A 1,153,433-nucleotide genomic window follows, 5' to 3' on the forward strand; every position below is an offset into this window, starting at 1 on the left:
CATGACAGTTCGCCTGGTGTTGGTTGAGAGCCATCTGAAAACCTTCCTGAGCATGAGAGTGAGGAAGCAGGCGGTGGAGACAGTGATGACTTGCTTCTTCATGGATAGCTGGTTGTCAAGGATAATGCCGATGTTGCAGGCATGATTGGTGCCTATTGGATTTGGGCCTAGCTCAAGAAGCCACCTTTCGTTGTTCCAGTGTGTGACTTTGCCATTCCTGAAGATAAGAACTTCTGTTTTGTTGGTGTTGCGTTTGAGACAGTTGTTTTTCATCCAGTCGGCAACATCTTTCATTCATCTTTGGAACTTGTCTTTGATAGTTATTTGATTGTTAGTTAGAGAGAGGATGAGTTGGGTGTCGTCTGTGTAGGAGATGAAGGCTCAGCGACATAAAAGACTTCCAACCACCCTGCTTCTGCACCTAGACTCTGCCATCTGCCCTGCCAAGTGGTGCCTCCTCAGTCCTGGAACCTTGGAAATGGGCATCAGGTGTTTGCTCCAGCAAAAAAGATGCATCCTCTGTCAAAATGACGCATCACCGCCACTGCGCAGATCAGAACCGGCGCATCACCCCTATTGCGTGGATCGACACAGAACAAACGCTGCTGCTGCTGGGATCAGACTCAATCCCCTTCAGAACAGACACTGCACAACACTCTTCCCGGCACAAGGTCCTCACATCCCCGTCGACTGCAGCCTCAATGGCGATGCTGAAATGCCGCATCACAGCTGCCTCGCTCACCAGAGCTGATACATCGCCTCGAGTTCACAACATATGCTCGACATCGGTCTTCGCATCGCAGGCCCCATTGACAGGATCTTATGTGTCAATGCATCGGGACCTCGCACCACAGCCTCGCCGTATCTCTGAATTGGTGACTCCCCGCGGCCATGCAACGCATCCACGGCCCGAACTCATGCAGCGCTCCGCAACCTTATATTAATGTACTTTTGTTCAATGGGCCGAACTGGGTCCTTGTATCTGGCTCGCACTCCAATGCAGTCGGCCTGAACTTTTGAATTTGCCCTTGTCCGGCGTGATCAGATATCCTAATTTGGCACTTTACGCTTCCTAGCCCTACTTTTGATTAAAACCTTTAAAAATCAATCTCTCAAGTACTACCTAATGGATTGTTTTCTTGCATTGGTCTTGTTTTATTTATTAAAGTCTGAACAAGTTCTCTAACTTGGTGTGGTATATTTTTGTGTTGTGTTTTCACTGTTTTACTGTTTGAAGTGTTGCACAAAAACTTTACACATTGTCTCCAAAGTTAAGCCTGACTACTCTATGCCAAATTACCAGAGGGTGAGCACAGATTAATTTAGAGTTTGCCAGCCTCTTACCCTGTCTAGGCTTGTGGTTATTCCTTGACCAGGGCTGACACCAGTCAACCAGTACCCCAATTTGTAACACCCTCCCTACCCCTCTCCAGTTTCATACTTCTCGTCCGTGAGTCCACAGTCTTTGAGCCTCTGGAGTACTCTCTGGAGATGAGTGTGATTTTCTAGGGTCAGGCAAGTACCATAATGTTACCACTTACATTCAAAACACCTATTAATCCCAATGGTATTTCTCTGTTGTTGTTCTGGAAAACCTCCACTGCTAAGGAGATTCCAAAATGAAGTCTCTTGTAGTGACAGAGACCCAAATGCATGGAGAATGTGATGAGGTATGATGATTTAGGGTCTAGTATGAGTTGGTGGTCCTGCGACCTTATATCCCTTGTGGAGAGCCATTTGGGGAACCGTATAGATCCTGCGACTTTGCTTAGAGTATCATGCACCACAGGGATGATATGTTTCTCCCTCTTTATCACCATATTTGGGAGTTGCACACCTATACAAATTCACACTTCTCTGAGCTGTCTCAGATTTATGATCACTACATTGGGGGATACATGGCATACTACCTTCCACTTCCTCGATTATGTCTGCTTCCTTCAGTTTTCTGTGCACCTGTTCCACATTTGGTGACAAGTGGAAGGCCATCCATTGGCGAAACAGCACCATGGGCTTCAGAGAAACATCCAATCAAATTGAAGAGTTCCTAGAATTCCTCTATCAATCAATCAAGACTTGGGGTGCGAACACTAAAAGAAAAGTGTTGAGTTCAGATCTGCTGCTGTTCGGGAACTCTGTAGCATACCAGCTCAACACTGTATGATATTTATATTTCCTCGCACAGTTCATGTGGATGTCTGTTGCAAACATATCTGCTAGCTGAGTTAGGGGGATGTCTGTAAACATAACTCTTCACATTAGTATTGAAAAGGCCAGGCCCATAAGTTCTAGACCTATTCTAGACTCACACTCCTATGTTTCCTTTTCACAGCATGAAAGTGTAAAGGGGAGAAAAGTCGTCAGTCAATTAGCCAATAACTCTCTTTAATTCATAATAACTCACTGACAACTACTTAGTTACAAAGCCAATAATAACTAGATCTGGAGACAGCTCAACACAAGGGTATAGAAATATAAAGGAATTAGCATAAAGCAAAATCTGTGCATCTAATTTAGACAGTGCAGCATGAACAAGACAATCAATTCAAGAAGTAGAAAAACAGAAAATCAGGAATCCTTGACATAACTTTGCCTGCATCAAGGATTGGTGAGTGAAAAACATTAAATCTATTCCTACTCTTACAATACGGTGACAACCCTACTTAAGCATTTTTAAGGAAACGGATAAAAGGTTTCAGCAAGTGGAGCCTTCCTTAGAAGCATCTCCACCATCAATGGATCAAGTAGCATAAAGCCACCATCACAAAGAAAGAGCTCGAACCGGGGTGCTCTCTCTCTGAAGGCAAGGAAGGAGTGGGGCTCTTTCCCTAGGTTCACAATCAGTTATCCACAGGTAGAAATACCATCATGCACTATCACGTTATCCACTCTGGGTACAGTCCTGGATGTACTTTTCCACAATGTCGTCCATGAACGTTTGTTTGCAAAAAATGTTCCTTGGTTCCCAGACCTTATCCTTCACACGACTGTAACTTATCCTCTCCTTGTCTAGCAAGTAAAATAACAATATTATGCTGTTTAAAAGAGTGCTTCTTCACCTGCAAGCAAACCGTGAGAATCAATACATTCCACAGCACACATGAAGTTCAACTATTTATTCTAAAGCTATAAATGTCAGGGCCTTGTATTTCAGGCCTACGAGTTCAGCTAACATAAGGACGCATCATATAAGCATTATGAAGTCACATAAACATAAATGAAATTTCAACTACTACCTTTACCTACAAATTAAATGCATAATTAATAAACACATTTAGTACACGAGTAATAGTCAGTTTCACAACACATGTTTCCATGTTAACTCTTCTGCTAGTTACATTCATTTTCTACGTTAATTGTCCACAATCCACATCACTTGTCAATAGCCTAAAATACGTCACGTATGCATGTTAATACATTTCACAATCCTAGCACTTCATGTTAATACAGTGAATGATTGTTTGCGGGTGCGCTCTACACACGATTATGATGCACCCCTATAAATGTGATGAGATTTCCACTTCATCAGTATGGACGATAGATCAACAACTTGTAGGTTTCTTGGGCCATGACATTGACCGAGGCTTCGGCATCAATGATAACAGTCACTGGTTTAACCCTAACAAGCACCTGGTATTTCGGTGTGGACCCTGCCTGGGTTCTGGACTGGTTTACGTCCAGGGCCAGACTGGGAACACAAACCAGCCATAGCGATTCAGTTGTACCTGCGGAGAGGTCGGAGGAGGGGCAGGGGGTTAAGAGTGATAGGGAGAAGCACGGCTGCTGCTTTTGTTACTGGTGGCCGATATTGCAGCACTGCTGCAAAACCGGCCCCCAGTGACAAAAACGTCCCCCATCACTAGAAAACCAACCGCCACCCTTCCAGCCCACCGGGAAAATGCCAGGTGCCCGCTACTGCCAGTCAGGCCCTCTCTCACATGGATTGATCCTAACCCTTCGTCATTGTTAATGTCATCATTAGCCTGGTCAGATGCTCCTAGCATTAACTTATGCACCCCTCTCGGCCCGGTGTTTTTGGGGCTCTGGATACTTTTGAAAAATGATTTGATTTGGTTTTCCCTATGCCTAGCATTTCTTTCCATTCGCTGGGCAGTCCCCTGCAGGGAGAATTGGTATATTATTAGCAAAACAATGCACTAAAATTTGAGGAAAAAATTAGTTTAACCTGTTCAATGTGGAGAACGAGGTTTTCACGCCTCCTCATTACCTGATCAGTACAGAAGATGAATGTCTCGTTATCCCATTGAAGGGAGGAACTCACCCTGGATTCCCCTTTTGTAATCTAACCGCAGGCGGCTGCGAAAGAGCTTCCTGAGTAGCCTGAGGCTTCTTTCCATTTTTAGTGACTGATGGTCTGGTCACATGGCCTACTGACGTCATCACTATGGAAAATGAAAGTAAAGTGAGCTATACGAGTGCTTGAAATGTCCCTTTGTTCAGTATAAATTTTCCAATTCATTTCAGTGTGTGGCAGTGCAATCCTACAATTTCACACAGCTCTGTTCCTCATACTATTTGGCAAAGGGCTCTATCAACGTCTTATTCCCTTGCAGCAGGAACATTTTGGGGGCCCTAGGCCAAACAATTTGGGGGTCCCTGATCAGAACAGCTCTGAATTTATGATACAATTTCAGATTTTTCATTCCTTTGTTGGTCAGGTCATCACTGGCCGTAGCGGAGACCGGGTGTTTTACCAGTGGGCCGTAAGTGTAGGGGCTGGTTTTGGATCAGTGGGGGCCGTTCTTGCTACCGGGAGGTGGTTTTGCAATCTTGGCCCACTGTAACAAAAGCGCAGTAGCAGTGTTTCCCATCCAAAGTAATTGCCAGGGCTGGTTTGCGTTCCCAGTGTGGCCCTGCAGGTCAATGACACTGCATAGGTACACTTGTCCAAATTCTAAACGTGTTTCCATCTAATAATCAGGGATGGTGATCTGACTTTTCAATATTGTAACATAGCAGCAGCTCATGAATATTATTGCAAATAATCTCTGCGACCCACTGCTATTTCCAATATGAAAGGTCCTGTTTTTTATCTTTTTATTGAAGTTACATGGTACTGAAAGACAAACACAACACTTCGCTACAAAATATCTGTAACAAACTCCTACACATTACCAGATTCAAAATACATTAAAGAAAAATGCTATTTAAAACAATCTATATTTAAAAATCATTCAAGGTCATCAGGGCAGGACTGTGTGGAGAACAGAGCCAGATCTATTGGGGGTGAGGGGAGGGGTGGGGGTGTTGCTGTAGGACTGGGACCCTGGTCCAGAGCCCACTTTGCCCATGCCTGTTCTGCTTGGGTTTTCGGATCAGATAGAACTCGCTCATCAGAGCCTCACTAACCCAGCCAGAACGTTACCCCCTCCCTAGAACCTATTTACAATCCTACAACCACATATATCTATCGCCTAAGGACAGGGGATTCCTACTATGCATACCAAGATCTCACAATCGGCGGCTTCGCGATCCCATACGGATCCAGACCTCTCTGCCCATACGACAGTATCACAAGTGGCGGCTTCGCGGTCCCATACGAACCCAGACCTCTCTGCCCATACGACAGTATCAGCACAATCGGCGGCCTCGCGATCCCCTACGAATCCAGACCTTTCTGCCCACACGACAGTATCACAAGTGGCGGCCTCGCGGTCCCATACGAACCCAGACCTCTCTGCCCATACGACAGTATCAGCACAATCGGCGGCCTCGCGATCCCCTACGAATCCAGACCTCTCTGCCCATACGACAGTATCACAAGTGGCGGCCTCGCGGTCCCATACGAACCCAGACCTCTCTGCCCATACGACAGTATCAGCATAATCGGCGGCCTCGCGATCCCCTACGAATCCAGACCTCTCTGCCCATACGACAGTATCACAAGTGGCGGCCTCGCGGTCCCATACGAACCCAGACCTCTCTGCCCATACGACAGTATCAGCACAATCGGCGGCCTCGCAATCCCCTACGAATCCAGACCTCTCTGCCCATACGACAGTATCACAAGTGGCGGCCTCGCGGTCCCATACGAACCCAGACCTCTCTGCCCATACGACAGTATCAGCACAATCGGCGGCCTCGCGATCCCCTACGAATCCAGACCTCTCTACCTAGACGGCAGTCTCATACGACAGTTCATCCTATGATCACCATAACATACAAAGAGGGAATCAGTCTCACTATTCATCAGATCACACAAGGATTGCCAGTTCGGGCATAGCCTGTTCTCAGGTGTGAGGGGCTCCTCTTTCCCTTATTCAGTTACCACTTACCTGATCAGGGTTAACATCTGTTCATGTAGCCGCAGCTGACTAGAAGAATAGGCTACCCTCTTATACAAGAACACGCAGCACATGTTGGTTCACTACAAACTGGATACTTTATTACTCATTGCATACACAATCACATAACATTACGATATGACACATAACCTGCAAAGAAAAGTGAAAGATCAAGTTGTACACTCTAATAAGAAAGGGTCGACATCACCTTGGTAGTATGTAGCCTGCACTCAGTGGTCATCTAGGCTCCCTTCTCGTCTGTGCCTCGGCTCGCCTGGAATCACCCTTCTCCGAGTCACTGGGACCTCTTCCTTATCGGCTACTCTCTCCTCTCTGGCTATTCTGTTAGGAAAGCATCTGTCTCTCAGTTCTTCTCCGCCTTCAAGATGGCGTCTGTCTTACCTGGAATAAGTAGTAGCTTTACTGCTAACGGCTAGATGCCGCCTACGGACTGAACGTGTAACTGTCTCCGACTTTCACTAATATAGAGGTGCATTTCCTCATGGAAAATTCCGGCCCGTAACCTGCCGCCCACCAAATTCTTGTACCTCCCCGTACCAAGGACACGTTCCCAGCCAGCCGGCCTGATGTAGTTTCTTCGGCATGAAGAAAAATACAATCCTTCGATAAGGGCCGGCCTGAACCGGTTCTCTCCAAGCGAATAACACCTCATAACTGAAACATTACTCTTGACCTAGAAGAATCCCAAGCTGCCGGAGCAGAAAGAAAGATGGAGTCTCTCCCGTTTGAGGCCTACCAGGCCTGAATTCAGCACGGCTCCATGAAATACCCTCACTACAGGACAGGTTATCCCTAATACTAACGAATCTATCCCCTAGGCTATGTGTGCAAGCCCTGATCTATGGGGAAGAGCACAGAATCATGTCGAAGTGCCTAGTAAATAGGCTCCATTCACTACTCTAACCCTTAGGCTTGAATGGTAAGAGACTGAAGTCACATTCAATCACTTGTTAACACAAGAAGGCCAGGAAAATCGAGCAGAACAATGCCTTAAAAACGTCTCTGCCATGCGGGTGTTTTCAAAATGTTCAGCATATTTTTTGGTAATTTTCTTAAACCCATTAAGTATGCATTTCCTAGCTTGTGTGAGATGTTTTAGCATCCACAATGGTCAATATATCTGCCTATCTCCCTCCTCTGCACAGATACTTCTAGAAATATGAAATGCCCTAGCCACGCATTCCGCGGGATGGTGTGAGATGTGTTCCATGCTTTGTTCTCCCGTTGCCCCCCTCTACCGCTTCCAGACAAGACCTGCTTTGGACACTGTACGTTATTCCCCCTCCTGGGAAGAGCACGCTGCTATTTCAGACTCTCATTGCCTTGAGTGTGTTTTATATTTAATAAAAAATGAAACTGTTTATTCCGAATGCTCCTGGCCTATGGCCACGGCCTGTTACATGTGCTCACGAACTGCCGGGAGCTTTGCCTCTGGATCATTTGAATGTGTGGCGTTGCACTGCGGGCCCTCGGGCTCTATAGCGGCCGGCCCTGGTGGTTGTAGGCCCTTGTCTGTATTTTATTGTGTATCAACGGTTTCAAATAAAAAGTTTAACAAAAAAAAAAGAAATATGAAATGCTTGCTGACCTGCATCGCAAGTTTCCATAGGCCAGACAGGCTTGTCCAGCCACAGGCTAAAAATACAACTACAAAAATGTATCACAAAGCTGCATGTGGAGGTCCTGACCTGGTGTGTTCTGCAATCACAGCAATCCTTCGAGACGCAAGAAAATGAAAGTCAGCGAAGAGTCCTGGTAGATATAAACTATGTTCTTGTAGACAAGTCCCCAATGGCTTTGACGGATTGCCTGTTTCTTATGGTCATGCTGTGTCGACGCCGTATTCGCAAATGTTGCAAGACTGTTAATATCGATTCTCGTATAGTTGTTCAGGCCATGGCCAATGCTATCCAGGGGAAGCAGAAGAGACGACTGACAATATCACGAGATGAAGGAGAGTCCCAGAAGAGGGCCTGGACTCACATCTGAGTCTTCCTCGCCGGACAAAGCTTCTGCGGGCGAGGGGTCTCTGTAAAGCCCTGAATGCCGGAGTCAGATATGACTGTCCATCACTGTCATCCCAAGCATGGTGCCTGCAGAGACTCAACTCATGACAATCTTGCTGAACACATTGTAGGAGTCAGCCTTATCCTGGCTGTTCTCTGCCAGACCTAGATGGAACACAAACAAGCACTGGCAAAGCCAATAGGTCTGGTGTTGGTGGCCAGCGGTGTGAGTTTACCAGGGCTAGTTTTATTTTTTTGTGTTGTTTTTAAAAAACTTTGCTCTTTGGTGATATGCCAAACCTTTACCAATATGAAAAATAAACTGCCTAAAAGCAAAAAAAAATAATGGGTGTCAGAAAACATATATAGTCCATCAGCAGCATCACACAGGCATCTCCTAGTCACCAGTGCCACATATTTGTTACTGAAACAGGAAATTCCCAGAACATTTCGAAATATTCCACTAGGAAAGTGAATCTAGCGAACATCCCCAGAAAATAACGTGTCTGTGCTTCACTCCTATCTCAAGACAAGGAGTAGACAACCTCCTACAGCTCTTGTGTCTTGTCCTTATCTAATATTGCTAAAAAAAGATTAAAAACAAAACAAAAAGGCAGTGGTATAAAGCTAAAATAAGTAGTATATTTAAAAAAAAATTAATTTAGAAACTAGTAGCATTACATATCATATAATATACTAAGGGCCACATGTATCAAGCTATTTTGCATTCGCAAATGAGGCAATTCTCAGAATTAGCTTGTTGGCAAACGCAAAAAATGCTTTTCACATGTATCAAACCCTGTTGCCTATTACCGAATCACAAAATGGGTTTGCGATTCAGTATTAGGAAGCGGCGTGTTTTGGGCGTCCCTTCCAAATACCGATTCGTAACGGTATGTATGAATGTTTTGTGACCGTGAATGCATTGCAAAACATTTGCGTTTTACCACCAACTTCAAGTTGTTGGTAACCCATTCGTAAATGGGAAGGGGTCCATAGCATTGTAAAAAGGTCTTTTAAGAGCAGTCAGTGGTCCCATGGATCACAGCCGGCTCTTAAAAAATGAAAAGAAAACTTTTTTTTTTTTTTATCACAACCCGTTTTCTTTTAAGGAACATGAGCTGCATTTGAAAAAAAAAGATTGCTTTATTTAAAAGAAATCACAGACATCATGGTCTGTTGACCCCAGAAAGCCACCATACCCATGATTTTAGCAATTCCTAGGGGGTTGCAAATTGCGATCTACCTCATTAATATCAATGAGGTAGGTCGATTTGAGTTCCCCTATGAATCGCTGTATGAAACTCTTGGACTTTCAAACATTTGCAATTGCGATTACCAAATTGCGATTCTCAGAGGACCGCAATTAGGTAATCGCTATTACAAACTTTCTTACATGTGGCCCTAAAATACTTAACCTTAATAAATGTGAATTAATCCAATTGAACTAAATCTACCTAACCTAACTTCACTTTAAGTTAATTAATATTTGTGCGCGTGTGTTTTGTCAATGTGTAGAAAAGGTATAAACAATAGCTACACCAGCCAACCCTACACAGTTTCAAAACTAGCTAACCACTGCACCTGCCCCATCCCCTCTTCTGCAGCCTATCACAACTTACCAGGCAAACAGGAAGAGGCTGAGATCGTCGTAGACTCCTGATTCAACACTCACAGCATCAAATCCGAATTTTCAATATGATCAGGAGAACCCACCAAATTTTTCAAATCTGTTGAAAATATTCAGAGCCCTCACAAATCAAAAAAACAGAAAATGTAGCTACTCTCTGTCATGGTGACGGGAGGGCCAGATGACCAAAATTTGAGTGTGCTTGCTCCTCGCTCTAGCACAGTATGCGAATGAAAAATGGAAATAGTGCAGGGAGGAGATAAAGGAGTACAACCCTCACATGGAATAGCAGAAAGCATACTTTGCAAGGGTTATTTTGGGTTTACCCCCGTAAATACAACACTTTGGAAATGAATAATGCAATAAAAAAATAGTTATTTTAAGAATATAGGGCAGATGTAGACACCATTTGTGTTTGTTAGCAAACCTTGCGATTCAAAAACAAATTACAGGATTAGCGATAGGAAAATTGTGTTTTTCAATGAACTAAATCCATTTCGTTAGTCGGTAAAGCCTTTTTGAATAGCAAAATGAGTTTTAAAACTCAATTTGAATGAGTAGCAATTAGAAAGGGGCACAAAAGGGGCGTTCCTTCCTAACTGTGAACTGCAATGAGAGATCAATGGTTTGTTACTGCAATAGAGACGTTGCAATCCATTGGAAAGCTATGGAGTCCTCAGATAAGGCGGCAACCCATATACATAGTCAAAGACAGCTTCCCCTTTGGGAACTGTATCGGACAACCTCGGGGAGAGCAGGCAGTGGTCGGGGGAGACCTGCCAGTTCTCCCCAATATTTTGCTTACAAACAGTGAGTGTGGCCTACAAGGAACAGATGATCACCATGCCTGCATCTGCTTTCACAATGGGAAAATGTTGCTTTTAAACAACCCATGTTCCTTAAAGAAACCTGTGCTGCTTCATTGCTTGTAGGCCACAATCACTGTTTGTAACCAACCCAGGGAGTCACAAATAGCGGCCCGCCTCATTCATATTCATCAGGTAGACCCTTCTGCAGCCCCTGCCGCTGGAGAGGCTGGACATGTCCTATTACTACATAGGCCCCACCACAAAATTACAAACTGGCTCCCAAAACTCAGTGTGCAAGATGAAACCACTATTTGCGACATGTCCTTTTCTAAATCTGACCCTTTGTAATTTAATTGATAAACATTAGTGGAAAATACAGTGAAAACATTTTTAAAGCGTTTTGGAAGAATCATTATTTTTTTTAAAAAAAAATTAAACATTTTCCTACATTTGCAATAGTTACTTTACCTCACAAACTGAACTGACTTACATACCAGAAATAACAGGCATCAAAAAAATCATTTGCATACAAGGATGAGTAAAAAAAAGGTGTACATTGTAAATAATTGAGGCAGTGCGCCCTTTCTTGAGTACAAACAGCGCTGAGTGAAGTATAGAGGTCAGCTTCAAAGCTCAGCTTGGAGGTAGTGTTGGGAGAGGCGGCTCTACAGACCTACTAAAGCACCGGGGACCTGGAGGATTCTGTAGTAAATTGTAGGAGGATGTTATCATGGAATGCTAATATGACATTTTGATTAATTGCGCTTCTGAACAGTGCATGGCATTTAAAGGGCTCTGGGAATGTTTATAGATGTACACACAAACAGGCGCGTGCCCATGCACACAGGCACTGTATCTCATTATATGTAGCTTACCTTCCTTGAAAGCCAGCTTTAAATGCTTTATTGTGTGTTATGGGCGCCCTCGTCGCGTGCATTAGGGCCACCCTTCTCAATGGATCACTCTGGCCACATTAAAGCCCCCGATGAGCAGCACGTCGGCAGCAGATGAGAAAATAGGAATTACTGCTCAGTGGTCCTGTGGACATTAAATTTAACGAATATAGTTGTTCTGAGGAGAAAAGCTAGCTGGAGGATGAATGTAAGAGTGAAAATGTGTTAGATTCCTGGGGTTCACAAAAAAACCATGCTAAGCCACGCAAACATAGCCATTAGAAAGCACAACGCAAAAGACAAACACAAGTAAATGAGAAAACTGAAGCTAGTGAAGTGGAACAATGGTGAGTGAGACTCTGCTCTAAGACGTGAGGCTCACACTCAATGAGTGACACTGAGCATCCAGAATTGCAACTCACAACCATTGAGTACCACTGTGCTTCAAAGTGTGAGACTCAAACCCAATAAGAAAGAAACTGTGAACTACATAGTGGCAGTCACACGAGAGGCGTGAGACTGAGCTCCAGGAACAGTCCTACAAATAATGATCGAGATTGTACTCTGAGAAGCGAGACTGACAACTTAGAATCTTGACTGTGATCCAGGACATAAGACTCACAGTCCTTGAGTGGCCTTGTGCTCCTTAGAGCACTGAAGCAGTGAACCAGTGCTTCAAGGAGTGGTACTCACATGAAATGAGAGCAACTGTACAACAAGAAGCGGAACGCTTACCAAATAAGCGACGCTGTGCTCCAAGGTGTGAGACTTCGGAACTAGTTTAGATCTTGGCAGAGGAGAATACTCCATCAGAAACGGAGATCCCGTCTGCCGTATTACGATTTCATTATATCCTATGGAGATCATAATACAGTAAAAAGGAAATCTTTCACATTTGTGACGGAGTATTCCATCCGCCGAGATCTAACAAAGGCCCTTAGAAACCAAGAGGTGAGGCTCCCACCCAATGTATTAGACTGCTTGGAGGTGTAAGTCTCCCACTGAATTACTGAGGCTGCTTGTGTTTCTCACTGCTGTTAAAGTGGAACAGCCAATGTTGTCATCACAGCTCACAATAGTTATGACAATGCATTATGTTTCAGCCTACCTAAAGATTTCCTTCTTTGCACTAGGGCCAATGACACACTGGCTGCGCCACTGACTGAGATCTGCTGTGTGCGACTGAGATGGCCATGCTTACACTAACCATGCACCAACCGTGCACCTACTGCATGCCCTCCTGCCCTATGAAGCACTATTTCTTGTTCATATCCAGCACAATGGCATGATGATCCCTGTGCATGCTAAACAACTTGACATATGGCATAGACTAGCGCCAAAGAATCTGGCTATACAACGCTTTTACCGAAAGTGCATTACACTGAACATGTGTGTGTTTATTATGTAGTACTTTATTGGTTTAAAACTTAAGAGAGAGGGAGGGCCCTCATCAGGAGGCCACTGCAGTTTGCACTACCCCTTGCCCCTGACAGCTCTGTCAATGAAAGTGCCAACACAACTACTAACCTTCACACTCATACAAGTGTATCAGTTCAGACTATTCCAGGGCCCCAAAACTATAAGAATGGCTACGGCGACAGATACAGGACATTTTTAATGTGTACTTGTGAGAAGTTGGCCTGGTATATGGCATACTTTGCAAGGGTTATTTTGGGTTTACCCCCGTAAATACAACACTTTGGAAATGAATAATGCAATAAAAAAATAGTTATAGTGACCACCCTGTACCATGCCAAGCAACCCTTATGGTGTGGTTGTAAGTCAACCTTTTCGGACTAGCTGCCCTAGTGGTATCGTAGGCTAAGCAGTCTTTGAGGCTAAACTCGTTAAAGCGTGTTAAGCAAGCTGTTTTACCATATGTAACCCCCCTTTATACCAATGAAAGGACACCACACAGATATATATTCAAACTATATATATATTTATTACTCAAAGTATCCCCTAGACTCTTTATGAGCACAGGAGCACAAATCGTTAAACAAGAAAGTATTACAATATACAGAAGTTGCACTTTATATGGATGGGCTCTGGTGGCCGTTCAAACCATATACTAAAATAGTGGTATAAGTACCATGAGTAGGAAAGGGAAAAGGCCTAGGGCCTCTAGAATCGCTGGGCCTACAAGGAGCTAACTTTAGTTAGTGACCAGGAGGTCCACGGGTCGTGTGTGCAGTGAGGAAAGTTACACGCGGGCTCCCATAGGTTTTCAATGGGTGCGTAAAAGTTCAAAAGTTACTGCTAGAAGGGTTTTCTGGATAGACTACGAACTTAAGACTTAAAACACAGACACTAGAGATGCTTCTCTACACTTGGGCACCGGAGTGCCAGCTTTACCTCACCCACAGGAAGCGGGTGCATAGGTCTCGAAGTGCGTCGGGTTTCGTCTATCTGTTCAATGGAGCCTGATGACAAAGATGCTGCAGGTGGTCGGTCCAGAAGAGATGCGGTGGATCCAACGGTGGATCGGAGTTGTAGAAGACCTGAAAGCAGAGGGGACAGTGTTCACAGTCACTAGCCAGTGACCGGCGTGGCACCAGGTAGGTACCAGGCGATGTCGGGTGCAAACAGGTGATGAGGTGTAGCTTGTCTCCGCAGCCACATCGTCCCTGAAGGTCGACGACGTCCAGGAGTCAATTCACAACCTGTCCCACGCAGGCTCTCGCTGTCGGCGGTGTCGGCGACTCAAAAGAAGCAAACAAGCCTTGGCAAAGGCAGGAGTCGTGGAAATGGAAGAAAGCTGTTTACTCGGACCAGCAAGGTCAGAGGGGCTTCTCCTTTGGAGGGAAGCAGGAGCCAGTCTGGAGCAACCAGACCAGCATCGTAGTTTTCAAAGTTCGTCGCCAAAATGACAACTAGCCAACGGGCCAGGGACCGGGCAGGCGCGTCGAGATGCAAAGTGCAGAGGGGCCCCACGCAGATCGTGGAGATGCTGGAGGGCTCACCTTTGGTGCAGATGCTGCTCGGATGTTGGGCTTCTCAGGACCCAAAGCACAACTTGGAGGGAGCCTCTGTTGTCGTGCTTGCAGCTTGTCGTGGGTCTTTCAAGATGGCTGGCTCCACGTGTCTCGGTGCCTCCACGGGTTCCTTCTTGGCAGGGACTGTGGATCGGGCTGTGAGAGGTCTGGAGGTCCAGGACTTGTTGGGCTCTGGGCTCGGGCTCCGGCAGGAGGCGGCAGCAAAGCAGACGTCGAGCAGCGGGTTGGTGCCTACGTTAGCAAGATGGTCACTCCCTGACCATAGGGGAGATTTCCTTCTGTCTTCTGTGCAGCAGAGCGTCGAAGTTCCCGTCTTCTTCTTTGTAGTAAGTTGATTCCAGGATGTCTGAAGTCTTAGGACACAGCTCCTACCTTTAAGCGGATTCTAGGGGCCGGACTACCTGCTAGGTCCCTCCCTCAGGGTGGGACCAGGAAGGGGGGTGGTTACACCCCCAATCCTTTGTCCAGCTCGCCCCAGGTCCGGGGCTGGTGTGCCCCAGGACCGGTTTGAACTGGCATATGCACCGAGGCTCCTTGTGAGCCTCAGGCATGTCTGATTCTATTCAAGCCCTACCTGACCAATACACAAAATCCTGTCTGGGGTGGTGCACGCACCTCCCCTGGCAGGAAACCCTTTGTCCACGTCTCCCAAGCTGGAAGGACTCCCAGCAGCAGGAGGGCAGACTTGTGTCTGTGGTGGCAGCATCCATTTTGTGGAGCTGAGGCTATGTCTGATTTTACCCGGGTTTCAGGTACTGTACATGTCCTGTCCCTCTAGAAGGGTGGAATGCTAACCCCGTCGCCAGAATTGGCGAGGGGTTAGTATTCCAATTCGTATGACACCTTACTCGACATGTTTTGATAAAGCCAAACCAAAGATAGCATTTAACCGCGAGGTTCATAATGCACTTAAGAGTATATGGTATGACGATATCTGGAAACGGTAGAAGGAAGTTTGTCCGACCACTGCAGACAGGCTCAGCTCATGCCAGAGCACCATCTCACATGGAACCAAGCACTCTGCCTTCAGGATTGTTAAGGCCTGCCATAGGAGTGACTTATAGGTTAACATGTGTCCCATTTAAGGTTAGGTATAGGTATACTACACCTAAGTAAGAGGTGGTTACACCAACTTACCCCAGCTGAGTGATCAGCCAGTTGTGTCAAATTTGTTAGGCCAGGCCAGGGGTGGCACAATACATGCTTCAGCCCCTGGTAGGCCTTAGATACACCAATGCCCTGGGTACCTAGTGTACACTGGTACAGGGGCTCACAGGATGATCTAGTTCCAATGGGTTATGCACCTAGGGTACATGGAGTCCATTTTAAAGAGAGAGCAGACAGGCTGAGACCCTTAATGGCAGGATCTCAGGCCTACTAAGTTGAAAAACCAGCTAGACACTAGGCAAAAAATTGGGGGTAACCATAGTCAGATATCCACCTTCCTACACAACCCCCCCCAAACGAAGGGAGATAAGGCTGTCCTTGACCAGGTAAGCCTCTATTGCCCAAGTGGCCATATAAGGAAGAACCAGCACTGGCATGGTTACCCCCTGTATCATGGTCCACTAAGCAATGCCTCACCCTAAAGGTATCATAGGGTCTCCACCATAGGGAATCTCTACCTTTGGTGTGTCTTTGCAAAGTAAAAGGCTGGTGTGGAGATGGAGTACTGAAGTGAGGGTCCTCAAAGTGAGGCCTCAGCTTCCTCCAATCATCCTCCACCATGGATGCCTTTCTCTCTTTAGCTGAGTTGCACTGTGCTCTCAGGGTCAGCCTCTGGCTACCTAAAGCTGGAGGCTGGGTCCCTTTTGTGGGCTTACTGGAGGGACAGGTCAGGTTTGGGGCCCTAAGGTCCCATGTTTGCCTGTGCCCAACAGAATCCCCCTGGGGAGGTCCCTAACTACCTGTAAAGGAGATCCCTCAGGAATGTTTTTACCCATCACCTGGCTTGGGATACTAGTCAGGCAATCCTCATTCTTTTGATGGGGGGGTTCTTGTGGACAGGGGCCCTCTTGGGGTCCACTGGCCTCCCTGACCTCTGCATCCCTGGGCTGACTGAGGCAGGGTAGAGAGAGGCAGGCTACCTGCACCAGACTGGGTTCCACCTTGGAAGGGGCCACTGACATCAGAGGCTCTGCCAGGCCAGGCCTGGCTACCTTTGGGGCAGTTCCTTCACAAGGGGTGAGGTCAGATCCCTGAGGAGGCTGACCATTTCCTAATGTCTGGGGAGAGGGAGACTTTTCTTCCTCCCCACTACTCTCTGTTTGTGTGGAGTGATCCATAGTTTCAGGCTTCACTACACCTATGTCAGTCTGAGTATAGGCTGAGACCATTACAGCCTTGCCAACCCTTTCAGGGGGGCACTCAGTTTGTGTTTGAGCTGTGACTGTCACAGCTCTGCCAGTCTCTACAGGGAAGTCTGTCTGTGCCTGGGCTGTGGCTACCACTGCCCTTCCAACCTTTCCAGGGAGGAAATCGATTTGGACAGGGGTTGTGAATGGCACAACCCCACTAACCTTTTGTGAAAGGCCTACCATTTTAGAATGGGTGTCTTGTTCAACTCCAGCCCAAGCTGAGAGTTCTAAGTCATTCCCCAGTAAGCAGTCTACAGGCAAGGTTGGGGACACTGCCACCCTTTTAGGGCCAGTGACACCTCCCCAGCTGAGACATACCTCTGCCATGGGATGACTGTTCTGTTTGCCATCAATGTTAGTTACCTGGTAGGAGAAACCAGGCAAAAGCTGCTCAGAGGGAACTGGCCAATGGGCCACCATAGTGATGCTATCTCCAGTGTCTCTGTAGGTCTCAGCTTTTGTACCATTGATGTAGGGCTCCTGTCTGTACCTACCCAAAGTGTTGGGACAGGCAGTGAAGTTGGCAAACCCCATGCCACCATCACAGACAAGAGTAGTTGCTGTAGGGGAATTGGCTAAGCCAGGGTCCCCCTGTGTTCCCCAAGTAAACCCACCCAAATTTCTGGGGGCACTCCCACCACCTGGGGGATTACTGCTGACAGTAATAGGTGGTGTGACAGGAGTAATTGGAGGAACAGTTTTGTTCTTAGCCTTTGGGCAACTGCTGTCAGTTTTCCAAAGCCCAGGAATTTTACATTCATGGCAGTAAGGCTTTTTACCTGTGGTAGAGGAGGGAGCTTGGGACCCACCACCCTGTGTGGAGTTTTGTGGCCCTGAGGAAGATTTCTCTTTTGTTTTATCCCCACCCTTCTCTTGAGGTTTGGTGGTATCTTTCTTTTGGTCACCACCCTGATTTTTAGGCCTGATCCTGGTCCTGACCCATTTATCTGCCCTCTTTCCCAATTCTTGGGGAGAGGTCAAATCTGAGTCTACCAGGTGTTGATGGAGAAGCTGGTTTTGACAGTTACTTAAAATCTGTTCTCTCATCATCAAATTGTACAATCCTGTGTAATCTGAAACCTTACTTCCCAGCAACCAACCCTCCAAAGCCTTAGTGGCACATTCAATATATTCAGACCAGTCCTGAGTCTGTATCTTCTGGGTATCTCTGAACATTAACCTGTACTGTTCAGTGGTTAAGCCTAACCCATCAACCAGGACACTCTTCAGGGCTCTGTAGTTTCTGACATCCTCCTCTCTAACAGTGAGGAGTCTATCTCTGCCTCTGCCTTCAAAGGAGAGCCATAAGATTGCTGCCCACTGGTCTTCAGGAACCTGCTGCACTTTGCAGGCTCTCTCAAGAGCAGTCATCCACTTGTGGATATCATCCCCACTTTTGTAGCGGTGCACAACCTTGGACAGGTTCCTATTTTTCAAAGACCCTATCTTTGTCCCTAGGGACAGTGCTGCCACCAGTGGGTATAGACCCACCCTCTCTAGGTTGCCTAGCCTTGCTCAGTTTCTCTTCCATCAGGGCTACTTCTAGCTCCTGCTTCCTGATCCTCAGCTGGGCTTCCTTCATTCTGGCCTCATGCTCCCTCCTCTGAGGGCTGGTCATCCTCCTTCTGGAGTGACCTTTAGAGCCTCTAGAGGCATAAGAAGCATTCGAGTCACCTGAGTGATTCCTCTGCCTCCCAAACCCCTGGTTAAGTCCACTAGGGAGATCCAATGGGGTGAACCCATTGTCAGTCCCAAGTAGCCTTAAGTTAGCTGAGCCAGGTCTGGCACCTGGCACTGGGCTATCTCTCCCATCTGAACTACTACTACTGTCAGATTCACCCCCTTTGTCATCCCTGTCCCTATGCTGATTCTCATCATCTGTGGTCAGATTCTCAACTAAGGGGCGACTGTGGGAAAGGGGTACTTCAGTAGCATCTTCAGAAGGAGGGCCTCCTGTTCCTGTCCCTAAGGGATCTAACAGGGAGGCTTTCTTGAGAGCTCTCTGATCTTCATCAGCTTGTAAGAGTTCTCTGAGTTCAGCAGAGGTAGGGTTCCTGGGCTGTTTAAGGCCCCTGATATTTGCCAACTGCCTGAGCTCATTTTGATTTAGGGTAGCAAAGATGGTTGGTGCCCTCTGGGGGTCACTCTCAACAGAGATGGGTACATTGGACCCCTCTGCCCCAGCCATTGCTCTTAAGTGTGGGTGGATGTGTTGCAACTACCTGCACTTGGGTTTTCCTACTAAACCTATCTAGTAGTTGTAGTCAGGGTGTGCTACTCCCTTTGCTCTACAACAACTAAGTTCAGTAGAACTTAAGTATATAACTATTCTTGTTTTATATGTACCTAAAGGTACCTGTATGATCTTTCAATTGGTAACAAAGAGATTACAGAGGTAAAACACAGCAAGCTCAAAACCAACTGCTGCTCACCAATGTGAGAAGTTGGCCTGGTATATGATGTTCACTAGTTAAAGTGACCACCCTGTACCATGCCAAGCAACGCTTATGGTGTGGTTGTAAGTCAACCTTTTTGGACTAGCTGCCCTAGTGGTAGCGTAGTCTAAGCAGTCTTTGAGGCTAAACTCGTTAAAGCGTGTTCAGCAAGCTGTTTTACCATATGTAACCCCCTTTATACCAATGAAAGGACACCACACAGATATATATTCAAAATATATATATATTTATTACTCAAAGTATCCCCTAGACTCTTTATGAGCACAGGAGCACAAATTGTTAAACAAGAAAGTATTACAATATACAGAAGTTGCACTTTATATGGATGGGCTCTGGTGGCCGTTCAAACCATATACTAAAATAGTGGTATAAGTACCACGAGTAGGAAAGGGAAAAGGCCTAGAGCCTCTAGAATCGCTGGGCCTACAAGGAGCTAACTTCAGTTAGTGACCAGGAGGTCCATGGGTCGCGTGTGCAGTGAGGAAAGTTACAAGCGGGTTCCCATAGGTTTTCAATGGGTGCGTAAAAGTTCAAAAGTTACTGCTAGAAGGGTCTTCTGGATAGACTATGAACTTAAGACTTAAAACACAGACCCTAGAGATGCTTCTCTACACTTGGGCACCGGAGTGCCAGCTTTACCTCACCCACAGGAAGCGGGTGCATAGGTCTCGAAGTGCGTCGGGTTTCGTCTATCTGTTCAATGGAGCCTGTTGACAAAGATGCTGCAGGCGGTCGGTCCAGAAGAGATGCGGTGGATCCAAGGGTGGATCGGAGTTGTAGAAGACCTGAAAGCAGAGGGGACAGTGTTCACAGTCACTAGCCAGTGACCGGCGTGGCACCAGGTAGGTACCAGGCGATGTCGGGTGCAAACAGGTGATGAGGTGTAGCTTGTCTCCGCAGCCACGTGGTCCCTGAAGGTCGACGACGTCCAGGAGTCGGTTCACGAGCTGTCCCATGCAGGCTCTCGCTGTCGGCGGTGTCGGCGACTCGAAAGAAGCAAACAAGCTTTGGCAAAGGCAGGAGTCGTGGAAATGGAAGAAAGCTGTTTACTCGGACCAGCAAGGTCAGAGGGGCTGCTCCTTTGGAGGGAAGCAGGGGCCAGTCTGGAGCAACCAGACCAGTGTCGTAGTTTTCAAAGTTTGTCGCCAAAATGGCCACTAGCCAACGGGCCAGGGACCGGGCAGGCGCGTCGAGATGCAGAGTGCAGAGGGGCCCCACGCAGATCGTGGAGATGCTGGAGGGCTCACCTTTGGTGCAGATGCTGCTCGGATGTTGGGCTTCTCAGGACCCAAAGCACAACTTGGAGGGAGCTTCTGTTGTCGCGCTTGCAGCTTGTCGGGGGTCTTTCAAGATGGCTGGCTCCACGTGTCTCGGTGCCTCCATGGGTTCCTTCTTGGCAGGGACTGTGGATCGGGCTGTGAGAGGTCTGGAGGTCCAGGTCTTGTTGGGCTCTTGGCTCAGGCTTCGGCAGGAGGCGGTGGCAAAGCAGACGTTGAGTAGCTGGTTGGTGCTTGCGTTAGCAAGATGGTCACTCCCTGACCATAGGGGAGATTTCCTTCTGTCCTCTGTGCAGCAGAGCGTCGAAGTTCCCGTCTTCTTCTTTGTAGTAAGTTGATTCCAGGATGTCTGAAGTCTTAGGACACAGCTCCTACCTTTAAGCGGATTCTAGGGGCCGGACTACCTGCTAGGTCCCTCCCTCAGGGTGGGACCAGGAAGGGGGGTGGTTACACCCCCAATCCTTTGTCCAGCTCGCCCCAGGTCCGGGGCTGGTGTGCCCCAGGACCGGTTTGAACTGGCATATGCACTGAGGCTCCTTGTGAGCCTCAGGCATGTCTGATTCTATTCAAGCCCTACCTGACCAATACACAAAATCCTGTCTGGGGTGGTGCACGCACCTCCCCTGGCAGGAAACCCTTTGTCCACGTCTCCCAAGCTGGAAGGACTCCCAGCAGCAGGGGGCAGACTTGTGTCTGTGGTGGCAGCATCCATTTTGTGGAGCTGAGGCTATGTCTGATTTTACCCGGGTTTCAGGTACTGTACATGTTGTGTCCCTCTAGAAGGGTGGAATGCTAACCCTGTCGCCAGAATTGGCGAGGGGTTAGTATTCCAATTCGTATGACACCTTACTCGACATGTTTTGATAAAGCCAAACCAAAGATAGCATTTAACCGCGAGGTTCATAATGCACTTAAGAGTATATGGTATGACGATATCTGGAAACGGTAGAAGGAAGTTGTTCCGACCACTGCAGACAGGCTCAGCTCATGCCAGAGCACCATCTCACATGGAACCAAGCACTCTGCCTTCAGGATTGTTAAGGCCTGCCATAGGAGTGACTTATAGGTTAACATGTGTCCCATTTAAGGTTAGGTATAGGTATACTACACCTAAGTAAGAGGTGGTTACACCAACTTACCCCAGCTGAGTGATCAGCCAGTTGTGTCAAATTTGTTAGGCCAGGCCAGGGGTGGCACAATACATGCTTCAGCCCCTGGTAGGCCTTAGATACACCAATGCCCTGGGTACCTAGTGTACACTGGTACAGGGGCTCACAGGGTGATCTAGTTCCAATGGGTTATGCACCTAGGGTACATGGAGTCCATTTTAAAGAGAGAGCAGACAGGCTGAGACCCTGAATGGCAGGATCTCAGGCCTACTAAGTCGAAAAACCAGCTAGACACTAGGCAAAAAATTGGGGGTAACCATAGTCAGATATCCACCTTCCTACAATACTGAAATAATAAACAACTGTTCTTGTGCTCATCTCTAAATTGGACAATCAGTGCCACCATGTGGCACAATGTCATAAGCGCATGTGTTGACAATTTAGTGCCGGTTCCAAGCACCGGAAACCTCCTGCTCAAATTAAACACTGTATATGATGTTTATTAATTGCACGTTAATTGCGATACAAGGTTATGACCATCACCTTCATCAACAAAGAAAGCAGTCCAGTCATTAATTACAAATAAAACAATGAAATAATAAACTGTGTGATCTAACGAATGGGAATACCTGAACTGCATGTGTTTAGGTCAGTTAATAGTTCGTAGGTTACTTACATCCTATGCAAAAGCATATCACAAATACTGTTCAGCAAACGAGAGGCCATTGAGTGGTCAAAATTAGCACTAAATCAACATGACCCCTGGCTGAACGTTCCTTGTATGCTGACGACGTGTAGTCTGGCGGCAAGTGTACGGTGGGAGACGGTGTCAATTGCTGCTGACAGGTCGAGTAGAATGCGGTTTGGTTGGTTGAAGAGAGTGCGGATTTAGTCTGTGGCGGTGAGTAGGGCGGTCTTGGTGCTGTGGTTGCTGCAGAATCTGGATTGAGAAGGGTTGAGGATGGCATTGTCTTCGATGAACCTTGTCAGTTCTGCGTTGACGGTCTTCTTAGTGACTTTCGCCGCAAACGGGAGGAGCGAGATGGGCCGGTAGTTCTTGAAGTCCGTCGGATCTGCTGAAGGCTTCTTGAGCAGGGGCCTGACTTCTGGGCATTTCCAGTCGTCAGGGAAGGTGCCGGTCTCAAAGGTTGTGTTGATGGTGCATCGTAGTTCGGGCACGATGGTGGTGGTGGTGGCTCTGTGGTAGATGTGCGGTGAACAGGGGTCAGTGGGGGCCCCTGAGTGGGTGCCTTTCATGGTAAAGGTGGTCTCTTCGGTCATGATTGGTGTCTAGGACGAAATGGTGGGCTGGCTGGCGTTGCTGGACGGCTGGATGGTTGCGGAGTCAGGTGCATGGTCATTGTAGTTGTTGTAGAGGTTTTACATCTTCAGGTGGAAATAGGATACGAATTTGTCACAGAGATCCTGGGAGGGGGTAATATCTGTGAAGTCGCTGCGGGGCTTGGTGAATTCCTGGATGACGGTTAAGAGTTCCTTGGAGTTGCTGGAGTTGGTGAGGATTTTGTTGTGGATGAAGGTCTTTTTGGTGGTTCTGATGCGTTGGTGGTATTCCATCATGACGTCCTTATAGGTGGTCTAGTTTCCAGGTGTCTTGCTGTTTCTCCAGTTCTTCTCCGTGCATCTGGCTTGTTGGAGGTGAACCAGGCGTCTTTCCTGGGGCGTAGTCTGTCGGAGTTGTGTAGCGGGGCAAGCTTGTCTGCTCAGTAGGAGATCCATATGTGGAATTCCCTGGCTGCGAGTTTGGCATCGGTTGCAGCGGTGGGGGTGTTGCGGTTGAGGGTGAAGTTGAGTTGCTCCTCGGTGACTCTGCTCCAGTTCTTCTCAGGGGCGCAGAGTGGGTTTGGGTGGTTTGGGTTTGTCGACGAGGAAGTGTATACAGTGGTGGTCAGTCCGATGTTGGTGAGGTTGTCACTGAGGGTGGTGGAGTTGGGTGACTGGTGTTGTCAAGGTGGAAGTTCAGTTCTCCGATGAGTATGTAGTCCATGGTGGTGATGGCGTGGGGTGCGATAAGGCCGGTGATGGCATCGGGGAAGAGGGCCCGGGGGCCGGGGGTCTGTAGGCGAGGGTGCCACGGAGTATGGAGTTGGGGCTGCCCTGGACCTGGAAGTGCAGGTGTTCACCCGCGGGGAATGTGTCGCTGGAGGTGGTGAGGTGGAGGGAGCTTTTGTGCGCGATGGCGAGGCCTCCTCTTGGGTGGTTGGGGAGGACCTTCCTCTGGATCTTGTACCCGTCCGGGAGGGTGATGGCGATGATGGTGGAGGAGGTGGCACTGGTCCAGGTTTCTGTGAAGAAGGCGACGTTGGGTGAAAGTGAGTCCAGGAGGTTCTAGATCTTGATGGCGTGTCTGTGCATGAAGCGCACGTTGAGGATGATGCATCTTAGGGAGTCGGCGGGGTTGGCGGCCAGGGCAGTGGTGAAGGTCTGGCGGTAGTGGTGTCAGGAGAACTGGCCATGGGTTGTGTTCGATGTGGATTGCTGCCAGTCGTTGTTTCTTCCGGTATGAGTGCGAGGATGTTAGCAGAGTCGTTGCGGTGGATGGTTCAAGATCCAGGGTCCCTGGCGCTGGTTGCGTTCGGGTCGCAGACGGGCGCAGACAGGCTTGCCTTTGGTGCACCCACTGCGCGTGTCCGCTCCGCAGCTGCCATTAAATAGGGGACAGTGAGAGGGAAGAGCAGCTGGGAGGGGGGAGCAGGAAAACAGGCAGGGGAGGGGCCGCGGGACAACAACAACAAGAAAACAGGCAGAGAAAAGGCAAGAAAAGAGAAGGGCTAGAATAACAAAAAATTAACGAAACGGAAAGCGAGAAAATACTGATGCCACAGCTAATTAGTAGTCAGTAGTAGCAAGCAGGGGCACGAGGACAGCAGCCTCGAACCCATGCCTGGCGCAGAAGAGGAAGGGGCAGCAGGGGCGGTAAACCAGCGAGCGGATCTGAATGGGCAGAGAGCTGGGTCACTGACCAGGAGGTCAGAGGTCCCCCTCAGACATCCGCACAGCAGCCGCCATTAAATAAGGGACAGGGGAGGGAAGAGCAGCTGGGAGGCAGGAGCAGGAAAACAGGCCGGGGAGAGTCTGCGGGGCAACAGCGGCGAGAAAACGGCTGGGGAGAAGGCAAGAAAAGAGAAGAGCAAGAATAACAAAAAATGAACAAAACGAAAAGCAAACAAATACTGATACCACAGCAAGTCGGTAGTCAGTAGTAGCAAGCATGGACATGAGGACAGCAGCCTCGAACCCCTGCTTGGCGCAGAGGAGGAAGGGGCAGCAGCGGAGCAGAGCTGCATGGGCGGAGAACTGGGTCACTGACCAGCAGGTCAAAGGTCAGAGTGTATTGGAATTAGGTTGGTCCATATCTGCAGTTTCCCAATGTTTCCAGACAAAATCACAGAGATTAACTGTTGAATGTTATGTTATGTGTATTTGTATAGCGCACAATTCTCTTGAGAAGGTGTCCTGGCGCTATGTACCGCCCTTAGCCCTCAACGGCCTCCTCCTTCTTTTCAGGGTCTCGTGGAATGGTATGGTTGGGAGCTGTACAAGGTGAACAGAACTAGAGAGCAAACTGGCCTCTGAGAGTCCCATTTAGTATCCTCATCTGTCGCTTTTTTGACCCATGAGAGCAGAGTAACAAGGGCAGTTGCAGGGGTGACACAGAGCAACCCACGTGCACAGCCGCTATCCTGGCTACCTCTAATTGTGAGTTTGTGTGTGTTAAGATCGCTTTCCCGTTTCCGCCCGTTCAGCCAATCACATTCCATGTACTATGTCATCAGCTGTCCCTGTCTGGATACAGCTTGATGACTTGTTTTCCATTTGCCTTGGCTCTGTTGACCACTTTGCCTCGCGCATGGCACCCCGCGCGCCTTGGCCTCCTTGACAGCCGCGTTCCAGGAATTCAACTTTCTGAAAAGCGTTCAGCGGCAGCTGCAGGACCGGGGCGCTCATTAAGGAAACGTCCAGCTGCTTTCAGCGAATTTAGCTCGAGGATGGAGCGTGGCCCCGTTTCGTTGTGCATTTCTGGAACAGGTATCGAGTGCGCCAATTAATCATAGTGCCTCGCTCTGCGATTCTAAACTTACTTGAGCAAAAAGATGAAAATGGGTTAAAACATCTGCAGTGGTTGAAACGCTGCAACCCACCTTCGAAGAACAGCTGGCGTTTGACTTGAAGGCATCCCTTCAGCAGAAACCATTAGAACATGACTGAAATTACAAACTCACAGATAAATAACCTAATATAACAACTGAAGTGTGTTTCTTTGTGTTACTAATCAATTGAGCTCAATAATAAATCGCTCTGAAAACAGGCTATGTGACGCAAAAGGGCACACAATGCATGGAAAATACAACTTACAAAGAAGCACTGACTGCAAGCAAAAGCACTTTAAACTCTCATAGTAAAAGAAAAAATGCATAATTAGACAATATCATGCATTTCATGTATAAGTGATAAAAATTAGAAAGGCAAAATTACGTTTCAGTTCATCTTTCTCCACAATTGTTTTTTTTATAACTTCATGAAATATAGACATCAGCACAAGAGGTGCGAGATAAACTAGGGCCATATTAAAACTTTACAAACAAATTCTAGGAAATGTGCTAAAGGGAACACTAGCCAACTACTTATTAAGTTGCATTTGTCTCCTGCTTGTTTCTGAGAAGTGCCAGTACTCTCAAATTAAAAGTATTACCACTCTCTTGAGAAGTGCCTGTACTCTCCCTCTCAAAATAAAAAAGTACTGGTACTCCGTACCGGGCAGTACTGGTTCATTTAAACCCAGTGGTCGAAGTGAGGGAAAAAAAGTAGGGGAACTGTGGGCGGAGAATCAGAGGGCGGGAATAACGCGTGGATTGGGTCAGTGGGCGGAGTCAGAGGTGTGGCCAGAATGCGCAAGCATCCCAATTTTTAGTATTTGTTTGGCATTTCATTGCCCAGTTTAATCAACCAATGGATACACATGAATATTTAAGGTTATAATGAGTTATTGACATTAAAATACATTCACAAAGCGGGATATGCTTCTAATCACAGAATGTCCTAAATACAACAAAATGTGGAAGCACAGTCCATTTGTCTCCGAGCCATGGAGTTTGTTATCAGCACTTCTCCCTATTTCCACAACAGCAGTTCAAACATGAATCGCAAAATATCCTAGTTTGCCAATTCTTTCTATATAATTATGGCTCTGCCATATTTGCCTCATAATGCAAGATCTGCTGCATGATCTGACCATTTAAACTAATAAATTATTTGTAGCTCACACGTATCAAAAGTTATTAAAAATTGTGACTCGTGTTCCTGCGGAATGGATGGCCTATTGCAAAAGTTGACTGGTCACCTTTCTCACTGCTTTATTTGTATGTTACATTGATACTAATAAGGCAAAATCTTTCCAGAGATGGTTATTGTGGGTACACATGTCAAAATAATAAAATATCAGAAAATATACTGCATTACGCTGCAGCCTTTTTTTAATGCATAATTTAGTCAACACTGCGGCATAATTTTGTCCTCCTTTGCTGCATAATTAATTCTAGTGGCCCCACAGCAGGCATCACATGTTAAAAGTGCTTGTGAATGAAGCAGAAAGATTGTTAAGTTTGCGAACTTAGGGGCCTATTAGGATGGTGGGCGGACGAAAGTGCCCACCCCCCCAACTACCTTGGGGCCCGCTTTGGGCCCCCATAGGCAAAGACGGCATGCCTTTCCAAAGACACATCTCCGCCTGCAAGCTTATATGGATGGCGGTGTCTTGCAGACACCGTCACCATGTTAGACCCCTTTTCCGCCCGGTCTCCTGTGAGACCGGCAGCAAAGCGGCGGACGGTCTTTCCATCCGCTGTGGTCCCCCCGCCATCCTGATATGGCGGGGGTAAAGGGGAGGCGGGCGGAGGATAATGGCGGGTGGATCGCCACCGCCATATGGGCAGTGGCGATCCGCCCGCCATTATAATAGACCCCTTAGTTTGGTGTGAGTGCAACTCCTGCATTGCCAATCTCTGGTGAGTTGCAGCTTCTACTGCTGAAACAAGGCCAATGGAGGTACCTATGGGTGAGGCAGACTGGCCACAAGGGGAGGGCCGGCGTTAGCACTGGTGGTGCCCTGTGCATTAATGTTTGTTGGTGCCCCCCAATGACCACCTCCGCCACGGATTCCCTCGCTACCACCCTTTAACAGTGCCCCTCAAGTCTCCATAACCCCACTCTCAGTTGCATTTAATTTGATTTACAGCGCCACTCATACCATTGTAGGGTGTCAGAGCACTTTACATCACACACATTACACAATCAATATGTGTGTAAATCATTGTATAGAAAATGTTACATAAGACTAAGGACTACAAGGTGTAGGAGTCACATGACAACCATACTAGTAGGCAGTATAGTTTAATAGTAATTGGTCTGGAGAAACACAAACTCATAGTTTAAAACGTAATACCATTGTAGGGTGTCAGAGCACTTTACATAACACATATTACACAGAGACAATCAATATGTGTGTAAATCACTGTATAGAAAATGTCACATAGGACTATGGACTACAAGGTGTAGGAGTCACATGACAACCATACTAGTAGGCTGTATAGTTCAATAGTGACTGGTCTGGAGAAACACAAACTCATAATTTAAAACGTAATACTATGATTGGGGGTTCTCTTTATTAATCAGAATTGATTTCTATCCTAAAGAACACTCTTTGCAACATTAGGATAATCAAAGACTGGGGGGAACAACATAACACTCTTATTCATACCTTGCAGTTTGTATGCAGCTCTTAGATGACAGTTAATGGCTCACTGTTCTATGTTAGGATTTTAACTTAATTGCTGGAGGCCAGGAAGGAGGCAGAAAGCGCTTTTAAAACCATAATATACTTGCAAAAGTGATGCCTCCACTCAAAGTCAGCGCCCGGTGCGTTCACACACAGGTTGCACTGCCCTAGAGCTGGCCCTTCCTAAGGGTCCTGTGACCTCAGTGACAGAGGCACTGTTGTTCTAGGGTGTGCAGCTTCATAGGCCTACCCCCAAGACTGGAGGTGAACTTCAGTTTGGATAGTGGTAGACAAGCCTTCAAGGTTAACTTAAACTTGTCATGCTAGGGTCCACCTGCTGGTGCTAAGACACCAGGGCTTCTAAGGACTTGCGAAGCCTTCTAAGGTCTAGCATGGGAATGTGCTCCCTCGGGAGAGTGGTCTGGTGGACTGGTCATGAAGGCTGAACCTAGTTCCCTGGTTCCAAATTCAGCAGCTCTGGCCATAGTGCCTTATCCTCTCTCCCACTGAACACCATTCTGTCCCACTGAGAAAAACTCACACTGCCTTCAACTGCAACCCAAGTGCTGCCAGCTATAAACACCTGGATGCGGCTCAATTTAAATGACGCACTAGACAAGAGCAATATGTGGCCTACAAAAAAAAAGTGACACCATCTTGGAAAAAGCAAACACTTATATGGAATGCAAAATTTAGCAAACCATGTGAAATGTAATCAGGAACAACATGGTTACTGAACGCTTTTACACTCACTATTCAGAAATCAGTGAGCACTTTTGCCTGAAAAGTTAAGGACATGACTACAGGGCCCTGTCCATTGCTTATATCCTTACAAAACGTATGGTAAAAAAGACCACATCCCTGAACGCAGAGCCGCAGTACACATTTTGTTTTCCAATCCATGCATTGCAGTACATCCAGGATTGGTGCACTAGTTCCAAGCCCCGGGAAAACAAAGACAAGAAAACAAAAATAGCGCTTCACTAGCAAACTGTAAAAGTGGCGCTAATGTGTTTGGGTGTGAATAAAATCAGTCTGGCCAGTTTGCTACCACTCTGCCTTACTTTATTTATTTTTCATATTTTTAACCTTTTATTCCTGATGCTTACTTTGGAATTCAAATTTCAGAAGTATACAACAGTTCCAGCAAAAGTGTTTTTCTTTTTTGGATCCGTTTCACAGGGGAGCAAATAAAAGAAAGGAGAGGAAACAGAGTGAGAGCCCCTTCTTGAAGTCACGGTTTTCAGTAAGAGAAGAACTGCTAGACAGAAAGAGAGGGAAGAAGGAAAGAGTGAGGGGGCAGCTGAAGCGGCAGAGCAGAAGTGGACACGGTCTTTGTCTTCTCTGTGCAAGAAGGAAAAGACAGAGTCCTGTTACTTCTCTGCCGCCCCACCCTTCACGAACGCCAGGAAGGCTGAGCTTTATCTATAGGCCATGCCGATTTCCTGCGTCCTGGGACGCATTTTCAAAATAAGTAAGTAGGGGAACGGAATCTTTGGAATTTAAGAAGTAGTGGCACGCCGTGCCCTGCGTATCCCGCCCATTTCGACCACTGTTTAAACCAATGGTTTCACTGGTCCATAAGAAAACTGCTCCATTTCAAGGGCCCGACTGAGAATGCAAACTAGCCCTGGCAATTGATTTGGACTAGCACTGCTGCAAAACCGGACCCCAGCAACCAAAAAACGTCCTTACCGCTCGATAACACGGCTCCTACCCATCTGGCCCACAGGGAAAACGCTTGTGCCCACTGCAGCCAGTCTGGCCCTGACCATTTCCTAACAGACCTGTGACTCTGAAAGCCGAGTGGGCCTTGGCAGTCATATTAGCCAATCCTCTGATAGCAAAACAATCAAAATATTCTTAAATCTTAAGAGCTCATATCGTGGGTAACAGACGGTATCTCAATGGAAAAGTCTCAGTAGAGATGATCATTAAGAGGCCATACCAGTCTGCCACGAGCTTCTCCTCTATATTTAGTCCTCAGGGTATGAACATTTACAGGATGAGGAACAGCCTAAATCCAAGCAATCCTGCTCAGGTCTTTTATTTAGAATGTTCTGTCTGATGGCACAAAATTGTATGCATTTCTTCTAGGAGGACCTCTCAGTGGTGTATAAAAGGCCCACGGAGTGCGGGGGCTTCCCCTCAGCACAGAACCCTGGCCCGAGACCTGAGTCTGGACGGGGCCCATCCATGCACTATGCAGGGGTGCCCCCCCTCAGGTTTCGTTATCCCACTGGGACCGCTCTGGCATGAAAAGGTTCAAAGAGAAAACAAAGGCTTGTCTTCTGTGCTGGAACTTCCAAACGTCTAAATTCTTTTATCCACAAGCAAGTCAAGGATGCCATAAGGTGCGTTTGGCTCTCCATTTGGATACCTTAGTTGAGTTCACCATTGAATCAAAAGATAAGGTCTAGAACATGAGAGCTGTAAAAATGTTTATCATGCATTAGCTAAATGCCACTAGAAGAATAGAGTGAAGGCAGTAGCAATTAAGCTAAACCATCAATAGGGTTAAGGATGTGTGTCATATGGGGAAGGTTAGATTAGGGACCTCTTAATGTATATGGAAGTAAATTATTGCCAACGGTTTTTGTCCCTCTGGATCTTTTTGGTGGGACTAAGAGAATGAGCCTGTCAAGCTATGACTGGAGCATCGTGGTGTGTTAGGGTGGTTTGGCCCTCTGTACAAACTTGACTTTCTGGATCTCACTACATACACACAAGGGTAGGTTTGCAGCAATGTGTGTTGAATTATGCTCAGCTTTAGTCCAGCTTTGCAAAAGCTTGTAATGAACTGGTCTTTAAAAGTTGTGGGTAGAAGAATCTACTGTTGAAGATCAAATATGAGTTCCTCAGCTCAGCATGCCTCTATTTCCCAATGGGCCATTTAGACTGCGGACCTTTCAACCCAAAGTTTTTTCGAGTAATCACTTGTCGAAAATGGGTTTGTGGAAATCTCCATGCTTTTAAAACAGCTTGATTACTTCTAAAATTCTATTAGCCAATTCAATCAACCCAAACAATGCTTCTCCTAGCACCAATGATCAAATATAAAGTTTTTATCAAAAAGGACAAAAGAGCCTTTTTTAACAATAGACCTGCCTTTTTCCATAATGCACGGAAAGAGGATTAAAAAATGATTAAGTGCAATCCAGATAATTAATGTGCCAGCAAATTTACTGACGCCTTTAATTCTAAAATAAATAATCTACAGGTCGAACAGGCTAGCTGAATACATTCTGTTTCATATACAATGGCAGTAAGAATGACCACCTCTTCGTACAAACTTGGGTCCATTACTCATGTGAGAAAGAGCTCTGGTGGATATTTCTAGGTCCATGCAAAGTTTTTATTGTGCCTGGGAAGTTCTACTAATTCCACTGGTGCAAAATTTCATACAAATATTACTGTAGGGTACTGATTCGAGCAAAATCAATGTCTTGCAGAAAACCACTGCGTGCAGGAAATGTTTTGCTGAGGCCAAACCAGTTCCTACACTTGTAAATTGTGTGACATTTAAACGGGATGTGTGTAATCACAGTCAATTTTCCCATGATATATCATGAAGTGAATTTAACATTTCATCTCATTTTGAAAAATTGGGAGAAATTGAATTTGACACCTTCATAGAGACACAGACATTGACCCAGAAAAGAACAATCCTGTGCACACATACAATTATACAGTCATTGGTTGATACAGGTCAAAGCAATACAACAAAGCAAATATTCGTAAAGGATTAGAAATTTTCCTTTAATGACCATAACCAGCCGACACGTGTTTCATCGTGGGGAAAGTGAACCACGAATCTTCAGGGCTGGAAAAAACATACAAAACAGTTTGTGCTTAGACAAGTGCCAAGGACAAGGCGACACTGTATAATAATGTTTGTTCCAAACAATGTTTAAAATCAGTGCGGAAACGAACAGCAAGAAAACACCACAACTCCAAAAAGGTGCTGAAGTAGTAATAAGAAAGATATATCAAGAAATAATGACTGAAACTCCAATCCGTGTAAAGTCAAAAAAGAAAAAGGAAGAAAGGAAAAAGCAATTAGAAATCACCCTGCACCCGAAAGTGTGAAGCAACTCAGAAACATTGACTCCCTTAGTATTAAAGGAATACTCAGTGAAATGTCACGAAAATCATACCTGTAGCTAATGCCGAACTAACAGTGGATGCTGTAAGGTGAAAAATATAAACAGCAAAATAAGCAAGAGGTCTCAGACTAACTAAACAATGTAAAACAAGGTGTGAGGCATATAATAATAGCGAAATCTTACCCCACTACCGGTGATAATTCCAACCCGGTAGGGTCAATAACGGGTCAGTCGGACTGCACAGTAAGATAAAGTATCTCTGAAAAAAATAATACAATGCCTAAAGTAGACATGAAGTAGAAGCAAAGACGAGTAATAATGGGGCAAAAAAGTTCACCATTGAAAAATCCCAACAACAAAACATACCTTCCAATTAAAACAGCCAAGTATCAAAGAGTAGCCTCGTACCGCCAGTCACGTGAAAATCCAAGTGTATAGGAATTAAGTCTTTATGGGAGAGAATCCCGTTATTAAGCAGTTATTCAACGTCTTCGTCAAGTCAAATGAGTGAACTCCATAATCTACAATAAAATCAAAACGGCAAGCGCATTAGACGAACATGTGTATACTGAAAAGTAGTGGCAAAGTGAAAAGTATTATCACAAGTCCTATGTGCAGCGCATGAAGTCAAAGTGGCTCAACGAATGCGTAGAGGCAGATGAATTAAAAACAATATAAATCACCACGGAAAACCGCGTTAAGCGCAATCGTAAATTAACCATTGTATGTACACGAAGAAAGTAACCATAAGAAAAGTGATCTTCAAAGCCTTTAAGTATAACGCATAATTATATCCACTGACTACATACTCACAGTGGAAGCGAAGCGTCCGATCGGCCTGGCGGCAGTAATATCGTGTCTAGGTGTGTCATAGGTGCCCGACCCGGAAGTGCTTAAAAAGCCGGCAAATGCCGGAGCACTAGAACGTCAACGTACAGAGAAAAGTGCCCAAACGAAGAGAGACTACGCAGCAATCACAACGCAGTCCCAAGAATGAAGGTACACAGAGACCAAGTCTGAAACCTACAAAATCGAAATGTCCTCGCTAAAAAAAAAAAAGGGAATCCATTGTCAATATATCATCCATGCCCATTATGTAAGACGCAAAAAATGCGTGTCGATATCAGAAGCTGCCAAGGTGTGCTTGACTAATTGCACTAAAAAAGTGAAAGAATCACAATATAAGTGTGAATCCTCTGAAACCCCCATATGGGTATAGATCCCCTAAATAGGGTGTAAATAGTAGAGCGACAGGGAGAAAGAAAAAGGAGCGACAGTGTAAAAGGAGGAAGAGGGGTGGGACAGTAAATACACGTGACCTTACTGGACCTTACTGGTATCAGGTCAATCCATAAATGCAACAAAGAGGAGTTTGACAAAGGATCAGAAAATTTTGGATATGTCCAATAGTCCTCCTAATATAAGGCGGATAACCGTATATTATTGTACATAAGTATGATTAATGTATATAGCACATTAGATCAGATATAGTTAAGGAACAGAAGTAGTTACAAAATTATATAGTACAAATAATGTGAACATTACGTTACAAGCTCTGAACGAGTTAGAACGCCAACACGGAAAATGCGTACTGTAAACAGAGCACTAAAGAGTTCGACATACATAAATGTGAAGAATCATCGCAATACATGATAATGACAAATGATATTCGATGAATACATTGTTCGCAGTAACATACATGAGGGTTCAACATTTCCAGAATATATGATAAACGGAAAAAGCAAGAATAGTGACGTGGGGACCGGACAAATATAAATACAGTACTTGTCCCGAACACCAACTAGCAGTAATATAAAAAGCTAGTAGGCATAATCCAAACCACATCAGTATGACATTTGATATAACCTAATTAAATGAATCTGTGACAACAATCAAAATACGTATGACACAGTATATCCACAAAGCATGTAAGGCACTGGCTCAGAAAGCAAAATTAAACATCAACAGAATAAATCACCGATATATCCAAAAATGAAACCTATAAATATCAACCCAAGAAATATTGCATTTCTGAGTCGTAATTGAGCCCATGCTCAACCGTTTGCAAGCGCATAATCCACATGGCCTCACACTGTCTTAGACGGAGTTCTCTGTTGCCCCCTCGTGCCCCCACATCAATGGTTTCTATCCCAAAGAATTCAAAAACTACTCGGCTGTCCTGAGCAGAGCAGCTAGCAGTGTGGAGTGCTACTGGGTATCTGGCATCCATTTGATGGATTGCCCTGGTGTGTTCCCCAATTCTCTCCTTGAGTGCTCTGATGGTGCTACCCACGTACTGTTTACCACACCTACACTCTATAATGTATACCACAAATTTGGTAGTGCAGTTAATGTTGGATTTGATGGTGTAAGTGTCGCCATTGTGTCCAGAGAAAGTTGTGGTCTTATGTTTCGCCCATCTACAAACTCCACAACAGCCACATTTATGGAAACCCAATGTCAGTGGTGTAAACCAGGACTGTCTCCTTTGTGTTTTTGGGACCGTAGGACTAAGTCTACTACGAAGATTGAAACCACGTCTATACGTAATCTGGGGGTAGCTGGTCAAAAATTCCCGAAGGGAGGAGTCAGTGTGGAGAATGCCCCAGTGTTTATTGAGGCTTTTCCTCATGACTGGACTTAATGCATTGTATTCGGTAATCATGCGTGTGTTGCGTTCTGTAGTAGTCTTGTTAGAGCTTTTAGGAAGTAAAGTGTTGGCACGTTTTACCCTGGCTATTCTATTCTCTGATTTCTTGAGAATTGATGGCGGATAGCCTCTTTTTTGGAATCTATGTTTCATATCCTTGATGCAGTTAGTAAACTCCAAATCATCACTACAGTTACGTCTTGCTCTTAAAAATTCCCCATATGGAATAGCGTTCACCTGATGAGATGGGTGATTGCTGTGTGCATGCAGTAAAGAGTTACACGAGGTGCCTTTGCGAAAGAGGCGGCTGTTCAATTTGTCATTTTTTACAAACAGTTCTATATCAAGGAAAGTAACATTGGTGGTGCTGTACTCTACAGTGAATTGTATGCCAAAGCTGTTAGTATTAAGGTAAGTGCAAAAGTTCAACAGTTCATTTTCACTACCGGACCACACAAGAAGACAATCGTCTATATAGCGACCCCAATAGATAATGGAGTTGACCCATTCTGTTCCATTAGCGCCCCAAATCCAATCCTTCTCCAAACAGCCCATGAAAAGATTAGCAAACGATGGTGAAAAACGCGAACCCATAGCTACTCCCTTTACCTGTCTGTACCATGTGTTATCAAATAAAAAGAAATTGTTGTTCAGTATGAGTCTCATCATGGTGATCAGCATGTCGTTATGTAGCCAAAGCGTAGCTGGCCTATTCTCAAGAGTTTTAGTTACTACTTTAAGGCCCAGTTCCGGATCAATACTGGTGTATAATGAGACTACGTCTAACGTGGCCAAAATCATACCAGGTTGCCACTGAAAGTCCGATAGAATGCTCAGAATGTGTTTCGTGTCTTGTATGTATGATGCTAAGTTGCGTACCAACGGGCCCAAGAATATGTCCACGTACTCTGATAGTCTCTCAGTCGGTCCCCCTATCCCAGAAATGATGGGTCTTCCTGGAGGGAAAGGAAGTTGTTTATGTATCTTAGGTAAAGTATACAGTACAGGGAAGGTGGGTCTGAAGACCTTCAAGTAGGCTAACTCATCTGCATCTAAAAGACCTGTGGTGTGCCAATCTGCGAGATGTCTGTTGATCAATGCCGACAAATTCCCCATCGGATTGTAAGTCATAATTTGGTAGCATGTTTGATCACTAAGTTGTGAAAGAATCTCGTTGTTATAATCTGCCCGATTCATGATAACAACATTGCCACCCTTGTCCGCCTCCCTGATAAGTATATGTTCATTCTCCACAAGTTCTTTCAATGCCTGACGTTCACCTGCAGTCAGATTGTCATAGAGAAAACACTTGTTTTTCTTCCTTTTTGATGCGTGTAGGTTGAGATCCTCCAATACCCTTTTGTGAAAGACATCAATAACATTACCCCCTGTAAGAGTGGGTACCCATTTCGATTTGTTTTTTAGGCCACTGACTGGAGTAATGGAAGTGTCAATATCGAGTTCTTCTAGCAGTTGCACCATGGTGTAAGGAGACTCTTCTATATCTGTCAGTGAAAGGAGCAGTTTAGTAGCCTGTATGTCACAGATAGTAGGAACACCAAAGACATCTTCACAGTATTTTGTGGTAACTCTTTTATTATCTTTAGGGTTATCTGCAAAATATTTCCTCAATTTCAAAGCTCTCACAAATTTAAACAGATCAATTTTGAGTCTACAATAATCACCAGAGACCGTGGGGTTGAAATTAAGGCCCTTACTTAGCAATGAATTCATGTCTGCAGTAAGTGTCATAGATGACAAATTGACAACCTGAACCTCCGAAATGGGGTCTATAGTGGGTTCCGCTCGTTGCCTGAGCGTAGTTTTCTCCTGTACTCTCCCTTTGCCCCCTCTCCCCCCTCTACGTGTTTTGTGTCCTGTACGGTGCGTGCATTTGAGGCCCTGTTCCCTTTCCGTATGGTCCTGACTTCCCTTAAAAAAGATGACTCCTGCCTCTTAGTATTGGGATTGGACTCGTGTTCACTATCACTAGATGGAGGCATGCTCAATGACGTGGAACTCGAAGCCGGAGAGATACCATCAGCTCTTGCTGGTTTATCTTGTGTTAAGTTGGTAGGGAAGAGTATGTCATATTTACGTGCATAGGTAAAGATTCTGCCCATTTTATAATCCAATTCGTCCCGTTTAAGCTGCCTTGCTTTCCTGTCTTTAATTTCGTTCTGGTGAGTGGTTAATATATCCTTGAGGGTTGCATAATTTTTCTCGGTGGCCTCCTTACGATTGAGGTTTTTAATTTCATCTTCTAAGGTAGCTATATCGGTTTGCAGTTTATTTACTTTCCTCTCAGCACTCTCTATGAGAATTTGCATTAAAGTCTTGGATTTGTGATTAAGTGCCTCTTCCCATTTGGCCAACAGATCCTCATCCAGCTCATCATAGGTGGGGAATATCTGTGATCTCAGACCCCTAGGTACCCTATCCAGTCTCAGGTACTGTCTCAAAGTGGCTCCATCCCACCATCTTGCGTTTTCTAGTTTCTTAAGTTTTTCTAATCTGATAAACTTGTCTCTCAAACCTTCCTGTTGTGTGGTGTTATTGCTGTTGGAGGGAGTATTAGTATTGGTGCCTTTGGCCAGATTGCCAAAGAGTTCTTCAGCTTCCTTATCACGATCCATAATAAGAACAATCAAAGGCAAGGACCCTGGTTGAAAGTGTCTAGAGTTTACGTCGCGGCGGCCCTTCCTAACTAGTAACAGTCGCAAAATTCAAAGAACAGGGTATTGAGATGTTAGGAAGTACTGGCGCTCTGCTGGTAAACGTAAGTGTCTTAAATTATAGTATCCGTATGGTGCAGAACAGGGAGGGGAAACCCCTGAACCCCTCAAACTGTAAAGGTCAAAAAAGTTTGACCTCAAACTGAGCAAAGAACAATCCTGTGCACACATACAATTATACAGTCATTGGTTGATACAGGTCAAAGCAATACAACAAAGCAAATATTCGTAAAGGATTAGAAATTTTCCTTTAATGACCATAACCAGCCGACACGTGTTTCATCGTGGGGAAAGTGAACCACGAATCTTCAGGGCTGGAAAAAACATACAAAACAGTTTGTGCTTAGACAAGTGCCAAGGACAAGGCGACACTGTATAATAATGTTTGTTCCAAACAATGTTTAAAATCAGTGCGGAAACGAACAGCAAGAAAACACCACAACTCCAAAAAGGTGCTGAAGTAGTAATAAGAAAGATATATCAAGAAATAATGACTGAAACTCCAATCCGTGTAAAGTCAAAAAAGAAAAAGGAAGAAAGGAAAAAGCAATTAGAAATCACCCTGCACCCGAAAGTGTGAAGCAACTCAGAAACATTGACTCCCTTAGTATTAAAGGAATACTCAGTGAAATGTCACGAAAATCATACCTGTAGCTAATGCCGAACTAACAGTGGATGCTGTAAGGTGAAAAATATAAACAGCAAAATAAGCAAGAGGTCTCAGACTAACTAAACAATGTAAAACAAGGTGTGAGGCATATAATAATAGCGAAATCTTACCCCACTACCGGTGATAATTCCAACCCGGTAGGGTCAATAACGGGTCAGTCGGACTGCACAGTAAGATAAAGTATCTCTGAAAAAAAGGGGGCAACAGAGAACTCCGTCTAAGACAGTGTGAGGCCATGTGGATTATGCGCTTGCAAACGGTTGAGCATGGGCTCAATTACGACTCAGAAATGCAATATTTCTTGGGTTGATATTTATAGGTTTCATTTTTGGATATATCGGTGATTTATTCTGTTGATGTTTCATTTTGCTTTCTGAGCCAGTGCCTTACATGCTTTGTGGATATACTGTGTCATACGTATTTTGATTGTTGTCACAGATTCATTTAATTAGGTTATATCAAATGTCATACTGATGTGGTTTGGATTATGCCTACTAGCTTTTTATATTACTGCTAGTTGGTGTTCGGGACAAGTACTGTATTTATATTTGTCCGGTCCCCACGTCACTATTCTTGCTTTTTCCGTTTATCATATATTCTGGAAATGTTGAACCCTCATGTATGTTACTGCGAACAATGTATTCATCGAATATCATTTGTCATTATCATGTATTGCGATGATTCTTCACATTTATGTATGTCGAACTCTTTAGTGCTCTGTTTACAGTACGCATTTTCCGTGTTGGCGTTCTAACTCGTTCAGAGCTTGTAACGTAATGTTCACATTATTTGTACTATATAATTTTGTAACTACTTCTGTTCCTTAACTATATCTGATCTAATGTGCTATATACATTAATCATACTTATGTACAATAATATACGGTTATCCGCCTTATATTAGGAGGACTATTGGACATATCCAAAATTTTCTGATCCTTTGTCAAACTCCTCTTTGTTGCATTTGTGGATTGACCTGATACCAGTAAGGTCCAGTAAGGTCACGTGTATTTACTGTCCCACCCCTCTTCCTCCTTTTACACTGTCGCTCCTTTTTCTTTCTCCCTGTCGCTCTACTATTTACACCCTATTTAGGGGATCTATACCCATATGGGGGTTTCAGAGGATTCACACTTATATTGTGATTCTTTCACTTTTTTAGTGCAATTAGTCAAGCACACCTTGGCAGCTTCTGATATCGACACGCATTTTTTGCGTCTTACATAATGGGCATGGATGATATATTGACAATGGATTCCCTTTTTTTTTTTTAGCGAGGACATTTCGATTTTGTAGGTTTCAGACTTGGTCTCTGTGTACCTTCATTCTTGGGACTGCGTTGTGATTGCTGCGTAGTCTCTCTTCGTTTGGGCACTTTTCTCTGTACGTTGACGTTCTAGTGCTCCGGCATTTGCCGGCTTTTTAAGCACTTCCGGGTCGGGCACCTATGACACACCTAGACACGATATTACTGCCGCCAGGCCGATCGGACGCTTCGCTTCCACTGTGAGTATGTAGTCAGTGGATATAATTATGCGTTATACTTAAAGGCTTTGAAGATCACTTTTCTTATGGTTACTTTCTTCGTGTACATACAATGGTTAATTTACGATTGCGCTTAACGCGGTTTTCCGTGGTGATTTATATTGTTTTTAATTCATCTGCCTCTACGCATTCGTTGAGCCACTTTGACTTCATGCACTGCACATAGGACTTGTGATAATACTTTTCACTTTGCCACTACTTTTCAGTATACACATGTTCGTCTAATGCGCTTGCCGTTTTGATTTTATTGTAGATTATGGAGTTCACTCATTTGACTTGACGAACACGTTGAATAACTGCTTAATAACGGGATTCTCTCCCATAAAGACTTAATTCCTATACACTTGGATTTTCACGTGACTGGCGGTACGAGGCTACTCTTTGATACTTGGCTGTTTTAATTGGAAGGTATGTTTTGTTGTTGGGATTTTTCAATGGTGAACTTTTTTGCCCCATTATTACTCGTCTTTGCTTCTACTTCATGTCTACTTTAGGCATTGTATTATTTTTTTCAGAGATACTTTATCTTACTGTGCAGTCCGACTGACCCGTTATTGACCCTACCGGGTTGGAATTATCACCGGTAGTGGGGTAAGATTTCGCTATTATTATATGCCTCACACCTTGTTTTACATTGTTTAGTTAGTCTGAGACCTCTTGCTTATTTTGCTGTTTATATTTTTCACCTTACAGCATCCACTGTTAGTTCGGCATTAGCTACAGGTATGATTTTCGTGACATTTCACTGAGTATTCCTTTAATACTAAGGGAGTCAATGTTTCTGAGTTGCTTCACACTTTCGGGTGCAGGGTGATTTCTAATTGCTTTTTCCTTTCTTCCTTTTTCTTTTTTGACTTTACACGGATTGGAGTTTCAGTCATTATTTCTTGATATATCTTTCTTATTACTACTTCAGCACCTTTTTGGAGTTGTGGTGTTTTCTTGCTGTTCGTTTCCGCACTGATTTTAAACATTGTTTGGAACAAACATTATTATACAGTGTCGCCTTGTCCTTGGCACTTGTCTAAGCACAAACTGTTTTGTATGTTTTTTCCAGCCCTGAAGATTCGTGGTTCACTTTCCCCACGATGAAACACGTGTCGGCTGGTTATGGTCATTAAAGGAAAATTTCTAATCCTTTACGAATATTTGCTTTGTTGTATTGCTTTGACCTGTATCAACCAATGACTGTATAATTGTATGTGTGCACAGGATTGTTCTTTGCTCAGTTTGAGGTCAAACTTTTTTGACCTTTACAGTTTGAGGGGTTCAGGGGTTTCCCCTCCCTGTTCTGCACCATACGGATACTATAATTTAAGACACTTACGTTTACCAGCAGAGCGCCAGTACTTCCTAACATCTCAATACCCTGTTCTTTGAATTTTGCGATTGACCCAGAAAAGGAAATGTATGCAGACATTCCCCACCCTATTTCTGTAATGAACCTATCTTTATGCATCAGAACCCTTCCTGGTGATCATCAACCATCATTAGAACCTTGCATTGAAGTCAATGGAGCAGCTCCGGACTTTTAATGGCTGGTATAAGCCTTCTGCTCCAACATTACAATGTTTGTCTTTCTGGGGATATGCACAATGAAGTGGCGGAGCGTGTTGTTAGCCTCCTTGGTTTAACACTGCACTCCAGCACTTCGGAAATGCAAGGCTTCACCAAATTTACAAGAATATGGTGCAGCCTTGCGTTTCCCCCTGCGATGGCAACGCAGGCACCCTTGCACCATTGTACAAGGGTGTCTGCGTGCAGGGGTGGATTGTTTACGTGTAGGAAGGTGTCCCTTCTTGCACATAAACAATCCTAAAATGCCATTCTGTTACTTTCATGTGTGCTGCTTCATGCAGCATACATGAAAGTGACAAAATGGCATTTTTTTTAAAGGTTTGTTTATGTACTGGAAGGGATACCTTCCTGTACATAAACAAACCATGGCATTTTGCTTTTCCCATGTGTGCTGCATAAGGCAGCACACATTGAACAAGCATTTACAATGCAATGGTCTCGGCAATATTATAGGTAGAGCTATTGGTATTGCTCATTATTTTTTTATCATTTTTGTATCCCTAAATAAATGGCATTGTCATTTCTATTGGCATTAGCTTTTTATTGCATATGTGATACCTATTGCATTAGCAGAGAGAGAGTGAGGTAGTGAGATAGAGAGAGAGTGTGAGGTATTGAAATAGAGAGTGAGGTAGTGAGAGAGAGTGAGGTAGATAGAGAGTGAGGTAGTGAGATAGAGAGTGAGGTAGATAGAGAGTGAGGTAGTGAGATAGAGAGAGTGAGGTAGTGAGAGAGTGAGGTAGTGAAAGAGTGAGGTAGTGAGGGAGAGAGATGTTGTGAGGTAGTGATATATAAGCATAGAGTGATGTTGTGATGTAGTGAGATAGAGAGAGAGGTAGTGAAAGAGAGAGTGAAAGTGAGTTAGTGAGATAGAAAGAGTGAGGTAGTGAGATAGAGAGTGATTGAGGTAGTGAGTGAGAGAGAGTGAAGTTGTGAGGTTGTGAGCTAGAGAGTGAGGTAGTGATGTTTTGAGAGAGAGAAGTTGTGAGATAGTGAGGTAGTGAGATAGAGTGGAGTAGTGAGGTAGAGAGAGTTTGTTGTTATGAGAACACACAAGCGTTTAGCAAGCAAAAATACTTCTGTGTGCCATATAACGGTATTTAAGACTGCGCGATCAGAGAAAAACAAAGTCACAAGGAAATCCGACCCCCCTTTTTACACATGGTTTGTTCTTAAAGACCAAAAATAAGTATGAATGAAGAAGAGTTAAATACATTTTGTAACCACAAACAAGATGTGTGTTTCATTTCAAACCGGCTTCTCCGAGGAGAATGCCCGTCCCAAACCACTCACTGCTGCTTTTTTAAAATAATAGATAGGTATATCTTTTCAGCAGGTTTGCCATGGCATATGGGTTTCTGTTTGCTGCCAAGATAGGTGAGATCGTATCCTTGACTTAGTACTACAACTATTCTTGATAAACAGGCAATAAGAAACGGCGGGAGGATTAACCTTGGTTAAAAAACACGAAATGCTGGTAATATTATTTCATAACAGGAAAAGGAGCTCAGCAAGATATGAAGATGCGAACACTTCTACAAAAGGCTTCCGTGGGAAAACAGTACATGATGCCAGTTGTAGAGACATTTAAGTAACACTGTTTGGAGTTACATTGAGTAATGCGCCTTAATTATGCTAGAACTTACTATATTAATGTGCTAGTGCTTTCGCTATTTAATTGAAATATAAAGCTGTTGATTTGGAAAAGGACTAAAGGAAACTCGACAGCGTCGCGTGCTTTGAGCGCAGGTTTGGGCCAGGCGCAGCTGAAGCGGCAGCCACACAGTGACCTGATTTCAACTCGTGCTTTAACCACGGCGCCTATATTTTCTCTGGCCCTTGATTTAATTTACGCAAAACAATCAATAGGCAACTCAACAGGAGCCAGGATCCTAGGTGCAGAGGAAGGCGGCGATTTTCTTTTGCTTCACCTTTGTTTACACGAAAATAAGGAGCCATCTTTTCACTAGCAAGATGCTTCACTTTTCACACCACGATAGACTCATGCGACCGGTCCCGTAGACAGGAATACGAAGCTCTGATGACAAAAATATACAAAACAAAACCCCTCAGGCACATTCATGAGCACTTGAAGGCAAAGATGTTTGATATTTCAGAGGAGGGTTCTATGTCCAACCTAAGAGAGCAATTCAATTGTGGCTTTACTGTTAAAACTGGGAAAAGGTAAAGAAACGTGTATAAAAGAGGGGAAAAAAAGACAAGCACACCACTGCCTTTCTCCGAGGCGAAGCAATGCCTTGGAGAAACGCAGTGGTGGTTTCACCTTCGGCAGACCGGACAGTCCTCGACCTAAAAAGCAAAAACGAGGGGAAATAATGTATTTCTCCTCGTTTCACCAATTTAAGAGCAGGATTTACCCGGTAAAAATGAATGGGTGTTGCGGTGGAACGCCAACCTCAACACCCACTGCCCACCCCTTTCCCACTAAGCATAGCATGAAAGGGGGCCTTGTGTACAAGGTAGCGTTAAGCCACGTAAAGTAGCTTAAGGCTGCCTTGTACATAAGGCGCAGCCCTTATCGCCACCAGAACGTCGGTAAAAGTGATGTTGTGGTGGCGATAGAGGCTTGTACATATGCCCCTCTGTTTCTTCCTTTTCATTTAGATCATTCTACCGGGCTGGGTGTAATGTTCTATGAGCCTTATAGACTTCCTGCATCAGCTTTACTGGATTTTTATGACCCTCTCTCTCCTTATAGCCCTGAGTCACACTCGGGTTCAGGGCCTTTAACAACTGGTATGGCCCTTGGCTGTAGACTATAAGACTATAGAATAGGTACCCTGGTGTCAATATTTCATTGTTCTAATTCACACCCTCCGAATCTCAAGGATATGTGGATTGAGCAGGGGAGTCAAAGAGGCTGTGGCTATGGAACAGAGGAAACAGCATGCCTTCCTCCCCTCCTCCCCCTCCATAACTCAGAGCATCACTGCTGCCTCAGAAGGAGGGGAGGGGGGATTCGACTCCGCTGCGGCATCTCCCTGTCTCTGCCAACAGAAAAAGTAGTCTGTCAGAGCCAAAGGAGAATCAAGCACTGACTACTGGGTCCTTTCACATCTCCCGCGGTGCATGTTTGACAGTTACTGCCACAGCCCTGTTGGTGGACAGTTATTGTTAAATATTCACAGTGGTGCAGTGAAACAAAGTCTAAGACAGCTCTGAGCTACGAGGGTTTTAAAATCCGTTGTCTCCAGGGAGGCTTGTGTTTCTAATTCGAGCATTTTGCTCTCAAGGCCGGTATGTTCGAACAGTCATATAGCACGCCGTAGTGCACTACATGGCCATTGAAGCTCCGCTCCCTTGTTATATGTGTTTGCCTTTGGCTCAGGCCTATGACGCGAGAGCAGGTTTTTAATGCGTGTTATAGCCCGCTATTGCAGGCTATAAGGCTATACTTGTCATCCTAAAAACAGCCACCTGCGGATAACTCTAGATCTGTCAACTTAGAAACCAGTTTTGCAAGTTTTAAAAAACATATACCCCTAAGCTTTTGCCATTAATAGAGAAAGTCCAGTCCTGAACCTTCATTGACTACAGTTTTCTATCAGAAGACAATCAGGTGGGTGTTTGACCAACTGACAGCACTGAAGCAGTCACTGCAACTATTGTTTGATAGCACAGGATGGTGTCGGAGCTCCGGTCCTTATGGATTTATCGCTGATGTTTAACACCACCAACCATGCTATCCTAAGTCACAGATTGGCTGCGATGTTAAACTTGTTTCCTTGGCTTAGTTTGACTCTTTCCTTTTTGGTAGTGACATGAAGTAAGGCGAGCAACTTGTACATCCAGATGGTGCCCCCCTAGCCTTTGGTGATCCCTGATTAGTTGTTTTGTCAACCTTCCTTTTAAATGTCGATCGCGGCAGTAATTTATTTATTATGCTTGATTAATTAAAACCATTGCATACATTTGAAACATATAAAAATAGAAAAATGTTGATCATTGTCCTCTGTTGGTCCTCCTTCAAATTTGAAATATCCATTAGTGTAACTATGATGACAATTCTTGGTTCACTATGCAAAGCTTGGAGATCGAATAGTTTTAGTGCCACCTGTTTGACAATGATGGCTGGATGGGTGGGCAAGATCCACTGAAAACATAACTCCTCATGGTGGTGGGAGCTCTTTCCACAACGGGAACACGGCAAATCTAAGTCCAACCCTTGCTCTTGAGGAGACGCAGGCTGATGCATGTTTCAGAATTAGCAGATAACTTTTAGCCTAACTGTAGGGTCTCGAAAAATGTGCCTTTGCGAGCCTAACTGAGCCTTGGCTGACAGGCCCATGTCTCCTCTATGAGAAAAACGTACGTTTGTTATTGCTCATTCCTAGCCAGTATGCAATTATGATAGCACTGCACAGAGTCAAAGGCTGGTGTATAGTCAGCAAGTGATTTGAGAGGAAGCAGATGTGTGGACCCTGCATTGGCTCCCTGTTAATGAGCACATCTAATTCATATCGCTTTCCATGCTGCAGAATGCCGTGGTACTGAGGGGTCCCTGGTTTGTCATCATTTTAGGAAATGTCAACCACTATGGAAGTCACTACTATGTAGCACTTCTAAGCAGGGCCGGCTTTAGCGCTGGGGGCGACAATCATTTTTGGCACCACCACTCCCCATGACTGCCTCCTTGAATTTGCTCAAACCACCAGGCAAAAGAGCCCCTCATCTCTCCAATGATAAGTTATTACTTAAAACAGCGCCCCCATTAAGGTCAGCGCCCTCAACCACAGGTCAGCGCCCAGTGCGGACGCACCAGTCGCACTGCCCTAAAGCCGGCCCTGCTTCGAAGCAACAATGAGAGACCTATCGCCTAGACCCTGGTGATGGACATTTTCTGAAGCTCCTTTTCAGTTTCTTGGCAGGGCAGTTTGACAAGTAAGAAGCCTTGATATGAGAGGGCTTGGAAAGTATATACATTCATCAGAGATTCCTGAAAATATTTTTAAACAACAAATCATGATTTTGTCTAGCCCAGGTATGCCATTTTTAGGTCTGGCGTTAGCCAAGACTTTTTGATTGTGCTAAAATTAAATGCATAATATTTGAATAGGGGCATTCAGGCAGCTCTCTCAATCTATTGTTTTTTCAGAGCTCTCCTCATCTATTGGTCTGTTGTTGTGTCATTCACATTTTTTTTCCAACTACTACGGGATACTGTATGGGGCAGTGGGTCATCCTACTTCAGCCACCGGCTAACTTCACTATGAGTGACATCATTCTGCCCTATCATGAGGAGCACACCCAGAAACACAAAGGGATTCCTTTTAGTGTCAGTGTTTTTGTTTTTACTCTATTATAACTTTAGTGGTGCCTCTGTGTTCAGATACTGATGGGATAGCAGGGCGCTTTCTACTATCTCTTTGCGTTGCTTTTGATGTGAGCACAGGGCATATTCAAATGTCATTTCCTGTCTGCTGAATATTTGATCTGATTGCTGCTATTTCTCAGCACACCAGATTGTTCCCATTTGAAACTGTGCTTAAGAAGTTGTCATACTTTTAGTATGTGTGCAGTGAAGTGCATTTATGACCTCACTCCTGTACGTCCTGCTGGCATGTATTTATTGAGGCGTACAGACATACTTGTAAACCAATTTAGTTTGGATTCAGAGCTTCTCTATTCCATGCTTGTATGTCATTCTAGTTTGCTTTCGGTGCTCTTGTATGTCATGCCTATGGAAGCATTTAGCTGTTGTATGACTTATTGAAGCTGTGCGTTTATTTGAATTTCCTATCTGTCTGTCTGTCTGCCTCCTTTCCTGTCCATCTATTTATCTATTAGCTGACACCATACCGATCGGTTTTTCCAATGCTCGTTTAACACTTGTCCTTCTAGTTCTAGAGATTTTGTTTTAATAAGTTTCTCACAGCCAAAAATCAGACTTCCTGCTGTTTTGATACTCTAAGTTGTGGCTCTTTTATTCTGCGTATCTCAGCATTGTTTTGGAAGTGTTTTTCAGTGTTGGGTGCTGCAGAGTGGGTGCCTGTGCACCCCCAGCTGAGCCCTCCATACTGCTCCATCGCTGCTTGCCGTGACTCCACTTCTAATGCGCCCCCACCCCTGGTTCCTTCATATAAGCGCATCCATTGTCTCCCAGCGGATTGTCATGTTAAGCACTGCCTCCAAACGTTGTAGCTGGACCATTTGGATACATGCTGACATGTAATGCACATACATGTGCTGGGCACTATGTGTTGCCTCTGTAGGCGTACAAACATGTAACCCTCTGTCAGTAAGCTCCTGTCACCTCATAGGCGTCTTCTCTAGAGATGGGGGCTGAGCAGCTGCTATTTCTGCACACCTCCCAAGCCCCTCACAAAACAGCAGAGCAGCCCTGGACAGATGCAAAACGGTGCATCTGACACACAGGTGCCGACAGATCTGATTCTAAGGCAGGAGGGGCAAATGAGACAATTCCAAGATGTGTTAGTGTTTTTCTGACATTCTGGAAGGAATAAAAGAAACCCTCGTGGGACTTGCCTCACCAGCCTTGTGAAAGTGGTGAACTTGGCGTCAGGGACATGGTTGGTGTTCACTATAAGGCTTTGGCATGTAACTAATTTGATTATGGGATCCCTCTTTACCACTTGTTTTGGCAAACAAAACCACAACACTGCTAATTCTTTAACTTACTTATGTAACCTACCCGCATCACAACTCTGTAGAAGGGTTACTACTCGTCGTGATTTCAAGGAATATTACTTTAATCTGTTCTGCTTGAAAAATAAGCTGTCAAGTTTGTATAAACAGATGTGCAAGAAAGGAATATATTCAGGATTTCTTTTCAACTTTTAAATAACAGAGCTACCAAGATCTAAAACTACAAAAGAAAGTGATTGAATTTTTGGTTTTAAGAACTGCTTTCTTTTATCAAAAATATGATTTTCAGGTTCATGACTTCAAAGTAGTCTAGAAAACGTATGATCTGAAGGATATTTTCAATAAACATGTTCCTTGACACCAAGTCTTTCAATCTGGTTATTTGTCCGCAGTGAGTTTTAAAGTCACCTTTAATAGTCACAGATAATTGAGATTAGGAGCTACAGTGACTGCTCATCTGAGCACTCTCTCCAGAGAGAGATTATGCGGGTCACATTGGATGTAATTACTTAGAATAATAAAAGGCTGCATTGTAATCATTTGGAGATTACTTTATTAGTTTAATTGAAAGCTCCAGGAGTTAAGAATTGAGTCATATAGTTAGTAACCTTTCCTGACTCCAGGTTGACGTAATGCAATCAAGTTAAATGCACACACAGTGCATTCGAGAAACTGACTGATGCAGTGATGAATGGCGTGTCCAGCTAGGGCAATGAGATGTGAAGAAGGCCTCCAGGGAGAGAGAGATAGCACTGCAGGATGAGTGTGCCACCGCGTGCTGCCGAAATAGATCCCAAATAGGTAACTTTTGAGGAAATCTGTGGCGTTATAATGGATCATTCAAGTTTTTAGGAAAAGAATATATTCAATATATAAAAAGCAATTTGAGCCTTCTTTTACCTATATATATATATATATTCACTGAAAAAAAACATAGGTTTTATAAACGTTATAGTTAGGAATTAGCATTTAAAAAACCTTTGAAATTCACTGAAAAACCATAGGTTTCAGGGACATTATAGTTAGTTAGACATTTGACTCACATAAAACCAGAGAAATTCGCCCGTTATAGTTAGTTGAGCTAACTATAACTCATGCGCCTGCAATGCAGTGGTGATGACGTCACATATTACATCACTCATGACATGGTCAGTGACATCACTGATGACATCACTGATGACATTTCAAATGACATCACTGATGATATTACTGATGACATCATCCAGTGAATGTGTGTTTCTGTAAAGTTTAAATATTTTTCATATATATCTATGCCAAGGTGTATTGCAGAATGAGTTTGATTTATAAGTGCCTGAATGGATTATTTAGTAGGTGCATGACTGACTGTATAAGTGAGTGATTGAATGTATCTTACTGAATGCATGGGTTAGTGACTAAACTGTGTGAAAGTCTGTATTAGTCTCTCAGTTGGTGTGTAAGCGGCTGCATGGGTTGGTGAGTAGCTACATGAGTGTCTATATGGGTTATTTATTTGTTGTCTGATTATCTGTATGGGTGCCTGAGTGTCTGTGTGTGTGGGTGGGGGTGTGTGTGACTGTGCATAGATGAGTGGGTGATTCACTGGTTGTATGGATTCAAAAGTGCATCTGGGAAGGGCTGTATGGGTGAGTTAATGTGTGTATGGGTGTGGTGGTGAATGAATGAATGTCTCAGTGGTATATGTGTGAGTAGCTACATATGTTTTAAGGCAGTTTAAGTGAGTGTTGGAGTTTACGAATGACTATACGTGAGAGTAAGTTATTTGAAGAGTGGGTGTATAAATGAGTGTCTGCTTGTATTAGTGATTGTATAACAAAGTAAGTATGTGTTAGTATCTACATAAATAAGTGATGTGGTGTGTGTATAAATAACGGAGTTGGTGTGTATAACTATATACATGAGTAAATGGGTATGTGATTGATTCTTTGCATGACTGACTACGTGTATGAGTTACTCTATGGATGAGTGGTGGAGTGTGACTGTTTGTATAGGTGTATGAGTGCAAATTATAGTACTGTATTTATGAGTAACTGCATGTATAAGTGACTGGATGTGTGTGTAGACCTAGGAAATAGTGGGTGGTATGTAGTATCTGGCATTGTTGTGTGTATGGTTTAAAAAATAGTAGTCTGTATTTTAGAGTGCGTGTATGAAAGTTTATATTAGGACATCAGTATGTGCATCAGATTATCACATGGATGATGTCATCAGTAATATCATCAGTGATGTCATTTGAGATGTCATCAGTGATGTCATCAGTGATGTCACTGACCATGTCATGAGTGAGGTAATATGTGATGTCATCACAAGTGCATTGCGGGCGCGTGAGTTATAGTTAGCTCAGATAACTATAATGGGCAAATTTCTCTGGTTTTATATGAGTCAAATGTCCAACTATAACATCCCTGAAACCTATGGTTTTTTAGCGAATTTCAAAGGTTTTTTAAATGCTAATTCTTAACTATAACGTGTGTAAAATCTATGGTTTTTTCAGTGAATTTCAAAGGTTTTCTAAATGTTAATTTCATATTTTAATATTTATAAAACCTATATTTTTTCTATTTTTTAAAAAATATTTTGGAACTCTATTATCCTTTTTTAATTGTAAAAATTATGCAATGTTTTATATCTTCAAAAAAAAGTATGTATATCTTTTTTTTTTTGGGGAGAAAACTGGAGTCCCGTACCGGTAGTGTACCAAGCTCCATCAGCACGCGAATCCTAGCCGCCATATTGCTAAACTCGTAAAGGATGCGCATTTTGTATCAGACGAGTTCGTGGCACCGCGTCCCGCCTAACATCATATACATATGAGGTCGCTCCAGCTGCTAGTTTGGTATGCGACGGGAGCGCGGTACCAAGCCGCACGTTACGTTATATACGTATGGGGTCACGCCGGCTGCGTGTTCCGTATGCAATGAGTGCACGCTGCCAGGCCATTGTGTTACGTCATAGACGTGTGGTGTCGCGCCGGGTACGCAATTCACCTCGGCAAGAGATGCTATATACAGTATTGTGGGGGAAGCTCTGCCCACTTTCAGGCCATGCTTTTGATTGGCTCAAATCTGAAATGCTGCATTCTCCTTGGTTGCTGGCGTATTAGTCCCGCCTCCTTACTTCCATAACATTATTTTTATCCTTCCATGGCTATCAGCCCCTTTACTTCAGCAACTCTTTTGTTCCGCTGCCTCCCCCTGTTCCCTACCAAAGTCCGTGACTTCTCTGACCACCACCACCCCCCGCCACCCACTCCCGTTCCTGCCTTCTTCGGCGCCCGCATTTTTGTTTACAATGCAATAGGACTTGCATAAATACGAGTCCTATTGCATTTGTAAATGCTTTTTTTTCAAATGATTGGCTGCCTGCATTCGTACTTTCTTTTGCATGACCTGTATAGACTCTCACATGCACGCAATGCTTTACATCATGCGCATGCACGCCAAAAGTGTTACTCTGTAGTGCAGCGGATACCTCCGGCTCGGCACGGAGTGACTCGAACCACGCTCAGCTGGCTGGCTGTAGGAGGCAGGCTTGTTTGCCTCACTTCTCTTCAAAGCGGGTGCCGTGGCCCTGTGAACGAGCCCTTGTATAACCAGATGTCCTTTGACACCAGACACTCGGCCTGACAAAATAGAGGTTTAATGTCTCTCACATGGGTGGAGGCCGCTGGTGATGGATAAGAGATCTGAAAAGGTGACTGGAGGGGTTAGTTTAGGGACAGGGGGGCCCGGACAGGGGGCTCTTGTGATAGGAGAGGTAAATAGGTCCAGTGAAAGGGGTCGCCTCTTCAAACAAGTCTTAGCTGCCATCTATTATTGGGTCTTCAGTTAAAGGACAGACCCCCACCTCGGAACAGAATAACAAAGTTAACAGCCCCCTTATATTTATTTATGAAATATCTTATGTAGCATCAACTCCACCCAGCGGGGCTTCATAGCACAGTATGACGCACTCTTAAACATGGGCGGTCAACCATTTATTGTTTGCTGTAAACACCCTCCTAATGCAGTTGAAATCAGTTTTGCCTTTCTTTTAGGAAATACGTCCTAAACGCTGACAGTGTGCTAGAGTCTTTATGTCTCAAAACTATATCTAAATAACTTTAAAGTGTATATGAGAGCAAGCGATAATCTAAAATATTTTAAACATTTTAAACATTTATATATTTCTAACTGTAATGAACTTGTATTATGGTAAATATATTTTCTCAAAATCGCGTCGGGTGCGGTCTCCCTGCGCGCTGGGTGCGTGATTGCCATGTGACCTTAAAAAAAAGCATTTGATTAGTTCATAATATTTCCCATTGTAGCAGTTGGAGAATGCCACCCAGTTTAGATATTCTCTCTACAGCATTTGATGAGACACACCTCTTCTGCTTAGAGAGCTTTTTTGAAAACATTTTGCTATGTACACATATCTTACACTGCACACAACATGCAACCATCATCTTCATCAATATTCATGGTCTGTAAAGTAGCCTTCCACCTGTGATAGCCATACACCTAAAAGTTACATAACTGAAGTTTTCCCCACTGCCAGGGGTAGTACGGCCCAGGGGCAGTATCATGCATAGATAATGAACACACGGACACAGATAGATAGTTAGAAGTGGATAAGGGCACGTGCGCTCGACTCCTTTTTATTACCAGGGTCACATATCCAGTGACGTCTGTGCTGAACGCGTGTGGGGTGAGTGTAAACCAGCCCTCAGGGAATGGTTGCAGCTAGCATCAACTACAACAGTAATCATTGGATCACACACAGAGATTCAATAATAAAAGGGTCAATAGTTTTTGCTGCAGTAAGGTAGGGACAGTAGATGTGAAATAATACACAAAAGATTCTATCGTAAAAGAACCATAACTTGTGGTATACTGAGATACAGGCAGTGGATCTGAAATAATACACAAACAGATTGTATCATAAAGGATCCATCAGTTCTAGTGCACTCAGATAGCCACATCAAAAGTATTCATTCGCTTTTCTCACACGATGGCAACAATCGCCTCTTGGAACATTACGTATCTCAAGCCGCTGAAGAGCTTCCGGACTGCAATCTCCAAGACTTGTAAGAAATTCATGTTATCCTTGGATTGATTTTTTCCAACTTTTTTGACTTTTTCCTACAAAATGTTTTAATACACTTCAATTGAACTATTTTCATATAATAACTTTCTAAGTATACGCAGGCATTTGAACTCTGTTTTCATTATTGCCCCTTACGTCTCAAGCCTAACCAGGGATGGGTGATGTATGGCCTATGCAAATATGCTATTTACTGGCTAAATTAGCCTAAACTTGACATCCATTTTGAAACCATGTCTATTCTTTGTGCACACGTCTCTCTGCCTGCCTGTTATCCACGAAGCCCTTTCACACAAATTAGCTCATCCCCAGCATCTGCTCACAAGCTGGCGATCAAGAAAAAAAAAACACGACATTGTTCAGGAACTAGTTGGTACAGTCTGGTAATCGTATCCTACCTTTATTTTCATTATAGAATTTACTCATTCATGTCTAATAGCTATTGTTTATGTCACATGGAACTGTAACATGTAATGTGCAATTCACTGATGCAGCAGCTAAGGTTTGAATACAGCAGAAGCGGTTGGAGTTTGCCTCAGCTCGATGCCTTAGCTCTTGCACAAGAATGTTTTTTTGAAAGGGCTGAAGACAATAATGTATGGTTTGACGAGAAGGGTACTAAATGTGTTTCTGAGAAGCGCAATGTTTGTGTTCCTCCTCAAAGTTCTGATGTGAGTAGAACTATTACCAATTCTGACACGCACCAGATTGAATCTACTGTAGAAGAGATTGCTGACTGTTCTGCTGTTAATAATTTTGTGTTACAAAAAAGGAGTCCCAGGGTACCTAAGAAGTTTGATGCTTACATTTTGGAATATTATTTTTTTTGTTTTCTTAAAGGATACATGTGGTAATCATATCCTACCTTTATTTTGATTATAGAATTTAGAGTCATTCATGTCTAATAGGTATTGTTTATGTCACATGGAACTGTAACATGTAATGTGGAATTCACTGATGCAGGAGCTTAGGTTTGAATGCAGCAGAAGCGGTTGGAGTTTGCCACAGCTGGATGCCTTAGCTCTTGCACCAGTGGGTTAATTTATGGCACTTAAATAAAGACTCTTTTTATATAACTTTCAGACTCCATCTCTTTATTACACACAGCCACTTTCTTAGACACCTGATTTCACCATTTGTCTTTTGTGGCATTGCAACATTCTGCATTATATTCTTCGCGATTATTTCTTTATTCCTGCTTGCTAAAACTCTGCATTCGAGTCTTCACACCGGTAAGGGTGAGTAGTTCGCTTCCCACTCCCTGTATAGTATATACGCATACTAACACTACTTACACAAGTATGCTACAGCGGCCAGTATCCTACAGCGCCCACAGCACATCACTTTACAGCAATCAGCTCACGGCTTAGGCTCACCGTTTGATGCCCGAGTCTGCAGACCGGTAGGAGTGAGTAGTTTGCTTCCCACTCCCGCTATAGTCTAAACGCATATGAACCCCATTTGCACAGCTATGCTACAGCGCTCAGAGCACATCAGTTTACAGCAATCAACTCACCGATAGACAGTGAGGGACAGTAATAATACTTAAAATCCAACCAACAAGGTGGTGGTCAAAGTCGACATCATCAACCAGTTAGAGGTACTTTATAAGTACACGGATACTCCACTTCCACAGGGCTGGGCTGACGGGATCGTTCCCAGATTCATATGTCCGGAGGTGGACACGATCGTCAAGTTCAGGACCCACAATGATAGAGAAAACTGACAACGACTGCCTTCATGTTTGAAGATCAGAGTGCCACCATATTCAAGAAGGCCAACAGAGTTCACACGGGTCTGGTATACACAAAGTGTAGGATGGAGGAACCTGAGAGTGAAGAATGACGGAAAGACGCAAGTATAGCAGGTTCTCTGGGACCTCACGGATCTCCTGTTTAAGGGTCCTTGAACGAGAATCAGTCGGGCCGTCAGCAATACGTCGGATGAACCAGCCCGAACGAGACGTTCGGGCTGGTTCATCTCTAACTGGTTGATGATGTCGACTTTGACCACCATCTTGTTGGTTGGATTTTAAGTATTATTACTGTCCCTCACTGTCTATCGGTCCTCGCCCTGATGAAGGTGGGACCCATGACTGGGTCCTATACCGAAACGCGTGTTGGCGCTTGAACTTTCGGCCTCCTGCTCATTACGCCATCTCCTCTTTACATCTTGAGGATACATGAGCCCACCACCCATTAAATCTTATCTGGACGTTTGTTCTATTTTGACCGGAATTGGTTTGCAGTGTGTTTGCTGAATGAATGTGTGCTACATGAGTTGAGTCGTGTGTGGGACATTTAATTCATGTTTTAGGTATATAAATTTGTATGATTTAACACTGAATGCTTGTATATTTAAATATCAACTAAAAAGACTTTAACTACATTTTTTGCATATAAAAATATAAAAATAAAAATTGATCAAAAATATATATTTCTATTTTGTACTTTTATGTATGATGCTTATACCTATCCGTTCGTTTAGCTCCAGTTGAGTGTTTTTCCGTATGTAGGGACCCATTTCTGAGGCCCTTGTAATCTTGGGGAGGTGGCCCTTCTTGCTTTTGGATTGAGGAGGTCCCCGGGGCCATTCGCCCCCTACCATTTATTTTAATAAATGTACCCTGGGGAATGAGGCTCCAGGAACCAAAATGGACTCAGGCAGTGGGGCCCCACTCATGGCCCTTCCCCAATTATTGATAAAAAAATCTGGTGGGCCGCCATTTTCTTTCTTTTTTTTTCTGCTCTACCTCTAGTGATTCTTACTTAGGAAATATATCAATGTTTGGGGTCAGACATTAAAGCTCCAAAACGTGCTAGTACTTCTTTATTTTTTTAATGTTTACTATATTAAACTAAAAGACACACAATTGGGCAAAATACCGAGGGTTTTAACCCAGATCTTTTGTCTGGGGGAGAATGTTTATCTAAACTGAGGTGGCATAGTGGGCAAAAGAAAAATGAATTTAACCCAGATCTTTTGACTGGGGGAGAATGTTTGCATTGTCAGCATTCCGTCCATCATTTGTTTGCTGTAACACTTTTCGCCCTAAGTGGGATGGGTATGCCCAGACGTAGGTCCCTTGCTCACTGTGCCACTGGATTCAAGCTAGCCTGGCTGAAGAAGGGTGACATACCCTGAAACCGGTCTCAGGATGCTTGTTTCCGGTCCAGGGTGGACCTGGCCTGGCAGTTTGGTCTGGACTGTTCCCATGGGGCACAGGGTCAATACTGATTTTCATATGGCTGGGTCTAAACTGGGGTGGCGTAGTGGGCAAAAGAACAATGGATTTAACACAGATCTTTTGACTGGGTGAGAATGTTTGCATTGTCAGCATTCCGTCCATCATTTGTTTGCTGTAATACTATATTAAACTGTTGAACTTACAAAACAGAGCCATGAGCATCATGTATGAACCATAATAATACAACTATTCGGGCTAACCATGGAACTCCTGCTCCAGTGAAAAACACAAACAACTTCATGAATTTAGCGGCCTCTCCACTTGCTGTCACCAGGGACTCCTTCCACCTTTCTTATTTCACCCCCTCGCCTGCCTACTCATCACGATATTCTTATCTCCCTTTTGGACAGTAATGCCCACATTACAATATCTATGCTTAATACTGGTTACTTCTGTCAGTAGAAATTGTCTTTCGTTGTTTATTGCTTGCTGCACATAGAAGCAGTTCCCCAAGGCACGTTTTTATATGACAGATAATTACCAATACAATACAGCACAATGGAATACAATCCAATATAATTAAATGCTCGGAGTAATGTGATTATCCAAGTGGAGTTCAATTGTGTTGAGACCCTAGGGCCCTGGTACACGGTGGTAAATGGCAATATACACCAGAATTCTAGCTAGTAACTTCTGATTGCCCTCGGATCCTCAGTAAAGTTATCACAAGGTCCATATAAAACAAAATGCCTTGGGCTAGGACCACAACCTGCTATTTGTGCCTGACCCGTAATAGTTCCAAAAGAAAGCAAGCTTGTGGACCATACCCTGCCTAACCCACACTCGGTCAGTGCTCCAACCGGTGTAAAAGAGTGATGGGCGAAGCCAAATAAGTTGAACCAACAGTTGCAGCTGCTGCCAATATGCAGTGAGGGGATGGCAGGGCAGCACCAGTGGTGGTGGGGGTGATTGAATTAAAAAAGGAAAGCAAAAAAAGTGCCTGATTTTGCCTCACGCGTCGATGCAACTCCGTTCTCCGTTCTCCTGCTACTCCCGACAGTTCTAGGGACAGACTCCGCAACCAATCCAGATGCTGCTCTCAGAGCAGCAGCAAGATTATCCTGAGCAGGCTTGTTTGCCGCTCTGCTCAGGCACAGGGAGTCTCTGCGCATGTCTGTTTGGCAGGTCAAAGACAGCCGACCAAACAGACGTGCACTTAGAAGTGCATCAACAACTCCTCCCTGTGACCCCAAGCCCCGCCCCTCCCTACACACGCTGACTCTGCCAGCAGCTTTAAAATATATTGGTAATAAAATATTGTTTTATTTTTCAGCTGCTGGTTCTGAGCCAGTGGGCGGCGCTGAGCTGTCACTATGAAACAATGGGTTTGACCAAGTAAATCTAGCTAGGAGTGTACACATTCCCGAGCATGGCTGATGCTGAAAGCACAAACGAACAGGATGCGCTCTTCAAATAAGGACCACAGCTGTCAGCTGCACACCTGGAACAGATGTGAAATGGCTCTGACTCCTCACACCAACTCTTAAGTTCGGGAATGACAACAATCTTTGGTCTTGACATTTTCTCTGCTTAGCATATCTTTATTCTCATAATTAATAAACACAAACTACAAAGTGAACTGCCTTTGTTATTAAATACAAAACTATAGGTTGAATAAGGTTGTCACTATAAACCAATAGAGTTACTTCTGCTCGTTGTTGATCTTAGAAGAATAAGACGCCTCATTAAGCACAGACTATGATGTGAACAACACTTACTAAGCGACGAGCACTCCATCCACTGCTTCAATCACGAGCTCACATCACAAGGCAATAGTACACAGAGTTGTCGGGAACTCTCCAGACGTCCCAGGTCAGCTACAAACTATTTAAATCAATTATAGATTATTAGCTCCCAACGGCTCTCTCTGCATTACTATATTGGTAGCCAAATATTTATGATGGGAGAGTGAAACTTCACATACTAGATTACCAATTCATGTGAGCTAAAGAGCCGTGGTTGGCTCAACATTTCACACCTCACATAGGATTAAAAAAAACTCAAAAATAAATAAACAAAAGTGGTTCAAAGGTGATGAAGGTTCCAAAAGCACACAATGCCAAGAAAATTAGAACACTTGCACTTTTCCGTTAGGTATTGGAATATTGATCTGAAATGAGAAATAAAAGAAATTAAAAAAAGTTTACCTTGAGACTAAAAAGCACTTACTTCTGGGAAATAATTAGATATTATGCATCCCATACACGTTCTATCAGTTGGGCCAATCAACAAGGCTTAAAAAATGTCATCTAAACAGTATTAGTTTTCCATCACTGGGAGCCAGAAAACACTTTAGGCAACACAGAAGCTGTGGTTTGCAACCCCTAAATTGCACTAAATTACAAGGGATGAAAATCACACTTTTTAATTCGTGGAGAGTAAGTAGTCCAGTGGTAAAATTGTATTTTGCCTGGAAAGTCAAACTACCTTGTGGCATTTCTGCTTACAAATTTTCCTCCCACATCACATTCATAATGCAGCTCACAAGACCATTGTTAGACATGGCATCCATGGCATGGTTTCCCACAAACGTTTTGCCTTCAGACCTCCTGTTTTTGAGGACTTCGTTATTTCTGGTTGTAGAACTCTGTGCACTTTACCACTGCTAACTAGTGCTATAGTGCACGTGATCTCTGCTCAAAACATGGTAACAGTGAATAATACTTGACTGCCATCTTTAATTCACTTGTAAGTCATTAGTAGAGTGGTACTACCTGTGCCCAGGGCCTGTAAATTATATGCTATTAGTAGGCCTGCAGCACTGTTTGTGTTACTCATTTAAGTAGTACTTTAAACATGTTCCAAGCCTGCCACTGAAGCAAGTGTGTGGAGTTTAAAATTGCTATTTCGACCAGGCAAAGTACACCTTTTACCAGACCATAGCCTTCATTTATTAATACATACAAGTCATCCCTAAGTTACTTCCTAGATAGCCCGAAAGGCAGGGTGTGTGTATTGAAAAAGTTGTACATGTACGCATGAAATGTCTGTTATGACATGTTACCTTGCAAAAAAAATTGTTTCAATCTATCGCCTATGTAAGCTGTAAAAGACACACCTACTTGGGCTCCCTAACGATCATTAGTATGTAAATGCCACCACTGTATTGATTGAATTATGTGTATGTATTTCATATCATCAATAACACCCTGCATTGTTACTGCTATAGAAATGTCTGTAATATACAAACTAAAAATAATTGCAAAATAAATAAAACCGATTCAAACAAAAATAAAAAGTTGGATGACCTACATCGCCCCTAGGTTAACATTGGAATTACTTTATTATATTTTATAAGTGTAATTTCCAAATGGGAACAGGCGACCAATTCATGTTTGGTGTCTATGTTGGAGTCACAATAAAAAAAAATCCTAACTTATGGTGAAGTCGTATTTTAAATTGCAATCCTGAAAATGCCACTTTAGAAAGTTGGCAGTTTCTTGCCTTAGCCATTTGATGCCTTCAGCCTGTCTCTGGGTCGCATGACTGGGTATAGCTGACAGTTGGGCTTTGTGTATTCCTCCTAGACAGCCACACACAATGAAGATCATAGGTGTGACTGAATGGGCCATCTCTGGCAGAATGCAGAAGAACCTCTCCTCTACAGTGACCCTAGAACAACGGACGGACTGCTGCCAGTTGTTGGGGCAGTTTGCCGCTTTATTCTCCCTTAGACCAGGGCTCACAATATGGTGTACCCATGATATTTGCACTGGGGACAGCACACTGGTGAAGTGCAAAATGTATCAGTTGTCTGACAATGCGAGAGCCAGCCTTAAGGAGGAGGTCTCCATGATGCTGGAGTTAGGGTTTTTGAGTCCTCCAACAGCCCTTGGTCCAGCCCAGTGGTCCCCAAGGCTGCCCCTCTAGGTGCCACCCCAGAACGTAGGTCTGTGCGAATTACCGGGGGCTAAATGCAGTCACCAAGACTGACGCACACCCCATTCCCAGTGCTGATGAGCTCCTAAAACGGTTGGGTACTCTCAAGTTCCTCAGCACATTGACTCAATGTCTGGTGGCAGATTGCCTTAACTGAGGGGACCAAAGACAGGTCTCTGTTTTCTACCCCAGAAGCCCTTTGGGTTGAAGAATGCCCCTGCCACCTCCCAGAGGTTGGTCAACCAGGTTCCATCTATCTAAATGACATTGCGGTCTTCAGTTCTAGCTGGGTGGGTCATTTGTGTCACATGAGAGAAGTGCTTCGACTCTGAAAAGGGCAGGCCTGACTATCAAGGCCAGTAAATGCCAGATGAAGCAGGGTTCAGCGGTCTACTCAAGTCACCAAGTTGGTGGAAGCAAGGTGCATTCCCTCCAGTACAAAATCCAAACCATTCTGGTGTGTTCCCACCCCCCACTCCAAGACCCAGACATAAGTGAGAACCTTCTTAGGCCTCAACGGTTATTACAGAAGATTCATCAAGGGGTATGGCACCATTGCTGCATCCTTGACAAAGCTGCCTTTTAAGAACCATCCACGTAAAGTGATTTGGACAGAGGCATGCCAGAATGCTTTTGACACTCTGTAGGAGGCCATGTGCACAGCACTCATGCTCCAGGCTCCTGACTTCTTTCAAGAATTTATTGTGCAGACAGATGCCTTGGAACATGGCATAGTGACTGTGCTCTCAAGGCTAAGCAAAGAAGGCCTGGATCAAACTGAATCCTTAATCAATAGGACGTTACTTCTGTGGGAATAGGGCAATAGAGAGAGAAGCCTTTGCAGTGGTCCTGGCACTGAAGAAGCTGAGACCACACCTATTTGGTGCTCACTTTCAGGTACAAACAGACCACAGACCCTTAGATGGGTAATGCAGATAAGGGGTTAGAATCCCAAACTGTTGAGGTGGTCTATCTCCCTAGAGGGATTGACTTTACGGTGGAACATGGCCCTGGGTCAGACCAGGCCAAAGCTGATGGTCTCTCTAGGTTATTCTGCCTTAGTGAAGAGAACTCCCAAGGGGTTGAGTAGTTCTCCTCACTTTCAGCTTGAGGGGGACACATGTTAGACCTGGCATCCTTGGTGTGGTTTCTCTCTAACTTTTTGTCTTTAGACCCATTTTAGCTGAGTTCATTTTTTCTGGCCTTAGGACTACACACGTTACCACTACTAATCAGGGCTAAAGTGCTTGTGCTGTCTGCTCAAAACATAGTAACATTGGGTTCTACCCAATTGACATTTAATTTACTTGTAAGCCCCTGGTAAAGTGGCACTACCTGTGTCCAGGGCCTGTAATTTAACTGCTACTGGTGGGCCTGCAGCACTGATTGTGCCGCCCATTTAAGTAGCACTTTAAACAGATGAGGCGATTTGGAGCACACACAGGAGATTTTTTAATCCCCATATTTGTGCTCCGAGCATTTTACTAATGCTGAAAAACGAAACTTTGCAAGAATAAATAATCAAGTTCATTTACATGAAAGATAAAGCTAAGCCAAGTTATTAGAATAAATAACGTGGGACGTTAAATCCGCGAATAGACCGGTTGGGTTGTTTTTGTTCGACTTCCTGTTTGCTATCAAAGGATGAATTATCCTGCAGAATTTAAGAAAGCTAAGGAAAGTTTAGGAATATTTCGTGACATTAACCAACTGTCACTGTATTTGGAGTGGAGACTTGTCCCCTCTAGATATCATTTTCGTAGTTAAACTCTCATGAAGAACATGGTCAGAAATTTCCTGTGATGGTAACCAACCTGTGTATACCTTGATAACAATGTTGGACAAATTAGTAGCAAAGCCTGAAGAAGGAGGTTGGAGATTGGACACCTCCAAAACGCGTCGCTTTTTGGTCTACATGTTTAAAAAAAACATATTGAGTTTTATAGATTGTTGTGCAATACATGAAAAGGATAACAAGATTTAATGCTGTACTATCGCCTATGACTGTTTTTGAAAATTGCACTGATCAATTTGCACTGTTTATGTGATTGTAATGTTTGATATTCATGTGGATATTGATTTTATGTATTTTAGTGACTACAAAAAAAACCTTAAAGAAGGAAGTAATCTTTTTAACCAACCTAATAAACATTTCTTACATATTTATTTTTTGGGCTACTGGGATACTGATTCGGTGCCTATTGAGTGTTGTATGTGGTGTTTCAGTTTTATGGTATGCAACTAGGTATCCCAAAGGGAGTTTATTTTTGACCTAGCACTTTAAACATGTCCATGGCCTGCCATTGCAGCCTGTGTGTGTGTAGTTTTAAATTTTAAATCGGCATTGTGACTTGACAAAGTAAAGATTTTGCCAGGCCCAGGCATACTGTTTTGATATACTTCAGTCACTCCTAAGGTAGGCCCTGGACAGCCACGAGGGCAGTGGATTTAAAAAGTTGGACATGTACTTTTAAGTTTTACATGTGCTGGTAGTGAAAAACTCTTAAATATGTTTTCATTACTGCAAGGCCTACATCTGCCGTAGGATAACATTGACATTATGTTATTATATTGTATGTGTAATTTTCAAAAGGGTACTGGTAACGCCTTCAAGTTTGCTGTCTATTTTGGAATCACATTTTAAATTCCTAACTTAAGGTGAAGTCGGATATTAAATCGCAGTTTTGGAAATGCCACTTTTAGAAGTTTATTCGTTTTCTACCTGCAGTCCTTCCCTGGGTCACATGACTGGGTGTAGCTGACAGCAGGGCTTTGTGTATTTTTTCTAGACAGCCACACACAATGGGGATCTTAAGTGTGACTGGATCGGCCAGCAGTAGCAGGATGGAAGGAAGGAGCTGGGCACATCCCTACTTAGACTTGAATAGCTGGGTCCTGCCTCCACCCAAAGGGCTGCATACCCCCTGTAGGGCCAGGAAGGCTGGCCATCTGTACACTACAAAGGTATGCCTCTAGAAGCTTCTCCCCACTTCAAAAGTACAGCTATATATAAATACTGGACCGCAGATGCCACCACTTCAGGACCTGTGTATACTCTGCCAGGAAGAAGAACTGCTTGCTGCTACAAGGACTGCCACTCTGCTGGACTGCTGCCCTGTTGCCTGGGGAAAGAGAACTGGACCTGCAACTTTATCTTGAACTCAGGACTCCAGAGCGACTACGTGGGTTAGTCTGCTGGACTCCTAATCTGAGCCTCAGGAACATAAAATGCTCCCTGACATCTTGAACCAGCTCCTGGATCCAGCTGCAGCAAGTACCTGATCTCCTAGTGGTGCCCCTCAGGCCATGGTCCCTTGGTATGGCTCAGTTCACTCAAGTCAAGCTTTTGGGCTCTTCACAACTGTGAACGGCCCCTTTTGCACCTAGACCGCGCTGCTCACACCAGAAATTGGAGCGAGCTGCCACCTGGCCATCTCATCGCACCACACTGACAACCACCTGCACCGACCCTCTTTAACGTGTGTGGGGCTCGTGCAACAAAACTAGAGGCGGTAATACTTCAGCTGGACTAATCTGGCACTGTATCCAATCTGAGCTCCATCACGGTGTGCCTGAACTTTTGACTTTGACCCGGTCTAGCATGACCAAATAGCCACGGCTGGAGCTTTCTGCTTTTAGGCGCTATTTTACACTTTAGTCTGCAAAAATTCATAACTCTGGTTCTATTAATTGGATTTTTGTCATTTCCATCTTGTTTTATTTATTACATTTTGCTCTGTTTTTCTAATGTGGTATGTGATCTATTTGTGTGGTGTTTTCACTGTTTGACTTTTCATAGTGTTACATAAATACTTTACATATTGCACAGAGCCTGACTGCTCTGTGCGATGCTACCAGGGGGTTGAGCACAGGTTAATTTGGGGTTTGCTTGTGCCCCACCCTAACTAGGATTGTGATCACAATATGACCATGGATAACAGCCTGGTAAACCAGCAACCTGATTGCTTAAAACCATAAAGCAAATTCTGCAGCAGACTTATCTGACCTGGGAATCTGGCATTTAAGTTACTGTGTTACTGTCATCTGGTACAGTGACTTGCGAAATTCAAATCCTCCAGCCAAGCAAAACAATTCTGAACCGAAAATTAATTCATACCGCTCGGTTACACAGTGTCAAGAAAGTCAATGTAACAAAATTTGCTGTGGAGGTTTTTGCATGACCTCCTTCGTCATGGTAATAGAACTTTCAAAATATGGAACTGCAATAGGTTTGTGTTATTTCCATCCAATGCATACCTTCTATGATGACAGGTGTGTGGATAACAATCCTAAGAGCATCGGATATACTAAGGAGTGTGTATTTTACTGATTATCAGGGTCAAGTAATGTAAGTTCTTTATCCCACTGTGGAGATGTAAAAGTGCCTTTCCGTTGATCACACTATTACACTGACTACTGTTCAGCCATGTTGAAACTGTTGATACAGCGACCTTTAGGGGCTAATTGATGAGAAACTAACGCAGTGCGGGTCCGCAAGCTCATTTGCTACGCCATGCTGCGTTAGTTTTGAGGCACAGGGATGCGACATATTTTCAGCAACATATTTCATCTCTGTGAACCTTCCTGCACAAAAACAATCACTTGAGGTGGTTTCCTCTTTCAATGCGTGCTGTAGAATGCAGAACGCATTGAAAGAGGAAAAAACGAGAAGAAATAAAAACATTTCTCCTTGTTGCGGCTCGCTATGCCACCCCTGGGGGTGGCATACCATTCTGATGCATTTACAGGTTTCCGATTACTCGTAATATGCATCAGTGGACAAGGGTGTTGCATGGGAACACCCACAGCAACACCCATATCATGCCCCTAATACGCAGCGTGTTGCTGGAAATGGGGAAATATTTACAAGCACACCTAAAGCCACGCAGGGTGGCTTTACATGTGTTTGTAAATCTTACGCAGCAGGTTGCGTCGCAGTGCGTCAAGTAACGTGATGCACCGACGGTGCACGGTGCTCAAAAATAAGCCAGTTCGTTTTTTTAGATGTTTGTCATGTTCTAGGTTGCATGTATAGATTAATTGTGATCCTGCCTGTGCAGTCCATCACCAGACTGATTTTTACCCTAATCCATAGGTGAAAAATTCTCCAACATCTCGTCCAGCCTTTGTGCAAACTGATTCACAGACAAATATATGTGTGTTCAGCCGCGGTCGGTAGTAGGAGTAACTGCAGGGCGGTGACGTGGAGAGGGGGAGGGGCAGGGTGGGGGGTAGTAAACTATGGATTACAGAGGTTTACAGATAAGTTAACATATAAAGTAATAAAACGAATTTAGTTGCGTGCACTGCATCGCATTTGGGGATGTAGTGCACGCACAAAATTCGTTTTATTAATTTATATGCTAACTTACCTGAAAACCTCCGTAATCCATAGTTTACTACCCCCCACCCTGCCCTGCCCCTCTCCCTCCCCACGTCACCACCCTGCAGTTACTCCTACTACCGACCGCGGCTGTGTGTGTTTGGGTCCAGCAGCTTAGCATTAGGGTGCATTGACTGTGGGTCCTATTGACAGCTGTGTGTCACTTTGGGCAAAGATGTCTCCTGTTTTTGCTGGCCTTGCTTACTATTAATGTTCTAGGTAGTATATGGGCAGCTTCACTACCAATTTAAGGGTGTAGGTGAACGGTGCATCTTAGAGTGAAGAGGTAAATTTGGGACAAAGAAAATGGAAGAAGAGGAGATGATCATGAGAAAGAGAGCATAAGAGAGGTGTATGGGAAATCTTCAGAAAAGAGACAGAATCCAGAGAGGTGAGAACCAGGGCAGTAGAAGGTAGGGTGTGATTGGGGAGTATGGCTGGGGAAATTAAAAACTGAAAGATTAAACAATCCTTAAAACAAGTAAGGTCACACCTAAGTGGCCAGTGCAAAAAGGGATGGTAGCGACAATAAATGATACAACTTGAGCCACACATAAGCCTGTAACGGTCAGAGAGACATAAAAGAAGGGCATCATCTTCTAGATGTATGTCACATGCACAGGACAAGCCTAGTTACAAAGCAAGGAGTGGTAGAAATGAGTGGGGGGCTTATGGTAAGTAAAAGCAAACTGGGTGACCAGGGTAACCTAGGATAAAGCAGCAGGGGTGAGTGTTTTATAAGATAAGGCCCCAAAGGAAGAGTATATGGAAGGCTGCAGGATGCATAATTTCATTCAGAGGCTGGGGTAGAGAGTCTGATGAAGAAGGGGTGATATGAGTTACTTCAAGGCTGCCATCACCAACGGAGAAAAAAGATCTATGACTTTAACAATCTCTTTCGGAAACAGATCGAGACGATAGGCAAGATTACACTGAGAGAGAGAGAAATTGTTGGAATGAATGATATAGTCATTACTTCATTTCCATGTTAGCGGCCTGAAACCTAGCCCAAATAATAACGCTACCCACGCATAAAGCGGGTCATACACTGGATCTGATCTGTTCCAACCTACCATCCATTCAGGCGACCCCCCCTACCCCGGTTATTTGGTCGGACCATTTCCTCATTCCTTTTGAGATTGGCATTCCCTGCCACATCAGACCCGCTATTACCACCAAATTATCGGCAGAAACTGGAGTCGCATCACCCCTGAAATACTTCTGGAATACCTAAAAAACACCCAACCTGGCCTGTCATCTGATCTCGACCTACAGATTGACCACTTGGATGCATGGATCGGTCAGGCCTTAGATGCTTTGGCCCCTCTCAAACCTATCAAAACTCACAGGGCTGTACCTTCAGCACCTTGGTACTCTGACGAGCTCCGACAGAAAAAGACTTCTTGTAAATCTCTTGAACGCCACTGGAGACAGAACTATACCACGGAAAGTAAAATCACCTATAAAACAGCCCTCAAAGAATATCGCCGAATGATTGAGGAGCACAAACGGGATTATCTGGCCTCCAGAATCAAACTCGCCAACAATGGCGTTAGGGAGATTTTCAATGTAGTTAGATCTCTCACTGACCCCAACGCGTTGACTCGTACTCAACCTGCCTCACAGTCGCTTTGCGATAAACTCTCACAATTTTTCGAGGACAAAATCGAGACCATTTATTCCTCCTTCCCCACCCCCACTATAGAAGGACGGGAAGAGGAACCTACAACTTTCTCGCCACCGATGTCCACCTTCCTCGAATTTGCAGCAGTCTCAGAGGCCGAGTCTCTGGCCGAACCACTTAAATGCAAATCAGGTTCTCCCAATGATCCTTGGCCAGCCAAGCAATATAAAAAACTTGCACCCCTACTTAATCCCTACCTGAACCATATCTGGAATGACTCCCTCAGAACAGGCAGCTTTCCTGCTAAATGGAAACATGCCTCTCTGGTTCCCATTCTTAAGAAGCCCAATCTGGATCCGGACCTCCCGAGCAACTATAGGCCTATCTCTCTCCTGCCTGCCCCAGCTAAGATCCTGGAGAAGCTGGTGCACTCCCAGTTGGAGAATTACATCGAATCCAATGGGCTTCTCCATGACTCCCAGCACGGCTTCAGGTCAGGCCACAGCACAGAGTCGGCCCTAATTGAAATGGCTGACTCAGTGAGGTGGACGCTTGACCGGGGGGCGAGGGCGGTGTTAGTGCTGCTGGATCTTTCAGCGGCATTTGACACCGTCTCCCACAGGATCTTGCTGAGAAGATTGGAGGACTTAGGTTTGGGTGGCGCTGTGTTGAAATGGTTCTCATCTTACCTTTTGGACCGCTCACAGCAGGTTTTCACCCCTCCTTACATTTCCCTTGCCAGACCACTCAAATGGGGAGTTCCACAGGGCTCTTCCCTGAGTCCGCTTCTATTTAATGTTTATTTTACCCCCCTAGCCAAGCTGATCGCCCAGACCGGGATTAAATCCACCTCCTATGCTGACGATATTCAGCTACTTTTCACTTTTGATACCCCCTCCGTTTCTGCTTTCGATCCGCTGAAATCCTGCCTTCGAGACATTTCTAGTTGGATGGATGCCAACTCCCTCCGACTCAATGCAGGTAAAACGGAGATTCTGTTCTTCAACTCTCCATCTCCTCTGGATTCTAGCCTATGGTGGCCAGTTGATCTGAGCCAAGCTCCCATCCCCAAAGACTCGGTTAGAAACCTAGGAGTACGTTGGGATAGCCACCTCAGTTTCAGTACCCAGGTACAAACAGTAGCAGCTTCTTGCTTCGCAAAGATCAGGACTATTAAACGGCTTATCAAGTACTTGCCAGCGGACTGCCGTAAGACTGTGATCCAGGCATTGATAACATCCCATCTTGACTATGCCAATGCCCTCTACCTTGGTATCACAGCAGGTCTTTGTCATAAACTTCAGACGGTCCAAAACGCCGCTGCACGGCTGGTGGAGAAAGTCCCCACTAGACATCATATGTCCCCACACCTTCGTAAACTGCATTGGCTACCTATTGCCAAAAGATGTGTTTTCAAAGCTATGACGCTGGCCTTTCGAGCGTCCAAAGGCAACGGGTCGGCCCATTTGAAAAACACCTTGCGAGCGTATGTCAACTTCAGGACATTACGCTCCAATTCCCTATTTTTCCTGGACACCCCACGATTCAAACGAGCTCGTGCAGGTGGAAAAACCTATGAGGTCTGTGCCACTCAGCGTTGGAACAAGCTCCCGCTAGCCTTACGCACCTGCCAAACTGAATCTGCATTCCGTAAATCCCTGAAGACACATCTCTTCTCTTCTTAAATCAGGCCTGCTAAATCCTTTGCTCTCTATGTTCAGAGTTTCTAGCGCCGGGACGCCCCGTTGGGGCAGCTGTGCGCTTTACAAAATACACAAATAAATAAATAAATAGTCAAGGAATATATACATCAATATTGCACCTGAAGCCATATATAACTATTTAAGGAGAAATAACTTGTGTACAAGAATGAATTTTAGTGTTTACAGCTTTGTATAACTGTTGAATTCATATCACTTTAAATCACAAATGGTATTTTATCAACCAATTGTTTCACACTTTATATTTACAATGAAGTAACGCAGCACGGTGCCACAAGCCATGCGCTTCGTTACTTTGGAAGCAAAAGAATGTTTCCTATTTACTACAATATGACGTGTCCCTGAGCTCTCCCTTGCACTGGCGAACAATTACCTGCCACGCGCTAACGCAGGGACTCTTGCACCATGCGTTGCGGGGATGATTATTTCTGTGCAGAAGGCAGAATGCAGCATGCATAGACAGATGCGCCCCTGGGAAGGCGTAGGATTCTGACACATTCCCATGTTTACAAAATGTTGTAAAGCTGAGAATTCAGCAGAATCCATGGGGGTTGCACGAGAACACCCACAGTAACACCCAAGGCACCCCACTTTCAGGCAAAGTGATGCGCGTAAAGGGGCCATATTTACAAGGGTACGAAAAGCCAGCCAGGGTGTCTTTACATGTCTTTGTACATATGGGGCAGCAAAATGCACCGGCGGTGCGTCAAAATAGGTGACGTACCGGCAGTGCAAGGGGCTTGTAAATAAGCCCCTATGTTTTGTTAGCTACTTCTATAAATCGGTGTCTCCCTGGCATATAAATTAATTCACAAACTGAAGCCTCTTGTGCTGATTACAACATCCCTACAACTTTTGGATTGCTTTCTGGAAGTCATTTTAAACGATGTAGTCACTGGGAGCTCTCCAGGTGGTCTAATCTACTTTCACGATTCTTCCCTTTCCTGCTCCCCCTCCCTCTATGGCCTCGCTGCACATGAAATTAAATTTCAGAGCTGTGGTAGTGTTCTTTTGCTGATGCTATTATGAATTATTTAAATTGCTTCACCTTCTTATTGAATCAAAGCAACCAGTATTCAGAAGCTCTCAAGCTAAGAGAACATCAAATATTATTTCAGAGACATGTTCCTATTTGCTTTCGTTCAAGGTAATTGTGGATTTCTTTCTCAAGTCTACATCCAATCACCAAATTGCGTATTTGAGGCCTTCAAAATCACTTCTCTTAACTTTGAAATGCACACATTAGCTTCCAATTGTTTCATGTTTTTTTTCTGTCTGCTCATCACATTTGCTCTCCAGTGATCCGTGACTCCCTTCCTGGGACTGATAAACACGTCCAAACCATCCTTCTCTGAGCACCGCTTCTGACAGCGCTTAGACAGGAAGCCCAAGCGAGAGGCGCTTTATCACATCTATCCATAGTAATGCCCACAGGCTCCCTCTAGCGTTCAACAAACAATAACATCATTTATAAGGTAGACTCATTTAACTCATTCAAGCCGTGGGGCAAGTTTCTCTAAAGTTTACTCTACATAAATAATATTATGTAGAATATGGGGCTGATTTACAAGCCCATGGCGCCACCGTTGCATCATTTTTATTGATGCACCGGTAGCTCAATGGTCTTCCCCATATTTAAAGTCATCCTGCGTGACTTTTCACAGTCTTCTAAATATGTATCACTTTCACGCATAACATTCGAAGTCATTGGGTGTTGCTGTGGGTGTTCCCACGCAACATCCATGGAACTTGACGCATTCCCAGCTTTACAACATTTTGTAAACCTGGGAATGCATCAGAATCCTACGCCTCCCTAGGGGAGGCTTAAGGAAGTGCAACGAGGAGAAATACTTTTATTTCTCCTAATTTTTTTCCTCTTTCCTTGCTTGCTGCATTCTGCAGCATGCAGATGAAAATGCCTTTAATTATTGTTTCCTTGCAGAAAGGTATCAATTTGTGCACAAAGACAATCATCTCTTCATAAAAGTATAAGAGTGTCTGCGCTGGCACATGGCTGCTGTATGTGCCCTGGCACAGGAGAGAAGGACAGGAATGTGGCGTATCTTGTAGATATGGTACATCCCTGCCCTTTTCTTTTGACGCACAGCAGCGCAGCAGGAAGGACTGCTGCGCTGCCATGCGCCAAAATATTGTAAATGAGGCACTATGTATCTGATTGATGTAGTCATGGCAATTGAGGATCTCTGGATGTAGTCTGCGGGGAATCGACCTTTGATGTATAGACGGGAGCCTTCCACTCTGAACTAAAGAAATAATTGGTTGCGTACTGTAACCGTGTAAGTATTATTTAAATACAGATTTTGTCTCTGGCACAAAACATTTGAACTGCTTAGCATGCATGTCGACAATGGAGCAAAGGGCATGCACCTCAAAAAGCAATATTATTGTCTATTTATGGAGAAATAGCATGCAGCAAAATGCATGGATATTTATAGAAGGCGTCACTCTAACTTAAACTATGAAGATAATAAGATCGATAGATCATTTGATACATTCTCTGTGGTTTATTTATTTATTCATATGTACAAGTGCATCATTACTGAAAGGATATTGTGTAATGCTTGAAGCACCAAAGAGGAACATACAATAAGGACCATAGAGAGCTAGGACCCAGGACACAAAGATCAATGAAACAAGAAGGTCTTCTCTAGTACCATAGAAGACGAGGTTAGTTGTGAGGGGTAGTGATGGAGACCACTCGTTCGAGGGCCAAGGTCCAATGACGCAAGTGCTCTGCCACCACATTGGGCCATTTAGAAGTCTGGAATTTGTAGTAGGGGCTTAGTGCTAGGTCACATGTCTAGATGGAGCATTGGCCACCAGAAGGTCTGAATGGAAGACTGGTCCACAACTGTAATAAACCTGATGAATACGGCCCAGTGCAACTTCCAGCACCGAAGGCAAGGCTAAGTGACATGTTTTGGACACACTGCGGATGCTGAAGCACAGCCTTCGGAAGGTCAACGTAAGCATCATTCTCTCACCACCCTTTGTTCCATCACAGTAGAAAGATCAATCCTACGTTCCATTGTGATGAAATAAAGTGCAATATTGTTGGAGTTGCTAGAAACAAGTTGCCTAGATACTTTGGATCGGGGCATCATAAGAGAGGTCATAAACAAATGTTTATGGAATTGACTTAGTTTACGCTGTTTACGCTGTACTTGGATGAGCATTCATAATGTCCTCCTCAGTCTTCCTCCTTCCAGTCAATAATGTTTTGAGCAACATTCTCTTCTCCCCAGCTTTAACCCTATACAAATAAAAAGGCTTCACCCCTACTACTGCCGATGTAACCACTTACTATGTCGAGCTATTAACGTGTGATCTGTACTATGCATTCACCTGTGTGAGAAGTTGGCCTGATATATGATGTCACTAATTCTAGTGTACACCCTGTATCAGTCCATACAACCCTTATGGTGATTGGTTGTAAAGTCAACCTTATAGACCAGCTATCCTAGTGGTAGCATGGACAAGAGCAGTCTTAGGCTAAACTCTGAATGGCATGTGAAGCCAGCTGTTATATCATATGTAATCCCTTGAATACCAAATGAAAGGACACCAAAACAGATATATATAAAAATAGAATGTATTTATTCTAGTCAAACCCTCAGCACTCTTTATGAGATTCGAGGTAACTACAACACAGTCTTATTTAAGCATACATTAAGTCACACAGGTAAGTAATACAGTTAGGCCCTAGGGGCCACGCAAACCATATACTAAGTAAGTGGTATAAGGACCACTGTCACGAACACAGGATAGGACTAGGCCTAGGGAATCGCTGGGGCTGCACTATACTACCAAAGGTTAGGAAGTGGGAGGCCCACGGGATTCAGGTGCAGAGTGGAAACACTCACGCGTAATGCGTAAAAGTCGATAGAATCACTAGCAGTTAGAAATAAGCAGTTTTAGGACACTTCTAGTATAGCTAGAAAGTCGAGACTCGGAAACTAGACCCTAGGATAGTCAATACCCTTGTGAGCACCGAAGTACCCAAGTTACCTAGCCCACAGGCTGCGGGTGCATAGGTGTGAACTTGCGTCTGGTTTCGTCGTGGACTTCTATGGATGCCTGAAGGAAAGTTGCTGACTGGCAGTCAGTGAAGAGTGTCCGGTGGATCCCAAGGTGGGGATCAAGAAGGAAGGAACCTGAAAGCAGAAGGGACAGAGTCTAGGTCACCAGTCAGGAGCCTGGAAGGAACCAGGAAGGAACCAGGCGATGTCGTGAAGATGCAGGTGAAGAGGTGAAGCTTGTCGCAGCAGTCACGGGTACCAGGAGACGTCGAGGATGACCAGGACCAGGAGGTGAGCTGTCCCACAAAGGCTCTTGCTGTCGGCGGCGTCGAAGTCGAGTCAGGACCCAACAAGCCTTGGCACGCGGACCCCACGCAGGATGGAGGACTTGCTTCTGGTGCTGACCAGGAAGGTCTGGGGTGCTTCTCTTTCTCAGAGGAGCGGGTGCCAGTCTGGAGGATCCGGACCAGCAAGTTGAAAGTAAAGGTTCGTCGTCGCAGAGGCTACTAGCCAACGGGCCAAAAACCGGACAACACGTCGCGCAACACAGGTGCAGAAGGGCCCCACGCAGAACACGTGAAGTGTGGGGAGCTGGTCTTCTTTGCAGATGGTGCTCTGGAGTGGGGCTTCTCAATTCCCCAAGCACAGCCTCGAGGGAGCCTCGGAAGTTGCGCTAGTCAGTTACTAGCCACTTTTCCCAAGTCGCCAGTCCCACGTCCCTCGTCGCCTCCACGGGTCTCAGCTTCGCTGGAGATGTGGATCTGGTTCAGAGGTGTCTGGAAGTCTCAGCGCTGGTCAGTCTCTGCAGTCGTCCTTCGTAGGATTCAGTCGCAAAGCAAGCAGCAGTCGCTGGATGGTGCCTGGTTGCCCAGGGTGGTCACTCCTTGGCCACAAGGGAGATTTCTTCAGTCTTCTTCCTGAGGTCGAATGTCGAAGGTCCAGAGTTTCTGTTCAAGTTGCAGATTCAGGTTAATCTAATTTAGCAGGGCCCAACTAGCTACTAATATACTGGGCTAGTGGGCTGGGCTACCTGCAAGGTCCCTCCTATGGGTGGGACCAGGAAGGGGAGTGGCTACACCCCCTTTCCTTTGTCCAGTTTCGCGCCAGAGCTGGGGCTGGAGTGCCCCAGCACCGGTTTGAACTGGACTATGCATGGGACACCTTGTGTGCCCCAGGCAGTGTCTCGTTTCATTCAACCCTCCCTGCCCCAATACACTAAATCCTGTCTAGGGTGGTGCTCGCACCTCCCGAGGCAGGAAACCTATTGTCCAAGCCTCCCTCGCTGGGAGGACTCCCAGCAGCAGGAGGTCAGACTTGTGTCTGTGGCAGCAGCATCCATTTTGTGATGCAGGGGCTCTGGTTAACTTTAACCGGGTAAGTAGGTTTCAACATGTCTTCTCTCTCTAGAAGGGGGGAATCCTCATTGCCAGAAATGGTATGGGGGTATTATTCCAAAGTGTTAGACACCTTACACGACATGTTTCGATAAAGCCAAACCATAGTTACCATAACCGTTTAAGATTAAAAGGTACTTTAAGAGTATATGGTAGGCTATATCATAGAACAGCTATAAGGACATGGTTCCGAAAGCTGCAGACAGGCTCAGCTCATGCTAGAGCACCATCTCACATGTTACCAAGCACTCTGCCTCCAGGATTGTTAAGGCCTGCCATAGGAGTGGCTGATAGGTACACATGTGTCTATATATAAGGTAGGTATAGGAATACTACACCTAAGCAAGGGGTGATTACACGACCTTACCCCAGCTGAGTGATCAGACAGTTGTGTCATAATGGAAGGCCAGGCCAGGGGTGGCATAATACATGCTGCAGCCCCTGGTAGGCCTAGGGTACACCTATGCCCTGGGTACCTAAGGTACACTGTACAGGGGCCAATAATGTGATCCTATCCAATTGGGTTATGCACCTAAATTACATAGTATCAGTTTAGAGAGAGAATAGCTGGGCTGTGGGTCTGATTAGCAGGCCCACAGCCACATCTAAGTCGAAAACCAGTGGAGCAAAAGCAAAAAGTGGGGGTGAACATAGAAAGCAGACCCTACTCTCCTACACCCTGTTTACAAGGAAGCATAGGTGATGGACTATACATTTTTTGATACTTTATTAACCCTTTTTTATTCTCCTGGAGACTGAAGGGCAGAGGCTAATGGCTCTTGGCTGTACTTCGGATATTGCGATTTCCATTTAAAACTCAAGAAGGCAAAGAACTCTCAGGGTCCAAGAAAGACACTAAAGAGACTTTAATCCTTCTTGTCTTTCAAGACATTTATGTGCATCCAGTTATAGTGGAAACTCTGGGGCATATTGAGAATAACTGGCACATCCCTGCAGATCAGCAGGGTTGCGCCAATTATTTTGCGTGACGTTAGGCACCCATTGCGCCACCATGGATGCGCTGCTTTTACAATGCTGGGCACCGTGGTGCGTGACGCATCTGTCAGCCTATAGGTGACGGAGCGCTGGAGTCGTGTCACAGGCGTGACACAACTCCAGCACTGCTCAGGGGCATCCTATACTTGCAACGCTGCGTCACTCCTTACGCCTCCTACAAGCAGGCGTAAGGTTTTGATGCAGCATGGACGTAAAAGTGACTCAGTGAAATCATGTAGATTTCACTGCATCACTTTTACGGGGCTTCCTTGCGACGGAACGCCCATCCTGCATACATTATACCTGGCACAGGTATAATGTAGCGCAGGGCTTTACAATTTGACGCATCTCACTAGATGCGTCACGTTGTAAATCTGTTGCATAGTGGTGCATGGTTTACGATGCCGCTGCATCGCAGAAGTGGTGCAGCGGTGTCGTAAAGATGATGCAAGGGGCTTGTAAATCTGCCACTCAGTGCTTGAAGTTTTGAGAGAAGGTGTTTTGATGGACATAGCGAGCAATCTCTACTTGAAGAAGCCAACGGTCAGCCATTACAGCCGCCAAGAGTCTGCTTTTGTGTTCTTTTGACAGCGTGGTGAAATACCTTTTAAAGAGTGTTGCTTTGAAGAGGCCAGTAAGTCAACAGTTTTATTTCAGCCCCCCATTGTCCCAGCAAATAATCCATCTCGCTCTTAATCAGGACGTAGGTACATTGTTCACAGTGCTTTGTAAATGCCAGCTGTCAGAGTATTTTATTAGTGATTTGCAATGTTTCAATGTGCTTTTTATTGTTTTGTTTTGATGGGGGTAAAGTCGTTTATGTTTTCCTTTTGAGCGCTCCCTCGGTATTCTGCCTCATTGTTATGTCTTTACCTTTTTAACTCTCCGTATCGCTTACACGCCTGTCATATACGGAGCAGGTGCATCATGGGATATTCTGAATATGTGGGAGATGTTGTTCCTTCATTGTCTCACTTTGAAGCTCAGTGCAATGATGTGTACTGGATGCAAGTGGATGACTGAATTGTGATCTGGTGGGTTGAGAAGGTCCCTTCAGTGCATTGCAGTTTTCACTGTGGTTCTCACCAGCTCGATAGAGGGGCTAGCAGGTGGGTGAGCAGAAATCTGGCCCTGTGTGGCAAGTGTTCTGTAGCATGGCACACTTGGGGGAGGGGGGTGGATGCACTCACAATATATCACGGTCAGCACTGAGGCATGGGCTGTGGACCTCCCATCTGTAAACCTTCTGACATCTGTGCGTGAACCAGAAAGTGGAACATGCCACCCTTGTCTTAAATTTACTCACACCAAAATCTCTGTGCGAGTAAATTCTTTAACCAAAATATATGATTTTGAAAATTGGTTTGCTCTTCAAAATAAGGCCAATAGTGTCTCGCGCACAAGTAGGTTCTACAGTCGTTCCCATCGTTTTCAAATACTTTAAAGTTTAAAATGTACAGTAAAGTAAATCATAAATATGTGGTACCTGTGACAGCGTGCAGTATTCCCTGAGGCTGTTTCTCTTTTTTTTTTTCCTTCCTGACTGCGAAGTGAAAATTGCACAGCTTCTCGGAGGTGTACACAGCAAAATAAACAACGCTCGCCCTTTCGATAATTCCTTTTTAATGAGATAGAGAGTGCAGGCCTTCCCAAATTTGATTCATTTCTTTAATACTGCGAGGTAAACCGCCGACGCGGTGCGCATTTCCGGTCCCGGGGGATCCTTATCTGCAGCTCTAGCGCTGCGGCGGCTGCAGCCGGTTCACCTTCGGCTCAGGTACGGCGGCGACTCTATTATAAGCGCCGCGGCACCTTCCAGATCTCCCGGCACGCGGCGGGCGGGGCGCGCGGGTCACAGCGTGCTTATTACGGAATTACATCACTTTAATGTGGCAGCCAAGCTGCGCCGGGCTCTGGTGGAAGGGGCGACCCCTCAGCTGCAGGCCGCCGGCCTGGACGTTTGTTCTATAGTTATTTTTAATTTCTGTTTTGCTGATCCTCCCAGGTGATCCGCGATAGCGAGCCTTGAGTAGCAATCGAGGAGGAGTTCTCTTTGCAACAGCACGTCAACTTATAAGCACCGGTAAAAGCCGATGCGTCTGGCTTCCATCTTGGGTCCTGACCGGACTAATGTAAGCCTGCTGCAGTGAAAAAAAACCCAACAAAAAACCTTTTGTGTATACAAAGACATATTGGGATAAAAAGAAAAGTCTGATAATTAAATGTAATTTTGTAATGTCAAACAGTTCTCTTGCAGTGTAATTCTGATTCAAGCACTTATATGAAGTAGAAAGATACACCAAACAGTCTATAGCATGAGGTGAGAAAGTAATACATTCTCAGGGAGAAGCCACTGCCCACTCAATGAATAGTTTAAAGAGTTGGTAACAATAGGTCCTGCAGTCAGGTGTGCTGTCAAGCCAAACCTAAGGAGGAAGGTTAGAAGGAGAGAAAGATAATATTTAGTCACCCAATCAGCAACGGATGGTAAGTTTGATTCAGTGTGGTGAGTGAACGAACAGAACAAAGCAGAGCTCTTAGATTTATTTGTTGCAATGTCTCTTTCATTTGTTACCTGCCCCATCCCCATAGACCTTAGGGGTTATAAAATGCCAGAATCATTAGGTGTGCGGAAGCTATGGTCACATCATTGTCCTAACTGCTGCTCAAAAGAGTTGGCAGAAAAAAAGGGTAAATACTTTGTAGAACTACAACCCTGCATACTTCGGCACGTGGTGATCTTGCCTATAAGCATGTGTCCGATGCCATTGTCTGTGAGCCACCAGGTTTTCTGTTGGCATTTCCACACCCCTGCAATCCACCAAGGCCATCTTGGCAGCGCAGGTCCACTGGCGAAGGAACCCACAGTAGTATCTGTACCATCTGGACTCCCACCAGATCAGTTGCAGGCATGACAAAGTAATATACGTGAGAAAAAGGAGTGAGAGTGGGAGGAGAAGGCGTATTGTCTGTCAACAGTGTTGTACTTCCAATCCTCGCTCAGCCCAAACAGCCCACCCATGCCACAAGACCACTTGACCTGGGTGGGGATCCACAACTGCATTAAAGTCCCTACCTAGGATAGTCTTGCCTGCAGGGGCCTGTACCAGGAGCCCAGTCAGGGACCTCGAGATGTCTTCCATCACCTTGCCCTATCTCACCCTTTGGATGCCACCCCTGCTTGCCCTATCTCACCCTTTGGATGCCACCCCTGCTTGCCCTCTCTCACTCTTTGGATGCCACCCCTGCTACCCAATGTTTGCTGACAGTTTTGTCCTGAAGAGCCACACTACTCCATCTTCCTTAACACTCTTCTGTAGTTGGTTGTTCCCCCAAATTTTACCCTTCAACAACATGGAGGAAGTTGTATCACACTTTTTCAAAAGTTATCAGCTAATCACAGATACTCCAACCAAACCCCAAAACAGGCATGTAGGTCTGCAGACTGCCCTGAAGTGCTCTAGCACTTGTATGGATTAAAAATATACCAAGCCCTGTTTGTCCTGTGAATAAAAAATCACAGAGCATTATTTAGGGTTTGGTGGATGGGTTACTCCATCACAAATGTGGTGGATGTCCTTTCTGCCGCATTACAGGTTATGTCGCTTGTAATAGGCATTAATCATGCTTGTTGCACACTATTCCATCCGCTACACTCTAAATAAGGGCCATAGTCTGATTTTTGTTGTACAACCTTGCACATCACCTATGTTCATTTGCTTGGCTTTTCCAAGGTTTAATACAATCCCAACTCTTTCAAGCAATTGCCTGTCCAATGAGGATGAAGCCAGGTGTTTGTAGCAGGTGACTCCATTGAAGGTAATTGAGATGAGCAATTTTTTGGAGCTGAAGAAAGTTAGTAGAGTAAGTAAACCCACTGGAAATACTGGGAAGCAATTTTCATTTTGGGAGGGTGCAAATTATTCTAAGGCTGGTGACACCTTTCAGATGCATGTGAGTTGACAGGCGGGGAGTATGTATAATGTTTTAATTCACCAACATGCAGCCTATTGAATTGCTGTAAAATGTATTGTAAGGTAATGGGTGAAATTCTGGAGTTAAATCAGCTGCTGGTAATTATTCTGTGCCACATTCCAGTCCATACTCCGTACCAGAACCAGTTTCACATAAATCTGGCTTGGCCCTGTTCCAATAGGAGCAGTCCAGCCCAATCTGCCACGGTTCTGTCTTAACAGGCAACAAATAACCGCAGACCTGCCGTGGTTGTTCAGCCTGCACCGATTACTTACGGCTGATTTTTGTGGCAGAGTGAATGAAAAATGATGGATTGGAATGTGTCCCGAGTTATCGCTATTACTTAAGATTATTTGTAGAATTCTTCCATCTCTTTGTTGTTTGCTTGTTGTAGGGACACGTGCATGCCACTTCAGCAGTTATATTTTTGTGGCCTCCTTTATCTTAGCACCGAGTTATCATACACTGTTTGGTTAGTATATCCCAGGAATTAAAATCAGTAATTCTAGTTTTGCCTCTGAGCTTTAAAAGTAGTAAAGCACGGTTGGAACTTAACTCAGCAGCATTAAGCAGCAGGAAGTGCCCCGCCACAAGGTCATTATTGCAAATATGAACCATATCCTTAGAAGCCGCAACCCAAAATTCAATTTGTTATAAATGTTTGAACAGCTCCGAGTCAAGTTGCCGTGGAAACACAGTTTTTTCAGGCAGATAATGCTCTCTTTTAGCTTCTGGTCAAAGAGAGGGCATGATTATCTTCCCATCATTCTAGGTTCTGCCCCTTCTGTTTACAGTAATTCAGAAAATGACTAACAAAGTAGAAATGTAGAAACTTTGGGTTCAAAGCCTATAATCCTTTTAGAACTATTAAATGCTTATTTGTAGAAACAAAATCTCATTAATATTCAAGAAGCATCTGTATAAATGTCTGTAGGGTGAAATAAGGCACAGTCCATGAATACGACTCATCGGAGGCCACACAGCTGTGCCATGTTTGATATGGGAAGCTTGACCCTGTCAACACAGCAATAAGCCTGTAATAGCAATTATTCCAATTACAGCATCTCACTCAACCTTGCATTGGTAGTGGCTCACCACAGCGCTTTGCTGAGCGGATTAGACCTGTGCTGTGATTTTGTAATGTCTTACCTATGATTACCTTCCATTGCAGAAGCATCTACTCCAGTCGAAGCCCGCATTATGCCTATGGTTACTCTACATTAGCTTCTCATAAATAATATCTCAATTTTCTGATGTTTGTGTATTTAAACCTGCTTTTTCTTTAACCTCTCATCAGTCCCCATTGCCCCAGTCATCAGAAAATAAGGCGGCCACATCCCCCAACAAGCACCTACAATGCTAGTATCTTTTCTTTGTCTATGATTTCCATAGAGATAAGGCTCTTACCTCCCTCTCCACCACCTGGTTCATTTCTTGTCAGCAACGACAGGTTAGACTATGCTATGGAAAATTTGAAATGTTTAATTATTTTATACTTACCGCTTTGCTGGGTGAGGAGAAGTAAATCTTGCAAGTCCTGCGGTCATGCTCCCTATTCATGTGTGAGGCTGGGGTGAGTAGCGAACCGCAACTTGGCTGATCCAGCACCACAAAGGATTTCATGCAGCACAGTGCAGCAAGGGAACTTCCTTGCAATCCTATGTGTTTACTAAACCACGCACCAGTGGCTTGACACGGCTTAGTAAATGTCAAGAATAATTTTGCATCTGGGCTACGCCACAAAAGTGATGGAACCTGTAAGACATTGGGTTGTTGGTTGACTGGTGTGTAAGCCATTATCAAGCAGCAACCACAATCCTTGTCAGGATAAGACACAAGTAAACTCCAAACTAACCTGTCCTCACCCCCTTGGTAGCTTGTCACAGTCAGGCTTAACTTGGAGGCAACATGTAATGTATTTGTGAAGTATTTCAAACAATAGTGAAAAAATACCACAAAAGGAGCCCCAAAACAGAGTAGAGTCTAATAAATAAAACAAGACAAAATGATCAAAATCCAATTAGTAGAACAGAAGTTATTCAATTTTTAAATTGTGCACCAAAAAGCACAAAAGTGCTATTGGTCGCACAGGGACACAGTCACAAGTTCAGGTCAACCACGATGGAGTACGGGCCGGCTATATCGACCCAGTTGGCCCGCTGAACAGAGTACCTTAAATCCTGATTGTGGAGCGTTGCGTGGATCCACATCTAAGATGCATTGAGCAGCTAAGGCGATGCATCGCTTTTCAGATGCTGCTAGGCTACGGTGTGAAATCCTGGTGCATTGATGATCCCATCGACAGGACTTGCCATGCGAAGTCCGGTGCACAGCTGCGGAGATGTACCGATTCCGACGAGCTGTAGAGCAAAGTTTTGGTACCGTTGTGGCTGCCGTTGACATGAAATGAGAGGAGCTGCGCCAAGGAAAGCACTATTTGCAGCTCAGCACAGAGGTAAAGCCTGGCCCAGAAATAAGTAGTTTGACTCTCTCCTGAAGAAATAGATTAAATACTCGGGGACAGTCGAAGAGGCTTGCTCTTGTTAAAACCTGAAGAATAAAATCTTAGCCTTCCTAGTAAGCTGAGAACCTTCTGTAAATAAGCCCAGATCTAGAAGCATAGCTATCACAAGACAGAAGACTCCCTAACCCCATCCGGTATCCTGAAGAAAGAACTTCCGTTGTTTCTCATGCTGTATATGCCAGTAGCGGAGAGCATTGGAATGACCATTAAGAATATGTGGAAGCTCTATGCCAAAGACCTAGGGGCATATCCACAACAGAATATCGGAGCACCGTGTTACGGCACAATTGATAATGCCGCACTCCGACATTCTGTAAAGGCAGGGAAGCACCATATTACTGGTGCTAAATTCATCGGCCTGTTGCCAACACAGGCAGCCTTGCACCATAGTGCAAGGGTGCCTGCGTTGCAGGAAATGATTGGTCATGTGCAGGAAGGTGCCCTTTCCTGCGCATAGACTATCACTAATGGCGATTTGTAACTTTTATGTGTACTGCAGAATGCAGCACAGATAGAAGCTGCGACTCGTCATTATCTAATGATTGTATAGCAAGGGACACCTTCCTGCACATGTACAATCACTAATGGTGATTTGTTCTTTCTATGTGTGCTGCAGAATGCAGCACACATAAGAACAGCAAAAACGAGGAGAAATTAATTAATTTCTCCTTGTTGTGCCAGTTCCAGGCCAGGTTTTCCCCGGACTATTTTTGGTGCTGCCTCATATTTACACCAGCCTTGTAAATAGAGGGCAGCGTCAAAAACCATACGTGTTCGGCGGAACGCTCACTGAAACACTCATTCCCTGTCCCTTTCAAACTAAGTGCTGCATGAATAGAGGCATTATTTACAAGGCGGCGTCAAGCCATGTTAAGTGGCTTAACACCGCCTTGTAAATAAGGCATAGGAGTTATCACCACCAGAACGTAAAAAAAGTAAAAACAGAAAAAGCGATGTTCTGGTTGCGTTAACCCCATGTTAATATGCCCCTATTCTTCCAGAGGTCCTTTAATCCCCTTCACCACCTTGAGGCTCTTTGGCCCCTGTTCACTTACATTACAGACACCACAGGAGTTCAAGGACATCAGAACTCACCAACACTGGTCTAAGATGGATAGTGCTGCACCTGACTGCGAGAGTTGAAGGTCATTGGAACCCTCGAACACTGCTGCTTCTGATCACCAATCATGCTTGTAACACACAAGCACTGGAGGTAGGCAATCTCCATGCATGACACCATCACACCGGCATGTGCAGACTGTGATGAGTAAAATGATCAAATAGACTATTGAACGTTCAGTATCCGTCTACGCACATCCGTAATGAGAGTAGCATCATGCTAGCCCTATCAGCGTATGTAAATGCATTCTTAAGTAAAAGGTTTTCTGAATTTTCACAGCATCATACCTTGTTAAACAAACTAGATTCATCTTTGTTTAGGGTTGATGTACTAGAGAGTATCAATCTTCACCAATTTTGAGGTGGCTTTCTTCCAATTACCTCAATGAATAAACAAAATTATTCTTGGAGTTACCAAAAAGTGATGTAAAGGTGGGAATGGGCCAAGGAAAATGTTGTGAATTTAGATCCAACACAAGCATGCTTGAGGTATCATCAAACATTTAGACCATTTCTGCCCTAAAATAAACACTCTTCACCCCATCTGAGAAGATTTACTAACACAAAAAATGATGTGTGATTAAATCTTTACAAGTAGCTAAACCCCAGTTAAACAAAAGGCTCTTTGTACATGAACATGGAGCGCACACACACTGACAGCTTTATGAGTAGGGCCCTTGATGTTCAAATCCAAAAAGGATGTGACATTGTGATTAATTTGTCAATTGTGGATCCAGAGGAAGATCTAGATTCCTCACACACGTGTAACTGTGTGATCTTCTGTAAGCTACCTTTCTTCATGTGTCTCTGTGAACATTTTCTGCCATAGTTGACAGTGTTTAGAAATGGTCTAGCATTGGATTAGAGCACTATATGCTTAACATAACCAGATCTACCAATCAACTTGGATTCCCAGTAACAATCCTGTGAAAGGAACGGCGAAGGACACCCAAGGTCCCTCTGCTCGTCAAAGACCATATGCACAACTCCTTGGGAACTATGACCCATTCTGCAGCAAGATCAGCTCCTCAGATATTCCCCTACCTGCTTTCATGCATGCATTCATTCACACAGAGAATGGAACAAGCCATGTGTCTAACTTGAATCGGCATCCATACACCAGTCGATTGACAAATTGCACATACGGGAAGGCAAAATAAGGAAAGTATTTATGTATGTTCTAATAATGCTCATGAGAAAGTGAATTATTACTTGAGGTGGATGGGAGTCCATCATAAGTAGCAATACCGCTATTCTTGTTAGGGCCACTAAAGATTTTGGTAATTTAAAATTAAACTTGAGTTTAAATCCTGCAGGGCAGATGGACTCAACTTAACTTAAGAAAATGTGTGAAGCAATTTAAAGTATGAAAACAGTTCAAAAGTCAAAAGCACAACACAATAAAAATCCAACTCCTCACAACCAAGGCCTTTTTCTCAGCGCATGAAGTTTACACATCAAATAGGTTATTCATATCCTGGGTGGAAGTTGGAAGCTCATGCAAATTAGCTCCTAGAGCCTTTGGGTGGGTAAAAATTGAGTTCTTAAAACTACCTTTTGTAAAATATATAGCACAAATCCGACTTCATCAGTGAATTAGGCTTATAATAAATATTTTTCAAAGTCCAAAAATGAACACTGTAGCTGTTTCCTAGTCGGAGAAAACATTATTTAATATTAATATTATTTCCCAATGCACTAGCTTTTGGGGCCTTGTCACCACTTTTAAATAGCATGCACACTGCCTTATGGGATTTACGACTGACTTAGAGGTGACTTATTACTATTTAGAAGTAGGGTTCACACATGTAAAAACTTGACAGGTCGAATTTGCTGTTTTAAGACTGCACAGATAGGCTACAGTGGTAGGCCTACAGTCAGGTTTGTGTTGTCAGAGAAGGTATCACAACGAGTGCTGTAGTCTACTACAGACCTTGGGTACACTATGTGCAATATACTTGGGACTTATTGATACATTTAATATGGCAATTGGGAGTATAGCTAATTTGAACATGTTTAGGGGTCAGTGTACATACACTAGAGCCTGGTTAGCAGAGTCCCATAGCACAGAGCGAAAAAAACAACTTACACAAAAGATTGAAGAGGCAACTTTCAAAAGAAAAAAACATGTAACACAGCCCAATGCTGTATTTGTAGCATAAAGATGATTTGATAGGTCTTTTCTTTGTTTGTTGTGATTCTTTTATTCAATTTTTTCTCAAAATGTAAAAGACAGCTCAGTACAGGCAACGTGTTTCGCCCTACATTTGGTCTTCTTCAGGGCTGTGAGCATGACAAACACGACTGTCAATACTCTTAAATAAACACGTAGAAGTTGTGCACAGACATATATACAAATACAAACAATACTATACAGTGTCTAAGCTCCAGACATCATATTCGTTTTGAGTGTTACAAAGCCAAAGAAAAAGACATATTATATTAGTATGACAGCTGTTCCCTCTAAAATTGGTTTGAGCGAATTGCAAATTAAAATCATACACTACATACTGTATACTTCCAATGTTATAAGACTCAGAGAGAAAAACACCTAATTTCTCCCTTTTTTCTTTAGTATCACCAATAGTTTCTACAATAAAATTTAGAATTTAGAGAGTGGCCAAAGAATAGACTGTAACACAGAACGTTTTCAGTACTCCTTGTACTGTAATGCATTTTGTTAATCATCTATTTACGAAGCACTTGAGATGATCCATCCTTATTGGGCGCAGAATGGATTTAGGTCTACCATTTATTTAATCTAACTGATCCTTCATAATGAAAATAGAAACAAAAGTGAGAGAGGAGAGAGTAGAGGAGCACACATACAACAGTTTTAAACACGTGTGTATGGTATCACTTACCCACAGTGTTCGGATTAATTACTTCTTTGATATTACAATATTTAGGTGTTCATGTCTTTTCCCATTTGCATCTACTTCTGAGATGGTGCCCAGGATATGGTGCCCAGCTTAAATTTGCATCCATCATCCGGATCTAAAAATTGTACGCAACTACACGTCTTCATAAGCTGAATGTACGTAATATCCCAGATTTAAAAATCACTACCAAGTGTACCAAATTTATAAATACATTCTCTTCTGCATTCGATTCATATACCAAATAAAAGTGTCTCATCATAAATCATCATAAACCATGTACATGTGACATGGACATGGTGGGTAATGATTTAGGATGTGCCTCACACCGAGCACACTTTCAGAGATTTTGTGCCTGCCTTTTTTACGCTAAGTGAAAGGGGCATTATTTGAGTGGCTTAACACTGCCTTGTAAATAAGGTGAAGTGTTTATCGCCAACAGAACCTAGTAAAAAGTGACATTCTGGTGGTGATAACCCCTTGTAAATATGCCTCTCTGTTTGTGATTCTTCCTTATCCATTAGGTGCCATCAACTTCACCTGCATTATGGAAAGCATTTATATACATATATATTTTTTTAATTTATTTTATTTGACAGTGTTTTATATAGTGCGAACTTGACCCGAATCGGGTATCAGAGCGCTTTACATAGCACCAGTTGCATTTCATGAGGACACATTCCTTTTTGTGAGGCATGGGGAGATTAAGTGATTTGCCCAGAATCACACGATGTTCAGTGTCATATTGGGGTCGGTAAATCTTGTGGGTGCATATTCTGTTGATGCTCCAGACACCAATGCAATTTTAGGACTCTGAATATATGAATGGGTCTACGCACTGCATTGCCCTTTGTTAATGAATCCATATAAATCAAAGAGCAACAGAAAAGCTAAGAACTGATCGAAATAATGTTATCAAGTGCATGCTTCATTCGTTCTTGATTTACAGCTTTTCAAGCAAAATATAGTCCTCCTACCATGCCACAAGAAAGGTGGTTTGCAGGCACTTGTAGGCTTCTGCCTTACCTTGCCTAGGCAAAAATATTTCGTTATGAACAGTGGACACAAGTGAATCTAAAAATGGCTTTGAGTCGCGGATGGCCAACCCTTCTCATTATCTGTGCAAAGGTGGCTTAATGGGGAGGAGGGGTAATGTAAACACCCATAGGTGTTCACGCTAAGTCACCTCTTCTAAAATGGCATGAACGGCTTTGCATACGTTCCTGATGCAAAATTAATCTAGGCGCAAAGAAGGGGCAAGCGGAATTCCAACACGTAAGAAGTGTAAGTAACACAAAATGAGACATTTTTCATGGCCTACTTTTGGAAGGTTGTCCTTGTGTTGAACTTTGCACTATAGAATGTTCAATCCTCATACTAGACACTCCTGGTCCTCTTTGAGACACAGCTTTTTTAGTCTAAGGTCCATCGATGACATCATTGGAACGTGACACAGTAAATAAGGTGGGCTCTCAGGAAGTACCAAAATCCACGTCATTCCCCAAAAGCCAGTAATAGGTGTAAATTATCGCACATTTCTTGTCAGCAACGACAGGTTAGACTATGCTATAGAAAATTTGAAATGTTTAATTATTTTATACTTACCGCTTTGCTGGGTGAGGAGAAGTAAATCTTGCAAGTCCTGCGGTCATGCTCCCTATTCATGTGTGAGGCTGGGGTGAGTAGCGAACCGCAACTTGGCTGATCCAGCACCACAAAGGATTTCATGCAGCACAGTGCAGCAAGGGAACTTCCTTGCAATCCTATGTGTTTACTAAACCACGCACCAGTGGCTTGACACGGCTTAGTAAATGTCAAGAATAATTTTGCATCTGGGCTACGCCACAAAAGTGATGGAACCTGTAAGACATTGGGTTGTTGGTTGACTGGTGTGTAAGCCATGATCAAGCAGCAACCACAATCCTTGTCAGGATAAGACACAAGTAAACTCCAAACTAACCTGTCCTCACCCCCTTGGTAGCTTGTCACAGTCAGGCTTAACTTGGAGGCAACATGTAAAGTATTTGTGAAGTATTTCAAACAATAGTGAAAAAATACCACAAAAGGAGCCCCAAAACAGAGTAGAGTCTAATAAATAAAACAAGACAAAATGATCAAAATCCAATTAGTAGAACAGAAGTTATTCAATTTTTAAATTGTGCACCAAAAAGCACAAAAGTGCTATTGGTCGCACAGGGACACAGTCACAAGTTCAGGTCAACCACGATGGAGTACGGGCCGGCTATATCGACCCAGTTGGCCCGCTGAACAGAGTACCTTAAATCCTGATTGTGGAGCGTTGCGTGGATCCACATCTAAGATGCATTGAGCAGCTAAGGCGATGCATCGCTTTTCAGATGCTGCTAGGCTACGGTGTGAAATCCTGGTGCGTTGATGATCCCATCGACAGGACTTGCCATGCGAAGTCCGGTGCACAGCTGCGGAGATGTACCGATTCCGACGAGCTGTAGAGCAAAGTTTTGGTACCGTTGTGGCTGCCGTTGACATGAAATGAGAGGAGCTGCGCCAAGGAAAGCGCTATGTGCAGCTCAGCACAGAGGTAAAGCCTGGCCCAGAAATAAGTAGTTTGACTCTCTCCTGAAGAAATAGATTAAATACTCGGGGACAGTCGAAGAGGCTTACTCTTGTTAAAACCTGAAGAATAAAATCTTAGCCTTCCTAGTAATCTGAGAACCTTCTGTAAATAAGCCCAGATCTAGAAGCATAGCTATCACAAGACAGAAGACTCCCTAACCTCACCCGGTATCTTGAAGAAAGAACTTCCGTTATTTCTCATGCTGTATATGCCAGTAGCGGAGAGCATTGGAATGACCATTAAGAATATGTGGAAGCTCTATGCCAAAGACCTAGGGGCATATCCACAACAGAATATCGGAGCACCGTGTTACGGCACAATTGATAATGCCGCACTCCGACATTCTGTAAAGGCAGGGAAGCACCATATTACTGGTGCTAAATTCATCGGCCTGTTGCCAACACAGGCAGCCTTGCACCATAGTGCAAGGGTGCCTGCGTTGCAGGGAATGATTGGTCATGTGCAGGAAGGTGCCCTTTCCTGCGCATAGACTATCACTAATGGCGATTTGTTACTTTTATGTGTACTGCAGAATGCAGCACAGATAGAAGCTGCGACTCGTCATTATCTAATGATTGTATAGCAAGGGACACCTTCCTGCACATGTACAATCACTAATGGTGATTTGTTCTTTCTATGTGTGCTGCAGAATGCAGCACACATAAGAACAGCAAAAACGAGGAGAAATTAATTAATTTCTCCTTGTTGTGCCAGTTCCAGGCCAGGTTTTCCCCGGACTATTTTTGGTGCTGCCTCATATTTACACCAGCCTTGTAAATAGAGGGCAGCGTCAAAAACCATACGTGTTCGGCGGAACGCTCACTGAAACACTCATTCCCTGTCCCTTTCAAACTAAGTGCTGCATGAATAGAGGCATTATTTACAAGGCGGCGTCAAGCCATGTTAAGTGGCTTAACACCGCCTTGTAAATAAGGCATAGGAGTTATCACCACCAGAACGTAAAAAAAGTAAAAACAGAAAAAGCGATGTTCTGGTTGCGTTAACCCCATGTTAATATGCCCCTATTCTTCCAGAGGTCCTTTAATCCCCTTCACCACCTTGAGGCTCTTTGGCCCCTGTTCACTTACATTACAGACACCACAGGAGTTCAAGGACATCAGAACTCACCAACACTGGTCCAAGATGGATAGTGCTGCACCTGACTGCGAGAGTTGAAGGTCATTGGAACCCTCGAACACTGCTGCTTCTGATCACCAATCATGCTTGTAACACACAAGCGCTGGAGGTAGGCAATCTCCATGCATGACACCATCACACCGGCATGTGCAGACTGTGATGAGTAAAATGATCAAATAGACTATTGAACGTTCAGTATCCGTCTACGCACATCCGTAATGAGAGTAGCATCATGCTAGCCCTATCAGCGTATGTAAATGCATTCTTAAGTAAAAGGTTTTCTGAATTTTCACAGCATCATACCTTGTTAAACAAACTAGATTCATCTTTGTTTAGGGTTGATGTACTAGAGAGTATCAATCTTCACCAATTTTGAGGTGGCTGACGGGAGGAGCCAAGATGGCGACCGGGACGGCAGCGTAGGCTCCCGGCTCTGTGAACCTCCGCATCCCGCACAGATATCCTGCATGAGATCCTTAGCCTGCGCTATATGCCCGTGTTGGTGAATGAGAGCGGCAACCGATCGTGTGACTCCGAAGTTTCTGGCGGCGGTATCGCCGGAGAAATGTCCAGTTGAAGTTTGCGGCCTGTGCAACCCTGGAACCGGGACCTCGAGTGGACAACATGGCCGGGCGGCAGTTCAACAACAGCGGCTTTTGATGACTGGGTGGAGTCGGCCTAACCGGAGCGGTGCGAATATCGGCCTACATTTCGCCGTGGTCGTTCCTACCACTACGCGTAGCGGAACGAGTGCATGCCCGAGGTGGCTAATCCAAGATTCCCCGGTGATTGTCTCAGCCTTCGCCGGTGAGACGCCCGGCCGCCGCCCGTGACTCGCCCTGATTTTTGCGGACTGCTCCCGGATTTTCGCGGGCGCAGGTCCGTGGAGGGGATGACTGTTGCCCGTGACCACACGCCGGATATATTTTTTGCCTGCCCCCGAAACCCTGATTCCAGTGACATGGAACCTGAGGCGCTTGTCCCTGAGTCCTGGTCCCAATCTGGGTTGGACCTACCCGGCGGCCATCTTGACAGGACGAAGTCTACTATCCTGTACACTGGGTCGCAGCACGATTGGAAGTGTGCGACTATGAGGAGCGTCGCGGAGCGAGCGCCGAGAGCTGTGCTGGGGTATGGTGATCTTCTCGAGGCTCTCGGTGCCCTCCATTCCACCTTGGTTCACGGCGCCTGGGTATTGGGGAGTAAGCTTGATGGGGTGACATCAGCGTTGGAACAGTTGCTGCCTGCCTGTCCCCAGGTACACGGGGACTTCCTACACCGCACACAGGAGGACAGTGCCGTGGCCGCCCCCGTGGATAGTGACCAGCTGGAAACTCCGGACAGTATCTTAACGTGTGATCGGCCGGCTGTGGGTCTGGTCTGTTCCGGAGGTATTGGACCTGAGTGGGGGGTGGTGGCCGAGTCCCGTGCGCGGCCTCCGGCAACCCAGGCAACATTCAAGCAACGGTCGCCTGCTCTGGCTGATTTCGCTTTCTTGGACCTTGTGTGCGGTGCAGATCCTGGGGCAGCACTGGGAAAGACGACTCTCCATACTGCTGACTGTGTTGGTGATCAGAGACTTCCACCCTACCTGTGTGTGTCGCTTCCTGTTCTCTTTTGGACGCTCCTCTTCTTTGTAGCATTGGACATGGCACTGGGTCGATGGGTATGCATGGGTAGATTCGCAAAGAGTGGCCAAGGATAGGGCTGATCCTTCAGAGGTGGTCATCTAATAGGCGGGCGGGTTCAGGGGTTGCGTGCTCTCACGGCATAACTGTTAGTGTAATAGGCGCATAATGCTCCCCATTCTTCTTTGACTTGGTCGATTCTGTGTTGCTTAATGTTTGCTCTAGGGGAAAACAAATTGTGCGGGAGGGAGAAGCCGGGGGCATGTTTTGAAGGCCCTCCTCCAGTTTATTAATATTCTCTCTACCCCCCCGTCTGGTGGGGTTTCTTTTCCTACTCCTCTTTCTCTGTTTCTTCTATATTTCGGGTCTGGTTCCGGGGCGACAGGCACGCTGCTGGGGGGGGGGGGCCGTACTCATCTGCAGAGGTGCAGGGTGGGGGGTTGGGGGAGGGGATCCTTTAGTCTTTAACCCCTTTTTTTTCCATGGCCTCCTTTTTCTTCTCTTATTCTTCTTTGTCTTTCTTTTCTGGGATCAGCATGGTAGAACTCCTTCGTCGTTAATCGCTGCGTTTTCATGTGTGCCACAATTTCCGTGGTGTTTTCTGGGTTTTAGGGCAGGGGACTGCAGGTGCAAATGGCCGTGATACTCCTCCACATCCTGAACTTCTTGTTTCAGCGCCATTGACTAGATAAATTGCTGTTTATTGTGGACGTTTATTATTCTGCCTGCCATTTCTTGCTGCCGGGAAACTGTTTGGCACCTGATCCTTCCATTCTCCCTTATTATAAAATGAAAACCTTTTGTATCATGGTCTCCTACTTGGGCTGTTTAGTGGCCGAGAGTATACCAGCATGGAAATTCTGCGTCCCGAGGTGCTGCCTGTGATAACTATTGATTTCTGTTACTCTGACTGCTTAGCGGCCGGCCCCGGGGGTTGTAGGCCCATACTTGTTATTGGTTGAAATGTCAATAAAGGTTTTTCAAAAAAAAATAAAAAATAAAAAAAAATTGAGGTGGCTTTCTTCCAATTACCTCAATGAATAAACAAAATTATTCTTGGAGTTACCAAAAAGTGATGTAAAGGTGGGAATGGGCCAAGGAAAATGTTGTGAATTTAGATCCAACACAAGCATGCTTGAGGTATCATCAAACATTTAGACCATTTCTGCCCTAAAATAAACACTCTTCACCCCATCTGAGAAGATTTACTAACACAAAAAATGATGTGTGATTAAATCTTTACAAGTAGCTAAACCCCAGTTAAACAAAAGGCTCTTTGTACATGAACATGGAGCGCACACACACAGACAGCTTTATGAGTAGGGCCCTTGATGTGCAAATCCAAAAAGGATGTGACATTGTGATTAATTTGTCAATTGTGGATCCAGAGGACGATCTAGATTCCTCACACACGTGTAACTGTGTGATCTTCTGTAAGCTACCTTTCTTCATGTGTCTCTGTGAACATTTTCTGCCAAAGTTGACAGTGTTTAGAAATGGTCTAGCATTGGATTAGAGCACTATATGCTTAACATAACCAGATCTACCAATCAACTTGGATTCCCAGTAACAATCCTGTGAAAGGAACGGCGAAGGACACCCAAGGTCCCTCTGCTCGTCAAAGACCATATGCACAACTCCTTGGGAACTATGACCCATTCTGCAGCAAGATCAGCTCCTCAGATATTCCCCTACCTGCTTTCATGCATGCATTCATTCACATAGAGAATGGAACAAGCCATGTGTCTAACTTGAATCGGCATCCATACACCAGTCGATTGACAAACTGCACATACGGGAAGGCAAAATAAGGAAAGTATTTATGTATGTTCTAATAATGCTCATGAGAAAGTGAATTATTACTTGAGGTGGATGGGAGTCCAGCATAAGTAGCAATACCGCTATTCTTGTTAGGGCCACTAAAGATTTTGGTAATTTAAAATTAAACTTGAGTTTAAATCCTGCAGGGCAGATGGACTCAACTTAACTTAAGAAAATGTGTAAAGCAATTTAAAGTATGAAAACAGTTCAAAAGTCAAAAACACAACACAATAAAAATCCAACTCCTCACAACCAAGGCCTTTTTCTCAGCGCATGAAGTTTACACATCAAAGAGGTTATTCATATCCTGGGTGGAAGTTGGAAGCTCATGCAAATTAGCTCCTAGAGCCTTTGGGTGGGTAAAAATTGAGTTCTTAAAACTACCTTTTGTAAAATATATAGCACAAATCCGACTTCATCAGTGAATTAGGCTTATAATAAATATTTTTCAAAGTCCAAAAATGAACACTGTAGCTGTTTCCTAGTCGGAGAAAACATTATTTAATATTAATATTATTTCCCAATGCACTAGCTTTTGGGGCCTTGTCACTACTTTTAAATAGCATGCACACTGCCTTATGGGCTTTACGACTGACTTAGAGGTGACTTATTACTATTTAGAAGTAGGGTTCACACATGTAAAAACTTGACAGGTCGAATTTGCTGTTTTAAGACTGCGCAGATAGGCTACAGTGGTAGGTCTACAGTCAGGTTTGTGCTGTCAGAGAAGGTATCACAATGGGTGCTGTAGTCTACTACAGACCTTGGGTACACTATGTGCAATATACTTGGGACTTATTGATACATTTAATATGGCAATTGGGAGTATGGCTAATTTGAACATGTTTAGGGGTCAGTGCACATACACTAGAGCCTGGTTAGCAGAGTCCCATAGCACAGAGCCAAAAAAACAACTTACACAAAAGATTAGAGAGGCAACTTTCAAAAGAAAAAAACATGTAACACAGACCAATGCTGTATTTGTAGCATAAAGATGATTTGATAGGTCTTTTCTTTGTTTGTTGTGATTCTTTTATTCAATTTCTTCTCAAAATGTAAAAGACAGCTCAGTACAGGCAACGTGTTTCGCCCTACATTTGGTCTTCTTCAGGGCTGTGAGCATGACAAACACGACTGTCAATACTCTTAAATAAACACGTATAAGTTGTGCACAGACATATATACAAATACAAACAATACTATAGAGTGTCTAAGCTCCAGACATCATATTCGTTTTGAGTGTTACAAAGCCAAAGAAAAAGACATATTATATTAGTATGACAGCTGTTCCCTCTAAAATTGGTTTGAGCGAATTGCAAATTAAATTCATACACTACATACTGTATACTTCCAATGTTATAAGACTCAGAGAGAAAAACACCTAATTTCTCCATTTATTTCTTTAGTATCACCAATAGTTTCTACAATAAAATTTAGAATTTAGAGAGTGGCCAAAGAATAGACTGTACCACATAACGTTTTCAGTACTCCTTGTACTGTAATGCATTTTGTTAATCATCTATTTACGAAGCACTTGAGATGATCCATCCTTATTGGGCGCGGAATGGATTTAGGTCTACCATTTATTTCATCTAACTGATCCTTCATAATGAAAATAGAAACAAAAGTGAGAGAGGAGAGAGTAGAGGAGCACACATACAACAGTTTTAAACACGTGTGTATGGTATCACTTACCCACAGTGTTCGGATTAATTACTTCTTTGATATTACAATATTTGGGTGTTCATGTCTTTTCCCATTTGCATCTACTTCTGAGATGGTGCCCAGGATATGGTGCCCAGCTTAAATTTGCATCCATCATCCGGATCTAAAAATTGTACGCAACTACACGTCTTCATAAGCTGAATGTACGTAATATCCCAGATTTAAAATTCACTACCAAGTGTACCAAATTTATGAATACATTCTCTTCTGCATTCGATTCATATACCAATTAAAAGTGTCTCATCATAAATCATCATAAACCATGTACATGTGACATGGACATGGTGGGCAATGATTTAGGATGTGCCTCACAACAAGCACACTTTCAGAGATTTTGTCCCTGCCCGTTTTACGCTAAGTGAAAGGGGCATTATTTGAGTGGCTTAACACTGCCTTGTAAATAAGGTGAAGTGTTTATCGCCAACAGAATCTAGTAAAAAGTGACATTCTGGTGGTGATAACCCCTTGTAAATATGCCTCTCTGTTTGTGATTCTTATCCATTAGGTGCCATCAACTTCACCTGCATTATGGAAAGCATTTATATACATATATATTTTTTTAATTGATTTTATTTTACAGTGTTTTATATAGTGCGAACTTGACCCGAATCGGGTATCAGAGCGCTTTACATAGCACCAGTTGCATTTCATGAGGACACATTCCTTTTTGTGAGGCATGGGGAGATTAAGTGATTTGCCCAGAATCACACGATGTTCAGTGTCATATTGGGGTCGGTAAATCTTGTGGGTGCATATTCTGTTGATGCTCCAGACACCAATGCAATTTTAGGACTCTGAATATATGAATGGGTCTACGCACTGCATTGCCCTTTGTTAATGAATCCATATAAATCAAAGAGCAACAGAAAAGCTAAGAACTGATCGAAATAATGTTATCAAGTGCATGCTTCATTCGTTCTTGATTTTCAGCTTTTCAAGCAAAATATAGTCCTCCTACCATGCCACAAGAAAGGTGGTTTGCAGGCACTTGTAGGCTTCTGCCTTACCTTGCCTAGGCCTGGGCTAAAATTCCGTTCCGCTCGCGGAAATTGCGATAATTTGACATTTTCGCGTCAAAATTTCCGCAATCCGCATTTTACCGGAAATATTTTGCTTGCTCGCGCTGTAAACTAATACATTCTCGCGTGCGCGCGATCGCCTTACCTGAATCGCGTTCTCTACGAGATGTTGGATTGTTGGTAGCCATTTGCGCTGTCTCGCGACAGTTTGCGCCTGCAGTAACGTCATTCATCGCGCGATCATGTCTTTCTTCTCGCGATCATGCACCGCGAGACAAGTGAAAACAAGATGGCCGCGCCCGTGAGCAACCGCATGGGTAAGTTGGCGAGCCACGACCACGCAGAAAATACCGCGAACGGGCGGGAAAAAAACTTCCGCATCTTTGCGACATTTCCGCGTGTTTGCAAAGATTTTTAACATTTTCGCAATAATTTGCGAAAGTGAATTTCGCAAATTCCGCCCACCCCTAACCTTGCCTTCTGGAAGCGCCCCTTTTGAGCTTGTCCTATGAACACACAAGCACATCAAATTTCTGAAACTGGGTCACCGCCCCTGCTGCTCTCTCAAAGGTCTTAATGGATTTTTTTTCTTGCTCGACTACTAAATTTTTCAAGTCCTCTCATCGGAGCTGTTTAATGCTTTTACAGCGTTCTACAGTGGAAGGATCCCCCTGAGATGGAGTCCATGATATCTAAGATTACTTGGCTACAATAGTCACTGCCTCTGGGTCTGCCCTTGGCTATCAGTGAAACCAGCTAGTGCTCAGTTTCAGGAGACAGTGGGCATGTGATCTGACAAGCTGTGTGACTGCCAGGAGGATCATCAGTATCTGTTGTCAATGACATAGAACTGTGTCTGGAGTAAAACATTGTACGGGCCAGTAAGGTGAGGATGTCCAGGTATACAAAAGATAATAGCTTCACTATCATACAACACGTGTGCTCTGTGACACAAAGTGGTGCAAAACGACAGTTCCAATGAACTTTCTGATGCAAAAATATTTCGTTATGAACAGTGGACACAAGTGAATCTAAAAATGGTTTTGAGTCGTGGATGGCCAACATTTCTCATTATCTGTGCAAAGGTGGCTTAATGGGGCGGGGGGGGTAATGTAAACACCCATAGGTGTTCACGCTAAGTCACCTCTTCTAAAATGGCATGAACGGCTTTGCATACGTTCCTGATGCAAAATTAATCTAGGCGCAAAGAAGGTGCAAGCGGAATTCCTACACGTAAGAAGTGTAAGTAACACAAAATGAGACATTTTTCATGGCCTACTTTTGGAAGGTTGTCCTTGTGTTGAACTTTGCACTATAGAATGTTCAATCCTCATACTAGACACTCCTGGTCCTCTTTGAGACACAGCTTTTTTAGTCTAAGGTCCATCGATGACATCATTGGAACGTGACACAGTAAATAAGGTGGGCTCTCAGGAAGTACCAAAATCCACGTCATTCCCCAAAAGCCAGTAATAGGTGTAAATTGTCGCACTCAATAAATAAGAAACCCCTCGGCATTGTTTTTTAGCCGGTGGAATAAATAGCACCTTCGTTCCCCCAAACTCAGACGTTTCTGACCCCTGCGTAAACCCCTGTTTGCGCAGGGATTGTGGTTCCCAGTTGGGTGGTATTTACCACATCTGGTACTTACCAGGTGCATTAAATATCTCACCCTTCATTAAAGTTCAGCACGTGAAACCTGTTGGAATTTAACTGGGAAAAATGTACGGTATTTATTGTGCCATGGATTTTAGTGCACTAAGCACCAACATCTGCATCTTCTTCCCTAAAAACTTGTGATAGCTGTTATTTATCACCCACCATAAATAACGAATCCCACTGCATCGATATTTAATCAGGGGGGATAAGTAGCCCCTTCATTCCAACAAACTCGAAATCATGGCCTTTGAAGATACAATGTAACTTAGAACTTATAACCCTGGAAAGAGTATAGAGAAAGATAAGAAAACAGGGCTAGATGGAGCTACATAATGAACCCAGTTAAAGCAAAGAAAATGATTCTGAAGGTGGAAAGGAATCGGAAGCCATTGTAATGATGCAACTGGGGAAAGGTACAAGTAGCATATGGAGAAGATGTACGCATGGATTAAGGCAGCCACACATAGAGAGAGAGCCAGAGGTTCAAGTGTCAATGACGACCAAATAGGGGAGATATGCACCACGCATGGTAAACACCATTACACCAGGGAGCCGCATTTCCTATTTGACATTTAGCAATTGCCTACTATTTCAAGTTTTTGACTTGCAAATGAGGCATAACATGCAGAATCAGTATAACGCACTGAATTCTGTATGTTTTGCCTTTTTTTAGGCCTTTTTCCCCGATAACTTTCACCAGCTTTTACTTGCTGGAATCCATCGGGTCAAAACTGCGATGGATCATAATTATCACACACGTCGAAACTCTGATCCCAGAAGTGTTTTCATGGGGCTCGGAATTTAGACCTACCCGGGTAATGATACCCTATGTAACTAACAATAAAAGTTACGATTAGTGTAACTGAAAGTGTTGAGTCTTGGTGCCTCAATGGATCCCTTGAGAGCATCCCAGTGAAGATTTAAAGGTAAGGGCAAGATTCCTTACAGACTGTGAACAGGGAAGTTTACAAGATCAGGCAAGGGAAACTAAATGTCGGTCTTTTTCAGATAAGGTTTAGAAAACTAATTACCAATAACATCCGCAGCTAAACGACAAAGTTAAGCACAAAGAGATGGAGAGAATAAGGCAACTGGTAAAAGAAAATAAATTGTGGGCCTGATGTGGAGTCTGTAAGACAGGGTGCTGAGTACCGTCTCCATCAAACCCTCAGGCCACATGTCCTATTATGAGTCAGGCGAACTGTCAGATTTTCGACAGTGGTACCCACACTGGCACTACCATCGGAAACCTACTTCGGTGGCCTGGCAGAGAAGAGGCCATCAGTGTAATAACATTAAAACTTCTGCCCTATTTAGAGAGGATTTTCTGAAGTTCCTTTTTGTATTTTGAGGACCGCCAAGGAAAACCTGAAAGCCTCCCAACAGATAGAAATTACCCCGATTACTCCAAACCCTGAGAGAACACTCTCAGGGCCATTAGTTATTTCTTTATCAAAAATAAACTCCTTCTTCAGAAGTTTGTTTTTATAAAAAAAAGAGTTTGGTGAATGGCTGCCTGAAACCTGGCGGTCCCTCAACAAACTTCAGAGCCGTAACATTTCCAATGGCAGTACCTGTGCTGTCTCTGCTGTCAGAGACCTATACTGGTGGCCCGACAGAGCAGGGGCCATCAGCATAAGAACATTAGACCTCCCACTCTATTTAGCATGGATGGTCTGATGGTCGTTATTTTCTTTTCAGGACCACCAGGGAAACACCTGGCAGTACCCAAGAAAAAACGAGCATTTGCAATGCAATCGGTCTCGCCTTTGGGACCTTATATGTATTTAGCTACGCAGCACATCAGCCTGGGTGCTGAAACATCTACTGTTCTTTAACATGGAGGGAAAGTAAGCACCAAACTGCATGACACGCCATGTATGGGAACACATGGAGAGAAATATTGCCTTTCGGTGGGAAATTATATAGTCCAAATGTCTGTTTTTAATATACAAGCAGGGCCTTCGGTGGTCTTTTCACTGAAAATACAAGATTTGAAAAAAATATTATTGTCTACAGGTGCTTGTCGAAGACAATTTCTATGGACTGGGGTCTAGAGAAGGCTAAAGTGATTCTGGTATTTTACTGACCTCTGCTGGTCGTTTTCTATCAAGAAAGTTAAATAGAGGCAATTGCCAGAAAAATTAAAAAAAGAAAGTCCCTCAGCAGAAAGCAATTCTGTTTTTTACTGACCTCTGCTGGTCGTTTTCTATCAAGACAGTTAAATACAGGCAGTTGAACAGAAACAAAAGTCCCTAAAGCCACAAAGGGCTGATCTCCAGTGCCCACAAAGTAAATACACATATAAGTATATACTAAAGTATATATACTAAAGTATATACTAAAGTATATATACTAAAGTATATGCTAAAGTATTTATACTAAAGTATATACTAAAGTATATATACTAAAGTATATACTAAAGTATATATACTAAAGTATATACTAATGTATCTATGAGAGGTCTTGAATGCTCAACTGTGAGAAGTTGGCCTGGTATATGCTGTTCACTAGTTCTAGTGACCACCTTGTACCATGCCAAGCAACCCTTATGGTGTGGTTGTAAGTCAACCTTTTCGGACTAGCTGCCCTAGTGGTAGCGTAGGCTAAGCAGTCTTTGAGGCTAAACTCGTGATGCGTGTTAAGCAAGCTGTTTTACCAATAGTAACCCCCTTTTATACCAATGAAAGGACACCACACAGATATATATTCAAAATATATATGTATTTATTTCTCAAAGTAACCCCTAGTCTCTTTATGAGCACAGGAGCACAAATCGTCAAACAAGATTATCACAGAATACACAGAAGTTGCACTTTATATGGATAGGCCCTGGTGGCCACTCAAACCATATACTAAAATAGTGGTATAAGTACCACGAACAGAAAAGGGAAAAGGCCTAGGGCCTCTAGAATCGCTGGGCCTACAAGGAGCTAACGTCAGTTAGTGACCAGGAGGTCCACGGGTGGCGTGTGCAGAGCAAATAGTCACACGCGTGCTCCCATAGGTTTCAATGGGTGCGTAAAAAGTACAAAGTTACTGCAAAAGGAATCTTCCGGATGACCTAGGAACTTAAGATTTGGAACACAGGCACTAGAGATGTAATACTACACTTGGGCACAGGAGTGCCAGCTTTACCTCACCCACAGGAAGCGGGTGCATAGGCCTCGAAGTGCGTCGGGTTTCTTCTATCGGTTCCGTGGGGCCTGTAGACAAAAGTGCTGCAGGCGGTCGGTCGGGAAGAGATGCAGTGGATCCAAGAGTGGATCGGGGATGTTGAAGACCTGTAAGCAGAGGGGACAGTGTTCACAGTCACTAGCCAGTGACCAGCGTGGCACCAGGTGGGTACCAGGCGATGTCGGGTGCAAACAGGAAGGAAGGTGTAGCTTGACTCTGCAGCCACGTGGTCCCTGAAGGTCGACGACGTCCAGGAGTCGAGTCACGAGCTGTCCCACGCAGGCTCTCGCTGTCGGCGGTGTCGGCGACTTGATCGAAGCAAACAAGCCTTGGCAAAAGCAATTGTTGTAGGCAAGGAGATAAGCTGATGGTTCTGACCAGCAAGGTCAGAGGAACTGCTCCTTTGGAGGGGAGCAAGGGCCAGTCTGGAGCAACCAGACCAGCGGTGTTTGTCGTAGATTTCGTCGCCAAGATGGCCACTAGCCAGCGGGCCAGCAACCGGTTAGGCGCGTCGAGTGGCAAAATGCAGAAGGGCCCCACGCAGATCGTGGAGATGCTGGAGGGCTCACCTTTGGTGCAGATGCTGCTCGAGGGTTGGGCTTCTCAGGACCCAAAGCACAACTTGGAGGGAGCCTCGGTTGTTGCACTGGTCAGCTTGTCGTAGTCGTTTCAAGATGGCTGGCTCCACGTGTCTCGGTGCCTCCACGGGTCTCCTCTTTGCAGAGACTGTGGATCGGGCGGTGAGAGGTCTGGAGGTCCAGGTCTTGTCAGTCTCTGGGCTCGGGCTCCGGCGGGAGGCGGCGGCAAAGCAGACGTTGATTCGCTGGATGGTGCTTGCGTTAGCAAGGTGGTCACTCCCTGACCACAGGGGAGATTGGCTTCAGTCCTCTGTGCAGCAGAGCGTCGAAGTTCCCGTCTTCTTCTTAGTTTTAAGTTGATTCCAGGATGTCTGAAGTCTTAGGACACAGCTCCTACCTTTAAGCGGATTCTAGGGGCCGGACTACCTGCTAGGTCCCTCCCTATGGGTGGGACCAGGAAGGGGGGTGGTTACACCCCCAATCCTTTGTCCAGCTCGCCCCAGGCCCGGGACTGGTGTGCCCCAGGACCGGTTTGAACTGGCATATGCACCGAGGCTCCTTGTGAGCCACAGGCATGTCTGGTTTCTTTCAAGCCCTACCTGACCAATACACAAAATCCTGTCTGGGGTGGTGCACGCACCTCCCCTGGCAGGAAACCCTTTGTCCACACCTCCCAAGCTGGAAGGACTCCCAGCAGCAGGAGGGCAGACTTGTGTCTGTGGTGGCAGCATCCATTTTGTGGAGCTGAGGCTATGTCTGATTTTACCCGGGTTTCAGGTACTGTACATGTCGTGTCCCTCTAGAAGGGTGGAATGCTAACCCCGTCGCCAGAATTGGCGAGGGGTTAGTATTCCAATTCGTATGACACCTTACTCGACATGTTTTGATAAAGCCAAACCAAAGATAGCATTTAACCGCGAGGTTCATAATGCACTTAAGAGTATATGGTATGACGATATCTGGAAACAGTAGAAGGAAGTTGTTCCGACCACTGCAGACAGGCTCAGCTCATGCCAGAGCACCATCTCACATGGAACCAAGCACTCTGCCTTCAGGATTGTTAAGGCCTGCCATAGGAGTGACTTATAGGTTACCAGGTGTCCCATTTAAGGTTAGGTATAGGTATACTACACCTAAGTAAGAGGTGATTACACCAACTTACCCCAGCTGAGTGATCAGCCAGTTGTGTCAAATTGTTAGGCCAAGCCTGGGGTGGCATAATACATGCTTCAGCCCTTGGCAGGCCTTGGGTACACCAATGCCCTGGGTACCTAGTGTACACTGGTACAGGGGCTGACAGGGTGATCCAACCAATTGGGTATGTACCTAGGGTACATGGAGTCCATTTTAAAGAGAGAGCAGATGGGCTGAGGTCCTGAATGGCAGGATCTCAGGCCAACTAAGTCGAAAAACCAGCTAGACACTAGGCAAAAATTTGGGGGTAACCATAGTCAGATATCCACCTTCCTACACAACCCCCCCCAAACGAAGGGAGATAAGGCTGACCTTGACCAGGTAAGCCTATATTGCCCAAGTGGCCATATAAGGAGGAACCAGCACTGGCATGGTTACCCCCTGTCTCATGGTCCACTAAGCAATCCCTCACCCTAAGGGTATCAGAGGGTCTCCACCATAGGGAATCTCTACCTTTGGTGTGTCTTGGCAAAGTAAAAGGCTGGTGTGGAGATGGAGTACTGAAGTGAGTGTCCTCAAAGTGAGACCTCAGCTTCCTCCAATCATCCTTCACCATGGATGCCTTTCTTTCCTTAACTGAGTTGCACTGTGCTCTCAGGGTCAGCCTCTGGCTACCTAAAGCTGGAGGCTGGGTCCCTTTTGTGGGCTTACTGGAGGGACAGGTCAGGTTTGGGGCCCTAAGGTCCCAGGTTTGCCTGTGCCCAACAGAATCCCTCTGGGGGAGGTCCCTAACTACCTGTAAAGGAGATCCCTCAGGAATGTTTTTACCCATCACCTGACTAGGGCTACTAGCCAGGCAATCCTCATTCTTTTGATGGGGGGGTTCTTGTGGACAGGGGCCCTCTGGGGGTCCACTGGCCTCCCTGACCTCTGCAGCCCTGGGCTGACTGAGGCAGGGTAGAGAGAGGCAGGCTACCTGCACCAGACTGGGTCCCACCTTGGAAGGGGCCACTGACATCAGAGGCTCTGCCAGGCCAGGCCTGGCTACCTCTGGGGCAGTTCCTTCACAAGGGGTGAGGTCAGATCCCTGAGGAGGCTGACCTTTTCCTAATGTCTGGGGAGAGGGAGACTTTTCTTCCTCCCCACTACTCTCAGTTTGTGTGGAGTGATCCATTGTTTCAGGCTTCACTACACCTATGTCAGTCTGAGTATAGGCTGAGACCATTACAGCCTTGCCAACCTTTTCAGGGTGGCACTCAGTTTGTGTTTGAGCTGTGACTGTCACAGCTCTGCCAGTCTCTACAGGGAAGTCTGTCTGTGCCTGGGCTGTGGCTACCACTGCCCTTCCAACCTTTTCAGGGAGGAAATCTATTTGGACAGGGGTTGTGAATGGCACAACCCCCCTACCCTTTTGTGACAGGCCTACCATTTTAGAATGGGTGTCTTGTTCAACTCCAGCCCAAGCTGAGAGTTCTAAGTCATTCCCCAGTAAGCAGTCTACAGGCAAGGTTGGGGACACTGCTACCCTTTTAGGGCCAGTGACCCCTCCCCAGCTGAGACATACCTCTGCCATGGGATGACTGTTCTGTTTGCCATCAATGTTAGTCACCTGGTAGGAGAAACCAGGCAAAAGCTGCTCAGAGGGAACTAGCCAATGGGCCACCATTGTGATGCTAGCTCCAGTGTCTCTGTAGGCCTCAGCTTTTGTACCATTGATGTAGGGCTCCTGTCTGTACCTACCCAAAGTGTTGGGACAGGCAGTGAAGTTGGCAAACCCCATGCCACCATCACAGACAAGAGTGGTTGCTGTAGGGGAATTGGCTAAGCCAGGGTCCCCCTGTGTTCCCCAAGTAAACCCACCCAGATTTCTGGGGGCACTCCCACCACCTGGGGGATTACTGCTGACAGTAATAGGTGGTGTGACAGGAGTAATTGGAGGAACAGTTTTGTTTTTAGCCCTTGGGCAACCGCTGTCAGTTTTCCAATGCCCAGGAGTTTTACACTCATGGCAGTAGGGCTTTTTAGCTGTGATAGAGGAGGGAGCTTGGGACCCGCCACCCTGTGTGGAGTTTTGGGGCCCTGAGGAAGGTTTCTCTTTTTCTTTATCCCCACCCTTCTCTTGAGGCTTGGTGGTATCTTTCTTTTGGTCACCACCCTGGTTTTTAGGCCTGATCCTGGTCCTGACCCATTTATCTGCCCTCTTTCCCAATTCTTGGGGAGAGGTCAAATCTGAGTCTACCAGGTGTTGATGGAGAAGCTGGTTTTGACAATTACTTAAAATCTGCTCTCTCATCATCAAATTGTACAATCCTGTATAATCAGACACCTTACTTCCCAGCAACCAACCCTCCAAAGCCTTAGTGGCACATTCCACATATTCAGACCAGTCCTGAGTCTGTGTCTTCTGGGTGTCTCTGAACATTAACCTGTACTGTTCAGTGGTTAAGCCTAACCCATCAACTAGGACACTCTTCAGGACTCTGTAATTTCTGACATCCTCTTCTCTAACAGTGAGGAGTCTATCTCTGCCTCTCCCCTCAAAGGAGAGCCATAAGATTGCTGCCCACTGGTCTTCAGGAACCTGCTGCACTTTGCAGGCTCTCTCAAGAGCAGTCATCCATTTGTGGATGTCATCCCCACTTTTGTAGGGGGGCACAATCTTGGACAGGTTCCTATTGTCAAAGACCCTATCTTTGTCCCTAGGGACATTGCTGCCACCAGTGGGTATAGACCCACTCTCTCTATGCTGTCTAGCCTTGCTCAGTTTCTCTTCCATCAGGGCTACTTCTAGCTCCTGCTTCCTGATCCTCAGCTGGGCTTCTTGCATCTTGGCCTCATGTTCCCTCCTCTGAGGGGTGGTCATCCTTCTCCTGGAGTGACCTTGAGAGCCTCTAGAGCCATGGGAAGCATTGGAGTCACCTGAGCGATTCCTTTGCCTTCCAAGCCCTGTGTTAAGTCCACTGGGGAGATCCAGTGGGGTGAACCCACTGTCAGTCCCCAATAGCCTTGGTTTAGCTGGGCCAAGTATAACACTTGGCACTGGGCTAGTTCTCCCTTCATCCTCACCACTGTCTGTATCCCCCTCACTTTCCTCCTCTGTAGTATGGTTTTCATCTAAGGGATGGCTATTGGAAAGGGGTACCTCAGTGGCATCTTCAGAAGGGGGGCCTCCTGTTCCTGTCCCTAAGGGGGCTAACTGGGAAGCTCTCTTGAGCTCTCTTTGATTCTCATCATCTTGCAAGAGTGCTCTGAGCACAGCAGAGGTAGGGTTCTTGGGCTGTTTAAGGCCTCTAAGAGTTGCCAACTGCCTGAGCTCATTCTGATTAAGGGTAGCAAAGATGGATGGTGCCCTCGGGGGGTCACTCTCAACAGAGATGGGTACAGTGGACCCCTCTGCCCCAGCCATTGCTCTTAAGTGTGGGTGGATGTGTTGCAATCTACCTACACTTGGGTTTACCTACTAAACCAATCTAGTAGTTGTAGTCAGGGTGTGCTACTCCCTTTGCTCTACAACAACTAAGTTCAGTAGAACTTAAGTATATCTAATCTTGTTTTATATGTACCTACAGGTACCTATGTGATCTTTCAATTGGTAACCAAGAGATTACAATGGTAAAACACAGCAAGCTCAAATCCAACCGCTGCTCACCAATGTGAGAAGTTGGCCTGGTATATGCTGTTCACTAGTTCTAGTGACCACCTTGTACCATGCCAAGCAACCCTTATGGTGTGGTTGTAAGTCAACCTTTTCGGACTAGCTGCCCTAGTGGTAGCGTAGGCTAAGCAGTCTTTGAGGCTAAACTCGTGATGCGTGTTAAGCAAGCTGTTTTACCAATAGTAACCCCCTTTTATACCAATGAAAGGACACCACACAGATATATATTCAAAATATATATGTATTTATTTCTCAAAGTAACCCCTAGTCTCTTTATGAGCACAGGAGCACAAATCGTCAAACAAGATTATCACAGAATACACAGAAGTTGCACTTTATATGGATAGGCCCTGGTGGCCACTCAAACCATATACTAAAATAGTGGTATAAGTACCACGAACAGAAAAGGGAAAAGGCCTAGGGCCTCTAGAATCGCTGGGCCTACAAGGAGCTAACGTCAGTTAGTGACCAGGAGGTCCACGGGTGGCGTGTGCAGAGCAAATAGTCACACGCGTGCTCCCATAGGTTTCAATGGGTGCGTAAAAAGTACAAAGTTACTGCAAAAGGAATCTTCCGGATGACCTAGGAACTTAAGATTTGGAACACAGGCACTAGAGATGTAATACTACACTTGGGCACAGGAGTGCCAGCTTTACCTCACCCACAGGAAGCGGGTGCATAGGCCTCGAAGTGCGTCGGGTTTCTTCTATCGGTTCCGTGGGGCCTGTAGACAAAAGTGCTGCAGGCGGTCGGTCGGGAAGAGATGCAGTGGATCCAAGAGTGGATCGGGGATGTTGAAGACCTGTAAGCAGAGGGGACAGTGTTCACAGTCACTAGCCAGTGACCAGCGTGGCACCAGGTGGGTACCAGGCGATGTCGGGTGCAAACAGGAAGGAAGGTGTAGCTTGACTCTGCAGCCACGTGGTCCCTGAAGGTCGACGACGTCCAGGAGTCGAGTCACGAGCTGTCCCACGCAGGCTCTCGCTGTCGGCGGTGTCGGCGACTTGATCGAAGCAAACAAGCCTTGGCAAAAGCAATTGTTGTAGGCAAGGAGATAAGCTGATGGTTCTGACCAGCAAGGTCAGAGGAACTGCTCCTTTGGAGGGGAGCAAGGGCCAGTCTGGAGCAACCAGACCAGCGGTGTTTGTCGTAGATTTCGTCGCCAAGATGGCCACTAGCCAGCGGGCCAGCAACCGGTTAGGCGCGTCGAGTGGCAAAATGCAGAAGGGCCCCACGCAGATCGTGGAGATGCTGGAGGGCTCACCTTTGGTGCAGATGCTGCTCGAGGGTTGGGCTTCTCAGGACCCAAAGCACAACTTGGAGGGAGCCTCGGTTGTTGCACTGGTCAGCTTGTCGTAGTCGTTTCAAGATGGCTGGCTCCACGTGTCTCGGTGCCTCCACGGGTCTCCTCTTTGCAGAGACTGTGGATCGGGCGGTGAGAGGTCTGGAGGTCCAGGTCTTGTCAGTCTCTGGGCTCGGGCTCCGGCGGGAGGCGGCGGCAAAGCAGACGTTGATTCGCTGGATGGTGCTTGCGTTAGCAAGGTGGTCACTCCCTGACCACAGGGGAGATTGGCTTCAGTCCTCTGTGCAGCAGAGCGTCGAAGTTCCCGTCTTCTTCTTAGTTTTAAGTTGATTCCAGGATGTCTGAAGTCTTAGGACACAGCTCCTACCTTTAAGCGGATTCTAGGGGCCGGACTACCTGCTAGGTCCCTCCCTATGGGTGGGACCAGGAAGGGGGGTGGTTACACCCCCAATCCTTTGTCCAGCTCGCCCCAGGCCCGGGACTGGTGTGCCCCAGGACCGGTTTGAACTGGCATATGCACCGAGGCTCCTTGTGAGCCACAGGCATGTCTGGTTTCTTTCAAGCCCTACCTGACCAATACACAAAATCCTGTCTGGGGTGGTGCACGCACCTCCCCTGGCAGGAAACCCTTTGTCCACACCTCCCAAGCTGGAAGGACTCCCAGCAGCAGGAGGGCAGACTTGTGTCTGTGGTGGCAGCATCCATTTTGTGGAGCTGAGGCTATGTCTGATTTTACCCGGGTTTCAGGTACTGTACATGTCGTGTCCCTCTAGAAGGGTGGAATGCTAACCCCGTCGCCAGAATTGGCGAGGGGTTAGTATTCCAATTCGTATGACACCTTACTCGACATGTTTTGATAAAGCCAAACCAAAGATAGCATTTAACCGCGAGGTTCATAATGCACTTAAGAGTATATGGTATGACGATATCTGGAAACAGTAGAAGGAAGTTGTTCCGACCACTGCAGACAGGCTCAGCTCATGCCAGAGCACCATCTCACATGGAACCAAGCACTCTGCCTTCAGGATTGTTAAGGCCTGCCATAGGAGTGACTTATAGGTTACCAGGTGTCCCATTTAAGGTTAGGTATAGGTATACTACACCTAAGTAAGAGGTGATTACACCAACTTACCCCAGCTGAGTGATCAGCCAGTTGTGTCAAATTGTTAGGCCAAGCCTGGGGTGGCATAATACATGCTTCAGCCCTTGGCAGGCCTTGGGTACACCAATGCCCTGGGTACCTAGTGTACACTGGTACAGGGGCTGACAGGGTGATCCAACCAATTGGGTATGTACCTAGGGTACATGGAGTCCATTTTAAAGAGAGAGCAGATGGGCTGAGGTCCTGAATGGCAGGATCTCAGGCCAACTAAGTCGAAAAACCAGCTAGACACTAGGCAAACATTTGGGGGTAACCATAGTCAGATATCCACCTTCCTACATCAACCTAAAAAGTTATCATGCAGCACAGCACAACCAAGATTTTGCACCAAGAAAGGTGTAAGAAAACACCCTAATCCCAATACTGTGCAAGATTGCAAATACTACTTGGTGCAAAGCATAGGTTTACGTGTCACAAGTACTAAGCAAAAACGTAGTAAATCCATCCCTTCATGTGCTGGCATATAAAAAATGATATAATTCTGCATAACTTATTTTCTCCTGTCCTGATATACCCAAGATGTACTGAGCTTTCACTGCACTTAGTACATAAGTATTGCAAAAATATTTCACATTAAAATACATCACTGCCATGAAATAACAAAAAGCCTGATATATTTAAATATGGGCTACTTATGTTTCACATAAATTATTTCTACATTTGTATTTAAGCTACCCTGGTGAAGTATTTACCACGAGCCTTGACAGTAAACATTCATAAAGTGATACATATCCTGAATAGGCAACGAATACTATGGGGCTTATTATCAAGGGCAATATCGCTGCTTTAGCTGCACTTTTTGCCGCTAAAGCGGTGATATTTTTATCGCCCTATTAGCAAGCTGTTAAGTTTACTGGTAATAGCGCTCGTTTTTTTTCCGCTTTGCAGGACAACGATGAACATCGCTAATGACATGTAAAGTAGGCGTTACCTTACATCTCTCCGTGGAAATCTGCGCTGACACGGCAGCGCAATATTAGCAAGGCTCGAGCAAACCCGCAAAGCAATAAAATACACCGCTCTAACCGCGGTTATCGCGGGTTTGCAACGCCTGCTTTGAAACTGACTTAGCCATACTTATCATGGCAGGTGGATTGTACGGCTGAGGCAATGGGGCATATTATCAAGGAAACGCAATAAATATTGCATTTCCCGATTTGTGCGATTCTGTTTGACGCCGCTATCACAGGATTTGATCGCCGTGAAGATATGCGTTGCTAATAACGCGATACCTCGGCGACTGAATCCTGCGTTACGCGGCGTTAAACAGAATTGCGCAAAACAGGAATTCCAATATTTATCTTGTTTCCTTGATAATCTGCCCCTATTTATTATAATGTTGAGGCTGTAATACCGAAGAGTGATAGGTTTAATATCAAAAAACGCCTGCAACTGTTTTTCTAGCTCTAAGTGTAAAATAGGAGCGTCTATGTCATATTTTTCCAATTATCATTGGAAATAGTTTCTTTTTTTACATAAAAATATTTTGGATATCATGTCCTTTGTTTAGTCACAGTCCCTGCAAACCCTTTAGTGGTTGGTACGTCTCTCATATTTCTTGCAGCAGAAACATCATCACTTCGCCTTCCCGATGTAAAATAAGTGTGCATGTAAGCATGGTAGTTGCACCTATAAATGTTTATAACAGCCGCATTAGGCATCCCTGACCACAGATGACTCCTGGGAGAAACATCAGATGCACAATTTTCCACAGATGTGGACCAATTTTTGCAGTTATGTAAATAGGGTTACATAAGTTACTATTTGTTTGCATATGTCATTCATATATTCGAAATTTCCATCACAAAACGGGGCCTAATTGTGTACTTCTCAAAGAGCTTAAATTGCGGGAGAAAAAATCCCTCACATCTCACAGGAAGTGACGCCACTACAGTCACTCATTTGTTGCCGAATCCACAGCAGAATATGCCGTATCAACCCCCTTAGCCCTGCTCACTGCGGCCCTCCCTGCACTGAGGCGCTTCTGCTTCGCGTGCGTTGTTGTGCCCACAGAGGGGGTGGTTGAGGGCTACAATGTACCCTCCGTATTGCCTATTCCATGTAAGGAAAGCCCCTGAAGTTAAACATATTGTAAAGAGGGGTATGGGTGACAAAGGCCCCCCCGTCTCCACCCCAGCCCTGGTCCAGTGCTGATGGTCTCTTTTACGGCACAGATAATTAGCGCTGTGCAGAAAGAAACCTTAGTTTACCATCCGCGCCTCTGCCCCCTCTGACGGCCAGTTTACTACAGCTCTGGGATTACCCGGGATCAATTTGTTAGATCCTAATTAACACATTCCTCTGGAACACCTGAACGGGCAGGGCAAGCAACATTCTATATAAGCACTGGGGGTTGTGGTTGTGATGCTGGCAAAAAAAAAAGCGTAAATACCAAGCGGGTTGCTAGTAGCCAAGGACACTTTGTAACTCTGTGCCAGGGGGCCGGCTTAACTAAATGAAACAAATACAACTGAAATAAAACATCGCAGGTAGGCACGCTCGCTTAACATGACTTGAATGTGTGCTTGCAAATCGATACACTGAGAAGAATCGGAAAGAGTCCTGGCTTTGTCACGCCGAGGAAACGTACCGAAGGTTCGCACCCATGACATATCTGCAGTGTGACACTGAGGAAACGTACCGCAATTTTGCCCTCAGGAGGTGTTCGGAGCTTAACACCGAGGGAATGTTCTGCAATTCTGCACCCAGCAAAAATGTTCGGACCCATAACACTGAGGGAATGTCCCGCAACTTCGTACCCAGGGAATGTTCATTATCATCAAATGTGTCAGCTGTTACGCTAGAATGACCCTGAGAGAACATTCCACAAAGTTCATGCCCAGGAAATACGAGTACGGAGCATTAAATACATTCAATTTTTGCCAGTATGACATCGAGAAAATATTCCGCACATTTACACACAGGAAATATTCGGCAGCATGACACCGAGCAAACGTTCTGAAAGTTCACACTCACTCAGGAAACGTTCTTCAGTATGAGAACCAAGAAACGGGGTGTGCTCTGTCGCATCACACCTAGAAAACGTTCAGCAGCGTCACACCCACAACATGTTTGATAGGGTGCACTATCATGATTAACACTATCATTAAAGCTGGATTGATTAATTGTCGTTCGCTTGTGAAACACTCTTTAGATATAGCTCAATCGCTTGAGGACTACCAGTGGGACATTTTTTTTCTCACTGAAACCTGGTTGGGAGCAGATTCTAACCATGCTCTCTGCCTCGCTATTCCGCCAGACTACAAGATCCTGTGTGCTAATAGACAGAACTCCCACCCCGGTGGTGGGGTGGCCATTATCTACAGATCTATCTGGTCCATCTCTTCCTTTCCCTACCCCCAAATAGAGTGCATTGAGGCATTACCTTTTTGTATTAAATTTACTGCTAACTTCACTTACTCAGGCTTATTAGTCTACCGCCCCCCTAAATCTAAAATCTCCTATCTCCCGGCCCTTCTTGATTATGCCCTACAAGCCTCCTTCCGATATGCCAACTTTACCCTTTTAGGGGACTTCAACCTTCACGTCGATAATATCGATGAACCCACCATCGCCAATTTTTGTCCACCCTATCAGATGGTGGGCTAAACCAAATTATTTCTGGTCCTACGCATAAGGCAGGACACACCTTGGACCTGATCTGTACAAATCTTATAGATACCGCCTAAAGCAACCCCACCCCCGTAATCTGGTCTGATCACTATGTGATCCCTTTTTCCATCTCCTTTCGCCTTCTGGACCTCTCTAGACCCCTGTCCAACTCTGTGGGTCGGAATTGGAGGGTGATTTCCCCGGAGAATCTAGCCCCTCATCTCTCAATGTTCGTCCCTGAGGAGGCTAAAAATTTAGACTCTAGACTATCTAATTTTAACCATTGGATCACCTCTGCTATTGATCTCCTAGCCCCTATTAGACCTATTAAATCCTCCCGAGCTACTCCTTCTGCACCGTGGTACTCGGACGAACTTCGTATTTGTAAATCGGCGTGCAAACAGCTTGAGAGAAGCTGGAGACGTGCTTACTCCCCTAACAGTAAATTTAAATATAAAACCGCCCTTAAGGAGTATAGGAAGAAAATAATAGATCACAAAAGATCCCATCTTGAGGAGAAAATCACCCGCGCACAAGGGTCTTCTAGAGTTATTTTCGATACTGTCAGATCTTTTACTGACCCTCTGGCCCTCAAGCGTCAACCCCTGGTATCCCAGTCCCTTTGTGACAGCCTATCCAGCTACTTTGAAGACAAGATTGCTACTATTCAGAATTCCTTTCCCAGCAAAATTAATCCTCTTCGTCTGAAATCATGTTCCATCAGTTCTAACCCTGATAAGGTCTTTTCTAACTTTGAGGTGATTACCCCGGAACACTCGCTGGCAGAATTACTTAAATGTAATCTGGTTCCCCTTTGGACCCTTGGCCGGCTAAACAGTATAAATCCCTAGCCCCCTTGCTCAACCCTTTTTTAAGTAAAATCTGGAACGACTCTCTTCAGACAGGAATCTATCCCGACTCCTGGAAGCACGCCGGATTGGTTCCCATTATTAAAAAAGCCACCGCAGATCCCTCTGAACCAGCGAACTACCGTCCCATCTCCCTGCTCCCCGCTCCAGCTAAAGTGCTGGAGAAACTTGTACAACGACAACTGGCTGGTTTCTTGGAAACTAATGGTGCTTTCCACATCTCACAGCACGGCTTCAGGTCGGGTCATAGTACCGAATCTGCCCTCATTGAGATGGCTGACGCTATCAGATGGAAGTTAGACGAGGGATCTAGAGCGGTGTTGGTGCTGCTTGACTTGTCGGCAGCATTTGACACCGTCTCCCACCCCGTCCTCCTTGACCGTCTGCAGGCAAAAGGCATACAAGGCAAGGCCTTGGAATGGCTTGCCTCCTTTCTGTCCAATCGGACACAGGCAGTATTCACTCCCCCTTTTACCTCAGACTGTCGCCCCCTCAGGTGGGGCGTCCCTCAGGGCTCCTCACTGAGTCCCCTTTTGTTTAATGTTTATTTTTTCCCGCTGGCCGAGATTATTACTCAATCTGGAATCCAGGCCACCTCCTATGCAGATGATATACAGCTTCTGTTTTCATTTGATTCCCCCTCCCAATCTACCTTTGACCCGTTGAAAAACTGCCTCCGCAACATCGCTAGCTGGATGGATAACAATTCCCTCCGGCTTAACGCTGGCAAAACCGAGGTTATATTTTTCCATCAGCCTTCGCCTTTGGACCCTAACCTGTGGTGGCCTCTTGATCTGAGTTCACCCCCTTCGCCTAAAGACTCAGTCAAAAATCTCGGGGTAATCTGGGATACCAATCTCTCATTTCAGAAACAAATCCAATCGTTATCTGCGGCCTGTTTCTCAAAGATGAGGATGATGAAAAAATTCATTAACTTCCTCCCTAGCCAAACCAGAAAAACTATTGTGCAGGCTCTTATCACTTCCCATCTAGATTACGCCAACGGATTGTATCTTGGTCTCTCCCGGGGCCTCCAGCGTCGTCTTCAGACAGTCCAGAATGCCGCTGTCCGTCTGGTCTGTGGGCTTCCACTTCGTGAACATATCACTCCTCATCGACACAGGCTGCATTGGCTCCCAGTTCACAAAAGGGCAGAATTTAAGGCTCTTACCCTTGCTCATCGCGCGATCAATGGTAAAGGTTCCGCTCATTTATCCTCTTGCCTTCGTCCTTACAGCAATACCAGACTTCTCCGCTCTAGCTCCAAACATCTTCTTTCTACCCCCAGAGTCAAAAAAGCTCGATCTGGGGGAAAAACATTCCAAGTCTGTGCTTCCTTCCACTGGAGGAAACATGCCAGCCACTCGCAAACCTTCAGTGCCCTCACAGAAAATGTCTGTGGTGGTGGCGACTGTGAACGCACAGAGATCTCCACTGAGCTGGCAATGATCTCTAGACATGGTGCTTGGTAGACCGTGGCGCCGGGAGATCACCGGGTAGCTGTGCGCCATATATAAATTTAATGTAATAATAATAATAGAGTGGTCACGTAATGTCCTCCAGCAACCTGATGGACGGTTGGCCGCCTGACAATCTTTAGATCAGGCCCTTGGTTTTGAATTGTGCATCAAACCCATCTCAAACCCACCCACATGAATAATTGACGATTAGGCAAAGATTCCGTGCAGGCCTGGCAAGGGAAGCATAGATGTTGCACGAAAAGCAAGATTCACTTCGTTTTCGTTTCAGATTTTAGAACATTGATTACCATCATCTTCTGTAAAAGAAAGACAGATTTGAGCGTAAATAGAAGGAGAAAATAAGGCAAACGGTAAAAGAAAGAAGATGTTGTTTTATAGTCAACATCAAACCCACGAAAGTAAATAATTGAAAGTGAGTAATAGTGTAGAAAGTGAAAAGAAAAGCATTAAGGACAAGCAGGAGGAACCCCCATAGTAAGAGTGAAGACATGCAGAGAGGCAGCTATGGAGAAAAAAAGAAACTATAGAAGCGGAATCCTAGGACATAAAAAGATCCGCTGGGATCTGAAACGCCGAAGAAGAAAGAGCGGGGAGAAGAGTACATCAGTCTTTTTGCTCAAAGCATCGAATGGGTAAGAAATATACGAACAAAAGAGAGTGTGCGATTATATCAGCGATAGAAAGGTTTGAAATAAAAAGATGTTAAGAGAGAAGGACTTGAGTATAAAGAGATATAGAAACCTGTGAATTCCAAAGCTCGTCTATCATTTCCCATGCTTAAGGCAGGTGTGATGAAAGTTGAATGAAGAAAAGGTGATGGATTTTTGAAATGAAAGAACAATAGTAGATGGGTGGGATGCCGCCTGTGGGCCTGCGAATGGCAGCTGTGGGGTGCAAGGAAAGGAGATGGGGGCTACAAGTTTGTAAACATTCCAGACGGCGACGTCAAGTGCTACGTTTAGTCAGTGGTGAAACAACAGCATTGGAAATGTAGCTGAAAGCACCGAAAAATTCTAGAGAACAAAAAGATATCGGGGGTGCAGAGTACATGAATAACAGTATTCTAGCAAGTCGTTCGTCAGGCAGAGGCGAGAGGCCTTCAGCAGGGGGAGCTCTGGAGCGAGAGGTGAGACAGGAGCTGCAGCACCCCCAGACCAGGAGGCTAAAGGCCAACAGTGGGGCCCAGTAATCATCCAGCCTCAGATGAATGGGGCATATTATCAAGACAGGCGATAAAATTATCGCCGCTTTAGCGGCAGAAAACTGCGATAATGGGCGTGATAATCTGCTCTATGGAATTCCAATTGAAGCTCAGGTTAGATGTGCGTCACATTTAACATGGGCTTCAATTGGAATTCCATAGAGCATATTATCAAGCCCATTATCGCCGATTTCGGCGGCAGTTTTCTGCCGCTAAAGAGGCGATAATTTTATCGCCTGGCTTGATAATATGCCTCTTAGATATCTGTTTTTGAGTAAAACTTGACACAATGTATTCATATATTTAAGAATATTGCATCATTTTGCACCATTAAACCACATTTTCACAGACAATTTCTCTGAATACCTTCTCATTCTTCTCCTCCATAAGTCCATGTAAAGTCTTTTTGTTCATTTGCTTCAGCCGCCTACTCAATAATACTAGGATTTTTAGTACCCCCCCCCCCCAACACTTTAGTGGGAGGATGCTCTGGCCTGCAACCCCAGTCAAAAAATGGTCCCAGCACCACTGTTCAGCAACTGGGTGAGTGTCAAGACCAGAAAAGAACAATAATTGAGGGGAGGTCTGGCGTGGTCAGCAGCAGTGCTTGATTAGTAAAAAAATAAAATAAGTGCCAGGGCTCTCGTCAGGAGGGCACTGCAGCTGGCACCACACATTATAATAAGGTAAACATTATGGGAGCGAGAAAACGGGCATTTCGCGCTATACTTAGATTAAAATGCATCCGTGTGTCTATGTTGAACACAAGGCCAAATTAAGTGATATAAAACGAGTGCAGAAAAATACAGACGCTGCGAACAGGAGCCACTCATGTTCTAGTTATCTGCATTGTTTCAATAGTCCCACAATAGAATTGTTGCACCAACAAGTCTTTGATTATGCAAGCGATATTGGTGTCATTTCAGTAATTTCACCGAACAAGAGTAATGCAAAATGTGGGAAATACGCAACGAGGGGGCGTATTATTAAGTCAGGCGATAAAATTATCGCCGCTTTATCGGCAGAAAACTGCCGCTAAAACGGCGATAATGGGCTTGATAATATCCTCTATTGAATTCCAATTGAAGCCCATGTTAGATGTGAAGCAAGTCTAACATGGGCTTCAATTGGAATTCCATAGAGCATATTATCAAGCCCATTAATGCCGTTTTAGCGGCGGTTTTCTGCCGCTAAAGCGGCGATAATTTTATCGCCTGGCTTGATAATATGCCCCAAACTTCGGTGTAACAAAAAATTCGCCTAGGCCTAGATTTGTGCCAATATGGACACAAGAAGTGAGGGAGACACAGATAAGTTATTGTAAGTACCAGGACGTTTGCTATTCCAAAGTAGTTTAAAATACTTCTGCTGCTTTAAATCTAGAAGTCATGTTGTAACAACATTTAATTTATAGAAGACTTTGGGGCATATCAACAACAACCGGCGATAATTATCGCTGAACGCACTTAGCGCTCGGATAATTATCACCGGCTAGCGCCGATTTTTATCGCTGAGATAGCGTGCTATTAGCAACGCTTATCTCATCAGCGATAAAAATCCTAGCGCTAACTGGCTAACGTGAAATTATCGCTGGAAACCCAGCGATAATCTCACGTTAGCTTGTTGATAGGGACTCACAAACTTAGCCATGATATCCACCTTCCATAGGATATCATGGCTAAGTCAGTCCTGAAGCAGGTGTTAGGAAAGTAGCGATAACAGGTGTTATCGCTACTTTTCCTGACGCTATGCTTCATAGCGTGGGGCTTGATGATAGGAGAAATGTCGCTTAGCAAGATTTCTCCTGTCATGTCAGGTCAGGAGCACCCACTTTGCATCTCATTAGAGATGCAAAGCTGGGCGTTAGACATCCCCACGATAAAGCAAGGTTTCACGCGTTAGCGTGGCCTTGCTAATATAGCGATAAAATTATTGCGCCTTTTCGGCCGAAAACGGGTGCTAAAGTGGGGATAATGTTTTATCGCCTCGTTGTAAATATGCCCCTTTGACTTTGTCCTACACATTTCTGGAATTCTGGAGCTATTTTAGACTCTTAGGGGCCTTGTTACAAGCTCCCACCGTCACAGGAATGTCACTTGCGGCTTTCCTGTGACGCTAAACCTTTCACCATATTTACAAGCTGTTGTTAAGCCACTTAACGTGGCTTGACGCTGCCTTTTAAATAAGGCACCCTTACACGCTACACTTAGCATGAAAGGGGCGTGCAGTGAGTGTTGCAGTGGGGGTTCTGTCGCAACACCCACTCATTTTGATGCTGCCCCCTATTTACAAGGGTAGAGTAAATAGGAGGCAGCGCTAAAATTAAGATAGGGATACCCTGGCGTAGACATGGCGAAAAGAGGAGAAATGCTTAATTTCTCCTTGGTTTTGCTGTTTCTATGGGTGCTGTATTGTCCAGCAGACATAGAAACAGCAAATCACTAAGAATGATTGCTTATTTGCAGGAAGGTGTCCATTCCTGCACATAAACAATCATTTAACAAATGACGATTTGCAATTTCTATGTGCGCTGCACAATGCAACACACATCGAAGTTACAATTTGCCATTCTGGATTCTAGCGCTGGCACTAAATCTAGCCTCCTAGCGCCAGCGCAGCCACCCTTGCACAATAATGCAAAGGGTGTCTGCAGTGGTAGGAATGTTTGTTTATGGCCAGGAATGGCCGAGCAAGGCGTTAGCAAAGTTCGCTTAATGCCCCACTACGCCATTCCCTTGTGAATATGCCCCATAGTATCTAAAGGAACAGAACTGAAGCATTGGGTGTGAAAACAGAGTTGATGGCAGAGATGTCCGTAGAGTGTGTGTGTAGCAGGAGATGATATATATATATATATATAGATAGATAGATAGATAGATAGATAGATAGATAGATAGATAGATAGATAGATAGATAGATAGATAGATAGATAGATAGATAGATAGATAGATAGATAGATAGATAGATAGATAGATAGATAGATATTAGTAGAGGGATTAAGAATTTCCTGTGGATGGTGCAGTGTTTTCGTGCACTCCGCCTCTGGACCCTTCCCCGGCGCCCCAGGGTCAGCTACTGAGGAAGTGTGTTGGATGAGGAAGCAGAATTCATTACACAGTTGAAACAGATGTGTGGCCGGGAGCCAGGCTTCCCAGGGATAAAGAGACAGGTGGAGAGGCAGAGAAGAGTCAGGGATACACATATGCTTATTAGCAAGTGAGCTTGCATGTCAGAGCACCAATGAGAAGGTCTGTGAAAGCATTTGTTGTAGGTCAGGTAGTCTGGTATGAGGGTCTTTGACTCAGTTAATGCATTTGAGATGTAAAGCTGGTTGTTATCTTCATAAAGGATAGGACGCAGGGGACTAAACAGATCAAGAAATAGTGTACTAAAGTGAGACAAGATGCACGCTTTACCATATTGCAATAGTGTTGTCCCTACGCATCCGTGCACAGGGAAGTGTCTCCCATGCTGCCATTGCACAGGATGAACTGCGAAAGGCGAAAATGTTTGCGAATAGAGAGGATTTGAACTCCCTAAGCATTTTGTAAACAGTAAAGAAATGAAGGGAGAGATTTATCAACACTTTACGCTTCTGTAAAGTCACACAGCGCAAAGTGACACAAAGCAGTGCAAGCGTAGTTAAAGCATCTATAGCCCTTTGTGTTACTTTGCACTAATTAAAGTCCATCAGGAGTTCCATGGGTGGGCAGTGGATATTCTCAAATCCCATCCTTGCTTTTTGACACAAAGCCAGATCGACAAAGAATATTAGACTGGTTTTGTAAAAAAAAATGGCACCTTCTAGAAAAAGGCATGAAGTATTTCTCCAAACATGTCATGAATTCAATGTGTGCTACATGGTGCAGCACACATCGAACATGGTGCGACACATGTCCGATGTGTCATGGCCTAAGCATATGACATTGTACTGGGTGCTTACCCTTCCAGTACAAACCCTCGCTAGACAGCACACATACACCTTTGCACTTTGATGCAAAGGTGTGTGTGTGACACAAAGCAGCCTGTTTGTGCTCCACAGTATAATAGGATAGTAGCAGCAGGCCATATTTAGTTAATCTGGCTCTGCATTGCTCTCCGACCAGTTCATCTTTGGTAGTTGCGAACTCTTGCACTATTTTGTAAACATATCCTCAAGTGCTTTCTGCACTTGAAATGCAGAACACTGCTACTGGGAGCTTCAGTGTACTCAGTGTCATCCTCTCTGAATGGCATGAACACAGGCATCATATTCCAGCAGTAACCAATTCTAACCCCTTGGATGGGAAGCCTTTTCATCTCAGTATGTTGAGCCCTTTTTTAGGTCTTGTCTGACCCAGCGCATGCGCTGGTCTGGCAAGACTTATTGAGAGGGCTCCAAAAAGTGCTACCAGGCCAGCCTGGAGCTACAGTGCATGTGCGCGGGCGCGCACTCTGCGCTTTACTGCGATTACATTCACTTTAGCGGCCGCTTTGATGTTTGATCGTGATCGCGATCACTTTCACTTTCGCGGCCGCACGGCCGCTTTTCATAGCCAATAAGTCTCGCTTTTGGGACCTTATAAGTATTTAGTTATGCAACTGTTGCATGACTAAACACTTGTAAGGTCCCAAAGGCGAGACCTATTGGCTATGCCAATGCTTGTTATACTATTTGGTGCACTTCATGCTTACGAGTTCATACCTTATTTCTCACATAAGCTATGCACGCCTAATGTGCATCCTTTTTTCCCAACGCTCTGGGAATTCTTGAAGTACCTGGCGCTTGTGGATTCCACTAGATGGGACAGAGAAAATAGAACCAACATTGCTACATTTTCGTTTTTGGTGGAAAAATGAAAACCAAGTACTTTACAAAAAAGTGTCTGACTTCTTTCTAACAAATGGCATTAGCAAAAGATTTGTTGTGCTACAATCACCATCCTTCCAGTGTTGAAGAACATGAACACAGGTATTTAATAACATTATTTTCACCATCCTTCCAGTATTGAGGAACATGAACACTGGGATTTAATAACATTATTTTCACCATCCTTCCAGTGTTGAGGGACATGAACACTGGTATTAAACAACATTATTTTCACCATCCTTCCAGTGTTGAGGGACATGAACACTGGTATTAAACAACATTATTTTCACCATCCTTCCAGTGTTGAGCAACATGAAGACTGGTATTAAACAACATTATTTTCACCATCCTTCCAGTGTTGAGGAACATGAAGACTGGAATTTAACAATATTATTTTCACCATCCTTCCGGTGTTGAGGAACATGAAGACTGGTATTAAACAACATTATTTTCACCATCCTTCCAGTGTTGAGGAACATGAAGACTGGAATTTAACAATATTATTTTCACCATCCTTCCAGTGTTGTGGAACATGAAGACTGGTATTGAACAACATTATTTTCACCATCCTTCCGGTGTTGAGGAACATGAACACTGGTATTTAATAACATTATTTTCACCATCCTTCCAGTGTTGAGGAACATGAAGACTGGTATTAAACAACATTATTTTCACCATCCATCCAGTGTTGAGGAACATGAAGACTGGTATTAAACAACATGATTTTCACCATCCTTCCGGTGTTGAGGGACATGAAGACTGGTATTAAACAACATGATTTTCACCATCCTTCCGGTGTTGAGGGACATGAAGACTGGTATTAAACAACATGATTTTCACCATCCATCCGGTATTGAGGAACATGAAGACTGGTATTAAACAACATTATTTTCACCATCCTTCCGGTGTTGAGGAACATGAAGACTGGTATTAAACAACATTATTTACACCATCCTTCCGGTGTTGAGGAACATGAACACTGGTATTAAACAACATTTTTTATATACCATCCTTCCGGTGTTGAGGGACATGAAGACTGGTATTAAACAACATGATTTTCACCATCCTTCCGGTGTTGAGGGACATGAAGACTGGTATTAAATAACATGATTTTCACCATCCTTCCGGTGTTGAGGGACATGAAGACTGGTATTAAACAACATGATTTTCACTATCCTTCCGGTGTTGAGGAACATGAAGACTGGTATTAATCAACATGATTTTCACCATCCTTTCGGTGTTGAGGAACATGAAGACTGGTATTAAACAACATGATTTTCACCATCCTTCCGGTGTTGAGGAACATGAACACTGGTATTAAACAACATGATTTTCACCATCCTTCCGGTGTTGAGGGACATGAACACTGGTATTAAACAACATTATTTACACCATCCTTCTAGTGTTGAGGAAAATGAACACTGGTATTAAACAACATTATTTACACCATCCTTCCGGTGTTGAGGAACATGAAGACTGGTATTAAACAACGTTATTTTCACCATCCTTCCGGTGTTGAGGAACATGAATACTGGTATTAAACAACATTATTTTCACCATCCTTCCGTTGTTGAGGGACATGAACACTGGTATTAAACAACATTATTTTCACCATCCTTCCGGTGTTGAGGGACATGAAGACTGGTATTAAACAACATGGTTTTCACCATCCTTCCGGTGTTGAGGGACATGAAGACTGGTATTAATCAACATGATTTTCACCATCCTTTCGGTGTTGAGGAACATGAAGACTGGTATTAAACAACATTATTTACACCATCCTTCCAGTGTTGAGGAACATGAACACTGGTATTAAACAACATTATTTACACCATCCTTCCGGTGTTGAGGAACATGAAGACTGGTATTAAACAACATTATTTACACCATCCTTCCGGTGTTGAGGAACATGAAGACTGGTATTAAACAACATTATTTTCACCATCCTTCCGGTGTTGAGGAACATGAATACTGGTATTAAACAACATTATTTTCACCATCCTTCCGTTGTTGAGGGACATGAACACTGGTATTAAACAACATTATTTACACCATCCTTCTAGTGTTGAGGAACATGAATACTGGTATTAAACAACATTATTTTCACCATCCTTCCGGTGTTGAGGGACATGAAGACTGGTATTAAACAACATGATTTTCACCATCCTTCCGGTGTTGAGGGACATGAAGACTGGTATTAATCAACATGATTTTCACCATCCTTTCGGTGTTGAGGAACATGAAGACTGGTATTAAACAACATTATTTTCACCATCCTTCCGGTGTTGAGGAACATGAAGACTGGTATTAAACAACATTATTTTCACCATCCTTCCGGTGTTGAGGGACATGAACACTGGTATTAAACAACATTATTTACACCATCCTTCCAGCGTTGAGGAACATGAACACTGGTATTAAACAACATTATTTACACCATCCTTCCGGTGTTGAGGACCATGAAGACTGGTATTAAACAACATTATTTTCACCATCCTTCCGGTGTTGAGGAACATGAAGACTGGTATTAAACAACATTATTTTCACCATCCTTCCGGTGTTGAGGAACATGAAGACTGGTATTAAACAACATTATTTTCACCATCCTTCCGGTGTTGAGGGACATGAAGACTGGTATTAAACAACATTATTTACACCATCCTTCCGGTGTTGAGGAACATGAAGACTGGTATTAAACAACATTATTTTCTCCATCCTTCCGGTGTTGAGGAACATGAAGACTGGTATTAAACAACATTATTTTCACCATCCTTCCGGTGTTGAGGTACATGAACACTGGTATTAAACAACATTATTTACACCATCCTTCCAGTGTTGAGGAACATGAACACTGGTATTAAACAACATTATTTACACCATCCTTCCGGTGTTGAGGAACATGAAGACTGGTATTAAACAACATTATTTACACCATCCTTCCGGTGTTGAGGAACATGAAGACTGGTATTAAACAACATTATTTTCACCATCCTTCCGGTGTTGAGGAACATGAATACTGGTATTAAACAACATTATTTTCACCATCCTTCCGTTGTTGAGGGACATGAACACTGGTATTAAACAACATTATTTACACCATCCTTCTAGTGTTGAGGAACATGAATACTGGTATTAAACAACATTATTTTCACCATCCTTCCGGTGTTGAGGGACATGAAGACTGGTATTAAACAACATGATTTTCACCATCCTTCCGGTGTTGAGGGACATGAAGACTGGTATTAATCAACATGATTTTCACCATCCTTTCGGTGTTGAGGAACATGAAGACTGGTATTAAACAACATTATTTTTACCATCCTTCCGGTGTTGAGGAACATGAAGACTGGTATTAAACAACATTATTTTCACCATCCTTCCGGTGTTGAGGGACATGAACACTGGTATTAAACAACATTATTTACACCATCCTTCCAGCGTTGAGGAACATGAACACTGGTATTAAACAACATTATTTACACCATCCTTCCGGTGTTGAGGACCATGAAGACTGGTATTAAACAACATTATTTTCACCATCCTTCCGGTGTTGAGGAACATGAAGACTGGTATTAAACAACATTATTTTCACCATCCTTCCGGTGTTGAGGAACATGAAGACTGGTATTAAACAACATTATTTTCACCATCCTTCCGGTGTTGAGGGACATGAAGACTGGTATTAAACAACATTATTTACACCATCCTTCCGGTGTTGAGGAACATGAAGACTGGTATTAAACAACATTATTTTCACCATCCTTCCGGTGTTGAGGAACATGAAGACTGGTATTAAACAACATTATTTTCACCATCCTTCCGGTGTTGAGGGACATGAAGACTGGTATTAAACAACATTATTTACACCATCCTTCCAGTGTTGAGGAACATGAAGACTGGTAATAAACAACATTATTTTCACCATCCTTCCGGTGTTGAGGAACATGAAGACTGGTATTAAACAACATTATTTTCACCATCCTTTTGGCGTTTTTCTAATTTTTGTGCTTTCAGCCTATTTTAAGTTTGTTGTGAAAACAGTTGCGCAACCCATGTTTGATGCCAGAATACATCTGTGAAAACTAGACAAGAATTTGAATTCAGAAAATTGGTATTTGTCTAGATCCCAGAAGGTTTTCATAAAAGAAATTAACTGCTGAAATTAAAAATAATATTGAAAACGAGTAGGAAAAACAGCTATTTGTGAAAACGTTTTTCTCTGTAACTTCTTCTCACAATTCAATTTACAAAAGCAATAAAACGCTACCTCTTCTACACCCTTCTGGTGGCAGGAATATGTAGGGTTTTGTAGGTGCACTGGGGAATACTTCTCCTTTTGATCCTCATAGGTACTCTAGCTGTTCCAGCGTTCCATTTAAATAAGTGACCCTTAGGTGCACCGGACTGCTCGACCCCTTTTGTATCTCTGGGGAGGCAGATCCTGAAGATCTGTGCAAATAAGGGAATCATTATATGATAATCAACAAACACAGATCACAAGGGACTTGTTAGAGGCTACACATTCATGATACTTAAAATGGGGAGTAGCTCTATAAATTGGACATAGGTTTCCCTAGTGCACCAAAAAACATTCGGTCTGGTGACCTCCTGCCAGTGTTTTATTTTTGAGCCCCCCTTCGGGCGGATCGATGTGTCTTGTGCCAGATAATGTCTCTTTGGGGCACACCTATGCATGGGAGTCGGGCCTGTTTGCATGAAAAATTCCGCTTAAAAAACCCAATCCCGGAGGAGGAGCCTAGCGCGCAACCAAGATGGCCGCGTAGGTGCGAGGCTCCCGAGGACCTCCGCAACCTCCCACGACTATCCTGAATGTATCCTGTCTCGGATGAGGGGAATGTGTTGGTGAGCCTGAGCTGAGGTGGCACCCGTTTCCCGTTGTCAAATCGGACCTCGGACACCGGAGTGAGCACCGATTGAAGTCTGCAGCCTTCTCCTCGCCAGACCCCAGATTGGCGCTGAGGGGTGACCCTGTGACAAAGTGAACAACAGCGGCGGGCCGGGCCTGGCGAGTTGCGCACTCCACGCTTTCGCTTTCGCTTTCGCACCCCCTTGCAATCACTGCAGGGTTGGGTCGCGGGGCTCTTTGCGTTGGTGTGGTCTCGCTGGGAGACTTGGCCTGCCCGCCGGCTGTGACCCACCCGCCGATCGGGGGTGGCCCCCCCGGAGCTTGTGGCCCTGATTGCCTGCCTTTCACGACGTGACTGGTGCGACCGGGAGACTAGTGGCCATGGCCACCAAACAAGATGGAGACCGGGCAAAGACCAAGCCGACCCGGCGTGGCACCACCCATCAGGCCAACAGTATGGACCGCTATACCCTCCAGAAGGGATCTCCCGGCGGACCGCACAAATCCCCTGAGGACCCTCCTGATGCCCCGGACCTGCCCACGGATCTGACTCTGCGGGATGTCATGGGCGCCATTGCCGAGATGAAGGCCTCGGTAGGCCAGCGGTTCGACACACTGGCACAGAAGATCGACTCGGTCCTCGTGGATGTTGGCCTGGTGAGGGCCGATCTTCCCAAGACCAAAGACCGAGTTGATTCTTTGGCCCACACCGCATCGGGCCTTACTACTGATGTAGCGGCGCTACAAACAGAGGTGCTCCGGCTTAGTCAGGCGAGCGCGCTTATGGATCGGCGCCTGGAGGACTCCGAGAGTCGGGCCCGGAGAAACAACATCCGCATCATCGGAGTACCCGAGGGACGGGAGGAAGCGGCGGCGGACCTATTTGTGGAGGACCTGATCGCTACCCATCTCCAGCCACGGGGGCTGAGTAAATTCTTCGCGGTGGAGCGGGCCCACAGGGTTCCCGGGGGAAGACCGAAGGTCGGGGCCCCTCCGCGGCCCCTCATTGCCCGGATTTTCAACTTTCGGGACAGAGACGCTATCCTGCAAGCCTCCAGACTTTTGGGGCCGGTTAAGCTTGACAACATGGAGGTGAACTTTTATCCGGATTTCACCCCAGCGGTCCAGAAGCAGAGACTGAGCTTCCAAGGCGTCAAGGGCCGTCTTCGGGACTTGAACCTTAAATACGCAATGCTCTTCCCAGCCAAGCTGCGAGTGGAGGTAGAGGGTCGCACGCACTTTTTTGATCGCCCCGAAGCGGCCGGAGACTGGCTGGACACTCTGTCTGGGGATCGTGATCTGGGGGGCGGGGGGGGCGGCGGGGGGGGACGGCACACTGGATCGGGACTGAGGGGGTGATGTTGGGCTTCACTCTGGACAAAAATGTTGCCACTCTCGATTAAGCATCTGTCTGTATAATTTCCCCTCCTATGGAGGTTGTATGGGGTCTCTTGGGGGTTCTCCCTCCTCCTCTAGGGGGCTTAGCTAGTTTTTATTATATATATGGGGCGACAGGCACACTGCACGTTGGGGGGGCTGTTCGGGCTCATGCAGGGGTGCAGGGAGGGGGGAGTTTTGTTGGGGTGGGTGGGTAGGGATGGGGGTGTGTTGTTTGTTTTCACCACAAGGCAAAAGTATCATTGTGCTAGCTCTATAGTGCTCTCGGGGGGACGAATGGTGGCTCTTGTCTATGATGGGGGGTAGGGAACTAACTCTGTTGTCCTGGAACGTGAATGGACTGGGGGACAGGATTAAACGTGGGGTGGTCCTGCAGTTCTTGAAGCGCATCTCACCCGATGTAGTTTTTTTGCAGGAGACACACCTCATTGGCAACTCCTTCTGCGCCATGAATCGGCGTGGCTATCGCCTAGTGGCCCATTCGGGCTTTACGTCTGGCTCAAGGGGTGTGGGCATCATGGTTAAGAACTCGCTTCCGCTGGAGATTGATGAGGTGCTCCATGACGACAGGGGACGTTATGCGGTCTTGGTGGGAAGGATGGAGGGCAAAGTGGTGGTTTTTGTGTCAGTATACGTCCCACCGGGGCTGCAGTCGACTACCTTTGCGGACCTGGGGCGCCTCCTCCTTGGCCTTCCGGGGGGGATTCTGGTGGTGGGGGGGGATTTCAATGCGGTGGTTTCCGGGACTGTGGATCGTCACCCCCCTAGGGACCTCCCCCGGGCCCAAGCGTGGCTCTCTGGTCTATTGGACACTTTGGGATTGGTGGATTGCTGGCGTTTAAAACATCCCACGCAGTTACAGTATACCTTCCATTCGGGGGCCCATGGTAGTCTCTCACGACTAGTTTATGTCCTGGTCCCAGCGGCCTATGTTGGGAGGGTGGGAGAGGTGCGCCATTTGGCACGGGGTATCTCGGACCATTCCCCGCTCCTGTTACACCTGGACCTTTTTCCGAGGGGTGAGGGTAGGGTGGTCCCGATCAATCCCTGGTACTTGCGCGACCCCACTATTCGCGCTGAATTGATTAAATCCCTCCAGCGCTACTTTGACGAGAATGTGGGGTCCGTGCCTTCGGCTGTCTCACTGTGGGAGGCATTCAAGACAGTACTACGAGGAGAGGCCCTGTCCCTCATTTCCCACACCCGGAGGCGCGAGCGGGAGCAGGTGACCCGGGTGGAAGCTGAGATAGCCGAGTTGGAGGGTAATCTAGAAAGTGGGGTGACGGATGCCGTATTACATGTCCTCCAACTCAAGCAAGCGGCCTATAGGGCCCTCGTCACGGAGGCAGCCAGGGGCCTCAGTAGAGAGCAACAGGGGAGATTGTATGATGTGGGTGATAAGGCTGGTAAATTGATTGCGTGGCTGGACAAAAAGGAGAGAGCGAGTCGTGTAGTCCCGCTGATTGAGAAAACAGACGTGTGTGTGTTACTGAGCCGGAAGAAATTGTCTCCTGCTTCGCGGACTATTTCCGTGGGGTGTACTCCCCGGTGTCTTCCTGCTCTGAAGAGGATTCCCGTACCCTGCTCAGGGATATCGCACTGCCTTCCCTTTCGGAGGAGGACAGAGTGTCGTTGGACGCCGCTCCAACCTCCGACGAAATTGCCCTCGCCATACGTTCGGTCGCTTCCGGCAAGGCCATGGGTCCTAATGGTCTCCCCATCGAGTTGTACAAATTGAGACCGGATACGCTGGCACCACATCTCCGATCGATGTTCCTGGAGGCCCATTCGGTGGGCTCCCTCCCACTGGACCAGCGTCTGGCTACAATCGTGGTTATCCACAAGGAGGGGAGACCTCGGGACCGGGTTACCTCCTATCGGCCCATTTCGCTACTGAACGCGGAGCCTAAAATTCTCGCCAAGGTCCTGGCCAATCGGCTGGTCGGCGTGGTGGGCGAACTGGTTCACCAGGATCAGTCCGGCTTTATTCCCCATCGTAACACAGCTCTTAACTTGCGGCGTTTGCATGGGGTGCTTGCACGTGTTCCGGCCATTTTGGCATCCCTGGACGCCACCATGGCGTTTGATACGCTTGAATGGCCATACATCTGGGCGATGCTTGCGGAGTTTGGCTTTGGCGCAGGGTTCATCAGTTGGGTCAAATTGCTGTATTCGGGCCCATTGGCGCAGGTGGTGGTGAACGGCAGAGTATCGGCTCCGTTCGGGCTGGGCCGGGGCACGCTGCAGGGCTGCCCCTTATCGCCGCTCCTGTTTGCGCTTGCCTTGGAGCCCCTGGCAGAGTGGCTGCGGTGGGAGCCTTCCATCCGTGGTCTCCGTTGGACCCCCGAGCATGAGGACTGCGTATCCCTATACGCTGATGACATCCTCTTGTACCTAGCTTCCCCACGTAACTCACTTATAGTACTGGTTGATGTTTTGCATTCATTTGGTCGTAACTCCGGCCTTGTCATCAACTGGGCTAAATCGTGCGTGTATGTTCTCTCTGGGGAGGCGCCCATTCTCCCGCGGGGCTGTCCGATCCAGATCGCCCCACAGGGATTTCGGTACCTGGGTGTCTTCATTACTCTGGACCCGGAGGCCCGGTATGATCAGAACTTGCTTCCCCCCCTCCGGCGCCTGAAGGAAGATGTCACGCGCTGGCGGCGCTTGCCGTTCTCGCCGCTTGGCCGGCGGCATTGTTTAAGATGATGTCTCTGCCGCGCTTCCTCTACGCTTTGCAGAATACTATGGACCCCGTCCCAGCGCGCTACTTCCGTGAGGTGGAGAGTTTACAGCGCCGCCTGTTCTGGGACGGGAGGCCACGTATCGCCCTGGCGAAGCTGACGCTCCCATGGTATGACGGCGGGATTGCCCTCCCGGATATCAAACGATACTATTGGGCCTCCCAGCTGGCTGCGATTAATCACGGCCTGTATGGGCCCGCTTTAAACCCGGCATTCGAAATGGATAAGATGCTACTCCCGGGTGGGGACTATAATCGAGCGCTCCACTCCAGCACGCCCGACGCTCGGCTGACCGGCCCCACGCGTGTCATGGTGCGAGTGTGGCACGCGGCTAATGTGGTGATGGGGTGGAAGGATCGTCTGACCCGGGCGTCACCACTATACGCGTCCGAGCAGTTGGGCTCCCTGTGGACCTCGAAGGGCTTCGAGAAGTGGGACATGATAGGCATTAGCAAGGTGGGGGATCTCTGGACGAGGGGAGGATTTAAAACGTTCGAGATGTTGCAGACGGAGTTCCATTTGCATGGCAGGGAGTACTTTCGGTATTTGCAGATCCGTCATGCACTGGGCTCCGTCTTCCCGGACGTTGCAGCCATCCCGGAGTGTTCCCCCCTTGAGGATAGAGTGCTGGATGGACACGTTCCGGACAGCACGATCTCACTGATCTACAAAAAACTGATCAATGACCGCACGGGATTGCTGACTGCCCTTCGTGAGGCTTGGGTTGCCGATGGACTGGAGCTGGACGACGAGGACTGGACCCTTGCGGTGGCCTCCCCGAAAGAGGTGGCCATACCAGCACGCCTTCTTTTCGTCCAGCTCAAGATACTCCACAGAGTCTACATGACGGAGCCGAGGCTTCTGCGTATGGGCTATGCTGTGGACGGGTTGTGTAAGCGTGGGTGTGGCGCTTTGGGGACCTTTCTGCATATATTGTGGGAATGCCCGGAGGTGGAGCGATTCTGGCGTGGTGTGCATGAGGTCCTGCGTGTGGTTACGCATGTGGTGCTGCTACCCGAAGCGAGGAGATGCCTGTTGAATGTGTGGGAACCTACCGACTACTCGGCGCCACAGACGTGGTGGGTGACTCTGGGATATATGGTGGCCAAGCGTGATATTGCTCAACTGTGGGGATCTCAGAGGTCCCCGACTGTCTCGGCCTGGAAGGAGCATATGGATTGGTGCATGTTTCGGGAAAAGGTGGTGTATGTTGCGAGAGGTAAGCCTGGGACATGGGTGAAAGTCTGGGGCCCCTGGAACGCCTACCGCGGGGGAATCTGTACTCCACCGTTATTGCCCGATCCGTCGCCTGCCCCATCCCCGTAGCCGACCCATCTTCCCTGTTCCGGGCATTGAGTTTTACCCAGCCCTAATCCTGATCTCCTCCCCTTCTTGATACTCCTATGGATTGGTAGGGTCCCCCTCTCAGGGGAGCACATGCTGCTATTTCTGATTGTAGATTGCCTTGTGGTTTTTGTTTTTTCTGGTTGTTATTTCAGTTTAAAATGAAACCGTACAGTGGGGTCCGGAAGGTGTGGCTATCAACGCTGCTAACTCCTGTGCATCTTCCTCAGCCGCAACGCGCGCTCTATAATGTGTATCATATGCTCCTTTTGTTTACTAGCGGCCGGCCGGAAGGTTGTAGGCCCATCTTTGTATATTTTTTGAGTTTTGTAATAAACGGTTTCAAAAAAAAAAAAAAAAAAAACAATCCCCAGTGTTTTGTGGAGTAATCGGCTCCCATGGGTGCAGATCGACGTAATCTGACCCTAGGAGAGCAGATTTGTCGTTGTGGGTAGTTGAAGCTAGGGCCCATGTGGGGGGGGAGTGGAAGCTCCCAGTAAACACTTGCCAAACGTATATCAAACAATATCATAACATCACAAAATCAGTCCCTTGTGTCTAGTGGGTAAGTGGCTAGCCCGGGGTGGGGAGGGGGGGCTTTTCAGTTTAGCATGATCTGCCCCCAGGGGAGCCTATTTTTTCGTTGAGGGTAGTGGGAGCCAAGCCTGGGATGGTGATCCCAGTAAATATTTGCTGCATATGTATCAAACAATATATTAATATCTGCCACAAAGTCAGTCCCTGGGGTCTATTGAGGTGATTCGTTCCCCTAAGGAGTCAATTACTGCACTAGACACTAGGATTTTTTTTTTAGATGGGTCCTGCTCTCACAACATCCTGCCAATCCCTGGTGGCTACTTGGGATTCCTTCTGGAAGATCTTTTCACGAGAGCGTCCACCTGGGATCCACATGGGAAAGGCACCAAAGGACAGGGAGAAGGCTTACCTCTCCTCTCATGCCTCTCCCACTCCTAGATCTTCCTCTGCAGCTGTCGTCGAATAAAGAGATCGTTCTGCACAAGCGGGCAGTTTACATAATGTAAAGAGCGCACATCCCATGACGTCAGCATGTGCAGAGCGCTCTGCACACGCTGACTTCATAGGATTGCCATGGGAGTGGCCCTCGATGGCAGCGGAAGAAGCTGCCAACCAGGATGGGGGGAGCAAAGAGGAATCACTCTGGTCAATGCACCAGAGTGATACCCCGCAGTGAGCGCATCGAAGAGATAGTCTTATCCTTAGCACTATTAAGGGTGTTGCAAGTATGAGACCATCATCACTTCCATAGCATTAAATGGGTTATTAGTCAAAATAAAACAAATTGGAGTTTCAGGCACCCTCATTGGTCACTTTTAGACAGCTTACCACTGTTCCACACATGCAGCTGTGATGATTGTCTGCTGGGCAGACAATTAGAATGGGGTTTGGTCTGCTGACTATTGTGAGCTCTAGAAAATTGCAGTGTGGAATCGGGGTGGAACAACAGACCCACACAGCTGCAGCAGGAACCCACCCTTCATTTTCTGTATCCACAGCCACAGAAAGGTAGTTTCCACCCACCTATAACTCCCCTCAATTACCCAGCACATTGAATAGTACTCAGTAAAAGGGCACACCCTCAGATGCTCATATAGAATATAACATAGATAGAATTAGACTATGTAATAAAATGCCTCTTTATGCAGGATTACCCCCATTTCTTGTACTGATCCTGGATTTTTTTTTACTCTGTGCCCTGGGGCTCTGACAACCAGGCCTCAATGGATGTGCTTTGCCCCCCATAGAACATGTTGAAAATGAATTGACTATGCACCTAATGGTCATATTTAACGTATCTGTGAATCCAAAATGTACCCTAAGCCGGTAAGTTAAATGTCACTCCTGGACAGCGGCACACATTAGAGTGACAGAGCAAAACATGACTACAGGCCTACCACTGTATCCTGTCAGTGCAGTTATAAAGCTGTTCTATCGACCTGTCAAAATAACACCTCCTGATAGGCCTTAACCGTCCTTTAAAATATTAATAAATCACCCCTAAGTAAGCCTTTATGCTCACTAAGGGAGGGTCTGTGGTATTTAAAAGTAGAACATGTGACATTTGAATGTAAAACATGTCCATAAAGTGACAAGGCCCCAAAAGCTATTTTCAATGTAGCAGGGTTAGATGTTTCATAGGAAAGCATTGGGAGTTATTTAAAAAAAAAATGTTATCTCAGCCTAGGATCCAGCAAAACATTTAATTCCTGGACTTTTTAAAAACTTTATTACAAATCTAGTTCATTGTTTCCATAAGCCCATTTCCATGAGCTTTCAACAGTCATCCTGGAGCTGAATAGCTCCTTGATGACATCTGAACTTGATCTCAGAGCTGAGACAAAGGCATTGAGCGTAAGGAGGGATTCTGTTCCTCTGACAAGATTACCATTGAGGTTTGCCCAAGAACCTAATTATCTTCAAAAAGACCTACCCTGTCACCGGCAGAATTAGCTAACACCTGGTCCTGCCCCGCCCTTTATCCCCCATGCCAGTCAGGCACCAGGAGAGGAGCTGCCCCAGAACCAGTTTTTAGAGATCACAGACAAGGGTTTGCTCATTTCCCTGACCACACTTCTAGGGTGAGCAGAGCAGCTGCGATGTGTGGGATTGTTAAAATGAAGGCCACCCAGGAACTCCTGCAAACTTGGGTAGGATTAACTATTGGTTAGGGAGGGACCAGGAGGCATCCTCATACACAGGCTAGTGTGAGACATAAATATGGCACCCTCTTCAGAACACTGCTGGAGGTGTGGAAACCAGAAGGACTGCACCTGCTGTTGAGACTTGTGAGGACAACCCTAATGGCTGGGCCTGCTACCATTTATATGCAGAACAAAGAAGTAGACTCCAAGGGTCAGTTGGCTGATCTTCTGTTAAGCTCCAGGAACTTTCCTCGAAAAGCCCAGCCGACCAGCTAACACTGTACCTGCCCCGGAGCCTGCTGGTGGCATCTGCTTGAGTGAGCCTTGACCCACAAGTGCTGTTCCAGAGATCCTGGTACTCTTGGCTGTATCAAAAAGTACTCCTCCTAGCATCCTGAAATCCTGGGACTTAGAAACTTTTTGGCTCGAAAGACCTTGGAGGACCAGGACAAACCTGCAAAGTCTATCTAACGAAGATGCTTTGCTGCTGGGCCAAAGATTCAAGTTGTTTACAATCTGAGCTTTTCCATAGAATCAACTCTGTTTAAGTGGGATGTTGCCGAGAAGGTATCTGTCCTCTTGAAGCCCTGCTGAGCCACATTTTAAACAGGATTGAGTCTCGGCCCGAATACTATTTGTCTGTCTGGAGAAAAGGTGTGGGACAGGGATCAACATGCCAGATGATCCACTAAGGGTTGACCTCCAGTGGGCTTGGCTTTGCCACAGCTTCTGCTATGTTCATCATAGCAGCAAATCGATTCAGTGGGTCTGACGCCAAAGGATATACGACAACATTGATCCCTCTTCGTCCACAGCCAGCAGCTTTGCCCTGCTATGAAATTCCAACTTCCAATCCAAGGGTAGAAATCTTTATCAGGTCTGACACCAAGCAGCATCCGATCTGCAACAACAGTTTCCTGGGCACAAACTTCAGAATTTTCCAGCTTGGTCCTTTTCCAACCTACATCGTCAGGTTTATCAAGACCTCGTCCTTCATCAATGAGTTTGTCTTTGGATCCAGATTGCAGTTGTGCCCCGCTCAGGACTTATTGTACATTTTCTAAGTGTGAAGGTATCTTTCTGATGGGGACCAATCCAACCTGTCTATTCGACCAACACCCCATCACAGTCAGCCTTAAACCTTACCCTATCCCAGTCTACCTCGACCAGTTGTCCACAGTCAGCACCTAGCAATTTTTTGGGGCTGCATTTATTTACAACGGTAAAAATACATATCTATGGTTACTCCTTTTGGATGTTTGTCACTTTGGTGTCATTTTGTGCATTTAATTATTCTCTATTTTTATAAACTGGAGTGGGATTTTTAATTGTGTTATTCTTTTGACTTTGTAACTGTTTTGTTACACATTTTCTTTAGTTAAGCCTTTGTGCTCTGTTCCACAGCAACCTGAGGTTAAGCTTAGGTTCAAATTATTGAAACCTTTACTAGACCACACAAGAATAGTGATATAAGTATAAGACTATCATCTACACCAAATAATAATAAGCTTTCTTAAATTAGTGTTCAGCTGTGGGAGACAGGACTTGTATTTAGTCATACCATTCCTGTTTTGCATAATTTATTCTGCTCTCTAATACTGAAAGAGCATTCTCTTGACTTCTACTAGATACTCCCTTATGTCCGGACAAAGCTGCACCTCTCCAATGAGCTCTAACTAAAGCAGAATGGCACTCTGCTAATCCTGTGCTTAAATACTTTGCTTTGGCAAAGGCTTGGGGGGTGGCTTAAGCGCCCACCGCGATGGGCGCTCACTAGAGAAGCTCCATGATTCTTTAGCTCTGCCACCAAACAATCCGGCACAATCACCTGAAACCCACATCAGCTGTGTAGTTAAATACTCTAGAGGCACCGACAGCGTGTAATCTGTGCTTATACGAGTGGCGGCAGCGAGGAGCGACAAAGAAACTAATTGTGACCTGGTGGAGCCGGAAAGCTGCGGGCTCGATTGTGAACCCCTGGCATAAGACCGCCAGCAGAAGTCAGCCCGGAAGTAGACGCGACACCGGGCGGCGAGGTTGCATTTAAACCGCGACTTGGGGGCGCTAAGCAAGTAAGCACCTGGGTTGCAGGAACAACAAAGGCGCAAATGAGAGGCAAGCTTCTGCATGAAACGGCCGAACACCTACGGTTCGGTCCCCGGACTGAACCGTGGGAAGTCGGGGCTCCACAAAGGCCCAAGACGTCTGCAGCGTAAAGAGAAGCGGTGACCAGTGGCAATCACGTATTCGTCGGTAGCCCAGGACAAAAAAAGAGGTGAGTGGTGCCAGAAGGGAAAAAGCGCAGGCATATATACGCGAGAGAGGGAAAGATGAGCCGCCATTTTGGATGAAAGCCCAGCAGCCTAAACCGCTAACATAATTGGAAGTTGGTTTCAATCCTGAAGGGGCCCCTTGGGACACGAGCAATGTAGGACTCGGACCACCCCACAGTTGAGATCAAAATCCTTGCACTGTGGCGGAGGAGGAAGAGTGTAGATACGTGCGAGAGGGGAGGAGAAGGAGAACGGCCATTTTGAGTGGGCGAACTGACGACAGTAGTAGACGAGGATCCGGAGGCTTAAATTGAGGTCATAGAACAGGAGTAGTGGTAACCCAGAAGAGGCCACATGGGACACTATTGACATTGGACTCGGGCTGCTTTGGTCTTGAGGTCAATTCCCTTGCCATTCAACCTGCGCCCAGCTCGCCACCATAAGGATCAAACAGTGCAAGCAACAAAGGACAAGCAGAGTGTGGAGCTCGGCCTCTCACCTGGAGTTCGGGCCCCTGAACTGGAGTGAAGACCAATATTTACAGACAAGCAAGCAAGAACCGGTGTCCCAGCAGAAGTGGGGGCAGAGCTGTGATGAAAGGAGGTTCTGTTATTCGCCATAAGTGAAACATAAGGGCCCTCTGGGAACACCCCGATCGGCGCTGTGTGGAGCCACACCCGAGGATCAGATGGTGGGCCATATCCAGGAGGGCCCTTGCCTAACATCAGGACACTGGCAACAATGTCTGGCACCAAGGGACCAAAAGGTACGCGTCAAACCAAGTTGGATAACCGTCCGACTCCGAAACAGCAACCAATAAGGGCAGACATGTATGAAATGAGCGAAAAAGTCAAAGCCATAGGCAGATACGCTGCGGTGTCGGGGAAATGGGAGGGAGTAGCACTCACCATAGTATCAGTGTACATTCCTCAGGGCCTGCACGTGTGGAGAAGTGTGGCTCAATGATTAGAGCGGCAGACCCTGATGCAGAGGTCTAGCCCGGGACCCGGGTTCAATTCCCCACCTCGGCGGGTCTTGGGCTCAAAGATTCCACGGACCTGATAATTCTCGCCTCGGTGCCATTCCAATCATGGAGTCCCACTCTGCAACTCTGGGCAATAGCTTGCTTAATCTCCACAACGGCCCCCACAACGCTAAGGATGCCTGGCCTCCACCTTGGGGGTGCCCAGGAGTGGACGCCTCACAGGGAAAGCCAGGATGGGTTCCACAGCGGTATTCGTACAAGCGCCTTGAGACCCTTGCGGGTGAGTAGTGCGCTATACAAGTATCAAATTTACAATTTACACGTGTCGGCGTTCAGAGATCTGGGAAACGCTATGCTAACTTTCCCTGAAGGGCGGCTGCTAATGGGAGGAGACTTTAATTTGTTTATGTCTGAACTACTTGACCATTGTCCCCCCGAGACATAAGGTCCCAACCGCTGAGCCTCCCCAACTTCCTGGGAGCGATGGGATTGGTGGATGCGTGGCGCATTAACCATCGCAATGACACACGGTTCTCATTCCATTCAGGGGCACACAATAGTCTTTCCCGGATAGACTATATCCTCACTCCAGCAGACCAGGTGGGACACATTAAGGAAGTTCAACATTTAGCACAAGGTATCTATGACCATATACCATATGGGCCTATGTGATGGTAGGGGAGAGGCAGGTAGGAAGAATAGCACCAATAAATCCCTGGCATCTCTGAATCCTGGCTGTGGGAGACAGTGTGGCTGGGATGGCACGTTTCTGCATGTAAATTGGGAGTGTATCCACATTAGTCGGTACTGGACAGAAGTACTTCATAGCATGGAGGAGGCTTTGGGTACGAGTCTAAAAACTGGGACAAAAAAGTGCCTGCAGAATATCTGGGAACCTACAGACCTAAGTAGCAAAGAGAGAACATGGGAAACATTGTTTCTGATGGTTGCCAAACGAAATATTTCTAGAATGTGGGGGGCACAAGAAGTACCAACAGTGAACGCATGGAAGAAAGACATGGACTGGTGCATGATAAAGGGAAAAAAACAGCATATACAGCCAGGGGATACCAGAAAAAATGGACACAAATATGGGGCAAATGGAATATATATAGATGGAATATCTGTGCTCCGCCCTTACTTCTTCCTCCCCTCACTCGTTTGAACAATAGACTATAGAACACTGGATTAATGGACTGCAAAGGATGTAACCAAATAAGGGTAGGATTCAAAGTAATGAAGTTGTATATTGTATGAACAAATACTGTGATGGTTCTAATGGTTCAAATGCTGCAAATCTGTCATCAATAAAAAGTTTCAGTTAAAAAAATGGCAAAGGCTTTATTCTTTCTAGCTTGATTTACGAAACCTGTGCTTGAAACTTAGCTAGAAAATCAGACATTTGAGGTGAGCAGATTTCTATATAAAGGAACTCCTCTATACTTAAACTAGGGAACCACCCAGAGTTCCTTCCTTCCAGTTTTGCATAATTTATTTGGGACGCTAAGCCTGATAGGGTATAGTCCATGTGAGGGATTAGGTTGTTGGTTGAGAAGGGTGTATGCCCTTCTCAAGCAACAGCCACAATCCCCATCAGAGTGACCTACTAAGTCACTAAATTAACTTGTGATTAACCCTCTGGTAGCTTGGCACAAAAGCAGTCAGGCAACTAAAAGGTAATTTGCAAAGGATTTATGGAGCACACAAAAAGTAATAAAGTGAAGAAAAAAACACAAGAATGATCCCACACCAATTTAGAAAGACTGAGTAAAATGTAATACATTATTTGACACCCAAATGACAAAATTGAACCGGAAATATGTGATTATAAAGATTTAGGTAAAAATAGTGCTTAAAAACCCAAGGACAAACCGGGACAAAGTCATGAGTTCAGACCAACTGCTATGGAGCGCAGGCTGGATATAGGAACCAGCTTAGGCTTGCTGAGAATTATACCTTATGTCCTTGATGCTGTTCCAAGGAGCAATGCAAGGTCCTGCGTCAAGCTACGTTGTGTTGTGCCGGTCTGATGTGGAGCTGTCAAGGCTGTGATGCATGCTTTGCATCTGTGTTCCGTTGTGCTGCATCGGTTCTGATGGGAAATGTCAGGGCTGTGTCAGGTTGCATGGCGCTGCATCGGTCCTGATGGGAACCACAGCTAGGCTGTCAGAGCACCTTTATTCCCTCTTCCAAGGATCAAGAACTGCAGCAGCACAACCTGAGAGGTAAGGAGTCATAGCAGGCAGAGTCCAAACAGAGCAGGGTTCAAATGGGTGGAGTCTTTTCTGTCCCTTAGACTCTGATCAGGTTCCAGCCAACTAGCCCTTGGAGTCACTCTGGTGGTCCCGGTTAAAAGTGCAGGTCCAGTACTTCTTACACAGGCAGCAGGGAAGTAGAGCAGTCCTTCTTGCAGTATAACAGTCCTCCGTCTGAGTCTGAAGAATGGTTCTGACTGTTCAATATTTGTCCCAGGTGCCCAATTTGAAGTGGGAACAGTTTCTGGTGTTTCTCCCTGTGGAGGTGTCTGGAATTTCCTGCTTCTTTGCCCTGGCCCCAGTCTGTTTGGGGGCACAATAAGCTAATGTGACGTCATTGTGTGTGAGCTTAGCCAGTGTCTTTGATGTGCAAATGTGTAAGGTGACATATACCCCCACATCAAGTCAGAGATGGCCCATCCTGACAACACCCAGACCCTCTATTGTGATGCCAACTGGGAGAAATACACAAATGCCAACCGCCACTCATGCCTTGTCATGTGACCAACTGAAAGGCTGCAGGCACCAAATGGGCAGGGCACAAAAATGCATCTTTCTAAAAGTGGCATTTCACAATTGTGACTTAAAATCCAACATTCCCATTAAAGAGGATTACAATTACAATTCCTCAGATACCTAACGTGACCTTCCTGCCTGCTGTCAATCAAAAGTTAGCACTTATTAAATGTAATAGGGTAGCCCAATGTTATCCTAATTAAGAGGAAGGCCTCAGTAGTAAAAAGCAAATGTGTGAGTTTTTTACTTCCAAGACATGTAGAACGTGAAAGTAAAGGTTAAACTTTTTATTTACAATGCACCCTGCCCTATGGGCAGTTTAGGGCCTGATATATATGTAATAAAAAGAGAGTGTTAGGCTTGGCAAAGGAGTTATTCTGCCAAGTTGAATTGGCAGTTTGAAACTGCATACAGGCAGCACTGGCAGCCCTGAAACATGTTTTAACGGGCTACTTAAGAGAGTGGCATAATAAGAGCTGCAGGCCAACTAGTAGCCTTTAATTTACAGATCCTGGGTATATGGCATCCATTTTACTACAGCCTTATAAGTAAATTAGATATGCCAATCCAGTACAAACCAGGGTCCTATGGCCAACAAAAATTAATTCAGAAAAAACGATGGGGTGAAGGCAAAACATTTGGGGCTGATGCTGTAGAGAGAGCCAAGTCCATCACTTGACTTATACAGGGTGCTTTCATGTGTGTTTGGACAAAGCTGTACCTCTCAGATGAGCTCTAACTTGAGGGAACACATATGTCAGCAGTTTCTTTTATTCATTTCAGGTTGGGTTTGATTACATTTTACCAATCCAAAGCTGTAATACTGTGCCTGGAGTGGTAAAACGCACTGTGCTAATCCAATGCTTAAAGACTTTGCTTTAAAAATGGCAAAAGGCTATGTCACCTTTCTAGCTTGACATGGATGGCATTGTGCTAATACTATGCTTAAAAATGCTGCTAGAAAAACAGACATTTGAGGTGAGTAGATTCAGAGTGTCGCTCCCTATAAAGGAGCTGCTCTCCGCCTAAACCTGGGAAATAACCAGAGTTCCTTGTTTTCTGTTTTGCATAATGTGTTTGGCACTTTAAGCCTGAAAGGGTAATGCCTTGACTCATGCCTTGGTGCTACCTTGTACCTGGACAATGTTGTACCTCTTTGATGAGCTCCAACTAAAGTGAAACACGTCTCAGGGGCTGCCTATATTCATTTCAGGTTGGCTTGGATGGGATTTTACCACTCCATAGGTGTAAAACTGTGCCTTAAGTGGTAAAACTTGGTTCTATTTCTTAGTGATTCATTTCGGGGGTGTATTTAAACAAATTATACACCAACAATAAATGTTATCAACAGAAACAATCTTTAGATAAAAAGTACACACACAGGAAATCTTTTTTTGTGAATGAAACACAAATCTTTTTATATATAAATCAGAGTAAAAAAGGAGTACAGAGGAACCATTGGTTTTGAGCAATAGATCATGAAAGGCGGGTTAAATCAGATCCACATTTCATCAAACAACATCTATTTCCATATAATTTTAACAGAGACTGATCTCATTGATGAGAAAAAATCAACTGCATTTATCTAATGTTGTGGAATTAGATGATGGAGTCGACGTTTCGGGGGAAGTCTGATTTCTGATTATCGTTCAAACGCGCAAAAGTCTGACCTCGGCAGACTTTTGCGCGTTTGAACGATAATCAGAAATCAGAAATCTCTAGACAGCCACACACAAAGGGAGCTTAGGTGTGACTGATGGGCCTTCCACATACTGATGGGCCATCCTTGGCACGATGGGAGGGAGGAGCTGACACATATCTGAATGGGCTGTGTCCTGTCCCCACATAAAGGGCTGCATACCCCTGTGGTGAGTCTGGAGCCAAGGCAGTAAGGGCAGGGACTCTGTGCAAAGACAATACTAGGTATAAGTACTGTACCTCTGACACCACCACTTCATTACACTTCTGGACCTGCATATATTCTGCCAGGGAGAAGGACTACTGTGCTGCTGAAAAGACTGTCACTCTGCTGTACTCCTGCTCTCCTATGATGACGTGCTGCCTGCTGTCCTCTTGCCTGGGAGTGAGAAGAACTAGACCTGCACCTCTCCATCCCAAAAACAGAGTGGTTCAAAGGCTTGTCTGCTTGCCTCCTGTTGGAAGCCTCAGGGACATCAAAGACTTCACTTCACTCATCAACAGCACCTGGGCTCTGCCATCTGAGAGTCTTGCCGTGCACCAAGTGCTGCCCATCCAATCTGGCCCTTGGAAGTGAGTAGGAAGTGCTGCCATTACCAAAACCCAAGCATTGTTGTTGAAGCGTGGCTCGGAACCAGCGGGTCACCCTCGATGCATCACTGCTGCTGCAAAGACCGAAGACATTGCATTACAGACACCACGGAGCAATGCCTCTAGTTCCCGATGCATCCTCGGCCTGAGCAGCTAAATGAGGACGCATCGCCTATATCTTGGGTTTCACCTATGGCGCATATCCAACTTGCATGCATCAAAACCGATGCATTACCTACATTTGAATGGATTGCCGCCGATGCATCGCCTCCTCTGCTCCACGCACCACCTCATCTGCTCCATGTAGGACAAGGTTGGTTCCTGTATTCGACCCTCACTCCATCGCGATCCGCCAGAACTTTTGGATTTCACCCAGTGGCACGACCACATAGCCACGGTTCGTACTTTATGTTTTTAGGCACAATAATCAAAGATATTCTTTAAAAATTCACAACTCCTTGCCACTTATTGGATTTTTGGTGTTTTGCTCTTGTTTTGTTCAATAAATTAAGCTCTATTTGTCTAACCAGGTGTGGTATCTTCTTGTGTGGTACTTTCACACTTTTGCTGTTTGAAGTGTTACACAAATTCTTTAGATATCGACTCTCATGTGTTAAGCCTGACTGCTCTGTAGCAAGGTACCAGAAGGTGAGCACAGGGTAATTTAGGTTGTGTGTCTGACTTACCCTGGCTAAGATTGTGGTACCTACTTGGACAGGGTGCATGAATGATGTATTAGGTGTGGTTGTGAGCAGTAAATGTTTGCCAGGGGCAGTTCAGACATACTCTACGAGGGAAATGGCATCCTGTTGGGAAAAGCGAATGGAGCATCAATTATGGCTGTATGCGGAGCAGCCACATGGGATAATCTGTCAACATCAGTGAATTGGGCACAAGGTAATGTTCAGATTACCTACTAGTAAACGTCATTATTCGGATTCTGCACTCCTCTTCTCATTACTTACATTCTCTCCCTTCTGTAGTTGGTTTCTTGACAGAGATAGGAGCTTACATATGACAGGAAGAGAGGAGAGGTTTCTCCCGTAGGATAGTCAGGGGGCGGGCTTGGTTCACAAAAAGAAAGGAGTATTAGCTTGGAAAGGATGCCATGGGTAGGATAGATCCTACAGAATGCATGTGCAAGTAATAGGAGGAGGATGGTTGTTGACCAAGTAATACCATTTACATTTTAGACAAGTGTTGTAATTCGAGTTACTTAAAAAATAACAAAAAGAAATATAATTTAAAAAATGTAAATCGAGCAGAAGTCAATGTTGATGATGTGATCAGCATTGCAATGCCCACAATATAGTTGTAGATTGATGTATTGAAGGAGACATTTTAGAAGAGCATTGTACCTGCGTTTTCGATCTAGCTTCAGTCCCTAAGGATGTTATCTGATGAGAGGTGAGCAACACTCTTTCCCTTCTAGTCTTCGACTCCCAGTTGAGAGACCCCACGTGCAAGTACGTCATCTGGCGAGAAGCCATAATAGGAAAGGGACCAATCGCTCTGTCCTAGATGGTGTTTCCCAGGGCTTTATTTGAGATGAAAAAACTAGGGGGTCTCTCAAAGGGGCGTGACCAATGTAATTAAGGGCGTGGCTTAAAACACATACGTTAATAATCCATGCTTATCACAGTGTGCCGCCCGACTTGTATTGTTCTGTTTCTGTAATTACATCCAGATATATGATACTAGTAACATCATACCTACAAGAAGTCAGGACTATTGGCTTTGTCAATGGTTTTTAGTTGCATAAGATAAAAAAGCAGCAACTATGGCTAGTATATTATATTGAAAAAACTTCCACTTAAAGCCCTGGTGACACCACTACAATGTTGCTGCTCCGGAGTTTCAAAAAGAGAAGGGAAATCCAGAGACAAAATGACTCTCTTGACAGGATGTACCTTCCCCCACACGCTCACCTGGCATGACGTCATGCCCTAACTTCTCCACTAATGAGAAGTGAGCAGTGTGAGCACATGCACATGATGTGCCTTCCATCACTGCAGTCTGGAGAAAAACGGACGGCCTGTGACAGGGCACAAAACAGAGCCCGATAGAGCCCCGTTTCTAGGCCCACTTTAAACAAGCATTGGCATAGCCAATAGGTCTTGCCTTTGGGACCTTATAAGTGTTTAGCCATGCAACAGTTGCGTAACTAAATACTTATAAGGTCCCAAAATCGAGACCTATTGGCTATGCCAAGCGGCCTTGCGGCCGCGAAAGTGAAAGTGATCGCGATTGCGAGCGTGATCGTGATCAACATCAAAGCGGCCTTGCGGCCGCGAAAGTGAAAGTAATTGCGGTAAAACGGAGCGCGCGCACCCGCGCACATGCACTGTAGCTCTAGGCTGGCCTGGTAGCACTTTTTGGAGCCCTCTCAATAAGTCTCGCCAGACCAGCGCATGCGCTGGGTCAGGCGAGACCTAAAAACTGCCGATGCTCAGCACTGGTGAAACCCGGCCCACTTAAAGCCCTGGTGTTTCCTACAGTGATTGTACAACACTCAGGCCCAGACTAGGGAACCAAAACCAGCCCTAGCAGAAATGCTCAAACCAGCCCACAATGTCAGAGCTGGTAAAGTGATAGGAGCACGGCACCAGGAGTCAGGCGCGAAACACCCATTGGACGCACAGGGCTTCAGCACCCCCCCCCCCCCCACCCCCCCCTCGTGTGTGGCAGCCCGGGATGAGACAGCTTCCCGTCGCATATATAGCCGCACCCGAGCACTTCACAGGTCTTTAAAAGACCATTTGCATGTTAATGAGACCTCGCTGTTGTTTCACCCCTTCTAAGAGCCCCTGCAGCTCCACTCTGCCTATGGCTTAAAAGATTCAGCCCCCCCCGAAATTTTTTCTTAGCCCCCTCCCCCGAAATGTGGCTCTAGTTGCGCCTCTGCCAGGAGTGGTATGGGCTTTGAAAGCTGGGTTCAAGCCCACCAGGGAAGTGCCCAGGGTAGTGAAAGACCTGTCCGGCCCTGACACCACTGTTCTCCACCTCAGTTTCTAACTTTCACCTCTCCATCCAGGTCTCTCTTTCTCTTCCTTCTTGTTCTTTCTTCTTTTGCATCTCCTTCCTCGTTTTATGTGTTTCCTCCGCCCTCACCCATCCTCTGTCCTCTTTCCCCGCCTTTGGCTTAGCCTTAGGGCATCCCGAGGCAGCACAGCTAATAACCAGCAATAGAGGGCGCCTCCTGGACTGCGAGGGACCCGAAGCTCCTCCTCTGTAAGGTGCAGTGTTGTGTCATCAGCGTGAATGTTCACGGAGCCGATCTTCAGAGGCCGAAGTGATACAGAGAAAAGCAGGATATATCAAATGGGTGTTCAGAGCTGTCCCTTCCGGGGTGGGAGAGCTCTGGTGAGTTTTAATCGATCCCAATCAAGATGTTCCAAAATCTGTTTTATCAGCTGCGCTAATTCTGCCAGCTGAGGCACAAAACACTGCGGTTGCTAATTAAAGGGAGAAAAAAGCTGCCTTCCATTGTGGGACATCGGAGAGCGGCAGCTGCAGAGCCCCTATCCGCGGGGAGGTGTCTGTAGCGCATGCGCATCTGGCGCTCGACGCTCTCTTGCCATTCATGCTTGATGCTATCTTCAGAACTGGCCATCCGTTACACTTCCACGGTGTTTTCAGGTGTAGGAGACAAGGCCTACTTTACGTTTTCAGCCCCTGATACCTTTGTTTCACAGTCATACCTCTCAGCCATTGGCTCTTCTCCACTCTGCCCTCTCCTGATGCATTTTTACTTTCTTGAACCCTCAACACGCGCACCTATCGCTCTGCCCTCAAGCAGCCTCTATTTACCCCAACCCTTGAACACCGAGGGACATATTTATCAATATATCACCAAAATCAGTGCAGCAAGTCACCTTGCTGTGCTGTGTGATAGGAAAAGGGAATTGTACGTACGGTGCATCACTGACTTTTCACAGCGCTTGCGCACAAGGTGCTACGTAGCGCCAACGCAGGAACTCCTGCTCCATGGTGCAAGAGTGCCTGCGTTATTAGGATTGTTTTTGTGCAGGAAAGAGCACCTTCCTGAGCAAACACATTCTCTGAACCATTTTTCTCATAGAGAGTTGAGAAAACGAGGACTAATAATGATATTTCTCCTCGTTACGCCTACTCTAGACTTATCAAACCACTCAGAGCCTCTCAAGGGGACCTTATGTGGCTTGATTAATCGGCTCTTAAGGGTTGCGTTGCTTTTGCACTCCGTGTGGTGGTGCAACAGGTACACAACCCCTTGATAACTATACCCCAAAATGTCATTCTTTTTCTTCTCTCTCAGCCGCTTTCCCCAAATTTACTGCAGGATCTCATACAGACTAGCAAAGTAACTCTCTGAAATTAAGTAAGTCGGAAGCAGCAGTGAGTTTCCAGTTGGATATTTATTGTAGGGGTACAGAGAGCCGTCCCAGCTAGCAGAGCCAAGGCACAAGCAGTAACTGCCACAGAGGGAACACTCGCGGCAGGACGCTCGTCAACATTCCAGCTGACATCACACAGTTCCACCAGCATCACGTCACCACACCTCCCCCTTTTTAATAGAACAATTAAAAATATATGTATAATGATTCTCAAGAAAAGGAAAAAAGGGAGAGATACAGTAAGAAAGAGGGGTGAACACAACAAAATACCAAATAAGAAATAAACATACTCATAAAATCTTTAAGAGGCTCTTGTGATCAAACATAATCATGTAATCTGCTTGGTCTAACATGGACCCTGGTGCTGTTCCTGACACCACCCCCCGCAAAACATTTTTGTCTTCTTTAACTATCTCAGAGGGAAAACAAGGATCCTTTGCAACATGTGAAGTGCTCCACCAGTTCCCACTGGACAATTTTATAGCATTCTTGCGAATTTCTACAACATGTTGTGAATCCAAGAACTTAGAAAGACCTTTCCTGACAGAGACTGGATTTTTTATTCTAACCCAGTCCCCGATATGAAGTCTGTGGGTTTCTGTTTTTTACTCCGGGCTCACAACTCTTGGAACTAGCTTCAGCTGACTTTTTATTCTCAGACTCCCGCACACATCTCATATCACAACCCTGGTGGAAGGACTTTACCATCCAAAATGGGTAAACTTGAGTGGATGCTTTTCTCCCCCTCATGAGTTCAAAAGGACTAACATTTGTGGCAATATGAGGCGAAGTGCGGTAAGATCAAACTAGATCTTTTACAGCTTGAAAAACACACGACTTGGACATGAAAGCAGCTTGGACACACTCCACAACAATTCTGCTAAACCGTTCTGCTTTGCCGTTGCTCTGGGGGTGGTAAAGTGGAGTCCTTGTATGCTTGATACCATAAGAGCGTGAAAACAAATTCATCTCCTGCGAGACAAATTGAACGCCGCAGTCAGTTAGAATCTCCTCGGGATAGCCTTCCCTAAGAAAAATCAAACAATTGATGACACTTTCGGTATTTGTGTTGCTGGTAGGCTCAGCATCAACCCACCTGGACAGGTGATTAATAAGAGCTTGAAAGTATCTCATGTTGGCAGGAAGGACATGGAAAGGTCCAAGAAAATCCAACCCCAATCTTTGCCAAGCACTTTCAGGCGGGGACACAGGAGACTCTACCACACCTTCTAAAACCAAAACCTTGTCACTGGCATTACATCACACACGTTGCTTGACTAACACATCAGTCTGGGAATCCATCCTAGGCCACCAGAAGTCAGTTCTGACTTTCCTCTTAGTGATGGTAGCACCAAGGTGACCTGAATGTGCAGCCATGACTATCTTTTCTCTGTAACACTCAGGAGGTACAAGCTTCGCCTCTAAACACAAATATGGCTTAAACTTCTCAACACTCCAGACACAGGCTAGAAGCTCTTTTTCTATAATTGTATTTCTGTTCCACAGGACAAAGTGTTCTGGAGGCAAAACCTACCGTGTGCTCTCTAGCTACTGCATACTGTGATAAAACAGCCCTCAGACCATACTCGCAGGCATCAGATTCTGGTACTATCTGACTCCAAAATATCCTAAGTCCTTCTCGCTGACCTCTACTTCTTTCAGATATCTCATATCGCAGTCAGTTACATTCTCTCATCTACCCCCTTCCTCTCTGCCTCCCAGTATTCCGACCTTCATTTTTCAAGAAGTCACTTTAATTGATTTACCCAAGTGTATGTCTATCCAAGTTTATTTCTATTTTGTGCCGTGGTCATTTCAGCTTTCACCTATCTAGGAGCTTAAAGTGGGATAATAAACCTAAGTGGGGTCTCTAAAAGGGCGTGGCAAACCTTTTAAAGGAGACGTGGATAACACAGTTGTGGACATAGCCTAAATCATAACAACTAGTATCATGTGCTCAAGAAATTCATAAAATCACAGTAAAAAAAGGATAATAATTTTGCAAAAAAGTTATATTTATTCACCACAAGCAATAAAAACAGCAAACAGTTTAGAAAGTATATTACAATGATTTACATTACTTAGAAATATATAGCAGGCAGGGTCCGAAGGGCTGGACTGAGAGGTCAGTGAATGTGCTGTTTTTTTGGCCGTCTGGTGAGCTGGTTTTTACTGTTGATTTTCCTAAAATTAAAACAAACATTGGCTGTAGCTACATGACATCCCTGCAGCCTCCCATACTTTACAAAACACTTATACAGTGTCTTTACAAAATTATACAATTTGCAAATATAGGCAACTTTTTTAGCTGTCTGCTAGGCAATTTCAGGATGGGTGCTCTCTTGTGTTTCTCTTAAAAGTCTATAGGGCAATAGGTAGTTTATTGCTCTGACTCTGTATCGTACTGGGTGATGGATAAGACCCTTGCCAGTTTTGTCTTATGAGAGTGTAAGAGTGCCAAGCAGTAAAAGAGAATTATTAAGCAGCATGTATGAACTACTATCGACTGTCTAACTGCTGAGAATGATAGTATTAGTTTTAGAGTAGCTTATATATCGTATTGTCAGTACAATATATAGCCATTACTACCCGTGACAAGGAAATGTTCTGCTTTATGCTAAGTAAACACGGGGGAAGCCGACGCGACCCTAACAGAACCTGGGCATGATCAAATACAAAAATGTTGAGTTTTGCAGCTACTAATGGGATCAAGCATTTTTGGGGGGGCGGGTAGTTTTATATAGCGCGAACTAGACCTGAGAAATCGGATATCAGAGTACTTTACATAGCATTACACAAGGACACATTCATTTGTCTTAGGCACGAGGAGATTAAGTGATTTGCCTAGAATCACAGGATGGTAAATGCCGTAGCCGATACTTGAACCCGGTTGCCCAGCTTCAATGTTGACCGGTCTAGCCGTAAGGCTACATCCTCTCCCCACAGTACTCTTCATTCCTAGGTACTGAAGTGGGGAGGGGATGTTACACCTGGTAAATACTTCAATCTGCAGTATCAGAGCCTTATTTATGAGGCCCTGTGCGCTGCCAGAACGCCACTTTTAGTGATGGTTTGACTGCGCATACTGCAGGGAAATTTCTACAAGGCCACATAAAGCCAGCCTGCGCAGCTTTACGTGGCCATGTAGAGTGGACTGATGCAACGCTGCATAAGTCATAGCGTTGCCTCATCCTGTGAGGAAGCGTGCTATGGGCTTTATGGTGGGTGTTCCCACCTAGCACTCATGGCACTTGACATATTCCCAGATTTACGAGATTTCATAAACCTGGGAATGCATCGAAAGCCTACAAAAGCAAGGCTCAATAAGCAGGCACGCTTGCACCATGTTGCAAGGGTTACTACGTTGCAGGGTTGATTGTTTTTGTGCAGGAAGGCACACCTTCTTGCACAAAAAGAATCCCAAGAGACGTTTTTCTCTTTCTATTATTTTTGCAGAATACAGCACACATAAGAAAAGGAAAAACAAGGAGAAATTATAAAGGTCTCTGTCATCTGTGCACCTCCCTTACGCCTCCCCTGGAGAGCGTAGGCTATTGACGCATTCCCAAGTTTTCGAAATCACATAAATCTGGGAATGTGTCAAATGCCATGGGTGTTATGTGGGAACACCCACTATAACCCCAATGGCAGGCCTCCCTATTGCAGGGTGAGGCTGCATTGCCTCAGCCCATATCTACAAGACCATGTACAGCCACGCAGGGTGCCTTTACCTGGCCTTGCAGGGTGCACTGCTGGACCGTCACTAAAAGTGACACTCCGGCAGTTAGGAGCCTTGTAAATAAGCCCCTTTGTTTTTAACGTGAGCTGTATCACCAGTCCAAATAAGGGGTCTCTCAGAAAGAGTGCCATGGCTGAGGGTTACTATATTGTTTCAGTCTTAGACATGAAATAGAGGGGTGTTGAGGATGTGCTAGCTAATACTGAGTGAGTATCACGCTCACTCCTAGGGGGTCTCCCTAATCTGTTTCAAGGCATCTGCAGGGTACTTGGCTTCAGATGAGATCTTTTAAAATGTTGTCGTGTTAGACAGAGCTCCATTCAATATGAGACTGTCAGAACCACTCTTGATCACACGACTACAACTGTAATTCACTTGATTAAGAGTCAAGAGGATTTAATAGATACAGCATGTAAATAATATAGTATGTGAAATACAATAGGCAAGTTCAGTCAAAGTTAAGTATCGTTTCAAGAAAAAAGGTAAATCTTGGTCATTGTAAAGAAAAGTTCCTTGATAAGGAAAGTATTTATTGGTTCGTGCAACGTGCTAGTAGCTTAACAGACCCATGCAGCGCCTGCGGTGCACGGCGGGGGCAAGCTTCAGGGGGTGCCATTCAGCCAAGACCAGTGAATATCTGTCAGGTATGGGGGAGTCGGACCCCTCATTACATTGTGCAGGGTGAGGGTGGGGCACTGAAGGGGCACAGAGACAAAGTCTGCTTTGATTTAACGGCAGGAAGACTCTATGGTGGAGTTGGGAAAGGCGGTCTGTGCTTCATGGTGCCCTGAAGTGATGCTCTCCAACCAGTAAGTAGCGCCCCCTAGGTGTGTGGTGAGTGGGGTCTGCCCCGCCCCGCCTCTCTGTCGCATTCCTGCCAGTATTCCAGACAGTAGCACGGCCTTTCTCTGTTAAAGGACAGCGGCGCCATGTGTATACATTGTCTCCAGTGTCCTGGCGCCGGAGGCGCGCATACCGCTGCAAGACAGGGCACTGCACAGGCTTGAGTGTGTCCTTCAGGGTGTGTCCTGAAGATGCCCTTGGGTTCCCCATTGTGCTTACCGAACATACACCCTCTGAACTTTTCTGTGCACGGCACCACTGTGTGTGATGTTGCGTTTGTGAAAACGTTTCATAAACTTGGCCCGTGCCAGCGAAGGGCCAACCCTGGCGCATCCTATTCTGATGCGGTGTCTGTCCAGGGGGTGATTCCGGTCCGATCCAGCCAGTGCCGGTGCTTAGTTTGAGCGGCCAGTGGTTTCCGATGCGCGGCACCAGCTCTTGTAAACAACGGCACTTATGACAGGCTGCCACCTAGTGGTACTATTTGTTTAATTTGCAGGTGAGCATTATAACAGTTGTTTTTAATTACTACATATTATAAATTAATCATACCTGCGCCCAAGCCTTTCTTATAGCTCTGGAGGCCAATTGCTACTGGTTGTGTTGGTGCTGGCAGGAGCACTGGGTGGTGCAAGCTGCCGTGGCCCCCTGACGATGGCCCAGCACTTATTCTTTTTTTTTTACATATTAAGCAGGGCTTTAAGTTTGCGGGGTCTAGCCGGTGCTCAGCACCGGCAGTTCTTAAAAGCAGGTGCCCAGACGGGTCCCTATCGGGCTCTCCATTTTAGTCCTCAGAGTGAAAAAACACAACTTGTCTCTGCATTCATCGCTGCGTTTGATCATGTCACTTTCAAATAACTCGCTTTCCAGTTTTATACAGCGCAACTTTGGAGCGCTTTATATGAGCACCAGTTACAGAACACAACAAGGACATATTCATTTAGATGTTGAGCTGACCTCAGCTCGAAAGTCGGCAGCTCTGTCCTTTCGCCACAACTACGCGCGCAAGAGCTGAAGTATTTTTTTAAAATAAACGATATACAACAAAGTCATAGTTGCCTTTTGATATCATGCAATTTACAGTCATTCACTCAGTCAATGACTGTAAATTACATAAGATGTAATGTTACTTGTTGTGTTATATGTCTGGATGAATGGACAGATGCGGTAAAAATACCGGTCGGTCGCACACTCTGCTAAGTGCAGATTTTTAATTTAAGTGTTTTAAGCCACACCCTTAAGTACATCGGCCACGCCCCTAAGAGAGACCCCCTAGATTTGTCATCCCACTTAAAGCCCTGAAATTAAGCACTGCATGCAGCGGCAGTGCAATGATCACGACCTATAGTAAAAGAAGAGACAGAGTCCACCGAAAATCCCCCTGCAGGTGCCAGAGACTCCAAAGTGATTCTAGACATGTTGCTCGATTTGAGCCGAGACACTGTTACGAGTGACCCCCATAGCGATGCGCGAGCCATGTTTGTTAGGCCTGTCCACCAGCATGTACTACTATGGTATTGCACAAAATAAAGCCAGGGCAAAGAAACGGAGCCCGATAGAACCGCTATGATGCCCTCTTGAAAAAATCTGCTAGTGCTCAGCACAGGCAGGACCCGGCCCACGTTAAGCCCTACGCTTTTCCCATAGCACGCATATATTCTTCTGTGTCTGAGTCATGCCTTTGTAGGCCCATCCTGCGTGACGCTTGAAAACAAACAAGCAATGGCAAAGCCAATAGCTTTGTTTTAAGGTGGCATGGAGAAATGGTGTTTTTGGTGTAATAGCACATTAACGCTAGACCCACTGGTCTTGCCACTGCGCGGTAGTGGGGGCGTCAGTACCGGTGTTGAAGGAATGATATTTGTGGGGGTGATCAGATTGATGGTGGTCTTTTGGTAGTCTGATATTGGTACTGTGGTGGTGATCTGAAGACCCCGTTGCAGCAGAGGCATTTTGAACTACAAAAACATCTTCAAATAGGAGCTCCATTACGGAGTAAAACGATGGTAAAATGGTAAAGTCATTTAATTTGTATGAAAGTAGGAACACAAAAAAGGCATCTTAAACACCACATGCCTGTTTATCACAGTAAAATAATGTAAATGACGACGTGTTTTTTTCGTCTTCTGAAATGCCAAGCCAGATTAATTTGTTTTTAAAGCAGGAATATCAACATGAATAAACAGTTAACTTTCTCTATGTAAAATGGGCGTCACGTACTTTCTCCTGGGATTTGATTTAACACAGCAGCGCACTCTGGGAACTAGCAGTATAGAATTCATATCACCGAAAGCCTAGGACATACCGTTTGGGGGTCAAGCACAGGTCACATTTATGCTGTACACTGGACATGCACAGCCGACCCATGCAACAGGAGCCCATTTGCTGCCAGTTTACTGTTCCACAGTGTGGATCAGTGAAACAGGAATGGCTGCCACAAAGGCAAGACATTTACCTACATTTCTAGGTAATGGAACCTAGTATGTATCATTTATTAAGGCGAAACCTTTACTATTAGTGTGAGTGCTTGAAGGAAATGGATTCATCTGTGAGCTCCACTTGCTTTACTAATACTGGTTCCAGATTAGAAAAAATATACACATATATGCAAAATGTAATCATTTGAGACTATTTACAGTGCTCACAGAGTGCTCCCTGGTTAGATGCATATATATGCCCGGGCATAAAAGCAAGATGGGTAATTGATTACAAAATAAAATATCCATAAAACAAATGCAAATTGAAAATAAACATTTTGTTAAACTATTTTGCAGATTTTTCTGAGGCATTATTCAGAAAAAACATGTTTGGTCAAAGCCAATGTATTTTTGAAAACAAAGTTTACTAATGAAGAATCAATGTAAAGCCATTCTGGAACGCACTTAAAGAAATAAGGTGTCCGCTTCTTAAAATAAAGACAAAAATTATCCCGAATTAGTGCAGGTTTATGACTATCAGAAATTCATAAAAGTTTTCAAGTGTAGCCAGAAAACGGTCCACCTATGAAATATTTGTGAATTAAATTTTCACATGAGCTAATCTACACCTGTATTATTTGTCCATGCGATAATCTGCTGAGCCATTTCACTTTCACTTTATTCCCATCGTGGAAAGAGCTTTACTCCTGCTGTTGTGAGTAGTATATTTCCAATCTTTTTCAGTGTGAGAGGAGTTGGTAAATAATCTTAAACATGCTAGTTTGTGGGTGTGCACAGACTCACAGGGTATTCCAGCCCTGGAACTAATGCTCCCCACCACCTTCCAGCCCCTGTATGTAGATCTGCAAAAGGTGGCAAAACCAGAGCCTCGCTGGAATCCAATTCCAAATGCACTCTGAGCTCTGCCCTAATCAGAGCTCTGATATATTGAGAGCGCTACCAGAATTTGTCACCTCACTGCACGACAACAAAAGGGACAAGTGGATGTTTTTACAGGGGATGTAGATTACTGAGGCATTCCAACCCTTGGACAAGTAGATATTTCATAAAATTCCACACCCCCATTGTCTTTGCTTGCTTCAATACACCAGTGCATTTTATAATGGTCATTCATAAAAGAAACAAGCAGAGGGTGTGATCTCACAAAGCCATTCACATGTGAGCGATCAATGTACACATGCATATGAAGTTCACAAATGGTCAATTTTGACTTTTAAATTGATATCCTCACACATAATATTAACATATACTGTGGCAGTTGATCTGCGTCCATGTGGGGAGTCGCCGTTTCAGGGAGGGGCTGTCTTAGAAATGTGGTGCACTCTCACAAACCTTGCTATAACTCCTTCTCACCCTTTCAATGTTCAGATGTCAAGGACAGAAGTCAATCTATTCATCTAGTGGGAATGGGCAGGGAACACACCTAATGTTAGAGGAGGTGTCACAGAAGAGAATAGCATAAAGGAAAAAATAGAAAAGGGGAAGAAAATTGCAGTTGCATACATCGGATGCCATTTTCGGACGCACAGCTGCATGCAATGTACAAATACATATGGACGAATAGCTTTCCATGAACCTAAATGAGAATTCATGGGTATTTTCCTGGAGAACTCTTGGGTACATATGTGAATACCACAATTCAGAAAATTTAAACTCAAACATAGACAAGTGCAGCTTGTCATATTTAGTTGCTAAAAGGGCTCACAACATTTGGAATAGATGGCCTATGCTTGTCACAAGCCAGTATTAAATTAAGAAAATAAAATGTCAGTGGTACATATGTATGCTGATATGTATGCATGATTATAGCAAACAGGCCAGAGAATCGACATGCATTGAGCAATTGGAACACCCAGCAGAATAGATTTCTCTAAGGAGAGATTATCGATCTGAAACTTGATTTAATAAATAAAACGTCTAAAAAAATAAATGGACATAAAACCAATACATATAGAAGGCCTTTCATATGTCTGTCTCTTCAGCCCCCTGTGACATCTATGTGTGTCTACATGTGTGCTTTGTGACTGTATCGGTGTTGTGTGGACCTATGTGTGCATGTTCTCTGTGTGTGTCAGCATCTGTTTGGTGGCCCCCGTGACATCTCTTCATCACTCCCACTTCTCCATAAGCTTCAAATTAACTACAGCAGTGTTTCTTAACCGGTGGTCCACGAACTGCTGGTGGTCCGGAAAGCCTCTCTAAGGGGTCCATGACAGTTTTAAAAAATTAAATAATATTAAAATTGATACATTAAAATTAATCAACGTATATACAATTAAAGAGGAAAAATAGAAATTTAAAAATGTTTCCAAATTTGATTGTGAAATAAACTATTCCAATATTTGAGTATTTGTTTGGTTCATACATGTTTTTGTATTCAAATGTATTATCTTGTAGTTCGCAACAAAGAAAATGTTTACGCTGGAGGCCCACGGCTTTCACTTTGACTTAATGTGGTCCCTGGATTCCAATATGACACAATGGTGGTCCCTGGATTCCAATATGACACAATGGTAGTCCCTGGATTCCAATATGACACAATGGTGGTTCCTGGATTCCAATATGACACAATGGTAGTCCCTGGATTCAATATGACACAATGTTGGTCTCTGGATTCCAATATGACACAGTGGTGGTCCCTGGATTCAAGTAATGATTCAGGGGGGTCCGCCTCAGTCTAATGGTTAAGAATCACTGACTTATAGTATTTGCCCTGTGTCCTGTGATTTATCCCTCAGGACCACTCCGGCTGCCCCCTTCCCGCTCAGGAACACTGCTTTCCTTTCCTGGATACCAACTACGACCCTATTTTGGGGAGGATCATTCCAATCACAGGCTCTTTCCTCATTTCCTGCTCCCTTGTTACGTTCACTTCACTCCCCTGTCGCTTCGGGGATTTTGAGATGGCCTCAGTACAGCATATAGGACAATACATGCAGCCCCATGACACCGCGCAAGTCTATCAGTGTGTGTGTGTGACTGCATGGTATGCAGTGTATTTGTTTGGGTGTCTACAGTTCTGTGCCCATGAGCTCCCTTTTGTCTGCTGGCCTGTGTGCAAGGCTGCCTGGTAGGCATTGTGTCCAGCCAGCCTTTATACCGCCTGTGGTAAATATTTCGTTACCGGTACTATTTTTTATGCGGTAAAGTCTATTAAGAATAACTCATTAAATGAGAGGCAGAATCCGTGGTATTAGAGGTTTAAAAAGGCTTTATTCCTATACAAAGGAACACAATTCGAATTGTTTGCGTTCTGTTCCATCACCACGAAAGTTCAGGAAGGAAGGGCATATATTATTGACAGGTAATCATTTTTATAGAAGAGGCATTACAGTGAAACAGATGCAGTAGGCGTATCAACTGATAAGAAAAATAAACTATGCATGCGTAACTAGAATAGGCGTAACTAGACAACGTCATCATACATGATGTCATAAATGGGTGGATCCATAAGAGAATCCTGCAATGTCAGCAGAAATATTTGGCAGAGATGCGTGCGCAGCCGCATGACGTGTGATTGACGTGCAACTAGAGGGAAAAAGGGACTTGACATTTAGCTCTACATGTGGAGACAAAAGTCTGGGGTTATGTCAACCTAATCCCAAATCATATCTAATATCCTATGTTTAAAGAACTGTGTTATCCAAAAAGAGAGGTCTCTTAGGATAGAATCTTATTCTATACTGACTATACTGACTGTTAGTGCGTGTACAAGCGTCTACACTAGATGCGAGGGGGTGGGAATATTCCATGGTAACAGGGCTATGAATTACTTGCATGAGGACAGCGAGGCCTGGCCCCTTTGCACGGTAGCTGGAGGAATGTTTACCTAAACTGCTAGACAGGAATGCATCGGATGAGGGGCGGAGGAGATAATCTTGAAGGTGAAATACAGTTTTTGGCAGGCGACGGGCTGGATCAGGCACCGTTAGCCGCGCAGGGAGTGAGACAAAGTTCATGGTCACAGATGCAGGCTCAGACTGGAGCTTTCAGAGGCAGAAGACAGGAAAAGGCTTGATGACAGAATCCGGGCCTACTCGCCTGAATCTGTAAAAATGTGGAAAGTGAACCACATAAAGTCGGTGGCCTTTCATACTTAGGAAAGGAATATCTGACCCATTCATGGTGGATCTGAAAGAGGACATGTTGACGGTGGACGCACATATATTTGCGTCTTCAAAACTGGAGCAGGAGGGAACATACATGTACGTATAGCATGTACATGGAGCCGTTGGGGTCTACGATAGGGGACATAACTGATCACAAAATTCATATTTCCTCATTCCCTCCTTGTCCCCTTCGGACCCTTAGGAGATATCGATCTTCATCAATCCATCGATCTGTTCATATAGCATCATTTGTTCTTCTTTCTTCTTCCGGGATCTCGAACGAAAACTTGGATGTGGGATACACGAGGTGGCACACAGACCACAAATCGCTGGCCCACATTGTAGACATAAGCAGCAACTGAATAGTATGAGAAAGCCAATACCTAGGAAGGAGAGCATTCTCCATCCCCAGGCTGACAACACGCCCCAGAACCAACCAGACCAAGTCCAGGTGCCTGGACTCTGGTGTATCTGGCTTACAATCTTATGAAGGCGGGTTATGGCTTTATATACTGACGGCGAATTTTCTGGTATGAAAATGCAACAACTTGATCCGATGACCCTACAAGCTCCGCCCCTATCAGCTAGGATGACGTCAAGGACAAGACGATTTTGAAGCACAACAATCCGCATAGCAGACTGCTCTTCTGTTAAATTGCCTAAGGCGGAAATAGTTTCGTTCACTACTGCTTCAAGGGTTCTGGTTAATCTACGTATCAGCTTACTATTAGTGACTGTACCTATATAGGGAAAGAAACCTTTATTGAAATCTGTGTATTTTTCCCATGCTGTTTCAGTGTAATCAACAATTGGGAGATCTCTCTGCTGTCTATTGTGTACTAAATGGGTATTTCTGTGATAATCAGGAGGAGCTAGGAAAACAGGTGGTAGGAGGAATGCTATGTAACAGGTACCATCCCAATCTAAAGGTAGGCGTATATATGCGGTCTGGCCACATATAAAGTAGGAATGACGAGAAGCTCTAAATGTAGACTTGCCTTGATCACTGAATTTTATTACAGTGGTGCATTTACTATGGCCCATGTGTATGGAGCCATTCTTTCTTATACATAGTTCCCCTTTTGCTGGGAATACTGACATGGCGGGCAAGATTGGTGTAGCTTCAGATTCAACGTTCAGGATCATGAGATTAAGCGTAAAATTACCTAATCCATATACTTCATTTTCTAGATCAGTTCCTGTTCTTTTGGGAAGTCCCTCCTTGTTAGGGTAGCAGACTTTAAGCAAAACTAAGTTCAGGTTTCCCCATACCCAGTTGTCTTGATAAACTGCGGAATTCGAATCTAGGGAATTGATCAAACTAAACCATGCTCCACAGGAGCCATTGTGTGTGAACGGATAGGGAAAGACGGGCAAAACTCCCTTATAGTTCTGATAGGGAGGGAGTCGGCCACATATCCAACAATTTGTGGCATTGCTTGTTTGATGAGAATGATGTAGCATACTAATGAAAGTGTTATTGCGCAGCGCAAATCTATAGGACAATTCATGTGGAGGTAATTCACTAAAAGAATGTTCGGCAGTTATATTATAAGCATGCTTAGGAATAGGGTAATACATATGCAATAGGATGCTGACAATGATGATCAAAAGACTTAGAGAAAACAAAATTAATAATGTTACTGTACAATGACTACGAAATGATTTACAATACGCATGCTTTTTGAGCAACATTTGATTATTTCTTTCTCTATTCCGGTCCAGAGGGTACATGTCAGAGACAAATTCAACCGATTCACCTTGGAGAGGACTTAAACAATCAAATTGTCTGACTTACTGGACCTCAATTTTAGTTTATACAGTTCTTGTTTCGTAGATTCAGCCAAAGGGAGCTTTGAGTCTGTTTGTGAGGGAATACAGGGTTGAGTCTCTACACTGGATGGTAGTCCATAAAATTTCTTGATATGACTCGAGTGCAACCACCCTTTTCTTCCTTCGATTTTCACGGCTGTCCTTGTGGTGAGTAAAACTAACTTCGGTGACTTCCACCTAGGATCCAGTTGGGTCTTCCGGTCAAAGTTCCTGACCAGCACCAGGTCACCAGGAACCACGTCATGGGGCTTCGCCTCAGTATTGTCGGGAAAAGCTGCGGATACCTGTGAACGACAAGATTGTAGTGCAGACATCAAGGAAGCCAGGTAATCTGTCAGCATATTACAGTCAACGTCAGTTATTTTACGAGGTATAGGCGTCCCCCACATATTTGGTGGTCTACCGAAGATCACCTCATACGGGGATAGCCCTGTTCGAGAATGTGCTACCATTCTCATGTAAAAGAGCGCAACTGGTAAGGCTACTATCCAATCGACTCCTTTCTCTCTACATATTTTGGACAATCTAATTTTCAGAGTTTGATTATGGCGTTCCACGAGACCTGCCGCCTCGGGATGTCGGACACAGTGAAATCTCCATTGGTATCCTAATAGAAGGGAAACGTGTTTCATTAGTTCGGATGAGAACGGCTGGCCGTTATCTGAGTAGACAACACGTGGTAAACCGTACCGTGGGAAGAATTCTCGAACTAACTGTTTGGCAGTAGTCGGGGCAGTGTAATCTGAAACCGGGTATGCCTCTGTCCAACGGGAAAGAGCACAGACAACTACGAGAACATATTTGAATCCTCGACATCGTTCCATCTGGATATAATCCATCTGGAGGACTTCAAAAGGGTGATCGGGAGTTTGGAATCCACCCTGCTCTACGGGGATGCTTTTACCTGGATTAAACTGACAACATATCATACAGGTACGAACTTTTTGTTTCGCTGCGGCTCGCAAGTGTTTGTTGAACCAAATGTGTTGAATGCTGTCTAGCATAGCTTTTTCTCCTAGGTGCGCTGGACTATGTACAGTGTTAATGATGACTTGGACCATTGAGTCGGGAAGAAACCATATAGATTTTTCCTTCGTCATCCATCCTTGATCTGTTTGGATCCCTCCTAATTCAGTCCATTTCTTTATTTCTTCTGGTGTAGCATGTGTCTGTATGTCAATTACATCAAGGGCGGGATCCTTAACTGTCATGCAATGTGTTGGTGTTGGGACTATTGTCTTTGTCATGTCAGTTGCGAGAGTCTGATTCTGAGCAGTCTGTTTAGCTGTTCTGTCAGCTAGGTCATTACCCTGAGAAATAATATCGGTGACTTTTGTGTGGGCTTTGCATTTCATAATTGATATTGCAGTAGGTAGATGAATCGCGTCTAATAGGGCTTGAATGAGGGGTCCGTGTTGGATGTGGGCACCGTGAGAAGTTAAATAACCTCTCTCTCGCCACAGTACGCCGAAGTCATGGACGACTCCGAATGCATAACGTGAATCTGTGTATATGTTCACTTTTTTATTTGTGGCTTGAATACAGGCTTGTGTCAGAGCGATGAGCTCTGCTGCTTGAGCTGACAAAGTGTTAATACAATTTGTTTCAATGACTTCAGTGTCTGTTGTGACTGCGTAAGCGGCCACTAACTCTCCTGTACTTGTTCTCATACATGACCCATCTACATATAATGTCAAGTCTGGATCTGTCAAAGGGATATCTGTCAAGTCTTGTCTGGGTTTCGTCGTGATAGTAATGACTTCGACACAATCATGTGTCAATGGATCTGTTCCGCCTACTGGTAACAGTGTGGCAGGATTTAACGTATTACAACGTCTGATTTCTATGTGTGGCTGAAACAATGTTAATTCGTAACCGGTGAGTCTTGCTATAGTCAAGTGTTGTGTTTGTGTGCGGTTCAAGAGAACCTCTACTGCATGTGGTACTTGTACTGTCAATTGATGTCCTAACACTATGGCATCGCTTTGTCGGATTGCTAAAGCTGTTGCTGCCACTGATTTTAGGCACGCTGGAAGTGCCTGCGCTACTGGATCTAATGTACTAGAGAAATAAGCACATGGTTTGTGTGATCCTGCTTGTTCCTGAGTGAGTACTGACAAAGCAGTACCTTCGCGTTCTGTAACAAAGAGTGTAAACTGTTTACTGTAACATGGTGTTGCTAGGACAGGTGCTTGACATAAAGCTTTCTTTAAGCTTTCAAAGGCATGTGTATGTTCTGGAGTCCAAGGGAGGACAGTCGATGTGGCTGCCTCCTGTGTTGTCAACTGGATGAGTGGTTTTGCTAGGAATGCATATTGAGGGATCCACTGCCTACAGTATGGAGTGAGGCCTATGAAAGCCCGCACCTCCTTTTGTGTCTTGGGTGGTGGCATGTTAGCAATTAACTGGATGCGATCGGGTGTAAGCTGCCTTCCCTCCTTGGACAGCGAGTGCCCAAGATAAACAACTCACTGGACACAGAATTGCAGCTTGGAAGGGGACACCTTGTGCCCCTTGTCAGCCAGAAATTTCAAAACCGTCAGTGACGCTGTTTCACATTCATGTTCGCTTCGGGCGGTGATCAGCAGATCATCGACATATTGAAGCAAGGCAGTGTTAACTGGCATGTGGATACTGTCAAGTTCTCGTTTCAGTGCTTGGCTATAGATGCTGGGGCTTTCTGTAAATCCTTGAGGTGCGCGTGTGAATTTAAAACTTCGTCCATTTAAACTAAAACCGAATAAGTATTGACTTTCTGGATCAATTGGGACACTAAAGAAAGCATTCTTGAGATCAATTACAGTGAAAAACGTTGCTTCTGAGTCAATAGCTGTGAGTAATGAGGAGATATCTGGGACCACAGGGTATTGTGGTACAATACATTTATTTAATTCGCGCAGATCAATAACCAATCGATATACTGGCGGAGCTTTTGGATCCGTTCTTTTAAGAATCGGAATTATCGGGGAATTACGTACATTGGAGTCGGTTTCGACAACCACTCCTTGGGCAATAAGCTCGTCAATTATTTGCAGTAAAGCCACTACAGCATCTGGTGGTAACTTGTATTGTCGCATTCGTGGTAGTACTATTCCTGGTTTCAGTGTGACTCGATATGGTGTAATGTTCATGCAACCAACATCAGTGGGGCCTTGTGCCCATAAATGGGTAGGTAAATTCTGCAGTCGGTGATCCATGTCTCTGGATACGTAGTGACCTTTAAAGTCACGTAAAAATAGTCGCACTCCTTCCGGAGAACAACATATTATGGCTCCTAGAGCTTTCAATGTTTTTATACCTAACAAGTTTTCTGGACATGATTTAGTAAGCAATAAATCTGTAGTACGTGTTAATGGACCGACTGTAAGTGGAAGAGGTTGTGTTACGTCATTAATTATAGGTTTTCCTGAAAATCCAAGGGAAATATTTTGTGAGCCTGAGAGGGGTGCCCCTGGAACCTCACTGCGTTTTATAGTTGTTCTGCTTGCCCCTGTATCAAGTAAAAACTTTCTGTCTTCCCCTAATAGTTCACTATGTACATAAGGTCCCTCTTGGTCTACAGGAACCTCTATAAGGGGTAAGCCAACTTCCCTCTCTAGGCTATCTCATGAGTATCGTTGATAATCGGGATAATCTGTTTGTGCATACTGATACATTTGTTGTGTTGTTGCTTGAGTTGCAGCGACAGGCTGCGCTTGTGGTGGTGCTACGATCTGTTGTGGAGCTGCCTGTTGCGGAGCTAACCTAGGTTGTGCCTGCTGAGGCAGTTGCTGTTGATTCTGATCCTGTCTAGGTGGACGGGGTCTCTCATGTGTTCTACCTGTGGCAATATTATGTTTCAAGACTGGACAATCGTGTATATAATGACCTGGTTGTTTACAATAGTTGCATGTCCCTTTCGCAGGACTTGCGGATCACCCTTTTGGTGACTATCGGCTGGAACTGATTGTGCAACAAGCATTTTCATTTTTGTATCTTTCATACGTCTTTGTTCGTGTTCTTGTTCTTCTCTAATTCTATTGTGGTGATATTGTAACATCTGCAGCATCTGTGATGGGGTATTACCTTGCCAGGTACTTTCGAATTTCAATACTCTATTCTTGACTTGTAGCAGAGAATTTTCAACTAATTTTGTCACAAACAGATGTGGATATGACTCACTACTGGCTTTTATACCACTATTTATACTAAAACATTTTTCAAATCTGGAATAGAAATCACTAGTGTCTTCATCTGGTTTTTGTTTACAGGCTGAGATTGCACCCCAGTCTTCCTTTTTCGTAGTTAATAAACGTGGCAGTACCTGTATTAGTAATCCTGCTAATGCTGTAGTCTTATCCCCAAGCCCTGCTCCTGCAGCTCGGGCATTTTCTTCGTTTTCTAATGCTGTCCAATCTATCTTTTGGTCTCCCACCTCCCATTCCTTTTCTTTGAGTTTCTCATAAACACCGGCGGGTAATAGGACTTTTAATATTTTCATAATATCGGGGTAGGTATACTCTCCCATGAGTAACATGTCTTTGATCTCACGGTGGAAACCTGCTGGGTCCTTGTCATGGCTGGGTACTACTTTCTTCATTTCTAATAATTCCAGTTTAGTTATAGGCGTGTATACAAACACGCGTGTAAAATTATCATCGGCACCTCTAATTGGGTGTACTTCGCGTAACGGATTCTGTCTGTCTATGTGATACATTTTTCTCCCCATGATGGGAACTGGAACGTGTTCTGGGCATACGAAATTTAAATATTGATTTCGAGATACTAGAATTTCCTTAATCAAATCAGTACCTGACCCTCTCCATATATTCGTGAGCAGTTCTGTCAATATGTCAGGTAAGGGTCCTGGATCGGAGTGTTGGTTTTTATATAATATAAGGAGGTGTTGAATCATGTATATACTAGCTAAACGTTGTTCATAGGGGTCTAGATTCAGAAACGTGTGTGCAAGTACATCATCATTGTATTCGCCGGGACCGTCTGCCCATTGTACTGCTGACCTGGCTAATTCTTGTTCGTCCATGGAATCGAGCACGTGGTACCCCCTTCGATCTCGGAGTAATTTATCAGCGGCTTGGAATAAGTGTTCAGGGGATTTTGTATTTAGCATAGGGTTTGGAAGATGTCTATTACATTCTGGACGTATTGGACGTATTGGGTCGTTAAAACCTCTGGTATTATTATGGGATCTTCCTCTACCTACATAAGCTATTGTATCTACTTGGTCTGATTCTTGCTCCCCCTCCTCTCTGTTTAAGTCAGTGGGGTCTACCTCTAATCTTTCTTCGTGTATTCGTTCTACTTCTTTGCGGATCTTTCGGTACATAACTACTATACATAACAGTTTATCATGTCTTCCTTCTGATATATTCTTACCCCAAGTGACAAGTTTTTGCATTTCTTCCGGATTTACCCCTGGCCGGTCTTGATTTCTGATTACACAGTTTATGAGGAAACGTAACAGTTGTCCCTGTACCTCCACTTTCTGGTACTCCATGGCTCTGCTAATACTTTCAGGACCTCGTCCTGACTGGACAAAGTGATATATATTTTCTAAATGTGTAGCCATTCCTGGTAGCTTCGTTAAATATATCGCGGCTCGTCGAATACGTAATGATGACAGCAGCATTTCGTCCCGTTTACCGGGTACAGGATCATATCTACAATCTACTAGAAGTTCCTTGAGCATGTCGGGGGTTGCTAGTTTGGGCGTACGTTGGTGTGCTAATTCTCTAAGGGAAAATTTATCTCCTCTGGGTGGCGTAGAAAAAATGTCTGTCGTACCTCCTATAGCACCGTCTGGGGTGCTGGACGTGAAAGGGTTTGTTGAGGGTGAGACAGCAACCGTCGTTGCGGGAAAAGCTGTAGAAACAGATGTGCTTGTCGGAATGTGTGTCGAAGCTTTTTGTTGTGGAGGTACAGACGAATGCTCTTGGCTATGAGCATCATCGGCAAGCGGTCTATGTGGTGCGGTATTAGCATACTCGGGAGCTGCGTCATCTAAATAGCGGGAAAGGAAAACATCTTCTGCAGTTCTGGGATGCCCCTTGGGATATGCTTTTATCGGAAACAATGGAGGTGGCAAGTCTTTTGGTATTTCCGGAGTAGCCTTAGGTAACCCTTCGGCCAGAAGTGGATACATACCATTCATAAGGGCGTTTCTTTGTCTGTCTATTTGTTCTGATTTTACTCGGGTACCTTCCTCAAGTAATAGATTTTCTCGGGTTTTATTTGAATTCTCTCTACCTTTCTCTTCCTGTCTGAGTGCTTTTTCCGTGCGTCTATATGATTCTTTACGCCATAATTCAATGGCATCTTTCTGTGACTGTCTGGCTTTCTTTTTCCATAATTCTTCTTCTACTCTCATGATGCAATCTGCATCCCAGGTCCCCGCTGCGGGCCATCTCTGACTCTCTGGTAATTCTTTGGTGTAGTCCACCCATAAATCAAGAAATAATACGGCATCTAGGCCATGCTTATGATACATAAAGTACCCTGGAGTGTCCCTCGGTGGGATGGGAACAGCTTCTTCGAGTACCCCTTTTCTAGTTTTGATCTGTCTTAGTTTCGAAAAGAGCGGCATTTTTAGACCTTATTACTAGAACACACTTTATACAAGAAAACACAATAATGAACAGTCATTCACACCACAGTATATAGAACGTATTTAAAACATTTAACACTTAACAGTTTTACGAACAATGATAACTAATAGAAAACTAGTTACTGACATTATACTGACACTAGATAATACTTATTTATCATATTTATATGCAAAACATACTATATATACTGCTAAACAGTACAGATACACTGCTAAAACAGTGCAGACCGGATTTGTGTACCCAAACCCGTCTTGACCGGCACAGACTATGTGCACGTTAAATGCCTCCCCGGTAATGGTACTCACCGGGTAGCTCGGAACGGAAGGCCTCGGAACGGAACTGAAACTGGACTGGACCGGACTGGACTCGGAACTTCGGAACCTGGCGGGTCTCTGTATACCTCGGATCTTGCTCTCTCAGCTAGGCTCTGGTCGGGATACTTCGCACTTCTCACCGCCTCGTCTGGGTGTTGATCGCAGCCTCAGTCGTCCCCGCTTGGCCGGAGGGAGATACAGAAAATCCTGCAGATACGCGTTTTTGTCCGTTCAGCTGTGGCAGGAGACCGGGCCTGCACCGCACCGCCGGCGCGTGAGATGAGAAAGTGTCCCTGTTCGGGCGCCAATTTATGTGGTAAATATTTCGTTACCGGTACAATTTTTTATGCGGTAAAGTCTATTAAGAATAACTCATTAAATGAGAGGCAGAATCCGTGGTATTAGAGGTTTAAAAAGGCTTTATTCCTATACAAAGGAACACAATTCGAATTGTTTGCGTTCTGTTCCATCACCACGAAAGTTCAGGAAGGAAGGGCATATATTATTGACAGTTAATCATTTATATAGACGAGGCATTACAGTGAAACAGATGCAGTAGGCGTATCAACTGATAAGAAAAATAAACTATGCATGCGTAACTAGAATAGGCGTAACTAGACAACGTCATCATACATGATGTCATAAATGGGTGGATCCATAAGAGAATCCTGCAATGTCAGCAGAAATATTTGGCAGAGATGCGTGCGCAGCCGCATGACGTGTGATTGACGTGCAACTAGAGGGAAAAAGGGACTTGACATTTAGCTCTACATGTGGAGACAAAAGTCTGGGGTTATGTCAACCTAATCCCAAATCATATCTAATATCCTATGTTTAAAGAACTGTGTTATCCAAAAAGAGAGGTCTCTTAGGATAGAATCTTATTCTATACTGACTATACTGACTGTTAGTGCGTGTACAAGCGTCTAAGTGTCTACACTAGATGCGAGGGGGTGGGAATATTCCATGGTAACAGGGCTATGAATTACTTGCATGAGGACAGCGAGGCCTGGCCCCTTTGCACGGTAGCTGGAGGAATGTTTACCTAAACTGCTAGACAGGAATGCATCGGATGAGGGGCGGAGGAGATAATCTTGAAGGTGAAATACAGTTTTTGGCAGGCGACGGGCTGGATCAGGCACCGTTAGCCGCGCAGGGAGTGAGACAAAGTTCATGGTCACAGATGCAGGCTCAGACTGGAGCTTTCAGAGGCAGAAGACAGGAAAAGGCTTGATGACAGAATCCGGGCCTACTCCCCTGAATCTGTAAAAATGTGGAAAGTGAACCACATAAAGTCGGTGGCCTTTCATACTTAGGAAAGGAATATCTGACCCATTCATGGTGGATCTGAAAGAGGACATGTTGACGGTGGACGCACATATATTTGCGTCTTCAAAACTGGAGCAGGAGGGAACATACATGTACGTATAGCATGTACATGGAGCCGTTGGGGTCTACGATAGGGGACATAACTGATCACAAAATTCATATTTCCTCACGCCTGTCAATATATCTGTGGATGCTGCATGTTGTCATCAAACACCATGCAACAGTCAAACCTATTTTCTTTGCCAATGGCTATCTCAAGTCGTCAGCAAAATTCACAATATGTTTCAGCCATTTATTATTATTTTTACTGCCAAGCTAATGAGCTGTGCCTCTACTCCTAATGGCCATCACTCCAGTTGTAGACATGTAATACAAACAGTAGGCACCGTGCATTTAAACGAATATAAGGGCCTTTGGCAGCTGGTGAACCTCCAAACAGGTGTGATATGAACACTGGGCCTGAACTATACAAGGAGACCGAGGAAGTCAAACGGTTACAGCGGCTCTTCGCATGTTCTTTACCGAATGTATAACAACTGGGGTGGGTGGCACATACATAAAGGTCCCACGTGCTTCAGAGCCATGTCACATCCATCACACAGACATTGTCGCCCCTGAATCCCAAAGACATGGTGAAAAGCAATGAGGCCAAATCCAATAATATTAAAAGCCACCAGGCAGTAATTAATTAAAGCTGCCTTTTTACGATGTCCCCGACAGTGCAGTGTATTGCCTCTTACTGTCTTCAAATGCAGGAAAATTATTTTATTGTGCCCCTCTGAGTAAATATTCCATATAACACATATTTGTAAATGATTCTAGAACTCAATAACAGTCACAAAATACTAATATGAGTTTTCATTTTTATCATGTTTGTTTTTAAAATCACTTTATTTTCAATAAATATCCGGGCATTTGGCATGGATCTTCTTCAATAATGTTCAATCCAATGTGACAATTTTTCACACCATCTTGCCTTGCAATTCTTCTCTAATTTACCAGCATGTGTTTTTCAATGTTGTTGCATCGCTTCATCAGGGCAAAAGCCATTCATTTGTAAAGTTCATGCAAACAAAAGAGTCAAATGAAAAAAGAAAAAGATTCATAGGCAAACTGGTTAAGCAAGGAATTATTTTAGAATATCTTTATAGATACCACAATTTTCATTATTAACACCATTGTTTCTAATGGTGCCATAGTTTTCATGGATTCAGGTTCATATATATCATATTTTCATGCAGGTCTGTATTTATTACTTGGCTGTCATTACACTGCTTTCTCGGTAGACAAAAGACCAACTTTTCTTCCATATCGAGTTTTGTAACATTTATCGTATTTGAGTAAAAACCCTGAGTATCTTAAGTGATTCGATCTTGCTTAATTTAGGCAACATTGCAGACACTTCTTACTTCCATATTTTACGTGAATGCAAATATCCTGTACTAATTTGTCAAATTATATACTTATTTGTATTTAAAGTAATTTGGTTTATTTGATTAAAAGTTTCCAGTATTTTTATTTTCCGATTTGTGTTCCACAATTCTCTATGTTCTGCGTTATTTGTCAAAACTTCGAGGTTTATTTATTTACTTTTGCTTTTTAATATGTTCTCCATGTTAGAAGTCACTGTATTTGCTGATTATACATGACAAGGAGGGAGGAGAAGAATCGTTCTCCAATCACGACAGAAGTATGACCTACCAATTCCAAAGCACTATCAACTAAAACACCCAAATCATGTCTACACTTGTGTTTCAAATATAGCACTTGTGTGAAAGGAACTTAGGTCCAGAAGGTCTAAGTTTACGACTTTGGGAATTCACAAAGGGCATTTACGAGTAGTATCTTTAGGGCCGCACACCGTCCGGAGATCCACCCTGAACGTGGACATGAAGATACTAGTTGGAAATGCCCTTTGTGAATTCCCGCAGTCGTAAACTTAGACGTTTGGTCTAAGTTTAGACCAAACATCTAAGTTTACCTTTGTGAATCGGGCCCTATATGTGTCAATGTCTTCTAACTATACATATTAAACTCTGACTCTTTCGCCAATCAATCAATCAATCATGGTATTTGTAAAGCGCGCTACTTACCCGTGAGGGTCTCAAGGCGCTGAGAGGGGGGGTGGGGGGGGGAGTTGCGCTATATCTTATATAGGTAGTTGTAAGTAAGTCATGTACAACTGTGTTTGCGCATGAGCTTCGATTTAGCTCAATAGAAGGTAACAAACCTCTTCTCACCACTTTGCACTTTACGAAGGTTCTTACATGTGTACATCCTTCTCATTAGCTGCTCATTAACATGACGGCAGCCACTACTTCCTCAAGTTTCCATAGAGACGCGCAGGTACCCCCTTCAGCGGCTTGTTTTGACAAGGATTGAAAGACAGTCATAATTAACCCAGCTCCTATCATGCGGTGTAAAGAGCAGTGCAAGGAAAAGCAATATCACAAATCTAGGAAGAGTGTATGGAGTGTTGCATGTTAAGAACCCCTTGACATTTGCTCTGATTGATGAACGCAACATCTGCCCCACTCAGCAAAAAAAACCTCTGTGGTCTTCCTGCCTTCTTCTGTGGCTTAGCCCTCTATCCTCGATTCCAGTCCCCTAGATGTGTTGGTGGCGGTCCTCTCTGTTTCTGGTTGTTAATAGCTTCAAAAATGTATCTGTACTGTATTCTGTAATCGCACAAGCTGTCTGTACCTTGTCCGTGCCCTGGTGGACGCCAACACCGGGAGAAATTAATCACTGAGCCAGCTCCTGTTCACCATCACAGATTTCAACACTTTGTGTATTTTCCTAGTGTGAAAAGGGAACTATGCTTCACACTGTGTCCCTGAATACACACAGATGAACCACAAGATACCAGGGGCTGCACTTATAAGCTAAGATAGGGGGTAGAGAGCTCCACATCCCCCGAAAAGGGTGAATTAAGTTGTGAACAACACATTGATTTTAAATTGCCTTTTTCCCATATAAAAATGTAGGATGTAATTACAACCAGTTACGGAAAGTCTGCTGTGGTCTCTGTGCGGAGAATTTTAAGTTCCAGTGTGTCTTGATGATAACAAGTTGTCTAGCTAGGTACAGACCAGATTGTTTATCATAGGTGAACCTGTGCTGCGCCCCGTTACCACTGGCCTTTCACGTGCAGCGGGGACATGCATCAGTCCTAGTGCCACTACAAGCTTTGATGCCATTTCCACTGAATTTTCGCAGTCATCTGTAACATCACTCCCTGGAGTCGGGACAGCATTTTAATTGGACCAGATCCTATAGAAGCTGTCAACTATGCCATATTTGTGAGCCAAGTGGTCTTTATGTTTTTATCTGCCTCTGTATTGTGTGCAATTCCCAACTGATTGTCCTGTCTTGGTTTTAGATAAATAAGTTTCCTTACCAGTGATCTTGATTAGGCAGAATCCTACATTTCCGCATCACAGTCCCTATCTATAAAGTGTCCCCCACCTGCCTCCCACAAACAGGACTCCTAAATGCTCTACACACACTAAACTACTTGAAGTTACTGTAGTTGCAACTGTTCCATTTGCTGTACAGACTCATCAGGATATAGGGTAATCAAAAGATTTTTGAGATGGTCATCTCACCCTTAACTTATCACGGCATGCTTCATCATTTGACTACCTCTCATGCTGAGTAGGTACAATGACACACCAGTGGACTCATTCAAGGGATATTGCCCTGAGAGTTCTTATAAATCTATTTTCAGGATAATTATTCAGGTCCTGTGTTTCTGGCAAGAAGAAAGATTAAATTATACCTAGAGGTACCCTAAAAAATGTACTTTATTAACGAGTACCACTGGTATGGTTAAAAGCATAACCTTTGGCCATAAGATGAAATACGATAAATCACCTGACCTAAAAAAATCGTATAATTACCAACATGTTTCGACCCCTTTGGTATCCTATACAGGTCTTGGGTCTTGGGTAAAGGAATTGAAATATGTGAGATACAGCCAAACCATGCAGCTAAGGTAACAATTAGAACCCATGAGTCCCTCTGTCGAATAGGGGCACCTAAGGAAAAAAGGTGTAGAAGGGACAAATAATTAAATCTGTGTGATCCCCACATTTCTATTCAATCTATAAGGTGTGGTGAATATACTCCATTATTTAAAAAAAGCTATAAAGATTCATAGTGCACCAATATTTTCCTAAACTCCCTGTATGCATATATTAATCTTTAAAAAAAAAAAAAAACAGGACCTGAGTCATTGTCCTAAAAATAGATTTCTAAGAACTTCCAGAGCAATAGCATAGTATCCCTCGGTTGAGTCTGCTGGGGTGGCATTGATCCTACCCTAGTTTGAGAGGTCATCAAATGATGAAGCGTTCCTTGATAAGTTAAAGGTGAAACGACCTCTCAAAAATATTTTGATGACCGTATCTCCAGATAAGTCTGTACTGAGAATGGAACAATTGAGACTCAATTATCCTCAAGTAGTTTAGAGTGTGTATTGATGTAGTGGATGATATACTTGAGGTTCCACCTCCTTGTCTCTCTTTCGGGGATAGGGAAATCTAAAAGCCCTAACAGTTGCTTGCGGTGCTTAATTTGAGTTAGTAGTTTCCGGAGCTCGGCACTGGTCCTTAATTTTCAGTACCAGCACTTTTTTAGTATGCCACATGGGGGTGCTGTTTGTCTAATTTAGAGCCAAGCACACTCGTTTATTTTTAATTCAATATACATTAAAAATGACAAATATCTGTCGTCAAAGCCATTCTTATAGCTTTGGGAGCCTAGAATAGTCAGAACTGCCCTACTTGTAGGAGTGTGATGGTTAGTAGTTGTGTTGTTACTGTAATTGGAAGCGCTGGCAGCAGCAATGATCGGTGAAAGTGTGAGTGGCCTTGTTACAAGAGCCCTGGCACTTACTCCTTTACAAATTAAGCACTGGTTGCTTGTTTTAAGATCCACCCACATGAGGAGGTATAAGATGGTTACACATTTCCAGCAGCTCCAGTAATTTCAAGTATATCTCATATGGCTACTGTTAGAGGTCGTGCTTCCTGTACTCTATTTATCTGTAAAACGCAGGAAAACTCCAAGTCCCAGAATGCTTTGCCAGAGGGAGTACCTTGTATGCCTTCCCATGCTGCCTTATACTAGATCATGTGACTGCTGCCGGCATATAGGCTGCCTGAATACGCCCACAAGTGCTTGGCCTCACTTCCTGTATTTGGACCACACCCCTGTTTCCTGTTTGGATCCTTCCTGGACCGGTTCCTCGGCTGCCTCCGTTTCACACGAGTTTGTGGAGCCAAAACCGACGGAATTTACAGCGCAAGACTGTTCGGACCCTGGTGTAAACCCGCGCGCTAGAAGCACGCACGTGGGAAGTTCTTGCCCTCTAGCGCAAGGACGCGCTGATTTGCCCTTTGCCCTCTAGCGCGAGGACGCGCTGTTCCGAAGATTGCCGTCTTCCTTGTTTGTGACATTAGCGCTTGCTACGCGCTGATTTGCCCTTTGCCCTCTAGCGCGAGGACGCACTGTTCCGAAGATTGCCTTCTTCCTTGTTTGTGACGTCAGCGCTCGCTTCGCGCTGATTTGCCCTTTGCCCTCCAGAGCCAGGGAAGCGCTGTGGAACTCCCGGTGGCCTAAAAAACTGGTAGGCGTTGTTCTTGGAGGACCCGCTCGAACGCCCCAGCTGGATAGACTGTCCTGTGTCTTTCTTTATCCGCCAAAAGGTATCAACAAGGAGAAAGGACTATTAATAGAAATAGAGGCTTCTCTTGGTAATGAACATTCAACACAGCGCATTGTAAGTCGCTGTATGTATCCTTTGTTATGTGAGCTTGAGGCACCAACGTCACCCATACTGTTCACCGCCTGCCCTCATTCCCCTGGTGCCACAGAGAGGAGCAGGTTCTTCTTGTTTTGAGTCCTCCTTCGTTTCCTTCTTTTCAAGAAGAGTCCTTCAGTCCACATTCCCCAGGTCTCTTGGTGTGAGTATGAGAAGGCATATAACGTACTGAATACAGCGTGGAGGGGGGGTCACAAGGAATTAAGTCTTACACATTTCTTGTTGTTTTCTGTCTCCCTGTAGGAACCCTGACCTGGTGTTCCTTTCTGGTCTCTTCGCCCTCTGGGGGGTCTAGGTCTTCCTGTAGTGTATCTATACCTATAGGGGACTGGACCCTGTGAGAGCGTAGAGACTTTCTCTTCGCTCCCGTGGATCTCGGACTCTCTGTCGTTGGACCTAGACCCGGACAGCTACAAAGGTGTGAGAGCTTGCACGACTGTGACAAGAAAGTGTAGGACTCTGCAAAATAAAGATTACCGGTCAGTAATCAGGACTTACCACCTCATTCCCCTTTCTCTTCCCAGTCATTATCTGTGAGGATATAGCCAGTAGTAGAGCAAGGTTGTGGAACAAAAAAGACATGTCCAAGAATATTGCAGCATATGTGGTCAAACCTCTGTACAAATTGCTACATTACAGAGTTATAGATTTCAATACAGCTATACTGAAAACAGCTCTAGATGGGAGAACCTGGATGCTTTAATTATTTCCAAAGTTCTAGGCACTGCCTGAGGGGCTGCTAGACAAATTTCTATGAAGGACACTCCTCTTGACTCAGTTCAAGAGGCTGTAATCCCCATTGTAGTGCAACCTGGAAGAAGCAGGGAGGGGACCTCCAGACTGGAAATCTTGTAAGGAAGTGACAGAACATAACTGTTAAAACTGGAAGACCTTGTTCCTAGTCAGGGTAAGGGGGATACACTTATAAAATAACCCCTCCTCGCCCCCTTGGTAGCTTGGCATGAGCAGTCAGGCTTATCTCAGAGGCAGTGTGTAAAGCATTTGCACATTACCAATAGTAATACAGGGAACACATTACAAAATGACACCACACCAGTTTAGAGAAATATCCAATATTTTTATATATCCAAAACAAGACCAAAATGATAAAAATCCAACATACAGTACTTAAAAATATATACTTTGTGAGATATCCTTAAAATTGCATAAATATCTCCAAAACACAGTTCCTCAAGTCGGTTGCTCCACCTGGGGCTACCACGATACTAAAAGAACAAAGTCTAATAGTTCAAGCCGACCACATTGATACTGGCCAGCGAAAGCGCAGACAGACTCGTGAACAGTACTTTTCTCATTGCGGCTGGCATGTTGGTGTGAGCCAGTTGTGGTAACCGTCGTGGTTGCATTGCAAAATAGAAGCAGTGCAGGGTGCTGTGCCCTCACGATGTGGTGCAGGCAGCGGCTCGGTGACGATTGTCCAGACGGCTTCGGTGAGACCAAGGCTTACGGTGCAGTGCGAGGCAGTGCTCGATGCAGCACTGGTAGGTTGTGGTGCAAGCGACAGTGCCGGTTAGGGGGAGCTGGCGGCGGTCAGGACACAGCGCTGTGTGGGACGAGGCAGTGCATAGTGAAACTTACGAGCGGTGCCCCCAGCCCCGATGCGGTCACGGGTGTCGAAGTCAGCAGGCAACTACGGTGTCTGTGAGACAAGGGTGGCGAAGTAAGTGAGGCGGTGTAGTGTCCACAGGTCAAGGGGCAAGCAGAGGCTCGGTGACTTGGCGTCGGTTGTTGTCGTGAGTGAGTGCAAAGCTTGTTTGTAAGCTTAGAGCTAGATGGGCTATCTAACTCTAATCCTCCTTAGTAAAAGTAACAAGTTTTAAATTTAGCTAACTGGCCATAGGGAGAGGAGGCAGTGAGCCCCGAATTGAACCAAATGAGAAGTACTAAAATGTTAATGGGTTACAGGACAGAGGAATCAGATCTGTAGAAGAACACCCAGAGAAAGAAGTCCAGTGTGTATTGTAGCCTTAGATTCCGACCAAGTGGGCTCTACCGGCCATTAAAGGCCCGCTCCAGCGTTAAAGGCCAAAGCAGAAAGCGAGGGCCTTTAACAAGGAAGGGGGCCTTTAATTGCAGGTAGAGCCCGCTAGAAGGTCTCTAATAAAATAGAACATTCCGTCCCTAAAGGGCAGAATGTTCTAATTACTAAAAACAACGGCTCTCGGAGCCCGGGGGGGGGGGGGAGTTTAAATCCCCTCAAGCTTAGAGAGGCCTTTGTTCACAGCAGCAGCTCTGACAAAAACAACATTGGAATGTTGCTCGGTGGGCTTCTACTGGCCCGTAGAAGCCCGGTGCACTCCTTTGTATTGAATGGAGTGCTCCATATTCCATTGTTCTAATACAAGATATGAGAGTGGATGGCCTGCAAGACTGTTGTGTGAGTCTCATGAGGAGACTTCTAAACCACACAGGCCTCCCAATTAACTCTGGAAGCCATTAGATGCAACTGTAGGAGTGTGAGCTGAGACAACATTGATCACCTAAGAAGAGGAGGAGCACAAGGCATCAGGCAGTCTGAACTCACAAACATCTCTCGAAGAAGAGTAAACTAATGTTTTAATTTCTGAGCTGGAGTCTCTAAGATGACGTAGGCTTTCTCTATCCAATCATTAAGGAGAAAGTTCTCTAAGAGTGGAAAACGGGGAAAGTCAACCAAAAGAAGAGGAGCCACAAGATGAACAATGCATCTATTTCCATAACCCCATTGTTGCTATCCCCTAGCAATGTCTGAAAGAGTCGTGTATCTTTGTCATTTGCAAACAGATCTTTCGGAGATTGACTCAAATTCTGACAGATGTTCTAAAAAAGAGAGAAAACTCTGAGAACGGAAAGATCATACTCAGAAAATCTGCTGTTAACATGGCCTGTCCCTGGGATGTAGATGCTCTTATGGACAACCAATGGAATTCTGCCCATGAGTGGATCCGATGAGCAAGGGCATCAACTCTCGCACCGCTATGGTGGTTGATATATGCAAAGGCCACCTGATCATCTGTCTTTATCAGGACTTCTTGGTTCTGGATGGACTGGGGAAAATGAAAGAGAAGCTTGAAGGATTGCAGACAACTCTCTCCAGCTAGATCTTACTACCTCGTTTGGATTCCAGTGACCCTGTGCATGCTGTGTCCCTAGATTTTTTTCCCCAGCCTGTCACGCTGGCAGCAGTTGTCGCAATTGATGGTGAGGAAGGGTCTAAATCTACCACTCTGGAGAAGATTTCTGTGATTAACCACCATTGAAGAGCTTCATGAACTTGGTGGGTGAGAGTTTCCAAATCCACCGAAACTGGGCACTAATGATGAAGAATATGACAAGTATGTGGCTTTATGTGAACTCTGACCCAGAGTACTAGAAATATTGATGCCGCTATCTCTCCTTGGACATAGACCTTTCTGTAGGAGTTTTGGAAGGCTTGCTTGGGGCTTCTATTCTCTGGATACATTTCTCCTCTTAGATGATTGTTCCATAGGCGCATAGAATGATCAAAAATAATTACAATGAGTATCCTTAATAATCAATTCAGAAGCTGCCAGTGATCTAAATACCCAAGAACTTCCTCATACGTGCACTTCGTTCTACTCGCATTATGGTAGAAGGGATGGAGGGACAGAGATCGCTAAACACTGCATCTGAAATAAGAGAGGACACCAGCCCATTACAAAATTTAGAACTTTTAAATTAGAAGAAGTGCGCTGTGTCTCCCGAATCCACTGAGTAGTAGTTTGCATAGCAGTTTCCTCAAACGCCCAGGGATGTTTGGTAATGGATCCAGTACAGCATCATCCAAACAACGATTGGCACAGTCGATCGGTCTCACCTACAAGGCCTATTAATTTTCTCAACGTTTTCAGCTACGCCGTGGAGGATGGCAGCTGTTGCAGTGCATGGGTAGAAAGAAAAAGAACAAGCATTTGCAATGCAAATTGGTCTCGCATTTGTGAGAGTTAGAGGTATTGTCGTGAATTGGGTAAATACTTTCATACTCAATGCCACCAGTATCAATGCTAAAGGAACCAATAATATCATCACCACCACCAATAACACACCACCACCAATACCATCACCCTCAATGCCAATAACATAAATACTAAAGGAACCAATTGCACAACCAATAATATCACCACACCATCTAGAAAACATCAATACCATTATTCTCAACGCCACCAATATCAGTACAACAAGCAATAATATCACCGCCACCAATAACACACAACAACCGCCAATAACATCATCCTCAATGCCACGAATATCAATACTAAAGGAACCAATACCACCTCAAATAATATCACTTTGTCAATAACACACCATCAATACCATCACAATCAATACCACCAACATCAACACTAAAGGAACCAATACCACTACCAATAAAATCACACTGCCAATAACACTCCCCCACCAATATCAATGCTCAGGATCGGCTGTAGTGATGTGCAACAGCACTGGGCGCTCACCTGGAGGGGGGGCGCTGACCACAGGTGGGTGGACTGTTTTAGCAATAACTCACAATTTAAAAGCAGCTGATGCAGAGTTCCTTGTGTACCCAGCTTTCAGGCAGCAATAAAAATGTCAAGGTAACTCTTGTAATTCATGTTCCTGCTAGAAAGAGAGATCGGAGTTTTGTCTAGTGGCAGATTTAGCTCACCATATGGTAGCGCAGAGGGTTAATATGCCTGCTGCAAAGAACAGATCTGTGTTTAAAAAAGAGGATGGCTGAGTGGATTAGTAAAGCCAGTGCCTTTACCAGCACTTGATATGTTTTTGAGAAAGGGACAATGGAGAGATGAGGTGCCCCTTTGCCGGATGTTAGAGAGGGAATTTGAGGAGGAGGTCATGGGGGGGGGGGGGGTGACGCTAAAAAAAGATTGTCACATCAGGCGCCAGCGGCGATAAAGCTGGCATTGTCAATGCTAAAAGGAACAATGCCACAACACAACTACCAAGCCCTGGCAAAGCCAATATGCCTAGCTTTCACTTCCTATCGCCTGGAAATATAATTGCTGCATGCCAGTGTTTACATGCGATGTTACATTTAACAGTAATATAAAGTGATCAACACTTGCTCTTTTATATTTCTCCTGCGTGTTTAATCCCGTATTCCCTTTCTTCTCCTTGCTTTAGTCTCGCCTGTGGGTAGAGTGGGTCAATCCAAGGCTGAGAGGGCTATATGAGTTTGAGAGAGTGGGTTAGATGGGGCCGTTCATGGAGGGCGGCACGGGATCTGGATTGCTGAAGTAAGTGTAAGGGGTACAGGGCGGAGGGTTCAAGTAAAAGAACAGGTGTGGAGCAGTGAAAAGGGATGCTGCCAGGGGTGCTATCGGTGGATATAGGGACACTTGGGGTTGGTAGCTGCAGTCTAGCTGGGTAAGGGCCCTGTCGATAGGTGGTGACTCTCGTGGTGGGTAGCTGTGCTAATAGGGAGTGGCGGCACCCTCGCTGGGGGCTCTTAGAGGGTAAAAGTGATGGAGGTGGTTAGGGGCAGACCAGGTGAGCACTCCGGTGTGGTCTTGCTTGGGTAGGCTAGGCGCGCTCTTAGATGTAGTTAGGCGCTGCCCCGGCGAGGGGTAGTGGCCCTCTTGGTGGGCCTCTCTAGAGCTCCATACTCACCACCTCCGAGAGTTTGAGAGCGAAGCGTAGTGGCTGCAGATGCTTCCACCCCACAAAATGTGGGTCCGTCCTCTTTCTTCTCAATGGTGTGTCAGGATCCAGTCCCCTTAGACCCTGATCCCTTGGACGAGACTCAACATCAATGGGCTTCACCTTTCCTTCCCTTTCAGCCTCCAAAAACCTTCTTTTACCAAGGCACTGAGGACGATCCAGAGTGGCGATATTGCAAGCCCTTTAACATTGAGGAAGGAAGCAAAACAGACCATGCCCCCTGGTGGTGAGGTTACAACGCGTTGGCGCCAGAAAATGAACAAGAAGGAGAGAAGGGGGTATTCCAAGGAGGAGAAAGACCTTCGTTGAGCTACCCCAGAAGAGACACCGAGACGAGTCCAAGGACCGGAAGAGAAGGAGCTTCGTCGAGCTATCCCAGAAGAGACACGAGACGAGACCAAGGACCGCACTGGACCAAAGAAGAGCCTGGATACCATAACAAGCCCTCTGTAGGAGAGCCAGGAGGCCAACGACACTGCAAAGTGCCCGTCAGGTTCCTGGAGGGACGTGGCTGGCACAGGTACATGAGCGGTTCCTGGGAGTTGGGAGATAGGTGGGAGCAACGTCCTGGGGAAGGGAGGAAGGGAAAACCTAAGACGTCCATTCGAACTATCCGAGACTCCTCTTCTCTTTCCAACCTCGTTCTCCTTTACCTCTCTCTCGGGGACGGTCTCCCATATCAGTGCACCCTGTGTAGAAAGGGTGTTACGTCCCTTACTCCCTTCCCTTGTACTTGTCTTACATCGGTACACTACACTGACTTTTTATTTTTATTTCATATTTTTTTATTTTTGGTACCTACCTGTACGTGCCAAGCCACGACGCCAAATAAGCCCTGGGTGCAGAGGGACGACGTCCAAGGAAAGGAGCATATTCCCCTAAGAAGAACCAAGAGACTCTATTTGTTTGATTCAGTTTATATCGTTTTGTCTATTCACTGTGACAAATAAACCCTCACTAAGGAGCAAGACGTGTCGCGTGGTTCCTGCCCCACGTGACACGGTGTCCTAGTAGACAGCAGCATTCCCTTCCGCCATGGCGTCCTGGTAACACGAACAGATCAATGAGAAACAACCCTAAACAAATCCAAAGCACCGCCACAAGGCACCTCCTCAGCGCCTCGACCCCACCTCCAGCCCCCTGCAGCGCTGTGCTGGACCAGGTCAACACGCACGGAAGCATGAGCTGGGCGAGAGAGCCAAACTCTGAAGCGAAAGTGAAAGCAGCAGCTCCCCGAGGTGCTGTTGCCGCTTAAGCTACAGAGCGAGGGTAGTGTAAAGTAAACACCCCACGTGCCACAAGATGCAGCTTCTCTGAACTGTGTGTTGTACTCCCTGCTTCCTTCCTACCACACTCACCCACGGATATTTCGTAAAGACCTACATAATGAACTGAGTGGCAACTTCTCTCAAACCTTACACTCTGGTCACATACTATCGTAAATTATCTCCCCTTGTGGTAGTTCGTATGTTTTAAAAGACGACTCAACTTTAACAAGTCCAAGTGCCCGAAGGATTGGTGAAGAGCTCATGCATGATCTTATCTCCCAGTAACGTTGTGTCGCTGGTAGCGATCTCCGAGAGCGTTTACTAAGGTCGGCATGTTCATGCTTTTTAATAAGCGTGGTAGTTGTAGTGTCCTAGCATAGACACGTTCTAGTGTTCGTGTGTGTGTGTAATACACTCTACACCCACCCACCACCTACGTCACTGGGTCAGGTGACTAGGATAATAAAAGGGCCGAGCGCACGTGCTCGTGGCCAGTTCCCTACTACCCCAACTATGTGTCTGTGTCCGTTACTGCTGCCGAGCATGAGGGCCTAGGGCCCAACATAACAATGGCGACGAGGGTTGTAAGCCCCAGCGTGCAGCAGCAGCCCAGCTGATCGTGAGGGAGAGAGGAGTGCCCCCAGTGAGGACGCCCCCCTCTGCCTGAAGGCGCGATGTGCCGAAAAGCCGGCAGGGCGAGGCGGAGCCCGCAGCATGCTCCGGGGCGATCATCGCAGCGGAGCCCACCCGCATCTGCCGTGAGGCTGCGACCCTGCAGGCGGAGGTCGGGTGCCCACCCCAACCCCGTCAAGCCTGCCGCCGTGCCTGGTGCCGAAGAGTGGTCCGAGCGGAGCCCACCCGCGTCGGCCACGACCTCCCCAGCTGGAGCGAACCATGCGGTGCCCACCCGCGGAAAGAAAGAGGCCCACCGGAGGAAGGGGAGGAGTGGTGCGGCGCGAGGTAGAAGCCTAAACGGAAGACAGCGGATGCCCACCCCGCTCCTCCATTCCCGCGACTAAGCGTAGCCAGCCGGGAGAGTGGTGAGGTCTGCGGGAGCCAACCCCGCATCCGCCCGTGGAGAGGCGCTCCGTGCGAGTGAAGCGGACGGGAGTCTACCCCGCCGCGATACAGAAGAAAACAGAAGTGGCACCAGCAGCCCCCCCCCGGTCCGTGAAGTTAAGAGACCTGCTGCGGGGACGGGTCGAGGGAAAAGTAAAAGCGGAGCCCACCCGCAGCTGCAGCGGTACGCGACCGAAGGCAGCCAGCGCCACCAGTAAGTGAAGACTTTTGCGAGTGGCCCCCAACCCCCCCTCCCTGCCGCGCGAGGACTGCAGGAAGCTGCCGCGGGCAGGTAGGGCGATCGTAACTGTGAGGAATGGCCGCCGCCGGCCACAGGAGTATGCCCACAGTGCTCGCTCCAACCCCTGAGCAGTGAGGGGAGTGATGCGAGGGGCAGAGACCGGCGAGTGGACGGTGCGCGGCCAGCGCCGCTGAGGCAGTGAGCTGCATGAACCGAGAGACAGTACCGGCACACACGCACACCCCCCCGCGGGGCCCGAGCAACGAGGAGGCCGGCTGCGGGGGCGGGACAGATCGCAGATCAAAGGCGCATCGCAGCGCGAATTTAAATGAAGCGCGATGAGCGCGAGGTGCCCCAAGAGAGGACGTCTGCAGGCGTCCAGCGCTGGCAAGCAGTGAGTAAAGGAACAAAAGTAATGGCCCACAGCGCAGCTGAAGAAATGAAGCGGAGCCTACCCGCAATGAGAAGGAGCATTTCTCCCCCAACGCACACGCAGAGTGATGCCTCATCATCCTCTGTGCAGCTCTCTGTCAATGCCTGTGCCCTCTGCCTCTCAGTAAATTAAAGTAAAAAGACTTACCTGCTGGCCTGCACTCCACTGCTCTGCGGTAGCTCCAGCCCTTCTGTGCTCTACCGAAGCCTGCAAAGAGGGAAGACAACTCAGCAGAAAGTTCTGGCAGCCAAGAAGGGTGCTGCTGCATGAAGAAAAGCATACCCTGCACTGCCATCTAGTGGCCAGAGAGCAGCATTGCACCAGCTGCAGGAAAAGAATAGAGAGGCTAAAGAAGAGGCAGCAAGGCAGGTATCGCAAGGGCAGACTGATGCGCAATGGTGAGCGCACAGGAATGAGATGGAGGCGCACAGGAATGCGCCAGAAGCGCAGGAACGCGACAGAAGCGCAAGGAAGAAGAGACAGTGTGCCACAGGGATGCAGCGCCATCCCGCAGCGACAAGAAGGAAGAAAGAAGAACGGTGTCAAGCCACATCCACCCCAGCAAGGACTGCGCTGTCGCCGCATCAAGTGGAGCGAATCCTCGAGCGAACTAAAGGACTCAGCGCAGAGGTACCCCGGACGCGGAAGGTACACTGCAGCGCCTACAGGAGGGGAACCCACTGAAGAGGATGGGCGCAGCAAGTATCCGACACTGGCGGGCAAGGATGCAGAGGCACACCCAGTGGCGCCAAGAAGCCACCACATCAAGAGATCACGGTACAAGGAGCAACGCTACACTGAAGATGTACCACAACGGTACGAAGATGAGCGTGCACCAGCGCCTGACAAGGCAGCGAACACAGGTAGTCACACGACGTGGCGCACCTCGTGAACACGAGTAGTCACATGACGTGACACACCTCGTCAAGCCGACCAGCCAAAGGGTCGCACCAAAAAGGCCAAGCCGACCAGCCAAATGGTCGCACCACAAAGGCCAAGCCGACCTGCCAAATGGTCGCACCACAGAAGCCAACCCGCCAGGGGTTGCAAAAGGAGGCAACCGACGCACGGGTCAGTGAAGCTACAGAACAAGAGGTCTGACGACAAGACCGAAGGTATCCTGACAGTGATCGGCAGCCCGTACCGTCAAGTGGTCCAAGAAGCTCAAGAAGAACGAAGAGGACCAAGAGTATGGCCCCACGAACTTCAACAACCAAAGTAACTGGTGAAAAGGAGAAGATGAAGAGAAAGTCACGACCCTAACTCGGAATGCTGAGGAAGATGGAGAGAATGTTCTCGGACGAGGACAAGACCAGGGGGAACACGTGCAGAGTGCGGGCGCTGCATGGAGAAGCGTGGCCAGACCAAGAGGAGAAGAGAAACGGTCCAGAGTAGGTCGTGAAGCGAAGAGATGAAGATATCGGGGTGGCACGTTTGCCACTACAAGTAAAGAGGGAAGAAGATATCGGAGTGGCACGTTTGCCACTACAAGAAAAGAAGGAAGATGACATCAGAGTGGCACGTCTGCCAATAAAAGGAAAAGGGGAAAGAAAGAGATCTGAGTGGCACGGTTGCCACTGCAAGAAGAAGGAGAAGAAGTCAGAGTGACTCGACACCCTCACGGAGAAAAGAATCGAGGAAAGAGAGAGGAGTGTGGCAAGACTACTCACACCCTGAAGATAAGGAAGGCGACAAGTGCCAGAACATGGAGAGCAAGTCCTGTGAACACCCGTGGCACGGAGAGAAGACCATCTGCTTGACGATGCATTCACCATACCTGGGATCTGCAGAGGTGAGCAGGCCGGACCGTTCGGAACATCCACCTTTGGGGTCACGCGGACACTGGACAATGCCAGCCGTGGTGACTCAGGGGCAAAGGCCTCAGGGATGCCAGTGAGAGAGAGCATCCCCGCGACGAGAGATGGTCATCAGCCGCCCTTCAGCAAAGGTCCCAGGAGGATGAAGACATCGCGCGCGAAAGACACGAGCCAACAGCTACCCTCCAGGTCTGACTGCGGAATCTGATGTGAGACCTGTCGTCTCCTCCGCACCCGCACTTATCGGCATGTGAGTAACACGATACAGGACACTCAACCCAGGCCAGGTCTGATGAAGAGGGCCTCAGGGATATCCCGTGGCAGGGGAACACCTGCGAGAGGGGCATCCTGGTGAGAGGGGTGTCTTGCAAACAACCCGTCTTTTGCTAAAACAGAATACGCCACCGATGAAGAATGGGACTGGACTAAAAGATGAACGGCAACATCTAGCGGTGAACCACAAGAACTTCAACTGCATTTGTCGCCATGGAAATAAAGTGAAGAAAAGACTGTGAGTACAACTTCAAAGCAGAGTCGTCAACAGACTGGATCCATCGAGCACCCAGGCTGGTGCCACAGTGAACTGGTGGTCTACGCGACAGGAAGAACATCGTCCGCGACAGGAAGAACATCGCCCGCGACAGGAAGAACATCGTCTGTGACTCCAAGCAGCTGAAGCGTGAGCGACTCTGCAGAAGTTTGGTCACTGTATTACATCTGTGTGTATCTTTCTTTCTCCCCTAGGTTGAACTTTGACTCTGGGTTCTTGTTATTAAAAATTGGGAGGAATGTAGTGTCCTAGCATGGACACGTTCTAGTGTTCGTGTGTGTGTGTAATACACTCTACACCCACCCACCACCTACGTCACTGGGTCAGGTGACTAGGATAATAAAAGGGCCGAGCGCACGTGCTCGTGGCCAGTTCCCTACTACCCCAACTATGTGTCTGTGTCCGTTACTGCTGCCGAGCATGAGGGCCTAGGGCCCAACATAACAGGTAGTGGTGAAGAACAAGAAAAACGGACTACATTCCAAGACGTGAGCCAGCTCAAGACGCACTGCAGCCAAATTCTCCCCCCACATTTCTGCACCTGATAAAAAAGCTGAAAGATGCATTACATTCAGGTAATAAAACCAGAAACCACTTGAGAATCAATTAATAGATTAAACCGATCTCAGCAAGATTCCAACCCAGGGCTTTACGTGGGCCTGTCTCACAGTTTTTAAAGGAGGCCTCAAAACGGGTCTCTATCGGGCTCTGTTTTGTGCCCTGGCACAAGCGGTCCATTTTTTTCGGACTGCAGTGACAGCAGGCACATGATGTGCGCGTGCTCACACAGCTCTCACTAGTGGAGGTTATGGCATGATGTCATGCCAGGTGAACGGTGTAGGGGAAGGAAAATCTTTTAAAGAGAGTCATTTTCTCTCTGAATTTCCCTTCTCTTATTGAAACTCAGGAGCAGCAACATTGTTGTGGAGTCACCAGGGCTTTAGGTGGAAGGTTTTTCAATATTATACACAAGCTATAGTTGCTACTAATTGATCTTATGCCACTAATTACCATTGTTAAAGCCAATAATCCTGACTTGTAGGTATGATGTTACTTGTTGTATCACATATCTGGATGCAATGACAGAAACAGCAAAATACAAGTCGGGCGACACACTGAGCTAAGAACAGATTTTTAGCTTAGGTGTTTTAAGCCACGCCCTTAATTAGATTGGCTACGCCCCTTTGAGAGACCCCCCCCAGTTTTTTCATCCCACTTATAGCCCTGTTCCAACCCAAGGCCACAAGTGAAACTCTCTTACTCACGTGATCTTTAATGAGAAGGAAAACCAGTGGCGGTGAGGTCGGAAAGGAAATGATTGTCCCACTGCCTCGAAAGTGAAAGTGGGCGTGGCCACTGAATGAAGCCCATCCTGCTTGAGGTCGGAGAAACTCAATAAAGAAAGTAGAACAGGTCCGGTGCAACAAACAAGTAAAGGGGCCAATAGCCATGGGAGGAAGGAAATGATAACATGGCTGTACTAAGGAGGGACTAACAAGCCTCATACTCAGAAGCCAGCATTTAGAAGGACAAACACACAAGCCAATGAAAAAGATGTGCAGGGTAGTGGGGGGGACTCTCTCCCGTACTGAACTACCCCAGATCAACCCCAGAGCAGCGCTTGCGCGCTGTCTCAGGGCTCGCCCTAAAAAGTGCTGTAACACAACTGCTGCATTATTTTATAGGTGCAACCATACTTTCAGACACGTATGCACACAACTGCAAAATGACACAAGCATGTTTTAAGAGAGGTAAGAGAGCGAATAAGGGAGAAGTAACACAGTGTGCACGGGTTAATGAAGCACAGAAGGAGGGGGAAAGAACAGGCGGGAGAGACTACAGGGCAAAGGCAGAAACGCACAGGGAACAATCATGCAAGAGAGAGAGAGAGAGAGAGAGAGAGAGTGCAAGTGGGGGAGGGAGAGGCACATGGGCGAGGGAAACCAATGTGGAGGGAGAAAGGACATAAGGGAGACAGCTGGAAATCATATGCAATCTCATGGAGTGCTTAAACAAAAGAAATTAAAAGCGAGCAGTGAAAGCGTAGAAGCCAGCCAATCAAAGAGATGGTAAAGAGACTGTGCTCCATGGAAGGCACAAACACAAGATGGCGAGGAGGAAACACGGAGAGCCATCGAATAGAAAGCAAGCAAGTAATAGTGACAAACAAGCCAGCGATAAGCAGGTAAGCTCTTGCGAAGCCCACAATACCTATGTGCAACCAGACAGCGCTATCTGGTGGGCTTGGCCTAAGAAGGGAAAGAAAGATGACCCGGTAAGTCTGAAACCTACCTTTGATGGACAGATGTTGTAAGAGAGAGACAGGAAATAAAAGTGGAATCGCAGAGTGGAGTAACCATATTGTATCTCGCCATGTGGGTGGTGTTAAAAAAACCATAGGGCTTTTAGGTGTCCTGGACTCAGGAGGTGGATTGTTGTGTCTGCCGGTAACCCTCATTATGCCGATTGGTCATCGGAGACCATATCTAGATAATGACTGGGACAAGAAAGAAGCACACGGTAGTAATACCTCGCGAGCTGATTGGTCAAAAAACCTGTGGTACCCTCGCACAGCGGCAAACAGTATAATGTGAGACTTTAATGTATAACAGCCTCGGAGGATGCCAAGAAGTAGATCTATTAAGCTGAGTGACGCTGGAGCCCTAAAGACTCCCGAGTTATTGGGAATGAAGATAGTCTCGAATCATCGCTTAAAAATACATTCTGCTCCACTTCTGTGATAAATATCCATTGTTAACATATGGCTGGTCTCCTGAGCACAAGCTGGGAAAGGGCAAAAGTAACATAATGCCATATCCAAGGTGCTACATATTTCCTGTTAATTATTTACAAATGCATTATCTTTATTCATGGTTGAATTAGTGCCACTGCAGGGGCTGTATGACACATGCCACCCGCAAAGGATGCTGGGAAGCAGCATCTGTGAAAAGTCATTTAAGTAGAAGTCTGTACAATAGGCTCTGGTTTCCAGACTGGTAAACCAACCTACATTTAATTTCTGTAGTCTTTCTCAGTATGGCCTTGGTGATTGGCCATGGTTGACAGTGGCGGCTGCTGTGCCATTAGAGTGGTGAAGCAGCAGGGGGTGGGGAGCAGCAAGTGTGAGAACATTTAAAAAGAGTGCTACCAGCTGTCTGCAGCCTCAGTGCTCTTCTGTGCCTCTGCCTCTCCACTCCTGGCATTCCACAGGCTCCCCTAAGCCAATCCGGACGCTACTCTCATGCTGGTATTACCCTGCATGAGCACAGGGATTGGTCTGAGCACCCTGGTTCGGCGATCACTAAGGGACTATAAACCTGTGCCTGTTCTCCACCAGTCTGCACAGCAGAGCTTGGGTGGGGAGATCTAAGTGCGCATGACGGTTTGGCTGCCCTTTGACGGCCGGCCAAACCGTTATGCGTACTTGCCGCAGTGCCCGTTCAACCACTCCTCTACCTTCCTGCAGCTGCCTGGTGTTGACTTGTCATCAGGATGGATGCTCCCCCTGCCCCACCTTTGGCTCGGCTGAAGTAAGTGAGGAAAAATAAAATGATAATAACCTGTCTTATTATCATTTTATTTTTCGTGCACTCACTGCTGCGAGAGCAGTGGGGCGACGCTCCTCCGCCGTATCGGAGGTGCCGCCGCTGATGGCTAAGAAGCCCAGAATGCACATGCCACTGTTGGGAGCACTAGGCGGTAGTGACACCCATTAGATATAGATCTCGTGTTAGGAAGGGCCAATGAACATGAGGGGATTTGATTCTGATGTTAGAACTGTTCTCATACATCTTTTATGTTTAATTATGGCCTTTTTCAGAGTAGATTCGCCTGATATCTTCACATTTCTCACGAACGTTATAATGTGTGATCCTGGGCACTTTTGTCTCCCACTTGCTTCCTTCAATTATAAGGCAAACTAGAAGAGCTTCGAAACAAGCTAGACAGCAATGTTAAACATATATAAAAACGACAGTCTTTTATCAGTCTAGCAGTAATTCAGCTAGAGCTGATGTGTAGGACTGCCAACTCACTTGGTGCTGGCGTGTGACACATGGTTTCTTCACTCTACCTGTGGCAACCCTGGGAAGTGATATTATCACAGATTGAGATGGAAACCCTTGCACACAATAGGTTTCCAGCTCAGACATGAACACTCTGCACAGCTGAGCCCTATTTAAAATGTCTCAGGACATGGCAGGTGCCTTCAGATGACTGCTGTGGGCGAGGGCAGGTGCAACTGTTAAGGCAATGCAGGGGGCCCAAATTCTCACTCTTGAAGGCACCACACCGCACCAAGGCCTCATCACCTTCTGCCTATACAATAACACAGTGAAAAGTATTCCATATTTGGCAGGTCTGCGCTGTGCTATGCATCTAAGAGTCATTCCCACCCTTCTGTAGTTCCAAAGAGCCCTAGAAACCCACCATCAAACCCTCAAGAGCCCTAACATGGAACAACCCCACTTCCTTCACTTGTGCACCATCCATCGATACCAGGACTCAACCTGCCTCTGCTGCTATAATAATATAACTGTTTGACCAGGTCCTTTCGCAAAACTTTTTGCCTTCCTCTTTCAAATTTTGTGCTGAATTTGTTTTTGGTGGCCTTACCGGTCTGTGCACTTCACCACTGCTAACCAGCTGTAAAGTGCTTGTGTGCTCTCCTTAACTCCTTCGGTGCTCATGACGGACCCAGCTCATCATGAGTCACAGTGGAGCTGTGCTCATGATGAGCTGAGCTCGTCATAACGGCTGTGCTCCACCCACGCGCGATGTATTCCCCGCCTGTGCGGGCGAATTAATGAGTTTAGCACTCTAAACATGTCTCAGGTCTGCCATTGCAGAGTCTGTGTGTCCGGTTAAAGTGCCATTTCAACTAGGCAAAGTAAACCTTTTGCCAGGCCCAACCCTTCCTTTGTCACCCCTAGGGTAGGCCTTGGCAGCCTAGAGGGTAGGGTGTAATGTATTTAAAAAGTAGGCCTTGTACTTTTATGTGGTACATGTCCTGGTAGGGAAAAACACTTAAATATGTTTTTCACTACTGCAATGTCTATCTCACCTATAGGATAACATTGGATTTGCCTTATTACATTTTATAAAAGTAATTTCCATATGGAAAGAGTTAACTGGTTTATGTTTGGTGTCTCGGGAATCCCAATTTAAAATCCTAACTTATGGTGAAGTCGAATTTTAAAATACAATTCTGAATGAGCCACTTTTTGAAGCAGACAGTTTCTTGCCTAAGCCATTTTGTCCCCTCAGCATGTCTCTGGTCACATATCTGGGTGTAGTTGGCTGTTGGGCTCTATGTATTCCTCCTAGACAGCCACACACAATTGGAGCTTATATGTGACTCGATGGGCCATCACTGGGAGGAGGAGCTGCGCTCAGTCTCACTTACACCTGAAAAGGCAGTATCCTGCCTCCACACAAAGGGCTGCATACCCATGTAGTTAGTCCAGGGTCAGGAAGGCAGGGTCTCTGTGCACTTAAAAGGCATTCCTCTAGTAGTTACTCCCTAATTCAAAGGCATAACTATGTATAAAAGAAGAACCTCATTCACCACCACTTCAGTACACTTCTGGACCTGTGGATCTTCTGCCAGGAAGGACTACTGTGCTGCTGCTGTGCTGCTACAAGGACTGCCACTCTGCTGGATTCCTGCTGTGCTGACCTGCTGGTCTCTTGCCTGGATGAGAAGAACTGGTCCTGCATCTTTCGAACCCATAACCCAGAGTGACTCTAAGGGCTGTTTGGTTGGCCTCTTGATCTGAAGCAGCAGGGACATAATAGGCTTCCAACAACCTTGCATCTGCACCTGGATTCTGCTATCTTCTGTCAACCATTATTGAACAGTGTTATGTATGAGATGATGTTGCATCGATTGTTTATTGCAAACTGTATTGTATAAAAAAACTGAGACCATGCAGATTCTATTGTAATAAAAATCGCATTTTCGCCCTATGCTGTAATTTTACATGTGCATTTTTATCTTGTTTTTATTGAAATTTTCAGTTAAACTATTTGACGCAAATATTGTAAGCACTGAGTTTCTAGTACGTAATTTTTAAGATTACACCACGTACAATTTCCCCTAAGATTAGACGATGAAATGTCATCTGAGTTGTAATCACTGCTCCACACAGGGGCAAGTCAAACATAAATTAACCCGAGGGAGATAATAGCCAAAAAGGAAAGCAAGAACTTTACATGCCCATTTTGCGACCTATTAGCAGAGTGGACTGGGGGGAGGGACCAATATGACAGGTCCTGGCTGAGGGAAGGATCATTTGACCCAGAGTACATGGCAGTAGCGGAGGATTGCATCAGGCATGAAGGATGAAACCCTAGTTGGGACTTCTACATGCAGCAATGCTCCGCAAGATGGGACCACTATGTTGAGGAGAAACCCATAGAGTCACCTAGAATGAGAATATACCAGTTACTGCAGAAAGGCACAGTGGGGATTGTATACGTGCCATGGGCCCAGATGGACAAAAAGGGGTTGAGAATAAAGTTACTATCATTGATTTATGGGGCAGGAAAATTGAACATCGCAGGATTCAGCCAAGCCACAGGCAACCTTAAAACCCTGCTAAGCAGCCTAATTAGGGAGCACCCAAGCTCGCATTCCAGCAATAACGCTGTCAAATACCCAGCACGATGCCATGTTTAATACACACAGGCACCGGATATGGATCCCCCTGAGAGAAATATTCCCTGACTGCCAGATGTAGGAGGGCAGAGAGCATGAAGCCAGAGGAAAACATAAACAATTTCCTAAATATAATGAGGAAAAGATGGGGACAGGAAACTGGGCAGCCATTGGCCAACATAGGCCTACAAGTCACATCTTTCTATAATATTTTGAAGAAAGGGTAGCCCGCCGAAATACAGAGACGGGTGGACAGTGTAGTTGGGTTAGACAGAAAACCAGGGCAGGAAATACAAGCCCATATACTCCACTACCATATGAAAAAGCAAGAAAGTATAGAGAGATGCAGGAACAGACCCCAACAGAGACATCAAAATTAGTGCGGTTGAAGTGGAAAAAGACTGACCTCGAGGGAGCAGAGATGGCTGTAGCCGTGCAGATGGTGGCACTCAAAATGGGGGCTCTATCGCAAAACTTTAGAGGGTACCAAACAGGTAGCCAGCAACACAAATAGGCCCAGCAACACAAACAGGTTATGATAGTAGAGGCCAGGGAGGCTGGCCGCAACCAGACATTAGAGAGTGCTACTATTGTCATAGGGGGGTCACGTGGTAGAGGCATGCCGGACAAAGGCATACCATGAGCAGCAAAAGCAGCAGAGGTTAGAGAGCTAGGCCACAAAAGCCCATGTGACAGGATATGATTAACGTCCCTCCTCAGTACCAAGCCCACGGTAATCAGAATGTATCATACACTCAGTTGCAGGGAGGTCCACCCTTCGCCATACAACCGCAGCAGGGATCAAGTAATTGGCCGAGCACATGACAGCAGCAACCACAGATAGGGAGCCCAGCACATCAGGGACCAGGGCCGCAACCCAAGCAAGGAGGGTTGGTAGTATCCTCACGCAACCACAGAGCCAACATTCACAGTTAAATAGAGGCCCCCCCCCCCCAGTAAATGAAGACAGGAAGTAATAATCCCAGACACTCAACCCTCAGTAGTCTACCTCTGATGAAATAATAAAAAGCACCCCCTCTCCTGAGAAATTGCATCAGATCAGAAAGGACTAACAGACAGTTTTGGGGTCCAGTTGTTTTGTATTTGAGTCCAGGAGTTCTAGCCTGCTATGTGCCATGTTGATCATGTGTCTACACTAAGTTCGGCATCAATGGTGATTCCATGGGAGCACAGAATAATCAGGTTGCCTAAGGCATCTATGAGGACTAAGCCCCAATCTCCTGCTGACCCCCAGAGCGGGGTTCACTGGCCACTCCCCAGGGGCAGAGTTCAGTAGTAATAGTGGCAGAATTTCTACAGTGCTCTCCAGAGACAAGAGGATCCATATTTCAGAAGGTCTGGTGCCTGACTTTGTAGTGGGAGACGATATTGACAAGTGGTTTGAGGCATATGACATTGCCTTACAGATGCACAAGATCCCTGGGAAGGATTGGGGAGATAGACTGTGGAGTCATATCCCTAGTGCTAGGAGGGACACCCAACTGGGCCTAGAGAAGGGAGACAGGATGAGGTATCGCCCCATGAAGGAAACTCTTGACAGAAAGTATGGCCTGACCCCTGAGAAGTACAGAAGTCTAGAGACAGTCAAAACATGGCCCAGCAAACCTGGGTGGATTTTGTGGATTCCTTTTGCAAGGCACTGGATGGTTCTCTGAAGGGCAGTGAAGTAAAGGATTATCAGGGGCTATACAATTAGATTGCAAAGGAGCACATGATCAGTCTTTGCTTTCCAGATCAACGCCAACATTTGATTGATATTAAGCACACTGACCCCAGGGAGCTTGCTAAGGAGACAGACCACTGGATCAGCACTAGGGTCCAACAGAAGGTGCGTGGGAGTGACCCCAAGTATAGGGATTTAGGTTCCCGACCAGCAGATTGATGGGGAAGTCAAGGGATATACAGACAGGTCCCAGAGAAATGGAGGAGGAAAGGGTTCCCATACCCCTTCTGAGAAACAGGGCAGATGTTCTCGTGGGCGGTGGCCCTGGGTGCCCCATTTCCACTGCTTTGATTGTTCCCAACTAGGACACATGCAGAGGAACCCTGTCTGTTCTAAGAAACCACCCACTAGTGGGACCGCAACAGGGCTGGCCATTGTGACCTTAGGGGTGAGTAGTCCCGTGAGTCAGGTCATAGATCAAACCATTATCTTGCCTTAACTGAGGGGTAGACTCAAAGGATGAGCTGGTAATCACTTTCATGAGGTGAAAGTAAATGGAGTCCCAATCACTGCTCTGAGAGATACCGAAGCTAGCCAGACCATGCTAGTGGAAAAGCTATGTTCGAGGCATATGAGCTGCAGATTACACACTTTTGCATAGATCGCCATCTGGTGTTGGGCCCGGATGTTTGCAGTTTGTTTTTCCTCTTGGAAAGTCTTTGGAAGTCAAGAGGTCGGTGACTCCTCCCTTGGATCGTATTGCGCATGGGCTTCGGCTCCATCCTCAGATTGTTTTTTTCCGCCATCGGGCTCAGATGTAATACTTTGCGCTCCGGTTCCGAACATTTCCAGTTCGACGATCGAAGCGGAATCCTCGCTTATCGCGGTATTGTTCAGATCCAGATCTCCTCAATCACCTTCTCTTCGACACATCTTCGATTCCAGTCGTCGATGGCGGCCTCCGGGCCTATCAAATCTCCGGTCCCGGCTGATGGAAAGAACTCCTTTCAAGAAGTGCCCTCGATGTGGGTCCAAATTCCCACACACCGATCTTCATGAGGTGTGCAACCTCTGCCTCTCCCCTGAACGCGAGGCTCGAGACTGTCTGGCCTGCAAATCTTTCAGATCGAAAAAGACTATTCGAGATCGAAGAGCCAGACGAAACATGGCGCACTCCTCGACCTCCGTTCCAGTCGACATCCTTGGGGACGACGTCGAAGATCCGGGACAGCAGCACACCGAAGAGGACCTCGTCAGTGCTTCCGAAGCCAACGACTCCGATGTGGAGGACATCACCCCGGCGTGAGTACTATACCCCCTCCCACACCCAAAAAGGCTTCGGTCACGCCTTCGCCTCCGGGCCTAGGCAAGACCAGAGACACTGCTTCACACACCCCACCTTCGGGCCCGGTGAAGAAGCCAAATAAGCCTTCCGGCGGCTAAGGCTCGAGCCAGCCCTCCAGCGGTGCCGAGAAACACACTTCGGCACCGAAAAAGAAACCGGCCTCTACCTCGACACCGAGCTCCGCACCGAAGCCCTCGGTGTCGAAACCCAGCCTTTCTGTGCCGACCCCATCTTCGGTACCGACCAAACCCCATAAAGCCCTCGGCACCGACACTTCCAGGCTGAGAGTACCAGGTTTCAAACCTGAGGTACAGGCCTCCATCCTAAATCATCCCTTTGACCAAGAACACCTATTCGGCCCAAAGGTAGATGAGGACCTCGAGAAAATGAAGAAGGACACTGATTCGGCAAAATCTATGGGAGCCCTGCAGTCACACCCTCCTAGGCGCTCCTTTCGCCGCTCTTCCTTTCGGGGTACAGCTAGAGGCTACTCCTCAGATAGCGCGTCCACTTCCTACAAATCCCCTGCTCAGTCCACCTTCACAAGGGGTTATCAAAGAGGCGGCTATAGGGGCAATAAAGGCAGAGGCAAAACAAATACCGCCCGCTCTGCCACACCGCCTACCCAATGACTTCCCCCCACTCCCTCCAGACCATCCCACTCCGGTCGGGGGCAGACTACAAAATTTCCTTCAGGTCTGGGAGACCATCACCGGGTACTGCCTAGAATTGACATCTACCCCCCCAAACATTTCACCCAGGCAACGCCCAATGTCACAAGAACATTCCACATTACTAAAACAGGAGGTAATCTCCCTCCTACAAAAACAGGCAATAGAACAAGTTCCTGTCAATCAGCAAAATTTAGGGGTCTACTCCCTATATTTTCTAATACCAAAAAGAGCGAGACTCTACGACCTATTCTAGATCTCCGGCCCCTAAACACATACATACATTCAGACCATTTTCACATGGTAACGCTTCAGCAGGTACTTCCGCTCCTCTCCCAGAAAGACTTCCTCACCACACTGGACTTGAAAGACGCATACTTTCACATTCCGGTACAACATGCTCACAGAAAGTACCTCAGATTTGTAGTGGACGGCCAACACTACCAGTTCAAGGTGCTCCCATTCGGGGTCACAACAGCACCAAGGGTATTCACCAAGTGCCTAGCGGTAGTGGCGGCACACCTCAGAAGACAGCACATTCACGTCTTCCCATATTTGGACGACTGGCTGATAAAAGCCACGTCCTACAACCAATGTGTACACCACACCGCCACTACAATCCAACTACTTTACCAGCTAGGCTTCACGGTGAACCACCAAAAGTCCCAGCTAACACCATCCCACATAAACACCTCAAAAGCCATAGCCTACCCCAATCCGGCCAGGATTGCAAGCATTCAGGCTTTGCGTCAAAGATTCATACCTCAACACTCCCCTCCAGCAAGAGTGTTTATGCAACTGATAGGCCTCTTGCATTTTCATAGTGCCTCACGCAAGACTCCAGATGCGTCCACTCCAAGAGTGCTTAGCGCGCCAATGGAACCAGACCCAGGGGCAACTGACAGATCTGGTGTTGGTAGACGGTCGCACCCATCACTCTCTGCAGTGGTGGAACACCACAAATCTTTCCAGAGGTCGACCGTTCCTGGACCCGGTTCCACAAATAATACTAACAACAGACGCATCGCTCTCCGGCTGGGGAGCTCATGTGCCGTGCACTGTGAGATGTAATAACATCTCACAGTGCACGGCACATGGACGCCGCAACAAAAGTTACTCCATATCAACCATCTGGAGTTACTGGCAATCTTTCTAGCCCTAAAATCCTTTCAAATACAGATTTTAGGCAAGGCAGTCCTCATTCGCACAGACAACATGACGGCCATGTACTACATTCAAAAACAAGGCGGCACACACTCTCCACAGCTCTCTCAACTAGCACAGAGCATATGGAGATGGGCAATTCCCCACAAAATCTTTCTCCTGGCCCAGCATGTACCAGGAGTCCAAAACACCATGGCAGATCTGCTCAGCAGACAGACGCAGCAGATCCACGAGTGGGAACTTCACCCACAGGTTCTTCACCCGTTCTTTCAGATGTGGGGGCATCCGCACATAGACCTCTTCGCCACCCATGAAAACAAAAAATGCCCAAGCTTCGCCGCCAGATACCCACACCCATTGTCCAAAGGCAATGCAATATGGATGAACTGGTCAGGCAAATTTGCGTACGCCTTTCCACCTCTCCCACTAATTCCATTAGTGGTGCGAAAGCTACAACAGCATTCCCTCACACTGATCCTAGTAGCTCCAACATGGGCCAGACAACCGTGGTACACCACACTGCTGGAACTCTCGGTAGTACCACACCAAAAGCTACACCTCTCGCCATGCCTCCTAACCCAGAACCATGGAGAGATCAGGCACCCGGACCCAGCTCAGCTCAACTTTGCGATCTGGCTCCTGAGATCCTAGAATTCGGATACCTTAACCTTCCCCCTGACTGTATGAACGTCATCAGAGAAGCTAGACGCCCTACCACTAGAGCCTGCTACGCTGCCAAGTGGAAAAGATTTGTTGTTTATTGCCATAACAACACCATCAATCCTCTAGACGTGTCTATACAACACATCATATGCTACTTACTCCATCTACAAAGGTGTAATCTAGCATTTACATCCATTCGGCTACACCTCGCAGCAATTGACGCTTACCCACAAAACAGACAGCACCTATCACTTTTCAGAGTGCCTGCCATTAAAGACTTCATGGAAGGCCTCAAGCGAATAATTCCCCCCAGAGTACCACCCTCACCTGTGTGGAACTTAAATATAGTTCTCACAAGGCTAATGGGACCGCCCTTCGAACCTTTGCATAAATGCGAACTGCAATTTCTCACATGGAAAACAGCTTTTCTTGTAGCCATCACTTCCCTTAGAAGGGTCAGTGAGATACAAGCACTTACCATACAAGAACCTTTTCTCCAAATGCACCAGAACAAGGTTGTTCTCCGTACCAACCCATAATTCCTACCTAAAGTCATTTCCCCTTTTAATCTAAACCAATCGGTAGAATTACCGGTATTTTTCTCGCAACCTCAAACTGTAGCAGAAAGGGCTCTACACACGCTAGATGTTAAACAGGCCTTACTTTACTATATCCAAAGAACACAACCTTTCAGAAAGACCAAACAACTATTTATCTCTTTCTCTCCACCACACAAAGGCAACCCCATCTCAAAATCAGGGATAGCTAGGTGGATTGTAAAATGCATACAGATTTGCTACCACAAAGCAAAACGAACGCTATCTGTTCCCCCTAAAGCCAACTCTACATGAAAGATAGGGACTTCTATGGCTTTTCTAGGGAACATCCCATTAGATGATATCTGCAAAGCAGCTACATGGTCAACACCGCACACTTTCACTAAACATTACTGTGTAGATGTGCAAACCAAGCAACAAGCTAGTGTGGGCCAGGCTGTACCAAAAAAAACATTTCAAACCACTGCAACAGATACCAGTGGTCGCCGCTAAGGTTGTGAACTGCTATATAGTCTATGCAAAAGTGTGTAATCTGCAGCTCATATGCCTCGAACGGAATATGCTACTTACCAGTATGCATCTGTTCTTATCATGTAGAGCTGCAGATCTACACACGCCCACCTGCCTCCCCGGCTACCTGTATCTGTTCCAGTCTATCTTATTTAGATACAACACACATGGGTTTCTTCACTGTTATTACTACGCTCCATCTTTCCCTTTTGGCGAAAAACAATCTGAGGATGGAGCCGAAGCCCATGCGCAATACGATCCAAGGGAGGAGTCACAGGACCTTGTGACTTCCAAAGACTTTCCAAGAGGAAAAACAAAAACAGACTGCAAACATCCGGGCCCAACACCAGATGGCGATCTATGCAAAAGTGTGTAGATCTGCAGCTCTACATGCCAAGAACAGATGCATACTGGTGAGTAGCATATTCCTTCTACAGAGCAGTACACCGGCCAGGTGTGTAGGGTGACTCATGCCCATGGCCAGGCCTTTTAAGCCCTATGGCCCTGGTGCCCCTGGAGTACGATGGGCAGGTGACCCAGAGGATGGTCATAGTTAACCCCCAGATGCCCATAGATTGCATTCTGGGGAATGAGTGGCCACCAGTATCATGAGAACTGGGAGTGACGGCCGCTCAGGGCACCCAGAAAGTTCAGTTTTTTGGAGGTATCGCTCCCTAGAGGAGGGTACAGGAGCCCAGCTGTTTGGGCACGGACGTCTGTCCCCTGTTCAGCCTCAGGATACATTCACTGGGCTCATTGGCCATTCTCAGGACACTAAATCTGAACCGGTGTGAGGTAGAGTGGGAGTTGGGTGCCAGACACCCGGGGCTACTAGCCTCCACTATGAGAACCCTCAGAGGTCAGAAAGTCCTTGATGGCCTGGGGCATGGCTCTGGACACTGACAGCTATCCGTGGCCTCTGTTAGTTGTTGTCCTTATGGGTAGAATTTTCCTTGGTGGGGGAAAGAAGTCTGATCCAAGGGGTGGAATGGACCACGTCACTTTGTTAGCGATGTGGGTACTGTCTGCCTACTGGAATGCATCTGTGAGCAAATTAAGGTTAGGTGCTGCACAGATGGGGTCCACAGTTCAGTGGCTCTAGAGGGTATAGACAGAGGGGGCAAAGTGAATTGGGAAGGGGGTAGAACTAAAAAGTGCCCTTGTAGTACAGGATCATTGTTCATATTCTATCTCCTAAGCAGGGAAGTCCATCAAGGTATTGATTAGCATTAGAACCAGCATGCAAGTGCTTGTGTTCTCTCATTAAAACAGGATAGAATTGGCTTATTCCCAATAGTCATATTTACTTTACTTGTATGTCTCTAGTAAGGTGGCACTACATGCCGATGGCCTGTAAATAAAATTCTATAAGTGGGCCTGCAGCACCAGTTGTGCCACCCACTAAAGTAGCACTCTAAACATGTCTCAGGCCTGCAATTGCAGCCAGTCTGTGCAGTTGAAACTGCCATTTTGGCCTGGCAAAGTAAACCTTTTGCAAGGCCCAAATCTTATTTTTTAATATATATAAGTCGGTCCTAGGTTAGGCCCTAGACAGCGGGAGGGCCGGGTGCATGGTTTTTAAAAAGTAGGACATGTGCTTTTAGGTTTTACATGTCCTGGTACTGAAAAATTCGTTTTTCAATGCTGGAAAAACGAATTTTGTGCAGGAAGGGAACCCTTCCTGCACATAAACATTCTCCCCACGACACAGGCATCCTTGCACCATGGTGCAATGCTGCCTGTGCTGGCTCATGGCAGGAGTTTATGCACCAGCGCAGGGGGAAGCACAGAGATGCAACATATTGTTGTAAATATGTTTCATCCCTGTGCTTTGAAAGTGACACAGTGTGGCACAGCCAAATGGCTTGCGGCACACATTGAGTCACCTTCTTTGTAAATATACCCCAAACAGTTTCGAGTTTGGCGCACTGTACTCTATTCTGCCAGGGCATCAGAGGCATGTGCTCTGCTGCCTTGTGAACTAGAGATCGCCACATTTAGGGTTCCCCACCTGTCTGGAGAAGATCTGTATACCTCACTAGCAACTTTGTAAGGAGCAAAAGTTTGCCGAGTGGCCGTCATGTGGCATGCGGGGTTTTGTTTTTAAAAAGCAAAAAACTAATGTCCCTGACAGCCAGGGAGGTTTCTCCCAGGGTGTAGGCATCATTTTTATTTTTGTTCTGTTCGGGACCACCAGCCTTTTCGTCGCAGTCCTGAACAGAAAGTGTTTCCGAACTTTCATCTACAATAGGTTGGACAGTTTGAAGAACTTTACTTGACAGTCTCAAGTGTGTTATGCTGTTGGTGGAAAGGTTCCACTAGAGGGCCTCTACCTACAGACAAATAGCGGTCTGCCCAAACCTATTCAGAGCATCATTTTTGTTAACATGCTGCACAAATAGTAAGTTGATCTTGTATCAGCTTACCAGTTGGACAGCCATTCCTTGTACTATGTCATTTGTTTCCTGTTGATGTAGTCAAAGTTAATATTGGTGTATTGGAATGTTTATTTGAACTATACATATCAGTAATGACTGGTGTCAAAATGGATATATCGATAGTCCAAAGATAGGTAGTAGTGTTCCCTAACAGGGAAAAAGCGCACATCAAGAAGAACAGTGTTGAAAGACATAGCAATAACAAGCGTGAATAATAGTTCAATTATGCTGTAAGTACCACGGGCTGCTAAGGTAGCTAAAGACACCTACTACCAAAAGGTGCTATCAGCACGCTAGAAAATAACATGCATGCATGCACTCGTCCACGTTACGAGCGGCCACTTCACGCATAAGGCTACTGATGTATCATGGTCGGGCCTCTTTGTTGCTTCTCGCGACTCTATGATTGCGTGCTTGACTAACGGACCTTACTGATTCAAGATTTGACGCTACTGCTGCTGATATCATTTTTTGTGAACTAGCGGCTATATTCAGTGGATCTCCTTGCAGCAGGACACGATCAACACTCTATTTTTTCACCTAATTGGATGTATTGGGAAAGCCAGACCCAATAGATGAACACTTTGATTTGACAGTGACACCAGGTTATCATTCTACTATATCTGTATTGGATTCATTTAAACTTAGAAGGGTGTGCTGTAATAGCTTTCTCTTGGATGGATTTATAGATAATTCAGAAGCACAAAGGGCACCACATGTTTCGTCCTTGAGTTGTCCCTGTGGACATTTAACTGTAGAAGCACTAGGACAATGAGACATCTGACCCAGATCAGGAATCTTGAAGTGTCAGTTTTTCCTCAGGTTGAGAAGAAGGCTTGGACTCTATAAGAAGTCCTTGTGCCTGACTCTTCCTTCCCTGGAAGAAGAGAAAGAGGTGATATTCAAGGTGGAAAGGGCCTGACCCTTGATAATGGGTCCAGGGAGCGAGGCCCAGCAGACTCAAGCCCGAATTTCAAGGACATGAGCCACTGGGAATCAGTGAGGACCTTAAAGCCCCGCTGCCAGAGAATCCCTCAAAATATCTGCTTTGCAAGAGCTGCTTCTGCATCGTGCAACCTACCTGAGCCGCCCTGGCTTATCGCCATATCGCCCTCTGTCCAGCCCTTGCTCCAGCCCTTGCTCCACTGGCCAAGGCGAATCCTCCCAATGATGGAAACATCTCAACCATCTGTATGTTACGGCGCAAGACGCACTGTGGTTTAAAGGAGTGGCTGGACTGTAGTCCTATATCGCTGACTCCAGCACCGATTGCAGCCAGTGAATAGAGAGGTGACGTCCTGTGTCTGCCTCCGCCAGCGGATATGACGTCTGGGCCAGAGACAGCCTTAGTTGTCTCACATGCTTCATGTAAGTGTGCGCTTGAGCTAGGCCTTCAGCACAGTGATTCAGAGCCAACAGTACTTTTTCTTTGTACCAATAAGGCAACTCGTTTCTTTTTTATGTGCATTAAAGTTAAGAATGTTTTCTATACCTGTTCTATGTAAAACTGCCTACTTACCGTTCTATAAAGATTATATGCCGTGTTTTTTTAAATTTTAGATTTTTATTGCAAACATACGGTCTTCAAATTTAGGCTAACATGGGTTTGTGTTCTTTGTCTCTTTTTCTTCTTGATGTTCTTGTATTTGCTAACAAGAGCAGCCTATTGTCTGTAATAGTTTCTGTTTCCTAATAGTTCCCCTCCTTCCTTCTCTCCCCGACAGCTGGTGCACTGATGACCAGTGAATGGCAGTAGCTAAGCATGCACGCCTGACTGCCCTCCGCACTCGCCTCTCAGTGAATGATACTGTACGTCTGGTATCTGAGCTGCTCATCTATGAATGAGTGATCTGCCAGCGAATGAGCAACAAAAGCAGATGACTGTAATGAATGAACTCGTCTTGCAGATCCGACTTGCAAACGTCTGAATTCTCATTAACTCTTCATCAATGGTCCCATAAACGGAGTAGGAGTCACGTGCATGCGCGGGGCCCGATCATGGCCCTTCTGAAGGTAATTTCACGGTTGGGAGGGTTATTCAGGGGCTGGATGACCGACGCCACGCATGGGAGGCATGCCCGTCCTCCCTGGCCCCTCCTCCGTCCCACCAGTTGCATCGCCGCCCTGGCACTTGTCATGCAGGGACACACACCCCGGCTCTCTCCTTGCCGGTCCATTTCCAGTGTGCGGCGACGGGAACAAATCTGCTAAGAGCGGGAGACCGGAATGACAGGAGAGGAGGCAGAGGACACGGTGTTCCTTAATTTCAAATAGGTCAAACAGGGACATTACAGACATTGACCCGCACTGCAGAAAAAACGCATGAAATTAATTTTAGCCAGGCTTCATTTTTTGTGTCTGACTTTTAGTGCTGGGAAAGTTGCTGGGTGATCAGAGCCTGAGAATTGAAGTCCTCCTTACAGGCGCATATTACCTACACCACAGACTACAGCAGTGCCGGCATTAGCGCAGGTGGCGCCCTGTGCGACAATGTTTGTTGCCCCCCCACAGTCTCCCTCACTACTACCCTTTAACAGTGCCCCTCAAGTCTCTATAACGAGTCAGATGTATTTAATTAGTTATATAGCGCCATATATACCAGTGGAGGATATTAAAGCACTTTACATCACACACACATTACACAGAGACAATCAATCATATGTATGTAAATCAGTGTATAGGAAATGTTACATAAGCCAGAAGACTACAAGGTGAGTCACATGTCATCCATCCTGGTAGCAGAAAGTTTTAGAGTACTAGGGGGCAGATTTATAAGCCCTGTGCGTCACTTTTGCGCCGCCGTTGCGTCACGTTTGTGACGCAGCGGCGGCGCATAGCCAGCGCCATGCTGCGGCAGATTTACAACATGACGCATCTAGGGAGATGCATCACGTTGTAAAGCTTGCGCCACATGTGGGCGTACCTTCACTGGGGGGGGGCGTTCCGGCGCAGGAACGCCTCCGAAAAGTGGCTGAGGGAAATCTACAAGATTTCACTCAGTAACTTTTCCGGCCATGCTGCGTCAAATCCCTGCGCCTGCTTGAAGCAGGCTTAAGGATTGACGCAGCATTGTACCGATAGGGCACCCCCGAGCCTTGCTGGAGCTGCGTCGCGCTTGCGACGCAACTCCAGCAATGCGCCGCCCTTCCGCCATCAGATGCGTCACGCATCTGTTTATCCTTGCGCCACGATGCGCTGCATTGTAAATGCGGCGCATCTATTGTGGCGCAAGGGTAAACTTGCGTGACTCATCATCCCTGGCGCATCCATGCTGATTTGCAGGGCTGCGCCAGGAAACATAAATCTGCCCCTAGGTCTGGAGAAACACAGACTCAGAATTTAAAACATAACCCCAGGGTTGGGGGTTACATTTAATAATTAGGATTTATTTTTACTGTAATGAGCCCTTTTTAAAATATGAGAATAATGAAAGAGGGAGGAAAACCTCATAGTGCTCTAATGTCTACCTTGCAGTTTGCATGCATCTCTTGGATGACAGTTATTAGTTCACTGTTCCATGTTAGGATTTTAACATCTACACTGCTAGTAACCAAAGGATCTCTCTGACAAAAGCACTGACCTATTTAAACTATATACACTTTGTGATATGCATGGTAGTTCTTTGCGGCAGGCATCTTAACCCTATGTGCTACCATAACATGAGTTAAACCTTCCACTTGACAAAACTCCTTCTCTCTCCAGGAAGAACATTAATCACTGGAGTTATCTTGAGGTCTTTATTGTTGTATGAAAATTGCGGAGGTCAGCAATGCAGCAGCAGGTGCTTTTTAAAACCATAAAATCCTTCTAAAAAGGCGCCCCCTCGAGGAGTCAGCACCCAGTGCAGTGGCATCAGTCGCACCGCCCTAGAGCGGGCCCTGGCTTAAGCTTTAGGGAGCACAGTTGCTGTCATGAACACTCACCGGACCTCTGCCCCCTCGACCTCCCTCCGGGAAGACGCGGGCCGTTGGTATCGGGCCGCGAACCAGTTCCGCGAGATGCGGGCCAAATGGGGGACTCTCGCAGCCGCCACGGAACTTCAAACCCCATCAGCCTCTGGGCCGGCGACGCGCGCGCACAGGAAGTGACGCGGCGCAAGGTGCCCGGAAACCATTTAGCCGGAAAGCGAGGAGATACGCTCACAAATTATCCTGGAGCCGGACCTGAACCTCGTCGTAGAATCGTGGTGTTCCCCGGGTGCGGTAAGGGTGTCAGTGACACCGCCAAGAGTCCTTTCGTGCACACGTTCGTGCTTTCCTCGTCTTGATAGACAGTATCTGCCTACACTGCCAAACCAAACTGCTTGTACGTAAGACATTGTCAGGGAAATACTTCTCCTGCATGAGTGAGTGCGTGGAGCGCTCTGAACCTATCGACACTTACCAGGTGGTATGACTTAATACCACGCTGTGGATTTCATTGCTCAACATTGTTCTGCCTTATCAGATGTCAACGCTCAAACGCCTAATGTTATACGTGAAGCCTGCCATGTACCGCTGATATGTGTGTGTGTGTTTGTGTTGTCTTCTAGCTGGGGGTTTGTAGAGTGGCCGCTAGGCTGCAGCACAAGACCTTCTTTCCCCGGTGAGGCCTACCAGCACACCCTTTCTGGTGGGTACATGTTTTACGCCCTATCATAGAATCTAAGGTATATTCCTCTGCAGTACACACAAGGGGGGGGGGTTTTATGTGTTGTTTGTTTATCAACAGTTGTGCCCTTTGGGTAACGTACACAGACCTGAGGCGTCCTTGAGCACCCTGCATCTAGCTGGCCTTGAAGAGGCTTTGACAAATCTTAATCACCCTTCTTCTGGCACAGCTAGCCTTGGTTCTTTTTCTTTACAGGTAGACCTAATCATTTAAGAGTGACAAGGGGGCGAGATTGTTGTTTACGGTAAAGGCGGTATTGCTAACCAAACCCTGTGCTTCCTTTACAGATCTCCCTCCCCGCTGTTCCCTTCCTTTCCTTCCCCCCGATTGATCCCCTTAAGCTTCCGTGCCTTTACGGCAACTCGGAATTAAGGTTGTCAATAGGGGGGCCCCCCCTTGAGCAACGAACCGATCCTGAGAGGCCTTCGCGGGACCTGACAGAATAATCTGCCCTAATTTAATATACCTCTCCCGGTCAGTTCATTGTCACCATGACCACCCTAGAAGACGTTTTGGCCACTCTAGTAACCCTTCAACAAGAGATAGCGGATTCCCGAAATGAGGTAGCAGCCTCTAGGGCTGAGACAGCCGCACTACAGGACTCCGTAAATAGGTTACAGCGGAACCCCTTTGATGCCCAAGTAGGGCGTGGAGCGGTCGGTGGTATGTTCCAGTTTGGAACCTCCACTACTCCCACGCCATTGACAGTGGAGCTACCTACTCCCATTCCCTTGGCTGCCCCTGAACGTTTTCAGGGAGATGCATCTAAAGTACAAGTCTTTATGACACAAGTCTTGCTACATTTTTCATGCAAACCTAAAGCCTTTCCCACAAATCAGGCCAGAGTAGCCTTTATGATATCTTATTTAAAAGGAGAAGCAGCTCAATGGGCCGTGCCTTATGTGCGTAGAGACGACCCCCTGTTATATGACTGGGAGGAGTTCAAAAAGGAATTTGAAACGGTATTTCATCGCCGAGCGGCGTCTTTTACAGCAGATAGAGAGCTGCTAGAACTAAAACAAGGTAGCAAGGACATAGTTACTTACGTTAACACCTTTCAGAGGCTCGTGGCCGAAACACAGTGGCCCGAGGAAAAGAAAGGGGCTCTTTTTTATCAAGGGTTAAAAGACGATCTGAAAGACGTAATAGCCCAGATAGACCCCCAACCCTCCACGTGCATAGACCTAATCAATTTGGTATTGAGATTAGACTATCGGTTGGGTGAACGTCGAGGGGATAGAAAAAAGGTAGATAAACAACCTATGCGCTTTGACCGCAATAGGGGCCTAGGCGTGGGGTCGGGAGCTACCGTAGAACCTATGGATATAGGGGCGGTAAGGGCTCCGCTCACACAAGCTGAGAGAGACAATAGACGCAAAGCGGGTCTATGTATGTATTGTGGTAAGAAAGGCCATTTTGTCAGGGAGTGCTTGGCCAAACCAAAAACAGGATATGGGGGGGCTAAATCACCGGGACGCACCACTGAGGAGAGTCAGGGAAACTAATACACTCAGGGAAAGCTGAAGGGATCTCCTTGAGTGGCATTCATGTCCCTTCCTTATCCAAACAGACGGAATACGCTACGCAACATTTTTTTCTTCCGATACACCTCAGGACCCCCAAGGGATGGCAACCTCTAGACGCCATAGTTGATTCTGGAGCCACAGGGCTATTCATGGACCGAGAGGTGGCGCTAAGTTTGGGACTCGTGTTATTGGCCAAGGACCATCCCGAGGAGGTTCTGGCGGTCAATGGAAAAAAATTAAGTACCGGCCCCATTGAATACCACACTAAACCTTTGTTAATGCAGTGCGAACATGACCATACCGAGACGGTGCGGTTCAACATACTCCAGGCTCTGCAGTACGGAGTGATACTGGGGCTCCCTTGGTTAAGAAAGCATAACCCTGCTATCGATTGGACGGAAGGTAAGGTGAGGTTTAGCGGGTCCTGGTGCAAGGCACATTGTATGGGCATTAGTCAAGAAAAAGAGGTAACCTTGATCTCTTCCTATAGTTTAGCGACTGCCGCAGAAACAGATGTCCAGCTTCCCTCTTGGTATTCGGAATATCAGGACGTTTTTTGTGAAAAGCTGGCAGACACTTTACCCCCACATAGGCATTACGATTGCCGCATAGATCTGGTACCAGGGGCGTTGATACCCTGTGGTCGCTTGTATGCCTTGACAGAGGCCGAGAACACCCACTTACGGGAATATTTAGACAAGTACCTAGAGAATGGGTTCATCCGTCCCTCAAGATCCCCGGCGGCCTCTCCCCTCTTTTTTATCCCTAAAGCCAACGGCGAAAAGAGGGCTTGTATAGACCATCCCGCCCTAAACGATATCACGATAAAGAACAGATACCCCTTACCATTGATACCTGTACTTTTAGAACAAGTCAAAACAGCCGTCATATACACTCGGCTTGATTTAAAAGGGGCATATCACCTAGTAAGGGTAAGAGAGGGGGACGAATGGAAGACTGCCTTTCGTACACGCTATGGTCTGTATGAATATACAGTAATGCCTTTCGGCCTGTGCAACGCCCCCGCTGCTTTTCAATACTTCGTGAACGAGGTGTTGCGGGAGTTCTTGGACAGGTTCGTAGTGGCCTACATCGATGACATTCTCATTTACTCTTCATCGGTTGAGGAGCATCGGGCGCATGTTTGTCAGGTGTTTGAGGCATTACGCAGAAACAACTTGTATTGTAAACTGAGCAAATGCGAGTTCCACGTGGATAAGGTGGAGTTTCTAGGGGTAATGCTGACACCCACCGGGCAAGAAATGTCTGATAGGAAGATCTTGGCGGTAAAAGACTGGCCCAAACCTATCAACTTGAGGGATGTCCTTGGATTCGCGAACTTTTACCGCAGGTTTATTAACGGATTCTCTAACATGGTGGCACCCATTACAGCCCTACTACGAAAGAATGTATCGTTTTGCTGGTCTGCAGAAGCAGAACAATCCTTCCAATGCCTAAAAGATGCCTTTGTCACCGCTCCGGTGTTGGCTCACCCTGACCCCGAGCGTCCCGACATTGTAGAGGCGGACGCCTCGGATGTCGCCATAGGAGCGATTCGTTCACAGAGGCATAAGGTCACTGGACAACTACATCCAGTGGCCTACCTGTCCAGGAAACTAAACCCTGCTGAAACTCGATACACCATAGCTGAAAAAGAACTCTTAGCCATCAAAGAAGCCTTCATGGACTGGAGGCACTGGTTATTAGGAGCCAAATATGTAGTCACGGTCTATACCGACCATCGCAACTTGCAATTTATGCGTTCCACCCGCATGTTATCTCCTAGACAGTTGCGCTGGATGTTGTTTTTCTCAGAATTCCACTTCTATGTGACGTATCGCCCCGGGACAGAAAACAGAAAGGCCGACGCCTTGTCAAGGCAGACGACCCCCCTAGAACCCAAGACAGAAGCGCAGCAGGCGATATTGGACCCACAAAAGGTCATTGGAGTGCTACATACGGATGCCTTCCTCCAAAAGATAAGCGTAGGAATCAAAACCAATTATTGGAGACAATGGTTGAAAGCACATCCACAATGGAGCCTCCACCAAGGTCTCCCGATGAAAGGCAACCAATTACTTGTACCAACACAGTCCTTGCGTAAGGAGGTATGGCACATGTGTCACTCTACACCCAGCGCTGGCCATAACGGAGTCAGAAAAACACTCGACCGAATCTCACGTCAATTCTGGTGGCCATCAGTAGTGAGAGACACCATGGACATGGTAAAGCGCTGTGAGACTTGCACTAAGGCCAAAACAGATCATGGGAAGACGCAAGGTCTCTTGCAACCTCTACCCACACCATTGAAACCATGGGAAACCATATCCATTGATTTTATCGTGGGTCTTCCAAAGGACCAAGGATGTACCTCCATCGTGGTGGTGGTAGACAGCCTTACCAAGATGGGACATTTCATCGCATGTTTAAAGAACCAACTGCAGGGCACTTAGCCAAGTTACTTCTAGTCCACGTTATCAGAGTACACGGACTCCCGGCAAATATCGTTTCAGATAGAGGCCCTCAATTTACAGCTAAGTTCTGGAAGGAGTGGTGTAAGGCGTTACACATGAAGTCCTCCAAATCAACTAGCTTCCACCCCCAATCCGATGGGCAAACGGAGCGACTGAATCAGAACCTAAAGCAGTATCTACGATGCTATGTTAAAGACAATTCGGATTCTTGGGTTGAATGGCTCTGTTTGGCCGAAGTGGCATACAATAGCGCCAAGCACCAATCTACACAGTACACACCCTACTATAGCAACTATGGCTTTCATCCCCGTTTTACCTCTTTGATCCACCCCGTGGTAGGGCCTGAGGTTCCGGAAGTCGGGACCCGAACCAACCACATCCGAAGGGTTCTACTGAGCACGTATAAAAACTTGGCTAAAGCCAAAATAACGTACAAAAATATGGCGGATAAGCACCGTAAACCAAATCCTCCTTTTCAGAAGGGTGATGTAGTATGGTTATCCACCAAAAACATTAGATTCAGGAGATACAGTATATTCAACCCAAGATACATTGGGCCCTACAAGATCAAGAAAGTTATCTCCCCGCGGGCTATGATGCTAGCGTTGCCAAAAACGCTAAAAATACATCCAGTGTTTCACGTGTCGCTTCTACAGCCATCCTACACCCCGGTAAAAAAGAATCCTTCTCCTGTCTGGATAGACAACGAACCTGAGTACGAAGTCCGGGCCATCCTCGACTCCAAAATGCGAGGTTCCAAACTCTGGTACCTGGTCTCTTGGAAAGGATACGGAATGGAAGACGATTTGTGGGAACCTGCCACAGGGGTACATGCTCCCCGGTGTGTAAAAGCCTTCCATGCGAAACACCCCCACAAACCTGGCTCCTGGCAGAGGTCTCGGGGAGAGGGATGTGCTGTCATGAACACTCACCGGACCTCTGCCCCCTCGACCTCCCTCCGGGAATACGCGGGCCGTTAGTATCGGGCCGCGAACCAGTTCCGCAAGATGCGGGCCAAATGGGGGACTCTCGCAGCCGCCACGGAACTTCAAACCCCATCAGCCTCTGGGCCGGCGACGCGCGCGCACAGGAAGTGACGCGGTGCACGGTGCCCGGAAACCATTTAGCCGGAAAGCGAGGAGATACGCTCGCAGATTATCCTGGAGCCGGACCTGAACCTCGTCGCAGAATCGTGGTGTTCCCCGGGTGCGGTAAGGGTGTCAGTGACACCGCCAAGAGTCCTTTCGTGCACATGTTCGTGCTTTCCTCGTCTTGATAGACAGTATCTGCCTACACTGCCAAACCAAACTGCTTGTTCGTAAGACATTGTCAGGGAAATACTTCTCCTGCATGAGTGAGTGCGTGGAGCGCTCTGAACCTATCGACACTTACCAGGTGGTATGACTTAATACCACGCTGTGGATTTCATTGCTCAACATTGTTCTGCCTTATCAGATGTCAACGCTCAAACGCCTAATGTTATACGTGAAGCCTGCCATGTACCGCTGATATGTGTGTGTGTGTTTGTGTTGTCTTCTAGCTGGGGGTTTGTAGAGTGGCCGCTAGGCTGCAGCACAAGACCTTCTTTCCCCGGTGAGGCCTACCAGCACACCCTTTCTGGTGGGTACATGTTTTACGCCCTATCATAGAATCTAAGGTATATTCCTCTGCAGTACACACAAGGGGGGGGTTTATGTGTTGTTTGTTTATCAACAGTTGTGCCCTTTGGGTAACGTACACAGACCTGAGGCGTCCTTAAGCACCCTGCATCTAGCTGGCCTTGAAGAGGCTTTGAAAAATCTTAATCGCCCTTCTTCTGGCACAGCTAGCCTTGGTTCTTTTTCTTTACAGGTAGACCTAATCATTTAAGAGTGACAAGGGGGCGAGATTGTTGTATACGGTAAAGGCGGTATTGCTAACCAAACCCTGTGCTTCCTTTACAGATCTCCCTCCCCGCTGTTCCCTTCCTTTCCTTCCCCCCGATTGATCCCCTTAAGCTTCCATGCCTTTACGGCAACTCGGAATTAAGGTTGTCAATAGGGGGGCCCCCCTTGAGCAACGAACCGATCCTGAGAGGCCTTCGCGGGACCTGACAGTTTTAGTATACAAAACCAAACTTATTTTTCAGAGGAATCATTGCGGTCCTGTCCAAGAAAGGGAGGTTTGACCAGTGGCGGCTAGCATGTACCGAGGGTTGTGGGGCTGGGGGCACCAAAAACCAAAAGATTTTAATGGACTTACCTACAGGCTTGCAGCATGACGTATTCCTCTCTCGGGTGTCTTCTCCGTAACCAAGAAACTGCACTAACCAATCCTGGTGCTGCTCTCACAGCATGAGAGCAGCACCAGGATTGGAGGTAGCGGCCTCGTTCAGCGCTCTCAAGAGCACTGGAGGCCAGTGCTTTCTGTAACCCAGCTGTCTAAGACAGCTAGGTTAGAGAAGTTTAAGATACACATTTCTGGCTGGCCATCGCAAGATGGCCGACCAAAGAGACATGCGTTTTTTAAAGTGTACAGCTCCCTCCTGCTGCCACTCGGCAGCACTGGCCCGCCCCATCCTTACACTTAGTTCGGGGTGGATTGCTGAAAAATTAAATGGTAATAAATAAACTTTAGCACCATTTTATTTTTCAGCTCTGTGGCTTGTGGGGCAACGCTCTTCCGCTCAATGGAGGGGCTGCCCCTGTGATTGGCACACAAAAATACACATAATACATACAGACACACATGCACCCTCGCACACACACAGAAGGTGCAGCATGACCCTCAGCAGTGCAAGTGTCACTAACATACAAACAAACTAATATAGATGGACCATTTAAGGCACAGCCAGCAGTGCAAGCTTTTACACACACAAACACAAACACAAATTATTACAAAGTGACAGCTGCCAAAATGAAGTTTTTGATTTGGCTATATATCTTGTCTGACATGCCAATTATGATGGAGCTTCGATCAGTAGAAAAAGATCTGTTTTCTCATTTTATGTCCCATAGGAAACTAGTGCCTACAGTAAAAACCGCTGAACAGATTTACATTACACTTGGCAAGAAATTATAACTTTACATAGAAGGAGTGTAAAGCAGCTTGTTTGACCAGAATGCAATCTTATAGTATAGATTAAGTGAAAAAGAACTACACAAGGTATTTATAAAAATATGTATTTATTATAATATGATATGTAAAACGTTAAGGTACCTCCTACCCGGAGGTAATCACAATGCACACAATACTTTGCAAAGAAATACAGTAAATAGCACAAAATACACAGTGAACCCCAGGGGGGAGCCAAATCATATACTAAGAAAGTGGTGTAAGAACCACGACTCGGGTCGAGGCAGTGTCGAGAGGACGTAAAAATGCTGGTGACCCAAGGAACCACCCAAGGTGAGTAGATAGGGACCCCATGGATAGCGTGTACATTGTGGGAACACGACTGCGTGCTCCGTACAACTTTACGGGTAAATCGGGTTGGATTTTTAAAAATTAAGGACCCTTCTCAGTGGATCCTGAAGAAACCCTGTGAAAGACAAAAGGTTGTAGAGCCACCCTACCTGTGGATACCCTAGTACCCACATTACCTACACCAGGGAAGCTAGGTGCATAGTTGTGGAGTGGTGTCGGAAACCGCCGTGGAAAACAATGGAGGACTTCAGGAAAATGCAGCTGCAGAAGAAGGAAAAATTGTCCGATGGAATCTGAAGGTGGATTCTAGATGAGAGGTACCTGCAAGCAGAGGGAACAGAGTCTATGTCACTCAGGAGTGACCAGGAGACTTGGAAGACGAATGCCCTCTGAGGTCGGGTGTTTGCAGGATGGATGACGATGACCTTGACTCTGTAGCTGTGAGGAGCAGGCGACGCTGAGAAAGACCAGGAGCCGTACATAAGCTGTCCCATGTTGAATGTCGAGTGCTGAGGGGTCAGTATCCAGCAGGAGCACCAACAAGCCTTGGCAAATGCAACCATAGAACCATAACCATAGAAGTAGATCCTACTTTCCTACATATGTATTTATGTATGTGTATAAATAGAGCATGCAGTCCTTTGCCGCTGTCTATTAAACCAAACCACCAATGAAAAGAAGATTAAGGTATTTTAAACAACGAAACATTTGTGCAAGAGTTGCATTTTAACTTAGAGGCATTGATAAAGGCACCACTGCTGAAACGCGTCTGCCGATGATTTAATTAAAAAAGCAACTGACATACTGCGTGAGTGCTCCGTGTTTCTTTTCTGAGCAAAATTCATTCTCATGATTTTCACCCTCATGGTACGGCAGCACCCGCTGCGTGTTCAGGCACCATTGGTGAACTTTGGAGCTGTATATATATGTATATATATATATTCAGTGAAAAAACCATAGGTTTCACACATGTTATAGTTAGCTGGACATTTTACTCGTAAAAAACCAATGAAATTCCCCTGTTATAGTTAGTTCAGCTAACTATAACTCGCGCGCCCGCAATGCACTGCTGATGACGTCACATATTACATCACTCATGACATGGTCAGTGACATCACTCATGACATCACTGATGACATCTCAAATGACATCACTGATGACCTCACTGATGACATCATCCAGTGAATGTGTGTTTTTCTGAAAATTAAATATGTTTTATATATGTATATCTCAAGGTCGATGGAAGAATAAATGGGTATATTACTGTCTAAATGGATGATTTCTTTTTGAAAAATTGATTGTGTAACTGACTGATTAAGTGTATCATAGTGAATACATGGCTTAGTGAGTAATGTTTAAATATATAAATATCTGTATCATTTTTTCACTTTGTGTATAAGTGGCTGCATGGGTTGGTGAGTAGCTACATGGGTGTCTATATAGGTTATTAGTTGGTTTTTTGAGTATCAGTATGAGTGTCTGCATGGTTTGGTGGGGGGTATTACGTAGTGCATAGGTGCATGAATGAGTGACTCACTGTTTGTATGTGTTGAACAGAGCATGTGTGCAGGACTGCATGGGTGGATGTGTGTGTGTATGGGTGTGTTAGTGAGTGAATGACTGTCTCAATAGTGTCTTTATGAGTAAGTACATATGTTTAAAACTAGTATATGTGACTATTGGTTTATATATGTGAGTATATGTGAGAGTGAGAGATTGAAAGAGTTCCTGTATGAATAAGTATGTATTTCTATAAGTGATTGTTTAAACGACTAAGTATGTGTAAGTTTCCGTAGAAGTAAGTGTGGTGGTGTGTGTATAACTGTATATGCAAGTAAATGTATGTTTGATTCTTTATTAGCATGAGTGACTATGTGTGTGAGTAGCTCTATGGATGAGTGGCATTGTGTAACAGGATGTATAGGTGTATGAGTACATATGATAAGTGAGTACATGTATGAGTGACTGTATTGGACTGTTGGTGAATGAGTGGATGTGTATGTGGATCTTAGAATTACTGAAGAGGTTGTTGTAACTGTTATTGGTATGTCCATTCTTATGTAAATTTTAGTCTCTATTTTTGAATGTGTGTATCAAAGGTTTTATTAGGGGAAGAGGAGGTCTGCCACTCTATCACAAGGATGATGTCATCAGTGAGGTCATCAGTGATGTCATTTGAGATGTCATCAGTGATGTCATGAGTGATGTCACTGACCATGTCATGAGTGATGTAATATGTGACGTCATCAGCAGTGCATTGCGGGCGCGCGAGTTATAGTTAGCTGAACTAACTATAACGGGGGAATTTCATTGGTTTTTTACGAGTAAAATGTCCAGCTAACTATAACATGTGTGAAACCTATGGTTTTTTCACTGAATTTCTAAGGTTTTTTAAATGCTAATTCCTAACTATAACGTGTGTGAAACCTATGGTTTTTTCACTGAATTTCTAAGGTTTTTTAAATGCTAATTCCTAACTATAACGTGTGTGAAACCCATGGTTTTTTCAGTGAATTTGCAAGGTTTTTTAAATGCTAATTGTTTTTTTTTTCTTCTATTTTTTTTAACATATTTTTATTTTAATTTTCTTACCTTTTATAAAGACTATGGTTAAATTTATAAAATTCTTTAATATGTTTATTTTTAATATATTTTTTAAAATAAACATGTAAAATTTATTTGCAGTACATTTATTTATTTTTTTTAATTATTTTTTTAGTACGCGTACCGTAAGCTTACGGTAAGCGTACGGTTTACGCAACGCCCGTAATTTATCTACGCTGTTTGCGTATAGTTACGCAATTTGCGTAGCCGCGCGTACTCCGCGTGGGACGCGTACGCGTGTACGCTACACGCGCACGTTACGCGGAAGTGTCGGGTAGTGACTGTTATGCGCATGCGCGCAAGCGCGTGTCTTTTTTACGCGCATGCGCACTTTTGCTGTAAGCGTACCGTAAGCGTACCGTAAGCGTACGGTAGGTCATGTGATCATGAAACACAACTTTTGATTGGTTGAAACTACTTTCAGTTCTAGAACTCTCCTACACCACACCCATTCCCCTCATTTCTGCTTGTGATCCCTTAGGAGAAGGAGCTGGGTTGTCTTTGTGATACGATGGCAGAACAGCAGAGCTCTTCTGAGAGTGAGGCTAGCACTAGCAGCACTGTTTTGAGGCAGAGAGCGAGGAAACAAAAGCCCTCTTATGTATGGGATTATTTTACTTTTCCTGAAGGCCAGCAAAAGGTGAATGCACCCTTAGTAACTTGCAAGCTGTGTCAGCGTGTACTTTCAAGAGGTAATCCTGACAGGAAGTATTCCTTTGGGAATCATACCATGAAGAGACACCTCAAGGATGTACACAGAAGGACACATGGTCATCTTTTTGGAGGTAACTCTTCAGAAAGACAAGCAAGTACATCCACAGCAGCTCAGCCTGGACCATCATCTGCAGAGCTGACTCCTTCTTCTGCAGGTCAGGTGAGCCCTTCATCTGTGGGGGGAGCATCTCCTTTTGCTGGCCCTCTGAAAATGAACCCTCGATTTCGGAGGGTTGATATTCGATGCGCCTTTTGTCAAGATCTAATTTGCCATAGGGAGACCAGTGTTTCCCTAGTGAACAACAAAATAGATCAGCACACTTGTCGCTTTGAATAATTTTCCCATTCTTTCTTTCCTCTGTCCCTGCATGAACACAACGGTTCTTTTAAGAGCCAACCTTATCTTTCATCTTTTTTTTACATATGTTTTTTAAAACTTTTTTTTTTTTTTTTTTTACCGTACGCGTACGGTGCGCGTACCTTTTTTTTTTTTTTTTTTTTAAAAAACACTAAAAATCAATTATCACATTACAAGGTCTTTGAGAGTACAATTATTATTATTGACTTACCATACCCACTCAAAAAAATATTTATTCATTTGTTTTTTTAAAAAATTGCTTTAAAAATGGTTCTCTGCCTGTAATTCCTATTTGCACACAGAGTCATGTTTTCACATTAGTCACAAAACGAAATTTCTTTGCCAATTTGAAAGCACACTTACTGCTCTTTTTTTTTGGCAAGTGAAAATTACTTTTACAGACTGACACATTATGAAACCACTTTTTTGATTTTCTTAAATGCACATGTCCAAACTGCTTTTTCAGACCACCACCATGTGTAACCTGGGTGGCTGCCTACATTCCAGCAAGGGCAACCAGCCTTAGTGATGCTGAATGTATTTGCATTACAGACTGAAACCTGAAAACCCCACTCGCTTGTAAATACTGTGCATGATTATACATGGAAAGGAGCTGGGTGTGTGCTAAGAGTCTGCTTCTGCACCAAAAAATCGCTTCCCCTTTTTCCTACTAATGCAACTGTGAAATCACCAGAAAAAAACGCAATAAATCTCTGCCTGTAATTCCTATTTCCACACAGAGTCATGTTTTCACATTAGTCCCAAAACGAAATTTCTTTGCCAATTTGAAAGCACACTTACTGCTCTTTTTTTTTGGCAAGTGAAAATCACTTTTACAGACTGACACATTATGAAACCACTTTTTTGATTTTTTTAAATGCACATGTCCAAACTGCTTTTTCAGACCACCACCATGTGTAACTTGGGTGGCTGCCTACATTCCAGCAAGGGCAACCAGCCTTAGTGATGCTGAATGTATTTGCATTACAGACTGAAACCTGAAAACCCCACTCGCTTGTAAATACTGTGCATGATTATACATGGCAAGCAGATGGGTGTGTGCTAAGAGTCTGCTTCTTCCCCCAAAAAATCGCTCCCCCTTTTTCCTACTAATGCAACTGTGAAATCACCAGAAAAAAACGCAATAAATCTCTGCCTGTAATTCCTATTTCCACACAGAGTCATGTTTTCACATTAGTACCAAAACGAAATTTCTTTGCCAATTTGAAAGCACACTTACTGCTCTTTTTTTTTGGCAAGTGAAAATCACTTTTACAGACTGACACATTATGAAACCACTTTTTTGATTTTTTTAAATGCACATGTCCAAACTGCTTTTTCAGACCACCACCATGTGTAACCTGGGTGGCTGCCTACATTCCAGCAAGGGCAACCAGCCTTAGTGATGCTGAATGTATTTGCATTACAGACTAAAACCTGAAAACCCCACTCGCTTGTAAATACTGTGCATGATTATACATGGCAAGCAGATGGGTGTGTGCTAAGAGTCTGCTTCTTCCCCCCAAAAATCGCTCCCCCTTTTTCCTACTAATGCAACTGTGAAATCACCAGAAAAAAACGCAATAAATCTCTGCCTGTAATTCCTATTTCCACACAGAGTCATGTTTTCACATTAGTCCCAAAACGAAATGTCTTTGCCAATTTGAATGCACACTTACTGCTCTTTTTTTTTGGCAAGTGAAAATCACTTTTACAGACTGACACATTATGAAACCACTTTTTTGATTTTTTTAAATGCACATGTCCAAACTGCTTTTTCAGACCACCACCATGTGTAACCTGGGTGGCTGCCTACATTCCAGCAAGGGCAACCAGCCTTAGTGATGCTGAATGTATTTGCATTACTGAGTCCAACCTCAAACCCTTAAACTATTCTTTTTTTTTCCAGTACACCTTAATTTATCGTGAAAACATAGTCCATATTATTTTACATGTTCCTCACATTTAAATTTCTCCCAAAACAGAAAATGATAAACGCAACTTCAACAAAAAGAATTTCCATTTCTATTATTCATTTCTTAATTTACCATATACATCTCCTCTCAAACTCTAACCTCACCTTTAAAATTAGTTAGTTGTGAAAGAAATGTGGCACTCAAACAGCAGATTATCAGAGCCAGGATCTCTGTTCTGTTCACCTCTCTCCTCTCAGCAGAACCAGATAATGGCAAACTTTCCCTCTATTTTTCCACACATATACATGTAAGTTTCAAATCTCAGTGCTTCCCCCTTTTTTTCAAATGTAATCACACATTTCTATTGGTTGAAAACCAACCCTTTTCCAAAAGTACCCTGCCCCCAACTTGACTTCTGCCTAGTACCCTTCCCCCAACTTGACTTCTGCCTGCTACCATAGCAACAGCTCATGGAACACTGCTGTGTGGAGTTAGGTCAGAAGTTCGCCACACAATGTTTCAATTCCACAGAGCAAGAGTGCTTGACTTTTCAAACCTAACAGCAAATCCATAGTACTGTTCTTTGGTAACACATTTTTTTGTACCAATACAAAACATGCTTCTATTAATTTACACATACAGCCTAGTTTTTATTCTAGAATGGTATGAAACAGCCAATCAGTTCTTTTTGTTTTGAAAAAAATATGTATGCCTCCATTTCCAAACTGTCTTTCTTTTCATATTGCCATTCTACTGAAAGACACCTCCTGAGTGCATCCAGTTCTCCTTTGAAGATGTTCACAGTGTGGATTGTAGGGCACAGCTATGTCTTCTGGAGTGAAAAGTTTGCAGAGAAAACAGATATGGTGAGAGACCTTGCTTTGCCAAATGTAGACATTAAATGGATTGGTCAGAGAGGGTTAAAGTGGCACCAATTGATGCCATTGGTGAAATCCTTCATGCAAATCCAACACCCTGACCTCATAATAGTGCACTGTGGTGGCAATGACCTAGGCACTTTGACTGGGGTAGGTCTGGAAATGCTTATGAAGGACACCTTTGCACAACTGTTTTCACTTTTCCCTAAAACTGCCTTTGTGTTTTCCAACATATGCCAAAGGCAAAAATGGAACTGGTCCAATCATTTCTGTCCGCAGATTGACAAAGCAAGAAAGCACGTCAACAAATCTGTTTCTGCTTTCCTCCGTGACTATGGTATGGGTGCCATTTACCACAACAACTTGCGTTATGACATGCAAGACATTTATAGAGGAGATGGTGTGCACTTCAATGATGAAGGGAACAGAGTCTTCCTCTTGAACCTTAGACTCTGCATCGGTACTTACTTGTAGGTACCACTAACAAAATGACTTCATAAACACAACAGCTCTTTTTAGAGCTCCCTAATATCTAAACTCTTAAATCTGCATTTCATTTCTTTTTTAATTTATTTTTTCTTCCGTACGCTTACCGTAAGCTTACCGTACGCGTACCCCGTGATTTTTTTAAAAATCAATAAATGTTTTCTTTGTACTTTACAGTCCTTCTTTGACCCCCTCACAAATGTAAGGGGGTCTGTAACTCTCCTCCTTGCCCCCTTTTCTTGTTTCACTCTTTTTTTTTCTGAGTGAAACACACAAAATGGCGGCCGCCGCTTCCTGGTTTCGGCCGATTCGAATGTTTACTAAGATCTAACAGCCAATCAGAATCGCGCTCGCGCACGCCACCGTACGCGTACGGTAAGCGTACCGTAAGCGTACCGTAAGCGGGCTCAGATATATATATTGATTTAAAGGCTATTTTCTCAGAATCTACTGAACAGATTTACACCAAACCTACAAAAGGCACTTCCTTGACCTACGGACTACCTCTCTGCCAAATTTCTAGTAATTCTGTTCAGCCGTTCGGGCTGTAGCTCGTTCTAAAGGTCCTATGGAAAAATGCATGGGAAAAATGCGTTTTGGGACCCCCCTTTTATCTCAGCCCCCGCTTGACGAATCCCCCCGAGACTTTCAGGGTACGAGCGGAGCGTAGCGCCTCACCTATTTTGAGAAATTCGCGAGGATTCATCGACCGGCGCCAAAGTTATTCAAAATAGAATGTTGCGGATTTCCTATGGAAAAGGGGTCCTAACTATAACTACCTACTGGCGACCGCCAGTAGGTAATATATATATATATATATATATATTCACTGAAAAAACCATAGGTTTCAGGGCTGTTATAGTTAGCTGGACATTTCACTTGTACAAAACCATTGAAATTCCTCTGTTATAGTTAGTTCTGCTAACTATAACTCGCTCGCCCGCAATCCACTGTTGATGATGTCACATATTACATCATTCCTCACATGGTCAGTGACATCACTGATGACATCTCAAATGACATTACTGATGACATCACTGATGACATCATCCAGTGAATGTGGTTTGGTTTGAAATTTAAATATGTATTATATATATAGCAATCTGCATTGAAGAATGAGTGGATATATAAATATAAATATCTGGATGGAGGATTTAGTAGCAATGTGATTAACTGTTTCCTTGACTAATTTATAGTGTCTCACTAAATATATTGGATAGTGACAAAACTGTGAATATCTGCATCACTTTGTCAGTTGTTGTATAAACTGCTGTACCAGTTAGTTACTAGCTATGTGAAAGTCTATATTAGTTATTGATTAGTTAACTGAGCATTTGTATGGGAGAATGAATGTGTGTGTGGTTTGGAGGGGGTTGTGTGACTGCCCAAAGATGTGTGAATAGTCGATTCAGTAGGTACATGGGTGAGTGAATATCTTTATGGGTGTGGTGATGAGCCAATATATCTCTCAATGGTACATGTCCAACAAACTAGAAAAATAAAAGGCAGTGTATGTGACGGTTATTGTATATAAATAAGTATACATAAGACTCAGTGATTGTATGAGTGACTGTATGGATAACTGTATACTTGTAATAGTGATTTTATAACACACTAAGTATGAGTTACTATCTATATGAATAAATGAAGTGGTGTTTGTATATGTGTGTAGCTGAGTAAATATAAGTATGATCCATTGTTTGCATAAGTGAGTAGGATGACTGCATAAGTGAATAGGATGTGTGCTGGTGTGTAATGTCGATATAGGTGTATATTTGATAGTGTTCTATTGATCATTGACAGCATGTATGAGTGAATCTAGAGGTAAGTGATTAGATGTGTGTGTAGATCCAGGAATCACTGAGTGGGTTTTTAGAAACTTGTATTGGTGTGTCAATGGATTCAAATATGGTACTCTGTATTTTACAGTGAGTGATGAAAGCTTATACTACTGTATGATGAGGTGTATCTGATTGTCACGTGGATGATGTCATCAGTGATGTCATTTGAGATGTCATCAGTGATGTCATCAGTGATGTCACTGACCATGTCATGAATGATGTAATATGTGACATCATCAGCAGTGGATTGCGGGCGCGCGAGTTATAGTTAGCAGAACTAACTATAACGGAGGAATTTCAATGGTTTTATACAAGTGAAATGTCCAGCTAACTATAACAGCCCTGAAAACTATGGTTTTTTTTCTGTGTATTTCTAAGGTTTTTTTACATGCTAATTCCTAAATATAACATGTCTGAAACCTATGGTTTTTTCAGTGAATTTCGAAGGTATTTTAAATGATAATTTTTAAATGTAATAATAGTTATATGTATTTTTTTATACTGATTGTCTACAGTTTGTTAACCGTTTATTTTTACATATTTTATTTTTTAAATATATTATATATTTTTAATATATATGGAAATAAAAATGTTTTTAAAATATTGAAACTGAAATATTGTTTTTTGTTGTTGAATGTATGAGTGCAGAACTATAAGTGTGTTGGGTAGTTAGGGGACAGCATGCATAGTGGATAGGGGTTTGAAGCAGTCCATGTGCTAAGGCCTGGCTCAGTGCATGAGTACTTGGGTACTGACTGAATGATTAGAGTACTGCAAGGAGAGTGCCTGGGTGAATTTATAAGTGGTTGGGTTTTGGCGCAGTGAATGGATTAGTACATGGTGCTGAATGGGTCACTGGAGGAGTACAAGGGGAGTGACAGGGTGTTTGCTGGAGTGTATGTATACTGACTGGGGAATTGAAGGTGTGAAACACAAGTGTGTAGGTGGTTAGAGGACTGCATGCATAGTGCATAGGTGTTTGAAGCAGTCCATGTGCTAAGACCTGGCTCACTGCATGAGTACTTGGGTACTGACTGAATGATTAGAGTACTGCGAGGAGAGTGCCTGGGTGAATTTATAAGTGTTTGGGTGTGGTGCAGTGAATGGATTACTACATGGTACTGAATGGGTCACTAAAGGAGTGCAAGGGGAGTGACAGGGTGTTTGCTGCAATGTATGGATACTGACTGGGGAATTGAAGGTGTAAAAGACAAGTGTGTAGGTGGTTAGAGGACTGCATGCATAGTGGATAAGCGTTTGAGGCAGTCCATGTGCTAGTGCCTGGCTCGCTGCATGAATACTTGGATACTGACTGAATGATTAGAGTACTGCAAGGAGAGTGCCTGGGTGAATTTATAAGTGTTAGAAGTACTTTTCAGGATCAGTACTGGGCTCAAAGATGCAGCACTGAGGTCTCTCCTGATAACAGATGAGTAAATCGGAATTCATAGTACGGCTGATTTTAGAGGAAAATTTGTAAGTTTAAAAAATCAACACTTAGAAACTTTTTCAGCAAAAAGCAGGCAATGATATCCTATGGACGAAAATTCAAGTTACTGGTAAGTACGGTTATAATTACTTTTCAGGATCAGTACTGGGCTCAAAGATGCAGAACTGTGATCTCTCCTGATAACCGGTGAGTAAATCAGTATTTGTAGTTCAGCTGATTTTATATGAATATTTTAGAATTCCAAAACTCCACACTTAGAAGAATTTCCATGTGAAACCAGTCAATGTTAGCCTATGGAAGGAAATTCAAGTTACTGGTAAGTACGGTAGAATTACTTTTCAGGGTCAGTACTGGGCTCAAAGATGCAGCACTGAGGTCTCTCCTGATAACAGGTGAGTAAATCGTAATTCGTAGTTCGGTTGATTTTAGAGGAATATTTGTAATTTTCAAAAATCGACACTTAGAAACTTTTTAAGCAAAAAGCAGGCAATGATATCCTATGGAAGGAATTTCAAGTTACTGGTAAGTACAGTTAGAATTACTTTTCAGGATCAGTAGTGGGCTCAAAGATGCAGCACTGAGGTATCTCCTGTTAACAGGTGAGTAAATCGGAATTCGTAGTTTGGCTGATTTCAGAGGATTTGTAAGTTTCAAAAATCAATACTTAGAAACTTTTTCAGCAAAAATCAGGCAATGATATCCTATGGAAGGATATTCAAGTTACTGGTAAGTACGGTTAGAATTACTTTTCAGGATCAGTACTGGGCTCAAAGATACAGCACTGAGGTCTCTCCTGATAACAGGTGAGTAAATCGGAATTCGTAGTTCGGCTGATTTTACATTGGTCCAGTATATATAGAGCCACTTTCCTACACCATCCCCTCCCTTCACCACTGTATAAACGCGCCCTGTGTCTGTTTTAATTTAGGAGATTAAGTCCCCTTGAATCCTGAGTGTCCCTAGGGTCCAAGTAGCCCACTAGGTACCTCCAGTAAGCGCCACAGAGTTGCGTTGCAGAGAGATGTAAAAAGGGGCACGGCCTGGGCCACCTCTCAGAAACACAGCGCAGTGGCACTTACTGGAAGCACCTGGTGGGCTAATTGGCCCCCTGGGGCTCTCAGGATTGAAGGAGAATTATTTCCCCAACTTAAAACGCGCCACAGGGCGTGTTTTCACACGTCACCTCAGGCCCCGTCCCCTCCCTTCCCCACTGTGAAAACACGCCCTGTGTCCATTTTAAATTGGGAGATTAAGTCCCCTTGAATCCAGAAGGTCCCTAGGGTCAAAGTAGCTGACTCGGTACCTCCAGTAAGCGCTGTTGCAGAGAGGTGTAAAAAGGGGTACGGCCTGGACCACCTCTCTGCAACGCAGCACAATGGCGCTTATTGGAAGCACCTGGTGGGCTAGTTGGCCCCCAGGGGCTCTCAGGATTGAAGGGGAATTATTTCCCCAACTTAAAAAATGCCACAGGGCGTGTTTGCACACGTCACCTCAGGCCGCGTCCCCTCCCTTCACACCTGTGTAAACGCGCCCTGTGTCCGTTTTAAGTTGGGAGATTAAGTCCCCTTGAATCCTGAGGGTCCCCAGGGTCAAACTAGCCCACTAGGTACCTCCAGTAAGCGCCACAGAGCTGCATTGCAGAGAGGTGCAAAAAGGGGCGTGGCCTCTGAACACCTCTTTGCAACGCTGCTCCCTGGCGCATACAGAAGGTACCTGGTGGGCTAGTTGGCCCCCAGGGACCCTCAAGATGGAAGAGGAATTAATTCCTCAACTTAAAAAGCACCACAGAGCGCGTTTGCACAATGGTGAAGGAAGGGGGCGGGGCCTGAGGTGACATATCTGCAAACACGCCCTGTGGCGCGTTTTAAGTTGGAAAATTAATTCCTCCTCAATCCCGAGGGTCCCTAGGGGCCAACTCGCCCACCAGGAATCTCCAGTATGCGCCAGAGAGCTACATTGCAGAGAGGTGTTCAGAGGCCATGCCCCTTTTTACAACACTCTGCAACGCAGCTCTGTGGCGCTTACTGGAGGTACCTGGTGGGCTAGTTGGCCCCCAGGGACCCTCAGGATTGAAGAGGAATGAATTCCTGAACTTAAAACACGCCACAGGGCGTATTTGCCCACATATCACCTCAGGCCCCACCCCCTCCCTTCACCACAGTGCAAACGCGCCCCGTGGCGCGTTTTAAGTTGGGGGATGACCCCCACTTGAATCCTGAGGGTCCCTGGGATGCAACTAGCCCACCAGCTACCTCCATTAAGCGCCACAGTGCTGCGTTGCAGAGAGGTGTAAAAAGGGGCGTGGCCTCAGAACACCTCTCTGCAACACTGTCCCCTGGTGCATACTAGAGGTTCCTGGTGGGCTAGTTGGCTCCCAGGAACCCCCAGTATTCAAGGGAAATTCGTTCCCCATCTGCAAACGCGACAGGGGCGCGTTTGCAGAGTGCTGAAAGGAGGGGGCGTGGCCTCCGGTGCGATGCCGGTATTTTTTATTTTAAGAAGGAGGGCATTTTTTGGCCCCGGGGACCCCATCCCCCAGGGCCTGCCCCTAATGTATTTATTTTTAATTTAAAAATTGGGAAGGGGGCCGCGTGGCCCCCCTCCCGAGGCCTTAATCAGCCCCGGGGACCCCATCCCCAGGGGCATGGCCTTTTTTTATTGTTTTTTTTTTTAGAGGGGGCTGCGTTGCCCCCCTCCTCTGGCCACCTAAGGCCCTGGGGACCCCATCCCCTGGGGCCAGCCTTTATAATTTATTTACATTTTTTTGTTGTTGTTATTTTTGGGGAGGAGGGCCGTGTGGACCCCCTCCCTGGCCACTTGTAGCCCTGGGGACTCCATCCCCCGGGGCTGGCCCTCTCCGTTGGGGACCGTGGGGGGGTCCCCAATCCCCCCAAGGTCCCGCTGGCTCCCCACGTCCTTCGGGAGCCGGCATTACTTTTCCACATGGGGAGCTGCTAACATGCAGCTCCCTGTGTGGAAAAGCAATCTGGTTTGAATTTTGAAAGAGAGAGCAGGTTTCCCTGCTCTCTCTTTCAAAATTCAAACCAAGTTTGCTATCTCCCGCCCTGCCATAGCAAACTACAGTGTCCCGGGAGTGGGCCCCCCGGGACACTGCAGGAGCCGGCCCTGGGGGGTGGCGGTCCCCAGGGCCATCTTTGGCTCCAGGGGGGGCGCGCGGCCCCCCTACCACCATTTTCCAAAGCCCCGGGGAGAGGTGGTCCCCGGGGCTAGGGGGTCCGTCACGGACCCCCCAATTTACATATTTAGAGCCCCGGGGAGGTGGCGGTCCCCGGGGCGTGTGGGGGGGCTTGAGCCCCCCACACAGGGTATTTTTTCATTTAAAAAAAGCCCCGGGGGGTGGCGGTCCCTAGGGCTGCGGGGGGCAGTGTGCCCCCTAATGTAAATTAAGTTGAGCTCCAGGGGTGGCGCTCCCTGGGACTCGAGGGGGCCTTAGAGGCCCCCCAACATTAAACTATTAAGCCCCGGGGGTGGCAGTCCCCGGGGCTGCGGGGGGCCGTGCGCCCCCCGCAATTTTTTATACTTTGCCCCGGGGGTGGCGGCCCCTGGGGCAGTGTGGGGGGGATTGGGCCCCCCACACTTTATTTTCAACATGCCCCCCCGGATTTGGCCCCCCGGCAGGATCGCGCACCCAGCGCAAATTTTGCCGATTTAAAACAAAAAAAGATTTTTTTTTTGGCCTTGGGGGTCCTTTTGGGACCTCCTGAGCAGGCCTAGGGGGTCAGGGTGTTTCTACCCTGCCACCTTTTTGCGTTCTGCACGTTTTTTCTCCTGTTTTCTTGTGCCTCAGTTCTACCAAGGCACAAGATGGCTGCCAACACTTCCTGGTTTGGAGTGTTGACAGCCAATTAGCATACAGTTCGTGCTCGGCAGGGTGCGCAGATCCACCGCGCCCATAGATATATCTATGATTTTACTTTTGATTATCTCAGGAACTAGTGAACGAATTTACACCATTTAACCAAAAGGCACGAGTCTAAACTGAGGACTACCTCTTTGCCAAATTTGGTTTAATTCCGTTCAGCAGTTCGGGCTGTAGCTGCGGCTAAAGGTCCTATGGGAAAATGCATGGGGAAAACACGTTTTGGGACCACCCTTTTTTCTCGGCCCCCGCTTGACGAATCACCCCGAGACTTTTAGGATTGGAGTGGACCGGAGCGCCCCACCAGTTTTGAGAATGTCGCGAAGATTCGTCAACCGGCGCCAAAGTTATTCCAAATAGAATGTTGCGGATTTCCTATGGATAATAGGCCCTAACTATAACTACCTACAAGCGAATATATATATTTAAAAGTCTAGCACTGAAGAAGAGTTTATAGATCTCAGTTGAAAGGGAACTGATTGATCTATACTCTAGCACTAGCACTTTATTATTAAAACTGTACTGTATATGATATGCACTTGCACCTTTGTATGATAATCGTCAAAAAAAATCTTGCACAGGCACTTTGATTGATAATTGATTGTCTAAAAATGAATATGTGGAACGGACATTAAATAAAAAATAGGGCAATGACACAATTAGAAGTTGATCAACTAAAATACTGGGATGAGACGCAAGTAATTCATTTTTCTGCGAACCATATGAATCCAGATTTGTTGACAACATGTATTAATAGTGTCTAATTGTTTTACTTGCAAGTGAATATCTGTTCTTTTAAAAAGTGTAATGAAGGACATGTAATAAGTAGACCTGTTCTTACAATCACTATTTATTCATATAGACATGTTCAAAGATGGCAGTCGCTTTGCAAGTAAAAGAGGGCTGCGTGATGGTCAATGTAAATTTAGTCCTTCGTTACTGTTCTCTATTGAAATAAGTATTTTAATGAAAAAGAAATGGTGCTCTGACATCGTGAACAAGGCAGCGTGAGACTGCCTAAACGCGTAGAAGTAATCGTTATGAAATAAACTACCAAGTGACCAATACCTCTTGGAGTGCTGGATGATTGTTTAGACTTACGATAATCTTATGCAAATATATATATATGTATATATATATATATATATCCCGCTCCAGTGCACCGATCAGGCAAAGCACTCTACAGGCGGGTGCCTCATTGCGGCGGTGCTCAGCAAAAAATATACAAGCTCCAAAACCCTTTCCACTACGGGAAGGATACCAGCACTCACGGGTTTTTTTAAATCACAGCGGTGACTTTATTCTCGTAACAGACGCGTTTCGGATATACTCCTTCGTCAGTGTTTCACAACTGGCGCTGGGAGGCACCATCTTTTTAACGTCACACTCTCGGACATAGAAACAAACGAGGGATAACAAAACACCTATCATAGGCACCATCTTGTAGTATGGTACATATTGATTGTTTACACAGTTTTTAATATGGGTGCTTTTCATTACAACCATTCAATTCAATATGAACAGAGGCAATTCATTATAAAACTAATCATATTATTAATCACATTACTGCCATGTTATGCATTTTTGTCGTCAATCAGCAGAGGACGACCTCCTCTATCTTATTGATGGGGTCATCAATTCATGCAAAAAACGCCCAATACTGATGCTAATGCCTCATATATTTCTCTTAAGTTCATATGTATCAATACTTGATGCTAATGTTAAAAATAACAAACACAAACATCATAGAAAGAGTGTAATCAATCATTATTAGAAAAGCAATCATTTGCTGTCATATCACCGTGGGTCGGCAATAGGCAACCTGTATCGGGTAAGCCCTTGTGATAAAAGCCTGCTTATAACATTAGTAGCGGGACAAGATAAACCATGCACCGTAACTCAATATAACATGAGGGTGCTGAAATGAATGGATTGCTCCCTATTCACATTGTTAGGACTTCTAACATAGTAACATACATACCCACTGGAGGGCAGCAAAGTTGATCCATCATAGAATTGTCGAAATATGTTGTTTGAGCTTCTACACGATTATCAAATCAAGGTTAAATTATTGTTAGATCTGGGGGTCTCTAGTTGGCAGGGTAGGTACCACTGTCCAAGTAGGGACCCTTGCTTCTAGTCAGGTGAAAGGGGGATACACTGTTAAGATAACCCCTGCTCACCCTCTAGGTAGCTTGGCCTGAGCAGTCTAGGCTATCAAAGGCAATGTGTAAAGTATTTGTACCAACACTCAGAGTAACACAGTGAAAACACCACAGATTTACTCCACACCAGTTTTAGAAAAATAAGGTATCTTTACTAAACTTCACAAGACCAAATACTACAGACAAACCAACATATAATTCAAAAAGGTTACTTTAAAGATAGTTCAGAGTTTGCAGAAAGTACTCCAGGATGTAAAAGTCAGCGTCCTGCACAATGCGACTCTCAACGCACAAAATGCAACACTTTCGTGCCCAACAGTACCTGTAGTTGCGATAAGGTTCCCAAAAGCTATAACAAGGAAGCTTGCAAAGGCGATGCGATACTCCTGAGATCCTGGGGAGGCTTTGCAGCAGCCCTGCTTCACGCAACAGAGGTGGATGCGCCGGCTCCGATCTGTAAGGGGAGGATGCGATGACTTTGGCCTTTGTTGCGTAGGTTTCTTAGGGGGAAGCTTCACGCACAGGTTCGATGCGACACTCTTCGATGTGGTGCGATGCGTGGCGCAGCGTTGCCTTCCGGCGCCGCAACTCTTGATGCGCCACGGAACGGGACTCTGCGTCGACGCACGCAACGACTGGAGACTCTCACGCACTGGCAGTGGTGCGGCTCGCAAACTGGTTCTGCGACGACCCTCACAATGTCAGGAATCTTCACGCTTCGGGACGATGCTCGACGCACTCGGCGATGCGGGGACCCTGCGTGTTGCGATGGTGCCGCGATGAAATTTTCCACGCACTCTCGTTCTTGCGACACGCAATCGGATGATGCGTTGGGTACCAGTTGTTTCTTTTTCACGCTTCTGCTTCCCAGCTCCCAGACACAGCAAAACGACCTCCTGAGGCCCCAAGACTGGGCAAACACTCCAAGGCAGGTCAGAAGAACTCTCTCAGCAGAGTTCCAGGGGAGCTGGTGGTGAAGTCCTTTTGTTCCTGGGACTTCTTAACAGGGAGCCAGCTCTTCTCAGGCCCTTGGAGATCAGAATCAAAAGAAGGGGACACAGCAAAGTCCTTCCCCTCTCCTTGGCAGCAAAGCAAAACAGCAAGCAGGCAGTCTTCTCCTCTTCAGTCCTTTTCAGCTTTCTCCTTGGCAGAGGTTTCTTCTTAGTTCCAAAGTGATCTAAAGTTTAGGTGTCTGGGGTCCTCTTCTTATACCCCTCCAAGTCTTTGTCTCTCTGTGTTTCAGTGGGGGGATTCCCCTGCTCAAACCGGTTCCTGGGTGTGCTCTGCCCTGGAGCACCTGGTTCCTTTCAGAGTGAGGGGCAGGGTCGTTAGACGCTCAGCAGGAGGTGGAGCCTTCTTTGTGCCAGCAGAGGCAGAGTCCTCAGCCTGGCCAGCAGGGGGTGGAGCCAGCTTTGTGCTGGCAGGGGCAGCCCTATTCAAACCCAGGGACTACTCCTCCCACCCATCTAAAGCAGATCTCCCTATTCACCCTGCTGCTGACTCATCCAGGCCCCTGGAGCCACCTAGCCCATCACATGACACCAGTCAGCCAACCAGCACACAGGCACACAGGAAGGTTAAACAGGAGAATAGCTACTTTCTAAAAAGTGCTATTCTCACACAGTGAATTTAAAAACCATCTTGCTAAAAAGATGTATAATTAAATTCTGAACACAGAGATACCAAACTTGGATTTTCTATCTTGCCCTTATGGGAAGATAGGCATGTAAACAGCCTTCCCCATTCTATCCTATGGGCAAGATAGCCTCTCAGCAGTGAAAAACGAAAATGGCTGTAATTCACTACCAGGGCATGTTACACACCTCAGTACATGCCCTACCTTTCAGATATACTGCACCTAGCCCAGGGGGGTACCTAGGGCCACCATAGGGATGCCTGACATTTACAGAAAGGGAAGGATAAGGCCTGGTCAGTGGGTGCACTGGCCAGGTCGACATGGCAGTCCTGGACTGCACATAGGCACTGCAAGCAGGCCTAAGACATCATTTTAGGGCTACTCCTGTGGGTGGCACAATCAGTGCTGCGGCCCACTAGTAGCATTTGAACCACCAGCCCTGGCACACTCAGTGCACTTTACTAGGGGCTAACAGGTGAAACAAATATACCAATCATGGATAACCAATCAATATAACAATTTATACAGAGAGCATATGCACTTTAGCACTGATCAGCAGTGGTAAAGTGCCCAGAGTCTTATTGCCAACAACCACGGGTCAGAAAAAATAAAGGAGGAAGAAGCAAAAAGTTTGGGGATAACCCTGCAAAAAGGGCCGTTTCCAACAATTATTATTTGGGATAGAGTGTTATATATGATTTTGCCAATAACCACCTTCCCTCCCTTTTCCTCTTTATGAATTTGAATTTTATTTAGAATTCTTAAAAACTTATACATGTGTTAATTCAATGCACTACATTGGCCAGAATGCTTTGCAACTATGGAAACAGGAAGTAATTGCAATAATAGAAATAAATGATGTCTGGTCATGCCCGGTTGTTACCTGTGATCAAGGTTCGAGTTGCGAACCGAAACGCATTGGGCATAGCTTTGTTTTGCTCATGAATATGAATTAAAAGCAACTTCAAAAGCAACAGATTCCGAGTGGATGCGTGTTCATCTTGACTTCTGGGCATAGAGGTCACCTGCTTTCATATTTACCGGCTGCTTTGCCATACGAACTTCGCACTGCGCCACAAGAGGAGCGCCGACTTTCTGAAGAAGGCACCACAGGATTCACATACAAGGAATAGTCGGCAGCCACCGCGTATTGAACACTGAGAGATGTGGAAAGGAGAAACTTTGCACGCGAACCTCTGAAACAGAAGGTAGATACCTTACCTTGCAGCCGGGGGGACGCAGGATACGTTGAAACCTGACTGTTAGAGGTTAGAATACACGGCAATATTGTATCTTTCACCAATGTTCTCTGGATACAGTGCTCATGGCGGGTTATGGAGCTCTCAGTAATCTAATCCGTGTAAGAGTTACTTTGTCTAAACGTTACAGCAAAGTTTCACCAAGTCGCGTAATTGTCTATGCGCTACTTATATAACACGGTTCATTTCAGACTGTAAATCTTAGCAGAAACAGACTTTTCGACTTACAGGTTACAAGCGAAAAAGTTTTCCTAATCAAGAAAAGTCAAGCATTTTTTCGGATTTCACTCTGCTATTCATGTCTGTTTGAGAGAGAACTCGGAATCTAACTCATAATAGTGCAAAGAAAAGGAGAACTTCAATATATCCCTTTTGAAACAAAGCGAACAAACAAGCAACACATTAGCTATGGAAGGAAGAGAAGCCAAACGCAATGCTGAAGTGGCTCAAGTATTTGAAACCATTCCAACTTCATACCAGTCAAAAGGCAAACCCAGTGTCAACGCTCTGAACGACAATAAAGAAGCTCTCAGGTATTGGGAGAGACTAGCCAGAAAAGAAATCAACAAATGGTGGGTATTGATCACTTTAAAAAAATACGTGGAGGTAAAAAGAATTCCCCGAGGACTACGCCTAACACTCATGCCCAGTCATCAAGACACTAGTGGAGAGTTACTGCAAGAATGGGGCGAACATCTTCTGGGCTCTTCAATGGGTCTAATAACAATCCTCATCAAACACACAGAAAAAGTACTTGATGATACACAAAAAGAATTAAGTGAAATAGAAGAATCCTTGGAAAAGCTTACCTTATCTGAAGAACACCAAAAACTGAAAGAAGAAATGACCAAAAATCTAGAAAAACACGAAGAGCGCGTGAAACAACGTAAGCAATTCAAATTCCAGAGGGATAAACTGGATTTCGAGGAAGGGCGTATTTTCACTTTCGCTAGAAAGTTTGAGCAACAAAGAAGCAAAGACCAGCTGGAAACTGCCAGTGCACAATTTCCTAGCTATGAATCTTTAACAAGCACGGATCTAAGTGAAAATGAAAGTACCAACGTCCCCCAACAAACCCCAGCAATTACCAACAAAATTCCTTTTTTAACGGAAATGCGCCTGGCACTGCAACAACAAAATTGGGAAAAGATAAAACTACTAGGCCGGGGAAGATGAAGAAGAAGGGGAAAAGGACAGGGCAGAGGAGGAAGAGGCAAACAAGGAGAGGCCAAAGAGGGCAAGGAAGGCAACAATGCATCAATGGAGACCCGGGGCAGGACAAAACGCACCAAGTAATAAGAGACCAGGGAGAAAAAGATAAGAGAGGTGACTCCCAAGAACTGAATGTCATCAATCTCTCAAAACGACAACTCACGGACTCAGAAGAACAATTACTAAAGAAAGGTCTCAACTTTTGTCCTAATATACATCTAGACATCGCACAAACACGTATTGATCTTTACAAATATATCCGCAAAATCAAATTGGTTAAAATCTTTGCGGAAAAGACAACACTGACAAAAGATAAAATCACAACTACTTTCAATAGTGAACTACTTGCAGAAGATGAACAAGCCTTGGAAACTCTCATAACCATGGGAGAAGTGGAGCCAGCAGATCATCGAGATAGTCTCGGTGCATTACTACCATCTTTAGGAGCAGGGGTCAGTGGTAAAAAACCGAAATCTTATTTTTACCCCACCTTACCACCAGGCAATAAGATTGATCTGTTCCACGAAACAATTATACATGACTTATATCATCTTAACCAGCGTAAAGTCAAAGATAATTTATCGTTCCCTGAAAGAAAGGCTTTAAAAGACTTCCAACAGGATCCCACAATCGAAATAAAACCCGCGGACAAAGGCGGCAATGTGGTAATTCAAAATAAAGAAGACTACATATGAGAAGCTAATAACCAGCTACAAGATGAGTCGTGTTACAAAGAATTGGATTCTAATCCAACTAAAGAAATTGAAAAGACTATAAATAAACATCTTAATGACTGGCTTGCAAAGGGTCTGATAGACGAAGAGGAGAGAAAATATTTAACAGTCACAAATCCGATCGAAGCTACGATCTATTTCTTCCCAAAAGTACACAAACGTCTATTTAACCCCTTGTATGCCATGACGAGCTGGACTCGTCATGGAGCACAGTCGCGCTGTGCCCATGACGAGTCCAGCTCGTCATGAGGCATACCCTAGGGAATCCCTTTCTGCAAAAATAGCCTAGGGAGCACCCGAGGCCCCCCCCCCCCCTTTCACTGTAATGACGATCGGCGCGCACGTCGCGCCGACGTCATTACGTCAAGAGGCTCATTTCAGGTTTCACTTTGTACGTGCTCAGGGGGCTATCTCAGCCTCCTGAGCACGTAGAAAGACGGGAGAGGTATCGTTGGAAAGGGGAGAATCTCCCCTTTCCAATGGTACCCCTCCCCAGTGGATCCCTGCTTGGGGATCACCACAGGAGGGCAATCCCCAAGCAGGGATCCACCCACTAGACACCAGGGAGGGGGGAGCGGCCCCTTGGGCAAGGGCCTTTGCTCCCTCCTGTGTATTTTTGGCAATTTTAGTCTTTTTGCCTCCCCTGGGGGGCAGATGGGGCATTAGCCCCCAATCTGCCCCCCCGGGGGGGTAAAAAGCCCACTAGACACCAGGGAAGTTTTGTGAAAAATAAAATAGGGGTGGGGGCTGGCCAAAACGGGCAGGTCCATGCCCCCACCCACCCCAATTACTACAGTCTTTCTGCCCCCGGGGGGCAGATGGGGCATTGGCCCCTAATCATCCCCTCCGGGGGGGCAGAAAGCCCACTAAACACCAGGGATTAGTTTCTAGTTTTATTTTTAGGGTGGGGGCTGCCCGCAACGGGCACGCCAATGCCCCCACCCACCACCATTACAGCCTTTCTGTCCCCCATGGGGGGCAGATGGGGCATCGGCCCCCAATCTGCCCCCCTGGGGGGGCAAAAAGACCACTAGACACCAGGGAATTGATAAAAAAAAGAAAATAGGGTTGGGGGCTGCCCAAAACGGGCAGGCCCATACCCCCACCCCACCCCACCCCCCAATTATTACAGTCTTTATGCCCCCCCGGGGGGCAGATGGGGCATTGGCCCCTAATCTGCCCCTTAGGGGGGGCAGAAAGCCCACTAAACACCAGGGCTTTTTTTTGCGCAATTGTTTTTAGTGTGTGGGCTGCCCGAAACGGGAACGTCAATGCCCCCACTCTCCCCCCCACAAAAATGTCAGTCTTTCTGCCCCCCAGGAGGCAGATGGAGCTGTAGCCCCCAATCTGGGCCCCCCTGGGGGCGCAGAATGTCCACTAGAAACCATGGATTTTTTTGTTTTATTAGTGTAGGGGTAGGGGCTCCCCAAAATGGGCATGACAATACCCCACCCCACCCCCAGAGAAATTCCAGTCTTTCTGCCCCCTGGGAGGGCAGATGGTGGCAGTGGCCCCTGATCTGCCCCCTGGGGGGGCAGAAAGCCCAGTAGGCGCCAGCGAGTATGCAGGCTTTTTTTATGCGTGGGGGTGGGGGCTGCCCAAAATGGTCATACCAATGCAGATGGGGGCATTAGCCGCCAATCTGACCCCCCGGGGGGGGTAAAAAGCTCACTAGACACCAGGGAAGTTTTGTGAAAAATAAAATAGGGGTGGGGGCTGCCCAAAACGGGCAGGCCCATGCCCCCACCCCCCCCCAATTACTACAGTCTTTCTGTCCCCCCGGGGGGGCAGATGGGGCATTGGCCTCTAATCTGCCCCTCCGGGGGGGCAGAAAGCCCACTAAACACCAGGGATTAGTTTCTAGTTTTATTTTTAGGGTGGGGGCTGCCCGCAACTGGCATGCCAATGCCCCACCCACCACCATTACAGCCTTTCTGCCCCCCCTAGGGGGCAGATGGGGTATCGGCCCCAAATCTGCCCCCCTGGGGGGGCAAAAAGCCCACTAGACACCAGGGAATTGTAAAAAAAAAAAATGGGGTGGGGGCTGCCCAAAATGGGCAGGCCCATGCCCCCACCCTCGCCCAATTACTATAGTCTTTCTGCCCCCCCTTGGGGGGCAGATGGGGGCATTGGCCCCTAATATGCCCCTTCGGGGGGGCAGAGAGCCCACTAAACACCAGGGATTAGTTTTTAGTTTTATTTTTAGGGTGGGGGCTGCCTGTAACGGGCACGCCAATGCCCCCACCCACCCGCCACCATTACAGCCTTTCTGCCCCCCCGGGGGGGCAAAAAGACCACTAGACACCAGGGAATTGTTAAAAAAAAAAGAAAATAGGGTTGGGGCTGCCCAAAACGGGCAGGCCCATACCCCCACCCCACCCCCCAATTATCACAGTCTTTCTGCCCCCCCGCGAGGCAGATGGGGCATTGGCCCCTAATCTGCCCCTTCGGGGGAGGGGCAGAAAGCCCACTAAACACCAGGGATTTTTTTTGCGTAATTGTTTTTAGGGTGTGGGCTGCCCGAAACGGGCACGTCAATGCCCCCACTCTCCCCCCCACAAAAATGTCAGTCTTTCTGCCCCCCAGGAGGCAGATGGGAGCTGTAGTCCCCAATCTGGCCCCCCCTGGGGGCGCAGAATGTCCACTAGAAACCATGGATTTTTTTGTTTTATTAGTGTAGGGGTAGGGGCTCCCCAAAATGGGCATGACAATACCCCACCCCACCCCCAGAGAAATTCCAGTCTTTCTGCCCCCCCGGGAGGGCAGATGGTGGCAGTGGCCCCTGATCTGCCCCCTGGGGGGGCAGAAAGCCCAGTAGGCGCCAGCGAGTATGCAGGCTTTTTTTATGCGTGGGGCTGGGGGCTGCCCAAAATGGTCAAACCAATGCCCCCACCCCCACAAAAAATAGCCACAGTCTTTCTGCCCCTTAAGGTGCATATCAGGATGAAACCCCCTTCCCCGATTCCCCCCCAGGGCGGCAGAAAGCCCACTGGGCTCCGATTGTTTTTTTTAGCAATGTGCATACCTGTGGATTTTGGGCCCTAGCGCAGTTGGCACGTAGGCAAACCTAGCAAAACTGTACATTCTTTAAAACTAGACACCGAGGGGAATCCTGGATGGGGTGACTTCACTGGCTCTCGCCAGGTTCTGTTACCCAGAATCCATTGCAAACCTAAAAATGTGTTCAAAATAACACATTTTCCTCACATTTCTTTGTCGGAAAGTTCTGGAATCTGCGTAGGTCCACAAAATTCCACCCACCCTGCCTTCCCCAAAGTCTTCAGAGAAAAATGGCACCTCACTTGCGTGGGTAGGCATAGTGCCCGCGTCAGGCAAGGGCCCAAAACCTATTGAGGAGACATCAAAATTACCTATCACAAAACAACCTGGTTTTGCAAAGGGGGTCCTATGAGTTTTTGGCCCCGGGCTTGGTGGCCACCTAGGGAAACCTACCAAACCCACACATTTCTGAAAACTAGACACCCCGGGGGATTCCAGGGAGGTATGGTTTGCGTGGATCCCCCAACGTTTCCTTACCCAGAATGCCCTGCAAACCTCAAATTCAGCTGAAAAAATCACCTTTTTCACACATTTTTGTGTGGGAAAGTTGTGGCATCACCGGGCTGACACAAATTTCCTACCACCCAGCGTTCCCCCGGGTCTCCCGATAAAAACGGTGCCTCACTCGTGTGGGAGGCCCAAGTACCCGCGACAGGCAAGGCCCCAAAACGTATTGAGGCGACATGAAAATTGCCTACCTCAAAACGACCTGGTTTTGCAAGGGGGGTCACCTGGGTTTTTGGCCCGGTGCTTGGCGGCCACCTAGGGGAACCTACCAAACCCACACATTTCTGAAAACTAGACACCCGGGGGATTCCAGGGAGGTATGGCTTGCGTGGATCCCCCAACGTTCCCTTACCCAGAATGCCCTGCAAACCTCACATTTAGCTGAAAAAATCACCTTTTTCAGACATTTTTGTGTGGGAAAGTTGAGGCATCACCGGGCTGACACAAATTTCCTACCACCCAGCATTCCCCCAGGTCTCCCGATAAAAACGGTGCCTCACTCGTGTGGGAGGCCCAAGTACCCGCGACAGACAAGGGTCCACCGTAGTGCGCCTCAACAGGCAAGGGTCCTAAACGTTGTGCGCCTCACTACGTTTTGGGACCTTGCCTGTCGCGGGTACTTGGGCCTCCCACACGAGTGAGGCACCGTTTTTATCGGGAGACCCGGGGGAACGCTGGGTGGTAGGAAATTTGTTTCAGCCCGGTGATGCCACAACTTTCCCACACAAAAATGTGTGAAAAAGGTGATCTTTCAGCTAAATTTGAGGTTTGCAGGGCATTCTGGGTAAGGAAACGTTGGGGGATCCACGCAAGCCATACCTCCCTGGAATCCCCCGGGTGTCTAGTTTTCAGAAATGTGTGGGTTTGGTAGGTTCCCCTAGGTGGCCGCTGAGCACCGGGCGAAAAACCCAGGTGACCCCCCTTGCAAAACCAGGTCGTTTTGAGGTAGGCAATTTTCATGTCGCCTCAATACGTTTTGGGCCCTTGCCTGTCGCGGGTACTTGGGCCTCCCACACGAGTGAGGCACCGTTTTTATCGGGAGACCCGGGGGAACGCTGGGTGGTAGGAAATTTGTGTCAGCCCGGAGATTCCTCAACTTTCCCACACAAAAGTGTGTGAAAAAGGTGATGTTTTCAGCTAAATGTGAGGTTTGCAGGGCATTCTGGGTAAGGAAACGTTGGGGGATCCACGCAAGCCATACCGCCCTGGAATCCCCCGGGTGTCTAGTTTTCAGAAATGTGTGGGTTTGGTAGGTTCCCCTAGGTGGCCGCTGAGCACCGGGCGAAAAACCCAGGTGACCCCCCTTGCAAAACCAGGTCGTTTTGAGGTAGGCAATTTTCATGTCGCCTCAATACGTTTTGGGGCCTTGCCTGTCGCGGGTACTTGGGCCTCCCACATGAGTGAGGCACCGTTTTTATCGGGAGACCCGGGGGAACGCTGGGTGGTACAAAATTTGTGTCAGCCCGGTGATGCCTCAACTTTCCCACACAAAAATGTGTGAAAAATGTGATTTTTTCAGCTAAAATTGAGGTTTGCAGGGGATTCTGGGTAAGGAAATGTTGGGGGATCCACGCAAGCCATGCCTCCCTGGAAGCACACGGGTGGTTTAGTTTTCAAAAATGTATAGGTTTGCTAGGTTTCCCAAGGTGCCCGCAGAGCTAGGGTTCAAAAACTACAGCTAGACATTTTGCCAAAAAAGGGTCATTTTTCACTGCGAAATTGAGGTGTGATCACGTTGCGTTTTGCGCCGTTTCCTGTCGCGGGCACTAGGCCGACCCACATAAGTGAGGTACTGTTTTTCTCGTAAGACTTTGGGGAACACGGGGTGGGTGGAAATTTGTGGATCCACGCAGATTCCGGAACTTTCCACCACAGAAATGTGGGGAAAATGTGTTTTTCTTGTCAATTTTTTAGGTTTGCAAGGGATTCTGGGTAACAGACCCCATCCTGGATTCCCCTCGGTGTCTAGTTATAAAAAATGTATAGGTTTGCTAGGTTTCCCAAGGTGCCCGCAGAGCTAGGGTTCAAAAACTAGAGCTAGGCACTTTGCCAAAAAAGGGTAAATTTTCACTGCGATATTGAGTTGTGACCACGTTGCATTTTGCGCCGTTTTCTTTCGCGGGCACTATGCCTACCCACACAAGTGAGGTACCATTTTTATCGGGAGATTTAGGGTAATTCAATTTTGTAAAAGAACTGTTATTATCTATTGACTTTCGATGCATTTCTGCCTTCCAAATGAAAGATATTGTGTAAAAAAGAAGTCATTCTAAAAAATGACTGATAATTCTCATGCTAGTATGAGTATTTCCAATTTCAGAAATGGGCAAATATCTACTGTTTCTAAACTCTATATTTTGTTCCCATTTCAGAAATACATAGGTTTCTTGCATACCGAGTTTTCCATGTACACATTTTTACAGAATAATTACTATATACCCGGTACATAATAAAAAACCATTGCAAGTTGCTGCTCAGTTTTTGGCTCTGGGTTCGTCGGGTTCTTGGTGAACCTACAAGTCCTATATATCCCCACAACCAGTAATGTCCAGCGGATGTAATGGTATATTGCTTTCAAAGAGCTGTCATGATTAGAAGAAGTTACAGGTGAAAATGTTGACACAAAAGGCTTTTTTTTTCAACTAATTTTCAATTTATCCTATATTTAACTGTTAGTTTCTATAAAAAAACCTTGATGGATCTACACAAATGACCCCTTGCTGAATTCAGAATTTTGTCTTCTTCTCGAAAATGTATAGCTTTCCAGGATCCATTATTGCTTTTGTACCCATTTCTTCCATTAACTGGAAGGAGGTCAAAAGCACAAAAAATAGCAAAATTAGGCTATGTCCCAGAAAAATTCCAAAACTGTGTAAAAATTGTTGGGTTTCTGACAAAAGTCTGCTATCCCCGAAAAGCTGGGAAATGGTGATTTCAACCCCACAAACCCTTTTTTGATAACATTTGCAGGGAAAAACCCAGATGCTTTCATTTGCAGCACGTTTTTCCAATTTTTCCAAAAAAAACAAAAGTTTGCTGTATTTTGGCTCATTTCTGTGACCCCTCTAGGAGAATCCACAAACCCTGAGTACCTTTAGAATCCCCATGATGTTGGAAGAAAAGGACGCAAATTTGGCGTGGATACCTTATGTGGTCAAAAAGTTACAGGGGTCTAAGCGCGCACTACCCCAAATAGCCAAAAAAGGGCGTGGCACAGGAGGGGAAAAGGCCTGGCAGCGAAGGGGTTAAACCATCAGGCAGACCCATCATTTTTGCGAATGGCTCATTAATGGAACCCATGTCAAATTACATCGATCATTTCTTAGCTCCCATGGTAAAAGATCTCACCTCCTATTTGCGAGACACAACAGACCTACTTCAAAAACTTGAAGGGATACCTTGGAACCAGAGATACAAACTTGTTTCAATGGATGTAGTCTCACTATACACCAGTATAGAACATCAAATAGGTTTAAAAGCGTGTAGTTTTTTTCTGGGAAAAAGGAACATCCAATACAAACAACATAACACCATGTTGCTGCAAATGATAACCCTATGTCTACAAAACAACATTTTCACCTTCAAAAAAAAACATTACCGACAAATGAAAGGTACAGCCATGGGCTTTTCTTTTTCTCCAAACTTTGCAAACCTGGTGATGGGATGGTATGAACAAAAAATAGCATGGAACTGTGAAAATGACAAATATATACAAAGAATCATTGCATGGTGGCGTTTTATTGACGACCTTTTTATAATATGGGATGGCACAGATGAGGAATTTGCAGCATATTTCCAAATCTTAAACAACAATGAGACCAAATTACAATTCACTTATGAGATTAGTTCTAATAAAATCTCGTTTCTGGACATTGAGATATATGTGCAATATAACACACTACAAACCACCCTATTTAGAAAACAAACAGCCACCAATTCAGTTCTCCATGCAAGCAGTTTTCACCCCAATAACCAAAAATGGAATATATCCTATGGAGAATTCCTAAGGTTGCGTAGGAACTGCTCGGCGGACAATGAATTTGAAAACCACAGCAGAGCGATGAAAATCAGATTTGAAAAAAGAAACTACCCGGGCAAAGTAATTAAGAAAAGCTTAATGAAGGCGAAATTGAGAAATCGAACTGAAATACTAAAGAATAAACAAAAAGAAAATAAAGAGGATTTCACGAAAATACGATTAATAACCACCTACTCGACTGAAACCAGTGATCTGGTCCACATACTTAAAAAGCATTGGGGTATTCTGAAACTAGACACTACCATTTCAGGCCTTATAGGGGACCATCCCAACGTTACATACAGGAGAGCGCCTAACCTGGGTGACAAACTAACCCGCAGTCACTTCAAGTCAAAACCACAGAGACCATGGACTGATATTGAAGGCTTCTGGCCATGCAAAAACTGCAAAGCCTGCAAAATAGCAACTTCAAAAAAGGAGGTTGAAGTCAGAAAAGGCGTAAAATGGAAGATTAAACAACATATCTCCTGCAAAAGCAAATACGTGGTATACATAGTGGAGTGCCCATGCAATTTAAAGTACATAGGCAGCACGATTTGTGAAATCAAAAAACGCATTCTAGAACACATTAGAGCCACTGTGAATCTGGATCGCTCTAATGCAATCGCTAAACACATGGAAAGAATGCACGAGAGCAAATGGGAACTGCTGAGATTCTACGCAATTGAACAAGTACCCAACTTAGAACGAGGAGGTAATAGAGAAAAACTTCATCGACAAAAAGAATCAAAGCACATTGTATCGTTCAGAACTCTGACCCCCTATGGTTTAAATCAGGATGAGGAACTTTTTGTACACTTGTAAATTTCAGCACGTATGAATATTTGGACATTAACCTTGCTTTTAAACAATTCTGATGCACAAATTGTTAAAATGTCACTAATGATAACTCTAATTTGATACAGGGCTTATAAAAATTGACAAATCTTAATACTAATGGTCTGTCAATAGGCAATATATGTATTAATAAGGAGAAACATGGATAATACCCACTAGAGGGATGATAACGCCTCCTTTCAGTAAGCTTTTTTGCCATAAGCCCTTGTGATAAGAGCCTGCTTATAACATTAGTAGCGGGACAAGATAAACCATGCACCGTAACTCAATATAACATGAGGGTGCTGAAATGAATGGATTGCTCCCTATTCACATTGTTAGGACTTCTAACATAGTAGCATACATACCCACTGGAGGGCAGCAAAGTTGATCCATCGTAGAATTGTCGAAATATGTCGTTTGAGCTTCTACACGATTATCAAATCAAGGTTAAATTATTATTTGGGATAGAGTGTTATATATGATTTTGCCAATAACCACCTTCCCTCTCTTTTCCTCTTTATGAATTTGAATTTTATTTAGAATTCTTAACAACTTATACATGTGTTAATTCAATGCACTACATTGACCAGAATGCTTTGCAACTATGGAAACAGGAAGTAATTGCAATAATAGAAATAAATGATGTCAGGTCATGCCCGGTTGTTACCTGTGATCAAGGTTCGAGTTGCGAACTGAAACGCGTTGGGCATAGCCTTGTTTTGCTCATGAATATGAATTAAAAGCAACTTCAAAAGCAACAGATTCCGAGTGAGTGCGTGTTCATCTTGACTTCTGGGCACAGAGGTCACCTGCTTTTATATATATATATATATATATATATATATATATATATATACACTTAAAAAACCATAGGTTTCACACACGTTATAGTTAGGAATTAGCATTTAAAAAACCTTGCAAATTCACTTAAAAAACCATGGGTTCGTGTTTCGCTCCTAGCCTGGCGAATCTCTTTATGGGACGCTGGGAGGAACAAGTGTTCTCTAAGCCTGATTACAAACAATATATTGAGCATGTCACGACATAGATGCGCTACATTGATGACTTGTTCGTCATATGGAATGGCAGTGAAGAACAAGCCATCCAGTTTATTGATAGACTGAACATCAATAATAACAACATTGTACTGACAAGTCACATCAGTAAGAACTGTGCAGAATATCTTGATGTCAGATTGGACATCGTAGATAAAACCAATGAAATTTCCCCGTTATAGTTAGTGCAGGCATCTATAACTCACGCGACCGCAATCCTCTGCTGATGACGTCAGATATTACATCACTGTATTTAGACACCTATTTACCCATGTCTTCTTCCATTAATCTTTAGCTATACATATATTACAAATATTTATTTTTCAGAAAGATACATATGTAATCAGTGCTGTATTATCTGACGTCATCAGCAGAGGATTGCTGTCGCGTGAGTTATAGTTGCCTGCACTAACTATAACGGGGGAATTTCATTGTTTTTTTACGAGGGAAATGTCCAGCTAACTATAACATGTGTGAAACCTATGGTTTTTTAAGTGAATTTGCAAGGTTTTTTAAATGCTAATTCCTAACTATATCGTGTGTGAAACCTATGGTTTTTTAAGTGAATTTGTACGGTTTTTTAAATGCTAAGTTATGTATTTATTAATATTTTTTTTTTCAGGTTTTTCACCGTGTGCGCACCGTGCGCGCGCTGTAGGCACTAGGTGCGCTTCGCGCACCGAGTACCCACGAAACATTGTGCGTGCCGTCATGCAGTGAATGTGTGTTTTTCTGAAAATTACATATGTTTTATATATGTATATCTCAAGGTCGATGGAAGAATAAATGGGTATATAAGTGTCTAAATAGATGATTTGTTTTTGAAAAATTGATTGTATAACTGACTGATTAAGTGTATCTTAGTGAATACATGGCTTAGTGAGTAATGTTTAAATATGTAAATATCTGTATCAGTCTCTCACTTTGTGTATAAGTGGCTGCATGGGTTGGTGAGTAGCTACATGAGTGTCTATATAGGTTATTAGTTGGTTTTTTGAGTATCGGTATAAGTGTCTGATGTCTGTATGGTTCGGTGGGGGGTATTACGTAGTGCATAAGTGCATGAATGAGTGACTCACTGTTTGTATGTGTTGAAGACAGCATGTGTGCAGGACTGTATGGGTGGATGAGTGTTTGCATGGGTGTGTTAGTGAGTGAATGACTGTCTCAATAGTGTCTCTATGAGTAACTACATATGTTTTAAACTAGTATATGTGACTATTGGTGTATATAAGTGAGTATATGTGAGAGTGAGAGATTGAAAGAGTTCCTGTATGAATAAGTATGTGTTTCTATAAGTGATTGTTAAAAAGACTATGTATGTGTAAGTTTCTGTAGAAGTAAGTGTGGTGGTGTGTGTATAACTGTATATGCAGGTAAACGGATGTTTGATTCTTTATTAGCATGAGTGACTATGTGTGTGAGTAACTTTATGGATGAGTGGCGTTGTGTAACAGGATGTATAGGTGTATGAGTACATATGATGAGTGAGTACATGTATGAGTGACTGTATAGGACTGTTGGTGAATGAGTGGATGTGGATGTGGATCTGTGAGCATTACCTTAAAACTAGACCCTTGCGCTTTATGGATCACAGTAGGATGATCTTGGACATGATTGATTACTGTCTAACTAATAACATTTTTCTTTTCAATGGTGATCTATACAGACAAGTGGTCGGGACGGCGATGGGTTCGTGTTTCGCTCCTAGCCTGGCGAATCTCTTTATGGGACACTGGGAGGAACAAGTGTTCTCTAACCCTGATTACAAACAATATATTGAGCATGTCACGACATGGATGCGCTACATTGATGACTTGTTCATCATATGGAATGGCAGTGAAGAACAAGCCATCCAGTTTATTGATAGACTGAACATCAATAATAACAACATTGTACTGACAAGTCACATCAGTAAGAACTGTGCAGAATATCTTGATGTCAGATTGGACATCGTAGATAAAACCAATGAAAATTCCCCATTATAGTTAGTGCAGGCAACTATAACTCACGCGACCGCAATCCTCTGCTGATGGCGTCAGATATTACATCACTGTATTTAGACACTTATTTACCCATGTCTTCTTCCATTAATCTTTAGCTATACATATATTACAAATATTTATTTTTCAGAAAGACACATATGTAATCAGTGATGTAATATCTGACGTCATCAGCAGAGGATTGCGGTCGCGTGAGTTATAGTTGCCTGCACTAACTATAACGGGGGAATTTCATTGTTTTTTTATGAGGGAAATGTCCAGCTAACTATAACATGTGTGAAACCTATGGTTTTTTAAGTGAATTTGCAAGGTTTTTTAAATGCTAATTCCTAACTATAACATGTGTGAAACCTATGGTTTTTTAAGTTAATTTGTACGGTTTTTTAAATGCTAAGTTATGTATTTATTAATATTTTTTTTTTCTGGTTTTTCACCATGCGCGCGCTGTAGGCACTAGGTGCGCTTCGCGCACCGAGCACCCACGAAGCATTGTGCGTGCCGTCATCCAGTGAATGTGTGTTTTTCTGAAAATTACATATGTTTTATATATGTATATCTCAAGGTCGATGGAAGAATAAATGGGTATATAAGTGTCTAAATGGATGATTTGTTTTTGAAAAATTGATTGTATAACTGACTGATTAAGTGTATCTTAGTAAATACATGGCTTAGTGAGTAATGTTTAAATATGTAAATATCTGTATCAGTCTCTCACTTTGTGTATAAGTGGCTGCATGGGTTGGTGAGTAGCTACATGAGTGTCTATATAGGTTATTAGTTGGTTTTTTGAGTATCAGTATAAGTGTCTGATGTCTGTATGGTTCGGTGGGGGGTATTACGTAGTGCATAGGTGCATGAATGAGTGACTCACTGTTTGTATGTGTTGAAGACAGTATGTGTGCAGGACTATATGGGTGGATGAGTGTGTGCATGGGTGTGTTAGTGAGTGAATGACTGTCTCAATAGTGTCTCTATGAGTAACTACATATGTTTTAAACTAGTATATGTGACTATTGGTGTATATAAGTGAGTATATGTGAGAGTGAGAGATTGAAAGAGTTCCTGTATGAATAAGTATGTGTTTCTATAATTGATTGTTAAAAAGACTAATTATGTTTTAGTTTCTGTAGAAGTAAGTGTGGTGGTGTGTGTATAACTGTATATGCAGTTAAACGGATGTTTGATTCTTTATTAGCATGAGTGACTATGTGTGTGAGTAACTTTATGGATGAGTGGCGTTGTGTAACAGGATGTATAGGAGTATGAGTACATATGATGAGTGAGTACATGTATGAGTGACTGTATAGGACTGTTGGTGAATGAGTGGATGTGGATGTGGATTTTACAATTACTGAATAGGTTGTTGTAACTGGTATTGGTATGTCCATTGTTTTGAAAATTGTAATTTCTATTTTTGAATGTGTGTATCAAAGGTTATATTAGGGGGAGAGGAGGTCTGCCACTCTATCACAAGGATGATGTCATCAGTGATGTCATGAGTGATGTCATGAGTGATGTCACTGACCATGTCATGAGTGATGTAATATGTGACGTCATCAGCAGTGCATTGCGGGCGCGCGAGATGTAGTTAGCTGAACTAATTATAACGGGGGAATTTCTATGGTTTTGTACGAGTGAAAAGTCCAGCTAACTATAACGCCCCTGAAACCTATGGTTTTTTCAGTGAATTTCAAAGGTGTTTTAAATGCTAATTTCTAGCTATGCCTACAGAGATAGGACATGTGAAGAAAGAAGTAAAAACGCACAGAAAGAAACAAAAGAAATGCAGAAAGAAGCAACAAAAGTCCTCAAAGATGAAGAAAAGTGCAGGAAGAAGTATAACGTGCCGAAAGAACAAACAGAAGAGCAGAAACAAGCCTTGTTGCAAAATCATCCTGTACCCTCAACTTTTTCAGACGGATACTGGTGGTAACTGAGTCTGACTAACCAGTCCTAGAGCCAGTGCTATGTTAAAAGACACTCAGAATACAGTGAAAACACCTACATACACTACGGCACACTATGTGTTGGGGTTCCCCTGTGATTAGCATGACCTCCTCTGTAAGCCCCTAGTATATAATAGGGCAAGGGATTAAAACTACCTCTTAAAACGCACCACAGGCGTGTTTGAACACGTCACCTCATGCCCCGTCCCCTCCCTTCCCCACTGTGTAAACACGCCCTGTAGCCGTTTTAAGTTGGAAGATTAAGTCCCTTTGAATTCTGAGGGTCCCTAGGGTCCAACTAAACCACTAGGTACCTCCAGTAAGCGCCACAGAGCTGCGTTGCAGAGAGGTGTAAAAAGTGGCACGGCCTGCACCACCTCTCTGCAACGCAGAGCAGTGGTGCTTACTGGAAGCACCTGGTGAGCTAGTTGGACCCCAGGGTCCCTCAGGATTGAAAGGGAATTATTTCCCCAACTTAAAAACACGCTACAGGGCCTGTGGGCGTTCTGAGTTGAGAGATTAAGTCCCCTTGAATCCTAAGGGTCTCTACGGTCAAACTAGCCCACTAGGTACCTCCAGTAAGCGCCACAGAGCTGCGTTGCATGGAGGTGTAAAAAGGGGCGTGGCCTCAGAACACCTGTCTGCAACGCAGCTCCCTGGCGCATACTGGAGATACCTGTTGGGCTAGTTGGCCCTCAGAGACCCTCAGTTTTGAAGGGGAATTAATTCCTCAACTTACAACTGGCCAGGGGGCGCGTTTGCGGAGTGCTGCAAGGAGGGGGCTTGGCCTCCGGCGCGATGCCGGTCTTTTATTTCAGGGGTGTGGAATTTTCCAAATAATCTAGTTGTCCAAGGGACAAAATGCCACTGAGATCTACATGTCCTGTAAAATCCACTTGTCCCACCTACCCCCGTTCCACATCAAACCTAAGGGCTCCGGCTGACAGAGAAACATTAATATATTTTTGCTTTATTAAAATCAGTAAACCATTGAATGCTGTGCAATAATAATGCTAAAGGAAAACTTGTCAAGCGATATTATCGCGTCCCTGCCCCCCTGCGCCCCCTCCCCTTAACCCTGACGGCAATTCTTTTATTTCTATTCCCCTTTTTTTCCATTTTTTTTGGCTGTGTATTTATTCCCACAAAATACGTACATTTCAAACCATACGTAATGAACTAATTTACCGTCACCCTTGGCTGTGTATTTATTCCCACAAAATACGTACATTTCAAACCATACGTAATGTACTAATTTACGGTCACCCTTGTAAAAACGTATGGGTGGGATATAAAAGGTGTCAGCCAGCGTGCCTCCTGCCATTTCCCCCTCACTTTTGCAGCTGGCCAGACGTGAGCCCTACGTTCCTTGCGAATCTGTAAGTTGTATCGAAAAAGAAACAGCAAAGTTGGGAGCTTCCTTTAATAATGAGAATCGTTTTTTCGCCAAATGTACCCTCTTTGCAACATTAATCAATTGTGTAATGTATATTTGTCGGTGTGTTTACGCAGTTATGGGCTGAAAGTTAATAGCTCACTATTCTGTATTAGGTCTTTAAGTTATAAATTGCAAGTCACCAACGGATGTCTCTTTTGAAAGCATTAATCTGCAGATCTGTTCCCATCCTATGCACTCTGTAATCGACTTCGTACATGTTCTTTGCAGCAGGCATAATAACCCTCAGCACTAACTTCACCGAGGTCACAACCTCAACTATACAAAACACGGATCTTTTCGCCAAATGTACCCTCTTTGCAACATTAATCAATTTTATAATTTATATTTGTCGGTGCGTTTATGCAGTTCTGGGCTGCAAGTTAATAGTTCACTATTCTATATTAGGACTTTAAGTTATAAATTGCAAGTCACCAATGGATGTCTCTTTTGAAAGCATTAATCTGCAGATCTGTTTCCATCCTATGCACTCTGTAATCGACTTCGTACATGTTCTTTGCAGCAGGCATATTAACCCTCTGCACTAACTTCACCGAGGTCACAACCTCAACTATACAAAACATGGATCTCTTTCCAGGATGGTAATTCATCACACAAGTTTCCTACACATTTCTGTGAGGCCTGGTAATTGCCGGCGGAAAGAAACGCTGCAGCAGGTGCTTCGAAAGCTTTTAGTGCTGGCTGCGCCGTGTGCGACAATGTTTTTTTGCCCATAAGCCAAAGGAGTGAAAGTATAGGAGTCACATGTCACCCATACTGGTAGGCAGTAGTTTAAGAGTGCTTGGTGTGGAGAAGCACAAACGCAGAGTCGAAAAAGAAACAGCAAAGTTGGGAGCTTCCTTTAATAATAAGAATCGTTTTTTCGCCAAATGTACCCTCTTTGCAACATTAATTAATTTTGTAATGTATATATGTCGGTGTGTTTATGCAGTTCTGGGCGGAAAGTTAATAGTTCACTATTCTATATTAGGACTTTAAGTTATAAATTGCAAGTCACTGTTTCCATCTGCGGTATGAAGGCCCCGGACCCGCGATGTTAAACCCGCATTGCGATGGCAGCGCGTGAATCGGAATTCGTTGTAATGGGTGTTTCCCCCATGAAGCGGTGGTAGCGTAGCGCGCCTGCTTGCGATACGCTTTTTTGACGTCCTCATCTGAGGCGCCGAGGCTGGCCAGGCCTAGGCTTTTGTACTAATTAATCTACCCACGCACGGTTGCTAAAAATATAAATAAAAGAAAATCACAGCACCTCCGTCACAATATCACACAATTCAAGCGGGCAAAACTGCTTATTTCACCTGAATGCTTATTGCAAGCCTCGTGGCGGCCACGGACTACGGCTTGCAGAGGCTGAGTGATGTTTCACTCCCCCAGCCAATCACTGGCTAGAGCCCAGTCATGGGCTGCTAGCCAATCAGATGCCGCCAAAGGCTCTATGCAAGCTTCGGATTGGCTGTGAGCCCCAAAGTGCCCACAGCCTGTTGTTTTAACGTGATTAAAACGTGATTAATGTCTACATCTCCGTCGGACATAAATAGACAATAAATCTTCTTGCCCGTCAATATAAACAACATGGTTCGGGCGTCGGGCGATATGATTCCCCCACCCCTGTTTCTCTCAAACATGGTTCGTGATATCACAGCAGAAGGCTTTTTCACATGGTAAAATCACCTTAGAACACACCACAATTCCTAAAATGAGTATGGTACCATCAACAAATGATTTATAATGCAACTAAAGTCTTAAAACCTTCTATTAACTGCAATGCTTTTTAATGAGGTGCTATCATGTATATTGGTCCCAAGATGGCTGCCAACACTTCTTGGATGAAGTACTGACAGCCAATCAGATCTCACGATGAGATGTGTGGTTAGGCTCCGCCCAGATATGTAGATGATTTTACTTTTGATTTTCTCAGGAACTACTGAACAGATTGACACCATATATGCAAAAGGCACATGCCTGACCTGATAACTACCTCTTTGCCAAATTTCAAGTAATTCTGTTCAGCCGTTCGGGCTGTACCTTGGACTAAAGGTCCCTATGGAAAATTGCATGGGGAAAACGCGTTTTGGGACCCCCCTTTTTTTCTCAGCCCCCGCTTGACGAATCCCCCCGAGACTTTCAGGGTAGGAGCGGAGCGGAGCACCCCACCTATTTTGACAATTTCGCGAGGATTCGACAACCGGCGCCAAAGTTATTCCAAATAGAATGTTGCGGATTTCCTATGGAAACACGGTCCTAACTATACCTATCTACTGGCGACCGCCAGTAGATAATATATATATATATAGATATATAACACTTGTTGGGGCCACACTGGTCCGATACTCCATGCCGGGACTTCCCGGGACTTCCCGCTGAGGTGAGAGCGGCTGGGTGAAGGCTTGTGGGATCAGCAGGAGTGATGCCCAGGACAGAGGTGAAACTGACCGGAATGAAAGCACTTTCCACATGGGGGATGGTACTTACCGTATGTGTTCGAATCCTGGCCACGCCCACCGGATGTTCTTCGCCTATCAGAGCGATGCAGGCATCACTTTTAAACTGGACACCGACAGCACTGCCTGTTAGCGGAATGGCGTCTGACGAAGGAACTATCCGAAATGCATTACGCCGTCCAAAATAAATCTGCTGGTCCAAGCAAGCCTACGTGTGTGCCTGGTTCTTTCGTTGGAGAGACTTTGGTCGTTATATTCGGTGCGTGGCTACTTTGCACCTTTGGCACCCCACCCTAACAGTAGTGCAGCAGGACAAGTGGCAGCTTTGGTGTTTTTTCGTGTGGAAAACTGCTGCACCGCCGCTTCATCTAACATTAAACAACACTTGTTGGGGCCACACTGGTCCGATACTCCATGCCGGGACTTCCCGCTGAGGTGAGAGCGGCTGGGTGAAGGCTTGTGGGATCAGCAGGTGTGATGCCCAGGACAGAGGTGAAACTGACCGGAATGAAAGCACTTTCCACATGGGGGATGGTACTTACCGTATGTGTTCGAATCCTGGCCACGCCCACCGGATGTTCTTCGCCTATCAGAGCGATGCAGGCATCACTTTTAAACTGGACACCGACAGCACTGCCTGTTAGCGGAATGGCGTCTGACGAAGGAACTATCCGAAATGCATTACGCCGTCCAAAATAAATCTGCTGGTCCAAGCAAGCCTACGTGTGTGCCTGGTTCTTTCGTGGGAGAGACTTTGGTCGTTATATTCGGTGCGTGGCTACTTTGCACCTTTGGCACCCCACCCTAACAGTAGTGCAGCAGGACAAGTGGCAGCTTTGGTGTTTTTTCGTGTGGAAAACTGCTGCACCGCCGCTTCATCTAACATTAAACAACACTTGTTGGGGCCACACTGGTCCGATACTCCATGCCGGGACTTCCCGCTGAGGTGAGAGCGGCTGGGTGAAGGCTTGTGGGATCAGCAGGAGTGATGCCCAGGACAGAGGTGAAACTGACCGGAATGAAAGCACTTTCCACATGGGGGATGGTACTTACCGTATGTGTTCGAATCCTGGCCACGCCCACCGGATGTTCTTCGCCTATCAGAGCGATGCAGGCATCACTTTTAAACTGGACACCGACAGCACTGCCTGTTAGCGGAATGGCGTCTGACGAAGGAACTATCCGAAATGCATTACGCCGTCCAAAATAAATCTGCTGGTCCAAGCAAGCCTACGTGTGTGCCTGGTTCTTTCGTTGGAGAGACTTTGGTCGTTATATTCGGTGCGTGGCTACTTTGCACCTTTGGCACCCCACCCTAACAGTAGTGCAGCAGGACAAGTGGCAGCTTTGGTGTTTTTTCATGTGGAAAACTGCTGCACCGCCGCTTCATCTAACATTAAACAACACTTGTTGGGGCCACACTGGTCCGATACTCCATGCCGGGACTTCCCGCTGAGGTGAGAGCGGCTGGGTGAAGGCTTGTGGGATCAGCAGGAGTGATGCCCAGGACAGAGGTGAAACTGACCGGAATGAAAGCACTTTCCACATGGGGGATGGTACTTACCGTATGTGTTCGAATCCTGGCCACGCCCACCGGATGTTCTTCGCCTATCAGAGCGATGCAGGCATCACTTTTAAACTGGACACCGACAGCACTGCCTGTTAGCGGAATGGCGTCTGACGAAGGAACTATCCGAAATGCATTACGCCGTCCAAAATAAATCTGCTGGTCCAAGCAAGCCTACGTGTGTGCCTGGTTCTTTCGTTGGAGAGACTTTGGTCGTTATATTCGGTGCGTGGCTACTTTGCACCTTTGGCACCCCACCCTAACAGTAGTGCAGCAGGACAAGTGGCAGCTTTGGTGTTTTTTCGTGTGGAAAACTGCTGCACCGCCGCTTCATCTAACATTAAACAACACTTGTTGGGGCCACACTGGTCCGATACTCCATGCCGGGACTTCCCGCTGAGGTGAGAGCGGCTGGGTGAAGGCTTGTGGGATCAGCAGGAGTGATGCCCAGGACAGAGGTGAAACTGACCGGAATGAAAGCACTTTCCACATGGGGGATGGTACTTACCGTATGTGTTCGAATCCTGGCCACGCCCACCGGATGTTCTTCGCCTATCAGAGCGATGCAGGCATCACTTTTAAACTGGACACCGACAGCACTGCCTGTTAGCGGAATGGCGTCTGACGAAGGAACTATCCGAAATGCATTACGCCGTCCAAAATAAATCTGCTGGTCCAAGCAAGCCTACGTGTGTGCCTGGTTCTTTCGTTGGAGAGACTTTGGTCGTTATATTCGGTGCGTGGCTACTTTACACCTTTGGCACCCCACCCTAACAGTAGTGCAGCAGGACAAGTGGCAGCTTTGGTGTTTTTTCGTGTGGAAAACTGCTGCACCGCCGCTTCATCTAACATTAAACAACACTTGTTGGGGCCACACTGGTCCGATACTCCATGCCGGGACTTCCCGCTGAGGTGAGAGCGGCTGGGTGAAGGCTTGTGGGATCAGCAGGAGTGATGCCCAGGACAGAGGTGAAACTGACCGGAATGAAAGCACTTTCCACATGGGGGATGGTACTTACCGTATGTGTTCGAATCCTGGCCACGCCCACCGGATGTTCTTCGCCTATCAGAGCGATGCAGGCATCACTTTTAAACTGGACACCGACAGCACTGCCTGTTAGCGGAATGGCGTCTGACGAAGGAACTATCCGAAATGCATTACGCCGTCCAAAATAAATCTGCTGGTCCAAGCAAGCCTACGTGTGTGCCTGGTTCTTTCGTTGGAGAGACTTTGGTCGTTATATTCGGTGCGTGGCTACTTTGCACCTTTGGCACCCCACCCTAACAGTAGTGCAGCAGGACAAGTGGCAGCTTTGGTGTTTTTTCGTGTGGAAAACTGCTGCACCGCAGCTTCATCTAACATTAAACAACACTTGTTGGGGCCACACTGGTCCGATACTCCATGCCGGGACTTCCCGCTGAGGTGAGAGCGGCTGGGTGAAGGCTTGTGGGATCAGCAGGAGTGATGCCCAGGACAGAGGTGAAACTGACCGGAATGAAAGCACTTTCCACATGGGGGATGGTACTTACCGTATGTGTTCGAATCCTGGCCACGCCCACCGGATGTTCTTCGCCTATCAGAGCGATGCAGGCATCACTTTTAAACTGGACACCGACAGCACTGCCTGTTAGCGGAATGGCGTCTGACGAAGGAACTATCCGAAATGCATTACGCCGTCCAAAATAAATCTGCTGGTCCAAGCAAGCCTACGTGTGTGCCTGGTTCTTTCGTTGGAGAGACTTTGGTCGTTATATATATATATATATTCACTTAAAAAACCATAGGTTTCACACATGTTATAGTTAGCTGGACATTTCCCTCGTAAAAAACCAATGAAATTCCCCCGTTATAGTTAGTGCAGGCAACTATAACTCACGCAAACGCAATCCTCTGCTGATGACATCAGATATTACATCACTGTATTTAGACACCTATTTACCCATGTCTTCTTCCATTAATCTTCAGCTATACATATATTACAAATATTTATTTTTCAGAAAGACACATATGTAATCAGTGATGTAATATCTGACGTCATCAGCAGAGGATTGCGGTCGCGTGAGTTATAGTTGCCTGCACTAACTATAACGGGGGAATTTAATTGTTTTTTTACGAGGGAAATGTCCAGCTAACTATAACATGTGTGAAACCTATGGTTTTTTAAGTGAATTTGCAAGGTTTTTAAAATGCTAATTCCTAACTATAACGTGTGTGAAACCTATGGTTTTTTAAGTGAATTTGTACGTTTTTTTAAATGCTAAGTTATGTATTTATTAATATATTTTTTTTCAGGTTTTTCACGTGCGCGCACCGTGCGCGCACGGTGCTCTTCGCGCACCGTGCGCGTGCTGTGGGCACTCGGTGCGCTTTGCGCACCGAGCGCCCACGAAGCATTGTGCGTGCCGTGCGCGCATCCCGCGCATTTTCGTCAAGAAAATAAATGTTTTTTTCACCTTTGGTGGTCCTTCAGTGCCCCCCTGACAAAGGCTAGGGGGTCAGGAACTGTCCACCCTGCCGCCTTTTCACGTTCTCCACCTTTGTTTTTCACTGCCTCAGACTGCGAGAGACAAAATGGCGGCCGCCACTTCCTGATTTCGACCGATTCAAATGTTTACTGACATCTAACAACCAATCAGAATTGCGCTCGCGCACGGCAGGGTGCGAGCACAGTGCGCGCACGGTGCGCGCGTATAGATATAGATATGGTTTTAAATGCTATTTTCTCAGGAAATACTGAACAGATTTACACTTCCTTGACCTTATGGCTACCTCTCTGCCAAATTTCACGTAATTCTGTTCAGCCGTTCGGGCTGTACCTTCGACTAAAGGTCCTATGGAAAAATGCATGGGGAAAACGCGTTTTGGGACCCCCCCTTTTTTCTCGGCCCCCGCTTGACTAATCACCCCGAGACTTTCAGGGTAGGAGCGGAGCGGAGTGCCCCACCTATTTTGAAAAATTCGCGAGGATTCGTCAACCGGCGCCAAAGTTATTCAAAATAGAATTTTCAGATTTCCTATGGAAACACGGTCCTAACTATAACTATCTACTGGCGACTGCCAGTAGATAATATATTACCTACTGGCGGTCGCCAGTAGGTAGTTATAGTTAGGACCCCTTTTCCATAGGAAAACCTCAACATTCTATTTTGAATAACTTTGGCGCCGGTCGATGAATCCTCGCGAATTTCTCAAAATAGGTGGGGCGCCCCGCTCCGCTCCTACCCTGAAAGTCTCGGGGGGATTCGTCAAGCGGGGGCTGAGATAAAAGGGGGGTCCCAAAACGCGTTTTTCCCATGCATTTTTCCATAGGACCTTTAGAACGAGCTACAGCCCGAACGGCTGAACAGAATTACTAGAAATTTGGCAGAGAGGTAGTCCCTAGGTCAAGGAAGTGCCTTTTGTAGGTTTGGTGTAAATCTGTTCAGTAGATTCTGAGAAAATAGCCTTTAAATCAATTTATATATCTGAGCCCGCTTACGGTACGCTTACCGTACGCTTACCGTAAGCGTACGGTGGCGTGCGCGAGCGCGATTCTGATTGGCTCTTAGATCTTAGTAAACATTCGAATCGGCCGAAACCAGGAAGCGGCGTCCGCCATTTTGTCTCTCGCACTGAGTGTTGTTTATCAAACATGATGGCCAAAAACATGTTACTGGGCTGTTATGACAACTCCCTCCCACATAGTCATGTTGAGGGAGTCCCCAAACATCCCCCAAGAGCAAAAACGGTTTTATTTTTTTTTCGGCAATTTCGCCGAGTACGCTTACCGTACGCTTACCGTAAGCGTACGGTAAAAAAAAAAAAAAAAAAAAAACACTATCCACACTTACCCCACCCCCTGTGCTTTTGGTGGCCGTAGGCCCCCAAATGTACAGGGCTTATTAATAGGTAAAAAAAACTACATTTTGGCAACATGAAATTATAAAATCGAAATAAAAAAAACACTATCCACATTGACCCCACCCCCTGTGCTTTTGGTGGCCGAAGGCCACCAAATGTACAGGGCTTATTAAAGTTGATAAAAACCGTGCACGGAACGAACTGCGTTAAGTGGGCGCGCACGCCTCGAATGGCGTAAAGTAACTTAGCATTTAAAAAACCGTACAAATTCACTGAAAAAACCATAGGTTTCACACACGTTATAGATAGCGGAAATTTTACTGATAAAAAACCAGTGAAATTGCCCCGTTATAGTTAGTGCTGGCAACTATAACTCACGCGACCGCAATCTTCTGCTGATGACATATGTGTCTTTATGAAAAAAAAATATTTGTAATATATGTATAGCTAAAAATGTATGGAAGAAGACATGGGCAAATAAGTGTCTAAATACAGTATTAGCATCAGCAGAGGATTGCGGTCGCGTGAGTTATAGTTGCCAGCACTAACTATAACGGGGCAATTTCACTGGTTTTTTATCAGTAAAATTTCCGCTAACTATAACATGTGTGAAACCTATGGTTTTTTCAGTGAATATATATATATATATATATATATATATATATATATATATATATATATATATATATATGAAACACCAAGGTTGCCCCTGGAGATGCCACACACAGCATTTTACAGCACACCACAACGCAGGCAGCAGTTAGGTCAGCAGGCTGCATGTAATCCAACAGCCAAACGCGTTTTGAGCTCACTCGAGCTCTTGATCACTGGCAGTAATGAAGGCAGGAACGGCATTAAGAACAACTTCCTTTATTTACTGAAGAGTCCCGCCCCAGTGGGTGTTGTAGTAAATGGCATGCTGGTCCTGATAGTCCCATAATATAGCAAAATAAAACTCTTGTAGTTCTTTAACCAAGAGGCTGGCGTTCCTGCCTCATAATACAATTAAAATCCGTGTACGGTGAAAGACATGCCGCCACTGCACTCCGCTGCTAATACAACTACGAGTGAGGCCCCCTCTGCCCATCAACTCACGCTGGTGCTTACCAGCATGCTGAAACTGCATGCGGGCGTCGGGGCATCTTGCGGCCGGGCTAGCCGCCATTATTAGAAACACCAAGGTTGCCCCTAGAGATGCCACACACAACACGGAGTTACAGCACACCACAACGCAGGCAGAAGTTAGGTCAACAGGCTGCATGTAATCCAACAGCCAAATGCATTTCGAGCTCCCTCGAGCTCTTGATCACTGGCAGTAACCGCATTAAGAACAACTTCCTTTATTTACTGAAGAGTCCTGCCGCAGTGGGTGTTGTAGTAAATGGCATGCTGGTCCTGATAGTCCCATAATATAGCCACATAAAACTCTAGTAGTTCTTTAACCAAGTGGCTGGCGTTCCTGCCTCATAATACAATTAAAATCTGTGTACGGTGAAAGACATGCCGCCACTGCATTCTGCTGCTAATACAACTACGAGCGAGGCCCCCTCTGTCCATTACCTCGCGCTGGTGCTTACCAGCACGCTGGATCCGCCTACGGGCATCGGGGCATCTCACGGCCGGGCTAGCTGCCATTACATGAAACACCAATGTTGCCCCTAGAGATGCCACACACAGCACGGGGTTACAGCACACCACAACACAGGCAGCAATTAGGTCAGCAGGCTGCATGTACTCCAACAGCCAAACGTGTTTTGAGCTCCCTCGAGCTCTTGATCACTGGCAGTAATGAAGGCAGGAATGGCATTAAGAACAACCTACTTTATTTACTGAAGTGTCCCAGCTCAGTAGGCGTTGTAGTAAATGGCATGCTGGTACTCTAGGGGCAACCTTGGTGTTATATATATATATATATATATATCAAACAAAGAAGCACCTGACTTTGGAGAGCCAAACACTTTGTGTGTCATTTTACTTCTGCAAGGCAGCTCTGCTCCCTAACAGCCAACGCACAGAATTTATTCGCCAAGAATTACAACTCCTTACGCGTTTCGGGCGTCTTGCGCCCTTGATCACAGGTGTCTTGGCAAAAATGTGGAACAGCAGTCTACCGCAACTCTTAAATAGCAGTTGTTCAATCTCGCCACCTGGGCGTGTCCGCTCATTGCATTCTGGTATTTAGAGTTCTTTTTAAAAGGTAAGTCTTTCATAATCACGGCTGCATAGTTTCACAATTTAAATTTCATTTACCTCAGTATGTTTCTTGTGTCTATCAGCGGTTTTGGCAGAGCTGTTATTGTCCTTAACTGCAGAAAACACAAAAGCTCCATCTCGCTTAGTTCAATAACCAGCTGGACACCGCTACATGCGCAGGGGGCTCTTCCACGACCCCGGTAGGCCGCAATTAATTCCAAACAAAGAAGCACCAGACTTTGGACAGCCAAACACTTTGTGTGTCATTTTATTTCCGCAAGGCAGCTCTGCTCCCAAACAGCCAATGCACAGAATTTATCCGCCAAGAATTACAACTCCTTACGCGTTTCAGGAGTCTTGCGCCCTTGATCACAGGTGTCTTGGCAAAAATGTGGAACAGCAGTCTACCGCAACTCTTAAATAGCAGTTGTTCAATCTTGCGGAAATAAAATGACACACAAAGTGTTTGGCTTTCCAAAGTCTGGTGCTTCTTTGATATATATATATATATATATATGTGTATATACACACACACATATATATATTCACTGAAAAAACCATAGGTTTCACACATGTTATAGTTAGCGGAAATTTTAATCATAAAAAACCATTGAACTTCCCCCGTTATAGTTAGTGCAGGCAACTATAACTCACGCGACCGCAATCCTCTGCTGATGCTAATACTGTATTTAGACAATTATTTGCCCATGTCTTCTTCCATTAAATTTTAGCTATACATATTTTACAAATATTTTTTTTTCATAAAGACACATATGTCATCAGCAGAGGATTGCGGTCGCGTGAGTTATAGTTGCCTGCACTAACTATAACGGGGGAATTTCAATGGTTTTTTATGATTAAAATTTCCGCTAACTATAACATGTGTGAAACCTATGGTTTTTTCAGTGAATTTGCAAGGTTTTGTTAAATGCTAATTCCTAACTATAACGTGTGTGAAACCTATGGTTTTTTCAGTGAATTTGTACGGTTTTTTAAATGCTAAGTTACTTTACGCCATTCGTGGCGTGCGCGCCCAGTTAACGCAGTTTGTTCCGTGCGTGCACGGTGCGCTTCGCGCACCGTGCGCGCACAGTGAGCACGCGGTGCGCTTTGCGCACCGCGCACACTATACGCAGTTAGTGCCGTGCCCACGTTACGCGGGATGGGCCATGTACGCACGATGCGCTTCGCGCACCGTGCGCACATGGAGGACATATTATGCGCTTCGTTGTGAAAGGTAATCTTTTATATTTTCATTTGTATTTATTATGCCATGCACAATTGGTGCCCTTCAGGGAACCTTTTGCACACGGGGTGGGGATAGTGTGGATAGTTTTTTTTTTTTTATTAATTTTTACCGTACGCGTACGGTAAGCGTAATCAGCGTTTTTTCGAATAAAAATAAAATAGTATTTTTGGCCTTGGGGGTACTTTGGGGACACCGTCATCAATGCTAGGTGGTTAGGAACTGAATACATTGCCCCTTTAGTTGTTTTTTGCCTTTGTTTTTGCTGCCTCACTCAGAGTGCGAGAGAGAAAATGGCGGCCGCCGCTTCCTGGTTTCATCCGATTCGAATGTTTACTTAGATCTAACAGCCAATCAGAATCGCGCTCGCGCACGGCACTGTACGCGTACGGTAAGCTTACCGTAAGCTTACCGTAAGCGCACCGTAAGCTGCCACAGATATATATATTGATTTAAATGCTATTTTCTCAGGATCTACTGAACAGATTTACACCAAACCTACAAAAGGCACTTCCTTGACCTAAGGACTACCTCTCTGCTAAATTTCAAGTAACTCTGTTCAACCGTTCGGGCTGTAGCTGTGTCTAAAGGTCCTATGGAAAATTGCATGGGAAAAACGCGTTTTGGGACCCCCCTTTTTTCTCAGCCCCCGCTTGACGAATCCCCCCGAGACTTTCAGGGTAGGAGCGGAGCGGAGCGCCCCACCTATTTTGACAATTTCGCGAGGATTTGACAACCGGCGCCAAAGTTATTCCAAATAGAATGTTGCGGATTTCCTATGGAAACAGGGTCCTAACTATAACTATCTACCGGCGACCGCCAGTAGATAATATATATATGTGTGTGTGTGTGTATATATATATATATATATGTGTGTGTGTATATATATATACATATATATATATATATATATATATATATATATATATACTGGCGGTCGCCGGTAGATAGTTATAGTTAGGACCTATTTTCCATAGGAAATCCGCAACATTCTATTCCCAATAAGTCTGGCGCCGGTTGACGAATCTTCGGTAAGTTTTCCAAACTTTTAGCCAGCTCCGCTCCGCTCTTACCCTGAAAGTTTTGTGGTGATTCGTCAAGCGGGGGACGAGAAAAAAGGGGGTCCCAAAACGCGTTTTCCCCATGCAATTTCCCATAGGATCTGTTGTTGCAGCTACAGCCCGAACCGCTGAACGGAATTAGATCAAATTTGGCAAAGAGGTAGTCCTCAGTTCAGACTCGTGCCTTTTGCATAAATGGTATGAATCTGTTCAGTAGTTCCTGAGAAAATCAGAGTTAAAAGTACATATATATATCTATGGCCGTGGAGGATCCGCAGACCCTACCCGCACCGTATGCGCACCCTCCCCGAACCGAGTGCGCACCCTCCCGATTGCACGCTGAATGCTAATTGGCTGTCGAGTGTCTGTCTACATTCGAAACCAGGAACTGTTAGCGGCCATTTTCTGCCTCGGTAGAAGCGAGGCTAAAGAAGCAAGGGGAATAAGTCTGTAGAACATATAAAGGGGGCAGAGTGGAAATACTCTGACCCTGTAGAGGTGCTTAGGGAGTCCCAGAAGGACCCCCTGGGGCCCCCTTTTTAAAAAAAAAACAGCGAAATGCGAGCACGGTGCGCGCATCCTATCGCGTTTGGTGCACGGATCCTCTCGCGTTGGGTGCGCGGATCCAAGGGGAAAAAAATTGAAAAAAGACAAGAAATCATTGGTTGTATGACAACTTTCTACACTGAAAGGTAGGGTGTATATTTATGATTCTTATTGGTTAACAAAAACTGATTGTAAGGAACATTATATATGATAAGCTGATATGTTGAAAAGTCAAGCAAACTTGCTGTCTTGTTTAGCAACTTTGTGTGCTGAACTTGTGACCTGTGTGTGCTCAGTGCAGTGTTCCATGACCTGTTTCTATGGTAACAGGCAGAAGGCAGATTGGGGGAAGGGTTGAAATGTATTTCATTTGGAAAGGGTTGAAATGTTTAACCAATAGAAATGTGTGTTTGCTTTTGAATTTATTTGTGGAGGATTGTGATTTGATGTTTACATGTATATGTGTGGAAAATGAAAGGGAAACTTTTCCATTCTTTGTTTTTGCTGAGAGGTGCACAGTGCAGAGATTCTGTAAAAGAAAATCTGGTGTGTGACTAATATACTTCTTAATCTACAAAACAACTTGAAAGGTGAGTTATTTAATTGTGAGGGGATGTATGTAGACTATTTTGATTTTAATCAGACTAATGTATTTCTCCTGCTAAAGTATAGGAAGTACATTTTCTCTACAATCTTATTGACAGTGTGTGTGCATGTAGAAACCATTCTGTGATAAGCATTTGTGTTTTTCATGTGTTTGCAGACAGAGAACTGTGCTGTTTTTATATTTTGGTAGAATTAGAAACCAGTCATTGTTTATGAATTTGTGTAATGAGTTATGTTTCTATATTAAAATGTAGTACTCCTTCTAGATGAAGAAATGTGTTTTGGTATAGTGCAAGGGATAGTGTTGTTTGTCTAGAATCACACAGTGAGTATGTGTGCATTTGGGAACCACTGTGAGAGAAGCATTTGGTAACATCGTGTATTTGCTGACAGATAACTGTTTTAAAACCTGTCATGTTGTCACGTTTTAGTAGCATTAGAAGCCAGTCTTTGCTTATGCATTGATAAAATAAGTCATGCTTTGACACTAATGTGCTGTACTTTAATATGTAGATTATGTGTAGTCTCCTTACCCCTTGCACAGTAGTGAATGAGTTTTGGTAAGCTGCTAGGGATAGTGTTGCTTGTCTAGAATCACACTGTGAGTCTGTGAGCATTTGGGAACCACTGTGAGAGAAGTATGTGGTAACATCGTGTATTTGCTGACAGATAACTGTTTTAAAACCTGTCTTGTTGTCAAGTTTTAGTAGCATTAGAAGGCAGTTTTTGCTTATGCTTTGATTAAATGAACAAGGCTTTGACACTAAAGTGCAGTCCTGAAATATGTAGATTGTGTGCAGTTCCCTTACCACTTCCACAGTAGTGAATGATTTTTGGTAAACTCCTAGGTATAGTGGTTGTTGTCTAGAATCACCCTGTGAGTCTGTGTGCATTTGGGAACCACTGTGAGAGAAGCATTTGGTAACATTGTGTATTTGGTGACAGATAACTCTTTTAAAACCTGTCATGTTGTCAAGTTTTAGTAGCATTAGAAGCCAGTCTTTGCTTATGCATTGATAAAATGATTCATGCTTTGACACTAATGTGCTGTACTTTAATATGTAGATTGGGTGTAGTCTCCTTACCCCTTGTACAGTAGTGAATGAGTTTTGGTAAGCTGCGACCTGCAAAAAAAGAGATTTGAGGGGTTCATAATATTTCCCATTGTAGCTATTGAAGGACCGCAATTATTTAAATCATTCTTCTTTGAACATCTTTGCAGACACAATTCTTGCTTACCTTCTATCATTCGCAAGGAATTTTTAAACAGGAAATATGTCACTTTTTGTAACATAGTTATTGCGCAAGACACTCTTTCATATTTACAAAGAGAGGAAAAGGCCCTCTGTGCACTTTTTATACTCCATGTAAATACAACCTCATTATGCACACCAGTTTGCATTGAAAGGGTGTTCTATAAGTGTTGTTGTGCATGATTGCACTGAATACTCATAGAACAAGACACATGTCTAGATTTGTCAGAAATCATAAATCTCGATTTGTGTGTGAATGCCGCACCATTCTAAAATTGGTGAAGGAAAGTACAAGGAGAATTGTTTTCATTTCTCCACATTTTTACATCTTCAATGCATGCTAAAATTCTCAACATACATTGAAGGAGAAAAATGCCTTTACTGATTGTTTTTGTGCAGGAAGGTGTGTCTTCCTGCACAAAAACAAACAGAACATGACACAGATATCCTTGCACTATTGTGCAAGGGTGCCTGTGTCACCACATGGCTGCAGTTTAAGCAGCCGTGCAGAGAGAAGCATAGATTTGCAACATATTTATGTACATATGTTGCATCCCTGTGTTTCGGAAGTACTACAGCTCACTGTAGTTAAAGAGGTTACTGTGTGATGCTGCAGCACTTCCTCATAGTTCTGCACTCATACATTCACCATACGCTACTAATGCATTTGTTCAGTCAATTACGTACTACACATACATTCATCTAAACTTTCACAGACAAACAAACAAATATAGCTCTTTTTTTAAACCAGGAAAGTTAGTTCTTAGAAGAACTTTTTTTTCTTCTTTTTTGTTTTTTATTTTTTTTGTACTTTTTGGAACAATTTTGTTATTTTTTTGTTTTTTTCAAAAGGTAAAAAAGACAACAGGAGGAACAAAACAGTCAACTTCTGCAAAAAAAAAAATAAACACAAGTTTAGCACTTGTGGTTTAGCTGCGCTCGGCACATTAGTTCAATTGACTGCTCGCCGTAACATAGCAGTTTGTTGCATTTAATGCAACTAATTTTTAGTTTTCCAAATTCTGGACGTATGTCCGGGTGAGTGCTTGATGGTGATGCTGCAGAAGTGCTTGCCACTGCTGGCTGAGGCTGCTGTCGGAGTCTTCTGCATTCCTGCTTGGCCAGGTTCACGGGATGCAGAGTCTTCAGGTGTTTTAACAGACTCGCAGTCCCACAAGAGTATTTTTTTGATGGATCTCCTCTGGAAAGCACTCTTTGACATATTTTACATGTCACTTTAGTTGAATTCGTTTTATTTTGTCCTTCTGGGAAGGTAAAAAATTTCCACACCACAGTGGTGTATCTTTCTGTGCGTGGAGGTTCCACAACAAATTCCTCTTCGTACGAATGGTCTGATTCTGATGGTGGCTGCTGTGCAGAAGCCATTGTCTTCAGAAAAATTGTAGCTGTGGAAATCTTCCCCAAAAAGTTTGTTCTAGTTATAAGGTGTGAGATGTTCATCCAAAGAAGCTCAAAGAAGAATGATTGAAATGGGTGGGACCTTTCAATAGTTAGAATAGGAAGTGTAATGAACCAATCAAATCTCTTTTTTTGAAGGTCACATGGGATCTGCGCACCGTGCGCTTACGCAGCACGCACCCAGCGCTCATCCGCGAAATTGAATTTAAAAGGAATATAGGATTAGATGTAAAAATATATTACTTTCATGAGTAGTTTACAGTTTGTGTTCAATTAATATTCACATGAAATACGTATATATATGTTTTTTTAAATGTTAAATATTTCGCCGGATCTGCGCACCCATCGCGTCATACACGCATCGCAGAAGCGCACACGCATCGCATTACGTACATCGTATGTGTCGCGTATAGGCTTGGAGTCGCGTACTGCTCGCATTGCAAACACGTACCCAACGCATACCCTGCGCGGATGCTTTCGCATAGGGATCGAGAACGGTGCGCATAGGGTGCGCGAATCCCCAAAAAATGGAGAAAAAGAATAAAACATAAAGTTTTGAAAATATCGTGTAAAAATAGATTTAAAAACTATAAAAACATATTTTTAAAAAACCCAATAAAAACAAAAATTATTTTTTAATTTTTAAAAGAATTAATTGAAAAAATAAGTAAAATAAATGGTGATAAAATTGTATTTCAAAAAAACATAATTAATGAAATTGACACACTGAAATTGAAAAATATAGAAATCCAATGAAAATCATTAAACATGATATCTTTAGAGATAAGTTATAGATAGGAATTCGTATTTACAAAACCTTTGAAATTCACTGAAAAAACTATAGGTTTCATGCACGTTATAGTTAGTAATTGGAAATTCACTGAAAAAACCATAGGTTTCAGGGGCGTTATAGTTAGGTATTTGCATTTAAAATACCTTAAAAATTCACACAAAAAACATAGATTTTAGGGGCGTTATAGTTAGATGGACATTTCCCTCATACAAAACCCTAGAAATTCCCCCGTTATAGTTAGTTCAGCTAACTATAACTCGCGCCCCCGCAATGCACTGCTGATGACGTCACATATTACATCACTCATGACATGGTCAGTGACATCACTGATGACATCACTGATGACACCTCAAATGACATCACTGATGACATCACTGATGACGTCATCCAGTGAGTGTGTGTTTCTGTAAATTTTAAATATGTTTAATCTATATATAGGGAAAAACCTATGGAAGAATGAGTGGGTGTATAAGTGTGTGAATGGATGATTTAGTAGGTGCGTTACTGACTCTATAAGTGAGTCATTAAACGAATCTTACTGCAGACTAGTGAGTAAACTGTGTGAATGTCTGTATCTGTCTGTCTGTTAGCTGCATGGTTTTGTGAATAGCTATATGAGTGTCTCTATGGGTTATTGATTGGTTGTCTGAGTATCTGTATGGGTGCCTGAGTGTTTGTGTGTGTGGGGTGTGTGTGACTCTGTGCATACATGTGTGAGTGGGTGATTCTATGGGTGCATGGTTTTAAGAGTGCATCTGTGATGGACTGTATGGTTGGGTGAGTGTATGTATGGGTGTGTTAGTGATTGAATGTATATCTTAGTGGTACATGTGTGACTAACTACATATGTGAAAGGCAGTATATATGTGTGTAAGAGTATATTAGTGTGTATATGTGAGAGTGTGTGATTGTGAGAGTGGCTGTATGGATGAGTGTGTGCTTGTATCAGTGATTGTATAAGAGCGTAAGAATGTGGTACTATGTGTGTGTATAACTGCATAGGTGAGTAAATGGGAGTGTGATTAATTATTTTCATGACTGACTTGGTGTGAGAGTACCTCTATGGATGATTGGTGGTGTGTGAGTGTCTATGTAGGTGTATAAATGCATATGATAGTCCTTTACTGAGTGACTGTAAGTATGAGTGACTGTAGAGGTGAGTGAGTGGATGTGTGTGTAGATCTAAGAGTCAATGAGTGGGTATGTAGTTATTGGTATTGGAGTATCTATGGTTTTGAGAATGGACATCTGAAATTTTGATTGAATATATCAAAGGGTGTGAGAAGATGCACTAATTTATCACATGGATGACGTCATCAGTGACGTCATCAGTGATGTCATTTGAGATGTCATCAGTGATGTCATCTGTGATGTCACTGACCATGTCATGAGTGATGTAATATGTGACATCATCAGCAGTGCATTGCGGGGGCGCGAGTTATAGTTAGCTGAACTAACTATAACGGGGGAATTTCTAGGGTTTTGTACGAGGGAAATGTCCAGCTAACTATAACGCCCCTAAAACCTACGTTTTTTTCAGTGAAAATATATATATATATATATATATATATATATATATATATATGAAAATTGGGCTCGGATGCGGGGTAATGAATGCGGATAACTGGGAGAACTGTGTTGATGTGTTTTCGGCTTGGTCCTGCCGAGGAGCGACGCAACACCAACAAGAGCGCCACCATTGCCCACCCTGGACCGGTTTTGTTGCTCGTGAAAACGTATCAGGGCAATGAGGTGCCGCCGAAGACCGGCTTCGGTATTGGACCCATTCCAGCCTTGAAAATTGGGCTCGGATGCGGGGTAATGAATGCGGATAACTGGGAATAACTAATCAAGCAGAGTGATCCATGTAACCAGCAAAATAAGCACCGCACACTGGAGGGAATCATAAAGAGACTGCCGGTTGGAACCACATGCCCCAGAATGCAATAGAAAAATGAGCCACCGGAGGTTGTAATTATAAAAGCGGACATTTGGATGTGGGGACAAGTGGCATGTGAGGTGCAGGCTTACCTTTGATAAAGGTCTATGTTAGACTGAAACGCGTTAGGACTGCCATGCTGTTTTTACTAGTATTGAATTAAATTGGAAATCTGGAAAATTACGAGTGCGGCTCACCTTCTTTCCGTGAGGGGAGAACTGTGTTGATATATATATATATATATATATATATATATATATATATATATATATATATATATATATTACCTACGGGCGGTCGCCAGTAGGTAGTTATAGTTAGGACCTATTTTCCATAGGAAATCCCCAATATTCTATTCCCAATAAGTCTGGCGCCGGTTGACGAATCTTCGCGAAATTATCCAAACTTTTGGCCAGCTCCAGTCCGCTCCTATCCTGAAAGTCTTGGGGTGATTTGTCAAGTGGGGGTGAGAAAAAAGGGGGGTCCCAAAACACGTTTTCCCCATGCATTTTCCCATAGGACCTTTAGCCGCAGCTACAGCCCGAACTGCTGAACAGAATTACACCAAATTTGGCAAAGTGGTAGTCCTCAGTTCAGACTCGTGCCTTTTGCTTAAATGCTGTTAATCTGTTGAGTAGTTTCTGAGAAAATTATAGTTAAAAGAACATATATATCTATGGCCTCAGAGGATCCGCGCACCCTATGCGCACCTTGAGCGCACCCTCTGCGCACCGTGCGTGCACCCTCCTGATCACGCACTGAATGCTAATTAGCTGCCAAGTGGTTGTCAACATTCGAAACTAGGAACTGTTGGCAGCCATTTTGTGCCTCGGTAGAAGCGAGGCTGAAGAAGTAAGGGAAATAAATGTAAAACATATAAAGGGGGCAGGGTAGAAACACTCTGACCCTCTAGACTTGCTTAGGGGGTCCCAGGACTCCCAGGACCCCTTTGTTTTTTTTTTAAACGGCAAAATGCGCGCAGGGTGCGCGGATCGGCCGTAAAAAAAAAAAACGAAGCGAGGGCTTCCGCGGTTCCTTAATAATTACGTCCCCGGGGAGGCCAAATCCCAGGGGCAAACAAAGTAACATTTATTGGGGGGCCCAAGGGCCCCCCATCCCTGGGGACCGCTACCCCCCGGGGCTGGAAAATAAATGGGTGGGGGGCTGAACGGACCCCCCAAGCCCCAGGGACCACCACCCCCTGGGGCTTTATTTTTTGAGGGAGGGGGCTGTGTGGCCCCCCTCCTCGAGCCCTCGAGGGCCCTGGGAACCACCACCCCAGGGCCAGCTCCTGCAGTGTCCTGGGGTGGCGACCCCCAGGACACTTTTGTTTGCTATGAGAGGGCGGGAGTCTCCCGCCCTCCCATAGCAAACTTCGTTTGGATTTTGAAAGAGAGAGCAGTGAAACCTGCTCTCTCTTTCAAAATCCAAACCATATTGCTTTTCTATCTGCATGTCAGCAGCTCCCCATGTGGAAAAGCAATGCCGGCTCCCGAAGGACGCGGGGAGCCGGCTGGGACCGTGGGGGCGTTGGGGCTCCCCCCACGGTCCCCAACGTTTTTTATAAGCCCCGGGGGATGGGGTCCCCGGGGATAATAAAAATTAGTGAAAGGGGCTATTTTTTTTTTACGGTAAAAATAGGAGTCGGGCATCCAGCACGGCTCTCAACGCGCCCCCCTGGTATGCACGCGTTGGATTCGTGCAGCCACCGTATCAACCACGCACATGATGTTTTGCGGAAGCGCACGAGCGTCGCATAATGTTCTTCGTATGTGTCGCGTATGCGCTTGGAGTCACGTACCGGTCGCATAGCAATCGCGCACGAAAATACATACCCAACGCACACTGTACGCAGATCCTACACTACAATCGTAAAATGGCGACTATGTTCCGCGCAGGGATCGAGAAAGGTGCGCATTGGTTTCACGAAGCCAAAAAATTATTGGAAAAAAATAATAATAACAAAGTATTAAAAATATAGTTAAAAAAATATTTAAAAAAATAAAATTACAAATATTTTTTACATTTTTTTCATTAAAAACAAATAATATTTATTCATTTTTTTTAAAAATAAGTAAAAATAAAAAACTTTCAAAAATGGTGAAAAACAATATAAAAAAACATAAATAAAGGAATTGATACACTGAAAAATAAAGATTTAGAAATCCTTTTAGAAAATCTTTTGAAAATCATTAAAAATCATAAAAAATCATAGGTTAGAGATAAGTTATAGATAGGAATTAGCATTTAAAAGACCTTTGAAATTCACTGAAAAAAACACAGGTTTCAAGTATGTTATAGTTAGGAATTAGAATTTAAAAAACCTTTGAAATTCACTGAGAAAACCATAGGGTTCAGGCACGTTATAGTTAGGAATAGGCATTTCAAAAACCTTAGAAATTCACTGAAAAAACCATTGAAATTCCCCTGTTATTGTTAGTTCAGCTAACTATAACTCGCGCCCCCGCAATGCACGGCTGATGACGTCACACATTACATCACTCATGATATGGTCAGTGACATCACTGATGACATCTCAAATAACATCACTGATGACATCATCCATGTGATCATTTGATGCATCTCACAACCTAATATAACCTTTGATACACCCACTCTAAATTACATCCTGCCACTCTCAAAACCATAGACACTCCAACACCAATAAGTACATACCCCATCACAGAGTCTTAGGTCTACACACCCATCCACTCACTCACCCGTACAGTCACTCATACTTATGGTCACTCAATACAGGAGTATCATATGCACTCATACACCTATATAGACATTCACACACCGCTACTCATCCATAGAGGTACTCACACATGTACTCAGTCATGCAAATATTTAATCACACTGGCACTTACTCACCTATACAGTTATACACACACTATCTCAATTACTCATACAAATACTAGCACATTCTTATGCTCTGATAGAATCAATAATAAAAGCACACACTCATCCATACAGCCACTCACACGATCACATACTCTCACTTATAGTCATTTCTGTACTCCAACACACATATATACTGCCGTTCACATATGTACTAAATCATACATGTACTAATGAAATAGATATTCACTCACTAACACAACCATACACATACTCACCCACCCATACAGTCCATCACAGACCTAGTCTTGAAACCATGCACCCAGTGAATCACCCACTCACACATCTATGCACAGAGTCACACACACCCCACCCACACAAACACTCAGGCACCCATACAGATACTCAGACAACCAATCAATAACTCATTTAGACACTCATGTAGCTATTCACAAACCCATGCAGCCACTTACACACCAACAGACAGACACATACAGACATTCACACAGTTTAGTCACCAACCCATGCATTCAGTAAGATACGTTTAATCACTCACTTATACAGTCAGTCACGTACCTACTAAATCCTCCATAAAGACACTTATACACCCACTCATTCCTCAATACAGCTTGGCATATATATAAAACAAAATTAAACTTTACAGAAACACAGTCACTGGATGATGTCATCAGTGATGTCACTTGAGATGTCATCAGTGATGTCATCAGTGATGTCACTGACCATGTCATGAATGATGTAATATGTGACATCATCAGCAGTGCATTGCGGGGGCGCGAGTTATAGTTAGCTGAACTAACTATAAGGGTGGAATTTCAATGGTTTTGTACGAGGGAAATGTCCAGCTAACTATAACGCCCCTAAAACCTATGGTTTTTTTAGTGAATTTTTAAGGTATTTTAAATGCCAATACCTAACTATAACGCCCCTGAAACCTATGGTTTTGTCAGTGAATTTCCAATTCCTAACTATAACGTGCATGAAACCTATAGTTTTTTCAGTGAATTTCAAAGGTTTTGTGAATGCTAATTCCTATCTATAACTTATCTCTAAAGATATCGTGTTTAATGATTTTCGATATTTTTCAATTTCAGTGTGTCAATTTCATTAATTATGTTTTTTTGAAATACTATTTTATCACCATTTATTTAACTTATTTTTTCAATTAATTCTTTTAAAAATTAAAAAATATTATTTGTTTTTATTGGGTTTTTTAAAAATATTTTTTTATATTTTTAAAACTATTTTTATAATATATATAATATATATATAATACATATATATTTCATAATCCATTGAGCGAGCACACATTGCTCTGCACTGCTTATGACCTCACATTTTACATCACTCATGACATGTTCAGTAATATGACTGATGACATCTCAAATGAAATCTTCCAGTGACTGTGAGCGTTTTAAACATGTTTCTGAGTATAAAATATATATACCAGTATATATTGGTGAGTCAGTGGGTGTATGAGTGCCTGTATGGATTATTCAGTGGGTGCGTGACTGACTGTATACATGAGTGATTCAGTGTCTCAGTGAATGCATGGCTGAGTGACTAGGTTGTGTGAATGTCTGTATCAGTCAGTTGGTGGTTGTATGGGTGGGTGAGTGGGTATGTGAGTGGCTGTATGGGTGATTGATTGGTTGTCTGAGTACCCGTGTGGGTGTAGGAGTGTCTGTGTGGGTGGGTGAGAGGGTGTGTGACTGCCTGCATGGATGAGTGAGTGGGTAAGTCAGTAGTTGTATGGGTTAGTGAGTATGTCTGTAAGGTCCTGTATGGGTGACAGAGTGTGTGCATGGCTTTGTCAGTGAGTAAATGGATGTGTCAAATCAAATCAGGTGTTTGTTAAGCGTGGCTACTCACCCGTAAGGGTCTCAAGGCGCAAGGGGGTGTGGGAGTGTTCGCAGGTTCCAGTCCATGAAGGAGGGGGTCTGTCGAAGAGCTAGGTTTTGAGATTTCTTGCGAAGAAGGGGAGTGATGTTATCTGTCTGAGGTGGAGCGGAAGGTCGTTCCAGGCACTGGCCGCACGGAAGGAGCGGCCTCCCGATCTGGTCTTTCGGTCAGTGGTATATGGGTGAGTAACTGCATCTGTGAAAGGCAGTATAGGTGAGTGTTAGAGTATATGAGTGACTGTGTATGTGAGTGAGTGATTGTGAAAGGGACTGCATGAGTGAGCGTGTGCCTGTGTCAGTGACTATATAGATGAGTGAGTATATGTTAGTATCTGTATGAATAAGTGTAGGATGTTGGGTCTGTATATACTATACCAAAGTAAGGTATAATGTACACAGAGTCCAGTGGTTCCCCAAAGGTAGGTAGAGGCTAAAGTAATACCTTACTCTCTATTTGTGGTAGTCTCAGTTAGCAGTAAGGCTTTATCAGAGGGTAGTGTTAAGCATTTATTGTACACCCTCAGGAAAGAAATGCCTGAGGGGAAGAGGTCCACTTTAGTCATGAGGGGAATCAAGGGGACCTCATCCCCCCACCAGCAGAGTAGTGGAGAAAAGGGTTGTGGCCTCCAACCACCTCTCAGCAATCACACTGCGTGGGGCTTACTGGAGGTAACAGGCGGTCTGGTTGGCCCCCAAAGACCCTCAGCAGCCAAGGAGACTTCATCCCCCAACCAGCAGTGCATCAGGAGGCTTTTGCAGCGTAGTCGAGAAAGGGGCTGGGCCACCAGAGATTTGCCAGCATTTTTTTTAGGAGCTTCCCTGGACCATTTTGGACTCTGGGGACCCCATCCCCTGGGGCCTGACCCTTTTTTTAAATAATGTTATTAAAAAACTGGTAAGGGATTGCGCAGCCCACTAGCCAGGGTCGATTTTGGCTCCGGGAATCCCATCTTCTGGGGCCTGGCCTTAATTTATTTATTTTTTTATAATAGAAAGGGAGCGCCCCCCTTCCATGCCATTTTTGGCCCTGGGGCCTGCATTGTTTTCCAAATAGGAATGGGGCTGCACGACCCCCCTCCCAAGGCTAATTTTGGCCCTGGGGACCCCAACCCGGGGGCCAGGGTTTTATATTTTTGTTATGATAAAAAGGAACAGGGGCAGCTAGGCCCCCTTCCCTAGGCCGATTTTGGCCCCGTGGACCTCATCCCCAGGGGCCAGGCCTTAATATATATTTTTTTTAAAAGGGGAGGATGGGCGCGCGTGGCCCACCTCTTTATGTGGATTTGGGCCCCAAAGACCCCATCCCCCGGGGCCTGGCCACTTCGTTGGAGTGCCTGAAGGCCCCACGCGGTCCATGCCAGCTCCCCGCCAACTGCGGGAGCCGACATTGCTTTGAGACCCAGGGAGATGCTGCCATGCAGCTCCTTGGATCCCGAAGCAATGTCTGTTTACTTGCTTTCTTCATAGTGGTCAGGGAAAAAGACACTGCTCTGCTTTCAGCAAGCAATAACCTTTTCTGCTCTCGCTTGCTGAAAACAGAGAGATTGCTATGCCTTGGCGGGAGCCGGGCTCCCGCCAAGGCAAAGCAAACTGCTATGTCCCGGGAGTGGGCACCCCGGGACATTGTTAGAACCGGCCTTGGGGAGTGGAGGTCCAGGGCGGTGTAAGGCTCCTGGAGCAAGACAGTGCAACCCACCTCCTTTCTTCAAATTTGCCCAGGGAGGCAATGGTCTCCAGGGGTAGGGAGTAAGTAACGGACCCCCTTATTTATTCTATTTGTGCCCTAGAGAAGTGGTTGCGCTTGGTGCTGCAGGAGAGGCCATACAGACTCCCCGTGCTTTTAAAAGAAATATATATATATGTCCTGGGAAATTGCCAGTCCCTGGGTCAGTGGGGGAGGCCCTACAGCCTCCGCCGCATCACTTAAAAAAATAAACAATGTGCCCCAGCGAAGTGTGAATCCTGGGGCAGCTGGGGTGGTGTAGGAGCCCCCCTCGTAATTATTATGAAATCTAGCCCTTGGGAGGTGGTGGTACCCGGATCTGCGGGGGTTGCGGCCAACCCACATCATTATCCAAACTTGCCCCTGGGACCTGGCCACCTGAAGGCCTACATGAAATGAATTGCAGAAGTCCGCGCTTTGTGTTTTTCTTTTTTGAATTTCAGTGGGAGTCGTGGACTCAGCCCGACTCCCACTTAATTTTTTTGAAAGGTATTGTTGGCCCTTGGGGTCGCTGTGGGACCCCCTAAAGAGGCCTAGGTGGTCAGGGTGCCCCCTTTTTTTAAAAAATGTTTTTTCTGTTACTAGTGCCCTAAAGTAACTATAACTATAACTTGTGCACCCGCCATGCACTTTAATGCTATCAATGATGTCATAGATCATGTTATGAGTGATGTAATATGTGAAGTCATTAGCAGTGCATGGTGAAGGTAGAAGGTTTAGTTATTTTAGAGGGCCCAACATTTTTTCTCACATCTTCCGTACAGAGAAAAAAAATAAGTTCCCACCAGGCCTAGCAGGTAGTGTGTCCCTATCCGAGGGTCCTTATGTGGCTTCCAGCATATCTTTGTGTTTTTTTAACACAGGTTTTTATTAGCATTTCACAAATATCGTTAGAACTATGAAGCTTTAGTCTTCAAGGTCAGCCTCAACATTTGTCACATGGCACACTGGGGGCACAAAACCTAGGGGTTTTTGTTACAGGGTCGTTTTTGCAGCATAACTGCAAAACCGCCCCTGTAACAAAATTGTCCGAATCCGGCCCTGGCAAACAGCTCGGCCGCACCCCCCAACCCGTGGGGGGTGGGGGCGGCCAAGCACTTTGCCAGGGGCCGGTTTTGGTTCCCAGTCCGGCCCTGGGCACACTTCAGCAGGCTTATGTGTGAAGGAGCCAATAGTACATGCCAACAGTTTAATAGACATTTTACCAACTTAAAGGTTGAACTTCCCCACCCATTCCTTCCCCTAGTTGATGTGGTGGAAGCCAATCAGATCTTATCTTGAGATCTGTTGGATGTGCAGATTCCTCGCATCCCAAGATGTGTATATATTTTAAACCTTTATTTTTCAAAACATACTAAACAGATTTACACTAAATCCCAAAACTTCCTAGACAAAGATTTAGCTTTCTGACAAATTTGGTGTCATTCTGATCAACAATTTGTGCTGTAGCTGTGTCTAATTTTCTTATGGAAAAATGAAAGGAGAAAACGTTTTTTGGGACACCACACTTTTGCACCCTAAAACTTTCCAGGAATAAGGTGAGGTAGATGAGACTTTTTTTTTTGGGAATGTTTTGTGAAGATTCGTCAAAGCTTGCCAAAGTTATACGCAAACCAAAAAATCTATTTCCTATGGAAATGTGTTTCTAACTATAACTAACTAGGGGCAACCACCATTGGGTTATATGTCATACTTACATATAACAAGTCTGTAGTCACAGTTAAATCTGAATTTGAAAGGCATTTTTTTCTTAATCACTTATGCCTTTCTACGAATCTGCAGATATTTTTCCAAAAAAAGTGCATCCGATTTGGGTTACCATTAAAAGTTTAGTACAGATCCATTAGGTGAGGACAAAGAAAAGGAGGGTGGTGTATGACAAAATACAGATACAGAAAAGCCCTGAATTGAAGTACATTGAACTGGGCATGAAAGTAGAACTTTACTCAGGGATGTGCCTTTGCTTGGTTTAGTGTAAATCTTATAAAACAGCTAAGTAGTTTTTGGGAAATCAGTGTTCTAAAAATAAGTTTTGTAGGTCTTAAATTGCTTCAATATGTCAATCAAGAGATAGATATCTGGGCCATTTGGGTTGTTCACAGGGCCCGGAATATATGTGCACCTGCATTTATGCTATTAATGGCAAACCAATTAAATGAATGTGACCAATAGCACCCTATTTAGAGAAAGTGTAACGAGAAATGCACATTTACATGTTCGTTATTACAATGTAAAGGTTAAATTCCCCGGTATTACCGCAGTATGATATAACTGCTTATTCACACATTCTTTACTACAATTGCAAATGTAAAATTCCATGTCAGATTATATATTTACTATATTCCCAGCCTACTCCCCTACAAAACAAATTACAGCATTACAAAATAAAAGTGTAATAAACATAAATAAAGAAAATACATATGAAAGGAAATAAGACAGCACAATACACAATGAATAATTAATTAATTTACATAATTATGAAACACATAATATTTATTTGACAAAAAATAATTAACACTAAATAAAAATACATTACATTGTATTTACTTTCCCGCTTTATTCCCCTACAAACCCAGCCACCTGTAACTAAAATATAAGTTAAATAAATCACTATTAAAGTGTTTACCTAATTAACAATAAAATAAATAATATACAATTAAAAACTAATTAGCATTATTTTCTAATTCTGTATAAATTATCTTTCACCCTATTTGCTGATAAACCCAACAACCCACTACTAAAATATTACTTATTATTACTAATAATAAAACTATAATTAATATTACAGTTTAAATTTAAAATATAATTTAACAATTATACATTTTACATAAGAAATAATCAATTAAAAATTAATCAACAAAAAATCCTAATTTACCATTAAATTGAAAATATTGGAAATTAGCTACTGGTTGAGGGGGGTGAAACCCTACTCAGGCAGCAACACCATTCTCTGTTGGAGTGAAAAATAAGCAAACCCCAATTTGACGTGTCTGCATCCTTCTGGTAGCTTGGCACGAAAGCAGTCAGGCTTAACATGGAGGCAATGTGTAAAGCATTTGTGCACCACTTCAAACAGTAATAAAGTGAAAAAACTTCACAAGAAAAATCTCACACAAATTTAGAAAAATAAAGTACAATTTAATAAATTGACATCAAAAAGACAATAATCTAATCAGTAGCACTGGATATATGCAATCTGAAAGATTTCAGGCAAGGAAAGTGCCTAAAATCACAAAGCTTCCCTTGCAACTATCTGGTTAAGTGAGACCAAGTGAAACTCACAACTGAGGCCTACTGAAATGGAGCACGGGCGGGCTACAGGGACCAGGTTAGTCCCGTTGAAAGAGTTACCATAAAAAACCCAGCACGAAGAGTTCCATTCATGGTTAAAGGGGCCGCAAGGGGCAGGTAGAGAGCTGCAGATGAACATCGATTGTCAGATGCCCCACAAGACTTACCTCTGCTTGTGAAGCAATTCCGCAGAGACGACAAGAGCACCCGCCCCTGTACCCACCTGACCCTTGTGGAATGTAGGACCCAGCAGGGATGAGATGGACGCAGGAAAGGGAGCCAGACAAGAATGTAGAGGCTTGGTGTGTGGTGTGGAGCTTGCGGAGTATCTCGGTGCCAACTGGAAAACAGGAAAGAACCAGATCAGAAAAGAACCACACCTCCCGCTTTCTGAGCAACCCTTAAAACACACACAGAAAAGGTTCTCCTTCTGGGAACTCACCAGTGCTTCTGTAGACTACGGTACCCAGAAATCATTGCAGCTCCAAAGAAGGATAATCAAGGTGAGGCGCTCCTGCGCAAAGGTACTCAAGCAAAACCAAGGGTAAGCGCTCCTGCGCAATGTGCAATAAACAAATGTCAAACCAGAAAGTACTGCATAACCAATGCTTAGTCACAACTAAAAACGTGGCATCCCTGGAAGGCAAACGTAAGCTATGAACAACGCTCCAGCTCTGTGGAGCTATACCCCAATGCAGAGCTCCTGCACGATGGGGAAACAAAACAACTGTGAGGAAAACCCAAAGTAAAGCACTCCTGTGCAATAACCCTTAACCCCCGTACAGCGCACCTGCGCAGCAAGGGTTAATGTAGGCAGAAAACGAACTGCCCTGGATAGCGCTCCAGCGCAGAGAGACCAAAGGAAACCAAGCAAGCGCTCCTGCGCGAGGACAACATAGAACAAACAACAGCGCTCCTGCGTGGCAAGGGTTCACAGGTCGGGGAAAAGTTCAATACCTCGACTTGCGCTCCAGCGCGGCGAGGAAAGCAAACAAACAGCGCTCCAGCGCGGAGTAGAACAGCTGATTCTTGACACGTCTTCACCTCCGGGAACATCAATCGCATCTCAGGAGAATCCGGAAGGAATTCGAAGCACGGAGCCGGCGGGAAACGCGATGTTTAAGCGTTTCCCCCGGAAGTGCTTCTGTAGACTAAGGTCAGCTGCCAAGGACTAGACCGGGACTCGACTTCCGCCCGGAAGTGAGTATCCCGGCATTTCTGTGTGTGTTTAGCGGGGATAGCGGGGAACGGCAAGCACCGTGAAACATGACAGTACCCCCCCCCCAAAACAGATTCCCCCAACACCCCCGGAACTCAGACAGGGGAGGCAGGGCGAGGGCTCAGAGGGTGACTCAGATGAAAAGCACGGACCAGAACGGGAGCATGGCGTACATGGGATAAGGGCTCCCAAGACCGCTCATCCGGACCGTACCCCTTCCAGTCCACCAGGTAGAATAGCTTACCCCTGGTACGACGAGACCCCAAGATGGCCTTGACCTCATACTCAACATGGTCCTCCACCACCACCGGAGAAGGAGGAGAGGGAACAGCGCTACCAGAATGGACCGCCTGCAGAAGGGAGACATGGAAGAAAGGGTGGATCTTCATGTGCGGAGGAAGCGAGAGCTTCATAGCCACGGGGTTGACCACCTTCTCGATGACAAAGGGACCCACAAAACGGGGCAACAGATTCTTGGGGCCATGCACGTTGAAGTGCCGAATGGAAAGCCACACCCTGTCACCCAAGCGGTATTCGGGCTCCTTCTGTCTATGAGCGTCAGCATGCGCCTTGTAGGTGTCCTTCGCCTTGGCCAACTCAAACCGTGCTTGCTGCCAGAGTCTGCGCAGGGAATCATGATAAGACCGTACTGTTGGTAACTGGCTGTCCAGGGGTTCCTCCCAGGCAGTAGTGCGAGGGTGACGGCTATGGAGGCAAAAGAAGGGGAACATGCCGATGGCCGAATGCTTGCTGTTGTTGTACGCGTATTCCGCCATCCATATCACCTCAGACCATTCCTTCTCAACCATAAGCAGCAAACAACCGAGGTACTGATCCATGGTGTGGTTTGTTCTTTCGGCCTGACCGTCGGTCTGGGGGTGGTACGCTGAGGACAGGCGCACGTCCATCTCGAGTATCTCCTTCCAGAAGCGGGACACGAATTGCGATCCCCAGTCCGTTATGACCACTGATGGAATGCCATGGAGGCAAACCACCTCGTGCACGAAGACCAAGGCCAGTTCCGCTGCTGTGGGTAATTTCACCAAGGGAACGAAATGCGCCATCTTGGAGAGGTGGTCCACTATGGTGAGAACCGTGGTGTGACCAGTCTTGGTGAGCGGGAGTTCGACCACGAAATCCATGGAGATGGTGTGCCACGGATACGGTGACACAGGGATGGAACGCAGAAAACCAACAGAAGGCTCTGAACTGTTCTTGCCTAGCAGACAAACGGCACAGTTTGTCACATGGTATCTTGTGTAGGTCACCATTGTTGGCCACCAAAACTGTCTCTGTACGAGATTGAGCGTCTTGTGATAGCCAGGGTGGCCGGAGAGTACATGATCGTGGCACATGCCGACTTCTCTTGTCTGACAAGGCACCCCAGGCAGGTACAACCGTTCTCCTCTGAACAGCAATCCGTTCACACAAGTCACACCTTCGAGTCCCTCTGCCAGGACAACTGGATCAGACTGCTTCGTGTCTTTTTTCACCAGAGTCATGAAGTCCGAGGATGCTACAATGCCCTAGAAGTGTTTCTCCGATATTATGGAAACAGGCTCGGCGTTTTCGGCATCCTCGTCGGATTCGTCTAGCCGCGAAAGGGCATCTGCTTTGGCGTTTTCTTTCCCGGGTCGGAACGTGATCACAAAGTTATACTCATTGAAGAATAGGGTCCATCGAAGCTGTCGGGTTGTGAGGGCACGTGCTGATTGTAGAAACTGGAGGTTCCTGTGGTCTGTGTAGATGGTTACTGTGTGTTTGGCGTCTTTTAGGAAGTGGCGCCATTCCTCTAATGCTGTCTTAATTGCTAGGAGCTCCCGGTCGGACACGGTGTAGTTGCGTTCAGCAGGTTGGAGTTTCTTGGAGTAAAATGCCACTGGATGCAGCTGTCCAGTGCTGGTGCTTCTTTGTGATAACACGCCCCCTATGGCGTCCTTAGAGGCGTCTGCCTCCACTATGAAGGGCTGCTCGGTATCAGGATGCACCAGAACTGGGGCTATGGTAAAATGCCTTTTTAGTTCTTGGAAGGCGTTGTCTGCTTTCTGATCCCAACCAAAACGCACCCCTTTGCGCAACAAGCGTGTAATAGGAGCCACCATCTCGGAGAAGCCTGTGATGAATCGACGGTAGTAGTTGAAAAAACCCAGGAACCTTTGGACCCCTTTTACGGACTCCGGAGTAGGCCAAGACAAGATGGCTTCTACTTTTTTGTTGTCCATTTGGATGCCTGCCGGAGTGATGATGTGCCCCAGGAACTCAACAGAGGTGACGTGAAAAACGCTCTTCTCCAGTTTCACGTACAAACGGTGTCTTCCGAGCTGTTGGAGGACGGAACGTACATGCTGCACATGTTCTGCGATGGTCTGTGAATATATCAAGATATCGTCTATGTAGACAATACAGAAGACGTCTATGTAGTCCCTCAACACCTCGTCGATGAAGAACTGGAACGCTGTGGGGGCGTTACAGAGTCCGAAAGGCATGACCTGGTATTCGAACAGACCGAATTTCGTCCGGAAGGCGGTCTTCCATTCGTCACCCTTTCGGACTCTGACTAGATGGTAGGCACCCCACAGGTCGAGCTTTGTGTAAACGGAGGCGTTTTTTACCTGATCCAGGAGGTTGGAGATCAATGGTAGTGGGTACCATGGCGTTCATCGATCTAAAGTCTATACAGGTCCTCAGATGACCTTCCTTCTTCGACACGAAGAAAAGAGGAGAGGAAACCAGAGACCTGGAATGACGAATAAAACCATTGTCCAGATATTCGTCCAGATAGGATCGAAGGTGGATGTTCTCCTTCTCCGTGAGAGAATAAATTCTAATGCATGGCAACGTCGAGCCTGGGTTCAGGTCTATTCGGCAGTCGAATGACCGATGTGGTGGCAGAGTGTTGGCTCCCTTCTTGTCGAACACTTCCGCTAGGTCCTCATATTCCTCCGGTATGGCTGCTTGGGAAACCATCCCCATGCCTTGTAATGGCAGCGATCATGCTTGTATGGAGCGAGCGCCTATTAGGTCGTGCTTCGCATAACAGGTCCCACAGCAGTGTTCCGAATCCAGGTGTATGATTCTGGACACCAAATTGCTGCGGGGATTGTGCTTCACCAACCACGGCAAACCCAATATGACCTTGAATTGAGGGGCGTCGATGATGTCAAAGCTGATGGACTCGGCGTGGTGGTTAGCAAAGGACATAGTCATGTTCTCGGTTCGATGCCTGATAGGGCCGGAAGTCAAGTCCGTTCCATCAACAGCCTTGACTGTTTCTGGTTGTGCTTTTGACCCTGTGTTCATGCCCAAGGCACGTGAAAAAACGGTATCAACAAAGCTGCCTGTCGCAACGGAATCCAACATAGCGGTTACCAGCCAGGTTCTGCCCACCTGATTCTGTAAGGACACTTCCACGCCTACGTGGTGACTGCCGTCGAATACTGCAGGGAACGCTGAGGTGCAATATGAAGAACCCAGAGGACGGATCCCCTTGTCTACTGGGTTGTCTCGTTTCCTGTCTTGTCGCCTTTGGTGATGGGCAACGCAAAAGGCCTTCTGCCCCGAGGTTTAGTTGGTTTCACCGGACATTCCCTGACGAAGTGTCTGCTTTTACCACAGTACAGGCACTGGTTCTGCTTCCTCCTTTTTTCTCTTTCTTGACTAGTCAAGGGTCCTCTTATGCCACCGATCTGCATGGGTTCAGGAGCCTCGCCCTGGGGAGTGGATTCTTCTTTGGCCTTTTCGGCGCCCTTGTCCCCAAAGGACAAGAAACGGTTGCCTTTTCCATTCTCGGTCCTTCTTTCCTGTAGTCGGAAGTTCATTTTCACCACCAAATCGATGAAAGGACCTATTTTGTCAGGCGGATTGGGAAACTGTGATATGAGATCCTTCAGGTCATCACGCAATCCCCGATAGAACACTGATACCTTCTTATCCTCAGGCCAATGGGCCTCGATAACAAGCCTGCTGACCATGGTGATGTAATGAAGCAGGTCTTGGTTGCCTTGTTTTAGGTTGAGCAACTCATTGTCTGCGGCTTGCACAAAGGTGTGACGAGCGAACATACGCCGCATGGCCTCCTTAAACGTCGGCAGGTGGTTGAGCATGGGATCGTTGTTTTCTACCAATGCAATGGACCACTGAGCGGCGTCCCCGCCCATGTATGATAGAACATATGCGACCTTGGATGCATCATCGGGAAAAGCCGCGGTTCTGGCCATGAAATGCAGGTGGCATTGATGGATGAATATTCCGTACTTGGTGCTGTCACCGTAGAAGCGTTCCGGTGGTGCCAGCTGTACCGGATGGGGGGTGACAACTTGTATGGCTGTGTCCTGGTTGGTGGCAGCGGAGGACCCCCCAAAGGTAAACGTAGGCTGTCTCAACAGCCCTTATTGTCTGACTCTGGGGCTAGGGGTAGTTCCCCAAGGACAGGTGATCCCGGCTGCCATCTGGCCCTGTAGGGCAGTCATGTCATGGCGTAAACTGAGGTTCTCTGCCTGCATGGCAGCCAGCATGACTGCTATGTCTTGCAAGGTAACCTCCGGGTCGCCCATTGCGTCTGGCCGGAATAGTTATCGTGGCTTCGAATTCTGTCAGATGCCCCACAAGACTTAACTCTGCTTGTGAAGCAATTCCGCAGACACGACAAGAGCACCCGCCCCTGTACCCACCTGACCCTTGTGGAATGTAGGACCCAGCAGGGATGAGATGGACGCAGGGAAGGGAGCCAGACAAGAATGTAGAGGCTTGGTGTGTGGTGTGGAGCTTGCGGGGTATCTCGGTGCCAACTGGAAAACAGGAAAGAACCAGATCAGAAAAGAACCACACCTCCCGCTTTCTGAGCAACCCTTAAAACACACACAGAAAAGGTTCTCCTTCTGGGAACTCACCAGTGCTTCTGTAGACTACGGTACCCAGAAATCATTGCAGCTCCAAAGAAGGATAATCAAGGTGAGGCGCTCCTGTGCAAAGGTACTCAAGCAAACCAAGGGAAAGCGCTCCTGCGCAATGTGCAATAAACAAATGTCAAACCAGAAGGCAAAGCGTTCCTGCGCATACTGCATAACCAATGCTTAGTCACAACTAAAAACGTGGCATCCCTGGAAGGCAAACGTAAGATATGAACAACGCTCCAGCTCTGTGGAGCTATACCCCAATGCAGCGCTCCTGCGCGATGGGGAAACAAAACAACTGTGAGGAAAACCCAAAGTAAAGCACTCCTGTGCAATTACCCTTAACCCCCGTACAGCGCACCTGCGCAGCAAGGGTTAATGTAGGCAGAAAACAAACTGCCCTGGATAGCGCTCCAGCACAGAGAGACCAAAGGAAACCAAGCAAGCGCTCCTGCGCGAGTACAACATAGAACAAACAACAGCGCTCCTGCGCGGCAAGGGTTCACATGGTCGGGGAAAAGTTCAATACCTCGACTCGCGCTCCAGCGCGGCGAGGAAAGCAAACAAACAGCGCTCCAGCGCGGAGTAGAACAGCTGATTCTTGACGCGTCTTCAGCTCCGGGAACATCAATCGCGTCTCAGGAGAATCCGGAAGGAATTCGAAGCACGGAGCCAGCGGGAAACGCGATGCTTAAGCGTTTCCCCCGGAAGTGCTTCTGTAGACTAAGGTCAGCTGCCAAGGACTAGACCGGGACTCGACTTCCGCCCGGTAGTAAGTATACCGGCATTTCTGTGTGTGTTTAGCGGGGATAGCGGGGAACGGCAAGCGCCGTGAAACATGACATCGATGTAACGCTAAGAGCAGGCCAGGTATCGCAGATGGTCATCACTCTAGTGCGAAGATCCTGTCGGGCGTCGGTGATGGTCATTGCCGGAGCTTTGAGTTGGCGATCTCCACAGGCTCTGGGTGCTGTAGTGTGAAGTGCAAATTTTGCACTGCCTGCTGTTAATAGTGGATGGTTTGACACGAAGATTTGGGTATACCTGAGCTTCGCATTGGCGGGTGGCACGGGCAGCAAGATTCTAGCACAAACAGGCCCGTTTGCGGTCACAAAGATCCCAAAACTTCAGGATGTCTCCTTTTCTTTGAGGAGGAGCTCCACAGATGCCATATCTAGGGCCTGAGGGGCATCTCTTAGATATCAGGATCTCACTCCAGGAGGGCCAAGGCAGGTTCAGTAGTAGATTTAGCCAGTTGGCAAGATGTAGGCAGGCATCTGGAGCTTGTTATGTCCCTGTAGCTGACCCTTGAAGTCACTACAGCCAGGGATACATGTTGCAGGTAAAGTCTTCCCTCTCAGCAATCAGGGCAGCAGGGCAGCAAAGTAACAGGTCAGCAGGACAGTAGTCTTACTGGCAGCAAAGTAGCACAGCAGTCCTTCCTCTGTAGTATCCACATGTCCAGGAGTGTACTGAAGAGTTGGGTCTGAGGGTTCAATATTTATACTTGGTGCCTGCTTTGAAATAGGAGAAGTTTCTAGAGAATTCTCTTTTAAGTCCTTGAAGTTTCCTGCCTTTCCTGTCTTGGATCCAAGCTGGCTGAATGAACAATTCAGTGGTGACAAGTGGTGGGCCCTCTTGGAGACACGCCGGTGACGGAAGGTGAGCAGTGAGGCCTGGTTATACAGGGGCGGGCAATCTCCGCTGGGCGGCGGGAGGGGCTGGGGTGCATCGTCCTGTGTGTGCAGGGGTGGGCAAGCGCTGATGGCGTGTGCTGCTTATGGACTCTGCCATTCATGTTTCTGGAAACTGTTTCAGATGAGGGACCTGGGGGACTGCAGTGTGTACCGGCACGTGGTTGGAGACAGACCGGTGGCTGCAGGTGAGCAGTGAGGCCTGGGTCTGCAGTGTCGGCACTTTCTCTCCCTCTCTTTCACTCTCCCTCTCTTTCTCTCTCTCTCTTTCTCTCTCCCTCTCTTTCTCTCGCCATCTCTTTCTCTCTCTTTCTCTCTCCCTCTCTTTCTCTCTCCCCCTCTCTCTCTCACTCTCTTTCTCTCCCTCGTTCTCTCTCTCTCCCTCTCTTTCTCTCTCTTTCTCTTTCTCTCTCCCTCTCTTTCTATCTCTTTCTCCCTCTCTTTCTCTCTCCCTCTCTTTCTTTCTCCCTCTCCCTCTCCCTCTCCCTCTCTTTCTCTCTCCCCCTCTCTCTCACTCTCTCTTTCGCTCTCTCTCTCTCTGTTCTTTGATGGGCACATGACAAACCTTCTTATCTGTATTTCTGTCTTGCAGGCTGTGACTTACAGAATGCCCAGAGAAGACCCGCCGTGCCTCTTTAAGATTGTTGTTTTTAGTTAAATCTGTAATAAACGTTTTATTTGGATTATATGATATGAATGTATGATTTCCATTTTTCTGGTCACACCTGTATGTTAGGTGTTATGATTGTGCGACTAATGGCGATTTGTTTGTTTCATGGTTGAGTGGAGTTGATGTGCATTCTCTTTGTCCAAAGGGAGGGGGAGGGGATGGGGGTGGGGTGGGGGGGTGGTGGTGGGTGTTGTGGCTCCGGGCTGCATGTTCAGTTGCTCGGGGGCATCTGTTGTTCTTCATGTTTGGCTCTGGGCTGTGCTCCCTTGGGTGCTGCCGGTTGTCGTACGACTTTACACCTGGTCATAGCAGGTGTTAGTTTCCTGCTGCTAACGCACCTTATCGCCTGTTTTGTGCTCTTATCGCCGAACTGGATGGTCGTTGAGAATGTTGTGGAGGGGTGTTGTCACAGCTTTTTGCTCGGGAACGCCTACTCTGCATCTCATTAGCGATAGTTGCCAGGGTCATCCATGGCGATGTTTTTTCAGGATGCTATCGCCGGAAAACTGGTGATATGGGCTGCTAGCACCAGCTTGTGAATGGGGCGGTAAATGTATTGTGACTTTGGCTGCGATAAAGTGCTGATAACTCGGCGATAGCTCCTTGAGAATTTGCCCCTATGTTTTATAAAATTAATAACAACTATACCAACAATACACAAATCTAAAATAGTATATTAACTAAAACACATTAAAATAATTTAAAAAACAAATTTTTTACAACTATATTACTGGAACGACATTAAAAATGATTTTCTTGAACATGTATTATTTACCAAAAAAACTAAATTTTATATTTTGTTATCACAATATTCTTTTCCATTCTTAATGTGCCACAATATTTAATAGTAGATATTCTGGCCAAACACACTGCAACCATGGCTTGAAGACTTGTCGGCAACCACCTTCTAGTTACCAAGACGCATAAGAGTGCGGCAGGGGCCCAGACTAATTAACATTCTTGCAGTACTGCACACAAATCGGCAGGCTGAGCAGCACAAATGAGGAAACACTGTGCAACACCATATTTAGCAAGCCTCAATATATGGGGGCAGATTTAAAAGAACTGGCGCATCTCTGCATATTAGCAGAGATGCGTCAGTAAATTTGCGTCAGGTAAAAGAACCCTTGCGCCACCATGGATGCGTCGCATTTACAATGCGGCGCACACTGCCGCAAGGATAGACAGATGCGTGGCGCATTTTTTGGCGTAAAAACAGCGCATTGCTGGAGTTGTGTCGCAAGCACGACGCAACTCCTGCAATGTTCAGGAATGCCTATTTCTATTATAGTGCGTCAGTCTTTACGCCTGCAGGTTGTGGTTTTGACTTAGTGGTGTCATAAAAGTGACTCTTACGAGGCTTTCTAACGTCGGAGCGCCCACTATGCATATATTATACCTGACGCAAGTATAATATAGCGCAGAGCTTTACAATGTGAGGCATCTCCTTAGATGTGTCACGTTGTAAATATGTTGCAGCGTGGCGCATTGTTTACAACGCCGCTGCGTCATAGAAGTGACGCAACAGCAGCGTAAAGTTGTCGCAAGGGGCTGGTAAATCTGCCCCCTGATGTTCAACACTACAATAGGGTTCAAGACAGAGCTGTTTTCTACTTTCTACTCAAGGTATACCCGTAACACAGATTTCAATGCAAACGCAGCTGCCAAAAAGTTAGCCTTGTAAGCCGTGCAAAATTGTCATTTTGTGGCAATTACACATGTTATCTGTAGGAATATCAAGTGTTATTTCACTTTCCTCTTGTTTGCGCCTGGTCTTCCTTAGGTGTTAGTATTTTACACAATGCCATGATTTGCATGAAAAGCTTTGGGGTTTTTTCACTGCTCCTGCCCCCTTATTATCCTCTGGCCTGGAATTCCAGCGTGTGTGTTACCTTAGGTACGAGGACATACTTGTTTCTCTTTAAGTTTTGCTTCAAGCCTCAATCTCTTTTTGTTTTTGTGATTCACAACATTGTAACACATTTTTTCAGAATGGTGGTAAGGGGATGCACTGGGTGAGATGGTTGCAAATTTGTTTCATGTTGTAGCTTGAAAGAAATTCTGATAACTCCCTTGCACTTCCTGAATGCCTGTGAACGTTTAATTCATGCCTATTTTCATACAGGAAATTGAAACGCTGCTGTCTTCTCACATTTACTGCCCCATGCAGATGCCAGTCCTAGAAATGAAGCAGAGAGGGGCATATCATCAAGCCCCGGAGATAAAATTATCGCCGCTTTAGCGTCCGTTATCGGACGGAAAGCGGCGATAATTTTATCGCCTAATCAACAAGGTCATGCTATCGCGTTAATCATTGCATTATCACCCTTTCCCCCCAACGCCCATCTTTGCATCTCTAATGAGATGCAAACTGGGCGTTCCTGCCCTGACATAACTGGAGAAATGTCGCTAAGCGATATTTCTCCAATTATCAATGGGCACGCTAACCTGCAGAGCGACAAGTAAAGTAGCGATAACCTCTGTTATCGCTACTTTCCTTACGCCTGCTTCAAAACTGACTTAGCCATGATATCCTATGTAAGGTGGATATCATGGCTAAGTATGCCTTGCCCTATCAGTAAGCTTTCGCCAAACCTTGTGCGATTATCGCTGTATTTCCAGCGATAATCGCACAATTGGCAGCTTGCACTCTGAATTTTATCGCTTTGGAGATAAGCGTTGCTGATAGCACGCTATCTCTGCGATAAAATTCAGAGTTGGCCGGCGATAATTATCCTCACGCTAAGCGCGCTTAGCGATAAATATCGCCGGCCCTTGCTGATATGCCCCAGAGTTTCTTATCCAGATTACCAAAGTGGCATCAAGCTCTTTCAAAAGGTGTCCCTATGATTATTCGCATGTGTAGTGCATTTCAGAAAATAACATATTACGAAATTATGACTGAGAGTGGTCCGCTTTTGAAAGAAATTGCCAACATTCGTCCTGAAAAACAGGCAGGAGGACTAGAGGCTCACAAATTTCCTTTCTCCATTGGTAGGAGCCAATGTGGCTCCTACCAGACGACAGACAAATTCTGTAGTGTGTTCTTTGTCTATGTCAAGCTCCAGTTAGTCACAAGCAATCCCATTGGTCTTCGCATCTATAGGCATGTTGATCCACCCAGACCCTTCTCGAGCGGCGTGGTGGGTTCCTGAGCTCCCACCTACCAAATTCCACAATGTATGTTGGAAATGGAGGACTCGTTAGGCAGTCACCGGATCTCATTCAGCATCCACAAGATCAATATTGGATCAATAAAGTTAGCGCAAACCAGTGGAATCAAGCATGGGCATTTACTTAAATATACATGTTAAAAATCTTTTTTTAAGCAGACCCTCAGGACAACTCTACTTCTTTATCTCTTTAATGCTGCTTCAGGTAGTGCGTATGTTCTTGCTGGCCCTGAATCCAACCCGCCAGATCTCTTTATTTGGGCCTCCCTGAACACATTTTCTATCACTGCAGATGGATGTGACTGCGGCTGCCATCTTGTTGTGTCCAGCCAAAATCGTTATCTTTCCTTTTGCGGCAACTAGAACGTCTCCTGTTGTTGTGAGGGTTCTGTGGCAATGGTCCTCAATTCTTTAACGGGCCATCGAGTGAAGAGAAAAGAACAGTTCTCTTTACCCAGGCCTGCATCTGTAACAGTCACCATCAATAGACTATCCAGATTGTCCATTGTTTGATGAAGTTAACTCGGGCTTTTGGGCATATTATTAATGGGATGGGCCCTCCAAGAAGAAACTGGATGTACATTAATTGGCAGTCTACGGTCACTGCTTCTTCTTTCTATTGAAAACAGCTCCAAGTGGTGCTCCTTCCCAGCCTTGCCCTCCGTTGGAGGAACGATCATCAGTTGCGTAGCTAGACCTACTGTCACTTGGAGCAGACCCTAAGTTTGCCGCCCGGTGCAGGTAGTGGGTGGCGGCGGGGGTGGAGATGGCCGACTGGCCGACTTGTTCCTGGAGGAGAGGGGATGGTGGTAGTTGACAGACACAACTTTCTCACCTCCACTGCCCCCAATAACAGTGCAGCCCGGGGCAGACCGCCCCCACCAACTCCCCCCTGCTACGCTACCGAGGACCATCCTCTTGTCCTTCAGCGAAAAACTTAAAACCTGAGTGTTCGCTAGGATGCTTCATTCTCCTGCTATAATATGTCAGTGGTATGTGAGCAATGGTTGCTATGCTTCTTCTACTTGCCAGCGCCAAGAAACCCTCCAAATGAACAAGTCCTCTATAAAACTCAAGTAGAAGATATCACAACAAAGGAAAAAAGCCTACCGTTCCATTTTAAATGTGATGCAGGTGTTGACTCTTCATAAGACATCCTATGGCGGGTTCAGCTGTTAGAAACCGTGCAGGGTTTGTTGTATGTAACCAGTGGTCGAAGTGGGCGGGATCAGCAGGGCACGGCGTGCCCCTAGTTCTTTAAATCAATAGAGTCCGTTCCCCTACTTTTTTTAAATTTTAAGTATGAGTCCCAAACAGCAGAAACAGCCAAGGCTTATTATAGATAAGGCTCAGCGTTCGTGGCCGTTGGGGGACGGGCGCGTGGGCTGAGAAGGAAAAGGACTCTCTGTCTTTTCCTTCTTGCACCGAGAAGACAAGGACAGTGTCCACTTCTGCTCTGCCCTGGCAGCTGCCCCCCATCTCTTTCTTCCCCTTCTTCCCCTCGCTTCCTGTCTCGCTCCTCCTCAGTTACTGAAGACCTTGACTCGAGAAATGGTTCTTGCCCTCGCTTTCCTTCTTTGGTTTATTTGCTCCTCTGTGAATGGATCCAAAAAAAAAAAAACTTTTGCTGGAAATGTCTTTTTTTTTCTGACATTTTTGCTATTCCAAATTGCAGCCTCGGTAATAAAAGGTTCAAAATGTGAAAAATAAATATATAACTCAACAAAGCAAGACAGAGTGTTTGCAAAGTGCCCAGATTGATTTTATTCACAGCCAAATACATTAGCGCCACTTTACAGAGTTTGCCAGTGAAGCGCTAGTTTTGTTTTCTTGTCTTTCTTTGAGCAGTATTGTTTTCCCCGGGTGGGGAAGTGCACCAGTGCTGGACATACTGCAATGCCTGATTGATGGGTGGATTGGAAAACAAAATGTGTACCGCGTCTCTGTGTTCGCAGATGTGGTCTTTTTAACCCATACTGCTTATGGGCATAACCAATGGGCATTGAAATGGGTCCATTCTGGGCCCTGTAATCATGTCCTTAACTTTTCAGACCAAAGCACTCACTGAATTCTGAATAGTGAGTGTAAACGTATTGAGGTAACCATGTTATTCCTGATTACATTTCACATGCTTTACTTAATCTTACATTCCCTGAAAGTGTTTGCTTTTTCCAGGATTTTGTTCCTTTTTCTTTAGGCACCATATCTCTCTCGTCTAGTGCGTGATTTGAATTGAGTCACATTCTGGTGTTTATAGCGGGCACAATTGGGTTGTAGTTGAAGGCAGTGCAAGTTTCTCTCAGTGGGGCAGTATGGTGTACATTGGGGGAGAGGATGTGGCACTATGGTTAGAGCTGCCGAATTTGGTACTGGGGAACCAGGTTCAGCCTTCATGAACGGTCCCCCAGACCACTCTCCTCAGGAAGCACATACCCATGCTAGACCTTAGAAGGCCCTGCAAGACCTTAGAGGCCCTGGTGTCTTAGCACCAGCAGATGGACCCTAGCGGTGGCAAGTGTGGGTTAACCTTGAAGGCCTGTCCACCACAATCCATGAAGTTCACCTCTAGTCTTGCGGGCAGACCTATGAAGCAGCGTACCCTAAAGCAACAGTGACTTGAGAAGTGCCGGATCTAGGGCAGGGCGCTGACTTTGGGTGGGTGAGTCTTGTTTGAAGGTATATTATGGTTTTAAAAGCTCTTGCTGCCTCCATCAATATTTGGCAACAATAAAAATGTCATTATAACTCAGTTGATTAATGTTCTTCCTAGAGAGAGATCAGAGTTTTGTTTAGTGGAAGTTTTAACTCATAGAAAGGTAGCGCAGAGGGTCAATGTGCCTGCTGCAAAGAACATGTACCATGCAGATCACAAAGTGCACATATGTCAGTGGGTTACTGCTTTTTTCAGAGAGATCCTTTTGTTACTTGCAGTTTATAAGTTAACATCCTAACATAGAACAGTGAGCTTCTAACTGTCATCTAAAAGCTGCTTGTAAACTGCAAGGTATAAATGAGAGCATTATGTTATTTTCTCCCAGTCTTTGATTATCCATTTTTTTCAAAAAATGCTCATTTGGATAGAAATCAATTCTGATTATTAAAGAGAACTCCCAACCACAGTATTAAGTTTTAAATTCTGAGTTTGTGTTTCTCGTGACCAATCACTATTAAATTATATGGCTTACTAGTATGGTTATCACATTACTCCCACACCTTGTAGTCCTTGGTCTTATGTAACATTTCCTATACAGTGATTTACACACGTATAATTGATTGTCTCTGTAATGTGTGTGATGTAAAGTTCTCAGACACCCTACACTGATGTGAATGGCACTGTAAATCAGATTAAATGCATCTGAGAGAGAGTGTAGGTATGGAGACTGTAGGGGTACTGTTAAAGGGTGGTAGTGAGGGAATCCATGGTGGAGGTGGTCATTGGGGGGGGCACCAACAAACATTGTTGCACAGGGCACCACCAGTGTGAAAGCCGGCACTGCCCTTGAGGCTAGTTCGTCTCAACCATTGGTACCTCCATTGGCCTTGTTTCAACAGTAGCAGCGGCAACTCACCAGGGATCGGCATAGCAGGAGTTGCACGCACACTAAACTAAGTTTGCAAACTTCACAGTCTCTCTGATTCATGCACAAGCACTTTTAACATGTGCAGCCTGCTTTGGAGCCACTGGAATTATCTAACAATGGAGGACAAAATTATGCCGCAGTGGTGACTAAATTATGCAGCAAACAAAAGGCTGCAGCGTAATGCAGTATATTTTCTGATACTTTATAAATTTGACATTTTGACACATGCGAACAGTCTCTGGAAAGATTTTTCCTTATTAGTACCAGTGTAACCTATAAATGCAGCAGTGAGAAAGGTGAACAGTCAACCTTTGCAAAGGGCCGGCCACTTTACAGCAACACGTCACATTTTTTTGTAACTTTTGATCCGTTTGAAATACAAACAATTTATTAGTTATAATTGTCAGATTTTGCAGCAGATGTATTATAAGGCAAATATGGCAGAGCCATAATTATATAGAAAACATTTGCAAACTAGGATATTTTGCCATTCATGTTTGAACTGCTCATGTGGAAAAGAGAGAAGTGCTGATGTCAGAAACTGCATGGCTCAGAGACAAATGGCTTTTGTTTCCACTTTCAGGCGTATTTGGGACATTCTGTGATAGGAAGCATATCCCATTTTGTGAATGTATTTTAATAACTCATATTAAACCTTGAATAATCATGTGTATCTATTGGTTGAATAAATAACATTATAGCTGTAACTGGTCAGTGAAATGCCAAACAAATCCTAAAAATTGGGATGTTTGCGCATTCTGGCCACCCCATTACTCCGCCCACTGATCCAGTCCTCTGGTTCTTCCCACCGTCTGATTCTACGCCCACAGTCCCCCTACTTTTTCCCCCACTTCGACCACTATATGTAACTAAATCTTTCCGCAAGCCCAGTAGAACATGATATTTAGAGCATCCTAGGAACAGGTGCTTAACACAAAAGCGTGTGCCAATAGGTACAATCAATAAACGATAAGTGATTGGGTTATTTTAAGATAAGAAAAGCAACCAAGTAGATAGATAATGCTTGTTACCCGACATGCGTGAATATTTTTTCCTGCCAGTGAAGCATGTTTGAATTGCCTACTTTATGTTCATCGAAAGATGAGTAATTTGTGTACGCATTAATCTATAGAGGGACATTTTATGAACGTGGCTTTATGCAAAAATATTACTGCCGAAGCTCCAACTCCAGAAATTGCAAGGAAACTCTGTATTGATAACCCAGAATTATTTCGTCAATCAACTGACAGCCAATCGATACAAGCTAGACTGCCATCGCCAGTGTATGTTTTGTATTGTAGTTGCATTTATAGGGTGCCTTGTAGATTTGAGGAGGCCAGGAAGGGCATGTGTCACCACACTCAGTTCTTTGTGCTGGCTGAAAGGTAAAGTGATTGATTAATCAAAAGAATACAACGGTAAGTAAGGCCTTTGGACTGCTGGTGACGTTCAGTGATAGGGCCTCAACGTACAAAGATTACAAGAGAGCGGTGTGCTGGGGAAGGAGGGGTGCAATTTGTGATGGCACTGAGTTTCATGTGCATTTTCAAGTGGGTACACTTAACAGGCGTTCACAAACGATTCTAATCTACTTAATTACTATTCAATTTCCACAACATCAGACCCAAATACCTCAATGAAAGAGTCTCCTTTCACGTACCCAAAAGGAACCTCAGCTCTGCTGACCTCGCCCTGGCAGAGACCCCACGCATCCGCAGAACCAGAGCAGGTGGAAGATCCTTCTCCCACGTCACAGCATAGACCTGGAACAAGCTCCCAGTCAACATCAGACGCTCCTCCACTCTGCACACCTTCAGGAAGAGCCTCGAGACCTGGCTCTTTGACTGATCCGGAGCTGCACCCTCCCCCCCCCCGGACCTCCAGCGCGTAGAGACCCTCACGGGTGAGTAAGGTGCTTCATAAACCCCTGATCGATTGATTGAATTACTGACTGTAAAATGAAAATCGATTTGTCCAACGCATGGACCCCTGCCACCATGTGCATGTTAGACGCACAGTGGATTGATAGTTACGAAGGTGTAGGAGAGGCGTGTAGGTGTTGTGGGCTGACGTTTCTCTAATGCAGAGATCTGCCCATGGAGTGTGGGCGGCATACAGTAGTGCATCCCCTGGTGTGGATGAAAGCTGCCTGACGTGTAGTATTCCCGTAACAGGGAAAACCGGTGTGACTCTGGAGGGTGGTGTGAGGTGGGCATTGCACACATCTGGCATGTGAACTCAAGAGTGAGCAGTCAAAATATCGATTTTTGAATATCGACCTACATTAATATCGAGTTTTTAATATTGTGGGGACAGAATATCGATGTCAAGAATATCGTAACCAGAATATCGACCTTAAGGTAAGTAATATTGTTTTTTTATATCGAAGTAAGTAATATCGTAGTTATTAATATCGAAGTAAGTAATATCGTTAGCAAAAATATTGTTAAAAATATCGATATTTATATTAGTGTTATGTATATTAGTATGTATTTTATATGTATGTTTACAAAAAATTGTAATGTGTTTTTATTATTTTTAAATATATGTATTAAATGTTTAGAAATTAGTAATTTTTTTTAAGTAAATTTTGCGTTTTAGTATCAGAGCGGGTTTTGGGTTTATAGGGGAATAGGATGGGGAGAAATTTAATTATTATTAATTAATCTATATGTTTTTATTTATTGTTATTGATGTATTGGTAATTAATTATTAATTGGTAATTAATTTTTATTAATTGATTAATTCAGCATTATATTAATTATAAGTAATTTATTATTTTATTTATTTATTGGTGTTAATTAATTAATTATTAATTGGCAATTAATCTTTATTAATTGATTAATTGATAATTACATTAATTGTGTTTGTTTTTATGTGTAGCAGGTTGTGGGTTTATAGGGGAATAGGGTGGGAAGTAATTTCATTATAATGAATTAATTTTTTTATTTATGAATTATTATTGATGATTAATTTATTGCTATTTAATTATTAATTGGTAAATAATTTGTATTACTTGATTATTTTGGAGTATAATAATTATAATTAATTTATTATTTTGTATTTATTGGTATTCTTAATTAATTTATTGGTAATTTATTATTAATTGGTAATTAATTTTTATTAATTGATTAATTGACAATTACATTATTTGTGTTTTTTTTATGTGTAGCGGGTTGTGTGTTTCTGGGGGAATAGGGTGGGAAGTAATTTGATGTTATTTAAGTAAATATTAATTACATTTTATTGGATTCGTAAAATAATTTTTTAGGTAATTAATTTGTAATATTTTTTTTATTTTACAACAATAATTTAATTAATAAATATGTTAATTTAACCCGTACGCTATCCTACATTTTCCACACTGTTACATTCACTGGAGTTGGAATATTAATTTTAACCTCTGCTCTATCTAACAGTTTCCCTACTGTTGCACTCACTGGAGTAGGAATAGTAATTTTTACCCCTACGCTATCCAACACTTTCCCTACTGTTGCACTCCCTGGAGTGGGAGTAGTAATTTTAACCCCTACACTAGCCAACACTTTTCCTACTGTTGCACTTACTGGAGTGGGAATAGTAATTTTAACCCTTACGCTATCCAACACTTTTCCTACTGTTGCACTCACTGAAGTGGGAATAGTAATTTTTACCCCTTCCCTATCCAAAACTTTCCCTACTGTTGCACTCACTGGAGTGGGAATAGTAATGTTAATGCTTACGCTATCCAACACTTTCCCTACTGTTGCACTCACTGGAGTGGGAATAGTAATTTTAACGCTTACGCTATCCAACACTTTCCCTACTGTTGCACTCACTGGAGTGGGAATAGTAATTTTTACCCCTTCGCTATCCAACACATTCCCTACTGTTGCACTCACTGGTGTGGAAATAGTAATTTTTACCCCTATGCTATCCAACATTTTCCCTACTGTTGCACTGTTCAGAGTTGGAATAGTAATTTTATTACCTCCACTATCTAGCAATTTTTGTATTATGTTAGTTAATGTATATAATTAATATTAAAAAAATTAACAATATTTTTAATTACTTTAATTTGTTATATATATTTATTCAATTTTTGTTTATATTATTTTATGTGTATAGATGTATGTATAATTTATATATTTAAAAAAATGATAATTTCTTGAAATAATTATTTAAAATTATTAGTAAGTATATATATTATATATTATATGTATAGGTTTCATTTATTTTTACTTTATATATATTAATTATAATTCTTAAACATTTGTAATTTATTTTAGCCATTTGTAATTTTTTTAAGCTATGTTTATTTTAATTATATGTATTATTTACTTTAAATTATTTTTTAAGTTAAATAAAAATGATATTTTTAACAGCGATATTTTTTACATCGATATTTTTTTTCTTCGATATTTTTGTACTTACCATAATGTAGATAAGATGTTGATATTCTTGACTTCGATATTCTTGCTACGATATTTTTGTAGGTCGATATTCTGACATTCGATATTTTGTCAGTGATTCGAACTCAAGTGTAACAACAGCGAACCTCTTCTATACCCACGTAATCACTCAATTCAAACACATCCATTGGGCCTCAACCATTCCACTGGTGTCATGCAATACAGGATTCAGAAAATACTTAAATAATAATCCTAAGAATTTTTTGTTAATTATTCTTCAAATAATGCATCTAATTTAGAAAAAACAATAACATATTTTTTAAAAAACAAGGCCCATTTGTAAGCACAAGAATATATGTATTCCTGTCAGTTACCCAATCACCAAAATATTTCAAGCAGTTCAGTCAGTATAAATAAATTAAAACCAAGGTCCCTGCAGCATGACAGAAGTCCTACCAAAGAGAAACTGACCCAGTGTAGTTCCGCTGTCATAGTCCCGCAAGAGCTGCCCAAGGCGGAGATGGAAACTGGTGCTCTGACTTTGGACATGCTCCCTGCTCTTGGGTTGTTGTGCTGAATATGGTTTGCCTAAGTGGATGCTAAGGCAACAGGCGTGGAATGTCTGGCAGGCACAGACCAAGAGGGCTGGACATCAGAAAGCACTATGCTTGCTGTACCGCTAGAGCCTGGTGTCTAGAGAAAGAGATGCAGAACGCTGGGGGCGCCTCTAGTGGCTGGACATTATTGTTGCACTGACTAAACTAAACAAAACTTTTGAACTCTCTGTACTGGGGCACTGCCTACTGTCTCCATCCCTTCCCACACTTGCCCACCCCCCCTTGTTTTACCACACCTCATTCTGCTTACATGTGAGTGCTTAATATGTAACAGTGGGAACGTTAAAGAAAAATATCTCCAACGGTGTAAGGTTCCCTAAGGCTGTCTGTCACTGAGTAGAGGGTGACTATGGCTCCAGTGGAGGGGAGCTCCCCGGCAGTGACCGTCCTTGCTTCTGCCACAGTACACGGCCTGCTCCTTGAGGTGGGAAACACCTGAGAGGCCTGGCTTCTCCCACCTCCTACCGCCTCACGTAATATCCTTTGAACCCCTTTGGCCTCTCCATGCTCCGATGTCCTAATATTTAGCACCCCAAATAAAGTCCCAGGGGCCTTTCGCAGCTAATGGCAGGATACACAAAGCATCCCTTACGTTTTAGGGTGGCCCTCTGTGAAGTCTCAGAGACAGCACCCCCCCTCTACCCCCCTCATTCTCAACTCACCCCTGTACGCATTTCATTGGTTTCAGTACAATGTTGAGTTCCATAAACTTGTCAAGATAGTTGCAATTCCTAGTGGATTGAAACATTGTAGTTTCCTGTGCAAATTCTATGAACATTGGGAAAAAAAATAAGGGCAGTGCAAGAGATGGTTCAAATAGTATCTGAGACGGCCAGTGGCGTAGTGGTGGAACAAGGAAATGCAGAAAGGACCATAACATTTGTTTTAGAGTTAAAAAAAAAATAAAAATGTAATATAATGAGCCCACATGATGGTTCCCGTAGTTGGCAGGCGGTGATAAGCCCAATCCCCCAGAGAGGCGAAGGGGAGAACGATGCGTGCATAATTAGCGCCAGTGGTGCTGGCAGGATGAAAGCCGGAAGTGGCAGACGCTGGGACTGGTCCTAGAAAGTGGGAGGATGACATTTGATCACTGCTGGTGCTGTGAGAGGCAGGCAGTGTCAGGCTCAGCAGACGCACTGCTGACAGCGTGAAAGCGCAGGGCCGCTGACAGTCTGGAGAAACGAGCGTCGGTGCTCGCGGTACTGCATATTGAAACTGAGGTCACAGGATGCTCTGAAGGGTGCAGGTTCCATTCCAGGCCTCACATAAGATACAGCAGGACTTGCACATTCACGGACTCACCATGACAACATACACAAAGAAGCTTGCAGGACCATAATCAGTAGCGCATCCTCCGTTATGGCTGAGAAGCGTCGCCCCCCCTCCCATCCCCCCACCGCTGAAAGTGAGCAGAGGCAAGTACATAAATAAAATGATACTAAAACGTTTTTATTGTTTTATTTTGCGTCCTGAGGCTGCCTGCCAGCCGAGCCGAGGGAGGGGCAGGGAAAGCCACAGTGACGTTGCAGCTGCAGCACCAGGGAGGAGGGGGGACCGGTGGGTACTGCTAAATGCGCATGATGGTTTGGCCAGCTCCACAGGACCGGCCTGACTGTCATACACACTTAGCCGTTCTCCACCTAGCCGTTCGCCATCTATGTCTGAGAGCCGAACCAAGGCGCTCAGACCAATCCCACAGCTGCTCACATGCTGGGAACAGCATTCTCAGCATGTGAGCAGCGCTGGGATTGGGAGCTGGGAGCCTGCGCAGTGTGCACAAGTTTGGAGCAGGTAAGTGCAGTTGAGTTTATTTTTTAATTGTCTTTTTCTGTGTTCTCTCCTCCTCCGCCCACCACTTCACAGTTTGAGCGGCCGTTCCTGGTCTAGTTTATTTATTGCATATCAGACTGTCGCATTGTCCATGTTGGAGTGCTCATTTCTGTTGACCGGTTTATAAGGGCTATTGAAGTGGAAGACCTCACTGCCTTCCTGCGAATTTTAACACCGACTGCCGATTTGTGAGTAGCCTCCATGCAGAGGCATAGCCTGGTAGTAATTTTAAGGATGGGGAGTGGGGGGACGGTTATGAGCTTCAGATTTTCCAACAATCACACAGGCATGTAATGTTAAAATACATTAGAAGACAAGCAGGGTACATGAGAGGAGCTAAAGGGGCAGTGGAAAGAAAGACGAATGCAGATTGGTAGGAGTACTAACTGAGAGCATTTTTTTTTTTTGTAAAAACAAACCACATTTCTGAAGACTTTCAAAACAGAGAGGGGAAGAGTGTGAGCGCGTTTTTGTATGTATGTAAAAATTCCTGGTGAAATTCGAAAGACACCTTACCATAGCCAAATGAAAGCACCTGTACCCAACTATTTCCCAGAAAATACATTTATGTGGGGTGGGGTGGATTTAATACCCCAAACACTCCTCCTGAAGCTACGCCCCTGCTTTCATACATAACCCGTGCTGCCCATATTGGTGAGATAGAGTCTACCTGTAAATTAAATGCTACTAGTGGGCCTGCAGCAGTTATTGTGCCACCTCGGAAAGTTGTCACTCCTTTTCATGTAGGTCAGTCCATCACTCTACCTACATTTTACACTACGCATCATCCCTATAAGGAAGAAGGGCAACTTCACAGGCTGGTCCCAAAAAGAGAGATGGCATTCTGTCCTGACCATACAAAAGAGTTCCGGATGGGCAAACAACTCTTTTTGTGGGGTATGTCATAAAAGAGAAGTGAAAGGAAATGCAGAAAAGCATGCTTGCTGGGGTGGTGCCTACCTAGGAACAGCAATGTCACGGAAGACCCCATGGGGAGCCTAATGACGCAACCTACCGGCGCTCTAGGTACTGCTCATGGAAAAAAAATCTGGATCCAGTCTGATGCCTGGGGATGACTCTAAGGTAAGACATTTGCAACTAGAAGTCTCTATAGGCTAGTTGAGAACCAGATGTGGGCAGGAAGTCTGGAAGTTACTTCTACTTCTGGACCTGTGGAAGACTCAGAAGGACTGTTTTGCTGCCCTGCTGCTGGAAGAATTGCCCTGCTTCCTGAGAAAACAGGACTGGGCCTACTCCTTGAACCCAGAATCACCACAGTGACTCCAAGGGCTAGCAGGCTGGCCGCCTGTTCTAAACTACATGGACATGAACTCCAAAGACCTGCCTTGCATCTGCACAGCTGCCCAGACTCAACTGAACTGGACTGTGCCCTAGTGATGGCCTCCGCTGGATTGAGTCCTGCTTCCAAAGAGGCACCACCCACCCTCCCCTGTCCTAGACCCTTGGCTGGCATTAAAGATTACTCTTCCTCGCCCAACTGAGGGTTTCCTCAGAACAGATGCAGCACGATGGAAGACCTTGAATCGCAGCTCTAGCATCTCCTTATTGGAGCCAACGTTGCGCAATAAAACCAGATGCAGGACATTAGATCACAGCCTTCACAGCTCATTCGGATAGACACAGCGCGAGGCAATACTCTGCATCAAGGAGATAAGGTTAACTTCTCAGTGTAACTAACCTGTTTCCTGTATCTGGCAGTCATTCCATCGCGGCCGACCTGAACTTGTGACTTTATCCCAGTTCGGCGTGACCAGATAACCACAGTTGGCACTTTGTGCTTTTAGGTACTATACTTACTTTGAAGCATATAAATTGCATATCAGTAGTTCTACTGATTGGATTTTTTGTTGTTTCAGTGTCAAATAATTTATTACATTTTAAGCTACTTTTCTAGATTGGGTTGAGTTGTGTTTTACTATATTGTTTTCACTATATTGCTCTTTGAATGCTGCATAAATACTTTATACATTGCCTATAAGATAAACCTGACTACATTTGCGCCAAGCTACCAGAGGCATAATCACAGTTTAATTTAGTGACTAATTCACCCTGACAAGGATTGTGGCTCTTGCTTGAGAAGGACTCACACCCCCCTCAACCAACAACCCAATTTCTCACAGCACAAAGCAAATGTCATGTGTTGAGCAGTTGTAATTATATGCGAAAGTATGTGAAGGAGGCACACAGCTGTCAAAATGTCGACCAGGTAAAATTAAACAAGCTAGCAGTCCTTACAGGTGAGTGGGTACATTCGTGTGTGGGGTGGGCAGGTTAATGGAAAAAGAGGCAAGTTAGTATATGCCGGGCAGAGTGAAAAGAGGGTGCCGAAGATGAAAGGGATGAGGTGTGAGATATGCAGATGGAGTGTTTTGCAAAAGATTTAACAAGAGTTAACAAAGTGAGGCTAACCCTTCCTCAGATCTTGGTAAAATGTAATTTGCAGTCACATATTTTCAAAATGGGAAGATTTTCAATTCCAGTTATTCACAACAAAATCATTGTAACTCATGTATATGATACTGCTGAGATTCACAGGTAATGTGAATGAATGCTTTTGGCTTGTTTTAGGTGCATGTTCGTTATTGTGTGATATGTCTAGATATAATAAAGTTCATACAGAGGCACCAAACATGTTGGGTGGCACACTATGGGAAGTGTGAAGGGTAGGATTTTAATTAGGAGGTTTTAAGCTGCACCCTTCTTTTCATAGGCCATGCTTCCTGGAAAGGATTCCTGATTAGACTTCTTATGGCACTTCACTTTAGGTGACCCTCGCCCCACTTTTTTTATCCTACTAAAAACCCTGTGACACTTTAGCGTGCCCTGAATATTTCAGATCGCTGGTGCCAGGGGTCAGGCGGGTGACAAGCATGCTCCTTTGATGACAATTTGCGACCCTTTACTGCATTTTGCTGTACTAGCCTCAAGGTGCTGCTATTCATAAATGTTAGGAATACATGAAGGAAGATATTGAGTAGCTACTGTCATTGAATAAGATGTCGAATTCAATTACTAGCTTCTGCTCAGATTTAACAAGGTGGTTTGCAGCACACCTACCATGAAAAAACAGGGCTTCTTTTAGTAAGTTTTGTCGGTATTGTTCTTCAGGCTGTATTTTGTACTTCACACTTTATCCTGTAACACTACACGAGTTTCCGACTCTGTACTTGTCACAATTAGAAAAGTTCATCTTGAAAAATGAGAAACATACATCAGCTCAGTTTCAGTCCCATTTGGTTTGGATGACCACTGACCTCCCGCTCTACAAGAGAAGAGCATTTTTAATCAATGTACAAACACTGATCGCTCAGATGGATCAGCACCTGGCACACGGATTGAGTGCCTTGCTTCTGCAAGCGAGAGGCAGAAATGACAGCACCCAAGGGGCCAGGCCCGCCAACAGATGCTGCGACAACCTCACCACAGAAGCATGCTTCACACGTGTCCCTCCTATCTTGAGATGGCAAAATCCCCAATGGTGTTTGCTAGAAAAAGGTACATTTAGACACACTCCCAGGAGATCTCCCAAGGTCATCTTCTACAGATCAATATACAGCATCAAAGAACTGCTTCCAAGAATTTGGTAAAATATTGATTATGTGACCTGGCTACTGAGCTGTGAATGGGAGAAATGTTTTCCAAAGGGATTTGTTTATCAAAGATACATTTGGTAAGAGTTGGTATGATCAGATCTGGTTATTTCTGATCGATACATATCCTGCAGATACTTCACCTCATATATTTCTCCAGGCACCACACTTGATTTTGGAATTTGTTTCAGCCTTTACTCTCTCTACCTGGAGTGGAGCAATCGGACTCTGCACCCTCATCCCAACTCCTGTAGTGAGGGCATGGCATCTACCATAATAACAAAACAACACTTATATGCCACTGCACCACACATTTTAACTCTTGCAGCAAACAGGCCTAAAACAGTCTTAAATCTACTTCATCCCCTCCTACACACAACATACTCACAAACACATCACCACCCCCACTACCTTACAAGTTCCACTCGCAAACAATAGTATACAAACATATCCATCTGATGAAACAAATACATCAGAAACTCTTTTCACTACTCCTCAAAAACAAAACATATCACACATATCAGTAATACAAAATCTCTCAAGCACAACACCTCATAATACTTACAGTCTCAAAATACAATCACACACCCACCTTTCAAACTACACAAAGGAACAAACCACAAAGCCAAGCTTTCTCTCTTTCACCACACCTAACACACATACAGTAATACAGCAACTCGCTTCCAACCCCCTCTCATCCATTGGATGATTTAGAAGCCTACTACATGACCCACATACTGCACCACCACCACTGACTCATACACCTTCTGCCCTAAACATACGCAAATAATATAAGCAACATGCCAGACATCACAACTTTGCTTCTCCGTGTCTACTACACAACAAGGTTACACCACAAAAAAAACACAGCACACCAACTCACTCTCAAACACCGTCTCCACCACCTATGCATGCAGATCCATCAAAATGCCTTTTAGCCTGCTGGACGAGGAATAGATTACAGAACTGCTACACGATTGCTATCCTAATACAGATAATACCAACAATAAAAACACATCTGCTACTAACCCACACAATACTGATCACTCTTCTACAAAACTAAGTCTCACTGTCACCAAAGCTCATTCTCTAAACTGTCTACTAATAAATGCTCGATCACTCTCTAAAAAAAAACATCACATCTACAACCTTCTCACCGATGCAAAACCAGACATACTATTTATAACTGCATCGTGGCTGGGAGATGATTTGGCTCCAGTCCTGCATAAAGCCATTCCTCTAGGCTATCAAACTATCACTCCCCACCCAAAAAAAAAAACTATCACCCAAAATCGTATTGGCAAAAAAAGAGGTGGTCTAGCTATTGTGTTCAGGCAAACATCACATATCACTAAAGTTGACGACATTTACATAAAGAATTGTGAGGCTCTTCTCACAAGATGCAATCCTACACCGTCTTACTCCTGTAACTTCCTGCTCCTTTACTGACCTCCACCTAGCAAGGCGACATTCCCAGACGCACTTCTAGACACGGTTTCAAACCTGATAACAATACACTCTAACCTATGCGTTCTAGGTGACCTCAACATTTGGTTTGACAAACCCAATATGACCCGTCCAAAAAAAATAATCGATGGCCTAGATGCACTGAACCTGCATCAGATTGTCCACAAACCCACACACATCGCTGAACATATCGTAGATGTCATTTTTGCTAATACCGAACTAGTTACCTTTCGAACTATAACTCCGGTCACATGGTCAGACCACCATTTGCTTATTTTCTAACATAAAACAACACAAAGCAACTCACCTAAAACCACCATACGAGAATCCACCTATCGACCGTGGAACAAACTCAATTTAGAACACTTAGAAACACAACTAACCTCCAGTACCGATCTAGAAACAATAAATTCTGTTAAACTATACGAGTGGCTACAGGAAGCTTTAAATATCCTGATACCACTCAAAATCACACAACAGAGCAAAAGAAAACAAGCACCTTGGAGAAATAAAAAGATAAAAGACATACAACTACAAATTAGAAGGCTGCAACGTGTCTGGCTCAAAACAAAAAATAAACAAGACAAACTTCACCTACAGAAAATTAACAGATCATACAAGTCAGCTATCAAAAAAGCAAAGAAATGGTACTATTCAGACAGAATTCAAAATGCTAAATGTGCAAATAACAAATTCTATAAAATACTCAATGAATTTCGTAAATCAAATTGCCTAGAAGAAACTCATTCCGTTACTCAAGATTTCACAGAAAAATTGGCAAATCATTACACGGACAAAGCAGACAAGTTGGACTCATACTTAAAACAGAGACAAAGAACCAGCACTAACCCTTTTACAAAACAACAATCCAAGAATACTCTAACTCAGCCTCTCCATTCCTTCCAACACATTTCACACACTGAATTTATAGACCTGGTCAAAGCGAGAAGGCCTGTGGGCAGCCCTTCTGACCCATGTCCACCGCAAACTTTCAAGACAATTCTTCTAACAACCTCTGCTGCCAATCCAGTAAGAAGAATCCTCAACGATTCCTTAACTACTGGAATATTTCCAGAAGAACTCAAAAAGTCATAGATACGTCCATTACTGAAGAAAACAAACTTGGACCCATTGTACCCTGACAACTACAGACCCAATACAATTGACCTTTCCTTGGCAAACTGATAGAAAGAGCAGAGTTCGACCAGATGTCACAATTCATTGAAGACAATGCCATACTTTCAGACTTCCAAACGGGATTCCGTCCGGGAAGAGGCACTGAATCTGCCCTTGCCATCTGGGATGACCTGAAGACACTCTGGTACAAACACTCTACAAAGCCGGCATAGAGGGGACTGTTTTAGACTGGATCACGTCCTACCATCGAAGCAGAACTAATGTTATCCATACCCCATCTTTCTCGTCCAAACCGTACTCCAAAAAAGCTGGGGTCCCTCAAGGCTATATCATCTTGCCCATGCTTTTCAACATCTACATGAAGTCATTACAGGTACTGATCAATCAATTTCACCTCATGTGCTATAACTATGCAGATGACATGCAAATACTCCTTCGACTGGAATGCCCCAAAGACATCGGAAACATGCCAATTCGCAGTTGTCTCAGAGCCGTGGATCAATTAATGACGTGGAGCCATCTCAAATTGAATGCTTCCAAAATGGAAATATACACATGTGGCGATTGGAAACATTATGACCCGCTTGACGCCTGGCCTGATGAACTGGGATCACCGCCTAAAGAATCGAAGGAAGTAAGAAACCTCGGAAAGACCATGGACTCCAAGCTGTCAATGAATGCCCAAGTGTACAACCTAGCAAGATCAAGCTTTGTTACTATAAAAACTCTGAGACAAATCTTCCCCCATTTGGGATTTCCACACAAGGTCTAAGCTACCATCTCCCTTGCTGTGTATAAACTCGATTACGCCAATAGCCTCAACCACAGATCACCTTTAATGACTATGAAAAGGCTACAACGGATTCAGGACTCGGTTGCCAGACTACTAATGGATATCAAACTGCGAGACCACATATCCCCCGCCTTGAAAGCCATGCATTGGTTACCGGTTGCCAAAAGATCCATGTTAAATCTGCTTTGTATCACTCACAAAGCGATACATGGAATGGAACCGCTCTTCACCAGGAAAAAAATCACCAAACACATTTATCATAGGAACCTCCGCTCTAGACTGGCACCTTACCTCAAAATCCCAAGATACAAGAAAAAAACCATGGGTGGCACATCCTTCTCTGTTCAAACAGCCAAAATATGGAACTCTTTACCCCTCAACATAAGATCCACCGACAACCACCTTATCTTCAGAATACTACTCAAGAATTGGCTCTTCCCCACATAAGCACCATACGCAAATAGAAATAGACAGCATATCCCTCTGTATAAAGCATTTATTTGTACTATAGATAGGTACCTATATATGTGTATTGCTTTGTATAATCATGTTGAATAACTATGTTTTAAAAAAATGAATAAATAAATACATTTTAAGTACAACACTTGAAAACCTGAGTTTATCAAATGCATCTTTAATCTACTTATACTTCCTTCCTTTATGCCTCGATATACCTTCCATGAACTTGGATCTATGTAAGTATTACTTTCCTCCCCAAAAATAAAAAATAAAGCATATTCAATGTACTACCCTATTTTTCACCCTATACCTCCATCAATATCTTTAATCTACATCTACTTACTTCCTTTATGCATCTATAAACTTTCCATGTACTTATGGATCTATATATTTATTACTTTCTTCTAATTCAGCATATCCAATGCACTACCCTATTTCTCATCCTATACCTCTCTCAATATATCTTCTAACTCAACTCTCTGACTCATTTCAAACCTCTTTCTACTACTCTTTCCACTGCACTACCCTATTTCTCACCCTATACATCTATCAATATATCCTCTACATCCACTCCCTCATTCATCTCAAACCCTATACCACTACTATGACCCACAAAGTAGCCCTTTCTAGACTCTCCCCTACTCTACCCCTCCTTGCACCATGTGACACCTCTTTTTACTATACTGATCCCCCAAAACAAGCCTTTCTGAACTCTTGCCTCTGACTCTTCCCCTCCACATCCCTTTTTACTCACCCCAAGCCTCCCACTACTGCTATGACGTCCCAAAAAAAAAAATATAAATCTTTCACTCTTCTATCCCTCCACTATCCTTTTCAAGCAAAATAACAGACTAACATGTCCACTTATCAAATTTCATATGTCACTATACTAATTCACCACTATTCCTTTATGGGTTAAGAGTAGCGTGCTACTCGCCGAAAAAAGCAATTCAACACCTCATTAGGGTAGCAAGCACTATATAAATGTAACCCTTTTCCCCTCTTTTATCCCTCCGCTATCCTTCTCAATCCAAATAACTGACTAATATCCACCACTCAAATTACTTTCATATTTCACTATAATAATTCACCACTAATCATTTCACCGAGAAAGTGCTGCAACACCGCATCAGGGGTAACAAGCGCTATATATATATATAAATTCACTGAAAAAACCATAGGTTTCACACATGTTATAGTTAGCTGGACATTTTACTGATAAAAAACCAATGAAATTCCCCCGTTATAGTTACTGTAGGCAACTATAACTCACGCGACCGTAATCCTCTGCTGATGCTAATACTGTATTTAGACACTTATTTGCCCATGTCTTCTTCCATTAAATTTTAGCTATACATATATTACAAATATTTTTTTTTCATAAAGACACATATGTCATCAGCAGAGGATTACGGTCGCGTGAGTTATAGTTGCCTACAGTAACTATAACGGGGGAATTTCATTGGTTTTTTATCAGTAAAATGTCCAGCTAACTATAACATGTGTGAAACCTATGGTTTTTTCAGTGAATTTGCAAGGTTTTTTAAATGCTAATTCCTAACTATAACGTGTGTGAAACCTATGGTTTTTTCAGTGAATTTGTACGGTTTTTTAAATGCTAAGTTACTTTACGCCATTCGTGGCGTGCGCGCCCACTTAACGCACCGCGCGCCCACTTTACGCAGTTAGTGCCGTGCACGCACGGTGGGCACGCGGTGCGCTACGCGCACCGCGTGCCCACGTTACGCTAGATGGGCCATGTACGCACGATGCGCTTCGCGCACCGTGCGCACATGAAGGACATATTATGCGCTTCCTTGTGATAGGTAATCTGTTGAAATTTTTTGGGGAAATGTTGTTCTGTAATGGGCCATGCACAAATGGTGGCCTTCGGCCACCATATGCACACGGGGTGGAGAGAGTGTGGATTTTTTTTTTTTTATAATTTTTTACCGTACGTAAGCGTACGGTAAGCGTAATCGGCGAAATTTTAGAAAAATAAAAAATTACCGTTTTTTGCCTTGGGGGATCTTTGAAGACTCAACTAACATGGTTATGTGCATGGGCGCTGTCTAAACAGCCCCTTTATACATTTGTTTATCAGCTCCCCCCTCAGAGTGCGAGAGAGAAAATGGCGGCCGCCGCTCCCTGGTTTCGACCGATTCGAATGTTTACTAAGATCTAAGGGCCAATCAGAATCGCGCTCGCGCACGCCACCGTACGCGTACGGTAAGCGTACCGTAAGCGCACCGTAAGCTGGCTCAGATATATATATTGATTTAAAGGCTATTTTCTCAGAATCTACTGAACAGATTTACACCAAACCTACAAAAGGCACTTCCTTGACCTGAGGACTACCTCTCTGCCAAATTTCTAGTAATTCTGTTCAGCCGTTCGGGCTGTAGCCCTGTCTAAAGGTCCTATGGAAAAATGCATGGGAAAAACGCGTTTTGGGACCCCCCTTTTATCTCAGCCCCCGCTTGATGAATCCCCCCGAGACTTTCAGGGTAGGAGCGGAGCGTAGCGCCCCACCTATTTTGAAAATTTCGCGAGGATTCGTCGACCGGCGCCAAAGTTATTCAAAATAGAATGTTGCGGATTTCCTATGGAAACGTGGTCCTAACTATAACTACCTACTGGCAACCGCCAGTAGGTAATATATATATATATATATATATATATATATATATATATATATATATGCAAACCTCTGTCCCTCTTCTACCCTTCTCAATCCAAATAACCGACTAACATATCATCCAGCACTCAAATTACTTGCATATTTCACTATACTAATTCACCACTAATCCTTTATGGGTTCCGGAGTAGCGCGCTACTCGCCAAAAAAGTGCTTCAGCACCCCATCAGGGGTAACAAGCGCTATATAAATGAAAACCTTTTCCCTCTTCTATCCCTCCGCTATCCTTCTGAATCCAAAGAACTGACTAACCTATCTACCACTCAAATTACTTTCATATTTCACTATACTAATTCAAGACTAATCCTTCTTGGGTTCCGGAGTAGCGTGCTACTCGCCGAAAAAGCGCTACGACGCCTCGTCAGGGGTAGTAAGCGCTATATAAATGCAACTACAATACAATACACCTGTGTGCTGATTTCAGTGAACACTCTATCTAGCTGAAGATTTCTCACAGATCTCCCTCCCCCCGTTCTGTGGACATAAAGGTCTTAATAAGGTTCTATGTTGGATTCTGCACACTGCCACTGTTTTTAATCTGTCACTGACACACCACATCGAAGGGTGCACAATGCTTCAAGTGTAGACTGATGTTAGCATGCAGCAATTCATGCGATCACTGCCAGAGGTAGGACCAAGTCCGACGGCACCACCCACGGGTTCACAGGAGCAAGTGCTGAAATAAGTTTCTGAATCCAGACTGACGTTTGAGGGGAATTCAAAAGGTGAGGAATCTGCTACTAGATAAAAGATCCACCAGGAACTGGTTTGATAATCTCTTGCAGAGCACATTTCACCCAAACAGTATCAGTTCTGATTTCATCCCATAAATGTGTTAACTGGCTGTTCCAATGTCTCTTTGTCTGTAATGTGAATTAAGTGTATCAGCTGGTGGCACTGGCCCGTTCCCCCCCCCCCCCACTGTCCTTGCTACACCTATGTTTACAGATAGATTTAGCGCCATGCAAGTCATAATCTTATCACAAGACAAGGAGGCAGGACAATGGACAACATCATAGTCATAAGAGCTCCAATGAGAGGAGCCAGAATAAAGACACATTATATCACTAGCAGCATATACAAGACTCTATTGGCTGTTACATACGGTTTCCTGTTGTGTGCTTCTTTTATCAGTTTCTCGTCTATAAAGCAGTTTCCATTCACTTTTAGTGCACTTTTTTTTTATAATAAAGGTGTGCTTGGGTTGTGCTTCTTTATCTAATCTCCCCTGCATAATGCAATAACAATCATTCTATCCCACAGCGCGTTTACATACTTATTCTCCCCCTTGCTGCACACATTTTAAGGTGCATATCAGCCCCTTTTTTTTGTTATCATTACACAAGGGTTGGAATGCATCGTGACCCAAGTCTTGCTTTTCCCCTTGCTGAGTGCATTTTAAGTGTGCATGTCGGCTCTTTTTTTTTCTTAGATTAATTATTACACGAGGCTTGGAACGCATTGTGCTCCAAGCCTTGCTTTCAGCCGACCCTGCCCTCCACAAATACTTCAAATTATTTCCTATGCCCTACTTTTCCCCGTTTGAGACCTACACAAGGCTTAGAATGCATCGCGCTCTAAGCCTTGCTTTCAGCCAAGCCCGCCCTCCGCAAAGCCTCGAGCATTTACCCGTTTGAGACTTGCCCCTGATTTTTCCCGTGGCCAGGCTTTATTCGCCTAGTCCTAATAGTTGCAGGAGATGTTGTCCCAGGAGAAGAGCCTGCGGAAGTTGCTGGAGGAGTCGCAGGCCGTGATACTGCAGAGAGTCTAGGTCCTGGAGAAGGCGTGCAGGCCGAACATGACATGAGTGATGCCACGCACAGTTTATTACTTACACCTGGGCTTTTACAATCCTTGCTGGTGTGGTCATTGGAATGGGTGGCCCTGCATCCTCACCACTGTGTGCCACGTACTTGTCTTTTGTGCCCGGCAGCACACCAAGGAATGCAGCTGTTGCCTCTTCCTTCCCGCCCTCACCGTCTTCGCAGCCCTCACGCCTACTGCCGACCCGACCCATAATGGCTGGCATCCAGCGGATACCTTGAAATGGCTGAAGATGGGTCTGGATAACACTATTGTTCTTCTCACAAGCTTGTGGCAACACCTTATCTCTAGTAATTACTGGCTACTCTTTTGGTGCACATCTGTTCTTGAATGGTTTAGGTCCTGCCTCCACAACCGGTCACAGAGATTCCTAATTAACGGTAACCTGTCTGCTTCCTCTCTGGTCACGGTTGGAGTCCCCCAAGGATCAACCCTGTCCCCCACCCTCTTCAACCTTTACCTCGAACCGTTGCCGAAGTACTACACACCGTGAATATCTCATACCACATGTACGCTGACGACAACCAGATCTACATCATGATCTCCTCTCTCAAGGAGATTCTTTCCCTGAATGAAGCCTTGAAATTGACTGTCCAATTGCTCTCCTCCAACCAACTTAAACTCAAAGCAAAAAAGACAGAATTTCTACTAATTTCCCCACCCAAAACCAACCCTGAGACTCAGGTATGGATTAAGGCCATCACAGTCTTAAACTGCCCTCCAACCATCGTGGACTTGGCCAAATAACTTGGAATAACCCTGGACTGCAATTTGAACATGCGGGACCACATCGACTCGATGGCCAAATCAGCCAGATTCCACCTGAGCTACCTAAGGAAACTGAAACCCTTCCTTGATACTCCCGACCTAAAAATGGCAGGCCAGGCACTAGTCATCTATAGACTGGAAAATGGCTGCTCTACCCTCTCGGGTTTACCCAAGATCTCCCTGGTACCTTTAAAAGCCTGCCTCGACGCGGCCGCCAGACTACTAACAGGCTCAAGGAAATTCAACCACATTTTACCCCATCTGAAAGCTCTGAACTGGCTTCCTCTACAGGCCAGAATCCAACTCAAATTGGCATGTATCACGCACAAGGAATTATACTCAAACTCCCCTGTATATCTTGCCCAAAAACTCGAGATATCCGGAGGAACCAGAAACTCCCGGTCCCCCAGAGACCTCTAGCTCCAACCTTCATGTTTGCGGAAAAAGAAAACTTACAATCGGGCCTTTTCTGGTGCCGCACCAAGAATATGGAACTCACTCCCTCCAGCCATTGGAAGAATCCCTTCTCTGGCTCGCTGCAAAAAGGATGCCAAAACCTCCCTAATGGGCAAATTCCTCGCCTAACTTTTGCCTTCTAATCACCCAGAGACCTTGCTCTACTTCCGTCTAATGCATCACCCTGGAGTACCCAGCACCTCCAGGCATCCCACCATGGACCCAGGGACCTTTGTTTCTCGTAAAATGTACTTACTTGTCCATCTATCCCTTATGTATCCAGCCCCCACCCCCTCCATATACTACTGCTGATTCCTGTAAAGCGCTCTGATACCACAACGGGCCAAGTTTGCGCTCTATAAAACTGAAAAATAAATAAATATATAAATTTCAAACCCCCCCCTTTATTTTCTCATAGACCCTTTTTCTTATCACATTTGCTTCATTCTTTTTCCTTCCTCTGTATTAGCTTTTATTTTGCCCTTTCCTACTGCGCCTTCTTCTTTTGCTTCTTCTTGTTAACCAGCACTTATCCCCTCATCATAGTTAGCCCTCTGCTATCTCTACCAGTGTCTTGAGTGATATTTAGTTTTCTCAATCACTACAGCCTTCTGTAACAGCCTTTGCCTCCTACTTTGTATCGTTTACCAATTCTTCATAAATATTATCCCATTCATTTCTTTTTTTTTTTTTTTGTGGAGGTTTTGTATATGTTCTAAGAATGCCCAGAGGGCATCAGAACACCTTACATTTTACTTCCAATGGTTGTAGAAATGCAGCCGCCACCCGCACCCCTACACATTACTAGTCAGTCAGTGCATTTCAGCCTGACTGACCATGTCTTGCGTAACCCTGGGCGGTGAACTACGCTCTGTTCGCGGAGTTTGCGTAGTTTTAGTAACTTCGCGGTTCGCTTAGAACGCGTAGTTACCGAATACTACGCAATCTGCAATGTAGCGTAGCTGTTTTTCTTGTTCGCATGCTCAATATGCGCTCTCGCGCGTGCGGTAATGACTTACCGTGATTCTGCGTTCGCTGACTCGATTTTCTATTCGTTCGCGTACGCCACAAGATTTAGAATCCGGCCGCACCATCCCGCGAGAGTTTGCGAACGCGAACACGTCATTTGGACGCGCGATCTGACTTACGGCGGCAGTGTTGGTAAAATTGCAATCCCGAACACGCAGAAACTACAATCTGGCGAAGAATATCTCTTGAGCATCATAAAACCTTTTCGAAAATGATCATTTTGATAAAAATAAACTCCTCAGATTGTGATTTAGCTGTAGTTTTTTGTGCAAGAAGTCCTTTTTCTTTTTTTAAACTTTTTTTTTCAAGTGGAGGAAGTGCCCCTGAGTCTACAACTTCCTGTTCCTGTCCAGCAGGCTCCTCCCAGTGCTTTGTCCATGTGCTGTTCACTCTTGGATTTGGAGCTGTAAGGATCACTTTTTGTGTCTGTCTGCTGCATCATATTATTGAATTGAATTTGAGGACTTTTGGTTTCGAGATTTTACAAGTAAGTTGGAGAATTGGTGTAATTGTTTGTTTGTACCTACATTTTTGGGGGATTTTTATCGTTTTTAAAATGTATTGTTGTGGGTGGCCTGTAGTTTCAGTAGGGGCCTAGTTGTTTTTCTTTGAAATTTCAGCCAGAAGGCCCAGAGGTACCCATGGGTGCATGTTTCTGTGGTCTATGTTGAATTTAAACATCATGTAGGGTATGGATGGCATTGGATTGAATTGCTAAATTTGGTTGGGGTGTATTTCACTTTTTGAGTGTAAATACCTTTGTTGGATGTGTGTGTGTGCTTTCTGTGTAACTTTCCAACCTTTCGTAGCCCTGTTGAGTTTCGTTTTTGCATTTTTGTATTAAAGCTGTGTTGTTTAGCAGGCCTCCTTTGTCTGGTCATATATAGGCCTGCTTGAGTTCATTGTTTTCCATGGCATGTTGTGACTGTGAGTGACTATGTGGCTGGGGGCCATTTCGTGGTGGTAGTTTAGTAGTGTGCTGCTTTTTCCATATAGGCCTGCATGTCTTTTCTTTGTTCCCCTTGGCTTATGCTTGTTGTTGTTGTGGCCTGGCCATGTGGGTGGCGGCCATTTTGTGAAGGCAGGCAGTGTGATTTTGCCATAGGCTTGCATTGTCTGTCTTCCATTTCTTTTTGTTGTGGGTGGCTAGCAGCCATTTTGTGGAGCCATCCAGGCAGTGTGCTTTTGCCATAGGCCTGCATTCATTGTCTGCCTTCACTTTCTTGTTATTGTGGGTAGCCTGGCCATGTGGGTGGTGTCCATTTTGTGGAGTAAGGCAGTGTGCTTTTGCCATAGGCTTGCATTGTCTGTCTTCCATTTCTTTTTGTTGTGGGTGGCTAGCGGCCATTTTGTAGAGCCATCCAGGCTGTGTGCACTGCGTTTGTAATAGGCCTGCATTCATTGTCTGTCTTCACATTCTTGTTATTGTGGGTGGCCTGGCCAAGTGGGTGGCGGCCATTTTGTGGTGTGCTTGCTTTTGCCATAGGCTTCAGTTCCAAGCTTGTGGCCTAGTCTGCCAGTAGGCCCAGAGGTAGTCATCATGGGTGCATAAAAACTGTTTCTGTGTTGTCTGTTGAATTTTAATATCATTTATGGCATGGATGGCATTGGATTGAATTGCAAAATGTGGTTTTTGGGGTGGAATTTCAGTTTTTTGGTGTGTGTTAAATAAATAGAGCTTTTTTAGCCAGTAGGTAACCCTAGGCGTTCAGCTCATGTAGTTTTGGCAACTTAGCACTGCGTGCTCAATATGCGTGTTCGAACGCACAGAATTTGCAATCTGGCGAAGAATATCTCTCGAGCAGCATAAAAGCTTCTCGAAAATGATGATTTTGTTCATTTTGCAAAAAAACTCCTCAGGTTGTCATTTGACTGTAGTTTTTGGAGCAAGGAGTCATTTTTTCTTTTTTTACAATTTTTTAAAAGAGGAAGGAAGTTCCCCAGAGTCTCCAAATTCCTGGTTCTGTCCTTTGTCTTCACTTTCTTGTTATTGTGGGTAGCCGGACCATGTGGGTGGCGGCCATTTTGTGAATCCAGGCATTGTGCTTTTGCCATTGGCCTGCATTGTCTGTCTTGTCTTCCTTCTCTTGTTGTTGTGGGTGGCCTGGCCAAGTGGTGGCGGCCATTTTGTGGGACCAGCCACGGTGCTTTTGCCATAGGCCTCCAAGCTTGTGGCCTAGTCTGCCAGTAGGCACATAGGTACTCATCAATCATTATGGGTGCATGAAACAACTGTTTTTGTGTTGTCTGTTGAATTTAAACATCATTTAGGGCATGGAAGGCATTGGATTGAATTGCAAAATGTTTTTTTTTTGGGGTATATTTCACTTTTTGGGTGTGTTAAATAAATGCCTTTTTTGCATGTGTATGTGTTGTTGTTGTGGTTGTTGTGTAACTTTCCAACCTGTTTTTAGCCATGTGGATTTTCGTTTTTGCATTAAAGCTGTGTTGTTTATCAGGCATCCTTTGGCCATATAGGCCTGCTTGAGTTCATTGTTTGCCGTGCCTTGTGCCTGTGAGTGACCATGTAGCTGGGGGCCATTTTGTGGTGGTAGTTAGTAGTGTGCTGTTTTTGTCACATAGGCCTGAGTGTCTTTCCATTCTTCCTCTTGGCTTACTGCTTCCAAATCCATCCCCATTGCCAGCTGTAGCTCCCAGATGCTGCATCCATCCCACGTGATGCACAAATTTAGGCCAACAGGCTCCACTACATTTTTGTTTTTGTTCTTTGCTATTCTTATTCTTCCTGAGTGTACACAGTACATCAGGAAAGCCCTGGCTTTGTTGTCAAAGTCTCATAAATGGCTACACTGTTGTTGTTCACTGAGTTACTAAAATGTAATAATTGTGACCACCACACACTAAGAAGTTATATATTATATTAGTTTGATTGTACTATCGTTTGACTGATGTTCTTCTGGCATTTTTGCTTTTAGGTGCACAAAAGACTGAGGGGGAGGTGTGTCATTATCGCCCGTTGTGATGCCAGACAGACGTCCTACTGCTGTACACGACATGACGTGTGAGTGATCTGACCAGACATCTCTGCAACTTGTGCAACTGAGTGCTGCTGACATCTGAAGAAGATGGCCCCAAAGAAAGCAGGTACCAGGTCCTCCAATACCAAGAAAGAAGGAACAGAAGAAGGAAGTGACACTTAAGTCTGGTGTGCGCTCAAAACCTTTTTTGGGAAACCAAAAATGACGCCTGCAGCAGCGGTGTCTGGGGGGCAAGCTGGGGGCAGCACCTCCGCATCAGTGGGCCCAACCCACCAACCCAGGCCTAAGCACATGAGTGTGAAAGAGGTAGCCAGCCTAATGGTGGAAACCAGTGATGCTGAGCCTGAGCTAAACTTATCGCTATCTCAAAGTAGTACCCAATCAACGCAGGATGAAACACAGCAGATAAGTGGTCAACAACAACAGCCGCAACCACCGTCCGCAAAAGTAGTTGTTGTTCATCCCGAAGTAGGGGCAGTTCAGGAAATCGAGCCTCCTGCAGAGGAAGAAGAGGAGGAAGCCACTCATTCAGAAGATCCATTGTCTTCCAAATCCCCAGCAAGGAAAAGGAGGGTTAGTCCATCAAGTTCTTCGCCAAGCACCCCTTCTGATGATCTAGATGCCTCTTGGAAGCTACAAACTGAGTCTGAGAGGGAGAGGGACACACGTCCCAAGACAAGGCTAGGGAACAGGAATGTTCCAGAAAGCCTTACACTTATGGAGGTTGATGTAGAACAGCAGGATGATGATGATGAGCCAGTCATCACGAACATCACTCCCGGCCCGAGGAGATGGAGAACAACATTATTACCCTATCAAAAATCGCTGCGAGGAATATAGCATGCATACCTCCAACACAGGTAACACCAACACGATCTACAGCTTCCATATTTGCATTAGCAAAGGCCCGGCAGCGACCTACATCCAGCACAACCACCACCTCAGTAGAAGTAAGTAGTGGTACAGCACAGAGTCAAATTCAACGCACACCCTCCAGTTCATCCGGCATTGGAAGTGGCACCTCCAGCAGGAGGCAAACGTTAAGGTCCCCAGTTTGGGACTTCTTTACGGTTAGCGAAAAGGAGAACATTGCTATATGCTCCCTTTGTAATACCTCTGTTAGTCAGGGTAAGTTTGGTACAAACGATTGTACCGGAGGCCAAACAACCCATCTGAAAAAACACCACTTGATCAACTGGGAGGACCACCTATGCGGCATAAAAACTGCAACCATTGGTGTTAGTGGGTATAAATGAGTAGAAGAAGAAGATCCGATCACGGCGGAAGAGGAAGGACAGGGAGACATTTTGTCTGGTAGCAGTACACAAAGTAGCCCTGTCCCCAGCAGTCCAGTATTATCGTCGCCCTCATCTTCAGCAACATCTCAGTGGCGTAAGAGTCAGCCTGAGACCACAAGGAACACCTCAATGAAAAAAAGTGCGTCGTTGAGCCTAAGAGAAAGGAAAACCATGCAGCCTACCATTATCAGCATGTTTAGGGGGGAGGGGCAGTACGAACGCAACCACCCAATAGCACGTTTGTACAATGCGAAGCTGGCCAAAATGTTAGCACTGGACCATCTCCCTTTTTCTTTTGTTGAAGGGGTGGGTTTTCTGGAATTTGTAACAGCCATCTGTCCAAAATGGCAGGTTCCCAGCCGCTACTATTTTGCCAGAGTTGCTCTTCCAGCACTACATCACGACGTGCTGGAATTGCTTGGAGAGTGCTGTTCAGAGTATCCACCTAACCACATACAAGTGGACCAGTTGCCAAGCCACTGATTACATGTGCATCACTGCACACTGGATCTCTTTTGTGGGGGTTAGAGAACAGATATCTGCTGGTGTTGACGCTGCTGAGATTTTTTCATGCCACTCGTAAACATGCAACTGTAGCCATGTTTGCCATGGAGAAATCTCATACTGCTGCAAACATTTTGGATGAGTTTAACAGCAAGCTCTTTGAGTGGCTGCGCCCAAGAGGGCTTAACATTGGTTTTGCTGCCATGGACAATGGCAGTAATGTAGTTAGGGCCGTGAAAGATGGTGGCTATTTCAGGGTCCCGTGTTTGGCACACTGAATTAACATTGTTGTTCAAGACTTTCTGAAAAATTAATACAAAGTCAGCAACTTACTGGCCACCTGCAGAAGAATATGCACACTTTTCAGCCACTCTTTTAAAGCCCGGAAGCAGCTGAGGGTCATTCAATGTGAGCATAAAATGCCAGTCAAAGCACTCATCCAGGAGGTGCCAACACGTTGGAACTCAACTTATTACATGCTTGATCGTCGGTGTGAGCAGTACATACCACTCAATGCTTATGTCATGCAAAGATTAGGGGATCCTATTGTGAGAGGCAAACCGTTGAGATGGGACCTCGTTAAATGCCTGACAGAGATGCTACTTCCTTTTAAGGTCTTCACACGTGAAGTCAGCAGGGAGGACTGTACTATGGGCCAAGCTATCCCATTGTTGCAAATGCTAGAGCAACAGCTGAAGGAGGTGTCTGAAATGTACGCAGGTGTGGATGTCAAACAAGACGTACATTATTTGGCGGACTCCATAGCCGTTTACTTATCTGAAAATACAAGGATTCAAAATAACATTGTGTCACATCCACATTACATTACTGCCACAATTTTGGATCCACGGTACAAAGTATTTCTGAACAGTAAGGCAGGAATTCCTTTTTCAGAAGTGGATGTTGCCACGTACAAAACTTTGATAGCTGAGCAAGACATTGACTTTGAAAACAAACGGCTGGCAAATAGAGGCCTCCCACCCAGGCCAGAACAAGTACTACAGGGCATCCAGAGTCAAGTTCTACTTAAGAGCCTGAGGGCAGTGCGTTTGCCTCCCAGCAGTCACCAACACTATCAATAATATCAACAATAGGATCATCCACACTACAATCTGCAACTGATTGGTTTCTACAGCAGGGGTATGGTAAGTCCAGTGCTAATGCAAAGGCAAAAGAGGCCGAGCACATCGGAGCACCCCTTAGTATTGAGCGGACGGTCCAGGCCTACCTGGATGACCCAACAGAGGTCTTCATAGATCGAAACCCATTTGTGTATTGGTATGGGAAAAGAAGCCAATGGACAGTACTCAGCAGGCTGGCGATAAAGTATCTGGCTTCCCCAGTTGCAAGTGTCTGTTCTGAGCATATTTTCAGTGCTGCTGGTGCCACTGTAACTTTGAAAAGGACCAGTCTCTCGCCCAAAAGTGTGGAGAGGTTAACCATGATCAAAATGAATCAGCATGTTATACCACCGGAGTACAAAATACGTGAATCACAGCAGGAAGAGGAGAGCGATTTTGATGACGTAAGTAGTGGGTTACATGACCTACTTCTGTCCGAACCACCAGAGTTTGATGACGAGCTCCTCTTCCCCGAAAACTAGGCTTTCAAATTATTACTGTCTACCTTCCTTTATTTGTGTGTGTATCTGTCTTTCTGATTCAAATCAAATCACAACAAATCCATTACCACGTCTTCTCTTTTTATTTCCGTATTGGAGTTGCACGTCTGTGCATTTAACCGTCCACTCCTCAGAGTCCTACTCCATCTTCCTGACTCGCCCTAAATACATTTCCATCAAGCCAGACATTGGATGGAGATTAGTACAAGAAATGTTGCATCTAACAGTCCCTCCATAAGAAGTGAAACATGACTATAGCTATCCTCGGTTTTGTGTCCGAGCCGAAACTCATCACTGTCCGAAGGCTACCGCCTCTGCAGGCATCCACAACTCTTCACTGTCAGAACTTGGGCAGGCATCCAACAGTAAACCCATCACTGTCAGAAGGCTACAGCCTAGGCAGGCATCCAAAGCTCATCACTGTCAGGACAGAAGGTATTTGGCAAAAAAAGACAAGACTCTTTGAAGAAACTTGCTGACATTTCTGCAAACTCAATTGACCAATGACTGCTACCCAGGCTGCGGCCCATCACAGCGCTGACCATGTGAACCAACTTCAACAAAGTGCCACAGATGAATAAGAAGAAAACCGAAACAGCGACTAACAACACTCAAAATAAATGTGGAGTAATAATGAGGCCACTGCCTCATTAAAAAAAAACACACACACCTGTCAGAACTAGGCATCTGATCTGACAGCCAAAGAGAAGAGCAAGACAGGTAATGATGGCATGCATTGGATGCTTGCTGTTGTTTGTTGTGTTGATGTTGTGCATGAAGTCGAACTCTACTAGTTAATCTACAAAGTAAAAGTCACTCAAGTGACAGTCAATGTTTCCCTTCTTGTTGTTTAATAACCAAATTGTACTACTACTGCAGGTGCAGGCCAATATCCGTTGCAATATTTGAAATATGGACTTAATCGGAGTCACTACAGACTGAGTTGGAGTTGGACAACACGTATGTCAGGAATCCCCTCCCGCACATGGATTCCCTCCCACGATGCCACTTCCGTCAACCTGGTGCGCTTGGAGGAGAGCGGACTACAACTCCCAGAATGCCCTCCGGCAACAATTGCCTTATGCAACTCAAGAGTTCTGGTTACATAACACCAAGGGTAACGCCTAGTTTTCATGTTATGCAACTCAAGAGTTCTGGTTGCATAACACCAAGGGTAACGCCTAGTTTTCATGTTATGCAACTCAAGTGTTCTGGTTACATAACACCAAGGGTAACGCCTAGTTTTCATGTTATGCAACTCAAGAGTCATGGTTATACAACGCCGAGAGTACTACTTAAGGAGAACATCACTGGGACTCGGCATCGGATATTCTGATCTTTGCAGGAGTACCTGGTTGAGGTACACGGACCCGTTGGTAAGTTGAGCGGCGGAAGGAACATTCTAAGGAGCGGAGGAGAGGTGCTGGCGTGTGCTTCCTGCCCGTGTCCTGTCCCGTTCTGAGAGACGTATTCAACGTCATTGGGCACAAGTCCCGTTGGTAGAGCCGAAGCTCCCAACGGCCTGACAATTTGGAGAAAACGATGTTGGTGCGAGCCGAAGCTCCCAACCCTCGTTCCTTGGGTAAACACACGCTTAGAGCTAAGACGCTATTCAGGAGGTGTTTCCGCGTCTTAGCCATCGACACTCGTAGAAGAACTGGGATAGGTAGAGCGGCTGCTCCCATCCATTCTCTGCGCCACCTTGGGTATCATCACTTAAACCCGGATACAAGAGACGCACACTACGAGGTGTTCCCAGCGTCTTTGTGTTGTGGCAGTACTCTGGGGGATACTGGTAGATCGGCTGTTCCCAGGTGGTAGAGAGCCCGGCCGGGTGACTCCCACGTGCCCCCCCGTAGATTCCACAACCTTGGAACTACCCTTCACAGCGGTCGAGTGACATTGTCGGCCACTGCTTAGCACTGTGCCCTCCGTTGGAGCATACCGGGCCGGTGTGCATGCGGAGGACGGTTAGAAGAGCTGTGAATGGGTATCGTACTTTAACTGGTGATTCCAGTACCGGTATTCTTTGTTGTCTGTAGTTGTTTATCTGTTTATTAAATCATCCTTAAACTTCCATTTCTCTGGTCCGTCGTCTGTTTGTCCCAACCCCGAGAAAGCCAGGACGTTACAACGTACCCGACCATGATGATGACCATACTATCTTTGCACGCAGTCAGTCAGTTGGATCAGAGATGATTGATGGAATAACTACGTTTCATGAAGTGGCATAAAAGGTAAACACAACAATTCAACAAGAACCACAGCAGACCTAGGCTACATGTCCGTGTAGTGGTGGAGTCGAGGGTAGTGGTATGACTGACAGCGGCGCATTGATTTAGTCACTTAATTTTGAGAATGCTAGGTTGATGTATATGCCTTTTGTCTGGCTCTGTCAAAATTTAAGGTAAATGGAGGTTGGGTCACGGCCCGGTGCCGTGGGCCTGTTCTGTCCTGACTCCTGTCCTGTTGTTGTTGTTGTAGCTTAATGCTGTAAACAGAGTAGACACGATGTATCCAAGATGCCTCAGTCTGAAAGTGTTCTCTCTTCTCTTCTTGCACTCCACCGTAATTGATGCTTTTTTTTAATTAATTGATTTTTCAATACCCCTTTTGTTTTTCCATCTACACTTACAGGCCAGCCTTTACCCTGTGCTATACTGGGAGAAACAACTTACACTTACCTTACCAATCCGCATCAGGAAGGCAGTGGCACCCAAGATTGATGTGCGGAGAGTCCATGGGAGGGAGGACCAAGAGGAATAACGAGATGGAACTCCACAATTGGACCAGGATAATACAGTAACTTTAATATCATTCATCATTCGTCTTTTAATTAATGTGATTCCTTTTTTCTCTTCAATCATTACGACCGGGTGTTGTGTTGTTGTTTGTTTGCTAATTGATCCCTACAACTATTTTTTAATTTTCTTTGCTATCTTTAAAAGTAAGCCCGGTACAACATGTAATTTGGGTCTCTCTGAGGGCATACAGGCAAGGCAAATTGCATATTAATATACTGTTGCCCTGTACTGTCTAATTGTGTAGTAGTAGTTAGTAAGTACTACTCATTAACCATCAAGTTAGCTTCCTCATCATGCATGCATTTCCTTTTTCTCCCTTTATAGATTTATTGGATAAGATGATGGTCGTTTGCCAAGATTGTGTTTTGCTTTTATTGTGTCCTTGCGTACTGTTTTTCTTTGTCAAACCTTTCCCCAAAACCCCCTTCCCATCCATTCATCAAACCCTAACCCTCTTACCCCGGGCTGTGTGATTTATATTGAGGTGTGATGTGACTACATTAAATGTACACCAACAATTGATCACACACTTGCTGGGGCAGATGTGGTGAAAGCAACACTAATTCAATTTCAAGGCAGGGCGAGGAATGAGATCTTCTTCTGCTTGCCCACCCATGCTCTATGTGCAATCCAATTTTTTTTCCAAAGGGACTGAATACATCATAATTAATTGCCGGCATTGATTGGAATCATCATCAACATCCTACCACACAGCAGTAAAGGTTACGAATTACGATTGTGTTAAGTGACTAACTAGACACAACTACAGTTTTTAACTTCTTGTACTAGGTTGTCCCCGCCACCATTATGTTTTATTTTACTTTAGCAGTTGCAATAATGTTTTTTTGGCAGTCTTCTTCTGTACTTTACTTTACTTCGTTCTACTACTCTTCCCACAGTCTCTCTCAGGCAAGTGACTGTCTCTTTTTTTTTTTGCAAATGCTACTGCCAGTGTCTACTACTACCACCACAACCATGGCATCTTCTCCATTCTCTTAGGAAACCATGCAGCCATAGCTGTGCCAAACTTAATCATCATTTATCACAGGTAAGATAAGTTTGGTGGGAGGTATAATGGACTAGGAGGAGACACTGACAGGACTAGTAGGACAAATAACTCACTGAGGGGTACCGCATCTATCTGTTTGTGTGTTACAAAATCGGCAGATATTTTAAATCAAACACTGGCTGAGGCCCTGCAGCAGCAAGGAAACCATGTGACGTAAATTCATAAAACAGTAACCCCCCCACAAAACATTAACATCGTATGTTTAAGTATAAATATAATTTATTGCCCTAACAAAAATAAACTGTCCGACTGTGACCTGACCCACCCCTCTCCCTAACCCCAACCAATGTCCAAAATGAAAAAGTCCAAACAATGTCCATGGACCCCAACGCCCAATTCCCACCCACCAACAAATGGAAAAAAAGGGGCAATCCAATGTGGTCCTAAATTCGGCGGGCTTTAAGGTGTTTATCCACAAGGATCTTGACCCGCTCCTCTAGGTGCTCCTCTAGGTGTGCCATCCGGAGGAGCATCTGGCGGCGAAATGCCCTGCAGTTGCATCCAGGGTGGGGGGCAGCAGTGCTAGATGTTAAAGAAGTGCAGCGGCGGGCGGCTGACTGACCGCGGGACCGTACCACTGGAGGTGGAGCCTGGCTGGGGCCTGGGGTATTGGAGGAGGCTGCAGCTGCAGCTGCAGCTGCCTCCTCCACCTCCTCCGCCTGAGCCACAAGCCGCCGGTACTCTTCGCAGATGGCCTCCAGTTTCCGGCGCCGGGCCCTGGCTGCCAACTCCTTACGTGTTGGTCTTTCTTGGGAAGGAGGATCTATATCAAGAAAGAAAAAGAATATTGTAACCAATACTCTTAGCAAAACAGTAACACAAAATTAATTCAACACATATTGGCACTGTAGCATTAGCAAGCACAGTACATAACATTTGTGGTAAGTATCTATCCTCCCACTTCCTCGGCCTCTAACATTTGTGGGAGTTTCAGGCATTATACTAGCACTATGGACTCCAGTACACAGTACACTAGTCTTCTACTTATCTCTAGTTTAGCGAAATTACATAACCTTGTTGCAGCTGGCATGCCAGCTCAGTCAGTTAAGCTTGCTCCCAAGACAAACATGAGTCATGACGCAGACTTACGTTAGTTTTATTTACTCCTACTGTCTGCAGGTGGGTAAACTCGTATTTTTCTATTATGGGTGGCACTGGCCATACTCTCTGTTACATGAGGGCAATTGCTCAATTTCACTTTCACCCTGCCCTGGCTACTACAAAAAGGCAGAATATATATCTGATCCAATGATCATTGCTTATATATGGGACGACGACATAAGGCCAGTAGCGGTCAGTGGTGGGAGTGCTGCCGGCGGGGAACGTGGGGAGGGGCAGGGTGGGTGGTAGTAAACTATGGATCACAGCTGATTACAGGTAAGCGAACATATAAATAAATAAAACTAATTTAGTTGCGCGCACTGCATCGCATTTGGCGGTGCAGTGCGCACAATGAAATTCGTTTTATTTATTTTTATGTTTACTTACCTGTATTTGGCTGTAATCCATAGTTTACTACCCCCCACCCCGGTCCTCTCCCTCCCCACATCCCCACCCGGCAGCACTCCCACCACCGACCGCTACTGCATAAGGTACTTTGTTTTGATTGATTGTGTAACCAACAGATAGGCCATCCTCTGCAGGATGGCTGACACAGTCGAAAATAAATTAACATAGGTAGAGAGTGGTCCTCGGAGTCGGAGGAAGGTGCTTAATAACTATACACACTATATATATATGATGTGCTTGCAAACTACTGTGAGTCAACTGTATTCTAAAAATACAAGTTATTATATTCCCCTCGGCTTTGCTACTCTGGCGCGGTTTCTTTTACATTCTCTTCAAACTAAGACTCTGCATACAGTGACAGTCTCCACCTGTGCTGTCTATGATGAATACATCCAGGTATCCATCCATTCAAAGTAAAGGTCTATCATTCTTCTTAATCATTCTACAAACCTTAGTTTGTTTCCCCAACAACCACCCATGCGTCCAGTCCTTCCTTGCTTGCCTTGGCTTTGAGTTTGACCCAAACACCGCTGATGATTCTTGCTATCCAGTATCCACCCATACTGTGTCACCCACCAAGGCAGACATCTTCTTTCACCTTCCACCCATCCTTCAACAACCCATGCATCTGATTCCTATCAGCCACCTATGCATGCTGCTTCCGACCTATCCGTCTCTGCCAGTCATATTACATCTCGCCCGTCCTTCCTCCTTCCACCCTTCTTTCCCTTTTTGTTCAACACATCCATCAAGGTCATCTGATCTGACTTTTAGTATTCTCCATAAAACGTTCACAGCTGAGTTGGAGTCAGATAGAAGAGGCCATTAGTTACTCAACTCACACTGCTAATGCTATTGCTAATGCCACTGCTAAGTAAAGGGTGTCTTCTTCAACCGTTGTCTAATGTTCACTACAACTTCATACTTACTAAGTCTCAACAGTACAGTGAGTGTACAATACACCCTTCCCGCTAGTGTAATGTCAATAAGTAAGGAATATAACTTACCACCACCCGCCGCTGCTGCTGGCTCACCCCCTGTAGTAGCTCCTGAAGGTGCCGCATCTTCTGACCCCTCCGGAATGGCTGCATCGCCATCGCCGCTGGCCCCGCCGGCACTGGTGGTCGGCAGTACGCCTAGAAAAAACATTCCACATTTTTAGATGCCTGTACACCTCCCCCTATTTATTCATTTTCACTAGCAAGATTTTTAAAAAACATACATCACTAGTCCAAATCGGGCACTAGAGTAGAGTCAGTAGAGACTAGCAGTGTTATGGTTCCTAGGGTCATTATAGTCTACTCTACTCTTTGCAAAGTTAGCCTGAGACATGCAACCATTTTAACTTCATGTCTTTTGCGCATGTTACCTCGCAGCTTGTTGTGCAGTAGACGCCTTTGAGCTCACATGAGCTCATACAGCTACTATCTGAGCGTTGCGTACAAGAGGTCAAAAAACAAGCAACTTTGTTATGGAGTTCGGTTAGTCCGTATTGCTTAGCCATGTACATTTTTTGACATGACTGAGAAATGCTTGCATTATACTATCTAACGCGCACCATTTTTCTCATAACAGGCGGATGATTCCTGTTAGAAATGGGATCTCTGGTTGGCTAAGGCTTGCGCCAAAGCCAGGCAGAGACCACCATTGTGGTCAGGGCAAGGGAGTTACACGCCAACGATAACCCCTGCTCACCCCCTTGGTAGCTTGGCACGAGCAGTCAGGCTTATCCCGGAGGCAATGTGTAAAGCGTTTGCGCAACACACACACACAGCAGCAACACACTAGGCACACCACAAAAGGAACTCCACACAAGATTATATAGAAAATTGCCTTTGTATTGTCATAAATACATTAGAAACATAATCACATAATATACACTGTGCCAACTGGCACTAGGCATTATTCACAGGGGACTATTTACACACGACAGGGCCAATGGGGCCACTGTCAAAACCATCACAAAGCACCAATTGCAAATGTAGCACAAATAGTAAGTGTAGAGCACAACTAGTAACTACTGGTAAAATAATGACCTAAGCATTAGACACCATCCTAACATATCCTGGCATGACATTAGGCATAAAAGACATGATGCGCCAACCTCCTAAACACTAAATCACATTAGGCATAAGTATCACCAGTATAGACACATTACGCAGTAATCAGGGCCTCACACACTGAACTGGACCCCAGGCCAACTGGTCTCTCACAGGGGGTTCAAATGCCCAACGTCCAGAATGTCAGGGCTGGCTGCAACAGCAGCAAAAGCAAAAGTGCGCAAAGCCCTGGGGCAGGAGTGCCTCTCACTCCTCTCTCTCTCCATCTGCGGAATAAAATGTCCCCAAGGCGTTGCAGCTGCCTGTGCTCTTGCAGGACAGCTGGGGAAGGTACCAAACAAGCACTGGCACCACTGTGCCTGGGGAGCACTATAAAGGCTCCAAACTCAGCCCCACGTTGCAGCTGCCTGCGCTTTCGCAAGACAGCTGGGGAAGCCACCAAAACAGGCACTGGCACTACTTGTGCCTCATCAACCCGGGCCACTGCAGGGCTCCTCCGGGAATGCGGGAAATGAGGCAAGAATGCCCCCAAGGCGCTACTGCTGCCCACTGTCAAGCAGGGCAGAGGGAAAGAAAAACTGAGCACGGCACCCGCAGTGCCCGAGGCTTGGTCACAGGGGCGGGCACTGAAAATGTGCCCCGACACACCCCCAACCACCTTAACACTGAGCCCCACTCACCGGGACTCCACTGCGCTCTCTCCGGTCTCCGGCTGCGGGACTCCTCCGGACTTCTCCTGCGGTGGGGGAGGCTTCGGCAGCGTCTCGCTCCTTGTCAGCAGCAGCACTTGCGGGGCTCTCTGCACGTATGGGAGCCCTGCGCCACACTTGAGCCTCGCTTCATCCGGTCCCCCTCCTCGGGACCAGGACTTCGTTCTGGAGCCCGTGAGGCTCCCGAACTACTTCCGTCTCGTCGCACGGCCCCACCCACAACCAGGCAGGGCCCGGCAACGTTTCTGCAACTCCAGGGCTGCGGCGGTGACTTCCACGGCAGAGATGTGTGGTGGGCACCCGCGGAATGCACTGCAATGCGGGGTGGCTTCCACTTACAAACATGCAACGAAAACAGCAAAGATGCGGGGTGGGCACCCGTGCTTTTTAGATCGATGAAAACATGCGGGCTAGGCACCCGCTATGAAGGTACCGATGCGGGGTGGGTTCCCGCTCGGTTGTGAAGCATTTATCAGCGGGGTGGGCACCCGCCAAAGTAACGGCAAGTGCAGATAGGCTCCCGCGAGGTCAGCAGCACAGGGGGGAATCCCTACGCTCGGGATTCCCTCAGCCGGCTCCTCTGCAGCGCGCTGCCAGACGCCAGCCCTTCAAAATCAAAGGCACTCGTCAGGAATAGAAATCAAGCGCTCTCAGGCGCTAGGTGCCCATAAAGTCCTGGGAAAGGAAAAATGAAAGTCTCTTTGGTGCTGAGGAGGCCCCAGCAGGCAGGCCAGCACGCAGGGACCCCCAGGAAACATCAGCTGGGTCCCGCGGCGGTTCCTCCTGGCAGAGTGTCCTCATAAAGGAAGAACAAGCACTACAGAACATTTTCATGGGGTCACAGCCCCTTCTTTTATACACCCTTTTCTTTTGTGACACAGCACAGGGCTTGGGGATACCAGTTAGAACTGGTTTGGGGGAGCTTTGGAGCACTTTGTTTTGCTCAGCTCCTCTCTCCTTTGTTAGATGGGGTTCAGGGATCAGTCGCACCACAGCGGGCGGAACCAGCATTGTGGAGCGAAGGCACGGCCCTATTCAGGTCCCAGGTGCAACTCCTCCCTCCCATCTGCATGCAGATCTCTATTCACCACTGAGCCGACTCCCCCTGGCTCCTGGAGCCACCTACACCTCTCAGCTCCTGTCAATCACCAGCCAGACATGCAATTCACATCAGGCAGGCAGACACACAGTACACAGAAATGCCAACTTCTAAAAGTGGCCCTTCTCCACCAGTCACCATAAATCTGCGCACACCATTGCGCAGCATTTATTCTCACGAGTTTGCACATACTAAACTCGACCCTGCACTCCTCTCGCACCGGGAATTACCATGGACACACATATCCCCCATGCATTCCTATGGGAGGGCAGGCCAATCTCACCATACGCACTCAGAAAGCGCACACACTTTACACTGGGCCACAGTGCTAAAAGTGCGCAGAGGCCTAAAACCACCAACACTACACAGGGAAAAGGCTAAGAGACAGGCAAAAAGTTCAGGGGTGAACCTGCCAAAAGGGCCAAGTCCAACAATTCCCTTCTACGAACCAGAGATTTGCAGAGCTTATGATGCATGTAACCAGTACATCTACGTCCTACAGTGAAGGGTCTCCCAGAATTCGCACAGATTCTTTGCCTTATATCATTGCACTTGTAACAATGTTTATTGTTTTAATCTTCTACATTTTGCTGTTGGAGCTGGATGTAGTACACTAAATTTTATAGAACAATTTACAGAGCTTGTTAGTTGAAAATAAACCTTTTGAACTTACACATAGACTCTGTGGTATTTAGTGTGGTGGTGGACTTACACGAGTGAGTGAGCAAAAGGGTGTTATGTTCTGGCTTGTGTAATCATTGGGTATCTTCGGGTGGGGGTTCGGGGACCTAATGAGACACTATAGCTAGTCGGTCAGGGGATTGTAGGTTCTGACTGAGGTGTGAGGAAGGTCCAACCTCCCATAAACATCCTATTTTCTTGTGCATAGTTCTGTATGTGGCTGTGCAGAATCCCCACCCACAACAGTAGTAGCATGTTCTATATCCTATAAAAAATAGTCAAATATCTGGTTGGGCATTTTGTTGGTGGAAATTGTCAAAGCCTCAAGATTAAGAAAACTAGAAGAGGAGAACTCAAATGACTGGACTCAGTTGCTAGAGCTATTGGTCAATCTGAGTGTTATTCAAAACCTTAAATAAAGAGTGGCCAACTGGGCAAGCTTAGCTACAGACAGACTAATAGTAGTAGTACAGAGAGTCATAGCAGAGGCAGTTATAACTTAGAGAGGCAGGGATAACCAGAATTTAGAAACAGATAGTCAAGAAGATCAAAGAAGCTTTTGTAAAAAATAGAATTAGGAAGTGGAACCAGAATTAATAGTTCGGAAAAAATAAGGTGCAGTAAAAGTTAGGGAAATATAATTGTTAATATTAACCACTGGAGGACTTACTGGGGTCAGCAGCAGGGCCCTCGGTAGAGGAGCGGTCCTCTGGTTGTCCTGCCGACTCGGACCCCGTCTTCTTGCCCCTGTGTGCTGCTCATGTAAGATATAATAAAGAAAGAGACAAACATTTATGATTGCTGTGATTATGAAACAAATAAATTATTTTAAAAAAACGCTCCAAAACCATTTTAGGAAACAACAATTGCAATAAAATTGACCTATCTAATCCAATCCAATCCAAACAGCTTTATTCGACAAAAGTCATAAAAGCGAGACAAAACAAGTACAGGTACAAGATACACAAATAATTTAACAAGAATCAGTGTAAAAGCGAAACTACTTAAAATATTTACAAGTTTTAAAAAAGCATATAATAAAAGATCATTGGGTAAAACATACCAGGTGTCTGACTTTACTATCTGATACTCTTAGCTCTTATAATCCATGCCCACCCCAGAAATTTGGCAACCCCCACAACAATTACCGGGTCAGTGCAAGTGCGAAGGAGCCTTCCTGCTTCAACACTCTGTCTAGTGCCCAATAATAGGCAAACGGGTTTCAACCACACACGCCTCGGGGCCGAGTAAGCAGGGCATACAAAAAACATATGCACTAATGTTTCCACCTGGGATTTGCAAAAGGGACATAAATTACTTTTCTGGGGTTCCCACTGGGCTACAAATGAATTTAAGGGCAACACTCCCACCCGCATCTGGAAAAACAATTTCCTATCAAGAACTTTGGTTACAAGATCCCAAAAGTGTTCTAGCCTAGGGACGAGTTTGATGTTCATAAATTCGTCCGAAAGCGAAGAGGGTTTAGTGGCAGAGAGTACCTTTGTGTTTACCAGCTCCCAGTATTTCTCCTTCAAGAGAGCTTTAGATGGAAAAATAGCTGCTGTAGGGTTATCCCAAAGTTCGCTCAACCCCAAAGCCTCAAGGGATTTTCTAGTTTCGTTAAGCCAAGCAATCTTCCGGGAGCCCACCATCGCCAATATGTCAAGAAAACCCTCTGCATACTCTGCCAACGCCGGAGTGGTCCATAGGCGACGCCAATAAAGGATAGGTCGAAGCCTGGCTACATCAGCTATAGAGTTCTTCCCAAGGTCATACCTTAGGGGGACTAAAGGTGTGCTCTGCGGGAGGGAGGTGATACTGCGCAAGAACTTGTTTTCCGAGATGGTTAAGGAAGACAGGTTCTCGTACCCCCACAGTTCCGCACCATAAAGTGCCGAGCTCACCGCTTTGGCACTATAGACCTGTAACACGGGTCTAATGGGCTTCGAAGGAGACTTTTTGAATTCAGCAGCTAGTACACCAGCTAACTGCCTGTGTTTTAGAGTAGTCAGATCTCTCTGTAACTTCCATGCAAAGTTATTTTGGATATTAACTCCAAGATAATTAAAAGCCTGCACTTGTTCTAGTGGATTGTTAAACAAAACAAATTGATTTCTAAAAGATTTGTGTGGCCTGAATGTCATAAGCTTAGTTTTTTTAATATTGACCTCCAGGCCACGATCAACACAAAAGGACTCAAAAATATTTAATGAACGCTGAAGGCCGCCAGGTGTCTTAGCAATTAAAAGTGTGTCGTCAGCGAACATTAAAATTGGGACCTTAGTGTTGCCAAGAACGGGAGCGTCAACGTGTGCTTCCAAAAGTCGATCCGCTATGTCATTAATATATAGGGAAAATAAAGTGGGGGCCATTGCACAGCCTTGCCTGACACCTCTCTGGACCGGAAAATCCTCGGTCAACATGCCCTGGCCGCCCCATCTGATTCTAGCCAAATTATCTTCATGAAGCCTCTGGATTAGGGACAACAATCCGCCATGAAGCCCCAAATCTTTTAGAGTCTGCCACAGTTTTGAACGAGGGACTAAATCAAAGGCGGCCCTTAGATCCACGAACACTGCGTACAAATTTCCCTTACCCAAGACCACAGTCTTCCAATAGAGAAGAGTAAAACGGAAGACTTGGTCAACAGTGCTAATGTGCTGGCGGAATCCGGCTTGAAATGGGGATAAAATATTATTTGACGCAATCCAGAGATGAACACGATTTAAAATCAGTCTACCAGTGATCTTTTGAATCGCATCAATCAAACTGATAGGCCGATAATTCTCAGGAAGCGAACGGTCACCCTTTTTGTACACCGGAATTATTTCCGCGGCTTTCCAAGAGCTTGGAATTGGAGCTCCATGGGCCAACGCGTTAGCAATCAGCTGTATATACCTCCCCCATTTTAGCTTGTCATACAGAAAGACATCCGCAGGAACACCATCAGGTCCGGGAGCCTTACCAGATGCCACTCCCACCAGTGCCAGATCAACCTCAGAAATAGAAAAGTTATCTTCTGGATTAAACAACTGGGGGGACCCATAGCTATCAGAAGGATCGGTAGGGGAAGCATACTGCGGTTTGAAATAGTCCACCCACTTCTCGTGTGAAACATTATTTTGGGGACACTCAGACTGTGCACCAGAACCCCACTTTACAATACTCCAGAATAATTTACTATCATTCCGGAGACTAGCTTCAAGGAGGTCCTCCCACTTTTTGCCATCCCATTGGCGTTTAGCTTTAGCGACACAGCTCTTGTAGACGATTCTCCTATGCCGTACCAGGCTAACATCGCCACCCTTCAGGGCAGACCCAAGCGATAGCCTTGCCTCCCTGCATTCTCTATTATACCAGGAGGCTTGTTGGTTAACGCCTCTTGGTCCTGGTCTCACTTTTGTGAAGAAATAGGATTTCAGTTTTGCAAATAAACTATCGTGCGCTGATGTTACATCCCTCAGGTTCCCCTCAGCGGCTAAAACTGACTCAATAGCAATGATGGAGCCATTCACCTCCTCTATGATCTTTGATAAGGTGGTCTAATCAGATTGACTACTGGCTTGCGGTATTCACGGATTGTCTACTTATTTATGAACACTGATCCAGTGTTCCATTCTGATTCCAGAATACTAACTAAGCCTAAGTACCACCTGACCTAGCCCACCTATTCCAGACGGGCCAATTGTTCACTAAGTCTGCATTTCCATTTTTGTTAGCCCTCAAAAATGCATAGATGAGATGGAGGACACATGCACATGCATACATTTGTGCATACACCAAATTGTTGGTTGGTTGTGTCTGATGTTCTGCTACTGACTGACACTACTAAGCCTATCACGCACTAAACAAACTACAAAACGTTCTACTAAGGATTGGGGTAAGCAGCACTCAGTGAGAGAGGATGCAGACCGCTAATAAATTATCACCGGAGCCTGGCCTGCTGCCAAGGTCTGGGGAGATGGCACTGCACAAAAAAACCAAGGGCGGCCACCTCCGCCTCGCAAAAAAGCTGCCAGGCCTGCACCCCTGCAGGGCGCAGTCTGCCGCATGGCAGGCGGCTCTTGGGCGCAGGCGCCTTGCTCTTGGAGCCGCTAGTGCTGCTGCTACCCTTCGCCATGGTTCTGGGGTGTGTGGGAGGCGGAAAAGAAAAGTTAGATGGAAAAAATAAAGTTAGGGGAAGAAGTAGGAGCTTAAAGAAGGAAGTAATATAAAACAGTAGAAAAGTAAAAAAAACACAGTAAAAGTAGAAATAAAATGCAAAATATAGACTTGGAGACGGAGAGAGATAGATAATAAATAAAACAAACCAGAAAAACAGTGTAAAAAACTAAGGATTGCAAAGATTGAGGGAGGATAGAAAATCAGGCCCACAACCATAGCATAGAGTGAAAAACAAGATGGCTGCGCCCATCGCGACCGTGTTGGTATGTCTGCGCGATATTTTCAACCCGAGCACACAAAAAGCATTGTGAACAAGTAAAACGCGTTCCCGAACATGAAATGCGCATCGCGAACATGCTATACACGACCCGGAAAAGGAAATAAAGCATCGCGAACGGGCGGGACAATTGAAAAACAAGATGGCCGTGCCCATAGGCGACCGCATGGGCAAGTTCGCGAGATACTCTCCCCCGAGCACGCAAACAGCGTCCCAAACACGCACAACGTGTTCCTGAACAAGAAAAACACATCGTGAACAGGCGCGACAAGCAACTACGCACGCTCACATAGCGCTGTAACAACTTCGCGTAGCACGACTACGCAAACTACGCCCAGGGTTAGTCTTGTGCTCTTTCGCCCCAGCAAGCTCATCTCCAGTTGCATAAACCCGTTCGGTTTTCGTAGCGCATCCACTACCCTTCAGGGGGTGTCAGAACGCTGAGGTGATTGGCCCCAGTAGCCTCTCCCAAACGCTGTAGGCTGCCGTGTCATACGCATCTGTCAAGCAAGATGGCCATTTTGTCATATCAGTATTTACTTTGTTGTAGGTTAAGCGGTACAGTTGTTTGCGCTGTTGCTTTCATCTCGTTTGTCTCTCATGTTGCATTTAGTTCCATATAATTTGGAGCAAGGGGGGGGACTTCGTAAAGGGCAGCCTACTCCCTTATATAACAAACACTGAAATAGCTATAGACAATAGGTCTAGCCTTTGTGACCTTATAAGTGTTTAGCAATACAGCATATTATCCTGGGTGCTGACGCACAGACAGAAAGACAAGTGCCTTGATGCAAGTTAACAGCACTGAAACATTCTGTGTACGATTACATCACTAGATTATTGAACAGCACATGGAAAAAAAAGCAGTGAAGTACTCTCCAATGGCAGAGTGTAACATCCCTCCTCTCCCAGGCCTCTATTCCCCAGGCACACTTCTCCAGAGTTTTCCATTCAAAACACTGCTTGCATCATCCGTTTACCAGCAAGCCTTCAGCCTTGCCCTCGGTCCCAGCCTCCTGGGCATAGGAAGACTGGACATAGCAAAAACAACAAAACGCTCCCACTTGTCAAGTGGAGGGGAAATAGTGAATAAACAGGGACAGCATTGGCATCACTAAATCCCCGCTACAAGCAAACAAATTAACCTGACCTTGTGTAGTGTAACTAGCGCTTTTGTAAAGCGATTCAATACTTTTGGATCGATCTTGCGCTCTATAAAAATGCCCCCAAAAATTAATCTGACCTTGTGTAGTATAACTAGCACTCATGTAAAGCGATCCAACACCTTCGGGACGTTCGAGTTCACATTGCATAATAAAAAATGTCTCACGGTCCCTGGTGAGCTGCCGTGAATATGCTTTGAAATAAGAGCTCTGAGAAAAGGAGAAGGACATGAAGAGGCTGCGGGCGAGCATGCTGCAACATGGAAGGAGGTGAGAGGGATGAATGGTGCTCCCATTTGTCGGGTAGAGGGAAAACAATGACTAAACAGGGACGGCATTGGCGTTTCTTAATTCCGCACACCTAAAAACTAAAAAAGGAACCTGACCTTGTGAAATGTACCTGGCGCTTTTATATAGCGCTTCAATACCTTTGGGTCAGATGAGTTTGCGCTCTATAAAATGCCCCCAAAAATTAATCTGGCATTGTTTAATGTAACAAGCGCTCATGTAAAGCGCTCCAACACATTTGGGTCACTTAAGTTCACATTATATAAACAAATGCCAGAGAACAAGTTATGGTAGTTGCCCAAGCCTTGCCCTTAACTGTAGTGCAAGGTTGGGCTGCTGATGGTCCGGTGACCAAGGCTCGCTAAAGCAACAAGCTTCGAAGAGGGAGGGGTTTGGGGGATTTCCTTGCACTTTGAAGTCAGAGAACATTAAAGAGGCAGTTTCAAAAACAGAGTCTGAAGCATCTGACATTTCATCTCTGTATTTGAACGGGCGGGGAGATTAAGTGACAGGCACCGAAGCTGAACCACCAAAGAAGGGCAAACAGTGACATGAGCAGGAATCAAAGAAAAAAACAATAGCACCCCAAATGAACACATAAACACAGAAGTTAGCAGTAATTGGGCAATGGTCTGTGGGAGGAAACCAACACAAAAAGGATTAACAACTAGCAAGCAAGCATTTTTGGACGACCATTGAAGGGATGAATAAAAAGGCAATGGCCGGGCTGTAGGCCCACAGACGGAATACAGCATGTCTCGAAGAGACAGCACATGCGCTGCCTAGGCTTGACCTAAAAAGGGGGAAAAATTCAGAGGCTAAAATGATAAAAGGGGAGGGGGGGCATGGGTATGCAGTAAAACTACTATATTTTAACCAACTCTCTAACATGTCCTCTTTTAGCACCAGGTGCAGAAGGCAATTGACTGTTCAAGTGCCCAAACAAAAGCTACTCTAGACAAGGCACTGAACACATTTCTTCTTTTCCTAACCCTCCACTGTGACCTCAGAACTTGCTGAGGTCACCGCAAGACCCTCTACAAGCGCAAGCACCTGTGAGATGCAATCCTCTGGCTAAAGGGGTATCTGCCACCTGCGGATCTCGCAGGAAGAGACTGCAGTGCTTCATCGAACAGGCCTAATTCAGGGAGATTGAAGAGGATGTTTCTGACATCTTGGAGGATGACTTATGTGACGTGTCTTTCTTAAGCGATGATGATGTGCCTGCTGCAGGTGCTTTGACCTTGGCCACCGTGGAGCTCTCTGCTCCTCCACGCCACTAGGCTCCACTTCAAATTCCTCTATTCTGGAGTTTCGAGGTGAACCCATGTTCGACTCTTCCGAACTGCGGCATCCAAACTCAAGAGACTGGCCTCTCGCCCCTCATGTGGTGCAGTATTTCTGATATTGATTTGCCTCGTCCTGAGAAAAACATGTTAGAGGAATCCTCCATTCTGAATGTCCTCAAAATATACATTCTGTATTCAAAGCTTGCTTCACCTCTGTACTCGCCACTGTACCCTTAAGCATTGCAAGGATCTTGAAATGCACACCTTTAGGCCCCCTTGTCTTGTCTCTTTGAGGCCCTTAAACTGACGGCAGCCTTCCTAGAGGAGATGGCCCAGAATACATTTCATTACTGAGCTCAGTGTACCCTAGTCTTCTGGGGGAATGCTCATGCCTCCATCACAACTGAAAGACGTCAATCTATCCTTGTTGGACTTCGCATTTTTGGCTAAAGTTCACTTAATCTTTTTGACTTTCCCCTAGACCGTTTTCCTGACAGAGGGTTGTGAAGTTAGATGCTGTATGTACTTGCCACTGCTAATCAGTGAGCAAGTACCGATGTTCCATGTATAAATTGGAGTGGTGATTGGTTGTCTCTGATTGGTCTGTTTGCCTTACTAGCAAGATCCGTAAGTGATGTGCACTGTGTGTGCCAGGGCTAGTCCTAAAGAAATGCGCAGAGAGAGAACATAGGTCTTCAGTGTAGGGCCTGCGCGCATTATGCTAAATAAGCATGTTGTCCTGACAAGTGCTACCACTTGTCAGGCCTTACTTTCCCTTTTGCAAAGACATGGGATGTAGGATGTCCTGGGCAACCCCTAGGGAGGGTTCAGTGTAGGTAAAAGGCAGTACCTGTGCCAGTGTAGGTGCTATGCCCTGACAGTGGAAAACACTCATTTTTCCTGGTGAAAGGCCATCCTGCCCATAGGACAGAATGGGAGAGACTGGGTGTAGTATTGTTAGCCTAGTTTCCCAAGAATTGGAAATGGAACAGTGAAGTTTGGTAGGTCTCAACTCACAGCGTGGTAACGCATCTTTTTGGGTAGATGGTTTTGTCGCTGTGTGTCCAGAAGCCGCTGTTTGAGAAAATGGCCGAGTTTGTGCTTTAAACCTTTTTGTGTGTCTCAGCAAATGTGAATTGCCTGCCTGGATCTGGGAGAAGCGAGAAAGACTGAGGGAGGTCGTGCCCCAGGGGAGGGGTGGAGACGGCACCAGGCTGCCCTGCACCTGGAGCGGGGAGAAGGAGAGGCTTTGCGAGGTGAAGTGGCCTCGTTTACAGCCATAAAACAATAGACCCATCTCCCTCTGCGTGATTAAAGATCCTGGCCCCCCAGTATCAAAGGAAGGACGCCGACACTGGGGGGGGAGAAACGCAAGACTGATTTAGGGAGGGATCAGGGACCCCGGAGCACAAGGAAACTTCAAAGACATTGAGGGGTATAACTAGAAGAACTGTAACCCCAAGACTTCAGTTATGTTGATGATGTATTTGAGAACGGTCTCGGTATCGTTCAGAGAAGTGCTGGGAGTGCCGTGGACTGGTCGAGTCTCTGGCGGCTTTGACCTGTCCGCGATCGGGAAGAAAACCTCTGCCTCAGGAAGAGTTGCTGAATAGGCTGCGGAAGACACTTGGCCCTTGCTTTGTGATTTGTGGCTTGTGGGCAGTTTGTAGCTCTTGACCGAGGAGAGACTGACGGGGCGCTGCAGTGGGTCGTGTGCCCCCTTCTTCCTGAGCAGGACTTTGCTGTGTGCTGCGCTCTGTACCCCAAGGGGCTGAGGTGAGCTGGCTCCCTGTTCGGAAAAACAGGAACATAAAATTTTCCAGGAAGACTCAAGTGGCACGGTGGTGGGACCGTGTCGTGGCAGCCTGAGACCTCCGAAGGGGTGCCTTAGGTGATTGTGGGCACCCGGAGCGAATCAAGACTGACGTGCAGGGTGTGTGTCTTGGTGCAGCAACAGGTGTTGGAGCGCTTGTGGATTGTGGGCATCGTGGAAGAAAGCCGAGATTCGGGACGCGCAGAGGGTGCGTGTCGCAGTGCAGTCAAGGCGCTAGTGAAAAGCGCCAGGACCTCGTGGGCACTAAGGACTGAGTCTGCAAAACGCGGGTTGGTGTGTGATGGTGCAGCCAGGGCCTTAGTGGAGAGCGCCTGGTATCTCGTGTGCACCAGTAGAGGTGAGATTCAGACGTGCAGTGTGCGTGTTGTGGTGCGACCAGGGGGATAGTGGAGCGCGCCTGGGTCATCAAGTGAACCAAGAAACGCGGTGGGTCTCCAGCACGCAGGGTGCATGTGGGGGTGCAGTTGCGACGCTATAGGAGAGTGCCTGAAGATTGTGTGCACCAGGAGACAAAGCGAGACTTGGACGCGCAGGGTGTGTGTCAAGGTGCCAGCCGAGGCATAGTGAGGTGCGCTTGGTGATCGGAGGCCGGAGGAGGAGTGAGTCTCGTACGTGACGGGGGTGCGTGTCGGAGGTGCCAGTGAAGGTGCTGGTGAGGAGTACCGGGGAGCAGTGAGCACCGGGGAGCGAAGAAGTCCTAACAGCGCTGGAGAGGAGGGCCAAGTGATCAGCCCTTGAAGGCAACGTGGGATGGCACCAGCTTTGTGTGGAAGGAGTTTGTGCTGAACGTTCGTGGCCTGGATTGGCAGCTCCTCAGGATCTGAACTACTGGCCTGAGCGTGCTTTGCCCATGGTGACAAGGTTCTGGAGTGAGGCCCAGCCGCTGCTGCAGGAGAGGAGAGTGGGGTCACGCCCCCCCAGGTAAAGTGGATCATCGCCTGTGGCGGGGTGCGGGCTCGGAGGGACACTCTCTCGGCCTCTTGCTGCTGGCAGCTGTGCGCGCCTGTTGCTTCGGCCCAGATCTCGGTACGTGCTGGTCTCGGATGGAGCAGTACAGGGGCCAGGGCCCAGGATTGGAACTTGGGTGTCATTGTTGATCCGTGTGGGGGGCAACTGGTCGCACAACGTCTCAAAACATATATAACACTTTGCATATTTGCAAACTATCGAACTATTGGACAACGTCTAACACTAGTGGTGCTTAACGAACTCAGGGGTTAGTGCGCCAAGCACTACGTTATGTTTCTCTTGCAGGATACAGGATCATAGCGTGGCGCACTGCATTGGTTATTACTGCACTATACTGAATTGCACTGGGACGCATTGCCTTATTCCTTCCTTGCACAGGGCATGCTGGTCGTGATACGCATTGCATTGTCTTCCTATCGCACTGTACGTAATTGCAGTGTGACGCATTGCTGTATTTCTTCGTTGAACAGGGCATGCTGGTAGCGATCCGAGTTGCATTATCTTGTGTTGACTCAGTACATGATCGTGACGCTACGCATTGCATTGTTTCACTGTGGCATTGTACAGGAACCCATTGTTAAGTAGGGCAGTATTCCTTTTATTTTGCAACGTGTGATTCTAGTGATACGACGTACCTAACCTGTTGAGAATGGTTAAAAGTCCGCGTAACTGTTGGTTAGAAGCGGTGGTTGGGGATTAGGACCACCTAACCCACTGGAAACAATATTACCCATTGTGTATATGTTGTATTTGTATCGTGTGGTCATTTTGTATATCTTTCTATATAAAGTATACTCGTTTTATACAAACTTGTGTGGAGTCCATTTGTGGTGACATCATTGGGATTGCTGTGCGCGTGGTGGCACATACTGAACACTTGTGCCTTGGAGATAAGCCTGGCTGCTCGTGTCAAGCTACTAAGGGGGTGAGAAGGGCTGTCTCGGATGGTGTCCTTTTTAGGTCTAACGTGGAAGCAGGGGGGGTCTGGGTCACGCACTTGACAACAACGGTGCACGCGGGATCTCCGGCGTCTAACAATCCTTTTAGGCTTGGACCCCAAATTGGCAAATCTGTCACCTGAGCTCACTTCTGACCCCACCAACTGCCACCTCTTTAGTGAGAAGTTCATCAAATCCCTCTCCAAATAGATATTAGAGTTCATCTCGCAGAATAAGACTCATACCAATATGAGGTAAGTGTTCCATAGGCCATGCCTTTTTGCATCAACTGGCGACCATCGGTGGTGCAGTTCCTTCCGCTTCAGAGATCAGTTTGCTTATCATTGTCCCTTCAGGGTCACCAGGAATTCTTCTGCAGCCCCCACAACGCCGCCTTCTACTCAAGTGGAATCAGCACTGCCAGAGGCATCAAGCAAGGCTTCAAGTAGCCAAGCATTCCTGCGCCTAATCAAGGTAAGACCAATTCTAGTTTATTCTTCCCATCTACCTTCTATAGGGAGCTGAATTGTTCCAGTATGCCACTCCATTACTTCCGATACCTGGGTTTTTCAGACAGCCTCCAAGTATTAGATACATTTTTGGGCTACGTTATCCCAAGGTATCGAAGGGCTAAATAGTGAAAAACGAAGGGAGGGACCTTGTACTAACAGATGTCACAAATGATGGGTGCAAACTGCACACCCACTATTCGCGAACTGTTTTTTGAGGTGGCTTAAGTACTATAAGCTCATATTGCAAATTCTACAATTGAAAGAGGCCTTCTTATGAATAATAATTAGGGAGTTTGTCAATTGTGTCTGTGTGATTAGCTACAAGGGCAGGAATGGTGGTATGCAAGGAACAGCAAAGCACCATCCCATGTTTGCATTTCCAAATGGGAAGTTTGTTTTTTAATCCCCTTAAAATATATATATTTTTAAAAAAGCATGTGCTGCTTAAAGGAACCAGTGCTGCTTAAACTAAATCAATGGCCACTGTCAACTTCTAGCAGGTCACATACCTCAAAACATCTCTAGGCTGACTTTCTTGTTCATTGAGCCCACCTGACTTTCTGCACCACACATGCCTTAGGTGGCACCTACTGGCTCATATATAAAAACATTTCCAGATCAGGTGTAGTTGGCCCACTCTGGGATGCAGGTGTTCCTGCACTGGGCAAATTTACTCACAATTGGGTAACTAGTATTACCAATCATTTGAGTGAGAAAAACATAACATGGTATACAAAAAATAGTTTTTCAATGTGTTTTTTGGTCTATATCTCCATGTATTTGCAGAAGCTTACAATTTATTTATTATACAGAAGGTGAGCGATTGCCAGAACCAAAGATATGTTGTTTGGAGTATAAAGTGCTGACTACATATTTACCATTGGAGGCACAAGGATTTAAGTTATTTGGCCCAAACTATTTTTTTATCAAATGATGAAGTTGAGATGCAAACCATTGATTTCCCCATCAAAGTGATGTACCCATTGGGCAATACGAGTAATGTAATACATTTCATTGAAAGATGTCCGATCCATTGTAGCTAAAACCTTCCCTCTTTGGGACTCCTCACCCACCAATGGTTGCTGGGATTTTATGGGTAGCCTGCACCCCATGGAAAGGCCTCTATATTGTGGCGAACAGACATACGTCCTAGGGACCAATAATTAGTGAAGAATGAATGCCCACTAACAAGAGCTTTTTGAGAGTCCACATTCCTCACCAACTGAACTACAAAAACTCTCTATGGAAAAGTGTTTGTGAAAAACTGTTGTTTAGGGAAGCATGTATCACACACCAGTCTTTGTAGAGGTTTAGTGAAGTGCTCCACGGGTATCGGGGCTAGCGCACCTTCAGGCCTCAGCCTGCTAGTGAGACCGGTTAGGATGCCCTCACCAACTTGACTACAAAAAAAGACCTTCTAAAGAAAAGTGTTTTGTGTAAAACTGTTTTTGAGGGAGGCATGCATCACATACTAGTATTTGTATAGGTTTAGTTAAGTGCTGTATTGGTTTCAGGGCTAGCGCACTTTCAGCCCTTGGCACTCTGTGATAATTTAACACTTCTTCCCACAACGAGGAGTGCTCGAGTTAAGTCCATGTTCCATAGATGAGGCCATTATCTTTGGAGGAGAAATAAGATCAAGAATGGCCCAGAGGGCTCTCTTATATAAGACACTTTTTGTAGACTCTTATAAAAAGCAGTGTTGCAACAATATGCAACTGGTTCTGCTAACTTCTTTTACTGAAAGTCCCTGAACTCGGGTCTCTGAAGAAGTGAATACGGCCCAATAAATATCCAATCTCAATCCGCTCCCTGTAGATGTCTTTGTCTCAGCAGGTATTTGTGGCATTACAGCTATGAGAAACTCAAGGCCCGACTCACTCCATGGGAAGGTGGTTCCCAGCTTGGTAACTTTGCTCAACTATACAAACAAACCAGACGTGGACATTTCTGTTTGTGCTCGCGCAGCTCACTTAAGTCCTAGCAGAAGCTTGTGATACTCACTTGGTATATTTGAAATGTAAAGCTTTCTGTTTAGGCTGCTCCTGAAAACTGGACTAAGTATTCAAGAGTGGAAATGATTAAATATACTGATGAAGATTAAAAGTCAATGGTTCTGGATCATGCACAACTTTATTAGAAGAATAAACTCAAAAGAAATAAAACCAACAACAGAACGTGTTTTTGCAATCAGAACATACTGGCAGATCGCCCTCTATAACGGATCATACACCCATACCTAATGTAGCTATCCCCAAGCATTTGGAGACTATGCATAATGACTCTACGGGCGGATCGCCCTCCATAACTGATCATACGCCCACACCTATCTACTTTTCCAATTCAGTCTGGATCACTCAACTTAATGAGTTAGCCACTGGCCTATCTCATCTCAAGGACGAAATGCATAACCTTTCTACTATCACTAAAAAACTTCTTATCTTACAGAGCCACCAATGACACCGTGAATCAAATCAGTCTCCAAATCAGAAACTCCATCCCCACGAAGGCTCACACTGAGAACACTAGTCAGTATAACCAAACCCAGGATACTGACAACTGTAAGTCCCAATGTGACACTATTCAAACCATTGTAATCAATCCCCTCAGAGAACCGACTCTAAACAACAGATCTGTAAATAGAGATAACGTCACAAATATCAACTTAGAACAGATTACCTTAAACCACTCTATTAACAAGTTGAAGTGTGGGCTCATTAATTGCAGATCTGCTAGCAAACATACTACTGATATAGTCAATCTCATTTTAGAGAATGATTTAGACATTATGGTCCTCACAGAAATTTGGTTAAATAGCTCCTCCTCACCCATCCTCGACTTACTGGTTCCTCCTTCCCATGACCTAAACCGACTAGATAGAATCGGGAAACTAGGGGGAGGGGTAGCCTGCATTTATCATAACTCAATATCAGTCAAACAAGCGGACGCCATCGGGATATCCTCCTGTGATTATCTTTGCATTAATATCTCTGATGCTAAGCGCACGGCCAGCAAGCGACACATATTCTACCACCCCCCAGGCGATAACTTGACCTGTAATAATGAGATAACGGAGATCATGGCATCTAATGCCAACTCACAAGTTCCTCATATTTTCTTGGGTGACTTTAACTCCACTGGAACAAGACACACGATCATAATGTAGGCTGTCTTAAAGAGTTTCTGTCAGAACAGAAGCTATCTCAATTCTTTGACAGCCCAACTCATAACAAGGGAGAGACATTGGACATCATCATTGCAAAATCAAACATCGTCCTACTAGAATCCATCACCCCATGCGATTGGTCTGATCATTATTGCATCCTCTTCTCCATCAATAACGAAGCTACTCAAAAAAGGGGCCAACCCTCAAAAACAAGGCAATGGAAAAGGAGCTTACAAAATATCAACCCCATCACCTTGGTAAACCGTTGTAACTCCGCTCTGACCCACATGATGGACATGACTGATGTACATGACCTCACAATCTTCTACAATGCCACGTTACTCGAAATCCTGGACTCTACAGCGCACCTCCAGGAAAAAAAGTCTCCTCTAAGATTTCCAAACCTTGGTTCAATGAGGGCCTGAACTCGGAGCGTAGACATCTAAGAGTTGCAGAGCGTCTATGGAAATCGGCTCCTACCACTGATAACCTTGAGCACCTTAGAAGGTTAAGGAATTCTTACAATAGGAAGATTCTTAAGGCAAAGGCAGACTTTTTCAGAACTCAGCTGAACCAAGCTATCAACTGGCCAACAAAACTCTTTGAAATCATCAAGCATCAATCATGCAATACAACTAACTCTAGGGAATTAAACGACCTGGCCACACCTACCTGTGACGTGCTTGCCAATTACTTCCACGAAAAGACTAAGACCATCGAGCTTGACATACAATCCAGGATGGCGCTATCGCAAACTATGGTCCAAGATTCTAACTGTGGCGATCTATTCACAAAAAACAATGCCTCATGGCACACCTTCTCGCCAATCTCTCAACAAATTATCGACAACACTCTTCAAGCAATCAACCCCTCCAATCATTTCTCTGACCCCTGCCTCCTGCCCTGTTCAAAACGTTAAAAACATCTATCCTACCACTATGGGCTAAAATTGTAAAAGCCTCCCTGAGTCAAGGTGTCATTCCGGACTGCCTTAAAATAGGGCAGGTCACACCTATTCTAAAGAAAGTTGACGCCACTCCATCTGATCTAAACAATTACCGTCCTATAACCAACATCCCCACTTTGGCGGAACTATTGGATAAATGTGTACAAATTCAATTATGCAATCACATTGAGAATTACAACCTCTTAGACAGTCACCAATCGGGCTTCCGCCAAGGACACAGCACAGAATCTGCACTCACACATATTATGGATGACATACTAAAAATGCTTGACCGCAATGAATCATGCCTATTGATACTTCTTGATCTGTCCTCCGTCTTCGATACGGTCAAGCATGACAACCTTCTGTCCCTATTGGAACGAAGGATGGGTCTCTCGGGCACAGTGTTGCAATGGTTCTCCTCCTTCTTGAATAACAGAACTCAAAGAATCAAGATGAAGAATTCACTCTCGTAACCCTCTATGGTCACCCTTGGTGTTCCTCAGGGATCTGCCCTATCACCCATTCTTTTCAACCTCCTAATGGAGCCTTTGGCGAACGCACTGAAATCAGCGAACATTCTTTATCACCTGTACGTGGATGACACCCAGCTGTATCTGAAAATCTCCTCGCCAGAAGACTCCCTCTCAAGCATAGGACCTGACACACATCAGGGAGATACATATATATATTAATTTAAGGATGTTCCATTGCCTTGGGGGGGGGGAGGGGGTGGGGGACCGACAGTCCTGGTGATATTGTCCCCCCACAAGAAAAGAGACAATGTATACCACCCATTTTAGTTTTGAAATGGTAATATTGTGCAAATCTACAGTACTCTATTACTGGTCTACAGGTACGATTTGGGCAATACCCAGATTCACATCTGTATAAGCAGAGATCTTTTTGATACAGCTGTATGAGCGCCAGTCACAGCTGCACCCCTGAAATAGTAGTGGGACGGGGAGAGAGGAAGGTTGAGAGAAAAAAAAAATCACTTGCATGCCGAGGGCCGCCACCTCTTTTCCGTCCTCTCCATACTCTTCCTGACTTCTGTTCAAACAGGAAGCAGGATATGCTCCCCTAAGCCATTCACAACGCTGCATGCACCATTGTGATTGGTCTGAGCGCCATGGTTCGGCGATGAGATGGGCATAGGAGCCTGGGCATGTTCTGCACCCAGGCTGTAATGCAGCCTGGATGGTGAACATGCAAAGTGCACATTAATGTTTGGCTGACCCCAGAGGGCCTGCCAAACATTCATGTGCACTTAGGAAGGTACCACCACTGCTCTCCCCTGCGCAGCCTAGCCCCGCCCCACAAAACTGTCAGAGAACAGAAAAATAAAATGATAATAACATTGCGTTATCATTTCATTTTTCCTTTTTTGTCGTGCTAAAAGACAGTGGGGCGACGGTCCCCACCTTAGCGGAGGAGCTGCCCCTGCTCTGCAGCATTGCCACAAGACAAACAAGAACATGACAGGTTGTTCCAAATCTGGACTGTTGTGTAAGATTACACTGGAAGTTTCATGAGTGTTAAACTCCAGGGAAGAATATAGTTGTCCACTAGTGTTTGAATTTGTACAGGCCGAATAAACCAAGCAAGGCAGCTCTTATGCCACCAAGCTGTTCATGTTATACAAAAGCTCCACTGGTTATGCATACAGCCTTAAAGTGTATAAAAGGAAGGACATCTGTATACATCTTGCAGGTTGCCCCTACCACATCAGGAAAAGATTGAATGATATCTTGCCCGAACTCTTGTATAATGGTCATGTTTATATGGACAATTTTTGCACAGGTGTTCAGCAAACTCTACACCATTGGCACTGCGGCTAGTGCTACAATTCGAAGGCATCACAGAGGATTCTTTTAGGAACTTGTTTGTGAGATGTGCATAAAAGGTCAGAGCAATGCAATCTACTGGCAGTGAACTTCTCAGAGGGGTAGGAAGTACATATGCTAACTAAAATTCATGATGACTGCACATTTCAGGTTACGGTTTGGGGTCAGTTGGCAGAAGACCTACTGATTTTAACAAGTGTAAGGGTGAGGTCGACAGAATTGACCAGCTTCTTCAATCATATGATGTAAAATAATGCATATGGTACAAGAAGCTGGCTTTCACCGGATCTATTTGGTAATGTACAATGCATATGTAGTTTATCATCTGACTATCATAGGACGACTGATGTCTCCTTCCTTGACTTTGAGCTTGCTGTTATTGTTAGTCTTACGGGAATGGAAGTAGTAGTTTCAGATTCACCAAATCCATCAAAAGCTGTAGGATCAGCACTTTGTAGACTGAATTCGTAGAACAGATAACCATATCGCAGAAGCAGTGTTTGTGCTCTACGAGGAGAGAGGCAGAAGAATGGTTACTACTGTTCCAAGTCTACATCTCAGCCAGGCCCGAGCATTCCAACTTGATTCACTTTAAACACAAAAGTGAAATTCAGTGACCGACGTGAAGCAGTCGGATTGAGTCAGTATGTGACTTTAAATGGACGCGCATGGATGTATACCATACCTCCTATGGCCCGTTGTTGACTTGCATATGCAAATTTTCGAAATTTTTCCAAGAAAGTTGGACAAGCTTTCTAATCCATACCTGTTTTACTTTCTATATTCGTTGTAAGCCACTATGTCTTCACGGATTCCAATAAATAGATGCACATTAGTCATATATGTGACCAGCTTGGCACCTTCATCATCCATCAACTGTATTACAAGCGCATTACTGTCAATGCACTGCATATAACTTGTTGATAGAGGAACCTGCCTGACAATCTCCAAGGTCCTTAGTTTGTCTGAACTTTGGAGAGCTTACCAAATAATTTTTACTTCAGTTTTCAACTGTAGATTATGTACACACTGTACAAGGACTGGGCCCTAGGATATACTCAGGCACCCCGACTTAGTGCGCTATATCCAATTCCTTCCACTGCATAGTACTGAGTGAGCTAACGGCACTCGAAAGACACAAGTCTCCCTAAGCCTAAAGAGGCTGCCATGCCATTTATCATCCTCACACATCTTCTAACTACAATTGCAGTGGTTTTTTTCTCTCTCTGGGAGAAAAAAGGTTTGACACTGCACCCAACAGCAGTCATTCATGACTTTATGCAGGGTCTGACTGCACTATTTGGGCCCAGGAATGCCCTGAAACCAATTAAACCTACCAAACATGCCTAAAAACTATACACCCAGGGTAATCCAGGATACAAAAGGTATTTACTTGTGTGGCTGGGCTTATCGCCCGTACAGAAATAGTTAAAGAACTTTGATAGTATGAAGTCACTGTGCTATCAATGCGGTCTTCGTATGGTCACTGGTTTGATCTGTTCTTGTCTCTATAATAGGTTTAGCCACAATAGTAGTGTATTGTTTTTATTGGAAGGTGTGTGGTCATAGCCTAGTGAGAGGCCTCTATTAGGTAATGAGTATTGGCCACTAGTGACCCACCAAGGAAAATCTGGTTTGAACCTCAGAAATTTAGCAGACTGAAATCAGCAGAACAATTGATCTGTAAGAAGCACATTCGGTTCCAGTTTTACGGGATTTTGGAAACTAGAGCAGTTACTGGATCCCCTTTTACTTTAGTCTAGATTAGTAGTTTAAAAACAAATCTGGATTATATGTGAGGAAACAGATCTGTAGTTATGCTTTTCCACCTCAGCTGAGGGAAGGGAGTCTACTTGTAATTGCTATTCTCCAACTACAAAAACAAGCAGGTTCCTTATTTTAGAGATCCTTTAGTGCTGAGCCACCTCATCCAAGACCAAATAAACATCTTCCTTGAGTGCCTTGCACGTCACAATGAGACATACAAAGCAGCTGCACCTATTCTGATGCATTCCTGAACTCTACGAATGTTAGCATGTCACCTATAAATTTTATCACACCAAGATACGTTAGTACCACTACTCACAATAGAGTTCAAGTATTAAATATCTGCATCACTTTCAAAGTCAGCTCTCAACAGGAGACAGTTCTAAAATGTTTGCATATCATACACAAGTTCAAATTGGAACTTTACATTTTTATTTTAATGAAAACAAAGTAAGTAGCTTATTTTTTTCTTTATTGCACTCTTTAGAGTTTCCGGATACAATCAGGAAATGGATGACAGTCACTAGTGAATATTCTCCAAAAATGGATATACTTTTAAAGCTTCAAAATAAAATTTATATAGAAAAAAACCGCAATTTACAGCCCGCTTATTAGGTACCAATATATACTTCCAACCAATTTCTTTACAAGGAAAATATCTTCTCTTTAACAAATATAATATTTTATACATACATTCTTTTTAAATTTGGGACCACCACAATATACATAAGTGACCATAGGCTCCCAAAGCACATGCTTTAGTGAAAATATATACATTTAAATCCAGTGCAATCCTAACAGCAGCATGTTGAAAGTCTTGTGGCACACAGATATCTCGAAAATAAACTGAGTTGCTCATAAATAAAAATGCATTTATATAACACCAGACAAGCACATAAAAACAACTATATGTAGTGTCAATAAGTAGGTAAGGAAGAAATAACGCGATTTCGTTCTTGATGTCAACAACTTGGAGCAGTATATGCTTCGCCCTCTCAGCCATCTTCTTACTGAAAGGGCTCCCCCTTTGACCTGAAAGAAAGAAACAAAACATTGTATGAGATCTGCTGGAGGACTGGATGCATGCCATCGAACTCAATACAAACTATATTCTGAAACATGTAATGATGGGTACTATAATTTCCGACGTCGTATACATACCTTGCGGACCACAACATGCTCTCTGGGATCAATTATCAAAGCTTCCCGTTCATCCTCAGATTCCATCTGGACAGCATATTCGTAATCTCTAGTCACATGACGAAAGCCATGTTCACCATGTCTAAGAAATGGATCCAAGAAATTAGGATTGAATATTTCTGAATATTTTAAATGGCATATCATTGCATGCTGGAAACTTTCCCAACTTTTTATTCAACCTCTTTGGTTCATTCGCCTAGAACTTCACTTGCTAACTCTGGAGGCCAGAATCAAATTTAACCTTGCCTCCCTCATCTTCATGTCCCTTCAACTTCACCTACATCAGTTCCTCCCTAAAAATATCAGGTGGTGTCAAAATACTTAGACCTAAAGAAGTTCAAGTCGACTCTGCTGTGACTGAACTGTTCACATTGACTGCACCATCTCTGGAATCCTTCCCATATCTTTATCATGTTCTCTGTATTTAGAGATCATAATTTCTTGATGGCTATCTGTAAAAAGTACCAACACCCCAGGGGAAAGGATGTGCTATATAAAAATGAAATAACTATCTCCTAAAATGATTTCAACAAAAGCATTCCCTTCAGAGACCAATGACTTCTTTCAACCAAGACACTGTCTACTATTTCTGCTGGCAAAGGCAAGCTAGACAGGTATTTAGCAAGAGCCAACCGTTCATCTTGTTGTTCGGCTAGGAGGAGAGCCTCTTCTGCGGCCTCTCTTCTGGTTTTCTCCTCCTCTAGTTTCTCAGCCAGCTGGGACACTTCTTGTTGAGAGGATTCATAATGTTGTTCAATCTCTACAAGTCTAGAGTAAGAACAAACATAACACTGATTATTCAGCAACAAACAACTGTTTGACTGTTCTCTGAAACTGAAGTGTGCTTTACAACATGCAGATTGGCACCGCACACCCCAAAAGTGCCCACATTTGTGATTTCATGAAGATTCTGGTTAGGATCAGTTTTACCCACATAAGCGGCACTAATTATGCCCGGCACTGAAGGATGCAGTATTAATGGAGCTCTACATGGATTAGTAACTTCAACAAGCAGAATACAATACGCACTTATGAGCATAAACATAATTTGCAGAGCTGTTCTACTAGCCTTCCAGTTTTTGATCATTTGCATACTGATAATGCTATGAATGCACATATCAATATATAGCGTTGGTCAATTCCCGGGTAATGTTTAAGCTGAAGCATTGATGTGTAATGTATTTGTTAGTAAAGTTATTCAAAACTATGTTTTATAGCAGGTTAGATCTAGTAACATCGGGGTATCTAAATATACAATACTGTAAATCCTGCCATTCCTTCAAATTACTCTCTTTTCTTCTCCATTCATCACCATCGTAGAATCATAAGACAAATTTGCCTAGCTCACAATCCTATGTAGTATTAATGATTGTCCTCTCTCCAGCCCCTAAAGAGTGGGGAAGACTAGGTACAAACGTTGGGATAACAGAGGGGGTCAAACGCTGTAGCGACTCACGATTATGGAAAATAAAATATGGATCTCTAAAAGAACGAGCCTTAAGTCCACCTATCTTTTGCTGAGGTACTTGCGATTTTTATCAGTATTATATGTTCAATGTCAAAAGATATAATAGGCTGCAAAGACGTGTGCCTTAAAGAGGCAAGAAAAACTAGAACTCGATTAAGAGGATGCCAATTCATAATCCAGTCAATATTTTCTAAATACCTAATTTCGTTTAGGGAAAATGTCTTCAGGGTTGGTAAGATAGGCTTCGTAACCTAAGACAGAATTCTTTCTGGTATCCCCCAGTATGACCAATCAGTTAGAGGATTCGTAAATAATTAGAGGAGTCGTGAATAATTAGGTAAAAACAAAAAACACATCTTAATAGTCATAAAAGATGGTAAGGTGATGTTCAGGGGCCCAGTGGCAAAAGTAAAAACATTTGTTCTTATTCTGATATTTAGTTAGGACCTTTCCGGGTGAACATGGTGCTGCAATATTTGTCTCCAACAAGCCTTCATTTACATACATGTCTGAAACACTGCTTCAAGTTTTTCTGTAGTAGGGTTGGATGGAAAGCTATTCAACCCTTGCCTCAACAGCTGGATTAAAAAAAACCTAATCAGGTACAAGGAAGTTGCTGCTGGGCAGCAGAATTGGGCATGAAAACCAGATCTCTCTACAGTCAGAATGTGGCTATTCTTCGTAGGTGAAAATCTTGACTTGTTTGAAACCTCTGACCTCCTGGTCATGGAATCTGCTTTCTCCTCACGCAGCTCCATCTTTGCGCCACTGAACCCCCACGCCTCCCTGCTTGCAGGTAGGTGTTCCAGGCCCTCCTCCATCCGTAGGCTCCTGCCTGTGCCTCATCCCTGGTGGTCCAGTGGGAGAGCCTTGCAGTTCTGCTGGTTCGCTCTACCAGCCTTTTTGATTGTCTTCTGTTTGTCTCTTCTTTTTGTCTATCTGTACCATGACTGTCTGCTACTTTTGCATTTTGTCTATTTGTGCCTCTGTCTGCTGCCTCTTTTTTTGCCTCTGCCGTTTTAGATCTGCTGCTTTCACTGTTTTTTATTTTCATCTCATTTCCTTTCTTCTTGTGCCTTTCTTCACTGTCTTATTTTCACCCCTTTCATTTTGCTTTTCTCCCCGTTTTGCCTTTCGCTCAGTTTTTCCAGCTGCTGCTGCCCCTGCAGCCCCCCCCGACTGTTCCCGCTCCCACCTCCAAGCTATTCTCCCTCCCCCGACCCCTACTTAATGGCGGCTGCTGCACTGATGCGCTGCTGGCGCGCTAAAGATGAGCCAAAGGCAAGAATTCTGTGCCCGTCTGCGACCTGACTGAGACCAGCGCAGGGACCCTGGTCCTCTGACCACTCAGCGCTACGACTCAGCAACCCTCAACGCCCTCAACCCCTGAAGAAACAACTGCCAGCTGTCGACGACAAACACCACCCAAGGCCAGGTCTTCTGCCGACACTGACACTGCACCTTCACCCACCTCCGGACCCCCACTGCTACCACCAACACACGGGACGCCAAACCCCTGAGCTGCATCCTCAACGTATGCTCCCTACACAGACATGACCTAGAAATCTGGGACCTCAACACCCTCTCGTCCGACGTTGCCCTCCCCACAGAGACCTAGACCAACGCCAGCTCCGCACCAGACATTGCAACCGCCTTCCCCAACGGGTACAGGATCCAGAGGAAGGACTGCCCCAACCACCCTGGAGGTGGGCTCGCCATCGTACACAAAAACTCCCTCTGACTCACAACAGCCAGCACGAACGGCTCCTCGTCCCCATGGAACAACTCTATTTCCAGATCCAGATCAACCCCAGAACGACTCTACGTGGCACCCTCGACTACAGACCTCCCAGACCACATGTCACGTTCACCACTACCATCGCAGACCTCATTGCGCCCCATGCCCTCGCATCCACGGACTACATACTCCTCGGAGACCTGAATTTCCACCTCGACAACCTCAGCGACCCTAACTCCACTGCCCTCTTGGACAATCTCACCAACATTGGACTGAGACAGTTCGTCACCACCCCAACCCACAAGGCAGGACACACCATCGACCCCATCTTCTCAAGAGGAAACCACATTTGCTGCAACCACACCACGCAACCCCTCTAGACCGACCACACTGCGTCGACTTCTCTTTCTCAAAACCATCCGCACACAAGCCTACACCACACCCCCGCACGCAGGAACTCGAGCAAGGTCATTTCAACTCCGCCCTCAATGGCACTCCTCCACCCACCACGACCGACGCCAACTGTGGAACCAACAAACTCCACAGATGAATTATCGACTGCGCAAACACACCCGCTCTCCTCCAGAAGTATGACAGACAACGCACCACGAAAGCCACCTTGTTCACCACAGACCTTTGAAAATCCAAGCACGCGTACGGACAACTCGAGCAAGCCTGGATGCGCAGCGAAACCTACGAAGCATGCACCGCCTACAAGACCGCCATGACAGAACGCCACCAACTCATCAGAACCATGAAGAAGAACTTCATCCAGGACAGAATACTCTTAAACTCCCGCAACCCTCAGGAACTCTTCAGCATCATACAAGAATTCATCAAACCCCGCAGCGAATCCTCTGATGTCCCCCCTCCTAGGACCTCTGCAACAAACTCTGCTCCTGCTTCCATCACAAGATCAGGACGCTCTATGACAACTGCGATGAACGGAACCAAGGCACCAACACTACACCCATCACCGGCAATAGCGCCCAGCCTACCATCACCGCCTGGACTCCTGTTACCACAGAACACACCACTAAGACCATGAGGAGCATACACTCAGGAGCACCCACCGAGCCATGCCCGCCGCACAACTTCCACAGAGCCGCCTCCACTATACGACCCGAACTACGACTCACTATCAACTGCACCCTCGAAACAGGCACGTTCCATGAAGACTGGAAATGCGCAGAAGTCAAGCTCCTCCTCAAGCAGACCTAAAGAACTATAGACTCATCTCTCTCCTCCCTTTGCAGCTAAAGTCACCGAAAAGACCGTCAATAACCAGGTCACAAACTTCATCAAATCCAACTCGATCCCAGACACCTCCCAATCCGGATTCCGCAGCAACCACAGCACGAGACCACTCTCCTAGCCTTCACGAACGACATCCGCACCCTCCTCGACCAAGGCCACATGGCTGCCCTCATCCTACTAGGCCTCTCAGCAGCCTTCGACACCGTCTCCCACGGCACACTAACAGCCAGACTCCACGACGCCGGCATACAGGGTACTGCCGTAGACTGGATCCGCTCCTTTCTCACGGGTGATCTCAAAGAATCAGACTCCCGCCCTTCCTCTCCGAACCCACAGAGATTAGCTGTGGAGTACCTCAAGGATCCTCACTCAGCCCAGCACTCTTCAACATCTACATGGCCCCCCTCGCTACCATCGTCAGAAAGCACAGACTCAGCAAAGTATCCTACGCCGACCACACCCAGCTCATCCTCTCCCTCACGAAGGAACCCAACATCACCAGACACAGATTCCAGGAAGGAATGAAAGACGTCACACCCTCGATGAGCAGGAACTGCCTGAAGCACAACTCTGAGAAAACGGAAGCCCTCATCCTCGTAGCCAAGCCCTCCGAAGAGACAACACCTGGTGGCCCACAGCCCTTGTGAACCCTCCCACATCCACGGACCACGCCTGCAACCTCGGCATCATACTCTATTTCTCCCTCACCATGAACCGTCAGGTTATTGCCGTATCTTCCAGGTGCTTCAACACCCTGCGCATCTTCTGCAAGACCTTCAAATGGATCCCCACCCAAATCCAGAACAACCGTCACCTACGCACTCCGTCCGCGGCATCCCACGACAAGACCACATCTCCCATCACCTACGAAATCTCCACTGGCTCCCCGTCGAAAAGAAAGTGACCTACAAGCTGCTCATTCACGCCTACAAATCCCTCCACAACACTGGACCCAAATACCTCAACAAAAGACTCTCATTCTATGCACCCAGGTGAAACCTTGGCCCTGCCGACCTTGCCCTTGCTGAAATCCCACGCATCTGCAGAGCCAGAGCGGGAGGAAGAGCCTTCTCCTACATCGCGACCAAGACCTGGAACAAACTCCCCCTCAACATCAGACGAACCCCCACACTGCATGCATTCAGGAAGAGCCTCAAACCTGTCTCTACGGATGAGACGGAGCTGCACGAATTACCTCCCTCCCCCCCAGTACCTTGAGACCCTTGTGGGTGAGAAGTGAGCTTCACAAATCCCTGATTGATTGAGACTCCAAGGAGTTGGTGAAAAGGCTTGGGAGAGTTTGCTTAACCAGTCCTTGTGGAATTCTCTTATCCGCCCAGATCAGGAACAATAAGAGGATAGTGATAACTGTCCGTCACAAATTGTTTGAAATGAGGAAATCACAGTCACTGATGAATGACTGGAAAATGGAATAATTCCTCTCCTCTTAGTGAGGAGCATATTAAAATCTACTCGTGGGTTACCTAGAATGTGTGATTCCTTTACGGACAATAATCAATACAAAAGATGTTACTCTGAGTAACCCAGTCGTAGAACAAGACTTAGTTTTCCCCATTTTTCAAATAAAAGACGGCAGGTGTGCAATTTGTGAAGACTATCACATCTCCTCCTCTAGAAGAGGAAGAAACGACTTCTGTTCTAAAAAGTACTTTTAAACTTCAGGTGACATATGTAGAGAACCAATTCCTAGGATGGCCGAGTACTCCGTCAGCTCCCTACACATACAGACAGCATTATATTGCGGTTAAATCACTATTGCAGATGGCACTCTTTAAACGATCTGAAGTAAGCACTGCTGAATTTCTTTTCCCCTTCTCCAGAATTACTACCTTCAGTGTCAGCTCCAGTATTCATATAATTCTTGTCATCAATGGAGAGAAGCCATTTTTAATACTTAGAATGTCCATCACCTTTTGCCATGCATCATCTCATGTCCTGCCAGATGTAATCAATGAACAAGTTACCTTCGGTAATGTCTAATCTGGCAGAGACTATCTAGCTGGGGATTACTTATTTTAGCATATTACCCAAGCGTCAGACTGGGTATGGAAATTTTCTATCAGCCTCCCTGAAGGCTGGTAGGTGGCGTCGTATGGCTCCACGTCGGCTGTGCCGGATGTGACCTGCACAGTGCCTATATACACGCCACCCAGGCATGTCAAGCCAGAAGTGCAGAGCCAGGAAGAATGCTGATGCACTGGTGTGCAGTGCTAAGGGCCTCTAAAGGGTAACCCTATATAGAATTCAGTTAGCAGAACAGGGAGGATGAGAGGGTTGGTACGGAATCTGCAGCAATATATTCTCTCTACTAGATAAGGCGTTATCAACGGTAAGTAACTTGTTCATCTGATATAGACTTCTAGCTGCAGATTGTAAGAAAGTGCCATCTTTCTTGCAAGGTATGCCCCCACCTTTCGCTGAATTGCTGAATGTACTTTGACTGAGTGTGCCCTGGACTCCTGCCAATCAGGTGCCTAGGGCCTATGTTCCTTCCCTAAAACCTAAAACCCAAATTGGCAAACCCTGGCCACATGTCAGCCCCTGGTAAATGGTACTCAGGGCCTTGTGACCATGGAAACCTCTAAGGGCTGCAGCACTTATTGTGCCACCCTTAGAGGCCCTGTACCCTAACACAAACCCACTGCCCTTGCAGGCTGAGTGTCTGGGTACAAGACAAAACAGAGAGTCGACATGGCACACATCCCTGTGTGCCATGCCCACAACCTACGCTGCCCTGGTATACATCAGCCACCCCTCTAACTGGGTGCCCTATGCCAGTGGTGTGGGCACAGAAGCATGAGCCCTGTGCCCCTGCAGTACCCAGCTCCATTCCTGGGCACTGTAAGTGCAGTGCTGCCATTTAAGAATATATGGTGCTGGGAGCTCATCAAACACGAACTCCACAGCACCATGATGAACACTGAAGACTGAGAAGTTTGGTATCAAACTTCTCAGCACTTTAAACCCGCACTGATGACAGTGTGGGATTTAATGTACAATGCAATACAGAGGGCATCTTAGAGATGCCCCCTGAAACCTAACCTACAATCCACGTCTGGTCGGAGAGGCTGCCTAGACTGCCACACAGCAGACATGTTGCTGGAACCCTGGGTGGAGAGCCCCCGCTCTCCTGGGCCTGCAACAATGCACATCCTGGGCGAGGTGCTAGGTCTCCTACCCCAGGATGGGCAGGGGGAAGCTTCAAAGGCATGCCGCCTTTGTGAGCTTCTCTAGGCCACTTGCTGTACTCAACAACTGGCCCCCACCGGTTCTGACCCCCACTCTGGTGGAAAGACTGGCCGGAAACTCCAAGTAAGGACAGGGGATGTGCCAGCCCTGCCAACCCCACCCCTCAGGTGGGGGAGGCGAGGTTAAGCACATCTCCAGGCCCTCGCTATCTTGAAGATGGGGAGTCCTACCCAATCAGGACTAGGCCACTGCCCCCCTCCCACAGGAGAGTGGCAGGATAGGGGGTGTACCCACCCCAGGACAGGGACCCATTGGTCCCCGCCCTTAACCTACCTGTAACGCCCCTAAATTTAGTATTTAGGGGCACCCTGAACCTTCCTTCCTCAGATTCCAGATTCCGAAACAGCAAAGAAGATCAAGAAGAAAGAAGACCTGCCTTGCAGCTGCTAAGAAGAGGGAGACACCAACTGCTTTGTCTCCAGCCCTACCGGCCTGTCGATCCTCGAACCTGCTCCTGCTAAATCCTGGCACCTCCTGTGGCCAGTAACCTCACAAACCCCGGAGGACCTGGCTACCTTGGGACTCTGAGCATCTGGGACTCCCACGAGCAGTGGCTCTTCTCAAAGCAAGTACCTAACCCCTGGCATCAGCCAGGAACTGCGAACCCTGCACACTCTGCACCCGCCAAGCCTGGCCTGTGCTGGAGTGGACAAAGACCCTGAGGACGTCCCCCCGGTGACTGTGACCCCGAATCCGGCACCCAAGGACCCACCTCAACGCTCCTGACGACGCCTGCAGGCTCAGAACCAGAGACCCCCCCAAACGCTAACAATAGAGAGTAAGATTTCCCGACACCAAAAGGCCCCCCTGCACCTGGCACCCTGCGGCCCCCTGTACCCGACTCCTGGGTACCTACCTATCCTCCAACTACCCAACTTACCTCTCGAAGTGGTGGGCACACCTGAAGAATCTTCGTCCCCGAGCTTGCAGCCTTTGTTCGTCCTTGAGCTTTCCCATTGTAATCCATTGAGCGCCCGAAGGCTCAATAGCACCCTGCACCCAGCCGCCCGAGTGGCCCTGGCAGTGCAACTTCTACTCCTACCTACTACCCCATTTGCCCTGAGCAAGTGACCAGGAGCCCAGCTCCTACAGCCGCGTGGCCTGCTAGTCAGCAGCCACCAACCAAGGTCCCCCTGCCTCCCTTAGGCTAACATTAATCTGCACCTGGCTTTCCCTGTGCCGCTGAGGGTGTAACAACTGTACTTACCTGACCCTGGGAGACCCCTGAGTCTGTGCCCAGAACCTTAACTCTGCCAGTCGAGTACTTACCCAAAAGCCGATAACTCACTTTTCTTCCATAGGGTAACATTGACTGGCTTCTTCTGAAATTTCTTCTAAGTGTGGAGTTTCTAAACTTTAAAATATTCACCCAAAATCAACCGAGTAACGAAAACAGAAATACTCATCTACTATTAGGAGAGATCCCAGTGCTGGATCTTGGTGCCCAGCACTGACCCTGAAAAGTACTCTCAACCGTACTTACCACTAACTCAATTTTCTCCCATAGGAAACTATTGACTGTTTTTCTGTGAAATTTCTTTTAAGTGTCGATTTTGCAAACTTATAAATATTCCTTAAAAATCGCCTATATAACTTAAACACAGTTTCTCAACTGCTTACAGGTGGTACACTAGTACTGGATCCAGGATCCAACATTGACCTAGAAAAAGTAACCATAACCCCACTTACCTGCTAAGTGAATTTCCTTCCATAGGATAACATTGGTAATTTGGTCAGAAAAAGTTTCTAAGTGTCAACTTTTAAAATACCAAAATATTGCATAAAAATCACAACAGTAACTAAAAAGTATTTACCCACTTGTTTCCAAGAACTGTCCCAGGGCTGAATCTAGGATCCAGTCCTGGAGTTAGAAACATAATCCTGAAAGTAATCAATTGCATATAACTTAAAATTCACATTGAGCGCAATGTATTATTGGGTTTGAAATTGTTTTGCTTAGTGCAACAAACTGTAACTATTGCATTCCAAGTCAATTGTCCTTTGCAAAGTATTGAACTAAAGCATCTCATTCTGAGAAAGTATATTTTGATACCTCTTGTTGGTTCTAAAATAAAACAACCATATAATTTTGTATACAAACCATTGGCCTAGAGTTCAGTTATTGAGTGTGTGAGACCATTTGCTGAGTGTGTACAACAAATGCTTTACACTGTCCTCCGATACTGCCTTACTGCTCGACCAAGCTACCACTTTAGAGAGTAAGGTTATATCTAACTTTAGCCTCTGACAAACCTCTGGAGACTGTGGACCCTATACACACTGTACCTAATTGAGAACAGTATATATAGAGCCACTTTCCTACACAGATTCCTTATCATATCTCAGAATGGCCACCAGAAAAGCCATTGATGGTGAGTAGGTGAATTGGGCAGGGACTCGAAGGGCACACACATAAGAAGTTTTAAGACCAGGTGGAGGTCCTTTTACGGCATGATGAATAGTCTTGGAGGGAACAGGTGTCCCTTTAGAAAGCGGGTCAAAACAGATGACTTAAACAGAGAAGGTTGATCCGGCATCTTTACGAAAGCCAAGATGGCAGAAAAAATAACCTTTAACAGCGCTCTGGGCAGTGCCCTGCTGGGCCAGAGAAAGATCAAACAAAAAAACTGGGAGAGGGAAGCAGAAAGAGGGTCAATATTCTTGGAGGCACACCCTGTTACTAACTTATCCCAACTGCAAGCACATACTGTCTAGGTAGAAGGATGCCGGGCTGAAAAGATAACATTCACAGACTTCGGCGAGAAGGTCAAAAGCTGTCAACTGTCGCCGCTCAATCTCCACGTATGAAAGTGGTGGGTATGCAGATTCGAAAGCAAGACACTGCCATGTTGCTGCGACAGAAGGGAGGACAGAAGATCCTCCTAAAGTGGCAGCTTAATCGAAGGACTGATGCTCAGACTCAGGACTCTGGAGCTAAAGGAATGACTTGGGCCTGGTCGTTCGTGATCTTCTTGAGAAGTCGGGAAAGGAGTAATATCCGTGGATGAAAAGCGTCTCTAAGCGAGAGCCGCCTTGGAAACTGCAGCGCGCAGAACTGCTGACGTTGCATGTTCTTGGTGGTGGCAAACAGATCTGACCAAGGCTCTCCCCAATCTTGGAAGTGATGTTGCATCACCTCTGGGTGGAGACACCAACTGTGATCCGCTAGGCATCAACAGTGGAGTTACTCTACTCTGGCTGTCAGAGAGCTCGCCAGTTGTTGAACCACCAGGGAAATGCCCTGGCGTTCCAGTCATTTCCAGATTTGCAGGGCCTTTGGCAAAGGGTGCACGACCACACCCGGCCGGGTTTGTTGCAGTACCACATGGCAGTGGTGTTTTCCGTTAACACCTGTACTAGCCTTTCCCTGATGGAAGGAAGAAAGGCTTTTAAATGCCAATCAGATTGCCTAAAGCTCCAACAAGTTGATGTGAAGCCCAGACTCTGCCGTAGACCAAAGTCATCCGTTATCCGCCTCTGTCAAACGGCTGCCCCAGTCCAGGAGAAACACTGCTGTCACTACAGTCCGCTCTAGATGGGGAAGGGAGAGGGGGCTTCCACTGACCCAGTAGCGTTTGTCAGCCACCACTGCTGGCCTACTGCAATTCCCGCCGAGATCTGTTTTTTTCCCCTTCCCGTCCCTCTCTTAAATTACAGCTTGCTCACTTTGTCCTGAAGATGATCCCCAATAATTGGGTTCGAAACGCCGTCGACCATTTCACAACATGAATTCAGTTTAAAGAATTGTATAAATCACTTAAGGAATTCAGCTGTTCTTTGTTGTCCATGCGATGTCTTTTTAAACCCACCGTCACTATTTTCACACCAAGCTTTCTATGTATGTGAGCACTCTATAATTGATTTCGTGGAAATAAATACTCGTCACCCCTGTGACCTACATTCCCCTCTACAGATTCATCTTTTTGCTCCCTACTGCTCCCCACTGAATTGATTTCATTTTACTAATGATAGCAGGGTCCCTCTCTGGGTAACCCCTCGTATTTCTGGACCTTTTAAGGCCACATCTGAACCATTGTTCGCTAAATAGAGATCTAGGCCAGGTCATAGAGATTCCCCTGATGCTGTGCCCACTGCAGAGCCGACATATGCCAATGCATGTGTCCCTAGCAGGAGCCCCAACAGCCGCAGAGTCAGTCTCACCAAAATCCAGGATAGAGTCTGAAACATCGGAATCATAATCCAAATATCCCAGAGTCGCCGTTAGTGAAAATAGGCCTGAAACTGCACGGTGTCTAGAACTGCTTCAATGAAAGGGAATGTCTGAGAAGGTGTCAGCTAAGAGAGGGAGTCAGGTGTGACTTCAGCACATTTATAGTGAACCCCAGCAAGTACAGGAGGTCTGCAGTATTCTAGAGGTGAGAGACATCTGCCTGGGCGAGCCACCACCATCCCCTTGGTGAACTCCCCAGGAGTGCCAGTAAAACCAAAGTGGGGCACAGCAAACTGAAAGTGCTCCTGGCCCACCATGACTAGCAGGCAGCAAGAAGCTTTAGGGAATGTTCCCTCAGCGTCTTTGAATTCACAGGGCAGCAGTCCGTGAAGTTGTGATCCTGTTGCAAGCATCACAAATAAAACAAATGTGAGTTTTTCACAGACATCTGCCTGTGACAGGAACCAAAGGGTATAAAAAGTGCTGGATTCTCTGGGGGCGTGCCTAAGCACACCAGGAGAAAGTATTCTCCAAAAAATGCTTAAAAAACACAGTCGAAAAGTGTCTGAAGGTAGCACCTCCAAATCTGCGTGGAGTGGATTGGACAGAAAAAAACTGAGGTCAACGCATAAGAGTGACGCTTCTATAGGTACCCTGCACGTCGGATTCGGTGCGGACGACGCAGAGCCGAACACCACCAACTATCAGCGTACTGGGGTACTGTTAAAAAATGTCCGAATACAGTCTGATGTTTGGGAAATATTCTATGGTAGGGAATCTGCGACTAGAAGTCTCTATCGGATATGAGAAACTCAGCGAGATATCATGGCAGGATGTAAAGTTCAAAGAATCTGCTGGCACACGTTTTGCTTGGTGCAGTAAGACACAATTTCTTGAAAGTCTTGCTTTAAGTTTCTAAGCAAACGGTCTGTGAATCTTTGCACTGACTACGATCTTTGGAAACATGTACTGTATTTCCCTCCATGAGTGCCAAAGCACATTTTGCCCTCATGGATACAGCAGATATATTTTGTGGTGTGCTCGGTCAGCCATTCTACTTTCTGTATGCAGAAGCAGAAAGAGGGCACATATTGCTTCAAATGTATTTTGATTAGCCAATGTGAAGGACTAGTATGCATGTAGCCATTTCCTTATCCTCCTTAGAAGATGGATTGACAGAACTCATTGGGCTACTATACCATGTACTTTCACAGTCCTTAGTTGAAGGAGACATTGGTTAGAACTTCTTTTCATAGCAGCTGATACAGTCTGCAAACATCATTTAAATATCAAAAGTCTTTGAAGAAATTACTCTCATATTCAACCCTCTAACGAGGTGCTTTTAAGCAGAAGGTACTTCAAAAACATGCATCTTTATTATCTCAGGCCGTATTACGGTGACTGCTCCGGCGGCTCAACTTGCGTTTGCATCCACTTTGTGCACCCCAAAGCACTTTGGTATTACAGAAGGGGCCGCAGACGCTTGAGTCTTTTTGTAGTTTACTCTGTGTGTTGCGTGGGTGGTGTTGTGCCAATACTTTACACTTTGACCCTGAGAAAATTAACTGACTGCTCTGTGCCAAGCTACCCAAGGCTGAGCACAGGTTATCGGATAAGTGTATCATACTCATCCTATTTAGGATTATGGATCCGGTCTGGCTTCGATGCGTCCCAGCCAACCAGAAACCACTTGGTTTAACAGTCTCTCAAAAGAATAATTTACTTACGTTCTGTAACGAATTATCTGGTAAAGACTAGATCTGGCCGCAGATTCCTTACCTTAGAATTATCAACAGGTGTCAGACTGGATCCAGAAATTTTTTCCACAGCAGTAACTCTGTGCATCAGAAGAGGGCGTCAACCTAATCCGCAACGTTGTTCACCGGATGTGACGTCAAGAGTCCCTATAAGTCCTCCCCCTGATGCGCTCACATCAGTTTCTTCTGAAACTACTTTCCGTGTTAAAACACATAGCCACGCATAGAAACTGCCATGGAAACAGTGTGCCCAAAAAGAATCCTCTTTTTGAAAGACGTGTATATTTAGCATGATTGGCTATTTGGATCGTATTAGTTAAAAAAAAAAAATATATACATAAAGGTAATTAATATCATAAAGGTACATAGAGGGGATCTGGAAGAAAGAAGGGAGAACCATTTCGCAAAGCGGGGAGGATGGGTGAGTTGGTAAAAAATCTGCGGCTAGATCTAGTGTTATATTCCATATAGGTACTATGATATAGGCCTCGGTACACTCGTTACCCTTCACCTATATTCTCCCTACATTACACTTGTTACGGTTAACAGGGACTGACCTTTTACCTAGATATTACACTGCATTCAGAACGCGGGTTTTCCCTAGTTCGAAATCTCATACATTATGCATGAGGGTTCTTGGAAGCCAAGCAGGGCTACCATCTCCCGTATAAAATCTTTGTATAAAGTTCAGGCCCGACGTCATCCTTAGGCCGATACAGTCATACAGCAAGGTAGGACCCCTGGGGACACCTATGGGTATATATACATCACATCGTGCGAAGAGAGTTAGAGGAAACCGAGACTTCCTGGCCAATTCACTAACCAGAGACGCTGAGGTTCCTTGATGTAGATGCTCCAGCTCGCAGTGGTGTCCAGGACGGGGTCCCACAGTCTCACTTAAGGTAATGGGGTTGACTAGATCCTAGAGGAATTCTTGGCTTAACACCTACACCCATGCTAGGTACACTAGATAGGGAGACATCGTAGGAGTACGCATATTTTATCATGTGTTCTATATACTTGAATGTATTCATGATTTTAGTAAGATGGTAGAACTCTACCAACCTTTTACTTTCGTAGTACTGTTAATCATTTATATCTTATACTGTCTAACGGTTGTTGCAGCACATCTATTTTACACCAGAATAACAACTGTTCAATAAATGATTATTGAAAACGCCCAGCTTGTTTTATTTGGTGTACCTCTCTGAGACAAACTAAGTAAGCACGAGTGACTGAACGAAAGGGAGTACATAGTTTCTACGGTCCTGAGGGATCAGGGTTGTTATGTTCTGAGGTTGCCAGAAACTATCCCCTCCTTGGTAAGAGGAGATTATAGTGGCACTGTGAGCGAGCTTATACAGAAAGGCAAACATACCCGGTGGGGGTGATCAGAGTTCATCTGACACCAATCCTACAGTGTATGTTGTCTAAATGCGCAGATCCTGTATGTTTTCTATAGGTACTACACAACACTAGTCTCTACCAGTTAAGGCATTACCGAAGGTAACATTCATCTCAATCAAAGCATTTGTAGAGCGCACTACTCACCCGTAGGGTCTCAAGGCGCTTGGGGGGGGCGGGGGGGGGGGGGGTGCCGTTACTGCTCGAACAGCCAGGTCTTCAGCTTCTTCCTGAAGGAGAGGTGGTCCTGGGTCAGGCGTAGGTCGGTCGGGAGGGAGTTCCAGGTCTTGGCGGCCAGGTAGGAGAAGGACCTTCCTCCTGTTGTCGCTCTTCGGATGCGGGGGACGGCGGCGAGGGCGTGGCTGGCTGATCGGAGGTGGCGTTTGGGAGAGTAGAAGTTGATTCGGTTGTTGAGGGAGATCGGGCCTTGGTCGTGGAGGGCTTTGTGTGCGTGGGTGAGGAGACGGAAGGTGATTCTTTTGTTGACGGGGAGCCAATGCAGGTCTCTCAGGTGTCCGGAGATGTGGCTGTTTCGTGGGATGTCGAGGATGAGTCTGGCTGAGGCGTTCTGGATCCGCTGGAGTCTCTTCTGGAGCTTGGCGGTGGTACCGGCGTAGAGGGCGTTGCCGTAGTCCAGTCGGCTGGTGACGAGGGCCTGGGTGACGGTCTTCCTGGTCTCGGTGGGGATCCACCAGAAGATCTTCCCTAGCATGCGTAGGATGTTGAAGCATGCCGAGGAGACGGCGTTGACTTGCCTGGTCATGGAGAGGGAGGAGTCCAGGATGAAGCCCAGGTTGCGTGCGTGGTCCGTCGGTTTGGGTGCGGTGCCCAGGTCGGGGGGCCACCAGGAGTCGTCCCAGGCGGAGGGCGAGGGGCCCAGGATGAGGACCTCCGTCTTGTCTGAGTTCAGTTTCAGGCGGCTGGTCGTCATCCACTCGGCTACATCTTTCATCCCTTCGTGCAGATTGGCTCTGGCGGCGGCGGGGTCGTTGGTCAGGGAGAAGATCAGCTGGGTGTCGTCGGCGTAGGAGATTATGTTGAGGTTGTGTTGGCGTGCGATGGCCGCGAGGGGGCTCATGTAGACGTTGAAGAGGGTGGGGCTCAGAGAAGATCCTTGAGGGACGCCGCAGATGACTTTGGTGGCCTCTGACTTGTACGGTGGTAGGCGGACTCTCTGTGTCCTTCCGTCGAGGAAGGAGATGATCCATTCCAGTGCCTTCTCCTGGATTCCGACGTTGCTGAGGCGCTGTACTAGGGTGCGGTGGCAGACCGTGTCGAATGCCGCGGAGAGGTCTAGGAGGATGAGGGCCGCTGTGTCTCCGTTGTCCATCAAGGCTCTGATGTCGTCGGTGGCAGCGATGAGGGCGGTCTCGGTGCTGTGGTTGGCTCGGAAGCCAGACTGTGAGGGGTCGAGGGATCCATTTGTCTCGAGGAAGACGGCCAGCTGCTTGTTGACGGTCTTCTCGATGACTTTGGCTGGAAACGGGAGGAGCGCGATGGGGCGGTAATTCTTGAGTTCGGTGGGGTCCGCAGTGGGTTTCTTGAGTAGAGCGCTGAGTTCGGCGTGCTTCCAGCTCTCAGGGAAGGTGGCGGTGTCGAAGGAGGTGTTGATAATGTCCCGCAGGTGGGGTGCGATGACAGCGTCTGCCTTGTTGAAGACGTGGTGAGGGCAGGGGTCGGTCGGAGATCCGGAGTGGACGGAATTCATCATGCGGACGGTGTCTTCGGTGCTGATCGGAGTCCAGGCGCGGAGGGTGGTGGTGGGCGGCGTTGCTGTGGTCGTGGCGTGCGTCGGATGAATGCTGAAGCTGTTGTGTATGTCTGCGATCTTGTTGTGGAAGTAGGAGGCGAGGGAGTTGCAGAGGTCTTGCGATGGGGTGATGTCGTTGTTTCCTGCGCTGGGGTTGGAGAGCTCTTGCACGACGTTGAAGAGTTCTTTGCAGTTGTGTGCGTTGTTGTCCAGCCGGTCTTTGAATGCAGTTTTCTTGGCGGCGCGGATCAGTTGGTGGTGCTTCCGGGTGGCGAGCTTGAGGGTGGTCATGTTGTCCGGTGTTGGTTCCCTTCTCCAGACTTTCTCGAGGGCTCGGCAGTTCTTCTTGGAGCTCTTGAGTTCGTCGGTGAACCATGGGGCCTTCTTGCTGCCGGGTCTGCTGGGTGGGGTCCTCAGAGGGGCGAGTTCGTCCGCGCAGTTGCTGATCCACTTCGTGAGGTTTTCGGCGGCCTGGCTGGGGTTCGCTGAGCTGGCAGGGGGGTGCTGGCTCAGGGAGGCGGCGAGCTGGTCGGCTGTGATCTTGTTCCAGCTTCTACGGGCAACCTGTTGCTGGTGGATCGTCGTTCTTTTGAAGGTGAAGTGGACACAGCTGTGGTCCGTCCAGTGAAGTTCTGTGGCGTGGCTGAAGGCGATGTCTGTGCTGGATGAGAAGACGGCGTCGAGTGTGTGTCCGGCGAGGTGGGTGGGGGTGGACACCAGCTGCTTGAGTCCAAGGTTGGCGAGGTTGTCGAGCAGGGTGCTGGTGTTGTTCTCCAGGTGGAAGTTGAGGTCCCCCAGGAGGATGTAGTCAGCGGAGGGGAGGGCATGCGGGCTGACGAAGTCGGCGATGTCCTCGCTGAATTGGGTGCGTGGTCCCGGGGGTCGGTAGATCAGGGTGCCTCTGAGGGTGGTCTTCGGGTCGGTATGGATCTGGAAGTGCAGGTGTTCGGCGGTGGTTAGGGAGTTGTCATCTGACAGCAACATCTAACTGTAGATTCCATGCCTTAAAATAGATGCCTAAGAATTATCGTCCCGGAGGAGTGTCTGAGAATTGATTCCAAGAAATATCCCTGATTAGGATATCCAGTCTGTGTTAGAAAAAGAGAGACAGTTCATCAGGAAAGGCAACCGAGACAAGAGACCGAGGTGGAAGGCTAAGGACAACAGCTAAAACTGTTGAGCCAAGCTCTTAGCCATAGAAGAAGGCACGGCAGAGGACTTCCACCAACAGCTGATGCAGCATTGCGAGCAATAGCAACAATCATGGCCATAGACCACTTTAGGCAGAGGAAACACTTCGAGAGAGAGGAGCGGAGAATCCCAAGAAATGAAGGTATAAAACATATATATATGTATATGTGAAGCGAAGGTCGGCTTTGCTTTTCTGGCACGCCCCTCGGTCTGGAGCTCCGCGTATTGCCGGCAAATTTTTGGTTTGCGTGCATGGACTGCACAACGCGGCGCCCCCCCGACCTGGACTCTGTGTAAGGTATCGGGGAGAGGGAGCAGATTCACTGCTAAATGGGCTAACCAACAACGATGTAGTCCTCCTGGACGATCCCCACAATTTTAGAAGCTGGCTGACCAAGACGCATTATCGTATGCGAAAGCGGGTCACTGTACCTGGCTTTGGATCATGGACTGTCCTGTTTCCTCAAAGTGGGACGATTTGCACGGCGAACGAGGATCTTTGGTTGGAAAGAGGCTGGTACTAACCATGAGGAACTTTCCCTGTCCTCTTTCTGTGTTTACATTCTACAGCCAATGAGAACCCTCGAAATGGCCTTTTAACAAACCCCCGCGAAAACCCACCATTGTGAACTTTCAGCTAAAACGCCCGGCATTGAGAAAGGCATCCGCCGAAACGCGTCTGCCAGGGGGTGATGGCGTGGACATCGCGTTGATTTTATGTGCAACCTGGAGGTATTAAAGTGTGTTGGCCAGCCCAAGCATGTGTCAGACCCGTTTTTACTCAAAGCGGGATTGGAGGTATATGTGAAGCGAAGGTCGGCTTTGCTTTTCTGGCACGCCCCTCGGTCTGGAGCTCCGCGTATTGCCGGCAAATTTTTGGTTTGCGTGCATGGACTGCACAACGCGGCGCCCCCCCCGACCTGGACTCTGTGTAAGGTATCGGGGAGAGGGAGCAGATTCACTGCTAAATGGGCTAACCAACAACGATGTAGTCCTCCTGGACGATCCCCACAATTTTAGAAGCTGGCTGACCAAGACGCATTATCGTATGCGAAAGCGGGTCACTGTACCTGGCTTTGGATCATGGACTGTCCTGTTTCCTCAAAGTGGGACGATTTGCACGGCGAACGAGGATCTTTGGTTGGAAAGAGGCTGGTACTAACCATGAGGAACTTTCCCTGTCCTCTTTCTGTGTTTACATTCTACAGCCAATGAGAACCCTCGAAATGGCCTTTTAACAAACCCCCGCGAAAACCCACCATTGTGAACTTTCAGCTAAAACGCCCGGCATTGAGAAAGGCATCCGCCGAAACGCGTCTGCCAGGGGGTGATGGCGTGGACATCGCGTTGATTTTATGTGCAACCTGGAGGTATTAAAGTGTGTTGGCCAGCCCAAGCATGTGTCAGACCCGTTTTTACTCAAAGCGGGATTGGAGGTATATGTGAAGCGAAGGTCGGCTTTGCTTTTCTGGCACGCCCCTCGGTCTGGAGCTCCGCGTATTGCCGGCAAATTTTTGGTTTGCGTGCATGGACTGCACAACGCGGCGCCCCCCCGACCTGGACTCTGTGTAAGGTATCGGGGAGAGGGAGCAGATTCACTGCTAAATGGGCTAACCAACAACGATGTAGTCCTCCTGGACGATCCCCACAATTTTAGAAGCTGGCTGACCAAGACGCATTATCTTATGCGAAAGCGGGTCACTGTACCTGGCTTTGGATCATGGACTGTCCTGTTTCCTCAAAGTGGGACGATTTGCACGGCGAACGAGGATCTTTGGTTGGAAAGAGGCTGGTACTAACCATGAGGAACTTTCCCTGTCCTCTTTCTGTGTTTACATTCTACAGCCAATGAGAACCCTCGAAATGGCCTTTTAACAAACCCCCGCGAAAACCCACCATTGTGAACTTTCAGCTAAAACGCCCGGCATTGAGAAAGGCATCCACCGAAACGCGTCTGCCAGGGGGTGATGGCGTGGACATCGCGTTGATTTTATGTGCAACCTGGAGGTATTAAAGTGTGTTGGCCAGCCCAAGCATGTGTCAGACCCGTTTTTACTCAAAGCGGGATTGGAGGTATATGTGAAGCGAAGGTCGGCTTTGCTTTTCTGGCACGCCCCTCGGTCTGGAGCTCCGCGTATTGCCGGCAAATTTTTGGTTTGCGTGCATGGACTGCACAACGCGGCGCCCCCCCGACCTGGACTCTGTGTAAGGTATCGGGGAGAGGGAGCAGATTCACTGCTAAATGGGCTAACCAACAACGATGTAGTCCTCCTGGACGATCCCCACAATTTTAGAAGCTGGCTGACCAAGACGCATTATCGTATGCGAAAGCGGGTCACTGTACCTGGCTTTGGATCATGGACTGTCCCGTTTCCTCAAAGTGGGACGATTTGCACGGCGAACGAGGATCTTTGGTTGGAAAGAGGCTGGTACTAACCATGAGGAACTTTCCCTGTCCTCTTTCTGTGTTTACATTCTACAGCCAATGAGAACCCTCGAAATGGCCTTTTAACAAACCCCCGCGAAAACCCACCATTGTGAACTTTCAGCTAAAACGCCCGGCATTGAGAAAGGCATCCGCCGAAACGCGTCTGCCAGGGGGTGATGGCGTGGACATCGCGTTGATTTTATGTGCAACCTGGAGGTATTAAAGTGTGTTGGCCAGCCCAAGCATGTGTCAGACCCGTTTTTACTCAAAGCGGGATTGGAGGTATATATACATATATATATATATATATTCACTGAAAAAACCATAGGTTTCAGGGGTGATATAGTTAGCTGGACTTTTCACTAGTACAAAACCATTGAAAATCCCCCGTTATAGTTAGTTCAGCTAACTATAACTCGCGCCCCGCAATGCACTGCTGATGACGTCACATATTACATCACTCATAACATGGTCAGTGACATCACTCATGACGTCACCGATGACACCTCAAAATACATCACTGATGACATCACTGATAACATCATCCAGTGAATGTGTGTTTTTCTGAAAATTACATGTTTTATATATGTATATCTCAAGGTCGATGGAAGAATAAATGGGTATATAAGTGTCTAAATGGATGATTTGTTTTTGAAAAATGTATTGTATAACTGACTGATTAAGTGTATCTTAGTGAATACATGGCTTAGTGAGTAATGTTTAAATATGTACATATCTGTATCAGTCTCTCACTTTGTGTATAAGTGGCTGCATGCGTTGGTTGAGTAGCTACATGAGTGTATATAGGTTATTAGTTGGTTTTTTGAGCATCAGTATGAGTGTCTGAGTGTCTGTATGGTTCGGTGGGGGGTATTATGTAGTGCATAGGGGCATGAATGAGTGACTCACTGTTTGTTTGTGTTGAAGACAGCATGTGTGCAGGACTGCATGGGTGGACGAGTGTGTGCATGGGTGTGTTAGTGAGTGAATGACTGTCCCAATAGTGTCTTTATGAGTAACTACATATGTTTTAAACTAGTATATGTGACTATTGGTGTATATAAGTGAGTATATGTGAGAGTGAGAGATTGGAAGAGTTCCTGTATGAATAAGTATGCGTTTCTAGAAGTGATTGTTTAAAAGACTAAGTATGTGTAAGTTTCTGTAGAAGTAAGTGTGGTGGTGTGTATATAAGTGTATATGCAGGTAAATGGATGTTTGATTCTTTATTAGCATGAGTGACTCTGTGTGTGAATAACTATGGATGAGTGGCGTTGTGTAACAGGATGTATAGGTGTATGAGTACATATGATGAGTGAGTACATGTATGAGTGACTGTATAGGACTGTTGGGTGAATGAGTGGATGTATATGTGGATCTTAGAATTACTGAATAGGTTGTTGTAACTGGTATTGGTATGTCCATTGTTTTGAAAATTTTAGTTTCTATTTTTGAATGTGTGTATCAAAGTTTATATTAGGGGGAGAGGAGGTCTGCCACTCTATCACAAGGATGATGTCATCAGTGATGTCATTTGAGATGTCATGAGTGATGTCATGAGTGATGTCACTGAACATTTCATGAGTGATGTAATATGTGACGTCATCAGCAGTGCATTGCGGGCGCGCGAGTTATAGTTAGCTGAACTAACTATAACGGGGGAATTTCAATGGTTTTGTACGAGTGAAAAGTCCAGCTAACTATAACGCGCTTGAAACCTATGGCTTTTTCAGCGAATTTCTAAGGTTTTTAAATGCTAATTCCTAACTATAACGTGCCTGAAACCTATGGTTTTTTCAGTGAATTGCAAAGGTTTTTTAGAAGCTCATTTCTAACTATGCCTACAGAGATAGGACATGTGAAGAAAGAAGAAATAACGCACAGAAAGAAAAAAAAAATGCAGAAAGAAGCAACAGAAGTCCTCAAAGACGAAGAAAAGTGCAGGAAGAAGGATAACGTGCAGAAATAACAAACATAAGAGCAGAAAGAAGCCTTGTTGCAAAATCATCCTGTACCCTCAACTTTTTCAGACGGATACTGGTGGTAACTGAGTCTGACTAACCAGCCCTAGAGCCAGTGCTATGTTAAAAGACACTCAGAATACAGTAAAAACACCTACATACACTAGGGAACACTATGCGTTGGGGTCCCCCTGTGATCAGCATGACCTCCTCTGTAAGCCCCTAGTATATAATAGGGCAGGGGATTAAAACTACCTCTTAAAAAGCGCCACAGGGCGTGTTTGGACACGTTAACTCAGGCCCCGTCCCCTCCCTTCACCACTGTGTAAACACACCCTCTGGCCGTTTTTAGTTGGGAGATTAAGTTCATTTGAATCCTGAGGGTCCCTAGGGTCCAACTAGCCCACTAGATACCTCCAGTAAGCGCCACAGAGCTGCGTTGCAGAGAGGTGTAAAAAGTGGCATGGCCTGGACCACCTCTCTGCAACGCAGCTCAGTGGCGCTTACTAGAAGCACCTGGTGGGCTAGTTAGCCCCCAAGGGCCCTCAGGATTGAAGGGGAATTATTTCCCCAACTTAAAACGCGTCATAGGGCGTGTTTACACACGTCACCTCAGGCCCCGTCCCCTCCCTTCCCCACTGTATAAACACGCGCTGTGGCCGTTTTTTAAGTTGGGAGATTAAGTCCCCTTGAATCCTGAGGGTCCCTAGGGGCAAAATAGCCCACTAGGTACGTCCAGTAAGCGTCACTGCAGAGAGGTGTAAAAAGGGGCACGGCCTGCACCACCTCTCGGCAACGCAGAGCAGTGGCGCTTACTGGAAGCACCTGGTGGGCTAGTTGGACCCCAGGGTCCCTCAGGATTGAAAGGGAATTATTTCCCCAACTTAAAATGCGCCACAGGGCATGTTTGCACACATCACCTCAGACCCCGCCCCCTACCTTCACCACTGTGTAATAGCGCCCTGTGGCCGTTCTGAGTTGAGAAATTAAGTCCCCTTGAATCCTAAGGGTCCCTAGGGTCAAACTAGCCCACTAGGTACCTCCAGTAAGCGCCACAGAGCTGCGTTGCATAGAAGGTGTAAAAAGGGGCGTGGCCTCAGAACACCTGTCTGCAATGCAGCTCCCTGGCGCATACTGGAGATACCTGTTGGGCTAGTTGGCCCTCAGGGACCCTCAGTATTGAAGGGGAATTAATTCCCCAACTTACAACTGGCCAGGGGGCACGTTTGCAGAGTGCTGCAAGGAGGGGGCGTGGCCTCCGGCGCGATGCCAGTCTTTTATTTATTTTATTTTTTTAAGAAGGGGGCTGTGTGGCCCCCCTTCTTTTTCTAATTTATTGGCCCTGGGGACCCCATCCCCCAGGGCCTGAACTCTAATTTATTTTGGGGAAAAAAATTAATTTGGCCCTCCCAAGGCCTTAATCGGCCCCGGGGACCCCAACCCCGGGGTCATGGCCTTTTTTTTTTTTTAATTCTTTAGGAGGGGGGCTGAGTTGCCCCCCTCCACAGGCCACTTATGGCCCCGGGGACCCCATGACCCCTTTGTTTTTAATTATTTAAAAAAGATATATATTTATAGAAACACCGAGGACATGCTGGACAAACCGTATGTACCTATCACCATGACAATTTGTGTGATATTCGTTAAAAGGCGACTATGCATACAATGAATCCAAGTGGAATGTATTTACACCGCTAGTGAAGCTCTGACGTGTCTGACGCCATACCGTGCCTAATCCCGGCACCCCGCCGGTGGCTACTCTCCAAGTAGACACCCTTGTCGTTTATTTATACAAACATGGGTAGCTATTGACGGGCACATTTAATACACACGCACACCAAGCCATTCAAAGGGGATTCGACAAAAATTTGACCAAACTATACAAGAAACCCCCTCACGGTTAATAAAACACACATCCACCGCCTGATGTGTAATACTTTTTATTTTACTCTCTGGAAAGGAGACGAACCTCACTTGAGAGTCACAGCGTGCTCCTGGCTGAGCCCAATGCTGTGTTACACCCACCAGTGCCCGCCGAGTGCCACACACCTCTGTGTTGTATTCCACCAGCTAGTGCGTATGCTATGACACTCTCTAGCCCATGTGCCCTGTAACACCACCCCGTGAATTTGTCATGCCATACTTGCCTTCGCACGGGTTATATTGCCCCATCTAACTTGCCTTCCTCGATGCCTATGTTATAACGCACAGCGCTATGCCTTACATATTACAATCTGGGATCCATATCTTTGTCACAGTGCATATGCAACGTTACACTCCCCAGCACATATTTTATATTACAACTTTAGAGACTAGTTAGGTTACACAACACTGCCCTGTGCATATTACACACCAAGGCGCATATCGCATAGCACGCGCTAGAGCCTGTGCTATCTCGCACTCTCCAATGAATCTGTCATTGCGCACAATGTATTGCATATTATATTTCACGCCCCGGTTCATCTTATATCACACTTTTTAGTGCATAGTTTATACCATATACTACATCTAGTTTTCATTTTCAATCGTGATCTCAGGACTATTTTCTATATAACACTGCGTCCACCTACCCTTTTCACGGGCATTACATTTTGCGATGGGGGTGGAGGGTCAGGGGGTGTTTCTGCCAAGTGAGCCCGGAGTCACAGTCACAAACGTCCTCTTCTTCCTGAATAAAAGTGAGATTATGATGCATACTTCTTCATATCTTAAGTAGTTCGCACAGACACACATTTTAAAAACAATAAAGTTCCTAATACCCACCTTCTCTGAACAGATAGCTTGCTGCCCCATCCACCTCCTCCCTATCCTCTGTTGTCTGAATCCATGGACTAGCCTCCTCCCTCCTGCCATGCATGGTCTGATGTGCTGCCACTGCCCTCCATTTAGCATGATGTACCAGTCCACTCCTCTTGCCCCCCATTGTCCAATTCTATGGCCCATCATTGACCTCCTGCTTAGCCTCTATGCTTAGCTTGCTGCCCCTATTCTCCTTCCCCCTGCTCTCCGATGTCTTTGCGCATGCCCCTGCTCCATCCTTTTTGCCCACCATGTTCCATGGACCTGCCACTCCTATCTACTCTGAGTGTTCTGTTGAGCTGCCACTCCCCTCCCACCTGCCTAGCGTTGTCAGATGACTGTAACCTGTCCCTGCCACCTCCACCCTGCCTGTCCACATGCCATGCCCCTATCCCCTTCCTCCTGTCCTCCATGGTCCATTTTACTGCCACACCCTTCTGCCCTCCCTGGTCTTTTGTGCTGCAACTGCTCCTCCTGCCTGCCCCGTGCGGTCTGCTGTGAGGCCCCTTCCCCTGAACTCTCTTGTTTGTGCCCAGGTCCTGACCCTCCCTTCTATCCTCCATGGTCCTTTGTGCATGCCCCTGCACCCTCCTTCTTGCCCATCATAGCCATTGTGTAGCCACTAACCCTCCCGCTTGCCATGCATGGTCTTCTGTGCTGCCATGGCCCCTCCCACCTTCCCTGTGTGGTCAGCAAGCTGCCCCTAACTCCCTCCCACCTTCCCTCCATGGTCTGTGTGTATGCCATCATAGTCTCACTGTTGCTCTCCATGGTGTGTCTTGTTTCTAGTGCCCATCCTGCCTGACCTCCATGGTCATCTTGCTGCTCGTGCCCTGCCCCCTTGCCCCCAGCCCTCTGTTTCCATGTGCAGACCCGTATTCCCTCCCTCCTGGCTTGTATGTTCCATTGTAATGCCCCTGATCCGTCCCTCCTGCCCTTTATGGTCTGTTATGCTGCAGCTTTCTCTCCTGTCTGTCCATTATGGTCAGCTAGCTACCATTGCCTCTTTCCCCTCTGTTCTCTGTTGTCCATGTGCATGGTCCTGTCCCCTCCCTATTGCTTTCTATGGATTGTTGTGCTGCACTCCTGTCCTGCATGCCCTGTGTGGTGTATTGTGCTGCTGCAAACCCTGATGCCTGCCCTGTAGGGTCAGTTTGGTGCACCTCTCCATGTCCCTCCTGTCCTCTGTTATCCGAGTCCATGTCCCTACCCCAATTCCTCCTGCCTACCATGATCCAATGTACCATACTTGCGAACATTTTGAACTTGGTAAGAGGGAGATTTTGGGAAAAAACTGGGGTATTGATTTTCCCCTTTGAGTTACATTGAAAAAGAGGAGATTGTAGACAGGAGACCGATCAAATAAAGCCCATTTGAGCTTAAAAACATTGGACGTTTCCTGGCTGAAACGGGTCTGTTGGCATGCATGGTAGTACTACCACTGCCTCTTCCTTCTGCCCACAATGGTCTATTATGTTGCCACAGCCTCTCTTGCCAGTCCTGTATTGTTGGTTTGTTGACCCTGCCCCCTTTCCACTGCCCTCCATAGTCTGTTGTGCTGCCACTGCCCTTCCTGCCTGCCCAGTGTGGTCAAATTGTTGCCTCTGCACTCTCCTACCTGCCTTCAATTTTCAGAGTCCGTGCGCCTGGCCTCTGCCTCTCAAAAGTATCCCAATGAACAACTAGATTGCTAACATTCTATATTTATTACAAAAGTGTGGAACGCCTGACGTTATCTTTATGTGATCAAAACTGTAATACCTAGAGCATTTCCTTTAGAAATTACATACATGAGAGGGTCTTATTTGCATCAAAATTATGCTTTAAAAAACTAAAATGAGGACATACTTTCTGAGTTTTCAAATAGCGACAAAGAACTTTTAAATTATTTGTAATCTTTATGTTTTTTTATCCAGTTGACCACTTGATTAAATGTTGCACCTAGGGGAGAGAATGTGGTGTTACTTCCAGAGCTGCAGACTTTGCAACTGGGGAACCAGGTTGGAGTTTCTGCTTCAGCTCAACATTCTGTGATTCTGGTCAAATCACGTAATCTCCCCATGTCTACAACCAAAATGAATTTGATCTTGTGTGATGTAACCAATGCTCATGTAAAGCACTCCAATACCTGACAAGGCTGCACTATATAAAACTGCAAATACACAAAAAATAAGTGTTTTGCACACTTCTGTCATTGGGCTACATGTGGGCTACATCTGGGTGATATTTGTGCTGCATTTGGGCTCGTTTGTCTCTGGTGGCCATTTTAGGAGACTTATTTGTTATGAAGTTTCCTAATTTCCTCATTTACTACAGTTTCCTCAGTAGGAAATACTTTCAGTTTTTTACTTTGATACCATCAAGAAGGCATTCAGATGTGTCACACATTTGCCATAAATTCAGAATGTTAGCACTCTAGTTGCTTATTGGATCACTGTAGTAAAGCTACTGCTCACCAGGGAAGTCTGCTGCTGGTATTGAAAGTGCATGTTTCAGTCTGCATGTCAGAATTTTTTTAATGAAATAGAAGAGGATTTGAGAAGTCACTCAAAATGTGCCCTAATTTTTCTTTCTGCAGCACTAATCATACTTTCTATGGCAAAATGAACCCCCTCATTTTGTTCCTTTTTAAATTAAATGTTTTAAGATTTACCACTTTATTCCAATCAAGATGGCTTCAGGTGTGCAATACGTTTGTCATAAGTAGGACTGTTAGCGCTCTAGTTGTTCTTTAGAACACTCTGGGAAGCTGCAGTAGAACACAAAGGAATCAACTGACAGTCTCTGTCCTTGTTGGATGTACATGTTTTACTGAGAATGTCAGACTTCATTCTCACATGACTGAGGAAGATAATGTGAATTTACAGAAAATATGCTCTCAGTTTAGCTTATAGATCACCTTCCAAACCTCTGTGGGAAAAGCATGAGAAAATAGTTTTCTCTCAAACATGATTCATGATATCACAGCAGAAGGCTTTTTCACATGGTAAAATCAGCTTAGAACACACCACAATTCCTAAAATGAGTATGGTACCATCAACAAATGATTTATAATGTAACTAAAGTCTTAAAACCTTCTATTAACTGCAATGCTTTTTAATGAGGTGCTATCATGTATATTGGTCCCAAGATGGCTGCCAACACTTCTTGGATGAAGTACTGACAGCCAATCAGATCTCACGATGAGATGTGTGGTTAGGCTTCGCCCAGATATATCTATCTTTTAAACTCTAATTTTCTCAGGAACTACTGAACGGATTTACACCATTTAAGAAAAAGGCACGAGTCTGAACTGAGGACTACCTCTTTGCCAAATTTGGTGTAATTCCGTTCAGCAGTTCGGGCTGTAGCTGCGCCAACAGGTCCTATGGGAAAATACATGGGGAAACCACGTTTTGGGACCCCGCTTTTTTCTCGGCCCCCGCTTGACAAATCTCCGTGAAATTTTGAGGATAGGAGCGGACCGGAGCTGGCCAAAAGTTTAGAAAATTGCGCTAAGATTCGTCAATCGGCGCCAACGTTATTCCAAATAGAATGTTGTGAATTTCCTATGGAAAATAGGTCCTAACTATAACTATCTACTGGCGACTGCCAGTAGGTAATATACATATATATCCTACTGGCGGTCGCCAGTAGGTAGATATAGTTAGGACGTATTTTCCATAGGAAATTCGCAACATTCTATTCCCAATAACTTTAGCGTCGATTGACGAATCATCGCAAAATTTGCAAAACTTTTGGCCACCTCCGGTCCACCCCTATCCTGAAAGTTTCGGGATGATTCGTGTAGTGGGGGCCGAGAAAAAAGGGGGGGTCCCAAAACGTGTTTTCCCCATGCAATTTCCCATAGGATCTTTAGCCGCAGCCACAGCCCGAACTGCTGAACGGAATTAGAATTTGGCAAAGAGGTAGTCCTCAGTTCAGACTCGTGCCTTTTGCTTAAATGGTGTAAATCCGTTCAGTAGTTCCTGAGAAAATCACAATTAAAAGTACATATATATCTATGGCCTCGGAGGATCCGCATACCGTAAGAGCACCCAGAACCGAGGCACAAGAAACCTAAAAAACAAACGTGCAAAACGCGAAAAGGGGGCAGGGTTGAAACACCCTGACCCCCTAGGCCTGCTCAGGGGGTCCCACAAGGACCCAAAAAAAAAGAATTAAAAAAAAAAAAATTAATAAAAATCGGCAAAATCCACGCAGGGTACGCGGATCTTGCCGATGAAAAAATAAATGACCTGAGGGACCATGGGGGCCAAGTAGCCCACCAGGTGCTTCCAGGAAGCACCACTGCGCTGCGTTGCAGATAGGTGGTGCAGGCCGTGCCCCTTTTGACATCTCTTTGCTACGCAGCTCTGTGGCGCTTACTGGATGTACTCACCTGTTATCAGGAGAGACCTCAGTGCTGCATCTTTGAGCCCAGTACTGATCCTGAAAAGTAATTCTAACCATACTTACCAGTAACTTGAATTTCCTTCCATAGGCTAACATTGACTGGTTTCACTTGGAAATTCTTCTAAGTGTGGAGTTTTGGAACTTTAAAATTTTCACCTAAAATCATCCGAAGAACGAATTCCGATGTACTCACCTGTTATCAGGAGAGAACCCATTGCTGCCTCTTTTAGCCCAGCACTGACCCTGAAGAACAACTTACCTTCGGTAACGATGTATCTGTAAGAAACATTAGTTAGTTAGATTCCTCACCTTAGAATATCCCCAGGCGTCAGACTGGATCCGGAAGATTTTTCGTCAGCAATACCCCTTGCGCGTCGCTAGGCGTCGTCTGCGGCTCCGCGTCTGTCGTCGGCGTCGTGCGCTCGAATGACGTAGTCGGAGTACTTAGACGCCGCCCTCGCGCGCTGACGTCAGTTCTTGTACATAGCTTTCCACGCCAGGAACGCAGAGCCATGCAAGAGACCGACACTGGTGCCAAAAAATTCTAGGGCCCTGAAAAGGATAGCCTTATCCCTAGATGTCGGTTCGCAGAACGGGGAGGATGGGTGGGTCGGTGAGGAATTAACTAACTAATGTTTCTTACAGATACATCGTTACCGAAGGTAAGTAACTTGTTCATCTGAAAGAAACACGTTAGTTAGATTCCTCACCTTAGAATAAATACCCAAGCAATACCAACCCCGGAGGTGGGTCTGCGAACCAAGATCACACCAGAAAGTCCTGGAGGACAGAACGGCCAAAGAAGCCATCCCTCCGGACTTGGCTGTCTAGGCAATAGGCCTGGCAAACGTGTGCAGCGAAGCCCACGTCGCCGCCTGACAGATGTCCTGCAAAGGGACTCCCCGTCCCAAAGCAGTAGTAGGCGCGGTGGCCCGAGTAGAATGGGCTCGCAGCCCAACAGGAGGGTCCTTTTTCGCCAAGGAATAACAGATTATTATACACAAAACGACCCACCGGGAGATGGTCCGTTTGTGCACAGCTTTTCCCTTCTTTGCACCCACGTAGCCAACGAAAAGCTGGTCGTCCACTCGGAACTGTTTCGTGCGGTCCAAATAAAAGGAGAGCGCACGTTTTGGGTCCAGACAGTGGAGCCGCTCTTCCTCTTTGGAAGGATGCGGAGGCGGAAAGAAGGTGGGCAAGGTGACAGATTGCCCAAGATGAAAGGGGGTCACCACTTTCGGTAGAAAGGAAGGACGAGGCCGAAGGACAACCTTGCCCGGATGAACAGAGAGAAAAGGAGGCTTGGACGATAGAGCCTGGAGCTCACTCACCCGTCTAGCCGAGGTGATGGCTACCAGGAAAGCAGTCTTAAGAGTCAGAAGACGAAGAGGCTCAAAGGGAGCGCACATCAGAAATATTAAGACAAGATTCAAGTCCCACTGAGGCATTACGAAAGGGACAGGAGGGAACGTGTGAATAATGCCTTTAAGAAAGCGTGACACTACAGGGGACTTGAAAAGAGAGGGCTGATCAGGAAGCCATAAGAAGACAGAGATGGCAGCAAGATAACCTTTCAAGGTGCCCAGGGCAGAGCCCTGCCGGGCCAAAGAAAGAAGAAAGAGGAGAACCTCAGAAAGAGGGGCGGAAAGGGGATCCACAGCCTTTGCTGTGCACCATGCCACAAATTTGTTCCACCGGCAGGCGTATACCGACTTTGTGGAGGGACGCCTGGCTGCCAGATTGATATCACAGACTTCAGGAGGCAAGTCAAATGGCATCAACTGCTGCCGCTCAATCTCCACGCATGGAGGTGGAGGCTGGACAGGTTCGGGTAGAGGACCGTCCCCTGCTGCTGCGACAGAAGATCCTCCCGAAGGGGCAGACATATCGGAGGATCGGTCAACATACTGAGTAGCTCGGAATACCAGTACCTTCGTGCCCATTCCGGAGCCACCAAGATGACTTGGGCCCGGTCGCGCCTGATCTTCTTCAGCACTCTGGGCAGAAGTGGTATAGGCGGAAAGGCGTACAACAGACCGCAACTCCACTCGCGACGAAAAGCGTCGCCGAGCGAGTGCCGCCTTGGAAATTCCAACGCGCAGAACTGATGACATTGCGCGTTCTCTTCGGTGGCGAATAGATCTAACCAAGGCTCTCCCCACTGCTGAAAGAGACCTTGAGCCACCTCGGAGTTCAGACGCCATTCGTGATCCATCATGCACCGGCGGCAGAGTTCGTCTGCTCTGGCGTTCAGAGAGCCCGCCAGATGTTGAACCACCAGGGTGATGCCCTGGTGTTACAGCCATGTCCAGAGGCGCAGAGCCTCCTGACAAAGGGTCCACGACCCCACCCCGCCCTGTTTGTTGCAATACCACATGGCGGTGGTGTTGTCCGTGAACACCTGCACGACACTTCCCCGGACAAAGGGAAGGAAGGCTTTCAGTGCAAGCCGGATCGCTCTCAGCCTCAACAAGTTGATGTGGAGGCGAGACTCCGCCGGAGACCAGAGGCCTCTGATCTCCGCCTCTCCCATATGGCCACCCCATCCCAGGAGGGACGCATCCGTCACTACGACATGCTCCGGTAGGGGTAGGGAGAGGCTCTTGCCCGTGACCCAATCGCGGTCCGTGAGCCACCACTGCAACTGTTGTGCAGTGCCCTCCGAGATCAAGACATGGTCGGACAGGTTGCCGTGATGCTGGGCCCACTGAAACTTCAGGTCCCACTGCAGAGCCCGCATGCGCCGCCTAGCGTGATGCACTAGTAGGATGCAGGAGGCCATCAGCCCGAGAAGCCGCAACACTAGCCTGACCGAAACCCAGGATAGAGGCCGAAAGATGGGAATCAGGGCCTGTATATCCCGGACCCGCTGTTCCGGGGGATGAACCCGGAACTGCGCCGAATCGAGAACCGCTCCGATGAAGAGGAACTTCTGAGAGGGGCTCAGGTGTGACTTCGGCACGTTGATGGAAAACCCCAGCAAATGCAGGAGATCCGCCGTATTCTGGAGGTGGGAGACGACTGCCTGGGGCGAGCCCGCCTTCAACAACCAGTCGTCGAGATAGGGGAAGACCGGAACCCCTGATCTGCGCAGATGAGCTGCGTCCACCGCCATCACTTTCGTGAACACCCGAGGGGCACTGGTAAGGCCGAAGGGGAGCACGGTGAACTGAAAGTGCTCCTGACCCACCGTGAACCGCAGGTAACGCCGGTGGGCCGGCAGGACGGGGATGTGGAAATATGCGTCCTGCAAGTCCAACGCTACCATCCAGTCTCCAGGGTCTAGGGCAGCTAGAACCTGAGCCAAAGTCAACATTTTGAACCGTTCCTTCCGGAGGAAGGCATTGACGTTCCGGAGGTCCAAGATAGGGCGTAGGCCCCCTTTGCCCTTCTTGGGAACCAGAAAGTAGTGGGAATAACAACCACGACCTACTTCTGGGCTCGGAACGCGCTCAACGGCCTCTTTGGCCAAGAGGGCCGAAACTTCCTCTCGCAGAAGATTCAAATGATCCTCCGAGATACGGTGGTGCTGTGGTGGCATGGCTGGAGGGGTCGTCTCGAAGGGGAGGGAGTAGCCCCTTCGGACGATTTGCAGCACCCACCTGTCCGAAGTGATGGTACGCCAGTGGAGCAGGTGATGGCAAACCCGGCCCCCCACTGGCGAGGAATGGGCCTGAAAGCACGGACTAGGAAGGCTTTGAGGCGGATGCTGCCGGGGTGGATGTGGACTGACCGCGTCATCCTAGAGTACCGCCTCGGCGGAAACCACGTCCGCGACCGCGTGCAGGCTGGTTCTGCGGCCGGTGGCTAGGCGGACGTGAGGAGGTGCCCCTTCCTTGGCCACGAAAGGAGCGAAAAGCGGAAGTTTGTGGCCGCGGGGCCGAGAGGCCCAAGGACGTGGCCGTAGCCCGGGAGTCCTTGAAGCGAGCCAGCGCGCGGTCCGCTTTCTCACCAAAAAGGCGAGCGCCATCAAAAGGCATGTCCATAAGTGAGCTCTGGACATCCTCGGAAAAGGACGTGGACCGCAGCCAGGCGTGACGTCGAAGCGCCACCGTGGTAGAAATCGCCCTACCCAGCGAGACCGTAGTGTCGAGTCCACATCGGATTGCATGGCGCGCTGCATCTCTCCCATCGGCCAGAGCCGAGGAAAGCCGCGCCCGGGCCTCCTCCGGGCACAGTGGCAGCACGTCCTCCACCGTATCCCACAGAGAGTGGGAATAACGGTCCAAGAGACAGGCGGTGTTTAAAGACCGCAGGCCCAAACTGAGCGAAGAGAACAGCTTTTTACCGAACTGTTCCAGTCTCTTGGAATCCCGGTCCGGAGGAGCGGACGGGAAGGAGGATTGGGAGATAGAGGCCTGGATAACCAGACTCTCGGGGGTGGGGTGTTGGGACAGAAAACTGGGGTCGCCCGGAGCAGGGCGGTGGCGCCTGGCAACGTTCCTATCCACAGGAGGGACTGTGGAGGGCTTGGACCAGGTGCCCTGCAGAACGTCAATGAGGGCCTCATTGAACTGCAGCAGAGGCTCAGTGGAGCATGCGGCAGTCTGAAGCACCTCAGTGAGGATGTTAGTCCTCACAGCCACGGCAGGTAGCTCAAGCCCAAGGGCTGCGGCCGCCTTGTGCAGCACCACAGAAAAAGCTGCACCTTCCTCCGAAGCCACAGTCGGAGGAGAGATGAATCCAGTGTCCGGTGAGGTATCCAAACCACTGGCCTCCCCCAGTTCATCTGCCCAGTCCTGAGCAAGTTGGCCCTGAAGGGCCAAAGGGTCCTTGGACCCCTCCCAGTCACCCCCGTCATCCGATTCCTGGTAAACAGGAGGAATGATCGGAGCCGGTCGATAGACAGGATGTGTCTCTAGCGTCGTCGGATGCGGCGTCGGGCGGCGCCGCAGCGGCGTCGGGACCGGACAGGGGCTGAACCAGGGATCGACGTCGACCGGAGTCGGCGTCGGAGGTGGCACCGGTGTTGACGCCGGCGGAGGAGGCGTGACGAGGTCGACCGGCGTCGACGGGGCCCCAGGCAGGGGCCCCTCGGGGACCTGCGGCGTCGGGGCCGGAGCCTCCAACGGCACCGGGGCCGGAGCCGCCGGCACGCAAGGTCGCCCAGTCGAGTCCGCGGGGCCCGAAGGCGCGCAGCGGGCGTCGACGGCGGAGCCAGGCCCCTCATGGCCGAGAGGAAGGCACTGACCTCCGCCGGCGTCGCGTCAGACCCAGGGACCGGCGGGTATGGGGACGGGCGCGGCGCCAGCGGCTCCGGCGGAGCCGCGGGGGTGGACCCTGACCCTCGGCCGAGTAGCGCGACCGGCGAGGGGAGGCCGAAGATCGGTGTCGCCTCTTGGACTTCTTGGAGTGCTTCGACTTAACCGAAGATTTTAATCCCGACGAGTGACGATGTCGAGGGCGGCTCCGCGTCCGATCCTTGGACCTCCTCCTGGACCGGGATCGAGAGTGGCGCAGAGCCGAGTGGCGAAGCTCGAGAAGCTTATGGGACCGCTCCCGCCTAGCCTTCGAGGTCAGGGCCTGACAATCGGAGCACGAGTCCGCGTCGTGGTCGAGGCCCAAGCAGTACAGGCACCGGCAGTGATGATCGGTCACAGACATCAGTCGGTGACAGTCGTCGCAGGCCTTAAACCAGGCATCCTACCGGCACCAGAGTCGAGAAAAGACCAAAAAGAGTCAAAAAAGTTAGTCAAAAATTGACTAAGGGGTAGCTCTCCCGGATCGGCGCTTACTGGCGCGGAAAAAAGAAGAACTGACGTCAGCGCGCGAGGACGGCGTCTAAGTACTCCGACGACGTCATTCCGGCGCACGACGCCGACGACAGACGCAGAGCCGCAGACGACGCCTAGCGACGCGCAAGGGGTATTGCTGACGAAAAATCTTCCGGATCCAGTCTGACGCCTGGGGATATTCTAAGGCGAGGAATCTAACTAACGTGTTTCTTTCAGATAAGTAATTCTAACCGTACTTACCAGTAACTTGTATTTCCTTCCATAGGAATCCATTGTCTGGTTTTCAGCAGAAAAGTTTCTAAGTGTCTATTTTCACAAACTTAAAAAAAAGCTAATAAATCTCCTGTATGACTTAAACACATTCTTTCAACTGTTTACAGAAGATGCACCAGTGCTGGATCCAGGATCTACCACTGAGTTACAAAAAGAGACAATAACACTACTTACCTGCTAAGTGAATTTCCTGCCATAGGATAACATTGGTGATTCTATGTGAAAACATTTCCAAGTGTCAACTTTTAAAATACAATAATATTTCTTAAAAATCACTACTGTAACCAAAACGCTTTTACTCAACTGTTTACAGGAGATGTCCAAGAACTGAATCTAGGATCCAGTCCTGTGGTTAGAAAAGTAATCCATAAAGTAACTAATTGCATTTAACTAGAAATTCACATTGAGCTCAATGGTGCATTGTGTTTGAAATTGTGTTGCCCATTGTAACAACTGTAACTACTGTACTTAAAAGTCTATTGCCTATTTGCAAAGTATTTAAACTAAAGTAATTCATTCTGAGAAAGTATATTTTGTAATGTAATGTATAATGTAATTATAATGTAATTTAAAAAATAAAATATCTAAAAATAAATAGTTTAAAAAATGTAGTTAATCAGTATCAAAAAAAAACAAACAATTAATACATTTAAAAATTGTCATTTACAAAATCTTTGAAATTCACTGAATAAAACATAGGTTTGAGACATGTTATAGTTAGCAATTAGCATTTAAAAAACCTTTGAAACTCACATATTACAACATTCATGACATGGTCAGTGACATCACTGATGACATCGTCCACGTGACAATCAGATACACCTCATCATACACTAGTATAACCTTTCATCACTCACTGTAAAATACAGAGTGCCATATTTGAATCCATTGACACACCAATACAAGTTTCTAAACACCCACTCAGTGGTTCCTAGATCTATACACACATCTAATCACTTACCTATAGATTCACTCATACATGATGTCAAAGATCAATAGAACACTATCAAATATACTTATACACCTATATTGGCATTACACAACAGCACACATCCTACTCACTTATGCAAACAATGGATCATACTTACATTTACTTAGCTACATACTTGTACAAACACCACTTCATCGATTCATATAGATAGTAACTCATACTTGGTGTGTTATAAAATCACTATTACAAGTATAGTTATCCATACAGTCACTCATACAATCACTGATTCTTATGTATACTTATTTATATACAACAACTGACTCATACACTGGCTTTTATTTTTCTACTTTGTTGGACATGTACCATTGAGACATATATTTGCTCATCACCACGCCCATAAAAATATTTGCTCACCCAAACAACTGTTAGAACATGTAGTTTTAACTTCAGATACCTACTGAATCAACTATTCACACATCTTTGGGCAGTCACACAACCCCCACCGAACCACACATACATTCACTCTCCCATACAAATACTCAGTTTACACAACAGCTGACTAAGTGATACAGATATTCACAGTTTAGTCACTATCCAATATATTTAGTGAGACACTATAAATTAGTCTAGTAAACAGTCAATCACACGGCTACTAAATCCTCCATCCAGATATTTATATTTATATATCCACTCATTCTTCAATGCAAATTGCTAGATATTTAAATAATGAACCTCACCACATTCACTGTAAGATGTCATCAGTGATGTCATTTGAGATGTCATCAGTGATGTCACTAACCATGCCATGAATGATGTAATATGTGACATCATCAGCAGTGGATTGCGGGCGTGCGAGATGTAGTTAGTACAACTAACTATATCGGAGGAATTTCAATAGTTTTTTACGAGTGAAATGTCCAGCTAACTATAACACCCCTAAAACCTATATTTTTTTCTGTGAATTTCAAAGGTTTTTTTAATTGCTAATTCCTAACTATATCAGGCATGAAACCCATGGTTTTTGCAGTGAATTTCAAAGGTTTTTTAATTGCTAATTCCTAACTATAATCAGGCCTGAAACCTATGGTATTTTCAGTGAATATATATATATGTGCATATATATCTACACATCCAAATATGCACAAAGTAAGCATGCGATCTCAGGCAAGATGGAAATGCAAAGTAATATATATATATATATATATTTTATAAAGCCTTACGCTCCTGCAGCGTAAGAGAAAAGTCGCACTCAGGATTCCAATTAGCGAAAAAAGAAGTTGATTGACTTTGACGCGTTTCAACAACAACTGTCTTTGTCAAAATATATATATATATATACCAGAATCACAGGATGTTGAGCGCTGTTGCCGAGACTCGAACCCGGTTCCAAACTTTGAGGTCGACCACTCTAGTCGTAAGGTCATATTCTCTCCCCCAAAAAAATAGTCTCGAAATACCAATGCCAGAAATGAAAGTCCAATCAAAGGGCCAGTGTAAATAAGGAACAGATAGCGAGATAGTGCCCACAGCTGAGGACGAAGGAAGGCCAGATACAAAGGAAAGTCCTTGTACACAAGGGACAACCCATGCCCGGCCAACAAGCCGTGGGGAGGATTCAGACACCACCCATGATCATACTTGGTAGCCTATTAGCACAAGGGAGAAAAGCATCTAAGGGGTGAATACGGCAACCTAGCTTGCCAGAAGTGGAAGAACGTCCCTCAAAAAGAATCCTAAGGGATTTCAACCTCCGCATGATCCACCCCAGAGGGGACGGACAAGGAACCAATGTCCAGGAAAAAAGGAAGAAGAACATTCGCCATACATCCATAAAAAGGACAAAAGGCCCACCTGAAGAACAGCCAGGCCAGTAACAAAATGATGGGGATGGCTATGGAGGTGTTATGGAGACAGTTACAATCTAAAAAGCAAAAACCACTACAGCTTTACTCAAGGCAGAAGCAGACAGAATGGCAAATGAATATTAAGATTTCGCTCCACTCCGACTATTCAGGAAACAACTTAAAGCAGAGTCAGCTTAAGAGCCAAACAGCTATTGATCATCGAAAGGCATGTCCACCAAGGCGACGGAACAGCCTCAGAAAAACCAGTGGTACATAGCCAGGCACGCCGGGAAAGAGCCACCGAAAGGGCCATGACCCGTTCAACAGAACCTGTGGTATTCAAGCCACAATGAACGAGTAATGTAGCCATCTGATGGTCATCCTGGATCAACTAAGGAAGAGTGTCCCGAGAGTTAACATTGATGGAGGGGAGAAGGCACGAGACCGAAACTCACAGCATATAAGAAAAACAGCACAAAACACAAGCTAAGTGACCGTAACGTGGAGCAGCTAGCAGAAAAGACATTGAGCCACAGCATTCAGACCTTTATGCTCCCAAAACTGTGCAAAGTAGGCTGACAGGAAAGGCAGAGCCGGTCTCCATGGACAAGATGGTGCCTGTGAGTTATAGACCGGTCCACTGAGGCCCTTGAAACAGGTTTAGCCTATGGAGGTTTTCATTGAAACGAAGCGCCTGCTAAGTACTCAGCTGGTCCTGCTGGTCTCACAACTGGGAACACCAAGGGGCTGTGAATCGGAGCCAAGACGGAGTAGTTCACGGATTCGAAGGGCCCCGCTGACACGGAGGAAGGACCTGCCGGTTTGTAGTCAGTCGATGCCACACTGACCTTCCTGGGGCCAAGAAGCACCCCGTAGAGTGGTTGAGAGCCAGAAATGTAATTGAGGGAGAATAGTATTCCCTCATCTGAGCCATAGCCTCCGCCCAGGTAAACACTGGTAGGTGTCGCACAGATTCTCGCTCTAACTCTGAGATCGGAAGAATAAGAGGTAAGTCAGGGGCATTGCCTCTATGCAGTAAAGTTGTTTAAGGTTGCAGCACAGACCCCCAACAGTGTGATTTACCAAGTGACCATGAGGATGAAGGGCTTCAGGAGTCAGTCCTCGGAGGAAGAAGATAACTGCGACCAACGAGGGCCGTCGACCACCATGTCGCAAACAGCGTCATGTGGTGCTCCTGCAACGTCGATGACTGACGCTGAAGACACGAGCCGCACAGTTCGGATTCAGGATGCGTGCCTAGGCATCACATGCATATAGGATGAGAGTGCAGGGTCGACATTGTACTTTATAGGACCCCGAAGATATCTAGAAAAATGCACACTTTTTCATCAACAATGACAAGGTAGGTCAAAAATGGCCCGAGGGAGCGCTCTCGGCGGGAAGGAATAAATTGACGTCAGTGCATCGAGGAGGGCTTATATGGACTCGGACTATGGATCATCCGGTGGCCGACATCGTTTCGGGGTTGCTCAACACCCTCTACCGATATGAAATGAAATGAAAGAGGCATTTATAGAGCGCATGGCTACCCTAAGGCCTCCCAGCGCTAAGAACCAGACGGCGAGAGGCAGATTAAATTATACCGTAGGAAAAAGATGTGTCTTCAAAAGCCGTCGAAAGGGCAGGTATTCCTCCTCCAAACAGATGGAGTCTGGGAGGGTGTTCCAAGTCTTAGAAGCGACATAAGAGAAACAGCGACCTCCACATCTGGTCCTGACAATTCTCGGTACCATAGCAAGGCGCTTATTTCCAGAGCGAAGGTGCCTTCTGGGATGGTATGGAGAAACTATCCTTTGAAGGATTAGAGGGCCATTCGCAGCCATGATCTTGTGCGTGACACAGAGGGCCTTGAATTTAATCCTTTCTAAGACAGGAAGCCAGTGCAATTGTCTAATTGCTCTTTTTGCTGATTCTCTCCGCGAAATTTGCAAGAGAATTCTTGCCGCACAGTTCTGGACCTTCTGTAGTATGCATATTGTGGACTGGGGGGCTCCTAAATATAGGGCATTAGCGTAGTCCAGACGCGACAGAATCAGTGCCTGGAGGAGTAGTCTTCTTGCATGAAACGGGAGAAGAGGCAAGATCTTTCGTGCTGACTTCAAAATCCCGAAGCAGCACCCAGCTACCTTGTTAGCCTGTGTCTTCATGTCTAGTCTTGCATCCAGCCAGACTCCTAAGCTCTTGATGTGGTTTTTAGGAGTAGGCGGGTTTCCCATACAACTAGGCCATGCCAACGGCATGTCTGGAGGCAAAGGTTTTTCCAGCAGCATAAGGTCTGTTTTTGCTCCATTAAGCTGGAGGCAGGACTCTTTCATCCAGACGGATATTTCCTCAAGGCATCTGGAAAGATTACTTCCTGGCTGTCCTGGGTCTTTAAGGGAGACAATCAACTGGGTGTCATCGGCATACGTAACAATTTGTATGCCGAATGCCTCCACAATTTTGGCTAAAGGACACATGTAAATATTAAAAAGAGTGGGGCTAAGTGATGAGCCCTGAGGCACTCCACTCTTCAAAGGCACATTCCTGGAAGTCACATTCTCCTCAAAGAGCTGGAATGTGCGGCCTTCCAGAAAGGAGGCTATCCATCTCAGTGCGGTACCGTTCATCCCCATCTCGTGACATCTTGCAATGAGAATTTGATGGTTGACGGTATGAAAAGCCGCACTGAGATCAAGGAGGATTATTGCAGCTGATCCTCCTGAGTCCATAATTTTTCTTGCCTCCTCTACTACGGTAATCAGGGCGGTTTCCGTGCCCTGCCGAGATCTAAAACCAGTCTGTGTCGAGTGCAAACAGTCATGTTCCTCCAGATAAGTGGAAAGGGTAGTATTGACGTACTTCTCTGCTATTTTGGCTATTCCCGGGAGCAGGGAGATAGGGCGATAGTTGGCCATTACCTCCGGATCTGATCCAGGTTTTTTTTAGCAGGGCCTTTACCATCGCTTCCTTCCATAGTGAAGGGACCTTGCCTGTTGCCAGTGAGGAGTTAATAAGAGTTGCGATAACAGGGGCTACTTCTGGGGCAACCTTTTGCAACACCGTGGGGGGTGCCTGGTCTTTAGGGGAGCCTGATTTAAGTTTATTAAGTAAGGACATCGCTGTATCTGAGTCCAGGGGCGGGAAAGATTCCAAGCTCTGATCTCGACGGTCTCTAGTTTCTTCCGTCAGAGCATCAAGGTCAAAAGTGGCGACTGCCGAGAAAGCTGAGTAAATCGCCTGTACCTTATCCTGGAAATACTCTGCTAAATTGTTACAGCGACCTTGTACATCAGTGGGGGTCGTTGTGGTGAATGGAGGGGTAGTCAAGGATTTAAAAATTTAAAAAATTTCTTTAGGAGAGTTAGGTGCTGATAGAATCTTTGCTTCATAAAACTTGGATTGTGTTTTCGTAATCTCGGCTTTATACAATTTTAGTGCATCACGATAGACTTTCTTTTTTTCAAGTGAAAAGTCTTTCCTCCACTGTCTCTCAAGTTGCTTACAGTTCCGTTTGAGATCTCTCAGCTCCATAGTAAACCAAGCAACTTTTTTTGGGCCCTTTTTAATGTCCCTGAGTTTTATAGGGGCTAATACGTCCAGTGAATTTTTAATCCAGAGATTGAATTGTAAAATTGCCTTTTCAGGGTCAGGGTCGAGACGGGGACGGGTTTCTTTGAGAATGGCAGCCCATTCTTCCATAGAAATATTAGACCAATTCCGGTTCAGAATTTTGGAGTGGTTTTCAGCTTTCCTACTCGTGAAGGCTGACCAGAAAAATGAAATTAGATAATGGTCCGTCCGGGGGAGCGGCTGGGGGTCGTCTACCTGGATGCGGGTATTGGTAAAAATCGGGTCCAGCAGGTGTCCTTTGACGTGAGTTGGACACGTCACTTTCTGGGAAAGGAGTAGCACCTCTAAGGCGTCAGATACTTCCTCCACATACGTGGCGGTGCGGGATTCAAGGTGTAGGTTAAGGTCTCCCAGAACAGTGAAGTTCGGCAGGGAGCTGACCAGTAAAGAAGTATAATCCACCAAGTCCCCGAGAAAAGATCCAATCGCACCTGGGGGTCGGTATATTAACATACCTGTGAAGGTGCATGTGGGTGTAAATTTAATTGAAAAGGAGCAACTTTCGCAGTCCCGGATGAGCCCGTCCGAAATCCTACAGCTAAAAGAATCCCTATGAATAATGGCAAGCCCTCCCCCTCTAGTAAGGGAGCGATCTTGTCTTTGGATGGTGTAGCCTGGGGGGAGTGCTTGAACAACCGCTGAATTAGACCAGTCCGTAAGCCAAGTCTCAGTGAGAAACATTATATCCGGGCTGGTATCTTCTAGAAGCAGTCTCATTTCTAGCGAATGTTTTGGTAGTGAACGGCAGTTTACCAGCTTCATTTTGAAGTCAGAGTTTACAGGACATATCTTTCCTGCCTGATCCTCTGGGTTCAGGGAGAAATTGCATTGAGTGCAGTGAGTCTGGTCAAAGGGGGGGCCCAAGGAATGGTGACATTTATATGTGCCACAAAATTTTCTTAACTGATCGGACGTATAGGGGCGCAGTGCTACAGCAGCGGGAGCAGGGGTTATGGCCTCTGGTCTCGGTCGGGCGCGGACGGGCGCAGACGGGCTTGCCTTTGGCAAGAGGTACTGGTGTAGAAAATATTTCTGGATCCCATCTGGCCTCTGGGGATAATTCTAAGGTAATGAATCTGCGGCTAGATGTCTGTATCTGAGTGAATGTTTCTGGCGTTGATTAGGAAATGACAGTGATGCCAATATTACTGGAGGACCAGTAATTATCTCAGAAAGTGCTGAGGGACAGGAGGGTCAAGGCCGTCTTAAGCGTGTGTTTTTGGATGACTGAGAACCCACTGCTAATTCAGCAGTAGTACACTTTCTGGGTCCTTCCATCTGCCTTAGATGAATTCCTCCAATGTCCCCCTGCACCTCATTTGTTGGCAGAAAGGACATTCTGCCACTTTGTGCCTTTCTGGCACACAAACAATACTAAGAATCTAAAGACCCTTTCCCGATTTTTATTTTTCCACAGAAGAGACTGAAGTATGTGTCGAACTTACTGCCTGCAGCCCATAGAATGTTATTAGTAGGATTAGCCATGCAATTTATGGAATGTAGGGTGGAGGTTGAAATGAGAGAAGGAGTTGTAGCTAGGCAGAGGCAAGGGTGGTGGCTGAAGTGATTCTCCATAACTTAAATAAAAAAGTTGGATTTATTATCAACCGTCTCAAGCAACTTAATTTCATTAGATTATACACAATCATTCAAATATTTCGGCCTTCTGCAAGACTTCACACTTTTTCTCACAATGGGTTTATTATCCTGCTTCTGAATTCCCCACTTGTGTTTGAATAATTATCATGACAGCTTTATTAAGATTCTGAATATTATGATCTTCTGTTCTTATAGCATTTCTAAAAATCTTAATTACTTTCAATAGTGCAGACACAGCACAAACATTGAAGCCATGATTACTTTGAGGAAAGAAAGAGAAGATGTTAACAGTTTTTCTTCACTGTGAATGGGCTGGAATGGAAAAACAAACAATGATGAATTCTAAAATTCAGGAATGAATCATTAAAGCACATCTTCAACAAAAAAAAAGAGATAGAGTCTTGCACACAAGCAGGAAAATGGACAGCCTTTAAATGCTACCGCACTGCCCATTGGAACCAAAAGTAAGAATGTTTGCCTTAACCTGACACTTCTTTTCCTCTTATAAAGAGGACAGGATCCTAATGAGGATTTAGAATTAGGTGCTCCTCTATCTTCTGACTTTGTTTCTTTAAAAAGATGCACATGAAAGAATCTAAAAAGCTGCATTTCACAAGCTATCAGAAAATAATTTTTTGGTATTTAATTTGCTATGTAAAAACAAAATAACGTGCCTTTAGATAAGCATTTTACAAGGTTATTTTTGTTTTTTTAACAGTTCCCTGGGAGCCAGTGATGGTGGAACTCAACATTTAGTAATAGCATCGTATTGGATCACTTTTATTTATAAAGCACAACACTGCCACAAACAATAGACTTTGTATGCTGTGATGACGTGACTGGATGATGGGAGAAATAAAACAAATCTTATGATGTACATCATGAACTCAAATAGTGTCACTTCTTCAAATTTCATAAAACCCAATGTGACAGAATTTTTCTGGCCATCTAATGTAGACCATGGCAAATCTGTTAATAAGGTAGACCTTCAAGTATAATATTCCTCTTTCAGTGTGTGCCTGCTTTGTTGTGGTTCATACACCGCCGCCTTAATCTGCAGAAGGTGCTGAATGATTTTAACACGTTGCTGGCTTCTAATGATGGAAAGCAATTATTTACCTCTTCCTTAAATCATTTAGTTCCATATTGTCTATTTCAACAATAACACTGGCTCTCTCCTGCGGAGCTCCTGGGGGAACTTCTGCTCTCATCGCACCCTGCCAGAAATCACAAATACAACAATGAAATTAAAATGTAACTTCAACACTATGTGCAGTCGTTTTTTGACACTAGAGTCAATTCAACAAAATACATGATGTGTGCCTGCTTGAATAATTGTCTTTAGTAATACACGACATGAGTAAACATCTCTAGGTTCAATTTAAATTTGAGTAAACATCTCTAGCTTCAACTTAACCTATAAACTTAAGATATGCAGAGTTTGCAAAAGACCAGAAAGAGAGCCTGTTCATATGTTTATTCAAATAGTATTTAGGCCTTCTGGAAAATGACAGTACTTGATCTCTAATGCAAATGTTTATTGACATGGTGACTAGAATGTTACGTGTTGGAGAGCATCACCACCCAGTGACTTTGGATCTAGCAGAATTATCTACAGACCTCATTGCAAATCATTACTAAAGTTGCTCTTGATGCATCTTAGAAGATGGTTTTGTTCACAGTCTTTCTGAAAAAGCGTTCACCTAATCCTATCGTATTAGGCAACATTTACGTAGCTGCTTATCAGTCTTCATTCAACAAAAATAATTAAATAGTTAAATAACAGCTTAACCTCCTAATCAAATCTGTACATCTGTATCTGCTAGGCAGTATGGTGACAACATTGTCCAATTTAGTTGCAGCCACTTAACTATTTTATTGGTTTGTTTCTCCAGATGTATTTAACTAAGCTTTAATTTTGTCAGTAGCTCTAAGAACTACCTGACTGCCTTAGCATTGCACACATTAATAAGTTTCCTTTTGCTCTTCGCCGCGCCGCCCCAAAGAATTCCTGTTGCAGTGCTGTGACATGTAGTGAGTAAAGTGTACCTGCTCTCCAGCTCCGCAGTGCAATTCCATCAGGTAATTAAGTTGGTGTCAGAGTTCTGAGTGCCACGGGACAAGCACGGGTTACTGGGTCCAAATGTTGGAGTTGGAGCGGCTGTCTGCGCTAAGTCCTTTGCAAGCAGCCCAGACAGGCTGTGTTTTGGCTGTCCTCTAGTTCCTCACAGGTGGTACAGCAGTGCCTAGGGGCTCTCGCTGCACCTGCAAGCTGAGTACGCTCTTCCCACGGTAGCGGGGGGTTGTGACAGTCTTGGCGCTGGTCTGAGTCACGGTTCACGCCCGCTAGGGTCACCACAGTGGCCTCTCTCAGATGACGTTTTCGAGCAAGTCACACTTCTTGCCTGGTCCTGGTGGCCCCTTCTGGCATACAGGGTCACCGTCTCCTTACTGCACAAGGCTCTGAATCTATCAGCACAACGGTTCTCTTCATGGTGGCCACACCTGGTTTAAGGGGTCACTGACTTACCACCACACACTGGCTAGGGCCTGCTTGGTGCAGAAATAATCATGTCTGGCATACATAACAACCCAATTAGTGCAGCAATCTCCTCCTCACACCTTGCTATGGGGATCCAAACGCCAGGATTTTCCACTAGAGCTCGCTCCCTGCAGAGCTCTACTCTACCTCAAAGGAAACACTGGTCATGGCAAGCAGGCAGGTGCTGTTGCTCTAGGCTCCAGGGCAGGTGGTCTTGGATTCCTTGGGTGAGGTTCCCACACCTAGCAGTGAGACTAGCAGGCCTTGGTCCCCAGTTCTGGTCACAGGTAGAAGTCTTGCACAGCTTCCCCTCCTTACGCAGCTGATTAGCTGCTTGACAGTTGATACTTTTTCTCAAGTTACCCTTCTTATAGTTGGTTTCCAGACACCAGTTGTGATTTAGAGTGAGTCTTTGAGGTTCATGTTGGGGGGTCTGCTTCCCTTAGAAGTGACCACTCCTCTGCTTTCTCTTCCTCCTGAAAGCAGTCTATCACATCAGGGGCGACTCCAAATCTGATAGCCCCACAACACCGGCCATGGGAGTGACTAGACGTTCACACCTGAATGTCAGCCAGAGTGGTATGTGGATCAAAGGTTTCCACCAGGGCCTCAGCCTTACTCCTTATGATTTCCTTATCAGCCAGATCTCTCCTTCCTGAGATGTGCCCAGGTCTCTTCCTTGTAACCTCTCTCTGAATCAAAGAGCACTCTTTGAAGAGTACTGAATAGTTTGGCTCTCCGTCCAGTGTGTCCCACCCAGTATACCAGAATGTAGCAATACACAAATCTGTCTGGGAAGGATTCCTATAACTCCTCTCCTCATATTTCACCCAAAATTGAACCCACCGTCTGCCATCTCTTTGCAAACATACACCCAGCACATGCATATAGCATACATGCACTGCACAGCCATACAGCCTTCATGTATTGTACCATTCTTAGACACACATACATACACCCAGCATATGCATATAACATACACGCACCGCACAACACTACATCTTTATGTATTGTACCATTCACAGGCTCACATACTCCCCAGCACATCTAGATCACACATGCACTGTACATCACTACACCTCAAACCGATGTAGGCCAAGGGTTAAGCACACAGCAGCATAACTTTACATGAGTGAGCCTGTAAGTCTCACTCCAGTGACAAAGGTAAAAAATGACCTGTTCACTGATATAGATTACTGTACAGTATGCTGCCACCACCGTGCTCACGCTGCTTAACTCCTGATAAAGGCGGCAGCTCTTCACTACTATGAGGGTAGTGATTTAGGTGCACAGGCCTATGCCATGGCGCACACTCATGATCTGTGTTTGCCTATGACAACAAATATCAGCATTAGGGATCCAGACATTATTACAGCTGGGGCACTCTTGGCATGGATGCACGTCTAACACCATGCAAATGCCTTTTCCATCCCAGCAGTTGCTTATAATGTTGTTCGTGTAAAAATACAATGTTTTTAAGATAAACTAAAATACTGATGCTAGTGCTAGACATTTCGTGCATCTGAAAGCTAGGTCGAATCTTGAGACTGTTAAAGGTGGAATATTGGCCGTACGGTGTTTGCGGACAATTGCATCCACATGCCAATCTACCAATTTGTTGCAATCACAGTCAGAAAGACTATTTCAGGCTAGGGTGAAAAGTTGAGAACTACAGAACAGTACTGATTTGGACACCAGTTCTTCGGAAATGGGCAGATTTACTGTACAAGAAAGGGACTCTGTTGTCAGCATTCAAACAGAATGACCAATTCCGAATAACTGTATTGGAGAGAAAAAAGGTAGGTAACTTCAGAATATGATAAACGACAGATGTTAAAAATAATAACATGCTCAACTAAGACTGTAAGCTAAGAATCAGTCAAAATGGAAACCCAGTAGAATATCAGCTCATTGCCTAGTATTTGAAATTATTAGAGAACAAAACTGGTAATTTCGTAACAGCAAGATTACTCATTCTGCCAGGTAGATTAGGGGGATTTCATTTAACAATGTTAGGTGACATTCCAAACATTCTAGAATTAATATTAGATTAGTGTAATTGGAGGCAAATCAAATTTCAACTGCATCTCAATTAGAAGGGCCAAACACTACCAGACTGTTTTGTAACCAATGGGTAAGGATTGACTATAGTAAATGATCTCTCTGAAGAAGAGGTGATATTCGGTGTACGGAGATATAGGTCACGTGGAAGTAATTTACTTGAATCATGCGCAAACAAGAGGAGATTTCCAGATCTCGAGGCACAAGGCCGACCTCCCTCCAGTCATCCACGTCTAATTCACCCACCGCAGGACCAGCATATCGGAACCAACGCCTCTCATTCATGTACCCGCAAGACACCTTTGCACCACCCAACTGGCCCTGGCCACCGTCTCACGGATCAACAAGACCAGAGCCAGAGGAAGATCCTTCTCCTACCTCGCCGCCAAAACCTGGAACAGTCTGCCTCTCCATCTCAGACAATACACATCGCTGACCCAACTCAGGAAGAATCTTAAGAAATGGCTCTTCGACTGTACCCCAGCACCCAGACGGATCAGCTGCCACCCACTGCCCTCTCAGCGCCTTGAGACCCTCACGGTAGCTGCGCTCTATAAACCTGATTGATTGATTGGAGTTCACCCATTTCTGTCTAATAAGATCAAAGCCATCTGGAGAATGTATAATCAGGGATCGTAGATCATAGAGATGGCTCTCCTCCCTAGGCGCCCCAGGAAAATCTTGGCCCGAGTAGGCTGTACTCAGGTAGCGGAGTATATGTTTGATCGCAGAGCATGCCGCAACTGAGTAAATCTGACAAACTGTGCATTAGATAGGGCGTATTTGTCTTTCAAGTCTTCGAAGGACATTAAATGTTCTCAATTGTAAACATCCCCTAAGTATGTAATGCCAATGCAGTCCCACTGGGTGAAGTCCTCAAGGAAGGAAAGATGGTGAAGTCACGTACCCTGACATGGGGGGGTGGGGGGGAGGGTCAACCCAGTCAGGCGGCGGTCCCACTGAATAAGGCGCAGAGCTGACTTCCAGCACAGAACTGACACCCGGGTGCAGGATGGCAATATCCCATGAAGGAGGCCGAGAAGTCCCTCAAAGACCAGCAGGTAGAACTGTAGACGGTAGGCAGAATCATCCCAACCCCCGGTAAACCAGTCATTGATGGTTACCAGTTATGTCACCTGATAATATATATAAATGTCGGACAGCCCGAGGCCTCAGTTGAAGGGTGATTTGCGTGAGTGAAAGGCCACTCTGTGATGTTTGCTAGCCCATATAAAGATCGTAACCTTACAGGTCAGGGAATAAAACCACTTACAAGGGATTGGATAAGGAACATTTTCCAGGACATACAGGCAACGGGGAACACACAGCATTTTAAAGAGTGGATGTGCTCCATGGGGTTGAGGGGTAGGTTAGTCCATCGATGGAGGTCCCAATCGACAGTTTGGGCTAAGTATTGAAAGTTAAGGGTCCATGCCAGATCCAGAAGGTAAGACATGCAGATATTAAGTATTTAAAGGAGTTCTGCCGGAGGGGGATAGTGGATCAACATCGCCCCTCCGTGTCACCCCTTACCACCACCAAGATCGATTTCCTTGTGTTGGTTTGGAGGCCCGAGGCCTCGCTGTAAAGACAGAGGATCTCAAGACATCGAGGTCCAGAGGTCTGAGGAACAGGAGGATGTTCTCTGGGTATAGTGCTATGCGGTCTTGAAATCCGCTCCCCCTTTTCTGACCACTTATCCGAGCGTCCCAGTCAGTGACTCTAGAGTGAGAGCAAATACTAAAGGGGAAACAGGGCAACCCTGGCATGTGCCCTGTTGAATTGTGAATGGGGAAGACAGGATACCATTCACCAGGACTTGAGACGTATTTAGAAGGTTGACTATCCTGCAGGACATAGCGCCTGCCCACAGTAGAACCGCATCTAGAAAGTCCCAGGAGCATGTGTCAAAGGCCTTGGAAAAGTCTATTAGGTGGAGGACAAATGTACCATCCAGGACCTGCGCCTGTAGAGCGCAGCCGCACTCTGCAAATACAGTGTCTCATGCTCCTGCCTGGCATGCACCATGAACCTACATTGGTCCGCGAGAGTGCCGATCAGTCAGGTGGCAAAGGCCTTGGCATAGATCTTAATGGCTCACGTTGAGGAGCGATATAGGGCGATAGGAAGAGCGTTGGTCTTTTAGGAGGCCCTCTTTGGGTAGAACCAAAATGGTAGCACTGTCCAAATCCGAGAGAAACGATCCCTTTTGTATCGCAGGGGTGTAAAACTTCAATAAATGGGGGGTCAATATGTCACAGAACTTCTTGTAATACTCAATGGAATAACCATGGGGACTTGCGGTTTTCCCCGATTAAAGAACCGTTATAGCAGAGTCTCTCTCCTCCACAGTCAAGGGTAGGTCTAAGATAGAGAAGTTGGGACATAGGGCATCGGGAAACCCTGGACTACAGGGTTCTCTGCCTCCGTCGTAGGAGCTGGACAACTAGCATAGAGATTTTGATAAAATGTTGTGAAGGTCTGGGCTATTTTGAGTGGTTCTTCATGAAGGTAGCCGGTTGAATCCTGGATGGCAGGCACTACCCTGGTGGGCATGCCATGGGTCGCCAGCCAGTATAGCAATTTGAATAATGTATCATATGACTCATAAAGTCTTTGGGTGGTGGCCCTCCATCATTGGTTTGCCTCCTCCAGGGAGATCTTTCACAACTTGATGCGTTCTAGGGCCAGGAGGTGACAAGTCTACTCCATAAGGGAGTGACGACAATGAGCATCCAATTGGAGTAGCTATCTTTAGAGGTCTGTCACCTGCGCTTGCTGGTGAGACTTGCAACGCCTTACATAGCCCTTCAAAAGGCTCCTCAGAAAAGGCTTTCTCGATGCCCAAAGTGTCATTGCTGAGGGCACCGAGACCTCACTGAGCAGAAAAAAAGTCTGCAGTTCCTCCTCTATGAATGCCAGGAGCCTTCAGGCGCCATGCACCAAACCTCCTGATCGGGCGTAGAGTTCAGAGTCGGGTGCCCCATTCCTTCAGCAAGGGTACGTGGTCAAAGAAGCTGCGTGGGAGGATGTAAATGGACTGAAGAGAGAGGAGGTCTGCAGCCGGAAACCACAGCAGGTCGATCCACGACTCAGTGTGGTGAGAAACAGACTGATGTATGTAGGCTCGTGCCATTAGATGCCAGGAGTGCAATGAGACAGACAGCCACAGTGAATCAGCCCAGGAGGACAAGCATGCCGAGCGGTTGCCCGGGCTGCGATGAGAGGCAGTGGAGGTGTCCAGATTGCGAACCGCACTTAAGTCTCCGCCCACTACAGTAGTCCCCGGAGGGAGGTCTAGGATGAAAGTTCGAAGTACCTGGAGGGTGGGCTGCAGCAATGGCAGGGGAGCATAGAAAGGAACTAGGTTAAAATGCTTGGTCATCATACGTCCTTCAATACTCACGTATCTCCCCCGGGTGTCCAAATGGACTTTGGCTGCCGTCAATGAAAGGGAATTATGGAACATTATGGCCACCTCTTCAGAGCCCCTCATACAACCAGAATAAAAAATTCTATCATAGCTGAATCGGCCAAGTAAAGAACACCGTAAATGGGTTTCCTGCAGGAGGACAACTGCCGGTTTGTACCTCAATGTAACGCAACAAAGCGGATATCTTGATGTGGTCTAAGAGACTGTTGGTGTTTCAAGACAATTTCGGTAGGTATGGGGTATACATGGCAGAGGAAAGAAGGGCGTTCGTAGGGTCTGCCCAGGACATGAAGCGTCCCAACAGAGTGAAACAAGCACAGTCGAATTGATTCACTAAAGTACCTAGGACAGCTTGCTGTTTAAAAACGTGAAAAAGAATAACAAGGTTAGAATGAAGAACCCGGCCAGCAGGGCCTACATGAGTCCACCAACCAACTCCCCCAGCCCATTCTTCTGCGAATCATCTGTCGCTCTTGAACAGAAACATAGTAGTAATGTTTAAATCAGTGGGAAAAGTCCTGGTTACATAGGCGCCCACACAACAGGAGAATGTGAATGACAGCATGTAGGTAAGGAAATAGGGCAAGACATTTCGGGCTGAGGCACACTATATTCTAGCATACAAGGTGAGAAGGTGCCACGGATCAATGCACAAGTCAGAGAGAAACACTCATCCATCCCAGCAGCCGACAAAGGCCAAAGACAAGTTTCACATTAAACCTGGGTAAGCCGGTGGGTGGTAGTGTCCCACTAAATAGTAGTCTCGGTTTCTGTGATCTGAGAAGTGAGGGAAGTCACAGTTGCGGATTCAAGACATCATCGAAAAAACAAAAAATCAGCAAAATGTCCGCTAGGGTTTTGACGTTTATGCCGATGATGGTGTCCCCTTCCTCCTCCGGGCCTGGTGAAGTGGTCACCTCCCGGTGGTCAGCCCGCTTCCTTTTGCAGCGAGAACATCCTTCCTTGTTCTTTCGCCGACGAAATGGTTGGGAGCGTCCCCCTGATTCCACGGCTCAGCGTTGGTCCTGTACGGTTGGTGGCAGCAGCTGTTGCTGCTCCACAGCCCACACCCAGGCCTGTTCCGGAGCATTAAATAAAATGTGGAAGATTGAAAGATGACCTTGAGGGGGGTTGGGAAGAGGAGCATGTAACGTACGTTAGGGACGCAGACCTTCTGCTTCATCTCCTTGAAGGAGCGATGGCGCTGCTGCACTGCCTAGGTGTAGTCAGGGAAGATCAGGAGTCTAGAGTTCAAGTGTTGGAGGTCCTGTTGGACGCGAGGTTCACGCAGGATAGTGTCCTAGTACCAGTAGGCGCAGTATCACTGGTCAAGGCGGGGCTCCGGTAGGGGGTTCTGGAGCAAGAGACTGGTGTGCCCTTTCGATGACAAAAATGTCGGAGAGTTTGCTGCTGGGACCCAGGACTGGAAACTAGGCCTCAAGAGTGATGGCGAGGTTTGAGGCTTCCAGGACTCAGGGAGGCCGATAAGGCAGAGATTGTTAAGCCTTGAGCGGTTTTTGGTGACCCCCACTCTCTCTGTCATGGCCGCAACTGAGGTCAGCAGCTTGGATACTTGGAGATTGAGTGTAGTAACCTTGTCTTCGATCGTGGAGATCCGCATCTCTATCTTGGTCACTATCAGCTACATTGTGAAGGTTCTGGTGAAGTAGTGAGAAGTCCACTCGATGGCCATCAACTTTGGAGTCCATAGCCTTCCGCGAGTCCTGGATGGTTAAGGATCATTCCCATGTCTGCAGTGGCTGGGGGCCCAGGTTTAGTCACAGGGGCCCTTTCGGTCTCTCTGGCATTTGACAGGGGGGTTCATGTACTGGTCCATTTCTGTCTGAGTCAATCAATCAATCAATCAGGTGATTGTAAACGCGCTACTCATCCGTGAGGGTCTCAGGGCGCTGGGGGGAGGGGGGTGTCAGCAGATCCGTTTAGCCAGAGAACCAGGTCTTGAGTGTCTTCCTGAAGGTGTCCAGGAAGGGGGAGCGTCTGATGTCAGCCTGTAGCTCGTTCCATGTCTTGGCTGCAATGTGGGAGAAGGATCTTCCGCCTGCTCTGGCTCTGTGGATGCACGGGGTTTCGGCCAGTGCGAAGTTGACTGATCAGAGGTTTCTTTTGGGTACATGGAAGTTGATCCTGTCGTTGAGGTATTTGGGTGGGGGGATAGGTTTACCACGACCCATCATCAAGGAGTGTCAGCCCAAGAACAGCATACCCGGAGATCGAAAAGGGCCAGGCACAAGCAGCCTGCCCACGATGGGTTCCAAAGTCTCCGGGATGTGAGCCTCCTGTGGCTCCTGTGTCCAATTAATTGGAGCGCTGGACTGTTGGCTGCCAACAGTCCAGCGCTCCAATTAATTGAGCGCACCCAGTCACCTTCTCCAGTGCACCAACCACAACAGGACAAGATCAGGGTGATGAAGAAATAGTGGGACAGAGCAATTGGATCCTCTACCTCTGTTGTATCATGGGATCTGTGGTATCACTGGAGTGTAGCCACAAAGTATGCAACCAAGTGGGGCACCTAATGTGCTAGGTCATCACGGGCCATCAGAGCAGTGAGAAGGCAAGGCAGATTGTGTATGGGCCAACCACCCAACAGCAGGCAGGTAAAAGAAGAGGGGGGTGCAAGCTTACAGAGACTCAGATTTCCCTCAGAGGGCCAGGCCTGGGTGTGCACGTCACACTTAACAGCAACATGATGAGCTTCACCCCACTGGTGTTTAGTGAGAGGCGGTCAGCAGACGCCCCCACTACCCCCACCGGTACCCATGGAGTGGTGGCCCGTACCACCACCGCCAACCTGGAGCAATAGGACTCCTCAGCCCCCAGGGTGCTGCCTCCAAGTAGTCATGGGAGGGAAGAGACCCCTAGTTCACAGCGTTCATCGGTCACAGGTGTGGGGGGCCCTGATGTATGCCGCCTCCCTTGGGACCCCAGGATCACTGTGTCTCCCTCGAAGAGCCCCAATTCAGCAGTATTGTACAGGGAGGACTGGGTGCCACCGCTGCCACCACTCTCCCGGGCAGCAGGGCAGGAAGAGTGGGTCCCACCTGCACTCTGGGGAAGAGTACGTGGCCCCGCCCGTTATGGCCCACTCTAGGCTGGAAAGCCCAAGTCAAGCTGTCAGTCATGACACCGCAAGGCAGGTGGCAGTTCGAACTCCAGGGTCCCCTCCTCCAGGCTGGGTCAACCCACAGCATCATATCAGGCCTCAGGCGAGTGGTGCGGGGCCGCTCAACTCCAGTTGAGGCAACACACAGCAAGCCTTTAGTCACCGGTGAGCCACAGAGGCATGGCCGCCATCTTGCCTGCGAATCGTCCGCGATCGCCTCCGGGGGCAGGCTCCAGGCATTCCTCAGCTGGGGTCTCCTGCCAGCTTCACACCAGGATTCAGACAAGTGGTGCAGGCCTTCCGAGTCCCGGTCAGAGCATCACAAAGCAGGTCTTTAGTCACTGGAGGGCCTAAGCTGCGCAGTTGCCACTCTGTCTGTGGTTCGACCTCCAGTCATCCCCGGCAACCCAGGTCTGGACACCTCCCACAACTCCAAAACGGTCAGTGAGGGTGTCGGGGGTTCCCTCTATAATTGGGTACAACCAGGGGGTCGGAGTGCAGCGCTGTCAGGTAGGATGGTTAATGATTAATCCTGGGCGACAGGAACCTCGTCACAGCTCGACGGGCACCTTGGCACCCATGGCCATGCCCCAGACTTCAGTGCTTTTTAAAAGTTACAGAAAACATAATTTTGGGCTCATTCAACATCTGGTTGGACTATTACCACCGTACAGAGATGCTTTCCGAGCCTGGTTCATGTTTGATCAATATCAGATCACTTTTTGCTCAAGTTCTGACTTCTATCAGATCACTAGGGGTCTGTTATTGCTGGTCACAATCTTAAGCTGCCACTAATATGGTGTTGGACTTGGCCTTCTTTGCAGAGTTACCCCCAAACATGTTGCCTTCTCCCCTCCTGTTTTACTGAATCTGTTTGTGTTAGCCTTAGGACTCTTCACCTTACCACTGCTAACTAGTGCTTGTGCTCACTCCTTAAAGCAAAGTAAAATTGGTATACACACACAATTGGCACATTTCATTTACTTATATTCCCTGGTAAAGTGGTACTGCATGTACCCAGAGCCAGACAATTAAATGATACTAGTGGAACTGCAGCTCTTATAGTGCCACCCACTTAAGCAGTCTTTTTAAACCGGTCTTAGACATGCCATTGCAGCCTGTGGGCTGTTCAATACTGCCACTTCGATTTGGCAAAATAACCTCTTTGTCAAACCTAAAACTCCTTTTTAAATATATATATAAGCCAACCCTAAGGTAGGCTCTAAACATCCACTGTATTTAAAAAGTTGGACATGTACAAGTTTTACATGTCCTGGTAGTGAAAAGCTCAAAAATCAATTTTACACTACTAAATTATTTAAAATTTAATCACTTTTTACTTTTTTTTTATTAGCTGTATAAAGTTGACAATTTTGGCTTTGAGTGCTTTTATTTTCAAACAACACGATTGCCTTTTTAATGATTTTTAGAGTCTTTTATACATTTAGAATTACCTTTATATAGCTTTAGTTGACTCATGTCCAAGGAGTGGGTGTCATGCCGCTGGATTAGGCACAGGAAGAAACATTTCCATTTTACATGCACACGTTTCTTACTTACACATTGACTTTTGACACACATTTGCTTGCGTGTCTGCACAGGACATGGTTTTTAGAAAACACATTTGCTTATATTTCAACTTCGTAGGCACACAGTCACGACATCTTGAACATTTAGTACAAGGGATAAAGTTCACTGCACAAATGTTGCATGCTGGTTGTCCGTTAGGCGAAATAGCTGTCATAAGAGGATGAACAACGACAGCCTGACTGGGGTCTTGGAACAGTAGCAGGGATGCTGCTTATTATATATACAGAAGCATTTTTGTGTTCAAATGAAAGAAGCACTCTGCTGTCACTGCGAGGTTGCAACTTGCCAGAATCTCAGCCCAGCTGATTCCTCTTTTTCCTCTGCGAGCAGAGATGTCCAACTAGTGACCAAGACGGGGACCTAAGCACACTTACCCACAGGTAATGGGGAGTTAAAACACCCAGTAAGGGATTTTTGGCAGATCACCCACCCTAAGCAAGTAGGTTAGGGAGCGCATAGTCTATAGCCATTACTTATATGCCCACATATATACACTTCTTTAGCACAATGGTGGAATTATTTATCTTTTTTGCTATTCTTATAATGCTAATCATGTTATTCAGTTTCTTTCTGTTGATAATTACAGCACACATTTTGTGTGTTATTCTTGTGTCTCTCATTGGGTATGCACGAGTGACTGAACAAAAGGGTTCTAGATCGGTTATCTGAATTTCTTGGGGAGTCAGGGTTGTCATGTCCTGAGGCTGCAAAATCCACTTTTTGCCTTCTGTGCCTTTTAGCCCTGTGGGCTAGCAGGACTATAGGCTAACATAAGCTGAGAGCGTGCACAGTATCTGTTTGACACAATCCCAAAGTTTATGTTGTTCAACCAACACACAGTTCCTATAGAGAGGTAGGAGCCATACAACACTATGAAGCCACTTAATTAAAATCCAAGAAACTAACTATTCACTGTGCGGGTGCAGAACATTAGCGGGTCCAAAAAGTGGGTCATTTGGCCCAGGTGAAACCTAAAACCTTGGGTCAAAATCTGCTGTATATTCATTCTTGTACTGAATATTTTTGCACTTTTGTCTGCACTTGCTTTAAGAAAGGGTATAAATAAGGGCGTACAATCCCTACCTGCAGATTGTGCATAAGCTTTAACCAGCATTCAAATGGGAAATATTAAATAACTGGGTGGGCTACATTTTCAGTACTTATGTCTGCTTCTTTTGCTGAACCTTGTGCAGTGGGCAGGGCCTTCTACAAAGAGAGAGGGTCTTTTTCACTGTAATACTATTCCAGCAACTCTTCGAAGAACATCCTAGAGCAAACATTGAAGTACAAAGCGAGGTTAGTTATGGGCTATTCCCTGTGTGACCAACTGGCTCATTTAGATGCTGAAGGGCCCAGAATTCAAACCCCTACGAATTTAAACAAACATGGGTCGCTCCATTCCGGCGTCACTCACCTACCCTCTCAAATAAGACTTAAAAAAATATATATATATTTTATGTTTTTCATTAACATACAATCAAACTTGCCATTGCATTGTATACTTGGCTGTAAGCATATTTACATACAATTAGTTGAGATAAGGGTATACAAAATTGTCAGTCAGGGCAGCTAAACCATCTACAATTGTCAAAATTATGAAGTGCAATAAAGTGGTATAAATATTCAGGCAACACAGGTGCCCTTAGAAATTCAGACGTACAATGGACTGATTTATATCTTACGGCATTTGCACAAAGTCACACAGTTTCACACTGGGCAGGTGCAAATCGGGGAAGAGGCTTACAGAGATACCCATCTCCTGCATTGGTATCAGCCTCCTCTCCTGTCTCCACACTGGCTAGCTAAGTCTGACAAGGTCTTAAATTATTTTTCGGGCAACTCTGGGGTGAAAGCAGCTCTCTATAAGTGTAAGATTGTGCAAAACAGTATGTCATAACAGCATGCCAAACTTTCAAGGTCATAAGAGGATTGCGTGCCCAACGCATAGCCACATGATGTCTTGCAAGTAACAGACCAAGAGCCATTATTCGCCTAACCTCCCCTTGAACTTCCTTGTGAAACCAGCATCGCTAAGTAGCAAACTTCAGGGTCTCGCCAGTGATGGTTCTCAGTTCTCGGAACACCACTCGCCAGAATTCACGTACACCCAGGACAGAACCAAGCGAGATGTGCAAATCCTGCCTACCTTTCACCACATCACTGACAATCCACATTGTCACGGAGCCCATATAGACTAAAGCGTTCTGGTGTGTAGTACACCCTATTCATGTACTTGAAGTGCAGTAGCCTGTGTCTATTGTTCAGAGAGATAGTGGACTACTGAGCAGCAATATTGCCATTGCTTGTCACTAATGACTATTCCTAAGTCCCTCTGCCATTAAAGCCTGGCTTTAGTCATTTCAGGCTTGTGCGTCTCCTGTGCAAATGCATAAAGTCTCGCCGCTAATCGGTTAGGGGTAGCAATCTGTATAAGAGAGGTCAACGCTTGAATCTCGGGGGGGGTTCCAAAACATAGTCTCCCAATAGCTCCTGCAGTGTGTGTCTCGTTCTGTAGTAATGGAAGTGGGTGAGAGCAGTGGGCTTAGAACTCCGTTCCCGGGCTACCTCCCATGTGTTCATTGTGCCATCCTGAAAGAAGTTGTTGTGGTATTTCAATTCCTGCTAAATTCTATGCCTGGTATTGTTGTGTGTTTCTATTCCTGTTAACTGTGCTCTATTGTCATAAGACCGTGTTTTGTCATTATTTTCCCCTGCTATTTGTGCTATTAATCTGTTGCGGCGTTTTTCTCCGCTCTCCCCGCTTCCAGATCCAGGCCAGCCCTAACACCACACTTCGAGGAACCCTCGACTACAGACCTCCCGGCCCCCGAACCCCCTTTGCCACACCACACGCTATCGCATCAATGAACTACATACTCATCGGAGACCTCAACTTCCACCTCGACAACCCCAGCGACCCAAACTCAACCATCTTCCGTGACAACCTCGCCGACATTGGACTCAACCAACTTGTCACCAACCAACTTTTCACCACACCCACACACAGAGCAGGACACACCCATGACTCCATCTTCGCCGCAGGCAACAGCGTTCGCTTCAACCACACAGTGCAACCACCATGGACCGACCACCACTGCGTGCACTTCACCATCGTCAAACCCAAGGCACCGAAAGCACCCCACCGCCCACCACGAAGGAACTGGAGCAAGGTTACCAACGAGCAACTTAACTCCACCCTCACCCGAGACAACCTCACCTGGGCACCAGACGCAAACACTGCAGCCAGAGGACTCCACACTTGGATCTCCAACTACGCAGACGAGCTTGGCCCGCTACGAAACCCTGGCAAACAACGCCCCAGGAAAGAAGCCTGGTGCACCACCGATCTCCAAGAAGCCGGGCGCGCCTGGAGAAGAACTGGAGGAACACCAAGACATCCGAAAACTACTCCACCTACAAGGACGCCATGACAGACTACCACAACCAAATCAGAACAACCAAAAGGAACTTCATCCACAACAAAATCCTCACCAACTCCACCCACGCCAAGGAACTCTTCAGTGTCATCCAGGAATTCACCAATCCATGCAGCAAAGCCACAGACATCACCCTGTCCCAAGACCTCTGCGACAATTTTGGAACCTTCTTCCACCTCAGGATCAGAACACTTTACAACAACTTTGTCTAACATCCACAAGATGCCATAGCCAGCCCCCTGCCCTCCAGAGACACCAGCCAGCCCATCATTTCCGACTGGACACCAATCACGACCGAGGACACTGCAACACCATAAAAGGCATTCACTCGGGGGGCCCCCCACCTACCCATGCCCCCGCACATCTACCACAGAGCCGCGGACACTATCTCCCCGAACTACAACGGACCATCAACACCACCTTCACAACAGGCACTTTCCCAGACAGCTGGAAGCGTGCAGAAATCAGGCCCCTGCTCAAGAAGCTCACGGCTGACCCCACCGACCTCAAGAACTACCAGCCCATCTCGCTCCTCCCCTTCGCAGCCAAAGTAGCAGAGAAAGCAGTCAACAAAGAACTGAAACGGTTCATCGAAGAGAACACCGTCCTCGACCCATCCCAATCCAGATTCTGAAGCAAACACAGCACCCATACCGCCCTACTCGCTGCCACAGACGACATCTGCACCCTCCTGGACCAAGGCCACTTAGCAGCTCTCATCCTGTCTGCAGCTTTCAAGACCGTCCCTCATCGCACACTAGTCGACAGACTACACAAAGCTGGCATACAAGGAACCACCCTGGACTGGATCGGATCGTTCCTCACCAGAAGAAGCCAAAGGATCAGACTACCACCCTTCCTCTCTGCCCCCACGGAACTCACTAGCAGCCATCGTCCAACAACACGACCTCAACAGCGTATCCTACGCAGCCGACACCCAGCTCATCCTCTCCCTCATCAGAGAACCCACCACCGCAAAACTCAACTTCCAAAAGGGAATGCAAGACGTTGAAGTCTGGATAACCAAAAGCTGTCTGAGACTCAACGCCGAGAAGACAGAGGTCCTCGTCCCAAGAAGCACCCTTCCAGCATGGGACAACACCTTGTGGCCCACCGCCCTCGGAAGCCCACCTTCCCACTCAGACCACGCCAAAAACCTCGGCGTCGTACTCGACTCATCCCTCACCATGAACCGACAGGTCAATGCTGTCACCACCAGCTGCTTCAACACCCTCTGCATCCTTCGAAAGACCTTCAAATGGATCCCCGCAAAGTCAAGGAAGACAGTCAACCACTAACTCGTCACCAGCAGATTGGACTGTGGAAACGCTCTCTACGCCGGCATCAACTAGTCCCTTCTCCGCAAACTCCAGACAATACAGAACACCGCAGTCAGACTCGTCCTCAGCATCATCCCGGCACGAACACATCAGCCAACTCCTGCGGAGACTCCACTGGCTGCTCGGGGAGAAGAGAATCACATTAAAAATCCTAACACATGCCTACAAATGTCTACACAACAACGGACCCAAATACCTCAACGACAAAATAAATTTCCACGTACCCAAAAGAAACCTCTGATCTGCCAACCTCGCATCCACAGAGCCAGAGCAGGCGGAAGATCGTTCTCCCAGATTACAGACAGGACCTGTAGCGAGCTACTGGCAGACATCAAACGCGCCCCCTCCCTGAACACCTTCAGGAAGACTACCAAGACCTGGCTCTTCGGCTGAACAGATCTGCGCCCCCCCCCCCCCTCAGCGCCTTGAGATCCTCATGGGTCAGTAGCACGCTTACAATTCCCCGATTGATTGATTGATTGATTGATAGCTGGGGTGAGCAGAAATATTATGGACTTATCCCAGTTCACCCGGTGGCCAGAATATCCTCCGAACTGCACCATCTCATGCAGCATTGGAGCAAGATTACATCCTGGATGACTGATGCACATAAACAGCGAGTCGTCAGCATATGCCGAAACGATCAAGTTATAGCCTGGAACACGCAAGCCCCGGTGTCCAGGGTATTCCCAGGGGTGCACATGCCAGTGGTACAGCCACTAGGCCACCAACCCTGTCTGGTGCCCCTCATGGCGGTAAAAAGAGCCGACACTATGCCGCTAACACGTATCCGAGCAGTTGGTAATGTGTATAACACTATCACAAGGGCAAGAATACTTCTTCCACCCCTATATGTCTCAGGACCGAGAGCATGAATCCCCATCTGACAGAGAGGAACACCTATTCTGCGTTGAGAACATAGCCGCTGCACGTGTCCCGGTTCCATGCATTGGTTGGCATCAAATCACGTCATGAGATTGAATGACAGGCTATGTCCTGAAACAAAGCAAGCTTGCTCTAATCCTACCATCCCTGGTGGTAATGAGGCCCAACAATTAGCTAAGATCTTTGCGTAAAATTTGCTATATACGTTCGAAAGTGGTAGAGATCTATAGGATGTGCAGTGGTCTGGCAGCTTGCCTGGGTTTAGGAGGGTTACTAGCAGGGCTTTGCACATTAAGGTGTGCATACATCCCTCTTATACATTTTCTCATATAGCGTAACGTTGGTACTGAAAGGCCGTATAGAAGGCTACAGAAAACCCCTCAGTGACTGGTGCCTTTCCCGATGGCATATCCTTGAGCGCAGTACGCATCTCTTCTAGGCATAGCGGTGCCATAAGATGTTCCCTATGCTCAGTTGCGAGCTAGGTCATGGCTATGTTTGCTAAGTAATCCACTACAGAAGTGTTATTGTGTGTGGTCCATGACTTATGTAAATCTGCATAGTATCTGCGGAAGCGGTCAGATACTTGTTCAGTGGCACTCAGTACTTGTTCCTGTTCGTCTTACACTTCCAATATCACATCTATCTCTCGACAGGTGTGCAAGAGCACAGCCAGCGTTGCACCAGGGTGTTCCCTCTCCCCATAAGTGTGCGCTATTACACATTTCCCTAAGTGGTGCCCTTCACTTTGAGCAGTCTCATGGAATTAGTCAATCTTGGTCTTAATATCATACAGGTTACGACTATCAGCTGAATTCTGATGTTGCTGTTTCAGATCAGCGGTCTGTCACTAATCAGATGAATCGTCCATGCAAAGACCAGATGACCCCGTCATGTTTAGATAATGTAACTCCCTGTATGTAAACCCTGAACGCCTTCCACACTGTTGCGAACTTATCAATTGTCCCCACGTTTGTGCGGAAGAACTCCCCAATCACTTGCGCAAGCTCTGTGTGGAATACAGTATCTAATCGGAAATATGGGGAGAAGCAACAAGAGAATGCAGTCTATCTCGGAGCACACAGCTCTAGCTCCATATGTCCAGGGTAACGGTTCACAACGATGGGCCTGGGACGCCAATCCTTTCGACGCAAGCCAAAAGTTCATGAATGTATGGATATCATGTACTGTGGAATAGCGGGTATATCCTGACCCTGTGGAGGAACTTATGACGCCAGATGTCCAATTAGCCCTCCTGACCAGCTATATCCATGAGAGCCCGAGCCACTACTGAGGGTCTCCTTGGTGGGGCCTTGGAGTGATCACATGCAGGGTCTAACACACAATTAAAATCACCACCTCAAAGCTGCAGCAGGGTGATCCACTGTAAGAGGCGCATGTTACGGGAATGATAACATTGTGGGGCATCGTAGTTGGGGCAATACACTCCAACCAGTAAAACTGTGAATCATCCTCATAACATCGTGCCACCACAAATCTGCAACTTGGATCTATGCTTTTCTTCTGTTGGTGGACTTCCGATCCCCTACGTACGCAAATCAGAACACCCTGAGCATGTGTGGAAAGCCTGCAGCATAACAAGGCCCTGATTTCTGCATAGTGTCAGCACTCCACTTCCAGGCACTTAATGAGTTTCTTGTAGTATTGCTACATCTATTCTGTGCCTCTTGAGGTAAGCTACCACCTTCCTTATGTTTCTGCAGTCATTTAGACCTGACATGACATTCCTTGTTAGTAATCAGAGCAGCGGTCAGTCCAAGAGACCCTTGACTCCTGAGGCTTGAGCCGGGAGACAGAATCGGGTAGCGTGCTGCGTGTTGCGTTGCGCGTTGTGCCAGTATGTTAATTTTACGCCCTTAATTTTAAATTCAGTATACTTGTGAGGCTGTTTTTAAAGTATTGTGTGAGGCCGTTTTTTAATATAATAAACTCTACCATCACCTTATTTTCCGCCGCATTGAGTCATTCACGGGGGCAGCGAGGTCCGCTAACGGCTGCAGAGGCAGGAGGGGCTGGGGGGAGGACAGGCGTCATCTTGGTGGGAGCGAGGGTTGGCAGGCTAGTTGCTGTTCAAGCGACGTTAAATGCCGGCATTACTGCGGCCGCGCAGCGGGCGTGCCGAGGGGGCACCTAAGGCAAGCCCGTCTGCGCCCGTCCGCGCATGTCCGACGCCGGTCGCCAGGCACCCTGCCCGTGTTCCCGCCGATCTTATTAGCTATTCGCGTGAGGAACTTTTGGGGCTGGAAGCCAGGTGCTGCGCTTCTCGCTGGGAGCACCAGGTTGACTCCTTCAAGTGTAAGTCTTGCTCATTTCAGCTGCCAGGGGTGGTTAGGGTACCATTCCCCCCAGAGGCTGCGGAGTACAAGTTCCTTAGTTTGAACTGTCGGTCCCTCGTGAAACATCATGCGGAGGTGTTTGATTTGTTAATAGATGAGGCCCCAGATGCCTTATTTTTAACAGAGACTTGGCTCACGCAGGGCTCGGTGGCTGTGCCCTGGATGGCCCTTCCCCAAGGATATGTGCTGAAGACAGTAAATAGAGAGGGGGGGTGGGGTGGTGGCATTGCAATGATCATTAAAGATGTTCATAACTGTAGTTTTACTAAAGAGAACATTGCGGATTGCGAAAGTGCAGTGTTCAAAATTATGTTGAGCCCTAACTTCACTATGTCCGGCCTTTTGGTCTATTGGCCCCCGGATCCCGCAATTGGCTTCAGGGAGGATTTTTTGAGTAAAGTCGCACTATATGCTTCGAATTTTACTATCTTGGGGGATCTTAACCTTCATTTTGAGATGCATAAGAAAGCAGAGATTTCAAACATGCTGGGAGATTTGGAGGCCTTTCAGCTAGTACAATGCGTCCTTGGGAGTACGCATGTGGCAGGGCACTTATTGGACCCTATATTCTCCAATCTATGTCCTTTACAGGTCTTATCCCCAGTGCCCCAGGCCTGGACAGATCATTTCCATGGTTTCTTTTGTGTTGCGATTGCAGGGAAAAGCTGTTCCCTCACTTTCTGCCCCTGTGCTGAAACGTCCTTGGCACAAATTAGACCTTTGTCAACTATTTGCTTATCTGGCTAGCAATAGGCCTTTGCTGCCCCCAGACATGGATTCAGCAATTTCTTATTTCCATGACTGGGTTGTACTGGGTCTGGATACATGTATCCCGGCCCGTTTGGGAGCAAGAAGTAGAGGGTCTTCTAACCCGTGGTTTGACACATTACTTATGTCAGCCAAAAAGGGGTGTAAGCAGCTTGAACGTGTCTGGAGACGCTCTTATGACGTTACAGCTAAGTTAGAATATCGGGCTGCCATTAAGCAGTATCATCGACTCATCCGGAAGACTCGAGCTGAGTACGTAGCTAATAAAATCTTGGCAAGTACTAATCCGGCTAAGTCGATATTCGCCTTGCTCAAAGGTATGAAAAGCTCAGTGGTATCCTCCCCGATTGTTTCTAACCAACAGTGTAGTGAGCTGGCTCATTACCTTTTGAACAAGGTTGAGCAAATTTACTCGAACCTGCCGATGGCAGATCTGCATGTTGGGAGGGAGGTTCTAAATATTCGTGGCCCTACGTGGGTAATAGCCTGGTTTCCTTTCCACCTCTATCATCTAACGAATTTGATGCACTCTGCCTGAAAATCAAGTAAGGATTCCCGGCAGATCCTTTGACCCCTGCCTTGTTTCATCAGCTTCGCTCTGTGATCGCCCCTTGGGATATGGGTTTGGTGAACCTGTCTATGTCTTCTGTAGTGGTTTATAAGGTGTGGAAACATGCCAAAGTCATCCCACTGCTTAAGAAACCCTTCCTGGATCCAGCGGAACCAGGTAATTATCGGCCAATCTCCCAGCTTCCTTTTCTAGCAAAGGTGGCGGAATCTCATATCAACTCTGTCCTTTGAGTACATCGAACAGAACTCCATTCTGGATCCCTCTCAACATGGCTTCCGAGCGCGTCATGGGACAGAGTCTGCACTGTTGGGTGTAACGGAAGCTATTAGGGATAGTTTGGACAGGGGTGACTCAGTGGCTTTGGTCCTTTTAGATCTAAGTGCCGCCTTCGACACCATCTCACATGCAATTTTACTAACTCGTTTGCAGGAAATTGGTGTTGAGGGTGTGGCTCTGGGCTGGTTCCGCTCCTTCTTAGAGGGAAGATCCTTCCAAGTGTCTGTGCCTCCGTTCCATTCTCAGGAGTTTGCTCTGCATCAGGGAGTACCACAGGGCTCAGTTTTGAGCCCGCTTTTGTTCAACATCTATGTCCGCCCCCTGGCTGCGGTAGCAAAAAATAGAGGGCTTGCGTTGGTGTCATACGCGGATGACAACCCAACTGCTAATCTCCTTCTCTAAGAATTGTGATGACAATCTGGAGAAATTCAAGGAGGATCTTTTATCAGTGGCTAATTGGATGGCGGCAAATTACCTGCAGCTTAACGCCAGCAAATCAGAGATCTTACTGTTCGGAAAGGACTGTGAACTATGGTCCGAGCAGTGCTGGCCTGAGCGTTTTAAACCTGCGCCCTTTCCCAAGAAGGTTGTGAAGAACTTAGGGATATGGTTTGATCAGGGTCTGACGTTTGAAGCTCAATCTAAAACAGTGGCTGGGGTGTGTTTTGGGCTCTTACGGGGTTTAAGACGCGTGATAGGCTTCTTTCCCCCTAATGTGCGACAAACCATAGTCCAGGCCTTAATCCTGTCCATACTGGACTATGGAAATGTCCTCTACATGGGCGCTAATAAGGCCAGTATTAAGCGTCTGCAGAGGGTCCAGAATGCTGCTGCGCGGCTGTTGGTAGCACTCCCAAAGTCTAGCTCAGTGGCCTTTCTGCTCCCTAAGCTGCACTGGCTGCCTGTAGAAAACCGCATTCAGTTTAAGGCATTATGTGTGGCGCACAAAATCTTGTCCTGTCAGGCCCCCGTGGGCTTGTCCAACTTTCTCAAGTTGTATGCTCCACAACGCCTATTGAGATCGGCTGGCTGTGCCCAGGTCTGCCTCCCCCGCGTCTTCAAAGCTAGAGCAGGTGGCCGTTCCTTTCGGAATCTGGCGGCCAAACTCTGGAACTCATTGCCTGTTTCTATCAGAGTAATTCAGAAGCACTTGGCCTTTCGCAAAGCCATACAAACCTGGCTCTTTTCTGGTCTGGTTAAATCATTATCTTCTTAGCGTATATCTTGCTTTTGTCTCCGGGACGCTGGTCTTGGTTGGGGTCGCGCTGGGACGCCCTGTTGCTGGGGCAGCCATGCGCGTTAGAAATCGGAAAAAAAAAAAAAAGTGACTAGTTGCTGCACACCTCATGTAATCCAACATCCGGTACCTAATGTCCACACTCTAACACAGCCAATCACGCAACATTTAACATCCATTGCCAGCGTTTAAGGAACATTTGCAATGAACATAACCAGCCCCCCACCCACGCCATGAATACCCTCATCTTACATAGAGGTACAGCATCCCACCCAGTCCCTCTGCCCCCACAACAAGATCCAAACAAGAACGGGTGGTGTACACTTGTGGAAAGATGTTGCTTGGCCTAGTGCCCCGAGCAGCCTATAGACGCAGAGGGCAGTATACCACATATAGTGTGTGCCTAAAGCAGTAGAATGATCACATTTCTAACATATTAGTCCTGACCATAGTATCATGAGTAGTGCAGCATATCAATGGACTTAAAGCGACAGACCACACTAGTAGTGCTAATGGAACACTCTTAAGAAAGATCTAGGCATGTGGTATCAACAGAATTCACAATGGGGCTGCAGCTACCATCTCAGTAGTTTCAGCGCCCCCCTCCAATTCCAGGGGGGCACGGGCAGGCCAGTCTTAAGAGACAGTCTGGATAGGCCAAGGCTGGAGAGTGCCCCTGCCGCGGATTCAACACAACAGTCCCAGTAGACAAAGAAAAGTCTCTCAGGCATAGTAGGAGCAGTCTCATTCCTACTCATTTCTCCATGTCTTAGGTGACACCATTTTCCTCCGCTGCGTCTGGTCCATGTTGCCTCTCTCCATTTGAGGTATTGCAGCAGTTGTTTGGGATTGCTGAAAAATAACTCCTTGCCGTCAGCCATAAGCCGCAACCTTGCAGGGCACAGCATACTGTGGGAGGGGTGGGGGGGGGATGGCAGATGCCCGCCCCGAACCACTAATCAGCGGAAGGCTCACCGGACCCTCCAGCACTCCTTCCCTCTCCCTAGATACTAGAGAACAGCAATCGCAGACACGCTGGCCTCCGAAACGGGAGGCACAGCGCACACCATCACTTACCACGTCTTGTGCCACTTTTTCCCCATTCTGAACGTCCTGGAGAACCTATGCCTGCTCCCATACGTGTGCTCTACAGAGAACCCTGTGGTCCATGAGTTGGCCTTCATTGGGTTCATGATCTTCTCCCTCAGCATCATGATTCTGAGCTATCTCCCCCGGATAATGAATGGGTTAAACACTGTTTGTTCCGAACATCATCCTCTGCAGAACTTAATATGATAACATCTGGATTGCTGATGTGCAGCGTACTATAAATTTCTGTGAAAAATAACTTTTACAATCTGTGTGCTTCATGTCCGGGATGGCAAAGCTTCTGGAATGGCCTGTGCTAGGTTTTTACCTTAGAGATGGGGCAAACTCATGGCCACAGAAAGAAAACACTCTGTCCCCCTAACCGATGCTGCCTGTTCTCATTTAGTACTCTTTCTTTCTTTGTCTTCTTCCTTTACTCCTATCCCCTCTCAACTGAATCCCTCCCCTTGCCTGCTACACCACCTAGCCCCCTGTCCTTTTGTGCCCTTTGACTAAGCACTCCTCCCCTTGTTGAGGAAAGACCCAATATTTCTACTCTGCAGTCTCAGCGAACCCGCAGTGAGGGTCCACAGCGCCAAGGGAGCCACCCACAGCAGAGGTATGGTATGACAGCCCTTGCCAAACTGCTCCCGCTCCCCTTTTTGGGGAAGGATCCAGTTTGTAGGCCTTGGAGTCTCAGAGACCCCTGTGAGAGAGTCCACCGCGTTTAGGGAACTTCTCACAACAGAGATGGGGAAATGATACCACTTCCCCTGGGATCACAGCTTACTGGACGTTGGACGCAGCTTTGACTCATCTACCGGTTAGTGTCCCCGTCACCCTCCCCCTCCTCATTCCATGCTGTGCCTCTCACCCTCCCCTCCTCTTTCCCTCCTCAGTTCTCTGTCTACTTCCCCTGCTCCTACCCCCTCTCCTGAATCTCTCATATTGCCTGCTTTTTCCCTTACATATATGTCCTTTTTGTATTCTCGACCTTACATGTAACTATGTTTACCAAGCTCTAATAACTGTGTAACCTTTGTAACGATGTAACCTGCAACTATGGTCTGATACTCATGTAAAGCGCTCTGATACCTCCGGGTCTAGCCAGGGCTATATAAAACCTTTAAATAAATAAATTAAATAAATAAATACTGTATTTCATCTAAAGCTCGCGCAACTTTCTTTTTTTTTGCCGGGACGAAAAGGAGTCGGGATTCTTGTGTTTGATGCGTAAAGTCTGGATACAGGGATTTATCAGAGTCCCATGCTTTAGGATCTTTAATTTGCATGCTTTTCCAAGTGCTGCATCACAAAATGTGTAATTTAACAGTCTCGTAATTATGGGTGAGGGTTAGCTCCTGGGATGGGACGAAAGGCGAGCAAGCGGTGGGCGTGCTCCACAACAAAGATCTCCGAGAAGGTGTCTCGTGGCAACAAATCTACAGGGAGGTGTTCAACGTAATGTTCCATATGGTCGTTGTAGGTAGTGTCAGATATACCCACTATTCTCAGATTGTTCCCGAGTGAGCAGGCCTCGGAATCTTCTGATTTCGTCTGCAGTGTTAGGAGTAGCTTGTCCATCATCTTATGTGCTGCGAACATCATGGCCAGTTCATCATCAATCTCCGATAGGCAGCGTTCTACAGTGTCAATGTGTTCAGCATGTTTATCTAGTCTCTCCGTCATCCGATCCATCCAAAATAAGGGCACATCAATTTTGCCATTGATTTTCCAAAGGCTATGCTGCATGGATGTAAAGGTTTGTTTCAGATCCGTATTTCAGTTTATTTCCTGGTCTTCCGTCGCAGAACCTGACCCGGTCGCACCACCATCACACTCAGTGTTCTTGCGAAGGTGGAATTGTAGTTTAGATTGCGACTTGTCTATCGTGCCCATTGCAGCGATCTAAGGGGGTATTCCCCAAAGCGGCAAGCAACTCCATGGGCTATCACAACTAGGAATGTGCATTGCTCCCTCCAGAAGCTCTTCTCTCCAACCGCAAGTGGTCTGGGCCCTCCGCATAGGCCCAGCGGACCTCAGTATGGGGGTCCGTCTCCTGGACCCCTTTCAAGACTAAGGAGACCAGTCTCACATTTGCTGTGCAGCACAGTACAATACAATACAAGTTGTCCAGTGCAAGCCTTAATTAATTGACATAGGGCGACGGGAGAGTGTTTGGATAAACCCTGGTGTCCTGCTTGCTGTGGGGGGCCCCTGTGCTCTCCCCTCCACTTGCACAGGCAATCAAGACTCTCTTCTGTCCATACTACAGCCACTTGTACAAGGCACTTACAATGTCTGAATTAAGTCAGCCCCTGGACTGTGCTGGATCTTCCCTCGGGCTCACACACAGTCACCTATATTTAGTGTGACAAGATTTATGAGATTGTGCGGCTGTCGAGATTTTCCATAATTGGAAATTTGCCGCATTTGCCACCTAATCCATCATCTGCTGCATTATCTGCACATTATGACAAAAAAAAACATTTGTTTCCAGCTCAACTGTTCAAAAGTTACAAAAAATGCAGCAGCACATGTTGCTGTGCAGTGGAAGGCCTTTTACAAAGGTTGATTGCTCACCTTTCTGTTGCTTATTACTATATTTGGGTATTAAACTAGGTGCACCTAAAGGCCAGACAGTGGTAACAAGTGTAAAAAGTACAAAATAATGAAGAAATACTTTTAAAAAATGTGCCGCATTACGGTGCATTATTAGTTCACTCAGCCCCACCGCATAATTTTGCCTTCTCCTGGCCCTGCCTACACCATAGAATTAATGCTAGGGGCATCCCTGGGCACTACTGCTAACAGACGGGCGGGCCCCACCGCGAAGCATGCACTGGTAGTCCCTAGGCAGCAGTCAACCGAACAGAGTTTGTAGCCAAGCGTTGTGCCTACCTTTTGACATCAGCCGGTGAGATGGATGAAATCTGATTCACTCCTATGGTCTTGCAGTGAAGGCACACACTCTCCACAAGGGCCCAGCTGAGAGCTTCACTGCTACCCTCCAGCGCGAGTGTGCTGGGGTCGGCCCAGCTTGATCGGCCGGTTGGGCCGATCTGTCAGTAGAATATGGGCCTGGCTGTGTGTGCATCAGACCACAGGAGTGAAGGCAATAGGGGGAGGTATACAGTGTCTTGATACAGGACATTAGCGCCCATGCCTTCAAATATCGCACAGGGCTTCCCCCTCACAGGATAGGCTGCTGAAATCAGGCGGCTGTGCCTCCCCGCTCGCACATTGTTCTCCACTTACCTATTGATTCCGATACTGTCGTGGCATCACAGCTCTGCCAACACCGGTACTACGAGCCCATCGGGTAGGCCCCGGATCCACGCGGTTCAGCAGGCAGCAAGTCGCAGCACCATGTCAACTACGTCCCCACCATGCGCAAGGGTCCAGCCCAGATGTAGCCCGCAAATTGGTTCTCTGTCTCTCCCGGTTGCTCAAAATGTGCTCTTTTGACAGTATTAGCAGGTATGAGAGAAAAACAAGTGGTGCAGTCGAAGATCACTGCTTTTAGTAGTAGTTGGGCACCAGGATTATGTGGATTGTTTATCTACTAAAGGAGCACACCTAGAAGGTGGCCATCTTCGAGCCCGGCAAACTGCGCCCCTCTCTAACAACACTTATACCTAAGCACAAACCCTTCTTATTCAACCTTCCTCCTGCACTCACTAGTGCAGCCCAAATGCTTCACCTGCAACGCAAAACAAAAGACCAACAACAGCTGTACTGCTCTCATTTTCCTCACTGTCTCTTTTCCACGCCAACCCTGAAAACCACTGCAATAGTTCTAGGCAGGTCTATGTAACCTTATGTAAAATTAAATTTCTCTCTGTTTCTTCCTATGCCTCCTGACCTAGCACAATTTAGAGAAGGCCAATCCCTCACGCCACCCAACACATTCTCCAGGATACAACACTAGCCAGTGCAAGGGGGGAGTAAACAAAGACCGACCCAGAAGCAGGTGGCTAAGAGCATCCTACAGTCATAATTTGGCTCAGCAAAGAAGTTTCAGCAGGTTCCCCCTATCTTTAGATGGAAGAAGGGTGCCCCACCAAAGATGATACAATGGAAAACGAAAGTGTTGGTGATATTGACATGGGGCTCGCCATTCTTGTGTATCACTCCACTAATCCACTGGAAAGCTAGTGACAACCCCTTTCACTTTGGGTTTGTGAACAGTAGTTTAATAACTCGTTTTTTTTTAGCACAGGCAAATTTAATTTTAATAAATTATGAGCAACTTCAGGGAACAGAGACCCCGGAACAGGTACTGTAGAAAATAGATGCACTGACTTCTTAAACGGCACACTCGACATCTAGGACAAGGACAATGGCACTGCAATAAGTAAATACTGAAATGGGCATTGAGGAAACAGTAACAGTGAGATTGTGAGATACATGGCAACAAGAAAGCTTTTGGCAACAAGACGAATGCATAAGACCAATAATAACAATTTACACTTAATATTGCTGTTTTTGCTCAATACTCAATTTCTCAACCTCTTTAATGAGAAAGGATGAAGTAGAAAACTCACTTTGCCAACATGCCTAGTCTAAAATCCCTAAAATTAAATACCTAAAAGCATCCTTTTATTGCTTCACATACTTACCCTGGCATTCATCTGGAAGCATTGTTCTCTTTGGTGCATCTCCTGCAGGCATCGCTGCATCTCATTCTGAAGCTGGCTTTTTTCAGCCAACAGTTGCTTCACCTGATCTGGGATGTTTGCATTTCCTACAAGTGCAGATGTTTCCAGCGCCTGCATTCAGTAAGAAACAAAGAACAGTTGGAGATGCTTTCAAAAAACTGCCAAAGTAATTTGCATCAACAACTTTTATTAAAGGACTAAATTATTTGAGCTTCTGGTAACAAACACGACATGATGGATTGGAAAAGGACTTAGTCCTACATCTTACCTGTAGACATAGACCAAACACGTTATATGCCCTAGAAAGAAACAGTCACCTCCAAGCATTTCTGCTCCTTTCTAATGAAGCATATAATTTGTAGATCTAGCTTTGTACACCTTAAGTTGTTTGTGTGCTCTTGTCATCAATACAACTAAGAAATGTAAAGAGGTACACTGAGAGTGATCTGGGAAGCACTCTTCAACCCCCAGCTTTCATGTGTTTGCTCATGATTTGCCATTGCTTTGATGGCATTTTGAAGATGCTTTCACTGTTGCATTGAAGTATCCGTTAGATTTAGGAGTTGGCATCAACTCCTTTAAGGCCTGGCTAGACAGTGCAGTAGTGTGCAAGTCGTACTGTTACCAATTCTTGAAAATATATATTGAGATGGCTTAGACCCCATCCAGAGGAATATTTTTCTCTCCTAACACGCTACTTACTGGCTGTTTGGAGCAGTTTGAAAGTGCTTGCTTTCATTGCTTTGCATGAGGTACTATTTTACATCTTAAAAATACACTGAATCATTACATACATATCTTGTGCATGCATGTTGTACTGAAAGGAAAATGCTACTTACCAGTATGCATCTGTTCTTGGCATGTAGAGCTGCAGAGTTGTACACTGTGCATAGATCGCCATCTGGTGTTGGGCTCGGATGTTTGCCTGCTGTTTTTGTCTTTGAAGAAGTGTTGTAGTCACGAGACCGGTGACTCCTCCTTCGGTGGACAATGCGCATGGGCATCGGCTCCATCGTTAGATTGTTTTTGCCACTTAGGGTTAGATGGAGTAGTAAGAAGTAGAAAGATTTCCATGTGTGATGTATCGAAATAAGATAATACTGGAACAGATAGAGGTATCCGGGGAGGCGAGTGGGCATGTACAACTCTGCAGCTCTACATGCCAAGAACAGATACATATTGGTAAGTAGCATTTTCCGTTCGAAGCATATGAGCTGCAAGTTGTACACTGTGCATAGACTATACATCAGTTACCTCCTCAGCGGAGGCTACCTGTGTCTGTTGCAGTAGTTTAAAATAGTGTCTTTAATGCAGCCTGGCCCACACTAGCTTGTTGTTTTGCCTGCATATCTACACAAGTGTGTTTTGTGAAGGTGTGTGGTGTAATCCTAGTTGCTGCTTTACACGTCATCTAGGGGAATGTTCCCTAAGAATGCCATAGAAGCCCCTAGTTTTTCGTGTAGAATGAGGTCTAGGGGGAATGGTTAATGTTCGTTTGGCTTTAAGGTAGCATATTTGTATGCATTTTACAATCCACCTTGCAATCCCTGTTTTGGATATAGGATTACCATTATGAGGTGGGGAGAAAGCCACGAAAAGTTGTTTGATTTTCTTAAAGGATTTTGTTCTTTCAATGTAGTAGAGTATCGCTCTTTTAACATCTAAGGTGTGTAGAGCTCATTCTGCCACTGAGTCTGGTTGAGGGGAAAATACTGGTAGTTCAACAGACTGGTTTAGATGGAAGGCAGATTCTACTTTGGGTAAAAATTTGGGGTTTGTTCTAAAAACTACTTTGTTATAATTTACTTGTAAAAATGGTTCTTGTATGGTTAATGCCTACAGTTCACTTACTCTTCTGAGAGATGTGATAGCGACCAGAAAGGCTACTTTCCAAGTGAGGAACTGTAGTTCACATTTGTAGAGAGGTTCAAAAGGAGGACCCATTAGTCTGGTAAGGACTACATTGAGATTCCACACCGGAGAGGGTGGAGCTCTTGGTGGAATTATTCTTTTAAGTCCTTCCATAAAAGATTTGAGGCCGTTGGGAAGATTAAGCAAGCTATTTCCCAGAGTCACATGGTGATGGTCTAATCTGCCGCTGGCGTCAGGGATCGAACCGTGATCCCCAGATTCCGGAGACAGTCACCCTGGCCGCGGCGCCACACCTCTTCCCAGACAAATGTCTGTTTTGTAGGTAGGCCGCTATGGCAGCTAGATGTAACCTTTTAGATGTATACGCTAGGTTACATTGTAGTAGATGCAAGAGGTAACAGATGATGTTCTGCATGGAAGAATCTAGTGGGTTGATATTATTGTGTGAGCAATAAATGACGAATCTCTTACATTTTTCTGCATAGCATGCCCTTGGGGTAGGGCGCCCAGCTTTTGTGATAATGTTCATACAGTCTGGCGGGAGATTAAGGTAGCCAAATTCTAAGATTTCAGGAGCCAGATCGCAAGGTTAAGCTGATAGGGATCTGGGTGCCTTATCTCTCCATGGTTGAGAAGCTTGGGTCAGAGGTGAAGTTTTTGATGTGGTACTACTGATAGTTCCAACAGAGTTGTGAACTATGGTTGCCTTGTGTGAGAAAGTGGCTCTGTATATACTGTTCCCAAATAGGTACAGGGTGTACAGAGTCCACAGTCCCCAGAGGTTTGGCTGAGGCTAAAGGTAGATATAACCTTACTCTCTAAAGTGGTAGCTTGGTCGAGCAGTAAGGCAGTATCAGAAGACAGTGTAAAGCATTTGTTGTGCACACTCAGTCAGCAAATGGTCTCACACACTCAATAACTGAACTCTAGGCAAATGGTTAATATATAAACAAATATATGGTTGTTTTATTTTAGAACCAACAATTGGAATTAAAATATACTTTCTCAGAATGAGATGCTTTATATAAATACTTTTGCAATATGCAATTGACTTTTGTAAACAGTTACAAGTGGTTGCAATAGGCAACACTATTTTAAACACAATAATGCATTAAGTTCAATGGAAGTTTCAAGTTATTTGCAACAGATTACTTTTAGGATTACTTTTGGAATTCCATGACTGGATCCGAGATTCAGTCCTGGGTCAGTACTTAGAATCAAGTGATAAAAGTCGACTTAATTACTGTGATGATTTTTAGACAATATTTTGCTATTTTAAAAGTTGACACTTAGAAAATATTTCATAGAAAACAGTCAATGAGTCCCTATGGAAGAAAATTCAAGTTGCAGGTATAGTATGTTCTCGTTACTTTTGTAATCCAGTACTGGGTACCTAGACTCAGTACTGGGACCTTTATCCAAAACAGGTAAGCAATTACGTTTTCATAAGTTATACGATTTTTAAAGAATATTTAAAGTTTGCAGAAATTGACACTTAGAAGAAATTTCACAGAAAAACAGTCAATGATTTCCTAAGGGAGAAAATTGGGTTACTGGTAAGTACAGTTGTAAGTATTTTTCAGAGTCAGTGCTGGGCACCAAGATCCAGCACTGGGAGCTCACCTAAGAGCAGGTGAGTATTTTCGTTTTCATTACTCGGCTGATTTTTGGTGAATATTTTAAGATTTGAAAAGTCCACACTTAGAAGAAATTTCAGGAAAAAGCCAGTCAATGTTACCCTATGAAGAAAATTGAGTTATCGGTTTAAAGGTAAGTACTCGACTGGTAGAGTTGAGGTTCTGGGCACAGACTCAGGGGTCCCCCAGGGGCAGGTAGGTACAGTTGGTTCACCCTCAGCGGCACTAGGGCGGCCGGGTGCAGAGAGAGTTAGGCCCAATGTTATCCTATGAGGGATAGGGGGGCCGTGGTTGGTGGCTGCTGACCAGCAGGCCACGCGGCTGTGGGAGCTGGGCTCCTGGTCACTTACTCAGGGCAAGTGGGGAAGTAGGTAGGTGTAGAGATTGCACTGCCAGGTTTTTCCGGTTTAGAAAAAGACTGCAAGCTCGGGGACGAGGATTCTTAAGGTGCAACCACCACTTCGAGAGGTAAGTTGGGCAGTTGGAGGATAGGTAGGTACCCCGGGATTGGGCACAGAGGGCCGGGTGCAGGGGTGCCTTTTGGTGTCGGGAAATCTTACCCTCTGTTGATCGCGGTTGGGGGGGGGGGGCACCTTGTTCTGAGGCTGCAGGCTTCTTCAGGAGTGTCGAGGGAGGTCCTTGGGTGCCGGACTCAGGGTCACAGTCGCCGTGGGGTCGGACTCAGGGTCTTTGTTCACTCCGGCACAGGCCAGGCTTGGCTGGTGCAGAGTGTGCTGGGTTCGCGGTTCCTGGCTCCTGCCAGGGATTAGAAGTAGATTTTGAGTAGAGCCTCTACTCATGGGAGTCCCAGGGGTTTAGAGTCAAAAGGTAGCCAGGTCCTCCGGGGTTCGTGAGGTTGCTGGCCACAAGAGATGCCGGGTTGGAGTAGGAGCAGGTTCGAGGATCGACAGGCTGGTAGGGCTGGGGCCAAAGCAGTTGATGTCTTCCTCTTCTTAGCAGCTGCACGGCAGGTCTTCTTTCTTCTAACTCTTCTTCGGATTTTGGAATCTGGAATCTGGGGAAGGAAGGTTCAGGGTGCCCCTAAATACTAGATTTAGGGGCGTTACAGGTAGGTAAAGGGCAGGGACCAATGGGTCCCTGTCCTGGGGTGGGTACACCCCCTATCCTGCCTCTCTTCTGTGGGAGGGGGGCAGTAGCCTAGTCCTGATTGGGTAGGGCTTCACATCTTCAAGATGGCTACACCTCGCCTCCCCCACCTGAGGGGTGGGGTTGGCAGGCTGGCACATCCCCTGTCCTTATTTGGGGTTTCCGGCCAAGCTTCCCGCCAGAGTGGGGGGTTGCAGTGGCCTGGGGAAGCTCACAGAGGCGGCATGCCTTTGAAGCTTCCCCCTGCCAATCCTAGGGGAGGAGATTTAGCACCTCGCCCAGGATGTGCATTGTTGCAGGCACAGGAGAGCAGGGGCTCTCCTACCCAGGGGTCCAGCAACATGTCTGCTGTGTGGCAGCCTAGGCAGCCTCAGAACAGACGTGGATTGTGGGTTAGGTTTCAGGGGGCCTCTCTAGGATGCCCTCTGTGGTGCTTGGTACATTAAATCCCACACTGGTATTTAATGTGCTGAGCAGTTTGATATCAAACTTCTCAGGCTTCAGTGCTGCCATTATGGTGCTGTGGAGTTCGTGTTTGACAAGCTCCCAGCACCATGTACTCTTAAATTGCAGCACTGCTCTTACAGGGCCCAGGAATGGACCTGGGTACTGTAGGGGCACAGGGCTCCTGCCTCTGTGCCCACACCACTGGCATATGGCACCAAGTTAGAGGGATGGCTGAAGTATGCCAGGGCAGTGTAGGTTGTGGGCATGGCACACAGGGATGTGTGCCATGTCGACTCTCTGTTTTGTCTTGTACCCAGACACTCAGCCTGCCAGGGCAGTGTGTGGGTGTTAGGGTACAGGGCCTCTAAGGGTGGCACAATGAGTGCTGCAGCCCTTAGAGGCCTTCCCTGGTCACAAGGCTCTGGGTACCTAGGGTACCATTTACCAGGGGCTGACATGTGGCCAGGGTTTGCCAATTTGGTTTTGAGGTTTTTGTTTAAGGAAGGAACATAGGCCCTGGGCACCTGATTGGCAGGGGTCCAGGGCACACTCAGTCAAAGTACATTCAGCATTTCAGCAAAAAGTGGGGGCATACCATGCAAGAAAGATGGCACTTTCTCAAACCTTGCCCATGTTGGAGCAACTAGGATCATTGTGAGAGAATGTTGTCGGAGTTTCCTCACCAGTAATGGAATAAGTGGGAGAGGCAGAAAAGCGTAAGCAAATTTGACTGACCAATTCATCCATAGCGCATTGCCTTTGGACAATGGGTGTGGATACCTGGATGCGAAGCTTGGGTATTTTGCGTTTTGGTGTGTGGCAAACAGATCTATTTCTGGGTGTCCCCACATATGAAAGAATGGAAGAAAAACTTGAGGATGAAGTTCCCATTCATGGATCTGTTGTGCCTGACGCTGAGTAGATCCGCAATCTGATTGTGTACACCTGGTAGGTGTTCTGCCAGGAGGTATATCTTCTGCGGAATGGCCCATCTCCAGATGCTCTGCGCTAGGTGGGATAACTGGAGAGAGTGTGTACCCCCTTCCTTTTGTATGTAATATATTGCTGTCATGTTGTCCGTATGGATTAGGACAGCTTTCCCTAGCAGGTGCAGTTGAAAAGACTTTAACGCTAGGGAGATTGCTAACAATTCCAGGTAGTTGATGTGAAATTGTTTTTGTTGGGGGTCCAAATACCCTGAACGGTATGGGTTTGAAGATGTGTCCCCCAGCCGGTGAGCGATGCGTCCGTTGTTAGTACTATCTGTGGGACTGGCTCGAGGAACAACCGCCCTTTGGAAAGGTTTTGTGTGGGCCACCACTGCAGACAGCGATGGGTGTGGTCGTCCACCAACACCAGATTTGTTAGCTAACCTTGAGCCTGGTTCCACTGACTTGCTAGGTAATGGACGTATTTGCAGTCTTGCATGAGGAACGAGGAAAATGCAAGAGGCCATCATCCCTATTAGTTGCATGAACACTCTTGCTGGTAGTGAGTGTTGATTATTATAGACAACAGTGGTTCCTAGAAGGAAGAATTTTAGAGAACGAAATGAATATAGACTCAGTCGTTACTATATTAGCTTGACTTGCCCAGACGGACAGAGGTCTAATATTTACTTAGCAATTTTAAAACAATTAGTACAGACAATACATAAAGTGGGACACAAGCCTGTGTACTACTTAGCCATGAGGTACAAGAGAAAACGGTAAACAACAAGAGGCTCAGGCAATGCCAATTGGTTTGTTTCACATGAGTATACACAGAATTGTGAGGAACAAATCGCAAGGAACACCTTTACAAAGATGTAAATAACAGTTTTTTTGTATAAGGTGTATCAAGGTGTCAACGGCGTTTTCGAACCATGGAGGGAGTAGGCGGTTCATCATCAGGACATAAGGTACATGCCTGTTAGGTAGAGCCAATTAGCCTGAAGGGAAAGTGTGGAAGGAAAATACATCAAAGAGGAAATTAGGGTATATATGCTTAGATGTCAAGAAGTTAAAAGACAACACGGTTTAAGACTCAGGAAGGTGTGAATTGAAGAACGGTGAGTGGTAGTGAGTTGCATAGTTAGAAAGCGGCATTGGAAGTGATAGGGTACGTGGTACCGTGGATTGAAGATATACGTGTGACCTGTCAAGGTGGCTAATTAGGCCAAAAGCATACAGTGCTTACGCGAGCAGTAAGGGCGAATAAGAAAACATGCTGGGGAAGATATGAATAAGAACAGTCAGATGGTACGAGAGCAGACGGTGCTTAATTTAGGTCAAGGTGTCAACGAAGAATAACCAGTGTGCGCATTACATTGTGGTATGGTTTAGAGTGGTAGGTCTTAAACCATAAGGGACGCAATAAGGTTAATTTATACTGTAAAAAGAAGGTGAGTCGCTGGTGGGTTAGGAACAGCATGCCAATTAAAATTATTGGAATCGTGATCATTCGTGTTGAGCCCGCATGAGTCGTGCACATAAATTGACAGAACACTTCGAGGTGGGTCTGATCAAAAGGTATCACGAAGGTCATAATGGTTTAACATTAAAACATAGAAGTTGATTCAGAGAACATACAATGGATGGAAGCAAACCATAATATAGGCACCACGGTTAAGTCGCTTGCGAGCAATTTCTAAAAACAAGAAGGTCTTGTCATTGGACCACAATTTGCTGGCAAAATTATGCTGGAATTACGGGACACATCACAATGCAATACATGAATGTAAAACCCAGAATTATGCAAACCACACATGCGTAATTATCAGAGGGAAGGTGGTGGGGGGCGGTGGAAAGGGATCCTGTGTCAGAGTTGTGACATGTGTGGATAAATTAAATACCTAAATGGGTTTTGGTTAGGGAACGAAAGGTTCTTATGGTACGCTGCTGAACTGGCGGCGATTGGGGGTGAGAGTTACAGGAACGCCGCTACAATGGCGGTGTCTGGGGGTGAGAAGAATAGGTTAAAACCATGCAGTGTCGTAGGAAGGACCGAGGTAAGCCAAGGTGGGCACTCACCAGTTGAATTAATCGGGATTCCAACCCGGAAGAAGGCAGGTACAATTATGTATCCTAAACGGCTCGATCGCCTGGAAGAAAGGGGCGGAGGTTAAGGCGCTGGCAGAGAGTAAAAGCGTGTGTGTTGTCCCGTTGGAGTTTTAGGACTTACCCATTAAAAGTGTGGCTCGATGGCGGGATCAGTCGAGCGTGTATACGTACCGAGTCATGCATCCAATGTTGAATTATATGGAGGCGGGGCAGAGGTGTTGATTGGATGTTATTGGTCAGGTGGGATTTGGGGGAGATAGAGGAAGGACTCAGGTTGGGGGATGAAGGAAATGAAAGAGGGGCTAACTGGTGGCAAGGAGGTGGTGACATCTTGGAATGAGCAGTATGGGGTGAGAAAAAAATATCATAGAAACAGGAAATTCAGTACATTTTCCAGAAAACAGTTTTAAGAGAACAATTTGGGAGGTTATAATAGAGAGACAATTTAAATCAATGATGTTCAGTCCTGAAGGCGATTCAGTCCAGTGTTGAGGCTGCAGTTCTAAGTATCCATTTCAATTCTTCTTTGTTCAGAAGTTTGGCAATGTCCCCCCTCTAGGGGGTAGTTTGACCACTGTGATAATAGTCCAGCGAATGTCATTTTCCGAGTGTCCATTTAGTTCAAAATGTTCCACCAGAGGTGCGTTGGCTGTTTTGCACCTGATTCTGCTCCGATGTTGGGAGATTCGTAGACAGATTTTTTGAGTGGTTTGTTCGATGTATATTTTGTCGCATTGGCAAAAAATTGCGTACACCACATTGCAAGTATTACAATTTGTAAACATACTCAATTCACTTTTTATATCTTTAAATACAAATTCTTTTCCTTCTATGGTGAAATCACAAACTACACAGTTACCACACTTGGAGTGGCATTTAAGCAGTGCAAGGACCCATAGATCATTAAGGGTATTAGAGCTTTTTTTGTTGCTGGATACTGCTGCGCAAACAAGATGGTCTTTGATGTTCTTGCTTTTCTTAAAAGCAAACATTGGACATTCTAAACTTAGTGTGCCAGCATTTAGGACAGACCAGTTCCGTAATATAGATTTGCGTATTGCATTTGAGACTGGGGAGAAGGTGGTTACACATACCAAGCGTTCTGTGTTGGATTTAGTTTTAGGCTCTAATAGGACCTCTCGGGGACAATACCATGCTCTTTTCATTGCATTTCTGACCAATCTACGTGGGTATCCTCTACTGGCTAGTTTAGTACAGAGTGTTTTTGCTTCATGGAAATAGTCAGTTTTAAGGGAACGGTTCCTCCTAATACGTAGGAACTGCGAGAAAGGTAGGTAATCTCTCAATGCCCGGGGGTGGTTGCTATCATAGCTAAGCAAGTTGTTGCGTTCCGTGGGTTTCCGGAATAGCCCAGTGATAAGAATGCCATCATTGTGTTTAATGTTGAGGTCAAGGAAGGAGATAGAGTTCCTATCCTGAGTCATGGTGAATTTCAGGCCTCCACAGTTGTTGTTGAGCCAGTGGAGAAATGAAGCAAGTGCGATCTCACTATCCTGCCATATCATAAAGATATCATCTATGTAGCGTTTCATTTTCCTATACAAGAGCTGAATGGGTTTGTGACTGAGAGGATATGGTTGGTTTCCAATGAGTCCATATATAGAATAGCCAGATTAGGGGCAAAAATAGCCCCCTTTGATGTGCCTTTCACTTGTTGGTAGAATTGGTCTTCAAATAAAAAGAAATTTCTTGTTAGACAGACCTCTAGGAGCTGGAATATAACAAGCATTTGCAATGCAATAGGTCTCGCATTAGGAAAGTTTGAGCTTTTGTATTGTAAATTGACTAATTTTTTATTTATGTGTTGGTATTGAAAATATTGAAATTACTAGCTTTCTCACGTACAATGTCAATAGTTTTAACTGTTGCAAATGAGGCACCTATAGCATTTGTAATGCAATATGTGTTGTATTTACGGGACTGAGGTATATTGATATTACAAATAACAATGGCTTTTGCAAATAATTAATACTTAAATAAAAGTTAATGTAAATTATAATGGCAATCATTTAAACTTTTGTTAATAACTCGTGAAGATTATGTTTAGTGTATTTAATTAGGCCTAAAATCCAAGAACAGAAGTTAAATATTATCTTTTTTTGTGCCATTTGTAATAAAGCCTAAATATTGAGAGAACATATTAGAGCCAGTTGTTGTTGAATGGTTGTACAGATTGATACTGTGGTGGCGGTGAGTGATGTTGTGGTGGTGTCGAGTGATGCTGTGGCATTAATTGATGCTGAGGTAGCGCATAGTGATGTAGTGGTGCCCTTGAGTGATGCTGTGGTAGTGCTAAGTAATGCTGTTGTGATGCGATAGATAGATAGAGTGCAATAGTCCGATAGATAGATAGATAAGATAGATAGATAAGATAGATAAAATAAATAAATAGATAGATAGATAGATAGATAGATAGATAGATAGATAGATAGATAGATAGATAGAGAGTGAGGGCGATAGATGGAGTGTAATTATGTAGAATATAATTATGTGGCACTGAGTGGTTTTGTGTGGAGTGTATGTTGATTTTAGTGGCGTGTAATTATGTGGCATTGAGTGTTATTTTGAGTGTATCTTGCATTGTAATTAATTGGCACTGAGTCTTATTTGGAGTGCATGTGGCATTGAGTGTAGTGTAATTATGTGGTGTGTAATTATGTGGCGCTGAGTGGTATTTGAAGTGTATGTGGCATTGAGCGCTGTGTAATTATGTGGTGTGTAATTATGTGGCGCTGAGTGGTATTTGAAGTGTATGTGGCATTGAGCGCTGTGTAATTATGTGGTGTGTAACTATGTGGCACTGTTTGGTTTTTGGAGTGTCTGTTGTATTGAGTGCATTGTAGTTTATGTGGCATGTAATTATGTGGCTCTGAGTGCCATTTGGAGTGTATGTTGCCTTGCCTTGTATTTCTCTGGTTCCTTAAACCCTTAGACGCAATTCTTTTATTTTAAGTAAAAGGATGGTAGTTAAATGGTGTTTACGGCAGGATGGTCGTTAAATGGTGGCTACGGAGAAGCGGTGTGCTGAAAGGCAAAGAGAACAAGGGCATGAAAGTGAAAGCAAGGATGAAATTGTAATGAGTGTGGCAGGATGGTCGATAAATGGTGGCTACGGAAAAGCTGTGTGCTGAAAGGCAAAGAGAACACGGGCATGAAAGTGAAAGCGAGGATGAAAATGGAGTGAGTGTGGCAGGATGTTAGTTAAATGGTGGTTACGGGGAAGCTGAGTGCTGAAAGACAAAGAGAACACGGGCCAAAGCTGGAAGAAAACACGAGATGCGAGAGGCATGTGTGTGTGGCAAACACTGGTGGGGCTCAGATCATTCTGTTGCTGCCTTGATGCCTGTGTGTGTGAGCAGTGGGGCTGTGTGTGTGAAGTGCCTAAAGGTGCAAGAAAACATATGGTTATTTAAATCCTTAAGACGCAGAATTAATGGAGCTAATGTTATCGACCTTAGAAGGATGAAAAGGGAATGAGCGCGGCATATGTTAACTTTGTAAGCGCAGAAAGCGTGCAGGACAAACTTATTATTTAGGTTGTTTGAGACTCAGATCTGGGCAAAGCTGCAAGAAAACACGGAGGGGGGAGGGCGGGGGAGAGATAGGCGAGAGGCATGTGTGTGTGGAAAACCCTGGTGGGGCTGAGAGCGTTCTGTTGCTGCCTTGCCTTGTATTTCTATGGTTCCTTAAACCCTTAGAGGCAATTCTTTTATTTTAACTAAAAGGATGGTAGTTAAATGGTGTTTACGGCAGGATGGTCGTTAAATGGTGGCTACGGAGAAGCTGTATGCTGAAAGGCAAAGAGAACACGGGCATGAAAGTGAAAGCGAGGATGAAAATGGAATGAGTGTGGCAGGATGGTCGTTAAATGGTGGCTACGGAGAAGCTGTGTGCTGAAAGGCAAAGAGAACATGGGAATGAAAGTGAAAGCGAGGATGAAAATGAAATGAGTGTGGCAGGATGTTAGTTAAATGGTGGTTACGGGGAAGCTGAGTGCTGAAAGGCAAAGAGAACACGGGCCAAAGCTGGAAGAAAACACACGAGATGCGAGAGGCATGTGTGTGTGGCAAACACTGGTGGGGCTCAGAGCATTCTGTTGCTGCCTTGATGCCTGTCTGTGTGAGCAGTGGGGCTGTGTGTGTGAAGTGCCTAAAGTTGCAAGAAAACATATGGTTATTTAAATCCTTAGACGCAGAATTAATGGAGCTAATGTTATCGACCTTAGAAGGATGAAAAGGGAATGAGCGCAGCATATGTTAACTTTGTAAGCGCAGAAAGCGTGCAGGGCAAACTTATTATTTTGGTTGTTTGAGACTCAGAGCTGGGCAAAGCTGCAAGAAAACACGGAGGGGGGAGGGCGGGCTGTGTGCTGAAAGGCAAAGAGAACACGGGCATGAAAGTGAAATCGATGGATGGCAATGCGTCCGTGAGACTAGCCCTGTGGTGGGGGAGGGACAGTTGCGAGAGGCGCCATGAGGAAACAATCTCTCGGCATGCTGTGGCGGGGGAGCTCATTCGAGGCGGGGGAGCGGACCCTTTGAAGTATGATGCCGAGGCTGTGGCTACACGTGCACGCGCCAGTGGGCTGAAGCGCTTCCCCAAACTGATTACATGGCGGCACGATGCACGTGATTGTGCGCATGCTCGCCATACAATCCACTTTTGGGAGCACTTTGAAATGCCCCTCTTACTAGAGTCTCGCATAGCGATTGCATAAATGTGGGGACTTGTGAGTGTTGAGGCTGAAATCTTTGAACTAGTGTTTGTATAGCACTTATCCTGGTTGGGTTGGAATATGCTAGGGCTGTGGAAGTATTCACTGTAGCTCCTAGATATTATTGTACTCTGGCAGGTTGGAGATGGGATTTGCCCAAATTTATTGTGAATCCCAGACTGTGAAGCAGCTGTATTGTACGGAGTGTGTGTTGAACACTGCTGTTGTGGGACTTTGCTTTTATGAGCCAATCGTCCAGATAAGGGAAGACATGAATTTGTTGACTTCTCAGATGGGCTGCAACCACTGCGAGGCACTTGGTGAAAACCCTGGGGGCCGCGGTGACTCCGAATGGGAAGTAGGCGTCCTTTAGATATAGGGTAGAGAGAAAGCCGCCTTGCTGTAGCCGCGGAAGCACTTGTTGTAAAGTGATCATGTGGAAGTGATTTGATTGAATGTAAAAGTTGAGCGGTCTGAGGTCCAGTATTGGCCTGAGAGAGCTGTCCTTTTTTGGGATTAGAAAATAAGACGGTATAGACCCCTGTGCCTTGATGAGGTACGGGAACTGGCTCTATTGCATGTTTTTGTAACATTGCTAAAACCTCCTGTTTGAGGAGCATCAGATGTTCTGATGACATTGGGCGCTGTTTGGGCGGAATGTTGGGAGGAGTAGAAGTGAGTTCCAGGCAATAACCATATTGGCTAATTTGTCTTACCCACTTGTCTGTTGTGATGGAATTCCAGACAGGCAGGAACTGTGAGAGGCGTCCCCCGACAGGAGTGGGATGATCGGGGGAAGCTCAGGGAAGTCACTGTTTGGTATTAGGGGAGTTGCGGGTGTTGTTACCACTGCCTCTACCCTTGTTGTTGTTCCCCCTGTAGCCTCCTCTATTGTATCCCCTGGAAAGGAGCCCTGATTGGGACTTTATAGGATGAGGACAGGAGTTCTGGCGTATTTGTCTTGGAGCCTGCCCTATAGAAAGAGCGACGAAAGGAGCCTCTAGTAGATGGTGACTGTAGGGCTCCCATAGACTTCGCAGTCTCCGTGTCCTTTTTAATCTTTTCTAAAGATATGTCCACTGTAGGGCAAAGATGTGCTCCTGGTCAAAAGGTTGATTAAGGATGGTATTTTGTACCTCCTGTTTAAAACCAGATACCCTGAGCCAGGCTTGTCTGCGTAACAAAACTCTGGTATTTATTGTGCGAGACGCAGCATCGAGTGCGCATTTGATGGATGTATTGGTTATTAGTTTGCCTACCTGTATAAGGTCATTGGCTTTGTCCTTATATTGTTGAGGTAGGTGTTAAATGAGCTTTTCCAGCTAATCATAGTGGGCCCTATCATATCTTGCCAGAAGGGCTTGTGTGTTGGCTAGTTTCCATGAGTTTGCACCTTGAGACGCCATACGTTTACCGGACGCATCTAATAATTTAGATTCTTTGTCAGGAAGTGGTGTGTCATCTGCACCCTGAGAGTTTGCCCTCTTACGTGCATTCTCTTTAACCAGTGAATCTAAGGGAAGTTGACCCTTGATCTACATAGGGTCAGTGGGAGCTGCTTTGTATTTCTTATCTATTCTGGGGTTAAGAACCATAGCTCTAACTGGGTCTTTGAACACCTCAGGAGCGTGTATAATAAGACCTTTTAACATGGGCAAGACTTTGGTAGATTTTTGTGGTTGGGCAAAAGTCTCCAGTAGAAAATCCTCTTCTACAGGATCTGAATATAATTTGACCCCATGGCATGTTGCGGCCCTATTGAACAGCTGGGCAAAACCAACATTGTCATCTGGCAGAGATGGTTTTGAGGGGTAGAAATCAGGATCATTATTTAGATCAGGATCAGTACTATAGTCATGCCAGGCTCTGGATCCTGTGGTGGGTCATCAGGATCCTCAGTGTCAACTGGTACTAGGTCTTCATCCGCCTGTCCATCTGCATCGTCACTATCCTCTGGTTGTGGAGAATGTGGGGGAGAAATGAGTAAATTAGGGTTAACTGGTGGAGGAGGTGAAGGTGGTGGTGAAGTATTAGTAGCTATGTGTATTTTCTTTGGAGGAACTTGAGCCTGTGGCAAACGTTCTGTTTTCCTCTTTGTCGGTAGCTTGTTGACTATATGACCAGTCTTTGGGTGAATTAAGATGGTATTTTGCTTTGGATCGGGAAAGAAAAGCTCTTCAGAATTGATAATTTTCTTCGGCATCGAAGATTTCTCTTTGGAAACTGTTCTTGGTTGTTTAGGGACAGTGTCCGGGACTGAAGCTTTCCATGGTTCCAAGGCCTTCGGTGTGGGTTGTTTCAGCTCTGGAGGTGTTTGTTTAGGAGGCTTAGTTGTATGAGCTTTGTCCTTTAATGTTTTCCGCTCCGAGGTTTTCGGTGCCGAAGTTTTTTCTGGTTGTTTCGGTACCGAAGTTTTCTCTGTGTGCTTCGGTGCCAATGCTATATCCGGCTGCTTCGGTGCTGAGGGATCTTTTGTGGATTTCGGTGCCGAATGTTTTTCTAGTACCGGCGGAGGAGGGCGCAGCAGCTCGGATGACTGAGATTTCGGTGTCGAAGATGGCTTTTCGGAACTGGTTGGTTGGCTCGAGCCAGAAGGCTTTTCTTTGTCCTTCGGTGCCGGGCCTGTAGGCGGGTCGCTCGAAGTTTTTATGCATGGTGGACCTGAGCCCGTAGGCGAAGGTGTCACCGGAGCCGTTGGTATGAGCTTGGATGGGGCGGGGGTCTCAGTACTCACGTCCCTTTGAGCAGGGGTGATGCAGTCTTTGGCGTCGGAGACATCTACTTCGGAGTCCGGGACCTGTTCTTCCTGTTCTGGTTCTGGAAGGCTATCGGGACCTGGATGGAAGATGTCCAGAATGGAACCTGTGCCTCTGGACATCTCATGGCGTCAAGCTCGACGATCCGGGATGGTCTTTTTGGACTTGAAGGACAGACAAGCCATGCAATCGTCCTCTCGATGTTCTGGAGAGAGGCACAGATTACAAACAGGATGGAGGTCCGAGTGTGGGAACTTAGTACCACACTGTGAACATTTCTTAAAGGGAGTCCGTTCCATCGACGTCCGTTTTCAACAGCGCGGGTAGGCCTAGCGGCCCGCGTCGAAATCCACAGGCGTCGAAGTTAAATGGAAAGTTGTCGAGGGTGCGCGTCGAAGGCACGCGATCGAGACAATACCGTCGGTTAACTGTGAATGCGCGTCGATAACGGGGGTTCGATAACAACATCCACCCGGAGCGCAGCAAGTCACATCCGAACCCGATGGCGGAAAAAAACAATCTAACGATGGAGCCGATGCCCATGGTCCATCGAAGGAGGAATCACCGGTCTTGTGACTACAACACTTCTTCGAAGACAATAACAACATGCAAACATCCGAGCCCAACACCAGATGGCGATCTATGCACAGTGTACAATCTGCAGCTCATATGCCTCGAACACTACTTTTACTACATTCGACTTTTAAAAATGTTTTCGATAGCACTTTTGCATGAGTCATTACTCCTCACCACGATTAAACTCCACCATCTTTACTAATGCAATTACTACCCCCATCGCTCCCTTCATTACCACAACCACCACTCCTGCTATTACCACAATAGCCGTAACTGCGGTCATTACCCTACCTATTATTATCATGACAACTACTACTACAACAGTATTTATGCATGCCAGTCTTTGCAAGCTTTACTACACCTAGGCCAGAGTTACTGGCTTTATCAGTGCATGTGTTACACTGCAGATGCAACAAGAGGCATAGTTTTAAATTGCCACCCAACTTGTACTTTTTAATCTATTCACTTTCCTGCTACAACACGTTAATTACTGGTTTATGGTTTTACAGCTTGCTGTGTGGATACTTAAGGTGCCCTTACAAATGAAGAGACACCGCTATTCAATAACGACCCGTGGTCATTTGTTTAACACTGCAGTCATGATAACATAATGGATATTTACTTGTTCAGTAAGTAAAGATGTGTAGGCACACAGGCTTCTCAAAGAGTAGAAAAATACTCGCCTATTGTCGATAGTATAGACTATAAAATAACAATAACAAGGGGGGGGGGGGGCGGAGCAAACCACGCTCGTAGATGGCTGCTCTGTCTAACCACACTCGGAGATGGCTGCTCTGTAAGAGAGCTCCTCTGGTCGGGTCCATATCCTGCACATATCCTGCGACCAAAGCTGCAAAATGGTCTTCTAAACTGGAAAACTAGACTTCGAATAGAAGCAGAGACCTGTGTACCAAGTTACGCCGCTGAAAATCATGACATAAGAGGTTTAGACCGCTGAATGGCCTGAACTATGATGCTGCCTGTGACACTGTGTTGTGTACTACCGGTGAGCCAATTACGCGAGACCCGAGGACAGAAAACTAGAGGGCCTTCCTGCTGGGCCGTACCCCTGCACAGATACGATGGGCTGTGTGTGGGTCGACGAATGCTGCGCCTAAATGCTCATCGCTCCCTATTAAAGAATTGGACGCTTTAGTGTGAAGACAGAAACCACTGTGCGTCCCAAATACCATCACTGCTACGGGGGCGACTGGTGTGTTTGTGTGAGTATGCAACCCCTGAATACAGCAGCGTGGTGAGGAGGCCTGGGGCGGAGATCACCGCTGAGGTCCTTATTACTCCTGGAGGACTGCGAGGTCCGAGACAGGCACTGAGAGGTCCAGTGACACGACCCACACCGCTCCACGACAAAAAGATGGCAGAGCAGAGATAGAGCAACTCCCGTTACGAGAGAGCCCCGATTGCTGACATTAAGTGCTGCAGAGGAACAAATCGCACTTCCAGCATGCAGGAGCGCTGCCTAAAACTGTAAGTTGTTTGCACCCCTATATAAAATGTGGGGGGCGGAAGATATATGCGAGGAGGAGAGCTGTTTGCGCCAGGGTCACGTCATGCAATACTGACCTTCTATAAACTGGTAACTCCGGAGACCTGTGGAAACAGAAACTAAAATTGCCTTTACCACTTTACAAGGTGCACAACCTGCAAACAGACTCATAACAACAGTTGCAGACTTCACAGCCCACAGACTGAGATAAGCAGACATACCACATCAATACTGTGGCCTGTCTTGGGTAGTTGTGCGACTCGACCCAGCGGCACTGTGACCAACGCTACACCGTAAGAGCTTCTAAAATATTATACCTTAGACTAAGGCACACGCAATACAGTTGGACGAGTGCTGGTGTAATATTCCTAAAGACATATCTTAAGAGCGCGTTCCAAAGGTAAGCGCGCAAACGAACAGGGACAGGACAAACCCAGAAACCACACCTAATTTTTACCCTCGCGTTCGCACCATGTAGGCCGCCAGCTACCACCTGAAGGTCCAAAGATTAACATCTAATCAACTACCGGCTATTGCTACTAAAACGGGGAAACCAGAAAAAAATCAGCCCAAATTGCATTTCAAACAGGTGAAGAAAGGAACAGAAAATACTTTGGAAGACCCAACCGGCAACCAGTCGACTACGTCACTGGGGAACCCTGACACAACGGTGGATTTCCAGGCTATGTTTATAACGATTCAGTCTACATTATCGGACATTGATGGGAAAATAGATTCACTGACATACAGGGTCGACCGCATGACTGAACGCCTGGACAGGCACACGGAGAGAATAGATATGGCAGAACGCCGTATTTCTGACACAGAAGACATACAGCACCAACTAGAGACGAAACAAGCGAAAACAGATAAGATCATAACAACGTTACTGGCGAAAACTGAAGATTTTGAAGCGCGCTCACCCCGTTATAATCTACGCTTTATGGGGATCGCAGATACAACCAACACGGGCAATATGGAATGATATATTGAAACTCTACTAATCAAACTTCTTGGCAGAGAAACATTCTCAGATGTATTTATTGTAAAAAGAGCGCACAGATCCCTGGTGCCAGCACATCCACCAGGGGCAAGACCACGGCCAATAATTGCGAAACTCCTAAACTATTGAGATAGGGATGCAGCACTTTGTAAAGCCTGTGAACTGGGTACCCTAAAGCATGAAGGTATGGACATCTCCAACTCTCCAGATTTCACTTCCCAGGTTCAAGAGGCCCGCAAAAAATTAATAGATGTTAACAAGAAATTGCGAGAAAATAACATCCCATACGTGATGATATACCCGGCTCGCTTGAAAATAACAGAAGTGGCAAGAACAAGATCTTCAACGAACCCAAAGATGCACTCAAATACTTACAAACGAAACTTTCACAGACTACACGTTGAAAATCTCCTAGAGGCGCATAGGAAGAACAAGGGACAACATTGGATGTTGAATGAAGTCTATAATTGCCTCTGTTTGAATTCTGCCATTGGAGGCGGATTCCATGGTTCATCTCCAACCGAATATTATCTGGACTCAGATGAGTACTGGAAATGTATGATTGTCTGTGCTTTAGTACATAGACCAGAACGTGATAACGCTCAATTGTATAGTGATAATATACATACCTCAGCTGCAAAGGTAATCCGTTTCACATATCGATAATGTTTTATTGCTATCAGGTCGCGTTGGAAATATTATGATCATATTTATCCTTGCATGATTGGACTAATGACCCCCCGAATGACATTGTCATCGGGGCTTACAGCAGGTTGCTCCCGCCACCGTTATGTACACCACAACCTAGTCCTTTGTTAAGTTTTGAAATGTTTTCGGGAGGGGGACATTACTATCTGTTGAATGGGATTGTCTTCGCCATAATTGGGATGGCGAAGTGGGAGGGGGGAGGATGGGTTAAGAAACTCACAAAAACAGTCACTGCAAGAAAATCAGTTGTAATCTTTATTATGATATACACATCACTGAGAAGACCTCAGACATATAACAACACAACAATATCTAGTAAGACAACGACCATGAAAAAGTTTACATTTATGACATGGAATATACGGGGCCTAAAAAATTTGGAAAGTTTTTACGTATTTAGATCGGCATAATATAGACGTTGTCTGCCTACAAGAGACACACCTCACTAACAACACAAAGTGCAGAATAGGAGCCAGATGGGCCACATATAGGTTAGCCTCTTCATACTCCACGTATGCTAGAGGTGTATTACTACTGATCAAAAAGTGAGTTCCCTTTAACTTATTGCAATCTCTTAAAGATGACCAAGGGAGATATGTTATACTATAGGGCGACTTTGGGGATACACTCATGACTATAGTTACGGCCTACAGACCCAATATAGATGACCCCTATTTTTTCGCAGAAATATGGGCCAAACTTAGATCGCTTCCATATATAGCGATCTATAGGGGGGTGACTTTAACACTTGCATTGATCCAATTATCGATAGATCCACTTACAACTATAGGTACGGGAAACACTCTACCACGATACTTAAGGACAGTATGGGAGAACATGATAGGATAGATCTATGGCGAATACGTCATCCCCACCACAGAGATGGCACATGCATATCTACTACACACAACACATGGTCGCGAATTGACTTCTGGCTGGCCACAGCAGATGTAAATGGATGGACCACAGCAATAACACACATGCCTAAAAACTCTCTCAGATGATGCACCTCTTGGATTGGAACTTGCCATTCCCACCCACACTCCGCGCCAGTACACATGGCGCTTACAATCCAGCGCGATACAAGACCATGTTTTAGAATTGAATTGCGACAAGCAATTATTGATTACTTTGACCATAATCTCAAATCAGTGGACAGTGCTAAGGTGGTATGGAAGGCATTCAAGGTAACGATCCACAGCTTCTGCATCGGCAAACACGCTGGTATTTTGAATGATATCCAAAGACAAATGGCCAAAATTGAAGAGCACATTGCGAAACTGTAAACTACATATGCTAACACACTAGACCCTTCACTGCTAGCGACTATTAGGGGTAAGATTGATACATATCATGAGTTCGCAGAGAGTGAAATTAACTATATATCACGTAGGCACACGGCTCGAGTTTACGGAGAGGGAGGCAGGCCAGGAAGAACACTTTCCAGCAAGATAAGGCCCATGCACGCTACCTCCTACATAACGCAGATAGTGGACGATCAGGCTACAACTTTATATGACACTCCCGCTATCAAACAATGTTTTTCAAACTACTACACAAAATTATATACTGCAGGGACAAACACAAATGCTAGTGAAATAAATCAATACCTAGATGATATAGCCCTAGCCTGGTTAGCTGATGAACACAGGGAATACTTTAGACATCATATAACAGAGATGAGGGAAGCTATAAATTCCCTACCAAATAATAAAACACCAGGTATAGATGGATTGCCCGGAGAATTCTATAAAGAAGATAAAGACCTCTTACTCCCTCACTTAGCAGCTATGTATGAAGAGGCTTACGAAGACTGCATCTTACCCCCTTCTTTAAGGGAGGCACTATTAAGTACTCTCCTTAAGCCGGATAAAGATCCGCTTAAATGTGAGTCGTACTGCCCACTTGCATTAATCAACACAGATGCCAAAATACTGGCCAAAATAATTGCTCTCAGACTCAAACCACTGATGCAGAACCTGGTTCGGCCAGATCAGGCAGGATTTATCCCGACACGATCAACACCACAAAATATACGGACGCTATTTGCATTGCTACACTAATTGGATCCAGAACTGCCGGCTACTGGAGTTCGATACAGTGGAATGGCTGTATATGCTCCAGGTTCTACGACATAAGGGATTCCCGGAGCAGTTTCTGAAATGGATATTATTATATACGAAACCATGTGCACGAATATGTGTGAATGGTATTATATCTGACCCAATTAATATGTATTGAGGGACGAGACAGGGCTGCCTGCTGTCGCCCCTCTTATTCACACTGGCACTAGAACCCCTTGCGTGCAAGATACGTCAAAGACATGCAGATACGGCACTACCGTTTCTACAACGACCCATCACTATATCGTTATACGCAGACGACATGATTCTGTACACCAGACACCAGACATCTAGACACACATTGACACAAACTTATCTGTGAGTACATTCGAATTGCACAGTTCTCTGGCCTAAGTATAAACTGGAACAAATCGGTGATAATCCCACTCACCCCAGCAACAACTAAACCGACACTCGACTATCCACTACAATGACAGACCGACCCAATTAAATATTTAGATATTTCGAGACCCAGAACTAGTACTGACAGAAAACTATGGCACAGCAATAGCTAAACTAGAAGATCTAATAGACAGATGGATCAGATTGCCACTATCGCTTGCTGACAGAACAGCACTACAAAAAATTGTGATTATGCCTAGGTTTCTTTATTTATTTATGAATATACCTATATGGATCCCACTAGCACTATTTACCAAACTACGAACGGCAATGCTGCGGTTGACATGGGCTGGAAAATACGCATGGGTGGGATGGAGTGAATTGACTAAACCTTACACATTTGGGGGCTTTGGAGCCTCGGATATTCAACTTTATTATTACTGTGCACAGGCACAGCAAGCCCACTATTGGCTACACTCACATGGACACATACAACACATAGCTGTAGAGTACGAAAGCATGCACTCCATTCCATTGCCTACACTCATCTCAACACCGAGAACAAGTGCCCTGAATACAGAAATAAACCCAGCGCTCTGTACCTCAAGAGCATGGCATACGCTAGCGAAATGTGCACACAAGATACCAACATATCACACTCGCTCTGCCACTAAGACATCACCCACAACTCACAGTAATGCAAGAAAGCAAAATTATGCATCTACTAAATGAGATGGGATTCTATACTAAGGGGGATATCTTCCCGAATAAAACTTGTATATCACAAGACGATCCAGCCCTAAGCATACATCGTACCCCTCAGAAAATCTTTGCATATTTATGACTGCGCCTAAAGCACTCTATCCATCATTCCCGGAAGAACCACCGAAACATAATACACTACAGGCTCTTTGGACATCTACAACATGGCAGGGTCTATTTTATGTATTTATTAAAAAGGTTTTATATAGCGCTGGCTAGACACGGAGGTATCGGAGCGCTTTACATGAGTATCAGACCATAATTGCAGGTTATATCGTTACAAAGGTTACAAAGTTATTAGAGCCTGGCAACATAGTGACAAGTAAGGTTGAGACAAACAAAAAGGACTTATACGTAAGGAAAGAAGCAGACAAGGGGAGAGAACCAGGGGAGGGGGTAAGAGCAGGGGAAGTAGACAGAGAATGGAGGAGGGAAAGAGGAGGGGAGGGTGAGAGACACAGCATGGAAAGAGGAGGGGGAGGGTGACGGGGACACAAACCGGTAGACGAGTCCGAGCTGCGTCCAAAGTCCAGTAAGATGTGATCCAAGGGGAAGTGGTATCAATTCCCCATCTCTGTTGCGAGAGGCTCTCTATACGCAGTGGACTGTCTCAGAGGGGCATCTGAGACTCCAAGGCCTACATACTGGATCCTTCCCCAAAAAGGGGAGAGGGAGTGCTTTGGCAAGGGGTGCCATGCCATACCTCAACTGTGAGTGGCTCCCTAGGCGCTGTGATGAATGGGATGAATATTTCCAACAAAACCTCTCTAACAGCGTTGCTAATGGACCCAGAAAGTTTGGGGGAGTAATTGGATTCAGTTGTGAGAATGGCTCCTCAGCGGTGGAACGGGAGAGAGACCGCAAGGCACCATGACGTCCTTACTACTTCTCGGGCCGAGAGTGGTACGGTGAGGACAAATCTCGCTTGGCCTTGCTTCAGATGAGACTTACCAGAAGACTTGGACCACAGCAGTACTTCCTTGCATAAGGGGTCTGCGTCCTTGACTTCTAGGAGTACTTCCTCGCGTAATGGGTCTGCGTCCTTGACTTCAAGCAGTACTTCCTTGCGTAACGGGTCTGCGTCCTTGACTTCTAGGAGTACTTCCTCGCGTAATGGGTCTGCGTCCTTGACTTCAAGCAATACTTCCTTGCGTAACGGGTCTGTGTCCATGACTTCAAGCAGTACTTCCTTGCGTAACGGGTCTGCGTCCATGACTTCAAGCAGCACTTCCTTGCGTAATGTGTCCTTGACTTCAAGCAGTACTTCCAAGACTTCTTTCAGTGTACGGTGAGGTACAGCTTGGCTTCATGCGCCCGAACAGGCTTTGTGTTCATAAGGGTGTATTCCTCACAGGACCTGGACTCGTGTGCCAAACCCAAACACCAGAGGCACACGTGGGTTTTATCACAGACATTTGTTTGCAACAGTCCCTCTGAGGCTAAAACTCTCTAGTGCTAGAGGTGGCATAGTTCACTTGCACATTGAAAAAAATATTTCTATAAGGAAAAACTCATCAACTGACGAGACAAAAGTGGGGAGCGTACTCCGGATCCGCATACAAAGGCGCAGAAAAAAACAGACAGACATTAGGGAGCAAGGGTAGTACTTATATGTGGCGCCACCTTCCAGCATAGGAAACCAATGCTTTTTAATCTTCAGGATTCAGTCTAGAGCCTGGCGATATTTCAAATATATGGAACCTGCAGTTAGAAGTATTCATCAGAAATGTTGAACAATAGATGAGGAAGGTTTCCTAAAAAAAAACCTGTTTAACCTTGTATTAGTGGGATAGTAAACTGAAATTCTTTCCCACTAAATACAAGTTTAACAATCGAAAGAGACAATATTAAAGTACCAGACAGCAAGAAACAGGCAGTCACACAAACAAACACGCAGACCTTACTGTGAGCTCATCGAGAAAAAAAGGAAAAAATACTTACCATGTAAGCATCTATTCGTAGCTTATAGAGCTGAAGATTCACATGCGCTGTATACTCCTGCCATCTAGTGGTGAGCTTTGACATTTGAAAGTTGTTTTTCTTTGAAGAAGTCTATCGGGTCACGAGGTGTGCTGAGGCTCCTCCCTTGATTGACAATATGCATAGGCACTGATTTCAACTTAGATGAACGGGTGAAAGAGTACATGGAATGCTAGGTGAGTGTGGCTTAGTGCACCATGCATATTGTGCAGTGTGAACTGCTTAACAAAGGAAGAAATCTGCGATTGCAACTTCCAAAGGCACACATGAAACTACAGCACTACACTATACAAATAGATGCTGACAGGATAAGCAACATTTTCCATTTGTAGCATGTGTCGCTGTAGATACACATGCTCTGCATCGATTGTAGAGCAATACGCTCCAGAAGTGGTGGCCAGCAATCAGATGTCTGTAACAAAGTTCTAAAACCATCTGGTCAAGCAAAGCCTTCTGGCAGGCTAAAATATCCATGCAGTAGCGCTTGGCAAAAGTGGGTGCTGTTGACGAGGCAGCGACTTTATAGATGCCGACAACTGGGATATCACCTAAGAATGCCATGGTTGCGTCTTTGTTTCTGGTGTAGTGCACCCTGGGTGTACAGGTAAGACTCTTAGCTTTGTAGTATTGGGTTTCAAAGCACTTAACTATCCTGTGAGGTTCTGCAAATGCCAAAAGGAGCTAGTCAGACTTGCAAGAGCTTCTTCGGCCTGATGATGTAACACATGAAAGCTCATTTAAATGTAACACACGTAGAGCTCTTCCTGCTAATGAAACTGGCTGTGGAAAGACTAGGAGCGTTAAGGTTTGATTGAGGTGAACGGGAAATACCACCTTAGGAAGAAATTTAGGATTGTTCCTGAGGACAACCCTATCTTTGTGAACCTGAATGAATGGTTCTTGCAAGGTGTGAGAGAATGGGGTGTATTATATGGTGTGGTTGTGCAACGTCACCGTGTAATACACTTACCAACCCTTTGTGACCCTTAGGTTTCATTTGTCAACCCTTCAGCTCAACCCTGGGCAGCTGTGTCTCTGAGCAGCAAAGCTTACACAAAGGAACAAGTGTAAAGCATTTAAACAGACCCAAAACAATTGAGAAAAAATAAAACATCGACCAGACACCAAAGAAATCCGAAACAATTTATAAAAAGCATTTACAATGCAATAGGTCTCGCATTTGCGAGAGTTTAAGCTAAATGCCATTTATTAGTTTTAAAAACCAACACATAAATAAAAGGCTTTGTAATTTACAATGCCAATAGTAAAACCTCTTGCAAATGTGAGACCTATTGCACTGCAAATGCTTGTTTTATTTTCTCTCGAGGGCTCCTGCACTTTATAACGCAAGCTGCCAAATAGCATCTGCATGATTAAATGAGCAGTAGCAGCCCACAGCCTGCATCGTTTCAACATTTTCACTGCCTGCTGCTGAAAAATGGAAAGAGGCTGGAGAGCACAGCCTTGGTAGAGAAATAAAATGTGTAGAGACTTTTGCGGACCACCACAGAAGCACGGGACTCTGGAAGGTGTGTGTCATGACTTATTAACAGCTTTATAAGTATGCAGATGCAGGACCTTCATGGTTTAGTGGATCATCTTATTCACAATCACCCTGCTCGAGACATTCCGTGATGCTCCTCCGCATGTTTTTCTCTCGCATACTTACAAGTTCCCTTGATCTGATTAACAAAAACACGCTCCTGTTACTTATATCACAAAGCTGCAGAAGAGCACTCCCTTCCTTCCGATTAAGGCTCCCTTTACAAGGTGACGGTGCTGGTGGGTTGGTAACTGTACACCCATAAACACTGGTATAATGCTGTAATACTTTACAAGTAAGGATTATGCTAATTACCCAGTAAGCATCTGTTCTTGGCATGCAGAGCTGTAGATTCACACACTTTACATACTCCTGCCATCTAGTGTTGAGTCCGGATGTTTGCAAGTTGTTTTTCTTCGGAGAAGACTTTCCTAGTCACGAGGTAAGGTGACTCTTCTTTTCGGTGATTGTGCGCATGGGCATTGACTGCATTGTTAGATTGTTTTCGCGCAAGAGGGTGAGGATGGAGTAAGTGTAGTATAGAGATGTCCATGTATATGTAATGTAAGTAATGCAAAACTGCAAAAACTACAGGTGTCCGAGGAGGTGGGAGGATGCATGTGAATCTACAGCTCTACATGCCAATAACAGATTCTTGCTGGATAAGTAGCATAATCTGTTTGAGGAAAGTGTGCTGTAGATACACATGCTTTGCATAGACTATATAGCAGTATTCTCCCTGAGCGGTGGCTAACCACTAGATGTTGCAACTGTTTGAAAAAGTGTTTTTAGGACTGCTTGCCCTACGTTGTCTTGTTGACGTGCTAACACATCCACACAATAATGTTTGGTAAAAGGGTGTGGAGTGGCCCATGTGCTGCTTTACAAATGTTAGCTCTAGGGATGTTACCTAAAAAGGCAATAGACACTCCTATTTTACGAGTAGAACACACTCTAGGAGCTATTGACAAAGTTAGTTTAGCTTTAGCGCAGCAGGTTTAAAGGCATTTAACAATCCATCTTGCAATACCAGGTTTAGAGATGGGATTGCCTTTGTGAGGTGTAGCAAATGCAACAAACAATTATTTTGTTTTGCAAAATTGTTTTGTTCTTTCAATGTAGTAGAGTAATGCTCAACTGACATAAAGAGTATGAAGAGCTCTTTCTGCTACAGAATCAGGTTGAGAAAAGAACACAGGCAACTCAACTGATTGATTGATATGAAAAGCAGAACCCACTATAGGAAGGAATTTTGGGTTGGTGAGAAGAACTACTGTCTTTATGAAGTTGAAGAAGGGTTCTTCTAAGGTTAAGGCCTACAGCTCACCAACTCTCCTCAATAAAGTGATCGCAATAAGGAAGGCCATTATCCATGAAAGAAATTGTAGAAGGCAGTTGTGTAATGGTTCAAAAGGAGGACCCATGAGCCCGGTAAGCACAATGTTCAGATTCCAAACTGGTGCTGGAGGCATCCTGGGTGGTGTAACTCTCTTAAGGTCCTCCATAAAGGCTTTAATTACTGGAACCTTGAACAAGGATAGATGTTGTTTGTTCTGCAAATATGCGGCTACTGCTGCAAGAAGCAGTCAAATGGAAGTGTAGGCTAGACCAGCACGCTGTAAATGCAGAAGGTAACAAATGATATTTTGAGTTGTTGCATCTAGTGGATCAATATTGTTATGAGTACAATATATAACAAATATTTTCCACTTAGCTGTATAGCATGCTCTGGTAGTAGGTTTTCTTGCTTCTTTAAGAATGGTCATACATTCTGGAGGCAAGTTAGTATACCCACACTTTATGACTTTAGGAGCCAAATCGATAGATTGAGCTCCTTGGGGTTTGGGTGTCTGACTTCTCCATGGTTCTGTGTGAGAAGGCTGGAATTGAGGTGCAGCTTTTGGTGTGGAACTACAGACAGTTCTAAGAGTGTTGTGAACCACAGCTGAGGGGCTTAAGTGGGTGCCACTAGAATCATTATGAGGAGTGTGGCTCAATGGTTAGAGCGGCAGACCCTGAAGTAGAGTTCTGGCCAGGGATGTACTTTTAGACCTTGTTCTATAGAATGAGCAACAAAAGGATCCTCTGCTTGAAGGACTCTAAAGGGATCCCATGGATTTCGCCACATCTGTGTCCTTTTTCATATTTTCTAGAGCCTCATCAACCTGAGGTCCGAAAAGATGCTGTCTGTCAAACGGAGTGTTCAAGATAGACTGTTGGACTTCTGATTTAAAGCTGGAAATTCTAAGCCAGGCATGCTTACGTAAGAGAATGCTGGTATTAACATCTCTTGCTGCAGTGTAAGCAGCATCAAGAGCACATCTAATGGAACAATTAGAGAGGAGCTTTCGTTCTTGAACTAGCTCCTGTGCCTTTTTCTTGTGTTCGTCTGGGAGGTGCTGAAGAACACCTTCCATTCCATCCCAGTGGGCCCTGTCATATCTGGCTAAGAGGCCCTGTGTGTTGACAATGCACCAGTGATTAGCGGCTTGAGCAGCTACCCTTTTACCAGATGCGTCAATAAGCTTAGATTCTTTATCTGGGGGAGGAGCATCACCAGATGTCTGTGAGTTCGCTCTTTTACAAGCGTTGGAACTACCAGGGAATCAAGGCGAAGAAGTCCTTTAATAAAAACCAGATCAGAGGGGGATGGTTTATATTTTTTATCAAACATTGGTGTTAAGATTCGTGCATAGACGGGATCTATAAAGATGTCATCTGCATGTCTAATCACGCCTTTCAACATAGGGAGACTTTGACTAACCCTATTTGAAGACCCTAGTGTCTCAAATAAAAAATCATCATCTAAGGCCTCTTTATGCAGTGTAACCCCATGATATGCTGCTGCCCTGGAAATTAGCTCCAGATAAGAGACGTTCTCATCTGGAGGTGAAGGTTTTGTAGGGTATAGGTGTGCGTCATTATCCATGGGTGAATCAACATTGTAATCATTCCATGGATCTGTAGGCAAAGGAGCATTGTAGTCATCATCATCTCCTAAATCAGGCTGTGTGTGAGGAGATCCCTGTGGTGTTATGTGTAATGGATCTGAGCCTGGCAGTATTGGTAAAGGTGGAGGTGGTGAAGGGGAAGGCAAATGGATAGGACTTGTAGCAATGTCCTTTTTCTCTTTGAGGGCAATCTTGTCTCCAGTGTCCTTTGAGCAGAGTTTCCTTTTGGAAGGAGTTATGGCCAATATGTGTCCAGTGTCTGGATTAATGTAAAACAATTCTGCTTTGGATGCAATCTGTCTTTTATAATGTCTAAGATTTGTACCGGAAACTCTGAAATATGTTCTTTCTATTTTGGCGCCGAATGTTTTGGTACCGAACTGAACTTGTCCTTGGAAGTAGAAGGTTTCGGTAACGAAGCAGACTTTTGTTTTGAGCTAGAGTATTTCGTCTCTAAACCAGATTTGTCTTGCGGATCGGAATGTTTCGTGTCCGAAGACGATTTTTCTCGGCTCGATCCTGAGCCGGAAGGCTGGGCCCGAGGGCGGGGCGTCAGAAACGTTGTCTCGGTGCCAACCAAGGCCCAAAGAGGTGGTGCCGAAGCCTTATTTTTGGAGAAGGTTAACTTCTGGGGTACCGGGGTTTTGGTACTCACGACACCCTGTCCTGCTGGAATGTCTTCTGACTCCAACTGTATCTCGGGGTCGGAATCGGATTCTTTGACCGAGAAGGCAGTCTCTTCTTCTGCGGCCGTCATTTCTTCTTGTAGGACTCTTCTCCGAAGAGCTCTGGAGTTTGTTGAGTGCTTTGGCGCTGCATTGCTCGTCTTTGAGCCAGGAGACCTTGAAGAGTCTTTTTTTTATCTGAACGAGCGACAGGCCTCGCAGTTTTCAACTTTGTGCTCTGGTGATAAACAGACCTGGTGTAGATCGATGCAAGGGTACTTCGAGTGGCACTGAGGACAGAATTGAAACGTATTCTGTTCCATCCGCAGAGGGGTGGATTGATGCGGCTAGACCCGAAGGCCGCCCACAATGTTTTCGACCGAAGAGGAGAAATAATCTGATCTAATTACACGGAAACGCATAGAATAAATATACAGTTGAGGGTAGAGTGGATTGCGCACCGAGGGGATCCCGATGGCTGAAAGAAAACAATCTCACAATGGAGTCGTTGCCCATGGGCACTATCACCGAAAGGGGGAGTTACCTTATCTTGTGACTAGGAAAGACTTCTGCGAAGAAAAACAACTTGCAAACATCCAGACCCAACACTAAATGGCAGGGGTATGCAAAGCATGTGTATCTACAGCACACATGCCTCGAACATGCAGTTACAAGTTAATTCCCGCAGAATGGGTAATAACTGCAGATCTACTTTTTACAAAGCGTAATTTCGCACATTATTTAATTTTTTTGGGAGGATTAATGGTTGGGGGTAAATGAGACCGAATGCAGGAGGGCGGGTCCGGAAAGTCTATCTGGCAGGATTAGATAAGAAAGGAAAGGAAGCTGCTTACTCCCCCTGTGCTGGTATGGGGTGGATCAGAGAACAGAGCAGGGCTGCACTGTATTAAGAATTTTAAAATGACAGAAACCCGCAGCGAGGACACATGGCAGCGATGGGGGCGAGCTGGGGAGCATGATGAAATGGTACTCATGTAGAAAATAAGAAAGGCATGCAGCCGCCGACACATCCCCAAACCCTCCCCAGGCCTTGAATCCTCTGCCATTCTTAGGAAGGGGGAGTATGGGGAGCTACAATGCCGCACGCCTCTCCGGAAAGGATATTTAAAAGTATAGGAACAGGGCAACTCGGGGTAGGTGAGGAAAGAACAAAGTGTGGAGGCGGAAATGCAGATCTGAGTCTAGGCGTGGGCTTAACATCCTGTGAATCTGTGCAAATGTACAGAGGTCCAATACCTCCGACAACATGCTGGCTTTATGGAAGAGGGCCCCACCCTTCAGCATGCACAGCCAATGGTAGATAAAGGAAATAATAAGTGGGACACCTAATTAAAAAAAATGCAACATAAGCAAATAAAAACAAGAGCCAGCCATTGCCGTAGCCGGTGTGTCGTCGTTTTGTGCTCCTGTTTAGGCTGCGGTTTATTTGTATTTGCTGCGTGCCAGGCTAGCTTTCACTTTGAGAATAACTGATGCCCCACATAGCACTTTCAGGACGAGATTGCTGTGTGGGGCGTCAGCTATTGTTAAAGAGAGAGCGCGCATGTCAAGCTGCAAATACTTACATGCGGCCGCCATTGTCGAAGCCAGCGTGTCACGAGTGCTGTGTGCTGCATATAAAATAAGCGGCAACCATTATTAAAGTGAAAGCAGAAAGTGACCATTGCTATGTGCTCTGTCGTGCAGCTTAAGCAAGACATGAAGTAAATAGTGCTTCCTACCTGCTAATGAAAGCTAGGGTGTAAGGACACATGTAAGAGGAGCTTTCCTTATGGGAGGTAACAGAAGACAGGGAGGTGCTAAGGAGGGGCTAATAATCCTGTTAACAAATCAAAAGCCAACATTTAACAAGCATTGGCATAGCCAAAAGGTCTCACCTTTGGGACCTTATAAGTGTTTAGCCATGCAACGCTTGATGTTGTTGCACCAAGGATATTGTACTGGATAACTAAACAATTTTAAGCTCCCAAAGGCCAGACCTATTGGCTATGCCAATGCTTGTTTAAAATGTGACACCCTAAGTAGGGCAGGTATGCCTAACCAGTATCTCGTGCTCACTGTACCATTGGACTGAAGCTGCACCTCACTAATCAGGCCAAAATAGGTTAAAATCAGTCTGGGGTTGCTTGTGATGCAGTCTGTTCCTACTGAAACAGTACAAAGTCGGATTTGCATATGGCTAATCTAATGTCTAGAGTGGAACAGTAGGCAAAAACGTGATGTACTGGAATGTGTTTCCGATGTATCAGTGACTGACATTAATTTCAGCATTCCATTTGTCACCTTTTTTGATTTTCACGTTAAATACAGTGACTCATCACAAGGGGTAGGAAAATGACTACCCGGCGAGGCCTCTCCGTATCTTCAAAAGTAAACCACTAAATGTGACTTCAGTTTGTCGAAGGCCGCTGCATACGTGGAAAGTAAACAACTTCAGTAAATTATAGCCCCGGATACTGCGGACCTGGAACACTCCACACAAAAACAGTTAAAGAAAGAGTAGTGTAGAAAATATAACCAACCTAAAAAAATAGTTGTTTGTTAAAGATAAGGTTGTGTCAGCTAACCAAACAGGGAAATTAGGCACACGCAAAATATTTAGGCCAGCATTCTTAAACCATTACCACAGATGCAAACGCTGGTCGTCCTCTACAAAACACAAACATTATATGAATAAATGACTTACTATCAAGCAACTCAGTGGTACTGATTTCAACAACTAGGGAAGAGTGAAAGGAAAATCATCAGGATTTTAAAATTCGTGCTCTTCATATTTGACACAGATAGCTACCACATGTGCATGGACTCACTAAATGGATTAACCTCATCCAGGGTAGCAGGAGAAAACATGCATCCCCTCCAATAGTGACGTGTTATTACTGGTCCCGTGGAACTTTAATGTCATTCAAATGCAACCTTTACTGCAGGACTAGATTATGGGAAGTAGACATAGCTGTTAACTAAAATGTTCTATGTGCAGCAGAGAGAATTTTATAGATCACTGTGCACGATCGTAAACTTACCAACTGGACCTGCTGCAATCTTACCAAAGAGAATCACACTCATGAACTTTCTCCGCTATTTACCAGCAGTGTAGAGCAGTGAAAACCGAGTCACTCCATCAAGGAGCCCTTTTAATTACAGGAACATTTCATCACGAAAAGTGAACAGTAATGGGTGCTCCAGCTATGGCACATTTAACCATGACAGATTCCTTGTATAGCCGGCTTGGATGGTACCTAGTGCCACAAAAGCGTGCATTTCACTTATCGATTAGAAGCTGAAAACCCTCCCTTTCTTCTCCTAAATAGGGGGATAAGGAACATTGAAAGCTTTAGTAGGCACTGGACGCCCGCATGTCACACGGGATCTTCAACAAGAGAGCAAAGCATTAGCTGACCATGGCTCATCCACAACAGACCAAACAGTCCCTGGTGGCACAAATAAAGGAAAGGGCAGTGAGGAGACCAAAGATATAATTGGCAGATGGTGAGATCATTGCTGCCCAGAAAGAAATCTCAATCTTTCAGAAGAAAAGACAAACACTAATCTGCCAGGCATGAGTCGCCTCCATTATTACTCTGGCTGTGTTGTCTGATTCGGCACTATAAACAGGTTGCTTCAGTTTTGTCGGGTGGGGGGTTTGAAAACCTCCTTCGGCTGTTCAGACATTGTCCAAACCCTAACCAAACAGTCTAAACGAAGGACTAAATAACACATGACGTTCTCAAATGTTTTTAAATGTTTAAAGAAACCAAATATGTTCAGTGCTCAGGAAGAGTTCGTAGGTTCCTTTAACCAAAATGAAAAAAGGAAATGTTAACCTTACTCAAGGTTAAAAACTATTTTTCACTTAGATCCCCAACCCCGAAACACCATTTACGGTAGGCTACCTATCCCAGCTACATCAGGATTATCTCCACACTCCCTTTTTGGGTTGAGACTGCCAGACTGTGCCGCGGTCTGGTTGAAAAGACCTTCTGTCAGCTTACATAGAATATAGGTTCCCTAAACTTGAATTATAATATAAATATATGAACATACCTTTTGGATCAAAAGTGTGCACTGCCTGAAAGTGCTGTACTTGCAAACAGCACTCTCAGATATCTAGAGAGGCTTTTTCCAGATTCATGTACGCACATACTACTCACTGGGTCCATCATTGTAATGGTGGTGTTTCTTCATAGTCTAAATAGCTGTGGGGAATAACTACTGTCAATATATAATTCGTTGAACAACTTAAACAGTGCTTTATATTTGTTTCCATGAAGGAAAGCCTGGTCCTTCACACAGGAGAGGGGAAGGGAATAAGAGGAGAAAAGGTTGGAGACTAGGGCAGAGCATGTGAAAGGAAATATGCCCGTTACCCCTCATTGTGCAACTAGGTGAATGAGTGGTGTGTGTGTAGCTTACACTGGTGCTGGCGCTAAACTGTGTGGGTCAGTGACGCATGCAGAACCGTTACCTCCATGCAAATGCCAAACCTACTGACTTTGTCAATCCATATTCCATATACCCTGGGGATCATGATGGGGTACATTTGCAGGGTAAAGTATCATTTTTGTCCCGAGTGCCATCACGCTGCGTGTCCAGTGAGCACTAGTACAGCAGTTATAGCAGAGTCAACAATCCCTGCCAATCTGCAATCAACCAGTCCTCAAAGAAACAGAAATGCAGACTCATGCATGCTATTAACAACCTGTTCCAGGACACAAACAAAAGGGAACACAGTGACCCACAGTTTCGCGCTCCCAAATAAGTGTGAAAAATGAATTACCAAAAAAACTAAACTTGGAGCTCACCACTTCAGCACATGCTGCCCAGTGAAGACAAGGAAATGGCCACCTAGAAGTTGTCCTGTGATACAAACGAGATAGGTTTTGCGGCCTCATTGCCTCCGATGGGCGAGGAGGAATCACTGCCATGATAAGCTAACAGACAAGCTCACATAGGAACAAACGTTTAAAAATTGGGATCTGACTGGTCGTCCTCTTTCACAGACCCTGCGGGACACAGAGTTAAAAACCAATTGGCAGCATAGGAAGCATAATACTAGCAGAACACCCTTTGGAGGTAATGTCACGTTTATCTTATAAAATGTGGGGCTCCTAAAAGCCGAATTAAGTTCTATTGGTCCACACCGGAACAAACTTCAAAGAAAGCTTACCACCGTGAACGGCAATTAAAAATTTAACGCAGACCTGCAGATGCTATTAGATCAGGGTACCCACATTTGGAGCAACATTTCTCTGAGTATACCTATAACCGAAAAACAATTTTCTGTTCACAACCAAGTGTAAAGTTTAGTTTCCCTGCCCGGCCATTCTCCCTTTCTCACATGCTTGAACACCCGGCAGAGAGTGACAGCTGTAGCAACACATACTTGTATCTAGACTCCTCAAACTTTGTTATGCACTCATGATTACAGTTTTCCAGCAGCACCTTTCTCAACAATTGACAAGCACAAGTACAACCGAAACTCTAATGCTGTGGCATCAACTGTGTTCTCTGTGAATACCAAGACAGTGTGTCGGAACCCTTCAGCATCATGCCTAGGGCTGACGAAGCAAACAGCCAACGTGGCATGTGTGCAGCGTGGCCAGGTGGCGCCCTCAAATAACACCATCAAAGGTCAAATACACTGGGGAAAAAAATATTACAAAATGGAAACAAGCATAGCCGCGCGGCAGTAAAAGTAACGCCGCGCGGCCGTAAAAGCTTAAGTCATCGCGATCTGAAAGCGAAAGTGATTGCGATGACGCGCTAAAGCACAGTTTTCAAAGTGCTGCTGGCGGACGGCTGCGCGCGTGCACGATCGCGTGAACGCAAGCGCTAGGCCAGCCAGCAGCACTTTAAAAACTCACATATAAAATGTCTCTCCGAGCCAGCGCATGCGCTGGGCTCAGCGAGACCTAAAAAGGACAGTCACAGCAGCCAATTAAAAAGATGGGCGGAGAGTGGGTGGAGCTTAAAGTCTATACATGACTCGATGAGGCAGCGCAAGCGCTGCCAGGGCAAGACCTAAAACTAGGCTGTATTTTTAGACACAAGAATGAAAAAGATCCAACGGAATATTCTGGAGACATAGAATTTACTAGGTATAGTAAATCACAGCATTTCACTCAACCGCTAACAAGTATTGGCAAATTAAACAACTATAAAAAGTAGAAACTTTTTTAGGAAATGTTTGGGCTAGCTATAATGCGGTCACTTTGAGTGACTTCAGAGTCTCCAGTAGGGAGCCAGTCTGGAGGACCAGCAAGGTCCTCAGAAACAGTGACCTCAGCAGGTGAAGCAATCTTAAGGCAGTTCCAGGCACTTTTATCCTTTTCACGGCTTTCCTACAAACGTGGTCCTGACGAAAGGTATGAAGAATGTTGAACATGCTCAAAGAATGCTATGGAAGTGAAGTGGTCAATGGGGGTCTTGCTGCGACTACTTCTCTGTCCACGAAGTGGGTGAGGGAGTCCTTGCAGTACAGGCAGAAGTCCAGTCGCCAATAAACTACTGGCCGCCCAGTATCGTGGTACCAGGTCAATGCTTCCTGGATCAACAACTTGCCCTCTGGGGGTCCCAGCTGCACTCAGACGACACTCCCAGGCTCAGCAAACTCAGGTGCAACTTTGTGCATCTAGTCCTGGGCCCCATAGCACACAGATGCAGGGTGATTGAAGCCCTCCTCTGCCCTCAGGCTCCTGCCTGTGCCTCATCCCTGGTGGTCCAGTGAAAGAGCAATCTGCTCTTCTGCTTCTCTTGCCCCTCTCCTTTTGTGCCCTCTTTTTCTCCTTTCCTTCCTTCCTTCTCTTTCTTTCTCCTTCCTTCGTTGCCCTTCTGTCACTATTTCCTCTTCCTTTTTTCACTCTTCTCATGCTTTCCTAAGTTTAATTAATGGCAAGCACGCCTGCGCCCTTCCGCGACCCAACCGCAACCAGGACCTTGGTCCGCTGTCCGCTAAAACTCCAGCACCCGCTACTATCTCAACCCCGGATGCAACAACTGCTGCCAGCTCTTAATCCCGAACAAGACCCACGGCCCCCTCTCCTGTCCCCGCACCTTAACCCACCTCCGTACCCCAGCAGCATCCCCCAGCCTACCGGACAGCAACGCTCACAAACTGCTCAACTGCATCTTCCTCAGCGTACGTTCCATACACAAACACACCATAGAAATCTGGGTTCTCCTCAACACCTAATCGCCCAACATAGTCTTCCTCACAGAAACCTGGACCAATGCCAACTCTACACTGGACATCGCTACCGCCATTCCAGACGGATACAAGATCTTGTGCAAGAACCGCCCCATCCATCCAGGAGCAGGCATCACAGTTGTCCACAAAAACACCCTCCGCATGACCACCCACCTGGACAACACAACCCTCATGGAGCACTTCCACTTCCAGATCCAGACCAGCCTCAAAATGACACTCTGCAGGCCGACTGGCCCGTGCTCCCTTTGCTGATGCAACCACTGACCTCATCGTACCCCAGGCCTTCACATCCACAGACAACATGTACTCAGAGACCTAAACTTCGACCTGGCAACCATGACGGCTCAAACACCACCTCCCTCCTAGAGTACCTCGCCAACATAGGACTAAAACAACTAGTCACCGCCCCCACACACACAGCAGGACACACACTCGACCCAGTCTACACCGGAGAAAACAGCGTCTCATACAGCCACACCACCGACCTCCTCTAGACAGAGCACAACTGCATCCACTTTTCCTTAAAAAAAATGCACAGTACACAAGCCCACTGCCTCTCCCGCAGTAGGTGGAACGAAACCACCTAAGAGCAGCTCACTAATGCTCACCTCTGCCCTCTTCAGCACCCCACTAAGTCAGACGCAAACACCGCAGCACGCAACCTCCACCGCTGGATCACTAACTCAAGAAAGAGACAACAAGAAAGAAAGCTGGTTAACCCCAGCCCTCCAAGAATCCAGACGCTCCTGCAGACGAATCGAAAAGACATGGAGGATCAATACAACCCCGGAAACACGCTCCGCCTACGAAGCAGCCAGGACTGCACACCAACTCATTAAATTCACAAGGAATAAATCCCTCCAAGACCGTATCGTCACCAACACACATAACATCAAAGAGCTCTTCTTCATCATCAAGGAATTCACCAAACCCCACGGCGAAACAACAGATATCTACCCTCCCAAGGTCTCTGCAACTGCCCCAGCACCTTCTTCCACCACAAGATCAAGATGATCTACGACAACTACGACCACCTCACCGCTCTAGCTCCCCCCCTCATGAGACTCCACCCAACAGAACCTGCTCAAATGGATCCCGCTCATGACAGAAAACACACTGAAGACCATGAAAAGTATCCACTTCGGTCCAGTGCACCCACAGAGCTCCCCCCCACACCCCCACCAAACCACATCTTGTCGCCTTTGCCATCGCACCCGACTTAAGTTGAACGCTTAACTGTTCCTACGAGACGGCCGCCTTCCCAGACGACTGGAAACATGCAGAAGTCAACCCCTTCCTGAAGAAACCCTCTGCGGACCCGACGGACCTCAAGAACGTCAGGCCCATCTCCCTGCTTCCCTTCGCAGCCAAGGTCATCGAAAAGGCCATCAACGCCCTGCTAACAAACTTCAACGAAGCTAACCACGTCCTGGACATCTCCCAATCCAGATTCCGAAGCAACCGCAGCACCGAGACCGCCTTAATCGCAGGCACCGATGACATCCGCTACCTCCTTGACCAGGGCGAAACAGCAGCCCTCATCCACCTGGAACTCTTGGTTGCATTCAACACCATCTCCCACTGCACCATAGCCACCAGACTCCACGACACCGTCATCTGGGGCAAGGCCTTTGACTGGATCCGCTCCTTCCTACCTGGCAGTACTCAGCAGGTCAGACTCTCAAAACTGACAGAGACCAACTGTGGAGTGCCCCAGCTCCACCCTCAGTCCCAACCTCTTCAACGCCTACATAGTCCCCCTCGCAATCATTGTCAGGAACCACGGGCTCAGCAATTTCTCCTACGCCGACAACACCTAGCTTATCTTCTCCTTCACCAACAAACGCAACATCACCAGACACAACTTCCATGAAGGTATGAAAGCTGTCACCACCAGGATGAAGTACAACTGCCTGAAGAACAAGTTATTTGTCTTTGGTAACGATGTATCTGTAAGAGACATAGGTTAGTTATAGATTCCTTACCTGACTGGATCCAGAGAATTTTTCCATAGCAGTACCCCTGTGCATCGGTAGGTGGCATCGGTCAACACCGCGTCCGTCGTTGGCGTAGTGTTCGCCGGGATCAAGTCACGGTGCCTACTTAGACGCCGCCCCTGTGCGGTGACATCAGTTCTGACACAACTTTCCACTCCAGAAGCGCAGAGCCATTAAAGACACTGACCACTGGTGCGCCACAACTAGGGGCCTGTAAGGAAGTCCCTGTCCATAGAAGTCAGTTCGCAGACCGGAAAGAATTGGTGGAGCGGTAAGGAATCTATACCTAACATATGTCTCTTACAGAAACATTGTTACTGTAGGTAAGTAACTTGTTCATCTGAAAGAGGCAGTTAGTTATAGATTCCTTACCTTAGAATAGATACCCCAGCACTACCAACCCCAGAGGAGGGTATACAAACCAGGTTCACACCAGAAAGTCCTAGAAGACAGAACGGGCAAATTATCCGTCCCTCCGGACTTGGCTATCCAGGCGTAATGTTTGGTGAATGTGTGCATAGATGCCCAGGTAGACGCCGGATGTCAAGGAGTGGGACTCCACGTGCCAATGCAGTAGTTGCTGTGGTAGTCTTAGTGGAACAAGCACACAGCCCCACTGAAGGTTCCTTTTTCACAAAAGTGTACCAGATTTCAATTCAAAGGACAACCCACTGGGAGATGGTACACTTTTGGACAGCCCAAATTTTCCTGGCACCCAAATTGCCAACGAAGAGTTGTTCATCCATCCGGAATTATTTTGTGCGGTCAAGGTAATAGGACAGACACGTTTAGGGTCTAGATGCTGCAGTCTCTCATCCTCCTTGGAAGGGTGAGGAGGCGGGAAAAAGTAGGACAGAGTGATCGTTTGTCCTACGTGAAAAGGTGTAAATACTTTAGGAACGAACGAGGTTCTCGTTCTAAGCACCACGTTGTCTGATGCACAGAGAAGAAAGGGGGGCTTAGAGAAAGAACCAGAAGCTCACTCACCCCGCGAGCAGAGGTGATGGCAATGAGAAAAGCAGTTTTCAGGCTAAGGAGCCTGAGAGGACAGTTGTGAAGGAGTTCGAAGGGACACACACAAGATAAGTTAAAACGAGATTCAAATCCCACTGGGGCATTACGAAAAGAGATGGGGTAACGAGATGAATAATGTCCTTAAAGAATCGGTTTGCAATAGGGGACTTGAAAAAAGAAAGCTGGTCTGGAAATAGCTGCAAAAGAGCCTTTTAGAGTGCCCAGGGCAGAGTCCTGCTGGGCCAAAGAAAGGATAAACAAAAGAACCTCAGAAAGAGGGGCAGAAAGGGGATCCACAGTCTTTCCTGTGCACCATGCCACAAAATTATTCCATCGACAAATGTATACCGGTTTAGTGGAGGGATGCCTGGCTGCCAAGATGACATGTCTGAACTGGGGTGGTAGAGTGGGCTAAAGAACGGTGATGGATTAAACCCAGATCTGTTGACTGGGGGTGAGTGCTTGCAATGTTCAACACTCCGTCCATTATTTCCTTTGGTTTTTGCATTACAGACTTCGGGCAGAAGGTCGAAAGCTAGCAACTGTTACCGCTCAATCTCCATGCAAGGAGGTGGAGGCTGGACAGTTTTGGGTGGAGGGCCGTCCCCTGTTGATGCGACAGAAGATCCTCCCGAAGTGGCAGTCTGATCGGAGGATCAATTGATGGCCATGCTCAGTAGTTTGGGGTACCAGACCCTACGTGCCCAGTCTGGAGCCACAAGAATGACTTTGGCCCAATCAAGCTTCATCTTCTTCAGCACTCGGGGCAGCAGTGGTACAGGTAGAAAGGCGTACAGATGGCTGCAACTCCACTCGCGACGAAAGGCGCCGCCGAGTGAGCGCCGCCTTGGAAACTCCAATCGCAAAACTGCTGACATTGCGCTTTCTCTTCGGTGGCGTACAGATCTAACTATGGCTCTCCTAACCACTGAAAGAGACCTTGCACCACCTTTAAGTGAAGACGCCATTCAGGATCTACCAGGCACTGATGGCTGAGTTTGTCCGCCCTGGTGTTCAGAGAGCCTGCCAGATGTTGTACCACCAGGGTCATGCCCTGATGTTCCAGCCATGTCCAAAGACGAAAAGCCTCTTCACATAGGGTCCATGACCCCACCCGCCTTGTTTGTTGCAGTGCCACATGGCGATGGTGTTGTCTGTGAACACCAGCGCTACCTTCCCCTTGAGGGAGGAAAGGAATGCCTTCAGTGCCAGGAGCTGAAGCTACAAAGCTCCAACATGTTGATGTGGAGCACGGGCTTCGCTGGAGACCAGACTCCTCTGATCTCCGCCTCTCCCAGGTGGCTGCCCCATCCAAGGAGTGATGCAGAAGTCACCACTGTTAGTTCTAGTTGGGGAAGGGAGAGGAATCTGCCTCTGACCCAATCCTGGTCCGTTAACCACTACTGCAGTTGTAGTGTAGTTACCTCTGAGATCTGGACGTAGTCAGAAATATTCCTCTAATGCTGCGCCCACTGGAACTCCAGGTCCGACAGCAAAGCCAGCATATGCCGCCTGGCATGAACCACCAGCAGGAGGTCATGAGGCTCAGCAGCCTCAGGGTCATACTCACCAAAATCCGGTATAGAGGCTGAAACATCCCTATCAGACACTCCCTGTCATCTCCGAGTCAGGTGTTACTTCGGCACGTTAATAGTGAACCCTAGCGAGTGCAGTGGGTCCGCCGAAGTCTCAAGGTGGGAGACGACCGCTTGGGGCAAGCCTGCCTTCAACAACCACTCATCGAGATAGGGGAAGACTGGTACCCCTGATCTGCGCAGATGAACTGCAACCACCGCCATTACTTTCATGAACACCAGAGGGGCACTGGTAAGGCTGAATGGGAGCACGGTGAACTGATAATGTTTGTGGCCTGCCATAAACCGTAGGTTGCGTCTGTGGGCTGGCAGGACGGGAATATGGAAATAGGCGTCCTACAAGTCCAACGCCAACAACCATTCTAAAGGGTCGAGGGCAGACAGGACCTGAGCCATCGTGAGCATTTCGTACTTCACCTTCTAGATGAAGCAGTTGAGGTACCTGAGGTATAGTATAGTACACAGGTCTTTGTCCTTCTTGGGCACTAGAAAGTGGCGGGAATAGCAACCACAACCTATTTTTGGTGCAGAGACTCTTCGATAGCTCCATTGGCCAAGAGAGCTGGGACTTCCTGGCGGAGAAGTGCCAAATGATTCTCCGACATGCGATCATAAGACGGTGGCATGGAGGGAGGGGCAGTGTCGAAGAGGAGGGAGTAGCCCCTTTGGACTATTTGCAAAACCCACATGTCAGACATGATGGATTGCCAGTGGGGGAGGTGATGGAGAATCATGCCACCCACTTGCAGTTGATGGCCCTGAAGGGTCGGACTCGGAGGGTTTGGAGTCGCCGCATGCAGGGGGTGTTGTGGGGTGGGGGGTAAGAGAGTGGACTGGCCCACCCGCTGGCTCCCAAACCAGTGAGGTTGCTCGGCCATGCAGAGGCTGGACAGCTTGCATGGACTGGTGGCTGGACTGGGCCGGACGTCGTGGGGTGCCCCTTCCGTAGCCACGAATGGGGCGAAAAGCAGACTGGGGTGGACGGGAAGCGAGGTCCAAGAATCTGGCCATAGCATGTAATCCCTTAAAGCGCAGAGTATGCTTTATCGACAAAAAGGCGACGGCCATCGAAGGGCATGTCCAGCAAGGTTGACTGAACATCCCCCAAAAATCCAACGGCCTCAACCAGGCATGGCGCCTAAGGGCTACCAATGTGGCAATCGTTCTGCCCAGTAAGCTCTCGGGGAAAGGGTGCTGGGTGAGGAAAACTGGTCGCCCGGAGCCGGGCGGTGGTGGCGGGCAATCGTCCTTTCTACAGGAGCCCCTGTGCCGGGCTTGGACGAGGTGCCCAGAAAAACATCCATGAGTGCTTCGTTGAGTTTGGCGGTGTTAAGTCACATTAAGTCACATTAAGTGGAACGCCACCTCAACACCCACTGCCCAATTCACACTAAGCATAGCATAAAAAGGGGGGCCTTACTTACATGGCGGTGTTAAGTCACATTAAGTGGCTTAATGCGACCTTGTAAGTAAGGCATAGCCTCTATCGCCGCGGAATGTCACAAAAAGTGATGTTCCCGTGGTGATAGGGGCTTGTACTTAAGAAGAGGTTCTGAAGAGGTTGCCACAGGCTGAAGCATCTCTGTCAGGAGATTAGTCCGGACTGCCGCTAAAGGGAGCTCCAGGCCCAAGGCCTGGGCCGCCCTTTGCACCACCATAGCATAGGACACTCCCTCCCCCGTAGCCACGGTAGGGGGGAGAAAGCATGCCATGGTCTGGAGAAAGTGTGTAGAACACTGGCGTCCCCCAGGTCCTGTCTCCAGTCCGGCTCTTCAAGCTGGTTTGCCAAAGATCCAGCGACCCCTCCCAATCTTCATCACCACCTTCTGGGCAAAAAAGTACACCAGGTATGAACAGGGGATTAAAAGTACCCTCCAGCGTAGGATTCAACTTCGGTCCGGCTATGGGTCCTTCTCGGGGATGAGGATGAGGCCGGCGTTGCCCGGGGGCGTAGTCGCTGGGTAAGATCGACTGGTGTCGATCCAGGCCAGGTTCCACGGGGGCCCTCCGGCGCCGGAGGGCCAGGTCCCCCAACCAGTTTTGCGGGGCCCAAAGGCATGCTGGCGGAGTCGGGCTGCTCAATGATATGGCGGAGGGCTTCGTAAAATGTACGAAGTTGAGCAGGGGACGCCCCGGCTTGCGGAAAGAGAGGGGGGAGGCGCAGAGTCCTCCCTGAAGAAGGCATCGGAGAAGGAGCCTTAGAGCCTGAGAGGGAAGTCTTGAGACTGCTCGTGAAGCTCCCACACCTCGTCCCATTCCAAGTCTTTGAAATCCTCGGGTAAGTCGAAGCACAAGAAGAAGGCAAAGAAGCACTGGCGATCTTCGCCTTCTCCTCATTGGTCTGCTGAACGGGAGGAAAGTCCTTCTCCTACCACGCAGCCAAAGCCTGGAACACCCTCCACACCGGCAATCTGCCATACTGCCCCAGTTCAGGAACGGCCTCAAAACCTGGCATTTCTGATGACTTCAGCACTCTACCGAGCCCTTCCCTTCCCTCCCCTTGCCCCACCCCAGCGCCTTGAGACCCTTACGGGTGAGTAGTTGTGCTTTACCAACCCCTGATTGAAAGGTTACCAGGTGTGCCCTACATTTGCTCAGCAAATGCCCCCAGAGTAGGATGCAGATGATAGCTTCCAGGTCCCCTACCACCTGATGGCCACTTCCTAAGTGTGGCTTCTGGGCATCCCAGGGTGCACAATTCTGCCCACTTCCAATAGGTCAGGACACCTCTCCCTGCATGTAGAGCTCCCTAGCCCAACCCAGAGGTGTGACTACATGCCCTTGGACAACCGGTTTAGCAACTGATTTTTTCCCTCCTTTCCCAAGTGCCAGCCTTTATACCGGAATGGTCGAGCAGCCCCTCTCCCAGTGTTACTCATTTGCCCTTCAAAGGTGGCTTCTACTTTGAAGCTCACCTTTAGGCCATCACCCGTCTGGCTTCCTGCAGGAGGATGGCAACACTTCTTTCCAGAGCAGGACCCTATTGTATCCTTTCGTTGGGAGTTGTAAATTCTCCCCAGGAGGGCAGGAAGTTCTAATAGGTCCTAGAGTGCAACCAGTATGGGCACAGGGAACAAAAGCAACAAAGTGGAAACTTTGCTAAAGTTCGACATTGTAACTTGTTACATCAATTTCGACCAGAGAATCAAGTTGGGCTTAATAGAACGAGTTGTTTGAAACCTAGTTTGGCCCACTTTGGTCGCACTCTTCCAGAGTTAGCACAGATAAGAAGTTAGTGTTTAACTCTGTACTCGCAAACTGGGCAACCAAGCTTTTCCATAGTAAAAATGTCAATTTTGTGTTTTTACTATCAGAACATGTAAAATGACATGTTCTGTCCGTGGGATATGTTGCACCCTGCCTTTTAACCCAATAGGCCTGCCATTGGTGTGACTTACACATATACCAGGGAGAAGGCTGGCTTTGCCATTACTTTAAATAGCTAAGTTGGGCCAGAAGTTTAAACTGATCTTTCAGTCTGCAAATGGCAGGCTGGGAGTCTTGTTTTATTGGCGTTACACCCAGGGTGGCACAGCCAGAGTTGAAATCCCTGGGGGGTGCCTCTAACTTACATGCCCTGAGTACCATTTACTTGAGACTTACAGGAGGGTTTAGCCAATTGGGTATGAGCCAATTTGACATATCATTTTAAGGATGAGGGCACAGGCAATGAGGTCTGGTTAGCAGGCCTCAGTTCACTCTCAGAGACAAAAAACTAGCAGAATCAGTAAAAGAAACTTGGGGTTGACCATACAAAAAGAGGCATTTCCTTACACAAGTTGAGTATTGGCAGCTTACTAATGCATCTAAAGGATGATGTGGCCTCAAGGAAGGCCATCTTTGAGGAAAGGAACAATAGGGAGTATGAATGTAAGGGTTCAAAAGGTAGTACATGCACCGAGTAATGACTACATTAAGATTCCACATGGGGACAAGGAGTATTCTGGATGGTATGACTTTAAAAACCTTCATAAAAGCATGGACCACTAGGATCCTAAAGACAAATGAATTTTCTGTGTTTTGCATGTAAGCTCCAAATCCTGACTTATGCAGATGTAAATGATAGCAGACGATGTCAAGTCTTCAGGGGGTCTAGGTTTTTGGAAAACAGTAGGGGGCAAACCTCATCCACTTACCTACGCAGCAGGCCCCTGTGATGGGTCTAGACACTTCGCATACAATGGCCGTACTTTCCCAGTGAGGTATAGCCACATTTTAGGACCTCGGGTGCCAGATCATAAGTCTCTACTGTTTGGGAACTGGGTGTTTGATCTGGCCTCGTCTTAGTGTGAGATGGTTCAGCCTGGGTGGCAACTTCTCATTGAGAGTGATCATCAGGAACATAGACTACCAGGGCTGTCTGGCCCAAGTCAGAGCCTTCAGGATAAGAACCTGGGATGTTTGTCACATCTTCCTCATATGTATAGGAGCTGAAGAGGATGAAAAATGTATGCAAATATCCCTGACCAGTTCATCCATAGTACATTGTCCACGGACTGTAGACTTGGTACATAGAGGCAATGTTTGGACATTTAAAATTTTTAGGGATGGCTAACGGCTCTATTTGCAGGGTGCTATAACAGGGTGCTATAACACTGGAAATATCTGTGTAGAACTTGCGTTGGAGTTTCCACTTGTGGACTTGCTCTGCAGGTCTACAAAGGCTTTGTCCACCCCTGTAAGATGTTCCGGTCGCATAATGCCAGATCGCCTGCGCTAACATGGAGAGCTGTGGATAATGAGTGCTTCACAGTTTCTGTGGATAATAAATGGTGGTCATGTTGCCTGTCTTGATGAAGACTACATTTCCTGGAATGACCTAGAAGAAAGCATAGAGGGTTATGCAAATGGCTAGCAGGTCTAGGCAGGTAATGTTTATGCCCATGTATTGAGGGTCCAACACTCACTGGATGTTTATGGCACCACAGTGTTCAGCCCAAATTGTGAGGGAGGCATCTGTGGTAAAATGGGCAACTGTGGAATGGGGTCTGAGACTGGCCTTCACTGAGGCACGTTGGCACTTTTACACTACAGCACTAAATCTTCCCAGTGACCCTCTGCCTGCTAGGCACTATTGAAGGGGTGTGTGGAGCCCAGCATTAGTTCTTATAGCAATGCAAAAACAATCATTCCTAGAAGGCATATAACGTTTTGAACTATAAGCGGACGACTGGACTGAAAAAGAGACAGTAACTGGTAGAGTTTTGGTTGGAACAAAGCTTTTCCTGCATGTGTTTATCATGGAACCCAGGAAGGGTTGAAGAGGTGGGATCTGGTGCCTTTAACGGTACATCCCAAGCTGTGGAGCAAGAAAATTACTGCGAGTGAGGACTGATCATCCAATGGTCAAGTTAAGCAAAGACGTGAGTGCCTAACTTCCTAGATGGGTGGCCACCACTGATAGGCACTATGTGAACACCCTTAAAGTCAGTGGTGACCCTGAAAATAAGTACTTTGAATTTGCAGTGATGGCCACTTACAACAAAGTGAAGGGCCCAGCAGTGAGCAGGTTGGATGGGTATGCGAAAGCAGACATCCATGATGTTGAGTTGTAATGTAATTGCCTTGAGCAGGGGGATGGCTTCCTGTAGGGTAGTCATATTTAAAGGATCTGACGGGATGTATTTTTTACGAGGCCTGAGGCCCAGGATGGGCCTAAGGTCACCATTCCATTTAGAAATGGGTAAGTAAAGTGTTTAGACAACCTTCTCGCGATGGTGTGGAGGCATTCAATCTATTACCCCTTTCTAGCGGCGTGCTTGTACCTCTTCCTCAATAACACAAAGATGGTCTCCTCTGGGGATGTGTCTGTGGTGTGGGATTCGGAGGGGTTGTGAAAAGCTATCATTAATAGTTGTGGAGAACCACCACTAAAAGCCATTGGTGTTTTGTGATTTCATTCAAGCGAGAGGGGAAATCTTGTATTCTTCCACCGACACGTGCCCGAAGGGAGTGAAGGTGAGGTTAGGTTGGTTGGGTTGCTACTTAAAGGTAAAAGCCCCTTTACGGAAGCCACATTGGGTCTTACCGGTGTTACTCCTGTACGTACCTCCGGTGTAACTCCTGCCGGCCTGCTTGTGGAAGGCGTGTTGCTGGTTGATAGTTGTGGCAGGTCTGGTTAAGTGACCATGGCTAATCCTTGGAATTTAAACCTTTTGCGATTGGAGTTTGCAGGGGACTCATAGACCTGCCAATCTTCAGGTTCTTTTTTTAAAAAAATTCTAAAAAAAACTCATCTACCCAGAGGCCGTAGAGATGCTCCCTGTTGAGAAGGAAGCTGAGGAGATGCTGCTGGACTTCGAGTTTCAACCCAGAGATCTGAAGTCAGGAGTGGCGTCTGAGGAGAACGCTGGTGCTCATACCCTGAAAGCTGTGTCTGTGGTGATGAGAAGCAAACAAATGTTGGTGTAACAGATGATTTTTACTTCAGACACTACCCCCTCCCCCTTTCTATATTCTTCTGGGAAGTGTTTCACAAGTTCCTACTTCTCCTCCCACTGGGACCTGTCGTACCTGCGAAGGAATTTGTTATTAAACAATGTAGCTGAGGGACATCGTCTGTATTTTGGCTGGAGCTCTCTCACAGGCATTGAAGACCACCAGAGTCAGGAGGAACCTAGACCTTGATGTAGAAAGGGTCGCTAGGTAAGGGTTTATGTTTCTCTCAACTTGGGTGTTACTTCTCCAGCTTTAATGGGCTCCTTAACATTTTTGGAGGCACATTTGAGCATGCCTTCAAGCATGGGTAGGAATCCCCTTTGTCCTTCTTGGGGACCAGAAAGTAGTGGGAATAACAACCACTCCCTACTTCCGGCCTAGAAACGCACTTGATGGCCCCCTTGACCAAGAGGGCCGTGACTTCCTGACGGAGAAGAGCCAAGTGATCCCCCGACATGCGGTGGCACCGAGGTGGCATGGCAGGAGGGGAGGACTGAAAGGGAAGGGAGTAACCGTGGTAGATTATCTGCAGCACCCATCTGTCTGATGTAATCTTGTGCCATTGAGGGAGGTGGTGGCGGATCCTGCCACCCACCGGCGTGGGGTGCTCCCCGAAGCTGAGATTAGGAAGGTTTGGGGGGCGGAAGCAGCGGGGGTGGAGGTGGACGGACCCGCACACTGGTTCCCCGCCCCGCCCCTGCGGAAACCGCGACCCTGGCCGCGCTGGGGCTGGTTCTGCACTGACTTAGGGGACGGGCGCGCCTGACTGCCTCTACCTCGGCCACGAAAGGAACGAAAACCAGGAGAGGCCGAACTCTTAGTAGAAAGGCCCAAGGACTTGGCCGTAGCCTGCGAATCCTTAAAGCGCTCCAGGGCACTGTCAGCCTTGTCGCCAAACAGGCGGGTGCCATCAAAGGGCAAATCCACGAGCGAGCTTTGGACATCAGGCAAAAACTCAGTTGAACGCAGCCAGGCGTGACGTCGCAACGCCACAGTTGTAGAAATCACCCTGCCCAATTAGTCAGCGGTGTCCAACCCACACCGAATGGCGAACTTAGTCGCATCCTTACCCTCAGCAATTGCCTGAGAAAGGACAGCCTGCACCTCCTCAGGACACTGAGGCAACACCTGAGCAACGGCATCCCACACCGCGTGGGAGTAGCGGCCCAACAAGCAGGCGGTGTTCACCAACCGCAGCCCTAAGCTGGCCGAAGATAACAACCGCTTCCCAAACTAGTCCAGCCATTTAGAGTCCCTATCTGGCGGGGCCATAGGAAAAGCACTCTGTGATGTCGAGGCCTGAATGAACAGGCTCTCAGGCGTAGGGTGAGTAGTCTAAAAGGCAGGGTCACCAGGAGCCGGTCGGTGGCGCCTGGTGTTGTTTTTATACACCGGGGCCCCCGTGGCCGGCCTCGACCAAGTGCCCAAGAGGACGTCGGTAAGGGCGTCACTGAAAGGAAGCAACGGCTCCGATGAAGTAGACACCGTCTCGAGCTCCTCGGTGAGGAGGTTGGTCTTGAGGGCCACTGTGGGGAGGTCAAGATTAAGGGCCTCAGCCGCCCGACGGAGGACCATTGTGTAAGAGGCACCTTCCTCCATCGTAGGCGGGGGGAATTGAACCCCGGGTCAGAGGAGACATCGAGGTCACCTGCCTCCTCCAAGTCGACCACCCAATCCTGCTCGGAGTCACATTGTAGGGCAAGGGGGTCCTCGGACCCTTCCCAGTCTTCGTCCGCCTCTGGCGTAGAGGGGGCCGGTCGCGGCGGCAAAGCCGGAGCAGGGACAAATGGCATCGAGAACGGCGCCGGCCGGCGTCGGCCCGCCCGGGCTCCCAATGCAGATTCCAGGCCGGAACAAAATGGTCCTGGAATCGGGGCAAGGGAGGAATAAACGGCACCCAGTGTGGCGCCGAGGGTGGCGCCTGAGCCGGCAACTTCGCACCTTGTGGCGCCGGTGGCAGAGCTGACGGATCAATAGGATCTGGACACGGGACCGCTGGGCCAGAAGGCGCGCCGGCGGGAGCTCGAGGCCTAAATAGGCGGTCCATGGTAGCAAGAAATTCTTGCACCTGTTTGGGAGTCGCCGACGGACCCGGGTATGGAGGGTAGGCCGCGGGACTCCCAGGCTCCAGGGGAGCCGTCGGGGCGAAGGCCCTGTCCCCCTCGTCCGCCTCAGGAGAGCGACGAGGGGACGTCGGAGAACGAACACGCTTCTTCGACTTCTTTTTATTGCGTCGCTTACCGGAATCCGAAGGCGAAGACTTGGAGCCTGAGGAGCGATGGCTCCGTTTCCGTGAGCGTTCCCGGGAACAGCCCCTGGACTCGGAGCGGCAGCGTGTTGAATGCCGGACCTCCAGCAACTTCCTACGCCACTCCCGCAAGGCCTTAGGGGCCATGGCTTGACAATCCCGGCAGTCCCGTGAGTCGTGGGCAGTCGCCAGGCAGTAGAATCAAACATCGTGGGGGTCCGCCACCGACATATTCCGGCGGCAGGCCCCACAGGACTTAAAGCCGGGTATCCCTACCTGCACCAGGAGAAAAGAGAGGAGACAAAAAGTCTAAAAATAGTAATCAAAAAGTGACTAAGGTATGTGCTCAATCCGGATCTGCGCTTGCTGGCGCGGAAAAAGAAAGAACTGCCATCAGCGTGCATGGGTGGCGCCTAAGTACTCTCTGTGGCGTCATCTCGGCGCTTACGGTGCCAGTGACGGACATGGAGCCGCACAACGCCACCTACTGATGTGCAGGGGTACTGCTAAGCGAAACTTTCCGGATCCAGTCTGACACCTGGGGATATTCTAAGGTAAGGAATCCATCACCAACGTGTCTCTTTCAGATTTACCTGCAATTACACATAAGAGCCTCTCCTAACTTTTTGAATTACGATAGAAGTTGAAGACCTGGCTTTTCGAGTAGTCCTACTAGGTCTTGGGTGTGCCTACACTCACACCTGCTCAGTGCCAGGATGCTCACCCGGTTAATAGTGCGCTTTACCAATCTGCATAACATTGTAGTAAGTTCGCTACTGGACCTATGTTGGATCTCACCTAGTTCTGCATATTACACGTTTTAGGCAGCCTTAGCTTTGTACAGCCACATACAGTACATTTATTTTTGTGCCAAAATATTACTTTAGAAAGATGGCGCACACGTTATTTGTACTTCTCGGGACCCAATCTGAACATTTCGTAAAAGGTCGAACAACATGGTGTACTGTTTTTATATGCCCAGTCAAGCAAAATCTCTTAACATTTTAGACACAACACGGTAATACAGCTGGTGTTTTTTTTTTAATTTAAATTCTTTATTACATTTTTAGCAATAGTAAGCAAACAATGATCAATAGACACCTATCTAAACAAAGATATAAAATGGCACAGATACAATATGAAATATAGGCATGAATAACACAAAAAAAAAGTAATACAGCATAAGGAAAAACAATACAAGTACCACAGTCATATACAAAGATTATAAATTGATAAAATCAAATTTTAAATTAATTATTCTAAGAAGGAGAAAATGAAATGAAAATAATATATAACAGATTTATTGAACCCCATCTGCACTGAAGTACAATAAGGAATCAGATCACTGCACGCCTCAGAAGGGGCCCACATTTTTGATCAAACTGGTGTAAATTGTCATTGAGTTTATAAATCTTTACTCAAAATGAGCCACATCAAACATATCTGGAAGCCAGGATTGAAGCGTTGGAATAACATTAGTTCTCCAAAAATGTAAAATACTAATTTTAGCTAGACTGAGAGCCGTGGAGAGCCATTTGAAAGTATGAATGGAGATATGTAGTATTTCAGAAGTATCATGTAAGAGTGATAAATGTTTTCTGAGAGGGATTCAAATTGTACAAATACTGGGACATTCCCACACAATATGACCTATATCACAATCTGGTGATCTACATCTCCAACAGAAGGTGTCTGGTCTAAGTTTAGCAGGGTGTTATTTATCCAGAGACCAGTGCCAATGGTCCACAATTTTGAAATAATTCAATTTAAGACTGGAATCTCCAAGTTCTCTAGTATAGATCTCTTATATAGTGTTCCATGCTTTGTCCATAAATACCATATTCAAACATGTGGATCACCATGGTTTTAAATTGTTGGAAGATTCTATAGAAAATGAGGAATCAATTAAACGAGCAGCTAGTCTAGAAACAGTACCCTTGAAATGTTTCCAGGTATGAAGGTATCGTGCAATTGAAGAAAGAGATGTTATATCATGAGTTTTAGCCACACTTAGAACAAGGGCAGAGGAGAGTTGAGTGTATCTGATAAACTGCAATGAAGAAACATTGAATTCATGCTGTAAACCTAAGAAAGGGCTGAAGATGCGTGAACACAACATCTATTCGGTATATCTTATATTGGGTTGAAGTAGACCAGTTGAGTTCAGTCCCATTATATGCGATATCTGCATTATTCCACAGGGGGGATTGAGAGTGGAGGCGGATGTGAGTATTTGTAAGCTTATATGCTCTCAGCCATGCCAATTGTGAAGAATAAATGAGAAGATTAGTGGAATTAGTAATTTTTGAGTAATTAGTATCATAAACAACCAGCTCTATGTCTGATTGCAATAGGGACCATTCAAGTGTTGCAGAGCGGTGTATCACAATTAGTAGGTAAAATGTAAATATAGAGTGGGCCAACCGTTGTACAATCCAATAATATTCCAAATTAGGAAGATGTAGGCATTCCTTAGTTGACTTTTTTGTAACGATTTTCTAACACAACAGTTCTTATCATATACACTGTGTTGCGCTACCTTAGAGCACAGAGGAGGATTCTTGCAGAGGGACAGGTCTTGGAACGGGGACTCCAACCTTGCGTGATCTAAATGTACACATACGTTGCTGTTGCAGACCACCTAACAATAATACCAGGTATGAGGTCCGGTGATAATCCCAGGGATACGGATATATCTCTGTGCTCATGTAGTGAGGGTAGTCTTAGACAGATGGATTATGTTACTTACCCTCTAAGAATCTGCTTGTGGCAAATAGTGTTGTAGATTTAAAAGCTTTGCATACTTTCACCATCTACTGTTGGGCCCAGATGTGTGCCAGTTGTTTGAAGAGGTGTTTCAAGTCACGAGGCAAAGTGACTGCTCCATTGTTAGATTGTTTACCCGCAGGCGGGTGAGAATGAAGTGAAAATGTCAATAAAGAGATGTCCATGCCAGTAAGATAATGTAAATGAACTGCAACAGCCAAAAGTGTCCCGAGAGGAGGGTGGGCGCATGTGAATCTACAGCACTACATGCCATGAACAGATGCTCACAGGTTAAGTAACATAATCCCTTCGAGGCATGTGTGGCTGTAGATACACATGTTGAGCATAGATTGCAAAGTAGCCCCTCATAAATAGCGGTGGCTAACCTGTGGGGGTTGCAGTTGTTTGAAAGTCAGTATGTTGCACTGCCTGAATTGGCTTGCTAAAACATCCATACAATAATGTTTAGTAAAAGTGTGTGGTGTAGACTATGTAGCTGTTCTGCAAATATCAGCTATTGGAATATTGCACAGGAACGCCATGGAAGCTCCTATCTTACAAGTAGAGAGAGCCCTAAGTGGTGTGAGCAAAATTATTTTAGCTTTGACATAACATGCTTGAATGCATTGTATTACCAATCTAGATATGCCAAACTTTGATACAGCCTTTTCTATGTGAGGGGGCAAAAGGGCAATAAAAAGCTTCTTAGTCTTACAGAGCTGTTTAGTTCTGTCATTTTAATACACAAAAGCTCTTCTAACAGCCAGTGTATGAATGGCCATTTCCACAACTGAATCTGGTTGTGGAAAGAAAGTAGGTAGTTGAACTGATTGAGTTGAAAAGAAAACGTTCTTTGAAAAACATTTTGGGTTTGAAGTCAGAACCACCCTATATTTATGTAGCTGGCAGAAAGGTTCCAAGATTGAAGCCTGGAGCTCACTGACACGCCTTAGTGAGGTAATGGCAGTTAAAAATGTAGCCTTCCAAGATAAGAATTGTAGGGAGCATTTGTGCAGTGGTTCAAATGGTGGACCCATAAGTCTAGTAAGTACAATATTGAGATTCCAGGTTTCCTTCAATATTCCTACCCTGTTGAAATTCCTTGAAAAATATTTTCACATTCAACTCTGTAACCACATCAGTCAATCCGGACTATACAGTACAGCTTCCGTTCAGGGTACATTAAAAAAACTACTATGACACACATAGTGGATGTTATATTAAAAATACTGGATCAGAACCAATCTTTTCTTTTAATCCTCCTTGACCTATCGTCTGCATTCGATACAGTTAAGCATGACAACCTACCTTTTGGAACACCATATAGGGCTAACAGGATCAGTTCATAACTGGCTCACCTCCTATCTCTAAAACAGGACTCAAGGATTTAAGATTACTCTCTATCGCAGACTACTCTGGTCACATTAGGGTCCCACAGGGCTCCTCTTTCACCCACTCTCTTCAACCTGTTCATGGAGCCTCTAACGGAAATTCTAAGTTCATCTAACGTCCACAACCACATATATGCTGACAATACCCAACTATACTTAAAAGTCTCCACCCCAGGAGACATCAGTTCCATCAACACAACTCTACAGACAACTCAAAATTGGCCAGCATCCAATAACCTGAAACTAAATACTCAGAAAACCGAATAAGCGCCCCACCCAAAAGTCACCTATCATTGAAGAATGGTTGAAACATCCAACAGCTCTCAACTGCACTTCATAAGTCATTGACTCAGCGAGAACACTGGGATTAACTCTGGACAAGAACCTCAACATGCAGAAGCACATCAGTGCTGCCACCGAAGGAGCGAATCATCAAATGCACATTCTAAGAAAATTAAAACCCTTCATCCTATCCTATGACTTCAAGCATTCAGTTCAAGCCCTAGTGATTCCTAGGTTGGACTATGGAAGGGGGCAACCCTTTGTGGCCATCCCAGATTCAAATTGGCTCCTATAAGGGCATCCTCAACTCTACGGCAATGCGCATCACCGGCTGAAAAAGAAACAACCACATCGTCCCCGATCTGAAATCCCTCAACTGGCACTCTTATGAAGCAAGAATCCAGCAAAAAATTACCTGCATGACACAAAGCCCTCTACTTCAATACCCCTAGATATCTCAGTCAGAAGCCCGAACTTTCTGGTGACTGCAGATCATTCAGAAGCTCCAACACCTTGCTTCTGAAAGATCATAGATTTCACAATAAGGAAACTTACAATCCTTCTCTGGGATTGCCCCCAGAATTTGGAACACCTTGCCCCCTGAAGCTAGAATGAATCCCTCAAATGTATCTTTCAAGAAAGAAGTCAAAGTACTCATAATAAACACATTTTTTCCCAGATCCTGAGATCACTTCTCTTCATACCCATCCAGATTACTCAATCACACTCATGACTACTGCTCACCGGCTACTTTACATTTTTTCGATTTATTAGTCCTGACTGACATTATGTCGTACCCTTCCGTTTCTTAGCACTGCCTGATCCTGCAGTTATCTTGACTATGATATTTTTGTTTCTATTGGTTTGTCTCCACTGATCTCTGAACTTTGTAAAGCGTACACTCCCATTTTTGGGTACTACCTTATCCTGAATTCTTTTCTCGAATTATATTATTTCTAATATTGATTTTTTGTTTCTGTTCTCTGTAAATGTGTAAAGTGCTCTGATACCCGAAAGGTTCACATTTGTGCTATAAAAACTAACAAAATAAATAGGTGCAGGTGGAACTGTAGGTGGAATTACTCTTTTAAGGGCTTCCATGAATGCCTTAATAACTGGCAGTTTGAAGAAAGACAGTTGTTGCCTATTTTGCAAGTAGGCAGCAATCACAGCCAAATGCAGTCGTATGGATGTATAAGCAAGGCCAGAGGTTTCTAAATGAAGAAGGTAACAATATTTTATACAGTTGTGTTGAGTGGATTAATGTTTTTGTTATGACAGTAGAAAACAAAGTGTTTCCACTATGCTGTATAACACACTCTAGTTGTTGGTCTATGAGCTTCCCTAAGAATAGTCATACATTCTGTCTGGAGATTTAAATAACTAAATTCCATAACTTCAGGAGCCAAATGGCAAGATTGAGTTCCTTTGAGTTTGGCTACTGTATTGCTCCATGGTTTTGAGTGAGAAGATCTGGGTGGATAGGAAGCTTCTAGTGGGGAACTACTGAGAGTTCCAGTAGCTTTGTGAACCATGGTTGGCGATCCCAAGTGGGTACTACCAGAACAAGGGTGAGTGAGAGACGTTTTGCCTGAGCTTCCAAACTACAAATGGAAGAGGGAGAGGTAGAAAAATACAGGCAAATATCCCTGACCAGTTCATCCATAGAGCATTGCCCTTGGACTGAGGGTGCGGTAACCTGGAGGAGACGTTTGGGCATTTTGTGTTTTCTGCGGTTGCAAAGAGGTTATCTGTGTAAACCCCCACCAGTGAAAGTATGGGAGAAGGACTTGAGGATATAGTTCCCATTCATGGACTTGTTGCTGTATTTTGCTAAGAAGGTGAGCAATCTGTTTGTCCTTTCCAGGATGGGGTTCTGCTAGTAGAGGACTGTTGTGATGTATTACCCAATGCCAAATCATCTGAGATTGGCATGCCAACTGTAGAGAGTGTCGCCCACCTATTGTTGTGAATAGAGCATGGTTGTCATGTTGTCCTTGCGGACCAGGACATCTTTGCCTGTGAAGTGACATAGAAATGCTTTCAATGCCAAGTGAACTGCTTGTAGCTCGAGGCAACCGATATGGAGAACCTGGTATTTGGGTTCCCAAACGACCCTAGACTGTCAGCTGATGTAGGTGAGCAACCCATCCTGTAAGTGATGCATATGCTGTGAGAATGATCCGGGAAACAGGGTTGAGAAACAGCAGCCCTTTAAAAAAATGTGTGTGTTCCATTACTGTAGAGAACGATGAGTGCAGCTGTCTGCCAACACTAGATCCTGTAAGTGACTCTGTTTGCAGGCACTGGTGTACTAGACAATGTTTGCAGCAGACGCAAGTGCAACCAAGTATGTGGTACTATCACAATGCCATCATGCCCAGGAGTTTCATAACTGTTCTGACTGTTATGCTTTGATTGTATTAGAATTTGTGAAACATCGTTGGAATATTTTGGATTGTGGTATGATTCGGATAGGCTAAATCCAACTGTGTGTTGAGTATGGCCCTTAGGTATGGTTGAACAGGTAATGGTAAAATATGTCATTTTTGAATGTTTATTGTGAATTACAGTTGATGCACAAGATTGAGATGGTGTGAGTGTATATTTGGCACAAGAGAAGCGTATTGGCTTTTATGAGACATGGGAATATATGGATGTTTTATCTGCACAAATGGAATGCTACCACTGCTAGGCACTTGGTGAACACAGGATGAGCAGGTATGACTACGAATGGGAGAACTTTGAATTGGTAATGATTTCCTGCTATAACAAATCGGAGGTATTTGCAGTGAGCTGGATGAATGGGAATATGGAAGAAATTGTCCTTTAAGGCCAGTACTGACATAAAGTCCCCTTGTTGAAGACTTAGCATATGGGAAGTGTAATGATTTAAAGGCCTAATATTGGCCATCCTTTTTTAGAATGAGAAAGTATAAGGAGTATACTTCTGCGCCTTGATACTGAGAGGGTCTGGCACTATGGCTCCCTTTAACAAGAGAGCTTCTACTTACTGTTTTAAGAGATATATAAACACAGAGCTTCATTCAGCACTCCCTTTAAACAATTCCATTAATCCAAAATGTACAGGATAAGTTCAACCATCATAAGTTGTTGTAGTAATGCACATTAAATTTTCAAACAGTGTTTCAGCAAGGGGCAATTCAATTTTTTTTTTTTTTTTTTTTTTTTTTTTTTATAAAAACCTTTATTTGTGCATATGAAAAGAACAAATACGGGCCTACAACCGTCAGGCCGGCCACGGTACGGTTAAGCACTGGTACAAACATTACATCCCCTGCGCATCCACGGTCAAGATTAGCAACGAGTCATGAGGTATACACTGGAGAGATCCTTGATACCAGGGGAAGGAGAAGTGAAGGTTAATTTTAAGGTTTTCAAAATAATTTTATCAGGGAAAAAATCAGTAAAGAATAAGAACCAAGGAGATTCGAGTCCGCAAGATAGCTTCACCACACGGGAGAGCAGCAGCATCATTAAAACGGTCATGGAAGGAAAATCTCAGGCAGTGAGGCGATGCAGTTATATAAAAGGATAGTCACATGAGTAAATATGCACCCCTCCAGAGCCGCCCCCACTCAATCCACCCCACCCCCGGACCCCGAATCGAAACAAGTATAGCGCAGAAACATAAAAGAAAAAGGCCCATAGAACTAAGTAGAAACAGTGAATTACCCCCCCCACCCTACACCAATGCGGAGGCTACGGCCTGCCCCCCCCCCAGCATAGTGCCTGTCGCCCAATGAACCCGAAATATAGACAAGAGAGAAAGTAGGAATAGAGTAAAGAAAAATAAGAGAACAGAGAGGTAAGTGGGGAGGAGCCTACGTTACCCCAGAGCGCCCGAAACCATCGGCCAGCTATGGCCTCCACACACTGAGAACCCACTACGCCAAAAGCGGTCGTGTGAAGATAACGTGTCACAACAATTTAAATGAAGACGGGCAAACCGCGACGAGTGCGCACAACATATGCAAACAGTTCCAGTCCCAGTCCAGCCCATCCGTGAAACCATGGCGATATAAGTCAGTTCAGCCCTGGCCCGATCGCGGGCTTAAGATTACACCAGCCCCTACATGAAGGCCCCGCACCCCGTGCAGACAAAGACAATATGGCCGCTTGGAAGAAGATGGTGAAGTAGAGTCACAAAATGGCCGCCGACCATCTATTGAGGTCCCCTTGTGCACCACATAAAGTCCAGACCTGGCATGTAAAGTACAGGAGTTCCACAGAAAAGAAGCAGTAGGCCACCATGAACGGTTCCTCGAGGACGTCAGGTGTCGCTCTGCTGGATACTCTTGCGGGCACGGTGAGGCAGGCAACAACGAAGCAGGCAGCAATGAACGGGGAGACAAAGTATCCGCAATTGAGCTGGAGAGCGATTGATCCTGGGTGCCGGTAAAGCCAGATGCAGGCACCAGTGTAGCACGATCATAAACAGCCATTGCGTCCCCGCAAGAGGACAAAAGCACTGGCAGACCCACGCCTTGTTGATGACAAACGGGCTGCTCACGACCCGCAGCCGACAGTATGGAGTCAAACCGCTCACTCAGCGCTTGCAAGCCAAGACACATTTGTAGACGAAAGTCCCGCAGGGCAGCCAGAACGGAGCCGCATGTCAGCGGAGGCTGCGCCCCCACATCGGTAGCAATCCGGGACGGCACTGTGGAGCTGGTGTCTGGTAGAGGGAGGGCGAAGCGGGCAGCGGGCGAGACCGGAGTAGCATCCCCCAGCCGCGAGCAGGCAATCAACGCCATGTTTTACCGCAGAACGGTACAGTGGCCAGGGGGGGGGGGGGGGTCGTAGCAAGGAGGCAATTCCCCTCAGGTCTGCGCCGCAACAGGGAAAAGCCAACAGTCGCTGCCCTTCCCTCGGGTTCTCTTTGCAGCCGACTAGGCAATAGAAGAAGGGGGTCTGCAGCCTCCCACAGAGCGGTCCACAGAACGGGGCAGGAGACCCGCCGCACCGGGGCTTACCCTATAGCTCCAGCCCATCAGGTGCGGGGTGCAGGAGGTGTCCGGGCGTCCCTCCCCCGGCTCATCAGGCGACAGTCCGTGGTGTGAGGTGGGACCGGGACCTCGGGGCTCAGGTTTACGCTAGCGGGTCCGGTAACTGCGGAGCTTCCAGGGGGCCGGCCAAGGCCACAATAGAGCAGGGGTCCAGTGCGGAGAACAAAAGCACCAAGAACTCCGGCGTCCGGGCGGGCTAAGACTCCGGGAAAGCAGTGGCGCGGTCAGCGCGTTGTCGCACACGTTGCACCTCGAAAATCGGCGAGGATAGGAGTCAGGATGATAGTCCGAGGCCAAGGGCCGACGGAGCCGGGCGCTCAAGCGTCTGCTCCGGTCGCCATCTTGGCTCCTCCCCCCGGCAATTCAATTTTAATCCAAAATTCAAAGAGTCAAAAATGAGTCAAAAGTTTGATGTTCCACTTGTTGGTTTTATTCTTTATGTTTCTCCCAGCATAGAATTAGACCTTTGCCAACACGTGTTTCGTCTACTCAGACTTTCTCAAGGCGATATTGAGAAACAAAGATTAAAACCAACAAGTGGAACATCGACATTTTTGACTCTTTTTTGACTCTTTGAATTTTGGATCAAAATATCATTGCCCCTTGCTGAAAAACTGTTTGAATAATTAATGGTTGAACTTATCCGGTATACATATATATGTATACATATTAGTTTCTAATGTGTGAATAGCACCTCTGGTAGTAGGTGAAATGAGCTGGAATAGCACCCCAACAAACTAAGAAGTTGCATTTGATTGATTCACACTAGACTTGAAGACTCTGATACATATCTTTTTTGATTGTGCGGTAATCTCCCATTTGGGAACTACTACTACCCACTTTAGCTCATTACTGTTTTATGAGATGTTGATACTCTACAGAAAGATTGTGTCTGCGAGGTGGAATGTTTGGAGGTGTGGTGATGAATTTCAGACAATAATCATGTTGGATAATGTCCAACACCCACTGATCTGATGTTATGATTTTCCAAGTATTGACCCAGACAAGAGTTAAATGGTCAGCCGGAATGAGAAGGGAGTCATTGCTTAGAGGTGCAAGTGCATGTGGAGGCACCTCTACCGCATCCTTTAAAATTGTTCGCTCTGAATGTACCTCTATAGTATCCCCTAGAAGGGGAAGCTTTATTCTGTTGTCTGCAGGAGGATGTATCGGCATAGGAAAACGTAGTCTTGGCATCTTAATTATATGTGTGGCGCCGAAAGGAGCCACAAGCAGGGACAGTTTATAAAGCCCCATTGATTTGGCTGCCTCGTTTTCTTGTCTCATCTTTTCTAATGTTTGGTTCACCAGGGGACTAAACAGATGCGTTCTGTCAAATTGCTCATTTAGTAAAGTCAGTTGTACCTCTGGTTTCAATCTAGACACAAGCAGCCATACATGCTTGTGTAGTAACATGCTGGTGTTTATGACTCTGGCAGCTGTGTCTGCTGAATATAGAGACAATCTGATGGAATTATTAGAAATCAGTTTCCCCTCAGTAACAATTTCATGTCCCCCTTTTTTGTATTGTTCCCAGGGAGATGTTGGAGGAGATCCTCCATTTTATCCTAATGTGCTCTATCGTACCTCGCTAATAGAGCCTGACTGTTAGCAATGCACCAATGATTGGAAGCTTGCAAAGCCACCATTTTGCCTAAAGGACTGGCGGAGTGTCAGGCGGAGTGGCATCAGCTGAGGTTTGTGACTTGGCTCATTTGAATGCATTGGAAACAACTAAAGAGTCTGGAAGAAGCTTCCCCTAAATATATATAGGGTTAGATGGTGCTGCTTTATATTTTTTATCTATCCTAGGAGTAATGATACGTGCTCTAACAGGGTCTTTAAATATATCCACAGGATTATCCCTTCTAATTAGTTGTATTTCGTATTCGGACCTGTCCCGCTGTGATTGTGATAATGTAACGATTAATGATACTTTACACGTCACTTTGTTTTGTCCAAAATATAATAATTTACAGCATAAATTTCTACTTCCAATTCTAAAACCAATACATTTTCTTCAAGTGAGGCCCGCCTTATTCTGTTTGTAGATTTTAAACTCTCCATTTGTCTGCTTTTGTCTTGTACAGTTTTTATAAGGAGTGTTAAAACATGAATGACTTTGGATATGACAATCTGCGTGTAAACTTTTATGATATTTCACATCTTTTATGATTTTATTTGTAAAATCGAATGAAGTACTGTGATGATGATGATGATATTCTCAGCATTTCGGAGCATGCCTTTTTGCATGGGGTGGATTTGAGTCACCCTATTGGTATTGGAAAGGGTTTCAAATAGGGAATCATCCTCAATAGCGTCTTTACGTAATGAGACCTGATGATAAGCCCCCACCCTAGCAATAAGGTCCTGGTAAGAAGAAGCGTGATCAGGAGGTGATTGTCTGGCTGGACAAAGATCAGGGTAAGTATACCCTGAAGGATCAACATCATAGTTGCCCCAGGGATCTGTAGGTTCAGGATGTGAGTCATCTCCTCCATAATCTTCGACAGGAGATTGAGGAGACCACTCTGGTGTAATGACCCCTGCACCAGTATATGACTGAGGGGGTGAAGGCTGTGGTGGAGAAAAAGGAGGAAGAGGGGTTGTGGAGAAGCAAGTAAAGGAGGAGGCAGAGGGCTGGTAACTATGTACTCCTTCATTTTAGGAGGCAGTGGTATATCAATGTCCTCTTGGAAATAAAGCTGGTGCCGAGAGGTTTAAAGCTGGGGCTGTCCATCTTTTGCTATTATTCGACCAGTTTGAGGCTAGATATGTATTGTCTTTTGCCGCGGATCGAGCTGCTCCTGCATAACCTGGAGGATTGGTTCTGTAGGAAATCACAGGTTTCAGAACCAAACTAGGTTTTTCCTTTGGTGTGGAAGTGGATCTTTCTTTCATAGCGGAAGAGGACTTTTAATTCGGTGGTGTACAAGTTTTGTCTTTTGGAGCGGAGGAGCTTTTGCCTTTGTGCTCTGAACCTGTTGGAACAAGGGTGTCAGGCTATGGGCTGCTGGGAGCGGAGGAATGAGTTGAATGGCTCAGAACAGAAGCTGGTCGGGCCGAAGCAGAGTTTGGTAATTTTGGAGTGAAGCCCGAGGGTGGGGCATCCATATCGGATGTTTGATGCCTTCCAAGGCCTTTTGGTAGTGGAGGCCCAGATGCTGTATATTCACTCGGTTCAGAGTGTCTCTTAGTAAATTTTACAGGGGCGTGTGCACTCACAGTATGCTGAATGGAGAAATGTCTTTAATTGGGAAACTTTTTTCCATCTCTGAGTCGGATGAAGATTCTTGGCTGGAGAAGGCCTCGCCCTCACCCGCAGAGGCTTCCTGGCTATCTTGCAGGAAAACTCAATCAATACTTGCCTTATAGCCCCTTACGCTAAGGAGCTAAATCGTTACTCCTTGTACCTATTTTAAAAAAACTGCGCTTGGGAGGGAAAGCTTTCTTTCACCTAGCCCCTTTCTATTGGAATCAACTCCCCATTCGTCTTCGGCAATGCCCTGATCACCTTCAATTTAGAAGGCTTCTCAAAACTGCACTGTTCTAAATCTTTTCTCTCTCTCTGGCCTACTGCAGCTCCTCCATAGCGCGGAGATACCACTTTGTGGGTGATTCAGGCGCTTTACGAATACATTTCTTCCCCGTGTTATTTGACATTTTGTTGCCCGAAGAAGTCAGGTGTATCCGCGATCTCCCTGCGCTACATTTCTCTACGATGTGGCAGATGGTCCCTTAATATCATTTTTGATCGGAAAGATTGACAAGCTTCACAGTCTTCCTCTCTGTGATTTGGGGACATAGGTTGCAAACCTGATGGACGTCCGTCCTCTAATTGTTGTCCCTACTGTCACGCAAAATATCAAAGGGAGTTTGATTAGTGACGTAGGTTCAACATGTTTCATGCCTTATGACCCAGCAGGATCTTAGGCATTTATTCAGGACCAGGTGTTGACACTTACCCTACACCTGAGTGTGAGCAAAGGTGTATAAAGTGATCTTATCTTAAATCTGTCTAGGCCCTCTGGCCCCTGCAACAGCTCCTGCGTTTTTATCCTTATCAATGGGATCACCTTACTAAAGCAGCACTCAGTATCCGTTAGACTATTTTAAACCACTTAATACATTACCCTACATTTACATACTCACTTGCAATCATCATTATGGCTAAAATCAGAAGATCTCTGATTAAGAGCCCCCTCGAGGGGTAAATTGGGCATTGCAGCACTGGCCCAACAAGGAGCAGCACAGTGATGAAGCAGGACACTCACCTGGGTGTGAGGGCAATCACTTCTGATCACTCGAATCTGTGGATCCCACTGATCAGTTCCCCAGTCCCGACCGATATCTTAGAGGGCAACATTACTTGCACATAGTTGGGAATTTGGAAAAATATCTGAGAAAAACAGTCATGAGAGTCTAGAGGCACGGACAGAAAGGAACTGACATCAGCGTGCAGGAGTGGAGCCTTTATAGGCCCCACACATCATTTCCGTAGCAGAGCAGTGTCATGGCACTACCTTCCGCTGCACAGAGGTACTACTAAAAAGTTTCCATATCCAGCCGCACACCTAGGGAACATTTAAAAGGTGAGGAATCTGTGGCTCGAAGTCACTATAAAATAGTGAAGATTCCTGAGTGATAATGTGAAAATGATGTTTTTTGCCTGCTTTAAAAAAAAAATGTGTTGTCTGATATGCCATCAGACAACAGTTTTTTTTTTTCTGCGTGTATCTGGTTGAGTTAGGTGTGGTGAGTAGGCCCAAGTCAGAACGTCTAGATGCAAGATGAAGCAATTTTAGTTTTCACCCTTCCCATGATTCCTCTCTGCTCATTTGCTGCATCATTAACTCCTTTCTTTGACAAGGAGCAACTGAAAAGACCAAAAAAAGTCATTAGCATACTGTGAACGACGAGTTGTTTTTTCCATAAAAGAAGTTAACACACAAATCTTATTGCCTCTTCCACCTTTGGTAGACTTGCCTTTTTGTTATCTGAACTCTGGGCAGATTTACACCATTGCTAAAACGCTGCACCTTTTGTTTTGCTGGCAGTGTTTTAACCAGGTATGGCCGTCTCAAAGGATTTGACTTCAATTTAACTTAATCTAGCTGTTAAAAATAGAATCGCAATTTTGTACATTCTTTACCTTTTCCAAGTCGAGGCATTGGTACATTCAGATTGAAATGGTCATTAGTACAACGCTTTCTTATCTTACCTTTATTGCATAAATATTGGTTAAAGATGCAGGCTCCTTTAACATAATCTCTTGATGAAACTTCTGAAGTTCTGCAATCTGGTTATCCTTCTCAGCAAAGGTACGATGGCAGCGATCTCTCAGGGTTTGCATTTCAGTTAAAAGGGAGTTCTTTTCAGCTCTAAAAGCAAAGAATGGTACACTATAACACTAAAGATAGGAACAAGACACCAACCAGGAAGGTTTCATGCATCACTCTTCGCTACCTAACAAAGAGCACAGTACACTTCACTCAACCATCTAGGGCTTTAAAGGTTTGTACATATGTTCAAATAATTAGCTAGCAACAGCATCAGTTAGAGCATCGGGTAAAAACATCTTCCAGCAGAATAAAAATACAATTGGAAACACAGCAACATAAAATAGCTACAACGACAAAGAAGGTGAGGCAGTTTTGGTCACAGGGTCAACATCTCTCAAAGTCCTTGCGGTGAAGGCAGAAGTCCAGTTGCCACTGAACTACTGGTCGCCCAGTATTCAAGTCCAAGTCCATTCCTTCCTGGGTCGATAACTCGTTCCCTGGGGGTCCCAGCTGCGCACCGACGACACTTCCGGGCTCAGCAAACTAGGGTGCAACTATGTTCATCAGTTCCTTGTCCCTAGTGCTCACCGGTGGGGAATGGTGGCAGGTTGTAGATTCTGGACTACCACCTTACCCCAGTTGGCATTTCATGTGTGGTGTCCCTGTGGTGTGAACAAGAGGCCAGCTCACACTCACTGACTCTTGGAGTCTCTGTTGGGTTTGGCTGGGCTCTGGAGACAACTTTCCCTCAAGCAGGACACAGCAGGCACTGTCGCTCTCCTCTACTAGCCTGCAACCAATTACAGAAAGTGCAGTCCATGCTGGTACAGCATCTCTTTGCCGGATCCACTGTGCATTAGGGCAGTCCTACCTCGGCCCTTCTTCCAGTTCAGTAGAGATCTGAGTTTTGGTTGCTGGGGGTACCCTATTTATGTGCAGATGTTACAGGGATTCCGCACATACACAGAACTATGCGTAAGAAAACAGGACCTGTGTATAGGGGCTGAGCCTTCCTAACGCCTCAGTACCCAAATCCCAAAACCGATTAGCTACTGTGTCTCATTCGCTCTCCTATATAATCATGAAGTCGCATATAATTAGACAACCCAGAACACAACACTCCAGACTCTCTCAGGAATCGCGGTAGCAAGACGTACCCTTTTGCTCACTCACTCGTACCGGTCCACAATAAGAATTGACAGAGTCTCGGTTATAGTTCAAAATGTTTATTTTACCTTTAGTGCTCTATAATGCAGTATACAAGCTACTACCAGCAGCAAAATGCACTGTTGCAAGACCATAGATTATAAAGGGGGATGCCATTGTATGCAGACAGTGGATAAAAGGACTATAAAGCCTAACCACCCTCCCCTTGATTAGAAAACGTTTTACTATATAAAAAAAAAGATCTCCGGGTTTGGTCAGCTGACCTCATACCGTAGTGCCTAGATGGTATTTCTACATAGTAGGAGCAGCGTAGCTCATCTCCCTGGAAAGGTCCCTCTCCAAGTGTCTTTAGCTAACATGCGTCCCCACAATAGGAAGAAAGCCAACAACAATGTCTCAACTGGACTTAGTAAAAAGGCTAATATACATGTATGTACGAGACATTACATAAAGGAAACAAAAAAGGGACACTCCAAGTAGTTTGTTTGAATGTGCTCATGGCATCATATATTAGAAATACAAATTATACACGACAGTTATATCAGCACTGTACGCATAAATGCAGAGGCAACCCAAAGAAACTTGGTGCACGTTGTGCTCGTGACACAAAGGTGACGGCACAAGTGCCTAGTGATGAAACACAGCGATAGGCGCGAAGTGATAAAGTGATATAGAATATGTACAAAATACTTAGTTCAACACAAGGAATATTTTGTATGTTTGATAAGGGTTTAAAGCATTTCTGTGTAGCAAAGATGAGTGTGCGCCATAAGTTGCACTGGTAAATTGGTCGACGGCGTTTCGATCCTACTAATTCAGGATCATCTTCAGGACCGGGTAGCCAATTTGGGGGTGCTGTATAGGAAAGGAAAGGGAGAGGTCAGGGGGACATAGGGCAGGGAGCGCACGGAGAGATGAGAATGAGGGGGAAGGGGCGTGGCAGGTCTGGTAGGGAAGGTGCAAAGCTGCCTACCTATAGATCACGAAAAGAGGTGGACTGGAATGTTCAAGAGTGGATCAAAGAACAGGTGTCTTGAATCGGGTCCTTGTATGTGGGCAGCGTAGAGGAACGTCTGCATGTGGACAAGGAAGCAGTGCAGGTAATCTGGGGTAAAACAGGCCAGAATAAACAAATAATTATGTAGGTGAGTGCAAGCGCTGGCAAAGGTGAGACCGTTAACTCACCCACTGGAACCTCAATGAGGTAATGGAAAAGGCGAGGTGCAGGGTCGGGTCCCCGATCCACTGCGACGGCAACAGGTGCAATTTCCTGGGGAGGTAGAAGGGGCCTGAGGGTAAGTACGGGAATATGGAAAAATCAACGGTAGCAGGGTACAATGGCTGCAGAGGCTTAACGTAATAATGGTGGAAGGCGAGGTCGATTAAATCCAATTGAGCTTGGTATTACGAGTATCTCCGGGCCGCCACGATTGTGTGCGGAGTCCTCCGGTGTCTCGTATGTGTGGGGTGAAGGGATCGGCGAAGTGAATACTGAGCTTCCGGAGAAGCGTGTCAGTCTGTCACGTGACCCCATCCGGATTGGCCGTTGTTAGGGGTGGGTGGGGCGTAGTCTAGGACACTTATCGAACATGAGCTACGCGCAGGGGAGAAATGAAAGACCTACTTTCAGTTGAATGTCTGCTTGATACACATAGATGTATTTCTAATTTGAGAGTGCGAAATAGAGTGGAATCACAGTAATGGAAAATAAAAGAATTAGCAGTATGTACAATAAAAACAGTGTTTTCAAGGGGAAGTCTACCATATTTGGGAGGGACATCGACCAGGTGTGGGCGGGAAAAGTAGTGCGTGAAACTCTGCTGGAGTACGACATGGAGGACAAGGGACTACTCGTTCAAGACAATAAAAAGAGGGTTGATAGATAGGTAGAGATTCAAAATTTGAACAAGCATACTTAAGTTGACAGTTAGGTGGGTAGAGACAAATGATTGGAACAATAGAGGGCAAGGGACTATTTGTTTAACACAAAAAAAGGGAAGGTTGACAGTCAGATAGGTAGAGATTAACAATTGGAACAAGCATTTCATAAGTTGACAGTTGGGTAAGCAGAGAAATACGATTGGAACAGGCATTTCATGTTCAAGAAACAATCTCACATGTTCGTGTGGAATAAAAGCATGGTTTGGTCAGGATGGATAGCACATGTAACTGTTTCGGAAGGGTATGGAGGGGAAGGGGAAAGTGGGTATAATGGGGCATCCATCTCCGGGACTGGTGTATACACTGCGATGAATTGGAAATGTGTGGTGAAAAAGGGGGGGGGGGAGAATCAATGAAGACTCTCAGGTTCAGTAGAGGACAGAGTTTCTGGGCGGTCACACATGGATAGTACTGTTACATTCGTCAATCGTGTTCAGGCTCTGGTTTACTGAATTACAACGTGTAATCCATTTGCATTCACTTTTGTTCAGTAAAGTCTGAAGATTGCCACCTCTGAGGGGAAGTAGAGGTTGGTCAATCATCTTCCAGGTGATGTCTAGTTCATTGTGATTCTTTTCAAAGTAGTGTGTCACCAAAGGGGCCGTCAGAACTTTGCAGTGTATTCTACTTTTATGTTGTATGATTCTCTGCTTGATTATTTGGGTAGTCTGACCGATGCATATGAGGTTGCAGGGGCACTGGATTGCGTAGATCACATTCTGAGAATGGCAGTTGGAAAAAGGTTTTCAGTGTGTATGATTTGTTGTGGACCTTGAATTCCTTGGTGTTGGAAGTAAGGTCACAGACGCTACATGCTTGGCATCTGTAATGGCCGATCAATGGTGGTAGACCCCAAGCAGTTGTGAAGGAGTTCTGTTGTGTGGGTTTGATGGACCAAGTGATGGCGTGGACCAGGTGATTGGCCAGGTTGTCACCTCGATGATAAGAGAAGAGTGGGGGTTCTTGAAATAACTTTTGAGTTCTCAATATGGTCCAGTTACATCTGATGATCTTCTTGACTTGGTTACTGCAGGGGCTAAATTTGGTCACAAGCGGGATTCTGGAGTTCATCTTTTTTGGTTGGGTTGTGAGAAGGAGGTCTCGGTGGCAGTACCATGCCCTTTTCGGGCGCGTGAGATCAATCCTGGTGGGTAGCCTCTGGAAATCAATTTGTCGCGGAGGATGTCTGATTCACGGAAGTAATCCTTTCGCCATTTACAATTGCTTCAAATACGCAAAAATTGGCCGTATGGTAAACCATCTCTCAGGCCGCGAGGGTGGTAACTGGAGTAATGCAGTCGAGTATTCCGTTCCGTGGGTCTACGGTACAACATGGTTCCAATTTTGCCATCTTCTGCACGGATGGTGATGTCCAGAAATGGTAGGTCATTTGATTTGTAGTCCGATGTGAACCTTAGGTGAGGTCGAGATTGATTTAACCAGAGGACAAAGGAGTTCAATGAGTCGGGAGTGCCTTTACATAGAAGGAGAACTTCATCTATATAACGTCGCCAGAGGGAAATTTGTGTCTAGAAAGGGTTGATCGGGGTAAGTATGTGTGTTTTTTCAAGATTTTATACAAAAAGGATAGCGAAATTTGGGGCAAAGCAAGCTCCCATGGAGACACCCTTGTTTGTAAGTAGAATGAATCTTGATAGAGAAAATAATTGTTCTCCAGGGCGATGTGTAGAAGATCCATGATAAAGTCTGTGGCGATCAAGGTGGGTCTTAGTCTGTTTTCGAGTATTTCTTTAATGGCTGCGAGGCCCTGCTCATGGGGAATGTTCGTGTATAGGGACTCTATGTCAAGTCCTACTACCCCACAATATCAAAGCACGTTTCCAGCAGTAGCAGCTGTGTTAGCATGTTTTTTATAGGTGTTAGGGACTGACCAGAACAGAATAACAAGGGGTATTGTTTATCGACCTTGCACACTGTGTGCAGACTAAACTACGGGAACAGGAAGAGAACGCAGAAAGCAGACGGTACTCATGTGAAAGGCACAAACAGAGTCTTGCAAAATAAAGTCATGTAGTAACTTGCACAAAAGCAGCATCATGGCAGCAGAGCTCATGCTAATTTGGCAATGTTGACAATTACCCCAACGGCAATATGACACAGAAAATGCTCTCAGGGTAGGATGCGGTTGGTAGCCAATGGGCCACCAAGTTCCCACCTTCCTGTTGACTACTTCTTGGGAAATGTGGCATCTGGCTTTCTCAGGATGCACCATTCTGCGTATTCCCAAGATGGCAGAACCCCTCTCTAGGGGTCCAGATATCCCTAGCCCAGCCCAAAGGTGTGGCTACTGAAGGAAACTGGAATTTTGTTGCAGTTGTCCCCCCACGTTTGCCATATTTTTGACTACTAGATGCTGGTTTTCAACTCTGACAGTGCACTGAGGCCTGCTAACCAGACCTCAGTGCCAGTGTGTAAGCAAGTGTCCTCTTTTCGCATGGCTGCCTCTACTTTTTGCCAAACTGCTGATGTACTTTGAATGAGTGTGCCCTTGGTTCCTACCAACCAGGTACCCAGGGTCTATGTTCTTTCCCTAAAACTGCATTGAGACAAAACCTAATTGGCACTCTTTGGCCACATGTAAGTTCCTTGTAAAGGGTGCCATAGGTACAAAGGGCAATGTGGCCAGGAAAGGCCTCTAAGGGCTGCAGCATTTGTTGTGCTACCCTTCGAGGCCCTGTACCTTTACACACACACACACACTGCCATTGCAGGCTGCATGTGTTGGTGCAGAACAAAGTGACGAGTCGACACCACAAACCACTGCCCTGGCATAGGTAAGCCACCCTTCTAGCTGGGTGCGCTATACCAGTGGTGAGGGTACAGGTGCATGAGCCTGTACCCCTACAATGTCTAAATCAATACTTAGACATGGTAACTGTAGTAATGCCATTAAGAGTATATATGGTGCTGGGAGTTTGTCATTACGTACTCCACAAAACCATAATGGCTTTACTGAAAACTGGAAAGTTTGGTATCAAACTTATCAGCACATTAAACCCACACTGATGCCAATGTAGTATTTAATGAAAAATGCACTCAGAGGGCATCTTAGAGATGCCCCCCTGAAAAACGACAACTCTAGTGTCCTGGCTGAGTGGCTGCTCGCCAGCTGCCATCACAAGACATGTTTCTGGACCCCTGATTCGAGTACCGCTCTCGGGACCTGAAACAATGCACATCGTGGGACGAGGTGCTAAGCCTCCTCCCCCAGGATTGGCAGGGTCCACGAAGGGGAAGTTTTAAATGCTTGCTGCCTTTGTGAGCTACCTCAGCCCTTTGCTGCTTCCAGCAACTGAATCCCACTGGTTCTGATCCCCACTTTGGGTGGGAGAATCGGCGGGAAACCCAAGTGAGGAAGGGAGGTTTGCCCACCTTTGCCAACTCCACCCCTCAGGTGGGGGAGGCAAGGTGTAGCACGACTCCCAGTTAACGCCATCTTGTGGATGGTGGACCCAGCCGACCGGAGAGAGGAATATCCCCTCCCCCCCCCCCCCACTGGAGGGTGGCATAATAGGGGGTGTACCCGCCCCAAGGAAGGGACCCTTTGGTTCTCACCCCCTTTACCTCCTTTTTGGTCCCCCCAGTGGCTATATTTGTTACCCTAGTCTTTACCCAGTGGTCTGCCTTCTTTCCCAATTCTTGTGGGGCAATTAGACCTAGGTCTACCAAATGTTGATGTAACTTTTCATTAGTGCAATTACTCGAAATATGTTCCTTCATAAACAAATTGTAAAGTCCATTGAAATCATGGACATTGTTTCCAGTTAACCATACATCTATTGTCTTAACTCATTAGTCAACAAAGCCAATCCAGGACTGATTGTGGGGTTTGTGAGCCCCCCTGAATCTAATTCTATGTTCCTCAGTTGTGAATCCAAAGCCCTCAATCAGAGTATTCTTCATAAGGTCAATAGACCCAGCATCTACCCCTATACGGGCAGAAGTCTCTCCCTGCTGTTACCAGCTAACAGTTCCCAAAGGAGTGCCCCCCAGTGTGACTTCCTCACTTTTGTCATACCACAAGCTCTTTCAAAAGTTGTGAACCATTTGATAAGTCATCACATTCCTCATATTTGGGGACAATTCCTTTGGGGGTTTTGGGATAATAAGTTTGCTCTTTGTCCCTATTTAGTATATTGCTGCCACCATTAACGAGAGCGAAGCCCATCTCTGCTCTCTCTTTTTATAGAGCCAGGAGTCTGATCTCTACATTTAATCGTTTTGCCAACCTTACTTTAAGGTTAGTCTCCTCATTGAGGCTGTCCTCAATGCCCTCAGAAGCACCTGACCAAACTGTGTGTGCTCTAGGTGCTGAGAGGTTCTTGGAGTCAGGGCCACAAGGGCCCTTCTCTCCCTATGAAATGGGGGTAGGGAAGGTTGGTAGTTATCCTCATCCCCTCCCTCTTCTTCTTCCCTGAGAGGTCTTCACCATTCTCAGAGGCATGGTACCTAGAATACCCTGCCATCAGCTCCTGGAACTTTTGTTTGGAGGGATGGGACCCCATGTTAATATTTTTTAAGTATACATAGGGACCTTAACTCCCTAAATTATAAGTGGAGATAAGGGGTGAGGTCGAGCTTCTCAACCTGGTTCTTTATGTCATTGTTGTTATCTTAACTAACAGCTGGGTTCTTGTTAAGAGACATTGTAAAAGAAAACGTCTAACCCCTCTTATGCCTAACTAAAGTGAGCTTTTATTTTTCTAAAATTCTAAAGGGACTTATCTAAGTCCCTAACAAGACTTTTAGTAGTTTGGAAAAATGTGCCAATTTAAAAATCAGAATTCTAAAGACGAGTTCCCTTGTGTGATCAGCTGTTGGTCAAGTCAGTCCAACAAATCAAAAAGTTGTATATCCCACCGCTGATCCCCCAATGTAGGAAGCTGGCTCTGTATATACTATACCAAAATGAGGTATAGTAAGCACAGAGTCCAGTGGAACACCAAAGGTAGGAAGAGGTAAAAGTAGATAGCACCTTACTCTCTCTTTGTGGGAGTGTGGGCGAGCAGTTAGGCTTTATCAGAGGTTAGTGTAAAGCATTTGTTGTACACACTCAGGCAGGAAAAGTCACACTCTCAAAGACTGAACTCTAACCAATTTGTTTGTATCAAAAATATTATTTAGTTATTGTATTTCTAGAACCAAGCAAAGCCTGGTGCAGGTAAGTGAAATAATACTTTGCAAAATCTTATGCAGTGATTTACAATTGATTGCAGGTTCAAATGCAGTTGGTTGAGTTACAGGTAAATCAACAGTTCAGAATTACTTTTTAGTTACTTTGTAGATTACAGTGCACGTTACTTATTGAATTAAGTTTTTAGTTACTTTTGCTAATCAGTGGGATATGCCTAGATATCACAAACATTTCCTGAACAAAAGGTAAGTAATTCAGTTTTTACAGTTTTGCAGATTTTCAATGTTTCATCTAAACCAACTCCATACTTTGAAGAATTTTAAAGGAAAAGCAGTCAATGCAAACCTATGGAAGCAAATGAAGAACGGTTTGCAGGTAAATACTTATTAGTGGGAGTTGGTATTCTGGGGTTAGAACCAGGGTTCCCCCAGGGTTGAGAATACCCTCAGCGACACTAGGGCGGCCGGGTGCAGAGTGCTGAGGCCCGATGAGGGATAGGGGGCCTACGGTTGGTGGCTGTTCACGAGCAGGCCACAAGGTTGTGGAAGCAAAGCTCCTGGTGCTAGGCTCAGGGTAAAGAGGGATCTGAGTTATCACCCAAAGTACACCCACAGCAGTGCAGAGATGGCTGGGTGCAGGGTGCTGTTTTGGCATCAGGTGCCCTGTTGTTTTCAATGGGGATTCTACGGTTGCAACAAAGACAGCAGGCTCAAGGACGGAGATCTTCTGGAGGTAACCACCGGTTGAAAAGGTAAGTTGGGATGCCTGGGGATGCTGGAACACTGTTCCTTCGGCCACCCAAGGCTGTGGGATGTCGGGTGCAAGGGTGTCTTTAGGTGTTTGGTTTTCTTACCAGCTCCGTTTGTGGTTGGGAGATCCTCCAGAAAGGGGCTGAAGCAGTCGAGATTTGAGGCAGGTCAGAGTTCCCCAGATCTCCTGGCCGGATCGCCTGTGAAACCTTGTGGTGTTGGGCCACTCGAACTTGGGCGGTGGGCATCGGGTGCAGACTCGCGGTTTTTGCCAGGAGCCAGAGCCTGTGGGTGAGCAGATCCGGTCCTCACGGAAGACAAAGGGGGCAGTAGCCTATTGGCTACTACCCTACATTCCCCTAAACACCCCTAAATTGAGTAATTAGGTGGCCCCCTGACACCAGAAACTTGGATTCGACTGACTAAAGAAGGGATAAAGAAGGACAAAGAAGAGCAGAAGAAAGCAATAACTGTGGACCAGTTGTGGTCCTGGCGCAAAACCCTGCCTGCCTGCTCCTGTCCCGACAATTGCAAAGAGATGACTCGTCCTTTAGCTGTTCATCCTCCAAAAGCCTTGTAGGACTGCCAAGCACTTCACAAACCAGCCAGCATCTTCCCTGAAGTAGAGGAGCCACTTCCCTGCAGCCTACCAGTGCAGAACGCATCGAACCAGTACACCTTTCTGCTGTCCACTGAGGAAGCACCATCCCAGAAAGAGGTCTTTGTGCTCCAGGAGGTCAGATCGATCTCACTGCCAAGTTTGGAGATACCAGGATCCCCAGGACCGCCCTGCACTAATACCAAGGGTACCAGAGCCTTTGCAGCCGCAAAGGCTTGCTTGATTTCCAACCCGGACACCAACACCGTCAAGACAGACCTAAATTGGTGTCAGAATTCCTTATTGAGTGTGTGTCATTTATTATGTGTGTGTGTGTGTAACATATGCCTAACACTACCCTCTGATAAGCTAAGGCTGCTCGACCACACTACTGCAAATAGAGCACCTTGGGATTCTTTTTTTTTTTTTTTTTTTCGAAACCGTTTATTACAAGACTCAAAAATATACAAATATGGGCCTACAACCTTCCGGCCGGCCGCTAGCAATGAAAGGAGCATACGATATACATTTATAAAACACATGGTGCTGCGGCTGAGCATGCACAGGAGGTAACATCGTTGCGAGCCACACTATCCAGACCCCACTATACGGTTCCATTTTAAACTTAAAGAACAACAAATACAAACAAACCCACAAGGCAATCCTCAATCGGAAATAGCAACACGTGCTCCCCTAGAGGGGGGATCCTAGCCATCCATAGGAATCTCAAGAGGGGGGAGAGATCAGAACTAGGGCTGGGTACACCTAATGCCCAGGTACCGGGGGGATGAGTTGGCTAAGGGGACGGGGCCGGCGACGGATCAGGCAATAACGGTGGAGCACAGATTCCCCCGCGGTAGGCATTCCAGGGGCCCCACACTTTCACCCAAGTCGCAGGCTTACCTCTCGCCACATACACCACCTTTTCCCGAAACATGCACCAATCCATGTGTTCCTTCCAGGCCGAGACAGTCGGGGGCCTCTGGGATCCCCACAGCTGGGCAATATCACGCTTGGCAACCATATACCCCAGAGTCACCCACCACGTCTGCGGCACCGAGTAATCGGTAGGCTCCCACACATTCAACAGGCATCTCCTCGCCTCGGGCAACAGCGCCACATGCGTGACCACTCGCAGCACCTCATGCACACCACGCCAGAACCCCTCCACCTCCGGGCACTCCCACAAGATATGCAGAAAAGTCCCCAGCGCACCACACCCACGCTTACACAGACCGTCCTCAGCATAGCCCATACGCAGGAGCTTTGGCCCCGTCATGTAGACCCTGTGGAGTATCTTGAGCTGGACGAAACGAAGGCGAGCCGGTATGGCCACCTCTTTCGGGGAGGCCACCGCGGCGATCCAGTCCTCGTCGTCCAGCTCCAGCCCATCGGCTACCCAAGCCTCACGAAGGGCCGTCAACAAGTCCGAGCGGTCGTTGATCAGTTTTTTGTAGATCAGTGAGATCGTGCTGTCAGGGACGTGTCCATCCAGCACTCTATCCTCCAGGGGGGAACACTCCGGGATGGAGGCAAAGCGCATGCCGGACCTGCAAATACCGAAAGTACTCGCTGCCCTGCAACTGAAATTCCGTCTGCAGCATCTCGAACGTTTTAAAGCCTCCCCTCGTCCAGAGATCCCCCACTTTGCTAATGCCTATTAAGTCCCACTTCTCAAAGCCCTTCGAGGTCCACAAGGAGCCCAACCGCTCAGACGCGTATAGTGGTGACGCCCGGGTCAAACGGTCCTTCCACCCCATAGCTGCATTGGCCGCGTGCCACACTCGCACCATGACACGCGTGGGGCCCGTTACGCGAGCGTCGGGCGCGCTAGAGTAGAGCGCTCGATTATGGTCACCACCTGGAAGTAGCATCCTATCCATTTCAAACGCCGGGTTTAAGGCGGGCCCATATAGGCCCTGATTAATCGCAGCTAGCTGGGAGGCCCAATAGTACCGTTTGATATCCGGGAGGGCAATCCCCCCGTCATACCATGGGAGCGTAAGCTTAGCCAGGGCAATACGTGGCCTCCCGTCCCAGAACAGGAGACGCTGCAAACTCTCCACTTCGCGGAAGTAGCGTGCTGGGGCGAGGTCCATAGTGTTCTGCAACGCGTACAGGAAACGCGGCAGCGACATCATTTTAAACAATACCGCCCGGCCGAGCGGCGAAAGCGGCAAACGCCGCCAGCGCGCGACATCCTCTTTCAGACGCTGGAGGGGGGGAAGCAAGTTCCGATCATACCGAGCCTCCGGGTCCAGAGTAATGAAGACACCCAGGTACCTAAATCCCTGCGGGGCGACCTGGATCGGACAGCCCCGCGGGAGGATAGGAGCCTCCCCGGAGAGAACATACACACACGATTTAGCCCAGTTGATGACCAGACCGGAGTTACGACCGAATGAATGCAAAACATCAACCAGTACTATGAGTGATTTACGTGGGGAAGCTAGGTACAAGAGGATGTCATCAGCGTATAGGGATACGCGGTCCTCATACTCAGGGGTCCAGCGGAGACCACGGATGGAAGGCTCCCACCGCAGCCACTCCGCCAGGGGCTCCAAGGCAAGTGCAAAGAGGAGCGGCGATAAGGGGCAGCCCTGCCGTGTGCCCCGGCCCAGCTCGAACGGAGCCGATACTCTTCCGTTCACCACCACCTGCGCCAATGGGCCCGAATACAGCAATTTGACCCAACTGATGAACCCTGGGCCAAATCCAAACTTCGCAAGCATCGCCCAGATATATGGCCATTCAAGCGTGTCAAACGCCATGGTGGCGTCTAAGGACGCCAAAATGGCCGGCTCCCGTATGAACGGGGCACGTGCGAGCACACCGTGCAAACGCCGCAGATTAAGGGCTGTGTTGCGATGGGGAATAAAGCCAGACTGGTCCTGATGAACCAAATCGCCCACCACGCCGACCAGCCGATTGGCTAGTACCTTGGCGAGAATCTTGGGCTCCGCATTCAGTAGCGAAATGGGCCGATAGGATGTAACCCGGTCCCGAGGTCTCCCCTCCTTGTGGATGACCACGATTGTAGCCAGACGCTGGTCCAGCGGGAGGGAGCCCACCGAGTGTGCCGCCAGGAACATAGCCCGGAGGTGGGGTGCCGGCGTATCCGGTCGCAACTTGTACAACTCAATAGGGAGACCATTCGGACCCATGGCCTTGCCGGAAGCGACCGAGCGTATGGCGAGGGCGATCTCGTCGGAGGTGGGAGCGGCGTCCAACGACACCCTGTCATCCCCGGAAAGGGACGGCAGCGCGATATCACTGAGCAGGGCACGGGAATCCTCTTCCGAGCAGGGAGACACCGGGGAATACACCCCACGGAAATAATCCGCGAAACAGGAGACGATTTCTTCTGGCTCAGTTACACACACACCATCCGTTTTCTCAATCAGCGGGACCACACGATTCGCTCTCTCTTTTTTGTCCAACCACGCTATAAGTTTACCAGCCTTATCACCCACATCATACAGTCGCTCCTGTTGCTCTCTACTGAGGCCCCTGGCCGCCTCCGTGACGAGGGCCCTATAGGCCGCTTGCTTGAGTTGGAGGACATGTAATGCGGCATCCGTCACCCCACCTTCTAAATTACCCTCCAACTCGGCTATTTCAGCCTCCATCCGGGTCACCTCCTCCCGCTCGCGCCTCCGGGCGTGGGAAATGAGGGATAGGGCCTCCCCTCGGAGTACTGTCTTGAAGGCCTCCCATAGCGGTACAGCCGAAGGCACGGACCCCACATTCTCATCAAAATATCGCTGAATGGATTTAATCAATGCAGCGCGAATGGTGGGGGTCGCGCAAGTACCAAGGATTGATTGGGACCACCCTACCCTCACCCCTCGGAAAGACATCAAAGTGCAGTAGGAGCGGGGAGTGATCCGAAATACCCCGTGGCAAATGGCGCACCTCTCCCACCCTCCCAACATAGGCCGCCGGGACAAGGACATAGTCTAGTCGTGAGAGACTACCATGGGCTCCCGAGTAGAAGGTGTACTGCAGCTGCGTGGGGTGTTTTAAACGCCAGCAGTCCACTAATCCAAATGTATCCAAGAGGCCGAGTAGCCACGCCTGTGCCCGGGGGAGGTCCCTAGGGGGGTGACGATCCACAGTCCCAGTTACCACCGCATTAAAATCCCCCCCCCACAACTAAAAGTCCCCCCGGAAGGCCAAGGAGAAGGCGCCCAAGGTCCGCAAAGGTGGTCGACTGCAGCCCCGGTGGGATGTATACTGACACAAAGACAACCACTTTGCCCTCCAGTCTTCCCACCAAGACCGTGTAACGTCCCCTGTCATCGTGGAGCACCCCATCAATCTCCAACGGGAGCGAGTTCTTCACCATGATGCCCACACCCCTTGAGCCAGACGTGAAGCCCGAGTGAGCCACTAGGCGATAGCCACGCCGATTCATGGCGCAGAAGGAGTTGCCAATGAGGTGTGTCTCCTGCAGAAAGACTACATCGGGCGAGATTCGCTTCAAAAACTGCAGGACCACACCTCGTTTGATCCTGTCCCCCAGTCCATTCACATTCCAAGACAACAAAGTTAATTCCCTACCCCCCATCATATACAGAAGCCATCATTCGTCCCCCGGAGAGCACTGTAGAACTAACACAAAAATACGTTTGCCTTGTGATAAAAACGAACAACACCCCATCCCTACCCACCCACCCCAACAGAACTCCCCCCTCCCTGCACCCCTGCATGAGCCCGAACAGCCCCCCCAACGTGCAGTGTGCCTGTCGCCCCATATATAGTTAGACTAACTAGACCCCCTAGAGGAGGAGGGAGAACCCCCAATAGACCCAACACAACCTTACAAAAATTGACGCAGAATCGAAAGTGGCATCATTTTCGTCCAGAGTGAGGCCCAATATTAGACCCTCAGTCCCGATCCAGCGTGCCGTCTCCCCCCGCCGCCCCCCCCGATCACGATCCCCGGGCAGAGTATCCAGCCAGTCCCCGGCCGCTTCGAGACGATCAAAGAAGTGCGTGCGACCATCCACCTCCACTCGCAGCTTGGCTGGGAAGAGCATGGCGTATTTGAGGTTTAGGTCCCGAAGACGGCGTTTGACGCCTAGGAAGCTCAGTCTCTGCTTCTGGACTGCTGGGGTGAAATCAGGATAAAAATTAACCTCCATATTGTCAAGCTTGACCGGTCCATGCAGTCTGGATGTTTGCAGGATAGCGTCTCTGTCCCGAAAATTGAAAATCCGGGCGATGAGAGGTCTTGGAGGGGCTCCGACCTTCGGCCTTCCCCCGGGAACCCTGTGGGCCCTCTCCACAGCGTAGAGTTTGCTCAGCCCCCGTGGCTGGAGATGGGTAGCAATCAGGTCCTCCACAAAGAGATCCGCCGCCGCATCCTCGCGTCCCTCGGGCACCCTGATAAAGCGGATGTTGTTCCCCCGTGCCCGACTCTCGGAGTCCTCCAGGCGTCGATCCATAAGCGCACTCGCCTGACTAAGCCGGCGCACCTCTGTTTGCAAGGCCGCCACATCTGTCGTTAGGCCCGATGCGGTGTGGGCCAAAGAATCTACTCGGTCGTTGGTTTTGGAAAGATCGGCCCTCACCAGGCCAACATCCACGAGGACCGAGTCGATCTTCTGCGCCAGTGTATCAAACCGCTGGCCCACCGAGGCCTTCATCTCGGCAATGGCGCCCATGACATCACGCAGAGTCAGATCTGCGGGCAGGTCTGGGGCATCAGGAGGGCTCTCAGGGGACTTGCGCGGGCCATCGGGAGATCCCTTCTGGAGGGTATAGCGGTCCATACTGTTGGCCTGATGGACGGCGCCACGCCGGGTCGATTTGGTCTTTGCCCGGTCTCCATCTTGTTTCGTGGCCATGGCCACCAGTTTCCCAGTCGCACCAGCCACGTCGTGTAGGGCAGGAAAGTAGGGCCACGAGCTCCGGGGGGGGCCCCCTCAGAGCAGCGGGGTGGATCACAGCCTGCAGGCAGGCAGGGTCTCCCAGCAAGGCCACACCAACACCAAGGGCTCCGCGACCCAACCTCGCAGAGACGACAAGGGGGTGTGAATGCGAAAGTGAAAGTGCGGGGTACGCGAGTCGCCAGGCCCTGCCTGCCGCTGTTGTTCACTTTGTCACTGGACCACCCCACAGCGCAAATCCGGGGTCCGGCGAGGGGAAGGCCGCAAACCTCAATCGGTGCTCACTCCGGTGTCCGAGGTCCGATTCGGAAGCGGGAAACGGGTGCCACCTCAGCTCAGGTTCACCAACATAGTCCCCTCATCCAGGGCAGGATAATTTCAGGATAATCGTAGGAGGTTGCGGAGGTCCTCGGGAGCCTCGCACCTACGCGGTTGCGCGCTAGGCTCCTCCTCCACCTTGGGATTCTTAAAGTAAGACCCTATACACTAGTAACAGATATCTGGACACTCTACACAATGCGCCTCATTTTGGTACACTATATGTAGAGCCAGCTTCCTACAGCTGCTAAGGGGGCTACATGCCCCTGGAAAACCGGTCTGACAACTGGCTTCACTTCCCTGACTCTAGTGCTAGCCTGTATGCCTAAATAATAGAGCAGCCTCTCTCCCAAGCGTTCCCCAGTTGCCTCTTAAAGCTCACCTTTGGGCCATCAAATGAGCCATCTGGGAAAATAGGTAACACTTGGGAGAGCAGCTGCTAAAAGAGAGATAGTAGCTTGCAACTTGTGTGAAAATCCTAGGTGGGGGTAGATGCGTCGCAGAGTTTTCATAGTAATGAAGCTTAATCTTGCTAACTTATCCACTTGGGCAGTCATCAATAGCTTGGATTTCATGGTAATTCCAAGATTTCTTACTTCCTTGGATAATTTTGGAGGTGGTTTCAGATTATCAGGCCAGGCGAAGAGTGGGCACATTTTTCCAATCGCCATATGTGAGTATTTGCAATAATTTGAGATGGCTCCATGTCATCCATTGAGGCAACTGTAGATTTTTGAATTTCCAATGTCTTTGGGACTTTCCAGTTTAAAAAGTATTTGTGTGTCATCTGCGTAGCTATCGCTTGTGAGCTGAAATTCATTGAACACTGCCATTACTTGATGAAACACTTGATATACGTTATAGTACTAAATAATGTGGCACTCTTGATGTCAAGACCCACAACATGACGAAGTCTTTAGGGAATAGTAGGAAAATGGTGGACTTTTAAAGTAGGTATCAGGAGCCCAGACAGGACATGCATAGGGGAAGCAGCCCAACAAACACTCTTTGCTGCACTGGCATGTTCCAAACTAAGACAGGTGCAGTAAGACATGAAACAGCAGAAGCACAGCATGGTTGTCAATTTAACTCTTACAAAGGTACACTATAAAACAGTAAACTGAGCAAAATGGAGACAAATATTTAATTAATTCAATAAATCAAGGTTTGTATAGCATAACTACTCACCCGTGAGTGTCTCAAGGTGCTGAGGGTGGGTGGGGATAGGGGGAAGAGGGTTGTTAATTTGTCTGGGCGCTGGGGTTCAGTCGAAGAGCCAGGTCTTTAGATCCCCCCTGAATTGGGTTAGCGAAGGGGCTTGCCTGAGATGGAGAGGCAGGGTGTTCCAGATCTTGGTGGCGAGGTAGGAGAAGGATCTTCCTCCAGTCCTGCTTTTGCAGATCCGCGGGACGGTGGCCAGGCCCAGTTGGGCGGAGCTAAGGTGTCTGGTGGGTACGTGGAATGAAAGGCAGTGGTTCAGATATGCTGGTCCTGCGTCGTGGAGGGCATTGTAGGTGTGAGTGAGGAGCTTGAAATGCACTCTTTTGTTGAATGGGAGCCAGTGCCATTCTCGCAGATGTTCAGGATGTTGAGTACCAGTCTGGCTACAGCGTTTTGAATATTCTGCAGTTTGCTGAGGAGTTTCTGGGTGACTGCGGCATACAGGTCATTGCTGAAGTCAAGTCTGCTGCTGATGAGTGCGTGGGGGACCATCTTTCAGGATTTGGTGGGAATCCATTTGAAGGTCTTTCGTAGCAGGCGTAGCGTGTGGAAGCATGATGAAGAGACGGCATTGATCTGGCAGTTCATGGTGAGTGATGAGTCCAGTTCAATGCTGAGTTTTCATTCAAAGTCTGTGGGTGTGGGGGGAGTTACTAGCGCAGCGGGCCACCAGAAGTCGTTCAAAGCTGAGGGGGTGGTTGCCAGGATGAGGACTTTGGTCATGTCTGAGTTGAGTTTCAGATAGCCCTCTTTCATCCTGGGTGGCGGCGGCCTTCATCCCGCTGTGGAAGTTGTTTCTGGGTTCGTTGGTGAGGGAGAGGATCAGCTTGCTGTCGTCCGCGTAAGAGACGATGTTGAGTCCGTAATTCCTGCCGATGGCTGCGAGTAGAGCAATGTAGACGTTGAAGAGGGTGGGGCTCAGGGAGGAGCCTCAAGGCATTCCGCAGCAGATCTCTGTGGGTTCTGAGAGGAATGGTGGTAGTCTGACTTGCTGCGTTCAACCCGTGAGGAAGGAGTGGATTCTATCACTGATCTAAACCTTGTCTGAATCACTACCATTTAGTAACCCACCAGCAGCTTGAGAAAAGAGTGGAGAAATTGCATGGAAACTGAAAATGCTTCAAGAAAAACAATTTCTGGTGAAACAATATATAGAGTGCACTTTCTTATTTAGGAATCCTCCCACAGATAGCAGAAAAATAAAGTGCAAACTGTCGCGGTCTATGTTCTGTTGAGTAGCTCACCCTTGTCAGTGTATTATATACATACATATATGTACAAATTTGATACAGTCGTGGGCATCAACAAGTAGTTCTAGTTAGATTACAGTGTCCAAACCAAAAGCACTTTTTATTTTGCTAATACCTTTGGTGCTGTTTGACAAATCTAAACAAAAGTTCATCCACCTTGGCTCCTTCATGAACTTTGCTCTGATCTAATCCATGAAGCGGGAACCAAGAAAAAGAAAATGGGTTGGCGGAGATACGGGGGGCAAATGTTTAATTTTCCATGTTAATTCCCATAAGAAAAAGTTTGCTATCTGATACAGAAAAATGTATCTGCAGAAGTACACTAAATTTACCAAATATAACAACTTTACTCAGAAAGAGCGATTTGGTGTAAATTAGTTCAGCCGTATGTGAAATAAGCTTTTAAAAAAGGGCAAGAGTCGGGCAAGATAGGGTTATATAGATGGGCACATTTGGAACCTTAGTATCCAGGTATATCCTGACCGGCCACTTTAAAGGAAATTGATCAAGCCTGATTGACTAGTCATAACATGAACATGTTGTGGCAGCCGTTTTAGGATTCAATGTCAAATGCTGACCATCTACTGGGATTTGATGGAACATGTTTCAGAGAAAACCATTTTCTATCATTATTTTCTACCTCATACATGTGAGAACAAAGTCTGAGATTCAGAGTAAAATATATACTTTCAACAGGGACAGCAGCCTGTAATTTGATTCCCAGTGTTCTGCTGCAGCTTCCTACATTGTTCTAGTTAACAACAGTATTTATGAAACAGTGTGTGACACCTGATATGCCATCTTGATGGAATCAAAGCTTCAAAACGTAAAGCATTTTCTTTATAAATTAACAAAATGGGGAGGGAGAGGTTCATTTTGTCCACACAGTTGTAGTCAGCACTTTAGAAAAATAAAGCAGACACATTTTGTATGAGCTCTCAAATATCTCCCACATCCAGGTCAGTAAATCTTTCTGTAGAGATAAATGGGCCTCCAATACCAGCAGCAGACAGTTAATTCCCAAGAGATCAACTGCAGCTTCACCACCGAGTTCCAATGAGCAACTAGAATACTAACCTTCTGAATTTATGACGAAACCATGGCACAAATGCATGCAATACTGAAGGATTCACAGCTGTAAACTGAAAGGAATATCCTACAGAGGATACTGTTGTAAATTTAAAAAAAGGTTTGTTTTTTTGTAAAAGAATTTATGGTTAGTGGCCTAAAAAGGTTAAGTGAGAGCACACTTTCTATGCGTTCTCAAATATCTTCCTCATTCATTTCAGATAAACATTCTGACATGCACTGTGAAATATACTTCCAAAGCCAGCAGCAGTCTGTCAGTTACCGACCTAGTAATCAACTGAAGCACCACCACAGAGTTTTAATGAATCAAGTCAATAGTGAGGCACTCCTTAATACCATTTTGTTGCAATAGGAATTGTTGAACTTAAACCCTCTCCTGAGAAGGAGGCTGAAGTAAACAAGTAATGTAACCAGTGTGTTAAAAATAAAATAGTAATTTGAAAGAATACTGTATTATTGAAAGGCTAGAAATAGTTAGAGAGACGTCTGCATATGTACAGAATCCGCTTTCCACATCTGATTATTCAACCTAGCCATCTTCTCAGTAACCGCTCCCTATTTTTAAACAAGTAGCACCTTGGTAGACAGATAGAAATATATACATTAACAGGGAAAATTAAATGTTAAGCTTGATGCTAAGACCTGAACTTATGTTAACAGTAAACAGATATTCACTGAAACAACCAACAGTTAAAAGTGACTTATAGGTAGGTTTTGTAAATTGACAAGTTTGTTAAAAAAAAAAAAAAAAAACTGAAATATGCCAGTTATACTCCAGTGAACTAACTATAACTTGTACCCCCATCATGCGGTGCTTCTGAACCCACATATTACATCACGCATGACATGTTAGATTTCCATTTGGGGCAGTCAGATAAAACCTGGGGAGTGAGCTGTGTTTCTTCTAGCTACTGTGGTACATTATTATGCCAGTATGTATGTTATCCAAGCTACTCAAAACTATCCTTCATAGAAGGGCCTACACATAACATGCCAGTAGGTAAATGCCTCTTTTTGTATGGTCACACCCAAGTTTTTGGACTGATGTTGCTGGTTTTCTCAACTCTCAGAATGTACTGAGGCCAGCAGCTCATTGCATTGAGGGCCCCACCATCGAGCCTGATATTCCAGGGGCCTGAACACAATGGAGAAAGAAAAGAGGGGCCTACCACTGCTTCCCATGCTTCACTACCGCATTCCTTCCTAAATGTTCCTTCTCATTTCTTACACTGCTACCTGAGATTTAAACTCCAGAGGCCAAATTACTCCATTTTCCCACTGCAACTTGCGCAGCCACATATATATATATAGGTCATGATTTTTAGCCCTAGTTTGCTCTGTGGTGTGCACTGCACACATATATTCACACTTACACCTAATGCTCTGTATATTTCTTGATACAGTCATTCTTCCGTCACTACTATTTTCGGATGAATCTTATATGCTAAACCAGATTTTGGTTCTGTGCCCTGCGTTAGATCTATGCCTCTGCTTTACCTCTTTAATTTCCCGTCTTAAAAATATAGATGCTAATCCTTGATCACACAACCCAAAATAAATCATCCCTTAAAGGGAATTATGTCAAGTAAAGAGTGACTACTTGACACAATACTGTTATAGCATAAGAATTCAAAATTAGACCATTTACTGCTGTATTATTTTCATTAGATAAACAGATAATGGGGAATCACTTTTTCAATAACCAATAATTGAAACCTTTGGCAATATTTTAATATAAATAGTTTCCACTTTAGTCTACATAGTAAATAGTAGATAAATACTGTACTGTTTGTCCTAACTAGTAAATCAGTACAAGTTTCACATTAAAAGATACCTTCCAATCTTAAGGGCAAAACACTGAGTAAACAAAGCCACTCTTGCACTGCTTTTTAAAAATGTTTTATTAACATACCTTAGCTTTGACAATTCTTTCTGGTAAGAAGAAACTTCATAATCCGTCCTTTCTTGGTAAGATTTTTCCTGCCGCAGTGCTCTCTCCAGTTCATCCACCCTAGATTTTAACTGTACCACCTCACTATTAAAAATGCCAGATGAGGCATGACCCTAGGTCAAAAAAAGAGTATGTTTTAGTTAAGAACACAACTTTGTTAAGTAACGTCAAATTAAGAGCAAATCATTTCTACACATTGCTTTGGTAATAACCATATATCTTATACATTATCATCTTCCATATATTTAGCTATAAATCACTGAATTTATTTATTCATTTATATTTTTTATATAGTACAAAATAGATAACAGAACTCTTTAAAAAAAAGCCCAACTTCCAAAAACAACATAACCATACAAAAATTACATCGCAATGGACTGTTGCAAAGTGAGGCACATACTAGGAAAAAAGGATAAAAAGCAGTTAATATATACTAGTGTGCATTTAAAGTGATCTGTACAGATTAGAATGTCATGTACTGCCATCATCGGAGTACATGAGTACTGAATATTCTGCTAGTCCCAGTAGCAGCCCAATTTCTCATGACTAGAGCGTCATAGGAATACTTTCTAGAGCCAGTCACCAGACCAGCTGCAGAATGTAGAGGTGTGTTGGGATGGTCTATGTGTAATGTGAGAACTCTGTGCATAAATAGCGGTCATATTCTAACCCTGATAAAGATGGAATTAACACAGGCTAAATTAATCCTCAAGGATGAAATGTTTTCTTCCTCACAGAAGACTTCAGGATGAATTACGAGTCTGGCGGTCTGATGACCGCCAGACCCTTGGTGGCGTGGTAGTGGCAGTCTAGCCACCGTCGCACCGGTGGTCGGACCGCCCTATTACGTATTGGCAGATGTAGGTAGTGCAGCTGCGGCACCACCATGCATGTTACACGTTTCAGGACCACACGCGTTTTCATGGTGGTCTTTCCTCCATGAAAAGGTTGGCGGTGCTGAAACAATGGGGCCACACAGGGCCCCTGTGCCCCCTCAGCCTAGGGATGGATGCAGGGGGCACAACATGTGCCCCTCTGTGAGCATGCGCACAATTGCTGTAGGGCAAGAACATTATAGTCCATGCCGTACATGAACCTGGGTGGCGTTCCCATTGCTGTGCTTTTTTCGAAGGCGGCGCTGCCATCTTTGAAAGAGGCACCACCATGGGAAGCGCTACTTGTAATCTGGCGGGCGGCAGTGACTCTTGGCGTGCGGGGGAGAGGTAGTGGCTGGCTGCCCGCCTCCGCACCACAATAAGTCTGTGCAGTGCTCGTTTTCTTTAAGAACTGATTTATGCTTGGACATTCTAACTCTTATCCAAGTAAAAGACTAGAGAGTTTGAGCATTCTACATAGGATGGATTACATTCCAGTGCATGACCAAATTAGATAAGCGTTGAGCAAATTTGCATATATTCTTTTCATAGGGTATTTGTCTTACAATTGACTGCAAGTTATCCAGAAGTTAATGTCTTTGAAAATCTAAGGCAAAGAAGACCACTATCGTGGAAAAGACTTCATTAGATAAGTCTATTAAAAAGTGGTAAGAATCGCAAGTGTTTGCAAAGAGTGCCAAGGCAATCCATGTAAAAAAAAAAAAGAATTGGTGGGGGGTGGGGGGGAGGGGTGAGGTGCAAGTGGAGTGAAAATGAGCCTCAAGGAGCTCCTTGCAGAAGAGGGGATGGGTGAAAGAGTGAGAATGACACTTCTACACATGTACATCATATTTCTAGGAACAAGGCTAACCAGTGAACATCTTTGAAAAGAGAGAAGCATATGGGATCAGGGAAGCGAGGGTATGTGTTTTACCTTGGTAATAGTATGGGACATTTCAGTTTCAGTGATGTGTCTGTAAAACAACCTGTGAAAATGCAATTCTGCTTTGGATCATTGATTGACTGTGTGGACCTCCCATGCTGCCAGGATAGGCTGTAAGTTAGAGGTTTCAAACTATGATTTGTAGAAGAGAGGAGTGAAACTGAAGGAACACATGATCTGACCAATTGTTTTAATTGTAGATTTCCTTTCTGTAGTGATTAATAGGTAGGTCTAAACATCAGAGGACGCTGGAAAGATTTGGTTGAGGTCATGGTTGAGCAAAAATAAAGACTATTTAGAGAGATGTAAGCATCACATGTGGTTCTTAGTTGCTGACACAGTATAAATGCAGTTCTACCTCCATCTGACTGGACAAATCAACTATCATTTAAGAGCTGTAAAGGTTGCCATGTCTGAATTAGGTACAGAATTGAATGTTTTTAATGCAAAGTTTGTTTTTTCATAACCTGAATACACTTGGAAACATTAAAAATAATACAAATGAAATTTAACATTGAATCTCGTCACTAATCAATCTGGCATACGTTGGTAGTACTTACCAGACTCCCTATATCATTTTGAAGCACATTTACATTAGAGCTGGCAACAAACGACTCAGTAATTGATGTATTCCCTTGCTTTATTTCATGGATTTTTTTTTCATTTCTGACTTGCTGCAGCAGTCCGTCTCTGTCATCTTGGAGGCTGGCCATGGCTTTAGAAAATGCTTCAATTTGCAGGGCGTAATTTCCAGACTCTGAAGACAATCGTGTTATTTCATAGTCTCTATTAGCCAGTGCATGACGAAGATCTTTCATTTTGCAGTCAAGCTGATCTAATGTGTCTTTGTTGTCTGCATCAGAAACTTCAAAGTTGTTTACTTCCATCAATCTACAGAGTCTAGATTCAAAATCATTCAACCTAGATTCAAGATTGTCCCCTCGCATTTGTTCAGACTTCAGCTCATATGCATATTTGCTTTGTAAAACCTTAAAGTCTTCAATCAATTGATCTCTGTCATTTTGTAGAGCAGCCATTGCTTTAGCAAATGACTTAGTCTCTGATTTCAAGTGCATATTTTGTTTTTTAACTTCCAGCATCCATTTCTCCTTTACTTTGTCCACTTCGTCCATTTTGTGTCCTACTAAATCAGTACTGTGGCGAACAGACATTCTATGCGTGTGTTCTAAGTATTTGTTCTTATCTGCATGTTTTTTTCTCCCAAGGTGTTCTTGAGCTTCTATTTCAAATGACTCTGATATAAAACTAAGATCATCAAAATCGTTTTCTTTATTTTTTTCTTTAGATTCAGAAAATAGATTTCCTCGGTTTGGGCTTGAAATCAGAGATTCAAGATCTTTATTTATTGATAACACTTTTTCATTATCAAGTTCTAATACCTCAATCTTTTCATGGAGTATTGCAGTTTTTCTTTGGAATTCCTTTTGTTCTTTTTGGAGGTAGCATTTTTCTTGCTCAAGAATCTTAATGCGGTCAAGTTGCTGTTTTAATAACTCTTTGAGCTGGTGATCTTTAAGAGACAAGACTTGATTGAGATCTTCCCTGTACCTTATTAATTGTGCCCTTAACAATGCATTCTCTGAATGGAGGTCATCAATTTCATTTAAAAGGTTTCTCACTTCTTCCTTTAGATCAATGTTTTTAATTCTACTTTCAACAAACAAGTCTTTGTGTTGCTCTAAAAGGCTTTGATAGCTCTGATCTACACGTTTAGGTTCTACAACTTTATTATCCCTTTCAGATTGCAGTGACGGAACGGGCTTTAATATGTCTGTTTCAATGGCAATCTCCAATTGCTCTTGGCATGTTTTGTCTGCATTTGCTAGTATGTTTCTTGAATCAATTTGATTGGGGTCTTCTTCCAAGGCATAACATTTACTCTCTAGTTCCTTGGTGTGGCTCACTTTCTCATTTAGTTCATATTGTGGAAGTATTTTAAGATTTTGTTGTTTCATATGACTTTCTTCGTTTAAAACGGAAACTGTGAACTGGTTTTCTGAGAGTTTCTCTGCATCTATGACTCTATCTCTATTATTTTGAGGAGGTGACTTGCTCTCACTGAAACCAGTTTGCATTTTAGTGTTTAATTCACTTTGTATATTCTGCTTGTTTAGGTCTTTTAAATCCAAATCATTTATCATTTCATTACCCTTAGCTGCTAGTGTTTCACTTTTCTGGTTTAGTGCATAATGACTTTTTCGAAGCTGGCTTAACTCGTCATAAACTATTTTTAGCTCATCATACCTGCACTTTATTTTTTCAAATTCCGTTTTCTGCAGTTTTAAATCATTTTTGATACTTTTTAATTCCTCTTGCAGTGTTCTATTCATAGTAGTTAGTGAGGCAATATTGGTGTTTGCCTCATTCAGTAAACAATTATAAGAATGCAGTTGTTCATTAAGTGCCACTGCCTCTTCATGAGATTTGTTAAGATCATTATTTGCAGTTTGTAGGTCACTTTTATATTTTTCACTATCTGACTGAGATAGCTTTACAGTTTTTTCCAAACTTAAAATTAGTTCTTGAAAATTTATGGAATCACTTTGAAGCTGGTGAATTTGCTGTTGCTTTTCCTTTAAAAGTTCTTGCAATTCTCTAGATTTGTTTTTCGAGCAGGCTTCTTTCACATTCCCCTCGGATTCTTTAACCAACTGCAACCGCTGAAACTTTTGGTCAAGGACAACAGTATGTTTTTCTTTATTTAAATCTCCTAACTGTTCTTTAAGTGTGGAGTTTTGCAACTGGACGGCTTGCAGGGTATCTGTTAAATTATCTATCTGTTTGATGTTGTTCAGAATTTCTGTCTCTAAACATTCTTTTTCATATTTTATTTTATCAGAAAATTCCTGAACATTTTCAAGCTCTTCCTGCAAAAGACACTTGTCATCTTCTAAAATTCTAACCTTTTCATTCAAGCTAATAGTATGTTGTTTAAAATCTTTTACTTCATTTTCCAATTTCCAATTCAACATGTTTTTCTGGTCTAATAAATCATTCATTTCTTTTAATTTTTCTAATGTTGCATTTCTGTCTTGCTCTACGGTGGCTAAATGTTCTCCCTTTTCTGAGATCTCATTTGTCAGACAGGTAACTTGATTTAAAAGGGACTTTCTCTCACTACTAATGTCATCAAATTTACAAAGCATGTCAGCCTTAAATGCTTCTATTTGACTCTGAAGTTCTACTAGATTTGATTTACTGGCAAAAATGTCATTTTGAAGGCAATCATTTTCCCTCTGCTTTTTCTCTAAATCAAATTTAAGATTTTCAGAAATTTCTTTTAATTCACTGTTCTCTACTGTTAAACGTGTGTTTGTCATAGTTAACTCGGAACAAATAGACTGCTCAACAGTTGAGTTTAGCAAACAGTTTAGTCTTTCTGTTTCCCTCAGTAATTCACATATTTCTGCATCTTTAGATTTAATTTGCTCTCTAAGATGAACATTAAGATTTGTATTCTCCTCACGTGAATTATGAATTTCTTTTTCAAGCTCCACCTTTTTATATTCCGAATCAATGATTCTTTGAAGTACTTCTTGTTTCTCCTTTCTCATTAATTCAATAATCTGTCTCATTTTGTCCATTTCATCACTGATATTTTCATAAGCTTGTAGAAGTGATTCATACTCCTTATTTAATTCACTGTGCTTTGCTTTCCAGTCAGATAATTCAACCACCTGAGATTCTTGCAAAGTGTTCAGCTGAATAGAGAAAGCTTCTTTTTCTTGAACTATTGTTTCCATTGTAGATTTAAGACTTTCACATGCAGCACTGAGATTTTCATTCTCAGTTAGAAGTCTATCATTTTCAGAAACTAGAACACCTTTTTCTTTATGTAATAAAGAAATGACATCTTTATTAAGTTTAGCTAATGAATGGTCAAGGCTTGAAATTTTATCCAATAGTTTGTGCTTCTCTAAAGTTATGGCATCAAGCTCCTCTTTTAAAATTTTGTTCTCTTTCAGTACAACTCTGCGTGATATTAAAGCAGCATGAAGCTTTGTCTGAAGCTGTTCTGTAGATTTATATTCCTCACCAATGTTTGCCTCTTGGTACTGACCTGTATGCTCTTCCATGTTTACTGTACTGACATGTCCCTCGCCAATTTTACTATGCTGTTGGATTTGGTTCTCTAACTTCACTATGAGTCTATCCTTTTTGGAGATAGAATTATCTTTTTTTTCTAGACTATCCTTCAACATTTCAATTTCCAACAATAAATCTGTTGGTTGCACTTTTTCTTGTTCATTCTGATACTGTACTATTTCGTTAAGTTTTACTGCACTGATTTCTGCATTCGTAGCCTTAGTTAAAAGGTCCTCATTTCTTTTACTTTCTTGGCTTTTCACATGACACATTTGTATCTCCGAGGCATCCAACACACTTTCAGCCCCACCATGTTCTCTTCTCACATCTTCTAATGGAACTGAAGTCGTTTCTGGCATAATGCAGATGCTACCATCTTCAATAGCAGAGGCTCCAACATTTTGCCCATGCTCAAAAAAGGGAGTTTCTTTATCATACGTCTCTTTGTGATCAGTCTCACCAAAGGAATACTTTAATTTGCAAATCTCTTCTTTTTCAGAAATCTCAACAGATTTCTTTCTTGCATTGGTCTTGAGCTCTATATAATCTTTTTGAAGTTGATCATATTTGATATTCAGTTCAACTAATTGCCTTTCTTTTCTGACAATTTCAGACTTCAGTTCTGCAGATTCTAACTGATCTATATCTAATTCATTTTCAGAAAGAGTTGCTTCGAGGTTTGTCATACCCTCCTGCAGTGGTAATATGAGCATGTGCTTATATTTACATTCTTTGCATTTCAGTTGATTTTGATCATGGTGTGTGTCATGATGATAAGTCTGTTCAGAATCATTAGCTTGATTATCTTGCTCTCCCCAAGATTTAGTGAACACTTTCTTCCTATCAAAATGTGATCCATGGAGTTTTGCTTGAATGATTTTGTTCTCTTTATGTTCTAAATTTTGTTGATTACATTTGCTGTAAGATTGCTTGGCAAGATCACAAGAATCACCAGCTGAAAACTGTTTGTTACTCTGAATATTTTGTTGGTCTTCTTTTCTATCAATACTTGATTTAATAGCTTCAAAATCATAACGCTGTCCAAAACACTGTTCAAATAACTTTTCTCTTTCTTGCAGATCTTTCTGCAATTTATTAAGCAAAATATCCCTTTCTTGTATATATTTTAAATGTTCTTGCAATTCACTTTCCTTTTGAACTATAATATTATTCAACTCCTTAATGTTCTTCTGGCACTGCTCCAAGAGTGATTCCTTAGCAGCAATAATTTCATTCAGGTTATTCATTTCCGAATCCTTTTCCAACAGCTGGAATTTCAAGATTTGTTGGCATGACTCGTGTTCATTTTTCTGCATTTCAGAAGACTCTAAATTGTGTGTTAGCTCATCAATGGTCTTCAATAAGGAATCTGTTTTTTGTTTCTCTTTGGCTAATTCATCTTGGCCAGTTTGTGCAAGTGCTTCATTTTTTTTAAGCAAATCCTTTCTAATAACCAGGGATGCTTGCAATTTCCTTTTGAGGTTATCCTTTTCTTTAGTAATTTTTTCTAGGAGAGACTGCATCTGATCCTTTTCGTTTAATACATCAGAAAGCATATTTTTGTAATGATCCAACTCCATCCTACATTTCTCCAAATTGATTGAATCTATGTTCATGTCTACCTCATGGTTATTTATAACAGATTCTAGATGCTCAATCTGGGTCTTCAAAACACCCTTCTCTTCCGAAAACTTAACCATTTCATTTGACATGGATTCCATAACCCTACTAACAGAAGCATCCTTTTCCTTCAACTGACAACTCAATGATGATATCAAATCTTTCTGCTGCATAGTTTGAGATGTTAAATTCTGTATCACCTCTTCTTTTTTCCTAACTTCTGCAAGCAAATCTAATATTTTATCCCCTTCTCTTTTTAACATGTCATTGTTGATTTGTAGTTCCTTAACTTTATTATCTATTTGTTCCTGCATAACACTTATATTCATGTTTAAGTTAGAAACCAGTAGTTCTTTTTTTTCTGAAAAGAGCTGCTGCTGTTGAAGTGCCACCTTGTTAGACTGCATATCTTCTAACAAACCTTTTATCTCCATCTGATATTTTTCCTTTTGTAAATTCAACATTTTACAATGTTTTTCCTCACTTTCAACACATTCTTTGTCTCTTTTTGAAAGCACATTTTTCAAATGATTTATTTCATTATCTTTAGCCACAATGTTTGCAATTACGACAGACAACTTTTCTAATCTAGTATCATTATCAACTTGAATGTTATCAAACAGAGGTGCTTTTACACTTCCTTCTTTTAACTGTTCATCACTAAATAATTCACAGCCATTAATCTTCTCATCTATGAAACCCAGGCTTTGCTTTAAAAACTGGACTGTATTCGCTATTGATGTCAGCTCATTCTCTAAATGACTCAACTGATCCCTGAGCAGGGCATTTTGCTGAGACAAACTAGCAAGTTCTACATTGCATTTACCATCTGACTCACAAAGAATAACTTCTAAACTTTGAACTTTTAGCTTTAAGGCACATAATTCTTCAGTATCCACACTAACCTGCATCTCAAGTTGCTCCTTTTCCTGCTTCAGCTGTAATACTTTGGAGTTTATTTCCACTTCAGAATCTTTTAAAGTATGATCCATGTTCTCATGAAGTTTCTCCAGCTCATCTGACTGTTGCTGTACTTGCTTTTGAAACGCTACTGTAAGAATTTCCTTTTCATTAGTTAGCATCCTAATATCTTCCAGTAAGCAATTTCTCTCTTTTATCACATTTGCCACCTGTAGTTGAAGAGTCTCTATTAAAATAACTTTGTCATTAATGTCCTTTGATGAAACAGAATTTAAAATATTTAAATCAGACTTCAAATTCTCAATATGCTCTAACTGTTCAAAGCACTTCTCTTCAAGAGACTGAACATGTAAACCTTTTTTCTGAATTTCATGCTGCCATGCACTGATTTGTTCCATGTTTCTTTGATGTTCCTTTTCTACAGCCTCCAGATTGACAGTTAAGGAATCAATAGTCTTCTGTTTAGCACAAATACATTCTTCTTTTTCTTTAACAATGCTATTAATCTGCTTCATCTCTGATATACTTTTATCAATCTCCTCTCTAAGAAGTTCAATCTCATTTGTTAGTGTATGAACTTTGTCTTCAGCTAGCTGTATACTAATATCCTTTTCAGTCAACGATTTAAGTAGCTCTGAAATATACTCTTCTTTTTCCCCCAGTGTTTTATTGAGTTCATATATATGATCCACATGGGCTGCACACTTCTCTTGTAGTTTTAAGAACACATGTTCTTTTTCAGTGGCTAATTGTTTTGAAGATATCAATTCATTCTTCACATCAAGCAACTGGCTCTGAAGCTGTGAAACTAACAACATCTGCTGCTGTAATTGAGAATTACAGGTATCTTCTTTATTTGCTCTGTCATTTAAACTCTTAATTAGATTATCCTTCTCTATCATAGAAACTTTAATACTACCCAATTCAATTGTTTGGTTATTTAACTCTTGTTTTAGATCACAGGTTTCTGTTTCAAGACGTTTAATCTGCTGCCTCAAAGTCTCACACACATGTTCCTTATCTTGTAGTTTTAATTTTAGCTCCTCTGTATAGTCTAGCGCATTTGAAAACATTTTGTCTTTTTCTAATATATTTGTTTTCAACTGGTTTTCTTCGTGCATTAAGGTTTCAATCTGTTTTTGCTGCATACTGGAAATGCCTTCTATTTCAGAATATTTTCCCTTCAAATTAACATAATCATCTACTTTCTTTTTCAAACAGTCGTCTTTCTCAATAACTAAATTACTTAGCTCTTCTGATTTGGCATTCAGATTTTTAATCTGGAAGTGGAGGTCAGAAATAATTTCCATATTCTCAGATAGCTGAACCTTAAATAAATCATACTCATCACTCTTATCTTTATATGTCTTTATTTCTTGGGTCAACTTAAACATCTCATTTTCTCTATTCTGAATAATCTGTCGGAGCTGTGTGGTCTCCACAACATAGCTCTGCAGTCGCGTTTGTAAATCTGAAATGATTTGTGAAGACTGACCCTCCTCCTTCAATTTGTGGTCTTTAAGTTCCTGAATTGCTGCTTCTCTTTGGGCTAGAATAGCTGTTTTGTCATCACAATTGTTCTGAATTGTTTGCCTTTCAATCTTCAAGCTATCAATTTGGTCTTTAAGTGCTAAAACTGTATGAGCCTGCTGGGACAAATGTGAACTTAAAACTACAGTTTCCTCTGACTTTTGTGTCAACTTCACAGAAGTTATTTCAAGATCAGCTTTAAGTTTTTGATTATCTTCGTCCCGGGTATGTAATTGTTGTTTTAGAGAGACAAATTCAGATTGGGTTTGTGACATCTGTGTGTGAATACTATTGTATGCACTCATCTGATTACTTAACTTAATCAAAACCTCTTCATTTTCTATTATCAGTTTGTCAATTTCTTTACACTGCATTTCAAGTTTGCCATTTAATGCTGCATTTTCTTTACTGTGCTTGTCATTTAATTGACAAAGATTTTCAATCTCTTCATTTTTGTGCATTAATTTAGTATCTCTCTCTTCTACCGACTGGGTAAGTCTTTTGTTTTCACATTTAATATACTGCAATTCATTCTGAAGTTCATTCATTAGACATTTATTCTCCTCAAACTCAATACATTTTTCTTGCAAACGTTTGCATTTTAAATCTAGGTCATCCTTTGATTCAAGAATTTCTTTCTGAAACAATTCTATTTTTTTCTGACTCTGATTAAGCTGTTCCTGTAAGGTGGATCTTTCAGTCAATGTATTTGTTAAATCTTTTTCTTTTTCTAGGGCAATCACTTTAGCTTCTGCCAACTGCACACCCATATCAGATATTTGTTTATTTAAGGACTGAATAGATTCTTGGTTTTTAAACAACTGCTCACTTAGGTAGGAACATTGATTGGTTTTCTCCAACAACTCAGAAGAGAGGGAAGTATTGTTTTGTTCACAAAGCTTAGACACATGACCAACCTTCTTAGTCAATTCTTCTTTGTCACAACTGAGCAAAGAAATAGTCTGCTGAAATTCTAACATCTGTTCTTCATTAGTCAATAACTTTTTCTCCAATTCCGTTACTGTAGTGCCAAGTTCTAATACTTCACTTTCCTTTTCATCTAACTGTTTTAATATACTTGTATTTTCATGTGTCAACTGTTGCTGCTTATTTTCCAAAATAGTCACACTTTTGGTAAGATCAGAGACTAATTTTATTTGATCTGAAAGGGAAACTTTTTTCTCTTCAAGGTCCTGTTTTAATATATTCAACTTGTCAATTGTTTTACTTTGCTCTTCAACTTGCCTTTTAAGATCTCTATTCTTTTTCTCTGCATCTTTCAACTTTCCAATAACTTTCAATTTCATATCCTCACTTTGCTGTTTAGCTCCCATAAGGCTTTCCTCCAGTGCTTTAACTGCATCAAGTTTCTCTTGCTGTATTACTTTTATGGTTTCTTGAAGTTGAATGTGCTCTTCAAGACCCTTAGATAATGTAATTAGCTCTACGTCTTTCTTAGCAACTTCAGAAATTAAAAGGGTATTATGATCTTTTATTGACATTAGTTGGCTCTCAAAATGTTGAGTATTCATTTCTTTTTCCTCAAGTAAGGAACTCAATTTCTCTTTCAAAGAGGAGTTTTCTTCCATTTGAGCAAGAAGATTCAAATTTTCTTCCTTGTTCTTTGTTTCTGCTTCAAGAAGCTTCTGGGCACATAAACAATTCTGTTCTTTAAGAAGAGAGATCTGCGCTTCACATTCTGTGAGATGGTTGCGATGTAAAAGACCATGGGTCTGAATTTGTGAGTGAAGATCCTTAATTGTTTCAGCGTATTCATTAACTTGGTTATTCATTTCTTTTGCTTCTTTACTTTGCACTTCATTTTGTTTTTTTGCCCATTCCAGTTCAAGTACCATTTCATTCAGTTTCTCGCTTAGAGCTGTCATTTTCATGCTTGATTCTTGTATATCCAAAGACTGAGATTCTCTTAGTAGGTTATTTTCACGCTGAGCTTTTCCAAGGTTTTCTTCCATTACTCTAATTTCTTCTTCTTTATATTGAAGTTCTTGCTTTAATAATGAAAGCTGTTCAGAAAATTCAATTATGTTGGATGAAAGGGATGCTAGTTCCTTCTCTTTTTCCTCAACTGCTTCCTTGAGATTATCATTTTCTCGCTCACATCTCTGAATGTCATGAATTAACTGTGACCTCTCTTCCAAATGGCAATTATTGAGTCTCTCAAGTTCTTCATTTGTCTGGTCCAGCTCCCGTTGAATAGCCTCCAAAGCGAAATCTTGTTTTGCGGTCTGAAAATAAAAAAAATCAAGCATGTTATAACTGTGTAACAAACAGAGTACACTGCTGTAGCTGGCTTCTAAGAATATTAGCTGATCATTTATTCAATCTTATACATTAAAAAAATGTAACTTTTTCCTACTTTTATGTTCAGTTTCTTTCCTACTTACAACTTGTGGGCCAGAGCCCTAACCTAAAGAGCAATGAGAAGAAGCATCTGAAGACAAACAAGACTTGAAAATAGAACTTTGTGGCCAGAATGAAAATCATAAGACCCAAACTGAAGAATGTCTCTGAAAGTGTGTGAAGTAGTTCACATAGCTTGCTTACTTATATCGATGATAAAACTCTTTGGGTTATTTGCCTCAGGTGTTCGGGCATCCCTAAAATGTTCAGAGCCAATCTGAAGGAGATCTGAAGCAGAACTATCCTGTTGCTGTACTGTGCTGTCAGAGATGGTTATGAACATGTCATCTGCCCCCACATACCACCAATCTATACGGTTTGGTGCTTTTCCTCCAAAATGTACTTATACATTTGTGTGCCAGACGGAATCAGCTAAAAATGTGCAGTGCATGATCTCAAATCTGAGGTAGTGGCCTTCTTACCAGTACATATAGGAATTGCTGACTCAGGTACCAAGCTCTAGTACTAATTACCCTTTATCCAAGTGTAATGCTTCTGTCGTACACAGGAACCCAGTATCTTTTAGTAGAGTGCCGTTCTCGATATCAGTAAGAGCAGGATTGTCAACAACTGTATGTTAGACCTGGCACCATGGGCGTGAGTCTCCCTTCTATTTTTTGTCTCTACCTCCTGTGTTTTGCTGTGTGTTGGACTCCATCTTTGCTGGAGTAGATGCTTGGGTACTTTGCCACTGATGTTCAGTGCCATAGTGCAAGTGCTCCCTTTGTAAAGTATTGTTATGGATTAGTGATTCCATGATTGGCTTGATTGATTTACTGGTCAGACCCTAGTACAGTGCACTATGTGTGCCCATGGCATGTAAATCAAATGCTGCTGATGGGCTTCCAGCGCCGATTGTGCCACCCACAGAAGCAGCTTGTAAAATGTGACACAGGCCTGCCATTGCAGAGCCTGTGTGCAGTCTGGGACTGCCATGTTGACATGGCAAGTGCACACACTCAACAGTCCCTAAACCTTCCCTTTTCTACATATTAGTCACCACTAAGTTGGGCCCAAGGTACCCCTGTGGACATTCTGTGTTTGAAAATACCACTTTTAGAAAGTAGATTTCTTTTGCCTGACCATCCAGTGTGCCTCTGCTAGGTTTGTGTAGTTCATGTCTGGCTTTTGAATGACAGGGGCTAGAGAGGGGCAGTGGCTCTAGAAGTCTGATAAGTCAGGGCTGGGCTGAATAATCTGCATTTGGAGTAGTGGGAGGAAGAGCACCTGCACCTGAATAGGGCTGTGCCTGCCTTTCACAATGACGGCTCTGCCCCCAGGTGGTGTGTCTGGAGCCAGGGCTCACACTGACAATGGAGGTTGTTGTGCACTTGCAAAGACCCCCGCAGAACTGGTTTTGGCTGCGTACCGACACTCTCTGCCTTCAAAGAACAAAGGATTTTTGGGTATAAAAAGAGGGGCCCAGAACCCAGACTTTTAGATCACTTCTGGGAAACCAAGAGGAACCTTTGCCAAGGAGACGACCCGGATAAGCGGAGAAGGAATACTGCCCCTGTGCTGTTTGCTGTCTGGGGTTGGCCTGCAGTGGGTGCTTGCTGCCAAGGAAAGTCAAAAAAGGACTTTGCTGTTTGCTTTGTCACCTGCTTGAAGAAAAGATCTACTAGGGCTTCAAACTGAGCTTGCCTCCGGTTATGAAGTCTCAGTGACACAAAGACTTTACCACTAGCTCCCTTGAATTCCCTTGCTGGATATTCCAACCTGCAAAGAGGTGCCTGCTGTTGTTTTGAACCTCTAGAGACTGTTTTCCGCTGGGAAATGGAAGAATCCATGCATCATCTCGGATCATCGCATCGCAATGAGGCGCCAAGTTTGTCCCATCGTTGCGGGGCGCAGTAAAAAACCGACGGATCAACTCTTCACACAGTAAGAAACTAACGCATCACCTCCTCTCTGGTAAGGAACCAATGCATCACCTCCCCTGCGCGGCATTAAGGTACGGACGAATAACCTCCCCCAGAGCAGTTGTTGTATATAAGCTTTATTCGATATAAAAAGTATCATAAAAGCAATACATTTCCAAATGTACACATTATTTACATAAATAAAATAATTAAAAAGTCATTAAATCGTCATCTGACACAGCTTATATAATGGATTATCCACAGCAAGTTAAAATTCATAATTTGGTTGTTGTTTTTAAAAGGGCCTTAAAAAAACCTAAATCTAAAATATGTAAACTAGAGCCCTGTATGAGAGAGGGACCCCCGCCTCAAGCCTTAGCTAAGTGGGTGCTGGTCGCCATCAGTGTCTACACTGATTAGGCAAAGAGGCTTCCTAGCAAGTAACTTGCTTCTGATTAGCAAGGCTGATCCCAAAAATTTAGCTACCCCACATATCAGGGTAAGGGAAGAGGTATCAGTGCAAAGGATACGGAGAGCATTACGATGGCACATTGGGCCCAATAGTTTGCAGACCGGTTTAAGTCACCTCTTTCTAGGGAGCCTGTACGCCGGGCAAGCAAACAAGAGGTGTGCCGTCGACTCATTGTGATAGTCACAGCCCGGACAGGGTAGAGGTGTCATAGTTGGCCCTTTCCAGCGTGAAACAAAGCTGATAGTCGGAAGAGTCCCGAATCTCAGCTTCATGTATAATACCCTGTGTCTGGGGGTCTGGATGAAATCCAAATAGGGTTCCAATGAGCAAGAGTGTTTATGTTGGAAGAAGCCCTCCGCTAATTTCCCCAGTCTAGGATTTTGAGTGACCTGTAACTGAACCCATTCCCAGTACAATTTTTTAATAACCTGTTTTGTGGGTGGTGTCTGGGAGCGCCAGGCCTCGTTTAGACCGATAGCAGTTAGAAGTTTTCGGAGATCTGTTAGCCATTTTATCTTACTCCCCGAGTCTGCTGCAACAAGTTCGTCGAAAGCTGCAGCATAATGGGAGAGTTCTGCAGTCCTTTTTATACGGGCCCAAAACAGAAGGGGACGCAACCGTACTATATCTTGGAGTGAGTATCTCCCTAGGTCAAAAAATAGGGGCTTCAGGGGCGTCGAGGAAGGTAAGGAAAGCATATCTCTCATAAACTTGTTTTCCGACAAAACAAGATCACTCACATTCTGGAAACCCCAGAGCTCAGAGCCATACAGGGCTGAAGAGAGTGCTTTGCCGGCATAGACCGCAAGGACAGGGGCCACAGGCCTACACCCAGTAAGACGCTGCTCTCTCAGGATAGCGCCGGATGTCCTCTTTTGATTTAAGAGCATCTTGGCGAGGTGGGGGCCCCAAATCATGTCTTTAGCGAGAGAAATTCCCAAATAGTCAAAACCCTCGACATTGTCCAGCGGGACAGCATCTAAGGTGAAGTGGTTTTTGAAGCGTTTGGACGGGTTAATGCACATGGTCTTAGTTTTGGTGGTATTAACTATCAGGCCATGTGAATCACAAAAGGTGGCAAAGTTATTCAAAAGTTTCAAGAGCCCCCCCGGGGATTTTGAGATCAAGAGAGTATCGTCTGCGAACAAGAGAGTCGGGATCTTCTCCCCGGCCAGTGATGGAGCATCGGCCGGGTCTTGACATAGAAAATCAACCACCCCGTTGATGTAAAGAGAGAACAGGGTGGGAGCCAGAACGCATCCCTGTCAAACTCCCCTGTTCACAGCGATTCTCTCAGTCAATTGCCCCTGTGACCCCCATCTAACCTTGGCATATTTGCCTTGGTGTAGGCGCTGGATCATGTCTAAGACCAAAGGGGGAGCGCCAAGTCGTTGTAAGGTAAGCCAAAGTTTCCCCCGAGGCACCAGATCAAAAGCGGTCTTCAGATCTATGAAAGCAAGATACAAGCTGTCCCTACCCAGAAGTACTATCTTCCAATAGATCATAACAAATCTGAAAACCTGGTCGATTGTTCCCATCTTGGTCCTAAAACCTGCTTGAAAATGGGAGAGAATGTTGTTGTCTTCCATCCAAATACCTAACCTAGCTAGTAAGACCCTGACAACCACTTTCTGGATCACGTCAATTAAACTAATCGGTCGGTAGTTGGAAGGGTCTTCCCTATTCCCCTTTTTAAAAATGGGGACCACCTCGGCACCCTTCCAAGAGTCAGGCACTGGTGATCCTCTAGCTATCAAATTCAGGATAGAAAGGATAAGAACTGCCCAAAGCTCTGCGAAATGTAAAAGCAAATCGCCAGTGAGGCCATCTGGACCAGCCGCCTTGCCAGGGGCTATACTTTTGATTCCTATCATCACCTCACTTAAGACAAAGGGATCCCGGTGATAGCCGGTAGCTCTAGTGGGGGATGAATAAGCCATTTCGAGGGGAGAGGGCGTATTAACATCCTGTGTGTACAGTTTAGAAAAGTGAAGCAACCATTGCCTGGCAGTTATGTGGTTGGACAATGGGGGGTTAGTGCAACTGGCCCTCTGGTTAATTAAATCCCAAAAGCCTTTCGAGTCTTTCTCGGTTGATGCGTGTTTTCATTCGACCCAATGGGCCTCATCCCAGCATTTCTTAGCCTCCCTCTGTGCCTTGGTGTACTCCTTCCTAGCTCTAGTGACTGCGGAGGAGTCTTCTTTCTTAACTTCAAGGATAAGTGCCGCCCTTTTTTCCTTACATGTGATAGAGTACCAGGGATTCCCAGCCTTTACCTGTGGGCCTCCAGAGCTAACCTTGCTTCTCGTTGTAAAAAAGGCACTCAAATTAAAAATAAAGTCATGATAGATTTTATGAAAATTGGATAGAGGCAAAGCGGAATTGGCATAATTTGTAAAGTTGCCAATCTCCTCTTCTAGGGTACCCTTATACTTGCCAATTTATGTTCCTTGATGACAACTTTCTGCCATTTGAGGCGTCTACAACAATTAGTAAGGACGACTTCTCTAGTGGACAGGATCGGTCGGCTAATTGCATCAGCACCAGATGCTTGCCAAACATTGTTTAGTCTTAAGCATAAGGGATTATGGTCACTATCTGTAGAGGGTTTGACTTCCATATCTAGTAGGTCACACCATAGCCTGACATCTAACAGAATGTAATCAATCCTAGATGGAGAACAGATCCTATTAAAAGTAGGTGCCCCATGAAGATCTGAAATGGATCTTCCATTTACAGCTCTAAGGTTAAACTCTTGAACGAGGGCATTTAGTTGAATAACCCTCTGGGACCACTTTCCAATGGGAGGTAGGATGAGGGTGGGGATGTTCCATTTAATATCCACTTCGGCAGTGCCCAGAAAGTCCTCCTCACCGAGCGGTTCAAAAGTACAATTTAAATCGCCCCCCTATAAAGATATACGAAGATGGGGAGATACCAGAGAGCATACTTTCCAATGTTGATATAGTTGCGGATCTCTGGGTACCCTTGGATCCCCTAGCGTAGATGTTAAAGAGATCCAATGTGGGTTTATTATGTACTCCACCTACTGTTAAATGCAAGATGTCGAGAGAAGTGCAGTTATGGGAAGAGATTGACCAGTTCAATAAAGTACTAACCCATATGTGAAGGCCTCCAGAAGGGCATCCCTTTCTTGATCTAACAGCCGGGCAGAAATAGGTAGTGTAGCCTGACTTGTGTAGGGGTTTCAGGCTCCAGGTTTCCTGGAATAAGCAAATTTCATATTTTTCAACCAGGGCATTCCATTCGGGGATGGCTAGCTTCTTCTCCAGGCCCGCTATATTCCAAGAAATAATATGAAGTATGGAAGTGTTTGGAGCAGCCGAGATTCCAAGGACATTTGTAATAGCGTGAGGTGTCAGGTTGGAAGGAATAACCCCAGTCTCATGTTGGTCTTGGAGAAAGGGGGTGTTTAAGGTACTAAGACCAATACTGGATGATGTTAGCAGTCAGTCCACCCTATTCAGGCCAGATTCCCCCCCAATTTCCCCCGATGTCATAAGGGGTTTAACTCCTAGTGGGGGCCATAACGGTGTTCGCCTAATTTGGATGGATGAAGAATCGGGAGAAGAAGACCGAAATTCAAGGGCCACTAAATTTTCAGCCAGATTTACATCCACAAGTTCTAGCTCTAGGCAATCAAACGGGGAATTGTGGGCCGATAATCTCTTTGCCCTGATGATATCCTCCCTAATAATAGATCTGCAGCCCCGAACCTGACGCAACCAATGTATAGCCTTATTACAAAGTGATACGCTCCCTTCAAATCCCTGGTTGGAGGAAAGTTTGGGAACTTAGACCAAGAATACTGTGTTCTTATGATTTGGGGCCAAGTGGTGTGCACCAGGTGTCTTGGTAGTATTTACCGGGGTGTCCTGCTTAGCGGGAAGATAAATTTGAGAAACCCTGGGAATGCCCCCCCTGTAGGTTTCAATAAGACGAGCAGATCTAGATGCACTTACTTTCTCCGCATAGCTAGTCTTAAGAATAGGGCGAGGTGGCAAGGAGGAAGGAGTGCTTAAAGGGTGAAGCGGGCCGCAAGGTCCTCTAGAAGGAACCAGTTGGGGAGAAACGGTCTGCAAGCTAGCAGTATGTGCAGCTACGGAGGGAATAGTTAATGAGGGTTGGGCGGTATCAAGAGGCAAGGGAAAACTTAGCTTAGCATTAAGAGTCTCAATGGTCTTGCTAAGTACAATCACTATGCCCTGGAGCGAATCGACTTTCTCCATAATGCTCTCAAAGAGTACTTTGCAGGTACAGGGGGGCGGCAGAGGGGCCGCTTGCTCGGTGTGACCACATCTGCTGAGAAGAGGGCAAACTACAGTCTCAACTATCTCTGATGCGGGTTCTAACACTGAGAAGCGATTAGAGCATGGGGATAGATTGTAAGGAATCATTCGAAGCTTTCTTGGATTCATGGTCTCCTTTAACTGGAGACTTAGGTCGGAGAGCGGGGGAATCCAAAGCTGAGGTAAATCTAGTATCCTCCATTAGTGAGCTGTGGGAAATTGGGTTAGGATGTATAACAGTTTTGTTAGAATTTTTTTTCCTTTTTAAAAACATAGAAGGTATGCCCTTTTGGGGAATTTTGCCCAACCCCTCCACATTGCCCGCAACAGGCCCAATGAAGTTCCCACCCAGAATGTCCTCACAATCCAAAACTATGTTCTCAATTCTGTCCATAACACAGTTACTGGCAGCATGCTTTATAGACTTCGATTTTTTGCCCTTTTTTGCTTCCTATGGGGCCCCCGCCCTCTATTGCCTTTCTCTTACCCATTTTCAAGCAGTAGCAATAGTAACTATATTCTCTACGAACACCGAAGCAATGATACAACACTGTGACCATTGAACTATACCAACAGGGAACGGAACATCAGCGCGAATTAACAGTTACGTAACACATCCCTCGGGATGCTCCAGTCTCGTAAATTGTCAGGGGTGCAACACACAGTACCTTGTGACTCGTGGCCTCAGATGTTAAAGGGGGAGCCCTGTCCTGTCTCCTCCTGGCTCCGACGGGCAAGGACGAGCCCGCCCTTGGCCCGGGCTTCGCCCGGGCGCTGCCCGCGCGCGTCCCGCGCTGCGGGAGGCGCACCGGCCAGATAAGGGCTACCAGCTGGTCCACGTAGTGCGCGACGGCGTCAGGCGCGCTAGGGCTTCTGGGGGATGTGGTTTAGACCTCACTCTGCCGTTCCCCTCACGGCGCTACTGGCGAAAGTGTCAGGCAGTTGAAAGGATCAGGGAGAGTGCAGCATGCCAGCCGTTTCCCTCACGGCGGTTGTAAAAGTCTCGATGTGCGTCACCCCCAGAGCAAGGAACCGCCGCATCACCTTCCCTGAGTGTAAGGAACTGCCGCATCACCTTCCCTGCGGCCCGTTTTATTTGTTTGCATGACACATCCCAGGTACTTTGTGTGAAAAGTGTTGCTTCTGCAATTTGCTTTGAACTGAACTATTTCTACCATCTGAAAGTGATATTTGTATTACTGTATTGTGGATTTTTGTCATTTGGTCTTGTTTTGGTTTAGATAAAGATTACTTATTTTTCTAAACTGGTGTGGTGTGCATTTGTAGTGTTTTCACTGTGTTACTGTATGTGACAACAAATGCTTTACACACTGCCTCCGAGATAAGACTGTCTGCTCGTGCTAAGCTACCAAGGGGGTGAGCAGGGGTTATTTTAGGAGTGCATCCCCCTTACCCTGACTAGAAGCAAAGGTCCCTATTTGGACAAGGTACCTACCTCTGCCAAATAGAGACCCCTATTTATAACACTGTAGAAGAAATTCAAGACAAAGGACAGAGGAACACACCAGCTGCTAGTTCGGTTTATCAGAAAAAAGCCTTGGGAGAGTGAGTCTGAGAAATGATTACTACATGGCATACACTGTTGGAAACCTATTGTTAATGGTATATGCAAAAAGGAGAGACAATAAATTGAAACAATACACCATAAATATATCCCAAATACATACTCAAGCCCTTTGCCTCTTCATCTATGCTTTACCAACCACCTCCACCTCATACCTACAGTTTTTGCCGATATTCAAGTTTGTTGTGAAGGAAGGTAAAATAGGACTGAAAGCCCTAAACATGAAGTTTATAGCCTTCATCTGTTGCCCTATCCTCCCACATTCTGAATTATTCACAATTCAATTTTGTATGCTAAAATAGGCTCCTAATAATTACATATTTTCTTAGGCGCAATGTGGCACACACTGTTGTGTTGAGTATTGCTGTGTTTAGCAATACGTTTAGAAACATCTAAACAGCTGAATGAGCCAGTCAGATAAGGAATACATGTTGCCTTGAAACAGTGAATAAAAGAATGTATGATACCCACTTATGCCATTTCACTGTCGCAGAAATCATGTTATACTACAGATTCTTGCAATTGTCAGGTTATCTTACCTATTACGTTGCTAACAAGGGAGAAGTTTGAGTTGGGTTTAGCTCGTGAGAATGTCCCAATGAGTTGGGCAACAACAAACGTTATTCAATGCCATGAAACCCATGAAATAAAATATACATTGTTAACAGGTTACATTACATTATTGTGTGATTAGAGTACAGGAAACAATTCACTGTTCTTTTATGACTTTTATGAGTCTTGGTATCTCCAGCAAGGAGTGGAGAAGTGGTATTTATTGTAGAGGATGGATGATACTTAATTAAGGTTAACAGTTTGCACACTTACTCAGGGATTAGTACTACAAGGGATGGGAATGATGTATGGACTTTGGTAAGTTTGATCTGGGCACATTAGTTGCCTTATTAAAGGGGAAGTCTGGGATACATATTTTAAAGACTTATGTGCTGGTGGTAATCCAAGCAACATTGAAGGTGTTAAAATTGATGCCTCTACTTTTAGAACTGTATCCCCTGGCTCCGACGGGGTTCCTACTGATTTAATTAAGTGTAAGAAAAACCTATGGGCACCTTTATTGATTAATATTTTTAAATTACTAAGACATTCCACAATTTTAATATCATGGCCACTATCAATCATAGTCCCAATTTTTAAAAAGGGAAGCAGATATAAGTCAACACACTATCGCCCTATATATCTAATAGATATCACTGCAAAGACATTTGAAAGAGTTTTGTACAGTCGGAGATTAACATGGGTGTACGAAAATAATATATTGAATGAGTGTTTGCTGGGCATTCATACTGGAGTAGGGACCGTAGAACAATACCTGAATCTTGACCTCATTATAGGTAAATATACTACTGCAATGTGCTCCAATTTCTAGCTGTTATTATATATCTGACGACAGCTTTCGATTGTGTAAACAGGGCTAAACTATAGCAAATCTTTATTAATTTGGGGATGGACCCTTTATTGGTACATACTATAATATCCCTGCACCAAGAGACATAACCATGCGTTAGGTTCGGAAATTATGGGGAGGTATCTGAAGTTTTTAGCGTTGAACAGGGTTGTGCGTCAAGGGTGCTCATCCCATTGTTGTTTATTTTTATATATAAATAACCTAAGCATGGAGATAATAAATAGAAGCAGGGATGTCTCCATGATTAAAGGTGCCCCATTCAGGCTATTTTGTATATGGACCATCCCGTTTCAATGGCCCACACTCCTAAAGCCTTATGCATTTTAACAAGTTCTTTGACGGTTTATATAGAGAAATTAGATTTAAGAATTAACATATCCAAATCTCTTATTATGGCATGCAGGCCAAAGCACAGGCTCTCAGTATACATCACTGTAGAATCTAACACAATGTTGCACACTAGCACTTTTTCCTATTTAGGGATTTTATTTAGTGCCACCATCTCATGGGCTCTGCGTATATAGCTCAAAATAGATAGAAGTTGTCTCAAGCTGTTGGCTCACTCCTTAGCTTACCAGCACCACTTGGGGTAGGGCGTTAGGACTGTTATTACAAGTGTATACAACACAATGTATACCTCTAGCTACATATGGGACAGGAATTTGGGGCTTTCATGATCAACTCCCAATAGAATTGGAAGAAATTAGTCTATGGAGGCCCTTATTGATAGTGCCTGTATCGACACAGCACTACATCTGTCATAAGGAACTAATACTAAATTATCTGTGTGATCAAATACCAATTTCGCCACCCTTGATGTGGCTCTCTATTATGAGAAATGAGGAAGCCGTACTTACTAAAAAGATAACTTCTGAATGTCTAGCCTGTGTTAAAGAGCTTTCCATCCCCTGGCTGTCCTATGTAAAGAAATCACTGGAAGGGATTGACAATAGGTTTGAAGCCTCCGAGTCAGCCAAAAGAATGTTACTCTCCAGAAAGCAAGCACAGGCCGCATTGCTAGACAAGCTGTGTACAAATAAGCTACGTGAAGAATCACAGAAACGAACTGTTGAAAATTATTTATCTGCCAAATTAAGGGCCTGTGACTACTGGCTATCTTTTGAATATAAATAGGAGCTGGGAGCACCTGTTTTTGTTCTGATTTAGAGCAGGGATCTTGAAATACACTCTATGATTTCCAAATGGCTCCCAGCAGTATTTGAGCACATGTGTATGTCTTTGAAATAGTATATCCAAACAAACTATAATTCATTTGACCTTTTTTGTGGATACTACTAGCTATACACAAGATTTTATTTAGTTCCCTTTTTATGGCTTAGAAATGATTGAATATGCCACCAAGCAATTAGGTGTATGCTAGTACTAAGTGACAGTGAAACATGCTAGTGTGTAAGTCTGTTCCTTCAAGCGGCAGCAATCTCAAGAAGCTCTAAGCACCTGCCTCAAGTCTTCACTGTAAGCCTGCGGCCCCATTCTGGAAGATCCCACCCGACCAGAGCCAGTAAGAGAAACCAGACATCAAAAGACACCACTGCACCCGACGTCCCACGGCGTTGGGTGGCCCAACTGACAGTGTACCAGCATCCCAACTTACCTCGCCAACCGGTGGTCACCTCCTGAAGGTCTTCGTCCCTGAGCCTGCAGTGTTTGTTGCAACCGGAGAATCCAGGGAATCGGACGTCAAAATAGCACCCTGCACTTGGCCGCCCCTGTGCCGCTGTGAGTGCATCTTGTATGCTAAACCGTATCCCCCTTTGCCCTGAGCCTAACACCAGGAGCATTGCTCCAACAACCTTATGGTCTGCATGTGTGCAGCCACCAACCGGAGGCCACCTATCCCACATTGGATAACATTGGGACTCAGCACTCTGCTCCCGGCCGCCCTAGAGCTGCTGAGGGTGCTCTGAAAGTGCATCCTCGACCCTGGGGGAACCCTGGTTCTATCCCCAGAATACCAACTCAAACACCTGAGTACTTACTGATAAGCCAATAACACTGTTTTCTGCCATAGGACTGCATTGACTGCTTTTCTGTGAAAGATCTTCTAAGTGTGGAGTTGGTTTGTATAAAACCTTAAACTGCAAATGCAGAAAAACGGAATTACTTAGCGTTTCTCTAAGAAATGTCCCAGTGCGATATCTAAGCATATTACACTGAGTAGAAAAAGTAACTAAAAAAGAAATCTGAAACGTAACGTACTAAGTAATCTCAAAAGTAATCTTGACTGTTGACTTAGCAGTAACCAAACCAATCGTATCCAATTGCATTTCAATGGTATTCAACTGCATTATACCGAAAATTATTATTTTACTTACCTGCGCCTGGCTTGGTTCTAGCAAATAAAAACTAACTAAATTAGATTTGTGTACAAGCAAATTGGTCTGAGTTTGGTCTTTGAGTGTGTGACATTTCTTGCCTGAGTTGTTGCAATAAATGATTAACCCTTCCTTCTGATAAAGACTTACTGTTTGCCCACACAACCACAAATAGAGACTAAGATATTATCTACTTTTACCTCTGCCTACCTTTGGGGTTCCACTGGACTTTGTGCGCACTATAGTTTACTTCGGTATAGTATATACAGAGTCAGCTTCCTACATTGATGGATCAGAGGTGAGGTCTACAACTTTGCATTTGTTGGACTGACTTGGTCAAAACCTGATCCAATGACAGCACTCTTAAATTGTCTTTTTAAGTCTGAATTTTTTGAATTGACACATTTTCCCAAATTACTAAAAGTCTTGTTAGGGCCTTGGTTAAGTCCTTTCAGGATTATAGAAAAGTAAAAACTCACTATAATTAGGGGTCAGATGGTTATAAAAGTTTTGTAGAATGTCTCCTAACAAGAACCCAGCTATTAGTGAAAATATAACTAATGACAGAGAATATGGTTGTGTGGCTTGACCTCACCCCTTATCTTAGAATTTAGGGACATAAGGTCTCTATGTAAAGTTAAATCATTACCGTGGGGATCAATCCTTCAAAACAAAAGATCGAGGAGCTGTTGGGAGGGTATGCTAAGGACCACCCCTCGGAGCAAGGTGTAGACCTCTGAGATGGAGAGGAGGAAGGAGGGGATGAGGATAAATTCTAACCCCCCTTACTTCCTAGGGAGAACAGGGCCCCTGTGCCCCTGACTCCAATAATTTAACTCACAGCACCTAGATCCTACACAGATGGCTCAGGTGCTTCTAAGTCCATTGAGGACAGCCTCAATGAGGAGACCAATCTCTAAGTGAGGTTGACCAGGGATTGGATCTAGAGACCAGACTCCTGTTTCTAGAAAAAGAAGGAGTAGAGATGGCTTAGCTTCCATCAATGGTGGCAGCAACATACTAAATAGGGACAGAGAGCAATCTTATGATCCCAAAATCCCCTAAGGGATTGTCCCCAAATTTGAACAAGGTGATGACATTCACAAATGGTTTACAGCTTTTGAGAGAGCATGTGAGAGAGCATGTGAAATGGGAAAAGTGAGGTAGTCACACTGGAGGGCACTCCTTTGGGAACAGTAGGGACAGACTCATGACCCTTACAGGGGCAGATGCTGGATCGTATGACCTCATGAAGAACATTGATTGAGGGTTTTGGGCTCACAACTGAGGAATATAGAATTCGATTCAGAGGTCCTCACAAAACCCAGAGCTAGTCTTGGGTTGACTTCGTTGACTACTCAGTTAAGACACATGATGGAAGGTTAACTGGTAAGAATGTGCATCATTTCAATGGACTTTACAATCTTTTTATGAAAGAACATATTTTGAGTAATTGCAATAATGAGAAGTTGAATCAACATCTGGTAGACCAAGTTCTAATTTAGACTAGGGCAACCAAAACAGCCAGTGGGAGTGACCAATAGAAAGGGGTAACCAACCCTACCCAGAGGAAAGGGGGTGAGTACCCCAAAGACAAAAAGCCAGAGTCTTCTAAACTGTCCCAAAAACCTGCTCGGGGGAGGGCGGGGGTGGGGCGGTCACAAAGCTCTTCCCAGTCCAATGGTAGATTCAAAGGGAAGACCTCTGGTCCGCAGAAGGCCTGGTGTTTCAACTTTAAGAAGTTGGGACACTTAACTAGAGATGCTACTTGTCCTAACAAGAAGCCCATTAGCCAATCTCCAGATGGGATCAACAGTGTGCCCAGAGGAAATCAGGGTTCACACTGAAGCAGTTCTAGTCACTGAGGGTGAAGTTGAGTTTGTCACTTTAGTTGTGCGGCCACCCAACCTAAAGAAGTATTTACAATACCCCTGGATAAATGGGACTAGGACAGAAGCCCTGAGTGATACAGGTGCCAGTGTCACCATGGTGAGGGAGACACTGGTTTCCCCAGAGCTACACCGCCTCAAGATTTTCCATGATAGCGCTGACATCACCATGCTGACTGATGAGTATCAGGAGACAGAGAGTAAACCTTTCCCTGACCTCCTCTCTTACAGCCCCAAAGATGGATCAGTAGATGGAGTTGCCTATTCAGACACCCACACTGCACAACAGCAGCAGGCTGATTGTAAGCAAGTCTTACAGAAGAATACTAAGCTCTTCTCCTTGACCTCTGGTCAGACACACTGGTGTACCCATGATGTGGAAACTGGGGACAGTGTACCTGTAAAAAACAAAATCTATCGACGGTGTGATCAAGTCAAGGAGAGCATCAAAGCTGAGGTCAGCAAGATGCTGGAGTTAGAGGTTATTGAACCCTCAGAGAGCCCCTGGGCCAGCCCAGTGATTCTAGTCCCCAAACCTCATCCATAGGGTGTGAAGAGAGAAATTAGGTTCTGTGTGGACTATAGAAGACTCATCTGTCACAGAGGCAGATGCTCACCCTATACCAAGAGCTGATGAATTGATAGACAAATTGGGTGCAGCCAAATTTCTTAGTACCTTTGACTTAACTGCAGGGTACTGGCAGATTAGCATGGCCCCAAGAGCCAAAGAAAAGACAACATTCTCCACACATGATGGGCATTATCAGTTTACTATTATGCTCTTTGGTTTAAAGAATGCCCCTGCCACCTTCGAAACGTTGGTAAACCAAGATCTTGCTGGATTGGAGGCCTTTAGTGCAGCATACCTTGATGATATTGATGTCTTTAGCTCTACCTGGCAGGATCACCTGATCCACCTGGGAAAGGTTTTAAAAGCACTGCAAACTGCAGGCCTACCTATCAAGGCATCCAAATGCCAGATAGGACACGGACCAGTTGTATGCTTGGGCAACCTTGTGGGCGGAGGCCAAGTGCAACCGTTACAAATCAAGATCCAGGCCATCCTGGACTGGGAAGCTCCAACTACCCAGACTCAATTCAGGGCTTTCCTTGGCTTGACTGAGTACTACAGTAGGTTTGTGAAAGGGTTTGGATCCATTATGACACCCCTCACAGAACTCGCCTCCAAGAAGATGCCCAAAATGGTAAACGGAACAGCTAGCTGTCAAAAGGCTTTTGACACCTTGAAAGAGGCAATGTGCTCAATACCATTTCTCAAAACTCAGACTACACCAAGCAGTTCATTGTGCAGACTATTGCCTCTGACCTAGGGATAGGAGCGGTCCTATTCCAGACGATGGATGAAGGCCAAGACCAGCATGTTGCTTTTATAAGCAGGAGGTTAATCCCAAGGGATCAGCGTTGGCGTGCATTGAGAGGGAGGCCATTGCTTTGGTTTGGTTTGGTAGCTGAAGAAGTTAAGACCATACTTGTTTGGTACTCACGTCACAGTACAAACTGACCACAGACCTCTCAAATGGCTAATGCAAATGAAAGGTGAAAATCCTAAACTTTTGAGGTGGTCCATCTCCCTATAGGGAATGGATGTTACAGTGGAACTTAGACCTGGGACTGCCCATGCCAGTGCAGAAGGACTTTCCAGGTTCTTTCACTTAGACAATGGAGACTCTCTAGGGAAAGGATAGTCTCATCCTCTTTCAATGGGGGGGAGGGGGGAAGGGAGGGCGACTTGTGTAGGAAAGTGCCCCTTTTTCCATGGTTGCCCCCCCACTTTTTTCCTTATGTTGATGTACTTTGACTGAGCGTGTCCTAGGTTCCTGCCAACCAGATACCCAGGGCCTATGTTCTTTCCATAAATTGTAAAGTTGCAAAACCCAATTGATACCAAACTTCCCAGTCTTCAGTGTAGCCATCATGGTGCTTTGGAGTTCGTAATGACAAACTCCCAGCACCATATACTCTTAATGGCAACATTGCACTTACAGGGCCCAGGAATGGACTTGGGCTCTGGAGGGGTACAGGGCTCATGCACTATACTCTCACCACTGGCATAGGGCACCAGGCTAGAGGGGTGACTAATATATAGGCCAGGGCAGTGGTTTGTGGGCATGGCACACAGGGATGTGTGCCATGTCGACTCTTTGTTTTGTTCTGCACCAAGACACGCAGCCTGCAAAGGCAGTGTGTGAGTGTCAGGGTACAGGACCTCTAAGGGTGGCACAATAAATGTTGCAGCCCTTAGAAGGCCTTCTCTGGTCACAGTGCCCTGTGTACCTGTGGTACCATTTACCAGGGGCTGACATGTGGCCAGAGATGCCAATTGGATTTAGGCTTCAATGCAGTTTTAGGGAAGGAACACAGGGCCTGGGGTACCTAGGAGCCCAGGGCACACTAAGTCAAAGTACATCAGCAATTCAGCAAAAAGTGGGGGCATACCATGCAAGAAAGAGGCATAATCTGGAGCCTTCAGAATTGGTGCTGAGCACATTGCTTCTTTCATGGTGTCATAAGCCTTTTGGCAACTAACTGTCCAGCTAACCTTTTTGGGTATTTTCTTGGAGGTGAGTTCTGTGAGGGAAGTCACAATGGACCCATATCTCTTCCCAAACCTCCTGTAGTACCCAGTCAAGCCAAAAAATGCCCTGACTTTGTTCTGGGTTGTTGGAGCTGCCCAGTCTAGGATGGCCTGGATCTAGGGCTGTAAGGGCTGTACCTGGCCTTCACCAACAAGGTGGCACAAGTAAACCACAGTACCTGCTCTATCTGGCATTTGGATGCCTTGATAGTTAGGCTTGCAGTTTGTAGGGGCTTTAAAACCTTCCCAAGGTGGATCAGGTGCTCCTGCCAGGTGGAACTAAAGACAGCAATATCATCAAGATAAGCTGCACTAAAGGACTCCAACCCAGCAATGACTTGATTCACCAACCTCTGGAAGGTGGCAGGGGCATTCTTTAAACCAAAGGGCATAACAGTGAACTGATAGTGCCCATCAGGTGTGGAGAATGCTGTTTTCTCTTTCGCTCCTGGGGCCATGCCACTCTGCCAGTACCCTGCAGTTAAGTCAAAGGTAATTAAGAATTTGTCTGCACCCAACTTATCTATCCACTCATCTGCTCTTGGGATAGGGTGAGCATCTGTCTTGGAGAAAGAGTTGAGCCCTCTGTAGTCCACACAAAACCTAATTTCTCTCTTTCCACCCTGAGGGTGAGATTCAGGGACCAGAACCACTGTGCTAGCCCAGGGGCTCTCAGAGGGTACAATAACCCCTAACTCCAGCTGACTTCAGCTCTGATGCTTTCCTTGACTTGGTCTGACTGTCGATAGATTTTGTTTTTGACCGGTGCACTGTCACCAGTGTCCACATCATGGGTACACCAGTTTGTCAGACCAGGGGACAAAGAAAAGAGATTAGCATACTGTTGCAAGACTTGCTTGCATTCAGTCTGCTGTTCGGCAGAGAGGGTGTCTGAAAAGACAACTCCATCCACTGACCCATCTTTTGGGCTGTAGGAGAGGAGGTCAGGGAGAGGTTCACTCTGCTTCCTCATCAGTCACCATCAGCATGGTGATATCAGCCCTGTCATTGTACAGCTTTAGGAGGTTCACATGGATAACACTTTTGAGTTTCCTGCGTGTGCCCAGGTCAACTAAGTAGGTGACCTCACTTTTTTTTCTCTAGGATAGGGTAGGGGCCACTCCATCTGTCCTGGAGTGCCCTTGGTGCCACTGGCTTCAAAACCCACACCAGTTGCCCAAGTTAAAATTCAACCAGTGCAGCTTTCTGGTCATACCAGTGCTTCTGAAGCTCCTGGCTAGCCTCAAGATTCTTGGATGCCTTTTCCATGTACTCAGTCATTCTGGACCTAAGGACAAGCACATAGTCCACAATATCGTGTTTGGGCTCTTGGAGAGGCCTCTCCCAGCCCTCCCTTTATAAAATAGAGTGGTCCCCTTACAGGATGGCCAAACAGAAGTTCAAATGGTGAGAAACCTACTCCAGTCTGTGGCACTTCTCTGTAAGTGAAAAGCAGGCATGGTAAGAGGACATCCCATCTCCTTTTGAGCTTCAAAGGGAGCCCCATAATAATACCTTTCAATGTCTTGTTGAATCTCTCAACGAGGCCATTGGTTTGTGGGTGATAGGGTGTAGTAAACTTGTACTGCACTCCACACTCTTTCCATATGTTTGAGGTAAGCAGACATGAAGTTGGAGCCTCTGTCTGAAACCACCTCCTTAGGAAACCCTACCCTGGTGAAGACACCAATGAGGGCCTTGGCTACTGCAGGAGCTGTAGTAGTCCTAAGGGGAATTGCTTCAGGGTACCTGGTGGCATGATCCACTACCACTAGTATGAATTTGTTCCCTGAGGCTGAGGGAGGTTCAAGTGGACCCACTATCTCTACACTTACCCTTTCAAAAGGAACCCCCACCACACAGGCAGTGGTATCAGGGGGGCCTTTGAGTGGCCACCTGTCTTGCCACTGGCCTGACAGGTAGCACAGGAGCTGACAAACTCCTTCACCCTTTGGTGCATCTGGGGCCAGTAAAAGTGGCTAACTAGCCTTTCCCAAGTTTGGCCCAGATGTCCAGATAGGGGGATGTCATGAGCTAAAGTTAAGAGGAATTCCCTGGCACTACCACTCTCCTGGTGGCTCCAGGATTGGGGTCTCTTGCCTGAGTGTACAGTAATCCCTCTTCCCAATAAACTCTGTGGGTACCACTGACCTCTCCCTTTGCTTCTGAAACAGCTTGCTGCCTCAGGCATTCAAGAGTGGGACAGTCTTTCTACCCCTGGCACAGATCTTAACTAGAGGGTCCCCTGGGCCTATGAGTTCAACCTGGTAAGGGTCAAGCTCCATGGGCTCAGTTCCCTCTGGGGTGTCCAAGTCCTCTCGCCTGAGGAGAGGGGTCCTGATCCTGTGGCTGTATAGAAGCTGGTCTCAAAGTCTTCTTATCTTTTCTCTTGGTAGATTGGGCCATTCTCTCAGGCTCCAACACTATTTCTTCACCCTGCCTTTTGCTCTGTGCTCTTGTTTTTACACACACCAATTCAGGGATGTCCAGCATTGCTGCATGGGTTTTTAGGTCCATCTCAGCCCAGGCCAAGGTTTCCAGGTCATTGTCAAGCAGACATGCAGCTGGTAGCTTTGGAGAGACCACTACCTGTTTCAGGCCAGTAACCACTCCCCAGTCTAATGTTACCATAGCCATAGCATGATTAGTGGTAACACTGTCAGCATTGGTGACTGGGTAAGTACGCCCAATCAAATATTGCTCAGGGGAAACCAGTGTGTCTCTCACCATAGTGACACTGGCACCTGTATCCCTCAGAGCCTTAATCCTAGTTTCATTGATCCAAGGGTATTGCAAGTATTTAAGTTGGGTGGCCACAGAGCTACAGTGGCAAACTCAACTTCCCCCTCAAACTAGAACTGCCTCAGTGTGCAACCTGATTTGCTCTGGGCACACTGTTGATCCCATCTGGAGACTGGCTACACTAGGAGTAGCTGTAGGCCTAGGTGCCTTCTTGCTAGGGCAAGCCTTGTCTCCAGTTAAGTGTCCCAACTTCTTAAAGTTGTTACACCAGGCCTTTGCAGGATCAAAGTTGTTTCCCCCATAGGGCTGTGGAGTATAGGGAGTAGTTTGGGACCAACCCCCCTGTGCAGGTTTTTGGGGTCCTTTGGAAGACTTTATCTTGGGGATTCTCACCACCTTTTCCCAGGGGAGGTTTTGTAACCCCTTTCTTTTTGTCACCCCCAGTAGTTGCCCTAGTCCCCCTAGTCTTGACTCAGTGGGGGAGAAATTAGACCTAGGTCTTCCAAACGCTGATGTAACTTTTCATTTGTGCAATTACTTAAAATATGTTCCTTCATAAACAAAGTCCAGTAACGTCATGCACATTGTGTCCAGTTAACCAACCATCTAGTGTCTTTACTGAGTAGTATACAAATTCAATCCAGGACTGGTTCTGGGTTTTGTGAGCCCCCCCTAAATAAAATTCTGTACTCCTCAGTGGTGAGTCCAAATCCCTCAGAGTTCTCTTCATGAGGTCATAGGACCCTGCATCTGGCCCAGAGAGGGTCAGAGCCTGTCTCTGCAGTTACCAGAGAACAGTTCCCACAGGAGTGCCCCCAGAGAGGTTTCTTCACCTTTCTCATTTCACAAGCCCTCTCAAAGGCTGTGAACCATTTGTGATATCATCACCCTCCTCATATTTAGGGACAATCCCTTTGGGGATTTTAGGATAAGAGGATTCCTCCCTGTCCTTATTTCTTGGATTGATGCCACCATTGATGGGTGCTAAACCCATCTCCTTTCTTTCTTTTTCTAGACCCAGGAGTTTGGACTCTAGATCCAATCTTTTGGCCAGCCTTGCTAAAAGGCAGCCCTCCTCATTGAGGCTGCCCTCAATGTCCTCACTGGAACCTGCACCACCTGTGTGGCCCCTAGGCCCCCAGGGGTTGATTCTTGGAGTTAAGGGAATGGGGACCCTTTCCTCCCTAGGGATTATTGGAGGCGGGTTATCAGCCCTATCATCCTCATCCCTGTCATCATCTGATTGGTCATCACCCTTTTCAGATGGGTAGACCAGTGCATACTCAGCCAGGAGCTCCTGGAGCCCTTGTTTGGTTGGTTGCTGGCCCATTGGTATATTTGTAATTCTACATAAGGACCTTATCTCCTTGAAAGACAAATGAAGATAAGGGGTGTGGTCGAGCTCCTCCACCCTGTCCTGTATGTTATCTTCACTAATAGCCGGGTTCTGTTTTTGAGACAATCTAACAAAAAGTTCGAACCCCTTCACCCTGGAGTATAGTGACTTTTTATTTTCTAAAATTCTAAAGGGACTTAAGCAAGGCCCTAACCAGACTTTTAGTAGTTTTGAAAAAAAATGCCAATTTGAAAAACCAGAATTCTAAAGGCAATTTAAGAGTTCTGTCGTGTGATCAGGTGGTAACCAAGTGGTCCAACAAATGCAAGTTGTGTATCCCACCGCTGACCCAGCAATGTAAGAAACTGGCTCTATATATACTGCAGCAAAGTGAGGTACAGTGTGTATAGAGTCTAAGAGTCCCCAAAGGTAGGCAGAGGTTAAAGTTAGATAGAACTTTACTCTCTTAAGTGGTAGCTTGGTCGATCAGTAAGGCAGTATCAGAGGACAGTGTGAAACATTTGATGTACACACTCAGTCAGCAAATGAATTCGCACACTCACGAACTGAACTCTAGGCCAATTTTTGTTGTATAAAAATATATACTGTTGTTTTATTTTTCTTGAACCATGCAAGCCTGGCACAGTTAAGCATATAAATACTTTGTTTGCAATACAGTTAAAAAATGCAGTAGAAATTATACTGGTCTTGGTTTACAGACAATGTAGCAGATTGCAACACTTAGCAGGTATAGAACATTAGAATGAATTAACTTTTTCAATAAATTGCAGGTATGTTACTTTTTCGTTATTGTTTCTAACTCCGTGCTGGATGCCTAGATTCAGCACTGGGACATTTCCTGAAAACAGTTGAGAAAATGTGTTTTTGTTATTTGTGTGATTTTTAAAGAATATTTTCAGATTTCAAAACTCCACACTTTGAAACCTTTTGGAGCAGTACATTGAAACGAATGGGCTTCGACAATAAATTGCAGGTAAGTACTTTTTCTAACTGGGTGCCTAGATTCAGCACTGGGACATTTCCTGAAAACAGTTGAGAAAATGCATTTTGGTTATTATTTCGATTTTTAAGGAATATTTAAAGTTTTCAAATCTCTACACAGTCATTTTTTCGAAGAAAATTGTCAATGTAATTCTATGGAAGAAAAATAGGTTATCGGTTTGCAGGTAAGTAAACGACTGTGGGAGTTCAGGTTCTGTGGTTATACTCAGAGGTCCCCCAGGGTCAGTGATGCACTGTGATTGCACCCTCAGTGGCACTAGGGCGGCCAGGTGCAGAGTGTTGAGGCCCAATGTTATCCTATGGAGGATAGGGGGTTTCCGGTTGGTTGCTGCTGGCTAGCAGGCCACACAGCTGTGGGAGCAAAGCTCCTAGGGTTTAGCTCAGGGCAAGTTGGGGACCAAAGTAGCACCAATGGTGCACCCTCAGCGGGACTAGGGCGGCCGGGTGCTGGTTTGAGGTACCCTGTTTCCAATGGAGAACCTCCGGGACAAAGAGACACAGCAGGCTCGGGGACGAGGATCTTCTGGGTGTGATCACCACTTCGAGGGGTAAGTTGGGATGTCGTGGGTTGGTTAGGCACCGTTGGTTTGGGCATACAAGGCCGTGGGGCGTCGGGTGCAGGGATGCCATGGGACGTCGGATGTTCTTACCCACTCTGGTCGTGGTAGGGGAGGTACTCTGGATTGAGGCTGCAGGCGTCATCAGGAGGCTTGAGGCAGGTTAGGGGTCGTCGGATCTTGGGTCAGGATCGCCGGGGGGTATCTCCTCGTGGTGTTGGTTCACTCGAGCTCGGGCCGGGGTTGGCAGGTGCAGAGAGTGCTGGATTCGCTGTCTCTGGCTGGCACCAGAAGCTGCAGTTTAAACACGTCCGGTGTTTTCAGGAGATAGAGTCCTGGAAGTGAAGGCAGGCAGGTCCTCCAGGGGTTGGGAGGGTGCTGGATGCAGGACACGTCGGGATTTCGCAAAAGCAGATTTGAGGGGAGACAGGCCTGTAGGGCTGAGGCCAAGTCAGTGGGCGTCGTCCTCTTGTTAGCTCTGCATGGCTATTCGGTCCTTCTTCTTTTCTTGTGGTTTCTAATCTGAGGAAGCAAGGTTCAGTGTGCCCCCTAAATACTAAATTTAGGGGTGTTACAGGTAGGTAAAGGGCAAGGACCAATGGGTCGCCTCCCTGGGGTGGGTACACCCCCCTATTCTGCCACTCTTCTGTGGGAGGGGGGCAGGAGCCTGTTCCTGGATGGCTGGGTCCCCCATCCTCAAGATGGCGGGGACTCGAGGTTGTGCTTCACATCGCCTCCCCCAACTGAGGGGTGGAGTTGGCAGAGGTGGGCACACCTCCCTTCCTCACTTGGTTTTCCCACGGGGTCTCCCACCCAAAGTGGGGTGTAGAACCAGTGGGGACCAGTTGCTGAAAGCAGCAAATGGTCTGGAGAGGCTCACAAAGGCGGCATGCCTTTGAAGCTTCTCCATCGTGATCCCAGCCCATCCTGGGGGAGGAGCACATCACCTCGTCCCAGGATGTGCATTGTTTCAGGCCCCCGAGAGCAGTAGGTTCTCGACCCAGGTGTCCAGAAACATGTCTGGTGGTGGCAGCCTACGCAGCCACTCAGTCAGGTCACTAGAAGTTGGTGGAACTGCAGGGGACATTTCTAAGATGCCCTCTGTCGTGCATTTTACATTAAATACCACACTGCCATCAGTGTGGGTTTAATGTGCTGAGAAGTTTGATACCAAACTTCCCAGTCTTCAGTATAGCCATCATGGTGCTGTGGAGTTTGTAATGACAAACTCCCAGCACCATATACTCTTAATGGCAACACTGCACTTACAGGGCCCAGGAATGGACTTGAGCTCTGTAGGGGTACAGGGCTCATGCACTTGTACCCTCACCACTGGCATAGGGCGCCCAGCTAGAGGGGAGACAGATGTATGTCAGGGCAGTGGTTTGTGGACATGGCACACAGGGATGTGTGCCATATCGACTCTTTGTTTTGTTCTGCACCAACACACGCAGCCTGCAAAGGAAGTGTGTGAGTGCCAGGGTACAGGACCTCTAAGGGTGGCACGATAAGTGCTGCAGCCCTTAGAGGCCTTCTCTGGTCACAGTGCCCTGGGTACCTGTGGTACCATTTACCAGGGGCTGACATGTGGCCAGAGATGCCAATTGGGTTTAGACTTCAATGCAGGTTTAGGGAAGGAACACAGGCCCTGGGTATCTGACTGGCAGAAGCCAAGGGCACACTCAGTCAAAGTACATCAGCAATTGAGCAAAAAGTGGGGGCATACCATGCAAGAAAGAGGGCACTTTCTCACAAGCTGAGGGTGCAACAACAGTGCATCACTGACCCTGGGGGACCCCTGAGTCTAACCCCAGAACCTTAACTCCCATAGTCGATTACTTACCTGTGAACCGTTAACTTGTTTTTCCTCCATAGGATAACATGGACAATTTTCTTCCCAAAAGTTTCCAAGTGTGGAGTTTTGAAATCTAAAAATATTCCTTAAATATCGCACAAATAACCAAAACGTATGAACTTACCTGTTTGCAGGAAATGTCCCAATGCTGAATCCAGGTATGCAGCACTGAGTAATAAAAGTAACGTACGAAGTAACTTACCTGTAATTTCCTGAAAAAGCCTATTCATTTCAATGCCCTATTTTTCTTCCAAAAAACGACTAAGTATGGAGTTTTTAAATCTAAAAATATTCTTTAAAAATCATGCGAATAACCAAAACGTCATTACTTACCTATTTCCAGGAAATGTCCCAGTGCTGAATCTAGGTATCCAGCACGGAGTTAGAAAAGTAACGTAAAAATTAACTTACCTGTAATTTACTGAAAAAGCCTTTTTATTTCAATGTACTGTATTTGCTAAGTGTTGCAACGTACTGCACCCCCTGTAAATCAAACAAAGTACAATTGCTATTGCATTTTCAAACCGTTCTATATCCAGTAACTTATCACTGAAAAGTATTTAATGCTTACTTGTGCCAGGCTTGCTTGGTTCTAAAAATAAAACAACAGTATATATTTTTATACAAACACAATTGGCCTAGAGTTCAGATACTGAGTGTGTGAATTTATTTGCTGACTGAGTGTGTACATCAAATGCTTAACACGGTCTTCTGATACTGCCTTAATGCTCGACCACAATTAGAGAGTAAGGTTCTATCTAACTTTAACACCTCTGCCTACCTCTGGGGTCACTATTGCAGTAATGCAATAAAGAGTATATGGTCTGGGAGTTTGTCATTATGAGCTCCACAGCCTCATAATGGCTTTATTGAAAACTGAGATGTTTGTTATCAAACTACTCAGCACATTAAACCCACACTGATTCCAGTGTGGGATTTAATGAAAGATTTACTCAGAGGGCATTTTAGAGATGGCCCCTGAAAAAACTAGCCAACTCTAGTGTTCTAGCGGAGTGTCTGCTCGCCAGCTGCCACCATCAGATATGTTTCTGGAACCCTGGGTCGAGAGCATGCGGCTCTCGAGGGGCCTGAAACAAAGCACATGGTGGTTCGAGGTGCAAAGTCTCCTCCCTCAGGATGGGCTGGGTTCAAGAAGGGGAAGCTTCAAAGGGTTGCCTCCTTTGTGAGCTACCCCAGCGATTTGCTGCTCCCAGAAACTGGCCCCCACAGGTTCTGACCACCAATTTGGGTGGGAGAATCAGCGGCAAAGGAAAATTCTATTTACCCAGTATGCATCTGTTCTTGGCATGCAGAGCTGTAGATTCACATGCTTTACATAGTCTGCCATCTAGTTTTGGGTCTGGATGTTTTACTTTGTTTTTCTTTGAAGAAGTCTTTCCAGTCACGAGGTAGTTGATTCCTCCTTTTGGTGATAGTGCGCATGGGCATCGGCTTCATTGTTTGATTGTTTTCCCGCAGAGGGTGATAATGGAGTTAGTAAGACTAGTAGAAGGAAGATGTCTATGTGTATGTTTCTAAGTAAGATATCACTGCAACAGGTATAGGTACCAGGGAAGGTGGGAGGGCGCATGTGAATCTACAGCTGTACATGCCAAGAACAGATTCATACTGGATAAGTTGCATTTTCTGTTCGAGGCATGTGAGCTGTAGATCACATGCTTTGCATAGACGATGTAGCAGTAACCTTCCAAATTGGTGGCTAGTCTGTAGCTGTTGCAGTGGTTTGAAATGGTGTACGTAGAACTGCTTGGCACACACTAGATTGCTGTCTTGCTAAGACATCTACACAATAGTGTTTTGTGAATGTGTGAGATGTAGACCATGTTGCAGCTTTACAGATGTCATCTATGGGGATATACCTTAAAAAGGCCACAGAAGCCCCTAGTTTGCGAGTGGCGTGCACTCTAGGCTAAATTGTAAATGTTTGTTTTGCTTATGCATAGCATGTCTGAATGTATTTGACTAGCCACCGTGCAATACCTGATTTTGAGATGGGATTGCCTTTATGAGGTGGAGCAAAAGCCACAAAGAGTTGTTTTGTTTTACGGAACGGTTTTGCCCTTTCTATGTAGTAGAGTAATGCTCTTTTAACGTCTAAGGTATGTAGAGCATGTTCTGCCACAGAATCTGGTTGAGGGAAGAACACATGCAACTCAACAGATTTTGGTTGATATGGAAGGCAGAAATTACTTTGGGTAAAAATGTAGGATTAGTCCGAAGAACCACTTTGTTTTGGTTTACTTGTAAAAATGTTTCCTGTATGGTTAATGCCTGAAGATCACCTACTCTCCTCAGTGATGTCATAGCTACTAGGAAAGCAACTTTTCAAGTGAGAAATTGCAGCTCACAGTTGTGCAATGGTACAAAGGGTGGACCCATGAGTCTGCTGAGTACAATATTGAGATTCTACACTGGGGCAAGTGGAAGTCTTGGGGGAATGACTCTTGAGTCCTTTCATAAATGCTTTAATAACAGGCACTCTGAAGTGAGACAGATGTTGTCTATTTTGAAGGTATGCATTTATTGCAGCAAGATTTAAGGGTATGGATGTGTACGCTAAATGTGAACGCTGGAGATGCAGTATGTAGCAGATAATGTTTTGAACAGACGCATCAAGCGGGTTGATTTGGTAGCTATTACAATAAATCACAAACTGTTTCCATTTCGCTACATAGCAAGAAGCTCTTGTAGTAGGGCGTCTAGCCTCTTTGATAATGTTCATACAGTCTGGTGTAAGGTTGAGACAGCCAAACTCTAAGACTTCTGGTGCCAGATCGCAAGGTTGAGATGGCTGGGATCTACTGGGTTTGTGGAGAGATGTCTTATCTCTCCACTGCTCTGCATGAGGAGATTGTGTGTAAGATGTAGCTTTTGATGAGGTCCAATAGGGTGGTGAACAATGGTTGACGGGCCCATGTGGGAGCAACTAGGATTAATGTCATGGACACCTGCCTGATCTTCTGAACCACTAGTGGAATGAGTGAGAGAGGTGGAAAAGCGTAGGCAAATATCCCTGACCAATTCATCCATAGTGCATTGCCTCTGGACAATAGGTGTGGATACCTGGAGGCGAAGCTTGGGAATTTTGCGTTTTGGTGTGTGGCGAACAGATCTATGTCTGGGAATCCCCACATCTGAAAGAACGGGAGGAGAACTTGAGGGTGGAGTTCCCACTTGTGGATCTGTTGTCTGTGTCTGCTGAACAGATCCACAATTTGATTGTCTACTCCTGGAAGGTGTTCTGCGAGAAGATATTTTTGTGACGTATGGCCAGCTCCAGATGGCCTATACTAATTGATCTAAAAGCAAGTAGAAAGAAACCCCTTGTTCTGCCCAAGGGATGGATAAATATTGGATGGATAAATATTAAAACCATCGAAACGCGTCAACGCAAACCTGTTGACATAATGCTATGGTGGATTCAGTCCTGTATTTGTGAGATAAGAAGGACATCCAGGCTGAGTCCCTAAAGAAACATTTTAGGATGTGTCATTTTCAATGACAGAGTATATTGTCTAAAGCTTTCTTTCTCTCTTCTTTTATGTTAGTTCGTATTGTGATTTGTGTCCTGTATAGGATTGGTACTCCTGTGATGAAATGTATGAAATATAGGAGTAGAAAATGTTTTTATTGAATTGTGAAATGATCTGTTGATGGCAATATTTTAATAAATTATGTTTTTTTAAATGCTAAAAAAAATTCTTTGTATGTTACAGTAAGTTATTTTAATATTTGTGTTATGTGTTGTGTATAATTATAGGGTGGGTGCTGTTAGGAAATAGATAAACGCTTACCCATTAATGGTCAAGGTGGGATTGTTATTTCTTTCCCGAGGGATATTTTGCTTCACTATGCTAATTGTGACAGTTGGAGAGAATGTGTTCCCCCTGTTCCTGTATGTAATATATTGCTGTCATGTCTGTGCGTATCAGGGCAGTTTTACATACCAGGTGAATTTGAAAGGCTTTGAACGTTAGAAATATGGCTAAAAGCTATAGATGATTTATGTGAAGCTTTTTTTGCTGCAGACTCCACATGCCCTGAATTGTGTGAGTTTGGAGATGAGCTCCCCAACCAGTGAGCGATGCGTCTGCTGTTAGCACGGTCTGTGGAACCGGGTCGATGAAGGGCCGCCCTTTGGAAATGTTTTGTGGATTCCACCACTGCAGAGAGCGATGAGTGCGGCCGTCCACCAACACTAGATCTGATAACTGACCTTGAGGCTGGTTCCACTGACGTGCTAGGCATTCTTGAAGGGGACGCATATTGTCTTGCGTAAGGGACTTCTAGGATGCAAGACGCCATCATCCCTAGTAATTGCATGAATACTCGAGCTGGACATGAGTGTTGAGGTTGGAACTGACAGAGTAGAGTCTGTATGTTGCGGCTCCTGGCTGGATTGGGGTAGGCAAGAATCTTTTGTGTATTTAGAGTGGCTCCCAAGTACACTTGAGTGTTGGAGATGGGACTTGGACAGATTTACTGTGAATCCAAGATCATGGAGCAGCTGCACTGTTTTGTGAGTGTTGCTGCACAACTGGCTTTTATGAGCCAGTAGTCTACGTATGGGAAGACGTAAATGTATTTTCTTCGTAGATGAGCTGCGACTACTGCCAGGCATTTGTGAAAACCCTGGGTGCGGTGGTGACTCTGAAAGGGAACACTTTGAATTGATAATGTTGGCCCGCTATCACAAACCAGTGGTATTTGCTGTGAGCGGGGTGTATTGGGATGTGGAAGTAGGCATCCTCTAAGTGCAGAGTGGACATGAATTCGCCTTGGTGAGTGGAGCACTTGTTGGAGTGTCACTATATGAAAGTGATCCGATTGAATGTATATATTTAGATCTCGGAGATCCAGTATAGGCCTGAGAGAGCCGTCTTGCTTGGGAATCAATAAGTACAGGAAGTATACACCGGCCTCTTGATATTGTAATAGGACTGGTTCTATAGATCCTTTTTCTAAGGGAGAGAGAACTTCTTGTTTGAGAAGGTCGAGATGTTCTTGTGACATCACATGTGACCTTAGACAAATGTTTGGGGGAGTGTCTGTAAGTTCGAGGCAGTAATCATATTGGATAATTTGTAGTTTGTGATTGTATACCAGACGGGTAGAAATTGGGAGACGTCCACCGACAGGAGTGGAATGATTGGGGAGTAGCGGAAGGAAGTCACTGTTTTGTGTTTGCAGGGAAAATGCGTGTTGAGTTGCCTCTCCCTCTTTTCTTACCGTTATTACCTCTAAAGTAACCTCTTGATGAGCGCGACTGATTGTTGCACTTGTAAGAGGAGGAGGGATTTTTCTGGTGCATTGTTTTTGGCGCCACTCCTGTAAAAGGAGCGACAAAAGAATCCCGCATTAGAAGGTAATTGCAATGCCCCCATGGACATGGCGACCTCAGTGTTTTTCTTCATTTTCTTTTAGGTGGTGTGCGCTGTTTGCCCGAAGAGGTGTTATTTATTGAATGGTTGGTTATGAATAGAGGCTTGGACCTCGGGTTTTAACCCTGAGATTCTTAGCCAAGCATGTCTGCTAACTTGAACTGACCCGGACAGATAGATATGTATATATATATATATATTTTTCTGTGGTATAAAAATGTATTAGAGTATATGTATATGTGCTATAATTTATTTTGGTTTTGTTGTTTATGTATATTCATTTTGATTGATAACTTTTGAACCCTCCTGAGGCACAGCCGGGAGTAGCAAGGAAAACTGAGCATAACTTTGTTTTAAAAGTGTAAAATTTCACTTTGCTTTTAAAATCACTCACCTTCCCTGTCACATCACTGCAGTGTGCAGGCACCCTTTCCTGCTGAAAAACGAGCACTGGTAAGGGCAAAATCGCCGTTTTCCCGCCAACTTCATTCCCCTCTCCCTGACTGGGACACGCCCACCTTGAGGCCACGCCCCCCCTCTTCAAAGTTATAAAAGACGCGCTGACTACTAGCGCTTTAGATAACTTTTGAACCCCCCTGAGGCACAGCCGGGAGTAGCAAGGAAAACTGAGCATAACTTTGTTTTAAAAGTGTAAAATTTCACTTTGCTTTTAAAATCACTCACCTTCCCTGTCACATCACTGCAGTGTGCAGGCACCCTTTCCTGCTGAAAAACGAGCACTGGTAAGGGCAAAATCGCCGTTTTCCCGCCAACTTCATTCCCCTCTCCCTGACTGGGACACGCCCACCTTGAGGCCACGCCCCCCCTCTTCAAAGTTATAAAAGACGCGCTGACTACTAGCACTTTAGATAACTTTTGAACCCTCCTGAGGCACAGCCGGGAGAAGCAAGGAAAACTGAGCATAACTTTGTTTTAAAAGTGTAAAATTTCACTTTTCTTTTAAAATCACTCACCTTCCCTGTCACATCACTGCAGTGTGCAGGCACCCTTTCCTGCTGAAAAACGAGCACTGGTAAGGGCAAAATCGCCGTTTTCCCGCCAACTTCATTCCCCTCTCCCTGACTGGGACACGCCCACCTTGAGGCCACGTCTCTCGCATTGCTCCCTCCCTACAAATATGTGCATGTTCCGGAAGCGCAGAGGACGAGCGCAGCGGGCGCGACGAATGCGCGCCAAAGGCGCGCATAAGGCAAGCTCGTCTGTGCTCGTCCGTGCCGAGACCGGGCCAGGGGCCAGAACCTCTTATCAATCCCCGCGACAGGCTCCCCACATCTACCCCAAATCTACATTGATGGCACTGCGCACGCCTAACACCGACTGCGCTCAATATAATCCACACCTATGGTCAGATACCACAAAATTTACATGTCCCCACTGTAACGTGAAGCTACAGATAATGAATGAAAAAATCAAAACGCATGCTGTCACTGCATCTATGTCTTCCGACATCACCGCTGCACTAATCAATGCACGATCTCTTGTCAAGCACCGGCAAGAAATACACGATCTTATTATCAACAACAACCTTGATTGTCTCTTTCTCACGGAGACATGGACGGATGGAGCATCCGATCCTGACATGGCAGTTGCGACCTCCCCAGCCTATAACGCCTATCGCCTAGATAGAGTAGGGCAGCGCGGAGGAGGACTAGCCATCATCGCCCGCGACCACATAACGGTCAGAATATCTCACATTCACTCCACCTCCTGCGAAGCCCTTCTTTTCGATCTTAAACTCACCCCATCATTTCATTTTAAAGGCATCCTACTATATCGACCACCAGGCTCTCGCACCAACTTTCTAGCAAATCTGGGTGCAATACTAGAAGCTCCAGCGCTGGAAGACTCATTTACATTATTGGGCGACTTGAACTTCCATCTTGAGAATGCATCTGACAAAGATACCCAGTCCTTGATATCAGACATGCACACCATGAGTCTTCGGCAACTGGTAACCACCCCCACCCATATAGCCGGTCACACGTTAGACGGCATATTTACTAATATGCAAGGCGTTAATATAATAGATACCTTACCAATGCCATGGACCGACCACTTCGCCATTTTTATAAAAATATCAGTCACATTAAATAGACTCGGACCCCACTCTGTACTGAAACCACAAACCATCAAAGTTTGGAAGGACATCGATCACGCTGAGCTAACGAGCCTACTTGAAAAAACTCGTCCTGACTCAACATTTGATCCAAACTTGGCCACACGACAATTTCAGGAGTGGATAGGTACCGCCACCCACTCCTTAGCCCCAACTAAAAAACTCTCTAGAAACAGAGCAACGCCATCAGCCCCATGGTTTACAGAGGAGCTCCGTATTAAGAGGCAATTCTGTAGAAACAGGGAGAGGCATTGGCGCAGATCCTACAGCGCTGAAAGCAAGACCAGCTATAAGGAAGCACTCGGACAATACAAAGCTCTTATTGTCGAGACAAAAAAAATCCTATTTCACTGAACAAATCAATTCTGCTAAAAACTCAAGTAAAAAACTTTTTGAGATAACTAAGGTCTTAGCGGGAAATGCACCGGACCTGAATCCTCCAACAATCCCAAGTGTTTTGTGATTTTCTGGCTGATTTCTTTTTCACAAAGGTAAATGATATATATCAAGCATTCTCCACAAAAACAGTAATCAGCCCCCCCATATCTAACAACGGGACCAACAATATCGAACTTTCTCAGTTCTTAGACCTTGGAGAAACACAAATCAAGGAAACAACGGCCACAATCAAATCAGGCTCAGCATTAGATCCTTGTCCTCTAAAAGTCATTCGTCCAATCATGGACTATCTCTCCCCTGACATTGTATCAATCTGCAACACAATGTTCAGAACTGGGATATACCCAGACTCCCTTAAAAATACCTTGGTCAAACCCCTACTTAAGAAAGTTAATTTGGACAAGGACCAACCAAAAAACTACCGCCCCAAAGCCAGTCTCCCCTTTTTAGCAAAGGTAGTGGAAAAGGCTATGAACTCACAACTCTCAGAGTTCATAGAAAAACATCAACTACTGGACAACACCCAATTTGGTTTCCGCAAGTTCCACGGAACCGAAACTGCCTTAATAAAAGCTACAGAGGACATAAGAGTGATCCGGGACCAGGGAGGTACAGCAATACTCGTACTGCTCGATCTGTCGGCAGCCTTCGACACGGTCGACCACAAGATCCTGGTCGACCGTGCCGAAAACCTGGGCATCCGCCACATGGCTAGAAATCTGCTCTCCTCCTTCTTGGCCGGTAGATCACAGGTGGTCACACTGGGGCCCTTCCAATCGCACAAGCTGTCACTACCGTGTGGGGTTCCCCAAGGCTCATCCCTTAGTCCGACGCTATTCTATATCTACGTGTCGGACCTGGCCTCTGTCATCAAGGCCTATGGGATGAGCCTTACTTCGTACGCGGATGACACCCAGCTTGTGTTGGCCATTAACGGGAATGGAGACAAGGTAGCTGAAAACTTTCAAGAGGGCATGCGGGCGATCGGTGAGTGGATGGCCTCTAACTGTCTAAAGTTAAATGCCGAAAAAACGGAGGTCGTCATATTTGGACATCTCTCCCCAGGATGGTCAAACACCTGGTGGCCCCCCACGCACGGAACACCACCTACACCAGCCATCACCGTCAGAAATCTGGGGGGGATTTTTGACGATAAATTAAATTTTATGGCCCACTCAAATAAAATAGCAGCAACAGCCCATCACAAACTTAGGTTGATCAAGAAAATCATGCCGTTTTTACCAACCTCAGCAGGTAAGACGCTGATAAGCGCCCTCGTGCTGTCATCTCTTGACTATTGTAACGGCTTATTCATCAACGCCCTAGCAAGAGTGACCAACAAAATGCAGACCATCCAGAATGCTGCAGCCCGCCTCCTGTCTGGAATCCCTAAGTTCTCACCAATCTCTGAGACTATAAGGGACTTGCATTGGCTCAAGATTCGAAACAGGATCAAGTTTAAAGCGCTGTGCATACTCTATAAAGCATTGCACAACTGTGGTCCACATTTCCTGAAATCCCATCTCAGATACCAGTCATCCATAAGATCGCTCCGATCTAACAACCTTAAAATCCTTCAAATACCACAAACAAAAACAGTTAACTGGGGCGATAAACGCTTCCTTGTGGCAGCTCCCAGGTTACGGAACTCCCTGTCAGCATCCATCAAAGACAGCCCATCCCTGATGCATTTCCGTAGAAAGATAAAGACCTGGCTGTTTGATCAAGAATAGTTACCGGCTTAACCTCGGGAATACCTTCAAAGTTTCTAGCGCCGAGACGCCTACGGGCAATTGTACGCGCTGTATAAATCTAAAAAATAAATAAATAAATAAATTGATCTTAGGTATTGTTCATGTCCCCAACTACCCTTTTGGTCTACGCCCTGATGAAGGTGGGGCCCCCCTGTGGGTCCTATACCGAAACGCGCGTTGGCGCCTGAATTGTCGACCTTTCGTTTCCTACATTATCACCTTGTCCATCTGGATGATACAGTAGTCTAACCACCGACCTGAGCACCACTGGATAGTTTCTTCCATTCTGACCTGAATTGTTGTTGTGAATGCTGTTTTGAATGAATGTTCGTATGCATGAAATATATTCACGTGTGGGACATTGAACAATGTATTCATCTATATACATGTGTTTTTCTTGATTGATTTGTGAATGTATATGTTTTTATTGACTTATTAGTATTTGTAAAAATTGAAAATAATCGCATGATTAAAAACGAAATAAATAAGAGATATATAATTTTTGTACCTAATCCCTTTGTTTGGTGTGTTATGTTATCTATTTTGGTCCGCTCTGTCCCAGTTTAGTCTTGTGTTGAATTAGGGACCTATATTCTAGGCCTGAATATATATATTTTTTGGACAGGTACTGTTTTCTTCTCCATGGATTGCATTCTACCCCACTTGTACCTGCCCATTATTGATTTCTAGGGGTCCCCGTCTCTTAATTGGTTTTTTCGTCACAGCCCCGCTGCTGTGGGGGTCTTTTTTGGTAGCTTCTACCCAGCACCCCTGATCGTTCTTGTATTAATTCCTTTTCTTCTTGCTTTATCTCTGTGCTCACTGGGTATCCTTTGGCGCTCATTTTTCCAATCTGTTTCTATATAACTGTTGTTTTGTATGATATACTCTCTACACTGGGTTTTCCCTCCCTTTTGTTCTCCTGGTATCCCTTGGGTTCTAAACAACCCAGTAACATCACAAACCCATTCGGTTCCATTGCTTGTTTTTGTATTATTTCTCCATTTGCTGGCTACGTATCCTGCCTCTTACTATGGAGAGCATTAAAACCTTTGGGTTCTCGGATGAGGACTTTGCTCGAATGATTGGTCTTGCAGCTGGTAGTGAGGGTCAATTCTCATTGTCCAAGGGACTTGAAGGCGAATGGACCAAACTCCTTAATTTGAAGAAAAAATCTAAACGTACCGAAGCGCATGCCAACTTTATGCTCGAGTATCTAAAGGCCGGGACGATTCCCTTCGGACTACGTGTCCGCAATGTCCCGGGTCTGTTTGTTGAGATTAGACTATTCTTAGAGAAATGGGCTCTTATCTCATATAGATGCTCACGTGACTGGATGATGTTAATCATCGAGACAGCCAGAGAGGTATTAGCCATTATGACCAAAGAAATAGAAACACTTGAGGAAAGACTAAAGAAAGACAACTCAGATGAAATGGCAACCAAAAAGCTAGAAGAGATTGCACAAGAGTTGGACTCTTTTTCTACCTACCTCCTTAAAAGGAATACTGATAAACTTAAAAAAGATGTCAGGCTATTCTCCCAGGAACGGACTTATCCGTACCTTATGTCCAACTTCTACAACATGTCAGACCTCAATGGATCCAGTAGTAGCAGCATGAGATGGGGTAATAACAAAAAAGTCATTACATTTTCTGACACCACTGATTCAGAAGGAGAAGGACCTGTTGATTATGAGACCAATTACAACTCCAACTACCAATCCCGACAGGAACAATTCGACAGACCGGCAATGCCTGATCATTTTTTAGGCAACCGCAGAGGGAACTATCGCACCAGAACACCCCGAATGAGGAATTACCATCAGGCTCAGGGTCAACCCCAGATGTACATACAAACCAGACACAATCAGTATTGGAAAACACAATAAACATACCTGTGTTTAATTTGTCTGCCTCTGTGATTGACCCTCAAGCCTTGACCCTCCTATCTAGGGGCCTCACATTTGTTCCTACTACGTCCCTCAATAAATTTGAATTCCTAAAGGATTTATATTCCTTTTTAAGGAAAATTAGATTAAAAAAATTATTTCTCAACAGACCTTCCCCTGATCTAGGGGACATTTTGTCCGGACTTAGACCCCCTCTGACTTTACCCCTGGGTTGGACCTGGTAGGTATTTTTGAGAAAGCGGTGCTATCTAGAATCTCTAAAATCATCAAAAGTGTGCCTAAACCGGCTAATAACCTTCCCCTTGCAGAACAAAAAGCTCTGACATCCCTTCAGAACAACAAGCAATTGACCATCAAGCCATGTGACAAAGGTGGGGGCATTGTTGTCTTTAACACCACAACATACATTGGGAAAATGAATACTCTTATCGTCCACTAGACATTATAAACGTATCATGGGAAACCCTGAGACCAAACTCAAAGTACGTATTCTGTCTATGGTTAAAACTGCGATTGACCAGGAGTTCATCTGTACCAAGGAGGCTGAATTTTTAACACCAAGCTACACCCGTATACCCATCATATACGGGGTACCGAAGACTCACAAAAACACCCTGGATCCTCCCCTACGACCCATTGTCTCCACCATTGGCTCGGCCCTCGAGCCTCTTTCGAAATATGTCGACTGCTTTTTGAAACCTCTGGTGAGTAATCTTGAATCGTATGTGAAAGATACGGGCCATTTTATTTCTAAGATCGAAGCCATCCCTTTCGACCCAGATAGAGACCTTCTGGTCACTCTGGAATCGCAATATACAAATATCCCTCAGGAGGGAGCACTATCTGTGCTACAAGAGATCTTGACTATAGAAACCCAAATCACTAACTCTCCATTTATTATTCAATGTCTAAAGATTGTCTTGAATGACAACTATTTCGAATTTAATGGTGAGTTTTTTCATCAGATACAGGGTGTCAGCATGTGGGCGTCCTGTGCTCCGAGTATAGCCTGTCTCTATATGGGAACATTTGAACAAATTAACATCTATAACGAACTGGCACCCTTCTACGAAAACGTCCGAGCATGGTCACGTTTCATTGATGATATTTTCTTCATCTGGAACGGGGATCATAGCTCTTTGGACGAATTCGTGGCTTGGTTAAATGCAGCCGATATCAACCTGAAATTTACTGTTCACTCCAGCAATGTCAGGGTTGAATTCTTGGACGTTTGGATCGAACATCATTAACAATAAACTGAGTGTGTCGTTGTATATTAAACCTACGGCCAGAAACACACTGCTCCAATACGGCAGCTATCATCCTAGGTGCCAAAGGGATAGCATCCCCTTTAGTCAATTCCTCCGTGTGCGGAGGAACTGCTCCCACATGAAAGATTTTCTTGTACAAGCGGACATCCTCAAATCCAAATTTCTTAACCGGGGATACCCACAGAAATTGATTAAAGACTCCTTCAAACGAGCTCGATATTTTAATAGAGAATCCATGTTCGCCCAAAGGGACTCTGACCCTATGGAGAAGTTGGTTTATGTCACCAAATATTCCAACATTAACCATAGGGTCAAACAAACCATCAACTCTTTATGGTACCTGTTGAATATCGGCAATGATGGAACTAACATCCCCAAACCTCTGTTTGCCTTCAAACGGAACAAGAATCTGAAAAACTGTCTCATCAGAGGGAAAATCACTGAGAAAAAGGCATTAATCCAGACTGTCATCCCTGGATCCAAACCCATTGATGGCAACCACCGTTGTGGTACTTGCCAGGCATGCCCTCAGGCCATTGTAGGCAATACCATACACGCCAACAATCGGACCATCACTCTTAAAGGCATGACCAACTGTCGGTCCTCCAATGTTGTTTACATCATTACTTGTCCCTGCGACCTAATTTACATCGGGGAAACAAGCCGTGAGGTAAGAAATCGGATTTGTGAACACAAATCGAACATTCGAATAAAAAAAACCTCTGTCCCATTGGTCAGCCATTGGCTGAGTATGAACCACAAAGAAACTGAACTTAAATGGACCATCCTGGAAAAAATACATACTCCACCAGGAAGGAACCCAAGTTCTATAAGGAAAAAGAGAGAGACATTCTGGATTTTCTATCTAGACTCAGTCCAGCGGGGGCTAAATGAGATGATCCAGTGGGAGAACGCCATTATCTAATCCTCCTGCCTTGATATATAAAAAAAAAAATTCTTCCTGGAAACTACGGGTGTTTATTTCTCCTATCTTTATGTCAGGATTGATTGGACATCATTTATCACATGTTTATCGCGTTTAGTTGATAGAGATCTTTGGCTTATCTGTGTATTTATATACACTTTGGACAGATTTAACATATCCCTGTTCTGGCGCCATGATCTGTTAATATATGTTCGTTGATTTTTCTAGCTGTGCTCGTTATTCCAACATGGCCGACACTTTTCTCCTTCAATCCCATTGACTACAAAGAGGGTAGTCCATTTTCCATGTCTACTCCTCCTTAGTGCATGGAGCTTCCTATTGGCGCATGGGAGGCCTATGACGCGTTTAAATGGATGGTGCGCGCGACCCTTTTCAGTGTAGGCACTCCCTAAGCCGTTTCCGCCGCAGGATCGACGAGTTGACAGAACCGGAGTAAAGAACTAGCAAGTAAGTGCCCTTTGAAAGGATTGTCCTCGCCCGTAGTTTTAACCCTCCAGAATGTTTCCTTGTCCTACTGAGATATCTCGTAGTTTTAACCCTCCAGAATGTTTCCTTGCCCTACTGAGATATCTCGCTCTAATTGTCTCAAGTATTTACTAAGACTCTTTTTTGTCCTTATTTACGCCTGGGATAAAGCCTTCCATTTGTGGCGTGCATCCTCTATGAACCCATATGGTCTTTGGTGCTGCCACGCCAAGTATCACTAGTATCCCATACGCATTCTGATTGCCATTAACCCTTTGGAATCTTTTATTGGACCATTACAGTCGGTCTTTGCTTGCTCCTTATCCATAGGTTGTCGTTGAGACGCTTTTTGAGCGTACACGCTACTGGTGACTGGACATCTACTCTCCTCCTGGATATCCATTAATCTGAACAGCATGAGGCGCTCCTGAATCTTCGGCGCACCTCTAGGCACTACACGACTGTTACTGATAAGTATGTTGCCGCTCGCCTACAAATCTTCTTTGCATATTTGTTTAGGTGCGATCTTTATCTATGGCATAGTGAGGATACTATGCTGGTCGGTTTTGTCCATTCCACCGTTACAAACTTTATATATCTTTTTCTCCAGATATGTCAGCTGCCACATTTCTTTGAATAGCTGCCCCCTGATTTAATTGGGCTGTGAATCCTTCCATGAATACGCCGGGATTGTACCGCTGAGGCTTAGCGGTGACTTTATATCCCAACTTCTTATTGATACTGCTTCTCTTGACTCTGATCGCGTGGGTTTAATTTTAGCTCTAAGTACGTACAGCTACAGATATATTTTTTCACTTTTCTCACATGTGCATTTTTTGCATGATCTGCACTGGGATTTGTAGTATTGGTGGTGGCGTTTCTTATGCCTTTGTATGTGACTGAGCCCAATACTAGAGGCACATCTTTCTTTCTTGTTTCCTCTTTGGTGTTTTATACGGGTATTTATCTAATGTTGGAACCTTTTCCTCGGGGGTGTGCTCCCGTTCAAGCTACCTTGGTACCGTTTTGGACCTTGTTAATTCTGATCTCTCCTTATCCTTTGCTAACTGGAAGTGACCCGGACAGATAGATATGTATATATATATTTTTCTGTGGTATAAAAATGTATTAGAGTATATGTATATGTGCTATAATTTATTTTGGTTTTGTTGTTTATGTATATTCATTTTGATTGATCTTAGGTATTGCTCATGTCCCCAACTACCCTTTTGGTCTACGCCCTGATGAAGGTGGGGCCCCCCTGTGGGTCCTATACCGAAACACGCGTTGGCGCCTGAATTGCCGACCTTTCGTTTCCTACATTATCACCTTGTCCATCTGGATGATACAGTAGTCTAACCACCGACCTGAGCACTACTGGATAGTTTTTTCCATTCTGACCTGAATTGTTGTTGTGAATGCTGTTTTGAATGAATGTTTGTATGCATGAAATATATTCACGTGTGGGACATTGAACAATGTATTCATCTATATACATATGTGTTTTTCCTTGATTGATTTGTGAATGTATATGTTTTTATTGACTTATTAGTATTTGTAAAAATTGAAAATAATCGCATGATTAAAAACAAAATAAATAAGAGATATATATTTTTGTACCTAATCCCTTTGTTTGGTGTGTTATGTTATCTATTTTGGTCCGCTCTGTCCCAGTTTAGTCTTGTGTTGAATTAGGGACCTATATTCTAGGCCTGAATATATAAATTTTTTGGACAGGTACTGTTTTCTTCTCCATGGATTGCGCGGACTGCTATGTCTGCTGCGTCTAATGGGCACCTAATAGAGGTATTGGTGATTAATTTAACCTCCTGAATGAGGTAATTGGCTCTTGTTTTGTGCTCGTAGGGCAGAAACTGCATTAAATGTTCCATCTCATCGTAATGAGCTCTGTTGTAGCGAGCCAATAGAGCTTGTGCATTTGCAGTTCTCCAATGATTGGCTTTGCGATGCTACTCTTTTGCCAGAGGCATCAATGAATTCTGACTCTTTATCAGGAGGAGGGGCCTCACCTGTCGATTGGGAATTTGCTCTTTTGTGAGCGTTGGGAACTACAAGGGAGCTGAATGGGAGCTGACCCTTGATGTAAGTGGGGTCAGAAGGTGCTGGCTTGTACTTTTTCTCTACCCTGGGCGTAATAATTCTTACACTCATCGGGTCTTTCAAAATTTCGTCTGTATGCTTAAACATTCACTTGAGCAGATCTCTGAGAGCTACTTAAGGTTTCGAACAAGAAGTACTCCTCAAGAGCCTCCTTGTTAGAAATGGGATTTCTGGTAGGCAAAGGCCGAAGCCAGGCAAAAATCTTCACTCTAGTCGGGATAAGGGAGTTACACTCCTAAAATAACCCCTGCTCGTCCCCTTGGTAGCTTGGCACGAGCAGTCAGGCTTATCTTAGAGGCAGCGTGTAAAGCATTTGCACATAACCCACAGTAATACAGTGTACGCACTACAAAAGGACACCACACCATTTTAGAAAAATATCCAATATTTTTAAATAATTAAAACAAGACCAAAAACGACAAAGATCCACAATACTATATGTAAAAAAAAAAAGGTCTGTAGTTATCAAAATAAGTTTCAAACAAAGTTCCTCGATGTCGATAGCTCGGGGCTACCACGGCATCGTGAACAACAAATCCAACATTTCTGGCTGGTCGTGGGGTCGCAGGCCAGCTACTGTGTCGGGAAGACCCGCAAACAGTACCCGTGAGAAATGCAGAGCGATGAGGCCCTTGAAGTCACTCGTGTTGCAGGTCGAGCTCCTCTCTGATGGAATCGGGAGTGCTAGCGTCAGGTGCTGTGGTGCGAAGTGCAGCAGTGTGGCGTGTGGTGCCCCCAGGTCGCGGTGCAAGTAGCGGCTTGTGGCGGCGTCGGATGGCGCCAACTGTGAGACCAGGGTCACGGTGCGAGATGAAGGCGGTGCTTGTCACGGTGTAAACAAGTCACGGTGCAAGCAGCGTCATCATCGTTGCTGAAGCGCAGTCGTCAGCTGACGAGCGGGAGTCGATGGTACTGGCATCAGTGGGCCAAGGCAGTGGTGCGAGATGAGGGCGGTGCTTCGTGTGACTTACGAGCGGTGTCCTCGAGCCACGGTGCAAGCAGCTGCGTCGATTTCAGAGTGGAGCGTCAGGGAGGCCAAGGCGTCCTAATGAAGCAAGGCGGTGCGGCGTGTGGTGCCCACAGGTCGGGGTGCGAGCAGCAGCTCGTGGCGGCATCAACAGGTGTCATCAGTGAGACCAAGGTCATGTTGCGGCGGTGCTCTCTTCGGTGCCAAGGCTTCAGCATGACGCGAGTAGGTGCAGAGTGCGGTGCCCACAGGTTGCGGTTTAAGCAGCGGCTCGGTGGCGGCGTCCGTGAGACCAAGGTTGCAGTGCGGCGTTGCCCTCTGCGGTGCCTTCAGGACCGGAGTCGGCAGCGGCGTCGCAGACGTTGTCGAGTTGCTTTTCCTCTGATACAGCACAAAACACACAGTCCCCAGTGCTACGGGCAGAAGAGCTTATAGTCCTTGCTGTTCCTGAGACTTCGTGAACAGGGGCAAGCTCTTCTTCAAGCCCTTGGAGAGACTCACACAATAGGTTGCAGAAAGTCCAGTCCAGGCCTTTCACTGCCCAAGACAGAAGCAGCCACTGCAGGTCAGCCCAGCAAAGCACACAGCAAAGTGGTAGTTCCTCCTCACAGCTTCTCCAGCTCTTCTTGGCAGTCTACTTGATCCAGATGAGTTCTAAAGTACAGGGGTCTGGGCCCCAGTTTTTGTACACAAAAATCCTTTGATCTGGCAGGCAGAGGGTGGCTGTGCCCAGCCAGAACCAGTTCGGCCTTCTCTGGTGTGATTTCCTGGCAGGAGGTGGAGACGGCATTGTCCGAGGCAGACCAGGCCCTTTGAGGTGCAAAGAAATCCCCTCCCCCTTCCCCCATCGCAGCCCAGGTCTATTCCGCCTTTTCCTGACCTACCTAGACTATCTGGAGCCCCTCTGGCTCCCCAGTCTTCTGTCATCCAAAAACCCAGACAGGCAATCCACATCCCAGCAGAGGCACACGGGATGACTGAGCAAGAAAATACCTACTTTCTAAAATTGGCTGTAATTCACTATCGGGACATGCCACGCACACCCGGGCATGTCCCACCTTTCACACACACTGCACCCTGCCCACAGGGGTACCTTGGGGGAGCCTGACATGTAAGAAAAGGGAAGGATAGGGACTGGCAAGTGTATGCACTGGTCAAGTCGACATGGCAGTTCAAAACTGCGCGCAGACTCTGCAATGGCAGGTCTGAGGAAACTTTTCAGGGCTACTGATGTTGGTGGGTGCACAGTCGGTGCTGCAGGCCCACAAGTAGCATTTGATTCACAGGCCCTGGCACACTCAGTGCACTTTACTAGGGAATAACAAGTAAATCAAATACCCAATCGTGTTCCCTGATAAATGTGGAAGCAAAAATACTTGCCAAGACACTGGCCACCAGATTACAACCACATCTGTCCACGGTGATCCATCAGGATCAGTCCGGATTTATGCCCAACCGCAATACTGTGCTAAATCTAAGAAGGTTACATGGTATTATGGAGCGTAGATCAACCAAACTGAAGACGCAGTTATACTATCGCTAGATGCACGAATGGCGTTTGATTTGGTTGAATGGCGCTTCCTTTTTGCAGTCCTTGGACATCTGGGATTCGGGTCCAAATTTTGTGCATGGATCCAATTATTATATACTCTGCCAATAGCGCAAGTAGTGGTGAATGGCCATATATCGAATGAATTCCCATTGGGAAGAGGGACATGGCAAGGCTGTCCATTGTCACCACTCCTTTATGCAATAGTGCTGGAGCCTCTGGCAGCATGGATAAGGCAGGACCCAGTGATACGTGGCTTACGGTGGGCACTGGACTGGGAAGATCGTATATCGATATATGTGGACGTCATATTGTTATGCTTAACGTCCCCAGCACACTCCATTAACTGCCTCTTAGATATATGCACGGAATATGGGCGAGTATCCGGATACACCATCAACTGGTCATTTCTTTATATCCTACACGGTTCCCCGCCACAGCTCCCACGAGGTTGTGCACTTCAGGTAGCAAATAATGGCTTTAAGTACCTAGGGATATTCATAACACATGATTGAGCACAGTTCACTGCACAAAACCTGACACAGCCCTTGACGAGATTTAAAGGAGACGTCAAACACTGGCGCACACTACCGTTGACACTGCTGGGAAAGGCAGCCCTCTTTAAAATGATGGCACTTCCCAGATTTCTTTATGCGCTACAAAATACACCGTTCCCTGTCCCCTCAACATATTTCACATCGAGGAAGTGACGACGCTGCTTTGGGATGGGAAAACTCCCCGTATAGCCATGCACAAACTTACTAGAAGCTGGTACGATGGTGGTATCGCCCTTCCTGATATTAGAATATATTATTGGGCATCTAAGTTGGTTGCTATCAACCAATGGCTCCATATTCCCCAAGAGGACCCAGCATATCGAATGGATAGACCTATTAGACACGCCAGGGATTATGGGGGCGCTTTACAACAGGGCAAGAAGACACCACCTCACAGGCCCAACGGCACACACGATACACGTCTGGTTTGAGGCACAGAGGGCACTAGGATGGGACGGAGTGATTACACTAGCTATGTCATTATGGGACACAAAGAGGCTGGGCATGCTGTGCAATACCAAAGGCTTTAACAACTGGGATTTGATAGGGATATCAAAAGTCGGAGATCTATGGAAGAAAGGGGGAATGGTTATATTTGCCCATTTACAGGCCACCTACGGATTAGCACAGACAGAAATATTCCGCTACATGCAGGTCAGGCACGCACTTCAGTCAGTGATGCCACCAGGAACACGACCTGAAGAATCCTCTCCGTTAGAAGATAGGCTTTTAACAGACCATCTTCACAAAAAGGCAATCTCGCAAACCTATCGGAAAATTGTAAATAACCACCCGGTCCCCACGACAGTATTGAAGGACAGATGGGAACAAGAAATAGGGGACATAGATGACGCTGACTGGCAGGAGGCACTGGCGTCCCCTAGAGAGGCTGCAATACCATCAAGACTTAGATTAGTGCAATTAAAATGTTTACACCGCACATACTATACCAGGACGCTATTACACACAATACACCGAGCACTCTTTGTGTGAGGCAATGTGGAGAATCAGGTACATTTTACCACACTATCTGGCTTTGCCCAGAGATAACGCGCTACTGGAGAGCCGTGATGCATACGCTCTCACGATTCTCCCAGAACCGAAATGTTGTCGCCTCAACATCTGGGAACCTACGGATTTAAACACTACTGCTCAAGAACGGGCAACACTGGCCATGACAATAGCAAAACGAAACATAGCGCAATGTTGGGGGCCCAGACTTAGCCCTACCCTTAGTCAATAGTGCAAAGATATGGACGTGGCAATGGTGGCGGAAAAATCAGTATATGTTCACCGAGGGGACAAAGGTTTGGGGAAAGTGGAACGCTTACCGGGGAAATATCTGTGAAGCCCCCCCCCACAGGATGAGTCTGAGTCAGAAATGAGTGAATAAACCTATCTTGACACACAATGTTTATTAGATACATTATGACAGATCTATTAGACCCACTGGTTTGGACGGACGAGTCTTTGACATGTATAAACGGCAGAAATAATTTATGTACAATATTTCATCTAGGTCTGTACACCATAAGATAAATACTGTCATTGTAACGATAAACGAAATGTTAAAAAAAATTGTTTAACAAAAATATCCAATCGTGGAAACACCAATCCGTAACACAATTGACACAGAGAGCACCTGCACTTTACCACTTATCAGCAGTGCAAAAAGTGTGTAGTAACGTTATGCCAGCAAAAACAGAGTCAAAACCAGGAGGTGAAAAAGCAAAAACTCAGGGAAAACACGCCAAAAGATGCCAAGTCTAACACTCCTTGTGTAATTCCATCCCATAGTAATGAGCAACCCTATTAAGTAGCACTATGTACCCTATGTTATCATCGGGTGGTGAGCGTTTGGAAAGGTATCGATCCGGATCATTGTCAGGATCTGTGTCATAATCCTCCCATGGATCATTAATGTCCTGTGGCCTATCTAAATCCCCATCCCCCTCATCTTGTGGGTCAGGTGATTGTGCTTGTGGAGTATTTGTAGGTGTGATAAGCAAATTTGGGTCAGTGGGTGAAGGAGTTGTAATGTACGGAGAAGGGTTAGTACCCACATTCTTCCGCTTTAAAGGAATGTGGTAGTCCTCCTGTAGGTCCATTTTCCTCTTTTCTGGTAGGTTAGTGTAAATAGACGCTTCCCCACCCTGCGCACCTTCCGGAAGAACCTCAAGACCTGGCTCTTCGACTGAACCGGAGCTGCACCCCCGCCAGCGCCTTGAGACCCTCGCAGGTGAGTAGCGTGTTTTATAAACCCCCCGATTGATTGATTGAATATGGCCTGTTTCTGGATGGATGCCCAGTTATTTTTGTTTCCAGTCCGAGGCTCTTCTGATGGTAAAGTCGTTTTTAGGTCCCGCCTGAGCCAGCGCGCATGGGCTGCCCTGCGAGGCATTTAGTAAGGGCTTTTGAACTCCAAACACACGCTCGTGCGTGTGCTTTCTTTTTTATTAATCCGCAATTGGCCTGTGCATGCGTCTTTCAAAGAAAGACAGCACGCAATTGGTCCAAGGGGGGTGCATGTCCCGCGTTCTCTGTCCCCTGGCCTAGGGTGCTCGGGAGCGAACAGCAGCGCGGCCGGATGCCAGCTGCATTCCTGACATTCCTTCGCGGCAGCGCTTGTTTTGAGTAACGCCGCCTCGGCTAGAGGCAAGCACGCTGTGTGTTTACTGTTGATTTTCTTCCAAACACAAGTGGCTGTACATCACTAAATGTGGTTATAGTCTATCAGGTAGGCTTCTTGTTCCCATTCTCGCCCGGCTTGTACGCTCCCTCCCGTGTGGGACTAGATTCACCGGAGCATCAGCTAATCAGCTAATCCTCAAAATAATACGCTGGGGAAGACCGTGCGCGTGCACTTTGTTTACGAGTGAGCCGGGGAAAGGAGGCGAACGCTCTAAGCTGACCGCAGCAGCCCTGCTGCAGCGCCTGGGCCCCCTATACATGCTAAGCTTCGTGGGAGTCCCCACACCGACGCCAGCCAGGTAACTGCTGCACTCTGCACCCGGGGTCTGCATGTGCATATGGCAGAGCACGGACACGGCACTGGGACTTGCACTCTCAAAGACCATGTGTTTAGGAGATAGGTCTTGCTCGTGGTGTGTCTGAATGTCACGTTTTAGAGGTAAAGGTGCTTGCTGCCTTGGGGGCGTGCAGCGCCCTCTCTGCTCTGTTAGAGCCGCTGTCTGAGTGCTGAGTAGAGCCCTGCGCAGGGGTCAGCGAACTGGCAGCACAGAAGCATATTCTTTCTAATAAGCAAACCGATGCCGTGCTCCGCTGAGTGCAGCCTCACCCCACACACAGAGGTCAGCACTGCCCGCACCTAATCTGTGTCCTCTCACACACAGGAACGAAATAGGGCCTAAGCAGTACATGTCTCCCACGCATCCAGGATCGGGGCAGTCTTACACAATTGGCTGTGGCATTCCTGATGTAACCAGCAGGAACTACAAAATCATATACGCACGCATTACTGAACTGTGTATGTCCCAATATGTGTTTGGTTTTCGTTACAAAAGCAAGCACGTTCCATTTACTGTATCCTCGTGCACACGCTGCTGCGCCTTTCGTGTACATTGTACTTTGCTTTTGTGCCACACTGCTGGGCAATCCATGCTTCTTTGAGTCAAAATGATATGCGGGGAATGGAAAACACGATCGAAAAACAATATCGTCGAGGGCAGTGGATTTCACATCGAGTCGAACCAGAGCGCCGTAATTGACATCCGAACTCGAAGACGCAAAAAACAATCTAACAATGGAGTCGATGCCAAAGCGCACTATCACCAAAAGGAGGAGTCACCTACCTTGTGAATGGAAAGACTTCCTCGAAGCAAAATAAAGTGCAAACATCCAGACCCAACACTAGATGGCAGACTATGTAAAGCATGTGATCTACAGCTCACATGCCTCGAACACCAAGTTAGTAGGAGAGGTGTGCCCACCTTTGCCAACCCCACCCCTCAGGTGAGGAAGGCGAGGTGAAGCACAACTCTCAGCTCCCGCCATCTTGCAGATGGGGGCACCTGGCCAACCAGAGTGAGGCTTATGCCCCCCTCCCACTGGAGGGTGGCATAATAGGGGGTGTAACCACCCCAATGAAGGGACTCATTGTCCCTAACCTGTACCTACCTGTAACATCCCTAAATTTAATATTATGGGGCAAACTCGAACCTTGCCCAGACATGATGAAACGTGAAGAAGAGGGACCGAAGAGCCGTGCTCAAGAAGAAGAGGACACCAACTGATTTGGCCCCAGCACTACCGGCCTGTCCCAACCTCGATACAGCCAAATCCCGGTGTGTCCTGCTACCAACAGCCCCCAAGAACCAGGAGGACCTGCCCTGCTTTCCAAAACCAGACTTTGTCCCGTAAGCACCGGATTTGCTCCCCCACAGACTCTGGCTTCGGCATAATCCGCAAGTCTGCACCAACGCCCACGGCCCAAATTCGAGTGGCCCAACACCACAAGGAGGTCTACCCAGCTTTCCTGACCTGGGATCTGGTGATCCCTGACCTGCCTCAAGTCTCCGACCGACAGGTAGCCCCTTTCTGGAGGATACCCCCAACCGGAGCCTGTAAGAGAAATCCGACGACAAAAGACACCCCTGCACCCGACGTCCCATGGCCTTGGGTGGCCCAACCGACTGTGTCCCAGCATCACAAGACATCCCAACGTACCTCTCCAACCGGTGGTCGCCTCCAGAAGATCTTCGTCCCCGAGCCTGCATTATTTGTTGCAACCGGAGAATCCCCACTGAAACCAACAGGGCACTCAAAGTCAAAACAGCACCCTGCACCCGGCCGCCCCTGTGCCTGTGCATACACCTTGTGTGCTAAACCAGATCCCCCTTTGCCCTGAGCCGAACATCGGGATCTTTGCTCTCACAACCTTGTGTGTGGTCTGCTAGTGAGCAGTCACCAACCGGAGGCCCCCTATCCTCCATGGGATAACATAGGGCCATAGCACACTGCACCCGGCCACCCTATTGCCTCTGAGGGTGCTTTTAGGGTGCATCATTGACCCTGGGGGAACCCTGGTTCAAACCCTAGAATACCAATTCCAAAACCTAAGTACTTACCGATAAGCCAATAACATTCTTTTGTCCCATAGGACTGCATTGACTGCTCTTCGGTGAAAGATCTTCTAATTGTAATGTTGGTTTGTATGAAACCTTAGGAAACTGAAAATGTACAAAAACTGAATTACTTACCTTTTCACTAGGAAATGTCCCAGTGTGATATCTAGTAATATCACATTGATTAGAGAAAGTAACCTGAAAAGTAATCTCAAAAGTAACTGTAAAGTAATTTTGACAGTTGACTTCTCTGTAACCAAACCAATTGCATCCAATTGCATTTCAATTACATTCAACTGAATTATACCCGCAAAGTGTTATTTCATTTACTTGTACCAGGCCTGGCTTAATTCTAGAAAATAATATACAACTAAATAATATTTTTATACAAGCAAATTGTTTAACACTACCCTCTGATAAAGCCTTACTGCATGCCCGCACTACCACAAATAGAGAGTTAGGTATTATCTACTTTTACCTCTGCCTACCTTTGGGGTTACACTGGACTCTGTGCACACTATATTTTACTTGGTATAGTATATATAGAGCCAGCGTCCTACATATACCACTTGTGAGAGGCAAGCCTCGGTATATGATATCCACTAATATAAGTAGGCACCTTGCACTAGTCCAGACAACCCCTATGATGATTTAAGAGATCTAAGACAACCTTAGAAAGCTCTCTAAGTGGTAGCTGTGGAGAGCAGCATTAAGGCTTACTCTAGGAGTGTAAAGCAGCTTGTTTAACCAGAATGCAATCTTATAGTATAGGTTAAGTGAAAAGAACACCAAGTATTTATAAAAATATTTATTTATTATATAATACTGTCTAGAATCTTCAAGTATCTCCAACATGGAGATAAAAGCAATGCACACAATACTTTAGCAAAGAAACGCAGTAAATAGCACGAAATACACAGTGGCCTCATATATAAAAAAGTGGTATAAGAACCACAACTTGAGTTAGGACAATGTCGAGAGGACGTAGTATTACTGGGGACACACAGTACCACCCAAGATGAGTAGATAGGGACCCTATGGAGAGCGTGTGCAGTGTGGGAACATGACCGCGTTGTGAGAAAGTGCCATCTTTCTTGCATGGTATGTCCCCACTTTTTGCTGAATTGCTGTTGTACTTTGACTGAGTGTGCCCTGGGCTCCTGCCAATCCGGTACCCAGGGCCTTTGTTCCTTCCCTAAAACTGTGTTGAAGCCTAAACCCAATTTGCATCTCTGGCCACATGTCAGCCCCTGGTAAATGGTACACTAGGTACCCAGGGCCTTGTGACCAGAGAAGGCCCCTAAGGGCTGCAGCACTTATTGTGCCACCCTTAGAGGCCCTGTACCCTGACACACACACACTGCCCTTGCAGGCTGAGTGTCTGGGTGCAGAACAAAACAGAGTCGACATAGCACGCATCCCTGTGTGCCATGCCCACAACACACACTGCCCGGGCATACATCAGCCACCCCTCCAGCTGGTTGCCATATGCCAGTGGTGTGGGTACAGGTGCATGAGCCCTGTGCCCCTACAGTACCCAGGTCCATTCCTGGGCACTATAAGTGCAGTGCTGCCATCTAGGAGTATATGGTGCTGGGAGATCGTCAACACGAACTCCACAGCACCATGATGGCAACACTGAAGACTGAGAAGTTTGGTATCAAACTTCTCAGCACATGAAACATGCACTAATGTACAATGCACGACAGAGGGCATCTTAGAGATGCACCCTGAACCTAACCTACAATCCACGTCTTGTCTGAGGGGCTGCCTAGGCTGCCACACAGCAGACATGTTGCTGGACCCCTGGGTAGAGAGCCATCCGCTCTCCTGGGCCTGCATCAATGCACATCCTGGGCGAGGTGCTAGGTCTCCTCCCCCAGGATGGGCAGGGGAAGCTTCAAAGGCATGCCGCCTTTCTGAGCTTCTCCAGGCCACTTGCTGTACTCAGCAACTGGCCCCTACTGGTTCTGACCCTCACTCTGGCAGGAAGACTGTCCGGAAACCCCAAAGAAGGAAAGGGGGTGTGCCAGCCTCTGCCAACCCCACCCCTCAGGTGGGGGAGGCAAGGTGAAGCACATCTCCGGGCTTTCGCCATCTTGAAGATCTTCCCATCTTCCCTTCCCAATCAGGACTAGGCTACTGCCCCCCTCCCACAGGAGTGTGGCAGGATAAGGGGTGTACCCACCCCAGGGAAGGGACCCATTGGTCCCTGCCATTTACCTACCTGTAACGCCCCCAAATGTAGTATTTAGGAGCACCCTGAACCTTGTTTCCTCAGAACCAGATACCGAAACAAGAAAGAAGAACAAGTAACAAGAAGACCTGCCGTGCAGCTGCTAACAAGAGAAAGACACCAACTGATTTGGCCCTAGCACTACCGGCCTGTCGATCCTCGAACCTGCTCCTGCTAAACCCCGGCATCTCCAGTGGTAAGCAACCTCAAAAGCCCCGGAGGACCTGACTGCCTTGTGACTCTAACCACCTGGGACTCCCATGAGCAGTGCTACTGTTCAAAGCAAGTAACTGACCCCTGGCATCAGCCAGGAACCGCGAACCCTGCACACTCTGCACCCGCCAAGCCTGGAATGCGCCGGAGTGAATAAAGACCATGAGGACGTCCCCCCAGCGACTGTGACCCCGAATCCAGCACCCAAGGATCCACCTCGACGCTCCTGACGACGCCTGTAGACTCAGAACCAGGGACCCCTCCAATCGCGACCAGCAGAGGGTAAGATTTCCCAACACCAAAAGGCACCCCTGCACCCAGCGCCCTGCGTCCCCCTGTGCCCAAATCCTGAGTGCCTACCTATCCTCCAACTTACCTCTCGAAGTGGTGGTCGCACCTGAAGAATCTTCGTCTGCGAGCTTGCAGCCTTTGTTAGTTCTTGAGCTTCTCCATTGAGCGCCCGACGGCTCAAAAGCACCCTGCACCCAGCCGCCCGAGTGCCCCTGGGAGTGCAACTTCTGTCCTAATCTACTTCCCCATTTGCCCTGAGCAAGTGACCAGGAGCCCAGCTCCCACAGCCGCGTGGCCTGCTAGCCAGCAGCCACCAATCAAAGGCCCCCTGCCTCCCATAGGATAACATTGGTGATTCTATGTGAAAAAGTTTTTAAGTGTCAACTTTTAAAATACAATAATATTCCTTAAAAATCACAACTATAAACAAAACGTTTTTACTCAACTGTTTACAGGAGATGTCCCAGGACTGAATCTAGGATCCAGTCCTGTGGTAAGAAAAGTAACCCAAAAAGTAATCAATTGCATTTAACTAGAAATTCCCATTGAGCTCAATGTTATATTGTGTTTGAAATTGTGTTGCCTATTGCAACAACTGTAACTATTGCATTCAAAAGTCTATTGCCTATTGAAAAGTATTTATCTAAAGCATCTCATTCTGAGAAAGTATATTTTGATACCTATTGTTGGTTCTAAAATAAAACAAAACTATATATTTTTATACAAAACCATTGGCCTAGAGTTCAGTTCTTGAGTGTGTGAGACCATTTGCTGACTGAGTGTGTACAACAAATGCTTTACACTGTCCTCTGATACTGCCTTACTGCTCGACCAAGCTACCACTTTAGAGAGTAAGGTTATATCTAACTTTAGCCTCTGCCAAACCTCTGGGGACTGTGGACTCTGTGCACACTGTACCTTTTTGGGAACAGTATATACAGAGCCACTTTCTTACACGCGTGCTCCGTGCAAGTCTATGTGCACATCGCGGTTGGATTTTTAAAGAATAAGGACCCTTCCAAGTGGACCCTGAAGAAACCCAGTAGGAGACAGAAAGTTGGAGAGCCACCCACACCCGTGGATACCATAGTACCCACGTTACCTACACCAGGGAAGTAGAGTGCATATGTGTGACGTGGTGTCGGAAACTACAGTCAAACCCAATGGAGGACTTCAGGAAAGTGCCGCTGCTAGAGGAGGAGAAAGTGTCCATGGGAATCAAAATGTGGATTCGTGAAGAGGAGTACCTGAAAGCAGAGGGGACAAAGTCTATGTCACTCAAGGGTGACCAGGAGACTTGGAAGACTAACTCCCTTCGATGTCGAGTGCTTCAGGAAAGATGATGATGACCTTGACTCTGCAGCTGTGATGACAAGGAGACGCTGAGGAAGACCAAGACCCGGATACGAGCTATACCACGAAGGATGTTGAGTGCTGAGGCGTCGGTGTCCGGCGGGAGCACCAACAAGCCTTGGCAAAGCCAAGCCATGCAGGAATCAAAGAAGGAGCAACATCAGGACCAGCAAGGTCTAGGGGACTCACCGGAGCAGGCCCCGAGCAATCAGGGGAGCCCAAAAGAAAAATGTGTGACCCTCAAGTGGACCCACAGGCCGTAGAAACTGGAGTCACAAGAGGACCTCAAGCAGCTCACCAAAAGATGCAGGCCACGGTGCACACGATGCAGTGTTGCTAAAGATTCTGGTCACAGGAGATGCTCGAGGTTAGGGCTACTTGGAGCTCGAAGATCTTCTTGCAAAGCAGCCAACAAGTCTTTGCAACTGCAAGTTGGATGCTGTACATAGGGATTCGGTTATTGCAACCCCCACGAGGAATACTTGCCTCAAACTTAGGGAGAGGGTATAGCAGGCCTTGTGAGCAGTGGAAAACCACCACCTGTGTTGCAAGGCCCACGGAGTCCGGAGGAGCTTAGATCTGCAGACCGGTCATCTTAGTTACTGTGCCTGCAATTGTAGGGTAGTGACTACTTCAGTCCAAGGGAGGTTACTTCAGGTGACTTTGTTGCTTCACAGGTCTTGGAGGTTCCTGTTTGATGCACAGGCACAGACGCAGCTTGCTGGAAGGGAGACGAAGTTAGGCCCAAACGAAGTCCAGGGTGCCCAGACGGTAGAAGTGCAGTGGTGTCCGATCTGAATCTTATCCCACGACGAATCTAGGGACCTACACCCAGGTAAGCCCTTAAGTAACCTAGGGAAAGGGTTAGGAAGATTCAAGGGACCGTCACAGGGAAGGTTACTCCCATGTCCTTTGTCCACTTTCGTGCCAGAGCGGGAGCCAACGGCTCCCAGAACTGGTTTGAACTGGACTATAAACAGGGACACCAAATGCGCCCCTCAAGCAGACTATCGGGCGCTGGCAAGCGCACCCACCCAGTCCCAATATACTAACTTCTGTCTGGGAAGTGGTCACACCTTTCTGTGACAGGATGCCTATTGTTCTACCTTCCTGTGCTTGAGCGTGGCTCAGCAGCAGGAGGGCAGAAATGTGTCTCTGGTTGGCAGCAGTGATTTTGTGCTGTCCGGGACTAGAAGGTTGACACCGGGAAAACAGATGGCTCTTCCAGTGCTTGGAATCATACCTCCCACACTGTTTACAGTGTAATCATACCTCCCACACTGTTTGCAGTGTAATCATACCTCCCACACTGTTTACAGTGTGGGGGTATGATTACAACATGATTGATGCCAAATAGGATAGGATTCGTTGCAGGAGTTTTTGCGATGGTCATCGCGTAATTACGAGGTGTCCCTCTATATAGCTGATTCACTGACAACCCGGAAGAATGGACTCCATAGGGTGCAGGGGTGTCCTGCTCTTGCAGGGGCACCCTCTCACATAGAACCAAGGACCCTGCCTTCAGGATTGTAAAGGCCTAATATAGGGGTGACTAATAGGTTTTAAGTGCAGTGAACCAAGATATAGTAAACCTATATCTTTAGTAAGTGGTGTATGCACCAACTTACACAGGTTCAAATGGGATGCCTGTAGTTCCATTTTGAATGGTCTCTAAAGGGGGGCATAATAAATGCTTCAGCCCATGGGAGACCTCTGGGGTACCGTTGCCCTGGGTACCATATAAGGGTACCCCAGTATCCGATCTGGGGTGTACCCAAGTACTGAACAAACCAATTTAGGGAGAAAGCAGATAGACTGGGGTACTGATTAGCAGGATCACAGTCAGACTAGTAAAAACACTTCTTAACACCAGGCAAAAAGAGGGGATAACCATGCAGAAGGATCATACCTTCCTACATCACTTCATTTAACTCTGTAAGGAGCCTCCATTCATCTATGGCGACAAAAGGGCCGACAATAGGTCACAAAAGTTACTTACATTCAGTAATGCTTTTTCTGTCAGAGACTTGATCTAACAGCAGATTCCTCACTTTAGAACATTTCCCAAGTTCATACTGGATCCTGACGGTGCAGGTCAGTAGTGATGTTTACTTGAGAACGTGTAGAGTGACACCCACATAGCTGCACTGATAGCTGTCCAGTACAGGCACTAGGTGTGTTACAGCAGTAGTAGCAGCTTTGGCTCTAGTGAAATGAGCCCGCAAGCCTTCAGGGGGCCGCTTCTTAGCAGATTTTGATGCAGAATACAATCAATCAAGAGATAGTCTGTTTCTCTATTGCCTTGCGTTTTTTCACTCCAGCGAACTCCAATGAACTCCAATGAAAAGCTGATTGAGTTCATTGGTGTGATCAATGTAAAAGGAGAGGACTCATTTTGGGTCCAAACTATCTCTTCATCCTTTGAAGGATGAGGTGGTGCGAAAGTGATGTTTTGGCCAACATGGCTGGGGACCACCACATTCGTAAGGAAGGAAGCCAAAGTTTGGAGAACCTGTTTGCCTGGGTAGAAGCTGGTATAAGGGGGAGGTAAAATACAGATCTTGTTGCTCATCGTTAGTGTCAGAAACCTTAAAAGGCAGGTATTTATGGATTCAGAGGGATAACACATGAGAAAAATTAAGACCAAATTGAGGTCCAACTGGGGTATAACAGAGAGGGTATGTGGGATCAGATGCTGTAAGCTCTTTGAAAACATGTCACAAGGGTGCATTAAAAAGAGGACTGATCCAGCAATTGTATTGTTTCAGAACCAAGGAATAATAACACCAAGTAGGTGACAAAAAATATTTGGCACATATGGAATGCACCATGAACAATTCATATTAATATTAAAGGAGGGCTTCCTGGGAGTGACATTTTCAGTCCTGATGAGATCCACAGGGAACGATTGAAGAAACATGCTGACCGGCTTTTAGGAGGAAGTTAGGGCTATAATAGCCCTAAGAACTCCCCGCTTCTTTCCCAATTTGATCATACCGACTGGAGTATTTATTAAAATCGCAGTACCTATCAGCCAGGTATTTTTAACGCTTATAACCCCACTGCTCCTATTCTTACATATCATTAGATATCATATCTGGCTCCCGTTTAACCCACAGGTTGTAGAACGTCTGGTTCTAGAGTAGAGCAGGTAGAAACCCAATGATGAAGCACGCCACAAAGGGGTAACCCTGGTGGGTGAGGGTTTTACATATAAAACCAAGCATTTTTGCTTATTTGCATAACAAAGCCTACACAGTACATATAGGAGAGTTGGGCTCTCGAAATTGTCATTACGTTAAGAGGTCGTTTCACAAACACAAAGATACCCTGATGTCCCAGCCATGTCCACAAGCGCAGGACATCATGGCAAAGGGACCGCGACTGCATACCGCCCTGTTCGTTGCAATACCACGTTGTGGTGGGGTTGACCGTGAACATCTGTACCAGCCTTGTGTTGATGGATGGAATGAACTCTTTCAACACAAAACGGATAGCTCTAAGCTCCAGAAAGTTGATCTGGATCCTCCGGTGACCAGAGTCCTGTGATTTCCACCTCTCCTAGGTGGCCTTCCCCTCCCAGAAGTGATGCATCTGTCATCACTGTGAGCTCTGAGTGGGTGGGGGGTTGAGGGGATATGTTTTTATCTGACCTAATCGCAGTTCAGCAACCACCACTGCAGGTCTTGTGCAGTCTCCTCCGAGATCTGGACCAGGGTCGGAGAGATTTCCCTGATGCTGTGTCCACTGGAACTTCAGATCCCACTGCAGAGCTCGCATCTGCCATCTGGTATGGCTCAGCTGCAGGAGGCAATCAGCAGCCTAAGTGTCAGTGTCAGTCTCACCTAAATCCAGGACTGAGGAATGAAACATCGGGATCATAGCCCAAATGTCCAGAACTCAAAGGGCAGATGCGGAACTGCACCACGTTGTAGGAAAGTAGGATCTGCTTTTATGGTACCCCCCCTTTTGCCTGGTGCGAAGCTGTTTTTGACTAGTCTGAATAGGATCCTGCTAATCAGGTCACCAGTCTCTCTGCTTTCTCCCTTAAAGTGTCATGTTCAGTACTTAGGTGCATCCCAGATTAGATACTGAGGTACCCTTGTAAGTCCCTAGTATACGGTACCAGGGTACCCAGGACATAGGTACCCCAGAGGTCCCCCATGGGCTGTAGCACATATTATGCCACCCATGGGTGAACGTTCAAACTGCAACTACAGGCCTGCAATTTCAGCCTGTTGAAACTGGTGCTAGCACCACTTGCTAAAGATAAAGGTTTCCTATATCTAGGGTCACTGCACTTAAAACCTATGAGTCACCCCTATAGCATGCCTTTGCTATCCTGAAGGCAGGATGCTTGGTTCTAAGCGAGAGGGTGACCCTGCATGAGCAGGACACCCTTACAGCCTACAGAGTGCATTCTGCCGGTCTGTAAGTGAAGCAGCCATATACAATATAGAGGAGCACCGTGTAATTATGCAATGACCATCTCAAAACTGGCTGCAATGAATCCTATCATGTTCAGTATCAGGAAGTCTTGTATTTAACCACAGGTGTTAAAGCCATAAACCACGTTGAGATTAGGGTAGGTACGTAAAGACAAAATAACCCTATCTCAACTGGTAGCACTATAAAGGACAATTAGACATGTATGTATAATACATTACGTGGAAAGAAAACGGGAGACTCTAAAATGATTTTGAAATGTGCACATGGCATCATATAATTGTGATCAAAATTAAAAGGTACAGTTGTAGCAGCACTGTAAGTAAATAATGCGTGAACAATCCCGAATTGGACTTGGTGCTCAATTGTATACGTGACACAAAAAGGTGGCGACGCAAGTGACAATTGTGAATTCAGCGAAAACGGCGCAAGGTGCGGATGTGGACAAGTAAATACAGTCGATGTTGTGGTTCAAGACAATGATTTACGATGTAAGATTTGGAAAATTGAAACAATTTCAGTTGAGCCACAGAAGGAAGTGCGCCATCAGTTGCGCTGAGGAGTCGACGATGTTTCGATCCTATCAATCAGGATCATCTTCAGGACCGGGTTGTGAGTAATAGCGGTGCTGGAAGGACACGGTTCTTCAATCGCGACAAAAGAGTAGAAATAGTTGGTCAAGAAATGACAGAGGTGGCTCTCTGGCTCCGCACTGTTAGGGTGGAAAGAAAGGAACTGCGATCAGCACGCTGGGGTGATCCATATTTAGGTTCTGCTTACGTGACTTTCTAAGCGGATCTCAATGTGGAGCCGCTGACGTCACCAACCACTAAGCAGATTTCAAGATTTTCCAGAACCAGTCATGCAAGGGGAATATTCTAAAGTGAGGAATCTGCAGTTAGAAGTTTCTATAAGAAATTGCTGCATACAGTGATGTGAAAAGGGACATGATTCTGTTACATATTAAACGTAGCTTGTAGGGGATAGCGTTAATATAGATCTGCATTAAAGCCAGTCAATATACTGGACATCCTTTAGCACTAACAGTACACAGAGCAAACATGTGCAACAGTTGGTTGGCTGCTCAGATAAGACCAGCAGAGATGATGGGGCTAATCTGCTGCAAGCGTGCATTACTTAACACTTAAATTTAAACCAGTACACTGAAGCAGTGCTGAGCTGAATACTCTGGCAACACTATTAAGTATTAAGCTAAATGTAAACAGGCATGTATAAGTACTAAGTCCTGATGATGGTCCCGTTACATTTTGTTAGGGATCGAAACGCCGTCGACAGTCTTTACATTGAATATGCTACTTACCAGTATGCATCTGTTCTTGGCATGTAGGGCTGCTGACATTTATATCTGTGCATAGATCGCCGCCTAGTGTTGGGTCCGGATGATTGCACATTGTTGTCCTGGAAGAGTCTTCGAAGTATCACGAGATAGGTGGCTCCTCCCCTGGACTACAGTGCGCATGGGCATCCTCTCCATCCTTAGATTGTTCTTCGCCATTGTGGCAGTGATGGAGTAGATACAGTAAGTGATGACCATGCTATACAGTAATGCTGAGTGCTGCAGCCGCTACAGGCGCCGGGGAGGAGGGTGGGCGATATGAATGTCAGCAGCCCTACATGCCTAGAACAGATGCATACTGGTAAGTAGCATATTCAGTTCGAGGCATGTGGGCTGCTGAATTCAGATCTGTGCATAGATTATATAGCAGTACCTCCGTTAGCGGCGGCTGCCCGTGCCAGCTGCAGCAGTCTGAAAAAGAGTCTTGAGAACAGCCTGTCCTACAGCTGCCTGCTGTTTTGAGTGTACATCTACACAGTAGTGTTTGGTAAATGTATGTATAGTGGACCATGTGGCTGCTCTACATATTTCCTGCAAAGGAATGTTTCCTAGGAATGCCATGGACGCCCCTAACTTTCGTGTTGAGTGGGCTCGTGGGGGAATCGTTAATGTGCGTTTAGCTTTTTGATAGCAAATTTGAATACATTTAACGATCCATCTGGCTATCCCTGCTTTGGAAATGGCGTTGCCCTTGTGTTGTGGAGAAAAAGCAACGAAAAGTTGTTTTGTTTTCCTAAAATCCTTTGTTCTGTCTATATAGTACATGAGGGCCCTCTTTACATCTAGGGTATGGAGCATTCTCTCTGCGACATTTTGTGGACTTGGAAAGAAAACAGGCAGTTCAATAGTTTGATTCATGTGGAACTGCGATATCACTTTGGGCATGAATTTGGGGTTGGTAAGTAGTACAACTCTGTTTGCGTGAACCTGTATGAAAGGCTCTTGAACGGTTAGTGCCTGGAGTTCACTAACTCTTCTTAACGAAGTGATTGCCACTAGGAAAGCTACCTTCCAGGTGAGGAATTGAATCTCACATGAATGGAGAGGTTCAAAAGGTGGACCCATTAATCTGGTGAGGACCACATTGAGGTTCCACACTGGTGTCGGTGGGTGTCTCGGGGGAATCACTCGTTTGAGTCCCTCTAAGAAGGCTTTGATGACAGGCACTCTGAATAAAGAGAGGTGCTGCCTGTTTTGAAGATACAAAAAACAAGGGTCCTAACTCAATAGTTACCACAACACAATAATGTCATTCAGTTATATCTTTTCAAGTTTAGAGCTAAGAGAGATCATTTAAAGTAGCTCAGAATATTCAATAAGGCGTCTTAACATAAAATGATGCAACATCCAGCACACGATTCATCATTATTTATTTACAAAAAGAGCATAATTTACATAATATTCGGCGCATGGTTGCTCCAGAGGGAACGTGCATAAAAAGGAGAGTGCTGAGAAGTGAATGTGTAGAAGCAGAAGATTAGAAAAACAATAGAGCAATTATTAAGAACCTTTTCAAAGTACACGGTTATAATTCACCGTAAAAGGTGTCCTGGTAACGTTTGAACATATCAACAAACAGTTCTAGATATTCCTTCCTCAGAACTTAATTCATATTGTAGCACGTTGGGGAATAGCGTATACCAGGCTTAACAACAAGGGGGTGTCGACGTTTCGACCCGTCTTGGGGTACAGAGGTATTTTGAGACCTTGACCGTGCGGGTCTTCTTCAGGACAACAGAGGGTATTGGGGCAACCTGACGTAGTCCTTGACTTGACTTCTGTGTCTACTATGAATCCCGGTACGACTCTACCACAGATCACGAATCACAATAATTCAGTTAACATGTATGCAGTCCTGCCTGGTTAATTCCACAGGCTGTCGAGCTGCAATGGTCGAATCAATCAATTATGCAGTGTCACGGGCCTTCTATTTACGGGAGAGGAAACGGAATCGATTTAGGCATCTCGTTTCGATGCCTAAATCGATTCCTGGATGTTGCATCATTTTATGTTAAGACGCCTTATTGAATATTCTGAGCTACTTTAAATGATCTCTCTTAGCTCTAAACTTGAAAAGATATAACTGAATGACATTATTGTGTTGTGGTAACTATTGAGTTAGGACCCTTGTTTTTTGTATTGATTCTATCCCCAGATCCCTGACTTTCGGGGTAACCTCATTTTTGTAATGGCCACCCTGTTTTGAAGATAGGCTGCTATCGCGGTTAAATGTATACGTATGGAGCTGTATGCCAGATTGCATCGGTATAAGTGTAAGAGGTAACAGTGATGTTTTGAATGGATGCGTCCAGCGGGTTAATGTCATTGTTGTTGCAGTAAATGACAAACCTTTTCCATTTAGCCGCATAGCAAGCTCTGGTTGTGGGTCTCCTGGCCTCCTTGATGATATCCATACATTCAGGTGGCAGGTTTAGATAGCCAAACTCTAAGACTTCAGGAGCCAGATTGCCAGGTTCAGCTGTTGCGGATCTGGGTGCTGAATTTCGCCATGGTTCTGAGTTAAAAGTGCGGGTGTGATCCGCAGCCTTTGATGCGGCACCACGGAAAGTTCTAGAAAGGTGGTGTACCATGGTTGGCGTGCCCATGTGGGAGCAACTAGGATGAGTGTCAGTGAGTGTTGTCGCAGTTTGCGTGCCACTAGCGGTATTAATGGCGCTGTGGGAAAAGCGTACGCAAATCTGCCGGACCAGTTCATCCATATCGCATTGCCCTGTGACTGCGGATGTGGGAACCTGGCGGCAAAGCTTTGGCATTTTGCGTTTTCGTTTGTGGCGAATAGGTCTATCTCTGGATGACCCCACTGTTGGAAGTACGGCTGGAGTACGGACGGATGTAGCTCCCACTCGTGCATCTGGTGGCTGTGTTTGCTGAGCAGATCTGCCATCTGGTTGTCCTTGCCCGGGAGGTGTTCCGCCATGAGGAATATGTTCCTCTGAATGGCCCACTTCCACATGCTCTGAGCCAGATGAGACAACTGTGGAGAGTGTGTTCCTCCCTGCTTCTGTATGTAGTACATGGCAGTCATGTTGTCCGTCCGGATCAACACGACTTTGTTGCATAAGTGTACTTTGAATGCCTTCATGGCTAGGAAGATTGCCATCAGTTCCAGAATGTTGATGTGCATCTTCTTTTGCTGTGTCGTCCATAGTCCCTGCACAGTGTAATTGAGTACATGAGCTCCCCATCCCTGGAGAGAGGCGTCCGCCGTCAGTATTATTTGCGGAACAGGCTCTTGAAACGGTCGCCCTTGCAAAGGTTTTGTGGATTCCACCAATGCAGAGAGTTGTATGCCCGACCGCTCACCAACACTAGGTCTGTTAATTGTCCGTGAGCCTGATTCCATTGACGTGCTAAGCACTCCTGAAGCGGGCGCATATGTAGTCTCGCGTGCGGGACTATGAAAATGCAGGAGGCCATCATGCCTATCAACTGCATGAACTCTCGCGCTGGAAGGGAGTGTTGAGGTTTGAACTTTGTGATCAGCAGTTGCATGCTGTTGATCCTCACTAAATTTGGCTGAGCTGTGGCTGTCAGAGTGTTTATGGTCGCGCCCAGGTACTGTCATACGTGTGCGGGTTGAAGATGTGATTTTGGGTAATTTAGTGAGAATCCTAGACTGTGAAGAAGGTGAATGGTGAGGGACATGTGGCTGGCACATTGCTGGGCTGACTTTTCCTGAACAAGCCAGTCGTCCAGATAAGGGAAGACGTGAATGTGCTGTCTCCGTAGATGTGCAGCCACTGTCGCTAGGCACTTGGTAAAGACCCTGGGTGCCGTTGTTACGCCGAAGTGGAGAACTTTGAACTGATAGTGATGCTCCTGAATAGTGAACCTGAGATATTTTCTGTGCGATGGGTGTATGGGTATGTGGAAATACGCATCTTTCAAATCCAGTGTGGCTAGAAAGTCTCCCTGACTGAGTAGCGGTAGAACCTGCTGTAGGGTGAGCATATGGAAATGCTCTGATAGAATGTAGTGGTTGAGGGGTCTCAGGTCTAGTATAGGTCTGAGAGAACCGTCCTTTTTTGGGATTAAGAAGTACAGAGAGTACACCCCTGTCCCCTGTTGGTTGACGGGCACGACTTCTATTGCACCTTTTTGCAGCATACTTAGTACCTCCTGCTGCAATAATGTCAAGTGCTCTACGGACATAGGACGGTGCTTTGGCGGTATGTTGGGTGGAGTGGACGTTAATTCTAGACAGTAACCGTACTGGATAATGTCCCTGACCCACCTGTCTGTGGTGATGGTTTTCCAGACTGACAGGAACTTCTGGAGTCTCCCCCCGACAGGTGTTATGTGGTCGGGGGGCAGGGGGGCAGTGGGGCAGGGGGAAGGCGTCACTGTTTGTTTTTGGGGGAGGACCTGGTGTTGCCGTACCCACGTCCTCTGCCTTTGGTGCTGGATCCACGATATCCACCTCTAGTGGTTTTATCATAGTTACTTTGCGTGCCCCCTTTATTGTACTGCTGCTGGGACCCCTGACCTCTAGCTGCTCCTCTGTTCCCGGGGCGACGAAAGGAGCCACTACGAAACTGCTGCGACTGCAGAGCCCCCATTGATTTTGCAGTTTCAGTGTCTTTCTTAATTTTTTCGAGGGTAGTGTCAACCTCAGGGCCAAATAAATAGTCTGGGTTGACTGGTTGATTTAAGATATTGTTCTGAATCTCAGGCTTGAAGCCTGAGATTCTCAACCATGCGTGCCTCCTCAACATGACGCTTGTGTTGATCGCCCTTGCTGCAGTGTCGGCTGCATCCAGTGCGCATTTGATGGACGCATTTGTAAGGAGTTGTCCCTCTCTGATAAGGAGCTCCGCTGCCTCTTTGTATTCATCTGGCAAATGTTGTAGTAGTGATTCTAGTGTGTCGTAGTGGGACCTATCACAACTGGCCAGGAGTGCCTGTGTGTTGGCAATGCGCCAGATGTTTGCCGCTTGCGCTGCTATTCTTTTGCCTGATGTCGGCAGCACTTTGGACTCCTTGTCGGGGGGAGGAGCATCACCCGTTGTTTGTGAATGGGCTCGTTTGCGAGCATTAGCAACAACCATGGAGTCTAAAGGTAACTGACCCCTAATGTACATAGGGTCGCCGGGTGCAGGCTTGTATTTCTTTTCGATTCTAGGGTTCAGCACCCGTGCCCTGGTTGTTTCTTTAAAAATGTATTTTGCAGGTTTTAGAACTCCCTTCAACATTGGCAGAGTTTTGGCGGTTTTCTCAGAGGAGGCGAAAGTGTCCACTAAGAAATCTTCTTCTACAGTGTCAGAATGGAGTTCCACTCCATGATTGGCAGCAGCCCGTTCTATGAGGGCATTAAAGGCAGCAGTGTCCTCTGTGGGAGATGTCTTTATATTGTAAAGCTGCGTGTCAGGAGTATCTGGTGCGTTACCCTGGTCGGTGGGGTCATCCCATGCCTGATCTGGGTCTTGCAAGTGATCATCAGGATCGATATCCCCAGGGTAGGTAGTATCATCCCCTATATAGTCCTCTCCTGCGTCTGCCTCTGAATGCGTAGGAGAAAAGGATGGCGGATCCTGAAGGGCGGGTTGAAAGTGTTCATGAAGCACTGGTGCGGAACCTGCCGGCAATTTGTGTTTCAGAGGAATTTTGTATGAGTCCAAGCCCTTCTCTGGTGTGATTTTCCGCTTGCGGAGCATCAACCTACCAGTGTCGGCGTCGATGAAGTGTGTCTGTGAAGGCTCGATATCGATTTGTCCAGTGGATAGTGACTGTTTGGCGGACACGTGTCCGAATTTCGAACATTTTCGGTGCCTTGGGTGGCGGCAATCCAAATGTGATGTGTGCCGGCGCAGAGTGTGATTTTGAGGCCTTGTGCGTTTCCGGACCCGACGTAGGTTGGAGGGTTGCCCGGTCTCTGATGCGTTGCAACGATGCTGAGACCTGTTGCAAGGTGAACGCAGATGGCGCTTTGGAACCGATAGGCACCTTGGAGGCAGGCGTCGAAGCGGCATCCGACTTATTTCCAGTCTTTGGGTCGTCGATCCGAAGGGAGGTATTGACGCTTGTCGGAGTCGATGATTTGGCAGGCGCCGCAGCCTTCGATGTCGACGCAGACGGGTCGACCACCTTGACCTTGGTGGGTTGGGCCGTAATCTTCGGTGCCATAGGCCGAGGCGCCTTGTGGGGACCGAGGGCCTTCTTTTTTGGCTCGGCGCCGGGACCCGTCGCGGTGAGCTCGCCACCGAAATCTCGTTTGGTGCGTTCGGTGCCGATGACCTGTGCTGGCGTAGAAGGAGTGGAGGGCTTCGAGGCCTTCGATCCGATCGCAACCTGTTTCACTTTCGGTTTCGATGTAACCGGTGCGACGGACGGTTTCGGTTTCACTGAAGGAAATCCAGTCATCTTCGATATTAATGGCTCCTGTGAAATGTTTGAGGCCGGGCCTTGAGGCGGGGCCGAAGAACCGTGTGACTGATCTTGGGTAAGGCCCGCAGGCGATCCCTCGACCTGAGCCTTATGACGACTTTGTCTCTCGGCCTCCGTATCGAGGGGTTGGCCTAGCTCTTCGCTGGAGCTATCTTCCTCGGCCCCAAGGGCCTCATTGTAGTCTCTTACCTCTTCGACGACGTCTTCGCCCTCAAATATCACCTCATCGTCGTCTTCCGATCGGGAATCATGTTCGTGGCTGGAGTCTACTTCTTCTACGCTCTCGGCGTCTTCGTCCTCGGTGCTAAAGATGTTGGCCGGGGCAGGCGCCGATTGCTGTGCCTCCAATCTCGCTGCCCGTCGATTCCGGAGAGTCTTCTTCGAGCGGAACCGGGCGCAGGCCATACATTTCGACTCATCGTGATCCGGTGAGAGACATTTGTTGCACACCGGATCGACGTCGATGTGTGGGTATTTCGCGTGGCATAAAGGACATCTCTTGAAGGGAGTCCTCGATTCCATCGTCGATCGAAGTTCGATGTTCGGACCAAAGCGGATCCGAAAAGCGTGAAGAAGGTGCTAAAACACAAAATAAACTGGTCGATACCGAACGGGAACAATACCGACGAGATCTAAAGGCCTTTTGGCCTTAAACTAAAGTTTCCGAACTTGAGCTAAGGTAAGCACATCCGAACCCAATGGCGGAAAAAAACAATCTAAGGATGGAGAGGATGCCCATCCGCACTGTAGTCCAGGGGAGGAGCCACCTATCTCGTGATACTTCGAAGACTCTTCCAGGACAACAATGTGCAATCATCCGGACCCAACACTAGGCGGCGATCTATGCACAGATATGAATTCAGCAGCCCACATGCCTCGAACCATATGCAACCAATATACTGTAAAGTTCAAATGTGCAATGGTGTGTTCACTTCACATGAGTCTGTTATAATTTATTCTACGCAGACACGTTCCTTTTTGCCTGAACTTTCCCTTTATTTGTTTTTGTTCCTGTATGTTAGTAGGACGCTGAATGTGTCCCACTTGAATTTTGTGTATGTATTCTATGTCATATAATATCTAGAGATTAAAACCCTGTCCGGCTGGACTAAGAATATAGTCTCTATTTAGCCTATATTTATTTTTCATACAATCCCAGATTGTCTAGGGACCCCTGTCTTTTATAAAGTGCTGAATACGAAAGCAAGTACAAATCAGCTAGATGGTTGAAATAGTACTGAGAAGGGCAGGACAGGGCACTGCAGCACAGAACTGCAAAGTGCGAGAGGATTTGGTTCCAGTCAACATCAGTCGTCAAGGTAAGACATGGCGCCAGAAAGGTAGTAGACATGGGGAATGGAGAACACATATGGCACAACATATGTGTGGCATTATTTGTGCAGGTCTCAGTTGTGGACAGCTTTGAAAACAATTTCTCGGATTCGCGACATAGTGGCAATGTACATAAGTAATGTGAATAGGTTAGTCTGGACAGAGAAGTAACTACAAAGTAATATTAAATAATTTCTGATATTCATGCAGTACCCCCCAAAATATAGCAAGAAATAAACGATTTTAAAATGTACCTTTTCTTTCAGGGTATTAACTTTATCTGTTAGATCATTGTTGGTTGATTTAATTTCTCCACATTCCACCTCACAGGAATGTAACTTTTTCTTTGCATCTTCCAGCTAGGAACAATAAAACACATGACTGAGGTTTTTGCTTATTATTTACAATTAGTATAGAAAGTACATTGATTGATATCATTCATGCAATTTGAGGAACGCCAAATCTATCCAGCGTATCTACAGTAACAACACAGCTTCAGATAGTGCCCTGTTTCACCTTTTGCTCTCACATTATTCTCAATTGCCTATACTTGTACTCCCATTCTCTTTTTTACTCCTCAATCGTATCTTCCCACACAACTTATAATTACAATTGCACACATTACACCCACACCCCCAAATCTTATGGCATTTGGTTTTAAGAAGTACCTCTCCACAGTACGAATTTCAAACACTCTAATAACCTTACACTGGTGGTGTTTTGCATCCGTTACAGCTCCTCTGACTGACCTCCAATCTAGACTATTTACATTTATTTACGTGCAACTTTCTTCCGTAGACTACTAGTTCACTGACCTATGTAACTAATAAACTATCAGCAGCAAGCTCTTCATGCATCATGCAGTTATCACTGTTGTTGACCAATCTACACATCCTAAGGCCGCAGATGCCGATCCACAGAATGCCAAGAGTAGAAGTAGCAACATCACACACATTTTTACCTAAGTGACATCATATGATCTTTATAACATCACATATATATGCAATGGCATTAAAGGTTGCTCAACAGTCCTGCAACAACCTGATCACCTGAACAATACAGTTTAGACTTGCCCTGTGCAAGGGTAGTTTGACGTCTGCTTGAAACTTGCAATAATAACACTCACAAAACAAAGCAGAGCAGATTACCTGATAAGAAACTTTTCTAAACCGGGTGAGATGGTTTTCAGCAGGTGAACTAGCTTTGCTTCTGCTGCCTAAAACTCCCAGATAGCCCACCCACTTACTGTAGTGGTCTTTGTATCCCCAGTAAGTTTGCAAGCAAGTTTTGTTCCCTTTGGAAGGCCTATGCATGAGGAGCTAGTAGATATTGCTACCAGATTAGTGATGGGCTCTCACATCCTAAGGGGTCAGAAACTTGTCTGTGGTGCAGGATGGACTGGACAAGTAAGCCGGCACACTAGAGGACTAGTAGGGTCAAGGGGCACTTCTAAGGTACCCTTTGGCTGCACGTATAAATAAATCCTTCACTCAATTCAGTATGGGTTTATTAATACGTTTTGAACCAAATATCGTATGCTTCAGCGAAGCTATTATGTAGCTGGAGAACTTGTTTGACCAGTGCCCAGTACATACATACCTAAGATGAATTCCCTGTTCACTTGTAATATCTAGTAATGGAACTAGATATTCGAGGGGAAAATCTGCTCATGCGGATATGTCCTCACATCCAATAAAATTGCACCTTGCCTTAGGGCTGTAAGGCCTGCTCTAGGGGTGAGCAGTGTTAGAGAACATGGCAAACAGGTGTGTGCCATGTTGTGCTTTTACTTTTTAGATCACCTTCCCACACAGCTTGCAGTGGCAGTCTGCATGAGCTTGATGCTGGGTCCCTTAGAGTGGCACAAGATATGTTGCAGCTCTTAGGGACCCTCTTTTAGTACCTATGCCCTAGGTACCAGGCGTACCACTTACTAGGTGGAACTTACAAAAGTGTGAAAGGCCTGGCCCATTGTGGATAAACCAACCAGTTATTTTGTTTTGAAGAAAGAACACTGGCAACCTGGTTTGCACGAACCCAGTGCACTCCAGTCAAAGTTGCACCAGATACCAGGCAAAAAGTGGGGCGAGGGGGCTACTGCAACAAAAACCCAGTTACCTAAAGTGCTCAGTATATAAAAAAAGGTACGGGTCCTGGTTTAAAAACTGGTTTATTGCTCATACTTAGTAATTTGGTTCACATAGCTTGGTTTTAACCCAGTTATTCAGCTAAAGATGGCAAAAAGGACAGCAGGGCCAGGAAAAACCACACAGATGAGAGAGAGCGCAACATGAAGTACTACAGAGGGGGCAGTAGAGAAGTACATGAGGGCAACAACTGAAAACACATGAACTCTCATGGAGTTGTTAACCATAAAGGAAAATGTAATTCCAAAAAATTAAGCAGGTGAAGCGTATGAAAGTACACTTTTTTGACATAGTCCCCTCACTTATCGCCTGGTATCTGACGCAATCTTAACAAAAATGCACTGGGTTCCTGCTATCCAGGTCCCCAGTGCCAGATTTCTTTCCCTAAAACTGCAAAATTATTCCCCCTCTCAGGCTAGTAACACACCTAAAGTGGGTTACCTGATGTGGACACGACTTTTAGAATTTCACCATATTAATTTTAGTCGAATTAGGCTCTTTGGGCCAAGGTTAAAACCAGTTCCCACAGAACGTGTTCATATAGAGGGTGTAGACACCCTAAAGGTAAGTAGACCATAGGCTACTACCCGTCACTCCCAGTAACGCCCCTAAATTGAGTATTCAGGTGGCACCCTGACAGCAGGAACTTAGATTCGGCAGATCAAGAAGCAGAGGACACCGAAAGCCACAACAAAAGCTAGAACTGAAGACTGCTATAGACTTTTGGAACCAATCCCTACCTGCCACACTAAGTCTCGACATTCACGACCCAGCGACTAGTTCTTCAGCTGAAGATCTGCCAAGAACCCCGGTGGGCTGCCAGCACTTCGTAAGTTGCCAGCAAATCTCCCTTGGAGTAGAAGAGCTACTGTCCAGCAGTCCGCAGGCACGGAAACCTGAAGTCCAGTCTATCTAGTTGTCTCTCCGTGACCAGGCCGACGCAACAGCTCTCCAAGGACCATGTGTTCCTGATGGTCAGATCCCTCCCGCCACCAAGTGAGAGGATACAGGACCAATCAGAGCTGCACAGGACCAATACTCGGAGTACTGGACCCCTTTCAGCAAGCCAAGACGTGCAAGTCCAGTCATGAATCTAACTCCACCAGAACAGACCAGCTATCCCGAATTTGCATCCTCAATCAGTGAAACCAAGGATCACATGACTCTGGGAGGCACAGATTCCGGCTGACCTTTCTACTTTGCATCCGAGCGCCCCAGCCTGGGTACCGATGAACCCGCCATGCCCCCTTGTCCCCAATGCCCTTGTGACCCGAGACTCCCAGTTGGGAGCCCAAGGATGTGTTCGCAAGTCTCCCATTGCAGCCTGTTTCCAGGTGCCCCCCTTCTTTCTACCAGAGTAGAGCGCACAGCTACCAACCCGACCGGCACTTTTGCAACCGGAGACCCCAGGGCAGTTAATGAGTAACTGCTGGTGGTACTCTGAACCTTGACCCTCTACAACCCTAAGTCCCGAATGAGACCTCAAGAAACAGATCGCAAATAACTGCATGCACCATGTACCTTTTATAAGATAGCAAAACGTCGTTGGGTAAAGATGCATTAAGTGAATATTTTTACCTACCCGCTAAAATAGAAATTAAAAAAGTACTTACTTGATAATTAAGTTCTTAGTATCAAAATGTATATAAAAATACGACACAATTTTCTGAATTGGTCTCACTTTTATTCTTGAGTGTGTGTCTCATTTATTGCCTCTGTGAGTTCAAAAAATGCTTAGCACTACCCTCTGATACGCCAAACTGCTAACCCACACTATCACAAAAGAGAATTTGGGTTATCATTTGTGCCCCAGTAAACCAATTGGGGTTTTCCTGGACTCTTTACACGGTGTACCTCTTTTTGGTAAACTAAATAAAGAGCCTGCTTCCTACAAGGACATAAGTAAAAAGACTGTGCTTCAGTGGAGGGACAAACATAAGAGGAAGGCAAGTCCACACAAGGCAATAACTAAAAAGAAAGTTAACGAGAGCGATAAAAAATGGCAACCAGTGGACGGTTCTAAGCCCAGTGTAGTTTTCATAGCAGGTCTTTTGCACCCAGATAGCTTGCACTGCCTGGTAGGCTTGAACAAACAAGATCTCACTCGTTCAACAATGAGATTAACAGTCCTACATGCCCATGAGAGGAGATGGAGAAAATTCCCAATCCTTTTTAATGCTATTTCCCTACAAAAAAAAAGAAAAAACATTAAACTCCTTTTCCATCAAAGTCCTAATTTCTCACACTCAAACTCCAGAATGCTAAAAATAGGGAGAGCAGACACATAAAGCCACAAGTTCCCCACCTAATATTCCTAATTGCAACATCCTACACCACTCTCTGTTTTGTTCTATCCCAGACATTCAGCCTGCAAGGGCATTGTGTTTGTGTCAGGGTACAGGGCCTCTAAGGGTGGCACAATAAGTGCTGCAGCCCTTAGGGGCCTTCCCTGGTCACAAGGCCCCGGGTACCTAGTGTACCATTTACCAGGGGCTGACATGTGGCCAGGGTTTGCCAATTTGGGTTTTAGGTTTCAGCACAGTTTTTAGGGAAGGAACATAGGCCCTGGGCACCTGATTGGCAGGAGCCCAGGGCACACTCAGTCAAAGTACATTCAGCAATTCATCAAAAAGTGGAGGCATACCATGCAAGAATGATGGCACTTTCTCACAACACTCAGGCCATGTTTAGTGCCATGATAACGAGCCAGGTCTGGTGGCTCAGTGGACTAATGCATCCACTGAAGGAGCTTGTGTTCGACCCCATTGTCACAGGTTCAAATTCCAGCGGGTTCACTCATCCATCTGAGGTCAATAAAATGAGTACCATTGAGTTGGGTAACAATAAACATCTGTTATTCAGCGGCAGGTTGCCTCTGGGAGAACGTGCGCGCACTTTACAACTACACATGTGAGGCTATGTTATGTTAGGATACCTGTACAATGCCTACCAATAGCAGCTTGGGACGCTGTGCGGCAAACGTGCTTCTCGCCATGCCTAGATGTATCCTTGCGCTGAGGCCTCCCCCACTTGTGCCAAAGGAACTTCCTCCGCGCCTCTTGCACTTCTTCTGCACTACCCCTCTTATCTCCTCCTGCACCCCTCCCAACCAGCATTCTCCCAGCCCTCACTGCACATACCACCATTGCACCCCGGTGCACTGTACACACACCAATTGCACCCCAAGATGCTTCTCCCTCATCACGCACCCTCTAATGTCCCCTAGTGCATTCCCGAATCCGTCCACACTGGCCCCCAACCACGCTCCCCACTGGCACACCACACACACAATTCCCACAAGACAACACCACGCACAACACTCACTCTCCCCTCACTTGCCTTCTCATCAACACCGACTCAAAGAGAATATCAACTGCTCTATTACCTTAGCAAATACCAGCAACAGCCTAGAACACATGGATTTCAAACTGAGCACTCTAGGAGGAGCTGGACTATAGCAGCCTTACTTACCAAGATCCAACTTTGGCATCATCCTCTCAGATCTCATTGATTGAGCTTGCATCCAACTCTTTCATACTACTAGGAGACCTCAGCACACTGCCAACCTCCTGGAAGACCTGACCATACTAGGGCTGCCCCAATGAGTGAACGGCACCAACCAAGTTACAAGACACCTCGTCAACCCCGTAATAACCAACTTATCCAACGTCACAGTCGACAATGCCACCCGGTCCTCTAGACTGGCCACTTCTTCAACCTCTTCGGCCTGAACCTGCCCAACCAGCTCAGACCCCAACACACACAGGTTCTGGGACAACTGGAACAAGATTCCCAAAGAATCTGGACTTCTGAGCTACAGTCACAAAGCCCGTCCCACCACCACGACCTTACACGCTACATCAAGCACTGTTATTAATGAATCACCTCCTGCGCAGACTCCCTGGCTCAGCTAAAAAAAAACACACCTCCACCACTCGATCCAAGCCAAAAGCAAGCTGGTACATGAAAGACCTCAGACTCACCAAGCTTCTCTGCAAAAAGCTGGCACACTGATGACAATAGAGAACAGATATACCTACCTACAGATCAGGTTTCCGGATCTACCTCCAGCGAGTCAGCGCTATCAAGCGCAATCAATCAATCAAGGAAATTTGAATAGCGCACTACTCACCCGTGAGTAGCCTCCTGAAGGTTAGTAGGTCTTGGGTCTGCCGTAGAAGGATGGGGAGGGTGTTCCAGGTCTTGGCGGTGAGGTAGGAGAACGATTTGCCGCCAGAGGTCGCTCTTCGGATGCGGAGGACGGTAGCAAGGGCGCGGTCGGCAGTGGGGAGCTGGCGGTTCAGGGTGTAGAAGGTGAGTCGTATGTTGAGGTATGCTGGTCCGGTGTCGTGGAGTGCCTTGTGTGCTTGGGTGAGGAGCTTGAAGGGAATCCTCTTGTCGACGGGCAGCCAGTGCATGTCTCCCAGGTGGGGTGTGATGTAGCTGTGTCGAGGATCAGGCAGGCAGAGGCGTTCTGTATGCGTTGTAGTTGTTTCAGCAGTATGGCCGGGGCTCCTGCATAGAGGGCGTTTGCGTAGTCCAGCCTGCTCGGACGAGGGCCTGGGTGACCGATCTTCTTGTGTTGGTGGGGATCCACTTGTAGATCTTGCGGAGCATGCAGAGGGTGTTGAAGCAGGAGGATGAGACGGCATTGACATGCTTGGTCATGGAGACCGTTGAGTCAAGGATGAACCCTAGGTTGCGTGCGTGGTCGGTGGGTTTCGGTGTTGTTCCCAGGGCGATCAGCCACCAGGAGTCGTCCCAGGCTGAGGGGGTGGAGCCGTGGATGAGGACCTCCGTCTTGTCCGAGTTCAGCTTCACGCGGCTGTTCTTCATCCATTCGGCGACTGCTTTCTTTCCTTCGTGGAGGTTGGTTTTAGGCGGTGAGGGAGAGGGTCAGCTGTGTGTCGTCGGCGTACGAGATGATGTTGAGGTCGTGCAGTCTAGCGACGTGAGCGAGCGGGGCCATGTAGATGTTGAACAATGTCGGGCTGAGGGATGATCCTTGGGGTACGCCGCAGATCTTGGAGGCTTCGGAAAGGGGGGAGGCAGACGCTCTGGGTTCTGCCGGAGAGGAAGGAGGTGATCCATTCCCGAGCCTTGTCTCGGATCCCTGAATTATGGAGGTGTGTGCGTAGGGTGCGGTGGCAGACCGCGTCGAAGGCAGCTGATAGCGCACGGTACTCATCCAAAACAACATTGACACCACGAAAGAAATCGCCTTACTCAAGGAATTCACTTCCCCTGTTGCCTGCCCCACAATTATCACCCCTCACTGGATCTCTGCATTCAGTTTTCCCACTACTCCACCAAATTAATATCATCTACAATAACTTTGTATCTCAAACGAACATTTCCACCCTTGCAGCCCTCCACCCCAATGACTCCTCGGAAACTGCTGGCCTGCTTGCCAACCATTCAATCCAACTAGTCACCACCGACACCATGCGCTTGATCCACTCAGGTGCCCCATTGGATTCTCGCCCACACTTCATCTTCACCTAAGAACTCGACCACATCAGCATGGACCTCAATCCTATCCTCAATTACTCTCACACAAAGCCACCTTCCCAGACTCCTTGAAACATGCCACAATCTTACTGCTGTACAAAAGGGGGTGGTGATGGACGGAGCATCAGAACCAATCAAACACTCACACCCAGTCAACTGATCTGGGTTTGATCCATCACCGTTCTTTAGCCCACTCTGCCACCGCAGTTCAGACATGGCCATATGCAAATCAGTCTGACCCTGTGCCTCATGGGAACAGTCCAGCCCGAACTGCCAAGCCATGCCTTCCCTGGACCGGAAACAAGCTTCCTAGGACCGGTTTCTGGCATTTCAGCCGTCTTCAGCCAGGCTTGCTTGAATCCAGTGGCAAAGTGAGCAAGGGACTCACGTCTGAGCATACCCTGACAACTTATGGCGAACAAAACGGTACAAAAGGGGGTGGTGATGGACGGAGCATCAGAACCAATCAAACACTCACACCCAGTCAACAGATCTGGGTTTGATCCATCACCGTTCTTTAGCCCACTCTGCCACCCCAGTTCAGACATGGCCATATGCAAATCAGTCTGACCCTGTGCCTCATGGGAACAGTCCAGCCCAACTGCCAAGCCATGCCTTCCCTGGACCGGAAACAAGCTTCCTAGGACGGGTTTCTGGCATTTCAGCCGTCTTCAGCCAGGCTTGCTTGAATCCAGTGGCAAAGTGAGCAAGGGACTCACGTCTGAGCATACCCTGCCATTTTATGGTGAACAAAGCGGTACAAAAGGGGGTGGTGATGGACGGAGCATCAGAACCAATCAAACACTCACACCCAGTCAACAGATCTGGGTTTGACCCATCACCGTTCTTTAGCCCACTCTGCCACCCCAGTTCAGACATGGCCATATGCAAATCAGTCTGACCCTGTGCCTCATGGGAACAGTCCAGCCCGAACTGCCAAGCCATGCCTTCCCTGGACCGGAAACAAGCTTCCTAGGACCGGTTTCTGGCATTTCAGCCGTCTTCAGCCAGGCTTGCTTGAATCCAGTGGCAAAGTGAGCAAGGGACTCACGTCTGAGCATACCCTGCCAACTTATGGCGAACAAAGCTGTACAAAAGGGGGTGGTGATGGACGGAGCATCAGAACCTATCAAACACTCACACCCAGTCAACAGATCTGGGTTTGATCCATCACCGTTCTTTAGCCCACTCTGCCACCCCAGATCAGACATGGCCATATGCAAATCAGTCTGACCCTGTGCCTCATGGGAACAGTCTAGCCCGAACTGCCAAGCCATGCCTTCCCTGGACAGGAAACAAGCTTCCTAGGAGCGGTTTCTGGCATTTCACCCATCTTCATCCAGGCTTGCTTGAATCCAGTGGCAAAGTGAGCAAGGGACTCACGTCTGAGCATACCCTGCCAACTTATGGCGAACAAAGCGGTACAAAAGGGGGTGGTGATGGACGGAGCATCAGAACCAATCAAACACTCACACCCAGTCAACAGATCTGGGTTTGATCCACCACCGTTCTTTAGCCCACTCTGCCACCCCAGTTTAGACATGGCCATATGCAAATCAGTCTGACCCTGTGCCTCATGGGAACAGTCTAGCCCGAACTGCCAAGCCATGCCTTCCCTGGACAGGAAACAAGCTTCCTAGGAGCGGTTTCTGGCATTTCACCCATCTTCAGCCAGGCTTGCTTGAATCCAGTGGCAAAGTGAGCAAGGGACTCACGTCTGAGCATACCCTGCCAACTTATGGCGAACAAAGCGGTACAAAAGGGGGTGGTGATGGACGGAGCATCAGAACCAATCAAACACTCACACCCAGTCAACAGATTTGGGTTTGATCCATCACCGTTCTTTAGCCCACTCTGCCACCCCAGTTCAGACATGGCCATATGCAAATCAGTCTGACCCTGTGCCTCATGGGAACAGTCCAGCCCGAACTGCCAAGCCATGCCTTCCCTGGACTGCTGGCATGCTGCATAGAATATGGTAACGGACTACTAACCGGACTACCTAAGAACTGCCTAAACTCTCTCAAAACCATCTTGTGTTTGCAGCCAGGCGGATCACTCACACAATAGAATTTTACAGAATTGTTCCGTTTCTTTAACCCAAGTAGTAGTTAACACTGGAGATTGGACTTAATTCATCCCCTATCTCAAACAAAGTGTCCAGTAAAAATTGCAAATCTAACCAACGTCTTAAAATTCCATGTTTAAAAAAAAAGTCTACTATAAAGCACACTTTTATCCAGGCACTCACCCATGATCTAGAATGGCCACTTAACCCATTTAAGACTTGCTCCCTAACCGCAAATCTTCAGAGCCAAACATATTAAACTTATCCCTAATATCATTCACTTTGATTATGACTGCTGATGGAGAATTCCCACTGTTTCACTGCTGATGTAATGGAGCTGACCTCCAATGTATAATCTAGTCAGTTACACTACTAGAAACATTACGTCAATTTCGAATTACAATGCAGAGGTTCAAGTGAGATCCACGTCTCCCTTACATACTGGCCACACCATCCTCCTGTGATCTTTTCTACACCTGCAGTTTATTACAAATATATATGTAAGTTACTAGTGTATTATTGCTCTATTAATGTTTTGTCACTGTTGACTACAAATGTATATCTTAAGTACCCTAGAGCAGTGATTGCCAAACATTTTAGAACCACGACCCACTTTTTTAAACAGAATTTCACGACCCACCTAGCTTTAGTGGACATGAGGTGGGCGATTTTTTTATGTAACTAAAGCATTGCGTTGTAGCGTTCTGTCAGGTACAGGCAGCACATTTCCCATTGAAATGGCCACTAAAATTGCACAAATAAACAGTTTTACTGCTAAAACTATTTTACACTAAATGTATAATATGTGGAAATCGGGTTTCAGTGACTATCACTTGTGTATCACCAAGTAAAGGATTTTTATTTGTTTTGGTCCTATTAAAATCTTTGTTTCTATTACACTTCAGAATCCCATAAAATGGGATTCATGTTTGCTTTCCTAACTGCTGAATGCTTACAGTTAATTTACAGGCATTTATATATTGCTGCATGCCCCCAAAAAATGACATCTTGCAGCTCTACCTTTCAAACACCTGTACCCCAGCAAGAATGTCACATCATTCGCTTAACTTTTCTTTCCCCAACTGCAAAGCAAGAGGAGTTCGTAAATATCAATCCCCATGTTAAAAAAGCAGCAAATTTCTAGGTGACATAGCCCTGTCTTTGTAGTGCAGCAAACGTGACACAATAAATATAGAATTTAAAGACATCTTTATTTCTAATTTGCACTTTTACAGCCCACCAAAATTTGTCTCACGACCCACAGGTTGGGAACCACTGCCCTACAGTAACAGTGCTGCCAAATGTATATAAGACTTCACTTGCATCACTGATGTAATTTTACATCACTTCACTTGCAGATCATGTGCACGTTGCTATTCTATTTTCCTCCGTTGTAAAACGGTCATTCTGCGGGCTATAGCAGCCCTATAAAAAAAGAACATTTAGAATAAAAAGGTTTTTTTAAAAATTGGAGTCTCAAGTCTTGTATGTCTCCTGATCAGTTGAAACACCTGCCATTGAGAAGGTCATCTGGTTATAAGGCTTTAAGACTGTCAGTGACGCTAAAGAGAAAGTGGATGACTCAGTCTTTTCAATTTGCTGAGGTCCGAACAATCGTTCTTCTGCTTTCAAAGGTGCTTTTCATAGGGTTCCTAAGGGGAGGAAGATCTGTACCTGGTACTCCTTTTGCAACAAACACGAGAGCAAGAGCTCTCCATTAAGGTAAATGTAACCTTCCGTGACTGTTTCTTCCTCAGAGTGTACAGATGCCTCTTCAAATCACAGTTCATCAGTCCATGGCTGTTACAGAGGCAACAAAGGCAAAAGGGATGATGATCTGTAACAGATATGTACCTCCTACAGTGCTGAAAGCCTGCACACTTGAAGATGACAAATCAAGAAAGAGTAATCAAGAAAAAAAGCAAGATAAAGCAAAACTCTGCTCAAAACACTTAAAACAAAAGTCAGATCATGTTGATAAATCTTACCAACTTTGAGTCCTGTGTCTCTTGGGCAGTCGCAGCACGTGCAGGTAAGAGCAGTGGAGCGGTGCCACCGCTCTTACCTGCACGGGCCGCGGCTGGTCTTTGGGAAAAAGGCAGTGAAGTCAGTGGTGTACGTAATGTCACTGTTGGATATATGAGAATTCTAGATTCAGTGAAGCGCATGGGAGGGAATTCCACTAAAAGTAAACTAACCTAATATCCATTACAGAAATAGTCCTTAAAAATGACAGGTTCATTTTGGAAAGACGTTCTTGCGCAAGGATTGTGGATGCAGGTCTACCTAAAAACACTCAAGATTGCAGCATGCGAAGACACAGGGCAAGAAAAGAGATCTGCCTGCAGGGCTTGTAATTCCTGAATGTCACAGACTAGCAATAAACAGGGAAGATTGCAGCATGCGAAGACACAGGGCAAGAAAAGAGATCTGCCTGCAGGGCTTGTGATTCCCGAATGTCACAGACTAGCAGTAAACAGGGAAGAGTGCAGCATGCGAAGACACAGGGCAAGAAAAGAGATCAGCCTGCAGGACTTGTGATTCCCGAATGTCACAGACTAGCAATAAACAGGGAAGATTGCAGCATGCGAAGACACAGGGCAAGAAAAGAGATCTGTCTGCAGGGCTTGTGATTCCCGAATGTCACAGACTAGCAATAAACAGGGAAGAGTGCAGCATGCGAAGACACAGGGCAAGAAAAGAGATCTGCCTGCAGGGCTTGTGATTCCCGAATGTCACAGACTAGCAGTAAACTGGGAAGAGTGCAGCATGCGAAGACAACAGGGTAAGAAAAGAGATCTGCCTGCAGGGCTTGTGATTCCCGAATGTCACAGACTAGCAGTAAACAGGGAAGAGTGCAGCATGCGAAGACAACAGGGTAAGAAAAGAGATCTGCCTGCAGGGCTTGTGATTCCCGAATGTCACAGACTAGCAGTAAACAGGGAAGAGTGCAGCATGCGAAGACAACAGGGTAAGAAAAGAGATCTGCTTGCAGGGCTTGTGATTCCCGAATGTCACAGACTAGCAGTAAACAGGGAAGCGTGCAGCATGCGAAGACACGGGGCAAGAAAAGAGATCTGCCTGCAGGGCTTGTGATTCCCGAATGTCACAGACTAGCAATAAACAGGAAAGAGTGCAGCAGGTGAAGACACAGGGCAAGGAAAGAGATCTGCCTGCAGAGCTTGTGATTCCCGAATGTCACAGACTAGCAATAAACAGGGAAGAGTGCAGCATGCGAAGACACAGGGCAAGAAAAGAGATCTGCCTGCAGGGCTTGTGATTCCAGAATGTCACAGACTAGCAGTAAACAGGGAAGAGTGCAGCATGCGAAGACATGGGGCAAGAAAAGAGATCTGCCTGCAGGGCTTGTGATTCCCGAATGTCACAGACTAGCAGTAAACAGGGAAGAGTGCAGCAGGTGAAGACACGGGGCAAGAAAAGAGATCTGCCTGCAGGGCTTGTGATTCCCGAATGTCACAGACTAGCAATAAACAGGAAAGAGTGCAGCAGGTGAAGACACGGGGCAAGAAAAGAGATCTGCCTGCAGGGCTTGTGATTCCCGAATGTCACAGACTAGCAGTAAACAGGGAAGAGTGCAGCATGCGAAGACACGGGGCAAGAAAAGAGATCTGCCTGCAGGGCTTGTGATTCCCGAATGTCACAGACTAGCAGTAAACAGGGAAGAGTGCAGCATGCGAAGACACAGGGTAAGAAAAGAGATCTGCCTGCAGGGCTTGTGATTCCCGAATGTCACAGACTAGCAATAAACAGGAAAGAGTGAAGCTAATTTGCTTCTGTGGCAATTTAAACATCACATTTTAAAAACAAATACTGTAATCTAAAAGATAAAGCTCTAAAACAATGTCATTTACCTGCAGTTCAATTTGAGAATTCTTTTCAATAAGTTCTCTGTTTAAAACTGTTTGTTCTTCAGCTGAGTGCCTCAAAATATTAATCTGCTCCATTTTGCCAGCTGTTTCCAAAAGCTTTTGCTCCTTTTCCATGAGCGAAGTTTCCAGAAATATTTTTCGGTCATTTAACCTGCAATACCAAAATACATTTAAAACAAGGCAATTATTTTTTAATCTCCCTAAAGAGTCAGTCAAAAGAATTAAATGAATCTACACATTAAAGCGGACTTACGTTATGCGGGCAATTCTCCTCTTCATCGTTACCTATGAAACTTCTGATTTCATGCTCTGCACTAAATTTACGGGTTCTACGCTCTGAACATGGTTTCTGCTCTTACTAAGTAAGTTAACTGTATTCCTCAACCTAGGCAGTTATTTGACTGCTCAAGGCCATCAACATTATGCCATTTCTGTGCGTTCAGAAATCCTCAACACTATCTAAACCAAACACAAGAGTTCTGATAGTGACTTTTATGCGGTGTGAATCCACATGAATTGCAAACATGTCCAGGGTGGAGTGGCCCTTATTCTTTTGGACAGAAAAGAAATAAACTTAGGTGTGGAGGTACCATGCCCCCTGACCACAATACCAGTACTACTTTTAATCTCTGATTTTGCCACCCGTTTCAATAGGGTGGTAGAGATTGACTCATGAAAGCGACTTCTGAATTCTCAATGCAGATTTTTGCTCAGAGTTTGGAGTTTCTGCTCTAATCAGTTTCTAATCTACAACAATATTCTTTGTTTCAGAAGTCAACAGTAAGGTCAGATTTAACAAAGTGACCGTGTTCTTTCACTTTGGGTTTCCAGACAACCTGCATAGAGATAGAGCAGCCCCCAGGGCTTTTGAAGACTAGTCTGATTATTTCTTCTGAAATAAACAACTCTGCTTCTTGACTGTCAGTGCCAAAGGCATCTTCCATCAGTTTAAATTTACAGAGGTCAGTGTGACCTTTGATAGGCCATATACAGATTTAAAGGGATGTCTAGTCACAAAAAGTGTTCTTAAAATGCTGAAATCATCTTTGTTATTATTTTATTTAACAAATACTTGCCAACGGGTTCACATATAAAGTGCTGTCAACCAGATATCTAGGCGCTGCTTATTCAACTATATTACTGAACATCATTCATATCGGCTTTTAAATGTGCTGGTCCCGTATTAGCTTTGTTATTTTGATAAGGTGCTTGGCTAATACCTAGAAAGCAAAAATTGTGTCCTTCGGTGCAACTCACCATTGCTTCCAGTCTTTATACCCAGAAAGTAAAGCTTTTGGACATTTTGCAAAACCGACACGCTTTTTAAAACTGTAGTAACTTTATACAGCATGTCTACATGCCTTTAAAACAGATTTTAACCCCTTCCATGCTCATGACGGAACGGTTCCGTCATGAGCCACGGTTGAGCTGTGCTCATGACGGAACCGTTCCGTCATGAGCCCGCCCGCGCTCGAACCCTTCAGCACCGCGGCGGAATTCGCCCAGCGCTGAAGGGGTTAAGTCAGGAAAATATGGCAAATTAACTGTAAACATTGAGCATGCTTATAATTATAATTTTTTTCACTTTAAATAAAGACATTTAAAATCTATTCTGTGGATATACAATTTTCTTGGACGATTTGGCTATTTTCCATAGATTTTCACATATTTTTCTACAAATGTGGACTGTTAATGGGAGAGACATTGTTTCGATTAACTGATAACTGATGTAAAGGGAAAAGGTGTGGCGCAGCGGCCAGGGTGACTGACTCCGGAACCCAGGGGCTCACGGTTCGATCCCCGGCTCCAGCGGCAGATTAGCCCAGCACCATGTGACTCTGGGCAATAGCTTGCTTAATCTTCCCGACGGCCCCCAGCGCCTAGAAACCTTTACGGGTGATTGTTCGCGCTTTACAAATGTGGATTATTAAAGCAGAAGGCAAAGGTTACAAACTAAAACCAGTTACATTAACAGACAGAGGTTAATCAGCAGTGCAATGTGGCAGTACTGCAACATTCACCTTTCACATTTATTTAGGTACAACACTGCTCACCAAAACCCAGATACACTAATTATACCAATCTCAGCCTACCAACAGCTTGAGAGACAGCTGTAGCTATTTAATCAAGTTTACCCCTTCAGTTGCTCGTTGAGACTGGAGTTAAGAGCCTGGTGCATCTCTGTTTCTCGGCTGAACTGAGCACGCAGCTGCATCATCTGTGTCTGCAATCGCTCATTGTCGTTCTGTAATGAAATATAAACCAGTGTTACTGCAGTAGAGAGACAGCTCCTGAACAAACCCGCTTACTTATGACCTCCAACATGTCCATACACCCTAATTTGTCCAGATCCTAATGAACAAGTTACTTACCTTCGGTAACGATGTATCTGTAAGAAACATTAGTTAGTTAGATTCCTCACCTTAGAATATCCCCAGGCATCAGGCTAGATCCGGAAAGATTTTTCGTCAGCAATACCCCTTGCGCGTTGCTAGGCGTCGTCTGCGGCTCCGCATCCGTCGTCGGCATCGTGCGCCGGAATGACGCCGGAGTACTTAGACGCCGCCCTCACACGCTGACGTCAGTTCTTGTACATAGCTTTCCGCGCCAGGAACGCAGAGCCATGCAAGAGACCGACACTGGTGCCAAAAAAGACTAGGGCCCTGAAAAGGATAACCTTAACCCTAGATGTCGGTTCGCAGAATGGGGAGGATGGGTGGGTCGGTGAGGAATCTAACTAACTAATGTTTCTTACAGATACATCGTTATCGAAGGTAAGTAACTTGTTCATCTGAAAGAAACACGTTAGTTAGATTACTCACCTTAGAATAGATACCCCAGCAATACCAACCCTGGTGGTGGGTCTGCGAACCAAGATCACACCAGAAAGTCCTGGAGCACAGAACGGCCAAAGAAGCCATCTCTCTGGACTTGGCTGTCCAGGCAATAATGCTTGGCAAACGTGTGCAGCGAGGCCCACGTTGCTGCCTGACAAATGTCCTGCAAGGGGACTCCCCGACCCAGGGCAGTCGTCGTCGCCCGAGTGGAATGGGCCCTCAGCCCAACAGGAGGTTCCTTTTCAGCTAAGGAGTAACAAGCTTTGATGCACAAAACGACCCAACGAGAGAAGGTCCGCTTGTGCACCGCCCGCCACTTCTTAGCGCCCACGTAGCCAACGAAGAGTTGGTCGTCCACCCGGAACTGTTTTGTGCGGTCCAGATAGAAGGAGAGCGCACGTTTTGGGTCCAGACGGTGGAGCCTCTCCTCCTCTTTCGAGGGATGTGGAGGCGGAAAGAAGGTGAGCAGCGTAACAGACTGCCCGAGGTGAAAGGCAGTCACAACCTTAGGAAGGAAGGAAGGGCGAGTGCGGAGCACAACCTTGTCCGGATGAATAGAAAGGAAGGGAGGCTTAGAAGAGAGAGCCTGGAGCTCACTCACCCTTCTAGCAGAGGTGATGGCTACCAGGAAAGCAGTCTTAAGCGTCAACAGACGAAGAGGACAATTATGAAGTGGCTCAAAAGGAGCGCACATCAGATATGTCAAAACAAGATTCAAATCCCACTGAGGCATTACGAAAGGGACAGGAGGAAACATGTGAGTAATGCCCTTAAGGAATCGAGAAACAACACAGGATTTGAAAAGAGAAGGCTGATCAGGAAGCCAGAGGAAGGCAGAGATAGCAGAAAGATAACCTTTAAGAGTGCCCAGAGCAGAGCCCTGCTGGGCCAAAGAAAGAAGGAAGAGAAGATCCTCAGAATGAGGGGCGGAAAGGGGATTCACAGCCTTTGCTGTGCACCATGCCACAAATTTGTTCCACCTACAGGCGTATACCGTTTTAGTGGAGGGACGCCTGGCTGCCAGAATCACATCGCAGACTTCAGGAGGCAAGTCAAATGGCATGAACTGTCGCCGCTCAATCTCCACGCATGGAGGTGGGGACTGGACAGGTTCGGGTGGAGGACCGTCCCCTGCTGCTGCGACAGAAGGTCCTCCTGAAGAGGCAGTCGTATCGGGGGATCGATTGATAGACTGAATAGCTCGGGATACCAGTACCTTCGTGCCCAATCCGGAGCCACCAAGATGACTTGGGCCCGGTCGCGCCTGATCTTCTTCAGCACTCTGGGCAGAAGTGGTATAGGCGGAAAGGCGAACAACAGACCGCAACTCCACTCGCGACGAAACTCCAACGTGCAGAACTGCTGACATTGCGCGTTCTCTTCGGTGGCAAATAGATCTAACCAAGGCTCTCCCCACTGCCGAAAGAGGCCTTGCGCCACGTCCGAGTTGAGACGCCATTCGTGATCCATCATGCACCAGCAGGTTCAGAGAGCCCGCCAGATGTTGAACCACCAGGGTGATGCCTTGATGTTCCAGCCGTGTCCAGAGGCGCAGAGCCTCCTGACAAAGGATCCACGACCCCACCCGCCAGGTTTGTTGCAATACCACATGGCGGTGGTGTTGTCCGTGGACACCTGTACCACACTTCCCCAGACAATGGAAAGGAATGCCTTCAGTGCAAGTCGGATCGCTCTCAGCTCCAAAAGGTTGATATGGAGCCGAGACTCCGCCGGAGACAAGAGTCCTCTTATCTTCGCCTCCCCCATGTGGCCCCCGCATCCCAGGAGGGACGCATCCGTCACCACTACGTGCTCCGGGTGGGGTAGGGAGAGGGATCTGCTGCTGAACCAATCGCGGTTCGTGAGCCACCACTGCAACTGTTTTGCAGTGCCCTCCGAGATCAAGACATGGTCGGACAGGTTGCCCCGATGCTGGGCCCACTGAAACTTCAGGTCCCACTGCAGAGCCCGCATTCGCCACCTGGCGTCATGCACTAACAGGATGCAGGAGACCATCAGACCCAGAAGCCGCAGCTCCAACCTGACCGAAACCCGGGATAGAGGCTGAAAGATGGGAATCAGAGCCTGAATATCCCGGACCCGCTGCTCCGGACGATAATCCCAGAACTGCACCGAGTCCAGAACCACCCCGATGAAAAGGAGCTTCTGGGAGGGACTCAAATGTGACTTTGGCACGTTGATGGAGAACCCCAGCAAATGCAGGAGGTCGGCCGTAGTCTGGAGGTGGGAGACAACTTGTTGGGGCGAGCCCGCCTTCAACAGCCAGTCGTCGAGATAGGGGAAGACTGGAACCCCTGATCTGCGCAGATGAGCTGCGACCACCGCCATCACTTTCGTGAACACCCGAGGGGCACTGGTGAGGCCGGAGGGAAGCACCGTGAACTGAAAATGCTCCTGATCCACCGTGAACCGCAGGTAACGCCGGTGGGCCGGCAGGACGTGAATGTGAAAATAAGCGTCCTGCAAGTCCAAAGCTACCATCCAGTCTCCTGGATCCAGGGCAGCCAGAACCTGAGCTATGGTAAGCATCTTGAACCTCTCCTTCCGGAAGAAGGCGTTGAGGCTCCTGAGGTCCAAGATAGGGCGTAGGCCCCCTTTGCCCTTCTTGGGAACAATAAAGTAGTGGGAATAGCAACTACGACCTACTTCTGGACAAGGAAAGTGCTTGACGGCCCCCTTGGCCAAGAGGGCTGCAACTTCCTCCCGTAGAAGATTCAAGTGATCCCCCGACATGCGGTGGCATGGCTGGAGAGGTCGTCTCGAAGGGGAGGGAGTAGCCCCTTCGGACGATTTGCAGCACCCACCTGTCCGACGTGATGGAACGCCAGTGGAGCAGGTGATGGCGAACTCTGCCTCCCACTGGCGTGGAATGGGCCTGAAAGCACGGACTAGGAGGGCTTTGAGGCAGATGCTGCCTCAAAGCCCTCCTGACCGGCACGTTGACCCCCGGTACCGCCTCGGCGGAATCCGCAACCGCGTGCAGGTTGGTTCTGCGGCCGGTGGCTCGGCAGACGTGACGGGGCGCCCCTTCCTTGGCCACGAAAGGGACGAAAAGCGGAAGTTTGCGGTCGTGGCGCCGAGAGGCCCAAGGACTTGGACTTGGCCGTAGCCCGGGAGTCCTTGAAGCGCACCAGCGCACTATCCGCCTTTTCACCAAAAAGGCGAGTGCCATCAAAGGGCATATCCATGAGGACGCTCTGGACATCCCATGAGAAAGACGTGGACTGCAGCCAGACGTGGCGTCGGAGAGCCACCGTGGTTAACATAGCCCTACCCAGCGAGTCCATAATGTCTAGTCCACATCGAATAGCATGTTGTGCTGCATCCCGCCCGTCGGCAAGAGCCTGGGCGAGCCGCGTCCGGGCCTCCTCCGGACACTGGGGCAGCACGTCCTCCACCGTATCCCACAGAGAGTGAGAATAACGGTCCAAGAGGCAAGCGGTATTCAAGGACCATAGTCCCAAACTAAGGGAAGAGAACAGCTTCTTACCGAACTGTTCCAGCCTCTTGGATTCCCGATCCGGGGGAGCAGATGGGAAGGAGGATTGGGAAGTAGAGGCCTGGATAACCAGGCTCTCTGGCGTGGGGTGTTGGGACAGAAACTGGGGTCGCCCGGAGCAGGGCGGTAGCGCCGGGCCACGTTCCGATCCACAGGAGGTACTGTGGAGGGCTTGGACCAGGTGCCCTTCAGAACGTCCACTAGTGCCTCACTGAAATGTAGCAGAGGCTCCGAGGAGCTTTCTGACGGTTGAAGCACTTCAGTGAGGAGGTTAGTCCTCACGGCCACAGCAGGCAGCTCCAGCCCAAGGGCTTCGGCCGCCTTGCGCAGTCGCACGGAAAATGCATCACCTTCCTCCGAAGCCACAGTCGGAGGAGAGATGAAACCAGTTTCCGGGGAGGTGTCCAAACCACTGGCATCCCCCAGCTCATCTGCCCAGTTCTGAGATAAGTCGGCCTGCATGGCCAGAGGGTCCTCAGAACCCTCCCAGTCGCCCTAGTCATCCGATTCCTGATAAACAAGGGAAATCATCTGAGCCGGACAGTAGATGAAATTGTCATCTATCGGCGTCGGCTGCGGTGCCGGATGGTACCGCACCGGCGCCGGGCCTGGACCGGGGCTGAACCGGGGAACGGCGTCGTCCGGAGACGGCGCCGGGGGTGGAACCGGTGTCGGCGCCGGCGGAGGAGGCGTCGTGAGGTTGACCGGCACCGACTGAGATCCAGGCCTGGATCCCACGGGGACCTGCAGCGTCGGGACCGAAGTGGACGACGGCGCCGGGGCTGGAGCCGCCGTCTCGCTAGGCCGCCCATTCGAGCCCGCGGGGCCCGTAGGCGCGCCGGCAGGCGTCGACGGCGGAGCCAGGCCCCTCATGGCCGAGAGGAAGGCACTGATCTCCGCCAGAGTCGCGTCAGTCCCAGGGACCGGTGGGTATGGGGACGGACCGGCGAGGGGAGTCCGAAGAGCAGTGTCGTCTCTTGGACTTCTTACCATGCTTCGACCTACCCGAAGACTTGGAACCCGACGAGCGGTGATGGTGGCTGCGGCTCCGCGACCGGCCCTTCGACCTCCTCCTGGACCGGGATCTTGAACGGCACGGAGCAGAGTGTCGGAGCTCGAGAAGCTTGCGGGACCGCTCCCGCCTAGCCTTCGAGGTCAAGGCCTGGCAGTCGAGGCACGACTCCGCATCGTGGTCGGCCCCCAGGCAGTAAAGGCACCGGCGGTGTTGGTCTGTCACCGACATCAGTCGGTGACAGGAGTCACAGGCTTTAAATCCAGGCATCCTACCGGCACTAGTTCCAGTCGAGTAGACAAAAGAGTCCAAAAAGTTTTAGTCAAAAAGTGACTACAGGGGTAAGCTCTTCCGGATCGGCACTGTCTGGCGCGAAAAAAGAAGAACTGACGTCAGCGCGCGAGGGCGGCGTCTAAGTACTCCGACGACGTCACTCCGGCGCACGACGCCGACGATGGACGAGGAGCCGCAGAAGATGCCTAGCGACGCGCAAGGGGTATTGCTGACGAAAAATCTTTCTGGATCCAGCCTGACGCCTGGGGATATTCTAAGGTGAGGAATCTAACTAACGTGTTTCTTTCAGATATGCTTTTTACCATTTAACACTTACAAGTGAATATTCAAGTTCTGCTCATTTGGTTACAAATGTACCACACAATAAAATAATCCACTTTAAAGGTAATGTTATAACATGCTTTATTTATTCTTAAAAGTATTAAGCAGGGTAAAAGAAAAGTTCGCTCCAAAACAACTCTAGTATTCTTAATCCTAACTCCCTGCCGCCTTCACATCTGCTTTGGAATTGCCTGTGCACCGCAAACTGAACTAGAATGCTTCTCAAAAGGAAGGCTGCCATTTTACGTTTTTCTCTGAATGGACCTTTGTGGGAGTGTCCCCTGGCGTGCTTGTGTTCATGAGCCCCTGACCACCCTCCATGTGTGCATGTGCCCCCAGATCAATCCTCAACAACTATTTTCATCCAGTCCCCTATATACTTCTGACATGCAAGCTTGAAGTCAGGCACATACTGAGATGGGATGGCCGAGTGTTGCGAAAGAGGGCCTAAGACTACTGGATTCGCCATGACGATTTTAACATTTTGTCAATCTGTTTAAACAGATCTGTCAATTTGCTCTCCCACCTTCTTGAATTGCTAGCAAACTGGCTTCCCAGCCTATAAAGATGAGGGGACGGATGGCATATGTAACAGGAGGTTTCAAGCAAATAAACACCACAGAAATGTGAGTCCGAAACATGCTTTGGGCATGAACTAAACATCCTGTGAGTAATAATTACAACAAAATAATGTAGAGTAGTCCGTGTTGCTGCCTCACAAATGTTTGACAGGTTTATCTTTGAAAGGCTAACACGTACATGGAATCATTGGAATCCACTCAGCACTGATTAAAAAAGAGCAATAATTAAGTCTTGATCCAAGAATATTATTCAAGTCTATACCTTTTATATTTTGATGCAAACAGCAGTCAAAACATGTTTTGCTGAAGCTATTAGCAACAGAGATTTCTCAAGGTGTGCCATATACAATAACAATATTTGACCCTTCATAACCCAGTATCTACTTTAATCAAAAACTCTGAGCCAGGCATGGCGGCGGAGAAGGACACTGGTGGAGGCGGTATCTGCTGCATCTAGGGCACAGCGTATAGAGGTATTAGTTATTATTTTTCCCTCTTGGATCAATTCATTAGCCCTGTTCTTGTATTTTTCAGGGAGATGGTGCATGATGGCTTCTAACTCATCATAATGCGCCCTGTCGTATCTGGCCAATAGCGCTTGCGTGTTGGCGATACGCCATATGTTGGCGGCTTGTGACGCAGTGCGCTTCCCTGACGAGTCTAGGAGCTTGGACTCTTTGTCAGGTGGTGGTGCTTCGCCTGACGCCTGAGAATTTGAGCGCTTCCTAGCTGTAGATACCACTAGGGAACCCAATGGTGCAGGGCCTTTAATGTATGAAGGGTCTGTGGGGGCGGCTTTGTATTTTGTCTCTATACGAGGGTTTAAGACCCTGGCCCTGACTGGGTCTTTAAAAACCTCCGGTGCATGTTTAATCACTCCCTTTAACATAGGTAGAATGGCAGTAGACCTATGTGCATTGTCAAAGGTGTCTAGGAGGAAATCCTCCTCCACTGGGTCAGTATGTAACTCCACCCCGTGGTAGTGTGCCGCCCTTTGTAATAGGTGGTGAAAGCCTAAGGAATCTTCAGGTGGGGATGGCCTAGATGGGTAAAGGTCATCCTGTGGGACATCTGGGATGTCCGGATTGTTATAGTCGTCCCATGGGTCTGGAGATCCAGTAGGGGTGGGGTCTTGTGGCACATCTGCTGGATCATAATAAGGGTCTCCTAGACAAGGTTGGGGAACGATGAGGCAGGGGTGGAGAGGGTGGGGAGGGTGGAGGAGGTGGAGGAGGTGGGGAAGGCACTCTGAAAGGGGAGGTAGCAGTGTCTTTCCTCTTTGGAGGTGGAGCTGGTTTGTCCAAATGTCTCTTTTTTGAAGACAATGTCAAATGTCCAGTTTTTGGATCCTTGGTGAGTGTCTTTTGGAGAGGATCCGGTGTGAAAAGTTCTTGCGACACTGGTTGTTCGGTCGGCGCCGAAGTTTTCGGGGCTGACGGCTTTTTAGGCTTGTCTAAGCCGTGCTTCTTTGGGACCTCCGATTTTTTGGTCGGTGCCGAAGAAGGCTTCGGCACGGGAGTGTCGGTGCCGAGGGCCTTGTGATGTTTGGTCGGCACTGGAAGGGCAGGTTTCGACACCGAAGGCTTTGGTACTGGGTTCGGTGTAGAGATGGAGGCCGATCTTTTCTTCGGTGCCGAAGGGTGTTTTTCGGTACCGCTGGTAGGCTGGCTCGAGCCCGAGCTGCCGGAAGGCTTAATAGGCTTCTTTACCGGGCCCGAAGGTGGGGTGTGAGAAGCAGTATCCTTGGTCTTGCCTAGGCCCGAAGGCGAAGGTGTGACCGAAGCCTTTTTGGGTATCGGCGTGGGTGTGGGACGGCGTATTGTACCCACGACCCTCTGCGCCGGGGTGATGTCCTCCACATCTGAGTCGTCGGCCTCGAAAGCACTGACGAGGTCGTCGTCCTCTTCTTCGATGTTCTGCTGTCCCGGAGCTTCGACGTCGTCCCCGAAGATGTCGACTGGAGCGGAGGTCGAAAGAGTGCGCCATGTTGCGTCTAGCCCGTCGATCTCGAATAGTCTTTTTAGAGCGAAAAGACTTGCAGGCGGGACAGTCTCGGGCCTCGTGTTCAGGGGAGAGGCAGAGGTTGCACACCTCATGAAGATCGGTGTGGGGAAACTTGGACCCAAATCGAGGGCACTTCTTGAAGAGAGTTCTTTCCATCAGCCGAGACCGGAGCCGGAATAGGCCCGAAGGCCGCCGTCGACGACCGGAATCGAAGAAGTGCCAAAGAGAAGGTGATTAAGATGATTTATTATCTGAAGGAGCTCGATGAGCGAGGATTTTTGCGTCGATAGTTGAACTGGAAAAGTTCGGAACCGGAGCGCGAAGTATTACATCCGAGCCCGATGGCAGAAAAAAACAATCTGAGGATGGAGCCGAAGCCCATGCGCAATACGAACCAAAGGAGGAGTCACAGAAACTCGTGACTTCCAAAGACTTTCCAAGAGGAAAAACAAACTGCAAACATCCGGGCCCAACACCAGATGGCGATCTATGCACAGTGTATAATCTGCAGCTCATATGCCTCGAACCAGTGTGTTTTTTGATTCATACATTAGTGAGTAATCTAACCAAAGAAAGGTTCTCTTGCATATCTCTGGTGATTCAGCTTCTGCCAATCATAATCGAGGTAAAAGAAAAGGTAATGGTGCCACAACGTAGAGAGCCTTTGTAAACATTCTGGGAAAATAGCTCAAGATGAAGAGTAAACATCTATACTCCTAGAGATGATATCGGACAGTGAACCTAGATTTCTGCTGATGTGTTTCTTTGATTGGCATTTGGAAGTAGGCCATCTATTTGCATGGCTTCCACGACTTCAACTAAGGATTTAGAATCAGTGCAATGTTACTAGAATTCTTTGGCAAAAAACAGAAAATGGATAAAGTCATTTTCCTCTCTTCTTTTGTCAGGAGAACATCGCTTTGGAGAAATCAAATGTAATACTGGGGGGCATGAAAGGAGCACTAAAGGAAACTTTAGATCATAGGCCTACTTCGCAGCATACATTGGTCATGAATATTAAGGTTTCATTGATGGTGAAACTGAGCAATTCGTCCAAATGGAGATATGTTCTAATAGATTCTTATGGGATCTTTTTCTATCTCTGAACTGACAAGAGATGATTTAGAGCTCTGTTTCCGTAGAGAATGGAATCAAATTTGCTTTGAGGGAAGAGGTGTGACGCAGCGGCCAGGGCGGTTGATTCTGGAACCCGGAGGCTCATGGTTCGATCGCCGGCGGCAGATCAGCACTATATCACTCTGGGCAATAGCTCGGCTAATCTTCCCGACGGCCCGAAAGCTTTCTTTCGATTGGCCTCGTTAGCAATCTTATCTATAATATGAAAGAGTGAAGTCATATAAGAACCGGTGTGACATTATTGTAGCTATTTACTGCTTTTCGCATGTGTCTGGCCAGTAATGCAGGAACTTAACGGCATCTCCTCTTCTCAGAAGGCGATTGGTGAGGTAAATCAGTCCTTAGTTGGGACAGATTGAAGCGGGGTCAAGGAGGCAATGAACACCATGTGCTCACTTGTCTAGTAAAATAACCACTGCAGGCCTATTAAAGTAGGTGTTGGAGGAAAATAAGGAGTCAGATTAAAAGGTCTGGAAAACTTGTTCAAAGTAAGCAATGAACATCAGTCACCACCATGCAAACATTTTAGGGGTTGGAGTTTTTATTTCCCTGAGTCAAATGCAAAAGCTGTTTGAGAGAATACGGAAAAAATCAAGCGCATTACAAACCTCTAAGAATCAGAAATGTATATTTGATCTGGATCTGAAAGGAGGAGGCCCCTTTGCTTGGGTTCGAACCTCCAGTACCACAGTAAAGAAAAACAGACTTTTGGGGTTGTTTGGTACCAAAGTTCCCACTACTAGTTTTGGTATCCAATTTACTCTTTTTTCCTCATTATTTTTATGGTTATGAAATGAAGAATAGGCTCTCCATGCCACTTTAGGTTATCACAAAAGACATGACATAGGTGGGGATGATAGTTGACATACCAGTAGGGGTGCGACTCAAACATGCATACCATAAAAGCTCATAGCAAATTATTTAAAGTGTCAGCTTTCTTTTCCTGCCTGCGGAGCATGAGCAATCCCAACCTGTTAGGAAGGAACCTCAGAAGTATAACAGGGTAAATACAATTAAGAAAAAAAGAGCCAGTGGCTAAAATATTGGATTCAACAGCATTGCCTCGAGTAGAGATCTCACTTCCCATGTGAAAAAGAAAAATTAACAGATTAGCCCATATTTACACAAACTACTTAACAGATTCAGTGCAAAATTGATATACTACAACAGAGACTTGAAAAGGCATGTCCTTTTAAGAAACAGAATAGTTTTACAAAGATGACTATGAATTTACAGGTCTGACCCCCCGCCCCTGCCTGCCTTTTAATAACACATTAGACTTAAAAGACTACAAAAATACATTTTGCTAAATAAATCTGTGAAGTAGTTTGTACAAACTGTATAAATTGCATAGTTTGTTACTGTACACAAAATTCACTTCACAATGTGAGTAAAAATAATAAAACAATAGCTATCAGAAATAACACACCATCAGACATGTGCAACCAAAACCCAAATATTGTGAATGAGGAACACTGCAAATGAGTTCACCTCTGCTAACGACACTCTGGAGATAAATAAACACACCTGTTTACACCTCACTGGTTGACATTCTTCGTCTACACCATATGCAACCTGCATTGAAAGTTGTTGTTACAAAATTCTCAAGAGAATTTACAAGATGTTTACCAATCACAATCCATATAAAATCTGAATTGTATAAACACTTACCATATACACACACACACACAAACACGACGTTCAGCATTAGTCACAATATAAACAAACATTTTAGCTAGAACAATTTATTCAATGTCATTAATCAATTAATTCTGTACGCTTTATAATTCATGTATTATTCCACCACAGGTCTACTTTATCTTCCTAAACAACGAAGTGCGAACACAACTAGCACAGCAAGCACTGGCAATGCCAATTGGTCTAGCTTTAATGTGCTGCACTCCCCACTCTCACAAGCACACAACTAATCGTGCACTTGCATTTGCAGATCGTATTAGCTCTGATATGCTGGGAAGAGGAGTGAGAACTAAGAAAGAGTGTCTACCTTCTCTGTCCAATGAAAAGAACATGGGCAGAGCCATGAGTGCATGTGAAGAGGAACAAAGCACATGAGTAGGAACTGTAGGGCTGAAGACCAGATCTGAGCTACTCAGGACTAGAAGCAGGACGTGCCTGACCACCAGGTAAACTGTCTTTAAAAAGATCTGTTTATTTACAAATAACCTATCAAGGAATTCAACTGTGATTTACTACAAGCTTGCTGAAGTGAATTAAGTAACAGATTGGGCAAAATGCACCTGTCCCATCTAAAGGAAAAGGATAAGATATTAGGTAAGCCAAACAAAAATGCACTCCTATAATCCGAACTAGATGAGATCCTGCGTGGGTCACCAACCTTTTCCCTTTATCTAAGAGTTAAGGAAAATAATCCTTAAGCTCTTAACAAGGGAGCTACATGTATCAGAGATCTTGCTGACATAAGGGCATAAAGATCAGCTTTAGTAGTAACACCAATATTGTTGTAATTTTTGAGAGGCCAGGAGTGTGCCAATAGCCAATGACTACCAAATGGAGGTCCAAGTTTGATCATGAATCCTTAGAACCACCACCTCCATTTTATCCACATTCAACTTCAAATGGTTATTGGTAATCAAACAAGAGACTGAAGCAAACCATTCTTGAAATTAAGGGAAGCATCAGTATTAATAGCACTTTATTGCAGCAGGATCTCAATATAAAAAGCTTAGTTAGAAATGTAAAGCCAGAAGCAAAATATCTGAAAGAGACAGTTAGTTATAGATTCCTTACCTTAGAATTACCCCCGGCATCATACTGGATCCAGATATAGGTGGCGTCAGTCCACTCGGCGTCTGTTGTTGGCATTGTGGTTGCTGGGATAACTAACATCGCAGTGTCTTCTTAGATGCCACCCCTGCACGCTAACGTCCAGTCTTTCTTTTTTTCCGAGCCAGACTAGCGCAGATCCAGAGAGAGCTTACCCACCAGTCACTTTTTGACTAAACGTTTTTCGACTTGTGTCAACTTCTTTTTTCGAGTCCTTGATTCATGGTGCGCGATGGATGTCCCATTGTCGAAACGGCTTCAAGCCCTGCGAGTTCTGTCACAAACTGATGTCTGTAACAGACCCGCACCTCACGTGCCTCTGGTGTCTGGAGTGCGAGCACATCCGAAGTCTTTGCGGGAGTGGTCCTGAAAGCTCTTGAAGGCCCGGCAATCAGCTCCGCATCATTCACAGTCTCGCTCGAGGGGAAGGTCCCGAGATCGACCGCGGCTGACACGACATCGGGAGCGGTGTCTCTCTAAGGCTCCGTCTCGGACCCCTGACTCACGGACGACTCTGCGCCTCCCCCCATTTCTTGGAGCCATGGCGTCCCCTGCCCAGCTTCATCCTCCACCATGTCTTTGGGCAGCCCGATTCCGCTGGGGCGCCCTAGGGCCCCAGGGAGCCAGTTGGGAGCCCTAGGCCTTCGATGCCGGTGACCACACTTGGATCATGGCCTGGATCCGTATCGACACCGGTCAACCTACTCGACCTTCCCCGGCGCCGATCCCAACGACACCGCTCCCATCCTTATCCCCGAGATGGAGCCGGACCGACGTCAGCCGACGCCGGAGGGTACTTTTGTTCCCTTGTTCATCCCAGGTGTTTCCTGTCACCCTGAGGGTGGTGATGAGGACTGGAGGGGGTCGCTGGACCCTATGGCAGACCAGCTGGAAGAACCAGACAGGAGAGAGGAATTGTGTGACGCTAGTAGTCTGGACATTTCACCAGACCTTGGCATGCTTTCTACCCCTACCTTGGCTATGGAGGAGGATGCGTCCGGTGGTGGTGCGTAGGGCAGCCGAGACCTTGGGCCTGGAGCTCCCTACAGTGGCAGTCAGAACTAACCTCCTGACAGAGGTGCTTCAACCTGCGGCAACTTCCTCAGTACCCCTTCTGCCCTTCAATGAAGCCCTCACGGACGTTCTTCCGGGCACTTGGTCCAAGCCCAGGACCGGGGCTCCTGTGGAACAGATGATTGCCCGCCGCCAGCTCCGGGTGATCCCATTTTCCTCACCCAACACTCTTCCCCCAGTGACTGGTGGTCCAAGCCTCTTCTTCCAAGGGCACATACCCGTCTCTCTCCCAGACAGGTAATCTGAGAAGCTGGATTTCTTCATCCAGCTTGGCACTGTGGTCTGTAAATACTGCGTGCCTCTTGGGCCGATACTCGCAAACAATCTGGGATACGGTGCTGCAAGTGCTGCCTCAGTGCCTGGAGGAGGCCCGGACCGTTCTCTCCCAAGCGGCTGCATATGAGAGTAGGCCTACTTTGAATTGGTCTACAACATGCTGTGTTTTTACTGTTGAGTAAGCTCACAATTCTGATTAAAAAGGGTCAAGCCATATACGCGAACTTAACTCAATTTTAATTCTGAGATGTATACTATTTCTCACGCACACAGGGTCTTCTTTTTGATACAGAGATCACTGTTTTTCGCCTTTTCTTTACACTGGACACAATTTCTTTTCTACAGGTGAGAAAGCTACAAATGATGATAAAACGTGGGCAAGCTGGTGAGAACCTGCCAGTAGCTCTTCTGGTGTAGCGCATGTGAGGTACTTTCTCACCTTCACACAATTTTTCTGTGGGTTAAATACACCTGTTTCAGTCTAGGGTATGTATGTGCTGAGTGATCTGACTTACATTTTAAGTAAAATTGAGATATTGGGTACTTAGGACTGGATTAGACTGGGAAATTGTTTAGAACAGCTGTTGGGTAGAGGTGGATACCCCCCCAAAACCAGCCCTATGTAAAAAAGTGGATGTTGTCCTGCATAGCCAGATCCTTTTGTTGTTTAGGTCTGTATAAACTATACCAAAATGAGGTATAGTGTGCACAGAGTCCAGTGGAACCCCAAAGGTAGGAAGAGGCAAAGTTAGATAGAACCTTACTCTCTATTTGTGGTAATGTGGTCGAGCAGTAAGGCAGTATCAGAGGACAGTGTTAACTTAAGCATTTGTTGTACCCACTCATTCAGCAAATGATTTCACACACTCAAAGACTGAACTTCAGACCAATTGGTTTTGTAAAAAAATATTCTTTTAGTTATTTTATTTTCTAGAACCAAGCAAGCCTGGCACAGGTAGGTTGATAAATACGTTGCAGTAAATATACATTTTGAAATGCAATTGAAAATGTACTTTTGAAATGGCTACAGTTTGAATTACTGGTAATGCAATACAGTGAAATGCTGTACATATACTTTGTATCGACTTTGCAATGAAGATTACAGGTAATTTACTTTTACGTTACTTTTGAGATTACTTTTTAGATTACTTTCTCTACTCGGTGTGATATGCCTTGATATCACACTGGGACATTTCCTTAGAAAAAGTAAGTAAAATCAGTTTTGCACAATTGTTATTTTTCTGGTTTTTATACAAATCAACTCCACACATAGAACATTTTTCAGAGAAAAACAGTCAATGGATTCCTAGAAGGAAAATGCTACTTACCAGTAAGCATCTGTTCTTGGTATGTAGAGCTCTAGATTTGTATACTTGTGCATAGCTCGCCATCTGGTGTTGGGCTCGGATGTTTGCACTTTGTTTTTGTCTTGGAAGAAGTCTTTGTAGTTACGAGGTAGGTGTCTCCTCCTTAGGACGATAGTGCGCATGAGCATCGACTCCATCTCCAGATTGTTTTGCCATGGAGGTTTAGGATAGAGTTAGTAAGAAATAGAAAAGGGATGTCCATGTGTTATATGTCTAAGTAAGATAGTACTGGAACAGATAGAGGTATCCGGGGAGGTGGGTGGGCGTATACGAATCTACAGCTCTATATGCAAAGAACAGATGCATACTGGTAAGTAGCACTTTCCGTTCGAGGCATATGAACTGTAGATCGTATATTTGTGCATAGACTATACAGCAGTTACCTCCTTAGCGGTGGCTACCTGTATCTGTTGCAGTGGTTTGAAAAAATGTTCGGAATACAGCCTAGCCCACACTAGCTTGTTGTTTTACTAGCACTTCTACACAATAGTGTTTTGTGAACGTGTGTGGTGTAGACCACGTTGCTGCATTGCAGATGTCATCTTGGGGAATGTTCCCTAGGAATGCCATAGATGCCCCTAGTTTATGTGTGGAGTGAGACCTAAGGGGAATGGTTAAGGCGCGTTTGGCTTTAGCATAGCATATTTGGATGCATTTAACAATCCACCTTGCAATCCCTATTTTTGAGATAGGATTGCCTTTATGAGGTGGGGAGAAAGCCACAAAAAGTTGTTTAGTCTCTAAAGGATTTTGTTGTTTCAATGTAGGAAAGTATCGCTCTTTTTACGTCTAGCGTGTGAAGAGCAGTTCTGCTACTGAGTCTGGTAGAGGGAAAAACACTGGGAGATCTACAGACCGGCTAAGGTGGAAAGCAGAGACGACTTTAGGTAGAAATTTTGGGTTAGTCCTAAGAACCACTTTGTTATGATGGATTTGTAGAAATGGTTATTGTATGGTTAACGCCTGGAGTTCACAGACTCTTCTGAGAGAGGTGATCGCAACCAAGAAAGCTACTTTCCAGGTGAGACATTCTAATTCACATTTATGCATAGGTTCAAATGGGGGACCCATGAGCCTGGTAAGTACCACATTTAGGTTCCATGCTGGAGAGGGTGGAACTCTAGGTGGAATTATTTTTTTAAGTCCTTCCATAAACGCCTTGATAGCTGGCACCCTAAACAAAGACAAGTGTTGTCTGTTTTGTAGATAGGCTGCTATTGCCCCGAGATGTAGTCTAATGGATGTATACGCTAGGTTACATTGTTGGAGATGCAAAAGGTAACAGATGATGTCTTGAATAGAAGGATCTAGTGGGTTGATTTTGTAATTTGTACAGTAAATTACAAATCTTTTATACTTTGCAGCATAGCAAGCTCTAGTGGTAGGACGTCTTGCCTCTTTAACCCTTTGAACGTGGCCGGAATTTCTCCGCGGTGCGGTATAATTCCACGCGTGTGCAGATCGGACAACTTCCAGCCGTCCAACGCCCACTCCCACCGTGATTTCGGATGGCCGGGGGCCATCCGACACATGCAAAGGGTTAATGATGTTCGTGCAGTCTGGCAGGATATTAAGGTAGCCAAGCTCTAAGACTTCAGGTGCCAGATCGCAAGGTTGAATTGACTGGGATCTGGATGCCTTATCTCTCCATGGTCCTGAGTGAGAAGCTTGGGTGGGAGGCGTAACTTTTGATGAGGAACTAGTGATAGTTCCAAGAGGGTTGTAAACCATGGCTGTCGGGCCCATGTTAGAGCAACTAGGATCATTGTGAGGGAATGCTGTCTGAGTTTCCGAACCAGTAGCGGAATGAGTGGGAGAGGTAGAAAAGCGTAAGCCAATTTGCCTGACCAGTTCATCCATAGCGCATTGCCTTTGGACAATGGGTGTGGATACCTGGATGCGAAGCTTGGGCATTTTGCGTTTTGGTGTGTGGCGAACAGGTCTATTTCTGAGTGGATCCACATTTGAAAGAATGGAAGCAGAACTTGAGGATGAAGTTCTCATTCGTGGATCTGCTGTGTTTGGAGACTGAGTAGATCCGCAATTTGATTGTGTACTCCTGGGAGGTGTTCTGCAAGGAGATATATATTTTGAGAAATGGCCCATCTCCATATGGTTTCAGCTAGGTGTGAAAGCAGCAGAGAGTGCGTCCCCCCTCGCCCCCCTGTTTTTGTATTTATACATTGCTGTCATGTTGTCTGTATGGACCAGGACAGCTTTGTTTACGAGATGGAGTTGAAAAGATTTCAACGCTAGGAAGGTCGCCAACAATTCCAGGTAATTTATGTGGAATTGTTTTTGATGATGGGTCCATATGCCTTGAATGGTATGGGTTTGAAGATGAGCTCCCCAGCCGTTGAGCGATGCGTCTGCTGTTGGCACTATCTGTGGAACCGGGTCAAGGAACGGCCGCACTTTGGAAAGGTTTTGTGTGTTCCACCACTGCAGAGAGCGATGGGTGCGGTTGTCTACCAACTTCAGATCTGTTAGCTGACATTGAGCCTGGTTCCACTGTCGTGCCAAACACTCCTGTAAGGGACGCATTTGGAGTCGTGCATGCGGGACGATGAGAACCCAAGAGGCCATCATCCAGATTAGCTGCATGAACACTCAGACTGGTAGTGAGTGTTGACGCTGAGATTTTGTTATTAGAGCTTGTATGGGGTTATCCGGACTGGGTTGGGGTATGCTAGAGCTTTCGAAGTGTCTATTGTAGCTGCTAGATACTGTTGTATTTTGGATGGTTGGTGATGGGATTTGGTGAGATTTACCGTGAATCCCAAATCGTGAAGCAGTGGGATTGTTTTGTATGTGTGTTGCACACAGCTGCTGTGTGACTTGGCTTTTATGAGCCAGTCGTCCAGATAAGGGAAGACATGAATGTGCTGTCTTCATAAGTGGGCCGCAACTACTGCGAGGAACCTTGGTGAAGACTCTGGGAGCTGTAGTCACCACGAATGGGAGGACCTTGAATTGCTAGTGTTGACCATCTACCATGAACCTGAGATATTTCCTGCAAGCGGGGTGAATGGGAATATGAAAGTAGGCATCTTTTAAATCCAGAGTGGAAAGAAAGTCACCCTGTTGAAGTAGTGGGAGCATGGAGCGTGACCATGTGGAAGTGATCCGACTGAATGTAGGAGGTTTAGCGGTCTGAGGTCCTTTTTTGGAATTAGAAAATAGAGGTAGTAAACCCCTGTGCCTTAGTGAGGCAAGGGGACTGGTTCTATTGCATTTTTTTGTGATAGGGAGAGAACCTCTTGTTTGAGAAGTGTTAGATGTTCCGAGGACATTGGACATTGTTTGGGAGGAATGTTTAGGGTGGTAGAGGTGAGTTCCAGGCAGTAACCATCCTGGATAATTTGTCTTACCCACTTGTCTGTTGTGAATGAATTCCAGACAGTTAGGAACTGTGAGAGACGTCCCCGACAGGAGTGGCATGATAAGGGGGGGAAGTGCAGGGAAGTCACTGTTTGGTGGTAGGGAAGGTGCGGTTAATATTGCAGCGGCCTCTTCCCTTACCATTGTTGCCTCTGTAGCCTCCGCGAAAGTATCCTTTGGAGGACGTCTGAGTGGGGCTCAAGAAGGGGGTAGAAGAGGGATGTTCTGAGCCAATGGTTTTGGAGCCAGCTCTGTAGAAGGAGCGGCGAAAAGAGCCTCTAGGGGAAGGGAATTGTAAGGCCCCCATGGACTTAGCAGTTTCAGTATCTTTTTTCATCTTTTCTAAAGATGTGTCAACGGAGGGCCCGAGAAGATGCTCTTGATTAAAGGGCTGATTTAGAATAGTAGATTGTACCTCTTGTTTGAATCCGGAGACTCAGAGCCAAGCGTGTCTGCACAACAAAACGCTAGTATTAATGGCTCGAGATGCGGTATCGGCCGCGTCCAGCGCACATTTAATTGAGGTGTTTGTGATCAATTTCCCCTCTTGTATAAGGTCATTGGCATTTTGTTTGTACTGGTCAGTAAGGTGTTTCAGAAGCTTTTGAAGCTTGTCATAGTGAACCCTGTCTTACCTGGCCAATAAAGCTTGGCATTGGCAATCTACCAATGATTTGCAGGTTATGATGCAATACATTTACCAGATGCGTCTATTAGCTTGAACTCCTTATCAGGAGGGGGGGTGTCGCCTGTACTCTGCGAGCTTGCCCTCTTGCGTGCATTAGACACCACAAGAGAATCCAAAGTGATCTGACTTTTAATGTAAATTGGGTCATTGGGAGCTGTCTTATGATTTTTATCTATCCTGGTGTTTAGAATCCTGGCTCTGACAGGGTCCTTAAAAACTTCAGGGGCATGTTTGAGCATGCCTTTTAACATTAGCAAGGTGTGAGTGGACTAGATGAAGAGAGGTCCAGGTCATTACGTGGGTCAGGATCTGTGTGGTAGTCATCTCAAGGGTCTACGTAGTGTGGGATGGTATGTGCATCAGCATCCCCATGTGGATCTATATTCCCACCCCCATTGGTATGATCATCCTCAGTATCTGATGTTTGAGGTGAAACAATATGTTGTGGGGAGTGTGGTGGAGAAAAAGGTGACTCCTCCTTAGGACGATAGCGCGCATAGGCATCGACTACATCTCCAGATTTGGATCGGCTGGAGGAGGAGGAGGAGGTGTTAGTACTCATCTCTTTTTAGGGGTATTGCAGACTCCTCTGAAGTGTCAAATTTCCTATTTTTTGGAGGTTTGGCGACGACTCTGCCAGTCTCTGGATCAATAGAAACAGTTTTTTGTTTTGGGTCGAGAAAATCAGGTACAAGTTGCGTGGGTAAAATGTATTTTTTCGGTGCCGAAGATTTTCGGTCGAAATGTTCTTTGGACCGAGTCTCTGAGGCTGTTTGTGGGGTCTTGGACTCCTAGGTTTTGTTCTAGGAGCTTGTGACTCCAAGACTTTTTTCGGCTCCGAAGATTTTTTCGGTTCCGAATGTTTGTCTTTGGTATGTTTCGACGCCGAGGGCTTTGGCGTCAAGGCTGTCTTTAGTGTCGACAAAGAGGGGTGTGGCACATCTTTGGTCTTTTGCTTCGGTGCCGAAGGTGACTTTCGGCACCGGAATGGGGTTGGCTCAAGCCCAAGCCGGAAGGCTTATCTTTAGGTTTCATAGCCATGACATGTTGCCGGTGTCGAACCGAGGACGAGGGTGTTGCCGCAGCCTTAGCTTTGGTTTTGGTTGGGAGAGGGGTTTTGGTACTCACGGACCGGTGAGCCGGGGTGACTTTTTCATCTTCGTCTTCGGAGTCGTCGGCTTCTGAGACGTAGATGTCTTCTTCATCACCTTGTTGTTCCGGCTGGACATTGGAATCTGCTCCGAAGATGTCCGGAATCAAGCTGCTTCTGCGAGCCCGACTATCACGGATGGTTTTCTTCGACCTGAAAGATGAACAGGCTTCGCAGTTCTTGTCTTTGTGCTCCGGGGAGAGGCAGAGGTTACAGACCTCGTGCACACCCAGGGCATTTTTTTTACAAGGAGTCCTTTCCATTGACTGCAGGCGTGGTCGGCTCGGATAGGCCCAATGGGCTGCGTTGAGGATTGAGGTCGAGGAGTTAATTTTTAAAGATGGGTGTCGAAAAGGAAACGCGATTGAGACAATACCGTCGAATGGAGAGGGATTGCACGTCGAAGGGAGATTCGAGACCAATATCAACCCTGAGTGCAGCAAATCACATCCAAACCAGATGGCGGAAAAAAATCTGTAGATGAAGTCGATGCCTATGCGCGCTATCGTCCTAAGGAGGAGTCACCTACCTCGTGACTACAAAGACTTCTTCCAAGACAAAAACAAAGTGTATACATCCGAGCTCAACACCAGATGGCGATCTATGCATAAGTATTTGATCTACAGCTCATATACCTAGAACATTAAGTTAACGGTTACCAGGTAAGTAATCGGTCTTTGGAGTTGAGCTTCTGGGGTTAGGACAAGGGTTCCCCCAGGGTCAAGGATGCACTCTTGTTACACCCACAGCGGCAATAGGGAGGCCGGGTGCAGAGTGCTGAGGCCCAATGATATCCAATGGGGGATAGGGGGCCTTTGGTTGGTGGCTGCTGGCAAGCAGGCCACGGGGTTGTGGGAGCGAACCTCCTGGACTTTAGCTCAGGGCGAATGGGGAAACAAATTAGCACCAAAAGTGCACCCTCTGCGGCACTAGGTTGGCCAGGTGCAAGGTGCTGTTTCAACATCGGGCGTCCTGTTGGTTTCAATGGAGAACCTTTGGTTTGCAAATGCGCTGCAGGCAGGGAGATGAAGGTCTTTTGGGTGTGACAACCCCACTTCGAGAGGTAAGTTGGGAAGTTAGGGGTTGGTTAGGCACCGTTGGTTTGGGCACACAAGGCCGTAGGGCATCGGGTGCAGGGGTGCCTTTTGGGGGTTGGATCTTCTTACCAGCTCCTGGTTGCGGTTAGGGGGGGCCTTCTGGAGTAAGGCTGCAGTCATCGGCTGGAGGCTTGAGGCAGGTCAGGGGTCACCGGATCTCGGGTCAGGATCGCCGGGGTGACCTCCGCGTGGTGTTTGCCCACTCGAGCTCGGGCCGTGGACGGTGGGTGCAGAGTGGGGCGGATTTACAGTGTCCGGCCGGAGCCAGAGATTGCAGGTGAACAAATCTGGTGTTCACGGAAGACAAAATCTTTGTGCTTGAAGGGAGGCAGGTCCTCTGGGGTTTTCGAGGTAGCTGGCTGCAGGACACACCAGGATTTCGCAGGAGGAGGGTCGAGGTACAGACAGGCCGGTAACGTTGGGGCCAAGTCAGTGGGCGTCTTCCTCTTGTTAGCTTCGGCACGGCTATTCGGTCCTTCTTCTTTTCTGGTTCTTGTCTGAGGAAGCAAGGTTCAGGGGTGTCCCTAAATACTAGATTTAGGGGCGTTACTGGGTAGGTACACCATCTATTATGCCACCCTCCTGTGGGAGGGGGGCATGAGCCTGTCCCTGGCTGGCTGAGTACCCCCATCTTTAAGATGGCGTGGACATAGAGTTGTGCTTCACCTTGCCTCCCCCACCTGAGGGGTGGAGTTGGCAGAGGTGGGCACCCCACTCTTCCTCACTTGTTGTTCCCGCCTCTAAGGACCTCTAAGGGTGGCACAATAAGTGCTACAGCCCTTAGAGGCCTTCTCTGGTCACAGTGCCCTGGGTACCTGTGGTACCATTTACCAGGGGCTGACCTGTGGCCAGAGATGCCAATTGGGTTCAGACTTCAATGCAGTTTTAGGGAAAGAACATAGGCCCTAGGTACCTGATTACCAGGAGCCCAGGGCAGACTCCGTCAAAGCACATCAGCAATACAGCAAAAAGTGGGGGCAACCAAGCAGAAAGAACGCACTTTCTCACAGTGGCATATGCAGGCTCTGCAGTAGGACCTGAAGTTCCAGTGGGCGCAGTACCAGGGGAATCTCTCTAAGTCCAGATCTCGAGGGGAACTGCTGTGGTGGTTAACAAACCAGGATTGGGTCAGAGGCGGATCCCTCTCCCTTTCCCAACCAGACCTCACAGTGGTGACCGATGCAACACTCCTGGGATGGGGCAGCCACCTGGGAGAGGCGGAGATCCGGGGAGTCTGGTCTCCAGTGGACTCCGGTCTCCTTATCAACCTGTTGGAGCTCCGGGGATTCGCTTGGCACTGAAGGCATTCCTTCCCGCCCTCTGGGGGAAAGCAGTGCAGGTGTTCACAAACAACACCACCGCCATGCGGTACTGCAACAAACAGGGCGAGGTGGGGTTGTGGACCATTTGTCAAGAGGTTCTTTGCCTTTGGACATGGCTGGAACATCAGGGCATGACCCTGGTGGTTCAACACCTGGAAGGCTCTCTGAACTTCAGAGTGGACAAACTCAGCCGTCAGTGCCTGGTGGATCACAAATGGCGTCTTCACTGAGAGGTGGTGCAAGGTCTTACAGCAGTGGGGAGAGCCTTGGTTAGATGTTTTCCCCAGCGAAGATAACGCAAAATGTCAGCAATTTTGCGTGTTGGAGTTTCCATGGCGGCACTTCGAGTAAAGCTGCGGCCTTCTGTATGCCTTTCCGCCTGTACCACTTCCTCCCCAGTGCTGAAGAAGATCAAGCGTGACCGGGCCCAAGTCATTCTTGTGGCTCAGGATTGGGTACAAAGAGTCTGGTACCCTGACCTCCAGAGCATGGCCATCGATCCTCCGATCCAACTGATCCTTCGGGTGGATCTTATGTCGTAACAGCAGGGGACAGTCCTCCACCCGAACCTGTCCAGCCTCCACCTCCTTGCGTGGAGATTGAGCTGAGACAGTTGACAGCTTTTGACCTTGCTCCCGAAGTCTGAAATGTCATTTGGCAGCCGGCGTCCCTCAACTAAGACGGTATACGCCTCTCGATGGAACAAGTTTGTGGCATGGTGCACAGCAAAGACTGAATCCTCTCTCCGCCCCTCTTTTTGAGGTTTTGTTCCTTCTTTCTTTGGCCCAGAAGGGCTCTGCTCTGGGCACTCTTACAGGCTATCTGGCTTTTCTGCCTTTCTTTGGATACCAGATCAGCCCTCTTTCTTCAAGTCTCCTATTGTAAATAGATCCTTTAAGGGCATTATTCACCTCTTTCCTCCATCTCCTTTCACAATGCCTCAGTGGGACTTGAACCCTGCCTTGACTTACTTTATGTGTGCTGCCTTCAAGCCTCTTCACAACTGTCCTCTTATTACTCTGAAGACTGCCTTTCTTATTGCCATCACCTCTGCTAGCAGAGCGAGTAAGCTCAAGGCTCTTTCTTCTAAGCCCCCTTTCTTCTCTGTGCATCCGGACAAACTGGTGCTTCGAACGAGACCCTGGTTCCTCCCAAAGGCAGTTACACCTTGTCACATTGGACAAACCATTACTTTGCCTACCTTTTTCCCACCCCCGCACCCTTACAAAGAGGAGGAGAGACTCCACCGTCTAGACCCTAAAAATGCGCTGACCTTCTACTTGACCGCACTAAGGATTTCCGGGTAGACAATCAACTTTTCGTTGGCTATGTAGGTGCCAAGAAAGGACGGGCTGTCCAAATGCATACCATCTCAAGATGGGCTGTCCTTTGTATGAAGATTTGTTCTGCTTTAGCTATGAAGGAACCTCCAGTGGGGTTGCGGGCTCAATCCACTAGAGCTACAGCAGCAACTACTGCTTTGTCACGTGGAGTCCCACTTTTTAACATCTGCCATGCGGCCACATGGGCAGCGCACACGTTCACCAACATAACTACCTGGATAGTCAGGCCTTGAGGGATGGCTACTTTGCCCGGTCTGTCCTCCAGGACTTTCTGGTGTGAACTTGGTTCGCAGACCGTCCTCTGGGGATGGTACTGCTGGGATATCTATTCTAAGTTAAGGAACCCATAACTAACGGCCTCTTTCAAACGAACAAGTTACTTACCTTCAATAACGCAGTATCTGTAAGAGATATAGGTTAGTTATAGAATCCTTACTGCCCCACCCATCCTCCCCGCACTGCGAACTAACTTCTAGGGATGGGGACTCTCTTACAGGGCCCTAGTTGTAACGCACCAGTGGTCAGTGTCTTTAATGGCTCTGCGCTTCTGGAGTGGAAAGTCGTGTCAGAACTGACGTCAGCATGAAGGGGCAGGGTCTAAGTAGATACCACAACATCATCCTGGTGATCACAACGCTGACGACGGGCGCAGAGTCGACCGATGCAACCTACTGATGCGCAGGGCTACTGCTAAGAGAAAAATTCTCCGGATACAGTTTGACGCCTAGGGGTAATTATAAGGTAAGGAATCTATAATTAACCTATGTCTCTTACATATACACCGTTGCCAAAGGTAAATAACTTGTTTTTAAAGCAAATATAAGGGTTCAATAAATAAGAAAAAAATACTACAAAGTCGACTATGATTTCTAATTAATCAAAGTTCAATGTTTTACTTTTGAAAAAGAGTAAGTACATTGATTTCCACACCTAATTATATAATGTCAAAGGTACGCAGTGGAACTGAGACCTTTCTATCACCACTTTAACTAGAGACCTGTTTAAAAAGTTCTCAAGTGTTTAAAGAAAAAAAAAAGGTATAGCGTCTATCTGTGGGTTTTTTCACAACAATCACAATGGAAGTTCTTCATACTGTATATGTCACAGAGTTCTCAATGTAAAACCCTTTACTCTATGATTTGTCAGGTTGCCGATGATGTAAACCCCCTACCCAGTCCATTTGGATAGAAACTTAACAACACAGACAAATAACACTACAAATCAATGTACAACCAATGATTCTTTCTTTAAAAGATAATTTATTGCACATGCAATGATACTGTATTCCAAATGACAAATACTTTTAAGATTTTAGGGTGGTTCATTAGATGAGGAAGTCCTCCTAGCCTTCAACTGGAAAGCTGGCCCAAAAGGTGAGTTGGAGATTCCAGAGGGGAGTAGACACTTCCACCACCTACTGGTGAATGGAATACCAGCCACTGCCCAAAGAGATATGTTTGGTAAACACACTGTGGTGCATGACAGGTTGGTTCTCTCAAACCAGTACATCCCAGTTGAGACAAAAAGAGTATGGGCTATCTCGGGGGAGGTCACTGTTAGGCCCATGACTGTATTGCTCCTAAAAATTGCTTGGTACCTTAGTGGTAGTCATTAAAGACCTTAACCATGAGAGGCCGTCTGAGTCAAAGTGAGATACTGGCCCAGTGCCAGCACACATCCAAAGGATTCTGGTGGGGGCTGAACTTGCAGCTAATGCAAGTAAGCCCTAAAAGTAAATGAAGAAAAAATGTAGGAAAGGTGGGCAACGGCTAGCCTCAGTTCCTGGGACCAAGGAGATTCTACACCAGTCGGGGAGAACTCCACAGATGGCCCTGGTGAAGTCTTACCTGACCCACAAAAAGTCCTGACCAGTCAGGCAGATGTATAGCTTGAGATGGTGGCCCCTGAGCTGACAAAAAAGAGGGTGGAAGAAGGGAACTCTCAACAGAAGGTAGTGGCTCCCCCTCTAAAGCAGCAGACAGGAAACTTGCACCCCAAGAAGCCTGTAAGTTAGCTCCTACACCTGTCAGTGAAGAGCTAAATAAAGGTGTGGTCTGGGAATGGACAGCTGTCAGGTACTTCTGCTGGGCGTTAGCCTTTATGGCTGCACTGTTGTTGGAATAGAGGTCTGATCCCATGCCAAATAGTAAGTTAGCTCCCTGACCCTGTTTGTGGTGGAGTTGCTCAGGTTGTGGGTGACCTCTTTGGGTAAGCTTGGCTGCTACCCTGGCTAAGTTAGAATTTGCAGAGGTAGACAATATCTCTGTTCAAGTTTCACATTAGGAGGTATTCAAAGTATATCTTGTGTCGAATCAGACTCACCAACGGGGAAAGTCTATAAAACTGAGTAAGCACCATGTAACTCACCCATTCCCACGGTGTCCCGCTAACTACACAAATTAGGATCACACAAGCTCACCCCATTGCACACTTCAGGTCGCAACGGGCAACCTTTCATGAAACTGAGAGGCGCCACCCTGTGGGTCGCTAAGAAGTAAAGTTTGTAGAGGACATAGGGTAGCCACCATTTCCCAGCAGGGGCTCCCTAAAAGTGTACAGAGCTCAATGTGTAAGACATTTATTGCACAACATTGATCAATAACGGACACACGACTCAAAAAGGAGATCCGCACAAATTTTATAAAAATAAGCTTTGTTTGTTTTGTATTTTAAGACAAAGTTCTTCGCAATTAGGTAAGTACGTTTTGTAACTTAAAAATACTTTTCACTGCGAAAAGTCGACAGTGCAATTTCTGAACAGTTCAATGTTACTTATCTTATAAACGAGAACAATAATGTGGTTTAACAGGTAAATACAATACTTACAATTCCAGTCTTCAGGACCAAAGGTCAGGAAGAGGCAAGGGTCAGGTGAGTACCAAAATTGAACCACCAGCGGCATTGGGGCAGTCCGGTGCAGAGGACAAAATCGGAGTTCGTTCCAATGCCTTTCAAATGAGACTGGGGGTGCTCGAAGCCACACTGCTCACAGGAAAGTAAATCGGCTGCAGGGGCCAAGCTTTGGGGGTTAGGTGTAGCAAGGGGGGCTACAAAGTAGCACCATAACATACACCACCAGCGGCACAGGGGCAACCGGGTGCAAATTCAGCATTGGGGACCCAATACTTTTCAATGGAGACTCTGCTTTCAACAAACGGGTGTCGCTGAGGTTGAAGGAGGAATACCAACGACAGTAGAGATGAAGAGGCACCCAAGATTCAGCTCACTATGGCGCAGGGGTGCCTTTAGATGTCGGAGTCTTCTTACTGGAGCCGGTCACGGTCAGGGGAAGCCAATGGATTCAGGCTGCACGCATCGGCATTGAGCAAAGGATGAATCAGCCAACGCTGGACTTGAGGTCAGGATTGCTGTGGAACTTGTTTCAGGTCGTTCGACCACCTGTATAGAGACTGTAGGCAATGGGGGCAGAGTGGTCAGGACTCGCGGATCTGGGGGGCACCGAGTCGTTTTGGGTTGGATTCTTAAGGGACAGTAGGGGGTCCTCGGGAGTTCTGGTCTTTTTCAAAGTTCAGGCAGTCTTCCTCGGGTTTCTGAAAGTTGATGGCTGCAGGACAAGCGTAGTCTTCTTGCAGGGTCTTGGAAGCTGGATACAGGCCAGATGTGCTGGGGCTAAGTCAGTCGCTGTCTTCACGCTTCGCTGCATGGCGTCTTCTTCGTCCTTCTTCTTAGGTCGCAGGTTATTAATTTCTAGGTCTAGGGCAATCACCTAAATACTAAATTTAGGGATTGTTTTAGGGGAGTAGTAGGTAGGGCCAATGGGCACTTTACCTGGGGTGACTACATCCACTATTATGCCACCCTCCTGTGGGATGGGACATAGACGTAGCCCTGATTGAAGGAGTCTCCTCATCTTCAAACTGGAGGGACTGAAAAGTGTGCTTAACTTTGCCTCTTCCATCTGAGTGGTGGAGCTGGCAAAGGTAGGCACAATTAGGCACACTTCAGGCCAGGCATGCTGCAGTGAGTCTGCATGGCCTAGGTGAGTAGTCCCTGACCCTCTTGAGTCCCCAAGCTCGTAGTACCCAGGTACCTTTTACTAGTGACTTACAGGGGCCTGAAGGGGCAATTGGGTAATAGTTTTTAGGGAAGAAGCACTTGCATAGGATACCTGATTGGCAGGGACCCTGTGCACTACAATCAAAACCACATCAATGTCCAGGCAAAAGTGGAGGCTAATCATGTCCACAGAGGCACTTTCTAACACCCAGCTAACATTGTTGGGCATCTGCAAGCTCTATATGCTAACTGTTGGCTTTAAGTTTAGAATAAACAAGCATTGGCATAGCCAATAGGTCTCGCTTTTGGGACCTTATAAGTATTTAGTTATGCAACTGTTGCATGGCTAAACTTAAGTGATCGCGATAAAACATCAAAGCGGCCGTGAGGCCGCAAAAGTGAAAGTAATCGTGGTCAAGCACAGCGCGCGTGCCCGCGCACATGCACTGTAGCTCTAGGCTAACCTGATAGCACTTTTAGGAGCCCTCTCAAAAAGTCTCGCCAGACCAGCGCATGCGCTGGGTCAGGCAAGACCTAAAAACATCAGTTAGTGGTCTCTGCCTACAGAGACGAACCAAACATTTTAGGTAGACTCAAAGTATACATTGATGTGAGCTTTATATTTACAATGCCAGACCAAAAATGTAAAAAGAACAAATGATGGACAGAATGCTGAACAAATCAAACATTCACCCCGTCACAGATCAGGGTTTAATCCATCGTTTGGTTTGCTAACCACACACCCCAGTTTGGACTCAGCCATATGCAAATCAGACTTGGCCCTGCTCCCCATGAGAACAGTCCATTCCGAACTGCAAGGCCAAGCCAGGTCCTCCCTGAACCGGAAAAAAGCATCCTGGAACCTATTTAGGGGTATCATCCCTCATCAGTCAGGCTAGCCTGAATCCAGTGGCACAGTGTGCACAGGGCCGTCTTTACACGAAGACCAATCCCCATAGACTTACATTGGGCACCCAATTCTGTAATGCACCCTTGCACCTGGTCGCTCTAATGCCCCTGGTGGTCTTTTGCTGGTGCTGCCTTGGTCCTTGTCCACCACTCGCCTTAAGTTCGTAAGTCACTGTCCTGTACAAGTATTTGTTCTTCCTTTTATAGGAAAACATTACAGCTTCTGAAAATTGCACCGTGCAAAGTGTCAACGTTTTAAATGCAAAAGTATTTCAGTTGAAAAACGTACATATTTGTTTGAATTTATTCTGGTGCCTTAATATATTTAAAGATATGTTATTTTTTTATAAATTGGTGTGATCTCCTTATTGAGTCTTGTGCATCATTTATTGACTATTGTGTGTATTTGCAGATGTCTTAGACTATTCTATGATAAGCCCAAGGCTGCTCGACTACACAGTACCCCCTAGATGAGCTCCTTGGGATTGCTAGAGCAAGCCCCTGTCTACTCAAAAGGGAAAACTTAGACACTGCATAGTATATTATCTCTATTCGATATATACTATATAACCCCTTCAGTGCCCCGCCCTTTCCCCCTCCTGTGCCGGGCCTTTCATTAGCGGGCGGGGTCCATGACGAGATAGTCTCGTCATGGGCACAGCGCAACCGTGCTCCATGACGAGACTATCTCGTCATGGGTATAGAAGAGGATAAAGAGCTAGCAACCTACAGCTGTGAAGCACCCAATGCACAGAGGAACTCAAATTGCTTCTTGGGCTTGGGATTAGAGATCACAGTGATAACACAATCATGTTTTAAAACAGTATAGCACAAGTCAGCATACATCTTTTCCAGCAAATACATAGGCAGCCGCAAAAGAAAATAATTCTTCAGCAGGCTTAATAAAAATCAGTCAGTGGGCATTGGCCATAAAGGCGCCTGCTTTTCCAGCACCTCACCCAGGGTTGACAAAGCACGTGTCCTCTCAGTTGCATGTTACTTTATGTCTGATACATTAGAACAGAAGATGTGAGCAAAGCTCACCTTTTCTGTAATCTAATACTAAGTGCCATGCACTTTGCTAATTTTAGTATGTTTACCAGACATATGGAGTACTCGTCTATGCCAGTTAATGACATTTTTGGACCTTTTATTTATCCACAGTACTCAACAACATTACTAGAGAATGATACTAGCGCGGGTTTATCTAAACAACAATAACACATTCTGTCATACTGCTTTACAAGTGCATTTTTAGCACTTTACTTTTTACAGAGCTACTGAATCCTTCCATGCAGATGAAACAAAGAATAGTTACCTAACCACAAGCGCTCTGACAATCTTTCTTACCAGTACAATAGATTAACTCGAACTCTTTTTAATAGCCTCATCTATCCAAAGAACATCTGTGAGAAAGTGGCAATGTGAGAAAGTGGCTCTGTATATACTGTTCCCAAATAGGTACAGGGTGTACAGAGTCCACAGTCCCCAGAGGTTTGGCAGAGTCTAAAGTTAGATATAACCTTACTCTCTAAAGTGGTAGCTTGGTCGAGCATTAAGTCAGTATCAGAGGACAGTGTAAAGCATTTGTTGCACACACTCAGCCTGCAAATGGTCTCACACACTCAATAACTGAACTCTAGGCCAATGGTTTATATATAAAAAATATATGCTTATTTTATTTTAGAACCAACAATAGGTATTAAAATATACTTTCTCAGAATGAGATGCTTTATATAAATAATTTTGCAATATGCAATTGACTTTTGTAGAAAGTTACAAGTGGTTGCAATAGGCAACACAATTTTAAACACAATAATGCATTGAGTTCAAAGGAAGATTCAAGTTATTTGCAACAGATTACTTTTAGGGTTACTTTTGGAATTCCAGGACTGGATCCTAGATTCAGTCCTGGGTCAGTACTTAGAATCAAGTGATAAAAGTCGACTTAATTACTGTGATGATTTTTAGACAATATTTTGCTATTTTAAAAGTTGACAAGACATAGAAAACGGTCAATGATTCCCTATGGAAGAAAATTCACGTTGCAGGTATAGTATGTTCTCGTTACTTTTGTAATCCAGTACTGGGTACCTAGACTCAGTACTGGGACCTTTAGCCAAAACAGGTAAGCAATTACGTTTTCAGAAGTTATACGATTTTTAAAGAATATTTAAAGTTTGCAGAAATTGACACTTAGAAGAAATTTCACAGAAAAACAGTCAATGATTTCCTATGGAAGAAAATTGGGTTACGGGTAAGTACAGTTGTAAGTATTTTTCAGAGTCAGTGCTGGGCACCAAGATCCAGCACTGGGAGCTCACCTAAGAGCGGGTGAGTATTTTCGTTTTCGTTACTCGGCTGATTTTTGGTGAATATTTTAAGATTTGAAAAGTCCCCACTTAGAAGAAATTTCAGGAAAAAGCCAGTCAATGTTACCCTATGAAGAAAAGTGAATTATCGGTTTAAAGGTAAGTACTCGACTGGCAGAGTTAAGGTTCTGGGCATAGACTCGGGGGTGTCCCAGGGTCAGGTAGGTACAGTTGGTTCACCCTCAGCGGCACAAGGGCGGGCGGGTGCAGAGAGAGTTAGGCCCCATGTTATCCTATGAGAGGTAGGGGGGCCTTGGTTGGTGGCTGCTGACTAGCAGGCCACGCGGCTGTGGGAGCAGGGCTCCTGGTCACTTACTCAGGGCAAGTGGGAAAGTAGGTAGGTGGAGAGATTGCACTGCCAGGGCCACTCGGGTGGCTGGGTGCAGGGTGCTTTTGAGCCTTCGGGCGCTCAATTGATTTCAAAGGGAAATCTCCGGTTTAGAAAAAGACTGCAAGCTCGGGAACGAAGATTCTTCAGGTACCACCACCACTTTGAGAGGTAATTTGGGTAGTTGGAGGATAGGTAGGTACCCCGGGATTGGGCACAGGGGCCGCAGGGCACCGGGTGCAGGGGTGCCTTTCGGTGTCGGGTAATCTTACCCTCTGTTGATCGCGGTTGGGGGGGCACCTGGTTCTGAGGTCGCAGGCTTCTTCAGGAGTGTCGACGGAGGTCCTTGGGTGCCGGACTCGGGGTCACAGTCGCCGTGGGGTCGACCTCGTTGTCTTTGTTCACTCCGGCACAGGCCAGGCTTGGCTGGTGCAGTGTGCTGGGTTCATGGTTCCGGGCTGCTGCCAGGGATTAGAAGTAGATTTTGAGTAGAGCCTCTACTCATGGGAGTCCCAGGGGGCTTAGAGTCAAAAGGTAGCCAGGTCCTCCGGGGTTTGTGAGGTTGCTGGCCACAAGAGATGCCAGGTTGGAGCAGGAGCAGGTTCGAGGGTCAACAGGCCGGTAGGGCTGGGGCCAAAGCAGTTGATCTTCCTCTTCTTAGCAGCTGCAGGGCAGGTCTTCTTTCTTCTAGCTCTTCTTCGGATTTTGGAATCTGGAAAAGGAAGGTTCAGGGTGCCCCTAAATACTGGATTTAGGGGCGTTACAGGTAGGTGAAGGGCAGGGACCAATGGGTCCCGTTCCTGGGGTGGGTACTCCCCCTATCCTGCCTCACTCCTGTGGGAGGGGGGCAGTAGCCTAATCCTGATTGGGCAGGGCTCCCCATCTTCAAGATGGCGAGAGCCCGGGGATGTGCTTCACCTCGCCTCCCCCACCTGAGGGGTGGGGTTGGCAGACTGGCACATCCCCTGTCCTTATTTGGGGTTTCCGGCCAAGCTTCCCGCCAGAGTGGGGGGGTTGCAGTGGCCTGTGGAAGCTCACAGAGGCGGCATGCCTTTGAAGCTTCCCCCTGCCCATCATGGGGGAGGAGATTTAGCACCTCGCCCAGGATGTGCATTGTAGCAGAGCCAGGAAAGCAGGGGCTCTCCTACCCAGTGGTCCAGCAACATGTCTGCTGTGTGGCAGCCTAGGCAGCCTCAGAACAGACATGGATTGTAGGTTAGGTTTCAGGGGGCCTCTCTAAGATGCCCTCTGTGGTGCTTGGTACATTAAATTCCACATTGGCATCAGCGTGGATTTAATGTGCTGAGCAGTTTGATACCAAACTTCTCAGTCTTCAGTGCTGCCATTATGGTGCAGTGGAGTTCGTGTTTGACAAGCTCCCAGCACCATGTACTCTTAAATGGCAGCACTACACTTACAGGGCCCAGGAATGGACCTGGGTACTGTAGGGGCACAGGGCTCCTGCCTCTGTGCCCACACCACTGGCATAGGACACCCAGCTAGAGGGGAGGCTGATGTATACCAGGGCAGTGTAGGTTGGGGGCATGGCACACAGGGATGTGTGCCATGTCGTCTCTCTGTTTTGTCTTGTACCCAGACACTCAGCCTGCCAGAGCAGTGTGTGTGTGTTAGGGTACAGGGCCTCTAAGGGTGGCACAATGAGTGCTGCAGCCCTTAGAGGCCTTCCCTGGTCACAAGGCCCTGGGTACCTAGGGTACCACTTACCAGGGGCTGACATGTGGCCAGGGTTTGCCAATTTGGTTTTGAGGTTTTAGTTTAGGGAAGGAACATAGGCCCTGGGCACCTGATTGGCAGGAGTCCAGGGCACACTCAGTCAAAGTACATTCAGCAATTCAGCAAAAAGTGGGGGCATACCATACAAGAAAGATGGCACTTTCTCACACCATCCTACTACACTTAAATAAGTAAAGTGATGCCTCTTACTGTGCATGAGAACCCAATGTTTCCAAGGGACAGGTCCTCTGCTTTAAGGGTAAAGGTCACAATGGGCTAATCTCACAAAGGGAAAAGTTGTAAGGAAAATGTTATTGACCCGCAAAAACAATTTTGAAGCATGTCAGTGAAGTAAATTCACAATGTTATGTATTATCTGCTTTTTGGCTTTGACTAGGAAACTGCAGGTGTTCTTTTTCAAACTCTGTTCAGGTGCCAGCTGCATTGCTGCTTAGAATGACTAAAACCATAAATACACAATGCAAACATCACAGACTCTAGTTTGAGATAGTCACATTTACGATTTCGTGTAACTGTAATTGGAAATAGTGACTTTTTGCAATTGAGACGGGTATTTGTTTGGATTACTAAAAATGTATGTTTAGTAAAAATGAAAAGGGATATTGATGGGGCCAAAGAATGTGGCAGTTGAAAGTGCTATCACCACTGCAAAATCCACTAGACAAATACACAGCAGGCTTAACATCTGAGTGTAACACATTTTCCTCTAAACTGATTTATGATACCCACAGAAAATTAAAACCTTAAAAAAATGAAAATAAATATTTCTGGTATGTTACCTGCAGTGTTTCTATTCGTACTTGGAGCTGCAGTCTATCCTCCAGATCTTGGCAGCGTTCCTCTAGAGTCATAATTTGCTCTTGGAGTTGGTTTCTCTCTAGTTCCAGTTCTTCCACAACTGTTTGCAATCCTTCTCAATTAGAAACGGAAATGTTTTCATTAGACACACCACCAAAACAAATCTAATTTTACTGAATGCTTCAGCTCACAAAACTCATATGATGCAGCCTGACAGCTCTGTGTTCTGATACTATTAAGTGCTCTGCTGATTTCGTCTATGTCTTCTTAACAGCCACTAATATTTAAGAATCATTTAACAAGAGGAGCTGTATGACTTGATAATAGACAAAAAGCAGTTCAGAGCTGATAAACTCATGAACCCAACAGAACAGTATTTCAACATGATCAATAAACAGCTGCTCATAGATGATTAGCACAATTGGGTTTTTTCTTCTTCAAATTAAGAATATTGGAAAATGTCATTCAGACCCAAAGGATAATCAAAAGAAAAGATAATTTTCTGTACATACAATTGTAAGATGATTGAGGATTTGTTTTGTTTCTGGGATTCATCCAGCAATACAATGAAAGGCAAGTTAGCTCGGAAATGTTAAGTAGGACAAAGATGTAAAGGGAGAGGAGTACATGCCGGTGAGTATTTTGAACAAACTGCAGCAGTTTAAAGTCTTGCCCCAATATGCCACAAAATTCCTGGGAGTTGAGAATCAGTGGGAGCCAGGAAATGCAATTCTTGCTCATTAGTTTAGGATTTATCAAGCTACATATGTAAAATCAGCCTTCCTCTGCTTAAGTGGAAAAAACTGTCAATTCTCATGCCAGTTGTGTCATTTTAACAGGGCACATAAACAAAATAATTTCCTGTTTGGTAGGCCTTTGTGTTTTCATGATACTGCATAGAATGCTATCCCTATTATCAGACATACATGCCAGAGTGGTTGCATCTAAAATTGAACAGCCTAAGTTGGCTGGAGTCCAGAATCATTATTTTCCCTTACTCTTTGGGATTCTGGCACTCTCTATCTAAACGTTTCCAAATCTGTTGAGTGTTTTCACACAAAATGCTTTCATACATTGTCAACTGTACCAGCGTCCTATTCTTTAAGGTATTACTTTCTAAAAACTTGCAATATAATCACAAATACATGTTTTGGAGATTCACTTGGCTTGATTAGATAATTATGGTCTTCTCTTACCACGTGGGCATACGGAGGAATTATAAAGTCTAGGTCAATGCAAAAAAGATGATGGGGTCAGAGAATCATATTACACATTCCTTTCCACAATCAAGAAATGAAAATATGAAATGGCCTCTTTGTGACAAAAGTAACAAGAATTAAACCGCTCCAATGTTATAAAGCCAGAGTACCAATACTATGGTGAAAAAGGTGACTAGTTCGGAAAATTATTTTTTGTTAAGCATGCTTGAATACCAGCAGGATAAAATTGCTAAGTCAGCGTCTCAGAAGAGAACTTTTAGATCTTCTATCCACATATAGAGAGGGCATTACAATATTAAAAGATTTACTTAGAAAAGGAACAGCGACTAGAAAATATAACTTTTGTTTAATTGCTTTAAAGTACTCAGCATTAATTGCATTATTAGTCCTCATATGCACAACCAGCATCTTTCAATCACACTAAACATATAAAAAGTTAGTATGAAAACAAACAAACTTAAAATTGCGACATAAGTGGGAAACTATTGCTGGATCAAAGTGCAAAGTCAGTCATTACTTTACCATTTTTTAAAGAGAGTTATCTTACCATACTGGAGAACATGACACACGTATTGGGAAAATCCAAGTTGACAAGTTGGAAAATGTTTGAACCAAAACTAGGCAGTTCATCCAGCACGCACATGCTTTAAAAGTAAACAAAAAATTATGGCCAAAACAAATTTCAACATAAATTAAAATACACCACAAAAATGGTTTGTTAGTTGAAGAAAATAAATTTGGACACGGAAAAAATTTGACAATATAGAAACCGTGCATGCTTTCAGAAACTGTCTAGTGGAGTTCACACCTGCATTAGGAGAACTGTACTCTGGCCACCAACCTCCCATGTTCTCCCCTTCAGCTGAATCAATACTGTCCAAAGTGCTGTTTGGGTCTTCGTACCGCTGACCATCATGGCCATAGTTGCCCTGTCAATGAAATATGGAGAACGTAAACAAAAATAGATGAAAACTGAACAAACAGGCAGTGCACCTCAATAAATCAGGTATTATAGGTTTTTGATTTCTACTTCTGAACAGATATGGTCTTAACATAAACCATGCAAAAACAGGAGTCCTTTGGTCTAGAGCTCTTGACATTCAGCAATTTGAAAATGTGGATTCACATCTCATCACAGATTGTGCTGTAGTGAAATGCAGCAGCTCGGCTGGTCTCTGAAAGAGTAACATGGATATGGTCCCGTTTAAAACCATGACTTGGACTCATGGCTGTCTCAGGTAAAGATCCATCTACTACCATATATGTTACTATCACAGTGAACGCCCTGCTTCGATATACCCTTTTACCCCAACCCAACTCTTCTGCATCTTTTAATGGAAGAGCAATGGTCTTGTCATCAGTCTTCATCAGGCTAGCTAACATTCTTTATATGTTTTTTGGTAGTGCCATGGCAGCTACTTTAGTAGAAGCACTAAGGCAGTGCACAGTTATAGTATTAATAATTTGGAAGAATCACAGCTTTCAGCAGTCCTTAGATGAATAAAAAATAACAAACCACATGAATACACCCATATCAGTTGTCTGGATGATTTCCGCAACCATTTGTTTTCATCATGTCCTTCACATCGTGTCTTTCTCATCATGTCCTTCACCTACAAGACATCTAGCAGTCTTCAGATGGCTCATCCTAGTGAGTTTAGGACTGTATATTACTGACAAACATTCTACTAATATTGTGTGGTATTTTTACCATCATTTACTTTAGCATTATGGAGAGATTTTACAGGTTGCCTACCAGCCACTTTGCAGTCCTATGACTGTAAATAAAAGAGCTTGTTTTCAATTTGTCTGAGATCGAATGTACTCATGTTAGAGCAGTTGTGTTTTATTATTCAGCATGAACTAACCATCTTGCCGCTGCAAGGACATCCAGATACGGTTATCTAGATACGGTCATCCACAGAACTATGAAGAATAAAGGAAGTAATGCCGTTCAGACGGTGGCCTTAAAAACATGCCTCAATGTTTGGCAAATTTAAGACTGATGATATTACTCCCAACATTAATTTTCTTCTGTATGTGTGATACCATTTCAGAGAAGCACTCCCCTTGGTTTGTAAGTACCCCCTAAGCAAACTTAAGACGGTACGAATGGAAGCTCTGGTGGGGAGAATGTACCGAGGAAGGCTAGGCAGGAGATGCGAGCTGGCTGTTAGGGGCATATGTGGGAGGCACAAGGGTTGCTGTGGAGGATAGTGGGAGGAGCAAAGAAATTGCCACAGAACCATGCACTTTCGTGATCTCATTTTCAACAAAGTGACACCTATAATGATAAAAATATTATTTATTTATTAAACTAGTAATTGAGTGGAATTTCCTTTGATGTTCATTTGAAATAAGTTATTGACAGAGACATACAAATCAGTAAAAAATTATACAAATTATGATCTACAGCAAACAGAGTGCATCAAAGACAAGCAGAAGTGTATAAGTAAGGTTGCATGCACACACCCACCTGAGGTTTCTTGTCGGACTGGTTGCCCTTCCTCCGTGACTGCGGCAGCCGGCCCATTCCTTGAACTGAGGTCAGTTCCTCCTCCAGATCCTGCTGCCCTGAGACTATGGCTGGATCAGAGCAGCCAGGAAAGAACCAGTCATCCTCAATCAGTTTTGTGCCACAGGAAAGCAATTCCATTGATACAACAAACACAAACCAGATTAAGAGACAGACATAACTCCTATGAACCCTAGGCCAGAACTCACAACAATGTTTTGGGTTGTTTCTAACTTTACCAAGCTAATTCACAGCATGCATAATGTGTTTGTTTGCAACTGTTAAACTCATTCATTTTTTACTTAATCAGTTGCAAGTTAAAGAAGACTGGAGGTCAAATTGGCCGTTCATTATTCTGCAGGTTTAGACAAGACAGCATATTGCATGACAAAATGCATCTCAGAGAAAGTAGAAAATATAGAGCTTGACTTAGTTAAATCATCAGCTCATAGCGTCACTTTTACATCAGAGCTAATCAAAATTCATGTTATACTAATAAAACAGCCTCAGCAGGCACTTTAATTTTAGTTGCGCCCACAATGCTGGATAATTTGATAAAGTCACAAATTGGGGATGTGCTAGAAACTGGCATCAGAGCACTTCATCAGCCCATAACGATTCATTAATTTGTGAGTCAATTCTATGGATCAATAAGGAACACACACATTGGAAACAAACGTTTAGAATCTGCACGTGAAAAAATGATTTTACTAAAATTTAATTTTGCTGTTCAAAGTAGTACATTCCCATCTGTTTTGTAATCTGACAAAACACATTCAGATCATTGATTAGGAAGTCTGCTTCATGCAAGCCAAGCAAAAAAAGACAGGAAGCATTCAGGGAAGGGGAAGAAATGCAGCTCCAAACTTTATTCCTTAAAGAAGCTTGTCAGTCATCCTTCGGAAAATTTATGTTACTGTCAGATCAAGATCAACAACCAATCAGACCAAGTCTTGTTAGAACACACAACAAATATTTATGATACCTCTTAGTTTTTTTACAGATGACATAAGGTTTAGTTACATCTTAGAGACTAAATAGTGAATCACATATTAGCATAAGAGAACAGAAAAAGGACTCAACACCAGATGTAAAAGAAGCCAATTTACAGAAATAATCAACTATCAAGCAAACAGTAGGGTTAAATGCATTATTGTTATGGCAGAGAGTATGAAAACTAAACAATAGCTCCAGTATTATACTGCTGATGGTTTCCATCCAAGATAAAGGCTCTCAGAAGAAAATAATCAGCAGTATGCCCTGTGCTGCTGTCATGGCTAAAGAAAACCTGCATGCACAAAACTGATGGGAAACCATGTTCTTAGCGGCTGCCCAAATCACAGTGTAGGCTAGGATTATGGAGGGGGAAGGGACAGTGAACACTCATCGGGTGTATGGCAGGGGAAAAAGAAAAGAAACACAAAAGGTCATGCTTTACCTAGAGAAGTAAATAAAAGCAAAATGTAACTCTATTATACCTTTATTTTAATTTACTGCAACGCTGTGTTGCTAAATGCACTGCAGTCTTTAAATCATTGGCAACCGATTTTAAGGCACTGAGGAGGTACAGCATACGCCCACAACCATTTACGTTATGCAATGTTTAGTCTTAAAACACAATTTATCGCAAAAAGGAGTAATTGTCTACAGTCCTTCAATACAACAATAGAGCATTTCTGTAAAGTTGGTCGTCACATACATCGTCCCACTCTACAGGCTCTGACAAATATAAGTACGCTGGCCATTACTGTAACAAGCAATGACAAAGCCAATAAGTCTGGTTTTGATGGCCTAACATATGTAAACATAAGCAGGCACAAGTGTGCACTGCAGCATGCCTTACTAATAAGGAGCAGGGAGATGTAAAATAGTCCTCACGTATTAAAATGTATGCACTCCACGCGGATGAAATTGAGAGCCTTTGGCTTGCCTTTGATTAAAATGTTAACTGGCAGACCACTACCATGACTCTGAGGGTAAAAAGCAGGGAGGCCCTTTAAAGAACATCACCTGGTGGGTGGAACGAAATGGAAGAGCAGTGAGATGTGGCCAATGCTCTCCACCTGGAACTCTACAAATTATCGCATGTCCTTGGTGCCTTCCCCACTCTAGGGGCTTGAAAGCACTCAAATGCCCACATCTCATGATGGATGATCCATGGCTGTAGATGAAGGAGGATTAAGAGATAGTGGGCAACCACTTTGATTGTGACAAGTGTGCACTGTGCAGAGTTCTCAGAATGACACCCATGCGTTGAAAAGTGAAGAAGCAAAATTTTGTCCCAGAGCAGCAGTCTACCAGCCCTTGGGAATGAGATACAGCATGGTCCCCTGGTGCTGTAAGTGGTAGTTGGGTTCAGATAAGAAGCACGTAGCACAAGATGTGGAGGCACTAGGCAGCCCCTCTCAATATCTTTTCCAGCCCACTCATTCTTTGTTAGACAGATCCCAGCCTAGGTATTGTTTTAAGAAATCATTTAGATTTCAACCAGCACCAGCCTTTTTTTAGCAGACGCATTATATAAATTCCAGAGACATGGAGAATCATGTAAACTGCCAGTCTTTCGGCAGGAGAATGTAGGCGTACCGAAAGAGTCTTTCGGCAGGAGGAGAGAGAGAGAGAGTGCCAGTCTTCTGGCAGGAGAATGTAGGCGTACCGAAAGAGTCTTTCGGCAGGAGGAGAGAGAGAGAGAGTGCCAGTCTTTCGGCAGGAGGAGAGAGAGAGAGAGTGCCAGTCTTTCGGCAGGAGGAGAGAGAGAGAGAGAGAGAGAGAGAGAGAGAGAGAGAGAGAGAGAGAGAGAGAGAGAGAGAGAGAGAGAGAGAGAGAGAGAGAGAGAGAGAGAGAGAGAGAGAGAGAGAGAGAGAGAGAGAGAGAGAGAGAGAGAGAGAGAGAGAGAGAGAGAGAGAGAGAGAGAGAGAGAGAGAGAGAGAGAGAGAGAGAGAGAGAGAGTGTGTCTTTCGGCAGGAGCAGAGAGAGAGAGAAAGAGAGAGACAGTCTTTTGGCAGGAGCACGGAGAGAGAGAGGGAGGGAGAGAGAGAGGGAAGGAGGGAGGGAGGGAGGGAGAGAGAGTGCCAAGTGCCAGTCTTTTGGCAGAGAGAGAGAGAGAGAAAGCCAGTGAGAGAGAGAAAGCCAGTGAGAGAGAGAAAGTGAGAGTGAGAGAGTGAGGGGGAGATAGATAGGAAAAGCCTCAAAACACGTCCTCTCTGCCTAGTATATGTCACATCAAAGGTGCATGGGTTTCGCTGTTATCCAGAAATATGAATTATCTGTAGATGTTATGACAAGACACCTCACACGCATATCATTGTGGCATGCTTTATCTTTACTGTCATCTCCATCTAAGGAGGTGGATTCCACTCTGGTGGACTCAACAATTACTGGGGGTTCAAGAAAAGTCTTTTACTTTTCAAGTTCTCTGAACATAATTAAAAAGCAAAATGTAACATGTTTTTTAAAACAATGTTTCGTACATCCTCAATGCCTTCCTCACGGCTCATGCTGTCCCAATCTTATTTGCAAAGGGATTTCCATGCAATGCAGTGATTCTATCACCTATGGCATATTCTATGGAGAAAATAACTGACGAATTAACACATCAACAAAAGTAATGAAAATATCTTGGTACCATTCATTAACGTCCTTTCGGGGAAAATATGTGAGCTTTCTTGGCTAAAATAGCTTAGTGTGCTATAACTTACCCAGCAGAACCAAGGGGGCAGCTCAGCAAGTAGACACTAATGATAGGACATGTTCAGGTCCTGGGCAGACATACATCACAGAAGGACACATCCTCCGCACTCACTCATGAAAGAAAATCTTGGCAGTTAATGCACATCCCAGGAAAATAAGTCCTCAGGGAAGGCATTATGGAGGTCAAGGGGTGGGGGGGATTTAATAAAGTTATACAATTAAAACTGTTTCCCTGTCAACTGATGGTTCTTATTTATATCTGCTGTAAGTATGAATAAGCAATCACACAACAAGGGGAGTATGTGACACCATGTCAAAGAAATAAATCATTATTCTTAAGCAAAAACAATTTCCACAAACTGACAGACTTAAAAAAAAGCCTACAGTATTTTCCTTCCTGGATAGCTTTGCCAATTGTTGCTCTAGGTGACATTTGCATGACCCCGAGGATGAAGCATGGAGACAAAGTAGTAAGATTTTACTGTAAATCAGAAGCACAAAGAGTATCTACAACTAAAAGAAGTAACCACTCATAATGCTTAAAGATATGGCAGTTAAGAACCGTTAACTGTGGGTTCAGTCTATATTCCTCACATTATTCAGGCCTGTACAAAATAACTACACCCGGACACAAATAACCTAGCGGCAAAGAACCGCAGCCGAATAAAAAAGTCCAGTTGCAAAAGTCCCTACCCTAAATTAATATATGCCAACCTATCCAGCCCCAGCCAAACAGTGGGTCACATCTCTGTATTGATTGGGTACTAGGACAAATAAAATCCTAAAACTGCAAAAATGTAAAAGTAGTAAAGAGACAAAAGCAAAACTGCTGCACTGTATAAACATTTTTCCAACAAGTAAAATATAAACAACTAATGTGAAATATTTTTCCAACAAATTTGCATTAGCGGTGATTTTTGTAAAATGCACTCCAATAGTCTTTGAGTGCTGTCCTAAAAAATGAAGAGCGGTGTACGTAGTACGGTGCCCTCTTGATATATAATATTCATAGTTTAAAGTTGAAGGTAGTACAAGAGAGACTTTCAGGATTTTAATATCAAGGTTCCAAACATGTATTTTAGGAATACATCTCTTTCTTGAGGTATCACAGTTTGTGGGTAAGTGTCTTCTAGTTTCTTTCAAAATATCATTTTTAGACTGGAATTTTGAAATATAAAACAGCTATGGAGTGTTTGTTTTTGTATCCAATGTAATCATACATTAAATGTTTGTGGTACAGTTTCCATTTTCCCATAGCAATTAGTTGAGATAAAAACATTTTAACCTCCAGCGTTATATAATTGACTATACTAATTACAACTTATAATTTAAAGCTAACGTGAAAGCATGGATTTCCAAATATTACAAATTTAAAATTCAAATTAGCAATCGCATTTTTCATCTGTATTTTGAGCTGGCTTTAAATTAGTTGCACTTAGGTTTGAAGATAAATCTGGACCATGTAGGACAGTATATATTTTTCGACACTATAACTAGATGGCTTATTCAAAAATATGCCAATATCTGCTCATGGAGAAACACAGCAATGAAACTGTATGTTCCTACATACTTGAGTCACTGTTTAAGGCACACACAGGAAGAACAATCAATGGAGAAATATTTGAATCACTGTTCTGTAAGGCAAACTCGAAAAAGCTCTCTCTCTAGTGTGTGGGACGAAGATTTTCCACATGGCTCAACTTCTTCAAGGCAGTCATGCTCAAAACCACTTTTAACAGCGCTTAAGGATTTATTTTTTCTGCATACTGTTTTTATTTTGAGGGGATTACCCATTTACACACATTCTTTACAAACCCTTAACTATTTTTTGTCCTGTTCTAATGTAATGACACAAACAAAATAAATGCACAAACAATTTCACTTTGACTTAGAGTATGAAAAAACCTTCTCCATTATCTTTCAAATGGTGCTTCTGTCTGTTGGTCCAAGTGGACCAGTGAATGCAAAATGAGTGATAAACATATCTAGTGTTCTAGAGTAGACTGTTGACATAGATAAGTAATTTCCTGCTGCAACACACTACTTGGAAAGGTGGCGACAGGTCACTATCTACAAATGCCTTTTAAAGAGGCACTTAGGAGTCAAAAAGGCTACAACAAAATTGCGAGGGTGACAGAGAAACCATGAGACTGCACCAGTCGTCAAAGGAATGGAAGACTCACAAGGCTTTCTTATGCAAATTGAAAGGTACGCTAAGGTGTGACTCTCCGTGCAATGCCCACTTAAGGTCTTCCCTCTAATGTTTTGAAGAAACTGTAGGGTGTTCACCCTAGGTATATGCCTGCTACCTCTGTCCAAGTTCATGACATTGTAAGCAGCATAGCTATTTTTTTAAGGTATGGGCATTTTCAAACTAAGAGTAAGTTCTCACACAGGGATAGATTTATCTCATTTGTTTAACGCATCAATGCTCATTCCAAATGCATTTTCCCGCTAAGACTGATTCGGAAGTTAGTTCCTTTTTTAATAAAGGAGGCTTTAATAATGCTATTGAAACAACTTCACAGGTTACGATTAAAGCAAAGAATACATTTTAAATGTTGTTGCTTAACTTTTAGAGTGCTTCATGGTATGGCATCTCCATTTGACACAAAGCAGATTATGCAAAACGCTCCTTCTTGTTTATTACGCTTTGCCTCTGCTAACTTCATAATGGTACGCAGGTAGGCCAAAATTGGGGACCAGTCTACATCAGCATCGCACTGTACCCAATTTCAATTCTTTCAGAAAGGACTCAAAATATGTCAGTTTAAGTAGGCATTTGCATACTGACCCTCTACAGTCACTAAGGCATTATTCTCCTCTATCTTGCATACAATGTTTTTAATACTCGCAGCAAAGAAATCATTGGTGATGGGGCACTTTAATAAGTCATACTGAGATTAACATTCAGCTTTACTTCTATTTTGTTTGATTATCTAAACGCATTTACCTCCCACCTTGCCTGTACGCCTCAATCTTAAGGCAATTAGTCTTTTGGCAGAGTTGGAACTTTAATGTCTTTGGAAGACAACCTTAACAGTAAAAATCAATGTACAGAATGTAGACATTCTATTCAACATCCTCTAATGATTTAGCAATCCGGGTCAATCCTGATCCAGAGCCCTATTGCAAGTTTCTAGTGCTAAGAATTCCTAAATTTAGTTAATAGATCTGACAGATGTGGAGGAATTAGGATCACAAGCTTGTGGATTTGTCTAGAGTTGGGTTACTTCTACAGGTGTTAACTGAGAAAAATTGCTGAAGGTACTGAAGATGGTCAAATACAGAATGCTTCATGAAATTACTCTCAGTACCGGGACCCTGAACTTCTTGCAAACACATACTCTCAGCCATCGGAGAATGAAGTTCAGAAACTGAATATCTAATTGGCATCTACTTTAAGCGTAACTTAACAAATGATATGGCAAAGCAAGCCCAGGAAAGGACCTCACCATAGATACAGCCACGTGCCTGGTGCCAAGGCCAGGTACTCATCACATACCCGTCAAACACTGAAGCCAAGGATAAGCAAGCTAATAAGGACCAGGTCAGCCTTAGGCAAATTTAAAAAGGTACAGCAGAGGGAAACATCCTGAGGAAGGATTCATTCATTTAGACAGACAGCCAAATAAGAAAAGCAACCCAGTCCAGCTGCTGTATTCCTGTAAGAAACTGGAGGGTAAGGCAGAAAGGCAATGTATAAAAGAGCAAACATGCCCATGTTGACAATACTTTCAAACTACGTGCTTGGATTCCATTGTGCTTGACTGGCCAAAAGATTCCTAAACATGGAACTTTTAAGTAGTGGGACATAAAAGAATTCTTCCATTTTTTTGTCATATTTCTTGTTCAATCCTTTTGCTGTTGGGGTGTGTGGAAATCCATTCTGCCATGTTACTAAACCTGCCTTTAGTTGTGCCAACTTGGAGACCGTGTCAGGAGTGTTAACCCCTTATTACTTTAGAGGTATACAGAGTTACAGCTATATCAACCTGACAATTAAAGGGTTCAAACAGCATAACTCTTACCAACATGTTGTATTGAACATTATTATTATCTAAATTTGTCAAATCTCCTATGAGTTTTTGTCTTTGGAATAAGACATTTTGATTTTGTAGCGTGTGCAATAATTTTGAGGAACGGGGCTTTTTTATTGCACTGTCAAAATTTGTAGAAAGACAAATCCATGTTTGCCTTTTCATTATACATATGAGCTTAACACAGTCTATCTACATTGATGAAGGTCGATTTGTGACGGTCTTTACAAAACTATGTCACTTCTGAAAACTAATGACTCACTAAGAAGAATTTAAATGAACAAGCCACCTGAAAAGCTGTCAATCAGCCAAAGCGCACACACATTCAATAATACATGAATACACCTGGTCAGAATATTAAATCTTTATCTAAAATAGATAAATTCACCTTCCCGCTCTTCTTCAATCTGAACCATTCTTAGAGCAATAGCCGATTTCTCTTCCCTCGTGTGCTCCAAGGTTTCCTCAGACTCTGGCATCATGTCATGCCACTCCAAAACCTGATTCTGCAACTCATCTGCACTACCAGATTCACTTGTCTGCAGGGAAAACAAGTAGTAAAAGATGGCATTTAGTGCAAAGAAGTTAATGAGCCGCTAAATATGCTTTAATTTTCATAAGAAAAGATGGCATGCTTTTCTTTAATAATAATAATCATTCATGGCTATTTTCAAAGCACTTTCTTTCTCTCAAATGAAATACACACATTGAAATATGCAAAGTATTAAATGTTAGCAATAGTTTACCAACAAGAGTTAACCATATGTTCATAAGAAAGATATAATAATTAATAAAAAGCCCTAACACAAAAGAATCACCTTCTGGTAGCATAACAGGAAGCTCCAACACCATTCTGAGAAAGGAAGCATGCCACATTACTCTACAGAATATTCTCTATTGAAATCATATTAAAATCGTAGGCACTGAATAGTTCCGTCCACGCATGGGGATCCCGGAGCAGTTCTTTCAAAGTCACATTTACATCGCCTTACTGGGAACATATATAGCAGACATTTTGATATATTAAATTGTTGCAGACTTAAAAACAGGCTATACTGCCAATGTCTATGGAATTACGTTAATATTTATAAGGAAAAAAAGGGTCATACCCTTTAAATCACTTAAACAAAAATTAAAAGTGATCTTCTAAAAACATCCTTCACAAACGCTTTTCATTCCTTGTAAAAGTAAGCTAACGAATAATACATAGCAATGTAGCCTGTATAAGCTGCAAACTGAAACAATGTAAACAGGACACTGCACCTTTGAGGGCCTTCTGACCGCTAGTGTGCCATCATGCCTTGTAGGTTCGCAGTTTACTCAGTCCTTTTTGATGAGCGAATCAGTGGAGTACTGGTATAAATGTATTATATTTTCCGTCAGGGAGGAGGGAGGGTTGCTTTTGATTCAAAAGAGTTTCCCCAGAGAGAGTACTTGGATCACAGATAAGAAACCATTCCTTCTCTCTCTGGGGATCTCCGTTGATAATCTTAAGCACTGAATACTTTCATAAATTCATTAGAGATACTTAACTGACTTGGGCAGTCGCCTAAGCATCTGAATCAAAACAATAGTGTCTTGTAAAGGTGTGACCTGACCTCCAAGTTGCAGCCTTAGCCAATCTCAGCAATTGGGATGTTCCTAAGCAAAATAGCAGTAGCTGATTTAACACTGGTGGAGTGGGCTTTAGGTTTATCGGATAGAGTTTTGTTTGCTTTTTGATAACAAAGGATTATGCAGGAGACAATCCATTTAGATAAGGATTGTTTGGAAGTGGTATATCCTGTCCGTAGAGGACAAGTGTGGACAAAAAGTGGTTTTGGTTTTCTTAAAGATTTTGTCTTATCTAGATAGAACTTCAACAACCTTCTAAAATCGAGTGTGTGGAGAGATCTCCATGCAGGAGAAGAGGGGTTTTGACAGAAGGTAAAGTGATAGTCTGATTGACATGGAAATCTGAGAATACCTTTGGGAGGAATTTAGGATGGGTACTCATCACTACCCTGTTGCTATAGAATTCTGTGTAAGGTTCGTGTGAAATGAGAGCCTGTATCGCGCTAACTCTGCGAGCTGTACAACCCCGTACTACACAACATATTCTCAGATTGAGGTTTTCCCCAAATAGATCTTTTTGCAGATGCAGAAAACAAAAACTAGCCTGGCTTTTCATCGATGTTTTACCAACCGGGCACACTGCGGAATTCTCTATGGATCGATTAGTTAGGCAAATTTCTTTACACCTTTCCTACAATTCCCCTCCTGCTGACAGTGATCATCAAGTTCTCTCACTGGAGAGCCTGAATAATTCTCATTGCTCCGGAATGGCATCAACTGAGGTGGTTCATGGATCTCCTTCACCTCCTAGAATGTCCACACAAGAAGCTGCAGTGAAGACTGGATCTTCTCAGAACTTCGGAGGCCAGATTCAACATCCCAAACTTCCCTCTCTGAACTTAGCTGCATGGCTCCTGAACTCATACAATACGGCCACTAGGAATGCATGGATGTGCTAGTAGAAAACAAGAGACCATGTGCTAGGACTTATTATTCCTTCAACTGTATCTGGTGCACTCAGAACAATGTCAATCTTATAACTTGTCACGAAGAAGCTAGTCTTCCACATCTTCTCCATCTCACTAAAGCGAAATTGAATTACAGTAAATCTCACAGCTGTCACAACTTATCGAAAATGTCCGTCACACATGTCCTTTTTCAGAATGTTAGAAAAAACTTGATGCAAAGCCGGGGCATTTTTTGTTTTCTATATCTGCGTAAAGATCTATTTGGGGAAAAGCCCAATCTGCGAAGATGTTGTAAAGTACGGCGCTGTGTAGAACCTACCTGTGATGTTCTTGAGTAGCTCTGCTGAGAGTGTCCACCTGAGCATTCTGAGTACCCGGGAGATGGACCACTAAAATCTTGAGATCCCTGGAAACATTTCCAGATGGCTTGAACTTCTAGGGACAGAGGCCTGGATCTCGTCCCTCCCTGCTTGTTCAGATAATGCATAGTTTTTGCATTGTCCATCTGAACAAGGAGAGAGTCTGTTTTGAACAACAGGAAAAAAGCCTTCACTGCCCTCAGTTCCAGATGTTTTATGCATTAAGCCTGTTCCCCGAGAGATCACAGGCCCTTTCTCTGTAGATGGTTCATATAAGCCCCCCTAACCTGTCAAGGAGGCATCCGTCATTATGGTTTGGGCAGGAATGTCTCAGTGGAAATTCATTCCTTTGAGGAGATTCTCGGAGCGGCACCACCATTTGAGCGATTGTTGCGCATGATTGGTCAGAAACACTCGGTCTGCCCATCTTCCCGAGGTCTGATCCCACTGATCTTCAAGGCATTGTTGGAGAAGCCGCATGAAGAGACGTGTATGCGGACTAGGAAGGTGCACAATGCCATTGAATCCAGATGAGAAGAGACTTGTCTCCTTGTTGGATGGGATGTTTTCTTCAGATTGCGGCATTCTTGAAGGATAGATAAATATCTCTCCTCCTAAGCACACACTTGACACAGAACTGCACCTAGGTAATGCTCGGATTGAACACGCGTTGAGATGGACTTGTCGTGATAATGTTGGCTTGCTTTCTGATAGGAAGATGCCTTAACTAATAGTCTAGATATGGATAGATGAAGATCCTCATTTCCCTGAGGTGGGCTGCTACAATGTCCATGCATTTAGAGAAAGTTTTCAATGCAAACTTGAGCCTGAAAGGAAAGGACCTTGTATTGATAGTGGCCTTTTCCTACAAAGAACCTCTGAAAAGTTTGATTATTTTTATATATTGTGACTTGAAGATAGGAGTGTTGCATATCTATCTAGAATAGCTGGCCAGATGGAGTTGAGGGTAGAGCTGATGAAGAGCCAAAATGCTAGATTCTTCCTTGCAAACCATGTGTTTGAGGTCGAAAATGAGTCTGTATTCGTTTTGGGTCCTTTGTTCTTCACCAGAAAATAATGGGAATAAATTCTCCTTCCTTTAAGATGATGGGGGATCCTTTTCCACTGCCTGTTTCTGCAACAGGATGGATACTTATTGTTGCAGTTGATCCCGTTGGAAAAGGGAAGGTTTCTTCGGTGGAATAGATGGTGGCTATCAGAAAACGACAGGCTGAGAATACAATGCTGAGCTTAGGGTTTCAAGCATCTTAGTCTCTGCCAAGAACAGTGCCTAAGAGCCTGGCCATGAGAGTAGCATGCGCTGCTAGAGTGGAGGGCTCTACTGCAGCACTGATAACCTAGTATAACACCATCGTGCCTTCATTAGCAATCTCTTGAAAATCCTGACACTTATCTCTAGGAAGATCGTCCATGAATTGATGAATGGAGTCCCAAGAGACCTGCTATAGCGTCCTAGGAGAGATGTAGCACTAGCAGCTTTCATGGAAACTACACAGGTTCTTCAGCATTTTCTGCCCACTGAATCCTTCCCTCTTCTATAATTCCACTATCCTTTTCAATCCAACTAACATGTCAGATGAATTTAATGCACAAGTTACTACTTGTGTAACAATATATCTGTAAGAGACATTAGTTAGTGATAGATTCCTTACCTTAGAATATCCCCAGGCATCAGACTGGTTCTGGAAAGTTTTTCATCAGCAGTACCCCTGCGCGTCGGTAGGTGGCGTCGTGCAGCTCCGCGTCCGTCGCTGGCGTCGTAAGGGCCGAGATGAGGTCACAGAGACTACTTAGGCGCCACCCATGCGCGCGGATGTCAGTTCTGTACACAACTTTCCGCGTCAGGAACGCAGAGCCATGCAAGAAACTGATCACTGGTGCCATGAAACTAGGGCCCTGAAAGGGATGACCTTAACCCTAGAAATCAGTTAGCAGAACGGGGAGGATGGGGGGGCGGTAAGGAATCTATCACTAACTAATGTCTCTTACAGATGGAATATGCTACTTACCAGTATGCATCTGTTCTTGGCATGTAGAGCTGCAGATCTACACACTTGTGCATAGATCGCCATCTGGTGTTGGATGTTTGCAGTTTGTTTTTCCTCTTGGAAAGTCTTTGGAAGTCACAAGGTCGGTGACTCTTCCTTTGGATCGTATTGCGCATGGGCTTCGGCTCCATCCTCAGATTATTTTTCGCCAGCAGGGAAAGATGGAGCGTAGTAATAATAGTGAAGATGCCCATGTGTGTGTTATCTAAATAAGATAAACTGGAACAGATTAAGGTAGCCGGGGAGGCGGGTGGGCGTGTGTAGATCTGCAGCTCTACATGCCAAGAACAGATGCATACTGGTAAGTAGCATATTCCGTTCGAGGCATATGAGCTGCAGATTACACACTTGTGCATAGATTATATAGCAGTACCCACCGTTAGCGGCGAACACCCGCATCTGTTGCAGTGGTTTGAAATAATGTTTTGAGTACAGCCTGGGCCACACTAGCTTGTTGCTTAGTTTGCACATCTACACAATAGTGTTTGGTGAAAGTGTGCGATGTTGACCATGTAGCTGCTTTGCAGATATCATCTAATGGGATGTTTCCTAGAAAAGCCATTGAAGCCCCTATTTTACGTGTAGAATGGGCTTTAGGGGGAACGGATAGCGTTAGTTTTGCTTTATGGTAGAAAATCTGAATGCATTTGACAATCCACCTAGCTATCCCCGACTTGGAGATGGGGTTGCCCTTGTGTGGTGGAGAGAAAGAGACAAACAGTTGTTTGGTCTTACGGAAAGGTTGTGTTCTCTCGATGTAGTAAGAGTAAGACTCGTTTGACATCTAGTGTGTGAAGAGCTCTTTCTGCAACAGTTTGTTGTTGCGAGGAGAATACTGGTAGTTCTACAGATTGGTTTAGGTGAAAAGGAGAAAAGACTTTGGGGAGGAATTTTGGGTTGGTACGGAGAACCACCTTATTATGGTGCATTTGTAGAAAAGGTTCTTGAATAGTAAGTGCTTGTATCTCACTGACCCTTCTGAGGGAAGTGATGGCTACAAGAAAAGCGGTTTTCCATGTTAAAAATTGAAGTTCACATTTGTGTAGTGGTTCAAAAGGAGGTCCCATTAGTCTGGTGAGAACGATATTTAGGTTCCACACAGATGAGGGTGGCACTCTGGGGGGAATTATTCTTTTAAGGCCTTCCTTGAAGGCTTTAATGGCAGGTACTCTGAAGAGTGAGAGATGTTGCCTGTTTTGTAGGTTAGCTGCTATGGCTGCGAGGTGTAGTCGAATGGACGTATAGGCTAGATTGCACCTTTGTAGGTGGAGTAAGTATCCTATGATGTGTTGAATGGACACATCTAGGGGATCGATGGTGTTGTTATGACAACAGACAACAAAACGTTTCCACTTGGCGGCGTTGCACGCTCTAGTGGTAGGGCGCCTAGCTTCTTTGATGACGTTCATACAGTCAGGGGGAAGATTTAGGTACCCGAATTCTAGGATTTCAGGAGCCAGATCGCAAGGTTGAGCTGAGCTGGGTCCGGGTGTCTGATCTCTCCATGGTTCTGGGTTAAGCGGTGTGGAGAGAGGTGTAATTTTTGATGCGGTACTACCGATAGTTCTAGCAGTGTGGTGTACCACGGCTGTCTGGCCAAAGTTGGCGCTACTAATATTAGTATGAGGGAGTGCTGTAGTAGTTTGCGCACCACTAGTGGAATGAGTGGGTGAGGCGGAAAAGCGTACGCAAATCTGCCTTACCAGTTCATCCATATCGCATTGCCTTTGGACAATGGGTGTGGGTATCTGGCGGCGAAGCTTGGGCATTTTGTGTTTTCGTGGGTGGCGAAGAGGTCTATCTGTGGATGCCCCCACATTTGAAAGTATGGGTGAAGAACTTGCGGATGACGTACCCACTCGTGGAGTTGTTGTGTTTATCTGCTGAGTCGATCTGCCATAGTGTTTTGTACTCCTGGGACATGGAGAAAGATTTTCTGGGGTATGGCCCATCTCCATATGCTCTGTGCTAATTGAGAGAGCTGTGGAGAGTGTGTGCCGCCTTGTTTTTGAATACAATACATGGCTGTCATGTTGTCTGTGCGGATTAGGACTGCCTTGCCCGAAATCTGTGTTTGAAAGGATTTTAGGGCTAGGAAGATTGCTAGTAACTCCAGATGGTTGATATGGAGTAGCTTCTGTTGAGGTGTCCATTTGCATTGCATGGTGAGATGTAATAGATGAGCTCCCCAGCCGGAGAGCGATGCGTCTGTTGTTAGTACTATCTGAGGAACCGGGTCCAGGAACGGTCGACCTTTGGAAAGGTTCGTGGTGGTCCACCACTGCAGAGAGCGATGGGTACGACCGTCTACCAACACCAGATGTGTTAATTGACCCTGGGCCTGGTTCCATTGGTGCGCTAAGCACTCTTGGAGAGGACGCATCTGGAGTCTTGCGTGAGGTACTATGAAGATGCAAGAGGCCATCATCCCTATTAGTTGCATGAACACCCGAGCTGGAAGGGAGTGTTGTGCTATGAATTTTGCGCATAGAGCCTGAATGCTTGCAATCCTGGCAGGATTGGGGTAGGCGAGCGCTTTTGAGGTGTCTATAGTGGCACCTAGATATTGTTTTATGTGGGATGGTTGTAGATGGGACTTTTCGTGGTTTACCGTGAAGCCCAGCTGGTGAAGTAGCTGGATCGTGGTGTGTGTGTGTTGTACACACTGATTGTATGAACTGCCTTCGGTAACGATGTATCTGTAAGAAACATTAGTTAGTTAGATTCCTCACCTTAGAATATCCCCAGGCGTCAGACTGGATCCGGAAGATTTTTCGTCAGCAATACCCCTTGCGCGTCGCTAGGCGTCGTCTGCGGCTCCGCGTCCGTCGTCGGCGTCGTGCGCCGGGATGACGTCGTCGGAGTACTTAGACGCCGCCCTCGCGCGCTGACGTCAGTTCTTGTACATAGCCTTCCGCGCCAGGAACGCAGAGCCATGCAAAGACCGACAATGGTGCCAAAAATAAAATCTAGGGGCCTGAAAGGACAACCTTAACCCTAGATGTCAGTTCGCAGAACGGGGAGGATGGGAGGGTCGGTGAGGAATCTAACTAACTAATGTTTCTTACAGATACATCGTTACCGAAGGTAAGTAACTTGTTCATCTGAAAGAAACACGTTAGTTAGATTCCTCACCTTAGAATAGATACCCAAGCAATACCATCCCCGGTGGTGGGTCTGCGAACCAAGATCACACCAGAAAGTCCTGGAGGACAGAACGGCCAAAGAAGTCATCCCTCCGGACTTGGCTGTCAAGGCAATAATGCCTGGCAAACGTGTGTAGCGAAGCCCACGTCGCCGCCTGACAGATGTCCGGCAAAGGGACTCCCCGTCCCAAGGCAGTAGTAGCCGCCGTGGCCCGAGTAGAATGGGCGCGCAGCCCAACAGGAGGGTCCTTTTTAGCCAAGGAATAGCAAATTTTTATACACAAAACGACCCACCGAGAGATGGTCCGTTTGTGCACAGCTTTCCCCTTCTTAGCGCCCACGTACCCAACAAAAAGCTGGTCGTCCACCCGGAACTGTTTTGTGCGGTCCAGATAAAAGGAGAGCGCACGTTTTGGGTCCAGACGGTGGAGCCTCTCTTCCTCTTTGGAAGGATGCGGAGGCGGAAAGAAGGTGGGCAAGGTGACAGACTGCCCAAGGTGAAATGGAGTCACCACTTTAGGAAGAAAGGAGGGACGAGGCCGAAGGACAACCTTGTCCGGATGAACAGATAGAAAAGGAGGCTTTGAAGATAAAGCCTGGAGCTCACTCACCCGTCTAGCCGAGGTGATGGCTACCAGAAAAGCAGTCTTAAGAGTCAGAAGACGAAGAGGACAATTGTGAAGAGGCTCGAAAGGGAGCGCACATCAGGAATGTCAATACCAGATTCAAGTCCCACTGAGGCATTACAAAAGGGACAGGAGGGAACGTGTGTGTAATGCCTTTGAGAAAGCGTGTAACCACAGGGGACTTGAAAAGAGAAGGCTGATCAGGAAGCCGCAAGAAGGCGGAGATGGCAGCAAGATAACCTTTCAGGGTGCCCAGGGCAGAGCCCTGCCGGGCCAGAGAAAGAAGGAAGAGGAGAACCTCAGAAAGAGGGGCGGAAAGGGGATCCACAGCCTTTGCTGTGCACCATGCCACAAATTTGTTCCACCGGCAGGCGTATACCGACTTTGTGGAGGGACGCCTGGCTGCCAGAATGATATCACAGACTTCAGGAGGCAAGTCAAATGGCATCAAATGCCGCCGCTCAATCTCCACGCATGGAGGTGGAGGCTGGACAGGTTCGGGTGGAGGACCGTCCCCTGCTGCTGCGACAGAAGATCCTCCCGAAGGGGCAGACGTATCGGGAGATCGGTCAACAGACTGAGTAGCTCGGGATACCAGTATCTTCGTGCCCAATCCGGAGCCACCAAGATGACTTGGGCCCGGTCGTGCCTGATCTTCTTCAGCACTCTGGGCAGAAGTGGTATAGGCGGAAAGGCGTACAACAGACCGCAACTCCACTCGTGACGAAAAGCGTCGCCGAGCGAGTGCCGCCTTGGAAATTCCAACGCGCAGAACTGCTGACATTGCGCGTTCTCTTCGGTGGCGAATAGATCTAACCAAGGCTCTCCCCACTGCTGAAAGAGACCTTGCGCCACTTCGGAGTTCAGACGCCATTCGTGATCCATCATGCACCGGCGGCTGAGTTCGTCTGCTCTGGCGTTCAGAGAGCCCGCCAGATGTTGAACCACCAGGGTGACGCCCTGGTGTTCCAGCCATGTCCAGAGGCGCAGAGCCTCCTGACAAAGGGTCCACGACCCCACCCCGCCCTGTTTGTTGCAATACCACATGGCGGTGGTGTTGTCCGTGAACACCTGCACGACACTTCCCCTGACAGAGGGAAGGAAGGCTTTCAGTGCAAGCCGGATCGCTCTCAACTCCAACAGGTTGATGTGGAGACGAGACTCCGCCGGAGACCAGAGGCCTCTGATCTCCGCCTCTCCCATATGGCCACCCCATCCCAGGAGGGACGCATCCGTCACTACGACATGCTCTGGTTGGGGAAGGGAGAGGCTCTTGCCCTTGACCCACTCGCGGTCCGTGAGCCACCACTGCAACTGTTGTGCAGTGCCCTCCGAGATCAAGACATGGTCGGACAGGTTGCCGTGATGCTGGGCCCACTGAAACTTCAGGTCCCACTGCAGAGCCCGCATGCGCCGCCTGGCGTGATGCACTAGTAGGATGCAGGAGGCCATCAGCCCCAGAAGCCGCAACACTAGCCTGACCGAAACCCGGGATAGAGGCCGAAAGATGGGAATCAGGGCCCGTATATCCCGGATCCGCTGTTCCGGTGGATGGACCCGGAACTGCGCCGAATCAAGAACCGCTCCGATGAAGAGGAGCTTCTGAGAGGGACTCAGGTGTGACTTCGGCACGTTGATGGAAAACCCCAGCAAATGCAGGAGATCCGCCGTAGTCTGGAGGTGGGAGACGACTGCCTGGGGCGAGCCCGCCTTCAACAACCAGTCGTCGAGATAGGGGAAGACTGGAACCCCTGATCTGCGCAGATGAGCTGCGACCACCGCCATCACTTTCGTGAACACCCGAGGGGCACTGGTGAGGCCGAAGGGGAGCACGGTAAACTGAAAGTGCTCTTGGCCCACCGTGAACCGCAGGTAACGCCGGTGGGCCGGCAGGACGGGGATATGGAAATATGCGTCCTGCAAGTCCAACGCTACCATCCAGTCTCCAGGGTCTAGGGCAGCTAAAACCTGAGCCAACGTTAGCATCTTGAACCTTTCCTTTCGGAGGAAGGCATTGACGTTCCGGAGGTCCAAGATAGGGCGTAGGCCCCCCTTGCCCTTCTTGGGAACCAGAAAGTAGTGGGAATAACAACCACGACCTACTTCTGGACTCGGAACGCGCTCGACGGCCCCCTTGGCCAAGAGAGCCGAAACTTCCTCGCGGAGAAGATTCAAATGATCCCCCGAGATACGGTGGTGCTGCGGTGGCATGGCTGGAGGGGTCGTCTCGAAGGGGAGGGAGTAGCCCCTTCGGACGATTTGCAGCACCCACCTGTCCGATGTTATGGACCGCCAGTGGAGCAGGTGATGGCGAACTCTGCCGCCCACTGGCGTGGTATGGGCCTGAAAGCTCGGACTAGGAGGGCTTTGAGGCGGATGCTGCAGGGGTGGAAGTGGGCTGACCACGTCGGCCTCCATTTCCGCCACGGCGGAAGCCACGTCCGCGACCGCGCGCAGGTTGGTTCTGCGGCTGGTGGCTTTGCGGACGTGAGGAGGCGCCCCTTCCTTGGCCACGAAAGGGGCGAAAAGCGGAGGTGTGCGCCCGCGGAGCCGAGAGGCCCAAGGACTTGGCCGTAGCCCGGGAGTCCTTAAAGCGGTTCAGCGCACTGTCCGCCTTCTCACCAAACAGGCGAGTGCCATCAAAGGGCATGTCCATGAGGGTGGTCTGGACATCCCCGGAAAATGACGTGGACCGCATCCAGGCGTGGCGGCGGAGCGCCACCGTGGTTGAAATCGCCCGACCCAGCGAGTCCGTGGTGTCAAGCCCACATCGTATGGCGTGCCGTGCTGCATCCCTCCCATCGGCCAAAGCCTGGGTAAGACGCGTCCGGACCTCCTCCGGACACAGGGGCAGCACGTCCTCCACCGTATCCCACAGGGAATGGGAATAACGGTCCAAGAGACAGGCGGTATTTAAGGACCGCAGGCCCAAACTAAGGGACGAAAACAGTTTCTTGCCAAACTGCTCGAGTCTCTTGGAATCCCGGTCCGGCGGAGCGGTCGGGAAGGAGGATTGGGAGGTAGAGGCCTGGATAACCAGACTCTCGGGGGTGGGGTGTTGGGACAGGAAACTGGGGTCGCCCGGAGCAGGGCGGTGGCGCCTGGCAACGTTCCTATCCACAGGAGGAACTGTGGAGGGCTTGGACCAGGTGCCCTGCAGAACGTCAGTGAGGGCTTCGTTGAACGGCAGCAGAGGCTCAGTGGAGCTTGCTGAGGTTTGAAGCACCTCAGTGAGGATGTTAGTCCTCACAGCCACGGCAGGCAACTCGAGCCCAAGGGCCTCGGCCGCCTTGCGCAGCACCACAGAAAATGCTGCACCCTCCTCCGAAGCCACGGTCGGAGGAGAAGTGAATCCAGTGTCTGGCGAGGTGTCCAGCCCACTGGCCTCCCCCAGTTCATCTGCCCAGTCCTGAGAAAGCTGTGACTGAACAGCCAGAGGGTCCTCGAACCCCTCCCAGTCGCCCCCTTCTTCCGATTCCTGATAAACAGGAGGAATGATGGGAACCGGACTGTAGAGATGGTAGGACTCAAGCGGCGTCGGATGCGGCGTCGGTCGACGCCGTGCCGGCGCCGGGTCCGGATGAGGGCTAAACTGGGGTGTCGGCGTCAAAGGCGTCGGCGGCGCCGGTGACGGCGTCGGTGGTTCAGGCGTCGGCGCCGGTGGAGGAGTGACTAGGTCAACCGGCGTCGACTGGGGCCCAGGCATGGGCCCCGCGGGGACCTGCGGCGTCGAGACCGGAGTCGTCGACGGCGCCGGGGCCGGAGCCGCCGGCACGCGAGGTCGCCCAGTCGAGTCCGCGGGGCCCGAAGGCGCGCCAGCGGGCGTCGACGGCGGGGCCAGGCTCCTCATGGCCGAGAGGAAGGCACTGATCTCCGCCGGCGCCGCGTCAGCCCCAGGGACCGGAAGGTATGGGGGCGGACGCGGCACCTGCGGCTCCGCCGGAGCCGCGGGGGTGGAACCACCCTGACCCTCGGCCGAGTCGCGCGACCGGCGAGGGGAGTCCGAAGAGCGATGTCGCCTCTTGGACTTCTTTGAGCGTTTGGACTTACCCGACGACTTGGAGCCGGACGATCGATGGCGTCGGCTAGGGCTCCGCGAACGATCCTTGGACCTCCTCCTGGACCGGGATCGCGCACGACGCGGAGCCGAGTGGCGAAGCTTGCGGGACCGCTCCCGCCTAGCCTTCGAAGTCAGGGCCTGACAGTCGTTGCACGACTCCGCGTCGTGGTCGGGGCCTAAGCAGTAGAGGCACCGGCGGTGGTGATCGGTCACCGACATCAGTCGATGACAATCCTCGCAAGCCTTGAACCCAGGCATCCTACCGGCACCAGATGTCGACAGACAAGGATCAAAAATGATCAAAAAAGATTTAGTCAAAAAAGACTAAAAGGGGTAGCTCTCCCGGATCTGCGCTTACTGGCGCGGAAAAAAGAAGAACTGACGTCAGCGCGCGAGGGCGGCGTCTAAGTACTCCGACGACGTCATCCCGGCGCACGACGCCGACGACGGACGCGGAGCCGCAGACGACGCCTAGCGACGCGCAAGGGGTATTGCTGACGAAAAATCTTCCGGATCCAGTCTGACGCCTGGGGATATTCTAAGGTGAGGAATCTAACTAACGTGTTTCTTTCAGATGTCTAGGTATGGGAAGACATGAATGTTTTGTCTTCGCAGATGTGCTGCCACCACTGCTAGGCACTGAGTGAATACTCGTTGTGCGGTTGTGACTCCGAACGGGAGCACTTTGAATTGGTAGTGTTGGCCGTCCACTACAAATCTGAGGTGCTTCCTGTGAGCGTTGTGCACTGGAATGTGGAAATAGGCGTCTTTTAGGTCCAAAGTGGTGAGGAAGTCGTTTTGGGAAAGTAGCGGAAGTACCTGCTGAAGCGTCACCATATGAAAGTGGTCTGAGTGTATGTATTTGTTTAGGGGCCGAAGGTCTAGGATGGGCCGTAGAGTCTCGTCCCTTTTTGGTATGAGAAAATATAGAGAGTAGACACCCATATTTTGTTGGTTGGTAGGAACGTGTTCTATTGCCTTTTTGTCTAGGAGGGAGATTACCTCCTGCTTGAGTAGCAGCAGATGTTCTGGTGACATTGGGCGTTGCCTGGGTGGAATGTTTGGGGGGGTAGATATTAGTTCTAGGCAGTAGCCTGATCGAATTATTTGTGTTACCCATTTGTCTGAGGTGATGGTAGTCCAGACCGGAAGGAAATGTTGGAGTCTGCCCCCGACCGGAGTGTGATGGTCTGGGGGAAGGTTGCAGATGGTCCAAAACTCTGCGGCTAGACTACTCTGCAAGGTTCCCAGGGCCACCTCCATTTCTAGCCACTTACGGGACTTGCACTGGCTCAGGGTGGAGAACCGAATCAAATTCAAAGCCCTAAGCTACATGTTCAAAATCAAGATAGGCGTGGCACCACAATATCTGCAGACTCTGATTAGCACTTATGTGCCTACTTGCCGCCTCCGCTCATCAACCCATGGGAATTTTACTGTCCCGAGATTTAAATTATCCAGGATGGGAGGCAGATCATTTGCCTACCTTGATCCCGGACTCTGTAACTCACTCCCCCCAGCCATTTGGAAAGAAACGGTCTACGCCCGTTTCCGCAGGTCCGTGAAGACTTGGTTTAACCAATAATCTTACTAAGCTGCTACACACTCATCTAGTTTGCCTTTGGCGCAGGGAAACCCTTTTTGGGTAGCTGCAGCGCCTTATAAATTCAATAAATAAAGAAATAAAGAAATGGAGATCGCCCTACCCAAAGAATCCGCGGTGTCCAGCCCACACCGGATGGCGAACTTTGCGGCATCTTTCCCCTCCGCAACAGCTTGGGAAAGTACAGTCCGAACATCCTCCGGCCACTGGGGCAGTGTCTGCGCCACCGTGTCCCACACAGCGTGAGAGTAGCGGCCCAAGAGGCATGCAGTGTTGACTGACCGCAGACCCAAGCTGGCAGAGGCAAACAACTTCTTGCCAAACTGCTCCAGCTTCTTTTGATTCCTTATCCGGCGGGATGGTAGGGAATGCGCTTTGTGAAGTAGAGGCCTGGATGACCAGGCTCTCCGGAGTTGGATGGTTTGTTATAAAGGCAGGGTCACCCGGTGCCGGGCGATGACGCCTGGCCACGTTCCTATTTACAGGAACCCCTGTGGCTGGTCTAGACCATGTGCCCATCAAAACATCCGTTAAGGCCTCATTGAACGGAAGCAGAGGCTCCATAAACTTGCCTCCGGCTTTAGAACTTCAGTGAGGAGGTTGGTTTTGAGAGTGACAGTAAGCAGATCAAGGTCAAGGGCCTCAGCTGCTCTACGGCAGGAGGAAACAGAAAACCAGGCTCCGAGGAGAGGTCAAGGCCACCTGCATCCTCAGATTCCTCCGCCACTGTTCAGACTCGCACTGCCGTGCAAGAGGGTCCTTAGACCGTTCCCAGTCGTCCCCCCTCCTCCACCGCCCGAGGCACAAGCTGCTGCGGTGGGGAGGGACAGGGGAATACAAATTGTCCAACGGCACCAGTCGGTGCCGATCCGGCTCCATGTCCCAATTAGGGTCCCAACTCGGAGCAAAATTGTCCGGAAACCCGGGCAAGGGTGGGACGAATGGGTCCCACTGCGGCGCCAGGAACGGAGCCGCGGGAGGTGCCGGGGTCGGAGCCGCCAGCGGGGGACCCTGCGGCGCCGGGGCTGGAGCTGCCGGCAGAGGATCTTGCGGGGCTGGAGCCGCCGGCGGCGCCGGAGCTGGCGGCAAGCAAGGACCCTCAACTGGGACCGCGGGGACCAAAGTCGCACCCGTGGGAGCCCGAGGCCTTACAAAGGCGGTCCATGGCGGCAAGAAATTCTTGTACCTGGGCCAGAGTCGCCGACGGACTTCGGATAAGGTGGGTAGGCCGCGGGACTCTCAGGCTCCAACAGAGCCGTGGGGGAAGTCCCCTGGCCCCCTCGTCCGCATCCGGAGACCGATGGGGAGACGTCGGAGAGCGCGAACGCTTCTTCGACTTTTTCTTGGGACGTCTCTTACCCGATTTCAGAGTATGAAGACTTCGACCCCGAGGAGCGATGATGATGGCTTCGCAGTCGGTCCCTTGAGTGACCCCTGGACCTCGAACGGCGCGGAGACGACTGCCGGGCCTCCTTACGGGACCGCTCCCGCAAATCCTTCAGAGCCATGGCCAGACAGTCGGAACATTAGCGGGAATCATGGTCGCGCTCCAGACAGTAGAGATAGACACCATTGGGGTCGGCCACCGGTATCGTACGGCGACAGGCTCCGCAGGATTTAGACCCAGGCATCCCTACACGGAACCAGGTGTCAAAGACTCAAAGAAGTAGAGACAAAAGTCTCAAAAAAGTTAGTCAAAAAGTGACTAGGGTACGTGCTCTAACCGGATCTGTGCTTGCTGGAGCGGAAAAAGAAAGAACTGATGTCAGCGCACATTGGTGGCGCCTAAGTAGTCTCCGTGACGTCATCTCGGCGCTTACGACGCCAGCGACGGACGCAGAGCCGCACGATGCCACCTACCGACGTGCAGGGGTACTGCTGGCGAAAAACTTTCCGGATCCAGTCTGACGCCTGGGGATATTCTAAGGTAAGGAATCTATCACCAACGTGTCTCTTTCAGATATTTTCCTATAGTAATTCACCACTAAGAATTTTTGGGTTCCAGAATAGCGTGCTACTCGCCGAAAAGCGATTCGACACTCATAAGGGGTAGTGAGCACTATATAAATGCAATTACAATCCAGTTTCTTGCTCTCCTTATCCGGAGGTACCGTAAAAGATGGCACTGTGCCATGAAGTTTCCGAGCTGCTGATACAGTGACTGAGTCTCGCATTGGATCTGGGCGAAGAAAGGACAGATCTTGGTTCGGTGGCCTGTATTTGTTTTGGAGGCATTATGGATCCGCCTTTACAGCAGTATGAAGTGCCTCAAGGATTACCAACGGGGATGTTGGTGGTCGGTATGTAGTCGGTAAATCTCTATTCAATTTGTTAGCTCCCCTGATGAGAACTTCCTGGAAGGTGTTGATATCTTCTACTGGTGATTTTCTTGGTGGCGGAGAATCCATTGAGGTAGGCGAATATGGCGAGATTGGGAGGATCTTGATCTACAGGAAGAGTATCTTTTGTGCCTGAAATGAGATCGCCTGAGAGATCTTGAACGATGTCAACGATGTGATCTCGACCTTGATCTATACCTAGACTTATAGGAATGAGGTCTGGAGCCTTGGTGTATGAGTCACCGGCTTAGCAGGTTGTGGTGGTGGAGAGACTGGCGAAACTGGCAACAGAGGTACCACTGGAATCGTTGGTTGAGGAGGAGGCAAAAGGTAAGTAGAAGTACATTCCGCTGGTACACGTGGCAATGATGACGACTATGGATAGGTCACAAGAAAGGTGGGCCTAGATGGTGAATAATCCCGATTCAGACTGTGAAGGACGTCTGCGCACGATCATTCATGAAAACGACTCTGCTGTCTTGACCAAGGTAGTTGTAGGATGTCTCGACGTTGAGCCATGTCTCAATGTTCTCTAAGTTGCATGGTGATCTCCTCCTCAATGTCGTAAGAGTTTCGACATCAAACCACCTCTCGATGGTGATCAAGCAAGTGAAGTACCTCTTCTCAGCATTAAACGGGACTCATGTCTTCCTTCAGATGTTCTCTTTTTGGATCGTGTCTCCTGTGGGAGTCCTTGAATGACGACTTAGGAGCACTAGTAGAGGGTGCAGTATCTCTCGTTCTCTCTCACTCTCTCACTCTCTCTCCCTCCCTCCCTCGAAAGGGTCTTGTAGTAGTAACATACACTAGGGGTCATGAGAGCCTAGCATAACATGAGATACAGATCATCTGCGGATCTGTTTTTACAATTTTTTAACCGCAGTCTAGGGAGTTCGCAAGAAGGGATGGCATTTTTCGTAATATTAGGTACATTTAATGTCAGGAAATTATCTAAAAATGTTCCACACTCTAAAGTGTGTCAGTTTAGAACACCTGAGGTTGATATTTTTGTGGAAAAAACCTTTAAAAAGGCAGTGCTCTGCTCTATGATCCTGTCAGCAGCAGCCAGAAACAAGAATTGGCATAGCCAATAGGTCTCGCCTAGTTGATGTTGCACCAAGGATATTGTGCTGGATAATTAAACACTTATAAGGTCCCAAAGGCGAGACCTATTGGCTATGCCAATGCTTGTTGTTGTTGTTTTCATTCACTTACAAGCTCTTAGAGACTCAGCAAATTATTTGCTGTGCCTTTGTGCATTTCGGATCCCTCATAAGTTATCATGAGCACATCTCAGAAAATCTGCGTGGTCCGTAATGTACACCAAACTAACTGCCTCCCATTGTGTAATATGGATTGTGGCAATGTAGTGTAGAATTACTCCCCATCCCCCAAGATATGGAGTCAAACATAGTAACATTCGGGCAGCAACATGTCCTTTAGGCTCAGGATGCGGTGGCACTACTCCTGCCGCACTAAGGGTAGGTATGTACCAAGTGGGAATTTCAGTTCCTTGAAGGGGGTAACTTTCACCCAGCTTTGGTTTTTAGCTAACACCACTAAGCTATCTTTATAGTGGGGTAGCAAAACTGCAAGTCCTAGTATGCTTCAGCTTTTGGGATTAAAAATATCCCAGGTGATGGAGCCAGTACCCAGATATGCCGCAGATGCTTATAAAAACATTCTGCACACAAATGAGTGCCATTAACCAATCTGCAGTGATGCCACCAACCCAAGCTCTTTTTCTCTACTGATCTAACGACACGATTTTGGTTATCATCTCATCCCAGTCTTTCCGCCGGGTGCATGATGGGACTTTAGACCCAGTACTTCTATGGTAACGTGAAACAACATGCCCTGCAATAGGAGTGAGTTCACAGAAAAACATAACATGATACAGTCAGCAACATGACACAACCAAACTGTAATTGCTGTAAAAAAACTGTTTAAAAGAAACATAGCCGACAAGTGGCCCCACACCAACAGCACTTTGCATGCTAGGATTTTCAGTCCAATAACAAAGTCAAAAATGAAACTTCTGGTCCTAGAATTACACTTCCTCGCAGTAATGAGCTACGGCTAAATGAACGTGTCACATAGAAGGGGACCACGACGCAGGCAGGTCTAGCTACCCGACGGGAAGTCACTGCTCTGACAACACAGAAAGGAGCGCTGTGAACACTGAACAAGCACGCGCGCGCGAAAGATGGCTCCTGCGCATGGCGCAAACGCCCGAGCCGACTGCAAAGTGAAAGTGACGCGAATGTAAACAAGCCCGCGCGTTGGCCCGCGCTGTGTTTAATGACTGTGAGTGACTAATGCTGGAACTCAAACAAGCAGCAGCTGTTTCCAAGCACACTCGTGCTTGTGCTGGCCTCCGACCTGCGGGAGCAAGCAGCGGCCAATTAGCACGCGCGCTGCTGCTCGCTCCCGCAAGGTGGATGGCACCACAAGCACGAATGTGCTTAAAAAGGAACAGACCGATGGTTAAAGGCCCTCCTAGAGCAGCGCATGTGTGCTGCCTAGGCGAGAACTAAAAAGAACCAGGGTAAACTGCCACCTACAGGGCATGATGGGATACGCACGTCAGAAGGCCCTTAAAGGTGCAGAGTCCCATTTATTTATTTACATTTTTCAATGCTGCTGCTTGAACAGGCTACATTGCTATACTATTCCTTAGCTTACTTTAAAAATAAGTCAAAAGTGTTTGTGAAGATGTTTTTTGAGAAGATCACTTTTTATTTTTTGTTTAAGTGATTTTAAAGGGCAAGTTCCCTCTTTCCTTCAAATGTTTAAAGTAATTAAAAAAAATATTGGCAATGTAGCCTGTTTTTAAGGCTGTAAAAATGTAACATCTCAAAAGGTCTACAAAGTAAGGCGAAGTAGATGCAACTTTGAAAGAACTGCCCCGGGATCTCTGCGCATAGCAGGACCATTCAGTGCTTCAGGAAATCCCCCGAGAGAAAATTAAATTTCCACTAAAATGTATTTTTGAATTTCAAGTGAATCAGATTCTCTTTTAAGCTCATTTCTATATCCTAGTTTCGCCGATTTAAAATAAACAATTTAAGTCACTTAGCACTGTAGGAAGATGGACCACCTAAATAATTTGGGGTTTTCACCTTTCATTTGCATTGGCCATCTTAGAGAGGTCTGTGGTCAGATTGAACAAGGAAGTGAGAACCAAAGAAGTATGGTCTCATCTTCTTCAGGGACCAAACCACAGCAGAGGCTCCCCTCTCAATGGCACTCCGATGCTGCTCTCTGGGGAGTAACCTCCAGTTAATGAAAGCAACAGGCTGGTCATGGCCATCATCATTGGTCTAAATTAACGTCACAAATAATTACACATTTAAAGGCCTTTTGAATTACAGACCGCCTAGGGCCAAAACACCATTGATACAATTACTTAACCCATTTCTGGAATCCAGTGTGAAGGTCTCAGATTTTACTGTCCTGGGCGATTTCAACGTGCACCTAGAGAAGAGTACAGACATAGGCACGGTAACATTGAAAGATGCACTGTCCAACCTAGCCATGGAGCAGATTGTCAAGCATAATACCCATGCGGCAGGGCACACTCTCGATGGGATTTTTACCTCCAATAATACCATCAAGATATTAGAAATGCTGCCGGTTCCCTGGTCAGATCATAAGGTAATAACATTTACCATAAACGTAAAAATAGAGGTGGCCGCCTCTGCCCCGCCACCTAGGTGCGCCACATACCTTGATTGGTCAATGACAGACGCCCCTAAACTGAAGGAGCAGCTCTCACTGTCTATTCCTGTGCTGGAGTCAGACAGTAACGTAGCCGCCAATCAAATTTTCAGCTGGATAAAATCAACCATTAATTTAGTAGTCCCTATAAAGAAAGCCACCTCTAGGAGGAAAACTCCTTCTCAACCGTGGTTCACGGACTCACTAAAGACGCAAAAGCAAAACTGCAGAAGGGTGGAAAAGAAATGGAGGACTAACTATGATCAACGGTTGAAAGATGAATATAAAACATCCTTGGCTAGTTACAAAAAATTAATATTAGAAGAAAAAAGCAAATATTTTATACGGAAAATAAACTAGGCCAAAAATTCTAGTAAGGAACTCTTTAAACCGGTGAAAAAACTAACAAAAATTGATAGTAACAAAAAGATAGTAATTAGTATGAAATTATGTAATATTTTGGCCCAATTTTTGTTGATAAAGTTACCTCAGTCTATGAGTCCTTCAAATTGACAGACAAGTATAATCCCACACCGCCAAATACAGAACTTAAAGAGGAACTGTTCCCACTAACCCACAACTCCTCATTTCACTTTTCGCCACCATTAGTGGAACAGATTATCCAGGTGGTTATGACAACTAAGTCCGGGGGTCTAACGGACCCTTGCCCACCGAAGGTGATGCATCTATTTCCTGAGCTGTTGAGCAAGCAACTAGGACTGCTAATTATAAAAATTGTTAAATCTGCCCGCTTTCCAGATGTATGGAAAACAGCCTCAGTTCTGCCGCTACTAAAAAAGCCAAATCTAGACCCGCAGGAACCCGGGCACTATAGACCTATTGCAAGAATCCCTTTTGCCGCAAAAGCACTGGAGAAATTATTGAACAAACAGCTGTCTCAATTTCTCGCGGAGGCAAATGTTCTAGATCACTCGCAATTTGGTTTCCGGGAGGGACATAGAACGGAAACAGCCCTGCTCATGGCAGTGGAGGAACTCAGGAGTGTACTGGATGCCGGAGGGATTTCTCGCGGAGGCAAATGTTCTAGATCACTCGCAATTTGGTTTCCGGGAGGGACATAGAACGGAAACAGCCCTGCTCATGGCAGTGGAGGAACTCAGGAGTGTACTGGATGCCGGAGGGATGGCCGCTTTGATCCTCTTGAACCTCTCAGCGGCCTTCGACACGGTAAACCATGATACACTCCTGATCCGACTAGCTGAAGTCAGAGTCCATGCGTCAGCACGAACGCTGTTAGCCTCATATTTGTCTAACAGAACGTTCACAGTGGAGCTGGGAGTGGCTACATCGAAACCATTTAACTCTATGTGGTGTACCCCAGGGGTCTTCTTTAAGTCCTACTCTTTTTAATTTATATCTGGCACCTTTAGCGGAAATAATAAGGAATTGTGGTTTCCTACCGGTCTCCTATGCTGACAACACCCAAATAGTGGCATCAATTGCAAACAATGCTAAAGAGACCGCAGACCGATTTAAAAACTGCATGATGCAAATTAGTCAATGGATGCAGGGTAATTGCCTAAAGTTAAATGGAGACAAAAGTGAAGTCATGCTATTGGGGACAGATATGGAAATCTGGTCCCCGGAGTGGTGGTCTGATAATTTAGGCGATTGCCCATCCCCAGTTAACAAAGTAAAAAATCTGGGAGTGATTCTGGACAACAAACTGTCGTTTGACGCTCAGTTAAACAAATTGGCATCCACCATATGGTACATTCTGAAAATGATAAGGAAGCTCCTGCTGTTTATTCCTTATGATTCCTGTAAAACGGTGGTAACAGCGCTGGCCTTATCTAGGCTAGATTATGGGAACGCTCTGCATGCTGGGATACAGATCCAGCTCCTAGCGAAACTGCAGCACTTGCAAAACGCAGCAGCCAGGCTGGTACTGGATATTCACAGGTCTGAGCCTATTGCACACAGATTAAGAACCCTCCATTGAGTTCCAATGGAAAAAGCCCTTCATGGGAAGGGTTCTCAGTTTTTAAAAACACATTTGAAACTTTATGAGCCATCCAGGAATTTGAGATCTAGTCAAGCAAAACTGATTCAGGTGCCAAAATACAAGCAGGACAGGTGGGGGGGGGGGATAAAGCTTTCTGCTGCATGCAGATGCAGCTAAGGCTTGGAATCTTCTCCCAATTGCAATCAAAAACAGCCCATCTCTGCTTTCGTTCAAGAAAGAGGTAAAAACCTGGCTGTTTACCTCCTGTTAGAATTTTGTCTAGGCAGATTCCGGGTCTCTCTGCATCTACTCAGCACCAAGACGCCCATGGGCAATCGCTCGCTTTATAAATTCACAAATCAAATCAATCAAATCAGATTAGGATCTAAACTGTGAACTTCAGAATGGGTGCTGAGCACATTGCTTCCGTCAGAGTGTCAAAAGCCTTTTGACAGCTCACTGTCCTGTTTACCTTGTTTGGAGGGCAATTCAGTGAGGCGTGTCACAATGGTACTATACCCCTTCTCAAATCTCCTGTGGTACCCAGTGAAGCCAAGGAATGCACCGACTTGAGACTGGGTGGTTAGAGCTACCCAGTCCACAACTGGCTGGATTTTGGAATGTAAGGGTTGACCTTGGCTTCCGCCTACAATGTTTTCTACAACCTGTCTCATCAGGTCGGGGTGGATTGTACCTACTAGAGCAGGTACAAGACTGATGTACCTGTAGCTGGTCTCTTTTCAGTGGTACAGTAGACGGAAAATGATGTTCTAGGATGAAGCCTGAGAGATCATTACGGCTGAGACTAAATCAAACATTTGCATTTGTTTTCCTTTGGGGCTTGAATTCTGCGTTGAGGCTCTCTTGGGCCCTTTCTGCTGCTTCCTCAGGGTGCTGAGCCCTGCCGTCACTGCTTTTGGATTCACTGTCATGAACATCACTGGCAGGTGGAATTTGCTCCCTTGCTATCTTGTGATTGGTTTTAGCCATCAAGGGACTTTTGGTCTATAAAGCCAATATATGGGCTTTTATGCCTGTTTGTCATTACAGGTAACTGTGGAGGGGAAGGGAATGGTTAGCGGTAGCTGCCCCTCCAGTTTTAACACTGGCTAATGAGTTGGAATGGCAGTCTCCATAACTTCTCAAGTCGCTGGGTGCTTGCTCATTTAGATGTGCTGATTGGATTTTTGGGGGTCAGGGGACTGGAGGAATCTCTGTCATTGCTGGTAGCTACAACTTGATTCTCTGGTTGCTTTTTAGGTCTCGGCTACGAAGGCTGCGCTTGTGCAGTCTAGCTCCGAGACTTGGAGAAGAGGGGCTTGAACCCGCCCCTCTTCTCCCCTGTTCTCCATTGGCTGGCCTCTTGAATGCTGGCCAGCCATTGGAGAAGAGGTCAGTCATTCCGATTAGGCCCCGTCCTTTTCGGATCGGGGGCGTGTTTTTTGCAAGAAGTCTCATTCTCTCCTCCAGCCAATGGCTGGAGGAGAGAAAAGACAAACACGCCCCCGAATCCGAAAATGCCGCTGCGTTTCTCCGAGGCCTTTCTGCTCTGCCTCGGAGAAAGGCGGTGGTGTGCTTGCCTTTTGCTCTGCCTTGTTAAAGCTTCTGTTGCTGTTTGCTTTTTCCTTTGGGCTCGGGAGGGGGGGACAGAGCAGTTACTATGCCACGCCCCACGCTGCTTCCAGCGGCCCGACCTCCGCTCGTCGCCGTGTTTACAACTGCGACACCCGTGACTAGAAACACACGCCTTTACAGCAAACTCATTAGCTGGGATGGGGATCCTATGTCGTCACTAGATTCCCATCATGCCTCGGGCTGTATCGCAGGCGCACAGAGACAAAACTCCAAAGGCTTCGGCGAGTGCAGACAAGCAAGATGGCGGGCTCCTCTGATCCCCTGGAGGAGATGCTCTTCTCCGAGGTGGACGAAAAAGCCGTCAGCGACTACGACTCGGATTTTATGAACGGTAAGATTTGCATGCATTGCAGTGACCTGGAAAAACGACCTTGTGGTTCGAATGCGGCACGTGCCTTTCGGTTTCTGGTGGTAGGTTTGTGACGTATACGTTTTTCTGTGCATTATATAGTTATGTTCCATAGCTAATAAAAAGGTCGCCAGGAGTGTTTTTTTCTTCTGATTTCGATCTCTTGGGAGCTGCCATGGTGTTTGTCGTTTCTGTTTGGCCCGGGGCTAGTAGAGGTTGTCGTTCGTTTGCTTCTATGGATGTTGGTAGCTAATTGTATGTCCAGTTAATTGTGTGTCTGCCCTGGGCTGAGAAAATAAATGAGATGCTTTTATAGTCGAAGTGAGTATTCATGTGTGCCAGAAAGTTTCATTTGGTAGGTGTGTAAAAATTATTTCACGCAAACGTCCTGTAATTATCACAAAAACGGATTTAGGAACCGTGGCTCACGAGGTGTTCTACATGTGGGTTTTATGTTAAAGCACCTTCTTTCGAGGTGGGGGAAACCGTTTTAACATTAACTCGTATGAAAATGGCTCTTGCACTTATCGCCAGCTTATACTAACTACTCGCAAAGTAAAATTGCTAGTTTGCATGAAACTAGGCATGAGCTTAAACATAGTACGGCCATGACACTCTGAACCTGGGTAGGCTGATACAAGGATCTGTGTGAAACATACACTTGGCACACCCCGAAAAACCATGGACTTTAGCTATAACTAAGGACTGTCAACAGACACCTTTTCTGATTTCTCCAGACTTTCACTATCTTCTGCTTTGCCTTTAATATTGTTGTTTACCAGTTTCTTTTCTTTTCTTTTTTAAGAGTTCTGTTCGTATACATACACACATTTTTTGCCATTGATCGTATAACAATAAAACTGAAAAAAAAGCATAACCAGGTACAGCTCCTATGCCATTGCAGTGTCATCAGAGACACACCAGTTTGTCTTTAACATCCCATATGCTTATTTTTAGGTCTGGCAGAGTGGCAGGAGTAGCTGTCTCACCAGCCTCAGCCCTATTCATCCACTGTTCTGGTGTCAGTCACATGTTGTTTCCACTGCATCAGCCCATATTACCGATCAGATGTCTTTCAATGTGAGTGACACTATATTGCCAACTCTTGGGCACCGCAGCCTGACCAGTGCCGTATATTTGCCATTTTTATTGAATCTTGCATATGTTTTCAAAAGTAAATATTTAAAAAAATGCACACTTAGCTTTACCAATGCTTATTTCATTTACCCCAGAGTGTTCGATATACCTGTGCGTTCTATTCCACTGAGTTAGGTTGGCGGTTTAAATTCTCTTTGAATATTAGGTGGTGTTTCAAACTTGTTTTGAGCCTGTATAGCTTTAGAGATGTAATCTATTTTACAAAGAATGATTTTTTATTTTATTAAATTTATTTTTAGCATTGTTTTTCATGGTTCTGCTGGCTTGGATCGTTTTTCTTTCCCCATGGCCCCCATTCAACCTCAACATTCCAGCTGTCCCACTTCTGAAGCAACAGCTTTGTGAACATTGCTTTTTAGGCCTCGCTTGACCATGGTGCTGTTGGTGATTTATGTGATCAGCGGCAAAAGATCTTTAAGAAGCAGTACTGAGCCATTGAGGGCTCAATTTTCTGTGTCTAGCTATGACTGTGGATATGATAGGAACACATTGTAGGACACAAGCATAGACCTCACAGCAGACCTTATTATAGGATTTATGTGAGAAAAGAAGCGACCAGATTAAGGGCTAAGAACACAATCACTTTCTGCGGCGCCCATACCTTACCTTATGTCGAGACCGTTCCTCCATTGCTGCAGTCCAGTGGGCCTGTGTTCTGCCCTGAGAGCTACTGGAGGAGATCCGAGCATAGCTTGGTAAGACCATTTTACATGACTACCAGTAACTGTGCAGTACACAGCATTGAATGATGACTGGTGAAGCGGAGTGGAGACTGCAATCTGTACAAGGGAGCTCTGATACTGTGGACACAATGCTAAATATGTATTGGTACAGCTAAGTAGCACAATAAGTGTGAATATGTCATTTGAGGTTTTTTAAAGTGTGGGTCATGTCGAGTCTATGTTGGGACGCTGTGCAATTGATAAAGAAGACGCGAGTTATGAGCAGTGCTTTATTGGACTATATGCTGTTACACATTTACATGTTCAACTTGGAACAGACATTTTAAGGTTCATATTAATGATACAAGGTGTCAAAGAGACACTCCTTTAATGCAGCACATTAATGCCTTTAATGCTGCCCAACATTACAGTGTATTTATCTGCATTATAGGCCTGCTGGAGACTTATTTGTAGTGATCAAGTCCACACAGGTAGAAGTGGTTCAGAGAGGTTTAATCAGTATAGTTGTAAGATCACAATTGGGACCAGATGGAGACCCCCACCAGGAGCAGCCAGCATGCTGCTCAGCCCAGCCAACTGTGTCTTTTGACTCCCAACATTCCATCTTATGTCATTACACCAAGATTCCGTTCTCTGGAATCGAGGCTGACTGGACACGGGCCTGGTGCAGCGGGGGGTGGAACTTGGGCTTCTCGGGGGCTGAGCACTGCTCAGCAGCAGCACAGAACTGGTGGCTCAGTGCTCAGTGGAGGAGCGACTGTAAGCGGCGGCAAGAGCCAGCTTCTCTCTACTGTCAGTGCTCAGCCTGTTGCAGGTGCGCATGTAAACAGTCAGGGCAGGCAGCAGCAGCCGTCGCATGGGACACCCCGTGTCACAACATCGATGGCTCCCCATGCCAGTGTATCACTAATGAGCCTGTCTGTCCCAACCACAGCGCTAAGAAGTTCCAAATCACCAGCAGCCACTTTGCCACCGGTGAGCCCCTACCTTCTTTATCTACACCTATCAGGAGCTCGACTCTGCCTGCTGCTAACAGTCACTTCCACCAGCCTACTCAGCACAGCTCCGCGTCGCATACGTATCCTGCAGGGGCAGTCGGCAGTGCAAGCAGCAGTAGTTCAAACATGACTATTCTATGCAGTCCCAAAAGTGCATCTCCCGCCGCTCATCAAAGTCCGCTTCAAGCCAACTTGATGTATGGCGCCAACCAGTCCTCTGTCCATTTTCAAAGACCTCAAGCTCACATAGCAGCCATTACACAAAATGGGCATTGTAGCTCAGTTGACCCTCTATCTATGCAGAATGTGGACTGTGCAAGGCGCACTTACGCACCAACGTCAGTAACACACGTTGTCAACCACCAGATTCCATCTATAACTCACTGTAAACTGGACTCGCAAATGCAGCCTAAAACATCAGTTGTGCAACTTCACCATGCTGCAGGAGCCTCGCCTTGCAAACCCTCAACGTCTCTTCCAATGATGATGCCTCCCACAAGTAAAACGCACAATACTCCATGTTCTGCCTCTGTAGTGTCCAACAACGACACCCTGCGCACCAGTATTACACCGTCACCCCTTGGGTTGGGTGTTCCATGTTCTGCTGCAGGTGGTATGCAGCAGAGTCCAGTTGCACATGTCATGTCCAACCCATCACTGTCGCCATCACTGAGGCATGTGATGGCGACTCCACCGAGAATAGTTTCCCCACAGCTCATTATGCGGCCTGCTCAACAAAGCACAATCCAGTTGCCTCCAGGTCTTTCTATACCACCTGGTAAGTGAAATTGTAATAATTGGAGCCTTCTGAAGTTTTTAATTTGGACACACCATTCTGTATTCCATGAACGGTCTCGGCATTGTTAAAGTTAGAGCTATTGGCATTGCTCATGACAATGCAGTTTCTTTAAATGTTTTAAAAACAAAAACATAAACAAAAATAATGTCATGAGCAATGCCAATAGCTCTAACTTTACCAATGCCAAGACCATTGCATTGTAAATGCTTGTTTCTTTTGATTTTGCCCTGCTTTTCGGATGGTCTGTTTGTTTGCCCACTCAAGTAGGTTATATGTCAGCATTATGTTGATCTTTTGGTGGTTTCCTGACTTATAAGAATACTGGACTACAGGTTACAATATCTTTGATTGGTTTCTGAGGGCCCGGCTGCCAGCAAACATTGGTTGTGCCATATGTACCATCACTCGATTAAGACAAGGACAGTGAAGAACAGATGGGTGGTAACACCCTGATTACTTTCAAACAGTCTTCGTACTAAGTGGAGGTCCTACTTGTCATAGTCCTGTGGCGATCATCTTTTGCAGTCGTGGCTTTGAACTTTCAGGCTTTTGTGGTGTACTATGAGGTGTGATGGGTGGATAAAGGGAAGAGCATGAGGACGTTAGAGCAACAAAAGACTAAGCCCTGGTTTTACAAGAAAGTAACTCTGAAATTAACATGGTGTAGGTTGGGGAAGTGGCAATGCCAATCTCACGGAATGAGGGCTGATGAGCAAGACCTTGAGTAATGACCCCTGCAATAAGTTATCAGAGCATTTGAACTGACATTTTTGATCTGAGCAAGTATATATCATATTTGTTCATGACAAAATGAAATTTCCAAAATATTTTCAGAACTTACTGGAACCCTTTGTGAAATCCTTTTTGGATTTTCAACATATTGCTACTAATTAAATTAGAAAATCAATGTTCATTCAATTCTCACATTCTAAAATGTAGAAAACAGCCAGATGAATTAAATCTAGATGATTTCTAACCCATAACCATGAAACAAAAGCCTTTGAGAAAGAAAGCTACTTAAAAATGCAAATGACCTGGGAAGCTGCTCGCTTTGTAACTTGCTCAAGATCTGCCTGTAGTTTGCGCTGCTGCTCTTCATAAAGTTCCAACTTGGCGTGCAGCTCTTCTGTGGAAATAAGCGTAACAAGTAAGATTACTCAGCTCAGCAAATACATTTATTACTATAAACGTTTTGAAACCTTCACTAAGACTCTGCTTCTAGGCATTCTCCTCATTTCACAGTTAAGTGCAATTCCTATGGGGATCTTAGATAAGCATTCAAATATACCCAATATGCATTTAATATAGAGCATTTGGGTATGAAGGAGGTCAGCCCATCTTACCGTTTAAACAATACCCAGAGAAATAGCACATCATGTACTTGAAAATCTTGTTTGAGTTTTAAATAAACACACTTAGAAGAGTAACTATATTTAGTTACTCAATGTAAGTAATAAATGAACAAGTTATTTCGCTTTGATAATGCTCTACCCGCAGATTCCTTCCCTCTTAATATTCTCAGGTGACAGAATGTATCTGGATAATTTCATTAGAAACCCTCCTACATGCAAATAGGTGGCATTGCGTGCCTTCTCAGTTACTCCATACCGCGCTGAAGTGACGGAACAGAGCTACACATAAGGGCCACCACATGCATTGACATCAGTTTCTTTTTCCTTCTGCACCCTCAGCTGCAGAGCACTTGTCTGTAGGTGACAGTGTGCCAAAATATAACTTGGGACCTTATGATGATGTTCAAGAGTACACTGCACAGAACAGGGAGGTGGGAGAGCCGTGAGGGATGTGCAGCTAGATGGAGTGTCCACCAGAAAAAGCGTTACCAAAGGTAAGTAAGTTATTCTTCTGATTTATAATTCTAACCGAAGAGGCCTCCTCTTTAGAATAGATACCACAGCAGTACCTCCCAGTGGAAGGTCTAGGAGTGGACTCAGAACAAAAGGTCTTGCATAACCGAGTAGCAAATGAACAGCAAATGTTCAAATGGAGGAAATAAGAGCACATGGACTTTGGTACATCACCACTTCTCCATACATGAAGCATTCTTCGGAACAGAGCTGTTCTATAATGCAATCAAGTCAAAACAGGTGTATGGAGGAAAGTTCCAAACTTGAGATCTTCCAAAATAAGTCAGAGAAGGTCCGACTTCATTATGACAGAAAAAACAGTTGGTTGCACCATGGCAAAGGGGCGGTGAATGAGTGTTGTTCTACTTGTTGGAGCAGAACAATGCAGTGGTATTTGGCTATTTAAATCAATACATTTGGCCTTAGTGACTAGAGGTCGAAAGGCATAGCTTGAGAAAATTGGTACAATTCTTGTAATCCTAAGGGACGACAGATTTAAGATTTTGCATATCCGAGAGTCATACCATCTATACTGAAAGGAATCAGAATTTATGGAGGGAAGAATGAGACTCAAGGAAGAAAGTTTATTACAATGTTTAAATAAATACTCCTGCCCTGAGCCTCAGATCCTCAAAACAAAGCTCCTATCGAAGTTGACCACTTGAATTACAAGAGATGGGGTGGCAGAGTATTTAGGATACACAGAGCTACCTTTTGGACCTCGATTACCCTTAAAATTCGAACCCAAACCTCATTAGGAATATGCTACTTACCAGTATGCATCTGTTCTTGGCATGTAGAGCTGCAGAGCCACACACTAAGGATAAGATCACCATCTGGTGTTGGGCTCGGATGATTGCAGGTTGTTGTTGTCTTCGGAAGAAGTCTTTGGTCACGAGATAGGTGACTCCTCCTCTGGACAACAGTGCGCATGGGCATCCACTCCATCCTCAGATTGTTTTTCGCCATGATGGGAAATGATGGAGTGTATACGAAATAAAGAGAAAGGGTGTCCATGTGTAGTGTCTAATTAAGACAATGCTGGAACAGATAAAGGTCCCGGGTGGGCGTGTGTGGCTCTGCAGCTCTACATGCCAAGAACAGATGCATACTGGTAAGTAGCATATTCCGTTCGAGGCATATGTGCTGCAGATCACACACTAAGGATAGACTATATAGCAGTGTCTCCCATAGCGGTGGTCACCTGTATCCGTTGCAGCAGTTTGGAATAGAGTTTTTAGGACAGCTTGGCCTACTGCAGCTTGTTGTTTGGATTGCACATCGACATAGTAGTGCTTAGTGAAGGTGTGTATAGTAGACCATGTGGCTGCTTTGCAAATATTTTCTAAGGGGATGTTCCCTAAGAATGCCATAGAAGCCCCTATTTTACGCGTGGAGTGCGCCCTAGGGGGAACTGTAAGAGTACGTTTCGCTTTTTGGTAACATATTTGGATACATTTAACTATCCACCTGGCTATACCTGATTTGGAAATAGGGTTGCCTTTATGTGGTGGAGCGAAAGCAACAAACAGTTGCTTGGTTTTTCGAAAAGGTTTGGTTCTATCGATGTAATAAAGCAAGGCTCTTTTAACATCTAAGGTATGAAGTGCCCTCTCAGCTACTGAGTCTGGATTAGGGAAGAAGACTGGCAGTTCCACTGACTGGTTTAGATGGAAAGGGGAGATGACTTTAGGGAGGAATTTTGGGTTTGTCCTAAGAACCACTTTGTTACGATGTAGTCGTAGGAAGGGTTTTTCAAGAGTTAAGGCTTGTATTTCACTTACTCTTCGCAGGGATGTGATTGCGACAAGGAAACCCACTTTCCATGTTAGGAACTGCAGTTCGCATTTGTGCATTGGTTCAAATGGGGGACCCATGAGCCTTGTTAGAACAATATTAAGGTTCCACACTGGGGAAGGTGGTAATCTTGGAGGAATAATTATTTTAAGACCTTCCATAAATGCTTTAATAGCTGGTACCTTAAAGAGGGACAGGTGTTGTCTATTTTGCAAGTAGGCTGCTAATGCCGCTAGATGTAGACGTATAGAGGAATACGCTAAATTGCATCTTTGCAAGTGTAGTAAATAGCAAATGATGTTTTGGATGGAAGCATCCAGTGGACGTATGTCATTGTTAGTGCAGTAAATGGCAAATCTTTTCCATTTTGCCGCATAACACGCCCTAGTAGTAGGTCTTCTGGCTTCTTTTATGATATTCATACAGTCTGGAGGAAGGTTGAGGTACCCGAACTCTAAGACTTCAGGAGCCAGATTGCCAAGTTCAGTGTTTGAGTATCTGGGTGTCTGATTTCTCCATGGTTCTGGGTTAATAGAGCCGGGGAGAGACGCAATTTTTGATGTGGAACTAGAGATAGTTCCAGAAGTGTGGTGAACCAGGGTTGACGTGCCCAAGTGGGAGCTACTAGGATGAGTGTGAGCGACTGTTGTTTCAGTTTGCGTACCACAAATGGAATGAGTGGGAGAGGCGGAAAAGCGTACGCAAATCTGCCTGACCAGTTCATCCATATCGCATTGCCCTTTGACTGTGGGTGTGGAAACCTGGCGGCGAAGGTTGGGCATTTTGCGTTTTCTTGTGTGGCGAACAGGTCTATGTCTGGTTGTCCCCACTTTTGGAAGAATGGGAGTAGGACTTTGGGGTGTAATTCCCATTCGTGTATTTGCTGTGTGTGGCGACTTAGGAGGTCGGCCACCTGGTTCTGAACCCCTGGGAGGTGTTCTGCTAGCAGGTAGAGGTTTTGGGGAATTGCCCATCTCCAGATTTGTTGTGCAAGTTGGGACAGTTGTAGAGAATGTGTCCCCCCCTGCTTCTGTATGTAATACATTGTGGTCATGTTGTCCGTGCGCATGAGGACAGTTCTGTTTTTTAGATGCACTTGGAAGGATTTGAGTGCTAGGAACACCACCAGTAGTTCTAGGTGATTGATGTGGAGCTGTTTTTGTTGAGTGGTCCACCTGCCCTGAGTGGTGTGTTGAAGGAGGTGGGCTCCCCACCCTGTGAGAGATGCGTCAGTGGTCAGCACAATTTGTGGAAGAGGCTCTAAGAACGGCCGCCCTTTGGACAGGTTGATGGTGTTCCACCACTTCAGTGAACGAAGTGAGCGGCTGTCCGCCAACACCAGATCGGTAAGTTGTCCGTGGGCCTGGTTCCACTGTTGTGCTAGACATTCCTGTAAGGGACGCATTTGAAGGCGTGCGTGGGGTACTATGGAGATGCATGACGCCATCATGCCTAAAAGTTGCATAAACACTCTTGCTGGAAGAGAGTGTTGGGTTTGAAATTTGTTGATGAGATTTTGTATGGTGGCTATCCTGGCTGTGCTGGGATAAGCTATGGCCTTGGATGTATCTATGGTGGCTCCCCGGTATTGATGTACGTGGGAGGGATGCAGTTGAGATTTGGGATAGTTGATGGTAAATCCCAAGTTGTGTAGGGTTTGAATAGTGCGGTGAGTGTGGAGAACGCATTTGTCGAGAGTATTGGCTTTTATGAGCCAATCGTCCAGATAGAGGAAGACATGGATTTGTTGTCTCCTGAGATATGATGCGACAACTGCCAAGCATTTGGTGAATACCCTGGGTGCGGTTGTTACTCCGAATGGGAGAACTGTAAACTGATAGTGCTGACTGTCTACCACGAATCGTAGATACTTTCTGTGCGCGGGATGCATAGGGATGTGAAAATATGCGTCCTTGAGGTCTAATGTGGCAAGGAAGTCGCCTTGTTGAAGTAATGGAAGGACCTGCTGGAGAGTGATCATGTGGAAGTGATCTGATTGTATATACTGCTTTAGTAGTCTGAGGTCTAGTATGGGTCTTAAGGTCTTGTCCTTGATGGGAATGAGGAAGTATAGAGAATATACTCCTGTGCCCTGATGTTGGAGTGGAACTGGTTCTATTGCGTGTTTTTGAAGCAAAGACTGAATTTCCTGTTTGAGGAGCGTGAGGTGGTGAGACGACATGGGACGGTGTTTGGGTGGTATGTTTGGGGGGGTGTTTATGAGTTCGAGGCAGTAGCCAGACTGGATAATTTGTCTTACCCACCTGTCTGTTGTGATGGAATTCCAGACAGGTAGGAACTGTTGAAGTCTTCCCCCGACCGGAGTGGAATGGTCTGGGGGGAGTGGTGGCAAGTCACTGTTTAGTGGCTGGAGAGGTGCGGGTGTTGGTGTTGCCCCGCCCTCGGCCCTTGGTATTGTTTCCTCTGTAACCTCCTCTAAAATATCCTCTGTTAGGGGATGTTTGACCTGATGTTTTGAAGGTGGAAGAGGTGTCTGTTCCCACATTTTTGGAGGCCCCTCTATAAAAGGAGCGATGAAAGGAGCCTCTGGCTTGAGGAGACTGTAATGCTCCCATTGATTTGGCAATCTCATTATCCTTCTTCATTTTTTCTAATGCAGTGTCTACTGCGGGTCCGAATAGTTGCTCCTGATTAAAGGGTTGAGCAAGAATGGTTGTTTGTACTTCCGGCTTAAAGCCGGAAATGCGGAGCCATGCGCGGCGTCTAAGTAATACGCTTGTGTTGACTGCCCTAGAGGCGGTGTCCGCTGCGTCTAATGCACATTTGATTGAGGCATTTGATATTAGTTTGCCCTCTTGGATGAGGTCATTGGCCTGGGATTTGTATTGATCAGGCAGGTGTTGCAAAAGGTCCTCTAGTTGATCATAATGAGCCCCATCATAGCGAGCCAATAGGGCTTGTGTATTGGCAATGCGCCAGTGGTTAGCAGCTTGTGCGGCAACCCTTTTGCCTGAAGTCTCAAAGAGCTTAGACTCTTTGTCTGAGGGCGGTGTGTCTCCAGTTGTTTGGGAGTTCGCCCGATTTCTGGCATTTGACACGACTAAAGAGTCTAAGGGGAGTTGCGCTTTGATGTACGCAGGATCCTGTGGGGCCGGTCTGTATTTTCTTTTTCGATCCGGGGGTTAAGAACCCTGGCCCTAACAGGGTCTTTAAAAACCTCAGTGGCGTGCTTTATCACTCCTTTAATCATGGGCAGAATGTGAACGTTTTTTTGCGACTGCTCAAAGGTGTCGAGGAGAAAGTCTTCTTCAGGTGTGTCTGTGTGCATGGTGATGCCATGGAACAGTGCCGCCCTGTTTATGAGCTGACCAAACCCTAAATGGTTATCAGGAGGGGAGGGTTTTGAGGGGTATGGAGTGGGATCAGGCATGTCAGGCATACGGTAAGCCCAGTCATCTATGGGTGCCGTGTCCGGGAGTGTAAAGGGATCATTCAGATCGGTAGGATCATTAAGGAAATCAGGGTCTCCCCCACCCCCTAAATCATCATCATCCTGTGGAGGTGGTGTGTGAGAAGGAGATGGTAGAGAAGGAGGTGGGGGTGGGGGGGATGGGATAGGAGGTAATATAGGAGAGGAAGGACGTATGGGTGAAGTGGCACAGTCCTTCTTCTTCAGAGGAGCTGGAGGAGGTGTTGTGTCCAGCTTCCTTTTCTTGTGTGGCACAGCTGTGACATGTCCGATTTTAGGGTTGATGTAAATTCGTTTTTGCGTTGGATCTGGGCGAAAAAGTTCCTCAGTGTACGAAGGTGGCTTTGGCGCCGACTTTATGGGTTCCGATCTGGATTTTGTGAGATCGGCAGATTCTTTGTCGAAGAACCTTTCGGTGCCGACGAACCTTTCGATGCCGGTGGAGACTTCGGTGCCGACGAACCTTTCGGTGCCGGTGGAGACTTCGGTGCCGAAGAACGTTTTGGTGCCGGTGGAGACGTCGGTGCCGAGTGACGTTTCGGTGCCGATTTCGGCCTTGGAGCCTGCTTCGGTGCCGAAGGTATTGTAGGCTCAATAATATGAGATTTGCTCGAGCCCGACCCACCTGCAGGCTTATTTTTCTTTGGAGCCGGGCCCGGGGGCGGGGCTTCTGAAGATGATTTTGGGTCGCGACTGATCACGGTGGGGGAACTTTGCTCCACATTGGGGGCATTTTTTAAAGGGTGTCCTTTCCATCAGCTGCGTCCGGAGCCGGTCCGATGGGATTTCGACGTCGAGTTGTAAGTTTTAGAGAGTTGTTGTGATTGCTAGAAGTTTTCTGCTGGAGCGGAAAAAAGTTCATCCGAACTCAATGGCGGAAAAAAACAATCTGAGGATGGAGTGGATGCCCATGCGCACTGTTGTCCAGAGGAGGAGTCACCTATCTCGTGACCAAAGACTTCTTCCGAAGACAATAACAACCTGCATTCATCCGAGCCCAACACCAGATGGCGATCTTATCCTTAGTGTGTGATCTGCAGCTCATATGCCTCGAACACAAAGTTTAGGCAGTCTTCAGACCTGGACCTACTCTCTAATCATTTAATGTTAGATGCCTGCTGGTTCAAAACCTGTTTTCTACTTTTTAGTGCCAAGAGGCTTCTCTGGAGTAGTAGCCAAGCTTTACAAAATCTCAAAATAAGCATTACCAGTCAATCTAAGGTGTGGGGGTCTCCTGAAATGGCATTCACTGCTGTGCTGGCACAAAAGAGTCAGATTGCTGAGTTTAGACTTAACAGATATGTACGGTTATGGACTCATCCCACCACTAACCACAGAAATATTCAAAAGAATTGTCCAATTTAACCCGAAACAGCTTAGCCTAGTGCTGGAACTGAGCTTTAATCCAAGCCAGCCTAACCATTTTAAATTGTTAGCAGAATTAAACTTGATGAAGTGAAGACTGTAAGAAGCCTCCCCTCAGAATGGATTTTCTAACGCACTGATTCACAGCCTTGTGACCCCTCTCAGAGGCATATCTATTGCTGTAATGTTTAGGTTCTTTACAATCACTAGAATGAGAGAGTTCTACTGAGTGACGCAATGCAGTGTCTGATGGCAGATGGGAGGCAGAAGATAAAACCCTCCGACTTACCACCTAAGCGAAGACCTTTCAAAATATGTGTTCAAAGATGACTATGTAAGGATATTCTGCTCTACTGATGCCTAACCAGAGGGACAAGCTGCCATGATTTGCACGGACAATAATTTATACTTTCTGATACACAGGTGGAGGCTGAGCAGGCAAGGAATATAGCGTCTAAGGGTGAATTTGTTCTAGAAGAAGAGACAGACTTTGGTGCTATTGGTAAAACGTACATGCAAAGGTTAAAAAAATATAAAGGGGACACCAGCTGAGACGCCAACGCAAAAGCTGTATTACGATCTTGCACTATATCCCAATATGGTAACCATATGAATTCATAATAAAATGTAAACATCTGCAAGGTCGATAAACATTTACCCTTGAATGCTTCTGTAGCAGAAGAAACTAGAAAACTGATCTGAGAAGATAAACTACCACTAGTTGCAGAGAAATATTGCTTCTTTAATGGCATTTTTTCCGGGGTAAGCTTTTGCGTTCTTTCTTACTGTTTGAGTGTTGGTCTTACTAAAGGTTCTTTGAGTAAATTATAGATTACATTGTGGTTCTTAAAAATAAACATTTCACTATGACCTTTGTACAATCTAGCATCAGTGATGTAAAAGATTGAATATGCTACTTACCAGTATGCATCTGTTCTTGGCATGTAGGGCTGCTGACATTCATATCTGTGCATAGATCGCCGCCTAGTGTTGGGTCCGGATGATTGCACATTGTTGTCCTGGAAGAGTCTTCGAAGTATCACGAGATAGGTGGCTCCTCCCCTGGACTACAGTGCGCATGGGCTTCCTCTCCATCCTTAGATTGTTTTTCGCCATTGTGGCAGTGATGGAGTAGATACAGTAAGTGATGACCATGCTATACAGTAATGCTGAGTGCTGCAGCCGCTACAGGCGCCGGGGAGGAGGGTGGGCGATATGAATGTCAGCAGCCCTACATGCCAAGAACAGATGCATACTGGTAAGTAGCATATTCAGTTCGAGGCATGTGGGCTGCTGAATTCATATCTGTGCATAGATTATATAGCAGTCCCTCCATTAGCGGCGGCTGCCCGTGCCAGCTGCAGCAGTGTGAAAAAGAGTTTTGAGAACAGCCTGTCCTACAGCTGCCTGCTGTTTTGAGTGTACATCTACACAGTAGTGTTTGGTAAATGTATGTATAGTGGACCATGTGACTGCTCTATATATTTCCTGTAAGGGAATGTTTCCTAGGAAAGCCATGGACGCCCCTAACTTTCGTGTTGAGTGGGCTCGTGGGGGAATCGTTAATGTGCGTTTAGCTTTTTGATAGCAAATTTGAATACATTTAACGATCCATCTGGCTATCCCTGCTTTGGAAATGGCGTTGCCCTTGTGTTGTGGAGAAAAGGCAACGAAAAGTTGTTTTGTTTTCCTAAAGTCCTTAGTTCTGTCTATATAGTACATGAGGGCCCTCTTTACATCTAGTGTATGGAGCATTCTCTCTGCGACATTTTGTGGACTTGCAAAGAAAACAGGCAGTTCAATAGTTTAATTCATGTGGAACTGCGATATCACTTTGGCATGAATGTGGGGTTGGTACGTAGTACAACTCTGTTTGCGTGAACCTGTATGAATGGCTCTTGAATGGTTAGTGCCTGGAGTTCACTAACTCTTCTTAACGAAGTGATTGCCACTAAGAAGGCTACTTTCCAGGTGAGGAATTGAATCTCACATGAATGGAGAGGTTCAAAGGGTGGACCCATCAATCTGGTGAGGACCACATTGAGGTTCCACACCGGTGCCGGTGGGTGTCTTGGGGGAATTACTCGTTTGAGTCCCTCCAAGAAGGCTTTGATGGCAGGCACTCTGAATAAAGAGAGGTGCTGCCTGTTTTGAAGATAGGCTGCTATCGCGGTTAAGTGGATACGTATGGAGTTGTATGCCAGATTGCAGCGGTATAAGTGTAGGAGGTAACAGATGATGTTTTGAATGGATGCTTCCAACGTGTTAATGTCATTGTTGATGCAGTAAATGACAAACCTTTTCCATTTAGCCGCATAGCAAGCCCTGGTAGTGGGTCTTCTGGCCTCTTTGATGATGTCCATACATTCAGGTGACAGGTTGAGGTAGCCAAACTCTAAGACTTCAGGAGCCAGATTGCCAGGTTCAGCTGTTGCGGATCTGGGTGCAGAATTTCGCCATGGTTCTGCGTTAAAATTGCGGGTTTGATCCGCAGCCTTTGGTGCGGCACCACGGAAAGTTCTAGAAAGGTGGTGTACCATGGTTGGCGTGCCCATGTGGGAGCAACTAGGATGAGTGTCAGTGAGTGTTGTCGCAGTTTGCGTGCCACTAGCGGTATTAATGGCGCTGGGGGAAAAGCGTACGCAAATCTGCCGGACCAGTTCATCCATATCGCATTGCCCTGTGACTGCGGATGTGGGAACCTGGCGGCAAAACTTTGGCATTTTGCGTTTTCGTTTGTGGCGAATAGGTCTAGCTCTGGATGACCCCACTGTTGGAAGTACGGTTGGAGTACTGACGGATGTAGCTCCCACTCGTGCATTTGGTGGCTGTGTCTGCTGAGCAGATCCGCCATCTGGTTGTCCTTGCCGGGGAGGTGTTCCGCCATGAGGAATATGTTCCTCTGAATGGCCCACTTCCACATGCTCTGAGCCAGATGAGACAACTGTGGAGAGTGCGTTCCTTCCTGCTTCTGTATGTAGTACATGACAGTCATGTTGTCCGTCCGGATCAACACGACTTTGTTGCACAAGTGTACTTTGAATGCCTTCATGGCTAGGAAGATTGCCATCAGTTCCAGAACGTTGATTTGCATCTTCTTTTGCTGTGTCGTCCATAGTCCCTGCACTGTGTAATTGAGTACACGAGCTCCCCAACCCTGGAGAGAGGCGTCCGCTGTCAGTATTATTTGTGGAACAGGCTCTTGGAACGGTCGGCCCTTGCAAAGGTTGTGTGGATTCCACCAATGCAGAGAGTTGTATGCCCGACCGCTCACCAACACTAGGTCTGTCAATTGTCCCTGAGCCTGATTCCATTGACGTGCCAAGCACTCCTGAAGCGGGCGCATATGTAGTCTCGCGTGCGGGACTATAAAAATGCAGGAGGCCATCATGCCTATCAACTGCATGAACACTCGCGCAGGAAGGGAGTGTTGAGGTTTGAACTTTGTGATCAGCAGTTGCATGCTGTTGATCCTCACTAAATTTGGCTGAGCTGTGGCTGCCAGAGTGTTTATGGTCGCGCCCAGGTACTGTCGTACGTGTGCGGGTTGGAGATGTGATTTTGGGTAATTTAGTGAGAATCCCAGACTGTGAAGAAGGTGAATGGTGAGGGACATGTGGCTGGCACATTGCTGGGCTGACTTTGCCTGAACAAGCCAGTCGTCCAGGTAAGGGAAGACGTGAATGTGTTGTCTCCGTAGATGTGCAGCCACTGTTGCTAGGCATTTGGTAAAGACCCTGGGTGCCGTTGTTACTCCGAAGGGGAGAACTTTGAACTGATAGTGATGCCCCTGAATAGTGAACCTGAGATATTTTCTGTGTGATGGGTGTATGGGTATGTGGAAATACGCATCTTTCAAGTCCAGTGTGGCTAGGAAGTCTCCCTGACTGAGTAGCGGTAGAACCTGCTGTAGGGTGAGCATATGGAAATGCTCTGAGAGAATGTAGTGGTTGAGGGGTCTCAGGTCTAGTATTGGTCTGAGCGAGCCGTCCTTTTTTGGGATCAAGAAGTACAGAGAGTACACCCCTGTCCCCTGTTGGTTGACGGGCACGACCTCTATTGCACCTTTTTGCAGCATACTTAGTACTTCTTGCTGCAATAATGCCAAGTGCTCTACGGACATAAGACGGTGCTTTGGCGGTATGTTGGGTGGAGTGGACGTTAATTCAAGACAGTAACCGTGCTGGATAATGTCCCTGACCCACCTGTCTGTGGTGATGTTTTTCCAGACTGACAGGAACTGCTGGAGTCTCCCCCCGACAGGTGTTATGTGGTTGGGGGGCAGGGGGAAGGCGTCACTGTTTGTTTTTGGGGGAGGACCTGGTGTTGCCGTACCCACGTCCTCTGCCTTTGGTGCTGGATCCACGATATCCACCTCTGGTAGTTTTATCATAGTTACTTTGTGTGCCCCCTTTATTGTACTGCTGCTGGGACCCCTGACCTCTAGCTGATCCTCTATTCCCGGGGCGACGAAAGGAGCCACTACGAAACTGCTGCGACTGCAGAGCCCTCATTGATTTTGCAGTTTCAGTGTCTTTCTTAATTTTTTCGAGGGTAGTGTCAACTTCAGGGCCAAATAAATAGTCTGGGTTGACTGGTTGATTTAAGATGTTGTTCTGAATCTCAGGCTTGAAGCCTGAGATTCTCAACCATGCGTGCCTCCTCAACATGACGCTTGTGTTGATCGCCCTCGCTGCAGTGTCGGCTGCATCCAGTGCGCATTTGATGGACGCATTGGTAAGGAGTTGTCCCTCTCTGATAAGGAGCTCCGCTGCCTCTTTGTATTCATCTGGCAAATGTTGTAGCAGTGATTCTAGTGTGTCGTATTGGGACCTATCATAATGGGCCAGGAGTGCCTGTGTGTTGGCAATGCGCCAGATGTTTGCCGCTTGCGCTGCTATCCGTTTGCCTGATGTCTCCAGCACTTTGGACTCCTTGTCTGGGGGAGGAGCATCACCTGTTGTTTGTGAGTGGGCTCTTTTGCGAGCATTAGCAACAACCATGGAGTCTAAAGGTAACTGACCCCTAATGTACATAGGGTCTCCGGGTGCAGGCTTGTATTTCTTTTCGATTCTGGGGTTCAGCACCCGTGCCCTGGTTGTTTTTAAAAAAATGTCTTTTGCAGGTTTTAGAACTCCCTTTAACAGTGGCAGAGTTTTGACAGTTTTTTCAGAGGAGGCGAAAGTGTCCACTAAGAAGTCTTCTTCTACAGTGTCAGAATGGAGTTCCACTCCATGATTGGCAGCAGCCCGTGCTATGAGGGCATTAAAGGCAGCAGTGTCCTCTGTGGGAGATGTCTTTATATTGTAAAGCTGCGTGTCAGGAGTATCTGGTGCGTGACCCTGGTCGGTGGGGTCATCCCATGCTTGATCTGGGTCTTGCAAGTGATCATCAGGATCATCCCCTACATAGTCCTCTCCTGCGTCTGCCTCTGAATGCGTAGGAGAAAAGGACGGTGGATCCTGATGGAAGGGTTGAAAGTGTTCATGAAGCACTGGTTCTGATCCTGCCGGCAATTTGTGTTTCAGAGGAATTTTGTATGAGTCCAAGCCCCTCTCTGGCGTGATTTTCCGCTTGCGGAGCATCAATCTACCAGTGTCGGCGTCGATAAAGTGTGCCTGTGAAGGCTCGATATCGGTGTGTCCAGTGGATGGGGACTGTGTTTGGCGGACACGTGTCCGAATCTCGAACATTTTCGGCGCCGTGGGTGGCGGCAATCCGAATGTGATGTTCGCCGGCGCCGTGTGTGATTTTGCGGCCTTGTGCGTTTCGGGACCCGATGTAGAGTGGAGGGTTGCCCGGTCCCTGATGCGTTGCAACGATGCTGAGACCTGTTGCACGGTGAACGCAGATGGCGCCTTGGAACCGATCGGCACCTTGGAGGTAGGTGTCGAAACGGCATCCGACTTTTTTGCAGTCTTTGGGTCGTCGATCCGAAGGGAGGTATCGACGCTCGTCGGAGTCGATGACTTGGCAGGCGCCGCCGTCTTCGACGTCGACGCAGACGGGTTGGCCACCCTGACCTTGGTGGTGTGGACCGTAATCTTCGGTGCCAGAGGCCGAGGCGCCGTGTGGGGACCGAGGGCCTTCTTCTTCGGCTCGGCGCCCGGACCCGTGGCGGTGAGCTCGGCACCGAAATCTCTTTTGGCACGGTCGGAGCCGACGACCTTTGCCGGCGTCGAAGGAGTGGAGGGCTTCGAGGCCTTCGAGCCGATTGCAACCAGTTTCACTTTCGGTTTCGATGGAACCGGTGCGATGGAAGGTTTCGGTTTCACTGAAGGGAATCCAGTCGTCTTCGATAATAATGGCTCTTGGGAAATGTTCGAGGCCGGGCCTTCAGGCGGGGCCGAAGAACCGTGTGATTGATCTTGGGTAAGGCCCGCAGGCGATCCCTCGACCTGAGCCTTATGACGACTTAGTGTCTCGGCCTCCGTATCGACGGTTTGGCCTAGCTCTTCGCTGGAGCTATCTTCCTCGGCCCCAAGGGCCTCATCGTAGTCTCCTACCTCTTCGACGATGTCTTCGCCCTCAAAGATCACATCGTCGTCGTCTTCCGATTGGGAGTCATGTTCGGAAGCGTGGCTGGAGTCTACTTCTTCTACGCTCTCGGCGTCTTCGTCCTCGGTGCTAAAGATGTTGGCCGGGGCAGGCGCCGATTGCTGCGCCTCCAATCTTGCTGCCCGTCGATTCCGGAGAGTCTTCTTCGAGTGGAACCGGGCACAGGCCATACATTTCGACTCATCGTGATCCGGCGAGAGACATTTGTTGCATACCGGATGGACGTCGATGTGTGGGTATTTCGCGTGGCATAAAGGACATCTTTTGAAGGGAGTCCTTGATTCCATCGTCGATCGAAGTTCGATGTTCGGACCAAGCGGATCCGAAAAGCTTGAAGAAGGTGCGAAGGCACTAAAGAAACTGGTCGATACCGAACGGGAACAGTACCGACGAGAACTAAAGGCCTTTTGGCCTTAAACTAAATTTTCCTAACTTGAGCTAAGATAAGCACATCCGAACCCAATGGCGGAAAAAAAACAATCTAAGGATGGAGAGGATGCCCATGCGCACTGTAGTCCAGGGGAGGAGCCACCTATCTTGTGATACTTCGAAGACTCTTCCAGGACAACAATGTGCAATCATCCGGACCCAACACTAGGCGGCGATCTATGCACAGATATGAATTCAGCAGCCCACATGCCTCGAACGCTCTCTTAACTCTGGAGCAGATGCACACCTACACTATTCAGACATCAATCGAAAACATCTGAACTTTAAGGCCAACAGCGTCATTCACCTGTCAGGAGAACTGAGCCAACATCTGCTAAGTCCATCAGCCGAGTCGATACTGACCGTTTTAAAAGCAAAATTGCTTCCTGGTATCAGCTATGGCCATTTGGCTTTTCCTGGTTCGCTGGACATGTTCTTGAATACTGCCGAACCATACAAATTAGTGTTGCTCTATCCGCGGGCAGCTAGGAAATCAAGGCTGAGACTGGAGCTTGGCCTCGGGAGGCCGGACTTGACATGTCAGAGGGATTTGATAAAGCTATACCTTAGGACCTTGATGGCTCCAGTAGACTCAATCAGATATCAGCTGAGGTATGTTTTCGAGGAGATAGGTTCAGTCTGGCATACTAGTCTTGGCCAGGCTATAACCACCCTGAGGATTGAGGCAGCAAGCTTACGACTACCTAAAATTCCCCTCTCCGCCCGGATGAAAGCAGTGAACAAGCAGGTTCTGGAAACATTGTTTGCTAAAGACATGTAAGTTCTCTGCCCTAGCTCGATCTTAGAGCCATTGGACAAATCATACATTCTGTGGGGCTTTGACGTTACAAATCCGCAGGAAAAGTCACTATACGAGACTCATTACGCTATGCATCACTGATTTCTACCAAGCATGGGCACATAAGGGGGAATCATACAAGTGTAGGCTATGTTCCTTCCACGAGGAATCCTGGCTGCACCTCCTGTGTTGTTGCCCCAAACTGAACAATGAACGTCGGCACCTTGGGCAAGGTCCTGTAGAAAGGCCTCGGCCTTATGCTTCACCTAATCAAAGATAATAAACCTTGCAAGATTGGGGAAATGTACGCATCTAATATAGATTGCTATAAATGGGGCGCCATTGGCTAATGACCATTGCTCGCCAGTGGCATGCCACATTATACAATACAAGGGAAGGTGCAGGGGAGTCCCCGCCAGGCACTAAGGGGATTCACCCTCTTTATTCAAAGTTCATCCTACCTAACCGGATTTTAAAGTTCCAGTATTTATTTATTTTATCTAATATGGAATTACAAGCAAAACCGAGAAATCACACAAGTGTGCTAAGGGCCAAAGGCTGATTATAAGGACAAGGACATTGGAGGGGAGGGGCAGAAAAGGGCTAGGTAGGGGGAAATGTTTTTAATAATGCTTTCGCTCTTTTTACTGTAATGATTTTAATTAATCAAACAGTAAATTCATTCATTCAGTCACACTTACACTACCTAAACAATGTTATCACTACCCTCTAGCGGCTGGAAAGAAAGCTTTAGTCTGGTGAAGTATTCCTCAAATATGGAATCAAGGGCACTCAGTGGTCCTAATAGCACTAGAACATGACAAGACCCATTGGCTGTAAGAATTTATCAGAAGCTAGTGACAAATCCAGAAAGACGACATTGGAAATGCTGACGGGTACCTTTGCGGGTATCACAGTTCAGTAGTATCTCAAACGGAGCATGCCAAACTATACAGCACATGCCTATCTATCAACCTGTCCATGTGAGGCTTCCCAAAACTAACCTAGCTTACCACTTCATCGCTGACTTGCCCTCGTGCCCCTTACAAAGCATTTCTACCAATCATTTTGTCAAGGTTTCTGGTACTCCCAACTTGTTACCCCTATAGACTAGACCAATCTCAACCATAATCTTGGAATGATTTAACATTGCTTCTTTATCCTTCACTTTGGGCCAATCATCACTTAAATAACGCTTGACCTCGCACAACTCACTTCTTGATCAAAAAGCAACCTATTCTTCTTCAAGACAGCCCCACTGCCAAAGTCGCTCAAACTCACCACTAGCCAATACTCAAGGCCTACCATATCACATCTTCACTAACAGGCAGCCAAGACACGTGATCTGCATTAATATTCTTGCACTCTTCAATCAATCAATCAAGCATTTGTATAGCGCGCTACTCACCCGGAGGGTCTCAAGGAGCTTGGGGGAGGGGGGTCCGCTACTGCTCGAACAGCCAGGTCTTGAGTTGCTTCCTGAAGGAAAGGTGGTCTTGGGTCAGGCGGAGGTGGATGGGGAGGGAGTTCCACGTCTTGGCAGCCAGGTAGGAGAAGGATCTTCCTCCTGTTGTGGCTCTTCGGATGCGGGGGACGGCGGCGAGAGCGTGGCTGGTTGATCGAAGTTGGCGAGTGGGAGTGTAGAAGGTCACGCGGTCGTTGAGGTATCTTGGGCCTTGGTTGTGGAGAGCTTTGTGTGCGTGGGTGAGGAGTCGGAACGTGATTCTCTTGCTGACGGGGAGCCAGTGCAGGTTTCTCAGGTGTACGGAGATGTGGCTGTGTCGGGGAATGTCCAGGATGAGGCGTGCTGAGGCGTTCTGGATGCGCTGGAGTTGTTTCTGGAGTTTGGCTGTGGTTCCGGCGTAGAGGGAGTTGCCGTAGTCCAGTCGGCTGGTGACGAGGGCCTGGGTGACCGTCTTCCTGGTTTCGGTGGGGATCCACCGGAAGATCTTACGTAGCATGCGTAGGATGTTGAAGCATGATGCGGAGACGGCGTTGACTTGTCTGGTCATGGAGAGGGAGGAGTCCAGGACGAAGCCCAGGTTGCGTGCGTGGTCTGTTGGTTTGGGTGCGCTGCCAAGGGCAGGGGCCACCAGGAGTCGTCCCAGGCGGAGGGTGATGATCCCAGGATGAGGACTTCTATCTTATCTGAGTTCAGTTTCAGGCGGCTGTTCGTCATCCACTCGGCTACGTCTTTCATCCCTTCGTGTAGGTTGGTTCTGGCGGTGGCGGGGTCGTTGGTGAGGGAGAGGATCAGCTGGGTGTCGTCGGCGTAGGAGATGATGTTGAGGTTGTGTTGGCGTGCGATGGCTGCGAGGGGGCTCATGTAGACGTTGAAGAGGGTGGGGCTGAGTGATGATCCTTGTGGTACGCCGCAGATGACTTTGGTGGCCTCGGATCTGAACGGGGGTAGGCGGACTCTCTGTGTTCTTCCGGCGAGGAAGGAGATGATCCATTCCAGTGCCTTCTCCTGGATACCGATGTTGTTGAGGCGCTGCACTAGAGGTCCAGGAGGATGAGGGCCGTTGTTTCCCCGTTGTCGAGCAAAGCTCGGATGTCGTCAGTGTCTGCGATGAGGGCGGTCTCGGTGCTGTGGTTGGCCCGGAAGCCGGACTGAGAGTGGTCGAGGGATCCGTTCGTCTCGAGGAAGGCGGCCAGTTGTCTGTTGACGGTTTTCTCGATGACTTTGGCCGGAAAAGGAAGGAGCGAGATGGGGTAGTAGTTTTTGAGGTCAGTGGGGTCCGTTGTTGGTTTCTTCAGTAGGGTGCTGAGTTTGGCGTGCTTCCAGCTCTCTGGGAAGGTGGCGGTGTCGAAGGAGGCATTGATGATGTCCCGCAGGTGGGGTGCGATGACGGAGTCGGCCTTGTTGAAGATGTGGTGAGGGCAGGGGTCGGTTGGAGATCCTGAGTGGATGGAGTTTATCGTGCGGATGGTGTCTTCGGTGTTGACTGGGGTCCAGGCGCGGAGGGTGGTGGTGGGGGGCGTTGTTCCGGTCGTAGGGTCCGATGGCTGTGTGCTGAAACTGTTGTGTATGTCTGCGATCTTGCTGTGGAAGAACGAGGCGAGCGAGTTGCAGAGGTCTTGCGAGGGCGTGATGTCGTTGTTTCCGGCGCTGGGGTTCGAGAGCTCTTTGACGATGTTGAAGAGTTCCTTGCTGTTGCGGGCGTTGTTGTCCAGTCGTTCCTTGAATGCGGATTTCTTGGTGGCGTGGATCAGCTGGTGATGTCTTCGAGTGGCGAGCTTGAGGGTGGTCATGTTGTCTGTAGTTGGGTCTCTGCGCCAGGCTTTCTCGAGGACCCGGCAGTTCTTCTTGGAGCTCTTGAGTTCGTCGGTAAACCAAGATGCTTTCTTGGTGCCGGGTCTGGCGGGGGGGGTCTTCAGTGGAGCGAGGTCGTCTGCGCAGTTGCTGATCCATTTCGTGAGGTTGTTGGCGGCTTGGTTGGGGTTCGCAGATCTGGTGGGGGGGTTCTGGCTCAGGGATGTGGTGAGCTGGTCGGCAGTGATCTTGTTCCAGCTTCTGCGGGGGACCAGTTGCGGGTGGTGGTGAGTCGTGGTCCTTCTGAAGCTGAGTGGACGCAGCTGTGGTCTGTCCAGTGGAGTCCGGTGGCGTGGCTGAAGGTGATGTCCTTGCTGGAGGAGAAGACGGGGTCGAGCGTGTGGCCGGTGTAGTGGGTGGGGGTGGTCACCAGTTGCTTGAGTCCGAGGTTGGCGAGGTTGTCCAGCAGGGTGGTGGTGTTGCGGTCGTTGTTGTTCTCCAGGTGGAAGTTGAGGTCCCCGAGGAGGATGTAGTCAGCGGAGGGGAGGGCGTGCGGGCTGATGAAGTCGGCGATGTCTTCGCTGAATTGTGTGCGAGGTCCCGGGGGTCTGTAGATGAGGGTGCCTCTGAGGGTGGTCTTGGGGTCGGTGTGGATCTGGAAGTGCAGGTGTTCGGCGGCTGTGAGGGTGTCTTCGGAGTTGGTCGTGATGCGGATGGTGTTCTTGTGGACGATGGCGATGCCTCCTCCATTCTGGTTGGCGCGGTCCCTCCGGGTGATCTTGTATCCGTCCGGGATGGCGATGGCGATGTCGGGTGCTGAGGAGGCGTTCATCCAGGTTTCCGTGAGGAAGGCGACGTCTGGGCATGTGGCGTCGAGCAGGTTCCAGAGTTCCACTGCGTGCCTGTGGACGGAGCGGGTGTTGAGCAGGATGAGCTTCAGGTGGTTGCTGTTGGTGCTTGGCTTGGCGGGTGCGGTACGGGTCCAGACGCAGGAGAACTTGCAGGATTGGCAGGTGAAGGGTCCGTGGGTGCGTCTTGGGGTGGCTGTGCAGCAGCCGGGGCTCCGGCCGGTGTTGAGTGCGATGAGAGTGGTGGCGTTGTAGGTCTTGCGGGTGGGCTGGCATCTGCGGGGGCCAGGGGGTCTGGCGCAGGGCGCGGGCCAGACGCGGACGGGCGCAGACGGGCTTGCCTTAGGCGCGCCAGCTGCGCGCCCGCTGCGCGGCCTCCATATGAGTGGGAGAGGGAGGGAGGAGCAGCTGGGAGGTGGGAGCGGGGGCAGAGCTATGGGACGCGGCGGCCAATATGGTGCGAGGGGGGCGGAGCTACGGGACGCGGCGGCGGGAAACGGGCGGCGAGGGGGAGACGGGGGGAAAGACAGAAGAAAAAAGGGACACAATCTGGGCACCAAAGGAGAGGGGGACAATCAAGGCAGCAAAATACACAGGTACAGTGGGGGAGAATCACTCACTCGTGGGTACAGAAGAGAAGGAGGGCACAGTTACTCTAACGCAGGCAGACACAATGCAGCAGCGGTCAGTGGTCACACAGGGGGCTGCGTAGCGGTGAGGGGAGCGACCTGCCTGGTAAACAGGGTCAAAGGTCGCTCTCTCTACCGCTGTGCGGCCTCCATATGAGTGGGAGAGGGAGGGAGGAGCAGCTGGGAGGTGGGAGCGGGGCGGCCAATAGGGTGAGAGGGGGGCGGAGCTATGGGACGCGGCGGCCAATAGGGTGTGAGGGGGGCGGAGCTACGGGACGCGGCGGCGGGAAACGGGCAGCGAGGGGGAGACGCAGGGAAAGACAGAAGAAAAAAGGGACACAATCTGGGCACCAAAGGAGAGGGGGACAATCAAGGCAGCAAAATACACAGGTACAGTGGGGGAGAATCACTCACTCGTGGGTACAGAAGAGAAGGAGGGCACAGTCACTCTAACGCAGGCAGACACAATGCAGCAGCGGTCAGTGGTCACACAGGGGGCTGCGTGGCGGTGAGGGGAGCGACCTGCCTGGTAAACAGGGTCAGAGGTCTTGAACATGTTACGGATAGAAGGAAAACTCTTCTAAAAAATATATCAATTCAGCCAATTTGGGAGCGACCCTTCCACTACACTTTGTAGAAAAGATATCAACTAGAGGGCTATAATTCATATGTGATTTATAACTACTACCCTTAATGTAGGTCTTAAAGTGCTTAACTGCTAAGCCACATGCCTGGCCTTTTTTTATTTCAATACAAGTGTTTTATGAACCCCTAAACATGCATGAAGCAAATTACATCACTTTCTCAACTTCCCCCTTTTCCTATATCAGAACTGAACCCATTTCGTATGCACTGGTACATGTAACAATTATGGTGTGATTCTACACATCAAACGTCTGGCTTCATATGTCAAGATTTGATTTGTTCAAACCCCTCAGACCAAGTTCCAGATCACTCGAATTTGCCATTTTTCTTAAGATACATTCTGAACTTCCTCATTCTTCCGGAAAAATGATCTACAAACTTGGTATAGTATTACGCCATGCCTAGAAATCAATGCAACTCTTACTTATTTCCTGGGCATGGCGTTTGCTCTACTGCCATACCAAATTTAATTTTGAGGCCCTATACCATCTCCCAAGTCAATCTGATGATGCGCATTGGATAAATTTAGGGTTGAAAACATACTTCAATCACTAACAGTAGACAATAAATTATGTTGAGGAAGTGTTCTTCACTTCTCAATCTGGGTTTAGGATGGGACACAGCATCGAACCCGCCCAAAGAGGAAGGTTTGTGGATCGAACTTCACTGAACACCTCAGTTGTTCCGTGTTTTAACAGTCTGAATGTCAATAAGAACTCTCAACAGTGACAAAACATACCACATTGAGGGTTCTCTTCTACAGTTAGCACTATCAATCTACAACGTAATTTCACATTTATTTCACAAAGCATTTACCATTCTGTGTTTTGAGCTCCAAAAATGTCTCAAGCTTGATTTGTAACTGCTGATTTTCAGTCTCCAGGTCAGAAAGGCGCTCACTTAGGACAGACATGCTGTTACTGTTGGATACAGCCTGCAGGGAGAAACAAGAATATATATAATTCTGTATTGGTAATCATGTAGCAGAATACATAGGTTCCGTATGCTAGGTAAAACGGGGCAGGTCAGTGACAACTGCTTAATCAAAGGATGCTTTTCAAATGTAGGTCAAATAGAACACAAACATATTGTAACATCAAAAAGCCAAACAGAGCTTTTTCAACAATTAATTGTATATAAAACTTCAATTTAACTTTAGAGATAGTCTCTAAGCAAGGCTAGAAAATAAAGACAGTACCTTATATTACTTGGTGCATTCAAAAAATATTTAAAAAGCTGTCACCAATTCTAAGAGCAAATTTATAGCCAGATTTTATAAACGGATGCCTCTAACCCTGATCTTCGGCATAGTGCATTTTCTTAGCCCCTGGTGCCTTATAGATATTAACTGTAGGAAAGTGCCCCTTTTTTGACTTGGTCACCCCCACTTTTGGCCTGATGCAATTTTTGACAGAAGCGCACTGGGCTCCTGCATTAAGCCGAAGGCTGATCGCCCATACTACCCCATAATAGAGCACTTTTGGACTGTATAAAAAGACCTTGTCCACTAGTAAGGTAACCACTGGACTCTTGACACAGTATATCAGATTTTTGATATATCACATAAAGAGCCAGCTTCCTACAACGAGGCATAACAAAGCGGTATGAAAGCAATATGATTTGTGGAGACAGAGCGAGAGGGAGATGGAGGGGGAGTTTGGAATGAGGGCAATAAAGGAGTGGGCTATTATAGGTATTTCTGTATAGCCAAAGTGAGGCAGGTCATGGGGAAGTCTGAGGAGCAGGAAGCCGGGTGTATTAGTATCGAATAAAGGAGGTAGTGTAAAACAATATGGTTTCCCCTTGTGTTGCTGCCGAAAGGAGACTCCTGTTGAAGGAGTGGGACTTAGGGGGGTGATTAGGATGGCGGTCAGACTTGAGTCAGACCGCCACCCTATCAGACAACGGGAACGCCGTTGGCAGTCCCATCAACCTTATTACAATGTGACTACCTCCAAGCGGTCGCACTGCTTATCCCTTGTATTGGGGCGGGTGCTGGGTGCTGTGTGCTGCAGCACACGCCACAGTACAAGAAATAGACAGGGAACATATCCCTGCACTACCTTGTGCCTAGCACATGGGTTAGGGATATGTAGGGGGACTCCATAGGTGCCCCCCTAAACCCAAAATCAAGGGCCAGGGGATAAGGGGGGCCCGCCATGAAACGGCTGGTGGGGAGGGACATCGTAATCCCTATGGCGGTGCCTGGTAGGCAGCGCCACCATTGCAGGGATTGCAAGGCCCTCCGCCGTACCGGCGGGCTCAAGTACCCCGTTGGATACCTGGCGGTCAGTGCTTCCAACCGCCATCACACTGCCCACCATTGTAATATGACGGCCGGGAAACCTGTCTCATCGCCATCGTAATCGCCCCCTTAGCGTCAGGCTTAACTGTTGAGGTTACAGAAGGAATATGCTACTTACCAGTATGCATCTGTTCTTGGCATGTAGAGCTGCAGAGTCACACACTGAGGATAAGATCGCCATCTGGTGTTGGGCTCGGATGATTGCAGGTTGTTGTTGTCTTCGGAGAAGCCTTTGGTCACGAGGTTGGTGACTCCTCCCCTGGACAACAGTGCGCATGGGCATCCACTCCATCGGCAGATTGTTTTTCGCCATGTTGGGAAAAGATGGAGTATATAGAAAAGAAAGAAAGGATGTCCATGTGTAATGTCTAAGTAAGACGGATGCTGGAACAGATACAGGTCCCGGGGAGGCGGGCGGGCGTGTGTGACTCTGCAGCTCTACATGCCAAGAACAGATGCATACTGGTAAGTAGCATATTCCGTTCGAGGCATATGAGCTGCAGATCACACACTGAGGATAGATTATACAGCAGTGCTCCCCTTAGCGGTGGTCGCCTGTATCCGTTGCAGCAGTTTGAAATAAAGTTTTTAGGACAGCCTGGCCCACGGAGGCCTGTTGTTTGGCCTGCACGTCAACACAATAGTGTTTAGTGAAGGTATGCGTGGTAGACCATGTGGCTGCCTTGCAAATGTCTTCTAAGGGAATATTGCCTAAGAAGGCCATAGAAGCCCCTATTTTACGCGTGGAGTGCGCCCTAGGGGGAACTGTGAGTGTACGTTTAGCCTTGAGGTAGCATATTTGGATGCATTTAACTATCCACCTGGCTATTCCTGATTTGGAGATCGGGTTGCCTTTGTGTGGTGGCGCGAAAGCAACAAAGAGTTGTTTTGTCTTTCGAAAAGGTTTTGTTCTGTCGATGTAATAAAGCAAGGCTCTTTTAACATCTAAGGTATGTAGGGCCCTTTCAGCTACCGAGTCTGGATTTGGGAAAAAGACCGGTAGTTCTACTGATTGGTTAAGGTGGAAAGGGGAAATCACTTTTGGAAGAAATTTAGGGTTTGTCCTAAGAACCACTTTGTTACGGTGTAGTTGTAAGAAAGGTTCTTCAAGTGTAAGGGCTTGTATTTCACTTACTCTGCGCAGGGAAGTGATTGCGATAAGGAAGGCTACCTTCCATGTTAGGAATTGCAATTCACATTTGTGCATCGGTTCAAATGGGGGGCCCATGAGTCTTGTTAGAACCACATTGAGATTCCACACTGGGGCAGGTGGCAATCTTGGGGGAAGAATCCTTTTGAGACCTTCCATAAACGCTTTGATGGCTGGTACCTTAAAAAGGGACAGGTGTTGCCTATTTTGCAAGTAGGCTGCCAAGGCTGCTAGGTGTAATCGTATAGAGGAATACGCTAGATTGCATCTTTGCAAGTGTAGTAAATAGCAAATGATGTTTTGGATGGAAGCATCCAATGGATGTATGTCATTATTAGCGCAGTAGATGGCAAATCGTTTCCATTTAGCGGCATAACACGCTCTAGTAGTAGGTCGTCTGGCTTCCTTTATGATATTCATACAGTCTGGAGGGAGATTGAGGTAACCGAACTCTAGGACCTCAGGAGCCAGATCGCTAGGTTCAGTGTTTGAGGATCTGGGTGTCTGATTTCTCCATGGTTCTGGGTTAATAGATCCGGGGAGAGGCGTAGCTTTTGATGTGGAACTAAAGATAGTTCCAGAAGTGTGGTGAACCACGGTTGACGTGCCCAAGTGGGAGCCACTAGTATTAGTGTTAGTGACTGTTGTTTCAGTTTGCGTACCACAAATGGAACTAGTGGGAGAGGCGGAAAGGCGTACGCAAATCTGCCTGACCAGTTCATCCATAGGGCATTGCCCTTCGACTGTGGGTGTGGAAACCTGGCGGCGAAGGTTGGGCATTTTGTGTTTTCGGCGGTGGCGAACAGGTCTATGTCTGGTTGTCCCCACTTTTGGAAGAAGGGGAGTAGAACTTTGGGGTGTAGTTCCCATTCGTGGATCTGTTGTGTGTGGCGACTTAGGAGGTCGGCCACTTGATTGTGGATCCCTGGGAGATGTTCTGCTAACAGGTAGATGTTTTGGGGAATTGCCCATCTCCAGATTTGCTGTGCCAGTTGGGACAGTTGGAGAGAGTGTGTCCCTCCCTGTTTCTGTATATAATACATTGTCGTCATGTTGTCTGTGCGTATGAGGACAGTTTTGTTCTTTAGGTGAATTTGAAAGGATTTTAGTGCTAGGAACACTGCTAAGAGTTCCAGGTGGTTGATGTGGAGCAGTTTTTGTTGGCTGGTCCATCTGCCCTGAGTGGTATGGTGGAGGAGGTGGGCTCCCCACCCCGTGAGAGATGCGTCTGTAGTTAGCACAACTTGTGGAAGAGGCTCTAAGAACGGTCTCCCTTTGGACAGGTTGATGGTGTTCCACCATTTCAGTGATCGAAGTGAGCGACTGTCCACCAACACCAGATCGGTAAGTTGTCCGTGAGCTTGGTTCCACTGTTGTGCTAAGCATTCTTGTAAGGGACGCATTTGAAGTCGTGCGTGTGGGACTATGGAGATGCACGACGCCATCATGCCTAGGAGCTGCATGAACACTCTTGCTGGAAGAGATGGATGAGTTTGAAATTGAGAGATGAGATTTTGTATACTGGCTATCCTGGCTGTGCTGGGATAGGCAATGGCTTTGGATGTATCTATGGTTGCTCCTAGATACTGATGTAAGTGGGAAGGTTGTAGGTGGGATTTGGGGTAGTTGATAGTGAATCCCAAATCGTGGAGAGTTTGAATCGTGCGATGAGTGTGGAGAACGCATTTTTGGTATGTATTGGCTTTTATGAGCCAATCGTCCAGATAGGGGAAGACATGGATCTGTTGTCTTCTGAGATGCGCTGCCACGACTGCTAGGCACTTGGTGAACACTCTGGGTGCTGTTGTTACTCCGAATGGGAGAACTGTAAATTGATAGTGTTGCCCATCTACCACAAATCGTAGATATTTTCTGTGAGCGGGATGCATAGGGATGTGAAAGTATGCGTCCTTGAGGTCCAATGTGGCGAGGAAGTCTCCCTGTTGTAAAAGTGGGAGGACTTGTTGGAGAGTGGTCATGTGAAAATGATCCGAATGTATATACTGGTTTAGTAGTCTGAGATCCAGTATGGGCCTTAGTGTTTTGTCCTTTTTGGGAATGAGGAAGTATAGAGAATATACCCCTTTTCCCTGATGTTGAAGGGGAACTGGTTCTATCGCATGTTTTTGTAACAGGGATTGAACTTCTTGTTTGAGGAGAGAGAGATGATGCGAGGACATTGGACGTTGTTTGGGCGGTATGTTTGGGGGGGGATTGTATGAGTTCGAGGCAGTAGCCAGACTGGATAATTTGTCTTACCCACCTGTCTGTGGTGATGGAAGTCCAGACAGGCAGGAATTGTTGGAGTCGTCCCCCGACCGGAGTGGAATGGTCTGGGGGGAGTGGTGGCAAGTCACTGTTTGGTGGCTGGTGAGGTGCGGGTGTTGTTGTTATTGCCCCGTCCTCGACCTTTGTTATTGTTTCCCCTATAACCTCCCCGGAAGTAACCTCTGTTAGGGGATGTTTGTCCAGAATTTTTAAAGGTGGACGTGGTCTCAGTTGATGTGTTTTTGGAGCCTCCTCTATAAAAGGAGCGACGAAAGGAACCCCGGTTCTGATGAGACTGCAGTGCTCCCATAGACTTGGCAGTTTCATTATCCTTTTTCATTTTTTCTAATGCAGTATCCACTGCAGGGCCAAATAGCTGCTCTTGGTTGAAAGGTTGAGCTAGAATTGCGGTTTGAACCTCCGGTTTAAAACCGGAAATACGGAGCCAGGCATGTCGTCTGAGTAAGACGCCAGTATTGACCGCTCTAGAAGCAGTGTCTGCTGCATCTAAGGCGCATTTAATGGAGGCATTAGATATTAATTTGCCTTCTTGGATGAGGTCAGAGGCCTGGGACTTAAAAGGTTCAGGCAGATGCTGCATAAGGTCCTCAAGTTGGTCATAATGCGCTCTATCATACCTGGCTAACAGGGCCTGGGTATTCGCAATACGCCAATGGTTAGCCGCCTGCGCGGCGACCCGTTTGCCCGAGGCTTCTAAAAGCTTAGACTCCTTGTCTGGGGGAGGCGTTTCTCCAGTTGTCTGAGAGTTAGCGCGCTTCCTGGCATTTGATACGACTAGGGAGTCTAAAGGGAGCTGGGCCTTAATGTATGCAGGGTCTTGCGGGGCTGGTCGGTACTTTTTTTCGATGCGTGGGTTGAGCACCCTAGCTCGAACAGGGTCCTTAAAGACTTCAGTAGCATGCTTTATAACCCCTTTGATCATGGGCAGTATGTGGACAGTCTTTTGTGACTGCTCAAAGGTATCAAGGAGGAAGTCCTCTTCAATGGCGTCTGTGTGCATTGTAACGCCGTGGAATGTTGCTGCCCTATTTATAAGTTGGCCGTACCCTAGGTGGTCATCAGGAGGGGAGGGCTTGGAAGGGTAGGTAGTGGGGTCAGGCATGTCAGGTATAGGATAAGACCAGTCATCCATGGGTGCTGGGTCTGGGAACGTAAAAGGGTCGTTTGGGTCAACAGGATCATCAAATAAATCAGGGTCCGCCCCTCCCCCTAAGTCATCATTATCATCCTGTGGAGGAGGTGAATGATAGGGAGATGGTAAAGGTAAAGGTAAAGGTAAAGGAGAAGCAGGAGGAGGAGGGGGGGACGGGTTAGGAGGTAAAACAGGAGAGGAAGGACGAAGTGGTGAAGTAGCACAGTCCTTTTTCCGTATGGGAGCTGGGGGAGGTGTAGTGTCCAGCTTCCGCTTTTTATATGGGATGGCAGTCACATGTCCCGTTTTAGGATTGATGTAGATCCGCTTCTGAGTAGGATCTGGTCGAAAAAGATCATCTGGCTCCGAAGGTGGTGTCTGTGACGTCCGCTTCGGGTCTTTATGAGCTTGTTTCGGCGGGGACGCAGTTTTCGGCTCCGATGATTTTTTCGGGTCCGATGGATTTTTCGGTGTCGACTGATTTTTCGGTGCCGACTGATTTTTCGGTGCCGACTGATTTTTCGGTGCCGACTGATTTTTCGGTGCCGACTGATTTTTCGGTGCCGACTGAGGTTTCGGTGCCGACTGAGGTTTCGGTGCCGATTGAGGTTTCGGTGCCGAATGAGTTTTCGGTGCCGATGGACTTTCAGGCATCGATGTTGAAGAACGTTTCGGTGCCGGTGGAGACTTCGGTGCCGAGGAACGTTTCTGTGCCGAAGGAGATTTCGGTCTTGGAGCCTGTTTCGGTGCCAACAATGGGTGTTTGGGTGCCGAGGGTGTTAAAGGCACAATTAGGTGAGGTTTGCTCGAGCCCGAGCCACCCACAGGCTTAGATGTCTTCGGAGCCGGGCCCGAGGGCGGGGCTTCTGAAGAGGATTTCCAGTCGCGACTGGGCCCAACTGGCGGAGTCTTGACCACTGCTTTTTTGGATGGGGCAGGGGCAGGGGGGGTGGTACTCACACGCTGCCCTGGAGTGATGAGGTCATCGGAATCGTCGGCTTCGGACACGATCTCGAGATCTTCGGTGTCGTCTTCGGGAACATCTTGAGCAAAGATGTCCTCCGGTTCTGGAGCTGGTTTGGCCATAATATGGCGTCGAGCTCTTCGGTCCCGGAGGGTCTTCTTCGAACGGAAAGCGGAACAAGCTGGACAGGTGGACTCGTTGTGTTCCGGCGACAGGCAGAGGTTGCAAACCTCGTGGTGGTCACTGTGGGGGAACTTCGCTCCACACTGGGGGCATTTTTTGAAGGGTGTCCTGTCCATCAGCCGCTTCCGGAACCGGTCCGAGTTGATGTCGACGTCGATGGAATGAAGAATAAGGAGTTAAATCGATTGCTGGAAGTTTTCTGCTGGAGCGGAAAAAAGTTCATCCGAACCCAATGGCGGAAAAAAACAATCTGCCGATGGAGTGGATGCCCATGCGCACTGTTGTCCAGGGGAGGAGTCACCAACCTCGTGACCAAAGGCTTCTCCGAAGACAACAACAACCTGCAATCATCCGAGCCCAACACCAGATGGCGATCTTATCCTCAGTGTGTGATCTGCAGCTCATATGCCTCGAACATTCTGTTTTTTAGAATAACCTCATCTTCCGTGTTAGCGTCTAATTTAATACAGGAAGGTTTACAATTAAGTTGTATAACATAATGTTAGTTACTTGTACAGTTTTTAGGTCATCCTCCAACTGCTTTATCCTAGATTTCGACCAAGCCTTCAGTTTAAGGAATTTGGATTCTGATTTGTTGGCTTCTTCACTTTTCAATTTGACTTGAGCTGCAAAATAAAACACAAAATGATTACATATTAATGTTTTACACACACGCTTTATCAATTTCAGAATTTTTGTGGCAAAGCAGATTAATAACTTAAAAATGCATCCAAACAGCAGAACAATTCTGATGTAACCAGAACGATAAATCTCCTCCATTTCCAGTTTAACTTTGCTAGTATACTTTTAACTTATCTGAAATATCAAAAATATTCTTTTGGATTTGCAAGAATACAAAGAATCCAAATACCTTCCAGTCTTTCAATTTTCCCCTTGACTGAATCATCTATTTGCATTGTTTGCTCGGGGCTACTGTGGCCAGCACTACTGAGCTCTTCTATTTGTTTCTGAAGCTGTAGCAGGATTTGGTCTTTCTCCTGGATTTCGGTCTCATGTTTCTCTTCAATTTCCTGCACTTCTGCCTTGTGTTTCACGTTGAACAACTTCAGCTCAGTCTGGTGTTTATCCATCATATCTCTCAATTGGGCTCTCATCACATGCTTTTCTGCATCAAGTTTTGACTGGAGATTATCTTTTTCGGACTCAAGTCGCTTGGATCGGTCATTAATTTCCTGTATGAGCACAAAGCGTTAATGGACTAGCAAAATTTGACAGTGCAATCACTATACCTGATGAGGTTTATAAATGAAAAACTATCTATATCACATCAAAAAGGTACCACGAGAAGAGGCAGTAATTGTAAATCATATAAGAAAGCATTATAAAGTAAAGGTACAATTTACACTGCTTATTTCTAGGAGGCACATGAAAAAAAGTTTCTTACATCAACTAAGAGTCCTTCTTGATGGGCATCTTTCTTCAGACCGAATTTCTTGAACTGTTCTCAAAGGTCGGGGTATTCTCAATCTATTTATTAACACTTTTAACAATGACATCTCATTTTTTCAACACAAAACGTATTTGCCACCGCAAATTGAGCTATACATTTTTGTTTTTCAAAGTTAGGAACCCTAGAATGCACTGAGTTTAGGCATGTATCAGAGTTCAACTTTTTTAATCGATTTTAAAACTCAATGCTATATGGGGTCAGTTTGGAATCATATAATCGTTCTGAAGAAATACCCCTCTTAAGAACCCACTAAGAACAATTCTCAAAACATAAAGTAAATCATAAACTTCTATAACAAATCATTATGTAGAGCAAATTCATTTGAACAATCCTAAACCATATTATTAGTTACACTCAGTCTTACCTCAACACTACCCCTCGCCCTAATTATGCCTTGAAAGCCAGTTTAAAAAACAAAAAACCTCTTTGGGCCAAAGATCATCAACACAGTTTAGATCTCAAAGTCCATTACGGGTCATCATCAGGACGTAAGGATAGAGAGAGCACTATATAGATCCTAGGTCTAATATTCTAACGGGGAAGGTGCAGGCACAAGGCAGAAAAATAACGTTTGTCTAATAAAATGGTATAGGCAAGAGCAAGAGGCAAATAATTAATTTTGTTGGTGAAGGATAATAGTTCTGCTGTGGAACATCTTGGAGCAGGTAACTGCCGAGCTAGCTTAAACATTTGGGCTTGTGTAATCAGTCGCTCAGAAGATGGGAAGCAACTGTGATATAGTCTGGGTATGTAGGGTGCTTGCAATTAAAACAAATTGGCCAGGATGTGGCAACAATGTCACAGTCTCTGATAGCAATGTGATCAATGTTGACGTGAATGGTGGTGTCTATGTTTTAGCTTCTCTTGCCTTTTGGGTCTTCTCTCCCTGGATGGCCCCCAGTAGGAGTCATTAGGGGATTTCTGATCAGTATCAGTGGCAAAACACTGACCCCTGGAGGCCTCATTGGATTTGTTTCTTCTACTTAAGACTTGAGGTTCCCAAAGTCTTATCCATTTGTGGTCTATATCTGTCATGCAGTTATTTATTTATCTGTTTTTAACAAAACTCACATTCTTTAGTGGATGGACATGACACTAAATAGACTAGGTGCAGGTTAATAAAAGCCTAACAAAAGCCTTCTCTTTTCACAGGATGGACACATAGTTTTTTAATTTTATTTATTAGCCTTAACAGAAATAACAAACAATTCAAACATCCAGACTGTTACCCACACCCTCATCGTTTGTTGTCTGCTCTAGTAAAATATTTGTTGCATACATGAATACAAACATACATTTTCACCTGTAAAAAAAGACAAGTACAATGAACAGTGGAACATATTGCAGTAGATTCTATAGCTTAACATTCCCATTCCATTATAGCTCACCTGGCCTCTCGGGGCCTAAGCCAACAGTCCCAAAGATAGTGTTGTATAACCAGTTCTGGGTGACTTGCCTTATCCCTGTACACTTCCCCCTGCAGGGTCTCTGAGCCCAAGCCTACGAATCTCCAGTAGCCCCCTCCTCCTCATCCCTGCTTGTACGTGCCCACTCCAGGAATGGCCCCCATATGTCCCCCATATGTCCCTGGGTCGAGATGCTGATGGCATTAGCTCCCAGAATGTAGTTAGTTGCGTGTGACCAAACGTTACATCCTGAATCCATTCTTTCCTTGAAGGTACTCCCCTCCTGCCCCAATACATGGCCACCCTGCACTTAGCAAAGAGTAATAGCATAGCGTGCAGTTTGCGAAGTGCAACTGGTGTATCTTTTACATAACCCAATATTCCCAACAGGGGGTTTGGCTCCTCTACAGTTCCCAACATGTCATGTATTGTGATGAATATGTCATTCCAAAAGAGGGACAAACGCTGACAGCTCCACGCCATATGTAGGAACATGGCTGGTGCGAGTCCGCATCTCAACAGCTATGATTTTCCTTGATGCCCATGCGATGAAGTTGGGAGGGGGCCCTATCGAATCTGTGGAGGCATTTAAAGTGTATTAAGCGCAACTTGTAGTTGGGGGACAAGGCCGTGAGTTGAGCACAACAATATGCCCATTGATACTCTGTGATTGGTGTTTGCAGTTCAGCATTCCACGCCTGGAGAACCTCAGGCTGCAACAAGGTGGCCGAGTTTTGCATATTGTTATATATGTGTGTAATGAGCCTACGGGGGGTCTCCGTCTTGAGCACATTTTCTAGGGCTAATAATGTAGAAGGAGGGTTGGGGAATGTGTCATGCAAGGTACGACAGGTGGCTCTGAGTTTATAGTACAGGAATAGTTCCGAGAAAGGGACAGCGCGGTCTTCAGTTCATGGGGGGGCGGGGGGTGGGGGGGGGTGTCGCGGGGAGGAATGTGTCCCCAGGGTAAAGGTCGGCAAATGTACATAGACACATCCTCTGTACCAAAGCTCTACTAGCGCTCTCTCCCATTGTGGGAAGCAAGGGCTTGTGTGCCAGTGGGATTGACAGTGCGTACAGGATTTTTAGTTTAGCTCTCTCTCTGAGTCCTCCCCACGCCCACCTCAAGGCCTCAACAGTGTCTATGTCCTCACGAGGTCATTTATATTACTGGTATAAGGCCGTTTGTAAAGGAATCGCGAGCCACCACGTTCATTTCGACAGCTGTGTGTGGCTGGAAGGGGGTTGGATGAACCCAGAAGTGCAGAAACTGAGCCTGTGCACTGAGAGCATAGAGTTGAATGTCCAGGGCACCTAGGCCTCCTTGAGGGGAAGGGTCAATAGCTCCCACGAGATCCTAGCCTGCCGTCCCGCCCAAACCAAAGAGATGAGTAAGGACTGAATAGAACTAAAAAAAGCCTTCGTGAGAGGGATCGGGATATTTATGAATAAATACAACAGTTTTGGCAACACCACCATCTTGGCTATGGCAATTCTTTCCGCCAAGGCCAATGGGAGCCCAGCCCACGCTGTGATCTTACCCTCCAGCCATGAGACTGTGTCCATAGTTCATGTCCCAGATCTCCTGCTTGTTCCTGCTAAGCCACACTCCAAGGTATTTCACCGGACCATCGGCCCACTTAAGTGGGAACTCAGTTTGGAAGGGAGTGGTGGCATCTGTTAGGGGGAACAGATTTAGTCCAGCTGATCAATATGCCAGATAACCCCCCGAACTTTATGAATTCCCGAAGGATCGGAGCCAAATTAGTCGCCGGGTCATTTATGTATAACGTCACGTCATTTGCGTATAAGGAAATGAGGAGTCCCCTCGTGCTAAATCCTAGTCATCGTGCGGTATGGTGTTGTCTAATGCGTGTTGCTAAGGGCTCCATCACGAAGGGCAAGGGAGACAAAGGGCACCCCTGCCTCGTACCGCAAGATATTACAAACGGCTCTGAGAGCATACAGTTCACACGAATCCGTGCTGAGGGTGCCATATAAAACAGTCTCACAAGGCGGAAAAATAGTGGGCTGAATCCCATCCGCTCGAGGACTGCGAACAAGTACGTCCATTCTAGCATGTCAAATGCTTTTGTGATGTCGAGAAACACTTCTTATTGCTTGCGAGTCTGGCTGTAGGTAATGGACTATTGTAAAAAAGGTCCTCATGTTGTGTGAAGTAGAGCGTCCTAGAATAAAGCCTTATTGGTCTGGGCGAGCAATCAGTGGGAGCAGAGGCTGCAGACGGTTAGCCACTAATTTCGCCAAGATCTTGATATCTACATTAATTAAGGAAAGAGGCCTATAAGAGTCGAGTTTGTCTTCCGGCTTCCCGGGTTTGAGCAACGTGATAATAATTGCTTCCCGCATGGATGATGGTAGTATACCCGAGGTCTGGGCTTCCGGATACGGTTCAAGCAGTTGAGGCGCTAAATCTTCTGCATATGTTTTATAGAAGGTCGTGGTTAAGCCATCTGACCCGGGGGCCTTGTCAAGCGACAGACTCTTAATTACCTGAGTGACATCTTCCACCGTAAAGAGGTCATCCAAGTATTCCCTATGTCCTCGTTCCAACCACAATAGTTCCAAGGAATCAAGAATGGGCCGAAGGCCCTCCTTGTTAGAACCATGAGTCGAAGTATACAGTTTAGAGTAAAATTGTGTAAATGTGTCTAAGATTTCTCTTTGGCCTCTGATCATATGTGGATCTTCGCCTCTAAACTCTGTGATATATGCCATGGACCATGGGGTGCGAAGCATTAATGCCAGGGTTTTCCCGGGTCGGTCCCCCTCCCCGTAGCGCCTAGCCTGTGCGTGTTTATCCAAAAACTTCACCTCACGCTGGGCTTCCTCCTCAAACTCTAGCAGTTTCTATTTCAAGAGAGCCATTACTGAGTGGTTGTCTGTGTCATAAAATTGTGTTTCAAGCTCTTTTATTAATTTCTCCAAAGAGGCCAGCTTGCCACGTATAGTTTTTAATACTCCAGGTTGGCGTGCTATGCATTTTCCCCGTATCACTGTCTTAAATGCCTCCCATAAGGTGGCCTGGGTAGATACAGAGCCCGCGTTACGGGTAAAATAGTCTGTGATATCCTAATATCTTCTTTAAATGCCTCGCCCGAAAGGGCATTAGGCTGGAGTCTCCAGCTAAACATTTTGGGGATTGAATTTGGCAGCTCTAGGTGCAGGTGGTTAGAGGCGTGATCAAATAAAGTCCTCGGGAAGTGAGAGACCTCGCGAGTCCATGTTGCAGCATCTCGGGACACCAGCCATAAATCAAGTCAAGACCATGCCTTGTGGTACTCGGAGACACAGGTGCCCTCTTTCAGCTGTGGATGGCTCTGCCTCCATATATCAATTAAATCTCCATCAGCCATGATCGCCTTAAGTGCTGCACTGGCGGCAGGATGTAGCGAGTGGGAGTGCCCCTTCCTGTCCATCGTGTCATCTAGGATCGCATTAAAGTCCCCCCCCCCCAGATGATAGGGTCACAGCCTATTGCCCGTATTCTGGCCCAGATGTTCTGAAAAAATCCAGGGGAATCTACATTGGGTCCATACACAGCCACCACCAATACCGGGAATCCGCTCATATCTCCAAGCAGTATGATAAATCTACATTCTGAGTCGACCTGTGATTCGCATTCTTTCCAGTCTAGTCCCCGCCTGATTAACACCGCTACCCCACGTGAATAGTTGGAGTAAATGGAAGAATAGGCGTGTCCCCATCTTTTATGCTTCAATCTACTCGAAGACGTGGTGTTCAAGTGTGTCTCCTGCAACAAGCATACAACAATGTGGTGATGTGATAGATAGGAATATACTAATCCTGTCTTTCTGGGGTCATTTAGACCTCGTATGTTCAAGGTTAACAGGTTTAAGGTGGACATATCTGATATAGCAAATTTCTAATTACAGGCATATTATGCACCCAACTTAGAGCAATAATCATTAGTTTTCAATTGTGCGTACCGAAGCTGTAAGGCATACATCTGGAATAAAACAAAACATTAACTTTCCCCCACCACCCACTCCAACTCAGGTTGTGTATAACCCTCCCCTGTTAACATAGAAAAAATAACATGTGTCCCAATTGAGTCAGGACCACCATCGGGAGTCCCCCGTAATTCCAAAAGTAGCGAACGGGAACTCTCCCTGTGGGGTCGCAGTACCACCGGCATACTTCCCTGCCAGAAACAGCAGGGTGGCCAAGAGAACTGCTGAGGGCCAACATATGCCAATACTAATTGTAAATAAACCAACGTGCCACGGCTGTTTATAAAAGATGAACCAACCAGTGTGCACCCTCAACATTCGAGCCATGTTCTATTTCAGAGCCTACAGCAACCACATTATGAGCGCATTTATTCAAAATACCAGTTAATCATTCTTGCTCAGATTGTCCGCTAGTGTAACCCCAGCGTTAGGGCTCTGTTTTATCTTCTTGCCCCCTATGTGTTTTGCAAATTTTAATGCGGATTTGGTATCCGTGAAAAAATGCGCCGTGCTATTGGGCGACACCATGAGTTTTGCAGGGTACAGCAGAGAGTAGGGGATTTGAGCCTGTATCAATTTTCTCTTTGCAGGCAGGAATTACCGGCGTGCCGCCTGCACCGCCGGTGTGAAATCCGGATAAAAGGATATAGTATTCCCTTTATGTGTTATTGTGCCTTTCTCTCGAGCCAGTCTTAGTATGAGGTCCCGGTCTCGATAGTTCAAGATTTTAGCCAGGATAGGCCGTGGAGTGGCCCCAACCGGGGGTTTAGGGCCCAAGGCACGGTGGGCTCGCTCAACCGCAAATACAGCCGAGAGATTAGGGTCAAAGAGGTCTCGAAGCAAGTCCTTGATGTAGACCACAATTTTGGAGTTCGCTGTCGTCTCCGGAATTCCCGTGATCCTTAGGTTATTTCGGCGGGACCTGGCCTCCAAATCCTCATTCTTTGCTCTAATCAGTCCAAGCACCATGTCCATGTGCAGCAGTTGCTCTTTTGTTTCCACCTGGAATTCATGGAAGTCTGAGTGGCGATTTTCAAGAACATCAAGTCGAGTTTCGTGTGGCCAAACCTGCTGTTTGACTACGTCGAGTTGTGTGGTAAGCACATCCAGCTTGGTGTCAATTGTTCGAAGGCTAGATATCATTTCAAGCATTAAGGTGCGGAGGTCTTCACCCCGATCCTCCATTTGTGTTTCAGGAGGTCATGCAGAACTGGCCTCCGGATCGGTTTTGGTGAGTCTGGTGGCTCTCCTGTTATAAAAAAAAGGTCAACTTTGGCTGCTTTGCATCCTGTTTACCCACGACTTCCAGCCGCACCGCGACGCAGCGGCCACCCACTGAGCTACCCACAAGTGGTTGTAGGTGGGATGATTAGCTTCTGATAAACTTAGGCTCAGCGGGTAACGCAGGGGGTTTTGTAGACTTGCTGCTATCCAAACTCGCCCCCTTAGTGTGCGTTCAAACGTGCTGCTCACTGCAGGTGGAATCGCGGGTGTGGGAGTGTGTCGCCCACCACCGTGCGAGGAAGTGATCCGCACACACCTCTGCCCGGACCGGGCTTCCCTGCTTAGCCGCATTGTTAGACTTCTCGTTCAGTCACCACTCACCCCAGCTTTCGAGGGCGGCGGCAGGTATGTGGCCAGTGTTTACTCTTTCGGGGCCTGTGCAGTCACGCGGCAGCCCGGGACAACAGCTACAGCCACCGGCTCCCTGGGTGCTCAGAGCAGCGATTCGGGGCCTCCACGGGCCTGTGTAACTCTCCAGTCAGCAGGCCTAGGGTACATCGTATTCATGAGCTCTGCAGCATCTGAGACTCCCAATCCTTCGTGAAGTACCCCTGTCTGCAGACAAGGACCAAGACGCCTTGCATGTGTAGGCTTAAAGTATAGTCTTACCCCCAGACTCTGATCGCCACACGCCGCGGCCCGGTCGAGCCTGTGTCTTCTTACAGCGGTTACCACAGCTGAGCCTCAGAACGCCTGATCCAAAGATGGTAGCTTTCCCCCGTATGCGCGTTTTTTCCCCATGGGACATCTCACACACGAGAACACTCCGATGGGGACGTGCAGTTCCCCCAGCTACAGGGCAGCGCCGTAGGAATTCAACTCTCCTCACCTTGCCAGCACAGACTAGCACAGGGCGCAGCCGGGGAGAGGGCCGGAACGCCTGAGGTCTCAGGTTCCCGTCGGCTTCAGCAGCCACTTGTTCCTCCCTTGCACCGAGGCTTCGTTACCGGCCCCCTCAAGGGGCGGGGGAAAAGCATGCCTCTCAGCTGATCTTTTGTGGCCACCAGGCGGCCAGGCCGGCTACCACGACCGCTCATATCATCACTCAGCTCCTCCCCAGCCACAGGTCTCCCAGTGCGCGTCACCAGGCCGCTTGTTGTTAGCGCTCGCCCCACTTCTCCGGGACAGGTTGCAGTCGGTTCCTTCAGGGCACGGTCATCTAGGCACACTCTAGATGCTCTTCACATGTAGAGTTGGCCCTCCGATTGTGCGGATTCTTAACGGATAAGGTCTCGGCCAGCAGAGCGTGCACAGCAAGTGGCCATCTTGCAGCGTGGACGACCGCGCCCCTGGATGTGCACAAATAATTAAAGCATGTTGATATGAGAACCACCCCAGGAATTGCCCAAAATCAATTCACACAACCTCTAATGGATCAAAGAAGAAAAAGGGAATTCTTACAAAACAAATCTCCAGAATTTGAGTGTTTGAAAACTGTCTTCCAGTAACCCACTATCAAAAGACAAAATAAAAATCTAAATGTAGGAGGCAACCACTTATACAATGCATCATGGGATATGGAAGTCCCTAATCTCTTAATGGAGCAGGATTTTTTTTTTGAGCTTCTAATGTAAGCTTATCAGGCTGCTTGCTTCAATCAATCAGGGGTTTATAAAGCGTGCTACTCACCGGAGAGGGTCTCAAGGGGCGGGGGGGGGGGGGGGGAGTGAGGGTTGCAGCTCCGGATCAGTCGAAGAGCCAGGTCTTGAGGTTCTTTCTGAAGGTGAGAAGAGAGGGGGGCATTTGATGTTGACTGGGAGCTCGTTCCAGGTCTTTGCTGCGAGGTAGGAGAAGGCTCTTCCGCCTGCTCTAGTTCTGCAGATGCGTTGGGTCTCTGCCAGGGCGAGGTCGGCGTAGCGGAGCTTCCTTTTGGGTATGTGGAAGGAGACTCTTTCGTTGAGGTATTTGAGTCCGATGTTGTGGAGGGATTTGTAGGCGTGGATGAGTAGCTTGAAGGTTACTCTCTTCTCAATGGGTAGCCAGTGGAGGTCTCGTAGGTGTGGGGTCATGTGCTTGTGTCGTGGGGTTCCGAGGACGAGTCTGGCTGCGGTGTTCTGGATGGTCTGAAGCCTGTGTAGCAGGGTTTTGTTGATTCCGGCGTAGAGGGTGTTACCGTAGTCCAGTCTGCTAGGTACAAGTGCGTGGGTGACGGTCTTTCTGCATTCGTGGGGGATCCACTTGAAGGTCTTGTGGAGGATGCGGATGGAGTTGAAGCAGGTCGAGGCGACGGCCTTGATTTGGCAGGTCATGGTGAGGGAGGAGTCTAGAATGATGTTGAGGTTCTGGGCGTGGTCCGTCGGGGTGGGTGGGTTTCCGAGGGCAGGGGGCCACCAGGAGCTGTCCCACGCCATGGGGGAGGGACCAAGGGCGGTTCATCTTTATTCAGAAGAGTGAGCCACTTATTAGGTTTATATTTTCATATATTGATAAATGTATTTACTTAACAGCCTAAAATGTTGAATATTTTCTCTGAATAGGCTAGGAGGGTGGTCCACTGCTTTTTGTCATGCTGAACTCTTGACCTTGATATATATTCACACTTGTCAAGAGGAAACGGACGGAAGAGGAAGCATCTCCTCGGTCTCAACGATCGCCTGTCGCGGCGTTGTTTGAAAAAATTTGGCACGTCTCCAACCGACTGGTGGAGTATCCGTGAAAGGAATTACACTATTTCAGACCACAATCCTTGGATGTTGGCCACCAGATTAATCATAACCAATGGATCTCTATCAATTATACATATAGGATCCCAGACACCTATCCGTTGCGGCTGTCAACCCACCCCCCAGTCCTGAAGAAGACCCGCCTTTGAATTATAATAAACTACGCATATACAAGGGTCGAAACGTCGACGTGATCACCACCCTAGTCCATGCAGTCTCTCTGACCTAAATACAATATAACATTAGGGTCGTGAATTCAAGCGTCAATACATGGCCAGGCAAATAAATAATTTGTTGGTGCCTTTATTCTTTGTGACAATTATGTTGATTATATATGTACAGCACTTTGTAGTTCACCTATTACCATAAGTCACATATTCTGCACTATGGTCACTGTTATTACGCTGTATCTGTATGGCTTTTTTGACAGCCATTTAATGTTTAAGTAAATATTTCATTTCTGACAAAATTCTTGGCGTTTATGGTGTGTTCTCTGCCTAACCTTTCAAATTTTCTTAGCATTTAAATATTGTCTTTTTATTCGTTGAAAATAGTTTCCAAGCCTTTGAAAAGTCCAAAGTTCAAAGGCCATTGTATTATGTGCTTTGAGCAAAGAAATTGATAAATTCCTGACAGAACCACTTGCTTTATATATCATAAATACCCAGGTTCTGAGGGACACAGGGTTACCCCATTATTACCAATGAACTCTTGACCTTGTCATTTATTTATTTATTAATTACAAAATGTTTTAGGGGTCTTCATGCACAGCAGCAAATTATGCCAACTAATCGTATATTGCAAAACCCAAGAAGAAGTAGCTATTCATTATGAAAAAACTATAGCCTTGCAGGATATTCTCTGGCCAATCTGCTCCTAAGTTAAAGAGGGGCTGTGAGAAATGCAATAAACATAACACATTTTTGCAGGGTCCTACAATTATTGAAATCTATTAAAGATTAATCAATGTGCTGGATTAGTCTCTATGTGGCATCACGCTAACAACATTCACAGCTAAGGGAAAATTTCCAAAGAGGCTTGCATTTGCAAATTTAACATTTGCAGAGAGAAACAAACTTGATCACTGGGCTACATCAACTTCCTCAGATTATTAGCTATGCCTAAATAATAACCGAATGGTACTTCAACATCAGGATATTGCAGATAGTAAGTAAGCAAAGGAGGGCTGGAAGATAACACCAAAACCACGCTTCTGGACATATAATCTAAATGTACAGCGTGCAACTCCACTGAACGCTCTCATAATTATTTAATAAACAAAACTAGTGCTAATAGACTATCAAGGTTATGCAGTTTTAATCACAATTATAATTGTAAAATGTGTGTTGAGACATCACAACACTTGGATCTACTGCAGTAGGTTGGAGATAGCTTAAAGTGCTGGCACAGCTTAGGTTGATTGCCCCAAGACACAACCATTCTATTACAAGCACAAAGGCTCTGACATGAATTCACTGCATAATTTTAATGCTGTTTTGATAAACCTTTCACAAACAGCAAAATCATCTTACCTTCAAATGCTGGTCCTTCACATCCAATTCTTTTTGTAACACATCTATAACTTGGTTTTTTCCTAACAGAACTTCTTCTTTTTCGTGTAGTTTCTGCTTCAAGGCTTTTAGTAGCTATTGGAGAAATATAAGTATGAAAATAGCAGTGTTAAAAATCTTAGTAATATACAAGTTTATAAGATAAATAAGAAACAAGGCTTAAGCCATCTAACCGCTTGGGAAAGAAACTGTATATTAAAGGCTAAAAAGAATGTCTGCCCTAAATCTCACCTCCTTTGACTCAGGTAGACAAAATCGGATCATCAGTGGATTTGTTATTTTAACAGAAAATAACGGGTGTGATGTAATGTAATGCTATTTATATGTATGTAACATCTTCTATGGTTTTAACCGGAAAAAAAAGATGGATTCAGACCATCAGTGCTAAGGAGATATGTCCTCTTTTTGCCCATATAATACATATCTGCAGCAATTCAGATTTATAATATATAGATTAATTATTTTTGAAAACTGTTACTGGTATAAAGAGAAGAACAATGCATTGAGATACTAATGGCAGCCAGGCTGACTGACAAATGGATAACAAGAAGGGCCCGAAAACAAAGTTTTGATCTATCACCTTCTGCACCCAGAAGTATGTATTATTCTTAGCAGTAGAGCCAATGGTCTTCCCTCAAGCAAGAAGGATCCCTGACAAAAGAAAGTACTTCAGTCAAGAAAGCAGAATGTTCGGATTTCAGCATACAAAAAATAATGGAACCCAAAAGACTGGATAGTATTCACTAGTAGTATGAGGTACCAATTAACTACCACTGTTTATAATGCTAAGCCCAGTGTGACCTCACTGAAGCGCCAGTTGTGAAAAACAACCAGGTAACACCCTGCTGATCAGTTACAAGTCCAGAATTCTATGTAAAAGGATCTCATAGTGAAGGTGTCCAATACCACTGATAAAATAAAATGAATCGTGCATTTAAACATTCAATATATGAAAAGTAATTTCAATGCATTTTGTACAACAAGCATACATATTCACTCATCAGCAGTATGACAACTAAAGCTAAATATGGAAGAAGTGAACATGAAAAGAAGGTAAGTATACAAGTATACTTCTTGTTTCTAGACTCCTGAATATCAGGTTTCTTAGTCATGCTTTTTTTGCACTAATGTTAGATATTCTATTTGTGGTTATCAAACTGAAATCTTTCTGGACTACTCCCCACACAATATTATTTTCCCAACTGTTCTCTGTGTAGTCTGGAAGCCAGTCGTTTCCGAAGCTGCAATGGGGGCCTATTAACAATTTCTAGTACGTCAAATTTATTGATCACTGCTTTGTTACTGGCAGTCACTGCTTGCCATAAAAGGGTTATTCCATTTTGAGAAATGAACTGTATACAGTTGCTAAATTTAATATCGAGTTTATGTATTTGTTCCTTTACAACAACTGGTTAATGTTAGCTCTGTGTACACATTAACAAATAAATAAAAACCACCTGTTCAAGATCAGCACTGGCATCTGATTTTGCTGCCAGTCTGAAGAGTTCCTGCTCATGATTTTGGGCTTGTCCTAGCAGTTCCTTCTCTTTTTCCTGGATGATATTTTGAAACAAGCGAATCTGAAAAAAAACAGATGAGTAATTTATGTGCTAGCCCATAAACAGTTTGCACACAGCATTTAGTCACTCTTTTAAACCAGCAAGTATGAATTCTGCCAGAACAAGTCAAGATGTTCTTACATTTTCATGTGGAAAGTACAATCTAAGCAGATTGCACACATTTTGATGTTTTCCATACATTCTGATGTGATATATTTGAAGCACACCTACCCCATCACAAATGTCCTGTGTTGTAGTTACAGAGAAATAATGGTCAGAGTTTTTGCATGAGGAACTATTTCCTTATAAAGGTTCTGTGGCATGAGGCAGTGCAGCACTTTGATGTGACCCATAAAGTCCTCATGAACAAGAAATTACTGGCTATTTTATGAAATATAATAAATACATCTCCAATTTTCAGGGTTGGGGTGGAACCAACGATTTTTACCAGCAGAACGCAGCTGTCTAGAAGGAACATACTGGTGAAAGACATGCTTAACTTCCACAGGGCGTGAATTGTGAAGTGCAAGGTCTTGGAGGCAATTCGTTTAGGTAGTCAAAATCGTATTCTTCAGTGGTTTTGTTATTTTATCAGAAAATAACTGGTGTGATGTAATGTAATGCTATTTATATGTAACATCTTTTATGGTTTTAACCGGAAAAAAAAGATGGATTCATACCATCAGCGCTAAGGAGATATATCCTCTTTTTGCAAATACAAAATATATCTGCAGCAATTCAGATTTATAATACATAGATGAATTATTTTTGAAAACTGTTACTGGTATAAAGAGAACTACAATGCATTGAGATACCAGTGGAAGCCAGGCTGACTGACAAATGGCTAACCAGAGGGGCCAGAAAACAAGTTTCAATCTATCACCTTCTCCACCCAGATGTATGTATTATTCTTAGTAATAGAGCCAATTGTCTTCCCTCTAGCAAGAAGGATCCCTGACAAAAGAAAGTACTTCAGTCAAGAAAGCAGAAGGTTCGGATTTCAGCATAGAAAAAAATAATGGAACCCAAAAGACTGGTGTAGGAAGCTGGCTCGGTATATACTATACCAAAGTGAGGTATAGTGTGCACAGAGTCCAGTGGATCCCCAAAGATAGGCAGCGGTAAAGTAAGATAGCACCTCACTCTCTATTTGTGGTAGTGTGGTCGAGCAGTAAGGCAGTATCAGAGGACAGTGTTTAGCATTTGTTGTACACACTCAGTCAGAAAATGAATTCACACACTCAAAGACTGAACTTCAGACCAATTGTTTTTGTATAGAAATATTCGTTTAGTTATTTTATTTCCTAAACCCAAGCAAGCCTGGCACAGTTAAGTTAATAAATACTTTGTAATAAATATATAATTTGAAGAACATGGCGGATGTGTCTTCGTAGAGCTCCGCAGTTCACTCCCTTCCAGGGCCAGAATCCTGCATGATCCTTGACCCCAGTGGCTATTCCCGTGGGTCACTCGCCGTGGGGCATACAGCGACCCTGTTGTCGAGATCTGGCGGTGGCGGAGGGACGGGGGTAGCCATTTCCTGCACCCGACTGGAGGCAGCCGCGCATAAGGCGCAGAGCGGCAGAGGCTGCGCTGCGGCTGCCGAACATCGTAACCACCGAGGAGGCGGCTGCGGCGGACGCGGCCCTGTCCGGGGAGGCCTTTGGTGTGCGCGGGCAGCTGCTCCGACCCTGAGGGCGGCTGTGTGTGCGGATGGAACGGACAGACCGCGTCATCGTTGCGATGCCATTGTGGTGCCCCTCCCCCACTCCCTGCACATCGGGCCTGCAAAGACGAGGCGCTGGGCCTGGCGGGGCTCACACGAGGCCTGGAGCCCTCTGATTACCACATGAGCCTGGCCGGCCCGGCTATCACCGGAGACTGCCTGCCCACCCACCCGGAGCTGCGGAGTCTGCCATTGGAGGTGAGCACTGGCAAATGTGCACTGAGGACGGTAGTCATCTCGACCGGCCTTGGTGCATTATTCTGGGAGGACCGTCCTGCTGCAGAGGGTTGGCGTCGTCTGGGGCCTTGGGTCTTGTTTGCGTGTGGCCTGACCCATCACTAGTGCCTACTGTGCGGTGCTCCGCTGCTGCCTCCCGCGCCAGCTTCCCTGGGGAGTGAGATACGGCAGTAGGAATTGCGCCTTCCCAGCTTGCGGCGCTGGTGTGCGGCCAGACCATGTTATCCGTGGTCGGCCCTCTTCCCGAGAGGAGGCCCTTCTGTGGCGCCCGGGTGGGTCTTTCTCGACGTACCGGAGAGATCTGAGGGCCGGACAAAATACATCCACCAGAGCCTATGTGTGTGTGACTATTGGAGACGCTGGTGCGGTGCCCTCCGTTCAGTACCGGGGTGGGGCGACACCCACTGCGGATTGCCGCACGCCTCTCTCCTGCTGACTTCCTTTTCATTCCTGTCTGCGGTGGGGGCGGATCTGGTGCGGACCCTCTCGGATTGATCCTCCAGCGGCCATGGGTAAAGACAAACATGGTGCAGCGGCTTCCAAACAGCACACCATGGACCACTACACCACCACCGTCTCCGCTGCAAGGGAGGCTACGGAGGGCCTATCTTCAGACACGGCAACATTGCTGGAGGCAATTAACGAGTCGCGAACTGCCCTCGAGGCACAGATCGGGGCAGTAGGCTCAGAGGTGTCGTTCCTCCGCCAGAATCTCCAGAAGGCGGTCGACCGAATCACTAAAGCGGAGATAAGGGTATCCACTGTGGAGGACACTGTATCCACCATGGTCTCCCAGGAGCTGGTGGCGCGGGTCGAAGATGCGGATGGGCGTGCCCGCCGCAACAATATCCGCCTAGTGGGTTTCCCGGAGGGCCGTGAGGGGACGTCAATGGACAATTTCCTTTACGGCTGGCTCAAGGCGTTGCTACCCCCGGAGGACATGTCTCCCTGCTTTGTGATCGAGAGGGCACACCGCGCTCTGACCAAGAAGCCGCCGCCTGGGGAGTGTCCGAGGCCCGTGATCGCCCGGCTACTCAATTGTACTGACCCGGATGCCATCCTCTGCTTTTCCCGGCTCCATAAAGACAAAATGACTTTCGAGTTCCATCCCATCCTATCATGGTCTTTCCGGACTACACCCGGTTGGTTCAGCTGCAGCGTCAGTCCTTCGTGGCGGCCAAGCGACGACTACGAGAATTCAACTTATTCTACGCGCTACTGTTTCCCGCCTACATGAAGGTGATCTACAATACCAAGACATTCTTTTTTGATACCCCAGAGGAGGTGTTGGTGTGGACAGACGAGAGACGCAACCTCAAGCTGCACTCGCCACCCCATATAGACTCAGACTCTTCCCAGGGCTCACACTGGAGCAGTCGACAGGGCAGAGATGCAGCTACTAGGCGTAATAGATCCCGCTCCAATTGGCGTGCTCAGAGTCAGACGGATACCGAGGACTGAGGTAGACCTGGGTGTCTAAGACTTGTTTTATCCTGTTCCTCTTCACCGGATGGGCAAGTCGCTAGCGGCGGCCACATGTTGGGATGTTTTAGATCCTGGGGGCTGGGGTCTCTATTATTTGTCCTGGAACTTAGCAAGCCCTGAACGTTTTGAGTTATGTAGGGTGATGTTGGGAGGGGGGATCCATTGGGGGAACCGCTAGGATCATCATGTTTGGGGCCTGGGACGAGATTCCACCGCGACAGATACTCCTTGTTTTGGGAAGTATGGAGGTGAGGGGGGGAGGTTTGGGGGGTTGTTTGCATGCACCTCTATGCTCTGTCATTCCCACATCGTTTATCGCACTACACTTTGAGGACTAGACATGGCCCACCCGGCAGGTGATTCTCCGTTGGGGGAGCTCAACATTCTTACCTGGAATATGCGGGGTTTACTGAACAAGGTCAAACGGGGGCGTTGCTTCATTTGGCAAAACGATATTCGGCCGACATACTACTACTACAGGAGACGCATCTTCTGGGCAATAAAGCCCCTTGGCTCTCCCGATATGGGTTTGCCACAGTGTACCACTCTGGCTTTACGAGGGGGGCGTGTGGTACAGCAGTGCTTATTCACCGCAGAGTTCCACTCCAGATTACACAACACTGGTTGGATCCAGGTGGCCGTTTTAAGGTTATTTCTGGTACCATAGCCGGTAAGCAGATCACAATAGGAAGCGTCTACGCCCCTGCACCGCTGGGCCAGACTTTCATCGACAAACTGACACAGTTATGGGGAGATCTCCCTGGAGGCCTGACGATTCTGGGTGGATATTGGAATGACATCATGGGTCCCTCAGACAGGTGGCGGGCTAGACCATTAGATGTTCTCCTTCCCAGATCCAAAGTAAACATATTGAAACGTACATTGGGCTGGGCAGACTTGTGGAGGGCCTTTCATCCCTCCGAAGCCGGGTTTACATATGCATCATCAGTCCACCCCACTCTTTCACGCCTGGACTATCTGTTCGTCCCTCACAGTTATATACACAGGGTGACACATACCTCCATCCTGCCCCGGGGTCTCTACGATCATTCACCAATTCAACTCAAGCTGCGCCTGCAGTCCCGTCTTGCCCCCTATCGGTGGTGTATGTCTCCCTGGCTTCTCAGAGGTGTCGAGTATCAGGAGATGTTGCATCTAGCAATTGCCGATTACTTTAGTTTTAATGTCGGAACTTCCCCGTCCCTGGTCATTATATGGGAGGCATTTAAGCCGACGATTCGAGGGGCTGATATAAGTTATCGCACGGGGGGAAATCTTCGCTGCCTAGCACAGATTCAGGAGCTGGAAGATAGACAAGTCAATCTGCAATTCCTAATGGTGGAGGGCTCCGACACCGACGCCCGCCGCAATCTGCTGCATGTTCAGCAGCAGCTACATCAGATGCTCACTGATAGCGCCAGAGAGGCCTGGTTGGCGACCCAATATAGGATTTCTCAATGGGGCGAGGTAATAGCCGAACCTCTAACAGATGACTTTTTCTCAGATATCACTCCTCGCCGCCTCTCGGACAAACAGCGCGATGCCCTAGATAATCTCATCTCTCTGGACGAGCTGCAGACTGCGCTATCCAATACACACCCGGGAAGTGCACCCGGCCCAAACGGGTTCCCGTGCGATTTTATGCGCCCCCATATAGGGACTCTTGGCCCTCATCTACTCAAGGTGCTACAAGAGGTCTGAGAGCAGTGTATTCTGCCACCAGCTTGGCGACATGCCGAAATCGTAGTCTTCCTCAAGCCGGGCCGTCCTCCAGAAAATCCGGGTTCGTATCCCTGTTGAATTTCAAGCCTAAATTGCTAGGGAAGGTCCTGGCCGACCGCCTCCGCCCGTGTATCCAAGACCTGGTGCATCCAGATCAGTCGGATTTTATGCCACAACGTTCCACCAGACACAACATTAGGCATGCCCATAACACTGTGGTGGAAGCCCACCGTCTGGGGCGCCCTGCGGCAGTCTTATTAGCAGACATTGATAAGGTGTTTGATTCGTTGAGCTGGACCTACCTTTTTAAACTCTTAGAAGCTGTCAACCTAGGACCCCGGTTTCCAGCCTACATGAAACTGTTATATACAAACCTCACCACCTCGGTTCGCGTGGGGGAACGAGACAGGGGTGCCCCCTTTCCCTGCTATTATTCGCCTTAGCTATCGAGCCATTGGCAGCGTGGGTGCGCCTAGATTCCGTCTTCCGAGGGCTGGACTGGTCGGCAGAGTGCTCGGTTAGGATCGCGCTTTATGCTGATGACGTTTTATTCTTCATTTCAGATCCTTGGGCCTCCGGGCCGCGGGTGCTCCAGATTCTGCGGACATTTGGAGAGACCTCCAGATTATGTGCTAATCCGTCCAAATCCATCCTGCTCCCCATATGCGGTGAGCAGAGGAGTCAAGCTTGGGTCTCGCAGCTGGTCGTCGCGGATGCGGGTTTCAAGTACCTTGGGGTGTATGTCACACGGTGTCCCAACGAAGCTTGGTCGCGCAATATAGCTCCGCTGCTTCCCGCGGTACGCGACGAGACGTCGGTGTGGTCTCACCACTATATGCTATATGGTTTGGTCCGCCATTTTCAAAATGGTGCCACTACCACACTTGCTCTATAGGCTGCAGAATTACCTATATCCTGTCCCCCTGTTGTGGTTTCTCCAAATAAATGCACTCCTGAACAGGTTCCACTGGGGAAGGGGTGCGGTCCGGGTGGCACTTGTGACGTGTATTTAGTCTACATACTGTGGTGGGATCGCGGCAGCCGACGTTCGGGCGTATTACTGGGCTTCGCAACTCCTGGTGATCAAAGAATGGTGGTATAGCTCTAAGGCAGACCCAGCCTATGCTGTGGAAAGGCTCTTCATGGCGGATAACCCGCTGCTCCACCTTCTGTGCAGTAGCTCGTCCTTGGAGGCGCTTCCCTCAGCCTGTCGAACTGTAATCCAGATATGGAGGCGGGTGGCCAGGTCTATGGGTTGGTGGGGCATGCTGACTAGTGCTACTCCCCTCTGGCAGGGATCGCACCATTGGCCTGTATCGACCTTAGTGGGGTTTCGCAGATGGGACGATATAGATATATCTACACTCGGAGATATAATACAGGTGCCCACGCTTATGTCCTTCCAGAGGTTGCAGGAAGATTTTAACCTACACAAATCACAGTTCCATAGGTATCTACTGCTCCGCCATAACATTGTTCCCCCTTGATACGACATCTCACGTCTTTACCCGAATTTCACCCATTGGAGGGTAGGTTGTTGATGGGAGATCTGTGGGCTCACAAAATTAGTCAAATCTATCAAACCCTCACTACACAATCCAAAACTACTATACATCGGACCCGGGCAGCGTGGGAGGCGGACTTACCTGCCCTGACGGACGATGACTGGGCTGAGGCGCTGGCTAGCCCCAGGTACTCTGCTGTTTCCACTAGATACCGGCTGATCCAATTTAAATACCTCCACAGAATATACTACACACGCCTCCGCCTCTGGAAGATGGGGGCTATTCAGCCCCCACATTTGTCTGCTGCGACTCGAACAAAGGGTTGTTTCTCCATACGGTATGGAGTTCCGCGGCACTGCAACACCTCTGGTCGGGCATACTGTCTTGCATGGGGCGGGTATTGGCATGTGACATCCCAGCAGACCCTAGATTGACACTTCTGCACAGCACAGAGGACATTGGGGGGAACAGCTATAGGAGACACCTCTTGTTCTTGGGTCTCACATTGGCTAAGCGGGACTTTGCACAACACTGGAAGGCTACTCCCCCCCCGTATTGCGACTTGGAAAAAAGCCTTAGATAAATGCATGTCTGCTGAAATTGCGGTGTTTCAGGCGAGAGGTTGTCAACAGAAGCATGGGAAGATCTGGGACAGGTGGGCTCAATATCGAGGCATCGACTTGTCTCTCCTAACGCAGCCAGTAAACCAGGACCCTCTTGAATGGTTGGTAGTACATGACTCGTCAGTTTAATGCGATAGATCATTACAGATGTGGACGAAAACTCATTTGCTGTATTTATATCTTGCTTTTTATGGTATGTATGGAGCGTTGTGGGGGCCGGGGGGTGGTTCTTGGTCTGATGTTCCGCAGACCTCCTGGGTGGAAATTTTTCAGTATCTAAAATCTTTACAATCTGTCATTTACATATACAATGCTTGCCGGACTCAGCCCACTTGGTACTACAGAAAATCAATAAAATCTGTTGTTAAAAAAAATATATGCAGTTTGAAATGCAATTGTAAATGTACTTTGAAATAGTTACAGTTTGAATTACTGGTAATGCAATACTGTGAAATGCTGTACATATACTTTGTATCGACTTTGCAATGAAAATTAAAGGTAAGTTACTTTTACGTTACTTTTGGGATTACTTTTTAGATTACTTTTTCTACTCAGTGTGATATGCCTAGATATCACACTGGGACATTTCCTAGAGAAAAGGTAAGTAAAATCAGTTTTGCACAGTTGTTATTTTTCAGGTTTCCATACAAATCAACTCCACACTTGAAACATTTTTCAGAGAAAAACAGTCAATAGGTTCCTTTTTTTTTTTATTGATTTTCTTCCCAATTTTCCTTATATTCCAACATTAATACATCATGATCACAGCATTATTACATTTAAAAATAATCCTATATACAACATTAACTCAGTTAGTATTGACATTACGTTACTTTATAAAAAAATAAAAAAAAAGGATAAATGGGTATATAAACAACTATACCAAAAGATATATAAACAAACAATCCAAAGTCCTTAAGCTAACACCATTCCCTCCTTCCATGTCCTTACAGGCTCCCAGATTTTCAACCCGAGTTGCCTCTTTTTTTTACCCTTACGTGCATAAATTGCTTTTTCCAGATTATAAGCACCCAATAAGCTTGCCAACCACTGGTGCATGTCCGGAGGTCTTGTGTCCAGCCAAGCCCTGGCAATCATTAATCTATATACTGCCATTGCTATAAACAGGAATTCCCGATGTGGGACCGATGGGTCTGTGCTGACCCCAAGTAGTACTAAGATTGGTGACAATACGACACGAATACCTAAGTGTGTGGCTAAGAACATTTCCAAATCCTGTTTCAATGTATATAACTGGGGACAAGATGCAAATATATGAATGATATCAGCTCCTATAGAATTGCATCTTGGACAACTCGTCCCACTGGTACCCCCCCATTGTACAATTCTAGCAAGAGTATAGTACAGGGCATATATTGTTTTATAATGCTGGGCCTGAAGTGGGGCTGAGCACAAAACAGTATATCCAAGAACCAATGATTCCTGGAAACATCCCGACTCAATGGATAGCTTCTCCATCCATTTATTATCAAACTTAGAAATATCATCCGTTTTGGCTTCTGCTAATATTGCATAAAAACTTCGTATTGTACAGCCCTGCCCCCTACTTATTTTATCCAAAATTGCATTATTCCCAAACCCAGCGGGCCCCCCTTTCTTAGTATTCAGAAAGCTCCTGATTTGAAGATATTTAAAAACACTTCTAGCATCCAGCTGGTACTTAGTTCTTAGGTCCGCAAACTGCACTACTCCCTCTTGGCTCATCATGTCTCCTATTTGCTCTATCCCTTTACTCGCCCATTCTGTCATAACATTATCCGCAAAGATCAGTTCCGGGAATGATTTATTCCGATATAGTCGAATATATCTGTTAAACCTACCAATTCCGTATTTTTTCCTAAATGCAGTCCATATCTTAATAACTGCACTAACTGTCTTAAACCTAGTCCTTTTGTAATATGAAAAATCAATACAATTCAAAAAACAATTTTCGACTTCTTCACCAAAAACTACTGCATATACCTCGAGGGAGCTATTGATGTCCCAGCAGTCATGTGCCCCCCCCCCCAATTAAACCCTGCATATGTTGTAACACTGCGGCCCAATAATACAATCTAAAGTCCGGTGCACCCCACCCCCCCCTTTCTCTGGAAAGAGATATACATTTATAAGCCCTGCGTGTTTTGCCCTGAGCCCAAATAAATCTGTTCAAAATTGACTCTAATATTTGAAACCACCTAGCCTCAAAAAACAGAGGAATAGATCTAAAAAAATAAAGAAATTTCGGCAGTATTAACATTTTAATTACATTGGTACACCCAACCAAAGACAAATGAAGGTTATTCATACGTTCCAAATCTAATCGTACAGTTGCTATAAGGGGGGCCATATTCTGCTCTACCACATTCTCCACCTCTGCGGAAAGCTGTACACCGAGATATACTGCTGAACTAACAACTCGGTTGTCAGTACAGCACGTATATCTATTTTTAACAATCTGTGTCTTAGTGCTATTAATTTTATATCCAGACAAGTGTCCGAAACGGAGTGCTTCATATTCCACCTCACTAAGAGCCTCCGATGGATTAGATGTTATAATGGCTACATCATCCGCGTATGCCAGTATTTTACACGCTCTTCCATTAATCATCACTACAGGTATCTTAGCATTAGCCTCTAGGTTACGTAAATATGGGTCTATAAAGAGGGCAAATAGTAATGGGCATGACGGGCACCCCTGCCTAGTCCCTCTGCTTATCCTGATTATTGAAGAGTACCCTCTATTGACCCTTATCCTGGCTATAGGGTTCCTATATAGTGTCTGAATTGCACGAATATATCCCTCCCCTATATCAAACCATCTCATAATTGCCCAGAGGTAATCCCAGGAAACCCTATCAAACACCTTCTCTGTGTCTAAAAATAAGGCTGCCATAGGGTTTCCCAGGACTTCTGTTGCATCGAATAGTGTCACCAACCGTCTAATATGGTGGGTGGTGCCTTTCCCCGGAATAAATCCATGCTGTGATGGACTAACCATCCTCTCAATGACTCTGCCCAATCTTTTAGCCAAAATTTTAGAAAATATTTTAACATCTGCATTTATTAACGTAATTGGTCTATAAGATCCGGGGAGTATCGGAGACTTTCCTTTCTTCAAGATTATTACAATGTCTGCTCCCCCCCATGAGTTAGGAACTGATTCCCCTGTCTGTGCTAAACTGAGGATATCGAAGAAGTCTTGAATGAAAATATCTTGAAAGACCTTATAGAACTCGAGTGGAATCTGGTCAGGGCCAGACGCTTTGCCTGAAGGGAGACTATTCAGTGCTGTTTAAACCTCCTCCATCTGTATTGCTAAATCTAAGAATGTTTTCTCTTCCTGCGGGAGATTTGGTGAGGCTATATTATTAGTATACCCTTCAACATCATTTATATAAGTTCCACTCTCTCGGGAATATAAATCAGAATAGAATTGTCTAAAAACTTCTCTAATAGTATCAGAATCTGAAATCAGGTTACCCTGTCCGTCTAAAACCTCCTTGATATCTGCCGCAGCTGTTTTCTGTCTTGTGCGGACCGCTAGTATATGCCCCACTCTATCGCTTAATTCATATGAATTCTCTTTTCTTAATAGATAGCCAACTGCTGCTTTTGTGGCAATGCTCTCCACGGTTTTGTTTTTAATCACCATAATTTTAAGCAAAAGATTTTCTAAAGGTAGTTTTAATCGAATTCCCTGTACCAATTCATTTTCCGCCTTCCCCAACTCCTTAATCAGATCGTCCAATCTAGTCTTATCTATCTTACGTTTGTGACCAGCATAACTTAGAGTCTCCCCCCTAATACCGGCTTTGAAAGCATCCCAAACCATTCCTGGGGATGCTGTTCCTCTATTCATATCCCAAAACCCCTTTATCCATGTGCTCATATGCTCTCTATATCGTCTTTTAGTAGTGCTCTCTCAAATGTCCACTGTGATACTTTCCTTTAAGTCTGCCCTAAATTCACTGCTAAAATCAGGGGATTATGATCTGAAATGATCCTAGGTTGCTTTTCCATTGATAATCCTGTAGTGAGAGTGCTAGAAATTAAAAAATAATCAAGTCTAACCATAACTTTGTGTGGTGCGGAAAAAAAAGTACTACCTTCCCTATGGGGATACAGCTTAATCCATGGATCAATTAAAGAATTATGGTGTACAAGGGCAGACAAGGCCCTGTGCGTCTTCTTCTTTCTACCAGTGTATTTCCCCCCTTCTTGCGCAAATGAACTACATGAATCATGTATATTAAAATCACCACAGCATATTATGGGTTCTGGCCAATGAGCCAGTTCAGTATCTAAAAATTGAAAAACCTCCGGATCGTCCTCAGTAGATCCATATAGTGTAGCCACCGTGCACTTTTCTCCCTTATATATTATTTCCACCAGTACCCACCTCCCCCATTGATCTTCTTTTTTTCTATTCACCACAAAGTCCCTGTCCTTAGCTAGGATTGCGACTCCCCTTTTCCTTACCCCCTGCTTTGAAAAAGCAAACAGATGAAAACCCAGTTGCTCCAGGAGATATCCCTTCCCTCCTTCAATATGTGTTTCTTGAAGACACAAAATGTCTACCCGAAGTGTTTTGATTAGAGCAGCCGCTCTCAGTCTTTTTTTAATATCATTTAGTCCGCATATATTAATTGATGCAATTCTACATGACATTAAAAAACATCAAGTGTACCCCTACTTAGAAAAACCAATACCTTAAGATAGCTTAAATAAACATTGAAAAATATTAACAGACGAACAAAATGGTATATGCTGTGAATAATGCATAAATTACAAAGCCATCCACCCTCCCCCTCCCCCCCCTCCCTTGACCCTCCCTTCCTTACTCGAACCGCTCGAGCACCCGCTTCTCTCCCTCCCCCCTACCCCCGCCCCCATCTACAGGCAAATAGGTCAACCATGACCTATGTGTGGTAGCTTTTGAAAGAAGCAGTCGTGTCACCCCCCCCCCCTCAAAGAGTATTAACCTGTTTACTCCCTCTCGCCCCCCACCAATAATAGTAATACTCATCCTTTATGTGGAAACCAATATCTCAGGTGGAGGAGACCTAAATTAAAAATGAATAGAGTTACCAACCCTATAGTTCCTGACTAAAAATATAATATCGGTAAATCGCCTATCCCACCTTTTCTCCCTTAAGCTCATCAATATATAACTGAGCTTTTATCTCAGAGGTGAACATCTTGACACTTCCATTAACAATAATCTTGAGTCTCGATGGGTATAGTAGGAACGCTTCGTAGCCTAACTTCTGTACTGGGGCTATCAATTGCCTAAGGCGCCACCTCCTCTCCACCGTAGCATGACAAAAATCTGGTCTTGCGAAAAATGTGTACCCTCAAAGCTACGCCTAGCCTCTGGTCTTGCTTTATCCAAAATATCTTGCCTGGCTAAGAAATTTCCGATGTATATAAGGATAGCTCTAGGTTTCAGAGTCTGCGAATCCCCATATGCCCTTCTTTGTAGCAGTGGAAATCGGTGCACCCTCTGCACCTCGTTCTCCCAATTCCATTTGGTGATATCTGGGAAAGCCCCCTTTAACAAATTTATTACATAGGCCCTTATACTCTCTCCCTCCGACCCTTCAGCAACCCCCAGTAGTCTAATGTTGTTCTGACGCTGTCGATTTTCATAGTCCTCCAGTTTCCATCTTATGTCCTCTGACATCTTCTCTTGCGAATCTCTAAAAGCCTGCCAGCGAGAAACGTCATCTTCTAGCCTAGCTGTACGCTCCTCCACATGTGACACTCTGTCCACCATTTCCTCATATAGTTTATTCATTTTCCTCATGGAGCTCTGTATCTTTTTTGTTGCCACCTTAGCTCTCCGACTCTCGTTTCTGGCCTCGACCTGCATCTGAATAAGAGTCTCGTACAGTAGACCCAATGAGGGTGTTGGTGTACCCTCACTCACTACCTCTTTGACTCCCCCCTCAACCTCTTCCTCCTGATATAGTGAGGCCGTTGCAGAATAATCCCAACAATGTTTCGAGTCATTAGGTTGAGGTTGGGGGCTGTTTGAGGGGTCTGTTTTAGCTCGCCTTTTACTTCTCTGGGGGTTTGCATGCCCTGGTGGTGCTTTCTGAATAGAAGATTTAGCGGCGGTATCAAAATCAGAGTCAGAGGCAGAACTTACATCTTGACTTACATCACCAAGCTCACTAGATAGATAAGACTCTGATCCAGAGTCCTCATTCACAGAAAAAAAGCACTCCCCATCGGGTGTTGCAGGGACCGTCTTTTCAGGCATACCTGCCATGTTAATTATTTTCCTTATAGTTGCTATGCCTCCCTTTTTTGCGCCCCCAGTCACTGTACCATCATCTCTACCTACAGCCACCCTTAATGCCTGTGGCGGTGTCTTTTGTGCCATCTTACTTGGTCCTTGTGATTGTACTCCGTCGGGAAGTTCACTCCGTGGCTCTGCGCCCGCTTCGCTCGTGCAAACTGCATCCGTCTCAGCGTCCCCCTGCTTGTACTGCCTCTGCCGCTGCTTCCGGCTTGACTCAGCGCCTGATTCGGAGCCTATCGAAGCCGTTACTCTCTGCGGTGCCGGGGGGTCCAGAGATTCTGGAATCTTTACTGCAAACGACTCCTTGACAGAGGGCTGTCTAAGAGTTGGATCCTTTCCTGCCGCATTTCCCTTTGGTGCAGCGATCTCCTGAGCTCCGTCAATTCCACCGCCATTATTATGACCTACTTCTGCCAACTTCATTCCCTTGCGCTGCATCGACGCCGTCCGGCCAACGGAGTTTTCTTTAATATCCACTACTGGCGGTTGTGTTCGCTTGGTCGTCGCTGCATCTCTCAATGGTTTTGACGCTTTGGGAGGCATAGTGCTCTTAATTCTATCGAGGCTTCTCAAAGAATTTCTACATCGATAAGCAAACAAACCGCTACCGAGTAATACTCTAGTCTTGGTGATCCACCGGAGCGCTAATATCTCAACGTTCAGGTAGGAGAGATCTATTTTACCATTCATACCGACATCCTTTCCAGGTTACTCCATACTTTCGCCGAGTTTTCACCGATTTTAAACAAGTTTTGAGAAGGGTGGTTTGAGGCGACTGACTCCAGCAATCAGTCAGCGGCCATCTTGTCAATAGGTTCCTATGGCGAGAAATTAAGTTAACGGTTACCAGGTAAATAATCGGTCTTTGGAGTTGAGCTTCTGGGGTTAGAACAAGGGTTTTCCCAGGGTCAAGGATGCAATCTCGTTACACCCTCAGTGACACTAGAGTGGCCGGGTGCAGAGTGCCTTTTGGGGTCGGATCTTCTAACCAGCTCCTAGTCGCGGTCATGGGGGCCTTCTGGATATAAGCTGCAGGTATCGAATGAAGGCTTGAGGCAGGTGAGAGGTCGCTGGATCTCGGGTCAGGATCGCCGGGGTGACCTCCTTGTGGTGTTTGCCCACTCGAGCTCGGGTCGTAGAGGGCGGGTGCAGAGTGTGGCGGATCCGCGGTGTTCGACAGGAGCTAGAGGTTGCAAATTAACAAACCTGGTGTTCACAGAAGTCTTTTTAGTTAAAGGCAGGCAGGTCCTTGGGGTTTTCGAGGTTGCTGGCTGCAGGACAAACCGGGATTTCGCAGGAGCAGGTTCGAGGGGGGTGACAGGCCATTAGGGCTGGGACCAAGTCAGTGGGCGTCTTCCTCTTTTTAGCTAATGCACGGGTGTTCGGTCCTTCTGAGGAAGCAAGGTTCAGGGGTGCCCCTAAATACTAGATTTAGGGGCGTCACAGGTAGGTAAAAGGCAGGGACCAATGGGTCCCTTCACTGGGGTGGGTATGCCTCCATTATACCACCCTCCAGTGGGAGGGGGGCATGAGCCTGTCCCTGGTTGCCTGAGTTCCCCCTCATCTTTAAGATGGCGTGGACTGAGAGTTGTGCTTCACCTCGCCTCCCCCACCTGAGGGGTGGAGTTGGCAGAGGTGGGCACATCTCTCTTCCTCACTTGTTTTTCCCACTGGTTCTCCCGCCGAAAGTGGGGGTCAGAACCAGTGGGGACCAGTTGCTGAGAGCAGCAAGTGGTCCGAGGAAGCTCACAAAGGCAGAAGACCTTTGAAGCTTCCCCTTCGTGAACCCTGCCCAGTTTGGGGGAGGAGGCTTGGCACCTCATCCTAGGATGTGCAGTGTTTAAGGCCTGAGAGAGCAGCAGGCTCGCGACCCAGGGTTCCAGAAACATGTCTGCTGGTGGTAGCTGAAAGCAGCCACTCAGCCTGGACACTAGTGGTAGGTTAGTTTTCAGGGGGCATTTCTAAGATGCCCTCTGTGTGCATTGGCATCTGTGTGGGTATAATGTGCTGAGAAATATACCAAACTTCTCAGTTTTCAGTGTAGCCATTATAGTGCTGTGGGGTTTGCATTGAAAACTCCCAGTACCATATGCTCTTAATGGCAGCACTGCCCATACAATGTCTAAGAATAGACTTAGACACTGTATGGGTACAGGGCTCATGCACCTGTACCCTCACCACTGTTATAGTGCACCCAGCTAGAGGGGTGACTGATCTATGCCAGGGCAGTGGTTTGTAGGCATGGCACACAGGGATGTGTGCCATGTCGACTCTTCACTTTGTTCTGCACTAAGACACGCAGCCTGCAAAGGCAGTGTGTGGGTGTCATGGTACAGGACCTCTAAGGGTGGCACAATAAGTGCTGCAGCCCTTAAGAGGCCTTCTCTGGTCACAGTGCCCTGGGTACCAGTGGTACCATTTACCAGGGGCTGACCTGTGGCCAGTGATTGAGGGGAAGAGCCTAAGAGAATGGTCATTGGAGAAAATACTGTCAAGAATGTGTCCTGCATAATGAGTAGCTGTCCTTACTAATTGTAGATTCGTATCTTAAAAAACCTGCGAGACTTTACAAAAGTCACTGTCAAAAATAAAAGTTATAATCTCCCAAATGGGTATGGATTTGCTTTCCAAGATCGGGTTCTGTGAGGTGAATAAACTCCAGGATGAAGGTAGACCTTGACCCGGCAGCCAGTAGACCAGGATTCCAGCAAAATATTCAGTCGGGAGTACTCTTAAAGAGAAAAATAGTGTTTCACAGGGAGTTGTTGGGATAGACAGTGGCTCTATAAAAGAGATATAAAAAGTCTTGTATATAATGCCCATCCCTCCCACCCCCCAATTTTACCAGTTCTATCAAGCTGGATGATGGTATATCCTGTAGGAATAGCATCAACAAGATCAGGGCCGGAGGAGTCCTTGGCCCAGTAACGAACACCCAGTCAGACTCATGATGAGCAACAAAGTCAGCGATCCCAATTTTATTTTTAATAAGCGATCTGCCATTAATGAGAAATCCAGAGTGGGTATGTTTAACTGATCAAAGAGGAAGAGAGGCATCCTGAGGTATTGTCAAGCACAATGCCAAGGAGGTAGGCTGAAAGTTGCAACAGAGCAAACAGTGATGTTATCAATCAATGGTTCTCCCAAGCTGAGGGGGGAGATAACAGGTTCCTAAAACGCATAAACATATGGAACGCCTCTGCTAGAAATTACATTTAAAGGACACGTGGAGACTACAACACCCAGAAGCAAAAGATTATACACTCTTCATACTCCCTTGTCGATTGTATAATAATAAAACACGACCACACCCATAACATTGACCAAACATCTATCGAGCCTAGACTAATGTGAGATCACCCATGTGTAACCATGTCCCTAATCGCTTTAAAACTAAACCGAAAAACACTCACTGGAGATTTAATGATGAAATACTAACATCCCCTAAAAATGTTATGAAGATAGAATCATTAATTGAGAATTTCCTAAACAATAATCTCAAAGCAGGTGCGCCAAAGTCAAACCTGCCTGTGCCCGGCGGCGTCCAGCCAGGGCCAGTCACTATGACCAAAATCTGGAATATTCCTCAAATAATATTAGATCCTAATCTCATATGAAACATCAACTTGAAGCTTCCCTCCTGTCAAAACTTGACAATTTAGGTATATTAAAATTCAAACAGCCAGATATCATACAGACAGACTGCAGACATTTAAAACTACTACAGAGAATGGAACCCAGAAAACATCCGAGCCCACAGCAAAAGATTTATCCATCATCTATCTCATTACACGCTTTTTGATCAAAGATTCAACTTGAGGTATTTTATATTCTAGATTCCGAATGCCCTGACATTTTGTTCTTAATGGAAACTTGGTTAACAGAGGACTCTATACCTGATATCTTAGCGACACTCAAGAAGAATTATTACTTACTCAACTAGAACAGACCACATGGGAAAAAAGGCAGAGGGGTGGCCGCAAATATTAAAAAGCACCTCGCCTTCACCAAACTCACTCCCTCACCAATCGCATTGGCAGAGAACATTGTAATAAAATTGGACTTGCCAATAATCCCCTTAATATGTATTCTCATGTACAGACCCCCGGGCACATGCTCCAGTTACCCCTACTTTTCGCTGATTTTCGATCTGCCTTAGCTCTTGATTATGCAAAAATATTACTCCTTGGAGATTTCAATTTCTGGGCAAATGAGAAAAATGGCGGCCACACCTCCTCAGACCTCACTGACTCTCTTAATAGTCTGAATTTTGACCAACAGGTGTTCACTGCCACACATACTACAGGTCACATTTTAGATCAACTTTGGTTGTTAAATGTAACTATATTCCGAGCTTAAGGTTTTTTCATGCACTTGGTTGGGTCATTACCTAATTTATTTTGCCATTAATGACATGATGTCTATGAAACTCCTTATCTGCCCTGCCACTTATTACAAAAACTGGAATCGTGTCAATCTGTTCCTATGGAGTTGACAGGGGGGTCAAGGTATCAGACCACGACAGTTGTCGGTAGGTGCTAGGAAAGGCAGGGTAGTTGGTGCTCATCCTGGGATAACTCCAATAAGGAGCAAGGGCCCTCACACACGCCGAGGGGTGTCATGCTTCATCATAGGGCAGCTCCTCATTTGGCCGGCGCTGCAATGCCCATTGGGTCCCGCACGGGGGCTCTTTGCCGGTGGTCTTCTCTGTTTTGCCATCATGAAGCTAGATGGTTTTTGTGAGGGCAACCTATGTGAAGTGAGTAGAAGTGAGACTAGGTGAAAGTGATTTAAAAATGGCTCCTGGCTTCTCGAAGAGAAATGTATTAGAGGAGTACCTGGGCCATGAATAAAAACAGACTCAAAGAAGTCGTGAACTGAGTGGGGAAAATTAGACCTGTATCAGTTCTAGTGAGTTGTGCAAAGGGTCAACATGTTTCTTGTCTTTAAAAAAGTCCAAAGAGATCTCGGCAATTCTTCAGGACAGGTAATCGAATAACACTTGTTTCAACGCGTACCAATACAACGCGTACCATTACAACGCGGGTTTTAGTACGCGTTGTCAATTACAATGCGATACCATTACAACGCAAACTTTTACCCCGACTATGCGTTTACCAGGCATGCCATTACAAAGCAGAAACATGCGTGGTAAAGGTCTAGCCGTGGTAAATGTTTATAAGGTAAGCGACAGTCCTCTCACTACATTTACACTACCCAGCACGACCCCCTGACACTACCCTAAACCCTAAAATACTACCCACAGCACGACCCCCTACACTACACAAACACCACAACACTACCCTAAAACGCTAGCATAAACCCTAAAACACTACCCTACACTAACACCACAACACTACCCTAAACCCTAAAACACTACCCACAGCATGAGGCCCCCCGACCCCCAGTCCGTTCCCTACACTCAAACACTACCCTGCACAACCCCCCGACACTACCCTAAAACACTACTCTACACAAACACCACAGCACTGCCCTAAACCCTAAAACACTACCTCCAGCACAACCCTCTCCAGACCGGTCCCTACACTCCAGCACTACCCTGCAGGACCCCTCCGACACTACCCTAAACCACTACACTACACAAACACCACAACACTACCCTAAACCCTAAAACACTACCCCCAGCACGACCCCCAGTCCGGCCCTACACAAAAACACTACCCTGCACGACCCCCCAACACTAGCCTAAAGCCTAACACACTACCCTACACTACACAAACACCACAACACTACCTAAACCCTAAAACACTACCTCCAGCACAACCCTCTCCAGACCGGTCCCTACACTCCAGCACTACCCTGCAGGACCCCTCCGACACTACCCTAAACCACTACACTACACAAACACCACAACACTACCCTAAACCCTAAAACACTACCCCCAGCACGACCCCCAGTCCGGCCCTACACAAAAACACTACCCTGCACGACCCCCCAACACTAGCCTAAAGCCTAACACACTACCCTACACTACACAAACACCACAACACTACCTAAACCCTAAAACACTACCCCCAGCACGACCCCACAAACCCTCCTAAACACTAAAAAAGTAACCTCCACCACATGCCCAATCCCCCTTACCTCTCTCTCTTCGTGGTTACTCTCTCCTCCTGGTTCCTGCTTCACGTCGTCTTTGAGCGAAATTCGTTGTTAAGGCATGCATGGTAAATGACCATGCGTTCTAAAAAAATGCATAGTAATGACTTTGCGATGTACAACGCATGGGTGGTAATGCATGCGTTGTAATAGTATCGCTAAGTAAAAAGCTCGTAATGGCTGTTTACCCCTGTAATCCTCATCTACTCTCAAGGGGGCAGCTAAATATGTAATGGAAAGAAAAAAGTCATGTCCCCTTATATCAGGATGCTTTAGTAGTCCTAAGTGTGTGAAAAAAACTGGCATGTGTGAGGTAAAGAATCTATACCTTCCGGAAGCAAGTGGCACCAGAAGATTTTAGGCAAACAAGTCCCATCAGGGACAGGCCGGTGTGCTCGCTAAAGTTGCGAGGGGAACCAAATGCGGTCCATGAGGAGCCCGGTCTGGGACCTACCCTAGGCCAGCTCTCACTGGGTCGTGGCAATAACAGAATGGCTCCGAAAAGCTAGTAATCTACATGCCCCTAGGTGTAACACAAAATGTATCAGCTGCATGAAGCTTCAAAATGGTGTACATAAGGCTTAAAGAGAGCCAAGCTTGAGTTTCGCCAATCCATATGGAAATGGTGGAAAACATATACATCTGACAAAAAGGATAGTTACGTCCTGCTTCTAGAGCCCTAATAGAAAGCAATCTGGGAGGCTACATCCACCAACATTTTTTAATAAAATGTGAATCTCCGAAAACAAAACGAAAGAAAATTTTGACATGGTTACTAAACTCTCCAACCCTGACTGTTCATATGAGCCGGCGGTTCCCAGTAAAGAACTGTAACAACCTGAATTCCTTTTTCGTAGATAAAATACGGATTATAAAGGAAAGCATCGCTTTCAGGACCTTAACCTGCGCCTCTCCCTCAGAAGACGTGAATCCTATAAATCTTACAGCTTTCCCTGCAACTACAAAAGATTACCTTCTGAAGTTGATAACGCAAATTAAAATCTAGATCTTCTGAAGATACTAGACCCCAGATTCAAAAGTTTGCTTGCACACGCCTACCTGATCCAGTGATCTACCGGCTTAATCTATCTTTAAGTCAGGGTATTGTACCCCATATAGAAGGTGGTAGTCATCCCACTTAAAAAAAAAAAAGTGGGTGAAGATCCTGCGGTCCTGAAGTACTACCGCCCTATCTCCTTACTTCCGTTTATAGCCAAGATATTAGAGGCACATATTGCTCAATTCCGCTGCTCATTTTTAGAAACCAACATCCTTTCTAGATCCTCACCAGGTGAATTTTCGACCTGCTGACTCTACGGAAACGGTCATACTATCAATAGTTGATTATATGAGAGAAGATACAGACAAATGAATGGCCCAGGCTTTAGTCCTTTTGGCCTGCAGGGATCAGCACTGGATTGGATGAAATCCTTTCTCTAAGACCGCTCTCAATCGGTGCGTCTTGCTCCTTTTTGCTCATCCAAGGTTAGACTTTATTGCAGAGTACCACAGGGCTCTTCTTTATCTCCCTATTTATTTAACATCTACAACCGCCCACTGGTTCATATTTTACAGAGGTGAGGAGTGAAAATATACTACGCCAATGACACGCAGTTGCTCTTCAACATCGATTACACAATGTAATCCACAGAGATTTTCCAGAGTACTATGCTATACATTCAAAATTGAATGAACCACCACCAGCTGAATCTGAACAAACCTAAATTGTTATAATAAAAAAAAAACTGCATAGCTGAAACCCATGCACCTGGCCTTTAGAGAAAAGCGCTCCTCCTATTTCGAAATAGCCAAAGGCCTTGGGGTTCTACTTGAAGATCGTTCTATTGAGCCCCAGATAGGAGTGGACAATACAAAAAAGTCGGCAATACTTTACTCTAGAAGCCATCATTCAGAATATCATCGCCCTTGTTATTTCACGGATAGATTATGTTAGCTCCGTCTATCTGGGACTTTCAAAGGGACTGAGATCGAAGCAGCAGTTGGTTTAAAACCACACAACTAGGCCGGTATGGCGCCAACCAAGATATTGTCACACTAAACCAGTGACGACAAAATTGCCCTGAATACCAGTCGCTCAAATGACCCTATTTGAAACCGGGTACATAATTTTCAAATCTCAACAGGGAGTTTTAGAACTAAGAGTAGGCATATGCAAATTAATTTCTACTGAAAAGAACCCCCGATTTACACTTTGTGCATGAATCCTTGCCAGATCCAGACACAAAATCTCCAGATTCTATGAATACTTAAAACAACCTCATATAAACTTCTGGAAGGGGTTCATTTTTAATTGGTTAAGGGTGGCTTAGTGTCCAATGATAGCCTGAGGTGAGCAAAAATCCTGCAATCTCCCCTTATACATAGGATCAACCCAGTTTTGGCTGAAACCAAATTTACATTAATACAAAGAACCTTCTGGACCAGCAACTGGCCCCACCTGCATAAACTAAACCTTATCAAAACCCCTACCTGCTGGAATTGCAACCGTGGTACTGGGCATATGCTTTTTACTTTCCGTCCCTTACAGAGGTCTGGAAGGATGTTTTTGAATTCATCAAAACCCTATTCTACGTACAACCACATGAACGTTCGTACCTACTCATGGATCCCCTTGATACTCACATAATCCATGATAGTGACAGACACCTGTTACACCTTCTGGGAGGAAGATTTATTGTTAGTAACCGGAAAAAGTCCCTCCATCTTGAAGATGGGGGGACCTAGCCAACCAGTGGGAGGCTTATGCCCCCCTCCCACTGGAGGGTGGCATAATAGGGGTGTACCCACCCCAAGGAAGGGACCCATTGGTCCCAACCTGTACCTACCTGAAACGCCCCTAAATTTAGTATTTAGGGGCAACCCTAAACCAGAGGTTAGCCACCGAAAGAAACCTTCGTACACAAGCACGGAGATTTTTGAGCTGAGATATGTTAGCCCTTCCAAATGTTCCTCTAAGACCCTCCTAGAGATGGAGGGACCCTTTGTTTGTAGGAACTGCAAATTCTACAGCCTAGAATCGAAGCAGGAACACTTGGGCTCTTCGCTACTGGCTCCCGGTAAGAGTCATTCAAACTTAGAACAAAACAATCTCTCTCTCCCCCCCAACCCCTGTATCAGTAATTCTAGCCCTAGCAGGCACTGCTTCCTGGCCAATGTCAAATCATTGTCCAAGCATGCTATTGAAATCTGGGATTTGCTTTCTTCGGGGCACACCGATATTGGTATCCTGACGGAATCCTGGCTTAAACAGAGTTCCGTCCCTGCAATTACAGTGGCCACCCCTGATGGCTACTGTATCCAAAGACTTGATAGGCAATCCAAGGTCGGCAGAGGTATAGCCATTGTTCATAAAGGCTCTATTAATGTATCCATACTTGAACAGTGTAGTGGCAATAAAATAGAAATCCTTATTTTTCAGAATCGGTTTTCAATCCCAATATTTTTGGAAAGGTGCACTTCTATATTGGCGTCCAGTCCCCCTCCAGGATTTCTCGCCACAACTTATGGGACTAATTGCCCCTCCCAATATCTCCACTAAACACTTCTTACTTTTAGGAGACTTCAATGCACAGAGTGAGATTACCACCAATGCGGATACCGCAATGCTTTTGGCGGACTAGCTGCCTTAGGACTAGAGAAGATCGATGTAGTTCCCACACATCTTGCAGGTCATACCTTAGGTCTGATTCTGACCAACTCTCCCAATATCACTTGTGAGGCCCCCTGCCCACTCACATGGTCTGATCATTCTCTACTTAGTTTTCAAATGAAAGGACCTGAGGCCACTCCCGCCTCCACTAATGCCTCATGTAACTTTAGAAGACAAGGTCATAAATTCACGCCAGATCGCTTCGCGGACGCATTCCCGGCCAATGTCAACTTGGTATGAGGAAACATCGAGGATTGTATCTGTGTGAGAGGTGGGAGGAAATTTTGCTAAGGAGCCATTTCTCGTTTGTTTTCAACTGTGTCATGTGTTCTTAAAAGATTTTTAAAAGACTTCGTATTCTGAAATTTTAAACTTTATTCATTGCACTTTAGTTTGGTCTACTTCCGCATTACGGAGGGTGCTGAGCGCTGATTTGCTGTCTATTGGCCAATCAGACGCTAGACAGAAGGAGCCTGTTTGCCCACCGTCTACTTTAAGCACACCGGATGCGGACGCCCATCTGCGCCCGTCCGTGCCTGGACGCTGCCGGAGGCCGGGCACTCTGCCTTTTCCTTAAAACACACCATTTCTTACTCGCGCTCAGAGCTTCTGTCATTGAACATCAAAGGCCTGTCCTGTAGCAATCATTCCTGGTCCCCGTCGGCTGGTCCCTTTCAGTGTCAACATTGCGTTTTCCAAAGTCAGATGAGAGAGGTACCTCCCCCTCTGACTTTACTGACTTCAGGTTTTGTAGCTTGAATTGCAGGTCGCTAGTCAAACACCATGCTGAGATTTTGGATCTATTAACTGAAGAGCCACCTGATGAACAAGTTACTTACCTTCGGTAACGATGTATCTGTAAGAAACAGTTAGTTAGATTCCTCACCTTAGAATATCCCCAGGCGTCAGACTGGATCCGGAAGATTTTTGTAGCAATACCCCTTGCGCGTCGGTAGGCGTCGTCTGCGGCTCCGCGTCAGTCGTTGGCGTCGTGCGCCGGAATGACGTCGGAGTACTTAGACGCCGCCCTCGCGCGCTGACGTCAGTTCTTGTACATAGCTTTCCGCGCCAGGAACGCAGAGCCAAGCAAGAGACCGACACTGGTGCCAAAAAATTTAGGGCCCTGAAAAGGATAGCCTTAACCCTAGATGTCGGTTCGCAGAACGGGGAGGATGGGTGGGTCGGTGAGGAATCTAACTAACTAATGTTTCTTACAGATACATTGTTACCGAAGGTAAGTAACTTGTTCATCTGAAAGAAACACGTTAGTTAGATTCCTCACCTTAGAATAGATACCCAAGCAATACCAACCCCGGTGGTGGGTCTGTGAACCAAGATCACACCAGAAAGTCCTGGAGGACAGAACGGCCAAAGAAGCCATCCCTCCGGACTTGACTGTCTAGGCAATAGTGCCTGGCATACGTGTGCAGCGAAGCCCACGTCACCGCCTGACAGATGTCCTGCAAAGGAACTCTCCGTCCCAAAGCAGTAGTAGCCGACGTGGCCCGAGTAGAATGGGCTCGCAGCCCAACAGGAGGGTCCTTTTTGCCAAGGAATAACAGATTTTTATACACAAAACGACCCACCGGGAGATGGTCCGTTTGTGCACAGCTTTTCCCTTCTTTGCACCCACGAAGCCAACGAAAAGCTGGTCGTCCACTCGGAACTGTTTTGTGCGGTCCAAATAAAAGGAGCGCGCACGTTTTGGGTCCAGACGGTGGAGCCGCTCTTCCTCTTTGGAAGGATGCGGAGGCGGAAAGAAGGTGGGCAAGGTGACAGATTGCCCAAGATGAAAGGGGGTCACCACTTTCGGTAGAAAGGAAGGACGAGGCCGAAGGACAACCTTGTCCGGATGAACAGATAGAAAAGGAGGCTTGGACGATAGAGCCTGGAGCTCACTCACCCGTCTAGCCGAGGTGATGGCTACCAGGAAAGCAGTCTTAAGAGTCAGAAGACGAAGAGGACAATTGTGAAGAGGCTCAAAGGGAGGGCACATCAGAAATGTTAGGACAAGATTCAAGTCCCACTGAGGCATTACGAAAGGGACAGGAGGGAACGTGTGAGTAATGCCTTTAAGAAAGCGTGACACTACAGGGGACTTGAAAAGAGAGGGCTGATCAGGAAGCCGTAAGAAGGCAGAGATGGCAGCAAGATAACCTTTCAAGGTGCCCAGGGCAGAGCCCTGCTGGGCCAAAGAAAGAAGAAAGAGGAGAACCTCAGAAAGAGGGGCGGAAAGGGGATCCACAGCCTTTGCTGTGCACCATGCCACAAATTTGTTCCACCGGCAGGCGTATACCGTCTTTGTGGAGGGACGCCTGGCTGCCAGAATGATATCACAGACTTCAGGAGGCAAGTCAAATGGCATCAACTGCTGCCGCTCAATCTCCACGCATGGAGGTGGAGGCTGGACAGGTTCGGGTGGAGGACCGTCCCCTGCTGCTGCGACAGAAGATCCTCCCGAAGGGGCAGACGTATCGGAGGATCGGTCAACATACTGAGTAGCTCGGGATACCAGTACCTTCGTGACCAATCCGGAGCCACCAAGATGACTTGGGCCCGGTCGCGCCTGATCTTCTTCAGCACTCTGGGCAGAAGTGGTATAGGCGGAAAGGCGTACAACAGACCGCAACTCCACTCGTGACGAAAAGCGTCGCCGAGCGAGTGCCGCCTTGGAAATTCCAACGCGCAGAACTGCTGACATTGCGTGTTCTCGTCGGTGGCGAATAGATCTAACCAAGGGTCTCCCCACTGCTGAAAGAGACCTTGCGCCACCTCGGACTTCAGACGCTATTCGTGATCCATCATGCACCAGCGGCTGAGTTAGTCTGCTCTGGCGTTCAGAGAGCCCGCCAGATGTTGAACCACCAGGGTGATGCCCAGGTGTTCCAGCCATGTCCAGAGGCGCAAAGCCTCCTGACAAAGGGTCCATGACCCCACCCCGCCCTGTTTGTTGCAATACCACATGGCGGTGGTGTTGTCCGTGAACACCTGCACGACACTTCCCCGGACAGAGGGAAGGAAGGCTTTTAGTGCAAGTCGGATCGCTCTCAGCTCCAACAAGTTGATGTGGAGGCGAGACTCCGCCGGAGACCAGAGGCCTCTGATCTCCGCCTCTCCCATATGGCCACCCCATCCACTAGTAGGATGCAGGAGGCCATCAGCCCCAGAAGCCGCAACACTAGCCTGACCGAAACCCAGGATAGAGGCCGAAAGATGGGAATCGGGGCCTGTATATCCCGGACCCGCTGTTCCGGCGGTTGAACCCGGAACTGCGCCGAATCGAGAACCGCTCCGATGAAGAGGAGCTTCTGAGAGGGGCTCAGGTGTGACTTCGGCACGTTGATGGAAAACCCCAGCAAATGCAGGAGATCCGCTGTAGTCTGGAGGTGGGAGACGACTGCCTGGGGCGAGCCCGCCTTCAACAACCAGTCGTCGAGATAGGGGAAGACTGGAACCCCTGATCTGCGCAGATGAGCTGCGACCACCGCCATCACTTTCGTGAACACCCGAGGGGCACTGGTAAGGCCGAAGAGGAGCACGGTGAACTGAAAGTGCTCCTGACCCACCGTGAACCGCAGGTAACGCCGGTGGGCCGGCAGGACGGGGATGTGGAGGAAATATGCGTCCTGCAAGTCTAACGCTACCATCCAGTCTCCAGGGTCTAGGGCAGCTAGAACCTGAGCCAAAGTCAACATTTTTAACCGTTCCTTCCGGAGGAAGGCATTGACGTTCCGGAGGTCCAAGATAGGGCGTAGGCCCCCTTTGCCCTTCTTGGGAACCAGAAAGTAGTGGGAATAACAACCACGACCTACTTCTGGGCTCGGAACGCTCTCGACGGCCTCTTTGGCCAAGAGGGCCGAAACTTCCTATCGCAGAAGATTCAAATGATCCTCCGAGATACGGTGGTGCTGTGGTGGCATGGCTGGAGGGGTCGTCTCGAAGGGGAGGGAGTAGCCCCTTCGGACGATTTGCAGCACCCACCTGTCCGAAGTGATGGTACGCCAGTGGAGCAGGTGATGGCGAACCCGGCCCCCCACTGGCGAGGAATGGGCCTGAAAGCTCGGACTAGGAAGGCTTTGAGGCGGATGCTGCCGGGGTGGATGTGGACTGACCGCGTTGTCCTCCAGTACCGCCTCGGCGGAAACCACGTCCGCGACCGCGTGCAGGCTGGTTCTGCGGCCGGTGGGTAGGCGGACGTGAGGAGGTGCCCCTTCCTTGGCCACGAAAGGAGCGAAAAGTGGAAGTTTGTGGCCGCGGGGCCGAGAGGCCCAAGGACTTGGCCGTAGCCCGGGAGTCCTTGAAGCGAGCCAGCGCACTGTCCGCTTTCTCACCAAAAAGGCGAGAGCCATCAAAAGGCATGTCCATGAGAGTGCTCTGGACATCCCCTGAAAAGGACGTGGACCGCAGCCAGGCGTGACATCAAAGCACCACCGTGGTAGAAATCGCCCTACCCAGCGAGTCCGTATTGTCGGGTCCACATCGGATGGCATGGTGCGCTGCCTCTCTCCCATCGGCCAGAGCCGAGGAAAGCCGTGCCCGGGCCTCCTCCGGGCACAGGGGCAGCACGTCAGCCACCGTATCCTACAGAGAGTGGGAATAACGGTCCAAGAGACAGGCGGTGTTCAAAGACCGCAGGCCCAAACTGAGCGAGGAGAACAGCTTTTTACCGAACTGTTCCAGTCTCTTGGAATCCCGATCCGGTGGAGCGGACGGGATGGAGGATTGGGAGGTAGAGGCCTGGATAACCAGACTCCCGGGGGTGGGGTGTTGGGACAGAAAACTGGGGTCGCCCGGAGCAGGGCGGTGGCGCCTGGCAACGTTCCTATCCACAGGAGGGACTGTAGAGGGCTTGGACCAGGTGCCCTGCAGAACGTCAATGAGGGCCTCATTGAATTGCAGAATAGGCTCAGTGGAGCATGCGGCAGACTGAAGCACCTCTGTGAGGATGTTAGTCCTCACAGCCACGGCAGTCAGCTCAAGCCCACGGGCCGCAGCCGCCTTGCGCAGCACCACAGAAAAAGCTGCACCCTCCTCCGAAGCCACAGTCGGAGGAGAGATGAATCCAGTGTCCGGTGAGGTATCCAAACCACTGGCCTCCCCCAGTTCATCTGCCCAGTCCTGTGCAAGTTGGCCCTGAAGGGCCAAAGGGTCCACGGACCCCTCCCAGACACCCCCGTCATCCGATTCCTGGTAAACAGGAGGAATGATCGGTGCCGGTCGATAGACATAATGTGACTCTAGCGGCGTCGGATGCGGCGTCGGGCGGCGCCGCATCGGTGTCGGGACCTGACAGGGGCTGAACCGGGGATCGACGTCGACCGGAGTCGGCGTCGGAGGTGGCACCGGTGTCGATGCCGGCGGAGGAGGCGTGACGAGGTCGACCGGCGTCGACGGGGGCCCAGGCTCTGGCCCCTCGGGGACCTGCGGCGTCGGGGCCGGAGCCTCCAACGGCGCCGGGGCCGGAGCCGCTGGCACGCAAGGTCGCCCAGTCGAGTCCGCGGGGTCGGAAGGCGCGCCAGCGGGCGTCGACGGCGGGGCCAGGCTCCTCATGGCCGAGAGGAAGGCACTGACCTCCGCCGGTGTCGCGTCAGTACCAGGGACCGGCGGGTATGGGGACGTGCGCGGCGCCTGCGGCTCCGGCGGAGCCGCGGGGGTGGAACCACCCTGACCCTCGGCCGAGTCGCGCGACCGGCGAGGGGAGTCCGAAGAGCGGTGTCGCCTCTTGGACTTCTTGGAGTGCTTCGACTTACCCGAAGACTTCGAGCCAGACGATCAACGATGTCGAGTGCGGCTCCGCGACCGATCCTTGGACCTCCTCCTGGACCGGGATCGAGAGGGGCGCGGAGCCGAGTGGCGAAGCTCGAGAAGCTCGAGGTCAGGGCCATACAATCAGAGCACGACTCCGCGTCGTGGTCGAGGCCCAAGCAGTACAGGCACCGGCGGTGATGATCGGTCACCGACATCAGTCGGTGACAGTCGTCGCAGACCTTGAAACCAGGCATCCTACCGGCACCAGAGTCGAGAAAGTGACCAAAAAGAGTCAAAAAAGTTAGTCAAAAAATGACTAAAGGGGCAACTCTCCCGGATCAGTGCTTACTGGCGCGGAAAAAAGAAGAACTGACGTCAGCGCGCGAGGGCGGCGTCTAAGTACTTCGACGACGTCATTCCGGCGCACGATGCCAACGACGGACGCTGAGCCGCAGAGGACGCCTAGCGACGCGCAAGGGGTATTGCTACAAAAATCTTCCGGATCCAGTCTGACGCCTGGGGATAATCTAAGGTGAGGAATCTAACTAACGTGTTTCTTTCAGATGCAATATTTCTGGCTGAGACCTGGTTGACGCAGGATTCAGTTGCTGAATCATGGTTGGCACTTTCCCAAGGTTAGATTATGAACCAGCTCAATAGAACTGGTAATAGAGGTGGATTGCACTGATCCATAAGGAGCAATGTTCGTGTAGTCTGAAGAAGGAGGATATTCCTGAATGCAAAAGCGCTTACTTTCAAATCATGTTAAATCATTATTTTACGGTCTCCGGTTTGCTGATATATCGGCCACCTGCACCTTCCAAAGTCTTCAGAGAAGAATTGGTTAACAAGATTACACTATTGGCCAGTAAGGCAGCTCATTTTTCCATCTTAGTAGACCTTAATCTACATTTAGGTGATTACTGTAAGACAGATATTGCCAACTTTCTGGCTGATCTGAAGGCCTGTCAGCTGACCCAGCAGGTCTCGAACAGTACTCATGTTGCTGGCCATTTGTTAGTCCCTATATTTTCTAACTTAGGCTCCCTGACAGCCGCAGCCCCAATCACTATGGCATGGACAGATCATTTTCTTGTCCCTTTTTCAATTCGCTGGCAAGGTAAGCCAGCCCAGAAGGGTTCTATGCCAATTTTAAAACGACTTTGGCATAAGTTAGACACTAATAAATTTATGGATTTACTATTAAGGCATAAACCCCAGATTCCATCTAATATAGAATCCGCTACCACACTCTTCCACGATTGGCTGTCTCATACTTTGGACAGCTGTATTCCTGCTATACTCTGCCCAACTAAAAAAAGAGAGCAATCCAATCCCTGGTTTAATGAATCTCTAAGTAAGGCAAAAACAAACTGTAAACAGAGCAGGTTTGGAGACGCGCTTACGATACTGAAGCAAAAAATAACTATTGTAAGTCAATTAAGACCTATCATAAATGAATCCAGAGAGCCAGAGCAGAGTATATTGCCAATAAAATATTGCAGAGCAAAAATTCCCCCCAAAAAATCTTCTCTCTTCTTAAGGTCATGAAAGGCTCCAACTTGAAAGCCGACTCCCCTATCACCTCTAATACTCAATGCAATGAATTGGCTAGGTATTTTGTGCATAAGGTGGAAAACAAATCTATGAAAACTTTGCCCTCCCTGTCAATGGTGACAGGGAGACTGTTTTGAAGATAAAGGACCTAACAGGGAAAAGAATACACTGTGTTTACTTTCTCCATTACCCCTCACTGAGACTGAATCTTTATGATGGAAGATCAAATCCGGCTCCTCAGTTGACCCTCTGAGACAGCTCAGTCCGCCTATTTCATTTTTTTTTAAAAACTTGTTTTTATTGGCATTTGTTAGTACAGTTGTTACATTTCAGTATTGGATCGTAGCGTCATTAAGTACATTTTTCCAATCAGGTGATATCCATCTTGACCTTTATAAGTATCTTTACTGCAATTCTATGCAATGAAACAGGTGTTTGCCATATGAAGAAACAAACCAGGGAGGGGGAGAGCAAACTAGGGGCAGTCATGGACTATCAGTGAGGGGGCAGCCAGACCATATCACATGTGGTCCGTTAGGTAACTGGTGAAACAACGCAGTGGGAACCCCTGGCCGGTGTACGACTATGCAGGAGGACATACGGTATAGGTGCAGGCTCCGGGGTAGCGGGGATAGGAACGTAGTCATTCCAGGGTGGGCGTGGGGTATTAGGGGATAGCGTCATCCGAGTGGGTTTGTGTCGCGCATGGCTGCGTGGCAGTAGGGATGGTCGCGAGTGCGCCCTGATCAGCTAAGGGCTGGGGCTGTTTAAACTGATGCATCAACAGCGCCCACTCCAGGGAAATCGGGGCTTTACGTATGCCCTTCGCTTCCTCCTCTCGCAGGGCATCCTCCTCAGCCACGGACCACTTGAGCACCGCCCCCCTCCATGCCGCCAGCGGGGGGCCCGTGGGGGAACGCCAATGCATAGCTATGCATCGCTTAGCCAGGAGGTGGGCTAAGGAGACAAATCGTATGGGCACTTTGTGCCGTTTCTTCCGGCCCATTATTCCCAGCGCGCAGTACTCCCATGTATCTAGATGAGGCAACCCCGTAAGATCTCGGAGGGTCCCGTGGATAGTTGACCAGTAGATCTGAATATCCGGGCACGACCAGAAAATATGGAGAAAATCTGCGTCTTGCGCCTGACAGCGGGGACAGAGGAAGACCGTAGCGGGATAAAAACGCTGCAGGCGTGCTGGGGTCAGGTAGGCCCTATGTAGAATGTAATATTGTATGTTTTTGAAACAGGCATTCCTAGACACCTTTTTGGGGAATTCGAGTGCACTTTCCCATTCAGTGTCGTGAAACGCCCGTCCCACCTCCTCCTCCCAAAGAGTCCGTAGGGGGGCCAGCGATAGGGGTGTCAACTCCCGGATGGACTTGTACAGCCAGGTGGTGAGATGACGGCCCCGTCCCATTCGCAGTATCATGTGAAGGACAGGATGTGTGGGGGGCTCTCCAAGTGTGAGATCAGAGTATGGTCGAAAATGCCTGAGGAGCTGACGATGCCTCAAGAATTGCCCTGGGGGGAGATCATAGTCATCAATGAGTTGCTGGAATGGCCGAAGGTGTCCCTCCGCGAACAGTATTTCTGCCTCGGTGACCTCCCTAGATGTCCACTCCCGAAGCATGGCAGGGGAAAAGAACTGGGTGTTTTTGGGCCAGCCCACTAGTGGAAGCAACGGTGAATACGGGGGCCTGTCTGGCGCGAGTCGGTGTATGCGTCGGATGCACCCCCGGGCCACCTCCACCTGGATGGGGTAGGTCCCCGCTGGGCGGGATCCCGGCACGAGCAGACGGCATAATTCCGGTGTCGTTATCCGACCCGCGGTCGTGTATGTTTCGGACGTGTGCCTGTCAGCTGTCCAATAGGAGAGCCATTGGAGCTGCGCCGCTAGGAAATAGGCTTCGAACGAAGGGGCTCCAAGACCTCCTTGTGTTGTGGGTAATTTCAGTTTTGCCAGTGCGATTCTATGTCACCCCTTGCCCCATATTAGGGAACCAAGGAGGGTGTCCAAATCTTTGAAGAAGGAGCGAGGCGGTATCACTGGAAGATTAGTGAAATAATAGAGGAGACGCGGAACGAGAACCATTTTCGCTAAGGCTACTCGGCCAATCGGGGCCAGCGGAAGGTTCCGCCAAAACCCGATGGTGGAACGTATAGAGGCAAGTGTCCTACGATGGTTACCCTCGAAGATGTCAGTGGGTGAGTGATATAGGCGAATCCCTAGATAGCGAGGGGCTTCCGCCGTCCAATTGAGTCTCTGATCACCAATCCATACCTCCCGAGGGGTAGAGTCAGGGCATAGGGGGTACACCACAGATTTCTCCCAGTTCACCTTTAAGCCTGAAGCTTCTGCGAACTCGGTCAAGGTAACTCAGTCCGCCAATTTCATAATGTCATTTTACCAGTAGCCCGGGAATTGATTAATCTATCTCTGTCCTCAGCGTCTCTACCATCAGACTGGAAACATGCTAAAGTAATCCCTCTTTTAAAGAAACCATCTTTAGATCCATCCGTACTAGGTATTTACCGCCTGTTGGACATGGCCCTTTTTGCAGGGTCATCCCAGAACTTTTTGCCTTCCTCCTATATTTTTTCTGACCTGTTGTTGGCTGTTTTATGACTCTGGGCACTTTACCACTGCTGATCAGTGCTAAAGTGCATATGCTCTCCCTATTGTAAATTGATGGATTAGTGATTGCCTGATTGGCTGGTTTGGTTTATCTATCAGACCCTGGTACAGTGCACCAGGAGTGCCCAGGGCTGGTAATCCAAATGCTGCTGGTGGGCTTGCAGCACTGGTTGTGCCACCCACAAATGCAACCTGTAAAAGTGTGTCTAAGGCTTGACATTGCAGAGCCTGCATGCAGTCTGGTACTGTCATGCTGACTGGGCAAGTGCACCAACTTGCCAGTCCCTAAACCTTCCCGTTTCTTCATATCAGACACCCCTATGGTAGGCCCAAGGGCAGGGTGCATTGTAAGGATAAGGTAGGACATGCCCTGGTGTGTGTGGCATGTTCTAATAGTGAATTACGGCTATTTTCGTTTTTCACTATTGCAAGGCTCCATAGGCCAGAATGGGCAGTTTGATTATTACATCTTATAATCCTAACTGACTCAGGGAACATGGTAGAAATTCGAGTTTAGTATGCCTGAACTCAGAATGATAAAATACATCTTTTAGTGAAGTTGGTTTTAACATTCTGTGTTTGAAAATACCACTTTTAGAAAGTAGGTATTTTCTTGTCTAACCATGCAAACCTACCTCTGCTAGGCTGTGTATTCCTTGTCTGGAGTTTGAGTGACAGGGGCTGGGGAATTCCAGGGGGCTGGGGAATTTCCCGGCGACAGGGTGAGTCAGCACAGGGCTGAATAGAGAGATCTCTATGTAGATGGGTGGGAGGAGTTGGACCTGGGACCTGAATAGGGCTGTGCTTTCCCTCCACAATGCTGGCTCCACCTCCTGTGGTGCATCTGATGTCGCTGCCCTGCACTCTGAAAGGAAAGAAGGAGTCATATAAACAAAGTGCTGACCAGAACTGGTTTGGACTAGGCAAAGGCCTCTCTGCCTTCAGAGAACAAAGGAAAACTTGGTATAAATATTGGGACCCCAACCCAAGAACTTTAGATCACTTTGGGAAACAAGAAGAAACCTTTGCTGAGGAGAGGAACCAAGAAGAAACTGAGGAGAGACTATCCCTGAAACTGGGGGATTGGCCTGCAGGGGTTGCCTACTGCCAAAGAGAGGAGAAAGGAACTTTGTGTGTACTTTTGCTCAAATTGTGAAGGATCTCCAAGGGCTTGGAAAAGAGCTTGCCTCCTGCTGAAGTCTCAGGGACAACAGACTTCAACCACCAGCTCCCCAGAGTTCTTTTGAAGTGCCTGCTGCTGTTTTGGGCCTTCTGAGGGACTGCGTGTCGTAAGGAGATGGAAGTGCGACTCACGGAGAGGAAGCGAGTCGCAGCCGCTGCCGTCGCATCACTGAACAAGGGTGTCGCCGCTGTAGCCGTTGCATTGCACCGCATCATGAGAAGCGCCCCGCAACACCGAAGAAGCGTGTCGCCGTCGCAGCCATTGTAGCGGACGCATTGCACCGCATCAAGAGAAGAGTCTCGCATCGAGGAAGAAGCGTGTCACCGTCGCACTCGCTGCCGTCGCATCTTGGATGACGCCGCTGTAGCTGTCGCATTGCACCGCATCAAGAAAAGCGCCTCGCATCCACGGAGAAGCGTGTCGCCATCGGAGCTGCTGCCGTCACATCACTGAACAAGGGTGTCGCCGCTGTTACTTTCGCATCGAGCGGAAGCATCTCGCATCGCTGGAGAAGAGTGTCGCCGTCAAAGCCGCTGTCGTCGCATCACTGGACAAGGGTGTCGCCGCTGCAGCTGACGCATCGAGCCGAGATCTCTCGCAACATCGGAGAAGCGTGCTGCATCAGGAAGATCTTTACGTCTTTATTTCTTTGCACCAATCTTTCATCGCATCAACATCGTTGCAACACTATCGTTGCCCTGCGTGTCGCATCTACAGGTACATTGACTTAAAGTGTCGCATTTAAGAACTAAAGAGAACTAAGCTAAATTCTACCATCTTAAAGTAACAGTATTGTGGATTTTTGTCGTTTATGGTCTTGTGGTAAATCTATATAAAGAATACTTATTTTTGATATAAAACTTGTGTGGCGTCCATCTGTAGAGTTGTCACTTGATTACTGTATGTGTTCACAAATGCTTTACACACTGCCTCTGAGATAAGCCTGTCTGCTAGTGCCAAGCTACCAAGGGGGTGAGCAGGGGTTATTTTAGGAGTGTACCCCTTTACCCTGACTAGAGGCGAGGGTCCCTATTTATCACAAGTACCTACCTCTGCCAACTAGAGACCCCCAAATCTAACACCGCCCCATTTCTCAGCTCCCTTTTCTAGCTAAAGCCATGGAATCTCATGTAAATTCCACTCTTACAGAGTTTGTAGAACAAAATGACATACTGGATGCGTCACAAAACGGTTTTAGGTCCCACCACAGTACTGAATCTGCTTTAATGGCGGTGACCACAGAAATCCGTGGCAGTCTTGATGAGGGAAACTCGGCAGCCTCGAATCTTCTTGATTTAAGTGCCGCATTTGATACAGTATCACATGAGATATTATTGCGTAGGCTACATGAGATTGGGATTGGGGGCCCGGCCTTAACATGGTTTCGTTCCTTTCTGGAGGGCAGAACCTTCCAGGCCACTATGCCACCTTTTCACTCTCAGGAGTATGCTATTGAACACGGGGTGCCCCAGGGCTCGATTCTGAGCCCTTTGCTCTTCAATATCTATGTACAGCCACTGGCATTGGTAGCTAGGAGTAGAGGGCTGTCATTGGTGTCATATGCCGATGACACCCAATTAGTCATCGCCTTCTCTAAGAAACATTAATCAAATCTTGTTAAATTCAAGGATGATACGCTGGCAATTGCTGATTGGAGAACAGCAAATTGCTTGCAACTAAACACAAGCAAGTCTGAAATACTTCTGCTCAGGAGAGACAGTGATATGTGGTCAGAGCAGTGGTGGCCGGATAAACTCAAACCTGCACCCATACCTAAGGAGGTTGTTAAGAACGTAGGCATCTGGATTGATAGAAGTCTGTCCTTTGATATTCAATCTAAGGCAGTTGCAGGTACCTGGTTTGGGCTACTGAGAGGACTGAAACCTCTACAGGGTTTCTTTGATACCTCTGTTCGTCAGACCATCCTACAGGCTACGATTCTATCTAGGCTGGACTGCGGAAACTCTTTATATTTAGGTACCAGCAAATCTGGTACTCTGCAACTTCAAAGAATACAAAACGCAACATCCAGTATTCTGATTTCACTCCCTAAATCATGCTCAGTGTCTAAGTCCTTATCTAAACTACACTGGTTGCCAGTAGAGAGAAGAATTCAGTTGTAGCTCATAAAATGTTGTCTCATCAAGCTCCCACTATCCTAGCTAATATGTTAGTGCCGTATATTCCGAGCCGACCTCTTCGCTCTTTGGACCAAAGGCTGGTCTGTAGTCCCTGTGTTCGCAGAGTCAGAGCCGGCAGACTGTCTTTTAAGGTGCTGGCGGCCAAACTTTGGAATTCTCTCCCCTCTGTAACTAGGGGACTCCAGAATCATTTAGAGTTCCGCAAAGCCATAAAAAAATGGCTTTTCCCGGGGCAACTCTGTTATTTCTTTTTTTCGGATCTGCTTGCAACTACGTATACCTGGGTAGCGCTGGGACGCCCCGTTGCTGGGGCAGCTATGCGCTGTATAAATTCAGTAATTAAATAAATAAATACATTGTTTGGCTAGTTACAACACTATAGTAGAAACTACTTTAGATCAATTGGACCCTTTAAAATCATACTCCAACCCGACCAGACGCATGCATGCAGTTTGGTCCTCGCCAGATCTAAGGAAGGAGAAAAGCCTCTGTAAAAAGCTGGAACGACGCTGGTGTCTTTCCCATAACGCAAACGATAAAAATAAGTATAAGATCTCTCTAGCCCATTATCATAAGACCCTAAAGAATGTACGTAGAGCCCACATTGAGTTGTAACTTAATCAGGCAGGGAATTCCTCTTAAGAACTCTATCACATCCTCAATTCTTTCACAAATCCCAAGGCCTGTCACAAAGAAGTAACTCCGTCACAAGAACTCTGTGATAGGATAGCCAATCACTTTTCTAAAAAAAATGAGATTATTTATGATAAAATTAATAAAGAAAGGGAACTGATGATTGATACTTCTACCCTCTGTCCCTTACTTTCACCCAATGCGCATTCTTTGGAACGCTTCCCCCCCTCTTACATCTGATACTGTGGAGACTCTGTCGGAAACGGTTAAGTCAGGCTCCCCTAAGGACATTCTACCTGCAAATATCCTCATTAGTGCTTAAACACTTGTCACCTGCCATCTGCTCAATCCTCAATCTTTCCTTGAGCATGGGCCATTTACCAACTGAATGGAAGGCTGCCCAAATAATGCCTGACCGGAAGAAACCCAATGCCTTGCGGGAAGATCTATCTAATTACCGCCCCATCTCTCTGTTACCGTTTTTGTGTAAACTCGTAAAAAAAACATTAATAAACATCTCTACATGAAAGTATCGGGCTTCCTCGACCCCTCCCAGTCTGAGTTTCGGCCTAGGTTTAGTACGGAGTCAGCACTGATTGCTGTCACTGACAACCTAAGACATTCCCTGGACAAAGGGCAAGCAGCACTGTTGGTGCTGCTGGATTTGTCGAAACAACAATTGATGGACAAATGCAGAACAATGTCATACATTCACCCCAGTACAGAGATCTGGGCCTAAATCCATAATTTTCTTGCTCACCATGCCATTCCAGTTTGGACCCAGCCATATGCAAATCAGTCTTGACCCTGCGCCCAATGGGAACAGTCAAGCCCGAACTGCCAGGCCAGGTCCTCTCCGGACTGAAAACAAGTATCCTAGGACCAGTTTCCGCTTTCAGCCCTCATCAGCCAGGATAGCTTGAATCCAGTGGTGTAGTGAGCACGGGACCCACGTCTTGGCATACCCTTCCCACTTAGGGCGACATATGCAAAAAAAACAATTGATGGACGGAATGTTTGCATTGTCCAGCATTCCATCCATCAATTGTTTCTATTATATTATTGTGATACGGCCTTATTAGTCTGGGCGGTAATTTTATTTTATTACTGAATGTGTACACACGTCACGACTACACATTACTGACTGTATTTTTAATATATTCTCTTCTATCATTTATATGCTTTGTATTACTTTAACTCAAAATTCAATCAAAGTTTTTGAACAAAAAAACAAAAAACTGGTTAGTCTGCATCTTTATTATCTGCTCTTAGTCTTTCCACCCACACAGGCCAAACCATTCTGGCATTGCTCGTGTTCCAGTTAAGAGGAGGCCTGACTGGCAGTTCGAGCTGGACTGGTCCTATTCAAGCAGGGTCGTCAAAGCTAATTTGCATATGACAGGTTCCTGTCTGAAGTGGCATGGCGAGTAAAAAACGATAGACTAAAGAACGGTCTGAATAAAAAAAATCAGTGGCAGAGATTAATTCAAGCATTCCAGCCATATTTTGTTTTTTAAATTCCTCATTTTAAAGCCTTTATGTGTGAGAGGTACACCCAGACGTTGGTGCTTGTACCCACAGTGCCATTGGAACCTATCTAAACCCTACTAATACAGAACAGATAGACCAAAATCAGTCTGGGATTGCTTGAATGCCTGTTCACAAGGGCCCTGGCCTGGCAGGTAGGGATGGACTGTTATAGGCGAATTGGAGCTGGACCACAACGGATATGCATACAGCTGGTTTCTGGTAGAAGTGGCACGATTAGCAAAAAAATATAAATAGATGGGCTGGGATGCAGCCCAGAATAATCACTAGAGATTAATTGAAGAATTCCAGCCATCACTTTTTTTTTGCTTTGCTTTCTCTATTTCTGGGTGCTCATCATTGCCAACACCCACCTGCCTCATAACTGCCATCCATCACAGATCTGTCTAGGCCCTCTACTCTTCTCTCACTATACAACCTCCTTCTCAGATCATCTACTACTTTGGAAGCACACTGCTCACGGTCAAAATTATCCACTTAGCAATAACACCATTGTTATTCTTCTCCAGATACTCCAGTAGATAATTCCAAAGACAGCTGATGACTGTTGACCAAGACCAATGCGAACAGCTCTCATGAGTGATAAAACCAAGATGGATAAAACACAGTCCCTCAAGAGTTCCCTGTGGAGTCTATAACTTACATTTTACCTCTGGAACCATTCTAAAGCATTCCCTCCTTGATGTTTACTAAAGAAACTAGAAAAGAGTTGTATATGTCTGCTTCTTGTGGAGGGCATGCCAAAGTGTATTGTGCTTTATGGCCTTCCCAGTCAGTGAATCTATAAATTGGTGCAGTTGTTGGTAAAGCTTTTGAGAATATCAAGGACCCCCTGTAAATGTTTAGGTAAATTCCTAGGACAGGGTAACAGACACAATGAAGAGTATATTCCTAGGCAATTATATTCGATATAGATATCAGCCACTCGGTCAAGAGATATAAAACTAAAAACGTAAGAAAAACTATTAATAAAAACCAGTGTACCATACAATAATAAAGGTTAAAACATTTTTTTATTTTTGACAATATAAAATCATATTTTGTGTTTAAATCAACAAAGAACTTAAACACAATTCAATTTCTAAAAATGTACATAAGTTTTTAAAAAAGAACAAAACTTTAACCAAATATTAATAAGAATGCAGACACAATAACATACAAAGACTTATTCAATAAACACAATATGAAATAATAAAAGTGAATCAAAATTTAGACATTCAAAATAAATGGAGTTGCGGCAATGGATTATCTTCGACGCGCGTTGCGGCGCAATGGCGCCTTCGTCAGGAAAGCCACACAATGTTTCTTAAAAAACAGTGAGAATGAGAAGTAGGGATTTGGTACTTGCTGATAAAGTAGTCACAAAAAAATTTTCCGTGAGTGGCAAAGAAGGCAGTGAGATACGCCCAAACCGCTACGAGGATCTTCTATCAATAGACCTCTTGACAGAAAGAAAATAAGATACAAACAAAAAGAAAGAAACCAAGAAAGAAGATATACTTCTGCACGTGAAAGGAACTAGAACTTTATATCTCGAACTACCATTTATCCCTGTCGCTAAATTTAACTAGAAACCATCACTAAAACAGTTGCTTCATCAGTCACCTGTTTAAAATATCCCAGCTACCACAGTGCGAGAGCTGATAAAAATATCAACTAAAAGTGACTACTTTATCAGCAAGTACCAAATCCCTACTTCTCATTCTCACTGTTTTTTAAGAAACATTGTGTGGCTTTCCTGACGAAGGCGCCATTGCGCCGCAACGCGCGTCGAAGATAATCCATTGCCGCAACTCCATTTATTTTGAATGTCTAAATTTTGATTCACTTTTATTATTTCATATTGTGTTTATTGAATAAGTCTTTGTATGTTATTGTGTCTGCATTCTTATTAATATTTGGTTAAAGTTTTGTTCTTTTTTAAAAACTTATGTACATTTTTAGAAATTGAATTGTGTTTAAGTTCTTTGTTGATTTAAACACAAAATATGATTTTATATTGTCAAAAATAAAAAAATGTTTTAACCTTTATTATTGTATGGTACACTGGTTTTTATTAATAGTTTTTCTTACGTTTTTAGTTTTATATCTCTTGACCGAGTGGCTGATATCTATATCGAATATAATTGCCTAGGAATATACTCTTCATTGCAGTTGTTGGTAAAGGTCTTCCTGTTGGGAGTCTTTTTTTTGTCTATGCATGTTGCTGGGAGTAAATGGGGTGTTTGTAATCACAGGAAGGGAAAACTGAGGGAAACAATTTTGTAACCAATTGTAGCATTATGGTCACAGTTTTTGAGGTCTATTATTTGGTTAGGCAATCTGTGCAGTTAGTGTGATCCTGTTGCAGTAAGTTGTCTAAGGCATGCAGAAAAATATAAACAAACAAATTCTATTTCGGCGCATGCATCTCGCTTTGGGTTACTTCCTGGGTCAGGACAGAGGGACTGGAGATATACGGGAGAGAGTGACAGAGCGGTTGCTATGATTTGGCTCATGGAAGAAAGGGAGGGAGTTCGAGGAAGACAGAAAGGGTTGGGTGCTGTCAGGAAACAAGATGAAGGGAGTGTGGTGCAGGAAGAGTATGAAGGAGAACCGAGGCAGAATGATTAGGGGAGAGCATAGTGTGAGGACTGTGGCGCCAGGACATACGTAGAGGCAAAGGTAATAAGGGAGAAGTGGTGTATGGTCGTGGCACACGAGGACAGAGAATTGACAGTTATGATAAAAGGATGAGAAAGGAAGAAATCAATGAAGGGGTTAAAGTGAATGAATGAGATATGACTGCATGGGATGAGGGAATATGTTGGAGTTTGTGATGTCACATCTGAGACCTAATAAATAGTGTAATCAAAAGCAAAAGTTGTGATAGCTCTGTGCAATTTGATGAGTTTGAGATGTGATGAGTGATCGTGGGATGTAATGAAAGTGTGACATTAAATGACCAGGAGGTAAGAGCAGGGAGTGTGATGAGAGTACATAGGTGTGTCATGAAACATGAGCTGTGACATAAAATGCTAAATTGTAATGGAGAGATTAGTAAACTAGAAACTACTTTACTTTTACTAAATTCATAATGAGCTTTACCTAATCACAAGCTTTAAAAAGTCATCACTGGTATTCCCCATCAATAATCATTTTACTTACATTTTCCATATACATAGCCTCTCTTTCCTGAAAATGATTTCTCTCTTTATTGAGGAGATTTTTAAGACTTTCAGTCTGTTCCTGTAGAAGACTGTATTTCTCTTCACTGTCTCCCAGCTTCCGAGTGAGGTTCTGAATTATCATCTGCACGTCTTGGCTAACTGAATCATTCACAGGTACTTGATCCTGTATGCAAATGAAAAAACAAATTAAAAAAACGCAATACTAGCTTTGGCTAGATTTTGTTCCATTTCCAAGTTTGTCCAAGTTTAAAAAATAAATCAAAATTGTTTATCACATCTTCCATTTCTTTTTAGCTGATTGGAGTACACTGAATTACCCAGAGGATTTTTATAGCTGTGTGAAGATAGATGCCATACAAATAAAGTTGGTAAAGGGATCAACGGTACTCTGTGTGTTAAGGTAGATACCATACAAATTAAGTTGTTGAAGGATGACTAAAATCTACAATGAAGGAATTCCAATAACTTACTTTATAATTAAAAGTTCAAAATATACATTCAAGGGGCTATAGCAACTGGGTATGACTGACAAGTTAGTTTCATCCTTCTTCCCCATCAGGATGTGTAATGTCTGCTACACTACCGCTGAAGGGCAGAAACCTAGATGAACAGAAATTTTCACCTTGAAATCCAATTAATGGATCCCTGTATTAAGCTACATCACATGGCACAAAATGATTAAACTCTAAGTTCTATAACACTACTTGTTGGGGTCTCCCGATCCAGACAATTTTTACAGGCCGTGTCTGCTTGCAAGTACGAGTTGTATGACTTTTTCCAATTGTGCAGCAATGATGTGTCTTACAAGGTTATTGAAAAGCATCAATAAACACCACCAGAAACGGTGTACCTCATAAATATGTAATGCCACACTGTAACCAGCAGATGTTTTTTATTGTAGTTTTAACTATATCAGCAATATGCAAGCTTCAATAACCTGTAGTGTACTATCAGATTTAAGCACCAAAGGAACAACCTTACTTATAAACATGAACAAACCTACATATTAGTAGTACAATAACAATTTGGTGAGCTGTACTGTCCTTGGGAAGTAAAGCAGAACACAGCTCAGTTTAAAAAAAAATTAATTAATCGTTGAACAATTCTTCAAGAGAATCGTATATAAACTCCCAACTGGATACGGTTACTATACACTTCACATTAAATAAAGCAAAGAACCTCAACCCTCCGGTACCTTTTGGTCTTCTAATGAGGGAGGGGTGTATTTGGGTTGGCTGTTGGATCCAACCGCCATTTGCAACTCAATAATATATGCTTCTTTTTCAGAGAGCTTCTTTTCCTTCTGAACAAGGATGGCATCCATTTCTGAACCCCTCTGCTGCTGGGCCTCAAGTTCAGCAATCTAGGAGTAAACAGAAAAAAGATGATGAATGAGTAGCATTCTTGATTCACTGGGCACCACTGGATGATGCTGTTCCTTCTGTGCCATCTACACAAGCCTACTTCCTAAAAGTGATCAACTGTTATTTGGCTTCCAGCTTTCCTCTAGCCATACAAAAAGTGAAAAAAATATAAAGCCACATAAAAGTAATCAGATTTGTTTAAAAAGTGAGAAATATACCTACTTACCTAGTGTAAGTCACTGTTCTGTTTACATTAATACATAGGAACAATCTCATTGAGGAGCATTTCGGTACATCTGTCCAGGTTTTCTCTAATAATAATCCACATATATAAAGCACGAACAATCACCCGTAAGGGTCTCTAGGCACTGGGGGCCGTTGGGAAAATTAAGCAAGCTATTGTCCAGAGTCACATGGTGCTGGGCTTATCTGCCACCGGGGATCGAACCGTGATCCCCCAATTCCGGAGTCAGTCGCCCTGGCCGCGGCGCCACACCTCTCCCTTGCACCACACCTCTCGCTCTAATAATCAGAGAATCTCCAAAGGACAGCTGTAGTATCACCTAAGAAAAACATGAGGCCCCCCCACCCACATGGGTATTCTATTTCAATAGTTTCACCCCACATATTTACCTTAAACAAAAAAAACAAGGCAAAGGCAGTCACCTTTATAAACAGCTGTGGAACCACAGACAAGATTTAACTAACTTCATATGCCTGTTCAGCCCGACATGTCATTGATCACATATATAATTTTCCTGTATTTGAGATGAAAGATATGCAAAGTAACAAGCTTTTCTGGGATTGTTCGCAAGGAGGACAATACACCCATAAATGTTCAAACAATGGCCTATACTAAATTTAACTTAGTCTGATGGAGTAATGCCTTGCTCTTGAAACTGCTACAAATAAGAGGTGTTTTCCGGTATTCCATGAGCAAATTGTGCACCTGCTCATGTACTTCAGATTGCTTAAGCTAAGTGTGCCAACAGAGCAAAAAACCCTTGTTTCAGTTGATAAATCCCTACAAAGTTTTAACTTTAAGAGAGCTCACTAATTTTCCTATGGCCTTGAAACTCGTTGGGTAACTGAAATACTTTAACCCATAATCCTACAAGAGAAAATCTTAATTATGGGCAGATTATATTTTACAGCATGTTGAACATATTGTTGATAAATTCAGACAATTGTTGCAGCCATAACCAAGGGATTTTAGTTCAAAATGTTAACTTATGACCAGAAGAAAAAAAAAACATTTTTGACTGAGTGTAGGAAGCTGGCTCTGTATATATTATACCAAAGTGAGGTATAGTGTGCACAGAGTCCAGTGGAGCCCAAAAGGTAGGCAGAGGTAAAGAAGATAGCACCTCACTCTCTATTTGTGGTAGTGTGGTCGAGTAGTAAGGCTTTATCAAAGAACAGTGTTAAGTATTTGTTGTACACAGTCAGCAAATTAATTTACACACTCAAAGACTGAACTTCAGATCATTTGTTTTTGTATAAAAATATTCATTTAGTTATTTTATTTTCTAGAACCAAGCAAGCCTGGCACAGGTAAGCAATAAATACTTTACAGTAGTAATGCAGTTTGTAAATAGTTTGAATTTTTATTGTAAATGTACTTTGATTTGATTACAGTAATGTTACTGTTAATGCAATGCTTTTCAGAATACAGTACACATACTATGTATAGGATTTTTAGTAAAATTACAGGTAAGTTACTTTTGAGATTACTTTTCTTATACAGTGCAGTATGCCTAGATACTGCGCTGGGACATTTCCTGTAAACAGGTAAGTAAACGCGTTTTTGTTAGTTAGTACAATTTTAAAGGATTTCTTTAGGTTTTCCAACTCCACACTTAGAAACTTTTGTCAATGTTATCTTATAGAGGAAAATAGCTTTATCGGTTTTAAGGTAAGTACTTTGGTGTGGGAGTTGGTGTTCTGGGGTTAGACTCGGGCGTCCCCCAGGGTCGAGGATGCACTCTTGTAACACTCTCAGCGGCATGAGGGGGGGCTGGGTGCAGAGTGCTGTGGCCCAATGTTATCCAATGGGGGATAGGGGGCCTCTGGTTGGTGGCTGCTGACGAGCAGGCCACTGGGTTGTGGGAGCATAGCTCCTGGACTTAAGCTCAGGGCAAATGGGGGTTTAGGCCAGCCCAAAAGATGCACCATCAGCGGCACTAGGGCGGCTGGGTGCAGGGTGCTGTTTTGGCGTCTGAAGCCCTGTAGCTTTCAATAGGGAGCCTCCGGTTTGCAAAAGCACTGCAGGCTCGGGGATGAATGTCTTCTAGGTGCGACCACCACTTGAAGAGGTAAGTTGGAATCCTGGGGGTTGGTTAGGCACCGTTGGTTGGGCCACCCAAGGCCGTGGTGCATCGGGTGCAGGGGTACCTTTTAGGGGCGGATCTTCTTACCAGCTCCTGGTCGCGGTTGGAGGGACCTTCCGGTTTGAGGCTGCGGGCGTAGGCTGGAGGCTTGAGGCAGGTCAAGGGTCGCCGGATCTCGGGTCAGGATCGCCGGGGGCACCTCCTCTTGGTGTTGGGTCATTCGAAGTCAGGCCGTGGGCATCGGGTGCAGAGTGGTGCAGACCCGTGGATCCTTGCGGAACTGGAGTCTGCTGTTTGAACAAATTCAGTGTTCACGGGAGACAGAGTCTTTGGGATTGAAGGCAGGTAAATCCTCCAGGTTTGTCGAGATTGCTGGCTGCCAGACACACCAGGATTTCGCTGGAGCAGGTTCGAGGTTGGGACAGGCCAGTAGGGCTGGGGCCAAGGCAGTGGACATCCGCATCTTGTTAGCTGTTTGGTCCTTCTTCTTTTCTTCTTGCAGGTTCTTGTCTGAGGAAGCAAGGTTCAGGGGTAACCCTAAATACTACATTTAGGGGCGTTACAGGTAGGTAAAAAGTTGGGACCAATGGGTCCCTTTCCTGGGGTGGGCACACCCCCTATTATGCCACCCTCCAGTGGGAGGGGGGCATAAGCCTTTCCCTGGTCGGCTGGGTCCACCTATCCGCAAGATCGTGGGGACTGAGAGTTGTGCTTCACCTCGCATCTCCCACCTGAGGGGTGGAGTTGGCAGAGGTGGGGCACACCTCTTATCCTCTCTTGTTTTTCCCTGCCGGTTTTTGCGCCCAAAGTGGGGGTCAGAACCAGTGGGGACCAGTTGCTGAAAGCAGCAAGTGGCCTGGGAAAGCTCACAAAGGCAGCAAGCATTTGAAGCTTCCCCTTCGTGGATCCTGCCCATCCTGGGGGAGGAGGCTTGGCACCTCGTCCCAGTATGTGCATTGTTTCAGGCCCCAGAGAGCAGCAGGCTCTCGACCCAGGGGTCCAGAAACATGTCTGGTGGTTGCAGCTGAAAGCAGCCACTCAGCCTGGACACTAGTGGTAGGTCGTTTTTCAGGGGGCATCTCTAAGATGCCCTCTGTGTGCATGTTTCATTAAATCCCACACTGGCATCAGTGTGGGTTTAATGTGCTGAGAAGTTTGATACCAAACTTCTCAGTTTTCAGTGCAGCCATTATGGTGCTGTGGAGTTCATAATGACAAACTCCCAGCACCATATACTCTTAATGGCAGCACTGCACTTACAATGTCTAAGAATGGACTTAGACACTGTAGGGGTACAGGGCTCATGCACCTGTACCCCCACCACTGGTATAGTGTACCCAGCTAGAGGGGTGACTGATATGTACCAGGGCAGTGGGCTGTAGGCATGGCACACAGGGATGTGTGCCATGTCGACTCTTCACTTTGTTCTGCACCAAAACACGAAGCCTGCAAAGACAGTGTGTGAGTGTAATGGTACAGGGCCTCTAAGGATGGCACAATAAGTGCTGCAGCCATTAGAGGTCTTCCCTGGTAACAGTGCCCTGGGTACCTGTGGTACCATTTACCAGGGGCTGACCTGCGGCCAGAGATGCCAATTGGGTTTTGAACATAGGCCCTGTGCACCCGATTGGCAGAAGACTGGGCACACCTAGTCAAAGCAGATTAGCAGTTCAGCAAAAAGTGGGGGCTACCTTGCAGAAAGAGGGTACTTTCTCACACTGAGGTCTTTTGTTCTTGTGCAAAGTTAGAAGTACGTACAAAAGTAAAAAGAGTTAGAAGTGATTATACGTTTCCATTTAGGAAGAGATTTCAAATGCTTAGAGTAAGGACGGAATAAAAAGGATGGGGCATGGTGAGTTGTTTTGCGAGTGGAGGGTGTTTGCGTACAGTCTAGTTGCACTTTGCCTAATCTCTGGGGTGTATATGCCTATACGGCATAGCACTTCTTTATTGTTGTGGATATGCCTATACACCATACCACCTCTTTATTACAGTCACAGTTCACCTAATATGTAAGGTTGGAATCTTTTCTCAATCATCTGAAGACCGCAATCATTACCAAGATTTAGATGTGGGTTGGTGTTTTCGGGGTCAAAGGGTTTATTGTATTTCACTGATCAGAGCACAAGTGGTCGATTGAGTCCAATTTTGGGAAAATGTTCGAAGGAGAGTACTAATCCTTCAGTAAGTAGAAAGGTTATGGGAGATCTGGTGTTTACGATCTTCTCTCAATTTTGATTTAGTGTATTCCATAATCTGAGGGTTGAGCTCCCAGGGACCTACCGTCATACATCTTTTACTCAAATTTGGGTACCGTATCATATGAGCATTTGCTGAAGGAGGAGTGTTTAGAACTTAATTTTGGGCCAGTTTCTGCAGTCATCATGTCTCATTGACTCAATGTGCCATAAGAATGGGGCAGAAAGCGTTGGGGTTTATTCTGGATTAAGCAGGAAGCCAATGAGGATGTATGGCAATATGTTGAAAAGGGAATGTCCCCTGCATGGTATACAGGCATGTTCCCTTGCCCTGAGTGCAAGACTGAATAAGTATCTGATATCCATAATTCATTATCAAAAACAGCAGTTGATATGAGTAGTATAAATATAGGGCCTCCAGATTAGCATGCTGATTGATAGAATAGCCCATATAAAGGTATGTCATCTCCTAGAACTGTTCCTGGTTCTCTTAGTATTGAATTCACTAGTAACCTCACGCCAGAAACGTTTATGCAAATATCCTGTCCTTGAACATACTCAAGGCGTTGCTAATAAATTAAACTATTCAGAAAGCTGCAGGAGGCTGGATTAGTGGCACAAACTCAGGGCACATTTACACAAGAACCTCAAAATTTTACACTGCGTCCAGTGCGAGTGAAGAATTCATACCGGCAATGCTTCTTCCAGTTCCAGACTCAAGAGGGTTGCTTATAAAAAAATCTAAAATATCAACTCGTAAGAGCCATCGCACATTGCTCATCAGCCAATAATAAGAATGCTACCATTGTGGTTTACTTTGTGGTAAAAGATTCAAAAATATGATTTCCATCACATATTTAAATAGTTCTCTGAAGTAGACCAGAATATCCTGTGGCTGTTATCTCACCCAACAACAACAGTTACACAGATTGCAAGTGTAGAGTATGAAAAATGACATCTGCATAGTATAGGGTGTTTCACATTACCAGAGAACATCAGTGTACCTTTCTTTGCAGTTCTTCATTTTTCTGTAGAACCTGCGTTTCCAATTCTTCGACCTTTCTTCGGAGCACAAGGATTTTCCCTCTGTTTGCAGCAGCATTTTCGCGATCACCATCCCCAGAAGACTAAAGAAAAAATAATTCTGTTGGACTATTTTCAACTTTTGGTTATTAAAACGATATTCCTATTGCCAAACATCACGCCTTTACTTTGACATCCACTGCCACAAATACATAAGTAAGCACACTGGAAAAAATTGCACATGTAGGCAGGTGGTTTCACAACATGCTTTCGGGTACAACCCTCACAGTAGTTGAGAGGGATGTCAATAATGCAAAGGATACAATTAGGAGCACAGGACTTAATTAGATAAGACTACGATTCTAAAGGGTGTCATAACACCCACTGACACGAAAACTACTGCAAAATACTGAACCTGGCACTACAAACAGCTACTGGAAGAGCATCTATTATACCAAGTCTGAAAGGAGTCCAGATAATCCTTTAGCCCCTCTTTCCATCTTCAAACCCAGGTATATTGACTCTAGGCAAATATAAATGACATGAGCTTAAGTCAATTAAGGTTTCACTAGCCAAGCAACCACGTATGTGTTTTTATTTGTAGGCAGCTATTGTAAACCAAGTTTCACAATGGAACTTGCTACTCTACCAGAGGAATAGGAAACGAGAGTCTGTTGACGGTGGTGGGGGGCAGGACCAGACCACAAGCCCTGGACAACCCCTTCCAAGTCAGACTCATGCTGATGTCTTGAAACCAGAGTTCACCTTCAATTTACAGCGAACCTCTGAATCCAATCCGGGTGTTGCCCTTATTCATTTACAGTACCCCACCCGGACATCCTCATCACGAAGCCGGCCTTTACCTGGCTGCGCGTTCCTCCCTGATTGTTTTCAACGCTAAATGGAACCCAGACACTTGGAACTTCATGCCAGCTCCGTTTCTCCTCTTTTGAATTCCCTTGACACACCAGTTTAGTAGCGACTCCCTCTCTATCCATCTACCTGGATACCCTGTACACCATACCTTGGGTGCACTCCTGAAAGTACTCTCACTTTGATATCCTTCCAACACCCTAAACAGCACCGGCAAATTTCTTTGTAACCCGGTCCTGAAGATGACCTGATTCAATCACACGTCGAAATGCTGGTGACCACCCAGCGCAACTTAGGGCGCACTTTTGGTTCTATAACTTGTTGAGGATTCTAAATTTTCATAACAATTTCATTAGAACTTTTGTAGTTTTACAACAACTAAAGTGATTGTAAATTTTTCCTTGCGCTGCTCTCGCTGTTTTCCTTGCCTCACTTGTCACTTGCGCCGTTCACTTATTTGCACGAGCACTGTTGTGCACAAGCCTCCAAAGCTGTTCCGTTGCGCCTGGTGGCACCTACAAAATCTTGCTGAGACTCCCACTGCGCGAGCCACGCTGGAAGTGTGCCCGGGCCAAGAGCGGACCAGTCTACGCCCGAACGAGGCTGGGCTGGGCCACCTTCCTTTCATCTTCATCACTCATCTTGATCTTCCTCTACTGTGTCTTCACTGAAACAGTTACCCTGCTAGGTGAGTCTTTGTATTCTTTTGGCACGGTACTCTTCTCCCCTCCAGTAAATCATCTTACTTAGTGACTGATATCATGGGGAAAAGGAATTGTCAAGGGAGGTCCCAGTCACCCCTAATCTCTCGCAGGCCTACCTCTATTGATGGAATGTTGCGAAGAGCCAAAAGGTGTAGTGGCTATGGAGACAGGATTAACGAAGAGGTGACTGTCACTGTCCTCGGATCAGCAAGTTGCTCTGATAGGGCCAAAGCATCCTCAGCATGTTTAAAAAAAGAGGCCATCTCAGCCTGTCTGCGGAAGCCAAACAGCACAGGTCAATCAAGAAGGCCAAGAAGATCTGAGAGGGGATTTAATCATTGACTGCCCCCAAATCGAGGAAAGGCCTGCCAAACCCACTGCTAAATTTACTGTGGCTGGCAAAAAAAAGGACTCCCTACATCGCATTCCAAAGTCCTACAAAAGCTCTAATGAACATTGCGGTAATATTCATTGCAATTGGGCGATAAGATTCCAACAAATGCACATAAGGATAGTGAACTGTTGCTCAGCCAATGTGGGTAGACAGTCTCATAGGGATATTTTAGGAAGAATCTAAACTATCATTCAAGAAGAATTGAGTCCACTCACTGTTCGTCTTGATAAACTGAGCAGCTAGTGCGTGGAGTACAACAAGGCATATGTGCTGTTGACTGGTAAAGTGGACATGCAATGCCAAACAGACCAGACTGTCAGCTAACCCCACAAGGGTTACTCCAGCTACAGTAACAAAAGGGATAAAAATGCTACCACTGAAGGTGCCCCGAAGGGGAAAAGAGGCATGTGTTAAAGGAATCACCTGTCAGTAGGTAGTGTACTAAGGGGGGGGAAGGAGGGAGCAATCGTTCTAAGGCTTGTAAGGTGAATGCTGTGAAATCCCTGATAATTAATCTACCCAGAGCTTCTTGCCCCAATGTCGTGATCCTTGTAGGGGTTTCAGAGATAATAGCTAATCAGATAGAATCCCACGAGGTTCTTAAAAATAAAACGCTGTACTGGATATTTAGACGTAGACACTTTTCACACGTCCTAACTCAGAGGATTAGCTGAATTGGGAAGGGTCCCAAAGACAAGCCTGGGGACTGCATGGTTATTCATTTTAGGAACCTAAAACTGGTCCACAATATCATATTAGGTGACTTATGCCAGCATCTGAGTTCGGTTATAGTGACCCTTCCGCTTCGTTACTTCTATAAACCATCCCTGAGTGAACAGTGACCGCACCCCATCCACACTCCACCCATGACCAGAAGCATGGTCCTTATTCCTATTGTAGGAAGCTGGCTCGGTTTATACTATACCAAAATGAGGTAGTGTGCACAGAGTACAGTGGAACCCCAAAGGTAGGCAGAGTTAAAAGTAGATTGCACCTCACTCTCTATTTGTGGTAGTGCAGGCGAGCAGTTAGGCTTTATCAGAGGGTAGTGTTAAGCATTTGTTGTACACACTCAATCAGCAAATGATGTCACACACTCAAAGACTGAACTCAGACCAACTGTTGAGTTATTTTATTTCTAGAACCAAGAAAAGCCTGGCACAGGTAAGTGAAATAAATGCTTTGTAAAATCTTATGCGGTGTTTGCAATTGAATGCAGGTTTAAAAGCAGTTGGATTGAGTTTGAGTTTGAGTTTAAAATTACTTGTAGAGCGCACGTCTACCAGCGGTTTCTTGGCGCTATAGTTAACAAGGACCTGGGCTAGAAGACTGGGGAAGCTGCTGGCATATTATTCAAAGGACTTCATGAACAGGAAGGTCTTGAGGTGTTTACGGAATTGCGGGTACAGGGTGATAGAGCGAAGTTCAAGGGGAAAGGAGTTCCAGTGGGTCGGGGCAAGGGTGGCAAATTTTGAACCTCCCCACTTCTTTCTCCGGTAGCGTGGGATGGAGAGGAGGGACTGGGAGGACGAGCGTAGTTCCCTGGTGGGAACGTATGGAATGATCTCGGAAGAGATGAACGCCGGTGTCAGGCCAAGTCGGGCCAAGAAGGTGATGGAAGCGAGCTTGAATTGGACCCTAGCTCGCACCGGGAGCCAATGTAAAGATTTCAGAAGAGGGGTAGAGTGGTGAAATTTAGGGAGTTTGAAGGCCAGGCGGGCCGCCTGGTTTTGTATCTGCTGTAGGCGTCGCAGGCTATATGCGGGGATGCCGGCATATAGGGCGTTGCCGTAATCCAGGCGGGACACCACCATGGCCAGGATGATGAGCTTAAGGGCGGGGAAAGTGAAGAAACGGGACACCCTGCGTATAGTGCGCAGTGAGAGGAAAGAAGAAGATACCACAGAGCTAACCTGGGAGTGAAGGGTGAGTTGAGAATTGATTTTTATGCCTAGTGTTTTGACAGAGGAAGAGGGTACAGGAGAGGGGCCAAGGGAGGGGGGCCAGAAAAGAGGAGACCAGGGGCTGGATGAACCACCCGTCAATACCAGCTCGGTCTTGTCGGGATTGAGTTTGAGGTGATTGTGGTTCATCCAGTCCCTGATATGGAGCATGACAGATTGAAAGTTTAGAACAAAAGAGGGGGAAGAGGAAAGATTGAAAACAAGCAGGAGTTCATCCGCATAATTGAATACGAAGACCTACATCTGTTGGAGGGAAAAGATAAGAGGGGCGACATACAGATTGAACAAAAGGGGGGAAAGGGAAGAGCCTTGGGGAACCCCGCACTGAACTTTCCGGACGTCCGCTGTGAAGTCACCCAGGTGGACAGCCTGGGTGCGGTCCCTCAGGAAGGAGGAGAGCCAGACCAGAGCGGTCCCCCCGATCCCCGCCGCCTTGACACGGGATAGCAAGATGGTGTGATCCACCGTATCAAAGGCGGCTGAGAGATCGAGGAGCACTAGGGCCTGGAGCTGATTGGTATCCATACCCTCCCTGAGGTTGTCCAGGACCGAGATGACAACGGACTCCGTGGAGTGTGCGGGCGGAAGCCAGCCTGGCGGGGGGCAAGAGCTCCATGCATCTCCACAAAGGAGCTCAGAGCGCAGGTGACATGGCGCTCGAGCACCTTAGCCAAAAATGGCAAGAGGGAGATGGGGCGGAAATTGGCAGGGACAGAAGGGTCTGCCACAGGTTTTTTCAGAATAGGCACAATAACCGCGGCCTTCAAGGGGTTTGGAACTACACCTTGAGCAAGAGAGCTGTTGAGGAGATGAAGGGGGGGGGGTCTGGGCAGGTAACAAAGATATGGCGGAGAATGTGGGCAGGACAGGGGTCAAGCGGAGAACCAGATTTGACCAGGGGAACTAGGGAGGTCAGAGATTCCCTAGTGATGGGGGGAAGGGTGATGAGTTCACCCTTGGGAGGGGGACATTGGGGGTCAACAAAGGAGGGAGAAGGAGGAGGGATGTTGGCCTTAATGGTAGCGATTTTATGAATAAAGTAGTTATTGAGGGAGTGGCAGAGTTCTTCGGACGGGGCAGGCTTAAGAGTGGTTCTGTCCGAGAACGCCAGGTTGTGGACGATCGTGAATATCTCCTTAGACTGGTTTTCCGCGGCTAGGATTTTGGAGGAAAAATATGATGTTTTGGCCTCCAGGATGTCTTTTTTATACTGGGTAAGGATGGTGGTATACTCCAGTTTTAGAGTGGGGCAATAGTTTCTCCTCCATGCCCGCTCCGCGCGGCGTACTTTTAGTTTGACGGCCTTAAGCTCTTCATTGAACCACCGATTGGCGTCCTTCTCACGCTTGGAGGAGATGCGCTTGAGCGGGGCGACGGAATCGCGGCCAAAGGAGAGCCACTGGTCTATGGCCTTAACCTGGGAGAGAGTGGAAAGGCTCTGCAGGGAAGGGAGGGAGGAGGTAAGAAGGGAGGAGAGATTTTCCGGATTGACTCGGCCCCATGATCGGACCCAGGTGTTTTTAGGGCGGGGGGGCTTAGCTGGGGGGTGAATAGGAAGGGAGAATGAAATCAGGTGGTGGTCAGACCAGGAGCAGGGCGAGATGGAGAGAGATTCCACAGGGCAGTTCAGGGACCAGATCTGGTCAAGCGTATGACCTTTGATGTGGGTGGGGGAGTGAACATAGGATGTGAAGTTGAGGGATTGGAGGGTATCGGAAAATTCCTTAGAGGACGGACATTCAGCAGGGTCAGAGGGCCAGAAATTGAAGTCGCCAAGAAGCAGAATGGAGGAATTGTTGACTGTAATAGTGGCTAAAACGTCCAAGAAGTCAGGGAGAAACTGTAGAGGGGTTTGAGGAGGACGGTAAGTGAGAAAACAGGTCAGAGGGGGAGAGGTGGAAGTGGTGCGAATCACCAGATATTCGGTGGTCGCGATATCAGGCAGGGATAGAATTTGAAAGGGAAGATCGGCACGTGCGATGACCGCTACACCACCAAATACAGGTAAGTTAAGGATTATAAATGACTGTACAGATTACTTTTCAGTTACTTTTTAAATTAATTTTTCCACTGATTGTAATATGCCTAGATATCACACTGGAACATTTCCTAGAGAAAAGGTAAGTAAAATCAGGTTTGCATAGTTATTGTGTTTCAGGTTTCCATATAAATCAATTCCACACTTAAAACATTTTTCAGAGAAAAACAGTCAATGGATTACTATGGAGAGAAATGAAGTTATCAGTTACCAGGTAAGTACTCGGTCTTTGGGGTTGAGTGTCTGGTGTTAGAACAAGAATTCCCCCAGGGTCAAGGAAGCACTCTCGTTACAACCTCAGCAGGCAATAGGGCGGCCGGGTGCAGAGTGCTGATTTCAATGGTGATTCTCCGGTGTCAACAAAGAGTGCAGGCTTGGGGACGAAGATCTTCTGAAGGTGACTACCGGTTGGAGAGGAAAGTTTGGATATCTGGGGATGCTGGGACACCGTCGGTTGGGCCACCCAAGGCCGTGGGACTTCAGGTGCAGGGGTGTCTTTAGGCGTCGGGTTTCTCTTACCAGCTCCAGTCGTGGTGAGTCACCAGAAAGAGGCTGCAGGCTTCACTGGGCTGGGCCACCTTCCTTTCGTTTTCATCAATCATCTTGATCTTCCTCTACTGTCTACCAGATCTCGGGTCAGAATCGCAGGGGAGACCTCCTCGTGGTGTTGGGCCACTTGAACTTGGGCCGTGGGGTGCAGAGTGGTACAGACTCGCGGATTTGGCCGGAGCCAGGGTTTATGGGTGAACAAATCCTGTGTTCACAGGAGACAAAGTCTTTTCTTCGGAAGGCAGGGCAGGTCCTCGGGGTTCTTGAGGTTGCTGGCTTGTAAGAAAGCGGCTCTGTATATACTGTTCCAAAATAGGTACAGTGTGCACAGAGTCCATAGTCCCCAGAGGTTTGGCAGAGGCTAAAGTTAGATATAACCTTACTCTCTAAAGTGGTACCTTGGTCGAGCAGTAAGGCAGTATCAGAGGACAGTGTAAAGCATTTGTTGTACACACTCAGTCAGCAAATGGTCTTACACACTCAAGAACTGAACTCTAGGCCAATGGTTTTGTATAAAAATATATAGTTGTTTTATTTTAAGAACCACCAATAGGTATCAAAATATAATTTCTCAGAATGAGATGCTTTAGATAAATACTTTTCAATAGGCAATAGACTTTTGAATGCAATAATTACAGTTGTTGCAATAGGCTACACAATTTCAAACACAATATAACATTGAGCTCAATGGGAATTTCTAGTTAAATGAAATTGATTACTTTTTGGATTACTTTTCTTACCACAGGACTGGATCCTAGATTCAGTCCTGGGACATCTCCTGTAAACAGTTGAGTAAAAACGTTTTGGTTACAGTTGTGATTTTTAAGGAATATTATTGTATTTTAGAAGTTGACACTTCAAAACTTTTTCACATAGAATCACCAATGTTATCCTATGGGAGGAAATTCACTTTGCAGGTAAGTGGGGTTATTGTTACCTTTTCTAACTCAGTGTTGGATCCTGGATCCAGCACTGGGGCATCTCCTGTAAACAGTTGAAAGAATGTGTTTTTGTTATACAGGCGATATTAGATGAATATTTAAAAGTTTCAAAACTAGACACTCAGCCTGCAAGAGCAGTGGGTGTGTGTTAGGGTACAGGGCCTCTAAGGGTGGCACAATGAGTGCTGAAGCCCTTAGAGGCCTTCCCTGGTCACAAGGCCCTGGGTACCTAGGGTACCATTTACCAGGGGCTGACATGTGGCCAGGGTTTGCCAATTTGGGTTTTGGCTGTTAGGCAGTTTTTAGGGAAGGAACACAGGCCCTGGGCACCTGATTGGCAGGAGCCCAGGGCACAACAAGGAAAAGTGCATCAGCTATTAGGCAAAAAAAGGGGGGGTTACTGCAACAGAAACCCACTTTCTTACAAGGGGTCCCTGGTTCTGAGGCTGCAGGCGTCGTCAGGAGCACCGAGGTGGGTCCTTGGGTGCTGGATTCAGGGTCACAGTCGCCGGGGTGACCTCCTCGTGGTCTTTGCCACACCGGCACAGGCCAGCCTTGGCGGGTGCAGAGTGTGCAGGGTTCGCGGTGCCTGGCTAATGCCAGGGGTCAGTTTGAGCAGTACCACTGCTCGTGGGAGTCCCAGTTACAAGGCAGTCAGGTCCTCCGGGGTTTTTGAGGTTGCAGACCACTGGAGATCCCGGGGTTTAGAAAGAGCAGGTTTGAGGGTCGACAGGCCTGTAGGGCTGGGGCCAAATCAGTTGGTGTCTTCCTCTTGTTAGCAGCTGCACGGCAGGTCTTGTTTCTTGTTCTTCTTTCTTGTTTCGGAATCTGGATCTGAGGAAGGAAGGTTCAGGGTGCCCCTAAATACAGAATTTAGGGGCGTTACAGGTAGGTAAAGGGCAGGGACCAATGGGTCCCCTCCCTGGGGTGGGTACACCCCCTATCCTGCCACTCTCCTGTGGGAGGGGGGCAGTAGACTAGTCCTGATTGGGCAGGACTTCCCATCTTCAAGATGGCGAGAGCCCGGAGATGTGCTTCACCTCGCCTCCCCTACCTGAGGGGTGGGGTTGGCAGAGGCTGGCACATCCTCTTTCCTTCCTTGGGGTTTCCGGCCAGTCTTCCCGCCAGAGTGGGGGTGAGAACCGGTAGGGGCCAGTTGCTGAGTACAGCAAGTGGCCTGGAGAAGCTCACAAAGGCGGCATGCCTTTGAAGCTTCCCTTGCCCATCCTGGGGGAGGAGACCTAGCACCTCGCCCAGGTTGTGCATTGTTGCAGGCCTAGGAGAGCGGATGGCTCTCTACCCAGGGGTCCAGCAACAGGTCTGCTGTGTGGCAGCCTAGGCAGCCGCTCAGACAAGACATGGATTGTAGGTTAGGTTCAGGGGGCATCTCTAAGAAGCCCTCTGTCGTGCATTGTACATTAAATCCCACACTGGCATCAGTGCGGGTTTAATGTGCTGAGAAGTTTGATACCAAACTTCTCAGTCTTCAGTGTAGCCATCATGGTGCTGTGGAGTTCGTGTTGACGTTCTCCCAGCACCATATACTCTTGGATGGCAGCAGTGCACTTACAGTGCTCAGGAATGGACCTGGGTACTGTAGGGGCACAGGGCTCATGCACCTGTACCCACATCACTGGCATAGGGCACCCAGCTAGAAGGGTGGCTGACGTATGCCAGGGCAGTGTGTGTTGTGGACATGGCACACAGGGATGTGTGCCATGTCGACTCTCTGTTTTGTTCTGCACCCAGACACTCAGCCTGCAAAGGCAATGTATGTGTGTCAGGGTACAGGGCCTCTAAGGGTAGCACAATAAGTGCTGCAGCCCTTAGGGGCCTTCTCTGGTCACAAGGCCCTGGGTACCTAGTGTACCATTTACCAGGGGCTGACATGTGGCCAGAGATGCCAATTGGGTTTAGGCTTCAACACCGTTTTAGGGAAGGAACATAGGCCCTGGTTACCTGATTGGCAGGAGCCCAGAGCACACTCAGTCAAAGTACATCAGCAATTCAGCAAAACGTGGGGGCATACCATGCAAGAAAGATGGCAGATGCTGGGGAAGAGGCTTGGCACCTCGGCCCCCAGGATATGCATTGTTTCAGACCCCAGAAAAGAGGAGCAGGCTCTCGACCCAGGGGTCCAGAAACATGTCTGGTGGTGGCAGCTGGTGAGCAGCCACTCAGCCTGGACACTAGTGTTAGGTTGTTTTTGAGGGGGTATCTCTAAGATGTCGTCTGTGAGCATTTTTCATTAAATCCCACACTTGCAATAGTGTGGGTTTAATGTGCTGAGAAGTTTGATACCAAAATTTCCAGTTTTCAGTAAAGTCATTATGGTACTATGGAGTTTCGAATGACAAATTCCCAGCACCATATACTCTTAATGACATTACTGCACTTACAATGTGTAAGAATTGACTTAGACACTGTTGGGGTACAGGGCTCATGCACCTTTACTCTCACCACTGGTATAGTGCGCCCAGCTAGAGGGGAGGCTGATCTATGCCAGGGCAGAGGGTTGTAGGCATGGCACACAGGGATGTGTGCCATGTCGACTCTTCACTTTGTTCTGCATCAGAACACGCAGCCTGCAAAGGCAGTGTGTGTTTTTAAAGGTACAGGGCCTCTAAGGGTGGCACAATAAGTGCAGCAGCCCTTAGGGGCCTTCCCTGGCCACAGTGCCCTTGGCACCTGTGGCACCATTTACAAGGGACTGACCTGTGGCCAAAGAGTGCCAATTGGGGTTTGTTTGCAATGCAGTTTAAGGAAAGAACATAGGCCCTGGGTACCTGTTTGGCAGGAACCCAGGGCACACTCAGTCAAAGCACATCAGCAGTTCAGCAAAAATTGGGGGCAACCATGCAAAGAGAGGGCACTTTCTTACACCTATGCAATTCCAATAGCCAATAGATTTGAGGCACTTGAAAGGGTGGACTAACTCTGGGTGTCTAGTGGGAAAAAAGGGTGCCAGACCGTTGGGAAAAGGGCAATAAAAGTACCCTACCTTCTACTCTCAAATCAAATACGATTTGCTCTAGCAGGACACCTTCCTGTGATGGGCTAAAAAGAACAGTGGTGTGAGTGCAGCTGGATGCAGTAGAGGGTAGGGAATGGGATAACAGCTGGCAAGTACATCCATATCTCTATCAGTCAATCTTTATGTCTAGGTCTACTGGGAGGGGCAGAAGTTATCAATAAAAAGGGGGGGAATAGGGAGTGGAAGAAACTGTGTGTTTTGAAACATGTATGGACATAGGATTGGGACAGGCCCAGGAACATTTAGGGGAAGAGGACTTTTGCAAGAATACCCTAGACGATAGAGATATCTCAAAAGTAATGATGGTGGCTTCCTGGAATGCTACAGGCTTGACAAGAAACCTGTACTGCAGTGCCTACGGTTCTTTTAAAGACCAATTTGATGTAGTGCTATTCGAGGAAACCTGGTACAGGGAGCAAGTACGACATATGGGTTTTGCAGCATTTACAAAGCTGGCTACTGCAGGTGGGAAGGACAGGCCTTCTGTAGGGCTAACCATATGGGTTGATAACCATCTGGGCTCTATGGCCAAGGAGGTTGAAACGGGGTTGGAAGATATACAGTAAGCTGTGTTGAATTTTACCCCTGAAGTGGCCATAGCCCTGGTCAATATCTACTTGAGACCCATGTGTACACGTCAGGAATCTCCTGTAGTTGAGCATTTATCCACACTCTTGTCTTCTCTCTCGATGCGCATCCTTAACATTGTTGGTGGTGACTTCAACTGCCAATGGCAATGGGCAAGAAGATACCGTAGGCGAAGAAGACAGGCTGCGGTTCATTCCAGTTTTGACTAATCCCCCCCACCATTAAAAAGTGGTCCCCATTGGCCCGCCAAATAAATGATCTTACTTTATATCATTCCATAAGGACATGTAATGGGCGTACCAAATCAGATAGTAAGGATTGCATACATTTCAATGGGTAGGGTCTTCTAACTATATTCTTGTGCATATCAGACTACGGCCTACGGTCCTAGATTTTGTTATCTTACCTTGGATCGACAGTGATCATAATGTTTCGTCTCTAGATCTGGCAATAAATGATGGGAGTCATAGATCAACGTGTTATGGACCACTCAATGATACATTGTCTCTGTTACCATCACAAAAACAAATCCATTGGCCGCCATGCAGCAGTCTTCTGATCTACTACGCACCCTATATGAGGTGGTGGTCAACGCTATGACAGATTTGAGTAATTTTATTGAACCACACAAAAACATAGTTCCTCCGATACAGATGCGGAGATACATGTCGTGCTTGCAGACACAATGAAGGACCTGTTCTTTGCTGAAGTGCAGACTAGGGACCATTGGCGAAACATCCCTACATGGTACAACAGACAGTGTAGGAATGTCAAAACAGCCCTAATATTAGCAATAAAAGCCAAGGATACAGTTTGGATCCAAGGTGCGAGAGCCACATACAGGAACATTATTAATTTGGCTAAGAAAGAATGGGATCAGGCCAAATGGGAATCCCTCCTCCAGGCAGCAAAACAAAAAGACTCAAGGGCCTTCTGGAATATAGTGGCCTTTGTGAACAAAGATGGTAGATACAACACATGACGGAATGGGCGACAGCCGAGATGTTCCGAATGCAGCGGACTAGGATGAATGAAAAGGAGGAGGATGACGTGAGGGCCTGGAGGGCGATGTTAGGTGAAATGGCAAATGACAGTGCGGATAGTGAAATAAGTGAGGAAGATGATGGAAATGCACAGGCAGGGTACGGATCAGTGGGTACCTAGGAGACAGGGAAGACAGCCTATTAGGATTTATTGGATAATGAATAGATATGGACTGTACGGTTAAGACATAAGTAGCTATACTGAAAGAGAACATACCAAACATGACGAGAGGTGTGTTTGTAGTTGAGGGTGGGTGGTGTTAGAGGGAGGATTACATAGACACTGGCCAGCTCGAAAACGCAACAATTTGGACTACGTGGGACATCTTGTCGGGCTGGAATAGGACAAAGGAACATGTATGCAAATGGAGCGTGTTTAGTTTATGATTGATCTAGAAGATAATATGTGATGTAACCAAACTGCTCAGGCTATGTTTATAAAGTTCTGATGCTCCTCATACGTGTTCGCGAGAACATATAAAGTGATTTTGTAATGGTAATGTAAATGTCAAAGATATATAAAATAGAAAATAAACAAGCATTGGCATAGCAATAGGTCTCGCCTTCGGGACCTTATAAGTGTTTAGCCATGCAACAGTTGCATAACTAAATACTTATAAGGTCCCAAAAGCGAGACCTATTGGCTATGCCAAGCGGCCGCGAAAGTGATCACGATCAAACATCAAAGCGGCCATGCGGCCGCGAAAGTGAAAGTAATCACGGTAAAAGCGGCGCGCGCGCCAGCGCACATGCACTGTAGCTCTAGGCTGGCCTGGTAGCACTTTTTGGAGCCCTCTCAATAAGTCTCGCCAGACCAGCGCATGCGCTGGGTCAGGCGAGACCTAAAAAGAGGGTAGATCCAACATTGAGTAGAATGGGCATTTTTGGTCCCTATATGCAGTCCAGGAGGGCAAGGAGGAATGGATGAACATTACTACAGGATACACTAATAATGGATTGATGGGGCATGACTTGAAGAATTTTCCTTTGGTAACTCTCCCAGAAGTATATAGAGCCGTTTGCAAAATATCGCTCCATAATGCGCCTGGCATTGATAAAATACCTGGGGACCTTTATCTCTCTGAACCAGATGTCTGGGCCCCATGCATGTGGGTGATATTCAGTACTATAATGGGGAGCGGAGGTGGGGACCATTCCACAATCCTGGGCTGGAGCAGAAATAATTCCAGTTTATAAAACAAAAAGGATCTCCTCTGCTACCAGATAACTAGTGACCCATCAGCTTGATCGATGTGATGCATAAAGTGTTCTCAAGGGTAGTCTTGGAACTACACATGGTGTGTAGTTAGCCCACTGCAAGCAGGCTTCAGGAAGCAAACCTCTACTATTGATCAAGATTCAAGGCTCCATCTCCTTAACTTGAAAACAGCTGTATTGGAGAGTGGTAGCCTTTATTTAACATTCATAGACAAAGTCAGCTTTCGACTTAATTCAGAGAGCCAAACTTTGGTCAGTAATGATAGACTTGAGAGCCCCACTCTACCTCTGTCATATCATAAGAAGACTGCACGGGAGGAACTTCAAGTTCACTGTAGGAAATAGAGGGGGGTCTCAGAACTATTCCCTGTGAGTAGGAGAGTACGTCAGGGTTGTGTGCTGGCCCCCACTTTATTTTGTCTTTATGAAAAAGGCTAAGTGAACTCATTAAATGGGGATAGAAGCAATGTTGCTCCCAAGATTTCCTCGACCGAAGTTCCAGCACTGATGCTTGCCAACAACACTCTTCTTTTATTTAAATCTCCAATGGGTATGCAAAGCATTTTAGATGGATTTAGTTCATTTTGTAAGAAGAGAGGGCTAGATATTAATGTCACCGAGACAAAATTTATGGTGTTCAATCCTTCGCATTCCACATGGCCCAATCCCTCTCTGAATGGAATACCCCTTGTTTATCTAGGGCTTGCTTTTAACCCCTTCGTGCTCATGACGGAATGGTACCGTCATGAGCACCAGTGCTCCTGTGCTCATGACGGTACCATTCAGTCATGAGGACAGGGGCACGAAATCCCTCTGCTGCAAATAGCAGAGGGATTTCCATTTTTTTGAGGGGCCTCAGGAGGTGGGGAAGAGCTTCCCCAACCTCCCAACGCCCTTTGCCCATTTTCAATCTAATGACTCATTACATTGAAAACGAAACTGAAACTTCGTTTCAGTTTTAATGTTTCGGTGCTCGTGGGGCTATCTCAGATCCCCGAGCACCGAAACACTTGGGAGAAGTATTGTTGTAAAGGGAAGAATCTCCCCATTCCAATGGTACCCTTCCCTAGTGGATCCCTGCTTGGGGATCGGCCAAGGAGGGCGATCCCCAAGCGGGGATCCACCCACTAGCCACCAGGGAGGGGGAGCAGCCCTTTGGGGAAGAGCCTTTGCTCCCCCCATTTAATTTTGCCAGACAGTCTTTCTGTCCCCACGAGGGGGGGCAGATGTGCCAGTAGCCCCCAAACTGTGCCCACAGTGGTCAGAAAGCACCCTAGTCGCCATGGATTTTTTTTTATAGGCATACCAACGCACTCACCCTACCCCCCCAAAGAAGAAGGAATATGCTACTTACCAGTATGCATCTGTTCTTGGCATGTAGAGCTGCAGATCTACACACTTTTGTATAGATCGCCATCTGGTGTTGGGCCCGGGTGTTTGCAGTTTGTTTTTCCTCTTGGAAAGTCTTTGGAAGTCACGAGGTTGGTGACTCCTCCTTTGGATGGTATTGCGCATGGGCTTCGGCTCCATCCTCAGATTGTTTTTCGCCAGCAGGGAAAGATGGAGCGTAGTAATAACAGTGAAGAAACCCATGTGTGTATCTAAATAAGATAAACTGGAACAGATACAGGTAGCCGGGGAGGCGGGTGGGCGTGTGTAGATCTGCAGTTCTACATGCCAAGAACAGATGCATACTGGTAAGTAGCATATTCCGTTCGAGGCATATGAGCTGCAGATTACACACTTTTGCATAGACTATATAGCAGTTCCCAACCTTAGCGGCGACCACCGGTATCTGTTGCAGTGGTTTGAAAAAATGTTTTGAGAACAGCCTGGCCCACACTAGCTTGTTGCTTAGTTTGCACATCTACACAATTGTGTTTGGTGAAAGTGTGCGGTGTTGACCATGTAGCTGCTTTGCAGATATCATCTAATGGGATGTTCCCTAAAAATGCCATGGAAGCCCCTATCTTTCGTGTAGAATGGGCTTTAGGGGGGAACGGATAGCGTTCGTTTTGCTTTGTGGTAGCAAATCTGGATGCATTTTACAATCCACCTAGCTATCCCCGATTTTGAGATGAGGTTGCCCTTGTGTGGTGGAGAGAAAGAGACAAACAGTTGTTTGGTCTTGCGGAAAGGTTGTGTTCTCTCGATGTAGTAGAGTAAGGCTCGTTTAACATCTAGCGTGTGCAGAGCCCTTTCTGCTACGGTCTGTGGTTGCGAGAAAAATACTGGTAGTTCTCCAGATTGGTTTAGGTGAAAAGGGGAAATGGCTTTAGGTAGGAATTATGGGTTGGTACGGAGAACAACCTTGTTATGGTGCATTTGAAGAAAAGGTTCTTGTATGGTAAGTGCTTGTATCTCACTGACCCTTCTAAGGGAAGTGATGGCTACAAGGAAAGCTGTTTTCCATGTTAGGAATTGTAGTTCGCATATGTGCAAAGGTTCGAAGGGAGGCCCCATTAGCCTTGTGAGAACGATATTTAAATTCCACACAGGTGAGGGTGGAATTATTCTTTTCAGGCCTTCCATGAAGGCTTTAATGGCAAGTACTCTAAAGAGTGATAGATGTTGCCTGTTTTGTAAGTAAGCTGCAATTGTTGCGAGGTGTAGTCGAATGGACGTATAGGCTAGATTACACCTTTGTTGGTGGAGTAAGTAGCCTATGATGTGTTGAATGGACACGTCCAGGCGATTGATGGTGTTGTTATGGTAATAAACAACAAATCGTTTCCAATTGGCAGCGTAGCACGCTCTAGTGGTAGGTCGTCTAGCTTCTCTGATGACGTTCAAACAGTCAGGGGGAAGATTTAGGTACCCAAATTCTAGGATTTCAGGAGCCAGATCGCAAGGTTGAGCTGAGCTGGGTCCGGGTGTCTGATCTCTCCATGGTTCTGGGTTAGGAGGCATGGTGAGAGGTGTAGTTTTTGGTGTGGTACTACAGAGAGTTCCAGCAGCGTGGTGTACCACAGTTGTCTGGCCCACGTTGAAGCTACTAGGATTAGTGTGAGGGAGTGCGGTTGTAGTTTGAGCACCACTAATGGAATGAGTGGGAGAGGCGGAAAAGCGTACGCAAATTTGCCTGACCAGTTCATCCATATCGCATTCCTTTGGACAATGGGTGTGGGTATCTGGCGGCGAAGCTTGGGCATTTTGTGTTTTCGTGGGTGGCAAAGAGGTCTATCTGTGGATGCGCCCACATTTGAAAGAACGGATGAAGAACCTGTGGGTGAAGTTCCCACTCGTGGATTTGTTGTGTCTGTCTGCTGAGCAGATCTGCCACGGTGTTTTGGACTCCTGGAACATGTTGAGCTAGGAGAAAGATTTTGTGGGGAATTGCCCATCTCCATATGCTCTGTGCTAATTGAGAGAGCTGTGGAGAGTGTGTGCCGCCTTGTTTTTGTATATAATACATGGCCGTCATGTTGTCTGTGCGAATGAGGACTGCCTTGCCTAAAATCTGTGTTTATAAAGATTTTAGGGCTAAAAAGATTGCTAGTAACTCCAGATGGTTGATATGGAGTAACTTTTGTTGAGGCGTCCATGTGCCCTGCACGGTGAGATGTAATAGGTGAGCTCTCCAGCCGGAGAGCGATACGTCCGTTGTTAGTATTATCTGTGGAACCGGGTCCAGGAACGGTCGACCTTTGGAAAGGTTTGTGGTGTTCCACCACTGCAGAGAGCGATGGGTGCGACCGTCTACCAACACCGGATCTGTCAGTTGACCTTGGGCCTGGTTCCACTGGTGCGCTAAGCACTCTTGGAGGGGACGCATCTGGAGTCTTGCGTAGGGCACTATGAAAATGCAAGAGGCCATCATCCCTATTAGTTGCATGAACACTCGTGCTGGAAGGGAGTGTTGAGGTATGAATTTTTGTCGTAAAGCCTGAATGCTTGCAATCCTGGCCAGATCGGGGTAGGCTATCGTTTTTGAGGTGTCTATGCTGGCACCGAGGTATTTTTTTATGTGGGATGGTTGTAGCTGGGACTTTTGGTTGTTCACCGTGAAGCCTAGTTGGTGAAGTAGTTCGATTGTGGTGGCGGTGTGTTGTACACACTGATTGTATGAAGTGGCTTTTATCAGCCAATCGTCTAGGTATGGGAAGCCGTGAATGTGCTGTCTTCTCAAGTGTGCCGCCACCACTGCCAGGCACTTGGTGAATACCCGTGGTGCTGTTGTGACTCCGAACGGGAGCACTTTGAATTGGTAGTGTTGTCCGTCCACTACAAATCTGAGGTACTTTCTGTGAGCATGGTGCACTGGAATGTGGAAGTATGCGTCTTTCAAGTCCAGAGTGGTGAGGAAGTCGTTTTGGGAGAGGAGCGGAAGTACCTGCTGAAGCGTTATTATATGAAAATGGTCTGAGTGTATGTATGTGTTTAGGGGCCGGAGATCTAGAATAGGTCGTAGAGTCTCGTCCCTTTTTGGTATGAGAAAATATAGGGAGTAGACCCCCATATTTTGTTGATTGACAGGAACGTGTTCTATTGCCTGTTTTTGTAGGAGGGCGATTACCTCCTGCTTTAGTAATTTTGAATGTTCTTGTGACATTGGGCGTTGCCTGGGTGGAATGTTTGGGGAGTAGATGTTAGTTCTAGGCAGTAGCCTGACCGAATTATTTGGGTCACCCATTTGTCTGAGGTGATGGTTGCCCAGACATGAAGGAAATTTTGGATTCTGTCCCCGACCGGAGTGGAATGGTCTTGGGGGAGCAGGGGGAAGTCATTGGGTAGGAGGTGTGGCAGAACGGGCGATGTTTGTTTTGCCTCTGCCCTGGTTGTTGTTACCCTTGTAGCCGCCTCTTTGGTAACCTTTTGTAAAGGTGGTCTGAGTAGGGGATTTATATGATGTGGACGCTGTGTCTGAGGAGTAGCCTCTGGATGTACTCAAAGGAGGAGCGGCGAAAGGAGCGTCTGGGCGGGTGTGACTGTAAGGCCCCCATGGATTTTTCCGTATCCGTGTCTTTTTTCATTTTTTCTAAGGCCTCATCCACCTTTGGCCCAAATAGATGTTCCTGGTCAAAGGGATGGTTAAGGATGGAGGCTTGTACTTCTGGTTTAAAACTAGATACCCTTAGCCAAGCATGGCGACGGAGAAGGACGCTGATGTTGATTGCCCTGGAGGCTGTGTCTGCTGCATCTAGGGCACAACATATGGAGGTATTTGTGATTGTTTTACCCTCTTGAATTAACTTGTTGGCCCTAGCTTTATATTTTTCAGGGAGATGGTGCATTATGCTTTCTAAGTCGTCATAATGAGCCCTGTCATAACTGGCCAGTAGTGCCTGAGTGTTTGCTATACGCCATATGTTGGCCGCCTGGGATGCTGTGCGTTTTTGCCTGATGCATCTAGTAGTTTTCATTTTTTGTCAGGTGGTGGTGCATCAACTGACGCTTGTGAATTTGCCCTTTTACGTGCAGTAGATACTACTAAAGAATCTAGTGGCGCTGGTCCTCTGATGTAGGAGGGATCTGAGGGAGCAGGTTTGTATTTTTTTTCAATACGTGGGTTAATGACCCTGGCTCTAACTGAGTCCTTAAAAACTTCTGGCGCATGCTTTAACACTCCTTTGAGCATGGGCAGTATGGAGGTGGACCTATGTGCGGTATCAAATGTGTCTAGGAGGAAATCTTCCTCCAAGGGGTCGGTATGCAAGTCCACCCCGTGATAATGTGCCGCCCTTTGCAGAAGATGGTTGAACCCTAATTAATCTTCTGGGGAGAAGGCCTAGAAGGGTAAAGATCGTCTTGTGGGACGTTGGGGGATATCTGGAATATTGTAATCATCCCATGGGTCTGGGGATCCTGTAGGGGTGGGGTCCTGTGGCACATCCCCTATATCATGATATGGGTCCCCCTGATCATCATCGTCTGGAGACGGGGTCGGAGAACGATGAGGTGGGGGTGGAGAGGGCGGAGTGGGTGGTGGTGGGGGAGGAGGGGGAGGGGAAGGTATTCTGAACGGAGAGGTAGCAGAGTCCTTCCTCTTTGGAGGTGGAGACGGAGCAGGCTTCTCCAAATCTCTGTTTTTGGTAGAGTGTCAAATGTCCAGTTTTTGGATACTTGGTGAGAGTTTTTTACAAGGGATCCGGTGTAAATAGTTCTGGTGAGGTTATTTGGTCCTTCGGCGCGGAGATGGGCTTCAGCTTGGAAGTGTTGGTGGCCTTGTGTGATTTGGTCGGTACCGAAGATGGCGTTGGTAACGAAGAGCTGGGTTTCGACCCAGAGGGCTTCGGTGCGGAGCTCGGTGTCGAGGTAGAGGCCGGTTTCTTTTTCGGTGCCGAAGTGTGTTTCTCGGCACCGCTGGTAGGCTGGCTCGAGCCCCAGCCGCCAGAAGGCTTACTTGGCTTCTTCACCGGGCCCGAAGGTGGGGTGTGTGAAGCAGTGTCTCTGGTCTTGCTTAGGCCCGGAGGCGAAGGCGTGACCGAAGCCTTTTTGGGTGTCGGTGCGGGGGGGGGGGGGGGGGGGGTAGATTGGTACTCACGACCCTCTGCGCTGGAGTGATGTCTTCCACATCTGACTCGTCGGCCTCGGAAGCGCTGACGAGGTCCTCTACGGTGCGATGCTGTTCCGGATCGTTGATGTCGTCTCTGAAGATGTCGACTGGAATGGACGTCGAGGAGTGTGCCATGTTCCTTCTGGCTCTTCAGTCCCGAATAGTCTTTTTGGATCGGATAGACTTACAGGCTGGATGGTCTCGAGCCTCATGTTCAGGGGAGAGGTAGAGGTTGCATGCCTCATGAAGATCGGTGTGGGGAAATTTGGCCCCACATCGAGGGCACTTTTTAAATGGAGTTCTTTCCATGAGCCGGGACCGGAGCTTGGGTAAGCACCGTAAAAAGCAATTTTTTTTATAGGCATGCCAAAGCCCCCACCCTACCCCCCAAATAAGGAATAGGACTTTCTGCCCCCCCCCCCTCCCCAGAAGGCAGATGGGGGCAATAACCCCTGATCTACCCCCATGTGGGTGGCAGAATGCCCACGAGGCACTAGGGATTTTTATTTTTTCAACGTTCGAGGCGTGAGCTGACAGTAATGGGCATGTGTGAGAAAGTGCCATCTTTCTTGCATGGTATGCCTCCACTTTTTGCTGAATTGCTGATGTACTTTGCCTGAGTGTGCCCTGGACTCCTGCAAATCAGGTTTCCAGGGCCTGTGTTCCTTCCCTAAAACTGCATTAAAGCCCAAACCCAATTGGCATCCCTGGCCACATGTCAGCCCCTGGTAAATGGTACCATAGGTACCCAGGGCACTGTTACCAGAGAAGGCCCCTAAGGGCTGCAGCACTTATTGTGCCACCCTTAGAGGCCCTGTACCCTGACACACACACACTGCCTTTGCAGGCTGAGTGTCTTTGTGCAGAACAAAACAGAGAGTCGACATGACACACATCCCTGTGTGCCATGCCCACAAACACACTGCCCTGACATACCTCGGTCATCCCTCTAGCTGGGTGCACTATGCTAGTGGTGAGGGTACAGGTGCATGAGCCCTGTACCCCTACAGTACCCAGGTCCATTCCTGGGCACTGTAAGTGCAGTGCTGCCATTAAGAGTATATGGTGCTGGGAGGTCGTCAACACGAACTCCAAAGCACCATGATGGCAACACTGAAGACTGAGAAGTTTGATCAAACTTCTCAGCACATTAAACCCACACTGATGCCAATGTGGGATTTAATGTAAGATGCACGACAGAGGGCAACTTAGAGTTGCCCCCTGAACCTAACCCACAATCTTCGTTCTGCCCGAGAGGCTGCCTAGGCTGCCACCCAGCAGACATGTTGCTGGACCCCTGGGCAGAGAGCCATCCGCTCTCCTGGGCCTGCAACAATGCACGTCCTGGGCGAGGTGCTTGGTCTCCTCCCCAGGATGGGCAAGGGGAAGCTTCAAAGGCATGCCGCCTTTGTGAGCTTCCCAAGACCACTTGCTGTACTCAGCAACTGGTCCCCACCGGTTCTAGCCCCCACTCTGGAGGGAAGACTGGCAGGAAACCCCAAGTGAGGAAAGGGGATGTGCCAGCCTCTGCCAACCCCACCCCTCAGGTGGGGGAGGCGAGGTGAAGCTCATCTCCGGGCTCTCGCCATCTTGAAGATGGGGAGCCCTGCCCAATCAGGACTATGCTCCTGCCCCCCTCCCACTGGAGAGTAGCAGGATAAGGGTGTACCCACCCCAGGGAACCGACCCATTGGTCCCTGCCCTTTACCTACCTGTAACACCCCTAAATTTAGTATTAAGGGGCACCCTGAACCTTCCTTCCTCAGATCCGGAATCCGGAACGAACAAGAAGAAAGAAGACCTGCCGTGCAGCTGCTAACAAGAGGAAGACACCAACTGACTTGACCCCAGCCCTACAGGCCTGTCGTCCCTCGAACCTGCTCCTGTTAAACCCCGGCGTCTCCAGTGGTCAGCAAACCCCGGAGGACCTGACTACCTTGTGACTCTAAAAGACTGGGACTCCCACGAGAAGTGGTTCTGCTTAAAGCAAGCAACAAACCCCTGGTGCCAGCCAGGAACGGAGACTCCTGCACACTCTGCACCCGCCAAGCCTGGCCTGTGCCCGAGTGGACAAAGACCACGAGGACGTCCCCCCGGCGACTGTGACCAAGAATCCAGCACCCAAGGACCCTCCTCGACGCTCCTGACGACGCCTGCAGCCTCAGAACCAGGGTCCCCTTCAACCACGACCAGCAGAGGGTAAGATTTCCCGACGCAAAAAGATACCCCTGCACCCGGTGCCCTGCGGCCCCCTGGGACCAACTCCGGGGTGCCTACCTAACCTACAGCTTCCCAACTTACCTCTCGAAGTGGTGGTCGCACCTGAAGACTCTCCGTCCCCGAGCTTGCAGCCTTTGTTCATCTGGTAGCTTCTCCATTGAAATACATTGAGTGCCCGACGGCTCAAAAGCACCCTGCACTCAGCCGCCAGAGTGAACCTAGAAGTGCAACATCTAACCTATTCTACTTCCCCACTTGCCCTGTGTAAGTGACCAGGAGCCAGCCCAGCTCCAAGAGCAGCGTGGCCTGCCTGCTAGCAGCCACCAACCAAAGGCCCCTGCCAGCCATAGGCTAACATTGTGCCTAACTCTCTCTGCACCCGGCTGCCCCTGTGCCGCTGAGGGTTTAACAACTGTACCTACCTGACCCTGAGTCTATGCCCAGAATCTTAACTCTGCCAGTCGAGTACTTACCTGAAAACCGATAACCTACATTTTCTCCATAGGGTAGCATTGACTGGTTTCACTTGGAAATTCTTCTAAGTGTCGAGTTTTGAAACTTTAAAATATTCACTAAAAATCAGCCGATCAACAAAAACGAAATTACTCACCTGTTATTAGGAGAGATCCCAGTGCTGGATCTTGGTGCCCAGCACTGACTCTGAAAAGTAATTACAACAGTACTTACCGATAACTTGATTTTCCTCCATAGGATAACATTGCCTGGCTTTTGCCAGAAATTCTTCTAAGTGTCGATTTTTGAAACATACAAATATTCCTTAAAAATCGCCTGTGTAACAAAAACGATTTATTTCAACTGTTTACAGGAAATGCACCAGGGTTGAATCCAGGATCCAACCTTGAGTAAGAAAACCAAACACAAAGTAATTGAAATTGCATTTACTTAAAAACTCCCATTGAGCTCAATGTTATAATTGTGTTTGAAATGTATTGCCTATTGCAACAACTGTAACTATTGCATTTAAAAGTCTATTGCTTATTGAAAGTATACAACTATAGCATTTTATTCTGAGAAAGTATTTTGATACCTATTGTTGGTTCTAAAATAAAACAGTTATATATTTTTATATACAAAACAATTGGCCTAGAGTTCAGTTCTTGAGTGTGAGGGACCATTTGCTGACTGAGTGTGTACAACAAATGCTTTACACTGTTCTCTGATACTGCCTTACTGCTCGACCAAGCTACCACTTTAGAGAGTAAGGTTATATCTAACTTTAGCCTCTGCCAAACCTCTGGGGACTGTGGACTCTGTGAACACTGAACCTTACTTTGGTGCAGTATATACAGAGCCACTTTCTTACAGCATGCCAATGCGACCCCCCCAAAAAAAATGCCAGTCTCTCTGCCATCCCCCAGGAGGCAGATTGGGGCAGAAAGCCCACTAGGCACCAGGGATTTGGTTTTTTTTTATATGCAGGGATGGGGCCGATCCAAAATGGGCATGTCAATGCCCTACCCCAAACAATTACCACTGTCTTTCTGCCCCCCCCGCCCGGGAGGCAGATTGGGGCAGTAGCCCCTTATCTGCCCCCCATGGGGGCAGAGAGCCCACGAGGCAGTAGCAATTATGCTGGCTTTTTGTAATACATCGCGGTGGAGGCAGCCCAGAATGGGCACCCCAGTGTCCCCACCCACCCAAACAAAAGAGCCACAGTCTTTCTGCCCACCTTGGGGGCATATGAGGGCAGTAGCCCCCGATTTCCCCCTTCCCTAGGGCGTCAGAAAGCCCACTAGGCACAGACTTTTTTGGCAGAATGTGCCTACCTCTGGATTTTGGGTCCTAGTGCAGCTGGCACCCAAGGAAACCTAGCAAACTTCTACATTTTTGAAAACTAGACACCCAGGGGAATCCAGGATGTGGTGACTTGTGTGGCTCTCACTCGGTTCCGTTACCCAGAATCCCTTGCAAACCGCAAACTCTGTTAAAAAACAAATTTTCCTCACATTTCTGTGATGGAAAAGGCTTACATGAAAAAAATATTTTTTTATGACAACGAGCGGTTATAGCAACTGGCTGGATGCCCTGACTAATATATACATTGACATCAAGTTACTGACACTAGGATTCCAAACAGCTATTATCAACCGTGTGTAAATAACTAGAGGGGGGTGCTCTTTCCTGACCTAGTACTAGATTAATTTGTTTTTAGCTTAATAAGTGATATACAACGCATTCTATTTTATTAGGACGTATTATCAATTTTTAATTATCATATGTCTTTTCAAATGGGATATTTATATTCTATCTAAACTTGTATTGTGTTTGTCGCAAAATATACTCTTATGGTTTTTATGATCAAAATAAAAATGGAAAGAAGAATATATTTAGAGATGTCAGTGTGTTGGAAACTGAAATAAAAAATAATGATTCGTTATCTGGGATAACTGAAGAAAGATTAGATGTATTCATTTCACAAATGTATTGCTCTCTGCTATTTGGCTTTCACCATCAACAGTGAAATTCACAAGTAGCAAACATGTCTGGGTAAGTAGGCTATTTTTCACTCTGCAAGACCTGCTCTGAAAACCTTGCACAGGCTCCCAGTTGCGGACAGAATATAATTCAAGTCCCTATGTATTGCTCTCAAATCCTTCTGGAAGAAAGGCCCCCCTATTCTCCTTTCTATCATTTCCCCTTCAAAGCCAAATAGATGTCTCCGCTCATCCAGTCTCTACCTATTTTTGGTTCCCAAAATCAATAGGATGAGAAGTGGTGGGCAGTCTTTCTACTTCACCTCTGCCAGGCTCTGGAAGTTATCCCGGCGGCCACAACGCCAACGACGAACGTTGAGCCGTCAATGCCACCTTTCAACGCGCAGGGGTACTGCTGACGAAAAAATTCTCCAGATCCAGTCTGACGCCTGGGGTAATTCTACAGGTAAGGAATCTATAACTAAGTCTCTCTTTCAGATAATGAAATTCATCTCATCAGTGCCATCACATAAGCAATAAGTACTGGCAGAGCAAAGGCCTACGTTGGTGCAAGTCTTTACTCAATGAACACAAAATGTTGTACATTTTTTTATTTGTAATTTATAGAGCACACGGCTACTCGATTGAGTGTCCCGGCGCTAAACATCCTGGGCGGGGCTAACTGTGAGCTCTTGGCTAGCTAATTTGTGAGCTATTGCTGGAATAACCAGGTTTTCAGTAACCTGCTAAAGAGAAGAGGGTCCTGTATTTGTCTGAGTGCCAGAGGAAGACTGTTCCAAAGTTGTGCTGCTTAAACCTGAAAGGAGCAACCACCAATTCGAGCATGGGTAAATTTAGGGATACATGCTAACTGAAGTGCAGCGGATCTCAGAGCATGACGCGGGTGATAGAATTGGACTCTTTCCCTCAGGTACGGGACCCCTGTCCCATGGAGAGATTTAGAGCCCAAAACAATGGCTTTAAAAATTATCCTCTTACGGATCGGAAGCCAGTGCGTGGCTTTCAGATGGGAGGACATCTGTCTTCTAGGGCCAAGCATAAGTGATGCCCTGGCCGCTGCGCTCTAGACTACCTGTAAACGTGTCAGCAAGTATTCTGAGATTCCCAAGTAGAGAACGTTAACGTAGTCCAGCCTAGATGTAACTAGCACCTGGACCACAATTTTTCTGTGTGCTACTGACAGAAGGGGTAAGAACTGCTTGAGCATCTTGAGCACTCCAAAACAGGAACCCACTACAGCTTGTACTTGGGAGTTCATGGATAAATTATCCTCCACCCTAACTTCTAGGTTTTTAACTATCTTGACCAAGCAGGTAGAGGGAGACATGTCCTGGGGCCACCAATTTCGCCACACATTGTCTGAAGGGAGGCCAAAAAGAATAATCTCCAATTTGTCGGAATTACATTTAAGTTGGTGTAGCTGGAGCCAAGAGAACACCTCTGAAAGGCAGGCGTTGATCGCTTCTCCTCTAAAATCTGCCTTCTTATCACAGGTGAAGAGCAGTTGCGTATCGTCAGCCTAAGATACAATTTTGGTTCCATGGGCTTCAGCCAAATACGCCAAGGGGTTCATATAAAGGTTGAAAAGTGTAGGGCTCAGAATTGAGCCCTGCTGGGCCCCCACCTTTAAGGCGGGAATGGGCGCTGCAAAGGTAGGAGACCAGACCGTTTATTGGCGGTCTTTCAAGAAGGAAGAGAACCACGGAGTACCGTGCCCCCACAGCTGCATTCCTGAAGTCTCACGAGCTCTTCATGGGGCATGGTATCGAAAGCCGCTGATAAGTCCAATAGTATCAGCACAGCCTTCCCACCTTTATCTAAGGTCTCCTTGATGTCCTCCGAGACTTCTAGAAGCGCGGTTTCCGTACAAAAACCGGACTGGTTCTGATGGAACACGCGGTTGGTTTCCGCGTATGTGGTGATGACACTATTAACATATTTTTCCAGAACTTTCGAGAAAAAAGGGAGCAGAGAGATTGGCCTATAATTGGCGGCTATCTCCGGATCCGCCCAGGGTTTTTTCAGAAGGGGGAGTATTTTGGCCTTCTTCCACCTGTCCAGGACAAGGCCAGACTCCAAGGAGGCATTGAGGATCCGATTTAACGCAGGATTGATTACCTCTTTTAATGACGCCAGCATTTTGGCTGGAAATTGGTTCGGTAGTTGAGCCTGATTTAAGGGCCTTCATATTTTCCAGAGAATTCTCCAAGGAGATGGGGGGAATTGTGTTAGCAGCAGACCCCTTAGCTGGGTAGACAGGGTGGAAAACGCTCGATTTACACCCTCGGCCATGGGCAGCAAAGAGGAAGTATCTTGAATAGTTTTAATTTTCTCATGGAAGTAGGAGGCTAGGTGGCTCGTTCAGGCCTCAGTCAACGTGAATGGCCTTTCAACTGCGCTTGGAGATGAAAACTCCTTAACTGTTTTAAAAATGTCTTTAATTTGATTAGAAGCCTATGGGATTTTTGAGGAGAGAAAATGTTTTTTCTCTTCCAAAGTTTTTTTATGGTGCACCTTCAATGCCTGTTTATAGGTTATTTTATAATTAGGGTCGAGGTTTTTTCACCATGCCCTCTCTAGGCGTTTGCAATCACTCTTGCTTTTCCTGAGGGCTACCGTAAACCAGAGCGGTGAGGCACGCGAGACCTTGGCAGGTCGCAAGGAGGAGGGGGCGAGCTTATCAGCACTGTGCTGGAGCTAATTTTCCAGACCTTCCACATCCTCTTCCACATTACAGTTAAAGGGGATCGGGTGATTGCTGAGGACAGTAGTTAGAGCCTCAGCTGTGATTTGGCTAAAAGGTCTAAAGCTACGGGAGTGTGGCCTTCCCTGGTATCTGTGAGAGTGCTGCACATTCTCAATTGTGAAATCAATAATCGAGTGATCGGACCATACTGTAGGAACAGAAGTCACTATTTTATCAGTTGAGAAAATCTGGTCCAAAAAATGTCTGTCTCGTGAGTCGTAAGAAGGACATAAGGTGTCAGTTTAAGGAAAGCCAGTGAGTCACATAGTCTAATAGGCTCCTGTTGAGTGGAATTATCCATACAAATATTAAAATCACCTAAAACAAGGCAGTGTTTAGATTTAATGGGAAGAGGAGAAACAGCATTGCTAATAGAGTCAAGAAACCGGCCCGCAGGACCGGGGGTCTATAACTTAGGATGCCTGCCAGAGATTGTTGCACTGACACCCTTACGTGAAACCCCAGACTTTCGGCACCAGCTATACCGTCTATAGGAACCATGGTGCAGGAAAAATTATGTTTAAAAATGATGGCGATGCCTCCCCCAGTGCCCGTCGGCCAATCCTTCCTGAGCATCAGATAACCAGGAGGAATGGCCATAGCAATGGTGGGATTTGATGTTTCTCTGAGACATGTCTCTGTTAAAAAAAAAAGGAGATCCAGGCTCTTATACACAAGTAAATCATAGTTTTGGAGGGCGTGTTTATTCAGGGATTGTGTGTCGAGAAGCAAGGCCTTCAAATGGCCTTTCTCCCTACCAGGCTTAGTCTCATGAAGAGCAGGCTAGCCCATAGACCCTCTTTCATGTATCGCCCCGGTATTTATATTAGAGGAAACCCAACCACAGTGGGTGCATACCAATCCATAGGTGTCCTTGGGTGTAGGGATGAGGGAGCAGCATCTCACTCTCCTACCTATGGCCATGAGCTGCAACCCAATGTAGGAACCTCAAGCACCGAGGCCGGAACCGGCCGCCTCCGGGACGCGGACGGGCGCAGACGGGCTTGCCTTCGGCACACCAGCAGCGCACCCGCTGCGCGCTCGACACATCTCGAGTTTTATGGGCAGGGAGCAAAAATTAGCTGGAACGCTCACCTGACCTGGAGGGCACCGCGGTCGCGGACCAACAATGAGTAAAAGTTTTAAAAGTTTAAAAGGAAGTGACTATCCTAGTGCAAAAATACAAATACAAATTTCAGATTTATAAAATGCACAATTCACATTCAATATCGGCCTCACAGTGTAACATGAGCTGAGAGCTAAGACCAATTGGGCAACACGTTATCCAAGTGAAATAAGTAAACACTTAGTTATGGGAACTGTCTCTTCAAACAGGCTAAGCCATATAAACAGCAAGCACTTCAAAATTGAAAACTATGTTCCTGTGTCAGTAAAGTAAACACATAAAACAACAGCTGGTCTCAAATAAGATAGGCTTCATCTACAGCCTACTAATCGAACTTCTCAATGACCTACTATCACCAAATCCTAATAGGAAGACAAATGGGACAATGTAAACCATCCTTCAAAAGCTATGGCCTCCATTCATAGGCCATCACACATGAAAGCCAATGGGAGCTTACCATGCCCATTTTCTCTCTGTACCATTTCTTATTTGTGGTAACAGCCGCCACTTGTGCCAAGACAAAGACTCAACTAGTCTTCTTTCTATAAGCCACTTAGCTTGCAGATATGAGAAGGCCAAATTATTAAATTAATTGTGAGCTTTACATAAGTTGGATGAGACCCAGTAGTTGACAGACCACTTCAGATACAGGACCAGTTTCCAAGTTACAGTTCACAGAGCGATCTATGCATATAATATACGTTGGAAAGTGAAGTAGAAGGCTGCTACACAAAACCTACACATTCTATGTTACACGGGTAAATGCTTTATAATAGAATTGGTATGATACTGATAATGTAATGGACTGTTATCAAATATAAACATCACAGTAAATAGCAGTGCCATACATAAACATACGGTGATAAACCAGTATCAAACGTCTAAGACTGGTGGCACTGGAATTTCATACTTTTGAGTTCTTTTGCAAAGATATCATAGGAAGAGTTTGCCCTGATGTTTAGCGGGATAGCGTTCAAGATCACGGGAACATTGATCGAAAAAAACTGCAATAGTGCTATTGTGAATGGTGGCATTTTCAGAATCTGGTTGTCTGTGACTAAGTTGTTGATGGCACCATGAAATTGCTAGTTTCTAGGTCAGACAGTTTTGGTACCAAAGTGGAGTGCTTTATATATAATCCAAGCAAATTGACCAATACTTCTATCCTTGATGGGATGCCACGCAGATTTATCATTACAGCGTTGATACGATAAAACTTTGTTGAATCCGTGGCCAAGTTTGGAATTCACAGCAGAGGTTAGTTTTTGTAGTCAAACCTAGATACTACAAGGGATCAAATGGCTTGTTTGAGAGCATTCTTAAGGTGATATTGCACCCCGTTGGCCAATGTATTAACGTGAGATGACAGTAATTGCAGAAGTTCAGATATTTTTGTTATAATTCCCCTCTGAAGTCTCAATAAAGTTGACTGGCTTTGCTAGGCACTGAATGACTGCACATTAAGTATTAAAGACAAAAATGATCGTCATCAAATAGCAGTATGACATTTCATGTTCCAACTGTGATGCAGGACGTATAAAAAAATAAGAATTACTTTCAAAAGGTGGTGCAATGCTTTCTTATTGCTGCCTTTAAAATAAACACACCTTTTTCAGATCAGTTTTCTTCTGTTGGAGGGCAGAGGCTGGTATTTGCTTTTTCAGTTCTTCTAGCTGTGAGGACAGCGAAGCAACCTTAGCTTTGTTTTGTAGCTTGGCTTTGGAGAGCTTTGCATCAGACGCTTCATTCTCTTCCTGAAACAATTTAAATGGGGCAAATAGAGAATGAACAAATTAACATTGTAAAAAGTATTTTGTAGATGCAGACATTGAGAGAACAGTGGTAAATGCATTGAAAGTCTACCCCGCCTGATGGTTCTTTAAAATCCAGCTTGTGTGTTTTATTTATCGTGATCATATTTGATATAGCACTACAGTGCATACGAGTGCTATTGGCACATTATATCCTAATCCTCATTACTTCTTTCAGCCACAATACTTTCAGGTTCATACAAGAAGAAAATATATTTTATGAACTAATATACATTTTTTATGTGGTGACATATACAACATAAAAACAAAAACGCATTAGGTCAAGAGACACTACAGCAAGCACATTAGAATTTTTTGTAGTGATATATTTACTGAAATTTTAAAAGAAAACCTTTCTGGATAACCACCATTATTGAACACCTGTGAAGTGGAGCATGCTTATGCAGGGAATTTCTATTCTCAAACAATGTATATGTCTGAGTTTTAGATGTATATCTACAATGTTAGTGAGTTACTTTCAATGAACAAATGCCTACTAATGGAAAAAGAAAAAAAGAATATTTTCCACACTGCCTGCAAATAAGGGAGTTTGATAAATTTTCTGTTCGAATCTGAACACCTACTCTAAAGTGTTTTTGCAGTACATTTGATTAGACATGTTGCATAATAAAAAGTTACAAACTGCAGATTATCTGGCATTCCCAATGGTTAGACTGTTATCCCCTTTCTGTGGAACACCAATTTACCACGATCAATTTCCCAAGATCACAGCTAGTGAACTCAGCCACCCAAGAGATTTGAAAGAGTTGTAATTTTCCACAGATGCACAAAAGGTTCTATATATCACAGTACTAATCAGGACAAGAGACAGTTGTCACTTTTTTCAGCGATAAAAGGCGCAGCCCGCATTCTGGGGTTTTATTCTATTTAGCACCACAGTGTGGGAACGTTTTTTCCTGTTCTCAGTTACACAGAAAGCGCAAATCGCAAAAAAATTACATATTGTTTAATTTTACCTAGTGAACAGATATTTTCTCATCTGGGAATCGTCATTCTTGTCCTTTTGCCCTCTCCAACCCAAGTTGTCTTCACCTGGCTTTCAAGGAGAGCATGCAAGCTTGGTGAATGTGCGTTGAGGTAAAAATGGACCTTTTTCCGCCTAGCAGTTTGATGCAGTTATGCAGCAACAATGAATTCTTATTCTCTAGCTCCTGTTACCTAGTGTGCAGTGATCTTTTTCTGTCAGCAGCAGAAATCAAATTGCGTCGTATCTATTCTCAAAACGGGCCAAAGTTAACAATCTGTAATTTGCAGATCATGTGTGAAATATAAATGGGGGAATGGACATAAATATCAGCAAAAGCTTAGACAACCAGAGTTTGAATAAATAGACTGCCACATATGAGGAAAAGTAGGGGTCAGGACAGTTTAAATCTTGAAGTCAAGCAAATATCAGCTGCAATCTGAAATCGCTGCACGGAGACATCATATTAACCATAACTGATTAGTTCAAGCAGTTCGTTGTTTCATTTGTTTGATGTCCAGTTCAAACCTAGGATTAATGTAAATACCTTGAAGGAAAAGCACATGTCTCAACACAAAAAGGTCACCAGTAGACCTAGTTTTAATGTATGACTAAGCCTTAACTTGTTCAAACAGTGTCTCTTTAAGTCTCCACTCAAGAGATTAGATCTGTGGTCAAATACCTTCATTTCCATGTTAACCTAAGGTCATTATATTGAAAAATATAGATTAACTCAACCAAAAGGCTCCAGGATATACTAGGTATACCCTGGCAACAGCAACTAAAAAACAAGCATTGGCATAGGCAATAGGACTCGCCTTTGGGAGCTTATAAGTGTTTAGCCATGCAGCACATTATCACCCACCGGGCAGATTTCTGTAATGAACTAGTACTTATGTTAAGTGCTTTGATACCTTCATTCGCGCTACATAATGCAAAAAATAAAAAGGAATGAAAGGAGAAGTGCTTGCAGATTTCTGAGGAGGGGGAGCGAAAAGATGCACTCTGTAGAGTTAAGCTGTGCCTACCTGCTGTAGATGTTTGGTTTTTCTCCACAACAGTTCGGGTAAAATGCTGATTGCTAACGTCTCCTCTGATTTGTTTAACCAGAAGCATGATCATTCGGTCAACAAATGGTTAAGCATCACAATGTAGCTATTTACTGAAAACCCATGAGGATCGTTCCCTTCCTCCCCAAGACATGAGTGGTCTTTAAGGAGCTTTAACTACTGGAGCAGCAGCTTGTTGCCTTCCAGGGTAGGCTTGTTGGCCAAGGCCCGCTCATTAGACGGTGCTGACGACTCCACTGAAAAGTAAGATGTCACCGTAATTGATTTTGTTTCTGTTCCTTTGTGTTTTAGAGAAAATGAAAGCGCACTCTTGAGGCAGTGGGGTGGAGGGGAAGCGCCTTCTAATGAAAGCGGCAAGGTCTGGAAATGAAACCTGACCCAAAACAGATGGCAGCCTGCGCGCCGCCGCTCCTGGCTCCTATTATATAATGCCAATACCAAATCAGAAAGCAAGCACAGTATAGAAAATCAGGAGCCGAATTGAAAGGAGGAGAAAGTGAGTTATCCCAGTGAGCAAGTGAAGGAGGGGCTGGAGTATGCTGCATCTTGGTGCCGAGTAACAGATGTTTATTGCCAACCAAATGAATATTAATTAGTCCGTCTGCCTCTAGTAGGATGAAAGGCTGAGCAGACGCGCCGGGGTTCGAACCTGCGGATGTGAGGTCAAGCATAAGATTAATAGGGTGATTGCCTTAAAGTTAAGATTGCATTATATAATGCCAGTACCAAATCGGAACGCGAGCACAGTAGAGAAAATCAGGAGCCGTGTGTGTAAGCAGAGGCCTCGCTACCTCTGTTGCCACTGTCAAAACATGATTCTGCTGCTTTTCTCCTTCTACAAGTCAACAGCAATGGGCCTAGCATGACAGCGAATGCACAAGTTTCTCATTTGCAAACAGAGCATTGCCAGGGCTGTGCGTGTGCATGTGGCATGTGAAGGGAGGGTTGGTTAAAAAGAATGGAGCGAGAGAGAAGTAGGGACGAGTGAGCACGGCGAACACGCTAATTAAAAACAGATGGTGATATGACCCCGAACAGATGGCGCCCCTGCTCGTAACCACAAGCTGTAGGCCGTGGGCGGATACATTTACTGGGAAAGGTGGGACATGCAGCCGCCTTTGCCCAATTGCGTGCTGTCTTTTTAGAAAAACAAACGCAAAGACCAATTGAAATAATGCAGAAAAAAAAACACACGCACGAGCGAGTAAAAAGTCCAGAGTGATTCCAAGAGGTCGTTTTCCTGCTGCGCTAGGCTCGACCTAATGAACTCATTCTTATTTCTTCCTCCACCCATGAAATCCATTTGCTTAAGCAAGTTTGCTGTAGTATAACTGACCCCTAAGAAATCGGTAGATCAAAGAACCTTTTCACTGAAGCACTTAATACTCATCTAGTCCTCTGACCTCCTGGTCAGGGACCTGCTCTACCCCAGCAGCTCTGCTGTTGCGCTGCCTGCCTCTGACCCAGATCTCCCATGGCTGGTAAGAGTTCGAGGCCCCCTCCACTAACTGTACCGTTGCCTGTCTGTGTTATTCCATTTTTTCGTCAATTGCATCCTTATTCAGCCTCGATCATCTTCGCTTTTCATACCGTTGTGCCCTGTCTTGTGCCCGTTTTCTTCTTCATTTTCTCTAATTGTATCCTTGCCCATCTTCTCTGTTTTCTTTCCCCTAATGTTGTGTCCTGATTATGCCAGTTTTCTTTTTTTTTATATTCTGTTTATTGAATAAGAAAAAAAACGTATGACAGATTATAAAAAAGTGACATCGTGAATCAGTACCTTAGCCATCATCAATGTGTCAGTACTTTCTAACATTACCATTACACTACATATCGTTAATTTACATTATGACCAATCATTTTACGTAGTTATACATTCCTGTATAAAGGGATCAAGAAACGGTACACATAGCATTCCCCTCGCTTTGTTCCAGTCCCTCCCAGATCTTGGCCCATTTACAGGGGATACCCCCTCCCATCAACGATCACCCTCTCCGTCTGCATACACCAGTCCATATCGGCTTTCCAGTCCCGGAGTTTGGGTGCTGTGTTTCCCTTACAAGCTCTAGCAATGTTATGTTTTGCAACTACATTTCTAAGGGAAACCCAGATCCTTTCTTTAGCGGTCAAGTCTGTTGCATCCCATATGTTAAGAAGGCACAGTCGGGGGTGACTTCCATATTTTTCCCGCAGACCTCCCACATTTTTTAGGCTATTTTCTTCCAATACAACTGTATAGTCAGGCATTTCCTCCACTGATGTAGATACGTGCCCACTTGGCCACAACCCCTGGGACATTGCAGGGAGCTTAAAATGCACATCTTGGCCAACGCGACACCAGTATAATAAACTCTAAGGAAGAGCTTAAGTTGGATTAGCTTAAATCTGGATCATATTGCAACCTCCCGAGGGGAGGCCAACACTTCCTGCCACTCCTCATCATCTAGGTCTCCCACATCTTCCACCCACTTAAAACGGATCTTCACCAAAGCATCTGGGGAATTATTTAAAATCTTTCTGTAAGTCAGGGAGATTACTTTATCTTAGAGATAATCATCAAGGAGTCTGTCCTCCAATGGCGAGGCTGCTGGGAGATCTGTGCCCTTGGGCACTGCTTTATACAACGCATTACGAACTTGAAGGTATCGGAAGCTTTCCCCCGGATTTAGATCATAGTCTCTTTGAAGGTCACTAAATGAGACCACTTTACCTCTCGCCCATATGTCGCCTACTGTTGAAAGCCCAATGAGGTCCCACTTACGAAATCCTTGGTTGTGTGCCAGGGGCCCCAAATCGATCAGACACAAAGAGGTGGTGGCTAGGGTAATCTCGTTTTTCCAACCCAAGGAGGAGGTAGTTGCATACCATAAGGCAACGTTGGTGCGATCGCAGTATATACCAGGGCATTTCTCCGCCCTCCATATAGTGCCCATTGATAAGACCCAGCATTTGTACCTATCCATTCTATAAGCAGGTTCAGTTACTGGCCAATGTACCCAGTGGTTAGTGACTGCTAATTAGGAAGCCCAGTAGTAACTCTTCAAATCAAATCAAATCAGGTGTTTATTAAGCGCGACTACTCACCTGTAAGGGTCTCAAGGCGCTGAGGGGTGTGGGGGGGGGGTCGCAGGTTCCAGTCCATGAAGGAGGGGGTCTGTCGAAGAGCCAGGTTTTGAGGTTTCTTGCAAAGATGGGGAGCGATGTTATCTGTCTGAGGTGGAGCAGAAGGTCGTTCCAGGCTCTGGCCGCGCGGAAGGAGAAGGAGCGGCCTCCCGATCTGGTCTTTCTGGTGCGGGGGACCACGGCGTAGGAGAGCTGGGCTGATCGTAGGGTCCTTTGGGGTGCGTGAAATTTGAGTCGGCTATTCAGGTATTATGGTCCGGTGTCGTGGAGGGCCTTGTGAGCGTGGGTTAGCATCTTGAAGGTGACTCTAGCTTCGATGGGGAGCCAGTGGAGTGTGCGCAGGTGCTGGGAGATGTGGCAGTGTCTTGGCTGGTTGAGGACCAGTCTTGTGGCGGCGTTTTGGATGTTCTGTAGCTTGCAGGTGAGGTTTTTGTTTATTCCGGCATAGAGTGCGTTGTCGGAGTCGAGCCTGCTGGTGACTAGGGCGTGAGTGACGGTCTTTCTGTGTTCGAGAGGGATCCATTTGAAGGTCTTACGTAGGAGGCAGAGGGTGTGGAAGCAGGAGGACGAGACAGAGTTGATCTGGCGGTCCATTCTGAGCTCTGAGTCCCGGATGCTTCCCAGGTTGCATGAGTGGTCAGTGGGGTGGGGGTGGGGAGGGGCTTTCAAGGGCAGGGGCCACCAGGTTTGGGCCCTTGATGAGTGTTGGTGTTTTGTTGTGGCAGCTGTTTTTCATCCATTTGGCGACGGCTTCCATGCCTTCTCGAAAGTTGTGTCTGGCAGTGTAGGGTTTGTTGGATAGGGAGAGGATGAGTTGGGTGTCGTCTGCGTATGACACAATGTTGAGTCCGTAGGTTCTGACCATGGGGGCGAGCGGAGCCATGTAGACGTTGAAGAGCGTAGGGCTGAGGGAGGACCCCTGGGGGACTCCGCAGGTGGTATGTGCAGGGTCCGAGAGGAAAGGGGAGGAGGAGGGGGAGGGGAGTCTGACCCGCTGCGTTCTGCCGGAGAGGAAGGAGCGGATCCAGTCGAGGCCCTTGTCTTGGATCCCTCCATCATGGAGTCTGCGTATTAGGGTGCGGTGAGAGACTGTGTTGAACGCTGCTGAGAGGTCGAGGAGGATGAGGGCTGCTGTTTCTCCTTTGTCCAGTAAGGTATGGATGTCGTCTGTTGCGGCGAGGAGGGCGGTTTCCGGAAGCCGGAATGGGAGGAGTCGAGGATGTTGTGCTCTTCGATGAATGACGAGTTGGCTGTTGATGGCTTTCTCAATGACTTTCGCTGGGAATGGGAGCAGGGAGATGGGTCTGTAGTTTTTGAGGTTGGTGGGGTCCGCCAAGGGTTTCTTCAGGATGGGGTAGATCTCAGCGTGTTTCAAGTCGTCAGGGAACGAGGTGGTTGCCAGGGAGCGGTTGATGGTGTGGCAGAGCATGGGTGTGATGGTGCTGGCGGCTCTGTTGAAAATGTGGTGGGAGCAGGGGTCCGTGGGGGCCCCGGAGTGGATTGACTTCATCGTCTTCAGTGTGTCTTCGGTGGTGAGGGCTGTCCAGTTGTCGATCGCTGGCATCAGGGTGTCGGGAGTGGTTGGTGAGGGTTCAGTGTGTTGGTTGAGCGCTGGGAGAGCAATGCTTCCATCGTACCAGCTCTTCGTGAGCTTGGTCAAAGAGATACGGGGTATTGACTGTATAACCGGAATATTTCTGAAACAGGGTGAATATTTGGAGTAATCTATGTATGGAAAAATAAGGCCGGGCCAGATACAATAAAATATCATCTGCATAGAGGGAGATTCTATCCTCCCAGTCCCTTATCCAGCATAAGCCACTGATGAGGGGATCCCCCCTGATCCAGATTGCCAACGGTTCGAGAACCAAAGCAAATATCAGCGGGGAGATTGGACATCCCTTCCGTGTCTCCCTATGCGAGGCGAAGGTTGCCGAACGGCCCCTGTTCACCGTCACTCTCGCCAGGGGCTCTGAATACAGGAGCCACACTGTAGTGAATACACTTAAACATTTGATGTTTAGTGATATATTTATTTAAATACTCAATCGGACATAAAGGCAATGCGTCCTGCCCGGAGCAAACTGCAAGTCCAGTGAACCGTATCGTTAAGTTTTTTCAAATATCAACATACAGTTGTCTAACAACAGTGAGCTCGTACACAGTCTACGCGAGCTTAACATTTTAAATACAAACAGGTTCTCGTTCTGCTTTGTCCTCGTGAATACTCGGGAGAGCAAGAGGCACGAGACAAAGCAGAACGAGAGATAGAACACTACACATCTCCTCCTTTATACAACATTTCTTTTTAAACATATTCACAAACATAATCACTCAAAGAAACCGGACGTCTGATTATTCTTTTACTTCTGACGTTGACATCCTTGCTTTGAGACGGACCATGTTGAATGCAGACATCTTCCACATGATCATCGCATTGAAGAACATTAGATGAGTCCTTTATAATCTTAGATTGATGAGGAACAACACTGTTAAGCTTGGGAGCATTACATAATGTGACTCTCTTGAGGTTCCAACACTTTCCATCATCAAAAATAACAGCATTTTTCCTTAGAGAAGCAATGCGCTGAGGAAGGAAGAATTTGCTAACTCCTTTCTTTGTGAACCAGGTTTTTTAATTCTAACCCATTGACCAACAGAGAGTTTGACATCTTTAGTACTATGTTTAGCATCGTAGAATTTTTTTATACTTGTCATGTTTGAGAGACAGGTTATTTTTAACCACGACAGACATTGGTGTCACGACGTGTGACACCAATGCAAACTTTTGGGGAAAAATGGTTATCTAGTTGTCTGATGGCTTGATTGAAAATATTATCATCCCCAGAAACTGTTTAATTTATTATAGACCCTTAAACCTTCTGGGCCTAGACTGTGCATTAACAAACCTTTTTTCCTGTCTGCAGATAATTTATTAGCATGGTCAAGGGTGAATAAATAGTTAATAAAGTATTCTTTCCATTGTAACCATGGAACCGGGGGATCACCAGGAACACATAGGAATTCTTTTGGTGGGTTAACTGTGATGTTTGTTACCGGAGTAGCCATAACAATATATAAATATGACTAAAATGATATTGAAATCCTGCAAGAAATATAAGGTTAATTGTACACACAAATGCAAAGAATTAAGAGTGCTGGAAAGAATGGTAGAAGAAAAATAAAAAGATTATTAAATCAACAAGGAATAATAAATGTCTAATCAAATAATTAGATAAATGACCAGAACACAGTATCCAAAGGTAGCACATGCTGAAGTGCCTGTGAGTCAAAGAGTTTTTTTTTTTTGTTGTTGAATAACTGACAGATTTGTTGGAGACAATGTTACGAGGACTGGAGATGCAAAACTGGAATAATATATAAAATAAATATTAGAGAAAGTCACTTCTGACTTCGCGCTTGGCAAGAAGCAGGCGGGTGATTAACTAGGAGCTTTGCCTTTCCCTTGCGCAGATAATAAGGCACACGGTTGATTGAGTTGACTTTGAGACTACAGTTGAAAGCCTGTAACAACCCTTCCTTATACGCGCACAAGAATGAGAATACCCTCTCTTCAAAAATGACAGATGCCCAGCTCAGCAGTAATGCTCTGTCAACAGCGCAAAGTTAAAGTATAAAGAAAAACATTTCCAATGCCTCAACTGCTGAACAAAGCTTGTGAAATAAATGTTTCAGAGTCAATTCCAGTGTAAGACAAACGCGCACAACACAGTTTGCTTGCTTGATAAAGCGCTGCTTTCACAGGGTAACAACACTGCAGTTACCTCACAAGAGCCGAAGAATGTCGCTGACCGCACTTTCCCCCAAGCGTGAAGATGAAACAATCCCTCTTACCGCAACCTCAGTGTGAAGCATGTAAAACGATGCTGAATTAACCGCCGGAGGAGCGTCGGAGGAATGGCCAATTAGACGATTATCCAATACGAAAGAAATTCAGGGGAAAGGCAGGTCAAACGAAGCTGCGCCAATAGAAATAACGCTCACAAACGAAGTCGATGACTGAATGAAGGCTGCAATTAGATTCGGATCGACAAGCAGAAAATGATCCAAATCGAAGAAAACTGCGTGGATCCGCTCCGGTTGAGTTCCCAAGTCGCCAAAATGTAAGTGTAGTGAATACACTTAAACATTTAATGTTTAGTGATACATTTATTTAAATACTCAACCGGACATAAAGGCAATGTGTCCTGCCCGGAGCAAACGGCAAATCCAGTGAACCGTATCGTTAAGTTTTTTCAAATATCAACATACAGTTGTCTAACAACAGTGAGCTCGTACACAGTCTACGCGAGCTTAACATTTTAAATACAAACAGGTTCTCGTTCTGCTTGGTCCTCGTGAATACTCGGGAGAGCAAGAGGCACGACACAAAGCAGAACAAGAGATAGAACACTACATGCACCCATGACAGAAACTTCGGGCCTAATCCATACCCTTCTAACGACTAAAATAGATAGAGCCATTCTATCAGATCAAACGCCATTTTGGCATCTAGTGACATGATTACTGCATCTCCTTGTATAGTCCTAGCCCTGCCTAAGCCCCATGAAGCCTTCGCAGATTGAGTACCGTGTTTCTGCCAGGCATATAGCCAGACTGATCAGGATGGATAAGTTTATGGAGCAGGGGCAATAATCGCGTGGCAAAGAGTTTTGCCAATATTTTCACCTCTGGATTCAATAACGATATCAGCCGGTATGAACCACACTCTTCCGGAGGTTTTCCCTGTTTGTGGCTCACAACCATATTTGCCAATCTTTGTGTTTCAGGGAGGATACCTTTAACCACGCTTTCCTCGTACATATCTATTAAATATGGGGCTACGGTCGACGCATTAATTTTAAATAGTGCAAAGGCCCCCGCAATACTGTTTCTGTCCTTAAGTCGGTTCCCACCCTCCGTCACGATCTCAAAGACCAATAAACTTCACTAGAATTTTTAATCCACCCTGGGTACCACTTGGCTCTGGGTTTTCTCCCCCTCATGAGCTCATAAGGGGAAAACTTGGTAGAATCAACGATGGCAACTCTGTAAGTCCATAAGGTTTTAATTATTTGAATTTCCCATAGGACATTATTTTGACACGCTAATTGAATGGCACCCTTTAAAACTCTGTTGTATCTCTCAAACCATTTCCGCTCGGTTTATATAAGGAAGTGGCCTTGTGTGCAACACCACAAACACCACATTTAGATAAATATTGAGTCATGGCTTCCGAAGTAAATTGCACACCATTATCGCTGATTATGCTTGCAGGAGTACCTTCTGATGTGAAACCCTCATCAAAAAATGCAATAACAGTCTCGGTATCCAGTTTCTTAATAACTTTGAGAACAGGCCGTTTGGAAAAAACATCCATCATAGTGATGATATATTTTTCTGAGCTACCAATAGGACCCATGATATCTACGGCAAAAAACTCCCATGGAGCATTAGGACATACAAAATCACTCATGGGGGGTCTGAGGGTTTTAAGAGTCTTATCTGCTGAAGAACACAAGTTGCAAGCTCTTACTATTCTTTCTACAGAAATATCCAAACCAGGCCACCAGAATCTGCTCTTGACAATGCAGTTTGTTTTAGAGATTGCTAAATGTCCTTCATGACACAATGTAAGACTCTTTTCTCTCAGTACGGAAGGAGGAACAACCTTATCACCTCTCATTAAGTTACCATCCAATATGGACAACTCATTTCTGACCTCCCAAAAAGGTTTAATATCACTAATATCAACTTTACGAGGCCATCCTTTACAAATTCCAAGACCTTTTTTAAGCAAACACCAATGGATAAAGCATCATCCCATTCTTCTTTTTTTAAAGATTCCACACCATGGTCCCATAGCCATTCGACCTGCACACGGTCCATAAGATCGTCCTGGTTTTCTATCATTTGGACTGGCAAACGTGAAAGAAAATCTGCAACATCATTTTTCCTACCAGGCAAATATTCAACTTTGTATAAATAGTCTAGAAGTCTCATTGAGATGCGAGCTAACCTAGATGACACATTTATCATACCAACGATTGTCAGGACTTTAACAAGTGGTTTATGGTCACAATTGATAGTAACTTCATTTCCCCAAATAAATGTACGAAAATGTTCTAGTGGCCAACCACAAACAAGTGCTTCACGTTCTATTACCGCATACCGAGTTTCAGCTGGAGACAAAGTTCTCGAAGCATATGCTACATTGAAAAGGTGATTCGGTTCGCCATTGTAACTTAAAGGTGCAATATCAGGTTGAGACAAATCAGATCCCAATTTCATGACAAACTTTTCTGACCACACTGACTCATTTATTATGGTGAAAAGAGAGCCAGAATCAGCTGCTATGTAAATGCAGACACCACCTAAGGAGATATAACACATTGGTTTACTAGAATCATTATCGTGAGTAATGTGGAGTACCACCTTACCACCTTACTGATGGAATTAGATGAATCATCTTCACTCTCCTCATTATTAGAAGATGCATAACCTTCCTCAATACATTTGACTTGTTCTCTTTTAAAATTTCTAGCATGACATACTTTACTAAAAATGGCCCATTTTCTTACAGACTGTACATCTTTGCTTGATGGCAGGACAACTTTTATCATTTGCCAAATGATTCTTGCTATCACAACGATAACACTTGAAGATTTTATAATTCGTAGCCATTTTTTTTTTAACTAAAATCTTGGAGGATTTGTCCTTACTACGATTAGAAACAATTCTGGCTATAGTTTCTTGCTGAGACCCATCAGTACATTCTTTTTTAAGTGCTCTAGCGCACCTACCTGAAAAGTTCAGCTTTCCTAGCAATCGCTAGCACATCCTTAAGTGCATTGTCACCGTTTACTCATAATCTATCCTGAATGGAGGAATCATATGCATGCATTACTACCTGGTCTCTAATTAATTCTTCTTCAATGGTACCAAATATATAATCAATGGCTAATTTTTGAAGAGCAGTTACAAAATCATCAAACGTTTCATCCTTAAGTTGTTTCCTTGTGAAAAATTTGAAACGTGTGACACCAATGCAAACTTTTGGGGAAAAATGGTTATCTAGTTGTCTGATGGCTTGATTGAAAATATTATCATCCCCAGAAACTGTTTAATTTATTATAGACCCTTAAACCTTCTGGGCCTAGACTGTGCATTAACAAACCTTTTTTCCTGTCTGCAGATAATTTATTAGCATGGTCAAGGGTGAATAAATAGTTAATAAAGTATTCTTTCCATTGTAACCATGGAACCGGGGGATCACCAGGAACACATAGGAATTCTTTTGGTGGGTTAACTGTGATGTTTGTTACCGGAGTAGCCATAACAATATATAAATATGACTAAAATGATATTGAAATCCTGCAAGAAATATAAGGTTAATTGTACACACAAATGCAAAGAATTAAGAGTGCTGGAAAGAATGGTAGAAGAAAAATAAAAAGATTATTAAATCAACAAGGAATAATAAATGTCTAATCAAATAATTAGATAAATGACCAGAACACAGTATCCAAAGGTAGCACATGCTGAAGTGCCTGTGAGTCAAAGAGTTTTTTTTTTTTGTTGTTGAATAACTGACAGATTTGTTGGAGACAATGTTACGAGGACTGGAGATGCAAAACTGGAATAATATATAAAATAAATATTAGAGAAAGTCACTTCTGACTTCGCGCTTGGCAAGAAGCAGGCGGGTGATTAACTAGGAGCTTTGCCTTTCCCTTGCGCAGATAATAAGGCACACGGTTGATTGAGTTGACTTTGAGACTACAGTTGAAAGCCTGTAACAACCCTTCCTTATACGCGCACAAGAATGAGAATACCCTCTCTTCAAAAATGACAGATGCCCAGCTCAGCAGTAATGCTCTGTCAACAGCGCAAAGTTAAAGTATAAAGAAAAACATTTCCAATGCCTCAACTGCTGAACAAAGCTTGTGAAATAAATGTTTCAGAGTCAATTCCAGTGTAAGACAAACGCGCACAACACAGTTTGCTTGCTTGATAAAGCGCTGCTTTCACAGGGTAACAACACTGCAGTTACCTCACAAGAGCCGAAGAATGTCGCTGACCGCACTTTCCCCCAAGCGTGAAGATGAAACAATCCCTCTTACCGCAACCTCAGTGTGAAGCATGTAAAACGATGCTGAATTAACCGCCGGAGGAGCGTCGGAGGAATGGCCAATTAGACGATTATCCAATACGAAAGAAATTCAGGGGAAAGGCAGGTCAAACGAAGCTGCGCCAATAGAAATAACGCTCACAAACGAAGTCGATGACTGAATGAAGGCTGCAATTAGATTCGGATCGACAAGCAGAAAATGATCCAAATCGAAGAAAACTGCGTGGATCCGCTCCGGTTGAGTTCCCAAGTCGCCAAAATGTAAGTGTAGTGAATACACTTAAACATTTAATGTTTAGTGATACATTTATTTAAATACTCAACCGGACATAAAGGCAATGTGTCCTGCCCGGAGCAAACGGCAAATCCAGTGAACCGTATCGTTAAGTTTTTTCAAATATCAACATACAGTTGTCTAACAACAGTGAGCTCGTACACAGTCTACGCGAGCTTAACATTTTAAATACAAACAGGTTCTCGTTCTGCTTGGTCCTCGTGAATACTCGGGAGAGCAAGAGGCACGACACAAAGCAGAACAAGAGATAGAACACTACATGCACCCATGACAGAAACTTCGGGCCTAATCCATACCCTTCTAACGACTAAAATAGATAGAGCCATTCTATCAGATCAAACGCCATTTTGGCATCTAGTGACATGATTACTGCATCTCCTTGTATAGTCCTAGCCCTGCCTAAGCCCCATGAAGCCTTCGCAGATTGAGTACCGTGTTTCTGCCAGGCATATAGCCAGACTGATCAGGATGGATAAGTTTATGGAGCAGGGGCAATAATCGCGTGGCAAAGAGTTTTGCCAATATTTTCACCTCTGGATTCAATAACGATATCAGCCGGTATGAACCACACTCTTCCGGAGGTTTTCCCTGTTTGTGGCTCACAACCATATTTGCCAATCTTTGTGTTTCAGGGAGGATACCTTTAACCACGCTTTCCTCGTACATATCTATTAAATATGGGGCTACGGTCGACGCATTAATTTTAAATAGTTCAATCGGAAGAGCACACAGTCCCATCGCCTTTCCCAATTGTAAGACACTAATTGCCTTGGTAACCTCGTCTTTGGTCAAGTCGAGCTCAAGCTCTTGAAGTGTTCTGCAAAGGCCCCCGCAATACTGTTTCTGTCCTTAAGTCGGTTCCCACCCTCCGTCACGATCTCAAATACCCACATAGATGCCAGCTCACGCCGGTTCAGCCACCCTAGAAGCTTGCTCACTCTATCCACTATCTCATAAATCCGACACTGCATGACCCGGTAGTGAGCCTTAGCCGCCTCTTCGGCGATATCTCTATATTCCTTCTGCTTAAGGAGTAATTTATGTTTGAGGCTGGGGATACTGAAATCACTTGTTGTGAGAAGTTGGCCTGGCATATGGTGTCAACTAGTTATAGGCGATACCTTGCACCAGTCCAATTCGACTCTTAAGGTGATAGGTTAAAAGACAACCTTTAAAGAAAGTGATCCTAGTGGTAGATGTGGAGAGCAGCCTTCAGGCTAAGTCTTGAAGGAGTGTTAAGCTTATTGTTTTACCATGGATAACCTCTTGAATGACCAAATGAAAGAGTAGTCCACACAGGTATTTATTCAAATTATATGTATTTATTCTAAGAACAAATCCCACGAGTCTCTGGTGAGGCTGGAGTTAAAGATACAATTCAATAAAGCATTTAAACAACAATAAATAGCACTGGAATCACAGGGCCCCAGGGGGGGACCAAACCATATATTAAAAAAAGTGGTATAAGAACCACGACAGTTCTGCAGACAGTACCTAGGGCACTTGGGGTCGCTGGCCCCTTACGAAACCACCCAAGGTAGTGAGGAAGGGGACCCACGGGAGACGGGTGCAGTGTTTAAACTACAGTCGGGATCTCTATTAAACCCTATGTGAAATGTCGTGGTTGGAAATTACAAGAATCTGGACACTTCTAGCAGGAGTTCAAGTTCAGGAGCTTAGACTTATGCATTTGGAGGGCCCACACCCACGACAGTACCGAGGTACCACTGTTACCTGCCCCAGGGAAGCCGGGTGCATAGGTTGTTTTCGATGTCAGGTCGCGATCTTGTTTTCAATGGAAAAGGTGAAGAACTGCTGCTGGCGTGAAGCGTCGTCGATGTCGTGCAGATTGAAGATGTAGATCTGGAAGGAAAGGACCTGAAAGCAGAGGGGACAGAGTCGGGGTCACTAGCCAGTGACCAGGGAGCTCAGGAGAAAGAGCCCTTCAATGTCGGGTGCTTCCAGGTTGAAGACGGGTAGCTTGGATCAGCAGCCACGGGGTCCAGGAGGCTTCAAGGAAGGCCAGCTTCTGGAGGGCGACTGTCCCACAAAGGATGAAGGCCGCTGCGGTGTTAGTGTCCGGATTGGATCCACTAAGCCTTGGCAACCGCAACCCACGCAAGGATCACGAAACAGCTACGGTGCAGACCCACGAGGTCTGAGCGAGGTCTCCAGCGAAGAGACTGTAGAGCAGGCCTGGAGCAACCAGGGGAGCCCTTTAAAGTAAAGATTGACCTCCGCTAGGGCCCACCAGTCGAGAGACAAGGGACCGCGGGAGGCGGCAATTTGGAGTGCGTAAAGATGAGCCCACGGGTCGCCGGAGCGGGCTGGAGCGTCGTCCTTTGGCACAAGTAATGCTGAGACGTTGGCTCAATGATGGGCCAAAGCGCAACTTCCCCACTGGTCGGGGTCGTGTGCTGTGCAAGAGATGGTCGGTGTCATGGGGTATTGGGGATCTCGGCACCCACCCGGTCCACGGTGCTGAGCTTTGCTGTTCACACTCACTGGCCTCTGGGATGCTTGGAAACCCACCTCAGGGTAGGTAGAGGTCTTCGATGTCCATAGGAGCAGCGGAGTTCCAACCGGGTCACTTGCAGTGTTTCAGGTGCCTGCCAAGCAGGGGGGTTAACTCCTTTACCCCAAGGAAGATTTCTTCATTCAGCTGTGCGGCAGCTCGTCGAAGGTTCAAGTCTTTGAAGTCCAAGATTAATCTGAGGCTCTGGGGACCCTGCACCTACCTTTATCCAGAAATTAGGGGAGTGTCTGAATCAGAGCCCACCAATGAGAGTTCAAGCGGGAAAGGGTGGCTACATCCTCTCGCCTTTGTGTGTTTTCCCACCAGGGAAGGGGACAGGATGCCCCTGAACCGGTTTGAGGCGGTGTATGCAGAAGTAGGCACTGGAGAAGCCTACGTGCAAGTTTGAAAGACATCCTATGGTGCACCCACCCAGTTCCAATCCACATAGTCTGTCTGGGGAGGTTGGAACACCTCCCTGCAACAAGATCCCTATTGTCCAGCTGCCGTGGCTGGAGTTCTGCCCAGCAACAGGCAGTGTGGGTGGCGGGTAGCATCCATTTTGTACTACGTGTGCACTTTTAAATTGGTGTCTAAAATTTGCCGCTTTTACCATATCACCCCTCTAGCAGGGGGGAATCATGCCCTCACTCCCATGGCTGGATTGGGGGTATGATTCCACGATGTTTGACACCAAACATGACATGGTTCTGTGCAGCCACTCTCAAGTTATCACGCTATGGCGATTACTTATAATGCAGTTAAGAGTATATGGTATGGCTGCACTACAAACAAACCAGCAATAGTTTTAACGAAGGTTGCGGAAGGGTTCTACACAGGTAAGAGTTCCCCCTCACACATATCTCAGCACCCTGCCTTGTAGGATTAGCAAGGCCTGCCTTAGGGGTGACCTATGAGGATATATGTGTTGTATTTAAGTGGGATACAGGATACCTATATCCCTGTAAGGGGTGCAAGCACCACCTAACCCAGACTACAGTAGTGGTCTGGTGGGGTCAGTGTGTATGGCTGTCCCAGGGGCGGCACAATAAGTGCTGCAGCCCCTGGTAGGCCTCTGAGGGACCTATGCCCTGGGTACCTAGGGTACCATCTACAAGGGGCTAATAGGGTGTCCTCAGTATCCAATTGGTATGTACCTAGGGTACTCACAACAGTTTAGAGCGGAAGCAGATAGGCTGGGGTCCTGGATAGCAGGGCCACAGCCTGGCTAGAGTCAGAAAACAGTCAAAACATCAGCAAAAAAGTTGGGGGTAACTATGCAGTCGATGCCACTCTCCTACACTTGTTCTTCCTCCAATTGGGATATTTCGCCTTCTAGGGTAAGTAGCGGTTTTTGCTTTTCTTTCTTTTATCCAGCAACCATGGATTCTCCCTGTCCCCTAACCACTGTTTTATACGCCTCCCACAACGTCCACTGAGCCCACGTTTTCTTTAAACTAATTTTCTGTTGTCTCAATTAGCCCTTCCCGAATCATAGGGAGTCACAAATACCAAGGATTAAGCGCAATCTCGCGTCTATTGTCCGCGCGAATATCTCCATATGTAACTACCACCGGAGAATGATCAGAGATGCCCCTAGGGAGGTGCCCCACTTGTCTAAACAGGGACAGCTGATCCGCTCTACAAAATACATAATCTATACGAGATAAACTCCCGTGCACACCCGAATGAAAGGTGTAGAGGAGGGAAGATGGATTGTATGCTCTTCAAACATCCAACAAACCCATGGCTGTTAAGAAGTCTCCTAGCGCTCTCCCAGCCTGCACCTCCGGCTTTGATGGTCTTCTGTCAACGTCCCTATTCAATGCAGCATTACAGTCAACCCCAAGTATCAACTCCTCTTCCCGCAAATTGAGCAGATGTGCTCCCAGATCAGTCATGGTAGGCAGGTGAAGCTGGAGTGGGATGTACAGTGAAGTAATATTAAGTACTCTGCCCTCCCATATGCCAGTCAGAGTCACAAATCTGCCCAGCTGGTCGCGTATAACGGATTGGACCTGAAAGAATCCCCACCCCTCTAGAACCTTTAGTGTATCCCATGCGCCACCAACTTGTACCCCCATCTATCCAGAGCGCAGTATGAGGAACCTTGGATGTAGGTTTCCTGCAATAACACCACGTCAGGGGCCTGTCTATTTGAGTATTGCAGGATAACGCATATACAAAGTCGTCACGTACCTCATTACGCATAGAAAGAGAAACAATATGGTCAAGTAGATCGCATGGCCTAATGTTGGACGGCCTTCTGTTAGGTTAGGTACCTCTTTTGCACTGTCAGGTAACATCATTGTACACCATAATAAACAGAACAACATAACTATAAACCCTTGGGAAATAACCCCAAACCTTCCCCCTCCCTGCAACGTGGACTCCAAACTGCCCACCCCCCAACTGTGCAGAGCGCCTGTGTGCCCAACCCCATCAAACCTTGAAGAGGGGAACGTGGCCCCGCCAACCCAAGCCCAAGATCTTATAGTACCCCAACTAAAGTCTTTAACGCACATGTAGCGATGTTTGTACCCACCCCGGCAACAACTGGCCTATTTCCTGAGGTGAACTAAGATTAACAAAAGCACAACAACAGCAAAGGTCCCACAAGCCCAGCAATCAATAGTACACCCCCTTACCCCTAGAACCAAGGTACTTGGCAAAGAACAGCTTCTCCGCTGAGTCCCAGGTGGTCACTCACAGCACCCAGCTACAACTTCGGGGAACAGCAGCCGTCTGAGAATCCACTACTCAGTAATGTGACTTAAGGCGGCACGGGTCTTAACGCGGGCCTTCTCTGAGTTTGAGGGTATCACGACGACCATTCAGCCCCTGTGTTCGTCTCTGTTAGTCATTCTTTTGGGGACCATGAGTTTGCCATCTTTTGAACCAATACCGCATAACCTCTGGAGACGAAAAGAACCAAACTTTTTTATCCGTCGTCACTCGCAGCTTTGCATACTTGATATTCTTTTCACGAAGCGCCCTTTTTACTTCCAAGAAGGATCTCCTCGTTTTCTGGACCTGAACTGTAAAGTCCGGAAAGAATGTGATTGTAGAGTTGTCAAATTTCGTGAGGGGGGTGAGGGAGCGTGCAGTTTGAAGAATTATGTCCCTGTAGTTAAATATTCTGGCTAGAATAGGGCGTGGAGGTGCGCCAGGCTTTGGAGGACCCCCTGGCACCCTGTGGGCCCGCTCCACAGAGAATATTTGGGAGAGAGAGCAGGGCTATAGGTGATTTTGTATTAGATCTTCCACAAATAGGTTCATCACTGGACCTTCCACCCGTTCCGGCTCTCCCAAAATGCAGACGTTATTCCTGCGCGCCCTTCCATCATGGTCTTCAAGTCTGGCTTCCATTTCCCTTTTTGCAACTTAAAGTTTCTTCACCTCCTGCTCTAGTATTTTAGTGGAGGATTGGAGCTCAGATACAGTTTATCCGTTTTCATCCTCTTCCCCCAACGTGCGTAAATCTGCAAGCATTAGAGTCACTTCCTCCTCACCAGGCTGCAGCAACTCTGGTGGTTGCAACTATACCTTGTATGTGTGGAGGATGTTTGCCCCGTTTTAGACCGTGGCACTGCAAATGACCAATGGAACCCTGCTGGTCTCTTGAGTATGGAGCCACCAGAAGGAGCGCACTCCTCAATTGAGCACTTGTGTACGCCGAGCCCCCCTCAAGTCTTCCAGCGGGACCTCTACAGGTCTCAAGAAGCCATTCTGGTGCACGTATCAGGCCCGGTCTGAACTCTGTTACGCGTTGTGGGGACCAAAGGGGGGCGGCCAAATGAGGAATGGAGGGAAAATGTCACGATTTTATATCTGCAGGGAATTAAACTGCTATCCGGATACAGTCTCCCCACATTAACATTGAGCCATGGTGGATAAGTCAATCCAACTGTGGCACTTGAAAGAGTCGTTGTAGCCGCTCCGGATGTCACCCGCACGGGGCAGGAACTCGAGGTCCGATCTCCAGGCCACCACTGCCGTTCAGTTGCGGCTGCGGCTTTCCTTCCGCTCCCCACCGCAGTTGCACTTGTCCTCGAAGCCGCCCGGGCCCTCGGAAGTACGTTCGGTTGCTCGCTGCTGGTCGCACGAAGGGCGCCTCAGCCGCCTCCCCGCAAAGCCAGTTCCTGCTCCACCTCAAGGGACCTTTGCAGTGTCAGATTACGCGAGTCCCTGTTGCGGAATGCCTTTTCTCGCCTGCACCACTTCCTGCTATCTCTTTGGTTCGGCGGATTGCTGGCACACCGCCTTCCGCTCAAGACAACCTAGAGTCACACAAAACACAGGGACACGGCAAGATGGGGCTTTGGACGAATATGTGTGCGGATGTTAAGTAGTTTTAGGCTGATGGGATGCGGAGTTCTACTCGAACGCAGCCATCATAGTTGCCAGTTGGCCACGCCCCCAGTGCCAGTTTTCTTAATTCTTTATTCTGGTTTTCTTTACTTATTGTTGTGCCCGTTTTCTTTATTTCCCTAACTGTACCCTTGTTCATCTGCGCTTGATTTTTTTGTTTCCTGTTGTTGCCTGTTTCGTGCCCTTCTTCCCTTCCTGCCGCTGCTGCCTCTCACCCGGACGAGTCATGCTCCGGCCCCCAGCAGCGCTTCCTTTCCCCATTCCCTATTTAATGGCGGCTGATGTACGTCCGTGCGCAAAGGGCGCACCAAATGCAAGTCCGTCTGTGCCTGTCTGCGACCCAGCCTCAACCAGCGCCAGGGACCCTGGAACTCTGACCATCCACCGCTGCGACTCGCCTGCCACCATCGGACTGAAACAGCTCGTCCCTACGCCTACCCACAAGGCAAGACACACCCTCGACCCCATCTTCGCAGATGAGCACAACACCCGATTCAGCCACACCATGCAACCCCCATGGAAAGACCACCACTGCGTACAATTCTTCGTCAACAAACCGATGTCGCCCAAACCTGAACCCCTCCCTCCACGAAGAAACTGGAGCAAAGTCACTGAGGAGCTGCTCAACTCCACCCTCAACCACAACATCCCCACCACCTCGACCGACGCCAACCCTGCAGCCAAAGAACTCCACAAATGAATCGCCAACTGCGCAGACAAGCTCGCACCCCTACGTAACCCAGACAGACGGAGCCCCAAGAAGGCCCACTGGTTCACTGCCGACATCCGAGAATCCAGACGCTCCTGCAGACGTCTCGAAAAGAACTGGAGAAACAGCAAAACGTCAGACGATCGCACCACCTACAAGGACACCATGACACAATACCGCCAACGCATCGGACCTTCATCCACAACAAGATACTCTGCAACTCTAGCAACTCCAAGGACCTTTTCAGCGTCATCCAGGAATTCACCAATCCCCCCAGCGAAACCAAGGACATCACCCCTTCCCAGAACCTCTGCAACTAGCTCGGATCCTACTTCCATCTGAAATTCAAGGCCCTCTACGACAACTTCAACGACCAGACACCTGACTCCGAAACCACTCCCCTCTCCAACAACACCAGCCAGCCCACCATCTCCTCCTGGACCCCAGTCACTATCGATGAGACCACTTCGACCATGAAAGGCATCCAGTCAGTAGCCCCCACGGACGCCTGCCTGTCGCACACCGCCATCGCCCCAAAACTAACGGCGAACAGTCAACACCACCTTCAAGTGCGGCATCTTTCCCGTCAACTGGAAACCCACAAAAGTCAGACCCCTGCTCAAAAAGCCCTCAGCAGATCCCACGGACCTCAAGAACTACCGACCCACCTCCCTCTTCCCCTTTGCGGCAAAAGTCACCCAGAAGACCGTCAACACCCAACTAACAAAATTCAAAGAAAACTTCATCCTCGAAACCTCCCAATCCAGATTCCGCAGCAACCACAGCACTGTGACCGCTCTACTCGCCGACACAGACGACATCTGCACCCACCTCGACCAAGGACATACCGCGGCCCTGATCCTACTCGACCGCTCTGCAGCGTTCGACACCATTTCCCACCGAACACTCACCGCCAGACTCCATGACGCCGGCATATAGGGAACCGCCCTCGACTGGATCTGCTCCTTCTTCACCAGCAGGATCCAAATAATCAGATTGCCACCCTTCAGCTCTCAACCCACGGAAGTAAACTGCGGAGTGGCCCAAGGATCGTCGCTCAGTCCCACGGTCTTTCAACATATACATGGCCTCCCTTGCCGCCATCGTCCAACAGCACGGACTCAGCATAGTATCCTACGCTGACGACACCCAGCTCATCTTCTCCCTCACCAAGGACCCCATCACCACCAGACTCAACTTTCAGGAGTGGATGAAGGAAGTTGCATCCTGGATGAGCAGAAGCTGCCTGAAGCTCAACTCTGAGAAGACAGAGGTCCTCGTCCTCAGACCCTCCCCCTCTGCATGGGACAATACCTCATAGCCCACTGCCCTCGGCAGCCCTCCCACCCTCACGGACCACACCCGAAACCTCGGCATTGTACTCGACTCCTCCCTCTCCATGACCCGACAGGTCCACGCCATCACCTTCAGTTGCTTCAACACCCTCCACATCCTCCGAAAGACCTTCAAATGGACCCCCCCTGAATCAAGGAAGATCGTTACCCACGCACTCATAACCAGCAGACTGGACTACGGAAACATCCTCTACGCCGGAATCAACAAGTCTCTGCTCCGAAAACTCCATACCATACTGAACACCGCAGCCAGACTTGTCCTCTGCAACCCCCTGACACGAACACAAAACCCAACACCTGCGGAACCTCCACTGGCTTCCCACTGAGAAGAGAGTTACTTTCAAGATACTCACCCATGCCTACAAATGCCTCCACAACACAGGACCCCAATACCTCAACGAGAGATCTCCTTCCACGCACCCAAAAGAAACATCCGATCTACCAACCTCGCCCTAGCCAAAACCCTGCGCATCCGCAGAGCCAGAAGAGGTGGAAGAGCCTTCTCCTACTTCACGGCCAAGACCTGGAACGTGCTCCCGATCAACATCAGACGTGCTCCTGATCAACATCAGACACGCCCCCTCTGTGAACATCTTCAGGAAGGCATACAAGACCTGGCTCTTCGACTGAACGGAGCTGCTAAACCCCCCACACACACACTTGAGACCCTCATAGGTGAGTAGGGAGCTTACAATTCCCCTGAACAATTGATTGATTGATCAGGTCCTATGGCTGTGTTTCAGCAGCAAGTCTATCATATGCAGCATAGGGTACTGAATAAAACAGTAGTTTTATTTCATCTGGTCCAGAGTCTATTATACGCCACCACCAGAAAAAAAAGCAAATCTAGGTAAAATAGTAATGTTTTGTGATGCCTACAAAAATTGGACCAGAGACCAGATGAAATCCAGAACAGAGGGGTAAACACATATTGATATATATGTTACCTAGGGTTCATAATCCAAACTGATGTCTGCTTGTAGGTAATCACCACACAATATCGAAATCACCTATATAACATTTCACTATTTACTTCTTGTAATTTTCAATAGCGCTACAGGTTACCTTTTTTTACTTCCCAACGTTAGAAAAGGGTACAACACAGGTATAATAGGAGAGCAGAGACAGTAAAATTGGATAAGGAGAGCACATATACAATGTTCTTCTATTGGAGTCCTTGATCTGTGTGCATGATGTATGTGCAAAGGCGTCTGTATGCCACCATAGTCACTTTGCATTTTGAAATGCTGGAGCAAGTGCTGAGCCTAGAAAGCAGGATCACTTATAGAATAGCACAGTATTCAAGGAACGCAGCAGCTGAAATATGGCTATATGTAGAAAGACCTTGTGCGTTTTTCTTATAGAAAGAATAACAACAATAAGCTTCAGAGTACAACCAAATTTTTAATGAGAGGTGTTGTCTGCTATCCTGTGTAGCATAGCAGGAGTGGAGCATGAACCAACCTCTCCTAGCTTCACAGAAAACCATGTATGAGAAAAGTATATAATATACTAGGTCCAATACTTGGTTAGTCATGTGGACATGCTGCTAGAGTGGATACGAAAAATACAAAGTCCGGACTTCAAAACTGATAGGACAATAAGGTGCGCAGGGAGACTTTACAAGACTTGCCATATTTTGAAAAGCTATTACAGTCATGCTGTTAGACAGCTATTTCTTATTTAGGCAGGTTTTTAACTAATACGACAGGGATGTGTGATGAAATATAATAACAGCAAGTTGTTTATAATATTCACAAACATTCTAATGTCCATAATTTGCAGACAAACTGTGTATTATCAAGTGTGAAACACCAACCAGGTGTGAGTACTGATTTCAGGGTATGGGGTAGGGCTCCATTTTTACCTTGTTTAGATGAGAGATTTTCCCAGGTGCGTCCGATTCCAAACACTCCCACTTACTCAAGCACAACTCAGAAGAAGAGGAGTGAGAGACGCTAGTTATCCTTTCCACCAAAAAGGTAACAGTTTTCTTCTAGGGCGTTTGGAACCTACTGGGTGTGACTGCCATTGGATGTAACCCGATAGGCAGTTCTGTTAAACAGAGAGTCTGAACAGTTCAGCCTCATTCTCTGTTGAGTTAGGGGCGAGATTACCTAATCTATTTTAACAATTTTTATTGATTCAATAAAAAGTGGTCTTATTCTAAAAAATAGTACCTTTATCACTTTTGAAGACCTGCAAATGGTACAATAAATTTAACAGCACAATGTCTTCTATTACAAATTGTGTTTAAAAGTAGGTAACAGAGCCAGTTCTAACAGCAGTTTGGCTTTATTTCATTTAAGCTACCAGAGAGCTTGACCACTGGGACTCGAAAGCCCAGCAAGAGGTTAACGAGTAGGCAGTCAAAGAAAGAACCCAAATGGCAAGCAACCACAGTTGCAAACTTGTTCCCTTTCAGGTCGAAGCCAGCTAAAGGCTTCTCGGGGACATTCTGAAAGCTGACATAGGAATGCATTCCGCCCACTGCTTACCATTGGCTTTCAGGTTTTTAAATCACATTTGCTTGCTTTCTATATGCTGGCTTTTTTATTTTTTTAAACAGAGTTTTATATAGCACAAACTTGACCCGAATCGGGTATTAGAGCGTTTTTTACATAGCACCAGTTGCATTACATGAGGACACATTCATGCTTGTTAGGCACGGGGAGATTAAGTGATTTGCCCAGAATCACAGGATGTTCAGCGTCATTGCTGAGACTCAAGCCCAGTTCCCCAGATTTGAGGTTGACCGCCATTAGGGCATCTCCTCTCCCCTTTATTTGTTAGGATGTCCAGCCTGACCCTGCCCATCCTGTGGCGCATAGCTTATTTACTATATTATTCCACAAGTGCTCTCTTTCTGAAAACAGGCCTTTAACTTGTGTTCTTATTTTGTCACATTTGCTGTGCATTCAAGGACAGAGGTCAAATGTCAGGCTCTGTCTTCGGAGGTAGCTGGTGTATACTTTTCTTTCTCTGACTTCAAAGTGAGAATATTTATGTGACAATATGGGGTCTGAAAGGAAAGGCTTTTTCTAGTACACAACAAAACTTAAATGTCTAACTTCACTGTGGAAATATTTCAGAATATATAAGAATTAGGAAAGCACAAATGAAGCACTTCCTAGTAATTCTGAAGTGTGCTGGAAAATAAATATTTTAATACGATCAAAACAACTCAATACACTGGGTGAGGCCATTTCCACACATTATCATTTGTGTGCTGTATAGTTTTATACGGAAACTGTGTCTGTGCAAATGTAATGGTCATTTCAATTGAAAATGTGTTATCTATTATGGCAACAGCATCATGCACACTACAATCTACTCTTTGCCAGTCCACTCTACTCAATTCCCTCCATGACACACTACTCTCCAAGACAAGGCACTCCTCGCCACGACACACTATGCCACTCCAATTTACTCCACAATACTCTCCTCTACATCACTAACTTTTAGCCATGTCAACCAGCAACCACATTAGTATACAGCATGGCTAAAACATATTTGCAACGCCAATAGCTCTAGCATCGGCGAAAACTATTAGCTTTGCCAGTGCTTGTTTGGTATGCGAGCAAGAACGCAGGGCTGGACATACAGAATGATAGCAAGTAAAGGAAGGGGATGTTATGCAAGTGGATCAAGAGATGAGATATTTAAAAGAGAGTAGGAAGGGCGTCCACTATCCATCCCCGTCCTTTCTCATGCCATTTGTGTACAGCATACTTCCAGTGGCATGCCTGCATTAATATACAGAGATGAACAGATGGTGGAAAGAGATATTCAAAGAAAGGAGAATGCTGGATATACTGTGAGGAAAGTTATGGCCTAAAAACACAGTTCTACTTTAAAAGTCCGAAGTTCCTGAGGTTTTAGGAAGTTCTCCAATTGTGGTATTTACCATGATTTGAACAAATATAAGACAGACAACACTTATTTGCGTATATGCACGATATTAAATGCTACAGAAGTAATGACACCTTCCATAGGACAGATATGTTATGCACACATGATGAGGTTTAAGCAAGACACTATATAACAAGACTGAAATATAAACATGGGAAAAAACACTTTCAAGACCTCAACGACCATCTGCAAAACAAAAACAAAAATGTACACAACTTCAGATCATATCACCATGTGTAGAAGTGGACAAAGAGACCTTGAATAATGTTTAGTTTTATAAAGGGTACTTTAAAAGTTCCTCCACCTAAGCTGCCAGTACGTTTTTTAAAATAGTTTGTTTTACTGAAGAAAAAAAAAAGGGTTAAGTCCAAATTAAACCTCCCTCGATGCAGGGTTTGTTTGAGAGGCCACGGTATGTGTACAGTTCCTTTGAGTATTTGCTAGCCTTGAGGGACTCCCTGTCACTAATCTTTAAAAAATAAATATGAAACCATAAATGATACAATGAAAAACTTGCAAAACGTGCATCAACCACAATTACTACAGATCATGAAGAACAAGGGTAGTTTGTTTTGTGACTTCAAAGCAATCCCTTAAATGGACAGACCTTCAGCTGTTGATCTTTAGTTTGAAGTTGCTGGTCTTTCTCTCGGATCAGTTCCTTAAGCTGCACCACCAGCTGCTGCGTCTGTGCCAACTGTTCGCTTATTTCGGTCAGTGACATAGTGCTTGTCTCAACTTGCATACCCGGTGCCTACAAAATTGGAACAACATTACTGAACGGCACACATAAAGAACAGACCTACATCAGTACAAACAAATCAGCTTCGACTTGCAACCAACAAGATGAAGCGATTAGGTTATGATTTGTCAACCAAGGCTAAAACTGTTTGGGGAGACAGTGTTGACATTTTAGACATGAGTGACTTACATTTTAAGACATAGTTTTTCTTCTGTGTTACAAACCCAAATCACTAAATTTTTGTTACTAGTAGGTGTGATGTAGTCAAAAGATTCTGGAGTAAGTCTACAGTAAGTGACACTAAGAAAAGAAAGTTTATTTTTGTTTTTTAACTGGCTATATTAGCATCCACCTACTCGAAAGTGCTGGTGCCCACAAAGCCACAAGTCTAATGCTGTCACACTTATTATCAGGCTAGATGTCAATTATATAGAGAGGTTGAAACCTGCCACATACCGGCTTATTTATGACACAATAGATATTTCTAAGAAGGAGACTGTTCTATTGCCTTCCTCATACATATGTGTCACAGTCGGTCTGGCAAGACCTATTGAATTGCAGTACTGTTTTCAACACCATCACTTCTGCTGAAAAGCTGTCCTTTTCCACAAGAACATGCAGCTTGTGAAAAGTCTAATGAATTACGATACGACTGTTTAGCAAAACCCGGCTTTCCATCAGCATTAACACATTTATAATGGTCTAAAAATAAATAACACACTTTGTGTACCACAGACACGACAGGCACCTTCGTTATGTTCTAATAAATAAGATTAAATGAAGATACAATAAATCATTCATTCACTCAATGTTACAGAGACTTTATAGTTAGGCTCAGATTTCACTCCAGAAATTCAGTAGTTAAGTTACCTGAGCCAGCTGTGACTTACACCCCCGCAATACACTGCTTATGACTTCATATATTACATCACACATGACATGGTCAGTGACATCACTGATGACATCTTAAATGATCCAGTGATTGTGAGTCTTTTCGAGTGTTGAAGATATATACTAAGATATATACTAAGATACTACCAAAGTTAAATAAGTATAGTTTGCGTACTACTCAGTGATTCTATTTGTAACACATTATGCAAGTGGCTGTGCGTATCCATGTATGAGTAGTTGTAAGAGTGGCTCTATGAATGTGTGAGTGGGTGTATGGGTGAATGTGTGGGTGTGTGGGTGAGTGACTATGTGTGGCTGTGTGAGTGGGTGTGTCAGTGGTGCGTGGATGAGTGAGTGGGTATGTGAGAGGCTGTATAGGCGAGTGACTGGGTGTGTGAGTAGCTGTCTGGGTGAGTGAGTGGGTATGTGAGAGGCTGTATAGTGAAGTGATGGGGTGTAAGAGTGGCTGTACGGGTAGGTGTGCGCTTGCGTCAGTAACTGTATAGTGAGTGAGTACATGTGTTAGTATCTATATCAGTGAGTGAGTGTGTGTCAGTAACTGTATGGATGAGTGAGTGGCTATATGAGTGACTGTTTGGGTGGTTGGGTAGGTGTGTGAGTAGCTGTATGGGTGTATGAGTGGCTGTGTTAGTGTCTGCATGTCCGTATAACAGGATGTGTGAGTGGCTGTATTGGTGAGTGGGTGGGTATGAGCGGCTGTATTGGTGAGTCAATGAGTGGGTGGGTGTATGAGTGGTTGTATGGGTGAGTTAGTGGATGTATGAGCAGCTCTATGAATCCGCGAGTGGGTGTGTGATTACTTATATGGGTCAGTGAATGCATATGAGAGTGGTTGTGTGGGAGTGGGTGTATGAGAGGTTGTATGGGGTGTGAGTGTTTCTGTAGATGATATCATCAGTGATGTCATTGACTATGTAATGAGTGATGCGAGCTCATAAGTAGTGCATTGTGGGGGCATAAGTGATAGTTAGCTTGGGTAACTAATACTGCTGAATTTCTATGATTTTGTATGAGTGAAATCTGAGCCTAACTATAACGCCCCTGTAACCTTTGTTTTTTTCAGGGAATTTCTAAGGTTATTTTAATTCTACTTCCTAAGTATAACACCCCTGTAACCTTTGTTTATAGAGTGAATTTCTACAGTTAAAAAAAGAAGTTTACTGTGTTTTTTGCAAACAGCATGATAACTCAATTCACTGCGGCATGCAATACATTTCCAGATTTTCCTAAGGTAGTCCTAAGGTTACCCACGCTCCGCTAGAGTGTCTTTAGTTCGCCAGTCCCAGCCATTTGCCCCATACAAGATCATACGAGATCATATTTGGCAGGACATTCTCTCACCTCGCACACTGGTTTTTCCTGCATGTAGCGCACCAGCCCTCTCCTTTGCGCTATTTAGAGATGGCCAGGGAGGCAGAATCTTTCCAGGCCGCCGCAATATCCCTTTTGGCCACCATGGTAGCCGTCTCCAAGAGCATTTTATCAGCACGGGAGCCATTTAATCCCTCCATGACCCCCAGGATAAGGTCTAGGGGACTAAGTGGGACCTCCCAACTCAGTGTGGCACTCAATTCTGTTGCTATTGCTGTCCAATAATGTGTTATGTTATGTTAGTGTGTTTTATAGCGCGCACAGCCACTCCTAGGAGTGTCCCGGCGCGAGCTTAGACGGAAGGCAAAGAAAGGCAGTTAAAACAGGAACGTTTTGAGGTGCTTCTTGAAGTGATCAGAGTCTTGAGTAGCGCGCATAGAAAAAGGCAGCGCATTCCACAGGGTGGCTGCCCTAAAGGCAAGAGATCTACCCCCCATACGTTGGAGACGTACGCATGGGATAGAGGGAAGAAGCTGAGATGACGATCTCAGAAGCCTGGAAGGCTGGTAGAAGGAGAAATGCATTCTAAGATAAAAAGGACCTCCAGCAAATAAAGCGCAATGCGCAAGAACCAGAGCCTTAAATTCGACACGTTTCTTGACAGGAAGCCAATGCAATGAGCGTAACAGGTGAGCAATACTATTTCTGATGTAAACACCAGCCGGGCTGCCGCATTCTGAACTACCTGCAATTCTTTCAGCAAATAGTCAGGAAGACCAATGTATAATCCATTGGCATAATCAAGACGGGAGAGAATAAGAGCCCGGACCACTATTTCTTTGGCTGATCTCGGTAACAAAGGTAAAAACTTCCTAAGAGATCTTAGTATGCTGAAGCAGCAGCCTGAGAGTTTTTTGATCTGGGTCAGGAAAGACAGCTGCTCGTCAAACCAGACCCCCAAGTTTTTAACTGGGAGACCCGTACATGAGGGTGATGGATAGGCAGGGGGCCATAGAGAATCCCTGAAATGAGGGGGGAATTTACCATATAGGAGGATTTCTGTCTTATCCTCATTGCATTTCAATTGAGCGGCAGATAGCCATTGGAAAACTGCAGTCAGACACTCCTGCACTCTAAAGGTGGAAAAATCAGATTTGCCCCACTTAAACAGGAGCTGAGTGTCGTCGGCATAGGCAATGACCTTAGCACCACATTCCTCTGCGAATTGAACCAAAGAAGTAACGTATATATTGAAGAGCAGGGGGCTCAACGAGGACCCCTGAGGAACGCCAGTGGAGACAAGCTGAGAGAGAGACGAGAAAGGCGGGAGCCAGACCTGTTGTGACCGCTGTGTAAGGAAAGATTCCAGCCACTTCCAGGCATGACCTGTAATACCAATCTAAGCAAGCCGAGTCAACAAAGCATGAGGGACAGTGTTGAATGCAGCCGACAGATCTAACAAAATAAGGGCTGCACTCCCCCCTGAATCCAAACACTCACGAATAGCCTCTGAAACCTCAACTAAGGCAGCCTCCGTACTGTAGGTAGCTCTAAAACCAGATTGTGCAGGATGGAGTAGCTTAGCGCTCTCAACAAAATCAGTAAGCTGTCTGTTGACGACCTTTTCACAGATTTTAGCCAGACACGGGAGTAAAGAAATAGGGCGATAATTCGCTGGGTTCCCGGCATCCAGGGAAGGTTTTTTTAGCAACGGGATAATTTTTGCTTGTTTCCACTCCCACGGAACAACCAACTCAGTAAGGGACAGATTAATGAGTGTATTAACTTCCAAATTAACTGACTCTGCAATTGAGGCCAAAAGCCTAGCCGGACACGGATCCGAAGGAGACCCGGACTTTATGGATTCCAATAATTTAAGGGACTCCGAGAGGTTAACAGGGGAGAAAGCTGAAAACGAAACAACAGGGGTCGGTCCCACAACCGGAGACAGACTTTGACAAGCAAACATCGCCTGGATGGTCCGAATTTTGGCCATGAAGAAGTTAGATAACTTTTCACACCAAGCAGCAGAAACTGGGAGTTTGGTGGCCATTGCTTCCGGGGCCATAAAACTCTGGACAATAGAAAAAATAACTTTCGAGTTATTGCTGGCGGACTCAATCCGGTTGGTATAGTAGAGGCTTTTGGCCTTACGAATGGCCTGGTAATAGACCTTCTGGGCGTCTCTCAATGCCTTCTTGGCTGCTGAACAAAAGTCAATTCATCAGCAACGTTCAAGCTTTTTGCAGTGCTGTTTGAGCAGCTTCAGATCGGTAGAAAACCAGGGTTTCAAAATGGAAACTCTAAGGCGCCGGTGACAGGATGGAGGAGAGAGGCTATCCACAGCTCGCCCAATCCATCCCAGGAAACAAGCTAACGCCCCATTCAGGTCAGTCGGGAGAGTGACCCTGGAGTTGTTTAATACGGTCCTAAAACCTGCAGGATCAATTTTGGCTGTCGGCGGCGGGGGACTGACCTGTTGGTCGGCGTCCCCGTCACTTCCAGACCATGTAAAACAGGACAGAAAGTGATCGGATCAGGAAACTGGAAGAGGATTCTCAATAGAAATGGGGAAATTAGAGCAAATAGGGTCCAGAATATGACCGCCACAATGGGTAGGAGAGCTCACCCATTGAGTAAGCTGTGCCAGATCAACCGCCTCGAAAAAGGCACGAGTATTGCCCAGATCCCGTTGGTCAAGATGAATATTAAGATCTCCCAGAAAAAGATACTGCGAGAAGCGCAAAGCACGAGGAACGAGTAACTCTCCCAGATTGCTTAAGAAAGGTCCAGCATAGCCAGGCGGCCTATAAACTAAGGTACCACCTAGCGTAGAGTGGGCCGAGAAAGCAATGGTGAAGTCAAGAAGCTCGGCCTGGCCCAGTACGATATTATTGCACTGTGTCACCTCCCAAGCATCTTTATGAACAATAGCCACGCCACCCCCCTGCTACGAAGGCGATCCGCCCGGGAAATCTTGTAACCCCCCGGAATTGCCATATGGACAATAGGATTGGACGAATCGTTCATCCAAGTCTCAGTGATAAACAGAAGGTCGAGATGTTGGTCCAGGATAAGGTCAAAAATATCCTGGTAGTGTTTCACCATTGACCGACAGCGCTGCTCTAATGGTAGGGCGGGCTTTGGATCTAAACGTACCTCCAAAGCGAGAGTTACACACACTCAGAGAGGGGCTCAGATGGAAAGGACACGGAGTACATGATAAAGTACGAGTGCCATACACTTCCCAGCTAGAATTGGCAGTACACAAGCTGGGTCTCAAATCCAATAAATCAAGGCGACTATATACCAGTGGGGATCCCGCAGGCCGAGGGTCGCAACCAGCGTGGCTGGTGCTGGTCGCTTTCGGGACGCGGACGGGCGGAGACGGGCTTGCCTTGGGCGCGCCTTTGGCGCGCCCGCGGCGCAACCGCTGCGCACGTCCGCTGCGCGTCCGTCCGGCGCGCATCTAAATAGTCATCCCATGTGCCCGAGACTAGAGCGCCCCTGACCTAAAATGGCGGCTCTCGGCGGCACCACAAGGACCAGGAAGTGAGTAGTCCACGTGAGCTTCAGCCACTTTAAAACACAGATTTTAAAAATGATTCAAAGGACAAACAGAGTTAAAAATAGATTTTTCAATTTTAAAGTGCAAGTATGCGTAAAAATAAGACACAATGTGCAAATGAGCAAAACGAAGGAGAGCCTAGCTAGCGCGAAGCGTAGCAGTGCCTGAACCTCTAAGCGATGCGCGTCCGTCCGGCGCGCATCTAAATAGTCGTCCCGTGTGCCCGAGACTAGAGCGCCCCTGACCTAAAATGGTGGCTCTCGGCGGCACCACAAGGACCAGGAAGTGAATAGTCCACGTGATCTTCAGCCACTTTAAAACACAGATTTTAAAAATGATTCAAAGGACAAACAGAGTTAAAATTTGATTAATAATGGGTGAGCTAGGAGCAGGACCAGACCATATGGTAAAAGTCTGTGGGCTCTACTGCACATCACGGGCATCTAGGGGTAGGAAGAAAGCTAGCTCAATGCAGACGGACAGGAGTGAGGTACGCACAGTGGAGGAAGTATATTTTGATTAGGTGGAGCATAGCAAAGATGGTGATTACTCAAGGTGCCATCAGGGCATCTCTCCAATTGCTCCCAGTGGTTTTTTTAAGAGAATAGGGTGGATAGGGAGTTGTTAACACTCCACCCTATCCCAGATTACTCATTAGGATTTTGGCTTCTAGTGGGCTGCACTCTGGGAATGTAGTGCCTGCAGGCACATAGAGGGTTATGGCATGGCTGAGCTGTAGATATTTATATAATTGAGTGGAATGTAGCGAGTAAGTGATATGCAGGTCTTGAAAGGAGCATAGATGCCCCCCTTTCTACACATCCCCTAGGTGTGTAATCCTGATCAGTTCCCATTTCCGAAACCCTTCCAGAGTCCGCACCTCCCCAAGCCAGGTGCCATGCCACAGGGGTGTCTGTAATGTGAGTTTAGCCGCCCATTGAGTGTATCGCAGTGCGGAACGCCATGCAAGATGGGCTGACCGAGTCACTGCCGGGAGAGTGTGAGGAACCGGGCCCCAAAGAGCATAGCCTGGATCCAGGAGAACCCTAGGCTCTCCAGTTCCAGGAGGTAAGCTGGGTCAGACCATCCCCCGGTAAACCAGTAATGTATCGCCAGGAGACAGGTGGCCACGTAATACAGGAAAAGGTTTGTCATCCCCATACCGCTGTCGTACGGGGCCTGCTGACAGTGGGAAAGGGTTATGTGTGGCCTCAAGATTCCCCAGAGAAATGCTGTGATCATGGGGAGATGTAGTGGGAGGTTCTATATTACATATAAGAATCGGGAAAGCACTATCATCTTGAACAAAGAGATCTTCCCAAGGTGATTGAGGGGGAGGGATTGTCATCTGTAGAGGTCCTCTTTTGTGGGTTTGATTAGAGGGCTAATGTTAAGAGACCATGTAAGTGCCGGGAGGAGCGATCACAGATGCCAAGATATTTAAAGGTGAGGCACCATAGGAGGATAGTTGTTTGCCACTCCACACATTCCCGTGACACGTGGAAGGGCACCAAAGGTGATTTGGCTGGATTCAGGCGCAAGCCTGACGCCTCTCCGAATAGCCGAAAGATATGGAGATATCGGGGACCCGAGCGTGACAGATTAGCAAGGAAGCATAGAACGTCATCAGCATATAGGGCGATTTGATCCTCGTGGGATCCTTGACATTTCCACCCTTTTATCTGCACGCCAGCGCAGATGAGGCGGGCTAGCGGCTCTATTGCTAGAGCAAAGAGAAGGGGAGATAGAGGGCATTGTTATGTTAAAAAAAATATGATTTCTAAAGCGCGCGATTACCCGAAGGTGTCCTGGCGCTAGTTACTTCTCTTAATGCTGGGCCCGGGGCATGGAAAGATTATTTATCAAAAAGCCAGGTCTTTAAACCCTTTCTAAAAATTAACAGATTGGTGGCATTTCTAAAAATGATATGGAAGCCCATTCCAGGCCTTTGCGGCGCACAGGGTGAAGGTTTTGCCATCCCAGTGGGCTTTTTTTGATGAAGGGACAACGACCAGTTTCGCTTCTGAAGATCGTAGCATTCGCATTGGTTTATACCATTGGAATGGCCATCTGAAATGGTCAGGTCCCATCCTTGCAATGCTTTAAAAACAATACATAGCGATTTAAACTGTACCTGGTTCCTCACCGGGAGCCAGTGCAGTTTTTTTTATCTCATTGGAGATTGGGGAGAATTTAGGAGTACCCGTGAGAAGTCTGGCAGCGGCATTCTGGAGCAGCTGAAGCTTGTACAAAAAATGTTGTTGGATGCTCAAGTATAACATTTTTCACCTTTTTTGAGGGGATAGGGAGTGACCCAAGTGAGGCCGGCCACCATGAGGGGGTACAGAAATTAGGGTCATTCCTAAACAGCATCACCTCGGTTTTGTTCGAGTTCAACTTTAAGCAGTTACCTGCCATCCATCTTCTGACTTCTTCCATGCAGGACTGGAAGCGGATGTCTATTCCAGTTTCTTGGCCAGGTAATAATGATACCACAATTTGCGTGTCGTCTGCATAAGAGGTGATCCCAAACCCATAAGCACTAATAACAGGCGCCAGGGACGAAAAATATATACATTAAAGAGTGTTGGGTTCAGGGAGGACCCATGCGGGACGCCGCATGGCAATGAGAAAGGTTTCGATTGAAACTTCCCCAGAGCTACAATCTGGCCTCTGTCAGAGAGAAATGAATTGAGCAGATCCCAGGCTTTGCCCTTTACACCACATTCTCTGAGACGGTCCATCAGAATCCCATGATGGACCGTGTCAAATACGGCTGAGGGAACCAGTAAGATCAGGGCTGTCCTACCTCCCTGATCAACTGCTATTCTAATCTCATCTGTAGATTTAATAAGGGAAGATTCTGTGCTATGTCCCTCTCTAAAACCGTGTTGGGAGGAATCTAGCACTTGGGCTTCCTTCAAGAAGGTACTGAGTTGTCTATTCATCGCCTTTTCGACCATCTTCGCAGGAAGAGGAAGGCGTGATATCAGCCGAAAATTATTGGGTTTGTTAGGGTCAAGGCTGGGCTTTTTTAGAAGAGGTAATATGAAAGCCATCTTCCAATGTTTTGGAAACTGTCCAAGTTTAAAAATACTTTTAAAAATAGGAGTAAAAAATAGTGCAATAGGGACCGGGGCAAATTTTGTAATTTTTAGCAGGCACGGATCCAAAGGTGAGTCTGATTTCACTCCTGTGAGTAGTTCCAACGTGTCCTGCACAGTCAGTGGTTTGAATTCCTCCATAGCCTGCGAGGAGAGTTTTAAGTGTTCAGGATCAGTCGCCTCAGACGGACCACCCTTGTTTAAGTCACTGAAAGCTGAAAATATGTTTGTGACTTTTGTTCGAAAGCAGCATTCTCCTCGCAGAGATCAGGGCTAGACTGGATAGTAGTTGGCCTCAAAGTGGCCAGCTTGGAGACCGTTTGAAAAAGCTCTCTAGGTGAATTCTTGGCCAATTCAATTTGAGTTGAATAATATTTCTGTTTGGCCGACAGAACAGCTTGCTTGTAGATTCGCAGGCTAGATTTATACAATATCTTTTCTGTATCTAGATATCCTTTCCTCCAGTTGTGTTCTAAGTGTTTGCAAGTACACTTATGAATTTTTAACTCCTCTGTGTACCATGGGGCCGAAGGATGAGCTCTTTTTGGTACAATAAGTTTACGAGGTGCCAATTCAATGCATGCCTGTGAAAGCCATCTGATATAGCAGGCCACCGCTTCATCAATTTCTGCCGTTTTTTGGCCAGCTGTGGAAGTTAGGACTTCCTGCAAAGTCATCGCATCTACTTTATTCCAGGCTCTGGTCTCAATCACTTCTTTATGACATCTGCTCCTTATATGTTGGACCTCCACATCGAGGTCAAACAGAGCGGCAGCATGATCGGACCAAACCAGGGGTAGAAGACCTACAAATGACGTCCCTGGGCGGTTGGAGAAAATACTATCCAAGGTATGGCCAGCTAGATGAGAAGGTCCTCTAACATGTTGTTTAAAATTAGCAGTATCCATCAAATCCAATAGTCTAGCCGTATTAGGGTCATTAGGAAGTTCTAAATAGAAATTGAAGTCTCTCAAGATGGTATATGAGCCACATAAAAGGCCTTCTTCCAATATATTCCCCAAAGAGGCAAAGAAAGAATGTCTGGCCCCTGGTGGCCTATACAGTAGCGTGCCCTTGTAGGAATAATGATCTGTTAAACTAAGATTAAAAGAAAGGGTTTCGCAGGTTGTTAAACATACTGGTTTAAAAGTCCCGTGAATAGAGTTATGGTAGAGGACTGCCAGCCCACCTTCTTTCCTGTTTAGCCTGTTAAGGACATCACATAGGAAACCTGGTGGAGTGGCTGTTACCAGGTTCGGTTTGGACGCCTCGTCCGTCCAAGTTTCGGTGATAAATGCTAACTTTATGTCGTTATCCTCCATAAGACTCGTGCACTCTATACTATGTTTCACCAGGGACCTAGCATTAATCAACATGCATCTAAAAGCTCTGTTAGTTGGATCAGCCAGTGTATTATAGGCCTTCTTGGACTTAAACGGCTGGTAAAGAATAGGAGGTAGCACCGCCTTGCAGTTTGGACAGGTCCCGGGGTGGGCTATAAATCCTGAGTCCACAGCAAGGCATGTGAAGTCGGTGGTCTTAAATGACCCTTTCATTTCCAGCAAAGCTTCTCTAGTGTAGGTATAGGTTAAAGTCTCACCTGACTTCAGACAACCAGGGGTTTGGGCGCTGTGCGCGACCTGAGCGCGGACGGGCGCAGACGGGCTTGCCTTAGGCGCGCCAGCGGCGCGTCCGCTGCGCGCTCGCGCCAGCGTCTCCCTAAGTAGCCAGGCCTCAAGAAAGACTAGCCTGCTACCCCTTGTCCACCCAAGATGGCCGCCTCCGCCTGCCTCCAATGCACGCAAGCGAAATAAGCGGTGACTGGGGAGAGTCCGGGAAGGTAGGGAAAGTGTGCAAATGTGCAAGCTGTACTAAAATAATGTTAAAAAAGCCCTTAAAACCCAAATAAAATAGTTGAAAATGCCGCGGAAGCGCTCCTCGCTCCCGGTGCAAAATGCAATTCGATGTGCCCTTTCAAAAGTAAATAACAGTACCATATGCAGTGAGAGCCCCAGCTGCTGTGCTGTGTGCCGTTATGCCTATCTCCCGGCTCAAGCCTCAGGAGAAGTACCAGGGCGTGCTCGCGTCAGCATCTCCCTACGTAGCCAGGCCTCTAGAAAGACTAGCCTGCTAACCCTTGTCCACCCAAGATGGCCGTCTCCGCCTGCCTCCAATGCACGCAAGCGAAATTAGCGGTGACTGGGGAGAGTCCGGGAAGGTAGGGAAAGTGTGCAAATGTGCAAGCTGTACTAAAATAAGGTTTAAAAAGCCCATAAAAGCCAAATAAAATAGTTAAAAATGCCGCGGAAGCGCTCCTCGCTCCCGGTGCAAAATGCAATTCGATGTGCCCTTTCAAAAGTAAGTAACAGTACCTTAAAGTAAATAATAGCAGTCCTGTCTCGTCATTCTCCTGATAGGGAAGACATTTGAGTATGTCCCGTTAATGAGGACCCTAGCAGATGGATTTGAGTATAGCAACCATATCAGTATCCGAAAGTGCGGTCCAAATCCTGCTTTCTCCAGCAGATTTTCCAAGCAAAGCCAATCAACTGCGTTGAAGGCTTTTTCTGTGTCGATTAGTAGCAAGACTAGGTACGGGGGAGGAGGTGGTGGTGAGCCAGTGCCACAAGTAGGCGTCGTAGGCAATGTCTTGTGCTGCGATGTGGCATAAAGCCGCAGTGGTCAGGATATATGAGGCTACTGAGTACCAGTTTAAGACGTGTGGCAAGGACAGTCGCATACATTTTGACTTCAGTATTAATGAGAGAGATAGGGCAGCAGTCCGAACATAGTTTTTAAATTGTATTTCCTAACTGTAACCTTTGAGTGTGTGTGTGAGTGCGCGGGTGTCTCAATGGGACTGAGAGTAGGTGTGTGAGTGTCTATGAGTGGGTTTGCAAGTGCCTTCATGAGTGTGTGAGTCAGTCTGTGAGTGGCTGTGTGTGAGTGGGTGTTTGAGTGTCTGTGTGGGTGTATCAGAAGCTTTGTGAGTGACTCAGACACAAAGGAACCGCACCTGTCCTTTTATCCAACAAGAGTCCACAGTTTTGCACAAAAGATCTACTCATATGGAGTTCTTTCTACTGGTTAATTACTACATGCTACCTCCTTGGGTAAATGGCCAGTATGTATTTTACACTACGGCTGCGTAATGGAGCACGAGGAAATGTCACCTGTGCCCTTGCATGCATTTTGGCAATGTGATTGTTCCTGGTGCGTCTTTATCCAGAAATGTGTGATAAAATGAATCCTGCTATAGAGAAGACGACGAGACAATAAAGAGTTAACTTTCCACTAAACCGGGGTCCTTCCTCTTAACTATATGAAGTGCTTCTTTGCTTGGTGGAGGTGTCTTCATATTCCTCTGTATCAATAACTTCTCACCAAAATCAGTGGGATATGCGCTGCGAGGCAGGGGTCACATGTGAATCTGCCCATCATCCAGGCAAAAGGCAGGAAGACCGTCGGATACTACTAAGTTGTCTGCACCAAGACACGCAGCCTGCGATAGCAGCCCTGTATGAGTTTGGTATGGGGTCCCTTAGGTTAGAACAATTTGTGCTGCAGGGACTTATAGAGTGTATTAAAGGCATTGACAATTGGGGGAAACAATTGTACATTTTTAGGGAAAGAACACAGGTACTGGGGAACTGGTTAGGCAGGAACACAGTAAACTTCTGTTAACATTGCATTAAATACCAAGCGAAATGTGGTGGGGGGCTACTGCAACAAGAACCCAGCTTCCTACACTCTGTAAGCCGTTTTTATAGAAAATCTGGCATATTCTTTAGAATCCCTCAGATCAAACGGTTTAAGGACTTATGCTTTATCTCGAGAATCACGAAGCGACTGCCTTGTCAGAGTTCCATCGTGTAACCGGTTCTTATAATGTGACTCAGAACTAAAAACACAATAGGTTTGTTTGACAAAAAGCCATTACATTTATGAAGAACTGCCTAATTAGGTTTTTCATTTATTGAGATTGAAAATAATGCATCAGGGTTTGACACTAAACATAAATTCCAAGACTGCATGTACTGCACATATTTAGACAGGTAAACAGTATGAATTAGTGTCTGCAACAAAACAAAATCTACACAGACACTTCCAGAGTGTAGAAGCATTAAAAAACAATTACAAAAGCTTAGGTTTTGCAGACTGTTTAGGTTACAATATTAAAGTAGTTGGAGACAGATGCATTTGCTGTTCCCGTAAAATATAGTCCTCATACTTACTGCTGTTCCAGGACTTGATCCATCTGGAGAGATCCATTTCCACATGGCTGGAAGGTTGCTATGTGAAAGAAGAACAGGATAGGATCTGTATTTATCGATTTTGACATTGGACAGCACAAAGAGTTCAAGAATTGAGAACTACTAAATGTAGTACTCACTTTAGATCAGTGCTTCCCAAACCTTTTAGAACCCAGACACAAGTTTATTAGAACAAACTTTCACAAGCCACCCAGCTTTCATGGACATGAGGTGGGTAATTTTTCTATGTAACTAAATCATCATGTGATAGCGCACTGCAATTTACAGACAGCATATTTTCCATTAAAATGGCCACTAAATACGCAGTTTTACAGTTTTATTGATAAAATTATAATGCACATAAATGATAATGTGTGGGGAAATCGGGTTTCATCACCATGTGTCTTGATCTGTTTTTATCCTATTAAAATCTTTATTACCATCACACTTCAGAATTACATTAAAAAATCTTCATTTTTGCGTTCGTAGCTGCTTAATATCTACAGTTCATTTAAAGGAATTTAAATGTTGAACTACAAAACACTGACATTCTACATCCTTTCCTTTCACTCTCCTTTTACCCAGCAAGATTGTCATATAATTCACTTTATTTCTCTGACTGCAAAGTGAGAGGAGTTTGTAAACACCAATCGTCATGTTAAAGAATATAAGCAGTATAAGCCTGACATTTGTTGTGATTACAGAATTTAAAGGCATCTTTATTGCTTGGACTTTAGCAACCACTGAAAATCGACGAGCGAACCACAACTGTGGAAACACTGCTTTAGATGGCGGTGATACTCCAGTTACTGAAGATGCTAAATAGGGGACCTTGTTCTGAACACTTGCTAACACTGTAAAAAACACAGCAATGGCCTCACAGCCTAAAGCATGGCGTTTCTATTAAATTGCCAATTCGCAAGATGTGTTGACCTTGTTCCCGAAATAGAAAGGAACATGCCAGTTAAAAGCAAACTGTACTGAAGTATTAGTTGCCAATTATTATTTTTTGCTCGTGATAATCATTACTGACTTTTTCTTTCTCGAGTCACAAAGCTAGGCCTACAAGTGGCTGGAATTATAATGGTAAATCCAGGTCTGCTGTTCTCAAAAGGAAGATTTACAATTGTTTTTAAAGATATACACTTGCATACTTTTTATGAATACATTTTGCTCTAGGGGCAGGGAAATTTTGTTTCAAGGTGGGAATTCCCTTTGAATACACCTACAAACCAACCAGGCTTTGACTAGTCACATTTTTTTCCACACAACAGTCCCACCCTGGACAATGTCAGATAATTACAATTGTGAAAAGCAAGAGTAAATTAGTGACCAATTGGGAACAGGAAAGGCGCACAGCAAAATTATGTGGTAAGTGAAGGAAATAGGGTTTCACTAAAGGAAAGAATAATGTTACTTACACTGTAAGCATTTGTTTGTCACATTTAGTGCTGTAGATTTACATTATATCCATACTCCTGATTCTAATGTTGGGCTCTGGCATTTACGACTTGTTTTTCTTCAAAGAAGTCTTTGAAGTCCCTGTTTTTCTTCGAAGAAGTATTTGAAGTCACAAGGCTTGGTGACTTCTCTGGTAGTAAAGAGATATTGGCACCGACTCCATTGTTAGATTGTTTTCTGAACACTGAGCGAGATTATTACTATTCAAACTCTGAGAGGATGGAGTGGCCGGAAAAGAGGCAGTAGTTGCTGGAATGCCACCACCTTTTGATCGCTTAAGTAGGATCTGCCAGAGACTGCATTTGGGGCTGGGACCAGGAAGGATTAGACCAGAAGTGGCTCGAGGGGGTACTTAGTGACGTTGACCACAAACCCCAATCCACGGAGGGGAAAATGGCAGGTTGTTTGTGGGCTAGGTAGTTTTGTCCACTAGGGTTGTAGTCACTCCAGAGATTCCCTGAGGGAAAATATATATATATTTTTTTTAAATAACCCTCACCCAACAAAAGGCCCCTTGGTGGCATGCTTCATCATCGGATTCTTCCTGTCCCGCTGAAGGACGGTGTGTGCTGCAACCAACGGAGACGTGAGAGCACTTTTGAAAGGTGGGGACTATATTATAAGGACTAAAGTAGGAGTGAAAATGGTCAGTGAATTAGTGAAGAGAAATGCTTAAAATACCTGGCCACTAGGAACCTAAACTTTATTGAATCTAGTAGCTGGTATGGTTAAACATTGGGGTATTGGGTGGGGCACAATATAATGTATGTGTTGGCTCCCGCTCTACATATTTCAAGCATTCCCCTGTAGCTTTTCATCAGGACCAAATAGAGTTGATCCCCTATAATCACTCCTAAAAGCAGGTAAGTGTATTCACTCTATTCCTATACAGTGATTTAATAATTAGTATTTATACAATACCCAGTAGAAATGGTGCTTCAGTAACCATCTAGAATGGTAGTCTAGCTTAATTCATATGTATTATCAGATTTAAAGATGCTCCATGAGCTCTGCACAGGAGGAGAGGGACACGGAGCGACGGAGCCACGGGCAGGCAGAGAATGCTGAGAGAGGGAGTGGCTTTGATGCAAGTGTGACTAGGAGTGTCCCTCCCCTCCCGTGCAGAGCTTTGACTTGATCTTGCACAACTCTGAGTTCAACACTAGATATCAAGAGTATGCAGAACATATGTATCTGCAGCCACATATGCTACAAACAAACATTTTCTCTATGTGGAAGAAAAAAGTGAAGTCCACCGAGCGTGGAATGAGATTAGCTAGGTTTGCTTTCAGTTGTAATTGAAGTGTTTAATTCTTATGGAGAGTAGCATGTGGAGGTGATCTATAAGCATAAAATACCTAATTTGACGCAAATGTCAATTTCCCATGATCTCTTTAAACTCAAACATCAAATAGAAGACAGACTGGTATTGCCACATTTCTGTGTTAGCACAGATCCTCAAACCTTGATCAACTGTTGGTACTGCAACATAGGGCTTTTCCAGTAACTTAAAAAGAATAACATATTCATATACTTCTTACTCAGCTAGGATGCAGAACAAGAGGTCCAGAGGCAAAATATTGATTACCACTTACACAGAGCTACTTACCACAAGACATCACAGTGGTTCATTTTCTGATTCAGAGACATAAACAGCTTACTGCGATCACCTGACAGGGCTGAAAGGGGTGGGAGCACACTGCTTTACCTCCCAGCACAGTTCGCCCCTTCGCATTATGGTAAATGCAGTTTATGGTACACGCTTACTTGAATATTCCACCAAAGTTGGTGCAGATTAGTGATGTAAATCTCTAGTCATGCTTTTCTGGATATCATCCGTCATCAGTAGAGATAAATACTAATTTAATCTGGGGTTGCTGAGCAGGCTGCCACAATCCTTTCAGGTCTCATTACCTCTCACAGGCACACAGGTGCATCTCCAGCTCGTCAGCTCAATGGCTCAAGAGAGCCTTTTCAAACAGAAAGGGGTGGGAGCACGCTGCTTCACCTCTCAGCACAGTTTGCCCCTTAGCATTATGGTAAATGCAGTTCATGATACATGCTTACTTGAATATTTACTGGTGTACACCACCAACGTTGGTGCATGTTAGTGCTTAAATCTCTAGACACATGTTACTGGATATCATCCGTCATCCGTATAGATAAAAACTAATTTAATGTGGGGTTGCTGAGCAGGAATACTCCAGTAAATATTGAAGTAAGCATGTACCATGAACTGCATTTACCGTAATGCTAAGGGGCAAAGTGTGCTGGGAGGTGAAGCAGTGTGTTCCCACCCCTTTCCACTTGACAGGACTACCTAAATAACCCACCTAGGAACGTACGAGACTGGAAGGCGACAGAGAAGCATTCACGGTTACGCCTAGGGACACTAGCTATCTGTTAGTAAAAGTATACCAACAAACAATTCAATATGTTCTTTAAAGCCAATCCTCAGGTGCAGACTAGTCCTTTCAACAACCACCATGAGAGCATGGCAAGTTATCTGGATTTTCCCGCAAGACGGTAAAACACATGAATAAAATTTACAACCAAATTATTACTGAACATTCCAAAATCTTTTTTCATATCTTTTAATCCATGGTTTTTGTAATTCTACTATATATTGAGCTGATCGTTCTGAGTGTTGGGGTGACAGTACAGCCATCCTTCTTCAATCTAGCTAGTGATGGACATCACAACTCCTTTATTCCAACTCAGAAAAATAATTTCTTTCCGTTTCTCCTATCCCCAACTTCATTCTTTCAATGCTCATCAATTTTCAAGCATCTGGCAGTAACTCCACCATTTAGGAAAAATGTATTAACACAGCGACTCCTATCAGAAGCTACTACGCTTCCATCCTTATCATAGGAGAAATCAATTATTAGCTAGGCAACCACTACGACCTCGAAGCAACCACTGTCACTGAGCTACTGTGAAGCCTTTACTTAAGATACCATATACACTCACAACTTGTCCTTGAATTCTAACTAGTGTTGTCCCCAAACAACATGAAATTCCTTTCGCTAGACACAATGAGACTCTTTCTGATGCCTATGCTTCTTTGTGTACTTTGAAAAACAATGCAGCGGTTTATCTTATTCCCAGAAATGGTAGCATCAAACATATTAAACCTCTACCTTGGTTTACTGCAAACCTAGAGACAAAAAACACAGTAAAACAAGCAAAACACATTTAAAGACGCACGTACAATCCTGCAGCAAAACTTCAGCCGGTGGTAAATGTCCTCACGGTCTATGAGGTGGGGATGGGAGAAGATGTTGTCTGGAATCCGTCCCTCACCTGAGGCTCAGACGCAAGCAGGGAATGAGGCTCAGGCTGCAATGCAGCTCTTTCCCTAAAGGTATTTTACCTGCTAGTAAAATCGGATCCCTTAAATTTGCACATGAAAAACCAAGCTAACTAATAATTGCGTGAACAGAATTCCACAAAGGAATTCTTCTCTGCATTTTTTGTAATTGGGGGACTCAGTCTGTTTTTTAACAAATGAAAAATTAGCCTTCTATTGCTACCTCTGCCAGTTCTTTTAACCTGAACAAATTTCTTGTAGCATCCCAGAGCATCTTAATCCAACTCATCTATATCCTTATTTATATCTCTCTTGCACTTGTTAAATTGAAATCAGGACCTCTTTAAAGTCCTTGTCCTATGCTGGAAACGATAGCAATCAAGACAGCTAATATGCCTCCTCTTAAAACTATCTTAAACAACTCTGTCTGGTTTTGACTGATACCGATCAATGTTGCTAGCGAGATTTTCACCAATTTTTTTCACTCTTATTTGTTTAACTTTCATCCATTCTCTTTACTCCCTAAGGAACTAAACTGGTTTTCCTTAGAAAAACAGTAGTTTTGACCAAAGTCAAGCATGATTTCTACAGGGCCACGTTGCCAAATAAATGATGCTCACCTTCATTGAATCTATTGACCCTGGCCTACAGAGTTGTCCAGGCCAACAAACTAAGGAAACAAAAGGCCAGAGCAGGCAGGAATACCTACCATTCAGCTGCTGTGAAGGAGGACATAGGGTAAAGTAAGAAAGCTGATGAAAGACACAAGGCAAACAAATATATACAGTTACCCCATATGTTCTCCATCTTTCAAACCAAACACCAATTTGAAGTGTAGGAGTTGCTAATGTCTCTCCACATCACACTATAAGAGTATTTCAACTGATTTGTTGTACCCTGAAAATTATGTTTTGGATTTTAGGCAATCTTTTTTGTGGCTTAGAAAACATGCAGCACTACCAGAAACAGTCTTAATTACCAACTGCTAGCGTCTTGCATGCTTGAATTATTTATAAATACTCTTTTGTAAATGACAAGATCACTGTTCTGGGATCAAGTGAAAAAGAACCATACGAAGTATTTATAAAAATATGTATCTATTATAAAATACTCTCTAGTATGTTTAAGTATCTCCAACACTGAGATAAACACAATGAACACAATACTTCAGTTAGAAATGCAGTAAATAGCACGATGTACACTGTGGACCCCAGGGGGGAACAAACCATATATTAAGCAAGTTATATAAGAACCACAACTCGAGTCAGGATGATGTCAAGAGGACGTAGGATCGCAGGGGACCCACAGAAACACCCGAGGTAAGTAGATTGGTACCCCAGGGAGAGCGTGTGCAGTGTGAGACCACGTGCTTCATACAATTCTATGTGCAAGTCGTGGTTGGATTTTTAAAAATTAGGGACCCTTCCCAACAGACCTTGAAGAAACCCCTTGGGAGTAAGGTTGGAGAGCCACCCCACCCGTGGATACCTTAGTACCCACATTACCTACACCAGGGACACCAAGTGCATAGGGGTACAGTGGTGCCGGAAACCGCCGTCAAACCCAATGGAGGACTTCAAGAAAGTGCTGTCCCACGAAGGATGTCGAGTGATGAGGGGTCGGTGTCCAGCAGGAACTCCAACAAGCCTTGGCAAAAGCAACCCATGCAGGAAGTCAAGACGGTGCACGGGTGGGACCAGCAAGGTCCAGGAGACTCACCACAAGCAGGGGAGTCAGGGCAGGCCCCAAACAATCAAAAACCCAAGGAAAAAAAAGGTGACCCTCAAATGGACCCACAGGCCGGAATCACAGGAGTCGCAAGAGAACCTCGAGCAGCTCAACAAAAGGAGCAGGCCAATATACCCCTGAGGCGGTGTGGCTGAAGATCTTGGTGCGAGAAGTTGCCGGAGGTTGGGGCTACTTGGAGCCCAATGCACTTGTCGCAAAGTGGCCAACAAGCATTTGCACTTACAAAAGTACGCGGTGCACAGGGATTCGGTTAATAAAGTCCATACAAGGGATTCTGGCCTCAAATTCGGTGAGAGGAGAGCGCAGGCCCAGAGAGACGTAGAAAACCACCACATGTGTTATTGAACCCTTCTGAGTACGCAGGAGCTCGGGATCAGCAGACCCATCAGCAGTGTTGAGGTGCCTGCGAATGCAGGGAAATGACTCCTTCACTTCAAGGGAGATTCCTTCAAGTACCTTTGATGCTCCACAGGTCCTGCATAGATCCTGTATGGTGCACAGGCACAGGTGATGCAGCAGACTGAAAGGGAGATGAAGTCAGGCCCAAACGATGTCCAGAGTGCCCAGACAGAAGAAGTGCAGTGGTTTCAGTTCTGAATCTTATCCCATGACACACCAAGGGACCTACACCCAGGTAAGTCCTTAAATACCCTGGGGAAAGGGTTGGGAAGATTCAGGGGACACTACCAGGGGAGGGTCTGGACAGGGGGGATGTTACTCCCATGTCCGTTGTCCAGTTTCACGCCAGAGCGGGAGCCAACGGCTCCCAGAACTGGTTTGAACTGGACTATTCACAAAGACACCAAATGTGTCCCTCATGCAGGCGCTGGCAGGCGTGCCCACCCAGTCCCAATACACTAAATCTCCCTGTGAGAAGATGCCTATTGTTCCACCGTCCTCTGCTGGAGCTTGGCTCAGCAGCAGGAGGGCAGAAATGTGTCTCTAATCGGCAGCCACCATTTTGTGCAGTACGGAGCTAGAAGGTTGGCACCTGGAACACTGAGAGCCTAACGGAGGGCTCTGCCAGTGCTTGCAATCATTTATGTTGATTCCAACATATTTGATACCAGATAGGATTAGTTGCAGCCGTTTTTGAGATGGTCATCGCATAATTAAGCAGTGCCCCTCTATATAGAATATGGCTGCGCCACTGACAACCCAGGAGAATGGACTGCAGGGGTGTGCTGCTCATGCAGGGGCACCCTCTCACTTAGAACCAAGCACCCTGCCTTCAGGATTCCAAAAGACTGCTACATGGGTGACTTATAGGTTTTAAGTGCAGTGACCCTTAGATATAGTTAACCAATATCTTTAGCAAATGGTGCATGCACCAACTTACACAGGCTGCAATGGCAGGCCTGTTGTTCCATTTTGCATGGTCTCTCATGGGTGGCATAATATATCCTTCAGCCCATGTGAGACGTCAGGTGTAACTATGCCCTGAGTACATGGGTACCATATACTAGGGACTGACAAGGATACCCCAGTATCCAATCTGGAATGCACTGAACACAACAATTTAGGGAGAAAGTAGATAGACTGTGGTCCTGATTAGCAGGATCCCAGTCAGACTAGTCAAAAACAGATCATATCAAGCAAAAAGTGGGGGTAACCATAAGAAGCAGATCCTTCTTTTCTACATATCCCATATACACAGGGCCTGTAAATTAAAAGCTACTGGTGGGCTTGCAGCACTGCTTATGCCACCCACTGAAGTAGCCTTTCAAACCTGACTCAGGCCTCTTCCACTGCAGTGCCTGCAGGCGCAGTTTACTGCTGCAGTGAAGTGGCATAATAAGTGGTTGCCACGTTCAAACTCCCCTTTTACTACATAGAAGTCACTCCTAAGGTAGGCTCTAGCTAGCCCTATGGGCAGGGCGTGGTGTAGGTAAAATGTGGGACATGTGCCTTTACTGGGTGGCATGTCCTGGTTGTGACAAACAGCCTATTTGGTTTCTCACTGCTTTGAGGCTGCTCTCTCATAGGTTTGCATTGGGGATTCCCTGATATGTGCTTCAGTGGTAACTCCTGACATGAGAGGGGTAGGGTGACCATGTTTGGTATGTTTGGAATAAGAGTGATAAATCCTGCTTATAACTATTTTAGGAATGTCACTTTTAAAAGTGGGCCTTTCTGTGTACTTATGTGTCTTTGTGCCCAGCCTGGATGTGTATTGATTGTCTGGTTCTGACTTACAGGAAGGGGGGGATATACATTCACTCCAGCCAGTCCCAGAGGAGGTTAAGGTGTGTACTTTTCCTGGGTGACTCGGCGCTATGCTGAATTTAGAGTAGCAGGAGGATCTTCCCTTTCACCTGAATAGGCCTGGTCTGCATTTAGAGTGGTAGGAGGAGTAGCACCTGCACCTGAATAAAGTTGTGCCTGCCTTCCACAATGCTAGCTCCACTACCCTGGGTTGTGTCTGGGACCAGGGCTGAAAATGTGAATGGAGGTGTTGTGCACTTCAATAGTGTTTGAAGTGCCCCCTAGAACAAAGGAATTGGCGCTATAAGTACAGGGGCTGTGACCCCATGATTTTTGAGAAGACACTGCGTGGGACTTGGGACCAGAGGATTGCTGTGCTAGCAGGGAACCACCATAGGATTCCTTGCCTCGTTGTGCTGGCCTGCTGAAAAGACTTGCTCTGTGTCTCCCAGACTTCTGTGTGCTGGCCTGAGCATGCTTCCTGATGTGTGTGGGCCCCAGTGATCTCCCAGGGTCTGTGGTGCCCCAATGCATTACCATAGCACGTAGTGAAGCACTTTTGGTGGCCTTGTGTAAGCAGAGAGCGTGTGGGAAGCTCTTTGATGATCGGAAGCGCTGTGTTGCCCAACCTGCTAATGCAAAGCGCGTGTGGAGAGCTACTTGTGAGGAGGGAGACAAGGTCCGACTCCAGGAAGAGCAAAGAAGAGCTAAGAAGCCCCGCTCACGACCTACAGTGGGCGGAGTCCAGCGAGGGAAACCATGTCCACCTCTCTCATCTGTCTTAGAAGGTGCGGCCTGTGCAAAGGGGAGCGCGTTTCAGACCCCGCAGTCCTGATCGGCTACTCTCAAGGCAGCGCAGCGTTGGAAGCTGCTGAGGGGGCAAGGAAGAGAAGAGCTCCGTCCCGTGGTGGGCGGTGCCAGAGTCCGCCAGCAGTGTGGTGACGTTGGGGACCCAGAGACGCCCCGGCAGCAGGAGGAGTTGAGCCGCGAAGATTGCAGTGGCCGTGTTGTTCGACCCAGTGGGGGTCCAGGACCACCATGAAGACTGACTTGCCTGGAGTGCACGTCAGCCTGTTTACTGCGGGCCGCAACGAAAGGGGAACCTGGTAAGGTCTCCTTACCGGCTGATGCAGTGTGTTCTGGCAGCAACGGCCCCTCGGTGAAATCGCGGCAGCTGCCCCTCCTTACCCCTACGCCTCCTTTGGGGGCCCTGCTTTTCTCCCAAGATCATTGTAGAGCGAGCTCAGGACAGGCCCCCGCTGTGATAGGCTCAACAACTGCGCCACGTGTCTGTGTTCGGCTGTCACCAGTTATCGGTGGGGGGCCGGTGGTGTTTCCTCGCTGTACTGAGCTGGCAGGATAGGTACAGCACGTAGGCTCTACATGTACTTGGGAACTCCAGGGTAAAGGGTTGTAGGCGAGCAGGTGTATTGGCGCCCAAACCTGGTATTGGAGACTGGTGTGTGTTCACTTCCCAAGAGACAGAACTTGCCCTAATGCGATGATACCGTTGTAATCTGTAGTAGAAGTGCAGGTGCGCTGCCTCCTAGGTGGTTGGAGACCGTACTTTTACTCATCACCTGCTGCAGGTGGGCACTAATGTTTTGGTGATATCTTCTATTTTCCTCGGTTTTACAACACCTGCCCTGATGTTATGAATTATGTGTTTTCCCTCATCATGTGGTTCATGTGTTCATTGCCATACTAGGGGATGAGGTGTTTCATGACGTATTGGTGTTCTCATAATATGCGCAACTTACAAGTGTTTACGTGCTTGCACCCAATTGTAATGTTATGACAATGGCCCGATTGGTCAAGTGACTTATGTGATTCTGTGTGAAGTCAAGACAAGGCCTATGGCACAATAATTTATGTGATTATGGTCTAATGTGTTTTATGTGCAATACAAACGTTTTTTTTATCTAGCCTTGTGTGGAGTTCTTTTTGTGGTGTGCCTAGTGTTTCACTGGTGTGTGGCGCAAACGCTTTATACATTACCTCTGAGATAAGCCTGACTGATCTGCCATGCTACCAAGGGGGTTATCTTATGTGTGTAACTCCCTTACCCTGACTAGAGTGGTGGGTTCTGCCTGGCTTAAGTGCATACCCTAGCCAACCAGAAACCCCATTTCTAACAATGACTGTTTGTAGAAACACTACGATTATGATGTGGTGTATCATGTTTTCTTGAATATTGTTTCTTCGGGTACTGTTCTGAAAGATATCTGTGGAACAATTATTTTTTTAAGTACTTTTCTATATTTGTTTTAAGATATTAGAACTTGGAATAAATCTGAATGAAAATTCAAGTAGATGATGTAAATTTGTGATTTTTACATAGCACTGTGACTCTTAGTATATTTTTGTGTATCGACTTGGCCGGGCACAAGTCTAGTGGGTGGAGCTCGCACATGGTCACTAGAATCTTTGCTCAATTTTTTTTAGTTTAACACTCTCAACGCCAGTGATTCCTGTTTTTTCACTGTGCCCTCTCTGCCCTCCCTACCCTGCCTACGAGTATTTCCCCACCTACAACTGCCGCACTGTTTAACTGAAGAGAAGGAAAGCAGGGCAGAAAGAAACAAGAATTAGCAATGCAATTGGTCTCCCTATTGTGAAACTTTGAGCTATTGGCATTGTAAATAAACATTTTTAACGTAGGTTAATTGTTTGTAGTGGAGTGAATTCAAGTTGTTTGCTATTTGTTGAGCTACTGTATAGTCATGCATGCAGTACCGTGAGCACAGAAACACACTGATATAGGAACTGACTGAAGAGTTCACAAATGACGTGAGGAATTAATTGAAAGCTCTATTACACCTTCTGGTTAATGCATAGTCATTTGATTGTGCACATTCAGTTTTCGTTCTGATATTTTTGTTGTCGTCAAAACTTTTACAGAGTAGCTCTTGTTGGTTTGTTGTAAATCTGTGGAAGGACGCCAACATAGTTTTCAAAATGCTTGTGAGCTTAGAAGAGTTTCCCAAATCAGACCTGAATGGGTTATGATATAGATAATGCATTCATGTGAACGTGCATGTCAATGTAGTAACAATGAAGGAGCGGATGTAAGACACCAGCCACAGCCCCTATGTAGTGAGAGCTACAGGGGAAGCAACCAACAATAGGGGAGGAGTTGTATGGCGCTGTAGAGAAATAAAGGCGCCCGTGTTCAAGTATGGCGTTCAGCTCTGCTCCTTAAATTTTAAGAGAAAGCGGCGCCATTGATAAATAAAGACGCGCTTTAAGTCAAAGCGCGCAGTTCATAAAAAGATTGAGGTACACTTAAAGTCAAAGCGGCACTGTTCATAAATAAATAAAGGCGCATAGTCAAGTTGTGTCTGGACATGGGGTTGAGGGGTCTGCCTTAGAGGAAAGCCAACAAACATTCCAAGCTAACTTTCATAGTGTTATTCAGAATTCTTGTGACAACATGTTTAATCCCAGGTTACCTTTCATATGCGTTATTTGTATGATCTTTCATCTAGTGATGTAGTCGTGTATGTTCTCAAGTGCCTATAGAACACCAGTGTTTTCTCCATGGTGTAATGCACCAAATGAAGACATAATTAGTGCTGTTTGTTACAGCTTGCTTTCCTAATTAACAAATCTTCCCACAACCACTCTGCACCTGTAACTGAGAAATGCCATCCCACTTCAGTGGTGGATATAACATCACATATTGGGTTTGGTTTCCCCTCTGCAGTATTTTGACTGTTAGCAATGTGCATCTCGTTGCTTTGTACATCTTGCGTGAAGTCAGGGTACAGTGATAGTTTCATGACCCTGAGAGCAGAGCATGCAATTGACCATGCCCTGTGCTCTCCAGAGTGCAGTGCACTTTGCACAGCACTTCCAATCCCATGTAACAGAACATATACTAATAAGGCTGTGGAAGAGCTGCAGTGACCAGACGGTACAGGAGCAGCCTTGCGGAGGGGTGAAAATGCCAGGTGAACACATGCCCTTCCCTGTCATACCATTTAATGGTAAGGTTTAACTCAAAAGCACCTATCCCACAATAAAGGAAAGTCTTAAGGTAGCCCCATAAAAAGGTTGATCCTTACCAGATAAAGCTCCAGGGAAGGAAGGGGTGGGATTCACAATGTGGTCATATATAAACTGCCCACAAAGAAGCAGAGGGATAAGCACTGACCATATGACTGCCGCCAACCCACTCACATACTGATTGGAGGCTATCTTGAAGACACAGAAAGGGAGCACATGCGGGGATTCATTTAGCAGTGCTGGCAAATGGGGAAATTCTCTGCCAGAAGGAAAAAGGGTAGATATTCCTTCAAGGGCCCTGGTAGGGCAAACACACCAACAGCTCTAACCACAGACAGTCTCCAGTTGTGAAGATGAACATCCAGCTTACAGCTTAAAAAACAAATCTTTTAGCACAAGCTCTCCTATGAGGAAGCAAAAACCCCAGCTAATCAACTAGAAACAACACAATTAACACTTAAAGGGAGACACTATTCTCATCAGAAGGTATAAGTGAACCAAAGGACTATTGGGAAAGGTGACAGACTAAGACAAAAAAAAGAACACAACAACAAAGACCTGCTGACGAACTCAAACGGGCTGGAAAGCGGCACTGGATGTCGGCAATTTCAGACAACAATGCATTCAGTGCGCCTTCCTCGACACACAGAGGAATAGGCTAAACAAAGCAGACGGAGTAAATCGCTCTGTGAAGAATTAATAACAGATGCTTTTGACGTAAAAAAACAAAAACTATCATTTAGTTTGAGAGCGGTTGACAAGGGAAGTAAACAAGGCACACACACATTGCCATTAGGGAAGGCTAATGTAAAAGCTGGGTAGCTAAATTAAGGCAAGGTAGCATTGTGTTCTCTGTATTTTCCCCGCGATGCTGGTGAGGGTGACGTCCCAGTTGAATGTTAACGATGTAGCAACTACAACAATTAAGGAGCAGATGGAAAGCAGCAGCCACAGCCCCTCTGTAACAAGAGCTACAGGGGAAGCAGGCGCGCAACACCCATTGAAGCACTTCACAGGTCTTTAAAAGACCATTTGCATGTTAATGAGGCCTCGCTGTTGTTTCACCCCTTCTAAGAGCCCCTGCAGCTCCACTCTGCCTATGGCTTAAAAGATTCAGCCCCCCCCCCCCCCGAAATTTGCCTCTAGTTGCGCCTCTGAGGGGAAGCAACCAATTGGGGAGGAGTTCCACAGCGCCGTGCGGAAGTAAAAGCGCTTGTATTGAAGCACAGCGCTCAGCACTTTGAAATTTAGAGTGAAAGCAAAGCTGTTGATAAATAAAAGCACGCAGCCATGCTGTGTCAGGGCATAGGAGGATCTGCTTCGGAGTAAAGCCAACAAACAACATTCCAAGCACACAAACCCAGGCAATGTAAAACAAGGATTGGCATAGCCAATAGGTGTCGACTTTGGGGCCTTATAAGTGGTTAGTCATGCAGCACATTATCCTGGGTGCCCTGCCGCTTTGTAGCAATTGAGATCAGCGTCATGGTGTGGGACGGCTGATAGAGCAAAGGAAATGCAGACAACGGGAGGGGGACGGGAGCATGGTGAACACGGCGGGAAGTGGGCGGGAGCAAAGTAAAACAACATGAAATTAGGAAACAAATAGTGCGCTTAGGTACACCTGTCATTAACTGCACAGTGCTTAGAAGTTGATTATCTTTCACTGCTTTTCATTACACTGTACTTCTGTATTTCACTTACTATATTTTCATTAAACATTTTCCTGTTTAAAAAAACTGTTTTTTTAAACGTACCTCAAAAGAAACGCAATATGAAAGAACAGCGTCCATTTACCCAGGACTGGACGGCCACACAAACTCTCAAACTATTTGATTTGAAACCTCGGCTCAATGAAAGCTGCTGTTAAACTAATCCGCTGTAAAGTAATCTGTTTATCTTTGCACCGCCCGACGTGGCATCCGGAGACAGTTGACATAGACCCTCAGTGCAGACACCTTACATCTTCCGCATACATCTTAAAAAAAAAAAAAGACTGCAGATGACTGTGGGGGGTACCGTATATAAGTGACAGCAAGAGCTTGAAAACAGTGTCTCAAGAAACAAAATGGTGCAGCTTGTGCTGTCTGCACTAAAAGCAAAGCACAAGAAAACGTAACCCCTGTAGCATGAGATAGTCAAAGTCTTTGGGTTAATGCACCTGCTATGACCAACTGTGAACAGCTTCCAGGCAGATCATAACATGATTACCAAAGATGTGGATATTGATCAAATTTCGATAACTGCAAGACAGTAGCTGTAAGCACCGTGCATCAGGCGAGGCTTCACAAGAGAAGGCTCTTTCACCATGTGGCAGTCACAAAGCAGGGCGCTGTGCTTGGTGCGCACTGTTAGAGAACACGTCTCGATCTCTCGATCTAACAGTGAGAAGTGACGACTGTGGGCAATATTGAGGCACTGACCTGGCAGCTCCGATTAGTACCAAACCGGGTCAGAGCCAATGGCGGCCGTCGGCCAGCACAGCAATAAATACAGAATCTCGAGTCCAGAAAACAATTAAAAAACAAGCATTGGCATAGCCAATAGGTCTCGCTTTTGGGACCTTATAAGTATTCAGTTATGCAGCACAATATCCTTGGTGCAACAACATCAACTGTTGCATGGCTAAACACTTATAAGGTCCCAAAAGCGAGACCTATTGGCTATGCCAATGCTTGTTTAATAGGGTCTTTCAGTTGTACATAAAGTCTTCTTTGTTATATATATATATATATCATCCCAAAAGCGTCCCAATTTCGAGAACGCACTCAGGAAACAGGCAGACTTCGTTATGCACCACAAAGTCTTTATTAGGCTGAACTGACTCGACATCAGGCATTAAAGTTCCGCCCTACGCATTTCGGAGCCCTATGCTCCTTGTTCACGGGCTGTTTGTTAAATGGCAAAAACGAGCACCTACGTTATATATATATATATATATATATATATAGTAACAAAAATACTTATAAAACTTTTTTATTATAACTTTGAAACATGCTGCTCTGGCTAAACACTTAGAAGGTCCCAAAGGTGAGACCCATAGGCTAAGCCATTGCTTGTTGTTGGATGCTACTAAATAGGTCTATACTAAAAATGACCAAAAGACTCATATTTTCAAGTTTACATATTTTTTATTAGTCTTGAAAAACCTCATGAGGTACGGGGGTTGGTTAACGCTTGAAACACGCGATGTCTAACTGTTCAAATACAGAGACGTTGTTTTGGACTGCCAAACATCTAAGGCAGACGTTATAGTTAAATAAATGAAAAGTATTGTAGAATAAATTTGCAGGCGGTTCTTAGATAGCGGTTTATAACATGCTGTGTTATATAACAAGGGTTAAAATGTATGAGCTGCAGGTAGCATGGTGTCTCTGTGACAAAAGCAGTAAGTAATCCACTAACCTCCCAATATAGAATACACATCAGTGATTTGCAGGTTACACGTTATCTTATCACCTCTATGCTATTTCATGAATCACACCGGGCGTTAGAAAGAAAGCTAGCATAGCTCTCAATCAAATGCAGTCTCCACCAGGGTTATTTTTGGGGTTACAATACTCTGGAAATTGCTGCGTACTCAAAGATCTCCGCAGCAGATGCCCCAAGCCCCAAACATATTATAAATGCAGCATGTCTATTATCCACCAAGTCTGCCAGAACAGATTTGCAGTCAGCTTTTAAAATGCGTAAACGGCGAACTGCAGGTACAAGAATGGAACGAAGGATAGGTTTTCACGCCTGAAATAAAGCAATTTGCGAGTACCGATGTAGAAACCCATCAATATTAAAACTGTGATTCAGATGTAAAATCGGAGGGCCCGAGCACACCATTAACACTCACCACTCCTGTCTGAAGCGGATGCCCACGAAACCAGGTTCATAAGTACCATCGACTTCCATCTTTTCGAGTTTTCACAGAGTGCTGGAAGTTAGCAACTAGTAACTGCACTCGTAGTAGAGGTTTCAGGAAGCAGGCGTTTCATCGGATCTGGCCGCTAAACTATAGCAAGGCGGCCATCTTGGAGAGGTGTAATTTCTGTTGCTGGGAAGAAGAGATTCACAAAATCCGACTTGTTTTGTACAACTTCTCACAGCACGCGTATCCTATTTTAAATGTTTAAGCATGGTTTGAAATGTATTACCATAGAATGAAAACTGGAATGTGCTACTCTTGTACAAATTATCCACGTTTTAAAAACCTTTTTCAAACTACAAATTAAATTATTTATTATCTGCCTTTTGTGAGTACAAGTACTATTAGTAAATATGAATAACATCACTTTAAAATGTTCTCTTAGTTTGAGACTTCCGTGTTTAGTTTACATCAGTAGTAATATTCCCCTTTTAACTAGTGATATAAGCGCAATTGCGACCGACATCTTGGAATTGTGATGCTTTAGTTTGTCGTGAAATATTTACTTATATTACAAGGATGCGTTGTCTGTATTTAACAGAATAGCGAGTAAACATGATTTCATGTTTCACTTTGACAATTCATTGGCCGCGCGGCCGTGAAAGTGACACGGCCGTGCGGCCCGTGAAAGTGATTGCGATCAAAGACAGATGGCGGCTGCGCGCGTGCACGCTCGCGTGAACGCAAGCGCTAGGCCACCAAAAGCCTGTGGCAGCACTTTGAAAAACCTACACTCTAAATTTCTTGCGGTGCAGCGCATGCGCTGGCTCATTGAGACCTAAAACAAGCGCTCACAGGTCTGTCTTTAATAAAAACAAGTTGGCTTCCGGGACAGTCCCTGCCCCCCCCCCCCCCCCCCCCCCACCCCCTAGACCTGGCAAATGTTCCTCCGTCGGGCTGAATCTCACGCCCAAGCAACCAGACTCCCTAAACCCCCGGGACGATCCGTGCCATACAGTAAGTTTAGTTTTTGTGCCAGCGTTTAAAAACACTTCCTTCCATAAACTGGTAACATAGGCAAGAAAGGCATTCTCTCCTCGGCTTAGCCGCAGCTCAGAAAGCAAATGCTTTGAAGTCTAAGCAACCTATACGTGAACCATGCTCCAGTAACCAACGGTGATAAAGGCCACCTGAGGTTTAGCAAAGGATTTTTACAATCAATCTCCTTCGATTCCACGACACTCGCATGCACCCATAAAGAAGCTTAAAGTAACTCCGCAAGTAAAACTGTGCTTCTAAAAAAAAGTATTTGATTTTGACAGCAATATGGACCGCACCCCCCAGCCTATGGAATCAGGCAGATGCACCAGTTGTGGAATCGCAATCCCCCAAGTATATCAGGGTGGTACTACATCCGTTTTTGACGTGAAAACCCACCTATTGAACCTACTACTCCACAAGCTCTGCACTGTCATACGGGCATATTTCAGACACGCCCTGATGAAAGACGACAGGCTTCCAAAATAGTAAAACACCAAACTGCAACGAAACCGGTTGAGCTTATTAAGATTCAGCATGCCGCCTGTAGCACGTGATAACTCGTTGCACTAGTAACCAGGTTTGGGTCAGAAGACAGAATGGGTAGAACTGCAGACATTGGTTTAAACTTGCGTCTTAGAGAATTCATTACATGCTGGGAATCTCACATTCGAATGGGGGGGGGGGGCATACACTACTCACAGAAAAAAAAATGCTTGTTACTACAGTGAAACTGTATTTAAAACCCCTTTTAATATTAGTATTAACCCAGTAACTGCATGTGTATAAACCCCTTTAAATGCCAGTTTTACTCCAGTGACTAGCTGACTCGCGTTGTGGTGTATGTAGCCGTTTTATTTTATTTTGGGATGGATACATTAAGCATGATTTGCAGAGGAGAGAGTAGCATTAAATGTGGGATATATATATATACTGTTTGATATCAGAGAGTAGGTGCAGAAACCTAAGATCAGGAAGGTGTCAAGGTGCTGCAGGAGAGATGTGCGTCAGGACAATCTAAAACTCACAGGGAAGCTGGTTGCTCGCTTTCGCCATGTGTCATCTGCTCCCGGGCTCGGGCGGCGAGGGACAGGGTCTCAGCAGGTAGCATTTCGACCCATTCTGTTTGAGACCCTCCACGGCTCAACCTCCAGGTGTAGTAGGGGGGCATCGCAGCCACAGCAGCGCGGGGGGGATGGAGGAAGTAGGCGTCGTGATTTAATGATGTGCTGGGATTTTGAAGGCGAGTTGTTTATTCTGCAGATCGGCCCCCAGGCATGTAAATCCCGGGTGTCAGCTTTCCCTTTATCGCTCCTCAAATCTGGAAGTTTGAACTTTGTGAACCCTCTATATGCGAATAGCTGTGTGAGGGAAGTGCACCGGCCTACAGCTGTAGGGGTGGGGAGGAAGGCATGTGGGCAGTTCTGCAGTTTAAGGTAAACCCGGTTTAGTGTGAAGCCCCCTCCCCGTCTTTAGAGGAAAACATGTATTTCAGTCCCAATCGCCCGCCCCTCAGCACATGTATCCCTTTCCGCCCCTCCCTCTACCTCCGCCACACCATGGCCGCCTCTTCAGCACGATCCAACCAGGAAGGGCAGCCCCCCGCTCCTGAAAACTGTGCACACTACAGGGAGCATGGAAAGCCCAAGGCATTCCCCCTCTGAGAGCGAGGGGCCAGATTACAGACGCAGCAGCTCAGCCGTAGGTTCAGCAGCCTCGTTTGAGTGAAAAATCGCTGACCGGATTAATGTACGCACAGTGCGGTAGCCTGCGAAACCGTGTGTCTTGTGTGAGAGTGTGGAAAGGGGATGTGTACATCCAAGGGTATGGGGAACAGCGATCTCTTCAAGTGTTGGGGAGAGCAAGTGCGTCAAGCACAAAATCATGGTAAAGCGCATAACGGGCGCTTGTTAAAACTAAGTAGCACGCTAGTGGGGAGACATGCAACCAGTCAGGGTGTGTGTCATACGGGCAAAGCAGCTAAACATTGGCATCGTTGTAAAATAAGGGGCTTACCCATAAAAACAGCTTCCACAAAGTGAGGTGCCCTGCAGTCTGCACTGTGATACATCTCGCACTCAAGCATGCGCAGAGTACTCCTGCAACCGTATAGTGGGCTAGATGTGAGCGCTGACAAGTGGGTGCTGAACTGTGCGACGGGGACAGCGGAAACCAGCGACGACGTGCCCGAGCAATTTAACGTGGCAGCAAAGTCCAACAGGCACACGCTTCCAAGTAAACATGCCCTGAGCAGGAGACATGTAAAATACAAAGTAAAGAGGCCATGCGTGGCCACAGAACTCGAGATCTCGATGACCTAGCAATGCCACAGCTCTGCTGGGAGGGCGATGGAGATTACGGAGCGGGCACACATGCGACAAAGATGGCACAAACGTTGGTTTTATATTGCTGCGCAATGCCTGAAGCACCATGCCTGGCTCTCTAGGTGCATGCATGAGTGAGTGCGGAAGAGCTGGAGCAAAGATGCACAGCCTACCACGACATAATAAAATCGATCTTAACTACACATTTGCCATCCCCTTCAAAGAACTGAAAATGTACACGCACAAAATTCCATAAGCAATATGTATCTATCTTTTTAAAGTGAATTTGGCAGGATAGGCGCTTACCCTTTAGGCAGAGATGGCAATTAAGTCATGGTCGGCTGTCCACTTGCTTGCACTCACGCACACTGACAAAGAAAAATAAAACAAGCAGCAGCTGTTTTCAAGCACACTCGTGCTTGTGGCGCCATCCGCCTTGCAGGAGCGAGCAACAGCCAATTAGCACGCGCACCGCTGCTCGCTCCCGCAAGGTGGATGCAGCCACAAACACAAGTGTGTGCTTGAAAATGAGCAGACCGATAGCTAAAGGTCATGCGCGCTGCCTAGGCCAGACCTAAAAACAAGAGGCGGGAAGTTTTGCTGTGGGAACGACACAGGAGAGTAAATGACTGGGACATCAGTGAGGAAAACACGAAAAGAATGTAGTGCACCGTTACAAAAAATATGGCTCATAGTGAAAGGATTAATGTAGCTGGGGCACTCTCCAGGGCGGAACTAAACAGCCCAGAGGGACAAATGTATGCTATTGACCAACGAAAATAAAGGAATTTGTAAAGGCAGATAAGAAAATCAATGGAAAGTACCGTGAGTGAATACTGAATACTACATGTTTCGAAGACAGCGATGCCCTGCCAAGGTGAGATCTTAAAAGGAATGAAAGAAAAAGAAAAGTAATGAAAGAATAAAGGAAGAAAAAAGGAAAGCAAGAATAAAAAAAGGTAAGACAGAAAGCATGGAAAAAAGAAAGCATGAAAAAAAGAAAAAGCATGAAAGAAAGCATGTATGAAAGAAAGAATGTATGAAAGAGAGAAAGAAAGAAATCATGAAAGAAAGAATGAATGAAAAAGAATGAAAGAAAGAATGATTGAAAGCATGGATGAAAGAAAGCAAGCAGGAAAGCAAGAAAGAAAGCATGAATGAAAGAAAGCATGTATGAAGGAAAGAAAGAAATCATGAAAGAAAGCATGAGAAAAAATGAAAGAATGAATGAAAGAGAAAGAAAGAATGAATGAAAAAGAAATCTTGAAACAAATCATGAATGAAAGCATGAATGAAAGAAAGCAAGAGAGCAAGAAAGAAAAAGCAGGAATGAAAGCAAAAGCGGGAATGAAAAAAAGGAAAAAGGGAAAGAAAGGAGAAACAGGAATGAAAGAAAGAATAAAAATCGGAAAGAAAGATAGACAACAGGAATGAAAGAAAAAAGGCTGAATGAAAGAAAAGAGAAGAAAGAAGGAAAGGGGAAACAAAGAACGAAAGAATGAACAAGAGAGGGAGAAAGAAGGAATACAAAAGTGCTGCAAATTTCTATCGGAGTGTCCTTATTATGGATTTATGAAGTAATAAATCTATTGTGCACCTCTATCTGTGGCTTATTCCTGAGCGTGCGTGTAACTTTGTTTCCTGGTACACAAACATATATTTATTTTTTTCCCCTAAAAGGTCTTGGCTAATGCCAGACCTGAAAAGCTCTTAATCGTCAAAGTCAGGCCAACAATTTTCCTCACTGGGAACACAGGGAGTACAGAAAATCCTGAGAATGCCTAATAAAGCTGCAGATGAGCACTGTGCTAGTATTGAAAATTGCTCATACTCAGAAAGCTGTACGAGTCAGATGAGAGTACAGTTTTATTATATATGGTCACACAGCACACTAACAACCTACAAACATTAAAGTGGTGTGTTATTTATCATTTAAATAAACAGGGAAATAAAATGAAGGTGCCTTAAAATCGACACAAGAAAAACAGATATAGATAAATATCACAAATTATGAAGAACTATGGATACATGTGAAAAAAACATACCATAATAGTGGGATTCATATCAGTAATATCTCACATGAATGCACACCATTTCAGCATGAGTTACATAAACTCAGATGAGCATTGCTGAAATATCCTACAAGACTGTAGTAAATCAGCAAATACTGATTAAATGAACTAACAATTACATGTATTTGTGGAGAGGTGTGCTGGCTGTGTGTAGCTAAAGATGATATGAATACAAAAGTAGGAGTAATTTCAAACTTTGCCAAGAGGCCCCGAAGAGAACTTTTCTCGCCAAGATCTATGCCTGTTCAGATGGCACCACAGTTTTAATTATTGTTCCTCCGTGAGACAGACTTCGTTTGCAGAGGAAAATAAACTCTATAATTACTCAGTTCAAAGTCTGCAATTCCTTACATGAGTAGTAGACTGCATCCTGGCACAACATGAAAGCTTCAGTTGAGGAGAACCACATCTCGCTTACTTTTTCCAACAACATTAAAAGTAGAAATCCATTCTTTCGCTGAGTTAAGATGCAGAGTACCCTTTATGGCACACCAAAAAACAACTAATAGTGTGATTACTGATGCTTCATGAAATATCCTAAAAAACACAGCTTCTCAAAAACATTGTTCACCCATAAATAGCTCTCTACAATGTCACGTCGAGAACAGCAAATACTACAAAATAGCCCAAGTTTTACTAAGTCTTTCCAGGTTCAGTGCAATTTTCGTGGGACTATCCCAGTAAGGAAATGTTGACATAAGATGTGTCATTCCAGCACAACACCTCAGCAGCTCGTCTGTGCAGTACAGCCGCCAGGAACAGGGTGTGGGCTACACTGGCTTCTCTGTGTCAGGGAAAAACTGGCTGTGCTTGCGAAATTCCAATCCACAATATCTACGAACAAAATATGACAATCCTACACACCGGAACTACAAGTGGTTACTTCGTTTAAGAAAATCTGTCCTGATAACAAGACTTCGGTCACGGAGATAATATTGTGGTCAGAGAAAGACGTCGTCCAGGTAAAATCTGTGAAGCGCTTTACTTGGGTGAAAATGTATTTTCAGTTCAACATAGTAATTCCGTCATTTCTAAATGTTGTAAACCAGCTATCTTTTAACCAAATGAAAGGTACTTAATTTACCAAACTAGGCAGGAACCAAGGCCTTGCTGGAATTCAAGCTCGTGATCTGAAGATCACAGGGGATGTTTGAGCCACCCAGCCGGCTGAAAATAACCGAGGAAGGTAAAACAAAGGAGCGACTAAGCCATTGCTGTCCGAGCTGGTAACAGCTAATTAAAACTGCATGGCATATTGCTGATCTCTTAAGAAGACAAAAGATACGCGTTAGGGATCAAGAAATAACTGAAGGGTGTGTATGTGTTGCAAAAGACTACATTCCACTCTGGCCCACACCGCAGATTATACATTTGAGGAGGCTGGCTGACAATACCATCTACACTAAATGCATCTTGAGGGTTGCAGATCGAAGGGGGAAACATAAAAATCAAGCTATGTAATGCACAAATGCAACTGTAGGACTAAATTCTGAAGAGAAATTTTAAGATACCCTATAAGAATTTAATTCACAACAGCTAATGGGGAGTTTTTTGGGCGCTGTGTGGGGTTTATTTTATTGGATTCACATAAAAGGAGTCAACCATCAGAACTTCTTCGAGTCAGCAGTCCTATGCCTTATATTAAATGAGTTTCTCTTGCTAAATTAACAAAATACAATTATATTGCCATTCTCCTTATCTTAGATCAAGGGATCCCTTGCTGCCAGTAGAGCTCAAAATCTACATCCATGGTTCGTAGAAGACGTTTTGCTATTCTTGGCACCAAATGGTCTTCCTATTCACCTTAAATTTCAAACTAAGCAGCCTAGTGGTCGCCAACACTTGAAAGCAGCTCAATCTATATAGCGCTACAAAATGAGAGTCCTCACTGTGAAGATATGCCTTGCCTTCTTTCAAAGAGTTTTATCTGGGAACATTGAGTCATATTTGGCCTCTACTAGGAGGAGATACTTTAGACAACTTAAAACAGAGGTCTTCAAACTGGGAGGTGGGCCCCCCTAGGGGGGCCTCAAGTGATCCCAGGGGAGGCGCCAGTCTCTGGCCTGAAGAAACATTATGCTATGTTTTCAGCTGAAAAAAAATGAGCAGCAGTAAGCACGTCTGTAATGGGCCATCAGTACCATCCTTTGTCATTTGAATCCTGGCTGGGAGAAGGTGTCAAAAGGGAAAGGACTCCAAGTTTCCTCCAAAACCCCCACCACCATTTCAAATAATCATACTGTGGATACTTTTACACATTAGTAAGGCCTGCCTCACCAGAATAGTATGTTTGGAAAACATGTATTGTTTGCATTTCTAAAACAGTGGCAGAACTTAGCTGCAGTGTTTAAAGAAGTCTAGACATATTTAAACATTGCAAGTTTAATAGCATAATTGTGAACATTTTTGAGGGGGAGGGGGGGCCAGCGATTTTTTTTTAAACACTTGAGGGGGTGGAGGGGGGTCGCGGAATTAAAAAGTTTGAAGACCCCTGCCTTAAGAGATATTGTGAAACAGACAATGGAAATTCACACAATGAGGATTTCAACATAAGGGGGTATTTGAGAATAATGAGAGGTAGTGTTCATCATTGGCAAAATATGTAGGCGACTCTGACATAAAACAAAGAGATGCTGCCATAGAGGACAAGTAGGCCAATGTAAATTTGACAGAACAATGGCAGTGTAAGCAAAATGCGATTTATTGAAAGATCGAAAAATGTATATCTCAAAGGGGTACTTTAGATCAATACTGGGCAATTTCAAACACTGAATTCGGGGGCAAGCTAATTAATGCTCATATTTTGGCACAGTGAGGTAATGTCATCACAACAAGGGGCTATTTTGGTGCAATATAGAATGCTTGGCACACTGATTGTTGAAGGTAACTGCCAGAGCCATGAGAAGCAAGTGACAGTAATTACTGCATGGGACAAAGTGCGCAGCAGCACCACGCACGGGGACAGCAAAAAGGGATGGGCAAGGCCATTCTGCACTACAGTACAGCAACAAAGTCCGAAAATAACAGCTTCCCTTTAGCGTAGCCATACGATAGATACACTCAGTCCCTCATATCTGCATCCACAGCAGAGAAGACTGGTGTGAAGGAGTGATTAGAAGGAGTACCAAAAGATGTATATATTTATTGAGCTGCAATAATATTTGGAGGAGAAACATTGTAGACAGTGTAAGATAACGGTACATAAGTACGTTTTAGTTGGATCACACAGAGTAGTAACAACTAAGTTATGAAAGTGATTACAATGCAAGGAAAAGAAAGGACACCTTTATAAGTAACATTAACTTATCACAAAAGAAGGGTGACAAGAGTAAATAAGATAAAAGAGGGCGGAAGAGTCTGATGGGTTATGACAAAGATAGCAGGAGCAATTGTGTGATAAAGTTCAAAGAAAGAAAGGTGCCAAGCGAGACAAGGAAAGGGAAAAACAAAAAAGTGAAAAACTGGATAAAGTAATAAAGCATATATGTGGATGGATAAAGGGACTGAATAAAGAAATAAAGTTGAGAACTAGAAAATGTAAACATGGAAAAATAGCTGTATGCGTCAATGGGATAAAAAGACATTGAGCTGAAAAACCAAAAGTGAAAGACTGGACAAAGTAAGAAAGCATGTATGGGAGTAAACAAAGGGATAGCGCGACAATATAAAGAAAAAAGAAGTGAAAAGGAAAAAATAACCATGAGCCAATGGTCGTCGAAAAGATGCCAATAGTTGAATAGATGGACGGGAAATTAAATATAGAATGAGAAAGATAAGAAGGAGGTGGAGGGAAAACAGCTGAATATGAGGCATCTTGAAGGGGCAAGTAAAGGGGTGCAGAACAAACATGGTTTAATGCAGCGGGAGGAATGACGAGAGACAATGAGTTAAATTGCAAAACTTAAGAATGATGACATTATACTGATGGAGAAGCAGAAGAGAGGGGAAAAGAAACAAACTGCAAGAGTAAAATAAAGAAACATGGGGAGGAGCGTATACTTCAATAGCTGAGCTAAACAGCAGGAAGAGAAAAATAACTAGAAACAATTGAGAACAATAAAAACAGACGTGACAACGTTTGGATGAGAAAGAAAGATGAAGGAAGGAGTTTGGTGAAATACAGAAAGAAAAATACAGGTATATATAAATAATGTGAAGACAGTATGGCAAGTGGGGCTCAATTCCGTGCCTGCCGTTATAGCCCAATTGCACTCACAGAAATTCGTCTGGGTCATTGCAGGTGCGTGGGCTCTCTGATTTACCTGTGTACACCCCTGTGATTGCCTGCAGGGTGGTAAGGAGAGCGCTGGGACGAATTCACGCTAGTGGCTGGATGAGCTGATACCAAAGGCTGCAGCATCTCAATGAAGTGCTGTCAGAAGCCCAAATGGAGGTCTGATAGAGCGTAGTGGTACCAATAAAAGCTCACTAGGGTGTTTGCCCGACTTCAGATGCGCCCTTGGGTCCCAGAAGAACTTCCATTCTGAATTCCCAATTGATAATACTATCTTAAATACATTCCTACAGAATGATGTAATATATACCAGAGACTTTACCACTTTTTTGTTTTACAAAAGAAAGTGCCAAAAGTTACTGTCGAAAAACATGAGTCAGGGCTACATTATGACGTTTTGGCTGGGACAACACTTAGCCTTTAATCATTTTTTTTAGACGAGTATGGATCATCGGTTTAGGATGTATAACAATCAATGGCTTTATCCAACTAAAATCTGAGAGCGTGCATGTTGTATTCTTAGATTGGCACAATGTGTAATATATGTTATGGCACTTTAAATGTGGTGTTCTATTCATGGTTCTAGTGTTGCTATGTTGAATGTCGCAGTTGCGTTCTACTGTGGTGAGTTGTATGCTGGCTGCAGCGGGAGCACCAACGTTATCTCTGCGTTCTCAATAAAGTACTTTGTTTATAAATCACTGTTCGTGTGGAAGATACTTTGGAATACCACAGTGCACTGGTTGTGTGGAACAACTGGAGGGTGGAGAGGACTGATGGCGGCGGGGGGTGGAGGCAATAGGTGATATTTTTAGAGCAGAAATACTTTTCCAACAGCGATCGGTATTTCTGCTGCAAATCTGCAGTTATCAGGAGTTGTTACAGAGCCAAAATTAGTATTTACTTTTCAGCAAAGCTGGGGTGTTCTACCACATCGGCATACTTTGGTGACAATTATTTCAATTGATGGCTAACTAGAAATCACTTTGACATTCAGGTGCATCTCCGATCAGGTTGCGGATTCCACGTCACTGACAGTCACTCACTTGCCCGTGTACCAGTCGCCACAGCGGCCCTTTCCCAAAGCCCCTCCCCCTTCACATCTCACCTCCTCCCCTTACCTGGCCAAGTGCAGGAGTGTTTGTAGCGCTCCTTCTCACACTCTTCATTCGGGGAAAGGGACAGATGCTTACAGTCCTCTACGTTTCCATTGATTTTTATTGGTTTTATTTATTTTTTGTCTGCCGGTCCCTCCGCTCGGGGCTCAGCTCGTCAAACCTAACCCGCGGCCATCTTGCTCCAGTGTCTGACAACAAGCACGAAGAGAGAACAGCTGAGTGTGTCGTCACCACGCAGCGCAAGTTCAGAACGTAATGAACAAAAGCGAGTGGCCATTTTTAACTAGCAATGCAGATCCCCAGGACGTTGCACACATTACGTGGTTATCTAACAAGGCAACCATGGTTGAATGCATCAATGAAGCGCAGCTCTGACGCCTGAAAATTCCCAAATAGATCTTGCACATTAAATTCCCTCATTCGTTAATTTACGATGCAAATAAAATATATAATGGCTTTTATATTGTAACTTCAAAGTATACATATATCATTGTTGTAAATTAATGTCTTAGTTTTCAAACAGCTATGCACACGTATTTATTATGTACATTCGATTGAAATGGATTACTTTCTGTCAATATAGATTTCACGAGATGCTTAAAGCTCTAAACCGTGTCTCACCTGTTTAGTGTTCATTTTCAGGCCAACTTACTAGACAGTATGGTATCATATTATTATTTTAGTTTATTAAAACATAACAAATAGCTTTACAGTTCAAAAAGAAAATGTTAAAACCGCGTACAGCCTATGTTATATATCTTTGAATGCTACAAAGAACGCTAAAAGGCCAGCCGTGCGATAGCCATGGAAAAAGACAGATCCAATGTCAGAACTAAACCGCAATAGTCGTCTAAAAATACATCCTGTATAAATAGTAAGATGCAGACGCAAACTAGCTACATAAATCCTAACTGCAATTGTTGCAGGGATTCTGCACATAGACAGAATTATGTGCAGGAAACCAGGACCTCAGTGTGTAGTGGTGTACCAAAATACCCACCTCGGTGCCCAGAACCCCAATCCGACTAGCTATAGTGTCTCATTCGTTCTCCATGCTACAGCGAAGCTACCAATGATTAGATATCCTAGAACATGTTACTCCGTCCCTCTCAGGATGCGTGGGAACAAGAACACTCTTTCGTTTAAACTCTCGTACTTGTCCACGACATGAGTAAATAGAGACAAAGAATAGTTTAAATTATTTAATTTTACTAACGTGCTCTATAATGCAACATACGCGCCAATACTAGCAACAATATGCATAAGATCAAACAAATCAGCATTGTTACAATTCCATATAGAACAAAAGGGGAACTCATATTATAATGATGGTGGGAAAAGGACTACAGTGCTTCGCCACCCTCCTGTGCTAGATGATAGTTTATTATAATTATAGAATACCTCCAGGCTTTGTCAGGGGAACCCCATACCTCCGAGTTCAGATGCAGGAGTTTACATCTCCTGAGATTGACCAAAGCAAGTCAACAGAGCTCATTGTTTTTCGACCTTGGACACGCTGTACAGACAAAGAGCAGAGTGTTCACCTAGATATGTGAAATGCAGACAGTTCTCATGTTAAAGCAAGCAGGCAAAGTGTTTACGAGAAATGTGGCATGTAGTAACGTGAGCAAAAGCGGCAAAATGGCGGCCAAGCAACCCATGCTAACTTAGTAATGTCTGCAGGTGTGTCCATATCCTCAGTATACCCTCCCCTTGGTCAGTCTATCGGACAGTGGTCGTAAAGAGAATACAGCTTTCAAACAAGTCTTAGCAAGAATCAAGAGCATATGTTTCAATGGTACCTCAGATTTGCGTGGAATGTGAGAAGGGAGAGAACAAAATGTGTGTCCAAAGAGGCAAACAAAAATAAAAATTAAATCCAGGAGGATATGTTGGTTAAGTTAATCCAGCAAGGTGTACGAACAGTATGTTGCAATAGCTTCCAAGAGGAAGTCATTGGTCTCGTCTGAGAAAAGTGATCCCACCCAATCAAGTAGAGTGAATGAACATATATGTTCCTCAACAAGAGGTGCTTCCAGCACCATCAAGGGGCAACTTGGGTGATACTCCATAGAACTTTGTTGTAGGAAATCCTGTGCCGCTGCACAGATATCCTATTCAGCCAGAACTCCCAGCGCTGCTGCGCAGGCCATAATTCCAACACCGGAACATTCTTGCTCATGGACCACTAAGGGACTCATTAGCAGTTCAAAATCAGATGGAGGAAATGCTGTATTGGAGAGGCAAAGATCCAATGCCCATTGAAAGGAGCACTCCAAGTAGTTGAAGAAAGGTTGCACACAAGTAAAATAGGTAAAGTGAAAAGATAATCCATAAGCCACGCTGAGTGTGGCTAGGGGCAGAGTACCGTAGCATTCAAGCATACGACTACGAAGCATCTGCAGCTGGTCTTGGCTGTGAAGGATCACAGGAAGAGCATCCATTTCGTAGCAAGCAAATTAACAGCAAAATCCCAGCGGCTAAGGCAAGTAATAGTGGCAAGCCACCAAAGACGCTGGAAAAAATAGAATGGATAAATGCTGGCATCACACCAAATATAGTTTGAAAAGAGGTCACAAGGCCAGAGCCTACAGCTTTAAAAAATTGGGAAATGCCTGTAGTGTTAGAAGCATTGAAGATAGTGTGAATCAACGCACCAAAATGTAGTGGGAGGTCAGTATTAAGAAGCGCTTGTACCTCTGTGCGGGTGTTAGCCACGTGAAGGATGAATGTCTCACGGGCAGATGTGAGTGAAACTTATTTTTGGGATAACAATGCTATTATTCTGCTCAACTTGTTGAAGTCTGCCTTCAAGGTCGGACTCGAAGGCCAAATAGAGCCATCAAGCCTTCCGTGTGGGGGTGGGAAAAGCAAATTTTTACAGCAAACCACACACTGTGAAACCGTTACAATGTAAGGGATGCCGGCTAGCATGCCGCAGCAGTCTTCATTATTTAAAAGCAAATAACTACAGTTTGCAAGCAGAGTGAAAGTGGGTTTCATAGCTGGCACTGGTATACCCTTTAAAACACAAGCAAGATTTGGGGCTGTTAAGTTGCAGGCGCCATGCAACTGGATATTCTTACAGACCATGGAATGACCAATTATGATATCACATGATTCCCCAGTTAGGTATACTTCTTTGTCATCCCGTAGGAATCTGTATGCAAATGGTAATGACCAAACTTTGTTTAGAAATGCACTGCCTAAGTGTTCAAAGTGGCCTAGTGGATAGTGTTTCATACAAGAGGTACATTTAAACAAGGAAAATGGGAGAGTTATTACTCCATGGATAAGCCAGACAGCCGAGTCTTTTTCCACCACAGAGAATGGTAATGGATCTAACTTTTCAATAGGCAAAAGAGAATAAGTAGCATCTTTCATGGACATAAACTGCTGTTTTGTTGTCAAGTTAAAGGGCAAAAATAACGAGGATGCGTTCAAGTAATCCCATGGAACTTTCCTCATCTTAAGAGTCTGAAGAGTCCATGCAAATTGCATGATTGAACGCAATTGATTTTGACCATGATACAAAACAGAAACATCTTCTTGCACAATGTCCACAACAGATGAAACAATATTGTCCAATGGGTAAATGCGGGAATAAAGTGTGTTAATACTATCATCAACAACAGCAAGCACTTTTTCAAGATTAGCCCGATCAATAGCCCTTAAACGTGAAGCTGCTTCAATTTGGGATAGTTTCCAGATTTCATTGTAAGTTGCGTAAATAAATCGTTTTGATCTTAGACCAGCAGGTCCTTTTATAAAATCTGTCAAATCAATGTCACCCGATAAGAACAACAAATGTTGTTTCACTGAATCTAGAGTCGAGCGTTGCAACCAATTTTGACATAACTTTCCAACGGAATGTGTAGTAACTGAATGGGAGTTAGCAAAACGAGGATGCGGCCTATCCTGTGTGTAACCAGGAGCCTTGTCATGGAAACGAAGTTGGCAAGCATCCGAACTTGTTTGCCAAATCAATCAACCTAGTGGGTCCAAACTAGAAAAATTAAAGGTGTCATTGTTAACAAGCATTGGCATAGCCAATAGGTCTTGCATTAATTAAGTTTGAGCTATTGGCATTGCTAAATATTGCAACAACAATTGCAACCAAAGTCTATAAATTGTAGGCCCAAAAACGTGTATTTATTTTTGTAGCAATGGTGGCATGCTGAGCTTTAGATGAATATGTTTAAAAGTAAAGTGCGCCATACTGCGATTGCTACAATATTTAATTGTGGATGCATTAACAATTGATGTGTGCACTGATGGCTGGTGGTGTGTGTGCCGGTAGAAATTGTACACTGATGGCTGGTGGTGTGTGTGCCTGGTGGAAGTGTGCACTGCCGGCTGGTGGTGTGTGTGCCTGGTGGAAGCCTGCACTGACGGCTGGTGGTGTGTGTGCCTTGTGAAAGCATGCACTGATGGCTGGTGGTGTGTGCCTGGTGAAAGCGTGCACTGACGGCTGTTGGTGTGTGTGTGCCTGGTGAAAGCGTGCACTGATGGCTGGTGGTGTGTGTGTGCCTGGTGAAAGCGTGCACTGATGTCCGGTGGTGTGTCCCTGGTGGAAGCGAGCACTGATGGCTGGTGGTGTTTGTGCCTGTAGAAATTGTGCACTGATGGCTGGTGTTGTTTGTGCCTGGTGGAAGCGTGCACTGACGGCTGGTGGTGTTTGTGCCTGGTGAAAGCATGCACTGACGGCTGGTGGTGTTTGTGCCCGGTGAAAGCGTGCACTGACGACTGATGGTGTCTGTGCCTGGTAAAAGTGTGCACTGACGGTGTGGTTGTGTGTGTGGTTGTGTGCGTGGTTGTGTGTTTGTGGATTTGTGTGTGTGGTTGTGGTTGTGTGTGTGGTTATATGTGTGGTTGTGTGTGTGGTTATATGTGTGGTTGTGTGTGTGGTTGTGTGTGTGAATGTGGATGTGTGTGTGTGGATTTATGTGTGTGGTTGTTGTGTGTGTGTGTGTGGTTGTGTGTGTGTGTGTGTGTGGTTGTGTGTGTGGTTGTGGTTGTGTGTGTGGTTATGTGTGTGTTGTGGTTGTGTGTGTTGTGGTTGTGAGTGTTGTGCTTGTGTGTGTGCTTGTGGTTGTTTTTGTGTGTGTGGTTGTGTGTGTGGTTGTGTGTGTGGTTGTGTCACAGGGGCAGCAAAGGGGACAGAAGGAGAAAGGCTCAGAATCACAGGGGCAGTGAAGGTGACAGAAGGAGAACAAGTTAGGAGTGAGGTGGGAGGAAAGACACCAGTACATAGACACTATTAGTTTAATCTCTGCAGAGTGTGTCTGTAGTGAGATTCTGGAGCAAGGAGGGAGTGTGAGAATGAGAGAGGCACTAGACATGAAGAAGGGAAGAAACGTGCTGGTTATTATTAGCATAAAGCACCGCATTTCAACTACTCAGCTCAAAGAAATAAATCGCATGTTGTGCTAATGTAAAAGCTGGTTCTTTTTACCCAAATGCGTGCCACTCATTTTGTCACCCTAAGAATTATAAAAGGTAAAGACCTATTTGCTTGACTTTTAATGAGTTACCTGTGGGCTATATCCAAAGCGGGGTACAGAGTTCCTCAAGTACTAGAAGGAGGAGATGCGGTTGGTAAATGGAAAGCTCATTCACCAAGGCTTGTTGGTAGAAAACAAACGAGCCAGGGAAATTCCTTTAGGTGGAACTAATGCTCTCACACACCCAGCAAGCTAGGTGTCATGCTTCATCATATGAGCATTGCCCCTCGTCAAGTCGGCGCTGCAATCCTTGACGGGCACCCGAAACCGGGGCTCTTTATCGGGGATCTTTTGTTCCTGCCGATATTTGCTTGGGTGTGAGGGGCCTAGTAAGAAAAATGTAGCAGAAGGAGGAAGTGTGTAATAAAAAGGGTTGGTCAGTCCTAATAGTACTTTATTCATAAGGTAGACTACCCTATTAAAATGTGTAGAGTGGCTAGATGCTAGAAGTAAGGTGTCTAGGCGTGAAGCTCTACTCTAAAATGATCGACATGTTTCTTGCCATATTAGTCAGGAGGATCTTAGGCAATTCATCAGGATCAGGAGTGGTCTACATTAAAAATGGTGATGTGTACTCTACATACCATGTCCGATGCTGCGACCTGTGAATATGAAGTAACAACATCAACAGTAAAAACAATGGCATCTCTACCTTGAGTACATAATGTCAACAATAGTGTTTGCACACAGCACCGTGTATAACGTGACGATAACAACCTGCTTCAAGGTGCACTATTTCAAGGAAAAGTGAACTATAAGTGAGAGGGGTGATTTGGTGTATTAGAACTACTAATACGCCAAAGCCGTGACAAATAAGGTTCACTCACCTAATACATTGACTAAATACGCTCGCAACGGAGCTGGCGGCTTTAAAGGACACCGATTGGGTCCTAGGGTCAAAAGAGGGAGGGGGAAGGAAGGGGGGGAAAGAAAATGGGCATCTACTGACAATCAAGGTACAAATGAAAGAGCGACCGAGGTTGTTACCTCTAGGTAAGTTCTTGTGCTAATACCGTTAAAAGTTGTTAAACTCTGAATCAGAACACGTCTCAATTGTTACTCAGCTAAAATTGTCGAATCTACTGACTGACATGATCAATTTCAAACAGGCCGTAGCCAATCAAATGCACTCGACCACATAAAAATATAGTGTATGACAAGGGAACAAAATTTGAGCCGTACTCACCAGCGCTGACGAGCGCTTCACTTACAGACCTACCCAAGCCGCCAGTGTCCGGGGTGGTAATGGACAAATGCCGCTAACCTTAAGATATACGGCAAAAAGTGGGTGTGAGCCTGACGTCATCACGTCTCACGTAGCGTGTTGACTCGTCTGGTTGCTAGGAGCCCAATTCCGACGCTAGTGCGTGTCTCTATGGCGTCTAAGGGTTAAACACTATTGGTTGCTGGACACGTAGTCACTGACGTCCCGTGGTATTCTTATCGACAGTGTGGAAAAGGTGGGCGAGGGCGGGGCGGTTCATCGGGTTAGTAAACCCGTATAATGGGTTTTGCGCTTCAGTTCAAAAACTAGTGTTACGTGGGTTACACTCTTCGATTGCCACTAGGTGAGTAAGTCAGTTGTAAGGATGCCAACTACTGTTTGTTCATGGTGTTTCGGGACCTATATGGAGGATTGAAAGGTGATAGAATCTACTTTAGCTTGGAACTATATACTGATTTGTGTCGTGTTATCGCTAGGGCTAGTATATACATATTTGGTGGCTCGTATTAACCGCAAGGCTAGTTTGCGATACACAAAAGGAATTGTGTGGCAGTGTCTGCAATTTACTGATAGGATCAATTAAAATTTGGAAATTATTCCAACCCCATGAGTGATCATCCAGGTGTCAAGTAGATAGTTCACTCTGAAGGGGTTTTCAGCTCGGAGGAAAGGCATGTCATGGTCGGTAGACCATGGGAAGAGGGCTGGCAGTGCCTAGTCGTTGGTATAATGATTAATAACAGTCCATTGTCAGAAAACATCGACTTGTCATAGACCACGCCGTTGAGTGTCTAATTTATGGAAGAGCACTCCAAGGGATATCATCATTGAGTCCGACGGTATCACATGACAGTCTATGCACCCATCTTTGTTCTACTCTAAACAAGGCATTTTTGGAAATGTTAGTGTGGGATTCTAGAATAACCCAATGTATTGAGTCGGGGGAGTGGTGTGATTCCAAAAAATGTCTATAGAGTTTGGTTGTTGTGCGTTGGCAACGTATGTTGCTCCTGTGTTCTATTATACGGGTTTTGACTGTTCGCATAGTCATGCCTATGTATTTTAACCCACATGGGCACGTGATCAAATAGATGCATTGTTTGGTATTGCAATTGGTATGTTTCTTAATGTGCCATTTGAAATTGGTGAGTAACGTGACCTCCTTTGTGATTGTGGTTAAATCACAGACGGTGCAAGTACCGCACGGAAAATGGCCATGGACTGGCGGTAGACCCCAAAGGGTGGTCTGTGTTGGGGTAGCCTTTTTCTTAGGTCTAGTGTGAATTAGCATGTCTCGGAGGCTACTTGTTCTCTTATAAGCAAATCTGGGTCTTGGTATCTGAAGATCTCCTGTATTGAGAATCCCACAGTGTTTCAGAATGGTTTTCTTGGTCCATGTTGAATTAGGTGTGAATGATGTAACACATGTCATGATGTCCTCAGGTGGTTTATGGTGTACCTCTAATAAGGACTCTCTGGGGTTATTGAGGGCCCTTTTCATAGAGTCTCTTACTACTTTATGAGGATAGCCTCTAGTCTTGAGGTTAGTGGCTAAAGAGGTTGCTTCTTCTTTGTAATCTTTAGTCGTGGTACAGTTACGTCTAATACGTAAGAATTGACCAACAGGGAGGTTGTCTCGAAGGGCTTTGGGATGGTAGCTTTGATATAAAAGAAGACTGTTGCGATCAGTGGGTTTCTTAAATAAATTGGTTGAAAGCTGTCCATCTGTTAGTCTGATGTTAAGGTCCAGAAAGGCTACTGTTGTGTCCGAGATCGTGTGGGAAAACTTAAGAAAAGGATTCTGTTGGTTTATCCACTGTACGAAGGTTCTACAGGTGTCAGTGGAACCTTTCCAGAAGATTAAAATGTCATCAATGAACCATTTCCAGAGAACAAGATGTTCTCGAAACGGATTCCGGTCAGTATTGATGATTTGTGCCTCAAAAGCTGCCATATAAAATTACCTGTGGGCTACACATAAAACTTGCAAGCAAGCCCTTCTTCATCTGAGCTATCGAACTCGGCAAGGGGTCATTAATTGGATAGAAAAAGAGAGGTGTCTCACGAAAAATGGGATGAAATCTCCGCTAGATCAAAAATAGTTTTTGAATAAATATTTAATTTTTTTTTAGTCTTGAAAGTATGATCTCTTTACTAGGCAAGCACAAGACTTTGTTGATAGCAGTGTACAGTGAAATGCACCAGAGACAGACTCATATATGTGCTTCCTGACCCTGGGGCAATGCCTACGTCACTGGTCCTCAGTATTTGCAAAATAGGACATGATAAACCCAATAACATATGTTCAATTTAAAAAAAAAGTTTTTGAATACTTATCCATCAATAATTATTGATGGTTATATTCAAGAGCAACCTACAGAACACAGAACTCGCGTAAAAAGATGACTGCATAGAGAACCTATAAGTTAAACCTCCTGCATGGTAACTGCTGTGAGAGGTGTCTGGAGTGTTGCCTCTGACTCAGCGGAAAGTTGTGTGTGTAGTTTTTGGAGTCTGAATGGAGCGAAAGCACATATGTTTTAAATTAATGGAAAGGCAGCAGGGGAGGGGTGGTACGCGCGTGAGCGCCCTCCATGGCTAAAGTGAAAGCACTTACACACTGACAATCCCTCATCGCGATCGCAATCACTCTAAAAGCCAAAGTGATCGCGATCGCAATGACGCACGCTAGGGATGCGCGCGCAGCAGCGGGGAGGGGTAGGCTGGTGAAGGAAAGGCAGATGGCTGGGCGAGAAGGGAGGGGGGAATGCAGGGAGCAGCTGTGCGCGTGCATACCATCGTGCACTGTAGCTTGTCACCAGCACAAAAATGTGGGTAGCACTTTCTAAACCCACCTACTAAATGTCTCGCAGAGCATCGCTTACGCGATAGCTCAGGCGAGACCTAAAAAGCAATTGTAATTCAGCCATGGAATAATTAGTACAATTGCTCCAGTTCTGATACGCAGCCAGACAAGGAATAGAAGGGGCATTAATTTGCTTAGGAGTTGCCAATCCAAAACAAGTAGTTTGATAAATTGATTCATTTAAAAATAGAATCTGTGATGGAATCAGGCACGCACGGTGTAACGCTTCTGTGCCTCGTACTTGCCAGGATTTAGAACCCCAAACTGATTTAACATCAATTGTGGACTTCCACAGGTCATAGCCACCCACTGACAATTTATCAATAAAGGATTTAGCATACAAAAATGTACTGTGGGTTAGCATTATTTTTTAATTTAAAGAAGCATTTAATTTAAAATAGAATGACCCAGGGTTTGATTTATCAAAATAGGTAAAATATGTGAATTTTTTCAAAAACGTTTTAGAGCTGCCTTCCAAAGGGGCCGTGCAATGTTCTCATTGGGTATAATTAAAAACATTTCTAAATTGTTCAGGGCCGGCTGTAGGGCAGTGCGACTGGTGCGGCCACACTGGGCGCTGATCTGGAGGGGGCACTGACCTCAGGTAGGGGGCGCTGTGTTTAGCAATATCTTAATATTGGATAGATGAGGGGCACTTTTGCCCATTGGTAGTGAGGGAATTAGAGGGGTGTAGGGGCGCCAAAAATGGTTTTGGCACCCGGCGCCACTAGCGCTAAAGCCAGCCCCGAAAGTGTTAGCCTTATGATGACCATAGTGCTGATAGCAAAACAAATCCGCATAATTTGCAATATTTAAATACAAATCTTCAGCATCAAAATCGGAATAGTATTTCAAGTCTGAAACAAGGATTGCACAGCCTGCATATCCCAATCATCAGACCGTATTGAGGAAATTCGATTTTCGATCACGATCGCATTGAGCCGCCATTTTGTGCTCCGCTGCCATTTTGTGTTGCCCTCACTCTGGCAGCACGACGATCTAAGTCTTTTCTGCTTTTCCTGCAATATTGTGTCGAAATAGCCTTGTGCCTCTGTTTACGAAGCTGGTGTTAGAGACTGGCCGAGTACACTAATCCCTGTCTGGTTCCTCTAATCCCTGTCTTAACTATCTGTTGGTTCACACTATTCTCTTCTGACTTTATCTCATCTTCTGGCCTTCGCTGTCCTCCGCTTGTATTCTCTTGTTTCACAACTGTCCTCCAAAAACACACGAACGTATCTCGCCACCTGCAAACCAGTTACAATCATGTTAATACCTTAACCTGTGGGAGGGATGGCAAACACCGTTGGGGGAGAGGCTTCTTCGAGTTACTCGATATCCTTGTTTTTTAACCTTTTCTATTGGGCATGACTTGTCTTTAACTTTACCTTATTGGTCCTCTATGTATGTTTTAGGTGTGTTCTTTGTTAATGTATATGTTATCTATGTACTATAAAAGATTGTGCACCACGGAGTGAAGTGGCAGTCTCCTGAGAACATACCGTGTGTACTTCTAGGACAACTGTACTAGCTGCAGCTAATAAAATCTGATCTTTTACGCCAACAGAGTGTCCCCGTGTCTCTGTTAGCTGAAGCAGGAGAACCCAGAAGATTAAGGCGTACCCTGCGCCGCCAGGCCCAATTGGTTCTGGTTCTTCAACTGGCGCCCTATGTGGGGCGGCTTCAGAGGTAATGGTTCTGCCTGAAGGTCGTGAGGAACCCCGCAAGAAAATTCTGGAGGAATCGCGAGCCATGTCAAGCGACCCCTGTATGTCGAAAGTGGTCCGAAGGTCTTTTGCAGCGCGGTTACTCCTTCCTGACGGCTACTGACGACTGCTGCCCTGACTGCCGCCCTGCCTTGGCCCTCTTTTCGATGATGTATGGTAAAGCGAGACGATAGACGGGGCCTCTGTTGGTGTAAGAAGACATCTTAGTTAAGTATTGGTGGGTCGCTCCCACATTTGGTTCTTTGGTTTTTTGGTTCTTTGGTTCTTTGGGTCTTTGGGTCTTTGATTCGGGTATTGCAATAACCGAAGCCGAGGGGTAAGTACACTTGTGCTGTGTTAAGTATTTAACCCCCTTGATGTTTGTGAACAGTCCAGTGAAATCACGAGATGCCTGGTCTGACTAAGTTTGAGAAACTTTGTTGTTTTGGTTGTAATAGGGATTCCCGGCTTGAGGACTCTTGTCCGATTCCTTCGGTTGGAACTCCCACTTATGAGCTCTATTCTAAACATGGTGTTGGCCCCATTGCCTTTAACGAGACATGGATCCGATACACGAAGAATGATGGTGTTTTAAAATGGCCAGAAAATGGTAGCTTTGAGCCTGATATACTAGATAATTTGGAAACTATTTTATTTAAAAGAAAAGCCCAGCCGGCAATGTTTGACTCTTTCTGCCTTTGGCGTAAGGAAGCCAAACAGAGAAAAATTAAGCAAGAAAAACGAGATAGGAAAGCACAGGGTATGGCAATTATTCTGGCTGCTCAACAATTTAAAGATAATGAAGTTGATAATACGATGGAAATTTCAGAGAGACAGCATCGTATGGCGATAGATAAATGCTATCCGATGTTGCCAGCTTCCCCCTCTGATAAAAGAAGGGATTTAGAAGAGGATCCCTTGATGTCTCACCTATTAAGATTGCCTCCGCCCTATGCACAAGGTGCTAATGCACCCCCGTTGTTACAGCCTGTTCAGCCGCCAGTTGCGCCTCCGCTTGCTCCGGCTCTTCCACATTTGCCCCCTTAAGTATTGCCTCCTTTGCCAGCTTTGCCTTCGACTCCTTTACCTTCAACTTCTTCGCCTTCCGCTCCTCCGGTAATTACTGATTTCCCTTCCATTAGTTCGCCTAATACCTTGTCCCCTATTCTTATGTTCAATTCTCCATCTATGCGTAAACGACTCACAGAAACGGTCTCGGGTCTTTTATCACCTTTCTTTGAGGCATTAAATATGTCTCCGGCTTTTTCTCGAAGACAGTCTCGTAGTCAGTTCCCAGCTTCTGAAGAACAAGAAAGGTTGGACTCTCTCGCTCGCAAATGGATTGAGAAGGGTCCTCGGTATAGTGTACCCAACATTATGCCTACCTTCTCACAGTGGAATGCGCCTACGCAGAGATATGTTTTCAATGCTATGTGTGATACTCTTATTAAAGGTTGGGAGGATATGGACTTGGGTTCGGTTCCTCAGGGTCTGTTAGATATTCAGGCTGATTTTTATAAGGGACTCATTGTGGGTTCTAAGGTTGAGGACGCTGTAAAGATACTTGTTTCCTTTAGAACTTTATTTTCCTCACAGACTTTTCTAGATTCCGATCCCATAGTTAGGTTGACACTGAAAAATTATCCAATGAGAGAGGTTCCTCCGGTATGGAGAGAAGAGGTTCCAGCAGCAGGTGCTAATCCGGCTATTCCTGCTCACTTCCAGCGTATATGGGTACATGTCCCCTGGAAAAGATCTGAAGTTTTGGCTCTTAAACAGTCTTTACCGGATCCTCGTAAGAACCCTGCAGGTTATTATAAAGAATTGTCACAAACTGTTGAAGCCTGCATTATGAATTTAGCAGATATCGATATGTTGATGGGGAATGTAGTTCCACAAGCATTATGGGCTAGGATTCGTAAGGAGAATCATGCCCAAAAATTAGGTGCTGACTGGGATGCTATAATTGCCGCAGATAGAAACCAAGTGGCTGGTGCGAAGCCTGATGCTTTGATTTCAGAACTCCCTGGTAGGATTATTACATTAATGAAAACGATGATGCCTGCCTTGAGAGTTAACTGGGATAAACTAGCTTTCTTTAGTATTCCCATTGCCGAAGAAAGTAGGGATATTTTTGGCTTCTCTCTTGGAGGTCGAAGCTTCCGGTTCAAACGCGCACCTCAAGGCTATTGTGAAAGTCCCTCTATTTACAGTCAAGCTCTGAAATGTCATCTTGATGCTTTTTCTTTGCCGTCTGGTGCTGCTCTCATTCAGTACATGGACGATTTGCTAATCGCTGCTGATTCAGAGGATATATGTAAGAATGTGACGGTTGCATTGCTGCAACACTTATCCGATCTCAATCATAAGGTTTCATCTTCTAAGCTACAATATGTTCATCGAGAAGTTACCTACTTGGGTCATCTCTTATCAAAGGAGGGAAGACGATTAACCCCAGAACGTATCCAAGCTATTGCGCGAATGTCTGTGCCATCCACACAAAGAGAGGTACGTGCCTTTTTGGGCATTACTTCCTATTGTAGGCAGTGGATCCCTAACTTCTCTCTGTTGGCCAAGCCTTTGTAGGCACTCACTTTGAAAGATACGCCTCAGTCCCTTCCATGGACTGACGAGTGTCAGAGGAGTTTTACTGACTTATGTGCTGCTTTGTGTTCTGCTCCTGTACTAGGTACTCCTGATTACAGTAAGCCTTTTACGCTCTACGTTCACGAAAGAGAAGGTTGTGCGTTGTCAGTCTTAACACAGCGATTTGGAGATAAACAGCGGCCATATGCCTATTTGTCGGCTATGTTAGATCCAGTAGCTAAAGCATTGCCTAGTTGTCTTAAAGCGACAGCAGCAGCAGCAATTTCTATTCGACAGTGTGCTGGAGTAGTGCTAGATAATACTCTTATTGTTATGGTGCCACATGCAGTGGATACTTTGCTAAACAGAACAAAAACACAGCATCTTACGAGTGCTCGTTTGTCTGGATATGAGCTGACTCTCTTAGCTAGTCACGTGTATATCAAACAATGTAATACTTTAAATCCAGCTACTTTGTTGCCTCTTCCAGAAGAGAAAGGTATTCAGGAACAACATGATTGTTTCTTTCGTACTGAAGAAGAGACAAAGGGTAGAATTGACTTAACAGATACGCCATTAGTGAATCCGGATGGAACGCTATGGGTAGATGGTTCTTGTTTTAAGCTTCCTAATGGAGAGACAACTTCAGCCTATGCTGTTATTACCTTGCACACAGTTGTGGAAACAGCACGCATCAAACATAATTCAGCTCAGGCAGCTGAACAGATAGCCTTAACCAGAGCGTGTGTGTTATCCGAAGGAAAAAGAGTGAACGTGTACACCGACAGTCAGTATGCTTTTGGTGTAGCGTTCAATTTTGGACGTTTGTGGAAAGAAACGGGATTCCTTACTTCCCACGGGACCAAGATACAACATGGTCTATTGGTGACTAATCTTCTTGAGTCACTTGCTTTGCCTACCCAGATAGCAATTGTGAAGTGTAGCGCACATAAGAAGATTGTTGACGATGTTGGTCGCGGGAATGCATTTGCAGATGAGGTAGCGAAAAAGACAGCTAGAGATGCTACAAGTCGCATGTATGTTGCTGGCCCTGCAAATTGGGTCAGAGAAAGAGGAATGTATGAGGATACAATAGAACGTGTGAAATCAATTCAAGAAGAGGCTACAGAGAAAGAATTGAGTAGGTGGAAAGAAAGTACAGGAATGTTAGATGAGATGGGATGTTGGGTAGAATTGTCCGAGCACCAACGTTGGCGGTTACCAGACGCTTATGTACTACCTGTAGTTACTATGGCGTATGGTCCAGCCCACCTAAGTGCGAAAGGAATATGCAAGCTTCTGGCTCCAGTGTGGCAAAACAAAGGAATCCCAAAGTGTGCAGACAATGTAGTGAAACATTGCATTATTTGCTTAATGTACAATCCGGAAAAGGGAACCCCAACTCCAGCAGGTCACTTTGCTCCTCCGACCTATCTATTTGAGGTGTTGCAGATCGATTACATTCACATGGAACGATGCAACAATCTCAAATACGTTCTAGTGGTGGTATGTGCCTTTTCCCGATGGATAGAAGCGTACCCCCTGAAAGATAATACTGCTTTATCTACAGCCAAAGTACTTCTAAAAGAGTTTTTCCCTAGATTCGGTTTGCCGTGCATTGTCTGGAGTGACAATGGGAGCGAATTTGTAGGCCAAGTCATGCAAAAGGTTTGTGCAGGTCTTGGTATAAGACAGAAGTTCCATGCGGCAAACCATCCACAGTCAGCGGGTCTAGTGGAGTGCTACAATGGTACTTTAAAACTCAAGCTTGCTAAAGTGCAGGCTAGTACAGGTCTTAGTTGGCCCGATGCACTACCTTTGGCTCTTCTATCTACCAGAACGGCTGTGCATTCTTGTTTGGGACTTAGCCCTTATGAGATAGTTTTTGGACACCCAGCTAATATATGGGGAGTCCCTCGCCCTAAGAAGTATTCAAACTTGCCATACCCAATGTTGATTGATTACTTGCATGACCTCACAACTAAATTGCATGTTCTTCATCAACAGGTTCAGAGCGCTCTGCCAGAGGCCTCCACAGACTCAGGTCATTCCATTCGACCAGGTGACTGGGTTTGTGTGAAGAGTTTTCAAAGGACAAGAATTTGGAGCCTCGCTGGAGAAAACCTCGTCAGGTTCTCTTAACAACCCGTACAGCAGTGAAGGTTGAAGGAAAGAAAAACTGGATTCATGGCGTTCACTGCAAAAAGGTTCCTTTGCCTTTGCCCTTTGATCAGTGGGTCCGTAAGGGTATAAGTGACTCTGAGAGTGAGAAGGTTTCCCGATTTGTACCCTTTAGTGATGCACGTTTGACTGGAACATTGTCAGAGAAAGAAAGCGACGACATTCTCCAAGAAGCTGTACCATCACATTTTCGTTTGTACATCACAAACCCACGAACACTGTTTCAGGATCAGACTATACCTGATAAAACCCATTACAATTTGAGACCCAGACTGAAGAAGAAAATTTGAAAATCTCTCTTCTATGTAGTTTCTATCCCGGTTGCAGGGTCACGGTAGGAGTCTTGGTTGTGACCTGAGTAGTGGCAATAGGCCTGCAGGACTTGCAGTGTCATAGGACGGCAGACAATCGTGATCAAGTGATTAAAGAAGATTGCCGTGAGCATCCATTTAGAAGATGGAAACTACATTAGGCGAAAGAGAGAGAAAGAGCAAAATGAAGAATAATCATTGTAAAATAATATTCAATCGTTGTAGTATAACTTTATGTGTTTTTATATTATTGTGTATTCTATTGGCGTGTCTAGGTTGGATTGTTTATGCTATGCAGCGAAAGGTTGTCCCTTCTTCTGTTACTATGCCTTCTTTTTCTACTATCTCTCCGCATCTCTTTCATACACTTCCTCAACATGAACTCGTAAGAAGAATCGAATACTACAATAATTTGTTTATTCAATTATTACACCAACACCAATTAGTAATTAATACAACCGATTGTTGGGTGTGTGGATTAATGCCTCATACCACAGAAAAAGGGATGCCATATTTAGTCCTTCCATTCTCTTATGAAGGTTCCGCTTGGGCTTATTTTGTAATTTTCTCTAATGCCTATCAAAGCCGATTCAAACGACCTGTCAGTTCTTATATTGGTGGACCAGATTTCAGTCATTGTTCATTGATAAAGGGAATGGTAGCTATGGCTAAAATCATGGAAAATAGTAAAATTTCTATTGATGAAAGAAAAGTGTATACTAATTGGAATGTCAGCCATTATATCACAAGCCTTAGTGATAAAGTTAAACAAGGAAAATCTCCACCAATTTGGACTGTACCTCATCAAGGCAATTTCTGTTTGCAAATCAATGGCCAAACTACTGACCCCGAACAGAGAAAAAGCTTTTGTTCCCATACTTACATCCACTCCTCTCAGAATTCGCTGCCATTAGTACCATCTCAGGGCACATATTTCATCTGTCACGATAAAGCCTATACGTGGTTGCCGACTGTTTTTTCTGGAACTTGCTATATAGCTTTTCTTCTTCCCCCTACATACACTGCTTCTTCAAATTTTCATTAAAACAGATATGGCAGAGGAATTATTGATTCCAAAGACACAGCAGGTCAAGAGGGAGGAGACTTCCTAAAGGGATTTCTTCCTTTTTGGGGTCCTATGGCAAATAGCAGGAATATGAGACAACTGGTTCGTGTTGTAGAGACTACCATAGACATCACTGTAGGAGCTTTGAGTAATATTACAGCGGAACTACAGGCGGATCGTCTTATGACTTTACAGAACCGAGTTGCCTTAGATGTCATTCTTGCAGATCGTTGTGGAGTCTGTAAATTGATCAAATCGAGTTGCTGTATTTATATACCTGATGACGCTCCGACAGTATACCAGGCCATCTCTAAATTACATATAATCTCTGAGTCGATTCATCAGGACGAAGGAGATTGGTCGTTATTGGGATGGTTTTGGGGAGTACTGTCCAAATGGGGTTAGAAAGTACTAACATTCCTTGGTATGGTTTTAGCCATCATTTTCTCTTGTTGCCTTTGTATGCACTGTGGTCCCGCCATCTGCGACCTTTGTGCTACTATGTGCTTCCCAAAACCCAAGGCACAAAGAGCAGAGAATATTAGAATGATGTTACAGCAACAGCTTGATGACCTCATGGCCATCGACATCGACTCAGATTAATGTGAGTCTATGTATCTTGCCTGAGTTCTGGCAAAAGGAGGGTCTGAGGAAATTCGATTTTCGATCACGATCGCATTGAGTCGCCATTTTGTGCTCCGCCGCCATTTTGTGTTGCCCTCACTCAGGCAGCACGACGATCGAAGTCTTTTCTGCTTTTCCAGCAATATTGTGTCGAAATAGCCTTGTGCCTATGTTTACGACAGTATAAGGGAAAGATGGTCCCAGAATATATAAACTTTTTAGAGTTAACACAGAATCGATATCAAAGGATACAAAAAAATGATGTCAAAGTGTTATTTAATCACACGTTGGCAAGATACACATTTTTATAAATAGATTAGGCATTTGTCAAATAGTGCGGGGTGCCATGGGAAGGAAGGGGGTAGTGAATTCAGGTGAGGTAAAAGGGGGAAGTGACATATAAATTATATCAAACTGTCACAACTTAATTGTAAGGCAAAACAATTTTTAAGCCACAAAATCCAGACGAAGTTCATTAGTTTGAATATAGATTGTTTACAAAAACCATGTACAAAACAGAAGAACACAGTGTAAGTTACACTGTTGAGAGTACTGGCAATGTCATATTGTCGACGTTTCGACCCCAAGACATGGGTAGGTTAGTTGGCTCCTTACTAACGGGGTCTTCTTCAGGACAAGGGTGATGGTGTAACACGGAGGAATGGCACCTACAATGATATTAAGTCAGTGTTACAAAAGAATTTCGGGTCCCACCAGGGAAAGTGAAAGGGACTCATTAAGGAAGTAATCGCTATATTTACCATATTCAAAGGTGGACATATAGTCAATGTTGACTTGGCGTCAAATGGCGCAGGGGCAGATAGGCTCCAATTGAGGGTGGGGTGAGTGACACCTACAAAGAATTATGAGGTGTCATTATAATGATCCACAAAATAAATAAAGGATTCATTGAAAATCACAAAAAACCGGAGAGAGAGTGACTTGCTCATTTATGATCAAAGTCGCACCGGAGAAATTAATACCTCCAAAGTCACACGCCGTGGCGCACCATCGGTGGGAAAAGTGAAATTAATCACAACGAAATTAAGCCTCTAAAAATAAAGTGAAAGAACGGCAATGTAAAAACACTTAAAACCCAAACCTAGAGGAAATACAGCGCAAGGGACAAGGTACCAAGAGCTATCATCAGCAAAAGAAAGTTCATTAGATTTGAGACTAAACAGCACACTCGACATGAGACCCACCAGATAAGCTACGGGTCGCAGTGGGAAAGGCAACAGCCAGAGATCTATACCCTTGTTTAAGGAGTAATATATTACGAATATGCAAGTAGGGTCATGTATACAGGTCGAGCCTCAATGAGGAAACCATTACTCAGAAGAGAAAGCGGATTGTCAAACAGAGAATATCGAGCAAGAGTATAAATTCACCATAAGCAAAGAAAAATGTGTACTTTTAAATCAAACTGAGTGCCAAAAATGCTAAACAGACTTAACCCTCGACCATTTAATCTTACACGGAATTAAATCGAACAGCTAAAAACCAACGTACAGGGGGAGAGCATCCCTTACCGTGGGCAGCAGCAGCAAAGGCTGTCCTCAGAGTTTGTGAACAAAGCACTAAATCAACACTGAGTGATCGTTAAAATAGAGAGGCCCGGGCCACATGACGTGCAGCACGGCGCAGACGCTAGATGCTTGCAGTCAAAATGTATTAGAAGAAAGACAACAGAGGTTGTTTTCTTCCGAATAGTTAAAGGATATTACATTAATACATTTCTAAAAAAATACATTTCTAAAAGAAAGGGGGAGGTTGGGCCCGTGTAACTCAGGGATAATCAGGACAATTCTACACTTTTCTTGACAGTGGTTAGCCTTGTAAATACCACGTAATTAGTTAAATGCAGCCTGGAGAAATACAATGCTGACAACGCGTCTATATTGCACATAATAGTTAGGCATAGAAAACGCACAAGCATAGCAGATGTACATTATTCAGGGAAAATCAAGTTGGAGACAATAAACATCAAACATTATGAAAACATGTTTAACATGTATATAGGCCGTTGACAGTGGCAAAGGTTCAGAAGGAAGTTCCTCATGACTCAATTAATAGATAGTAAAGGTAGTTATACACTTTTCATGACAATAGTTAGCGTTGTAAATACCACGTAAATGATTCTGGACAAATTAATGCAACCTGGATAAATACAATGCTAGCATCGCGTCTATATTGCACATAATGGCTAGGCATAGAAAAAGCACAAATGGAGCAGATGTACATTATTCAAGAACAAATCGAGTTGGAAACAGTGAACATCAAGCATTATGAAAACATGTATGACATGTATATGGGCCGATGACAGTGGCAAAGGTTCAGCAGGAAGTTCCACATTGCTCAAGTTAATGGAGTTAAAGAACTTAGAAAAAACACACAGACTTGGATGGTAATCCTTGAATGGGAAAGAATGCATTGGCTACACAGAAAACTATATACATGCATATACACATTATTTATCATCAAATGCATCCGATGAACAACATAACAAATGCTCGTGAGATGACAATTATCATCAAGCTAGTCAGGGACAGATAAAGACCAACAGTCACCAAAAATGCCTAGTTGCTGAGAATGGCCAATTGTGCATTACTGGGATCTTGTTCATTCAAACCCATATTAATGGTATCAAAGCGGATCATCCATTTACATTCCCTAATCGTAAGGATAGAGGATATGTCACCTCCCCTGGGCCCCAAATTGGTTTTTTCTATCACAATCCACTGCATTTGGTCAGGGCTGTGTCCCAACTGGCTATAATGCTCAACTAGTGGTGCTCCAGTGACATGGCATCTTATTCTACTTTGGTGTTGCAATATTCTCACTTTGATCTTCTGCTGTGTTTGGCCAATATATAATTGGCCACATGGACATACGATCCCATAAATAACGTTGGTAGAATTACAGTTAGTATGGGAATGAAGCGTAACATTGTGATGTTTGTAAACAAAGTTTTTGGATTGGATTGTTGTTGAGCATGCTTTGCACGACCCACATTTGAAATGTCCTATCACAGGTGGTAGATTCCAAAGTGACTGGATGGTTGGTTCCACTGGATCCTCAAGGAAAGAATGGACGACATGGTCCTTAATACTCATCGCTTTTCTGAAGGAATGCATTGGTAGATTTGGTTGATTAATCTCAGTTGATACAAGGCTCCAGTGCTTGTTGATAATCTTTTTAACTGCATTGCTTCTGGTAGAAAATGTTGTGACACAAATCATTTTATTCTTGGCTGATGCTGCAGGTTCCTTGGCCGTGAGTAAGGTTTCCCGAGGATTGTACCAGGCTCTCTTCTGGGCCCTTTTGACCAAACGTTTGGGGTACCCCCTTGAAATTAGTCTGGCACTTAGGTCTTCGGACTCAATTAAGTAATCAGTTCTCTTAGTGCAGTTTCTGCGAATCCGCAAAAACTGTCCGACCGGAAGGTTGTCTCGCAGACCACGAGGGTGATAGCTGCTGTACCTGAGAAGGGAATTCCGTTCAGTGGGTTTTCTGTATAAGGTAGTGCAAAGTTTATCATCTTCACTGAAGATCTTTAGGTCGAGGAATGGTATCTCCTGAGTGTCAGACTGGATGGTAAACTGAATATCATGGTCGCACTGGTTAAGCCATTCGTGGAACAGATTGAGTTGAGCTATGTCGCCATTCCAAATCAATAATATATCATCGATATATCTTTTCCATAGATTGACATGTTGAGAAAAGGGGTTGTTGTTAAGGACATGGCGCTGCTCGAAATTGTCCATATACAAGATCGCTAGATCTGGGGCAAAGGCTGCTCCCATCGCTACACCTTTCTTCTGGACGTAGTAGTTTCCTTGAAAATAGAAGAAATTCTTCTTCATTGCAATAGTGAGAAGTGCTATAATGAATTCTGTGGGTACCCTCATTGGTGCTGGTCTTGAGTTCAGAGCTTCTCGCATCACTTCTAAGGCTGGTTCCTGGGGGATGCTGGTATAGAGTGACACAATATCACAAGTGGCAAGGAGTTGCTCACTAGAATCAAATGGTGTTTGGTCGATGATGGTAATGACTTGCATAGTATCACGTAGGTAAGTTTCTGTTTTTTCAGCCATTGGTTTTAAAAAGAAGTCTATATACTTGCAAAGAGGTTCCAAAAGTGAACCACATCCAGATACAATTGGACGTCCAGGTGGATGAAGCATGTCCTTATGTATTTTGGGTAGGGTATAAATGGTAGGTAATCGTGGACTTTTCTGGTTCAGGTAGTCAAATTCCAATTTACTTAGAAAACCAGAGTCCAATGCATCAAGAGTGATTTGATGAATTTCCTCAGCCAGGTCCTTGGTGGGGTCGGACTTGAGTAGAGAATAGCTAACACCATCTTGTAGTTGTCTCAGAATTTCAGATTTATATGCCATAGTATCCTGGACCACTATGGCTCCCCCCTTATCAGCAGATTGATTACAATGTCCTTGTTATTTTTGAGGCTCTGAAGGGCGGCTTTCTCAATCCTGCTGGTATTAGGTATAGTGTGTTTATATGTTGATAATAAGATGTTAACATCACTCATAACCATATTCTCATATGCCAAGATTCTGTTACTCATTGCATAAGTGGGCGGTACGAACTTGGATGGAGGGCGTAGTCCTGTGAGAGATTTGGAGGGATTTTCATCAGAGTTCCTAAAAAAATACCTGAGACGGATCTTGCGGAAAAATGTTTACGAAGCTGGTGTTAGAGACTGGCCGAGTACACTAATCCCTGTCTGGTTCCTCTAATCCCTGTCTTAACTATCTGTTGGTTCACACTATTCTCTTCTGACTTTATCTCATCTTCTGTCCTTCGCTGTCCTCCGCTTGTATTCTCTTGTTTCACAACTGTCCTCCAAAAACACACGAACGTATCTCGCCACCTGCAAACAAGTTACAAACATGTTAATACCTTAACCTGTGGGGGGGGATGGCAAACACCGTTGGGGGAGAGGCTTCTTCGAGTTACTCGATATCTTTGTTTTTCAACCTTTTCTATTGGGCATGACTTGTCTTTAACTTTACCTTATTGGTCCTCTATGTATGTTTTAGGTGTGTTCTTTGTTAATGTATATGTTATCTATGTACTATAAAAGATTGTGCGCCACGGAGTGAAGTGGCAGTCTCATGAGAACATACTGTGTGTACTTCTAGGACAACTGTACTAGCTGCAGCTAATAAAATCTGATCTTTTACGCCAACAGAGTGTCCCCGTGTCTCTGTTAGCTGAAGCAGGAGAACCCAGGAGATTAAGGCGTACCCTGCGCCGCCAGGCCCAATTGGTACTGGTTCTTCAGTATGTTATGTTTCACTACATCACCCATTGAAACACGAAGTACATTTGGCACATTATGAATTATTTCCGTAGTGCCATGGATTTGAAAATCTACAGCATCCCAGACAATGCTGTCTATAAATGGCCAGGCAGTGATGTTCCCAAAGGTCATGTCTCTTTTCATGATGTGAGAAGTAGAGTGCAGAGCCAAAATTTCCTCTGCTAATTTAACAGCAAAGCGTTCAGGAAGGTAGTGACCATTGATGAGAAGGAAAAAGAATGTCACAAAACCAATGGACATAAACAAAAAAATTGCGTTGAGCACCAACCAGATGTATGTCCAAGGCGGAACCAAATAAGTTTGTTTAAACCAGGTGACAAAACTAGAACATTTGGAATAGGCCTTTGATGATGTAGAATGTGAGTCAAAAGAAAAACGTGATTCATTAATGGCTTCAGGTAGCAAACCAGGTAATGACACTGAAGTTGGATAAGCATATTCAGTTTCTTCATTTTGAGTGGAAGCAGGCTGGAGCAGCAAAGGATCGGCAACAGAGTCCAGCCCAATGGCAGTGTCTTCCTGCATATTGTTAGTAGCGGGCAAACCATGCTCTCTCGATACAGTTGTTGTAGAGACTGCTGGTGTGATGCTATTCAGGATGGGCCAGATGTTGTAGCTTGACATTGTCCACTGAGATGTATCTGTTTTCTTTTCGACCAGGAAGTGGTGGTAAAATGACTGTACGAGTACCCTTCACTCCAAGCACTGGGACAGGTGCACGATAAGAGGGGCCAATCTCTTTCTTGTTCTCCACCTTCTCTTGGACCAGGACTCCGATTTTGGGTAGCCAGCCGACTACCGGAATCTGCAGCGCAGCATCAGTGGGTGTGGGTAAATGTTCATTTGCAAGACTGTCACGGGTCTCTTGTAGTTTCTGTAATACAGCAGAATGATTATCTACGTCAAAGGATGCGGCTGATGACACCATGTCTAGACCATCAAGGTCTGGCACAAACATTTTCATGCCGAAGAGCATTTTGTATGGGGTCCACCCACCCAGAGGTCTTCTAGGGAGATTATTTAGTGCACGTTGTATGCTATACAATGGGCAAACCAGTTCCTGCCAGTCCCTACAACCTTAGCTGTCAAGGATTGCTTTAAGTCACGGTTCATTCGCTCCACAACCGAATTGCCCTCCGGCCTGTATGGAGACGAACATTTTATCTGCACCCCCAAAGACCTCATGGTATCCTTGTACGACTTAGAGGCGAGCGCTGGACTCTGGTCCGAATGGAAGGTGCCACATACAAAAATTCCCACAAAGACACGCAGATCCCTGATGACAGTTCAGGCGTCAGCACTGCGTTGTGGCCAAACCCATAGAAAGCGTGTGGACGAATCAGCTGCAACTAAGATAAACTTGTAAGCAGTGTCTGAAGAAATATGACTGCAGTGATCTAAATAAACACAACCAAAAGGTTTATTTGAAATACATAGCTGTGTTTGTGGTGGGCGGATTGCCGTGGATGGTTTAATCTGCTGACAAATGTCACAAGATAGTACGTAATTACGGGTTTGTTTATATAAGCCGTAGCCATGCTTTCGTGTGCGGCTGTTATCAGTGATGGTCCAGTGATCAGAAGGCATGTGACCTGGTAATTAAGGCCTCACTACTCCCAGTACAGAATGGCCAAATCCAATTTACAGACAGCTAATCTCTGTCTGCAGTGGCATAGCAAACATCAAATGATGAACTGGAAAGTGGACAAAGTAAATTACCAGTAGCTGAGATTAAAGCATTTGACCCATCACTTTTTGGATTTTCTATTAGAGACATTATAGTGTGACTGAGCGTGTGCCCCGCTTCTGGTCAGACCAATGTGACACAGTACTGAAGCTAAACCCTACTGAGGAGACCCAGAATGCTCCACCTGCCTGGGATTACTGGTGACCACATATGGAGGGAACTGGGCATGGCAGTTCAGGCCGAACTGTTTTTACTAGAATAGAACCAAGTTAGACCTGTGCATGGTCAGCCTCAGTCTAGAGCAGCAGAGGGTAAAACACGATTGGAAATGGTAATTACCAGTGGCTAATTACCAGCAACCGTATTATTGGTTTTCTGGGGCATTTGACCGCCTCTTCAGTGATTTCTTTTCTTGGAGCTAGCACACACTGTTTATTCTGTTCCGCACTATATCTCAAAACCGATAAGCCATTAACACGAGATCCAGCAGACCAAGAGTTTTACTCAAGGAAGAAGTATCCTCTTTTCCGATTAACACGAACACAGGCCACATCACCAACAATGGTACATCTCGGATGCCACACCGCGGCTTCTACCTCAGTGCTGCTGATGGGTATCCAACGCCTTTTTAAGAGAAGTGCTCATGGAGGTTTCCTTCACAGAAGAAGACACCTGTCCTATCTCAGCACCGGATACTGGAAGTTTTCAAAATATCTTTGTCTGAAAAAACTATGGAATTTGCAGTCATGGATAAGACACCGACCAGTCTCAAGAGAAATTAATGGGTTTTATTAACAAGAAATCAGGAAAAAAACATTCATACAAAAAATATACAGAGATGCATGCGAAAAACTGGGGTAAGCATGCCACTGGACCAACCTGGCAAGCGTGTTCTACCAACCACTAGGGTATCGGCTGTGTTTAATAAACTAGACATGGATTATTTACTCATTTCCCAATTTGCGGTGAACTATTGCAGCCACTGCCCACAGTACTCATTTGAGCAAGCAGATCAGACTGTCCAACCCCGAGGTCAGAGCTATAGCCTGTTGCTTTGGGCGCTAGGAGAAAGGGGGGCCTGGAATCAGTGGGAGAGTGTGGAGGTGGTGCCACTAGCTGTAAATTTCAGACATTCCTCAGACACTTTCAGCTGCCAGGGTGTGACTCGAGCCAGCTAATGGAACCTGCGGGGCATTAACATACAATCCGCAGCATTGCCCATTGGAGAAAGCCCAGGAGGATGGCAATCAGGTAAGAGGGACAGGGACACAGAGAGCAATCAAATAACGGGGTTGAACAGGGGATGATACCAGGGGGTACCATAGGGCAATGTGGGTGGATGTCAAGGGAAAGTGATCGACAGGAGGTGGGCAATCTGGGAGCAAAGGTAGAAGGATGATTTGGGGGATGCAATAAAGTTTTCCCCTCCAGTGTCTAGTGTTCAAACCATACCGAGTTGACAGCAGGCCTAGGTTCATGTTCAGGACGCGATGATAAAAGGGTGAGGATGGCCACTAATGGAAAGTAGATATGTGGCATTAGGGATAGAGCTGATAAGAAACAGGAGAGCCTGGTTCAAGTGTCGGTGTTGGCTCAACATCCTGTGATTCACGGCAAATCACTTAAACTCCCCGTGCCAAACAAATAACAAGCATTTGCAATGAAATAGGTCTCACATTTACGCGAGTTTAAGCTATTGGCATTGTAAATGACTATGTCAATAGCTTAAACTCGCGTAAATGCGAGATATATTGCATTGCAAATGTTTGTTTAATTTTAAAACATAGCGTGGCGCCACTTCAAGGACACCGCGCTCGTTTTTTGTTTTTTTTAAACTTTAACACTGAGCGCGGTGTCCTTGAAGCAGGCGTTAACAAGCATTGGCATAGCCAATAGGTCTCGCTTTTGGGACCTTATAAGTATTTAGTTATGCAGCACTATATCCTTGGTGCAACAACATTAACTGTTGCATGGTTAAACACTTATAAGGTCCCAAAGGCGAGACCTATTGGCTATGCCAATGCTTGTTCTTATTGTTGTTGTGAAAGTTGATTTTCTGTTAATAAAGAGCCTCTTGAACTGGGTACGCTAACATTAGGTTGTGTTTGCACCGTTCTCTATCTTACCTCAAAGCCACAGTGTACCACGGCACCAGTATAGTGACTGTGGCTGATTTCTATTCTAAATAAAGAATTACTAATGTTTGTGTGACTAGGCAGAGAGTGTCCCGGAGTTGTTGCTCATCGTACTGTATGAAGGACGTATCAGATCCTATCTGGCTTTTGATCAAACATTGCATCTGTTCACTTGTTCACCTAGAAGTTGCGAGAACGACTGAATCTCAATGTATTCCTCTCATGAGAGAACTTTCTGATGATTTTTGTAGTAAAATGTTTCTTCTAGGATCTTCCCTGTTGGTGCAAATCCTGAGAACCATGTATTCCTACAGAATCTATGTAAGTTGTTTTCTAATGCCCTATATAAGGATGTGGATTTCTGTACTCAAGAGAGACTCTTTTCCTGAACTTTAGAAGGCAAATCTATGCCAGATTTTACTTAGATCGGTAATGAGTTCTTTGTGCTTATGATTTGTACGTTTTGCTGCTAAAACTTGCTTGTAATTTGCCTACTAATTCTTTATATAAAGCCAACGTCAATCTTTGTCTTTCATTCTTAAAAGAATGTTTAGCAGATTCACTCGATTTTAACTAATCAGAGAAATAGGCAGCTCCAGTCGAGAAGCACTGGAGCTGCCTATTTGGTCCGCTTTATATGGTGTTTTTGACGCAATTTATCTGAGCTTGTTTCGTACACATGGTCTCCTAGCCAAACCACACCATTTCTTGGCCCACCAATCTCTAAAAAATACTTCAAAACAGATCAAATATTCCTCAACAAAGGGATTGCAGAATCCCTCTTGTTCCAAATACACTTAATTTAGAAGAGGGCACATTTTCCATCTTCAGAAAGAAAGAAACAAGTGTTTTTCCCTGCAGCTGCTGCAATAGTAAACTTTATTTGTGAAAAAATAAGCAATCATTGGCAAAGTCAACAGGTCTCTTCTTTGGGAACTTTAAACGTTGCCATTTTCGAATGGTTTTTAGCGATGCCACAAAGCATTCCAAATGCCTTTAGCATGCGTTTCCCCCCAAAACATATCATAAGCTCCACTGAGTGTATGGATGAGAAATGTTTCACCCACATACATTATGTAATATTTAGCTTGATGTTCAGTGCCACAAGCTAGAAATTTGTGTCGAGAGAGGGAGACTGGCTGGTGGAGCTTTAACTAGGGGAGCAGTGATGATGGGGCCGCATCATTTATTATGCACGCCCACCAAGCAAGCTGGTGGGGATAAGAAATGCAAAGAGCAGTGGCAGGAAGCAGCATGGAAGACGGAGAAGGGCTAAAGCGACATGGAGGACAGAAGGAACAAGGAGGGTGGTGGCAGAAGTACACAATAAGGCTGAAAAAAGGCAACGTGGAGTGCAGGGTAGGCGGTGGGGGGTACAAGCACACCGGCTAGAGAGCAAGAGTGGAAGAAGCACACGAGGTCGAGCACAACACGAAAGGGGCTGGGGAACCACAAAGGCGTGAGTTGGGAAATTTTTCGAAAATTAAACATAGAGAGATTGCAAAACAAGGACATTATCACTGCAGGCAGCAGAACCATGTTCCAGTCAATGTGGGAAGAAAGAACAACATCAAAATGGACTTATGTGTCGTTAAAGAGACATCATGTAAGAAAATGCCAATTTTTGGAGTAAGCACACAGAAGCAGGGCTTGAAAGCAAATAATCACAAGCATTTGCAATGCAATAGGTCTCGCATTTGCAAGAGTAAAATCTATTGGCATATGTTTTTTTCTGATAAAATCACTTTAAAAGCACAGCTAGGAAAATAATTGCAGTGGCCCTAATCACTTCCAGACTTGATTATTGCAACAGCCTCTATGTAGGAACTAATAAAACGGTCCTAAACAAATTACAGATGTTGCAACATGCAGCCGTTTGATTAGTACTAAAATGGCCGAGAAGCTCATCAGCATATTATGCCCTTAAAGCACTTCACTGCCTGTCTATCCACAAAAGAGTCTTGTTCAAGATCTTAATAATCACTTTCAGAGATTTTTACACCACAGGCCCCCGCTATCTCCAGACCAGCATTGCTCGCTTTGTGACAAACCGCACACTAAGGTCATCCAATGCAAATCTTTTGAAGCCCCCTGATTAAAGGTATACCACAAAGGGTGGAAAATCTATTGCAGTACTTGGGACCAAGGCTTGGAATCTGCTCCCCAATCATTTACATTTCATTCAAACTGAGACCCTCTTCAGGAAGACTCTGAAAACCTCGATTTTCTCTGCCCCTGACACTTTTTTTAGCTCACTCATCTGACCTCCTAGTTTCTAGTTGTTGTGCCCGTTAGGGATCCGCACAGCGCCATGATGCTCCTCGGAGTGTTAGCTGTGCTCTACAAGTACTCCTTAACATAACATAATATAAAATTATATAACATAACATAACATAAATGATAATGCATTTTATTGATCTGTTTTGATAATTAACACATAAATTCATATCATTTACTATACCAATAGCTCAAACCCGTGTAAATGTGAGACCTACTGCTTGGAAAGTGAAAGCGCACATGGCGCGCTGAATGTTGCAGGAAAGCACGTGGTGCTTGCAGTAGGAGGAACTCATTAAAGAAAATAGTGCTTTTAGAATAAATAAGACATATCGTGTAACAACAGAAGTAAAAGGGCCAGTCCTCATGGGAGGTTACAAATGAACATAACAAAGAAAACATGAGGAGAGGGTCCAAGGAAGACAATTTAAAGACCTGCAAGAAGAGATTCCCCTTACAATATAATCATAACACAAAACTTCTCGGGTCTACGCTAGCATGAAACCTGTTTGGAAAGAAAGAAATAATGAATCTGTGTCTCTCAATAAAGCCCCAAAGGGGAGCAATCCCTTTTAGGACGAATGCCCTTACCCACCATAGGTGGCATGCTTAATCATATGGGCTTCTCCTCCCAATGGGAAAACCTAGTCCCACTGAGGGCTACAACTCAGCTCACTGTGAGGTAGGAGCTCTGGGATGTTTTTAGATTGTACTAAGCTGTTGAGGATGCTAAATTCCCATATGTGAGCGGTAGGTGTCGTGAGGGTGCAGCGCGAAATGTGAGTAAAAATGAAAAAGTGAATTGAAAACTACCTAGTGGGGACAAAAAACTCTTTATTGACTTGTCCGAACTGGCTGGGTTAAAAAGCAGTGCAAAGCAGTATAGATTCAAACTGCTAATATGTGTAAAACGGTCGACATGTTTCAGCCTATGTGATCTGTATTAGTATCTCGGCTTTCATCAGTACCAGAACTAATAAACAAAGCTGCTGCTGTTCGTGTGAAAGAAGAATTAAATAGAATGATACAAAACCAGTAATACTATGTATAGTTCGGCATTACTGAAACTTATCTGTAAACGTGAGACACAAGAAACAATTTGCAACAGGTCAAAACAATACATTATTATCAACATGGTACATGCTAATGTTCATGGATTATTAACATATCCTATTGAGTTCAAAAAGGTGCTCTTCTTCAATCTATTCACCCGGATTTGTAGGATAAGCAGCCCCACCTCAACCTGGTTACAACTCAGGGATGGGAGCCCCGCTCTGTAGAAACAAGATCATGTGTCACACAGTTGTAGTACGCAATGTGGGCACGTGTCTAGTAAAAAGGAAGGATGTACTGGTGGTGAACCTGACGGTTAATGACACAGTGAAAGACGAACTTATACATTTTTTTTAGTCAATTGTATATCTAGCGCCATCATACATGACTGAGGCTTTTTTAATTTTGATGGGAGCTGGTATCCTCTAAAACTTTATCTGGAGTTTTCTTCACTAGCATCATGTTCATTAGGGAAACAGATTATCTACCACGCTCTCCAATATAGCTGCCTTATTCTACCACTTAGATAGTATACAGCCGTATGGCAAGGAAAATATATATGCGAATCTCCCCTCTCCAAAGGTACCCCTCCCCAGTGGATACCTGCTTGGGGATCGCCACAGGAGGATGATCCCCAAGCAGGGATCCACCCACTAGACACCAGGGAGGGGGGAGTGGCCCCTTGGGCAAGGGCCTTTGCTCTCCCCAACTGACGTTGGCACCATTTAGTCTTTTTGCCCCCCCTAGGGGGCAGATGGGGGCATTAGCCCCCAATCTATCCCCCCGGGGGGGGGGTTAAAAGCCCACTAGACACCAGGGAATTAAAAAAAAAAATAGGGGTGGGGGCTGCCCAAAACGGGCAGGCCCATGCCCCCCCTAATTACTACAGTCTGTCTGCCCCCCCGGGGGGAAGATGGGGCATCGGTCCCCAATCTGCCCCCCCGGGGGGGCAAAAAGCCCACTAGACACCAGGGAATCAAAAAATAAAAAATAAATAGAGGTGGGGGCTGCCCAAAACGGGCAGGCCCATGCCCCCACCCCACCCCCCAATTACTGCAGCCTTTCTTCCCCCCGGGGGGCAGATGGGACATTGGCCCCTAATCTGCCCCTTCGGGGGGCAGAAAGCCCACTAAATACCAGGGATTCGTTTTTAGGTTTTTTTTAAGGTGGGGGCTGCCCGCAACGGCCACGCCAATGTCTCCACCCACCCGCCACCATTACAGCCTTTCTGCCCCCCCCCCTGGGGAGGTAGATGGGGCATCGGCCTCCAATCTGCCCCCCCAGGGGGGGCAAAAAGCCCACTAGACACCAGGGAATAAAAAAAATAAAAATAAATAGAGGTGGGGGCTGCCCAAAACGGGCATGCCCATGCCCCCACCCCACCCCCCAATTACTACAGCCTTTCTGCCCCCCCGGGGGGCAGATGGGACTTTGGCCCCTAATCTGCCCCTTCGGGGGCCAGAAAGCCCACTAAATACCAGGGATTGGTTTTTAGGTTCTTTTTAGGGTGGGGGCTGCCCGCAACGGGCACGCCAATGCTCCCACCCACCCGCCACCATTACAGCCTTTCTGCCCCCCCTGGGGGGCAGATGGGGCATCGGCCCCCAATCTGCCCCCCCCCTGGGGGGGCAAAAAGCCCACTAGACACCATGGAATAAAAAAAATTTAAAACAATAGAGGTGGGGGCTGCCCAAACAGGTTTGCAGGGCATTCTGGGTAAGGAAACGTTTGGGGATCCACGCAAGCCATACCTCCCTGGAATCCCCCGGGTGTCCAGTTTTCAGAAATGTGTGGGTTTGGTAGGTTTCCCTAGGTGGCCGCCGAGCACCGGGCCAAAAACCCAAGTGACCCCCCTTGGAAAACCTGGTCGTTTTGAGATAGGCAATTTTCATGTCGCCTCACTACGTTGTGGGCCCTTGCCTGTCCGGGGTACTTGGGCCTCCCACACGAGTGAGGCACCGTTTTTATCGGGAGACCCGGGGGAACGCTGGGTGGTAGGAAATTTGTGTCAGCCCAGTGATGCCACAACTTTCCCACACAAAAATGTGTGAAAAAAGTGATTTTTTTCAGCTAAATTTGAGGTTTGCAGGGCATTCTGAGTAATGAAACTTTGGGAGATCCACGCGAGCCATACCTCCCTGGAATCCCCCAGGGGTCTAGTTTTCAGAAATGTGTGGGTTTGGTAGGTTTCCCTAGGTGGCCGCCGAGCACCGGGCCAAAAACCCAAGTGACCCCCCTTGCAAAACCAGGTCGTTTTGAGATAGGCAATTTTCATGTCGCCTCACTACGTTGTGGGCCCTTGCCTGTCGCGGGTACTTGTGCCTCCCACACGAGTGAGGCACCGTTTTTATCGGGAGACCCGGGGGAATGCTGGGTGGGGGGAAATTTGTGTCAACCCGGTGATGCCACAACTTTCCCACACAAAAATGTGTGAAAAAAGTGATTTTTTTCAGCTAAATTTGAGGTTTGCAGGGCATTCTGGGTAAGGAAACGTTGGGGGATCCACGCAAGCCATACCTCCCTGGATTCCCCTGGGTGTCTAGTTTCCAAAAATGTATAGGTTTGCTAGGTTTCTCTAGGTGCCAGCAGAGCTATGGTTCAAAAACTACAACTAGGCACTTTGCCAAAAAAGGGTCATTTTTCGCTACGAAATTGAGGTGCGTCCACGTTACGTTTTGCACCATTTCCTGTCGCGGGCACTAGGCTGACCCACACAAGTGAGGTACCATTTTTTTTGGAAGACTTTGGGGAACGCGGGGAGGGTGGAAATTTCCACCAGAGAAATGTAGGGAAATTGCGATTTTTTGGCAATTTTTTAGGTTTGCAAGGGATTCTGGGTAACAGAACCTGGTGGGAGGCAGTCAAGTCACCCCATCCTGGATTCCCCTGGGTTTCTAGTTTTCCAAAATTTATAGGTTTGCTAGGTTTCCCTAGGTGCCGGCAGAGCTATGGTTCAAAAACTACAGCTAGGCACTTTGTCAAAAAAGGGTCATTTTTCGCTGTGAAATTGAGGTGTGTCCACGTTACGTTTTGCGCCGTTTCCTGTCGCGGGCACTAGGCCGACCCACACAAGTGAGGTACCATTTTTTTTGGAAGACTTTGGGGAACGCGGGGTGGGTGGAAATTTGTGGATTCATGCAGATTCCAGAACTTTCCACCAGAGAAATGTGGGGAAAATGTGCTTTTTTTGGCAATTTTTTAGGTTTGCAAGGGATTCTGGGTAACAGAACCTGGTGGGAGGCAGTCAAGTCACCCCATCCTGGATTCCCCTGGGTGTCTAGTTTTCAAAAATGTATAAGTTTGCTAGGTTTCCCTAGGTGCCGGCAGAGCTATGGTTCAAAAACTACAGCTAGGCACTTTGCCAAAAAAGAGTCATTTTTCGATACAAAATTGAGGTGTGCCCACGTTACGTTTTGCGCCGTGTCCTGTGGCGGGCACTAGGCTGACCCACACAAGTGAGGTACCATTTTTCTCGGAAGACTTTGGGGAATGCGGGGTGGGTGGAAATTTGTGGATCCACGCAGATTCCAGAACTTTCCACCAGATAAATGTGGGGAAAAAGTGTTTTTTTGGCAATGTTTTAGGTTTGCAAGGGATTCTGGGTAACAGAACCTGGTGGGAGGCAGTCAAGTCACCCCATCTTAGATTCCCCTGGATGTCTAGTTTTCAAAAATGTATAGGTTTGCTAGGTTTCCCTAGGTGCCGGCAGAGCTAGGGTTAAAAAACTACAGCTAGGCACTTTGCTAAAAAAGGGTAATTTTGCATTGTGAAAATGTGGTGTGTTCACGTTGGGCTTTGAGCCATTTCCTGTCGTGGGCACTATGCCTACCCCTACAAGTGAGGTACCATTTTTATCGGGAGACTTAGGGTAATTCAGATTTATAAAGGAGCTGTTATTACCTATTGACTTTCGATGCATTTCTGCCTTCCAAATGAAAGACATTGTGTAAAAAAGAAGTCATTCTAAAAAATTACATATAATTCTCATGCTAGTATGAGTATTCCCAATTTCGGAAATGTGCAAATATCTACTGTTTCTAAACTCTATATTTTGTTCCCATTACAGAAATACATAGGTGTCTTTCATACCGATTTTTCCATGTACATATTTTTACAGAATAATTACTATATACCCGGTACATAATAAAAAACCATTGCAAGTTGCTGCTCAGTTTTTGGATCTGGGTTCGTCGGGTTCTTGGTGAACCTACAAGTCCTATATCTCCCCACAACCATTAATGTCCAGTGGATGTAACGGTATATTGCTTTCAAAGAGCTGTCATAATTAGAAGTTACAGGTGAAAACGTTGACACAAAAGTCTTTTTTATTCAACAAATTTTCAATTTATCCTATATTTAACTGTTAGTTTCTATAAAAAAACCTTGATGGATCTACACAAATGACCCCTTGCTGAATTCAGAATTTTGTCTACTTCTCTACTATGTATAGCTTTCCAGGATCCATTATTGCTTTTGTACCCATTTCTACCATTAACTGGAAGGAGGTCGAAAGCACAAACTATAGCAAAAATAGGCGATGTCCCAGAAAAATGCCAAACTGTGTAAAAACTTTTGGGTTTCTGACAAAAGTCTGTTATCCCCTAAAAGCTGGGAAAATGGTGATTTCAGCCCCACAAACCCTTTTTTGATAACACTTGCAGGGAAAAACTCCGAAGCTTTCATTTGCAGCCCGTTTTTCCCATTTTCCCAAAAAAAACCTAAATTTTGCTGTATTTTGGCTCATTTCTGTGACCCCTCCAGGGGAATCCACAAACCCTGAGTACCTTCAGAATCCCCATGATGTTGGAAGAAAAGGAGGCAAATTTGGCGTGGATACCTTATGTGGTCAAAAAGTTACAGGGGCCTCAGCGTGCACTACCCCAAATAGCCAAAAAAGGGCGTGGCACAGGAGGGGAAAAGGCCTGGCAGCGAAGGGGTTAACTTGCCCATGTTTAGTTTAATGTCATGTGGTAGCGGACAATGAGAGCAGCAAGCACTGACTGAATAGTAACCTGGCACATATCAGGAACTTTTAGCGGGTAGTCAATATTCTGCGTTGGTATGTCTGAAAGTAATATGTCATATCAGGCCATACTCATGTATTCACAGTGATAGCCAGGGAATCTCTTCATTCAGCCCTGTGGTATCACTTTTAATCCTGTTGACCCAACGTTGTTCTCTGCGGAATAAGAATTTGGATATGTCCATGATGTGAGGTGGAATGTAAGGTTGCTCTAAAATTGTCCAGCGTAGATCTTCTGCACGGTGATTCATCTCCAAAAAATAATTAGTCATCTTAGTTGATCTCTTTTTACATCGAATGATAGTTTTGTGCACGAGTATTCTTATTTTCACTTTGCGCGTGGTCATCCCCACGTAGCGCAGACCACACGGCCAAATAATAAAGTAGACCACCATGTCGCTGTTGCAGTTGGTATGTCTTGACAAGATCCAGGGTTTATTGGTGCCTATATCAACCTCTGTCATGCGTGAGGATTGTGGGCACGCTGCACAGGAACCGCAAGGAAAATGACCTTTGATGGGTGGTAGCCCCCATAGGGATTCTTGGTCTGAGGGTTTTGGCTTGATGAGTGGGCTTGTGTGTACAATTTGGTCCTCAATGTTTGTGCTTCTTTTGAAATGTCCAGGAATGGCAGACTGGTGTTTGAGAATTCAAAGGTGAATTTCAAAAAGTGTTTTTGGTGTTTAGCCACTGGTGAAAAGATACAATGGTGTCAGGGGTGCCTCTCCAAACCACGAACACATCTTCGATGTAACGCTTCCAGACCCGTATGTGTTTACCAAACGGGTCACTTTCTTGAAGGACGATGGTCTGTTTGAAGTGGTGCACGTAAAGGTTAGCCAGACTAGGGGCAAAAATACAGTCCATGGAAGTCCCGAACGTTTGCAAATACAGGTCATCCTCAAATTTGAATTTTTTTTCTTTCATGGCTAAACGTGCACATGTCATTATAAAATGTACTGGAGTGATGCTGTCAATGGGGTTAGAGTCCAGTAACGACTCTATCGTGGCAAGTGTCTCATCCTGAGGTATCGAGGTATACAAGGATTCAACGTCAAAGGAGACTAGGTAATCCTGCTCCAAATCAAAGGGAGTCTCTACCAAGAGACGCAGGAGATCTTTTGTATCTCGTATATAGGTTGCCATTTTTAGTACCAAAGGTTGAAGAAAAAAATCTACAAAGGTAGACAATGGCTCAAGGATGGACCCAATACCCGAAATGATGGGTCTCCCTGGTGGCGGTAGCTGTCCTGTATGTACTTTGAGCAGTACATAAAAGTAGGGTGTAATTGGATGGGATGTGACCAGAAAAGCTGCTTTATGATCAGTGATCCAGCTATCTTCGTTTGCTTCATCCACCATTCTCTTGATTTCTGTAGAGAGTCCTTTTGTCGGGTCCATCTTCAGAGGTTTATAGGATGTCCTATTTCCAAGTTGACGAAGGCATTCAGCTCTGTAAGTGGTGGCATCTAGAATTACTATCGCACCCCTCTTGTCCGCTGGTTTTATGACGACAGTATCGTCTTCGGACAACTGTTAGAGTGCTAGTCGTTCTTGTTTAGGTAAATTTTGGTACTGTTTAGTCTCCTGTTCAAATAGATTATTCACGGCGTGAAGCACTGCTTTTCCAAATGTTGCAATCTGTGCTGGAATCAAGTGTGCAGGAGGGTTGAAGGTGGATCGTGGTCTCAAGCCCGTATTCCTCATATCTTCTTCTTCTTGGTCGTACATAGGTTTATCTTCGAAGAATGAACGTAATAGTATCTTACGGAAAAAAAAATGACCAGCTCTTGTCTGATCTGAAAAGCATCTCCTTTGTACGTAGGGACAAAGCCTAGTCCTTTCTCTAAGACCGACGTCTCTTTGTCCGTCAGTGCACGTGCACTCAGGTTCATGGACAGATCACTTCGTGGCTGTTCCCTGGTTGCACAGGCGGCTTGGACATGCTGCGTGTTGTCCTGGATGGCACAGGCGAGTTCCAATGCACGGAGGCTTGTTGGTTTCTTCTTTGGCCTCTTAACCGTCCTGGGCCATGCCCTAAAAAACGGCTGTGTAGGGATCATGTTATTGTAAGGCTGGAAAGGATACATAGGTGGTTGGAAAGGCGGTTGTGAGTATCCGAAGGGACCCGGGGGCCACCATTGAGATGGCCTCCTCTCCTTGGACCTCTACCCCTTCTGTTGGCGCCTCTCCATCCTCTTTCTTCATGTGTCGATGAGTCTGAATCATTTAATTCATCTTCGCTCGCAGAGGTGTAATAATTGGACCCATATCTTCTCCCTCTCTGATTCAGTTGAGGAGGTACATAGGTTTCACTGGTGTAGGGGTACACCTTGTCGAATGCAAATTTCGCAAGGTCTTTCCTGAATTTTATTATTTTGTTGCCAGCATTGAGTCTTTAAACTCTTTGTTGTTTTTGTTGGTTTCATCTGCCTGCTTCTTGTATACGGAGGTCACCAACACTGATTTAATCTGGGTCTCTAATGTATCTCTACAAAGATGGTGTCTGCGATGCGTTTGGCAATATTGATGATCAATATAAGCCAGTCCCTCGTACATCACCAAGCGATGAGGGATCAGTCTTTCAGAAACAGTTTATCCTCTAAGAACAAACGTGGTGCATTGGTGATGATCAGACCGGTAGGTGCACAATTTGCTCTTAAATATTCGGTCATAATTGCACCATGTATGTATGTGCGAGAATGAGAGCGTTTAAGTATCAATAGTTTCCCCCAATCATCTGTTGGAGCGGAACTAGTACTAGGCGTACTGTCTAGATTGCTAGGTGCCAGAAGGATATCACGAGCAGTAGCCTCATCAAAGGCTAACCATAATAATTCTTTCCAAACAGGTTACAAATGAAGACAAGGCGATACTAAGGAGGAACTAACAAGCTTATTACCGAATCAGAAGCCAGCATTTAGGAAGGACAACAACACAAGCCAATGACAAATATGGGTGGAGAGTGGGCGGGGCTTCAAATCCATACTCTAATACAGCATGCCTCACAGAGCAGGGCATGTGCTGTCTAGGCTCGACTTAAAAAGGTCCTGTTCACTACTACTGATCACTACACAGTATGCTACCACCACCCCACTTGTGCTGCTTAGCTCCAGAAAGACAGCAGACAAGACAGGAGCTGCTGCTGTTTATTTTAAATGAAGCCACAATTGGGCCAAGAGGACTACAATTGAAGGAGGGCAATAATAACCCCATCCCCACATCAAGTGAACCCCGGCTGGGGTCTGGGATGTCATGTTACGTAACTAATGGATACTGTTTTGGACACGCTATATTTGTCTTTTTTTAAATACACTTTGGTCTGTTTTAGTCCTGAGGATGACCCGCCTTTATGTATAGTGAATAACACTTGATCACAGGGTCGAAACGTCAACGACAGTACGTCATGTCCTATGTCAGCTATCTTCGGAATATGTAAAGAAGATATAAGGATACACTGAACATAACATTTTTGGGACATCTTGATTATTTGTGGTTTCAAGGTCTCATGTTTGTGTATGTGATTAGCGGGAGATTTGTGATTTTCACTATGTATTGGTGAATGTGATGTATTGTTCTTTAAGTTCTCTGGACAGCCATTGAAAAGCGAAATATTAAAAGAGTTAGATATGCATGTTTTGACATATGAAAAATAATATATTTAAAACAAGTTAATGGTTGTGTTGTGTCAGTGGTTTTTGTAAATCATTTTTCTTTAAAGATTTGTGTATTTTGAGTAGGAGAAGTTTCACACATGCTTGAGGGATCATTTATAGGCCTTTTTAGTATTTAATGTTTAATGAAAAACATTTTTTACAAATTCCCTTTTGAGGAGATTTTGTTCACCCGACAGAACTGTTTGTAGTTCATAACTTCAGGTGAAGGCAGTATCCTTCCACCACTATGAGGGTAGTGCTTTGGGTGCCCCTCTTGGTCCAACAAGACCGCAATCTGTGAGACAGGCCTATGTCATAGGGTACACACAAGATCTGTTTTCTCCTATGACAATTAATTTGCATTAGGGATCCAGACAACAGTACAGTTGGGCACTCAGGGCAAGGACACACATCTCTTACCATGCAGAGGACTTCTCCGTCCCAATACCTCCTTTCCCAAGTCATGTAATGCCTCATTGACGGGCATAAATACATTATGAGATGGCTTCAAAGTAAGAATATCCATAAATAAAGTAAACTTCATTTGGTCCTTTAAGATACCCAATGTCTCAGCAACGTTCTTGATAACTTTTATAATTGAGTGTGCTCAGCAGAAGACGGAACTTCCATAGAAGAGAAGTATCTGGAACTCTTGCTGCCTGCACATATGTCAGTAAATATGAAAAAGTGTACCTCAGAGGAAACAATTAGTCACTATCTGTATCGTGATCTTTGGCTGATAAGGATGTGGTAATTACAGAGTGTTACAGTCATAGTCCAAGGTCTTACCATGAGAGGGAGTAAAACAATCTGAACCAACACTGGCAAGAAACGTCATTGACATCAACTTGAATGTCGAAGTTGGAGTCATTTAACTATAGTAACAACTGACTTCAGAAGTTCTTTTGTGACTCGCTTCAAACGTGTAGAGGTAGATGGCAGAGAACGCCGTCAGCCATAATGGATAGCATTAAAGTCAACTTGTTGGCTCTGAAAGGTGTATCAGAGGGTGGTGCCGCAAAGACTGACATTATGGCTTTTTGAAAAGCCTTAGCTTTTTTTTTATAAGCTCCTGGGGAAGGAAACCCAACTCCTCAATTTATTGATGAACCGGAATTGTTTCAAAATATAAGCAGCTAATCTTTGGCCCACTTGTGTTTTTTTCACGAGGAATAAAGCTGCTTCTTGTGGCTCCTATGATGAGGAGGCCTCCTCGAATAGGTCCTATAATGTGTCCAGGCCTTTTTTCAACCTGAAAGGAGATTTAAATGTAGATTCTCAAAAGGCCTCAAATTCCATAATGGACTTAGGGTGCATTAAAGCATATAAACCACACAACGCAGCGTCATTTGATTTCCAAAAGCACGACAATCAGTGCCAAGGTGCCTCACTGATATATGCTTCCTGCAGTATGCTTATGGCTTAAAGCCAACAAATTTAGGAAGTGACATTTTTTTAAAATATAGAGGAATGGTGATAAACTAATTGGCAAGTTGGTTGAACTTAGGCTCTTGGTGAAGGAGTGGGTGGAAAGGAAATAAGGTCACTGACTCCATGAAGCATTTCATAACTGGACTAATAAAAACATATGGTGCCCTTGAATTCTTTCTATAGGTTACACTAAAGAGTCGCCTGCTCCTGGTTACTTGTTAATTATGAAAATATTTGCTTCTGTCTGGGAACGACTAATGTCAAGTGGTGGATACATTCTAAACAGCATTTATTTAGAGCTACTTAGGTGCATAGATTGTCAAGGAAGTTATTGGTTTCATAGATATGATTAGTGTGAGTGATGAATAAGAAGTGTGAGGAGTGAGTCTAGTAAAGATACCAGTTACCACCAACAGGGGCAGCCCTAAGACGTGAACCCTGGGCCAAACAAAGACTAGAATTCAAACAAGGGTTCAAGCTAAATCTGAACCATGATATGAGATACAAAAATTAAAATACCAAGAGAATTGGGCAAATAAATAATTAAATCAAGAAAAAAGAAACAATAAGAAAGAGAAGAGAAGAGAAAGAGAAAGTAGAGCGATTAATTCTATGAACATCCTACCTTGACACGAGCCTTGGATCTGTTTATAGAACTTATTGAAGCAAAAACACAAGGAAATGATGGACGGAGTGTTGAACATTGCAAGCACTCACCCCCAGTCAACTGATCTTATTGGCCATCTGTGGTCTCATGTCTCAGTACATGAAGTAAAAAGTAATTTGGCATTGTACGCAACTATTGACTAGCTCGGTGATCAAGCATCCTCATTTGCCTCCATGGAGGAGCTTAGAAAGCGCTTGACCATTTGGTGTCGCTATGTTGTGATTCTCGGTGTCACTCATATATGCAGGAGTTGGAAAAGATTGGTTTGTAGCTCCATGAATGAAAAAATCTTTGACGGACAGTTACATCCAGGTTGCGGATTCGTTGGTCATATATTTTTTATTATGGCCGTATTGGACGCTTCAGTATTCATATTGATTGTCCTGATGATGACCATCGACTTCTAATTTGGTTGTAACGCCGTTGACGCCTACATGTAGACCTAATTAAAGAGGACGCATTTTTGTTATGTGTTATTTCTTGTTTGTCTAAACCACATATATGTATTTTGTCCTCAGCCACCTTTGATGTATACACAGCATATTGTCTTTATGGTTGTTTGTGTAACTTGTTGAGCGCAATTAGTGTTTTACTGTTTCTATTATTATTTTCTTATCCATACATTTTCTACATATATATTATTAGAATCTGTGGGGATATCACTTGTTTAAAATATTGCTCTACTTTCTCTTCTCTTTTTTACTTTGCTCTTTTTTCTTGATTTCATTATTTCTTTGCCCTAATCTCTTGGTATTTTTAGTTTTGTATCTCACATCATGGAAGAGATTTAGCTTGAACCCTTGTTAGGATTCTAGTAAAGATACTAGGCAGACTGCCCCGTCAAAGCATGCTTAATCAATATGCAGGAGAAGTGGTTATAACTGCAATGATTTGTTATTATTTGCTTCAAATTCCTTGTTGAAGTTGTTAAGTGACTATGGTAGCCTTTATGGTCACAAGATAAACAGGAGGAAACCTGAAGCGCTGCCAGTCACATTACACTGTTGTAAGTAGCAGTTTAACACATAAGCCATGAAATTGGTGGAGAAAGGGTTCATTCAAATAAGTAGGTTTCTAATACATAGGGATGTTAATAAATTTACATGAACTAATATCGGCCCAATACTAACCCAGGTCAAGTTACATTGTAGGTCAGAGACAATATTTTAAGCATGGTTAAACTGCGCACATTTTTAGCTTTGTTTACAGCGCCACTACTGTTGAAGATTGCAGGAATCTGTTAGCATGAGCTGAAAGCCATTTTGTACTTGGCAGCCATTTTAGTTAGCTATGTGCTAGCTATTTTCTTTCTCCCTCTTCCAGAACCTCGCACATGCTCAGAAAGGCCTAGCTAGTAGAATGCACCTGCTCTTATGTTATAACTGTCAGGCTATTCTTGCTGATGTAAGGAGAAATATCTCTCCTCTCACTTTGTTGAGCAAGCAAATTCTGTATCGCCATATTAGTCAGTAAGTATTCTTGTATGTGCCAGGACCTCCCCTTGGTTTTATGCTGACTAATTTAACCTATGTATATATAAGGGCCCTGTTCTCTGTACTCCTTAGAATGCCTCCTACAGTTGCCTGAGTGTACTGTGTGATGTAGTCTCCCTCATCTGAGGTTAATAAATGCATTGTTTTTATTCGACAGTTTCTGTGCCAATCTCTTCTTTGTTGGTTTAAAAGGACCAGGTGTATCAGTGAAACCCTTGAGAAGGTTTATATTTCTTCACTACCTTCACTTCACTGGGCATACAATCACATTCCATTTATAGGAGAGCCAACAACGTTTTTTGCGATGTCAGGGCTTAAAACCCAAGGTTCATTGTATGTGCTTTTAAGGAGATAGGGTTGGAAGACCTTTGTTTTCAAAAGTTGACATCAACAAGTGGCTCAGGGAAAGGAAGAGATTGACTGCAGCCTCGATTGAAAGGCGCAGGCAAACATTAAAGGCGCAGGCACACATTAAAGGGGCAGGCAAACATTAAAGGCGCAGGCACACATTAAAGGAGCAGGCAAACATAAGCAGGTCAGGGCGAAGAAGAAATCGACATAACATTTAAACAAGAGTTCTCCATTTAAACTTAAGAGTTCACATACACAACAGATAAAGAATGTAATGGAACTCTACTCAAACAGCCGAGTTTTCAGTCACCACAGCCCCGATTTAAAAGCACAGGCAAACAAGCAGCTCGAGGACAGGAAGAGAATGACTGCTGCCTCGATTTAAAGGTGCAAAATAAGTAAGTGGCTGAGGGAACGGCAGAGATGCACGTGCAGCTTGGACCGCCGTCCACTGTTCTAAATACTGAAAGGACTGCTGTGGGAGAGACAGAGTGAGCGAGACCACAGTAAACAAGCATTTGCAATGCAACAGGTCTCGCATTAGAGTTAGAGAATTTGGCATTGTTTATATTTAGCTGAATACGTTTGCTGGTTTGTGTACTATATATGTTAGGGAATGGCAGGTTTGTATGTATCTGTGAAGTTAGTATGTGTATTATAGCCTTCCCATGCCATGTTTACATTGCCAGTGAGGCTAACAGTAGATATATACACAGAGACAAACATACAGAGAGACACATGCACCGATACACACATAGAGACAAACACACACAAACGCGAACAGAGAGACAGACACGCACATAGAAACATATGCACAGAGACGCACGTATAGAGAGACGCACACACAGAGACAGAGACACACATAGAAACAAATATGCACACACAGAGAAGAGACCCACAGACAGAGTCGTACTTACAGAGACAAATGCCCACATAAAGACGCGGCACACACAGAGACAGAGATACACACAGAGATAGAGACGCACACACAGAAAAATACATGCAGATAGAGACACGCACACAGAGACAGAGATGTGCACTGAGAGACAGAAACACGCACATAGAGATGCACACACAGACACAGATACAGAAACAAGCACACAGCAAAAATCACACACAGACAGAGATATGCACACAAGACAGAGACAGGCACACAGACACAGAAACGCACACACAGAGACAGAGGTGTATACATAAAGAGAGACGCACACACAGAGACAGACACGCACACATAGAGAATGAGACGCACACACAGATACAGACACACAGACAGATAGTTTGGTAGCTAAATGGGCTAATGCATCCGCTACAGGGGCTTGTGCTTAACCTTACGATTACAGTTGTTTTTAACTGTGTCCCCACCCCTTACTGACCTTGCTCCCACAGGTGCGGATATGTTGCCCCTCTGTGTTTAAATACAGTACAAGGCAATACAATATTTGTATCTTGTGGGAGTAATAAAAGGTCACGGTATGTAGGGCCTGGAATGTCTAGAGATAGTGTGAAATGCGTGGCTGTTTGCAAAGGACGCGTAAAAGTTTAGGTAAACATGGGGATATGCAAAAATGAATTGTATTGCGTGTGAAAGAGTATTTGTTAGTTTTATTAAAAACTATTATCTGAACAAGCTAAAAAGATGTGTGTAAACACATTTTAAAAAAATAGCATCAAACACGTATGCTTTTCATAGTGTAGGCACCTTAAATAAATTGTTATTTGTACAATTAAGATGTCTTAATAATATTGCGACTTTGTAATATATAATTATTGATTTAAATGCTACTAACTGACTACGGTAGGGTATAAACATACAATTAGCATTATAAAAGGCAATATGTGAAAATGCCTTTATATGCGTACGTGTATCTGTAATTTAGCATATCGTGTGCATGCAAACATAAGCATATTTATATTACATTATTTAGTGAACAGCTTTATAGGTTAGATGCATTTTTGCGTTTGTTTTAAGTAAGCGCAACGCAATGCAGTAAGGAAAGGTATTAGTAATTTTGTCTTTTGTTTGTTTCTGCTTTGTGTTGGGTTGTAAGATGATGTTTATCTGTAGATCTAGGAATAATACAACAGTTATTGTGTTTAGGTGAACTATATCGGTGCTACTTATAGTACAGTCCGCGGATTACTATCGGACCAGCAGGCCTTTATTGGCGACTCGCGGACCTTCCCATGCCATGTTTACATTGCCAGTGAGGCTAACAGTAGACATGTACACAGAGACAAATATACAGAGAGACACATGCACCGATACACACATAGAGACAAACACACACAGAGAAACATACACACAGATATGCACAGACAGACATGCACACATAGAGACTGACACACGTATAGAGCTGCACACACAGAGACAGAGACACACATAGAAACAAAGATGCACACACAGAGAAGAGACCCACAGACAGAGACGTACTTACAGAGACAAATGCACACATTGAGACACAAACAGAGAGATAGAGACGCACACACAGAAAAATACACGCAGATAGAGACACACACAGAGATGTGCACCGAGAGACAGAAACACGCACATAGAGATGCACACACAGACCCAGAGATACAGAAACGCGCACACAGCAAAAAAACACACGCAGACAGGGATATGCACACAAGACAGAGACATGCACACAGACACAGAAACGCACACACAGAGACATAGACGCACACACAGAGACATAGACACACAGAGAGACAGACACGTACACATAGAGACACAGACACACAGACAGAGAGTTTGGTAGCTAAATTGGCTAATGCATCTGCTACAGGGGCTTGTGCTTAACCTTACGATTACAGTTGTTTTTAACTGTATCCCCACCCCTTAGTGACCTTGCTCCCACAGGTGCGGATATGTTGAGTAATTTTTAAATGCGGCTTATGCGCACATTGACAACATATTTATGGTCTAATTAGACTATGAGTAAGTTTGAAATAATGAGGCTTGCTGAATGTACCAAAATATTATAAATGCTCCCAAAACCGCAAACTAAAAATATAACAAGCGTGTTGATAAAGTATATGTTTTAAGATGGTTTTCATAGGTACGTACTACAAGCCAGTCATGGGCGGCAGCGAGAGGTCAACGCCATGGAACGTAAGTGGGATTTCCCGCACCGCACACATATGCATGCTGACTGACAGGAAGAGAGGTAAACATATCTGACAAGATCAGGACCGAACATATCTGACAAGATCAGGGGCGAATATATCTGGCAAGATCAGGGTCGTACACTACGTGGAAGAGCCCAGGATCCCCCACAACAACCCTTGTAAATCAGATCGCGGGATGGCAAACATTGCTACGAATTCTGAATAAGCAATATTCTAAGAAGTGAATTTAAAATTAATGGTGTTGACAAGCACGACACCCCGCGCTCACTGAACTGAATGCTGCTGGCCATGCAGGGGCATAATGCAAACTCTGCCCTGCAGCGAAGGGAGGCTCCCAGCTTTTCGAGGGGGGGCGGAGTGGGGGGAAGCGGGCAGGCCTTTCAAGGGGGACCCTTTCAGCCCTAAAGTCATTGAATATCTGTGAGCGATGGGAGTCTTAGGAGCCCCTCATCACATTCTGCATGGGGGCCCTTTGTTTTGCGTTAGGCTATTGTGTTCATGCTCTGAATGCATGGTGAACTGACCATTATCCACAAAAGCCCAACATTCAAAGCGATCGTGAAAGTGATCGCTATTGTAAAACAAACACGCCCGTGAGTGGTGCGCACGCGTGCACCACAGCGAAACATGTGGTTTCAATTATCGCACCCGTGTCTGGGCACGATAATTGAAACCACATGGCCGGCGGTGCGCATAATAGACACCAATGGGCCATGGGCGGGGCAATGCGCCCGCCTTTGGCCAATTGCATGCTGTCTTTAATAAAAAGACGCACGCAAAGGCCAAAAGCGTGGCCCAAAAGGAAAAGCACTCGCACAAGCATGTGCGATTCCTAAGACAATTTTGAAACCCCGTACAAGCGGTCTCTCGCTGCGCGAGTAGGGCTGCGCACTGCAACGCTAGGCGCGAGACCTAAAAAGTGATGGGTACAAAAGCAAAAAGCGTTTGGCCAAAAGAACAGAAGAGGAATGCTAGTGTAACAAAACAATACTTAGTCGGTGCTCCTGAGAGGAAAAACAGAAATGACGTATCACTGTGTGAACCAGTTGGGTGCCAGCCAATAAGAGCTACACTGGACTGAACCAGTCAGGAGCAGAAGAGGGAAGTAAGGTGGGAGTAAAGTCCTTTGATTGACCGCAGCAGGTCTTGCAGGCAGCGCATACGCTGAAGGTTCGACCTAATGACACAGACTGTCAATGTATACTGCCAAAACCTCTTTGTTTTTTTCCAGATATAAAATTCAATTTATACAAATCAGAACAATCAAGGAAATGTAATTGAAAATGACAGATCCAAAATTAATGTTCACTGATATCACATAGCCTTAGCCTTTGTGCTACACCACACAACCAGCAGGTTGCAGCAACGTATCGAGATGAAACACTATGGGGCTTATTTACAAGTCCCTTGTGCCGTCTGTGCTTCACTTTTTATGTGATAAAAACAGGCGCACCAGCGTTGCAAAGGGCTTGTATCGCCTGCCCTTGGACCTACCATAGGGGTGACTAATATGAAGTTAAGGGAAGGTTTAGGGACTGGCAAGTGTGTGCACTTGCGCAGTCAGCATGACAGTACCAGACTGCACGCAGGTTCTGCAATGGCAGACCTTAGACATTATTTTACCAGGCCGCTTCTGTGGGTAGCACAACCAGTGCTGCAAGCCCACCAGCGGCATTTGTATTTACACGCCCTGGCACTCCTGGTGCACTTTACTGGGGTCTGATAGTAAACCAAATAAGCCAATCATGGAATCCAACCAACATATACATTTTACATAGGGAGCACTTGCACCGTGGCACTGGTTGGCAGTGGCACAGTGCTCTGAGCGGCCAACACCATAAAAACACATGAGGCACAGCGACAAAAAAAGTGGAAGGGAGACTCACGCCAAGGTGCCAGATCTAACAGTATTGAACAAAAGAGGAACAGGGGCTTTTAAGAGACAGGTCCAGCATACATGACCAAGAACAAGTGGATCAAGAAGTGATATGCAGTTCCTAAACAGGGCAGGAGGGGCAAAGGAAAGTGCGGAGAGCGGGGAGGAGATGGAGGGAAACCAGGTGGGAGAAGGATCAAAGGGAGGAGAGCTCCAATAAGGAGTAAGGGCCCTCACACATCCCAAGAGTTGTCATGCTTCATCATAGGGCAGCTCCTCGCTGGGCCGGCGCTGCAATGCCCAACGGGCCCCTCAGGGGGGCTCTTTGCCCGAGTCTTTAGATTAGCATGCCAGGAGCCCGGCTGTGGGTAGGTCCTACGTCAGAAAGCATCAACTTGATGGTTACTCGCGTCCACCATTGTTGTGGATGGCCATTGACATCCTGGCTGAAGTTTCAGGTTACTCCCCCAGAGGTTCGCTAGAAGGACGAGCTACGTATCACGATATGCTTGCTCCTCATCTGGAATGACTCGAATCCATTCGGGACAGTACAATTTAGAATACCCCAATGACTGTCTCCTACACTACAGAGTAGATCAGGTTTTTCCTCCCCCCGGTCCTGAAGAAACGCCTCACATCCACTTGGAGTATTTTTGGCATGAAACATGTCGACCGTTTAATCCACTCTCACTCATCATAACACACATTTAGCTGTAACAGGTTGAATTCCCCCTGCCAGCCTGGACTCCAGTAGTCTTTTTTAACCATAGCATAGTGTCCAGTTAGAAAAAGTTCAGTTGAGCACTGATAGCTATTTTTATTTTTATTACACATAGTACACCCAATCTACTCACTACTCCATGCCCCTCCTCTCCCACACATACGGCCTCTTGACGTGATAATCTAAAGACCTATGGTAAAGAGCCCCCCTGAGGGGCCTGTTGGGCATTGCAGTGCTGGCCCAATGAGGAGCTGGCCTATGATGAAGCATGACACCTCCCAGGGTGTGTGAGGGCCCTTGCTCCTTATTCGAGCTCTACCCCCTTTGATCCTTCTTCCACCTGGTTTCCCTCCATATCCCCCCTCTCTCCGCCCTTTCATTTGTCCCTCCTATCCCCTTTAGGAACTGCATACCACTTCTTGATCAACAAGATTGACAGGCCTTTTTACAGTGAGGAGTGAAAACAGGACCGATCATATGAATTTCTTTTCAACAATAAAAAGTAGTTCCTGAAATAGATGTTAAAATGGTGATCAGTAGATTGATATAGTACTTGCTCCCTGCTCTCTGGGAGGGGTAAACACGGCAAGAGGCATGACAAATGCATGCCATGGACAAATGGGAAGAAAGAATTGAAGAGCGGCGATGGACACAGCAAATGTGAAGCATTTGGGCGGACTGAAGCCCACAAAGTATATACAACATGTCTCAGAGAGAGAGAGAGAGCGCAAACTCTGATTAGCCTAGACCTAAACACATACACATTGTAAGAGTCAGTGTGAACTTTAGAGGTCAGTTAGGGCTCTCAGCTCACAGGGACATAGTGCTACAGTACCTGCGGAAAGTGACTGAGGCTCTGAGCGAGTTTCCTGTGTCCTTTCCCATTAAATGACTTGGAATACGCTTTGGTTGTGCTAGTAAGGGGTCCCCTGATGCACCTCTGCAGTCAAGAAGCCCTCTGGACACCAGTGCAGGCAATCCTTCTGACTCTGTAGTCCATGAGCCAGCACAATCTCATGTGAGTGCACAGAAAGTGAAATTAAGTGGCAGTGTATTGGGTTGCTAGCTTTCCCTTACAAAAATACCAGCCATTATTTCACATTTCAAGATTTTGTAGTTGCCCATCCTTAATTTGCAATTTATATAAATTGATCTCTATTCATTTTTAACATGGCCTTTAAGACATTGTTTATTTTAAATGTGTCAGCCAGAGATCATTAAGGCAAATCTAGAAGACATTTTACAGTATGATCTTCTTATATTTACTCTTTATAGTATGTACTTTTTGTACCAATTAGAACATACAATTCTGATCATGCCGGTAAAAAAATGGGCTAGTTAGTATACCTAAACAGTGCACTTTCACTGCAGATGCACTTTGGGAACCTGTCACCTCGCTCGCACAGGCCCTCCCCACGTTGCCCTACCTGCTGTGAATGGGGTGCACCCTCCTCTGCTACTTCACCAGATTCTGCTGTCCACAGGCTTTCACATGCTGGCATAGCATTTAGAGTATCCCCCAAGCCACTGAAGCCTGTATACCCCCACACTATAACATTGGAAGCTGAGGGGCCCTGTGTTGCACCCCTGCTCCTGGCATAAGACTCCTATGCCTCCTTCCATGGATTGTCGAAGACTGAAAAAAATGTCTACAGTACTCCAGGATCAGTCTAAATATCATTGAGAACACTGAAGTACCAGGTTTAGTCTACAGATCTTTGGGAACATTGAAGTATGATGTTCAGTCTAAAATTCACATAGAACTCCAAAGAACTGGGTTCAGCCTAAAGATCATGGAGAACATTGAAGCACCAGGTTCAGTCTAAAGATCACAGAGAACATTGAAGTACAGTTTCAGTCTAAAGATCATTGGGAACATGGAAGTACCATGTTCAGTCTAAAGATCTTTGAGTATGTTAAAGTATCAGGTTTGGTTTAAAGTATATGGAGAACATTGAAGTACCATGTTCAGCCTAAAGATCTTTGAGAACATTGAAGTACCAGGTTTAGTCTAAAGATCAGGGAGAACATTGAAGAACCAGGTTGACCCTAAAGATCACGGAGAGCGTTGAAGTACCAGGTTTAGTCTAAAGATCATGTGGAACATTGAAATACCAGGTTCAGGCTAAAGTTCACGGACAGCATTGAAGTACAAAGATCAGCCTAAAGATCACGTAGAACATCGAAGTACCAGGTTCAGCCTAAAAAGCACGAAGAACACTGAAGTACCAGATTAAGCTTAAGATCACGCAGAACACTGAAGTACCAGATTAAGCTTAAAATCACGCAGAACATTGAAGTACAAGGTTTGGTTTAAAGAACATGGGGAACATTGAAGTACAGGGTTCAGCCCAAAGACCTTTGAGAACGTTGAAGTACCAGGTCTAGTCAAATGATTAGGGAGAACATTGAAGTACCAGGTTGTCCCTAAAGATCACGGAGAGCGTTGAAGTACCAGTATCAGCCTAAAGATCACGGAGAACATTGACGTACCAGGTTGACCCTAAAGATCACGGAGAGCGTTGAAGTACCAGTATCAGGCTAAAGATCACGGAGAACATTGACGTACCAGGTTGACCCTAAAGATCACGGGGAAAATTGAAGTACCTGATTCACTCTATAGATCCTTGAGAACATTAAGGTGGCAGGATGAGCCTAAAGAGCAAGGAGTACATTTGTGAGAAGCTGGCCTGGCATATGATGTCCACTAATGTAAGATGGCACCCTGCACCAGTCCAGACAACCCTTATGGTGATTTCAGAGGTCTTAGAAAACCTTAGAAAGATCTCTAAGTGGTAGCTGTAGAGAGCAGCCTTCAGGCTTAGTCCAGAAGGAGTGTAAAGCAGCTTGTTTGACCAGAATGCAATCTTACATTATAGATTAAATGAAAAAGAACCACAAAATGTATTTATAAAAATATGTATTTATTATACAATACTCTCTAACATGTTTAGGTATCTCCTACCTGAAGATAAACATAATACACACAATACTTTGCATAGAAATACAGTATATAGCACAGAATGTACAGAGGACCCCGGGAGCGGGGACCGAACCATATACTAAGAAAGTGGTATAAGAACCATGATGTGGGTCAGGACAATGTCGAGAGGACGTAGAAGTGCTGGTGACCCAAGGAACCACACAAGGTGAGTGACTAGGAGCCCCACGGAGAGCATGTGCAGTGTAAGAACACGACCACGTGCTCCGTACAAATCAACGTGTAAGTCACAGTTGGAATTTTAAAGAAAAAGGACCCGACCCAGTGGACCCTGAAGAAACTCAGTGGAAGACAAAAGGTGGAAGAGCCACCACACCCGTGGATACACCCGTACCCACATTACCTACAACAGGGAAGCGGGGTGCATTGGTGCGAAGTGGTGTCGGAAACCGCCATCCAACCCAATGGAGGCATTCAGAAACGTGCCGCTGCTGATGAAGATGAAATTGTCCGGTGGAATCCGAAGGTGGATTCTAGTTGAGGAGTACCTGCAAGCAGGGGGGACGGAATCTATGTCACTCAGGAGTGACCAGGAGATCTGAAAGACGAATTCCCACCAATGTCGGGAGTTGCAGGAGATTTTATGAGGACCTTGACTCTGCAGCTGTGAGGACCAGGCGACGCTGAGGAAGACCAAAAGCCATGCACAAGCTGTCCCATGTTGGATGTTGAGCGCTGAGTGGGCACCAACAAGTCTTGGCAAATTCAACCCACCCAGACGTCAAAGAAGGTGCAATGTTGGGATCAGCAACGTCCAGGGGACTCACCACAAGCAGAGGAGTCAGGGCAGACCTGAGCAACCAGAGGAGCCCAAAAAAAACAAAGGTGACCCTCAAATGGACCTCCAGGCCTGAGGCACTGGAGTCGCAAGAGAACCTCAAGCAGCTCACCAAAAGATGCAGGCCACAATGCACAACGGTGCAGTGTGACTGAAGATTCTGGTCACTGGAAATGCTAGAGGTTAGGACTACTTGCAGCCCACAGATCTTCTTGGAAGAAAGCCAACAAACCTTTTCAACTTCGAGTTGACGTGATGCACAGGGGTTCGGTTATTGCAGCCCCCAAAAGGGATACTGGTCTTAAACTTGGTGAGAGGGCAGGCCTCATGAGCCGTCGAGAGACATGAACTGTGTTGCGGACCCTTTCGGAATCAGTAGAAGCTCAGGGTCAGAAGACCGGTTGACTTAGTTGTGGTGCCTGCGAATGCAGGGAAGTGACTCCTTCCCTTCAAGGGAGATTCCTTCAGGTGTCTTTGATGCCCGCACACCTTGGAAGGTTCTAGTATGGTGCACAGCCACAGATGATACAGCAGACTGAAAGGGAGGCGAAGTCGATCCCAAACGAAGTCCAGTGAAGTCCAAAGTGCACAGACGATAGAAGAAGAAGTGGTGTCTGATCTGAATCTTGTCCCACAACAGATCTAGGGTTCCACCCACAGGTAAGTCTTTAAGTACCCTTAGGAAAGGGTTGGGACTAGTTAGGGGACCATCAAAGGGGAGCGTCTGGACAGGGGGGAGGTTACTCCCATGTCCTTTGTCCAGTTTCATGCTAGAGCGGGAGCCAACACCCCCCAGAGCTGGTTTGAACTGGACTATGCATGGGGACACCAAATGTGCCACTCATGCAGGCTGAGTTGCGCTGTCAAGCACACCCACCTGGCCCCAATACACTAAATCCTGTCTGGGAGGTGGTCACACCTTCCTGTGACAGGATGCCTATTGTTCTGCCTTCCCCTGCTCGAGCTTGGCTCAGCAGCAGGAGGGCAGAATCGTGTCTCTGGTCGGCAGCAACCATTTTGTGCTGTGCGGGTCTAGAAGGCTGGCACCGGGAACACTGAGAGCCTAACAGAGGGCTCTTCCTTGCTTGGAATCATACCGTGGGGGTACGATTCCAACATGTTTGATACCAAACATGAGAGGATTCGTTGCAGCCAGTTTCGAGTTGGTCATCGCATAATTACGCGGTGCTCCTCTATATAGTATATGGCTGCCACACCTACACCCCGGGAGAATGAACTCCGTAGGAGTGTCCTGCTCATGCAGGGGCACTATCATACACAGAAGCAAGCACCCTGCCTTCAGGATTGCAAAGGCCTGTACATCGCAATTTAAGGGAGAAAGCAGATAGACTGGGGTCTTGATTAGCAGGTTCCCAATCAGACTAGTCAATAACAGCTTAGCACCAGGCTAAAAGTGGCTGCAACCATGCAGACGGATCCTAGCTTCTTACAAATGGAAGTACTAGGTTCAGTCTAAAGATCTTTGAGAACATTTAAGTAAAAGGTTCAGCCTAAAGTTCTTGGAGCAGCATCCGTTTAGTGATTTTCTTTTTTAAATGAAAAAAAAGGATTGACCTGTGGTATAGGGTTGTGTCCTGCTGCCACAGACCCATAGCGAAGAGTAATATGCATTGCCAATAACGTGCATCACGGTGGTTCCTGGCAATGCTTTTACAAATGACTGCCTGCTTGGGGGTCATTTATAAGTTAGGTGGGCATCCTCTCCACTAAGGGGATGGAGTAATTCACTCCATCTCCATGGCTGAATGGCGGGCGCCCACTGTGAATAAGATTGGGCACTAGGTACCAATGAAGTTGTTTTAAGAACACACGAAGTATCACACATTTCATCTCCAGAATATATAAAGCATAATACATTTTCTGTTTGAAATAACGTGAAATGTATATGGGTGTGTGGTTATCCCCTCCTGTACTAAGCCTTTTTAGGGCTATTTGGGGTAGTGCGGGCTTAGGACCCTGTAACTTTTTGACCACATGGGGTATCCACGCCAAATTTGCGTCCTTTTCTTCCAACATCATGGGGATTGTAAAGGTACCCAGGGTTTGGGGGAAAAACGGGCTGCAAATGAAAGCGTCTGGGTTTTTCTCTGCAAATGGTATCAAAAAAGGGTTTGTGGGGCTGAAATCACCATTTTCCCAGCTTTTAGGGAATGACAGACTTTTGTCAGAAAACCACCATTTTTTACACAGTTTTGGCATTTTTCTGGGATATAGCCTATTTTTGCTATTATTTGTGCTTTCAACCTCCTTCCAGTTAATGGTAGAAATGGGTGTTAAAGCAATAATGGATCCTGGAAAGCTATACATTTTAGAAAAGTAGATAAAACTCTGAATTCAGCAAGTGGTCATTTTTGTAGATCCATCAAGGTTTCTTTATAGAAACTACCAGTTAAATATAGGAAAAATTGAAAATCAGTTAAAAAAAACAGCCTTTTGTGTCAACGTTTTCACCTGTAATTTTTCTAATTATGACAGCTCTTTAAAAGCAATGTACGGTTACATCTGCTAGACCTTCATGGTTGTGGGGATATATAGGACTTGTAGGTTCACCAAGAACCCGACGAACCCAGAGTCAAAAACTGAGCAGCAATTTGAAATGGTTTTTTATTATGTTCCGGGTATATAGCAATTATTGTGGGAAAATGTATACATGGAAAAATCGGCATGAAAGACACCTATGTATTTCTGAAATGGGAAAAAATTATAGAGTTTAGAAACAGTACATATTTACACATTTTCGAAATTGGAAATACTCATACTAGCATGAGAATTATCGGTCATTTTTCAAAATGACTTCTTTTTTACACAAAGTCTTTAATTTAGAAGGCAGAAATGCATCAAAAATCAATAGGTAGTAACAGTTGCTTTACAAATCTGAATTACCCTAAGTCTCTCGATAAAAATGGTACCTCACTTGTGTGGGTAGGCATAGTGCCCACGACAGGAAATGGCTCAAAACCCAACGTGAACACACCACATTTTCGCAATGAAAATTTACCCTTTTTTTGCGAAGTGTCTAGCTGTAGTTTTTTAACACTAGCTCGGCCGGCACCTAGGGAAACCTAGCAAACCTATACATTTTTGAAAACTAGACACCCAGGGGAATCCAGGATGGGGTGACGTGACTGCCTCCCACCAGGTTCTGTTACCCAGAATCCCTTGCAAACCTAAATATTTGTCAAAAAACCACATTTTCCCCATATTTCTGTGGGGGTAAGTTCTGGAATCTGCGTGGATCCATAAAATTCCACCAACCCCCCATTCCCAAAAGTCTTCCCAGGAAAATAGTACCTCACTTGTGTGGGTCGGCCTAGTGCCCTCGACAGGAAACGGTGCAAAACGCAGCGTGGACACACCTCAATTTCGCCGAGAAAAAGGACCCTTTTTTGGCAAAGTGCTTAGCTGTGGTTTTTTAACCCTAGCTCTGCTGGCACCTTTGGAAACCTACCAAACCTATACATTTTTTAAAACTAGACACCCAAGGGAATTCAGGATCCGGTGACTTGCCTGCCTCCCACCAGGGTCTGTTACCCAGAATCCCTTGCACACCTAAAAAATTGTCAAAAAAACACATTTTCCCCACATTTCTGTGGTGGAAAGTTCTGGAGTCTGCGTTGATCCACAATTTTCCACCCACCATGCATTCCCCAAAGTCTTACGAGAAAAATGGTACCTTACTTGTGCGGGTCGGCCTACTGCCCACGACAGGAATCGGCGCAAAATGCAACGTGGTCACACCCCAATTTCGCAGTGAAAAATGAGCGTTTTTTGGCAAAGTGCCTAGCTGTAGTTTTTTAACCCTAGCTCTGCCGGCACCTAGGGAAACCTAGCAAACCTATACATTTTTAAAAACTAGACACCTAGGGGAATTCAGGATGGGGTGACTTGACTGCCTCCCACCAGGGTCTGTTACCCAGAATCCCTTGCAAACCTAAACAATTAAAAAAAAAACACATTTTCCCCATATTTCTGTGGTGGAAAGTTCTGGAATCTGTGAGGATCCACAAATTTCCACCCACCAAGCGTTCCCCAAAGTCTTACAAGAAAAATAGTACCTCACTTATGCGGGTCGGCCTAGTGACCGCGACAGGAAACGGCGCAAAACGCAAAGTGGTCACACCTCAATTTCGCAGTGCAAAATGACCCTTTTTTGGCAAAGTGCCTAGCTGTAGTTTTTGAACCCTAGCTCTGCGGGCACCTTGGGAAACCTAGCAAACCTATACATTTTTGAAAACTAGACACCTAGGGGAATCCATGATGGGGTGACTTGACTGCCTCCCATCAGGGTCTGTTACCCAGAATCCCTTGCAAACCTAAAAAATTGTCCAAAAAAACACATTATCCCCACATTTCTGTGGTGGAAAGTTCTGGAACCTGTGTGGATCTACAATTTTCCACCCACCCCGCGTTCCCCAAAGTCTTACGAGAAAAATGGTACCTCACTTGTGTGGGTCGGACTAGTGCCCGTGACAGGAAACGGCGCCAAACGCAACATGGTCACACCTCAATTTCACCGTGAAAAATGACCCTTTTTTGGCAAAGTGCCTAGCTGTAGTTTTTGAACCCTAGCTCTGCGGGCACCTTGGGAAACCTAGCAAACCTATACATTTCTGAAAACTAGACACCCAGGGGCTTCCAGGGAGGTATGGCTTGCGTGGATCCCCCAACGTTTCCTTACCCAGAATCCCCTGCATACCTCAATTTTAGCTGAACAAATCACTTTTTTCACACATTTTTGTGTGGGAAAGTTGTGGCATCACCGGGCTCACTCAAATTTCCCACCACCCAGCGTTCCCCCAGGTCTCCCGGTAAAATTGGTGCTTCACTTTTGTGGGAGGCCCAAGTACCTGCGACAGGCAAGGGCCCAAAACGTAGTGAGGCGACATCAAATTTGCCTATCTCAAAACCACCTGGTTTTGCAAGGGGGTTCACCTGGGTTTTTGGCCCCGTGCTCGGCGGCCATCTAGGAAAGCCTATCAAACCCACACATTTCTGAAAACTAGACACCCGGGGGCTTCCAGGGAGGTATGGCTTGCATGGATCCACCAACGATTCCTTAGCCAGAATCCCCTGCAAACCTCAATTTTAGCTAAATAAAATCACATTTTTCACACATTTTTGTGTGGGAAAGTTCTGGCATCACCGGGCTCACACAAATTTCCCACCACCCAGCGTTCATCCAGGTCTCCCGGTAAAAATGGGGCCTCACTTGTGTGTGGGAGGCCCAAGTACCCGCGACAGGCAAGGGCTCAAAACGTAGTGAGGCAACGTCAAATTTGCCTATCTCAAAACCACCTGGTTTTGTAAGGGGGGGTCACCTGGGTTTTTGGCCCGTGCTCGGTGGCCATCTAGGGAAACCTACCAAACCCACATATTTCTGAAAACTAGACACCTAAGGGCTTCCAGGGAGGTATGGCTTGCATGGATCCCCCAACGTTTCCTTACCCAGAATCCCCTGCAAACCTCAATTTTAGCTGAAAAAATCACTTTTTTAACACATTTTTGTGTGGGAAAGTTGTGGTATCACCAGGCTCGCTCAAAGTTCCCACCACCCAGCGTTCCCCAAGGTCTCCCGGTAAAAATGGTGCCTCACTTGTGTGGGAGGCCCAAGTACCCGCGACAGGCAAGGTCCTAAAACATTTTTTGATAGGCAATGTTGACGTCGCCTCACTACGTTTTGGGCCCTTGCCTGTCGCGGGTACTTAGGCCTCCCATACAAGTGAGGTACAATTTTACCAGGAGACCTGGGGGAATGCTGGGTAGTGGGAAATTTGTGTGAGCCCGGTGATGTCACAACTTTCCCACACAAAAATGTGTGAAAAAAGTGATTTTTTCAGCTAAAATTGAGGTTTGCAGGTGATTCTGGGTAAGGAAACGTTGGGGTATCCACACAAGCCATACCTCCCTGGAAGCCCCCGGTTGTCTAGTTTTCAGAAATGTGTGGATTTGGTAGGTTTCTCTAGATGGCCTCCGAGCACGGGCCAATAACCCAGGTGACCCCCCTTGCACAACCAGGTGGTTTTGAGATAGGCAATTTTGATGTCGACTCACTACGTTTTGGACCCTTGCCTGTCGCGGGTACTTGGGCCTCCCACACAAGTGAGGCACCATTTTTACCAGAAGACCGGGGGGAATGCTGGGTGGTGGGAAATTTGAGTGAGCCCGGTGATGCCACAACTTTCCCACACAAAAATGTGTGAAAAAAGTGATTTTTTCAACTAAAAATGATGTTTGCAGGGGATTCTGGGTAAGGAAACGTTGGGGAAACCACACAAGCCATACCTCCCTGAAAGCCCCCGGTGTCTACTTGTAAAAAATGTGTGGGTTTGGTAGGTTTCCCTAGATGGCCGCCGAGCACAGGGCCAAAAACACCTGTGACCCCCCTTGCAAAACCAGATCGTTTTGACATAATAGTTGTTTGTTTCTACAGCCTGAGAATTTCGGCACAATATTGCAAGGAAAATGTGGCAGACATTTTGAGGCTTGCAGGACATTGTGGATAAAATAACTTTTTGGAATTCACAAGAGAGACATCACCATGAACTTCCATGGGTTTACGACAATATCCACAGTTGGTAGGTTATTCTTAGATGGAATGTACACCTTGGCAGAGAAACTAAAAAGACAAAGATTCCTGCACAGCCATATATTCCTCAAACACACACACATACTGGTTGGATTTGGCACGAGGGTGAGTGATGGTTCAGTATATAAAACTTTATTAACAAGAGATTTCACAAAAATGAAATGCACTGTCAATAATTAAATGGACAAAAAACCGAACCAATGACTCGCAGCTCGTGAGCTGTAAAGCCACGACAAGGCACCAACCGCTTTACAGGCCATTCACACACCTTTCATACGTGATACACACAAGACCATTCACACCACCAGGCACAAAAACAACACATTACAACATTCACAAAAAGGGACAAGGTGCACCCTGCTTCAGAAAGACAAATATTACTGCACAGCCATCTAATCCTCAAGCACACACACATACTGGTTGGATTTGGCACGAAGGTGAGTAATAGTTCAGTATATACAATTGTATTAGCAAGTGATTTCACAAAAATGAAATGCACTATTAATAATTGAAAGGGCGTGAATCAGAGCTCATGAGCTGTAAAGCCAAGACAAGGCATCAACCTCTTTACAGGCCATTCATACACCTTTTATACGTGTGACACATACAAAACCATTCACACCGCCAGCCGTGGGCCCATCACATTACAACACTCACATCAGCAGACAGCGCCATTCAAGGGCCCATCACTTTCGCACGCCCACTTTCCTGACACAGCAACCACACAAGCTGATGGATTGCGTGGAGTGGCACTCAGCTAGCAGTGTGTGTAGTGACCAGCAGCAAGTCACTACTCACATTCCGCCAGCCGAGCACCAGTCCACGCACACCGCTAGCCAAGCACCAGTCCATGCACACCGCTGGCCAAACACCAGTCCACGCACACCGCCAGCCAGGCACCAATCCACACACACCGCCAGCCAAACGCCAGTCCACGCACACCGCCAGCCAATCGCCAGTCCATGCACACCGCCAGCCAAGCACCAGTCCACACACACCGCCAGCCAATGGCCAATCCACGCACACCGCCAGCCAAGCACCAGTCCAGGCACACCGCCAGCCAAGCACCAGTCCACGCACACTGCCAGCCAAGCACCAGTCCACGCACACCGCCAGCCAAGCGCCAGTCCACGCACACCACCAGCCAAGCGCCAGCCTACACACACCGCAATCACATTTAGGATTTTTTTTAGACAAAAATAAAAACACAAACAAATTGCAAATAGATACAAATCTACTAACACAAAATCTGAAACTAAATACATTGCACTAATGCCAACCTTGAAACAGAATTACATTTTTTAAAGAATACAGACCAGGCAGTTCACTTTACCACTAATGGATGCTCCCAAAAATTATTTTGCGTGTGGTACGCTCTAAAACAAACAGGGACACACAGCCCAGGGTTAGAAGGACACTCGGGGCAGTACATACGAGTCTCCTTACGCGTACCTCTTTGCCAACAGATGCTACATCTCCTAGTGGGAAAGTCTTTTGAGGATGTGGGAGGAATGAAATCAGGAAAGTGGCGATCTTTCAATCGAGCTACATCCTCCACGACTCCAACTCTAGGAACACTTGCCTGTTCCACAACAACAAGGCTGAACAAAAGTCAACTTTGATGCAGGAGAACACTCCTTGAACACAACAAAAGCATTTAAAGTTGCTAAATTAAAGAGATGGATGGCCAACTTCTTATACCAAACGTAAGCCTTACGAATAGCAGTGTAAGGTTCCAACCTCTGATCAACACCACCCAGGTGCTTATTGTAGTCTAAAATGCACACAGGTTTGCGCACTTCAGAAATCTGACCCTAAACAGCCACAGGTGAAGTACTCTCATCATGGATGTTAGTCAGCATGTATACATCCCTCCTGTCCACAAATTTCACAGCTAGTAGTTCATCACTATGCAAGGAACTGCACAGTCCCCTCTGAGGTTTTCTGCAAACAAGCTCTTTTGGATAACCTTTATGGCTAGAGCGGATTGTGCCACAAGCAAAAGTGTCCACTTTGAACAATTCCTTAAACAATTGCACAGCAGTGTAGAAGTTATCAATGTACAAATGGTGGCCTCTGTTAAACAGTCCTCTAGCAAGATCCCACACAATTTTCTCAGAAACTCCAAAAGTGGACGGACAACCAGGGGGGTCAATAGTGGAATCCCTACCAGTGTACACACAGAAATTAAAAACATATCCTGTCCTACTCTCAGACAACATATACAGCTTAATTCCATAGTGTGCCCTCTTGCTAGGGATGTACTGCCTAAAAACCAAATGGCCCTTGAACAAGACCAAAGACTCATCAATAGATATTTCTTTCCCTGGAGTATAGATCTCTAAAAATCGATCTACAAAGTGATCAAGAACAGGCCGAATCTTAAAAAGACGGTCACATTCAGGGTGATCTCGTGGCAACGCCAAAGATTTATCAACAAAAGGCAGCATCCGTAGCAAAAGTAAATACCGATCACGAGTCATAACTGCAGGAAATATGGCCGTTGCCATCAAGGGACCAGTAGACCAATATGAAGTTATGGACGGCTTCCTTATCAAACCCATCAATAAAGTCAAACCCCAAAACTTCTTCATCTCTTCCAAATTTGTGGGAGTCCACCGGGTAGCTCTAGAGTGGGGCCTAGTGTTGTCCCTCAAAAACTGTTCAGCATACAAATTAGTCTGCTCAACCATCTCACCCAAAAATACATCCATAAACAACTTTAAAAACTGTATAGGCAAAAAATGTTCACAATCCACTCTACACCCTGCATCACCGCTAAAGGCAGGCAACACCGGCTGCACCATGTTTGGATCAGCCCAGAGTCCAGCACTTCCAGTAGGAAGCCTAGCCGCCTCAGGCTGCAATCCAGATGCCTCTTGCACCATCGGCACAGAAGTATCCTCCTCTAAAAAAGGCACTTCATCCACACTGAGAATAGCTTCATCTGCACTGAGAGTACCTTCATCATCCGATGATTCCATGTGGAGAGAAAACTCACTGCCTGAACCTTCCCCTCCCTCCTCTCCCTCAGACGCACTGTCAGTCTCATAATCCTGCTCGGAGGAAGATTCAAGAAGCATACCATCCACCTGCTGAGCAGTCATTCTACGGCTAGCCATACTGCTTACTAATAAAAGTAACTTGTCAAACAAGTCAACAACAACAAACACTTTGTAAAATAAGTACTAAACAAAATGCACCTTGATCAGAAATACCTATATACTCCAAAACAATACCACTCACTTACCAGAAGTAGATAAATTCACCACCACCTACTCTGCACAGACACAGTATGGATCAACAATATCCCACTAAAAAAGAAAGAGAAAAGAAAATTACACATAAGACAATGCAAAACACATCGCAAAGAATTCCATGCACAAAACACTAACTAAATAAGCTGCCATTATGACACCACTTACAAAGAAATTCATTCATACATGACAAAAATACTAATTTCGAGTATATACAACAAAAATGTTTTTCTTACCAAAAAATGCAACTATGCAAAACTGCAGAACACCACTGTCGAAATCGCAAACAGGAATCAAAAGCTTTACACTAGAATAAAAAGGAGAAAAAAATATTAGAATCACATATGCAATAAATCACCAGTCCACACACAATCCACCAGCCAAGCTAAGGGGTAGGTGGGCCTAAGAGTATAAATAAAATATTCACCCCGTGAAAGGGGAGCAACCCTTGCCCTTGAGGCCACTCCCAAACACAAAAAAAAAAAAAAACAGGTGGCTAGTGGCTTCTGCCCCCCTTGAGGGCAGATGGGCCTAAAAACATACTGCTATTCTGCCACCCAAAGAGGGCAGAAATGACCACAATCATCCTCCCATAAAAGGCAGAGACCCTTGTCGAAGGGGCCGCTCAACAACATAAAATAAAACCTGGGTGGCCTAGTGGCCCTGCAAAAAAACAAATCAGCCGATCTGCCCCTCAGGCTGGCAGTAACGGCCAAATTAATGCTCACCAAATGGGAGCAACCCTTGCCCAAGGGGGCCACGCCGCACAAAACAATCCTTGGTGGTCTAATGGGCCCAAGTTAAAAAAAAACATGGCCATCTGGCCCCCTGCGGGGCAGACACAGCCTCTAAGATTGACCCCAAAGGAGAGTGACCCTTGTCCAAGGGGTCACTCTCCACAAATAACTCCCAGGTGGCCTAGTGGGCCCTATATTAAACAAGCATTTGCAATGCAATCGGTCTCGCCTTTGGGACCTTATATGTACTTAGCTATGCAGCCCATTAGCCTGCGCCCTGAAACATCTGTTGTTCTTTGACATGGAGGGAAAGTAAGCATCAAACTGCGTGACACGCCAAGTATTGGATCACACGGGGAGAAATATTGCCTTTCAGCGGGAAATGGTATAGTCCAATGCTCTGTTTTTAATATAAAATCTGGGCCTTCAGTGGTCATATCACTGACAATACAAGATTTTAAAAAAATATTATTGTCTATGGGTGCTCGTGGAAGACAATTTCCATGGACTGAAAACTAGAGAATGCTGAAGTGATTCTGGTATTTTACTGACCTCTGCTGGTCATTTTCTATAAAAAAATAGAGTCAGTTGATCAGAAAATAAAAGTCCCTAAGCGGAAGCAGACAAGTCCTAGGGCTGATCTCCAAAGCACACAAACCATAAAAACATATAAGTAAATACTAAAGAATATACAAGAGGTCTCAAATGCTCTATCTAAAAATGGCAAAATCTGCCCCCCCCATGAGGCAGACAGCCAAAATCATAAGCCCACTAAGGGGAGTGACCCTTTCCCAAGGGGTCACTCCCCACTAAACAACCCTGGTGGTCCAGTGGGCATTTTTGTTTTTTATAAAGAAATCCTGCCCCCCCAGGGGGGCAGACAAAGCCTAAAACATAGCCCCTGCCTAAGGGGCCGCTCCCCCAAACAAAACCTAACATCATGGGCATACTAAAATGGCCCCCAAAGGGGAGTGACCTTACAGTACATTTATTACATTGGCCCAGTGGGCCGATTTTTTAAAATAAAATTAAAACTGCCCCCAAAGCCATTACATATGCCCCCAACAGGGGGAGCAACCCTTGCCCAAGGGACCGCTCCCCCAACCAACAAACAATGGCCAAATTTGAAAGAAAAAAAAATCCCTGGCGCTAGTGGGCATTCCTGCTGCACGATCGCATGATCGTGCAGCAGGAATGCACAAAAGAGGCATCGAGGGAAAGGAAAAGCCTTTCCTTTCCCCCGATGCCTCTTTCGTGTAAATCCCCCCCTCCCCAGCTCCAAAACTTACCTCTTTGTTCACCGACGCGCAGTAAGCAAATGGCTTCCTGCGCGTCGGTAAACAAAGGGAAACCTCCAATGACGCGCTGACGTAATTGATGATGCAGAGGGTGGGGCGGGGGGAGGCAGGGGAACGTCTTCCCCTGCCTTCCCCGGAACAAAAACGCCGATCGACCACCCACGGGGGGAGTGCCAGCGCTTCCCCCGTGGGTGGGTGCCATGACGAGCTGGGCTCATCATGAGCACACGGCGACTGTACAAGGGGTTAACATACATTTCCTGTCCAAGAATGCAAGTACCATACATTGCATGAGAATGCATAAAGTACCAGACATCTTCTGTCCAAAGATACATGCGGTGTCAGGCTTTTTCAGTACAGGAATAAATGTGTTCGATATATTTCCTGCCTTCTATTTATAGCGAGAGAATACATGAATTGGTGCACAATTTATATATTTTTCTTTCGATTATATTCAGTAAACATCACATCAAAGTGTACAATATAAAGAAACATGATAAATAAAAAAGATATCAAATTTGATATAAATAAAAGACACAATGGAGAAAACATGTAAGTCAAGTATAGAATTAAAAAATAACAAGCATTGGCATAGCCAATACGTCTTGCTTTTGGGACCTTATAAGTATTTAGTTATGCAGCACAATATCCTTGGTGCATCAACATTAACTGTTGCCTGGTTAAAGACTTATAAGATCCCAAAGGTGAGACCTATTGGCTATGCCAATGCTTGTTGCTCTTTCTTAGCCCAACAGCAGCAAATAGGAAGCGAGAAATGGTGGCACTAGGGATCAATAAGGTGATGTCACGAAGGAGGTAAAAGGGTACATGATGTCACTTCCTCTACCGCTGACCTTCTGCTCAAATGACATACAGAGGAGCTCCTGCTGGAGTATTCTGTTACATTCCTCTAACGTACAGCTGGCATTTAGAGTAGCCCAGTGGTTGCCAGAGAGATAAACCTGCTTTGAGTCAATTAAGTGAAAAACAAACAACTGAGTTTGCTAACAGGCCAGAGGACAGTATCACAGGGGAGTGGACGAGGCTTAAGTCAATTCTCACCTCCCGCTTTAAATCAGTCGGCAAACACCCTGGGAGAATATCGAGGCGAGATCTGAAAGGTAGAATTTAGACTTGCTGATCGCATTACGACATAAAGATCTCTGTGCACGATTAAAACAGCTGGGTCACTTTAGAAGACTGACTCAACAGACCCCGCGGAGACAAACAAAACTCTGTATGCACCAATTTGTAGGGACAGGGGGTCGAAAAGATTGTTTACAGCCGGCAATTATGTGAGTAGATGGGCGTCACTTACTCTGTCACAACTCAGTAACATCTAAAATACGTCAAACGTGTGTTTGCGTGTAGATGAGAACAATATGTTAGAAGGGCTCGTTAAGATCAGGCAGGAGAACATGTTTGCAAAACTATTTATTACAAAATCCCTTGATAAAAATTGGGCAGAAAGTTGCAAACTATGAGATATTACATGGCTTTTTAAAAGCAATACTTTAGCTCAATTAATACATCCCGATCAATTAAAAGAGAGAGAGAAACAGTTCAAAGGAAGAGTGTCTATAAACAGTCAAAACGGCTCTTTACATATCTGGAACCTAACAATGGAAGACAGCGGAGAGTACAGCGTGGAATTATACAACAAGGAGTGCATGTGAGAGAGAGGGGGAGCAGTAGGTGAGCCCGGGAGTGGTGTGTGTGTGTGGGCGCAGTCCGCTAATTTTCAAGCACTGCACTCGTGCTTGTGGCGCGCCACTGCGCGCTCCCGCAAGGTGGATGCCGCCACAAGCATGAGTGTGTGCTTGAAAATGACCAGAGCGACGTCTAAAGGTCCTCCTTTCAGCGCATGCGTGTTGCATAGGCGAGACCTAAAAACGAACAGCGGAAATGTTATAACACACGAAGGCTACAGTTCTGTTTTTAGCCACTGGAGAGAGCTCCTAACACAGATACAATTTTCACAACTAAAGAACAACCAGTGACATTATTATAATGTTTTGGTATTTCTATCGCGCTTGCCTACTCATTTGGGACGTCCAAAGGAATTATTTTGGGTTTCGAAATCCACATTTTTGCAGAAGGGAATCCGATTTTTTTATATAGAGACTCACTACACTAACTCAAAGTATTTATTTGGAAGCAGATGCCGCCATCATTCTCTGACGTTCAAATACATTATAAAACAAGATGACAAGTTGTTCATTTACAGCACCGGAATCCATGGGAGCCGAACTACGTGGCTTGATGTTGAACCAATGGTGACAGCTTCAAAGCCTGGTAGGTTCACTCAACATTTCATGCTCCTGAGGTCCATAAAAGAAGGAGTACCTGTTCACTTGAGTAACAATAAGCAGCTCCTACACCACCCACTTGGTAAGAATATGTGCTTTGCAAATACATATAGTGTATATGTGTGCACATAAGTGTAGGATGAGATGGTTGAGTTGAGCAGATTGGAGTGGGGTGGGGTATATTATAGTGGAGAGTAGTTGGATAGATTGTAGTGGAGTGGGGTAAATTAGAATGCAGTGTGGTATATTGGAGTGGGGTAGATTGAAGTGGAATGGAGTAGGTTATCTATTGGCAAGATAACCACTACAGACTTCATTGATACATGTCTTCTGATACATATTGGCTTAGAATCTAGCATCTCTTATGCCACTGATAAGTAATTAACATTCATTAATATTCAGAGATACTTATTCTTAACATCACATGTATCATGTACTACGCACATCCATATAGACGTATCGTCCCCTCACAGAAACTGCGAAGGTCCGTAATGAAAAGCAGTCCTAAAGCCTTAAACTACTAAGGCCACATTTATGTGATCTCTAGAATACATCTATATACTGCCTGTCAACATGCTGTCAAGAAAAAAATTGTTCTGTCAAAGTAAATCATGTATCTAAATAGCAGGGTCCTTGCTTCGGTAACATTGTGGCCTGATTGCCTAGTAAGAAAGCCATGAAATATGAGGCAAGTTACACCCGATATTCAAAGATGGGCGCTAGCGTCACCAAACATTGTGGGGCATATTCTCAAGCCCCCATCACCACCACAACATCACTTTAAGTGACGTTGTTGTGGAGATAGGGGCTTAGCCCTGTTCACAAGGTAGAGATAAGCCACGTAAAGTGGCCTAATGCGGCTTAACGCTGCCTTGTGAATAGGGCCCCCTTCACGCTGTTTTTAGTGTGAAAGGGGTGTGCAGTGGGTGTTGCAGTGGGCGTTCCACCACAACACCCATTGAGTTTGATGCCCCCTCCTATTCACAAGGGCAGCATAAATAGGAGGTAGCGCCAAACTTAAGACCAGGAAAAATCTGGTCTTAAGGTGGCGAAACAAGGAGAAATGCTTTATTTCTCCTCGTATTTGCCTTTTCCATGTGTGCTGCCTTGTGCAGCACACATGGAAAAACCAAAATGCCATGGTTTGTTTATGTACAGGAAGATGTCCCTTCCTGTACATAAACAAATCTGTTTATAAAATGCAGTTTTGTAACTTACATGTGTGCTGCACAAAGCTTCACACATGTAAGTTGCAAACTGGCATTTAAGGTTTGTTTATGTGCAGGAAGGGACACCCTGCTTGCAGACACCCTTGCATTTTTCAGCAAGGGTGCATGTATTGGCGCTAAGTTGTGAAACTTAGCGCTATCGCAGGGGGAAACGCAAGGCTGCACCATATCCTTGAGAATAGGGTGCAGCCTTGTGTTTCTGAAGTGGCGGAGAGAGGCGTTAAGCCAAGAAGGCTAACGCCTCTCTCTGCTACTTCCTTGAGAATATGGCCCTGTGAGTGTTTTGTTGTTGGGTGGCATCACATTGTGTATTCTCTACAAGCATAAAACCTATTGCCAGGTTGTGAACATCCTCACCCTTTCCATGCTTGAAATAAACTTTCAGCCCAGCTTGAGATGGTGAGCTGGTGAGATGGTGTCTCTGTATGTGTTGTCTGTGTATAATATTTGTGTGTGGAATTTGAAATGTAGTGTGTGATGGGGTATTCTCTGTGTGTTTGACTGGTGGCATGGACCACGGAGGAGTTGAACAGAGGGGCTGGACAGGGCGGGGGAGGGGTGGCCTTGGCTATAGGAGAGCTGACATGTTGGTGACCTCATGTAACCGTGTTTTACAATAAATGTCATTGTTCATCTTATTCTGGTGTATTCCAGAATTGATGAACTGTACCCAAGTTACAGACTTGGACCCCACTGCTGCCCTTTCCCCTGTTTATGTTGCATGTTTCAACGGGGAGAGCAGAGCTTAATTTGTGAAAAATAAATAAATGCAAGTGTACTAGTCAGGAGTCCACTGCAGCTTGCTCCACCCATTGCCCCTGCCAGCTCTGCCAAAGGCATTTCAGGCTATAAGAATGGCGTGGATGGCAGGTATTAGTAATTTTTAATGTATATTATATAAATAATAATTTGTTGTTTTGCTCATCTCTAAATTAGACAGGCAGTGCTACCATGTGGCAGACTGTCATAAGTGCTGGTGTTGAAAATTGAGTCCCATGTCAAGCAATGGAAAGCATCGGCTCAACTTAAGCGCGGGGGGCGATGACTCTGCTGATTAAAGCTCCCTGAGCAGCACAACAAGCTCTCAAATGTCAAACATTTGCGGTAGTTTCACCCACACTTTCAAGGCACTACTTAACACTAGCCCTGCATACCTTAGCAATTGCATCTTCTTTCACAAACCTTCCAGACACCTCCGCTCGTCCGAACTCCTACCTGCACAAATCCAATAGATACGGAAAACCAGATCTAGTAGTCGAGCCTTCTCCTACATAGTATCTAAAGCATGGAACGATCTGCTGCTACAAATAAGAGCCTCGTCCTCACTGCTTGAATTTTTCAAGAAGCTGAACACCTGGCTTTTTAAGCAGTCCCACTAGGCCCTAGTAGTGCCGAGGCTCACCCCGGCTTCGCACCAGGATACCCTCCAAGGTTATGGTGCACTCTACAAATCTGCATAACATAACATAATATAATGTACTTGAGAAGTATGGTTGAAAGAGATGTGTGAGCTGATCACGTGATGCAAATACATTTGACCCTTTTGGCACATGAAGCTTCCATGGGCACCTCAACATATCGTTGGTTCCACAGTATCCATCCATCCAGCAAATCTTGGTGACGTGCACACATTGAAACACCTAATTTAAATACACAGTATTGCTAGTGTATCATGGTGATACATACACCATTCTTTATTCTCTGTGGTGTGCACACCGCTTGACACTTGCGTCATTCGGTGACACGTACACCAAGGATTCCTATTGAATTATTCATTAAAGTGTACATATTTATAGAGCGACGAGCACACCTGAAAACGGAAGTTATTTTTATGTGTGACTCTATTGACTCTACTGCCATATTCTACGTATTCATTGATTCTACTGGCTATATTCTCCACATTAATTCTAGCATTCAATGTGACAATTTATCTTTTGACTTTACAATACATTATTGCCAACATTTTTCCACGTCTACCATTTCTTCACACTCCTAGTGAACTTCCCATGGATTGGGATATATGGAACCCAAGTATTTTTAACATACACTGAGGTAATGGACGGAGGCGAAATTTACCTGATGGTCAAAATGCTCAAGATGTCATAATGGTAGATCAATTGTTTAAAGAGAAAAACAATATAAAGCAGTCACATTTGTGCAACTGTGTTTGAGTGAGGGTTGGCCTGAAGAGGGGAGCATCTCTGGAAAATTAAAAAAAAAATCTGGTGCAACTCGCATATTAAGAATTCTTAGGCGAGGTGACAAATATGCATAGTATGAAAATGTTCAGGTTAGCTCATAATAGGCATTCAGGCATGTTTATGACAAAATTTTATCCCTACTACTGGTGGCCTAAAATAGATACGGTAAAAGACTCTTGGGTGACACAAAGTGAGTTTTGGCAGGCTGGTGACAAAAACAACTAAGGCATGCATTCCAGAACTAGTGCCTACCCAACTGCCAGGTGGTCCTTGGAGGACAATGCTTACTGATACTATCTAGCCGTTCAGTGTTGCATAGTAGTTTAGCTTTTTGTATTTTAGAAATACATTATTTTACGAAAAGGCCTTTTGGAGAAAGTCACTTCTGAGGAGGTTATTTCATTTCAAGATGCATTCTGTAGACAATATTACCAGATGTGACAGTGTATAACAATGTTACTCAATTTATTGGGAAAGTATTCCAGGAATTTTTTAGCAAATGTGGAAGTAAGCATAATAGAGCAGAGCTGAGTCAGCCTGAGTAAAATGGGCAAGTAGAAAGGTTAAACAGAACCATTAGAAAGTCTGTTCAAATTGCCGTAAGCAGAGAATTAGAACGGAGAAAAGTACTTCTAAGTTATGCTACTAATGTACAGAATCACTGCTAACAGGGTCATGGAAGCCGAGGGTGATAAGGTTTGGAGCTTCCGTCGTGCTTCGTTGTGTAACCAAGTTGAGGTGGATGATGATTCTACAAAGGTAAGGTTGCTTCATAAATCTACTTGTTCTGTAACAAAATCCACTTGTGTTTTTTAGTGCCATGTTGTGCAGCGACACATTATGGCAGCAATCTTATTATATAAGAGCTCTGATATAGCCTCTCTAATTATGCCAGGACTCATACCATAGTAGTGTAAAATCCCCTTATGTTACCACTTTTCCACAGATCTACATACTGGGGCTGAAGGTAGTGGTAAGCAATAATTCCAGGGCGAGAATGCCCTTTTGAGTCTGTGCAAACCTACTAACTTGCATGTTTTAAGGGTATTCAACAACACTTCTCAATTCTTTTCCCATACTTAGAAATGTTGGAAATTTACTCCTGACAATGGCAAACGTAAACCTTCTTCCAGAGTTGGGGAAAAAGTGGTTGGAGGGAAAGTCAACTTGCAAACAGATTTTTGCATAAGCAAATCTACTCATGCATATTTGCCTATGCTAAAATGCAGTTCACAAATATTTTCTAGGAGTACTATTTCTTGTCCTCCTTATGTAAATTCTTAGAAATCCAGAAAAGCTGTATAGCTGCACTTAATGAAAGGACATATACCATGGGTGCACTATTGAGACTTTCTTTAATTATTGGGACCGTAATGTGGTCTGGTGTTAACCATGACCTTTTGCGTTTATTAAAATTCTGTTTCTCTCTCTCGCTCTCTCTCTGTATCGGCTGGCTTCACTGTGAGTGACAGCAATCTGCTCTTTCACAAGGAACATATTGGCACACAAAGTATTTTTATACTGGAACCACTGTGCAGTCAGAGCTTACAAAATTTAGTTAGAGCTTCGTCCTAATAATACAGGCTTTCAATTAATGAACCATAAATACAAGTTTGAATAGCATTAACATATGGACAAAATATTATCTTAACTGCGGACAGGGCCCATTCCGGATACATAATGTAGTACTCCAAACTGGCGGCCAAAGGATGCTGCAGGGGGTTGGGCCTACTTGTCCCATGGGCAAAATACTCATGAAACCTTGTTGCCCTTGACCCCAAACAATAAGTCCAGGGCGTCGGGCTATAGGAATTACACATCCCTAAAGTTGGAGATAGTAATGTATTTCTTGACTAACCAAGAGATAGAAATGTATTTATTGATTTACCAGATTCATCATGTGGTGGAGTTGTGATGGCACCACAGATGTTCCTGGTCATAGCCATGAAGAGATGATAGACATTGATTGGAGCAGTAGGAGTCCTGTGAGAGAGAAATTTTCATAAAGTGACATTATTGACTGCAGACCCAGTGATGGGAAGAGAAATACTCAAATTAGATTATGTGATCACTCTAGTTATATTGTGGATCTTGCATTGTTCTTAAGTAAATGTTTGTAGTGTTTTTTATCAAAGGAAGGATGGTATGTGGCAGTGTTGGAGTAATGTGGCTCAAGATGGTGAGTCTGTGGCATGTCTGTTTGTTTGTGTGTGGAACGTGGAAAGTAAAGCATGATTGGGTGTTTGGTGTATGGTTGACTGTGGAATGGAACATGGATCAGTTGAACAGAGGGGCTGGATGGAGTAGAAAAACAAGAGGAGAGCTGTGTTGGCACTTTCCTGTCCTCTGTAACTGTGGTATTTAATGAATGTATTTATTCAGAATAAGTGATGTTACAATGCAAGCCATTACAACGCTTGCTTTTACATCGTGGATTTTACAACACAGCTACCATTACAACGCATGTTTTTACAACGCCTACCATTACAACGCAAAAGAATCTAAATGCACTAAAAGATCCATTACATCGCAAACATTTACAATGCATGCTTTTACAAGGTATACAATTACAACACATTTTTTAAAAAAAGTACAATAAACCCCTCGGACGGGATGCAGGGAAAATAGGGGGTTTGGGTGTGGTAGTGTATTAATACACGGCTATTTAACAGTAATACTGAGTATTAAAATTAATACTTGCATACTTTTTTTATTTAAAGTTTACTTTTCTAACCGCTGGGAGAGGATGCAGGGAAAATAGGGGCTTTGGGTGGGGAGTGTCTTAATACACGGGTATTTAAAACTAATACGTCAGTATTAAAATTAATGCCCTTGTATTTATAAAAATACTTGAACATTAAAAATTTAAAAATCTTTAAAAATATTCTTATCCATTAAATACATTTAAATGTAATTTTTACAATCAACATCTAATTATCAGACAAAATACATTATAATACTACTTAATAGATTACCATATAATTGAAAAAAAGACCAATTAAATAAAATACACATCATTTTAAATTTACAAGCATATTTTTAAAAATGATTTTACCCCAAAAAATGATAATCTGCAAAACAAAATTAAGCGCTAATGAAATACACTAATCAAAAGCATAATAGATCATCCACCATTTTAATCTAAACGAAAACAAAAGTCTTAAAACACTTTCTATAAATTCACCTTCACCCGCAGGTCGCCAAAATGGCAGACAATACATATTTAGAAAAATAAAGAACACTCATAAATTGATAAAAATAATTATAGATTTTCACAGCTTTTAAAAGACGATAAAAAAATATGCCCATATTTTCAATTAAATTATCATACACCCTAAAAAAAGTATAACAGCAGCCGTCCACCATTTTGAAATCAGTGGTAAACCGACTTTCAGACACAGCACACACATTTTGCCTGCCAGGAAAAACTTGACTACAAACAGTGCCATATAAAGTTCCAAGTAAGTGTACCCAGTATAAATATATTATATTTACATACTAATTTTTAACATTTTATTAATCAACATATGCCATTTTAAATATTTTACAGATTTTTTAGAAAGAAAAGAAAATGTGCTAGGAACACACTTCACAACACAGTCATTGAAAATGTAATCAATGTGAGTAACCCACACTTTTCCTTTTTAAATTTCTTTTAAATGAAACCGTACAAATATTCAAAATTATAAAAATGTACAAATGTAAAAGCCATACTGCAAACAATTTTTTTAACAAATTACTTAAACGAATACAAATCCAGAATGCTAGAGTGTGCCTAATTACTATTCATAATCAAACATTTGTTAACCTAAAAGTAGAATATTTGCGAGGTTAAAAATAATACTACTACTCAAGCAAATGCTTGGCTCAACTATAATGCAGGATGATATTATTTGTAAAATTACTACTCCTACTCCATTATGTGTTATCCTGAGGGAAAATGCTGAATAATGTCTGGGCAAAATTACTAATACAACTCCTACATGTGTTTTTATCTATGTAAAAATACAATATAGTAGTGGGTGCAAATTACTAATCTCATACGGAAATGTTCATGCAAAAAAAATACTAGATAGTGGTGGGGACCAATTTACTATTCCAACTCCAACAAGTGCATGCCTCTGGGAAAATGCTGGATAGTTGTGGGGCCAAAATTACTATTTCCACATCAACAGGTACTTGCCACATGGAAAATTCTTGATATTGTTTGGGGTAAAATTAGTATTCCTACTCCAAGTTATGCTTGCCTCAATAAAATTCATGGATAGTGTTGGGGGCTAAAATACTATTCCTATTCCGAAATGTGCTTGCCTCAGGGAAATTGTTGGATGGTGGTGGGAGCATAATTACTATTCCTACTCTGACAGGTGCTTGCCTCAGGGAAAGTGTTGGATGGTGGTGGGGGCAAAATTACTATTCCTACTCTGAAAGGTGCTTGCCTCAGGGAAAGTGTTGGATAGTGGTGATGGCAAAATTACTATTCCTACTGTGACAGGTGCTTAGCTCAGGGAAAATGTTGCATGGTGGTGGGGGCAAAATTACTATTCTTACTCCAACAGGTGCTTACCTCAGGGAAAGTGTTGGATGGAGGTGGGAGCAAAATCACTATTCCTACTCCGACAGGTGCTTACATCAAGTAAGTGTTGGATGGTGGTGGGTCAAAATTACTATTCCCACTCCGACAGGTGCGTGCCTCACCAAACATTTTGAATGGTGATGGGGCGGAATTACTATGCCTACTCCAACAGGTGCTTGCCTCAGGGAAAGTGTAGGGTGGTGGTCAGGGCAAAATTACTATTAAAATGTAAAATTGATACTTGTATAGCGCACTACTCACCCACAAGGGTCTCAAGGCGCTTGTACGAATACCGCTGTGGAACCCATCCTGACTCTCCCTGTGAGGCGTCCACTCCTGGGCACCCCCAAGGTGGAGGCCAGGCATCCTTAGCGTTGTGGGGGCCGTTGTGGAGATTAAGCAAGCTATTGCCCAGTGTTGCAGAGTGGGACTCCATGATTGGAATGGCACCGAGGCGAGAATTATCAGGTCCGTGGAATTTTTGAGCCCAAGACCCGCCGAGGCGGGGAATTGAACTCTGGTCCCGGGCTAGACCTCTGCATCAGGGTCTGCCGCTCTAATCATTGAGCCACACTTCTCCACTATTCCCACTCCAACATGTGCTTGCCTCAGGGAAAGTGTTGGATAGTGTTGGGGCCTAAATAACACCAAATGAAACATAGAACATTTTTTAATTAAGCTAAATATGAAACTATAAAAACACAGCAATAATATTCAAAGTAGAATACAGTTTGAAAAATAGAATTTTAATGCATTTTGAGTTTTTAATCACTTTTTTATTTTTTTAAATTTGCAGAACTAACATCCATAAACATATTTTCTCTTTGATAACACAAGCAAGAAACCAAGAAACAAACTAATGTAAATATAACACAAAATTAAAATGTCAATAAAGTTAATTACCAGTAGAAAAATATAACCTATTTCATTCAAACAGAAAGCTCTTCTGAATCAAACATCTATGCAACTGAAAACCTACATTTTTAAGTTAAATGAATATCTCAGTCTTCTAAAAAAAAATCATCTACAAATCCAAAGCATCAAGATAAAGCTGCAAAAAAGAATAAACATTACAACAAGTTAACCATATTTCTCTCCCTATAAATCTTTTTTTTAATATCATAACAGCAATAAAAAGCATAATTTTTTTCTCTTTCAGACCCAAAACAAAATCTTACACGATCCTCCAAACCAAAAGCATCAAGAAACAACTTTTACAAAGGCAAGATTCTAGAAATAATAAATAATAAAGCAACGTAACCATTATTATCTCCAAATAAAGCTTTTTTTTACAAACATAACAGTAAAAGTAGAAATGCAACATAGGTAAACAATTAAATCTATCTTCCAACAGCATCAAGTTTAAACAGTATAAGAAAATGCATAAATTCTACTGTAAATATTTTCTTCAAAACAGGTAAACACAATAAATTAAAGATAAACTAACCCTTTTATTCTTTTCTGTTTCAATCCATAACAGAAAATGACATCTAATCAAGATGCTAATTATGTGACCTCCAGCCGGGACTACCGCCTACTGAAGCATAGTGGGTATGTTTATTGTACGGAGAGACAAACTGAGCCCAGGTGTCATTGAAGGTGTGTGCAATACTACTCATCCCATTGCACAGGCAGAGCGGTTACTCTTGGTGACTCTGTTTTAAGAACCACAGAACATAACCACTCTGCGTTTGCAGTGGAGATTGAAGTAAGAGAAACAATTAATGAAATAAAAGCTATTGCATCCACCCCAATGAACCCTGTGGTACAGTTTTGAGGGAGGTAGCCCAACACATTCCACAACATGTTGCAAGTAGTATTCCCACAATTCCCAATTTGAGAGGAATATTTCAACGTAAAAAACAAGCAAGTAACCCACAAAGATTAACCCCCAAACCTTATCTGACATTAACATTTTTCGTGAACTATCTGTAACAATTGCTAATAAACCTTTTTTTTTGCATGACAACAAAAACCCTAACAAAAAAATACTAATCTTTAGCACACCCCATACTCTTGTTAGGTTGGAGAATAGTGATATTTGGATGATGGATGGGACATTTAAATCCACACCCCATCCATTCACCAAAATATACACTATTCACGCATATGTTAATAATACAGTTGTTCCCTTAGTTTACAGTTTACTACCTGATAAACAATCCTCAACATACACTGAATTATTGTCAGTGATAAAAGATAAAACAGCAAACAAAAGCCCTAGAAAAGTACTAATTGACTCTGAATTACCTATGATTAATACTATTACCAAATTGGACACGGATGCCAAAATTCAAGTATGTTTTTTTCACTTTTCACAGGCTTATTGGCGAAAAAATCAAAAAACATCCTTAGTTGAGGACTATATATCAGATAGCAAACTACAATATGAACTAAAAAAATGAACAGCCCTTCGCTTTGTTCCTCCTGACAGTGTAGACGAATAATACACTACAATTACAGACTCGGAAATCTTTACCTCAAACGAAGACAACTGGCACCCCTTCTAAATTATTTTAAAGACACAAGGATTGGCCATCTAAGCAGGTCGGGTCACAGGAGGAAACCACGTGTCCATTGGAAGTGGGGAAACTGCTACTTGACCTGCTTAGAGGAAGGAGCAAAAACAAACAATGCCATAAAGGGGTGGCACAACTCCTTCAATAAAACAATTGGCAAAACTCATCCTAATTTCTATCATTTCTTGGAAATTTTGAGGAAGGAGCAAAATTTCCAAGAAATTAGAATTTTGCAATCATTAACAGGTAGTCTGAACCCACGAATATAAAAAAGAACAAAGGAAATATCCAAGAGACTATTGGGTGCAATTCAACATTTTACGTTGATCTTGGCTTTGGACTACCTTGATAATCTTGCATATATCCTACATTTCTAACCTACACTATCTCCTTACTTGCCTGTTTTGCTCTTAAAAAACCCTCTATCAATTGGCATTTAAAAAGAAATCTAAATTAAATTTTTTAAGTTGGGTCTTTTTTCAACTCTTGGAGTATGTAGTATCCTAATTTTCACAAAGAGTCCTTTGTCTTTTTGTAAACCCATTGCACATAATCTACATTCCTTTTTAAACTCCAAGTCCCGAATTAATTTTTAAAAATGTGCACAAGAGTAAAAAAGATAATATCTGTGCATACCTAAAAAAACACACCCAAAAAAAAGTCCCGAAAAAGCGTTGGTTTTTGGCAAAAACCACAACAAAATCCAACGAAGCAATGCATTCTTTTTCGTAAATAATTCCAAATCCATTACAAGTTCTAAAATCCTTTGCCGAAATTTCATCAAGAAAAAATCAAAGTTGAACTTCCAAAATTTTAAAACCAATAAGCAATGGATGTAAAAATATCTGATCTTCTATTTTTCATTATAGATCTTTCTTTAAAAAAATATTTAAAATACATCTAACCGCGACAAAGCCAAAATCGTTCTTTTTAAAACCCGTCGCAAGAAGAAAAATTGATACCTTTCAAATCACTTTAGTTTAATAAAGTTTTTAATGTATAAACTTTATTAATCAAAAAGTGTTACGAAAGAAAGAGACTCGACGTGGGCCTACTAATGCAACCTGTTATGGTATGAATTACTTGGTTAACAAACAATAAAGCTACCAATAAGACATTTACTACATCTATCTACCTCCCTCCTCTCTCCTTCCAATAAACATTACCAATAATCTATGTATTTTATTAATTATAAATAGTCGTACCTTGACGGAGCGCTCCCTTGCATCCGATCCGTTGCGCGACAATCCTCGTATTGAAGAAAGTTACGTTTATGCGGCTCCGTCATGTCTTTCTGTAAAAATTTACTCCCATTGACTTCAATGGAAAAGCGTGGAAAAATTATGAAAAAAATCTTTGACATGTTTTCAATGTTCCTTAAAATTTCTGTTTTCAAAAATTAATATTATAAATAATAATCTTTTCCCCCCCTTATTTTTATATAAATTATTTTGAATGCATGATATGTATATAAATGTTAATAGAAATCTTGTAATAATATTTCACCTGTCTTGTCTATTTTCTGTATATACATTTTTAGTTACTTATTAAATACTGTTTACATTATGTTTAACTTTTTTACACAATTATTACTTTTTCATGAAATTTAAAAAAATATATACTTTTATTACTGTATATTATTTCTAAACATACTCTAAATTAAAATAACTCTTTCTATTAAAAAAATGAATAGTAATTAGTATGTCATTTTATACCTTTGTTCCCAATTTGTTTTTACATTTTTCTATCTTATTCTTATTTTTTTTTTAAAATTACATATAATTAATCTGAGTCCAAACTATAACTCAATTATTTTACCAATTAATATTTATTTTTATAATACACTTTTTGTTCCCCTTTAACACTACTATTAACACAAAGAATTTAATTACTATATATATATATTCTCTAATATTAATTTCTAGTATTAATACCTAAGTACTAAAATAAATTACCACAACCTTTATTTAAATTATTTTATTTTTATATAAATTAAATCTCCCTTCTAATATCACTATTATCACAATCTTATAATACTATTCTTTTTTTAATTTAAACTCTAGTATTCATTTTTATTCCTGAGTAATAAAAAAATTACCACAACTTTTTTTTTTTAAAGATATACAATACTATTTTCCCTTTTAATATTAATTTATCACAAAGCTTAAATTCTGATTTAAAAAAAATATTTACTCTAGTATTCATTTTTAATACCTGAGTATTAAAATAAATTACCACAATCCTTTCTTCTCATAATTTAATATTAATATAATCAACATTGCCCTTTTAATGTAAATTGTACTAAAAAAGTATGTTTACAATTTTTTAAAATACACTCTACTGATAATATTAATACCTGAGTATTAAAATAAACTACCACAACCTAACAAATACTTACCATACTATACTTACCAATATGTTGTTATCGCATGCATTTTAATAGCATGCGTTGTAATGCCATGCATTGTAATGGTATTTGCGTAGTAATGGTATGCGATATAATGGTGTCTGCGTTGTAATAGATGCGTTGTAAAAGTATTACGATGTGATGTCTGCATTGTAATGGGTGTCTCCTATGTTTCCATTTTAAACTTTTGGCATAGGCGTACCCGCCGACGCTACTTCATGGACCACAATTCTTTGGGGTAACACGCTGGTAGGACTAGCAGCGTGCGGCCAATCGGATTTTTGTTTATATTCAGGCTCCCTTGAGCCGGTGGGGCTGACAAGCCCATGGCTATGCACCTGCGCGCCTTGAGTGGTACTTTACCTGAGAATATTTTTTGGCAGCCTACGCAGCAACCCTACACACATACCTACTCCCTGCTGACGAGAGGCAACTACCTCGAAACACGTGTCCAGGGATGGCTAACGCGACACTCATTTTCATTTTAAACTTTTGGCATAGGCGTACCCGCCGACGCTACTTCATGGACCACAATTCTTTGGGGTAACACGCTGGTAGGACTAGCAGAGTGCGGCCAATCGGATTTTTGTTTATATTCAGGCTCCCTTGAGCCGGTGGGGCTGACGAGCCCATGGCTACGCACCTGCGCGCCTTGAGTGGTACTTTACCTGAGAATATTTTTTGGCAGCCTACGCAGCAACCCTACACACATACCTACTCCCTGCTGACGAGAGGCAACTACCTCGAAACACGTGTCCAGGGATGGCTAACGCGACACTCATTTTCATTTTAAACTTTTGGCATAGGCGTACCCGCCGACGCTACTTCATGGACCACAATTCTTTGGGGTAACACGCCGGTAGGACTAGCAGAGTGCGGCCAATCGGATTTTTGGGTGTCTCCTATGTATTCACCTTACTGCGGTGCTTTCCATAGCTTCTATGTTTGAACGGAGCCCCTCACGTTCCGCCCACTAGGAAAACGCCAGAGAGGCAGAATGTCCTGTCTGACTATACAGGTAATATGTAGCTCAAATTAGAAGAAAAAAGCTCTCCAGCTATTTGGGAAAATTGTTCTATTCTATAAATCCTTCATCAAAAGGTGATGTAACTACAATCAGACCTCGTTGAGACCCATATCTCCAGAGTCTGTGGCCTCTGGTTGCTGTTGACAGACATGCTCCAACAAATTCACAAAACACAAAAAAAGAAAACAACCAATGGAGGCTGTTGGTGCATCAGACCACCTTTCATATGACCCATCTATCATCTTTGTCCCCTTAGAGGATTCGCTCCACGGGGAGGGGGGTGTACAGGCAGCCACCACTAAAACTCCCACCAGGAAACCTTGTCCCACAGCTGAGCAGGATGGAACATCCCCCCACCCAAGAGCCATGGCACAGACATTTCATTGTTCCACTATACCTTTCAGGTAGGTAGCCTTCTCATGCTCACCTGCATCACCCCTGCGCAGGACGGAACAATTCCCACACCCAGAACCATTTGCCAGCATTTCATTGCTCTCCTTCACCTTATAGGTAGGTAGCATTCTCATGCTCACTTGCATTACCCCTGAGCAGGATGGAACACTCCCCCTACCCAAGAGCCATGTGTAACCTAATCCCTTCCTCTGCTCCACTTCACAGAGAGGTAGCCTTCTCAACAGGGAAGGGTGTGTGTACAGGCAGCCAGCACCGCAACTCTTACTAGGCCCCCTTGTCCCACAGCTGAGCAGGATGGAACACTCCCCACACCCACAACCATGTGACAGACATTGCATTGCTCTCTTCAAACTTACAGGTAGGTAGCCATCTTAACAGGGAGGGGTGTTTGTGGGTGGGAAGCTAGCACTACAACTCCCACCAGGCCCCCTTGTTCCACAGCTCAGCATGATGGAGCTCCCCCCAGCCAGAACCATATGACAGACATTGCATTGCTCTCTTCAAACTTACAGGTAGGTAGCCATCGTATGCTCCCTTGTCCCACCCCTGAGCAGGATGGAACACTCCCCCATCCAAGAGCCATGTATAGCCTATTCCCTTTCTCTGCTCCACTTTACAGGGAGGCAGCCATCCTAACAGGGAGGGGTGTTTGTGGGTGGGAAAGCAGCATTACAACTCCCACCAGGCCCCCTTGTCCCACAGCTCAGCAGGATGGAACATTCCCCACACCCACAACCATGTGACAGACATTGCATTGCTTTCTTCAAAATTACAGGTAGGTAGCTATCTTAATAGGGAGGGGTGTTTGTGGGTGGGGAGGCAGCACTCCAACTCCTACCAGGCCCCCTTGTCCCACAGCTGAGCAGGATGGAACATTCCCCACACCCAGAACCATTTGACAGACATTGCATTGCTCTCTTCAAACTTACAGGTAGGTGGCCATCTTTACAGGGAGGGGTGTTTGTGGGTGGGAAGCCACTACACCTCCCACAAGGCACCCTTGGCCCACAGCTCAGCAGGATGGAGTACCAGAACCATGTGACAGACATTGCATTGCTCTCTTCAAACGTACAGGTAGGTAGCCATCTTATACTGTCCTGTCCCACCACTGAGCAGGATGGAACACTCCCCTATCCAAGAGCCATGTGTAGCCTATTCCCTTCCTCTGCCGACATGTCCTTGTAATCACAAAATCTGTGCGTGGAACATTGTATCTATTTGCATATCACACTATGGACAATTAATGTAGGTACCTCCACATCATGTCATGATGCGCAGTACCATGCAGCCATACAAAGTGATATCAATGTAAACTGTGTGATGTATCACATGTAACATTCAAACGTCTAACACCAAGCTATTGGGGTGCACTTCAATGATGATTTCACCTCTGTTCAACAGGAGATCTACAATTAACTGCTGTAGAAGACAACACCGTATCTAGCAAGGTCCTGAGGAAGGTGGCGGCACTACTTCTTATATGCCACCGAAACGCGCGTCGACCAATATTGTTTAGATTCTGCTGAACACAACTACTCTACATGGGTTTAAAGACGATCGCCACCGCAGCATAATTGGGCGGAACACTTGACTCTACACCCTGGGTTTGGAGGCGAACGCCACTGCATCATAATAGGGTGGAACACATAACCCCAGACCCTGGATTTAGAGGCAAATGCCTCCGCATCATAATAGGGCGGAACACATAACCCCAGAGCCTGGGTTTAAAGGCGATCGCCACCGCATCATAATAGGGCGGAACACATAACCGTAGACCCTGGGTTTGAAGGCGATCGCTACCGTATCATAATAGGGCAGAACACATAACCCCAGAGCCTGGGTTTAAAGGCGATTGCCACTGCATCATAATACGGTGGAACACATAACCCCAGAGCCTGGGTTTAAAGGCGATCGCCTACGCATCATAATAGGGTGGGACACTTGACCCTAGACCCTGGGATTGAAGGCGATCGCCGCCACATCATAATAGGGCGGAACACATAATTCTAAATCCAGGGTTTGAAGGCAAACGCTGCCGCATCATAATAGGGCGGAATACACAACCCCAGACCTTGGGTTTGAAGGCGATCGCCGGGGCATCATAATTGGGCGGAACACATAACCCTAGACCCTGGGTTTGAAGGCGATCACCACTGCATCATAATAGGGCAGAACACACAACCCCAGACCCTGGGTTTGAAGGCGATCGCCGCTGCATCATAATAGGCTGGAACACATAACGCCAGACCCTGGGATTGAAGGCGATCGCCGCCGCATCATAATAGGGTGAAACACCTAACCCCAGACCCTGGGTTTGGAGGCGAATGCACCCACATCATAATAGGGCAAAACACATAACCCTAGACCCTGGGTTTGAAGGCGAACGCCACCTCATCATAATAGGGCTGACCACACAACCCTAGACCCTGGGTTTGAAGGTGATTGCCACCGCATCATAATTGGGCGGAACACACAACCCCAGACCCTGGGTTTGAAGGTGATCGCTGCCGCATCATAATAGGGCAGAACACATAACCCCAGACCCTGGGGTTAAAGGTGATCGTCGCCGCATCATAATAGGGCGGAACACATAACCCTAGACCCAGGGTTTGGAGGCGAAGGCCACTACATCAGAATAGGGCAGAACACATTTCCCCAAACTCTGGGTTTGGAGGCGAACGCCACCGCATCATAATAGGGCAGAACACGTAAACCCAGACCCTGGGTTTAGAGGCAAACGCCACGCATCATAATAGGGCGGAACACATAACCCCAGAACCTGGGATTAAAGGTGATCGTCGCCGCATCATAATAGGGCGGAACACATAACCCTAGACTTTGTGTTTGGAGGCGAACGCCACTGCATCATAATAGGGCAGAACACATAACCCCAGACCCAGGTTTTGGAGGCGAAGGCCACTGCATCATAATAGGGCAGAACACATTTCCCCAGACCCTGGGTTTGGAGGCGAACGCCACCGCATCATAATAGGGCAGAACACTTAACCGCAGACCCTGGGTTTAGAGGCAAACGCCACCGCATCATAATAGGGCGGAACACATAGGGTCGGGAGTTCTGTGTTCCGCCCTCTTATGATCTTATTGTCAAACCTTATGACAAAGGTGGGGGGATAACTGTTATGAATAAAACTGATAATGACAACAAGATCTTGGACATGTTGGCAGTTCCTGAACACTATAAAAAATCACACCCAAGACTCACAAAAACGTGCTTGATCCGCCTTTCCGCTCTATCATCTCCACCATTGGCTCTAGCACAAAGCCCCTATCTAAATATGTTGATTCCTAATACAAAAAAGCTCAGCACCTACCCAAATGTAAGAATTAGTTACAAACAATGTGACTCTGAGTGCCCTGACCTTCTATTTTGTGTTCTAATATGTTGATTCCTATCTATGTCCCCTAACTCGAAACTATGCCTCATACATCCGTGACACAAGGGATATTATAAATAAAATTGAGGGCATGCCATACAATCCCAATACCGACATACTGGTAACGCTTGACATTGAGGCGTTGTACACCATCCCTCAATGTCGAGCATTGCAGGCAGTGGCATCTCTCCTTCAACGGTCCCCAGGAGAAAGACCTAATGGCTTTATCCTTGAATGTCTGGAGATAGTTCTAATGAACAATTTCTTTGATTTCAATGGACTCATTTACCAACAAGTTAAGGGCACTAGTATGGGGGTTTCCTGAGCGCCGAGCATAGCAAACACCTACATGGGTGAATGGGAGTTGAAAAATGTCTTCAATGAAGCAGCTTCCTTTTTCGAAAATATCAGTATTGGAGGCGTTTCATTAACAACATTTTCTTTGTTTGGAAGGGTGACTCTGACACTTGCATGAGTGGATTTTGTGGCTCAATGCCAGCGACAGCAATCTAAAGTTCACTGCCAAATCTTCCTCGGTAGAGGTGGAATTTTTGGATATCCTTATTTCTGTATCAAATAACACATTACAAGTGAGTCTATTTGGGAAGCCTACCGCCAACAATACCTTATTACAATACCATAGCTTCCACCCCACCTGCCAGGAAGATTCAATCCTATTTAGAGAATTTCTGAGGGTGAGGCGTAATTGTACAAACGTGGACGACATTCATGAACATGGAGATGCACTAAAGGCACGCTTGCTGGCCTGTGGCTACCAGCATAGGCTAGTAAGACATGCATTTAAAAGGGCTAAGTATTATAACCACGATGCCCTATTACAAGGCACGCATCATACACCTCAAGACCAAGTCACATGTGTCATTAACCATTCCCATCTAAATTATAAAATCAAGAATATCATTCACAAGAATTGGAAGATCTTGAATAAAAATGAGAATGAATCATAACTCCAACCACCTTTGGTGGTTTACAGGAGAAATCGCAACTTGTGTGATATATTGGTACATACAAGACCTCAGTCACCAAGCATCAGACCACCATCACTGGGCTACCTCGAATTTTAGGCAACCACAAATGTGGGTCGTGCCATGCTTGTGATACGGCCTTAGTCACGGATTCTCTGACCTATAAAGGTCACAACATAAAGCTAAGAGACCTTACTAATTGCAGAAGCCATGAAGTCATATATATTCAATTGTGTCCGTGTGATTTGGCGTACATTGGTGAGAGGGGGAGAGAGTTCCGTACAAGATTTAGTGAGCATAAATCTGCTATTCGTACGCACAAGATCACGGCTACTATAGTTCAACACATCGTGGATCAGCAACACTCTGAAAAAGATCTTAGGTGGTGTATTTTGGAGAAAGTGAAATGCCAGCCAGGATTACCAATAGAAACCACTCAAAAAAGAAGGGAAACGCTTTGGATTTTCACCCTAAATAGTGTAAAAGAGGGACTCAATGAAGACATTGTTTGGAATGTCACTAGAACCCGGTAATTAAGTCCCCCTCAGTATCTCACCAATCGAGATTACATTTCATCTCACTCCCAATATCTTTTTTCACAGTAGTGCCCACCAATTGTGGACCCATGTATATTTGGGCCCCTCTCCATGTCATGTATAAGTCACTGTGGTTGATGTTATTACGTTAAATATGACTCTCTGGTACTTTCCTATTGTATTTTGCTTGGGACCACACACAGGTTTTGTGATTGTGCCTGGTGTCGATGGTCATTTTGTATTACTTTTCTGACTAGATTGTCCGTCTGCAATAAACTATCTTTGGCATTATTAATCTTTTGTCACATGCCACACGCTATATCCACCTTAGCGGGCATACTCTATTTATTTTAAATACGGTTTTCTTAGTTTATGTAAGGATGATACCTCGTGTTAGGCACCTCTTATGCTGTTATATTCTATTGTATTACGGAATTACCTCTGGCCATAGGTTTAGAAGGGTTGGCCTTTTATGAACATATTTACTGTTACACTTTCATGTTTATGTATTTTTTTGCCATCCGCCCGGACGGGAAGATAGATGGTTCATGCTATCTTCAATTTCCCTTTGCAGTATCCAGCACAAAGACTCTGGTTGGCCACCCGTGTAACTCCACTCTGACAAGCGGACACTTTGCCTTGATGCTTATATATCAAGTATCATCTAACCCTTACTAGGAAGCATCCTTTTATCCACATCCATATTCCATTTAAAGATTTGTTCATATTGCTGCCTGGGAACGTGATAAAAACCGACAATTCCAATATGGCACCCGAGTTTTGCTCTCTTTGTCCTACCTTAGTTTGTATTACATGCCACGTGACTTTGATCTTGCCGTGCATCATTTTACGTCTCGTTCTCTTTATAAGCTTCCGTATAATGTACCTTTCTATCGACCCGGCTGGGTGTTACGATGGCCCACGTGTAACCCCACTCCAGACTGATCAGGATTACGACTTCGCCTATGAGAGCCTATGTAAGTATAAGCCTGGCGCCCTTCTGATATAGGATGTATTGTTTGGTTGACCCTACTCGGTTCTCACCCTAGAGTCCTCATAGTGAAGGCAATCTTTTAATACTCTGCTTACAGTTAGGTTTTAAACTAGCAGCTCACGGCTACCAGTACGAGCGATTATTTCCGCAAATTTAGCTGTCTCTTCCACGCGTTCTTGCTTGTGTTTTAGACACATTTGAATTTAGTCCAACCATATTGTGCCTGCAGATTGGAGTATACTCTATACACGGGCAGATATGCTATGTTCATGCAGGCTTTCATGATGTCTCTTTTAATTCGGGTAGATTGTTTTTTTTTGTGTAGTCAATTTTGAGTTGATTTATGTTAAGTTATTCTCGTTTTAGAGTTCATACAGCATTTACTTTCTGGAGCTAATACTCAACCGCAGCACTCATGGGGAGCCGCCACGTGTAGTACAATCGGTAGAAATTAACATATTTGAACAAACGTTTGGCCCTTTTGCGATCAGGTACATAGCTGTATGGGCCCCTGTATCTATTTAGTCAGGATCTTACCCCATTCCCTCAGAGGCATTAATGGGGTTCTCACTTACTTACAGATTATTAGTTTCTGCTGAGATTTATCTCACATATAATACCTAGCCTATTAGACACGAAACAAGAGGGCTTTTAGGTAAGGCATAATTAACTTTTCATAAAGACATTATCACAATATTTGAAATTGGCTTCGATCAATTACGATATTTCTCTTAATTATGTATCTCTTTCTGACAGAACATACATCACCAGTAAGAGACACTGTCACATATTATGAACACAAAACGTGAGGGTGTTAGGTAAGATATAATACTCCTCCTATTGACTCAAGTTGAGCCATTGAATCAAGCCCCCATTACTTACGATATTTTTCATATTATTTGTCTTTCCCTACAGAATATGTATTATCAGTAAAAGTTACCATTTCACGTTTTGATAACAATTAGTGGCCATCGCCTTCTGACATAACACCTGCATCAATTCTACGTGTAAGTACTTTTTGGTAGAGACCACATACCAATTAGCTATTTACAGACTCAGGCGACTTTCTGCAGGGGCGCTAGCCTTTTATTCTCTTCCTCTTTTTCACAGCATGGGGTTCTTCTCTGTTTTTCCCCGGCTCTATACCATGCAGTAATTTCACTGGTGCACTTATTCATTTTTGTGTGTTAGCTGTATGTTGTCTTTATATGTTGTCTCCCCCACAGTAAGTATGGGATGAAATATATTCTTTTTAAAAATTGTTGTTTATATCACACAGAGGTCGGCATCCTTGGTTTTGGCTCTTTTCATAATTATGACTATAATCATATGAATAATATTAAGGTCCAATTGATTGAAGTATTGTAGTGTATGGGCTCTGAATATCTTTTGTTTATACCTTTTAGGTATCCCCTGGGTGTTTGTGTTTTGTTGGTATCTGGTAAGGTCCTGAGGAAGGTGGCGGCACTACTTCCTATATGCCACCGAAACACGCGTCAACCAATATTGTTCAGATTCTGCTGAACACATCTACTCTACATGGTCGTGGAGGCTGTGCAATCTTTTTGTCTCCCTCTTTTCTAGATATATGTGTTCGTTAATGTTGTATGAGTCTGTAGTAGGTTGGATGGATTCGTTGTAGCATGTATGAACATTTTTTTGTATGGATGTCCCACTCAGAGGTCATTTTCTTGATGATGTATTGTATTCAACTATGCATTCTTTGTAATAATTTGTTTTTTTTACATGTATATTTATGAAAAAGGTTTTCTAAAAAACTGATAAGATGTAAAGACATTTTTGATATATACTCCTCAATGATAAAAAAGAAGCTTCATAAAGAATGACAAAATTAATTTTATTTTGTGCTATTTTGTGCATGTCATGATATCATTGTGTAGCCCATGCAGAATTTAGTTCTTCATTAATCAAAGAAATATAGGTCACGAGGGAGTTCTTTATATTATGTTGTGTTCTTTCCCCTCTTCTCCCTGACCTCAAAGCATCTCCCTCAGAGGGGGTCCCCCTTTCTTGCATAATAAGACTACAGCGACCTGCAGAGCCAGTCTCCCACTCCTGGAACATGGACTCTTAGATGCATACTCCCTACATTTCTCGGATGAGGAGCAAGAACCTGGCCCATCCGGACTGCTAGGACGCACCACGTCCCAAGGCCCCACTGTCCCCACACCATCACCTTAGCAACAACTACCACACTGACCCCTGCTGCAACGACCTGTGTGGCCTCAACCACCACCACCACCAGTGATGCCTGCAACACTCTCCCTGCCTCAGTGGTTACCAACACCACCACACAATCAGAGGATAGCAAGGAGAGTCTGCAGGTGCGTCGAGTGGCAACGCCACAGGTCCGGGACTGCAGGGCAGGTGGGAGGGCAAATGGGGGACATATTCGAGAGGACACTGGGACTGAAGACTTGGCCAACATCGCCAGAGTCCTAGGGGCATACGAGCAAACCCAGGGACACATGGGCCAGGTTTTGGAAGAAGTTAGTGATCTCTGCATGCTGCTGAGGTCCATGGACATGCGTATGGGCCAAATTGTGGACCTCATGGGCCAGCTCGTAGGTGTGCTGAGGGACAGTCATGCAGCCAAAAGGACAGCTCAACCCCCCTACAGTGGCCCGCAGGATGATATCCCACCACCTCAGCTGAGGCCACAGAGAGGGGTGAGCTGAACAGGATGACTCCTCAAACACCGCTGAGCCCTCAGCAGTGCCCCCCAGGTAAAATGTAAAAGGAGCCATCCGAGAAACACCAAGGGAGGATCACGTGGCAAAGCACCATCCAAACGCCAGTCGCAGAGCCAGCCATGATGGCACCTCTGTTCCCCTTGACACTGACTTTGTTGACTATCCTTACCCACACTGCCATGTTGATGGCAGGTTTCTGTTGGACTGGGTCACTTCCTCAATGTGGTGACTACTCTATTTTCTCATTTACTATCACTGACAACTCATTAATTCACTTAGCACCATCTTTCAAAACATCACTTGTCTGTCACAAATGCTCATTATAAATAAACAGTCTTTAAACATCTGTGTCTTTGTGTCAGCTCCATGTTTATCACTGTATGTTCAATGTTGACTCAGATTCCAATGTACCAGAAGCTCTGATTGTGACGAGGCATTGAGAGGCTGATGGGACATAGAAAGACACAAGAGAACAACATTTACTAGTCAGGTGATGGCATCACAGCCAGTACACAACACTAGTTATCAAGGTACACAAACCAGCACACATTACAATGAGAAACAATATCAACAGAGACATAATATGGCTGGTCATAACTACCCTGTGCCACAAACACCAGCCATCAGCACAGAGCCAACAACAGGCAGCAGTCAAAAAGCTCCTCTAGGCCTTGTCACTACCATCAAAGACAGCAGACAATGTCACGGTTGTACAATGTCACTCACACTCAAGGGTAGTAGTTGTTGATGAGCTGTTGACGCAGGTCTACACCTTCCTCCTCTCCCCTATCGTTGTCACTGGACATGTGTAGGTTTGCAGGAGGGGCATCTGCTGCTCATCATCATCGAGGAGCAGGGAGATCTATTTGCGCAAGGCCAAGTTGTGGAGCATGTAGCATGCAACTACGATCTGACACACCTTTTGGGGAGAGTAGAGCATTGCACCTCCGCTCTTGTCCAGACACCGGAATCTAGACTTCAGGAGACCAAAAGTACGCTCCACCACACAAGGTGCCCTCCCATGTGCATCATTGTAGCGGACTTCACCCGGGGTCCTGGGATTCCTCATTGGGCTCAGCAACCAAGGCCGGTTGGGATATGCAGAGTCACCTAGGTGTAAGATACACAAGCCAATTTTGTTATATAACAGTAGCTGAGGACAGCATGTCACACATACAGCACACTACTTGACTCTGCGTACTCACCAACAATCCACACAAGCACCGGTTGCAGATTTGCCATCAGCTGTGGTACGATGCTGCTACGCAGTATGTAGGAGTCATGTGCTGATCATGGAAATCTGGCACAGACAAAATCATATCTGCTTGGCATACCACCTGCACATTAATGGAATGGAAAAGCTTCCTGTTCCTGTATATGTGCTCACGTGCCTGTGGTGGATCCAGGCCAACATGTGTGCAGTCAATGGTGCCAACAACATTAGGGATGTGGGCAAGCTCATAAAAATCACCCTTCACAGCTGCCAATTCATGTCTCCTGGGAATATGGATGTAGAGGTCCTTGTATGTCATCATTGCGGACAGGACATCACGTAGCACCATGCTCAAAATTGGTTGAGACTTCCCACCTGCGCTGGACACCGTGTACTGGAATGAACCAGTTGCAAAGAAATGCAGGGTCACCATCACCTTACATGTTGGTATCGAAGCAGTCCGATATGTTCTGCGAGGCCTCAGATGTGGCTCCAGCTGACCACATAGGTCTTGAAGGGTAGGTCGATTCAAACAGAATTTACGTATGATATCCTCATCCTCCATGTCCGCCAGAAATGTGAATGGATGATGCCTACATAAAATAAAAGGGGACACATGTCAATTAAATTACCCTATGAGATGTGTCCAACATCTTATGTCTTGACTGACACAGCACCAAGAATGACTGGACAGAAACAACAGCTTACAGCACAAGTCACATGCAGAGACACCTTGATCTCAAGTAGTTGTACACGTGTTCAGTAAGTACATACTAAGTACCCCCAAAACTGATTCACAATATGTGAATGTAAAATTGTACACAGCCCTGAGAGTAGCTGACACAGCACATGCTTGAAAGAGCAACACTTCTCGCTTCTACGTAGCTGCTGTACCTGCCACACCTACTTGCGTGAGTCGGACAGAGCACACATTAACAACACAATGAGCACAGTGTGTGTATAAAGATCAAGTATCAACATGAGTTCAGCAATCTACACAGTGAAATAGGCACATTATGTAGTCAGTCCATTACTGTGGGTTGATTAGCCATCTCACACATTGACATGTTTACAAATTTGAGACTCCATTACACAAGAGATCTGTATACATGCACACAAATATCATATGTGACGTGAGGGAGTACATGCCAATGCATGTAATACTGTGCATTAACATGGCATGTGTAGTCATCAGTGAGTTCAATGTCACACTAGCATTGAATTTAAGAATCTGGTAGCATGATTCATTGTGAGTGTCTACAGTTCAATGATGAGAACTGGCTATTGCCATTGCTACAGCATGATGTGTCCATAGATGCCGTAAGCGTGCACCGTCACCGCAATCACAGTCATTGGTACCAATTGAAAAATGCCAATTCGCGGTAGGGACCGCCTGTGCCCCGTGGTGTGACACCGCCAATGCCCATGCCATTGCAGCCAATAGGAACCGCGATTGCAGTAGTGAAACACACATTTGAAAATCGCGGTAGGCATGCACCGCCACTGCGGGCCCGGTCATTGGATACAATTGAAAAATTGTAAAGAAACACCAGCTTGTGTACAGGTCTGCAATATTGCTTGGCACCCAGCGGCTTCCCCTGCTGCTCATCAGTATCTATACACGCCTAAGTAGAGCCCTCACGTGGGTAACCCATTAAGGGAACTGGAATCCCATCACTCACTGGAGGCGACATGCTTCATCATCTGGGTTCTCCTCCCGGCTGTAACCCCTAGTACAGCCGAGGGATACAACCCCCACACTGTGAGGGAGGAGCGCAGGGATGTTTTACAGGATCTCCTAGGATATACTATAATCCAGATTATGATGAGTTATGATGTATTATTCGGTGATAGGCGCAGGGAAAAAAGTGAAAGAAGTGAATTTAAAACTGGCTACTGAGAGAAAAAACCTTTGAATTATATATCTCTGAGTGTCAGGGTTAAAAACAATGCTAAGGCAGTCTGGAAAAAATAAACTGCTACTGTCAAGTTTAGAGGGTTGGTCTACATGTTTCAGCTATTTGTGACCTAAAGAGTGTCTAGCCTTCCTCAGGATCTAAAAATTAAAAGCTACTGCGTTATAAGTGCAATGAAAAAAATGCAATCATGAAAAGTAAATGAAAAAAAGGGGATGATACAACATATCGCACCACTTGTTTCATTTCAAGATGCGTGATTCAACCTGTGTGAAAAAACAAACAACACAAAAGCATTTTAGGATAGTGGTAAGCAGTATACAAAGCAACAAGAGTCTGGTAATAAAAACCCAGTCTCCCTTTTACACTTAGGGGCCGATTCCGAGCTCGGTCGGAAGGGCACCGAATCGGGTGCGGTCGGAAAAACTACGAGCCGCGTCGCGTGTTTTTCCAGCCGACTCGTACAGCTGTACAAGCGAGCAAGTATGATGCGAGCTACACAAAAGTCACCGACCGAGTCATTTCCGAGTTCGGACCGCTCCGTACGTCCCAGTCGGAAGCTAACCGTGGCATGCAATGGATGCAATTTACAACCAAGCCAGTACGATGCACGCGTCGGACAGCTTGTGCGCGCCGGAGTGTCCGGCTCGCAAAAGCTCCCAGAGTCGGACTTTGGGGGTCCGCGTCGGACCCCCTGACACCCGCAGCCCTACGACACAGACACAGGGGGAGACCTATGGGTCTCCCCAACACAGGCATGTACGGTGCGGGTGGCACCGACGCATACCCACTGTAGGGGGTGCACTTGTTCGAGACGTACCTATTCAGTCAATGGGAGCCCATGTACGCGTCGTACGACCAGCTCCTATTGACTTCTATGGGAGTCCGACCGAACCGAGTCCGACAGCATACGTGCGCATCATACTCGTTCGGTCGGACTGTAGGGGTCCGGCTCGGTCGGAAAACACTCCGGATCCGACTCGGTCGGAGTGCTTTCCGACCCGGATCAGAATCGGCTCCTTAATGTGTAGCAACTTGTGAACATATTATGACTTACCCAAAATGTGCAGGTAAATACCCTCACCTCAACTGGCTACTGCTCAGGACATGAGGCACCGCTCTAGAGAAAATGACATACACACCAGATTTAGAAAGTATAGAAATTTGGTTATGACTTACAAAGATGTAAGGCAAAACTATCTATATCTAAAAACACGAAGGCAGATACAGTTATATTGACATGATATGGATAAACCCAAAGGACAGAGTACTTGAGCTCTAGCTACAAGCCACAAAGAATTGTAATATTGAAGTGCTTGATGCAAAGGTCTTAAAAATTAAATAGACATTAAATAGGTATACATCCGATCATGGGAGGCTTGGTATTACAAGAGTATTGAGGAATAAACTCAGAGTACATAAAGCCAAATCCAGTGATGTTGTTAGAAGATGATATTCATATATTGGTCTGGGAAAATAAATGGGAACACAACTGGTGAATGGAGAGTAGGAGAATAGACTAAGAGTCCACTGTGCCAAAGCCAAGAAAAGAACCCAGACAAAACAGGAAAAATACGCATAGCAGGTGACTTACCTATCCGTCGGTACCCACGGCTTCACTGAGCCATGGACGGAGGTAACACTGACTCGGAAGGGAGTCATTTTTATATGCCTGTTAATTAGTTAATGAAGAACAGCAGTGAGTGATCGGCGCATGACAATGACGCGATCGTGAATCTACTCGTTACTGTGAATTGTAGTTCAAAATATCGTCTTAGCGCATAGAATCTGTGCGCAATGTAAATCAAACCCATCAAGATCATATGCGGTTCATAGAGGCGAAACTAGTAAAAGAGATTGGTCAGCAAAATAACGATGTTTAGAGCATAGCAGGAGCCAATTCAGAAAATCATCGCGTTCCGCAGAACTACCAATCTCACCAAAAACCATGGGAAATGTAGTTCTAAAGGAGACTATAACACTGGTCAACCCGGGTCTAATGCTGTGTCAACAAAGAAGAAAAAGAAAGCATATCTACTGATTCCGACATCTCTTGTTAGAAGAGAACCCTTCTTGGAACAGAACCCATCAATCACCAAGGAGTCAGGGCGGTCTTTACTCATAGACCGCCCCGGGGTACCGACGGATAGAGCGGGCCCCTTTCCCTGAGCAGAGACCAGGTTGAGGTGAGGGTATCACCCAGAGTTCTGCGGTATCCGGTTTTGACATCTGTAGAGTTAACCGGTGGTAGGAATGTCTGTATTTTTTATTATACTTTTACACACTTTTACATAGTAGCAGCAATTTAGGTCCTGATGAATGCCCTTGATACTACACAGATCCCAATGGGCAGAAAAATGTCGACCAGATACTATGGACAATGAGCATAATGACAAAGTATTTATGCTGAGTTGCCATTTTGCTTTTTAATGTTGGCAGAGGCACTCTACCAATTAAAGCACTTTTGAGTTCCCCTAGCCATTTTTAGTCACTTTTATGATTTAGTGCTGCACTTTTAGAACCCCTTTCACGTGAGCGAGGGCTTACTATATTTCTCTTGTTATCATTGGTGGAGATCTGACAGCAACCCTTGTATGCCACTTCTCTTTACTCGCAACCGGGTCGTTCCATCAGGACCTGGTGCGTTGTATCAAGAGACACAGACCCAGATGATGACAAACGCACTGACTCCTTGGTGATTGATGGGTTCTGTTCCAAGAAGGGTTCTCTTCTAACAAGAGATGTCGGAATCAGTAGATATGCTTTCTTTTTCTTCTTTGTTGACACAGCATTAGACCCGGGTTGACCAGTGTTATAGTGATTCAATTTAAGGGATATACAAACTGCTGGTCTTTAAAATCCTTTTCCCTTGGACCTCTTCCCACATTGTTTTGTTGTTATTGTTCTAAAGGAGACACCTGGGACAGTGGTTTGCGGCTGGTATCGGCTTTATCCAAGTACTAGTACATTTCTTGAAGTTATGCTCAACACTGTAGCTCCTCTGTGCCGGTTGAGGTTTCTCATCAAAATTTTTAAAGTATAGATACCAAAAACACGTCCGTTAAGTAGAACTACTGGAGTGACGAAGGCTCATGGGAGATGAAGTTCAAAACGTGCTCAACAAGTGAGACGACTAGATGGGTGATGGCTCATGTGAATATTGATTATAAGGGCACCCCGGGTCTAGAATAACGGCTGGTGGAGGTTTCATAGTTGTGCCCGGCTGTAAGACGATTGTGGAAGAATTAAGCCCAGTATGACAGCTGTGCAATATACGCGCTGTGAAAAATGAGATAATCAGCGTACCAAATTCTAGTAATGTAAAGTACACAATGGCATGTCGACTGTAGAAAAACTATAAAAGATTAATTAGATCATGTGAGCATGCTACAACCGGTGTGATATCTATAGTGGCCACATACATGCTAATGAGGCCAGTGGAGGCAAAATAACCAATACAGTATGAAGACAAGTGTGTACTGAAAACAGCAAACTTCTACTTCTTAGTTCAGGTCAATGCCACATATCTAATACTAGTTATGTATCAAAAGATGGGCAAGAAATTACTGGGCCCATCATGTATACCTCAATGAATCTGTGAAGAGAGAAGGATTACTGTGCACACGTGTAACCTGAGTCTTCAGAAAATAATTCAAATAGAGGCCCAAGGAATCTCATCATTGAGACCTGTTTTGTCACATTGCAGTTTGAATACCCAACGTTTTTCCTTCATAAAAAGAAATTTGGATATATCTGTTATGTGTGCAGAAATGGAGGGAAGTGACTCCTTCACTTCAAGGGAGAGTCCTTCAGGTGTCTTTGATGCCCACAGGCCTTGGAAGGTTCCTGTATGGTGCACAGGCACAGACGATATAGCAGACTGGAAGTGAGAAGAAGTTGATCCCAAACGAAGTTCAGTGAAGTCCAGAGTGCCCAGACAATAGAAGAAGAAGTGGTGTCTGATCTGAATCGTGTCCCATGACAGATCTAGGGACCCACCACAGGTAAGCCCTTAATTACCCTTAGGAAAGGGTTGGGACTAGTTAGGGGACCCTCCAAGGGGAGCGTCTGGACAGGGGGGAGGTTACTCCCATGTCCTTTGTCCAGTTTCGTGCTAGAGCGGGAGCCAACACATTCCAGAGCTGGCTTGAACTGAACTATGCATGGGGACACCAAATGTGCCACTCATGCAGGTTGAGTTGTGCTCTCAAGCACACCCACCTGGCCCCAGTACACTAAATCCTGTCTGGGAGGTGGTCACATCTCCCTGTGACAGGATGCCTATTGTTCTGCCTTCCCCTGCTCGAGCTTGCCTCAGAAGCAGGAGGGCAGAATCGTGTCTCGGGTCGGCAGCAACCATTTTGTGCTGTCCGGGACTAGAAGGCTGGCTCTGGGAACACTGAGAGCCTAACAGAGGGCTCTTCCAGTGCTTGGAATCATACCGTGGGGTTATGATTCCAAAATGGTTGATAACAAACATGATAGGATTCGTTGCCGCCAGTTTCGAATTGTTCATCGCTAATTATGCGGTGCCCCTCTATACAGTATATGGCTGCCGCACTTACAACCCGGAAGAATGGACTCCGTAGGAGCGTCCTGCTCATGCAGGTGCACCGTCACACAAAGAACCAAGCACCCTACCTTCAGTATTGCAAAGGCCTGTACATCTCAATATAATGGGAAAGCAGATAGACTGGGGTCCTGATTAGCACGTTCCTCGTCAGACTAGTCAATAACAGCTTAGCACCAGGCTAAAAGTGGCTGTAACCATGCAGAAGGATCCTAGCTTCCTACAAAATTGAAGTACAATGTTCAGTCTAAAGATCTTTGAGTACATTGAAGTAAAAGGTTCAGCCTAAAGTCCTTGGAGCACAATCCGTTTAGTGGTTTTCTTTTTGAAATGAAAAAAGGATTGCCCTGTGGTGTAGGGTTGTGTCCTGCTGCCACAGACCCATAGTGAAGAGTAATATGCATTGCCAATAACGTGCATTACAGCGGTTCCTGGCAATGCTTTTACAAATAACTGCCTGCTTGGGGGTCATTTAAAAGTTAGGTGGGCATCCTCTCCACTAAGGGGATGGAGTAATTCACTCCATCTCCATGGCGGAATGGCGGGCGCACGCTGTGAATAAGATCGAGCACTAAGTACCAATGAAGTTGTTTTAAGAACACACGAAGTAGCACACATCTCTAGAATACATAAAGCACAATACATTTTCTGTTTAAAAGCACGTGAAATGTATACGGGTGTGTGGTTATGCATAGAACCATAATGTTTCTCTCCGAGCAGAGCGTACATGATTTAACATACATATACTGTCGAAGAACGGAAGTACCATACATTGCATAGGAATGCATAAAGTACCAGACATCTTCTGTCCAAAGATACATGAGGTGTCAGGATTTTCAGTACAGGAATACATGTGTTCCATATATTTCCTGCCTTCTATTTATAGTGAGAGAACACAAGAATTGGTGCACAATTCATATATTTTCCTTTGAAGTATATTGAGTAAATATCACATCAAAGTGCACAATATAAAGAATCATGATAAATAAAAAATACATCAAATTTGATATAAATAAAAGACACACAATGGAGAAAACCCGAAAGTAATGTATAGGATTAAAAAATAAAAACCAACAGCGGAAATGTTATAACACACGAAGGCTACAGTTCTGTTTTTGGCCACTGGAGAGAGCTCCTAACACAGATAACATTTTCACAACTAAAGAACAACCAGTGACATTATTATAATGTTTTGGTATTACTATTGTGCTTGCCTACTCATATGTGACGTCCAAAGCAATTATTTTTGGTTTCGGAATCCACATTTTTGCAGAAGGGAATCTTATTCTTTATATAGAGACTCACTATACTAACTCAAAGTATTTATTTGGAAGCAGATGCCGTCATCATACTCTGACGTTCACACACATTATAAAACAAGATGACAAGTTCTTCGTTTACAGCACCAGGATCCATGGGAGCCGTACTACGTGGCTTGATGTTGGACCCAATGGTGACAGCTTCAAAGCCTGGTAGGTTCACTCAACATTTCATGCTCCTGAGGTCCATAAAAGAATGAGTACCTGTTCACCTGAGTAGCAAGAAGCAGCTCCACACCCACTTGGTAAGAATATGTGCTTTACAAATACATATAGTGTATATGTGTGCACATATGTGTAGGATGAGATGGTGGAGTGGAGCAGATTGGAGTGGGGTGGGGTAGATTATAGTGGAGAGTAGTTGGATAGATTGCAGTGGAGCGGAGTAAATTAGAATGCAGTCGGGTATATTGGACTGGGGTAAATTGAAGTGGAGTGGAGTAGGTTATCTATTGGCAAGATAACCACTACAGACTTCATTGATACACGTCTTCTGATACCTATTAGCTTAGAATCTTGCATCTCTTATGCCACTGAAAAGTAATTAACATCCATTAATATTCAGAGATACTTAGTCTTAACATCACATGTATCATGTACTACGCACATCCATATATACGTATCGTCCCCTCTCAGAAAAGGCGAAAGTCCGTAATGAAAAGCAGTCCTAAAGCCTTAAACTACTAAGGCCACATTTATGTGATCTCTAGAATACATCTATGTACTGCCTGTCAACATGCTGTCAAGAAAAAAATTGTTCTGTCAAAGTAAATCCTGTATCTAAATAGCAGGGTCCTGGCTTCGGTAACATTGTGGCATGATTGCCTAGTAAGAAAGCCATGACATATGAGGCAAGTTACACCCGATATTCAAAGATGGGCGTTAGCGTCACCAAACATTGTGGGGCATATTCTCAAGCCCCCATCGCCACCACAATGTCACTTTCAATGATGTTGTTGTGGAGATAGGGGCTTAGCCCTATTCAGAAGTCAGCGTTAAGCTACGTTGAGTGGCCTAACGTGGCTTAACGCTGCCTTGTGAATAGGGTCCCCTTTACGCTGTTTTTAGTGTGAAAGGGGCGTACAGTGGGTGTTGCAGTGGGCGTTCCACCACAACACCCATTGAGTTTGATGCTACCTCCTATTAACAAGGGCAGCGTAAATAGGAGGTAGCGCCAAACTTAAACCAGGAAAAATCTGGTCTTTAACATGGTGAAACGAGGAGAAATGCTTTATTTCTCCTCGTTTTTGCTTTTTCCATGTGTGCTGCAAAATGCCATGGTTTGTTTAAGTACAGCAAGATGTCCTTTCCTGTACATAAACAAACCTTTTTTTAAAATGCTGTTTTGTAACTTACATGTGTGCTGCATGAAGCAGCACAAATGTAAGTTACAAACTGGAATTTAAGGTTTGTTTATGTGCATGAAGGGACACCTTCCTGTACATAAACAAACCTCCCTGCTTGCAGACACCCTTGCACTCTGCAGCAAGGGTGCCTGTGTTGGCGCTAAGTTGTGAAACTTATCGCTATCGCAGGGGGAAACGCAAGGCTGCACCGTATCCTTGAGAATAGGGTGCAGCCTCGTGTTTCCGAAGTGGCGTAGAGAAGCGTTAAGCCAAGAAGGCTAACGCCTCTCGCCGCTACTTCCTTGAGAATATGGCTCTGTGAGTGTTCAAGGATTCTTGGGAATGGTAGTTTTGTTGTTGGGTGGCGTCACATTGTATATTCTCTACAAGCATAAAACCTATTGCTAGGTTGTGAACATCCTCACCCTTTCCATGCTTGAAATAAACATTCAGCCCAGTTTGAGATGGTGAGCTGGTGAGTTGGTGAGATGGTGTCTGTGTATAATGTTTGTGTGTGGAATTTGAAATGTAGTGTGTGATGGGGTATTCTCTGTGTGTTTGACTGGTGGCATGGACCACGGAGGATTTGAACAGAGGGGCTGGACAGGGCGGGGAGAGGGGTGGTCTTGGCTTGAGGAGAGCTGACATGTTGGTGACTTCATGTAACAGTGTTTTACAATAAATTTCATTGTTCATCTTATTCTGGTGTATTACAGAAGTGATGAACTGTGCCTAAGTGACAGACTTGGACCCCACTGCTGCCCTTTCCCGTATTTATGTTGCATGTTTCAACGGGGAGAGCAGAGCTTAATTTGTAAGAAATAAATAAATGCAAGGGTACTACTCAGAAGTCCACTGCAGCTTGCTCCACTCATTGCCCTAAAGCTATAAGAATGGCTTGGATGGCAGGTATTAGTAATTTTTTATGAATATTATATAAATAAAAAACTGTTGTTTTGCTCATCTCCAAATTAGACAGGCAGACTGTCATAAGTGCTGGTGTTGAAAATTGAGTCCCGTGCCGAGCAATGGAAACCACCGGCTCAACTTAAGCACTGGGGAAAATGAATCAGCTGATTAAAGCTCCCTGAGCAGCATAACAAGCCCTCAAATGTCAAACCTTTGCTGTAGTTTCACCCACACTTTCAAGGCACTACTTAACACTGGCCCAGCATACCTTAGCAATTGCATCTGCTTTCACAAACCTTCCAGACACCTCTGATCGTCCGAACTCCTACCTGCACAAATCCAATAGATACGGAAAACCAGATCTAGCAGTCGAGCCTTCTCCTACATCGTATCTAAAGCATGGAACGATCTGCTGCTACACATAAGAGCCTCGTCCTTACTGCTGGAAGTTTTCAAGACGCTGAAGACCTGGCATTTTAAGTAGTCCCACTAGGCCCTAGTAGTGCCGAGGCTCACCCCGGCATCACAGAAGGATACCCTCCACGGTGATGGTGCACTCCTCAAATTTACATAACATAACATATTGTAATGTGCTTGAGAAGTATGGTTGAAAGAGATGTGTGTGCTGATCACGTGATGCAAATACATTTGACCCTTTTGGCACAAGAAGCTTCCATGGGCACCTCAACATATCGTTGTTTCCACAGCAACCAGCCACCAAGCAAGTCTTGGTGACGTGCACACATTGAAACACCTAATTTAAATACACAGTATTGCTAGTGTATCATGGTGATACACACACCATTCTTTATTTATATAAGACTTCTCTGTGGTGTGCACACCGCTTGACACTTGTGCCCAGTAGCATGTTATCCGGTGACACGTACACCAGGGATTCCTATTGAATTATTCATTAAAGCGTACATATTTATAGAGTGACGAGCACACCTGAAAATGGAAGTTATTTTTATATGTGACTCCATTGACTCTACTGGCCATATTCTACGTATTCATTGATTCTACTGGCCATATTCTCCACATTAATCATTGCATTCACCGTGACAATTTATCTTTAGCCTTTACAATACATTATTGCCAATATTTTTCCACTTCTACCATTTCTTCAAACTCCTAGTGAACTTCTCATGGATTGGGATATATGGTGCCCAAGTATTTTTAACATACACTGAGGTAATGGATGGAGGCGAAATTTACATGATGGTCAAAACGCTCAAGATGTCATAATTGCAAATCAGTAGTTTAAATAGAAAAACAATATAAAGCAGTCACATGTGTGCAACTGTGTATTTGAGTGAGGGTTGGCCTGAAGAGCGGAGCATCTCTGGAAAATTAAAAAAAATCAGGTAGAACTTGCATATGAAGAATTCTTAGGTGAGGTGACAAATTTGCATAATATGAAAATGTTCATGTTAGCTCATATTAGGCATTCAGGCATGTTTATGACAACATTTTAGCCCTACTACTGGTGGCCTAAAATAGATACGGTAAAAGACTCTTGGGTAAAACAGAGTGAGTTTTGGCAGGCTAGTGACAAAAATAACTAAGGCATGCATTCCAGAACCAGTGCCTACCCAACTGCCAGGTGGTCCTTGGAGGACAATGCTTACTGATACTATCTAGCCGTTCTGTGTTGCCTAGTAGTTTTGCTTTTTGTATTTTAGAAATAAATTATTTTATGAAAAGGCCTTTTGGAGAAAGTCACTTTTGAGGAGATTATTTCATTTGAAGATGCATTCTGTAGACAATATTACCAGATGCGATAGTGTATAACAATGTTACTCAATTTATGGGGAAAGTATTTCAAGAATTTTTTAACAGATGTGGAAGTAAGCATAATAGAGCAGAGCTGAGTCAGTCTGAGTAAAATGGGCAAGTAGAAAGGTTTAACAGAACCATTAGAGAGTCTGTTCAACTTGCTGTAAACAGAGAATTGGAATGGAGAAAAGTGCTTCTAAGTTATGCTACTAATGTACAGAATTACTGCTAACAGGGTCATGGAAGCCGAGGATGATAAGGTTTGGAGGTTCCGTCGTGCTTCGTTTTTGGTGCCAATTAATGCAGCGACAAATTATGGCAGCAATCTCATTATATAAGAGCTCTGATATAGCCTCTCTGATTATGCCAGGACTCATACCATAGTAGTGTGAAATCCCATTATGTTACCACTTTTCCACAGATCTACATACTGGGGCTGAAGGTGGTGGTAAGCAATAGTTCCAGGGCTAGAATGCCCTTTTGAGTCTGGGCAAACCTACTAACTTGCATGTTTTAAGGGTTTTCAACGACACTTCTCTGATCTTTTTCCATCCTTAGAAATGTTGGACATTTACTCCTGACAATGGCAGACGTAAACCTTCTTCCAGAGTTGGGGAAAAAGTGGTTGGAGGGAAAGTGAACTTGCAAACACTCAGATGTTTGCATAAGCAAATCTACACATGCATATTTGCTCATGCTAAAATGCAGTTCACAAATATTTTCTTGGAGTACTCTTTCTTGTCCTCCTTATGTAAATTCTTGGAAATTCATAAAAGCTGAATATCTGCACTTAATGAAAGGACATATACCATGGGTGCACTATTGAAACTTTCTTTAATTATTGGGCCTGTAATTTGGTCTGGTGTTGACCATGACCTTTTGCGTTTTTTAAAATTCTATTTGTCTCTCTCTCTCTCTCTCTCTCTATGTATCGGCTGGCTTCACTGTGAGTGACAGCATTCTGCTCCTTCAGAGGGAACATATTGGCACACAAAGTATTTTTATACTGGAACCACTGTGCAGTCAGAGCTTACAAAATTTACGTAGAGCTTCACCCTAATAATACAGACTTTCAAGTAATGAACCATAAATACAAGTTTGAACAGCATTAACATATGGACAAAATATTACCTTAACTGCGGACAGGGCCCTTTCCTGATCCATAATGTGGTACTCCAAACTGGCAGCCAAAGGATTTGTGCTGCAGGGGGTTGGGCCTCCTTGTCCCAAGGGCAAAATACACATGAAAACTTGTGGCCCTTGACCCCAAACAATTAGTCCAGGGCGTCAGGCTATAGGAATTTCACATCCCTGTAGTTGGAGTTAGTAATGTATTTCTTGACTAACCAAGAGATAGAAATGAATTTATTGATTTACCAGATTCATCATGTGATGGAGTTGTGATGGCATCACAGATGTTCCTGGTCATAGCCATGAAGAGATGATAGACTCTGATTGGAGCAGTAGGAGTCCTGTGCGAGAGGAATTTTCATAAAGTGACATTATTGACTGCAGACCCAGTGATAGGAAGAGAAATGCTCAAATTAGATTCTGTGATCACTCTATTTAGTTATATTGTGGATCTTGCATTGTTCTTAAGTAAATGTTTATCGTGTTTTTATTATCACAGGAAGGATGGTATGTGGCAGTGTTGGAGTAATGTGGCTCAAGGTGGTAAGTCTGTTGCATGTCTGTTTGTTTGTGTGTGGAACGTGGAAAGTAAAGCATCATTGGGTGTTTGGTGTATGTTTGACTGTGAAATGGAACATGGATCATTGAACGGAGGGGCTGGATGGAGTAGAAAAACAAGAGGAGAGCTGTGTTGGCACTTTCATGTCCTATGCAGCTGTGTTATTTAATGAATGTATTTATTCGGAATAAATAATGTTACAACACAAGCCATTACAACACATGCTTTTACATCGTGGATTTTACAACACATCGCATGTTTTTACAACGCATACCATTACAACGCAAAATAATCTAAATGCACTAAAAGATCCATTACATCGCAAATATTTACAATGCATATTTGTACAAGGTATACAATTACAATACATTTTGTTTAAAAAGTACAATAAACCCCTCGGACGGGATGCAGGGAAAATAGGGGTTTTCGGTTGGGTAGTGTATTAAGACACGGCTATTTAACATTAATACTGAGTATTAAAATAAATTAACACTCTCATACTTTTTTTATTTAAAGTTTACTTTCTAACCACTGGGACAGGATGCAGGGAAAATAGAGGTTTTGGGTAGGGTGTGTCTTAATACACGGGTATTTAAAACTAATACGTCAGTATTAAAATTAATGCCTGTGCATTTTTAAATATACTTGAACATTAAAAGTTAAAAAATCTTAAAAAAATATTATAATCCATTAAATGAATGTAAATGTAATATTTACAATCAACATATAATTATCAGGCAAAATACATTATGATACTACTTAATACATTACAATATAATTTAAAAACAAACAATTAAATAAAATAAACATAATTTAAAATTTACAAACATAGTTTAAAAAATGAGTTCACCTCAAAAAACGATAATATGCAAAACAAATATAAACGCCAATAAAAATACACTAATCAAAAACATAATAGATCATCCACCATTTTAACCTAAATGAAAACAAAAGTCCTACAACACTTTCTATAAATTCGCCTTAACCCACAGGTCACCAAAATGGCAGACAATAAATACTTAAAAAAATAACGAACACTTAAAAATTGATAAAAATAATTATAGATTTTCACAGCATTTAAAAGATGATTATAAATGTGCCCAAATTATATTTTCAATTAAATTATCGTACACCCTAAAAAAAGTATAAAAGCAGCTGTCCACCATTTTGAAAACAGTGGTAAACTGACTTTTAGATACACCACAACATTTTACCTGCCAGGAAAAACTTGACTACAAACAGTGCCATCTACAGTTCCAAGTAACTGTACCCAGTATAAATATATTATATTTACATACTAATTCTTAACATTTTATTAATCAACATATACCATTTTAAATATGTTACTACTATTTTAGAAAGAAAACAAAATGTGATAAAAACACACCTCACGACACAGTCATTGAAAATGTAATCAAAGTGAGTAACCCACACTTTTTCTTTTTAAATATCTTTGAAACTAAACCATACAAATATTCAAAATTATAAAAATTTACAAATGTAAAAGCCATACTACAAACTATTTTTTTATCAAACTACTTAAACAAATAAAAATCCAGAATGCTAGAGTGTGCCTAATTACTATTCATAAACAAACATTGGTTAACCTGAAAAAAAGTTGAATATTTGCGAGGTTAAAGATAATATTACTACTCAAACAAATGCTTGGCTCAACTAAAATGCAGGATGATATTATTTATAAAATTACTACTCCTACTCCATGATGTGCTATCCTGAGGGAAAATGCTGGATAATGTCTGGCCAAAATTACTAATACAACTCATCTATGTAAAAATACAATATAGTAGTGGAGGGCAAATTACTAATCTCATACGGAAATGTGCATGCAAAACAAAATAAACTAGATAGTGGTGGGGACCAATTTACTATTCTAACTCCAACTAGTGCATCCCTCTGAGAAAATGCTGGATAGTGGTGGTGCCAAAATTACTATTCCTACTTCAACAGGTACTTGCCACAGGTAAAATACTTGATTATGTTTAGGGTAAAATTACTATTCCTACTCCAAGTTATGCTTGTGTCAGAAAAATTGATGGATAGTGTTGGGGGCTAAAATACTATTCCTATTCCGACATGTGCTTGGCTCAGGGAAAGTGTTGGATGGTGGTGGGAGCATAATTACTATTCCTACTCCAACAGGTGCTTGCCTCAGGGAAAGTGTTGGATGGTGGTGGGGGCAAAATTACTATTCCTACTCTGAAAGGTGCTTGCCTCAGGGTAAGTGCTGGATGGTGGTGGGGCAAAATGACTATTCCTACTGTGACAGGTGCTTAGCTCAGGGAAAATGTTGGATGGTGGTGGGGCAAAATTACAATTCCTACTCTGACAGGAGCTTGTCTCACTGAAAGTTTTGGATGGTGATGGGGGCAGAATTACTATGCCTACTCCGACAGGTGCTTGCCTCAGGGAAAGTGTAGGATGGTGGTCAGGGCAAAATTACTATTCCCTCTCCAACATGTGCTTGCCTCAGGGAAAGTGTTGGATAGTGTTGGGGCCTAAATAACACCAACTAAAACATTAAAAAAATGAAATTATGCTAAATATGAAACTATGAAAACACAGCAATAATATTTAAAGTAGAATACAGTTTGCAAAATAGAATTTTAATGCATTTTGAGTTTTAAATCACTTTTCATGTTTTTAAGTTTGCACAATTAACATCCATAAACGTATTTAATTTTTGATAACACAAGCAACAAACCAAGAAACAAACAAATGTAAATATAACACAAAATAAAAATGTCGCTAAAGTTAATAATCAGTAGAAAAATATATCCTATTTCATTCAAACAGAAAGCACTTCTCAATCAAACATCTATGCAACTGAAAACCTACATTTTTAAGGTAAATAAATATCTCAGTCTTCTAAAAAAATGTTAATTAATCATCACAATAACAATTAAAATCAGAAAAGAAAATAACCTTGGAAAAAAAACCAGACTTACAACTGTTCATCCGTAACCAAAAACTATTCTGTTCTATTGCAGGTGAAATAATTCCCAATATCATAAATTTAAAAACAAATTTTTTATTTCTCTCTTACAGACCAAAAGAAAAAGAAAAATCATCTACAAAGCCAAAAGCATCAAGAAACAGCTACAGAAAAGAATAAACATTATAACAACGTAATCATATTTCTCTCCCTAGAAATCTTTTGTAAATACCATAACAGCAATCAAAAGCATTATTTTTTTCTCTTTCAGATCCAAAACAAAAACTTACATGATCCTCCAAACCAAAAGCAACAAGAAACAACTTTTAAAAAGGTAAGATTCTTGAAATATTAAATATTAAAACAATGTAACCATTATTATCTCTAAATAAAGCTTTTTTTGACAAACATAACAGAAAAAGTAGAAATGCAACATAAACAATTAAATCTATCTTCAAACAGCATCAAGTTTAAACAGTATAAGAAAATGCATAAATTGTACTGTAAATGTTTTCTTCAAAACAGGTAAACACAACAAATTAAAGATAAACTAACCCTTTTATTTTTTTCTGTTTCAATCCATAACAGAAAATGACATCTAATCAAGATGCGAAATATGTGACCTCCAGCCGGGACAACCGCCTACTGAAGCATAGTGGGTATGTTTATTGTAAGGAGAGACAAACTGAGCCCAGGTGTCATTGAAGGTGTGTGCAGTACTACTCATCCCATTGCACAGGCAGAGCAGTTACTCTTGGTGACTCTGTTTTAAGAACCACAGAACATAACCACTCTGCCTCTGCAGTGGAGATTGAAGTAAGAGAAACAATTAATGAAATAAAATCTATTGCATCCACTGTAGTGTAGTTCCTATATCCCTGATAGGCTCTGCGCATTGAAAATAACATACACTATAGATTTGACATAGGACTATGGTCAGTATGTCTCTATCGAGTATATTAAACCTAATTACTTGTGTGTGCCAGCTAACTCAGAGGTCACTAGAAACGTCTCAAAATTACAAGAAGAGATTATTCTCTGACAACCTCATAAACATGACAACTTTGTTTCCCTTTAGAATCGGAACAGTCTCAGATTCGTGGAAACAATAGATAACAGTTTCACTCAGTCAATCGTACATGCTTCATTTCTACAGAGTTGCACAGAAATAGAGAGACAGGCGTTTTCAATAAAAGGGTTTATTGAACAGTCTTATTTCTCGTGCAAGAGATATGAATTGCTACAATCGTAAGACAGACTGCGAAGTACGATATATATGAGGTTAGCAGTAAGATAAAGTAATTCTGCAATAGCATGGTTTGTAGCTATGACATATATTAACCAAAATACATACATAAATAACATAAGCTAAAATGTGATACTTATCTGATTCTTCTAAATTGTTGTACCCCAGTGTACCTAACATAAGTGCAGTACGAGGTTTGAAGTAGGTGCTATTTCTAAAGTATATTTTAGTTTAGCCAAGAGTTGCCAAAAGTTTCTCTAAGTTCTAGTCAGCTCCATACCTGAAAATGAGAGAGGTTGGAATCTCTTTTCTGGACTCGATAGTCTAACCCCCCGCAAGGGAAGTCACGGAGCACTGGAGCTGGATTCTCTGCGAGGAGGGTGACAGCGTCAGGTCAGTGCATCAGGCTGGAACTCGATCTCCTTCCAAACTTGCCGTGGCGAACCGCGTAGTCTAGGTTGGATCAAATCCTCCGGGAACCGCAATTTGCCAGGGCAAGTGCTGGTATATTTATACCTTGAAAGTGTCTAGGAATGCCAGTATTGACGTAAAAGTCGGGCAGAGGACTGTCATGAATGAACCCCTAAGGAATAGATGTTCATGCATACTTAATGAGTTCTTGGAGAACTCAATATTCAAGCTGAGGGAAATTCCTAAAGGCTTCAGGGTCTGGTTTTCTAAGAAATAGTTGTGACGCGGATAGACGTATGGCCATGCCTGTATTTGGTTTATAAGGACAATGTCTAAATAAGGGCCGGATCTCTATGTCCAAATAGGGGTAGCGTAAATTGTACCTATATAAGGGCATAAATCGGGAAACCTATATACGGAATCTAAATCTACACACAACACCACCCCAATGAGCCCTGTGGTGCATTTTTGAGGTAGCCCAACACATTCCACAACATGTTGCAAGTAGTATGCCCACAATTCCCAATTTGAGAAGAATATTTAAAAGTAAAAACAAGCAAGTAACCCACAAAGAGTAACCCCCAAACCTTTTCTGACATTAACATTCCTCCTGAACTAGCTGTAACACTTGCTAATGAACCTTTTCTTTTGCATGACAACAAAAACCCTAAAAAAAACAACTAATCTTTAGCACACCCCATAATCTTTTAAGGTTGGAGAACAGTGATATTTGGATGATGGATGAGACGTTTAAATCCACTCCCCATCCATTCACCAAAATATACACTATTCACGCATATTTTAATAATACAGTTGTTCCCTTAGTTTACAGTTTACTACCTGATAAACAATCCTCAACATACACTGAATTATTGTCAGTGATAAAAGATAAAAAAGCAAACAAAAGTCCTAGAAAAGTACTAATTGACTTTGAATTACCTATGTTTAATACTATTACCAAATTGGAGACGCATGCCCAAATTCAAGGATGTTTTTTTCATTTTTCACAGGCTTATTGGTGAAAAAATCAAAAAACATGCCTAGTTGAGGACTATATATCAGATAGCACACTACAACCCTTCGCTTTGTTCCTCCTGACAGTGTAGATGAATAATACACTACAAATATAGACTTGGAAATCTTTAGCTCAAATGAAGACAAACTGGCACCCCTTCTAAATTATTTTGAAGACACATGGATTGGCCATGTACGTTTCCATGTGAAGTGGGGGAACTGCTACTTGACCTGCTTAGAGGGAGGAGCAAAAACAAACAATGCCTTAGAGGGATGGCACAACTTCTTCAATAAAACAATTGGCAAACCTCATCCTAATTTCTATTGTTTCTTGGAAATTTTGAGGAAGGAGCAAAATTTCCAAGAAATTAGAATTTTGCAATCATTAACAGGTAGTCTGAACCCACGAATATCAAAAAAGAACAAAGGAAATGTCCAAGAGACTATTGGGTGCAATTCAACATTTTACGTTGATGTTGGCTTCAGACTACCTTGATAATCCTGCATATATCCTACATTTCTAACCTACACTATCTCCTTAGTTGCCTGTTTTGCCCTTAACAAACCCTATATCAATTAGCATTTAAAAAAAAAAATCTAAATTAGATTTTTAAAGTCGGGTCTTTTTTCAACTCTTGGACTTATGTAGTATCCTAATTTTCACAAAGAGTCCTTTGTCTTTTTTCAAACCCATTGCACATAATCCACATTCCTTTTCTAAACTCTAAATCCCGAATTATTCTTTAAAAATGTGCACAAGAGTTAAAAAATAATATATGTGCATACCTAAAAAAAACGCACCCAAAAAACACAACCCCGAAAAAGCGTTGGTTTTTAGCAAAAAACACAACAAAATCCAATGAAGCAATGCATTCTTTTTCGTAAATAATTTCAAATCCATTCCAAGTTCTAAAATCCTTCGCCGAAATTTCATCAGGAAAAAATCTAAGTCGAACTTCCAAAATTTAAAAACTAATCAGCAATGGATGTAAAAATGATCTTCTATTTTTCATCTAACCTCGACAAAGCCAAAATCGTTTTGTTTTAAAACCCGTCGCAAGAAGAAAAAAGATACTTTTCAAATCACTTTAGTTTAATAAAGATTTTAATGTATATAATGTATATCTTTTTGTTACACTTTATTAATCAAAAAGTGTTACGAAAGAAGGAGACTGGACGTGGGCCTTATACTGCCACCTGTTATGGAGTGAATTACTTGGTTTACAAACAATACAACTACCAAAAACACATTTACTACATCTATCTACCTCCCTCCTCTCTCCTTACAATATACATTAACAATAATCTATGTATTTTATTAATTATAAATAGTCTTACCTGTGACAATCCTCGTATTGAAGAAAGTTACGTTTATGCGGCTACGTCATGTCTTTCTGTAAAAATAGAAACGGCCATTTACTCCCATTGACTTCAATGGAAAAGTGTGGGAAAATTATGACAAAAATCTTTTACATTTTTTTAATGTTCCTTAAAATGTCTATGTTTAAAAAAATAAATATTATAAATGATAAACTTTCCCCCCAATATTTTTGTATAAATTATTTTGAATGCATGATATGTATATAAATGTTAATAAAAATCTTGTAATATTTCGCCTGTCTTGTCTTTTTTCTGCATTTACATATAGTTAATTATTATATACTGTGTACATTATGTTAAACATTTTTACACAATTATTACTTTTTCATAAAATTTAAAAAAATAACTTTGTCCCAGTGGAGGGCTCGCTCCACGGGGAGGGGGGAGGGGGGAGGGGGTGTACAGGCAGCCAGCACTAAAACTCCCACCAGGCACCCTTGTCCCACAGCTGAGCAGGATGGAACATCCCCCCACCCAAGAGCCATGTGACAGCCATTTCATTGCTCCACTGGACCTTACAGGTAGGTAGCCTTCTCATGCTCACTTGCATCACCCCTGAGCAGGATGGAACACTCGCCACACCCAGAACCATGTGACAGCATTTCATTGCTCTCCTTCACCTTACAGGTAGGTAGCCTTCTCATGCTCACTTGCATCACCCCTGTGCAGGATGGAACACTCCCCCTACCCCAGAGCCATGTGTAACCTATTCCCTTCCTCTGCTCCACTTCACAGGGAGGCAGTCATCCTAATAGGGAGGGGTGTTTGTGGGTGGGAAGGCAGCACTCCAACTCCTACCAGGCTCCCTTGTCCAACATCTAAGCAGGATGGAACACTCCCCACAGCCAGAGCCATTTGACAGACATTGCATTGCTCTCTTCAAACTTACAGGTAGGTAGCCATCTTATGCTCTCCTGTCTCACCACTGAGCAGGATGGGCCACTCCCCCATCCATGAGCCATGTGTAGCCTATTCCCTTCCTCTGCTGCACTTCAGAGGGAGGCAGCCATCCTAACAGGGAGGGGTTTGTGGGTGGAAAGCCAGCACTACAAATCAACTTCTGCCAGGCCCCCTTGTCCCACAGCTCAGGAGGATGGTACACCCCCCACACCCAGAACCATGGGGCAGCATTTCCCCTCAACTGTGTCACAGAACAAGTAGGTAGACAGTGCAAGCACTGTGCCATTCCTCTCAAACAGCATTAAGCCATATGACCACACCAGCCCTCACATGTCACCCAACTTGGCATAGATCCAATAGCCACTTCCAGTGTGCAGACAGGTAAGCGTACGTAACAGTCACTGAAAACAAAGTTTGACTCACCAAGTCCCATGTTGAAGAAATTCAGGGCACAATCATGTACAGCACTGAATGCTAAGTGTAAGTGCCATGGTGTTAGAGCATGAAGGCCCAAATGAACACAAAACATGCATGGTCAGATGGTAATAGAAAGTAAAGTACATAATATGGCAAAGGTGTGCATGAGATTACAATGGCTAGTTCTTGCTCAGATGAACCATCTACTATGCAGAGCAAACCAAAAATGACGCATGACATACAGTTGATGTGCTGAAAGTCTTTAGATGATGACATGTCCTTGTAATCACACAATCTGTACGTGGAACATGGTATCTATTTACATGTCACACCATGGACAATTAATGTAGGTGTCTCCACATCATGTCATGATGCGCAGCACCTTGCAGCCATACAAAGTGATATAAATGTAAACTGTGTGATGTATCACATGTAACATCCAAACGTCTAACACCAAGCTATTGGGGTGCACTTCAATGATGATTTCACCTCTGTTCAACAGGAGATCCACAATTAACTGCTGCAGAAGACAACACCATATCTGGCAAGGTCCTGAGGAAGGTGGCGACACTACTTCTTATATGCCACCGAAACACGTGTCGCCCAATATTGTTCAGATTCTGCTGAACACATCTACTGCACATGGTCGTGGAGACTGTGCAATCTTTTTGTCTCCCTCTTTTCCATATATATGTGTTTGTGAATGTTGTATGAGTCTGTAGTAGGTTGGATGGATTTCCCACTCAGAGGTCATTTTCTTGATGATGTATTGTATTCAACTATGCATTCTTTGTAATAATTTTTTTTTTTCATGGATATTTATGAAAAAGGTTTTCTAAAAAACTGATAAGATGTAAAGACATTTTGATACTCCTCAATGATAAAAAAGAAGCTTCATATATAATGACAAAGTTAAGCTTCTTCTGCGCTATTTTGTGCATGTCATGATATCATTGTGTAGCCCATGCAGAATTTAGTTCTACATTAATCAAAGAAATATAGGTCACGAGGGAGTTCTTTATATTATGTTGTGTTCTATCCCCCTCTTTTCCCTGACCTCGAAGCATCTCCCTTAGAGGGGGTCCCCGTTTTTTACATAAGAAGACAACACCGACCTACAGAGCCAGTCCCACCCCCCAGAAAATGGACTCTTGGATGCAGATTCCCTAGGTTTCTCACATGAGGAGCAAGAACCTGGCCCATCCAGACAGCCAGGACACACCATGTCCCAGGCCCCCACTGTCCCCACCACCACCACCTTAGCATCAACTACCACGTTGACCCTTGCTGCAACGACCTGTGTGGCCTCAACCACCACCACCACCAGTGCTGCCTACAACACTCTCCGTGCCTCAGTGGTTACCAACACCACCACACAATCAGAGGAGGGCAGGGAGAGTCTGCAGGTGCGTCGAGTGGCAACGCCACAGGTCCGGGACTGCAGGGCAGGTGGGAGGGCAACTGGGGACAAATTTGAGAGGACACTGGGACCGAAGCCCTGGCCAACCTCGCCAGAGTCCTTGGGGCATATGAGCAAACCCAGGGACACATCGGGCAGGTTTTGGAAGAAATCTGTGAGCTCTGCCTGCTGCTGAGTGTTATGAACCCTGAACCCCCCCCCCGCGACGAGCACTGGCGGCGAGACATCGAAGCGCGCTCATGGAACTGCCCCGGACTTCAATTTCCATGAGGCATTGCGCGTCTCGCGGGAGTACGCGAACTGACGCTTAAAACAGGTTGTCTCCAGCCGTCCGATGTCGGAAATTCCAGTGTGACGGCGTCTTCTCAGTCCGATCGTTGTGACCAGGCCGTATTCCCGAGTCGGGTAAGGGTGCTTGCAACGACTGCCTTTTCTGACCTCCGTAGGCGAGCGGGAGCTCCTACGAAGGTTTCCATAGTATACTGGTGGATTTGCTCGGCCTGCAGGTATCGGCAGGCGGGGAGAGCGAGGCTCTCACCAGGGATGTGATCGGCTGGCTTTGTCGGCCGGCGGGGTGGGGGCGCTTGCCCAAATTCCGACCTTGATACCAGTGCACAGTATTGTGCAGACAGAGAGCTCAAACCTGAAGAGCTCAGTGGTGCTTTTCCATACCTTGATTTCACGTACCGCTGGGTACAGCTTATGTTATTGTTATTGATTGAACACGAGTGAAGAGTGTGGGGGCTGCTGGATGGGGCATACAGTGATTACAACAGTATCTTGTGGTATTGTCTAACTGGTATACTCTACGGCTGTATCTTAACAGGGGTTAACACGAGTGGTAGAGGGCTACGCTCTACCCCTGTGAAGCACGGTGGAGTCGAGTGGAGGGTAGGTGCTGGCTCCAGCAGTAGAATCATATTGTTCAGGACAAGTCCTGTTGTGGGGGTTTATCATTGTTCATTTGTCATTTACTACAGACAACCCCTCCCCCTCAAGCGCAGTCTGTTCATCTTCCTACCCACCTTCAACTTTACTTGACCTTCACCATGCTATGAACGGAGGTTATTTTCCTTTACAGGTATAGGGGCTAGGGGGAGGCAAAAGGTCCAAGAAACTGTATCGCTCTCTGTCTATGTGTATAGTGGTTCTTACCGGTGTATACTCTGTTTTTGTTTCCTTACAGATCTCCCTCCCTGGCGTTCCCTTCCTTTCCTTCCCCCACTTGATCCTTCCGCTGACCTGTGTCATTAAGGCAATCAGGCTTGGTTAGATCAAGAAGTGGACCCCTCAATCATCAACCCGCTCCTGAGGACCGGTCGGCGCAACACTGAGGTCCATGCATATGGGCCAAATTGTGGATCTCATGGGCCAGCTCATGGGTGCGCTGAGGGACAGTCTTGCAGCCCAAGGGACAGCTCAACCCCCCTCCAGTGGCCCGCAGGATGATATCCCACCACGTCAGCTGAGGCCACAGAGAGGGGTGAGCTGCAACAGGATGACTTGGGAACGCAACTGGCCTATGGAGTGTTGGAGAATAGACTCAGAGTCCACTGCGCCAAAGCCAAGAAAAGAACCCAGACAAAACAGGAAAAATACGCATAGCAGGTGACTTACCTATCCGTCGGTACCCCGGGCTTCATTGAGCCATAGACGAAGGTAACACCGACTCGAAAGAGAGTCACATTTATATGCCTGTTAATTAGTTAATGGAGAACAGCAATGAGTGATCGGTGTGTGACAATGACGCGATCGCGAATCTACTGGTTGCTTAGAATTGCAGTTCAAAATATCGTCTGGCCGCATAGAACCTGTGCGCAATGTAAATCAAGCCCATCAAGATCATATGCGGTTCATAGAGGTGAAACTAGTCAAAGAGATCGGTTAGCAAAATAATGATGTTTAGAGCATAGCAGGAGCCAATTCAGAAAATCATCGCGTTCTGTGGAACAACCAATCTCACCAAAAACCATGGGAAAAGTAGTTCTAAAGGAACACCCAGTGGCTCACGGCTGATATTGGCTTTATACAAGTAGTAGTACGTTTCTTGAAGTTATGCTCAACACTGTAGCTCCTCTGTGCCGGTTGAGGTTTCTCTTCAAAAACTTGTAAGTATAGATACCAAAAACACGTCTGTTAAATAGAAGTACTGGAGTGACTAAGGGTCATGGGAGGTGAATTTCAAAACGCGCTCAACAAGTGAGACTACTAGATGGGTGATGGCTCATATGAATATTGATTATAAGGGCACCCCGGGTCTAGAATAACGGCTGGTGGAGGTTTCATAGGTGTGCCTGACTATAAGACGATTATGGAAGAAATAAGCCCAGTATGACAGCAGTACAATATGCGCCCAGTGAAAAATTATCTAATTAGCGTGCCAAATTCGAGTAATGTAAACTACACAATGGCGTGTCGACTGTAGAAAAACTATAAAAGATCAATTAGTTCACGTGAACATGCTACAATCGGTGTGATATCTATAGTGGCCTCATACATGTTACTGAGGCCAGTGGAGTCGAAATAACCAATACAGTATGAAGACAAGTGTGTACTGAAAACAGCACACTTCTACTTCTTAGTTCAGGTCAACGCCACATATCTAATACTAGTTATGTATCAAAAGAGGGGCAAGAAATTACTGGGCCCATCATGTATACCTCAATGAATATGTGACGAGAGAAGGATTACTGTGCACATGAGTAACCAGAGTCTCCAGAAAAGAATTCAAAGAGAGGCCCAAGGAATCTCATCATTGAGACCTGTTTTGTCACATTGCAGTTTGAATATCCAACGTTGTTCCTTCATAAAAAGAAATTTGGATATATCTGTTTTGTGTGCAGAAATGCAGGGAAGTGACTCCTTCACTTCAAGGGAGATTCCTTCAGGTGTCTTTGATGTCCGCAGTCCTTGTAAGGTTCCTGTATGGTGCACAGGCACAGACTGTACAGCAGACTGGAAAGGAGACGAAGTTGAACCCAAACGAAGTCCAGTGAAGTCCAGAGTGGCCAGATGATAGAAGAAGAAGTGGTGTCTGATCTGAATCTTGTCCCACAACGGATCTAGGGACCCACCCACAGGTAAGCCCTTAAGTGCCCGTAGAAAAGGCTTGGGACTAGTTAGGGGACTCTCCAAGGGGAGCATCTGGACAGGGGGGAGGTTACTCTCATGTCCTTTGTCCAGTTTTGTGCTAGAGCGGGAGCCAACACCTTAAAGAGCTGGTTTGAACTGGACTATGCATGGGAACACCAAATGTGCCACTCATGCAGGCTGAGTTGGTCTGTCAAGCACACCCACCTGGCCCCAATACACTAAATACTGTCTGGGAGGTGGTCACACCTCCCTGTGACAGGATGCTTATTGTTCTGCCTTCCCCTGCTTGAACTTGGCTCAGCATCAGGAGGGCAGAATCGTGTCTCTGGTCGGCAGCAACCATTTTGTGCCGTCCGGGTCTAGATGGCTGGCACCGGGAACACTGAGAGCCTAACAGAGGGCTCTTCAAGTGCTTGGAATCATACCGTGGGGGTATGATTCCAGCATGTTTGATACCAAACACGATAGGATTCGTTGCAGCCAGTTTCGAGTTGGTCCTCGCATAATTACGGGGTGCCCCTCTATATAGTATATGGCTGCCACACTTACAACCCGGGAGACTGGACTCTGTAGGAGCGTCCTGCTCATGCAGTGGCACCATCATAGACAGAATCAAGCACCCTGCCTTCAGGATTGCAAATGCCTAGACATCACAATGTAAGGGAGAAAGCAGATACACTGGGGTCCTGATTAGCAGGTTCCCATTCAGACTAGTCAATAACAGCTTAGCACCAGGCTAAAAGTGGCGATAACCATGCAGAAGGATCCTAGCTTCCTACAAAATTGAAGTACAAGGTTCAGTCTAAAGATCTATGAGAACATTGAAGTAAAAGGTTCAGCCTAAAGTTCTTGGAGCACAATTCGTTTAGTGATTTTCTGTTTGAAAAGATAAAAGGATTGCTCTGTGGTGTAGGGTTGTGTCCTGCTGCCACAGACCCATAGCAAAGAGTAATATGCATTGCCAATAACATGCATCACGGCGGTTCTGGGCAATGCTTTTACAAATGACTGCCTGCTTGGGGTCATTTATAAGTTAGGTGGGCATCTTCTCCACTAAGGGGATGGACTAATTCACTCCATCTCCATGGCTGAATGGTGGGCGCCAGCTGTGAATAACATGGGGCACTAAGTACCAATGAAGTTATTTTAAGAACACACGAAGTAGCACACATTTCATTGCCAGAATACACAAAGCACAATACATTTTCTGTTTGAAAGCATATGAAATGTATATGGGTGTGTGGTTATGCATAGAACCATAATGTTTCTCTCCGAGCAGAGCGTACATGATTTAACATACGTTTCCTGTCCAAGAACGGAAGTACCATACATTGCATGAGAATGCATAAAGTACCAGACATCTTCTGTCCAAAGATACATGAAGTGTCAGGCTTTTTCAGTGCAGGAATAAATGTGTTCCATATATTTCCTGCCTTCTATTTACAGTGAGAGAACACATGAATTGGTGCACAATTCATATATTTTCCTTTCAAGTATATTCAGTAAACATCACATCAAAGTGTACAATATAAAGAACAAGATAAATAAAAAAGATATCAAATTTGATATAAATAAAAGACACACAATGGAGAAAACACGCAAGGCAAGTATAGAATTAAAAAATAAAAACGAACAGCAGAAATGTTATAACATACGAAGGCTACAGTTCTGTTTTTGGCCACTGGAGAGAGCTCCTAACACAGAAAACATTTTCACAACCAAAGAACAACCAGTGACATTATTATAATGTTTTGGTATTTCTATCGTGCTTGCCTACTCATTTGTGACGTCCAAAGCAATTATTTTGAGTTTCGGAATCCAAATTTTTGCAAAAGGGAATTCGATTATTTTATATGGAGACTCACTACACTAACCCAAAGTATTTGTTTGGCAGCAGATGCCGTCATCATTCGCTGACATTTACACACATTATAAAACAAGATGACAAGTTGTTCATTTAGAGTACCGGGATCCATGGGAGCCGTACCACGTGGCTTGATGTTTGACCCATTGATAACAGCTTCAAAGCCTGGTTGGTTCCCTCAACATTTCATGCTCCTGAGATCCATAAAAGAATGAGTACCTGTTCACTTGAGTAGCAAGAAGCAGCTCCTACACCACCCACTTGGTAAGAATATGTGCTTTGTAAATACATATAGTGTATATGTGTGCACATAAGTGTAGGATGAGAAAAAGCGAAAGTTCATAATTAAAAGCAGTCCTAAAGCCTTAAACTTTAAACTACTAAGGCCAAATGTATGTGATCTCTAGAATTCATCTATGTACTGCCTGTCAACATGCTGTCAAGAAAATAATTGTTCTGTCAAAGTAAATCATGTATCTAAATAGCAGGGTCCTGGCTTCGCTAACATTGTGACCTGATTGCCTAGTAAGAAAGCCATGAAATATGAGGCAAGTTACACCCGATATTCAAAGATGGGCGCTAGCATCACCAAACATTGTGGGGCATATTCTCAAGCCCCCATTTCCACCACTTTCAGTGAGGTTGTTGTGGAGATAGGGGATTGGCCCTATTCACAAGGCTGCATTAAGCCACGTTAAGTGGCCTAAAGCAGCTTAACGCTGCCTTGTGAATAGGGCCCCCTTCACGCTGTTTTGAGTGTGAAAGGGGCGTGCAGTGGGTGTTGCAGTGGACGTTCCACCACAACACCCATTGAGTTTGACGCTACCTCCTATTCACAAGGGCAGCGTAAATAGGAGGTAGCGCCAAACGGAAGACCAAGAAAAATCTGGTCTAAAGGTGGCGAAACAGGGAGAAATGCTTTATTTCTCCTCGTTTTTCCTTTTTCCATGAGTGCTGCCTTGTGCATCACACATGGAAAAGGCAAAATGCCATGGTTTGTTTATGTACAGGAAGATGTCCCTTCCTGTACATAAACAAACCTTTTTTTAAAATGCCGTTTTGTAACTTACATGTGTGCTGCATGAAGCAGCACACATGTAAGTTACAAACTGGCATTTAAGATTTGTTTATGGGCAGGAAGGAATACCTTCCTGTACATAAACAAACATCCCTGCTTGCAGACACCCTTGCACTCTGCAGCAAGGGTGCCTGTGTTGGCGCTAAGTTGTGAAACGTAGCGCTATCGCATGGGGAAATGCAAGGCTGCACCATATCCTTGAGAATAGGGTGCAGCCTCGTGTTTCCGAAGTGGTGGAGAGAGGCGTTAAGCCAAGAAGGCTAACGCCTCTCTCCGCTACTTCCTTGAGAATATGGCCCTGTGAGTGTTCAAGGATTCTTGGGAATGGTAATTCTTGTTATTGGGTTGCGTCACATTGTGTATTCTCTACAAGCATAAAACCTATTGCCAGGTAGTAAACCTCCTCACCCTTTCCAGGCTTGAAATAAACTTTCAGCCCAGCTTGAGATGGTGAGCTGGGGAGTTAGTGAGATGGGGTCTCTGTATGTGTTTTCTGTGTATAATGTTTGTGTGTGGAATTTGAAATGTGTGTGATTGGGTATTCTCTGTGTGTTTGACTGGTGGAATGGACCACGGAGGAGTTGAACAGAGGGGCTGGACAGAGCGGGAGGCAGGGTTGCCTTGGCTAGAGGAGAGCTGACATGTTGGTGACTTTATGTAACCGTGTTTTACACTAAATGTCATTGTTCATCTTATTCTGGTGTATTCCAGAAGTGATGAACTGTACCTAAGTGACAGACTTTGACCCCACTGCTGCCCTTTCCCATATTTATGTTGCATGTTTCAATGGGGAGAGCAGAGCTTAATTTGTAAAAAATAAATAAATGCAAGGGTACTAGTCAGGAGTCCACTGCAGCTTGCTCCACCCATTGCCCCGGCCAGCGCTGCCAATGACAATTCAGACTATCCCAGGCTCCTAAAGCTATAAGAATGGCTTGGATGGCCGGTCTTAGTAATTTTTAATGTATATTATATAAATAAAAAACTGTTGTTTTGCTCATCTCTAAATTAGACAGGCAGTGCTACCAAGTGGCAGACTGTCATAACTGCTGGTGTTGAAAATTAAGTGCCGGTGCCGAGCAATGGAAACCACCGGCTCAACTTAAGCACTGCGGAAGATGAATCTGCTGATTTAAGCTCCCTGAGCAGCACAACAAGCTCTCAAATGTCAAACCTTTGCTGTAGTTTCATACACACTTTCAAGGCACTACTTAACACTGGCCCAGCATACCTTAGCAATTGCATCTGCTTTCACAAACCTTCCAGACACCTCCGCTCGTCCGAACTCCTACCTGCACAAATCCAATAGATACGGAAAACCAGATCTGGCCTGAAGAATTGACGCTCGATTTAGAGCATAGAAGACACGAAACATGTTGACCTTTGTCAACTAAAGGCTACCTTGATACCTAGAATCTCCATAGTAGCCTCCCTGGTTTTATTTAGTCCGAGCCCCACACGAAACCAATTAAAACTATTCAGGGGCCAGGGCCTATTTTAGTCTTTTCTAGTACCCACACTAATCAGAAATCACTGACTTCCACATTACCACTCACATTCATCACAATACGGCGTTCTCAGATCAGAAGATCTCCGCCAAAGATGCCACCAGGCCCGTCGGACATTACAGCGCCGGTCCGACTTGGAGCACCCGATGATGAAGCATGACACCCTACCAGGGTGCCAATTCCGATCCGGTAAAAAAATTCCCCGTCCGACTCGTATCCGGATTTTTTTCCGTCCGAATCGTCAAAGTAGCGTACAAACTGCCAAGTACGATTCGAACGGAAAAAAGTCCATACGAATCGCATTGGGAAGATTTCCCCACACGTCCTCGGGTCGGGAAAAGTCACCGACACGTCCCCGGGCGAGAAACCCACCGTGCGGAAAAATAAAGTCCGACTGCGCAAGTACGATCCCTCCCGTCCTCCCCATTTCACAACCGTACGCAAAAAACACCGTCCGAACCGAACTCCCATAGCAACCATGGAGACATGTGCCCGCATACGCGCCGAACACCCCACCACCCCCCGCCCGCGTATGTACGCCCCGAACCCCCACCCGTGTATGTACGCACCAAACACCCACCCGTGTATGTACGCCCCCGAACCCCCCCCAGCCGTGTATGTACGCACCGAACCACCAGCCGTGTATGTACGCCCCCGAACCCCCCCCAGCCGTGTATGTACGCACCGAACCTCCACCCGTGTATGTACGCCCCCGAACCCCCCCCAGCCGTGTATGTACGCACCAAACCCCCACCCGTGTATGTACGCACCTAACACCCACCCCAGCCGTGTATGTACGCACCGAACCACCACCCGTGTATGTACGGACCGAACCCCCACCCCAGCAGAGTATGTACGCCCCGAACCCCCACCCGTGTATGTACGGACCGAACCCCCACCCCAGCCGTGTATGTACGCACCAAACCACCACCCGTGTATGTACGCACCAAACCACCACCCCAGCCGTGTATGTACGCACCAAACCACCACCCGTGTATGTACGCACCAAACCCCCACCCCAGCCGTGTATGTACGCACCGAACCACCACCCGTGTATGTACGCACCGAACCACCACCCGTGTATGTACGCACCAAACACCCACCCGTGTATGTACGCCCCCGAACCCCCCCCAGCCGTGTATGTACGCACCGAACCACCAGCCGTGTATGTACGCCCCCGAACCCCCCCCAGCCGTGTATGTACGCACCGAACCACCACCCGTGTATGTACGCACCGAACCACCACCCGTGTATGTACGCCCCCGAACCCCCCCCAGCCGTGTATGTACGCACCAAACCCCCACCCGTGTATGTACGCACCTAACACCCACCCCAGCCGTGTATGTACGCACCGAACCACCACCCGTGTATGTACGGACCGAACCCCCACCCCAGCAGAGTATGTACGCCCCGAACCCCCACCCGTGTATGTACGGACCGAACCCCCACCCCAGCCGTGTATGTACGCACCAAACCACCACCCGTGTATGTACGCACCAAACCACCACCCCAGCCGTGTATGTACGCACCAAACCACCAGCCGTGTATGTACGCACCAAACCCCCACCCGTGTATGTACGCACCAAACCCCCACACCAGCCGTGTATGTACGCACCAAACCACCACCCGTGTATGTACGGACCGAACCCCCACCCCAGCCGTGTATGTACGCACCAAACCACCACCCGTGTATGTACGCACCAAACCACCACCCCAGCCGTGTATGTACGCACCAAACCACCAGCCGGGTATGTACGCACCAAACCCCCACCCGTGTATGTACGCACCAAACCCCCACCCCAGCCGTGTATGTACGCACCAAACCCCCACCCGTGTATGTACGGACCGAACCCCCACCCCAGCCGTGTATGTACGCACCAAACCACCACCCGTGTATGTACGCACCAAACCACCACCCCAGCCGTGTATGTACGCACCAAACCACCAGCCGTGTATGTACGCACCAAACCACCACCCGTGTATGTACGCACCAAACCCCCACCCCAGCCGTGTATGTACGCACCAAACCCCCACCCGTGTATGTACGGACCGAACCCCCACCCCAGCCGTGTATGTACGCACCAAACCACCAGCCGGGTATGTACGCACCAAACCCCCACCCGTGTATGTACGCACCAAACCCCCACCCCAGCCGTGTATGTACGCACCAAACCACCACCCGTGTATGTACGCACCAAACCACCACCCCAGCCGTGTATGTACGCACCAAACCACCAGCCGGGTATGTACGCACCGAACCACCACCCGTGTATGTACGGACCGAACCCCCACCCCAGCAGAGTATGTACGCACCGAACCACCAGCCGTGTATGTACGCACCAAACCCCCACCCCAGCCGTGTATGTAGGCACCGAACCACCAGCCGTGTATGTACGCACCAAACACCCACCCGTGTATGTACGCCCCCGAACCCCCCCCAGCCGTGTATGTACGCACCGAACCACCAGCCGTGTATGTACGCCCCCGAACCCCCCCCAGCCGTGTATGTACGCACCGAACCACCACCCGTGTATGTACGCACCAAACCCCCACCCCAGCCGTGTATGTACGCACCTAACCACCACCCCACCAGGGAATGTACGGACCGCACCCCCACCAGTGCATGTACGGACCGTACTGACGCCAAAAAAACACGTACTGAACCCGGACAAACCATATTTACACAAGGAGAGTCAAGTAGAGTTTCCCCACACCACCAAACAGGCCCAACAACCCCACAAACATCACATACACTCACCTGCAACTGCCAAACTGCCAAACAGAGGCCCAAAACTCAATCACTCCTCATAACACACCCACACAAATTTCAAACACAGCCACACCCACAAATGGACCAATAAAAATGGACCACACACACAAACCATGAGCCTTTGCAACAGACCCACTGCTGCCAGAGCCCACAGACGACCCACACCACCATACTTGAACCTCACACTTGCATACCTTCACACAACCACCTACACAAACACCCCCTCATCACATTCACACACACACCTCCACTACCACACCCACACACCCACAGCCATCCACACCCACACCCCCACAACCACACCCCACGCCATGTCCACCACCAAGAATCCAAAGTTCACAAAGGAGGAGCTGGAGATCCTTGTCGACGAAATCCTCAGAGTCGAGCCACAGCTCTTTGGGACATTGGTCAGACAGACCAGCATATCCGAAAAAACCGCCATGTGGCAGAGGATCGTCGATTCTGTGAATGCTGTTGGGACAACCAGAAGGACCAGGCACGAGTGCCAATCCAGGTGGTACGATCTGCGGAGGACGGTCAAGAGGAAGATGACTGACAATCACAACCAGGGGAACATCACTGGAGGAGGGCCGCCCCCCAGACCGGTACAATACCATCCCTGGGAGGAGAAGGTGATGTCCACGCTGGCGGTGGAGGGACTACACGGACTGCCAGGACTCCCAGACCCTGGTGAGTACACAAACAACTCACCTCACATGGGGGGGATGCCATACACAATCAATCATGCATGCCACCCCCCCCAAGCCACCACCGGACACAACAACACTCCACAAACACACACATGCCACTGGCACCTCCATGCCCCATGCATCAATCAGGGCCATGCCAAGTCACAGGCCACACAAAACACCAACACAACACAGGATGTGGTCGATGCTGGGAGTGGGGGCAGCAAAACTAACATTGAGCAACTCACAAGCACACAACAATGCCCTCAGCCCATATGGCCCAGGGCACAGCCATACAAACTGTGTGTACCCACACAGTACTGTCTTGCCTGCAAATGATGGCTGCCATGCAGGATGCCATGGGTCTGAAGGCACAATTTGCACATAACAGCAGACAATGAAGATGCATCGCTCTGATAGAGTCTCAGCACACACCGCCACAGCAGCAGCCTACACTCAGACACACTGCCCAATGGGTGCCCGGAGAACAGGGACTAACTCACATGAACAAGCCAATGGCCATTCAAAGACCGGCTAACTGTGTGTGCCCAGGAAGCTGGCCTGAGGTGACAGAGAGTGACAAAGAGAGGGAGGGAGAGGGGGAATGAGAGGGAAGGAGACAGAGGGGGGACACAGGGAGACAGACAGAGGGAGGGAGTAGGGTGACAGAGGGAGACCGACAGAGGGAGGGAGGAGGGTGACAGAGGGAGGGAGGAAGGGAGACACAGGGAGACTAAATCAGCCTTGGGTGGTGTGGCCATGTCCACTCGTCAGCCGGTGGACTGTGTGCATGCAGACCAGGTCTGGCAGTGCCTCAACCCCCCCTTCCGTAGATGAAGACCGGTCCATGTGTCAATCTGTGCACGAGTCCATCCGTGCTGCAGGCACAGACCTAACCACACACCCAGTATACCCACCCACCGTGTCGGTAAGAACCCTGTCACAAAAGCTTCAGTCCCCTACCTGCAACATCAAATTGCCTTGCCAAAACACCATTTGGCCACGTACAGTGCAACACGTAAGGCGCCTCTGCATGGCTCGCTACGCCCGCACACCACACTGCTGACTGTGTACCCAAATAGATGCATCAACTAAGATTGTGTCTCACACATGCGTAAAGCCCTGACAGCTGTGGCCAAGGGACATAGCCATGCACAAGTGCACTGTGAGAGGAATGCAGGACAGATCCAACTACCCAGAGGAAGAGTGCCAAATCAGAAATGCATGCAACATGGATGCCACATGTGACACTGTTAACATTGTCTCTCTCACACACAGGTCAACGTCGACGAACACCCCCCAACACTGGGGGGGAAGTCACACAGGACCAGGCTCCGCGGGATGATGACCCCACCGCCAGCGATGACTCTCACCACTCCGTGGATGACCCAGACCAACCTGGCCCCTCTGGTGTCCAACCACCTGCAGCACCTGCGTCAGGTACAACTGTGCCAACCACCACCCCCATTCCTGCCACATCCCAGGAGACGTCCAGGAGCCCTGCCCGCACACGACCACCCAGCCAGTCTGCCCAGGAGGGACACGGTCCTCCGGGCACCCAGGAGGAGGCAGGCGGCAACGCAGATGCCATCCCTCAGGGGTCCCGGAGACCCGATGCACCCACAACGGCAGGCCAGGTGCACGTGGGCAGGGGTGGCGGGAGTGGAGGACGGCGGAGGCGCGAACCTGACCAGGCAGCTCAGGACCCGGTAGTGTCCCAGGTCAGCAACATCCTGGATACATACCGGCGTGACACCAGGGGCATGGACCAGATTGCGTCCACCCTCAATGACATCAAGGGGACCCTCCAGGAGATGAAGACCCTGCAGTCCAAGCAACATGCCTGTCAACTGCAACACCAAGGAAGGATGGAGGATAGACAGGCTGAGCTCGTGGCGGTGCAAACCCAAATGACCGGTGTACTCCGTCTGATTGCCGACAACATGGGCAACCCTCCCTGTGGCACCAGGCGAAGGCCATTACCAGACACAGGGAGGGATCAGGAGGAGGAGGATTCATCCGACGGAGCGTCACAGACATCGTCACGGACTGCTTCCGAGGGTCCCCGCAGGAAGGTGGGTCGTCCACGAAAAAGACTGTGAGAGTCAGCAGAACATCACCATCTCCCAGGTCACCTGGCCTGGCACCTGGCCCTCTGGCCCAATAGCAGCACATGACATTCTCTGCCACATGGACTTGCTGGTCACTGTCTGACCTATGTTGACGAAGACTGTGGCATGGACTCTGACATTTTGCTACGACAAGGATACCAACTCCCCCAGTGAACTTTGGATTCTACACTCCCGCTGTGCACCTCTTGTCATCCCCACAAACCCGTACCCCACCACAAATAAATTAATCACACTTACAAGATGATGCCGTGATTCTACATTATTACAATACATGTGTGTGTCGTACAGTCAAAGCATGCCTGATCTCAGAATTAACTCCAACCATCCAAACCGTGGGGTCGCAGTCTTGCCCAGGACACACATGGGTCCCAATGTCTCATCTGATACAGACATGGAGTACCAAACTCACCTGTGCTGGGCCCAACCAGCTGAGTGGTTCCCGCACAACTGTGGCTACAGACACATTCAGGGGAGCAACAGTCATGCGCAGAGGTCAGGGATCATGTGGAGTGACCTGGCTTGCCGCTCCCAGGTATGTCTAGACATGTGTCCCTACAATGTGCCGCATGCTTGCGTCAGGCGGATGTTGAGAATGGTGGATAGGCCAAGGTTGGATGCATGGAGATGCCAGAATGCAGTTTAGGATCACTGTGCCACATGGTTGTGTTGGGGTTGTGGGCTGCATCATGAGTGTGGGCGTGGATCTAGAAGGTCATCCTGCAGCTGGCTGTGAAACATTCCCCCCATCCCGTTAGGACGTTGATGTGGCCTGGTTGCCCGACGCAGTAGCAGAGCTGTGCAGATGCACTCCGGATATGGACAAGTACCATGGGAGTCGTGAGGCACATGTCCGTAGACTGCAGGGTAGGATTCTACACAGATGTTGTAGTTTCCCTGGGGGATGGTCTCTCTTGCCTTGAGGTGGATGGAACTGTGCATCTTGTGCATAATACAGTTCCCACTCCCTGACAAACCCCTAGCATCTTGTCACTCTACACATAGACACATATGCACCACCTATGAAAACTATGCCAGACCTGCGGCACGCACAGTGGCAACAGGGCACCATTGACAGGGAAGAGGCACCTTGGAGACAGAGGGACAAATTTATTAGTCATGTGTGTTGGAATGACAATGATACTCTGTCAACACATACACAGGTCATGTGGATGTACATGTGGGAGCAACACTGGCACCCCCCATTGCAACACAGATGCTGGCATCCCATTGACCTGGCACACAAGTGACGGATAACAGCTAAACACCCCCTGCTGCCACGGAGAGGCCGCTATACACCATTGAGGCCCTGATGGGGCAATCACACACCATGTCAACCCGGTGCAACCTGTATGTTTCCGAGGCCAGTGTTACACACAATGATGGCCTCATCACAATCCCCAATCCCCTGCCACATGACAGTCACCAAGTCTGAGCATGGCTCCAGGTGAAGCCTGCCCCATGTCATGTTCCCCATGTAGGATCACCATGTATGCAAATGGAACACACATGAACCGGAGAAGTGCACACAGACTACAAACAATTCACACACCCAAAACGACGTGAGGCATCCCTTACCCTGAGGAGATTTCAACACTTGCCCGTGCATGTGACGCTGAATCAGCACATGTCGCTGTGTTCATGAGGAGTAGCAGGAGCACAACAATGCCACCAGCAGACAGCATGCACATGGACCTGTGGAAGAGAGACACACAAGGATTCAGCACAAAGGAGCACATCCGCAAGCATGTACTTAACACGTATCATGTTGTTAACATGACAGGTGACAATGATGACCCTCAGACAACATCCTTCCATTGCGCCATCACTTGAGTGACACTTCAATACACACCACTGACTCACTTGGCAGACATGCAGATGGACACACACATTGCAACACATGCCACACACGGCCCAATGCGTGCACACTCAGACACTGGAACTCACCACTAAGCAAAGAAGTTGCGTATGAGCCGACTCCGCATGTCCTCCACAGCCTCCTCCTCCTCCACATCACTTGCCCCGTCACCAAGCCCTTCATCCTCCACGGGTGGATGGTCCTGGTCATCTTGATCCAGTATGAGTGGAACAGCTTCCTCCACTGCCATGTTGTGCAGCATGCAGCAGACGATGATGATCTTGCACACCTTCACCGGGGCATATGGGAGTGCTCCGCCGGTCTTGTGGAGGCACCGGAATCGGCTCTTCAGAAGTCCAAACGTCCTCTCAATGACTCTCCTGGTCCGCCCATGTGCGTTGTTGTAGAGGTGCTCGGCAGCCGTGCTGGGGTTGCGGACAGGCGTCATCAGCCATGGCATGTTGGGATAGCCAGCGTCCCCTACAAGGAAACATCATGGACAGAAGTGTGTCAGCACAGGCAGTGAGATTGGAAGATGACGCCAAACACTGAACTGCCAGAGTCTACCCACCAACAATACATGCTCGCTCGTTCCGCAGCTGCAGCATCATTTCTGGCACCCTGCTACGCCTCATGATGAAGGCATCGTGTGCTGATCCTGGAAAGCGAACACAGACATGTGAAATCACCATGTTGGACAGACACACCACAAGGGCATTAATGGAGTGATAATGTTTGCGATTCCTATACACCACCTCCTGTGCCTGTGGTGGTACCAACGCAACATGTGTCCCATCTATGGACCCAATGACATGGGGCATCCCTCCCAGGGCATAGAACTCACGCTTGACATCTGTCAACTGCTCACGATTTGGGAATTTAATGTACTCATCCAGGTGAACCAACATGGCCTCTAAGAAATCATGCAGAACACGGCTGAACATCGTCTGGGACATGCCCCCGACATCAGCAATGGTATGTTGGAACGTACCCGTGGCAAGGAAATGTAGGGCTGCCATCACCTTCAACTTGGGTGTCAGTGCACTTGGATACCTGTGGCGCGGGAGGAGTTGTGCTTCCAGCCGGCCAGTCAACTCATCAATCAACCGTTGGCTGAATCTGTAGCGGCGTATACAGTCCCGTTCATGCAGGGCAGCAATGTCTGGCATACGTCGAGGGAGAGGCGGAGCCCTGTAGTGAAATGGAAGGAACACCTAAGAGTGAGCACTGTACAACAACATCGTCAATGCACTGAGCACATGTTACACAGCCAATACACATATGCCACGTTGTGAGTCAGGTCTGTGCCACAGTTCCTGGACACGAACGCCAGTCAGGTTACACTCCTACCAAGGGACAGCCACTAACGGAGGGGGGCAAGATCACGATGACATGGCATGAGACTAGCTGTGGGCCAGTGTAAGTGAACATGCACACGCATCACAGGATTCACAGACATCCACACATGTGCAGAAGTAGTATGCGTATGGTACAGACAGGTAGTTGGATGCGATATGCACTGGTCACATGTCATAGGAATAGGACAGGCCACACACATTGCCTTTGAGGAGTACATGTCGAGACAGAACATACATAGGGAGCATGTGGATATGTACTTGTGTTGATACTCCGTGTAGTTGGATACATACACACCTCATGGCAAATCACATATGTGGGCTGGTGTGCGGAACAGTGTGCCATGCCCATCGACACACAGACACATGTTGGCAGCAGCAACTGCTGACACATTGAATCACACACCTACAGCAAAATCATGGAAAGACATGCCACACACATGACATGGTTGCAGCATGCAACGCAGCCATACACGTGTCATATGTAATATTCCGCGTACCTGGCATCAGGGGACAGGTGCGGGTGTCCGTGACTGGGACATGCAAGTGACTCATGGCTCCACTAGTGTGTACGACATGCACACATGTCAAAGGAGTGCAGGGGATGTGTGGTACAATGCGCACCATCACACACGACATGTGTACACAGCTCATCGTACATGTGCTTTGCCCACACCTCAGGGGTAAAGTGCCACATCACATCCTGACACACCTGTGTCACACACAGGTGGTATTGCACAGACAATGCATTGGTGTCCACCCTTGGCAATACCTGTCCGCTCCATTCCTGTCTGTGTGCCGCCTGTCACCACTGACAGTTGTTATACGCACCGTACATACGCTCGGAGCGCGTGTATAGGGTCCCTGGGCCAATATTGCCGCTGGCGTATGCGTACGCCACAGTAGTACGGACTGTACACGCGCTTGTGCGGTCCGGATCACAATATGGGCGCTGGCGTATGCGTACGCCACAGTAGTACGGACTGTACACGCGCTTGTACGGTCCGGATCACAATATGGGCGCTGGCGTATGCGTACGCCACAGTAGTACGGAGTGTACACGCGCTTGTACGGTCCGGATCACAATATGGGCGCTGGCGTATGCGTACGCCACAGTAGTACGGACTGTACACGCGCTTGTACGGTCCGGATCACAATATGGGCGCTGGCGTATGCGTACGCCACAGTAGTACGGACTGTACACGCGCTTGTACGGTCCGGATCACAATATGGGCGCTGGCGTATGCGTACGCCACAGTAGTACGGACTGTACACGCGCTTGTACGGTCCGTACTACTGTGGCGTACGCATACGCCAGCGCCCTTATTGTGATCCGGACCGTACAAGCGCGTGTACAGTCCGTACTACTGTGGCGTACGCATACGCCAGCGCCCATATTGTGATCCGGACCGTACAAGCGCGTGTACAGTCCGTACTACTGTGGCGTACGCATACGCCAGCGCCCATATTGTGATCCGGACCGTACAAGCGCGTGTACACTCCGTACTACTGTGGCGTACGCATACGCCAGCGCCCATATTGTGATCCGGACCGTACAAGCGCGTGTACAGTCCGTACTACTGTGGCGTACGCATACGCCAGCGCCCATATTGTGATCCGGACCGTACAAGCGCGTGTACAGTCCGTACTACTGTGGCGTACGCATACGCCAGCGCCCATATTGTGATCCGGACCGTACAAGCGCGTGTACACTCCGTACTACTGTGGCGTACGCATACGCCAGCGCCCATATTGTGATCCGGACCGTACAAGCGCATGTACGGTCGGTATCACTGCTTGTGGGGTGCCCTAGGGCGTGGAACGCACCGTACCTGTGTGTAAATGTATGAAAACACATAGGGGACACATGAGGGACAAGTATAAGGGCCTAAATGCCTGATGGTTGCCATGGAGACTGAGTTAAATTTTTGAATTTGAGCACCAGGTGCACAGCAGAAGTCAGTTGGAAAGAATCTACATTGTTGCAATGTGGATGTTGACTTGACATCATTATCAAAACTGAAACCATGCAAAGCCACACACTGGGGTAGGTTTGAAGGGATTGGATGAAACGTAGGATGCTAATGTGACTGACCAATCAATCTGTACTCCTATACATGAACAGGCCAGCCAGGCATATATAAGGCAGCCAGGTCCCATGAGAGAGCACTTGCCTGCACATCCATTCATCCATTACCACTGCTGCTGATAGTGATTCCTCTGGCACCATGTCCAGGACTGTGGAGAGGTCACAGCCATTCACCCAGGAGGAGAACCTTGCCCTGATAGATGTGATCCTCCCACAGTTCCAGAGCCTGTATGGTCGACCAGGGGTTCAGGTGAGTGCAGACTCCACTAGCTTAGACTGTGCCCCTTTTGTGTGACAGTGACTTCTGGCATTGTGTCCATGTGTGACAGACATGCACTGTTGTTTGGAGTGGGTCCCAGGGTGTGGAAGGCCTCATGTCACCCATGCAGAGCATGCTGTGTTTCCTGTGTGCACTCCTCACTTGCATAGTGCCTACTGTGACAATGAATGCAAGGTGCATGCCACATTCTGCCTGCATACTCCTCCTGGGGATGTTGTTTCCACAGTCCTGATGTGATCCTGTGTTCCCCCCAGTGTGACAGGTGTCAGTACCCATGGATGTGTGTTTGTTCAGTGTACCTGTGCTGTGAGTGTCCAAAGGCCGTGTTCGTCCCCTGCACATTGGTGTGTGTGTTAGTCCCCTGTCATGTGGGTGAGTGCATATGGGGAGTGTTGCACACAAGCAGCATGAGGGATGGATATGGCCTGGCCATCGGATGTGAGCAGGGAGCAGTGCTGTGTGCATGCCGTGCTGAGCCAGCCCCACACCTGTGACACCCCCGTCTACTGGCACATGGGCAGAGTGAGGTGTGTACCCGCAGTTGGCAATGCCATGTGATTGTCCTGTACCTGTGTGTGTCTGTGTACTCTGCTGAGGTAGCATCAGTGTGCTGGGGCAGGTGACTGCTGTGAGGTGCTGTACATAATCCTGGTGTAGCCTGTGAGGCACAGTGTGATCCCTGGTCAGTGAGTGTGTGGTACCCCTCATGCCACCCGTGTGCTTCCACTGGCACGTAGTGCATTTGGCCTTCCACAGTGGATAATGTCCCTATGACAAAGGTGCAATTAGTTGCATGCATACCATGGCCTGTTCATAATGAGGATTGTTCTATATGTGTGTCTCTGTGTCTTTGCTCATGTGGATTAATGTATTCTCTCTTTTGCATCCTCACAGGTAGGCGCCATTGCCAAGGGGGAGATCTGGAGGGAAGCCGTCAGTGCCGTGAGGGGTACAGAGGGTCGGAGGCGGAGCCTGTCTCAGGTGAGGAAACGCTGGCAGGACATCCGGTGCTGGACGAGGAGGATTGCACGGCTCCTGCTGGGGGACTCACCTGAGAGCCGTAAGAACCGTGGCCGCCGTCGTCTGACCCACATCCAGAAGCGTGTGCTGGCGGTGGTCTTCCCCGATATGGACAGGCGCCTACAGGAGAGGCAGCAGCAGGAAGGGGGTAGGTACATGTGTGTCAGTTGTGTGTCCCCAGCCAATGTAAGTGTGCAGTTGCATGGATACACTGCCAGGGTTTGATTGTGCAGTGCGTCAACTTCTCCACAAAGTAGCACAGTGCTGTTCTCACTCCCTCCCTTCCCCTCCTTGCAATGTGTTCCCTGGTCTGTCGCCACTCTTGCACAAGGTTATTTATGCAGGCAGTTCATGCAGGTGCCCTATGCTATCAGCATCATGTGTGGGGGTGATGTGCCACAGGTCTGGGGACCTTGCGTGTGCCCTGGCCAATTTCAGTCATTGTGGTGTCCATGTCACTTGGCACTGATTGTGAATCACGACATAGGGGTGTGTCTCCAAAATGTACAGCCTTCCAGCATGCATGTCCAATTGTGTGCCCTCTGACATGATGTGCCTGAGTGGGAGGCCTGCTAAGTGCAGGGACGGTTGCTTAATTTGCAGTCATGTCCATCCTGGACCATGGAGGAGTGTGGGCACTACTGTGCCCTGGGGCACCTCTTCCTAGGTATCATGTGCGTCATCCAACAATATGGCCATTCACTGTGTCTTTGCCATGGGTTGCGTAGGGTGGCATTGTACCCTGGGCTCAACTGTTAGGACCTACAGGTTGCTACATGTGTCCACTGTACAGGGGGACCCATTTTGCTTGTGCATACTCACAGTGGGCATTACCTGTGTGTGTTGTTGAGACAATCTGATGATGTTTGCCTGTCAATGATGTGTGGACATGGCCACCAGGGGCTGTGTGTTTACAGTCATGAATTAGTGGAGGCCATGTGTTTCCATCCCAGAGTAAGAGGTGTACATACTTTCTCCGTCTCAATGAGATTGTCTCAGGTGTGGGTGGTTTGTGCGTACAAGGCCTACATGTCAGAAGCTTCATCCTCCTTGCTGGGTTTAGCCTGTGTGTGATGTTTGACTGGACATACGCTCAAGGTGCAGTGACCCTGTCATGTGTGGCCTGGTTTCATGTATTGCCTTTGCAGCATGCGGCAAGAGTAAATGGATATGATTCATGCTCATCCCTTTTTGACGACGCAGTGTGGTGCAGGTGCTGTGCACATTTGTCCCCAGAGGCTGACTCCTCTCTAAAATTTCAGGTGCAGTGATTTGCTGTTGTGTCATGATCTCCATTGTGTCTCAGTGGCATGGTGGGTAGAAAAACTGTGTGTTCCATGGCCTACATGTGTACATTGTTTTGTAGGTGTTACTCCTGTTGCTTTTCAGGCTATGCAATGTGACCTATGTATATTTGACTCATGTGACATATGTGTACAGGTGTCTGATTTTCTCCTGTCTCTTCACCTTGCCCACAGCATCGCCGGGGGACACGGAAGGAGACACTAGCACGGACCGGGAGGAGAGATTGAGCACCAGTACCAGCAGTGCTGTCCTGTCTGGCACATGGAGTGGCACGGAGGCCGAAGGGAGTGAGGCGGAGGACCTGTTGACTGCCAACACAGACTATGACGCAGACGGGTCCGAGGCTGAGCTCCCAGAGGTGGCGGAGTCTGCCCCCCCAGCTGATGGCAGCCCTCCACATCCCCCCGCCACCTCAGGTTCCATCACCGGCCTCCCACATGCTCGTGGCCCTTCCCTCCGTGCTCGGTCCCCACATGTCTCCTTCCTGCCAGGCACCGCACCCCCTGCCCCTGTCACCACTGCTGCGGTGAGTGCGGAGTCTGTGGACATCCTGAGGCAGTTGCAGGTTGGTCAGACTGCGATGCTAAATGTCCTCCATGCCCACACCCAGGTGCTGACCCAGATGGAGGCATACATGGAGGGCATGTCGGCTGCGCAGTCTGACCAACGGCAGTTGCTGAGGTCCATAGACTCCACACTGACTGCAGCACTGGATCTCCTGCAGCGCTGCGTAACACCCCCTACCCCTGCCCCATCCACAATTCCCACTCCCGTGCCTGTCCCACGCACATCCAGACGTCAGCGTGCACGCACCCCAACAGACACAGGCACCACACCACCAGGGAAGTCGAAGCGCACACCTCCTGTCACGCACACACAGGGTGAGGAAGGCACACCCACTGGGTCGGGGGGGAAACGTAGAACACGCAGCCACAGTGGGAGTCCGCATTCCACACAACCCACTCCCTCCAAATCCACTCCCCTTAGCTCTCCTGGCCAACAGTCAGTGACAGCATCATCCACTGCGAGTGTGCCCCCCAGCCCCAGGACGACACCACCCCGCAAGCGGTGGAGGCGGGACCCGGCCAGGGGAGTTGAGTCCCCCACCCTGTCCACACCCTCCCCCAGTGGCGCTGCGACCCATCCCTTTGCCCCCCCCCCCTCCTTGGGGCCTGTGGTTGGATTGGGTACGGGGGAGTCGCTGGGGGAACTTGCCGACGTGTGCAGCGCCATTCTGTCCTCCACCTTTGGCGCTGGCACCCCCCCTGTGGCAGATTCATCCCTCCCTGCACCCACAACACCTACCCTTTCCCCTCCTGTCCCTGCGGTGCCTGTTTCCACCCTCCCCCCTGATGCCCCCTCTTCTGTGGATGAAATGGACTTGTGAACTGTGCAGGCAAGCTAGGGGACACACGTCCCGATGTGTACCCCCCCCCCGGACATTGCTGCTGGGCTGGCCCATGGCCCTTGTACATAGTGGACATTTTCTCTGATATATTTTCCTGCTGAATAAAGCCTTTTCTTTTTGTTTTGCACACTGATGCTTTCCTGGACTTGCTGTTGGTGCTGGTGCTCCCTGCGTTGGGGTGGTGATAATGTGTTAGGGGTCTGTGAAATGTTGGAGTGTGCTGCTCATGGGGTGTACCCTGCCATCTGCGTGCCATCACAAAGGTCTCTGCAAATGGTATTTGGTCATGTTTGCTCTCACTGTATGGTGACATTGTCCCAAGGTGTGTTCCGTCCTCTGTGGCCCAGGCCATTTTTCCTGCAGGGTGTCTCCCAAATGCTGTGCTGTGCTGTGTCTACATTTCCTGGATGTGTGAGGGTTGCCTTTCAATATAGCCATGCTGGCTCAGCGATGGCTCCGCCTGCATCTGGGGTATCACCCTTGTAGGTCAATGAACTTGTTGATGGGGTATATTGTCCGATGTCTGGGCACTGCTGGGAGTGATAGGTACACACCCCTCCTGTGTCTGGGCACTGCTGGGAGTGATAGGCACACACCCCTCCTGTGTCTGGGCACTGCTGGGAGGACCCTGCACCCACCCCTCCTGTGTCTGGGCACTGCTGGGGGTGTTTTGCACACCCCATTCTTATAGCAGGTTCGGTGCGTACATGCACGGGTGGGGTGGGGGTTTGGTGCGTACATACACGGCTGGTGTGGTGGTTTGGTGCGTACATACACGGGTGGGCGTTTGGTGCGTACATACACGGGTGGTGGTTTGGTGCGTACATACACGGCTGGGGTGGGGGTTCGGTCCGTACATACACGGGTGGGGGTTCGGGGCGTACATACTCTGCTGGGGTGGGGGTTCGGTCCGTACATACACGGGTGGAGGTTCGGTGCGTACATACACGGCTGGTGGTTCGGTGCGTACATACACGGCTGGGGTGGGGGTTCGGTCCGTACATACACGGGTGGGGGTTCGGGGCGTACATACTCTGCTGGGGTGGGGGTTCGGTCCGTACATACACGGGTGGAGGTTCGGTGCGTACATACACGGCTGGGGTGGGTGTTAGGTGCGTACATACACGGGTGGGGGTTTGGTGCGTACATACACGGCTGGTGGTTCGGTGCGTACATACACGGCTGGGGGTGGGTTCGGTCCGTACATACACGGGTGGGGGTTCGGGGCGTACATACTCTGCTGGGGTGGGGGTTCGGTGCGTACATACACGGGTGGTGGTTCGGTGCGTACATACACGGCTGGGGTGGGTGTTAGGTGCGTACATACACGGGTGGGGGTTTGGTGCGTTCATACACGGCTGGTGGTTCGGTGCGTACATACACGGCTGGGGGGGGGTTCGGTCCGTACATACACGGGTGGGGGTTCGGGGCGTACATACTCTGCTGGGGTGGGGGTTCGGTCCGTACATACACGGGTGGAGGTTCGGTGCGTACATACACGGCTGGGGTGGGTGTTAGGTGCGTACATACACGGGTGGGGGTTTGGTGCGTACATACACGGCTGGTGGTTCGGTGCGTACATACACGGCTGGGGGTGGGTTCGGTCCGTACATACACGGGTGGGGGTTCGGGGCGTACATACTCTGCTGGGGTGGGGGTTCGGTGCGTACATACACGGGTGGTGGTTCGGTGCGTACATACACGGCTGGGGTGGGTGTTAGGTGCGTACATACACGGGTGGGGGTTTGGTGCGTTCATACACGGCTGGTGGTTCGGTGCGTACATACACGGCTGGGGGGGGGTTCGGTCCGTACATACACGGGTGGGGGTTCGGGGCGTACATACTCTGCTGGGGTGGGGGTTCGGTCCGTACATACACGGGTGGAGGTTCGGTGCGTACATACACGGCTGGGGTGGGTGTTAGGTGCGTACATACACGGGTGGGGGTTTGGTGCGTACATACACGGCTGGTGGTTCGGTGCGTACATACACGGCTGGGGGTGGGTTCGGTCCGTACATACACGGGTGGGGGTTCGGGGCGTACATACTCTGCTGGGGTGGGGGTTCGGTGCGTACATACACGGGTGGTGGTTCGGTGCGTACATACACGGCTGGGGTGGGTGTTAGGTGCGTACATACACGGGTGGGGGTTTGGTGCGTTCATACACGGCTGGTGGTTCGGTGCGTACATACACGGCTGGGGGGGGGTTCGGTCCGTACATACACGGGTGGGGGTTCGGGGCGTACATACTCTGCTGGGGTGGGGGTTCGGTGCGTACATACACGGGTGGTGGTTCGGTGCGTACATACACGGCTGGGGTGGGGGTTTGGTGCGTACATACACGGCTGGTGTGGTGGTTTGGTGCGTACATACACGGGTGGGCGTTTGGTGCGTACATACACGGGTGGTGGTTTGGTGCGTACATACACGGCTGGGGTGGTGGTTTGGTGCGTACATACACGGGTGGGGGTTTGGTGCGTACATACACGGGTGGTGGTTTGGTGCGTACATACACGGCTGGGGTGGGGGTTCGGTCCGTACATACACGGGTGGGGGTTCGGGGCGTACATACTCTGCTGGGGTGGGGGTTCGGTCCGTACATACACGGGTGGGGGTTCGGGGCGTACATACTCTGCTGGGGTGGGGGTTCGGTCCGTACATACACGGGTGGGGGTTCGGGGCGTACATACTCTGCTGGTGTGGTGGTTTGGTGCGTACATACACGGGTGGGCGTTTGGTGCGTACATACACGGGTGGTGGTTTGGTGCGTACATACACGGCTGGGGTGGTGGTTTGGTGCGTACATACACGGGTGGTGGTTTGGTGCGTACATACACGGCTGGGGTGGGGGTTCGGTCCGTACATACACGGGTGGGGGTTCGGGGCGTACATACTCTGCTGGGGTGGGGGTTCGGTCCGTACATACACGGGTGGGGGTTCGGTGCGTACATACACGGCTGGGGTGGGGGTTCGGTCCGTACATACACGGGTGGGGGTTCGGGGCGTACATACTCTGCTGGGGTGGGGGTTCGGTCCGTACATACACGGGTGGGGGTTCGGTGCGTACATACACGGCTGGGGTGGGTGTTAGGTGCGTACATACACGGGTGGGGGTTTGGTGCGTACATACACGGCTGGTGGTTCGGTGCGTACATACACGGCTGGGGTGGTGGTTTGGTGCGTACATACACGGGTGGGGGTTTGGTGCGTACATACACGGGTGGGGGTTTGGTGCGTACATACACGGCTGGGGGTTCGGGGCGTACATACCAGGGTGGGGTGGGGGTTCGGGGCGTACATGCACGGGTGGCGCTTGGGTGCGTACATACACGGGTGGGGGTTCGGGGCGTACATACCAGGGTGGGGTGGGGGTTCGGGGCGTACATACACGGGTGGCGCTTGGGTGCGTACATACACGGGTGGCGGTTCGGGGCGTACATACACGGGTGGGGGTTCGGGGCGTACATACACGAGTGGGGGTTCGGGGCGTACATGCACGGGTGGGGGTACGGGCCGTACTTCCACGGGTGGGGGTACGGTCCGTACATACCCCTGCCCACGCTCTGCGTGCCTGGGTACGGGCCGTACCCATGCCTTTGGTGTGTGGGTACGGTGCGTCCCACCATTGTTGCGGGCCGTGGGGTCCGCACCGTACACAGGCCTTGGGGGCGTGGCTACGGGTCGTACCACGCGTACCCCTACATGACCCCAGCAATGCTGGTACGAGCTGTACCAAGGCCTTTCTGACGTGGGTACGGGCCGTACCGCTATTGTTGGAGTGACGTAGGGGGACGCGTGGTACGTTCCGTACCCACGCTCTTGCGGCCTGGGTAGGGTACGTACCGGTTCGCGTGACCATCCACTTCCGTTGTGGCGGACGCTTGCGTTGCTGGCCTTGCCCCCACCCCCTGGAAGTGACCAGGCCCTGATGGTCAGGTATGTCCAGGCCATGTGTGATTTGGTACCATGTGTTGGTGTTGTGTGTCCTGCCCCTGCCCCCCCCTTTGCCCCTGGTTGTTGTGCTGACCTTCTGCGGCGTCTGCGTCGGTTCCTGTACGCCAGGTGGACTGCTAGGAGGGCAGGGATGGCACGTAGGTTCGGGTCCATGTCTGTTCGTCGCGTCCAGCTGCTCCTTGCGTGTGTCGTCCTGATTTCCCGGCAGTTTTTGGCAGCCGGTAAATATTTTCCGTGCGGGATGACGTCGGTTCGAATCGTACTTCCTGGTTCGTGAAACGTAGGCTGGATGCGTACCGACGTCACGTCGGCTCCTTTCAGGATCGGAATTGTGTTTAGTTTCTGTTCGGTCGGTGTTTTGTTCGAATCGTACGGAAATGGTGTTTCCGTATGAATCGTACTTGCATTTTCGGATGGATTTCGCACCGGGTACGAGTCGGACGGAGAAAAGGCTCCGTCCGACGGTTCGTACCCGGTTTTTACCGGATCGGAATTGGCACCCAGGTGTGTGAGGGCAACAAGATCTGAAATTTAGATTTCCCTCTCGTGACCAAATAACAGCAGGCTGGTAGCGACTCTAACTACCCTCGCCTTGAGGAGGAACTGTTCTTTTCTGGTTGTCTCTGTCAAAATCGATACCTGAGCTGAGGTGCTTCCCTGCAAGAGATCCTTGCCACTTGCTAGATGGTATGCTGAAAGCATCTTTACAATCTTCAGAGTTAATGAAGAATGCTATTGACTTTGTAGTCCATTCTGGTACAGTAAAAATTTATTTGGTCCTCATTTACTCTGTGCACACGTTACCTATACACATGCACTATCAGTGCAGAAAGCAAGCAATAATTGAAATTAAATTAAAATTCCATAAACACCAGAAAAATATTTTATCTGTTGTTTTTAATGGCGCGATAATGTGTAATATCTGATAACCACTGTTTTTTCAAGGTATTGAAAAAACTGAAAAAAACCATCAGAATTGACAAAAATAGAAACTGAAAACAGGAAAGCCTACTTATAAATTTATAAAAGCAATTATAGGTTTTCACAGCATTTAAAAGACGATAAAAAATATGCTCAAAATATATTTTAAATTAAATTACCATGCACCCTAAAAAAAGTATAAAAGCAGCTGTCCACCATTTTGAAAACAGTGGTAAACTGACTTTCAGACACACCACACACATTTTGCCTGCCAGGAACAACTTTACTACAAACAGTGCCATCTACAGTTCCAAGTAAGTGAACGCAGTATAAATATATTATATTTACATACTAATTCTTAACATTCTATTAGTCAACATATACCATTTTTTATATTTTACAGATTTTTTAGAAAGAAAAGAAAATGTGCTAAAAACACACCTCACGACACAGTCATTGAAAATGTAATCAATGTGAGTAACCAACACTTTTTCTTTTTAAATTTCTTTTAAATGAAACCGTACAAATATTCAAAATTATAAAAATGTACAAATGTAAAAGCCATACTGCAAACTATTTTTTTAACAAATACTTCAATGAATAAAAATCCAGAATGCTAGAGTGTGCCTAATTACTATTCATAATCAAACATTTGTTAACCTAAAAAAAGTAGAATATTTGCGAGGTTAAAAATAATATTACTACTCAAGCAAATGCTTGGCTCAACTATAATGCAGGATGATATTATTTGTAAAATTACTACTCCTACTCCATTATGTGCTATCCTGAGGGAAAATGCTGAATAATGTCTGGGCAAAATTACTAATACAACTCCTACATGTGTTTTTATCTATGTAAAAATACAATATAGTAGTGGGGGCAAATTACTAATCTCATACGGAAATGTTAATGCAAAAAAAATACTAGATAGTGGTGGGGACCAATTTACTATTCCAACTCCAACAAGTGCATTTCTCTGGGAAAATGCTGGATAGTTGTGGGGCCAAAACTACTATTCCTACTTCAACAGGTATTTGCCACATTGAAAATTTTTGATATTGTTTGGGGTAAAATTAGTATTACTACTCCAAGTTATGCTAGCCTCAATAAAATTGATGGATAGTGTTGGGGGCTAAAATACTATTCCTATTCCGACATGTGCTTGCCTCAGGGAAATTGTTGGATGGTGGTGGGAGCATAATTACTATTCCAACTCCGACAGGTGCTTGCCTCAGGGAAAGTGTTGGATGGTGGTGGGGGCAAAATTACTATTCCTACTCTGAAAGGTGCTTGCCTCAGGGAAAGTGTTGGATAGTGGTGGGGGCAACATTACTGTTCCTACTGTGACAGGTGCTTAGCTCAGGGAAAATGTTGCATGGTGGTGGGGGCAAAATTACTATTCTTATTCCGACAGCTGCTTACATCAGGAAAAATGTTGGATGGTGGTGGGTGCAAAATTACTATTCCTACTCCGACAGGTGCTTGCCACAGGGAAAGTGTTGGATGTTGGTGGGGACAAAAATACTATTCCTACTCCGAAAGGTGCTTACCTCAGGCAAAGTGTTTGATGGTGGTGGGGGCAAAATCACTATTACTATTCCGACAGGTGCTTACATCAATTAAGTGTTGGATGGTGGTGGGTCAAAATTACTATTCCTACTCCGACAGGTGCTTGCCTCACCGAACGCTTTGAATGGTGATGGGGCAAAATTACTATTCCCACTCCAACATGTGCTTGCCTCATGGAAAGTGTTGGATAGCGTTGGGGCCTAAATAACACCAAATGAAACATAGAATTTGTTTTAATTAAGCTAAATATGAAACTATAAAAACACAGCAATAATATTCAAAGTAGAATACAGTTTGCAAAATAGAATTTTAATGCACTGGGAGTTTTTAATCACTTTTCATTTTTTTAAATTTGCTGAATTAACATCCATAAACATATTTTCTCTTTGATAACACAAGCAAGAAACCAAGAAACAAACAAATGTAAATATAACACAAAATAAAAATGTTAATAAAGTTAATTACCAGTAGAAAAATATAACCTATTTCATTCAAACAGAAAGCTCTTCTGAATCAAACATCTATGCAACTGAAAAACCTACATTTTTAAGTTAAATAAATATCTCAGTCTTCTAAAAAAAAATTATAAATCATCACAATAACAATTAAAATCAGAAAAGAACATAACCTTTGAAAAAAAGCCAGACTTACAACTGTTCATCTGTAACCAAAAACTATTCTGTTCTATTGCAGGTGAAATAATTCCAAATATCATAAATTCAAAAACAAATTCCTTTTATTCTCTCTTTCAGACCAAAATAAAAAGAAAAATCATCTACAAAACCAAAAGCATCAAGAAACAGCTACAAAAAAAAAAAATATTACTACAAGTTAAACATATTTCTCTCCCTAGAGATCTTTTTTTAAATATCATAACAGCAATAAAAAGCATCATTTTTTTCTCTTTCAGACCCAAAACAAAATCTTACACGATCCTCCAAACCAAAAGCATCAAGAAACAACTTTTACAAAGGTAAGATTCTAGAAATAATAAATAATAAAACAACGTAACTATTATTATCTCCAAATAAAGCTTTTTTTTAAAAAACATAAAAGTAAAAGTAGAAATGCAACATAGTTAAACAATTAAATCTATCTTCCAACAGCATCAAGTTTAAATAGTATATGAAAATGCATAAATTGTACTGGAAATGTTTTCTTTAAAACAGGTAAACAGAAAAAATTCAAGATAAACTAACCCTTTTATCTTTTCTGTTTCAATCCATAACAGAAAATGAAATCTAATCAAGATGCTAAATATGTGACCTCCAGCCGGGACAACCGCCTACTGAAGCATAGTGGGTATGTTTATTGTAAGGAGAGACAAACTGAGCCCAGGTGTCATTGAAGGTGTGTGCAATACTACTCATCCCATCGCACAGGCCGAGCGGATACTCTTAGTGACTCTGTTTTAAGCACCACAGAACATAACCACTCTGCCTTTGTAGTGGAGATTGAAGTAAGAGAAACAATTAATGAAATAAAAGCTATTGCATCCACCCCCCAATTAACCCTGTCGTGCAGTTTTGAGGGAGGTAGCCCAACACATTCCACAACATGTTGCAAGTAGTATGCCCACAATTTCCATTTTGAGAGGAATATTTCAACGTAAAAAACAAGCAAGTAACCCACAAAGAGTAACCCCCAAACCTTTTCTGACATTAACATTCTTCCAGAACTATCTGTAACAGTTGCTAATGCACCTTTTTTTCCATGACAACAACAACCCTAAAAAAAATACTAATCTTTAGCACACCCCATACTCTTGTTAGGTTGGAGAATAGTGATATTTGGATGATGGATGGGACGCTTAAATCCACACCCCATCCATTCACCAAAATATACACTATTCACGCATATGTTAATAATACAGTTGTTCCCTTAGTTTACAGTTTACTACCTGACAAACAATCCTCAACATACACTGAATTATTGTCAGTGATAAAAGATAAAACAGCAAACAAAAGTCCTAGACAAGTACTAATTGACTCTAAATTGCCTATGATTAATACTATTACCAAATTGGACATGGATGCCCAAATTCAAGTATGTTTTCTTCACTTTCCACAGGCTTATTGGCAAAAAAATCAAAAAACATCCTTAGTTGAGGACTATATATCAGATAGCAAACTACAATTCGAACTAAAAAAATGAACAGCCCTTCGCTTTGTTCCTCCTGACAGTGTAGACGAATAATACACTACAATTACAGACTCGGAAATCTTTACCTTAGACGAAGACAAACTGGCACCCCTTCTAAATTATTTTGAACACACAAAGATTGGCCATCTAAGTAGGTCGGGTCGCAGGAGGAAACCACGTTTCCATGTGAAGTGGGGGAACTGCTACTTGACCTGCTTAGAGGAAGGAGCAAAAACAAACAATGCCATAAAGGGGTGGCACAACTCCTTCAATAAAACAATTGGCAAACCTCATCCTAATTTCTATCATTTCTTGGAAATTTTGAGGAAGGAGCAACATTTCCAAGAAATTTGAATTTTGCAATCATTAACAGGTAGTCTGAACCCACAAATATTAAAAAGAAGAAAGGAAATGTCCAAGAGACTATTGGGTGCAATTCAACATTTTACGTTGATGTTGGCTTCAGACTACCTTGATAATCCTACATATATCCTACATTTCTAACCTACACTATCTCCTTACTGTCTGTTTTGCCCTTAAAAAACCCTATATCAATTGGCATTTAAAAAAAAAATCTAAATAACATTTTTAAGGTAGAGTCTTTTTTCAACTATTGGACTTATGTAGTATCCTAATTTTCACAAATAATCCTTTGTCTTTTTTTAAACCCATTGCACATAATCCACATTTCTTTTTTAACTCCAGGTCCCGAATAAATCTTTAAAAATGTGCACAAGAGTTAAAAAAATAATATCTGTGCATACCTAAAAAAAACACACCCAAAAAAACAATCCCAAAAAAGCGTTGGTTTTTGGCGAAAAACACAACAAAATCCAATGAAGCAATTAATTCTTTTTCGTAAATAATTCCAAATCCATTCCAAGTTCTAAAATCCTTCGCCGAAATTTCATCAAGAAAAAATCAAAGTTGAACTTTCAAAATTTTAAAACCTATAAGTAATGGATGTTAAAATATCTGATCTTCTATTTTTCATTATAGATCTTTTTAAAAAAAATATTTAAAATACATCTAACTGCGACAAAGCCCAAATGGTTTTTTTTAAAAACCCTTTGCAAGAAGAAAATTTGATACCTTTCAAATCACTTTAGTTTAATAAAGTTTTTAATGTATATCGTTTTATAAACTTTATTAATCAAAAAGTTACGAAAGACGATGTGGGCCTACTAATGCAACCTGTTATGATGTGAATTACTTTGTTAACAAACAATAAAACTACAAATAAGACATTTACTACATCTATCTACCTCCCTCCTCTCTCCTTACAATAAACATTACCAATAATCTATGTATTTTAATAATTATAAATAGTCTTACCTTGACAGAGTGCTCCCTTGCATCCGACCCGTTGCGCGACAATCCTTGTATTGAAGAAAGTTACGTTTATGCAGCTAGGTCATGCCTTTCTGTAAAAACGTACTCCCATTGACTTCAATGGAAAAGCGTGGAAAAATTATGAAAAACATCTTTTACATTTTTTCAATGTTTCTTAAAATTTCTATGTTTAAAAAATAAATATTATAAATAATAAACTTTTCCCCCCAATATTTTTGTATAAATTATTTTGAATGCATGATATGTATATTAATGTTAATAAAAATCTTTTAATAATATTTCACCTGTCTTGTCTTTTTTCTGTATTTACATTTTTAGTTAATTATTATATACTGTTTACATTATATTAAACTTTTTTTTACCAAATTATTACTTTTTCATGAAATTTTTAAAAAATAACTTTTTATTACTCTACAATATTTCTAAACATACTCAAAATTAAAATAACTCTTTCTATTAAAAAATGAATATTAATTACTATGCCATTTTATAAATTTGTTCCCAATTTGTTTTTAAATTTTTCTATCTTATTCTTTTTTTAGAAAATTACATATAGTTAATCTGAGTCCAAACTATAACTCAATTATTTTACCAATTAATATTTTTTTTATAATAAACTTATTGTTCCCCTTTAACACTACTATTAACACAAATAATTACATTATTTTATATATTTATTCTCTAGTATTAATTTCTAGTATTAATACCTAAGTACTAAAATAAATTACCAACACCTTTATTCAAATTATTTCATGTTTATGTAATTTAAATCTCCCTTCTAATATCACTATTATCACAATCTTATAATACTATTCTTTTTTTAATATAAACTCTAGTATTAATTTTTATTCCTGAGTAATAAAAACATTTCCACAACTTTATTTTTTATTTTTTAAATGTTATACAATACTATTCTCCCTTTTAATATTAATTTGTCACAAACCTTAAATACTGATTTTTTAAAATATTTACTCTAGTATTAATTGTTAATATCAGAGTATTAAAATAAATTACCACAATCCTTTCTTCTTATAATTTAATATTTATATAATATACAGTACCCTTTTAATGTAAATTGTACTAAAAAATGTATGTTTACAATTTTTTAATATAGACTCTTCTGATAATATTAATACCTAAGTATTAAAATAAACTACCACAATCTAACAAATACTTACCATACTATACTTACCAATATGTTGTTATTGCATGCATTTTAATAGCATGCGCTGTAATGCCATGCATTGTAATGGTATTTGCGTTGTAATGGCATGCGATATAATGGTGTCTGCGTTGTAATAGATGCGTTGTAAAAGCATTACGATGTAATGTCTGCGTTGCAATGGATGTCTTCTATGTATTCACCTTACTGCGGTGCTTTCCATACCTTTTATATTTGAAAGGAGCCCCTCACGTTCCGCCGAGGCAGAATGTCCTGTCTGACTATACAGGTAATATGTAGCTCAAATTAGAAGAAAAAAGCTCTCCAGCCATCAACAGCTATTTGAGAAATGTGTTCTCTTCTATAAATCTCTCATCAATAGGTGATGTAACTACAATCAGACCTCGTTGAGACCCATATCACCAGAGTCAGTGGCCTCTGGTTGCTGTTGACTGACAAGCTCCAACAAATTCACATAACACAAAAAAAAGAAAACAACCAAAGGAGGCTGTTGGTGCATCAGACCACCTTTCATATGACCCACCCATCATCTCTGTCCCCGTAGAGGGTTCGCTCCACGGGGAGGGGGGTGTACAGGCAGCCAGCACTAAAACTACCACCAGGAAACCTTGCCCCACAGCTAAGCAGGATGGAGCTCCCCCCCAGCCAGAACCATATGACAGACATTGCATTGCTCTCTTAAAACTTACAGGTAGGTAGCCATCTTATGCTCTCTTGTCCCACCGCTGAGCAGGATGGAACACTCCCCCATCCAAGAGCCATGTATAGCCTATTCCCTTTCTCTGCTCCACTTCACAGGGAGGCAGACATCTTAACAGGGAGGGGTGTTTGTGGGTGGGAAGGCAGCACTACAACTCCCACTAGGCCCCCTTGCCCCACAGCTCAGCAGGATGGAGCACTCCCCCGCCAGTACCATGTGACAAACATTGCATTTCTATCTTCAAACTCACAGGTAGATAGACATCTTATGCTTTCCTGTCCCACCCCTGAGCAGGATGGAACACTCCCCCATCCAAGAGCCATGTATAGCCTATTCCCTTTCTCTGCTCCACTTTACAGGGAGGCAGCAATTCTAACATGAAGGGGTGTTTATGGGTGGGAAAGCAGCATTGCAACTCCCACCAGGCCCCCTTGTCCCACAGCTCAGTAGGCTGGAACATTCCCCACACCCACAACCATGTGACAGACATTGAATTGCTCTCTTCAAACTTACAGGTAGGTAGCTATCTTAACAGGGAGGGGTTTTTGTGGGTGGGGAAGCAGCAATCCAACTCCTACCAGACCCCCTTGTCCCACAGCTGAGCAGGATGGAACATTCCCCACACCCAGAACCATTTGACAGACATTGCATTGCTCTCCCGACCCTATGTCTTCCGCCCTATTATGATGCGGTGGCGATCGCCTCTAAACCCAGGCTTTGGGGTTAAGTGTTCCACCCTATTGTGATGCGGTGGTGATCGCCTCTGAACCCAGGGTCTGGGGTTATGTGTTCCGCCCTATTATGATGCATTGTGTTTGCCTCTAAACCCAGGGTCTGGGGTTTTGTGTTCGGCCCTATTATGATGTGGTGGTGATCGCCTCCAAACCCAGGGTCTGGGGAAATGTGTTCTGCCCTATTATGATGCGGTGCCGTTCACCTCTAAACCCTGGGTCTGGGGTTATGTGTTCTGCCCTATTATGGTGCTGTGGCGTTCGCCGCTAAACCTAGGCTCTGGGGTTATGTGTTCCGCCCTATTATGATGCGGTGGTGATCGCCTTCAAACCCAGGGTCTAGGGTTATGTGTTCCGCCCTATTATGATGCGGCAGTGATCGCCTTCAAACCCAGGGTCTAGGGTCAAGTGTTCCACCGTTTTATGATGCGGTGGCGATCGCCTCTAAACCCAGGGTCTGGGGTTATGTGTTCCACCCTATTATGATGCGGTGGCGTTCACCTCCAAATCCAGGGTGTAGGGTCAAGTGTTCCGCCCAATTATGCTGCGGTGGCGATCGCCTTTAAACCCATGTAGAGTAGTTGTGTTCAGCAGAATCTAAACAATATTGGTAGACGCGTGTTTCGGTGGCATATAAGAAGTAGTACCACCCAGACCCTGGGTTGGAAGGTGATCGCCGCCACATCATATTAGGGTGGAACACATAACACCAGTCCCTGGGTTTGAAGGCGATCGCCGCCGCATCATAATAGGGTGGAACACATAACCCCAGACCCAGGGTTTGGAGGCGAAAAATGTCTTCAATGAAGCGGCTTCCTTTTTCGAAAATATCAGCATTGGAGGCGTTTCATTAACAACATTTTCTTTGTTTGGAAGGGTGACACTGACACATTGCATGAGTACATTTTGTGGCTCAATGCCAGCGACAGCAATCTAAAGTTCACTGCCAAATCTTCCTCGGTAGAGGTGGAATTTTTGGATATCCTTATTTCTGTATCTAATAACACATCATAAGTGAGTCTATTTAACAAGCCTACCGCCAAGGTCACCTTATTACAATACCATAGCTTCCACCCCACCTGCTAGATAGATTCAGTCCTATTTAGTGAATTTCTGAGGGTGAGGCGTAATTGTACAAACGTGGACGACATTCATAAACATGGAGATGCACTAAAGGCACGCTTGCTGGCCTGTGGTTACCCGCATAGGCTAGTAAGACATGCATTTAAAAGGGCTAAGTATTATAACCACGATGCCCTATTACAAGGCAAGCATCGTACACCTCAAGACCAAGTCACATGTGTAATTAACCATTTCCATCTAAATTATAAAATCAAGAATATCATTCACAAGAATTGGAAGATCTTGAATACAAATGAGAATGAATCACAACTCCAACCACCTTTGGTGGTTTACAGGAGAAATCGCCACTTGCGTGATATATTGGTGCATACAAGACCTCAGTCACCAAGCATCAGACCACCATCTCTGGACTACCTGGAATTTTAGGCAACTATAAATGTGGGTCGTGCCATGCTTGTGATACGGCCTTAGTCATGGATTCCTTGACCTATAAAGGTCACAACATAAAGCTAAGAGACCTTACTAATTGCAGAAGCCATAAAGTCATATATATACAATTGTGTCCATGTGATTTGGCGTACATTGGAGAGAGGGGGAGAGAGTTCCATACAAGATTTAGTGAGCATAAATCTACTATTCCTACATGCAAGATCACGGCTGCTATAGTTCAACATATCGTAGATCAGCAATACTCTGAAAAGGATCTTAGGTGGTGTATTTTGGAGAAAGTGAAATGCCAGGCAGGATTACCAATAGAAACCACTCGAAAAAGAAGGGAAATGTTTTGGATTTTCACCCTGGATAGTGTAAAAGAGGGACTCAATTAAGACATTGTTTGGAATGTCACTAGAACCCAGTAATTAAGTCCCCCTCTGTATCTCACCAATCGAGATTACATTTCATCTCACTCCCAATATCTTTTTTCACCGTAGTGCCCACCAATTGTGGAATCATATATATTTGGGCCCCTCTCCATGTCATGTATTAGTCACTGTGGTTGATGTTGTTACGTTAAATATGACTCTCTGGTACTTCCCTATTGTATTTTGCTTGGGACCACACACGGGCTTGATGATTGTGCCTGGTGTTGATGGTCGTTTTATATTACTTTCCTGACTAGATTTTCTGTCCGCAATAAACTATCATTGGCAGTATTACTCTTTTGTCACATGCCACACGCTATAGCCACCTTAGCGGGCGTACTCTATTTTTTTTTAATATGGTTTATTTAGTTTATGTAAGGATGATACCTCGTGTTAGGCATCTCTTATGCTGGTATTTTCTATTGTATTGCGGAATTACCTCTGCCAATAGGTTTAGAAGGGTTGGCCTTTTATGAATATATTTACTGTTACACTTTCATGTTTATGTATTTTTTTGCCATCCGCCCGGGCGGGAAGATAGATGGTTCATGCTATCTTCATTTTCCCTTTGCAGTATCCAGAATAAAGACTTTGGTTGGCCACCCGTGTAACTCCTGACAAGCGGGCACTTTGCCTTGACGCTTATATATCAAGTATCATCTAACCTTTACTAGGAAGCCTCCTTTTGTGCACATCCATATTCCATTTAAAGATTTGTTCCAATTGCTGCCTGGGGACGTGATAAAAACAGACAATTCCAATATGGCACCTGAGTTTTGCTCTCTTTGTCCTACCTTAGATTGTATTACACACCATGTGACTTTGATCTTGCCGTGCGTCATTTTACGGCGCGTTGTCTTTATAAGCATCCGTATAATGTGCCTTTCTATCGACCCGGCTTGGTGTTACGATGGCCCACGTTTAACCCCACACCAGACTGTTCAGGAATACGACTTCGCCTATGAGAGCCTATGTTAGTATAAGCCTGGCACCCTTCTGATATTGGATGTATTGTTTGGTTGACCCTACTCGGTTCCCACCCTAGAGTCCTCATAGTGAAGGGAATCTTTTAATACTCTGCTTGAAGTTAGGTTTTAAACTAGCAGCTCACGGCTACCAGTACGAGCGATTATTTCCGCAAACTTAGCTGTCTCTTCTACGCGTTCTTGCTTGTGCTTTAGACACATTTGAATTTAGTCTACCCATATTGTGCCTGCTGATTGGAGTATACTTTATACCTGGTCAGATATGCTATGTTCATGCAGGCTTTCGTGATGTCTCTTTTAATTCGGGTAGATTGTTTTTTTTTGTCTAGTCAATTTTGAGTTGAATTATGTTAAGTTATTCTCGTTTTAGAGTTTATACAGCATTTACTTTCTGGAGCGAATACTCAACCGCAGCACTCATTGGGAGCCGCCAAGTGTAGTACAATCGGTTGAAATTAACATATTTGAACAAACGTTTGGCCCTTTGCGATCAGGTACATAGCTGTATGGGCCCCTGTATCTATTTAGTCAGGATCTTATCCCATTCCCTCAGAGGCATTAATGGGGTTCTCACTTACTTACAGATTATTAGTTTCTGCTGAGATTTATCTCACGTATGGGATTGTATGACATAATTTCGAAAGACAAAAATTCGACCTACAAAAATATCGCAACAAAAATATCGTGGTCAAGAATATCGACATCCTATCTACAACATGGTAAGTACAAAAATATCGATAATTTAATATCGATGTCAAAAATATCGTAATTCAAAAATATCGTTTTTTTTTTAGTTTAAAAATATATGTAAAATAAACCAAATAATACTTATAAATCAAAGAAACATAATTAAATATATTGTATAATATGTAAAATGTATAATAAATATATATAATTAAATGAAACTTTAATGAAACATATATATATAATATATAATATATACACTTACTTAATAATTACTTTTAATAATAATTTCTGTAACATATAAATTATTAAATATTTATTTAAATTACCAATACATCTATACACATAAAACAATAACATTAATAAATATTAAATAATTACATATAGCAAATAATAATCAATAATTTTAATTTGAATAATTTTTATTATTAATTATATATTACAATAGCTAAAATATTACAAAACATATTTAATATCAGACACAATAAAACTACTAGTCCAACTTCAACAAAAACAACAGTAAGGAAAATGTTGGATAGCGTAGGGGTAAAAATAACTATTCCAACTCCTGAGAGTGCAACAGTAGGGAAAACATTGGATAGCGTAGGGGTAAAAATTACTATTCCAACTCCAAAGAGTGCAACAGTAGGGAAAGCGTTGGATAGCGTAGGGGTAAAAATTACTATTCCAACTCCAGAGAGTGCAATAGTAGGGAAAGTGTTGGATAGCGTAATGGTAAAAATTACTATTCCCACTCCAGAGAGTGCAATAGTAGGGAAAGTGTTGGATAGCGTAAGGGTAAAAATTACTATTCCCACTCCAGACAGAGCAACAGTAGGGAAAACGTTGGATAGCGTAGGGGTACAAATAACTATTCCAACTCCAAAGAGTGCAACAGTAGGGAAAACGTTGGATAGCTTAGGGGTAAAAATTACTATTCCAACTCCAGAGACTGCAATAGTTGGGAAAGTGTTGGATAGCGTAAGGGTAAAATTTACTATTCCCACTCCAGAGAGTGCAATAGTAGGGAAAGTGTTGGATAGCGTAAGGGTAAAATTTACTATTCCCACTCCAGAGAGTGCAACAGTATAGAAAACGTTGGATAGCGTAGTGGTAAAAATAACTATTCCAACTCCAAAGAGTGCAACAGTAGGGAAAACGTTGGATAGCGTAGGGGTAAAAATTACTATTCCAACTCCAGAGAGTGCAATAGTAGGGAAAGTGTTGGATAGCGTAAGGGTAAAATTTACTATTCCCACTCCAGAGAATGCAATAGTAGGGAAAGTGTTGGATAGCGTAAGGGTAAAAATTACTATTCCAACTCCAGAGAGTGCAATAGTAGGGAAAGTGTTGGATAGCGTAAGGGTAAAATTCACTATTCCCACTCCAGACAGTGCAACAGTAGAGAAAAGGTTGGATAGCGTAGGGGTAAAAATTACTATTCCAACTCCAAAGAGTGCAACAGTAGGGAAAGCGCTGGATAGCGTAGGGGTAAAAACTTACTATTCCAACTCCAGAGAGTGCAACAGTAGGGAAAGCGCTGGATAGCGTAGGGGTAAAAATTACTATTCCCACTCCAGATAGTAAAACAGTTGGGAAAGCACTAGATAGCATAGTGATTCTATGAACATTATAACCAATTCAATAATTTGTTTTAAAAAAATTGCATGTTAACAATGTTTTAAAAAAATAATTATTATTAAATACCAATTATGTAAAATAAATATTTAAATAAATAAATTTAAATTACATCCCACACTATTCCCCCTTTAACACACAACACACTACACATACAAAATACACAATAGATTTAAATATCAATTTATCTCTTATTTACAATTAATAATACATTCTTTATAATTAATATAGTTATTAATTCACTAATTAATACATATTAACTACGAAATTACAAATATTCACCTATTAATTATTAATTAACAATACATTAATTAGCAATAACAACAAATAAAATACAATAATCAATTATTTATATTTACTATATTTAACTAACTAATAACAATTAATTAATAATAATTACAAATAAATAAAATATATCATTATTTATTTTATTTTAATTACATCCAACCCTATTCCCCTATAAACCCACAACCCACTACACATAAAAATTCACATAATTAATTTTAATTATCAATTAATCACTTAATAAAATTAAATCACCAATTAATTACTAATTAACAATTAATTAATTAACTATAACAATAAATAAATATTATTAATAAACTAATTATAATTTATATAATTAACCAAATAATAAATTATTTTTACAATTAATAATTAATTAAAAATTATTTAATCTATTAATCAAATTAATTACCAATTATTAATTGATTACCAATTAATTAATCATAAATACCAATTAAACAATACATATTAATTCATTAATTATAATGACATTACTTCCCACCCTATTCCCCTATAAACCCACAACCCACTACACATAAAAATTCACATAATTAATTTAATTATCAATTAATCACTTAATAAACTTAAATCACCAATTAATTACTAATTAACAATTAATTAATTAACAATAACAATAAATAAATATTAATAATAAAGTAATTATAATGTATATAATTAACCAATTAATAAAATAATTTTACAATTAATAATTAATTAACAATTAATTAATCAATTAATTACCAATTATTAATTAATTACCAATTAATTAATCATAAATACCAATTAAACAATACATATTAATTCATTAATTATAATTAAATTACTTCCCACCCTATTCCCCTATAAACCCACAACCCGCTCTGATACTAAAACGCTAAATTAAATGTAAAATAATTATAAATCTCTAAACATTTATTTTTAAATGTATTAAAATACATTACAATAATCTTTAACATACAAATAAAATACATATTAAATGACATTACACTAAATAAATATCGATATTATTGACATCGAAATTTTTACTTACGATATTACTTACATCGATATTAAGTACTTCGATATTATTAACTTCGATATTACTTACCTTGGGATCGATATTCTGTCCATCGATATTGTTGACTTCGATATTCTGTACCTACGATATTAAAAACACGATATTATTGTAGGTCGAAATTTAAAACTCGATATTTTGGCTAAACACCACATATAATACCTAGCCTATTGGACACAAAACAAGAGGGCTTTTAGGTAAGGCATAATCAACTTTTCCTAAAGACATTATCACAATATTTGAAACTGGCTTCGATCAATTACGATATTTCTCTTAATCATGTATCTCTTTCTGACAGAACATATATCGCCAGTAAGAGACACTGTCACATATTATGAACATAAAACGTGAGGGTTTTAGGTAAGATATAATCCCTCCCCCTATTGACTCAAGTTGAGCCATTGAATCAAGCCCACATTACTTATGATATTTTTCATACTATTTGTCTTTCCCTACAGAGGTGCCGATTAGGATCCTGGAAAAAATTTCCCCAACCGAATTGAATCTGGACTTTTTTCCTTACAAATGGTAAAAGCGCCGTACAAACTGCCAATTACGATTCGTATGGGAAAAAGTCCCTACAAATCGCATTGGGAAAATTCCACCACACGTCCTCGGGTCGGGAAAAGTCTCCGACACGTCCCCGGACATTTTTACGTACAAATGGGAAAACTGAAGTCCCAATGCGCAATTACGATCCGTCCCATCCGTCCGATTGTACAACTGTATGGAAAAAAGACCGTCCGGAGCGAACTCCCATAGCAACCATGGAGATGTCCAAACAAGTGCCTGGTACGCGCCGTACTCCCCCCCGTCCCCCGTATGTTCGCGCCGTACCCCCAGCCCCCCCCGTGGATGGGCGCGCCGTACCCCCAGCCCCCCGTATGTACGGAGCGTACCCCCACCCCCATATGTACGGAGCGTACCCCCCAGCCCCCCGTATGTACGGAGCGTACCCCCACCCCCACCCCCATATGTACGGTGCGGACCCCCAGCGCGTAGCGCTGGGGGTCCACACCGTACATACGGGGGTGGGGGTACGCTCCGTACATACGGGGGGCTGGGGGGTACGGGGGTACGCTCCGTACATACGGGGGGGTACGGGGGTACGCTCCGTACATACGGGGGGCTGGGGGGTTTGCTCCGTACATACGGGGGGCTGGGGGGTACGGGGGTACGCTCCATACATATGGGGGGCTGGGGGGTACGCTCCGTACATACGGGGGGTACGGGGGTACGCTCCGTACATATGGGGGGCTGGGGGGTACGCTCCATACATACGGGGGGCTGGGGGGTACGCTCCGTACATATGGGGGTGGGGGTACGCTCCGTACATATGGGGGTGGGAGTACGCTCCGTACATACGGGGGGCGGGGGGGGTACGGCGCGTACCGGGCCCCCTAATCAGCTCGCATCGCTGCGTACTTAGCTTTTCCGGCACTTTTTAGGTGCCGTAAAAATTTTCCCATCCGGACTGCAGTCGGTGCGAATCGTAATTGCTGGTACGTAAAAACATGCCTAACTCCGTCCGGACGTCACGTCCGCGGTGTCCCAGATCACATTTGTATGTATTTTTCTGTCGGTTGGTCTTTTTTCCGAATCGTACGGGAATGGTGTTTCCGAACGAATCGTAATTGCATGTTTGTAAAGTTTTACAACCCGGTACGAGTCGGACGGAGAAAAAGCTCCGACCCACGGTTTGTACCGGGTTTTTCCAGGATCGTAATCGGCCCCAGAATATGCGTTATCAGTAAAAGTTACCATTACACGTTATGATAACAATTAGTGGCCATCGCCTTCTGACATAATACCTGCATCAATTCTACTTGTAAGTACTTTTTGGTACAGACCACATACCAACTAGCGGCAGCTATTTACAGACTCAGGCAACTTTCTGCAGGGGCTCTAGCCTTTTATTCTCTTCCTCTTTTTCACAGCGTGGGGTTCTTCTCTGGTTCTTCCCTGGCTATATACCATGCAGTAATATCACTGGTGCACTTATTCATTTTTGTATATTAGCTGCATGTTGTCTTTATATGTTGTCTCCCCCACAGTAAGTATGGGATGAATTTCTTTTTTTTTTTTAATTGTTGTGTATAATACACTGAGATAGGCATCCTTGGTTTTGGCTCTTTTCACAATTATGACTCTAATCATATGAATAACATTAAGGTCCAATTGATTGAAGTATTGTAGCGTATGGGCTCTGAATATCTTTTGTTTATACCTTTTAGGTATCCCCTGGGTGTTTGTGTTTTTTTGGTATCTGGCAAGGTCCTGAGGAAGGTGGCGGCACTACTTCTTATATGCCACCGAAACGCGCGTCGACCAATATTATTCAGATTCTGCTGAACACATCTACTCTACATGATCGTGGAGACTGTGCAATCTTTTTGTCTCCCTCTTTTCTAGATATATGTGTTTGTGAATGTTGTACGAGTCTGTAGTAGGTTGGATGGATTTGTTGTAGCACGTATGAACATTTTTTTGTATGGATTTCTCACTCAGAGGTCATTTGCTTAATGATGAATTGTATTGAACTATCCATTCTTTGTAATACTTTGGTTTTTTTAGATGTATATTTCTGAAAAAACAGGTATTCTAAAAAACTGATAAAAAGTAGAGACATTTTTGATATATTCTCCTCAATGATAAAAAAAGAAGCTTCATAAATAATGACAAAATTAATTTTATTCTGTGCTATTTTGTGTATGTCATGATATCATTGTGTAGCCCATGCAGTATTTATTTCTTCATTAATCAAAGAAATATAGGTCAAGAAGGAGTTCTTTATATTATGTTGTTTTCTTTCCCCTCTTCTCCCTGACCTCGAAGCATCTCCCTCAAAGGCGGGTCCCCCTTTCTTGCATTAGAGGACAACACCGACCTGCAGAGCCAGCCCCCCTCCCCCCCCGGAACATGGACTCTCAGATGCAGACTCCCTACGTTTCTCGGATGAGGAGCAGGACCCTGGCCCATCAGGACTGCCAGGACGCACCACGTCCCAAGCCCCCACTGCCCCCACCACCACCTTAGCAACAACTACCGCGCTGACCCCTGCGGCAACGACCTGTGTGGCCCAACCACCACCACCACCAGTGTTGCCTGCAACACTCTCCCTGCCTAATTGGTTACCAACACCACCACACAATTAGAGGATAGCAGGGAGAGTCTGCAGGTGCGTCGAGTGGCAATGCCACAGGTCCGGGACAGCAGGGCAGGTGGGAGGGTAAATGGGGGACATATTCGAGAGGACACTGGGACCGAAGCCAACATCTCCAGAGTCCTTGGGGCATACGAGCAAACCCAGGGACACATGGGCCAGGTTTTGGAAGAAGTTCGTGAGCTCTGCCTGCTGCTGAGGTCCATGGACATGCGTCTGGGCCAAATTGTGGACCTCATGGGCCAGCTCGTAGGTGTGCTGAGGGACAGTCATGCAGCCCAAAGGACAGCTCAACCCCCCTACAGTGGCCCGCAGGATGATATCCCACCACCTCAGCTGAGGCCACAGAGAGGGGTGAGCTGAACAGGATGACTCCTCAAACACTGCTGAGCTCGCAGCAGTGCCCCCCCGGTAAAACGTAAAAGAGGCCATCCGAGAAACACCAGGGGAGGATCACGTGGCAAAGCACCATCCAAACGCCAGTCGCAGAGCCAGCCATGATGGCACCTCTGTTCCCCTTGACATTGACTTTGTTGGCTATCCTTACCCACACTGCCATGTTGATGGCAGGTTTCTGTTGGACTGGTTCACTACATCAATGTGATGACTACTCTATTTCCTCATTTACTATCACTGAGGACTCATTAATTCACTTAGCACCATTTTTCAAAACATTACTTGTCTGTCACAAATGCTCATTGTAAATAAACAGTCTTTACACATCTATGTCTTTGTGTCAGCTCCATGTTTATCACAGTATGTTCAATGTTGACTCAGATTCCAATGTACCAGAAGCTCTGATTGTGACGAGGCATTGAGAGGCTGAAGGGACCTAGAAAGACACAAGAAAACAACATTTACTAGTCAGGTGATGGCATCACAGCCAGTACACAACACTAGTTATCGAGGTACACAAACCAGCACACATTACAATGAGAAACAATATCAACATAGACATAATGTGGCTGGTCATAACTACCCTGTGCCACAAACATCAGCCATCAGCACAGGGCCAACAACAGGCAGCAGTCAAAAAGCTCCTCTAGGCCTTGTCACTACCATCAAAGAAAGCAGACAATGTCACTGTTGTACAATGTCACTCACACTCAAGGGTAGTATTTGTTGACGAGCTGTTGACGCTGGTCTACACCTTCCTCCTCTCCCCTATCGTTGTCACTGGACATGTGTGGGTTTGCAGGAGGGGCATCTGCTGCTCATCATCATCGAGGAGCAGGGAGACCTCTTTGCGTAAGGCCAAGTTGTGGAGCATGCAGCATGCAACTACGATCTGACACAACTTTTGGGGAGAGTAGAGCAGTGCACCTCCGCTCTTGTCCAGACACCGGAATCTAGACTTCAGGAGACCAAAAGTACGCTCCACCACACAATGTGCCCTCCCATGTGCATCATTGTAGCGGACTTAACTCGGGGTCCTGGGATTCCTCATTGGGCTCAGCAACCAAGGCCGGTTGGGATATGCAGAGACACCTAGGTGTAAGATACACAGGCCAATTTTGTAATATAACAGTAGCTGAGGACAACAAGTCACACATACAGCACACTACTTGACTCTGCGTACTCACCAACAATCCACACAAGCACCAGACGCAGATTTGCCATCAGCTGTGGTACGATGCTGCTACACAGTATGTAGGAGTCATGTGCTGATCATGGAAATCTGGCACAGACATGGAAGATAATCATATCTGCTTGGCATACCACTTGCACATTAATGGAATGGAAAAGCTTCCTGTTCCTGTATATGTGCTCACGTGCCTGTGGTGGAACCAGGCCAACATGTGTGCAGTCAATGACGCCAACAACATTAGGGATGTGGGCAAGCTCATAAAAATCACCCTTCACAGCTGCCAATTCATATCTCCTGGGAAAATGGAAGTAGCGGTCCTTGTATGTCATCATTGCGGACAGGACATCACGTAGCACCATGCTCAACATTGGTTGAGACTTCCCAACTGCGCTGCACACCGTGTACTGGAAAGAACCAGTTGCATAGAAATGTAGGGTCACCATCACCTTACATGTTTTTAGTGTGAAAGGGGCATGCAGAGAGTGTTGCAGTGGGCGTTCCACCACATCACCCATTGAGTTAGATGCTACCTTCTATTCACAAGGGCAGCGTAAATAGGAGGTAGCGCCAAACTTAAGACCAGGAAAAATTTGGTCTTAAGGTGGTGAAACGAGGAGAAATGCTTTATTTCTCCTCGTTTTTTCTTTTTCCATGTCTGCTGCAAAATGCGATGGTTTGTTTATGTACAGGAAGATGTACTTTCCTGTACATAAACAAACTTTTTTTTTAATGGCGTTTTGTAACTTACTTGTGTGCTGCATGAAGCAGCACAAATGTAAGTTACAAACTGGCATTTAAGGTTTGTTTATGTGCAGGAAGGGGCACCTTCCTGTACATAAACAAACCTCCCTGCTTGCAGACACTCTTGCACTCTGCAGCAAGGGTGCCTGTGTTGGCGTTAAGTTGTGAAACTTAGTGCTATCGCATGGGAAAACGCAATGCTGCACCATATCCTTAAAAATAGGGTGCAGCCTCGTGTTTCCGAAGTGACGGAGAGAGGCGTTAAGCCAAGAAGGCTAATGTCTCTCTCCGCTACTTCCTTGAGAATATGGCCCTGAGAGTGTTCAAGGATTTTTGGGAATGGTAGTTTTGTTGTTGGGTGGCGTGACATTGTGTATTCTCTACAAGCGTAAAACCTATTGCTAGGTTGTGAACATCCTCACCCTTTGCATGCTTGAAATAAACTTCCAGCCCAGTTTGAGATGGTGAGCTGGTGAGTTGGTGAGATGGTGTCTCTGTATGTGTTGTCTGTGTATAATGTTTGTGTGTGGAATGTGAAATGTAGTGTGTGATGGGGTATTCTCTGTGTGTTTGACTGGTGGCATGGACCACAGAGGAGTTGAATAGAGGGACTGGACAAGGCGGGGAGAGGGGTGGTCTTGGATAGAAGAGAGCTGATATGTTGGTGACTTCATGTAACTGTGTTTTACAATAAATTTCATTGTTCATCTTATTCCGTAGTATTACAGAAGTGATGAACTGTACCTAAGTGACAGACTTGGACCCCACTGCTGCTCTTTCCCGTATCTATGTTGCATGTTTCAACGGGGAGAGCAGAGCTTAATTTGTATGAAAGAAATAAATGCAAGGGTACTAGTCAGGAGTCCACTGCAGCTTGCTCCACCCATTGCCCTAAAGCTATAAGAATGGCTTGGATGGCAGGTATTAGTAATTATTTATGTATATTATATAAATTAAATAACTGTTGTTTTGCTCATCTCTAAATTAGACAGGCAGTGCTACCATGTGGCAGACTGTCATAAGTGCTGGTGTTAAAAATTGAGTCCCTTGCCGAGCAATGGAAACCACCGGCTCAACTTTAGCACTGGGGAAGATGAATCTGCTAATTAAAGCTCCCTGAGCAGCACAACAAGCTCTCAAATATCAAACCTTTGCTGTAGTTTCACCCACACTTTCAAGGCACTACTTAACACTGGCCCAGCATACCTTAGCAATTGCATCTGCTTTCACAAACCTTCCAGACACCTGTGCTCGTCCGAACTCCTACCTGCACAAATCCAATAGATACGGAAAACCAGATCTGGCAGTCAAGCCTTCTCCTACATCGTATCTAAAGCATGGAACGATCTGCTGCTACACATAAGAGCCTCGTCCTTACTGCTTGAAGTTTTCAAGAAGCTGAAGACCTGGCTTTTTAAGCAGTCCCACTAGGCCCCAGTAGTGCCGAGGCTCACCCCGGCTTCACACCAGGATACCCTCCAAGGTGATGGTGCACTCTACAAATCTGCATAACATATTGTAATGTGCTTGAGAAGTATGGTTGAAAGAGATGTGTGCGCTGATCAAGCGATGCAAATACATTTGACCCTTTTGGCACAAGAAGCTTCCATGGGCACCTCAACATATCGTTGTTTCCACAGCAACCAGCCACCAAGCAAGTCTTGGTGACGTGCACACATTGAAACACCTAATTTAAATACACAGTATTGTTAGTGTATCATGGAGATACACACACCATTCTTTATTTATATAAGACTTCCATGTGGTGTGCACACCGCTTGACACTTGTGCCCAGTAGCATGCCATCCGGTGACACGTACACCAAGGATTCCTATTGAATTATTAATTAAAGTGTAGATATTTATAGAGCGACGAGCACACCTGAAAACGGAAGTTATTTTTATGTGTGTCTCCAATGACCCTGCTGGCCATAATCTACATATTCATTGATTCTGCTGGCTATATTCTCCACATTAATCATTGCATTCACCGTGACAATTTATCTTTAGACTTTACAATACATTATTGCCAATATTTTTCCACTTCTACCATTTCTTCAAACTCCTAGTGAATTTCTCATGGATTGGGATATATGGTACCCAAGTATTTTTAACATACACTGAGGTAATGGACGGAGGCGAAATTTACATGATGGTCAAAACGCTAAAGATGTCATAATGGCAAATCAATAGTTTAAAGAGAAAAACAATATAAAGCAGTCACATGTGTGCAACTGTGTTTTTGAGTGAGGGTTGGCCTGAAGAGGGGAGCATCTCTGGAAAATTTAAAAAAATCAGGTAGAACTTGCATATGAAGAATTCTTAGATGAGATGACAAATTAGCATAATATGAAAATGTTCATGTTAGCTCATAATAGGCATTCAGGTATGTTTATGACAAAATTTTAGCCCTACTACTGGTGGCCTAAAATAGGTACGGTAAAAGACTCTTGGGTGAAACAAAGTGAGTTTCGGCAGGCTAGTGACAAAAATAACTAATGCATGCATTCCAGAACCAGTGCCTACCCAACTGCCAGGTGGTCCTTGGAGGACAATGCTTACTGATACAATCTAGCCGTTCAGTGTTGCCTATTAGTTTAGCTTTTTGTATTTTAGAAATAAATTATTTTACGAAAATGCCTTTTGGAGAAAGTCACTTCTGAGGAGATTATTTCATTTCAAGATGCATTCTGTAGACAATATTACCAGATACAATAGTGTATAACAATGTTACTCAATTTATGGGGAAAGTGTTTCAGGAATTTTTTAACAAATGTGGAAGTAAGCATAATAGAGCAGAGATGAGTCAGCCTGAGTAAAATGGGCAAGTAGAAAGGTTTAACAGAACCATTAGCAAGTCTGTTCAACTTGCTTTAAACAAAGAGTTGGAATGGAGAAAAGTGCCTCTAAGTTATGCTACTAATGTACAGAATCACTGCTAACAGGGTCCTGGAAGCCGAGGATGATAAGGTTTGGAGGTTCCGTCGTGCTTCGTTTTTGGTGCCATGTAGTGCAGCGACAAATTATGGCAGCAATCTCATTATATAAGAGCTCTGATATAGCCTCTCTGATTATGCCAGGACTCATACCATAGTAGTGTGAAATCCCCTTATGTTACCACTTTTCCACAGATCTACATACTGGGGCTGAAGGTGGTGGTAAGCAATAATTCCAGGGCTAAAATGCCCTTTTGAGTCTGTGCAAACCTACTAACTTGCATGTTTTAAGGGTTTACAACAACACTTCTCTGATCTTTTCCCATCCTTAGAAATGTTGGACATTTACTCCTGACAATGGCAGACTTAATCCTTCTTCCAGAGTTGGGGAAAAAGTGGTTGGAGGGAAAGTAAACTTGCAAACACCTAGATGTTTACATAAGCAAATCTACACATGCATATTTAGTCATGCTACAATGCAGTTCACAAATATTTTCTAGGAGTACTATTTCTTGTCCTCTTTATGTAAATTCTTGGAAATTCACAAAAGCCGTATATCTGCACTTAATGAAAGGACATATACCATGGGTGCACTATTGAGACTTTCGTTAATTATTGGGCCCGCAATTTGGTCTGGTGTTGACCATGACCTTTTGCGTTTATTAAAATTCTGGTTTTCTCTCTCTCTCTCTCTGTATTGGCTGGCTTCACTGTGAGTGACAGCATTCTGCTCCTTCAGAAGGAACATATTGGCACACAAAGTATTTTTATACTGGAATCAATCAATCAATCAATCAGAGTACTTGTAATGCGTGCTACATACCCGTGAGGGTCTCAAGGCGCTGAGGGGGAGGGGGGGGTGCCGCTACTGCTCGAAGAGCCAGGTCTTGAGGAGTCTTCTGAAGGCGAGTAGGTCTTGGGTCTGCTGCAGGTGGGTAGGGTGGGTGTTCCAGGTTTTGACGGCGAGGTAGGAGGAGGATCTGCCGCCGGAGGTTGTTCATTGGATGTGGGGTACAGCGGCGAGGGCGTGGCTGGCGGAGCAGAGCTGGCGGGTGGGGGTGTAGAAGCTGAGTCTGGTGTTCAGGTAGGCTGGTCCGGTGCTTTGTGTGCGTGGGTGAGGAGCTTGAAGGTGATCCTCTTGTTGACGGGGAGCCAGTGTAGGTCTTTCAGGTGGGGCGTGATGTGGCTGCGGCGGGGGACATTGATGATTAGTCGGGCTGAGGCGTTTAGTATGCGTTGTAGTCGTCGTAAGTGTTTGGCTGGGATTCCTGCGTAGAGTGCGTTGCCATAGTCCAGTCTGCTGTTGACAAGGGCCTGTGTCACTGTTCTTCTTGTTTCGGTCGGGATCCACTTGTAGATCCTGCGGAGCAGGCGGAGGGTGTTGTAGCACGAGGGGGAAACGGCGTTGATCTGCTTGGACATGGAGAGGGAGGAGTCGAGGATGAATCCTAGGTTGCGTGCATGATCGGTGGGTGTTGGTGCTGTTCCCATTGTGGTCGGCCACCAAGAGTCGTCCTAGGCTGAGGGGGTGGGTCTGAGGATGAGGACCTCCATCTTGTCTGAGTTCAGCTTAAGGCGGCTGCTCCTCAACCAGTCGACGAAAGCCTTCATTCCCTCGTGGAGGTTGGTTTTGGTGGTGTGTGGGTCCTTGGTGAGGGAGAGGATGAGCTGGGTGTCGTCAGCGTAGGAGATGATGTGGAGGTCGTGATGGCGGGTCACTTGTGCGAGGGGGGCCATGTAGACGTTAAACAGTGTCGGGCTGAGGGATGAGCCCTGGGGGACGCCGCAGATGATGTCGGTGGCTTTGGATCGGAAGGGTGGGAGGCGAACGCTCTGGGTTCTGCCGGAGAGGAAGGATGTCATCCAGTCAAGGGCCTTCTCTTGGATTCCGGCTTCTAGGAGGCGTGTCTTTAGAGTGTGATGGCAGACCATGTCGAAGGCGACTGACAGGTCTAGGAGGATGAGGGCTGATGTTTAGTCTAGTTGGCGCCTGATGTCGTCTGTGGCGGTGATGAGGGCTGTCTCGGTGCTGTGGTTTCGTCTGAATCCGGATTGGGACGGGTCCAGGACGTTGCTGTCTTCCAGGTGGTGGGTCAATTGCATGTTGACGATTTTCTCGATGACCTTCAACGGGAACGGGAGCAGGGAGATGGGCCGGAAGTTCTTGAGGTCTTTGGGGTCCGCCTTGGGCTTCTTGAGGAGGGCATTGATTTCGGCGTGTTTCCAGCTTTCTGGGAATGTCGCTGTTTCGAAGGAGATGTGGATGACCTTCCATAGTTGGGGTGCGATGGCTGAGTCTGCTTTGTTGAAGATGTGGTGTGGGCACGGGTCTGACGGAGATCCTGAGTGTCTCGTCGTCATTGACGCTGGACCAGGAGGTCAGGCGGTTGGTGCTGGTGGTGTTCGCAGGGGAGGTGGAGTCTGGTGTGGTTGGGGCGTTCGTGGTGTTGAAGCTGTCGTGGATGTCAGCGATCTTGCGGTGGAAGAAGATGGCGAGTGAGTCGCACAGTTCTTGTGAAGGCGGGATGTCGTTGGTGTTGGCGCTGGGGTTGTAGAGTTCCGGCATGTGTGTTTGGAGGTCTGGAGCTTGTCGGTGAACCAGGTGGCTCTCTTGCTGGCGTGGCTGTTGGAGGGTTTCTTGAACGGGGCGAGGGTGTTGGTGCAGTCGTCGATCCACTGTCTGAGATTGCGGGCTGCGGTGTCTGGGTTGGTGGGGTCGGTGGGTGGGTTCTGGGTGAGGGTGGCGATCAGCTGGTCTTCGGTGACTTTGCTCCAGCAGCGGCGAGCCAGCTGTTGGGTGCGGTGGTGCGCGGTTGGTTTCTTGAAGGTGAAATGGATGCAGCGGTGGTCGGTCCAGTGGATTTCGGTGGTGTGGTCGAAGGCGATGTGGGTGCCTGTGGAGAAGACGGGGTCCAGGGTGTGGCCGGCGGCATGGGTGGGTGCGGTGGCGAGTTGACTGAGGCCGAGGTTGGCGAGGTTGTCGATCAGGGTGGCGGAGTTGGCGTCGTTGTTGTTCTCGAGGTGGAAGTTCAGGTCCCCGAGGAGGATATAGTCTGTGGAGGCGAGTGAGTGGGAGCTGGCTAGGTCGGCGATGGAGTCGCTGAACTAAGCCCTGGATCCGGGGGGTCTGTAGATGAGTGTTCTTCTGAGGGTGGTGTTGGGGTCGGTGTGGATCCGGAAGTGCAAGTGTTCGGCGGTGTTGAAGGTGTCTTTCCTGACCCATAATGTGGTACTCCAAACTGGCAGCCAAAGGATTTGTGCTGCAGGGGGTTGGGCCGACTTGTCCCAAGGGCAAAATACACATGAAAACTTGTGGCCCTTGACCCCAAACAATTAGTCCAGGGCGTCAGGCTATATATGAATTCCACATCCCTGAAGTTGGAGTTAGTAATGTATTTCTTGACTAACCAAGAGATAGAAATGAATTTATTGATTTACCAGATTCATCATGTGGTGGAGTTGTGATGGCACCACAGATGTTCCTGGTCATAGCCATGAAGAGATGATAGACACTGATTGGAGCTGTAGGAGTCCTGTGCGAAAGGAATTTTCATTAAGTGACATTATTGACTGCAGACCCCGTGATAGGAAGAGAAATACTCGAATTAGATTCTGTGATCAGTCTATTTAGTTATATTGTGGATCTTGCATTGTTCTTAAGTAAATGTTTATCGTGTTTTTTTATCAAAGGAAGGATGGTATGTGGCAGTGTTGGAGTAATGTGGCTCAAGATGGTGAGTCTGTTGCATGTCTGTTTGTTTGTGTGTGGAACGTGGAAAGTAAAGCATGATTGGGTGTTTGGTGTATGTTTGACTGTGAAATGGAACATGGATCAGTTGAACGGAGGGGCTGGATGGAGTAGAAAAACAAGAGAGCTGTGTTGGCACTTTCCTGTCCCTGTAACTGTGTTAGTTAATGAATGTATTTATTCGGAATAAATGATGTTACAACGCAAGCCATTACAACGCATGCTTTTACATCATGGATTTTACAACACAGCTACCATTACATTGCATGTTTTTACAACGCATACCATTACAACGCAAAATAATCTAAATGCACTAAAAGATCCATTACATAGCAAATATTTACAATGCATATTTGTAGAAGGTATACAATTACAACATATTTTGTTTAAAAAGTACAATAAACCCCTCGGACGGGATGCAGGGAAAATAGGGGTTTTCGGTGGGGTAGTGTATTAAGACACGGCTATTTAACATTAATACACTGAGTATTAAAATTAATACTCGCATACTTTTTTTATTTAAAGTTTACTTTTCTAACCACTTGGACAGGATGCAGGGAAAATAGGGATTTTCGGTGGGGAGTGTCTTAATACATGGGTATTTAAAACTAATACGTCAGTATTACAATTAATGCCCGTGCAGTTTTAAAAATACTTGAACATGAAAAATTTAAAAAAATATCATAATCCGTTAAATGAATGTAAATGTAATTTTTACAATCAACATATAATTATCAGGCAAAATACATTATGATAGTACTTAATACATTACAATATAATTTAAAAATGAACAATTAAATAAAATAGACATCATTTTAAATTTACACCAACATATTTTTAAAAATGAGTTCACCTCAAAAAACTATAATATGCAAAACAAAATTAAACGCCAATGAAATACACTAATCTCAAATATAATTGATCATCCACCATTTTAACCTAAACTAAAACAAAAGTCCTACAACACTTTCTATAAATTCACCTTAACCCACAGGTCACCAAAATGGCAGAAAATTCATATTTAAACAAATAACGAACACTTATAAATTGATAAAAATAATTATAGATTTTCACAGCATTTAAAAGACGATTAAAAATATGCCCAAATTATATTTTCAATTAAATTATCGTACACCCTAAAAAAAGTATAAAAGCAGCTGTCCACCATTTTGAAAACAGTGGTAAACTGACTTTCAGATACACCACACGCATTTTATCTGCCAGGAAAAACTTGACTACAAATAGTGCCATCTACAGTTCCAAGTAACTGTACCCAGTATGAATATATTATATTTATATACTAATTCTTAACATTTTATTAATCAACATATACCATTTTAAATATTTTACAACTATTTTAGAAAGAAAAGAAAATGTGATAAAATCACACCTCACGACACAGTCATTGAAAATGTAATCAATGTGAGTAACCCACACTTTTTCTTTTTAAATATCTTTTAAATTAAACCGTACAAATATTCAAAATTATAAAAATGTACAAATGTAAAGGTCATTCTCCAAACTATTTTTTTAACAAACTACTTAAACAAATAAAAATCCAGAATGCTAGAGTGTGCCTAATTACTATTCATAAACAAACATTTGTTAACCTAAAAAAAAGTCGAATAATTGCGAGGTTAAAGATAATATTACTACTCAAACAAATGCTTGGCTCAACTAAAATGCAGGATGATATTATTTGTCAAATTACTACTCCTGCTCCATGATGTGCTATCCTGAGGGAAAATGCTGGATAATGTCTGGGCAAAATTACTAATACAACTCCTACATGTGTTTTTATCTATGTAAAAATACAGTATAGTAGTGGAGGGCAAATTACTAATCTCATACGGAAATGTGCATGCAAAAAAAAATATACTAGATAGTGGTGGGGACCAATTTACTATTCTAACTCCAACAAGTGCATGCCTCTAGGAAAATGCGGATAGTGGTGGGGCCAAAATTACTATTCCTACTTCAACAGGTACTTGCCACAGGGAAAATTCTTGATATTGTTTAGGGTAAAATTACGATTCCTACTCCAAGTTATGCTTGCCTCAGAAAAATTGATGGATAGTGTTGGGGGCTAAAATACTATTCCTATTCCGACATGTGCTTGGCTCAGGGAAAGTGTTGGATGGAGGTGGGAGCATAATTACTATTCCTGCTCCAACAGGTGCTTGCCTCAGGGAAAGTGTAGGATGGTGGTCGGGGCAAAATTACTATTCCCACTCAAACAGATGCTTGCCTCAGGGAAAGTGTAGGATAGTGTTGGGGGCACAATTACTATTCCCTCTCCAACATGTGCTTGCCTCAGGGAAAGTGTTGGATAGTGTTGGGACCTAAATAACACCAACTGAAACGTAGAAAAAATTAAATTATGCTAAATATGAATCTATAAAAACACAGCAATTACATTCAAAGTCGAATACAGTTTGCAAAATAGAATTTGAATGCATTTAGAGTTTTTAATCTATTTTCTTTTTTTTAAGTTTGCAGAATTAACATCCATAAACATATATTCTCTTTGATAACACAAGCAACAAACCAAGAAACAAACAAATGTAAATATAGCACGAAATAAAAATGTCACTAAAATGAATAGCCAGTAGAAAAATATATCCTATTTCATTCAAACAGAAAGCTCTTCTCAATCAAACGTCTATGCAACTGAAAACCTACATTTTTAAGGTAAATATATATCTCAGTCTTCTAAATAAAAATGTTAATAAATCAGCACAATAACAATTAAAATCAGAAAAGAAAATAACCTTGGAAAAAAAGCCAGACTTACAACTGTTCATCCGTAACCAAAAACTATTCCGTTCCATTGCAGGTGAAATAATTCCAAATATCATAAATTCAAAAACAAATTCTTTTTTTCCTATCTTTCAGACCAAAATAAAAAGAAAAATCATCTACAAAGCCAAAAGCATCAAGAAACAGCTACAAAAAGAATAAACATTATAACAACTTAACCATATTTCTCTCCTTAGAAATCTTTTTTAAATATCATAACAGCAATAAAAAGCATTATTTTTTCTCTTTCAGACCCAAAACAAAAACTTACATGATCCTCCAAACCAAAATCATCAAGAAACAACTTTTACAAAGGTAAGATTATAGAAATATTAAATAATAAAACAACGTAACCATTACTATCTCTAAAAAAAGCTTTTTTTTACAAACATAACAGAAAAAGTAGAAATGCAACATAAACAATTAAATCTATCTTCAAACAGTTTAAACAGTATAGGAAAATGCATAAATTGTACTGTAAATGTTTTCTTCAAAACAGGTAAACACAATAAATTAAAGATAAACTAACCCTTTTATTTTTTCTGTTTCAATCCATAACAGAAAATGACATCTAATCAAGATGCGAAATATGTGACCTCCAGCCGGGACAACCGCCTACTGAAGCATAGTGGGTATGTTTATTGTAAGGAGAGACAAACTGAGCCCAGGTGTCATTGAAGGTGTGTGCAATACTACTCATCCCATTGCACAGGCAGAGCGGTTACTCTTGGTGACTCTGTTTTAAGAACCACAGAACATAACCACTCTGCCTCTACAGTGGAGATTGAAGTAAGAGAAACAACTAATGAAATAAAAGCTATTGCATCCACTGTAGTGTAGTTCCTATATCCCTGATAGGCTCTGCACATTGGAATAACATACACTATAGATTTGACATAGGACTACGGTCAGTATGTCTCTATCGACTATATTAAGCTTAATTACTTGTCTGTGCCAGCTAACTCAGAGGTCACTAGAAACTTCTCGAAATTACAAGAAGGGATTAGTCTCTGACAACCGCATAAACATGACAACTTTGTTCCCCTTTAGAGTTGGAACAGTCTCAGAATCGTGTAAACAATAGATACCAGTTTCGCTCAGTCAATCGTGCATGCTTCGTTTCTACAGAGTTGCACAGAAGGGCGTTTTATTGAACAGTCTTATTTCTCATGCAAGAGATATGAATTGCTACAATCGTAAGACAGACTGTGAAGTGCGATATGTATGAGGTTAGCAGTAAGATAAAGTAATTCTGCAATAGCATGGTTTGTAGCTATGACATATATTAATCAAAATACATACATAAATAACATAAGCTAAAATGTGATACTTATCTGATTATTCTAAATTGCTCTACCCCAGTGTACCTAACCTAAGTGCAGTACGAGGTTTGAAGTAGGTGCTATTTCTAAAGTATAGCTTGCTATATTTTAGTTTAGTCAAGAGTTGCCAAAAGTTTCTCTAAGTTCTAGTCAGCTCCATGAATGAGAGAGGTTGGAATATCTTTTCTGGACTCGATAGTCTAACCCCCGCAAGGGAAGTCAGGGAGCACTGGAGCTGGATTCGCTGCGAGGAGGATGACAGTGTCAGGTCAGTGCATCAGGCTGGAACTCGATCTCCTTCCGAACCTGCCGTGGCGAACCGCGTAGTCTAGGTTGGATCGAATCCTCCGGGAATACATTACAAAACCATTGCTATGCATAAAGTGTTGTACATATTAAAGGCCATGTTTCATTCTAAGCATAGGATCACATTGGAATGTTAAATGAATGAACAAAAATATAAACATCAGATGAAATAGCTCGTAAATACAGAAGAAAAAAGGGGCCGAAACCATTTCATATCAGGTTACACAAGTCAATTTGTTATTCATGACAAGATGGCATACTGTCCCTGGAAGTGGTATCAAAGAATTCGATTCTCTATGAATAGTTCCACTATAAGCAGATAACTGTGCCAAAAAATGAAAAAACTAAAATTTTGGGACGGAAGGAGAGAAAAAAAACCCATAATCATAGAAAAAGTTCCAAAGTCAGTATTTACGTTTGAAAAAGAATGAAGGCCAAATTCAGAGTCTCTCCGGAACAGTGTGTACTTGAATCAAAAGTCAGTGTGTGGGGACGGAGAAAACATAACATTTTCTAATCCTGTAGACAACAAGTTGTCTACCGTTGTGGGTGAGAGTTGGAATACCTCGTGTAGAAGATCAACAGCACAGAGATGCGAACTATTGCCTTCAGCATGGGAAGTATCAGCAATGTTCGGATTGGATGTTACCTGCGTGCCTGGTGTTTCCTCTCGTACCTCAGCAGTAGCAAATTGTGACTGTGAGATCTCAATGAATGCCGCCATCAGGATTGATAGCCTCTGGGGACAACACATAGCATGGTACGTTATCGGGTCCAGCAAAGTATCGATATCCGTAGGTATGACTGATGGGAGTGTCAGACGAATGGCCAGCACGCATTCTTCACCGCATAGCAGGCAGCGTAGAACAGGTAAAATGCAATCTTGCCAAATTGGTCTGAATGACAGAAACCAAGTGGTGTTTAATTCTCGTAGACGAGGTAAACCCAGAATTTGAACTATGAGCTCACAACACCTCATCTTCAATAGAGTTCTTTCCACAGTGAGCTGGGTATCGCTGGTGATTTGGCTTGCCATATCGTAGCAGTAGGAGCAAATATAGTATCCCTGCAACGAGTGCTGAAAGAAGCGGCAGTCTGCCAAACACAAAGTGCACGAAGTTTGGAAAAATTCCGAGGACTGCTTGAAAAGGTGCTAACAGTCCTACACACACGTTCTTAAATACATGTACAATACTGCTCGTATCAGACATGTTTAAGATACGACCTAACATTTCTGACAAATGCACAGGGCAGTTTGTATACAAAAGGGTATGTATCTCCACAGAAGTCCTTGCGACTTGGAGAGCATAGGTTTCTTTGGCAGAGGTCCATGGCACAGTTTTTTGCAAAAGAATGGCTTTCATTCTGCTTAGAGTATCAACTCGTATAGAAGAGATATTCAGTGAAGGCCATAAAGGCGACTCCCTGACTAAGTCTATTTGGGGAAACAAGACTTGCATACAGCAAGGGACCCTGGAAGTAACCGTTTCTAGATACGGGATACCTGGCAGCTTGTCACAACAGCTGTGATCATTCAACATAATGTAACTCCCATTTGAAAGTTGACCAAAGATTGGATTAATCACTGCTGCCGGTGAACCGTGCAGGTGGCAGGATAAGTTTGTAGTGGAACCGTCACAGGCTCGTGTAAGTTAATACCCTGACAAAGGCGAGAACCGCTTAATGCGTGTTCACAGTTTTCTCCGCTAAGAAACACTTCACGTCCCCCACTCCAACATCTGAATGTGCAAGGTAAATCCCAGGATGTCTTGATGTATTCTTTACCCAACCTTTCATATTTGCCTGCTTGCATATTTTTTAGGCAATACTGAAAATGGAAAGTCGTACCAGGTACAGTCGTTAACCCATTGTTTACTACAGAGAGAGATTTCTCTAAATTAATACGATCAATTTCTCGTATTCGTTCTGCAGTCTCTGCTTGAGTGACCTTCCATTCTTCATTATAAGCAGCGTAGATACCGGCATATATGAAACGTTTTTGACGCGGTTTTCTTGGTCCTAACAAGAATTCCCTCAGGTCTGCGTCTTCTTGAAGTAAAGTTAAATGTTGTTTTACATCCTCTAGTGTAGCTTTCTGCAGCCAATCAAGGCAAAGTTTCCTTACTGTATGTTGTTACTACCACCGGATGCTGTCTTTCGACATAACATGGGTCTGGCCTATGAAAGGTAAAACCTTGTGTTTTTTTCAGGAATCTATCTTGACAGTTGTTTGTGTCTAAGGGCCAGAGCAATCATTTGTCCCATTCAGGATCTGATCTGTTTTTATTCAAAATAGTATGTACGTCGACCTCCCCCTTTTCACTTAAAGGTGCAGGTATAGACAGAGTGTTCATGTCTTTTATCTTGGCTAATCCAAGCCATGATGTTTGTTGGACAGTGTAGTTCAAAAACATAATTTGCTCAGGGATAATACAGGCTCTAAACAAAGCTTCTATTCCCTGTACTTGGCAATCTTTAGTACCCCAGACAGTTTTTGTCTCAATCTTGTCTTTCCAAAAGTCGTAACCCTGTCTAGACAGTTGGGCAATAAAGGCTGCAGAATAAATCTGTTTGGTATTCGTTAACATATTTTTCATTCCTGTCTTATTGACATAAAATGTCTCTGCATTCGAGATATTAAACCCTGAAAAATATGGAAATTTCATTGCAAACGTTTTCGGGCTACCCTTTGGTGGCGTTGGACAATGTTCCCATTGGTTATACATAAATACATTTCTAGGCATTGCAGATTTATCCAAGAATTGATGACCATAGTGGTTATAACAATACATTTGTTCATAGTCTGATGAACCTTGTAAATATTCATTATTAGTAAATGCAGTTGACATTTCTAGATCAGACATCATATTATTAACAGTCTCGAAGTCCCAATTATCAGAGAAGGTACTGGAGGTTTTAAAGTCACTAAATGAAATTTTAAATAAATGTGGAATCTTCAAAAGCTCAGACGGACCAAAAATGTCATATTCGGTTTTGTCCCAAACTACACCATCAGGTATTGGAATCGCTGTGATGTTCACTGCTGACAAGTCTCTTGCTTCACAATGGGATGATTTGTGTGGCTGGAGAAGTAAGTTCACTTTTTTACTTGCTGTGTCCATTTGAATATATCTTCCATTAATCAGCATACCAAGAATTATTACCAGAGCTAACCAAAGTAGAAAGAAGAATATTCCCAAAACAGTCCATATTTCAATCCATGGTGACATTCTAAGGACAATGTCTAAATAAGGGCCGGATTTCTATGTCCAAATAAGCGTAGTGTGAATTGTACCTATATAAGGGCATAAATCTGAAAACTTATATACGGAATCTAAATCTACACACAACACCACCCCCAATGAACCCTGTGGTGCAGTTTTGAGGGTGGTAGCCGAACACATTCCACAACATGTTGCAAGTAGTATGCCCACAATTCCCAATTTGAGAAGAATATTTCAATGTAAAAACAAGCAAGTAACACAAAGAGTAACCCCCAAACCTTTTCTGACATTAACATTCCTCCTGAACACTTGCTAATGAACCTTTTCTTTTGCATGACAACAAAAACCCTAAAAAAACAAAAACTAATCTTTAGCACACCCCATAATCTTTTTAGGTTGGAGAACAGTGATATTTGGATAATGGATGGGACGTTTAAATCACCAAAATATACACTATTCAGGCATCCGATCCGTAGTGCGACAATCCTCGTATTGAAGAAAGTTACGTTTATGCGGCTACGTCTTGTCTTTTTTAAAAATAGAAATGGCCATTTACTCCCATTGACTTAAATGGAAAAGTGTGGGGAAATTATGACAAAAATCTTTTCAATTTTTTTAAGGTTCCTTAAAATTTCAATGTTAAAAAAAAAATATATTATAAATAATAAACATTCCCTCCAATATTTTTGTATAAATTATTTTGAATGCATGATATGTATATAAATGTTAATAAAAATCTTTTAATATTTCACCTGTGTTTTTCTGTATTTACATTTATAGGTAATTATTATATACTGTTTACATTATGTTAAACTTTTTTACACAATTATTACTTTTTCATAAAACTTGAAAAAATAACTTTTTATTACACTACAATATTTCTAAACATACTCAAAATTAAAATTACCCTTTCTTTTAAAAAATGTATATTAATTAGTATGCCATTTTTTAAAACTGTTCCCAATTTGTTTTTACATTTTTCTATCTTATTTTTTTTTTAGAAAATTACATATCATTAATCTAAGACTAAACAATAACTTAATTATTTTACCAATTAATATATTTTTTTTATAATAAACTTATTTTTTCCTCTTTAACACTACTATTAACACAAATAATTTAATAATGTTATATATATATTCTCTGGTATTAATTTCTAGTATTAATACCTGAACACTAAAACAAATTACCACAACCTTTATTTAAATAATTAAATTTGTATGTCATTTAAATCTCCCTTCTAACATCACTATTTTCACAATCGTATAATTCTATTATTTTTTAATATAAACTGTAGTATTAATTTTTATTCCTGAGTAATAAAAAAATTACCACAACTTAATTTTTGATTTTTTTAAACTTATACAATACAATTCTCCCTTTTAATATTAATTTATCAAAAACCTTAAATTCAGATTTTTATAAATATGTACTCTATTATTAATTGTAATACCTGAGTATTACAATAAATTACCACAATCAGCTGCCTGTAGTGAAACGTTTCAGTGGGGGCAAGATGGCGGACGCCTCGGCGTCCGAGTGAAACGGCATCGTTCGTGGTCTCCCTGCCTAGTTACTGCATAGTTATCTCAATGGGATCTGCGTCTTCTTCAGTCTAAGCGCTTGATGTGCGGAATGACAACCCCGTGATTAACCCGGGCGCTACCAGTGAAAGAACTCTGGGCTGAGATGGAGTGAGGGAGTCTGATGTTTCAACTGAAGAGAGGCTGAGGGGAAAGTTCTATTACCTGTAATGCGGTCAGATCTTCGGTGTCTATTCCGCCGGTCACTCCTATACGCTTGGCGGCACTCAGCTGTTTCGTGTTGCGGTTTAGCGTTGGGCCTTCGGTCTGAGCTGGACTGTGTCTCTCTGGGAAGGAACGCTGTGGAGTTCAGCGATCTTGAGGGCCAGGCAGTTGTTTGCTTTCCCTGTTTTCAACTGCAGCGACAGCGACAGCCGAAAGCACAGGGGAAAGTGCAGTATTTGAAACAAAGCACAAATATTGAGAATATTATGCCCTCCAAAAATCTGGCTGTTTCTAAATTCCGGAGCAGAAGAAATGCGAGGACGACCGCAGCAATGCAGGACACTGCACCTCAGGAGAGGGTTAGAGGTATTGAGGATATTGGAAACCCCGGAAATCTTGGAACTAATCTGCCGTTTGAAATCAGCCAGAACCCAGCACAGGTAATTAATGACTCTATTGACTCTAATAGCGCCTCAAACGTTGCTTCAGCTCAATTTGACAGAACCCAGGCACAAATCCATTCATGATAATACTCACGAAGTAATAGGGGATTCTGGGGGATGTAGTTCCGAGACTACCCCCAAAATCCCTGATATGTTTGCTCTAAAAAAAACATAAAAACTACCAAGACCAGTAAAGGCTCATGTTCTAAGGTTGACACTGTTTTACAAAATGAGACAGTTCTGGATAAGAAAGTGGGTAATAATACTGACAAGGCCGTACCCGGAGATAACGACATTCACTCTCTGGTACTCCCATACCAGAGTGCTGAGTTGCTCGAACCCGTACCCGAAGTTGCTGAGACCCCATTCCTAGTTGAGGATACTGAATCAGTCGACTCTGCTGGTAATTTTTATTCTATGACTGACCTGTCGGTGGCTTTGGATTCAGAAAGTCAGATGGCCCAGGTGGCTCAAGCGGAGTCACTGAGCCTGGATGATCATGAGAGTGGGAGCGATGAGGAGGAGTCTCAGGATGGGGATGATGATGCTCCCCAACACAGAGTAGATAATGGTACTGTCGAAACCACAGCAGTCGCAGTGGATGGGGTAGACGGAACCAGCTCTTTGAATATGATGGCAGATAAATATTCTACGACTCCAGATACCACACTAGAAACACTTTGTCAACTTATGATCCAGCACCGGGAGGAGACAAGGGCAGAAAACCTACGTACACAGGGTGCTGTCTGGCGTCTCCAGAACAATCTTAGTAAGGTTGCAAAATCTTGTGGTGAGATGACTGCTAGAGTGACTGAAGCTGAAGGCAGAATATCAGCAATTGAAGACACTGTGACAAATCAGCAAAAGCAAATTGCTTCAATGGCTGGATTGAGAGATGAAATAAACTGGAAACTGGTTGATTTGGAAAATAGGTCACGCCGGAACAATCTCCGAATCCTAGGGGTTCCTGAGGGAAGCGAAGCAGGGAATATAAGGCAATTTGTCATTGATATGTTTTCTGAAGCTTTCCCTGAGTTAGTACAATGGAAATGGAATATTGAACTTCAACGGGTACACATGTTTCCATTTCAGAGAAACTCCAGGTCTGACTCTAATGCAAAACCTAGGGCAATTCTGATTTGCCTTAATAACTTTCTTGCAAGAGAGGCTCTTTATGACTTGGCCAGGCCCGACCGGAAAAGAAGGGGAAAGGGTGTGGATTTTTTCGTTCGACCAGACTATTGCTATGTCACTGTTGAGCAACGTTGGCAGTTTCGACAACTAATCCCTGCTTTTCAAGATAAAGGTGCTCAGGCTTTCTTGTTGAATCCCTCTAAGCTTAAGGTGATATTTAAGGAGAGATCTTACTATCTGACCTCAGTAACTGCCGCCAAAGATCTTCTGGCTTCTTTTTGAATTGACTGAATATTTAAATATTTGTTGTATAATTGGTATCCTTTCCCAAGATCAAGTTGGGTAAAAAAAATGAAGAACGAGGGAGGAGGAGAGTAAGAGAGAGAAAGGGAAAGGAGAGAGCGGGAAAAGGAAAGAATAGAAAGGGGAAGAAGGAGAGGAGGGGGAAGGAGAGGGAGGAAGAAAGAAGGGGGGGGGGGGAGGAGGAGAGAAGAAAAGGAAAGAAAAAGGGGGAAAAGGGCACAACCTGATACACTTTTTTTTTTCCTCTTCTTGAACCCTTAGAATAAAAAATAGGCTCTTAGTTAAAAAAAAAACAATATATGGCAATATTAATATTACTAATTTTTGGAGCCATATCGAATGGGTGATAGTAGAGTCATTAAGAAGGTTTATTAAGAAAGATGATGGCAGGGAGACTCTAGATGCTTTTTCTCACTCCATCGTTTTTGGGGACTGTTAGTCCCTATGCCTCTAGTGGGTTGGGTTCAAGGGAGTGGGGTAGGGGAAGGGGGGGCGGAGGTGGGAGGGGGAGGTCACTAAGGTGGGCAGGGGGGTACAGGCAAAATCAGAAAAAAGAAAAAATGAGTGATGGTTTGATTCTTGTTTTAGTGATGATCTTCGTTTTTTTTTGGTTTGAGGATGATGTAAAAAGGCCTTCAATATTGAACATAGATAATCAAATGATATATTGTCAGAGGCTTATTAGGATGAACAGTGTGGAACACTATATAATTATTAAAGATAGCTAAGCTTCGGGTTTGTTCATGGAATATTTGTGGAATTAATAATAGAAAGAAAAGGGGCGTATGTATTCAGATTATACAGACTATGAAGGCAGACATAATCTGCCTTCAAGAGAATCATTTTATGTGGAGTAACAGACATCTATTTAAAGATCTGGGGCTGCAATTACTTGCTTGTACTAAGCAAGGAACTACTACAAAAGGGGTGGCATTTCTTATGAAGCATGGGAGAGGTTGCTTGAAACGCACAAAGGTCGATCAGTATGGGAGATGGGCGATAATAGAAATACAAATTGATGCTAAATTATGGACAATATGTTCAGTTTATGCTCCAAATTCAGATGATCCTGAGATTCTGAATTACCTGAGTGTAGAATTGGCTGATTGACCCCGTCACTTATATTTTGTGGGGACCTAAACATGCATCTTGATGGGGGGATGGACATATCTGGCAATTCATTATACTTTGGATCAAAAAAGAGGGTATTTAAAGCATTAAAAGGCCTAATCTCAGAGTATGGGTTAAGGGATGTAGGATACGCAAAAAATCTTTTATCACCTGGATTTACTTTCTTTTCTAATCCTCATCAGAAATTTGTACGAATAGATTATTTCTTTTTAGATTCTAGACTTATTAGCAATACTACAGTTGAAATTTTTCCTCGAATAATATCGGATCATAATCCGATATTAATAGAAATAACTCCGGAGGATAGTCCTAATCTAACAATAAGATCCTGGTCATTCGACCGCAAACTGCTAGCAGACCCACTCTATATCGACACAATGAAGAAATGGATTAAAGAGTTTTTTCTCTTCAATAGAGGGGGTACATCCCCCCAGATTGTGTGGGATGCTTTTAAAGCTCGTGTGCGTGGTCAAAAACTCTCCTATTCAATTAAGAAACAACGGCATATAAAAGAGAAAATAGATGGAAATATTAACTTAGTAAGAGAATGGGAAAAAAATTAATGACAGCCATTCTTAGTCAGCAAGATACTGAACAAATTAAGACTACCCTTGATATATATAAGGCCAAGGTCTATGAAATATTTGCAGATAAACTTGCGGAACAGGTAGCAACATTTAGATCTCGAGTTTATGAAATGGGAGAGAATGCTGGTAAAATTCTAGCTAAGAGAACCAGAGAGAAGGATATTTCTAATAATATTAGTGCTATACAAGATGAAGCCGGTAAGATTCATAGCCATCCGGATAACATTTTAGAGGTATTCCGGCAATTTTAATCTCATCTTTAAAAGGATGATGGCTTGATATATTCTTCAGATTTATTAATACATTTTCTTGGAGAAAATAATTTCTCAAAGTTGTCTGAACAACAAATCTCGTTTTTGGAAGCAGATATTACATGGGAGGAAATAGAAGCAGCACTGCTTTCTCTGGCTATGGGAAAAGCTATGGGACCTGATGGCCTGCCTCTCGAGTTTTTTAGGATTTTTAGAAATATCCTACAGGAAGATTTGTTGACCACATTTCAGGAAGCTCAGAGGGGGCATCCACCATCTTCTTGGAACCAATCTATTTTGATGGCATTTCTTAAAAAGGATAAACCACCCCTGAACCCAGCGTCATTCAGACCAATATCCCTGATAAATGCCGACAGTAAAGTTTTCTCTAAAATATTGGCCACCCGCATGTCAACAGTGATACCATCTATTGTGTCACGATGGCAACATGGGTTTATCCCTAATAGGGATACGGCGGACCATGTCCAAAGAGTCATCGCTATGATGGACTGGGCACAAGCAACTAACACGCCATTGGGAGTCACCCTGTTGGATGCCGAAAAGGCATTCGACAGGGTGGCCTGGCCGTATCTTTGGGATATTTTGGCTTTGAAAGGCTTTGGGCCAAAAATGATAGATGCATTAAAATCTCTATATCAATCACCAACATCATCCGTAAAACTTGGATCTAACATCTCTAGGCCGTTCGGTATTTTTCGGGGCACCCGTCAAGGTTGCCCATCATCTCCATTACTGTTTTCTATATATATTGATATTTATCTCAATAAGTTAAATCAAGAGAGGGCAATAAAACCAGTGGATGTAGCAGGTATTTCATATAGGGCATTGGCTTATGCTGACGATGTAGTGGTCCTTACTACAGATATTACAAGCGCAATGCCTAAAGTTAAAGAGATAGCAGTTGAGTTTGGAACTTTTTCGGGTTATAGGCTAAATTCTTCAAAGACTCAGATCTTATTTGTTGGTCAGAACCCACCTACACATCTCAATATAGTCCCCATTGCAACCTCTCTTGGAATTAAAATCACTACCCCGATTTCTGATATTCCTAAACTTAACTTTACCCCTATCCTCAAAAAAGCAAATACAACACTGGAACGCATTGATCATTTACATCTTTCTTTGCATGGCAGAAACAATGTCTTAAAAATGTTGATTCTTCCTCGGTTTTTGTATCTTTTTCGAACAATACCTTTGGAGTTTCCTATAGAATTTTTCAAACAAATGGAAAGCATGGCTGGGAGATTTTTATGGGGATATAGACGTCATCGAAGAGCCTTTAAAAAACTGATTCTCCCAAAGGCCAGAGGAGGCTGGAATACTCCACATTTTTTATTTTATTATCTAGCTTCTATACTTCAATTTATTAATCCTCTAATTATTGGCTCTAAAGCTCCACTTAATGATGCACACTCCCCTTCTATATATGAATTTTTTTTGGGGGTCGAAGCTCGTGGCTGTCTTTTGAAGAATATTGAACCTAGTTACTTTAAGAAAATTAAATTTAAGACTATAACTGCTGCATATCGGGCATGCAGAATTATAAAAAGATATGTGGAGATCCCAAAAATTATGATATATACTCCGCTTATATCTAAGCATATTTTTCCATTTATTTTTAGGGATCATGTCATGAAAAAATGGAATAACTTAGGAATTAACTATTTAGGTGATCTTTGGGATAATCATGATATGATTTCTTTTCAAGATCTTCAAATTAAATTTAATGTTCCAAAATCTGATTATTTTAAATATTTTCAGTTACATAGTTATTTTAAAACTCTATCACCTGATGAGTGCTCAGGGCTAAAGAAGATATCTTTGATTGAATCTCTATATACTAAAAGAAGGATTGGCTTCTTCTATAATCAATTAATTGAATTCTGTAAGGATGATATCCCTTTAATACTGGACCGCTGGGCACATAAATTGGGTATGACAAATGTGTTGGTGGAAGACTCTATTCATATGGCCAATGCTATCCTATTGACAGGCAGATCACGCACCCAGCACTATATGGTTATATTTGATCTATATCATACTCCGGAAAAACTTTTTAAATGGGGTGCTACATCTGGGACGGCCTGTAAGAGATGCTCATTTGAAGCAGCTGACTCATGTCATATGTTTTTTCATTGTCCATGTCTTTCGTTAATAATTACTGAAATACAAACATTTATGTCTAAAATCTTTGATAGTAATATTATATTAACTGCAGAATTGGTACTTATAGGGATCTCATCTGACAATATGGATGTTGACAGGAAAAAGTTGATCTTTATTTGCATGTCTCTTTTTCGTGCCTGTATTACTCAGGATTGGATAAACCCAGACCCTCCGTTATTTTATACATGGAGGGCACATCTTCTAGCGAAGTACAATTTGGAACATGCTATTTATGCGGCAAAAAGTTGTAAAAAAAGATTGTAGGGTGAAAAAATATGGGCCCCGGTACTGCATTGGATTCAGGCAGAATTGGCTGTCTAAGGGGGAGGGAGGGAGAAAAGGGGGGAGGAAGGAAGGAAGGAAAGGGGAGAAAAGAGAGAATTTTTTTTGTGGTGTTTTTTTCCCTTTTTTTTTTTGTTTTTTTTTCTTGGTGATTGATATGATTTTTTTCCATGTTCCTCTGGATAATGCATTACATTGATATATGCCCTGATTAGGTTTTTATACTCATATTAACTGTATTTTGTCTCTGATTTGCTTGCAATAAAACTAATCAAATCTTAAAAAAATAAAATAAAAAATTACCACAATCCTTATTTCTTATAATTGAATATTTATATAATATAAATTGCCCTTTTAATTTAAATTGTACTAAACAATTTATGATTACAATTTTTTAATATACACTCTACTAATATTTTTAATACCTGAGTATTAAAATAAACTACCACAATCTAACAAATACTTACCATACTATACTTACCAATATGTTGTTATCGCATGCATTTTAATAGCATGCGTTGTAATGCCATGCATTGTTATGGTATGTGCATTGTAATGGCATGCGATATACTGGTCTCTGTGTTGTAATAGATGCGTTGTGAAAGCTTTATGATGTAAAGTCTGCGTTGTAATGGATGTCTCCTATGTATTCACCTTACTGCGGTGCTTTCCATACCTTCTATGTTTGAAAGGAGCCCCTCATGTTCCTCCCACTAGGGAAACGCCAGAGTGGCAGAATGTCCAGTCTAACTATACAGGTAATATGTTGTTCAAATTAGAAGAAGAAAAAAGCTCTCCAGCCATCGACAGCTATTTGCGAAATGTATTCTCTCCTATAAATTCCTCATCAAAAGGTGATTTAACTACAATTAGACCTCGTTGAGACCCATCTCACCAGAGTCAGTGGCTCTGGTTGCTGTTAACTGACTAGCTCCAACAAATTCACAAAACACAAAAAAAACAACCAGTGGAGGCTGTTGGTGCATCAGACCACCTTTCTTATTACTCATACAGCATCTTTGTCCCAGTAGAGGGCTTGCTCCATGGGGAGGGGGGGGGGGTGTACAGGCAGCCAGCACTAAAACTCCCACCAGGCACCCTTGTCCCACAGCTGAGCAGGATGGAACACCCCCCACCCAAGAGCCATGTGACAACCATTTCATTGCTCCACTGTACCTTACAGGTAGGTAGCCTTCTCATGCTCACTTGCATCACGCCTGAGCAGGATGGAACACTCCCCACACCCAGAACCATGTGCCAGCATTTCATTGCTCTCCTTCACCTTACAGGTAGGTAGCCTTCTCCTGCTCACTTGCATCACCCCTGAGCAGGATGGAACACTCCCCCTACCCAAGAGCCATGTGTAACCTATTCCCTTCCTCTGCTCCACTTCACAGGGAGGTAGCCCTCTCAACTGGGAGGGGTGTGTGTACAGGCGACCAGCACTGCAACTCCCACTAGGCCCCCTTGTCCCACAGCTGAGCAGAATGGAACACTCCCCACACCCACAACCATGTGACAGACATTGAATTGCACTCCTCTAACTTACAGGTAGGTAGCCATCTTAACAGGCAGGGGTGTTTGTGGGTAGGAAGCCAGCACTACAACTCCCACCAGGTTCCCCTTGTCCCACAGCTCAACAGGATGGAGCTCTCTTCAAACTTACAGGTAGAGAGCCATCTTAACAGGGAGGGGTGTTTGTGGGTGGGACGGCCACACTCCAACTCCTACCAGGCTCCCTTGTCCCACAGCTAAGCAGGATGGATCACTCCCCACACCCAGAACCATTTGACAGACATTGCATTGCTCTCTTCAAACGTACAGGTAGGTAGCCATCTTAACAGGGAGCGGTGTTTGTGGGTGGGAAGCCAACACTATAACTTCCACCAGGCACCCTTGCCCCACAGCTCAGCAGGATGGGGCACTCCCGCCCACAGCCAGACCCATGTGACAGACATTGCATTGCTCTCTTCAAACGTACAGGTGGGTAGCCATCTTATGCTCTCCTATCTCACCACTGAGCAGGATGGGCCACTCCCCCATCCAAGAGCCATGTGTAGCCTATTCCCTTCCTCTGCTCCACTTGAGAGAGAGGCAGCCATCCTAATAGGGAGGGGGTTTGTGGGTGGGAAGCCAGCACTACAACTCAACTCCTACCAGGCCCCCTTGTCCCACAGCGCAGCAGAATGGTACACCCTCCCCAGCACTACAACTCCCACCAGGCCCCCTTGTACCACAGCTCAGCAGGATGGTACAACCCCCATACCCAGAACCATGGGGGCAGCATTTCCCCTCTACTGTGTCAAAGAACAGGTTGGTAGACAGTGCAAGCACTGTGCAATTCCTCTCAAACAGCATCCAGCCATATGACCACACCAGCCCTCACATCTCACCCAACTTGACATAGATCCAATAGCCACTTCCAGTGTGCAGACAGGTAAGCGTACGTAACAGTCACTGAAAACAAAGTTTGACTCACCAAGTCACATGTTGAAGAAATTCAGGGCACAATCATGCACAGCACTGAATGGCACAATCATGCACAGCACTGAATGCTATGTGTAAGTGCCATGGTGTTAGAGCATGAAGGTCTATATGAACGCAAAACATGCATGGTCAGATGGTAAAAGAAAGTAAAGTACATATTTTGACAAAGGTGTGCATAAGATTACAATGGCTAGTTCTTGCTCAGATGAACCATTTCCGATGCAGAGCAAACCAAAAAGACGCATCACATACAGTTGATGTGCTGAAAGTCGTTAGATGACGACATGTCCTTGTAATCACACAATCTGTACGTGGAGCATGGTATCTATTTACATGTCACACCATGGACAATGAATGTAGGTGTCTCCACATCATGTCATGATGCGCAGTACCTTGCAGCCATACAAAGTGATATCAATGTAAACTGTGTGATGTATCACATGTAACATCCAAACGTCTAACACCAAGCTATTGGGGTGCACTTCAATGATGATTTCACCTCTGTTCAACAGGAGATTCACAATTAACTCCTGCAGAAGACAACACCGTATCTGGCAAGGTCCTGAGGAAGGTGGCGGCACTACTTCTTATATACCACCGAAACACGTGTGGACCATTATTGTTCAGATTCTGCTGAACACAACTACTCTACAGGGGTTTAAAGGCGATCGCCAGCGCATCATATTAGGGCAGATCACTTGACGCCACACCCTGGGTATGGAGGCGAATGCCACCGCATCATAATGGGCCGGAGCACATAACCCCAGACCCTGGGTTTAGAGGCGAATGCCTCCGCATCATAATAGGGCGGAACACATAACCCCAGACCCTGGGTTTAGGGACGATTGCCACCGCATCATAATAGGGCGGAACACATAACCCCAGAGCCTGGGTTTAAAGGCAATCACCACCGCATCATAATAGGGCAGAACACTTGACCCTAGGCCCTGGGTTTGAAGGCGATCGTCAACGCATCACAATAGGGCGGAACACATAACCCTAGACCCTGGGTCTGAAAGCGATCGCCGCCGCATCATATAATAGGGCGGAACACATAACCCCAGACTCTGGGTTTGGAGACGAACGCCACTGCATTATAATAGGGCGGAACACATAACCCCAGACCCTGGGTTTGGAGGTGAACGCCACCGCATCATAATAAGGTAGAACACATAACCCCAGACCCAGGGTTTGGAGGCGGACGCCACAGCATCATAATAGGGCGGAACACATAACCCCAGACCCTGGATTAGGAGGCGAATGCCACCGCATCATAATAGGGCGGAACACATATCCCCAGACCCTGGGTTTAGAGGCGAACACCACCGCATCATAATAAGACGGAACACATAGCCCCAGACCCTGGGTTTAGAGGCGATCGCCACCGCATCATAATAGGGTGGAACACTTAACCCCAGAGCCTGGGTTTAGAGGCGACCGCCACCGCATCATAATATGGTGGAACACTTGACCCCAGTCCCTGAGTTTAGAGGCGAACACCACCGCATCATAATAGGACAGAACACATAACTGGGTCTGGGGTTATGTTTTCCGCCCTATTATGATCTTATTGTCAAACCTTGTGACAAAGGTGGAGGGATAACTGTTATAAATAAAATTGATTATGACAACAAGATCTTGACATGTTGGCAGTTCCTGAACACTCTAAAAAATCACACTCGAGATAACTAGCAAAATTGAATACCCTTATCCAAGAAGTGACACATCGAGCTTTAGACGATGGACTCATTTGTCAAGAAGAGTACACTTTCTTGAACAAATCTTGACGTACGATTCCAGCTTTATACGGGGTCCCCAAGACTCCCAAAAAGGTGCTTGATCAGTCGTTACACCCTGTCTTCTTCACCATTTGCTGTTGCACAGAACCCCTATCTAAATATGTTGATTCCTATCTATGTCCCCTAACTCAAAACTATGCCTCATACATCCATGACATATGGGCTGTAATAAATAAAATTTGAGGGCATGCCATACAATCCCAATACCGACATACTGGTAATGCTTGACATTGAGGCGTTGTACACCAACATCCCTCAATGTCAAGCATTGCAGGCAGTGGCATCTCTCCTTCAACAGTCCCCAGGAGAAAGACCTGATAGCTTTATCCTTGAATGTCTGGAGATAGTTCTAATTAACAATTTCTTTGATTTCAATGGACTCATTTACCAACAAGTTGAGGGCACTAGTATGGGGGTTTCCTGTGCGCCGAGCATAGCAAACACTTACATGGGTGAATGGGAGTTGAAAAATATCTTCAATGAAGCCGCTCCCTTTTTCGAAAATGTCAGCATTGGAGGCGTTTCATTGACGACATTTTCTTTGTTTGGAAGGGTGACACTGACTCATTGCATGAGTACATTTTGTGGCTTAATGCCAGTGACAGCAATCTAAAGTTCACTGCCAAATCTTCCTCGGTAGAGGTGGAATTTTTGGATATCCTTATTTCTGTATCTAATAACACATTACAAGTGAGTCTATTTAGGAAACTTACCGCCAAGAACACCTTATTACAATACTATAGCTTCCAGAAAGATTCAATCCTATTTGGCGAATTTCTGCGGGTGAGGCGTAATTGTACAAACATAGACGACTTTTATAAACATGGAGATGCACTAAAGGCACGCTTGCTGGCCTGTGGTTACCCACATTGGCTAGTAAGACATGCATTTCAGATGGCTAAGTATTATAACCGTGATGTCCTATTACAAGGCACGCATCGTACACCTCAAGACCAAGTCACATGTGTCATTAACCATTCCCATCTAAATTATAAAACCAAGAATATCATTCACAAGAATTGGAAGATCTTGAATATAAATGAGAATGAATCACAACTCCAACCACCTTTGGTGGCTTACAGGAGAAATCACAACTTGCGTGATATATTGGTGCATACAAGACCTCAGTCACGAAGCATCAGACCAACATCACTGGACTACCACAAATGTGGGTCGTGCCATGCTTGTGATACGGCCTTAGTCACGAATTCTCTGACCTATAAAGGTCACAACATAAAGCTAAGAGACCTTACTAATTGCAAGAGCCATAACATCATATATACTATTGTATCCGTGTGATTTGGCATACATTGGTGAGAGGGGGAGAGAGTTCCGTACAAGATTCAGTGAGCGTAAATCTGCTATTCGTACACGCAAGATCACGGCTACTATAGTTTAACACATCTTAGATCAGCAACACTCTGAAAAGGAACTTAGGTGGTGTATCTTGGAGAAAGTGAAATGCCAGGCAGGATTACCAATAGAAACCACTCGAAAAAGAAGGGAAACGTTTTAGATTTTCATCCTGAATAGTGTAAAAGAGGGACTTAATGAAGACATTGTTTGGAATGTCACTAGAACCCGGTAATTAAGACCCCCTCAGTATCCCACCTTTCGAGATTACATTTTATCTCACTCCAAATATATGTTTTTCACCGTAGTGCCACCAATTGTGGTACCATATATATTTTGGCCCCTCTCCATGTCATGTATAAGTCCCTGTGGTTGATGTCGTTACGTTATCTATGACTCTCTGGTACTTCCCGTGCCTGGTGTTGATGGTCATTTTGTATTACTTTTCTGACTAGATTGCCCGTCCGCAATGAACTATCATTGGCAGTATTACTCTTTTGTCACGTGCCACATGCTATATCCACCTTAGCGGGCGTACTCTATTTTTTTGGAATACGGTTTATTTAGTTTATGTAAGGATGATACCTCGCGTTAGGCACTGCTTATGCTATTAATTTCTATTGTATTACAGAATTACCTCTGCCCATAGGTTTAGAGGGGTTGGCCTTTTATGAATATATTTACTGTCACACTTTCATGTTTATGTATTTTTTTGCCATCTGCCTGGACGGGAAGATAGATGGTTCATGCTATCTTCATTTTCCCTTTGCAGTATCCAGCACAAAAACTCTGGTTGGCCACTTGTGTAACTCCACTCTCACAAGCAGACACTTTGCCTTGACGCTTATATATCAAGTATCATCTAACCCTTACTAGGAAGCGTCCTTTTGTCCACATCCATATTCCATTTAAAGATTTGTTCCTATTGCTGCCTGGGAACGTGATAAAAACAGAACATTGCAATATAACGCCCGAGTTTTGCTCTCTTTGTCCTATTTTAGTTTGTATTACACGCCATGTGACTTTGATCTGGCCGTGCGTCATTTTACGGCTCCTGTATAATGTACCTTTCAATCGACCCGGCTGGGTGTTACGATGGCCCACGTGTAACCCCTCACCAGACTGTTTAGGAATACGACTTCGCCCACGAGAGCTTATGTATTTATAAGCCTGGCGCCCTTCTGATATCGGATGTATTGTTTCGTTGACCCTACTTGGTTCCCACCCTAGAGTCCACATAGTGAAGGTAATCTTTTTATACTCTGCTTGCAGTTAGGTTTTAAACTAGCAGCTCACTGTTACCAGTACGAGCGATTATTTCCGAAAACGTAGCTGTCTCTTTCACGCGTTCTTGCTTGTGTTTTAGACACATTTAAATTTAGTCCACCCATACTATACCTGCAGATTTGAGTACACTCTATACAGGGCAGATATGCTATGTTCATGGAAGCTTTCGTGTTGTCTCTTTTAATTTGGGTCAATTGTTTTTTTTAGTCTAGGCAATTTTGAGTAGATATATGTTACGTTATTCTCGTTTTAGAATTCATACAGCATTTACTTTCTGGAGCTAATACTCAACCGCAGCACTCATGGGGAGCCGCCAAGTGTAGTACAATCGGTTGAAATTAATATATTTGAACAAACGTTTGGCCCATTGCGATCAGGTATGTAGCTGTATGGGACCCTGTATCTATTTAGTCTGGATATTACTCCATTCCCTCAGAGGCATTAATGGGGTACTCAATTACTTACAGATTATTTGTTTCTGTTGAGATTTATCTCACATATAATACCTAGCCTATTGGACACGAAACGTGAGGGCTTTTAGGTAAGGCATAATCAGCTTTTCATAAAGACATTATCGCAATATTTGAAATTGGCTTCAATCAAATACGATATTTCTCTTAATTATGTATCTCTTTCTGACAGAACATATATCACCAGTAAGAGACACTCTCACATATTATGAACACAAAACGTGAGGGTTTTAGGTACGATATAATCCCTCCCTCTATTGACTCAAGATGAGCCATTGAATCAAGACCCCATTACTTATGATATTTTTCGTATTATTTGTCTTTCCCTACAGAATATGCGTTATCAGTAAAAGTTACCATTACACGTCATGATAATAATTAGTGGACATCGCCTTCTGACATAATACCTGCATCAATTCTACTTGTAAGTACTTTTTGGTAGAGAACATACCAACTAGAGGCAGCTGTTTACAGACACAAGCGACTTTCTGCAGGGGCTCTAGCCTTTTATTCTCTTCCTGTTTTTCACAGCATGGGTTCTTTTCTGGTTTTTCCCTGGCTCTATACCATGCAATAATGTGACTGGTGCACTTATTCATTTTTGTGTGTTAGCTGCATGTTGTCTTTATATGTTGTCTCCCCCACAGTAAGTATGGGATGAGATATATATATTTTTTAAATTGTGTATATTACACAGAGGTCGGCATCCTTGGTTTTGGCTCGTTTAATAATTATGACTCTAGTCATATGAATAACATTAAGGTCCAATTGATTGAAGTATTGTAGTGTATGGGCCCTGAATGTCTTTTGTTTATACCTTTTAGGTATCCCCTGGGTGCTTGTGTTTTTTTGGTATCTGGCAAGGTCCTGAGGAAGTTGGCGGCACTACTTCCTATATGCCACTGAAATGCGCGTCGACCAATATTGTTCAGATTCTGCTGAACACATCTACTCTACATGGTCATAGAGACTGTGCAATCTTTTTGTCTCCCTCTTTTCCTGATATATGTGTTTGTGAATGTTGTATGAGTCTCTAGTAGGTTGGATGGATTTGTTGTAGCATGTATAAACATTTTTTTTATGGATTTCCCACTCAGAGGTCATTTACTTGATGATGTATTGTATTCAACTATGCATTCTTTGTAATAATTTGTTTTTTTACATGTATGTCTATGAAAAAACAGTTATTCTAAAAAACTGATAAAAAGTAAAGACATTTCTGATATATACTCCTCAATGATAAAACAGAAGCTCCATAAATATTGACAAAACTAATCTTATTCTGTGCTATTTTGTGCATGTCATGATATAATTTTGTAGCCCATGCAGAATTTAGTTCTACATTAATCAAAGAAATATAGGTCACGAGGGAGTTCTTTATATTATGTTGTGTTCTAGCCCCTCTTTTCCCTGACCTCGAAGCATCTCCCTCAGAGTGGGTCCCCGTTTTTTGCATAAGAAGACAACACCGACCTACAGTCAGTCCCACCCTCCCGGAAAATGGACTCTCGGATGCAGATTCCCTACGTTTCTCGGATAAGGAGCAAGAACCTGACCCATCCAGACTGCCAGATCGCACCACGTCCCAGGCCCCCACTGTCCCCACCACCACCAACTTAACAACAACTACCACGCTGACCCCTGCTGCAATGACCTGTGTGGCCTCAACCACCACCGCCACCAGTGCTGCGTGCAACACTCTCCCTGCCTCAGTGGTTACCAACACCACAACACAATCAGAGGAGGGCAGGGAGATTCTGCAGGTGCGTCGAGTGGCAACGCCACAGGTCCGGGACAGCAGGGCAGGTGGGAGGGCAACTGGGGATAAATTTGAGAGGACTCTGGGACCGAAGCCCTGGCCAACATCGCCAGAGTCCTTGGGGCATATTTGCAAACCCAGGGACACATTGGCCAGGTTTTGGAAGAAGTCTGTGAGCTCTGCCTGCTGCTGAGGTCCATGGACATGCGTATGGGCCAAATTGTGGACCTCATGGGCCAGCTCATGGGTGTGCTGAGGGACAGTCGTGCAGCCCAAGGGACAGCTCAACCCCCCTCCAGTGGCCCGCAGGATGATATCCCACCACCTCAGCTGAGGCCACAGAGAGGGGTGAGCTGCAACAGGATGACCCCTCAAACACCGCTTAGCCCGCAGCAGTACCCCCCCTGTAAAATGCAAAAGGGGCCGTCCGAGAAACACCAAGGGAGGATCACGTGGCAAAGCACCATCCAAACACCAGTCGCAGAGCCATGATGGCACCTCTAATTTGGAAAGTATAGAAATCTGGTTATTACTTCCGAAGATGTAAGGCAAAACTATCTATATCTAAAAACGCGATGGCAGATATAGTTAGATTAACATGACAGGGATAAACCCAAAGGACAGAGCACGTGAGCTCTAGCAACAAGCCACAAAGAACTGTAATATTGAAGTGCATTATGCAAAGTTCTTAAAAATAAATAGACATTACATAGGAACACATCTGATCAAGGGAGGCTTGTGTATTACAAGAGTATTGAGGAATAAACTCAGAGTACACAAAGCCAAATCCAGTGATGTTGTTAGAAGATGATATTCATATATTGGTTTGGGAAAATAAATGGGAACACAACCGGTCAATGGAGTGTTGGAGAATAGACTCAGAGTCTACTGTGCCAAAGCCAATAAAAGAACCCAGACAAAACAGGAAAAATCCGCATAGCAGGTGACTTACCTATCCGTCGGTACCCCGGGCTTCATTGAGCCATGGACAAAGATGACACCAACTCGGAAGGGAATCATATTTATATGCCTGTTAATTAGTTAATGGAGAACAGCAGTGAGTGATCGGCGTGTGACAATGACGCGAACGCAAATCTACTCGTAGCTGGGAATTGTAGTTCAAAATATCGTCTGGCCGCATAGAACCTGTGCGCAATGTAAATCAAGCCCATCAAGATCACATGCGGCTCATAGAGGTGAAACTAGTCAAAGAGATTGGTTAGCAAAATAACGATGTTTAGAGCATAGCAGGAGCCAATTCAGAAAATCATTGCGTTCCGCGGACCTACCAATCTCACCAAAAACCACGGGAAATGTAGTTCTAAAGGGAACACCCGGGACAGTGGCTTGCGGCTGGTATTGGCTTTATACAAGTAGTAGTACGTTTCTTGAATTTATGCTCAACACTGTAGCTCCTCTGTGCCGGTTGAGATTTCTCTTCAAAAACTTGAAAGTATAGATACCAAAAACGCGTCTGTTAAGTAGAACTACTGGAGTGACTAAGGCTCATGGGAGATGAATTTCAAAATGCGCTCAACAAGTGAGACTCCTAGATGGGTGATGGCTCATGTGAGTATTGATTATAAGGGCACCCTAGGTCTAGAATAACGGCTGGAGAAGGTTTCATAGGGGTGCCCGACAATAAGACGATTATGGAAGAACTAAGTCCAGTATGACAGCTGTGCAATATGCGCGCTGTGAAAAATTAGCTAACCAGCGTACCAAATTTGAGTAATGTAAACTACACAATGGCGTGTCGACTGTAGAAAAACTATAAAAGATCAGTTAGATCACGTGAGCATGCTACAACCGGTTTGATATCTATAGTGGCATCATACATGCTACTGAGGCCAGTGGAGGCGAAATAACCAATACAGTATGAAGATAAGTGTGTACTGAAAACAGCACACTTCTACTTCTTAGTTCAGGTCAACACCACATATCTAACACTAGTTATGTATCAAAAGATGGGCAAGAAATTACTGGGCCCATCATGTATACCTCAATGTGAAGAGAGAAGGATTACTGTGCACACGAGTAACCAGAGTCTTCAGAAAAGAATTCAAAGAGAGGCCCAAGGAATCTCATCATTGAGACCTGTTTTGTCACATTGCAGTTTGAATACCCAACGTTGTTCTTTCATAAAAAGAAATTTGGATATATCTGTTATGTGCGCAGAAATGCAGGGAAGTGACTCCTTCACTTCAAGGGAGATTCCTTCAGGTGTCTTTGATGCCCACAGGCCTTGGAAGGTTCCTGTATGGTTCACAGGCACAGACGATGCTGCAGACTGGAAAGGAGACGTAGCCGATCCCAAACGAAGTCCAGTGAAGTCCAGAGTTCCCAGATGATAGAAGAAGAAGTGGTGTCTGATCTGAATCTTGTCCGACGACAGATCTAGGGACCCAACCACAGGTAAGCCCTTAAGTGCCCTTAGAAAAGGGTTGGGACTAGTTAGGGGACCCTCCAAAGGGAGCCTCTGGACAGGGGGGAGGCTACTCTCATGTCCTTTGTCCAGTTTCTACTAGAGCGGGAGCCAACACCTCCAAGAGCTGGTTTGAACTGGACTATGCATGGGGACACCAAATGTGCCACTCATGCAGGCTGAGTTGCGCTGTCAAGCACACCCATCTGGCCCCAATACACTAAATCCTGTCTGGGAGGTGGTCACACCTCCCTGTGACAGGATGCCTATTGTTCTGCCTTCCCCTGCGTGAGCTTGGCTCAGCATCAGGAGGGCAGAATCGTGTCTCTGGTCGGCAGGAGCCATTTTGTGCTGTCCGGGTCTAGAAGGCTGACACCGGGAACACTGAGAGCCTAACAGAGGGCTCTTCAAGTGCTTGGAATCATACCGTGGGGGTATGATTCAAACATGTTTGATACCAAACATGATAGGATTCGTTTCAGCCAGTTTCAAGTTGGTCATCGCATAATTATGCGGTTCCCCTCTATATAGTATATGGCTGCCGCACTTACAACCCGGGAGAATGGACTCTGTAGGAGCGTCCTGCTCATGCAGGGGCACCATCATACACAGAACCAAGCACCCTGCCTTCAGGATTGCAAATGCCTGTACATCACAATTTAAGGGAGAAAGCAGATACACTGGGGTCCTGATTAGCAGGTTCCCAGTCAGACTAGTCAATAACAGCTTAGCACCAGGCTAAAAGTGGGCGTAACCATGCAGAAGGATCCTAGCTTCCTACAAAATTAAAGTACATGGTTCAGTCTAAAGATCTATGAGAATATTGAAGTAAAAGGTTCAGCCTAAAGTTCTTGGAGCACAATCCGTTTAGTGCTTTTCTGTTTGAAAAGAAAAAAGTATTGCCCTGTGGTGTAGGGTTGTGTCCTGATGCCACAGACCAATAGCGAAGAGTAATATGCATTGCCAATAACATGCATCATGGCGGTTCCTGGCAATGCTTTTACAAATGACTGCCTGCTTGGGGTTCATTTATAAGTTAGGTGGGCATCCTCTCCACTAAGGGGATGGAGTAATTCACTCCATCTCCATGGCTGAATGGTGGATGCCAGCTGTGATTAAGATCGGGCACTAAGTACCAATGAAGTTGTTTTAAGAACACACAAGGTACGACATATTTCATCCCCAGAATACATAAAGCATAATACATTTTCTGTTTGAAAGCACGTGAAATGTATATGGGTGTGTGGTTATGCATAGAACCATAATGTTTCTCTCCGAGTAAAGCGTACATGATTTTATGGCACGACACGGAGGCCAACATTATGCAATAAATCCTTTATTGCTACCACTCAGCAGCAACAAGATAGGAAACCATGTTCTTAGAATAAAGAATACAGAACCTCTAAGAACATTCCAAATATAACAAAACTCCTCTACATCATCTGTTCTCCCTTCTTTTATTGCTGCTGCTCAAGGAGATAAGTATAACTTAAAGATTTATAAAAATATTTATATTGGTAATATCTGGAAGACTTGTTAAATGAATAAGGTAAAAATGAATAATGATTGATGAGTAGTGAATGAGTTATGAATAATATGGCGAAAAAGATATTAAAGTAAGAAGGCATAAGTTGAGTTAAAATTTAAAACTAAAATTAGTAAGGTTTGTAAGATAGCATTTGTACATAATGAAAAAATGTGAAGAGATTTAGAAAGGAAACGGGACGTTAATGACTTGTCTCGTTGAGGTAGCATGTCTATATTGTTTTATTTGCGGTGAGGTAGGAAGAGTGGGAGCTTCGGTAAAACGGAAGTGAAGGATAATAAGGCAGGGAAGTGTATTCATTAGGGAAGTTACGATGGTATAAAAGTATGTTTTTATTAACCAGGCGAGCATTTGTGCTGAATGCGACGGTTTAGTATTGGGCGTTGAAAGTTTTGAAATGCGCAATATGCGCGAGGGAAAGGATATTGAAAGGATCACGAGCGGGGCTCGAGAGCTTACCGGGTGACGCAGGAGGTTGAGAATGTTGGAGACAGCGAGGTTCCCGTTCTATGCGTGTGACGAAACACGTCTAGAATGAAGAGGGACTTCGCGCTTTGTATTCTTAACGCGCAAGCAAGTTTGAGTCTAATTGACTCTTTGGTGTTGCCGTATGAACGTCGGTTGCTAAGCAACGACGTTTGAGAGTCGGAATCGGCAAGTTTCAGTCAGCGTCGTGTGAGGAAATAAGAAAGGAGTGTTTTGATGCTGAGGGCGAGTAGTTTTTGGTCTATAAGAGGAAAAGTTTAAAAAATAGGTTGAGAATATTGGTTATTAGAATAAGTTTATTTTAAAACTTGGTTGGTATGGAGCAAAGTGGGGGAACTATGGAAGAAAGAATAAACATGGCAATAGAAAAGATAACAAGCATAATACATTTTCTGTTTGAAAGCACGTGAAATGTATATGGGTGTGTGGTTATGCATAGAACCATAATGTTTCTCTCCGAGTAAAGCGTACATGATTTAACATACATTTCCTGTCCAAGAACGGAAGTTCCATACATTGCATGAGAATGCATAAAGTACCAGACATCTTCTGTCCAAAGATACATGAAGTGTCAGGCATTTTCAGTACAGGAATAAATGTGTTCCATATATTTCCTGCCTTCTATTTACAGTGAGAGAACACATGAATTGGTGCACAATTCATATATTTCCTTTCAAGTATATTCAGTAAACATCACATCAAAGTGTACAATATAAAGAACAAGATAAATAAAAAAGATATCAAATTTGATATAAATAAAAGACACACAATGGAGAAAACACGAAAGTCAGGTATAGAATTAAAAAATAAAAACGAACAGCGGAAATGTTATAACACACGAAGGCTACAGTTCTGTTTTTGGCCACGGGAGAGAGCTCCTAACACAGATAACATTTTCACAACTAAAGAACAACCAGTGACATTATTATAATGTTTTGGTATTTCTATCGTGCTTGCCTACTCATTTGTGACGTCCAAAGCAATTATTTTGGGTTTCGGAATCCACATTTTTGCGGAAGGGAATCCAATTTTTTTCTATAGAGACAGCTTCATAGCCTGGTAGGTTCACTCAACATTTCATGCTCCTGAGGTCCATAAAAGAATGAGTACCTGTTCAATTGAGTAGCAAGAAGCAGCTTCTACACCACCCACTTGGGAAGAATATGTGCTTTACAAATACATATAGTGTATATATGTTCACATAAGTGTAGGATGAGATGGTGGAGTGGAGCAGATTGGAGTGGGGTGGGGTAGATTATAGTGAAGAGTAGTTGGATAGATTGCAGTGGAGTGGCGTAAATGAGGAATGCAGTGGGGTATATTGGACTGGGGTAGATTGAAGTGGAGTGGAGTAGGTTATCTATTGGCAAGATAGCCACTACAGATTGATACACGTCTTCTGATACCTATTGGCTTAGAAACTGGCATCTCTTATGCCACTAAAAAGCAATAACATTCATTAATATTCAGAGATACTTAGTCTTAATATCACATGTATCATGTACTACGCACATCCATATATACGTTTCGTCCCCTCACAGAAAAAGTGAAAGTTCAAAATTAAAAGCAGTCCTAAAGCCTTAAACTACTAAGGCCAAATGTATGTGATCTCTAGAATACATCTATGTACTGCCTGTCAACATGCTGTAAAGAAAATAATTGTTCTGTCAGAGTAAATCATGTATCCAAATAGCAGGGTCCTGGCTTCGCTAACATTGTGGCCTGATTGCCTAGTAAGAAAGCCATGAAATATGAGGCAAGTTACACCCGATATTCAAAGATGGGCACTAGCGTCACCAAACATTGTGGGGCATTTTCTCAAGCCCCCATTGCCACCACAACGTCACTTTCAGTGACGTTGTAGTAGAGATTGGGGATTGGCCCTATTCAGAAGGCAGCGTTAAGCCATGTTAAGTGGCCTAACGCGGCTTAACGCCGCCATGTGAATAGGGCCCCCTTCATGCTGTTTTTAGTGTGAAAGGGGCGTGAAGTGGGGGTTGCAGTGGGCGTTCCACCACAACACCCATTGAGTTTGACGCTACCTCCTATTCACAAGGGCAGCGTAAATAGGAGGTAGCGCCAAACTTAAGACCAAGAGAAATCTGGTTTAAAAGTGGCGAAACAGGGAGAAATGCTTTATTTCTCCTCGTTTTTGCTTTTTCCATGTGTGCTGCCTTGTGCAGCACACATGCGAAAAGCAAAATTCCATGGTTTGTGTATGTATAGGAAGATGTCCCTTCCTGTACATATACAAACCTTTTTTTTAAATGCCGTTTTGTAACTTACATGTGTGCTGCATGAAGCAGCACACATGTAAGTTAAAAACTGGCATTTAAGATTTGTTTATGTGCAGGAAGGGACACCTTCCTGTACATAAACAAACATCCCTGCTTGCAGACACCCTTGCACTCTGCAGCAAGGGTGCCTGTGTTGGCGCTAAGTTGTGAAACTTAGCGCTAATGCATGGGGAAACGCAAGGCTGCCCCATATCCTTGAGAATTGGGTGCAGCCTCGTGTTTCTGAAGTGGCGGAGAGAGGCGTTAAGCCAAGAAGGCTAACACCTCTCTCCGCTACTTCCTTGAGAATATGGCCCTGTGAGTGTTCAAGGATTCTTGGGAATGGTAATTTTGTAGTTGCGTGGCGTCCCATTGTGTATTCTCTACAGGCATAAAACCTATTGCCAGGTAGTGAACATCCTCACCCTTCCCATGCTTGAAATAAACTTTCAGCCCAGCTTGAGATGGTGAGCTGGTGAGTTGGTGAGATGGTGTCTCTGTTTGTGGTGTCTGTGTATAATGTTTGTGTGTGGAATTTGAAATGTGTGTGATGGGGTATTCTCTGTGTGTTTGATTGGTGGCGTGGACCATGGACGAGTTGAACAGAGGGGCTGGACAGGGCGGGGGGAGGGGCTGCCTTGCCTAGAGGAGAGCTGACATGTTGGTGACTTTATGTAACCGTGTTTTACAATAAATGCAATTGTTCATCTTATTCTGGTGTATTCCAGAAGTGATGAACTGTACCTAAGTGACAGACTTTGACCCCACTGCTGCCCTTTCCCGTATTTATGTTGCATGTTTCAATGGGGAGGGCAGAGCTTAATTTGTAGAAAATAAATAAATGCAAGGGTACTAGTCAGGAGTCCACTGTAGCTTGCTCCACCCATTGCCCCTGCCAGCGCTGCCAATGACAATTCAGACTATCACAGGCCCCCAAAGCTATAAGAATGGCTTGGATGGCAGGTATTAGTAATTTGTAATGCATATTTAGGCTGTCCGGTTTTAGGTTTAAACCTATAATAACTGATAAAACCCCACTGTAAGTGAAATAGCCCTCACCAGTGAAAACATATAAACACTGAAAAAACACCTGCACAACCACAAACTAAATGCCATTCAAAGATAGGAAAAAGAGAGTGAAAGAGTCATTTTTTTCTTCCTGAATGAGACAATACAATGTAACTTTGTTGTTCAAGCTAGCAGTAAGAAAGACTGGCCTAACATTATTCTGCTTGAGTTTTGTTGTTTAGGGATGCCACTAAAATATTGTTTCTTCTTTCCTTTGCTTTTTTCAGTTTTCTGGTCTTTGGTCTAAAGATATAGGGTTTCGAAGCATGTTTTAGGTCTTGTTTAATTATTTTATAAACTGTAGAGAATCAGGAAATATCAAAATCATATTTGATATTTTTGCTGCGTTTGATTCTTTCACTGATAGGTAAAATGGCGGCTTTCATAAGTATCTTTCCTGATATGTATCATCACATTTACCCACAGAGAATGGGTAAAAACCCTTAATACATCAGCCTCCAGTTTCTAGTGAGTCAGTACCGATAGTAGGTGAATTGCCAAACCTCAGGCGTTAAACATTCAATGCGAGATATTGAAAAGTATATGTGAAAAGAGCACTATCACCAAGCATCTTGGATAGTGGTGAACACATTACACCAGACTTTTGGAAAACATGGAACTCATTGTCACTTGGAATGCTCTGTAAAAAAAAGGTTCTTAGCAAGTTCAACAGAGATTGGAGTGATATTGTTCGTATGTTATGTGTATGAAAAAGTTGTGTGATGTCCTGTCACAATTGATACCTGAGCTGAAGTACTTTCCTGTAAGAGATCCTTGCCACTTGTTAGTTGGTATGCTGAAAGCATCTTTACAATCTTCAGAGTTAATGAGGAATGCTATTGACGTTTTAGTCCATTCTGGTGCACAGGAACTAAAACGCAAATATTTATCATTTCGTGCTTTGTGTGGCATCAAAGAAAGAGTCATCCCAACTGTGTCCCTTAGCTGATGGTTCTCAGTCCAAGGGGCTAAGAATGCTATATTATCCATGTGGCAACTATTTACATATTTTTGGCTGAGTGATGATGCCAAAGACAAGAAATGTGAGGATCTTTGGTCGCATATTGATAGTGATGTCAAAAAAAGTACACTCTACTGCATTCTTAGATTTGTACAGGAAAACATAGCTGCTGTAGTGGACATAATGCAAACACTAGAGTCTGAAAACACCCTTGTCTGCCAAGTGTTCAGCATAATTCGTGTTGCTATGAAACATCTCCTGGAGAGTAGACTGGGCGACACCTTAATGACTTTGGCATTGCATCATGTTCCATGTTAGAGTGCTTGCCACTTGGGAAGCAAAGCAATGTTGAGGAGCAATTCAGGAACTTTCATGTTACAATATATGAGAAATGGCTTGCAATTATGCATAGAAATGTCCCTTCACCACCACTGGCATTTAAAGTCAATGAAACGTCACTGTGGTACTCTGTAGAAGTTCTAGATTCCTTCCGTAAAGGGGAATTTCCTCCGTAGTTTCAAAAGTGCTGCTTCATTTTTGACCGCTTCAATAACTCTGAGGGCATAAGCGCCCAGCTCAATGCAATTGTTGCAGAACCTTCCCCGAGAATCGCAATTTTCAAATGCACCAGTATTGGCATGGGAAGCTATGTCAGTGGCCAGAGTTAACTAATTGTGTACTGGCTGTTTTGATGTTGCCGGTCTCAAGTGCCAATGTTGAGAGGGCCTTTTCACAGAAGTTTACATGGGAAGGAAAGAACGAGTGCACACTACCAAAGACTCACTGTGTAAGTATTGTGTACTACAATAAGTTTAATTTGCAAAAATCTATGTGGACCTCATATACACTATACGTACACTGTCTATATACCATGCACTATCAGTGCAGAAATCAAGCAATAATAAAAGCAAAATGTTCCATAAACACCGGAAAAACACTGTTTCTGTTGTTTTTAATGGCATGAAAATGTGTAACCACTGATAACCACTTTTTTTTTAAGGTATTGAAATCACTTGAAAACACTGAAAAAACCCCACCAGAATTTACCAAAAATAGAAACTGAAAACAGGAAAGTCTATGCATATTACATAAATAAAACACTGTTGTTTTGCTCATCTCTAAATTAGACAGGCAGTGCTACCAAGTGGCAGACTGTCATAAGTGCTGGTGTTTAAAATTAAGTGCTGGTGCCTAGCAATGGAAACCACCGGCTCAACTTAAGAACTGCGGAAGATGAATCTGCTGATTTAAGCTCCCTGAGCAGCACAACAAGCTCTCAAATGTCAAACCTTTGCTGTAGTTTCACCCACACTTTCAAGGCACTACTTAACACTGGCCCAGCATACCTTAGCAATTGCATCTGCTTTCACAAACCTTCCAGACACCTCCGCTCGTCCGAACTCCTACCTGCACAAATCCAATAGATACGGAAAACCAGATCTGGCAGTCGAGCCTTCTCCTACATCGTATCTAAAGCATGGAACGATCTGCTGCTACACATAAGTGCCTCGTCCTCACTGCTTGAATTTTTCAAGAAGCTGACTTTTTAAGCAGTCCCAGTAGGCCCTAGTAGTGCCGAGGCTCACCCCGGCTTCGCACCAGGATACCCTCCAAGGTGATGGTGCACTCTACAAATCTGCATAACATAACATAATGTAATGTGCTTGAGAAGTATGGTTGAAAGAGATGTGTGTGCTGATCACGTGATGCAAATACATTTGACCCTTTTGGAACATGAAACTTCCATGGTCACCTCAACATATCGTTGGTTCCACCAGCCACCAAGCAAGTCTTGGTGACGTGCACACATTGAAACACCTAATTTAAATACACAATATTGCTAGTGTATCATGGTGATACACACACCATTCTTTATTGATATGAGACTTCTCTGTGGTGTGCACACCGCTTGACACTTGTGCCCATTGGCTTGTCATCCGGTGACACGCACACCAAGGATTCCTATTGAATATTTATAGAGCGATGAGCACACCTGAAAACAGAAGTTATTCTTATGTGTGACTCCATTGACTCTACCTGCCATATTCTACGTATCCATTGATTCTACTGGCTATATTCTCCACATTAATCCTTGCATTCACTGTGACAATTTATCCTTAGACTATAAAATACATTATTGTCAACATTATTCCACATCTACCATTTCTTCAAACTCCTAGTGAACTTGCCATGGATTGAGATATATGGTACCCACGTATTTTTAACACTGGGGTAATGGACGGAGGCGAAATTTACATGATGGTCAAAACGCTCAAGATCTCATAATGGCAAATCAATAGTTTAAAGAGAAAAACAATGTAAAGCAGTCACTTGTGTGCAACTGTGTTTTTGAGTGAGGGTTGGCCTGAAGAGGGGAGCATCTTTGGAAAATTAAAAAAAAATCAGGTAGTACTTGTATATGAAGAATTCTTAGGCGAGGGGACACATTTGCATAATATGAAAATGTTCATGTTAGCTCATATTAGGCATTCAGGCATGTTTATGACTAAATGTTAGCCCTACTACTGGTGGCCTAAAATGGATACGGTAAAAGACTATTAGGTAAAACAAATCTATCTACAATATCTACTTATCCATGGAGCAGGTTGCTTCATAAATCTACTTGTTCCGTACCAAAATCTACTTGTCTTTTTGGTGCCATGTAGTGCAGCAACAAATTATGGCAGCAATCTCATTATATACGAGCTGGTGAGCAGTCTATATATCGACTTTTTAATATCGAGGGACATAAATATCGAGTCAAAAATATCGAATGTACAAAATATCGAAATAGATAATATCGATGTGAAAAATATCGTTTTTTTTTTACTTATATGTCGATGTAAGTAATATCGTTAGTAATAATATCGACATGTGAAAATATCGTCATTGTGTGTTTAGTAAATATTTTGAAGTTGCTTGTATAAATAGTTAAAATGTATATAATATGAGAAATATTTATATTGTTTTAGGGGCGGGATGTTGGGTTATAGGGGATAAGGGTGGGGAGTGTTTTAAAAAAGTTAATTTATTTTTTTAATATAGTGTAATATTAAATTAGTAAATTTTATTTAAAATGTGAAATGTATATTTAATTTTAGGAGCGGGATGTTGGTTTATAGGGGATGAGGGTGGGAAGTTTTTTAAAAATGTTGATATATTGTTTAATTAAAATAATTTTAGGAGCGGGATGTTGGTTTATAGGGGATAAGGGTGGGAAGTGTTTTAAAAATGTTTATATATTTGTTAATTTTTTGAATTTTTTTTTAAAAAATTGTAAATTAAATTTAGAATTTTAAAATTTTTTTTAGGAGCGGTTGGTTTATAGGGGATAAGGGTGGGAAGTGTATTAAAAATGTTTATATATTGTTTAAATTTAAAAAAAATTTATTTAGAAATTGGAAAATAAATTTAGAATTTTAGAAATATTTTTAGGAGTGGGATGTTGGTTTATAGGGGATAAGGGTGGGAAGTGTTTTAAAAATGTTTATATATTGTTTAATTTAAAAAAAAAAATTATTTAGAAATTGTAAATTAAATGTAGAATTTTAAAAATAATTTTAGGAGCGGGATGTTGGTTTATAGGGGATAAGGGTGGGAAGTGTTTTAAAAATGTATATATTTGTTAATTTTTTTACATTTTTTTTTAGAAATTGTAAATTAAATTTAGAATTTTAAAAAAAAATTTAGGAGCGGGATGTTGGTTTATAGGGGATAAGGGTGGGAAGTGTATTAAAAATGTTTATATATTGTTTAATTTTAAAATAAAATTAATTGAGGAATTGTAAATTACATGTAGAATTTTACAAATAATTTTAGGAGCGGGATGTTGGTTTATAGGGGATAAAGGTGGGAAGTGTTTTAAAAATGTTTATATATTTGTTAATTTTTAAAAATATTTATTTTGAAATTGTAAATTCAATTTATAATTTTACACAAATTTTTTGGAGTGGGATGTTGGTTTATAGGGGATAAGGGTGGGAAGTGTTTTTAAAATGTTTATATATTTGTTAAATTTTTATTAAAAATATGTATAAATTGTAAATTAAATTTTGATTTTTACTAATATATTTCGGAGCGGGATGTTGGTTGATAGGGGATAAGGGTGGGAAGTGTTTTAAAAATGTTTATATATTTGTTAATTTAAACAAAAAAATAAATTAGAAATTGTAAAATAAATTAATAATTTTATTAATAATTTTAGGAGTGGGATGTTGTTTAATAGGGGATAAGGGTGGGAAGTGTTTTAAAAATGTTTATATATTTGTTAATTTTGTAATAAAATAATTTAGAAATTGTAACTTTAATTTAGAATTTTACAAATAATTTTAGGAGCGGAATGTGGGGTTATAGGGGATAAGGGTGGGAAGTTAATTTAAAATGTTTATATATTTTTTAATTAAAAAATTTCTTTTACATTAGAACATTTAAATATATTATAGAATTTAACAAATCCCATAATTAAATATAGATTTCAGTCAGGATAGTAAATTAATTAAGTTCATTGTCCAGCACTTATCTTAATTAAATATAGACTGGAGTGGGAATAGTAAATTAATTAAGTTCATTGTCCAGCACTTACTGTAATTTTATATAGTTTGGAGTGAGAATAGAAAATTAATTTAGTTCAGTGTCCAGCACTTATCTTAATTAAATATAGATTGGAGTGGGAATAGTAAATAAATTAAGTTCACTGTCCAGCACCTACTCTAATGTAATATAGGTTGGAGTGAGAATAGTAAATTAATTAAGTTCAGTGTCCAGCACTTATCTTAATTAAATATAGACTGGAGTGGGAATAGTAAATTAATTCAGTTCAGTGTCCAGCACATACTCTAATTAAATATAGGTTGGAGTGAGAATAGTAAATTTATTAAGTTCAGTGTCCAGCACTTATCTTAATTTAATATAGACTGGAGTGGGAATAGTAAATTATTTTAGTTCAGTGTCCAGCACCTACCCTAATTTAATATAGGTTGGAGTGAGAATAGTAAATTAATTAAGTTCACTGTCCAGCACTTATCTTAATTAAATATAGACTGGAGTGGGAATAGTAAATTAATTAAGTTTATTGTCCAGCACCTACTGTAATTTAATATAGTTTGAAGTGAGAATAGTTAATTAATTACGTTCAGTGTCCAGCACTTATCTTAATTAAATATAGATTGGAGTGGGAATAGTAAATTAATTAAGTTCAGTGTCCAGCACATACTATAATTAAATATAGGTTGGAGTGAGAATAGGAAATTAATTAAGTTCAGTGTCCAGCACTTATTTTAATTTTATATAGACTGGAGTGGGAATAGTAAATTAATTTAGTTCAGTGTCGGGGAGGAGCCTAGTGCGCAACCAAGATGGCCGCGTAGGTGCGAGGCTCCCGAGGACCTCCGCGACCTCCTACGTTTATCCTGTCTTCATCCTGCATCGGTTGAGGGGACTGTGTCGGTGAGCCTGAGCCGAGGTGGTACCCGTTTCCCGTTCTCGAATCGGACCTCGGGTGCCGGAGTGAGCACCGATTGAAGTTTGCGGCCTCCTTCGCTCCTGACCCCGGACTCGCGTTTGGGGGCGACCCGGTGGCAAAGTGAACAACAACGGCGGGCTGGGCCTGGCGAGTCGCGTACCCCGCACTTTCACTTTCACTTTCGCGCCCCCTTGCCGTCTTTGCAAGTGGGATCGCGGCGCTCTTGGTGTTGAGGTGGCCTCGCTGGGTGACCCAGCCTGCCTGCCTGCTGTGGCCCGCTCCGCCGTCCTGGGGTGACCCCCCGGACCCCGTGGCCTTGATTGCTTGCCCTTTACTGCGTGGCTGGTGAGGGGGTGAGACCCGCGACGATGGCCACGAAACAAGATGGCGATCGGTCGAAGGCCAAGTCGACCCGGCGTGGCACCGCACATCAGGCCAACATCATGGACCGCTACACCCTCCCGAAGGGATCTCCCGGTGGACCGCACAAGTCCTCTGAGTGCCCTCCGGATGCCCCGGATTTGCCCACAGAGTTGACTCTGCAAGACGTCATGGGCGCCATTGCTGAGATGAAGGCCTCGGTGGGCCAGCAGTTTGACACCTTAGCCCACAAAATCGACGCGATCCTAGTGGATGTCAACCTGGTGAGGGCTGATCTCTCCAAAACCAACGACCGGGTCGATTCTTTGGCCCACACCGCGTCGGGCCTCACGACTGAGGTGGCGGCCCTCCAAACGGAGGTGCGCCGACTTCGTCAGGCGAGTGTGCTTATGGATCGGCGCCTGGAAGATTCCGAGAGTCGGGCCCGGAGGAATAACATCCGCATCATCGGAGTACCCGAGGGACGGGAGGAAGCGGCGGCGGATCTTTTTGTGGAGGACCTGATCGTTACCCATCTCCAGCCTAGGGGACTGAGTAAATTCTTTGCAGTGGAGAGGGCCCACAGAGTTCCCGGGGGAAGGCCGAAGGTCGGAGCCCCTCCGCGGCCTCTCATTGCCCGGATTTTTAACTTTCGGGACAGGGACGCGATCTTGCAAGCCTCCAGACTGCAAGGGCCGATGAAGCTGGAAAATATGGAGGTGAACTTTTATCCCGATTTCACTCAAGCGGTCCAGAAACAGAGACTGAGATTCCTGGGTGTTAAGCGCCGGCTCCGGGACATGAACTTAAAATACGCCATGCTCTTCCCGGCCAAGCTGCGGGAAGAGGTGGATGGTCGCACGCACTTTTTTGATCGTCCCGAGGTGGCCGGGGACTGGCTGGACACTCTGTCTGGGGGTAGTGCTCGGGACGGTGGGGGGGGCGGCGGGAGGAGACGGCCCACTGGATCGGGACTGAGGGGTGGATATTGGACCTCACTCTGGACGATTATGATGCCACTTTCGACCAAAGCTTCTGTCTTTGTTCTTTCCCCTCTTCTGGAGGTTGTGTGGGGTCTAGAAGGGGTGCTCTTTCCTCCTCTAGGGGGTCTAGTTAGTTTCACTATATAGGGGCGACAGGCACACTGCAAGTTGGGGGGGCTGTCTGGGCTCATGCAGGGGTGCAGGGAGGGGGGAGTTTTGTTGGGGTGGGTGGGTTGGGGTGGGGTGTTGTTCGTTTCTACCACAAGGCAAAAACATCGTTGTATCATTTCTAAAGTGCTCTCTGGGGGACGAGTGATGGCTTCTGTTTATGATGGGGGGTAGGGGACTGAGCTTGTTGTCCTGGAATGTTAATGGATTGGGGGACAGGATAAAACGAGGTGTGGTCCTGCAGTTCTTGAAGCGAATCTCGCCCGATATAGTTTTTCTGCAGGAGACACACCTCATTGGCAACTCCTTTTGTGCTATGAATAGACGGGGCTACCGCCTTGTGGCCCATTCGAGCTTCACGTCTGGTTCAAGGGGTGTGGGCATTATGGTTAAGAACTCGCTCCCTTTGGAGATTGATGAGGTGCACCATGATGACAGGGGACGTTACACGGTTTTGGTGGGTAGAATGGAGGGCAGAGTGGTTGTTTTTGTGTCTGTCTATGTCCCGCCGGGGCTGCAGACGACCACCTTTGCGGATCTGGGGCGCCTTCTCCTTGGCCTTCCGGAGGGGATTCTAGTGGTGGGGGGGGGACTTTAATGCTGTGGTTTCCGGAACTGTGGATCGTCACCCCCCTAGGGATCTCCCCCGTGCCCAGGCCTGGTTGTCTGGCCTCTTGGATACCTTGGGGCTGGTGGATTGTTGGCGTTTGAAACATCCCACGCAGCTGCAGTACACCTTCCATTCAGGGGCTCATGGTAGTCTCTCACGGCTAGATTATGTCCTGGTTCCGGCGGCACACGTTGGGAGGATAGGGGAGGTGCGCCATTTGGCACAGGGTATTTCGGACCACTCTCCACTCTTGTTGCACTTTGATATTCTTCCGAGGGGAGAGGGTAGGGTGGTCCCGATTAATCCCTGGTACCTGCGTGACCCCACCATTCGCACAGAGCTGGTTAAATCCCTTAAGCGTTACTTTGACGAGAATGTGGGGTCTGTGTCATCAGCGATCTCATTGTGGGAGGCGTTCAAGACGGTACTCAGGGGAGAGGCCTTGTCCCTTATTTCCCATTCACGGAGGCGCGAGCGGGAGGAGGTGACCCGTATTGAAGCGGAGATAACCGAGTTGGAGGGTGATCTAGAATATGGGGTGACGGATGACAAATTACATGTTCTTCGACTCAAGCAATCGGCTTATAAGGCCCTCGTCACGGAGGCGGCCAGGGGCCTCAGTAGAGAGCAACAGGGGAGATTGTATGATGTGGGTGATAAGGCTGGTAAATTGATTGCATGGTTGGACAAAAAGGAGAGAGCGAGTCGAGTTGTCCCGTTGATTGAGAAACAGAATGGTGTGTGTGTCACTGAACCAGAAGAAATTGTCGCCTGCTTTGCAGACTATTTCCGTGGGGTGTATTCCCCGGTGTCCTCCCGCTCTGAAGAGGATTCCCACGCCCTGCTCAGGGATATCGCGCTGCCTTCCCTTTCGGAGGAGGACAGAGTGTCGTTGGACACTGCTCCAACTTCCGAAGAAATTGCCCTCGCCATACGATCGGTCGCTACCGGCAAGGCCATGGGCCCTAATGGTCTTCCCATCGAGTTGTATAAGTTGCGACCGGATACGCTGGCGCCACATCTCCGTGCTATGTTCCTCGCGGCCCACTCGGCGGGTTCCCTCCCGCTAGACCAGCGTCTAGCTACTATCGTGGTTATCCATAAGGAGGGGAGGCCACGGGACCGGGTCACATCCTATCGGCTTATTTCGTTATTGAATGCAGAGCCCAAAATCCTCGCCAAGGTGTTGGCCAATCGGCTGGTCGGCGTAGTGTGTGACTTGATTCACCAGGATCAGTCCGGCTTCATCCCTCATCGCAATACAGCGCTTAACCTGCGGCGTTTGCATGGGGTGCTCGCACGTGTCCCGTTCATACGTGAGCCGGCCATTTTGGCGTCCTTGGATGCCACTATGGCGTTTGACACGCTTGAATGGCCCTATATTTGGGCGACGCTCGCGAAGTTTGGGTTCGGCCCAGGATTCATCAGTTGGGTAAAATTGTTGTACTCGGGCCCGCTGGCGCAGGTCGTGGTCAATGGTAGAGTGTCGGCCTCGTTCGAGCTGGGCAGGGGCACGCGGCAGGGCTGCCCGTTATCACCGCTCCTTTTCGCGCTCGCTTTGGAGCCCCTGGCGGAGTGGCTGCGGTGGGAACCTTCTATTCGTGGTCTCCGCTGGACCCCCGAGTATGAGGACCGCGTATCTCTATATGCTGACGATATCCTCCTGTACCTGGCTTCCCCACGTAAATCACTGATAGTGCTGGTTAATGTATTGCATTCATTTGGCCTTAACTCCGGCCTTATCATCAATTGGGCTAAATCGTGCGTCTATGTTCTCTCTGGGGAGGACCCTATCCTTCCGCGGGGCTGTCCTATCCAGATCGCCCCGCAGGGATTTTGGTACCTGGGTGTCTTCATTACCCTGGACGCGGAGGCCCGATATAGTCAGAACTTGCTTCCCCCCTCCAGCGCCTGAAGGAGGATGTTGCGCGTTGGAGGCGCTTGCTGCTCTCGCCGCTCGGCCGGGCGGCATTGTTTAATATTATGTCGCTGCCGCGTTTCCTGTACGCTCTGCAGAACACAATGGACGTCGTCCCGGCGCGCTACTTTCGCGAGGTGGAGAGTTTGCAGCGCCGACTGCTCTGGGAGGGTAGACCGCGTATCGCCTTGGCGAAGCTGACGCTCCCGTGGTATGATGGGGGGATCGCCCTCCCGGATATCAAACGGTATTATTGGGCCTCCCAGCTGGCTGCGATTAATCACGGCCTGTACGGGCCCGCTCTAAACCCGGCTTTTGAAATGGATAAGATTTTACTGCCGGGTGGTGATTATAACCGAGCGCTGTACTCCGGCTCGCTTAACGCACGTTTGACGGGCCCCACTCGTGTCATGGTACGAGTGTGGCACGCGGCTAATGTGGCGCTGGGGTGGAAAGGTCGTTTGACCCGGGCGTCGCCACTATACGCATCTGAGCAGTTGGGCTCCCTGTGGACCTCGAAGGGCTTTGAAAAGTGGGACATGATAGGCATCAGCAGGGTGGGTGATTCAAAACGTTCGAGATGCTACGGACAGAATTCCAGTTGCAGGACAGGGAGTACTTTCGGTATATGCAGATCCATCATGCGCTATGCTCCGTATTCCCGGACGTTGCCTCCATCCCGGAGTATTCCCCTCTGGAGGATAGAGTGCTAGATGGACATGTACCGGACAGCACGATTTCATTGATCTATAAAAAACTTATCAATGACCGCTCGGGACTGCTGACTAACCTTCGTGAGGCATGGTTGGCCGATGGATTGGAGCTGGATGACGAGGACTGGGTATCGGCGGTGGCCTCCCCGAAAGAGGTGGCCATATCGGCCCGCCTTCGCTTCGTCCAGCTCAAGGTACTCCATAGGGTTTATGTCACGGGGCCAAGGCTACTGCGTATGGGATATGCTGTGGACGGGCTGTGTAAGCGTGGGTGTGGTTCTTTGGGGACCTTTTTCCATATTTTGTGGGAATGCCCGGAGGTGGAGCGATTCTGGCGTGGTGTGCATGAGGTCCTGCGGGTGGTTACGCGTGTGTCGCTGCTGCCCGAAGCGAGGAGATGCCTGTTGAACGTGTGGGAGCCAACCGATTATTCGGTACCACAGACACGGTGGGTGACTCTGGGATATATGGTGGCCAAACGCGACTTAGCTCAACTGTGGGGTTCCCAGAGGTCCCCGACTGTCTCGGCATGGAAGGACAACATGGATTGGTGCATGTTTCGGGAAAAAGTGGTGTATGTTGCGAGAAGTAAGCCTGGGACATGGGTGAACGTATGGGGCCCCTGGAACGCCTACCGCGGGGGAATCTGTACCCCGCCGTTATTGCCCGATCCGTCACCGGCCCCGTCCCCTTAGCCAGTCTATCTCCCCGGTCCCGGGCACTGAGTCCACCTAATCCCAGTCTTGCCCTTTTTCCCCCCTTGCTACTCCTATGGATTGGTAGGGTCCCCCCGCTAGGGGAGCACATGCTGCTGTTTCCGATTGTGGGTTGCCTTGTGGATTTGTTCTTGTGCTGTTATTTATATTAAAATGAAACCGTTATGTGTGCTCGGATGGTGTGGCTACCACCGCTTTTACCTCCTGTGCATTTCCCTTCGCCGCGGCATGGGCGCTATTGTTTGTATCCAATGCTCCTCTTGCTTGCTAGCGGCCGGCCTGAAGGTTGTAGGCCCATCTCTGTATATTTTTTTAATTTTGTAATAAACGGTTTCAAAAAAAAAAAAAAAAAAAAATTTAGTTCAGTGTCCAGCACCTACCCTAATTTAATATAGGTTGGAGTGAGAATAGTAAATTAATTAAGTTCACTGTCCAGCACTTATCTTAATTAAATATAGAGTGGAGTGGGAATAGTAAATCAATTAAGTTCATTGTCCAGCACCTACTGTAATTTAATATAGTTTGGAGTGAGAATAGTAAATTAATTAAGTTCAGTGTCCAGCACTTATCTTAATTAAATATAGATTGGAGTGGAAATAGTAAATTAATTCAGTTCAGTGTCCAGCACATACTATAATTAAATATAGGTTGGAGTGAGAATAGGAAATTAATTAAGTTCAGTGTCCAGCACTTATTTTAAATTAATATAGACTGGAGTGGGAATAGTAAATTAATTTAGTTCAGTGTCCAGCACATACCCTAATTTAATATAGGTTGGAGTGAGAATAGTAAATTAATTAAGTTCAGTGTCCAGCAGTTTTCTTAATTAAATATAGAGTGGAGTGGGAATAGTAAATTAATTAAGTTCAGTATCCAGCACCTACTCTAATTTAATATAGGTTGGAGTGAGAATAGTAAATTAATTATGTTCAGTGTCCAGCACTTATCTTAATTAAATATAGACTAGAGTGGGAATAGTAAATTATTTAAGTTCAGTGTCCAGCATCTAACCTAATTAAATATAGATTGGACTGAGAATAGTAAATTAATTAAGTTCAGTGTCCAGCACTTATCTTAATTAAATATAGATTGGAGTGGGAATAGTAAATTAATTAAGTTCTGTGTCCAGCACATACTGTAATAAAATATAGGTTGGAGTGAGAATAGTAAATTAATTAAGTTCAGTGTCCAGCACTTATCTTAATTAAATATAGATTGGAGTGGGAAAAGTAAATTAATTAAGTTCTGTGTCCAGCACATACTGTAATAAAATATAGGTTGGAGTGAGAATAGTAAATTAATTAAGTTCAGTGTCCAGCACTTATCTTAATTAAATATAGACTGGAGTGGGAATAGTAAATTAATTAAGTTCATTGTCCAGCACCTACTGTAATTTAATATAGTTTGGAGTGAGAATAGTAAATTAATTAAGTTCTGTGTCCACCACATACTCTAATTAAATATAGGTTGGAGTGAGAATAGTAAATTAATTAAGTTCAGTGTCCAGCACTTATCTTAATTAAATATAGACTGGAGTGGGAATAGTAAATTGATTCTGTTCAGTGTCCAGCACATACTCTAATTAAATATAGGTTGGAGTGAGAATAGTAAATTAATTAAGTTCAGTGTCCAGCACTTATCTTAATTAAATATAGACTGGAGTGGGAATAGTTAATTAATTAAGTTCAGTGTCCAGCACCTACTCTAATGTAATATAGGTTGGAGTGAGAATAGTAAATTAATTAAGTTCAGTGTCCAGCAGTTATCTTAATTAAATATAGACTGGAGTGGGAATAGTAAATTGATTCTGTTCAGTGTCCAGCACATACTCTAATTAAATATAGGTTGGAGTGAGAATAGTAAATTAATTAAGTTCAGTGTCCAGCACTTATCTTAATTAAATATAGACTGGAGTGGGAATACTTAATTAATTAAGTTCAGTGTCCAGCACCTATTCTAATGTAATATAGGTTAGAGTGAGAATAGTAAATTAATTAAGTTCAGTGTCCAGCAGTTATCTTAATTAAATATAGACTGGAGTGGGAATAGTAAATTAATTAAGTTCAGTGTCCAGCACCTACTCTAATTAAATATAGGTTGGAGTGAGAATAGTAAATTTATTAAGTTCAGTGTCCAGCACTTATCTTTATTTAAGATAGACTGGAGTGGGAATAGTAAATTATTTTAGTTCAGTGTCCAGCACCTACCCTAATTTAATATAGGTTGGAGTGAGAATAGTAAATTAATTAAGTTCAGTGTCCAGCGCTTATCTTAATTAAATATAGACTGGAGTGGGAATAGTTAATTAATTAAGTTCAGTGTCCAGCACCTACTCTAATGTAATATAGGTTGGAGTGAGAATAGTAAATTAATTAAGTTCAGTGTCCAGCAGTTATCTTAATTAAATATAGACTGGAGTGGGAATAGTAAAGTAATTTAGTTCAGTGTCCAGCACATAGTCTAATTTAATATAGGTTGGAGTGAGAATAGTAAATTAATTAAGTTCAGTATGTAGTGGGAGTAGTATGTTAATTAAGTTTGGTAAATAGCAAATATTAGAATTAAATATAGAGTTGAATAGGAACAGTTAAATTAATTGGATTTAATTTACAAAAAATCTGTAGATTTTAGTTTTGGTTGGATAAAATATAGAAGTTATATCAGAATGCAAATTCAATTTTTTTTTAAAATAGTAGAAAGGAAAATAAGATTTATTTTATAGTTGTTGGAATGTATATTTATTAGAGAGAAAATTTAGTTTAATATTACGCATATTCTAATAATTAAATCATTGAAATAAACATGTAATAAAATAATTAATATTTAACAATTGTATTATAGTTATAATTTTTTGATAATGGATATATATTTGTTTAATTTATATTTTGGACATGAATATATGAACACACAAAATAATTAAAAATAAAATAATTAGATTTTTATAGCTGTATAATATTTATAAATTTATATTGTGTACTCTCAAAATTTTTAGACTTTATTAGAATTTATAAGAAATTGTATGTTTTGAAATATATGACTAATATAATTTAATTATTAATATTTATATTACATATTTAATATTGAAATTGTTTACATTTTAGAATATGTATTTTTTAAAAAAAAATTTGGTGTGTTGTAGATACAATTTATTAAATATATCATGTTCATCTATTTTTTTTGGTAATATATACTGTTTTATTGATATATTAATAAAAATATTTTATTTATTATATTTATTTTTATATGTTAAATAATTTTCACATTGATAAAAAAAATAGGTATTCTTTTTGAGTATTTTATTCTAATGTTTTACTAATTTTTAAAGTAATGTGTAATGTTAAATAAATAGTTAGGTCATTTATTGGTATTTTTTTAGTTGTTATGTTTGTTTCGGTCTTTTATTTTGTAACCGCTCGCTGTTGTTTTGGGTTATTTTGGTCGAATCCAGGTAGCGGTCGGGAGCTGTTTCGCGTTTGAGAAGGTAAGAGTTATTTTCTTTATTATTAAATAGTTTTAAGTGTTTTGTGGAAGTAGTAATGTTGTAATAAGTGTGTATTGATTGATGTTTTAGAAGTTAGGGTGTTAGTAATAGTTTGTATACGGTTTTATAATTTACGTTGTGTTCCGTGTTTGTGGCTTTGTTAGTGTTTTGTTATTTCGGTGTGTTAAAGTTTTATAGTGTTTGAATAACGTTTGTAGTGATGTTTTTAGGTGCGTTTTGCGTGTTTGTGGGTGGGTGGGAATGTTTGTTTCTCTTTTGTAGGTTTTACGGAGAAGATATTTTCGTCAGTTTCAAACAACTTATTTTTTTTAAAGGAAGTGTGTATTAGTTGTGTTTACTAATGTTTATTTTACACTTCCTTTATTGTTCGGGTTTCCAGGAGCGGTTATTTACCTTTTTAATATTTTTCGGGATTTTTATGGTTAATGGATAGTCGTTTTTTTCCGTAGACGTTGTTTTCGATAAACAGTTGTATTTTTACATTTTATTGGGATTTTTTTTTGGATACCTATGGATTTTGAACTACCTGGATTTATTTGGAAGGAATGTTATTATCCCATTGGAGCAACTACACAGGTAAGTTCATTTAAATATTTTTATTGTTGGTGGCCAAACCTTATATATTTAATATTGTTGTTGTGTACTTGGTTTGTTTAATTATGTTGTCTAAATATATGTCCATATAATTGATTTATATATTTTAGAACACATAATTAAATATGTGATATAATAAAGTGGTTTATTTATGTTGTGATAGTTGTTTTAGTAGAATTGTGGGTTAATATTTAGGAAAGGGTTTAGAAGAGAGTTTGAGCTATTATATTTAAGTACTCAAGTCCTCTTGTGGATGGGTATAGCTGTACCTGTTGTTGTAGGTAATTATACATTTGAGTAGTTTGTCTAGACTGTTTTGGTTTTAATTGTAGGACAGATTGTTGCATTCTTAATTCTTGGAAACTTTGTTCCTTTTGTATGGCAATTAGTGTTTTTGTAGTGTTGGAGTTGTTCTCCCAGTAGAAGTTAGGAATGCATTATGCCAGCCTTCGACGGCGTTGTTAGTTTTGGCTTGTTGGTTGAGTGTACTTACATATACATTCCACCAAGGTATTTGGAACTTTGGCTGACGTCTATGGCCTGATCTGTGTATTCTCCCCACCCAGGTATCCTCAAAATAATCTAAGAGGGGAGATAACTTTACTTCATTTTGTTTGTAGAATGGACTTTCTAATAAAAGATTGTAATGTTCTGCAACATCTGTGGTTGGTACATAAGCTAGGGCTGTTAGAAGTTTTATTTGATGTGCAAAACTTATGTTAGTGGCATATTCTACACTTAGTGAAGATTTTTGTAAATGTCTCCATATACATTGGTTTAGATGGAAGTAACATCCTTGGATAGCTGTATGGGGGTACAGTTTGAGAATGGAATTTATCATGGCTTGCTCAAAGTCTATGATAATTCTTTGAGGGTAAAAATCATTTGATTCTTGTTTTAGTTTTCCTAGCATTTCATTATATGTTGTGTTTTGTTTGTTAGGTAATAGTGCATAAATTAAAGGTATGGAAGTGTTGTGATATTGACCGTGTATTGTGTAAAGCTGGTAGAATGGTTTTGGGCATATTGTAAAGGTGCCATCCATCATCCATGTTTTGCATTGTTGCAGTTTAGTTATATTGTTTGCAGTAGCAAACATTATGATTCGTTTTTCTGTGCTTTTGTTATCAAAAAAAATAAAAGGTTCATTATTGTGGGTGATACTTAATTCTGGTGGAATGATGATCTCTTGAAAAGTTTTAGGGGATGGTATAGTTGTCGTGGTTGCTTTTTTGGTCCTAGCAATAGTTCTTTTTATAGAAGCAATTGATGGTAATTGGCCTCTTGCTTCTTTGGGCACTCTAGGTAATAGTTCTTTTAGGATTACACTTGTAGCAGTTTGTGAACCAGTGCTTAATTCTTTGATATTTTCAAGGGTTGATCTGACTTCTATTTCAGAGAGATTGGGTGGATGGTTATGCTCTCTTGTATATAGTACAGTTGTTTCTCTTGTTGTTGCTCGTCCGTAGCATTTGTTAGAATAATATTTAGTACACTTCCAGTTCACTTTTCGGTCCGTCTGCTTTTCTTGGGTGTATATGTAACCCATGTAACACAATAGGAATTTTCCTTTCTGCGAAGTTATAAATTGGGCTTCTTCTGTCATCGTGATGTGTTAGAAATCTGGAAAAAATGTATATTAAAATATATGCAATAGTACTTTATATATTTAAATGAAAATAGCAAAAAAGCATTTTTTTATATATACTTACCAAGTGTTTTTGGTTGTATTTAAATGAAGATGTTGTTTGTAGACAAAATGCTGTTTAGTTGATGTAGTCTCTGAAAGTTAAAGAAAATATATTGTTGTGGTTGGTTTAGTTTTTTAAGTGGGGTGGTCTTGCTGTTTGGTATAGACTATATTTTTTTTGTTGAAACGTATTTTATTGTTTTACAAATCAACAACTCAAAAAACATTCCCCCGCCTTCACCTGTCCCGGAAGTACCACACATTTATCATCAAGACCAATTATTCAGGAGAATGAACAACCTTCCCACCCAGTTCTCTACCCCCCCCCCCTCCTCCCCCACCACATGTCAATGTACCCCCGTCCCCTACCCCTCTTACTATGTGCCCCTCCTCCCTAATAAATAAGATGCAGTAGCCTAACCTCTCCCTAAGCAAACAGAGCCTACCCTCATGCCCAGTGGTATAGACTATAGATGTTAATTTATACAGGTTTTTAAAAATTTAATAAAGAGAACATGGATTTGTTTAGAGGTTTAGGATGTTTTGGGGTTTGAGTAGGATTTAATTAATATTTTATAAAGTATATTGATAGTATACTTACTTTTTAGTGAGTCTTTTCTGGCAATCTTCAATATTTTCTTTAGCTGTTTGGAGTTATATCTGTAGTGGAAACATAAAGAGATGGAATATATAAGTTAGTTATTTATTTGAGTAAAGATAAATTAGTGTTTTAGTTTAATTAGGCAGTTTAGTTAGAAAAGAATATTTACTTATGTTTTTAGAATAGTAGTAGGATGTAGGTTTCTTCTGTTTAGTAGAGTTTCTTCTTCGTTCAATGCTTTGGTTTAAGGCACAGTAGAAGACTTGTTTTAATTGGTTTATATAGTGGTTCGAAATTGTTTCTTGAATGTTATTGGTTGTTTTCTGTATGTGGCCTTTCTATTGGATGGTTTGAATTTTTTTTAGTTAGTTGGTTTCCTTTTATGGAAAATGCTAAGTAAGAGTATATTTAGTTTTAAAGGAGGAGAGTTTTAAATCATTATATATAAAAAGATTGTTTATAATGTGTAGTAATTTTATTTAAATGTGTTCGAAATGCCAATGTGATAATTATTTCAGTGTTTTTTTATTTTGTTGTTTAATATTGAGATCGCTATAAATGTTATGTTTATGTTTAAGTAGAATCTCATTTGAAAATGTATGTTTTGGGAAAATATTGTCTTTATGTTGTTGAAAGTATTGGTTTTATTAGTATTAGAATTGTCGATATATTTTAAAAAAACGATATTATTGATGTCTATATTTTGGTTATCGATATTTGTGACATGTGTCATATTTTTTAACTCATGTCGATATTTAGTATTGCGATATTTATGTGTGCGATATTTGTGTGATCTATATAATTGTATTACGATATTGTAGTGTCGATATTAGTGTAGTTTTTTAAATAAGTATACAATGTAGATATTTTTGATGTCGATATATTTGATGCGATATTTGTGTAGTTCGATAATGTGTCTGTTGATAATATGTCAGAGATCCATACGAGCTCTGATATAGCCTCTCTGATTAAGCCAGGACTCATACCATAGTAGTGTGAAATCCCCTTATGTTACCACTTTTCCACAGATCTACATACTGGTGCTGAAGGTAGTGGTAAGCAATAACTCCAGGGCTAGAATGCCCTTTTGAGTCTGCACAAACCTACTAACTTGCATGTTTTAAGGGGTTTCAACAACACTTCTCTAATCTTTTCCCATACTTAGAAATGTTGGAAATTTACTCCTGACAATGACAGACGTAAACCTTCTTCCAGAGTTGGGGAAAAAGTGGTTGGAGCGAAAGTGAACTTGCAAACACTCAGATTTTTGCATAAGCAAATCTACACATGCATATTTGCTCAGCTAAAATGCAGTTCTCAAATATTTTCTAGGAGTACTATGTCTTGTCCTCCTTATGCAAATTAGTCGAAATTTACAAAAACCGCATAGCTGCACTTAATTAAAGGACATATACCATGGGTGCACTATTGAGACTTTCTTTAATTATTGGGCATGTAATTTGGTTCTGGTGTTAACCATGACCTTTTGCGTTTATTAAAGTTCTATTTCTCTCTCTCTCTCTCTCTCTCTGTATCGGCTGGCTTCACTGTGAGTGACAGAATTCTGTTCTTTCACAAGGAACATATTGGCGCACAAAGTATTTTCATACTGGAACCACTGTGCAGTCAGAGCTTACAAAATTTACTTCGAGCTTTGCCCTAATAATACAGGCTTTCAATTAATGAACCATGAATACAAGTTTGAAAAGCATTAACTTATGGATACAAATATTACCTTAACTGCGGACAGGACCCTTTCCTGATCCATAATGTGGTACTCCAAACTGGCAGCCAAAGAATTTGTGCGGCAGGGGGTTGGGCCTACTTGTCCCAAGGGCAAAATACACATGAAAACCTGTGCCTCTTGACCCCAAACAATTAGTCCAGGGCGTCGGTCTATAGGCCTTCCACATCCCTGAAGTTGGAGATAGTAATGTATTTCTTGACTAACCAAGAGATAGAAATGTATTTGTTGATTTACCAGATTCATTCTGTGGTGGAGTTGTGATGGCACCACAGATGTTCCTGGTCATAGCCATGAAGAGATGATATACACTGATTGGAGCAGTAGGAGTGCTGTGTGAGAGGAATTTTCATAAAGTGACATTATTGACTGCAGACCCAGTGATAGGAAGAGAAATACTCGAATTAGATTCTGTGATCAGTCTATTTAGTTATATTGTGGATCTTGCATTGTTCTTAAGTAAATGTTTGTAGTGTTTTTTTTATCAAAGGAAGTATGGTATATGGCAGTGTTGGAGTAATGTGGCTAAAGATGGTGAGTCTGTGGCATGTCTGTTTGTTTGTTTGTGTGTGGAAAGTGGAAAGTAAAGCATGATTGGGTGTTTGGTGTATGTTTGACTGTGGCATGGAACATGGATCAGTTGAACGGAGGGGCTGTATGGAGTAGAAAAGCAAGAGGAGAACTGTGTTGGCACTTTCCTGTCCTCTGTAACTGTTTTATTTAATAAATGTATTGATTTTGAATAAATGATTTTACAACGCAAGCCATTACAACGCATGCTTTTACATCGTGGATTTTACTACACAGCTACCATTACATCGCATGTTTTCACAACGCATACCATTAAAACGCAAAATAATCTAAATGCACTAAAAGATCCATTACATCGCAAACATTTACAATGCATATTTGTACAAGGTATACAATCACAACTCTTTTTTTTTTTAAAGTACAATAAACCCCTCGGATGGGATGCAAGGAAAATAGGGGTTTTGGGTGGGTTAGTCTATTAATTGACGGCTATTTAACATTAATACTGAGCATTAAAATGAATACTAGCATACTTTTTTTATTTAACGTTTACTTTTCTGACCACTGGGACAGGATGCAGGGAAAATAGGAGTTCTGGGTGGCGAGTTTCTTAATACACAGGTATTTAAAACGAATACGTCAGTATTCAAATTAATGCCCGTGTATTTATAAAAATTCTTGAATATTAAAAATGTAAAAGTCTTTAAAAAATATTATAATCCATTCAATAAATTTAACTGTCATTTTTAACAATCAACATATAATTATCAGACAAAATACATTATAATACCACTTAATACATTACAATATAATTTAAAAAAGAACAATTAAATAAAATACACATCATTTTAAATTTATAAACATATTTTCCAAAATGAGTTCACTCCAAAAAACGATAATATGCAAAACACAATTAAAAGCCAATGAAATACACTAATCGAAACATAATAGATCATCCACCATTTTAACCTAAACGAAAACAAAAGTCCTACAACACTTTTTATAAATTCACCTTAACCCGCAGGTCACCAAAATGGCGGACAATACATATTTAAAAAAGTAATGTACACTTATAAATAGGCCATCTGGTTTTAGCTTTAAACCGATAATAACTGATAAAACCGCACCAAAAGGAAAATAGCCATCACCAGTGTAAACATATAACACTGAAAAACCACCTTTGCAACCACAAACTAAGTGCCATTCAAAGAAAGGAAAAGATGAGTGAAAGTCATTTTTATTTCTTCCTGAAGTGGCCAATACAATGTAACGTTGTTATACAAGGTAGCATCAAGAAAGACTGGCCTAACATAATTCTGCTTGAGGTATATTGTTTAGGTATGGCACTAAAACATTGTCTCTTCCTCCTTCTGCTTTTTCAGTTTTCTGGTCTTTGGTCTAAACATGCAGTGTTTAGAAGCATGTTTTAGGTCTTATGTAGTTATTTTATAAACTGTAAAGAATCGGGAAATATCAAAATCATATTTGAAATTTTGGTTACATTTGATTTCACTGATAGGTAAAATGGCTGGTTTCATAAGAATGTGAAGCATCACATTTACCCACAGACAGAGAATGGGTGAAATCCTTTGATACATCAGCCCCCTTTTCTAGAGAGTCAGTATTGATTGTAAGTGAACTGCCAAACACCCCTGTCTTTAAACATTCATATGTAGTGGCAGTTATATGTGAAAAGAATGTTGTCACCAAGCATCTGAGATAGTGGTGAAAACATGACACCAGGCGTTTTGTAAACATGGGACACAGTGTCACTTGGAATGCTGCTGATAAAAGTTCCTACCAAGTTCAATAAAGATTGGAGTGATATTGTTTGTATTTGCAGTAAAGCAGCTACGGGTATGAAAAAGCTGTATCATGTCCTGTCAAAATCGATACCTGAGCTGAAGTGCTTCCCTGCAAGAGATCCTTGCCACTTGCTAGATGGTATGCTGAAAGCATCTTTACAATCTTCAGAGTTAATGAAGAATGCTATTGACTTTGTAGTCCATTCTGGTACAGTAAAAATGTATTTGGTCCTCATGTACTCTGTGCACAAGTTACCTATACACATGCACTATCAGTGCAGAAAGCAAGCAATAATTAAAATTAAATAAAAATTCCATAAACACCGGAAAAACATTTTGGTGCCGATTACGATCCGGTAAAAAAAAAGCCCGTACGACTCGTATCCGGTCTTTTTACCGTACGAATCGTACAAGTGTCGTACAAACTGCCAATTACGATTCGCATGGCAAAAAGTCCATATGAATCGCACTGGGAAGTATTCCCCACACGTCCTCGGGTTGGAAAAAGTGTCCGACACGTCCACGGACGATTTACCGTACAAATGTGAAATGTGAAGTCCGACCGCGGAATCACGATCCATCCCGTGCGTCCGATGTTACAACCGCATGGAAAAAACACCGTCCGCACCGAACTCCCATAGAAACCATGGAGACATGTGCCCGCATACGCGCCCAACACTCCCCCCAGCCCCCGTACGTTCGAGTCGTACCCCGTGTATGTACACCCCCCGTGTACGTACACCCCCGTGTATGGACACCCCTGTACGTGTCGTACCCCCGTGTATGTACACCCCTGTACGTGTCGTACCCCCCGTGTATATACACCCGTGTACGTGTCGTACCCCCGTGTATGTACACCCCTGTACATGTCGTACCCCCCTGTATGTACACCCGTGTACGTGTTGTACCCCCCCGTGTATGTACACCCCTGTACGTGTCGTACCCCCGTGTATGTACACCCCTGTACGTGTCGTACCCCCCGTGTATGTACACCCGTGTACGTATCATACCCCCGTGTATGTACACCCCTGTACGTGTCGTACCCCCCCTGTATGTACACCCGTGTACGTGTCGTACCCCCGTGTATGTACACCCGTGTACGTGTCGTACCCCCGTGTATGTACACCCGTGTACGTGTCGTACCCCCCGTGTATGTACACCCGTGTACGTGTCGTACACCCGTGTATGTACACCCCTGTATGTGTCGTACCCCCCGTGTATGTACACCCATGTACGTGTCGTACCCCCCGTGTATATACACCCGTGTACGTGTCGTACCCCCATGTATGTACACCCCTGTACGTGTCGTACCCCCCCTGTATGTACACCCGTGTACGTGTCGTACTCCCCGTGTATGTACACCCGTGTACGTGTCGTACCCCCCGTGTATCTACACCCGTGTACGTGTCGTACCCCCCGTGTATGTACACCCGTGTACGTGTCGTACCCCCGTGTATGTACACCCGTGTACGTGTCGTACCCCCGTGTATGTACACCCCTGTACGTGTCGTACCCCCGTGTATGTACACCCGTGTATGTGTCGTACCCCCCCTGTATGTACACCCATGTACGTGTCGTACCCCTGTGTATGTACACCCGTGTACATGTCGTACCCCCGTATATCTACACCCGTGTACGTGTCGTACCTCCCGTGTATGTACACCCGTGTACGTGTCGTACCCCCCGTGTATGTACACCAGTGTACGTGTCCTACCCCCCCTCTACGTTCGTGTCGTACCCCCGTGTATCTACACCCGTGTACGTTAGAGTCCTACCCCCACCCGGGTATGCATGGAGCGTACCCCCACCACAACATTCTAAGTACGGAGCGCACCCCAGGCCCCAACATCACAACCACATGTACGAGTCGTACCAAGCCACACACAAGGACAGCACTGTACAACAAAATGGGCCATGTACACACCGTACACACGCTAAAAACGCACGTACACAACCAGGACAAACCAAAACGACACAAGAATACACCATTCGAATGGCACAAAGCCACAAAACATGTCCAACAACCACTAAAACAACACATTCACTGACCTGCAACTGCCAAAAACAAACAGAGGCCCAAAACACCACCACTCCTTATAACACACCCACCCAAAGTTCAAACACAGCCACACCCACCAATGGACCAAAAAAAAGGGCCCACACACACAAACCATGAGCCTTTGCAACAGACTCACTGCTGCCAGACCCCACAGACAACCTACAGCACCATACTAGAAGCTTTACCACACCTTACACTTGCACACCTTCACACACACACCTTCACAAACACCCCCTCATCACATTCACACACACACTTGCACAACCACACCCACACACCCACAACCATCCACACCCCCCCCCACCATCCACACCCACACCCCTCACCATGCCCACTAACAAGAATCCAAAGTTCACTAGCCGAGAGTTGGAGGTCCTTGTCGATGAAATCCTCAGAGTCGAGCCACACCTCTTTGGAACATTGGTCAGACAGACCAGCATTTCAGCAAAAACAGCCATGTGGCAGACCATCGTCGATGCTGTGAATGCTGTTGCGGACACCAGAAGGAACAAGCAGGAATGCCAAGCCAGGTGGTACAATCTGCGTAGGAGGGTCCGAGCCAAGATGACGGATGAACACAACCAGGCCAACGTCACTGGAGGTGGGCCGTCCCGCAGACCCGTACACTACCATCCCTGGGAGGAGAGGCTGATGGCCATACTGCCGGTGGAGGCAGTGGACGGATTAGGAGGACTCCGAGACCCGGGTGAGTACACAAACAACGCACCTCACATGGGGAGAACGTCATCCACAACCAAACTCACAAACAGGCACGCAACCACCCCAAGCTATCGCATGACTCAACCACACTCCATGAACACGCACATGCCACTGGCGCCACCATGCCCCATGCACCCAGCTGGACAATGTCAAGTCACAGGCCACAGAAGACACCAACACATGACACGGTAAGCCGGATGGCGGGAGGGTGGGCCCAAAAAATCACATAGTGCAACTCAGAAGCAGACAACAATGCCCTCTGCCCATATGGCCTAGGTCACAGCCAGACAAACAGTGTGTCCCCACACAGGAAAGACTTGCCAGCAAATGGCGGACGCCTTGCATTAAGACATGGGGGTGACGGCACGTTCTTGCACATGACAGCAGCTAATCAACAGCCAACACTGTGAAAGAGTGGCAGGACACACCACCACAGCAGCAGTGCAGACACAACACCCAATGGGTGCCTGGAGATCAGAAACAAACTCACATCAACAATCCAAGGCCCATTCAAAGATCTGCAAAAAGTGTGTGCACAGTAAGCTGGGCTGAGGTGACAGAGGGTGACACACAGAGGGAGGGAGAGGGGGACAGAGAGGGAGGGAGACACAGGGAGACGGACAGAGGAAGGAGGCTGACACACAGAGGGAGGGAGAGGGGGAGAGAGAGGGAGGGAGACACAGGGAGACGGACAGAGGGAGGAGGCTGACACACAGAGGGAGGGAGAGGGGGACAGAGAGGGAGGGAGACACAGGGAGAGCAAATCAGCCGTGTGGTGTGTGGGAATGTGTGCCAGTTAGCAGGTGGACTGCGTGCATGTAGACAAGGGTGGCCAGTGCCAGCACCCCCCCTCTCCTCCATGGCAAAACACAGGGCCATGTCACAACCTGTGCACGAGCACAACGACAGCTACCTGCATCATATAAGTGTGTGGAACAACTGCATGTGCCCACGTACAGTGCCACACGGAAGGCGCCAATGCACGGCTTGCCACACCTGCCCACTCCACTGCTGACTGCAGTCACACTTGACGCAGCAAGTAAGACTGTGCCACACATAGGTAAAGTCGCCAAAGCTGTGCCCAAGGGGCATACCCATGCACAAGTGCACTGTGAGTGAAATGCAAGGAAATGTGCCAACTTTGAAACTAATGAAACATGGATGTTGCATGGAACAAAATTAACATTGTCTCTCTCACACACAGGTCAACGTCGTGGATCACCCCCCAACACTGGGGGGGAAGACTCACAGGACCCGGGTCGGCGGGAGGAAGGAGCCACCGGCAGCGACGACTCTCACCACTCTGTGGACGAACCCGACCCCGACCAACCTGGCCCCTCTGGTGTCCAACGACCTGCAGCACCTGCATCAGGTACAACGGGGCCAACCACCACCCCCACTCCTGCCACATCCCAGGAGACACCCAGGATCCCTGCCCCACCACCACAAAGCAGCCAGGCTGGCCAGGAGGGACACGGTGTCCCGGGCACCCAGGAGGAGGCAGTCGAAAATGCCAATGCCACCCCTCAGTGGTCCCGGAGACCCGATGTGCCCACAAGGGCAGGCCAGGTGCAAGTGGGCAGGGGTGGTGGGAGTGGAGGACAGCGGAGGCGCCAGCCTGACCAGTTGGCTGGGGAACCGGTATTTTCCCATGTCCGAAACATCCTGGACACATACCGGCAGGACACCACGGGCATGGCCCAGGTTGTGTCCACCCTCAACGATATGAAGGGGACCCTCGATGAGATCAAGACCCAGCAGGCCCAGCAACATGCGGAGCAACATGCCTGTCTACTGCAACACCAACGGAGGATGGAGTTCAGACAGGCTGAGCTTGTGACGGTGTTCACGGGAATTCACAGTACACTCCGTCGGATGGCCGACAACATGGGCAACCCTCCCTGTGCCAGAAGGCGTAGAACATCACCACCCACAGGGAGGGATCAGGAGCAGGAGGAGGAAACATCCGATGGAGCATCCCAAACATCGTCACGGCCTGCATCTGAGGGTCCCCGCAAGAGGGCGGGTCGTCCACGGAAAAGACCGTGAGGGTCGGCGCTACTGCACCATCTCCCAGGACACCTGGCCTGGCACCTGGTCCACTGGAGCAACAGCAGCACAGCATCAAAAGACATTCTCTGCCACATGGCCTTGCTGGTCACTGTCTGACCAATGTTGACAAAGACTGTGGCATGGACTCTGAGGATTTCTAATGGCAAGGACACCAACTCCCCTAGTGAACTTTGGATTCCACACACCCGGAAAGCCCCTCATGTCAAACCCCCCCGCCCCCCCTAAAATAAAAAGTCACACCATGAAGAGAAGATGCCTGCTGGTTGCATTATTACCTTACATATGTCTTGTAAAGTCTAAACATGCCTGAGTTCTCTTTTGACTTCAACCATCCACACCCTGGGGCCTGAGTCTGGCACAGGACATACGGGTCACAGTGTATTAGGCAAGACAGACATGGAGCACCATACACACCCGTGATGGGCCCAACCAGCTGAGGGGGTGGCCGCACAACCGTGCCGACAGACATATTGAGTACAGCAACAGTCATGCGCAGAGGTCAGGGATCATGTCGAGTGTCCTGGGGGGCACCCAGGTATGTGTAGACAGGTGGCAGAACCATGTCCTGCAAGCTTGAGTCAGGTGGATGCAGAGAATGGTGGCCTGGCCAACGTTGGATGCATGGGGATGGCACATGTCACAATACCCACACAGTCATGGACATCATGCACAATACACAGTCTAATCCCACACAAACAGCTTGCATCTTGCTACTTTACACATAGACACATAGCCACTATCACGGAAAACCATGCCAGACATGCCGGATGCACCGTGGCAACACACCAGCATTGACTGCGAAGAGGCACCTTGGAGGCATAGGGACACCTTTATTAGTCATGTATTCGGGATTGCAGAGGCAACTCGAAGTACACATGAACAGTTCATGTGGAGTAACATGTGGGTCCAACACTGGCACCCCCCTTCTGCAGCACAAATGCGTGATAGCCATGGAACTGGCACACAAGTGTCGGCTAACAGCTAAACACCCCCTGCTGCTCACGGAGAGCCTGCCATACACCATTGATCCGCTGATGTGGAAGTCCCACAGCATGTCAAGCCAATGCAAACCATATGTGTCCGAGGGCAGTGTTACACACATTGATGCCATCATCACATTCCACAATCCCATCACTGATGACTGTCAACAAGTCTGACCATCTATTCAGGTGTACCCAGCTGCATGTAATGTGTACCATGGTGATGCAACATGTCTGCAGAGGAACCAAACATCGACAGGGGCAGTGTGCATACATCGTGAACAACTGCCACACCCAATACACCCCTGATGCATCCCTTACCCTAAGGAGACTTCCAAACGTGTTCGTGCCTGTATCGCTGAGTCAGCACACGATGACGTGTCCATGAGGAATAGCAGTGCCACAACAATGCAAGCAGCAGACGGCATGCGCAAGTACCTGGGGAAGAGAGACACACAAGAAGTCAGCCACAAAAAGCACAGCCACTTGCATGTACATGTACTCGACACATGTATGGATGACAACATGCTAGGTCACAATTATGACTGGGGAAATACACCCACCACTGGCACCATCACTCCAGTGACCCATCCACACACACCTCTGACTCACATGCCATACATGCAGGTGGAGACACACATCGCAACACATGCTACACGGGGACCAATGCGTGCACACTCAGACACTGGTACTCACCACTAAGCAAAGAAGTCGCGTATGAGCCGAGTCCGGATGTCCTCTTGCGGCTCCACATCCTCCACATCACTAGCCCCATTGCCAAGCCCTTCGTCCTCCACGGGTGGATGGTCCTGGTCATCTTGATCCAGGATGAGTGGCACAGCTTTCTCAACTGCCATGTTGTGCAGCATGCAGCAGACCATGAAGATTTTGCAGACCTTCGCCGGGGCATATGGGAGGGCGCCGCCGGTCTTGTGGAGGCATCGGAATCGGCTCTTCAGGAGGCCAAACATCCTCTCTATCACTCGCCTTGTCCGGCCATGGGCGGTGTTGTAGCAGAGCTGGGCCGGCGTGATGGGGTTGTGGAGAGGTGTGATCAGCCATGGCATGTTGGGATAGCCAGCGTCCCCTACATGGAAAGCACATGGACATAAGCAGGACAGGAGAAGCGGTCGTGCTGGAAGTCTACGCAAAATACAGGACAGACAGAGTGTACCCACCAACAACACATGCTCGTTCGTTGCGCAGCTGCGTCATCATTTCAGGCACCCTGCTACGCCTCATGATGTAGGCATCGTGTGCTGATCCTGGAAAACGAGCACAGACATGTGAAATCACCATGTTGGACAGACACACCACAAGGGCATTGATGGAGTGGTAGTGCTTGCGATTCCGGTACGCTACCTCCTGTGCCTGTGGTGGTACCAAAGCCACATGTGTCCCATCTATGGACCCAATTACATGGGTCATCCCTCCCAGGGCATAGAATCCACGCTTGACCCCAGTCAACATTTCTGGGGTAGGAAAATGGATGAAGTCATCCAGGTGAATCAACATGGCCTCTAAGAAATCATGCAGCACACGGCAGAACATGCTCTGGGACATGCCACCAACATGAGCTATGGTATTTTGAAAGGTACCCGTGGCTAGAAAATGTAGGGCTGCCATTACCTTCAGCTTGGGTGTCAGTGCCGTAGGATACCTGTGCTGCGGTTGCAGGTGTGGTGCCAGTCTCGCCGTCAACTCCAGAATCAACCGTTGGGGGAAGCGGTAGCACCGGATACAGTCATTCTCCCGCATGGCAGCCAAGTCCGGAATTGGTCGGGGAAGAGGCGGCGCTCTGCAGTAATTTGGAAGTGACAAGGAAGAGTGAGTGCACCACAACAACAATTTATTTGTACTGAGCACATGTTAATCTGTCAATACACATATGCTACATACGGAGTCAGGTATGTGCTACATGCCCTGGACACGTATGGCTGCCAGGTGACACTCCTACCAAGACCCAGCTACACACGGAGATTGTGAACCTCCACATGCCATGGCATGGGATTAGCTGTGTCCCAGTGCAAGTGAACAGCCAGACGCAACACAGGAGTGACATACATCCACACATCAGCAGAAGTAGGATGTCGATTGCAGAGACTGGTAGCGGAACACTAGAGCCACAGGTCACATGACATTACACAAGGACAGCCCACACACCTTGCCATTAAGGTGTACATGTCATGACTCACCACACATTCATAGAGAGGATTCAGACATGTCCTTGTTACGCTACTCCGTGTCCCATGCATACATACGCACCTCACATCCGATACCACATGTGGCATGGTGTGCGGAACAGTGTGCCATGTCAATCTACACACAGACATATGTTGGTTGCTGCAACGGATGCAGCTTTTGAGGGAGCTCCAACATCAACCTAATGGGAACCCCCCACACATACATGACATAGTCACATCGTGCACCGTGGGTAGTGACATGCCAGGTGTGGTAACCCCTGTACCGGGCCTCAGGGGACACTTCCGTGTGTTGGTGTCCGTGCCATGCCAGTGACGCTCATCCCAAGTGTGCAGTACGACATGCACACATGTCAAAGGAGTCAAGGGCATGCCTGGCACACATTGCACCGTCACACATTACATGGGTACACATCTCATCATACATCTGGTGCCTTCTCCACTCAGGAGTAATGTGCCACATCACAGCCTTTCACACCTGTGCCCCACACATGTAGTACTGCCCAGACAATGCCTTGATGTCCATCCATGGACAAGTATGTCAGCCCTATTCCTTCCTGTGTGCTGCCTGTCACCACTGTGATGTGTGAAAACCACCGTACTTCTGCTAAGAGGGCCTGTGTACGTTCCCGTATCACTATGGGAGTGCTGCCGTATGTGTACCCATAGTGATGGTGAGCGTACAGGCATGTGTACGGTCCGTACCACTATGAGTACGCATACGCAAGAACACCCATAGTGGTACGGCCCGTACACGTGTGCGTACGTTCACTATCACTATGGGTGTCCTCGCGTATGCGTACTCGTAGTGGTACGGCCCGTACACATGCCTGTACGTTCACTATCACTATGGGTGTCCGCGCGTATGCGTACTCGTAGTGGTACGGCCTGTACACACGCCTGTACGCTCACTATCACCATGGGTGTCCTCGCGTATGCGTATTCGTAGTGGTACGGCCCGTACACACGCCTGTACGTTCACTATCACCATGGGTGTTCTCGCGTATGCGTACTCGTAGTGATAGTGAGCGTACAGGCGTGTGTACGGGCCGTACCACTATGAGTACACATACGCGAGGACACCCATGGTGATAGTGAACGTACAGGCGTGTGTAGGGGCCGTACCACTATGGGTGTTCTCGCGTATGCGTACTCATGGTGGTACGGACCGTACACACGCCTGTACAGCTCACCATCACTATGGGTGTCCTCGCGTATGCGTACTCGTAGTGGTACGGCCCGTACACACGCCTGTACGCTCCCTATCACTATGGGTGTCCTAGCGTATGCGTACTCGTAGTGGTACGGCCCGTACACACGCCTGTACGCTCTCTATCACTATGGGTGTCCTCGCGTATTCGTACTCGTAGTGATACGGCCCGTAAACACGCCTGTACGCTCCCTATCACTATGGGGGTCCTCGTGTATGCGTAATCGTAGTGATACGGCCCGTACACACGCCTGTACACTCACTATCACTATGGGTGTCCTCGCGTATGTGTACTCGTAGTGATAGTGAGCGTACAGGCGTGTGTACGGGCCATACCACTACGAGTACGCATACGCGAGGACACCCATAGTGATAGTGAGTGTACAGGCGTGTGTACGGGCCGTACCACTACGAGTACGCATATGCGAGGACACCCATAGTGATAGTGAACGTACGCACGCGTGTACGGGCCGTACCACTATGGGTGTTCTTGCGTATGCGTACTCATAGTGGTATGGCCCGTACACACGCCTGTACGGGCCGTTGCTATGCATTTGGGGCGCCCTAGGGCCCCGGAACGCACCGTACCTGTGTGTGAAGCTCAAAATTACATAGGGGACACAAGAGGGACAAGTATTAAGGCCTACATGCATGCTGGTTGTCATGGAGACCAAGTTTAAAGTTTGAATTTGTTCTGGAAGGTGCACAGCAGAAGTCAGTTGGAATGAATCTACTTTGCTGCAATGTGTTTGTGGGGTTGACATCATGCTGAAGAAAAAAACACAATAAGAACCCACTGACTGTGCTAGGTTTGAAGGGATTGGAGGAAACATAGGATGCAAATGTGAGTGACCAATCACTCTATACTCCTGTGCATGAAACAGGCCAGCAAGGCAGATATAAGGCAGCCAGGTCCCATGAGGGAGCACTTGCCTGCACATCTCTGGATTCCACGACTCCCTGGAACCATGTCAAGGTCTGTGGAGAGGTCACAGCCCTTCACCCTGGAGGAGAACATGGCTCTGCTGGATGTGATCCTCCCACAGTACCCCATGCTGTATGGGCGTTCAGGGTATCAGGTGAGTGCAGAGTCCACTGGCACAGACTGTGTCCCTTTTTTGTGACTGTGACTTCTGGCATTGTGGCCAGGTGTCTCACACATGCTATGTACTGTAGGGGGGGTCCCAGGGGGGGGAATGCCTGATGTCTCCCAGCCAGAGCATACAGTGGTGCATGTCTGCCATCCTCACTTGCATCGTGTTTACTGTGACAATCACTGCATGGTGCATGCCACATTCTGCCTGTCTTATCCTCCTGGGAATGTTGCCTCTACAGTCCTCATGTGATTATGTGGTCAGCCCAGTGTGACAGGTGACTGTACCCACAGATGTGTGTTAGTTCTGTGTACCTGTGCTGAGAGTGTCCACATGATGTGTTCGTACCCTGGACATGGGTGTGTGTGTAAGTCCCCTGTCATGTGGGTGGGTGCATATGTGGAGTGTAGCACCCCAGCTGCATGAGGGATGGATATACCCTGGCCATGTGATGTGAGCAGGGAGCAGTGCTGTGTGTCTGACGTGCAGAGCCAGCCCCACACCTGTGAGCCCCCCCCAGTCTAGTGGCACATGTGCAGAGTGAGGTTTGTCGCTGCATTTGGCAATGGCAGGTGAATGTCCTGTGCCTGTGTGTGTCTGTGTACTCTGCTGCTGTAGCGTCAGTGGCCTGTGGCATGTGACTGCTTAGAGGTGCTGCACATTATCCTGGTGTAGCTTGTGATGCACAGTGTGAGCCTGGATCATTGATTGTGTAGTTGCCCTCATTCCACCTGTGTCCTTTCAATGGCACGTACTGCTTTTGCCCTTCCCCAGAGGATCATGTCCCTATGACAAAGGTGCAATGCGTTGGATGCATACTATGCCTTGTAAACAGCAAATGGGTTCTAATATGTGTCTCTGTGACATGTGCCAGGTGTATTGATGTAGTGTCACTTGTTCATCCTCACAGGTAGGCGCCTCTGCCAAGGAGCAGATATGGCTGACCGCCGTCAGCGCCGTGAGGAATGCGGATGGTCGGAAGCGGCGCCTGTCCCAGGTGAGGAAACGCTGGCAGGATATCCGGTGCTGGACGCGGAGGATCGCACGGGTCCTGCTGGGGGACTCACCTGAGAGCCATAAGAACCGCGGGCGCCGCCGACTGAGCCACATCCACAAGCGTGTGCTGCCGGTGGTCTTTCCAGACTTGGAGAGGCGCTTACAGGAGATGCAGCAGCAGGAAGGGGGTAGGTACATGTGTGCTTGTTGTGTTTCACCAGCATTTGTAAGTGCACAGTTGCATAGATACACTGCCAGGGTTTAAAGGTGCTGTGCAGATCCAGTTACCCACTGTATAGCTGTGCTCTCCTGCCTCCCTTCCCCTCCTTGCAATGTGTTCCCTGGTCTGTGTGTAGTCACTCCTTCACAAGGTTATCTAGGCTGGCACTTTCTCCACGTGAACTATGCCTGTAGCATCATGTGTGGGGGTGGTGTGTAACCGGTTTTGGGACCTTGCCTGTGCCCTGTCCAGTTCAGTACATGTGGGTTCCATGTCAGTTGGCACTGATGCTGAGTCCAGACATGGGAGTTAGTCTCACAAGTGTCATGCCTTACAGTGCGCATGTCCTATGTTGTGGCCTGTGACATGATGTGCATGAGTGTGCGATACGCATGGTGGCGTGGGTTGCAGTCATTCCCATTCAGGACCATTGAGCTGTGTTGCCACTACTGTCCCCTGGGGCATATTTTCTGAGGTGTCATGTGTGTCATCACAAAACGTGGACACTCTCAGTGTCTACAGCATAGGTTGTGCTCTGTGCCATTGTCCCCTGGCACCATGTATATTGACGTGAAATGTAGTACAAGTGTCCACTGTACAGCCTGACCTGATTTTCCTTGTTCATAGTCACAGTGGCCAGTGCCTCTGTGTCTTGTTACAATCATCTGATGCTGGCCATTTGTATATGATTATTTGGACAGGCGCACCTCGGGTATTTGGCGTCCAATCTTGCATTTATGCATCCCCTGTGTATTTCACCCAGACTAAGAGGTGTACGTGCCACCTGTGTCTCAACAGATTGTCTCATGTAGGGGGTGGTTGGTGCGGGGCAAGCCTACATGTCAAAACCTGAAATCTCCTTGCTAGTTCTGGCCAGTGTGTGATGTTTGGCTGGACATACACTAAAGGTGCAGTGAGCCAGTCATGTTGGGCATGTTTTCAGTATTACCTATGCAGCATGTGCCTCAAGCTCATGGATTTGGTCCCTCCTCATCCCTATTGTCGGCAACGCTGTGTGGTGCAGATGCAGTGCTGGATTGTCCCCAGGGCCTGGCTCCTCTGTCAAACTCCATTTCATGTCATTTGCTATTGTGTCATGCTCTCCATGGATTTTCATTGGCATGGTGGGTCAACCAACTGTATGTTGCATGCCCTACATCTGTACCTTGTTTTGTAGATGTTACTGATCTTACTTTTCAGGCTATGCACTGTAACCTACTTAGATTGGACTCATGTGACATATGTATACAGGTGTGTGATTAATTGCTGTCTCTTCACCTTGCCCACAGCATCGTCGGGGGACACGGAGGGAGACATGGGCACAGACGGAGCGGAGGGACCGAGCACCAGTGCCAGCGTTGACATCGTGGCTGGCACATTGAGCGGTACAGAGGCGCAGGAGAGTGAGGCCGAGGACCTGTCCACTGGCACCACCGAATATGAAGCGGACGGGTCCGAGGATGATCTCTCCGAGTGGGCGGAGGCTGCACCACCAGCTGACAGCGGCACAACATCGCACCCCGCCCCCTCCATTGCCATCAGCCGCCTCCCACTTGCTCGTGTCCCTTCCCAACGTCCACGGTCACCACATGTCTCCTTCCTGCCAGGCACCGCACCCCCTGCCCCTGTCTCCACTGCTGCCGCCAATGCCGAGTCTGTGGACATCCAGTGGCAGTTGCAGGTTGGTCAGGCTGCGATCCCTAATGTCCTCCATGGCCACAGCCAAGTGCTGCACAACATGGAGGCATACTTGGAGGGCATTTTTTCATCGCAGGCTGACCAACAGCAGTTGCTGAGGTCCATAGACTCGACACTGACTGCAGCAGTGGGTCTCCTGCAGCGCTACGTCCCACCCCCTACCCCTGCCCCATCCACACTTCTCACTCCCATGCCTGTCCCACGTACTCCCAGACGTACGCATGCACACACCACAACAGACATAGGCACCACACCAGCAGGGAAGGTCATACGCACACCTCCTGGCACGCACACACAGGGTGAAGTAGGCACACCCACTGGGTCGGGGGGCAAACGTAAGACACGCAGCCAGAGTGGGAGTCCGCATTCCACCCAATCCACTCCCTCCAAATCCCCTCCCCTCAGCTCTCCTAGCCACATATCACACAAAGACTCCTTCATGGCCGCTCTGTCCCTGAGCCCCACAGTGACACCACTCCGCAAGCGGTCAAGGGAGTCCCCGGTCAGGGTGGTTGATTCCCCCCCCTGTCTACACCCTCCCCCAGTGGCGCTGCGACCCATCCCTCTGACCCCCCCCCTCCTTGGGGCCTGTGGTTCCTTCGGGTGCAGGGGATTCCCTGGAGGACCTTGCTAAGGTGTGCAGCGAGATCCTGGCCTCCGCCTTTGGCCCTGCCCCACCCCCTGTGGTGGAGTCCTCCATCCCTGCACCCACGACGCCTACCCTTCGCCCTCCTGTCCCTGCGGTGCCTGGTTCTTCCCCCCCACATGATGCCCTCACCCCTGTGGAAGACGACGGAATCTAACTGTGCAGGCAAGCCAAGGGACACGCATCCCACTGTGTCCCCCATCCAGCTGTGACTTCTGGACTGCCCTATGGGCTTTGTAAATATTGAACTTCCTACAAACAAGACTTTTTTGGTTCATGCTGAATAAAGCAATTTATTTTTTTCCTCTTGGAACACTACTGCTTTGCTGGTATTGCTGTTGGTGGGGCTGCTACATGGTTTTGGGTGGTGTTCATGTGTTGGGTGTGCGGGAAATATAGTAGTGTGCTGGTCATAGGGGGGACCCTGGTATCTGTGTGCCATCACACGGTGTTAGCTAGGTTTCTCTGTTCATGTAAGCAGTTACAGCATGGTGAAATTGTCCCAAGGTGTATGCCTTCCTCTGTGTACCCGGATATCTTCCCTGCAGGGTGTTCCCAATATTTAGCGCTGAGCTGTGTGTACATTAGCTGGGTGTGTGACGGACTCCTTCAACTTTGCACATGCATGCTGAGCAATGTCTCCACCTGCATCATTCGTGGCATCCTTGGTAGTCATTGTACTTGTGTATGTGGACTATTGACATGACTTCATGTGGACATGTTTTCTTTTCGGCGCTATGCATGCGTATACTCCCAGCCTCGCACACATGTAGTACATGTACTGCAGGGTCTTTGTGCACCTGACTGACAATTGTGGCAATTGGATCTGTGGGTACTCCACCCTTATTTTTTTCCATGGGCAATGCTGGGAGGACTCTGCACCCACCCCTCCTGTGTCTGGGCACTGCTGGGAGGACTCTGCACACACCCCTCCTGTGTCTGGGCACTGCTGGGAGGACTCTGCACACACCCCTCCTGTGTCTGGGCACTGCTGGGAGGACTCTGCACCCACCCCTCCTGAGTCTGGGCACTGCTGGGAGTGATAGGCACCCACCCCTCCTGCGTCTGGGCACTGCTGGGGGGACTCTACACCCACCCCTCCTGTGTCTGGGCACTGCTGGGAGTGATAGGCACCCACCCCTCCTGTGTCTGGGCACTGCTGGGAGGACTCTACACCCACCCCTCCTGTGTCTGGGCACTGCTGGGAGTGATAGGCACCCACCCCTCCTGTGTCTGGGCACTGCTGGGAGTGATAGGCACCCACCCCTCCTGCGTCTGGGCACTGCTGGGGGGACTCTACACCCCCCCTCCTGTGTCTGGGCACTGCTCGGAGGACTCTGCACCCACCCCTCCTGTGTCTGGGCACTGCTGGGAGGACTCTGCACACACCCCTCCTGTCTCTGGGCACTGCTGGGAGGCCTCTGCACACACCCCTCCTCTGTCTGGGCACTGCTGGGAGTGATAGGCACCCACCCCTCTTGCGTCTGGGCACTGCTGGGGGGACTCTACACCCACCCCTCCTGTATCTGGGCACTGCTGGGAGTGATAGGCACCCACCCCTCCTGCGTCTGGGCACTGCTGGGAGTGTTAGGCACCCACCCCTCCTGCGTCTGGGCATTGCTGGGAGTGATAGGCACCCACCCCTCCTGCGTCTGGGCAATGCTGGGGGGACTCTACACCCACCCCTCCTGTGTCTGGGCACTGCTGGGAGGACTCTGCACCCACCTCTCCTGTGTCTGGGCACTGCTGGGAGGACTCTGCACACACCCCTCCTGTCTCTGGGCACTGCTGGGAGTGATAGGCACCCACCCCTCCTGCGTCTGGGCACTGCTGGGAGTGATAGGCACCCACCCCTCCTGCGTCTGGGCACTGCTGGGGGGACTCTACACCCACCCCTCCTGTGTCCGGGCACTGCTGGGAGTGATAGGCACCCACCCCTCCTGCATCTGGGCACTGCTGGGAGTGATAGGCACCCACCCCTCCTGCGTCTGGGCACTGCTGGGGGGACTCTACACCCACCCCTCCTGTGTCTGGGCACTGCTGGGAGGACTCTGCACACACCCCTCCTGTGTCTGGGCACTGCTGGTAGGACTCTGCACACACCCCTCCTCTGTCTGGGCACTGCTGGGAGTGATAGGCACCCACCCCTCCTGTGTCTGGGCACTGCTGGGAGGACTCTGCACACACCCCTCCTGTCTCTGGGCACTGCTGGGAGGACTCTGCACACACCCCTCCTCTGTCTGGACACTGCTGGGAGTGATAGGCACCCACCCCTCCTGCATCTGGGCACTGCTGGGAGTGATAGGCACTCACCCCTCCTGCGTCTGGGCACTGCTGGGGGGACTCTACACCCACCCCTCCTCTGTCTGGGCACTGCTGGGAGTGATAGGCACACACCCCTCCTATTTAACAATATGTACGCTTAGAACATACACATGTGTGGGTTCGCTCCATGGGGGTACGGTTCGTACTTACACTGTTGGGGTGGGAGTACGCTCCATACGTACGCGGGTGGGGTACGGGTCATACTTACACTGTTGGGGTGGTGGTACGGTACGTACATACACTGTTGGGGTTGGGGTACACTCCATGCATACGAGGTGGGGGTACGGGTCGTACTTACACTGTTGGGGTTGGGGTACGCTCCATGTATACGCGGGTGGGGGTACGGGTCGTACTTACATTGTTGGGGTCGGGGGTACGCTCCATACGTCCGCGGGTGAGGTTACGGGTCGTACTTACACTGTTGGGGTTGGGGTACGCTCCATGCATACGCGGGTGGGGGTACGGGTCGTACATACACTGTTGGCATGGGGGTACGCTCCATACGTCCGCGGGTGAGGGTACGGGTCATACTTACACTGTTGGGGTTGGGGTACGCTCCATGCATACACGGGTGGGGGTACGGGTCGTACTTACACTGTTGGGGTGGGGGGTACGCTCCATACGTACGCGGGTGGGGTACGGGTCGTACTCACACTGTTGGGGTGGGGGTACGGTATGTACATACACTGTTGGCATGGGGGTACGCTCCATACGTACGCGGGTGGGGTACGGGTTGTACTTACACTGTTGGGGTGGGGGGTACGCTCCATGCATACGGGGTGGGGGTACGGTCCGTACGTACACTGTTGGCATGGGGGGTACGCTCCATACGTACGCGGGTGAGGGTACAGGTCGTACATACACGGTTGGGGTGGGGGTACGCTCCATGCATACGCGGGTGGGGGTACGGGTCGTACTTACACTGTTGGGGTGGGGGGTACGCTCCATACGTACGCGGGTGGGGTACGGGTCGTACTTACACTGTTGGGGTGGGGGTACGGTACGTACATACACTGTTGGCATGGGGGGTACGCTCCATATGTACGCGGGTGGGGTACGGGTCGTACTTACACTGTTGGGGTGGGGGGTACGCTCCATGCATACGGAGTGGGGGTACGGTCACGGTCTGTACATACACTGTTGGCATGGGGGTATGCTCTATACGTACGCGGGTGAGGGTACGGGTCGTACATACACGGTTGGGGTGGGGGTACGCTCCATGCATACGCGGGTGAGGGTACGGGTCGTACTTACACTGTTGGGGTGGGGGGTACGCTCCATGCATACGCGGGTGGGGGTACGGTCCGTACATATCCGTACCCACGCTGTGGAATGCTTGTGCGGGCCGTACCCAGGCCTTTGCCACGTGGGTACGAGCCGTCCCGCCATTGTTGGGGTGACGTAGGTGTGGGCGTGGTACGACTCGTACCCATGCTCTTAAGGCGTGGGTACGGGACGTACCTGTATTGTTGTGTTGCCGGTTCGCGTCGTCAAGCACTTCCGTTGTGGCCGTCGCTGGCTTTGCTGGACACGCCCCCACCCCCTCGTAGTGACCAGGGCCTGAGGGTCAGGTATGTCCAGGGCATGTGTGCTCTGTGACTTTGGTGGGGGTTTTGTGGCCTGCCCCTGGTCCTGCCACCCCCCTCCCCTTTCCCCCCTCCCTTTGTTGTTCTGACCTTCTGCGGCGTCTGCGTCCGAACCTGTAGAGGAGTTCGACTGCTATGAGGGCCGGGATGACACGTAGGTACGGGTCCATGTCTGTCCATCGCGTACAGGTACTCCTTGTTCGCGTCGTACTGATTTCCCGGCAGTTTTTGGCAGCCGGAAAATATTGTCCGTGCGGGATGACGTCAGTGCGAATCGTAATTCCTGGTTCGTGAATGGCAGGCTGCGTGCGTCCCGACGTCACGTCGGCGCTTTCCCGGATCGCATTTGTATGTTTATTTTCGTCGGTCGGGGTTTTGTATGATTCGTACGGAAATGGTGTTTCCGTGCGAATCGTAATTCCATGGTTGTATATTTTGACGACCGGGTACGCGTCGGACGGAGAATATGCTCCGTCCGACGATTCGTACCCGGTTTTTACAGGATCGTGATCGGCACCTTTATCTGTTGTTTTTAATGGCGTGATAATGTGTAACCACTGATAACCACAGTTTTTTTAAGGTATTGAAAAAACTGAAAAACCCCCATCAGAATTGACCAAAAATAGAAACTGAAAACAGGAAAGCCTACTTATAAATTAAAAAAAGCAATTATAGATTTTCACAGCATTTAAAAGACGATGAAAAAATGCCCAAAATATATTTTCAATTAAATTATCGTACACCCTAAAAAAAAGTATATAAGCAGCCATCCACCATTTTGAAAACAGTGGTAAACTGACTTTCAGACACACCACATGCATTTTGCCTGCCAGGAAAATCTTGACTACAAACAGTGCCATCTACAGTTCCAAGTAAGTGTACGCAGTATAAATATATTATATTTACATACTAATTCTTAACATTCTATTAATTAACATACACCATTTTAAATATTTTACAGCTTTTTTATAAAGAAAAGCAAATGTGCTAAAAACACACCTCACGACACAGTCTTTTTAAATTTCTTTTAAATTAAACCGTACAAATATTCAAAATTATAAACAATTTACAAATGTAAACGCCATACTGCAAACTATTTTTTTTAACAAACTACTTAAACGAATAAAAATCCAGAATGAGTGTGCCTAATTACTATTCATAAACAAACATGCTTGGCTCAACTAAAATGCAGGATGATATTATTTGTAAAATTACCACTCCTACTCCATTGTGTGCTATCCTGAGAGAAAATGCTGGATAATGTCTAGGCAAAATTACTAATACAACTCATACATGTTTTTTTTATCTATGTAAAAATACAATATAGTAGTGGGTCAAATTACTAATCTCATACGGAAATGTGCATGCAAAAAAAAAAATACTAGATAGTGGTGATGATGCAGCGATAATTTTACGGTAATTTCTCAATGCAAAACCTCATTTACCTCTAATTTACCACTGTAAAGGCACTGGACCCTTGCCACTGTATATTACCTTCAGGTTTTATTTTCTCATTAAAAGTTAAAGTTATCTGACCTTTTATTCATTTAGTGAAATATTAATCAGGTTACAGAATTGAAAATAGGAAAAATATAATTAATACAAACCTAATATAGGTTGCATACAAACATTCCAGAAAGGAAGGGAATGAGGCATCAAATGTCAGAATTCATTAAAGAGTTCAGGAAATATAATTGAAGAGTGAATTATGCAAGGCTAATCAATAATTAATAATTGGCAAAAATCTCCCATAAAGGGAAATAAATGCATAAGACAAATAAATATTTCAAAACTAATTAATTAGTCAATGCATAAACTTAAAGTTTTAGCATCTAAATCTAAAGCTTCTGCCCTGGTCTGTTCCATCTGCCTCTATATGCTTCACAAGACCACAGAGGAATGTGATCTGCCTTGCCAAAGATATGACGTACAAGGATAGCCTATGCCTCCCAACTCCCTCTATCTCTCCTCGGACACAATCGCCTCCCAGTCTGCACCCACGATGTTCAAGTACCTAACCCATATGATGTCTGGCCTCATCTGCTGCCTCTCCTCTCTCCTCCTAAAGCCACACGCCTCCAAAGAGTTCATTATTTATACTCTAATTCTTGGCTGACTACACAAATAATGTTGCAGTTTTCAGTAAATGTTACACCGTGATTGGTTAGCATAGATCAATCAATCAATCAGGACATTTGTAAAGCGCACTACTCACCCGTGAGGGTCTCAAGGCGCTGGGGGGAGGGCTGCTGCTACTGTTCGAATAGCCAGGTTTTGAGTAGCCTCCTGAAGGTTAGCAGGTCCTGGGTCTGTCGTAGGAGGATGGGGAGGGTGTTCCAGGTTTTTGCTGCGAGGTGGGAGAATGATCTGCCGCCGGTGGTCGCTCTTCGTATGTGGGGGGCGGTGGCGAGGGCGAGGTCGGCGGAGCGGAGCTGGTGGTTCGGGGTGTAGAAGGTGAGTCGTCTATTGAGATATGCTTATCCGGAATTGTGGAGTGCCTTGTGTGCGTGGATGAGGAGCTTGAGGGATATCCTCTTGTTGACGGGGAGCCGGTGCAGGTTTCTCAGGTGGGGGGTGATGTGGCTGTGGCGAGGGATGTCGAGTATCAAGTGCATGGAGGCGTTCTGTATGCATTGTAGTAATTTCAGGAGTTTGGCCGAGGCTCCTGCGTAGAGGGCATTTCTGTAGTCCAGCCTGCCACTGACGAGGGCCTGGGTGACTGTTCTTCTTGTTTTGGTGGGGATCCACCTGTAGATCTTGCTGAGCATGCGGAGGGTGTGGAAGCAGGAGGAGGAGACGGCGTGGACTTGCTTGGTCATTGTAAGCATTGAGTCTAGGATGATTCCCAGGTTGCATGCGTGGTCTGTGGGTGTCGGGGCTGTCCCTAGTGCCGTCGGACACCAGGAGTCATCCCAGGCTGAAGGGTTGGAGCCAAGGATGAGGACCTCCATCTTGTTCGAGTTCAGCATCATGCGGCTAGTCCTCATCCAGTCGGCGACGGCCCTCATTCCTTCGTGGAGGGTGGCTTTGGCGGTGATGGGGTCCTTGGTGATGGAGAGGATCAGCTGGGTGTCGTCGGCGTAGGAGATTATGTTGAGGTCGTGCTGTTTGGCGACGTGTGCAAGCGGGGCCATGTAGATGTTGAACAGTGTCGGGCTGAGAGAGGAGCCCTGGGGTACGCCGCAGATGATCTCGGAGGCTTCGGCTCGGAATGAGGGGAGGCGGACACTCTGGGTTCTGCCTGAGAGGAAGGATGTGGTCCATTCCAGAGCCTTGTCTCGGATCCCTGCGGCGTGGAGTCATGCGCGTAGTGTGCGGTGGCAGACGGTGTCCAAGGCGGCGGAGAGGTCTAGGAGGACGAGTGCTGTGATCTCACCGTTGTCCAGCATGGTCCTGATGTCATCGGTGGCAGCGATGAGGGCGGTCTTGGTGCTGTGGTTGCTGCGGTACCCTGACTGAGAAGGGTCCAGGATTCTGTTTTCTTCGATGTATCGGGTTAGCTGTTTGTTAATGATCTTCTCGATGACCATGGCCGGGAACGGGAGCAGAGAGATGGGCCTGAGGATCTTGAGGTCTCTTGGGTGTGCCTTGGGTTGAGAAGAGCGTTGATCTCGGCGTGTTTCCAGCTCTCGGGGAAGGTCGCGGTCTTGAGGGAGATGTTGAAGACGTTGCGCAGGTGGGGTGCGATGGAGCTGCTTGCTTTATTGAAGACGTGGTGTGGGAATGGGTCTGACGGAGAGCCGGAGTGGATTGTGCTCATGGTCTTGATGGTGTAATCGATGCTCACGCTGGCCCAGGCTAGCAGGGGGTCGTAGTCAATGATGTGAGGAGAGTCTGTTGTATTGCTGTAGGTTGGGGCGGTCTGGGTGTTGAAGCTGTCGTGGATGTCTGCTATCTTTCGGTGGAAGAAAGTGGTGAGGGAGTCACACAGGGCTTGTGCCGGCGGGATGTCGTTGGTGTTGGAGCTGGGGTTGAAGAGTTCCTTCACGATGTTGAAAAGCTCCTTGCTGTCGTGTGTGTTGTTGTCGAGGCGGATGGAAGGCAAGGAGATGATGTTGAGGTCGTGCAGTCGAGCGACGTGAGCGAGCGGTTCCATGTAGACGTTGAACAATGTCGGGCTGAGGGATGATCCTTGACCTTGCCAGGTAGGTTGCTCCCCCCCGCTGCAGTGCCACCTGTGTTCTGAGTGTCCTGTGCCTTTATCCCATGGTGCCCCGCTTCCCATTTTCTTTCTGTTTTCCCGCTCCTGTGTGTGCCTTTGTCCCCCGTGCCCCGCTGTCCATTTTTTTTCAGTTTCCCCGCTCCTGTGCGTGCCTTTGTCACCAGGTGCCCCGCTGTCCTTTTTCTTTCTGTTTCCCCACTCCTGTGCATGGCTTTGTCCCCCAGTGCCCCGCACCCATTTTCTTTCTATCTCCCTGCTTCTGTGTGTGCCTCTGTCCCCCAGTGCCCCGCTGCCCATTTTCTTTCTGTTTCCCCGCTCCTGTGCATGCCTTTGTCCCCCAGTGCACCGCTGCCCATTTTTTTCCTTCTGTGCATCCCAGCCGCTGCATCACCTGTGGCCCCGCCCCCCCTGCACCCATTCGCTGCCTCATGCCACCCGCCTCCCACCACCCAGCTGCTCCTCCCTCCCACCTCCCCTTAAAATGGCGGCCACTGTGGGGCCGCACCACTGGCTGTCCGTCCGCGTCCACCGCCAGAACCCCTGGCCCCGCACCAGCCAAAACCAGCTCCAATGCATCCTGATCAACACCCGCTCTGCACGCAAACACGCCGTCGAGCTCTGGGACCTACTCGACACCACAGCACCAGACGTTGTCTTCCTGACCGAGATCTGGATGAACGAAGCCTCCTCTCCAGACATCGCCATCGTCCACAAGATAACCATCAGGGTCTCAACAAACACCGACGACACTCTCAGCACCGCCGAACACATGCACTTCCAGATCCACACAGATCCCAAGACCACGCTAAGAGGCACCCTCGTCTACAGACCACCTGGACCCCGACCACAATTCTGTGACGCCATTGTCGACTTCATCAGCACGCGCGCACTGACCTCCACCGACTAAATCCTCCTCGGAGACCTGAACTTCTATCTGGAGAACAACAACGACAGCAACTCCTCCACCCTGATAGACAACCTCGCCAACCTCGGACTGGAACAGCTCGTCACGACGCCAACCCACATCGCCGGAAACACGCTCAACACCATCTTCTCCTCAAGCCTCCATGTCTCCTTCAGCCACGTCTCCGAACCCAACTGGACCGACCACCACTGCATCCACTTTACCTTTCGGAAACCTGTCACACATCACCGCACTCTACAGATCCCCCGTCGCTGCTGGGGCAAAATCACCAAAGTACAACTACAAACAAACCTCGCACTCAACCCACCGATGAACCCCTCCAACCCCGACGATGGTGCACGCACCCTCAGACGATGGATGGACGACTGCGCCAACACCTTAGCCCGCTGAAAAAACAAACCCACAAAGACACCAGCAAGAGAGCCATCTGGTTCACCCTGGAACTCTTAGCGTCAAAGCGCACCTGTCGGAAGTTAGAGAACATATGGCACAGCGAGAAGTTGCCGGGCAGCCGCGCAGCCCACAAAGACACCATCCGCAACCACCACCACCTCATCAGGACCTCCAAGAGGACCTCCTTCATAGTCCGCCTCGACAACAACACACACAACAGCAAGGAGCTCTTCAACATCGTGAAGGAACTCTCCAACCCCAGCTCCAATGCCAACGACATCTCGCCGTCGCAAGCCCTGTGCGACTCCCTCACCACCTTCTTCTACCGCAAGATTGCCTACATCCACAATAGCTTCAACCCCCGGATGACCCTACAAGCCCCAACGCACCGGAACCACCACCACCCACTGACCACGACCTCTTGACAACCTGAGCCAACGTGAGCACCGAAGACACAATCAAGACCGTGGGCACAATCCACTCTGGCTTGCCGTCTGACCCTTTTCCACACTACATCTTCAACAAAGCTGGCAGCTCCATCGCATCCCACCTGCGCAACATCATCAACCTCTCCTTCGAGACCGCGACCTTCCCTGAAAGCTGGAAACACACCGAGATCAACGCCTTACTGAAGAAACCCAAGGTGGACCCGAGCGAACTGAAAAACTTACAGCCCATCTCCCTGCTTCCATTCCCAGCTAAGGTCATTGAGAAGATAGTCAGCATCCAGCTCACCCGCTACCTTGAAGACAACAGCATCCTGGACCCCTCCCAGTCAGGATTCCGCAGCAACCACAGCACTGAGACCGCCCTCATCGCCGCCACAGACGACATCAGGATCCTACTGGACAACGGCGAGATGGCAGCCCTCATCCTCCTGGACCTCTCCGCCGCCTTCGACACCGTCTCAGTCTCGGATCGGAAAGGAGGGAGGCGGACGCTCTGGGTTCTGCCGGAGAGGAAGGAGGTGGTCCATTCCAGAGCCTTGTCTCGGATCCCCGCATTGTGGAGACGGTGCATAGGGTGCGGTGGCAGACGGTGTCGAAGGCGGCTGAGTGGTCCAGGAAGATGAGGGCCGCGCCGTTGTCCAGCATGGTCCTGATGTCATCGGTGGCGGCGATGAGGGCGGTCTCGGTGCTGTGGTTGCTGCGGAATCCTGACGGAGAAGGGTCCAGGATTCTGTTTTCATAGAGGTTATCGGGTTAGCTGTTTGTTGATGATCTTCTCGATGACCTTCACCGGGAACGGGAGCAGGGAGATAGGACGGAAGTTCTTGAGGTCCTTTGGGTCAGCCTTGGATTTTTTGAGTAATGCATTGATCTCGGCGTGCTTCCAGCTCTCCGGGAAGGTCTCGGTCTCGAAGGAGATGTTGAAGGCCTTGCGGAGATGGGGTGCGAAGGTGGCGCTGGCTTTGTTGAAGATGTGGTGTGGGCATGGGTCTGACAGAGAGCCGGAGTGGATGGTGTTCATGATTTTGATGGTGTCGTCGTCGTTTATGTTGGTCCAGGTGAGCAGGGGATTAATGTGGGAGGTGGCCGTGGGTTTGGAGGTCTCGGTGGCTGTTGGGGCAGTCAGATTGTTGAAGCTGTCGTGGAAGTCTGCGATCTTGCGATGGAAGAAGGTGGCAAGGGAGTCGCACGGGTCTTGCGATGGTGGGATGTCGTTGATGTTGGAGCTGGGGTTGGAGAGTTCCTTCACGATGTTGAAGAGCTCTTTGCTGTTGTGCACGTTGTTTTCTAGGAGATCCTTGAAGGTGGTCCTTCATGAGGGTCTCACCATCCTGGTATCATTGCAAATCCGGTTTTAACAAAAGAAGCGCTAATGATTAATACAATTACATGTTTTAGCAACATTTACTAGGAAAAATAAATGTTTCAGTCTATTTCCTCCTTCCTGTCACATCGCACGCAGGATAAACACATTCCACAAACACTGCACATTGGCATGGTATCAAGAATTTACAGTTCATGGTGGCCTTAAACCAGGTCTTCACTTGAGGCTCTTGGCAGTATGTAGCTGGTTCTGCACATGCTCTCTCATTCAATACAATTCACAGCCTTGCTGGATTCAAAGGCATCCATTTTATCTTAGGCCCAAAAACAAAACAAACACAAAAAAGAGTATTAATTTACGAAATAAAAACCCATTCTGTTTACCTCCCCATAATAATACCTTGTATTATTTATTACCTAGCAAAAGCTATTAATTTAAAGCAGCTTTTCCATTATTTGTGCACAACATGCAAAAATGTGCAATGTACAACATAGCATATTCATGCACCAGTGCAAATTTTCAAAGCGCAAGCAGTTAATTCATACTTATAGCAACATGCTCTAATGTTTTAGTTAGCTTTTCATGCAAAATGCTTAGCCCCACATGTAATGTTGGTGCATAGTTGATTAATACAGATTATAAAAAGATGTGTTATGAACTGAATATGTATTTGTCTAAATATGCAACAAAGCCAAAGTCTCTTGAGACAGGGAACAGGGAGTATAATTTATAAGGAAAAGGAGCTGGAAAGAGAGAACACATTCCATGATTTTCCCCAAAGCTAAAATGGCCACTGAAATCACGAGTTTTCTCTACACTGCAAAAACACATGTTAATTCAGCACAAGCATTTCAGACTGAAAGCATTGTGACCAGGCCTCATTTTATGTCTTTCACTTTGCTTTGCACCAAAAGTGCCACTTTTAATAAGCATTTGACTAGGTCTCATTTCATGTTTCATGTGCCATGTGTTTTTCACTTGCACCAAAATCTGCATCATTTAAAATGCAGTCTGTCTATTGCTCAAAAATAAAGCAATGCCTGACTCCAGATGAAATCTGAGCTACATCAGTCCTTCCTTTTGATTATATCAAATTATGATACCTCAAATGATTTGTAAATCATCACACTTATTTAATTTCACAGGTTACATTTTCATTTTTATTGCAAAAGCTGAGCATATTACAATTTTACTTCTATTTCTCAGGCAAACACAAGTCGTGTCTGTAATCAGATCATATATAGCCAAGCTCAAAGTTTAGTGTAGAGTTCTGTAAGTAGCTTCTTTGAACTGTTAGTCTTTTCTAAAATAAGTATCTAAAATAATAAAAGGAAAATTCAGCAGCACAGTTCTGTTTTCTATTTTCTTTTCTTCTTTTTCTTTCATCATTCAAAGATTCTTTTCTCTTCCGCTCTTGACAATTCTCAGTTATTGTTTCAGCATTTCTTTTTCTCTTTGTCACCAGCTTGCCTTCAGGGTGGCTCAAAGAGTGTGGCATTCTGTACTTTTTCCATGCAATTTGACTCAGGTGCTGAGAAACTCTGACAGAGCACCATCAATTCTGATTTTTCAAGGAGCTGTTTTATCAGGGGGACACAGGATCATACGTGTGTGAGAGGCATGCACCCAATGTGGAAGACCACCAAATTTCACAAGACTTTGCCAGGATCCTTTGGAACAGGCCTTTCCATTTCACAGCATCTCTAAGATCAAAGTTTTGGCACCATTCATTATGTAGATCTTGTGTAGCAGCTGCAATCTGGTGAGAAACTGCACGCTCCACATCAGTTAGACCTTCACAGCAATGGCTAGTCTTTTCATCTGTGTTTTTCACAAGTGCATTTGCATGTCTATTTTCAAGCCACTTTGGTGATGCTGAAACACAGTCTTTTGCAAAGTGTAACTCTGTGCTGTCTTTGTGTTGCTTTATTATGCTTGAAACTTCAGGCTGATGGCTAAAATCGAATCTTTGTCCAATCTTTGGTTCTACACTCATCATCTTTGAGACCTCATTATGATCTGATTTCAGAGAAACTGGCAATCTATTCCTGGGCATCAGTTTTTGCAATAACACATTTGCTACTATGCAGTTGTCACTTTTCTCAAAACTAGTTCTGATACAACCCTGTTGTTCTGCTTCTGAAACTATTTCTTGAGCCTCTATTAATTCACCAGTGAATATTCCATTGAATGTTTATGCTAACAGAACACAATTTTGTGCAACTGAATTAGCATTTCTCTCTCCCATGACAACAGTGACTCCCATTTGAGCAGCTATACTGCATGTTATGGTAAGGGCAATCAATTTCGAATTTTGGGCTGAGGTAACTACTGAAAGCCATGAAGCTTTGACAACATAATGTATAGAAAGCACAGCATGTGCTGCTCTTAATGTGTCATTGTTACCTTTCAAATATGGGCCATCTACAAAATGGAAATTGTTGGGCTGAATCAGACGTTCATTTTTAAAGTCTGATCTTCGCTTTATGCATATTTTCATGACATCTAGACACTCATATTCAGTTTCAATAATGGGGTCAAAGGTCATTGGAAAATACATCACAGACCTTTGAACACATTCATGTTTTTGAACAGGCACTGAGATAGAGCAGCCCTCCCTCTCACTGCAAATTGGTGTATTTTAAAATAAATAAACTTTCATTCCTAGTGCCGGAGCGCGACACTTTTTCTCTTTCAACTCTAGGAATGCTTTTGTCCAATGGAAGCGGATCAGACACATCCTTGTGTGTCAGCCTCAGTAAAGGCTTAGCCACTAGGGAATGGTTTGGTAACCACTCACTATGGCAGCTAACAGCTAACCAAAATGACAAAAATCTAACATACACAGTTTAAGAATATGGTTTCAAAAGAGTTCTTAGCTTAGCGACAAAATAATCCACATTAGCGTCGATTTTAGCCAACAGTACTTGGTGATGCGATAAAAGTTCCTAGCGGCGCTCAAGCGTCGAAAAACAAGCAACAGCGTCAGTCCTGAGACCCTGGGGAGGCGATGCGACAACTCCGCTGCATGCAGCGGGCGTGTGCGACGAATCCGGTCTGTATGGGGAGTGTGGCGATACTTGTATTGAACCCAAGGCGTAGCTTCTCCGGGATAAATTCACTCGCAAAGGCACGATGCGACAATCTTCGATGGCTCCGCGGCGATGTTTGCAGCGACGAAATGCAGCCCGCTAACGAGCGGTGCGACGATCTCACTCAGTGGCGGCAGGCTCTGCGATGATGCTCGCAGCGACCAGAATCTTCCCGCTCCGGGTGCGATGCACTCCGAAGATGAACGCGGCATTGATGTTGCAGCGGCGACAGACTCTGCGACGACGGAAATTTTCTCGCTAAGCCGGTGGTGCGTGAAAAAGTTTGCGGATCTTTTACTTCTTTTCTCTTGGTCAGCTTCCCAACAGCAGGCACAACTGCCAGAGGCCCCACAATTGGATCAAGCACTCTAGGAAGGGCAGAACACACACAGCAGAGTTCAGGGGGAAGCTGGGGGTGAAGTCCTTTTGTTCCTGGGACTTCTTAACAGGAGGCCTGCTCTACTCAGGCCCTTGGAGATTCCTTCAAGCCAGGGGACACAGCACACAGCAAAGTCATTCCCCTCTCCTTGGCAGCAAAGCAACTGCAGGTCTGCCTTACAGCAGGTCAGTCCTTCTTCTTCAGTCTTCCAGCTTTCTCCTTGGCAGAGGTTCCTTCTTGATTCCAGGATGATCTACATTTTTGGGATCAGGGTCCCAATATTTATACCCCAAAATCCTTTGTCCTCTGAGGGCAGAGGGGCCTTTGCCCAGTCCAAACCAGTTCTGGAGCACTCTGTTTACATGTCTCCTTCTTTCCTTTCACAGTGCAGGGCAGAAACATCAGACGCCCCATAGGAGGTGGAGCCAGCATTATGAAGGGAAAGCACAGCCCTGGAGCACTTTGTTGACATGATTTCTTCTCTCCTTTCACAGTGCAGGGCAGAGACATCAGACACACCACAGGGGGTGGAGCCAGCACTGTGGGGGGCAGGCACTGTCCTATTCAGGTCCCAGGTGCAACTCCTCCCTCCCATCTAGATGTAGATCTCTCTATTCAGCCCTGTGATGGCTCACCCTGTCTCCGGGAATTCCCCAGCCCCCTGGAATTCCCCAGCCCCTGTCACCCAAACTCCAGACAAGGAATACACAGCCTAGCAAAGGCAGGTTTGGATGGTTAGACAAGAAAATACCCACTTTCTAAAAGTAGTATTTTCAAACACAGAATGTTAAAACCAACTTCACTATAAGATATATTTTATCATTCTGAGTTCAGGCATACTAAACTCGAATTTCTACCATGTTCCCTGAGTCAGTTTAGGATTATTAGCTGCAATAATCAAACTGCCCATTCTGGCCTATGGAGAACAGGTAGCCTTGCAATAGTGAAAAACAAAAATGACTGTAATTCACTACCAGAGCATGTCACCCACACTAGTACATGCTCTACCGTTCACATACACTGCACCCTGCCCAGGGGGGGGGGTACCTAGGGCCTTCCATAGGGGTGTCCAATGTGTATAGAAAGGGAAGGGTTAGGCCTTGCCAGTGTGGACACTGGTCAGGGCAGCATGGCAGTTAGCAACTGCACCCAGGTACGACGGTGGCAAGCCTGAGGCACCATTTTAGGGCTACTCATGTGGGTAGCACAATCAGTTCTGCAGGCCCACTAGTAGCATTTGAATCACCAGCCCTGGCACACTTGGTGCACTTTACTAGGGACTTCCTGGTAACACAAATATGCCAATCATGGATAACCAATTACAATAACAATTTACCTAGGGAGCACTTGCACTTTGACACTGATCAGCAGTGGCAAAGTGCCCAAAGCATCTAAACCAGCAAAAATGAATTCCAGCACAGCGTCAAAAATACAGGAGGTAGAGGCAAAAAAGTCAGGGGAAACCACACCAAAGATGCCAGGTCTAACACTAACCATCACCAAAAACCTCCTGACTTCTTTATGAATTTGAGGTGGATTCATCTGGTGAAATATTTCCACTCTCTCTGGTGACACCTTTCTAGCTCCCTTTCCAGTTATATGTCCCAGACATTCATTTTATTTTTGACAGTACTCCTGACTATTCTCATGCAATGGCACTGCGACATGAACATGACAAAAATCAATAACAGTAAGCCATTCTTCAGCACATGGAATGTGAAAACATATATGGATTCGGTACCACAAGACAACATAGAAAAGTTATGCTTTTAATCTCCTGCACTAATCTGTTCTTTTCATTTAGTTTCTGTGAACCTGTGATCAGAAAGTTACATAAACTTCCAATCAATTCCTTCAAAAATCTTATACTCAGTTTATCTCCAATTATGGGTAACATTTCTGCAACTGATGGTGTTCTTGAATACATGTCATATGATTCTAATTTGAATAAGACATGTTCTGCACATTTTATTAATCTGACATCTTTTTCTGTGAACTCCCTTACTTCTGTGTTTATTATTTCTTTTAAATTAGAAGGTCATTTTTCAACTGTCTTTTCTGAAAACAATGCTACAGCTGTCTCTTGTTGGACCATTTTAAATTGTCCATCCTCATCAGGAATCTGACAATCAACATTATCTGTTGTACAGTAATCTGTGCTGTGTAGTTTGCAAAACAATTGTTTTCCTGCCAGGCCTGAGTCACAAACAACAAATTGGTAACTTTCCTCAAATGGGCCTATTTTTAGTGCAAATTCTTCAAAAACTGGGTTTGTAATTTCTTTGTTTCAAACTCCTACAGCTAAATCTGTATTTTCCACTGCTTTCACAATGGGCTTGGTAAATTCAGAATTGTTGGGGTTAAAAGTCTCATTTTCAAATACAGCAACCTGTTCAACTGGGTTCTGATTTTGTTTCTGAGAATAATTCACATTTGCTCTGGACAACTTATTTAAATTAATTTTTGCATTTTCCATATTTTGTGGGACCATTTGGGCTTGAAAAACTCCTGCCATTGGTACATGTTTCTGAACTCACATATGCATTTGCTTGGCTGACACATCTTTCACCTGCATTTCTCTCTGTTTTTGCACATTTTCAACGGCTGCATCATATTTAAATTTAAATGTCTTCTTCCAATGCTCAAATCTGTTATAAAGATGGCAAAATAATACTTTTTCCAGCAGTGCAACATCCATACCTGAATTTGCACAAAGCAAAACACCTTTACTTCCATCCTGTGTACTTTTAATCTGTACCCAATCAACATCCTTTGCTGGCACGCTGCCCTTCAGAAAAGTAATCACTGCTACGTTTTTCTCGATAACAGCAGAAAATGATGGTGCATTCATGCAAACCCTTTTCATTGGCTCCTCACCTGGTCTTTGCACAACAACTTTAGATTCAAACTACAATTCAGTCTGCATGGCAATGTCAAAGAACATTTCCAAATTAATGCACGACTCTTTAAAATTTTCAACAAATCCATCAATTTGTGGGTACCACAGCATAGGTTTGTCTCTCAATTGTGGGAATGTATTCAGAAATGCTGCAAGTTCACCTTTGTTCCATGGCACATGAACATTCACTTCTCCCACCTTTTCTCTCAGTGAATAAGCAAAAGCTTCTCCCTCATTCTGTTTATTATTTTCCCTAACAAGGTCTAGTGGTTTCTTTTTCCACCATCCGGGACCACGGGAGACCCCAGTAGGTGCTAGGCGGGTGCAGCTCTATGACCAAAATTGTGCTCGAGGAGCGCACCCCTCCCGTATCCTGAGCAGCGATCTCACTCAGCCATAGTGTGTTTTTCCACTGCGGTGTCCGCAAGTCCGCAGACACCTGGTCCACACACCTTAGCGAGTGTGTAGGTAATCAACCTTTTTAATTTTTTCACCCATCACGTGGCACCTTTCACTTTGCCACTCACTTCACTCACTGGTCCTGACGAAAGCCCCTCACATCTCCATAAGGGCTGAAACATGTAGACCTACAACACTACAACTATTAGAAAATAATTTCTTTCGTAGTTGCATCACATAACTTGTTTTTAGTATATCCTGAGCCGCCAACAATAAACTTCCTACAGCAAGGACTCTCAGAGATATTTTTAAACCTTCACGACATCACACTCTTGCACCACACCAGCTCCGCTGTAGTCAGGCGTTGTAGCACAACCGGGGGGCATTCGGCCCCCCGGTTGGGACCCCAATGATGAAGCATGACACCAACTAGGTTGGTGTGTGAGGGGTCTTTTAATTTACCTAGTGGGTTCCCAAGCACTGTCTGACAGTGATTGTATCAAACATCTTTTGGGTTCGTCCAACATTGATAAAACTGGGGTTTCTTTTTCTTCTCATGTTTTCTTGCCCACTTGTCTCCTAATTTCTCAAACCCATTGCATTTGAAATTATATTTTATTATTCCTGCAATGTGCAACTGCATTCCTGTAGAACACATTTTCTCATTTGTTTCATCATCCATATGTACCCTGATACTTTTCTGAAATGGAAAGCTTCCTGAAACGCCAATTTCATATTTTTGAGCCAAATCAGTCTGTATATCAGATGTAGTTACTGTACATGTAGCGGTTTCCTTACTCAGGGAAATTAATTCTTTCTCCTGTCATTGGTTCACATTCTCATGATTTAAACAGCAGGGACTGGTAATTTCTTCATGTTCAAATGTTGAATTTAAAACTCTAAGCTGTTTCTCTTTTTCAGGCTCTGGGTTAATTTGTTCCGGCATGCTCTCTGTCTTTGTAATCACTGCTGCTTCTTTAAAGCAGGTTTGAAAAATCCCATTTTCAAATATATTCATTTTATCCTGGGCTGCAGATGTTATAAAGACCAATTCCCCCCCACCTTCCAGTGCTTGGACTGTCTGGGGTAATTTTTGTTCAATAATCTGTGAATTCTGAGTTTCTGAAATAAACCCTGACATAATTAATCCTTCTGCAGCTCTTTGAACCTAATTGGGACCGAAATAATTTTTCTAGGCACGGCCTGTGCATCTGCAGTTTGTGATATTTTTACTGAATCAGTCATATTTAAAGCAGTAACACCTGGAGGTATCACTGTAAGTGCTGAATCAACAGGTAGGGGGTCAATCTGAAATGTCTGCACAGTTCTCTCAATCTGTATTTCTCTCTGTTCAACAGAAGCAGTAGCCATTGTAGTACATACTGGTACATTATTTTCAGTATTTTTAATGGAAACCACATAAAGTGGCGTACACTCAGTTAACAATGTATCCATTATTTCATTCCCTGAATCACTATTTATTTGAAGCTTTTTGTCATCATTAATTCCCTTCTCCTGTATCTGGTGCTTTACCTTTTTATCCTCACTTGCTTTGACTCTTGTTGTCTTTTTCCACATGCTTAGGGTTTCAAATTCTGCAGCTCTAGATGGTTTCTTTGTTTCACATACCACTTCCCTTAATTTGTCAATAACTTGCAATTCAAAAGTAACATCTTTTGGACACCTCAAAGGACCTTCTTTTTCAGTAATCTTGCACTATTGGTGAACCCACATACATGAATTTTGTCCCAAATTGGTAGACATAAAATGCACAGATGTTCCTTCAGGAGCATCACCAATTAAAAACACATTTTTCACTTTACCTTCCAACAGTTTCTTTAAACCTTCAAACATTTTAATTTCTGCAATAGTTCAATGCAATTTCCTTTCTCCAATGCTGTCAGTTTCAATTTCAGTCAGTTTAACTCCTACTATTGACCCACAACAAAATCTTACTGAAATATTTTTCTGAGTTTTCTTAATCAAAATTCTGTTAATAACAACATAGAAACATTCGCTACTCTGTCTGCTCCACTAAGCAAAGGATAGATTTCTTTTCACTGCGAGTAACACTTTCCGCTTACTCTTCACAAAGTAAGAACTTCTGTTTACTCAAATAGTGCAAGTAAATCCCTTCCGCTTACCCTTCACTCAAGCTCAGAAGAACCTGCTACTCCTTTGATGTTACCCTTTCTAAGTGATATAACACCAAAGTTTCACCAGCGGACTCTTTGCTATCAATCACTCTCACTTTTACACATAAATGAGTCCCTAATTTAACACTGCCAGCCCTGCATAGCTTCTCAGTGTTATTCCAACAGACGAGTAACCTCTGAGCAGCGTGGCTTCCATTTACCACCCGCTATTCCTTTCCCGGGAATTTCCAGGTATCACTGTACCTGTGCTTCCAGACAACATAAAACAAGACACTAACTTTTCATGTTAGGAACATATAATCAATAATCAAAAATTCTGTCCTATGAAATTACCAATATAATGAATAAAACCATCAAGTCAAAAATGAGCACAATTTTCACCAACATTTAAAACCCTTACTATTTTTCCAATATTTCAAAAACACATCCTAGCACATTAACAACATTTCACAACCCTTTTGATACTCACACCACACCAGCATCACCTTCCAGTACTGCTTTGCCAGTCTTCAGGTTCCGAGCATTGGGATCAGGAATCAGGACTTGGACATTTATCTAACTTGGGCAATTATTTTACTTCCCTCCTAAGGTCAATGATCCATTAGTCGAATAGTTGATGGTGATATTAATAATCCTTATTCACCAAACTAATCATATAAGCCCATCCTCTTGCTACCAGAAACTGATGCAGCGGTAATTTCATGGTACTTTCTCAATGCAAAACCTCATTTACCTCAAATTTAGCGCTGTAAGGGTACTGGACCCTTGTCACGGTATATTACCTTCAGGAGGCTTTACCTAAACATGAAAAATCAAAATCAATAACATTTAAGCCAATAAAGAGAGTTGTGAGTATTTTTAAAGAGTTTTACTTTCTAGTCAAAAGTTAAAGTTCTCTGACCCTTTATTCATTTAGTGAAATATCAATCAGGTTAAAGAATTGAAAATAGGAAAAATAGAATTAACACAAACATATTATAGGTTGCATACAAAAATTCCATAAAGGAAGGGAATGAGGCATCAAATGTCAGTCAGAATTCTTTAAAGAGTTCAAGAAATATAATTGAAGAGTGAATTATGCAAGGCTAATCAATCATTAATAATTGGCAAAAATCTCCCATAAAGAGAAATAAATGCATAAGACAAATACATCTTTTGAAAACTAATTAATTGGTCAAAGCATAAACTTAAAGTTTTAGCTTCTAAATCTAAACCTTCTTCCCGGGTCTGTTCCATCTGCCTTTCTATGCTTCACAAGGAGATAGACAGCCCGCCCTTCACAAGACCACAGAGGAATGTGATCTGCCATGCCAAAAATATGATGTGCAAGGATAGCCTATGCCCCCCACCTCCCTCTATCTCTTCTCCGACGCAATCTCCTCCCAGTCTGCACCCATGACGTTCACGTACCTAACCCATATGATGTCTGGCCTCATCTGCTGCCTCTCCTCTCTCCTCCTAAAGCCACACGTCTCCAAAGCGGTCATTATTTATACTTTAATTCTTGGCTGACTACACTAATAATGTTGCTGTTTTCAGTAAAGCTTGCACCGTGATTGGTTAGCATAGATGACATGAGGGTCTCACCATCCTGTTCTCATTGCAAATCCGGTTTTAACAAAAGAAGCGTTAATGATTAATACAATTTATGTTTTAGCAACATTTACTAGGAAAAAAAATGTTTCAGTCTATTTCCTCCTTCCTGTCACATCCCATGCATGATAAACACATTCCACAAACACTGGTACATTGGCAGGGTAACAAGAATTTACAGTTCATGGTGGCCTTGAACCAGGTTTCCACTTGAGGCACTTGGCAGTATGTAGCTGGTTCTGCGCATGTTCTCTCATTCAGTACAATTCACAGCCTTGCTGGATTCACAGGCAGCCATTTTATCTTAGTCCCAAAAACAAAACAAACACAAAAAAGAGTATTAATTTACGAAATAAAAACCCATTCTGTTTACCTCCCCCATACTAATACCTTGTATTATTTATTACCTAGCAAAAGCTATTAATTTAAAGCAGTTTTTCTATTATTTGTGCACAACATGCAAAAATGTGCAATGTACAACATAGCATAATCATGCACCAGTGCAAATTTTCAAAGCATAAGCAGTTAACGCATACTTATAGCAACATGCTCTAATATTTTAGATAGCTTTTCATGCAAAATGCTTTAGCCCCACGTGTAATGTTGGTGCATGGTTGATTAATACATATTATAAAAAGATGTGTTATGAACTGAATATGTATTTGTCTAAATATGCAACAAAGCCAAAGTCTCTTGAGACAGGGAACAGGGAGTGTAATTTATAAGGGAAAGGAGCTGGGAAGAGAGAACACATTCCATGATTATCCTCAAAGCTAAAAAGGCCACTGTAATCAAGAGTTTTCTCTATACTGCAAAAACACATGTTAATTCAGCACAAGCATTTCAGACTGAAAGCATTGTGACCAGGCCTCATTTTATGTCTTTCACTTTGCTTTGAATCAAAAGTGCCACTTTTAATAAGCGTTTGATTAAGCCTCATTTCATGTTTCATGTGCCATGTGTTTTACACTTACACCAAAATCTGCTTCATTTTAAATGTAGTCTGTATGAAGCACAAAAATAAAGCAATGCCTGACTCCAGATGAAATCTGAGCTACATCAGTGGGGACCAATTTACTATTCCAACTCCAATAAGTGCATGCCTCTGGGAAAATGCTAGATAGTGGTGGTACTTGCCACAGGGAAAATTCTTGATATTGTTTGGGGTAAAATACTATTCCCACTCCAAGTTATGCTTACCTCAGAAAAATTGATGGATAGTTTTGGGGGCTAAAATACTATTCCTATTCCGACATGTGCTTGTCTCAGGGAAAGTGTTGGATGGTGGTGGGGGCAAAATTATTATTCCTACTGCGACAGGTGCTTAGCTCAGGGAAGGTGTTGGATGGTGGTGGGGGTAAAATCACTATTCCTTTTCCGACAGGTGCTTACATCAAGTAAGTGTTGGGTGGTGGTGGGGTAAAATTACTATTCCTACTCCGACAGGTGCTTGCCTCACTGAAAGTTTTGGATGGTGATGGGGCAGAATTACTATGCCTACTCCAACAAGTGCTTACCTCAGGGAAAGTATTGGATGGTGGTCGGGGCAAAATTGATATTCCCACTGCAACATATGCTTGCCTCAGGGAAAGTGTAGGATAGTGTTGGGGGCAAAATTACTATTCCCTCTCCAACATGTGCTTGCCTCAGGGAAAGTGTAGGATACTGTTGGGGGCAAAATTACTATTCCCTCTCCAACATGTGCTTGCCTCAGGGAAAGTGATGGATAGTGTTGGGGCCTAAATAACACCAACTGAAACATAGAAATTAAGCTAAAGATGAAACTATAAAAACACAGCAATAATATTCAAAGTAGAAAACAGTTTGCAAATTAGAATTTTAATGCATTTTAAGTTTTTAATCACTTTTCATTTTTTTAAATTTGCAGAATTAACATCCATAACCATATTTTCTGTTTGATAACATAAGCAAGAAATCAAGAAACAAACAAATGTAAATATAACATGAAATAAAAATGTCACTAAAGTTAATAACCAGTAGAAAAAGATATCCTATTTCATTCAAACAGAAAGCTCTTCTCAATAAAACATCTATGCAACTGAAAACCTACATTTTTACGGTAAATAAATATCTCAGTCTTCTAAAAAAATGTTGATAAATCATCACAATAACAATTGAAATCAGAAAAGAAAATAACCTTTGAAAAAAAGCCAGACTTACAACTGTTCATCCGTAACCAAAAACTATTCTATTCTATTGCAGGTGAAATAATTCCAAATATCATAAATTCTTTTTTTTTTCTCTCTTTCAGACCAAAAGAAAAAGAAAAATCATCTACAAAGCCAAATGCATCAAGAAACAGCTACAAAAAATATTATAACAACTTAACCATATTTCTCTCCCTAGAATTCGTTTTTTTAAATATCATACCAGCAATAAAATCATAATTCTTTTCTCTTTCAGACCCAAAACAAAACCTTACAGGATCCTCCAAACCAAAAGTATCAAGAAACATCCTCTACAAAGGTAAGATTCTAGAAATATTAAATAATAAACCAACGTAACCATTATTATCTCTAAATAAAACATTTTTTTACAATCATAACAGAAAAAGTAGAAACGCAACATAGTTAAACAATTAAATCTATCTTCAAAGGGCATCAAGTTTACAAAGTATGAGAAAATGCATAAATTGCACTGTAAATGTTTTCTTCAGAAAAGGTAAACACAATAAATTAAAAATAAACTAACCCTTTTATTTTTTTCTGTTTCAATCCATAACAGAAAATGACATCTAATCAATATGCGAAATATGTGACATCTCGGGACGACCACCTACTGAAGCATAGCGGGTATGTTTATTTTAAGGAGAGAAAAAATGAGCTCAGGTGTCATTGAAGGTGTGTGCAATACTACTCATCCCATTGCTCAGGCAGAGCAGTTACTCTTGGTGACTCTGTTTTAAGATCCACAGAACATAACCACTCTGCCTCTGCAGTGGAGATTGAAGTAAGAGAAACAATTAATGAAATAAAAGCTATTGCATCCACCCATAACGAACCCTGTGGTGCTTATTTGAGGGAGGTAGCCCAACACATTCCACAACATGTTGCAAGTAGTATGCCCACAAATCCCAATTTGAGAACAAGCAAATAACCCACAAAGAGTAACCCCCTAACCTTTCTGACATTAACATTCCTACTGAACTCTCTGTAACAGTTTCTAATGAACCTTATCTTTTGTATGACAACAAAAACCCTAAAAAAAAACATACTAATCTTTAGCACACCCCATAATCTTGTTAGGTTGGAGAACAGTGATATTTGGATGATGGATGGGACGTTTAAATCCACACCCCATCCATTCACCAAAATTTACACTATTTAATAATACAGTTGTTCCCTTAGTTTACAGTTTACTACCTGATAAGCAATCCTGAACATACACTGAATTATTGTCAGTAATAAAAGATAAAACAGCAAACAAATGTCCTAGAAAAGTACTAATTGACTTTGAATTACCTATGATTAATACTATTACCAAATTGGACACGGATGCCCAAATTCAAGGATGTGTTTTTCACTTTTCACAGGCTTATTGGCAAAAAAATCAAAAAACATCCTTAGTTGAGCAATATATATGTTGGATAGCAAACTACAATATGAACTAAAAAAACTAACAGCCCTTCCCTTTGTTCCTCCTGACAGTGTAGACGAATAATACACTACAATTACAGACTCGGAAATCTTTACCTCAAACGAAGACAAACTGGCACCCCTTCTAAATTATTTTGAAGACACATGGATTGGCCATCTAAGCAGGTCGGGTTGCAGGAGGAAACCACGTTTCCATGTGAAGTGGGGGAACTGCTACTTGACCTGCTTAGAGGGAGGAGCAAAAACAAACAATGCCATAGAGGGATGGCACAACTCCTTCAGTAAAACAATTGGCAAACCTCATTCTAATTTCTATCATTTCTTGGACATTTTGAGGAAGGAGCAAAATTTCCAAGAAATGAGAATATTGCAATCATTAACAGGTAGTCTGAACCCACGGATATCAAAAAGTACAAAGGAAATGTCCAAGAGACTATTGGGTGCAATTCAAAATTTTACGTTGATAGTGGCTTCAGACTACATTGATAATCTTGCATACATCCTACATTTCTAACCTGCACTATCTCCTTACTTGCCTGTTTTGCCCTTAAAAAAACCCTATATCAATCGGCATTTTCAAAAATAAATCTAAATTACATTTTTAAAGTCATGTCTTTTTTCAACTCAGGGACTTATGTAGTATCCTAATTTTCACAAAGAGTCTTTTGTCTTTTTTTAAACCCATTGCACATAATCCACATTCCTTTATAAACTCCAAGTCCCAAATTAGGGGCTTTACAAATCGTTGTATAGAGCGTTTTTCCCGTACAACTCGTACCTGGTAAACTTTTCTTACAACCTAGGAAGTACGATTCGTGCAGAAAGGCTGTTTCCATACAAATCGTACAAAAGACCATATAGCTAAAATAAACCAACGATTCTGATCCGGAACAGCTTGCCCGTGACGTCTCTATGTATTTAAGCAGCGGTTTCCAGGCCAGCAAGTACGATTCGTCCTTACGGCACTCCGTACGGCTCTTTTCTTACGGGAGCCAAAAACAGCTGTAAAAGCAGTCCCCAGGGGTACGAGTCGTACAGGCAGACACCCCCGTGCGTTGTGTATGTACGGTGCGTATACCCAACATCGCGTACCCCAACATCGCGTACCCCAACATCGCATCCCTCAACATCGCGTACCCCAACATCGCGTATGTACGCACCGTACATACGCGATGTTGGGGTACGCAATGTTGGGGAGATGATGTTGGGGGTACGCACAGTACATACGTGATGTTGGGGTACGTACCATACATACACAACACACGGGGTGTATGCCTGTATGACTCATACCCCTGTACGACTCGCACCCCGGGAACAACTTTTCCCGGGATACGAGTAGTACAAAGTTCGCTTCATAGCAGGTAATGGCATTCCCCGTGTACGGGACGTTTTCAGTATAAATCGTAAATGGGAAAGCCGGTCCGGATCGTACTAGTAGGGTTGGACTGCATTTTTACAATTTGTACGGAAAAGATTCCGGGTCCGTCTGGTACAACTTTTCACGATCCGATTTGTAAGGATCGGGCCGATCCGTACAAATCGGATCAGGAAAAGTTGTATTTTTACCCGTACGAATCGTACTTCACGGGTCGGACGGGACTTGTACGATTTTTATGGAAAAATTTACCGATACGAGTCGGACGGGAAAAAAAAATACAAGATCGGAATCGGCCCCCTAATCTTTAAAAATGTGCACAAGAGTTAAAAAAATAATATCTGTGCATACCTAAAAAAAAGCACCCAAAAAAGTGTTGGTTTTTGGCAAAAAACACAACAAAATCCAACGAAGCAATGCATTCTTTTTTCATAAATAATTCCAAATCCATTTCAAGTTCTAAAATCCTTCACCGAAATTTCATCAAGAAAAAACTTATAGCCGAACTTCCAAAATTTAAAAACCAATAAGCAATGGATGTAAAAATATCTGATCTTTTATTTTTAAATAGAGATCTTTTTTTAAAAAAATATTTAAAATACATCAAAACGCGACACAGCCAAAATAGTTTGTTTTTAAAGCTCGTCGCAAGAAGAAAAAAAGATACCTTTCAAATCACTTTAGTTTAATAAAGTCTTTAATGTATATCTTTTTTAAACTTTATTAATCAAAAAGTGTTACGAAAGAAAGTGACTCGACGTAGGCCTACTACTGCAACCTGTTAGGGAGTGAACTACTTGGTTAACAAACAATAAAACTACTATATCTATCTACCTCCCTCCTCTCTCCTTACAATAAACATTAACAATATTCTATGTATTTTATTAATTATATAAATAGTCTTACCTTGACAGAGCTCTCCCTTGCATCCGATCCGTGAAGCGACAATCCTCGTATTGAAGAAAGTTACGTTTATGCGGCTACATCATGTCTTTCTGTAAAAATAAAAACGGCCATTTACTCCCATTGACTTCATTGGAAAAGTGTGGGGAAATTATGACAAAAATCTTTTACATTTTTTTAATGTTCCTTAAAATTTCTATGTTTAAAAAAATAAATAATAAACTTTCCCCCCAATATTTTTGTATAAATTATTTTGAATGCATGATATGTAAATAAATATTAATAAAAATGTTAATAAAAATCTTTTAATAATATTTCACCTGTCTTGTCTTTTTTCTGCATTTTTCTGCATTTACATTTTTATTTAATTATTATATACGTTATATGTTAAACTTTTTTACACAATTATTACTTTTTCATGAAATTTTAAAAAATAACTTTTTATTACTCTATAATATTTCTAAACATACTCAAAAATTAAAATGACTCTTTCTATTAAAAAATGAATATTAATTAGTATGCCATTTTATAAATTTGTTCCCAATTTTTCTACCTAATTCTTTTTTTGAGAAAATTACATATAATTTATCTGAGACTAAACAATAACTTAATTATTTTACCAATTAATATATTTTTTTATAATAAACTTATTTTTTCCCTTTAACACTACTATTAACACAAAGAATGTAATTATTATATATATATATATATTCTTTAGCATTAATTTCTAGTATTAATACCTGAGTACTAAAATAAATTACCACAACCTTTATTTAAATTATTTTATTTTATTTTTATGTAATTTAAATCTCTCTTCTATAGTAAACTCTAGCATTACTTTTTTAAAAAAAAATTACAACTTTCTTTTTTATTTTTTAAAAGTTATACAATACTATTCTCCCTTTTAATATTAATTTATCACATACCTTAAATACTGATTTTTTAAAATATTTACTCTAGTATTAATTTTAATATCTGAGTACTAAAATAAATTACCACAATCCTTTTTTTCTTATAATTTAATATTTATATAAATTGCCCTTTTAATTTAAGTTGTACTAAAAAATGTATGTTTACAATTTTTTAATATACACCCCACTAATAATTGTATTAACATAAACTACCACAACCTAACAAATACTGAGCATACCATACTTACCAATATGTTGTTATCGCATGCATTTTAATAGCATGCATTGTAATGGTATGTGTGTTGCAATGGCATACGGTATGATGGTGTCTGTGTTGTAATAGATGCGTTGTAAAAGCATTACGATGTAATGTCTGCGTTGTAATGGATGTCTCCTATGTATTCACCTTACTGCGGTGCTTTCCATACCTTCTGTGTTTGAAAGGAGCCCCTCAACTTCCGCCCACCAGGGAAACGCCAGAGAGCAGAATGTCCAGTCTGACTATACAGGTAATATGTTGTTCAAATTAGAAGAAGAAGAAAGCTCTCCATCAAAAGGTGATGTAACTACAATCAGACCTCGTTGAGACCCATATCACCAGAGTCAGTGGCCTCTGGTTGCTGTTGACTGACAAGCGCCAACAAATTCACAAAACACAAAAAAAAGGAAGCAACCAATAGAGGCTGTTGGTGCATCAGACCACCTTTCATATGACCTATCCCGCATCTTTGTCCCCGTAGAGGGCTCGCTCTACAGGGAGGGGGGGTGTACAAGCAGCCAGCACTAAAACTCCCACCAGGCCCCCTTGTCCCACAGCTCAGCAGGATGGTACAGCCTCCCCAGCACTACAACCCCCACCAGGCCCCTTTGTCCCACAGCTCAGCAGGATGGTACACCCCCCACACCCAGAACCGTGGGGCAGCATTTCACCTCAACTGTGTCACAGAACAGGTAGGTAGGCAGTGCAAGCACCCTGCCATTCCTCTCAAACAGCATGGAGCCATTTGACCACACCAGCCCTCACATGTCACCCACTTGGCATAGATCCAATAGCCACTTCCAGTGTGCAGACAGGTAAGCGTACTTAACATTCACTGAAAACAAAGTTTGACTCACCCAGTCATATGTTGAAGAACTTCAGGGCACAATCATGCACAGCACTGAATGCTATGTGTGAGTGCCATGGAGTGCCCCGTTTTTACTCTGCTGTAGCCCTCTTTTATTGTGTGCCCCGTCTTTCACTGCTTCCCTGTCCCCACCGCTGCTTCCTCTGCAGTCTTCCCCCTCCGCGCCCATTCGCTGCCCCTGCTAAACACACCTCCTGCCTCCCAGCTGCTCCTCCCTCCCCTCCTCCCCATATATGGGGCCAGTGGTGGCCTTGGTCTGTATCCGTTCTACTTTACCTTCTCTGCCTGTCCTCCTCTGTGCCCCCCGCTCGCCGCTCTGTTCTGTGCCCCACTGCCTGATTTTGTGCCCCGTTTTACTCTGCTGTAGCCCCCTTTGATTGTGTGCCCTGTTTTTACTCAGCTGTTGCCCCCTTTTACTGTGTGCCCCGTTTTACTCTGTTGCTGCCCCCTTTCATTGTGTGCCCCGTTTTTACTCTGCCGCTGCCCCCTTTCATTGTGTGCCCCGTTTTTATTCTGCCGCTGCCCCCTTTTTATTCTGTGCCCCGTTTTTACTCTGCTGTTGCCCTCTTTTATTCTGGGCCCCGTCTTTCACTGCAGTCGCCCCCTTGATTCTGTCCCCTTCCCCAGATCGCCCCGCTCTGCCTCCCTGCCCCTGCCGCTGCTTCCCCTGCGGCCCGCCCCCTCCACGCCCATTCGCTGCCCCTGCTAAACACACCTCCTGCCTCCCAGCTGCTCCTCCCTCCCCTCCTCCCCATATATGGCGGCTGCTGCGCGGTGAGGAGAGCGACTCTTGACCTTCCGGTAGGACGCTCCCCCCACTGCAGCTCTGCCTGCACCCCCGCTGTAGTGTCCTGATCGCCGCCGAAGTCGAGGCCCTCCACCACCCGCAGGCCTCCACCTGCGCCTCATCCCTGGTGGCCAGTGGTGGCCTTGGTCTGTATCCGTTCTGCTTTGCCTTCTCTGCCTGTCCTCCTCTGTGCCCCCCGCTCGCTGCTCTGTTCTGTGCCCCACTGCCTGATTTTGTGCCCCTTTTTACTCTGCTGTAGCCCCCTTTGATTGTGTGCCCCGTTTTTACTCAGCTGTTGCCCCCTTTTACTGTGTGCCCCGTTTTACTCTGTTGCTACCCCCTTTCATTGTGTGCCCCGTTTTTACTCTGCCACTGCCCCCTTTCATTGTGTGCCCCATTTTTACTCTGCCGCTGCCCTCGTTTTATTCTGCGCCCCATTTTTACTTCTGCTGTTGCACCCTTTGATTGTGTGCCCCGTCTTTCACTGCTGTTGCCCCCTTGATTTTGTCCCCTTCCCGAGATCGCCTCGCTCCGCTTCCCTGCCCCCGCCGCTGCTTCCCCGGCAGCCCGCCCCCTCCACGCCCATTCGCTGCCCCTGCTAAACACACCTCCCGCCTCCCAGCTGCTTCTCCCTCCCCTCCTCCCCATATATGGTGGCCGCTGCCTAAGGAAAGCCAGTCTGCGCCCGCCCGCCCGCCCACGCCTGGACCGTGCCTAGCGCCACTACCTCTACCCCCCGCAGCAGCCACCAAGACCGCCTCCGCTACGACGCCAACACCCTTGTCGCTCTCAACCCAGGAAGGACCCACACCTGCTTCAAGGCCACCCCGAAGCGCACCCACTGCCCCTTCACCTGCCGGAACTGCAGCTTCTCCAGCCTCTAAAGCGCCAAGACGCCTTCCACAGCGGAACCCAACCAGCTTAGATGCATCCTGATCAACACCCGCTCCACACACAAACACGCCGTCGAACTCTGGGACCTACTCAACACCACATCACTGGACGTCACCTTCCTGACCGAGACCTGGATGAACGAAACCTCCTCGTACGACATCGCCATAGCCATCCCAAACGGGTACAATATCACCCGCAGAGACCACGCCAACAGGGACGGAGGAGGAATCGCCATCGTCCACAAAAACACCTTCAGGGTATCAAAAAAAAACAACGACACCCTTAGCACCGCCGAACACATGCACTTCCAGATCCACACGGACCCCAAGACAACCCTAAGAGGCACCCTCGTCTACAGACTGCCAGGACCCCAACCTCAATTCTGCGACTACATCGCCGACCTCATCAGCACTAGGGGTGGGCGGAATTTGCAAAAGTGACTTTCGCAAATTATCGCGAAAATGTTAAAAATCTCCGCAAACACGCGGAAATATCGCGAAGATGCAGAAGTTCCCCCCCCCCCCCGTTCGCTGTATTTTCTGCGTGGTCGCGGCGCGCCAACTTACCCATGCGGTTGCTCGCGGGCGCGGCCATCTTGTTTTCACTCTTCTCGCGGTGCATGATCGCGAGAAGAAAGACGTGATCGCGCGACCAATGACATTACTGCGGGCGCGAACTGTCGCGAGACAGCGTAAATGGCTACCAACAATCCAACATCTCGTGGAGAACGCGACCGGATCGGGAAAACTTGTCGGCGAACGCGAGGATTGAGGTAAGGTGATCGCGCGCGCGCGAAAATGTATTATTTTACAGCGCGAGCAAGAAACAAATTATCGCTAAGCTACGGAATGTGGAAATTTTGACATTTTCGCGCTCTCCACGGAACGCGAAAATGTCAAATTATCGCAATTTCCGCGAGCGGAACGGAAATTTAGCCCAGGTCTAATCAGCACACACGCACTGACCTCCACCTACTACATCCTCCTTGGAGACCTGAACTATCACCTGGAGAACAACAACAACAGCAACTCCTCCACCCTGATCGACAATCTCGCCAACCTCGGACTGAAACAGCCCGTCACGACACCAACCCACATCGCCCGCCACACGCTAGATGCCATCTTCTCCTCAAGCTCCCACGTCACCTTCAGCCACGCCTCCGAACTCACCTGGACAGACCACCACTGCATCCACTTCTCCTTCCGGAAACCCCTCACACACCACCACACACTACAGACCCCCCGCCGCTGCTGGGGCAAAGTCTCCCAAGAACCACTACAGAGAAGCCTTGCACTCAACCCTCCGATGAACCCCAACGACCCCGATGAAGGTGTACTCACCCTCGAACGCTGGATGAACGACTGCGCCAACACCGTCGCTTCGCTCAAGAACCCCACCAGCAGAGACACCAGCAGAAGAGTCAGCTGGTTCACCCCGGAACTCCTCGACTCAAAACGCACCGCCGGAAACTGGAAAACATATGGCACAGCGACAAGACGCCAGACAGCCGCACAGCCCACAAAGACGCCATCCGCAACCACCACCACCTCATCAGGACCGCCAAAATGACCACCTTCACAGACCGCCTTGACAACAACGCACACAACAGCAAGGAGCTCTTCACCATCGTGAAGGAACTCTCCAACCCCAGCTCCAACGCCAACGACATCCCACTCTCGCAAGACCTGCGCGACTCCCTCGCCACCTTCTTTCACCGGAAAATCACCGCCATCCATGACAGTTTCAGACCCCGGATGACCCCTGCTGACCACACCGCACCGAACCCACCATACCTCACCACCCACGACACCCTGACAACCTGGGCCAACGTGAGCATCGAGGACACAATTAAGACCATGGGAACAATCCACTCTGGATCCCCGTCCGATCCTCTCCCGCACCACATCCTCAACAAAGCCAGCAAGTCCATCGCACCCCACCTGCACAAAATCATCAACCTCTCCTTCGAGAGCGCCACCTTCCCTCAGAACTGGAAGGACGCAGAGACCAACGCCCTACTGAAGAAACCCAAGGCGGATCCGAGCGACCTCAAGAACTTCTGACCCATCTCCCTGCTTCCATTCCCAGCAAAGGTCATCGAGAAGATAGTAAACACCCAGCTCACCCATCACCTTAAAGACAACAACATTCTGGACCCGTCCCAATCAGGGTTTCGCAGCAACCACAGCACCGAGACCGCCCTCATCGCCACCACAGACGACATCAGGACCCTGCTAGACAACGGCGAGATGGTGGCCCTCATCCTCCTGGACCTCTCCGCCACCTTCGACACCGTCTGCCACCGCACACTACGCACGCGCCTTCACGACGCAGGGATCCGAGACAAGACCCTGGACTGGACCACCTCCTTCCTCTCTGGCAGAACTAAGAGAGTTTGCTTCCCCCGTTCCGATCCGATGCCTCCGAGATCATCTGCAGCGTCCCTCAAGGTTCTTTCCTCAGTTCGACGCTGTTCAAAGTCTACATGGCACCACTAGCACGCATCGCCCGACAGCACGACCTCAACATAATCTCCTACGTCGACGACACTCAGCTGATCCTCTCCCTCACCAAGGACCCCCTCACCGCCAAATCCAACCTCCACCAGGGAATGAAGGCCATCGCAGACTGGATGGTGGACAGCCGCCTCAAACTGAACACAGACAAGACGGAAATCCTCATCCTCTGGTCCAACCCCTCCGCATGGGACGACTCCTGGTGGCCCACGTCACTGGGGTCCCCCCGGCCCCAACTGACTATGTACGCAACCTGGAAGTCATCCTCGACTCAAAACTCTCCATGACCAAACAAGTCAACGCAGTCTCCTCCACCTGTTTCAACACCCTCCGCATGCTCCGCAAGATCTACAGATGGATCCCGACTAGCACGAGGAAAACAGTCACCCAGGCCCTAGTCTGCAGCAGACTCGACTACGGAAACACCCTCTACGCCGGAGCGCCGTCCAAGCTCATCAACAGACTACAGAGAAATCAGAACGCCTCTGCACACCTGATCCTCGACGTCCCGCGCCGCGACCACATCACCCCCCACCTGAGGAACCTGCACTGGCTCCCCATCGACAAGAGAATCTCCTTCAAGCTCCTGATCCATGCACACAAGGCACTCCATAAGACCGTCCCAGCCTATCTCAACAGTCGACTCTCCTTCTACGTACCGAACAAGAAACTCCGCTCCACTGACCACGCTCTGGCCACGGTCCCATGCATCGGGAGAACTACTTCCGGAGGCAGATCCTTCTCCCATCGCGCCGCCAAGACCTGGAACACCCTCCCCCTCTACCTGCGACAAATAAAAGACCTGCTGACCTTCAGGAGACAACTCAAGACCTGGCTCTTTGACCAATAGCAGCAGCACCCCCCCCCCAGCGCCTTGAAACCCTCATGGGTATGTAGTGCACTTTACAAATTATGTGATTGATTGATTGATGGGGTCAAAGCATGTAGGCCCATATGAACACAAAACATACATGGTCAGTTGGTAAAAGAAAGTAAAGTACATAATATGAAAAAGGTGTGCATAAGATTACAATGGCTAGTTCTTGTCAGATGAACCATCTACCATGCAGAGCAAACCAAAAAGACACATCACATACAGTTGATGTGCTGAAAGTCGTTAGATGACGACATGTCCTTATAATCACAAAATCTGTACGTGGAACATCGTATTTATTTACATGTCACACCATGGACAATTAATGTAGGTAGGTACCTCCACATCATATCATGATGCGCAGTACCTTGTAGCCATACAAAGTGATATCAATGTAAACTGTGTGATGTATCACATGTAACATCCAAACGTCTAACACCAAATTATTGGGGTGCACTTCAATTATGATTTCACCTCTGTTCAACAGGAAATCCACAATTAACTGCTGCAGAAGAGAACACCGTATCTGGCAAGGTCCTGAGGAAGGTGGCGGCACTACTTCTTATATGCCACCGAAACGCGCGTCGACCAATATTGTTCAGATTCTGCTGAACACAGCTACTCTACATGGGTTTAAAGGTGATCGCCACCGCATCATAATAGGTCGGAAAACTTGACCCTACACCCTGGGATTGGAGGTGAACGCCACCGCATCATAATAGGGCGGAACACATAACCGTAGACCCTGGGTTTAGAGGCGATCACCACCGCATCATAATAGGGCAGAACACCAGATCTTCGGATTAAGAGTGATCGCCACCGCATCATAACAGGGCGGAACACTGGGCCCTAGACCCTGGGTTTGAAGGCGATCGCCGTCGCATCATAATAGGACGGAACACTTAACCCTAGACCCTGGGTTTGAAGGAGAACACCGCCACATCATAATAGGGCAGAACACACAACCCCAGACCCTGGGTTTGAAGGCGATCGCCGCTGCATCATAATAGGGCAGAACACATAACCCCAGACCCTGGGTTTGATGGCTATCGCCGCCGCATCATTATAGGGCGGAACACATAGCCCCAGACCCTGGGATTGAAGGCGAACGCCACCGCAACATAATATGGCAGTACTCATTTCCCAGACCCTGGGTTTGGAGGCAAACGCCACCGCATCATAATAGGGCGGAACACTTGTCCCTACACCCTGGGTTTGGAGGCAAACGCCACCGCATCATAATAGGGCGTAACTCTTGACTCTAGACCCTGGGTTTGAAGGCGATGACTGCCGCATCATAATAGGGCGGAACACATAACCCCAGACCCTGGGATTGAGGGCCATCACCGCCGCATCATAATAGGGCTGAACACATAACCCCAGACCCATGGTTTGAAGGCGATCACCGCTGCATCAAAATAGGGCGGAACATATAGGGTCTGGGGTTATGTGTTCCGCCCTATTATGATCTTATTGTCAAACCTTGTGACAAAGGTGGGGGGATAACTGTTATAAATAAAATTGATTATGACAACAAGATCTTGGACATATTGGCAGTTCCTGAACACTATAAAAATCACACCCGAGAGAATTAGCAAAATTGAACACCCACATCCAAGAAGTGACACATAGAGCTTTAGACCATGGACTCATTTGTCAAGAAGAGTACACTTTCTTGAACAAATCTTGCCCTACGATTCCAGCTTTATACGGGGTCCCCAAGACTCACAAAAACATGCTTGATCCACCGTTACGCCCTATCATCTCCACCATTTGCTCTTGCACAGAGCCCCTATCTAAATATGTTGATTTCTATCTATGTCCCCTACCTCAAAACTATGCCTTATACATCCGTGACACAGTGGATATTATAAATAAAATTGATGGCATGCCATACAATCCTAATACCGACATACTGGTAACGCTTGATATCGAGGCGTTGTACACCAACAGGTTTGGAATGTCACTAGAACCCGGTAATTAAGTCCCCCTCAGTATCTCACCATTCGAGATTACGTTTCATCTCACTCCCAATATCTCTTTTCACCGTAGTGCCCACCAATTGTGCAACCATATATATTTGGGCCCCTCTCCATGTCATGAATAAGTCCCTGTGGTTGATGTTGTTACGTTAACTATGACTCTGTGGTACTTCCCTGTTGAATTTTGCTTGGGACCACACACGGGTTTGGTGATTGTGCCTGGTGCTGATGGTCATTCTGTATTACTTTTCTGACTAGATTGTCCATCCGCAATAAACTATCATTGGCAGTATTACTCTTTTTTCACATGCTACACGATATAACCACCTTAGCGGGCGTTCTCTATTTTTTTTAAATATGGTTTATTTAGTATATGTAAGGATGATACCTCGTGTTAGGCACCGCTTATGCTGTTATTTTCTATTGCATTACGGAATTACCTCTGCCCGTAGGTTTAGAGGGGTTGGCCTTTTATGAATATATTTACTGCCACACTATCATGTTTATGTATTTTTTTGCCATCCGCCCGGACGGAAAGATAGATGGTTCATGCTATCTTCATTTTCCCTTTGCAGTATCCAGCACAAAGACTCTAGTTGGCCACCTGTGTAACGCCACTCTGCCAAGCGGACACTTTGCCTTAACGCTTATATATCAAGTATCATCTAACCCTTACTAGGAACCGTCCTTTTGTCCACATCCATATTCCATTTAAAGATTTGCTCCTATCGCTGCCTGGGAACGTGATAAAAACAGACCATTCCAATATGGTGCCCTAGTTTTGCTCTCTTTGTCCTACCTTAGTTTGTATTACACGCCATGTGACATTGATCTGGCCGGGTGTAATTTTAGGGCACGTTGTCTTTACAAGCTCCCGTATAATGTACCTTTCTATCGACCCGGCTGGGTGTTACGATGGCTTACGTGTAACCCAACACGAGACTGATCAGGAATACGACTTTGCCCACGAGAGCCTATGTAAGTATAAGCCTGGTGCCCTTCTGATATCGAATGTATTGTTTGATTTACCCTCCTTGGTTCCCACTCTAGAGTCCTCATAGTGAAGGCAATCTTTTTATACTCTGCTTGCAGTAGGGTTTTAAATTAGCAGCTCACGGCTACCAGTACGAGCAATTATTTCCGCAAACATAGCTGTCTCTTTCACGCATTCTTGATTGTGTTTTCGACACATTTGAATTTAGTCCACCCATATTGTGCCTGCAGATTGGAGTACGCTCTATACACGGGCAGATATGCTATGTTCATGCAGGCTTTCGTGATGTCTCTTTTAATTCGGGTAGATTGTTTGTTTTAGTCTCGTCAATTTTGAGTTGATTTATGTTACGTTATTCTCGTTTTAGAATTTATACAGTATTTACTTTCTGGAGCTAATACTCAACCGCAGCACTCATGGGGAGCCACCGAGTGTAGTACAATCGGTTGAAATTAACATATTTGAACAAACGTTTGGCCCATTGCGATCAGCTACGTAGCTGTATGGGCCCCTGTATCTATTTAGTCAGGATATTACCCTATTCCCTCAGAGGCATTAATGGGGTTCTCACTTACTTACAGATTATTCGTTTCTGTTGAGATTTATCTCACATATAATACCTAGCCTATTGGACACGAAACGTGAGGGCTTTTAGGTAAGGCATAATCAACTTTTCATAAAGACATTATCGCATTATTTGAAATTGGCTTCGATCAATTACGATATTTCTCTTAATTATGTATCTCTTTTTGACAGAACATATGACACCAGTAAGAGACACTGTCACATACAATGAACACATAACGTGAGGGTTTTAGGTAAGATATAACCCCTCCCCCTATTGACTCAAGTTGAGCCATTGAATAAAGCCCCCATTACTTACGATATTTTTCATATTATTTGTCTTTCCCTACATGTATTATCAGTAAAAGTTACCATTTCACGTTACGATAACAATTAGTGGCCATCGCCTTCTGACATAATACCTGCATCAATTCTACTTGTAAGTACTTTTTGGTAGATACCTCATACCAAGTAGGGGCAGCTATTTACAGACACAGGTGACTTCCTCTTTTTCACAGCATGGGGTTCTTCTCTGATTTTTCCCTGGCTCTGTACCATGCAATAATGTGACTGGTGCACTTATTCATTTTTGTGTGTTAGCTGCATGTACAGATACAGTAAGTATGGGATGAGACATATTTTTAAAAAAATTGTTGTGTATATTACACAGAGGTCAGCATCCTTGGTTTTGGCTCTTTTCATAATTATGACTCTAATCATATGAATAACATTAAGGTCCAATTGATTGTAGTATTGTAGTATATGGGCTCTGAATATCTTTTGTTTATACCTTTTAGGTATCCCCTGTGTGTTTGTGTTTTTTTGGTATCCGGCAAGGTCCTGAGGAAGGTGGCGGCACTACTTATATGCCACCAAAATGCGCGTCAACCAATATTGTTCAGATTCTGCCGAACACATCTGCTCTACATGGTCGTGGAGACTGTGCACCTTTTTGTCTCCTTCTTTTCCAGATATATGTGTTTGTGAATGTTGTATGAGTCTGTAGAAGGTTGGATGGATTTGTTGTAGCATGTATGAACATTTTTTTGTTTGGATTTCCCACTCAGGGGTCATTTTCTTAATGATGTATTGTATTCAACTATGCATTCTTTGTAATAATTAGTTTTTTTACATGTGCATTTATGAAAAAACAGTTATTCTAAAAAACTGATAAAAAGTAAAGACATTTCTGATATATACACCTCAATGATAAAACAGAAGCTCCATAAATATTGACAAAACTAATCTTATTCTGTGCTATTTTGTGCATGTCATGATATCATTGTGTAGCCCATGCAGAATTTAGTTCTACATTAATCAAAGAAATATAGGTCTCGAGGGAGTTCTTTATATTATGTTATGTTCTATCCCGTCTTCTCCCTGACCTCGAAGCATCTCCCTCAGAGGGGGTCCCCCTTTTTTGCATAAGAAGACAACACCGACCTGCAAAGCCAGTCTCTCCCCCCTCCCCCGGAACATGGACTCTCGGATGCAGACTCCCTACGTTTCTCGGATGAGGAGCAAGAACCTGGCCCATCCGGACTACTAGGAAGCACCACGTCCCATGCCCCCACTATCCCCTCCACCACCACCATAGGAACAACTACCGCACTGACCCCTGCTGCAATGACCTGTGTGGCCTCAACCACTACCACCACCAGTGCTGCCTGCAACACTCCCTGCCTCAGTGGTTACCAACACCTCCACACAATCAGAGGAGGACAGGGAGAGTCTGCAGGTGTGTCAAGTGGCAATGCCACAGGTCCGGGACAGCAGGGCAGGTGGGTGGGCACTGGGTACAAATTTGAGAGGACACTGGGACCGAAGCCCTGGCCAACATCGCCAGAGTGCTTGGGGCATACGAGCAAACCCAGGGACACATGGGCCAGGTTTTGAAGTTTGTGAGCTCCGCCTGCTACTGAAGTCCATGGACACGCATGTGGGCCAAATTGTGGACCTCATGGGCCAGCTCATGGGTGTGCTGAGGGACAGTCATGCAGCCCAAAGGACAGCTCAACCCCCCTCCAGTGGCCTGCAGGATGATATCCCACCACCTCAGCTGAGGCCACAGAGAGGGTTGAGCTGCAACAGGATGACTCCTCAAACACCGCTGAGCCCGCAGCAGTGGCCCCCTCTGTAAAACACAAAAGGGGCCGTCCGAGAAACACCAATGGAGGATCTGGTGGCAAAGCACCATCCAAACGCCAGTCGCAGAGCCAGCCATGATGGCACCTCTGTTCCCCTTGACATTGACTTTGTTGACTATCCTTACCTACACTGCCATGTTGATGGCAGGTGTCTGTAAGACTGTGTCACTACATCAATGTGGTGACTACTCTATTTTCTCATTTACTATCACTGACAACACATTAATTCAATTAGCACCATTTTTCAAATCATCACTTGTCTGTCACAAATACTCATTGTAAATAAACACTCTTTACACATCTATGTCTTTGTGTCAGCTCCATGTTTATCACAGTATGTTCAATGTTGACTCAGATTCCAATGTACCTGAAGCTCTGATTGTGACAAGGCATTGAGAGGCTGAAGGGACCTAGAAAGACACAAGAAAACAACATTTACTAGTCAGGTGATGGCATCACAGCCAGTACACAACACTAGTTATCAAGGTACACAAACCAGCACACATTACAATGAGAAACAATATCAACATAGACATCATGTGGCTGGTCATAACTACCCTGTGCCACAAACGTCAGCCATCAGCACAGAGCCAACAACAGGCAGCAGTCAAAAAGCTCCTCTAGACCTTGTCACTACCATCAAAGACAGCGGACAATGTCACTGTTGTACAATGTCACTCACACTCAAGGGAAGTAGTTGTTGATGAGCTGTTGACGCAGGTTGACACCTTCCCCCTCTCCCCTATTGTCGTCACTGGATATGTGTGGGTTTACAGGGGGGCATCTGCTGCTCATCATCATCCAGGAGCAGGGGGATCTCCTTGCACAAGGCCAAGTTGTGGAGCATGGAGCTGGCAACTACGATCTGATACACCTTTTCGGGAGAGTCGAGCTGTGCACCTCCGCTCTTGTCCAGACACCGGAATCTAGACTTCAGGAGGCCAAAAGTACGCTCCACCACACAAGGTGTCCTCCCATGTGTATCATTGTAGCGAACTTCACCCAGGGTCCTGGGATTTTTCAGTGGGCTCAGCAACCAAGGGCAGTTGGTATATGCAGAGTTACCTAGGTGTGAGATACACAGGCCAATTTTGTAATATAACAGTAGCTGAGGACAGCATGTGACACATACAGCACACTACTTGACTCCGCGTACTCACCAACAATCCACGCAGGCACCGGATGCAAATTTGCCATCAGCTGTGGTACGATGCTGTTACGCAGTATGTAGGAGTCAAGTGCTGATCATGGAAATCTGGCACAGACATGGGAAATAATCATATCTGCTTGGCATACCACTTACACATTAATGGAATGGAATAGCTTCCTGTTCTTGTATATGTGCTCACGTGCCTGTGGTGGAACCAGGCCAACATGTGTGCAGTCAATGGCGCCAACAACATTAGGGATGTAGACAAAGTCATAAAAATCACCCTTCACAGCTGCAAATTTATGTCTCCTGGGAAAATGGATGTAGCGGTCCTTGTATGTATGTCATAATTGTGGACAGGACATCATATAGCACCATGCTGATCATCGGTTGAGACATCCCACTTGCGCTGGACACCGTGTACTGGAATGAACCAGTTGCAAAGAAAAGCAGGGCCACCATCACCTCACATGTTGGTATCAAAGCAATCCAATAGGTTCTGCAAGGCCTCATATGTGGCTCCAGCTGACCACATAGGTCTTGAAGGATAGGTCGATCCACACGGAATTTACGTATGATTTCCACATCCTCCATGTCCGCCAGAAGTGTGAATGGATGATGCACATTTGGTTATCTCCTACATAAAATAAAAGGGGACACATGTCAATTAAATTACCCTATGAGATGTGTCCAACATCTTACGTCTTGACTGACACAGCGCCAAGAATAACTGGACAGAAAAAACAGCATACAGCACAAGTCACATGCAGAGACACCTTGATCTCAAGTAGTTGTACACGTGTTCAGTAAGTACATACTAAGTACCCCCAAAACTGTTTCAGACTATGTGAATGTAAAATTGTACATTCCGACATCTTGTGTCACCAGCCCTGAGAGTAGTTGACACAGCACATGTTTGAAACAGCAACACTGCTTGCTTCTATGTAGCTGCTGTACCTGCCACACCTACTTGCGTTAGTCGGACAGAGCACACATTAACAACACAATGAGCACAGTATGTGTATAAAGATCAAGTATCAACATGAGTTCAGCAATCTACACAGTGAAATAGGCACATTATGTAGTCAGTCCATCATTACTGTGGGTTGATTAGCCATCTCACACATTGACATGTTTACAAATTTGAGAGTCCATTACACAACAGATCTGTGTACATGCACAAAAATATCATATGTGACATGTGAGGGAGTACATGCCAATGCTTGTAATCCTGTGCACTGACATGGCATGTGTAGTCATCAGTAAGTTCAATTTCACACTAGCATTGAATTTAAGAATCTGGACGCATGATTCATTGTGAGTGTCTTCTGTTCAGTGATGAGAAGTGGCCATTGCCATTGCTACATCATGATGTGTCCATAGGTGCCGTAAGCGTGCACCGCCACCACGATCACAGTCATTGGCACCAATAGAAAAATGCCAATTCATGGTAGCGACCACCAGTGCCCTGTGGTGTGACACCTCCAATGCCCATCCCATTTCAGCCAATAAGAACTACGATTGCGGTATTGAAACACACATCTCGCTGCTCCCGTTCCCCGCAAAAGTCCTCGAGAAGACCGCAAACAGACAACTGACCCACTTCCTGGAGATGAACAACGTCCTGGACTCCTCCCAATCCGGCTTCCGCAGCAATCACAGCACTGAAACCACCCTCATCGCTGCCATGGACGACATCAGGACCATACTGGACAAGGGCGAAACAGCGGCCCTCATCCTTTTGGACCTCTCGGCCACCTTTGACACCGTCTGCCACCACTCCCTGTGCACACGCCTCCACGACTCAGGGATCTGAGACAAAAGCCTGGACTGGATCACCTCCTTCCTCACCGGCAGAACACAGAGAGTCCGCCTTCCAAGTTCCGATCCAAAGCCGCCACGATCACCTGCGGCGTACCCCAAGGATCATCCCTCAGCCTGACCCTCTTTAACATATACATGGCACCGCTCGCCAACATCGTCCGAGCACACCACCTCAACATCATGTCGTATGCCGACGACATCCAGCTAATCCTCTCCCTTACCAAGGACACGGCCACCGCCAAATCTAACCTCCAAGAGGGAATGAAGGCCGTCACAGACTGGATGAAGACCATCCGACTGAAAATAAACTCAGACAAGACAGAGGTCCTCATCCTTTGGCTCCTCCCCCTCTGCATGGGATGACTCCCGGCGGCCGACCAGCAAGTCAACACTGTCTCCTCCTCCTGCTTCAGCACCCTCCGCATGCTCCGTAAGATCTATAGATGGATCCCCACTGAAACCAGGAGAACGGTTACCCAAGCACTTGTCAGCAGCAGGCTGGACTACGGCAACGCCCTCTATGCAGGAACTTTGGCTACACTCCAGAAGAGACTCCAACACATACAAAACGCATCCGCTAGCCTCATCCTTGGACTCACTCACCACAGCCACATCACCACCCACCTAAGACATCTGCATTGGCCCCTGGTCAACAAAAGAATCGTCTTCAAACTCCTTACCCGCGCTCACAAAGCACTCCACAACGCCAGTCCAGCATAACTCAACGAACGACTGTCCTTTTACACCCCAACCGCCAGCTACGCTCTGCAGACCTCGCCCTTGACACAGTACCACGCATCTGCCGAACGACCTCAGGTGGCAGATCTTTCTCCCATCTTGCCGCAAAGACATGGAACACCCGCCCCGCCCACCTGCGCAGAACACAGGACCTGCTCACCTTCAGGAAACTCCTCAAGACCTGGCTGTTTGACCAGTAGCTTCTGCCCCTCAACCCCTCAGTGCCTTGAAACCCTCACGGGTGAGTAGCGCGCTCTACAAATGTTGAATGATTTAGGCGGTCATTGGATACAATTGAAAAATTGTAAAGAAACACCAACTTGTCTAGAGGTCTGCAATATTGCTTGGCACCCAGCGGCGTCCCCTGCTGCTCACCAGTATCTATACATGCCTAATTAGAGCCCTCACGTGGTCAACCCATTAAGGGAAACGGAATCCCTTCACTCACCAGAGGCGACATACTTCATCATCTGGATTCTCCTCCCGGCTGTAACCCCTAATACAGCCGAGGACTACAACCCCCACACTGTGAGGGAGGAGCACAGGGATGTTTTACAGGATCTCCTAGGATATACAAAAATCAGAATATGATGAACTATGATGTATTATTCGGGGATAGGTGCAGTGCAAAAAATGAAAGAAGTGAATTTTAAACTGGCTACTGGGAGAAAAAACCTTTTAATTAAATATCTCTGAGTGTCAGGGTTCAAAACAGTGCTAAGGAAGTCTGGAAAAAATAAACTGCTACTGTCAAGTTTATAGGGTCGGTCTACATGTTTTAGCTATTTGTGTCCTAAAGAGTGTCTAGCCTTCCTCAGTACCTAAAAAGTAAAAGCTACTGCATTATATGTGCAATGAAAAAAATTAAATCGTGAAAAGTAAATGAAAAAAATGGGATTGATTCAACTTATCGCACCACTTATTTAATTTCAAGATGCGTGATTCAACCTGTGTGAAAAAACAAACAACACGAACAGCATATTAGGAAAGTGGTAAGCAGTATACAAAGCAACAAGAGGCTGGTAATAAAAACCCAGTCTCCCTTTCACACTTAATGTGTAACAACTTGTGAACATATTATGACTTACCCAAAATATGCAGGTAAATAACCTCACCTCACCTGGCCATTGCTCAGGATGTGAGGCTCCGCTCTAGAGAAAATGACATAAACACCAGATTTAGAAAGTATAGAAATCTGGTTATGACTTCTAAAGATGTAAGGCAAAACTATCTATATCTAAAAACGCGATGGCAGATACAGTTAGATTGACATGACAGGGATAAACCCAAAGGACAGAGCACTTGAGCGCTAGCAACAAGCCACAAAGAATTGTAATATTGAAGTGCTTGATACAAAGGTCTTAAAAATTAAATAGACATTACATAGGAATACATCCTATCAAGGGAGGCTTGTGTATTACAAGAGCATTGAGGAATAAACTCAGAGTACACAAAGCCAAATGCAGTGATGTTGTTAGAAGATGATATTCATGTATTGGTCTGGGAAAATAAATGGGAACACAACCGGTCAATGGAGTGTTGGAGAATAGACTCAGAGTCCACTGTGCCAAAGCCAAGAAAAGAACCCAGACAAAGAAGGAAAAATACGCTTAGCAAGTGACTTACCTATCTGTCGGTACCCCGGGCTTCACTGAGCCATGGACGGAGGTAAAACGAACTCGGAAGGGAGTCATATTTATATGCCTGTTAATTAGTTAATGGAGAACAGCAGTGAGTGATCAGTGCGTAACAATTACGCGATCGCGAATCTACTCATTGCTGGGAATTGTAGTTCAAAATATCGTCCGGCCGCATAGAACCTGTGGGCAATGTAAATCAAGCCCATTAAGATCATATGCAGTTCATAGAGGCGAAACTAGTAAAAGAGATTGGTTAGCAAAGTATCGATGTTTAGAGCATAGCCGGAGCCGATTCAGAAAATCATCGCGTTCTGCGGAACTACCAATATCACCAAAAACCATGGGAAATGTAGTTCTAAAGGAGAACTGGCTGTGGTTCGCGGCTGGTATCGGCTTTATACAAGTAGTAGTATGTTTCTTGAAGTTATGCTCAACTCTGTGTAGGATGAGGTTTCTCTTCAAAAACTTGAAAGTATAGATGCAAAAAACGCGACCGTTAAGTAGAACTACTGGAGTGACTAAGGCTCATGGGAGATGAAGTTCAAAACGCGCTCAACAAGTGAGGCTACTAGATGGGTGATGGCTCATATGAATATTGATTATAAGGGCACCCCGGGTCTAGAATAACAGCTGGTGGAGGTTTCATAGGTGTGCCCGGCTGTAGGACGATTATGGAAGAAGTAAGCCCAATATGACAGCTGTGCAATATGCGCGCTGTGAAAAATTAGCTAATCAGCGTACCAAATTTGAGTATTGTAAAGTAAACAATGGCGTGTCGACTGTAGAAAAACTATTAAAGATAATTTAGATCACGTGAGCATGCTACAACTGGTGTGATATATATAGTGGCCACATACATGCTACTGAGGCCAGTGGAGGCGAAATAACCAATACAGTATGAAGACAAGTGTGTACTAAAAAACACCACACTTCTACTTCTTAGTTCAGGTCAAAGCCACATATCTAATACTAGTTATGTATCAAAAGATGGCGAAGAAATTACTGGGCCCATCATGTATACCTCAATGAATATGTTAAGAGAGAAGGATTACTGTGCACACGAGTAACCCAAGTCTTCAGAAAAGAATTCAAAGAGAGGCCCAAGGAATCTTATCATTGAGACCTGTTTTGTCACATTGCAGTTTGAATACCCAACGTTGTACCTTCATAAAAATAAATTTGGATATATCTGTTATGTATGCAGAAATGCAGGGAAGTGACTCCTTCACTTCACGGGAGATTCCTTCAGGTGTCTTAGATGCCCACAGGCCTTTGAAGGTTCCTGTATAGTGCACAGGCACAGACGATACAGCAGACTGGAAGGGAGACGAAGTCGATCCCAAACGAAGTCCAGTGAAGTCCAGAGTACCCAGACAATGGAAGAAGTTTTTAGGTTTTGAGTATTGACTTCTCTTTACGTATTTGCCAAAGCTTCTTTCATACAATATGTCCTGAATGAGACGATTGTTCAATAATAATTTCAAACCAAGTCTTTATTATTTTCATAAAATATGGTTCTTGTTATAGTACAGTGACCAGACAGCCGACACGTGTTTCGCCCTGTGGTCAGAACGACCTGGGCTTTCTCAAGGCTGTAAGAAAATACAAATGTTGAATTATAAGTACAAAACGGTGATGGAGTCCTCATTTAGAAATAATTAGTGACAAAAAAATTATGCCATAGCTAAAAGTGAAAGAGAGAAAATAGAAAGGCACCATAAAAAGCGTCCAACATCTAAATATCATAAACAAATCAACTAAAAAGAGTGCCAAATAGCTCAAAAAAATTAAATTAAAATAGTCCAAAACAAAAAATTGTTAGAAAAGTCTAAGAGCGATGTATTATATAAAAGCTGCTAGCCTTGATAGTCAAATATGTAGGCCAGACTTTATATAAAGAATTGAAGGTGCCGACTCGCAAACATGCAAATAGATCGTTAGATACCAATTTGTGAAGAGGAGATATTTTTGCTTTTAAAAAAATAGCTATTTATACATTATGGGTTAGTTAAAGTATAAGTTCAAAGAAGAGAAGGAATAGTCAGTAATTATTAGCACGGTGTGCAAGCACTAGAGTATTTGTATAGTATGGAGTACGAACAGAACAAACATTGTCCAATATATCATACATATAATACCTTTCATAATTTCAATTGTAGATCTTGGGTATTACATCATAAGGCTCTTCATGACATCAAAAAGCAAATATATGTCATTTTCTGTAAGGGAGAGGGGTGGGAAAGATTATTGCAAGCAGAAACAGTCATCTAAGAAAAATCAAAAGATATCTTGATAGTTATACATCAAGTTAATTAGTGCAAACAGTTTAAGTGCTAGTTACATTATCGAACCCTTAGAGGAGTCAAAATTAAGGAGTCTCTGGTAAATAACAATTTAATATTCAGTAAGGCATAAACACTAT

At 45.5% G+C, this 1,153,433-nt stretch overlaps 1 protein-coding gene, 2 long non-coding RNA genes and 1 pseudogene across 4 annotated transcripts; 1 reads left to right on the plus strand and 3 right to left on the minus strand.

Annotated features, from left to right (window-relative positions):
• Positions 1-324,099: 324,099 nt before the first annotated feature.
• On the minus strand, positions 324,100-331,108 carry LOC146859818 (uncharacterized). Its single transcript, XR_014978722.1, has 3 exons — positions 330,625-331,108; positions 326,412-326,540; positions 324,100-324,658 (listed from the first exon to the last, which is right to left on the minus strand). It is a non-coding gene; the product is annotated as an uncharacterized LOC146859818 (long non-coding RNA).
• An 18,461-nt stretch (positions 331,109-349,569) lies between these two features.
• Positions 349,570-868,421, minus strand: LOC146859819 (uncharacterized). 2 transcript variants are annotated; one of them, XM_085643565.1, is made up of 29 exons: positions 868,212-868,421; positions 840,813-840,870; positions 827,548-827,694; positions 800,271-800,417; positions 770,255-770,377; positions 764,554-764,721; positions 763,336-763,521; positions 721,241-721,363; positions 719,745-719,858; positions 708,265-708,586; positions 707,904-708,019; positions 700,187-700,304; positions 678,784-678,875; positions 650,106-650,256; positions 641,949-642,058; positions 640,281-640,401; positions 638,234-638,364; positions 615,098-615,145; positions 604,000-604,109; positions 601,847-602,015; positions 588,503-588,607; positions 512,027-521,890; positions 509,610-509,761; positions 488,255-488,414; positions 423,251-423,400; positions 395,038-395,135; positions 350,948-351,082; positions 350,276-350,396; positions 349,570-350,146 (listed from the first exon to the last, which is right to left on the minus strand). In XM_085643565.1, the coding sequence occupies exons 2-29, from the start codon at positions 840,855-840,857 to the stop codon at positions 349,988-349,990; spliced, it is 13,485 nt and encodes a 4,494-aa protein (XP_085499691.1). In that variant the 5' UTR covers positions 840,858-840,870; positions 868,212-868,421; the 3' UTR covers positions 349,570-349,987. The 2 variants fall into 2 exon arrangements, with proteins under 2 accessions (XP_085499691.1, XP_085499692.1); XM_085643566.1 differs by lacking the exons at positions 763,336-763,521; positions 764,554-764,721 and having other exon boundaries at positions 868,212-868,401.
• On the plus strand, positions 674,003-677,736 carry LOC146859820 (uncharacterized; annotated as a pseudogene).
• Positions 868,422-886,536: 18,115 nt separating the features above from the next.
• Positions 886,537-887,124, minus strand: LOC146859821 (uncharacterized). The gene is made up of 2 exons (XR_014979056.1): positions 887,039-887,124; positions 886,537-886,945 (listed from the first exon to the last, which is right to left on the minus strand). It is a non-coding gene; the product is annotated as an uncharacterized LOC146859821 (long non-coding RNA).
• Positions 887,125-1,153,433: the final 266,309 nt, after the last annotated feature.

The sequence above is a fragment of the Triturus cristatus genome, chromosome 3_1, assembly GCF_964204655.1.
Source record: "Triturus cristatus chromosome 3_1, aTriCri1.1, whole genome shotgun sequence".
NCBI classification, from domain to species: Eukaryota; Metazoa; Chordata; class Amphibia; order Caudata; family Salamandridae; genus Triturus; species Triturus cristatus.

Excerpts from the sequence above, each read along its gene's own strand:
- LOC146859819 (XM_085643565.1), bottom strand. The coding sequence starts at position 840,857 with ATGTGGAAATGGATCTCTCCAGATGGATCAAGTCCTGGAACAGCA. Across the intron at positions 708,587-719,744 it reads TGAAGGACCAGCATTTGAAG|GAAATTAATGACCGATCCAA; the intron begins GTAAGATGATTT and ends GTGCTCATACAG. Across the intron at positions 351,083-395,037 it reads CTAAATGATTTAAGGAAGAG|ACTTGTAGAGATTGAACAAC; the intron begins GTAAATAATTGC and ends TTCTTACTCTAG.